Source organism: Callithrix jacchus, chromosome 9 (assembly GCF_049354715.1).
Source record: "Callithrix jacchus isolate 240 chromosome 9, calJac240_pri, whole genome shotgun sequence".
NCBI lineage: Eukaryota > Metazoa > Chordata > Mammalia > Primates > Cebidae > Callithrix > Callithrix jacchus.
Window position 1 is genome coordinate 18846627 of NC_133510.1, and position 1054973 is coordinate 19901599.

Below are 1054973 nucleotides of genomic sequence, written 5' to 3' on the forward strand. Positions count from 1 at the left end.
TGTCAGGTAAGGGCCTGCTGCCTAGTCCCTACAAGACTGTCTTATCACTGTTCGCACATGGCAGAAGGGGCAAAGGAGCTCCCTGGGGCCTCTTTGATGAGGGCACTAATCTCATCATGAGGATTCCCCTCATGGCCTAATCAACTCCTAATGCAATCGTAACGGGTCCATTGTCTGATGTGCATGCAAGTCAGCATACCAATACACTGGGCTGCAGCAGAGAAAGAGGTTTACAGGGAGGGATGAAGAGATGGGAAGAAACCTCAAATCCGTCTCCTGTGAAATTTGGAGCTAGGGATTTTAAAGATTTTGGAGTGGCCCAAAATATAGAAATGGTTGAATGGGTGTATTAGTCTGTTTTCACACTGCTGATAAAGACATATCAGAGACCGGGCAATTTGCAAAAGAAAGAGGTCTAATTGGAATTATAGTTCCACATGGCTGGGGAAGCCTCACAATCATGGTGGAAGTCAAGAAGGAGCAAGTCATGTTTTACATGGATGGCAGCAAGCAAAGAGAGCTTATGCAGAAACACTCTCCCTCAGATCTCACGAAACTTACTCACTATCATGAGAACAACATGAGAAAGACCTGCCCTCATGATTCTATTACTTCCCACAGGGTCCCTCCCACAACATGTGTGAATTCAAGATGAGATATCAATTGGGCAAAGTACAGAGGTTGAAATCATGGAAGAGAGAGATGAAGAAACTACTCTTATGCTCATTTCATTCTTCTGTGGAAGTCTTCAAACTGGATGGCATAATCTGTTCTGCTGGAATTTAGGATCTACTTCAGCAATGCTTAAAAGCGTTATGATTCTAATGTCAGAAATTCTATCTACAGAAACAATGGGAATGCAAATGATCATTATCTAGTGCTATGTGACTGACTTTCTCTCACACAGAAGTGGGTCAAAGGGCAGCCTGATTAATGCTTAATTATGTATCTATCCAGAATATATATATATTTTTTGAGACGGGATCTCCCTCTGTCACCCAGGCTGAAGTACAGTGGCACCATCACAGCTCACTGCAACCTCCACCTCCTGGTCTCAAGCAACCCTCTCGTCTCAGCTTCCAGAGTAGTTGGGAACTACGGGCATGCACCACCATGACTGCCTAATTTTTGTTTTTTTATAGAGATGCAAGTTTTGCCATGTCACCTAGGCTGGTCTTGAACTCCTGGACTCAAGCAGTTCGCCTGTCTTCACCTTCCAAAGTGCTGGGATTACAGGCATGAGCCACCAGGCCTGGCCCTGTCTAGAATTCTTGTTAACCCTGTTAGGACAGCTTCACTGAAGATCTTGCCTCCAAATACAATCACACTAAGCATTAGGATTTGACATATGAATGGGGCAGAACATAAACATTCTGTCTATAGCAATGCTTAATGCACTTTACCTATTTTCATCCTGAACCATGTGGGGAAGTTGGGACTTTAATGTCATTTTGCAAAGGAAGCATTTAGGAGATTTTCTCAGGCCAGCCAGCAAGTTAGCGGCAGAGCCAGGGGAGGACCAAAACCTCTCACTCTCACAGCCATGCTCTTCCCACTGTCATGCTCTTAAAGCGACCTCCTTGACCCCTGTTTCCCCAAAGGGAGTCACCAGCACTAGCGTGTTCTAGGTAGACTTGATCTCCCATCATGCCACAAAAGTTGTAGCTTACTACAAATGGGCTCATCACATGCATTCCCGTGGGCAATTTGGGAGGAGCAGAGAGAGAGAACATGGAGTCTCTATGAGGTCAGTAAGTAAGGTTTAATCTAGGGGTGGAAAGCACCCAGACAAGAGCAGTTGCGGATAGCACAGGCCAACTTTGGGGACCCTTCAGTCCAGGGTTTCTGTGCTTTACTTTCCTCCGAGGGCTGAAGGGAAACCTCTCTTTGTCATTTCAGGCTTTTTCTCCTATTTGGATGGTGTTTTCCAGTGCTCCACGGAACTGTCATGACTGTGGCTTTTCCAGGAGTCAGACACTTAGACAGAGGCAGCGCAGTGTAGTGATGAGCTCCCCAAACCAGTGGCTCTGCAAGGTTGATTCTCTCCGTAATCCCTGGCCCTCACCATGTTCCCAGAGTCCTACCTAACTGTCATGTGTAGACAATGCAGGCTGGGTGGTGGAACTGCTTCTACACTCAGCTCCTGGGGGTCATCTCAGTGGCTTTAGAGCAACATGCATAACGGCTCAGAGGCTAAGATCTCTTCACAGGCCCTGGTGGAGACAACATCCACTGGACCACACAGAGGGACTGATGAGGAGTCATCCCTATCTCCCCTTTCAAGATGTGGCTCAGCCCAAGAGAAGGGAGTAAGCTCACTAGGTCAGGGTTGGTGTCATGCCCTGGAGCAGACAGGAGTTGTTGTTTGTGCCCAGACATCAGAGGCAAGCGGCAGTGTGCCTTGGGAGAGAGTGGCCCTTCCCAGGCTGTGCAGATGCTTTGCTAACTCTTTATCATTTCTTAAAAAAGAATTCTTCCATTTAGAAAAGGGTCCTGTTCCTTCTCTTTGAGGGTTTGTTTAAGGCCTCTTTGTTCCTTTTTAATGATATGAGCCCCTGTCCAGGCAAGAATCAAATGAGATAAAGGGAGAGCTATATCAGCAAGGCAGGGTGTTGAGCTCCCAATGCTTGGGGACAGGGAGAAATAGGATGGAATGGTCCTCGCTGCTGTGGAGTGCATGGCCTAATGGGTCTTTGGAGAATGTAGGTATCCCCTTTCCATCTGAGTGCTGAGGACTGCCCTAGGTTGTGTGTGATTTCTACTAACATCTGCAATGAGGAGAGCCAGGGTCCAGAACCCAAGTTGTCTTCCTGACTCCACCTCTACTGACCTGGGTGGGCCTGGTAGGTTCTGTCTCTCAACCTGTCTCCCCTCTGTAATATAGATGCTGGCGGTCATGCCCAGCTGTCTCCTTGGCTGTTTGGAGGAGCCACTGGGAGCTGGAAACGTATACATAGGAGAAGGCTGAATACCCAGTCTTCCTAGCCAGATGCCCGAGAGTCTATCATGTTCCCTTGGTCTTCATGGTCTTCATGCCTTCCTTGCTTATAAGAGGAGGAAACTCCTACCTGCCTTGGCTCTCCTTTATAGAGATCGAGTTGTTTCCATTCCACCAACAATACCAGGATTTTGCTACTTATATACAGCTCACCTGGACTCTCCCACAGCTTTGCCCTTGTCCTCCAGCTTACCGTTCTGCCACCAGGGTCTGAGCCCTTCCTGTGAGCCCTGCCTGGTGCCATAGTGAGGCCTCATTGTCTATGGACAGGAGTGCAGACACCAGGCATGGGTGCACCGGAACCGCTGGCCTGTACATCCCATCTCTGTTTTTCCCACTGGGACCAGAAGGCACTGCCCTCCTCCCCTCTGCTCCATTTCAGGGTTCTATGGCACCTCTGCTTGCAGAGACCCCCTGCCCACCCTTCTAGACCCGCAGCTTCCCTCTCATCCTGCCATTCGTCACGTCCCAAATCAAATACAGTCTCCACTCTGGAACCTTCCCTTATAAGGATCCTCTTGGAGCGAGCGCTCCCTTCTCTGACCCCTCCTTGTTTCTGCTGCTCTTGTGGACTAATATGATGACTTCCTGCAATTTTTTCTTCCTGTTCTAGGGGCTCAGTGAGTATGATGTCTGGTCGTGGATACTTTGTCCCCAGTGCTTGGTGCAGTGCCAGGTCCTCAGGGGTGCCTGATTAGTGTTTGGGGAATGAATGAATAACAGGGATGAGGCGGAGGCCAATACAGGTGCCCTGGGACCTAAGGCCTACATAAATATTGGTACTATCTCCAAGGAAAATAATGAAAAATTATAAATATACAATTGGATACAGGGCCCTAAAAAGTGTCTGCACCATGAGGGGTGTAGAGCTTGGGCTTCCTCAGCTCCTGAGGAGCTTCTCTGTGGGGATGCTTCTCAAGTCCAGGCCTGCCTGCCCATGCCACCCCACAGCCCAGAAGGAGCATCCAGGCGCAATCTTTATGATTGATAACTGGGGTTGGAGGGCAAATGAGGAAAAAAGAGCAAGGTGAGAAAGAAATAGCACATGGAAGCAGAAATCCTAAGAGACACCCCTTGCCCATTCTCCTAAGAGTGTTATCGCTGCCCCTAGAGTGTTTCAACTAAGTGTCTTTATGAAAGCTTATGAATTCCACCCTCTGTGCAGCAACTCTTCCCACCACCGCCCCCTGCCCTGCAGCCCCTTCCCCTGCCATCCCTCCTCCTCCCCTCACTGCCTCCAAAATCAATTTTCAGCAAGAGCAGCAGGTTCGGAGCCATCTGGGGCTGCTGGCAGCCTCAGCAGGCTCTAAGCAGCTCAGTCTGTTTCCCTTAAACCAGCCCCCGAGTTTCTCTGCCATCCCCAGCCTGGTCTTCCCTCTCTCCCCTCCTGCAAGGAGGAGGAAGGATTGGTTCCGGACCTAAGCGGTCTTCTCCTGAGGGGTCTTCCATCCCTGCAGGGCATCCCTGGGTGGGGTGTCAGGGTCCGGCTGTGCTGGCCCCAGGCAGCCAGACAGCAGTACGGGACACTTCCCCACCTGTGGGGAAGGACGGATGCGCTAATTGGCAGGCAGAGCACCGAGTGGAGGGAGCTGGAGCCGAGCCACATTCACAGAGATGCACTTTTCCTCACCTCAGCCTCATGGAAGCTGTGCAGCTCCATCTTGGCAAAAGCGACATTGCATACGCAAGGCCATTGTCTCTCTGTTAGGGGGCAAGGAGCAAAAGATAGACTCCTTGTCTGTCCCAGGCTTGAGAGAAGACTTTTCCAGTCCCTCTCTTGCAGAGGAGGGAGTCACACTAGAATGTTTTGTGTGTGTGTGTGTTTGCTTTAGATATGGGGACCAGCCCAGGAGGCTTCCCTCAGCTGAGCCTCTTAGCCACACCTCACACTTAACCCTGACACACACACAGATGTGCTTTCAGCTTTCGCTTGCTTTCCCAAGCATTTCTTAGTCTTCTAGTTAGAAAAGACTGATTTTAGGTGACTTCAGTTGGGGTGAAGACTCCCCCACAATATGTCTTCACCTTCTCCTTCACACTGCCCCCATCTCCTTCCAACTTTGCTCTTCGGTCCCCATGTCCTTGGTCAGCCTGCCAGTCACTACCTCTTTCTCTCAGGCCATGCGTTGAAGCAGAAAACACCCACAGTTAAATATGGCCCCAGGAAAACAGAGTTAAATGAATATTAGGTACATAGTCTTTGCTTCTGGAACTTTCTCCAAGGGCTAGAAGAGGCAAGAGCTGAAACCATATCACTTGAATAATGGACAGATGGTCTTCCTATTTGGGACAATCAAGAACAATATTCTCAAGAGTATTCTTAAGGGTTGAAGCGCTGGGACAGAGCAGCAGTGTCTCGAATGAGCACTGCAACAGGAGACAGGAGACCAGCATGCATGGCCTGGCTCTGCCATGTTGTCTCTGACCTTGGGAAATTCCCATGTTGAACCATGACAGCCTTCCCTGTAAGATAAGGAGCTGGTCTTGACGTCACCTCAGCGTCAAGCAGAGTGCCAGCCGCAGTGCGGGTGCTTGAGCAATGCCTGTTGAAACAGATGATCTTAGTCTGAGATCCTCGAATGGCAGAATCCCACCACAGTGCCTACCACATAGTAGGTATTCAATAAAAGTTAATTTCTGTGAGTTGATTTTCATGTGGTTACACAAAACCAGTGCAGCATGCTTGAATTAGGAATGTATTGTGCAATTCATAATCTGGGATTTTGGGTGGAGCAGAGGGGTGATTCCAGGAACAGAGGTCCACAGACAGCACTCTGGTGAGAAGACCCTGGCACAGCTGGAGGGACAAACACACTCTCTTCATCCTACGCAGCCTCTGCCCTTGGCTTCCCACCCTCATGGAAGTCTCCATAACAGATACGCCCTGGGCAGAGGAGACAAGATTACAACTCAGTCCTGGACACCAGGGTTTTCATAACCAATGTGGGATGGGAGCTCCCTTTTATGGGAACAGTGGCCTCTCTCTGAGAAATGCTTCAGGGGAAAGCTGGGTGTGACCTCTGGATGCCCCCTCATCTTGCCAGGACAATTTTGACATTCCCATAGTGCAGGCGGGCTGCTTTGAGGAACCTAATACCAGCTATAGCCAAATTTCTGGGGAAACGGAATGAACATTCACAGAGTTCGGTCCAGGGAATCTCAAGGGTCTTTTGAGAAAGGCTTTGGAGGAGGCAGCACTTGCCTGAGGGAAGGACAGTGAAAGGAATGAATCCATTGGGCAGGATGGTCCAGGAGTAGGCTCAGCACGCACAGGCGGAGACTCCCCCAAATCCCCACCACCCACCCGCTGTGAGAGCCATAGTGCTCTGCCCTATAACTTCCAGGGGAGAGGGGAGTCCTTAATCAAATTTTGACTTGTCTTCCCTGCCCCCCAACATATGATTGCTACATTTGTGCCTTATTATTATTATTATTATTATTACTATTACTATTTTGAGATAGAGTCTTGCTCTGTCATCAAGGCTGGAGTGCAGTGGTGCAATCTTGGCTCACTGCAACCTCTGCCTCCCTGGTTCAAGCCATTCTCCTGCCTCACCTTAGCCTCGCAAGTAGCACTTGCAACAACGCCTGACTAATTTTTGTATTTTTAGTAGAGACAGGGTTTTGCCATGTCGACCAGGCTGGTCTCGAACTCCTAACCCCAGGTGATCCACCTGCCTGGACCTACCAAAGTGCTGGGATTACAGGCATGAACCTCTGCCCCCAGCCCATTTGGGCCTTTTAAAAAATGATTTTCTAGTGCTTGTTGCTGAGGACACCATGTATTCCTGAGCACTTGAGTAGTAGAGAGGGAGCAGCAGTTCAGAACGGTGTGCCGTGCAGAGTGGAGAGTGAGGAAACCGAAGACTCAAATGCGTTGTTGCTCTGGGCCCAAGGTGTGGGAGAGTTCAGTTTCCAGAGCCGTATTGAGGTTTAACTAATCATCATCTTTCCTAATTGCAAAGCACTTTATGTTTCAGAGTGGGTGGACGCACCAAAGGACATTTCTTCCTTCACAAATTTTTCTGCGCAATAGACAAGCGGGGGGGCGGGTCTTATTACAGTTATTTAAGAGATGAGAAACCTGAGAAAGACAGAGATCATGATTAGCCCAGAATTACTCTGTGAGGAAGCTAGGCAGCGAAGATGCAAGCCTAGGCTAAACCCATGTCTCTGTTTTCATGGGTTTTGCCATGTAGCTTTGCTCCCTACACTATTGCTTATTATAAATAATAAGTGCCCTCTATATATATTTAAAATATATAATTATTTATATAAACAATTACAGATTTAAAATTTATATGTTTAATTAATCAGCTAAATACATATTTAATATTATACATTTACATATTTAATTAGTTCACTTTAGGAAACTCTTCTGGTCCTAGGCCAGGAATTATCTTTGCAATTCTTTGCTCTATTTGAATCATGTTAATCTCTGTACATAGCATAGGATAAAAATGATGACAGCTAGCCAGCGTTTTTGAGTGCCTACGTATGTCATAACTAATACAGTCCTCCCAGGAGACAGGCCACATGGAAGCTTTCTGAAGTTAAACGACCAGTTCAAGGTCATACAGAGGGCATACAGAGAAACCAGAGTTCATGCCAGATCTTTCTGACTCCAAATGCCACACTGCCTGGCCTCTGGAACTTGACTGGCCCAGCACTCCCACGGCGCCTGCCATCATGGAGGGTTTGCAAACCTCAGTCCCATATGGCTGCTAAATCCCCACCTGCACCATTCCATGTCCCATTTCAAATTCAACTACGGGCCCAGAGCTTTCCCTCTCTGCAATCCCACTTGTCTATCCTAAGAACCAAGTGGTTTTGGTAAAGGTGTTCAGAGACTATAAAGTCATGGCAATTCAGTTCTCTATCTTAGCAGGCAGAGAACTAGAACAGGAAAGGGGCTCTGTAGGCCAGCATGTAGCCATTATATATCCAAAGACCACCTCTGCCAGCCCAAGGATCCCCTATGTAAAAAGTCTTATGAATGCCTCTGACAGTCAGAGTGGAGTGTGAGAAGTGCATCAATATCAGGGTACCATGACTGCCTTACCTTAGGCAGGTATATTCTCAGGACACCAGAACGCCCTGTGAAGTCCTCAAGGACTTGGGACATGATTGCTATTCCTTCTTCCCTGGGAGAGTCAGGAGAGAAAGCACAGGTTACTTCAGCAACTGTTAAGTAAAACACCCAATTCTCCTTTAGAAGAAGTGTTGTAAGATCTAAGTTAGATGTAGAGCTACTTGATTAAAAAAGAACAGAAAACTAATCTAACAAGTTATTTGCCATGAAGAAGGCTGCCAAGTCCCTGAAAAATGCCACTGAAGGCAACAATCTTTTCCTCACCACCAGTCTCCTGCTCCTACTATAAAAATGGGGAGGGAGGGGGAACTTCGCATAAGCTGAAGTGACATTGGTGACCACTACAGAAACTTAGAACATGATCAGTTAGGAAGGGCTTGAACCTAAATCTAACTATGGATTAAACTTCTGGATCTTGAAAAACGAAACCAGGCTTTAGACAAAGGTTAAGAAATGTCCATCTTGGAGGGAGAACCTCCCTATCTAAGGTTGCCTTTAGTTGCTTTAAGAATTATATACGTTAGCTTTAGCTTCCTGGTTTCTTAGTAAATTCCTTAAGGTCAGACACAATCTCTCAAATTTCTTTTGTGTCTCACATCTCACCAGCAAAATTTAAACCACAAACACAGGAGCAGCTCCATACAGAGGCTTCTGTGTGTTTGAAATGGAATAGTGGCAATGACCAGGACTCTCTAAAACCCTTCACTCTCTGGGTCTTTGTTTTCTCACAGTAAGATAAAAATCTCTCTTCAAGCTCCCTCTGGGTCTAGGAAGGTTAATTCTCTGGAGAAAAGACATGTGGCATCAGAAAAAGAGCACTAGACTTAGAGCCAGCCAAGTTGTTTGAATTCTTGCAGGGTCACCTACTACTAAGCCTTTCTGTGCCTCAGTTTCTTCGCCCGTAAAGGAAAGATGGTGACACATGTCTTTCTTATTTCGAAGGGTTCTTGTGAAACATAATTCAGACAGCAAATAGGAAAAGAAGAATGTTGTAAATCATAGAGCTAAACTCATAGGGAAGTAGCTTTCCACAGTAGAATGAAGTCGTCGAATGGAGTTTATATGCAGAGGATCCCACAAAGTTAAAAAAACTGCACTGAAAAAAAAAAAAGGAGTGATTTCAGATGGCATGGTGTGGGAATGGGCAAGAAACATCTTCCACGTAAACAATGCAAGCTTTAGACTTCTTGGCTGTTAATTACATGAAGAGACCAAGAGACTTGTAAACCCATCTGCTGCATTATAGATGATTCCATACGGTTGAAATCTGATTCTAGCTCTTGGAGAGTGGGTTAAGTAGATGCAATCAGGCAGGAGCACTGTGAATAAAACAATAGAAGGGCACATTCTTATTGTTCTTTACCGTTTTCAAAGTACTTATGCATATATTATCCCATTTCATCCTTATGCTCATGTGAAGGAGGTATTAGGTTCTTATTTTTCAAATTGAAGAAATTGAGACCCAGGAGAAGTAATTTGCTAAGAGTCACACAATTAATAAACAACTCCGCCCAAACTCAGGTGTTCTGATCCAAAATTCTTTACTTCTTCTAAGTTTGAGAAAAATATTATGTTATTTATCTCAGTAGATTTACTGGGTGGGGGGGATATCAAGCCCTCTTAGCTTATTGGCAAAAGTGCACCTTGGTCTTCCTATTGCACCATCAAGCTTTGTTGCCTGCACTCCAAATCTTGAAAGTGTTTTCAGTATTAACATTCATCATACAAAAATAGATAGCACCACAGATTGTAAAGATGCAAAAATTGGCCCATGAATATAATGTCGTAGAAGCACTATCGCCTTTGATCCCAAGCTTGTATCCGTGGGGCCAGCCAAGCAAGGGGAGATGTGTACAGTTTGACCTGAATCTTGGATTTCCAGAGGAATTTTGGAGCCTATGTATAAATGCAAGATTTGTTCCTGGGTGTGGACACAGACCTGCGGCAGATCCCTATCCATTGGCTAGGATGCCTGAAAAGGACATTGCTTACTGGTACGCTATCCTATCTCTGCGTGTTTGAAGATAGTCACCGACCATACTATAGAAGGGCCCTCTATGTTCCGGGAAACGTATGGAGGAATAAATTGGTCCCTGGCTGAACATCAAAAGCAGGTCATGAGAACAAGCCCAGCCTCATGCTTTCACTCTCCCTTGCCTCAGCACATACATGTACCCCTCAGGAGCTAATTCTGTGGAAAGTTAGTGGCGGTTTGTCCCTTTGAACAAGAGGAAGGACTCAAGATACACCAATGTTATCCCATTCTGTGAAATCTGTTTCTCCTCAGATGCTGGAAACCCATTTGCCATCAAGATGGATTTAGGCAACGAGGTCTCTCTCTTCTAAAGACTGCAACTTAACTTCAGTGCATTTACCTACTATGGGGCCAATCTCTATTCTTATACATTTTCTTCCCCAACTTAGGGCTTTCTAACCTGGTTTACTGAGTGATATTTGGAAAATTACTCATACTCTCTGGTCTTGATCTCAAACTCCTTTGATTTCAAAATATCTGGAGAATGACAGACATGCCGACTTTTCCACTGAGCTTTCTACGATAACTAATCAAGTATTGAGAAACTACTTGGAACTAGCTGTTTTAATTAGTAGAAGAGACCAGTGAGGGGTATAATCCAAGAAAACGTCGAATCCAGGAACAGCTAAAGAAGCAACAAATCAACCAGGCATAGGATCCTATCATGTTTTCAATTTAGGACTGGATTTAACATGAGGCACAAAAATCATCTAAGACATAATTTTTGTACCAAGGAATTTATAATCAAGCTGTGAAGACCATTCCTCACGTGAGGTCTACAAAGAATAGGACTAATTGAGTTCCACATTGCAGTTGTCTTGCAGAGTTATTTACTTATTCCATTGGTGCTTCCATTGCTCCAGACATTTCTGGCATCCCTTTTAGTTTGCTAAAGAAAGAGTTTGAAAGGGAGTGTTGGCACCCACTTCTCAGTGGAAGAATCTCCTCCCTAACTCCTCCATTGCAAAGAAGTTGGGCTGGGGTTAGATCAGAAAGCCCAGGTTATCAGCTTCTGGCTTCTGAAAAGAACACCTGCTTGCTTGGAGGTATCAGGTGATCTGGGAGGAAAAAAACAAAATGGAAAGGATTGGTTTCAGGAGACAATGGGAGCAGAGGATCAAAGGGTCTGGGAGGCACCAGCAGGCCTGAGAGCGGGTGAACCCCAGTGACACACACCTGGTGTCATTTTCTAACGGAGATTCCCGATTAGCGGAAGGAGCCAGAAAACAGTTGGTAAATGGAGAGTACTATCTCTTCCTGCGCAGCCTCTGAACCATCATAAACTCTGCAATTTGTTGTTCTTTCGGGTGTGTTTTGCAGATGGACAAACCCATGGCTAAGCTCTAAAATCTAGGAGCTACCATATATTTTGCTGATGACTTGAATCCCTTCCCCCTCCCCTTTATTTTTCCAAGAAAGGCTTCTCTTTAAAGATTGACCCGATCAAGTTTCAGGAAGGTTTGGTCAACTCTTGATTCCCACTTTGGATAATAGCCTCGTTAAATTTTAATGTTAGGCTGCCCTGTATTCAATTCAGTAGCCCATATATTTATTAAGTAACTACCCCGCAGAGGGACAGACATGCGCCGAGAAAGAGGGAATCATGAAAGATGCATCATGCTCACTCTCAGAGACCTGATTCTCTAACTGTGGAGCCAAAACAATGACTGCAATAGAAGGCCGAACGTGTTGGCTGTAGATGAAGAGTTCAACATTCTGGGGCATTTTTAACTGGAAGAGACCACATATGCACAGCGTTGGGTTAAGTAGGGAAGCCATGGCGTTATGAGGTGGGAGTGACAGCTGAGACGAGTCTCAAGTGTTCATAGAATTTCTCCAGTCACAGATGAGTATGGTGGCCTTGCAGAAGGTGGTGGTGAGGCATGGGATATAACTGATATAGGGAGTTTGACTAAAAGTATGGATAAAGGAATAGAGAAAGGTGGGGTTGAAAGAGTAGAGTGGGTACAGATTTTGGAGGCTGTGAATTCCAGGTTAAGTTTCTGGCACAATGTAGTGGGGAGTTGGGGAAGGCTTCTGAGCACAGGAATGGTCAGTGCTGTACCTTGGGAAAGAAGTCTGGTGGCAGCAAATAGGATAAACTGGAGGAAAAGGAATAGATGACCATTGCAATGTCCCGGAGAGAGGAGGTGTGAGTACCTGCCTCAGCGAGGTGGCACTTAGGAAGGAGATTGTGCCAATGGAGACGTGGCAGAGAAACCTCCTCCACACATCCTCTCCAGTGCAATCCCTGGATTAAATGACTCCCGCCACAATGCTTTGGAAACCCAAATAGAATGGGCTCTGGAGCTGTTTTGTTTCTAATTTTCTGCCTCAATGACCAGTTGATAAAGATCATCTAATGCCCGACTTAAGGAAGTTCTCACGTGCTGGGACCCACTGCTATCACAGTCACCTGACTACTTACGCAGGATATTTCTCTTGTCTACGTTTATGGGAGTCTTGTGTTCTAGACGATGCAACGTGTCCTTTTCTGAAAGAGTATAGGAAAAGAAACCAAATATTTGAGATCTGAAGGTTAGAGCTTCAAGCAGAGATAGAAGGAAAGGAGGGAAATTGTAGAAAAACAAAATAATTTCTAAAAGAAAAGAAATTCTCCTTGGTTCCAAAAGACAGCTAGGTCCTTCAAATCTGGGTCCTGGACCATCCAGAGACGCAATGTGAGACCCATAACATCCAAGATAATGGGTATGCCAATTGACTTTCTCTATTAGAGAATTTCCCAATGATGGCCATACATTGCAAGATGATTCCACAGGGAAAAAGTGTGTGTGTGTGTGTGTGTGTGTGTGTGTGTGTGTGTGTGTCTGTGTGCACTCCCTTGTGTGCACGTATGTGCATGTGAGCATTTGTGAAAACAATTGCCAAAGTTTGTTGCTACTTAGCTCACCATTTCTGATTACGTAACATCCCAGAAGAGGTTTCCCTCCTCCACTACCCTTGAGAGTTAAACGGTTCTAGCTCCAGTAACATAGGCATCTGCCCATCTATCTCCAGTGACTTATTCACTATGACCTCTCCTTCAACCTGCAGGTCAAGGGTTCTCAGAAACATAAATAATTAGGTCAAGAAAAAGAGGAATTTCTTTAACATAGTGGACTTTTAAAATTGTGCTCAATGAGTATCTCCATGCCCAGTGCGTGTGCTCAGAGGTTTATATGATTTAGAACAAGCAATGTTCACCGTCACCTCAGACAAACCACGACACATCAATGGCTCAATGTTATTGCAAACATTTCTTTCTTGCTGACATTGAAGTCTGATAACTGGTGGGTCAAGAGGGCTTTCTGTCTCAGAGCTCTACCATCTGGTACATGTGCCATCTAAGACCACTGTGGTGGAGGAAGAAAGAGCTGAAGGATGTTGCAGGCTGTCTGTAAGGGGCATGCTTCACACAGCTTATCTCACTGTGCTTATTTCATTAGTCAGAAGCTGGCAAGTCGAGGCTCCAACCTCATACAAGGGAGGCTGGGAATCCAGAAGAGCACATGGATCTTTGCTGTTGCAGAGCTTTGGCTCAGGGCTTCCTAGTGGTCCGGTGACAGCCAGAGGATCTGCAGGCCACATTCACTGGTTCCATCCCAATGCTGTCCTTGGGTTTCCAGCATTCATTGCACCCCCACCCCCGACCATGCTCAGTTAGGAGAAAGAATGTGAATGTTCTGTTAAAAACCCTTGATAGAAGATATTGCCAAGTCCTGGATGTGGGATGAAGATATGGGTCTGCACTCTTGTCTTTGGTTATAGCGGGAGGGGAAGCAGAGGAGAGGGAGAGAGACGGAGACAATGGGAGGTGAAGAATGCACAAGCAGCTGAAACATTGCCTCATTGTGTTCCCAGATTCTGATACTTCATCACTGGCTTCCAGAGCGCCTGTGTGACCTCACTGGATTCCAGTCTCTATATTTGTTCACCATCAGCGCCTCTTACTGTAAATAATTGAAAGGAATATAATAGGGTGAGAATGATTGTTGCCTCCCCCCTTTGCCTTTCATAAAATCTTTTTATATCAGAGGGGTCTGGCCCCAGCCACTCCTAGCTCTATAATTAGTAATGGGAGCTGCAAAGACTGAGATTTAGCTAATGACATTTCACGGTTCGATCTTGAAGTAACTCAGGCTTTGTAATCTTTGTTGAAGCCAAGACCTAGGGCTACAGGTGCACCTGGGTAATTTGCACTAATAGTATGTGTGTCTGTCAGCAGATTCCTAAGTTTTACAAATGAGTGGGTGAACCCCGCAGGCCTATGTGCCAGTCAGAGGGTCCTTCGCAGCCTTCATGCTCCCCAAGCAGATGAGAATGGGTTTGGTTTCATTAGACACAGCTGGTGAATTTTCATTTCTCTTCATTCTCTCATGCCTGCCTTGGCCATCATTGAGTCACACTCATCTTAAAGCCAAGTATTATCTGCCTTGAGACACACTAGTTTTTGAAGTCCTTGAACCTGAGGGCCCTCACAGAGCCTTTGGAGCATGTGGCTATGAGGCCTGGACACAGAGCAAGACATGTAGCTGTCATTATCACCCAGTGCAAAAACACTCAGGGGCTCATGAGAATCTTATCTTTGGAAACTGAGGCCCCAAAACATTCAGTGACTTGCGAGTCTGTTCTTTCCTTAAATCTTCTCTCTTCTCTAGCACACTGTCCCTGCTCTCTCTGGAAATTCCCTAGATCCCCTCTCTTGGCCTCCAGACTGGTCAATATTTCCCTGCATTTGCACCCACCCTTACCTCTGATGCTGTGCCCTCGCCACCTTGTCCTGCTGAACTTCTCTTACTCTCTAAGGCCCAGTGCAATCATTTCTCATCTTCAGAGTCTCCTTGACTTCGTCCCTTCGAGATTGAGTTGTCACTCTTTCTTTTTAGCTATCATAAGCTCTTAAATCGCACTGTGATATAACAGCATATTGATTGTCTTTCTCCACCATGCTACGAGCTTGAGGGAATGCACGCTATGCTCCTCATCTCAGCATCATCAGAGCCTAGGTGGTTTAGACACATAGTATATAATCAATACAAGTTTTGTGAGTGTATAACTATAAGTGTTGGCCCTTTCCCTACGCGCAAAGATAACTTTAAGACTGAGAATACAACAAATGTAGAATGCTTGAGATGCTTTAGAAAAAGCTGGAGAGGGGGTGTCACTAATCAAATATTATTTTGAGACTTCAAGTCTCCATTTGTGCTTATCTCCCAGGAAACACGGTGAGGACAGGCAATTGCAGTTTCAGGCAAGGCCCGCCACCTTTCTTCTGCTCTTTACACTGGATCAGAAGGTGGGGCAAGAGTCTCATTGCTGGGGTATTTGCAGGGCTGCTGTAATATAAAACAGTCTCCATGGCTGAGAAGCCCTGTGGCCAGGGTGAGCCACACTTCACCTCGTCCTGAGCTATTGTGCGTGGATATTAATAGCCCCAGGCAGTGTTGTCTGTGTGGGCAAGTGCTGCTTTTTCCGAGCTGTGTAAGCCCCCTATCTCCCAGAGACAGAGTACTCCACAAATAACTGCAGCATGTTCTGAATTCCTCTGGGCAGGGAGCTTTGGGGATAATTAGCAAGGCAAGGAGGAGCAGGGCTTTAGACTGCGCACCCGGCCTCTACAGCTCCTGGCAGCCCACAGCTTGGGGTGGGAGGTGGTTTGGGGCTAGAGTGCAAGGAACCTGGGTAGGTAGAGAGGGTCAGCTCTTTTGGATTTCAAGGCAGCCTCTAAAAGAAGCCAGGATCTCAGATAAATAAATGCAATTCATTCAGTTCCTTCTTCTTCTGGATTGGGGTTCTGTTTATTTCATAGCTTGTTTTGATGAGCAAATTGAAGAAAATCCTGTGAGAGGCATTTACAGACTGCAAAGTAAGATATCAATGCCAGGGAAAGTGATGGTGCTGGTGATGATGATGGTCGTGGCTTGTTAGGAGACCATGTCCTAGAACAAACAGTGGGCCCTCTTCATGGTGACCGCCTCTGGAAATCAGTGAGGAATAGGAATGAGGAACAGGGAACAGGGTTTTCACTCTTCACATGCCCCCTCTCCAGGCCTCTCTACAGTCTAATGTCTTAGACTTCCCTGAACATAGTAACCCAACCCACACTTGGCAGAAGCTTTATACCTTCTTTAGAGGGAGACTTTCTTTCACTCCTACACACAGTTTTTTGATTTTTGTTTTTGAGACAGGGTCTCACTCTGTCACCCATGCTGGAGAGCAGTGGTGTGATCATAGCTCACTGCAGCCTCGACCTCCCTGGCTCACGTGATCCTCCCATCCTCCCACCTCAGCCTCCCCAGGAGCTGGAACCACCGGTGTGTGCCACCATGCTAGGTGAAACTTTATTTTATTTTTCGTAGAGACAGGGTTTCCCTATGTTGCCCAGTCTGATCTCAAACTTCTGGGCTCAAGCTATCCTCCTGCCTCTGCCTCCCAAAGGGCTGGGATTACAGGTGTGGGCCACTGAGTCCAGCCCACAACCTTTTTTTGACTAGTAGAAACATTTTTCACTAATAACTGGTTCAAAAGAAATCTTTTAGGAAAATTGTGATTAAATGGATCTCCCTGTGCTTCAAACCATTCTTTCTCTGTGTCTACTGGACCAGACCGACATTTGCCCACTTTCTAGGTGTGTAACCTGGGGAAATCACTTTATGTCTTTGTCCCTCAGTTTTCTCATCTGTGTAATGTCCCGATAACACTAGTATATATACACGGCAGTGAGAGGAGTGCCTGGTCTTTGGTAAAAGCTCAATTGATGTTAACTGACAGTGTTCACCTTCCGCTATCACCTAAGTTGATACCCTCCTATTCCCTTTTAGGAGGTCTGGTGTTGATTTTTGCAGCGGAGTAACTCAGAGTAACAAAGATACCCTGACTACTCCACTTGGAGGAACTAAAAGGAACAGGAGGGAACCGGGCCCTCTGCCGAGCCCTTCTTAGCGGAGTCTTCGCTCTGACAAACACGAAGCAGAAGCTCAACGGCACACGGCTTCTCCTCCAGCAGCAGTCTCTGTTGACCCTGCCTGACTTCAGAGTGAGAGGCTACGTCTCAGTGAGGAGGAGGACTCAGGTTCGCGTGCCTGGGGAACAAAGAACGTCAGGCATGCGCTAGTTTCCTGAGTGTTTCTTCACAAAGGGCCTCTGACAGGGCAGCCTAAACCGTGGAAATTTATTATTTCACAGTTCTGGAGGCTGAAACCTGAGATCAAGGTGTAGGCAGAATCCTGTTCCCTCTGATGGGGCTGGGAGGAATCTGTTCCAAACCTCTCTCTCCTAGATTCTGGGATTCCATGGCTGTTAGCTGCATAACGCCAGTCTTCACATGCGTTCTCCCTGACTGCATACTTCCCCATGTCTAAATTTCCCCATTTTGTAAGGACCCCTGTTGTATTGAATTAGGATCCATCCTAATGAACTCATTTTAGCCTGACTGCCTCTGTAAATACCCTATCTCCAAATAATGTTACATTCTGAGGTAGCAGAAATTAGTACTCCAACATATTGGCTTTGGGAGATAGGATTTAACCCTTAACAGGTATGTCATACCCTGGACCCTCATTTTGGCAAAAAAAAAAAAAAAAAGAACCACAGGAAGGGTGGACAGAGAAACTGAAACGTGAGAGGTTTACGAAGGAGAAACAAGTATGAAGTCTCAAGCCTCCAGACTAAAATTCCCAGAAAGAAAGAGACCCTACTGCGGCTGCAGACTCAGCATGCACTCCACACCTGAGTGCATTTGATCACCTGAGGACTTAGAATTCAGATTTCTCCTCTTGCACCCCACCCCTAGTGAGTCAGGAACTCTGGGGATAGGACTTCCATACATATTAAACAGGCTCACCAGGTAACTTCCGGCTCACTCTGGTTGCAGAAACTTCCCCTGGAATATAGGTAGTGGATCAGGGTGTATCGGTGCCATAGATTAGAAATTAGAGTGAAACAGGGGAGATTAGAGGCAGCTGTGGCTCCCAGGGCTGTCTGATGGATTCCAGCATCTGGTTACATGAGAAGCTGAGTTCAGGCCTGCAGCAAAGCTTTGGATATTTTCCACTGCCACATTTTCCTGGTGGCTTAAGAATGACAACTATGTGCAGTGACTGTGACCACAGATTTGAATTGAGGTTGAAAGAGTGTGGGATTTTTAGAACTAGACACCCCTGCTTATAAACCCTTTTGGCCACAGCTTTGGGGAGGTCCTCTCCTCAGAGCTAAGCTGAGATTGTAGGGGAACTGGGGTGTATCATAGGAGTCTGCTGTTTCAGTTCTAGGTTTTTACTCTGAAAATTCCCCTTTGTATTCATATGAGTACCTGTACAATGAGTATAAAATGATTTGTTACATCTAAAGAAGAACCCATCCAAGGATCATTCTGGGAAAGACTGATAAGGATGCTTAGACATGCTCAGATACCTGCATTGGGAAAAGGGCAAAAAAAGATGAGGGCGACTTTGACCTGATTCTCCAAGATCTCTAACTCCAAAGCAACAAAGCCACCTTGGGGAACTCCCCTGTCTAGTGCCTTTCATGACTAGGCTTTCATATTTCAGAATCAAAGCAGGCATATAGAAGAGAGTCAGCTGATGTATCACACAATGGTATAGCTCTTTTCTGTCATTTGTAGAAGCTTACAATTCCATACAGAAAGATTAGCTCCATTCTACTGAGAAACACTATGTTAGGTATACAAGGCAAATAGTAGGCTGTTTCCTCCACTGATAGAATCAGGTGGAACTCTACTGATGTAGTCAGAACTTTGGTGTGGAGAGTCCAAGACAAAGGAGAAACCAAATTGCACTGGCCTTGGGCAGCCTTTGCTTTTTTGTCTGTCTTCCTTTCACTTTGTGGGGAAGTGGTAAAAACATGTAACTTTTATGATGATGTGTGACTTTTCAAGGCAGAACTAGTAGGAGAAAATGAGTATGGGACTCCAAGCTTCTTCGGAGGAACAATGGAGTGGATAACCCATGCATGAGCGGCAAGGAGGGGCTGCCCGCATCTGTGCCAGGCTGGCTGCGGAGGGTAAGGAGCAATGCCAGCATCTCCTAAGAAACTGCCTCCCCATGTCATCTCTGGATTGGACCGTTTCATGATATCAGACATGTTTTCAGTTGTCAAGGGAATGCATTAATAACAATGGCTAACCAGGATTTTTTTTTTGTTTAGGTGTGAATGGTCTGTTCATTTTCTGACATGCACAGTCATAGGGATGTTTTTAAAAGTACTAGAAGAAAGCCCAGAATAATCTGTGATTTACATATACAGAGATGTTTGCTTAAAGACACTCTATGAATTTCCCATGCAATTTCAACTGCAACAGAACAGTGGGGAAAGAGACGACAATTGATGTCATTTTTATCTTACAGGCAGAAAAAGCAAGGTTCCGTTTCGTGCTGTGTAGGTCCATAGAAATGGAACTAAAACTGCACTCTCTAGCATCTGTGTCCACCCTTCTAGGTCCTAGGCTCCAATCAAGAGTAAACTGTAACAAAAATGAGGTACGTCGGTCACCAGGAAGCAGTTTCCAAAAGCAATCACTCTGGGACTCTGATTAAAGGAAGGTTGTTGCTGTTGTTGCTTCTGAAAATGTGATCAGAAGAGAGGATGCTCATGTATCTAGGTTAGGTGAGGCAGAGACCAGAGGTGGGTTGTGGGGAGGATGGGGTTAGATAACTTCCTGCCGTCATTGGATCCTGTTACTCCACCATTCAGAGTACAGAAGCAACCAAACCTTAGTGACCGCAGCCCCCTGAACGCTGATCATTAACGTGATTAATCTGCAGGAATGCCTGTAGTCTTGTTTAGAACAGGGCCAAGCAAAATGATTGATTGTTATCATTATCAGTAGCACTATTTGCAATTAGTAGTAATTGCATGCTCATCTTTGGAGATCTTTTGGAGGTAATTGAATCACACTACTTAAGAATTCAGTCCCTTCTGTTCTCCTCCCTCTTTCTTTTTTTTTCCTCCATCCACACCCCATGCCTGGAAAGGAAAGACAAGGCAGTTAATATTAATCAGGTCATTATGCTTCATTGAGATTTATGAAATAAAGTGTTTGAGTACATGGTCACATGTTATCCCTTTAGCATCTTTGCTATTCAGTAGCAGGCGTAGGCTTAACTCTTAGGGTTCCAGAGCAACTATTGGTTATGAACTTCCTGCTTCTAGAAATATACCAGGTCTTTAATCGGGAACCATAAGCTGAAAAGGCTTAACCCACAAGGGTAATGTAGAATTCACCTACATGTGTGGATGTGTGAATGAACCAGACTTGAAATGCTGAACTCTGGACTCTCAGGCCCATGTCCTTCCTGGAGCATCTTGCTACTTTTGCAAAATAATGCTCCAAGTCATCCACAGCCCATCAGCACAATCCTTCAACCTGTCCCTCTGTCCCCAGCACCCTGGTTGGCACATAGGATGTCTTAACAGCATCTGTATTAACAACTCGAGCACCTTCCCTGTCAGTCGTTGTCTGCTCTGAGGATCAAGTTCTTTCGTACTAGCCCACTGATTAATAAGTACTTACTGAACACCTCCTGTTTGCTTCATCCTGAAAACATGTTTGGCACACCTGAGGGGCATTAGGCCTCATGCTGTGTCCTAGGGCTATGAAGTTAATAAGACACAGTCTCTTCCCACGCCAAGAATCCAAGGAGACGAGGACAAGCACATAGATAAGAACAAAGGCAAGTGCAGTGTGCATGGATACGGCTGAAGATGAGCTATTTTAACACTATTACATTAGAAACAGTGAAATCTGCAAAAGTAGATAGTTTAATTCATCCTTGCCACAGATATATTTATTAGTGTCAGCTGTGTCCCAGCCCTGAGCTAATTACTGGTAGTATAATACAACAAATGTAGTCTCTGCTCTTTCCCACATGTATGTTATATTCTAGTGAAGAGGCAGACCTCTTTACGAGTCCTTGAGAGAGGGCTACAGAAGCCAACCTCTGTAACTGATGACAAGTGAACACCTGATGACCCAATTCCTTAAGAATTTACTACAAAATGGGACTTACATAAGAAATAAAACTGTTTAATTATAACTAAGCATTTAAATTTATTTTGAAGAAAGGTAAAACTATACAACAACATTTAAATAAATAGATTGTGTTTATCCCATTTAATTTATTTTTATTTTTATTTTTTGAGACAGAGTCTTGCTCTGTCGTCCAGGCTGGAGGATAGTGGTGGTATGATCACGGCTCACTGCAACCTCTGCCTCTCAAGTTCAAGCAATTCTCATGCCTCAGGCTCCCAAGTAGCTGGGATTACAGGTGTGTGCCACCACACCCAGCTAATTTTTCTATTTTTAGTAGAGACAAGGTTTTACCATGTTGGCCAGTCTGGTCTTTAACTCCTGACCTCAAAGATCTGCTCACCTAGGCCTCCCAAAGTGCTGGGATTACAGGCATGAGCCGCTGCACCCAGCCAACATTATCTATTGATAACTCTTACTATTAACATTTGCTGAATATATGAGAGAGTGATATAAGATTTATTCTTACATCTAAGTACTGTTTATCTGAGTGTCTGTCATGTTACCTGTTCCCAGGAAGTTTGTAGTCTCGTAGAAGAGGTGCATACACAAACAGTAACAAAGCTATAATATAATCGTAGCCTGTATTGAACATGCTAGGGAGACAAATGGAACACTGTGATATGAGAGAGAACAGAGTGCCGTTATTAAAAAGTGCTGGCATCGGAGCTAGGCTGCCTAGGTTTGAATCCCGCCTCTACTACAAGCAAGCTGTGTGACCTTGAGCAAGTTAATCTAACTCGTCTGTGCCTCCATTACTTCGGTAAATAGAAATTATAGTTTCTCTGAAAACTAAATGAGTTAATATTTATGCTGTGCTTAAAGTAGTGTCTGGTCCAAAATAAGTATGATATACTAGCAGAGTTGATAACGCAAGGACCAATCGAGTGAATTTCTTCCTTATCAAATTAATTCCTAATCTGACAATTTTGTGATGAGGGATGTATACCTGGAGGGACAATCATGTGCTGAAGCCGGCTTGTACTAGTTCGCAAAAACCAAATTTTCTTCCCTCTTTGCCAAACACTGCATTCAGTGACTTAAAACTCTTCCCCCAGACTTTGCATTCAGTGATAGCCTGAGACTGGCCACAGCAGGAGCATTACCACAAAATTGATCAATGCTATCTGCCAATCAGGGCTTCTCTTTTTCCTCAAAGAATCGATTGTTAAATATTTGTCGGTACACCACTGGTACATACATTTAGTGGAGGGTAACAGGGGCCTGGAGTTCTTCCCAGCAGTTCCAAGCTGATTACATTTAACATGATATATTTGTGAAATACATATTTGTTAAGAAATTCTAAAACACCTCATGTAAATGTGTCTATTATACCAGGCCCGAAGCCACTGGGGCTCATTTGCCCAGAAACTGGCAATGCCATGGAAAGACAAGGCTGTGATGGCTGCCATTAATCATAGGCCACAAAAATAAGCTCATCATCAGCTGGATACTCTCTCGACAAAGCACGTGCAATCTGGGTAACTCCTGCACAGGGCAGGGATGCCTTGGGACAGAGCTGCAGGAGCCAACCTCTGCAACTGATGGAAAATGAAATACACATGGACCCAATTACTTAAGCAATCACTACAAAAATACAACTTAACATAGGAATAAACATGTTTAATCATCACCAAGTATTCAAATTTATTTTAAAGAAAGGTAAAACTACGATAAATATTAAAACATTATTTACATAAACATAAATCTCTAATGAAGTATTAAAATAATATTTAAATAAATGTAAACATCAAGGCGCAGTTTGTGCTTTGTCCCACTTAACATGAAACTATTACTATTTAATAGTTTACTATTTAATAGTAATAAAACTATTGCTATTTAACCTTTATTGAATATTTATTAAATGTCAATCTTCTGAATGTTTCATTGTGTATTAACTCATTTAACCCTGAAAATAAACCCTAAAATGGAATTATTGTTGTTCCCCATCTTACCAACAAAAAAAATCAAAGCCCGGAGAGATGAAGAAATTGGCTCAGGATTTTCAGCAGGTAAACGTCTGAACTGGGACACGAGCCCAGGGTATCTGACTTCAGCACATTTGCAGTGTGCCAGAGGTGAGCAAAATGCTGAAAGACACAGTCTTGAAGGCCATAATCCCAAATGTTGAAATCCCAAAATGATCTCGATCCCAAAAGTCTAAATTCCTAAAGTCTATGATCCCTATTTAAACCCCCAAACCATGACAGTTTAGGAACTAGGTGCCACCAATATTTCTAAAAGTAAACGTCAAGGTGTTACTAATAAAGTTTGTTTTCTCCATTTGCCTTTCATGGAAGGTTCAGATGAGTGGATTGGCTACATGATCAGGCAATGACGAAAGCTTCCGTTAAAAATGCGTTATTTGCCTGGATTGGTATTCCTTCTAGCTGATGGAATTCCAGGAACTTTTAATAAATTAAAGCTGCATTTGCCTAAAGAAGCCAGCAAAGTTACTGACAAGTTTGAAGTAATTACATGTGCAGTGGGATAAGAAGCCACTTACACAAGATTGTTGCTCTCCCATCACCAGTATTGTTTTTGCTGCATTTGTGGTCTATATAGGAGTGCACGCAGAATGAGTTTCCACATACTGAAAACAACACAGAAGCATGCCACAAAAGATGGGGAAATTTAATAGAAAATGTTTGTCAGTATAAATTGAATCACAGAAGAATTACAAAAAGAGTAGCACCCCGTAGAAAACAAACATGAACCTATTTTCCAAGGAGACCCACACTATTAAAGATAAAAAGCAACTATTAAAGCAATGCAAGGCTTCAAAATGTTGTGAATAGTTGTGAAAATCAGCCAACTCTCATAGACTACCTCTGTGCAGTTGCCATAATCTATCCCTGTAGGCCGGATGTGGTGGCTCAAGCCTGTAATCCCAGCACTTTGGGAGGCCGAGGTGGGTGGATCATGAGGTCAACAGATCAAGACCATCCTAGTCAACATGTTGAAACCCGTCTCTACTAAAAATACAAAAAATTAGCTGGGCATGGTGGTGTGTGCCTGTAATACCAGCTACTCAGGAGGCTGAGGCAGGAGAATTGCTTGAACCTGGGAGGTGGAGTTTGCAGTGAGCCGAGATAGCGCCATTGTACTCCAGCCTGGGTAACAAGAGCAAAACTCCATTTCAAAAAAAAAAAAAAAAAAAAATCTATCCCTGTAATAGACTTTTTCATGTGTTGAATTTTAAGGGTTTTTTTTGTGGGGGGGAGGGATTTTTTTTTTCTTTTTGTAGGTTTTTCCCCCCACTATTTGAAATTGTTAGCATTACTTTTTACACTCACTATGCCGTGTATTTCACTCTCACATTGTTTCCAATACTGGAGATATAAACAATGTGAAGACATTTGGAGAGCTCTAATGCACTTTATGCATTTTTGGCAAATTTGACTCCATGAAAATACATTATCATAATGTTAACTTTGTGTGCAAACATTATGCATACACATAAGAATGCTGAAGTTTCCTCTATAAAGGAAGAGATGTTCTTTTTGTACATCTGCATTTTGGAGAGAGAACATTTTGTGATCTCCACTCTTCGGGCAACTGCATATGCTGTTTGTGGCCCACTGCGGTTTTGATGAGTCTTGTCAAAAGACTTGGACTGTCTATTACAGTATTTCAGACAATCACATTTATACAGGCAATTTCTTTACGAATACAGTTCATCTGCTCATAGCTGTTATATCCATGCAACTATCATTAGCGTACCTGAGTGTTTATGTTTGCAAAAAATATGTATGCCATTATCACATATTTTCTTGTATAAAACGGCCTATGAAATGTTCTGTCATGCTTTTATGTTGCTCAAATAAATTTCCCGGTAAAAATGTAAATATATATCTTTTAAATAATTTTTATGGTTACATTTTAGAGTTGTATTTCTGAGATTTTGACCTTTCCAGATTTCCACATTCAGGATTATGGCATTTGGGATGGTATTTTTCTGCACGATGGTCCAGACTCGCACTATGCAATACCACCTCTCAAATGCTCTTCTCCAACACAGACAAGAGAGAAAATATTATTTCTATTATTGTGATACAGCTGGTATTGGAGAAATTATACCTGCAGGCAAGAGTGCTTCCTAACACTGAATCACGGAACAGGGCACACTTACCGAGACACAGGCAGTGCCGAGCAGGGCCTGGACTACCTAGGGAGTAAGAGTCAGGGTGGACCCGGCCCTCAGGGTTGTGCTAGTGCAGAGTTGGCCCCAAAAGTGGGTGCCTTCTTACATTTTGCTCCCAAGTCCTGGACCTAGTGCTGGGTCAACACGGGCCTATCACCTTCCTTGGTTTCATAAGCATACATGCCAACAAAGGAGACTACAAAAGCCAGAGAATGAAAGAGGTAGAAGCCAATGGGCTGGAAAATCCACAAGCAACATTCCTGAGAGCAGCCGCACTCCCAGATGCCAGGGGCAGACAGAGGAGCTGGAGGGGTGGTGGGGGCCCTGCCCTGCTTCCCAGCTATTAAGCAACTCACTTTATTCTTTTGCTTTGTTTTATTTTTTTCCAGCTTTATTGAGGTATAATTGACAAATAAGAACTGTACATGTTTAAGGTGGATGCCTTGATGTTTTGATATGCATATACATCATGAAATCATCACTACAATCAAGCTAATTCACATATCCATCACCTTACATAGTTACTATTTTATTTTCATGGTAAAACATTTAAGATCTAATTTTTTTACCCAGTTTCAAGTATGCAATATAGTATGATTAACTACAGTCCACACGCACCATACATTAGGTCTCCAGAATTTATTCATATTATAACAAACTGCAAGTTTGTACCTTTTGACCAACATGTCTATATTTCCTCCCCTGCTAGCCTCTGGCTGCCATCATCCTACTCCTGTGTTTATGAGTCTGACTTTTTTAGATTCCACATATGAGTGAGATCACATAGTATTTGTTTTTCTGTGCCTGGCTTATTTCACTTAGCGTAATATCCTCCTGGTTCATCTGTGTTGTTGTGAATGGCAAAATTTCCTTTAAGGAAACAGTATTCCATTGTATATATAATCTACACCTTCATCATCCATTCATCCATTGATGGATGTTTAGGTTGATTACACATCTTGGTTATTGTAAATAATGCTGTAATGCACATGGGAATGCAGATGATTCATTGACATACTAATCTCATATCCTTTGGATATATACTGAGATGTGGCAATCCTGGGTCATACAATAGTTCTAGTTTCAATTTCTTGAGGAACCCCCATACTGCTTTTCATAATGGGTGTGCCAACTTACATTTCCACCAACAGGGTGCAAGGGTTCCCTTTTCTCCATATCTTCACCATCACAGGTTATCTCTTGTCTTTTTATAATAGGGATTCTAACAGGTGTGATGACATCTTATGGTGGTTTTAATTTGCATTTCCCTGATGATGAGCAATGTTGAGCACCTCTTTATAATCTGTTCTTAATGAGCCCAGGGAAGGAACGCTGCCCTCTGCTCCCATGTACACCTGCCCTCCTGTCATTTTCAGTCACCACTCCCACTGTCTCCTACTGGCAGCCTTCATCTCAGCACCAGCACTTTCTCTTCAAGCCTTGTTCTCATAGCTCCAAAGAAGGAGCTCTCTCTCTCATCCTTCTCCCCCTTAGGCCTTTGCAATACTCACTCTGTTTCTATAAATTGTTCATTACTCACAATGGTCCCTGAGCTCATTCTAAGGTCAGAAAAAGATGAAAGGCTGCTGAAGAGGGTGCATGAAGTCTGGAAGAGACCATGGTGCCATCTGTGAAAAATTCTTGCTCTTGGATGTAGTTTATTCAGCTTTTGGATAAAACATCAATGCTATGCAGGTATCAAAATAACAGGACAGCTGGTCACAGAAACCAAAGGCAATAAGCTGTATGGTCTTTAGTAAGCCACCTTCTTTTTCTGAGCTTTAGTTTCTTACACATTAACATAGGCAAGACACAGACACAGCAGAAACTAAGTGACCTCCAACCTTCCTCATAATTCTAAAATTCTGAATCTTTGAGTCTAGATATTATCTAAGGGATCTTTTAACTCCAAAATTTTGTAATTCTATGATTATTCTTTTCAAGAGAACTTTTAAATGAGCCTACAGGTCTGCAGAGACAGCTGCACTGGAGATTCATAGGCTTCTGGGGAGAACGCTAAATGCTCAGCCTATCTGTCCACCATCAGATCTGTTTTAAGGACGTATAGAGGATGGATGGTGAAGCTCCAGGTAAACCTGTATCCTCCGTCTTTGGCATCCATGGCAAGATATTTTCCTGCTACTACAACTTCCCCTCTTCCTTTCTTCTTTTCCACAGCAATTCTATACTGAATGCCCACCATGTGTCAGACACAGGGGAACAAGTGGACAATGAAGGAAGAAGGTAGTCATCTAGACCATAGGCACAGCAGTGCATGCACGGAAGAGCTGCCTTCTTCTGTCCTCTCTGGTTCCTTACCTCCTAAATGCAGCTGTTCCTCAAAGAGCTGGCCCTACTCTCACTCACTTCACAAACATTCATTGAGCATTTACTACATTCTGGCATTATGCTAGGCTCAGGGGACTCAGAGATAAATAAGGCTCCATTTTTATCCTCTCAATTAACCAATCAACCTCCTGTAAAGATATGGAACCAATCTAAGTGTACATCAACCAAAGAGTGGAAGAACAAAATGTAGTGTATATATACATCATAGACTACTACTCAGCCATAAACAATGAAATAATGTCTAATATTGCAGCGACTTGAATGGAGCTGGAGGGCATTATTCTAAGTGGAGTAACTCAGAAATGGGAAACTAAATACCATATGTTCTCATTTACAAGTGGAAGCTAAGCTATGGGTTTGAAAAGGCATACAGAGTGGTATAATGGACACTGGAGACTCAGAAGGGGGAGGATGGGAAGGAGGGTCAGGGATTAAAAACTATATATTGACTACAATGTGCGTGACTCAGGTGATGGGTGCACTAAAATTTCAGATCTCACCTTATGTAACCAAAAACCACTTGTACCCCTAAATCCATTGCCATTAAAATATATATAAAGAAGTATTTGCTGAGAGCCTATGGGGAAGCAGGCAATTGAAGAAGACAGGTATATAATTATAGTTACTATTCAGTGCAATGAGAGCTGTAATGGAAGAGTGTTTAAGCAGGCAAAAGGTAAAGAGGTAGCACAGAGATGGAACAATAGACTCTGCTCTGGGTGGATTGAGGAAGGCTTTCAGGACGCCATGGCTGGTTTTCCATAAGGACAAAGAAGGCAAGAGAAGTTGGGTAGAGCATATGCAAAGGGGTAAGATAGTTTGGCACCTTTAGGAAAATGATAGAACATACTGTGAGTATGTCATGGGCTGTGCAGAAGTAGGTGACACAGGAGATTGAGCTGGAGGAGTGTGCAGGGCACAGCCCATAGCGCTGCCTGGCAGGGCTGCCAGGGAGTTTGGATCTAAGCCGGTAGGCAACAGGGAGCCTTATTCCCAGTGGTAGGAAGGTGAGATGTGTGTCTTGCCTTAGCACCTACAACAGTGTCCCGGGGCTGCCAAGACAAAATACCCCAAGCCAGGTGGCTTAAAACCATAGAACGTTATTCTCTCCCAGCTCCGGAGGTCAGACATCTGAAATCAAGGTGCAAGTTTGGTTTCTATTTGGAGGCTCTGAGGGAAAATCTGTTTCTTACCACCCTACTAGCTTCTAGTTCCTGACAGCAATCTTCAACATTCCTGAGCCCAGGGGAGAATACCTCATGGAAAGGGAAGCATACAGACAGTATGATCTGGACAAGCCAAAGATATGAAGACATCTAAGGGGTAAACAAGCCAAGAAAGCCTGTCTATTGGTCTCTGTGATGGTTCCTTTTATGGGTAAGCCTCTCTGAGCCACAGGGAGCCAGATATCTAGTAAAACATCATTCTGGGCATGACTATGAGGGTGTTTCTGGATGAGATGAGCATTTGAATCAGTGGGTTGAGTAGAGCAGTTTGCCCTCCCCAATGTGGGTGGCCTCATCCAATCAGCTGAAGGCCTGAAGAGAACAGAAAGGCCAACCCACATGTGAGTAAGAGGAAACTCCTCCTTCCTGACTGCTTGAACTGGGATGTCAGCCTCTTCCTGCCTTTGGACTTAAACTGAAGCATTGGCTCTTCCTGGGTGCTGAGCCTGGAACTTACACTATTGGCTCTTCTGAGACTCCAGCTTGCCACCTACAGATATTGGGACTTCTCAATCTCCATAATCACATGAGTAAATCTCTTCTCTCTCTCTCTCTCTCTCTCTCTCTCTCTCTCTCTCTCTCTCTCTCTCTCTCTCTCTCACACACACACACACACACACACACACACTATTAGTTCCTTGTCTCTAGAGAGTCCTGACTACTACAATTTTATATGGAGAGAATAATGAGGAAACACAGGACTTTTACGACACAGTCGAACTCCACGAACCTCCTTGAGATTTATTACTTTTGGGGGTGGGGAAGATCAGGATAAGAACGCCTTTGAATTCTCACTCCATATTCTCTCTCCAACCATCAGGCTGAATTGACTTACCCATTTCCACATCAACCCCCTCCTTCCCCACTGCCATCTTCATCTGAGCATCATAAGGACGCTGTGACAAGATGCAGGCTCCAGCAGAATCCTCAGTGGACAGAGACCAAAGAGTGTGTCCGCCCAAATCTCAAGTCACGTCCTTCACCATTCTCCAAATGTTGGCTAAGGGGCCATGCCATAAAGCAGTTACCGGGCCTCAGTGTGAATCAGAAGGAAAGCTGCTCCCTCCCTTGTGCCTGGGTCTTTGTCCCACCCCAAGTGGAGCTGGCAGAATGACCAAACCCAGCAGATTTCCTAAGACAGCAATGCTTTAAGGTGACTTTCGTGTGCCCTTTCCTTTACATTTTAATGGCACTCTAATGTTGAATTAAAATGGAATTCTATGGAAATGTACAATGTCTAAATCAATACTTGCTGATTAGTGTCACGAGGATGAATATCAAAAGATGTAAAGCAATGACGAGGCCCAAACCAGGGTGAATAAAGCCGCCTGTGTCCATTAACTCAAGCCTGACTAATGCTGAATTACAATAAAATATCTGAGAAATTCTGGCCAGAGTCACTTGAAAGCCCACAAAATGTAGCTTAATTAGCACTATGATGACAAATGCAGGAGGAATTCATTATGCCCAAAGACGCCTTATAAAGTCCAATTTTACAAACTCTTCCTTTTTTTTTCACCAACACAATGCCTAGAAGGCTACGGGTGGCTTAAATACCACTGTGCAACTGCTTATCCAGGTGCTGAGCTAAGTCAGGCTCCACGTGGGCATCAGGGAGTCAGTAACAGAGTGAGGAGGGGGGTTGTAACTCCCCTTCTCTCTTAGTTATAGCAATCAATCTGTCTGTGCATCTCTGCATCTATGTGTCTGTGTATTATAATGTAATGTTATGAGTGCAGACTCTCATGCCAGACATTCAGGCCAGCACTCTGTGTTTTTCTACTCATGCAACTTTAGTAAGGTTACCCTGTACCTCAGTTTCTTCAAATGAAAAGGAGGATATCAATAATACCCACTCATAGAGTAGGTATGAATATAAAGTAAGTTATTACATTCAAAGGGTCCTCCATAGTGCCTACACCAAGTGGCACATGGCAAATGTCAGCTATTTTTTATTCTATTTTTAAATCTGCTTTTAAAAAAATTCACTACAGAGGCAGTAGGCTAATAAAGAAGGCATTTGGACAATTCTGTCTTGCCAACACTTCCCTATTCAGAATCACACAAAACCACAGGATGCGATAGAGGAAAGAAACCTTTTAATGGAGAACATGTAATTCAACTCTTCTCATTTACAGATGAACAATTGGAGGCTGGGGTAGGGGAGGAGACTGTCTAAGGTCATTCAGATAGTTCTGTTCCATTTAAACATTTAATGAGTACCTCCTGTGCCTAGACCCCATATGCTCTTTACCGGACTGCAATGATGAATTAGTCCCTGTTCTTAAGCAGTCATATTGTGAGGGAGACAAACACATCCTCAAAACACGTAGATAGAAAGTGGCAGGGAAGGTATGAGAGAGTGAGAGAGAGGGGTACATATTAAGACTGAGAGACTGTGAGGGCAGAGGAGAGACACTGAGTCTAACCTGCAGATTTGGAGGAAGGTTCTTTGAGAAGATGAAGCTTGAATTTGCTTCTGGGGAGAATGAGTTAGCCAGGCAGCGGAAGGGAGAAAGATCTCATCCCGAGCAAAAGCACAGGTGTGCAAGACAAAGGTGAGTATGGGGGAACCACCAGAAGTTTGACAACATGGGAACATATAACACAAGAATGGGAAGTGCCAGGAGATGAGATTAGATAAGGCTTTTATGCCTTGGCAAAAAGATTGGAGTTATTTTTACAGATAATAGAGAGCCATTGAAGGTTAAGCATGAGAATAACATGTCTACATTTAATGGGAACATCCTGCCTTCATTTGGGGAGTGGATTTTGAAGGAGTAACTTGGAAAGAAGGGTTTCAAAAGGTATCTGATGTCAATGAGCTTTGTAAGACCTCATGAGGATCTGAATGAGGGCAGCAGAAACAGAAGTGGAGAGAAGAGAAACCAATTTGAAAGCTGTTTAAGAGGCAAAGTGGGCTGGATTTGATGACTGATCTGGTGTGGAGGATAGGAGAGAAAAAGGAGTATAGGATGATTTCAAGTTTCTCATGAAGGCGACAAGATAGATGGTATAATTATGGGCTGAGAAAGTGGGATGACAGAGGAACAAGAAGCAGGATGAGAACGTCAGGGAGATAGGAATAGTTCTGCTATGACCAGAGGCAGCTGGAGGGCAAGCATGCTCCCAGAAAAGAGATTAGGGCTGGAGATAATGATCTCAATATGTACTGAGTCCTTAATACAGCGAGTTACCAAGACATTAAAAAACATTTACAAAAAGAATAATAATGGATCAAGGCCTTATTTCTGAGGAGAGCACATTTAATGGGGAGGTCGAGGTGTCTTCTATGAAGAAATCAAAGAGAGAGCACTGGAGAAGAAGAAGTCAAACCAAGAGACAAATCCCCCATCACCAAGGGACTAGGGATCCTTGATCACGATGTTAAATGCAGAACAAAGGTGTGACAAATGTAACAGGTGTGGCAGAATGAGCCTGGACCCATATTGATCTTGACGAGGGCCATCTAAACAGGCCAGTGAGGAAGACCAGACTGAAGTTGGTTGAGGAGTCACTAGGTTGTGAAGTGGTGGAGACAAGGAGTGTAGACATCTATTCCAGAAACACAGATTTTTTTCAGGAGGATGTGAGACTGGTTGTTAGTTGAAAGAGGATATAGAGTCAAGAGAGGAATTTTATGAAGAGGAGAGAGACTTAGCCATGTTTATTAGCAGAGGGTAAAGAGCCAGGAGAGAATAAGAGGTGGAAGACACAGCAAAGAAAGAGGCAGTTGTTGAAATAATCTCCTGTGGGAGCAGCAAAAGATGACATCAAGAGCCACAAGCATTAGGGAACTGTGAATTGAAAAGGGATACCTTGCCTACTGACCCAAAAGGTAAGAAGCTAACCATAAGAAAGAGCTGATAAATTTGAAGGAGTGCAGTAGTGGAGGGGCCATAACGTTGAAGATTTTATTATCGAGAGCTTCGTTTTTCAAGAAAGTAGAATCAAGTTTGTGGTGGCAAGTGTGGAGTGGGGTCTAGTAATGGGCTTAAGGAGAGAAATCACTGGGTATAGAGGGATCATCAAGAAATGCAGAAAGTCCAGCTGAGGTTAGTGGCCAAGCTGGGATTCAAGCCCAGGTCTATAGATTCTCGGAGGATGACAGCTCTGTTGCAGAATTAATCTTCAGTCTTGGTGGTATTTTCATACCATTGGTTTCTAGTTCCTCTATTTCTCATCAGATTCCAAAAGAAGTCATTCTGTACTCTCCACAGCTTAGGACAAATTCCCAGAATTGCTGCTGCCTGGCTCCTTGTTTGAACTTTAGTTCATGTCAAGTAAGGCTATTTTCAACAGTGTGTAAAATGTAGATAGTAAGTCTGAGAGACAGAAGCCTTCCACTGCCTCTGTGCCCCTGGACAAAATAAGCAGGCCACTCAATGTATCTGCTGCTCTCAAACCTACAACCCAGACTTCCTCACATCACCCCTTTTCCCCACTCTCGTCATGGAATAGACCTCACATGGAAAATCAGGGCCTGTTTTAGGTCTCAGCAATCTGGAAGGCCAGTGCACCTCAGGGCACAATGCTTGACAGTTGATTTATTAGAGGCAACCACAGAGGTTAAAGCCAACCCAAAATTCATCTGTAAGCAGAGAGCCACAATTAGTGACCTTTGTCAAAGCCAAGAGACAGCTGGTGGTCTGCTTTCTTCCCTGTGGGTTGAGATCCTGGGGACTCCAACAGTTTCCACAGCAAACCACAAGCAGAAGCAGGAAGGACACAGATGGTGGTGGTCAAGTCAGGGAGTAATTTCTGGGATTGAGAGGGATATGGGGGAAGTATAAGAATGAGTCCCCCAGAATTATTGTGACTTAGCATTTTCCTGATGAAGAGTAAGGTGGGGAGAGAAGGGTTCTAAGCCCTGGACATCTACAGTGGTAGCTCCCATGCCTGTCTGAGTCTACTCTAGGCTATAGGTCTTCAGTTGTGTTGGTCTATTCAGTTTTGGTTGTTGTGTTAGTGGGATCGGGGTGTCCCTTTGTGTCATTGTTTCTGATATTTATGCCATTGTTTTAGTAATAGAATAGCCTATGCCTTGCTTGGAAGTTGCAAGTTTCAAGCACTTCTTTAAAATATTCAGGAGAAAGGGAAATTTGTAAACATTTTTAAAAAGGCATATTGGGGCCAGATGCAGTGGCTCACAGCGTTAAGCTCAGCAACTTGGGAGGCTGAGGTGGAAGGATTACTTGAGGTCAATCTGGGCAGCATAGCAAGAAATCTCTACAAAAACATTAGCTGAATGCCTGTGGTCCCAACTACTTGGAAGGCTGACATAAGATTGCTTGAGCCCAGGAGTTCAAGGTTACGGTGAGCTAGAGTGAGCGATGATGGTGCCACTGCATTCCAACCCGGATGACAGTGAGACCCTGTCTCTAAACAAATTTTACTTTAATAAATAAAGAAAAGTCATATTTGTAAGAATGAGAAGTATTTCACTTTTTTTAAATGTAACAAACTATCCCAAAATATAGTGGCTTAAAATAGTAGTTTTAAGCCATGTTTTAGTTTGCTTATGATTTTGCAGATCCACAGTTGGGACAAGGCTCAGATGAAATGGCTTAACTCTGTCCTGCTTGGTGTGGACTGGGTATCACTGGGATTAGAGGATCCAAGATGTCCTTAGTCACATATGTGGGCACATGATGCTGGCAGTCTCCCAGGACATCTTTATGCTCTTCTACTCAGTCTCTCTTCCCAGTAGGTTAGGTTGGACTTCCTCACTTGGTGGTCGAGGATTCAAAAGTACAAAAGTGAAAGCCATAAGACCTCATAAGCTCTTGGTACAGAAGTCACATGGCACAATTTCCACCATATTCTATTGGTCAAAGCAACAATTAGACCTGCCCAGATTCAAGGGGGAAGGGAAAGAGACTTCACCTACTGATGGGACTTTCAGCAGATACAAATGTGGATGAGAATCCTGTAGAGATCTGTGAACTGAAAGGACAAACTGCCTGCCCACCACACACAACATACAAGAGTATAACAGGGACACTCCCTTCAAGAAGGGGGATGTTGAGAGGCGCAAAGCATTCGCTGATTCAGAGCAATCCTGAAATCCAGACATATACTGTAAACTTCCCTGACTCCAGGATTAATCACCATTCCTTAATTAGAGTCAATTTCTGCTCTCTGGAAATGGTTCCCTAATTTATTGTTTTCCTCAGGTCTTAGCTCTGCTCTGTGGACTTTGCTCTTTGAAATAGCTTTCATTTTTTTTTTTTTTTTTTATAAGAAATGGGCTGTGTCTTCAGCTGGGCAGCTTTTTTAGCCTGCTTTCTTCCCAAAGAAAGTTGGAGGCCCAGAGACCTCTTCATTTTTGTTGGCCTTTGTCCTAAAATACAAACTGGTGGAGCTTTCTTGAATATACTTCTCTTAAAGACTTCATAGATTTTCTATAAATCTTATGGAGATTATTTTGTGCCAATATGGTACATTGTCTCCAATAGCCACAATATTCCCTCCAATCCCACATGCACTTTTGAAAGGTGACTTTGCCAGTATTTCCATCATGATTTGAGGCATATTCCTCCTGTCATTGAATTCAAGCTGGACCAGTGGCTTGCCTTGATTAACAGTATGTAACTGAAGTGATTGTGTATCACTTCCAGACCAAGGAAGACCTTAAGAAACTTAGAAGCTTCTACTTTTGTACTCTTAGAGCCGTGCAATGCCGCAGAAGTCAGACTATCCTGTTAGAGAAAAAGCACCAAGCACTCAGGCTCCAGGCAGCAATATGGTTTTAGACATGAGTGAATCCAGTGACATCATGTGTTCCCTTGAGCCCTGCTAGAATTTCTCATCTAGAGAATTATGAATAGCAAAATGATTGTTGACTTAAGCCACTAAATTCTGGAATGGTGTCACATATGACAGATAGCCAGCAGAAGATGTCTGGTTGGCTTCTAAGAGGTTTCACAGGTATGTTGTCATCTTGTTAAACTCATTAAATTTTAAAGGCTCAAAACTTTAGTATTCGTTGAGATCCCAGTATAGGACAGAGTAGCAGATAATGACTTATGCTAACCAAACTCACAGAAAATGATAGATAAATTACAATGTCAGTTCACTCTTATGCAAACAAAAATGTTGCTGTTAGGTGGACAAGAGGTTTATTTCCATCTTCTGGCCAGTGAAGCGTCTTACAGTGGAAAAGCTTTTCGGGGTAATAATGGATGATTAGAGGGTTCTTTGGTGAAAAAAGTCAAGAACAAGGAGGGTCAGGAACATAGAATGCCCAAATGCATACAGCTATTGCCGTGTCTTCCAGAGGGGTTTTACCTTTTTACGGCTTGAAGGGGCAAAAAGGCGCCTGGAAGTACTTGGATGGCACTTCCCAAGTTTTCTTCTCTGCTATCCCTCTTTATTTTTAGACAGTTTTAGATATTTAGTTAAAGTCAAGATTTATAAGTTCTAAAGTCTTTCTTTTTAATTTGATGTTTCTCTATTCTAGGAGTTCTCAACAGAGGACAATTCCTCCCCCCTCCCGCCCCCAGAGGAATGTTGGCAGGGTCTAGAGACATTTTTTGTTGTCACAGTTTGGAAGGATTGTTGATGGGAATGCTGCTCTCTGCTAGTGAGTACAGACCAGGGATGCTACTGTTCATTCTGTGATGCACAGGACAGGCCCACAAAAGAATTATCCAGCCCAAAATGTTAAGAGTGCTGAGAATGAGAAATCTGCTTAATTCTGATCCATTTTCTGCTGGTTAGTGATTGAACTCTTAGAGTACAATCTTATTTTTAACTTCTTCAAGTGGTAAAAGCTATCATTGCCTCCCTTTTATTGCTACTTAACAAGAAATGTTTTGCTCATTACTGGTCATTTATGTTTCTTAAATTTTGCTGATTTCTTTGTAACTTTTATTTTTTGACTTAGTATCCTTGTATAGGATACATTATACTCTAGTGTACAGTAATGAATTACTTGCCCTAAATTTGCATTTAAGTGTTTCTCTTTAGCAAAATTAAAGAATTATGTGTCATGCCTTTGTAAATTCTAAACACATAACACCATGTTTTTGCCTAATTGTGAGATGATATTTTTAACATTGACTTTAAACATGTTTTTTTGGAGCCAAGATGGGGGTTCTTTAAAACAAAATCTAACCTTGCATTTCTATACAGAGTAGCAGAGCAACTAAAAGGTTTGGCAGACTTTTACAAAGGCATGCCTTACATTGCTGCATGGTGATGATCAGTTTCCCAGTAAGATGCTGATGTGAGCATTATGTGTCTTTGGGAGGGGGCCTCAAAAGACCAGGTGGCCAGGTGCTAGGATGGTGGAGGCCTTCAGGAGGTTCTAAATACAGTTTCAAGGTGCTGCATGGTGATCCCAGTTAATTATAATGTATTGTACATTTCAAAATTGCTAATAGAATAGATTTTGACATTCTCACCATTAAAATAAGTTGGTGAGGTGATGAATATATTAATTAGCATGATTGACTTTTTCTATGATATATTCATAGATCAAAGCATCATATTGTGCTCCATAAATAGACACAATAAAAAATTCTAAGAAGAGACTCACAGTTTTTCTAGATTAGATGGGAACTTGCAACCCCGTCTTATCTCTCCCTTTGTATCTGGACAAGGCACTGGCCTACTCATCCAAGAGACATTAATTGCTGACATTACCCAAAACTTTCCCATTCCTTGGCAACTTTTTAACACATTGAAGATTTCATTTGCTTTTCCTCTTCAACTCTTTCAAAATAATGAGCAGACATTTCTATCAGTTGCTGTTTATCTGTGCCATTGAAGAGGAGAACTGGCACATATTAGGTTAGAGTAAAAGTCATTGCAGTTTTTGCCATTACATTTAATTTATTTATTTATTATCATTTTTTGAGATGGTGTCTCCCTCTGTGGTCTCAGGCTGGAGTGCAGTGTCATGTTCTCTGCTCACCACAACCTCCACCTCCCTGGTTCAAGCAATTCTCTGCATCAGCCTCCCAAATAGCTGAGATTACAGGAACCTGCCACCATGCCCAGCTAATTTTTGTATTTTTAATAGAGATGGGGTTTCACCATCTTGGCCAGGCTGGTCTTGAACTCCAGACCTTGTGATCCACCCACATTAGCCTCCCAAAGTGCTGGGATTACAGGCATGAGCCACCGTGCCTAGTCTTAATTTAATTTTTAAAAGTAATGGCACCAGGGCCAAGATGGCCAACCAGAAGCAGCACCATTTGGAGGCTCCATGAGAAAAAAACCATCATAAGCATGTGTGGATCCTTCATCAGCAACCAAGGTATCCAGGTTATCTCATCAAAATTGACTAGAGGCCAGGCGCAGTGGCTCACATCTTAATTCCAGCATTTTGGAAGGCAGAGGCAGGTGGATCACCTGAGGTCAGGAGTTCGAAACCAGCCTGGCAGATATGGTGAAACCCTATCTCTAGTACAAAACATGTAGTTTTGTACTAAAACTACAAAAATTAGCCAGGTATGCTGGCTCATGCCTATAATCCCAGCTACTTGGGAGGCTGAGGCAGGAGAATCGCTGGAACCTGGGAGGTGGAGGTTGCAGTGAGCTGAGATAGCTCCACTACACTCCAGCCTGGCGACAGAGTGACAGTGTCTCAAAAAAGAAATAAAAAAGACTAGAAGCCTGGCGTGACCCACTGATAGAGGGAAGAGCAGTGTGGTGCAGCAGCCCACCTGAGAGCCACATTCTCTCTGCAGTCAAGGGAGGCAGTGAGTGAGTGCACTACCTAGTCACTGGGGAAACTGATTTTTTTTTTTTTTTTTTACAGAACTGAGCAACCCACAGATCAGAAGATCCCACTTGCAAAGCACGCCACCGGGGCCTAGTACCTGAACCCTGGAGCATGCAGATTCCTATGGGCTCTCAGCTGGAATCTTCCTAGGGCTACTGAACTCCTGGGGAAAGGGGCGACCAGCACCAACTGTGGCTGCTTGCTAAGCCATTTGAGTTCCTTGGCAGCAACCAGCACTGAGACTCACAACTGCCTAACATGCTAAGCTCCTCGGGCAGGGGAAGGGCAGCACCCATTTCTACAGTTCCAGGCTGTGTTTTTCCCCTGCTGGAGCCAGGGAGGCTGGACAAGTTAGTTCCAAGACTTGTCCCCACAGCCCAATACACAGGATATGGCAGTCTGCAGCCAGGCGCCTTGTCAGATCTAACCCCGACCCATCCTCCCTCAGTGGGTAGGGCTTCCCTGAAGGAGGGAACTCCAGCCAGAGGCTCAGGGACAGAATTCAGATCTCCCTGGGCCTGAACCCCTAGAGGGAGGGATGGCCGCACTCTCTTTGGACCAGTAGACTTAGCCTCTCCTCCCAGTAGTTCAGAGGAATCTGAGCAGCCCAGATGAGTGGGTTTCCCCCCAGCAAAACACACTTCCCACCAAGGGACAAAGTGCTTCATCAAATGGGTCCTGCTCCCCGTGCCACCCAACTGAGTGAGACCCTCCAACAGGGGTGTTCAGATACCCTATAGAAGAGCACTCCCGCTGGCATCAGGTTGGTGCTCCTCGAGGTCAGAGGTCTCAGAAAAAGCAGCAGGCACCCATCTTCGCTGTATTCCAGCCCCTTGAGTGACATCTCCAGACACAGGAGCAAATCAGATGAATAGGGCCTGAAGTGAATCCCCAGCAGCCCTGCAGAAGAGGGGCCTGACTATTGGGGGGAAAAAAGTAGAAAGTGACAACAGCAAAATAGTCCCTCACAAAAACTGCATCCAAGGATCAGCAATCTCAAAGACCAAAGCTAGACAAAGTCACAAAGATGAGAAAAAAATGGACAAGAAAATGCTGAAAACCCAAAGGGCCTGAGTGCTTCTTCTCCAAATGACTGCAATGACTCTCCATCAAAGGTGCAGAACTGGATCAGATGGAAAAATTGACAGAAGTAGGCTTCCTAAGATGGGTAATAAAATCTATGATGAGCTAAAGGAACATGTTCTAACCCAGTGTAAAGAAGCTAAGAATCTTGATAAAAGGTTAGAGAAATTGCTAACTAGAATAACTGGTTTAGAGAGGAACATAAACAACCCCACAGTGCTGAAAAACACAGTACAAGAACTTTATGAAGCATACACAAGTATTTACAGCCAAATCGACCAAGCAGAAGAAAGGATATCAGAATTTGAAGACCGTCTTACTGAAATAAGACATGCAGACAAGAATAGAGAAAAAAGAATGAAAAGGAATGAACAAAGCCTCCAAGAATTATTGGACTTCATAAAAAGACTGAACCTATGATTTACTGGCATAGCAGAAGGAGATGGGGAGATTAGAAACAAGCTGGAAAACACACTCCAGGATATTATCCAGGAGAACTTCCCATCCTAGCAAGCAAGACAGGCCAACATTCAAATTCAGAAAATACGGAGAACTCCATTGAGAAAATCCACAAGAAGATAAATCCCACAACACACAATTATCAGATTCTCAAAGGTCAAAATGAAAAAAAAAAAAAAAACAACACTTAAAGGCAGCCAAAGAGAAAGAACAGGTCACCTACAAAGGGAAGCCTATCAGACTAACAGACCTCTCAGCAGAACCACTATGAGCTGGAAGAGAGTGGGGGGCCAATATTCAACATTCTTAAAGAAAATAATTTTCAACCCAGAATTTCATATCCAGCCAAACCAAACTTCATCAGCAAAGGAGAAATGAAATCCTTTACAGACATGCAAATGCTGAATAATTTTGTCACCACCAGGACTGCCCTGCAAGAGCTCCTGAAAGAAGCACTAAATATGGAAAGGAAAAACTCGTACCAGCCACTGCAAAAACACATCACATTATAAAGACCAATGACACTATGAAGAAACTGCATCAACTAGTGTGCAAAATAACCAAATAGCATCATGATGACAGGAACAAATTAACACACAACAATACTAACCTTAAATATAAATAGACTAAATGTCCCAATAAAAAGACAGACTGGCAAATTGGATAAGATGTCAAGACCAGTGTGCTGCATTCAGGAGACTCATGTGCAGAGATACACACAGGCTCAAAATAAAGGGATGGAGGAATACTAAGCAAATGAAAAGCAAAATAAAAGCAGGGGTTGAATCCTAGTCTCTGAAAACAGAATTTAAACCAACAAAGATCAAAAAAGACAAAGTAGGGCATTACATAATGGTGAAAGGCATTACATAACTATTCAACAATAAGAGTTAACTCTTCTGAATACATGCACCCAGTACAGGAGCACCTGGATTCATAAAACAAGTTCTTAGAGGCCTACAAAGAGACTTAGACTCCCACACAGTAATAGTGGGAGACTTTAACACCCCAATGTCAGTATTAGACAGATCAATGAGACAGAAAATTAACAAGGATATTCAGGACTTAAATTCAGCTCTGGATCAAGTGGACCTAGTAGACATCTACAGGACTCTCTACCACAAATCAGCAGAATATATATTCATCTCAGTGCCTCATGGCACTTATTCTGTAGTCAACCACATACTTAGAAGTAAAGCACTCCTCAGCAAATGCAAAAGAATTGAAATCATAACAAACAGTCTCTCAGACCACAGTGCAATCAAATTAGAACTCAGGATTAAGAAACTCTTTCAAAACCACCCAATTTCATTGAAATTGAACAACCTGCTCCTTAGTGACTTCTGGGAAAACAATGAAATTAAGGCAGAAATCAAGAAGTTATTTGAAACCAATGAGAGCAAAGAGACAATGTATCAGAGTCTCTGGGAGCAGCTAAAGCAGTGTTAAGAGGGAAACTTAAAGCACCAAACGCCCACATCAGAAAGCTAGAAAAATCTCAAACTGACACCCTAACATCACAATTAAAAGAGGGAGAGAGACAAGAGCAAACTAATACAAAAGCTAGCAGAAGACAAGAAATAACTAAGATCAGAGAACAATTGAAGGAAACAGACACAAAAAAACCCTCCAAAAAATCAACAAATCCAGGAGCTTTTTTTTGAAAACATTAACAAAACAGACTGCTAGGTAGACTAATAAAGAAGAAGAGAGGGAAGAATCAAATACAAGCAATAAAAAATAATAAAGAAGATATCACCACTGACCCCACAGAAATACAAACTAACATCACAGAATAGTAAAAACACATCTACACAAATAAACTAGAAAATGTAGAAGAAATTAAGAAATTCCTGGATGTATACATCCTACCACTAAACCAGAAAGAAGCTGAATCCCTGAATAGACTAATAAGAAGCTCTGAAATTAAGGCAGTAATTAAAAGCCTACCAACCAAAAAAAAAGCCCAGGAATAGACAGATTCACAACTGAATTCTACCAGAAATGCAAAGAGGAGATGGTACCATTCCTTCTGAAATGATTCTAAACAATTGAAAAGGAAAGCTCCTCCGTAAGGCATTTTATGAAGTCAGCATCATCCTGATACCAGAACCAGGAAGAGACACAACAAAAAAAGAAAACTTCAGGCCAATATTCCTGATGAATATCAATGTGAAAATCCTCAATAAAATACCAGCAAACCAAATCTAGCAGCACATCAAAAAACCTATCCACCATGGGGTGGCTGGCAATATGGCTGAGTAGACATAGCTCTGGTCATAGCAGCTCCCAGTGAGATCAATGAAGAAGGCAGGTGATTTCTGCATTTCCAACTGAGGTACCAGGCTTATCTCATTTGTGTTGATTAGGCAGTGGGTGCAGCCTATGGAGGGTGAGCCAAAGCAGGGTAGGGCATCGATTGTCTCACCCAGGATGCACAAAGAGTTGGGGAACTTCCTCCTCTAGCCAAGGGAAGCCATGAGGGACTGTGCTGTGAGTAACAGTTCACTCAGGCCCATGTACTATGCTTTTCCCATGGTCTTTGCAACCTGCAGACTAGAAGATTTCCCTGGGTGCCTATACCACCAGGTTCCTGGGCATTTGGGCAGACACCAGCCTAGCTGCAGGAATTTTTTTTTCATACCCCAATGGTGCCTGGAATGCCAGCAAGACAGAACCCTTCACTCCCTTGGAAAGGGGGCTGAAGCCAGGGAGCCATGTGATCCAGCTCAGAGGATCCCATCCTCACAGAGCCCAGAAAGCGAAGAACCAATGGCTTGAAATTCTCACTGCCAGCACAGCAGTCTGAAGTTGATGTGTGACACTTGAGGTTGGAGGGGGAAGGGACATCTGCCATTACTGAGACTTGAGTAGGCGGTTTCCTCTCACAGTGTAAGCAAAGCCCCCAGGAAGTTTGATCTGGGTGGAGCCCTCCACAGCTCAACAAAGCTACTGTAGCCAGACGTCTCTCTAGATTCCTCCTCTCTGGGGAGGGCATCTCTGAAAGAAAGGCAGCAGCCCCATTCAAGGGCTTATAGATAAAACTCCCGTCTCCCTGGGGCAGAGCACCTGGGGGAAGGGGTGGCTGTGGATACAGCTTTAGCAAACTTAAACATTCCTGCCTGCCAGCTCTGAAAAGAGCAGCAGATCTCCCAGCACAGCATTTGAGCTCTGCTAAGGGACAGACTGGCTCCTCAAGTGGGTCCCGGACCCCTGTGCTTCCTGATGGGGAGACACCTTCCAGCAGGGGTTGACAGACACCAGATACAAGAGAGCTCTTGCTGGCATCTGGTGGGAGTCCCTCTGGGATGAAGCTTCCAGAGGAAGGAACAGGCTGCAATCTTTAATGTTCTGCAGCCTCCACTGGTGAGGCAAACAGGGTCTAGAGTGGACCTCCAGCAACTTCAGCACACCTACAGCAAAGGTGCCTGATTCTTAGAGGGAAAACTAACAAACAGAAAGGAAAAGCATCAACATCAACAAAAAGGACATCCACACAAAAATCCCATCTGAAGGTCACCAACATCAAAGACCAAAGGTAGATAAATCCATGAAGATGAGAAAAAGCTAGCTCAGAAAGTCTGAAAATTCCAAAGCCAGAACACCTCTTCTCCTTCAAAAAATCACATCTCATCAGCAAGAGAACAAAATTGGATGGAGAATGAGTTTGACAAATTGAGAGAAGTAGGCTTCAGAAGGTGAGCAATAAGAAATGCCTCCGAGCTAAAGGAGCATGTTCTAACTCAATGCAAGGAACCTAAGAACCTTCAGAAAAGATTAGACTAATTGCTAACTAGAATAACCAGCCTAGAGAAGAAAATAAATGACCTGATGGAGCTGAAAAACACAGCACAAGAAATTTGTGAAGCATATCGATAGCTGAATTGATCAAGCAGAAGAAAGGATGTCAGAGATTGAAGATCAACTCAATGAAATAAAGCAAGAAGACAAGATTAGAGAAAAAAGAGTGAAAAGAAACAAACAAAGCCTCCAAGAGATATGGGATTATGTGAAAAGACCAAGCCCATGTTTGACTGGTGCACCTGAAAGTGACGGGGAAGATGAAACCCAGTTTGAAAACAGTCTTAAGGTGTTATCCGGAGAACTTCCCCAACCTAGCAAGACAGGCCAACATTCAAATTCAGGAAACACAGAGAACACCACAAAGATAATCCTTGAGAAGAGCAACCCCAAGACACATAATCATCAGGTTCATCAAAGTTGAAATGAAGGAAAAAATGTTAAGGGCAGCCAGAGAGAAAGGTCAGATTATCCACAAAGGGAAGCCTATTGAACTAACAGCAGATGTCTCTGCAGATACCATACAAGCCAGAAGAGAGTGGCAGCCAATATTCAACATTCAACATTCTTAAAGAAAAGAATTTTCAGCCCATAATTTCATATCCAGCCAAACGAAGCTTCATAAGCAAAGGAGAAATAAATCCTTTACAGACAAGCAAATGCTGAGAGATTTTGTCACCACCATGCTTGCCTTTCAAGAGCTCCTGAAGGAAGCACTATGTATGGAAAGGAAAAACTAGCACCAGCCACTGCAAAAACATGCCAAACTGTAAAGACCATCGACACTGTGAAGAAACTACATCAACTAATGGGAAAAATAAATAGCTAGCATCATAATGACAGAATCAAATTCACAGATAACAATATTAACCTTAAAAATGTAAATTAGCTAAATGCCCCAATTAAAAGACACAGATGGGCAAATGAGATAAAGAGTCAAGACCTGTCAGTGTGCTGTATTCAGGAGACCCACCTTACATGCAAAGACACACATAGGCTCTAAATAAAGGGATGGAGGAATATTTACCAAGAAAATGTAAAGAAAAAAGAAAAGCAGGGATTGCAATCTTAGTCTCTGATAAAACAGACTTTAAACAAACAAAGAACAAATGAGACAAAGAAGGGCATTATGTAATGGTAAAGGGATCAATGCAATAAGAAGAGCTAACTATCCTAAATATATATGCAACCAATACAGGAGCAGCCAGATTCATAAAACAAGTTCTTAGAGACCTACATAGAGACTTAGATTCCCACATAGTAATAGTGGGAGACTCTAACACCCCACTGTATTACACAGATCAATGAGACAGAAAATTCACAAGGATATTCAGAACATGAATTCAGCTCAGGACCAAGTGGACTTAAACATCTACAGAACTCTCTACCCCAAATCCACAGAATATACATTCTTTCCAGCACCACATTTCATTTATTCTAAAATTGACCACATAATTGGAAGTAAAACACTCCTCAACAAATGGAAAAGAACAGAAATCATACCAAACAGTCTCTCAGTTCATAGTGCAATCAAATTAGAACTCAGAATTAAGAAACTCAAAACTGCACAACTACATGGAAGCTGAACAACCTGCACCTGAATGACTACCGGGTAAATAAAAAACTTAAGGCAGAAATCCAGAAGTACTTTAAAACTAATAAGAACAAAGACACAATATACCAGAATATCTGGGACACAGCTAAAGCGGTGCTTAGAGGGAAATTTATTTTTAGTTATTTATTTTTTGGGGGGCAACCTCCCACTCATGCATTTATTCATTCATTTGCTCATCAAATGTTTATTGAACTGATTGAATTATTCAGAAAGGAATGGTGCTATGCTCTCTACCCTCTTCAAGCTCACAGCCTAGTGGAACTGAGGGTGGTGCATGGGTGGTTGGGGGACAAGTGAAGGAGGCATACACAGACATCCTTGGTGGATAAAACATGTTCTTGAGAGAGGCACAAGGAAAAGGCCAAGAGGGAATAGCAGCAACTAATTCTCCAAAAAGTTCAAGAGAGGCTTCATGGATATAGTGACATTTGAACAAGACCTTGAAGAAACATTTCAGGAGGAAGAAAATGAGGTAAGAACTTGTTCTCCTGAGAGAAAAGAATGAGCAAGATACAGACTGGGGAGGAAAGAGTTTGCTTTGTCCCAAGGACAGCGGCCAGTCTCTACCAAATGTTCAGGAGAATGTGTTTGTTCCAAGCACAGGACCAAGTGCTTTACATTAATTAAAATATGCAATCCCTGTAATAATGAGATAGACACCCTCATTGTTGCCACTTTAGAGAGTAGAAAACTGAAGTCCCCAAAGATCTAGCAACTTTCCCAAGCTTGGATGTTCACTAACGTGAGGATCAGAGACCCCCACAAGCAGTCTACCTTCCTGACCACACCCTGCATTGCCTGTGAGGACCATGTAGAGAAAATCAAGCAAGGCTGGAGTCTTGAGAGACACTTCCTCAAATACAGATGAGTGGGGGTTGGGCTTCATTGTCAAATTTTCTTTTTTTTTATTAGTATTCATGCCATATATATATATATTAAAATTCTTAAAGTTCTGGGGTACCTGTGCAGATCTTACAGGATTGTTACATAGGTATACATGTGCCATGGTGGTTTGTTGCCTCCATCCCCCGTCACCTACATTAGGTATTTCTTCCAATGTTATCCCTTCCCAGTCTCCCTACCCCCAGCTATCCCTCCCCTAGCCCTCCACCCCTCAACAGATCCCAGTGTATGATGCTCCCCCTTAGAGGGAAATTTATGGCACTAAATTTTGCAGGAGAAAGGAGGAAAGATCTAAAATTGACACTCTAACATCACAATTAAAAGAACTAGAGAAGGCTGAGGCAAGTGGATCACAAGGTCAAGAGTTCAAGATCATCCTGGCCAACATGGTGAAGCTCCATTTCTACTAAAAATACAAAAATTAGCCAGTCCTGGTGGTGTGCACCTGCAGTCCCAGCTACTTGGGAGGCTGAGGTAGGAGAATTGCTTGAACCCAGGAGGGGGAGGTTGCAGTGAGCCAAGAGTGCACCACTGCACTCCAGCCTGGTGACAGAGTGAGATTCTGTCTCACAAAAAGAAAGAAAGAAAGAAAGAGAAAGAAAGAAAGAAAGAAAGAAAGAAAGAAAGAAAGAAAGAGAGAGAGAGAGAGAGAGAGAGAGAGAGAGAGAGAGAGAGAGAGAGAGAGAGAGAGAGAAAGAAAGAAAGAAAGAAAGAAAGAAAGAAAGAAAGAAAGAAAAAGAAAATAGAACTAGGGAAGCAAGAGCAAACAAACTCAAAAACTAGAGAAGGTAAGAAATAACTAAGATAGGGGCAGAACTGACAGAGATAGAGACACAAAAACAGTTTCAAAAAATCAATGAATCCAGATAAAATTGCTCTTTACCTTGTCTCTGAATGTTAATGCCTGACTAATTAAGTCATTGTCCAAATCAGTTTTCCCCTTGCCCCATCAATATGTTCTCTTGCATATATTGGCATGCCGCCATATAAAGTTTTTTGAAAAGATTAATGAAATAGATGGACTGCTAGCCAGACTAATAAAGAAGAAAAGAAAGAAGAATCAAATAGACACAATAAAAATGATAAAGGAGATAGCATCACTGATCCCATAGAAATACAAACTACCATTGGAGAATACTATACACACCTCTCTGCAAATGAACTAGAAAATCTAGAAGAAATGGTTAAATTCCTGGACACATACACCCCGCCCAAGACTAAACCAGAAAGCAGTCGAATCCCTGAATCCCTGAATAAACCAATATCAAGTTCTGAAATTGAGGCAGTAATAAACAGACTATGAGCCAAAAAAAGCCCAGAACTAGATGGATTCACAGCTAAATTCTACCAGAGGTACAAAGAGGAGCTGGTACCATTCCTTTGGAAACTATTCCAAACAACAGAAAAAGAGGGACTTCTCCCTAACTCATTTTATGAAGCCAGCATCATCCTAATACCAGAATTTGGCAGAGACAATAAAAAAAGAAAATTTCAGGCCAATATCCCTGATGAACATTGATGCAAAACTCCTCAATAAAATACTGGCAAACCAATTCCAGCAGCACATCAAAAAGCTTATCCACCAAGATCAAGTCGGCTTCACCCCTGGGATGCAAGGCTGGTTTAGCATGCATAATTCAATAAATGTACTCCGTCACATAAACAGAACCAATGACAAAAACCACATGATTATCTCAGTGGATGCAGAAAAGGCCCTCAATAAAATTCAACACCTTCATGCTAAAAACTCTCAATAAACTAGTTACTGATGGAACATATCTCAAAATAATAAGAGCTATTTATGAGAAACATACAGCCAATATCATGTTGAATGGGCAAAAGCTGGAAGCATTCCCTTTGAAAACTGGCACGAGACAAGGGTACTGTCTCTCATCACTCCTACTCAACATAGTATTGGAAGTTCTGGCCAGGCCAATCAAGCAAGAGAAAGAAATAAAGGGTATTCAAATAGGAAGAGAGGAAGTCAAATTGACTCTGTTTGAAGATGACATGATTGTATATTTAGAAAACTCCATCATCTCAGCCCCAAATCTCCTTAAGCTGATAAGCAACTTCAAGATACAAAAGTCTCAGGATACTTCAGCAAAGTCTCAGGATACAAAATCGAGGTGCAAAAATCACAAGCATTCCTATACACTGATAGTAGACAAACAGAGAGCCAAATCATGAGTGAACTCCCATTCACAATTGCTACAAATGGAACAAAATACCTAGCAGTACAGCTAACAAGGGATGTGAAGGACCTCTTCAAGGAGAACTACAAACCGCTGCTCAAGGAAATAAAATAGTACACAAACAGATGGAGAAACATTCCATCCTCATGGATAGGAACAATCAATATCGTGAAAATGACCATACTCCCCAAAGTAATTTAAAGATTCAATGCTATCCCCATCAAACTCTCATTGACATGCTTCACAGAATTAGAAACATCTATTTTAAATTTTATATAGAGTTAAAGAAGACCCTGTATAGCAAATACAATCCTAAGCAAAAAAGCAAAGCTAGAGGCATCATGCTACCTGATTTCAAGGCTACAGTAACCTTTGGTACAGTGTGGTACTGGTACCAAAACAGATATATAGACCAATGGAGCAGAACAGAGTTATCAGAAATAACACCACACACTAAGTTAAATTAAATTAAGTTAAATTTTTTAAACAACAACAAAAAAAGGCAGCAGGAGAGGGGAAATTGGGAAAGAATTTCCCTTTTTTACTTTCTGAGCCCTGGAACTGATTTTATTTTTCATAAATGAGAGATTGCTTCTGTAAGTGCCCAATGACGTGATGTTAAAACAGAAGCTATGAGACTTGAGGAGAACTGGTTGACTTAAAACATAAAGCAGTTTCTTCTTCCATTGTTAAAAGTAGGCTAACAACAGATCATTGGCTAGAGAGGAAATCAGATGATTATTGACCATCTTGAGATGAAAGGGTACACAAGAAACTAATTACTCAACAGTCTGACAAATGGACTGAGTAGATACTTACTTCCGTACACAGGACGTTGTATAATATTTTGTAAAGCCTGTTGTTTTTGTAAGTATTTATGGTAAGCTTTCTTAAAAATTATTAGGGTAAATACTTAAATCTGGCACACCTTTTTTAAAGCCTTGTCATTTCTATTATGTTTTTTTCCTGGTGAAATTTTGGTACTGCATTGGGCATTCTCTGTACATTTATAGTACCAATCCAAAGGCAAAGAACCATGATTGACGACAGTCAAGCTGTGGATAAAATGACCAGGAATGGAGAATGAAGTATGTAAATCTGAGCTTCACAAGAACTCTTGTCATATTGCTTTTCTGACTAAGATTGCTCTTTACCTGGTCTCTGAATGTTAATGCCTGACTAAGTAATTGCCCAAATCAGTTTTCCCCTTGCCCCATCAATATGTTCTCTTGCATATATTGGCATGTTGCCATATAAAGTAAAAATATTAGAGATATTCTATATTTTATACATAGATTTAAGTATTGTAGGGGATGTTTTCGTTGTGCTCTTTTGGATATAATAAAGAATACTCTGTTGAGGCAGAAAAAAAAAAGACAATCTGATCCTCGATAAACCTGATGAAAACAAACGATGGGGAAAGGATCTCCTATTCAGTAAATGGTTCCGGGAAAACTGGCTAGCCATATGCAGAAAACTGAAACTGGACTCCTTCCTTACATCTTATACAAAAATTAGCTCAAGATGGATGAAATACTTAAATGTAAAACCCAAAACCATAAAACCCTTGAAGAAAACCTAGGCAATACTATTCAGGACATAGGCATAGGCAAAGACTTCATGACAAAAACACCAAAAGCAATGGCCACAAAAGCCAAAATTGACAAATGGGATCAAATTAAACTAAGGAGCTTCTGCACAGCAAAAGGCACATCAGAGTGAATAGGCAATCTACAGAATGGGAGACAAGTTTTGCAATCTACCTATCTGCCAAAAGTCTCATATACAGAATTTACAAGGAACTTAAATATACTTTCAAGAAAAAGACAAACAACCCCATCAAAAAGTAGGCAAAGGATATGAACAGACACTTCTCAAAAGAAGACATTTACATGGCCAACAAACATATGAAAGAAAGCTCGACATCATTGATCATCAGAGGAATGCAAATCAAAACTGTAATGAGACACCATCTCATGCCAATCAGAATGGTGGTTAATAAACAGTTGGAAAACAATAGATGTTGGTGAGGCCATGGAGAAATAGGAATGCTTTTACACCGTTGGAGGGAATGTAAGTTAGTTCAACCACTGCAGAAGATAGTATGGTGATTCCTCTAGGATCTAAAACCAAAAATATCATTTGATCCAGCAATCCCATTACTGGGTATATACCCAAAGGATTATAAATCATTCTACTATAAAAACATGCACATGTATGTTTATTGCAGCACCATTTACAATAGCAAAGACATGTAATCAACCCAAATGCCTATCAAGGATAGACTGGATAAAGAAAATGTGGTCTGTATACACTATGAAATACTATGCATCCATAAAAAGGAATGAAATCATGTTAATCATGTTCTTTGCAGGGTCATGGATGAAGCCAGAAGACATCATCCTCAGCAAACTAACACAAGAACAGAAAACCACACACTGCATGTTCTTACTCATATGTGGGAGTTGAACATTGAGAACACATGGACATAGAGAGGGGAACAACACACTCCAGAGTCTGTTGGGAGGTTGCGGGGTGAGGGGAAGGAACTTAGAGGATAAGTCAATAGGTGAAGCAAACCACCATTGCATACATACACCTATGTAACAAACCTGCATGTTCTGCACATATGTCTCATTTTGGTTTTTGTTTTAGGAGAAGTAATAAAGAAAAAATTCTAAAATAAAGTGAATGGATTAAAAAAAGAAGAAAAGAAGACACAAATTACCAAAATGAAAAACTAAAATGATTTTAAGGGAATATTATTAATAACTTTATGCTCATAACTTAGACAACTTACATGAAATGAACACATTTTCAAAAAGTCACAATTAACACATTTGACCCAGGAAAAAACAGAAAATTTCAGTAGGCATATAACAAATACATAAAGTAAATTAGTAATTTAAAATCTTCCCACAAAAATAAAGCCAGGACCAAAGAGCTTCATTGGTGAATTCTATCTGATATTTAAAGAAGTATTGCCAGTCCTTTACAAAGCTGTTTAGGAAGTAAAGGAAGGGAACACTTCCCAACTCATTCTGTGAGACCAGTGTTACCTTAATATCAAAGCCAAACAACAAAAGGAAGTTATAGACCCATAGGCTTCACAAACACAGAGTAATTGCTACCACAGTATTATCAAATGAATTATACACCAAGACAAAGTACCCCAGAGTTCTGAAAGATTTATCCCAGATTTATCAAATATTTATCCCAGGAGTGCAAAATCAGTTTCAGTTCTGAAAATCAACCTAAGACAGGACAGACAAATATCACACGATTATCTCAGTAGATATGGAAAAAGCATTTGAAAAAATCTAATATCCACTTGAGATTAAAAATTCTCAGCAAATGAAGAATAAGAAAGAAACCAAACAACCCCATTAAAAACAAAAAACCCATTAAAAAGTGGGCAAAGGACATGAACAGACACTTCTCAAAAGAGGACATTCATACGGCCAGCAAACACATGAAAAAAGGTCAACATCACTGATCATTAGGACCACAATGAGATACCATCTTACACCAGTCAGAATAGTAAATAAAAAGTCAAGAAACAACAGATGCTGGTGAGGTTGCAGAGAAGTGGGAACGCTTTCACACGTTGGTGGGAATGTAAATTAGTTCAACCATTGTGGAAGATGGTATGGTGATTCCTCAAAGATCTAGAATCAGAAATACCATTTGACCCAGCAATTCCTTTTGGTATACACCCAAAGGAATATAAATTATTCTATTACAAAGATACATGGATGCATTTGTTCACTACAACAGTATTCACAATAGCAAAGTCATGGAATCAACTCAAATGCCCATCAATGATAGCCTGGATAAAGAAAATGTGGTACATATACACCAGGGAATATTATGCAGCCATAAAAAAGAATGTAATCATGTTCTTTGCAGGGACATAGATGGAGCTGGAAGCCATCATCCTCCGCACACTAATACAGAAAGAGAAAAAAAAGACATTGCATGATCTCACTTATAAATGGGAGGTGAACAGTAAGAACACATGGATATGGGGAGGGTGAACTACACCCACTGGGGCCGGTTGGGAAGTGAGTTGGGGGCAGGGAGAGCATTAGGTAAAATAGCTAATGCATGCTGGGCTTAATCCCTAGGTGACAGGATGACCGCTGCATCAAACCACCATGGCACACATTGAAGTACGTAACAAACCTGCACATTCTCTACATGTGCCCTACACCTTAAAATAAAAAATAAATGAAAAAACAAGTAATGGCAAAAACTGCAATTATTTTGGCACCAACCTAACAGAATGCCCAAAAGCTAACAATGGAAAAATGGTTTCCGTTTGGGTCAGGTGTGCATCCAGTGTGGGCGGAAGAGTCTTCATGAGTTTCATAACTTCCGGCTAAGTCATGGCTAATCACTAAGTGATACACAACCATTGGAAACTTATTGGAACTTTTCTGGATTTCGTTTCTTTATCTGTAAAATGAGAATAATGTTTAATTTATGGGATTTCCATGGCTCAAATGAGATAATACATAAAAAACCCTTATAAGTTATAAAATACTATTAAAATAGATGGGGCTATTTTACTATTGCGAGGGTCCTATTCGTGCACTGGACCATCGGCATGTGTAGGATTTGTTTTGAATCATTACACTTGACACTGAGCCTACAGAGCCCAGGAAAGCATTTGAGTTCTTTCATCACTCCCTACTGGTGGACTCCTGGGCCCGCCCCACTGGAAAAGCAGAACCGTCCCCGTCCTCATTAACTCACTGACTGGCGAGTTCATTCCTCAAAACTCCACTTAGAGGAGGCTAGGGTGTTCTAACTAAGTGTTCTGGTGGAAAAGGGAGGCCTTATGCAGTCTCTTGCTACTCTCTCTGGGCCACAAGCTGCAGCTTGGAAGGAGAGTAAGCAAGTAAACCACTGCCTCTCCCCAAGATCTCCAGGAGATAAATTGAAACGTGAGTAATGAAAGGCCCGCTGTTTTTCCCTTTGTAACCAAGAGATCACTTTGGTTTGGGTACTAGGTTGAGGGAAACCCAATCTTAGCCCTCTAGAGTCACATAATATAAAAGTATTACTTTGTTATTGTAAGGCCCTAGATGACAGGACATTCCCTAGCACCCATTCAACTTTCACAATTTGACTTTTAATAAATTGCATTCTGCTGGCACTCTTAGGAAACCACTTGTGCTCCAGGAGACCCCACATAGAGCACGGTGCACCTTTCTGTGTACCCCACCCCCATCTCCAGCCAGGCTTACAACACGGAGCCCTCCACAGCCACACCTAATTGGCTGCAGATAGAAGGGAAGGGAAAGTTCTTCACTGTTCCAGCCACAGGCAGACCTGTTATTAGAGAGCTTCCTCTGGCTCTTAGTAGCACACTTACCACAAAGCACAAGGAGGCCATATAAACAGCTGGCTCTGAGAGGCAAAATGTGTATGACACTGGGTCCCAAACTTAGTACTTGAAGCAGAGGGAGAGTGAGAAGTGAATGAGGTCACGAGCCAGGAACAATGACAACAGGACTCATCACGCCTGGGCCACCAGAACCAGACCCATGGACAAATCTGCCATCAAAGTGAACCAGAGAGAATTCACCACCCAAGGCAAGGCCCTGCAGTGGGGTGTGCTCAGTGCAGGTGGGTTCTCTGAACAACTATGGTGCTGGCTGAGAACAGAGCTCCCGTGGACACCTGCAGCTGGCCTGAGGATGGTCCTCTGAGCAGAATTGGGCAGGAACCTCTCTCGTTTATCTTCATATACTCAGAGTCCAGTTGTCGCATGAAACAGTGTTTGCGCCTAGTGAATGTGGAATGGATAAATGAGAGGGAATTGGGAAACTTACGCTCTATTTCCTGGATATCCATTTCTTCTTCAAAATGGGTTCTTTCTATCAATTCTCAGCTCATAACACAGCACAGTGGTAAGCACATAGAAGGCACTCAAAGGATATTTTACCTCAGTGTAGTGGACCCTATACCAGTGTTGGCGAAAAAATCCTCCAAGGAAGAATTACTTTCTCCCTCCTGTCTTCCCACAGTACTTTTACATAGCTATATTCCAGGAGGACATTGATTGTACTGGATTATACTTTTTTTTTTTTGAGACGGAGTTTCTCTCTTGTTGCCCAGGCTAGAGTCCAGTGGTGTGATCTCCTTCTCTGCAACCTCAACCTCCCAGATTCAAGTGATTCTTCTGTCTCAGTCTTCTGAGCAGCTGGGATTATAGGCACGTGCCACCATACTCGGCTGATTTTTGTATTTTCAGTAGAGATGGAGTCTCACATTGTTTGGATTACACAAATGTGCTTGTTGTCCCTGTTACACATGAACTGTGCAGTAGTGAAAGCCATTTACTATCTTGGTGCCCCAGAACCTAACACGCTTCTCACATGGTTAACAGGGAGTAAATGCATGCGAGGACATAGTCCAGATGGCAGTCAAGGAAGACCCCACCCTCTTGCTTGTGGCACTGTTTTGTCCTAGTGTGGTGCTGGAGCACAGAGACAGATCTGTGGGCTCTGGAGCTCCTGAACCCCAAAGCTCTCACCCTCTGCAAGCTCTATCTTTGAGGACCTACATTGCTTGTCTCATTTCCACCCATAGGATAATCATCAAGAATCAAATGGCTTGGATCTGGTCTCTTTTCTTTGGGGAAGCAAACATTTATGTACATTTAGAGAACTAGAAGTTTTCAGTAATTCCTCAATCAACACAAAAACCACAAACTATAACTCACAGACCTATAAAGCGCACCAAATGGTCCTTGGGTCCAGAGTCCTGCCTTTGGGAAGATGAGCAATTCTTACAGCCATTGCCATGCTATAAAATCCACAGACTCACACTGTCTTCCACAGGCCCCGTGTGCACACACATACATCCTATATATGTGTGTGCACATGTGTGTATATGTGTATATGAACAGAGGCACTTAAGAAGGTAGGTATTCAGGCTGTAGCTTCCCAACAAATATAAAAAGAGTACAGTGCACATTTTTGGAGACTCTAATCAGACAACGAAACCAGACTATTGAAATGACCCTGAGAAGGCTTTAAGAATTAAATAAGTGTAGACACAGGCCAATCGCCATCCATTTCATGACGGAAAAAGGCTAACCAGAGAAATGGATTTGCTAATGACAACAAAATGCAGTGTAACACTGTACTGAATGTTTCTCAGATCTTGCTGCTTCTTTCAAAATGGAAAGAGGCCACCTTCTCTTGGGAAACAGCTAAAGGGAGAGATGAAGTAGAAATAGGCAGCCTGAGTTCCAGGTAAACATACTCCATCACCAAATTACCTTGGGCACATCATTTCCTCTCTCTGGGCCACAGTAAAATAAAGGCACAGAACTGAATGAAAGCAAAGGTCGTCCTCTCCTCTTATATTTCATCCTGTGGATTCTTTTCACCTCCTTGAAGACCCTGGAACTTTTGGAGTGCCCTCCAAGATACAACGTGTGTTTCAGCATAGCTTCTCCTTCAAATGGTTAGTCCTTGGGTTTACTAACTTCCCCGGCTTTCCCATTCCCTGTCATTACATAAACTCTTCCTGTTTCTTGTTTCCTGAAGGAGGGTGGTGGTGACCCACAGGCTGTTGGGAGTTTTCCTGTGGTCAGGTTGCTCTTCTTTGAAGAGGCTTCCAGAAATGCTCAAGGTAGTTAGATCCAGGAGACCAAGGCACATCCACTGATTTTATTATTTTAGATAATAACAAACATATCTTAATGTTTTGAGTAAATTGACTAAATAGTGTATGTTTGTCAAATGATAGAAATATACAATTCAATAATGGGATACTTTACCTGGTAGGAATCTTAGAGATTTCTGAATACAACCTCTTGTTTTACAGAAAAGGAAAATTCAACTCAAAGGAAGAGAAGTGATTTGCCCAAGGCTAAGTGAATTAATGGTATGGATTGAGTCAGGACGCAGTGCCCAGTGCCATATCTGATAAATCACAAAAGAAGCCCATAAGTGTGACTGAGAAGTTGAGTGGTATGTAAGTGTTCGCTCTTCTTTTTTTTTTTGAGATGGAGTTTCGCTCTTGTTACCCAGGCTGGAGTGCAATGGCGCGATCTTGGCTCAACGCAACCTCTGCCTCCTGGGTTCAGGCAATTCTCCTGCCTCAGCCTCCTGAGTAGCTGGGATTACAGGCACGTACCACCATGCCCAGCTAATTTTTGTATTTTTAGTAGAGACGGGGGTTTCACCTTGTTGACCAGGATGGTCTCGATCTCTTGACCTCGTGATCCACCCGCCTCAGCCTCCCAAAGTGCTGGGATTACAGGCGTGAGCCACCGCGCCCGGCCCGCTCTTCTTTCTAAGTATCTCTGGTGATCCATGTCACCCAAATGCCCAAAGAGCTAAATAGGGAGTTTGAAAAAAGGAGCAAATAGTATCCTTGGCCTCTTGATGCTCATTAATCTTCTTTATGCTCTAGATGACAGAGAACTATTGACTATTCTGCCGCAGGCCAGGGAAGTAGATGCAGAAAGACAGAAAGGCCAATGCAAGATCAGGGCAGCAATACCTTCCCATGACTGTCACTTATTCACAATACTTGAGGAATGAGTGGGATGACTCTGAGTCTGTGTAGGGGGAAACTGATGTTTGAAGGGTTTAGGCAATGTTAGCAATTGGCCCTGGCAGGATATGGAAGCAGCGTCCAGTTCTACGTGAGTGAAAAGAACTGTACCTGCAGGAACAGACCACGGGGTGAGCCCACCTGTGAGCTAGGTCAACCACAGAGCCTGGTATAAACTAGGAACCCAGTAGTTGAGGAACAAATTGAACAAGCAGAGGGGCTGCTGTGTTTGGCAGCCTTCTATGTGGGGCATGCCATGTACATCTGTCTGGAGCATGGATTAATCAGGCCTTAAGACACATAGTTGGCAACCAGCGAGTACCGTTTTACATGCTGACTGCTGCTTCAATGTGTTCTCAGCACGGCAAATCTCAGAGCTTCTCAAATATTTCTTTTGTCTTTTTAAAAATTCATTTTGACACATGCCCACATGTTTTTTATGCTCAGTCTGAACCCATGCCATTTATAAACCATTGGCTCACACACACTCTCTGAGTTCCTGGGAGATGTGGTGCCTAACTCCATGGAAATCACAGCCCACAGAGATAGGCCAGAAACGGTAGGCTTTGCATTAGGAAAACTCACTAAAGCAAAAACCCAACGTACAAACTCAGAAAATTCAGAGGGATTTTTCACTCTGCCAAAAAATTAACTGCCATTTTTTCCCTGACATTATTTAATACATGTCAAGCAACTTTCCACTTCCAAAAAACACTTAATATTTTGGGTGTATGCAGATGCTCCTGTATACTACATAGAAAGCATGTGACTCTCTGATATGAGAATTAGGGGACAAGCTTGGGAAGATCATATGTTCAAGGCATTCATTTAAAACCATGTCATATATTTAAAGTGCTATAGCATTTTGAAGCATTTTTATGTATTCCTCATCTAGAAATAACAGCTGCTATCTTCGAGAACCTACTGTGTGCCATTCTGTATTACACGTTCGTATTTACATCTCTGGATTCTCACAACCACCGTATGAGGTATATACTATTATAATCCCCATGTCAAAATGTGGAAAGTGAGACACAGAGATTTTAAGTAATTTATACAAAATCACACAGGTAGAAAATGAAAAGTCAGAATTGAAACCCAAGATCCCGGGGCATGAAGCGCAGCTGCAAAGACTGCAAGAATGTGTTGGATTAGTTCTACTCAACAGAGGACGGCAGACCCAGGAAAGTATGGAACTTTGCCAAGGCTACCTGACTAACTAGTGCTAGGCCTGGAACCCAAGTCTGTGACCTCGAAGCCAGCCTTCTTTCCATGAGGCGGGCCCTCCAGGAGCACCCTGGGAGGGTGGCAGGGGTGGCTCCCTTCTCTTTGTGCAGAGGGGTTTTACGTCTGCCCGCAGCAAGGGAGTCTCCACTGTCCCGGCAGCGTCAGGCACTTGGCCTCAGGCCCTCCGTTTGAGGTAGATGAGGAAGGAACAAAAAGCGACAATGGAGAAAATTGTGCTGCCTTTTGTCTCCAGCAGGCAGCTGGAAAAGCGCTGACCTTTAAGACTTCAAAAGAGGCATTTGCCCAGTCACACATAGACCCCGCCTTTTGGAGCCTGGAAAAGGTTGACTGCTGCTCGATGGCGCTGCCTGGGTCCTGAGATGACTAAGAGCCACGGCACCATTTACTTAATCCCGTTACGTGCCAGATGCTTCGCTAATCTCGTTAGGACTTTGCACCCTCGTGATACTCTTTTGAAGTAGGTAGCACTGATATCACCTCCCTCTTGCAGAAGAAGTGATGGAGGGTCTGAGGGGAAAGTGACTTGCCCAGGGTCGTCGAGCTGCACAGTGTGGGGGTCTCTCAAAACTCAAGTGCAAACTGGAACTCCGGTTCTGCTCCCCAGTGCATTCATTCGCAGTCTTCCCTATCTCAGAAGTGGCTGTTCTATCCTTGCAGCTGCTCAGCACAAAAACCTTGGGATGACCTTGACCTCACTCTTTCTCTCTCATTCCACATCCACTCTTACAGGAAATTTCACTGACTCCACCTTCAAAATGCACCCATTCTGATCTACCTCTCTGCTCACACTGCCACCTCCCTGATCATAGTCCCCATTACCCTGGGCCTGGAGTACTAAAGAAATTGTGGCCAGGTGCGGTGGCACATGCCTGTAATCCCAGCTACTCTGGAGGCTGAGGGACAAGAATTGCTTGAACCCAGAAGGTGGAGGTTGAAGTGAGCTGAGATCATGCCATTGCACTCCAGCCTGGGCAATGAGAGCAAAACTCCATCTCAAAAAAAAAAAAAAAAAAAGAAGTTCTAAGTGGTCTCCCTTGCTTCCCAGTGGTATTCGTATGCAGCCTCCAAAGCAATCTGTTGAGACAGGAGTTAGATCAGGAGGCTTCTCCAGTGACTCCTCATCTTCCTGGTAGGAAAGCCAAAATCCTGACAATGGTCCACCAGACCCAAGGACTCAGCCTCCCCCAAGACCTCTGACCTCCTCTCATCTCCCTTGTTCCCTCCTGTCCACCTCACTCCACCACACCAAACTTCTTACCAAGATGTTGGCACCAGCTGTCCCCTCTGCATGCAACATTCTCACTCCAGACACCTGCTGGGTTCACTCCTCCACTTCCTTCAAGTGTTTACTCAAATGTCACCTTCTTTGCCAGGCCTAACCTGGCTGCTTCCACCTAAAATTACAATTCTCTTCTCTGAAAGGCCCCAAGGTCTCCCACACCATTTAACTCTCAGCATCATGCAACTTACTGTTGCCTTACTTAGTATTCAGACACTAAATACTCCACCAAAGACTTAACTTAATATGACATGAGTCCCACAGGGAGGGGTGTTTATCTCTTTGATTCATTGTGGTACTCCTGGCATCTACAATTCCTGGTACCTCAAAGTTACTCACAGAATAAGTAGAGTGAATGAATGAATGAAGTCAAATGAGTGAATGAATGCAGAAGGCCCCTTTCCCACCCCGGGGAGAAGAGAAGCTGAAGGGGAAGCAGTGCCAGTATGTAGATAGGTGGCCTTAGACAGAGACCCCAGCGTGAATGCCCAGGCTCTTTCCATCCCCTGGCTTCTCAGCCAACCTCCAGGTCTGGGAAGCCTAAGGCCAAGGAGAACACGAGATTCTATGGGTGACAGAGGTTCTTGAGCATGTGAAGGCAGCAAGATGAGCTCACACAGGTGCCAGTCAAGGCCAGGTCCTGCGCTAGCTGTGGATCCTAAAGTCCTCCCATTGGCAGCAAGTCAGAGGGACCAACATACAAGACCTTGCAGCACTTGCTCTAGGGAATGGATGCTGTCTGGGGAACAGAGCTTTCCTTAAGGCTCCTGTGTAATCCCCTAGAGAGTAGTAGCCAGGCCAGGCTTCCTGCTTCACACATGCTAAGCACTGCCCAAGTGCCAAAAATCTCAAAAAATAATCTGGAAAATTACTCCACGATTGATTTTAGTACTTGCATTAATACATGCAAAGCAGGGATATTTACATTCCACCAAGAGTTTGCTGAGGGTTTCAAATTTGACTCTGTAACACAACCTCTGTAAAGCTGTGGGGGGCCCCTCTTTTAAAAGTGGCTCCCAGAACTTCAGGAATGGCCTGGACGGTAACCGTTCCTTTGCTCCAAGCCATTCATTCAGACGTTACTGAGACTGTTGGCAATTTCACCAGAGGCATCAAAATCCTTGCCAAGAGCTCCTTTCCCAAACTCCTTCTGCATAGCTGTAAATTGACATTAAGAGTAATGTTTATTTCGGAGACTATCCAGTTTCAACCACCGTTCACCTGAGAAGCTAGGAAACAAACATTGCTCCCATGGTGGACTGTGGTAAGAAGTATGCACCTAACTGATATGTTCTGGAGCTCCTGCTAAGGGAGACAGTTATGAAAAAGCAGGAAGAGCCCTGGACCTGGAGCCAGGAGACAGGCATTTGGGTCCAGGTTGGGCCACTTACTTGCTGCGGGTCCCCTTCGGCAAGTTACTTCTCTCTGAGCCTTGGTTTACCGGTCTAGCAAAGGAGATTTGTAATATATACCCTTCTCGGCTGCCTCATTAGATTGCTCAGAAGTTCCCTGTAAATTACAAAGTTCTGCTACGACATGAGGATTTTTAAAATGTTTTTAATAAAAATAGACCCAGCTCCATAAGTTGTTGGGAGGATGACAGGTGGTGCTACGGAGGGGAAAGGAGGAGAATTGAGCAGTGCCAGCATTCACCAAGGCCTGGCACCAGACACTAATTGAAGGTACTTGTGTTTGGGGCACCTTCCTCCCTCTGGCCCTGGCACTGCACTGGGGTATTACATGGACAGTGGGGATTAGTCATGGTCTCTAGTTCTTCTATCATAAAGGCAGCTAAAAGATTCACACCTCTTAACAATTCAGCTGGAATCGCCCAGGCACAGCCTAAGGCAGGGCTTGGCTTTGTTTCAGTGGCATCTCTCATTTATTCATCAGCTTCCCCAGGGAAGGAGGCTGATGTTGTTTGGCACTGACAGGGAGAACAATGCAGCACATATTTATAGCTCTGCTGTCGAACCCGCAGGGGATGTTTGTTTGGACTGTAGGAGCTTAGCTGAGCACTGAGCACCAGCAGGAATCAGAGAATGGTGGTTTCCATCCTCTGTGCACAGCAGCGTGGAAGGTACATTCACCTTCCCTTAATTCCAAGGGTGTGTTGTAATCTGTGGGCTAAGCCTGGATCCAACGTTGAGGAAGTGCTGGCCGCAGCAAGGTGAAAGAAGCACTGCTCTGCCCTCAAAAAGCCTGTAGCTAAGTGCAAATGGGCTCTCCTCTTCTCCATCCAAATTCTGGCTTTGTCCTCTATCAGTTACATGAACTTCCACCAGACTCTGAAACTCAGTTGCCCATCTGAAAAACTATAGTAACACTAGTCAAGCCCACCATGCAGGGCTTTGTGAGTTTTAAATATAACTATGTGGAAGCACCTGGCACACAGTGAGTAGAGACACTGTTAATGTTTGTTGTTGTTGAAGCTTGTTAGAGTGAAAAGACAGTCACACGTGAAACAATGAAAGGACAATACCAGGCAGTCTGCCTGCGATAAGGTGTTGAATTAAATATCACCAGGTGCCAACCTGTGTGGCACTGACAGCCGCCCTCAGCCCCCAGCTGAACTAGAGGGTGCTGACAATAGGGTGTCTGTGTGATTTCAGGGGAGGGGGAGGGTCCGCCACCCACTATGGAGCCATTCTGTCTGCAGTGGAAAACTCCATCTTTCCATGTGCCTGCCCTTGTCTATGCCCTCTCAGCTGACTCTGGGAATGGAGGACCATTTTTTTTTTTTTTTTTTTGCAATTCAATTCAAGTTTATTAAGTGCTTAGGACATAGACCTGTAGTAGGCTTACAAGGATACAAAATAGGTAAGGCAAAAGACCACCCTCAAATAGCTCATAGAGCAATAGGAAGGCCGTGTGTGTGTACGTGTGTGCAGCGGGTGTTTGTGGATATAAACAATATATATGTATGTGTATTTTATATGTAAAGAGAAAGAGACAGAGAATATAATAAGTCCTGTTTACTTCTTATAAACCAAACCTTATAAAGTGCTTTAAAGCAACAAGAAGTTGGAAATCCAGGAGGTCTGCATGGTGGAGGGGGCATTTACACACAGCCTTGGGGAGCGCTGGCTTGCATGTAGGACAAATACAGGCTCACCTTCTGCCTAAAAGATGAAGCCTTTCCTGTAGCATGCCCCTACACAAAATGGAAACACCTATTCTGAAAAAGAGATACAGCATTATGTCTTGAAGTTCAGTTTTAGGCACAGGAAGAAAAAAAAGGAAACATAAAAATTAACAAAAGCAAACAAGAAGAGGGTGACTTTGGAGGGTGGTTCAAGCAGAAATCGAGGCAGGGAGCTGCTGAATGGCTCCCCCAGGGGAAGGGCAGGTAGAGAGGGAAGGGGTGGGCATTGAGGGGCATGGCCAGGCAGGGCACAGCCCAGTGGAGTTGAAGCCTAAGATGGGGACCCATGCACAGAGAATCTAGTGTAGTTGGGCGAGTCTTTGGGCTTGATTTTGTGTCTGACCACAGGAGAGAGGATCAGAAAAGTGCTTGGAGAAGACTTTTTTTCTCAGAATGAAGGAAACAACAGAGTGAAAAGAAATGGAAGCGCAAAAGCCTGCGATTGCTCTGGAGTCAAGGCAAGAGGTGATGGTCACTGTAATAGAAAACGGACAATGAGATGTCGTCTGCAGCTAGACTTGCCCTGGCTTGGCAAGGGTTCCAATGTGCAGTGAGAGGAGCGCCAGCCTCCTCCTGTGCACTGGGATCAGAGCCCCACCAGCCCCCTCCCTCCTCACCCTGCCAAATTCCCTGGAGAACTGGCGGGCGGCACCTGCCACCTCCGCTTCCTCCCGCCCACCCTCTCCCTCACATCCGGCAGTGCCCCGCCCCCCTCCTCTGCCCAGAAAGGGCTCTTTTGAAGGTCACCAAGGCCCTCCGTGGCCAAGTCCAGCAGCCTCTTTCCAGCCCCATTTTCTACACAGAATTTGATACCAGTGACCTTTTACTCTTTGAAATTCATCCCTCTTGGCTTCTACAGCAAGACACTCTCCTGGGTCATGCCTACTTTCTCGCCATTTCTCCCCTGCATCTCTGTGTCCATATTTTCTTCCTTTTGCTTTCCCAGCAGAGAGGTTTTCCAGACAATCTGTTTTTCCCTTTCTCTGTACTCTCTTCTGTAGTAACACCTCCTTTTTCTCACCACAATGTCAATTATTGCAACCCGCATTTCCCTAGTTGGTGTGAAATCCACATTCCCAGTACAGGAACCTCATGTTTACAGTCCTGTGGGACTTTGCCATTGTATATCCTGGATGACTTCAAACCCAATATGGCTTTCCTTCCAGGTCACTGCCTCTCCTTTCCCTGCTTTTGTTGCTAGACAGTCGGCACCTAGGCTCAACATTCTGGAGACATTTTAAACGCTTCTCTTCTCTCACTGTTCCCATCCACCATTTTCCTTAGTCCTTCTATCCGTAGATCTCACATCCATGGTTCCTATCCTCGCCCCAGCTCCAGCCCTCTCTAGATCATGGTCAGGGCATAGCAATCGCCTCTAAGGACTCTCTACCCAGTCTTTCATCATGAACCATCCTGCATATCACCACCAAATCAATCTTCCTAAATATTGCTCATATTATACAAACTCTTTTCGGCATGTATTAAGTCCCTGTCACTGAAATGATTTCTTGGAAAAGAAAAATCAAGACATACATATACTAGTTGAACAGAGACTTGAAAACCAATAATAATCAAAAAGTAATGTGAGACAATCATACAAATGTAAACACCCAGCTGTTAAGGGCATAAAGGAAGGAATCAGTAACTACCCAGGTCAAGTGGGGAACGTTTCAGATGACTTTTAAACTGGTTCTTTAAGGATAAATAGGGGCTTAAAAAATAAAGAAAGTGGAAGAAAATTACATTCAACAGAAAGGGAATAGCAAGGACAGACCAAGGGACAGGAGAGTGCAAGAGGAATGACAGCTGATGAGGTGTCTGTGGGATACTGTCCATGGCTGGGGGGATGCTGGTGAGGTAGACTGTGATCTTGTATGTTGCACTGAGGAATAATGGCTTTTTCTTATACGCAACTGAAATTCCAAGAGGTTTACCAGCAGAGAATGCCATGGTTGTTTAGCCATGCATGAAAAGAAGACCAGAAGCAGATCATGGTCTGGTCTGGAAAAGCAGCATGAGGCAGATGAAGGTGAACACCAAAATTCTGTTATGGAGCAAGTGGACCGAGTGTCAGAGTGAGGCTGGTGGACAGGTCAAACCTGACAATGCCAGAGACCCTACAGCAGATGCCTGAGGTCAAGTCCAGAGAAAAGGCAAAGTCAGGATCCAAAGGCAGCAAGAATGGTTATGGTGATGAGGAGGTGCTCAGGACATGCAGGAGGGGGACTAATTAACTCCAGCAGACACTGTTTTCTCAGCAGCAGGTCTGCATCTAAGGGACTGGTGCTTCCACTGTACAGACGTAATATTCCAGAGTGAGTCACGGCGCGGGCCAGGATGCATCAGATTGCTCGTCAGCCTGTTACTCTGGTGACAGGGTGGAGGACCCACTAAAAGAGAAAACAGGGAGCTGGAGAAGTCAGGAGGCTTGTCCCACAGTCTTGGTTGGGCATAATGGGGCCACATGGACAGAGATCATGGGATGAAATTGAATAGGCTTCAGAAATCCACAAGACTTAGTGACCTCCAGTACTTAGAGCCATTGAGAGGGCATTTTCTTTATCATTGATTACTTTATCATTATGTCACTTATTTGCTTGAAATGCTCTTAAAAGTACCCATTTTCTAGAAATATTCCCAAAATGTAAGGCACAGAAGATTTTAAATAACACAGACACAGCACTGAATTAACATTGACTCTTATTGTCAGTAAACTGCCTGTTCGATGCTCTTTTGCTCCTTCTGATATAAACACCAGGAGAAACTACAGAATCCTGGTATGTTTGCAGTTCCTGCTTAACTGTTGTCAGCATGCCTTCCAGCAGCAGGAGAACAGGCCCATAGCTTCCTACAAGCCGTGCTATCTACCCACAACCTCAACCCGTTGTTCATCACCTAACCTTTTTTCTTTCTAAGATGACATTTCTAAAACTCCGTATAAGTGTTTTGGACTTGTTCTTTTTACTTTTTAGAGACGTTTTAGAGGCATTCCTTTTACAGACAAGATGATGATAAAGACGTATTTATGACTGCAACTGTTCATTCAGCAGAGTACTAGCAGTCCTGATCAACAGATAAGTGACAAGAAAGAGAAATGAGGCATAAGAATTGGAAGGAAAGAGAAAAATCATCGTAGATGAAACGATAACTTACATCGCCCAAGAAAATCTACAAACTGCTATAATAGCAATAACCAACCAGAAAATGTCTTTGAAAGTCACATTTTCAAGATAATAAACTCACACAGAATCTAAAAATGCAAATATCATTGACAATGGGAATTAATAATTTTAAAGCAACTAGAAATTAATTTAAAAAATACACAAGACCTATGTGGAGAGAAATGACAATGTAATTGATCCAATATAAGAGAACTACTAAATAGAAGCTGCACTGCATTCAAGATGAGAAAACATAGTAATTCTGATTCTTCCCACAACAATATATAAAGTTTCAACCATTTTAATGTAAATCCTAGTTGAATAAGATAAAGTAACACTAAAATTACGTAGAATAATAAAGGTCTTTGAAAGACTCATGGGTTTTGAAAAAGAGGAACAAACATAGGATGCTCTTTTTAGCTATCAGATAGTACATCATTTTACAAAGACAAAGCCAGCACAATGTTAGTACAAGAACACAGCCATATCAGTTAAACAGAACAGAGGATTCAGAAGCAGAACTCATATATATATATAAAGGAACCTGCTTTATCATGAAAGAGAGCTCACATTTTCATTAGAAGAAAATTTGGAAACTATCTCTGTGTTCTTGCATTGGATAAAGCCTTGTTCAGCAAAATACAAAAGAATATAGCATAAAGGAGAAAAGCTCTTTTGGATCTGACCACACAAAAATGAAATATTTTGTTCTGCAAAGCCTCTACACTAATTTAACACTTACCAGCCAAGGAAGTATATTGCAAAACACATGACTGATTGTAATCTAGAATGTAAGGAAGGGTATGTAAGAAACAGATGGAAAACTCAAGTGAAAAATAAGTCAAGAAAATATACAGGCAATTTATAGAAGGTAAAAGCTGACAAAATAACATAACTTCGTTACTAATCAGGAAAATATGAAATCAAACAATAATTTGAGATATCGATTTACATCTTCAAAATTGGCAAAAATAAGAAAATAAATCAAGAACTGAGATAATAACAAGTACTAAAAAAATGGAAGCTCTCACACCTCTGCATGTAGGAGGGTAAGCCAGTGCAGCTGTTTTTGATACAAAATGTACAGTATGTGCTCAAGTTTCTGGGTACTCAATGCCCAGCAATTTTACTCTGGGTATAAACCTCACAGATGCTCTCAAACAGACATACAAAAAGACACATACACGAAACTTTAATAGTAAAGAGTTGGAAACAACCTATATATTCCCGCCAAGAAGGCACAGAGTCTTAGCGCAGATGCCTTTCTCAGTGTCTCCCGTCCTGATCACTTTCACAGCAGTTGCAGTCTGACCTTCATCCCAGTACTCCCGATTTCCCATCCCTGCTCTGTTTTTCTCCATAGCATTTTCCACCATCTAACTCAATATATACGATGTCTTATGTATTTTTTTTTGTCTATGATCTGTCACTCCTCTTTAGATTTGTAGCCCTGTAAAGGCGGGGTTTTAAGTTCTTTCTTCACACACAGCTGTATGCCCAGGATCTCCAAAATTAACCCACAGCACTGATGTGGAATTCTAAAGGCGTTTTTTTAGAATTTCTACAAAAAGAGTTCATGAAGCCAACCAGTTGGAGCTGTGGCTTTATTGGAGAAAATTTCACCTATTAATGTCCACTTAACTGCCTTCTATATGGCAAGAGAAGAGATGAGAATTTGACCTGGCCATGAGATCAACACTTACCTCCTGTCAAAAATCCGCAAGTGCCACTCCAGGGGCTTCTCAGGTGGTTCTTCCAGGTCTGCCCCTTCCCAGGTGTCAAAGGGAGGGCTGGAGAGAAAGTCAGGTTCTGGTTCTCCTGGCCATATTACCTTTCTACCCTGACTGCCCCTGCTTTCCTATTCTAGTCTGTACCTTACCCTCCAGCTATGCTAGAAAACTTAGTTTGTGAAGTATACCCTCCTTCTCTTTGCCTGTTGAATTTCTATGTATTTTTCAAATCCCACCTTTTCTGTATATTTCATTAAACTAATTAAATACAATCAGATATCATCAGCGTAACTTATCTATAGGACCAGAGAGAGACTGGAGACCAACCTTCTGCAGCACTCTCAGAACTACATGGACTTCAGATACAATGACTCTTAACCATCCATTAGTATATTATTTGAGGAAGATGTTGATCTCAGCCTGGCCTCCTACTCCTGAAATTGCTTCTGTGTCACCTATCCTATTATCAATTTGTTTATGCTTTAGAAATAAATACATAGGACCTTTGGCAAGGCGTAATAAATCAACAAATCTTCATTGAATGACATGCTAGAATCACAAGAGATCATAGAGATCTTACTAACACTGAGTCTTGCTAGGAAACATGTAAGTTTAGTGAAGGATACAAGATCTCTAACACAAATAGCAATAAATGGTATGAAAGCATCCAGCTGATCACTACGTTTTTCAATGAGAGTTCAGAGAAAGGGCTTGAAATGGCCAAGAGGTTTTTGTTGCTTTTGTTGTTGTTAAGGTCATTAGGCTCAATCAGTTAGCAACATAACAGGAAAACACTTACTCCAGGTCCTCGCACAAGCAATAACTTATAGGCAGGCATGAACATGAGTAATGGGGAGTTTGCAAAGCATATTAATACATGGCCTCTCACATATTCACATGCCAGTGCTTCCTTCCTCATCCCCATCCTCTCTGGACTTCCCTGCTAAGAAGCATTTCACACTTCTCGATGACTTCCGGAATTTATGTGCACTGGGTGAAGAAAATTTGAAGGGATTGCTAATGTGGGAAGAGTCTGGAAGGCAGAAAAATAAAAGATGACTTGAATTAGAGAGGAGAGAATGAGAGGCTGGAGAAAAAGAAGTGGGAGAGAGATTGGGGAGAACCTCAATAGGCTGATGCAGGGACAGAATTTTCGGGTTGGAAGTAGAGTTTATGTGTCTTTGGAGGCAGCTATAAAGTGTTAAGAGAGTGATGTGAAAAATATATTGTTTAGATTTTTGTTTTGGATAAAATTTGCTTTAGATTATTTGAAAAGAAGTCAATAAAGATTAGTATACTTTACAATAAATGTTTTGGTTGTTAAACAGTGTTTTTGGTGAGTAGAGTATTATTTTGGTTCAGGCTTTGTTTGAATCAAGATAAGAAAAATGTGCTGTGTTTTATGATCAGGCATGGTTTGCGTTATATGGAAGAAAGTAAATCAGCCAGGTTAAAAGAGGGTGGATATTTGGGGGAGTGGGAGACAAGACTATGCAGACAAGAGTGAAGATTAAGATGGGCTTGGGAAAGCAGACCAGAAAGTTAATTTTCAAATTCAACCTAATGCAAAATGAAAAAAAAAATAAAACTATTTTCTAAGGCTGAACACAAGCAGCTTCTTGGTTGATGGATAAATTGATTCCTTTCAGCGTTCTGTTTCTAGAATAAGTAATGGTGAATTGACTCCAACTTGGTTTTAAAACTAGGTCTCTTATTTCCATGGTTTTCATTATAAAACTGGGCTTGATGAGTATCATAGACTAAATAATGTCCCCAAAATTCAAAGGTTGAAGTCCTAGTTCCCAATGTGCACAGATTTGAAGATAGAGCCTTTAAGGAAGTTATTAAGGTTAAATGAGGTCATAGGGTTCCCTAATCTAATAGGACAGGTATCTTTTTAAGAAGAGGAGGAAAAACCAGGAGTGCACACTCACTGAGAAAAGGCCGTGTGAGGACACAGAGAAGGTAGCCTCTGCAAGCTGAGAGAGCCCTGCCACCACTAAATGTTGAGCTTCTAGCCTGTAGAATTGTGAAAAAATATATTTCTGTTGTTGCCACCCAATGTGTGGCATATTGTTATGACGACCTGAGCCAACTAGCACAAAGAACATCTGTAATTGACAGAAAAATACTAAAAATGGTTCTAACTAATTATTTAATCTAATTTTCAATTCCTCTTAGTCACGACCACAATGTCAAATATATGCTGGTCCCATGAAAATTAGTATTTGGATCTGAAAAACCTGTACTTTGCTGTATTCTCCCACATACCCTTATAATAAATGGAACTAAATCAATCTTCTCAATTTTCAGATATATTGTTGTTTATAATTGCACTCCTGTGTCTTTACAAGCCACTTACTGTTTCTCTTCCTCAGGTAAGACACTTTATTGCTTCCAATGCAAAGATTTTTGACAAAACTGCAATATTGATTTGGAGTCAGGGTACAAGGTGGGATTCCAAAGTAATAAACAATAGTCACTTTGGACAAGAACTTTACAAATTAGGGTGGCAGAAAGTAGCACACACTTATGCAATCTAGAATCCCAACAAAGATATTTACAAATATGTGCAGACTTACCTGTTCCTCCCCACCTCACTCCCACCTCCTAGTAAAATCCAAGGAAGACGAGGGCTGAGTTGGATTCGCTAATATTCATACCAAAAGCTTTAGCAGAAAGCTGTGATCAAAAGCTCATTTACCGTTATGAATAGCATTTTTCTTCAGCGTCTGAAAAGATTAGTATTTTGCACTAAGGCCAAGTTTCTCTTGTGTAAGAGAGCACCTCACCTTTGGGTTCAGGTTCAGAAAAAAGACAAGGGCACCACTAGGCTGGGTGGGGGTGGTGCCAATGTTTCTAATTAATTCATCTGGGAACCTAGAAAATCATAAAGAGACATGAGAAGGAGTATTTGAGGTGGCATTTGACGGCACCAACTCTTTAGGGATGAGAAAACTGAAGTCCATGAAAGAGAAGTGCCTAAGGTCCTCATGATCATATGTGAGGGAGCTGGCATTGCAGACAGGTAGCCACATTCCTTCCACCACTCGCGGTGCATGCCATCATGTACAGAGCAGAACCACTTAATGGGGGACATGGAATGCTTTGTGGCACTGACAAGTGAGAGACATTTCTTGGGAAAAGCTCTAATTTTTGCCTCCTATTCATGCATTCAGTAGTTAAAGTGTCTTTAATGAGCACTTGACAGGTGCAAATCAGAAGCAGTGGGATGGGGTGGAGCAGAGATTAGATACAACGATGATCAGTGTGGTTCCTGCCCTCCGATGAGCACCCAGACTAGTTGGGAAGACAGACAGCTTTCCAGATAGCACAGGGGCATATGATAGGAAGAGTGAGGGTAAGAACTGAGGAAGGCTTTCCAACGAATGGAGTAGCCAGAGCTCCAATGAGTGTGAATGCACAGCTTTAAAAAAGCCCATTCTGTTTGTTTAGAGTCCTTCTAGGTCATACACACAATGGCCAATTGCCCACAATTAATTATTATACTACATGCTCAGGTTGGGAGAGGGATTTAAGGAGAGGAGAGGATAGAGTGATGGTACCTACTGAGACAAGAACTGTGTCGATAGCTTGCACAATGGGTAGAGCTGAAGGAAGATTTCCTAGAGAAAGGTGGCCATTTACTACAATTCCAGGAAGGGGGATGAAGGTATTTGGTTGGCACTACATAAAGAGACCACCTTTGGTTTTGTGACTTCCAGGAATTTGGCCCAGCCATCATAAGCCCAATGTATGTCTGTTTTTCTTCTTGCCCCAGGAAGACTTTGTGGTACAGGTGCCTGGGGAGCAGGCTGCTATAAAAGGTTTGGTAGGAGTGCCCTAGGTTAAGGTGAAGAATAGCATCCTCTTCCTTTTGTTCTTGCTTTTAAGCTCTATGGGTTCGGCTAGTTTATGAAATATGAAGACAGCTAGAAGGAAACAACCCAGCCCAGGAAGGCAGGTTGGATTTGAAGGCATTGTGCACTGTGGGAAGCAGTATTGTATAAACCTGCTCTGACCCACTCTTGCCAAGAGGGATTTTACAAATAGAAAACATTTTTTGACGAAGGTTCCACAGGGAGACTGAAAAGTAAGCCTTGGCTAACTAGGGTTGGAAAATCCCCAGCAATTGTCAGGATGTGGAGGTGACTCCTCAAACGGGCTGAGTAGTGGGAGAAGTAATGGGGAAGAGGAGGAAAGGGAGGTAAAAACCTTGCTAGAAGCAGAGGTTTTTATTTTTTCAATGAGAACCCTTTTATTGTTTTTTTTTTTTTTCAATCAGACCCAGAGTGCTTATGGATCAGAGACTCCATCTGCCTGTCAGTCACTTTTTCCAAAAGAGAGAGCCTGCTTAGATTCTCTCTGGCCAAGTTCTCCATGGAACAGGCTCTCAGATAAACATTTGTGTTCAATAAGTTTAATGGGGAGTGAGGGGAGCAGAATTGAAAAGAGAGAAATTGAACAGTGAAATAGTAGCATCAGAGGCTCCAGCCAGCCCTGAAAGGCACTCTGCAGTTGAGATGAGCCTTCAGGGATGTGTGAACATGGGCAAGGGGCAAGCCTTTGTGCCCTTCCATTAACCAAGCATTGGATGCAGGCTGTCCCCAAGGCCTCAGGCAGCCCTGGGCAGGGCAGCTCCAGGGCTTGCTCCCTTCAGTCAAGAGCAATGTCCAGAGAGGGACAGGGCTGTGAGCCACCAGCAGCCAATACTCCACCCCTCACCTCAGTCCTGAAGGGGGCATCTGGGCTTCAGGAAACCAGGGTTGGAGTCCTTGACTGCCATTTTAGCTATGTGGCACTGTAGAAGTCACTTTCCCTCCCAGGACCATCCCTTTCCCATCTGTAAATGAAAGTTGGACTGAATAATGCTCAATGTGTCTTCCGACTCTGAGGCTCTTGGATCCTATGGTTGCAGGATATGTACTGGCAACAACAATCATCCTTCCCTAAAGTCTATATTAGTCTTTCATCATCCAAATTTCCATGTGATTTTGTCTGAAACCTTTCATGGCCTCTCCACCTGTCCTTCATCTCCAAATAATCGTAAGTGAAAAGTAGAGTGCTAAGTACTGTGGAGTGGCAGAGAAAAGAATACATAATCCAAGGGTTGTGCTGTCTTGAGACAGATGATCTTCAACCAGAAGACTAACAGAATGCCCAAAACAATCAGTAGTGCAGGATGGGAGACTGGGTGATAGCAATGTGCAAATCATTATACGAGAGTGAGAGCTGGAGACAAAAGCAAGAAAAAGTCATTGAAGAGGGAGTTTTTAGTTGCTGAAGAAATTCTAAAGAACAAGCATGTTCAGGAAGGCATACCTTGACATTTACAGGGCCAGAGGCAGGAGTGCCTATGGAAGCCCACAGGCTGCCTAACTGTTAAGAAGTTAAAATCAAGTAACATGAAGTTACATTAAAAAGATTCAATTCTCCCTTCCTAAGGCCAAAAAGAAAAAATACAAGCACCTACTGTTTTTGTATGACTAAAACACCAAAGATGAGTGAATTTAATTATTATTGTCCATTCCAGAATGCTCTGGCAATCAGTTACATTTAGATGAGTAATAAAATAAAAACAGTAAGTCACATAGCATGTGCATTATTATTAATACTTAACAAAACATACATAATTCATAAACAACTATACTTTTATTCCATATACTTATTTTTAAATTTTTTATTGCCTTTCTTTCAGCAAAAGTGCTAATTATGTTCTTACAATCAAGATTTGTACTTAATATTTGTGCCCTACCCTCATAGGGCAGATCACACAACATTTCTTGAGTCATTTTAGTTTCAAAATATTAATTTAAATTTAAAGGAACGATGTTTTATAGAGGTACTATCAATTACAATGTTAGTAAAATATTCTTCAGATAATACCTATATTTGTAACTTTATACATCCTCTTCAAATATTATAATGAAACAACATGTGATAAACTATTATTATAAGCTATGATACAAAGTATTTTAATTTTATCATTGTGGCTTATATTATAATGCCATCATCACTATATAGATCTTTACAGTAATGTCATATTCACATGTGCTGTGTCTAGGCCTGCAGATACACAGATTTAAGGGTAATATAAAGTGTTTGTAATTGCGAAAAATAAATCTTCAATTGCCAAGTACAATTGTTGAGAATGTCATGCTCTTTTACGAGCACTGGTGGAAATAAGAATTGGAACGTGAAGATAAACAATGGTACAAAATTTTGATGTTATTGAGAAACAACAACTTGTTATGCAAACATCTATTACATTTAGGCCAGTACAGCCCACTTGGGAGGCTGAGGCAGAAGAATCACTTGAGCCCAGGAGTTAGAGTCCAGCCTGAGCAATATAGAGAGACATCGTTTCTACAAAGAAAGAAGAAGCTATGACATTAATACTGAGAAGAAGGACTCTTCTACCCCAGTGTTTACTTCTCCCCACCTCTAAAGTAGTGTTGCTGTCTAACACTGGCATGACACACAGAATTTTACCCCAATTGGACATACTTGCCTTTTAGCCAGAGATGGAGAGGAAAAGTGTTTTCCTGAAGCCTGAATAATGTTGATCCCCACAGACAATAAAAGGGTCACCATTTATGTTCAGCCAGTGCTAAAAACAAGTGACAGAGATACCCAAATATTCTGTAATACATTTATTTGTCTTGTGTTTATGATACTTGGAGCTCTCTAAAGCACAGGGCCCTAGCACAAGGGCTTTTCTGTCCCAGGTCTAATGGCAGTGCTACATGGGCATATAAGAAAGATGCAAATGAAAAAAAAATAACAACATAAACTTTCTCAGGGAATCTTCTAATTTAAGAGACACATGGCTCTGTAAAGAATCAAAACTATAGCCTTCAAAGTGATCTCTCTGTGTTCACTTTTTCTTGGCTTTAAATTCCTCTCTCCATTATAATCAGAGTTGTCCCTGTAAAGAATAGGTCTAAAGTCACAGCTCGATTTAAAATTCATTGATACAAAGAAAGAACGAAGGAAGGGAGGAAGGAAGGAAGGAAGGAAGGAAGGAAGGAAGGAAGGAAGGAAGGAAGGAAAGAAGGAAGGAAGGAAGGAGAAAAGAAAAAGAAAAGAAGGAAAGAAAGAGAAAGAAGGAAGGAAAGAAAGAGAAAGAAAGAAAGAAAGGGAGAGAAAGAAAGAAAGAAAGAAAGAAAGAAAGAAAGAAAGAAAGAAAGAAAGAAAGAAAGAAAGAAAGAAGGAAGGAAAGAAAGAAAGAAAGAGAAAAACACCCACTGGTAGCTTCCTGCTGTTTTCCAGGCAATATCCCAAACTCTTAATATGACGTATAAGGCCGTCTGTGTCCTGGCCCCTATATAACTTTCCAGCTTCATCTCTGAAACTCCTCTGCCCAGCACTTTATGGTCCAGGCATCACAGCAGATGTTTTTTGATTCCTCCTTGAATACGCTGTGTGCTCTCAGTCCTGGGTCTTCATATGCAAGCTATTTCTCTGGCACAGCACATATCTCTGCACACTCTTCGGTTGAGTCTCAGCCTGGGGACCCTTTCTGAGTTCATCTCCTTGCGAGAGGTGCCCCAACACACCTCTGTGGAGGTTTTCACTTGCTTAGTTATTACTTAGCTGTCTGTCCTCCCAACTGCACTGTACTTTCTGTGAGCATGTTCCCAATGCCACATAGAGACAGATACTTAACAAGGAACCACTGAATGAATAAGGTTCAAAGACATTGATACATGAGAACATTGTGTCAGAGTTCTGAGGCCAGGAGCCCCGAGACTCTGGGATGAAGTTTATGATTATTAGGCAAAGCCCAGGGGTTAGGCATTTGTGTTCAAGCTCATATTAGAAAGTACCTGGCCTTATGCCAGTATGTAAAGGTTGCAGACATAGACCTCCAAGACCTGTATTGAAGTCCCAATTCTGCTAATTAATAGGTGATAACTTTGGTCTAGTAAACTCCTTGAGTGTCTATTTTTCATTGGCAAAATAAACAATATATGTTCTACCTAACTTTCAAGGTTATGGTACCAAGTAAAGAAAAAAGATTTATGCAAAAACCTATTGTAATGTGTAAAAGGCAATATAAAATTTACAGACTGGGCATGGTGGCTCATGCCTGTAATCCCAGAACTTTGGGAGGCCAAGATACGTGGAGCATTTGAGGCCAGGAGTTCAAGAGCAGCCTGGCCAACATGGCGAAACCTTGTCTTTACTAAAAATACAGACAAAAATTAGGCAGGCATGATGGTGCACCCCTGTAATTCCCACTACTCAGGAGGCTGAGGCACAAGAATCACTCGAACCTGGGAGGTGGCGATTGCGGTGAGCCAAGATAGCACCACTGCGTTCCAGCCTGGGTGACAGAGCGAGTCTCTGTCTCAAAATAAATAAATAAACAACAAATAAATAAAAATACAATACATATTATTATACTTTGCCTATTTAGGAGTGACATGGACATCATGGATAGCACAGGAAGTTAAAGATTATTGATGACTTTAAATCAATTGATCTCCATGTTCTCGAAGTTTCAGTAAGTGACTAAAAGACAGGAGGTGGCTTTGTGTTGAGCTCAATCAATTACTAAAATACATTTAAATAATTACTTTATGGCAATACTCATAAAACCCTATACAATGACACTGGATAATACAGACATAGCACCTTCTCCAGTAGGAATTCTAAACACGAAGCATCTGTGGCCAAGCCAGTTCCTAGTGAGGCATCACCATGAAGCTTTCCTGCACACGGGATTGTCCTTTGGTTCTTACTGTCAGGTTTCAAAGGCTTTGATGATGCATCTTCACCTTCCCAACCCTGTCCTTGCAGGGACAGAGGTTGTCTGCCTACTGGGTAGTGTTGTGGGCTGGGTCTTGCTGGTACTATCTTTTTGATCTGCAAGACAATAGACTGAGATGAACCTAATCTCTAGGTTCTTCTCCAGTGTTGATATTCCATGACTATGCGAATATAGCCTAAGAATAAAAAATATAATGAGAAATTGAGTATTACAAGTCTTGATGTTATTACTTGCGTTTAGCTGCTCCTAAAAGACGTGTTGCAGTCAGCGCTCCACAGAACAAAATTGTACAGCCATGGGAAGAAACAGAGGGACGCGCTGAAAACTCTCTGAGGGGTTGTGCTATGTAGACCGGTGCACTGCTCAAAAGCAGCATTGAGAACTGTGCCTGATAGCACTTTATGGGAGCACCCAGCACCTGGTGACCACAGCTTAGGGCCCCAGACTCGATAGAAAGAGCATAGCTTTAGATTAAGATTGCCCTAAATGTATGGTCTAGTTCTACCCTCTTCCTGACTGTATAAATTTGAACAAGTCATTCAGTCTTTCTGACCATCAATTTTCTTATCGATCATAGAAGGCTACTAACAGTTGTCTTGTAGGGATATGGTAAGGATGCTTAGGTTAGTACTTGCTTAGTTATTAAATGAGGTAAAATATGTGCAAGCAAAGCACATTCATATAATGAGAGACAAGCTGGTAATCAGAAAAAAAATAAATAAACTGACACAGTAAGGCAGTAGTGGACACAATTTTAACTGCACACATTGCTATAGGGCTGGGGTTGGGTTGGAGCATGACATAGAATGTAAAATAGAAGGCATCCCGTGAAGTTGCAGGAAATAATGATTTTGAGCAGAGATCGATATGTTCAGGAATTTCTCAGACTTCTCATTAATAAGGAAGTTTATAGAACTTCCTTCCAGATCAAGCAGGGGAAAAAAGCACTTTCAGGTAAGACAGCAGGTATACTTCTCTACTTGGAAGGTATTCTCAAGGTTTTGCATGGATTTATTTGTTAGCAGTAGGAGCAAAAATAGCCAAAAGTATACCCCTATGGTTGTTGAGGGCTGGTACTCAAAAAGCTACCATAAGACCTGCAGAATGAGAGAGGGGTGTTGAGACTGCCTTGCATTTTGAAAGTAGCTTTACACAAGGAAATAACCATGTACAACAGCCCCAGTATGAGCTAACCTGAGACACAGAAGCAGATTAAAGGCAGCACTGAACTACGTACTCAAAAAAGAAGACAAGACTGGAGCCAGAAGACCCACAATTGCCTTAGCCATACCAAAAGGGCAGGTTTGCTATGTATTCCACAGACTTGCTAGATTTCAAACTGTGTATTGCTGCATATAAGCGTGCGCCCCATTTGAAAAGTACCTCGTAAAGGAGCAGATGCGGAGTCACAATTAGGTAAGTGTTTCTCCCCTCTTCCCTAGTTCCTTTTTGGGAATGAAATTGTTAAAGGTAGTCAAAAGAGAAATAAAACAAGACAAAAACAACCTTTGAAGACCCAGCGGTGAAGTGGGAACCAATTCAGAGGCTGGCTCGAAGTTGTTGATGCATAGTGAGTGTGTTAGCCATTTTCTCTATCCAAATGTAGCTGGTAACATGTGTTTCAAGGACTCTGCATATCTTCTGAAGCCAGGGTCTGGCAGATGAGCACGCTTGAAGAATGTCTTTATGCAGAATGGCATTGCTTTGTTCTCCTTCCATGTTTTCTGTCTAATTCATCAACCAGAACAAGCTGTGCAAATGCAGACTAATGTGAACCGTCACTTGCTGGCTGTTATGCAGGCTTTCCATTTCAGTGCTTTCAGTGGTTCTGAGAGAAAGCTGCCTGAGCTGCTACCTCCTCAGGAAGAGACCCCAGATCATCAGCACTATTAGGGAGCTTGAGAAACTCCGTCTTAGACATCTGTGTGAACTGGGAAACTTGCTCCTACAACAGGCTTGCAAACATAAGCTTCTATTGCAAATGTAAATTACTCTCAAGCCACTTCTTTGATCCTACCTTGTTTCCCAAGTCCCACAAATTAAATTGTGGGAAAAGCTATTTGTCAACAATACCAGAAACTCTGTGGTGATTAATTAATTGTCTTTTCCATCCAAGTCTTACAATTTCTGTGATAAAATTCACAATATCACAGTGAGTGATAGTAACACCGTCTGCAGAAACCCGCAATCAGCTTGGACTGATCAAAGCCAAGCAAACACCAAGTGCCATCATTTCAGATGAAGAGGAGAAAATATTGAAAGGGTGTTTATAACGGACCAGGAAATGTCCTATTCGTTGTTCTCATCACTATCCCCAAAGCCCAGTGAGGTAGCTATTATTGATCTCATTTTATAGTGGAGAAAACTGAAAATGAGAACGGTTAGCTGAATTGCTAAAGATACTACAGCCAATCATTGGCACATCCAGGGATTCAGACCTAATCCATCACTATTGGGACTTTTAACCTGTGTGCCAGTTTCTTTCTTGTTCATCTGCCTCGCACCTTAGCTGCCCCGTAGACTTGAACCATAGCTTGCATTTGGCCATTCCTTCCCAGAAGGCAGAGTGATGAAGGAGTCACTAATTGGGGGCTGGAATTTTATTGGCTATAGTCAGTCTCCCCCTAACAGCAGCTGCCTGCAACAGGCTAACCTGGACATTTGGGTATCACTCACCTGAGCACCTCTGTTGGAGATGTGGATTATAACATTCTACTATTTGCTAATTACCTCCTGGGCTAGATTGCAGTTGATACTGTATTGTTGAGACTTTGGGCTGGGTCTGTCAATAACTTGGTCTTCAATGCCTGCTTTATCCAAAACAGTAGACCTAATTCTGTTCTCTGTAATATTGTAGGCAAGACTGATATCAGCTGGTAGGCAGTGGTATGTACATCAACATATAGATGGTATATATATATATAAAGCCATAAGACTTTATATATGATTCTGTTCATCAGGAGACTGAATACTATGAATTTATGTTTTATTTTTGCCTATAATCAAATATGCACAAATAATGTGCAGAAATACTAAGGGGAAAATATGAGAAGAATAAAAATGTTAGATTGAGGCATTTATGCAGAGCTTCCTGGAAGACACTTTGGAGATAGGAGAATCAATGACCTGGATGAACTCTGAGAGAGGCCAATGTATGCATTAGGCAGAGTGAGTTCATGGAACCAAACCTGTTAGCCAATCACCAGGCTCAGTTCCTAGGCGTTTCTCATCAGAGTCTAGGTGAGTGAATTCCAAATCTCACTCACTGAAGCACACGTTCACCTAAGATTTCCCAGGGGAGGGAGCGTATCCCATCTTTTAGAAGACAGTGTGGGTTGCAGGTACTTAACTGGAGTGAGATTATGGAAGAAAGGGAATCTTGGGGAAGATAAAGAATGTGTGAGACCCCACATGATCCCCACATAAGCATTTGCCTGATAAAGTAAATTGTTCCACCCTGCAAAGACCTTAGAATGTTTACTGAATGCAGAAATCTGTGTTTTGGCTTCACTATGGCTCTTGCCTTAGCCATAGTGGAACATGGTCATTTTTTAGTCTGAACTGTAGAGGATGGACAAGAAGATTGTATGTGGGACTGTGTCCCGTCAGACACAGAAAGAGACTGAGATCCCATCCTAACAATGAGAACAAGCCTAATAAGGTGAAAAACACTATTTGAGGGCACCATCAGAGAGCTGAAATCCAAAAATATCTAGATGAACTAACTTCCAGAAGGATGAAGACTTCCTAGGAAAGAAAGGATTCATGGCTGATTTTACCCCTGGCAGAGCAATGGGAGAAAGAGGAGGGTACCATAGATGGGGTAGAGAGAAGTCAGCCGAGCTTGTAATGAACTTTCAGTGGCCATGGACTGGATTGAGGAATGAGACTGTAAAGGAGCCCCAGCCACAATAAAAGTTTACCAACTCTTTTGTATAGACCTTTACCAAGTGCATTAGGGTCGTTCTCTGCAGGCTGTAGATAAGAAGAAAGAGCTGAGAGAGATTCCTCCAAGCTATTTCAGACACCCACCAAGTATAATGCAGAGACTCTTCAAAGGTTGAGGGTAGAGCATGAGCATTGAGAGAAATCTCCGGAAGGTTCTCAGGGCCATTACCAAGTGCAAGTTGCAGTTGCCAAAGGCTGGAAGTAAGCTGAGCAATTGAGAGAAATCCTAAGGCACCAGACCTTCGCCAAATGTGCTGCACTAGTCCTCTGAAAGCTAGAAACATGTCACTAGAATGGCGTCAGATCTCCTGAGGTGCAGAAGGCTGGTAAAGAGACTAGAAAACTAAGAAAACATCTCACCAGCCTGAAAAAGCTGGCAGCAGAACTGTAAAGCAGAAGAGGCTCGTAGGACCTCAGATCCCAGCACCGGATGAAGGAAAAGTCTTGATCCCATTCCCAGACAATTCCAGAAAGACGTGATTTTTAAAAAACAAAATGATAATATTTCAAAGTGAACTAAGAGACATGAATGTAGTACAAGATATGAGAAAGCAACATAAATTAGACTTTGAAAAACTCAGGAAAAAGGTGACAAAAAATTAGAAGTAAATTTTAAAAAATCATTTTAGAAATGAAGACTAAACTAGAAGATTCACAAGAGTAAATCAATACAACAAATGATGTTTAAAAGAAATATAAAGTTAAAAAGAAAAAAGTTAAATCAGAAAGAAATGAAGAGATTAAAAGTATTTGAGAGAAAGTGATAAATATTAAAGATAGGTAAAGAAGACCCAACACACCAATGTTAGGTGCTTCTGAAGAAGAAAACCAAAGCAATAGCAAAGAACAAATATTTTCTTGAAAAATTTTAAAATAAAAAAGCATTTGGATAACACGGGGAGAAATGCCAGATACAGGTGATGGGGAGGAAGGCAGCAAACCACATTGCCATGTATGTACCTATACCAGAACCCTGCATGTTCTTCACATGTACCCCAAAACCTAACACACAATATATATATACACACATATGTGTGTGTGTGTCTAAATTGTAGGCATATATATATATATATATATATATATATATATATATATATATATATATTTGTGTTTTAGGTTTTGGGGTACGTGTGAAGAACACTTTTTTGGTGTGCATGTGAAGAATGCTATGTATATAAAAAAGCATTTGAAGCCATATATTGAAAAAGTACAAAATGTACCTGAGAATATCAACACAGAATGATGGACTAGAGCAGACCAAAACCAGGCACAGATTTAGTTGTCCGAATACTCTAATAATATTACTAACGTTTTAAAAGAAATTATATGAGCATCTAGGCAAAAAGAGTGTATTACTGAGAGGGATTAAAAAAGTATTTTGGCACCAAAGTTTTTATCAGACTTATACACCAGAAGAAAATAGGATCATTTTATTCAATGAAGGAAAATTGTTGTCTATTTTGATAAACTAACCTTTGAGTATAAATGTGCAAATTCACTATTATCAACATCAAGAATCAGAGAAATCTGTTCCCATGGTCCCTTCTTAAGGAAGTTACTAAAGAATGAGTTTCAGGCCACCAAAACGACTAGAGAGAAATAGACAGGAGAATTAGTAGTGATCATTAAATATACATGTACTTATAGAAAAAAGATTAAATAAGCATACAGCAGGAGAGATCATGGTATGGAATAGATATATGCTTTGACAATGTAAATATAGTACAATAAAAAATAAGTGGGACACCGAGGGCAACATATATAAAAATGTTTATCTGCCTTGAGTAATAACTGTGGAGGTAGTATAACACTATTATTCTGAGACTATAAGCAAATATTATTATTCTGAGACTATAAGCAAATAAATAAGTAGAGGACATTCTAATTCCACCATTCTTGGTATCCTTGAGAATCAGGATTGTAAATATGAATGGAAAGAGATACATATGTAATTTAGAAGAAGTTGAGAGAATACCATGTAGTTATGAATTTAAATGAAAATATTATGAATATATAAATTTATTATACATGTTTATAGGCTATTATAGCTATCTATTGTCTGTCTATTTACCTATAACACATGTATATGCACATATTCTGCATATACAACCCAGGAACAATCAGTATCTGTTGCCCTTGTGGTTTTGAAATACTGTTTCTCATCTTAAGATAAACAAACGAAAGCAGGGATTCTCAAGAAAATGTGCAAGAGTCTGAAATATCTTGCTGTACCAGACATTATGAGAGAGACTATTAGAGATATGTGAAAAGGACTCAGGAACCAACTTGAAAAGGTTCTCAGTTGCCAAAGAGGGGACAATTTGAGATTTAATAAGGAAAAGGATTACAATGAATTAAAACTCATCAAATATTTCTAAATCCACAGATGTATAATGATATTTGCAATTGATCACCTTCAGAGAATGATAGGGAACCAATTCATTATCTTGATTCAAGCATTTATCCTGTCTTTCCTGTATGATCTGTACTACTGAGTAACAAAATATTGGATGAGGAAAAGTGTTTCCTTACACAATTACTCCAGCTATTAGATGAAAAATGAGATAATAGATTTAGACATCACCAACTCTCTATGAATTGATGAATCTAAGAATTGAGCATCAATGGCTACTGACACCCAAAAAAAAAAAAAAAAAAGAGTGATAACCAGACATAATGCTTTGGTGAAAGAACACACCACCACAGTCTTGCCCGAGGGATCACATCTGTGTCCGGTCAAGATCCACATTCTAGCTGCCAGTTTGCAGGAAATACAGAGGACAAAGGAGCGATCGGCAAAAGCTAGATGACGGGTCAAGGGCCCACGTTCATCAACAGATAAACTGCAAGCAAAAGAGTGAGAAAAAGGGAACTTCAGATCGAAGAGAATTTAAAAGACAAATTATATTTTTTTTAATGTGCAAGATTAAACTACAACATATAGGAATACACACTTGGGTGATAAAGCTATAAAGAAACGCAAGGGCTAGAGGGGGAAAGATGCTGAGACCGCAATGAGGTGTGTAGAGGGCCCCTCAGGCGGGTGCCAAGGCTCTCTTCCTTGGTCTAGGTAGATTCGGGAGTGTTTCCTCTGTAATAATTCACTAAGCTATACATTTGTCTTGTACTGTCCTGTTTCTCTGCTTATTTTACAATAAAATGTATATATCGGTAGGTGTATATATAGTAAACTGTTTGTCCATTTCTCTGTATTTACATAAGTGTGTGTATCTGTATGTATCACATATCTATTATCTGTCTGTCTATTATGCTTTAAGTGAGAAATCTTGCAAGAAAATTATATCCACCTTTGGGAAATGGTCCATAAATGATCAAAATAAACTTTAACCTGCTGGGGTAAAATGGCTCATCCTCTACGTCGATGAAATGAGAACAACAACAAAGGCAGCCTAGAAGCTTAGACCAAGACCCTTGATATCAGTCTGTGACAATAGAGGCCATCCCTTGCTTTTGGTACTCCACCCTAATGTACTCCACTGGGGACTGGTTCTCCCTTTGTCCCCAGCAATTAGCACAGTTTACACTCGAGTGATCATTGTTTTGACCCGCCCTAAGTCTCGGCATCCGGACTCCATCACCCACCATCTGTGCCCTGGCCAGGAGGACTTCTCAGCAGCTCTCTAGCAAGCACCGGAAGTGGGGCTTGGCCACAGGCCTATGGTGTGACAGGCGGCCAAGGACAGAGTCTTCTGTCACTCATGGTCTCGAGGACCAGAGCAGACCAAAACCAGACACAGATTTAGTTGTCTGAATACTCTCTTATAATAAGAGAAGGGGAGACAGATTAGAAGAAAAAGAAGAAGCGGAGAGAGACAAGAGGGTGTAGACCAGATGCCAAGAGGACAAATAAGAGAGAGAAATGTAAAGAGATAAAGAACAAAGGAAAAATAAGAGAAAGTAAGTGGGAAAGAGAAGAGAGGCAGAGGAGAAGTTAGGAATGGAGGGAGGATGGCAAAGGAACATACATGGTCAGAGAGAAAGAACATTCCTTCTGGAGAGGCGTGGCCATTGCTGGCTAACTTGTACTCTGTACTATATAACTAAAGACTTTCGACACTAAATAAAATACACACAATCTTTGAGGAGGTTTGTTCCTCATCCTTATCTAAATATTTATTTGTGGAAGTGGTTTCCATAATAACTGAGAAACAACAGAAATTTCCACCAGCTCCACAAAAAAAAACAGAACAGCATCACGCTATCATTTTGAGATTCTGGGGAGCCAGTGGTCAGACTGAGGCAGCAGTGACATCACCGTGCTGAGAAGGCAGCTCCAAACTTGGGCAGAAAAGTGCTCAGTCAGCACCTGGGAAGACGGGCTGACTTTGGGCCTCTCAGCACAGGCATCAGCCATGGGGAAAAGCTGCTTTGGAATAAGTCTGCTGTTAGTACCCAGGTTGGGGAGATGAGGTACCTCAAACCTCCACGACTCTGTAAGGCCCTTAACTTCTCCAAAGCTAAATGCATGGTCTCTTTCAGTAAAGAGTCAGAGATATCTTTACTGGCTCTCTGATCTTTCAAAATCTACCAAGAGCAGTGAGAAGCTATGTCAAAAGACCTGTGATTTGCCTCCAAACTCACCCCCTAGTGGAAGGAGATTGGAGATCGGTGAAGATAAAATGGTTACTAAGGCGAAACTCACCTTTGCAAGTGAGTTGTTTATTTTAGATATAAATTTGAGAAGATCCAGGATTACCTCTAAAGTAATGTCCCATTCCAATATTTGTTGAGTCTTGAGGGAGACAGAATACACTGACTGGGTGACTGGGACGAAGGTGTGTGGCACACGTAAATTACACATTAACCCACTGCCTTTCTTCTTTAGAATTCAACCTTATTCAAATTTACCATTGGAAATTTATTGGACGTGTGAAAATATCTTATTTTAAAAACTTAGAATATAAACTCCATGAGAGCGAGGAGTTTTGCCTTCTTGACCCCTGCTAATGTCTTGTCCCTAGAACAGTGCCTAGCTCATAGCAAGCGCTAAGCACATATTTATGAGAAAAAAAATGAATGCATAAGCTCCATCTCTTCTACATGGTTATAGTGCTGCTTTTTGGGACCTTGCCCTGGAAAATCTCCAAAAATAGAACTTGCCGCAAAATGCTTTCTTCCTTGGCTGGCTATGCCTCAGTCTCCAGGTTTTCAGATGTCCTGCCTATTGTGTCTGCTTTTGTCTTCTTGCATGTTTACCTGAAACCTCTCGTGGCTTCTGGGTGTCGTCTGGTTCTGCAGCCTGACTCTGCCTTGCCCCCTGGCTTCTGTGTATTGCATGGGTCTGGGACTGTACCCTTCATACTCTCTCCATCTTTCCCGACCTTTGCCGTGGCTCATGGATAGGTCTCCTCGGCACACAGAGATTAACAGCAGGGGCCTGCAAAGAAGAGAAGCACGCTTTGGAGGAAGACTCTCTGGTGTTTCAGAAAGTGAGAGAAAATGAGAATTAGCTAACATGTGCTTGGATAAGAGAGAGACTACTCTGTGTCAAGCATGCCCCAAAGTTTTACATGTGCTAATTAATCTGATCCTTATGTAATAGTGTGAAGTAGATTTTCCTATCCTACCTATCTTTAATTAAGGAAACTGAGGCACAGATAAGTTCAATGAATTGCCTAAGGCCTCATAGTTAACTCTGGTGGTTTGCTGTACAGCTGAGACTCGTACCTACTATGCTATGCCAATGTGGATTCCAATAGTGAGTTTTGACTAGTTAGGGTGTGTAGATGAGCAAAAGCACACTAGGATGGGATATAGGCAGAGCAGTGAGAAAGAACAGAAAACTTGACCCTTCTTCCATCATTAAAAACTACCACCAGTATAACACCCATCATTGAGTGTTTACTATATGCCAGTTATAGACTAGGATTTCGATTTATCTTTAGAATAAGCCCATGAGATATAAGATCGGGCTTTTCAATTGTTCCACAGCTTTTCCAAGGTCACAGGTCGAGAACTGGCAAAAGTGAGTTTGATTCTGGTCTTGCTCCAGGCCTGTGTGATAAAGCACCATGTTTTACTGCAACCCTGACTTCCAAGCCCCCACACCCATTGTGAGGGGTGTTGGTATATCCCTCAGCCTCACACACATTCCCCATGGCTGACTGTTACACAGAAACAGGGCACCACGCTCTGAGATCTGTATGTTTCAGCGTTTGAGTAATAGTGGCCAAGGAAGAGGATGACTTCATTTCATGTTGCAAATATGGTTGATCTTGATCTGAGAAACATTTTCTCAAATTGACCTAAAATACCATATAAATGTGGTCTGAGCTCAAAATAAGCCACATATAAAATTACTGAAAGTAGAAATACAATGCAATGCTACAAACTCGCGTCATTCAGTCATATTACAGCTTCCACAATGTGGCCTCTTAAACTCATCCCTTGAGACCTAGCAGAGTTTAGCTAGATTTTCCCTGACATTTCTGATTTTCCCTGTAAGGAAGTGTTTCAAACTGTGCCCATGTAGCACCACTTGGCTTTTCTGATTTCTTTCCATATATTGTGACCGATGTCATTCAAGTAAATAAAATGTTATTAAGTGCCTGCTGTGTGCAAGACCTGGGCTCCAAGCCCAGCAAAGGTAGGCAGCCACATAGACAACACACGGGCAGACTGAGAAGTTTTGTAGAAGCAGTGCCGAAGTGGAGTTTGTGGAGGAATCTACAAAGTTCATATTGCTCTCTTCTGTGCACCATGAGAAGCTGTTAGGCAAGAGAAAAAGTACAGTTTGTTGCAAAAAAGCAGAGAGAATCATTATGAGGTCTTTCCTCAGATATTGGGGAGACTCCCATGCTGAGAGTCTCGGCCCTGGCACCAGCAAACATGCGATTCTGGGTATGCCATTCCCAGGGCCTTTATTTTCTCATCTATAAACAAGGAGGTTATTGAATTGCCTTTCATGTCCCACACAACTTAACGTCCTCTGAATGTGGTCAGAAGCAGCACTTTCTACTTCAGTCAGCCCATCCAGCCCATTATTCTGCCTCCACATGGACATCGTGGAATACTTCATGGTGATTACCAATTCATGACGTGGACCACAGAAGGAAATAACATTGGGATGGAAGCTTACCCTGTTGTCTCCCCAGAGAGGCGTGACCAGGGACCAAAGTCTGGCAGCCATCAGCAGGCAGATTAGGCCCATCACTCCTGTGCTGCCTGTTTAGTTCCTGGATTAATGGATGGTTTCTTTAGTTCATGACTGGCTCCTGTTTCAGGTTGTCCCAGCACATCCGGTTGTGAATCCTGGTCTAATCACAGACAATTGCTTGTGGCCAAAGTAAAGACAGGACAGAGTAGCTATACCACAGGGTAGTGGTATCTTTAAATGTTCTGACTATTCAGCAGCATCTCCAGTTTGAGATTTGCTTATGAATTTCTGCTGAGTGACAGGCACGTGGAATAGGCAGAGCCCAACAGGAACTTGCTGACAACCCAGGTACACCAAAAAAGTCCACTGTAAACCAGAGAGGCTGAGTCAGTAAATGTGCTCCCTTAGCTCCCAGGCTTGGCTGGGGTCTGACCCATCCCCTCACCCTTTGACTCTTTCCTGCCCCCTTTAGTCTCTAAATTTCACTAATAGGAGCCATCCCCATGCAAGGTGCAAAGGGAGTGAGTCTTTCAAAGTCAGGGATCTGAATCAGCCAAGTGTTGTCCCCTTGTGCGGGCCTTGTGGGCCATTGCCATGGACATGTCTCTGCACTGCAGACAAATACCAGGCAGCAGAGCGAGACGGCACCGCAGAGGCTGCCAACGCTCAGGGCGGTGCATCCTTGGCCGTGCATCTGCAGGAGTATAATGGATGAATTATTAATTATGATTTATCACCAGGATAAAGGAAACTTGTAGGCGATTCTCTCCATAGACAAGAGCACAAAAGACTGTGCCTGGGGCTCAGACTTTTATTAGTGGCAGATGAACATTGGACTACAGTGACAGAGCTGACGTTTGATATTTTTCACACTGCCTTTCAGCCAAGCACTTAATAAGCACTAATTCATTAATTTTCAAAACAAGCTTGTGAGGAAGGAAATGTTATTTTTACTTCTTTTTCTCCCCACTATTTTAAAAGGTTGAGAAGTGTCGGCATTAAAGGTCTATCTATCCCATTGCTTTTAAAAAACATTTCTGAATAAAACGTCTGCTCTCTCAAGCACTATTTAATTTAAGCACGACGTCACAATTCAAACTATTTCTTCTTCTAAATAAAGGGGAATATTCATCATATCAGGAAATGTTTAAGACATGGAAGCATTTGTTTTTCTTCTGATTGCCAGAGCAAGAATGTTTGGTGACTCAGGAGCTCGAGTACTCCAGCGGCTTTCCATTTATCACTTTCCTAAAAACCCAACTTGTTAGAAATAATTTCACCGTTTTCACAGCACAATTGTGGTTTGTAAATGTTATCAGTATGCTTTTTCCAGGAACTACCTACTGCATTTCCTAGAATTGAACATTAAAGAGCCTTTGAACCCTGTAGAGATACTCAAGTTTTAGCTACTTCATTTTAATGGCATTCGCCACCTACCTGACGTGACGTTGGCTGGTGTAGAGTTGTGGAGGAGAGGAGAGGAATTAAGGAATTGGTGGCAAGGACCAAGGTGAGAAGTCCGTATTTCAGTTTATAGTTGTCATCATCATCATCAGTATTACTGTTTACATCAATTTACTGCATCGTAATTTAGAACTACCTTCATAAACATTGATTAATTAAATTATTTGAGAACCCTATAAGGTATGTTTTTGTGACCCTATCATAGACCTTGCCTCCACAGAGGCAATGTAAATAACAATTACTTACTTAGGGGATTGAGGGGGTCAATATATAACACTCTTCTTTTTTTAGCCTGAATCCTGAACAAACTAAGACTTTTAAAAATTATATTTATGGTGTAAAACATTTTCATTGTTATTGATAAGTTGTTAAGGAACATGGCTTAGAAGTGTGGCAACAGTGGGCTTCCTAACACCAAACTCTCAGCTGGGCAATCACCTCCACCTATGCACACACAGGATAGGACAGTCACAGTCCACCACATCGGGGTGGGGAACCACTGCATGGTTCAGAATAGCTGAAGACATAGGCTGCAAGCATATCCCAAAGAAGGAAGAGATGAGCCATCCAGGTTCAATTCTGCATCTTAAGCTCACCAACCAGAAGAGCCACTTCCCATGTCTCAGAGAGGAATGAATGAGGAGTTGGAGGGAAACCAGATGTGTTCTGCTAATGGACATCTCTCCATATGGAGAACATTTCAAGAGGAGGGAACAATTATTCCCTCCAATCATATGACCCCTCCATCTGAATTTTCCACCCTTTTGTTTTAGTGATGATGCCTAGAGACAGTTTTTTTTTTTTTTTTCTACCCTCTGTGTTACGTTAACTCTTGTGTTGGCTGGTAGGAGACAGTTGGTCAGCCCCAGTCACACAGAAGACTCTGCCAGTGCAAGGGGTTCTGGAAGGTTGTCCTGGAGTTTCTCCCACAAAGCAAACCACTCTCCTCCTTCAGCTACCAAGAAAGCCACCTTCCCATGCTTCATTTTTAGAAATAACTAGTTAGATCTCAAAACCCTTATCACTTGTCCTATCTCAGAGCAGTTCTCCATTCAAGTCAGTTGTTGATAGGATAAAAGATAAAAACTGATTCGTTATGTCTCCTTTCCTCCAAATCACCCTCTCTGATACCAGGAGGAGTCCCATGCTGAATAAATCCTCTGCTGACAAATCTTCTTTTTCTGTGTCTCAGCCTTGATATTTAGATGTTCTTTCATCCCCATGCCGTCCTTTCTTAGGATCAACCATTCACACTCTTTTTCTCCTAGGAGCATGAAGCTGAACCTCTTATATTCTAAAGAGGTAGGGAAAACTGGAGTTCCTTTCTAACATCAGGGATCTGGGTATCCTGAAAATCTGGAAGCCCACTACACGAGGAGTTCTAAGTCAGGTAAGCAGTGGACCAACTGCACAGAGGTAAACAGGCAGGAATGAGCAGGTGATATCAAAGGCAACTGAGAAGGTGTCAGAAAGGTAGGGTTGACACCTGGGCAGAGACAGAAGCTAGGGGAGCCCACAGGATGTCAAGATGGACACGGAGGATGCTAAAGCTGCTTGCTTCCCTTCTTCAGTTGAGGTCTCAGTTACCTCTGGATATAGCATCAACTAAAAGGAATGTTAAAAGGCCAATAGGGCAGAGAAGATTCTTTCTCTTATATCGAAATAAATAAATTATAAAAGCCAACCTTGGGTTTTTCTTGTTTTGCTTCTTTAAGTAAACCCTAATCATGTATGTCATATTTTTCTACAAATATTGTCCTTTGGGTCATGAAAAACAGCAAGACATGCATTACATGGCAAGGGCAGGTGAGGCATGAGACAGTCTACATTAGGAAGGATACAGGAGGATAGTAATGCTGCTTGGTGGTAGCACTGATGATGTGCGGTCCATCCATCAACTCTGTGCTCCCTATCTCAAGTGAACTGTTGGAAACATTCTGAGAGTAAATGGTTGAAATCCTTTTCAGAATTTTGACAGATTGATTTTATAACTGTTGACTCTAAAACTAAAATATTTGGCCCATGTTTTGTGAGCCTTTTTTCACTTTTCTAGTAATTTATTTTTATGGTATTATTGTTAATAAATAAAAGAATCAGTCCATGAAATGTTGTACATTTTTAAAAGGCTTTCTTTTACTACAGATAAATAGGGACTCTTCTATGGCACACTTTTCTAAATGGTTTTCTGTTGACCAGCAGCATTTAATGACTTGGTGAAAAACGTTTGGTCAAATAACTATATACACTAGTTTTTACTTTTTCTTTACTGCAGGGTGTCCTGAACCTTGAACATATTATAAGCATTATTAATCTCTAAGAGCACACTATACTAAATTTTCTCAATTTTATTTGATGGGCTCTTGGGTTTTGAAAGACTGGATAGGTCATCTAGACAAAAATAGTATTTTGCTGAATATCTTAATTCCCTTACTCAAAAACCACTGACTAGAGAGTGTAAAAGGATGTCTTTAACAAGTTCTTGAAATAAGGCCTTCTTGCAACATGAGTGGAAGACTTTGCTTTTAGCTCAGGATTTGTTTCTATTTTGGATTCTGGATAATCATCATTATTGTACCCAGCTGATGGCCATCCTTTTGTGCAGTCTGTATTCGCCCTTTGCCAACTTTAATGTAGGTCCTAGAAGGTCTTTACTCTTCTACCACCAGATATCCAATCATATAATGGAAGAGACTGTCAGTTGCCTAACCAAATATCCATTATTGCCTTCCTCCTATTGTCCTTACCTGTAAGCTGAGCATAAGTCCTCTTATAATAAAACCTATAGTTTTCATCCCCCTTCTTGCAGCTAGATGTAGTCATGTGAGTTAACTCTGTTCAGTGACAAGTAAGTGCCACTGCTGAAAAACCTTAGAAGATAGCTGAGGCTGAGGTGGGAGGATCACAAGGTCAAGAGATTGAGACTATCCTGGCCAACATGGTGAAACCCCGTCTCTACTAAAAATACAAAAATTAGCTGGGTGTAGTGGTGCATACCTGTAATCCCAGCTACTCAGGAGGCTGAGTCAGGAGAATGACTTGAACCTGGGAGGCAAAGGTTATAGTGAGCTGAGATCGCACCAGTGTACTCCAACTTGGTGACACAGTGAGACTCCATCTCAAAAAGAAACAAATAACGATGAGTGTCATTTGTTCCTTTCTTATTTGCTCCCAAGTCCATCCTGCCTTTGGAATGCCAATATAATAGCTGAAGTCTAGCAGCCATCTTAAGCTCAGAGGACATGGGCTACACTAGATATGGAAAGCTGGAAGAATCCTGGATCTGATGTCCTTAGCTGTAATCCCAGTTCTGAAGTGTTTACCTCTGGCCTTCATTACATAGGAGAGAAATAAACTATCTTTTTTTTTTTTTTTTTTGAGATGGAGTTTTGCTCTTGTTACCCAGGCTGGAGTGCAATGGCACAATCTCGGCTCACTGCAACCTCCGCCTCCTGGGTTCAGGCAATTCTCCTGACTCAGCCTCCTCAGTAGCTGGGATTACAGGCATGTGCCACCATGCCCAGCTAATTTTTTGCATTTTTAGTAGAGACGGGGTTTCACCATGGTAACCAGGATGGTCTCGATCTCTTGACCTCGTGATCCACCCGCCTCGTCCTCCCAAAGTGCTGGGATTACAGGCTTGAGCCACCGCGCCCGGCCTGAGAAATAAACTATCTTGTTTAAGTCACTGTGTTGTTTGCTTTGTTCTGTTTTCTATTGTTTGCTTTATTTTATTTAGATTTTCTGTCCGTTGCAGCAAAACCTAATTCTTCTCGGTAAATACCAACAAATATCCCAGTCTTTGCCAGGGGTTTCTGTATGTATGTCTTAGGGCAATCTTCAACACCCAGCCAGGCATTTCACAGCTCTGCCTTAGCCTTCACTTCCTGCTTGTATAGAGCCTCAAGGTCAGTCAGAGGTTAAAGCTTAAGGCCTCCTCACATTTTCTCTATGCCTGTGGAGAAGTCTGTGCATGATACGACCTTCTAGATTTTCAGGAGTATGTTGGAGCTTTTGAAAGCCCTATTGACATTTCATTTCCCAGCTTTTCCCTGTAAGCTTCTGGTTAGTCTATTCTTTGTCCTAACTGTTAATCATCAACTCATTCAGGATTCAACCTGATTTTTGTGCGACTTCTAAGCCTGAGCAATTTCCTTCAGCCTTCTCAATGACCAGCCAAGGCTCTTGCTCTCAGAAATGGGAAACACAATGAAGCAGAAAAGGTGGACATTTTTTTTTCAACAAAATTTGTTTTTCTGTTAGTTACATTTTTATTGTTTAAAATAACAGAAATCAGTTCAAGTACACTTAAGCAAATATGAGCAGTTTTTGGAAGGATAATGGAGTTCATGAAATCTAGGAGAAGTTGAACAATTCAGCTCTACAAGGACATGAGGAAGCTGCAGCATGTGGACACACCCTCCAGAGTAGCACTGTTGAGGCTGACTCACTCCCAGCTCCCAAGCCCTGTCTCAGGCAAATGCTTGAGAAAGATAATAGCTCTGATTCAACTTCAATCAGATATTCTCTCCTGCTCTAACCAGTTGTGGCTGTGGAGTTAGAGTCACACAGCAGGGACACAGCTGCTGATAAGCCATTTTTGTGGACAGAGTAGTGATCTTTAAGAGTTACCTATGATCAATTCTTGGTCAAGTTATAAGGCAGTTGAAGTTTCTTTTATATCCTTTATATCCCCCTAACAACAGGGAAGTTTTAGCAGCAAATGCCTACACCAAAATTAGTAGGGGAAAAAAATAAAGATGAGAGAGAGAGAGAGAAAGATTTCAAATCAACAACATAATGAGGCTGGGCATGGTGGCTCAACGCTTTGGGAGGCCAAGGTGGGTGGATCACTTGAGGTCAGGAGTTTGAGACCAGCCTGGATGGCAAAACCCTGTCTCTAGCCAAAAATACAAAAATTAGCTGGGTGTGGTGGGGCATGCCTGTAGTCCCAACAACTTGGGAGGCTGAGGCATGAGACTTGCCTGAACCTAGGAGGCAAAAGTTCAGTGAGCCAAGATTGCACTACTGTCTTCCAGCCTGGGTGAGAGAACAAGACTCTCTCTCAAAAAAGAAAAAAATAAAACAAAAAAACTACAACCCTAATGATACACCTCTTTCAAAAACAATTTTAAAAAAGGAAGAACAAACTAAGCCAAAAATTAGTAGGGGAAACAATAAAGATCAGAGCACAAATTACCAAAACAGAGATAGAGACTAAAATATATACAAAAGATCAACAAAACCAAAAGTTGGAATGTTTTTTTAGAAAAGATAAGCAAAATTGACCAACCATTAGCTAGGCTAACCAAAAAAAGGAGAAAAGACTCAAAAGAGTTAGAAAGAAAAAAGGAGACATTATAACTTATACCACAGATACAAAGGGGGATTGGAGACCATTATGAACAAGTGTACACAAGCAAATGGGAACACCTAGAGGAAATAAGTAAATCCTGGACACACACAACCCACTGAGATTGAACTAGGAATAAATAGAGAACCTGAACAGACCAATGACAAGTAACATCATTGAAGCTATAATAAAAAGTATTCAAAACAAAGAAAAGTCTAGGACTGGATGGCTTTATGGCTGAATTCTATCAAACATTTGAAAAACTAACAACAATTCTCTTCAAACTATTCCAAAAAATTGAAAGAGGGAAAATTCTTCCAAACTCAGTGAGGCCTAATACAAAAATTAGGCCTCAGAATTATCCTAATACAAAAATGAGCCAAGAACACCACAAACAAAGAAAATTACAGGCCACTGTCCCTGATGAACACAGAGGCAAACGTCCTCAACAAAATACTAGCAAATCAAATCAAATTTAACAACACATCAAAAAGATTATACAACATCAGGGGAATTTATCCCAGGGAGGCAAGAATAGTTCACCATTCACAAATCAATAAAAGTGATAGATCACATCAACAGAATGAAGAGGAGCACAAACTGTGTGATCATCTTAACCATCTCAATAGATGTAGAAAAGTAATTTGATAAAATTCAACATTTCCTCATGATAAAAACTCTCAACAAATTTAGGTATAGAATAAACACCTCAAAATAACAATAGTTATATATGACAAACCCAGAGCTAATATCATACTGAATGGGGTACAGCTGAAAGCCTTTCCTCTAAGAACTGGAATGAGACACGGATTCCTACTTGCACCACTCATATTCAACATAGTGCTGGAAGTCCTAACAAAAGAAATTAGGCAAAAGAAATAAAGAGCATCCAAATTGGAAAGAATGAAGTAGAACTGCGCCTATTTGCAGATGACATCGTCTTATATATAGAAAAACCTAAAGATTCCAACAAAAACTCTTAGAACTGATAAATTTAGTAAAGTAGAAGGATACAAAAATCAACATACAAAAATCAGTAGCATTTCTATACATCAACAAAAAAGTCACTGCAAAAGAAATTAAGAAATCAATACTATTTAAAATAGCCACAGACACACAAACTATGAATAAACAACCAAGGAGATGAAAGGTACAATACAATTACAATAAAAATTATAAAACTGATGAAAGAAATTAAAGAGGACATACACACAGAACATGTAAAGACATTCTATGCTCATGGATTGGAGGAATAAATATTGTTAAAATGACCGTACTACTCAAAGTGACCATACTACTTAAAAAGACCATACTACAGAATCAATGCAATCCCTAACAAAATACCAATCTTTACAGATATAGAAAAAAAAATCCTAAAATTTGTATGGAATCATAAAAGATACCCAAAAGCCAAAATAACCCTGAGGAAAAACAAAACAAAACAAAACAAACAAACAAACAAACAAAAAACTAAAGGTATCATGCTATCTGACCTCAAGATATACTGCAAAGCTATAGTAACCAAAACAGCATGGTGCTGGCATAAAAACAGACATAGAGACCAATGGAACAGAGTAAAGAACCCAGAAATAAACCCATGCGTTTACAGCAAACTGATTTTCAACAAAGGCCTGAAGTACATACATTGGAGGAAAGGACAGTCTTTTTAGTAAGCAGTGCTGGAAAAACTGGATAACCACATGCAGAATAATGAAACTAGATACTTATCTCTCACCATATTAAAAAAATCAATTTTAAATGGATCATAGTCCTGAAACTATGAAAGTACTGGAAGAAAATATAGGGAAAATGCTTCAGGACATTGGACTGGGCAATAATTTTAAAGATAAAACCTCAAATGCACAGGCAACAAAAGGAAAAATAGATAAATAAGATTATATTTAATGAAAACACTTCTTTAAAATCAAAAGAAACAAACAACACAGTGAAGAAACAACCCACAGAATGGGAGAAAATATTTGCAAATGATTTATCCAACAAGGAATTAACATGCGGAATATATAAGAAATTCAAACAACTCAACAGCAAAAACAAAATGATTTAAAAATGAAAAAATGTATGTATAAACAGACACTTTTTAAAAGAAGGCATACAAATGGCCAACAAGTATATGAGAAAATGCCCAACATTACTAATCATTAGGGAAATAAAAATGAAAGCCACAGTAAGATGTCATCTCATCCCAATTAAAGTGGCTATTATCAAAAATACGAAAAAAAAAAAATAACAAATACTGGTAAGGATGTGGAGAAAAGAAAACAGACATACTGTTGATGGGAATGTAAATTAGTACAGCTATTTTGGAAAATAGTATGAAAGTTTATTAAAAAAAACTAAAAATGGAACTAGCATATATGATACAACAATCATATATGCTGTTGGAATAGGAAATCAGTTGTCAAAGAGATATGTGCACAGTTCCTACTACAGAATCCAGATACAGGATCCAGATACAGAATCAACCTGTGTCCCTCAACAGATGATTAGATTAAAATGTGGTATATGTATCCATAATGAAATATTATTTAGCCATAAAAAAAGAATGCAATATTTGCAGCCACATGAATGAGCTGGGAGGACATTATATTAAATGAAATAAGCCACGCACAGAAAGACAGATACAGCATGTTCTTACACATATTTGGAAGCTAAATAACCTGAACTCATAGAAGTAGAGATTAGGATAGTGGTAATATAAGCTGGGAAAAGAGGAGGAAAGCGAGGGATAAGGAGAGGCTAGATAATGAATACAAAATTACAGCTAGATAGGAGGAATAAATAAGTTCTCTTTTTTATTTCTTCAACATTTATTTTAAGTTCAGGGGTACATGTGCAGGATGCTCAGGTCTGTTGAACAGGTAAATGTGTGCCATGGTGGTTTGCTGCACAAATCATCCCATCACCCAGGTTTTAAGCCCAGCATCCATTAACGATTCTTCCGGATGCGCTCCCTCCCTACAAGTCCCCCTCCAACACGCTCCAGTGTCTGTTGTTCCTCCCCATAAGTCCATGTGTTCTCTTCATTCAGCTCCCACTTATGGGTAAGAACATGTGGTGTTTGGTTTTCTTTCCCTGCATTAGTTTGCCAAGGATAATGGCTTCCAACTCCATCCATGTCCCTGCAAAGGACATGATCTCATTCCTTTTTATGGCTATATAGTATTCCCTGGTGTATATGTACCACATTTTCTTTAACTGGTCTATCATTGATGGGCATTTAGGTTGATTCCATGTCTTTGCTATTGTGAAAGTTGCTGCTGAACATGCATGTGCATATATATTTATAATAGAATGATTTATATTCCTTTGAATATATGCCTAGTAACAGGATTGCTGGGTCAAATGGTATTTCTGCCTCTAGGTCTTTGAGCAATTGCCACACTGTCTTCCACAATGGTTGAACTAATTTATACTCCAATCAACAGTATAAAAGCATTGATAAGAGGAATAAGTTCTAATGGTCTATTGCACCTTGTGTGATTTCTTCAAAATATTATCTACTATCTCTATTCTTTCTTTCTCATCATAATTCTTTGGGGAGAGAATTTTTCATAGTTTCTGTAACACACATATGACTGATTAGGTTTCATGCTACACTCCTTCAAGACACTGTGTTCCAACAGAGCAAAATGCAATGTAATCCAACAAATATTGAACAATCCCACCTGCATATGAGAAGCCCTCAATCAAGAATTGTTCCACCCTTCTTTAATGGAGTTCAAAGATAGTTAACACTTCTCACCCTGAAGTAGAATATAATTCACAAGCCTCAGCCAAATAAATGAGGCTGTAACCATAAAAAGAGAGGTTTGGAGAAAGAAAATGGCCTTGAAGGAAGAGCTCCTGGGATCACACCACAAGGTGACTGTCTTACCTCACGGTGACTGATTGTATTACCTGTCGGGCTATCTCTAGGTTCCCCATGGGACAGGGAGTAAGGGGCTTGCATTGCCACCACAAATTCAATAGATAATCTATGGTTAAGAGTACGGCTGGTGTAGAGCAAGGACAACTAGTCATACCCTGAAAAACAAAGGCATAAATCTTCCAGCCAATACCCTTTAGGAAAATATTCCCTCTGGAGCCATTGGGTCCACGTCATGGAACATTTCACAGGAAAGACCTTGTCTCTCACAGGGTGCCTGCCAGGATATGTCTCAGTCATTCAGCTCCCCCAAAGAGGTAAAGAAAAGTAAGGAAGGAAATCTTTACTCTGATCAGATCTGCAACAACACCTATGGTGGAGGCAAGAACCAGTTTTCTGGCACTAGTGATCTTGCCTTTCTGTTACTCAGGTGGCTGTATGAAGATCATAAATTGCCCTGAGTTTGCAGCTTCTTTCCTGCACTGTATCTGGATTTCTGCCATCTTCCTCTTTCTTTAATGCTCACTCTTGTGATATTCTTCAGGGTATGTGCAGAAGCATCCCATCCAGGCCTGTTCTACTTCAATAGAACCATAATCTATATACTTTAATTTTTTTCTCATGATCTCCAGAAAAAAATGCATTAGTATATTAATGGCCTGACTTGTTTACCACTGACAAAGTGGTTTACTCAGATGTGTCTTTTACCGATGTTCACATCTCTTTTGGGGTTTAAGTACTTCATAATTACATTCCTCAACAAAATGCCCCCAACAAGTTTAACAGCAGTCACCATGACAGGCAATAAGGAAGACACTGGGAGGTGGAAGTTTTTCATTGGACATTTCAGAACACACTTCATGTGCAACTGACTACTTTGTTCCTGTGACAAGGGAATTCTGGATCCTGGATGATGAGAAGTCTTGAAAGGGTCTGTGGCCTTGAAGGAGTAAAAAAAGTGAGATAGTCAGTCATGCTTTGTTCTACCTTAAAAGTCAGGAAGACAGCTCGGCTCAACACTTAATGACTGCAAGCAAATTAATTTCTGGAGTCTCTCAACCCCTCCAATACATCTATAATTAGCCTTTTAAAAATTCTTAAATGCCATTTTAAAATTTAATTTCATTGTGATTGAAATCATGCTTTGTGTGATTTAAAATCTCATACATGTACTGAGACTCATTTTATGGCCCAAAACATAGTTTACTCTGGTGAATGCGCACTGAATATGTATTCTGTTGTTGGATACAGTGTGCTGTAAATGTTAATTAGACCAAGTTGACTGATAGTGTTGTTTAAGTCTTCAGTCGACTTACTTTTTGTCTACTTGTTCTGTCAATGACTGAGAGAAGAGTGTTGAGATATCTAGCTATAATTACTGACTTTTTATATCTCTCTTAAATTCTTTTTTTTTTTTTTGTAAATAATAGTGTTTTATTCTCATATTTTTTCTTTGTGACAGACAAATCAGCACTGGGCATTTTGAACAGAAAAATCAAAGTAAAACTACAGTTTCTAAAATTTCCAAAAATATTTTATCATGAAGTATGGGTTAAAAGTTCTAAATAGCTTTGTCTCTTAAATTCTATCAGTTTTTGGTTTGTGTATTTTGAAATGTTATTATTAGATGCATATACATTTAGGACTGTTATGACTTATTGAGGAAGTTACTCAAATTTATCATATTAAATATACTTCTTTTTCCCTTGGTTATGTTCTAACATCTACTTTTTGATATTAATATAGAATTCTAGCTATCTCACAGTGAGTGTTTGCATGGTATATATTTTTAATCATTTTATTTTACAGTGTCTTTTATTTTACCTTATCTGTGTCTTTATATTTAAATTGAATTTCTTATAGAATGTATTTAGCTGAGTCTTGCTTTCTTTTCTAATCTGACAATCTCTGCTTTTTAATTGCAGTGTTTACACCATTTATATTTAATGTGTTTAATGTTTGGGTTTAAAGTGATCATCTTGCTGTTTCTTTTCTCTTCCATCTATTTTTTGTTTCATTTTCCTCAGTTTTTGGTCTTTTCTTTTCTTGGTTGAGTACTTTCATGATTCCATTTCATCTATATTATTGGCTTATTTGCTTTACCTCTTTGTTGTAACTTTTAAGGGGTGCTCTAGAGTTCACAATAATCTCTAAATTATTAGAGGCTATCCTGAAATATATCACTAAAAGTATGGTCTAAGAACCTCTTGACAGTATAGTTCCATTCACCATATCCCCCATGCATTTGTGTTATTGTTGTCATGTATTTTGTTTCTACTTTTGTTTATATGCAGAGTAAATTACCAGTTTTGATTTAAAAGTTAATCTTCTTTTAAAGAGTAAATCGATACTTTAATGTAAAATTTTCCAATTTAAAATGTTAGCCACCAATTCAGAAAAATTAAAAGCAAAATCAAGGGCTCATATGTGTAGGTCAAATGACATTTATCTGTGGTTAGAAATATTGTCTTGAATGTATTATTCTACAACTTGTTTACTTCCCTCACTCCTATGACATATAGATTTTTACGATGCTACCCTCTCATTAACTGCTACTTAGTGTTTTTTGGATAGACCTATCATGGCTTATTCAACCACACTGATGGGCATTTAGGTGTTAGTTCTTTTTCACATTGCTATAAGCAATTAGTGGGCTGCCTGCCTTCTTAGCCCCATCAGGATCTGAGACAGGAGAATGAATAGTCTCTTCTTAAGGTAGACCTGGAAGTTCAAGAGCTACCTGAGACTAAGTAGTTTATAAAGAAAAAAGGTTTCATTGACTCAGTTCCACATGGCCGGTAGGCCTCAGGAAACTTGCAATCAAGTGGAAGCAAGGCACGTCTTACATGGTGGTGAGAGAGAGAGAGGAGGGAAACTGCCAAACACTTTTAAACCATTGCATCTCATGAGAACTCACTCACTACCATGAGAGCAGGATGGGGGAAACCACCTCCATGATCCAATCACCTCCTCCAGGTCCTTCCCTTGACACATGGGGATTACAATTTGAGATGACATTTGGATGGGGACACAGAGCCCAGTCATATCACCATGTTTGCTTGAGCCTTTCCACACGTGTGTATATTTCTGTAGGGTAGATACTGAGAAATGAAATAGTGCATCAGAGAGTAAGACCAACTTAAATTTGAACAGACATAGTCAAATGACCTTTCAATGTAGCTTGCTCTAGTTTGTTTCATTTTTTAAAAAAATCACTGTAGCCATTATTGCTGAAAAATGTCCATTTTCAGAAACAATTAGTAGGCTGCCTGCCTTCTTAGATAGCCCCGTCAGGGTCTGAGACAAGGGAATGAATAAATAACGTATTCAAGTAGGCCTAGAAATTCGTGCTTTGTAAGATAAGATCCCAAAGAGTCTAGTTTTACCTAATTAATGATAATTTCTCTAATTCAATTATTTTTTAATTTCAAAAAATATATAAGAAATGGAATATTCCTTTAGGAGTAGGCCTCACTCCTCTCACTTTCTGAATGGAAGAAAAAAAAAAACTGAAGCCAAGGAGGAGTGACTTGCACAGCTAGTTCTTACAAAATCAAATTTGAAATCCAGGTCTTTTGACTCCCAGAGCAGGGTATTGATCTAGAGAGAGAATTAGACCAAATATAAAACCTTTCAGTTGGAAGTAGTCTTAGAAAGGAACTAGAAGTCAAATTCATCTTAATTTAGACTATTGTATCACACAGAAATCCTCCTGCTGGAATAGCTGATGTTTCTGAAAGTTTGGGTTTAAGCATTTTCTTTGAAAGGCAGTTCATTAACTTGTGAATAGATATATGCCATTATTGGGCAGATTTAATTATTAGAAATTCTTACTTTTATTTTCCTTATAATTTTTACCTCTTAAAATTTCTGATTTTTGCAACATAGCTGAATCAGAACCCAGGCTTCTCACCATTTCAGCTTCTGCCACCTGAATACTCTCCTATTTGTCTCCCTTTTAGAATGTGGTTTGCAGAAAAGGACAAAGTGATAACCCAGCTAGAGTCCAGCCAGTGCGGGGTGCAGGGGGCCATCATCTAGAGCCTCAACACGTTTAACTTTCTTGGCAGCTGCATTCCTGAGCAATGGGAATGCCAAGACTCTCTCTCCCTCTTTTTTTTCTAACTGGCAACTATAAAGCCAGTTTTCTTTCCTCTTCTGTTCATGTAATTGATTGCAGGAATTTATGTGTTAAAAACTCTGCCTTTTAGCTTTTAGTTAAACATTCCTGTCTTTTGAGAATATTTGAATCCTCATTTTATTGTTTTTTTCTGTAATACACATCACACAAATTTGTTAAATAACCGTTGTATGCTTTTCTAGAAATCACTGAAGGCTGGGAGCAAGTGACTCACACACGTGATCCCAGCAGTTTGGGAGGTCAAGGTGGGAGAATCACTTGAGGCCAGGAGCTGGAGACCAGACTGAACAAAATAGTGAGACCCCCATCTCTATGAAAACAAACAGAAAAATTAACTGTGCATGGTGGCAGGTGCCTGTAGTTCCAGCTACTCAAGAGGCTAAGGTGGTTGGATGGCTTGAGGTCAGGAGTTCACAGCTGCAGTGAGCTACATGATTGTACCACTGCACTCCAGCCTCTGTGACAGAGTGAGACTCCATCTCTTAAAGAAAAAAAAACAGAAAAGAAAAGAAAGAAGGAAAATAAATCACTGAAGAGATAAGCAAGGCATCATAGAAGGACACAAATGACATTTTCCAAGTCGATTTTAACTGTGAAGCCACACGCAGTACCCAAGTTCAACCCTGTTTCTTCGGGTTTTTTTGTTTGTTTAAATATAGCTATCATGACAGACTATTAAATGCCTTTCTGAAATGAAGATACTTTATATAGCTATGGCATTCTTCCGATTTACTGCCTGGGAACCATTTTAAAATGGGGAAATGGGGTTAGTTCCACATGGCCAGTTCTCAGTGAACCCATAAAGATTTTTAATGATCATCTCTCTAAAAATATTAACTTACAGATCTCCTGAAGGCAAATAGCTAGGGCACCCAATGCCAAAAATACAATGCCAAAGCCAGAAAAAAGCATATATTTTTTGGAAGCAGAAGGAACCAGTGTTCTTCCAACAACTTGCTGTTTAAAATCTCTACTGATAGAGACTAATACACAGAACTGTGTTTAGGGGAGAGAAGATAGGCAGATTGGGTAAGTCACAGGCTTTTGAAGGTCTTGGGAAGAGACTCAGTGGAGTCTTCATGAATGATGCAGGCACCCTCCAGGAGGGCCTGAGACCTGCTGAGACTTGTACCAGCTCTGTCCTTCCCAAAGCACCAAACTCTTCCTCTGTCTCACTTGTCACCATTCTGCCTGCAGCAGTTGGAGTCAACTCTAGCCTTTTTAATAAGACAGTTTGGAAGAGAGACAAGACTTTTCAGTCTGAGAGATAAAAATAAAAATGTCAGTGATCAGAATTTCCACATATGGTCTCAAATGATAGATGAAATTTAAAGCTGGCAATTGTCCTGAGCTGGAAAGATGTAAGCAACAAAGGCTGGAAGGAGGTTTAGGGTTTTGGTTGCTTCCCCCCCCCCCCCCCCCCGCTAAGTGATAATGGACTGTCCCCAAACACAGCAAGTTCTTTCCTTTTTAAGGGCAGCGAAGGTTGCCAGGCCTTGTGCATTTGCAGCCGACCTGCTCAGAAACATTTTACAGCCCCTCCCCCACCTCTGTGAATAGGTTTTCCCAAAATTCCAGGAGGGAGTCCTCTACAGACTGCCCATCTGTTCTTAGGCATGCAGGGAATCTGGGTAACAATTGCATTTGGGAATCACCTGTTGGAGCTCCGGAAGAGAGACCATACTTCTGCACCAAGCCCTTGGTGATTTCTTTTTCTCCAAGACAGTTTTGCTTTCGCGTGCTGTTAGAGATTACAAAGAAAGATTAGAAGGGGGAAGGAGAGATACGTATCTCAGCTGAGAAGGGTCAAAGTCCAAGAAAGGTTGAATTTTGCTCTGACACAAGCAAGTGAACACATTTTGAAGGCCAAAGTTGATGGGAGCATTATGATCAATTCTCTAGAGCGCTGACTTTGAATCCATGAGCCCTGGCCTCCTCTGGGATTGTACCACAAATTTGGGCAAATTCTCCCAGCCTTGATCTATTCACCTGAAAAATGAAGAGGGACTGGCTGGGTGCGGTGGCTCACGCCTATAATCCCAGCACTTTGGGAGGCCGAAGTGGGTAGATCACGAGTTCAAGGGATCGAGATTATCCTGGTCAACATGGTGAAACCCTGTCTCTACTAAAAATACAAACATTGGCTGGGCATGGTGGCGCATGCCTGTAGTCCCAGCTACTCAGGAGGCTGAGGCAGAATAATTGCTTGAACCCAGGAGGTGGAGGTTGCGGTGAGCCAAGATCACGCCATTGAACTCCAGCCTGGGTAACAAGAGCGAAACTCCATCTCAAAAAAAAAAAAAAATGAGGAGGGACAATATAGCCTTTAAAAAGACTTCTTGTTGGACAATTCCCTTCTAACTCTCATAGGAAGAGTTCTGATACTAAACTATAGTCTTGGCCAGCGGTTCTCAAATTAGAACCTGAATCAGAAACATCTGGAAATCTTGTTATAAGCCAGATCTGGGATCCATCGCCAGTTTCTGATTTATTGGTCTGTGGTGGGGCCTGAGAATTTGCATTTCTAAGAGGTTCTTAGGTGCTGCTGGTGCTGCTGGTTGAGGTACCCATATTTTAAGAACCTCTGTTCTAGATCACATTCAGATGAGCTCACTGCAGGTTGATGATCACGCTTGGGAAACACAGGTTGAGTATCCCAAATATCTGAAATTGAAAATACTCCAAAATCTGAAACTTTCTGAGTGTCAGCATGATGCCAACTGTGGAAACTTCCACCCCTGACCTCACGTGACAAATGGCAGTCAAAATGCAGGCACATAGAACACAGTCAATTCAGTGTCCCTAAGGGAAACACGGCCTTCCCAGACCCCTTCAGCTGTGTCTATCTTTTTCACACACAACCAAATTCCCTGCACAAGCATCCCCACAAAGGGTAACAATATAAAAACTTCATTTCATGCTAAAAATTATTTTAAATGTCATATAAAATCACCTCAAGGCCACGTATATAAAGTGTAAATGGGACGCAAATGAATTTCATGTTTAGATGGGTTCCATTCCCAAGATATCTCACCATATATATGCAATCAGTCCAAAATCTGAAAAAAAAAATCCCAAATCTGAAACACTTGTGGTCTCCAACATTTCGAATGAGGGATACTCAACCTGTAATGATCTACAGGCCTGACTAAAGAGCCTATTTAGCAAGAGATGACTTCAGGGACTGAACCCAGACTCACATGTGCTCAATGCCGTGAGGGTGATGGGCTTGGGAAGAGAAGCACTCAGGGGTCACAATCTGCACCTTGAAAGAGGTCACTGGAATTTAAGAAAATCCAGCAGATAATAGGAGCAGTTGATAATGTCTATAACCTATCTCCGGCCTTCCAGGAGACCTGTTATAGGGCTTCCGCAGCCCTGATCCCCGCTCCTTAAAACAAGTTTGCAACACAGCTCACAGGGATAATTATCCTGCTTGGGAGTTGGGCGGGGAATCACTTGCCTTTGTTGACCCAGCAAAGACTCTACTGAGGAGCTGTTTTGCCAGCAAGGCAGATGAGTGTATGTACAACCATGTAGAGTCTCTTTCCAGAGGCCCTGTATAAGCAGTAAATTGATGAGATTCAAAATCTATTTCTCTTTTTAGCTTCATTCTGACCATGGCCTCATTAATATTGTAGTGTAAGTTGCTGAGCTAACAGGGTACAAAAAGTGCTAACAAGTTGAGAAGGGCCATAGGGCTGTTAGATCCTTGAGTCAGGGTTAGCAATGAAATTCACCAACAGAATTACTATACAGCCAGGAAGCACAAACCTTCAGAGACTTTGTGCTTCCTGGGCACTCTACCTCCTGGTTTCAATAGCATTAAGTCGACCAAGTTATTACTCTAGAAGCAAAAATAAATCCAAATTCAAAATAGGGGAAGAAGAGTAAATTCTGGCTTGTTGAGAAAGACCTTCAGGTCAATTAATGAGTATCTACTGAGCAACCACCATTTACTAGGCACTGGAGATACACTGACAGATAAGACAGGCCTGGGTGACCGCTGCCCGGATAGAGCTTACAGTTTAGGGAAGGAGACATAATCTAAGCAAGTCAGCCTCCAAATCTGTAATTACATTGTTGAGTGTCATGGTTGAGAAGAGGGAAAGCAGCAGTAAAAGACAGTGCTATCGTTTCCAAAGCCAATCCGCCTATGGGATACAGAAGTCGAAATCAAGGTTTTAACCTTTATCTTCCATAATATATCATATGGGGCCTTCCCTCATTGCAGAATCCTATGCATTGCAGAATCCTATGCAATGCATTTTGTACCTCAGTGTTGGAGGGCTCATGTCCCTTTTAAAATGGAATCCTGGTGATCCCACATTTGCCTACCTCAGACTCCGGGTTCCATGATCATACAAGTAGAATCCGCAGTGAGGTCAGGAAGGACCTTGGAGAAGTTGAAGGAATTGAGAAAAAGGGGAAGGAGACTTAAGACAGCTCAAGAAGTTGAGCCCACTACTTGCCCTTTCCAAGTACATGCCTCTTATTAGAAGACAGTGGCTTTTCTGCCCCAGCTGGACAAGCAAATATGACTGGAGTGCCTGGTCTGTGATGATAGGAGGTTTCAGGGGTTAAAACAACAATACACACACACTTCTAAAGTGTGGTTCTCTTTCTAGGGTACCTTAATTCAGTTTGGAGGGAAATACTGAATCTTGAAAAGGTAGCTTAAGATTCTAGAACAATCCTCATGCCTTGAGTATGGAGAGATCCACACATACTTAAAAACGTAACATAAGATTGAGCTGTTAGTTGGGAAGGGCACTGAGGAGGCTCGCCTGGTTAATTGATCACCTCCATGCCAGTCCACCCTGATGTTCCAGGTAGGGAGATGACACCGCCCACCACCCAGTACACTGGGAGAATTTCCAAGGGAGCAGAGGTTCTAGGAATTTCTCCACCCAAACTTAGGTACTCTGCATGCCATGAAGAGAACCACAGACTTACTCCCTTGGTTCAGGGTTTTATCTAAAATTAAAAATGCAAGGGTCACCGGGAGGGTGGTGGTGACGACTGTGTCTTAAAACAGCAGTAGGAAGTAATTTATTAGATCTTTTTCGATCGGAGCTACCGGAGGGCAAAAGAGAAAGTCCATAGACCTAGGAAAGTGTAATGTGGGAGAGAAAAGAAAGAAAAAGCCTTGGTAGGCTGCATGGAGGAGCAGAATTACTGGGCGGTGTGCTGTGTGTGCTGTTTTACAGAGGCAATGGTGTGCTGTTCTAAAGCATTTGCTGATTTTCATGGTGTAAATACTCTCACTGTGGAAATTTCAAGCTGCCAATTTGATGTCAACTGGCCCACAGAATTCCTAGAAATGAGCAATTGGCTCATGCATGCTACTGGGAAACGCAGGCTCCTGCACGCTGCAGAAGGCTCCATGAGTGGGCAGAGAGGCACTGAAAGGGGGCAGTAGGAAGTCCCCACATGCAGGCCTGGCCCTCAGTGCTGGTCTCAGGTTCTCATAGACTGTGTTAAAAATTCTCCAGTGTGGAGGGCAGGTGTACTGGGGTCTGGGTGGCCCAGGTAAACATGGGTGGGACTGAAACTACACACAAGGGAGAAGTTTGGTGGGCCCCTAATTAGCACAAATCTCCCATCTGCCTTTTGAAACTATCACGTAGAGACGCAATCCCTGCAACAATAGAATTAAAGAAATTAGTAAATGATGACTGCTCACATCCGCAAAGCATGCATCTTAGTATGGGGACACCCATTCGAAGACAATACCCTGGAATCACAGAGGAGACAGTGACAATGAGCAGAAGGGAGGGTGAGGCCAGCTGTTCCCCTTTGTGGGGGAAGCAGGGACAGGCAGAGTTATTAAAAGCTCCATGACATACTTCAGCTTTGGTGGTGAGGTTATGTCTCAGCCTGCGGGATCACTCCCGTCAGAGCACATCGGGAAGACATCAGTGCCGGCCTGGTTGAGTTATTCGCGTCCATGGGGCCTAATCCTGCTCCATGTGTTCTCTGATAAGGCCCTGCTTTCTGTCTCCAAGCTTGCCTTTTCAGTTCCAGTTCCAGACAGGCAAAAGGAATGATTCTCCAAATTCTAGGCAGAATCCTGAAGGGGGTCAAAGCTTTGTCCTTGCTCTCCCTTCTCCCTTTCAACAGACTTCTCCAGGCAACCTGAGGCCAGTATCCTCCAGCACGTCCCAGGCTCCCCTCTCCAGACCCCCCACTTCTCCAGACCCCAGCTGTGCTGCAGGACCTCTGCTCTTCCACCCAAGGCGTCTGTGTTGTTTCTCATAGCCCCGACGCAATTCTTTCTTTCCTAATTTCTCTGATGAATGAAATCCCTGTGGACTATGTCACATGAAGAAGTTTATGACTGCTTTTGACTTAAGCAGTCACCATTCCCCAGTCTTTGTAGTTTTGCAAAGCTTTGACATAGAAGAAGGACTCTGGTGTGGTATAACTTCTGCCTTCATAGTAGATAAATGGCAAGACGAGCCAGGCAAGGTTTTTGGTACTCTCTGAAGTCATTCCTATGAGTGAACATGTAATCCACTCATGTCAGTCTGACTCAGATGTGCCTGGACAGCCCCTGATGTGGAGCAGCATCTGTCACTTACTGGTAGGTACAGATAGGTACATGATGCATAGCCTACGCCAGCTTCTTTCATGGGATGAAGCGAGGCCCCTAAAATAGCCCCAGCACTTCTATTCAGTCCAAAGACCAAGAAGAAACAGACAGAGTGAAAGAGAGTGGAAATTTAAGTGTGTGACTGATGTTCCCAGTGTCTCTGGTGCCCATCTTCATGTCACTGTGTAACCAGTGCTTAGCTCCCACTTATAAGTGAGAACATGCAGTATTTGGCTTTCTGTTCCTGCATTAATAATTTGCTTAGGATTATGGCCTCCAGCTGCATCCACGGTGCTGCAAAAGACACGATTTCATTCTTTTGTATGGCTGCATAGTATTCCATGGTTTATAAGTACCACATTTTCTTTATCCACTGTTGATGGGCACCTGGATTGATTCCATGTCTTTGCTATTGTGAATAGCGCTTCATTACATACCAGTACATGGGTATTTTTTGGTAGAATGATTTACTTTCCTATGGGTATATTTCCAGTAATGAGACTGCTGGGTTGAATAATAGTCCTATTTTTAGTTCTTTGAGAAATCTCCAAACTGCTTTCCACAGGGCTGAACTAATTTGTATTCCCACCATCAGTGTATGGGTATTCTCTTTTTTCTGCAGCCTTGCCAAAATTGGTTACTTTTTGACTTTTTAATAAGAGCCGTTCTGACTGGTATGAGATGGTATCTTATCGTGGTTTTGATTTGCATTTCTCTGATGATTAGTGATGTTGAGCATTTTTTCATATAGTTTTTGGCTGCTTGTGTGTTTTGAGAAGAGAGAGGGAAGGGGGGCAAGGGTTTAAACATGACCTATTGGGTACAATGTTCAGTATTCGGGTGACAGGTTCAATAGAAGCCCAACTTCAGCATCACACAGTATAACAAGTAACAAACTTGCACATGTATCCCCTGAATCTAAATTTTTCTTTAAAATTTAAATTTAAAAGCTAAAGTGATTTTCACAATTTTTTAAAAAAGAGACAGAGTCTCGAGCCGTCATTCACATTGGAGTGCAGTGATTCTACAATTTTTTAAAGAAAATAATTCTTTTCTGCTTGCCTTATTTTTGCCTGTTGCAGTGATGATCATATTTGTTATGTGAAAAATTCTGTCATGTTATTTAAAACTAAATAATGCTACAGGCACAAAAGAAAACTACATGACTGGGGAATCCTGTCCTGTGAGAGCGGCACACTGCTGAGAGTGGAAATCCTGTCCTGTGAGAGCGGCACGCTGCTCAGAGTGGGAATCCTGTCCTGTGAGAGCGGCACGCTGCTCGGAGTGGGAATCCTGTCCTGTGAGAGCGGCACGCTGCTCAGAGTGGAAATCCTGTCCTGTGAGAGCGGCACACTGCTGAGAGTGGGAATCCTGTCCTGTGAGAGCGGCACGCTGCTCAGAGTGGGAATCCTGTTCTGTGAGAGCGGCACACTGCTCAGAGTGGAAATCCTGTCCTGTGAGAGCGGCACACTGCTCAGAGTGGAAAGCAGGGTTTGCCCAGGCCACGAACAACCCGTGCAGCTCTGAGTCATGACTTGTCTTTATTAGAGATTCTCCAGCATGCTTTGGGGCTAAGAAACACACATGAAACTGCAATTTTCTCAGGATGTATATACCCCCCTTCATCAGCACAGGAGACCAGCCACACACACGGACCTACTACTCCTCTCTCCTCTCCCCAAACCCTATTCAAGACAGAACTTCTTGGGCAGGGCTGAGTAGGGTATGATGCTGTAGATGCAGTGAGTGATAATAATTACGGTAGCTATCATTTATCACATGCTTACTCTGCCCAGCTGCTATGCACAGGCTTTATACAAATATACATGATCTCATTTAATCCTTGCAACCACCCATTCAGTTTCACATCATTGTTATTTTCAGTTCACATATGAGGAAACTGAGACTCAAGCTAAACAACTTGCCCAAAGGCACACAGCTCATAAGCGACACAGTGAGGACAGACTATACCATGAATTAGAAAAAGCATACCATGAATCCAAAAAAGGCTGATTTTCTCCAAAACTCCATGCCCTAGGAGCTACTTTCATCTCAGCTGATCTGGGACATCACCTGTGCTCCCAATGGCTGGGTCCACATGGCCATAGTGATCTGTAGCCAGATTCACAGTAGAATCAAATTGGTCCCAAATCCAGAAGACAATGAAGGCAGCAGATGATTTTGCCAGGCTTTATCACAATGCTCCAGATATTCTATATATGGAGGTAAATGCATCTGAAACATCTGGCTTCCTTCTTACCTAAAAAATTGATTTGCAAAAGGCATATGAAGACCATCAACCTACATGTGAGGGAGCAATCTAAATCCTGCCTGAAGGACCCAGAAGAGCTCTGAAGTCCTTTTGGGTGCAATTCTTTTGAGCATCAGCTGCAGTCTCTATTACATACTTGGCATCCTCATGCAGGTGTGTCAGGCAGATGATAGGAAAAACAGGGGTCTTTCTTTCCTATTTTAATGTAAACATTGACCTGCTTCCTGACTTCTTATGGACTGCGCCTAACTTCATCGTAAGGTGTGAGTGCTCACCCAGCAGGAACAGAGATGAGATGGTTGCTATAATCATAACAAAAGAAGCAGCCTCTGGAGGGAGCTGGGCTTTTCTTTCACATGCCCACCAGCTGACTTCAATCCTCATCAAAGTCTTGGAATGAACAACTGAAAATGTAAAAGGCAGTGGTTCCCAGAAAGGTTAGAACCAGGAATGGTATTCAGATTCCTCCTGGTCCATTTAATAAACGCCTCTGTAGAACTTAACATTCAACATATTGCACTGGCTCTGGGTGGATGCAGTGCCAGTCCACACTGGGCACAGTCCTTATCTTTGAGGAGCTTATCACCCTATCGGAAGGATTCTTTAAAAATTAATAATATGATGTAAACATTGGTGATACCAAATAACCATAATTCAACAGGACACATGCAAGAGTAAGGAAAGTGTGTTAAGGTTTCCAAGAGTTCTAAGGTAGGAGGGATTTTAGGAAAGAGCAGGGCCAAAGTAGGACCAAAGATAAAGGGAATTGCTGGGGCAGAGAAGAGGAACAAAAAGAGCACAGGTGAAAACAGTCTTCAGCCAAACTCATCTCCTTGTGCCAGCCAAGCTATTTCCTTTGTCCTTTGGCTTACTCTGAGCCTCTCCTAAATGTCCCCTCCCTTCTCCCAACCTCCCTCCCTTTCTCTTTCTCTTACTGTGCTTTTATCATCTGAGTTACTGAAATTTTTTCCATCCTGTCTTACTTCAGCTCAAGCCCAAACTTGTTCAAGCCTTTCCCAACAATTCCAGAGTAGGCTAAATTTTCCACTCGCTGCCTTCTTACAGTAAGCACCACACCTTGGGAAAATTAATTATATGCTGCCTTCTATTGTCTGTTAATGATTTTGGTCTATGTCCCTAATAATACTTTAAGCTTCTTATGGGCAGGGTTGTGTACAGAATTTCTTGTGTACCCAGCACATTGCCAGATGTGTAATAGAGGCTCAGATAATGTTGTTTGAATGCCTCACCATTCAGGGTCATTGGTTGACTGGCCTCATTTGAAGTTCTGCAGAGGCCTCTGGGGAGTGCCTCTGTGCTCTTCCAAAATTTCTCCTGTTTCAGTTAAAGCAACTGCCTTTTACTTTTCATTAAAACTTCCTGTCCTTGGAAATACTACTTTCCCTCTCATCTCTATACTTAATGTATTTGGATCCCCTTGCTCATTCTTTTTTTTTTTTTGAGATGGAGTTTCGCTCTTGTTACCCAGGCTGGAGTGCAATGGCGCGATCTCGGCTCACCGCAACCTCCACCTCCTGGGTTCAGGCAATTCTCCTGCTTCAGCCTCCTGAGTAGCTGGGATTACAGGCACACGCCACCATGCCCAGCTAATTTTTAAAATATTTTTAGTAGAGACGGGGTTTCACCATGTTGACCAGGATGGTCTCGATCTCTTGACCTCGTGATCCACCCGCCTCGGCCTCCCAAAGTGCTGGGATTACAGGCTTGAGCCACCGCGCCCAGCCCCTTGCTCATTCTTTAAGTCATTAGGACACCTTAAAACTTCTGCATTGCAGCTGGACGCAGTGGCTCACACCTGTAATCCTAGCACTTTGGGAGGCCAAGGCAGGAGGGATCACCGGAGGTCAAGAGTTGGAGACCAGCCTGGCCAACATGGTGAAACATCATCTCCACTAAAAATACAAAAATTAGCAGGGCGTGGTGGTGGGCGCCTGTAATCCCAGCTACTTGGGAGACTGGAGGCAGGAGAATCGCTTGAACCCAGGAGGCAAAGATTGCAGTGAGCCAAGATGGCACCATGGCACTCCCGCCTGGGTGACAGAGCAAAACAAAAACAAAAACTCTGTCTCAAAAGCAACCACAACAACAACAGCAAAAACAAACTTCTGGCCGGGCGCGTGGCTCAAGCCTGTAATCCCAGCACTTTGGGAGGCCGAGGCGGGTGGATCACGAGGTCAAGAGATCGAGACCATCCTGGTCAACATGGTGAAACCCTGTCTCCACTAAAAATACAAAAAATTAGCTGGGCATGGTGGCGCGTGCCTGTAATCCCAGCTACTCGGGAGGCCGAGGCAGGAGAATTGCCTGAACCCAGGAGGCGGAGGTTGTGGTGAGCCGAGATCGCGCCATTGCACTTCAGCCTGGGTAACAACAGCAAAACTCCGTCTCAAAAAAAAACAAAAAACAAACAAAAAAAAACTTCTGCATTGCTTCAGTGACTGTTGAATAGTTTCAGACAATTGAATGCATATGTGTTGGCCTCGTATTCCATATTGGTTAAGATTCTGAGCATAATTATGGCTCTGTTCTTAGATTCTATAGGATGGGAAGGCTACTTCAAGCAAGAGAAACCACATTGACTTAGAATAAGCAAAAAATAAATAAATAAAGCAAATAAATACACAAAGCAGAAGAAATTACAAGAATGTGAGGGGACGCTTAGTGAGGTGGCTCGAACCTGTAATTCCAATGCTTTGGTAGGCTAAGGTAGGAGGCTGGCTGGAGGCCAGGTGTTCAAGACCAGCCTGAGCCACATACTGAAACCAAATCTCTACCAAAAATATTAATAATAATTAGGAATGGTGGTGCACCTGTGGTCCTAACTACTGGGGAGGCTGAGGCGGGAAGGAATAGAGCCTAGGAAGTCAAGGCTGCAGTGACCTTTAATTGTGCTGGTTCACTCCAGCCTGGGTGACAGAGTGAGGCCCTATCTCTGAAAAAGAAATAAATAAAAATACAGGGGTATCCCATAGAACTTAGGAACAAGAATGTAACCAAAACCAAGTGGACATTTCAATAAATCATCTTCCATATCTCACTCTGTCTCCACCCCCTTTACTCCTCTTCTTCTTCCTTCCCTTCTGCCTGCTTCCCTCGCTGAACCCTTCTACCTTGGCCCAAGTGATCACTGTATGACTTCTGGCTCAAGATCTGAAGATGGGATGACCAGAAAACAACTGTCCTAGAGTGGGCTGAGCCTGGTCTTGGGTGGGTAGAGCGCTTTCTGTGTGCCCACTTCTAGTGGCTCTGCGGTTAGACTCGGATATGCCGACGTCCTCACAGAGGAAATCAGCAGAACTAACACCTTCAAAGCAGAACTAGCATCTCCATTCTGCCCCTTCCATTCCTCTTCATCACGGCATCATCAAACGTTCTTGCCAAAATTCCTCTGCAGTGCAGAAAACAGGCTGAAATAATTGGACCCAATGAGAAAAATGTAAAATCAAACATCTTAGTCCAAAAAAAAAAAAAAATGAAGGGCACGAGAGACAAGATTGAAGGAAATTTTGGTAAAGGATCTCATGGAGAAAAGAGCATGGGAGGGGAGGTCTGGTGAGGTGGCTCAAACCTGTTATTCCAATGCTTTGGAATGACAGGTTTCCTAGATTGTAATAAGAATGTGAATCTCCTGTGAACATGGTTGTCAAGAAAATTAAGGCAAACATATATGAATTGATAGGCATTTACTGTTGAGAGCAATGAAGGTAAAACTCCACTCTATTCTGTTGACTTTTAAGTACTGTTTTTAGTATGGAGAGAAGCAGACAGTCTGAAATGTATTCAGAGTGTAACCAGACTGGCAGAGAACTTGAAACCATGCTACATGAGGTTCTCTTAGCAGAGCAGGAAGGATCTAGCCTGGAGAAGAGAAGCTGTCGGTGGTGCTGGGTCTTGGTCTTGAGACTTCTATCATGTGGAAGCTATAGTCAAGGAACCGTAGGATGCCAGCGAAGACTTGGCACCCTACCAACTTCAAAGTTTGCTTAACGTAAGCAAACTTTTTAGGACTGGCCAACTCATGTAGAGAATGACCAATCATCTGCCAAAACTCTGAGTGCATGGAAGTCAGGGGTGGGAGTTAAGAGGGGGAAGGATTTGAAATAGACTGTGCTAGATGATTTCTAACTCTTGCGATTATGAAATTCAAGCAGGAAGGGAATCATTATTCCCATTTTATAGCTGAGGAAATCAAAGCCCCGAGTAATTAGGTGACTGTTCCACGGCATGCAGATGGTCAAGTTGGTGACCTGAAAAGCAGCTAATGATGCCAAGTGAGGTACTCTGTACACCCCACCTTCGGGCTGCTATTGTTAATCTTCCCTATGGCAAGTGCCTCTTCGCTCAATTCCGGAATAGTCTCTCATTCCCTAAAGCATTCAGCAGAAGAGAATCAGTGCTTTCACTGGGAGTCAGAGACCTGGATTCCCATTCCATAGCCAACCCTTCTCACACCCCATCCTTTCCTTGAAGGACACAATCAAAGAAAATCAGTCTCACCTACAACCTGCAGCTGAGAAAATCTCCAACATTAACTCATGTCACTGGCTCACTGCACCAGATTGTGCAGGAGGGATTCAGTGTGAACTTCCCGTCAAGTTGACAGAGAGGCAGAGGTGAAAAGAGAAAGATGTGACAAAGACCTTAAAAAATGCCATGCTCTTGGATAGGAAAAATCAATAGTATGAAAATGGCCACACTGTCCAAAGTAATTTATAGATTCAGTGCTATCCCCATCAAGCTACCATTGACTTTCTTCACAGAATTAGGAAAAAAAAAAAAAAAACTACTTTAAATTTCATATGGAACCGTAAAAGAGCCTGTATAGCCAAGACAATCCTAAGCAAAAAGAACAAATCTGGAGGCATCACACTACCTGACTTCAAACTATACTACAAGGCTACAGTAATGAAAACAGCATGGTACTGGTATCGAAACAGACATATCTGTCAATGGAACAGAACAGAGGCCGCAGAAATAATGCCACACATCTGCAACCTTCTACAGACCTGACTGGTCTTTGCAACCAGCAGACTGGGAGATTGTGGTGCCTGGCTCGGCAGGTCCCACCCCCACCTAGCTCAGCAAGCTAAAATCCACTGGCTTGAAATTCTCACTGCTAGCACAGCAGTCTGTGGCTGACCTGAAGATGCGAGCTTGGCGTGGGGAGGGGCATCCACCATTGCTGAGGCTTGAGTAGGCGATTCCACTCTCACAGTGTAAACAAAAGCACCAGGAAGTTCAAACTGGGTGAGTCCTACCATAGCTCAGAGCACCTGTGGGAAGGGGTGGCTGTGGGTGCAGCTTCAGCAGACTTAAATGTCCCTGATTGACATCTCTGAAGAGAGGAGTGGTTCTCTCAGTACAGTGTTTAAGCTCTGACAAAGGACAGACTGCTTCTTCAAGTGGGTCCCTGAACTCTGATATTCAGACTGGGAGACACCTCCCAGTAGGGGCTGACAGACATCTCATATAGGAGAGATCTGGCTGGCATCTGGCGGGTGTCCCTCTGGGACAAAGCTTCCAAAGGTAAGAACAGGCAGCAATCTTTGTTCGGTAGCCTGCGCTGTTGATACCCAGGCAAACAGGGTCTGGAGTGGACCTCCAGCAAACTCCAGAAGACCTGCAGCAGAAGGGCCTGACTATTCAAAGGAAAAGTAACAGAAAGAAAGGAATAGTATCAACATCACCAACATCAAAGACCAAAGGTAGATAAATCCACGAAGATGGGGAGAAATCAGAACAAAAAGGCTGAAAATTCCAAAAATCAGAACATCTTTTCTCCTCCAAGGGATCACAATGCGTCACCATCAAGGCAACAAAACTGGACAGAGATTGAGTTTGATGAATTGACAGAAATAGGCTTTAGAAGGTGGGTAATAACAAACTCTTACGAGCTAAAGGAGCATGTTCTAACCGAATGCAAGGAAGCTAAGAACCTTCAAAAAAGGTTAGGCTAATTGCTAACTAGAATAACCAGCCTAGAGAAGAACATAAATGACCTGATGGAGCTGAAAAACACAGCACAAGAACTTTGTGAAGCATATGTAAGTATCAATAGCTGAATTGATCAAGCAGAAGAAAGGATATCAGAGATTGAAGATCAACTCAATGAAATAAAGCAAGAAGAAAGATTAGAGAAAAAAGAGTGAAAAGAAACAAACAAAACCTCCAAGAGATATGAGATTATGTGAAAAGACCAAACCCATGTTTGACTGGTGCACCTGAAAGTGACAGGGAGAATGGAACCAAGTTTGTAAACACTCTTAAGGATATCATCCAGGAGAACTTCCCCAACCTAGCAAGACAGGCCAACATTCAAATTCAGGAAATACAGAGAACACCACAAAGATATTCTTTGAGAAGAGCAATCCCAAGACACATAATTGTCAGATTCATCAAAGTTGAAATGAAGGAAAAAATGTTAAGGGCAGCCAGAGAGAAAGGTCAGGTTACTCACAAAGGGAAATCCATTAGACTAATAGCAGATCTCTCAGAAGAAACCCTACAAGCCAAAAGAGAGTGAGGGTCAATATTCAACATTCTTAAAGAAAAGGATTTTCAACCCAGAACTTTATATCCAGCCAAACTAAACTTCTAAACTTCATAAGTGAAGGAGAAATAAAATCCTTTACAGACAAGCAAATGCTGAGAGATTTTGTCACCACCAAGCCTGCCTTACAAGAGCTCCTGAATGAAGCAATAGATGTGGAAAGGAACCACTGTACCAGCCACTGCAAAAACATACTAAATTGTAAAGACCATTGATGCTATGAAGAAACTGCATCAACTAATGAGCAAAACAACCAGCTAGCATCATAATGATGAGATCAGATTTACATATAACAATATTAACCTTAAATGTAAATGAGCTAAATGCCATTAAAAGACACAGACTGGAGGAGATCGATCCAAGATGGCCGACCACTAACAGCTCAGGATTGTAGCTCCCAGTGAAAGCCCAGAGAACGAGATGACGCCACACTTTTAGACGAATTTTCGTCACTCACCGATCAGCCGATTCCCAGTGGAGGAGCCCCACGGGTCGCCAGCGCGACTCTTGTGGCCGCCGCAGCGGTTTTGCCGGCGTCTCGGCGCAGCAGCTCTTCATGCAGAGCCAACGGGACTGCTTCCCCTACTGACCGGGGTTTGGAGCTCTGGGAAGTCAGAGCCGCTTGTTGCAGACTCAAGAAGGAAGCCAGACCAGAGATTCCCGGGCAGAAGAGCACCATCAGTCTTATCGCTGCTATTTAGGCTGCCACAGTGGGTTGCTCGGATCCCAACACTGGGAATCAGTAAGTCGGATGTCGACTCAGAAAACTAATTAGAAAGGCGGTTCATCTACAATGAAGGGAAAAAAACAGCCTAAGAAGGCCGAGTATACTCAAAATCAGAACCCATCAGCAACAGAACAAGCCCTGATGGAAAAGGACTCATCAGCAACCGAACAAGCCCTGATGGAAAAGGACTCATCAGTAACGGAACAAGCCCTGATGGAAAAGGGCTGTGTTCCATTATCTGAAGTAGGCTTTAAAAGGTGGATGATAAGAAACTTCTGGGAGTTAAAGGAACTTGTTCTAACCCAATGTAAAGAAACTAAGAACTTGGAAAAAAGGTTAGATGAAATGTTGAAAAGAATAGACAATATAGAGAGGAATACAAATGAACTTATGGAGTTGAAAAATACAACACGAGAACTTAGTGAAACATGTACAAGCTTAAACAGCCGAATGGATCAAGCAGAAGAAAGGGTATCAGAGATCGAAGATCAACTTAATGAAACAACACAACAAGACAAGAATAGAGAAAAAAGGATAAAAAGGAATGAGCAAAGTCTCCAAGCAATATGGGACTATGTGAAAAGACCTAATATACGCTTGATTGGTGTACCTGAATGTGATGGAGAGAATGAATTCAAGCTGGAAAATACTCTCCAGGACATTATCCAGGAAAATTTTCCTAATTTAGCAAAGCAGGACACTATTCAACCCCAGGCAATACAGAGAACACCACAAAGATATTCCTCAAGAAGACCAACCCCAAGGCACATAATCGTTAGATTCACCAAGATCGAAACGAAGGAGAAAATATTAAGGGCAGCCAGAGAGAAAGATCAAGTTACCCATAAAGGTAAGCCTATTAGGCTTACAGCAGATCTCTCAACGGAAACCCTACAAGCTAGAAGAGAGTGGGGGCCAATATTCAATATACTTAATCAACAGAACTTTCAGCCCAGAATTTCATATCCTGCCAATTTAAGCTTTACATTTGAAGGAAAAATAAAATTTTTTAGGGACAAGCAAGTACTCAGAGATTTTATTACCACCAGGCCTGCTTTACAAGAACTTCTAAAAGAAGCACTATACACAGAAAGGAACAACCAATATGACCCTTTCTAAAAATACACCAAAAAGTAAAGACCATTAACATAAAGAAGAATTTTTATCAATGAAAGGACAAAATAGCCAGTTAATATCAAACGGCAGCAACCCTAAATTTAAATCGACCAAATCTCCCAATCAAAAGATACAGACAAAATCTAACAGTATATCCAAAGATATACATAGACTCAAAATAAAGGGTTGGAAAAAAAAAAAAGCTCACCAACCAAATGGAGAGCAAAAATAAATAAATAAAAAGCAGGAGTTGCAATTCTCACACTTAATAAAATAGATTTCAAAGCTACAAGGATGCAAGGGTAAAAGGATTAATACAACAATAAGAGATCTTAACACCCAGATACATAAGACACATAATGAGATTTAGATTCAACGAGACAACAAATTGATAAGATATCCAGGACTTGAACTCAGAACCAGAACAAATAAACACAACAGAGGTCTCCATTTTAAACACATAAAATATGCATTAACCACTTTAAACACTCAAAATATTGATCGGCCATTATTGAAACCCATTTTAGGAATGAAGTAATATTCCTTTTTCCCTCTTTTTCTTTTTTTCCCCTTCTTTTTCTCTTTTTCCCTCAAAAAAAAAAAAATGGGACCAAGGTCAGGTAGTTCAGGCAGTGTACAAATACACACAAAAAATAAATAAATAAAAAAATAAAAAAATAAAAAATAAAAGACACAGACTGGCAAATTGGCTAGTCAAGACTCATCGGAGTGCTGTATTCAGGAAACCTATCTCACGTGCAAAGACATACATAGGCTCAAAATAAAGAGATGGAGGAATATTTACCAAGCAAATGGAAAGAAAAAAAAAAGCAGGGGTTACAATCCTAGTCTCTGATAAAACAGACTTTAAACCAATAAAGATCAAAAGAGACAAATAAGTAATCCATCATATGAAGAGAACCAATGACAAAGACCACATGATTATCTCAATAGATGCAGAAAAGACCTTTGACAAAATTCAACATCCCTTCATGCTAACAACTCTCAGTAAACTAGATATTGCTGGAACATATCTCAAGATAATAAGAGCTATTTATGACAAACCTACAGTCAATTGTCAAACTGAATGGACAAAAACTGGAAGCATTACTTTTGAAAACCAGCACAAGACAAGGATGCTCTCTCTCATGACTCCTATTCAACATAGTATTGGAAATTCTGGCCAGGGAAATCAGGCAAGAGAAAGAAATAAGGATATTCAAATAGGAAAAGAGGAAATCAAATTGTCTCTGTTGGCAGGTGACATGATTGTATATTTAGAAAACCCCATTGTCTCAGCCCAAAATCTTCTTAAGCTGATAAGCAACTGATAAGTACCTAGGAATACAACTTACAAGGGATGTGAAGGATCTCTTTAAGGAGAACTACAAACCACTGCTCGAGGAAACGAGATGACTCAAACAAATGAAAAAATATGCCATGCTCATGGATAGGAAGAATCAATATCGTGAAAATGGCCATACTGCCCAAATTAATATAGAGATTCAATGCTATCCCCATCAAGCTATCATTGACTTTCTTTAGAGAATTAGAAAAAACTACTTTAAATTTCATTTGGAACTAAAAAAGAGCCTGCATAGCCAAGACAATCCTAAGCAAAAATAACAAAGCTAGAGGCATCATACCTGACTTCAAACTATACTACAACTCTACAGTAACAAAACCAGCATGGTACCGGTACAAGAACAGATATATAGAAAAATGAAACAGAACAGAGGCCTCAGAAATAACACCACACATCTACAACCATGTGATCGTTGACAAACCTGACAAAAACAAGCAATGGGGAAAGGATTCCCTATTTAATAAATGGTGTTTGAAAAACTGGCTAGCCATATGCAGGAAGCTGAAACTGGATCCCTTCCTTACACCTTATATAAAAATTAACTCAAGATGGTTAAAAGACTTAGATGTAAGACCTAAAACCATAAAAACCTTAGAAGAAAACCTAGGCAACACCATTCAGGACAAAGGCATGGGCAAAGACTTCATGACTAAGACACCAAAAGCAATGGCAACAAAAGCCAAAATAGACAAATGGGATATAATTAAACTAAAGAGCTTCTGCACAGCAAAAGAAAATATCATCAGAGTGAACAGGCAACCTAAAAAATGGGAGAAAATTTTTCAATCTATCCATCTGACAAAGGGCTAATATCTAGAATCTACAAAGAACTTAAACAAATGTACAAGAAAAAAGACAACCCCATCAAAAGTTGGCAAAGGATATGAACAGACACTTTTCAAAAGAAGACATTTATGCAGCCAACAGACATATGAAAAAATGTTCATTAACACTGGTCATTAGAGAAATGTAAATCAAAACCACAATGAAATACCATCCCACTCCAGTAAGAATGGCATTCATTACAAAGGCAGGAAACAACAGATGCTAGAGAGGATGTGGAGAAATAGGAACTCTTTTACACTGTTGGTGGGAGTGTAAATTAGTTCATCCATTGTGGAAGACAGTGTGACAATTCCTCAAGGATCTAAAACTAGAAATTCCATTTGACCCAGCAATCCCATTACTGGGTATATACGCAAAGGGTTATAAATCACTCTACTAAAAAGACACATGCGGCTGGGCGCGGTGGCTCATGCCTGTAATCCCAGCACTTTGGGAGGCTGAGGCAGGTGGATCACAAGGTCAAGAGATTGAGACCATCCTGGTCAACATGGTGAAACCCCGTCTCTACTAAAAATACAAAAAATTAGCTGGGCATGGTGGTGCGTGCCTGTAATCCCAGCTACTCAGGAGGCTGAGGCAGGAGAATTGCCTGAGCCCAGGAAGTGGAGGTTGCGGTGAGCCGAGATCACGCCATTGCACTCCAGCCTGGGTAACAAGAGCAAAACTCCGTCTCAAAAAAAAAAAAAAAGACACATGCACAGGTATGTTTATTGCAGTACTATTCACAATAGCAAAGACTCAGAACCAACCCAAATGTCCAGCAATTATAGACTGGATAAAGAAAACATGGCACAAATACACCATGGAATACTATGCAGCCATAAAAGTGGATGAGTTCATGTCCTTTGCAGGGATATGGAAAAAGCTGGAAACCATCATTTTTAGCAAACACAAGAACAGAAAACCCAACACTGCATGTCCTCACTCATAAGTGGGAGTTGAACAATGAGAACTCATGGACACCGGGAGGGGAATATCACACACAGGGGCCTCTTGGGGGCTGAGGGGCAGGGGGAGGGATAGCAATAGGAGAAATACGGAATGTAGATGACGGGTTGGTGGGTGCAGCAAACTATCATGGCACATGCATACCTATGTAACAAACCTGCACATTCTGCACATGTACCCCAGAACTTAAAGTATAACAAAAAAATAAATAAAAAATAATAGCTTTATTGAGTTATAATTCATATACCATAAAATTCACTTTCTTAAAAGTGTACAATTCAGTGGACTTTAGTATATTCACAGAGTCATACAGGCATCACCACAATCTAATTTTGATCACCTCAAAAAGAAACCCTGCACCCATTAGCAGTCTCTCTCCACGGCCCGTTCCACTCTGCCCTGGGCAACCACCAGTCTACTCTCTATCTCTATAAACTTGCCTATTCTAGACATTTTTTATAAGTGAAACCATACAGTATATGTCCTTTTGTGAGAAACTTCTTTCACTTAGAGTGTTTTCAGATTCATTTATATTGTAATATGTGTTAGTGCTGCATTCTTTTTTAGGATTAAATTATATTCCATTTATGGAATATGTCCATCAGTTGATGGACATATGAGTTGTTTCCACTTTTTGGCTATAATAAATAACACTGCTCTGAACTTTTATGTACAAATGCTTGTAAGGACATATGTTTTCATTTATCTATATATACCTGGGAGTGTGACTGCCAGTTTTTTTTTTTTTTTTTTTTTTGAGACAGAGTCTCACTCTGTCTCCAGGTTCCAGGCTGGAGTGCAGTGGTGTGACCTCAGCTCATTGCAACCTCCGCCTCCCAGGTTCAAGCAATTCTCCTGCTTCAGCCTCCCAAGTAGCTGGGACTACAGGTGTGTGCCACCACGCCCAGCTAGTTTTTTTGTATTTTTAGTAGAGACGGCGTTTCACCATGTTGGCCAAGATGGTCTTGATCTCTTGACCTCGTGATCCCCCCACTTCAGCCTCCCAAAGCGCTGGGATTACAGACCTGAACCACCGTGCCAAGCCATGACTGTCAGGTTTTATGGTAACTCTATGTTTAATATTTTGAGAAACTGCCAAATTGTTTTCCTAACTGGCTACATTATTTCATGATACTTTTGGAAATGTATGGGGGTTCCAGTATCTCCACATCTTTGCCAATACTTGTTTTGTTCTACTTTTTGTTGTTGTTATAGCCATTTTGGGTATGAAGTGATATCTCTTTGGGCTTTTGATTTACATTTTTCTAATGGCTACTGTTGTTGAGTGTCTTTTCATGTGCTATTGGCCATTTGTAGAACTTCTTTAGAAAATGTCTAATCAAATCCTGTGCCAATATTTTAATTGGGTGGCTTGTCTCTTTATTCTCCCTGTGCTTCTGAAATCAAAGTCAGATTATATACCTCTTTCAAGGAATGGGTTCCCTGTAACACTATTCTCTAACACATTTGAATCATGAGGAGAATGATTGCTGGATAAACTGTGGCCTTGGCTAGAGATGGAGAAATGAATTGTAGGTGACTTTCTAAGTGACTTTTCAGCTACAGAGACCATGAGAGAAGATTTATTTGCCTAAGAGAAAAATGGGTATTTATGGAGAGGAAGTAGAGTAAGTCCAAAGGAAAGGAAACTAAGAAGAGTGGGCTCTTGAGTGATGTAGTTCAGGATCCCCACCAGGGCCTCTGATGTGAACTCAGTGTTGTAGGCTAGCTCCTTACCTTCCAAATTCCTGCCTGCAGGATGGAGCCTTGAAAATGAGTCAGTCCTTTGTCCTAGGTCCTCACCTTGCTGAGGGAGCCATATCACTTACTCTTCATGGGTCTCAGCTTCCTTATCAATAAGATAACTTCCAGTGCCGGGAAGTTCTCTCAGTAGGGGCAAGAATATCTTATCTCTCCAAGCTCTTAAGGTAGAACAGCAGAGCTCCCTGAAAGCTCCATCTTTAGAACTTTTGAAGAAAGCTGGGGAGAGAATGATCCAAGATGGCTGATCACTAACATCTCGGGATTGCAGCTCCCAGTGAAAGTGCAGAGAACGAGAGGACACCACGCCACACTTTCAGACAAATTTTTGTTGCTCACAGACCAGAAGACTCCCAGTGGAGGAGCCCCACAGGTCACCAGTGTGACTTTTGTGGCCGGCGCAGCGGTTTTGCCGGCACCTCAGCGCGGCAGCTCTTGGTGCAGAGTAAATGGGACTGACCCCTTCTGACCGACATTTGGAGCTCCGGAAAGGAAGAGTCACCTATTACAGACTCAAGAAGGAAGCCAGACTGGAGATTCTCAGGCAGAAAAGCACCATCAGTCTTAATGCCCCTGTTTTGGGTGGCCAAGTGGGTTGCTCAAATTTTGGCCCTGGGAATTAACAACTTGGACGTCCAGTCAGAGACCTAATTTGAAAGCTGGTAATTACAAAGACAACAGGTGGATAAATTTACAATGATGGGAAGAAACCCCCGTAAAAAGGCTGAGAATACTCAAAATCAGAATGCCTCTCCCTCTAAAGAGGATCACAGTTCCTCATCAACAAGGGAACAAGGCTTGATGGAGAATGAGTGCATCCCATTAACAGAATCAGGCTTCAGAAGGTGGATAATAAGAAACTTCTGTGAGTTAAAAGAATATGTTCTAGCCCAATGTAAAGAAACTAAGAACTTTGAAAAAAGGTTTGCTGAATTCCTAATGAGAATAGACAATTTAGAGAGGAATATAAGTGAATTAATGGAACTGAAGAATACAATATGGGAACTCCTAGAAGTATGCACAGGTTTAAACACTCAAATTGATCAAGCAGAAGAAAGGATATCAGAGGTCGAAAACCAACTTAGTGAAATAAAATGAGAAGACAAGAATAGAGAAAAAGGGATAAAAACGAATGAGCAAAGTCTCCACGAAATATGGGACTATGTGAAAAGACCTAATTTACATTTGATAGGTGTACCTGAATGCAACGGAGAGAATGAATCCAAGCTGGAAAATATTCTTCAGGATATTATTCAGGAAAATTTTCCTAACCTAGCAAAGCAGGACAATATTCAACCCCAGGTAGTACAGAGAACACCACAAAGATATTCCTCAAGAAGAGTAACCCCAAGGCACATAATTGTTAGATTCACCAGGGTTGAAACGAAGGTGAAGATACTAAGGGCAGCCAGAGAGAAAGGTCAGGTTACCCACAAAGGGAAGCCTAACAGACTTACAGCAGATATCTCAGCAGAAACTCTACAAGCCAGAAGAGAGTGGGGGCCAATATTCAACATTCTTAAAGAACAGAACTTTCAGCCCAGAATTTCATATCCAGCCAAACTAAGCTTCACAACTGAAGGAAAAATAAAACCTTCTATGAACAAGCAAGTACTCAGAGATTTTATTACCACCAGGCCTGCTTTACAAGAGCTTCTGAAAGAAGCATTACACACAGAAAGAAACAACCATCATCAGCCTTTCTAAAAATATACCGAAAAGTAAAGAGCATCAACATAAAGAAGAATTTACATCAACGAATGGATAAAACAGCCAGTTAACATCAAATGACAGTAACCCTAGATTTAAATGGACTAAATCCCCCAATCAAAAGATACGGCCAAAACCCAATAGTATGCTACATCCAGACCCATTTCACATGCAAGGATACACAAAGACTCGAAACAAAGGGATGGAGAAAGATTTACATACCAAATGGTGAGCAAAAATAAATAAATAAATAAATAAATAAATAAATAAATAAAAGCAGGAGCTGCAATTCTCGCATCTGATAAAACAGATTTTAAAGCAACAAAGATATAGTGGTAAAAGGAACAATGCAACAACAAGAGCTAACAATCCTAACATCCAGATACATAAGACCTATAAAGAGACTTAGACTCAACGAGACAGAAAATTAATAAGGATATCCAGGACTTGAACTCAGATCCGGAACAAGTAAACTTAATAAATATTTATAGAGCTCTCCACTTTAAATATACAAAATATACATTCTTGTCAATACCACATCACACCTACTCATAGGTTTAAATGAAATATTGATCGGCCATTATTAATACCCATTTTTAGAATAAAGCAACATTTCCGTTCTCCCTCCCTCTTTTTCTTCCTCTTTCTTCCTCTCTTTCACTCATTTTTTTCTTTCCTTAAAAAAAAAAAAAAGAAAAGAAAGCTGGGGAAAGCTATCTTCCTGGCACAGCTTATCCTCAGCTAACCTAGAAGACTCACAGACCCTGCAGGTCAAGTTCTGGACTAGGGAGCTTTGAATGTGCATGTGCTGTACCAGGAACCTGGGAAAGCCTGGTCTCTGCTCCAAGGCAAATTTCCACACTAAATGATTGACATGTTTTAATGTTTCCAATGTGCAAACACATTCTGCTTCCTATTACATACTGATCAACACGGAGCAATGAGTGCCAAAATGGAAAGAAGGAAAAAAGTTGGGTGAACCAAAAAATAACTTGACCTCAGTAAACTGTCTTGAGATAAAAAGAGTCATCGCCCCAGCCAGTGTCCTGGGTAAAAGTAGAGAAAACAAAATCCATGGCATGTGAGTTCTGATCAGGTCTGTATATTCCTCCCAACCCCAATCCTGGTGGGCATTAGCTAGGTATGTGTGTTTGAAGTGGGCTTACTGTGGGAAATACTTCCTTGTGGTTTTGCCTGCAGTTAACATATCAGAGAAGGCCATAGAATTCAAGGCTCAGGCACATGCATTCCAGGTAACCAGGTTAAAGGAGCTGAGAGGTGGAAGAAAGATTGCCTAGAGCCACTAGTAAACATGTGCATCCATCAAGGCCATGAAAGGCTGTGCTTGCAGCTGCTCGGATAGGGAGCTGGGAAGGCATCTACTCAGCTCATGGGTCATGTCAAAGGCCACAAGGAATAGGAGGTCAGATTCTCAGCTGCATGTGCCCTTTTGCACTGAGAATAATAGATTTGGAAACAAATAGAAGGTTGTAATCCTCAATGGTATATCAGGAATGGTAAATCTAACAAATTCCTCCCTTTAAAGATAAAGGTTTTTTTGCCCCAGGAGAAGCCACTTAGGGAATTTTGTATTTGGACCACTCCCAGAGAGGACTGGTAAAGCTTTTCTCTTTGGAGGTCATGGGAGTGCGGGTGGCAGCAGGTTGGGGCAGGTTCTTTCTGACCAAGGGAGTGACGCAGTGGGTGGTGTAGGAGCTCCCAGTTTCAGACTAGCTGTTTGACCTTCTTCCCTATTTCCTAATCTTTAAAACATGGAGGTGAAATTTAATGATTTCAAAGTTCACTTCCAGTAGTACCATTCTGATTATGAAATCTACGTTCCTCTCACAGCTGAGTACAGAGAAAGGAAACATGTAAATGACCGTGAGAAGAATTAAAGTTAAATCAAAGGAAGAACTTTCCAACTTTTGAGATCATGAATGAAAAAGGCTACAACTAAATTGAAACCTAGTTTAGCCCTCAACAAAGACCTGATGGATTTGAATTCGCCTGGGACTTTACTCTTCTGTGATAGTCATCAGGACTTACTGGGTCTAAGATAGGTTGTCAGATCAGTTACCTGGCTGACTGGTGGATCCTTTGCATGTACCGACCTATATAATGCCTGGAGTGTTCATAATATTTTGGATACCTCCACCAAAAGAAAGGATCATTTGTCGGTCTTCTGATTGCTTGATAAGAGGATCCTGATACTGTGGAGTTTTCTTGTATGTGGATCAATGTTTATTACTAGTAGGTCTATGTTAGGAAAACAGCCTGAGTATGTCTTCGGTCCAGATTAAAAGCCATTCTGGACCATAAAAATTAATTGCAACTGTATGACTAAAAAAAAAAAGCTCTAATTGAAAGTATGGGTCTTTTTTGTACCTTAGAGGGAATAAATCTTCCATCACTCAGGTAGGCAGTGTCAATAATGTAGGTTGGAAGAGCACTGGGCTGAACATCAGGCCATCTGGATTCTGGTTAGCTTTCCCACTAGTCTATGAACTTGTGAGGTGATCTAGGAAAAACCACAGGACCCCTCGTGGCCTCAGTTTCCACCCATGTAAATAAGTTTGCAAAGATGGTTACTAATGTCCTACAGTTGTTAGAACACTGCTGTCTATTCTTTAACAATACGTGTAAAGAAAAGAGCAATGCCATGCTATAGGCATGAGGAGGAGGAGCTGGAAAAATAGTCTCAGGTCCTGTCCATCTACTTATCCGTCCATTTAAGAAATATTATTGAATATCTACTACATGCGAAGCTTTGTTCTAAGCACTAGGAATACAGTGAAAAGCAACAATAACACCACCACTAGGATCTTTATAACAAAGCCTAGATTCTAGTGGTGAGAGACAGACAATGGACACATCAAGCAATAGATACCCGATACGTCAACTAAAGATGGATTACCACACGTGGCTACACAGGCTACGCACTGCACATGCCCAGGTGGTGCCTTCACATAGACTATGGTGGCCCGGGGTGGTGGTGAGTGCCATCAAGACAAGTAAGCACGTTGGGACATACAAAGGAGTATCACACATACTCAGGAAGTCCATTTGTCACTTGGCCTCAGCTCTCAGCGTGGAGGGCGTTTTTAGATGAGGGGCTACATTAGCTTCTACCTTTGGTTTTACCACATAGAATTTTGCTTTTCATGCTGTAAAATGCTACTTTCACTAATGCAATACATAATTCATGGGTGAGGATGGTGAGGCAGCTTAAAATGAGGGAAGGCTCAGTAACAATAAATTAATCAATATATGAATATTAGACCCTGAAGGAGAGATGAGTAGAATAGGGCCCTTTCCCTAGTTAGGAAGAGAAGGCCTGTACATCGTTATGTTCAGTAAAAGTGAAAAAAATAAATGCTAAATGACGAGGCCTGCAAGAACATGCTGCGGAATTGAGGGGAAGAAAAGCACTGTGGTCTGAGATGACTAGCAGAGTATTCAGAAAACCTGGGGCTTAAGGATCTGCAGGATTTTGCCAAATAGAGTCAAGAAGATTGAAAAGATGGGAATAAGACACGCAGATGAGAATGCTCATGGCAAGTTCAACGGGCTGCAAGAGGAATAGAAAGTCACACAGCATGAGAGGACTAGGGAGATAGATTGGGGATCAAATTCCAATTTTAAAAGCTTAGGTGTTTCTATTAAGCCTCGGAAAATTCCAGCCACGATATTTAGAGGTTCATCTTGGGCAAAGGTGGGACCCCACTCTCTGCTCCCTCCTCGTCAGCCCCATGAGGCTCTTCCTTTCAAGGGTTTTGCTCTCAGGATCTCTCACAACAGCAGTAGCAACAACGATGCTTCATCGTAGTATCACCAAGTGCTATATTTGAATCTTCATAAGGGAAGGGGTCATATGCTACTCCATTCAACTCTTTGAACTTGGCACAGTGTTTGTCACATAAGAGACACTCCATAATTTCTTAATTAATTAAAAAAAAAGAGATTCACGCATCTTCTCATTTGAACATCATAATAATCCTCTTGGCAGTAAAGCCAAATGTTCATATCCTAATTTTACAAATAAAAGAAGGAAAGACCAGAATAGGTGTATGATTTGCCCAAGTTTTCTTAAGTACTGTGCTACAAACTTTATATTAAGAATTGCCCGGAGCTAGGAACCAGAAGACTAGGAACGAGTGAAGTAAGAACCTGGCTTTGGCACTTATCTGGACCTTGAGGGGTTTCTTGCCCATTAAGTAGGCACGGAACTAAATTCCATTGGTTCCAAGATACACACACACACACACACACACACACACACACACACACACACACACAAATATTTATATCATCACATTTTCATGTCACTGAAGTCAGGATGTGTCTTACAATCGATGTTGTGCTTATCTTACTTTGCAGCATTTCTCTTAGAGTCTGAGATGTGGTAACCTCTGCCCTTCCTGCCTGCCTGGCTGCTGGAATAAAAGTGTGATAGTGCTTTGTAAACTGGGAAGTGCTGTATAAAGAAGCAAGAACTAGTAAAATAGAAGTTGCCACTGGCCTTCCTCAAAACCTGGTCACAAAATTCTGACTGCCCTAGAGCAGCCAGTCCCCAAGTAAGTTCTGCTTAGAGCCCCTGAGCAGTCTTGCTAAAGAGAGGATTAATGGCATTAACCTGACAAGCAAATGCTGGCATTTCTGAGACACCTGGTACAAATCTTTGCTATTGATGAAAGGAATTAGTGGTCTGAGAATCTATGAACAGACAAAAAGAAAGGAAACACAATCCTTTTCCACAAGCCCAGGCACAGATCAGACATTCACTGATTTCTTTTTTCCTTGTTTGTACATACCTGTGGTTCCACGGGGCTGAATTCCCTGTAGGTGCTCCTTTGACGCAGGGACCCTGCCCTAGCAATCGAATCCCTCCCCAGCAGAACATCTCCCCCCAGCACTCCACGTCCTCCTTCTACCACAGCAGCCAGGACCAGAGAGATAATGCAGGAGGTCCTGATAAGATGGCTGGTCGTCTCTGCCCTGAGTCTGCTGGGGCATATGGCAATCTAGAGCCACCAAACTGCCTAAATTGTCTGCATCTGGCCTTCACTACCCACACTTCTAAAAAACCGACAAACCAAAATGTCAGTATTTGAGGAAGAGATGGGGGAGGATAAAATGAATAACAGCACTAAGACTGGGGTGAGGTGAAATTCAAGGAGGAACATACTTTCACTACAGAGCACGAAAGCTGCTTTCTAATACTCCTGCTTGTCACCCTTTCCTACTGGGTGCTGGACAAAGCATTGAGTAATCCTGAGCTCTGACACCTCCAAGCACGTAAAATAAAGTCGTTAATCAGTTTCACACTGAATTATAAAAGGTTTTGCAGCACTTAATTATAAATGTTTTATACATTCCTTGTTACTTGCTCCTCAATACAAGTGAGAGCTTATTATTACAATTATTTTGATATGCTGTAAACAATCTAAAGCTAATAGTGTAACTTGATCAAGAGGCTAGAGACTGGTAAGCAACAGGATGCCACCACCTAGAATTAAGTTGCTATAGAAATTTAGTTTTTGTTTTTATTCCTATTACCCATATTAATGCACAAAGTTTTCAAACAAAGATGACACCCTTGTCCTATTACCTGGGTCTTACAATGATAGCAATGACTGTGCAGAATGCTAGCCAGGAATTGTGTGTCTCCATTCTGTGGACTATTGGTTTAAGAAGGCATAATTTGGTTAAGTCAAGATGGACCTTCACTTTTCAGAAACATTTAAGTGAAAAATAGAGTGTCCCCACATGGGAAAGAGAAGAAAACAAAGAAGAAGGTTTGCCGTTATATCAGAATCAGATGGAAAAGGGGTATGAGTTGATTTTAAAGGGTTACATTTGATGGTAGAGTCCACTAAGCTTCTGTACATAAGTAAAATGGAAAATAACAACACCCATCGTGATCCTCTGAATGATGAGTAGATGAGTTCAGAAAACACTTCTGAAATGGTGGGATAAGGACCTCTGAAAATATGCTCCTCCATGAAAGGAATGAGAACACTTCCAAAATGATGAAAGTCAATTTTTTTAAACTCCAGAAATTAACCAAAGGCTTGCAACAACCCTAGGAGTGTTTGTTCAGGAAAATGGCTGAATCTTGGTACCAACAGTGAAACTGATGGTGTTTAAATCTGCCCTGTTTTCATCCCTTCTCACTAGCATTGTGGTACTCTTGAAAACAAACAGCTTCCCAGTCATGGTGGCTGTGAAGACCAGCGGCCTGGCAGCCGCTGCTGAAAAAAAAGGAGTATAACGGGCTTGGAGCTGCCTCCAAAGCCGATACGTAGACAACTGTGCCTATTTGACCTGTCTGGTGGTTTTCTTGAAAAGCCCCATTCACAGGTCTTATTTTTACTTTACCTGGCTCAGGACTAACAGCTCTATCCCCAGAGTGTTTTCTGAAAAAAGAATCAATGACGATTTTTTAATATTAGCACTCTTATTAGATGAGGCAAAGAGGTTTACAAAAAAACTTCAAAGGAAACTCTGAGAAATTAGATCTTTATAGGGGGGATTAAAAAGTTCTGATGAGTTCTGGAATTAAATGCCACACTCATGTACAGAGTTATGCAGATGCCAATTTGAGAAGGCCCTAATTTCTCATTTCTGGCTGACACTGTGGCTCTGTACAAGCAACTGGTGAAGGCTAAGGCAGAGTAGTGAGCTACCAAAGCACAGAACCCACCCCCCAACACACAATGAAAACTGAAAGATTCATTGATTAAAGGCATCTAGGGATTACTTTGTCTAAATACTAGCTGACCACACAGCTAACCAATAGAGACTTCAATAGCCACATACAACAAAAATACAGAATTTACAGAAATAGTGCGAGAGAAACACTAAGCAAAGAAAATAACAAAAAACTTAAAGAATAACATAATTCAGAGAGGATGAGAACCTGATTTTCAAAGTTACCACATTCTATTATTTAAAATTTTTAGTTTTCAACAAAAATGATGAGACATGCAAAGAAATAGGAAAGTATCACCCACATACAGGGAAAAGGCGTTCAACAGAAATAGTTTCTGAGGGAGCCATGATTGGTGACTACTGGACAAAGACTTTAAATCAGCTACTGGAAGTATGTTTAAAGAACTAAAGGAAACAACTCGAAAGAACTAAAGTATGAGAGCAGCGTCTTACCTAATAAAGAATACCAATAAAGAGACAGAAAACATTTTTAAATACACACACATGCATACACATGCATACAAAGATAACTAAATAGAGATTTTGAAGTTGAAAGTCCAGTGAAATTTAAAAATTAATAAAGAAGCTAAACAGCAAGTTTGATCTGGCAGAATAAAGAATTGGTGAACTTGAAGTTAACAGAGCCTCAGAGACCTGAGGGACACCATCAACATACACATAATAAGAGTAGTGAAAGGAGATGAGAGGAAGGAAGGAGTGTAATGGTCAAAATTTTCTCAAATTCAATGAAAAATTAATCTATATACCTGAAATTGAAATTCTTAACAAACTTCAAGTAAGATAAAATCAAAGAGCTCTAAAACTAGACCTATCGTAGTCAAACTGTTGGAAGACAAAACAAAGAATCTTGAAAAAGCAAGAGAAAAGTGACTTACCACGTACAATGGACCCTCAGTAAGATAAACAACAGACTTTGTCAGAAGCCACAAGGGTCAGATTGAAAGTAAGGGACTGTGAATCAAGATTTCAATATTCAGAAAAACAGTCCTTCAGAAACAGAGGAATAAGTAAGACAATTCCAGATATACAAAAACAGTGAATTCATTACTAGCAGAAATACTAGAGTCTTTCAGACTGAAAAAGCAAAATAAAGACATTAGATAGTGACCAAAGCCAAGAAGAAATAAAGAGCACTTGTAAAGGTAACGTCATAAGGTAAATATAAAACAGTGGATAATGTATTTTTTATTTGTAACTCCTTTTTCTACTATCTGATAAAAACACTACATAAAATGATACTTACAAATCTGCTTTTGAACACACAATACACAAAGATGTCAGTATGACAGCAACAGCATAAGCGGGAGGTTGTAACTATAAAGGAGATGCATTTTGTGTACTATTAAAATTAAGATGGTGTTCTACATTTTTATAACTGAAGATATTCATTATAATCCACAGAGCATCCAAGAAAATAACTCAAAAATAAATTCTAAAAGAAACAAGGAAATTAAAATCACACATTAGAAAATATCTATTTAACACAAAAAAGGGAGTGACGGAGAAACAAAGGAACAAAAGGACGCAGGACATTCAGAATACAAAGCGCAAAATGACAGGTACAAATCTTAATAGTAGATTTAATGCAATCAAACTAAATACTTAATAACAAGAAAGCGACAAAATGCATGTTTTAAAGAAATTATATAACTATATGGTGCCTACAGGTAAACACTTCAAATTCAAAGACACAAATAGTTTGAGAGTAAAAAGATAGAAATGATGTATCAGGCAATCAGTAACCAAAAGAAAACTGAACTGGGCCGGGCACAGTGGCTCAAGCCTGTAATCCCAGCACTTTGGGAGGCCAAGGTGGGGGTGGATCACGAGGTCAAGAGATCGAGACCATCCTGGTCAACATAGTGAAACCCATCTCTACTAAAAATACAAAAAATTAGCTGGGCATGTTGGCGCGTGCCTGTAATCCCAGCTACTCAGGAGGCTGAGGTGGGAGAATTGCTTGAACCCAGGAGGCGGAGGTTGCAGTGAGCCGAGATCGTGCCATTGCACTCCAGCCTGGGTACCAAGAGTGAAACTCCATCTCAAAAAAAAAAAAAAAAAGAAAGAAAAGAAAACTGGACTGGCTATGTTCATATGACAAAATAGAATTTAAGATAAAAGTTGCTACTAGAGACAATGAAAGATATTTTATAACAATAATAAAAATTAATTAAGCAGGAAGAAATGACAATTATAAACATATGTACACTGAACAATGGAGCCCAAAATGAAGCAAAATCTGTCAGCAATGAAGGGAGAAATTGACAATGCAATGATAATGGGTAGAGTTCAATACTCCACTTTCAATAATATATTGAACAGCTAGGCAGAAGACAATTAAGAAAATATAACACTTCAACAATAGTGTAAACCAATTCATCTATAAAACATCTCACCTAACAACAGCATAATACACAATCTTCCCAAGTGCATGTAGAACATTCTCCAGGATAAAACATTTATTAGTCCATAAAATAAGCTTCCGTAAATTTAAAAGTGTTCAGAAAAATAAGGAAATTTCAGAAAGTCACAAATAAATGGAAATTAAATAGCACATTTTAAATAACCAGTAAGTCTTTTTATGGACTCAATTCTGTTCCCAAAATTTTATGTGTTGTAGCTCCAACACCCAAAGTAACTGTATTTGGAAAAAATAATTTTCCAGGAGATAATTAAAGCTAATTGCAGTCATAAAGTTGAGACCTTAATCTGATATGACTGGAATATTTATAAAAGAGGAAGAGACAACAGAACTCTCTCTCTCTCTCTCCCCCCATGAACACAAAGAGGAGGCCATGTCTGCAAGTCAGGAAGACATTCCCTCACCAGAAATCATTGAGAGCAACTTGACCTTGGGCTTCTAGCCTCCAGAACTGTGAAAAATTAAAATTCTGCTGTTCAAGCCACCCGGTATGTGGTATTTTGTTGTGGTATCCCTGGCAAACTAATATAGGGTCAAAGAAAAAGTGTAAAGGAAATAAGTTGACTGAAAACAGCTTTAAAACATGACAAAACTAACAGAATGTAGCTAAAGCAATAAAGAGCAAATATCTGAAATCAACATGCTAAACTTTTACCTTGAAAACCTAGAAAAAGAACAGTGAATGAAATATAAAATGAGCAGAAGGAAGGAATAATAGAAATTTGAGAACAAATGCATGAAATAGAAAATGGAAATAACAGAGAAAGTAAATGAAACTTAGAGTCATTTATTTGAAAAGATTTTAAAACTTGACGTAGCTTTAGCTAGCCAGAAAGAAAGCAGGAGGGAGGGAGGGAGAGAGAGAAGGAAGGAGGGAGAAAGGGAGGGAGAAAGAGAAAAGAAAGAATGAACGAAGGAAAGAAGAAAAGAAAGGGAGATGGGGCAAGGTAAAGAGATCACTCAAATACAAAAATCAGTAATGAAAGACAAAGAGTGAACATCACTTCCAAACTACCAGAAATAAATAATACTATATTACTATCAGTAGTATGCCAAAAAAATAAGATGACCATAATAAAATGGACACATTTCTAGAAAAATATAAACTACCAAAACTGACTCAAAAGAAAATAGAAAATCTGAATAGACCTATAACAAGAAAACAGATAGAATTAATAATTTTAAAACTTCCCATTAAAAAATCCAGACGTAAGTGGCTTTACTGGTAAATTCTATCAAACATGTAAAGATGAATTAACATCAACCCTTCACACACTCAGAAGAAAAGTAGAGAGAATGGAGAAATGCTTCGTAACTCACGATACACAGCTAATATTGTCCTGATAGCAAATCCAGACAAAGATATCACACAAGAAAGTAAAAGATCCATTCTCTTTATAAATATAAATAAAAGAAATCCTCACTAAAATGCTAGGAAAATAAACATATAATATATAAAAAGGATTATGCAACATAACTAAATAGGATTTATCCCAAGAATGCAAGGTTGATTTAATATATGAAAATCAAACAGTATAATAAATCCTATTAATAGGTTAAAGGACAAAAAACACACGATTACTTGTTACAAAATTCAACACCCTTTCATAATAAAACACACAACAAGTTAAGACTAAAAGGGAACTTCCTTAATCAAATAAAAATCATATACAAAATTCCAGAGCTACCATTATATAATGGTAAAACACGAAATATTTTCCTTGAGATTAGATACCAAAAAACGATGCCTATTATTACCAGTTACATTCAACATTGTACCAGAGGCTCTGGTCAGAGAAGTTAGGCAAGAAAAATAAATAAAACACATTTATATTGGAAAAAGTAAAATTATCTCTATTTTCAGATCAGATGATCTTGAATATTGAAAAAGCCTAAGGAATCCGCAAGAAAATATAACCACTGGGTTCATCAAGGTTTCAGAATGCAAAATCAATATACCAAAATCAATTGGATTTCTACACATTAGCAATGAACAATCAAAAATAAAATTAAGGAAACAATTCTATTTACAATAGCATCAAAAAGGATAAAAGAATTAGAAATGCATTCAACAAAACATAAACAAGACTTGTTCACTGAAAAATACAAAACATCGTTGAAAGAAATTTCAAAAACCTAAATAAATGGAAAGATATGACCCATGTTCATGGATCAGAAAATTTAATGTTGTTAAAATGGCAATATTCCCCAAGTTGACCTATAGATTCAATACAATCTAAATCAAAATGCCATCTGCCTTCTATTTTATTTTATTTTTTTTTTGCAGAAGTTGACAAGCTGATTCTAAAATTCCTATAAAAATTCAAGGAAACTTGAATAGCTGAAACAATTTTCGAAAGAGCAAAGTTGGTGGACTTGCATGGCCTAGTTTTAATACTTACCAAAAAGCAACAATGATCAAGGCGGTGTAATATTAGCATCAATGGAATAGAATTGAAAGCCCAGAAATAAACCCGTATATCTATAGTCAATTACTCTTCAATGAAAGTGCCAAGACATTTCAATGGGGAAATAATAGTCTTTTCAAAATATGGTGCCGGAGTAACTAGATACAAACATGCAAAATAATGAACTTGAACTCCTTCCTTGCACCATACTCAAAGTAGACTGTAATTATAAATGTAAGAGCTAAGACATTAAAACTCTTGGAAGAAAGAAAATGAATACATTTTTATGACCTGGAATTGGGCTTTGAATGGTTTCTTAGATATGACACCAAAAGCACAAGCAACAAAGGGAAAAAATATAGATATATTGATCTTCATCAAAATTAGAAACTTTCATACTTCAAGGGACACCACCAAAAAAGTGAAAGGGCAACCCACAGATTGAGAAAAAATATTTGCCTATTATATGTCTGCTAACAGACGCGTATCCAGAATGTATGAAGAACTCTTGCAAATCAAAAACAAAATGATAAATGTTTTTTCTTTTTTTTTGAGCACTGCCCCCCGATAAATGTTTTTTAATGGGCAAAAGATTTAAATAGTCACTTCTCCAAAAGACATATTAGTGGCCAAAATGAACATGTAAAGATATTCCACATCCTTAGTCATTAAGGAAATGCAAACACAACCACAATGAGACATCAGTTCACATACTCTAGGACCACTTTAATCCAAAAGAGATATATTAACCAATGTCTGGTAAGGATGTTGAAAAACTAGAGGCCTCGCATATTTCTGGCATGATTGTAAAATGGTACAGCCAGTTTTAAGATGTGTTTGGCAGTTCTTTCAAAGGTTAAACATAGAATTGCCATATGACTTAGAAATTCCACTTCTAGATATATACCTAAGAGAAATGAAAACATGTGTCCACACAAAAACGTGTCTACAAATATTCATAACACCATTATTTATAATAGCTGAAAAGTAGAAATAACTTCAGTGTCCATCAGCTGAGGAATGGGTAAACAAAATGTGCTGTATCCACACAATAAAATATTTTTCAGTAATAACAGGAATAAAGTACCGATATGTGATACATAGAGGAAACTTGAAGGTATTATGCCAAGTGAAGAAGCCAGACACAAAAGACCACACAGTGATTGATTCTATTTATATGAAGTGTCTAGGATAGGCAAGTCCATGGAGACAGAGAGTGGTCATCAGGATCTAGATGCAGAGCAGAGTGGGGAGGAAATGTTGATGAGTTTAGGGACTTATTTTGTGATGATGAAAATATGCTAGAATCAGCGTATGACTCTGTGAATATACCAAAAACCACTTAACTGTACAAAATTATTTTTTAAATACCTGGAGTGCTTAGTATACATTTGTCATATTTGGAAAGAATGGTGTATCAAGTAGGGCTCTTGATTGCAAGTAACAGAAATCCAATGTCAATTTGCTTAAGCAACAAAGGGAATCTGTGGGTTTATATAACAAAAGTGTATGTTTCAAAAATGACTCATCATATAGGCTTAAATGATGCTGCCAGGCTTTGTTCTGCTCCCTGTTGTGTTGATTTCAATCTCAGATTATCTCAGGTTCAAATCCGTAGGAGAAATTTCCCTGCCTCTCTCAGAAATCCTGGCAAAAATCTCGTTCACTGCCATTGGGTCACATGTTTATTCCTGAACCAATCACTTTGGCTAAGGAAAGCCTGCTTCGTATATGTAGCAGGATCACAAAAATTTAGTGACTAAGAGAAGAAACTCCCGATGCTGTTACCAAATGTGATAAAATAGAGGAAATTGATACCAAGGAGCCATAGAATAGCAAATATTCATAATCAACAGGAAAAGGATGCCAAAATAGGAAATCAATGCAGCACAGCTTAGAACTGGCATATTGAGTACTCCTAAATACACAGCTTCTTCCTTTTGTTTTAGCTCTTTATCCTTTGAATTCAAATAATGTTTGAATTACAACTTACATTTAATGGTTATACAGGCATACCTCAGAGGTATTTCCAGCTTGGTTCCTGACCACTACGATAAAAGGAAATCATGATAAACTGAGTCATATGAATTATTTATTTCCCAGTGCATATAAAAGTTATTTTACACTATATTATAGTCTACTAGTTGTGTAATAGCATGTGTCTACAAAAGGATGAATATAACTTAACTTAAAAATACTTCATTGCTAAAAAAATACTAATGATCATCTGAGCCTTCAGTGAGCCACAATCTTTTTGCTGGTGGAGGGTTTTACCTTGAGGCTGATGGCTGCTGATTGATCAGTATGGTGGTTGCTGAAGACTGAGGTAGTCATGGTAACTTCTTAAAATAAGACAACAATGAAGATTGCCTGATTGATGGACCCTTTCACAGAAGATTTCTCTCCAGCATGCAATGCTGTTTGATAGTATTTTACCCATGGTAGAACTTCCTTCAAAATTGAGTTAATCCTCTCAAATTCTGACACAGCCTTATCAACTAACTGTATGTAATATTCTAAATTGTTTTCTGTTGTTTCAACATTTCTGGCATCTTCACCAGGAGCAGAATCCATGTCAAGAAAGTACTTTCTTTGCTCAGCCATGAGATTGCAGCAATTCAGTCACATCTTCAAACCCCATCCCCCACCTTTTTTTTTTTTTTTTTTTAGAAACGGGATCTCCCTTCATCACCCAGGCTGGAGTAGTGTGGCTGGGATATGGCTCACTGTAATCACAAACTCCTGGGCTCAAATCTCAATCCTTCTGCCTCAGCCTCCCAAGTAGCTGGGACTACAGGTGCACAGCAACCTGCTTGGCTAATTTTTATTTATTTATTTTTTGTAAACACAGGGTTTTCCTGTGTTGCCTATGCTGGTTTCAAACTCCTTGCCTCAAGAATCCTCCCACCTCAGTCTCCCAAAGCACTGGGATTACAGGTATGAACCACTGTGTCCAGCCAGGCTCTCCTTCTAATTCTAGTTCTCTTGCTATTTCCACCACATCTGCAGTTACTTACTCCACAGAAGTTTTGAACTCCTCGAAGTCATCCAGCAGGGCTAGAACCAACTTCTTCCAAACTCCTGTTAATGTTGATATTTTCACCTCCTCTCATGAATCACAAGTTCTTAATGGTGTCTAGAATGGTGAATTATTTGTAGAAGGCTATTTACTTTACCCAAATCCATCAGAGAAATCACTATCTGTGGCAGCTATAGCCTCAGATACACCATAGCTATAGTCCCTTGAAATATATTTCTTAAATAATAAGATCTGTAAGTTGAAATTACTTCTTAATCTATGGGCTTCAATACGGATATTGTAATAGTAGGTATGAAAACAATGCTAATCTCTTTGTACATCTCCATCAGAGCTCTTAGGTGCACTGTCACTGAGCAGTAATATTTTGAATCTTTTTTTCTAAGCAATAGGTCTCAATGGGGAGCTTGAAATATTCAGTAAACCATGCTGTACACAGATGTGCTATCATCCAGGCCTTACTGCTCTATTTGGAGGGCACAGGCAGAGTAGATTTAACATAATTCTTAAGGGCTGACGTTTTCAGAATGGTAAATGATTGGCTTCGACTTAGAGTCACCAGCTGCCTTAGCTCCTAACAACAGAGTCAGCTTGTCCTTTGAAATTTGGAAACCAGGAACGATTTCTCTTTTTCTGTGAAAGCCCTACATGGCATTTTCTTTCAATATAAGGATGTTTTGTCTGCATTGAAAATCGGTGGTTTAGTGTAGCCGCCTTCATCAACGATCTTAGCGAGACTTTCAGGATAACTTGCTGTGGCTTCTATACCGGCACGTGTTGCTTCACTTTGCATTTGTATGTTGCGGAGACCGCTACTTTCCTTAAACCTCATGAGTCAACCTCTGCTAGCTTTAAACTTTTCTTCTACAACTTCCTCACCTCTCTCAGCCTTCATAGAACTGAAGGGTTAGGGCTTAATTCCGAATTAGGCTTTAGCTCTTAAGGGAATGTGGCAGCTGGTCTGATCTTCTACACAGACCACTTAAACTTTGTCGATATTGGCAGTAAGTCTTTCATGTATTCATTAGAGTAGCACTTTTTTATCATTCATGTATTCATTAGAGTAGCACTTTTTTATCATTCATGTATTCATTAGAGTAGCACTTTTAATTTCCAAAAGAGCTTTTCCTTTGCATTCACAACTTGGCTAATCATTTGATGAAAGAGGCCTAACTCTTGGCTTAACTTGGCTTTCAATATGGCTTTTTCACTAAACTTACTTGTTTCTAGCTTTTGATTTAAAGTGAGAGATGTGCAACTCTTTCTTTCACCCGAACACTTAGAGGCCATTGTAGGGTCATGAATTAGCCTAATTTCAATATTGTTGTGTCTCAGGGAAGAGGGAGCCCTGAGGAGAGGGAGAAAGAGTGGAGTAGTCAGGACACACACAACATTTATCAGTTGAATTTACCATCTTATGTGGGTGTGGTTTGTGGAGCCTCAAAATGATTATGATAGCAACACCAAAGATCACTGGTCACAGATCACCAGAACAGATGTAATAATAATGAAAAAAAACCTGAAATATTGTGAGATAAACCAAAATGTGACACAGAGATGCCAAGTGAGCACACGCTGTTGGAAACGTGCTCATCACAGGGTTGCCACAAACCTCCGATTTCTAAAAACTGGGGCAACTGGAAAGTGTAATAAAGTGAAGCACAATGAAACAAAGTGTGCCTGTATTCCCAGATCTGCATTTGTAAGTGCACCTGTATTTGCATGTTTAAGTGGAATTTTAATATTTGATCACCGCATTTTATTAGCCCATCCTTCATGTAGTGAGTTTAATGGTGGCCTCTAAAATGCTATTTCCAAGTCCTAAGACCTGGGCCCTGTGAATTATATGGAAAAATTTCCTGTAACTACAATTCAGTGAAAGATCTTGAGATGAGAGCATCCAGAATGGCCAGGTGGGCCCTAAGTCCAGTGACAAGTATTCTTATAAAAGACAGAATAGGGGCCCAACTCGGTGGCTCATGTCTGTAATCCCAGCTCTTTGTGAGGCCCAGGTGGGTGGATCATTTGAGTTTAGGAGTTTGAGACCAGCCTGGCCAACATGGTGAGACCCCATCTCTACTAAAAGTCCAAAAATTAGCTGGGTGTGGTGGTGGGTGACCATAGTCCCAGCTACTCAGGAGTCTGAGGCAGGAGAATGGCTTGAACCTAGGAGAGGGAGGCTGCAGTGAGCCAAGATCATGCCACTGCACTCCAGCCTAGGTGACGGAGCCAGGCTTCATTTAAAAAAAGAAAGAGAGAGAGACATAGAAAGAGAGAGAGAGAACAAGAGAAGACACGGAGAGAATGTTCTGTGAAGGTAGAGGCAAGAAATTGGAGTGATGCCACCACAGTGAATGCTGACAGCAGGCAGCAGTTGGAAAAGGCGAGGAATAGCTTTTCCCCTCGAGTATCCAGTGTGAATGCCATCCTGGAGACACCTTGATTTTGGCCTTCTGCGCAGCAGGACTTTGAAATAATACATTTCAGCTGTCTTAGACCACCAACTTTGTGCTGATTTGTCAGGACGGCCCTAGGAAACCAGTACACTCTGATACTGATAGAGACAGCAGAGTTCGAAAGCGCTGTGTCTATTTCACAGACTTTCATCTTCAAAACATTTGAGTAGACCTCAAGGATATTTAAAATCAGATATCTATGTTTCTTCTGCAGGGGCAGGTAGATTCAAAGTCAATTTTTCTTTACTCTTTCATATTCTTTCCCAATTCTAAAACAAAACAAAGAAAAAATTGCAAATAAAAATCTAGAGGGGGAAACCCCTGAAACTTGGATTAAAGTGAAATTAAAAGGGGAAAATATACACTGACATTTCAAGAAGCTTGTGAGAGTAGAGGAGAAAGAGGGAGATAAAGGATACTAAAGTTAAAAAGAAGTTATGCTTTATTTTTGTTTTTGCAATTGGGAAGAATTAAGCATGTTTCAGACTTGAATAAGGGGAATCTATAATTAGAGAAGGAAATAGTTAAAGCCTGGGTATGTCTCATTCTAAATGCCTGGGACCAGAAGTGTTTCAGGCTTCAGATTTTTCTCAGATTTTGGAATATTTGCAAATACATACAAGACATCTTGGAGATATACCAGTTAGAGCTTAGACCAAGTCTAAACACAAAATTTATTTATGTTACACATACACAAAACCTGAAGGTAATTTTATATAATAGTTTAAATAATTCTTTTCATGAAATAAGGTTTGTATTAAGCACCTATGCGTGGAATTTTCCACTTGTGGCACCTCTCAGCACTCAAAAAGTTTTCAATTCTGCAGTATTTTTTTATTTTAGATTTTCAGATTAGGGATGCTCAGCATGAATAGAACAGAAAGAGGGGGACTGATGCAGGCAGGTTTGTTAGGGAGGCTGGAGGGAAGCAGTTACTGGCACAGGGAGCCACTGGCATTGTGAATGAAAAGATGGAGACCTTGTCATTAAATACTAGAAGGGTGGTCAAGACGGCTGTGGTTGCGAAGAGATTTTAGATGAAGGTTAAAGGGATAAAGACAATCATCCCTAACTTGATGATCTTATGTTTTTCCCTATGACGATCTGTATCTTCTCAAGTGGAGGGGTGAGAAGTGAGTAGGGTGCTCAAGGGATCAGACAGCCTTTGAGCATTGCTAAGGAGAATGGCAGGAGAAGCTCATCTAGGACAGGCAGAAACTTTGAAGAGCACATCAGGCTGGGGAGCTGGCTGGGCCTGGAGATCCTATTTGGTGGTACCCATGTTCAGTTTGGAGATTGCTCCAGAATGGTGAAATAAGATCAGAGGAGGAGCCTAGAGCACTGACTTAGGGTTGGATTTCCAGTGTGTGCAGTCAGGAAAGAGAAGAAATGAAAGTACTGAGGTCCTCCTAGGATTACAAGGCAAGTGCAGTGAAGGAATGTTCTAGTTGGAAGGTGACCATTGAGATTAAGAGGCAGAGTTAAAAGTCTCTGAGACTGCTGGCCAGGTGCAGTGGCTCCCACCTATAATCCCAACACTTTGGGAGCCTGAGGCAGGCGGATCATGAGGTCAGGAGATGGAGACCATCCTGGCTAACACAGTGAAACCTGTCTTTACTAAAAGTACAAAACATTAGCCAGGCATGGTGGTATGTGCCTGTAGTCTCAGCTACTTGGCAGGCTGAGGCAGGAGAATTGCTTGAACTGGGAGGCAGAGGTTGTAGTGAGCAAAGATGGCGCCACTGCACTCCAGCCTGGGTGACAGAGCAAGACTCCATCTCAAAAAAAAAAACAAAAACAAAAACAAAACGTATAGGCACATGGACAATAAAGAATTTGCTTAAGGTGACACTGACAAGCTGTGTGGAGCCAGGCCTAGAACCCAGGGTTATCTGTCTCCTACTCTGGAGACTTTCGGCTGCACTATGATGCTGCTTACATGTGATTTTTATATCTGATGGTACAAAGAACTTAACTTTTAGCATCACTGCAGGAGTTACAGGCAAAAGTAAACAACTACCTCTCAACAGTTCAGAGTGCGGGGCTGAAGCAAGGAAGGAAGGAAGGAAGGAAGAAAGAAAGGAAGGAAGGAAGAAAGAAAGGAAGGGAGGGAGGGAGGGAGGGAGGGAGGGAGGGAGGGAGGGAGGGAGGGAAGGAAGGAAGGAAAAGTAAATGGACAAATGAATGAATCCAGATTCCAGGGACTCAGAATTGCTACTTATCCCCAGACCGACGGTAGGGTGTAATCAGGGCCTTTGCAGCATCGCAGATCAATTGCACGCTCTCTAGATAATATAAAAATTGATTCTCAAATCTCAAAGAATTGAGAAATTTAAGGAAGAACACAGTTAGCTCTTTCTTCCACAGCCTTCCGTCACCCTTTTATAAATTTAATGCAGCAAACTTTATATGCCCTGACTGGTTCCAACACAGACCAGAAATCAGGAGGCCTGGGTTCTGGTCCCAGCCCTGCCCTTGTCATATGGGGCAATGTGCCCCTTTATCACTGCGTCCCTGGGTTTCTTCAGCTGAAAGGAGGTAGATTTGGCTAGACGATTGCTTCCCAGATGCTCCGAGCCACCATACTCTACCTACGGGGAGCATCCCCTAGTGTGGGAGATCTCCCTGCCCAGGGAGCATTACAAGGAGAAATGTCAAGGCGGGGAAGGGAAGCCAGGAACTTGCCAGAAGTGAAGGTCAGGCAAGTGCTGCATGACTAGGGCCCCCATTTTCACTCTCTTTTACATCATTCCATTTGCTGGGAGGCCAGGACCAAAGCAGAGGATCCGCCTTTACCTGTTCCGTTCTTTGTTCACAGTCTGGAGCCTTTGGAGTCCAATATCAAGTCGGCTGCACACTGGGCCAGTGGGCCCAGGCCAAAATTGAGAAGTGGTTTAACTCAAAGCCAGCTGCAGAGCAATGCAGTTAAAGTAATTAAACACATATACGTGCAGGCTTGCTGACAAAAAAAATAAGACAGCATCGCTACTTCCAAGCAGCTGAAAAAACAAGGAAGTATACGGTGACTAAGGATCCTTCCTGGGGTAGTTTAAAGAGCTGGAAGGAGTTTTGTAAGAAGCAACCAACGAAGCCTGTGGGAGAGCCCAGAGTTTGAGGCTTGTTCTGACAGGCTGAGTGACCACAGCCAAGTCACTATCACATTCTGAGCACTTTTCCCAGGTAGCCTCAGTGGGAGGCGGGGCACATTTTCCAGGATTATCAAAAGGGACTTCTGTAAAAGAAATGGAAAAAGAACTGGCCAAATATGAGAAGATTTACTGATGAGCAGGAAGAGAACATGGATGGCTACTGCAACCTAAAAGCTACTACCTGCTCCTTCCCTCTGGCCCCTCCTTCCACAAAGGCACTTGCAAGAGCTTATGCAGAGGACCAGTCTTAGCCCCCATGGAGAACCAGCAGAAATGATGCAATTCCTTGCAAACCTGTTCTCTAAGCAGGCTAATTTTAATGAGCCAGAATAAATCCTTCCCGTGACAATGAGTAATTTTTATGGTCTTTCTGCACTCATCTAACTAATTGCACATCTCCCATTTTACAATTTCCCCTCCCCCAGCAGTACAAGAGTAGTGGTTAGCAATGACCTTGGCTTCTTCTCCCTCAGAACCTATTCAGAATGGATAGAGGGAGAAAACATACCTGGCTAGGGTCTACCCAGTACAATTACCCTCTTATCTCTTTCTCCTGTTGTTTTCCAGTCCATGTGGTTCAGTCAGCCAGTGGTGATTGAGAGGCCATCCATGCTGTGAAGTGATGAAGTCTTATCAATGGCACAGTTAGCTCTTTCTTCCACAACCTTCCGTCATCCGTTTATAAAATTAATACAACAAACTTTATCAGTGGCTACCTGGAATATTATGGAAATGCACAGGCACAGAGTACGAGGGGAAGATGGATGCATAAACAAATAAATCCGCCTGTCAGGGAGATGAAGGCATAACTTAGCTAGACCATGGGACTCAGTGGGGACCCAAAAAAGGAAGTCCTGTCTGTCAGCTGTCAAGAGAGGTGATGTTTGAGTTAAATCTTGAAACCTGAGTAGGAATTCACTAGACAAGAGTTCCAAGGAAGTAGAATAATATATGCAATGGTTTACAATAACCTTGCATTTGGGGGAACTGCAGATATTACAAACACTACAACTAGCATGCAGGGTGTTGGGATGGGGGACAGAAAAGCAGCTGATAAGCCCAAGGGTGGTTGGCAGAGCAAAGCTCATGGAGACTTTAGACATAGATACTGTAAGATGCCTGCTATATAACATTCTGGAAAGGCAAAACTATGGAGATGGTAAGAATGTCAGTGGTTTCTGGGGGTTTGGAAGGAAGGTGGAAGGAATAAGTAGGGGCACAGGGAGTTTTTAAAATCTTTATTTCAATAGCTTTGGGGATCCAAGTATTTTTTTGTTACATGGATGAATTATATAGAGGCGAAGTTTTGAGATTTTACTGCACCTGTCACTTGAGTAGTGCACATTATACCTAATGCGTAGCTCTTTTTCTGCCTAGCCCCACCTCCTGCCCTCCCCCTTCTGAATCTCCGAAGTCCATCATATCACTCTGTATGCCTTTTCATACGCATAGCTTAGCTCCTGCTCATAAGTGAGAACAGAAGTTTTCGGTTTTCCACTCCTGCATTACTTTACTTAGAATATGGCCTCCAGCTCCATCCAAGTTGCTGCAAAAGACATCATTTCGTTCTTTTTCATGGCTGAGTTATATTTCATGGTGTATATATACTACATTTTCTTTATCCACACATTAGTTGATGGGCACTTAGGCTGGTTCCACCTCTTTGCAATTGTGACTTGTGCTGCTATGAACATACATGTACAAGCATCTTTTTCATATAATGACATTTTTTTTCTTTGGGTAGATATCCAGTAATGTGATTGCTGAATTCAATGGTAGATCTACTTTTAGCTCTTTAAGAAATCTCCATACAGTTTTCTATACTGGTAGTACTAATTCACGTTTGCACCAGTAGTGTATAAGTGTTCCCTTTTCCCCATATCTGTGCCCACATCTATTGTTTTTTACTTTTTAATAATGTCATTTTTGCAGGAGTGAAGTGTCATCGTGGATTTATTTTGCATTTCCTCACAAGAGACTTTTAGAGCAGTGAAGCTATTCTGTATAATATCATTACGGATACATGTCATTAAACATTTATCAAAACTCGTAGAATGTACAATGCCATGTGAACTATGAACTTTAATAACCATATGTCAATGTTGCCTTATCAATTATAATAAATGTGCTGCACTAGTACAAGATGTTAAGAACAGGGAAAACTGGTGGTGGGCATATGGAGCTCTCTGTACTGCCTGTTCAATTTTTCTGTAAACCCAAAGCTACTCAAAAGAAAACAAAGTCTAAAGATTAAAAAAAAAAGCAAAAGAACATTTTTTATTTCTGACCACTTTTGCACACCTGCTTTTCTAAACTTATCTGAATAAATGAAGACAGAGGGCCTGCGTGGTTAGCCTTCTACTCAGCTGTCAGTATGGGAATGTAGGGAGACTCTTCAGACGTCTAAGACATGGTTTGCGACCTTATGAAGCTGAGAGACAGAAGAATTGCACAGAGAGAATCGTAGCACATGACTGTTGGAAGAGGCTTTATACCAATTGCTACATCTTCAATATGGACAAATAAGTCCTAGAGAGAACAGTGATATGCCTGGTATTACCTAAGTCATTTTTAAAAATTCATTCATCCAATTAATTGTGTTCGGCCTTGGAAATGATGGATGGGAAGCAGTGAGTAATATTAAGGTGCTTATTGTCTAGTGGAGCAAACCAGCGATAGTCAGGACATGAAAGCAACATAATAACAACTACAAGGGAGGTGGTGAGGTGCAAGGACAGCAAACCCAGGATTAGGCACCTCTCAGCCATTAAGGTCCCAGCTGTGAGTGGGGGCCACAGCAACGTCTCTTCTCAAGGCTGAGTCAGGGCGGGAGTCCGGACCACTCAGTTTCCCTCTCCGTCTTTCTCCTCTTGAGCATGAAGAGGCTGATGCTGGGAGGTTTGCTGAGAAACCAAACTGGATCACTTGAGAGTTGTGAAGATAATGGGAAGGGCTGCTTGACCTAGCTTTTCTACTGCTGAACTAATACTGCTAAGGTAGTATTTCCCCAGAGTGAATAAAAGCACTCCTCACCACTTGTTCACCACAGGTCATTCTGATCCAGGTAGCCACATAGCTTTAGGTGGGCTTCCTCAACTGTTCCCACAGCTTTCTTCCTTCTGGATTTTCTCCACAGTTTACCATGGAGACCAGAATCCTCTTCCCTGAGGACACCACAGCCTTTCCTCCTGGGAAAGTGACTTGGCGCAATGTCACTGATGGGGCTGTGTCCCATATAAGCTCCCACAAACATACGTCCATCCCATTGGGGAGAAAAAGCAGTTTTATCTACTTTTCTACTTGGCTTCAAAGAATGTAGAAAACCAGATATTTTGTATCAAGTGTCAAGCAACAAGTAGAAATCTGAAACCCAGTAAAAAGTCCTTCTTGTGATGAAAAATTTCTTCCATATGTTGGGAAACCAAGCTGCTTTCATATTAATTGAATATACTGAACACACACAAAATAAAACAATGTCTTAAGATCTTTCTTTTACAACATTGGGTTCAAAAGTTTTGGATTCCAAAATGTTTCTTACAAGGCTTTAACTGCATTCCAGGCATGTTGTGTGCTCCCAGCTCAAGCTGGCTCGGTGTTTTAGGCCAACCAACACAATTCATGTAACACCCTTGTACATTTCCAACATTTCCCTTATGATCTGCCTCAGAGGACTACAGGCTCCCCAAGATGGTGAGTGACATGTGGCTAAGATGCAGGAATTAAGGTGGAATCACAGGCAGATACCTGAACAGAAAGTCAGAATAACTAGATTTTTTTTTTAACCCAGCCCCCAGCACTGGTCAATGTATGACTCTAAAATACAAATTATTTGACCTGGTCTTTAGGATTCTTTCAAGCCTTCACCACTTTGGGGCCCAAATAATGGGAAGTGAAAGCCTTGTGTCCCATTGTCTGGAATAAAAGAAAACAAAGGAGTTGAAGTATTTGAGAAGAAAATAAAAATCCCACAAAGGTCCCGCATGCTTTCCTGGGTGCCAAGCCCAATGCTAGGAACGCAAAAAGTTGGCCAGGTGTGGTGGCTTATGTGTGGAATCCCAGCGCTTTGGGAGGCTAAGGCAGGAGGATCTCTTGGAGCCAGGAGCTCAAAACTGCCTAGGCAACATAGTGAGACCACATCTCCATGAAAATAAAAATAAAAATTAGCCAGGCATGGTGGTGCACACCTGCAGTCCCAGCTACTTGGAAGGCTAAGGCAGGACGATCATTTGAAGCCAGGAGCTTGAGACTGTAGTGAGCTATGATCACGCCACTGTACTCCCGGCTCAGCGACACAGCGAGACCCTGTTTCTAAAATAACTAACTGAACAAATAAAAGTAAAAATCCAAAAAGTTCTTGAAGGTGAAAATGCTCTTCTTTCTCTGGCTCTCTCTATGCCTGTACTGCAGATAAATGAGTCAGTGTTACATAGGTAAAAATTAAGATTTATCTTCAAGAAAAAGTAAATATTTTAAAAATATACACCCACGAAAAATCAGGGAGCAACTCAACAGTGGAATGCATGGTAACAATCATGAATGCTTTGCCATCTGCTGGAGTCTTCCCTCTTATTCCCATCTCTGACCATCCCTGCCACAGACCTAAAATGCAGCCACACCAAATAACCTGATGTCCCGAGAATATGTATCTGTGTACATGTGCTTCCAATTGCTTGGCATGTCCATTCTTACTCCCCCTGACCCATTCCTCGTCATCTTTCTGGATTTGACTTAAAACTGTCTCCTCTATACAGTTTTCCTGATTACCATCATGAGTAAATGATACCATATCAGGCCTCCTCTCCCTGGGCTTCTAGAATCCTCAGTGTTCTAATCCATGCCTCCATGAAAGTACAAATGCGTCATCACTATCTGTAACTAAAAATTACACTATCTGTAATTAAAAATTGCATCTGTCATCTCCACTGGGTCTTGAGATCCTTAAAGGCGAGGATGAGGTTATCCACTGTGATCTCCAGGGCCCCACGTGATGCCTGCCCTAAACAATTTGCTGAGTCAAGACAGGGGTGTGATGGCATCTGCTTGCACTGACACCTTGCATTGGCTTCTGAGAATTGATTTTTAAATTTCCAGGAATTTTGTGAGCTGATATTAAAAATTGCAGTATGCAAATTAACAATTAAATAAGTATATTTAAAACAAAATTTAGAGATAGTTAAAATTCATTGCTCACTAATGATGTTACAACATTTTCTATTATCTATACACTTGGAGGAGATATTTATGTCTGTCCTACCTGTGTGCTGGAAATGCCAAGTGCGCACATGCCCCTACCTGTGGGCTGGAAATGCCATGTGCATGCATGCCCCTACCTGTGTGCTGGAAATGCCATGTGCATGCATGCCCCTACCTGTGTGCTGGAAATGCCAAGTGCACACATGCCCCTACCTGTGTGCTGGAAATGCCATGTGCATGCATGCCCCTACCTGTGTGCTGGAAATGCCATGTGCATGCATGCCCCTACCTGTGTGCTGGAAATGCCATGTGCATGCATGCCCCTACCTGTGTGCTGGAAATGCCATGTGCATGCATGCCCCTACCTGTGTGCTGGAAATGCCAAGTGCACACATGCCCCTACCTGTGTGCTGGAAATGCCATGTGCATGCATGCCCCTACCTGTGTGCTGGAAATGCCATGTGCATGCATGCCCCTACCTGTGGGCTGGAAATGCCAAGTGCACGCATGCCCCTACCTGTGTGCTGGAAATGCCATGTGCATGCATGTCCCTGCACATCCCTTCCATCTCCACATTTAGTAACCTCATGTTGGTAGCTTGGAATTGGCCATGGTAGGACTATTTATACCACAGAAATTGGCAAATGCTACAAATCAGGGCTTGATTTATTGTTTTGTTGATTGTCTAGACTTAAAGTGACAAAGAAAATGTTAATACCGATTAAATTTAGAATGTTTCTAATCATTACATTGTGAATAACACACACACACACACACACACACACAAACCCATGTATTTAAAAACTATTATATTCAACAAGAAGCCTCTCATGTCATTGATAAACAAGTGAAATTGTTAATGTATATCTTTGTTGTTTGACTTTCATTTTATTCATTAAGACATCAACCAACATTCATCCCAGAATAATACTTGTCAATTGCAATCATAGATTGGCTACAGATACAAGAATTTGTCAAACATTCATGAAAGCATTCAGTGAAAATCAATTGGCAACATAGCGCTTACAGTAAAGAGTATTGCATATTTTTATTCTGCTTTGTAAGTCAGGAACTACACATCCTTTACTTCAGTAACATCTAGAATAAGCTAATGCATGCGTATGAGTGCACACATTTCTCTTCCTGAAGAGCCCATTGTTAAACATCTACCAGCACATCACCAGACTCAGAGAGGAAGGACACTAGAGACACTGCAGTAGTCAGGGAGGGTTACATTTAAAGAGGAAGTGAGACTCAGACTCGATGTAGGCGTGAAGGGTCAGAGAAGGAATCTCAGTGGAAGAAGTAGTACAGTATTTCTGTCAGATTGAATAGCACAAGCCCAGGCATAAAGGTAGAAAAGCCTTGGTCCAGATGCTGGAGAGGATGTGGAGAAATAGGAACACTTCTACACTGCTGGTGGGAGTGTAAATTAGTTCAACCATTGTGGAAGACAGTGTGGTGATTCCTCAAGGACCTAGAAATAGAAATTCCATTTGACCCAGCAATCCCATTACTGGGTATATACCCAAAGGACTATAAATCGTTCTACTATAAGGACACATGCACACGAATGTTCATTGTGGCACTGTTTACAATAGCAAAGACCTGGAACCAACCCAAATGCCCAATGATGATAGACTGGACAGGGAAAATGTGGCACATATAAACCATTGAATACTATGCAGCCATCAAAAATGATGAGTTCGTGTCCTTTGTAGAGACATGGATGAAACTGGAAACCATCATTCTCAGCAAACTGACACAAGAGCAGAAAATCAAACACCGCATGTTCTCACTCAGAGGTGAGTGTTGAACAATGAGAACACATGGACACAGGGAGCGGAGCATCACACACTGGGGTCTGTGGGGGGGAACTAGGGGAGGGACAGCGGGGGGTGGGGAGTTGGGGAGGAATAACATGGGGAGAAATGCTAGTTATAGGTGATGGGGAGGAAGGCAGCAAACCACAGTGCTATGTGTGTACCTATGCAACAATCTTGCATGTTCTTCACATGTACCCCCCAAACCTAAAATGCAATAAAATATATATTTAAAAAAAAAAAAAAAGGAAAGAAAAGGCTTGGTCCATGGAAACAGCAAGAGTTGGGGCTGCTGGAACAGAGGTGGCCGTTCAGAGTTGTGGGTGATCAAGCTGCACAAGCTGGGAGGAGCTGAGCTCCGGAAATCGGTGCAAGTGAGGCAGAGAAGTCGGATTTGATTTAGCAGGCAATAGGGAGCCACCTCTGATTCTTGAAAACGGGTGATGAGCAGTGAGCAGTGATTTCAGAGGACTAATGGGGCTGTGGTATTCAGGATAGGTTGGAAGAGGGAGAGACTAGCTCCAGTCCCTCTGGAAAGCAAGCGGATTATGAAGGAATTCAGGACTCCAAGGGTGAGGAAAGCAGCCCCTCTCCTCCATCCTCCAAGCACCTTCTCTCTTCCTTTCCCTCCGCCAAGCTCAGACACATCCCCTTCCCCCAAGCTTCCCCCGCAGCAGCCCTTTTCTTTGGGGCCTATGATTAATTCTCTCTTAAAAGTATCTGGTGATAGATCCAAAGGGCGTTTCATAAATCCTGCCTCATTATGTGACACCTAGTTTAAAAACTTCCTTTTGACTAGATCAATTATGAAATAATAAAATCTGACCTGAACCCAAGCCTGCATTTTTTTTTCATTGAGAAAGGGATTCAGAGATGATCAGAAAAATCTAAGAATAAGGGAATTTGATTCTGTAGTTTCAGTACCCAAGGAGTAAGTAGCTAAGTCAGCACTAACAAATGTTCTTCAAAATCACTTCTATCCATTTCTTCTCTAGCTCTTCTCAGTGCCTGTGTGCCCTCCCCTCACACACATGCACATGCTCACACAGACACATAGGCCCTCAGTACCTAGCAGTCTGTCAGTCAGCTACCACCAACACTGCCATTCCTATTATCCTGGGCTACTGAGAAGAAGGGATATTCAAAAGGGAGTGATACAATTAAAAAACCAAGATGCTTGTGCCATGTACACTCTTCCAAGGATTCTTGTTGCTTCTAGGGCTACGGTATGGCACCTAAATTATGGTGTGCTTTAGGATTCTATTTGCCTTTGCATATGTAAGTGGTCCAGCCCCATTTACCATACCATCTCAGTGGAAACAATGTCTGGCTCATAGTTTCATGGCCCCAGCATGGAGCCATGGTTGGCCAAGCATTTAATGGTCTATGGGTTATGAGGTTGGGGGTGGCGATGTGCTGGTGTTGGTGACACACATACAGTTGCTTTGGCCTGGATTGTTTCCTCTGACAGTGTGGACCTGCCCCTGTTTGTCCTGGGGACATGGTTTGACAGGTACAGAATAGATGCTTTCACTGCTGAGGAAGAAAAAAAATATCCAAAGTGATTAAAGTTTTCATGTGTTTTCTTTTAAAATATAATCTACTACAAAAAATGCTATACCTGGGCTACTATTTCTAATCCTTCTAGAAGCTCCCAGCATAGGCCCTTAAACACATTCTTACACACACACACACGCGCACACACACACACACACACGCAGAATTTCTATCCTGCCTTCAAAATGCCAACCCTGCATATCTACAAACATGTCTTCCCGAATTCCACAGACACTTCTAACTGCTGCTTTCCTCCTAGTTCCCTGCTGAGAATTACATGGATTTGGCTCCCTAATTCTTCTCCCTACCAAGGACAAAAATTAAAAAGTCATAAATGCCAGAAGTTTCTAGGAGCTAAATCAGTTCCTTCACAAGGGTGATTTTTTTTTTTTAAACGGAGTCTTGCTCTGTTGCCAGGCTACAGTGCAATGGCATGACCTCAGCTCACTGCAACATCCACCTCCCAGGTTCAAGCAATTCTCCTGCCTCAGCCTCCCCAGTAGCTGGGACTATAGGCACAGGCCACCACGCCCAGCTAATTTTTATATTTTTAGTAGAGACGGGGTTTCACCATTTTGGCCAGTCTGGTCTCGAACTCCTGGTCTCAAGTGATCTGCCTGCCTCAGCCTCCCAAAACGATGGAATTACAGGTGTGAGCTACCGACCCAGGCCCATGTGGGTGATTTTTATGCTGGGCTCTGTCAGGCATCTGATACTCAGTCCCATGGCAGGTCTGTCATGCTGGTGACCACACACCTAATCAGGGAGAATCTGTCAGTCCATGGCAACCAGGAAGCCCCCGTTTTTTTTTGCATTGAGCCAGGCACTTGAGAGATCTGAAGAGTATAAGATGTATTTCCTACTTTTGACAGGAAAGAAACGAACATGTGCAAAACTATCCAAGAATGATTCAGTGCTACAGTGGGTGGCACTGACCAGTGGAGACAATGTAGTATTGTCATCAAGTGCTAGATTCCTAGAGAGAAATATGGGCTCCTTCTAGCTTCTTCCTTTTCCCCCACGACACACAGACCCACAGACCCCTGGACACTGTCTGTTTCATAGAAAGTGAGCCACTGTAGTGTCTAATCCAGTTCACTCTGGGGCCCATGCTAAGATTTCCAGAATTTGGTATTCAGTAAGAGTCAACATTATTATGGGACAAAGATACTGGGGCTGTATTTTGCAGGTAAGAAAATACACACTGTTCTGGATTTTCTTTCTTTCTTTTTCCTTTCTTTTGAGATGGAGTCTTGTTCTTGTCGCTCAAGCTGGAGTGCAATGGCACCATCTCAGTTCACTGCAACCTCTGCCTTCTGGGCTCAAGCAATTCTAGTTCCTCAGCCTCCTGAGTAGCTGAGATTACAGGCACCCACCACCACACCTGGCTAATTTTTGTATTTTTAGTATAGACTGGATTTTATCATGTTGGCCAGGCTTGTCTTGAACTCCTGATCTCAGGTGATCTGCCCTCCTCGGCCTCCCAGAGTGCTGGAATTACAGGCTTGAGCCACTGTACCCACCTGTTCTGGCTTTTGATATTCATGTCTCTACCTGTGAGGGTTGTGCCTTCACTCCAACTAGCATGAACCAGTCAAGTTACACAGGACCCTGACCCCCAACAGAAGCCCAAAACTGGAGCATGAGATTTTGATTAAGTCACTATATTGTGGGTTAAGTTGTTGGTTGGTTCGGTTTAATCTACTCTCAAAGTATTTGCCTCTTCTAGTTTGTGATTGAAAGATTTTTAAAACACTCATCTTTCTGTAGTTCTTTTTTAACATCAAAGATTCTCGTCAATAAAGTTTTAGCATCTAAGGACTACATGAGATTGGAAAGTTAATTTGTTTGTTCCCCAAGACTTATTCTATTATTTTTCTTTAAAAAGAGCCCATAATTTCTCCCAATCATCTTTTACGGTCTGTCATTTCTCCTTGTTGAGAAGTTGTCCTTTATAGTTCATTTATATTTTGCTTACTACAGATTAAGCTCATTTTCTTTTAAGATATTTTAAAAAGATGATTCGTTCATTCATTTATGTTCATTCAGCAAATATTTAATGAATACCAACTCTGTGCCAACACTGTTCCACGCTTCTCTCTAGGCACCATAGTATAGCTACTTCAACAAAATATATCAGGTTTCTGCTGTTGCCCAGGCACTGAAGACAAAATGAAAAAGAGAACAGCTCCTAGCTTCCCCTTAGTAGAAGAAGAGGATAAACCAAGATTGCACCTGGAAGGGGATGACTGCACGGCTCCCTTGCTTGTGTGTTTATGTGTGTGTGCATATGTCGCATGAGCTCTGCTTATTAACAGGTAAATAGACATAACTCTAAGGAAATAACGTTCACAGATTCCATTTACCAAGTCCCTACTTCTTGCCAGGCAATATATTAGTCACTCTACACACATTTAGTCCTGACAGGAAAACTATGACGTGGGTACTATTACCATCCCCATCTTACAGATGAAGAATCCACGCTCAGGGAGACGTGGTATGTCTCCAGGCCACAGACAGGCATGTGTCCCTACAGAGGCACTGCGTTCTTGCATGCCGCTCTGTGGTCCCAATGCTTTTATCTTGTATTTTTCTGTAGTGACTATAGCAGGCCTGAAGCAAAGGCAGTCTCAGGATTTTGAAAGGTGTGATTGTTTGTATCTAATATTTAATGAGCTCACACATACTCCTCATGGATGCCTTCGATCTTCACACCATCTAGAGGCCACTTGCTGTGACAGAGGGGCCTCCTTTCTCCCGCCTTCCTACAAACATTCTGTATTCACTGGGAGGAGTGTCCAGGGAGAGATCACAGATGAATTAGGAAAACTCCGAGTCCTGGTCCTGCCCATGGCTTGGCATGACTTGGGCATCAGGGAGAGCTCATTGCTTGGCAAGGCTTGCTACCCACCAAATACAGTGGAGAGGAATTGGGTAGCAAAATCAGTGGGCTCTTATGTTCAGGAGGTAGGCTAGGTATGCCAATAACATTAAGACACCGTCCCTCTACCTTAGATCACAGTTCTGTCATGCCCATCTGTGATCCCCACAAAAGGATTTGTAGAAAAAACAAAGAAAATTGGTAAATCAAGAGAGTGTCCTAATAAAACAATCTAGTCCCAAGACAGCCCCTAAAAGAAAACATGCAAATCACAGGGCCAGGCTGTTGTGAGGGCGAGGATGGCATTCCACCCCCAAAACTCCACATCCAGCCAAAGAGCTTTACTAACAACACAGGAAGGTGCACCTGGGAACCCAGGGCCCAGAAATGATGACCCCCACCTTGTACAAGGCTTCCCTGAGGGCTGCCCACTCTGTATGGCCGAGTACCCACCCTACCCAATAGCGGTCCCCATTGTGCCCTCATTTCAGGCACAAACATTTGCATACAGCACTGCTAATCTGCAAAGTAATCGTGACTGTCGTCATGACTAGAGAATAAAGTGACTCTCAGAAGAACCCAGGGTCCCACAGCTGGCCTGGCCGATTGTAGGGCCTTTGCTCTTCTGAAGATGCCATGTGCCTCCAGGAGGGGTCTCCCTCACTTAGAGCTGGGGTAATAAGCAAAAACATTAAAATCCAACAAAAATGTACTATCACACTCAAACAAGGAAAGAGATACAATCTCAAGCTAAAACCTGCCAAAGGCAGAACACAAGGAGAGAAACAGAATTTTGCCATCCTCCTACCTCTGAAACAGAACTAGTGAGTTAATGAAACAGGAAAAAACTTTCTAGAACTCTTGAACTTAGGAGAGGTAGATGAAGTGAGTGTCTCTGTGTTTCTCCACTTCTGGCTGGGTGGGAGTAGATAGGGCTATTGTGCAGAGAAAGGTGAAAGTGGAAATAAACAACGTAAACTGACTTTCTCTGTTGGGAAGTTAAGCTCCTGGGATCTACTCTGAGTTTGGGAGGATTTCCCCAGGACAGAAGAATTGCAAACCTCACTAGTGGGTGAATTGTGATATAGGACATTAAAAGGAGTGGGCCACGCCCTATCTGACTCCTCCTCTAACCTATCCGACCCTCATATAGAGAAGAGGAAAAACTAAATTCTCATCCTTTGGTGAAGAGGGAAGACAAACAGTTCTCACCCAAGGAAGGGAGAGAAGCCAAGCCAAAACCACCTACTGGTGTCAGAACAACTAGAATGTCTAAACAAACCACTCACATCAGGTGTGAGAGGGACACACAGAAGTGGTGACTGTGTGCAAAAAGCAACGAAGACAACCACTGAAAGAATGAAAAATTCAGTGCAAACTTTAGCCTGGAAGGAACATAATCCCAGAACAGAATCAAAGCACTTGTTCTTCATGCTATTGAAACATTTAGTAAGAGCTGGAACAAAATTTTTAAAATAGTTTGAAGGCTAGGCCAGGTATATGGCTCAAGCCTGTAATCCCAGCACTTTGGGAGGCCCAAGTGGGTGGATCACCTGAGGTCAGGAGTTCGAGACCAGCCTAACCAGTATGGTGAAACACCATCTCTACTAAAAATGCAAATATTAGCAGGGCATGGTGGCAGGTGCCTATAACCCCAGCTACTAGGGAGGCTGAGGCCAGATAATTACTTGAACCCAGAAGACAGAGGTTGTAGTGAGCCGAGATCAAGCCTCTATACTCTAGCCTGGATGACAGAGCAAGACTCCCTCTTAAAAAAAAAAAAAAAAGTTTAAAGACCAGATGATAAAACAATAAAATTAGATGTTTGCAAATTAAGGGCAAATTTTGAGGCAGAAAAAATTAACGCTATCACAGAACAATAAATAAATAAGAAACAGCAAGGAAAAGAACTATTTTAGCCAAATATCAAAATACTAACACAGAAAAAGCTCAAGATAATTCTAGCAAATACGGAAGCAAAATATAATGTTTGAAAATCAGTTGGAATATAATTGATGTGTAGAGGAGGAAAGACAATTGAACATATGACTAATGTATGTAATTGTATTTCCTGAAATAAGGAATTCAACAAATAGGCTAGAAAAAGATTACATATGTAATGGGGGGATTTTCCCTGAAATAAAAGAATCAAACATCTGATTGATTTGAAACTTTCTTGAAACCTGAGACAACAGGTTTAAGTATGGATGACAATACTCAAAACCTGGTGACATCTCTGAGAAGAGGTTGTGGTGTCAGGAGACAAGTGTGGCCCAATGCCACCTGGCACCCCCAATACCCACAGAGCCGCCTGCATCTAAAGCCTTGTGCAAGGCTGTGCTGGAACATCCAGGCTGGAGAGGAGACAAAATGCAACTTGGACTTGGCAATAAGTAGGGGTGCAGATGAAAGAGGAAAACGCCAGTTCCGACTCTCAAACCCTTCACCAGTTTACGGAATTCTGTCCCTCTTCCACTTGCAAGTGACAGTAAATCCAACCCAAGATGGCTTAAGTAAATGTATGAATTTATTGGCTCATGAAACGAAACCCCAGGAGAGGTTTGGCTTCAGGCCCAGTGGCTGCAGGTGCTCAAACAATGTCTGTCTCTATCCCTCAGCCCTGTTGTCTTCTGCGTGGGCCCCATTCTCAGGCAAGGTTTCCCCACGTGATGGAGATAACAAGTTTCCCCGATGGTTGTACAGGCTTATGTCTTTGCCACTCTAAGTCCAGCAGAAAGATAAAGTCTTCATTCTCAGTAGTTGGATCAAAAGTTCTGGAATCAAGGCTAGGAAGGTTTAATTCTCGAATCAGCCAGAGCCAAGTCACAGCCCTGAAGGAGATGGGGTCAGCTGTGAGAGTGGGAGAGAGGTGTTAGAAGAAGAAGGGGAAAGGATGCTGAGAGACCAAAAACAATATAGGTCCACAACACTGAAGAACAGGACACATGCATACACACACACTCACAGTTACATACTTTCTCATAGACCGAAAACTATAACATATAAAGGACTGCGAATTAATATGATGCAAACCAATCACCCAAGGTTTAAGAGAAAGAGGCAAAAAAGAACCATCATTCAAGTGGAAAAGCTTCTGACGTCTAAAGTTTCCACATGTCCACCACCACTACTGTCATCCCTATTGACAGAACAGGTCAAACCTCTTTGTGTTGCAATGGGCACCTTGCTTACAGGAGGCACTAGAGACAGTTTCCTGCCTTTACAGACTCACTCTATAAAATAGGCAGAACATGGGAGATCAGGTATAATCAAGTGGAGAGCAGACAGAAGGTCATCGAGCTCATATGCTCCTGCACTCATAAAACATTGATCCATTCCCTCTACAGGTATTCACATTGTACCTGCGGAGTGTCAGGAAGCACTGCATGCCCTGGGGATGCCACCCCTGCCCCTAGGGAGAAGGGGTCAACTTTTCCAAAGCAGCATCTTCTAGAGGAGGAAGCTGAAGCCCAGCAAGGAAAAGTAACATAACAAAGATCGCAGCAGAATGACGGCCATCTGAGTGTCTATATTCTGGGATTGCAAAAAGGATATAAACTTAGGGGTCAGCAGACCTGGGTTCCAGGCCTGGCTCTGTCACCAGCTGGCTGTAAGAAGCCCACCCACCTCTACCTTCTCTAGATCACATGTTATATAGCGCCTCAAAGGCGTGAAGCAGGTGAGTCGTGCTGCCTCTGCCGACATCTGCTTTGTGAGCCAGGGAGTATTTCACGGAGATGTTTCCCTCGACAGGTTTATGGCTGGTCTTGGCTCAGTGCCTTGAAAACACTCATCATGTGATGAAACGAGAATGTCATGCTGCAGGCCATCAATAAACCACACTGGCATTCCCGCCCCCACTCTGACACCACTCCGCCCACGCCATTTCCCTCCCCTTCGGCCTCCTCCCTCCCCACCTCCCAAAGATATCCAGACCAGACCATCTTGTTGGGAAGTGGCATCCACCAGAATTCCTGGCCCCAGGCAAAAGAGTGGCCAGAGCTTGTCTGTTGCTTGCAGGCACTTTTCTGTCTTGTGTTAAATATTTGAGTTTGGAAATGAGCAAGAGCTATGTCTAAGGGAAACCACACAGCATGTTTGAAAAACACTAAGTGGCCATGGGAGGATCATGGCAAGCCTTAGAACAACAAGGTCTCACAGGAGGCTGAGGCAGGAGAATTGCCTGAACCCAGGAGGCGGAGGTTGCAGTGAGCCGAGATCACGCCATTGCACTCCAGCCTGGGTAACAAGAGTGAGACTCCGTCCCAAAGAAAAAAATAAATAAAAGAGCAACAAGGTCTCAGTCATTGCTTGGAAGAATAAAATAGACTAGAAAGAGATGTGTCCTCTGGATTCCATTCCAGGTGATGCGTCCTGGGCTTTCCCTACCTTGGGGAAGTGTAGGTTTTTCTGAGGAAATTGCAGGAGTTTCTGCAAGTGTGAGGTGAAATGGATGCCACTATCCTGAATTCTGACCAAAACTCTGGAGAGATGCTGGGCAGGAACTCAGCCTCCATGGAAAGACTCGGTGAAGGTTTCAAGGACAGTGTCCGCACACGTTTCTATCACTTCCATAAAAATGACATTGACTTTTTCCCATGAACTTGCCCATTATCCTTGTCCAGGACACAGGCCCTGGTATTTTATATCCAGGTCTTTCCCAAGGGATAGAGAGAAATATGGCTCCGAAAGGATAAGGAAAAGCGATGAAGAAGATAAGGCACACTCACACCTAGGAACAAAAAAAAAATGCAACAGTATCTTGAGGAGCCAATTAAAGTCAAGTTGGAGACGGATGTTAAAAGAGTGATAGAACCAGGCGACACTGAGATCATTTAACTACTAATGCTGTTCTGAGCTAAGACTTTCTTAAACCACACTCTCTCTCTACCAAGAAAATGGGTATCATGTCCCTCATGACCCATTCTGAAAAAATGAAACTGACATGATGGCAGAGTGGTATGAAAAACACTCTGAATTGGGAATCGAGAAGCAAGGGCTCAACTGCCAAGTCTCTTTACTCCCCTGGGACTCTGGGCAACTCACTCTACTTCTCCGTGAGTTGATCTGTCACTTGGGGCTAATAACACAACTTCTTGTGACTACTATTTAAAGCAAATAAAGCGACATATTTGAGAGAATGCTTTAATAATTGCAAAGTGCTGCCCAAGTTTTAGTCATTGTTATTTCCTGTCTGCCTATTTTCCATCTATTTGCATCGTGTTGAGTAACGATGTAGTTATCTTCCATATGGTCTACCTCCCATTTAGATTATAAGCCTTTTGAGGGAGGGACTGGTATTGGCTTTTGCATAATAAATGTTTTTGTGCTCAATAAAAGGCTTTGAATGAACTGGTGGAGAAGGAACGATGGGCAATCGTGGGTTCCTGCTCTTGACCTGCCATTCCCAGCACCTGGGAGCACTGTTCCATGTCTATGTTAGCTCAGGCCTGGCTGCCCTGGGTCAGCCCTAGGGCACCAACTGGACAGGGCTATGCTTGGCTAGAGTCCAGCAGAATGCCTTGGCTCTGACTGCCCACCTGTTCTGTGACTGAAGCCAGCACTAAACTTAGCCATAGTGACTCATGGATATAGGGCTGCCCCAGGCCTCACAAGTCATCCTTACAACCCACCTGGCTGCAGACAGCTACTCTCTCCCTCCCTCCCCCATCATCCCTAGGAAACGTGACCGGGTCAGCCCTCACCAAACTTGCTAGGCCAGGCCCTGGGGTGCAGGGCTGGAAGGCAGCAGCCCCATGTGGATACTCTCTTCTCTCAAGTCATGGTGCCAAAAGCAGAGGCGTTCACAAAAGTCATGGAGCAAATGCTCAGTGGGTCCTGTAGGGAGTCACTTCTTATGGGGATGGTGGTGCCGATTAGTCACAGCGAAAAGGGGAGAGGACGGCATATGGAGCATGACAGAAATATAGTAAGGGCTGTATGTTTGTTCATCCAGCGTTTCAGTTCTGCATTCAATGCATCTTCTCCATTCAAAATCTCAAATAAAGAGAGGCCACGACTCTCTAAGTCTGCAATGAGACATTTATTCAGGTTCAGTTCACTGCAAAGTGAAGTGGAACTTCACCAAGAAGAAGCAAGCAATAAGAGGGTGCCTCAGCAGCAGAGAATTTAAAAAAAACATAAATGGGTGAAAAGTTGGCCTGCTTTTTATTATCACTATGAGCAAAAAATCCTACAGATGTCAGTGACAAAACAATCCTTCCCTCTGGGGTGGACGGCTCCCTCAGCTCTCTATCTCACCTTTATATACCACTGAACCACACTTTGCACTGATTCATGCTTTCATTAATACATTCAGCCAGTTGGTTATTCAAACAGCAAACATTCCTGGAGCATATTCTACGAGAAAGACATTGTGCCTGAAGCTGCAGAAACAGACATGGGCTACTCTCCCTGGCCATCCACTGGCGGCTCGGTCTTACTTCTCCAGGCTGTTGCCCCTCCCATGCACTGTTCTGCCCTGAATTCTCCAAGCCAGAACTGACTCTGAGCTGTTACACACTTATCTGGAGAGTGGAGGAGAGCATAAGAGATCACAACACAGAAGAGGAAAACCAAACCTTGGTATGGATGACTGCAACTGTTTGGGCATGCCAGCCATAGTCCTTCTGGGGAGACTCTGACCAGATGCTGACTTCCTGCAGATGGGGTACCCCTCTTCCCTGTCCTCCTTCCTTGTCCCTGGACTCCAAACCCCTTCCTTTATGGTATGGCCAGTGAAAGTATAGTAATTTTTGCCTCTCTGGACAACCCATGCTGTGCAGTTCAGTTCCTCACTGTCATCACCTTTCCATTCCAGAATACTCTTCGAGCTTTATCTTTATTTTTAATAACCAAAGGCATATTAAAGAGTTTCCTGCAATAGAAGCACAACCTTTGTGGGGCTTCCCCAGACCTCTGCTGTCATGTCTCAAGAGTAGGAATTCTTAGAATTTCTTTGTGCATGGACCCCTTCGCAGTCTGGTAAAGTCTATGCTCAAAAAAGGTCTTCTTAAATGCATAAAATAAAATGAGGGAGATTAAAAGGAATACCAGTTTTTAAAAGGTACAATTGTCAACATAATAAAGAATTTTGTGATCAATAATAATTGTGCTATTTTATAACACATGAAATATAAAAACAAGCTGTATGAGTCAGGGTTCTCTTAGAGGAACAGAACTAATAGGATATATAGAAAGGGGAGTCTATTAAGTATTAACTTACATGATCTCAAGGTCTCACAGTAGGCTGCATGTAAGCTAAGGCACAGGGAGAGCCAGTCCAAGTCCCCAAACTGAAGACCTAAAAGTCCAATATTTGAGGCGAGGAAGCATCCAGCATGGGAGAAAGATGTAGGCTGGGAGGCTAGGTCCATCTTCCTTTTCACATTTTTCTGCCTGGTTTATATTTGCTGGAAGCTGATTAGCTTGTGCCCACCAGATTTAGGGTGGATTTGCCTTCCCCAGCCCATGGACTCAAATGTTGATCTCTTTTGGCAACACCCATACAGACATACCCAGGATTAATACTTCGTATCCTTCAATCCAATCACGTTGACACTCAGTGTCAACCATCACACATGCTCTACAGGCAGATCTAATAATCACTACAATTTTGAAGTAGGGAAGAATATGTAGTTTCAACTATCTGCAAGATCTGTGATATACATAACAAAAATATGTTATTAATTACAATGTCACAGGGAATTGCTCATTCTACCTTGGCTTTCTGCTTATTTCACAAACGTTAAATTGCAGTTAGAGTTTAGTGAAAACAAAAACGCCATTTTTACCAACCTAAGTTCACTGATCCCTGCATTAGTCGGAAGAGGTTATGAACTTCTACCCTAGAGCAGTGGGCATTAAATATGGGCAGCTTTCAGGATGCCATGTTCAGTGGAAACAGTGATGGGGGTAAGTGAGGGGCCAGGTGTCCTGGACAGCCTCGATCCCATAGATCCGCTCTCTCTTTGCCCTTCTCTTTCCTTCCCTACGGCACCCAGACTTGTTTGCCACCAGCTTCCTAATGAGTTTAGGCAATGGAGATCCTTGGAGGAGAAGAACGGAGGGTGCTTTCTGCACTAGTGGAGTCTCTCCAGGTGGAGTGGACTCACTGGGCTACCATAGCACCCTCTTCCAGAATCAACCCACAGATTTAGAGTCAGAAAACTCAGGTGGAGTTCCAGCCATGAGCTACATAGGTGTCCCCAACACCAATCTCAAGTTCCTCATCTAGAAAACAGGCACAGCAATCTCTGTCCCACCTATCTGCAGGTGCATTGTGAGGATTAGTTTAGTGCACAAACACAAACATTATTGTAAAGAAGTCAGGTGAATACAAGTGGCAAAGGCAGGAGATAGTGCTAGCCCTCGTGCAGTGGAAAGGCCTCTCTCTCTCCAGAGAGAGGGGAAAGCTACCACATAAATGGACTGGCCTTCTCATATCTCCTCTTTGTTTCTAGTGGAGCTGCAGGTTCAATGGACAAATTGTGCACAAGAACAAACTACGGTCTGTGCTGACATTGGCAGCCTGTGTCTGCAGAACATGCTTGACTGGCTGTCTGAGGACCAGAGGGGAAGACCGCTGACCCTACCACTTCTGGGACCCCATCTTGTAGCCTTAGGAAAGGAGGAGGTATGACAAATTCTTTGGTAAACCAAGGAAAGGCTACGCCAGTGAGTTAGCCTTACCATTGACTTGGGACTCTGAGCTGTGGAGATGGGGACAACAGTAATGGGGACGGGTGAACAATGTCTCTTGCTTCAGGTTGAGCAGACAGGGACACAGGCACCAAGGAAGAAGGAACTCAGCCTACTGAAATAACTTCTTAGGTCAATTCCTGGATCCAATACTTCCTCAGTGCCATCCATTCTACAGTCCAGATTAATCCTCCCAAAAAACCTTGGAAAGGTTTTGGGGGTACATGCCACAGAAGTACTCTAAGTGCCTCCTCCTGATATCCTATCAAAATGAGCTTCTAATTTGACCTTACTTAGTTTACAGAAGAAGCTGAGGTCTTGAGAAGGGATACGATGTGTCCAAGGTCATTGTGGCTGGTTAGTACAAATGAAGTCTAGACCCTTTAGTCTTAGATTCAAATTTCAGCTATTTCTGTCTTCCCATCCAACTTAAATAGTGAACTCCAGTCAGGCTATTCTCTTTGCCACTTCATTTGCAATGCAATGTAGCTATCCTGTAGCTTCTATTTTTCTTCCCCTTATAGGGTGGTGATTTGAATTAAAGTGCATCTCCCTGAGCAGGCATTTTTACAATAGGAATAGAAGGAGCAGTAGTAATGGTCATCCTTGGAAATAGTCTATCTAGTCCCCTTGGTATCTCACCATGCTTTGCAGATGAACAGTGTGTGGGAGCAATTCAGAACGAACTTAGGGAAGAAAATGTCAAAAGAAGAAAAAAAATGCAGCTAACAAAAGACCACAGGAAGTCATTTGCTAACAGGCAACAACAGGTGTAGTAACAAATATTTTCTTACTGAGTCAAAGAAAACCTTTTATGGGGCATCTGGGTTTAATAACAATGGCGTGTTTCTGCATGATGGGGTTGGGATTTTGTTTTCTTAATGTTCTCCAGATGTTACACACACAGCACACACACATACGTACACACTCTTAGATAATCAAAGCAGTTGTATGGTTCAGGGGTGACCCTTGGGTGCTAAAGTGGGTCACAAATCCATAGTAATCACGCAACAGCAGGAAGTTCTGAATAGTCACGGCATTGCTGTCTGCAAGTTCACTGGCTAAAGCAGCAGCAGAACTATTATCACTCAAGATTTACAGGGCCCACTGCCTGCAATGCGAGAGATGAATGTCCCTAAGCTAAAGAAGAATTTACCTTTGAAAAACTTCAACTCTGGAGTACAAATCAATTAGAAGAGTGAAATAGGGATCCTATCTCCCTTAGAAAGAACTGATTTGGGTGCACCGAGGACTACTGCTCTGAATCTGCGTCACACGTGTTTCTCCCATCCATCTCCTCCCTTTGGAGTGCATGTACAGTCCTCGCAGGGACACTGGGCCTGCTTGTCTCTAGCCCATGCTCAGTACAATGCTCCGTGTAGTAGTAGATACTCTAAAAGTGCGGCTTGAATGAATGAGCAGAAACTTCAGTTAACTCCCTGGCTGATTATCTGGTAAAAAGACTGGAACTACTTTCTTTCTAATAATCTTTGGGATCAGTTTTCTAATAGTCTTTGGCATCTTATTTTAATTGATTTGTCTCCTTGTAGGGGAAATATGAACAAAGAAAACCTAAATTCAGTCTATTGATTTACAAATTCCATCAAAGGTTATAAGGGGCTGCCCATGGTTATGTGACCCTACAGTTATGAGATTGTTGGTAAGTTTTAGGTTTGCAGTTTGCCTCCTCACTGTTGGAGGCAGTGTCCCAATATAAAACACTAAATTATCTGCATGTTTGAACAGATATTCAAATAGACTGATAATTCATTTAGGTCAAAAATCTCTTCAACTAAAAATTCTGATCAACAGAATAGTCGCAGAATCAAGTTTTGTTTATTCCTATGATATAAGAAGTACTATTCAGAAGAATTCCACTTGCTCATAAAAAGACCTTTATAAATCATCAAAGAAGTCTTTAGCCATTTCATGTAATTTTACTATTACACATTCTTTTTTTTATTGCATTTTAGGTTTTAGGGTACATGTGAAGAACACGTGAGATAGTTGCATAGGTACACACATAGCACTGTGATTTGCTGCCTTCCTCCCCTTCACCCACATCTGGCATTTCTCCCCATGCTATCTCTCCCCAACTCCCCGCCCCCTGCTGTCCCTCCCCTATTCCCCCCAACAGACCCCAGTGTGTAGTGCTCCCATCCCTGTGTCCATGTGTTCTCATTGTTCAACACCCATCTATAAGTGAGAATATGCTATATTTCATTTTCTGTTCTTGTGTCAGTTTGTTGAGAATGATGGTCTCCAGGTTCATCCATGTCCCTACAAAGGACACGAACTCATCATTTTTGTTGGCTGCATAATATTCCATGGTGTATATGTGCCACATTTTCCCTGTCCAGTCTATCATCCATGGGCATTTGGGTTGGTTCCAGGTCTTTGCTATTGTAAACAGTGCTGCAATGAACATTTGTGTGCATATGTCCTTATAGTAGAATGGTTTATAGTCCTTTGGATATATACCCAGTAATGGGATTGCTGGGTCAAATGAAATTTCTATTTCTAGGTCCTTGAGGAATCGCCACACTGTCTTCCACAATGGTTGCACTAATTTACACTCCCACCAGCAATGTAAAAGTGTTCCTATTTGTCCACATCCTCTCCAGCATCTGTTGTCTCCAGATTTTTTAATGATCGCCATTCTAACCAGCGTGAGATGGTATCTCAATGTAGTTTTGATTTGCATTTCCCTAATGACCAGTGATGATGAGCATTTTTTCATATGTTTGTTGGCCTCATATATGTCTTCTTTTGTAAAGTGTCTGTTCATATTCTTTGCCCACTTTTGAGTGGGCTTGTTTGTTTTGTTCTTGTAAATCTGTTTTAGTTCTTTATAAATCCTGGATATCAGCCCTTTGTCAGATGGGTAAACTGCAAAAATATTTCCCATTCTGTTCATTGCCAATTCACTCTAATGACTGTTTCTTTTGCTGTGTAGAAGCTGTGGAGTTTAATTAGGTCCCATTTGTCTATTTTGGCTTTTGTTGCCAATGCTTTCAGTGTTTTGGTCATGAAGTCCTTGCCTACTCCTATGTCCTGAATGGTTTTGCCTAGATTTTCTTCTAGGGTTTTTATGGTGTTAGGTCTTACATTTAAGTCTTTAATCCATCTGGAGTTAATTTTAGCGTAAGGTGTCAGGAAGGGGTCCAGTTTCTGCTTTCTGCACGTAGCTAGCCAGTTTTCCCAACACCATTTATTAAACGTGGAATGTTTTCCCCATTGCTTGTTTTTGTCAGGTTTGTCAAAGATCGGATGGTTGTAAATATATTGTGTTGCCTCCGAGGCCTCTGTTCTGTTCTGTTGGTCTATATCTCTGTTTTGGTACCAGTACCATGCTGTTTTGATTACTGTAGCCTTGTAGTATAGTTTGAAGTCCAGTGGTGTGATGCCTCCTGCTGTGTTCTTTTTGCTTAGAATTGACTTGGCTATGTGGGCTCTCTTTTGGTTCCATATGAAGTTTAAGGTAGTTTTTTTCCAGTTCTGTGAAGAAGGTCATTGGTAGCTTGATAAGGATAGCATTGAATCTATAAATTACTTTGGGCAGTATGGCCATTTTCACGATATTGATTCTTCCTAACTATGAACGTCAAAACCCTGAATAGACCAATAACAAGGTCTGAAGTTGAGGCAGCAATTAAGAGCCTACCACACAAAAAAAAGCAAAGGTCCGGATGGGTTCACAGCGAATTCTACCAGACACACAAAGAGGAGCTAGTACCATTCCTTCTGAAACTATTCCAAATAATCCAAAAAGAGGGAATCCTTTCGAAATCATTTTATGAGACCAACATCATCCTGATACCAAAACCCGGCAGAGACTCAACAAGAAAAGAAAACTTCAGGCCAATATCCATGATGAACATAGATGCAAAAATCTTCAATAAAATACTAGCAAGCCGATTGCAACAGCACATCAAAAAACTTATCCATCATGATCAAGTAGGATTCATCCCGGGGATGCAAGGCTGGTTCAACATACGCAAGTCTATAAACATAATTCACCACATAAACAGAACCAAAAACAAAAATCACATGATTATCTCAATTGACGCAGAGAAGGCATTTGACAAAATTCAACAGCCCTTTATGCTAAAAACCCTCAATAAACTAGGTATTGATGGAACGTATCTCAAAATAATAAAGCTGTTTACGACAAACCAACAGCCAATACCATACTGAATGGGTAAAAACTGGAAGCATTCCCTTTGAAATCTGGCACTAGACAAGGATGCCCTCTCTCACCACTCCTATTAAATATAGTACTGGAAGTTCTAGCCAGAGCAATCAGGCAAGAAAAAGAAATAAAGGGTATTCAGATAGGAAAGGAGAAAGCCAAACTGTCTCTATTTGCAGATGACATTATTGTTTATCTAGAAGATCCCATCATCTCAGCCCAAAATCTCCTGAAACTGATAAGCAACTTCAGCAAAGTCTCAGGATACAAAATCAATGTGCAAAAATCACAAGCATTCCTATACACCAATAACAGACTTAAAGAGAGCCAAATCAAGAATGAACTGCCATTCACAATTGCTACAAAGAGAATAAAATACCTAGGAATACAACTAACAAGGAATGTAAAGGACCTCTTCAAGGAGAACTACAAACCACTGCTCAACAAAATAAGAGAGGACACAAACAAATGGAGATACTATTACACATTCTTATTGGCTCTTACAATTCTTTAACTAAACTGTTAGGCTGAGCATGGTGGTTCACCCCAGCATGGTGGTTCAGTCCTATCACTTTGGGAGGCCAAGGTGGTCAGAACTTTAAGCCCAAAAGTTCAATACCAGGCTGGGCAACATGGCAAAATTCCATCTCTACAAAGAAATACAAAAATTAGCCAGGCATGGTGGCACACACCTGTAATCCCAGCTACTGAGGAGGCTGAGGTGGGAGGATTGTTTGAGCCCAGGAGGTCCAGGTTTCAGTGAGCTATGCTGTGCCACTGCACTCCAGCCTGAGTGAGAGGGAGGCCCTGGCTCAAGAAATAAAAAATAAAAATAAGAAATGAATGTACTATCTGTGGAATGGTATAATATGGATGGAGACATCCAATACTATGCCTGACACATGATAATTGTTCAACAAGTGATCACTGAGACAAACTCTTTGGGATAAATGGCAGCATTTATACTGATTGATTAATAGTTCTCATTTTTGCAATCATCCGAATCTCCTAGAGGGGTGTTTTTAAAGCATATCCTGCTAGCTCCCACCCCAGAGTTCCCGATTCAGTAGGCCAAGGTTGGAGCACAAGATTTTACATTTCGAATAAGTTCCCAGGTGATGCTGAAGTGTGCCCACACCTCAAAACCACTGCTATTGACTCTTCTTTCCTGTCTAAAACCCTCTCCACCTTTGGCCCCTTGGTAGAGACTGCTGCCAATTGCCTATCCATTATCAACTGTCCCTTTTCCTTATTAAGGGACTCTGATTTTATTCTAGGTAGCAATGTAAATACTGTATTTCCCAGCCTCGCTGCTGTGAAATGCAATCAATAATTCAGATGCAGGAGTTGTTTGATAAGACTTATAGGAGAATCCCTTAAGGCACCACAAAAAAGTGACACAAGTTCTTTTGCCCTTTCTCTCTCTTCCATTTATTGTAACGTGGGCATGATGGTTGGACCAGGAGGCAAACTTCACAAAGAAAGCCCTACACAAAAGATAATGGAACAGATAGACAGGACAAGCCAGGATCCTTAATGACAACATGGGGCAGACTTGCCAGCCCATGGATCCTTTACTTCAGGGTTCTCCTATGTTAAAAAAAAAAAAAAAAAAAAAACCTCTAAAATGTTAAACCACTGTTATTTTGTTTTTCCATTTTCTACAGAAAACCTAATCATATGTGATTTAGCTTCTAATGCATTGTAGTGTCCTTTTTGTCCCGTAGCTTCTCAAATTATTCCTCTCTATTCATCTTCTTCCTCTTCATCCTCCTTCTTCTCTTCCTCCTCCTTCTTCTCCTACTGTTCCTCTTTTTTTTATTTTAACATTTTTTATCTTTTTTTCTGCCTTTGAAACCACATCTTCTCCAGGGATTTGACCTCATCTTTCTTCTCTTCTCTAATCCATGTTCCCTCCTATTTCTCCAAATTTGCTCTTGACAATCTCAGCCACCTTCATAGCTCCAGCTATAACCTTTATTCTGAGGACTCCCAAACTTGAATCTGTAATCTTTCATTTGCAGAGAAAATGCTGATGCTGTGCATCTTCACCTAGATATCCTAATGGATCAGCGCTGTCAATGTTTCCAAACTGAGTTTCTGGTCTTCCCTACAATGTCAATTACTTTTCTTTTGTTTCTCAATAGATCACCTTACTTTTTACTTCACAACCTGGAAACCTCCAAGTCATCTTAAACTTTGCCTTCTCTCTTGGCTTGATAAATGACTGATTATAAATTTATCTGTAATTAATCATCCTATTTAATATCCATAATTGAAAACTGTCCTCTCTAACCCAACTTTGATTTTTGCAGCTCAGGTATTTGTGATCTTTCTTCTGGGCCCATGAAATAACCTCCTACCTGTTCTTTCTCTCTCACTTCCATGATTTTATGAGTGTCTGTCTATGAGTGTGGATGAAGTACCACTATAATCACATTCAACCCCTGTGCAGCCGCAGTAATTCATAAATACAGTCTGCGATCCGATACCAACATAGCTTTCCAAATATAATTTCCACTGCTTCCTGTCATATGCTTTTTGAAAACTTCATCTAATCTCTACTGATATATTTTGGATCTGTGCCCTCACCAAATTCTCATGTTCAATTGCAATCCCCAGTGTTGGAGGTGGGTTCTGGTGGGAGGTGATTGGATCATGGAGGTGGCTTCTAATGGTTTAACACCGTCCCCGTTGGTGCTGTTATCATGACAGTGAGCTCTCGTGAGATCTGTTTTTTTAAATGTGTGTGGCACCTGCCCCCACACCAGCTTTGGCCATGTAAGACTTGTCTGCTTTCCCTTCACCTTCCACCATAATTGAAAACTTCCTGAGATCTCCCCAGAAACAGAAGCCACTATGCTTACTGTACAGCCTGTGGAACCATGAGCCAATTAAACCTTCTTGTCTTTATTCAGATATTTCTTTATAGCATTGCAAGAACAGACTAGCACATACATGATTTACTTCTTTTAGTATTTAAACTACAATTCCCAGTTGCTAAGTCGTTCATGCAGTTTCATTCGCCAATAATCCCTACTTCCCACCTCCTCATGCTTGAATCCTAGCTATTCTTTAGGCCCAACAAAAATGCTATCTCAAGACTCTACAAAGCCTTTCATGAGCTCTTGAGCTGAAAGTTCTCTCTCCACACTTTCAAATCTTCTGTCATTGTATATGTCTATCTTAAGGCATTAACCCTTCCTTCCTGTTGTAGATCAGGATACATACTTTATCTTGTGAATTAAACCTGTCTGGTTCACCTCGTGTGTCCTTCAGATGATAGGTTCTCAGTAAACATATTTGGAGCCAGTAAACACTATGTTATTTTTAGTTGTCGAGTGCATGAACAAATACATATGTGTTCGATGTTTGAGTGTTCCTGATAATCTATCATCTCAACCACCATGGTGAGTGCACACTCCACACATCCACCTTCCAGCCTCCACTACTTTGGACAAAATTGGCAATGAAAAGTGAAGCAAAGAAGAAGGCAAGAAAACTCAGGCTTATGTCAATATATTCCATTCTTGAAATATAAGTAAAACAGAAAAGAAAAAGTTAAGTTTAAGTGGATCTTTGATGGGTAGGAAGAGGATCGTGAACATTTTTTGCTGCAGGAAAGATATTTTTGCTCCTTTAAAAATATTAAGAATCTCATTGAAAGGGGTCAAGTGTACCTTGTTTGACTGAGTGTCCAACAGTAGGGGCTTTCTATTCACAGCACATTTCACACTTGCTCCATTGCAACCCAATTGTCTTTCAGTGTAGCAATCACTGCCTTTTGAAGACTCTCCCGAGGCTTTTTTGAGAGCAAAGCCCCTCTCAGTTTCACTGCAACACCCAGGAGAAAAGGTAAGTGATACGAATTCTATGTTGGGGTCATTAATATCACCTGCTGCACTGAGTGGGACTTTATATCCTTCCATTGGCTGCATGGACAGAGGGCTGCACCCCCTGCCTGACAATCTCCAGCCCGAGACCATACAGGCAGGTCCCAAATCTTCTCCTAGGGGCACAGACCATCAGATACAGAGGAAGAGCACAGTGTCAGGGTTCTTGGACATTTACTGAGCCTACAATATCCTATTTATTTCACCAAGGTGTGGTTAATACACTCCTCTAGTTCTCTCATCTCAGTTTTCTCATCTGGAATATCATCTCCGTGGAGAATCTTTGTTTCCCGTTCCACAGAGTATGATGCCAATTCTGAGAATTTAACTTGCCTTTTTTTTCCAATTAGGTCACTGTCTGAGACACTTCTGTAACCCCAAAACCCACAAAGAGGGTGTGGTTCATACCCATTAGATCACACATTAGAGATGAGGGTCATGTGGGGATATTCCTGTTTGTTTGTTTGTTTCTGTAAACATTTTCTTGCCTTCCTCCAACTGAATATGTTCTGGGTCTCAATGAAGCAGCTCCCTAGTGGAGTCTGGTCCCTCCCTCTCAATGGCCTTAGGGGAAGGGATGGGAAGCAGAAATCATTTTCCAACCATCACCATTTCAGACCAATGATTGTACACCCAGGATAATTTACAGAAAGCCATTAAACTGATCATCATTCAGTCATTTTCTAAGCATCTATTAGCCCCTGGCCTTGCTACCTGCTCCTCTAGGCACCTCTTAAAGAGGTGAGGCGTCCCATGCACAGTTCCTCTTTTTCTTCTCTCCATCTTGCTGTGGCTCTCTCCCTTTAAAGCCTTCCCCTTTGGTGTCTCCTCTCCCTCTTCTTGCCTAGGATGTGCCATCTTCCTGGTGATGAAGCTCCATCCCCTCAGGCTTCTTGTGCCTGAAACATCCACTTAAAATCCCAGTGACTTTTTCTAATTCCTCCACTTCTGTTGCTTCAGTGAAAAGGAGGAACATGTTCTAATCTCAGTGTTGGCCAACTCCAAAGGGTGAGAAGGGGATAGAGTTCTGGACTTTGTACTGGGGACAGAGGAAGATAAATTGGGGCAGAGCAGGATTTACTCTGGGCTGTGTCCATTTTTCTCCTGAAACAATCTGAAACCAGCACGTTATACTATCATGAGAATTAATGTCATTCTGAAGACCTTTGTCTGGTCTTCATGAGAAATTTGTATTCCTTTTATTTAGTTTCAATTCTTATAAGATGATAATCCACACCTTATTATGTTAAAGGAGTATTTGCCCCATCCCTGCCCCATGCATTATTCCACAGTTTGATCACATTTGCTGGCAGGCAATGGTGTCGTGCCCAAATCAATTTTATTGAACACATCATGGTCCTTCCCCAATTGTGGTGGGGGAGAAGGAGCATCCCCTCAACTACCTACATGTAAAACTCAGCTCTGAGCTCCAGGAAGGTGGTGGATTTTAAACCTATAATGCATCCATCAGCATTGTTAAGGAGCGCCCAGATGATGGTCAAGGTTGCCCACAGGTGCACTGCATTGTGAGTACTGATGGGATGGGCTTCCCCATCATCCTCACTGAGGGAAGCAGCCCCTGAATCTCAGAGGGGATGGAGGAGAGTGCAGAGGTCTGCTGCCATGCCCCATTTCACAAAAAATGTATTTTCCGACTGTCACCATTTCAGGCCAACAATTGTACACCCCAGATGGCTTGTGGAAAGCTATTAAACTGATCATCATTCAGTCATTTTTTAAGCATCTATCAAGGCCTACCATGTGCCAGAACATATGAAAGCACCTTCATGGGCAGTGCAGGCAGGGAGAGGCATTGGAAAGTCTTCCTGTCACAGAGGGAAATGGGGTTCTGTTCAGAGTATTAGCAAACTTTATTTCCTCGGTGTTATCAAGAGCCTCAGCACTGAAGATTCTTTCTTGGCTCTAGGTCCTGAGACATCTTACTGGATGCTTTCTGGGCTTTAGACTGTGAAGCAGAGGCAGCCAGGCTGGGATGACAAGTGCACTGGATTGCAGGTTTGGATCAGGGCTGTGGCCCTGGCTCTGCCACTAGCCAGTCTTGTAACTTTTAGGCCACACCTGTTTACCTTTCTGGACCTCTATTGTAACCAAGGCACTTACATTCCTTCAATACCTATCAAGAGCCAAACCCAAGGACCAAATAATTCCACTCCCAAGATTTCATCCTAAGGCATGTTTTCTCAACCTCATCATGACTGATCGACAATTTGAACTGGACAGCTCTCTGTTGTGGAGAGAGGTCTTCTGCATTGTAAATGCTTGGAAGCATCCCTGGCCTTCACCTGTTAGATGCCAATGGCAACACCTCCTCCAAACTTATGACAGTCAAAGTCCCCAGGCATTGCTAGATATCCCCTGCAGGACCACGTCATCCAGAGTGGAGAAACACTGTCTTAGGACAGCAAAAGAAAGATGATTGTATCTACAATTAGGTCTGTGGCAGCATTGCATGAAAACAATTTGCATCCACAGTAGGAAAAGAGTTAATAGAACTATAATACCTTTATTTGATGGCATATTCTATAGTCATTGAAGATAAAAATAAGACACGGTGGCTCATGCCTATAATCCCAGCACTTTGGGAGGCTGAGGTGGGTGGATCACGAGGTCAAGAGGTCGAGACCATCCTGGTCAACATGGTGAAACCCTGTCTCTACTAAAAATAGAAAAATTAGCTGGGCCTGGTGGTGCGTGCCTGTAGTCCCAGCTACTCAAGAGGCTGAGGCAGGAGAATTGCTTGAACCTAGGAGGCGGAGGTTGTGGTGAGCTGAGATCATGCCATTGCACTCCAGCCTGGGTAACAAGAGGGAAACTCTGTCTAAAAAAAAAAAAAAGAAATTATATATGAATAAAATTCATACATTAAATTGTCTTATACATACAAGCAGAACATTACAACAATGCAGCTGTGTAAAAATAGTCTCGGTTATAAAATCTGAGGATTGGAAAGAACCTTAAAGATTAACTTGCCAAACAACCCACTTTTCTGATCCCCAGATCCCTTAGGAGATGTCTTCACTAAGAGGGCATGTATCTCCTGCCCAAACCCCTCTGTATTCGCTGCCTGTGGCTGCCACAAGAAATCACCACCAACTTGATAGTTTAAAACAACAGAATTGCTTTTCTTCCCATAGTTCTGGAGACTAGAAGGCTTCAGAAGCCATGCTCCCTCTGAAGGCTCTAAGGGAGAATTCTCCCTCGACTCTTACACCTTCTGGCTCCTGGAATTCCTTGGCTTATGGCAGCACTCCAGTCTCTTCCTCTGTTTCCACGTGACTTTCTTCTCTGCTTCTGTGTCTCAAGTCTTCCTCTCCTTGTTCTTATAAGGTCACTAGTCATTGGATTTAGGGTCCTCCCTAAGTCCAGGATTACGTCATCTCCATATCCTTTACTTAATTACATCCACAGACAACCTATTTCCAAATATACACTGTTGATTAACTTCCTTCCCGAGGCTGCGTCTTCTACTCTTGGGCAGCTTCAAAGCACAATGTTCTTCACATCGCGTCGACATCCTTCCATATGCGTAGTTATTAGAGGTGGCCTAAGCGTCCCGTGACTGAAGAAACGTCAGTAATTGGAAGTCAGTGGTTGGGTAGTGAGACGGGAAGAACTTGTATTTGTTTAGATATACATTTTTCCAGCTAAAAGTAAAAACCCGCTTTGTCACATCCAAACTTCACAGAAAATATGGAAGACCCTTCACGTTTTGCCCACCACTCACCCATTTTCCTTTTGAATCAAATTTCCATCAATTTTTCTCTAAAAACCTGTACTTCAGGTACTTCCTTATCCTAGGACCAGCCTTCCACATACCTGATCCTAAATCTTTAGCCCTGCTCCCCACCCAACCTTATTCGACCCTACCCTCCACCTCTCTTAATCACCCTTCCTGCATCACATCTGTTTCTGTTAGGACACTGAGCCATCCACGGAGCACCAGGATTAGGACGATAAAATGATCTGTTTCCAGGGTCCTTGATTCCACTCATCCTCCTGTGTCGCCCGCTTTATATCCCCTGACTTGCTTTTCCCCAGTATTAACTAGCTCCCGTCACTCTCCATCTCTACTCCCCACAGCTCACTCATACTGTGGTGCAAAACAATGGCAACAGCCTAAAATATTGCCTTCCACAGGGGATTCAAAATCCTAAACCTAAATAATGAATTTAATGCATCATCCAATGTGGAAACACAGGGTCTTTCCAATGGCACCCAGCCACCCTGCCATCCAGGTGTGCCTGCTGTTAGGCAGGTGAGGCAGCCCTCCCCTGCCAACCAACCAGCCCCACTATTGCTGCCTGGCTTATCTGCCTGACTCTGAGATTTGAACACCACTGGGTCTTGTCTCCCAGACTCCTGGTCTCCTTCCTCACCCAGCCTTCTTCCTCCTCTTTCTTCTTGCTACTTCATGCTCTAATTGCTCTCAGGGGTGGGGAGCTGGGGGTCATCCATCTTGCTCACTGGGTATTCAATTAGAGCCGACTCAGCACCCATCTTCTTCCCGCCTCCCTCCCTCCCCCAGATGTCGCCCTTCAGGAAGCAATATATAACACCCTCCTTCCACGGCAGTCTACTGGCCACCCGCCATTTCCAACCTGAGTCCCATTAACTACGCCAAGGCAAATGAATAAATAAATCTCTGAGGAGGGGAAGAAAGAGGAAGAAGTGCTGGTTCAGAGCTAATGAAGGTCACCTCCCAGCCAGGCTTCCCATTCCCCCTTCAATGGATTGGAGCCCAGGACTGGGGAGGAAGCTTCCTCCTCAGACAAGAATCCTGCATGTGTCTGTTTGCCTGTGCATGTGTGTCCTGGGTCCATTCCAGGAACACAGCATATTATCACAGCTTTGCTGTTAACTGCTTAGCTCAATTTGGTCTGCACACATGATGACAGCTTAGGAGCAGAAAGGCATCACCCGTTGAGACAGGTGATGCCTACTCAGCTGACCAGTAAAATAATGCACTATGTTGGTGGTGCACTGAAGTCAGTGGTCATTGCGGGCTTGATAGGTGGGGCAGTTTTACCCTCATGTCAGGGATGGGAAAACCACCTCACCCAAGATCAGAGATGATGGTGGAGCTCTAGCTACTCATTCCTATTTCAGTTTTCATTTATTGAACAATATTTCCCAGAAAAGGGTACACACACCTCTGTGAGTGTTTGGCTTTGTGCCAGGAGGTGCATGAAGCCATAGTATAGATGAGATACTTCCTGGATTGTCCATTGTACTTGATTATAAGTAATTTGAGACCATTTCATATTAACAATGGTAATATTATTGCATTAGATTTACATATTATATAATATATTCATATGCATACATATGAAACAGAAAAAAATGCTCATGTTAGCTTTTATGATTAAGCAGAAGACATCAAAGTAATTTCCAGCTTGTTTTCTCTTTAACACTGGTTCCCCAGGGGGACACTATCACTCTCCCCTGATTTAACGACGGCTCTTGATAGGTGCCATTTGAGATGCTCTGTCCACAGCATCCCTGGGTGGATCTGGTTAACTGACTCTAACCCCCAAGGATTTGCCATCTCATGTAGGATTTGCCACTGAGCCCTTGTAACATGTGTGTAGAATGTTCACCCGGAGCAGACCCAGCCTAAATCTGTTTTCCCTTAGCCACTGTTCTTGTTAAAATCTTCACTAAGCCCCTTGCTTATCACCTTGATTCATTATTTTTTATTAATTATGACTATTATTGTTATTTTTTTTTTGAGACAGAGTCTCGCTCTGTCACCCAGGTTGAAGTGCAGTAACGTAATCTCGGCTCACTGCAACCTCGGCCTCCTGGGTTCAAGCCATTCTCCTGCCTCAGACTCCTGAGTAGCTGGAATTATAGGTGTGCTCTACCAAGCCCAGCTAAACTAGCTATTCTTAGTAGAGATGGGGTTTCACTATGTTGGCCAGGCTGGTCTTGAACTCCCGACCTCAAGTGATCGGCCCAACCTTGGCCTCCCAAAGTGCTGGGATTGCAGGCAGGAGCCTCCACATGCAGCCCAATTCAGCACTTCAAACTAGCGCAAGCCAGCGTCATTTCTTCCTGAACTACTGTCAACAGATTCCTAACTTACTTCTTTTTCACCCTCACATTTCCCTGTCTCCTTTCCATACATTAGCAAGAGTGGTCCTACTAAATTAGAAATGGATGGTTTCACTCCTGAAAATGTCCCATTGCTATGAGGTAAAAATGAATCTCCTTCATACAGCCTCCAGAGCCCCAGGTAGCCTACCTGTGCCTTTCAAACCAGCCTCAGCTCCTCCTGGCTTCCTCAACCCACTAAACTCCAGCTAGTCTGCTCTCCTTATGATGCCTTGAACTTGCCAACCCCTCCTGCCCCAAGACCTTTGCAGAGGCTGTGCCCTCTGTCTGGAGACCCCCTCCCACACTGTTTTCATGCCTCCTTTTCATATTTCATATTTCATATAGCACAGCTAAGATGCTAATTCTTTTTAAAAAATGTATTTTTGACATCATTTTAATAGCACTACTTTCAACTTGCTGAGAAGAAATACAACCTGTACTAGTTACGACATCTAAATTATACACAAATTTTAATAAGGCAGATTTTAAAATATTTAGCGTACAAAAATAACTCTAAAAACAGTGGTTGTGAAACTGTTCCCTGGAGCCCTGCTTCTTCTGAAAAGTCTGCCCAGATCACTCAATTTTAAAAGGTGCCTTTTTCAATTGTTTCCTGAGATGACCTTTTTCGCACTTACCATAACGTGTTGTTGTGGGATTCTTTTTTTTTTTTTTTTTTTTTTTTCTTTTTATTGCATTTTAGGTTTTGGGGTACATGTGCAGAGCATGCAATACAGTTGCATAGGTACACACAGGGCAGTGTGTTTTGTTTGCTTTCTCCCCTTCACCCACATTTGGTATTTCTCCCCTGGCTATCCCTCCCCACCTCCCCCTCCCACTGGCCCTCGCCTTTTCCCCCTATAGACCCCAGTGTTTAGTACTCCCCTCTCTGTGTCCATGTGTTCTCATTTTTCATCACCCGATTCTTGTTATTATCAGCAGTAGCCGTTGCTGTTGTTAGGTATTTAATGCCCAACTTCCTCTCTAGTTTATAAGCTCTTTGAACAAAGACCATGTCTATTCTGCTCAGCACTGAATATGCAATGACTAGCCTAGGACCTGCCACCTAGAAGGTGCCAAATATTGTTTGGCTTTATGAATGAATGAGTAGATGAATGACCTGTCTATAAATGCCACCTTGAATTTCATGGGTTTAGTTGGTGGGACAGCAGTTCTGATACCTTTTCTATGTTAAGTATATGTAACCGTGGAAGAACAGCAGTCTATGAATATTTTCTTTGTTTGATCGAGTTAGGTTATCCGAGCCATCCTGTTAAGCAGGAATTATTAGTGTTGAATTCAGATTTTAAATAAGAAGTAAATATAGCAGAAAATTAAGATTGTGGGCTTTGGAGTCAGCTAGATTGGAATAGCAGTCTCGATTCTGTCACTTACTAGCTGTGTGAGCCAAGCCTCAGTTTTCCTAGGCGTAAAGCAGGACTAATAATAGTACCTCAGTTACAGGGTTATTTTGAGCATCAAATTAAACAATATTCATAAACTACTTAGCACAGTACTTGGCCTTCAGTCTGTGGTCCATGAAGGCGTACTAGTCTTACTTTTCTTATTAGGCTCAGAGCAGTATCTGTCTTTTCAACCACTGTGCCAGAGACTGCTAACTGCTCGCTGGTATTTATGTTTCTTTCTTTCTTTTAGTTGTATTATCAACACCACTATCCCACCACCCTCTCTCAACATACACACAAAAATTAGCTGGACACATTCCTACATGGTTACAGACCATATTTCTCAGGATTTTGCAGACAGACATGGCCTATGACTCAAAGTTCTTGCCAATAGAATGTAAGAACGAGAGAGGTGCAATTTCCATGCCACTTGGCTAAAGGCAATTGCTTGTCTCCACTTCTTATTTAGAAGAAAGACTTGCAGAAGTGGACAACGCTGGAGGGACTGAGGGAGACACAATGTGAAAGAAACCTAGGCCCCTGTACAACCTCAAGAGACAAAGCTGCCCTGCTCTTCCGACTCCTCACCTCTGAACTGCTATGAAGTAGAGAAAACACTGTATCTTCTACAAAAGACCATATTTTCAGGTTGCTTTGTCCTCACAAATGCTGCAGTTTATATGGCCTCTTCTTGAGAGTCTAAGGAAAAAGACTGATAGCATCAGTATTAAAATCGTAATCCTCTAGCTCCAATTCTCTCTCGCACACACTGTGGTGCTAAGGAATGTGATGTGAAAAGTAATGGTTGTTCTCTGTGATGTCAGCTTTGGAAACTGAAAATATGCATCTGCTTTAATACCTCATCCATCAGTCAGACACCAGTCCCTGCTCTATCGCCGTAACTACAAGTTACTCTAATTTTTGCGTCTCAGTTTCCATGTCTTTAAGAATGGGTAATGTTACAGACCTATGAGTATTGTATAAAGGAATAGTAAACTGGAATGTGCCATGCACTGAGGAATGCTGCTGATGCTTTTCACCTCATTCCTTGGCCCCAGTCCTCAGCAACTCAGGGAGTCCACTCACCATGTGTCCCAGCAGGGCTGGGGTGGCCCTCCGGTTAGAGGAATAGGCAGATGTTTGTCCCTCATTATGGGAGATCATCTGTGCTTTGCACACTTGCCTTTCTTTTTCAAAATGTGTTTATTATGCTTTAAGTTCTGGGGTACATGTGCAGGATGTGTAGGTTTGTTACATAGGTATACATGTGCCATGGTGGTTTGCTGCATCCATCACCCCATCACCTACATTAGGTATTTCTCCTAATGCTATCCCAAGTTTTTTCTGATTGTGAGCCTGTGAAGTGGCTCCTAGAACATATTTTCCAGCTAAGGTACAAGATGTTTCCTTGGGAGGACACCAAAACAGAAGAAATAAAGTCATAGAAAAAGCAGTCCCTGGACCAGGAACCCAGCCCTAGCTCTGACACTGAGTCTTTCTGCTACCATGGACCCAGCACTTGCCCTCTCCAAACCTGTAATCCAGAAAGTTTCCTTTCTAGCTCTAAAAATCTGATTCTAGGAATGAAATGTGAAAAAACCAACATAACGAAGTAAGGGTAAATGAAATGCAGTGGAACTCTAATAGAAGGGAATTCATTCATTCATTCATTCATTCATTCTTGCTTTGTATCTTTTAGCAAGATGTCATCGTGCTCCTACTAAATGAGAGGTACTGTGGGGATGAGAAAGAAGGGCCTGTTCGCTCTCCAGACCCTGGAGTGAGGAAAAGGGATCACTATTTGCTAGCACCAAGTAAAGCCCAGCACTGTCCACTGTGCAGGCAACTCAGGCCAGTGCAGGTAGCCAGACAGCAGACTGAGTGCTGGATCCACCGGTTCCATTCACTCATCCCTATCTTCCAATGTGACCCTCCAGCAACAGTGGCTGAAATAAGAGTAATACGACAAATCACCCATGTTTAAAAATAAATGATGAATACAAACTTCACCATATTGGATTCCAAAGACCACAGAATTGCCATGCCAGAACCAAAAAGGTAAGGCAGCAACATGGACAGGATAGAGCGTGAACGAGAAGTCTGTCATCATCTAGAACCCTGATCCAGGCACCTTCCATCTACGAGTCTTAGTTTCCTGTTCTCTAAAGTCTGGGTTAAACTGGCTTGTCTCCAAGGCCTCTTGCAGGTCTGATGTTACATGATCTGCCCCTAACGTTATCCCATTAAGTAGTATTCCTTTCTAAAAACAGCAAAACAAAAATTCCCCAAAGGCAAATGCAACACCTTTGTTTCCTTTGCATGGCTGATTAAATTAGTGAAAACCAAGCAGACTTTCAGGGGAAAGTCCGGGAAATTGCCGGATATTTGGGGGGGACTACTGAGGTTAGTGCACAGTTGTCCTTGGCTAGGATGTGCAGTCCCTTAGAGTTTTCTTTGCATTGATATTAAGCCTGAAATAGAGACGTTCAGCTATGTAGACAACAGGCCTGAGTCTCTCCTTAACTGAAAATGCTTCTCAAGAAAGGCTCTTTTATCATTTGGTGTGAGGGAGGTATATTTATTCTTTGACTCATTTTGTATATCTCCATTTCATTCTTTGTGGTTGCATAAAGCACACACATCTATTTACAATACTTCAAGGTGAGTGCAATTATCTCCATTTTATGTATGAGGAAAACGGGACTAACAGACATGAGCTAATTGGCCGAAAGCAGAAAGTTGAAATCCAGGTCTTACTATTCAAAAGACTGAGCTTTTCCACAAAATCAATGGATCCCAAGTAATCTATTCTACAACTAATGCTTGGGACACATATGAATGTGGAGGAATCTTAGGAATCCTTGTACTGCAAAAGAATAGCAGGGCTTCCTGGGCCCATGGACGAAGGTGACAAAAAATAAAGGTGGAATGTCATAATGCCTGTGCCATGTCACATATGACATGCTCCGACCTAGGACACTTACCATTAGGAGGCTAATTTTTAGTCTTGCTTCTCTAGCCCATCATTTCTGAAAATAACAAATTTTTACTTTTCTATATTTCACAGGATATGGCAGAGTCTCCCTGAGAAAAACAAAGCAACGAGGCTTTGCAGGTAAATAGATGCGGAATGAATGAATTACCACAAGTTATTCATTCTATGTTCATTAATTAATGTTGCTTCATTCATCAGCTGCATTGTCCAATTTACTTTAGCAGACCAGCTGTCATCAACTCCAGAGAGCTTATGAAGGGTTGAGATAATTAGTCTCCATACCCTTAAGGAGAAATGGAGGTAGAGTCTTGCTCTCTTGAAGAATTGCACGCTAAGAAACCACAAACCAGAGTCTAAATGAGTTATTGACTGAATATGAAATGATCAGATTGATGCACGCTTAAATGTTGCAACTGCATAGATCTAGAAGAGAACGTGTTTTTCAAAGTAGTTGAGATGTTTCTTTTACCATGCTAAAGATGCAGGTCTAATCCATCTTCTCTCTGAACTCTTAGCAAGATGGAAATTCTGCAGCAGGCCGCCTACCACCCAATGTGCCCAGCAGAGTCAGCTTAAAATACAGGAAACACCTGTGGTGTATTCTAAGAAGGCCCCTTCCCCTTAAAATAATCTCTTCCCCATTAGCCTCTGGCAATAATTGGCATGCTGCCATTCATTTCTTGTTCTGATAATTTTTTTCTGGAATAGGAGCAATTGACATGACAAGAACTGAGATGGGGCAGTTCTGGTACAACTGACAAAGAATTAGCAGTACAGAGCAGTACAGACCCTGCATAAAGACAAATGTAAGTGAAGACACCTTGTCAGACAACTGCAAGTTTGGCAGCCCATTGAGCCTGCTGTGCTGTCAAGAGTAAAGAATGAATTACTTGTGTGCACACATGCATGTATGTGCACAGGCAAGGAGTCTATTTGAGAGAAGTTCCCCGGTCAGGCTGCTCAACAGATCTTGTAGGAGGGCCGTTGTTGCCATCTTCCCTCTGGTCTACTCTACCGCTGTATTTCCTCTTCCCCTACGTGTTTGTAGAATTTCTTGAAAGCGTGTTAAATAGATCTCAGAATCACTGAGCAAACTAGCAAACCAGCCCTCGCAGCAGGCAGCTTCAAATGACGGCTGGGCTGCCAGTGCCCAGAACAGAAGTCAAGAATCTTTGTTTCGATTCTGGCTCTGCCAGTAGTAAGGAATGGCCTTAGTTCCTCTCCAATTCTGTCATTCAGTGTTTGACCCTCTAAATTCCCTGGGAGCATCACAATTCATCATTTCCCCCGTGTCTTCAAGTTGTAGACTGAACCAGGTCAGCAGGCTCTTCAGCCGCAGTCAACCAAGGATGTGTACAGAGAGCTAGTAAAGGGGTGTGTGCGTGTGTGTGTGTGTGCATGTGTGTGTGTGTGTGTGAACAGGGTGGGGGTAGGGAAAAGAAGCTTAATCTTCATCTTTCATTAATACAGAACACAAACACTTGTGGAGTACCTACTGGGCATCAGATACTGAGTTAGACAGTGATATGTTAAAAGCTTTGTGAATTTATTTTTAAATTCTCAGGAGTAAACAGTAGAGGAGCTCACAAGATTATGCAAGTGAAAATGGGATAAGGATGTAGGTGAAGGAACGTTACAACAGGTGGTGTGAAATGGGAACGTTAACCCCAGAAGACAATCTGAAAATGTTGTGGTTTAAGGAGGAAGAGACGGAAAAGGTCACTCTGGGCATAATTTAGCTCCAAGATAAATTTTCCCTCTAGTAGAGTTGGCCAAGAAAAAAGCAGAGTCCTCACTCTTCCCCTAAAAATGGGCTGGGATCTTTCCCCACAGCACTATTGTGCATTCGGACATTCTCTTACTATATTTATATGGGAAAAAGAGAAAACAATTCACAGCCACCCCCCGCCACCCCCAACCCCAGTTCTTTTTCTTGCTGCTCTCCATTTGTCTTTGTTGCTGGCATGTTATTTCACTAGAGAAGAATGTCCTATTTTTAAGGGGTAGAAGACAGTATGTGGGTGGAGGTTATACTAATACATTTGACATGAAAAAAGGAGAGCACCTCTAACTTCTTCATAATAAAGGAAAACAAAACCAAGACTCTTGAAACTCACTGTCATCTCAAAGTGACAGGGAGAACTTCAGGAGGGAAGAGAGGTCTTCAGAGGGTCGCTGAGCATGTGCCAGGTCAGAGGGAACGCAAAGCAATGCCTTGAACCCCTGATGATTTTATTAGTGCCCTACACTCTCGGGAATTTCCTACACCTCCTCTATGGCTAGATGCCTCCTTTTACTCGGAATGTGGTACCTACATCCAGTTCCCCTTGGATGATGCCAATCCCAGCTACCCTGTCATTTAATACCCATTTATTGATTATCTTCTGTTCCAAGAAACTCCAAGTGGGAAGCACTTAAAGATGCATAAGATTATCCCTCTTGCCTGACTGAGTACTCATTTGCTAGGATAGCCATAACAAAATACCACAGACTGTGTGACTTAGACAACAGAAATTTATTTCTCACAATTCTGCAGGGGAGAAGTCGAAGCACAGGGCGTCAGCAGGCTTGGTCTCTTCTGAGGCCTCTCTCCTTGGCTTACACATGGCCTCTTTCTCGCTGTGTCCTCATGTGGCCTTTCTTCTCCATGCATGTGCCTCCCTCGTGTCTCTCGGTGAGTTCAAATTTCCTCTTCTAATAAAGACACTAGTTAGATTGGATTAGGGACCATTCTAAGGGCTCATTTTAACTTAGTCACCTCTTTAAAGGCACTTTCTCCAAATGCAGTCACTTGCTGAACTACTATGGGTTAGGACTTCGACATATAAATTTTGGGGAAACACAATTCAGCCTAGAACCAGCAAGGCACCTCCCTTTACTGATGATAAAACAGGTATCTTAATGAAAACAGGCAACTCAAATGAAAAAAAAAGCCTCAATCTGTGTAAAGGTCAACAAATTGAATCACAGTTGAAGCACTTTTGGTCACACAAGGTGCTTCCTACAAGTCTGATGACCTGAACTTCCCTCAGATGCATGGGGAAACCTCTACAATTCCAGGTTTGGTAGAGGTTAAACATGCAAAGAGAATTCTAGGCAAGGGGAACAGATGAAGCAAAAGCACAGGCATGGGAAGATCCCAGCGAAAACGCTGTGTGTGTAAAGTGTGGATTATGAGGGAGGGTTTCAAGATGAAACAGAAAAGGTGGGTTGGATCCAGAGGCTAAATGGCTGGACACGTGTGCTAAGGACCTGGATTTCATCCTACAGGCCTCCAGCAAGTGGCAAGTGGACCTTTTTATAAAGGCATAGGTGGCTGTGTGAAGAATGGACCAGAGAAGGCAGAGACTCAGACAGAAATTCCACTTTGGAAATGACTACAAAAGTTCGGGCCATTGTGGAACAGTGAGGAAGCCACAGGATCGGGGGTAGAGGTTGCCCTCTCTGCAAAGGCATGGGGCATCCCAAAAAGACTCTGGGCAATGCCCTTTTAATTTGTCAATTGTCAAGACAAATGACAATCAAGTCAGGCTCAAGGGAAGGTCACTGGCCAGACATTTCTGCAAATGCCAGCACAATGCCATTGGTTTCCCTTGTACTTGAACTGAAACTACACTGAGGGAAGAAAGGAATGAAATTAGAAGCTCCCAGAAGATATTTGGGGAATCTCTGCTGGACAATTAAATTAATTCTTAGAAAAGTGAGCTATAGCCCCTCTTTCTCATTACAATATTCTTGGAAGAAAAACATGTGCCTTCTGCTAACCGTCTGATGTGTCCAATTCTGAAGGTCAAGGCCAAGTCCTGAAAATGGATGCCGGGGACTGCTCGAGAGGCGAGTCAAGGTGGGTCTCACCCACTGGGATCAGACGGGGCTTCTCCACAAGGGAGCAAACATCTGTCTTCTACGGATGCCAGAGCAGAGAATGTTCCTATTTCACAAGGACTATTTAACTTGACTTTTTTCTTACAAGTTTTTGTTCCCTCACTCAGCACTTGTGAAGTACCTTGTATGTGTTAAGCTGATGATAGGCATTGACGGTATGAAGATGGATATGACCCTGTCCAGCAAAATCTCTTGCTGTCTGGTAGGGACCAGGCAAATATAAATGGATGGGTTAAAGTACTACATCATAGATACCTCATTGGAACTACGAACCAAGGACTCCAGAGAAAGAGCCATACCTGACTGCCTGTTGTCCTCTGACAGAGGACGCAGTGTTGTATGTGGTGTGATCATCTATCTCAGATACTAGGACCAATTTTATAGCTCACTGACCTGCATGGGTATCTGAATCTTCTGCTCAAACATTTACAATAAGCAAGCATCCGAAAGATATGAAAACACAGAACTGACAGATAATCCATTAAATCACTCAAACATCTGTTAACTACCTGTTGTGTCAAACTTGCTGGATTTGAGCACTATAAGGGTATAGAAGGGCACATGAAGTTCAACAACAGGAGAGGAAAGAGAAGAGTCAGAGAGTGAGCGTCCATTGACTGCCAGATGTCATGTTAAATAGTTCACATATATTTAATTCTAAAAGGAAGGGATTACTATCTCTATTGTGTAAGTTAAGAGGCTGAGGTGACATGAGTTGCTCAAGTTCACCAACAGCAAGGGGTGAGCCATTGCAACGCAAAGCCCATGTCCAAATCCTCACTCCTTGCTGCTCTGGAAAGGGTTTAGGGGGGTAAGTTTTGCAAGGAGAGAAAGAGAAGAGGGAAAAGCGCTGACAGCAAGTGAAGCAAACGCCTAGTGGGAGGAGACACCCACTGCAGATCCCACTCGTCCTGATTTTCCCAAAGGCGTGGGAGCAGAGCACGCCCCCACTTTGTCTAAGCACACGGAAAGATGTCCACAGGCTCTGCATTTGTATTTTTACTGCGCCAGCATTGAGGAATTCCATTAGACACATGTTTTGTACATACATGGGCTGACACTTTTTAGGTGGGTATACATGTTAGGATTATCAAAATAAGCATCTGTTTAAAAGAATGATTTGAAGTTGTACCTTTTCATCATCAGGAATATTCTCGGTAAATGGATGTTAGAAGGTCAGTCGCTATTCTGTGTAAGGAATGATGACATTTTTGGATCTTGGCATCAAACCAGGAAGCTTATTTTGGAATAGGCTATATAGGACAAAAGACTACAGAAATCTTACGGTTTCCTCTGGCTAATGTCTATCAAGTTCATATAAAGTGCCAAGACACTATGGGAAGAACTTTGTACATGGTTTTACTTCAGCTTCACAGCAAACTCTAAAAGTAGGCAACATAGTTTATCCCCATTTTACAGACAAGAAAATCAAAGATCAGAAAGATCAAGTGACTAGATCAAGGCCACCTGTTTCTAAGCACTTTAACGTGCTGGCTCACTTAATACTCATAAGCCCTCTATGAGATAGGTACTATTACTGTCAGCAGGCTCTCCATTTTACAGATAAAGAAACAGAAGCACCGAGAAGCCCAAGATCACCTGGCTGGTAAGGCCTTGAGCTGCTCTTTGTACCTGTGCTGGATTTGCCTGCAGAGCCCAGCTCGTAACTGCCAACCTCTCTCATCTCTTTGATAAGCCACAACTCTGCCTTCCTTGATGGTACTTCAGAGAGAGATATGACTTCCCTCCAGAATCCAGCTTCATCCTGTGGGTGTAAAAAGACCCTTGAACATGTCCCTTGGGTAATAAAGCAGCTTACTTCCGCAGCTTTTTTCAGCTGCTGCTAAAATGCTTTGAAAAGGAACTACTCACTAAATTGGGCTAATTTCAGCGGTGTTTATCATTCTAATGGGTTGGTGCTCTGGGTATAATTACGTACAAGACAAACTATCCAGTGGAGAGAAAAGGAAACTCCTTGCACTCAGAGCTGAGACAGGAAGATGAAACTCTGCCGCGAGACTCATGGGGACCCTTTCATTCATCGGTTGTGAGAGACTTCAGGCTTTAAGGACCTCTGCCAATTCCATCTCTCCCTACCTCCAACACATCTGACCAGTGCAGTTCCCCAGGATTCACTTTCTCCAAATGGAATCTAGAGTTCTTTCAGTGCAGTCTCAGGTTGCATTTGCTTCGGCCCAGAAGCCTTTCCATCTTGCCTCTGTCTACATTCCACTGACACTGAACCTCTGCTCACTCCTGCAGAACTGCTCACTGTCAAGCCCGATCACTGCATTCTTAGTCTGGCAGCACGGTCTGTTGAATCTAAACACAAGACTTGAAGTTTTTGTCTTTTTCTTTCATTTCTTGTTCTCAAGAAAGTCAACTTGGCCCTTCCCATCACATGATGATGTCATCCACCTGGCGTATGGTGAGTAATTGCACAGTGCCTGAGACACACAATATACCTTGAGATCACCTCTTCCCTCCTAATCCTTCTACTGAAGCAAATTAAATATTAAGACAATGCAGAGCCCGTAACTCTGTGGTGCCTATATTGCAGGCACACTACCAAGGGCCTCACAAATTTTATCCTATTTAATCATCACAGCAATTCATTTCACAGATGAGGAAATGTCGGCTCAGAGAAGCAATTACATGCTATTAAAATCTTGCCCAAGTTCTCCAGCTAGAAACCGGCTTAAAAAATGTCGAGATTCAAAACAAGTTTGTTTGGTTCTACAGCTTTTGTTTTCCTTTTCTTTCCTTTAAAAAAAAGAAAAAAGAAATGGTCCTCTGTTCTTTCACATCTATTAGCCCATTTTAGGATCAAGGTCATCCAAGAGGGAGCGTGGAAGGTATTTTGAGAGAGTTGGATGGGGGTATGTGCTACATTCACCAAGCTTTATTGGAAGTTGACTGGAATGAAGCCTAGACTTAGAGATGGGAGACATGTAGCATCATTTGAAACGTCCCTTGCTACCTAGGACTTTTGCTTGTGAAGTTAGAGGGTTTGGACAAGATGCTATCTGGAGTGTGATATGGCCCTAAGGACAAAAAACATGGGAGGAGTAGGAGGTAACTAGAGTCAGGACAGGCTGTCTTTGTCTCCAGCCTAATTGGACACCAAAACAACGCAGGAAAAAAAAAATGGGCTATGGAGAACATAAGTTGCTAGAAGTTCACTATTTCTCAAACTTATATCTTTGGGAAACCACATAGTGATTTTCCCAGATATGCATAGCTCTCGTTTTACTTAATTAAAGGAACATTTTCTTTTTATTAACAAATTATTAAAGTATAATAGTCATGCAGACAAGTGTCCCAATCATAAATATATAACTTGGTAAATCTTCAAAAGTAAAATTCCTATGTAACTATCACCCAGATCAAGAAATGAATACCAATACCCCAGAAGTCCTTATTCTCTCTCCCTCTGAACACCTGTTTTTTCCTCTTCAAAGGTAATCACTGTCATAACTTTAAAAATCACACACTGGTTTGGCTTCTTATAGAAATTTATTAAAAATGAAACTGTATATATGTATATCTTTGTGTGCATGTATATATGTATACTTATTTCTGTTTTTAGTACATGTGTATATGTATGTGTATATGTGTGTGTGTATTTATATAGATGCACACACACATATATATATATGTATTAGAGATAGGGTCTCACCGTGTTGTGCAGCCTGGAGTGCCGTGGTACACCAGAGCCTCAGAGTCTTGGCCTCGAAAGATCGTCCTATCTCAGCTTCCTGAGTAGCTAGGACTACTGGTATGTGCCACCAAACCTGGCTTTTTGAAGCTAGATATTATGTAACCTTTTGTGCCTGGCCTTTTTGTTTCAACATATTGGTACTCAGATTTATCTAAGTTGGTTGCATGCAGCAGTAATTCATTAACTTTCATTTAGGGTAGAGTATTCCATTGTATGAATACAGTACAATTTATTTATTCATTCTACAGGTGAGAGCATTTAGATTGTTTTTGAAATGTTGCTCCTACAGTTTTTGCATATTTTTATGTGGAAGTGTAACATTTCTGTTGAGTATATATTTGTGAAGACATTGCTTGTCAAAGATAAATGTATGTTCACCTTTAATAAATACCAATAAAATCATTTTCTAAAATGCCAATTTATATTCACACCAGTAGTGCATGACAGATCCAGTTGCTCTACATCTTTCCAACACTATTGTCGGCCTTTTTATTTTTAGCCATTCTGATTTGGGTGCAAGAGTATTGCATTGTAGTTTTAATCCACATTCCCGTTTTGACTATTGAGGTAGAGCACCTTCATATTTTGGTAAATCTATTTAGTGAAGTGCTGGTTCAAGCCTTTTGCCTGCCCCCACCCCCTTTCTTGTGCCAGGTCATCTTACTTTTTTCTAATGTATTTGTAATAGTTATTTATACACTCTGGACACAAGCCCTTAGTTGATAACATCTATTGCAAATAGCTTCCCTCACTCTGGGAATTACTCTTTCACTTTCTTAAGGGTGGGTACTTTTATATAAATATTTTTAAGTGGATACAGTCCAGTTTGTCAATCTTTTTATGACTAGCGCTTAAGAAGTATTTTCCTATCTCAGGGTCATAAATACATTTTCACAATATGTTCTATGTGCTTTATTATTTTACCTTTTACATGTAGGTTTACCATTCACCTACAGTTATTTCCTGTATATAGGGTTAGGTAGGGGCAAGATTCATATTTTTCCATGTGGGATATATGCTTTACTCAACCCAATTTAGTTTTAAAAATATATCCTTTCCCCTTTCTCTGCAGAGCCATAAGTGCCTACCTATTATGCGTTTGCTCTGGGTTCCTACTGGTTCATTAGCTTATTAGCCTATTCTTGAGTGAATGCCACAGTTTCCGTCAATGTAGCTTCATATTGATTCAGAATATCAGGTAGTGTAAGTCACATAACTTTGATGTTTTACAAGATCGACTTGGCTTAACTTGGTGGTTTTCAGAATAAATTTAAGAATATAATTTTAGAATCGGCTCATCAATTTCATACCTCAATGCACACACACATACAAAAAGCTTCCTATGATTTTGTTTGGCATTATACTGAATGAATAAATCAGTTTGGGAAGAACTGACATATTTATGATATTGAGGTCTTCCAATTTATGAACATGTTTTATGTTTTATTTGTCTTCTTTGATTTCTTTAAATAATGCTTTGTCCTTTTCCAGGTAGAAGTGCTGTACTTCTTTTATTACATCTATTCTTAGATACAAAATGTTTTTATTCTGTTGAAATTGCATATTTTTAGCTTTAATTTTCTAGTCATTTGCTGCTAATAAATAAAACTGATTTTTGTGTGATTACTTTGTATGGCAGCAATCTTACTAAATTTACTCTCTAAAACTACATTATCAGGAGATCCTTTTGACAACTTTATATACACAATAATGTTATCCATAATGGCAACTTTATTTCTTCCTTTTCAACCAACTTATCTTATATGTTGGTGCAAAAGTAATTGCTGTTTCTCATTATTATTTAATTACTTTTGCAGCCACCTAGTATTTTATTTGTTTTGCCTTTTCATCCTGACCAAGATCTCGAGGTTAGCAGATGTCCTTGTCTTGTTACTGTTCTCAAGACAAAAGCGCCCAATACTTCATCATTAAATATTTGCTGTAAGTTTGTAGGTGGTGTGTGTGTGTGTGTGTGTGTGTGTGTGTGTAGATACACTTTATCAGATTTGGGAGATTTCTTTGTTTTTAATTTGCTGAGTTTGCTAGTTTTACTATAAATGAGAATTAAATTTTATCAAATAATTTTCCTGCATCTATTAAGATGATCGTATGCTTGCTTTCCTTTGTGATCTTCATGTACTGAATTAAACTGGTTTTTTCAATGTTCAACCAATCTGCGTTTCTGGAATAAACACAAATTGAACATTATTTTATTCTTTTTGTATCTCAGATTTTTGCCTACTAATAATTTAAAATTTTCCAACTACAGTTATAAGAGAGAATGGTGTGTAATTTTTCTCTTGGTGTAGTATCTTTCACAGGTTCCAGCCTCATAAATAATTTGGAATGTATTCCCTCATCTTATTCCTTCATTCTGTGTGTAAGACTGATGTTATTTCTTCATTCAATACTTATAAGAATTCATTGGGGAAGTTATCTAGGCTAGGGAATTTATTTCAAGAGGGTTTTAATTACAGATTCAATTTCTTTAAAAGTAATTTGTGTCATTTTTAAGAATTAGTGGTTGTTTTCTAGGAATTTGTACAGTTTAGATAAAATTTTAAATATAATGACATAATTTTGCACACAATATCCTCATATATATCTTTATTTAAAGTCTTTAGAACCTATGATTCCCTGTTTTATTCCTATTGTTAATTTGTGCCTTCCATATTTTTGCTGATTAGCTTTGCCAAGATCAATTATATTTAATATCAATTATATTAGTCATTTATAAAGACATTTGAAAAATGTTAAAATTTGTGAATTCCTCTATGGTATGTTTGTTGTCTCTTTCATTAATTTCTGCTCTTCTGTGCAGTGTTTTCTTACTTTGTTTTCTTTGCATTCAGTAAGTTCTTTATTTGCTAACTTTTTTGTGTGGTGAGAGGAGCAGAGTCTCGCTCTATTGCCCAAACTGGAATGCGGTGATGTGATCACTGCTCACTGCAACCTTGACCTCCTGAGTCCAAGCTATGCTCTCACTTCAGCCTCCCAAAGTGCTTATATGACACTGTGCCTGGCCAATTTGCTGACTTCCTGAGATGGTATTTAGTTCAATAACTTTTAGCGTTTCTTTTTTTCTAATATATACATTTAAGGATATACAGTTTTCTTTGATCATGGCTTTATCTGTATCTCACAAGTTTTTTTTATACCATCTTCATTACCACCCAGTTTCAAATATTATTTACCTTGTAACTCTGTAACTTACGCATTATGTTAAAGTGTATTGCTTAATATCCAAACATTTAGGAGTTTGATTTCTTAGTTTAACTGTAGTCAAATTAAATATTTCGTATGGTTTTAAACTGTAGAAAAGTTTTGATACTTGTTTTATGAATCAGTGGTCAATTCTATTAATTGTCACTCATGCACTTGAAAATAATTGTTAGGTTCTATATTAGTCGGCTTGGGCCGCTGTAACAAAGTACCATAGACTGGGCAGCTTAAGCAACAGAAATTCATTTTCTCACAGTTCTGGAGACTCGGAGTCTCAGATCAGGACGCCAGCGTGGTCAGGTTTTGATGAGAGGAGTGTTCTTGTTTCCTCACATAGCCCAGGGAGGCAGCAAGAGCAAGAGTGTGAGAGAGAGAGAGAGAGAGAGAGAGAGAGAGGAGTTCAGTATCTCTGCTGTCTCTTCATACAGGGGCACTAATCCCATCTCGAGGGCCCTACCCTCATAAGGTCATCTAACCATTGTCTTAGTTCACTTTTTGTTGCTAGAAGAAAATATCACAGACTTGGTAATTTATGTAGACAAGAAGTTAATTTGGTTTAAGATTCTGGAATATGGGAAATCCAAGAGCAGGCACCAGTATCTAGTGAGGATCATCCAATGGCAGAAGGACAACACATAGCAAACAAGCCCAACTTATAAATCCATTCCTGTGATACCTATTCCACTCCCAGTATAACAGCAGTAATCCATTCCTGAGGGAGGAGCTCTCATGGCCTAATCATCTTGTAAAGGACCCACCTCCCAATACTATTACAATTGCAATTGAATTTCAACATGAGTTTTGGTGGGAAAATTCAAAGCACAGCACCTAATTAACTTCCGAAGTCTCATCTCCAAATACTATCACATTGGGTGTTAGGGCTTCAGCATAAGAGTTTGAGGGCACCTTAGTTTAGTCCATAGCAGTGGCAGTATTATTTTAAATACTTTATCATGTTGTATGAATATTTTCTAATGTTACTAATTGTTTTCTACTTGATCTATCAGTTACAGAAATATGTATTAAAATCCTCCACTATGATTTGGGGTTTGTCTATTCTTGAGTATGTGTCTGTTATATCACATACGTAAAATATATACATGTTACTAGGCACATGTGTATTTAGATTGTAAGTGTATTGAAACTTATTGTTATTAAATAGTCTTCATTTCTAATAATGAGACTTGTCTGACTATTGATTTTAGATATTATTAGTATAGTTGTAGCACCTTTTTAAATTTATGTTTTAATGGTATATGTTCTACAAACCTCTTGCCTTCAACCTTTCTTTATGTAATTACCATGTAGCGGTTTCATTAAAAATCCAGTTTGTGTGCTTTAATTGAGTTATTTAATTACTTTATTTCTTTATAGTTTTTCATTAATATATAAGCAACCAATACACTTGGGCTTAATTCTCTACTACTCTGCTATTGGTCTTGCATGTGCTTCATCTGCACCATGTTCCCTTCTCACGCTTTTCTGGCCTTCTGCTGAATTAATTAATATTTTCTCTTCTCAGAAATATCACAAAAGGCAGTAATTTGTAAATAGGTAAGAGTCTAAGGACCTTTCATTCTTTGGGAAGTAATAAAAATACTAATGTAGAGTAGACTAAAAAATTCAAGGTAGCATGTTGTAGTCTCTATGATAACCACAACATGAATGATAAAGGATGTTTATTTAATTTACAAATTACTGACTTTTGTGATATTTCTGTCATTAACTAGTTCTGCAATATATTTTGTGATTTTTATAAAGTTAATATTCATGCACCTTTACCTGATATTTAAACTTTATGTTCCTTTCTGCTGCATTCTTTCTCATTTCCTTATTTTTATACCAAATCATTTTTCTTATGCAGGAATAACTGTACTATTTCCTTTAGTGCACATCTTCCAATAAAAGTTACTTTAAATTGTAATAATCTGAAAACAACTTTATTTCAGAAATTTTTAAAGAACATTTTACTGAGGATAAAGAATTTGAAACCGACAGTTATTTTCTTTTGCTCTTTAATATTCTCTCATCTTTTGACATCCACAATTTCTGTTAAAAAGTCATTAGTCCTGTTGCAATTGAAAGTAATGTGTCTTTTGTCCTCTGGTACTTTTTTTTGGTCTTTATTTCAGCAGATTGATTGTCATTCATCAGATTTAGTGTGGTTTTCTATTTATCCTGCTTCAGGCACACTGAGCTTCTTGAATATGTGGGTTAGTATCTTTCACCAATTTTCAAAAATTATTCACATTATCTCTTCACCAATTGCTACTCATTATTCTCTCCCTTATTTCCTGGAATGCTAATTATATATGTTATTATAACTTTTTTATGCATCATGTGTCTCACGTTCTTTTATGCATTTTCCTTTATTTCTTTACTCCACATTTCTGTCTGGATATTTTCTATGAATCTGTCTTCTGACCCACTAATCTCTTCAGTTGTATTTAATCTGAATTCTTAAGTTTGTTGTAGGTTTTTAGTTCTAACATTTACATTTAAGTCTTAAATACATTCTTATTCTTTCATAAAATTAATCCTTTTGCTATGTATATATTGAAAATAATAATTAGTTATTTAAACCTCTGGGTCTAATAACTTCAATATACAGATATCCTTGGGTTTTCTTTCTATTGTCTTATTTTTTTTTTTGTTTCTCAACTATTTGGACATATTTCCTCATAATTTATTATTGAACAATGGAGGTACTGTATGGAGCATTGTACAAATAACTCGAAGAATGGTGCACTCTTTCTTCATCCTTTCCTTTGCTTCTGTCACTTAGGCCAAGAAAAAATCATCTTAATCCTATTGATTGAGCTGATTGAAAAATGGTTTTTTAAATTGCAAAAGCAGCCAAACAACCAAAACCAAAAGCCCTCCTTCTTCAGTGAATCTTGAACTCCAATTTTTGTCTCTGAAGCCTGTAAAGATTACTAAAAGTTCATCTCTGTTTTTTATCTTCTCAGCTACCACTTACAAATCAGCATATGCCTCAAGAGGAACATGGAGCCGAAGAGCAGTTTCACTCCTCTGTACTTCCCTTTTCTCTGGGATCTTATCCTTGCTTACTCATGTTGCCATGAATGAATTACTTCAAAAGTATATTTTCCTTTTTACTCACCATTTTCAGATATAAACAATAGGCTAAAATGTGTTACAGTGAACAGCCAGTAACAGATCAGATTCTATAATTTAAATTTCACCATGATTGACTTATTATATATCTCTCCCTCTATCTATCCCTCTGTCCATCTATCAATTAATCTTACTTTTTGATGTATTTCAAAATAAATTAAGGACGTCAGGGCATTTCCCTTTAAATCTTTCAGCCTGCATTTTATTAACTAGTGTTCTATATTGTTTTACAAATATTTTTCATTAGACACAAAATTTACATAAAACATTTGCATAAATCTTAAATGAACATAGACTGACAAGGGTATACACTGAATAATCCAAGCCTCTATCATTCCAGGAAGTCCTCTAGTGCCTCTTTCTCATCATTCCTCACTCCTGCCCCTTCCTCACAGAGGCAACAGGTATTATAATTTTTGTACAATAGGTTAGCTTTCCCTGTTGTAAAACTTCATAAAAATGGACTCATATAAACTGTATAATTTTTTGTAAGGCTTCTTTAACTCAACACAACATTTTTGAAGTTCACTTATAGTACTCTGTGTATCCACACTTTGTTCCTATTTCATGCTAAGGAATATTCTATTATACAAATACACCACAGCTTGTTTACTGATTCTCCTCTGAGGGATACCTGAGATATTTGTATGCTTTGCCCTGTTTCTGATCTGAGGGACAATTAATTCAACATTTCACTGGTAAATAGTAAGTTAGTTTTATGGATGCTTTTGATCGGATTGCATCTTTTATCAGATTGTGGACGTTCCTTTGATTCCTGCTTTGCTGTGTGTGTGTGTGTGTGTGTGTGTGTGTTTATCATAAATAGGTACTGAATATTATCAAATGCTTTTCCTGAATCTATTGAACAGATGCTATGATTTTTCACCTTTATCCTATCAACACAGTGAACTACATTGATTGAGTTTCAATGTTAACTGACTGCATTGCTGGGATAAACTCAACTTGGTAAATATATATTTATATATATATGTATGTATATGTATATATTTCTTTAAATTTTATTCATGACATTCATAAATATTTTGTGATATGGTTTGGTTGTATCTCCTCCCAAATCTTATCTTGAATTTTAGCTCCCAGAATCCCCATGTGTGGTGGGAACAACCCAGGAGGAGGTAATTGAATCATGGGGGCAGGATTTTCTCATGCTGTTCTCATGATAGTGAGATCTGATGATTCTATAAAGGGGAGTTCCCCTGCACGTGCTCTCATGCCAGCTGCCATGTAAGACACGACTATGCTCCTCATGTGACTTTCACCATGATTGTGAGATCTCCCCAGCCATTTGAAACTGTGAGTTAATTAAACCCCTTTCCTTTATAATGTATCCAGTCTCAGGTATGTCTTTATTAGCAGTGTGAGAACAGACAAATACATAATTTCATCATTTATTTTTAAAAGATATTGATCTGCAACTTTCTTTTTATATTTACTTTTTTTAGGAAGAGTAATGTCTTTGTCTCTTTGTCAGGTCTTGATATTAGGATTATACTGGCCACATATAATAACATGGGAGCTATTTCCAATAACATGAAGCTATTTCTTCCTTAAATTTTTGACAGAATTCAACAGTGAAAACATCTTTTTCTACTGTTTAATTGATAGGAAAGTTTTTGATAATGAATGAATTTTTTCTAATAGATAAAGGCTATTAACATTTTCTACTTGGTCATGCAAAAGTGTAAGTTGTATTATTCAAATTATGTTTCAGTTTCACCTGTTGTCAACTTTTTTGCATGAAATTTTTCACGAAAGTCCTATTTTCCTTTTAACCTCTGTAGAATCTGAGGTTTTAGACCCTTTATTGCTAAATTTTTTATCTTTCATATTGTAGACCACTAGTAGACCACTCTAGCCAGAAGACAATCAATTTTGTGGCTGTACCCAAAGAACAAATTTTTGGCTTTTATCTCCTATTTCATCAATTTCTTATCTTTGCTATTTCTTTGTTCTACTTGCTTTTCGTTTGGTCTATTCTTTTCTATTTATAAGCCCTGAAAGCTGAAACTTCTCCTATAGGGACTGCTTTGCCTGAATCAGCTAGATTTTTCTTTTCTTTTTTTGTGGAGACAGGGTCTCACTACGTGGCTCAGGCTGGTCTTGAACTCCAACCCCAAGCAGTCATCCCACCGCAACCTCTCAAAGCTCTGGGATTACAGGCATGAGCTACCCTATGGATCCCATAGATTATGATATATTATATTTTCATTATCCCGAAGGTCAAGATATTTTCTAATTTCTGTGTTAATTCTTCTTTCACCTGTGTAAAGCCTAAATGTGTTGTTTAATTCCCAATTACTTTGGGGTTTCCCAATCTCCTGTCGTCACTGATATTTAATTTAACTCCACTGTAGTCAGAGAATATGCTCTGTGTGATTTCCTTCTTTCAATGTACTGGGGCTTGTTTTATGGCCCAGCATATGGTCTATCTTGGTGAATATACCCAGGGTCCTTGATAATAATGTGTATGCCACATTTAATTACTACAAATAGTAATTAAGTCAAGGTGGTCAGTAGTGTTGTCTTTATCTTAACTGATATTTTGATTATTTTCTCTACTAACTTCCTAAAGAGAGCTATTAAAATGTCAAGCTTTGTTAGAAATTGTGTATTTCTCCTTCTGTATCTCTAAGTTTTTGTTCTCTCATATGGTACCAACTGTGGCTGCCCTCAAGATAAAACATATTTTTAAAACAACAAAATCATCTTCATACTCCTCCCTGTTTTGAAAAGTCAACTCCCCTCCAGAATCTGCCTGTATTTTTTTTCACTTTTGGTCCCCAGTGTATAGTTTTTGTTTGTAGAAGAGTTGGTCAAGAAGAGCTCACTCAGCCATACTACAAGTGGAAACTTGAGATGGCTTTTAAAAATACTGTTTCCAGGCGGGGCATGATGGCTCACTTTTGTAATCTGAGCACCTTGGGAGGCTGAGGTGGGCAGATTACTTGAACACAGGAGTTCAAGATCAGGCTGGGAAACATGGAAATACAAAAAAGTTAGCTAGATGTGGTGGCACACACCTGGGGTCCCAGCTACTCAGGAGGCTGAGGTGGCAGGATCACTTGAGCCCAGGAGGGTGAGGCTGCAGAGAGCCATGATTGCACCACTGCACTCCAGCCTGGGTGACACAGGCTTTAAAAAAATATTTTTTCCAGCTTTTTAAGGTGTTTTTGATGGAAGAATTGATATATTACAAATTGGCCTGTATAACCTTAAGTGAAAATCCCTAACAAATGTATTTTTAAAGGAATTTTTGTATCTCCATAGATTTGACAAAATAAATTAAATACAACTATTAAAATGTAAAATGTTTATCTATGTACCACCAAAAATAATTTTCAATAATATCTGTGACAGAAGCATTATGCTTTGGGAAAGTATATATACGTGCTAAAGTGACCAGATCACTGATATGTGCTGTCTCATGTTTGGAAGGAATGTTGACCACCACCTATCCAAATCTGAAACCCCTACACAACAATGTTTCAAAGTGGTCTCATGCCTAAGCTTATCCAGTGACAGAGAACAACTTTTCAGCTGTGGTGGCAAAGGATTCTATTTTTGGACATTCTGTATGTTAGAACCATCAACATTTTCTTGACTTGAAATCTGCACCCCTATAAATTCCACCCATCAATTCTAACTTTACTTCTTGGAGTCTTCCAGATTAGTTACATTTTCCATTTACTTCATGGCCCCGTAGATACCTGGATCTTTTCTACTCCCATTTATTGGATATTCCTAGGTTCCTGGGATCTATAATGCTAATGCTAGATATTGGTGTCACTTTGTTTATGAAAAAGTAATTAGCAGGAAGATACAAGAGCTAGAAATTTATCCAAGGATTTATTCATAGCTTTATCACAGGAAAAATAAAATTAAAATTCTAGGGGCCAGTCACATTGACTCAGGCCTATAATCCCAGTACTTTGGGAGGCCGAGGCAGGCAGATCACTTGAGGCCAGGGATTTGAAACTAGCTTGGCCAACATAGCCAAACTTCATCTCTACTTAGAAACATAAGTAAATGCAAATTCGGGCATGGTGGTAATCCCAGCTACTCAGGAGGCTAAGGCGTGAGAATCACTTGAACCCAGGAGGTGGAGGTTGCAGTGAGCCAAGATTGTGCCACTGCACTCCAGTATGGGTGACAGAGTGAGACAAAATGCCAGATACAGGTGATTGGGAGGAAGGCAGCAAACCCATGTACTATGCACCAATCCTGCATGCTCTTCACATGTACCCCAAAACCTAAAATGCAATAAAAAATATATATATTTAAAAAATAGTTATAACAAAGAAACATTTCCTTAGAAAAATAGACCCTTTCATTATCTTTAATACAAAGCAAAGAAGATTTTTTTAAAAAACAAGAAAGATAGGGAGAAATAAGATTTCCTCAGTTGGGAACCTTATAAGGTCATCTATAATAACATTATTGAAAAAGAGATAGAGTTCATCTATTTAATCATGTTTCTTCAGAAAACACCAACCTTATGTCATCAGAAATAAGAAAGTAGCAATTACACTTTTAAAGCTGTCTTCTAACCTCAGCTGTGATTAAAATTCTTTTCTAGCTCCTGTTAAAACCTTGCCTTCTGCATGTTAATTTCCCCTTGTGCGGCCAGTAGTTCACAACGGGAACAACATGAAGGAAATATTAAATACACTGAAATAAGAAAGAGAGGAAAGAAGAAACGGAAGGGAGGGATTGGAAGGAAATAAAATGCTTCCAGAAAGAAAGCAGATGTGCCTATTTCTTGGGGGCCGTATGAACAGAATAGACAAACAGCAGCATCCTGGGAGTCAGGTGCGTGGGCTCCACACTCTCACTGATGAGTCTGATTATCTGTGTGGTCTCTGGCAGGTGTGTTCATTTTCCTGGGTTGTAATGACTTCCTCTGTAAAGTGAGGGGCTAGACTAGGGGGATCTCAGTTACCTCCCAATGTCATCTGTTCATTGAGTGTAGCTGGCAGCTAGTCTCTGTTTTCCAACTTGAGCCGCGGGATGTGGACCACTGTTCACAGTGGGCACCTCCTTCCAGTTGTGACTTCATTGTCGACTTAACCACAGACTCCCTGCTAACCGTGAGCAAAATACATTCTTTTTAGTTCATTACTTTCTTATGTCTAGAAGGCTATCTCTAACTTTCTTGTGTACCTCTTTTATTTGTTTTATTTTTAAGGTGTCCGTACAGTCAGTTAGGGGAGATAAATACGAGTGGAAAAATAATAGCTGTCTCATTTGTAAAGTTATTCTTTCTACTCACTCCAAAGGAACTAATTTCTAGCTTTTGGGCTCATTGCTGAAAACTTCCAATGAACATTATTTTACGTAGTGGGAAAAGGAACAGTCGAATTTTCTCATCTTTCTTTGGAGGCAAAGAGGCGGATAAGCTGGAGAAGGCAAATGCAAATCCGATGCCCGTGGATAGTATCTTGACAGCAGCTCCAGATTTTAAAATTAACTCAAAGGCAGGTTTTAAACGCTGGCTTGCCTTTGGAGTCTGAGCTTTAGGTGACATTTAAGTCTATGTCTGTGTTAGAGGAAGAGACATTTGCATGAGTAGACATTTGTGCCTGGAAGGGATTCAAATGAAACGTAGGTAACAGAATATCAACTGCTCATAATGTTCTAATCCAACATCCTGTAGTTTCTAAGCAGGCATTTACAGAGTTAATACTTACTAGAGAATCAAGGCTCAACTTTTTTCTTGTACATCTCGATATTGCAAACCCTGGTAGTTTTAATTAGTGGCCTTTTAATCTCTGGAACAAAGCCAATGGCCTGTTCCCTTGGACAAATTTCTTAACAACCTGGCACTGCATGGCTTTGTCTAGCCTGCTTGTGGGAGCTCTTGCACCCCAGGCTGTCATAAAGAGTTACACAGGTTATATCTGCATGAAGGAACCAGCTGAAGAGACCGGTGGGCACTGAGATCAGTTCTTCTTCCATATGCCAAATCAGTGTCCTGACGTGAGCTACATTCACCTAGAAAGGGCTTTTTCCCTAGCGCACACAAAGGCCCATTGTTTCGCCGGATCCTATCCTACCTTCAGTCTCCATTTCCTTCCTTGTCTCATGCCCTAGGACAACCTGGGGCTCAGGAGGGCTGGCTCTGTGGATATTGCAACCTTCCTACTGCAGGTCTTGACACTGGACTAAGGGACAAGAGACCTGGCTCATGTCTGAGCTCCTCTGTGTGATCTCAGGCAAGCTGCTATCTCCTCCCATGACTCAGTTTCTTCATAGGTATAAAGAGGAAAATGTCACCTCATCAAAGTTAGATGGTACAGAGGTGACAAACAGTTGGGGTTCAAGCCTCTGTTTGCCACACATTCATTACCTATGTATCCTTGCCCAAGTTATATAAACACTTTATGCCTCAATTTTCTTAATCTATAAACTAAAGCTAATAATGGTACCTACCTATATCTCTAGTTCTTACCAAAAAGCCTACAAAGTAAGTGCCATTATTTCTTCCACTTGACATATTTAATAAATTGAAGCCTAGAATAAGACAAGTAACTTACCTAAGATGACACAGAGGAGCTCAGACAAGAACCAGGTTTCTGCCTCTTAGTCTAGTGCCAAAACCAGTGCATGCTTAAATAAATAGATATAGATATGCTGGTATGGATAATACAGATATAGATATAGATATCCATATGTACACGTGTGTGCTGGTTTATGTATATATGTGTATATGTATCTGTATGCACACATATAGGTGTTTGCATGTGTGTGTATATGTACCTTTATATATGCATATACACATATGTGCACACAGTGCTTAAAACAGTGCCTAGCCTATAATACTAAGATTATTAAGTACCTGATGCTCGGTAGGTACTCAATAAATGCTACCTATTGTTATTATCTGTAGAGAAAGTTTCTGCCTGCTAACAATCCCTCCTGTGCTGGGAGTTCGTGGTTTGAACAGACTAGAGCCCAGTGTGGTCACCCTTGGCTTCTTGAGCATTATCTGCATTCTGAACTGGGGCCTGAGGACAGCTTGCTCACAGGGCACAGAAAGGAGCAGAACCGTCAGTGAACTGATTGGTAAATATAGCAATCATCCAATGGGTTGGCTGCACGGGGCGTGTCAGTCTGTATATGTTTGTGTGTGTTGGAGTTAGTGGTATGCAAGCTTATTTTCACTGGAACTCATATTTTCTAGCCCTTCCAAGAACTCTTTCTAATGCTTCATGGGAACGCTGGACAGAGGATCTTTAAAGTAAAAACACAGTGGCTAATTCCCTTTCTTCAGTTTTTCTGAACCACTGAGTAGAGAGAGGAATATTTTGAAGGAAACGTGGAGATTAGGATGAACCTTTTTTACCCCCATCCTGCTTTGTACCTATCGGTGGAAGGTGAGGGCTGGTGTTGGGGGCAGGAAGATGAATGAAGTGACATTTGCAGGGTCTCCCAGCCTTAGATTCTGAAGGCAGGTGTGTAGGAGGTGAGTTCTGGAGGGGGATTTCATCACATGTTGCTCTTAGGCATGGCTAGCCTGGATGAGTCCGAGTTAGGCGTAAGGAGACCTGGGTTCCCAAGACCAAATCCTTGGGAAGGCTGCACCTTGAGTCCATAGGCATTTACTTCCCAGACATTCCCTGCCCCTTACTACTAGTAAAAGTGGTAAATGGAGGGTGTGGCCAGATGGCTCTTCTAATGCCTAATGCCACTCCAAGTCCCCTAAGAGAGTTAAAGCCTAAAATGACTTCTATACTCAATGGAAGAAATTGTGTGATGGAGACAGTTCTAGCTTTCCAGCTGGCTTTCTAGCCATGAACCTGTGTCCTGTGTCCTTTCTCCAGCAGGTCAGGGAAAGCGCAAAAAGCAGGCTTTACATTGACGGCCCAGTGCTAATGGGTAGGAGCACGTCAGCCATGGGACTCCCTGGGAAACTCACCACACTTTGGATTATAGGGGTCACCTGGCCGTGTCTTGTACCCAGTTGGAGACTTCACTCACAGATGTCACTCTAGGGCTACTGAAAGTAGAAGAAATCAGAAAATACAAAATTTCTAACTATTCACATTAGTGTGTTTTTTGTTTTCTTATTTATATTCACAGTCATAAAAGAAAATGAGGTTAAGAACCTTTCCACATGGAAAAGCCAAGGAACCAAAAAGTTCAGTTACTTCCCTGAGCTCACAAGTCAGTGACAAGACTTGCCCATCTTTCCCATCTCCCTGTCTTTAAAGTAAAAACATAGTGGCTCTAACTATGTTATGTTAGTTTCCCATCTTTCCCATCTCCCTGTCTCTAACCCAGGGATAATTCTCTGGATTGCATTGCCTGTCAGAATTTCTCAGTTCTTACAGTGTAAATTTCAGCCTTAAGCTCTACCTACAACTTGCCATTTTCTTCCAAAGCATTCAAGATGTTCTTCAGCATCCAGACCCTCCCCCAAATGAAGGAAGCCACAGTGAAAACACCACTCGGTTGAGGGGTTGCCAAACAAACCTCAATTCCCATAATTCAGTTCTCAGGTCCCAGTTTTCTACTACGCCTAACAGATCCACTCCAAAGTTCTCAGAGTCCACAGTGACCAAAAGCATCTGTATATTCTGAAACATGCAAATCAACCCTGTTTTTCACCCTCATCTCAGCATTTGGTGGAGGGCTCAAGAGTCAGCTGGCTGGTGAGTGGACATGGCTTAGCAGATGAATGGAAGAGTTGAATTCCTCTCAAGATTTGTAGAATTTGATCTGAAATATGAAATACCAGCATGTGTGATGAAAGGGATAGCCTATAAGGTATTCTACTGACCAAAGATGGAATTAATGGCAATGCTGTATCTATGTCAGACCCAGGTAATAAAACTTTATGGGTTCCTCCCCGTGAAATATTTTGTTTATGTCACATGGATCTCATCGAATGTTTTTTTCTCTTTTCTTCACTTCCCCTCCCCGCCGGTTTCCCTGCCCTCTTTGTCTCCTGTGGCCTATTCCCTTTGGAAACGCATTAGTTACCTAGGAAACCTTAATGTCATTTTTTTATGAGTGGAGTTTGGTGCAGCATAAAGTTAATTTATAGGGTGGTTAGGAATTCATATCATGATTGGTGAAATAGGAGACTTTATTATGATTTCTATATCTACCTGTGTGGTAGGAATACATACTTTCCCTCTATCATTATGGGTAATTTCATGAAACATAATTATGAATATGTATGCCACGTCACAAAATGAGTTGATTCACTGTTGTTCAATGTAATTCATTATATTGTTCAATGTAAGCCCTAGAACATAATTAGCAATAACAACAAACCAATAGTATATCCAGGCAATCTGTTAAGAGTTGAAGGATATGGTGGAATTTCCTTTTAAATGATGAGGTGGTTCTGGGTGAGAGGCAAAGAATGAATAAGACGAGACTTTGAAATTCTTCAATTCTGTCTTTCATGCACGTTGAGGTCCACGTTAGGAAGCTATATAAATTCTAAACACGTCCACTACTTCATTCTGCTAATTTCTTGCTGTATTTGTCCAAAGGGGAAAATATGCATCCATAAAATTATATTACTGCAATGTGTATGGATGGCACACAAGTAATAATACACAGGCCATTCCAGAACCAAGCTTCTTTCTACAGACAGTCATTCCCCCCGTGGTGTGACGGTGTTTTCAGTGTAAGGACTATCAGATTGGGATTGGCATTCACACGGTACCAGGCACTGTGTCGACTGTTTTAAATTCATTCATTCCTTTGGTCTTCATATTACTTCTATGAGATTGTGTTGTTTTCACCAACTCGAGATGGTTCTGAGAAGTTAAGAAACCTGTCCAAAACCACATAGCTCCTGGGTGAAGAAGGCAGAGGGGAACCTGCTTTTCTCAGACACCAAAATCTACTCTGGCAGTGAATTCTAGGTCCGTTATTATGTTTTTGTTTCTCATTATTCCGAGTTTCCTCAGTTATTAAACGTGGAATGAGGACGCAAGATGATAGAAGTTGATCTCTGATGTCTGTGTTCTGTTTAGAGCACAGCAAAGCTGTGCTTTCTTAAGATGATAGAAATTTGGGGGAAGACCTGGGCTTGCTGAATAAATGTAAACAAGCCACTCCATTTCTGTGGACAACTGGATCCAATTTGAAAGAAAAGAATAACATCTCACAGATGACTCCAGGTCATCTGAGAGGAATTGCTACGGGGCTTGACAGCCTGTGTTATTAGCTGTTAGTTAATAATGCTGTTGCCAGTATATGTATAGTAATGGGTGGGCAGGCAGGAATCTTTCAAGTGCGGAGGCGCCAAGGTAGCATGCAGACGCCTTTCCTGACCCTTAAGCTCCAGTCCCTGTGCAAACACCTTTTGCATTCACTTTAATTGTTTGAAAAATGGAGACTTCCAGACTCCAATCAGCTCTAGCAGCTGTCTGGGAGGATGGGGGTGGGATGGATGGGGTAGGGCAGGACCTCCCCACAGCGCCCTCCAGCAGCAGAAGATGCAACTTGCAAATGCTTTAGGATCAGTGAAAAATGTGGCATTTATTTCAGTGATCTCAAAAGAGAGAGAAAGAAAAGCAATGGAAGAGGACAAACATTCAAGGCTAGCTACCTGATCATGGGGCGGGGGTAACCAAGCTTGTCTTTGACACAGACAGGGTCCTAGGAGGCCATTCGGTCCAATTCTCTCATTACCTAGGTCAACATGTCACAATGAATTAACCACATACTGTCACTGCACAGGGCCCCCTCCCTCACCACATGCCGAGACCCCACCACGGCACACAGTCCACTGAGCTCAAACAGAGGAGAGAAGTGCTCTTTTTCACGAGGTAAAGGCAAAATTCAATCCCACGTTCCCGTTTCTGTTCGGTGTTCCAACCACAGAGTGGTGCTATTGCAAAAGATAAGGGTAACCAGAAGGCGTGCTGTGGAAATTTGCTTTAGGAATGAGTTTTAAAGGGGGTTTTCAAAAACAAGATCTGGTTCCTGCTCTCAGAAATCACTTTCAGGAGTCAGGGACTTAGGCTCAGAGGCAGCAGGGAGAAAAAGAAAGTTCAGCAACCTAAAAATATAGTCGACAGATGGACAGCCAAAGTCAACTTGGAGAGGGGCAATTGCCTAGTGAATCCTAAAAGATCTCATCCTGGATGCTTCCTTAACCAGGGCTGTCTTTGGGGCACGAGCTCGCAACCTAGCCAGCTAACTTTCCAGTCCTGATCTTTGTTTTTGCTACCCATACCACTACGGTCTTTCTATAGAAAAGAAAAATCTCTATTTAGAAACACGGGTTTACTTAGAAGTCACAATATTCTGCAGCTTAAAAATGGCTCTACATTGCATATAATAATCTTTTTATTCTATCTTTTCAAAAATACACCTTTCTAATTCTTTTTTTCTGCCCACCCTGTTCATTTAGCACCTTGCCACTTTCTTGAAAGCCGCTACAGAGATCTGGGGGTTGGTGTCACTCCCCAGTCTTTAGAGGCAAGATATCTTCAGGTCTGAAGTCTAAAGAAAAACAGTAAAGGAAAAGGCACTTGGCGGTGCTCAAAGGAGGCTGCTTGAAAGACGCCCAGAAAAGGGCTGAGGCTCTCCCTTTGGGAAACCAGTGTCTGAGGAAAAGTGCATTTTTCACCCTCTGCTCCTGTCTGGGTCTCTCCCTCTTCCTCTCTCCTTCCCTCCTTCCCTCCTCCCCTCTCCCCACAAAGACACAGCACATATTTGGCAAGATTAAGGTGTCACCTCTCATATTACAAGGCCTGTTGATTGCAAGCAAAGACGGACCCACCAGCTCAGGACAAAACCCCCCTGGAGCTGGAAACAATACAACTCTTCCTGGGATCCCCGAAAGTCTTGGCAAAGTGAGGCTGCCAGCCAGTGCAAGGCATCTGCAGAACAAATCCAAGTCCTAAAGGCACTGCTTGCTGCCTTTTCTTTTTCTTCGTTTCTTCTGATTTTTCAAGTTTGTTTGCCCCCCTTCCCCTTCTCCCTCCAGACTGCCAGGGACCTGGGAGCTGCCTGCAGATCAGTCCGCACATGTATTTAACCCCTTCCGTGCTGCAGCAGGAGCCAACCACCTCTTTCCTTGCAATCTTCAGGTTCCCGGAGGACCTGGAGCTTGAGAAAAGAACTCCACCAGTGGATCTGAAACTGGGGCCTGAATCCCTCCTTTGACAAGGGCGAGAAGCTGGAGGAGGGGGGCAAGTGCGGGAAGTGGGGGAGGGCAGGGAGGCGGGCCAGATGAGAGGGAGAAAAGCAGAACCCGACAGAGCACGCCCAATCCAAACCTTCATGGTGCTGTGTGTCGGGGTGGAGGGAACGAGTCGGCAGCCTCGTCTGGCCCAGAGGAAGACGTCGACATTTTGGCACGAGGGGAGACACTGAAGGAGGACCCTGCCCTTGCGAGGAACCGCAGGAGGTGACGCCCCTGGGCCTCAGCGGGCGCTTCCGGCCGTTTTCGATGTGGCAACCCCCATCAGCCAGGATAATGATGAGGCAGGTACAATCTATCTAGTACGCAGCCCCCAGACTCCCCTTCCCTTCCCATCTCCCCATCAAAGCCCCAGCTTCTCCTTGCGTCCGGTTGGTCCTGAACCGGTGGGTGCAGTTCTGCTGTTTGACCAAAATCTCAAACAATTCCAAGGTATTTTGAACCTGGGCCCTAACCGAAACATGGAGTGGCTTGCTTATTAGACACCTCGAACGACAGGGCAGGGAGGAAACGGGATACTCGCTCCCCTCCCCAGTCGCGCGTGAGTCAAAAGGTCCTGGCAGGAGATGATGTGAGGAGTGGCTGAAGTGGCCAGGAGGAAGGGATGAGGAGCTTCGAGAGAAGGTCCACCACGCAAGGACTCGGGCAGGGGGCAAGAGGGCAAAACTCCGCTCCAGGGTTCTCGATTTCTCGTTGATCCCTAAGTGATATTTCCCCCCCACTTCTCTCGATGGCAAATGGGCGAAAGCAAGATGACTTAACTTGGTAAATTTAGAGAGAACGGCTCGGAGCAAGTGGGGTCTAACGGGCAGCTAAAATTATCTCCAAATAAGAGATTTTGCCCCCTCCCCCTATCCTTTCTTCGAATGAATCCACCGGTGGGGAAGTGAGCGTCATTACTTTCTGGGCGCCACGAAGAGGTCTGTTTGTTGCTCGCCTTTCCTGCCTCTCGCCCTGTCCCCGGGTGCAGACTGGTGGGTGCTGGGCGAGTGATTAACTGCAGGGCCCCATCCTAGTTTGGAAGAAAGGGGTTTAGAAGCTGGAAGCTGGGTGACATGGGAGGCTGTGATCCATCCCCTTCTCCCTTCCACACTCCAGCTCCCGCAAACAAGCGCGCCCGCACACACACACACACAGCCCCTCCCTAGTCCCTCGGACCACCCGCTCCCACACCCTCTACCTTGACCTCCCTTGACCGCCGGTACAGCGTCCTGGGCGCGGGTCCCCTGGAGCGGCGAGTTCGCCGGGGAGCGATTGTCCTAGGGCGTGTTCGTGTTGTGGGGTGGGGGGGAGGAGTGGCGGGTGGGCTTGGTAGGGGGTGGGGAGAGACCGAGAGCTGGAAGGGTCTAAGGTTTGGAGGAGGAGTTTACGCCTCAGACCTGATCCGCCAGAGGAAAGGCACAGGAGAAGGTCCTAATGCCTTGTAAAAGAAAAAAAGATCAGAAAGAAAAATTTCAAGAAAAGAACAACTAAGAAAGGCTGAAGACACTAACATGTAACCTGTTACGGTAAATTTAATGTTTCGGTTTTTTCCTGGATCTCTAAAAAAGAACATAAGGGTGGGGGTTACTGAAGAATACTACTGATTTGGAAGTTTTTGTGGCTGTTGCTGTTTTGTTTTGTTTTGCTTTGTTTTTCAAAAGGGACTAGGAGAAATGACCCCTTCCCCGCCACGGGTCCCGAAGCGAGGTCCGAGGGGCGCTTGGGCACCGGCGTACTCGGCGCTGCGCGGGCCGGGCGGGGGCGGGCGGCGCGGCGCGGAAGGGGTTAAGGCGCTGAGCGCGGAGCCATCTGGCCGGGTTGGCTGGTTATAACCGCGCAGATTATGTTCACGGGACTCAGAGTTGAAGCTCCTCTCCCTACCGAACAGCTCTGCGCACCGCCCCGCGACACAGCCCGGCGCAACTACTTTCTTCTTTCTCCTTTCTTTCTGCCTCTCCATTTTCCCCTGCTGGGTAGTGGCTGCGGCGGGGTGGGGGAGACTTTGAATGACCGAGCTCGCGTCCACCTTTCTCTTCATGTCGACGTCCCTGGAAACGGTCACACGGATGCCATGGTTACTTTTGCCACGGTAAGGGGAGGCGGAGGGCACGTTGGGTGGGCAGGTCTGGGGGCGAGGGGCCGTGTGGGGAGCGATTTTCCAGTGAACCGGCGCGCGGGCCCCAACTCCGCACCCCGCCCCACCCCCATCGCGCCGCGCTCACTTACTCACTTTCCCGGGCTTGTGCCTTCCCCAAAGTTTGCGCTGGGATCTGCCCAGGCCGAGGCACAACCACAGCCATCCCCTACACACACAGACACACACGCGCTCGCGCGCGCACATACACACACACACACACACAGACACGGACACTTACGGACACTTCTCCACCTCCTCTCCTCCCCTCTTGTCCCTCGGCTGCCCTAGAAGCCTCCCTCAGTCTGGGAAAGCGATCAGGTTTAAGGGACCTGGATTGGAAAGGGTGGGGAGAGGCGAGGGGAAACGGGGACGACGGAAGGGCAGGAAAGAAACGCAACAGAATCAACCATCCACCACCCGCAGCCAATCCGTCAGCTTCTCGGAGAAAGCTCCCCGCGCATCCTATAACAAAAGGGGGTGGCAGACAGGAACCCCGAGCGGGGAGGTGCGACTGCAGCTCCCCTGCACACGCCCTGCACCCTGCCTGCCACTGCGCCTGATTCTCAGCTCGCCCCGGCACCTCCCGGGCCGGGGCGTAGGCTGGGGGAGGGGACGCGCAGCTCAGGACTCGGAACGTCGCATTCCAGTTTGGGGAGTTGGGACTCACCGCCCCACGCCGCGTACCTGCGTCGGAGTCCCCCGAAAGGTTTTTTTCAGAAAAGACCTCGCGCGGCGGGCTCCTCTTGGCCAGCGCCCACCCGGTGGCCACCCCACCTTGGGCCTTTGCGCAGATGTTGGAGCTCCGTGCGCAGCCCGCACCTTTGGGACCCCGTCAGGGAGCCGCGGCCACCCGGGCCCGGCCATCTCTGGGGATCTCCTCACGGTTTCGTCGAGCCTGTTCTCGGACTTTCAGCTGTGGCGTGGGAAGCTGGGAGACCCGGGCACCCGCGCAGCCAGCCAGGTCGGAGTTTAAAGGTCCCACGACGGACCGAACTGCCCCATTTTCCCAGAGCTTTACTCGGTGGTGGACGCTCCTGATGAAATTTGGGACGCTTGGGAGTTGAAGGTTAGGGAGAGGAGGCGCGAGGGCCGAGGGGATGGGCTAGGGGAGTAGGATTCTGCTTGTTGCTCTCGGCTGGAGTCAGTCCGCGTCCAGGAGGCGCTGCTTCTTTGCGGGACTTTGGCTGCTGCGTGCGTTTGTTTGTTGCCTGCGCTTCCGATGCACTGCACTGAGACCTCTGCGTCGAACCGTGTGGGGGCCGTGGATCCTTTTTTCTGGAATTGAGGCTCCGGTGGGATTCCCGGTGGGGGAAACACCGAAGAGATCGTCTGGCGTTGGCCTCTGGCGGCGGGCGGCAGGTTCTGAGTCCGAATGGAGGCCGCTCCCGGGAGCGCCGGGCTCAGAGCTAGAGAGCTCGGGAGACTGTGCGCCTGTGGACTTGTTTATGTGTGTGAAGAGGTGGGGGCGGGGGCCTGCTGAGAGGGGAGGGGAGCCTGGAAGGAGTGGGTGTTTGTCCTGGAGCCTGATGTTTGTAACTTATCTGATTATGTAGTGTACTGAGGGACCTGCTTTTTAATAAAGAGATGCCGGCTCCTACCCCGCAAATCAGCGAGAGCGAGGAAAACATGGAAGCGCTCTGTCCTAAACGTCAGGATGGGAGAAAGTTGTAACATAGAAGGGACTTTTTCAGCGGTCTTGTTTCCACAACACTCAGAAGTTCTCCAGCATACTCAGCCTGCCTCCCCCCTGCCCTCAATTCCTTCCTGACACGTCTCACAGAGAACGCTGAGAGGTAGAATGTAGAGGATAAAACACAACCGCCTCTGCCTTGGGGGCAAACACAGACTTGGGTATGGCGTTGGGAGTTAACGGGGTTGGAAAATAAAGCAGGCTCCCTCCGTCCGTCCGGTGAACAGTGTTGAAGGAAGGTAGGAAGTCTGGGGTGTTTCCCCTAGGGAGTGTGTGGGATTTTGTGTTGGTGAGACTGGAGTGTAGCCGGATTTAGAGGATTTGGTTGTGTATGAATGGGATCTGCTTATCTATGGAGTGAGATTGTGACCACTGAGTGGTCAGGGAGGGATGGGGATGTTTTTCCAAGGTGCGCGTGTGCGTGTGTGTGCGAGCGCGCATGTGTGTAGCGGGAGGTGGCAAAAGGGCTGGAGTCCCATCCTTCTCTGGTGCCTGGGAGGTGTGTGTTTCTGGGGAGTCTGTCGGATGGGCATCTGTGCGCTCAGCGGGAGACAAGAGCTTGCAGGAACATAGGTGTAGCTAATGCAAAGTCTGCGCCTATGAAGGGTGTCAGAGCAGGAGGATAGGTGCAGCCTGTTGAAGACAGATGGTTTGTGCATGCCTGCACAAACACATGGAGTGGGTGTGGTGTAGGAGGGCGGCTGTGTGTGTGAGCGAAAGGTGGATGCATGTGGAAGGCTGGGTGCCTGAGGATTACCAAAGGGATGTGTGTGGGGGGCGGGGAAAGATTATCTGAGGAGCACAGGGTGTGAACTTTATGAGGGTGCAGTGGGAAATTTGGCTGGAATGGCACTGGGGCATGTGGGGGTAGAAAAGTGTGAGCTCAAATCCTCTTTATGGAAAGACAAAGCATTTGTATGGAAAGACACAGGGTAGGGATTGATGTTTGCCTCCCCTCTCCTTCCTCCCCAGAGAGGAGAGAATGGGAAGAGCCTTAGAATGAGGGATGTACATTTAAGGGGAAAAGTCCTTGTGCATTGGCACTGGGTGAGAATGAGAAGGGATGTGTGCATAAGACTGAAGTAAGTGGAGGAATACACTATTCGTGTCTAGTGTCAGGAATGCATGTCGTGTAATGTTTTGTAATGGGTTTCTTATGTAATGGGGGAAATTCACTATCACCAGTTCATACTGATAATCAATTGAAGCTAATGGAGTGCCTACTGGATGCTCAGCCCATTGCTGGGTACTGGGGCATGGCACGCTGCCCTGGAAAAATTCCTTCTCCAGGCTCAGCTAAATGCTGCAATTTTACCAGAAATAGACCTCAATGCTTGTTGAGGTTTCTTCAAGGTCTATAATTCAGTGTCTAGAGATGTTTATGGATCTTGGGGGCCAAAGGGAAGCTGTCTTGAAATGTATCTCTGGTTTTGGAAAAACGGGGACATAAAGATAGGGAAGATGTAGACTTTTGTGTGTTGGGAAGGGAGCTGGATGGTGTTGCTGGTTGTTGTAGGGGGTGTGGGCTGGGAATTTGAAGGTGCTGTACTTCAGGTCAGAGTGTAGGTCCCTTTGAGGATTGAGTTTTTGAGAGTGTGCAGGGCCTCTTTCATAGCTGGAATGAGACTTGATACATGGAGCTGGAGAATGGTAAAGTCGTGATCAGGGAAGAGATGGACTGGGAGTGTTTGTTCATCTTCGAGGTTTTCTTGGCTGAGTGTAAAGCTACCCTGAGCGTGTGTGCATGTGTGGGCATGCGCACTTTAGCCTGGACTCATGTCACTGGGAGAAAACTAGCCAGGAGGATAGGGCAGGTGGACACTCCAGCTCTTGTGAAGGGGGTACCACTATGTGTTTTTGCAGGAATTCTGTGTCTCTGAAGAAGGATAAAAATTGTCTTGGATACTCGGATGTGCATCTTCACTGAAAAAAGGTGTACGCAAAAGAAGGGCCCTAAATTTTGGGGAATGAGAGAACAGTGTAGCTGGTCCAGTTCATACCCTGAGATGACTAATGAGGCAACTGGATAGGGAGAGAGTGAAGGGTGTGCTTTCGTGATGCATAAATGTCTGCCTGTCTGGAGCATGATGGGGAACCCCATTTGATTAGGTTCTGAGCAGCAGAGGGCATATGTGTGAGAGGACTTTATTTGTCTCATGACAGTTTTGAATTCATGAAGTTACAGCTGTGCCATTTTAAGGGTCTACCTTATTTTTGAGGGGAGAACTCATCTGTGTAAGAGATAGTTCATATAGTGCTTGACTATTGGTGAGAAGATCGGGGGCAGACATTTCTGAGGGCAGGGTGGTGAAGTGGAAGACTTTGGATAGGAAATGCCTTAATTCTAGTCCAGTTCTACCACTTGGGCAAAGTGGGACTTTGGTGATGTTTTTAATCTCTTTAACTCTCTGTTTCTCTTTTTGTAAAGTGGCAATATAATGACTCAGGGAGGAGGAAAGTTCGCTTCTCTTTTCCCCATCAAAACTTGGTGTGTTTAGTTGTATAGAGTTGTACAAAGATGAAATGTAATTAAATACAGGTGCAAGCATGTATGTAGGGCATCGTGAAAATGGGATCTGGAGCTCTTTCTCTCTACAGTGCAGCTTAATCAGAAGTTAAGCCATTATGCCCATAGCATCTCTACTGCTCACTCACTGTGTAAATCAAACTTTTTAAACTGCCTCAATTTACTCATCCAGAAGCTGGAGGTACCCAAGCCTAGATTATAGATGTTGGAAATCTTTACGATCTTTGAGCTATTCAGAGGAAAGGTGGTCTAAGAATCAATGTCATTAATGATCAGAGATAGACCTTTATTTTTTAACATCAGCTATGCAGACCGGAGCACCAAAGCAAATGTAACTTGGAGAACAGCAAAAATAATAATTGCCCTTAACATATAGGCACCGTTTGAATGAAAGAGGAGCAAGCCCAGCCTGCCTGGTAAGAGGAAAGCCTGGGCTTTGGGTCTTTGAAATTATTTGTGCCCAGTGCAGTAAGTTGGATACAGCCACTTCCCCAGAGATGAAGATGGAGGCGCAGAGGGGCACGGAAACCCACTGAAACCTTCAGTTCTTCCCAGAAGTTAACACATGCCGTCAACTCCTGGCTCAGAGTCAGGCTCCCATCCTTGAGTTCAGTGGCCATAAATAGTCAGGAGCTAAGCTATTTCCAAGAGGCACTAAACCAATTCTGTTGCTTTTCTTGGCGAGATTGGGCCAATTAAGTTGATTGGAAGAGGTCACTGCTGATGGGTCTCACATTCCCCAGGCGGGACAGGCCAGCAGAGTTTAATTGCATAACATTTCCCATCTCTGCACTTCCACTCCCAGATGTATCAGATGTTCAGGCCTCTCCTCTTCACCTACATTCAGGATGCCTGATGGAGCAGGCGGCTTCTGCAGCAAACTTCTCCAGACCCTTTCCTGAGCGTTTATAGCACTCCCACCCCAACCGGAGGGAATGTAAATCTGTGCATCACCTGGAAGTGAGAGAGGGGATGGTGGGTTGACACAGAAGATCTTTAAAGCCCCTCACCCTGCCTCAAGCCTCACCAGCTGCTGTTTTACTCTTTAATGAGGCAGGCAGTTTCTGAGGTTGGGGATGTTGAACTAATGACCGTTGCTAGGGTTTAGATTTAGTTTTATTTAAAATTGAGTTTGTTGGAAAAGGACCAACTCTCCTACTGGAGAGAAGCCTAAGCCTTGCGTGGTGCTGCTGATAAGGTCTGCCGATGTACTTTGTGCATGGACAGGAGTGAGACGAGACTATGGGATGTGAGTACGTGTGTGCTGGGAGACACGTGAGCACAGGAGCTGCCCTGGGTAGGCAGGGGCATTTGTAGGGCTTATGTTATGGATGCCAGGTATCTGGATGCTTGGCTCAGATTGGATTGTCATTGGGTTGCTTCTTACAGGTGGCCCAGCTTGAGAAAAAGTTGGGGACACCTTCTTTCAGGTCATTTTTATATGGGGATGTTAAACTTTGAAGTATGAGGCCAGTGTAGATATTACTTCATTCTTGCCTGGATGGATTTCTAACAAGATTGAGGCTGGACCAAAAAAGCCTTTCAGAAGATTCATTCTATAACCTGTGAGCACACTTGTAGATGGCCCCAGAGCCTTAAAGTATGTTTTGTTGTTGCTAATAGTTTTCCATAACTCAGTCTTTTATTTTACCTAAAAATACTGAGAGGCTAGAGGTTGCACACACCTCCACATGGTCAGAATGCATTTGCTCTTCATGTCCTCATCTGTGCCATGGTCCTTCTTGAACAGGATTAATTGGGAACAACCAAGGGCTTCCTGCGGCTCTGGGCATCCTCACAGGACAAACCTCTGACTGACCATGGTTCATTGAAGCAGAACAGATTTTGGCGTGAAATTTGGTGTGGTCTGTTGTGATTGCTCACTTTTTAGTAATGTCTCCAGAGAAGACATTCGCTGAGCCTATTTTTCTTTGGGTTTGTTCAGTTAGGGATTTTTGGAAGATTTAAGTTTCTGGAACATTCAAGGCCAGAGCTGTTGGAGAAAACAGTAGACAATAATCTCAAGAGCCCAGACCAGGGTGACTTTCAGTAGCATGAGGCAGCAGGTAGCTGGCTGACTTGGAGGTATGGGACCAGGTTCAGTGACTGGGCTCTGTCACTAATTAGCTGCTATTGTGTGACCCTGGATATTCTCTCTAGGACATGACTTTGCCATCCGTAAATGAAGGGCTTGAATTAGAAGATCTCACAGTCCCATTCCAGCTCTGCCATCGTAGAATTCCACAGTAGCCACATCCTCCTACCTGATCAGTGCTAATTGCCTCACTTGTAGTGCACCCTGGCACACCCTTAATGAGCTCCTGTTTTTATCTTTGGGGAATGGCTGAGTCAAAGGCAGAAAGGCATGCGAATAATTTGCCAGAGTGTTTCACTTTGGCCAAGAATGCTCTAGACATTGGCTTAGCCTATACAGGGTGTACAGAGCTGAAAGGGGTGGGGTTTGGCTTTCTGATAGGCCTGGTGCTAATCATTCAGCTTCCACGTGAGTGTGTTTCAGTGGCAATGTCTCTGACTAAGACAAGCATCCATCTTTAAGATGATGGATGATGATAATGACAGTTAATATTTGAGTACTTACTGGGTGCCAGGCATTATTACAGATATTACGTGGCATTATCTCAATACTCAAAATAATCTCATTTGTAGATGGGGTTACTGAGGTTATGTGAGGTTAAGGGGTATGCTGATGTTCTTGGCTTTCCAGCCTGAAGCCCATGGCATCCCAAGCTCATCACCTGCCAGTCAGATTCTGTTTTCTATGTTCTGTGATGTCATCCAGATGGGAGCTGGGTCTATCACCTTCTGCAAAGTTGGTCACCCCATAGGGTAACCTGCTCCCCACCCCCAAAGCCTCCTTTTCATGTGCAAGACAAATGTTTGGGTTTTTTAGCCACCTGCTGGCAAGCATGTGTCAGATCTGTCTTAGCTTCCATTGGCCCTCCCCCTTTACTTCTTGTTCTGTCGACAAGGGAATCTGCCCTTGTAGAACATGGGTATTGATTTAAGCCACAATTGCCTCCTTGTAAACTCTATAAAATTGGAGCTGGACATCTGGTTTTGATCCACACGCCCATGAGAGGTGGTAGGTCCCAGCATTCTTGACTCCTGGAATTGCACAGAATCAAAGTGAAAAAGATACGAATGAAGAGCACGAGGTCTCTTTAGAATTTGGAAGATGGCTTTCTTCGATAGGCTAGGGAACTCACACTATTCAGACTGGGGCCAAAGTTAAGATAGACTTCATGCTGGGAAGTTGGGGGTCAGGGGTCGCTGCTAAAGACTGAGGTCCCCAGGCTGTGTTTGATACAGAGCAGAGCAACTGTAGAGACCTCCAGCCAAGGATTTGCCACTGCACGCCACTCTCTGGGCAGTACCAGAAGTAGAGAAGCCAAACAGGTTCTTGGGGTGGATGTTGTCCTCTTTGAAGGTTGAGACCAAAGGTTCATTTCTTCTTCCTCCTCTCCCAGTGATGGTGGGAGAGATTTCCCCACCGTCGCTACCACATATGCATCGTCAAGACAGTTAATGAGAGGTGACTTTGCTCTGTTCCTTACAGGTATTTGCATGGACAAATAAATGTTAAACACTGACCAAATGCCTATTAGACCATAAGTACTCACAAATTGTGTGTTTACTTTGCTTGAAATAACTTTTTGTGTGTAGGGTGACAACTTTTTTCTTTACATGGAGTATATAGCGTTTTGAAAACTGATAGCCGGCAAGGCGCGGTGGCTCACGCCTATAATCCCAGCACTTTGGGAAGCTGAGGCGGGCAGATCACCTGAGGTTGGGAGTTCGAGAACAGCCTGAGCAACATGGAGAAACCCCATCTCTACTAAAAATACAAAATTAGCTGGGCGTGGTGGCACATGCCTGTAATCCCAGATACTTGGGAGGCTGAGGCAGGAGAATCACTTGAACCTGGGAGGTGGTGGTTGTGGTGAGCCAAGATCGCACCATTGCACTCCAGCCTGGGCAACAAGAGTGAAACTCCATCTCAAAAACAAACAAACAAAACTGATAGCCAGGTTCTTGCGATTTACTTCCCTTTCCTTCTGTTTCTGGATCTAAGACCCCAGCATTTAAATATATCCTCCTTTGGCTCCAAATGATCCCTTAGGGAGTTTGTCTCAAGTTCTCAGCCTGAGATTAGCGCCATCCCATGTCTAGAGGACCTGTTCCTAATAGTTCATAAGGTACTTCCACTGGGTTCAAGAGGAAGACACAGCTCTAGAAATCACCTGCTTTCCCAACAGGTGTGTCCCATGGTGGGGAAGAAGCCCAGTCCTTCTAACACCCACCTGGCTACCTTAAATAGCTTGCCACATTCCCCTTGCAGAGAGCCCAGACTAGCTGTGTGACTTTAAGCAAATCACTTTCCCTCCATGGGCCTCCTTTCTCTTCCTGGAAAAGAGAGGAGTTGAACTCACTAGAGGGTTACAAGGACCCGACCAGTGTGATAGATCACATCTTCCATGATTCTGCTGCTACCTCGGTCTCACACTGTGGTCCATGCCTGGAATTTTCAGGTATCCCTGCTGGGCTGGAGGACTTATGTGGAGAGATGTGGAGGGGCGGAGGAGGAAATTAAGTTATGTGATGCCAGATAAGTCATTGAACATATGGATGAGTGCATGTTTATGAAGCACTGAAGAAGCAAGCTTGCCAGATTCGTGGCGGATCTTGGATTGGAAGTTGGGAGTACGGGAGAGGTTTGTGTGGGATTAAAATTGCCTGTGGGCAGCTGAATTCTATAAGCTGAATCAGAGAGATCCCAAACCATGAGCAGAGAGATCAGACTCCGCCTCTAAGTCTACCAGAGACTGACTACATTTTGGGAAGGCCCTGAACCATGTTAGGTCTCACTTTCTCATCTGTTAAGAGCTACTGGTTTTGATTATCTCTAAGGTCTTTCTTGACTCATCATTAATTAAATAGTGGGAATTGGGGGCTAGTAGAAAAATCTGGACAAACACATGGATAGAGGAGGGGATACCTCAAAAAGCCTCAATATAGAGGGCAATGTTCTGTACAAGTGATACGTCTATTTTTTGAATTGGAGATAGCATTGGAGGATATATTCTGTGCATATTGTGTTTCAAATGCTCAGCCCTCCACCATCACCAATGATATTAAAATCATCCTTCACGTATTTGCTTAACCTGGGAAGCCTCCCTGCATTTCCCCAGAGAGCCTGGGGCTCCCTTCCCAGCCTCCCGACGTTATAGCACTTAGCAGCCTGTGTTTAACTTGCATTCCTAGAATATGAACTTCGCAGAGAAAGGGATCTGTTGTTCTCATTTTTGAATAGTGACAGCCACAGGAATGTGTTGAGTGAATGAATCTTCTCTGTGACCACTTCTGACACAGCATGGCTGGTCATCGTGAGCTCAGAATGTGCAGTAACGATGCGGCGGTGCCAGAAACTGGGCTCACAGAGGTGGTGTACCTTGCCAGGGCTTCAAAACTGTGTTATCTTTATCTCCCTTTTGGCCTGTCCCAAGGCTAAGGTCATGAATGCTCAGTGCTTGCTGACCAAAAAAGGCAGTTACTACTCCCTTTTAGAGACCCTTCTTCCCCATGTCTTATCCTGCACAGTTCCTCTGCAAATTGGGGCTCTTGGTCATGGGGAATTGGATGTCATTCCATATGCAGTAGAGTAATCCCCCCTTAGACACTTGGGAAACAGCTCAGAACACACGTGTAGATTACTCATTAAGCATCCTGTTTGTGGCCATGTGCTAGATGTTGGAGAAGATGCAGAGATGAACGTGGTGATGGCGGCCTTGGGGTCTGGAAACTGGTGAAGGAGACAGACAGGTACAGTCATAGTGCTCCAGGAAGAACAAGGGAAGCAAGGATGATGGAATGCAGGGTTCCCACTTCAGGTGTTGTTTTTTAGTACGAGCCATGATAGAGACTCCTGTTGGTTCAGGAGTAAGCTGGAGGGTCCAGGAATAGTCACCACTTCCACATGACAGTGGTTTTCTTGTCCCTGAATTCCAATGGCTAGGTGATGGATGCTCAGAGACCATTGCGATGTGAGCCTTTGGTTCTTGTGGGGAAAGTCGGGGGAACATGCATGTTGTACGGGTGTTGGAGCTGGGAGGAGGTGAAGGTGTGTGTGCTTATGGGTGTACTTCTCAGAAGTATCCCTGCTCGTGGCATGGTGGGAGTGAGTCCACCTCAGTCCCCTAAGCTGTCCTTCTACCTCCTCCACAGCGTGTATTGTCTCTGTGACCACTTCTGACACAGCGACAGACTGCCATCTACTGTCCACTTCTGTCCTCGGAGTCCCTCCTGCTCAAGGAGGCATTCATTCTTTTCTCATCTGGACACCAGGAGAAACAGACGTGGAGTCCTATTTAGTAATTTATTTTAGAATTTAGAAAGAAGCCTTTAAAAAACAACACATCTGTCTGATGGTTTTCTTCTCTGTTTGCAAAGTATTGTCATAAAGGGCCACTCTGCTGCCACTGAGTCTTGCTAGCCACTGTGCTAGGTGCCGCGTGGAATACCAAGAGCTACAAAGCAAAGTCTTACCTTCAGCAACCTTGCACTCTACTTGGGAATACGGGGTACATTTGCAGAGAAGCAGACCGCGGGATGTGACAGTAGATGTTTGGTAAGAGGCATCGGGGTGGTAGGGACTACAGAGTTTTTGGGAGTTTGGAGGAAGGAGGAGCCCTTGTGGGCTGGGGGATTTGGGAAAGACAAATGTGGGTCTCCTTTTAGCAACCCCAGTGTTTGGGAAGAGGCTTTTAAGAGCTGCATGATGCTCGGAGACAGGCTGTGAACTGGAAACTCAGGAACCTGGAGGGCCTGAGGTCTACTCCAGCTTCTGTCAGTCCCGCCCTGTGACCCAGGGCCTTGGGTTCTCTATTCTCAAAGTGAGGCTGTTGGTCTTCTTGTCACATAAGGGCCCTCCCATCTCTGACTCTGGGAGTGTACCACTCTTGCATGCAGTGGGAAGTGGTTTCCTGGTTTCCCACTTGTCAAGAGCAATAGAGTCACTTGGATCCTGCGAGGGAAGGATACCTGGATTCAGGACCCTGTAATGACCCCACACACAGAAGGAGAGGGAGAATTTCCCCAGAGGAATTTTGGGTGCTGTTAAAATACAAAGTGAGGAAATGTTCCATGCAGCCTCTGCATGCTACTCCTCTCCAGAGCTTTCCTGGACTTACCTTCCAAAAATATATGTGCATGGTGCTTTGAGTCCAAGATAGCTCCCCCAAAAGAAATTGCATTAGTATTCCAGCATTGTTCATAGCTCAAATCTAAGATTCCTTCACACTGGAATTCATTTTGTGATTGTTTTTATGGAGACTTTCTTCGAGATTTGAGACTTTTTGATGACTGTGGATTAAAATGGGGGAAAATATTGTTTTCTATAACTCATTCACTCCTTGTCTCTTTTTCTCTGTCTTTCTTAGCATTTAAACCACCACCAAGGAAATCTCCAGTGTGTTTATTGCATATTCTTGTCTTTTGATGTGTGTGTGCGCATGACAGAGAGAGAGAGAAAAAGAAAGAGGGAGAGGGGAGAGAGAGAAAGCACAAGAGATAAAGATATTTTAGACTGTGGTCTATAGCAAGTCCAGGAAATCAAGTTGAATTTGGATTGGGTTACAGGTTAGAGACCTCGGCTCGTCACTGTAATCCTGACATTTCCCTTTTTCTTTTGGCTCTTGTCTGAATCAAGAATACATCTTCCCATTCCCCCGTTCTGTGTTTACATCTCCTTTTCGGGCGGCTGTATAAAGTTACTGTCTGCCTACAGCAAGTCTCCTTAGTTCTTTGGGGGACTGTTCCCCAGAGGCACAGTCAAGGATAGAGCCATTAAAGAAGGTCAGCTTTTGGACAAAGAGAAAAAAAATATGTTGGGGAATTGGAGAAAGATGCCAATTGTAGATCATGTGTTTTCCTGTGGTATGCTGATGTCTGTGACTATTAACCACAGAGAGAGAACATGAGCAGGGGCTGGGACAGAGATAAAAGGGAGATTCTCCCCAAACCAACCCATGTGGAAAGAAAGCAGGAGTCCCCAGCAATAGACATGGAGCCAAACAACCCCAGGAAATAACTAGGAAACTTCCTGGGTAATCACTGGTGAAAGTGGGAGGAGATGGGGTAAAGGTACAGGTAGAGGACGTTCCATGGGAAGAGACTGCAAGGTGAGGGAAAGCAGGGGCTTCAGGAACTGAAAGCAGGCCAGGGAGGGGATGAACAGAGAGCAGCATAGGCCAATGTGGAATGTAGGGTGGAGAGGTAGGTGGGCGGGACACAACCGGGAACTTTTTTGTCCCAGGGCCATGGGAGCTATGGAAGACACTGAGGGCGCAATTGAGCTTTTTTGTTTTTAAAAAGATCCCTCTGGGTGCAATGTGGCTCTTAATAAAGAGTTGTTTAGGCCGGGCGCGGTGGCTCAAGCCTGTAATCCCAGCACTTTGGGAGGCCAAGGCGGGTGGATCATGAGGTCGGCAGATCGAGACCATCCTGGTCAACATGGTGAAACCCTGTCTCTACTAAAAATTAAAAAAAATTAGCTGGGCACGGTGGCACGTGCCTGTAATCCCAGCTACTCAGTAGGCTGAGGCAGGAGAATTGCCTGAACCCAGGAGGCGGAGGTTGCGGTGAGCCGAGATCGCGCCATTGCACTCCAGCCTGGGTAACAAGAGTGAAACTCCGTCTCAAAAAAAAAAAAAAGAGTTGTTTAGAGTTGTGAAGAAAGAAATGGTTGATGGTTGGATTGATGGAAGAATTAATGAATGAGCAAACAAATGGTTGAGACGCAAAGGGAACCCAGCAAGCCTGATTTGATCTCTGGTTACGTTGACCAGTACTAGCTCCAGGGGCGATTATCTCAGCCTGGCAGGCCAGGGAGCAATGCATTCATTAGAGTGCCTCTGGGTGGGGACACATGGATTACAATATCTGATACCTTAGGGTAGTTGGCAGCGGGGAGGACCTCTGAAACTTTTTCCTTCTTCTGTGCATGTCCATCCTAATTTGATTTCATTCAGGATCAAAAAAGATGCCTTTTGAAATCACATCCCAGAACATTTGAAACTATGGCAGTGACTTCTGCCAGAGAGGGCTATTTGCATGGAAAACCTTTTCATAGGCTCATCATGGAATAGGACAGATGATAAAGTTTCTTGAACCTATGAAGTGGTCCCAGATTTCTAAACATCTGATCCACCCATAGATGATTCCTGTGGATTAAAGAGTGTATGTGTGAGTGTGTGTGTGTGTGTGTGTGTGTGTGTGTGTGATGTGTTTAAAGTTTCAAAGTCTCCTGAAAATTACCAAGTGCTGTCAAACTTTTTTGGTTTTTTTTTTGGTCAGTAGTAGATATCTAGAGAATTTCCTGCAATGTCACATTGTTGAGCATGTATAAGGAAAATGTGTGTGGCAGAGACTCAGACTGACACCCGGCGTGCCATCCAATTGCTTGGGAGGTGGGAATGCTCTTTGGTAAAGCCAAAGGGAGCCAAAGAGGACCTCTAGTGTCTTTGCTCTCCCATATCCTAACTATTCCAATCTCATCTTGCATTTTGAGATCCTGTAACTTTGGCTAACAGTGGTAGTTGCTCAGGATGTCATTCAGGCCAGTTACATTTGAATGTCTAGATTGAGATAGAAGCTCACGAGGCGATTGCAGTGTACAGCCGTGTTGAAAGCACTAGCTGACACTACTAACCTACTCTGCCCTCCTCCCTGCCTTTGGGCAGCTTTGCCGTGATATCTGTCCCATCACCACCTCAGTGTGCTGATGAGAACTCTTCACTTAGTTAAGGAAGTTCTACTAAGGATGTTCAACTAATTTGGGCTGAGCCCTCCTGTCCCCTGCAAATCCAGCATTTGCCTCAGAAATTGGAGGCTAGGAGGACAGGACAGGTTCTTAGCAGATTCTGAAATGCTCACCGTCTCTCATTTGCTGAAGGCGGCATTGTGGATGAATGGCAGGGAACAGTGAGGAGAAAGACCAGCAACCATAGGGCAGTAACAATGTGAAGACACCTCTTTATACGTGTCATTCTAGTTCCCCCGACAACTCTCAGAAGCAGATATTATACCAGGCAGTTATTATACCAGGCTTCCATGTGTCATCTCCTTAGTTCCCCCAACAAGTCACAGAGGCAGACATTATACCAGGCTTGAGTACACAGTTTACATAATGCATTCATAATGCAAAGTGGTTTGTAATCTCTGAATGATCAGATTTCCTACACTCGTTCTCCCCAATAATTTGCATATCAGCCAGATACCTTCCTCTAGGGTTAGCTCAGGGCTGCTGATTTCTGGTACTGATGGCTCAATGGGAAGGAAAGGACCTCTCTCCTCTCTCTGTTCTGTGGGCTTCAGCAATCTTGGGCTGGTCCTTCCAGGATGCCCAACCTGAGGACATGTTTTAACCAACAGGCCTTTATATTGAGAAAATTGTAGTTCTCTTCCTTGCCATTTCCCTGTTAGAAAGCCATGCCTCCCAGGATAGACAGGTAGTAGAGGTTCAGAGAAGGAGGCTAAAAACACAAGACCTGAAAAAGTTAAGTTTCCAACCATATATTCCCAAATCGTAAAGTGGACCATATGGAATCATTGTAATCCCTGGGTTTCTCATTTACAACTTTTGCAAAAGATATTACCGTGTATTCTGTCAGGCATGCTGGAGCCGGATGTCTAGTGCCCATTGCTGAGTGCGTGCTTCAGTCAGAGTTTTGGACCTGGGATTCTCCAGACTGTTGAGTGACCTGTGTGTGGTTTAGGAACATAATGCTTGGAATGAGCCCCGCCGGCCTGATGTGCAGACCGGATGGTAGCCTGAGAGAGCAGGCTGGGTAGTGGTACAACCATGATCTGCGGTGGTGGGCAGGGGGTGGGAACAGGCTTCTTCCGCACCAGGTACTACTAAGTGAACTGTACATCACAGAGACAAGCCCTGCTGAGAGCAGTGGAAGCAGAAAAACACAGGCCTATCTCTGTGTCTACCACATAAGTAAGTCTCTCTTGGTTATGTCTACCTGCCAGCATGGCCCCATCCCACCCCAAATATACAGCATCACCTTCAGCTGTGGCTTTTGTTTTTTGATCAAGGGACTGTAATGTTTCTAGGAGGGAGAAGAACAATGAACAGAAGCATTTATGTATGGATACTGGGCAATTTATTGTTTTTCAAAGTCTAATCTAGAACATGCTCATAAGAGAACGTGAATTGAGTAAAAAGTTGACTATAATATTAAGGACTATGAGGTACAATGACTGAAAGAGGAGTTAAGAGTGATCCTTCAATAATTCCCCTATGGGATTACGCACATTTAAGAAAAAAATGTTATTCCGGCTATTTCTGCCTTAGAGCTAAGCATCATTAGAGCAAAACAGAGAGAGAACTAACCCTTAAGCAGGAGGACCCAAGTTCACATTCCGTTTCTGTCAGTGGCCATAGGCACAACCTCTCAAAGCTTTAGTTTCTTCTTTTGTAAAGTGGGATAATAAACCCTACCTGTTTAACACAATTAGTGTGGGGTTTCAGATGAGATGATGCATAGGGTCACGCTTGGCAAGCTGTAAATTACAAATATATGTTATGGTTTCAACTGATACATTCCTATGTGAATAGCACATTGCTCTGTTTGGAAGATGGCTCTTCTCCAAGTCAGGCTGGGATAAAGTTCCCTGAGGAGAGATACTGTGGGTACCTAGTTGTTGCCAAAACATTGATTGCTTCTAGGAAGCTTGAGGAAGCACTATAAGAAATGGGAAGAAATATTACAGCCTGGCTTGAAAGAATGCCAATGTATCAGTCTACCTATTTCTAATAATGTCATCTTGGAATAAGAGACTCAGGGTAGCTTCGTGAGGGTCATGGGCATGCACTGCACCTTAAAAAGGGCGTCCGGGAATCCTGGGTTTATTTCAGTGTGAGTTGCCCACCCCTTCTGCCAACCCAGTCACCTACTTTGCCCCCAGCTGCTCTTGATGAAGTCTCTGCACACACTTCCATCTGTTTCTGTGAAACAGAGCTTCTCCTCTTGTATGGGAATAAATCTGGTTGCAAATCTAATAGATTCCCCTACCAAGATGACCCCTGCCTTTTTTGTTTACTTCATTTATGAAAATACCCTTGAAACGTCCATAGTCCCATTTTGTAGATATGGTGCTTCACGTGTTTGAGGTTATTAAATCCTCATGCTCCTTTCTGGTTGCTCTTTTCACCTCTTCTTTGGGCTTTGGCTTTTCTGTTGGTGGAATCTGCTGTTTCTCTTCATGGTGCAGGCTCCTGAGTCCTATAGTTGCTAATTCTTCTCGCCACTTTATCTTCTGTGGCAAAGTCTCTGACATGCCTCGGATGTGGCTTCGGTGTTTGGCTTTAGCTTTTTATATGGGCTCTCGCGTCTTGAATGTTTACCTTCTTTGAAGGATTTCTCTTAGCTTCTAGCCAGTGAAGGTCCCCTTCTTATTGTCAAGCCTCAACAGTTATAATTTCATTACACTGTTTTGGGAGTAGGGCTGGAAGGATTTGCTGATGGATGAGCGGTGGAGAGCGAGGGCAGGAAAGATATAACGGAAGAAGGAGCTTCCTTCCCCAGAAGGAAGCTATCCCATTGTTCTTGGATTCCTAAGGCCTACAAAAAAGAGCTGACTTACTTTACAGTTTCAGAGAGAACCGTGTGTGCTGTTACTAGGAGCACAAGAGAAAGAAAAATAGTCAGAATGTTCAGTATGCTTCATTTATCTAATGTGAACGACGAACTCTGCCCAGTGACTTAACAGGCATAAACTCTGTTTCTAAAAAAGCCACTTTTGAGTTCTTGATATGGTAAGGTATTGTGTTCTGTGCTGGAGAGGAATACAAAAATGCATGGTTCCTCACCTCCAAGAACTTATAGTACATGTAGGGAAATACGACAACCCCGCCTGGATAACACTCAAGATGGAAATGACTAGGACCATGGAATGCAGCACACAGAGGGCACTTGGACTTCTAAGACTTCTTTTTTTTTTTGAGACGGAGTTTCGCTCTTGTTACCCAGGCTCCAGTGCAATGGTGCCATCTCGGCTCACCACAACCTCCACCTCCTGGGTTCAGGCAATTCTCCTGCCTCAGCCTCCTGAGTAGCTGGGATTACAGGCAGGTGCCACCATGCCCAGCTAATTTTTTGTATTTTTAGTAGAGATGGGGTTTCACCAGGTTGACCAAGATGGTCTCGATCTTTTGACCTCGTGATCCACCCGCCTTGGCCTCCCAAAGTGCTGGGATTACTTCTGATGGGTGATTGAGGAGAGCCCTGGATCAGTGAAGCATATTTTAAGGGATGGGGACAGCACAGACAGCACAGGGGTGGAAACAAGTGTGGAGTGTCCAGGGCTTGACCAGTATCCCTGAAAGGGAGGGAGTGTACACAGAGCTTTTAAAGGAGCTCTGTCTCAGGGCAGCTTCCCTCAGCCCCTCCCAGGGCATTGAGGTTTTGGGACAAAGAGTCTGCTGCACACCCTCAAGGCTTTTCTCCTTTTTTTCTGCTTGCAGTGTGTTCTTTGAACTTTGTAGAAAATTCCCCAGGGGTCTTCTCGTCTGGTCTTCATTTAACACCGTGCTGCATCTCATGGGGTTCTACGTTCTGCAGGTTGTGGTGCTTGAGATCCAGCCTTCCCAATCGATTTCTCTGAATTTAGCATTTGGTGTGCGTTTCGCTATCTTGCTGCCATCCTAGCCCCAGCAGAGAAAGGACTTGCCTGGAGCATGGGCAGGGCTTCAGAGAACACCCTAAGCTTCCTGACTCCCGAGTTTCCAGAGCTCTGCCAAACCTGGTCTTGAGAGAGTGAGAAATGCGCTCACAAGCCATCCTCTTCGGTGTCAAGTGCAGACAAATCACTTAGCCCCTCTGAGGTCCGCCAACAGTAAGCTACTGGTTTTTGAAACCCCAGGATAATTCATCTGATTTCAACCCTGCATTTAGTCACTTAAAACATTCTCGCACATGCATTTGCTGGCTCACGTATATACAAATATACACACATCTCTCTATGTGCCCTTTCCTAGACTCTGATGATTTCTTCTCCTCCAGGAGGCAGGAATCCAAGACTTATAAAACATGACTTCTGGAAAGTTTTTTCTTCTGCTCAGCCAGGGTATCATTTTTTTTTGCCTTTCCCTGGAGAATCATTGGCCACTGGCCTAGTGGTTGGGACAAGGATCAGAGGTACCTTGCATTCTGGGGTCTATCCTTAAAGGCTGGGTGAGACTCTGCATCGGGTCTGTAGTCTGGCTCCACTCCGGTACATTAACTAATCTTTTGACTCCCAGATGGTCCAAAATGTGTGGATTTAGAGGAGCAACAGACAGTCCTTCCTCTGGGCCTCTCCAAGAACACAGTTTGATGTCTAGACACCCTTAGAGAAACACAACAGAGGAAATAATGATGGAGCAGCATGGGAACAGGTGAAACCCAGACCTCGTGGCTTGTTAAATTCCATCCTGGAGTGGAGATACCAGAAGAGCAAATATTACCTTTATTAAGTGATAGAAATGATTGGGGATTTCTCTGACTTCTTATAGGGTTGGATAAAACCCAAAGTGAAGAGAGATTTGCTTTTTGTTTTAGCCATTAGGAAACTCAAGACCCTGCTACAGTGCCGTTGGTTTAATGTTTCCCCATCACGTTGCCTCTGCAACTTCTGAATGGTCGCAGTCATTTCTTAAAATTTCCCTGCATTGTCACTCAGACAACAAGAATCGATTTCACCAGTTTCGTCTCAAAATAATGGTTGTGACTAATAATTACTGAACTGGGAACCATCTGTATGTGATGCTCAACCCTCTGTGTGTGATCTCAGGAATCGTCACAGAACTCGGTTACATAGCGATTTCATTACCTCATTTTTGCAGGCAAAGCAACTGAAACTGCCACACATTTTTTACGTCTCACTTAAGATCATCTGAGGAACTATGTTTTACTTGTTTCTCTAGCGTATGACCTGTTCTTTCTATGATAATGTAAATTCTGTGAGGACAGGGCTTTTTGTATCCTTGCTTCAGTGCTGTATCTCCAGCACCTGGACCACTACTACATGGCACCTGGTAGTTATTTAGTAAAGGTTTGTCAGATGATCAAGGAACTCACCCAAGGTTAAATGTCTAGGAAGTGGTGGCCCCAAGCTTAGGATAACTCTTCCGATTCCAAAGTTCAGGCAGTCCTAACCACTATATTGCACTACCTTCTTGTTTATTTTTAAACCGTGTTCCATCTTTTCAACCCCTCTCCAGTGCCTTACACCTTCCTGCTGTTATTTTAAGCACAGCTGCAGTGAGCTACTGTACCCTTCTTCAGGGTAGCCTCGTCCTTCTCCGCCTCCTTACCCTGGCCCTTAAATCAGCAGCTATGGTTAATATATTTAGTTCTTTTCATCTAAGCTGAAACGCAAAGCATTTGCTTCCTTAATTCAAGATTTTTGGCTTTCCCTGGATTAAGCTTAAAGCCAAAGAAATACCACAGAACTGATTCGGGCTGCCAGAAGTACCTCTTTCTGAACCTAGTCAGTAGAAAGTAGAAAGATAACAGCTAGGGCTTCGGGGGTCCTTCCAGAAGACCTTGTGACATAAGCATTGTTTCAGATTATGAAGGAAATATCTGTTCTCATACATGTTCAACATAGAGAGTTAAGAAAGTGGGAAAAGAATAAAGAGCAAAACCATGACCAGAAAAACCATCAATACCCTTTGACTTTCTTTCTGTGTGTGTGTGTGTCTGTGTGTCTTTGTTTCTGTGTCTATACACAGGTATTTCCTTTATTTTTATTTTTTAAATTTTATGTTATTTTTAGAGACAGGGTCTTACTTTGTCGTCTAAACTTGTGTGTGGTGGTGTGGCAATCATGGCTCACTGCAGCCTCCAACTCCGGTATGATTAGGACTACAGGCATGTACCACCATGCCTAGCTAGAGACGGGCTCTCACAATGTTACTCAGGGTGGTCTCAAACTCCTGGCCTGAAGCGATCCTTTCACCTCGGCCTCCCAAAGTGCTGAGATTACAGGTGTGAGCTACCATGCCCAGCTCCTTTCTATAAACAACGGGCTCACCATTTTATATAAACACTTTTTACCTGGCATTTTCCGGTCACTATTGCATTGTATGTATCTCCCCATGCCTTTAATTATTCTTGCATAAGGTGATTTTTCACTGCATTTTTATTTATTTTATTTTATTTTTTTATTTTAATTTTAATTAATTAATTAATTTTTTTTGAGATGGAGTTTCACTCTCGTTACCCAGGTTGGAGTGCAATGGCGTGATCTCGGCTCACCGCAACCTCTGCCTCCTGGGTTCAGGCAATTCTCCTGCCTCAGCCTCCCGAGTAGCTGGGATTACAGGCACGCGCCACCATGCCCAGCTAATTTTTGTATTTTTAGCAGAGACAGGGTTTCACCATGTTGACCAGGATGGTCTCGATCTCTTGACCTTGTGATCCACCCGCCTCGGCCTCCCAAAGTGCTGGGATTACAGGCGTGAGCCACCGCGCCCGGCTAATATTCCATCATGTACCACACTCTTTCACCATTTTGCTTCTGTGACACATTTTCATTCTGGTCGCACTTTTTATACTACAGTTACCATCTTTTTACATACATTTGAAGACACATATCTCTGGTTATTCTCTCAGAGTGGATTTCCAAAAGTTACCTTTCGAAGCTTGAAGATGATAACATTTTAAAGAAAAGTGGTTATTCTTGAAAGCGCTGACAGCTGTGAGTGGGGAGCCGGGGCTGCTGGTCACCACACGATAGCAGAAAAGCTCGCTGGCCAGCGTCATGTACCCACACATCCCCCCACCTGGGGCAGCCCTGGGAAGAGCACCAAGGATTAGGAGAAAGACTGTCACCTCCCTTAGCTACATTAGCCGATCCTCTAAGCATACGTGTTTTCTTGTTCTAATTTTCAGATTGTCTTCTCCTATCTTCTCTCCTCACTCCCCACCCTGGCCTTATAGCTAAGTGCACATCTCACATGGAGCAGAGGAAAAGAACCTTGGGGTAGGAGCGAGGCTGACTTGGCTTCGAATCCCAGCTCTATCACTTACTGGCCAGGCGGCCAAATAAGATCCTGTATATATCTGTCATCCTCAAGTGTCTCATCTGTAAAATGGGGATAATAGTGTAACTACCTTTAGGGATTGTATGAGGATTATATAACTGAACACATGTAGAATGCTTAAAGCAAAGCCTGGCATATATGAAGCATTTAATATATGGTGTATTAAATTAACTTTGAACAGAATAAATTAATAGCAATGATGAACATTTTCGATATCTATTTTCCTATTGTTTTGACTCCCAAAGCCTGTTACAAGCATATTTAGCACTGTGGTGTATGTGTGACCTCCTGCAAAGACGTTTTTTTCCAGTCCCCGCTACCAGCTCTCTCTTCCCCTTCAGTGTTTCCTATCCTCCTGCCTCCCCTTCCCTGAGAACACTGCTGTTTTACAGACTGTAGGCTTTCCTCTGGTTTCCAGATCTGCCCACATGTGCACGCTTCTCTTTCCCATCCCTCTTGGACTCTCTCTCCTTATCAGTTTATTTGTTCCACTTGGGAAGAACTGGAACCTGGTCAGCTTTTCCAGTTGGCTTTATCTATGCACTGCATTGTAAAACTCTTCTCTCTGTTGCATAGAAATCTCTTTGATCCATGTTTACCCGTATTCTCTCTCCCAATAGATGTTTTGGGTAGCGAGAGGATTTTCTTCCCCCACTTGCCTAGTCTCATGCCCCTTCACACTTCCCCTTGTTCAGGATCTTTTCCCCAGCTGACCACAGACAGGGGCCATCTGTCGTGAAGGTCTCCCTGGCCCGGAAGACTAGGAGTGGCCCAGCAACCAAGACCTTCTGAATGGCTTGTTGAGGGGGAGGAGGGAGGAAGATGTTGGGAAACTGCGTAGGGTACAGTTTGAGTTTCCTAGACAGATTCCAGGAGCTCTTTTGATCCAGGGCCTACATGATTTGGCTTGTGCTCTGTGGCACGTTAACCAAAAAAACGCAACCATTCATTGACTCTCGTAGACAACAGAGTGAGGCCCTTGGGCATGGCAGGTAGCCTAAGACTACCCTTGAGAGTTGGGAAGTGTGTGAGTCTCCTGGAGCTGCCATGACAAAGCACCACAAACTGGGTGACTTAGCACAACAGAATGCATTGTCTCACAGTTCTGGAGGCCAGAAGTCCAAGATCAAGGTTGTGGTCAGGGCCATGTTTCATCTGAAGGCCCTGGGAAGCAGCTGCCCCATGCCTTCTCCTAGCCTCTGGTAATCTCTGGCATTTCTTGGCTGACAGATGCAGCTGTCAGATTCCGTGTCTTCATATGGCTTTCTCCTTCGTCTCACACCATCTTCCCTCGGTGCGTGTCTGTATTCAGATGTCCCTTTTTAGGAGGACGTCAGCCCTATTGCATTAAGGTTCACCCTAATGATCTCACTTTAATTTGATCACCTCTGTAAATACCTTATTTCCAAATAAGGTCCTGTTCTGAAGTACTAGCGCATTAGGACTCCAGCATATCTTGGTGGTAGACACAATTCAACCCATAATGGGAGGGAAAGATGTTGCGGACCTGTAACTCCTCCACACACCCACAGAGTACAGGGTGAGCTGTGTGCTAACACACAGTCAGTTCTCTTTGAGCTGAGGAGGCCTGGGACAGGGCCCCAGTGTGGGGTCTCTGTCCATGCCAGCAACAATAAAGGAGGAAAGCATCTCATTTTCCTTGGCTCACTTCAGCTTTTGATGTTTTTAGCACAATGCCTGCCTTGCTCTTCCAACAATTTGGGAGTCTCTGGGAGCAGTGCAGGAAAAGCAAGGATGACAGCCAGTAGGGAAAAGGGGGAGTAGACAGAGGATGTTGGAAAGCAGAGGGCCTGGGAGGGCAGAGAGGCCCGGAAGGTACAGCGAGCAGAGCGGCGCATTGGTGGGGAGGTGCAGAAGGCTGCTTGGAAGCCCGGGGTGCTTGTCCTGGCCCTGCCATAAGGCTGCATCCCTGCGGCCTAGGCACTTCACATCTCCAGCCTCAGTTTCTCTGTAGGTGAGACTGGGCGGTGGATGGGTGCTCTCTAGGATCCCTTCCTGCCAGAACAGCATTCTCAGTTGGAGCCTAATGTGTGGAGCAAATGGGAGCACTGGACTCCAACCTCCTGCAGCAAGCACAGTCCCTCTTCGTGGAAACATCTTCCAGTGCGGCTGCCCTGCCCACAGCGTCATACGGCCTGCATCTGGTGCCTGCCTGCGCTCCTGAAACAGCCTCCACTACTCCCCTCCCAGCTCCTGTCTCTGCACATGCAAGCGTGCTACTCCTTTTCATGATCCCGTTATTATTCTTTGATGGCATACATCTGTCTTCTATCATTGTCAGCTCTGGGAGGCTTATGCCAAGCTTCTTGAGCACAGCCCACGACTGCCTGGGTTAGGTGCTGTGAGCTGGCCAGGAGGCGGTGGGACGATGCATGCAAGTCAGGGCTGGGGGCAGAAGTGCCTGGGCCTGGTCTCCTCTTGGAATCCTGGAGTCCTGTCCTAACAGAGCCCACAACCCCCATCCATTTGGCCTCAATAGCCCCCCAACACACATACAGCAGCTGTGACAAAAGGGGCCACAAGTCCTGTTCATGGCCTCCAGGAGAGCCCACATGCACCCTCAGCAGTGAGAGGTCAATGTCTATTCCCTGTTCAGATGGGTGCTAGGGACAAGGAGGTGTGGCTCAGAGAAGTTCATGTCTTGCTCAGGGCACACAGCAGCTGGCCGGGAACACGCTGCTTACTCCAGGATGCTGCCTTGCAAGGAGCAGGCTTTGTCCTTCTTTTGGCTCAAGTGTCTTTCATGGATGGTGAGGGAGACGCAGGGAGAAGTGTCAGGAGTGAGGGGCAATGGTTAGACTTAGGCAGTCCACAGAGTCTGAGAAAGCAGAACATTCTCTGGCGGGCTGGGGGTCATGATTGCCCACCCCAGCCCAGATAAACCTCACAGCTGTGTGGGACACTGAAGAAAAAAGAGAGCATGTTTGGGGCAGGAGAGGCCAGGGTTCACTTATCCTGCAAGCGTACCAGGACCTCCAGTCAATGGGGGGCTGTCAGTCCTCAGCTGGGGTTGAGCTTTCCTTAGCAGGGAAACAGGATGGAATGGTTCTTAGTGGTACAGGATGCACTGCTAACTTTAAATGCCAGTGATATCATCCCCTTCCGGTCACCATGGCAACCAGAAACACCTTGACACGTTTCCAAATGCCCTTTGGTAGGGCAGTGACAGCCGTTTTGAGAATCACATTGATTAATATGTGGCAAAAAGAGTGGATGGTAACCCGCTTTTGTGATTTTTGCAGTGGCCTTTAGCTGCCTTTACTCATCCCAGAAATCAGTGAGACACTGGGAGCTGTCGACCCCTCAGCCCCAGGTGAAACCTAGCCAAGAGTATTTAATCCATCCCTACTTGTGGGACTAAAAAGCACCTAACCACCTCAGGCAGGGTGGACCTGGCTCCTCAGAGAACTCTTGGGGCAGAGGGGAGAAATGGTCTGCATTCTGTTTGCAGCCCTGATTGTGAGCTCTGCGGGCCCAGTTCCAACCCCCCCGCCCCCAGCCCCTGGAGCAGGCACTAGGGGTCAGAGCTCTGCTGAGTGTCTGGCTCTGGGAGGGGAGGTTTGTGTAAGATTCCCTCCCACAGCTCAGCACAGATGGGATGACGAGGACCAGATTCTGTTTCTGGGCTCTGGTATTTGCCAAGACTTTTACCAGGCTTCCTGAAACAGACAGGGGAGCAGAGCAAGCTCCTGTAGGTCAAGTGATTTGGGCCCAAGTTGACCCAGAGTCCCTAAGTGACTGCTGCATAGCTACTGTGAGTGTGTCAAGTGGCCCACAGGGGCAGGTACGGGAGAGGTGCTGAGGGAGGCAGGGGGCCTGCAGAGTGGCCTCCCACCTCCACTGCCCATCCACAGGTCTACAGGCTCACAGAGCAGACGCGTTCTGTGCCTGGGTTTGCTCACCTGCAAGAGGAAGAACATAACATCTCGCTCCTTTTGCTGCGCAGGTATAAAATGAGAACAAAGAGGAAACAGGAAGTGTTTTGCATTCCAGAAAGAGCAGGAACTGTATAAAGTCATGGCCTGCTAGGATCTGAGGCATTAGAAGTTAGAAAGTAACCGAATCTTGTCATTGCCAGGAAGTTTCAGGGTTCAGTGACTGGTGGCCACTGGTGCTCCTCTGTTCCTCCGTTCCAGCTCCTACCTTGACACTCTCCTCCTCTTCACACCTGACTTCTTCAGTGGAGGCTCCGTGTCCTCATTTCCTGTTCAGTGCTTACCGCCCTTGCAGTCTGGCTTCCACCATCACCTTACCACAGACCCGTCTCTGGCTTTGTCTTGCCCGGCCCTTCCATGACCTCCTTCGTGAGACTCTCTTTCCTTGGTAGGGTACCACGAGGCACACTGGTTTTTGTCCTACCTCTGAGGCTGTTTCTGCACACTTTCCTTAGCTGCCTTTTGCTCGTTTATCTGATGTGGGCTCTCCTCTCTCCATACACCCTCCATAGCCAATTCCACGCATCCCAGGTCTCTTATATCTCAAATACACAACTACTTTGTGTTAGCTACAGACCCATATATCCAGCTGGATATAGATACCTCAAAGGTCTTTATAGGCTCGTAAAACTCAGTGTGCACCAAGCTGAGCAGGGGCTCCTTTTGTGCCCCAGAATCTCCCAACGCCAGTGATTCTTCTCCATTGTTTTTCACCTTAATAAATGGAACCACCTGTGACTCTAGACGTGGAAGTCACCTCAGCTTGTCCCGCCCTACCATCTGCAGATCAGGCAGCCTCCCAGTCGTCGTCATTCTAACCTCCATAATGCCTCTGGGGTTTATCCAGGTCTCCTCATCACGCTGCCACTGCGCTAATCAAAACCACCATCATCTCTTGCCATTCTCCACACTTTGGAAAGCTAATTGGGTCATTTTTCTACTTGAAATCTTATAATGGCTCTCCAGTGCCTCTGAGTCCTTGTTTTCCAACACTGTTCACACTCTCTTCACCTCTCTCTCACTCATACCTCATGCACCAGCCATCCTGGGTTTTGCACCTTCTGGCCTCCGAGCCACAGCACCTGGGTATGTGCTCCCAGTACCACAGCTCTCCTCTTTTCTGCCACCACCCCTTTCTTGCCTGACTGTTAGTACCCTGCAGTGGCCACCTGAGCATGACTGCCTCTGGGAGGTTGTCCCCAGTCCTCTGTCGTATGCTGGGGCTCCCCGCCACACACTCCCATTGCATCCTGCAGCGTCCCCAGCACCCATAATTTTTGTTGTTGTAGCTCCCGGTTCAACACTTTTCTCAAGAGACTCTGGACTTCTTGAGGCCAGGAACAATTCCCATTTGTTCGTAGCAGCATTCCAAACCACACCTGACGGTGTCTGGCTTATAATAAGCAGCCAATAAAGAGTTGATGAATGAATGAATGAGTGAAAACAAAAGGTGTTTGCCTAGCAGAAATTTGGAATAAGATCAAAGATCAGAGCTGGGATTAAGGAAGAAAACTTCCTTGGGGTGGCACTATGAATTCCCAAAACAAGTGACTAACCCTCATTCACTTTGGCAAATGTTTACTCCATGCCACACAATCAGGCAAAAAGTTGAATGAGGTTTAATCCCTTCCCACAAGGAGCTTATTCCTTCTTTGAAAGTCTTTTAAACAAGCTCTGAAATAATTTTGGCAGGTGGACAAACTGGTCCTTGTTTCTCTATGACCAGTCAGTAGGGGAAGCGAGCACACACACACACACACACACACACACACACACGCACACACGCACATGCACACACACACGTGCACACACACATTGACAGACAACCTTGCTCATCCACATGGGCATGCCCAAACCCTTCATCTATTTTATAGGATGGTAACTCACTCTTTAGTTTATACTGTTGACATGCCATGGAAAATCCCACTTGCCTTAGATCTACGATGGGGCAGGTTTGAGTATAACAACAGAGCCTGGAGCTCACTCTTGGCTGACTGGCTTTCCTTTCTATCTCCATTTTTCCCTTGGTGAGCGCTGCGGTTGTGTTCTCCTTCCTCCCAAAGGTAATGCCTGGTTTGGCTCGCTAAAACCTGCTGTTTCTGTACTTAGAGCTGGATTCTCAGATGGGATGAGGTCAGAGGATGGAGGCCAACCACACCCTTCCTCTTTGACCCTGATAAAGTTTCTTGGAAACCCCTGTCCCTAGAGGCAGCCAATTCTTGCCAGCTGAAGAGTGTCTGAGAAGAGGCCTTGGGAAGCTCAAGGCTCAGTGTCTGTCCCTAGGTCCCCCAGTTAAAGACACATCTGTCCTTCACTTTCAAAGATGTTGCTGTTGCTCCCCTCCTTTTCTGATACACTGCACTGCCTCCTTCCCCTCACACTCGAGCAAGAGGCTGTTTCCCTGGGGTCTTAAAAGCAGATTTCATCTTCTCTTGTGCTGTTTTCTTATTTCAGTTATCTTCAGGGAGGAACATGCATATTGGATCATTGCCTGGCTGTGAAATTTCATTTCCATTTTTTTACACCTGCAGTTGCAATATGAGAAAGAAAAGGCCAGAGCTCCGCGGATGTCCTAGACGCAGGTTATCAAGGTGCTGTGGCTATTGTTTCCCAGGAAGGGCCTCGGTCCCAGAGCAGGTTTTATCAGCAGGACCTTAGAGGAGCTGCGTTCTTTCAGCTGTTTTCTCTTTGGGGTCTCTGGCCTCCAGTTCTTTCTTCTCCAGCATGTGAGATCTGTGCTCTTGGTCCATGCCTTTAAGTCTAACATTGAAAAAGTATCTGATTTGCCATTCCAAATGCTCGTCCTGATTTGCAATTTGCCCTAAAGGGCCAGCTTGTCCTCTTGCCTTTTCCCTTTTCCTGGTCCCACCTCACCGCCTTCCCACTGGGGCTTCACAGAGGCAGCACTAATCTTTCATTTTTTTTAAATTAACGGTCTTTAATTTTTAGAACAGTTTTAGGTCCACCGAAAAATTAATGAGCTATTACAGAATTACCATAAACTCCTCTTCCTCACGCCCCAGTTTCTTTCATTATTAGCATGTTGCATTAGTGTGATACATTTGTTGCAATTAATGAGCAAATATCGACCCATCATTATTAGCTCAAGACTATAGCTTACATTAAACTTCATTCTTTGTGTTAACATAGTTTTATGGGTTATGACAAATGCGTAATGTTATGTATCCACCATTATAGCATACAGAATAGTTTCACTGCCCTAAAACTCTCCTGTGCTCCACCTACTTACCCCTCCTCCCTCCTCTGTCACCAATCCCCGGCAGCCACCAATCTTTTGACTGTCTAGAGTTTCGCCTTTTCCAGAATGTCATAGTAGTTGGAATCATACAGCGTGAAGTTGTTTCAGACTGGCTCCTTCCATTTAGCAATATGCATTTAAGTTTCTTCCATGGAAACTTTGCTTTCATTCTTTTATCAGCCCAAGGCCAGTCATCCCAGGACTTTCTCCATCTCTGTTCGTTCCTTTCTAATTTGATATGTGCCACTGCTTGGCATAGAATAGGTACCCATTTAATGATCATTCCCTTTCCCCACCTGGGTCACCTTCCCAGGGATAACAAAAATAAAATCAGCTAGGTCAATAGCAGAGCCCCCACCCCAGATTTAACCTCATTCTCCCCTCTTTCCACAGTAAACTGGATCAGAACCAGCAGCTCTGTAAGATTGCATTTCTTTGCCTTAATACCAGGCCCCAGAGAGCATTTGATTCCTTGGCAGAGACGTGTAGGCTTAATTAATTTTTCTTCTTTTTTCTTTGAACATCTTGGAACATACACAAACACACACATTCACATTTATGCACCATTGGGTGTATGAGAATTTTAATGGCAGGTGGTGTTAGCAGTTCTTTTCTTCCTGATGCAGACCAGGGTTTTTCCATCTGGGCCTTTTAGCAGGACCTGTGAATATTGATTTTCTAACCACTTGGATTTGGGTGGAGTGTGCAGAGTGGGAATGGGGAGGAAGATTCAAGGGAGAACTATACTTATGTATAAATCACATGTGAAGGGAGTTTTGAAGTCATTATTGCTTCAGGATGTGCGAACCGTAATTATTTTTTAAGGTTTTGATTTGCCCAACGAGCATTTCCCAGGGTTGCTGCTCCAGGCATGACGTCTGTGCTGTCAGGAGGTCCAGCATAGTCTGATACAAGTTGAATCACTTTAAAGGGGGCCCTGGGTAGGATCTGGTCTCTAGGTTCTCAGCTGTGGTCAGTCCTGCATGCAGCAAAACATCCAGATGACTCAGATGATTAAGACAGCAGACTTAAAGTGAAGAAGGGATACTTTCCCCTTAGTCTTTCCTTTTATTGTTGTTTTTAAATGGTTAACTACGTGGGGTATTGTTCATTCCCATGTTCTTTGTGCTCTCCTCAGCTCCCTGCTCAAATAGGCAGCACTATCCTACCTAAGTAAGCCCTGAAAGCAACTTCTCAGCTGCCTACTTTGTGACCCTCCAAGCCAAGTCCCATCTCCTCACCCCCTCCCGCCATGTCCTCTTACACCTGCCTCTCCTTGACTTCATTCTTTATGCTCCATCAGCAACAGCCCTCAGTCAATAATGATCGTCCCAGGAAAGCATATTCAAGGGTCATATAAAACACGCCACTTCTGTGTGTTGAGAAGGTTTTCTATCCTCAGAGGAGTTCTCTGGATAATGAGGAAGGTTGAGCTGGGACAGCCTACAGGAAGAAGCCCTTAGGAGGGAAACCTGTGGCCATGAACCATGCTGATCTAAACCCTTATTTTGGAATAACTATTTAAAAAGAAATGTAAAGAACTCATAAGACATGGAAAAGAAAACTAGAGAATGTTGACAATGTCCAAGGGTTATGTGTATGATGTGCATGGGGAAATTTTTAAAGGATGTGATAGTAAACTGGATTTGTGGTAAAATGTTGTCACAGGACAACCTGTTCTTTCATTCAAGTATATCTTAGTGCAGGGATGACCAATAAATACAGCACCTGTGCTGCCATTCTCATGTCTTTGCCCACAGCAGACATCACTAATCAATTACAACATTATTTTCCACCGTCATGCCTTTGCCCACAGCAGACATCACTCATCAGTCACAGCACTCTTTCTCGTTGAGTTTCAAAGGTTTTGTAATCCTCAGCATAGGTCTCTAAGTAACTATATACCAATTAATTTGATTTAGAACTTGGATTGTACCCAATTTGCTGTCTCTGGTTTAATGGAAAGAACATTAGGATTAGAGTCAGAATACCTGAATTTAAGCCACTGACCTACTATTTATTAATAACTAATTTTAATAATGATTCTCTAACCTCAGCTTCCTCCTCTATAATAATAAATAATGCCTATCACGGAGGCTTGAGGTAAGGATTAAGTAAAATAATTTATAACATGTAAAATAATGTATGTGATGGTTCCTAGAATAGTACCTGCTGCATTGTAAGCACCCAACAAGTGATGGCCAAGTGTGAATCTGCAGTGGCACAGGCACATCATGTCACACCCCAGGTATGGAACAATAGAGAGGACTTCATTCTTCTTTTAACATCCTCAGCGAAGACAGTTAGAGAACAGCTGGACCCTCTAATTCTAACTGACGTTAACTTCACATTCTTAAGATGCTTATTAAATCTCTCTTTCCTGAAATAGTATAATGCTCCCTCGTTACCCTGGAAGGATGGAGTTAATACCCAGGTGTTATGATGTGATGGGCTTTCCTTAAGCACACACTGCATGCTGAGCCATGTGCCAAGGCCAGGCCTGCCTTAGCTCTTTGGCTTTCCAGAGCAGTTTCACTGTGACTGAAGAGAGCCAGGGAAGGGGTCTTGGTAGAACTCTTTATGTAATTCTTTTCAGATGTTTCTCACTAACGGAGATGACAAAACGGGGGTGATTTGCAGGCAGGAGGACAGGCTTCTTTGGGAGAGGTTTCACCGTAGATTACCTCAATCCAGGGTTGGAAGACTGGAGAGTGGCCTGCAGGGCATTCCAGGGGATGCCTTTTTCAAGACAATATTAGACTAGCATTGGACCCTGCCTCCAGACTGGTAAGGGGTTATTTTCAGAGCAGCAACACCAGGGAACATGTTTTGGGCAAATGAAATTCTTAAAATCATGAATTCATACATCCTGAGATATAGTGACTTCAAAATGCCTTTCTCAAGTTATACATATAGTGCCTTCTGAATCAACTATCTTTTTTCTGTCAACTGATCTGCACTGAAAGGGACAAACTGAATAAATCTCTCACCTGCCTTTAAATTCCCTTTGAGTTCTCTGTTTATCCTTCCACTCAAATGTGAACACTTCATAGCAAAGGTTAGCCAGGAGTATTAATTATCTCCTTTCCTCGGGAATGAAAGGGACAGGACCCAGGTGGTTCCATCATATCAAGACTCAGTTTAATTAGATCAGTGCCTGGTGATCATCTAAGTGTGTGCTACACAATGAGGGGATATTGATAGGTGTAAACAAAATCTCTGCCCTCCCACAACGTAGAAACTGTCACGAGAGGTAAACAAATACACAACGGACAAGGTAAAATAGAAGAGCTACAAAAGAGATCATCAAAAAATCCCGGGAGTTTGAAGGTGCCCGATAACAAAAGGCTTCATGGAGGAGGTAGCCTTTGTGGCATTTGAGATCAGTCTAGCAGCAGGGTTAAAGGTGTATAGGCAGAGACGGTTGGGGGTGGGCATAGGAGGGACAGACAGAAGGATCCATAAGATTGAGGATGTGGAGACAAAGAACACTGAAAATTATTAAGGATGGATTTATGTAAAGGATGTGGCCTAATAAGAAGGATTCTCTTTACAATGAAATTATGTTTTAGAGGCAGAAGTCTGGTGCTTAGCAGTACTAAAATGACTTCGGTATGGAGTCATCAGTATGGAGTCATTTCAGATATGTTTCAGATAACTGCATAAATGGTTCAGCCATCTTTCCATTGTACCACACTACAGGAATACTGACTTGCTGTGTGACCTTAGACAAGCAGCTGCCTCTCTCTGGGCCTCAGTTTTCATATCTAGGAAATTAGGAGGTGGAATTATGACTTTGCATCATAAAGAAAAGGTGATAAAAGTAAATCATTTATTTATTTTTATTTTTTAATAATGCCTCTTTGAAATGGGAGTGGGAATAAAATGGTATTTGTTTCCACATGAAAATAAAAGCCAGGGGGCCAATTCTGGACGTGGCTTGAGCTGTGCTTTGTCTGTTTTTCTGCACTGGCCCAGTATGCTTTACACTGGTGTAACCAGCTCCCTGAAAAGAAATGCAGGTAGACAGCATGACTGTCCCTTCCTGTCTGAGAGGCCCCAGCAGATTCTACATTGTAGGACCACCAATTTGGAATTTCAGCTCAGTTCAGCAAACTCTTTTGACTGCTTCCTGTGCTAGGCTTGTGCTGGGCTTATGTGGGGTAGAGATGCCTGCCAATCAGATAGACATGGAAGGAGCCGTGGTTTCCAGACCTGATGTTTATCAGAGTCACTGTGGAAGAATTTTTTAGGATACACACAGCCCCCAACTTAACAATGATTGGACTTTCAATTTTTCAACTTTATAATGGTGCAAAAGTGATGTGCATTCAGTATGCTTCTCAACTTACAATGGGGTTATGTGAAATAAACCCATGACTAGTTGAAGATACCGTCAATCAAAAATGCTCTTTTGACTTACAGTATTTTCAACTTAGGAGGGGTCATAGGTTGAGGAGCATCTGCACAGATTCCTAAGCCCCATCCGTTGATGATGATGTTCCAGTGAGCCTGGGTGGGGCCCGAGAATCTGCATACTAACTGATGCAGGTGAGTGTGGTACAGGCCCACGCTTTGGAACCTCTGACCTAGAGAAGATTTTCTGTCATCACTGCTCAGAGTGACTGTGCTCTCTCTGACTTGCACTTACATGAATTCATATGAATTCAGTATTACATGAGTAAATTATGATTATATGAATGTACTGAGTATCCTGTGTGCTTGCTATAGCTGTTTACCTCCCAGGATTGGAGGGCAGAGGTGGAGAACATAAGCCAGACTATGTTAAGATCTTCACTTCTGGGCACCTGAACAACTGGCAGCCTCCTTAGGAAGGCAAGTCATTCACATGTGAAATGACATCATCATCATCTTCTTCATTCTTCTCTTTAGCATTCATGTAACACTCATATTTTATCACTAGAGACTGAAAATAGCCCCCTAAGGCAGACAGGTCAGCTGTTGTTATCTCTTTTTTCCAGATGTGGAGGCCGAGGCTCAGAGAGATGAATCCATATGTCCAGGCTCACATCTCCCAGCCTCAGTTCAGGCTTCTCCCCACTTTATGAGAGAAGCATCCCCTCCTCCCCAGAGCAGTGGGTTTTGGAGCTAGGAGTGGCCATTGTGGGCTGGGGTGTTGGGGACAGCTTCAGGGAGAGCCAGATTCGAGGTGATCGAGAACCCTGGCCGCAGCCCATTGCCAAGAACAGGGCAGCTGACACAGCTTTGATCCGGAGTGACTCCTGCTGCTGGGAATGAGGTTTCTATATCTACATTCTCAGGTAGTAACGCCATGACAACGTGTGTTTGTGTTGTTTCATCTGCACAGCGTGCACATGCAGCAGAGAGAAGGCAGTTTATTCCCCAGAAGTTTACCGGTGGGAAATTGAGGTCAAAGGCAGGACTCTCCTAAATGATGGGCACTACTATGTATTGGATGCCTCCCATCTGCCAAGCAGTGTGCACAGCAGGCATATATCATGAAATGCCTCATTTATTCTTCATAACTGTAACCTCATTTTACATTTGGCAAACCCGAGGCTTACAGAAATCGTGGCTCTCACTCAGACCGCTGATGGCCACGCAAGCCTTTGAGCTTGTCTGATTTCCAGGCCCCCATCCCCACCACACCTTGCTGTCCGGCTCACCTGGTAGAACTGGATCCTCTGAGTCCCAGGCCAGGGATCCTATTGAGTTGCTCCATCAAGGAAACCATAGCAGTAGCAGCTCCACCAAGGACTTGGCATCTATCTTACCCCAGCATCCATGCCTGTCTAATGGAACCATGAACCAGGAGTACTACTCAAGAAACATTTCCACCAGAAATTTCTCCTTTTAGCTCCGCATCGAGCCTCAGAGATCTGATAGGAATTGCTCAAGGCCACTCAACTTGTAAGTGGTAGAGCTGAGACTAAAGGGCAGTCCCCCAACTTTCAGCCTCCCTGCTGCCCAATGTGTCTCAGCCTCCCTGAAGACTATCCAGACCAAGATGGCCAGAAAAGGAACCTGCACGCGATCTGTGGGGATCACGCAGCCCATGGCCTAGTCTTCAGGCTGAGCTGCCTCCAGCCTGTCATCTCACCAGAGCTTTAAATCCATCCTTGGGAGAGGCAAGCTCCATGATGGCTCAGTGTCATTTAGGAACTTCTTCCTAAATGGCTAACCCAGGTCTGTCCACTGCATCCTATAGTGAGAAACACATTCTGCTTCCCTGCTGTTCTCAGAGGTAAACTGAGTATAAATGGAAGTACAGCCTGTCCCATTTTGTACAATTGAGTTCTAAAACCAGCCTGCAAGGATAATGCCATAAGAATGTCCTGCCAGCCCCAAGGGTGTCTTTTACAACAAGTTCTTGTTCCCTCATAATTCTTCTGACAAATTCTCCTTTTGATCCAGACTTTCCTAGCCATCATTTCATTCCAGAAGTGGCATGTGTATGCAAACACTCATGCTTGAGGGGGAGACAAGCAAAGGGGATAAGAGGGGAAACGGGAACTCGAAATCTGCTCAAATGTGGTAAAGAAATATATCCAGAGAGGACTGCCTACTCACCAAAATACTATTTGCTTTTTTAATTCTTTCCTGGGTAGTCTCCTGTTCAAACTTGAAAATGAAAATTCCTCCACTTCAAAATGAACAAGCAAGAAATGCTGTAGGCTGGGTTTTCCCGGGGGGACTGACAGCCATCTGCCCTGAGACTGACTATCGAATCTGAACTCTCTGTACTTGTTCATTTTGTTTATGGGAAGTGTGAGGGAGGGGAGGAAGCAGCAGGGACCTGCTAACCCTACAGATTCTCCTTCATACCCTTAAAAAGTCAGGGGCTTGCCAAGCTCCCTTTTGGGGCAATGGGAGGGAAATCTTAAGAGCTGGTTTCTGTGATCTTTATCAGACCTCTTCCTCTGTCCTGCCCACAGGTCAGTAATGGGAATGATAGCGTTGCGTTAAAAGACAAGTGATTCCCCAGATGTGGACATCAGTGCCTGGGAGGAAGACGTCTTTGGTGTTTTGGGTGCTCCTCTCCGTATCTGATTTGCCTATTCTTAGGACATATTCCCTCAGGTGTGTTCTATTATTTAGTTGACTGATTGAGGGTTACAAAGTTGTTGTTACAAAGGCAGCAGAAATTTTGAAAGATAAAACAGGTAGAAACTTTTATTTAATTGGGGGCACAAAAGCCAGATCCAGCTTGAGCATTTACTGGCCGTGTGACCTGGGCAGTTCCCCTGCACTCTTGGAACCACAGTTTCTTCAGCTATAAGGTGAAAGTTGAGGGTTCCTCTGAGTGCTAAACTCCTGCTTGTCTATGATTATTGCTTTTTAAATGCCACTGTCATTTCAAAACATGTACATGAGGATCCCCGATGTGAGTGTGACCTTGTGCTATATCTGAGACGTTTAGTAATTCCACTCGATCAGGCTCTGCTTCCTACAGCTGCCACTGGCTTTGACTAGCTCGGGAGGGTGGGATTCTGAATGTGCCAGTTTCTCCTGTTTCTTCTCCAAGGGATTGGCCAAATGCCAGATGCTTCCATCTCCCTCCTCTCACCCCTCCTAACTTGGCTGTGTCTAAAGAGATACTCTTGATGCATCCTGTTAGACCTGTCCATTAATCTTACCTCTTTCAAACTTACACATGATCAATGTCCAACCTTGAATTCTGACACAGATGAGGTATGTTTCGCTGTTCAATTTCCAAATCGGAATGAGTGTATTTCCCGGTGCTTCAGCAAAGCCACAAACACACCAGCCCTCCTCTGCTGCCTGTCCTGTTCTCCTCCATCCTTCCCTTTGTCCCATCAGTGTCTCCCCTGGATTGATCATGCTGTACCCCTTGGACACTCTTGAAAGCGGAGAGAGAATAATTCTCATTCCTTTTCCCCAAACTCTGTCCTAAAGCATTGTGCCGCTCTGCTCCCCACCTCCCTACCACGCCTGCCCCTCTGCCCCCCACGTTTTCCCTCTGATGAGATTTCCTCTCTGAGGAAATATTTCGGTCCTGTTCTCTGTTCCCAAACAAATTCCCCAGGTCCTTTAAATCTGGTTTCAATCAACATAATCACAGTCTGTTCAGTGATATCAACTCTGCCTTGATTTGGTTGTGTGATTCATGCTTCGTCCTCCACCTCTCAGGCTGTCTTATATATACACACTTCAGTGCACATATATATGTGTATATATTACATAGGATGTATGTATATGATATATTGAAAGAGAGAGAGGTTTTCCACCGTGCCTGTAATTACTTTTCGTCTTCCTCCAAATCATTATCTTAATGCATATCACCTAAACTGGATTGATTTTGAGAACACTAGGGCCTCTTTTTACTTTTCAAGAACAGCTATCTAATTCTGGGTCAAAAACTAGTTATCAGTTGAGGGCAGGTAATGGAGTTGTGTCCAGTGAGGGGGCGTTTGCTTCTCCATCTGATACGCTTCTCATCGGTACCATGCCATTTTCGCTTCGGTCTTCATGCCTATGCTGTTATGAGTCCTTTCTTGTATTTGAGAGAAAAAATATGAGGCAGCCCAAGGCAGGCTCTGATACAGGCTATAAAGACAATATGGATGTGAACTGAAAAACAGTAGTTTAGGGCTTAGTGGTAGCATCTCAGTCTATTCACCACACATGAATTCTACCAGCTTGACGCCGACGTTGCCTTGGTTATGCTGGGATGCAGTGACACAGGACACTCTTCTGGGGGATAAAGAATATCTCCTCCCACCAGGTGGGTCATCAACACTCATCACTCAGAGGGGAGGGTGGACACCACCTAGAACAGAGAAGGCGACTGGGCGTGGTGGCTCACACCTGTAGTCCCAGCACCTTGGGAGACCGAGTTGGGCGGATTGCTTTAGCCCAGGAGTAAGAGACCAGCCTGGGCAACATGGCAAAACCTGCCTGGCCTGGTGTTGCATGTCTATAGTCCCAGCTACTCGGTAGGCTGAGGCCAGAGAATTGCCTGACGGAGGTTGCGGTGAGCCGAGATCATGCCATTGCACTCCAGCCTGGGTAACAAGAGCGAAACTCCATCTCAAAAAAAAAAAAAAAAAAAAAAAAGGCAGAAGGAGAATTTGCTAAATCCTTGGAAATCTGTAACAGAAAATTCTGGCAAGTTGTGGCTTTTAATTGCCAGAACTGGGCACTTAAGGGAGAAAAGTGTTTTTGTGAATTCCAAAAATGTAATTGTATTCATTGAACACTGAAGTCAGAAGGAGTCAGACCATAATGACATGAGGGCCATTTTCCCAAAGAGCAGACTAGAAGGGCAGGGTGTGGAGGGGTGGTGGCAGAGCTTAGACACACACTGTGAAGGGAGAGAAGCGGGGACAGAAAAGTGGCCTGCGTAGAGTCCCATGAGAAAGACAGAACTGCACTGGCAGGCATCTTTGGAGACCCAGGTCACCATGGCGTTGCTGGTGGACAGTCTCCAGGGCGCAGTGACTGTCACAGTGCACAGCTTAATGGGGAGAGTTGCACAGCTTCACTTACATACAGGCGACTATGGATGTAAGAATTCATGATGAGTCTAGAGCTAACCCTGACCAGTAAGGCTAAATGTAGAAAAAACGTAGAAACACTGACCAAGCCTTCCTTGAAGGTCACACAGGTCTTATGGAATATGTCCCTCTTTCACATTTCAAAAGAACAAAAATTTTTGAACTATGCATTTTTTAACAATAATTTTTTTTTTTTTTAAGAAGGAGTCTTGCTCTGTCTCCCAGGCTGGAATGCAATTGTACGGTCACTGCAACCTCCGCCTCCCAGTTTCAAGTAATTCTTCTGCCTCAGCTTTCCAAGTAGCTAGGACTATAGGCATGCACCACCATGCCTGGCTAATTTTTATATTTTTAGTACAGATGGGATTTCACCATATTGGCCAGACTGGTCTCGAACTCCTGACCTCGTGATCCGCCTGCGGCTTTGGGATAATTTTAGACTCATGGCATGCATTTTTTTTTAATTACCCACATTTATGATTCAGTAAGATTCCGTGTACTAAAACAAAAAGAGAGGGAGAGGGATCCCGTTTCCCATTTGCACTGTTACTTGTTCCTGAGCTCCTTTTAAGAGAGACTTCTGACGTGGAGGTTTGAATGAGAAGAAGTTATACAGTTGGGATTCTTCCCTTTCTCTGATATGAAGACAGGAGTTTTCTCTCATCTCTGCCAAGAGCAGGAAGCTGGATTCACTGCCATAAGCTCCAGGAGGGAGTGTCTAGTACATCCAAGTTTTACAGCAGGAAAACACCCCCTCACCCTGAAGTTTGATTCCTGAATCCCATGTCATGGTCTGAATGCTGAGGCAGAAGTGGGGACATGTGTGTTCCTGGGGCATTCCGCTTGCAGTCCTGACTGTAACTTGAGTGAACCATCCATGCAGTTCCTGTTGCTAAGTCTCCCCTGCCACTCTTCTTCCCATGGCTGCAGGGCAGGGGGCCATGCCCTTCTCTTCATTTCCTGTCCCTGGGTGAACGTGCCCCCTGCCTTCTCCCAGGTCTCTGTTGTGGTGGCTGGAGACGGAGACTGCCCGTGGCTTCATATGGGATTCAGCACTGTCTCTCCTTCCCCTCTGCTCGGCCTGCAGAGCTGTAAGACCAGAAGACAGAGCATTCCCCTTACCTATGAAGTCAAATGCACGTGTGGAACATGCCACCCAGCCTGCAGGCTCTCTACAATAAAATGCTGCTCATCAGATGAATGTGTAGCCCAGATGATTTCTGATAAAGTGTATTATTTTGAAATACATACGTATGTCTCTCAGCCTCTGATACTCGCAGAAGCTGCGCATGTTGTCAACACCTGCTTTGAGAGCCTTTCCTTCCCACCCTTCCTTTTGGCAATGCAAGTTTCCATTCATTTTCTTCGTTGCTGGTCTCCTGTCTCCTCTCCTACTACTAGATCTTACAATAAACATTTGAAATAGTTTATTTGTCCACAGCGTGATTTCTGTTGAGAAGCATGGGCTCAGCGGCTTTTGGGTCTCTTCTAGCACTAGAAATTCCTCCGGCTTTTATAGACTGTTTCATGGGCTATTAATGTGGAACAGATGGCCTTTAGAAACGGCAATCCACAGGGGCCCGGAGACCTGGATTCATATTTCTCCTAGCGTCAACTAGTGAGTGACCTTAGAAATGTCACTTTCCTTGTTGGGCTTCAGTTCCCTTATCTGTCACACAGAAGCACTGTGTGAGTTTGGGAAACCAATACTCTGTCGAAATGTATAAAATAATGCTAGAGCACAGAAGCATGATCCTGTCAATATCCTGTTCCCTCCAACAATACATCAGAAAAAGGAGCTGATGTTGCAAGATTTGGAGGAGGTAGCTGGATGCACTGGGGCAGGGATTGTGAGGGGAGAGGCACCTTCATTGCTGGGTGTTTATTATACGAATCCCTTTCTGTGCCTGTGCTTTTAGGGGCTCTTCTTTGGAGATAAGAAAAGAGTTCTGGATGGAGGGCAGTGAAGAACAGTGAGAACTTCACATGAAGAAGTTTGTATGGGGGGAAGACTTCTGGACAGTGCCTTGGCTTTTCTCACTGGGTCTCCATAGAATTCAGAGACAGCAGAAAGTAGAAAGTGGGCTTCAGGCGTCCTGGCAGTTTTCTTTCTTGGTGGGTGATAAAAGGGCTCAGAGAGAGAGGAGAATCGAATCTCCCACGTGTGTCGTGCCTGTGAGTCTCAGGCAGAGATGTCTTATGTTCAACACTGAAAGCAGGCCAGGCAGCCCCAAGACCTTCCCCTGTGCACCCTCCATTTTTACCTGGTTTCATTTTAATAAATGTGCGGTCTGAGGTCCTGGTCCAGAAAGCATCGCCTGGCAAGAAGCGTATTTGGCCAATGGGAAGGTTACCATCTTTATGTAATTAGCCTCCATAAAGCTTCATTTTTAAATGTATTAGTGGGAATAATTTGACATTTCTACACAGTGACATTATCCTCGTGGAACAGATAAGAATCTCAGGGCTTGTTGGGTGAAAGGAGGGCAGTGGCAGGTGTAAGCAGGCAGGTAGTGCGCCTGAGCATGTGGGAAACGGGACAGAAATCATAGAATGGCAGGTCTAGCTCTAGCTCTGTCACCTGCTGTTTGTCATTGGACAAATTACTTACCCTTCCTGAGGCTCAGTTTTCTTCAATTTAAAAAATAAAGAAAATATTTATCCTCGTATTAAAATGAATTGGGCTACTATCACGATCAACTTGAAAATACACCAAACAGTGTACATGTCAGGAACCGGAGGACGTTCGGAACCTCCACTGCCACCCTCACTTTCTCCCTCCAGTGCTCACTTCTCTCTGTCCCTCTTTCTGGGTCAGAACTTCTGTTACTCCAGCCTGGGCCTGCCTCAAGGTGGGGACATGTGCCGATCTCTCACAATGCCAGATGACAAGGAGGGTTTTCAAGGCTGGCTTGACTGCCACTGCTGTCTTCTCTTCTCATGCGCAGCTGCCGTCTCCCCACGGGGCTCAGCATTCCTAGGGGGGTGACACTGAGAGAGAAAGCCATGGGCAGAGGGAAGTGGCAGGGTCAGAGACCACTGGCTTCCAGGAGTTGGTCTCAGAGCTGGCCTTTCTGCATTGTTCTAGGGAACCAGACATCTCTGTTGATGCCTGTGTTAATTTATCCCCAGAGACATTGCTCGGTGAATTTCTTAAGAGGAAAAAAAATCTCCAGCATTACTTTTCTTTGTGCCAGGAGAGCACTTTCTCTGAGTTTTACTTGCAAGCTAGATATATCCTTGAAAGGTTCCAGCAGCAGAGTTTATGTCTTGTTTAGTTCAAAAACAGCTCCTGGCCTGTCTCTAAATGGTCTTGCTAGAAAGATCTCACCCCACCCTCAGACCTGAACTTAAGTCTCAGACTGCTATCTTCTCTCTGTCACTGTGAAAGACCTAAGTCTCTTTCCTCTTTGACTTTTGCCTGCCCAGCCCTTCCCAGATCCTTCTGCATCTCCTAGGGAGTGCATTCTCTCCACTCCACACACATGATTGTGTGACTTGTGCTAGGACTGCATTTGGCAGTGGGGCTGCAGAGAGCAACGAACGTCCCTGCCCTCAGGAACGTGAAATCCAGTAGCACTACACTGAGTTCCCTGACCTGGTAGGAAGCCCTCCCAGGAACTTGTCCATGCCTAGATGTTGCCTTCACAGAGGTGGCTGAGGGGCATTTTGGCCTCGCCCTAGTTTTTACAAGTCCCCTGGGTGTGAACTCCTACTTTGTTTTATTTGCAGATTCTCCAGTCTTACCCATTCTCTCTTATTCTTAACAATGTCCAATCTAGTGATGATTCTGTGTTAGAGCTATAGGGCCAGGAAGCCTTGCTGTGGGGAAATCATGGTCTAGTAGGCGGAGCATGAGAGAGAGGAGACTCAGGTCCAGATGTGCTACTGAATTCTGGGCAAGTCCCTTCCCAGAATTCCTAGTGCAGCTGTCCTTTTCCATGTTCCACTGAGCTGCCTTCCTTCTTGTCTCTCCTTCCCAAAGAGAGGCAACCTTTCCACTCTGGGCAGTGGGCAAGGGCTGCTGGAATTGAGGTTTGTATTTTTCTCTTCGGCATCTGAATTCTTCCTTTGCAGTTGCTGACATGCAGTTTTGGGTGAGATCACCCACGTCATCCATCATCTACAGGACACTCAGAAACTCCTTCTGCTACCTCCTCATCCTCACATACACATCTTCAGCCCCCTTCTGATTTCCCCTAGTCGGTCTGTTGCTCTTGGCTCTGAATAAATATCTTTAAAGAGTACAGGAATCCATATGGAAGGCCTTCGGAGAAGAGTGAGCATGAAATTTATTATCCAAAGTGGGACACTTGAGAGTGAAAGGGTGAGCTGACTACAATGATTCCAGCCCAAAAGCATAAATGATTAGGCTTCTTAAGAGCTTCATCGCTTTGATCCAGTGACTTTGTTTCTAGAAATCTTTTATGGAGTATCTACCATGAGCCAGGCACCATTGCAGGTGCTAAGGATATCAAAACACATCAAAAGAGAGCATACAGTTACGTGGAGCAGACAGACAAGTAAAAGGCTGGTTGTAAAAGAATGCAGTAAGCGCTGAGAAGTCTTTCTCGGAGACATGATGGATGAGCAGGGTCAGACAGTCAAATGGTAGTTAGCCAGGAAGGGAAAGGGAGAAACAACCTTCCTGGCATAGGCAGTATTCATGGGAGTCCTAGCAGCGGTGACAGTGCACATGGCATGTTTGGAGAACCCAGGTCCCTCGAGGAGGCTGGTGTGCACAGGGAGAGGAGGGCTGGCAAGAGATGAGGCTGGCGAGAGAGGTGCCCAGGAACCAGACAATGAGGGGCAGACGATGCTGAGGAATTTTAGCTTGATCTTGGAGGTTATAGAGAAGAACAGGTATTTCTCCAGCTGAGGAATGACCCAATTCCATTCCAGTGCGGGGAAGAAATGATAGGGAAGGCTGGGAGAGGGCAAAGTAAGGTCTCAGAAACCATTTAAGAGTCTATTGAAGTCATCCAGGCAAGAGAGGTAGCACGGGCTATAGAGAAAAGGAGGGTAGATTTTGTGAAATAGGAGGAGGCAGAGTCAACTGGAATTATTAAAGATCAATTCGATGTTGGGGGCAGGGAAGAAAGGAAGAAAGCGGACTCAAACATGATCTCTGCTGCTGCCTTTTCCCAAGAGAGAAAATCCGAGGCTGGAGGAGGAGCAGGGTTTGGGGGAGGATGGTGACTTCAGCTTTGGATATATCGCCCTTGAGATTCCTCTGCAGTTCAAGTGGAGATGTCTAGTAGGCCATGGATGTTTATGGGTTTGGAGTGTAGGACAGAGGTCTGTGACTACAGGTGTGAGTGCGGACATATCCACACATCAGCAGGGGGGATGAGATTGCAGTCACATCCTCAGATGAGAAGGGAAAGCAGAATGTCGGAGGGAGTATGGAAAGAGTGTGAGGGAAGTGCTGGTGGGGGTAGGAGGGAGACCAGGAGAGCTGCCGGCTGGAGGAGGGATCGGTGTTTCCAGCGATTCAGAGAGCATGAGGGAGGAGATGCTGTGGCACTTCTGCCTGACTTTGAAAGGAGGAATGGTATTCTAGTTGGGGCTGTTTATGTAGGGTCCTGGCGCAGGTGTTGATGATGGATGTAGGGAACACGTGGGACAGGGCACGTGGCTGGGATCAGATAGTCATAATTAGAGGACAACTATTTTGTTTTATTTCTCTAATGCTGGCAACATCGGAATATTATCTACAGAGGCGGGAAAACCTTTAAGGAGGGGCAGGTTGAAAATATGTCTAGACCAGGCGCAGTGGCTCACACCTGTAATCCCAGCACTTTGAGAGGCCAAGGCGGGAGGATTGCTCAAGCCCAGGAGTTCGAGACCAGCCTGTGCAACATAGCAAAACCCCACCTCTGCAAAAAATATAAAAAATTAGCTGGGCATGGTGGCTACTTCAAAGTCCCAGCTACTTCGAAGGCTGAGGTGGGAGGATTACCTGAGCCTGGAAGATCAGGGCTGCAGTGACCTATGATTATGTCCCTGCATTCTAGCCTGAGTGACAGAATGAGACTCTGCCAAAAACAAAAAGGAGAAAGAAAGAAAGAAGAAAAGGAAAGAAAGAGGGAAGGAGGGAGGAAGGAAGGAAGGAAGGAAGGGAGGGAGGGAGGGAGGGAGGGAGGGAGGGAAGGAGGGACAAGGGAGGGAGGGAGGGAAGGAAGGAAAGAGGGAGGGAGGAAAGGAGGGAGGGAAAAAGGAAGGAAGGAAGGAAGGAAGGAAGGAAGGAAGGAAGGAAGGAAGGAAGGAAGGAAGGAGGGAAGAAGGAAGAAGGAAGAAGGGAAGGAAAGAAGGAAGGAAGAGAGGAAAAGACAAAATGTCTGGGATGGAGGCCATGACAGAAGAAGACTTCTGAGGAAATGGATGTGAGGCCCAGAGTGTCAGTATAGGGCGTGTTAGAGAGTGGGTATGATAAGGTGGGCCCTGCCACTCAGAGGAAATTCTGGTTTTACTCACAGTAATCACACTTCCTGGTTGACTCAGACCAGTCCTACCATTCAGCCATTACTTCAACAAAATTATTGCTAACACCCCTTTTCACTTTGGAAAGTTTAGATGATAAAGTATCTGGTCACCTTAACAGTATACATCTAAGAGCCTTCCCAGCATAGGGAGTGGTCAGGGAGTCCTGGCAGAGGCGAGAGCGCACAATGGTGTGTTTGGAGATCAGTAGGTGGAGTTCGAGGGCTGAGGCAGGTCCCACCTGCAGGGCTCTGTGCAGTAGCATGCAGGGTTTTCTGCAGGAGGCTCCAAGAGGCTTGAGGAGATAGGAGCTGCTGGGAGGGGAGGGAAGACCTGACGTGGGAACAAGAGCAAATTGTGGATCTACAGTAAGGGCTGAGCAGACCCTGAGAGCGTCAGTCAACATCAGTCAATGCCAGCATAAAAAGAATGTCCAGACCCTTCCATCTGACTACAGTCGGCAGGGATCCCTGCACCAGCAGCCACATGACTCACTTCGCGTTGTGGTGAGGGTCACTCGCAGCTCTTACAGTGTTCCTAGGCTGTGTTCCCCCCTCTTTAGCAGCCTGCCTGTCTGCTGGGAGGACAGATGTATAAACTGATCTGAGGTTGGGGCTGCACAGGGCAGATGTGTCAAGAGGGTGAGGAAGTGGCTGGAGTCCTGGACCTTGAGAATAGCACGCCCATAGTAAGCCTTGTTCATGGAGATACTGCAGCATGGATCATGGGAGTAGAGGATTCCAAATAGTAAATGTTTAGCAGGGGGTGTCATCCAGTAAATTATGGCAAATTAACGTGGTGGAGTATTATGTAGCCATAAAGATTTGCTTGGGAAGAATTGTAACATAATAGGAGAATGCCTGGATTATAATAGGAAGTGAAATAAGAAAGTTACAGAATGATGTTTATTAAACGATCTCAACTATAATGCATAGAAAAATTTTAATGTATTTTCAAAAGGCTGGACACAAATATTCCATGATGATACCTGTGGGAGCTGATAGATTATATGTTTTTGTATTTAAAAACTTTTGGCCAGGTCCAGTGGCTCATGCCTGTAATCCCAGCACTTTGGGAGGCCGAGGCGGGTGGATCACGAGGTCAAGAGATCGAGACCATCCTGGTCAACACAGTGAAACCCCGTCTCTACTAAAAATACAAAAAATTAGCTGGGCATGGTGGTGCGTGCCTGTAATCCCAGCTGCAGGAGGCTGAGGCAGGAGAATTGCCTGAACCCAGGAGGCAGAGGTTGCGGTGAGCCGAGATCGCGCCATTGCATTCCAGCCTGGGTAACAAGAGCGAAACTCCGTCTCAAAAAAATAAAATAAAAATAAAAATAAAAACTTTTAAAATATGTTCATCGTATCATTTTTATAATAAGGAAAATCATCTCTCTAGGAAACATTATTTAATGAAAAAAACCTTTTAAACATAAAAGAGGGTGTATGTAATCACAGTTTAATTTGGCCTTCTCAGAAAACCATTGTAGGGAGGTTTTATTTTCTAGTTTCCCTGGGGGTGTGGTGGGAGCAACATAAGCAGCATAGCCTAGTGTTTGAGAACGTGGGTTTTGGTATCAGACACGCCTGGGTTTGAACCCCAGCTCTGCTACTAAGTTGGGTATTGCCATGGTGTGACCTCAAGCAGGCTACCCCTATTTATGAAATAGAATAACGCACATCCCCAGTGTCTTCTTTGTAATTCCAAAGCCCAAAAAGCTCTGAAAACCCAGAGTCATTTCTTAAAGTGAGAGCAAATTCATTTGGCCGTACAACCTAACCCGAATGAGCTAGTCTTCATTTCACTTAAGTGAATATAATTGTGCAGTGGAAATGTTAACATGTTTAGCGGTTGGATGCTGCCCCAGGTCTCACAGAGGGTGTGAGGTAGTATGCAGGGCTCGGGTAAGTTGTGAACTGTAGGATCTGCCTCAGAGGGCTATTGTAGAATGAAGTCAAGTTGTGATTGCGGGGTTCTTAACACTGTTCTTGGCAGAGTAAGTCCTCACAAAAGGAGTCATCGCTACTGATGCAATCATTATTGGTGAGTCTTCACTGAGTACGGAGTGCATGATTTCTGCTTGCCTCTCTTCCTTCCATTCCTTTCTTTATTGGGATGTTTGAGAAGACTGAAGTATCATATATTATGAGAATTTAGGATGGCATTGTTTAGGACACAGCAGTGCAAAAATGGGAACTTCCAGCAGAGATAGTCTCCTGCTTCTTTCCTTATTCCAGATTTCTCGCCTTCTGGGGAATTCGCTGTAGGAGATAATGCACATTAACAGGGCACCCAAATATTTGAAGGGTTCACGGAAAAGTAAGCCTTCCTCCCTTGGTGACTGCTGTGGTCTCAAAGTATATGTGTTCATTATAAAATGGTAATGTGTCTACACCACAGTTGCACTACATTTAAAGGTTCACTGTGTTTTAAGCTAAAACTAGCCCAATATCAAATGTGTTTTTAATTGAAAAGTGGTTATTTACTGCTTTCCATAGGAATCCACAATAAGATTTTTTTCATTGCAAACACTCCTAGTGTCTTTAAAACATAATTCAATTCGCAAAATGGATTTGCATTCCACCTTTCTCAGAAGCCTAAACAGAGTGCAAACTGAGGTTCACGTGTGAGACTACAGTTATTACTTCCCCCTATTTCTTGGAAGCATCCATGCATTATAAATTCTGTTAGCGTGGCATCAGCCAACTACATTATTAACGTCACCAGGAGGAATTAAAATGTACCATGTTATAGGATCAAAAGTTTCACATTCTGAATCAATGCCAGTATTAAAAGAATGGCCAGACCCTTCCATCTGACTACGGTTGGCAGGGGTCCCGCCCCAGCAGCCACGTGACTCACTTTGCATTGTGGTGAAAGTCACTCTTAGCTCTTACAGGCCTGTGGCCCGATAGGCCTCCCCATGGGGCAGCATTTGACCTTTTCATCCTCAGCTTAGAATCACAGATCCTCAGGTCTTGAAGGAACTTTTTGGAGTTCCCACTCTTAAACCCAGCTGTAATCTGGTCATTGAGACTGCATGTCTAGAAACACCACAGCATTGTTAGGAGCAAACAAACGAATCCTCAAATAAGTGACTCTAACATTTTACGCACTGGTCCGGTGGCAGAAGAGCTCGTCTGTTGCCTCCTAAGTGGGCTCTAATCTTTTTCTATTTCAGTTCATCAGGTCCTCATTGGCCCCTACTGTATATGCCCAGCACAATGTCAGGGCACATGTCTGCACAATGTTGAATTTCAACTGATCCTCGGTGTTAATCTGTTCATGAATGCCAAATTGCAGGGTTCCTTGCCAAGCCCGTCAGCATAATCGGAACTTCTGAAGTCAGATACCTCAATTACATTCATGCAGTTGTCTCATTAGCGCCCGTGCATCATCCAAACTCATCGTCAAACATGCTTTCCCTCGTTACTGTTGTCATTTTCCAGTATTGTTGAAAAGAATTGTTTTCAATACAATTTCACCTAACTTGTTTGATCTCCAGAATACAATCCAACTACAAACTAAATAGAGCCAAGATTTGGGGGCCGGAGGGAGGGGATAGTGGGTGAGGCTGGTGAGGCTTCCCTCTGGTTAGAATTAGAGCGAAATGGATGCAGAACTTGGGCCAATAATGGGCCCCTCCATCTCCCTAGTGAAGAGGACATTTTGCAGCCAGAGATGGTTCTGCTTTGGAAATGATCTACTTTGTGTAAACTGGTGCATCACAGATGCTGTTAGAGTATCCAACAGATACTGGAAAAGTGTGGTCTGCATTCTGCAGACATGAGGGCTCTCCCTTAGGTTTACAGCTGGATGAAGGCGCTCCTCTTACTTGGCGATCACAGGCATGCGGTCCACCCTGCTGGGCTAGGACTGATAATAGAGAAGGCTGTCTTTTAGAAACGCTGTAGGATCAGGAGTCAGGAAGCAGGGATTCTTCTGCTTGTAGTTTTATATCTACCAGTAACAACTTTCAGCCCATCCCTCACCTACTCTGTGCCCTGGATTTCTTGGCTTTACAATAGCCATAGCCTCTCTTTATAATTTTTCTAACTCTATCTCTCCCCAAAAAGCTGGAGATAGTGGGATGTAAGTTTTAAATTTCAGTCCCTGGCACACAGTAGGTGCTCAATCTCTCATCCTTCCATCCTTCAAGATAGCTGATGGCCCAGCCAAGTATGTCCCAGACAGGTCTCTCCATGTCTTTTTGGAAAACCTTGATGTTCTCAGTCTGGCCCCTAGGGCCTCATGCTTCCCCACTTGCTCCTGCCTCCAGTGTTACGTCGTGGGCTTGCCTCACTACCTGTTTCAAGGCAGCTTCTATTCGATGCCTGGAGTATCCCTGGGAGTCTGAGACCTTCAAGGACGCGCCTATGTTCTCAGGGAAGAGGAACTATAAGCAGTTCTCAGGCTTCCTTGATCAGTTCAAAGTCATCTTCAGCTCTTCCAGTGCAGCACCTCCAGAGCTATTGAATGCCACCTTCTTCCATCTTTTGGGTAACCCGTAAAACCTTGCGTGGGGTGGTGCTCTGCGTGCTGTTTTCCAGCATCAAATTCAATCATCAAAGGATGCGTCAGGAGGGCGGGGAGGGAGTGGCGCCCGGAGTGGGGGTCAAGCAAGGAAGGCTAGAATGTGTTTGCATCTGCAAAGGGAGCTTTGGAAGTTAGGGTGGAAAAAAAATCCCACCCCATCGGCCTTTATTTACTGCAGTGGGTAGCCTCGAGAGGAGGGGGAGCTGGGTGGGAAAGGAAGACAATAGAATGCTGTGCTGCCTTGCTGTAAAAGCTTGCTCTAAGCAAATAATGTGGCAAGCTCAGTCAGAGCCCTGCTCAATTAGCCCCAGTTCTTAGGAGGGTCTCCCTGCAGCTGTTGGCGGCGGGCGGGCTGGAGCAAAGGCAGGCGCACTCTGAGGCACTCGGGAGGCGAACCTGCAGGAATCTTGCATGGGATTGACCAGCGAGGGAGAGCAAAGGTCCCTACAACCTGATCCCAGTCTCTGCTTCTTGAACAGATGGCTACAGAGGGGGTTGGTGGGGCTACTCTGGGGAGAGGCTGTGTGGGGAGACCACGGAGTAGGTGACCAGAAAAGCTAGTGCAAATGTTTCATGTCGAGAGTGACCAACATATGGAACGTGTTATGCAGAAGGGTTACAGGCTGGAGGAGCTCCTAGAGTTTTTCAGGGGGTGGGGTGGGGGAGGGGGAAAGCTTCAGAAACTCAAGGAGGTTTCTAAACAAAAGGAATTTGAGAAGGGTTGGAGAAATAATGAGAAATGCAAACTTGACCCAGAGTTTCTCTTTCCATCTCACGGCATCTCCCCTGCCTATCCTCACATGTTTCCAGTCCACGGGGACCCAGGAAGGCCACTGGAGCCCTGTGCTTGACTCCACGTGCACCACACTGGGAGTGTAGGTGGCAGGGTAGGGGCACCCACAGAGCTGGTGTGCTCCTCTGGTCTGAAGGGGACCCAGAGAGCAAGAGCCCTGCCTGGCTTTAGACCTCTGTGGACGACAGCAGGCTGCTAGCGCCGGGATGGTCTCCAGATGATTTACTCCGGTTCCTGCCCTTGCTAGAGGAGCAATCTGATGCCGGGCTGGGAGTGAAAAGCAGACTTGCCCAGGGACTAACAGTGACCAAAGGGGAGGCGGGGAGCAGACGCAGGCTCTTGATCCCTTCTGACGTTTGGCTTCTCCCCTTCTCAGCATCCCTCACCCAGCACCCCATGCACACATGCACATACACACACACAGACACACACACCACACATGCACACACACACACAGACACACCATACAGAATAATACCACACACGCACATACACATGCAGACACACACACCACACAGAATAACACCACACATATGCACATATACACTCAGACACACACCTCACACGCATACACATGCAGACACACACACACCACACACGCACACAGAATAACACCACACACGTGCACACACACACACAGACATACACATACCACATGTGGAATAAAACCACACACATGCACACACACACAGACATACACATACCACACATGGAACAACACCACACACATGCACACACACAGACACACACACACCAGACACAGACTAATACCACACACATGCACACACACAGACATACATGCACCACACGCAGAGTAATACCAGACACACATGCACACACACAGACATACACCACACACAACACACAGACACACACAGAATAATGCCATACACATATGTACACCATGCAGAGACACACTCGCACCTAGACATATACGCCACACGCATACAGACACACACACACGCGCACATGCACATGCACACACAAACACATACATACACAGACTTGACACACATGCATACATATACACAACACACACAGACACAACCACAGGCTTGCACAGACATCACACACATGTAGATATGTATACAGCACACACACACAGAGACACACAGACACACTCACAGGCATACATACACACATACACATACCACACACAGACACATCTACAGTCATACACAGACACTACACACATAGAGACACACACTCATGCACACACACAGACATGCACGCACACACACACTGCCTGACTTGTTGCCCATCAGATGGGTGCTGGCTTGTCATTTGTAGCCCTACTGCTTCAGCCTCTGTTGACCGGGCTGCTGGGCACTGCCACCCCTCTTGGGACAAGGTACAGGTGGCCTGTGTGATTGTGGCCTGTTCTGAGATCCTCTTCCTGAGCCAGGAAGCGCTGTGTGACACTGAGTGCCAGTGCCTTGGTCTTTCCCATGTTGCTGGGACGGGGCCACCTGCTGCATCTACAACACCTACATGTTCACTTCCCTGACAGTAGAAAGAAATGTAGGTTAGTGCAGGGAGCTCACTGGCTTTGGGGACGGTGGCAGGGTGGAGTGGTCTCTAATGTGAATGGAAGTGCACATGCCCTCTGGATCTGCAGCAATGCTGGCTTCAGAGGGGCCTTCTCTGCCATCTTTCCAGTTTTCCCGAACCAGGTAGAAGAGCCCAGGGTCTTGGGCTCAGCTGAAACCCCCTATACAAAAAAAGAGACCCCCTCTTCCACTGTGTGTCTCCTCCCTTGCTCTCTCACTGTTTCTCTCTGTCTCCCTCACTCTCTGTGCCTCTCTCCTCTTTTCTGTCTCTCTGCCCCCCTCACTGCTTGTCTGTTTCTCACTGTGTCACTCTTTTTTCCCAAACTCTGACTCTGTCTCTCCTCCTTTCTCTCTATCTCTCTGTCTCTTACTCTGTCTTTCTCTGTGTGTGTTTTTCTATTTCCATCTCCCTCCATCTCTGTCTCTATCTCTTTGTTCTGTGTCTCTGTCTCCCTCTCTTACAATCTCTGTCTCAGTTTTTCTGTCTTTATGTTTCTATATGTTTCTCTCTGAGTCTCTGTATCTCTCTTTCTCTCCTTCCTCTGTCTCTTTGTTCTCTGTCTCTCCATCTCTGTCTCCTCCCTCATCTCTCTCTGTCTCTTCCTTTCTCTGTCTCAGCCTCTCTCTGCCTCTGTCTCTGTATCTGTGTCTCTGTTTCCCTCTTTCTCAGTCGCTGTCTCTGACTGTCTCTCTCTCTCTGTCTCTCACTCAGCCACTTACCTGAAGTCTCCATGAGCATTGGGTGGCTTTGCCTCTCTGCTTGGCCACTTTGCAGTCAGACCCGTGGGGTCTTCAGACCCTCCACTGGCACACACCTTCGGGAGACCAATGGTGTCAGGGCACTCCCATGTTCTTCGGGGTTCCAGCCCTGAGTAGTTGGTGAACAGCAGTAACTGTCCTCCAGGTCCACAGTAGGTTTCTCATCCAGGTACTGAGCCGGGCCCTTCTGAGCAAATTTAATGGAATGTCCTTGGTGACATTACAAGATGCCACCCCATCCCCTGTAGTCTATTACTGACGGACATTTAGGTTGATTCCTTGTCTTCGCTATTGTGAGTAGTGCTGCAGCGAACATATGTGTGCCTATGTGTCTTTATGAGGGAATGATGCATAGTCCTTTGGGTATGTGCCCAGTAATGGGATTGCTAGGTTGAATGGTATTTCTGTTTTTACAGTTGATCTTAGCCAAAAGGCCGAGAAGCGATGGTATTTCTGTTTTTACGTCTTCAAGGAATCGCTTAGGTCTTTGAGGAATCGAATTTGCATTTTCAAACGTCGTGGAGAACACAGGTCTTGAGGATGTGGAGTAACAGGGAGACCAAGGAATGAAAAAGCCATCAGGTTGGAGGTGACGTCACCCAGAGTGATGGAGGTTTATGGACAGAAAGGAAAATGCTCTGATTCCTGGTGTCCATGAGGAAGGTGGATGCCAATAGGTGGTGCATCACAGACGCTTGTGAAAGGGAAACGGGAAAGACTCTTCCTCCATGGGTTGCCTCTTGGGCTGAGCAGGGCTGCTGAGGCCCCAGGCCTCTCACACACAGCGTCAGATGTGCTGTGTTGATCAGGCTCACCTGGGACCCCCGTGCCTCCCCCAGGAAGCCCTACTAGTAGGTGTGGTCAGGTTTCCCTCCATGTGTCTTAAATACACTCACTGCTGTGTGTGTGGCTGTGGTTGAGCAGCGCAGGGCTGTTCATCTGGAGGGCTAGGATTGGTTCCTGCTCTTGTAGTGATTGATTGGTTGGTTTTGGGGCAAGTCACTCTCCCCCCATAACCTTTCCATTGTGCCACGCTCCTAACAGAGTTGGATTCCAGTTCCCAGCACCCTGGCTTCACAGGGACACAGAGAAACAGAGAGGACCAGAAAATTAGGCTGATAATTATAATTTCTTCTCCATTTGGCCTGGAGAAAAAATTGGCACAGGATCAGGGTATCTCAGCTAGAAAGAACCTTTGAAATTCTTCAGTTCAAGAATTCTAAACCTAAAATCTGTGGGACACTAGGTTGATTTTTATAGACTCTTTGAATCACCTTGAAATTTTTTGTGATATTTTTCTTTATAGGCACATGTGTGGTTTTTTAGCAGAAGGGTTTCTTAGCTTTGGTCACATTGTAAAAGGGCCAACGATCCAAAAACAGTTAACTCCCCAGCATCATGTCATGTGATTCATAACCGAGGGGTCTCCATAGATGGCACTTGGAAAGGTGTGGGTTCTTTTATTCAGTTGTCGCCATGACTGGGGTCACGATTGATATTTACTAGGTGGGGGCCTGAGTTGCATGGGTGGGGGATAAAACTGAAAAATCAAAAACTGTCCTGTTCGAAATCCCAGTGGCACCCCTATGGAGAAACGCTGTTCCAGAACTGAGCCCCCAGGATGCACAGTGTTTCTCCCGTAGCCACAAAGCTCATTAGTGGAAGAGTTGATTTTTATTAACAAATCAAAACAGGGGATGTGCCAAGATCCTACATTATTCTGTTTCTCATCAATAGCTACAAATATGCTGCAATCTGTGAAAACAAAAAAATCAGAAATCTGTCCCCTCTTCAATGCTCCGGCCGTTTTTTAAAATGAAACTTTGGGTTCTTGGTTGTTTTTTTACCACGAAATAAGAAAAAAAGAAAGGAATATTTTATATTTGGAGAAACTAAAGCATAAATACAAGACCCCACTAGCCCCCTATCACACAGATATGCTCTTCAGCCACTGTGAATTGGTGAGACAAGCCTTAGACTGGAAATGTCTCTTTTATGTTTCAGAAGATCTGTCTTGAATGTCTCTTCCTCCACAGAGAAAGAAACAGTAATATACTAGTGCGCTGCGTGCTACCCAGTTCACTGCAATGAAGTGACAGGTGCCTTAGACTTTGGAGTGAATTGGGAGGTATTCTGCAATATTAGCTAAGAGTTAGGGCTGTGGGATCACGGAGATGGGGGTTCGTTCCCTGGCTCTGCCTCTCAACTGATGTGTAATCTTGAGAAAAATTACTTAATTCTTCTGAGCCTCAGTTTCCTCTGCTGAAAAGTGGGGTTTAATAATCGTGTCCACAGGGATTACTTGAGATCATCCATGTGAAGTGTTCTGCACAGTCTAGCATATGGTGAGTCTCAATAAATGTGAGCTGTTATTACAAGTGATTATTATGACTTGTGTCTGTGATTAAAGACTGCCTGGGGTTCAGAGTGTTTGTGCCAAAATTGCTTTCAGAGGACAAGCTCTGGGTTGGTTTTTCCGTCTTTCCCAGCTGCCCAGAAAGAGTTGCTAGAGTGTTGGGGTTGGAGTCACAGTGTTTATTAAGTGCCTACCAAACACTCCAGTTTTGATGGGAGATTGGTTTCCTTCCTGTGCTCACACCCCCACATCACTAGATGAGTGGGTGAGAAGAGACTCAGAAAAGCACCAGACACATTTCTTCTGCCTCAGTTTCCTAGTCCATAAAAGTATTCAAGTGCATGACAGCAGCCACAGGGAACAGAGGGGAGATAACACCTGGAAAAGACAGTCCCAGCTGTCAGTCTTCAGACACCATGGTTTTCTGAGAAGGGATCCAGACCAGACCACCGATCAATACTGCCACAGACCACCCCAGTCAATATACCTCATCCTTGTGAAAGGTGGTTGACTGTGTGGCAGCAGGGAGGCGTGAGGGGTCATATTTGACCCAGCCCTGATGGCCAAGTCTAGAGGAGTCAGCCTACCATCTGACCACACTTTCTGCAGCCAAGTCCTCCAGGGGCCAAACCAGTATGGTTTGGGTTTGTCCCGGACTTGCTGCTATGGTTGATGCACATAAAAAAGGTCTGGCCATTGCCAAGCCAGCTGTGATGTTGGTTTGGAAGAGGCAATCAGAGTAAGGATTGAATGGAACGCATGCTTTGGGATTTCCCTTAGCCTCCAACCCTCGAGAGGAAGCCAGCTTCTTTATTCTGCCATTTTGAGAGTCATGCTTATCTGGGTAGATAAAATAAATATTTCCATCATCATCATGGTCATCATCGTCATTAATTATAATTATTGAAAATCAATACTGAGCAGCCTCTACCTTGTAATGATATTACTACAGTTGTGTAGCATTTTGCAGACAATGTATACCCTTGACCATAAACCCAACTCAAACATGTGGCATAAATTTCAAACAAGATCATTGACTTGGGGCAGCTATTCTCCGAGGCTGAAGTTATTCTTTAATATGAGCTGTACCTGCAGCTGTCTATGTGGCTGAAGCAGCTTCCCCTGGTGTGCTTTTATACTTAGAGAACGGAGTAACCCAGACACAGAAAATGATACCAAAATTGGAATGTTTCTGAACATTAAATGACTCAATCATTTGAAAATAGTTTATAATTTTTCAAAATTCAAAAATTTGAAAACAGTTTGACTAGAGCCCATCTTCACTTCAAGTAGTTACATGGGGTGTGTGTGTGTGTGCGCACATGTGTGCGAGCACAGGCGCACAAACCCATACATGCACACCTGTATGCATAGTGGTGGATAAGTGTGAATTACCAAGACAAATACTACTAAATGCAAGATAACACCATGATGGCCAGTAGCTGGATTGACTCAGATTTTCTCTGCGGATTCTTCCTAGTCCACCCTTCTGCCGTGAAATGGGAGTTTGTGTCACGCAAAGGATAAAGTAAACCTGAGTTTCCTGGGCTTGTGTCGGCATACCAAGCCCCTTTAAGATCTCTCTTTGCCAAGATGGGGCTAAGCCAGAGGGCTTCTCGGCCCGGGGAATAACTGTCCTACCTTTCTCCTGGAGCGCTGGCACACACTGTTGTGACATGTGCCATGCCTTCCATCTTTCCCTCCTCTTCTCGAGGCCAGAAGAGGGTATGCTTTGAACAATGTGAAATTCTTCTCCTAATAGCTGTGCAAAGGAAACTCACAGCTTTCTACCTCCATGTCGGTGCACTGAGCTTTCTTTTGTGGATCTAGCCACCTTGTCTATATCTTCCTTGTTCAAGGGTCCCTGTTCCTTACTTTCCGGCCTTCAGAAGGACCAGTTTCAGTACTTCCTTTCTGAGGGAGGCGAGTCAACCTTCTGAGGTTCTCTGTTTTATTTTATTTCATCCTAGAGTCTGCCTTTGCTGTTGACTGTGTGCCTTGTCTCATTTCTGCTGAGAAGCCAACATCTCCGGAAAACTGAGGGCCTTGTCTTATTTCACATCTTGGGCTGAGGACTGACTGTGTGTGTCACTCAGTTTCAGAACCCTGAGCCTTAAGTGCTAAGTTTTAAGGAGAGGAACAACAGTAGAGTCAGGGATCTTAAAGAACAGGGTAAGAATCCATTTCCCTGCCCCCTCTCTCGCCTGGTTTGACACGACGTAGATACAGACCTACCCCGAGTTCAGGGATTGTCCAATGAGGCCTCACCAAATACCAACAGAGAGAGTAGCTGTTTTTCCTCTAGATCGCTGATTGCTTCTGGTTTTCCGTGACTTTAGAGCGTGCACGTCAGCATGTTTTGGGGACCATCTCTGGTCTGCTTTCTGATCTTGGCTCTGTTCCTCAATTTACATCTTTTTTGTGCTCCATAAGACAGAGTTTCATGGTTGCCACCACTGGAGATGTGTGCTAGAGTGAATGAGGTGGAGGACGCAGCGAGCAGGGAAGAAGGTGCTGTGGAAACGCACACAGCTTTACTCATGTGAGCTCACTTCTCATTTACTCCTTGCAGCAATTCCAAGTCGCCCCCTCCCTTCATCCCTTTCCAAGCATTTCCCTGCCTTGTTGGTTTTGGATCCATCATGCCCCCGGTGAGTTAACCTACATGTTTTAGTTTGAATCTAATCATGCTATTTCCAGGTTGCCAACCCCCACGGGTGCTTCAGCCTAATTGGTCTGTCCTCACTGGTGTCTGCAGCACCTTCCCTTTGAGCGTCATCTGTGCATTTTAATTAATCTGCCACTTTTTCCTCCCTCCTGCTTCCGGATCATTAATAAAGAGATTAAGCAAAACCAGACCAATCCCCAGCGGAGGCTCCACCAGGATCTCTCTCTCCCAGTTCCCAGCCTTGTCATGGGTCAGAACATCTTCATGCGGCCCCACTGACTAATTTGGAGGCCTCAAGACCTATGTTCAGAACAAAAGCAGTGTGAATTAATTATGCAATTAAGATTTGGGGGACAAGCATAGCCAGACTTTAATATATGGCCTTGGTTTAATATTTTCACCACATTCCTTTCCCCTTTGTCATTCTACTTTAAATCTGTCACTTTCCCACCTCTCTCCGTTTCCACTCCCTGAACAAGACATTAAGGTTATCTGGCAGGATGTGTTCTTCTGAGTCTATAGCATTAGTCAGAGACCGTGTCATAGCAGAAGAAATTCTCCAAAGAATCAGGCCCTTCTGGACACAGCTGGCCAGTGTCCTCTTTGACCCCGGCCAGAGAATGCATTTGCCTCCAGAGGATACGGCTGTACCAGAAATAATGAAATCTCTTGAATTTGCATATTAAAAATTTGGCAAATTAAAAACCACTTTCACTTCGGCTCTCATGACTCCTCTCTGCGGAAAGCTAAAACAGAGCCTTTCTGCTTTCTTTGTAAGTCCCCCAGATTCCAGTGCCGGTCTGGTGCACTGAGTATTCTGTCCACTACAGCAGGGCCTCTGCAGGCACAGGTGATCAACACTGGAGAGCATCAGGCCCAGGAGGGACTAGGGTGGGGGAACTGGATTGTGTTTACTTTCATGAGGGATGCTTTCATAGGGAATATGGGGAGGAGAACATGGGAGTGATGGCCTCAAATCTCTGCAAACTCTGCGTAGAGCTGAGGCTTCTTGGGGAAGGGCACAGCCTGCTGACAGCAGCCATCCTGGCTCCAGGCTTGGAGCTTGGGCTTCCCCTGGAAGTAAACTCTCTAGAATGTTTGAGAGCAGGGATAGACAGAGACGCAGCAGAGTGTCATCATTAATAACACGAGCTCTAGAGCCAGAAAGTGCAAATCCTAGCTCTGTTGCTTGTTAGCTAGTCGTGGAATCCCTTTGTGCCTCAGTTTCTGCATCTAAATAGGAAATACAATAGTACCTACTTCAGGATGGTTGTTGCCAGGACTTAAGATTTATGTAAGCCGGTACCTGGCACTTTGCATTTTTATTCTTGGTGAGCTCACCCCTAAGCAGTCTAAAAATTCGCTCCATACATGTGCAACAAGAGGGGTCTTTAGGTACATGGTCAGGAGGTGCTCTTGTGTAGGGAAGCTGGTCCTGGAGAGGTGAATTGGAACCTAAAGGCTGCAGCCCCATCGCTGCATGTGGCAGGGCAGATGCAGGTTGCTGGGGGCTCAGCTCCTGTGCCACTCTCTACCCCAGCTTCCTCTTCCATGTCAGCTGCTTCTCGAATACCCCCAAACCCTCTGTGTATGCTGTAAACTGAGCCAAAAAGGAGGAATCAGAAATTGCTCTCTTTTGAGTATTTTGAGGGATGGTGAAACCTTGTAGGAATGTTGCTCCAGGGACTGAGAAAACACCATATGTGGGAAAGCATTTCTAAGTGAGGAAAATCGCACATGCACGTCGGTCAGGATCTTGGAAAACTCTGAGCGGGGGAAATGGGCACTGGGGAGAGTGTAGAAAGGGAGTTTACTGAGGTCTTTAACAGGTCTTTTTCTAATTATAGCCAAGAAGAGCCTGGGGACCATGGCCGACTTCAGAGCCAGGGCCTGTATTTTCTTTGGGAAAAGAAGGCAGAGTTGATTGGCTTCCAAAGCCAGGCTTGGCACAAGCCCATACAGGCCCTCCAGCCAGTAAGCAGTGCCTTGGGTAGGTCTCGATCGTAGCAGGCGCTCATTCAGTAAATAGACATCAAAACTCTGCAGCGTGTCTAGCCCTGTGATGGGCATCAAGGATGTGTGGATGGAAAGGACATGGTCCCTGTCGTCAAAGAGGAGACACACTAACAATAATAACAATAATAGCACAATATAACAGTTGCTTAAATGGGGCTCTCTGCAGATGGCAGTGACCACTAGAGAAAGAGCGGAGACATCCCCCTAAGTAGAAGAACTCACTGCTGTGCCTTGCCTGGGTCGAGCTGGCACTGCCTCCCTGTTTCCATTCCCCACTCCTGGGAACTGTCTCACTGGGGACTCCCACACTGGATATGGAGTGAGAAATGAAGGTACTGGTGACCAAAAAGTGACCAGAGATCAGAATCCATCTATTCTTGCCCCCAGCATATTCAGAAACACCGCCTCTCCCCTGCCCGTGGTTGCTCTCGTCATTTGTCTGTTCCCTGGGCTTCCAGTTCATGATACTCTTTTCTTCTCCCACAACCAGTATAAGTGGGCTGAGATCCAAGCACTCGGGCACCATGGCGTTGGGGGAAAGCATTGCAAAGATCGTGTTGGTACAGATTGCTGTGAGTCAGATGCAGAGGAGGGAGCTCTCCAGACACTTGGCCTCTCGCACGTGTGCATCAAGGGCAGATGTGCACAATCTCCTGCGGCCACAGGCCATTCAGGTTCATGTTCTATAACATGTCTAGTGTGCTCACTCCAGGCCTGACACTATGCTAGGTGCTTCCATGTGAATTTCATTATTTACACCTCACAATAACGTTGATGGTGCACAAGCCATGTGGTTTTTGTTGAGCCTGCAAACCAAACATCCCCCGTCACTCTCTGCCATTGTTTAGCAGTCTGACCTTAGACACCTCACTTCACCACCACTGCAGGCCTCAGTTCCCTTATCTGTATAAACGAGGAGGTTGTCTAAGGTCCTTTCCAGCTGCAAACCTCTGTGTTTTGGGGCGTTCTGTTAGCAACGTTCTTGGACTTGCTCTCTACGAAAAAAGCTAAAAGTGGATTATTAAAATGGAGTCCACAGGAAGCCTGCAGGGTTTTAAGACGGTCTTCTGAAGCATTTAGAAACACTCACCAGCCTGCAGATGACTTACTCCCACCACTTATTACAAAGTATCACGGCAAATAAGAAAGAAATGGCCAGGCGCTGGGAGAGCAGGCTGGGTTGCAAGGAGACAGCAGGTGCTGCTGTTGGGATCTTGGCGGAGCATTGCAGAAAAGTCAGCTTTGGTACCAGGCACTGAAAACTGGGTGAAATTTCAACAGCAGAGCAGAGGCAGTGCACGTGGATCGTGATTCAAGTAGCAGTGAGTAGCGAATGGGGTTGGAGCAAGGGGCCTGTGAGCCCAATCATCACAGGACAGAAATGGGAGGTGAGGGCTGGAGTACAGGGAATGCCTCTCACTTCCCTGAGATTCTCTCCTTTTCTTTAAACTGCATTTAGGTTTTCCTCATCTGTAAGATGAAGGAATAAAATTAGATGGTCTCTTTATATGGCGTGTCTACTTCTAATACACTTTGGTTCCATATTCCACCTGTCACCCATAAAGACTCTTACCTTTTTCCTCCTCAATCCATCAGCATCAGCCAGTGCTCTCCCTCACAGCTCGCCCTGGTCGTTACCTCACTCATCTGTACCTTAACTCTCATTTTACCTGGGACTTCGCCTCGCTAACCATACTTGATTTATTTCCTTAAGAGTGGAGACCCTGTGCATTCTTAGCTTACAGTGGCTGAGCTTTTGGGAGATTTAATACATTGTTTTTCAATAGGCTGTCAGTCCTAAATGATTTTATTGCAGCTGTATTCTTTTTTGGGGGGAGGGGAGTGTAATCCTAGTTGCACGTATGCCGTATTTTTTGTATAGTTCAAGTTGCACTTTGCTGGGCCTGTAATATTGAAGGAAATGTCACTTGTATGCAGAATAGGAGGGAGATTCCTTATCCTGTGGGAACCGTTTTCCTAGGATAGTACAGTTCCTTAGAGTCGTCTCTAAGGGTGAGCGGCAAAGCTGAAATCCCTCTCTTGGCTTTGACCTTGGAGGAATCGGCTGTCCCAAAGACTAGTTCCCATGGAAAAAAGACAGCCTCCTTATCACAGTGGCGGGAGGAGGCAGTGTGAGCAGAGCGCCTCACCGTTGTCGGCCTCTAGGGACAAGTCAGCCGGTGGTATCTCAGACAAGCTGGGAAAGAGGCTCTCTGTGAGTCCTGGGAGTGCCTTAGCACTGGCAGGCTCAGACATGGATGCTGGTTAGCAGAACTGCTTTTCTGTTTCTTGTGTCGGCTTTGTTTATCTCCTCTCTATCTTCTCCTGGACTTAGTAAAGCCTTTCCAAAAATACCAAAGGTGAACCAGGGGAAGAGTTTTTATTTTCCATGTTTAGAGAGAACTTTAAAGAGGAAATGATGTACCCCCCTGGGAGCCAGTGAGGTGGTAGCAATGGTAATTAAGGAGTGACTATCGCAGGGCGGTGGACGAATCAGGTACAAGTTAGGATCGCTAGCTCAGCGGCCCCTCTTCACCAGGAGCATCTCCTTCCAGTGCTAAGCCTTGGAAGATCTGGGCTTTGCTGTAGTGCGGGAGAGACTAGCAATGAAGGTGTCTCGAGATCAGCACTGTAATTCCACCGGGACTCGGCAGGAGCCCAATGTTGAGCTTCTACTATGGCAACAGAATGAGAGCGCTGATGGGTTGAAATGCCATTTACACAAGGTAATAGCAGAATTGGAAGAAGCATAACCACTCAAAGGAACATGTTGTAGCAGAATGTTAGAAATCTAAAGGGGGAAAGTGAATCAACAATGACTTCTATTACGGGCAAGTCCAGTCCATTTATTTGAGGTGGTGATTCTGCATCTCTGTCTTCTGCAAGTAGTGCTATGGCTGGGCTGTGTTTTGTGGAGAGGGTCCCCGGGGATGCAGCAGATCAGTTGGTGACGCGTGTCCATCAGAGAGCTCAGCAGAGCACCCTGGAATGCAGGCCCTCTCGCAGAGTGGGCAGTGGCCCCCTGTGCTCATTTCCAAGGGCAGAACAGACCGTTCCAACTTTGGCCTGGCCGGGGATGAACCCACCTCTGACACCATAATACGGGGGCAACTGAACCAGTCCTCAGTCTCAGTGCTTTCCTGGGGCTGCAGCTAGGGAGCAGTCGAACTCTTTCTTGAGACAATTACAAGGCCACCGCTGCTGCTGCTGCTGAAGGGAAGTTACTCCATGGTTACAACTCTCAGGTTTGAAGTTCTCATGCTTTGCCAAGGTGGAATGAATGATATGTCTTTACAGGCTCAGGGGATAGTTAAAGAAGCGGTAGGACATCATCTGCCCACAAGCAGAGCCTGTAGGATAAAGCAGACCTCGGGTGTAAATGCAATCCATGCAAAGAGCAGAGTCAGCAGAACTGGAGCGCATTCTGCAGTATTTCCCGGGGGTGGGGGAAAGAAATAGCCTCTTCAGAATGTCCAGAGGGGTGCTGCGTTGCTCACCTGGATGGCGGTACCCTCTCTCGTGCCCTCACAGGGATACTCAGCCTCAGGTAGCTGGTGTCAAAATAACACAGACTCAGCTGCCACAGGCCTGCTCTTAACACCTGTGTTTCCTTTTCAGATCTTACAGGTGAACAAGGTGATGTCCATCTTGTTTTATGTGATATTCCTCGCTTATCTCCGTGGCATCCAAGGTAACAACATGGATCAAAGGAGTTTGCCGGAAGACTCGCTCAATTCCCTGATTATTAAGCTGATCCAGGCAGATATTTTGAAAAACAAGCTCTCCAAGCAGGTGGTGGACGTTAAGGAAAATTACCAGGGCACCCTGCAGAAAGCAGAGGCCCCCCGAGAGCCGGAGCGGGGAGAGCCCACCAAGTCAGAATTCCAGCCAGTGATTGCAATGGACACAGAGCTGCTGAGGCAGCAGAGACGCTACAACTCACCGCGGGTCCTGCTGAGCGAGAGCACCCCCTTGGAGCCCCCGCCCTTGTATCTCATGGAGGATTACGTGGGCAACCCCGTGGTGGCGAACAGAACATCACGGCGGAAACGGTACGCAGAGCATAAGAGTCACCGAGGGGAGTACTCGGTATGTGACAGTGAGAGTCTGTGGGTGACCGACAAGTCGTCGGCCATCGACATTCGGGGACACCAGGTCACGGTGCTGGGGGAGATCAAAACCGGCAACTCTCCCGTCAAACAATATTTTTACGAAACGCGATGTAAGGAAGCCAGGCCAGTCAAAAACGGTTGCAGGGGCATTGATGATAAACACTGGAACTCTCAGTGCAAAACGTCCCAAACCTATGTCCGAGCACTGACTTCAGAAAACAACAAACTCGTGGGCTGGCGGTGGATACGGATAGACACGTCCTGTGTGTGCGCCTTGTCGAGAAAAATCGGAAGAACATGAATTGGCATCTCTCCCCATATATAAATTATTACTTTAAATTATATGATATGCATGTAGCATATAAATGTTTATATTGTTTTTATATATTATAAGTTGACCTTTATTTATTAAACTTCAGCAACCCTACAGTATATAAGCTTTTTTTCTCAATAAAATCAGTGTGCTTGCCTTCCCTCAGGCCTCTCCCATCTGTTAAAACTTGTTTTGTGATGACTCTCAGGAGTCACTCTGTAAAATCCGTGTACACCAGTATTTTGCATTCAGTATTGTCAAGGCCGTGGCTGTCGTTTTAGTAAACTTGTTAAAATCGGATGATGTCAGACTTGTGTATAAACACGGTTATATCCCTCTTCTGGTACATTTAATGTTGGGTTAATTAATTAAATGAACTCTTCTGGCCTCCACTGAAAATGATACCTTGTAGCTCTGGCCAGCAAGTTCTATATCAAATTCTCTGCTGCTAGCTTAGAAAAGGAGAATGACGACTTGCTCCAATGTTATGGTCCTGGAAGAATAACAACCACCCTGGCCATTTTCGTCTGGAAGTTTCTTGTCAGCACATTTGTTGTTTCGGGGTTTGGGGTTGTTTAAGAGTTGATTTTTTTTTTTTTTTTTTTTTGGCTTTGCTTTTGTTTTGTATTTTGCAAGTGGTTTTCATCTTAGGCACACAGGAATTTTTTTAAAAACTATTTGTAACAGAATGATTGCATGATTACCCAGAAGCAAACTGAAATGGATCGTGAATAATCTATACATACAGGATAAATTTACCCGTGACCGACTCTCAGCCTGTGGCCACCCCTCCTCATCTGGCAGCTCCTTCTAGAAGTGTGAGCAGAGATGGAAAGTGTTCGGGCTTTGGAGTCAGACACGGGTTCAAGTTCCAGCTCCTCCCCTGTAAGCTTGTCTGGGTTTCAGAGACTCTCTGAGCCTGTGCTTCCTAGGGTCAGAGCCAAACGGGGGTCCTTGCCTATGTCCCAGGAATCCTGAAGAGTCAGTTTACAACCCCTGAAACTTTCTAGCATGGAGCAGGCGCTTAAGAATGCTAGTCCTTCACCATTCCCTCCCATCCCCGCAAGATGTAAACTGCCCAAATGGAAGGGATCTTCTTGATGCCTTCTGAGTCCCAGCAGGAGTTCACGACAAGCAAGGGGTCGCTGTGGTGATGGCCTCACCTGTCATGCCCAGGCAGGACTGAGGGGACACCAGGGATGTCCGTCCAGGAGTTTGTTGATGCCCATTTCCCACTGGGAAGCAGCTCATCCTCTTGGGGCTGGAACATAAAGGCGCTCCTCTCCCCTCTTGGTGGAGATACAGGGTGTCTGCTAATCCAGCACTGCCCTGTTGCCCTGTCTCCTGCCCAACCTGGATTGCCCAGCCTTCATCAGGGCCACGTGTGCTCTTACCTCAAGCAGCCTATGCACCGGCATCTCCTTAGCACACACCTGTACGGAATGTGTCCTTTATGGGACGTGAACTTTTGAAATAGAATCAGCAAATAGCAGTGGGCTTAGTCAGTAGCATCATCACACTGCACTTGATCCTGGATGCCAAAAATATGGGGGCAGGAAATAAGGAATTGACCACGTGCCCATCATGGGCCAGGCATGTTCAAACCCTGCCACCATTAACTGTCACAAATCCTTTAAGGGAGCCAGCATCATCTCCAGTTTACAGGTGAGGAAACTGAGGCTGGTGGGTTCAACTTGCCTATGGTCATTTAGTAAGTAAGTGGCAGCACGGAGATTGAAATCTGTGTGGCAACGATGGCACAGTCTTGACCCCTCGACACTAGTCTCTGCCTCTCCCACGTAGCAGCATCACATTTCAGAGTGGGTGTTATAGACAGGAAAAGCACAGACTTCTGCATGAGAACCTGTTGTCCTGTGGTTTCACTGAGGCTTCATCAAGAACACAATAACCCAGCTGATAGGACAAGGAGAGGCTTATGACTGGCCCAAGCCTAGTTATCAGGCACTCATCATTTCCAAGTGACCATTTTTCTGGGTTTCTAGTAAGCCCTCCACCCCTAAAACAGCAGGCTGAGGGACACTGCAGCTGGGGGGCGTCTACAGAGCTTGAGTCCCAGTTGTTTAGCCTTCACTGCAGGAGCGGGACGGGAACGTAAAGGAGTTTTATGGCCCTGGTTAACAGTGGATTCCGGAAAGTTGGAGAAACCTGTTGAGGAGTTGCCGCAAAGGCTACCGCACCTGCCTCTCATAGGCTGTTTCATTCTATCCTCAGGCCTACAGTTGAGGAGCCCTGAAGGTCCTCTTCTGGAACTGCTGAACGGTAGAGGGTGGTCTGGTTGATGAGGGAGAGGGCCTTCAGTGACAGGGGCCCCAGACCCCAGCCTTGCCAGGCACTGACCCGGAAGACTTGTAGGGCTGAGTCTTAAGCTCCGCCTGGAATGCAAGGAGTTTGCTAGCTTGTCTAGAGCAAGTCAGGAGGATCATGCTTCTGGGCAGGTGCAGCTCTGCGGAGAAGAGACCTGGAGATGAGACAAATATTCCCAAAAGGAACTCTGGGCTGCAGGCCATCTGACAGCTCAGCCTCTCCAATTCAGAGGGGCGGGGTAATGCAGCATTACCCAGTTCCATCTCAGTAACTATTCAGATGCTGCCAGAGTCAACGTGTTAGCTTTGGACCCAGGGCAGAGCCTTTTCGAGGTGGATAGAAGGCCTATTTCTATACAATGTACACATTTGTCATTGGGCTTGGTTGAAGGTTAGACCCATCTCTGAGACAGGAGAGGCTTGGAGGGCGAGTAGCTGGCTCCTGGAAAACTCCACTCTCTCTTTATCTTCCCTTATTGCTTAGTTTCTTGCAGGGCCTTCGTTAAGCAGAAGTGTATTGCAATGTGACGAACTTGAGTGCACAGGAGAAAATGGTCTGTGGGCCAACTTTATTGAGAATAGCTACATGACCTTGAATAACTCCCTTGTCCCAACCCGGGCTTTCAGCATCATGAGATTCTATTGCAGAGAGGGGCAGAGTCCAGATGGATAATCTTCACTTCCTTAATGAACTCTATGGTGAGAAGCTCTGTTCCCCGCTGATGGGACTCCTTTCTGCCACATGTGAGTCTCTAAAATTCTCCCCACTTATAGACTGTGACCTTGAGCTTGTTGCTTGATCTCTCTGAGCCTTTGTCTACTTGTCTGTAAAATGGGGATAGTGCCTACTTCATAAGATTGTTTGGCAATCTAATAAAATCATCCATTTCCTGGCACGTTAGAAGCCTCCTTCAGTGATGATGATGATGACGGTGAGGATGATGATGATGCTGATGAGCTTTCGCAGGGTTTGCAGGACCCCTCAATCTGGAATTTTGGTAGGACTGTCCAAGCTCTGTGGTGGAGGATTAGTCATAACTAACATGTATTAATCATGGACCTTAAAGGAGGCGGACCTTAGGATAGCATTTGTCCATTTCCTTTCTGCTGGTCTCTTCAACCAAACCACTGGCCCGGTCTTGGTGACAAGGCGTTTAATCCACAGTTGACATACCAGGGAAGGTATTTCTAACCCTTCCACGCAGTGAAACTTAATTTTTTGCTGGAAGTTCTGCCTGCGTACTTCTCTGAAGCGTGCGTGTGTGAGTGTGAGTGTGCATGCATGCACACTTGGTTTCCTCCTTGCGAATTACAGCATGGCCTTGCTCTTGTATTTCCTCTCTCAGCCTCCGTCTCTGTCTCATGCTCAACAATGCTTCCTCTAGGCTGGTGCTGGTGTTTCAGGGTTTGGTATTTCTGAGGACTTTTCTGTTGCTGTTCCCTTTCCTGTGTGGTGTGTGAGCACGTGTGTGTTTATCTGCACTTTACAGTTCATTTAGTCAAGGTAAAAATCCTCCACTGAGGCTTGGAGAAGCCATCTGCATTTATTTTATCACTTTTGAACATGTGTTCAGGAATGAAGGCTGTGTAGTCAGTTTATGGCTACCTGGAGATTTGTCTGGCTTCACCAGGAAGATGCACCCCCTGCCCAGGCTTCAAACGCTGAAGGTCCTGGGTGCACAAAGCCAATACCAGGTCCCCGGTGAAGCCTGGCTTTGCCTCACTGAGCTCCCGCTCTGCTCAGCTGCAGCATAGGCTCTGCCTCAGTGAGGGTGCTCTGAAGCCTGGGGGAGCGGCCAACTGTCCACCACAAACACCCCACCCTCCACAACCCTGGCCCGAGGGCCTCGCGCAGGCTCTATTCCACAACCAGCACCAGCCACAATCCCTGAAGATGGATTCAGCCTGAACCGTCTCAAGCCTAAGCTTTCTCAAAGTCCCCACACCCAAATCTAAGGAGACTCAAACTCCTTACATGAATTCCCTGCTCACATTATAGTGGGCAAGTGGGCTTCTCAAAAAGCACACTTGTTTCACAGCAAGCTGAGATGCAGACGCCTCTGTGCTGACACGGCCCCCTGGCTTTCTGTTAGGTTCAGATGGAGATTGGCCCAGCTTGAATGAGCAGTGCCGCAGAACAGGTTAGAAGCACTCTGAGGGACTATGGGTTTGTTTCCTACAATCCTTGGCCTCTGTTTGGTTGCAGGGTATATGGCAGGCCAATGAAACAAGCATAGATGTGCCTGTGGTAGGGGCCAGGGATGGGAGGAGCAAGGAACTGTGCAGATGGTGAAAAGTCCAAGGATGTCAAAAGCCTTTTCTGCTAGGAAGCAGCTACCACCAATAAGTTGGGCTGGGTTGAATTGTTGCAGAGTTTAGTAATGACATTGCCAGGTAAATTATAGAAATCTCTGTGGCAAGAAAACGTAAGCCTTTATTGGGAAATTGTGAAACTGGCCTAATGAGTTTGATACTTTTCATGTGAGACATATGAATGGGTGGGCATGCATGCGTGTGCATGTGCATGGCCGCTTTGATATCCTAACCACGGAGGCATTGCATTTTTTTAAGGAAAGGTAATGCCTGCACAAGAATGCTCCTGAACACAAGGTTAACCTCTAGGAGATTGCACTGGTGGCCAGCTGGGGAGCATATGGAAAATGAACATTCTTGGGGCTTGAAAACAGGCTGATGGGTGGAGGATTTATAGACAGAAAAGGCATCCAGCAGACTCCACGCAGCCAAAACAGAAGGAGCTGGGTTTGGGGGCTCTCTGATTTGGTGGAAAAGCATTCAAAGCTGGTGCTTGGATTAGGGGTGGAGATGAGATCAGACCAAGGAATAAATAGTAATAAGCATTCTTATTGGTGGCTGCTTCCTCCAAGTTAGACACTGTGTACACATCTCCATGGCTACATAGTGACAACCCTGGTAGTTTTAACCCTTGTGTGCAGTGGAAGGCTTTGGGCTGAGGACTTCGGCCTGACGTTGTACAGCTGGTAAGAGGAAATGCACAGATAGGAACCAAGAGGTCTATATGGCTTGGCAGCACATGCTTTTACCTGTGTGAGTAAGACGGCAGTGGAGAGAATGCTAAGTGCTTCAGGGGGCCCTGATGGCTGAATTGCAATGGGGTAAAGGGATTGAGGAGAGCGGCATGCACTTGGCACACAGGGAGAAATAATAGGATCAGTGCAGCAGGGATGCCAACAATTGTTCCACCTAAGGGAGACGTCAGACTCATCGGTCACTGGCTTACTACAGCAGACATTTTCAGTAGGCTGGGGAGGAGGAGTGGGTCTGTTACCCCAAACCCTTCACTCCCCACCCAACAACTGAGGAATCACTGTGCTATGGGGAAGGTGGTTGTGCTTCTGCCTAAAGCATAAGGATCAGCGCATCTGGAACATCACTAAGGGCTTTTGAGATGTAAGAGATAGAAGACAGAAATTTCAAATTTGGACAAGTTCTTTGAGATCCAGTAATCTATCCTTTCTTACAAGGCAGATTTCTACTTTTATTCATTGATACTTTTTAAAAAATTGTCAAATCAGCACTAGGCACCATGCTTTCTTCTCAACTCTAGGGGCTTGGCACATGAGCAGCCATCCCTCCTGGAGGAGCAATGAGTAGAAAAGACAGGGCCTTGAGGTATGGACACGTAGACAACGCCCACGGCCTGTTGATAAGCACATCCTCACCAGGCGGCTTGCTCTAATCTGAAACCGCTCTTACTATACGATAGAAAGCCCATTCCATTGTTAAAGCCAAATCTACAGACAAAATAGCTATGACTAGGCCGTCAACCTAAGCTCAGCTAACTAAATGCTCACCTGGGACAGTCAAGGAAAGCCTCCTTGAGGAGGTGACCTCCCAGATGCCTATTAATGGATGAGCAGAAATTTGATAGGGAAAGATAGAATATTCTAGACAGGAATAGCCTGGGGGAAAAGTGAAGAGTGGGAAAAGGGCCTCACATATACAGAGAAAAGAAAAAAAAAGGTTTGGGGTAATGAGGACTTTAGGACAGTGGAAAGGGGGAAGTTGAGACCGTGTAATTCAAGGATGAAGGGAACAGCTATGAAGTTGGATTTGATTACCTGGGAGCTCCTAAATTGGGCTTGCCTGAGAATCACCTGGAGGACTTGTTCAAACCGATTGCTGGGCCCCATCACCTGAGTTTCTGATTCATTAGGTCTGGGGTGGGGCCAGAGAATTTGCATTTCTAATAAGTCCCCAGGGATACTGCAGATACTACACACTTGGAGAATCACTGATTTATTAAGCAGTGAGGATTCCACAAGGGTTTTTCTGCATTTTTTAAGAAGACAGTTTTGGTGGCAGTATAACTGATGGATGGACTGGGGACAGATCGATCACACTGATCACAAGTGAAGGCCTAGACTAAAGAGGAGGCAATAGGAGTGGGGAAATATATCGGATTAGAAAAGCATCTTTGGGATGCAGTCAACAAGACTGGTAACCAATCGGAGATGGAAAGCGAAAGAGGAAGGCATTAGGAAGATGACTACAGCACCTCCTGAGGCATGACGGTTTTAAATCACACGCAAGAAGACCGCGAGACAGTGGATTGGAAGACGGGAACTATGGGTACTGGGTTTGAAGTTCTCAGAGGACATCAAAGTAATGGTATCCAATAGACAGTTGGTTATTAGGATAGAAGTATGCTTGAAATTACGAAAAAAAATTCCTCTTCCTCATTTGGAAAGAATCCAGCATAGATGAGCCTCTCCGTGTACAGATGGTTCCAGTCTAACCTCCGTGGAAGCCCAAATCATAAGCTCATCAGTGAATCAGGGTGTGGGAATCTGGACTCCCAATGGAGATCTATGGTTCTGGCCTGCATTCTGAAGGGTTATGTGCTCACCTACTTGATCCCTTTGGAAGCTGGGGAAAAAAAAAAGGCATGACAATTGCTGAGGAGAAAAATAAAGTGACCATTCTCAGGCTCGTGCCATCTGCATCTTCATATAAGTGTCACAGCATGGCCGTAGGCCTTAGCAGCCAGCTCCAGACAGCACCAGCAGAGACATTTCAGGTTATATTTTAAAGGAAAAAGCCAGGTACTGGGAAGCTGAGATCTAAAGATTCTTGTCAAAAGAACTTATTGTGGTTCTGTTTTCTGGGCTAGGACTTTTCTCAGTTGTTATCTGGACTCCTTGAAAGTCTCTTGGTCTGTTAGGAAAAAAGATTTCTCTTTTTTAAGAAAACCTTGAAAGTGGGCAAACACCTTTCTGCTACAGAGCTTCTGGGCATGAGTTCCCCCTGCCTTGAATGCTCTTCTTTTCTGCTAGGCTCTGTTTATCTGATTCCCACCTGCTCAGCCTTCCGTTTTCTTGGGGGACCTTTCCTGAGGCCTCCTCCTGAGTTACTCACGGCCGACCCTTCCTCACGATGTCTATGGTCCTATCACGTAACACAACGGAAATTACAGCTGTGGGATTCTTTGTGTCATTCTTGTTTGCTCTCTTGCCCCATTTGGCTGTCATCTACATGAGTCACTAAGTCATGCTGATCTTAGTCCGAACTTTATCCCAAATGCTGAGCACAATGCCTGCGCCATCAGTAGGCACTCAATAATATTTGTTGGACAAATGAGTGAATGAATCCCTTCATAAATGGGGATTACAACAGGAAGAAGAACTTGGGTCCAGCCCCAGGGAGAATGGATTAGCGAGGAGGGAGGCTGGCTGTTTACTTATTTAGACATCCATGGGGATTCGGGGCGGGCGAGAGGCTCAGTAGTGTAGAATCATAATGTCGGTTCTAGTCCAAAGATTGGCGGCCCCATTATTCCAGTGGTGAAAAGCTGGGGAAAGCACTCAACTGAAAGAACACTTTCAAGTGTGGTTAAGGTCATGAACCAGGACTATGCTTACAGTTCTTAGATTAAGAACATGGTGTCTTGATTGAGCAGTCATTCATCCAGTCAGCCACGCATTCACTCAACTAATTTGTATCGAAACCTACTAGGCACCAGCCCTCTCCACAGGTATTGATTAGTACAATGACAAACATGGACAGAGGAGCTCATGCCTTAATGGAGTTTACCTTGAAGAGGGTATGACTGGAAAAGAAATGAAACAAGCAAATGCGTAGATTAAATGATTCAGGTGGTAACTGCCTAGAAGAAATACCACACAGTAAAGGGGTAGAGAATGAGTAAGGGGCTAGGGGCGGGCGGTGCTTGTGTTGCATGTTGTATACTTTCACGGTTAAAATGCTTGCTCCTGTGAAATCTGAGGCATGAAATGTCAGTATGCCTAAGGGAAGTCAAACGCATTTCCATAAACTCTGAGCAATTAATGGCTGTAATTAAAGCAGAGGATCTTTAGCCAAAAATCAAAAGCCAAGCTTTGGGAAGAGTGCACACAGGGCCCAATCCACACACTGTTTCTCCTGTTCATCAGCACTAAGTCACACTTTTTCTCGGAGATCTTAGGCATGACACCACATTCTCCCCATAACAGAGGCGGGCATTACGCAGAGTTTTGCTTCTGTCTCTCTGGAGACTTTTCACCCTGTCAAACCTGTTTCACTCCAGGGGAACAAGATGCAGTTACTCTGTCCTAAAGTCAGGGGTGGGCCCTCTGGTTCCCCTCCAGATACAGAAAGGCCTGGGGGTTTGGGGGGGCAGGGTGGGGAGCAGGCAATGGGCAGGGCCACTCCCTCTGAATTCCAGTGCCTCTGGCCCTTGCTGGCAACTCCCCAACAAGGAAAGGTTGGGGAGGTTTGCCCAACCCAGGGCTGGGTTTCTGCCTCTGGCACCCCGAGGGAACTTTCCTTTAATCTTAGGCGTGCATCAAGAAAATTACCCTTGGGACTTCTCTTGGGACTATAATTGAGTCATTTGTACTCTACAACTCTCCATCAGTTTTTCTTCTTTAAAAGAGGGTATAAAAGCATTTCTAATTCAACAAAGTGTATCCTGGGAGCTCACGCAGGCTACCTTAACAGTGAGCGGCACGGATGAGAGCTTTGCGATTGTACAGAAGGGGAGTCAAGTTTTGGATGTTCTCTGAGAATTCCACCAAAACGCCACGAGAGCCACCTCCAAACCCAACCTACTAAACCAGCTTGACTTCAGAAAGGTTAGGGAACCCAGCCAAGGTCACACAGCTTCCATGGGGGCAGAGCTAGAATGAGAACCAGATCTTCCGTCCTCCAGTCCAGAACTCCCTCTTCTCCTAGACTAAGAATATCATGTCTTGATTGAGCAGTCATTCATCCACTCAGCCACGCCTTCATTCAACTAATTTGTATCGAAACCTACTGTGCACCAGCCCTCTCCACAGGTATGGATTAGAACAATGACACACTGCCATATGACACACCTTCTACACAAAATACAGGAGTGCATGATGTGAGGTGTTTAGACACCTCCCCTCGGCCAGCAGAAGAGTCCTGCAGACCTCCCCTGGCATCTGCTCTGCCAGCACATGCCTCTACATTCCCAGGGACTTCTCAGAAACCTGGATTTGTGCACATGGAAGGTTTAATTAATGGCTATCAGACTCTCAAACTCTGGAGGAGGTTGCATTGTTGATCCATGGAGGAAACATATTGTGATGTTTGTGATGCAGTGGGCAGACCTAGGTTTGAACCCTACTCCCACCATGATAATCATGTGACCTGGGGCAAGTTCCTGGGTTTCATTCCTTCTCAAGTTCACTATGAAATGGGGCTAATGATAATACCTACCTCCAGGGGTGATAGCGACATTGTCTGTAACTAGAACAAGTGGCCCAGACACCAGCAGACCGTGGTAGGCTATAGTAGGTCCTGCGGCATCTCCTCTGGCCCTTCAGAGAGAGTTGGATCATAAGGAATTCCTGAGGTCTCCAGGGGAAAGATCCCTCATGCCTCCAGGGATCCTTTTCTGACCACAAGGAGATCACTTAAGGGTTGGGGATAGCAGTGATCGCTAACTGGCCCGCCTTCCGGCCGGTCTACCTACCACACTCGAGGGTTGTCAGGATGGAGGACAAACACATAAGGCCATCGGTACAATGCTTGGCATCTAGGAAGTGCTCATTAAGATTGGCTTCCTCCCCCTGAGAGACAGGGCCTGTGCCTGAGGCCCCCCAGAAGAGGAAATCCTGTGGCCCGCTGGCCCTACTGTACAGACATATGCAATACATTACTGCTCATGACACCTCCACTTCTAGGGAAATTTCTTGGCTTCTTGCCTAAATTCGTTATACTGTAGCCCAAGTCAATTCTAGTGCTTTTGACTTTTAAGTCCAGGCTAAAGCTGGAACTTTTCTTAAATCCCTGCAAAAATACCCTCTGCTCCAAAAGTGTGGTACCCACTGGATGGGAAGGAGGTTGTGAAGCAGAGGACTATTGATTCCTTTGGGTTTCTTTTGCAACATCTCCCTTGAGTCCTCCTGGTGATCTGGAAGATAGTGGCCTCAGCAGGGTGCAGGCCTGCCCTTACCACTGGACAGCTTCACATGCTTTCCATTGTGTCCTTTCAGTTCAGCTTCACGTGGGCCCAGTCTGTGCCAGCCCCTAGTGAAGACTAGGTGAGCTGATTGCCACTGGACTCTTGTAATTTGCTGACAGCCCACAGACCCCATCAGCCACTGCAGGATAGCAAGAGCTGGGAGAAATGTCATGTAGACAAGCAGGAGCCTGGTGCCCAGCCAGTGCCAAGGATGTGCATCCTAGAACCTCAGTCCCACTGCATGACCTCACATCAGTCAAGCATCTCTGGGCTACATCCATTTCCTTCTTCCTGGGCACCAGTTCTGTGTCAGACCTTCTCACCCTTCCCCTTGGGCATACAGATTGCAGCCCGGTCTCCCAGAGAGAGAGACACAAATAGTTGTAATACAATGTGATTGGTGTTTTCATTGCTTTTCATGAATGTTTGCTATTAGGGCACAGATAAGGGATTCCTCGCTTCACCTAAGGAGGGCAGGGGAGGGGAAGTCTTCCTGGAGCTGATGATGTCTGCAAGGAAACCAGAAGAGGAAATTCCAGATACTGCAAAGTACAAGGGAGCTGACAAATATGTTTATATTGTTGGAACTTAAAGAGCGAAGACAGCAAGAGTCAGCACAGAGGCCCATGTGCCACGCTAGAGAGCTTGGACTTAGTCCTGCAAAAGAGGGGAAGCCTGGGCCATGCAGGAGTGACACGGGAGAGTCGCCTTTCATAGACAGGTCACCATAGGCCCCAGTGACTTGTCTGTCAAGAAGGCTCTGAGCCTCCTCTCTCCACCCTCTGGTGTGCTGTGTCATCTGCACTTGCTGCTTGCCTGTGGCCACACCAGTCCAGGTCTGCTGAAGACAAGGGAGAAGATATGGCAGCCCCAGTGCAAACCTCAGGGTCCTCTGTGACATCTCCTCTGGAGAATGGACATGTTCAAAATCAGATGGCAGGGAAAGAGCTGGACAGGCTCACTGCTGCATTGAAAAGCAGGTCTGGAGAAGGTGGGGAAGCCTCATCACTCCTCTCCCTCTTCTGCGTGAGACGCATCACTCAGAACCACCCTGAGTATTCACTCTTCCCCTTGCCCTGATGGAAGGACCACATCTGGTCCCTGCCCTTTCTGGTCTCTTGCAGCTGGAAATCCAGATGCGGGATCTTGGTCCCAGGATAACTGAGCTGTTCATATTGCTTCCTCTCCCTCTGATCCTGTCATGCTTCCTCCTGAACTTTTGACACAAACCCTGCTTCGTGTCAGTGTGACTGTCAGCCCCCATAAAGTAAGTATCCTTGGGGTGGTTCTTGTGGCCTCACTCAGCCTCCAAGCCCCACAGGCCCTGTTCCAGGACAGCAACCATAATTGGCAGCCACACGGCAATTCCTAGGGAGGCTGGTAAGACAGAACAGGGCTGCTGGCCTTGGGAGCACAAGGTTCCTTGCTGCCCTCTGTGTGCCTTTGTGTTGCACACCTGGTGCTGCTGGAGGCAGGATCTCATCCATCCTGCTGGAGGCTCCGGCATAGCTGGCTTTTCTCTCTCCAGATCCGGCTTTTTAAAGGAGCCGAATGAGAGCATTCCCACACAGGGATTTTCATCAAAGACCACTTTCATCAGGCCCCACCCCAAAGCTTTCAGGAGTTTCCCACTGTCTACATACAGTCCCAGCTTCCTGGCTGAGCATTTGGAGTCCTTGACAAAGTAGCCCTAACCTCTTTTCTGGCTGTTTCTCCCTCACTGACGCCGAAAGCACCCCTACCCCTGCCTTCCTTCCTATTTCCCACACCTGACTCACAATTCCTCACTTCCAAGCCTCTGTGTGGGCTGTTCCCCATCCTCGTGCCTCCAGGGATCCTTTTCTGACCACAGTCTTCATCCCACACAACCGCTTCTCCCTACTGTGACTCGAAAGTGATGCACCCCTATCAAATCCTGAGTTTTCAATGAATGACTTTCCTCCCTTGACAGACAAGGATGCTGGACTTCAGGGAGAGGTGGTAACTTGCCCGAAGCCACAGTTGGGAAACAAGAGCTGACATTCAAATCCATGCACTCCAGCTTCAGAGCTCAACCCTCAGAGTGCTGTCGCTCTTCATGAAGAGCACATTTCCTTCTCCTGAGTAGAGGGAGAGAGCTTTGGATGACACGTGGGCAGTGCTCCCTGACTCCTGCCTTCATGTCTCCCCAACACTCTTCCTCTTCCTGCTCCTCCTCCCTTTCTCTGAAGGGAAAGCAGCCTTCTAGGGCTAACTTGTGCTGTAACTGGAAGTCGGATCAATTCCTCCCCCAGGACCAGCTATATAATTTGCAGGGCCCAAAATGCAAATGCAGGCAGAGGTCCCTCATTCATAAATGATGGGGAATTTCAAAATGGTGGCAGCAAACATGAAACCCCAGGCTCAGCGTTCTTCTAAACACAGCATCCAGTGGGGCTGCCCAGGTCCCACACCTATAAAGCGGACCCACCCCTTCCCGGGGCTTCCCCACCTGCACTCACCACCCCTGGCTTTCCTTGTGAAGTCCCAGGGTCAGCAGTGCCTGGCACACAGTAGGCCCCAAATAACATGTGTAGAATTGGAAAGATTTCTTGTAGGCAAGAGATTGTGAACTTCAGAATAGGTGATTTTAAGAACAAAAGAGATACCCATGTATCTAGCTCTCCATTTTCTGGTGCTTGAAACAGGCAGACAAAAACTGTGGACTCCTCTTTTTTAAAAAATACTAGATTGGATACTGTGATGGGCTGAAATCGCGTCCCTCCAAAATCAATATGTTGGAGCCCTCCCCAGACTACTCAGAATGTGACTGTACTTGGAGGCAGAGTCTTTAAAGAAGTCATTAAAATGAGATTGTAAGAGTGGGCCCTAATCCAGTATGATTCACATCTATATAATAAAAACGAGGCTAGGACAGAGACAAACACAGAGAAACAACGACGTGGTGACACACAGGGAAGACGCCATCTGCAAGCCAAGGAGCCTAGAACAGAGCCTTCCCTGAGGACCCTAGAAACCAGCCCCACCAACACCTTCATCTCAGACTGCAGCCTCCAGAATTGCAAGACAATAAATTCCTGCTGTTTAAGCTCCCAGTCCACAGCGCTTTGTTAAGGCAGCCCCAGCAAACCGGTACAAATACCTAGAGATGAACTAAATCACACCCAGTTACAAACCTCAAAAGCTGATACGTATCTGGAAATAAGGAAGAAGAACATGATATTCGTAGTTGCACTAACTTCCTGGCATACCTCTATCGTATTTTACTTCCCATATTTTTGGCTGAATAATCTTCATATGTGACAATACTTTTATAATATTCTTTCCCACAGAGAGAATAGAAAGATAATTCAAATTCTCTTATAACATGGTTGATCAGATTTTTTTTCGACATGGAAAAGACTGAAGTTCACAACTTATCAGCGGTAACATCATGTACATTTTGAGATTGTTACCAAATTTGGAAAAACCTCTCTCAAGTTTCTTTCATAGATTGGCTGACAAATGTCAGGACGTTGCCATTATCGGTGAATGCAGTGATTAATCTTAAATGCTCTTTGAATTGCCAACACTCATTAACCAGTCAGTCACCAATGTCTGCACTGTAGCGTTATGCTATCTTGGTCAATGTTCAAATTTTATGTTGAGTCAGCAAAAGAAGGAAATCTTTTTTTCCAATGTAAGCATACGATTCATTCCTTTCCTTTAATTGAATTATATTGTAATTCAAGAGCCTGCTTATGACTTCCATTGGAAATGTATCATTAACAATTGGAAACGTTATGTCTTCCTCTTAATGAATTAACACTTTTAGTGTGACCTGAGATTTTTTTGTTACAATTTGTTGCTTCATATGAGAATAATTTTAACCTTACTTCCTCAGAACTGTTTAAACCACATAATAACCACGTGAAACATTGCTAGGATGCCTTGCAGCCTTTGGAAGGGCAGGGGTAAATGAAGAATCCTGAGGCTGAAGCTCCATTAGCTTTGTGGCAAGTCTACCCTAGTCAAGATTGGAGATGGGGCTCAGAAGAACTGAACCAACAGATACTTCCAGCCATACACACACTTGTCCCAGCCAGCAACACCCACTCTTCAGACCCATGGTCTCAGGCTGCAGCAAAGTTCTGCGAATAAGGTGAAATTATCCACATTTTCTATGTTTGTGTGTAGAGAAAGAGAGAAACAACTTCCTCAACCCAAGATGAAGTTGTCTCTGGGCAACTAGCCTCTGGTTCACCAAAACAAGATTTCCTGTGATTTTGTGTGTAAGGTGTTTTTGTTTTCTTTTCTGTTTTTTTTTTTTAAACACACACACACACACACACACACGCACACAAAGCCAAGGGAAAGCATGAACGCAGTCCCCCACTACCACAAATTATGCAGTCGAGTTTCCCACATTTGGGAAATCACAGGGGTCAGCACATCCGGAGTGCAATGGATAAGCCTCGCCCTGGGAAAACCACCTTCGTGATCATGGTATCTCCCCTGCCAGCTAAGTACGGGTGTTTTTCTTTGTCTTTTCAGCACTTTGGTTCTAAAGGGTTTATTTTCTGTTATACGTTCCCCACAGAACCTCTGCATTCTGGGATGGAATGCCAGCTGACGGAATCCTTAGAAGTGGGTGAGAGGAATCCCACTGGGCCCCCAGCACGGCCTGGGGCCTCCATGGCCTTGACAGTGGTTAAGAGTGTGGGCACCAGAACCAAAGAGCTGGGCTCTGACACTGACGCCCTCCTACCCTGGTCCCAGGACACGCTCACCCTTCCGTTCTTCCCATTCGTCATCGGCAAGATAGAGGAAAAGCGATGAGCAGCGCATGGGAGTGGCGAATGGAGTCGTTGCAGTTCCAGTGCTTGTACAGGGCCCAGCGCTTCCTGACTGCTCACTACACGGAAGTGAACATGTTTCTTAAGGGTTTGATGCAGCGAACTGGAGGAAACTGGGAGGGGGAAAGGGCCCTGTCCTTATGCCAGGAACTCCTCCCCTCCCTTCTCCTCCAGGCCTCACTGGGAGCTGCGCCCTCTGCTCCTCTGGCCTGGGCAACAGCCATGTGTCTTGTCTCCTGTTTCCCATCAGAGAGAGTTTCCTATGGCTCCAATTCCTTCCTGGCTAAGTGTACGAGGAGGCTTTATCTGCCTTAAAGGTCGGGTGGCAAATACCTAGCGAGTATCTAGACAGACCCTGGCTGTAATTCCTAGGCCTTCCCTGCTAAATCTGGCAAAATCTGCCCTGGGGTATGCCAAATGTCAACCCCAAGAAGGACAGGTCACACTGCTTCTTCTGAGAAGCCTCTCTAGATTTCACTGCCCTGCCTTGAACTCTGCCCACACCCTGTGTCTCCTCTAACCTTAGGCTCAGCTTGTCCAAAAGCTGTTCCCTACTACCATGGCTAGTGTGTTTCTCGAATTGTGAGCCAAAAGCAAATGCTCAAAAGCACAACCAGAGATTTATATGGCATAGTGGGGTATTTTCCCAGAAATCTAAAAAAAGATTATAAAATCATAATTATACCCACATTTTATGCATAATTTTTGCAACATACTAACCATATTTTGAACATATTCATTCATTTCCACTACAATTCAACATGCATTCACTCAACAGTTACTTGTTGAGCACCTTCTAGGCAGCAGACAGAATTCCAGGTATTCAGAATGTATCCCTCGTGGAGTGCGCAATCTAATAACAGAACGAGATGGATAATGAAAAGTTCCCATCATCAATGTTAGATGGTGATAAGTGCCACGGGGAGGAAAAGAAGGGAGAAAAAGGCAGAGCTGAAGAGAGGAGATCCAGAATGCCAGTGGAGGGTGGAGCACAGACTGCGATTTAAAACAAGAGGATCAGGGAAAGCCTCACAGATACACGAAGATTTGAGCAGTGGCTTGGAAAGGAGGTGAGGAGTGAGCCGTGTGGAAATCAAGGAAAGGGCGTTCTGGGTACAGGCCCCTAAGGCGGGAATGTGCCTGGCATGCATTTGAACACAATCAGCTTAATTCTGGTGAGCATCTGATTGTGGCTTCTTTGGTCTTCCTGGGGCTTGCCTAAGGACTCCTATCTTTGTCTCATTTATATTAAGTTCATAAGATCTGTGCTTTCTACTCCAGCTTACCACTCATCTTTATAAAACAGTAGGGACAAAATTAAACGAAATGTGCAAAATAACCACACAAACTCTGTGCTGGAGACGCCGGGTGCCTGGTGACGCGGAACAGTCGGCTGGCACGCTGCGCCCCCACGTGGAAGCTTGCAAGGTTTGGCCCCCTAGGCATGGAAGTTCCAATCTGGCCCCTGGAAAGCAGCCCAGGGGTATCAGGCTTAGTGCCCAAATGTACATGCTGTGTAAAAGGGGGACTTATGAAGTCAAGGACTTTGTGCTGCGTTAGAGAAGAGCCCGAGGGCAGGGGTGGTGGTGCAGTCCTGATGGGGATGTGGACCACACCCTTTCACTTTCCTGCCTGAGCCAGCGAGGAACAAGAGAGCAGACAGTTCACCCAGGAGGCTGTGTGCCTGGGGCTGGGTGGTGGGGGTTCTGGGAGGGTGCTGTGCTGCATGGCCCTTGACACAGATGTGCACTTGCATGCCCTCGGCAAAGGTGTTCTGCTCACTGGAGGTGTAAGTCTTTCCCCTCTATGACTATTCTGGGCAAGGACCTCCTGAGGCACCCATGCTGCAGTTCCCAGAGGGTTAAGGAAGGCTGCAGGACATGTGGGCGTCTGGGCTGGTGAGCCTGGGAATTGAGGAGGGGGTGTCTGTGAAGGGAAGCCAGCCCACCCCAGTCATAAATGCCATACTCTTAGGGACATGCAGGGGTATTTTATTGTTTCATTGAAAACTGAGCCCCCAGTGCAGCTGTTCTGCCCATGAATTCCAGGGGGCAGGGACGGTGCGGGCAGGAGAATGAGGGGAGGCCAGAGGGAAGTGGGGACAGGGCCCGCTTGTCAAGTCTATGAGATCTTGTTACTGGGGTTGGGGGAAATTGGATGCGGTTCCAGGGTTCAAATCTTTCTCCCCACACACCAGGGCGCTGGCTCCACTTAAGGCCATCGAGACAAAAGGGCCTGCGTGTTTATTCCCCTGTCAGCCCAGCAAATGGTTTCTGAGCCAACTCTGACAGTCTGTTTTCAAATAGGAAGAACCGTTTTTTTTTTTAAAAAAAAAAACTCTTTGTTTGGAGAGTAAAACCCGCTATGTGTTAGAGGTGACAAGTGAGGCTATGCTGCAGACAAGACTCCCTCCCGGGCTGGCTCAGGGGGGCTCTGGCACTAGCTGCTCCATCTGCCTAGAATGCACCTCCTCAGGTTACACCTGGCCATCGCCTCCCTGTCTTTCCACTTGCAACTTTAAGGGTCACCTCTCCAAGGATGCCTTCTCTGACCACCCACTGTAGTCACCTGGGCACTCTGTCACTGTCCTGCTGTAACCCCTTCCAGGCGGTTCTCTTCGCCTGATATTTTTGTGCTTGCTGATGGATTAGCTCTGCTGATGAAAATGCAAAGTTCCTTGAGAGCAGGGTCTGTGTCTGTTCTTTTGGCTGCACTGTTACCTGCACAGAGAAGAGTGCCCAACCCAGAGGGGGCATTCAATACATATATTTTATTAATTTGAATAAATGAATGATGTTTAAGCCCTGGCTTGTGCATTTTCTTTAATGAAGAGATGGAGGAAGCCTAGCATGATGGAGCAGAAGGGAGACTGGGGAGAAGGATCTGGACCAGAAAAAAAAAAAAGAAAGAATTCTAGTTTTCCTTCCCTCAAGGACAATCTGCCCATAGACAAAGCGCCTTGAGACCAAAGCCCATGATGGTTGCTGCCAGGCAGCTTGGAGACACGGGAATGGCCTCCCAACATCCCTGACCTTGGTTCTTGACACCTTCGTAAATCATATCCCTAATCCGTCTGTTCCTGAGATCCCTTTCTTATTTGTAAAGTGCTTTCCTCCCACCTAATGAGTTTGACTTGCTCCTTTGCCTTTGGAAAGGGTTGTCGTTTTCCGTTTTAAAAGTCAAAAAGAGGCCGGGCGCGGTGGCTCAAGCCTGTAATCCCAGCACTTTGGGAGGCCGAGGCGGGTGGATCACGAGGTCAACAGATCGAGACCATCCTGGTCAACATGGTGAAACCCCGTCTCTACTAAAAATTACAAAAAATTAGCTGGGCACGGTTGCGCGTGCCTGTAATCCCAGCTACTCAGGAGGCTGAGGCAGGAGAATTGCCTGAACCCAGGGGGCGGAGGTTGCGGTGAGCCGAGACTGCGCCATTGCACTCCAGCCTGGGTAACAAGAGCGAAACTCCATCTCAAAAAAAAAAAAAAAAAAAAGTCAAAAAGAAACACTTCCTATCCTTCTGGATTCTCCTGAAGCCAATGGTAGCTATGTGGCCTTGAGCAGGTCATTTCCCTTCTCTGGGGCTCAGTGTTCTGTAAAGGGGGGAGGAGATGGTGCTGGCTGTTGTCCAGGTCCATGCCACCTCTAAAAGGCTGTGAGCTTCTGATGCCCACCCCCCCCCCGTGATACCCACAAAGGAACTGCCTGCCCCTCCAATGGGACAGCTTGTGGCCAAGCATTCCTGAGAAGGACAGGAAAAAGGGGGCCTCCTTCCTAGTGCCCAGGGCCCTGTCTGCTTGTTCCCTGGGACCATCCTTCCCTTGGAATATGCCACTACAACGCATTAAGAGGACTTTAGATATCAAGAGGGGAAATGCAGGGTTGTTCCCCAGAGTAAAGAGACTACAGAGACGGCACCATTACCCACTCCTCTGTCCTAGTCCTTTGCACTTAGAGTTCATACTCCTCTCAGCAAGAGCTGGAGCCCATCCCCCAGCTCCTGAAATTCACATTGGCTTTGTGACTGCTTTAGCCAAGAGAATGCACTAAAAGCATCAAGCTGTAGGTGTTGAGCCCAGATCTCAAGAGACCTTGCACACCCTTCTCTCTTTCCTGAACCCCCGTAGCTGCCATGAAGGAATACTGGGGCTAACCTGCACGAAGATGAGACACATGGGCAGTGCCAGGTTCCCCAGCCAACGCCATTCTAGATTAGCAGCACCCAACTGAGCCCCAGACATGTAAATGAGTCTCAGCCAAGCCCAGCCAGGATCAGCAGGCCTGGCTCAGACCAGCGGAAGAGTGCAGCTAACCCACAGACTCTCGAGTCATGATCACCAGTTGTTTCAAGATGGCTTGTTACACAGCAGCAGCTAATTGACAACACAGCCCGGATCTACCCCCAAGACATCCCACATCTCCCTTACTTTGCCCTCATGAGCGTCCTTGCACATGGTCTGCCCTTTCTGCCTCTGTACTGCCTAGTTTATTTCTTAAAAATACAACTCTCCTCCTATAAGTTTAGCCCTATGTGTAGAAACATATAGGCAATCACTTACATGAGAGAATTTTATTTTTCAGAATTCCTTAAAAACTCAGTGCCATAAAGTGCCAGTTACTTGGGCCAGCCACGGTATTTGAAACCATTCCCCAAAGACTTGGTCTTTTGAATTACATCACACGTGGTACACATCCTGTAGAGGAGCACACACACCACTTCTTGTCTCGGTGGCATGATAGGTTAAGTGGAAATCATGGGCAGGAATGACCTTTATAGGGCTGGGAAGGAGCCTCTGTGGGAGTGCAGACCTGACAGAGTGCTCCAGCAGAGGCTTCCATGAGGCCACCGGAACTAAGCAGGTACAGGAAGCAGAGCCCCATGCCTGGGGGCTCTGAGTGTGAACTCATAGTTTTGCTCTAAAAATCAACCCTGTTTTCTTGTGCAAGTACTTTAATTTTCTCTAATACATTAACATTTATTACAAGTCTATTGTAAATCAAGGAGGCACCAGCTAAGCCCAGGACATGAAAAAGATAAATAATGAGTCCCTGCCCTGAGGAACTTACTAGTTCATAATCCTAAAGGTGCAAAATACCACTACAAGCATATGCCAATAAATCATTAGATTCCAATTTAGTTCTTTCTTCTAAAAGCCAGGAGGTAAAACCAGATTAATCGATGATCAACAGTTAGAAAAATCAATAAGGGTGATGTTTATATTACTTATGTGTTTTTAGTTCTTCAAGTTTTACTCAAATTGCATTTCTCTTTGCAAATACCATTAATATTCAAGCCAAAACTAGATTTCCAACCCTGTCCCCAAGCCCATCCTCCCTGTCTTACCCACCTCTGAACACAATACACCTTCATTCACCTAGTTCTATGCATATCTTATTCATGGCAAATCCTGTAGCTTTGCCCCAACAACATATACAGAATCCCGCCAATTCATACCACCTCCACCTCCACCCATCCCAGTGCAAGCTCTCAGCACCTCTCACCTATACTTTTGCAAAAATATTGATAAGTGGTCTTTTTGCTTCCGTCCTTCTCCCCCACCTTCTATTCTAACCAGCAGGCAGAAAGATCCTGCTAAAACATAAGTCAGATTAGGTTCATCCCTAGCTCACAAACCCTCCACGATCTTTCCATCACGCTTACAATAAAAGACCCCAGATGACTTGGCCCCGACCACCTCTCTAACCCAGCCCTACTCGCATGGGTTGTATTGCTTTTCTTTATGTTCACCAGACATTCCTATCTTAGTGCCTTTGCACTGGTGCCTGTTACCCTCCTGACCCAGATCTTTCCACAGACCATTTATTATGGCATTCCAAGCTTTGCTCACATTTCATCTCTTTAGAAAGCACTTCCTTGACCACCAGAGATAAAATAGCCACCATCACCACTACCCCACAATATCCTCCACTTTCTGTCCCTTTGTCCTGCTCTATTTTTCTGCCCTGTCACTTAGCACTTACCGCTGCCCTATATTATACCATGGATTCGCTTATTTACTTATTTGTTGCCATGATGAGGTCCCCCAAGGCAGGGGTCTTGGCTGTCTTGTGTGCTCCCATAGGTTAAGTATTTAAACAGTGCCTTTCTCTTGTCATCTATGTGATAAATGTTTGTGGAATAAATGCCTAAGTGTCCGCATTTGTTCTGCTAATATTTGTAAATATCTTATTTTGTACAATAACTAAGTGAATGAGCAAATCTATCCTATAGCTCAAAGAACATCACTCTTGAAATTGAGGAAGCGAACACTGAATCACATTGCTTCTCTAAGAAAAATAAAATGATTTGGACCACTCACTTCCCTTCTCAGAGCATTTGTTTTTCCCTCTTCAGAATAAGTAAAACCATCCCTCTCCCCTCCCAACCTTAAAGTCAGGTACTATAGTTACTTCCATTTTACCAATGAGAGAACTGAGGCCCAGAAAAGGTCAAGTCAGTCTTTGCTGTCTCAGAAAGAGGGTTTAGGAGGTCAATTCTGCCCAGGAATTGAGGTCAGAGAAAATCACTTTGTGGATACGTTTTGAAGAAAAATCTCAGCAGGTTGTGTTCTCACTTCTTGTAAGAGAGAGGAAAGTGCCCCTACGCTCAGCTGGGCCCCTATCCCCTGGTAGGGCAGAGTGGGACTTCCATCTGTTCCGTGCACAGGCTCTGTTCACATGGGTCTCTGGTTTACTAGAAGAACTTTCAGCCTCCTGGAGCTTCAAGGCCTGCACTTCCCAGAGCCTTCTCATCACGCACGAATAAACAGTTGTTAATGTTTTCCTGGGCTTATGTGCTTGAGGTCATCACAGCTACGATCTCTGAAATTGGCACAGGCCAGGGTGGAGACACCCAAGGCCTCCAGGCTGACAGCTGCATGGAGTCATTTTCAATTAGAGAATAACTTAGAAAAGAAAAAAAATCCAGCATCAAAGCCTATCCTGAAGCCTGCCTGCCCAAGGCCTGAGGACTCCTAGGTGGAGCCAGGGCCCTGTCACTCTTCTGCTTGCAAGGCAAACAGCCCATATTATGCCCAGCCGGGATGGGGGCAGGAGCAGCTTGTAGAATCCTGCCCCTGGTGCAGGCTCTGCTTCCAGACAGAAGAAGAAAGCACAGGTGCCTCAGTAGGCCAGCTCACTTGGGGAGAGAGGCTCACTTCCGGCAAGCCCTGGTTCTCCCGAGGGAGGTCACAGCCAAGAGGAGTGAGCTAGAAATGCAGAATTCCGCAGAATTGAATGTGAGCACTGGCCTTGCTACATGCTGGCAGTGTGACCTTAAGGCACAGGCGTAGGAAGGGTGTCATAGCTTAGAGCCAGAAACAACAGGCACCGTTACCCAGCGCTGGGACTAGGGCGAGACAAGTGAGGCGCTTGCCTTGGGTATAAAATTTAAGGAAACTTCAAAACACTCAGGAATCAGATAAATTATATTTTAAGGCAATATTTTTTTAAGTTAAAATTTATGTTAAAAAAATCCATGATGAAGAAAATATCAAAATTTTAAATAAAAACAGGCTCCAGCAATGTCGTGCCAAGCCATATTGGAGGCTGAGGCAAAAGGAGGAATTGTGCTTCCTTAGATATGTGTATTTGTGCATTTTTAATGGTTACTATTTTCCCAGAACATTAAATGAGTTTTAAAAATATTGAGAGGAAAATGTATAAAACTCGCAACATTATTTTAAATTTAAATATTGTATTTATATCAAAACCAGAATGCATTACAATTTTACTTTCCTGGCTTAAAACAGAAGCAAACTCATCAATACTATTTTCAAAACCTACTTACTTATGCCATTTTCAGTTGAAAAAACTGCTGTGTTTAAAAATTCCTACTGACCAACTGACTACCTTAAATACTTGTTAATTAACTTTAGCTCACTCAAACTTCTTTCCCCAATAACACTGTAACTAGTATTGTTTAGAAAAAGGATTCTCGAGACCATGTCCAAGTTTAGATAAGATTACACTAAGCAAAATTCCGGAATTTGTTTTAGAGATTCAAATCTAATACTGATTTTGTATTGTCAATTATTGGTATTATACGTTAGTTAAAATTATTTCCTATGAAATTTCAACAGGACTTAAATTACCAGAATATTTAGGAGCCCAATCAGTGACTGATTTTAGTAAGCAAGATCTATTCATGAAAATTTTTCTGCAGTTTTCTAACTTTTCTACACTTAAAAATTCAAAATCTGAAGATATTTAATGTCTGCATGTCTATTTCCAATGTGAAATTAAGACATTTAAAATTTTAATTTCTATTTGATCTGAGCTGGTTTATTGCAATTGATACTCTTAGCCATGAAACATATATTTCCAGGTTGTTTTTTTTTTTTACTTTTCTAAAAGTTATCTCCAAATTCAGGAAGCATGTTTATATCTCATGCTAAAGTTTAACTTTCATCCAACATGTCTTTAAAGTTATTTATTCTGGTTTGTTATAACTCACAACTCTCATTTGAAAAAAGTTGAGCAAAGTAGACTTTGAAAGTGTTGTTGATGAATTTGCTACTGTTAAAGTGAGGAAAATAAAATTGTAACACGTTCACTTTGGTATAAAATTAAATATCTAAGCTTAAAATAATGCTGGGAGTTTTGAGACATCTACTTCCCAGATTTTCGATATTTTTTCAACTAGTTCTGGGAGCAAAAAAAAAAAAACCCAACCATTTCACAAACATGTATGTGGGGGGCACTCAGTTTTCTTGTAGCCTCAGGCTCCAATGTGACCCTGCAGCACACTGCCTTTCCCACCAGGAGAAGAAGGGTGTTTACCGGAATTACAGACACTGCAGGGAGTGTGGAAGGGGGTCCTTGGCAGGAGCTGAGACCTCTGCAGGGAGGGAAAGAGCTGGGGGACAACCTGACCTCACTCTCCTCCCTCCCTTGCATCTCCTGCTGGTGTTCTGCATGGGCTGGACCAACTGCATGCCAGCGGGCAGCGGGGCCTGTTGGTGTGGTCCAAATGGTTGAGCCGGCAGCATCGAGGAGGTGGAGAAGGGTGGAGAGTAGATCTGGAGCAGCAAATATAAACTCCACAGCACGCTCTTGATCTCTGTGGATTGACTCAAAAACAGAAGATGATAACTACCTTGCAAAGTTTTCCTAGGAGGGAAATAGGGGAATATATGTAAATTGCCTCAAATGGTTTGGCATCTCCTGAATCAGGGCTTCTATTACAGCTGAACAGGAGTAAGCAAGAGCTGCCTGTGGTAAGGGAGAGTGAGTGGGGAGGCTGGATGGGACACCTGATGTGGTGTCACTTGCTCCTCACTCAGCCCAAGGCCACACGGGGCCACCTGGGAAGGACCGAGCCCAGCAGGACCAGCTATGTTTTCAGAAAAACAGAGTGGTGGGATGGAAGAAACTTTGATTTCCTGAGCCAGCTTCAGTTTCCTGAGTCTAATAGTGATAGAATGATGCCTACCTTGCAGGATTCCAGGGGCTAAGAGAGATAATGTGTTTACTATTTTGTAAACTATGAAACATGTCAACGTTGTACTTGGGGTGGGAGGGCTGGTGCCCATTTCATCCACAAAAGACCTGTGCGGACATATTGTCTTCTTTACTGTGAAATCAGATGCAGAAAAAAAGTCCTTACTTTAGGAGGCCATGTGTATTGTCCTTGTTTGACAAACTATTAAATTTACACAAGTAAGGAATTAAGAGATTCTGACACCAACTCTATCCCTGTTTCACTCGAGATACTTTAAATCTGGGTGCTCCTTTTGTCTCTCAACTTTTCTGGATTAAAAACATGGACTGTGATATTCAATAGAGTGCTTTGTGCCTTGCAGAAGATAAAGAGAATCGTCTTGACAACTTAAGACTTTGCCGGCCCGAGTGACCTGGCCCCAGAGGAACATGCACTCCAGGGTAGATTTCAGAACTACACAGGGATGCAGACACATTTAAAAAGTTTCAAAAATTGGAATGGCACATGGAATTATTTTCCATGGCCTGTTCTCTTGGAGACAAAATTAGCTGGAAAGATCCCATGCTTGGGTCCCATTGGCAGAGCCCAGCACCAAGCCCCCTGTGCAGAATCAGAGGAAAGATGAAACTGCATGGCCACCCACCATTTACAGATGGAAGATGGGACCTACAGATGCTACACGATCTCAGAGCACAGCCCTGGTGGCCATAAGCACACCTGTGCACAGGAATAATCTGACAAGCTGAGGGCAGATGCTTTGCAGGGCAATGGAAGTGGGATCACGGGGCAGGAAGGGGAGCCAGAGGACCTCTCTCTGGGTTCACCCGGTTCTGCTGTGACTGACCCCGGCCATGTCAGCTGCCGCTCCCCATGACCTCCATGCCTCACCTGGATGGTGAGCGGTTCAGATGAGCAAAGTGGTTCCACAGTCTGGGTGCTCTGGAGAATGACCTAGGAGTCTTTTAACAATTCAGTTTCCTAGCCTTCTTATCCTGAAAATTCCGTCCATAGACAAGGAGCCAATTCCTGGAATCTGCATTTTTCACAATCAGCTGTAGGGATTTTGATGAGCCCAAGTGTTCTCCAGGGTCCTGCCAGCCTGGCACCATGGCACCCTCTTGCTCTGTGGGTGAAAGGTCTAGAGGTAATAGATAATAGGCTGGCACAGCATTTCAGTGGAAGGGTGGGGAGGGAGGCAGGGCCTCTCAGGCACAGGGATGTGAAGCTAGCAGAGGGGCAATGACGGGACCTTTTTTACCTATTCCCTGACTCCTTGTTGGATTTTATTACTAACATCATCTGAGATTGTTATACTGTCTTGGCTGTACCTGTATGTCAGATACCATAATTTCAATTTCTCACCTAACCCCAGTAAAATCCAACCTTCATTGACCAAAACGGGTTGTAATCATATGGACGCTCAAAATGTTCTTCTGCACCCTCTCAGTCTGCCAAGAATTCCACTGAAAACACCTTACAAGTTCTTTGTGTTTGGCTCTAGGTCCTTCCTCAAAGGATCTGCTTCATAGACAAGCAGGTGCTCCCAGGAGCTGTGTCTTCACATGAGTAGTGGTCTGTTTCCACGGGGAGACTGCAAGAGCTAGAGGGACGGGGTGACAACGCAGAAGATGGAACAAAGTAACAGCACAGTTGGAGAATGCAGAGGCCCAGGGGTGAGGTCTGGGTGTGGGGAGGACAGCTTGGCCCACCTGGGCAAGTCAGGAGGCTGCAGTCCTATAGGGGATGGGACATATGCTGCAGAGACTGGCCCTAGAGAGGTATTAAGAGACCAGAGGCACACATCAGTTGGGCTCCGTCCTGAAGACAGGTCAGTGGACAGGGCTTCCAGGCAGCAGGTAGTGATAAGTGTTACTGCCCCAGCCCATGACTGGACACTGGGGACCTAAGGGCTGCTGTACCCTGGGCTCTAGGTCTGGGCTTTCTGGGGAGGGAGGTCAGTGAGAGGAGTTCCCTTCAGCCAGTCCTACCTCAAGCCATGACCGTGCTGAACTGCTTTGTCTTTTCCAGCACTCTGAAGGGCTGTGTTTCCCATTGCATGGGGGAAGAACTGAGGGTGGAAAGCTCCAGGATAGAGCAGAGTGGTGCTGGTGTTGAACCTGAGACGATGTGACTACAAAGCTTGTGCCCTTGGGAGGCTAATCAGAATCCAGGAGCAAGAGGCTGGGCAGAAACCAGGCCAGGGTGTGTCCCCTGAGGCAGGCTGGACTTGCTGATGGGAGGTGAGGACTCCACGGCAGGTGTGAGTCTCCTCAGCCTTCCGGGCCTTGGGTGGTGTTGGTTACACAAAGACAGGGAAATTGGGGTGAGGAACCAGAGCCAGTGCGAGTTCTTGATCTCTCTCCAGTGGGATGTGCGCTGCATCCCAGGCTTGGTGGGGAGATCTGAGTGCAGGAAATCGAGACAGTGGTGAGGTCAGCAGGGCAACACATGCGTCCAACCTCTCCCAACTACAGATGAGAAAATACCACCCAGGATCTGGCTGAGATCCCATCTGGCATCAGTCCACATTAACCCAGTGTCTGCAGAGAAATTTTGCAGTAAAGACCTGCACAGTCTGGTATGAACCAAGGAATAAGGAGACTTCTGGAAAAGCCATCACTTTGTTGAGCTGTTGATGTTGGTGAGAGTTGATCACAGTTTGAAAGGTGGAGAAGGCCAGGCCTGGCAAAGAGACAGATGGGGGACCTCTCTGGTTGGGGCGAGAATGGTGTGTGGAATGGCTTGGGGTGGATGTTAGCAAGCCCGTGCTGGAGCCCGGCCAACCGAGGGTCAAATCCCAGGCTGCTGTGTGTCAAGTGCAGTGCCCATGGGTCCATCAATGAGCTTCTCTGAGTCCCCAGTTCCTTACCTGTAAAAATGGAAGCAATAACACGGACTTCTTAAGTTGTTTTTTTTTGAGGAATAAGATAGATCACACGTGTAAGGCATTCAGCACAGTGCTTGGCTTGTGTAGGGCTCCCAAAGCGAAGCTATAATTGGGTAGTTTCTGATGGTGGTCAGATTCCAAGGTGAAAGGAGAAGAGGCACAGGGATGCTGAGGGGGAGTTGAGGAGAGGTCGCGGCACAGTCCAGGAGGACCATAAACAACATCACAGAGGAGGCACGTGGGGGCTGCCTCACACTGAGCAGAGAGGGCAGAGCCAGAGCGTGCAGCTGGCTCACAAAGGTGGGCTTTCAAATCCCAGAGGACTGGGCTGACGGCACAGCCCAGGCTGTGGTTGCTCCACACTGAGGACTTGGGATACCCACCTGCCTCAGTTTCTTGGATGATCTCCAGAATGCCAGGCAGCCAGACATGAGGTCATGTATTTAATGTAGTGAGCCATGCAGCTGGGTGAGGGGAGGGGGCTCTGCCTGCCCCAAATTGCTCCAGAGGTGCTGGGTGGGCCCCAGAGTGTTCAGAGGCCCCCAAGCAAAGCATGCCTTAGGTGTCAGGTCATAGGAAAGGGCCCAGCCTCTCTGCCCTCCCATCTCTAGCCTTGTTTCCTTCTCATGGGCCTGGGCCACATGGCCCCTCCTAAATGAGGCTCCTGAGTTGGGTGCATGTTGGTGCAGACACAATGGACGGGTCTGACATGCACGTGGCAGAACATAGGCTGCTCCAGCGGCCTTGCAGTTACCCACCCAGCACCTCAGGCAACAGAAACCCCCCAGGAAATAGCTTTGTGTGGGAAGGAGGGCTTGACCCCAACCCCAAACACAACTCCCAGGTTTGAGAAGAGAGGCAGGAGCAGGGAAAGGCTGCCCTAGCAGATTGGGTTTTGAGACGAGGCAAACAGAGTCACCGTGACAAAAGGGCTTCTAACCCAGCCCTCTCTATTCACAAGTGCGGCATTGCCTCTGAGAGGGCAAGTAAACAAACAGCATGAGGAGTCTGTGGTTGTGAAAGGTTGAGAAATAACCCCTCAAAAGATACCCACGTCCTAATACCTGGAACTTGCCAGCAATACCTCATATGGGGGAAAACAGCAGACTTTGTCAACATGAGCAAACAAAGGATCTTGTGATGGGAAGATTATCCTGGGGCATCCAGGTGGGCTGTCAATGCAGTCACAGGCATCCTTATAATCAGAAGGCAAAGAGAGATCTGAAAATGCACAGAGGAGGCCCCAACGTGAGGACAAGTAGAAAGAGCCTTGAGAATGCGAACCTCAAACATCAGGGTTGATGTGGCCATATGCCACTGGACCCTGGAAGGGCCACTCCCCTCCAGCCTCTGAGTGAGGGCAGGTCTGCCAACTCTTGATGTTGGCCCAGTGAAACAGATTTCAGACTTCTGGCCCCCAGAACTGCGAGAGACTAAATTACTGTTGTTTTAAGCTACTAAGGTTGTAGTAATTTACTACAGCAGCCACAGGAAACATACAGTGTTTTTTCCGGGCCCGGCCCAGTCTTGGAACTGTGCCGTCCTATCATTACCCTGGGCCCAGAAGAGGGACGATGGCAGGGGCGGAGAAGGCAGGGACTCCGTTTTCCATCACAAGCCCTATCCACCAGTCCCACTAAGGGATGGTGATGGAGAAGTACCACTCGGAGGAAGCTGGTGGAGAAGCCACAGGAAACTAACGGCAAACGTGTGTTGATTCCATCCTGCGTGTGCAGTGAGATAGCTGGCAAGCCCGGGCTGCAGGCAGGGCCCTAAACCCCAGCTTCCTGCTGCTAACTGGGCCTTTTATGTTGTCTAAACACAGTTTGGGGTATTTACAGTTGATGTGGCCACTGTGCAGCGGTAGCATTTGGAGTGTCGCGGTCAGCATCTCTCTGTGGCCCAAGGGGGAGCTCCTGGGATTGATTAGGAAAGAGCCATTTGGGGAAGGCATTGTTGAAACTGTTGGTTTTTTTATGACTGCTGGCTAAGATGGCCCTGGAGGGGTCCTGCTTTTGGGCCAGAGAACTGGCTTAGAACTCAGCAGGCAGTGTACATTTCCACTCCCAAGAAAAAGGCAGGGTCAGTGAGCTTTAGAATATCTGAAAGAATGGTGATGTCAGTTCAGAAGACAGGAAATCAAACCACCCTCAGTGGCCTGCCAGCTGCATGGCCTTGGGCAGGGTGCTCAGCCTCCTGGAGGTGGGCACAGTGAGATGGAAAAGTGGATGTGAAATGGTTTTTGTCAGCTGTGCAAGTCCAGACCGCCATGTGAGCGTGTGGGTTCTCCTCCACAGCTTCTACTCACCCTGCTCAGGTCTGCTGCCATGGAGAGTGAGAGAGCTGGGACAGGAAGGTACTCAGGGCTGTCTCTCTCACGACTGACAAATCGCAGAGCAAATGTCATCCTAGGGCACACACACACATTTTCAAGGAATTGAGGGTGGGATGGCCTTTTCCCTTGAGAGCTATCAGTCTAGCAGGGGACACTAAACACATATGCAGGAAATGATTTTATTAGAAAGCAACACACTGAAGAGTGCCAAGTGACACAGCTCAAACTGAACGTGGAAATGCTCGAAGCCCACATAGCCGGAACGCAGGAGCAGGCTAGACCGAGGCAGAGGACACTCAACACTCTCCTGAAGTCTGACCCTGTGAACGTCAAGGCCCAGGGCCAGGACTTTGTGTGAGCCGGAGAATGGGAGTCCGGTGTGGTGTCTGGGAGAAGACTCTCTTATCCAGCTTAGGGTAAAAAGCAGGAAGGACGACTCTCTTCTAGTTACTAGGATGGAAAGGAAAAGGGAAGTTCTGGGTTGGTGACACTGTGGTCCTCTGAGCAGGGGAGAGCCCAGCAGTAAAATACGGACAGTCATTCCACTGGGAGGAACCAGCTGAACTTAGCACCGGGTAGGTGAGGTAGAGTAGGGTAGGGCCTTGGTGAGGAGGAGCTGGGCTCCTCTGGGGCATATCTCTGGTGGGGCAGAGTCCAGCATCAGCTTTGGTCACTGTGGACAGAGGCCTAGCTCCAGGTGTGAGTCTTTGATCAAGCCCAGGGTTCCGCCTTTTAGGGCTCACATAGCTAAGGGGAGCCCCAGCCTCACAGGAGCCACAGTGGCCAGACAGAAATCACGGGACTGGCTCATAAGGGCAGACAGCTTCAGAGCCCTAGCCTGCGGTTCTTGGGGACAGGGTCATGGAGCATTAAGGATAGAAGTTACAGTTAATCACACTCCTCAGATTGTGGTAAACGATGTTTGTGCAACGGCTGTTATTGTTTCATTCTATTCATCTTTGTCCTCTCCATTCTTGGTCACTAGTTCTCATACCCAGTCCTGATGTGTTTGGTATAAATCTTTGAATGGAAACATACTTTAAAAATTACTTTTTTTTTTTTTTTTTTGAGACGGAGTTTCGCTCTTGTTACGCAGGCTGGAGTGCAATGGTGCGATCTCGGCTCACCACAACCTCCACCTCCTGGGTTCAGGCAATTCTCCTGCCTCAGCCTCCTGAGTAGCTGGGATTACAGGCACGCGCCACCATGCCCAGCTAATTTTTTGTATTTTTAGTACAGACGGGGTTTCACCATGTTGACCAGGATGGTCTCGATTTCTTGACCTCGTGATCCACCCACCTCGGCCTCCCAAAGTGCTGGGATTACAGGCTTGAGCCACCGCGCCCAGCCCTGGTGATATTAATATAATTACCATATGGGGCAGTTGTGGGGATCTAATAAATTAATGAAAGTGTGGTGTCCATAAGTGTTCGGTAATCACCACCACTAGTAGTAGCACATGCAGTACTTAGTATTGCTACTACCAACGTTATCACTTTTAACGAGCTTTGCCATCCCTTCACATACTTGTTACCCATTTGGGTTTTCTCTATTGCAAGTTGTCTAGTTATACCCTTTTCCCATTATTCCATTGGGTTGCCATGTTTTTGTTGCTTAATTGCAAGTGTTTGTTGAACGTTCTAGACACTAATACCTTGCTTATTTTCGGTTCTTGCAAACATCTCTCAGTTACTGGTCTGCTAACTTCGACAGTGCTGTCTTTTGTTGAACAAAAATTCTGATAAAGTTAAATCTGTCGTTTTTTTATTTCCTTGTGCTTTGCATTTCTGGAGCGTTGCTTTGTAAGTCCCTTTCCGAGACAGATGCAAATACGTTGTCCATTTCTGTTGTTAATATTATGATTTTACTTTTCATGTATAGATCACTATTAAAAGTTAACATTTATTTTTGGTCAGGGAGGTATACAATTTTATTTTTCTCAATATAATTCCTTTTATCTTCATGATTGTGTAGTGATTAATATATGTGAATCAAAGTAAGGAATATGTAATATGCATATAATTAGTTTTTTTGTCACTCAGTTCTAGTGCGCTGGTCTCATCATCTGTAACACCCATTTTGTTACTACATTACTGTGGATCTGTAGAACTTTCTTATTTTCCCATTGAGTAAGATGACCTGTCCCAATTGGTTTTTCTTTTACAAAATTTAATTAGCTATTTTTGGATCTATATTATTTGATACACATTTTGGAATAAATGTGCCGTGTTCCTTAAAAAATCCATACGAGATTTAAATTGAAATTACAATGAATTTATAGACTATGTTGGAGAGAGTTGGCATCTTTACAATGTCAGGTTGTACATTCATCAACAAAATACATTTCTTCATTTATTTTGAGTCTTTCTTACTTAATTGAATTTTAACATATCTACATGAGGATCTTACACATCTTTTTTAAAAGGCTAATCCTAGTTCTTATTGCTATTTTAGTTGTGTCTCACTTATTTCTATACATTTCTAATTAGATTTTTACAGAAATTATATCATACTACTGCTTTTTATGAATTGACCTTCTATCTGTAAGACTTGGTGAAGTCCCTTGTTAGTGCCGACAGGTTGACTGATGGTTCTACTGGTTTCTCTGTGGTTGATTCTGCCACCAGCCAATAGTGTAGTTTTGGTCTCCTCTCTTTCTATTGTCGTTTCTCGTATTTTTTATTGTTGTTTTATTGCATAGGCCAGTAATTTCAGTACATGTTAAAGAGTAGCAATGACAAGCATTCCTTATGCTGAGCCTCAGCTTAAACACAACCTGTCTAAATTTTCTCTCTTGGGAATGTTTATTGTAGAATTTTGGTATATATTCTTAATCAAGTAAAGAGATTTCTGTTACTAGTTTTAGGGAGAACTATGACTATTTTTATGATTATTCTAAAATGTTGTTGAAGTTTATTTAATGCTTTTTTCTGCATTTACCAAAGATAATCATATCATTTTATTTCCTTTAGACCATTAATTTTGTGAATTTTAGTATATATTCTTAATCAAATAAAGAGATTTTTATTACTGGTATTTGAGAGAACTATTTTTATGATTATTCTAAATAGTTGTTGAAATTTAATGCTTTTTGGGCATCTATCAAAGATAATATTATTTTATCTCCTTTAGTCCATTAATTTTGTGAATTACTTTGAAATAACTTTTATATTGTTACTCTTTCCTGGAAATAATCACTTTAATTGTGATATTTAAAAATACAGAGCTGGATTCAGCTAACAAATACTTTTTGTGATAGAGTAATCATATACATGTTTAAAAATGAAATGAGTCATTTGAACTATCATTTGCTGACTTTGGAATCAGGGTTACAGCAGCCCCATAAAAAGTTGGGCAGCTGTCTCTCTTCTTTTTCTTGGAACAACTTGCATAAGATAGATTATTTATATATTGTTTGAGGTTTAATAGCACTCTCTTCTATAAAACTTTCCAAGTTTGGTCTTTGTTGAAATGTGTGAATTTGGGGGACCATTTAGTATTTCCATTTTTTAAATAAAAGCCTGGGCATGGTGGCTCATGCCTGTAATCTCAGCACTTTGGGAGCCAAAGTGGGTGGATTGCTTCAGTCTAGGAGTTCCAGACCAGCCCGGCAACATTGCAAAACCCCATCTCTACAAAAAATACAAAAAGTCAGCCAGGCGTGGTGGCATGCAACTGTAGTCCCAACTACTCCAGAGACTGGGGTTGGAGGATCACCTTAGCCCAGGAGGTTGAGGCTGCAGTGAACTGTGATTGCGCCACTACACTGCAGCCTGGGCAACAAAGTGAGACCCTGTCTCGATAAGTTTTTTAAAATTATAACATTTATTTAACTGTACTCCTGCCAGTTTTGCTTTATTGATCAGGATTTTGTTAATCATATCTAAAATAATCTATGACAGTCTTTTTATTGTTTTTAAAAACTGCGGTGTTCTCTTTTTAATTCATTTTGTACTTTTTCATTTGTATATTTTTTTTTCTTAAAATTTCAATGGCTCACCAGAGATTTATCAGAAATGTAAACTTCATAAAACCAACTTTGCCTTTTGTTTTTCCACTGTTGCCCTCATTTTTGTTTTCTCCTTCTTTGTCATTTGGGTTCACTCAACCTTTCTTTTTCTAACTTCTCAAGCTGAAATCTTAGAAATAAAAATCATTTGTTTTTATTCTTTCTTGCTTAGTGATAAATACACTTAAAGCTATAAATTTCTCTCAAAGACATTGTTTTATTGCATTCCGTAAGTTTTGACGTAACAGTGCTTTTATTTTGTTCAATTCCAAGTATTTCATATTTTTCCCTATGATTTCCTCTTTAACCAAGCATTATTTATTAGTATGGTTTTTAGTTTCCAGGCATATGGGATTTTATTAAAGTTATCCTTTTGTTATCAACTTCTAATTTTATAGCATTATGGTCAGAGAGTATAGTCTATGAGGTGATGTTGGCTCTTTGGAATTTATTGAGGCTCCTTTGTCACCCAAGTTCAATGTTGACTTTTGTGAATGTTCCATGCTTCCTTTAAAAGAATATGTGTTCTATATTTATTAGGTGTGAAATACATGTGTATTAGTTCAGGCTTAATAATTGTGTAATTCAAACCTACCATTTCTTTCCTTTTCTTTTCTTTGTTGGTTTAATTGATTAGTTTCACAGAGGAAAATGTTAAAATTACCAACTATAATAAATTATTTACCTGCTTATTCCTATAGTTATGGTATTAGTCCATTTTCATACTGCTGTGAAGAAATGCTTGAGACTGGGTAATTTATAAAGAAAAAGAGGTTTAATGGACTCATAGTTCTTCATGGCTGGGGAGGCCTCACAATCATAGCAGAAGGAGAAGGAGGAGCAAAGGCACATCCTACATGGTGGCAGGCAAGAGAGTGTGTGCAGGGGGATCTCCCCTTATAAAGCCATCAGGTCTCTTGAGACTTATTCACTATCATGAGGATCGCATGGACAAAACTCACTCCCATGATTCAATTACCTCCCACAGGGTCCCTCCCACAACACATTGGGATTATGGGAGCTATAATTCAAGATGAGATTTGAGTGGGGACACAATGAAATCATGTAAGTTATGTCTCAGTTTTTAAATGTATATACTTCAAGGCTTTATTATTAGGTACCTATACGTTAGGGACCTTGTGTTGTCTGTAGTACCAGATACTATTTCACTGCTATACACTAGCTTTCTTTATTCTTTTTGATAATATTTACCTCAAAATCCATTTTGTCTGATAACACTGACACCCTTGCTATGTTTTCGGTACATATTTTCTTGATACATATTTTCCATACATTTTCATATATTGAGTATATACAAAGGTATTTCTAACATAATGAGGATACAAAAATAAAAAGGAAATACTTGCAGGCCAGGCACGGTGGCTCATGCCTATAATCCCAGCACTTTGGGAGGCCAAGGCGAGTAGATCACGAGGTCAAGAGATCGAGACCATCCTGGTCAACAAGGTGAAACCCCATCTCTACTAAAAATACAAAAAAATTAGCTGGGCATGGTGGTGCACACCTATAGTCCCAGCTACTCAGGAGGCTGAGGCAGGAGAATTGCTTGAACCCAGGAGGCGGAGGTTGTGGTGAGCCAAGATCATGCCATTGCACTCCAGTCTGGGTAACAACAGTGAAACTCTGTCTCAAAAAAAAAAAAAAAAAAGAAAAGAAAAGAAATACTTGCAAAGCCACTACTAAGCTAAAGTAGTAGCACATTAGCTTCCTGTGTGCTTCTCCCTGATCCCATCACTCTCCCTCAGCTTTTAAAGGTAACCTGAATTTTATTTATCATTTCTTCACTTTTCTTTATGCCTTTCACATATTCATATATTCCTACACAGTATATCATTCTATTTTTTATGATTTTGAACTTTGTATGGATGAAAAAATATCATATATATCTTTCTGTGACTTCCTTTTTGGTTAATATTATTTCATATTTGCTTATGTGTATGTGTACAATAGTAGTTCATTAATATTTACTTCTAGATAGTATTGCATAATCACAATGTGATATATATAATATATATATACATATAAAATAACTATCACAGTTTATTTATCTGCTTTTCTATAGTTTTTTAGTTTTGGTGTTTTGGTGGTGTTGTCTTTGCTGTTTCAGCATTGATGCCATGAATATTTTTGTCTGTCTCTACTAATGTACATGTGCAAGAGTTCTTCTACCATGGTTGGGATTTATTGGATTAACTACAGCTTAGACTGTAATTGCTGGGTATGCAATTCCTCAAGGTAAGAACATCCTCAAAATACCATTTGAGCATCCCTTATCCTAAATTCCTGGGACCAAAAGCATTTTGGATTTTGGAATTTTTTTGTTTTGTTTTTGGAACATTTATATTATTTCAATTTTAGACTTGAGCATCCCAATTCTAAAACCTGAAATCCAAAGTGCTCCAATAGACATTTCCTTTGAGTCATCAGCACTCGGAAAATTTCAGATTTTGGAGCATTTTGAATTTTAGATTCTCGAATTAGGGATGCTCAACCTATAGTATAAGTATTACAATTTCTTATTCCATGTATTTTGACCTATCTTTCCTAAATTGTTTGTCATTCTATGCTTCATTTTGGAAAAAGTTTCTGAATCTATCTTCTGAGTCATTAATTATCTCCTCAGCTGTCTAATTTACTGTTTTACCCATCCAGTGAGTTTCAATTCTAATTGTTATATTTTTCAGTTTCTTTTTTTTTTTTTTTTTTGAGATGGATTTTCGCTCTTGTTACCCAGGCTGGAGTACAATGGCACGATCTCCGCTCACTGCAACCTCCGCCTCCTGGGTTCAGGCAATTCTCCTGCCTCAGCCTCCTGAGTAGCTGGGATTACAGGCACGCGCCACCATGCCCAGCTAATTTTTTGTATTTTTAGTAAAGACGAGGTTTCACCACATTGACCAGGATGGTATTGATCTCTTGATCTCGTGATCCACCAGCCTCGGCCTCCCAAAGTGCTGGGATTACAGGCTTGAGCCACCACGCCCAGCCTATTTTTCAGTTTCTAAAAGTTTTATTTGACTCACTTTTTAAATCTAGTTGGAACCTTTATAATCTTCAATATTGCTAATTTTTAAAGTCTAGCTTTCCTTTCTTTAAGCATAGCAAACTTTTCTTTCTATGCTTCATATGATGATTCCAATATCTAAAGCATTTTCAGGTGTGATTTTGATTTTTTTTTCCCTGAGGCTATAGATTAACAAAGAGAGAAGCAGTAGTTTGCTGTGTGAGATTATTCCAAAGAAAAGAGCCTCTTTCTGGGATAGAATTCCAGCCTGGAGTGGAGAGTCTAATCCTAGGAACTAGGTTTGAGAAGATGGTCAAAGGACCCCAGCTGGGCCTTTCTGTCCTTTTCTCCTTCTTTATCATATCTACATTGAAAAGCATAAAATGGGCAAGCCATTTATCTCTTAGACCACTGGGCCAGGCTCTCTGATCCTCTAAGAAATAGTCACCCTTTGGAGCCTGAGAATGCTCCCTGATTGACTCTTTACTGAAAAACTCAAAAATAAATGAAACTCACAGAGCCTAGGATTCATCTTATTTTCTATTTGCAGATTCACATGTGGAAGAAGCATGTCATTTTCATGCTGGCGGTATCTTGCCAGCACTGTTAGAGTTCTGCTACAGAAATATCACATTCCCCACCTCTGCTAGCCAGGTAGCAGAAAGAACCACGGGTGGGAGATGTCTTAGGAAGAGCTAATTCTTTTTTCCTTTTTATTAATTTATTTATTATTTTACTTTAGGTGCATACTACATCTGGCATTTCTCTCCATGTTATCCCTCCCCACCCTCCCCACCCACTGATGTCTCTCCCCTACCCCACCCCAACTGCCCCCAGCATGTGATGCTCCTTCCCTGAGTCCACATGTTCTCATTGTTCAATACCTACCTATGAGTCAGAACATGCAGTGTTTGGCTTTCTGTTCTTGTGTCAGTTTGCTGAGAATGATGGTTTCCAGATTCATCCAAGTCCCTACAAACGACATGAACTCATCATTTTTTATGGCTGCATAGTATTCCATGGTATATATGTACCATATTTTCTTTGTCCAGTCTATCATTGATGGGCATTTAGGTTGGTTCTAGGTCTTTGCTATTGTACACAGGGCTGCAATGAACTTATGTGTGCATGTGTCTTTATAGTAGAATGATTTATAGTTCTTTGGGTACATACCCAGTAATGGGATTGCTGGGTAAAATGGAATTTCTATTTCTAGATCCTTGATAAATTGCCACACTGTCTTCCACAATGGTTGAACTAATTTACACTTCTAAATGGGAACTGTAAGCAAAGCTTGTTTAACCCCTATCCAACAGTCATTTCTCTTTTGACCCTCCTAAAAGAACCTGGCATTTTTCAGCTATACACCTTCAGAAGGCTTATTCTTCAGGAGAGACCATGATATTTTCTTCATTCTTGACAAGAGATACCAGATTCTTCCTTTGGACGTTGTTGTGTCTGGCGAGGATGCCTGGAAGGACTGCAGCCAACTTCTGACCACAAGAGGAATCAGCCTAAAGAAGCAGCCAGTGGAAGAGATCAGAGCCAGGAGAATTACAAGAAGGACCAGGGTCCCTACAAACTAAGCCGACTCTGCCTGCAGCTTCCCAGGTCAGAAAATAAATCCCCTTATTGTTTAAAACTCCTGAGTCAGGATTTTGCGTGACTTGTAACTAAAACATCCTAACTGACTTAGAGGTAGGCAAGAACAGCCTAAAATCAGAGCCATAGAATGGAAGATAACTAAGAGACTGGTTAATGCCCCACAGACTTTACACATCAGGAAACTGAAACTGGATCCATTGTTAATTCCTCTCACCACAGTTACTACTTGATTTGACCATATGACTGGTTTGACCCATGGAAACCATTGTAAACATTTGGCCATTGTCAGCTGAAGTGATATATGCTGCCGCTGAGCAGGAACTGGAAGAATGAGTGTGTACTTTCAGAACTGCCTTTTATCCTCTTCTACAAGAAAGAGATGATCCCATTAACCCGGTCCAGAAGTGAAGACCGACATAGAGGAGAATGGCAACCTTCCTACCCTGCGAATGATGGGTATCATGGGAAAGAAATAAACCTTCATAAATGTAAGATACTGAGATTTTGGGGAGAGAGTGTTGTTACTGAAGCAAAATCCAGTGAAAGCTGATCTATATATTAAAGTTAATTAATAGGTCAATGGATTGTTTTCTTGAACTAGCCTGAATTGGATTCTGTTAATTCAGCTACAAAGTTGTCTTTAACATACTCTCTTATGCTGTTGTCTTTTCATTTGTTTATGTTTCACATTCCCCTTCAGAGTCTGAGCAGAGACATCATCTTGCTCATCATTGTATCTCCAGGGCCAAGGACGGTGTGAGCTCCTTACATGTCTGTGTTTTTGTCACTTGTTCCCTGCCTGTACAGTGAAGCCATTAGAGATGCAGGCAGGTGAGGGATCTTTCTGCTGTTCTGTAACTCCATATCACAGGTATTCATGATCAGCTTTGGACATCATTCCACTCTGCTGTTTTTGTCTCTTATCTCCACTGACCCATCCCATCTGATTGAAATGACAAAACAAACAAACAAAAAACAGCCAAGGTGGCTTCTCAAGTGGCTTCAGATTGAGCAGTTCTGTCAGTGTGGTCAGGGAAGCAGGGATGGAGAGGGACAACCTGGAGGCAGACATCAGTAAAGCTTTCTGGGCTCTTCAGAAACACCCACCTCTTTATATACAGGGACCTAACAATTGACCAGTTTTCTACTGAGGGTGCCATATTTTGTTTTTCTAAGCGAAGTGAAGTTCTTGGATCGAAAAAGAAGTTCGGCCCTTCTGTGTAACAGATGGGGAAAGCTGAGCATGCTCAGGGGGATCATCAGTGCCAGTGTGGTCCTGGTGAGTGGATGGTGACAGCACCGGAGAGACAGGCCCGGGGAGAAGGAGTCCACTGGCCCAGCCAGGCAGCTGGGGAAGGAGCCAGCAACATCACCGCAGTCTGGGGACACTGGGGACACTGGGGACACTGGGGCCCAATGGGCAGCAGAGTTATCCTCCAGGTCCACTGACACCAGGCAACCTAGTTTGCGGCAGGAAGAGAGGATCAAAGTTTGACATGGAGGAGAGTGTTCCTGAAATTAGATTCATGGTTTGCTTCTGGGTCTGAAAACAAGCACAGCTACGCATGTGTACAGTATACACATGTACACACAGCACAGAAAACATCTGGCTGTCTCTTTGAGATGGTTTGGAGAACGGTTTTGAGCCGTGGATCACTCTGGCAGTATGTTGAAGTCCACAGACCCTTCTTAAAATGATGTTTTTAAAATATATGGAACAGATTCACACACACAGGATTAAAAATGAAACCAATGACATTAAAATACAGTTGTCAATATAACAGCAAAGTATGATGAAAAACCGACTTAGTAATGTATTAGATAACAAAATATTGCAATGATTCTCTAAAATTTCATTATTTCAAAGTAATGATGAGTATGAATGATATTTTGAAATATCAGCAACAACCAGAATATGATACGGAACTATCTCCAAATTCTACTGCTAACAAAGACACTAGTGCCCCAAATCATAATGTGACTTGTTGCCTATATTCAAAATAGAAGTACATACTATACTTAAGTTAGAGATTAGCAAAAATAAAGGGTTTTTTTTTAACCATTTTAATTTTGGGGCCCTCTGAATTCTATTCTAAGATGCCTGGGGAGTCACCAACTTTTGGATATGGATTCTGGATTTAGAGATAGTCCATCTAAATTTTTTTTAAAAGGAAGATGTCATATATTCTTGGGGTCACATCCTGCCCTATTAGTTCAGACCTGAAAGGCCCAGTTTCTCAGAACACTATTCAAGGACGCAAGCTGTTACCTGCTTTCTTGCTCTGGCCTGTTGTGCCAGGGAACCAGACCGGGCTTTGAATATGCATGATTTGGGTTAGCACTTGTCACTACTCCCAGAGCATCACAGAAGGGCTGGTGGCACAGATGGGGTCTGCTCTGTGCCCTCCAACTCGGCAGGCCTGGGAGCCATCCCAGCAGGAGCAATGGCACCAATCCCTACCTCTACCCCCTTCTCCAACACTTGCCTAACTCTATGTCCCACACCTACTCTTGAGTCCTTGAAGCCCTATGTCCATCTGAGGGCCACCAAATGCCTGTGGGGGTGAGAGAAGGGGTGGGGGAGGAAATCAGAACTTATTATGCACCTAATATGTACTGGGCATTGTGACAAGCACTTTGTGTACAGGGTTGCCACAACCCTGTGGCATAGGCGCTAGTACCCCATCTTGCAGAAGAGAACACATAGGCCATGGTGAAGTATGTTGCATATGGTGAGTCCCAGGTTAAAGGAGCCCAGATTTCCCAACATAATGCACAGATTCCCAGAAGTCAGAGCACACTGGCTCTGTGTAACAGCGCATTCCATCTTTGGGTAGCTCTGGCTCTCCAAAAGCTCTTCTTTATTCTGAGCAGAGTTTTTGGAGAGGGATGGATGGCACTAATGACTAGCTTTACTTAATGACAAAGTTCTCATTTATCTATAATTCATTCAATAATGTATATGAGCGTTTATTAGGTGCAGGCACTGGAGATGCAGAAGAGAAAAGCAAATCCCTTTCTCCTTGAAATTCACATTCTAATAGGAAAGACAGGGAACAAAAAATAAGCAGGTAAATACACAGTATGCCAGGGTGTTGGTAGACCTCTGAAGAACAGTGCCCACAGGGAAGACATCAGTGCTGGGAATGCTTTAGTGGCCACTATGGGCTCTTCTGAGGGAGGGGAAACTTGAGCAGAGATCCTCAGGGGTGAGGGAAAAGCCTAATGGGAGAGGAGCCTTCCACACAGAGGAACACCTGCCAGATGACAGTAAGGAAGCCAGCGGGGCAGGAGTGAGCAGACAAGGCGGAAGCTGGTAGCAGCAAGGCTGGTGTCCAGCCAGGGTGCACCTATGCAAGAGCATTGACGGTTGCACCACTGACGAATTCCCACACTGGCTGGAAGACAGCCACTCTTCGGAGCCCATGGCACTCCAGCCCTTTCCCCTACCTTAGACTCTTCATATCCTGCAGCTATACGACACGATATTGTGAAATATGTATTTGGTCTTCATCCCATTTCCTGGCATACCACTCCCAACATCCTCGGAATATCCAACGTGTCATCTTTTTGAATACTAATGAGTTGACTGAGGGCTGGCAGCCCCAGGGCAGCTTCAGGTTGAGGGCTGATCACAGGAAAGACAAAGGCAGGACTAGAGATTGGAGACTTTCAGCCCCACTCTTTAACCTCTTGGAAGGGGAGAGGGGCTGAAGTTTTGGTTGACTACCAATGGCCAGTGGTTTAGTCAACCATGTCTACATATAGAAACCTCCCTAAAAAATAACCCAAAAAAGGACTGGTTTCTGGGAATGTCCAGATGGTTGAATACACAGAGGTTCCCTGGAAGGTGGCGTCCAGAAAGGGCATGGAAGCTCTGTGCCTCTTCCCCATCCCTCACCCTATGCATCTTTTCATCTGCATCCTTTGTAATATCCTTTTTTTGGGGGTGGGACTGGACAGTTTTGCTCTTGGCATCCAGGCTGGAGTGCAATGGTGCGATCTAGGCTCACTGCAAACTCCACCTCCCAGATTCAAGCGATTCTCCTGCCTCAACATCTCGAATAGCTGGAATTACAGGTGCCTGTCACCACACCTGGCAAATGTTTGTACTTTTAGTACAGATGGGGTTTCACCACGTTGGCCAGGCTGATCTTGAACTCCGGACTTCAGGTAATCTGCCTGCCTCAGCTTCCCAAAGTGCTGGGATTACAAGCGTGAGCCACAGCACCCGGACTGTAATATTCTTTATAATAAACTGGTAAATATAAGTGTTTCCCTGAGTTCTGTGAGCCACTCTACAAAATTAATCTAACCAAAAGAGGGGGTAGGGAATCCCAACTTGATACTGCTAGGTCAGAAGTTGGGGACAGAGGCCAGCACTTCTGATGTGTATGAAAAGGAGACAGTCATGGGGACTGAGCCTTCAACCTTGAGAAACCCCCACACATTTGGTCACAGAAGTCTTTTGTGTTGATTGCTGTGGTGTGAGAGCAGAGGAAAAACGGTAATGGCTGGCAGAGCTGAAACGCTTCAGAACCCTCCTTAGGATCTGTAGTGGGCACCAGTTTTGAGCTGCTTGGTGTCCCGGCCATCCCATTTTGTGCTGTTTGGGATTTTGAATATCACCCAAAGTCAGAGAGGAAGTTGGAGTCCAGATTGGGTGGTAGGACTGTTGTTCTTCCCTCTGAACAATCAGGGAACCCCTCCATGGTTATGAGCAGGGGTGCAGCATGGGCGCTTCCACGTTCAGATGGCCATGCTGGCTGCCAGGAGGAGAACACAGAGAATGGTCTGTAAGGGGCAAGGACAAGCAAGGAGGCCAGCAGGTGGCTGTTACAAGGGCTTAGGCAGGGTACTGTGGATAAAAAATAATAATAAAAAGTCAAACTCTGGATATTTTTTGAAAATAGAGCTTACGGAATTTGCTAAAGAGAAAAATGCAGAGTATAAAGAAAGATGGGAGGTAAGGATGATGCAAAAGGTTTTGATCTGAGCAACTGAAAGGATGGAGTTTCCATCAAAAAACATGGGGAAAACTGTGGGTGGCCTTTTTAGCTTTGTCTGGCCCTGGGACAAAAGACTGACCCCTGGACTGAGAAAGGCATTACAGAGTTGAGACAATTAAAGGTTTTTGAACTAAGCAAATGGAAATCAGAGTGGCCATTTACTGTGCTAGGAATCCTGTGGGAGGAATTTGGTTTGGGACACATTAAATTTGAGATCAAAGTAGATATTCATAGAATGTCCAGGTTTCAAATCTGGAGTTTGTGTTTAAAACCCTGAAACTGGATGCGAAATAATGGAGTAAAGGTAGGGAGAGAAAAGGCCCAAGGAATAAGCCCCGGGGCAAATTAGAAAAAACTAGGAAAGGAGATGGTGCAGGAACAATCAGTGAGGGAGAAGAACCGAGAGAGAGGGATGCCTTGGTGGTCAAATGAAGAAGGTGCATCAGGAAGGCAGAAAGGGTGACCAGCTGTCCCTCCTGCCCTGCCGCTGGTTATTCACTCAGACAGTGCTTCTAACCTTGACAAGAGCTGTTTAGAGGAAGTAGTGGGTATAAATGCCTCACGGGTGAGAGTTCAAGAGAACATAGGAGAAAATTGTTCCCAGTGAAATTACAATTTAAAACTCTGTGGGTGAATTTTACTGTAAAGAGGAGTAGATAAATGGGGTAATAATTAGAGTAAGAAGGTTTCTTGCATTTTTATTGAAATGTGGGAGATATTAGGTCTTCTTGTATGCCGATGGGAATGATCCAAGAGGCAGAGGAACCTAGTGATGCAGGAGAAGAGAGGCGGCTGCCTCCCGGAGAAGAAGGATATGGAATCTGATGTAAGGGAGGGGCACAGACGTGACCATGGAGAGGACAGGAGGGCAGGCTGTGCAGGCTCAGGGCAGACAGGCTGGAGGATCCGCGCCCAGAGAGGGGAGAGGTTATGCACCATGGCTCCCACTCCCTCAGTGAAAGAGAATCATGGTGAGGGAGGAGGTGCTGAGGACTTGAGGGAAGAAGAAAGACAATGAAACTTTTACTCTGGAGAATGAAGAGACTAGGGAAACACACTGGGCCTGGGAAAGAGACACTTCCAACCCAAATTTCCAGGATCCGTGGAACATGGGTCAGGGAAAGGAACAGGATGGAATGGGATGGAGTGGTGGAAAAGGGAAAAAGAAAGAGAACCGGAAAGAGAACTGAAGATTCTAGGGACTGCAGATCCCAAATTTCCAGGATCCATGGAACATGGGCCAGGAAAGAGTCTGCCAGGGAAAGGAACAGGATGGAATGGGATGGAGTGGTGGAAAAGGGAAAAAGAAAGAGAACCGGAAAGACAACTGAAGATTCTAGGGACTGCAGATCCCATCCATTGCACAGTTGGACGGAGGCTGTTGCATGGGCAGCGTGAGAATCTGGGCTTTGGAATCAGAGGCAGACAGGAAAAAGGACGGGCTGCACTACTTATTGCCTTCAGCAAGACACTGGACGGCCTCTATTTCTTTATCCGTAAGATGAAAACCCTAAAACTTACCTCATGGCATTGTTATTAGAATTAAATGAAATCGTGGCCCTTGAACAATATCGAATTGCACAGATCCACTTATTTTCTTCTGCCTCAGTCACCCCTGAGACAGCAAGACTCACCCCTCCTCTTTCTTAGCCTACCCAACTTAAAGATGACAAGGATGATAAGGTTTATGCTGACCCACTTCCACTTGATGAATAGTAAATGTATTTTCCTTATGATTTTCTTAATAGCATTTTCTTTTTCTCTAGCTTACTTCATGGTAAAATACAGTATATGATACATATACAAAATATGTGTTAACTTTTTTGGCACTATTGACTTTTAAATTTTTTAATTATTTTTATTTCTTTTTTCTTTTCTTTTCTTTTCTTTTTTTTTTTTTTGAGACGGAGTTTCGCTCTTGTTACCCAGGCTGGAGTGCAATGGCGCAATCTCGGCTCACGGCAACCTCCACCTCCTGGGTTCAGGCAATTCTCCTGCCTCAGCCTCCTGAGCAGCTGGGATTACAGGCACGCACCACCACGCCCAGCTAATTTTTTGTATTTTTAGTAGAGAAGGGGTTTCACCATGTTGACCAGGATGGTCTCGATTTCTTGACCTCGTGATCCACCCGCCTCAGCCTCAAGCTTGAGAAACCCCCACACATTTGGTCACAGAAGTCTTTTGTGTTGATTGCTGTGGTGTGAGAGCAGAGGAAAAATGCTAATGCCTGGCAGAGCTGAAACACTTTAGAACCGTCCTTAAGACCTGTAGTGGGCACCAGTTTTGAGTTGCTTGGTGTCCCGGCCATACCATTTTGTGCTGTTTAGGATTTTGAATATCACCCAAATTCAGAGAGGAAGTTGGAGTCCAGATTGGGTGGTAGGGCCTGGGATTACAGGTATGAGCCACCACCCCCGGCACTAATTATTTTTATTTCAATAGTTTTGGGAGAACAAGTGGTGTCTGGTTGCATGGAAAAGTTCTTTAGAATTCTTTAGATGTGATTTCTGAGATTTTGGTATACCTGTCACCTGTGAGCAAAGTACACTATACCTAATGTGTAGTTTATCCCTCAGCCAACTCCCCAAGTCCCCAAAATCCATTCTATCATTCTTAGGAATTTGCATCCTCATAGCTGAGCTCCCACTCATAATGAGACCATATGATGTTTGGTTTTTCTATTCCTGAGTTACTTCACTTAGAATCATGGTCTCCAACTCCATCCAGTTTGCTGCAAATGCCTTATTTCATTTCTTTTTATGGCTGAGTAGTACTCCGAGGTATACATTAGTACACAAATACATGCCACATTTTCTTTATCCACTTATTGGTTGATGGGCATTTAGGCTGGTCCCATAGTTTTTCAGTTGTGAATTGAGATGCTATAAATGTGTGTGTTCAAGTGTCTTTTTCATATTATACTTCTTTTCCTTTGAGTAGATGCCCAAGAGTTGGATTGCTGGATTGAATTGTCATTCCACTTTTAGTTCTTTAAGGAATTTCCATCCTGTTTTCCACACTCATTGTACTAGTTTATATTTTCTGTTCCCTATTCACCACATCTGTTATTTTTATATTTTTATATCTGTTATTTTTCTGTTCCCTTTTCACCACCAATATCTGTTATTTTTATATTTTTAAATTATAGCCATTATTGCATTGCAGAAGTAAGGTGATATCTCATTGTGGTTTTAATTTGCATTTTCCTGATGATTAGGGATGTTGAACATTTTTTCATGTGCTTGTTGGCGATTTGTATATCTTCTTTTCAGAAATGTCTATTCATGTCCTTTGCCCACTTTTTGATGGTATTATTTGTTTTTTTCTCACTGATTTGTTTGAGTTTCTTGTAGATTCTAGAAATCTACAAGATTTCTAGAATCCTAGTTGGATTCAGTTACCTTTTGTCAGATGCATAGTTTGTGAATATTTTCTCTCACTGTGTGGGGTGTCTGTTTACTCTGCTAATTATTTCTTTTTCTGTGCAGAAGCTTTTTAATTTAATTAGGTTCCATCTGTTTGTCTTTGTTTTTATTGCATTTGCTTTTGAGTTCTTGGCCATAAACTCTGCCTAAGTCAAGGTCTAGAAGAGTTTTTTTCCAATGTTATCTTCTAGAATTTTTATGACTTCAGGTCATAGATTTAAGTCTTGGATGTATCTTCAGTTGATTTTTGTGTAAGATAAGAGATTAGGATCTAGCTTCATTCTTCTACTTGTGGCTTGCCAACTATCCCAGTGCCATTTGTTGAATAGGGTATCCTTTCCCCATTTTATGTTTTTATTTACTTTGTTGAAGATCAGTTGGCCGTACATATTTGGCTTTATTTCTCGGTTCTTTATTCTGTTTCCTTGGTCTAAATGCCTATTTTTATACTAGTACCATGCTGTTTTGGTAACTATGGCCTTGTAGTATAGTCTGAAGTTGATAATGTGATGCCTCTCGATTTGTTATTTTTGCTTAGTCTCTCTTTGGTTATGTTGGCTCTTCTTTGGTTCCATACAAATTTTAGGATTGTTTTTTCTAGTTCTGTGAAGAATGATGATAATATTTTGATGGGAATGACATTGGTTTTATAGATTGCTGTTGACAGTATGATCATTTTCACATTACTCATTTTACCAATCCATGAACATGAGATGTGTTTCCATTTGTTTGTGTCAGCAATAATTTCTTTCAGCAGTGTTTTGTGGTTTTCCTTGTAGAGATCTTTCACCTCCTTTATTAAGCATAGTCCTAAGTATTAAGTATTTTATTGTTTGGAAAATGGGTTGAGTTCTTAATTTGATTCTCAGCTTAGTTGCTCTTGGTGTATAGCAGTGCTACTGATTTGGGTACATTGATTTTTTTATCCTGAAATTTTACTAAATTTATTTATCAGATCTAGAAGCTTTTTGGATGTCTTTAGGGTTTTCTAGGTATATGATTATATCATCAGCAAATAATAACAGTGTGACTTCCTTTTTACCTATTTGTATGCCCTTTATTTCTCTCTCTTGTCTCATTGCTCTGTCTAGGACTTCCAGCACAATGTTGAATAGCAGTGGTGAAAGTGGGCATCCTTGTCTTATTCCAGTTCTCAGGGGTAATTCTTTCAACTTTTCCACTTTCAGTATATTGGCTGTGGATTTGTCATAAACAGCTTTTATTACCTTGAGGTATGTCCCTTCTATGCTAATTGTGCTGAGGATTTTAATCATAAAGTGATGCTGGATTTTATCAAGTGCTTTTTCTGCATCTATTGAAATAATCATATGATTTTTAATTCTGTTTATGTAATGTATCATATTTATTGATTTGAATATGTTAAACCATCCCTGCATCCCTTGCATGAAACCCACTTGATCATGGTGTATTACCTTTTTGATATGCTGTTGGATTCAGTTACCTAGTATTTTGTTGAGGATTTCTACATCAGGAATATTGGTCTGTAGTTTTTTGTTGTTGTTATGTCCTTTCCTGGTTTTTGTATTAGGGTGACACTGGCTTCATATTTCACTAATTTAGGGAGGATTCCCTCTTTCTATCTTTTGAAATTGTTTCAAAACATTGGTAAGATTGGCAACTGTTCTTTGAATGCCCTGTAGAATTTAGCTGTGAATCCATCTTGTCCTTATTTTTTCTTGGTTATTTTAAAATTACTGTTTCAATCTCTCTATGTGTTATTGGTCTGTTCAGAGTTTCTATTTCTTCCTGATTTAATCTAGGAAGGTAGTATAAGCCCAGGAATTAATCCATCTCCTCTTGATTTTCTAGTTTGTGTGCATAAAGGTGTTCATATTAGCCTTGAGTGATCCTTGTATTCTGTGGTATTGATTGTAATAGCTCCTGTTTCATTTTTAATTGAGCTTATTTTGATGTTCTCTCTTCTTTTCTTAGTTAATCTTGCTAATGGTCTACCAATTTTGTTTACCTTTTCAAAGAACCAGCTTTTTGCTTCATTTATCTTTTGTATTATTTTTTGTTTGTTTCAATTTCATTTAGTTCTTTCTGATCTTTGTTATTTCTTTTCTTCTGCTGGGTTTGGGTTTGGTTTGTTCTTGTTTCTATAGTTCCTTGAGGTGTGACCTTGATCGTCTGTTTTCTCCCTTTCAGATTTTTATGTAGGCATTTAATGCTATGAACTTTCTTTTTTTTTCATTTTTCCTTATTGTGGAGAATGGGATCTTGCTATATTGCCCGGGCAGGTCTCAAACTCCTGGGCTCAAGCTATCCTCCTGCCTCTGCCTCCCTAAGAGCTGGGATTACAGGCATGAGCCACAGCGCCCGGCAATGCTATGAACTTTCATCTAAGCAGCACTTTTGTTGCTTCCTAGAGGTTTTGGTAAGTCATGTCACTATTATTATTCAGTTCAAAGAATATGTTAAATTTCCATCTTGATTTTATCTTTGACTCAAAGATCATTGAAGGGCAGATTATTTAATTTCCATATATTTGTATAGTTTTGAGGGTTCCTACTGGAGTTAATTTTTAGTCTTATTCCATTGTCGTTTGAGAGGATACTTGACATAATTTTGAAGGAATCAGGAAGGTAATTCTGGTAATATGACAAAAACAAGGTTCTATAACACCACCAAAAGACCACACCAGCTCCCCATCAATGGAACCAAATCAAGAAAAAAATCTCTGAATTGTCAGATAAAGAATTCAGAAGGTTAATTACTAAGCTATGAAAGGAGATACCAGAGAAAGGTGAAAAACAACTTAAAGAAATTTAAAACAATACAGAATATTGATTTTAAAATTCTCCAGAGAAATAGATAACATAAAGAAAAACAATCACAACTTCTGTAAATAAAAGGCATACTTAGAGAAATGCAAAATGCACTGGAAAGTATCAACAATAGACTAGAACGAGTAAGAAAGAAATGCAGAGCTCAAAGACAGGGCTTTCAAATTAACCCAATCAGACTAAGACAAAGAAAAAAGATGTAAAAAATGAGCCAAGCTTCCAAGAAATTTGGGATTATGTTAAACACCCAAACCTAAGAATTATTGGTGTTACTGAGGAAGAAGAGAAATCTGAAAGTCTGGGAAACTTATTTGAGGGAATAATTGAGAAAAACATCCCTGGCATCACTAAAGATCTAGACATCCAAATACAAGAAGCTCAAAGAACACCTGGGAAATTTATTACAAAAATAATCATCTCCTAAGCCCAGTCATCAGATTATCAAAAGTCAAGATGAAGGAAAGAATATCAAGAGCTGTGAGGCAAGAGCATCAGGTAACCTATAAAGGAAAACCTATTGAATTAATAGCAGCTTTCTCAGCAGAAATTCCACAAGCCAGAAGGAATTGGTGTCCTATTTTTAGCCTCCTAAAACAAAATAACTGCCAGCCAATAATTGTGTATTCAGCAAAACTAAGCTTCATAAATGAAGGAGAGATAAAGTCTTTTTCAGACAAACAAATGCTGAGAGAATTCACCACAACCAAGTCAGCACTATCACAAATGATAAGAGTTTGAAATCTTGACGCAAAACTTTGAAATACACCAAAATACAACCTTATTAAAGCATCTCACAGGGCTTATAAAGCAATAACCCAATGAAAAAAAACACCAAAATATTCAGGCAACAAGTAGCAAGATGAATGAAACAGTAAGTACCTCACATCTCAATACCAACACTGAACGTAAATGGCCTAAATGCTCCACTTAAAAGATACAGAATGGTAAAATGGAAGAATATCCACCAACCAAGTATTTGCTGTCTTCAGGAGAGTCACCTAACACATAAAGACTCACATAACCTTAAGGTAAAAGGGTGGAAAAAGATACTCCATGCAAATGGAAAACAAAAATGAGCGGAAGTAGCTATTTTGATCACAGACAAAACAGACTTTAAAGCAACAATAGTTACAGAAGACAAAGAGTGGCATTATATAATGATAAAAGAATTAGTTCAGCAGGAAAATAACACAATCATAAATATATGTATACCTAACACTCGAGGTCCCAAATTTATAAAACAATTATTGCTAGACCTAAGAAATGAGATCGATAGCAACACAATAATATTGGGGTACTTCAGTACTGCACTGATAGCACTAGACCAGTCATCAAGGCAGAAAGTCAACGAAGAAACAATGGACTTAATCTATACCCTAGAACAAATGGACCTAACAGATATTTACAGAACATTCTACCCAATAACTCGGGAATATACATTCTTTTCATCAGCATATGGAACATTCTCCAAGATAGACTATATAACTGGCCACAAAACAAGTCTCAATAAATTTAAGAAAACTGAAATTATAGTACCCTGTTAATCAACATTTCATGTTATCAGTAAGGCTTCTGGTCAACAGTAGGCTGTTAGTTAAGTTTTGGGGAAATCCAAAGTGATACACAGATTTTCAACTATGCCAGGGGTTGACACCCCTAACTTCCATGTTGTTCAGGAGTCTGCTGTATGTAAAAGCCCTTGACACAGTGAGCTCACAGCACAAGAGCTGTGCATTTACCTGAAGCTTCATGAGCCAAGCCTGGAGTGCCTCTGACTCTGAGCATGGCGTCAGCATTTGATGTGACCTCCTTTTTCCCAGATTGGCAGGCTCACCTCCCACTAGCATTTCTGTCTCATTTACCCTCAAGTTCAAGCTCAGCCTTTTCCTCCCACATTGAAAGGCCCAGAAGAAGGAGAAGGAAGGGGGCAGAGACTACCGCTTGCTTCTGCAAAATCTATCTCCCTCTTTCCCTCTTCAATAGACCTCTCCTGTGGAGGGAAATGGGGGAATGTGTCCAGCAAATAAAATTACTGTTCCCAGACTCCCATTAAAAGAGGGTTGACTGTGTTACTAAGTCCTGGACAGTAATACATAGATAGAAGTTCTCAGGTGGGGCTTCCAGAAAACTCTAGAAATGAGTCTAACTCAGCAGGCAGTCTCCTATTTTACTCCCCACTTCCTCCTTTCTTTTCTCTGGAATGAGGGATGACTGGAGCAGAGGCCACCTGGCAACCCTGATGTGGCCTTGAGGAGAGGAGTCAGCACCACGACTACTTCTTGATCCCGGCCAGAGGAGCTGTGTGTTTGTTCCAGCTGCCTTCCAGCCATGCCCCTACTCACACAGTGAGAAGTGCCCCCTTCTAAACCACTTCACATATACTCAGGACCCGAAATTTCCTGACTGTGTGGCTCCAAGCCTGTTTGCAAGGCTGTGTGGTCTTCCCTTGGTCTGTCTTCCCACTATGGACCATGTCTTCAGTGTGTGCACTCCTAAGTCCCAAGAGGTACCCTGGGAAGATAGCCAGGGAAGGCCTCCCTAAGAAAATAATATTTGAGCAGAGAACCAAATAAGGCACAGGAACAAGCAATGTGAAGATCTCAGCAAAAGACCCTAGAGCACAGAGGCCCTACGTGCAGGAGACTGGCAAGCCTGAGGAGGCAATGGGGCATGCCCCTCTCGGGTGCTGGCACTGAAGGATTCACCTCAGAACCCTCCTGCTTCCCACCCAAGCCAGCCCATACCCCTAGACCTTCTTCATAGTGGCCATGGAATTCCACTTCCTAAAAACGATTGTGAATCAAATAAATTCTGAATTTAAGTTCAAAATATTAGTTTTTCGCCCTCTTCAAATATTTCGAGTATTGTGAACACTGCTCCCACCCACCCTTGCCAAGGTTATAATGATACTGGCTGGAGGCGGGGCAAGTTGTTGGAAGGCTGGTCTGTTTTATCTGTTCCAGTTGCCATTCTCTCTTACTCAGAACATGGTTTTTATTCCAGGTCCTGAGCTCATTTGTCCATTTAGTCCCCGTCATGCCAGTCTGGGATGAGTTTGATATGGTTCCTGGCCTGGAGGCAGGAGGATGAATGAGGTGACCTTCCAGAGAAATCCACAAGCCACTGGAATCATCAGTGTCTCTGAGTCATGCCACCACCAACTGGGCCAGAGTTTGGCATATTTCAGCATCTTGGGGTCCTTTCTTAGCAGGAGGGAGAGAAGGGGTGGAAATGAATCAATTGTAGGCAGGGGAAATGCTGTGAGTGCTGTCCTCCCACTCCTGGAAACAATTTATTGCATGGAGGTAGCAGGTATTCATTAAAGTGGGCTTCTCGGCATGGAAATCCATGATGTAGTGTTGAGACAACATAAGTTGCCATCGGTGCAGATGTATCTTAGCCACTTTGTCGCCAAGGCCGAGGATCTCTAGGGCTCTGAGGCTGTAATTAATACATTTCTACAAGATCACATTAGAAATGATAATTACTTGCATTTGGGGAGGTGGGATGGGGAAAAGGGGGACATGAGGGACTGGAAACACTCAATCCTTTGTCTTTACCACTAGCCTTAACAGGAAATCGGGAAGTCCAAAATTTTTTCATAAGATTTCCACAGAGAAGCCAAGTTTACAGACACCAAAGGTTTTCCCATCTTGGATCTAATTTATGTTCTGGAATCAAAGCACAGGTAGGCAGCTACCCCGCTTGTTTCCTTTGGAACGAGCTCAGGTGCAGTCCTCATGATTTTGTTTATGTTGACTGCCTGCAGTGACTTAAGAGCCTTAAACCAAGAGGCAGCAACTCTCCAGTGTGTGGTGGGGCAGGGCAGAGGGAGAGCTGGGGACTGACGGGACTTCCAGGATTAGGTATTCAATACTTGGTAGCTTTGAGTGTGGAGATATTTTAACATTTCACACTTGGTGCAGTTAAACACCTAGCAATTAAAGCATCCAGAGCCTACCTGCTGTGACAAGTATCACTCCTTCATTTCCTTCCAGTATCACAGAGAGGACCAGGGGGCGTCCAGGGAGGAGCTGGGATGGGCTAGGGGCACGCTTGGAGAGCTTGTGGGGTGACAACCATTTACAACCTAACACAAAAATATTTCCCTAATCTTAGTCCCTGGTATGGTTCTGCTGTTAGGTGTCAGCCAAATTTCAATCTCCCTGATATGGCAAGGAAGAGAGGCATTGAGCCTGGGAAGAGGAGAGCACTGTTACTTTCTGATGAAAACCTCATCACAGAGCCATCTCCTAAATACCCCGCAGCAACTCCAGCCCCACGTTTCCTCTTCCTCCCCTCCCTCCCTCCTTTCCTGCCTTCCTTGCTTGCAGCAACCAACCTTTACTGAGCATCAGCCGTGTGACGGTGTTCCAGGCAGGGTATCGGGCTTTGGATCCTATTGATAATGAATGTACACCCACTTCCCTTAAGGGAAGTCACACAGATGAGTGGGTTGTGTGTGCCTTTCCAGTGAGTGGGAGCTCTGCTGGGAAGCCTGCCAGTGATCAGGCACAGCTGCAGGGGTTTGGTGGAAGAAGGTTGAAGGGTGGGAATATGTGAGAAGGCTGTGGCTGAGTCTGTGAAATCTGGTAGAAAGGAAAGAGCCAGCTATTCACTGTGTAGCCGAGAAGTGAGCGACCTTGAGTGGGGAACCACAGGTTGGTGTAAAATCATAGGCTGTGACTTGGCAGCAAACCAGAGACAAGCACTCCAGATTGCAGTGAGGGCACAGGGAGAGAACGGGAGGCAACAGCAGAGGCTTTATGTAATTAAACAGTGGAAAAGAGGGCAGGAAGAAAATTGGTAGGCTGGCATTGAGGAAATGGCATGGGCTGTGAGGCAGACCGAGGTTTCGCTTCTGGCTCTTGAATGTATTAGCTACCTGCCTGTGGGTGACTTACAGAATGTCTTAGAGCACTAGCTTTTCCATCCTTAACATACAGTTAATATTTAACTTATGGGTGTTGCAGGGATTATAAATAATGACTATGACGTGCCTGCTACAAACCTGGTCCCAATGCATTGGTCCCTATCCACCTACCTCACTCTCACTCCACAGCCTTTCCAACCCCAGACCCACACTTGCTGTGGAGTTTCCCTCACAGAATGAAGGAGGTGATGGGGAAGGAGTTTAGTGAGGGAGCTGGTAGAGCCCCAAGCCTGTGCCACATGGGCACAACCACAGCAGATCTGAAGTCTCCCTCTAGTCCTAAGGAACACGCGGGAAGGGCATATCCAGGGACGGGGGATGAGGCTGGCATAAGATTGTGGAAGGAGCCCTGGGCATGGAGCTGAGGGAAGGCACAGAGCTTAGCCAAGTGAAGACTATACAGATGCAGAGGGAGGCCAGGCCGGGGGTGGGAGCAAATGAAAGCTGGGTACTGGGGAAAACTCAGAAGCAGGACCCACAGCCGAGCCTTTGGAGTGGCACCGCTCCTACTGGAGCAGCAGGGAGCCCAGCTAGATATTCAGCAAAGCAGTGTAACCTCTATTGTTTTAGTGAACTTAGAGAATTGATAACCCTGTTGTCAATTACCTGACATGCTTGATATATAGTCGCTGATCTCTCTCTCTAGTTCAACTCTCTTCTTTTTGTTTGCTTTTAGTTTAGAGATGGGATCTTGCTACATTGCCCAGGCTGGAGTACATGGCAATTCACAGGTGCCATCACTGTGCTCCACAGCCTTGAACTCCTGGGCTCAAGGGATCCCCCACCTCAGCCTCCCATGTAGCTGGATTTTGCTTATTTTAACAGCAACTTCCAATCTCTATTGAAAGTGGATCATCTATTTTAAAAAGTATCTTCTGTTCTTAAAAATCTCTTTTTTAAGAGATTTTTAAAATACAATGAGATGTGCTTTTGTCTGATCCTTTGCTTTCAGAACCACATGCCAGCCCCTTCATATCCCACTAAAAAGGGGCAGAGAGATGCCTATATAATATCTATCCAAATGCAAATTCTTATCTGAGTTGGTGCTTTTTAATGCGCGTCTGATCCTTCATTTCCACCTTTACTAGGAATGGATTTTACACCACAGACCCTCACTGACCAATGGAAGACACTTTGTCAGGAAGTCAAAACACTCTTCCTCAGTCACCAACTCTCTAAAGCTGCTTGAACATTTTCTGACTAAGTGATCCTGGAATGTAACTGCACCTGTGTGGCATCTGCTATGGGCTGGATGTGTGTCCCATCCAAATCTTCTGTTGAAATCTGACCTCCAATGTTGGAGGTGGGGCCAGGTGGGAGGTGTTTGGATTATGAATGCAGATCCCTCACAAATAGCTGGTGCCATCCTCACAATAATGAGTGAGTTGTTGCTCTGACTTTACACAAAATCTGGTTGTTTAAAAGAGTGTGGCACGTCCTCCCTCTCTCTCTTGCGCTATCCCTTGCCATGTGGTACCTGCTCCCCCTTCACCTTCCTCTATGAATAGAAGCTTCCTGAGGACCTCACCAGAAGCACATGCCAGTACCGCACTTCCTGTACAGCCTACAGAACCATGAGCCAAAATTCACCTCTTTTCTTTATAAAGTACCCAGTCCCGGGTGTTTATGGCAATGCAAACGCACTAACGCAGCATCTCTACCAAGTGGTAGTGTATCTAGTAGAAAAGCTGATTTTCCTCTGAGGGAGTTCAGTCTTCAAGCATTTCAATACAGAAGTTACCCTCTCCCACAGTAAGCTCTCTTTTCTTTGGTCGATATTTATAAGGAGCCACTCAGGGAAACCACGAAACCATGAAAAATTAGTTTAAATTAATGTATTTTCTGAAAATCACGGTCTAGTGACTGAAATCTATACTTGGGCACCACTCGATATGTTTTTAATGAAGTCACTGCAATGTTTTTAAGAAACCACTACATATTTATTCGACGTCAAAGCAAGACATTTGTTTTAAAAGTCAAGGCATGTTAACAGAAGTTGTGGGAAAAAGACAATAATTATTTAGTGAATCCTGGGCCATGGCATTGTATGTGAGGTCTTCCTCAATATTGACTCATCTGGAAACCCAGTCCTGAAATAGAGTTTAGCAAGCATAGTGATCGCAAGAATACTAACCAGGCGGGGTCATGTCCTCTGCAGAGATGGTTCCCGCACGCAAACGTTCCATTTCCTGGTACTTACACCCACCGCTTGAACTGGCATCCCCTGGACTTGAAGTTCATCACTGGCCACAGTAGTCTCTTCCAATGGATCTTATACTCACATGAACTTATTTTGGTCATTGACGATAATGTTTGTCTTCTTTGATTTGCATGTGTTCATTACAGTACCCCTTCCTCAAATTGATCTAGTGCTCTATGGCTTACCAAAGGCGACCGTGAGAAGGAGGTAGGGAAGGGATTTCCATGCTCCAGATGGGGAAAGCAGCTCAGAGAAATTATGGCATTTACCTCAATGGAGAGCAGTGACTAGGACCCAAGTCTGACTCCAAAACGGAGTGCATTTTCCACTAGAGTGTGCTTCCTCATCACCATATATGAAAACCTGCTGCCATACTTCACCCAAACAGGGACAGCTTTAGAAATATGCCTTTCTCTTTTCTCCAGTGAGCGTCAGGAGCAGACTCCAGGGTGTGGTAGTGTAGTCTGACTTCTGGCTCTGCTGCTCACTGGTTTTGGGTTCTTGAGCAGAGGCAGAGTTTCTCTGAGCCTCTATTCCCTCACCTGCCTGTGTGTGACAGAGTATTAGAATTCTCTCCTCCCACCCCATACACCATCCCTGCCCAATCAGATGAGACACTCTAGGTTCAGTGAGGGCTGCCATTTACATAACTGCCGGATAATACACCACGCAGAGTGGAGAGAGAGTGGGATCTTCTGTAGCTTGAGATGGACAATCTCTAAGATTCATCTTGGTTTGGAGAGCTGCTTGCTGGGAATGAACTAGACTGTTTCTCCTGGACACTGTGAGATCCCCAACTCCTAATCCAAAAGCAGCCTTTATCAGAGTGAATCCACCTCAGAGGGGATGTGTCTGCATAGAAGAGGAGTTTAGGCTGGTGAACATGGCTTAATACAAAGATCTGGGAGTTGCTGGGGAAGAGCTGAATTTTGGATGGTATGTGGTGAGGCCAGCACCCTCCGGGATCTCGTCCTTGTAGTACGACCTTGGACCCCAAGTGTGGCTCATGACTCCTTGTGATTATAAATCTATTCCTCAAGATGGGACCTAATTAAACTAAAAAACTTCTGTACAGCAAAATAAATAATCGGCAGAGCAAACAGACAACCCACAAAGTGGGAGAAAGTATTCACAATCTATGCATCTGACAAAAGACGAATATCCAGAATCTACAAGGAACTCAAACAAAGCAGCAAGAAAACAAAAAATAATAGTAATTCCATTAAAAAGTCAGCAAAGTACATGAATAGACAATTCTCAAACAAAGATAACAAATGGCCAACCGGCATATGAAAAATGCACAACATCACTAATGATAAGGAAAATACAAATTAAAACCACAATGAGATACCACTTTATTCCTGCAAGAATGTCCATAACTGAAAAATAGAAAAATAATAGATGTTGGCATGGATGTAGTGAAAAGGGAGCGCTTTTACACTGCTGGTGGGAATGTAAACTAGTACAACCACTATGGAAAACAGTGTGAAGATTCCTTAAAAACCTAAAAGTAGATCTACCATTTGATCCAGCAATTCCACTCCTGGGTATCCACCCAGAGGAAAAGAAGTCATTATATGAAAAAGATACTTGCACACACTTGTTTACGGCAGCACAATTCACAATTGCAAGAATTCAGAACCAGCCCAAATGCCCATCAAACAACAAGTGGATGCAATGCTACTCAGCCATAAAAAGGAATGAAAATAATGGCATTCATAGCAACTTGGATGGAACTGGAGACCGTTATTTCAAGTGAAGTAACTCAGGAATGGAAAAACAAACATGGTGGGTTCTCACTCATAAGTAAGAGCTAAGCTATGAGCACACAAAGCCATAAGAATGACACAGTTGACTTTGGGGACTCAGGGGGAAAGGGTGGTGGGGTAAGGGATAAAACACATTGGTGGGGTACACATTGGTTGCAGTGTAGACTGCTTGGTGACAGATGCATCAAAATTTCAGACATTACCACTAAAGAATTTATCCATGTAACCAAAAAAAAAAAGAAGAAGAAGAAGAAAAAGAAAAAAAATCTGTTCATCAAGAGCATCAATTTGGAGAGGGCAAATGTCTCCAATAGTGCCACACAGAGAAGTTGCGAAAGAAGACTGAAGACTCTTCTGCTATTTCTTTAGGGCAGTCTCTGAAAACCTCCTCTGAATGAAGTATGCCTTGGGGAATTTGGATGAATCCAGGACATGAGACCTCAAGAGGGAAATGTGCATGGCGTCTTGATCTAGCTTTATTGAAAACCATGTGGGCATGCATGTGATGAATAGGGAAAAAAGGGACTTGTGATCCAAGTTGGTGGTATGGATCATACTAGGGAAGTGTAAAGTGATCAATAAAAACTGTTCCTAGGAGCTCATGAAGGCTGAACGGGGAGATGAGTGGGGAGTTCTCAGTGCAGAAAATGGCTCCTCGTAGATGGCACGGTGGTGGTACTACTGTCACACACCCTGTCCATTGGCATTTCTCCGCAGGCCTACAGCAGAGAACCCAAGGGTGGGCATGTTCAGTCCAAGGTGGGCAACGTCATATTCTTAACCCCAGGCCAGCGTCTAAACCCTAGAGTGGAAGTCCCTGTAGCTGTGTGACTTGGGTAAGTTGCTTACCCTCTCCAGGCTTCAATTCAGTGACTATTAAAACAGAATTAATGATGACAGGTAAAGTTAAGTGAAGCTAGTATAGTTTTGGCTTCAAGGTGCCTTTCAAGGGTGCCCAGTGCTCTAAGAATATATGGATAATCGAGGAGAAACAACTTTCTTAGAGCTTACATAGGAAAAAAAACTTGATAGACATTTTCCTAAATTTGACAATAAAATTCACATGGAATTACCAATAAGGAGTTGTGGAGCTGAAAGAACATTTTCTAAGTTGATATTTTCTCTCAGAAATCCAAAGCAAATATTGATCAACCTTGCTAGAAGACTGAATTACTTTTTCTCCTCCTTATTGAGAATATTGTTATGAAAAAGCAATCAGAAAGCAAGCTGCCAAAGACGTGGAGGGGAAAGCATTGAAATATTATAAACATGTGTGTCAGTTAATAAAACATGATGTTATTTGTGTTCTGATGACATGTGTGATATTAGCCTGAAATTTATATTTTGTTGTGATTTTTATTTTCATGCTAAATAAATATTCACAATTGTACCTAATCCTATTTTATAATTATATAGTTTTTTTAAAAGTCTCTAAGATTGTAGGAACTTCCATCCCCACAAAATCAGGACCTGCCAAGGTTTACGATACTTACCTGCTTCTGACATAATGTACATGGAAAACTCTGCCGTCCACATACGTGCTGTAAAGAAGAACTCTACAGGGGTATCTAGAAGGAGACTGGGGACACTGAGAAGACAGATAAAATCAAGAAAGGAAAAAAGAATCAAGAGACGAGTAGATCTGGAGAAGCCTGGTGTTGGGAGATGAGAAAGTCAAGTGTGAAGTTGACAGGGCAGGGAATGAGAAGAGTTTCCCAGAGTCGCAGGAATAAGGCTCATCGGAAAGGGACAGGAGGCCTATGCTAGTGCCTCATCTGTTTCTCAACTAGCAGCCTCACCCAGACCAAACAGATGTGGTTCTTGATAGAAGTTGACACATACTCGCTGAAGAATTCGATGCAGGCCAACCAGAGTCCATCATGCTGGGAGAAAACTAGGAGCAGGTTATGATGTGGGATCCATGTCAAAGGAATGCCTCTTTCGTTTAGGGCCTGTGGCTTCATTCCCCCCGATTAGAGAAAACATCTTGGCTCAGAAGCCTCAGTCCTCTCCTCCTCTCTCTGCTGGGCCGACAGGAAGTGAGGGAAAGGAGGGGCAATAAAACACGAAGGTTCCTGAACTCATGTGCAGAGCCGTCTTTTTGAATTACCCTCTGGCTGTTGCCTTGTACTTCCTTTCTGGAGATAAAGCTGCACAGGCCTTGGAAATGTCAAAGAGTTAAGTGGTTTCTACTGGGTCAGGATGCAGATTCCCGAGAATGACTTCCAGCCTTGTTCAGAAGGGATCTGTCCCCGTTTGCTGCTGTGGAGAACAGAAAAGAAGAGGATGGGAGCAGGAGGCTCACCAGATATGCAAATAGGGCTGCCTTCTTTTTATGATGGTGATGTTATTGCAGTTTCTGGGGAACAGGTGCTGTTTGGTTTCATGGATACGTTTTTAGGTGTGATTTCTGAGATTCTGGTGCATCCAGCACCTGAGCAGTATTCGCTGCACCCAATGGGTAGTCTTTTAACCCTCCCTCACCCTTCCTCCCAAGTCCCAAGAGTCCATTATTTCATTCTTATGCCTTTGCTTCCTCTTAGCTTAGCTCCCACTTGTAAAGGAAAACATGTCAAGTTTGGTTTTCCATTCCTGAGTTACTTCACTTAGAATCATAATCTCCAACTCCACCCAGGTTGCTGCAAAATGCCATTATTTCATTCCTTTGTATGGCTGAGTAGTATTCCATGGCATATATGTACCACATTTTCTTTATCCACTTGTTGGTTGATGGGCATTTAGGTTCCAGATTTTTGCAAGTGCTAATTATGCTGCTATAAACGTGTGTGTGCAAGTGTCTTTTTAAGATAATGACTTCTTCCCTCTGGGTCAATACCCAGCAGTGGGACTGCCAGATTGAATGGCAGTTCTACTTTTAGTTCCTTAAGGAATCTCAGTAACTGTTTTCCATAGTGGTTGTATGAGTTTACATTTCCACCGCCAGTTTAAAAGTGTTCCCTTTTCATCACATCCACAGCAACATCTATTACTTTTTAATTTTTTGATTATGGCTGCCCTCTGAAGAAATGTCTGCTGTGCTTTCCAGACCTCCTGGCTGAGCCTGAAGGGGCGGGTTCTGTTTTCTGGCGCCCTCTGCAAAGTGGATCAAATACTGCCATAGGCAGGGTAAGGCTGAAAATCGTGGTCAATTATTACCTCCGCTTATTTGGGTAGGGATAGCTGAGACACAAATGCCCAGGACCTGAGTTGCAGAAGACAATGGCAGTGTGGAAGGTAAGACTGAGTCATTGACAGTGATCCACACTCTTCATTTTGGCCATACTGTAGAGAACCTGTAAGATTGTACCTGATAGAACAGGAATGAATGTTAGCGCCTACCCAGCCCAAACCTCCTGATTCACTAAGCAAGGAATGTGTCTTGGAAAATACACACTGCAGATAAATGTAAGGGCATCATCAGCAAAGGAAGTGCAGGCGAGTGGGCTTTGGGTGGTTAGCCCTACTCTCTTCCAGAGGAACTGTGAGAGTTGCATATGAGTAAGAGTTCAGATGCTGCTTGGAAAACATAGTCGAGAGAATAGATGGATTGATTCGGGGGAAGGGAACAGAGAAAAGAGTAACATTGAGAGGAGTGTGATCCTGAAGTTTAGGGGAATGGGACAAGGCTATCACGTGTTGAGAAAGAAGGTGGTGGGCTGAAGATGAAAAACTGGAGAACCAGGCTAAAACTGCAGTGTTTTCCCAAAGTATCCACAACAGTCAGAATAGATATGCTGAAATCCATTCCTGTACTGGAAGAATACTTTTCAGAGATGAAAATAAGTGACTGCAGACCAAATATGATCATTACATTTTAGGCACATTAAATGAAAGAAACTCACATGGAGACACATCCCAGTGAAATTTTTGAGTTACAAGAATAAATTTCAAAACCCTGCTAGCACCGAAGCAGTAGGGAGAAAAGGCTTACAAAGGCATATCCATCAGGCTTCTTCCAGAGGCTCTTCCTCTGAAATCCTAGAAGAGCATGGATTAATCACCATAGCCACAGTATTTTGAAAGGAAGGATGGTGACCTGAGAATGGTAAATCAGTCAAGTCATTGTTCCAACATAAAAGCAATTTCAGAGATGTATATGCTCAGAGAATATACCACCCAAACGCCCTGTGTCTTAGGTCAGTTTCTCTGGAAAGCAGACTCTAAGACCCACAGATCTTACAAGCAAGAGACGACTGGGGCATGAGCTTAGTGAGGGAAGCAGAATTAAGAAGAGGGAGAAGTTGAACTGCAGTAAGTTGCAACCTAGGCCTCAGCCAATCCCACAGAAAGCTCTACGGTGGGAGTAGCCTTTCGAGTTAGAATCAAGGCAAAGTGGGCCTGATCCCCCTGCAGTGCTGAGTCACTGGATGTGGGCTGCCCCAGAGTGGGACAGTGACATTCCCTTACCCTTGAGGCAATTCCAGAGCGACACTCACCTGTGGCCATCACCAGCTGGGGGAATGTGCACCTAAATTTGGTGGCATCTTTAACACTGCATTATTAATTTTTTTCATCCTGAAAGCATGCTCAGGTGAACTAAGGGATAGATATGACAATATAAAAAGACCAAAGAGTTTTCCAAATTCTTTTTTTTTTTTTTTTTTTTGAGATGGAGTTTCGCTCTTGTTACCCAGGCTGGAGTGCAATGGCGCGATCTCGGCTCACCGCAACCTCTGCCTCCTGGGTTCAGGCAATTCTCCTGCCTCAGCCTCCTGAGTAGCTGGGATTACAGGCACGTGCCACCATGGCCAGATAACTTTTTGTATTTTTAGTAGAGACGGGGTTTCACCATGGTGACCAGGATGGTCTTAATCTCTTGACCTCGTGATCCACCTGCCTTGGCCTCCCAAAGTGCTAGGATTACAGGCTTGAGCCACCGTGCCTGGCCTCCAAATTCATTTTTAACCACAAACCCTGCATGGCTATATATTTCAAAGAAGCCGTGGAGCAAAGATTGGCTCCTTGGTTTCCCATCTCTTTCTTTTCTTTGCTCCTAGAAATACCTTCCACAACCTGCTGGAATTGTAGGGAAAAAAAACCAGTTCTTGTAACATGATAGGGATAATTTAGGCATGTGGACACATTGTAGGGTGAGTAGGGCAGGGTTTATTGGGTGAAAAGGAAAGAATCTCTCAGCAAAGCGAGAGGGGTTCCTGTTAACAGATCCCCATCTCACAGATTGAATCCCAGGTCACCACCCAGGAACTGGAGAGGCCAGGCTCCTTCCCTCTGCAAACTGCGCGAATTCCCAGGCCCCCACCCCATCCTCCCAGTGCACAGGCCGGTGGAAGATTCTCCAGGGACCTTCCCCCTTATCTTCCTCCTGCATCTATCAGAATGTCCTACTACAATTTATGACCACTCAGAAAGGTGACTGGCACATTCCCTTTCTATTTTTCTTAACGAAGACTTTTTACAGAGTTAGAACGTTGTGCTGGGAGGATTAGCAAACCAGAAGACTTCCATTTCTCTCACAGAGAAGCAAAATCAGGCCATTTTATTGAGCAGAGATTTAATGATAATTTTCTGCATCTTTAAAAGCTTTCTTGAGGATAGAATAATTCCATCATCACAAGTGGGATATAGTAGGCCAGGCAGATCTGGAAGGGCTGTGACTGAGAGCATGTGAAGGAAAGCCTCATCCCTTACTTTGTGCTATCCTTTTTCACAAAGAGCACATAAAGAAAATACCCCCAAGATTATTTATTTGAATCAACCATCAAGTTGATTCTATTGATTTTTGTTTTTCATAAGAAAAGATTGGTGACACTGTTTGTCAATAAACCCTTCATAATAGCCTTTACCTGGGGCCGGTAGATGTTAACTAAGTCTAAAAGTTAGTGTGTGTGGAGTGACTGCAATTGTACATGAAAATATGTGAACAACACAAAAAGACTGATTGCAAATTAGTTCTCGGAGGTAAAAATTCAGGTAATTTAAACTTTTTAATTGACATTTTACTTCTTGCATTTTCTAAGTGTTCTTTAATGAGCACGAATCACTTTAATTAAACAAAATAAATGCTGTTCCAAATCAATGTATGTTATTGTACATGCACCATAGGAACACAATTAGGCTTGAACCTAAATATTAGCTACTATTATTTCTAGAAAGCAGGAATTGGATCATGAGCAATTTCTTTTTCTTTCTTCAGCGTTTCAGATTTTTGCTCACAATGTGTTTTTGCACGTCACAATGGAATAAAACGTTTTCATTCTTTCCTTGATTCTTAGCTTTATTTTTAAACTGAAAGTGCACCAAGGTTAGCAAGTCCTTCGGAAGGTTCTCCTTATGTAGCCCAAACCCCTGCTACTGCTGGGGTAAAGCAATCACATCTGGTTGTCTGGTTAGTAGCATGAATGCTGCTGAGACTTCGGGCCTAGGATGGGGGCAAGTTACAAAATTCCTGTATTACTTCTAGTGGAAGAGGGGAAGAAAGTTGAATCCCTCCGGAGTGTAAACCTACGGTCTGTAATATGGTGGCGTACATATTTCATCTTCATCCTTGTTTCTGGACATACAACTCCTAAAATCAGTGGAACTCCAAAGAAAAGTGTCATTTTGTGTATGCCAGTGAGTTGACTGATGGCTGGCAGACCCTGGGTAGCTTCAGAATGGGGCTGGTCACCAGAAAGACTGAGGCAGCATTAGAGGGTTGAGACTTTCAGCTCCACCCTCAACATCTGGAGAGGGGAGAGGGGCTGTAGGTGAAATCACTCATCCATGGGCCGGGATTTAACTAATCCTGCCTACTAATGAAGCTTCCATAAAAACCAAAAACAACTGGGTTCTAGAGCTGCCAGAGAGCTGAACACTTGGGGGTTCCTGAAGGTGGTACCCCGAGAGCCCGTACCCTCACTGCCAATACCCCTACCTTGCTCGTCTTTTTCTTCTCGCACAGCTAATAGTTTGCTCTGTCTCTCTGACTCACACCCAGAGCATAAGCTCCTGAGGGCAGGAATCTGTGTTTTGTCGGGTGATATATCCAAAGCACCTTACAGAGGCTGATGCATAGTAGGGGCTCAGTCATACTTTTGAATGAATCTGTGTTTACTGAAATAAAAGGACTGATGAGATACATGAAGCAAAAAAAGATAACAAGATGGCATATATAGCATGAAAGGAAAAGAAAAACTCAGGACCCCAATGCACTCTGCCAAAAGGAAAAAACTATGCTGAAAGCTGAGTCATGCAAGAAGCTGCCTTTCCTTTTGTTCCTAAGAAGAGAGTTACAGAGATAAGGCTATAGATCTCCACAGGGACTCGATGTTCACCTTATCTTACGGAAAATGTTGATTTACTGAGTACCAAAAACACACATGACCGACGGTTCTCCTACCTGCTCCTTTTCCCTTGTCATGTGGATTCGGTAATGAGCTCACACACCCTCCCTCTTACCCCTCCAGCCCACTTTTCTTCTTTAAATACTGAAGCCGTCAACATCATCTTCAGAAAAAGGCAAAGACCACAGGCATTCTGTGATCCCATATTCTTTCCTTCTGGGACTAAATGTCCTTCAGCTTGGCAAAATGTCCTTCCAAGTTGATTGAGACTTGTCTCAGATACTTTTCTGCTTTAAAATAGCATAACTGTGATTACAATAAATTAGATGTGTGTGAGGGGGAACGAGAGTCTCAAAGACACAGCAAGTGCCAATGTCGATTATAGATTTGGGGATTGTGGGTGATTTTATTTGCTTCATAGTTTGTTGGACTATCTGAGTATTTCTTGCAAGGTATGCAAGCTTAACGTTTACGATGATGCAAAAATTCTTTTAACTTAAAGAAGAGGAAGAAAAACAGGTATGCCCTGAACCAGCCATGAGCAGCCAATGGACCTGGAGATGGCACAGTTGGAGCCAAGTGGGTGTCTTGGTGGTGGAGGCAGCCCTCGACCTTGACCATGGACCATCACTGCTTCCTGCAAATGTCAACGCCACCCACGCTGGCAGTCATCCCTGGGGACTGCTTCCTTTGAGAGGCCTGGAATCTCCGTGTCATCAGTGCTCCTTGAAATAACATCTTCCTCCCACTGATCACTGTACTCGCCCCATATCAGGTGAAGCCTGTTGTCAGATGGTGCAATGTTCTAGACTGCTGTAGTCTAACCTCAGCAAGTGGTAAGTTTGCATATTAAGATGAGAGGAAATTAAAACTGGTTGTAAGATTTCCTGTACAGGATTGGCCTGGAGCATGTTAGCCTGCTGCTCTAAGAGCTGTATCTGTGTCCTATTATCCCCACAAAAGAAGAAGCCTCTTTCCTGAGCAAGGGTTGGCAGTCAGTGCAATTCTGCATGTTCCTACAAGGAAACCAAAAACGTGGTGGGCAGCTCTGGTGACCAGCCAGCACCTACAGGCCCACACATTGCCAGGTGTGCTGAAAGGGCAGAACCATAGCTCTCGGTTTTCCTCTGGAGTACCATTCCCCCTGCAGCTTCCACTCAGGCATTCAGGTGGACTCTAGTCAGGTTGACCTGCAAGGAACTAGGATGGAGCGATCGTACAACAGATTTCTGGGCAGCGGGTGGGCCTGAGGTGTATGAATGGCAATGATGAGTGATGTTTGGCCAGCTTTACATGACGATCTCAGCATAGAGCTCTGGGAAGCTGCTACCAATTGATTATGTTAGTATGGCCAGATATAACCTCTTCACCATCCAGGGTTTTTCATTAGATTGTATTTAGAATGGTAAACTCCTTACCTCCTGGGCTTTCACAGCTCCTGTCTATTTGTCTAACCTAATATTTCTCCACAGCATCTATTACTATCCAAAACACTGGATATTTATCAGCCTATTGCCTGTCTTTCCCCAGATTGTAAGCTTCATGAGGCAGGGGTTTTGTCTCCTTCATCCTCTGCTGTATCTCTAGTCTGATAACAGTGTCTGGCACATAGTAGACACTCAATAAATATCCAAAAGAAAGAAAAGGAAAGGAAAGGAAGGAAAGGGAGAGAGACAGAGCGAGAGGCCAGGCACCAAGACAACAGATGCATCTTTATAAAGAATGTGTCCATTTATTTTATTATTTGGAATCTGAACTTTCGTAAAATGATGTTTACTTGCATTTGGCTCCAAGCATCCTTGTGACATGCACTGGAGACCAGCCCAGGTTTGGACCTTTGTGCTTCACAGTCAGGTCCAGTGGCTGCACCATTCAGCTCTGCAACTTAATTTGCATCTGCTGGGACTGTGGCAGCCCCATTGCAAGCGACTCCACTTTCTTGTAATGGTAGCAGGCGGGGGATGCAGTGCTGCTAAATGCATTTCTCTTGAAGTCACAACTGATGGTGAAGTACAAGAGGGCACCCCAGGGCACATGGGAATGCTCACGATGCCTGAGAACTCTGAGGTGAAGAGACCTCAAAGGGGTTCCAATTCCTCAAAAGGATACAGCTTCAAAGAGGACCTAAAAGAAACCTAAGCTTGAAGTTTCTGAGATGTAGCATCATTTCTCTTCCTTCCTGCACGCTTTCTCTCAGGCTCTCTCTTTTTATACACACTCCCTCTTCAAAACCCATCAAGCCAGGTCCCTGGAGACAGACAGCACACTGTGTGGGTATAGGAACCTGCTTGTATGCACGTGTGTCTCTGCTGCTGCACCCTCCTCTGCAGGAGGCCAGACTGCTCACACGTTGGTGTGCTGAGAGCCTGATGACATCACGCTGCCTGGCTGGCTTTGGCCCGAGGGTGCTGAGCTGGCTGCCCGGCTCCTGCTTCGATCCCCACCTCCCGGGCTCCTCAGCCCCGGCTCATCCATCAGCTTAAGCTTCTCGTGCTCCTCTTTCAGGAAGAAGTCCACTAATAAGCTCTTCTCTTTCTTGATCTGGTCGCTGATGTCTGTGGGGATATCTGGAATCATCCAGTCCACAAGGACGCTCAGGAACATCACAAGATTCTGCAAAAAGCCAAGGAGAGAGGTGCTGAGTGGAGAGGCCTGGGCTGGTGGGGTGGCAACCCTGGGGCAGAATGCTTCCGTGTCAATCCTGACTCTGTAACTTACCAGCCCACTGATCACAACCAATGAGCATAACTCTACCTCGGTGTCCTCACCCATAGTAAGACGGGGCGGCGGCAGTTCCTACACTGGAGTGGTTGTCAGGATGAAATGGGTTAATACACGTGGAGCATCTGCAGCAGTGCCTGGCTCAGAGCAGGGCACCGTCATCAGTAGCTGCCGCTTCCTCCCTTCACCAGGACTCGTGCCCCCACGCCACCCTCAGAGTGCCCCCATGCCACCCTCAGAGTGCCCCCACGCCACCCTCAGAGTGCCCCCACACCACCCTTAGAGTGCCCCCACGCTACCCTCAGAGTGCCCCCATGTGTCCGGTCCTTGCTTCTTGGCCTCTAAGCCTCCAGGCCCTCCCTGCTTTAGAAAATGGAAAGTGGCTTTCTAGAGAGTGGCCACAAAGCCCAGTGGCTTCTCCTGGGCTGTCACTGTGCCACTTGCTCCTCCTCTCCCTCCCTCTGGCTCTCTCTATCCTCTACACTAGAGACAGACTTTTTTCCATTAACTCTGGGCCTTTGCTGACCCCACCCACTGCTGACATTCACCTTATACCACTCTCATCTACTACAGCCACCCCAGCTAACCCTGCCTGTCGGGAATCCCTGCATCCAGCTTGCCTCGAGCAAGTCTTGGCTTTGGTGCACACTTGCGGTGGTCCTTCTGGCTGCTAAGCCGCATCCCTTTGCTGGTACACACAGTAGGCTAGGACTACTTTTCCCCGGAGCACTTACTGTCTCAGTGAATGAATACATGACAACAGTGCCTGGCATGGCTCAATGAATGCATCTGATTCCCATCCATTTCTCCAAGCCACACTTCACCCAGCTTTACCCAATACACCCCCACCCATTGTGATACTCTTCTCTGGCTGCCAGTTACATGCTCACATGCTTTCCCCTCTGGGACTGGGACTGAGCCCTTGAACCCTATTTGTTCCTAGGGGCTCAGGGGAAGACGCTGGGCACCAACTGCTGCTTCCAGAGGCTCCTGGGCATCTCGGGTACTTGTGAGCTGCTTCGCCAAGTCACATACTCTTCCTCTGAATCCCACACACTCTTCCTCTGAATCCACTCCTTCCGGTGGGAGTGAAATGTGACATGTGACATATGTGAAAGTGAGGAGACTCCTGGGGGTGGGGCAGCAGGGGATGTCTGAGAGATCATTCAAACCTATCAGCCCCATCTCTCCAGAGGAAGAATGGCTGTCTTCTTTAGGTGAAAGACTAGCCGATGGGCTTCTCCACTTTCTGGGCTGGGGTCTGGGGGCAGGATACTTTAGAGCCCCCCAGAGATCTGCCTTCAGGGAATACAAAAGCCTGAGGGAGCTGAAGAGAAAAGGATCTGGGCTTGTTCTCCAGCCCTGCTTGAAGACCGGGGGTACCCAGAGTGGGAATTGGGGGCCCTCGAGCTTGGAGAATCTCAGTGATGCAATTGGAGCTGTGGCTATTATCTCAGATAGGAATCACTGGGCTCGAGTTTGCTATTCATTCAGGGATGGCTCGATGGCTCTGGGGGCCCTTCTCACCAGATGTCTCAGTGGCGAAAACAACACTAACAAAGGAGGGAGCCCAGAGTGCAAGAAGAAAGGTTCCAAACCTGAGCTCTTTTGTGGCTGCAGAGATGAGATGGGGCTGTTTGTCTGCCCCAGGCTGGGACTCTGGTTTCAGTGGCTCTTCCCCCTTTCCATTCTTTGCCTGAGGTTTAAACAGGAATCCATCTCCACACTGCAACTTACTCCACATCTGTCTTGTAACCTTACTCTGTGTTTTATTCTCTGTCTGCAAAGTCCACCCATTAAAGAAAACCCGCTTGAGAGTCCTGCTTCACCCAGGAGAGGAGCCCTCACTTCCGCCTGCCACACATGAAGCTTTCTTATGTCACAGGGTACCATGGGAACCTGGAGAGAGGTGCAAGCAATGAGTGCAGTGTCCTCACCCCTGCAGCCTGGATTCGAATGGGCTGGTCCCTATGCCAGCAACTCACCTGGAAGATTATGACAAAAGCCAGACGGGCAGACAGAACAAACCAGTACTGTTTGGAAAACTCATAAGGGTTCGGGGCCCATGGCGGCTCTCGGTAATCCTTAAACCTGCCCGAAGAGAAATGTGGTGTTAAGATGGGGAGGAGATAGACAACAGGATGGTAATTCTCTGCGTGAAACCCCAAGGGCAGGCTGGAGCATCAGGCATGCCCTTGGCGCTGACTTGAGAGCTAAAGGGAAGTCGGGGGAATCTTTGGCCTAACCAACAAATGTCCAAAAAAGACTAAAGTTCGAAAAAGCCACAGTCAGCCTAGAAATGTCCTAAAAAGATGTTTCTACTCTCTCCAATAGCTCCCAAAGCTTACTTTGGTGTCAAGCTTCAACTCCCCAGGGAACCCAGGGCATCTGAGGGTAGACCAGGCCAGTGGGTCCACCTGGGCCTCCCACTAGCCTGTGGCCTCTGCGAGGGTAGGGGAGACGCAGACACCCTGCATGGTGCTCCGCAGCCTGGGGATCTGGGGAAGAGGCAGGCACCAGCAGGCAGCCTTGGGCTTCTTTCCTTTCCAGCTGCTTCAGGACTACGGCCACCAGAGGGGCTAGCCTTTCTTCATGGATGCCTTTGTGAACCAAAAAGAAGGTTTATCCAGGCCAAGCTGGAGGCTGAGTGAATTTGGGATGGGAGCCTCATTAAATATCACAGTCCCTCAGTATTCTGTTTTGCTAATCATTGTCCTGATCTGTCTGCATGGTTGACACAAAATGTCAATGCCTGACTTAAGCTCATGCCTCTTTCTCAGACCCATAGAGAAGCCTTGGGTTTTCCCTCACCCTTTTCACCTCCATTCCAGGATGATTCATGTTAAAACTAGTTCATTTTCTCAGACTCATTTTTCTAAGACTGGAAAAATGACAAGGGGCTGGTACCAGATCTATGACCCTTCCTGGAACCATTTTCTCCATGGAATTTCAACAAATCTTTGCTGCTCAATAAAAGCAAAGCAAGTCCTGGGATGGAGGAAGACGTGGGTGGTGTTAGGCCACCAAGCAGTGGTAGTCACTGCCAAGGAAGGCAGGTAGGGACTATGCCCAGGTCAGTCCCTGAGCAAAGGGCTTTTCTGGAAGGTTTCACATTTCATCTTCACTACAACATTCTCAGGCAGGCACTGTTACCCCAGCATAACGTAGGAGGAATCTGAGCTTTGGAGAAGCCGAAGTATGTGGCCAGGGTCTCATGATCAGTAAAGGTGGAGTCAGGATAGGAACACAAGTCTGACTGAATCTGGGGTTTCTTCCCATTACTCCAAAATGCCTTACCAAGGCGGGGCATTCAGAAGTGGGTGCTCTTTGGTCCTCTCCCCTGCTGTCAATAAATTAGGTGCTGTAAAAGGCCCATATAAAAGTCTGCTTGTCCAACGAGAGATGAGAGAAGAGAGGAGAAAAAGAGAAGGAGGAAAAGAGATGCGTATAGGAAGATAGAGAAGGGCCCAGTGATAGTCAGCAGCAGAAAGACGCAGCTGAGAGGCGGCCACTGAGCACTCAACTAGGGTTTGGCAGAAGGCCAGGAGCTACCCCCTCCCTGCCCGACTCCCCCTCTCCCAACAGCTGATCACAGCTGCCGCAAGCTTGGTTTGACATCCGGATGAAAAGCACAGCTAACTGCAGCCCAGTGGAGCACCACGGGATTCATTATAACCATCCTCAGCTGAGGAGAGAAACACGGCCAGTTCCATATTATCCTTGCTGATGGGAGAGAGGGAGAGCATGGCTAAATGAATAAGGACATCTTGGGGTGGAAAAAACCTCAGACTCACCTACCTCCTGTTGCCCCCAGACAGGACGCCACAGCAGAAGGCAATTTATCTCACTCTTCTAGAGACCCCCAGAGGAGGGTGCTACACACACACACACACTCCTTACCACGGGGAAATCCTTCCCCAGGTTCTGCCCAATCCTACTGCTGCAATGAAAGTCTATTTCTCTTGTTCTCTAGCTCCATCTCTGCAGGAACAGCTGCTCACTGACCTCAGTATGCGAGCCACTGCTCACCCCTCTTTTTTCCAGTCTGAAAAGAATCCATAAATAATCTAATTCTGGTTCCACCTCTGCTATTAACTCACCCTAGCTTTTGGAAATGTCACTTTGTTCTCCCTCAGTGTCTCAAACATGTTTTGAGTCTCACAAGCATATCCACCTAATCGAGGATCAGAAAGATTATCACAGAGATCTGTTCAGAAAATTCTACTTGAAAATTCCTCAGTGGAGATGGGCTAAGTGTTGCTGCGTTAGGAGCTGAAGGGTAAGCCATGCTACAGAAAAGATCAGTGAGCAATTTAATATTCATCTGTTCACATTTCTTTCCAAAGCTAACTTTATTAAAACTATGACTTACAGTGAGAAATATATTTTATATTCATCCACATCCACATTACACAATAAAAATTACACAAAACATACTTTGCTATGTCCAATGCACTAGTAGCACTATGCTACTCTATCCTAGCCTAACCCACCCTATTCTTTAAAATGCCAATCATGACCCACTAAAGGGATTTCATGATTCACTAATGAACCATGACTCACAGTTTGTAAAACCTTGATTCTCATAAGCCTCTACCACCAGGTAAATGACTGGTTGTTTACATTCCCACATAAATTCAGATTTCACAATTGTTTTTAAATTTTACCCTAAGAAGTTGGGCTTATCAAATGTTTCACTGAGTAACTTAGAAGACACTAATTAAAACAGAGATAATTAGCTTTAAGAATAGAAGTGTTCACCAAAGAGAGGGGCTAATCAACCTAATTATTTCCATCACTGTGACGCTGAGTGCTTTGTTTCTAAACCCAGTGCTTAGCACTGACAACACTTTGTGCTTTGGAGGCCGCAGGTGAGGGGTTGAAAGCCTCGTCCAGCACTGTAGTCCTCTGTCCTCTTGCAAGTTACCTGTGTTCTGATGCCCAGCTTTCTCATCTATAAAATGGGCCTGAACTTTCTATCAGAGTTGTTCCGAAAACGGAGGGTCAACACCAAGAGCTCCGCACAGTATCTGGCCCATCAGAGGAACCCAATAAATAGCAGCTATTCTTTCTCTTTTTACTGGAGGTTACTTATGGAATACACCTTTTCTGTTAAAAGAGAACAGAGCATATAGACCGCGGGTCCCAGTTCCTCCTAGCTTTCCAGGAGAATTTTCAGCACACAAGCACTAAATACTGCAAGTTTTAATGCAAATCAGGAGTCAGCCAAGGGCACAGCTACATGGAGCTTCTCTCAGGACCTCTGTCCAGGTAAATAGAATGAAATGGGCAAGCACTGGCTGCTGGGTGGAGGCCACGACAGCTCCAGACCAGACCAGAACCTATGGCTTTGGGAGCTCGAGGCTCCCGAAGTCCCACTGAGTGGCCTCAGCACTGGTTGAACCCTGACGCCTGGTCAGCCTCCTGCGTCTGCGGACTGTGGCCCCAAAGAGAAGCAGTGTTTTATTCCTGAGCATGTCATTTTAGAGACAGTCCTGGGTCTCACCCTCACCTCTCCAGTCCTCCTTCATTTTCCTTGAGGCTTAACATAAATTTTGAGAGTTCCCCTGAATTTTCTAATAAGGAGAAACTTCCGATAATGAGACAACTAGCCTGTCTAAGAAGCTAGCCTGCACCTGGAGTGGCTATGCCACTTACTACTTGTAAGACCCGGAGGAAGTCATTCCACAGTTCTGAACCTAGGTCCCGGATCTACAGAGTGGAACTCCCAACATGTGTATCCCACTGCTGAGCATATAGGATCTGTCTCAACCCCAGCCAGGAGTGAATGAAGAGATGTGCGTGCGTGTGTGTCTGCGTATGTATATGCCTCACATGTTAAAGGAAGACACCGTGAGAACTAAGTAAGACAATATATGTGAATATGATTTCTGTAGCTTTTGCAGAAAATGAACACAACAGTTTCTTCTGGGATAGAACAGCTGTGGTGAGGGCTGAGAAGAGACCCCTTTCTTCTTATATACAGACACAATATGTGTCTATGGAATTACTTTTATAGTTAAAAAGTTCAAAATTGTAAAAGATGAATGTAATTAATAGCAATATACAGTGGATTCAAGTACATTTTTATAGTAAGCTTTGCTGAGCAAAATTATAGTGTTAATTTGGACAGACTCATATACATGAAACTGACATGGAAATCAACATATTTTAACGTTAAAATTATGTTAATATTTTATCTAGATTATTCTAACTTTGTAAAAAATCACATTGATTGAATTGAATTTGCATAAGACTTAAATACAATTTCTATTAACTCAAAATATATTTCATTATAAAACAAACTCATGAAACCATACCTGAAAAGATCTACAAATTAATATGATGTTAACGCATAGACAAATGCTTGGAAAACATTCACCTATTTCTGTTGGAAGGTGCCTGGGATTGGGTAGGGGTCAGGGTGGAGGCATGGCAGAGGTGGAGTGGCTACCTGTAATGTTTAGAATTTTTGTAGGACTAGATTAGTAAATGACATGTTAGTAAAACCAATGTTTAAAAAAAAAAACAGAAAAGAATCTTTGAAGAAGTTTTACTCCAAAGCCCCATTTTTACAGATGAAAAAACTGAGTTACAGAGAGGAGAGAGAGACTCAGGGCTCAGATGTCCTCATCCTGTTCTCACTTGCAGAGTGACAAGTGACAGTGATATCTGCCACAATTCATCACAACACAAAATCACTGAAGTCAACAATCAGTCACGGCTTTTTAATGAGCTTTTGTTATGTAATGAATCGGCTAGTAAATGCATTTCCCAACTCTAAATAGTGGCACATAAAAAAACTTTAATAGCCCCAATGGAAATTAATGTCATGTTAATGCTGAACACAATTACATACCATATTTTCATACCATCCAAGCTACTTAAAACCACCTTCTGGAATTGGCCCTTAACAAAGGAAAACAGTACAGGCAATTAGGAACTAATGAGTAGCATGTCAATCCAGCCGTGGATAAGAATCAGGAAAGGTGACACCCAGAAAAGCTGACAGCCTCTGGTTTTGGTGAGGAGCAGATGGGAGGCAGCCGGGGCGCTTAAAGGGAGCACGCCTCTTCAAAGACTTTTCTCAGGATGTGGGGTATGCGAGCCCTTGGGACCTGCAGGAAAACCTGACAGGAGCCACCCGAGTAAGCTGCTGCTGGATGCTCAACAAACATATTCAAGCAGACCCACTGGGCCGACAATGCTCAGGTAGGCTCTGAGCTCTGGGACAAGATCTCTCTGCTCCCTTCCAGTTGAGCTGGGAAGTCAAGCCCACAGTTGTCCTCCAGGACGTGGTGGCCCCTTGACCCTGTCAAATGGCTGCTAATCATGCCTGCAGATTGATGTCACGGGACTGTTTATGGAGCAGCTCCGCCAGAGCAGTCAGATGACTGAGGCAAGCATCGCTCCAAAATGCTGGGAATGCATCTCAAACGGGCAGCCAGAGACTTGTCCTAACTTTTATTGCTATTTTTAAGATACCTCCATCCCTGGTGAGGCTGGAGACCTCAGTTTTATTTGACCACATTTATCTCCAGAGGTCACTGAAAGCTAAGAATAAGAAGGGTCAACAAGTTCCCAACGCTATTTGCCAGAAAATCATGGCAAACCTTGTTTCCCACCACAGAAGCAGTTTTAACTGGCTCTAGGATTAGCTGAAGAGTTATCTCTGTTTCTCAAAATATTTCTCTATCATAGTCCCTTTTCGTCGTTGTCGTCGTCCTCCTCCTCCTGCTTCTTCTTCTTCGTTCTCTCTCTCTCTCTCCCCCATGTACATATATATGCATATGAAATTATCTCAAGTATCTCAATTCCTGGCCCAGAAAGACATCCATAGAGGTTATGGCTCTGCTTTCTAAATCCCCAGAGAATCGAGTGACCCAGACAAGTTCACACAGCATGCAGTGGGTAGGACTCACATGAGGCAGAGATTTCCATCAACAACCCTTATCAGTCTAGGAAATGTAGCCCCCAAAGCACACTTACTTGACATGTTGTGTCTAGATCACATGCTGACCCTATTTTCTGGACATCTACCTACATTTCACAGTAGGGCATCTCTTTATGTTAAATGTAACCCTCTGTTTAACCCAATAGTCTTCACACTGTAGGCAAACACATAACACCAGTAAAAAGCTTCATCTCATCAAGGTCCTCTGAGACCCCTGCCTTGGTACTCCATGGCCCTAACAGAGATTCCATGCACCTCAACAGGACCAGCATCCTCTCGTTAATACGGAGTTTGTTTCTTCTTTCGGCCCCTCTCTCACAGCTTACCGTCACACCTGAGCCTATGTTTCTGGAATATAGTGTTCCCTCTGAACCTCCGTCACCCTCTGACATACCCCTTGCTGCCTCATGACCCACCACCCTCCCCACCCTGCTTACCAGCCAGACTGACATGGCCATATGAATGAGGAGTTTCACTGGGCTAATCTCCATGGCCATGCTTGTACTGTTCATTCTTCAGGCTTCATCCCCCTTGAAACATCCCTTGAACACTTAAGTCTGGGTTAGGTACTGGGCTTCCCTCCTCGGGGATCCCACAGCTCTCTGCAGTTACCCTATTGCCAATCATTTTAAAGCTATATTTTAATTTTAATTCCTTATTTACTTACTTGTCTGCTCCATCTAGACTTCTTGAGGGAGGCACTGTGTCTTGCTCCCTATTATATCACCAGTGCCAAGCCTTTAGTAGTCTCAAAAATATTTGCCTAATGAATCTGTAATCCTCACTGGTACTGAAAGGGAGGAAGGAAAAATGATGGATGCTTCAAAGTCACTTCAGCTTGATCTTGGAATGATTTATATTCTGCAGATGAATTTTCTTGGCAGAAATATATAATGCAAGTCCACTTTCTATGCATGTGCCCACTGATAATTCTGCCATTCAGTGTCAGATTTTCTTCTGACAGGCCACAAATAAGCCATGGCTCTTGTCCACTTACATGGGAATAATGAGGAGACCACTATCAGAGCTTTACAGCTGGCTGGAAAAGCCAGTGGCTCTGAAGGCAGATACAAGAAAGCTCAATCTCACCTACACATACTCACAATACCTGGTGTCCTGGGCACTGGTTGCTTGGCCGAGTAGCACCCATTTGCCTTCTTTCTCTCCACAGTTCCTGGCAATCATATGAAGCTTTAAAATGCAACCACCATTGATTGAGTGGAGCTGGGAGGTAGGGAGAGACTGGATTTGGGCAGACTGGATTGAATGAAAACTTGCCTAAGATTAGCCTTCCCCTCAACTTCCCATAGGGGCCATTACAATCCCTACTAATGTAAGGCAGTTTAAGCCAGTGATATATCTGAAGAGCATATTCGTAAGTGTTAGTGGAAAATCTGATGGTCAAGGGCAAGATCAGAGACCCTTGTGGTCTATGAGGACAACTGCTACTGGAGCAACTGAAGAAACAGATGATGTGAGCCTGACTTTCTCACATGACAAGCCACACTGGTGCTGCTTCCCACTGCACACGGACGTGGAGACCTGCGCTCTAAGACGGATGCCGGTTTTAGACCCTGCTAGAGAACTAGATGCTACTGGAAAGGCCTCGAGCTGGTCCAGACCTGCCGTGCTGTGGAACTATGTCACTGGGGTCTGCAGACCCAAGTCTAACACCATGGACAGTCTAGAATGCCAGACATACAGAGGGGCCCCTGGGCAGTGCAAATCTCCCTGCAATGTGATTTTAGTGTAAGAGTCAGACTCTTTCTAGGCCCAGATGCAAAAAATCCTGAAATATCTTAGGCTAATAAAAACTGATACTTAGGAGTAAATTTATTCACCCATTCTTGGGTCTGGTTCCTCACTTTTTATCTTTCCTTGGTTGGCTAGAGTAGAAACCTGAAGTTATCATTCCTGGAACCAGAATATCCTTCTGTTTAAAACATAGATTGGTACAATTGTTAAACTCAGCCACCCAGGCTGGGAAAACCAATGGGTGTTCTCTCATTCATGGTCTCAGACTATTAATCTGAACCTAAGTGGCTGTCTTACAAAACGCTGGCCTTGGACACCAGGGTCCCAGGTGGGAAAGCACAGCAGACATGTCCAGAGTCACCACTGCTGCAGACACAACTAAAAACACCACTTTTACATCAAATATTACTGGGGAGATGCTAAGAAAGCCCTATATGGGTCCTGCAATACCTTCTAGATTTTGGTTATCATTGTAATTAATTATTCTGTTTTATATATATGAGGTAGGATCTTTCATCAAGTGCTTCATTGGGACTATCTTTTAACCAGGATACAAACGGGTTGAATAAATTATTCCCCTCTCCTCTTGTTCTCCTCATTTGCCCTTCTTGGGTAAGTAGTGGAGAGTTTTCCATTATTTGGCTTCAGTGATCCTTGTGGTGATGGCCTTCAATCAGGACTCTAAGCTGGATGTCTCCAGAAGTCCAGCTTAGTGGGTCAAAGAGTTGGGTGAAAATGGCCACTTGGAATTTTTAACATCGTTTTAAATGTAACATGATTGAAATCAAATTCATCATATGTAGCGGAAAGTTAGACTCTCTCTGCATCTTCCCTCTCCCTATAAATGGAACCACTTTCCAGTCCTCTGACTTCAGTCCAAAGGTTGGAGATTATCCTAGCTCAGCCACACTCACATGTCTCTCGTCACCAGCTCTGCAATATTTCATGTGAAATGGCTCATCTTCTCTCTTTCTCTTAATTCTTCCCACCACCCTGGTCTGTGCCCAGCGCAGTTTGTGTCTAAGTGATGCAGCAGACCAGCTGCCCTCTCTGGGTCCTACCAACTCTATCCCATCGTCCTCACTGTGACCAGATCAATTTCTCTAAACCTACCCTTTATCCTATCATTCCCTGACACGAAAAAGTCCAGTATCTTTCTATTGCGTCATATTCCTGTCAGATTTCAGGACTTCCCATTATGTACTTCATCCCATCCATTCAAATTCAACAACCTTATGGCTTATGCTGTCATAGGAGTTTCTACATTTACTGTAATTCCTTTTTAATCCCTCCTTGCTAACCATATCACCTAACCCCAAATGTTTATCCAACAGCCCACATTTATCCCCACCCCATGACTTTGTCCATGACAACTCCCCACCTAAAATGCTTTCCTTTTCTGTCTTACAGCTCCTAGCAGCCCCCCCCCAGGAAGTCCACCCTTTCCATTCTAGTCCCTCAAGTAATCTCCCTCTCCTCTGGGCATCCACAGTGCTCATGACTCACACATAAGCTCACTGAATAACCCACTATTTCCTATCTGTTCTGCTTGTTTTCTTCTCAACCAGACCGTAACCCCCTTGATGGCGAGGACAAGGCTCTTTGTCTGCTCCATAGTGTCTAGAAAAAAGCAGTCAATAAATACTTTTTGAGTCATCAAAACTGATTTATAACAATTGATTATAAATAGAATCAATTGTTATAAATTGATTTATAACAGAGCAGGAGACAGAGGGAAAGGAGAACGATATACAGTCATGTGTTGCTTCATGATGGGGATATATTTTGAGACATGCATCATTAGGTGACTTTGCAAACGTCGCAGAGTGTACTATATAATAGTTGCCATATAGCCTACAACACACCTAGGCTGTAAGGTATAGCCTATTGCTCCCAGGCTACAGACGCGTACGGCATGTTACTGTACTCATTACTGTAGGCAGCTGTAATACCGTGGTAAATATTTGTGTACCTCGAGATATCTCAACACAGAGGAGGTATGGTAAAAACATGGCATTATAATCTTATGGGACAGTTGCCATATATGCAGTCTGTTGTCCAAAATATCGTCACGCTGTGCACAGTTGTAATTCTAGGTCATCCTCGTAATTATTTGGATGTATTGCATCTGGTCCTCCACTGCCCTCCTCCTAAAGATTACTTTACCTGCAGAACTGAACCTCCTGGTCAAACTGTGAGTTTTCTGGCTGTGTCCCCTCCTTCAGCTGGCTGACGTTGAAAAACGAGAGGGTGTGGTTGACAAAGCCGTGCAGAGTCCCATTGTGACTGTAGGAGTACTGGTACACCAGGCGGGGGATGAAGTCGGAGGTGATCGCAATGACAAAAGCCTGAGGGACAGAACCATAAGTACTGAGTAGTCAGGATAGATGCTGAAAAGGACTGGTTCCACTCTTAGGTTCTCCATCAGAAGGAGCTGCTCTGATAGACACAGCAGCTCATGCAACATGCTCAGGTCCCTGAGCTCATGCAGCTGAGTCACCTGGCTCTTCTGTCTTTGATGTGTCTAAGTATAATAAGTCCACCAGACAGTGGCTATCAAAAGAACACGAGTCAACCACTGCAGCAAAGGATGCTAAGTCAGTCTGGACCATCTGGTGCTGGAAGGATTAAACCACTTCTGAGATATCGAACATTGCTGTTGAGCAAGCCAAAACAGACTGCATGCTTTCCTGAGAAGATTACCTGTAGTGATGAGGGTACTACGTAAGTGTAATGGGCAAGGAAACGGAATGCCCGTGTACATCTGCCTCTGAGTGGTACCAAAAAGCAGGAACACCAAGCATATGATTCCACAGTTTGCTTAATGTGACCATTATCTCTGAATGCGTTTTAGCCTGTCATGTAACAGACGCTATTCTTGTATCCATTTTGCTTAAGAAAACTGAGACACAGCAGAGAAAGAAACAGGTCCTGCTAGATGGAGCCACATACACCCAACATAGCATCTGGCACATCTAAGTGCTCTATAAATGTCTGTGGAGCAAACCAAATGACAAATGAATGATCGCGTGTTTGAACACAGAGGCACTTTCTGCAAAGAAAGTCTTAAATCTTTTTGGCAGGTGTTTATACTGCATCCTGCTCCAACAATGAAAGCCCTTTACCAAAATGCAGTTCAGATATTGCTCTCTAAATGTGTATGTGAATGTGAATGGCCATAACCATATTTGAGAACAAATAACATCATAATCATAGCTACAACTTACTGGGCACTTGCTATATGTCCTTTCATCATCACATTTAATTTCCCAAATGATCTTATTTGGTGGGTATTATTATTATCTCCCGTTTGACAAATAAGTAAACAGGTCTTAAAGAGGCCAGGGAGGTGAGACTGCATCTCACTTCATTCTGTTTTCCAAACTACACCTTATTTCTAAGCCTCAAGATGTGCACTGCCTACATCACAACATTCAAAATGCAGTGGGCTGACTGTCTCTGCCTCACCTCACACCTCTCCAGCCATTTTATGTGATCTCAGTAGGAAATCAGGTCAGAGCCAAATCTCTGTTTGCCTCCCAAGGGAAAAAGGCTGTGGCTTTCTTGGTGTGTACTGAGCTGGCTGATATATTCCTGGGAGGTGGGACAGGAGGTCCTGCCTGGCCACTGTCCATATAGAACACAGTAGAAAAGAAGCTGGCTGGGGCCCAGCAGGATTTCCCCTGCAGTGTAGACATGTCTGGCAAGGGAGTTAAGGAGGTCACTACAGGTGGGACCCTTCTTCTGTGTCCTGCCTTAACCTACACAGTGCCAGAGTCCATGGGATAATTAAGACTTTGCACTGACAACCTGGAGGAACCGTAATTAGGGATTGCAGCCTGGGCAATGCTCCAGGTATTGTTTAACTCGGAAGTAGAATAAGAAAGAAAAGAGATGAGTAGATATGTAGAATTCTTTCCTCATTACTCTTGGCTCCGAGGAAAGATCTGATTTTGACTGCCAGGGCCAAGGTGCGCATTCTGATGGATAATTACCTTTCATTCTCTTTACGGAATTAAAAATAAACCTGCACAGCCTCAGCGACAGCATGATGGGTTACAAGGCATTTGTGCGCTGTTAACCTGAGCACTGTCACCAATAACGCTTCAGATGGAAAAGACTGGGAGGTGCGAGGTCGGCTTCCCACTTTGAAGACCTCGGCTTCTCCGGAAGCCCTTCCCACAGAGTGAGTGTGTCACGGATGTACGTACTTACATTGCTGATGACAGAGAACTTGCCGATTCCAGAGAGAATGTCAAACCAGATTCCTGCAAGACAGAAGGGAGGGCGTCTCGCTCACTCCTGCCTCGGCCCAGTGATGACACCGCTGAAGCTCCAGGTGATATTTTGCAGGTGAACTACCAGGCAGCTTTGCTGGGCCCCCCAGATGGGCTCGTCTGGAAAGGCTTAGGTGCTCCCCTGTCTGGAAGCTTGGGGCACAACTCAGGGTGGATACTGTGGCCTCAGAAGGCCTCTCTGCACTTCAGAATCTGAGGATGAGGGACCCAAAGGGAAGGGGGGCTTTCCCAGCCCTCTTGATTCCTGGTGTGGTGTGACGGTGGCCCGAGAGGACAGAATGGTGGGCCTGGTGGGACCTCTAAGTGGGGCACATACCGATGTCTTTCGTTCTTACAGCATCCGGTCGTCTCAGCTCTGTAACAAACTTCTTTGCATCGAGTCGCACTTCAATGACATTGTTGAGGAGGGCGAACACAGGTGCCAGGGGAAAGGAGGCCACGAAGAGGGTGACGAAACCAAACTGGATGACTGTGAGACAGAACCGCATGAGGGCTTTGGCAGGGACAAGCAGGACTCAGGTCCCTTCTGGCTTGTAGCTACAGCCCTTTGTCCTTTCTCCCTTGGGTCTCTTTCCCATGTGGGGTGCTTCTTAGTCTCCCTTTCCCTCCTGTGCCACATACACGGTATTTCATCTTTCCAAGTACCTGCTGGCCTGTTGGTCAATGCCATCACTTGGTAGCAACGCTCTGGATTAGGCACGGTGGGAAGATATGAGAAAAAAAACTCTTAACCCCTCCCTTCACCCTTTACTGCCCGTCACTAATCCTACTGATCTAACTCAGGGGTTGGTAAACTTTTTTAGTAAAAGGCCAGATAGTAATAAACATTTCTGGATTTGCAGGCCATATGGTTTTGTCACAACGACTCAACTCTGCCATTATAGAGTAAAAGCAGCCAGAGACAGCACGTCGACAAGTAGGCTTGGCTGCATTCCAATAAAACTTTATTTACAAAAGCAATAAATAAAGCAGGCTGGATCTGGCCCATAGGCCACAGTTTGCCTACCCTTGATGTGGCTTTAAAAACCACCTCCCAAATTTGGACTCCTCTTTCCACATCTACAGTCACTGACTTTGTTTAGAACGTTTGTTCATCCATCATGCATTTACGGAGAGCTAGCTGAACGCCAGACCCTGTACCAAGTATCTAAGGAGGCAAGGGTCTGGTCCTGGCTGTAAGAAGCTGGGTCTGAAAGGGGAGAGGTAAATGTAGGCAAACATGTGCATCAAGGTTTTATGTGGGCCAAGCAAGAAGAAAGAATATTCTGGTGATAGAGAGGACCCGAAGGGAGGAGAACACACATCTGTTCAGGGCATGGACTGAGTGCAATCTCCACATGGAGCCCCTGAGCACAGTCTTGAGCAACGGGCATGCAGTTTTCATGAGGATTAAGTCAAAGAGGGCTTGCAAGCTGCAGAAGCAGTGTGAGCAAAAGCGCGGCGGGATTGGCGGGGGGGGGGCGGCCCGTGCCCATCAGACAGCCAGAAAGAGTCCTGCCCTACCTGGACCATTGAGACAGCCTTCTGATGGGGTTTCTTGTCACCAGGCTCCCAGGATGCTAGAGAGTCTATCCAGCACACAGCTCCTGTCATGATTCTACTATATACCTGCTTATAAAAACTCCTGTTGGCTCTGCTCTGTTCACTGAATGTAATCCAAATTCCCTAGCTCGCCATACAGGTGCTTTCTAATCTGCCTCCAGCCTGCCTGCCTAGCCTCATCTCCCAGCATCTCCCCAGCAATCACCATGGTCCTGCCTTCTCACCCTCTGAACCCCTCAATCTCCTGATTGTTCCCTGCCACATTAGTCACTTCCACTCATTTGTGCACAAGCATCCACTCTCCAGCTGGCAAGCTTCTAGGCATCCCCAAGATCACTCAAATGCCACCTCCTTGGTGAAGCCCAATTTCTCCCACTCTGGACCCTACCACCCTGTGTTCAGGCCTCTGTTGCAGCCACCACTGTGTGCTTCTGTAACTGATTTGCTCACACATCTTTATTTCCCACTGAGAAGGCAAGGCCTCCCATCCCCTCTAGGAGTTCAGCACATATTTACTGATGGAAACACAGCCCAGAGTCCTGGAAACTTACAGTCCACTAGGACTTCCCTACATACTAAGGGCAAATTATTAAACTTCTCTGTACCTCAGATACTTCAACTGTAAATTGAAGATAATAGTAATACCCACCTATTAGGGGTCCCAGAAGGGTAAATGATATTATACACAAAATATACTTAGAACAATATCAGATACATAATAAATGTTCAGTAAATAGTATTTACTAGAGGTATGACTATTTACTAGAGGTATAACTTTGGCCAACCCTGTCTGTTTCAAAGGGCATCAGCATCCTCATTGATAAATTGAAGGGACTGGTTTAAATACCCCCCAAGTCTGACTTGCTGTGAGGCTATGATTCTCATTCTCTTAGACAAGCTTCATGAGTCTGGGATGTTCAAATAAAGAATGAAAAAACATTTCCCCCAAATGGGGAAAAAAATTCCATTTCTACAGAGGGATAAGAGCAACCACAGTAGAAGTTTCAGGAAAGGGAACAGGCATGGAACTTTCTGCAGGCCAACTGCTTTTGATCTGGCAGTTTGCTCAGCCCACAGGTGTGGGTCACTGCTCTTGCTGATACCTCATCCACTGCCATTGTCCTTGGTGCCCAGTAGGTTCCAGCAGGCCCTAGGAGACTAGCAGGTGCCAGTTGGTAGCCAGACACTTGCACTGAAAGAGACAGATTTGCCAACGGGGATTGGAGGATGTTGGAGAAATCCCCGATAACCAGCTCTGGGAGCCCAGTTCAAAATGCAGGCTCTCTCTCATCTTTTAAATAAGGCTTTGCCGAGGAATTCACTTTGGAGTCAGGGATGGGGTGTGGGGATGAATGGAATTAACAAGGAAAGCAAAACAGATGTTAGACTAGCATTCTAAAACCTGTAAAATGCATGTCTATGTTTAAGTGTATGGATGGATGTGTATTTATGGAGTTCTAAGTTGGTCTTCTTGATTCTAATGAGCTCAGTTCAGCAGGGCAAATGCTCTTATCATGAGTGACTTCCTCCAGCAGAATTGCGCAAACTCCCCAGAGCCTCTGCAAGGGTTTGGCAAGGAGACTGATAGGGAGGGAGAGGGGTAGTTTACTTCTGAGAGGTTGCAAATATACACAGCATGCCCTTACCACATTCGTACATGTGGTGCTTGGAAATCAAACTTCCTTCCAGGGTTATAGGGAAAATGGGACTATCCACTTCCTCTTCTCTCTTTATATGAACTCCTGAGGCAGACATGAATGCTGTCTTCTAGGGCTTCCCTGATGGTTTTGTTCTTTACCTTCACAAACTCTCCAGACATGGGCTTTCTGTTGCCCCTCTTCTGTCAACACAAACATCTTCCAGTGCTGGCTGGATGCTCTCTAATAGCTCCTGTTAATTACCCCACTCCCGAGACAAAATGTCCCTCCTCTTTTCCCTTGCCATATAAGTCTCTATGTTCAGCACTGAATGGCCTCACGAGACTGGGCTCAGCAAAGGCTGGTGATGATGGACCCGAAGCGACAGGATCCTCCTGTCCCCTCCTCTGGTGTTATTCCATGGTATCATGGGCCAAGAATAGTTCCACTCTGCAGGTGTCCCACGGCTTCTGGTGCTGCCTGCTCAGACTGGGTAACCTGAGCATTGCCAAGATGCAGCCCAAAGAGGCAGAAACAAATAGGAAGTTTTGCTTTATTTTGGGGAGATAAAAACATAAAACCGTAACTCTCTAGCATGCAAATTCCAAATCCAAGCCTTGATCTTTTCAGTCAAAGGTTTAAAATGCTGTATCAGATGGAAGTCCTTCTGGGCTCACTTCAGAGGACACAGTGATACTGGCCTTGGCCAACACAAAGAATTGTTTCTAAAAGCAGCAAGCCTCCATTAGGATAAGAGCAACACCGGAAATCCTCAGTGCACTGCCTAATAGAAGCCAGCTTGGCCTGACCAATAACATATCAAAGCTGGCCAAGCCAATTAGGGAGGAATCTTTGAGTTGATTCTCAACCAAATCTTTATAAAGACTAGAAACTCCTCCATGTAAACCCCATTGCTTTTCTCTTCTCACCCTCCAGCAGCCAAGGATCTCCTGGAATAACCAGCAGCCCTACACTGCCTGATGCTGGAGACGGTTCCTGCATCCGTGATTTCCTGAGCCTAGGTTAGAATAACAAGGAGGAGTGGGTTAAACTAACAGAGACCACATTCAGTAAGGACATTTCAGGACAATCTGCTTGGAGAAGACAAACAGTATAGAAGCTAAAATAGAATGGACTTGCCAGGATTGGTGGAGAAGATCTTAACGGAACACAATTCTGACTTTTTATCCATTTACTTAAACATTTTCAATAAGCATATCTACCCTCTCACAGTGTGATGATAAAGCCCAGACCCTTGGCCCAGTATTCAAGGCCCCTTGTTATCTGACTCTTACTTATTTTTGCAGACCCATTTCCTCCCCACCCAGTTCTGTGCTGGGGCAAACATTTAGCGAGTGTGTTGGAGATCAACTCTGCCTGCCTCCCAACCATTCCAAAACCATGTGTACTTCCTCAAACTCACCACCCACCATGATTTCTACACTTCTGAGCCTTGGTGCATGCCACTACTGACTGTAATTTTCCTTCTTTTCTGGTTTGCTGAGTAGCATGCTATTCATCTCTCAGGCTCAACTCAAACTTCACCTTCTGTATGAAGACTGTCCTCCACCTCCATTTCCCACCAGCACACCCAGGTGGAACTGGGTACATTGGGCCTCTCTCCTCCTCACTCCCATAATGCCTTGCATGTGCCTCTCTGTTTATTTGACCTGCTCCCTAGATTGAAAGCCCCTTGAGACCAGGGACCTCATTTGATTCTTTCCTGAGTCCTTGCTCACCCTCTTTGGTGATGCCTATCGCATAGCAGATGCTCAAAGATTATCTGTTTCATAAATCTGAACTGATTTTCACCAGCTGAGAAACACACACACAGACACACACACAAAAGGCCAAAAACGAAAATTTGGGAACTGAAAGCATTGCCCTTGATGATGGTGAAAGAGATGCAGACATGAAGTATTAACACCTCTACATCACAGTTCTTATTGCTGCATTCTGCACAGAAGACTTTGAAGGAAGTTACTGTCAAACAGTTGGTTAGGAGAGTCCAATTCTAAAAAAATGATTATAGTTTTTTTTAACCTTTCTATTATTTAATAAAAGCAACACAGTCTGCTTAAATAAATTGAATACTGGGGGATTAAGAATCCTCCTTTTTGAGTGCTGGCAATGCAGGACTACCGGATCGGCCAAAAACATCAGAGGTGGAGGAGACAATGAAGCAACTTCAGCACCAGAGGGGAGTGCAGAGAATCATCGTGGTGAACACAGGAGGCATTCCCATCAAGAGCACCATGGACAACCCCACCAACCACACAGTATGCCAGCCACATGCACAGCTTCATCCTGAAGGCACAAAGCATGTGCTCAAAATTGACCCCCAGAATGATCTCACCTTCTGTTGAATTTGCTCCAAGAAAAATGAAATTATGGTTGCACCAGACAAAGACTATTTCCTGATTGTGATTCAGAATCCAACCGAATAAGTAGCTCTCCTGGCTCCCTGTGTCATTCCTTAATTTAATGTCTCCCAAGATTATTAATGTCAATCATGTCAACAGACTGGCACGTGGCAGTCCCCTTAGACCCCACTCAAACCAACCCAGTGACCATGTGTGGGCTGGCGGCTTTGTCTACCCAACCAAAGGAACCTCTGTGCTGCGCCAACCTTCCCCAGAGCTCCAGGAGGGCCCTATCTCCTCACTACCAGGTTTTGGAGCAAGAGCTTATGAGAAACCCACACTCAGCTTCCTTCTGACTTTCGGTTTACTTTGTCGCCCTTGGAGAAGGCTGTTTCTCTTTAATTAAAAATAACTGAAATGCTTTTTAAAAAAAGGATCCTCCTTTTTGTGAGCCATTAATGAGCAATGCTAGGGAATCACGGAAGAACACACTGCTATGAGCTTGTCTCTTCACTCAGGAGGCAGTGAGTGAAAGATGCAGCTAGAAACAGCCCATTAATAAATACTTATGTAAGATCACAGCAGAGGAAGGTCATCACTGTTTATTTCATCAGACTGTATTTTAAGGCTGTGCCCAGGGATCCCCTTTTCCCAAGAGCAAGGGAACCCAACTATGCGCTGGGCTGACAGTGTCTGGCATAAAAAGAATTGCAAGTGTCAGTTGAACACATACATGGGAAGAGACAGTGAGAAGAAAAGGCATGCGCTATTATAGATCCTCAACATGGACCTCCACCTCTTAGGAAAATGGCAAAACCTTGGCGGAAACGTAAGAGAGTTCTTAGTGTCCATCACTCCCCAACCACTCACTCATGCATTCATTCAACAAGCATTTATTGAGCATATCCTATGTACTGGAGACCATGTGCATTCCTAGGAAAACAAAGATGAGCAGATTACTGTGGCATCCTTCCAAGGGCTGAGTATGCTGTGGGAAAGATGGGCATGGAAACAATCCTTGACAGCCTCACGTGGTGAGAACAAAATGCCAGCATTAACAGTGCTGTAAAGTGCTGGGCAGGGGTAACTGACTCTCACCAGCAGACCCACGGAGGTTTCACGACATTCATCACTGGGCTCCACGTGAAGGACAAGTAGAAGAGGTATATGAAGGTTTGCCATATGGTTGGTAGTTAAGGTGGTTCCTGCAAATTCACTGATCCAAAGTCATAAACAAACTACTTAGGAAATAAAGACAATATGTGGAATTCCCTTTCAATCTGCATGGAGTCACCTGGGGGTTTACACAATGGATCGGGTCTAATTCAGAGAGCCTGGGAAGTCACAACAGGAAGGGACAAGCTTGAAGTCACAGCTTAGGTATTAAGAGATTACTGCATGCAAAGCAATGCAACACTGGGACAGATCAGCAAGGCACATTTGGCTCTGAGTTTTCATTTCTTTGTGTTTATAGCAGACTCAGTCCCTGCTTTTTCTCTAGCCCCCACAGCAAAACTAAAAAGACTTGAATTGGCTAGATCTACTGATTCACTTCCTAGAGCACACACTGGTGAATTTCCAGTAAATATTTACAGAAAGAACAAATGAATGGCCCTGGCTTTCTCACTCTTGTTTACATTATCCACCTGCGAGACAGGAGTGCGAAGGACAGTTATTCGTTCATCCTAACCCTCCATCCTCTCATGTGGGCTGTGGTAAGGCAGTGTGGGTTAGAAGGACAATAAAACCACTCATGATTGGAAGGAAGTTCCTGAGCAACAAATCATTCCTGAGGAGCTTTCTTTGCTTTATTCTTTTTCCTCTACCTCTTCCCAAAAGGTTTGTGGAAAAGTGAACAAAATGAAAATAAAATTAGGCTTATAGGATTTTAGAAAAAGGAAATAAAGAGCACAGAAAAGAGGACAAAACAAACGAGCACACTTGGGGAACCACAATGTAGCTATGTTTGAGCAACTAAGTTTACCCTGAGCTTCCTGGTTGTTAGAGCAAGAACAGAAATGGGGCAACAGTATCGGTCTCCATCAGTTTTAAACTAAAACACTGCCTTCTCTCTGTTCCTTCCTTCCCTCCTCAAGCACTGACTAGGCATCTGCTGCATCCCAGAAGCTGTCTGTGGTACACTGAGAGCTGTGGTGTCCAGACACACTTCAGCTCTTTTTCTTAAGAATGCATGGGGAGGGAGTCTGGCGCAGGTAACACCAAGCAATGTGTGCCTCGGCAGCAAAGGAGAGAGATGACGGGACTCAACCTACTTCCCAGAAATGCTGGAACCAGCCCCTGGGTGCTGCCTCAATTGTGTTTAAGTGCCATTTGGAGAAAACAGTAGGAGCCTTATTATCCAGTGGAATGACTCAGTGTATGTAAACAGGATGCCCCAGGGAAAGGAATTTCCTGGTTCTTTGAGACATTGGCTTGTAGCACACACACGTTGGAGTTCTCTGTGACAGAATATGTGGGCCTCAGTGCTCATGGTTTCTTAGATATTCCAGAAAATCTGCGTCACTTGCATACAACCTCTGTGGAAATTTGGAAATTAACCATTGAAGTCTTCACCATCCACGACCAAAGAATATCAGAGTTGAAAACAATGTGGTGTCACCTAAGTTTCTCCTCCACCTGAAGCTCAGGCCATTCTACTCCTTTCATAAGTGGCCACTTTCACCTGATCATTGTCAGGCAGGGAACTCGGTACCAGAGCCTGTCATTTTCATTGTTCTTGATTCTCTGTCTCAGTTTTAAGTCACTGGGACTTTGGAGTATTCACTCTAAAGCATTATTTTAGCGGTAGTTGTCTAATATATGGGGTAGTTTGCCTGAACTACCCAGAAAATTTCATAAGTTCATCAATTTATGCTGCTGTAGGAGACCTGCTCTAAGGATGACAGCATTCTCTAATTACCAGCACTTCAAAATAAGGAGACTTTGCACTGCAAGGGGTGGAATAGGTTGTCCCAACTAAATCAATACCACAAGGCTATCTGGAGAGTTTCAATGAAAGGTAATGTCTGTAGGGTCCAACTGACACCCACCCGCCCAGAAGGTCCTCACTACAGGAGAACTTTCTTTTTTTTGAGACGGAGTTTCGCTCTTGTACCCAGGCTGGAGTGCAATAGCGCGATCTCGGCTCACCGCAACCTCTGCCTCCTGGGTTCAGGCAATTCTCCTGCCTCAGCCTCCCGAGTAGCTAGGACTACAGGGCGTGCGCCACCATGCCCAGCTAATTTTTTGTATCTTTGGTAGAGACGGGGTTTCACCATGTTGACCAGGATGGTCTCGATCTCTTGACCTCGTGATCCACCCACCTCGACCTCCCAAAGTGCTGGGATTACAGGCTTCAGCCACCATGCCCAGCTGCACTTTTTACATTCTTCCTTCTTAAGCAAACATTTATGGAGCACTTACTGTACGCCAGGCCTCGTGGTTGACTGCTGTGAATCAATAGGACACAAATCCCACCCTCAAGAAGCTTCCATCACAATTTAGTGGGTATCGTGACCCTGGGCCACTGGTCTTCAGGTGAGAAGAACTAACAATCACATCATTTATTTATCTGAATAAAAATGGTGATAAAACTTTACCAAGAGATTCTTTTGGAACTTGTCACTAAACTCTTATGGGATTAAACTTGGACCCACATCTTTCTGCTCTCGAGGAAAAGTCAAATGGCTGCAAGTGTCCAGAGAATGGAAGCTTGCAGCTCTTAAAGCAAATGAAGAATTTCCTTTCATCAGGCCCTGAGGAAAAGCCCATGACAGGGCTGTGGCAATGCAGCTTTGAAGCCCCACTTTGGGATCAGGGACAGTGATGATTAATGTCATGGTAAACTCCTGGGCCAGCTTTCTTTCCTCCCCTCCGAGATGGGGGAGTGGGAGACGATTCCTGAAGTCCTTCTTAGTAAGCTCTTCAGGAAAAGGTTTGATATTGGAGATTCCCTCGAAAGCCCGCTGCTCCCCTCCCAGGTTTCTCCAGCCTAATCCCTCACTCTCAGGTTTCCCTTTGTCTGGAGCCAGCCCATCCCCACACCCACCGGCCCAGAGGGGGCTCGAGGGGCTCTGGGCCCCCAAACCCCTCCTCAGGCTGATTCCAGCCTCCCTTCACCTCTCAGCCCCTCCCCCAAGCCTGCTGGGTCCCAGCCCAGGTTCCAGCTCAATTTAGAAAAATGTAAATATAATACATCTCCCCCTGCTGCCTCCCTCAGCTGACGACCTGCCCCACCATTCCTACTGACAGGCCGGAGTGGGCTCAGTGTACTTCCTGTCTGCTTGGGTGGTCCTGGAGATCTCAGGGAAGTAGGCTGACAGCTGAGAGCAGGGCTGGGGATCACCATGTCAGGCACACCAGAGGCAGTGGGCAGCTTTGGTTTCATTGCTCTCATTTTTGTTCAAAGTCCAAGACACAGGCCCTTCTGGAACTGGAGAGTTCTGGCCAGTTGGGAAGGAAGGAGGAAACCTCACTCCATTCCATTCTTCCATGGAAGCCCAAGTTCCTATGGGTCTTGAAGAAGGTCTCCCATAGGAGGGTCTGGAAGGGGGCTCTAGGCTCAATTCCGATAGTGAGTCATCTGGGTGACCTTAGTCAACTCATGTCACCCCTGGACCTCTTGGCTTCAAGGTGCATTGTTCAACCAAGACGTATGAACTAGGATGTCATCACTGAAAGGGTCCCTGCATGTCACCCGGTTCCCTGGTTTGAAACTTATTATTCCTGTCAAGACACTCAACGAAAAATGAAGACATGCACTTCCATTTGTGCATGCTGAAACTTCTCTTGCTCAAAATCATCTAGAAATCTAAGAAAGAGAGGGTGACCCTGACTCTGTTTTGCCTTATCTTTCTAAAACATTGGCAGTAGTGCATTACTTGTGGCACACTGCACAATTGGGTTTGACCATAGACCAGTGGGTTGCATCACTGCAGGGGAAACCTCCTTCTCTGGTCTATTGCTTTATAGTTTCCAGGAAGAAAGGGAAGCCCAGGGAGATGATAGGACATCACACTCAAGGCCGCACTGCTAAACAGAAGCAGAGCCGGATGTGCACCCGACTCTCACCTGACACTCTGGGAACATGGGAAGGAAAGGCGCTCGCCCTGCCTACACTGATCATTTAAAGATAAAAGAGGCAACAGATGTGAAAGGGCTTTTACTTCAAAGACAAGGGTGCAGAGAAATCAGAAGTCGTGATACGGTGACCAAGTTTTAGTTATCCACGGAGATGGCAGAAACTATTGCCCCCAATGAGGTTTTGACATCTGCTGTGGACTTCAGTCTTCTCTCCCACGAAGCTATTTCCCAGAGCTGCTATCTATGAACTGCACGGGTGGGTTCACATTACACCTTCTCTTATTTCCCTGGCTTATTTGCTAGAAAGGAGTGCTTAATAGGCCTAGCGTGGGGGAGGGGAGGAAGCAGAGGAAGGAAAGGGGTGGCAGGAGAGGGGGACAGGGAAGGAGGAAGAGAAAGAAACAAGGATAACCACCTCTGTTGATAATCCACTCACTGGATTATCAGCACATAAATAAATGAGAATTGACCGCAGCTCAGCGTCACTGCAAAGTGAGATTCTGTTAGCCTAGCTAAGAGAAAGCTGGAGACATCAATGATTCGCTCATTTATTCAGTTTCCCCTTCACAGGCTTACACAACAAGGTTTAAGTGCCCACGCCCTAGGAGGGCACTGGGCAAGGCCCTGCAATTTGAAGAATCTCTCCTTCGGAAAATTAATTACCAAAGGCATCTCTCTTTTAGGAGACAGCTTGTCTGAAATCCTGTGGGGCAGAGGGAGGGGAGAGGGGGGAGGAGCAGGTGACAGGAGAGAGCCCTTTGCATACCTGCAGGAGAAGGCGCAGGCAGGTCCAGGGCCAGGAGGGCACTCAGGACAGGACGGGAGGGAGCTGCAGGGTGCGGAGGATTCAGTTTCCTGGACCACAGGACATGCAGAAGGACCCAGGATTAAATAAAGGGGAAACATGCTCTGGGAGAGCCTCACTAGGGGCCCAGGAGCCCTGATGGTTTTGGACAGTGGAGGGATATGACCAACACTACACCTCAGAAAGAATACATGAGGCAGAGGAGAGATGGTGGTGGCTACAAGTGGCTGTATTAAGGATGTAGTTTGTTTGTTTGTTTTTTTTCTTGAAAAAAAAAAAGCACCAGAGAGGAGGCAGAGCAGATAGAGCAGATTCCGAAGATACTCTAGAGCAAGCTTGTCCAACCCCTGGCCCACAGGCCGCACAGCATGCAGCCCAGAACAGCTTTGAATGTGGCTCAACACAAATTCGTAAACTTTCTTAAAACGTTGTGAGATCTTCCTTTGCAATTTGTTTTGCTCATCAGCTATCATTAGCGTTACTGTATTTATGCGTGGCCCAAGGCAATTCTTCTTACAGTGTAGCCCAGGGAAGCCAGATGATTGGACGCCTCAGCTCTAGAGGAAAGATCCTCGACACAGCAAACCCACTGGATGGGAGGTATGTGGAGACAGATGGAGAATGAGCAGTGATGCTAGATTTCTTAGCCTAGAGGAAAGATCCTCGACACAGCAAACCCACTGGATGGGAGGTATGTGGAGACAGATGGAGAATGAGCAGTGATGCTAGATTTCTTAGCCTAGAGGAAAGATCCTCGACACAGCAAACCCACTGGATGGGAGGCCTGTGGAGACAGAACGGAGAATGAGCAGTGATGCTAGATTTCTCAGCCAGTGGCCTGGAGGATGGTGGGGCCAGTTATGCGGCAGAGAACTCAGAAAGGATTTAAGGGGATGAAGCCCACAGGCAGAAAGCCTTCGGAATGTCTCCCCTGAAATGGATTCTCCTCTGGGCCCTTTCCTGCCTTGTCTGAAGTCTTGAGGCAAGCCTGGGGCAGTGAGAGGGAGAAGAGCCTCCTGTTCAGAGTTTGCTTGGCCTCAGTAGGTGGTTTCTAAAACCCAAAGACGAGGCCAAAAGAATGAGGAGAACAGGCGACTGTTGAGAACACCTCTCTGCTGGTCAGCTGGAAGTTGCCAAGGCCTAGCCTCTGCAGCAAGCATCGCCAGGCAAACCGTTTTCCAGAGTAGTAAGGTCCTTCCTTGTAACTGTCTGTTTGGCCATATGTGGGCCAATGGAATTTCTCCTTTGTCCTTGCAAGGTTTGCTGAAAATCAACTCACAATAAGGCAGATTAATAAGAGAAAAAACTACCGGCCAGGCACTGTGGCTCACACCTATAAACCCAGCACTTTGGGAGGCCAAGCAGGGCAGATCACCTGAGATCAGGAGTTCAAGACTTAGCCATGGTGAAACCCCATCTCTACTAAAAATACAAAAATTAGCAGGGTGTGGTTGCAGGTGCCTGTAGTCCCAGCTACTCAGGAGGCTAAGGCAGGAGAATTGTTTGAACCCAAGAGGCAGAGGTTGCAGTGAGCCGAGATTGTGCCATTACACTCCAGCCTGGGCAACAAGAGTGAAACTGTGTCTCAAAACAAAACGAAAACTACCCATTTATTACTGCTCTACACATGGGGAAAATCAGAGTGACTGCCCAGTATCCCAATGCAGTACAGGTGCTTACATACCCTGCTTCTTAGGGGAAAGGGAGTGAAGAAGTGCGATGATTTCAGCAGGGGGATTTCATGGGCTTAAAGAACATGCAGTGGTTTGGGCCAAGTCTGTTGGGTCTGCAGATCAGACAATGATTTGTGACAAAAGTCTGTCCCGGTTTGTTGGCCGACTTTAGTCTTCTTTCCTGCAATATGGGTTCAGTTCATGAAAACTCAGGGAAGGGATTAGAGGTAAAGTCTTTCCTTCGGTAGGTCCAGACTTTTAGGTAGCTAAGGGAAATTCAGCCTGTGTTTCGGGAGAGGTAGAGGATGGAGAGAAGAGTGGGAGAGATTGTTCTCCTTGGTGAGTCTGTCTGGTCTTTACGTAGGTAGGAGAACAATCTCTTCTAGCATCTGTGCATCTCTAGGATCTTTAAATCAAAATACTTACTATGCCAGAGTGTCACACTTTGAGGTGAAGTTCCCTGAGCTCCTCCATATATCTCTCTCTGACACCAGACCCTGAAACTCTGGAAGCCACAGGCCATGTCTGTTGTCTCTGTGTCCCCAGTGCCTGGCAGCAGGCAGACACCACAGCACTGTCCCAGGGAAGGGCAGGACTGGGTGTCACCGCAGAGGGAGGGATGTGGCCTTGGAGTTGAGGTCAGGCCAAGTCTGAAAGAGAGCATCCCACCCTGTCCACTCACACTAATGACTTGATCCCTTAAGTGAGAGGAATAAATTAAAATCAGAGGTGACTTTTCTTTGAGGAAAACCCTGATAATAACATGGTTCACTTTGGTCTTGGGAAACTAAATTTAAAAAATACACAAATATTTCCACCATGAAGAAGGTGGCCCACATGTCATGGAATCAAAAGAAGCAAGGCTTCTATTTCTCTACCAATGAAGAAAAAGGACTTAAGGGGCCATTCACTGAATAATTATTTCATTGAGTTATTAGGTTCTAGTACCCATGCTGAGTGTTGTGACTAGAGAGGAATAAGATACCGCCCCTGTCTCCAAAGCACTCACATTTTGAAAGTGTGCAGGTACGGGAAAAGAGGGGAAGAGACAAACTGGGGATGGGAGGATGAGAAAATGGTGCCAAGAGCAAAGGTATCTGAGCCTGAAACACTCAGCAGGAATTCATAGGTAGGCGGCATGGCATAGGCAGATTGAGATTGGACACGGGAGTGTGAGATACCCAGGCACACACGAGGGCCTGCAAGAAGACGCAAAATGAGAGCCAGCTTGGGGATGCCCTCATCTGCTGCACCGGGCGATGTGAACTTTATCTGAAAAGAAGTCAGAAGCATTGAAGGATATTAAGTAGAAAAATGGATGCAGTCTGGTTTGCATTTTTTATTTTTTTTTGAGATGAAATCTCACTCTTCCACCCAGGCTGAACTGCAGCGGCATGATATCAGCTCACTGCAGCCTCCACCTCCTGGGTTCAGGTGATTCTCCTGCCTCAGCCTCCTGAGTAGCTGGGATTACAGGCACATACCACATGCTCGGCTAATTTTTGTATTTTTTTTTTTTTTTTTTTTTTTTGAGATGGAGTTTCGCTCTTGTTACCCAGGCCGGAGTACAATGGCGCGATCTCGGCTCACCGCAACCTCCGCCTCCTGGGTTCAGGCAATTCTCCCGCCTCAGCCTCCTGAGTAGCTGGGATTACAGGCATGCACCACCGTGCCCAGCTAATTTTTGTATTTTTAGTAGAGATGGGGTTTTACCATGTTGGTCAGGCTGGTCTCAAACTCCTGACCTCATGATCTGCCCGCCTCAGCTTCCCAATGTGCTATTACAGGCATAAGCCATGGTTTGCATTTTTTAAAAACCATTCTAAAAAGCAAGAAGGTAAGGTAGGAGGAGTAAAATTAAAAAAGCAGGGAGACAACTTAGGGTGCATTCGCAGTAATTCCAAAGAGAAATGGTGAGGGTTCAAGGAAGAATCCAAAATTCTCAGTAGAGACAAAGTCAGTGAGGTAAGTGTCCACAAATAGAAGCTCTCCCCAGTTAGAGCTGATGCAGAGTCAGAAAGTAGTCACGGAGATTAAGACAGGATCCACACCAGTCCACAGACATTTCTCCTGAACCCAGAGGCTCAGACTTGCCATTTCGGGAGCCAACTCGAATGCGACCACAAGGGCTTTAATGCCTGGTCTCTGAGAGGAAACTGCCTCATGTATTTCCCTGCCACGGTGATTTCTACCTGGTTCACATTTCCAGAGAGCAGGAGAGACTGGGGGCCCTTCACCCTTCAAAACAATTATCTGGCTTTTACTCCAAATAAATGAATCAGTAAACATACAATCACTGATGCACTTCCCTTTCTGTTAGGGTTTAACAGCACATGACCAAGAAAAATAAGATCTGCTCTCATGACTGTGAATGACAAGAAATTCATCTCATCACCTACAGAAATAGCCCAAGGGCTTCAAAATTCTGGTTACATTTAAGAAGCTGGGGGAGGGGGCATTCCAAGATGGCCGAATAAGAGGCAGCTCCGGAAAGCAGCTCCCAGCAAGAGAGATGCAGAAACCGAGTGTCTCCACAATTCCCAACGAGGTACCAGGTTTATTTTGTGGGTCTGGTTGGACAGTGGGTATAAACCAAACAGGGCAGGTTGAGGCAAGGAAGGGCACTGCCCCACCCGGGAGGTGTGTGCAATAGACTGGAGGATGGGGGGATCTCCCCCTCTGGGACTTCGGTTTGGATACAGTGCTCCTCCCAAGCCTTCTACAACCCACAGAACCGGAGATCTTTGCTGGGCTGAAAAGACTTAGCGAGCTGCCTGAACAGGGCAGAACAGCAACTTTGGCCAGTGCCAGGGCTGTCAGCATAGATCTAGGAGGAAGCACTGGCTGACTCGAAAGCCAGAAAGCTGGCTGGATGGAGCCATCCGCCCCGCAAGAAAAAAGGGGAACTGAAAACAGGGAAACAGCCCATACAGCAGGACAGGCCCCCTGAGCAAAGCCCAGAGGCTAAAAAACTCTCACTCCAGAGTTCCGCACCCAGAACATCAGTTAGAGAGTGACCAGGAATGATCGAGCTCTGTAGGGGGAAGGGCAGCAGCCATTGCAGAAACCGGCCTAATTTTGCTGAGTAAATGAAAGACGTAGCAGCTCCACTGAATCTGTGGCAGGCCAGCAGCACCTCTGCAGGCAGACAAAGGAAAGGCTGCCTCCCCAAGAAGCTACCTGAGATCAAAGCTATATAAATCCAACAAGATGGTAACAAACCAGCGCAAGAAGAATGAAACCATCAAAAACCAGAACGCCTCTCCCGCACCACGAAATCACAACTCCTTACCAGCAAGGAAACAAAGCTGGATGGAGAATGAATTTGATGAACTGACAGAAGCAGGCTTCAGAAGGTGGGTAATTGCAAACTTCTCTGAGTTAAAGGAACATGTTCTATCTCAATGCAAAGAAACTAAAAACCTTGAGAAAAGGTTAGACGAAATGCTAACCAGAATAATCAGCTTAGAGAAGAACATAAACGACTTGATGGAGCTGAAAAACAGAACAGAAGAACTTCGAGAAACATACACAAGTTTCAATAGCTGAATAGATCAAGCAGAGGAAAGGATACCAGATATTGAAGATCAATTCAATGAAATAAAATGCAAAGGCAAGAAAAGAGAACGGGGGAAAAGAAATGAACAAAGCCTCAAGAAATATGGGATTATGTGAAAAGACCTAATCTACGCTTGATCGGTAGAATAGGGAAGAATAAATTTGATGGGAAGAATAAATTCAAGCTGGAAAACACTCTTCAGTATATTTTCCAGAACTTCCCCATCCCAGCAAGGCAGGCCAACATTCGAATACAGGAAATACAGAGAACACCACAACAATACTCCTCTAGAAGAGCAACCCCAAGGCACATAATCATCAGATTCACCAGGTTTGAAATGAAGGAAAAAATGCTAAGGAGAGCCAGAGAGAAAGGTCAGGTCACCCACAAAGGGGAGCACATCAGACTCACAGTGGATCTCTCAGCAGAAACCCTACAAGCCAGAAGAGAGTGGGGGCCTATATTCAACATCCTTAAAGAAAAAACTTTCAACCCAGAGTTTCATATCCAGCCAAACTAAGCTTCATAAGTGATGGAGAAATAAAATCCTTTACAGACAAGCAATTGCAGGTCACTACCAGACCTGCCCTACAAGAGCTCCTGAAGGAAGCACTAAACACAGAAAGGAAAAACCAGTACCAGCCACTGCAAAAAAGAACCAAATAATAAAGATCAATGATACAATGAAGAAATTACACCAACCAAAGGGCAAAACAACCAACCAGTAATAAAATGGCAGGATCACATTCACACATAACAACATTAACATTAAATGTAAGTGGACTAAATGCCCCAATTGAAAGACACAGACTGGCAAATTGGATAAAAAGCCAAGAACCATTGGTGTTCTGTATTCAGAAGACCCATCTCATGTGCAAAGACACAAAGAGGCTCAAAATAAAGGGATGGAAGGAGATTTACAAAGCAAATGGAGAGCAAAAAAACAGCAGGGGTGGCAATCCTAGTCTCTGATAAAATGGACTTTGAACCAAAAAAAATCAAAAGAGACAATGAAGGGCATTGCATAATGGTAAAAAGACCAATACAAGAAGAAGAGCTAACTATTTCTAAATATATATGCACCCAATACTGGAGCACCCAAAGAGACTTAGACTCCCACACAATAATAGTGGGAGACTTTAACACTCCACTGTCAATATTAGACAGATCAACAAGACAGAAAACAACAAGGAAATCCAGGACTTGAACGCAGATCTGGACCAAGCAAACTTAATAGACATTTACAGGACTCACAACCCCAAATCCACAGAATATACATTCTTCTCAGCACCACATCTCACTTACTCTAAAATCGACCGCATAATTGGAAGTAAATTGCTTCTCAGCAAATGCAAAAGAATGCAAATCATAACAAACAATCTCTCAGACCACAATGCAATCAAATTAGAACTCAGGATTAAGAAAAGAACTCAAAATCGCACAACTTCATGGAAAATGAACAACTGGCTCCTGAATTGACTGGATAAGCAATGAAATGAAGACAGAAATAAAGATGTTCTTCAAAACCAGTGAGAATGAAGACACAACATACCAGAATCTCTGGGACACATTTAAAACAGTGTTTAGAGGGAAATTCATAGCAATAAATGCCCACAGGAGGAGCAAGAAAAGGTCTAAAATCAACAGACTAGCATCAAAATTGAAAGAGTTAGAAGAGCAAGATAAAAAAAAAACTCAAAAGCTAGCAGAAGACGAGAAAAAAGTAAGATCAGAGCAGAACTGAAGGAGACAGAAACACAGAAACCCCTTCAAAAAATCAACAAATCCAGAAGCTGGTTTTTTGAAAAGATCAACAAAACAGATAAACCACTAGCCAGACTAATAAAAAAGAAAAGAGAGAAGAATCAAATAGATGCAATAAAAAATGACAAAGGGGACATCACCACTGATTCCACAGAAATACAAACTAACATCAGAAATTACTACAAATAACTCTATGCACACAAACCAGTAAATCTGGAAGAAATGGATAAATTCCTGGGCACTTGCACCCTCCCAAGACTAAACAGGGAAGAAGTTGAAACCCTGAATAGACCAATAACAAGGGCTAAAGTTGAGGCAGCAATTAATAGCCTACCAACTAAAAAAAGCCCAGGTCCAGATGGGTTTACAGCCAAATTCTACCAGACATGCAAAAAGGAGCTGGTACCGTTCCTTCTGAAACTATTCCAAACAATGCAAAAAGAGGGAATCCTCCCCAACTCATTTTATGAGACCAACATCATCCTAGTACCAAAACTGCACAGAGATGCAACTAAAAAAGAAAACTTCAGGCCAATATCCATGATGAACATTGACGCAAAAGTCTTCAATAAAATACTGGCAAAGAGAGTGCAACATCAAATCAAAAAGCTTATTCATCATGATCAAGCAGGCTTCATCCGAGGGATGCAAGGCTGTTTCAACATACGCAAGTCTATAAATATAACCCATCAAACAAACAGAACCAAAGACAAAAACCACATGATTATTTCGATAGATGCAGAGAAGGCCTTTGACAAAGTTCAACAGCCCTTTATGCTAAAAACCCTCAATAAATTAGGTATTGATAGAACATATCACAAAATAATAAAAGCTATTTATGGCAAACCCACAGCCAATATCATACTGAATGGGCAAAAACTGGAAGCATTCCCTTTGAAATCTGGCACTAGACAAGGATGCCCTCTCTCACCACTCCTATTCAATATAGGATTGGAAGTTTTAGCCAGAGCAATCAGGCAAGAAAAAGAAATAAGGGGTATTCAATTAGGAAAAGAGGAAGCCAAATTGTCTCTATTTGCAGATGACATGATTGTATATTTAGAAGACCCCATCACCTCAGCCCAAAATCTCCTAAAACTGATAAGCAACTTCAGCAAAGTCTCAGGATACAAAATCAATGTGCAGAAATCACAAGCATTTCTATATACCAATAACAGACAAACCAAGAGCCAAATCAAAAGTGAACTCCCATTCACAATTGCTACTAAGAAAATAAAATACCTAGGAATACAACTAACAAAGGATGTAAAGGATCTCTTCAAGGAGAACTACAAACCACTGTTCAATGAAATAAGAGAGGACACAAACAGAAAAACATTCCATGCTTATGATTGGGAAGAATCAACATTGTGAAAATGGCCATACTGCCCAAAGTAATTTATAGATTCAATGCTATCCTCATCAAGCTATCAATAACCTTCTTCACAGAATGGGAAAAAAACCACTTCAAACTTTATAAGGAACCAAAAGAGAGCCTGCATAGCCAAAAGAATCCTAAGCAAGAAGACCAAAGCTGGAGGCATCATGCTGCCTGACTTCAAACTATACTATAAGGCCACAGTAATCAAAACAGCATGGTAGTGGTACCAAAACAGAGACATAGACCAAAGGAACAGAACAGAGTCCCCAGAAGCAACACCACACATCTACAATCATCTGATCTTTGACAAATCTGAGAAAAACAAGCAATGGGGAAACGATTTCCTGTTTAATAAATGGTGTTGGGAAAAGCGGCTAGCAATGTGCAGAAAGCAGAAACTGGACCCCTTCCTGATACCTTACACTAAAATTAATGCCAGCTGGATTACAGATCTAAATATAAGACCTAACACCATAAAAAGCCTAGAAGAAAACCTAGGCAAAACCATTCAGGACATAAGCATAAGCATAGGCAAGGACTTCATGGAAAAAAAAAAACCAAAAGCAATGGCAACAAAAGCCATAGACAAATGGGACCTAATCAAACTCCAGAGCTTCTGTACAGCAAAGGAAACAATCATTAGAGCAAACCAGCAACCAACAGAATGGGAAAAAAATTTTTGCAATCTACCCATCTGACAAAGGGCTGATATCCAGAATCTACAAAGAACTAAAAAAGATTTACAAGAAAAAAGAAAACAAACAAATCCATTCAAAAGTGGGCAAAGGATATGAACAGACACTTTACAAAAGAAGATATCTATGAGGCCAAAAAACATGAAAAAATGCTCATCATCACTGGTCATTAGAGAAATGCAAATCAAAACCACATTGAGATACCATCTCACGCCAGTTAGAATGACGATCATTAAAAAATCAGGAGACAACAGATGCTGGAGAGGATGTGGAGAAATAGGAACACTTTTACACTGTTGGAGAGAGTGCAAGTTAGTGCAACCATTGTGGAAGACAGTGTGGTGATTCCCCAAGGACCTAGACATAGAAATTCCATTTGACTCAGCAATCCCGTTAATGGGTATATACCCAAATAATTATAAATTGTTCTATTTTAAAGACACATGCACACATATGTTTATTTCAGCACTGTTTACAATAGCAAAGACCTGAAACCAACCCAAATGTCCATCAACAATAGACTGGATAAAGAAAATGTGGCACATATACACCATAGAATACTACACAGCCACAAAAAATGATGAGTTCATGTCTTTCATAGGGACATGGGTGAATCTGGAAACCATCATTCTCAGCAAACTGACACAAGAACAGCAAACCAAACACCACATGTTCTCACTCATAGGCGGGTGTTGAACAATTAGAACACGTGGACACAGGGAGGGTAGCATCATACACTGTGGTCAGTTTGGGAGGGCTAAGGGAGGGACAGTGGGGGGTGTGGAGGGTGGGGAGGGATAACGTGGGGAGAAATAAGTGATGGGGGGATGAAAGCAGCAAACCACCTTGCCTTGTATGTACCTATGCAACAATCCTGTGTGATCTGCACATGACCCCAGGACCTAAAGTACAATTAAAAAAAAAAAAAAGAATCTGGAGGAAGGGTCCAAGGGAGATCATTGAATTTCTGAGACAGGATTATAATAGGGATTACTTTCTGGATGACTAGAGGAACAAAAGCTTATGTGTTTTAAATAAGCAGATAACAAAAAGAGTCCATTTGAGATTCCAGACTTGTCAACAGAGCCCTAAGGGCTTAGCATTTTCTGAATGTACAAACATTGTGGAGTGCTTAGAGCTCAGGCTTCTCATTCTTAGATATGCCTTGGGGTCTGGTACGCTCATTCTTTAACCATTAGGGGGACAGACTACACTAATGGGATGGGAAGAACCTTCAGAGGTCACTATATTCAGGAACTTCAAATTGTTTTGAGTCAAAAACTTTCTAGATTTGAGAGAAACTGACCTCTGACAATAACAAGGGTGGCCAATGTTCATTGAGAGTCTACATGTGCAAGCACTGTTTATCACTCTACATGCATCGCCTGATTCCCAGAATAGTCCTGTGAGGTAGGTGCTATTATCATAAAACCTGTTTTTCAGATGGGAAAAATTGGGCCTCACTGACCTTAAGCCTCAAAACCAGAGTCATGTGGCCAGCATGCAGCAGGGTTAGGATTGAAAGCCCAGTAGTTCAACTGCAGTGCCCACCCCAATCACGCTTAGCTGCTCAATGAACTTTGAAGAGGGTTATTCTGTAGCCCAGTCCTTGGTTGTACATGAGGAAAAGTAAGTTCTTAAAGGGTTAAGAGGATGGCCCAGAGATAAAAGAGATGAAAGAAACCTAATTCAGAAAGCATTGTCCTCACCCTTAAATAAAATATGAAACAAAGTAGCCATGTCTCTAGAACAGGTCTCTAAGATTGAAAGTCATAGCAAAATGGACTAAAGAATTATGAGTGAATCCAACTTGAAAAACCCCTGTGTGATTCCTCTTCCAGATTAGATCGCATCAGTATCAACTGACATTTACTCAGTCAATATCAGGAACATCCCAAATTGCTGAAGAGACTGTGCCGGTCTCCAGATTTGTTCCTCCCTTTAGGCTCTTAATAAATGTTTGATGAATAAATAGATAAATGAATTCATGACCTGTGTTTTCTGTTTTCCTCCCAAGCCTTACTATGCCTCTTCTGCGCTTGCTGCCCAATTCCCAAGCAAAGAGTATGCAGTCACAGCATTGGCCAGGATTTTACAACTGCTCCATATGGCCTGATGTGAAATGCAAGCCTGTCTGGTCTTCAGGGTTCTCCACTAATCCCAGGTCTGTATCTGAAATCTCCATACCTCAAAACTACCATTTGCTTTTCTTTGTCAACAGTTACTTGTGGCAGGGTATAGTGGCTCATGCCTGTAATTCCAGCAATTTCAGAGGCCAAGGTGGGAGGCTTGTTTGAGTTGTGGAGTTAGAGACCAATCTGGGTAACATAGTGAAACCTCACTGCTACAAAAGATCATACAAATTAGCCGGGCTTGGTGGTGCATGCCTGCAATGCCAGTTACTAGGGGGGCTGAGGTGAGAGGGTCGCTTGAGCCTGGGAGGTCAAGCCTACAGTGAGCCGTGATGGCACCACTGCACTCCATCCTGGGTAACACAGAAAGACCCTGTCTCAAAACAAACAAAAACAAACAGTTACTCATGGCCAGGAGACTCACTGCACTTGCCAGTCCTCTTCCTCGGAATGCTCTTCTCTGTTCTTATCATCTATAAGCAGATCTCCAGAATCAGAAGAGATCTTGGGGATCACTAAATTAACCTCCCACCTACAGCTGGAAACCTCTTTGGAGTATCTGTGGTTCACCATCAACCAAGCCCTATTTTGAAAGCATAAACTTTCAAAATTTGTCTTGTAAAGTTATTATTATAGTTACATCTGTCAAGAAACCTTCTCTCATTAATTAATACATGCAGTCATTCGTTCATTCTCTCAGCCTTGTGTATCAGACATAGCGAGTGTTTGAGGTTTTTTGTTGTTGTTGTTTGAGACAGGGTGTCACTCTGCCACCTAAGCTGGAGTGCAGTGGTACAATCATAGCTTACTGCAGCCTCAAACTCCTGGGCTCAAGCAGTCCTTCCACCTCAACCTCCCAAGTAGCTAGGACTGTAGGTGTACTACACTACATTCTACTATTTTTTTCTTTTTTCCTTTTTTGTAGAGACAGGGTCTCACTATGCTGCTCAGGCTGATCCTGAGCTCCTGGCCTCAAGCAATCCTCCTGCCTCCCAAAGTGCTGGGTTTACAAGCGTGAGCCACTGCACCTGGCCTGCAGTGTCTGTTAGATGCCAGGAAATGTGCTAGACTTTGGAGGCTGTGAAGATTAAGAAGCCATGGTCCCTACCCACTGCGCTTTAGAATCTAGCAGACTGGGTCTGTTGAAGAACATATATGTAAGCAATATTACCATAATTCAGTAAGACCCATCAGCATGTGTACAAACACAACATTAGGACAGAAACAAATAACGATTTCTCTCAAGAGAAACTGGGGCTTACCTGGGAAGACTTCCTAGAGGAAGCGCCATGTCAAACTAAGCAAGGATGAGTCTAGAATACTCAGGTCAACAACCTGGAATGGAGTGGCATAGGGGGCTGGTAATCTCAAGCTTCCTATACGCTGATAAATCTTTCATATCGCATCACTTCAGGATATTAAGTGATTTACACTCACTGAAAGAGTATTCTCATATTGTCCATGCCTGGGCGAATTGGTCTTATTCTTTCAGAAAGCAATTTGGTAAAAGGAATCAAGAACCATCTAATGACCAGACCTAATCATACCTGTGTGAATCCATCTGGATGAAATAATGCTATAAATAAAGATACTATGCACAAAGGTAATGCTTGTGAAAGGACTGAAATAGGGGAGAAGTGTGGGAAAAAAGCCTCCACTGGAAGATAGGCAAGGGAACTATGGCATGTAAGGGAATTATTACACAGCTGTTCATTTTAAATGTTACATGACAACGTGGAAATATTTATTTGTATAATGGTAAATAAAAAATAAGTGTGTGAGTGTGATCACAATTTTATTTTTAAATTCATGTACATAACAAAAAGGGTCTGAGAAATGGCACCAAAATCCTAAAAAAAATGAAAAAGTTGGATTTGGGAGACATGTTCTCTTCTTTTCTCCCTTCAAGATTCCAGGCATAAGATTATTTTACTCATTTTAAGTTGTGGGTTTGTTTCTGTTTTTGTTTTTTCAGTCTATGGTCTGAGTCTCACTCTCTGCAATCTTGATGTAAATTACTTCCCAATGTCACCAAGTAAATCTTCTAGTTCTTTACTTTGATTTCACTCTTCTCATTTCTTTGTAAGCACTTAAGTTTAAACACGTAATAACATGGTAGATGTGTATTCAGTGGCATAGCCCTGACACAACAGAGCATATTTCCCTAACTCTGCCTTCCTCAGGCTTCAAAACCATTAAGATAAATAACACTGGACACTTAATCCACAGTGTTTATATGTGCTAGGCCTTCTAAGCACTACATTAGCACTAAGCACTAAGACCCTCTTCTATTCATTAATTACTCGCAACAGCCCTATGAGATGGATATTATTATCTTTTTTTAATAACCAAGAAAATTGAGAGACGTAGAGGTCTTGATAAGAGTAAGTGGATAACTTACTCAGGGTTATCCAGCTAATTGGTCAAAAGCTGGGATCTGAGCCCAGAAACTATGGTACAAGAGTCTCCCTTCCTTTTTGTTGTATTTTAATGTTTTATTTCTCTTTTTTCAACTCTTAAGTTCAGGGGTGCAACTCCAGGCTTGTCACATAGGTAAACTTGTGCCATGGGGTTTGTTGTACAGATTATTTTATCACCCAGGTACTAAGCCTAGTACTCATTAGTTATTTTTCCTGATCCTCCCTCCTCTCATCCTCCACCCTCCAACAGGCCCCAGTGTGTGTTGTTCTCCTCTGTGGGTCCATGTGTTCTCATGGTTTAGCTCCCACTTATAAGTGAAAACATCCGGTATTTGGTTTTCTGATCCTGCATTGGTATGCTAAAGATAATGGCCTCCAGCTCCAACCATGTTCCTTCAGGGATATAAGCTCATTCTTTTTCGCGGTTACATGGTAGTCCACAGGGTATCTGTACTGTTTTCTTTATCCAGTCTATCATTGATGGGCATTTAGGTTGAATGCATTCTTTGCTATTATGAACACTTCTGTGTACATAAACTAGAAAACTTCAGGGTCTCTGCTGTAATCACTCAAAAGAGGAAGGTGTGAAATAGCTGAACAGACAGGCTGACAGGCATATAAATCCCACACAGCTAGTTGGTGATGGCGACAGTGGGACCACTGGGGTCAGAGGGTGGAGGCAGACAGACAGAGCTCAGGGATTCTTAATGTAAGCCCCTTCCGAAACGGAAGTCTCAATCTCTAGCAGCACTTTCTTTCTGGGTGAGAGGATGGCAGATGAAGAATGGCATCTGAAATATGAGCAATCACCTTTGTGTAAATACAGCATCAGAGAGGGATTAGAGGTAGCTCTTAGCCAAACATGAAAAGCGTAAAGGAGCTACACGTTTCCTTAAACCAGGTCTTGATATTTTCTTAATCTATTATTTCTGAAGCAGATACAATGATGGTTTCTTTTATGGTGAGTTGTTCCAGATTACAACACTGAGGATTTGCCTAGAATTTTAGAAATCCTAGGGCTAGGACAAAATTTCCATGGCCATCTGATCTAGCCTTGCCCATTACTCCACCGTTAATATACGCATGCAATTTCTTATAACAGAATAGGAGAAATGTCCATTAGAAATGATGAATGAGGTATCCTGTGCACACAAAGGTACTGAGGCCCTCTGCTACACGTGACTAGGGGAAGGGAGCAGGAGCCATATGCAAACACAATGATAGGTGCAACAACACAAAGTATTGAATTAAATATTGAGTGATTCTTTTGTGGGATCTTATTGATGTTGCCCCATAAACCGTAGATTGAGCAAATGTTTAGATGCTATACCTAAAATCTTTTTTTTTCACTCTGTTGGCCAGGCTGGAGTACAGTGATGCAATCTCGGCTTACTGCAACCTCCATCTCTCAGGCTCAAGCAATTCTTGTGCCTCAGCCTCCTGAGTAGCTGGGATTACAGGCGACCGTCACCAAACCTGGCTAATTTTTGTATTTTTAGTAGAGATGAGGTTTCACCATGTTGGCCAGGCTGGTCTCAAACTCCTGACCTCAGGTGATACACCCATCTTGGCCTCCCAAAGTGCTGGGATTACAGGCGTGAGCCACTGCACCCAGCCTATACCTAAGCTCCTAATCTTTGGTATCCTACGCTTTTCATTCATTAACTCCAAGTCTTGGAAAGAGGCTTCTCAAACATCCATTCCAATAGATGATCAGGATTATAGTCAAGTAGTCAAGAGTGAAGTCAGAGAATTCATGGCTTCCAAGCCACATTTAAAATGATTGTGCTCCATCAGCCTATACTGACGGGTGGTCCCACCTTCAAGCCTTATCCAAAACAATCAGAGGCTCTGCAAATAAAAACACACCTCTCACTCCCAAAGCTTTAATCTTACCCAACCTTATCTGATCAAAGTAGGGGACTCTCCTATATTCTCCAAGTCAAGATGTAGATATCCTTGACCCAACTGTCATCAGATACTTTACTCTTCTTTCATGGAAACTGTATTTTTAAATTTCAGATTGTACTATTTCCCTTTCAGCTTTTTCAGTAATAGAAAACATGGGAAGGGGCCTGAGAGATCGAACTTCATTTTACAGATAAGGAGAGGAGTGCCAAGGAAATGAGAACATCATCTTAGAATCATCCACCAAACTGTTGACTGAGCTGCTCCAGGTTCTCCTTCCAGGGCTGTTTTTGCCCCATCCTTCTCAAATTTCATGTGGCACAGAAGGGAGCACTGAATAGCCATGAAGCTCATGAAGAAGCAAAGGCTGTCCCAGTCATTTCCCCCAGTCCTCTACTTTCCCCGCTCAACCCCACAGATCACATGTCTGAACCTGCCCCTCGTGGAAGGCAGGACCATGGGTTCTCACTCATTTCCATGTACTCCGGAGTCAGCCCTGTGTATGGTTCCAAGCTGTAGTCTAGGTCCCACTGCTCTGGATGTTTTGAATGGGCAGAGTCAGTTTCTCCAGCTTCTGTCTCATCTTTCAGCTTTCGAAATAGTTTCTTCAGCTTCCTGGAAAAGAAATGGATTAAATTACAAAGAGCTTCTGGAGAACAGGGTTGGTTTTGCAGGTAGAAAGAAGGAAAACACGAAGTTTTGACACTAAAGCCATCTCTGATCCAAGAACAAGTAGAGATAGAGAGACACTAAAGAGATTACTTTTCTCCTAAAGACAACTTGAGGAAGTCCTTTATGAAGATCATGCAGACTCCCTCCACAAAGGATCAGGTTTTTTCAAATCCCAAAAACCTTTGAATTCCTCCTGCTGTTTGACAAGCAACAAGAGAGTTGGCCCTTCCTGCTATTGCCAAGACTGCTCCGCTCCTACTGTCCAACAGGTGATCTATTCGCTTCCTTCATGGGGAACACAGGAGTATCCAGTAAATAGTAGAAAGATGGTCTCCTCCCACGTGAAACATTTAAGTCTCAGTAACATTAATAGCATCACATTTCCATTAAAGCCAAGCTACACATTGCCCACCGCTGCTATGGACTGAATGATGTCCCCCTGAAATCCATTTATTGAAGCTCTAACCCCTCATATGACTGTATTTGACTTTTAGGAGATATGACTTTTAGGAGGTAATTTAGATTAAATGAGGTCAAAAAGGTGGGGTCCCAATCCAATAGGATTGGTGGCTTTATGAATAGAGGAAGAGAGAAAAAGATACCTCACCACCAGGTGAGGACAAGAGAAAAGACAGCTACCTGTAAGCCAGGAAGAGCTTTCGTCACAAATTCAACCCTTTTTGACCTTGATCTTGGACGTTTTAGCCTCTAGAACTATGAGAAAATAAATCTCTGTTAGTTAAGCCTACGGCATTTTGTTACAGCAGTCTGAGCAGACTAAGACAACCACATTCAGGATTTTTTTTGGGGGGGGGTCTAGAATGATAATAATGGCCCTTCGCAGGACTGATGTAAGAACTAAGTGAAACGATGTTTAGACAGTCCTTAGCACAATAGCCGGACACTGTGAGCATTGAATAGATGATACCTATTATTGTTTTTAATATTGAATGCTAAAATATGCCTTAGGATAGAGTTATTTCATACTTCCCATTGATGCACGATGTATACAGGAGGAATACAGACAAGAGTAAGGTCCCAGTTCTCCTAACTGATCTAACAGAAAGGTTCCAGGAGATATTGCATCGGTGCAAAAGTCATTGCAGTTTTTGAAATTACTTTTTAATGGCAAAAAATATATATTCAGTTACTTTAGCAGCAACCTAATAGTTGGGGGACCTAACAGTAAAATAGAATCACAGCCTTGAAGGGTTTAAACAGAATTTTGAAGTCCATGTTTCATCTGGATGTAGAAACCTCCCCAGGTCCCCCAACATTCTTCACCAAAACCACCCAACCCCTGTGTAGACATTTCCAGAGGAGCATTCCTGGTATGATTAGGCATCCCACCTATGTTTGAAAGTGCCTTTAACGGTTAATGAAAATCGAATAGTTCAAAATAATGTTTTAATCTCTGGTCTAATATTTCCCATCAAGAGCACATAGTATAGTATAGTGGATAAAAGTCTAATCTTTGGCAGAAATTGTATAAAATGAGATTTCATAACTCACCGATTATATGTCCATGGGCAAGTTATTAGGACTCTGTTAGCTTTAGTTTTCTTATCTTTAAAATGGAGAAATAAATACTAACTTGCTCATAGGGTTAGTTAAAAGACATAATCTATATAGCATATTTAATTTAGAGCTTGATACATGTTAAGAGCATGTTAATCAGATGACCTGGTCAAATCTTTAGTAAAGAATTAGTGATTTTGATTATACATAGAAAATTGAATATAAACATATATTAATCCACTGCTAAAATGCCACAAAAATTACAACGAATGAATAAAAGATGTATAAAACCCCAGGTTAATGAAAATAGTCATGAATATAGTAGTGTGTGAGGAATGTTGATGAGTATCTTGGAAGATGGACAGTGTATGAGGGAGTTAACAAAGCTGTGTGGCTGATATCAACTGTTCACAGTGGGAGATGGCATAGAGAAGCCAACTCTGCTGTAAAATTTCAGAAAGGCTCTGGAGTTGGAGGCACTAGGTATCCCCCAGGCAGGGGGTGGTGACTTGTCAAAGCTCTGCTCAAGGAACAGTAGGCCCCACTGTCTCTGTACGCATGCTACCAACAGGAGCAAGAAGTTTATTTTGAAGAGAAAATGAACCAGGAAAAATCTATAAATTCAATAAAATGACAGGAAGATCAAAATCAATTTGTTCTCTCAGAAAAAAAAGTGGAACAGACATAGAAGTTAGTAACAGGAAAAAAAAGATTAAAAAATAATTGATCTAGGAACTCCTTATTTTTTTTTGAGACGGAGTCTTGCTCCATTGCCCAGGATGGGGTGCAGACGTGTGGTCTCCGCTCACTGCAACCTCTATCTGCGAGGCTCAAGTGATCCTCCCACCTTAGCCTCCCAATTGGCTGAGACTACAGGCATGCACCACCATGCCCAGCTAATATTTTTTGTATTTTTAGTAGAGACAGGATTTTACCATGTTGCTCTGGTTGGTCTTGAATTCCTGGGCTCAGCTGTTCCACCCACTCGGGCCTCCCAAAGTACCAGGATTACAAGCATGAGCCACCACACCCTCCCTCCACAAGGAGGGAACTCCAAAACTTAATGAGAAAAAGGAAGATGAAGAAAATGATGGGGAAGAAAGTACAAAAGACATATAAGAAAGTGTCCCAGAGGTGAAGGACATGCATTTTCTGATAGGAAGGATCCACTCAGCATAAAGGTGAAAAAGAAGCCTCCAGCAAAACACATCATTATGAGATTTCAGAACTCTAGGAATGATGAAAAGGATTCTAAAAGCTTCCAGGTATAGATAAATAAACATAGATCCTCTACAAGCCACTGGGAATCAAAAAGAGGCTAGAATTCTCCAGATCAGCCCCTTGACACTAGAAGACTCTGCAGAAACGTATTCTCATTCAGAAGGCAAATAATTTTCAGCATAGAATCCTTTACCCAGCGAAAGTATACAAGAAAGCCAAAGACAGACCCAAGACACTTTTAAATATGCAAGGTTTCAAAAAAATTAACTTTCTATGCATCCATTCTCATGAAGTTCCTGGAGGATGAATTTCACCAAGGATACAAAGCAAGGAAGAAAACATACAGAATCCAGGGAACAGAAACCAAATCAAAGAAAGAAGGTATTGAAGCTCATTCAGATTGATGGCTCTGTAGAAGGTATAGCGAATGAGCCATTTGGGTTTGAACAGAAGAACAGAGGATTTCTAGAAATCATCTCCAGTAAAAAAAAAAAGGTGGGGGGACTTATAAGACATCCGGTGTGTTTGGTGAAGTAATCTCACTGGGAATGGGGACATTTAAACAAAAGGGACCAATAATGTGTAACGGGTGTCATAAAGGGAGAAGTTTAAGTGATTATGAGAACATAAAATAGAGAGTCCTAACCTGACCTAAGGCAGTGAAGTTCTCTTTGAGGAAGAGATGTGTGAGCTAATTTAATTTGTTAAATTAATTTATTAAATAAATGATTTAGTTTTATTATTTAATAATGAAAGATGGTAGAAGAAGACAGAGAAATGTGGAGAGAGTGTGAGGGGGGAAGGGGTTATTCTAGGCAGGGGGAATTACTTACGCAACAGCCAAAGGCAAATGTGAAAATGGCTCCTAGAAAGAACTGAAGGGGGCTGGGCCCCATGGCTCACGCCTATAATCCCAGCACTTTGGGAGGCTGAGGCAGGTGGATCACAAGGTCAACAGATCAAGACCATCCTGGTCAACATGGTGAAACCCCGTCTCTACTAAAAATACAAAAATTAGCTGGGCATGGTGGTGCATGCCTGTAGTCCCAGCTGCTAGGGAGGCTGAGGCAGGAGAATTGCCTGAACCCAGGAGGTGGAGGTTGCGGTGAGCCGAGATGACGCCATTGCACTCCAACCTGGATAACAAGAGCGAAACTCCATCTCGAAAAAAAATAAAGAAAAAGAAACAAAGAAAGAACTGAAGGGAATGCAAAATGCCTGGAGTATAGAGTAAAGTCGAGAAAGTGAAGAAAGGTAAGTCCTGAAAGGTAGTGTAGGCTCATGGCATCAAAGGCCTTGTACACCATCATATGCAGTGGTTCAGGCGAGGGATTATGATAGCACAGTGTGGGGTGATAGCAATGGACATGAAGGGAGGTAGACATATTTGAGACATGCATAAGAGGTAGAATTAAAAAGTAGATGGTGAATTGGACACAGAAGGGGAAGGACAATGAGGAGTCAGTGATGACTCTTATGGTCCTAGAGCATGGGTGTGGATGGTGGTGCCAATTGCTATGATAGAGAACACAACGGAAAGAGGCAGTTCTGATGAGGATAAGGAGGAGGAGGAGGAGTTGTTCTTGTCATGTCTAAGTGGAGGAACCCACGAGACGACTAAGCAGAGATGTCCAGTAGGCAACTGCATATCTGTGCCTAGAGCCCCGGAACGGTCTGGGACTGATGGAAATCTGAGAATCACCATGGAGAGAGCGGCAGAAGCCCTAGCAATGAACAACGCCCACCATGGATAGAGCATGCGTCAGAGAAGTTATGGGATGCGGTAGAGGGAAAGGAGCCTTCAAAGGACAAGGAAGAAGAGTCATGGGAACAGAAGGCCAACTAACTGCAAGACTGGCAAAGGCAAGGGCGGACACAGGGGCTACGGGAGGGGCTTTGTGGTCAGAGTCCCATCAAGTGTGGGTAGGTCAAAAGGAATGCGGGGGCAAATATCCACAAATAGTCCTGTGAATTTATCATTCCCCGATTTCCTCCTGGATATCTCAGTGACCACTAAGAAATGAATAGAGTCCCCCCAGAGCGGAATTTAACAGGAATCCCACAGTTGCATAACATACAGATGGGCTATTGGAAAACTTCAGATTATGATTCTGACCGTAGGATGCGCTCACTCATAAAATAACTCCTTTGATGTTACGCCCTTGTTTGTTTTTTTTTATTTGCTATTTTTCCATCCCTTTTCAATGACAAATCTCAGAAACTCTGGAAGGCTCGGAGTTTTCTCTCTGCCTGTGCCCCACAGGGTCACCCCAGGACCATGGTGAGTGTCCATCACACCTTGAGCGTCCCTGCAGCAGGAATCTGGGCCCCAGACAGGTTCCTACCAACCTGGCTCCACAGATCTTTAACCTTATTAAATAAAGGAGGCAGAAGCTAGCCCTACACGACCAACGATGAGGAACACATCAGCCTCTAAGCCTATGTATCCCTATTCCTTTTCCTGATACCTGACAAGGTTCCAATTTGTTCCTTAAACTTCTGATTTATGGCCAGATTCCAGTGTATTTGAGGAGAACACAGACCTCCCTCCTGTGACAGCTTTAAAGAGAGACTGTTTTATGTCTGGAAATATAACATTTATCACATTTACAAAAAGAAAGCAGAAAGTTTATGAAATCTTACTAGCTGTGTCCAGGGGTATATTTAACAGCTATTTTTGGATATGATCTGGAGCTTTTAGTCAGAATAGGGATGGCAAGACATTTTGACCGTGGAAGTATTGATCTGTCTGTTTGCTCTGTCTGTCTCAAAGCATGCCCAGGAAAGAACCTAGCACATGAAAAAGGTAGCATTTATCCTTTCACCGAAAACCCATCTCTCTGAATGAGAAGAGGCCGATTTCCAATTTTGCTTCAATGTGTACTGGAGCTAAATTTGAGTCAAAATTGCAGCAAGGAGTTTGGCTGTGGTGTGGTGTGTGTTTCAGGGGCACTGTGCAGTGTGTATCCAAAGTCTATTTTGCATGAACATATATGGAAAAGGCAAGGTGCAGGGAGGGGAGGAGGGAAATCCCCATCCATGAATTCAGATAATATATAGCACAAGGTCAGTCTCAGCCATGCTGCTCGCCATGTGTGAAGTAATCTCAGAAGAAGATGCCTATGAACATCATACTGGGGGACCCACAATGTTTAAAACCATCCGATCCTCTCTGGGAAGCATCTGTCACAACTCCATCAGGTCCAGGAGCCTGGAGATGCATGAGTGGGAACTGTCCAAAGCCAGATCACTCAACCAAGTTTCATCTATTATCACGGCATTAGTCACAGAGCTGCCTTTCAACTCAGTGACCCCATTTCACTGTCTTCATTTGAAGCATTTTGTTTTCCATCTCCAGGGTCTCTGAGCCAGGCCTAGCAATGGTGGGCACGACTGCTGCCTGATGGAAGATTCCTAGACAGAGAGTGGGGCTTCCACAGTGGTCCTGTCTGGGGCACCTGCCAGAAGTAGAGGTGGCCATGTGACCCTTTGGACGATCCTGCACTTGGCCTGGCATCTCATTAGAGCCCCTTGGGAGGGAGTTATTTAGTTATTTCCTTTGCTGCTCTTGTTAAGTCTCTCTCATTACCGTCAAGAAAAACACTCTTTGGACTGCTACTGGTATGCCTTTGACAACTCCCCAGACTTGAATATTTTTCACAAAGAGAAGACAGATCTTAGTCTAAAATCCTTGGCAAGGAAATATCATTAATTGTTTAATAATAATGGTTTGTTTTTGTTGCATTTCTTTTCACATTATTTCCTATTTATGAAAATTGATGGTGTTACTTTTCCAATTTCAGAAATGTTAAGATTTTAATTAAAAAGTGAGTTGGTTTAGAGGATACTAATATGCAAATAGCAAACGAGGGGAAATTTAAAAGTTGGTTCAAAAATGACCGAAGAGTGAGAAGCAATGTTCTAACTCAAGAAGCCTGATAGATTGTAAGGTTCTCAAGGCCCTGAAAATTATGTTATTTTTTTAATATGCATACATGCACACACACTTACATGTTTGTGCACAAGCACATACAGAATCTAATGGAATGTTGCACCCTGAGGGAGAGAGATAAATTATAGCTGACCACCTAGCCTATTAATAAGGGTCAATTAGACACTCTTCAACATTTAAAAATTTTCTCGAAGAATCTTAGAAAATTGCTTTCAGAAGTAAAGGATCAACCAGAGATGATAAATCTTATAATTGTGTATTCTTAATACATTTTTATTCCCAAATACTCTTATCCAGCACAATCACCCATCTAACTCCCCAGACTTGCCTCTGTTTAAAAAAAAAAAAGTCAAATCTGGCCTCTAAAAGGAATATGTATCTCCCTTGGGGAAAGAATTCCATGTAGGCTCTGAAGGTACATAAGAGCTATATTGTGCACTAACAGTCACTGAGCCAGGAACAGAAGAGAAAACAATTGTCCCTGAGTTGCTCTTTCTGGTTTCACTTCCTGGAGTTGTGGCACTTCCAAAGCATCACCTTTAAACATAAAAGCCTAGAGCACGTGTGTGGATGGTGGTGCCAATTGCTATGATACAGAACACAATGGAAAGAGGCGGTTCTGATGAGGATAAGGAGGAGGAGGAGGAGTTGTTCTTGTCATGTCTAAGTGGAGGAACCCACGAGACGACTAAGCAGAGATGTCCAGTAGGCAACTGCATATCTGTGCCTAGAGCCCCGGAACGGTCTGGGACTGATGGAAATCTGAGAATCACCATGGAGAGAGCGGCAGACGCCCTAGCAATGAACAATGCCCACCATGCTGGTTTTCAGTTTTGTTTTGTTTTAATGTAAAAACCTTTTTTCTTTTAAGTTGGATGGAAATCTTTCTAGAATAACTTTGCCAAGGTCACAGAGAGAGTATATTGTAAGGCCTGGGTTAAAACCCAGATCTGGTAGGCCAGGGATCCCCAATCCCTGGGACACAGACCAGTACCAGTCCTTGGCCACACAGCAGCCAGGACACACATTAGCCGGTGAGCAGCAGGTGAGTGAGTGAAGCTTCATCTGTATTTAAAGCTACTTTCCATCACTTGCATTGCCACCTGAGCTCCACCTCTTGTCAGATCAGTGGTGGCATTAGATTCTCATAGGAGCGGGAACCCTATTGTGAATTTTGCATGTGAGGGATCTAGGCTGCATGTTCCTTATGAGAATCTAATGCCTGATGATCTGCCACTGTCTCCTGTCACCCCCAGATGGGACAGTCTAGCTGCTGAAAAACAAGCTCAGGTCTTCCACTGAGTCTACATTATGGTGAGCTGTAAAATTATTTCATTATATATAACAATGTAATAATAACAGAAATGAAGTGTACAATAAATGAAATGTACTTGAATCATCCAGAAATCACACCCAACCCCTCTGGTCCATGGAGAAACTGTCTTCCACAAACCTGTCCCTGGTGCCAAAAAGGTCGGGGACCACTTTGTTAAACCACCAAATCTTTGCCCTACAGATGTGTTAAAAACCACTGGGTCCAATTTGTGTAATTTACATGACTCCTTCCTCACTGGCAGGCTCAACCATCATTTCTCTTCTGACGATGGGAGACTTTTTTTCTTGTTTATATTTCATCTGTGTTATCCATGCCAGGTACGTGGACTCTGAATGGAAGGAGTCTGATCTATTGAGAGTGGAGGATTCAGTAATGATAATCATAGTGATCTCACATGACCAAACTCAAAATATCACCTTCATAATTGTACAAAGTATAAAGAACTTTGGAAATAAAAGACTCTACTATTTGGTAGAAGAATTTTTGTTCTACATCCTTGAATTTAACTACATAATTAGCAGCTCTAGCAGAGCAGAAATGGAAAGAAAACATCTTTTGAAAGAGGAGTGGCTTATATCTGCAATCAGCAGTGACCAGCTTCACTCATTAGGGAGAAGTTCATAGGGTGTTAGAGCTTGAAGACACCTTATGTATGATTTTAATGCCATCATATTCATTAAGAGATGAGGACATTTAGACTTGGAGAAGCAGCTTGCCCATGGCTTTATGAGTTACTATGCAATTGCCATTGTTTAAAATGGGGCACATTTTAAAACATCTGAAGTATTAGGCACACATCAATCATAAACAAGAAAATTTAGCCTTCAAGGCATTCAGCCATGTGTTATTTTCATCTGTTATGGAGTGGATGGAATTGGCGGACGGGACATGCCAACGTGTTCTCCAAACACATGCCTGAGTTCCTGCCTCCCATGTATTCTATATCTGGGTCCAGAGAGAATGGGATAAGTGGTAGACCAGATGACCAGGGATGAAAAAAGGGGCATTCCATGCCCACAAGCTGTAAATAATTCTACCCAGAGCAACATAATAATGTACTGAAAAGGCAGGTGTTTTTCCCAGATATTTGAATGGGGACGAAGACTTTCCCTTGTAGCAGTTGTGGAGAGGCTGGCCTCATGGTTTCAAAGGGGCCAGATGTGGCTTTGGATGTATTCTCTGTGTATTGTCTGGGTGTTTTTCCATAGCAAATGGTGTCTCTCTAAGATGGTAAGCTCCTAGAGCACAAGTGTCATCTGTGTGTAACAAGAACAAGCATCATCTAGCTTTGCTCGACTTGATCACTGAGTGACTTGCTGTCAGAAGGCAGGGAACAGGGCAGAGCTTCAGAGTTGAATTTCTTGAGATTGCTGACTTCCTAACTGATGACTAGAGGCTGGTTTAGGCAGGGAGGTGGAACGAGACACCCAGACGCCAATGATTCCGCCAATGCTCCCCAAAGAAAAGCACGTGCCAAGTGCCCTCTGAAGCTGTCCCAGTACGTGGTCAGAAAAACACCCTGCATGCTTAGATGACACAGTGTTATAAGGGAATGTTGTGGATTCTCATTACTTCAAGTAGGGCTCTTATTAAAAATAATATTCTTTCCAGGTAAATTGAATTTTCTCCATTATAACTTTAGCTCTAAAAATATCTTTCTGAGGAAGACCAAAAGGTAGCTTTCTTTGGGGACCTTTCAAATAGTCATAGCCCCCAAGGGAGCAGGTGGCTCTAGTATAATTTTACGTGGAAAAGGTGATATATATCCTCTAGTGATTCCATTCGGCCCAAGAAACCTAGGACTCCACAATCTTTAAATAGATTTAGAGGGATTCTGGGCTCCTGCTCTTGCCAGGTCCCAAGACCCTGGTCAGAGAACTGCCAGCTCATTGGGCCTTACTTTCTCAACCTGTAGCACCAACTGAGTCATAGATGTTTGTGATAAGACCAAAATCAGTCTGTTGTTCATTTTATACATATAAAAATTTGTGGCCAGGTATGGTAGCTCACACCTGTAATCTCAGCACTTTGGGAGGCTGAGGCAGGCGGATGATCACAAGGTCAGGAGATCAAGACCATCTCAATCTAAAAAATTAGCCAAGTGTGGTGGTTCATGCCTGTAGTCCCAGCTACTCAGAAGGCTGAGGCAGGAGAATCACTTGAACCTGGGAGGCAGAGGTTGCAGTGAGCCAAGATCGTGCCACTGCACTCCAGCCTGGGCAACAAGAAAAAAACTCATTCTCAAAAAATATAAAGTGTATATATTTATGTATAAATAAATATATGTATATATTTAGATATATAAATGTATATATATACATTTTATCTATATACTCATATATTTATATATATAAATATCTACAAATGCATATATTTATGCATAAATCTCTGACCAGGGTTTTGGGACATGTCAGGGACATGTAAGCAAATACATGTATGTGTACGTGTGTGTGTGTGTGTACGTGTATATATATAATGGTAAATAAATAATATGGAAAAGACCCAGCCTATCAGAGTTGCCCCCCGCCCCCCCACACACACACATCTAAGGGAATTATTTTTTTGAAGAAAATGATGGTAGCCCATCTTATAACATGTGATGGTGGCAGTCTTCTTTCAAAACACAGACACACCCCGGAAGAAACCTCTCTGCTTTTGAAGGCTTCTTTGGCTACTCCCAAACTCCTGACCTTTACTTACTCTGAATTCTGAATTCACACACAGAATATGCAATTAAATGTAGTCTATTTTGTCTCCCAAACTAAAACGGTAAGCTCTGAGAACGCAAGGGCCATTTCATCTACATTTTTCTTTTGCTGTCTTAGCCATATGAGCCATGAGGTAGAGGCAGTGGTATCCCCTGCAAGTCGCCCTGCAGTGAAGACAGTGTTATTTCTGGTTATGTAGCTCAGGGCCTACTCTCTGGCCTTTAAAGAACACAGTATTCTCTATCAGTCACTTTATTCTGAAATAAACGCCTTTGCTCCTTAAAGTAGCCACACCGACTTCCAATAGCTGTAGCTAAGAACCCTGGGCAAACATGAAGAAGTATCTTTGGAAAGAAAGGGATTTTGCAAGGTTCATGATTAGAGGGATAAATAAAGGGGTTTTTAAAATCCCTTTATCCCATTATTCTCAAAACAATTAATGTATATCTAAGAAGACGAAAAGTGTGTCAGAGAATCTTATGGGTACTGTCTGACAATTATATCCATCCCAGAATGGTCATCTTTAAAGTGATTTATGAAGAACCCCAGGCCTGGAACAAGCTGTCCATCCTATCGTCCTAAGCAGAACACGCCCAGCCTCTCAGTTACCCCTAGCATCTCTGCCATTCCCTAGCTCTCTGATGCTGGGCTGCCTAAAAGCATCCCCTGAAGCAGATTCTTCTTCAAAACCGCAAGGCAATAGGAAGGAAAGGCAGAGGTGGTTACAATTTTCTTTGACCTGTAAGCATATTCTAACTTGCTCCATCCTTCTTTCTTTTAGGTCCAGTACAAAGTGAGTTTGTGCTTATTTTTGTGACTATCTCAATGCAAAACCTAATTGAAAGAAGTTCTATGACATTTTCATAAAACCCTGGGGAGCATGGGGGGAATCCACATGATAACTCATTCTGTATTTCATCAACGATTCCATCCTCCTCTCCTAAGATTATGTATTCCACATTTTTTTCTTAGAGATTGTCCTAAATGATTCCATTACATTTCAATCATTCACATTCATCTATCCATCATTCTGAAAATCTCTTACTCCCTTACTGGAAGGACAAATAACATTAAAATCTTATGCAGTCTGGGGACCAAGAGATCCGACTTCTGGCTCTGCTATTTACTAGCTGTGTGTACTTAAGCAAAGGGCCAATCTTTCTGAGCCTCCAACCATCCCAAATCAGATTGGCAAGCAAGGTTTGCCCCATGGAGAAAGCTATTGGCAAACTGGTAAAGAAGTAGATCACCAAGCTATCTAAGAAGAGGAAAGGCCATAGATATTCTGCTGAAAGCCTCGCACTTCCGGGCTAACCCCTGACAGCAAGGAGAGAGGTTAGAGGAGTTCATTACGTACGGGACTCCAATCTCAAAGATGTTGTTCTGGATCAGCTGCTTCCCCAACATGATGATGCTGAGCTGAATGCAGAGCTCCATGAGACAGCCCCCTGGAGCACACTGCAGGGAGAAGATAAGGAAAGGACCCATTAGAACAAGGGGGGGCTCTGAGAAGTAGGGGCATGAATGAATGAAGCCACGCTGTGCTGGATATAAGAATGGGGCTGGGTTGGGGTGCCAGGCATGAAATACCAGTGGCTGTACTTGCCTCTTCCATGCGGTAACCATCGAATACATAGACGTAACTTCCAGGCCTGCCCACAAACCTGAAAGCAGACAGTGTGGGAAGAGTTAGGGGAAGAGAAAGCATGCAGGGGTACTTGAGGACAAGTCTTCTGGGGGCAATATCACCACCAACATCCTCTTTGAAAGCACTGGTCAGGGGGAGTGCTAGATCACACAGGGATAGGATTGCACACCATTACCAGCCAGTAATCCCCTATAACACTTTGGGTTCACTTCTCAACCCAGTCAAATGTCAGAGGATAGGGGTAAGCTGGGCAGAGGATAAAGCTGGGCCTGGAGTGTGTGTGTGTGTGTGTGTGTGTGTGTGTATGTGTGTGACTTCTGAGCCTAAACACCATGCAGTTTGGATTATCTCTAAATGTGCTGTCATCACACCTTCTTCCCTACCCAGTATCAAGAACATAGCTCTGGTTTCAAATCCTCAGTAAGAGTTTTTGATTCCCAGCAAAGGGAGGGTGAGATGGACTAAAGTTGCAAATAGAGATTCCTGGAGTCAGAAAAGAAAAAATCTCGACGTCTTGCTGAAAATATTCAAAGGCATAAAAGAAGCTTGTCTCATTCCTCTTCTAAGTAGAGTCTGTTTTATTGGGGGGTGATAAGACAGTGCAGCTGAGGGAAGCAGAATGGTGAAAGCCCTGCATGGAGCCAGACAGACAGTCAACATAGTCCTACTTACTTGCAACGACATCCCCTTGCTCACCTGTTGAACTCCTACTCATCCATTTAAGGCCCAGTGTAAGCCTTTCCTTCGCTGAAGTCTTGTGTCTCCATTCACAATTGTTCTCCCAACAATTTCTTTATACCTCCTATTATATCACTTACTGGATATAACCACTTACTGGAGATTACAGAGTGCTGTTGCTAAGACTGTCTCTTCCAATATACTACAGTTCATCTAAGGGTCAGGATCATTTTTTCTTGCCTTGAATGTCATATGCATGTAATTTGCTCTTGCCATTAAATATACATTGAAAGCACCAGTGAAGTGTGTCCTTATTAATATGGACAGTCTCTCTGCTTCTGTAATTTCAGGACAGCCAAGGGCAGAGGTTCTGAGAAGGGGGATATGGTTTGGATGAGAAACACCTCTGTAAGAAATTGCCAAGTGTGGATGACGACAGTTTGAGCTATTAGTACCTGCTTAACAAGCTTGTGGTTCCAGGGAAGCTTTCCTGATGTTGTTGGTTGACACCTACTAGGATATTTCCTCGTAGGCAGCCAACTGGCTTGACCATAAAAAATATTTATCAAAGTGATTTTACATCCAGACCGATTGTATAATAAAGAATATCACTGGCCTTTGTCCCTGGTTTCTGCATGAACATCTAAATCCTTAAAATTTCCCTTGATGGGAGTATCTTTGTCATTCCTGGTAGGTTCCTAGGAGCATACCTAAATTTATGCTAATGAGATTACTCAGGATGGGGGCAGGCCATGCCAGAAAGATCAACCATGTGATTGAGGCTTTGAGTCATGTGATGGCAGCCCAACCTCAGGGCAAGGGAAGGGCACTGGAGATTCAGTTCACTCAGATGGCAAATGATTCTATCAATCATGCCTGAGGAATGATACTCCAATGTGCCCGGAGGGTGACACATCTTGAGGACACAGAAGCTTCATGATTAAGAACCTCCTAAAACTAGCTCTATTTGCCTCTCCCATTTGCTGGATTGGATTTACATCCCTCTACAACTGTGAAACTTCAGTGGTAAGTACAGCACATTTCTGAGTTCTGTAAGTCATTCGAGTGAATTATTGAATCTGATGGACTAATGAGAACTCTGTAACTCTACAGCCAGTGGGTCACAACTGCCAGTGGCCTGAGAACCCCAGAGCTTGTCATTGGTGTTTAAAGTGAGGGAAGTCTTGTGAGGGGCTGTGCCCTTAACCTATGAAATCTGTATTAACTCCAGGTAGTTGGCATCAGAATTGCACTACAAGAATCAGGAGCCACTGGCTCGGTGTAAAATTCCTTCCTGCCTCATCCTCAAAGTTCGGAGACACAAATTTTATCAAAACTTGAAAAGGCCACATAGAAGATGCGGGAGTAGGCCCCTTCAGGGCCCAGAGTCAGATTCCTGTAAAGTGCTAGGGTCATCAGAATCTGAAGATCTAATTCAAATGGACTGTGTGCTAACATTCCTGCTTCATGGAAAGTCCGATGGAAGTGGGGTGGAGAAGGGGCTTAAGATGAGTGGAAATTGGGGAGAGGCTGAGCCTACTGTCCTGACAGTAGAGAACCCAGCCTCAGTGACAAGCTGCCTTTCTACTCATGACAACATTATACTCACCTCCCCTTGAAAAAGGCCACATAGAAGATGGGGGAGTAGGCATTGACAAACTTGAGTAAGAAAGCTTTGAGGATCAGGCGCTCTTCGAAAGTCTGTTCTGTTTTTGGAACCTCTGCAAGAGAAGGGTGGGGCTGATGAGACTGGGGTAAGATTTCTCACCTCTCCAGAGTTTTGACCTAGACACGAGCTACTGTCTCTTAGCTGACTCCTTCACAGCAAAAACCATGGGACTCACCTCTCTGGCACATTAGAACTGAAGTCATCTGTGAGGCCCCAAGTGGTCTCCCAGGTAATACAAGGTTACAGAAGGGTAAGAAATATAGAATCGCCACCTTTCTCCATCCACCTCCCTCCTCTTGCCCACTCAAGCAGTGGTTTCACACCACGCTCCTCAAAGAGGGGCATGAGCACACAGAGCTTGCAGTCACCACCTTTACTTCATCAAGGGGAATTCAGTTTTCACCTGTGTCATTCCCAATTCCATGAGATTTTCCCTGAGCCAAGGCCCCTGGTCAAAAGCTTACTAGCCACTGAACTAGAGTTACAAGGGCACCATGACATGATTCCTCTTTCTCTCCTTCATTTTTAGCAGGAAAAATGCTAAATGAATTTTAGCATGAATTTGGATGAATGCAGAAAAGCATTCATCTGTGTGTCCTCTAGGTAACCTAAGATACTTCCTGGTCATTCACTCAAATGATGAAGGCTTGTTAGACAAGATGAGTGAAAGAAAGAGCTTGAGCCTAAGGTCTCAGACTCACAGGTCATAGGCCCAGGGAGTTCTGTCAGGTCCAAGCATAGGAGTCAGCTGGCGTTCCCGGAAGGACTCAGAAACAGAGCAGAAACTTCATAGGTGCCTCCAGAAGTCTAGAGACCCGGGAAGCTCCAGTGGACAACTGTGCAGGCTGCTTAGGAGGGACTCCACTACCATGACAAAGGGCATGGCAAGGATAAGAGGTGACAGGGTGTTCTTAGTCCATCTTGGCTGCTATAACAAACACCATAAACAGTGTTTGTGAAAACCTGACATTTACCTCTCAAATTCTGTAGGTTTGGAAGTCCAGGATCAAGGTAGATTTGGTGTCTGCCGAGGGCCTGTCTTCTGGTTCATAGACATCTCCTCCTCACTGTGTCCTCTCACAGTCAAGGGGAAAGGCATCTCTCCCAGGCCGCTTTCATAAGGACTCTTTCCCATGTCTGTATTCTCTACCCTCAGAACCTCATCACCTCCCAAAGACCACACTTCCTAATATCATCACTTTGGGGGTTAGAATTTCAGCATCGACATTTTGGGGAACACAAATATCAGGCTTATAGCACAGGGCCACTGTCTTCAGAGGTAGAAGAAAAGCACTAATGCAACATCATATGGACCAAGAAGCACAGCTTGAAAGTGTGCTGAGCACAGGCCTGACGACAGGGCCAGGCCAGCTGAGGGGTTCTGCATCCAGATGAGAATGGTGTATGGGTCCCCACAACTTGCCTGCTGCACAAATTCACATTTAGCATTTGTAGGAATCACTGAAGAAACAGACACAAAACCTTGTCTCTTCCGTGGAATACCCTTCCGTGATCCATCTGCTTATGTACAAATCCTGTATATGCTTTATTATCCAGGTGAATTACTACCACACTCTCCAGATCAAACCATACAACACTCTCCAGACCACACAGTACCACACCCTCCAGAACACACAGTACCACACTCTCTAACTCACACCATCCCAAACTCTCCAGTTCATACAGTGCCACACTCTCCAGATCATACCATAACACGCTCTCCAGTCACAGTGTCCCACCCTCTCCAGATTACAAAGTACCACACTCTCCAGATCACACAGTACCACACCTTGCAGACCACACAGTACCACACTCTCCAAATCACACCATCCTAAACTCTCCTGTTCACACAGTGCCGTACTCTCCAGATCACACCATAACACGCTCTCCAGTCCCAGTGTCCCACCCTCTCCAGATGACACAGTACCACACCCTCCAGACCACAGAGTACCACAACCTCCAATTCACACCATACCAAACTCTCCAGCTCACATAATGCCACAATCTCCAGATCGCATTGGACCACCCTCTCCAGATTACACCATACCACACTCTCTAGATCACACTGTACTTCACCCTCAAGGTCACACCATACCACACTCTCTGGATCACAGTGTACTACACTCTCCAGATCACACAGGGCCACACTTTCTTTCCAAAAGCATTACTAGATGTCTCCAGCGGGTAGTTATTTTTTTTGTTTCCTTCTGTTATGCTTTATATGTCCCTGTGTTAACTACCCACACCCATGCCCTTTGAAAATTAATAATAGTCGTTATCATTGATTTTTCCAGTCCATGAGTTTGGATTCTCCCTAAGGCAAGGATTTAGGAGTAAGCAGTTTATTTGAGACAGTCTCCCAAGAAGCTTTGTGAGGGAGTGAGATGGTGAGAACGAGGGGAGTGGAAACCGAAGAAAATGTGCTCATAAACAGGTTAATGCTGCATCAACTGGGGTTCAGTCCCATTGGGGACCTCCTAAGAAACTGCGTGAAGCACACCTCCAAATGCGCACGCTGAGGGGAGATCGAACAGGAGGCCCTCCCTGGCTGAAGGTCACCTTTGGGGCTAACTCCCTGGCTCTTCCAGCCTGTCCTATGCATGGGTGAAGCTGCTCCCACAATCAGAGAACTCCCATTGACAGAGAGTGGCAGGAAGTCATTGGTGCAAAGAGGAACCATGTGAAGGTCACCTTCAGGGCAGGCCAGTGGCAGGTGGGTGCTGCACAAAAGCGTCTGCTCCCATGCTCTGTGTATGACAAAAGACATCACACATAGGCGTGCACTCTCATTATCTCACTTAATCCTCACCTCCCTGTGTGAGGTAGGTATTACATTTCACTTCTACAGATGAAGCGAATTGAGACCCAGACAGGTTACAGTCTTGCTCAAGATCACATAGCAGGTAAGTGACAGATGTAAGATGTGAACACAGATCTGCCTGCTTCAAAAAAATAGTTTTAACAACACCGCCCTTTGCAATCGGAATGTGTGACCCATTATTGTTTCATCACACCCTCTCTTTCACCTCCCCACCTTCCATTCCCAGTCTAACGCGATGCGCCTAAGAAATATTTGTCCCTTGCAGGCCACATTCATCAAGCACAAGCTGTGTGTCAGATGCCAAGCCAAGAGGAATAAAGGCTTCCCCCTTCCTTCAAGGAGCTTCACTGAGCAAGGTCTCTGTGGAGAGGCTTTTGCTCACCGCCAAGCCTCTCCCAGATTGACCTGTCAGTAGCAGAGCGTCATCTCCCATCTCAGGGCAGAAAGAGTCTTAGAAGGAGGCTGCATTGCCCTGTTCCAGTTTCCCACACAGGACAGTGAACCCTTCATTCACTGCCAGTCCTACAACGCTGTGTTCAGTATTAGGAGACGATGTCGCTGACAGCGATTTCTGCTATTACTGGTTCATTACCAACCACCTGCTCACACTGCACAACTGCACGTGTAAAGATTGTCCTTTAGAGGAAGACCAAAGCACCTAGGCCTCCTCTGAGTCTTGGAGAGCCTCCATTGTGGCCAAGGCTTGAAGACCGCCAACGTAGGGGTCTCTGGGTGGGCACTAAGCTGCCAGAGAAAACTCAATAGGACGGAGAACCATAGTGAACAGGACTACGTTGCTGAGCATCTTAAACGGCACAATGCATTATTTAGGAAATACTGTAGTTGGTAAAAATGTTGTAAAAGATTTAATAAAAATATATGTAGATACAGACAGATTTTAATATTAAAATTTCATCTATGGCAAGAGTTATTGCAAGAAGAAGAACGCTGAAGTACAAGATAAGACCCCCAAGAATGACACTTGTATGAGGTCTCCCTGGCCTCCTGGGTGAACTAGGGAGGCAGAGATAGACCAAGGGCTCATCACACACATTCCCTCCCCCTAGATACACAGCTATATGAAGCAATATGAAGAAGCTGTGGCCAGCTAGACATGAGTGGAGGTGACGTATGCCGCTTCCAAGCCTGGCCCTCAGTGTTTCCTGTGTGGTCCTCTGCTCTCTCTAGCTCTCTTCCCTCATCTCCTGGGGAAAATGTCGATGGTACCACTGGAAAGAGAAAGCCTAGATTCCTGAATCGCTATGTGGAAGGCTGTCCTCCAAATGTCTGGCTTAACTACAATAGGAGCAAAAACTAAATTTTGGAGGCTTACAACATTTCTCCTGAATGTGCTCCAACATCTAGATGTGCTGAAATTGACGACTGCAGGTGGCGAGGGAAACAGGGACAGGCAGGTCCTGAGACAATGCTTGTAACTTTCCTAAATGAGAGAAAGACTTGCTCCAACTCAAGCCCTTGGGAAGTATGGACGGTGTTTCTGAACCCAGAGGTCACTGAGCGTCATACAGCCGACGTCCAAGGCCTGTATGCCTGTTGAGCCGGTGATCAGCTGTCGGCGAGGAGACGCGTGTTAGAGAGAAACAGTGTTTGAGTGCAACACTCTGATACCCTCCAGTATAAATCGCCAGGAATTGATTGCAATATCCACCAAATAGCACATCCTCCAAATTGAGCGAGGTAAACAACATTTGGAGTTCTAAGAAAGACCTGCAGTAATTCAAAGAGGAAATGTCTAAGCTTTAGAAGCAGCAGTTAAAACGGTATTAGTGAGAATGGCAGCAGAGCTGGGGCAGCGACAGCATCTGTCATAGAACAAGCCTGATCAGAGACCTATTAAAGAGACAGGCAGGGGTGAGACCCCAGGACTCACTGCCCTGGGAAGGGAAAGCTAAGTGATCCTTTGGTGCTACTTTGCAAAGAGCATTGCCCACACGAATCTGGAGACAGCAGCATAATTCTATAGAAGTTGAATTGGAATTCTATAGGGGTTGACCTGGAATTCCATAGGAGTTGAATTGGAATTCTATAGCAGGAATTAAATTGGAATTCTAAAGGAGCTGAACTAGAATTTTACAGGACTTGAACTAAAATTCTACAGGAGTTGAAGAACTAGAATTCTATGGGAGTTGAACTAGAATTGTATAGGAGCTGAACTAGAATTCCACAGGAGTTGAACTAGAATTCTACAGGAGCTGGACTAGAATTCCACAGGAGTTGGAAAAGCCTTCCGTGATATTCCTCTGCTGGTGGAAAGCTTTGTGGTTTTCTCCTTCCTGGCCCACCTGGGTAGGCATGGCCCCCTGAGATAAAAGACCTGGGCAATCCTGCACTGCTTCACCGAATAATCATCTGGGTGATGATTTGTGCTCACCATTTACAGCCAGCACTGCCGCTTCCGTCATTTCTTCTTTAGTTATGCATGTTAGCAAATGCTCCATGAGATCTTTCGCTTCTTAGGCCTTTCCCCTCCCAGCCACCAAGAGGCCAGGTCCTCCCTACCGGATTTATGCGTATCAGGTCCTTACCTGCCTGAAGGCACCACATCCCCATCTTCAGCCTGATTCTCATTCCCCTTAACTACAGAAGACAATTCTGAGGCCCAGTGGAAGTGTCTGCCATTGAAAGGTCACTTTTGGTTTCGAGATCTCATAACTCTGCACCCTCATACGGCCCTGAACCCTCTTGCCCACCACATTCCCAGTCTTGCCCACCCCCATGTACATGAGCAAGGTCCCAAAGAGACAGCTTCCGGGCAGATCCCACCTATTGCCAGCTGTGTTCTGCTATAAACATGCATTGAATGAATAAACGTGTGAGTGGATGACAGGAAAAATTTGCTTGCAAGAATAAAAAATTTTTTCGGCCCATATTAAAAATTCCCTGTCACATTTCAAGAAAGACAAATTTTAAGGAGGGACTTTTTTTCTGAGCAGATGACAGGTGTAACCATACAGGACAGGAGCAGCCGGAAGACTCAAACTCCCCGACCTAACATAAGAGACGGGGATGCTGTAGTTGAAACCAGGACCCAGAAGGGTGAGGGCCAGTGCGATGGGAGGGGAAGGGCAGGGAGGAAATGGACTGAGAGGTGTGGGGAGGGCCCAGTGGGCGTTTTCATTAAGTGCTGCTGTGAGGTTTGCAGTGTGAACACTTCCTGTGCCTCTCCACAGACTCTTCCATAAGGACTCCTTGAAAGTGTTCTGAATTTGCTCTTGGGAAACTGTTGAAGAACTGGGTTCTACTTCAAGGTGAGCACAAGGGAAGGAGCAGGGACTGCCTTTCAGGTCCTGCTGGATCTGGGTAACAAATGAGAGAGATCAGGGAAAGATAGACACCACGGGAGAGAAGGAGGGAGGGAGGGGAGAAAGTGTTCCCAGAGACCAGGTGGGGTGGGGTGACGTCTGAAGGTCAGGAAGGGCTGTCTGCATCTCAGGCCACTAGGCAGGATTCCTCACAAGACAGACTTCTGGATGGGTCTGAATCAGAGCCCCATGAAAAAAGTGGTCAGTCTTGTGCTTTGAACAACTCCAAATAAAATGCCTTTAGATTTCATGACTACGGGGATATGAAGGACAGGAGCCTAATGGAGAGAGGGTGAGGAGCTAGACAGGCAACCTTCTCTATTATTCATGTACCCCTAACATCGCACCTCCTCCAGGAAGCACCCCGGGTTGATTAGAGGCCATCTGGAAGTTTCATTTGCTTCCAACCTGCAGAGCAGGATCACGACAAAGAGGGCAGACTCCCCTTCCAGCCACAAGGACAATCAGAGGGAATTTCTGTGCAGCCATTCCAGCCATCAGCCCTTTTCTCTTAAGTGTTAATCCTCTGCTGCATCATGTCATGAAAAAATATGAGTGCAAATGACCCAGCTGTAAACTGCCTTGGAAAACAATTAGTATGAAAGCCCAGCTTCATCCCAGGGGTCCAGCTCAGGACGGAAAGTCCCAGAGCTCCATCCTAACAGCACGGCCAGAGGAGGACTCCTGCTGCAGGCTCTGAATCTTGGAAAAGCAGCTCCTCCTGACCAGTGTCTTCAACAGCCCAGCTGGCAAATGCATAGCAATGGCAGCACAACAGAACAAGAAGATGGTCAAGCAAGAGAGCTTGCTCTTCCCTCACCTCTCCCTGAGGCAGGCCAAGCCTTTGCCAACGGCAGTGCTGGCTGACATCACAACCATCTGTGCTGCCCTTCAATTGGGAATGGGGGAGCGGATGGAGGGACTGTCTGGGTACCTGGTGTGCCACTGTTGCCTTATTAGTGCCATGGGCAGGGTGAGAACCACCCTAGGAGAAGCCAGCCATCTGGGCCATGAGGTAGCCGGTGCGTGGCCCGAGAGAGCTGAGAGCCCCTGAACTGGGGATCCTGAGGGCATGCCTGAGATACTCCTGCAGCCCCAGAGAGCTTCCTAGCACAGGGGGCCTATCCCTCAGAGTCAGGAAGGTAACTCTTGCCCCTAAGCAAAGGAGCATGAGACCTAGTATGCTGGCTAGCAGCCTAGGCCGGGATGGCAGCACCCCAGCACATCTCCTTTTAAGAAAAAGGACCTAAACAGGGAAGGGAGCACTAGAGAGAGACACAGACAGACACAGAGAGCGTGAGACAGAGAGACATTCTATTATGGGCCCATCATGAGAATCCTACTATATCCAGCACCTACTATTTGCCAAGCACCATACCAGCACTTGACAACTTCCCTAAGATTTTCTCCCAGTAGCAAGGACAGGAGTGAGGAGAGGGCAGGAAGGTGTGCCCTGTCCCTGGTCACAGACACCACCAACACCCCTGTACACACTGGTCTAGAACCAGAGGGAAGAGCCATACAGTCACTCCATCCTCAGCCCACCCCTCATGTCTTCTCAGAGGAAAACAACCCCGGGGGAATTCTCCTTCCTTTCCCGCCATTATCTTTTCTCATTCAACAAATACCTATTGAGGATGATAACAGACCAGGTGCCGGGCCCCAGGTGTGTAGTGGTGGACAATCCAATAAGCCTCCGCCATGTGGAGCTCCCAGTCTAGAAGGGTGAGGGAGACAACTGTAACCATTTTAGAGAGCAGGGAGAGTTGAAGGGAAGTGTAGTGAAATGAGAATCAGGAGAGGGCGATGGGAAGGCTGTTTGAGTCAGAGGGGTCAGAAAAGGCCTCTGAGAAGGTGGCCTCTAAGCTGAGACCTTCAGGGTAAGGAGGAACCAAACCCCAGGGGCTGAAGAGAGCACCACGGAGAGGCATCAGCCTGGGCAAAGTCCTAATGGAGAGCCCCAAGGCTGTGCAAGGAACAGGCCGGTCCACACAGCCAGAGCCTCCTGAGCCAGGTGGAAGTAAGTACTGGGATGGGGGATTGGAGAGGAAGGCGGGAGAGTCAATGTGGGGTTCTATGAGCCACGAGAAGTACAATGGGAAGCAGAGATGGGATGTGATAAAATTAAATTTTTAAAAATCATAGAAAGTGAACTGTGGCCGGTGGGGGAGGGTGGGGAAGTGCGGCTGGGAGGCAGAAGTGGAAGCAGAGACAAATTGTGAGTGTGTCTTCCAGGCAGAAGCCAGCCAATATGAGGAAAGAACTTGAAAAATGGTCAGATCTGGGATATATTTGAACAATACTTACAAGTAGACTGGATCCTAAGGGTGAGATAGCTTGCTCCAGGGAGTGAGCGTGCCAAGGAGAGAGAAAAAGAGACAGCCAGGATGGTGCTTGGGCTTTGAAGTGAGCATCTGGGTGGCTGGTGGTGCCATCTTCTGAGATGGGAAGAAATGGATGAAAGGCACCAGGTTTGGGGGGAAAATTAAGTGCTCAAAGTTGGACACATTACATTTTTAGCCCCTGTGTTCTCCTTGGCCCCTGTGATTCTGCCTCCCATAAACCCAAAACCCCCAAACCCTGACTTATGACCCATGGCCATTAGAACATTATATGAACCGAGAACCATTCTTCAAAGTACTAGCCAGCTTGGCGGAGTCAGCACCTCAAGCAAGTCCAAGTCTCAGTGTCAAGGTTGGATTGGGTGATTTCCTGGGTCCTTCCCACTTCTGGTCTTCTGTGCTCCACAATATGATTCACGGGGCTTTGATGGAAGAATAGAGGGGGACCCTGGGCTGGAAGTCAGAGACCTTTCTGTCCAAGAGTCCCCAGATAAGGGAATTTATCTTTCTGAGCTTCAGTGTCCTCATTCATAAAATGGGGCCTTCCTTCAACATTTGTTGGGAAATACAGTGTGGAAAGCACCAAGCATGGCATAAGGGCTCAAAGATTTGCTCTTCTTATGATGGCACAGCAAGACGCTCCATCAGAGATTTGACATTTGTTTCCACTTCTTTACTGAAAGAGATGGTAGCAAGTTAGCTTAAAATCTCCTACAGAGCTTAGAAGGTTGGGGGGGGGTGCATTTTGGCATCTGGGGTGATGAGGTCCCTAGGAATCACTGAGGGCCAGGGAAGTGAAATAAGCAATCGTAGGATCTGTTGCATTTTGAAGATTTAAGGCGGCAAGCCAAGGGCTTCCAGCATGGGCTCCCAGGGAGAGCAGGGGCCCTTGCTCTGGGTCTATGTGTCAGGTGGCATCCTGGAGATGAGGGTGGAGGTAACACATGTGTCCTAGAAACAGGAAATCCTGAAACTGCAGCCCCTAGACTGAGCCCACCCTAAAGAGAAGAGTAGCCTCCCTTGACAATCCCATGCTGTCCAGGCCTGGCATAAGGAGGGGCCAGCTCAGCAGCAGCCCAGCCTGTCCCATCAGAGGGACATTGGTGGGGCCAATGTCCAGCAGCAATTGTGGCAATGAGACCCGAGGAGTGAAGGGAAGGTTCTACGCAGCATCTTCCTGTTTAACTTCAGGCTTTGGCCTGACCTCTCTACCACTCAGGATTGCAGCGGGAAAGAATTCCCCTTGGATGGTTCAAATAAAGTAACTCTCAGGAAGCCCGTGCTCACAGCAGTGAAGAGACAAGGAGAGGAAATGGCACGGCTGATGCCCGAGAAGAACCAAGAGGGAGAACTCATCCTGCAAGAGCCGCAGTTAGGAAGAGATGCAGTTTCTCCAGAGGTGTGGGAGGACCAGGGAGAGGCACAGGAAAGCATCCCAATTCCCTAGTGAGGTGGAGAGGGGATCTGAGGATAACAAGTGCAGACAGAGGAGGAGCACCACAGCTCTTCCTTCTCTTCTGAGTGTTTCAGTCCCTGGTCTCCTAGAAAACCCAAAGAGGAGGAGAGGAAGATATTGGACTTCTTGCTAACAGGAAAGATGAGTACTCCAAGGGCTTAGTAGGGAAATGAGAGATGTGTTCATGGTCACAGCTCATGTGTGGGAAGCAACTCTTACCAGTTATGCTAAGTCTTCTAAACAGCAGGACTACTGACGATAGTCTCATGTAACTGGTAGGGGTGCTCCACGAACTTGGGCTATATCTGTACTCCCATTGTTTTATTAGTAGTCACAGCCTTCTGCCATCCTCTCTCTTTCCCATGCAACGTTTAGAATAATTTAAGCCAACATCGTGGAGGGCCCCCCCCCCACCAACAATCATACAATACCCCCTGGCCACACCCTGGGAGGCTCTTTCTCCCCCACTGCCTGAGACCACCCAGAGAGCCAGGATCCCTGTGCAAAGCAGGAAGAGAATACAAACCAGCAGACCTAACTCTCAGGCCAGACTGCAAATGACCAGCATTGTGGTGTCCCTCCAGGAAGGCATAAGGCCCTACTCTCCTCTCCAGCCCACGCCAGCCAGGTCCACCTGTGTCCTGTGCTGGACCCTGGCCATGATCAGCCTCCACTGCCGAGAGCGAACCCCCATCTCAGAGCACCACATCCAATAAAGCCAACACCTTCACCTCATGCTCCAAAAAGCACACTCTATGCACATTTAGAAAATTAGATTCATCCGTTCATGCCCAAATATTCTTTTTTAAAGAATGTTTTGTGCCCCGGCAGCCATTTTATCTGTGATACTGATTTTTTCCGCATTCTTTTCCTTTCTTCCTGCGCTTCTCTGCTCAGTAATAATATGTCGCCTTTTGTTAGAGTAGCTTAAAATTGGAGGAAAAGTTTAGTCTCAAGTCTTCCTGGTCAGGGTCAGTAAAGCTGGTTCTCACCAGGAGTCCCAGCATTTTGGGAGGCTGAGGCAGGAAAATCACTTGAGCCCAGGAGTTCAAGATCAGCCAGGGAAATAAAATGAGATCCCCTTCTCTACAAAAAGTTAAAAAAAAAAAAAATTAGCCAGATGCTGTGGCCCACACAAGTAGTCTCAGCTACTCAGGAGGCTGAGGTGGGAGGATCGCTTGAGCCCAGGAGTTCAAAGCTGTTGTGAGCTAGGATTATGCCACTGCATCCCAGTCTGGGCAACAGCGTGAGACCCTGTCTATTTTTTTAAAGAGATTCCTGGTGGTCTTTCAAATTTTTAAAAAAGGTCTTTCTTTTTTTAAAACTTATAAAGCATGCAGGACCCCAAAGCCTGTGGAGCTCCGCTCTCTCTGTGCATGTGGGACAGGGGGCTCACTCAGAGCTTGCCTCCCTGCTGTTCTCCCTGCCTGGGGCATCTGACCCACACGGCTGTCCCCATCCCCAGAAACACCGGACCTCTTGTCATTCACATATGTGAGTGCACTCCATTTTAAACCTTCTGGAGCCTTTGTGGTATTTCCTTTTGCTTTCCCAATACATTTAAATGTTTCTGGGGAGCAAGGACAGCTACGTATTAAAAGACAGTGGAGTGTCATGGCTTCAGCAAGGACAATGAGGCCAGGCTCACCACTTATCCATGACCTTGGGCCTCACATTTTCTGCTCTGTGTCCTCAGTCTTCCTGTCTCTAAATGGGAGTGTTAAGATTGCCTGCCCCACTGGGGCTGTTTTAAGGATTAAAGATGCTGATATATGTAAAGTGCTTAGAACAGTGTTTGGTACAGGGTAAGCCGTGTGTGTGTGTGCATGTGTGTGAGATACAGGGTAGGCAGGGTGTACACAAACACACACTCATGCACACCACTAACTACATGTTTCAGTCAAGTTTCTAAACGTCTCCAGCCTTCTCATAAGCAAAATGAAAGAAATGACCCATCCCCAGTGTTACTGTCATAATGTGGGACAAAGTATGCCAACCAGTGTTGGTATGAAGTGGGCACTCAGTAGAACTCAGGGCCTTTGCCCATCACTCCGTTCACTCCCATCCTAGGTCCTGCTTCAGGAGCATCTGGGGCAGTGACACTCAGGAGTGGGCTATGAGCAATGTCTAAGCACCTCCCAAGCACAGACATTCTCATAAGAACCTTGACTTAGTACTCCTTTTTCAAGCACCTACCATGAGCCCAACCCTGTGACTTGGAGAGGCTGGATGATGAGAAAGGGACGAAGTGCACCACCCCACACACCAGTCAGCACTCTGCACAGGGTTTTGAAAGAAAAGACAGGAAGAAAAGGAGGCAGCAAGCCAGCGGCATTTTGAGTATTCAGCCTAGAAGCCTCCCATCAACTGCGTCTCCTCCATCCTGCTTCCTATTTGAAGAATTCTCCAAAGCTAGAGTACAGACAGGCCCCCTTTCCAGGCCAAGCCTGACCATTGCCTATAGTTTTCCTGCTCCCAGATGTCTGGCTCAAAGGCACAATACAACCCTGGGTCCTGACCCAAGACGGAAGCACGCCTTGCAGCAGTCAGCTCCATTACTGTTTCTTCTTGCCTCATGCCCTATCCTCCCACCATGCTGCAGCCCTGTCCCGTGTGCTGTATGTCTAGAGGCCCAGCAACTGGCCCAGATTTTGCCTGTTTCCTCCCCCAGAACCTGGACCCTTTCTCTACAGCCACAACCTGCACCCTCTCCTGGAGTGAAAAGACCACTGGGGACTTAGAAACCTTGTCCCACCCATCCACTGGACTCCTACCCCCGCTGTACTCAAACTCCAATACTGATGCTTGCTAAAGCTGGCAACATACTCTGTACACTGTGCCTTGGCCAGCCAGACTCCCTCTCAGACAGCTCCAAAGCTTCGTGCATTTACCTAGAAAGCCCCCTTCCCACCGCCCCAGGGTTCAGCTTAGTCCTGCTTCACCAGTGCTGTGCTGCCTCCAGATTCCAGCATGCCTTGGATCCCAGCTCCTGACTATTGTTATGGCAGCCAGGGGGACAATCACCTCTTTTATCTGTCACTGCTGCTAGCATTAGATATCATTCTCAAGGAAATTAACAAAATCTGCCTTTTGTGATATATATTTGTAGCAAGAATGGACCTCAGATAGGCCTGACACCTCAGCCTCGTGAGGGATGCTCCCAGGAAACTGGTCTTCCATTACTCAGCCCTGTGGGAAACACTTGGGGACTTATTAGGGTTGTTGACACCAGCTGTTTGCACCTGGTGAGCAAAGCACATATTCACAGCCTCCTCAACTATCAAGAGATCTGGGGCAGGAAGCCAAGTGAGTGTTAAACCCAGCGTGAGAATGGCAAAGGAAGTCTTAAGCCTGGGTGACTTCTCATTCCATTAGGTGGCATTATCCGTAGCTTTATGTCCCCATGGAGCCTGGGGGACCCCTGAAACTGTATCTCTGCCTGCAGAGATACTGCCAATCTCCTATTTTGTGGGAGCATCTCTGTTTTGTGGGTATTGAAAACTTCAAGTATTCTGATACCCTGGGTGCATCTTTCAGACACTATCCCATTGTGTCAACTTTGAACTGGCCTTATTTATCTCAATAAGATCATATTCTTCTGCAGGCAGACAGAGTTGAAATAAGGAATACATAAATGCTCACTGTAGCCTTTACTGTAACTTAAAAGATACCTAGCCTATGGGCATTCCTTGAAAATTTTCTTTGTCCTACCTGAATGAAGAGAGAGACATATTTCACTAGTAACTGCATGGACACAATTGTGCTAAGATCTGCTGTGGGCCAGGCACTGTGCAAGAAATAAAAATAAATGCAAGACAGGGTCACTGTTCTCAAGAGCCTTACAGCCTGGTTGGAGCAAGTGGCAGAGACCGTTCCTGCTTACAGAATGACCATGTACTTCCACACATTTCCCAAGTTCTTCGTAATTAGGCTGATTCTAGCCAGTGAGCTGTGAGTAGACGGGGTGAATGAGGACTCTTGGAGTCTGAAGCCTTTAACAGCCCCGGTCAACTCTCCAGCTGTCTCTTCCTGCCATAGTGTCCACGGCGGCCCCCATCAGTCTGGGTCCCTGAGCAACTGTGTGCAGCAGAGACCTCTGCCTGATTGCACTAGATATGTGGGCTGAGCAAGAACACAGATGATTTTTTGTGATGCAACCAAGATGTCAAGACAAAGTTATTACGCCAGCAGAGCCTAGCGGGAACACACATGTACGTGCAATGCAGTAAGACCGGACAGTACCCGCTCAGCATCCAATAAATGGTGTGAATAAGACACTCCAAGCTTAGCCCTGACCTAAGGGCTTTGCCTTTGCTGTTCCATCTTCCTAGAGTTCTTCCAGATCTTTTTGAGTCTGGCTCACTCCTGCCATCCAGGTCTTAGCTATAAAGTTATCACCTTGATCCGCCTTTTCTGATCACCTGCTCCAGAGCGCACAACCCCAAACCACTGTCTATCTCATCACACCTTCCTCATATTCTATGGAATGAGCCTGCTCGCCGTCCATCTTTCGCTTGCCACAGTGGAAGCACAATGAGAACAGGGACCTTGTTGCTTGTCATTGCTGTGTTCCCTAGAACCGTGCCTGGCACAGAGCAAGCACTCCAGCAGCAGATGATGGATGAACCCACGAACAGAGAGTGTTTGCCAGGGGACTCTGGAAGATGAGGGTTTATGAAGGAGGAGGCCTCGAGAAGCCCTTTAAAGGAAGGTCACTGAGGTTGTTTTGGCAACAACAACATGAGCAAGGCCGGGTAGGGACACCGGGGAGGCTGGGATGACCATGAGCTGAGTGGGTCAGCTGGGGTGAAGGAGCATGGTGGGAAGAAAACAGCCGAGAGCCTCAAATGCTAACTATAGCTGACCCAGGGCCAAGAGAAGCTATCTGAGGGTGCTGACTGGGAGCAATGTCCCCACACCCACTGTTTGGGAAAGGTTGACTGGATGGGGATTTCTAAGCTAGAGATCCATTGAAAAGGGCTGAGGACAACAGCATAGGTATTAAGCTGTGAAAAACTATCCACAGAGGAGTGATGGCCAGAGGACAAAAGGAGGAAAATGATAAAGGAAGGATCGGGAAACCTTTGTCTAAAAACGTTCCCTGATGCCAGTGCCACACAGTTGCGGGGCAGGAGGAGAAGGAGCCAGGTCTAGAGCTCAAAGGTTCTTTCCACTAGATTCTCAAATTCAGCAGTCCTTCCACAGACTACAGTCCCTCTCAGAGCCCTCTGAGGTAACCAGGCTAAAGTAAACAAACGCAGTGCCCCAGAACAATGAGAGAGACCCAACAAACACACCACTTCAGTACAGATGCTGAGAAACTGACATCAAACTGACACAAAAGAGATTCACATTTTCGAGGCAGAATCTGAGTCTGGACCTTAGTAAAGCGAGGGTATAAGGCTTCCCTTGCTGGCCATGCAGTTTTCGTGAAGATGAAATGGGGTTACAAATTTTAACTTTAAAAATACTTTGAGTATCACTCTCATAAAAAACAAAATGTACTTGTTAGGATTTTTTCTCCTTTCCAGGGCACAGACTTTCTTATGGAGTTCTGGACATTGATTTGACACTCCAGGATAGCTTCTTTGTTCCGGGCAAGGGGGCTGTGCCAGTAGAAACTGAATATAGTTTCATGATGTGAAAGCTGCGTTACAGCCCATTTTGTTAATGACTTCAAACAGAAGAGTTAAGGCCCCACCTTGCACATGGGAAGTGCTCACTAAATACTTATTAATGAGTTTTCTATTGTTGCCCACTCTATTTGTCTTCCTTCTTTATCACTATCTAGTGCAGTGCAAGAAATCATGTAACACAAATGAACAGCAAGAAGAAAGGTCTCCATCACCGTTGAATTCCTGTCGCTCTTCTCCCTACGTCCTGCCCATACACTCAGCAATGCCTTCTACATTGGATCTCCTGCCTCTCCCTATTCTGTCGCATCCTATTTCCCCGCTAAGTAATTTTGTAAACAGCTCCCATCATGCCACTCTCTTAAAACAATCCTCAGTGGTGCTATATCAGGACCTCATGCAGAGGGTAGGGGAATTTATTTCTACCCCTGATGTTCCCTCCATGTGATGGGAGTGTGATTGGTTGTAATGCCTCAGCTTGTCTCCCTCCGGCTTAGCATGGGGGGAGTAGCTTATCTTATTGTTGAGCCTGGTAGAGGATGCTGGCCATTCCTTGCTTAGCCTCTTTTTCTGCCCTTCCTTGGTGGAGCAAAGGGCCCCCAGGAAACAGGTGTTCTTCTATGCCCCTCCAAGTTCTAAGTTCACAGGGCCGGCCCATCCACCACTGCCTGCCATGGAGAGAGAATGTCTATTTGGCTCTCCTCCTAAGCTACCACCTCCCATGGAGCCTTTCTCAGTTTTCCAGCTGATAATTTGACTTTGTCTACTCTTGCCTTGATCTAATTTCTCGGCTGGCTCATCAGGCCAGGAAGATGACACTGTTTATTGTTGAATCCCCCCGGGAATTCCAGCAAACATCCATGGTCTGTGAAAAACACTGGAGTCCTCAGCCTGGCATTTTAGATTTTCCATCAAAAAGCAAAACGAGACAAAACAAAACAAAAAAACAAGCATTGGTCGACTCTGCGGGCCCAGATTCCCACTCCATCATGCCCTAGATGTGTCCTGGACATAGAGCCCGCCACTGGGCTCCCCTGGCGTCCTGAGCATGCTTCATGCTTTCTTTCTCCCACACACTGAGCTCAGCTCCCGTCCACCGGTGTTTAGCTCCACCAACTCTCTCCCAACCACCCAAGTGGCTCATGTGCCACTTTCCTGTGTGCCTTTCCTGACCTGGGGATCTGATCGCTCCCTTCAGCGCCATATTTCTCACTTGGTTTCCTTTGTCAGGAATCTTCCTGTCCTCCTACCCAGCCCCTCCTCCCTATACGCAGGCCTGTCTGACTCTCACTTATCTCTGAGCTCTCCAGTTAAATGCCTCTCCCTCCAAAGCCTCCTGAGTCCCCAGGAGTGTTGGATGTTCTTCCAAAGTGCTTCCATAAATCCTGTCTATCATCAAACATGCTGATTTAAAATGCTCCGCTTATTTTTCTCAAGAAACTTATGAAGAAATGCAGATGACACTCATAAATATGCACATGCTGGAAAGAGCAGAGCTGCCCCTGAGGATGGTGAGCTGCCGACAGCAACACAGAAGTCAAAGGAAAGCGCTCACGGTGGGTACTGTTACACTAGAGGCCAAGCGGGGGAAAGGCACAGACGGATCAACTTTCCAGAATTCTCCAGTCATCAGGAGAAGGCTCTTGAGGACGTGGTTATCCTATCAAGGGTCTGTGAATGAAGGTATCATACATACCATGAATGCGACTCCTATGAGGTTAACAAGAAGCTGGGACTCTTCGTCCCTAGAGTCAGGGAGGGAAATCCCTACATTCAGAGAGGGGAAGGATGAATCCAGGCCACCCAGAATAAATACAACGGGACAGGGTCTCCACGGTCAGCCTCCCCCATCCAGTAAGAGCGAATGCCAAATGCCAAAACTTGGTGATCAGGCAACAGCGGCTTGCAGCTCAAATGACATGTCTGAATATTGAGGCGATTGCATTTTTCTCACCGGCTTGAAGCTTGGGAAGTCTGATATGCCTCTTTGAAGTCTATTCAGTGCCTGGGGAATGTGTGGATTTTCTGGGGCCTTTGACAATATGGGGATAGATAAGACCGATAAGACCCTCTTGGGCTCAAGTATCAAGAGGCTTTCCTCAACTTTATAGATGCTGGGAAAGTGTGAGCTAAAGCTCTGTAATTTGTAACAGGAAGTCTTGAGTCTGCCTTGCTTCTAGGTTAGGCTAAAAAGAACAGACGCCATGGTTTATCCTCAGGGGCTACTGAGTGTCCTGTCACATGAGGCAATAAGCACAGGCTAGAGGGCTTGCTGGAGAATGTTACAGGAAGGATTCCTGCCTCTAGAGAAAGCCTTTTGGGAGCCCTACAAATACACATACATTGTATTTCCCCATTCATCCAGTTAAAATGCGCGGTACAAAGCAACTCGTCCCTGTCCCTTTTTAAAAAAATGTTGGGTCATTATCACCAAAAGCCTTGACCACGTTGACTTAAAGAGAGCCTAGGACAGCCAGAAGGTTTGGTGACACAGTACCAATTTTGGTGAGCCACTTGGCCACAGCGCCATAGATCTCATCCAGGATGAGGATGACCACGAGGTTGATGATGACTGCTGTTGCTGTCACTGTCACCCGGACATTAGAGCGTGTAGCCTTATTGAGAGACAGAGCGGCTGCAGTTGTGATTCGATACACGATGACCCCAAAGACGATTGAGAACGTCAGGGCAATCTGTTGAGGGAAAACAGAGAGAAGTACACATCAGCAGACAATTAGTGAGCACCTACGATTTGCTCTGCCAACAGTACCGTTCGCTGTTATTAGATGTTATTAGTCTGGAATCTTTTGGTGGGTAACAAATTTTTAGGCAGAGTTCTGAGTGGAGGTGCATTTACCAGGGGAGGATGTATTTAGCTTTTATCAGATTCTAAATGGTTTATCACACACACACACACACACACACACACACACACACACACACACAATAAAGATGAACACGCTGGACCCTGTGGAGTGTTCAACACACATAATGCAATTCCTTTCACTAGGGAGCTTTCGATCTTCTATGGAAATAACATGAACTCCTTTTAAATAAACGATAGTAAATAATGCCCAAGAATGTATTAAGTGCTAAATGAACAGTGTAATTGCTCCAAGTACATGGGAGCAAGTAGATCTGTGTGGTCAGGGAAGAGAAAGTGGAATTTAGAATGGAGTTTCCACGAGAAGAAACAGAAAGCCGTTGAAGGTGTCCGAGCTGAGAAGGGATGAGTCACAGCTTGACGAGCAGAGGCAAGAAGGTTGCTTAAAGGAGAAAAGAGGAAATACATCGGGAGTGAGATTTTAGGAATCTCAGTTCTCAGGATGGACAAAATATCACTGTAAGATTTCTCTAGCAGGTGACTTGAAGTGGAGGACTCACATTTCTCATTTGGTATAGAAATCTCTAGCTGCTGTGCTCCAAAAGAAGGCTTGCAGCCACATGGCCTCTAAGGGTACCCTCATTTCCTCTCTAGAACCCAGGAATAATAAGGGCCTCTCCTAGACCTAGATCTGTCCAACAGTCCCTCTCCCTTTTTCTGTCCCCATATCCCTTCCTGTCCCCATCACAACCAAGGAAGGATCATATCCAGGAAGCACAAGGATACTATGAGAAGAAAGTGCCTTAAGTCAGCCTCTTAGAGCAGACAGAGGCAGAGAGACAAATGCTACGTGCATGCCCAGCTCAGAGCAAATTCTAACTTGCTTCAGTCAAGCCAAGGCTTCTTCACGAAAGTCTTCCATCTTAGTTTCTGTAAAGGAAGCTCTTTTTCCTTTGTGGGACATGGAATGGGCACTGGCTATAAAGGACTAATAGAAAACGTGACCAGAGAAAACAGCAGGTGGAAGGTTCCCTGAAAAAAAAATGAGCTGTGCTGGACTAAACACATACACACACACACACACACACACACACACACACACACACGCCTGCCGGGAGAGGGGCGGGACGAAGGGGCCTCTGGCTTGGGCCGTTCTTTGCAAGCAGTGTGAATGACACTCTGGTGGCTTGCCAATGGGTTGCAGATGTGTCCAGGTATAAATGTTTTCATACCTCTGGTGGTGCCTGGGGTGTGCTGGTGGCACACTCAGCTCTTTATCCTGGCGAGCTTCAGAAATACCAGTAGTTGCCCTAGGGCCATGATGTGAATAAGAAGCCCTTGATAAGGAAAGCAGAAGGGTGGCGTTCTCTGGGTAGAGGAAGGCTGTGTGTGTTTGGGTGTGTGTGGGTGTGGGGAGAGGAGAGGTTAGATGGGAAAAACACTCTGTGTGAGGCCCCTCTTCTGCTGCAGGGTGGGGGTAGGGAGCGGCAGAAACACCAGCCTCCAGGACTAAGTAGGGGCTACTACTGTGTAACTGGGAAAACCTGGACATGACATCACCCACTCCAACAATGTAGACATTTTCACTTCCCATTTCTCTGGGTTTGTCACTGCCAGACAGTAAGGGCCTAGAAAATGTGGTGTGAGATTCTTTTCCCCAAAAATCACTTTTGCAGTGAAGACCAGTGATGAAAGTATTGATGAGGCTGCAGAGGGTATTGAGGAGTGAGTAAATGTGTGTGTGTGTGTGTGTGTTTGTGTGTGTGTGTGTGTTTGGGGTTGGGATTGGGAGAAGGACTAGTGGGAAAAAAACAATGGTAAAAACATCCATCCTTTTGCTTTAGGGTATTGGGGAGGGAAATGGAGGAAGACGTGGAGAGATCAGCTTCTGTTCTTCTCTATGAGGCCCAGCTGCTGAGCTAGAGAAGGAACACTCTTTGCTACTCAAAGTGTGGTCCACAAACCAGCAGCATCAGCTGGAAGCTTGATTGAAATGCAGAATCTCAAGTCCAACCCCAGACCTACTGACCTGAAACCTGCATTTTAACAGCATTGCTATTCAAATTCAAGGAGCACCGTTTTACTTACCTAGGAAAGCCTTTCCCACCCCCTCTTCCTCCTTAGCTCCAGCCCCAGCATGCCTCACTTCAGATGTCTGGTTCTTTGCAGGTTTGCCTTCTCTGGTCTTGATTTCCTATCCCACTACAGAAATCAAGCTCTGAACCTCTCCTTTGGTGTTTTCCAGAGCATCTCAAGATTCACAGAGCTTTCAAGCGGCAGGAACTTGCAAAGCACCGACCCAGCCACGTGACCATTTTGCGGATGAAGAAACAGGCATGGAAAAGTGAAGTGATTTGCTCAAGGCCACAAGGTGTGGACTACAACTCTAGTAGTAATTTTAAAATCTTAGCATTTAGGAGTCATCTACATACAGTCTTATGTACAGTCTGTACATCGATGTACAGTCTCATATATAAGGAAACTGAAGCCCAGGAGGCAACAATGTGATTGATCCAACGTCTGGAGGGTATATGGCAGAGCTGAGATGTTAATGGTGATAACCTCACCAATGCCAGCTGATCCATTTGTGTCTTCTAGATGTCTTTATTCGATGCATATCTTCACTAGCACTGATTCTTTTAACAATCGTGCAAGATACGCCTTTAATAGATGAGATTTAATGATGATCTAGGATTTGAATCCTGTTCTATGCTTCCAAAGTCTACATTACCATCCTGACATTAGAACCCAAGTTTCCCGGCACTAAATCCAGTACTGTTTCACCACTTCTGACTACATTATTGACTTTCTTTATTAAGTTCAATGCGTATTTTCTGGTCGCTTATTGTGCAAACCACTGCACTGGGTATATTCCATGTTTGTGATCAGCTTCTTCCAACAAGGTCAAAAGGATGTTTGTCTTGTACCACACATTCTGTGCGTTAAGCCACTTCATAGCAGCGTCTCCTGTAGAACCGGTTTGGTAAAGATTTGCTGGTCAGCAGCTCTAGGGGATCTGGCTACCCTATACATGGTCATTTTATTATGGTTTCTGTTGCTTTTGGTGTTTTCATATCATAAGTTTACTTCTGGGGCATAAACAAAGTGCAACATAAGCCAGGCTACGGAGTCCAGAGTCCTATTTGACACCGAGAGAGACAGGAAAGAGAGAGGCCTCTTCACCACCCTCCGGAACTTGCATTCTGAAGCAAAGTTGAGAAAACCATTGCACACACACAGCAAAGATGAGCCTAGTAGCAGCTGGATGAAGTCACAAGCCTCCGTTCACAAACTTTTGGTATGCTCTCAGCAGAGAGCAGGGGGATGAGTCAGAGAAAACGCCACAGAAAAAGTTTTGGGACAGTTTCCTATGGGAAAGACTCAGAGGAAAGAATATGAAGAACCTTCCAGAAAAGGGAAGAGGAGCAAGTAGCAATGCACGAGGCACAAGTAACCCCTGTGATCCAGTGGCGCAGTGCCCAGGGCATGGCACACCACAGTAGCTCAAGTACCAAAAATACAAGCACGTGCACACATTAGCAACTTCATCACCAACATAATCCGCTCCCTATGACATCCACCTAGTGTATTTACTCACTCAGTCATTCATAACATGTGTCTTAAGCTCCTCCTTGTGCCAGTCTCAGTTCTAGGTTCCAGTGGAAAAAAGCAACAGCACTACCCTCACCCAGTGGATCTTCTAGTGAGAAAACATACGCAATAAACTAATGATAGTAAAAGTACGTAGTACCTTCAGTATGAGAAATACCGTGTAGACAAAGCAAACAGGGTATAGGGCTCAGTTGTAATTTAAAATAGGGTGGGTGGGAAAAAACTAGGTGAGAAAGTGACCTTTTACCAGGATCTAAAGGAGGGATTTGAGGGAAGGGTGTTTCAGGCAGGCAGTGGCTCACACTGAGTGAGCAAGGGGACAGGTGGAGTGGGAGATGGGCGGGCAACCAGGAGGGGAGCCCTGCAGTGTGAGGATGTTGGCTTCCACACCTCAGGAGATGGGAAGCCATCAGAGAGTTGAGCAGAGGAGTGACGTGAGTTGGTTTCGTTTTTTGTTTGTTGTTCGTTTTTTGATATGGAGTTTTGCTTTGTTGCCAGGCTGGAGTGCAATGGCGCAATCTTCGCTCACTGCAACCTCTGCCTCACGGGCTCAAGCAATTCCCCTGCCTCAGCTTCCCAAGGAGCTGGGACTACAGGTGTGTGCCACCATGCCCAGATAATTGTTTTTTAAATATATTTTAGTAGAGATGGGATTTCACCATGTTGGCCAGGATAGTCTCGATCTCCTCACCTCGTGATCCACCTGCCTCAGCCTCACAAAGTGCTGGGGTTATAGGCATGAGCCACCATGTCCCTCCCCGCCAGTTTCATTTTTCACAAATGAGCATGCTGATGATCTGTCAGGGGCACTGTGCAAATAGAGAGATCGGTGAGGGGGGCTATGGTGAGAATCCAGGCTGTGGAGGAGGATTTCTGATGGTGGACTCCCGATATCCAAGTGTAAGGAAATGACTATTTGGGGCACAGGAGGAAAGCTCAGGCACCCAGCTCTGGAGGAGGGACATTGCCTCTGACAATGCCCTCCCTTGCAAGAAGAAAACAGGAGGGCTCATTCAAAAAGGAAACTTTAGCTGAACACACTGGATTGGAGAAGAGAGAAAACTCATCTTTGTCCATGCTGGCCTTTAACACGAGGAGGCAGATGAAATAGCACTGGGCCATCTCTTTGCTCTCGTCACCCCATTAAAAGCATTCCCAACTGTCTTGGTAGACTGGCATGCCTGAAACCTTCCTAATGCCCATGGTCCTGGCATCTTCTGCATAGGTATAGGCACAGGGCTGAAGAAAGGAATGAGATGAGAGATAGAGTAGGTGTCTTTGGCTTACCCTAACTTCATGACGGAAAAGTACTTGTTCCTAAGCACCATCCTGACCCCTTCATCTCAGGCCCCACACCTTGTTCTAGGGTAATGCAAAGCCCCTTTTCTTTAGAAAACCGGGCTTTTATTAAGTGGGAAAAAGAAAGGAGGACAAGTTAGTGTCAAGTAAGGATTTTCAAAAATCACGTAGGCGGGAAACAATATAATGTATTGTTCAATCTGGAACACTTTTTTTGAGAGCAAAAAAGAAGTGCTATTAACAATTCTTCCTGGTCCGGAAGCTTAAGCCTGGCCAAGCTTGAGCACCTGACTGTGAAGGATGATGTGGAAAGGGGGCTCCCCCCATTCCCACCACTCTGCTCCCAGCTCCTGCCCACATGGTCCAGTCCCCAGAACTTGCTGGTGGCAGTTGTGGGACCCCAGACACAGTGAGGTTCTCAATTAGTTATCAGTTCTGATACAGAATCTTGCATTTCTATCAGGATTTGGAGTTGGGTGGGGTTGGGAAAGGGAAGATTTTACAAAGGAAAGATAATTAATTATATATTATTTCTGAACAATAAAATATTTCCACTTTCCAGTCTAGGAGGTGTCAATGGAATTTTAAAAAAAGAGAAAACTTAGAACTTTGGCAATATGACCCGCCATTGACTCCGTTTCTAGTATTTGTTGAATGGTGGTTTGGTGATCCATCTGTTGTTTGATGATGATAATGATGATGATGACAATAATACAGCTTTTTTTCCCAGGCAGCAGACAAGCTCCTAGTTTCAGGCCTCTCCTTGCCTGACTTATCAGCAGCATCTGATACAATTGATTGCCCTGCCCCTTTGAAACGCTTTCTTGACTTCTGAGACTCCCTGTTCCCTCCTGTCCCTTTTCAATTCTCCTTTCTGGCTCCTCGTCATGCTCCCAAACTTCAGCACTGCAGTGTCCTGGGACTTGGTCCTGGTACATTTTCTCTGTCTACTCTCATTCCCTTGGTGATCTCTTTCAATCTTATAGCTTTAAATGCCTTTTGTAGTGATTAGGTCTCCAGCCTGGATGTCTTCTCTGAACTCCAGATTCATATCCATCATGAGGGCAACAAGCAAGGAATAACTGCGGATTTGGGGCTGCTCAGAACAAAAGCCTTAGAATCATCCTTGACTTCCTTCCAGTTTCATACTACATGATCTAATTCTTCCCGTACACTTTCAAAATAGAACTAGCATCTAAACCCTCTTCACTCTCCCCCTGCCCAGGCCATTACACTTCCTGCATCATCACAACAGATTCCTACCTGATCTCCCTCTTCCCACCCTTGCCTTTCTACCAGCATTTTCTCACTCCAGCCTCCAGAATGATCCTTTGGAAATGCATATCAGGTCATGTCACTTGTAGAACTTTCTACTAGGAGTTCTCATCTCACACAGAATTAGCCCACGTCCTAACTGTGGCCTCCAGGGCCCTACCTACTCGGCTCCTCATTACTTCTCTAACTGTGTCCCGCTCTGCACTCCCCTTGGCAGGGTGCTGGCTCCAGCCACACTGTGGCTCTTTCTTGCTGTCCCTCCTGATCCCAGGCATTGCTCCCCTTGGGCTTTTCCTCTTGCTGTTTCCCCTGCCCAGAATGTTCTTCCTAGAATATCCACGTGGCTGGCTCCTGCTCCTCCTCCAGATCTTTGATAAAAACGTCATCTTAATGAGAACTTACCTGACCAACCTATTTAATACATGCATTTTGGGCTTTTTACATTTTATTGTGAACATGCCGAAAAATCCATTTCACACACACACACACACACACGCGCGCGCGCGCACAGAGTTTAATGAATAAAATAAACACCAGTATAGCCCAGACCAGCGCTGCCAGCAGCTCTGAATGCCCTTCTCCCCGGCACACACACCATCCCTCCTTTGGTCCGATCACTGTGCAGAATTTTGTGGTAATCATTCCCTTGCTCATTTGATAGTTTTAACAATGAGGTTTGCGTCCTTAAACGATAGAGTTGAGTATTGTCTCTGAACTCTCAATGAGTAGAATCAAGCTGTATATATTCTTTCATCTTGTTTATTTTTCATCCTTGATGCTGTATACATACAACATTAGTTTGCTCATTTTCATGACTATGTAGTATTTAATTGTACAAATATGCCTCAATTTATATATCCATTCGGGTGGTGACAGGCTTTGTGAACTATAGTTGTTGCAAATACATTATCCCATTCTGATAATTTGTCTTGTCACAGAGTATTAGGTCTTCTATGAACCTAAATTTTAATTTTAATCTAGTCAAATTCACCAGCATTTTATTATTTAGATTGTTTCCAGGTTGAGTTATTATAAGCAGGGCTTCCATAGACATTCTTCTACATGTATTTTGCCACTCACATACTCGAGTTTTTCTAAGGCAGATATCCAGGAGTAGAATTTCTGGGCCCCAGGATATATGTATTTTCAGTCTCACTAGATAATGCCAAACGGTATCCAAGGTGCTTTTGCTTTTTCAACTTATACTCCTACAAGTAGAGTATAAGATTTTTTTTAATCTATATCTTTTCCAACACTTGTTATTAACAGACTTGTGGGCATAGATGGTATCTCACTGTGGTTTAAATGAGAATTTCCAGGATTACTAATGAGATTGGATACTCTTTTATAGGCTTACTGGCCATTTGGACTTCCTCTTTCATTAAGTACATATTCATCCTTTTCCTATTTTGTACTGAATTACCTTTTTCCATGTTTTTAAATTCTTTATATATGTTGAGAATAATTCTTTGTGAGTTATAGTTGTCGAAAATATATTATCCCATTCTGAAAATGTGTCTTCTCACAGAGTTTATTAGGCCTTTTATGAACTTAAATTCTTAATTTTAATAAAGTCAAATTTACCAGCATCATATCACAATTGTGCTTTTTGCATCTTGCTCAAGAAATTCTTCCCTGCCTCAGGGTCATGAAAATATGTTTTCTTATATATTTAAAAACTCTATTGTTTTGCCTCTCACAGTTCATCTTTAAGGCCCAGTTTTATTTTCTTCTCTGTGGACACCCAACTGTCCCAGAAGCACTGACTGAGAAGTTCATTCTTCTACCCACTTACATGCAGTGCCAGTTGCATTAATCTGGTTCTTTATTTTCCATTTCGTTCCGTGGGCTAATTAACTCTTCCCACAAGAATATGACATTATCTTACTTATCGTAGTTTTATAATTACAATAACATACCCATCCTTTGTTGACTATTCTTAGCCTTTGTGCTTCCACGTAAATCTTAAAATCAGTTTATAGAGTGGAGAGTATAAAGACCTAGAAAAGTATTTATTCTATTTATTGCCCACTAAACTTACATATTATTGTTGTGTAAACTTTAGTTCTATATTTTTTAGTCTCATGAGAATTGGCATTATTATTTTCACAGTAAAGGTCTTCAATCTTTTTTTTTTTTTTTTGAGACGGAGTTTCGCTGTTGTTAGCCAGACTGGAGTGCAATGGCACGATCTCGGCTCACCACAACCTCCACCTTCTGGGTTCAGGCAGTTCTCCTGCCTCAGCCTCCCAAGTAGCTGGGACTACAGGTGTGCATCACCATGCCCAGCTAATTTTTGTATGTTTAGTAGAGACGGGGTTTCACCTGTTGACCAGGATGGTCTCGATCTCTTGACCTCGTGATCCACCAGCCTCGGCCTCCCAAAGTGCTGGGATTATAGGCGTGAGCCACCGTGCCCAGCCAGGTCTTCAATCTTATATTGAAGACCGTGGTTCAGTATAAGATCCCTGGTCTTCTATATAAGATCCCTGGCCACTTCTTAAGGACAGAATTTTGTTTCCCCTTTTCACCCTTCTCTGCTGAGATCCATAATAAGTTTTTGTAGTCTCATAAGTGCTCTGAAGATGGCCCTTTGGAGTTCTGATTTAATTTGGTGAGGATGCCTGTTAAAATTCCCATTTAGAGCCATCTATCATCCCTGATTTCTATCCTCCTCGCTCCCATAAAGCCACCAAAACCAAAGTCTGAGTTTGCCTAGATGGGAAAACGTTCTCAAGGTCAAAGAGGCTCTAGTGCTCAGGTATACGTTTCCTTGGTTCCCATTTCTCTTTAGATTTTAGCCCAGTATTACTTCCTATCCTGTCAGCCCTTGGAGGCCTTGAGAAGATTGAAAAATGCATTTATCCAATATTTTTTGTGAATTTTAGCAAAATGGGATGTTAAAAACACCCTAACCTACCACAACTAGGGATAGAAGTCTATTTTACCTATTTTTTAAATTTACTTATTTATTGTCTGTAAATTTTTTAAGAGAGGAACTATTTTGTTTTGTTTTCTGCTGTAGACCAAGTGTCTAAGAATGGTGTCAAGCCCATCATTTGACTCATTAAATATTTCTTGAATGAATGAATAAACTCTTTGAGAATTATATGCATATTGTGGGAGGCTCTGGAGTGCTAAATTAAACTTTATATCATTACAGCTTAACACACTGCAACTAACCACATATTCTTCAATAAATTCCACATGCCTTGCACTTGATAAGCAATGAGAGGAAAACAAATTTAGACTTCCAAGCTTTTGCAAGTCACCTATCAACTCTGTACTTCATCTGCAAAATGAGAAGTTGAATTGGTGGGATCTAAGTTTCCTTCACCTTTTAAATTTCTGAGACAAAAACACAGCTCCTGTATTTAATGGTCATGATGGCAAAAATAATGGCAGTGGTCATCTCAGGCCAAAGTCAGAGTTACAACAATTTCCAGGTCAATTTTTGGAATAAGTAATCCCTCTTCCACCCTGCAACTAACGGCAGGCCTACTAAGAAATGCTCTGAGCTGTGAGTACACACACTTCTTTGTAAAGCAGAGCCTGCAATCTTAAATACTGTAAGGGATATTTCCATAAAGAGATATGAGGTATTAGTAACCCTAACTCAGTCCTCTGACGTTTGCCTTCTTCTAGGTCCTCTAGCTTCATATGCTGCTGTCTTGCCCATGCTGGCAACCAAGAATGAGCTGCTACCACTTTATTGATCTAACACAAATGCGAATCACACGGTTTTCCCTCAGCTTTCCCGGATACAGCTGAGACCATCTTGGTCTTGCAAAAGGGCGCTATCAAACTCCAAGGTAGAGCACAAGGAAATAAATCCAGCAACTATGGAGAAGCTGAAGAATCAGACTTACTGAGTCCAAGGTGACTATCTCCTGTGGCTTCCGGATTCTGGTTTATCCACGAACATCAGGGAGAACCACCCCAAAGCCCACACAGGCTGCTGCAATTGCAGCCATCCTACCTGATTCCTTCTCCAAGTTCTTGGTCCGTCTCGATGTGGAAGCACCATCTCCCTACCCACGCCCCGGAAGTTCCAACTTCTCGCATGCTTCACTGTCACACAAGATCCTACCCCTCTACACAGGACTATGGCTTCCCCTTTACCAGCCTCTCCTTATTTTCACAGCAGAATATAATATCCACAAGTAGTCACATGACAGCATGCAGTCACAGGCAAGAGTCCCTCAAGGAAATTACCATGAATGAGATGGAGGCGAAGTTCATCAGGTAACCGGGGAAGCGATCCTTCCATGTCAGTTTGTCCTCATCATCCTGGGGAGACATGGAAGAGCAGAGACAATCAGAAGGCACAAACAGCAGATATTAATTTGCTCTCAATTTGCATATATTTGCATATGATTGATCATTATCTCTTTATATAGATACATTTCTCGTCACTGATGCCTTACTCTCCATATCAACAATAGCTCTCCTAATTTTGTAATTTCTAGATAAGATGGCATAGCCTGGAAAAACTACAATTAAAAAAGAACAAGATTTGATTTCATCCTCACACTGGGCTAAAGTTCTAGTTCAACCACTTATCAGCTGTGTGGTCCTGGATACGTCTCTCACTCACATTTCTGACCTTTTATTTCTTCATCTGTAAACTGGGCATGATGGTGATACCTGCCCTGCCTATTGCACAGGACGGTTTTGTTTGTTTTGTTTTAGTGAGAAACAAGTGACTACGGTAAAGAAATGGACAAATGACAGATACACCCCAGCCCTAGGGCAGCATCTTATAAATAGGTCATTTGTTAAATAAAACATCAACCACTGAGCTTAGAGCCTAACAATTGTGTAAATCACCCACAATATTGTTCTTCAAAGAAGCTACATGTAGTGTTACGTGCTCCCCCTTGTCACAAATGCATACATTTTGAGGCACAGACTAAGCTGATCCATTCAATCAACTTAGCTGAGAATCCTGCCTTTTTCCCCTCGGATGGGGTCCAGTTCACCCAGGCCATTATCCTGGGACGATCATATCACTAAACAGAGTCCTCCTTCAGCACGCTCTGAGGACCCTCATTTGGTAGGGGGGTGGGGTGTCAAGCCAGCAGCTATGAATGGTAAATAGCTCTGCTAATTAAACAGCTCTTCTGTATAAATTTAGTTCAGGCACTTGATTTTTCTGAGCTGCAGTTTTATAAAATTAGAATTGATACAGCTGTCCTGCCTATTACACAAGGTAGCTCGGAAGACCATCTGAAGCCGTGTTTGTGAAGGCGCAGAGAATATGTCAGAGCACTCCCTGCCAGGAAGGCAAGAATCCACCAGTACTTCTGCAAGGGGTCTGAACGCGGCTCAGCGGTGAGACTCCAGGGCCCCTGCTCTCTCTCCTTTCCCCTCCTCACCGCTGATCCTCAGAACACACCTGATTTGGTGCTAGCAACAGTGCCATCTAGCCTTTGAAAGCTTGTACTGTAAGCGAAGGACCTCCTTATTCTAATTGATTTCTTTCTAAAGATCATTCTTGGGCCCACGGTGCGTGGATCTTGGTGCCAGGCACAGGGGAGACAAAAGAAAATTGACACGATCACTACTTCTGTGGGGCTCACAGGCTAAGGAAACAGAGATGACACCCACACACCAAAAGGTTTAAGAATCCCTGGCCAGTTTGGGAGTGAGCGTTATCTTGGCAGTGAGCCTGAGGGGATCTGAAAAGAGGAACAATTCTCAGTGCATGCCTGGAACTGAGTAAAGGGTAAGTGGCTTAATAAATTGTAATCGAAATGAGTGTTATAGTTGAATTCATGTAGTAATTAGCACTTGCATTTACAGATTATATAAATAAATAGATTCAGATTTGCACACTTAGTGATAGATTCCGGTTTCTAGATTCTTACAGTCCAATGAGCTTTCTGTCACACAGTGAGAACAAGGTAACTACATCTGTGGCCATTCTAAAGAAACGGGTGCATATAAACCTACTTCTAATGGGATTGGAACAAGACTCATTCACACTTTTTTTTTTTTTTTTTTGAGACAGTCTTGCTCTGTCACCAGGCTGGAGTGCAGTGGCGCACTCTCGGCTCACCGCAACCTCCGCCTCCTGGGTTCAAGCAATTCTTCCACCTCAGCCTCCCAAGTAGCTGGGACCACACGCGTGCGCCACCACACCCAGCTAATTTTTGTATTTTTAGTAGAGACGGGGTTTCATCATGTTGGCCAGGATGGTCTCGACCTCTTGACCTCGTGATCCGCCTGCCTCGGCCTTCCAAAGCGCTGGGATTACAGACCACACCCAGTCTCATATTCTTCTAAATTGGGCCAAACATCAAGAGGGGGTAGAATTTCTTTCATTTTCCTTCAGTATTAATTCTTAGTTTAACTCACTCACTAGCGTTTTCCTTAAGGGTAGTTTTGAAGATTTTTCATTAAGATGCTGACACGGAAAACTGAAGATGGGCTAGCGGATGATAACGCTCAACAGGGATTCTGAAGAGAAATGTGAGGGGCCATGGAGGGACTTTTCCTGAGGCCCCCTAATGGTTAAAGTTTTGATGAATGAGTCTTGGTTCAGTTCTATTCAACAAACAGTCTGAACAGTGCCAATGGGCCGGGCTCTGTGCTAGATACTGAGGGCACACTGAGGAGAAGGTTCAGCTCTGCCCGGGAGGAGCTCAGAGACCACCAAGGACACAAGGAAAAGCATTTATAAGCTGAACCTGATTAGGAAGGTGGCATTACTATTTTGCATAAAAATGAGACATAACTAAAAAGCAAGCGAATTAAACGTCCTCTCAAACCAACTGAAAGAAAGCAATGCTCGTTTTGGTACAACGTTCTTGTGTGTGTTGAAAAATCACCCCTTTGCACGTTTACATTGATGATCTCTTTTTTCTGGAAGTCATAGCTTCCGATGCACACTCAGTACTCCTGCATTCAGACACTTTCCCAACATAAGAAGCCAAGAGAAACACAAACATTGCACCACTGTTTTCCAAGCTCCCAGAGTCACTAGTAAAAATGACAGTTTGAGTAAAGTAGTTTATACTTGTAACAATCTGGATCTAATAATGGAAGCCAATTAAAATTCTCCACTCACTGATACATTAACAATATGAAGATTTGTAGCAAAATATCCTTAACTTAAATATACTCTGCATAAAAATCCCATAACCCAGCATGTAAGACAGTACAAAGAGAAGCAGACTTGGAACCAGAACATCCGAGTTCTGAACTCTTGGCTCTGCTACTTCTTAGGTGAGTAAGAAGTACTCACTTGGGAAATTCCCCAATCCTCAGCTTCCTTTTCTGTAAAATAATTTATATTCCCTACCTGTAAAGTATATAAAATAGTTATATCCATCACACCAAATTACCACACATTTAAAATGACCCAACCTATGAAGCAGGTCACAAGAGTACAGGCACAGAGAGAGATAAGAACTCTTAGCACCTCCCTCTTCTTTTAAAATGGAAATAACAAGGCTTCTCCCATCTAAGTGGCCAGGGTATTGTGTGGATCACTTGAGAGCATGCATATGAGAGAGCTTTGTAAACTGGAAGGCTCATAAAAGTAAGGCCTGATCACCTTCACGACTACATCAAAAGCAGGTGTCTATAAAGCACTTAGCTAATGCAGTCATTGTTAAGCCAGGAGCCTAGCTGTCCTCTGTGCTAGCTTCTTTGTCTCAGCTCTTTGTGTCTGTGTCCCTTGATGTTGGCTCCCATTTTTGAGCCTCCAGACAGCAAGTAGCACAGTAATAAAACCACATAAGTGTCCTTTCGGCAAGCTAAACATTTGGAAAGGAAATCACCAATCACCGAAAAGGCAATAGGTGAGAGTGCTATTTAAACAAATCCCCTGGAGAATAATTCAGTAAAGTGGCAATCATCCTTGAGTTGTTTTCTTTTTTCTATTTATTTTTTTATTTTTCTTGTTTTAGAGACAGAGTCTCACTCTGCCACCCAGGCTGAAGTGCAATCGCACAATCACAGCTCACTGCAACCTCAAACTCCTAGGCTCAAGTGATCCTCCCACCTCAGCCTCCAGATTAGCTGAAATCACAAGCACAGGACCCCACACCTGGCTTCCTTTTTAACTAAGACATAATTTACAGATAGTAAAATTCATTACTTGTGCAACCCTTATCAGTGTGCAGTTCTGTAAGTTTTGATAAATGTATAGTCATATAAAACCACAACCACAATGAAGACAGAGAACAATACCATCACTTCCCATCATTTTCCCATGTCCCTCTGTAGTCTATCACCTCCCACAATCCCCAGAACGTGGAAGATCTGTTTTACGCCCCTCTAGTTTTATCTTTTCCAAAATGTCATGGAAGTGGATTCACAGAGTATGCAGGCTGTTGAGTCTGGCTTCTTCGACTTAGTGCACTTGAGATTCATGTCGTCCATGTCACTGCATGTCTCAGTAGTTTGTTCCTTTCTATTGTCGAACAATATTCCACTGTAGGGATGTACCATAGTTCATTTATGCTTTCACCATCTGAGGGGTGTTTGAATTGTTTCTAGTTTTTGGCAATTGCAAAAAAGCCGTCGTAAAAGTCTTTGTGCACTGGTTTTGGTGTGAACATAGGTCTTCATTTCCCTGGAGTGATTACCAAAGACTGGAATGACCAACTCACAGGGTAAGCATACGTTTGACTTTATAAAAGACCGCCAGGCAACTTCCCAAAGTGGCTGTACCATTTTGCATTTCTGTTAATAAGATATGGTATTTCCTTCCTCTGTTTTCTTTCTTTCTTAAAATCAATTTTTATTTTAGAATAGTTTCAGATTTATAGAAGGACTTCAAAGACAATGCAGAGAGTTCCCATATACGCTTCACCCAGTTTCCCCATTAATTAAGTCCATTTTTTTACAACCAATGAACCAATATTTTACATTATTATTAAAGTTTATACTTCCTTCAAAATTTCTTATAAACATAAAATATAATATTATTTAAGTTTAATAGTATACAATTTTATTAGTTTTTACCTAATATCCACCTGCTCTTCCAGGGTCCCCTCCAAGATAACACACTACATTTAGTCGCCATGTCCCCTTACACTCCTTTAGACTGTGATAGTTTCTCAGACTTTTCTTGTTGGTAACTTTGTCAGTTTTAAGGTGTACTGGTCAAGTATTTTGTAGAGTGTCCCTTAATACAGGCTTGTCTGAAGTTTTCCCCATGATTAGACTAACGCTATGTTTGGGGGAGGAAGGCCACGGAGGGAAGGGGCCATTTTCACCCCATCATATCAAGGGTACAGGCTAGAATATGACTGACTGCTGATGATGCCAACCTTGATCTCCTGCTGGAGATGATATCTGATAGATTTTTCTATTGTAAAGGTCCTTTTTTTCTCCTTTCCATACTTTACTCTTCAGAAGAAAGTCATAAAATGTGCACATTGAAGGTGTGGGAATTATACTTCACCTCTCTGAAGGGGCAGTATCTACAGATGCCCCTAGGATTTTAATTCAGATTTTTATATTTTGAATTTTCTTAAAGCAGGACTATAAAGAATAGATACTCAGTCATACCAACGTCAAACCAGTGCAGGTTACTGCTGACCCCAAAAGAAGAATGAAGATGAGAAATGCTAAGTGATGAGGCCTGGAGTGGAACTGGGTTTGGGCTTCAAAAGAAGCAGGCTGTGGTCTTTGTTCTTCGGGAAAGCCCGTGAAGGGCAGGAAGCCAAGCTCCATCATCCTCACTGACAGCTTCATTATCATCATCATCCTCAGCCCTCCAGATAATAACAAGAGGGTCAGGAATAGGTCAGACTGGCTTCCATAAAAATGTTCGTGTACTGACCCTATGTTCTGGCAAATATTTGGGGGACAGTGTCAAAGAGGAGAGAGATGCAGTGGACTTGGAAATACAGGACATGGGCTTCACTCCCTGTCTCCACTTCTTGATTAGCTAAGCAGCCTAGGGCATATTGTTCAAATAATATGTGTCCTCAAATCATCATTTCTAATGGGATAACTGATAACCTCCCTTACCGAGCACTCCATGGGTATACCACACATGTGACAGTACTTGGAAAACTGTAAGTTCTGTGTACTTGTGAGTTGTGGTACTCTTGTTTCTGTACAGGAAGCATACTCTGAACATTAAATAGGTACCAAGCATCATGCCAGCACCAGGCACTGGGCATACATAGAAGAACAGCTTACATTCTTGGCCCTAACTAGTAGCAGAAACCAAGAAAGATGAACACAAATTATGACATGATGTGATATACAAAGTGTCATGGAAATATAGAGGAAGGAGTGACTTCCAGCCTAGAGGAATAAGGAGAGACTTCAATGGCTAGGAGACATTTCAACTGTGATTAAAGAATAATTAGAGCTTCCCAGGATAAAAAGGGGGATGAGGGTATTCCAGAGAAAGCACCGCGCACAGAAGCATGGAGATAACATGCAGTACGATTGAATGGTTCAGTGTAGCAAGAGGGTGGGATGTACACACAGCAGCAGGGTTTTAGGTAGATAAGGTCAACTCAAATTCTTGACAACCTGCTAATCTACAGTGCATCTTTCATTATGACATGAAGGATCAAAACTCAGAACAGAATGACATTTCTAGCTAGCAGACAACAAATCATCTGACAGAAGGCTGGCAGGGGTCATAGAGGACAAAAGATCCAGGCCCTTACTGCTGAGATCACCCCTGAGGTAGAGGAGGAGCGGTGATGCCCATGGCTAGCCAGCAACTTAGTTCCAGGCAACAGCAGCAGGGCCTCTGACGTTTCTGCTCAGTTGTTGAGAAGGCTGTTGCTAACTGATTCCTTCATAAGGAATGGTTGCTTCTAGATTTTTAATTCTAAATAATATTCAGGTGCCTTTAAAACATGATTTAGGTTTTAATGCCATAGTGGATTTATTCTGATGGTGGAAAATATTGAAAGCAATAGCTTATTGGCATTCAGTTCCGTGTACCGTGTGAGGAGCGGAGCTGAGGTGCTGTCTATCACTTCTAAGCCTTTACTCTTCTGTCTATGATAGCCTCTCCTTGGAGGGGGCACACCTCAGCCATAAGGACTTGTAGTTTGTGATGGTCATCGGCATTGCCATTGTCTCCAATCCTACCACCATCACAAGCAACTCAGATCCAGAAACTCACTTGCTCCTCAATGTCCTAATGTCAATCCTACTTCACTTTGGCCAGCACCTCCTCACCGCAGTCCAAGTAATGTTGATATTTGGAACTCTCCACTTCCCATTTTTCCAACACTCTTTCTTATTTCCAGTCTGGCCCATAACTCCAGTCATACTCAACATCACACGCATGCTTCCGTGCCTGAGTTCACCCAGTGAAGCCACGCAACGGAGCCTCACATTGAATCAGAGCAGCACCCCCTCCTCTATAAGAAGATAAGGGATTTTGAGTGCCACTGAAAAAAATTACACAACTGCATGGATTTACATCACTATGAAGTCACAACTGCCAGTGTCAGTTGTGCCTCCGTTGCCACCTGGCCATACTTCTCCTCATTCTCCTATACTCCCAACAGTTGGGTCCAAATTGTCCCTCTCTCTGTACAAGCCCACTGCTCTTCTAACCCTTTTCTCCTGCTCATTATATAACCTACACTTCTTTATTGGAAAAAAAAATCAAGATTGTCATGTGAGAATCTCAACGTCTCCTTCTGCCATCTAAAATCTGATCTTCATTTTTCCACATCTGACCTTTCTGTCTCATTTGAAGAGATGACTTTCCCTCTCATTGACTGACAGTCTTTCCGCCTTTCCTTTAAATCTCATCCTCTCCACAAGGACTTTGTTCTCCTTTATCTTAGAACTGTGTACCTCAGAACTTAAAGTATAATAATAAAAGAAGAAGAAAAGGAAAATAAATAAAGTGAAACAACATTTATTGAGCGCGCGCACACACACACACACACAACACTGTGCTTTCAGACTTCTGCAGGTACCTTCAAAATCATCTGCAAGACGTTAAAACACATTTCTGGGCTCCAGTCCCAAAGACTCCGATTCAGTGGCTCTGGAATGGGACCTGAGAATTTGCATTTTTAACAAGTTTTCAAGTACAGTGAGTGCTGCTGCTGGCAGTGGTGGTTGTCAGAGAACTAACTGTATTAACTCTTTTAAACCATTTCTTTCTGCTGGGTATGGCCACCCAGCCTGCAGCCACAGCAAACAATAAGAGCCACCACTTTTAAACTGCTTGCAATGTGACTGACTGTTGGCTATGTGCCTTATACGTACCCCATTTAATTACTGCAATAACCCTTGAGGTGTGATTATGATTCCCATTCTATAGCTGTGGGACCTGAAGTTTCCAGAAGGTTATGGAACTCGTTCAGAAGTAAATAAGCTGCAGCCCTGGAATCCAATGCATGTGAATCCAGTCCTCTGCACACCACAGCCTCTCATGTGGTACAATGCTCTGTCATCTAAAAAGTACATGAACCGTGAAGTAGCCACGATATTGGAAGGAATCAGAAGGGAGTAGTGTGACCAAAACTCAGGGAGGAACATTTCAAGAAGGCAGCACAGCTCTTCTTGACAGAGAAATCAAGTAAGTTAAGAGCAGAGCAGCAAGGCATCCATCAGAACTTGCCATTAAGATCATCTGCAACCTTTGCGAGGACATTTCAAGAGAATAGTGGGAGCAAAACCAAGACCGCAGATGACGAGGAAATGGATGGAAGGTGAGGGGAGAGCAGCTATAGTGTGCTTTCTTAAGAAGTTGGAGGGAACACAGAGTTGCAGCTGAGTTTAATACCAGCCCTTACCCATACTCTTCACCTAGCTAAAAGTGACCACCCACCTGTTGAGGACCCTCAAATTCTTATCACCAGCCCAGATCTCACTGTTAAGCTCCAAACTCATTTGTCCAACTGCCTAGTGAGCATCTTCAGTGGAATGTCCTAAGCTCAAATGTCCCGAAAAGAATGGAGCATCTTGTTCCTTAAACCTTTATATCCTAACTCCACCACATGAACTGAACCATGACCCTTTGAGCAAGCAACACCTGAAACAGAGGCATTCCCTTTGGTGAGTTCCTCCCACACACTCAGTTTTGATCAGCCCCAAGTGCAGTGGGGTCTACTTCTTCAACCTTCTCCTGATCTTCCCCTCCTGTCCACTAGTACTTCTGATGGCTTAGTTCAGGCCCTGCACAGCTGACTCATTCCCCATCCACTGTACCTGTTGATTTTCTTGTCTTTCCTTTTCATGAACTGTCAGCAACAGGAGAGCAGAGGCCATATAGCTGGTGTCTAAGCATGGTGTCAGGTACATAGTGTAAGCTCTTTATTTGTTCAACCAGTGGGTCTCCTATCAGGTCCTATCAGGACCTCAACTCTAAAAGCCATCTTGGTAAAATTTAACCAGCCTCGCTTATATGTAAGGAGGCATGCAGGGCATGGCCTAGGCACCGTTAGAATTCACTGAAGCCAGTGGCAGGTAGGAATAAAATGGACAGTTCTTCATCCCTGTCTGCAGGGACACTCTGTCTGCCTGCATTTCCCAGGACAGGGGATCCAGCCATTGCAGCAGGCAAAGATCTATGGATTGGGAGGTGACTGAAGCCAAACGCCTCTGGTGAGAGGCAATACCACGAAGAACTGTGGATGGAGAGGGCTGGCAGGGACAGGGTGGGGTTTCTGAGGGCAGTCACTTGGGGGAGCCTGTTTCCAAAAATGACTTTGTTAAACCTGGGTTGGTTAAATTGCATTACAGATAGGAGCTGGTCCCAGGCGAAAGGACTCATGGCAAAGTGAGATTTAGAGATCAACTTGGTTGGGGGTGGGGGTGGGGGTGGGGATGGAAGACCAAAGCCTAGGTTCCACTGTGTCTGAGAAAGAGTCAAATAGCAGTGGTTTCTTCCAAAGTCTTCATCAAGAACACAAGCTCCTAAAGTCGATCAAGCACCACTTGTGAGATTCCTGTGCTGGGTGCCTCCATGACACATTGCGATTTGATATGGCTGGCTTGAGGAGACATGAACATGTGGGGGGCTTAGAGGAGGAAAGGCTGAGAAACAGCAAAACTCCAGAAAAAGAGGAACAATGTAGAGAAGTGCAATGTATTTTTCCATTTTAGTTTTGGTTTCTTACGCTTTTTTGAGACAGGGTCTTCCTCTGTCACCCAGGTTGGAATACAGCGTACTTTTCCATTTGAGGGCCCTTGGTACATTGTCAAAGATGAGAATCAAGGAAAACCTACGGGCTCCTGGGCTCAGGGAGGAGGTGCGAGTGGCCACCTGGTCTCACATGGCTAAAGGTCTCTGGTTAATGAGTTTTATGTATTTTTATGAGCCAGTCCACTGTGTGCATCAGTTGCTCTGGGCGTGGGGGATTCCTCAGTGCAATTTCAAGTGGAGATTGATAATTCTCCATTGGCCAGCCAATGCCACAAACTCAGCCACTCAAGAATGGCACAAGCTCGAGGGCAGAAATGGGACTCTGGCTGCTTTCACGAAATAAATACAAGCCATAAACTCAGAGGAGTTATGCTGTTATCTCCTGTCTTGTGACTTCATGCCACATTAGCCATCCACACATATGTTAAGTGAAACAAAGGAGAAAGAGATAGTGAGGCTCAGGGCCAGCAATCTGTGAAAAGGGATCATCAAGTTACATTTGAGAAAACAATATTCTCTGCTCATTTGTTTCTCTCTCTCTCTCCTCATCCCCCTTTTCTTCTTCCTTGCTGGAACTGGGCATATCACCATGTCCTGGGAATACTGTAGAGTGGTCTAGCCTGGGGCAGCTGCCGGGGTTCAATTCCCAGCTTGCACACTTATTGACTGTGTGACTTCAGGCATCCTACTCACTTCTCTACACCTCCGTTTCCCATAACAAAGAGATTGAAAACAGTGCCAACAGTACGAGACTGCTGCTGTGGGGATGAAATGAAGTAATCCAAGGAATAGGCATAGAACTGTGTCTGGTTCATGCTTAGAACCCGATACTTATTACCTAACATCATCATCATAATCTACATCATCATTACCATCGTCAATAATCATATCATCACCATCACCAACATCATCATCAATATCACCATATCATCAACATCATCATCAATATCATATCATCGACGTCACCATCATTGATATCATCATATCATCAAAATCAACATCATCACCATCACCATCATCATATCATCATCACCATCACCAACATCATCATCATCAATATCATATCAACAAAATCAACATCATCACCATCATCATATCATCAACATTACCATCACCATCATCATCATCAATATCATCATATCATCAATATCATATCATCAAAATCAACATCATCATCATCACCATCATCATCATATCAACATCATCATCACCAACATCATCATCATCAATATCATCATATCATCAAAATCGACATTTTCATCATCATCATCATCATATCAACATCATCATCATCAATATCATCATATCATCAAAATCAACATCATCATCGTGATCAAAATCATCAACATCACCATCATCATCATATCATCAACATCATCATTATCATCGTTATCAACATCATCATCGTTAAAATCATCATCATCATTGCTTTATCCACTAGGAACCCTGTGACCCTAACTGACAGGGAAACCCAGTTAATTATGGGCAATGTTTTCTACAGCACAAACCCATGGGCTGCTCTTCTTGGCCTAAAGTCACACAACTGCCTTCTGTGACCTCATTCCACCACCTGGTTCCACATTCCCCTCAGACCCAAGCTGCTCATGCTCTCTCTGCTGGGTGAGCTTTCAAGGCCTCTCACAAATAGCACCTACTATAGCAGCAGAGGTTCCCCCCACCAACTTCATCATCTTTTTTTCTCTCTTTAGTTCTTCCTCTTAAAATACTTCCTCCTCCAGGAAGCCTTCATGGCCTGACTAGAGGAATGAGGCCAGTATTTGAGTGCATATTCCCCGCTTCATTGAGCTTTTGTTACCTCCCACAGCTTCTGTTACCTCCCACAGCTTCTGTTACCACAATGTCAGCCTGTAGAATGGCCCAAGCACACACAGGCTTTCTGGAGTTGAGCCTCCAGGTCCCACCCCTCAGCCCTGTAGACTCACCCATGACTGACCCTCGACACCTTCCAGCAGTAGAGAAAGACTTTAGGTTCAGGGCCTCAGTCTAGAAGGGGAATCTTGGCAAAGAGGCACGAGGCTGTCATGTGGCACAGCACCTAAGTCTACAGGCATGCCTGAAGCCCAGGACAGAACGCAGTGTAATTTGTGGCTAAAATGGAAAACATTCTCTGTTTCTCCCACTGCTTGGTTTTCCTAGCAGACACAGAAAATCACTCTGGCTCCCTCTCTCCCCTCCTGGGGTCCAGCTCACTTACTCTGCTCTTTCTGGCTCCCCAGAGAGCTTAGGGCTCCACTTTTCTGTTTCTCAGCTGGCTGCCTTGTCCTCCCTGGGTTCCAGTAGTGGGATGAGCTTCTCTGCGGCCATTCCCTAAATCCCAGCTGTTCTGCTGTGTGCCCTGCCTGGACTGGGATTGGAGACACCTCTTCCCAGTCACTCTCAAGGGAGGCCCTTCTATTTTGTGATAGTGGTACAGTGAGTCTTTGCTGGATTGCTCCTAATGAGGTGAGAATGCCTGAGGCAAGCAAGTCCACATCCCTCTCGGAGCCTTCTTGTCTGCAAAAGGGAGAGGCTGGCCTAAAGCTAGCAGCAGCTTCCATTAGTACTGCAGAAGGTCCCTGACTTACTGATGGTTCAACTTACAATTTTGCAACTTTACAGCAGGTTTATCAGGCCATTAAATGCATTTTCTACTTATAATATTTCTGGCTTATGACGGGTTTATCCATCATTATCCCCCGTAAGTCAAGGAACATCTCGACATATGAATCCTTGATATACCATCACATGACCATCTTAAGCCAAATGACTATGAACTTTGAATACATCTAAATGCTGTGCTGTGGCTTCCAATGCTTACCATGATCTGGGCTCTGATTCCTCTCCAACTTCATCTCCCGTCATGCAATCTTTTGTGTACCCCATCTCAGCCACACTGGCTTCCTTCCTGTTCTTACAACAGGCCAAGCTGGCTTCCATAGCAAGCCCTTAGCATGACTCCTCTCCTCTCTCTCCACCCAGCTGCACCCGCAGCTCAGCCTTCGGTTCTTGATTCCAGCCTCACTCCCACGGTGAGAACTTCCCCATGCCCCTTGTCCATCCCTGGTCCTTGTCATTCTTTAACCACAGCACTTATCACTACCCAGAGTGACCTTGTTTATTTATTCATCTCCTAGCTGGCTTATTAAAGAAAATATCAATGCCATACAGGCAGGGACTCCAAGTCTCATTCAACATGGATCCAACACCTGGGTCACACTGGTCACAGAATTCTTCTGCATGGATTCCTCAGAGAGTGGATATCAGTTTAAAAACAATAGCCATGGTCATTTTGGTGGTGCTCCATGCTCTTAATATTGGGAATGAGTATTTAGTTGTTGGGTTGGTCAAATCTAGTTTTGCCTAGGAAGAACCCCACCAAGCAGTTTTGTGCCACTGCTTCAGGTTACACACCAGTGCCGATCTCTCATGGATCTGAGGAAGACCAAAGGGAAAAACGCAAGAGGTTCATAGCAACCTCTCAACACTTTAAGAAAAATAGTCCACCCAGCACTTTGGGAGGCCAAGGCAGGTGGATCACGAGGTCAAGAGATCGAGATCATCCTGGTCAACAAGGTGAAGCCCTGTCTGTACTAAAAATAGAAAAATTAGCTGGGCATGATGGTGCGCGCCTGTAGTCCCAGCTACTCAGGAGGCTGAGGCAGGAGAATTGCTTGAACCCAGGAGGCGGAGGTTGCGGTGAGCCAAGATCGTGCCATTGCACTCCAGTCTGGGTAACAACAGCGAAACTCCGTCTCAAAAAAAAAAAAAAGAAGAAAAATAGTCCATGCATGCCACACACACTTTAAGAGCAGTTTTTCTCATACGCATTGCAGCAAGAAGTATAAGTGACACTCAGCTATGACCTGATCCTTCCTCCCGCCTCTAGCGAGCAGGCCATGAGCCTCCTGTGCTGATCATAAGGACCTCTACAACAGTGACCCTGCAGCCACACTTAGCCCCTCTGCCTAGTGCTTCCTGTCCCTTTAGGTCACATAGAAGTTCTCAGTCTGATCTACAGGTCTGCAGCTTAACTTGGGTCCTTTTCTTCATGTTCCAGCCCACAGACTGGAGAACGAATCCCTTGAGCATTTGTTTAGACTTAAAGTTCTTTGTCAAATCTCCTCTTATTCTTATTTTCTTCAGGCTCAATACTCCTAGTTCCTACCATTAGTTTTCCTACTAAATAAACATGGAAGGGAATCAGCATCCTTTGCGTCTGTCTGTATCGACTCCCTTCTGTGCCTTGATGGAGCTCTAAGGGGTTCCCACAGCCTGCTATGCTAGGGGTGGGTGGGGACTTGAAACTCAGACCTGCAGCCCAGGAGAATGGGAAGAGGAGAGCTGGGACTTGGCACCCAGTGAGGCTCAGGCCATGAGGAAGACAGGCCACCACGGTGACAGGCAGAGGCTGGGGTGGGACCTAAGGGTGATACCGCTGGGTCCCACATCAGCTAATCCTTGGAATCACATGGCGGGGCTTTTAAAAATACACGGATTCCCAGCCCTTCCCTGGATCTTCCAACTCGGAACCTGGAGGAGGGCCAGGAATCTGTTTTTGAAAATCCTCCATGGGCAATGCTGGGAAATGCTGTTCTTTAACTCCCGCTTCCTCGCTGTGTTTGCTCCAGGGCCTGCACTCCCGTGGCTTGTTCCTCTGTGAACAGATTCTCTGAGAGGAGCTCACAGGGTGGAAACCAGCTTGAAGACAATTCCCTCATGCATGGTGTCAACACAGAATCCGCCATGTCAGCTGTCGGGCAACCCCGCCAACCTGCCAACTGGCTCCCATGGCGCCCCTCCCTTCTCCCCCACCCGCAAGCTGATAACAGGGCGAGGGCAGATGCTGATTACACTCAGTCTGGGGATGAACTTCAGACCCACTGCACGCTCTCAGTAGCTCACAGAGTAAGAAGGGCAAGAACTGAAGGTGGGCGTGCCACCTGGCCGGCAGCCAAAGCTTGTTTTGATTTTCAAAGCATCCACTTGACACAACAGAGAAAACCTAGACCTCTACAGTTACCTTGCATTTTGTGAATTTATCGGGTTTTAGAATTCCTCACTACACACACAGCACTTATAATAAGTACCTTCGATCCTACACCTTAAGAGATGGTTGGTGTCCTCCACTCAAAGCAGAGGTACCAGCCTTCTCAGTATGAAAAAAAAAAATGACATTTTTATGTAAAGATTGTGCCCTCTTAAATCAATTTCACATGCATAATAATGAGTCTTGCCAACACCCATGTGTTCGGGTCAGAGAAGTGAAGGAACATTGTTCATTGTTTCGTTAACAACATCAATCAGTTCTAACCTCAACCCATGGATAGTAATCTCTCTTGTGCCAGGGTGCAGACAACATACATCTAAAATAGTGTTTGTTTTTAACTAGAATGGCAGAAAAAAGAAAACATTTTCAGAAACTCGCAACAATAGTAAACTGGCTAAAAAAAACAGACACAGCAATTAGCCCTCATCACGGGATTTGATAACACGGAACCCCCTAGCATGCAATGTTTGTTGGCTTCAGATTTTAACTAATAGAGAATGATGGTTAGTTCTTCTTCTTTATTAACAATGAGGGGCCAGACAAATGGGCTGGGACCCCAAAAAAGGCAAATTAAGTAAGACATGGGGAAGCACGTCCTAGATCTCCTCCAAACCTGGCAACACCCCGAGGGATGAGCTCTCCAGTATGTTTCAGAGGAACAGAATCGTTTCCAAAGGCGGGCGCTGGCACTTCCCGCAGACACACTCAGAGCCGCTATAACAAACACTGCTCAGTAACCAGTTCTGAAATGAGTGAGTGAAATGACGCATAAGAAAGATCCCTCCTTTCTGCGTGGCCTGCTGGCGAGGAAAGACCACACCCCACACACACCTGCCTCTTCCTTGGGCCCAGTGCTCTCCATGTCCAGGAGTCTGTCCTATCCTGCTAGACTGAGGGCAACCTGGACAGAACCACAGCTCAGGGCAGAAGGAAGTCTGTGTCCTTGGCATGAATGGCTTCAAATGGGCATGGGCCTCAACTCAACCAGCCCCAGTGCAGAGGAAAACTGGAGCTAAAGAGAGCAAGAAAAAGCCATTAAAGGAAGGAAATGAAGCAGGAGAGAGAGAATGATTGCACTGTGGGTGAACGAGCAGGTAGACTCTCTACCCAGCTTTCTCCTTTCTCACTATCATTCACGAAGTCCAAGACCAGGCCCCGTGCACAGGGGATTACTGAATGTAGGTCTTAGCATGGGAGAGCAGACTGTACAAACTCCAAAAATCCAAGTAAGACTCAGCTCCTGCACACCATCACCCACCCACCATCCCATGTGGCAAAGCAAGGAAGCACCTGGGACCTGAGTCTAGGTCCATGAAATGCTGAAATGCTCAGTCCATACCCTGAAATTCTGACTGCAGGAACCACTGCGCTGCTAGGGCTCCCAGAACTCATCTCATCCTATTCCAGATACCAGCCCTGTCATCAGCCCCCTCCAGTTCCTCAGTGAGTGCTGAGTACAGAGGAATTTGTTTTGACCCTCAAGAGGTGTTATAATACACTGATAGGCTGGTCAGGTCAGGCCTCTCAGATGCCCCTGGTGTAGTGGCCCTACCTGCCTAGACAATTGAGAAGAATCATTTTACAATGATTTTATAAGCATGAAAGCTGTATTCCAGGAACTGGGCTGTGATCTTTGTGGTCCAGGATGCTTGGTGTCCTAAGAGAGACAGGTGGGTAATGAAACAGTTACAGGGCAGTGCAGTAGTTGTGATATAGCCAGGATATTATGGAAGAATGGTGGAAGAGTTTCTACCTTTTCTGTCTTTGGAAAAGATTCAGGAAAATTCGTGCATGAGTGCTTACATGTACTTGTGCACATGTGTGAACATACATGCATGTGCATACACACAAACTCATGCTTGGTGGTCTGGGTGTGCCCTAGAACAAAGACCCTATCTAGCTAAGGCAGTGGGCCAAGATTAATCATTCCATCCATCTATCTACCTATCCATCCTTCCATCTACCCACCCACCCATCTACCCATCCATCAGGCATTCATCCATCCACCCATTCATATACCCATCAATCCATCCATCCATCCATCCATCCATCCATCCATCCATGCACCCATTTCTTATGTGCTTACTATTTTACAGGCTCTTTTTAGGATTGTTTACATATCTGATTACATTTATTTCTCTCAATAACTTTATGAGATAGGAATTATTAGTCTCATGCATAAGAAAATTAAGACACAAGAAGGTCGGTTGCTTGACCCGGCTTACACTAGTACACTAGTAAACAGCTGAACCAGATCCTCATCCAGATCTGAATAATTCCAATCATATGTTCTCTTAATCTCTTCTGAATTCCCGATACCGTGTTCAGAGGAATTTGTTTCGACCCTCAAAAGGGTCTGTTCTTCCCCATACTGAAAAACAGAAAACTGGATTTTCCAGGTACTAACAGATATTCAATACACATAAACTCCCTCTCTTTTAGGAAATTTAAAGGGCCAGTTCATATTAAAGCCTCCAAGAAGTCCCATACTATTTACAGTTTAATCCAGTGTTCACTGATCATGATCATCATTATTTGATCATGAAACATTTTGGTGGCAAAATACCCAGTTCCATGACAGCTGGAAAAGAGTTGCTTTACCCCCTCACCTGACCTAAGACCAGAACAAGGACTTCTGTCCCTCAGCAAGGTCTTTATTTTTTCTTCAGGCAGCAATTAATGATTTGACCTGAAACCATTAACCCAACCTTGCATCTCCATGACATTCTTCTTCCACATGCCCTTCAGCTCCATTCCTTCCCTGAACTGCAGGATGTCTCTGCAAAGCACAGCGGGTGCAGAGGCTGCTGGACCTCCAAGAAGTGATGGATTTGGTCTCCAAGGTGACCCCTAGAGAGATGGCTGCTGCCCACTATGGGTCTCATCACTGCAACCTTCTCATCCTGTCTCCTGGCTCTGAGTCTTAAATGTTTGCTGGCTCAGGGAAAGGACCCATCCTCATGGTACTCTAGATTCATGCCATCTACTTCCAACTCTGCTGCTGGGTGGCAAGACAAGGCCTTGCTTCTATGCTTCATCTCACAGCTCCCAGCTTCTGCCTCAGTGAGGAATCCATCTGTACTTATTTATCTAGGTTCTTTTCCTCCCTCTCGTAGTTCTTTCTAAAAATAGAGACGGACTGGCATAACCGACCAGCAATGAGCACTCCTGTGCCCAGATGGATTTTATTTGTTGTCCCAGAAAGAGAAACTGCCTCTTCCTATCTGGAGTCAGGAACCAGGAGCCAGTGGTGACCCAGCAGTGCCTTCACCTGAAGGAGCCTCTCCACCCTGCAGCCTGCCCCACATTCTGGTCCTGCCATCCCCTATCCTGGTCCCGCCACCCCCCCCACCCCCACTCCCACCCCCACCCAAGGAGTCATCACATCATCTGTTTGCACTCCAGGCCCTGACTCACTGCATGGTTGAGGAGTGACAGCCAGGGAATCTGCAGCCTCAGCTGATCCAGCCAGGCTTCCTACTCTGCACCACAGGCTACAGAGCCTCCCCCGGCCATGTCACTGGCTGGGGGATTCTTTCCAATGAGCTCAAGTCGTAACAAATGCTTAACACACAGAAGTGGCTGGAGTCAGCCTCCAGAACACACATAGGGCAACCCTTTACTTAGTGAACAAAATGCACAGCTTAATGTAAGAGTTCGCCCTCTCCTGGTCTCACCATCATCACCCAACTGCAGGCCCTGGGCAAAGGGTAATCAGGGCTCTCTGGAATCCTGCACATGCCAGGTCAGAATTTATGGATGTTGCGTTAGTTTTTGATGGTCTTCTGATACAGAAACAGAATAGCGAAGGTTGAGGCTGGGAAAGAAAAGGGAAATCTACCTCACTGAAAAGCGTAGGCAACCTGGAAAAAGCTACCAGGACAACAAATGCATAATAGAAATGAAGAGACTCTTTCTCTCTGTTCCACCATCTTTATTCATCATGTGGTAGAGAAATATTTATGGTAGGGAAGGAGTGAAGACAGGAGAGATGGAACAAAAGCCTCAACTTCTGCTCTTCCCAAAGGGGGCCAATCTCGTGTCTTCTTCTTTCACCCGTTGTTTGGTCTGGGGAGGAAAACACTGAGCAGGTACCCCAGGACTGCCTGAGTCAGGGCTCACCATCACACTGGTTAACAAGCACTCGTGAAATTCACAGCAGACCTGAGCTCTGCCATTATTTACTTGCTGTGTAACTTTTCATGACCCGGAAGGAAAAATAATTGTTTAAGCTCCTCCTTAACTAAATTTTACCTTGAAAAGGTAAAATGGTTTTCAGAACTATGCTCATTACTCATTCCGCCCCTTTCTTCCCCATGGTCTTTAAAAACTGGCCACTTAGATCTTCTGAGATGAAGACTCTTTGGTGGCTGTGGGACAAAGAATTAACCTGAACCAAAAGAGCAGCTTTGCAGCAACTGGCCCCTGCCCTCAGCTTCTGGGAAGTGATCTCCAGGAGGATGGAATGCTCTGCCTGAGGGGAATGTCCCTGTTTGCCTTGGGGCTTTGGCCACTGGACAATCTAACAAGATCTAGGAAGGGGGTTTTGAGCCATGTTGTATCAGGTCTACCCCCAGAAAGGCCGGTGACTGAAGGTCAACCATGCACGTGGAATGTGATCAAGCCACAGTAAAAACTCTGGACACAAGGCTTGGATGAGTGTCCCTGGCTGACAATATTCTGCACATACTGTCATATGGCAATGCTGAGAAAGTAACACTGTCCTGGCTCGATGGGAGGAAGACATCTGGAAGCTCTGTGTTTGCTGCTTTCTGGGACCCTACCCTATGCATTTCTTCCCTTGGCTGAAAAAGGGACCTGCATCCCTTCCCTGTAATAAACCATAACCTTAAGTACAACAGTCTTCAGTGAGTTCTTCTAGCAAATTATCAGGACCCCTGAATTTGCAACTGGTGTCAGAAGTGTAGCTCAAGTTCCCAAACTTCACAGTTCATTAGCTCTTTACAGTTGGCCTAAATTTTCAGAGTGTTAATACTGACGAATATGTAAATAGATGGCATCTCTCCTGGTGTGGCCATTCTTAATCTAGTCATCTGGTACATTGACCTAAGAAATTCATGACAAATTTGAACCTAATAGTCAGCTTCCAGGATTGTATAAGTCTGAGTAGAAATTGCCGTGGTTCCAGGGTCACAATCTTTGGAAGTAATAGTAGTTTTTTTTTTTAATATTGATTTTGATGTCAAGTTCCAGGGTACATGTGAAGCATGTGCAGGTTTGTTACACGGGTAAATGTGTGCCATAGTGTTTTGCTACACCTATCAACCCATCACCTAGGTATTAAGGCCAGCATCCATTAGATATTTTTCCTAATGCTCTCCCTGTGCCCCTCTGCCCCCCAACAGGCCCCAGTATGTGTGGTTCCCCTCCCTGTGTCCGTGCATTCTTATTGTTCAGCTCCCACTTATAAGGGAGAACATGCAGTGTTTGGTTTTCCGTTCCTGTGTTAGTTTGCTGAGGATAATGGCTTCTAGCTCTATACATGTCCCTGCAAAGAACATAATCTTATTCCTTTCTATGGCTGCATAGTATTCCATAGCATATATGTACCACATTTTCTTTATCCAGTCTATCATTGATGGGCATTTGGGTTGATTCTATGTCTTTGCTGTTGTAAATAGTGCTGCAATGAATGTACGTGTGTATGTATCTTTGTAATAGAATGATTTATATTCCTTTGGGTATATACCCAGTAATGGGATTTCTGGGTCAAATGGTATTTCTGGTTCTAGATCTCTGAGGAATCGCCATACCATCTTTCACGATGGTTGAACTAATTTACATTCCCACCAATGGTGTAAAGCATTCCTGTTTCTCTGGAACCTCGCCAGCATCTGTTGTTTTTTGACTTTTTAATAGTAGCATTCTGACTGGCATGAGATAGTATCTCATTGGGTTTTTGATTTGCATTTCTCTAATCGTCAGTGATGTTGAGCTTTTATTCATATGTTTGTTGACTGCATGAATGTCTTCTTTTGTGAAGTGTCTGTTCCTGTCCTTTGTCCACTTTTTAATGGGTGCTTTTTTCTTGTAAATTTGTTTAAGCTTTCTGTAGATTCTGGATATCAACTTTTATCAGATGGATAAGTTGCAAAAGTTTTCTCCCACTCTGTAGGTTGCCTGTTCACTCTGATGATTGTTTCTTAAGCTGTGCAGAAGATCTTTAGATTAATTAGATCTTGTCAATTTTTGCTTTTGTTGAAATTGCTTTTGGCAATTTTGTCATGAAATATTTGTTAATGCTTATGTCCTGAACGGTACTGCCTAGATTTTCTTCTATGGTTTATAGTTTTGGGGTTTACATTTAAGTATTTAATCCATCTTGAGTTAATTTTGTATAAGGTATAAAAAAGGGGTTCAGTTTCAATTTTCTGAATATGGCTGGTGAGATCTCCCAACACCATTTATTAACTAGGGAATCCTTTCCCCGTTGCTTGTTTTTGTCAGGTTTGTTGAAGATCAGATGGTTGTAGATGTGCAGTCTTATTTCTGAGTACTCTATCCTGTTCCATTGGTCTGTGTGCTTTTTTTTGTACCAGTACCATGCTGTTTTGGTTACTGTAGCCTCACAGTATAGTTTGAAATTGGGTAGTGTGATGCTTCCAGCTTTGTTCTTTTGCTTAGGATTGTCTTGGTCATATAAGCTCTTTTTTAGTACCATACGAATTTTAAAACAGTTTCTTCTAATTCTTTGAAGAGCCTCAATGGCAGCTTCATTAGAATAGCATTGAGTCTACAAATTACTTTGGGCCATTTTCACAATACTGATTGTTCCTATCCGTGAGAATGGAATGTTTTTCGGTTTGTTTGTGTCCTCTCTGATTTCCTTAAGCTGTGGTTTGTGGTTCTCCTTGAAGAAGTCCTTCACTTCCCTTTGTTAACTGTATTCCTAGGTATTTTATTATCTTTGTAGAAACTGTGAATGGGAATTCTTTCATGATTTGGCTCTCTGCTTGTCTGTTGTTAGTGTATAGGAATGCTTGTGACTTTTGCACCTTAATTTTGTATCCTGAGACTTCTGAAGTTGCTTATCAGCTTAAGAAGCTTTTGGGCTGAGATGATGGAGTTTTCTAGATACAGGATCATGTCATCAGCAAACAAAGACTATTTGACTTCCTCTCTTCCTATTTGAATACCTCTATTTCTTTCTCTTGCCTGATTGTCCTAGTCAGAACTTCCAATACTATGTTGAATAGGAGTGGTGAGAGAGGGCATCCTTGTCTTGTGTTGGTTTTCGAGGGGAATGCTTACAGCTTTTGCCCATTCAGGATGACATTGCCTGTGAGTTTGTCATAAATGGCTGGAAGTATTGATAATTCTTAATGAAGTCAGAAGCCAGGAATTAAACAACCTTCCTCCATGCACCCTCAGTACTTTGGTTCATGCTGTTGCCATTATGCTCATCATTCTCCATTCTATTTCATGTGACTCAGTGCATATGACTATGAGCTCCCTGAGAGCGGAGATCTTACTCAGCTTACACTCTGACAAACAGAGCAGAAAGTAACCCATTAAGTGGCTGATGAATTGCTGATCCTTTGCATACATAAGCAGTTGTGTCCATGAATACATGGTTATTACAACCCTATAAACAGGTTGTCTTTAAACTGCGAGTCCACATAAAACTTTACAAGTCTCCTGTTCCTCTCTAAGAAGATGTCCAAGAGGAAAAATCAACACAGAGGCAGCAGAGCATAAAGCCAAGCGTGTAAGTGTGGGAACTGGGAGCCATCATTCTAGGATGGTACCATATTCCTATATGGCTGCATGACCTTAGGCAAGTCCCTTGACCCATGACTAGGTCTTCTCTTCTATAAGACAGTGAGAAATATTGTACCCTCTGGCCATGCTACAGGAGGTAATAATTATAAAGCATATACTATTATAAAGTTCAAACTCCACAAACATTTTCTAAGCATCTGTTATGTGTTAGATACTCTGGAGGGCATTTCCATGGCACTGTTTCCTCCTGTGAAGTCCTCGTATTCCGAGATTGAGGGATAATAAGGGGAATGGGCTAGGGAGAAAGTAGAGACGACATAAAACTGTGTGGGAGCTGATAATGACTGAAGTTGGATGAGAGAACATGAAAGTTCACTATACTGTTTTACCTATTATTTCACATTTTTGAAATGTTCCACATGTATTTGTTTTCAGTTTATTTATTTTAGAGACGGGATCTCACTCTATTGCCCAGGCTAGAGTACAGTGGCACAATCATAGCTCACTGCAGCCTTGAAATTCTGGACTCAATTGTTCTTCCCACCACAGCCTCCCAGGTAGTTGGAACTAGAGGCTGTTACCACCATTCCTGGGCATTTTTTTTTAATTTTTATAGAAAGGAGATCTCTTTATGTTGCCCACGCTGGTCTCAAACTCCTGAACTCAAGTGACTCTCCTGCCTCAGCCTCCCAAATCACTGGGATTACAGGTGTGAGCCACCATGCCTGGCCTAAACATGTAATTTAAACAATTCTCTCAACAACTACATGAGGTGGACCTCCATGGTCTCACTTTACCCATGGAAAACCAAGGCTCAAAGTGACAGAAGCTTGAGGTTTCCACAGAATGTTAAAGGCAGAGTCACGTTTACAGTCCAAGTTCCCTACCTCCATGCAACTTCACACTTGCAAGCTTCCCAGATGGTGATGCACGGCTGGTATCTGCCCTATCTGAAGCACACTTGCCCTCAGAAAGGGGTCACCAAGGTGGAGGTTTGTGTCTACAAGAGGTAGACCACTGTAAGCAATGAGGGGAAACAGCTCTCCACCTTCCTTTCCAGTGCTGGGACCTCCTTCTACTCGTCATTATGAAAAATTCAAGAAATATGAGGGTTCCTCAAAGTCACTATCATCATCTGTGAACATCTGCTGAGTCCCCAGGGCACTGGACAGGCATTGCTGAAGGATGCACAGGTATACGTAGCACACAGGGCTTCCGCCAGCAACTTCCTCCAACCCATTCATGATAACTATTTTTAAATGCATAAGCAAACTTTGCAGAGACAAAAAGATCATTGCAACAGTCTTGGTCTTCCAAACGAATTGCTCTAGAGTGGAGAGAAAGAGATTTTTTTCATCATTTCTACAAAGGAAGGATCTGTGTGCATGTATGTGTGTGTGACTGTGGGGTGTGCATGTGTGTGTGTGTGTGTGTGTGTGTGTGTGTGTGTGTGTGTTGTGCATCTCAGGGCAGGGGGGAAGATGGAGCGATGGAGCTGAGCACAGAGAGAACTATGCTTTTCTAAGGCCACCCTAGGAACATGCCTATTGGCAGCTCTGGGGCTGGCTGCAGCTTGCATTTGCTTAGAAGTTCAACCCTGGGATGTATACAATTTTCCCCAAATAACCCCTTGGAGGGAAAAATAACAAAGTGCAAATGACAGTACTTGAAAACCTAGGGACATACTAAGCCATTTTCTTCATGTTGACTATATTTTGCCAAAGTCTGTGTCCTGGAAGTATCTTCCCATCTCAGGCAGTCACCCAATGGATTGCTTTCTCTTCCCATGTGTTAACTTTTCCCTGAGCTCTTGCAGCAACACATTGCTCAGCCAAACCAGAATACACCAGGGAGCTTGGAAAACATGGCCCAGTCACCTCTGCAACCTCAGAAACTCCCTCTGGTGCCTGTGGTGTGACATGCCACCACCACATAGCATTGCACATGGCGATCCCCAAGTTCTCATCCTGCTGGGGGCTGAGAAGGACAGCCTAAAGATTTCATCCAGGTTTCCACCTTAAGCTCTACCTGGGTAAGTCAATTAACCCTTCAAGCCTCGATTCACCACTGCACCAATTCCCCACAGCACTGCCAAGGTTTATCAAAGAGAAAAGAGATAATCAGCAGAGCAAAAGCTAAGCCCAAAGCTATGCCCCTTACCCTCCAATCCAGGGAAATGTAAAAATATATCAACTTTAAGGTCCTGGAAAAAGAAGTCAAAACCAAGCTCTATAATTGTGGTCTGTTTACAAGGCATGCGGAGTTGCTGGTGCATTCTCTTGGAGCCGGGGGACTATGTTAATGGTAACAGACGCCTTCATGTTCTGCAGTCTGTGCCCTTCTGAACACTCTTGGTTTAAAAAGCAGAGTCCTCAGGTTGGAGAATCAAGTTCACAAATGCTTCCTTCAGTTCACTTTCCTTCAGGTTGAGTTTGGACACAGTGTGGACCCATGGAGGTCAGCTACCTGGTTTAAGGGAGTCTGCTCAACCCCGGGTGCAGTGGCTCATGCCTGTAATCCCAGCACTTTGGGAGGCTAAGGCAGGAGGATCACCTGAGGTCAGGAGTTCAAGACCGGCCTGGTCAACATGGTGAAACCCCATCTCTACTACAAATACAAAAATTAGCCAGGCGTGGTGGTGCGCGCTTGTAGTACCACCTATTTGGGAGGCTGAGGCAGGAGAATCGCTTGAACCCAGGAGGCAGAGGTTGCAGTGAGCCGAGACTGTGCCATTGCTCTCCAGCCTGGATGAAAGAGCGAGACCCTGTCTCAAAAAAAAAAGGGAGCCCGCACTTCTGTGTGTTTGTGTGTGTGTGTATGTGTGTGTGTGTTTGCGTGCACGCATGTGTGTATGTGTGTATGTCTCTGTATATGCACACATATTTTCAAGAATAAGAAAGCAGAGAAAGCAGAAAAGACCTAATGCATTGAAAATCTCTGCCCAGTGACCCAGCACCGAGGAATATCATCCATCCCAGGCAAGAGTCTAGAAATGAACAATTTAAAGATTGTTTGGGAGCACTTAGAAAAAAAAACTAATGATCAGGAAGAGCCAACATTGGTATAACAGAACAGGTAATGCCAACATAACTTCCTTTTTGTTTGGAAGTTTTACATATATTATGTCTGGATTTCAGGAAGCCCTTCCCATGAATTAAATTTTCAACAAAACCCAATATATCCATGGGGAGGCGTCTTCCTCCCATCTCTGTCTCCATCTGCCCAGGTCTCCTACCTGTCCACTCCCTATAGGTAATCATGATTATTAATTTATCCAATAAGTTTACCGGATGTCTTTAGAACATGAAAGCAAATACAAACGTGTGTGCATGTTTATTCTTACCTTCTCCCTTTTTATGCAAAAGGGGCACACTGAAAACCTGGCTTAGCAAGGTTTTTGTGGTGGGCTCATGCTAGTTTTGTGGACAAAACTAGGGAGACTAGATGACACCATGCAATAACAGACATGTGGCTAATTCACTGAAGAACCGGAAGTGGAACCTAGCCTGCCGACTTTTTGTCCTGGGTCGTCCCACTTCAGGGCCTTGTCTCCGGGATCTGTGTTTACCCACACAAGGGAGTACTTAAGAAGCATTGGCAGGCTTCTGGGAAGCAGTTTGTCCCTGTAAGTGGTTTCAAACCTCCCCTTGGCAATCATGCATACAGCACTCATTGTTTGATAAACCTTTTTTCTCTTAGATCATGGGAAGGTAAACTTTGAGCTCTTTGATCTTTAAGTGACTAAATGGCCTCACTGCACTAAAGCTTTATCTCAGTGCTTGCTTCACGGTAGCCACTTCACAAAATAAACATTAGTTGAATCTCAATGATCACTATATTCCCATTTAATGGTACTTGTATTAAAGAGATTCATCATAAGAGACAGGGAATTGGACCATTTCAGAACCAGCCCTGTGGTGGTTTACTTTGTGATGGTAGCACAGCCCTTCTCAAGCCAGTGGTCACTTCCTATTCTCCTGCCAGAGAAGCAGAAATAACAGCTTTCTTTGTATTCAGTATTAATTTTGGGGATCGCATGGGTCCTCGTGGCTACTACCTGCTGGCAATATTCAGTGCAGCCCATGGACAAAGCTCAGCTGAAAGAGCAGGGAGTCAGGGGAGGTCAAGAGACAGGGCAAGGCTTGAAGAAGGAGTGAGAAGTCCTCTTCCAGGGCTGACTTTCCTGCTCCTCTTCTGGTTCCCTGAGACTGCCCTCCTCCCCTTTTCAACCCTGAGGCATCATTACCAACCAGCAGTTCCTTTGCTCTGAGATCAGCTTGATCCCATGGAAGTCATATGCAAAAGACGGTGATCCCATAGAGAAAAAAATATTTGTTTAAGATTCCAAAAGTGAAGGAGAATGTCCGGGCATTTGCTGTTTTTGATGTAGACTATTACCACTCTGCACTGTAGCTAATTTTAAGTTGACAGTAGCTAATAGGCAAAGAAAGGAGTATAAAATAAATTGCCATAGGATGGTAACTTCCTACCTTAATCTGAAAGGTGTCCATCTTCTCCAGGCCACTAGAGGCTCTCAGTTCAAGTCCCCAAACAGGGAACTGGGCTCTCATCCTAATTCTTCCTTAGGGAGCCAACACAGTCATTACCTCCACATAAACATGTCAACCTTCCCCATGCACAACCCTGAGAAATCTCTCCCAGCCAGCCAGAATGGAAGGAAATAACAGCTTCTGGCAAGCAGCACGGTCTCACATGCAGAAAGTGGCTGGCACGAGGCTCACACTCAGATCACAGCCTTCTATTGGCTGTGGTGGCCACCTCTTGCTAGAAGAAGCTCTCCCCAGAAAAAGCACGGAATTCTGCTGGGTCACAGAGCCCCTCAATTGTCAGTTCCAGTCACCCCCAATACACTTCAGGTGGGCCACCTTGGGTGCAGTGGTTACGACTGCTGAGTTTGAATCCCATCTCTGTCACTTGATTCTGGGTCATTATTTCAATTCTCTAAGCCTCAGTTTCCACATTGGTAAAACCCTGTCCCCTGGGGAAGTTATGAAGAGTGGAGGAAATTACCCTTGCAAATGCCTAGCAGAGTATTGGTAGGTTGTTAATGCTGAATAAATAGTACTTATTTTATCGTCATCATTATGGCTCTCAGGAAGCCATAGCCTGTGAGGTTGGAGGCAGTCAGTACTCCAGCTTGAAAGCTAAGGGATGGGCAGTTGAGTTGCCCAATGTCACTCTGCAGCCTTACCAGAAGGAAAGCTCTGTAGAACAGGGGGTTGTCTGCTGTGTTTCCCAAAACTACAACAGTTCCTGACCCTCCATCAATATAAGCTGAATGAATGAATAGATGCATGGATGAATGAATGTAACTGAGAAGCCGGAATTTGAGCCTAGGTCAGTGTGACTCATGGTCAGATGCTACATTCTTCCTGCTATGTTTACACACACACACACACACATACACACACACACACACACACACACACCCTTTGTCCTTGTAAAACCAGCGTCTTCCAAGAGTTTTCTGCCAGCTGCAGCTCATTATACCCATCTTTTTCCATTGTGCTTCCATAACACACACAGTCTCTGCCACACAACATAACGATTTATTAGATCTCAAAACCTGTGTGAGCAGGGACCACTTCTCAGCCATTGGGTTTTTCAGTCTCAGTCTCAGCTTAAAGCAGGCTAGTAAGAAACACTTTCCAAAAAAAGGCTAGCTTGTTTGGGGGGAAAGAAAACCAGTCACCACCTCCTCCAGACCCCCATATTTCCAAACCCTAGACTTTCTTATAGAAGGAGGAAGGAAACTCAACTTTACACTTGACATTTTCCCCAGAGGAGCTACACTTGCCCTTGGCCTCCTAACCCAATCCCTCTCCTTCCTGTCATCAGTTCTCAGATCTGCCCTAAAGTTGGGATAAAGGAAAACTCTGTCTTGAGAGACAGGAGATGTGACTCCAAGACTCAGCTCTGTTGTTATTTGCTATAGGAATATTCTCCTTCTGAGGTTTGTTTTTCTCATCTGTAAATAAAGGTCTCAATGATCTCTGCATCCTCAGCTGCTCTGGCCATTTGTGCAACTCACGTGCTTGCCAAAGTCTCGGGGCCACGGAGAGTGGGACACATGTACTTCCAGCAATATGGCCCTTCTGAGGCTGGGAGGTCTGTCTATGTCCCACCCCAGCCTCTTCCTTCCATCAGTTTCCACACTTATTTCTCTCCAGTCCTCTCCCGGACACAAGGGTCCTGGACTCGGAGCCACATCACATCTTCCAGGTTGACAACCTCTGAGCACCACGTTGTTCCCCTTCCTCCTCTGGGTTTCTGCTCCTCACCAGGGATGAGATATACTGACCTTCCCAGTCATGGGATTGAGAGCACACAAGTTGCAGCAAGTCGCTGACGGCCTCTCCTGGAGGGGAAGGTGTTCTCTGGGCACCCAGTTACCAAAGGAAGGAATACACATGTAGAAAGGCGTCAAGCCACAGAAGCAAGATCTCATGGACATAGGGAGAGAAATAAAAAGAACGCTCAGCCATGGCTTAGATAAGAGGCAAACATGCTGGGCAGCCACTTGAATAGGCAGAGGATGAACACCAAAAGGTGGCCTCTCTGTCTGGATTTAGAAGCATTGTGCCAAAACACCAGGCTAAGTGTGGCTCCCTGTTCACAATAATTATTCAGTAGAAAACTCAGGTCACAAAATGTACAGTACACCTCATCTTTTTTTTTTTTTTTTTTTTTTTGGCCAATCTATCTCGTTTATTCCCACAAGGCAGCCAGGGGTAGGGGCGCCAAGCCGGACCCAGCAGACCACGGGACCTTCTCCGGCGGGGTGCACGCTGGGTTTTCAGGCCTGCCCCACCATCAGCTGGTTTGCAGGCAGGCTGTCATGGGTGCCTGTGTAAGGCTCCAAGGGCGAGGGTAGGGGCTTGGACAGGACCACACACTGTGGAGCTAGAAATAGCAGAGCAGGTCCTTCTCTATCACAGTACAGCTCATCTTATTTACACCCACAGACACACACATGCATGCAAGGATTAGAAAAAACTATACCGAAATATTAATGGCAGTCAAATTTAAAACAATTGTTCTTTGCTTTTTTTCTAAAGCACTTATCTGAGTTTGCATTTTTCTCCTGCAGTAAACAAAGATGATTTTGTAAAGACAAAAAATATAGTAAGTTATTTTTAAATGCCCCTCATCCCAAGTTTTTGAAAGTAGAATGCTAAAAATAAAAGGTTTGTTCCTTTACACGTGTACTGCAAAGACGACATGCAATCAAAAGAAGGACACAGGCCAGGCGTGGTGGCTCATGCCTGTAATCCCAGCACTTTGGGAGGCTGAGGTGGGAGGATCACTTGAGGTCAGTAGTTCGAGATCAGCCAGGCCAACATGGTGAAACCTTATCTCTACTGAAAGTACAAAGATTAACCAGGTGTGGGTGGTGCACACCTGTAATCCCAGCTCCTTGGGAGGCTGAGAAAGGAGAATTGCTTAAACCTGGCAGGTGGAGGTTGCAGTAAGCCAAAAATCACATCACTGCACTCTGGCAGTGACGGAGTAAGACTCTGTCTCAAAAAAATAAAAGAATAAAACAGAAGGAAACATGGGAGCTTCAGGCATAAGAGAAGAGATGGGGGTCTCAGGATTGAGGGGAAAGAATGATGCAGGAAAAGGAAGAGGCTCCAAGATTCGCAATGGGAACAGTGGGTGCTGGGGCGGTGGCCTGTAGCACTCATGGGGAAGGAGAAGGTAGTCTGGAGGACAAATTGCTGGCACAAATGGGAAATGCAAACCATTATGTCCCCAAAGGCAACAGTGTCAAGCCACTCACTATTTCAGGATATAAGCAAAGAAATTTATTCTGTCCCTAAAATCTGGAGACTCAAAAAGGTAAAGCGGTGTTACCATCCGTGCGAAGCTGATGTCCTCCTTTGAGGAAGAAGAGAGTTCACAGCATCCACATCCCCTCTCTATGCTTACTTTTCTCCCTGCTTAGCAAGAGACAAATTTGCAGAAAGGGCCGCAACAGATGTTGTGATTCTGCTGAGACCCTGGGTAAGTGCCTCTGATGAGCTGGGAAACTTCTTTATGCTGTTCCCCACTCTGAGGAGCAGAGGTCATGAGAATCCCACCCACCTCCATCCCTGACCTCACCACTGCACCACCCATGCCTACTGGAGGTCAAGCGCTGGGAGAAAGAAAGGTTCAGCTACGATACCAAAAGGAAATAACTACAATGAGGATTTACACCTTTCAAAGGATGTTTCATCCCTGGGAAAGAGAAAAGAAGCATTTGTCCCAGCTTTTCTTCAATGTAAAATAGGGCCCTCTTCCCTGCCATTCCCACTTCCAGCATGGGGGCAATCTCCCTAGATGGCTCCCCTTCTCCCATAGGCCACGCCCTCTTGGCACCTTTTTGGGGGTGAGCAGCAGAGAAAGTAGAGTGACATTTCAATGAATGAAAGGTTGTGAAAACAAACTTGCAGTTTGGACAAGATAAGCAAGAGGGAAGATCAAAGAGGTAGGGAAGAAATGAACCCCAGGGAAATAGCGAGAATGAGGGTACCCAGCTTCACACCCCTAAGCCATCAAACCCCTCAGGTCTGATGTGGACCAAGCTCCTTTGTGAGGAGCGCTACTTTTCAGTCCTGATTCAGAGGTAGTTGTCCCTAGATAATTGATGCTGTCAGATTTTTACATGTAGGTTCCTGGGGTGGCCTTAAAGACGTCCTGACACTGATTGAGAAAGACTTAGTTTGGAACATGGGCTGCATAGTTTGATCGCTATATCTCTACCCTCCACCAGATGTGACAGCATCATTTACATGAGGAATTCTGCAGGGTTGTCCAACTAGAAATCTGGACAATTGCCTGGACGCTGGCTCCAAGCCTGCCCACACTCGAGCCGAAATCCTCGGGGTGCCAAGTGGATGGCAGGGGTATCTCCAGGCTCTGGGTTATGAAGCCAGATCCTCAGCCTTCTCTCTGCCAGAGGAAAGATGGACACATTTGGGGCCACAGCTTTTATGTAAAAGATACATAAAGGCAAAGACTGGGGACTGGGTTCAAAGTTTTCCAAGGGATTTACTGGAATGCATTTCTGAGGGGGGCTGAATGCCATTTTCTATGCTACGTGGAACTAGAAGAACTGCAACTGATGAAGGAAGCATCCCTAAGGAGTATTGATTAATGAAACAATCAAAGAAAATCCTTGACAGTATGCTACTCTCCTTCACATTCTCCTGGTCACTATTTTTATCAGTGATTTGGATAAAGAAAAATCAAGTGTAATATCTGCAGGTATCACTAGGTTGGAAAGCAGGTAAAACACTGCTTGGCAGTAGGTGTATCTAGGAAGATCTCAGGCGCCTGGCAAGGCTGGCTGAAATTAACAAGGGGCATTTGAACTGGCCAACTGTAAGGATCTACATTTAGGTTCAGAAAAGCATGTGAGTGAGTATAGCCCATGTCAATGGCAGCTCAGATGAACAAGCCTTCAGGGAGCCAGTTGAATCTGAGCTCAGCATAAGCCAAAAGTGTGACATGACCTCTAAAACTCAGATAGCACTGACGTATGTGTAACATTTGGAGGAAATTAAGTAAGAGTCCTTCCTCACACTTTATACCAAAATTAACTCAAGATGGATTAAACACTTAAACGTAAAACCCAAAACTATAAAAACCCTAAAAGAAAATCTAGGCAATACCATTCAAAACACAGACACGAGCAACGATTTTATGGTGAAAATGCCAAAAGCAATTGCAACAAAAGCAAAAATTGACAAATAAGGTATAATTAGACCAAAGAGCTTCTGCACAGCAAAAGAAACACGTTAGAGTGAACAGACAACCTGCAGAATAGGAGAAATTTTTTGCAGCCTATCCATCTGACAAAGGTCTAATATCCAGAATCTACAAGGAACTTAAGCAAATTTACAAGAAAACAGCAAACAACCCCATCAAAAAGTAGGCAAAAGACATGAATAGACACTTCTCAAAAGAAGACATACATGTGGCAAAAAAAATCTATGGAAAAAGGTCAACATCACTGATCATTAGAGAAATGCAAATCAAGCCCACAGTGGGGGCTTGTCAGTCAGAATGGCTATCATTAAAAAGTCAAAAAACAACGGATGCTGGTGAGGTTACAGAGAAATAGGAACACTGTTTGACTTACACTGTTCATGGAAGTGTAATTAGTTCAACCGCTGTGAAAGACTGTGTAGCGATTCCTCAAAGACCTAGAGCCAGAAATACCATGTGATCCCACAGACCCATTACAGGATGTATAACCCGAGGAATATAAATCATTCTGTTAAAAAGATACATGCCCACGTATGTTCATTGTAGCACTATTCACAATAGCAAAGACATGGAGTCAACCTAGGCTGGATAAGGAAAATGTGGCACATATACACCATAGAACACTATGCAGCCATAAAAAGAAATAGGATCATGTCCTCTGCAGGGATATGGATAAAGTTGGAAGCCATCATCCTCAGCAAACTAATGCAGGGACAGAAAACCAAACTCTGGATGTTCTCACTTATAAGTGGAAGCTGAATGATGAGAGCATATGAACACATGGGGAAACAATACACACTGGGGCCTGTTGGGGGTGGTTATGGTGGGAGGGAGGGCATCAGGAAGAATGGCTAATGGATGCTAAGCTTAATTCCTAGGTGATAGGATGATCTGTGAAGCAAACCCCCATGGAACACTTTTACCTGTACATTCTGCACATGTGCCCCAGAACTTAAAGTAAAAGTCAAAAGGAAAAGAGTCCAGCTGCACCCATTTTGGGAGTTTTTATCTGGGACCTACAATTAAGAGGGATATTGACAAAAGGGAAAGAGGAACCAGACAAGGAGAGGGTCTGGAAACATTGTCAATTTAAGGAATAGCTAAAATAAGTGCGAGTGCTCTGGTAGGAAAGGAAGATACTCAAGCAACGCAGAACAGCTACCTTCAAACATTGGAAGACTGGCCCTGTGGAGCTGGCTCTGCCTTCTCTGTGTGGGCTCAGAGAGCAGCCTTAGGAATTGTGGAAATTGTGGGCTCCTGATCAAAAGAGGGAAAAAGCTTCATTGTAAAGTAGTAAATTTGTCATCCCTAGACGTATTCAAACACACTAAATGAGCACCTGCCAGAAATATGTAGAAACTTCATTGGAAGCCTCTAAATTGTCCCTTCCTTCCAACTGGGACTCTATAAATTCAGGGTCATGCAATGATGAAAGAAAAGTTCCCAGAGAACAATATGAAGCAGATAGGGGATAAGTGGCAGGTAGGCACCTGCTGGAATCTGGTCAGAGGAGGTAACGGAAGGTGACGCATAGGTGGTCTTAGGGTATAGGAGGGAGACAAGGTTAATCTTTTTAAGAATCAACCTCTGAATGACATACCTGCTCTACAGGGAAGAGCAGAAGAGTTTTTCTGCCACAGACTCAAGGTGAGACAAAAGCAGAATGAAGGGGGACATGGGTACTTAACCCAGGCCCTGGTAATAGCAGTGTCCTCTCTCCTCCCAACATTGGTTCTTGCCACACAATCTGCACATAGGGCTTTGCACAGGGCACTGCCTTCTACAGTGGGAAGGTGACTGCTAAGCAGGAAAGAGATTCCAGGTAAACCCAGAGGTACAGCAAAAGATCTGGGCTGGAAACAGCTTGCCAGCCATCTGATTTCAAGGAAGTCACCTGCCCTATGTGGCCTCAGTGTTATTTCCAATAAAGTGAAGGCAGGATTGGTGAAATGTAAGGCTGGCCCCTCTACTGCTCACATTTTTTATGAGTTGTGAATTTCACAACTTCTGTTTCAAGGGCACTGGATGGAAGACTTGGGGAGGGGCAGAGTGCCCAAGGTGTAGTCAATTTCCCACCAGGATGAAGCCAAAGCAGAGTGTCCCGGGAGACAAGGTTCTTGAGGAGTTTTTGGAGTTGGGGCCAGGCATGGAGGAGACTTGGTGGCTGAGAAATCCTGACCCCATTCATTTTCCCACTCACATCCCTGGGAATAATGATAAAAGTGCAAGTCCCTTTAAAAGTTAATCAACAAATGACCTACTGTTCTCTGGGTCACTTCCACCCTGGAGGAAATTTACTCTCTTTCTCTAACCTTTTCCTTCCTTATTCAGTTTCATATCCTCTTCTTACTCCCTGGAGTCCATTACTACTTATAGACCTCTGTGGTTATTTTTTGAGTCAACAGGCTATTAAGCTCTTACATCTTTTCCTTGATGGCCCTAATTTTCTCTCATTACCCTGTTTGACCCACTTCCCTTTCACTAAGCTCCCAAGAAAGCAGAAGGGTCTATCATGGAAGTTCTCTTCATGGGTCCAGAGGATAAGAATAGATTCTTCCGGAAAACAGAATAGTGGAAGGGATAATTGGAGACAATTGTGGGGGAAAAAAAAAGATGGCCATTCCTTTCCCTTTCAGCTTATTTTAAAAATGGTACCAATTTCTTTTATTTAATCAAATTTCCCTGGAGCCAAGGAAGAAGGGAAGAAATGAATGCATAGCAATTCATTGGCTCTTGAATTCTTTATCCTAAGACCTGTGTCTCTCGTTCTATGCTTCCTATCCCATGGTTTTGCATTCTTAAATTTTCCCCACTCCTATATCCATCAAAAAGTGGGCCAAGAATTCTGGTCTTTTGAGGTTTTAAGAGATAAATGAGTATTTCTACTGGATTGAATTATGGACTCTCGATGAATTATAAACTATATGATCTCTCTCTCTCGAGCTGGGGGTCTATGCAAAGGGTGAGGAATATGGAAGGTCAGTGGTGACACTGGGGCTGGAGGCCTGGGCAGTAATGAGTCTGAGATAAAAAGAACTGTGCTCATGGCAGTCAAGGGTTTCAGCTGGAGGCAAGGTTAAGAGCTCCTGCAGTTCATACTGTTTAGTTCCAATGTCCTGGGAACTTTCTGTCCCCAGCTCAGGTCATGCCCTGCAAACAAGAAACGCCATGTTAGGCACTGGAAGAGCCCTGTGTGTGAAAGCAGTTAAGCTCAGAAACAGGTGATGGAGAAGAACTCAGCCATCTCTTCCCCTGTGTGTTAAGGATTTTTTGAGCTGCTGCTGTATGTCTACTGCCATGCCAACCGAAGTGAGAAATGAAAAGATAAACTGTGGATCTGAAACTTTAAGGCGCTAACCATCCAGCAGATATCTTTGAGCATGCAAGACAGATGCTCATCTGGGTGGAGTAGGTAAAATGTGATCTTATTTGGAAGCAGACAGAAGGACAAGATGACATTGGGTTGTTCTTTTCCACACTCAGGAGAAAGCAGAGAGGAGTGGTGACCATCAGTTCTGGGGTCCATGGACCCCATGAGTACTGGGGGCTGTGATGATGTCACCAAAACCCCCGAACCTGCCTCTTCTCTGCCACACTCTTGGACCCAGTGGAGACTGGGCACCATGCACTCTGTATGCCCTGTGCACTCTGAAGTAGATGCCAATCTTGGACTGTAAGACATCCTACCTCCAGCTCTACCCCCTTTTATCATCATAAACCTTCTCATGTCCTTCTCTTTATTTAAATCCACAATTAAAGATGGAAAACAGAGCTCGGGTAAGAGCCTGAATTATCTTATTTTGGGGAAAAAGAAAAATTGAGAAAAAGGAAAAGGACTTGTGTGTCTCTCTCCCACCATCAAAAGCAGGGATGAACTGGCAGAGGTCTTAAAGAGATTAAAAAATATCAAGGAGGGCCAGGCATGGTGGCTCACACCTGTAATGCCAGCACTTTGGGAGACAGAACGGGGCAGATCTTGAGGTCAAGAGATCAAGACCATCCTGGCCAACATGGTGAAACCCTGTCTCTACTAAAAATACAAAAATTAGCTGGGAGCTACTCGGGAGGCTGAAGCAGGAGAACCACTCGAACTTAGGAGGCAGAGGTTACAATGAGCCAAGATGACACCACTGCACTACAGCCTGGTGACAGAGTGAGACTCCATCTCCATCTCAAAAAAAAAAAAAAACAAGGAAATGCAATGTACACCCTTTGGTGCACAAAAAACCCCCAAGGGACTTTGATCCAAATGAAGACACAAGGCTTAGACAAGTGAGTTAAAAACAGACGAACAAATAACAACAGATTTAAATAGGCAACTCAGAGCCTGGAGGAGGGCCATGGAGCCATCTCTGTGTTGGCCACATACACTGTATTTTTCTGAAAAACAGTCCAGTCTCGTGTCACATCACATGTCCATGTCCCAATTTTTAGTTCAGAAAACAGAGTCACTATACCGTTTACTTATTGTCATTTTCCCTACGAAATCTTAGAGGCAACCTGGTGCCAAAACTGTGGTAGACTACAGAGTCACCACGAAGCCAAACAGATGATGGGTCAGGAGAACTTTAGGGGAGGAAGGAGCAAAACTCAGTGAGGACAGGGGAGGTCAGAGAGGGCTTCCTGGAAGAGGCAGAGCAGGGCTTGGAGGATGCGGCAGTGAGCTCACTGGTCTGACCAGGTAGCCTGGCTCTTCCAAGGCTTGGCCTCCCAGCTTCTTGCTTCCTCTCCTCCTTTCATCTTCCTTGAGTCTGTCCATTTGGGTCTTTCCTGGGTAGCGCAGTGTCCCAACATCTATAATTCACCATGGCAGATGTGTGCAAGGACAGGAGGGAGTGCAGGGGGCACTGTAATCCACTTCCCTCCCTACCACCACTGCAGTCACAGGCAAGGCATAGGCAAGCCAAGTATATGCCCTGTCCTTCATGCCAGGTTTCCATCCCACACCTCCACCAAGCCCTGGGGCTTCTCTGCTCACCATGTGACACCAAGATCTGGCAGCAAGCAGCCACACCAGAAATGCCAGCTGCCATCCGGTTTTCACAGCCTGGGTCACAGCTAACACCAGGAGTGCTGCTCTTCAGAAAGACAGGGATCAGGGCACCAATTCAAAAATATTCATTGAGTCCCTGCCACAGACTCTACACAGGCAATCTAATAATGAGCAGGAGAAGGTGTCTGCCATGGAGAAGTTGATCATGCAGTGGGGGAAACAGATGAGTACAAGAAGTCAGTGCACAGACCTCAGGCACTGCATGGGGAGCTGCCCTTCTGTGGTGGCAGGGGGAGGACAAGTTGTCTTGTCTGAACGTGAGCGGCTGTCCATCTAGAAATGTCTGTCCTTCACAGAGTGTAGCTTCTTCTCAGCAACACTACCTGTCTTTGAGCCAGCCTTCAAAGTCTTGCCGAAAAACACCACTTCATCCAGGAAACCTACCCCATCAAGCTATATTCCCCTCTAAACCTCTGAGCATGTGCGGCGCTGCATGCCACCTCCTCTGCAGACACTGTTGGTGCCTCTTTCCTGTGCGCCATATTGACTCCCATTCTGGTCATGACTCCCTTGAGAATGCAGCCCATATTGTTTACATCTTCCCTGTAGAGATCCCAGAGAGAAGCTGGTGCTGAAACAGTGGTCCACAGTACAGGCTTTGGAGTCAAGGGCCCTGGGTACAAATTCCGGCTCTACTGCTTATTAGCCTGGGAGATTCAGGCACATGACTTGCTTTGGTGAGCTGCCATTTTTCCTCTATGCGATGTATGTCATTAACCTACTGTCATGACGTAATTTATGTAAAAGGTCTAGTTTTTAGGCATATAGTAGGTTCTCAAGAAGTCAGGCTTATTTTCGTGCCAGACACAGCAGACTCATGTGACCCAGAAACATTCTATGCCCACCTTGGCTTGGGTATGAGACATGAGCACTGTCTACTCCTGGGCTAGTCAGTGGAAGGAAAGGCCAAAAAAGGTCCAAGTATTTGCTCGGCCACTTGGAGAGGGGCCCGGTCCTCATAGTCAGGCTCAGGGGGCTGTCTCTGGACGTGGCCATTCTCAGAGGATTGGGGAAGAATGCTAGGGAAGCGGGGGCTTACAAGGTAGCAATAAGACTCTTGGCATGTCCCCAGAGGTCTCCATGAGTCTCCACGGTAGGGAAGGATGGGAGGGGCAAGGTCCCAGGACAGCCTGGCCCTCCCACCCAGATCAAGTCCTTTCCTTCACTTCCAGTGCTGCCCTCACTGTTCCACCTCCTCCTAACTGGAACAGAGAAGAGAAGCCACAGGAAGAGCCTGTGACTGGGCACAGTGGCTCAGGCCTGTAATCTCAAAACTTTGGGAGGCAGAGGCAGGTAGATCACTTGAGCCCAGGAGTTCAAGAGCTGCCTGGGCAACATGGCAAATGCTGTTTCTATAAAAAATATAAAAAGTAGCTGGGCATGGTGGTGCATGCCATCCATAGTCCAGCTACTTGCAGAGCTGAGTCACTTGAGTCCAGGAAGTTAAGGCTGCAATGCGCTGTGATCGTGCCACTGCACTCAGCCGGGGCAACAAAGTGAGACCCTGTCTCAAACAAAACAAAATAAAAAAACAAGATGACTGCCGACTGCCTGGTTTGGCCAACAGAGTGGCAACATAGGCATCTCTCATCCACCTGACTTCTGGAAATAGCTGCTCTGCCCACAGAGGGCTGGCCACTTCCTCAGCCCTGCAGCTGGAGCAGCACTCCCCTCAAGGGGCAGAAGAGAACATTCTCTTAAAACCAGCTGGCTGCCTCCCATCCTGAAAAGGATCAGCTTTGGTATCAGGCAACAGACACAAGCCAGCCGCCAGGCAAGGGGACAACCTCCTCCTAGCAAGCGGGCGGGCAACCTCCCCCAGGAGTAGGTCCCAGGTAGCTCTCAAGAACAGTAAGGTCCCCTTCTCCTCCCAATTCTCTCCACTTCCCTCTGCACCCCCACAACATGGAAAGCATATTTGTGCTCTTACAGGCTGTCAGCCAAACCTGTCGACCCTGCAAGACCACTGCCCACACCATCAGCATCTTTCCTAAGTCCCTGTTTTCTGTGGTGCTAACTAGATATCATGGACTGGAATTTCCAGAGCTCCCTTAGATAAACTTCAGTGTATAAAATTTTTATATTCCTCTTTCCTTCCCAAATATTTATTAAGCATATACTAAGTACTGAATTACCAGGGAGGCAAAGATAAAGCAGACACAATTCCTTCCCTCAATGAGGGGAAACAGACTCCTACAGTTAAGGAGTAGTTGGACATACTCCATAGTTGGCTGTCACTCATAAAATAGAGGTGCATTTAAGGATCGTGAAAGCACACAGGGGAGCAATAATCCCTGTGAGGGTGCAGGGACATGTTACGAGGAGGCTGGGGGGCCTTTACTCTAGAGGCCACCCTTCCCTCCCTGGGCCCCTCTGGGAAGTAGGCATGTGGCACCAAAGCAGGCAGCTAGCGGCCACCCAAGGACACCAGCTGCGCTGATGTTCACAGGCTGCCTCATGGCAGTGGTGGGAGCCCTGCTGTCCTAAGGGCTCGCAATACCCATTCCATCAATGCCCTTAGTTTCTTCCTCACACAGATAATGGACACATTACGAGCCCACCTTGTCACTTTGGCCTCATGTGCGTATACCAAGTTCCACTTAGTGCTTCTAGAAACCTGGGTAAATTTTGCAAAACAGACTGGACAGCACAGGTGAAAGATCCCAGCCCTAACAGAGGACATGTGGATGTGCATGCATGTCCCCTAACATAGATGGGGGGAAAGGGTGACGCACACCCACTGGATGAAGGAGAAAGTGAAAGAAAAAGAGGGATGCCATCTAAAAAATACAGAAAATCGTTTGAACCGACTGAGTTAAGCACTTGGCACATCTTGGACTGAGAATAGTTGAGGAACAGTGTTTTAACCGAGTTAAGCTTGGTTACCAAAGGGTCAGACAAGGCGCTGTTTCCACTCATTAGAATTACACACATTTCCTGTTCTACACCCTTGAGTTATTTCCACCAGTCCCACAACTCCGTAGGGCTTACACTGTTCACCACCTCATCCTGTGCCTAGTGAGAAAAGTCGCTAAGTAAATATGAATGAACGCCCTGCAGTTCTTTCACCCCCATTGAATACAGGACAAAATAAAGTGGGAGTTAGCGCAGTTCCACACTAGGAAGACCTCCCTAAAGGGAGGATTCTTGAAACCCTGGATATACTTCCAATGAAGCATGTGCAATTTCCTTGCTTAAGAAACTCTATGGATAGAGTTGGCATCCATCAGTCTGGACTGGTCAGGTGGGGTCCTGATGGAGGCTTGGGGACACCCAGTCCCTCTTGCATGTTATGGATGCTTTCGCTCCTGGCCAGATGCTAGCAGCGTGCAAGGTGTCCTCTGCATGAGGCCCTGTTTCCAAGAACTTGGAGTGCTGCACAAATACCCAACATCTGTGCACTTCCACAGCACCTTTCTCCAAGGAATTCAACATGCCTGCAGACATGATCTCATTCATCCTCTCATTCCCTCTGAGGCAGGGAGGGGACCAGCACGATTACCTCTGCTCAGTATGTGGGGGAACAAGGCCCAGAGATGGAGAGAAAGTTTCTCAAGGTGACACAGCAAATACCGCACTGCCAAAACAACAACAAGTACAACACCGGGAGGTCTGGTCCAATGTCCCACGCTGGTTGCCTCTCCTGACTTTGCCTTGACCTTGTGTTGAGATGTAAAAGAATTAAAGAAAGGTACATATTATAAGGACTGCTGAATTAGCTTCATGAACACCCTGTAAAATCGGACAAGACCACTGAGAAATTGTATTTTTCTCTTCTTCTTTCAGGTTCCTAGTTCAGTCTTTAGGACATTGTGGGGGAACAGAAACGAAGAATAAAATGAAACCTAGAAACAATAACTGTGGAAGAAAATACGCCAAAACGATACTCTGAATCGGGGCCTGAGCAGTGGAGCTGAGCTCAACCATTCTCTTGGGGAACGGGGATGGCTTTAAAATGTTCAGTGCTTTGGGAAATTAACAAAGGGAAGGAAGCCTGGCCTGAACTGGAGCCAGGAGGCAAAGGCTGGCTGAGTGCTACAAGAGGCCGAAGCAAGGACAACCCGTCACCAGCAGGACTGGTCGCCCCTCTCTGCTCTAATCAGAGGGCTTTCTTAATTAATCCAAAGCCTCAGCTATAACCCTCACAAGGATTTTCTTCCAGTCAATCCTTAAAGCCCCAGCTGTCTTCAAACAAAGGTCTGACTCTTGTACTCCCTTTTGAAGGAGGCTTAAAATATTGACTAATCCTATCTGCATCTACTCAAATCCCTGTGAACCTAGATATAATGAGCTGAGACCCAAAAGGTGAAAATCTCAATTAGGCACGCTGCTTTATCCAAACCTAAGAAACAATGGGACAGGGTTTAATCCAAACTTGCCTATTACTCTGAAACCAAGTCAAAGTGTAGAAGGGCCTGGGCAGCGTCCCATTCATCTAAGTCTAGGGTGCCTCTAACTCAGGCCTTCATGTTCCTTCACTTAGTTAGAGACAAAACCCTGTCCCATGGGAGTGTCCTTTGTCAGAGCTTCTCACCTGCCAAGGAAGACTACATCTCCTACCTAACACAGGACAATCAGCACATCTGCCCCCTATGTCATTTCCCTGCTGTTGTGCACAAGAAGTGCAAATCTTATGATCTCACTAGGCGTGAAAGGAGAGGGTGTGGAGGAGTGAGGAAAGAGAATGTGAAAGCCACAGGGTGTACTGATTAGAAAGGTAACTAATTATTGATTAGGAGGGTAACTAGTGATCTCTAGAGAGATCAGTTTCAGGAGACTTTGGGGGAAAAATTACCAGATGATTAAAGAAGCCAATGGAAGGTGAGGAGACCAAAGTGGGAATTTCAAGAACGGTCTTGAGAAAAGGGAGAGGTTGGTACCAAGGCAAGGGAACTTGAGGCAGGTACATATTTGAGGGAGAGTTTAATTATGAAAGAAGAATCTTTGACATAATTTTGGTTAGAGAACAGAAGATAAGAGGAGTTAGAGATCATAAATGCAAAAGAAAAGAGATCATTTTAGAGTAAAAGCCCAGGAGCAGACAAGGAGAGATGAAGTTGTTAGCACAGGAGGCAAAAATTGGCTTCACTTCAGAGTGGTCTTGGTGAAACCTAGGATCTGCCGTTCTAAATGTGGGCCTGGTCTCTCAGCTCCTAGATGTGACATCCAGGCCAGGTTTCCTGGTTCATTTATGGTGACCTGGTGAACGAGATCCTGCTTCCAAGCTCTCACTGATGCTGGCTCACTGCTGCGACTGGCTCTATCTTTCCTTCCAAACTCGCCTAGGATCTCTGAATTTGGTCTGCTTTCCTTCCATCCCAGTAACACACAAGCAGGTGGATGCAGACTCCTGTAGGGAAACCAACAGCACCGGATAGGCTTAACGAGTGACACCTGTCCTTCCACGGTCTTTCATCTTCCTTGGGGCTCAGCTTAAGTTGTGTTGTGACCTTACTGAGTCCCCAGACCTGTGTCTGGCACGTAGTAAGCACTCAAGAAATAGTTGCATTTGACTTCCCTTCTTTGAGTCTTCCAATGGGAAATGACGTCTCCCAAAGCAAGGCAGATCAAATGTTTCTTATGCAAGATGCTGATGTAAGACAAACTCCTACCGTGACTGACCCACGTGGGCAGTGTGAGTGCAGCAGTGACACATGTAAGTCTCAGACTACTTGCAGAAGCTGGCTCTCCACAGACCCTGCACAAGCGGGCACAGCAGAGCAGTCAATTCTGCAGAGACTCAAGCAGATTTTGGTTCTGAGAATCAGCTGACTGCCTGGAGTTAATGATGAAGTCACTCCCTAACACAGGCATTCTCAAGCGAGCGTATGGGATTGAAGAGAACATCAACACACTACGGAAGGTGGCAAAGGTGCCTTGGATTCCCCTGAAGGAACATACTCTTATAAAAGACAAAGCCACATAAGATTGGGTGCCCTGACATTGGAGGATCCACAGCTGCTATGACGTTGGATCTTCAGGAGGAAACGAGGCAACCAAAACTCTTGGCCAGCTTCACGTTAACACAACTCGGCTGGCTCTGCGGATTCCTGAAAGTCTGCAACCTCAGCACAGTGAATGCCTCCTTGGCTCTGGGCCTGGGCTCTTCTGATGCCAGCTGGGGCATCAGCCAAGTCACCCAGGGGCAAGAGTTCCAAAGAGTGATTGTCCAAGGCTTCCTCCTGTCCCAGGGAGACCTTAAGCATCCCAAGTATCACCTCGTATTGTGGCATGGGTTGCCAAGAACAGGTAGGCTGGGAGTGGAGGGTGGGCACAGCCTGTGACCCCTCCCTTGAGAAAGAGGGTCTCTGGCTCTCTTTCTAGTAGGTCTAGTAGGTCTCAATTAACTCACAGGCTCAGGAAGAATCACCTCCTCTCATTACATTTGGATTGTTACCCCATCCTCAGCATCAAAACCGAGACCAATAAAAATCAGAAACCTAATAAAAATCAGAAATTAGGCCTAAAATAATTTTTTAACTTCAGATTGTCAGTCAGCAGCCATTTCTTGAACACCTACTAAGTGCTGTGGGCTGACCCATACAGACGGCATATGACAATGACAAGTCTAACAGAGTCCCCATCTCACAGGAGCTTACATACTAAAGCAGAGAGACAGCCGGCAAAGAAATAAGCAAATAAAAAAGGCCATTCCTGGTAGATGGAATGAGACAAATTCCACAGATGAGGTTAGGAAGATGGATCCCTGCAACCAGGGATGAGAGGGTGATGGGGTGAGGGCAGAGTGAGGAGCAGGCAGCCAAAGGCATCGCTGAGAAAGAGCCTTCCAGAAGAAACAAGAGCCAGCTGAAGACCTTGGGGTGGATGTGCACTGGTGTGTGTGAGGAACAGAAAGAAGAGTGAATGCAGGCCAGGCACGGTGGCTCGTGCCTGTAATTCTGGCACTTCGGGAGGCCGAGAAAGGCAGATCACTTGAGCCCAGGAGTTCAAGACCAGCCTGGGAAACATGGAGAAACCCTGTCTCTACTAAAAATACAAAAATTACCCAGGCGTGATGGTGCACACCTGTAATCCCAGCTACTTGGGAGACTGAGGCGGGAGAATCATTTGAACCCAAGAACAGAGGTTGCAGTGGGCCGAGATCATGTGCCACTGCAGTCCAGCCTGGGGGACAGAGCGAGAATAAGGGGAAAAAAAGTGAATGTAGTTCAGGAATGGTGAAAGAGGTAAAACATGGAAGGAAAGAGAGATGGGAGCCACATCTTGTGAGGCCTGGTGGGCTATGATGGGGGTTTCATGTGGATGAGTGATGTGGTCTGATTTACAGTTCAGAACGCTCACTCCAGCTAATGTATGGAGACTAGACTCTAAGAGAATGAGCCTCCAGACAGAGCAGGCAGGAGGATGATGCAATACCCCTGGCGAGAACTGCTGGGGCTCTGGACTGTTTGCAGGATGAACAGCATGAAAGATGTTCAGATCATGGATAGATCTTAGTAGCAGAGTCAAAGGCACTTATCAGTGGATTAACTACGGGATATGAGGGAACACAGAGAATCTAGGATGACTCCTAGGTGTTTGTCCTCCTCATTTTCTTTATGTAAGATATTCAAGTTTCGGTGGCTCACACCTATAATCCCTGTAATCCCAGGGATTTTGGGAGGCCAAGGTGGGTGGATCACGAGGTCAAGAGATCGAGACCATCCTGGTCAACATGGTGAAACCCCATCTCTACTAAAAATACAAAAATTTAGCTGGGCATGGTAGTGTGTGCCTGTAATCCCAGCTACTCAGGAGGTTGAGGCAGGAGAATTGCCTGAACCCAGGAGGCGGAGGTTGCAGTGAGCCGAGACTGTGCCATTGCACTCCAGCCTGGGTAACAAGAGCCAGAGAAACACTCTCAGAGCAGCCCCACCAGCCTCTTCAATTTCTACTGCTTCACTCTGCTTCGCTTTTCCTCATAGTACATATTGCTAGTGAACACAGTATCCAGTATTGATCTTCAGGTATGGTCTGCCACTTCTCACTAGACTGAAAACCCCTTGAGGGCAGGGATTTGTTTTCACTGCTGCAGCTCCAGAGTCTGTGCCTGGCACAGAGTGAGGCCTCCATCAACAGGTGGTGGGAGTGCTGTCACCATGAGCTAAGCAGTTTACAAGTATGCCTTCATTTAGGCATAAATATATGATACTACAAGGGAGGTATTTATGATTATGCCACTTTTATAAATAAGAAATATGAGAGAGAGTAAGCCACAGCCTGATATGGCAAAACTAGAAAGTGGCTGATCTGAGACCTGAACCAACTCTGTTTGATTCCAAAACTCTACACTACAAAAAAAAAAAAAAAAAAAAACATGTGTCACCAGCCTACACCAATTCCCAAAGCTTCCAGGATCTCTGCTTCAGTTCCTAAGCACACGGCTTTACGAGACGAGAGAGAGAGAGAGAGAGAGAGAGAAACAGACACACATAGGGACAGAAGGAGAAGGCCAGAGGAGAGAGGAGGAGTGTCAGACACAGGCAGCAGATGTGCGTCCGCTTTGGGGATGGATGAGTGGTGCAGACCCATGAGCGAGTGGTGAGCCAGGCCTCCTAAGGTCCCTGCTAGGCTCATCAGCTCCCCAGTGTCCCCATAAAGAGTTTACAGAGAAGCAAGTTTCAAGGAACCAGATTTTTCCTTCATATGACACTAACTATTGAACAAATTCCTTCCCCCTATCGGCCTCAGTTTCCCCATCTATAAAATGAAGAGAGTAGCCTGACAGTAGTTCTAAAATCTGCCTATTCATCAGAATATCAATTTCAAAATTTAATTCTGTAAGAATTTAATTCTGGAAGTATGCAGCAGAGCAAAGGAGTAGGTTTTTGCTTTTATTTGTTTTCTGGGTTTTCCTTAATTACCATTAATTTCCATGTGGGAGGTAGCATTGGCGGCAGGGCTGAGAGGATGGCCCTGGGTCAGAGACGGCCTGAATTCAGTCCTGACACTGCCACTTACCATTTGTGAGCCCTTAGTCCCTAATCTCTCTGTGGTCCAGTTTCCTCATCAAAGAAACAGGGATAATAACTGACTCTGTCAAGTCCTGGTATGAAGATGAAGTGAGTTGGCACTTGTAAAGCCACCCAGAACATTGCCTGGTGCATATTTAAGTGCTATATAAGTGTCTGCTGAATAGTTCCTCAAGCAGCTAGGTTGCTGCTGGCTGTGGATGACTTTTAACAGATTTTTCTGATATTCCGTGATTCTCTGCCCTACAGTCCCTAGAAGAAAAAGGAAATGGTCCTCATTAAATTCTTGTGTTAGAGTAGAGAGCACTCCAAGCACCAAGCCTGACTCAATACTGAATTGGCCTCAACAGGAATTAGGCCCTTTTAACTACGACTTTGAACAACATGACAGCTCAGGCAGGGTTATTTGACATTGACATGAAACCACTGACTTGCCAAGTTGAAAAGAATCTTAAGATCATTGGTTAGCATTCTTTTCAATTACAAACGGAACCTTTGCAAAAAAAAAAAAAAAAAAAAAAAGCACATTCCAGATCACAAAGCAAATCTCAAAAGCACCAAAAAAATCGACATCATACATTCCACATTCTCCAAACAAAATGCAAGTACATTAGAAATAGCCAAGACACAAACCCAACCACCCCCACATCAATGGAAATGTAAAACATGCTTCGAAATAACTCATAGAGGACTGAGCATGCTGGCTCACACCTATAATCCCAGAACTTTAGGAGGCTGAAGTGGGCGGATCACCTAAGGTCAGGAGTTGGAAATCAGCCTGGCCAACATGGCAAAACCCCATCTCTACTAAAAATACAAAAATTAGTTAGGCCTGATGGCACACGCCTGTAATCTCAGCTACTCAGGAAGCTCAGGCATGAGAATCGCTTGAACTTGGGAGGCAGAGGTTTTGGTGAACCAAGATCATGCCACTGCACTCCATCCTGGGCAACAAGCGAGACTCTGTCGCAAGTTAACTAATTGATTAATTACATGACTCCTAAAATAAAGAATTCATAATTGAATTTTAAGATATTAGGACAGGGCTTTTTGACTACTTTGCTCAGTGATAAATCCATGGAACCTAAAACAGTGCCTGGCACATAAATATGTGTTGAATTATGGGGGGAAAATTAGTAAATGAAAAAGCTAAATGATAAAAAGTTTACATGCTTTTATTTTTCTTAATGTCCGCAAATTAATGAGTTAAACATCCAACAACACAGAACAGTAGAGTTCAGTCCAAAGAAAGAAGAAGCGGGGCCACGCACGGTGGCTCACGTCTGTAATCCCAGCATTTTGGGAGGCCAAGGTGGGCAGATCTCCTGATGTCAGGAGTTTGAGACCAGCCTGGCCAACATGGCGAAACCCTGTCTGTCTTTACCAAAAATATAAAAATTAGTGGGCCATGGTGGTGAGTGCCTGTAATCCCAGTTACTCAGGAGGCTGAGACAGGAGAATCACTTGAACCCAAGAGGCAGAAGTTGTAGTGAGCTGAGATTGTGCCATTGCACTCCAGCCTGGGAAACAAGAGTAAGAAAGAAGGAAAGAAGGAAAGGAAGGAAGGAAGGAAGGAAGGAAGGAAGGAAGGAAGGAAGGAAGGGAGGGAGGGAGGGAGGGAGGGAGGGAGGGAGGAGGGGAGGGAGGGAGGGAGATAGGAAGGAAGGAGGGGAGGAAGGGGGAAGGAGGGAAGGAGGGGAGGGAGAGAGGGAGGAGGAAGGAAGGAAGGAGAGAAAGAGAGGAAGGAGGGGAGGGAGAGAAGGAGGGAGGGAGGAAGGAAGAAAGGAAGGAAGGAAGGAAGGGAGGGAGGGAGGGAGGGAGGGAGGGAGGGGGGGAAGGACATAATAAATAGAAGAGCCTGAATGAGTGAAATAGAAGACAAACAATAGGAAGAGTGAACAAAACCAAAAACTGGCTTGTTGAAAAGATTAATAAAGGAGATAAAATATAAAAATCTAACACATTGATCAGACCTTTAAAAAGAAAGAAGACACAAGCAATATTTAAAATCACAAAGGCAACATAATTGCAGATGTAGCAAAGATGTAGAAATTCTTCAAAAGGCAATTCTATGAAGAATTTCATACCAAAAACTTGAAAATACATAAATAGGAAAATATAAGTTAACAATATGGAATCAAGAAGAAAATGAAAACATGAATATAACAAAACCACTCAAAAAGCCTGAAATGAAAAATATGCCCTCAAAACCCAGAACTGGCACACAGTTCTTAGAATTAGTTTTATCAAACTCTCAAGAAACGTATAATCCTGCCTTTCTATAATGTATTCCAGAGAACAGAAAAAGAAGGAATACTCCAGACCCACACCGTGTGGCTTGTACAATCTTGGCACCAAAACCAGATGCAAAGTACAAGAAAGAAAAACTCTAGCTCAACCTCACTAATAAAGAGAGATGCAAAAATCCTAAATGGAATATAAGCATAGCAAACATAGCAATATGTTAAAATAAGTACACGATGACCAAGTTGGCTTGTATCAGGAGTACATGAAGAGTTTCAGATTTTTGTTAACGAGGTTTGGTAAAACTTCACAGGTTAAAGGAGAAAAGCTACATAATTCTTTAAATTGATGCAGAAAAAGCATTTCATAGTTTAGCTTAATTTAAATTATGCCAGCAAAATAGAAACAGATAGAAACTTTCCTTAATCTGATAAATGGTATCAACAGAAAAACTATAGCAAATATTCTGTTTATCAGTAAAATACTAAAAGCAGTCCATTTAAAATCAGGAATGAAATAAAGACACCTGCCACCTACATTTTTATTCAACACTGTACTAAAGCCACTGGCCGTACAGTAGAACTAGGAAAGGAAACAAAATGTAACAACTGATAAAGAAAAGAACAACATTGCCATTGTTTACAGAAAAGTTGATTGTCTACCCAGAAAGCATAAGAGAAACTTCTATTTCTGGCAGTATGGAGAAGTAAATGTGGAGAAGACCCTATCCCAGTTCAGCAAGCACACAAATGCTTGATAGACATGTATTCGAAAACCTTTTCTTTGAAGATGACTAATCTGGTGGTAATAGTAACATAGGAAAGAGCCAATTCTAAATAAATGCACCAATCTACCAGTTCTATTAATAAATGAATATGCAACTAATAACAATTAAAATTATTAGAACTGCAGGATGAATTAACAATCTAATACCTGATTGTTATTAATGAATTCCAATTATTTTCCCATTTTTTTGAAAGAAATTGTTTTAATTCCAAACTTAAGACGTTTTTGAAAGAAATCATTTTAATTTCAAACTTAACAAGGTAATTTTGGCAACCTTTTTAAATGTATATCTAAATTAATTGAATTGAGGGTCAAAGAATGTGATTTTTATAATGGAAATTCCATGAAACATGTTCAGACCTACTTCTGGCTTGGTGTATGGTCAATTTTCAGAAATATTCCATCATAGGGGAGATTTCAGCACAACACATTCAGCAATTGATAATGTAAGAAGACAAAAAATCAGCAGGTATACAGAAGATTTGAAAACCACAATTAGCAAACTTGATCTAAAAAAACAATAAATAACACTACACTGACTACTGCAGAATGCAAATCAAGCCCATATTTTACAAGAAAATTCCATTTTAAAAAACCAAAAGAATATCAATTGGATTCAACATATGATACCACAGTCATAGTAAAAACAAGCCACAGACTGGGAGAAAATATTTATAATTCATATGATTAACAATGGATAGTATCCATAATATATAAAGAACTCCTAGAAACCAATAAGCAAACAATGCAACAACAAAATGAGCAAAAGAGAACAACAAACAACTCGCATGGCCAACAAACATGGGAGAAAATGCTTATTCTTACTGGTAACCTAGAAAATGCAAAACAAAACCATCATACAGAAGACAATGAAATTGATCCCTACTGAACACTATACACAAAAATTAATTCCAGGTAGTTACAAGATTCATGTGGAAAAGCAATCTTCCAAACATTTTAGGAAAAAAAAAAAAAAAACAGAATAGCTTTATGATCTTGCTGTATAAAGAGACATTTCTTAAACAAGACACAAAAATGTACAAATCAGAGAAAAGATCAACACATTTGGCAGCATTTAAGTTAAAATGAAATATCATTTCATAATCATCAATTGCAAAAACATAAAATCTACTATCAGCAAGAGCTGGTAGGGATACAGAATAGGAAGAATTTTCATACAGTGCTGATGGGGCTATAATTTTGTTCAATTATTTTAGAGAATAATTTGATTATATCCTGTAAATATGTGCATATTCCAAGAGCAATTCCCTTCATCGAGAAATTCTAACATAAACGCCTCCAAAACACATGTGTAAGAGGATTCACAACTGCATCCCTGGTAGTAAAAACTAAGAAATCAACCTCAAGGTCCTTAAACAGGAAACTGGATAAATAAATGATGGAATATTAATCTATGGAATATGGTAATTCAGTTGAGATGAATGCACTAGGCCTACATAGATCGAAATGGATACATCTAAGAAACAAGCCCAAGAAAAAGAGCAAGCTATTAAATGATATGTATAGTATGATACAATTTAAAGTTTACAAACACACAAAAATATCATACAGTATTTAGTGTATGTATGCTCAGTAAAAGTACAAAAATGTCATAAAAATGGTAAACACCAAGTTAAGAGCAGTGGTAATGTCTCGAAAGGGAAGGAACGGTGAGAAAGTAAGGACTACACACACGCTTCATTTATCTCTGTAATGGCATTTTTCTTTAAAAATGATCTGAAGCTAATAGGACAAAATGTTTTTTTTATGGGCAAAGCTGTGTCATGGTTCCATGCACATTTATTAGGTTTGTTTGTTTGTTTGTTTGTTTGTTGAGATAGAGTCTCACTCTGCTGTCACCCAGGCTGGAGTGCAGTGGCACACCCATGGCTCACTGCAGCTTCTACCTCCTAGGCTCAAGTAATCCTCCCAACTCAGCCTCCCAAGTAGCTGGGACTACAGGTGTGCTGTAGTCCCAGCTACGACACCTGGATGGTTTTTCTATTTTTACTTTTTGTAGAGACAGGATTTTCCTAAGTTGCCCAGGTTGGTCTTGAAATCCTGGGCTTAGGCCATCAGCCCGCCTCACCCACAGAAAATGCTGTGATTACTGGCGTGAGCCAATGTGCCTAGAAGCTTATTCTTCAGACTTTTCTGTGTATATAAAATATGTCCCAGCTTTTAAAAAATAGTACCAGTTTCCTCTAACCGCCTAATGTGGAAATTCCTCACTTCATATTTTCAACAATATCCCTTCACCTGTGTGACAAATAGTGGTCTATTTGATCACTTCCAGAATTGGGGAGCTCACTACCATGGAAGATTACTTATGGTATTTTTGAGGTTTTTCACTCTTAGATCAAAAGAACAAAAAGACTGGGTGTGGGGTGGGGAAGAGGGACTCCAGCATATAATACATTTGTAGAATTGCGATGAAATATTTTAAAGCCTTAGCTACTCAACAAAATGGAGAAACGTCTGGGACCCCTCACGACTCCTGCATTATAAAGGTTGCCATAATATCGATTACAATCTGCCTCCACCCCCGCCCATGTGCCTTCTGCAGCATCACCAACCAGTCATTCACAGCTCAGCAGGGCACACATGTGCCCTGGAGAGAGCAACTCGTTCTTTACTTTTTATAATAGCATAGTTTTTAAATGGGTGGGCATAAAAGAATGCTGTTTTTATAACAATTCTGTCATTGAAAGCTTCTGGTATTCTCAAAATCCTGGGGAGGTGGGGGGGGGTGGGGAGAACAGCCTTTTACTGAACTTTGTAATGCAGCCAATTCTGTCGGTGGGCAGATTTGACAGTTAAAAAAGTTCTTCCCCAAAGAATCTGAAATCTGTCTTCCCTGAAGGCATTTGGACCTGATTCTGCCCTTGGAAGTTCCCACAGTAAGCTTCTTTAGCAAGAGTAAGTGCATGGTGTGTGTGTGTGTGTGTGTGTGTGTGTATCCAAAACACAGACATCTTACACATATTTCCAATTGTGCCCCATATTTTCTAAGCGTTCTGATGAAACATTCTAATTTCTGAGTCTGCCAAGATTCATATGAAGGAACTGCACGCAAAGAAATCATAGATTATAACAAGAATTATTTGAAAAATATGTAGACCTTAAGGTGGTTACACTTTAAAAAAAATAACCTACTTAAACTAATTAAAGTTGATATATCAATTGTCTGTCACTTCTGGGAAACTTGTACCTTAGGGTCAGAAATATAATTTCACTAACAGATTGTACATTATTATGGTTTACTTAAGCAGTTGGAACCCAAAAAGGTTTCATCGAAAAAAATTATGACACTCTGTATTCTTAAGAGCTGGTAATTGGTGAAGACCGCTTAGTTGGCATATAGGATATGTTTTATGGGGAATGGAGATTCCATGATAATATTGTCTTTTAGGGGGTTTATGTTGTGGGTAGTTAACTTATAAACAATTATAAATCTAATAGAGAGCAAATCAAACATTGCTCATCTGCTCATGGCAAGAAAGGAGAAAAAAGAAAAAAGTGAGAGAGAAAGAAGAAAAAAGGAGAACAGAAAGAAAAGAGGGGAAGAGCATGCATGCTACACATTTTAAACAAACAGCAAAGATACAGGAGCATCAGACTTCTGTCCACGGGCTCCCAGGCCAAGAATCACAGTTGCACATCCTCTCCTCAACCACCAGGATCACGTGAATCTATCCACACACAGGGAAGGCCAGGCCGTACCCTCAGCCAGATACACTCATCTGTAGGAGCCGGTCCTCCAAAGGGAATGAATGCAACACAAGGTCACTTCTGGGTACCCCAATGCAGGCACTATTATATCTCCTTAATCCACGTCTAATACTATACAAACAACTATGAATTCTTACAAACTCCAACACTATTGCTTTTGGCCACTCTCTGGCTTCCTAACTAGATATTAATGGCATTCTCCAAAACCTATCATAACTGTTGGTTTTTCCTCTTAAATCCTGATGTTTTGCTTCTCTAGTCCAGGCTTCAGCAGACAAGGTCTGTATTTAATTTATGACAGATTCTACTGCCCAGGCTCAAACTGCTTCAGACTGTTCCAACTCCCCTCCTTCTATCCATTTAAGATCACAAGGTCCTGTGGTTCTTTCCAAAAGCCAAATACTGCCAGGTCAACAAGGTTCACAAAGCCCGTGGCTTGGGAGGAAGGAGGAGTCTTTGACCTTGCTCAAGGGTCTGAGCTCTTTCTAGGTTGACGCCCTGCCCTTCTGGGGGAGATTCAGGATGCCATGGAAAGATGCGCGGCCGAGGGTCAGAGACACTGCATTCTACGCTGGCCTTGCAACTGCTTGGCCTGTTACATGACCCTGGAAATATTCTCTAACTTAACTTACCAGTTCACAAAGCAATTTCAGGCACATTACCTTATTTGCTCCTCACAAAACCTCTACCAAGAGAACAAATATAATCACTTATGTCTCTGTCTAAAACCCTGAAGTAGCTGTCCATCTCACTCAGACAAAAATCCAAAGTCCTGACTGAGGCTGATGAGGCCCTACATGACCCCGTCTCCAGCTGCCTCTCAGACCTCATCCCCTCCCCACTCCCTTTTGCTCTTTCCCTTCCTGTCACACTGGCCTCCTGACTGCTCCTCTAATACATCAGGAAGATACCTGCCTGGTGCCTTTGCATTACCATCTCTGTGCACTCTTTCCCCAAATATGCATACTTTGTGATGCTGTCTGCTCAAACATGCCCTTATCAGAGAGATCTTCCCTGTCCACCCTATTAAAAAGTACTGCCTTTCCCCCCAGCCACTGCCCCACTTCTCTTTGTCCCCTCACTTTGCTTCATCTTTCCTCATAGTACTTATCACATCCTGATACATTACTTATTCATTTCCTTATCTCTGTCACTGTCTGTCCTCCTGCCACTGGAACATAAGCTCCCTGAGAACAGGTACGTGGCTTTGCTCACTGCTGTAACCCCATGGGCTAGAGCAGCACCTGGTACATGGTAGATACTCAAGAGATTGTTGACATTTGAGTTAACTGTGTTACCTCCTTAGTTGTATGTGAGGAAATTGAGAGTCAAGGAGGTTAAATAACTTTCCCCAGGACATGGAGCTACTAATTCACAGCCAATGCTTATGCTTCTCACTGAAAGTTATTAAGACCGGGATTCTACTCCCAACTTCTGCACTTGCTAGCCAGGTGACCTTGGGACAATGACATCACTCTGAATTTTGAATTGTATTTAACAGCATATGATACGGTTTGTCTCTGTGTCCCCACCCAAATCTCATCTTGAATTGCAATCCCCACATGTAGAAGGAGTTACCTGGTGAGAGGTGATTGAATCATGGGGACAGTCTCCCCCACATTGTTCTCGTGATAGTGAGGGAGTTCTCACTAGATTTGATCATTGAAAACTGGCAGTTTCCCCTGCACTCTCTCTCTCTTTCCTGCCACCATGTAAGATGCGTTTTTCCTCCCTTTCACCTTCGGCCATGATTGTAAGTTTCCTGAGGCCTCCCCAGCCATGTGAAACTGAGTCAATTAAACCTCCTTCCTTCATAAATTCTCAGTCTCTGGTAGTTCTTTATAGCAGTGTGAAAGCAGATTAATACAATATACAATACAACTGCCTAAATGACTTCTCCACATGGATATTTTATAAACACCTGGATTTACCACATCCAGAATTGAACTCATGATCTTTCCCCTAAGCTGCTTCTTTTCAAATTTGCACAGCTTTACAATTTGCATAATTCCTTTAGATCTAGATCATGTCTGTTCTTTATAGTCATCACCGCTCTGTGGGTTAGGTAGGATGGGCCCATAGCATCCTTTATAAAGGCGAGAAGTTCACAGGAGTCAAGGTGGTGCATTTAGAAAGCATCAGAAGCAAGTCTTCTGACCCAATTCAGGACTCTGAAGTCCTCTCTAGAGCTAATGTGTTCCCAGCTTTCCCCACCCCTAGAGGATACCCAATTAACTTTCTAGAACATCAATCCAATTATCCAAATTAAACATACCTTCTGAGTTTATCTTTGAAACATTTCCAACTTTTGCAGCCAGCCCAGCTTTCCCCTGGTCTCTCCTTCCTCTGAACAGATGGCATATGTGGAATTTGCACCACTCTATCTGATGCTGGTAAACTGTCTTGTGTTCATTTTTTCTAAATGATATGTTCTAAACAATATTTGTTGACAGACAAGACATCCCAATATTGTCCACTCCCACGTGTCCAGTGCCATCTGAATGCCAAATTTCTATTTCTGGCCCAGACTTCTCTTCTGAGCTCTGGACCCAACTGCCTAAATGACTTCTCCACATGGATATTTTATAAACACCTGGATTCAGCACATCCAGAATTGAACTCGTGATCTTTCCCCTAAGCTGCTTCTTTTCCAGTCTTCCCACTATTAGTAAATAAAATCACTCCCTACCAGTTGTTCAAACTAGACACCTACATTTCTTTGCTCTTCACCAAACCCAGTGAATGATCTCCTGAGTAATATTCAGTCATATCTGCAGTTCCTTCTTATCTCAGAGGACATGGTCATCATCTGCTGGACTCCCCACTAATGTCTCTGAACATGGTGTTATATCCTCCAACACTTCACAGAGCATTTTACAACGCAAATCTAATTAGGTAGTGCCCCTGTTTCTAAAATATTCCAGGAACTTTCCACTGGCCTTAAGAAAAAGGCCAAATTCCTAGCCAGGGCTACAAAGCTCTGCACCTCTGCATGATCTAGCTCCTCTTTGACCTTCAGCCTCATCTGGAGGAACTCTCCCAACCCTTCTCCCCCCATGAAGACATTGTCTCACCTCCTCCACCTGCTGAATGCGCTTCCAGTTAAGTGTGACATAGCAAAGTGGTTCAGGGAATGTGCCTCAAAGTGGAACTGCCTTGGTGCCAAGCCACGTTCTACCACCTAACGCACTGTGACCTTAGAGCCATTGTTTAATCAATGTCCTTATCTGCAAGGTAGGGATGATAAAGGTGCCTACCTCATAAACCCCATGTTACAAAGATTAAAACTGCTTCAGAGAGAGCCTAGCACTTGGTAAGACAAGCGGCACATGCTAGGTCCTCTCAGCTCCTCTCTTCCCTCTGCCTTGCCAACTCCTACTAAGTCTTAGTTAAATGTCAGTTAGTCTGCACAGCCTTCCCCAACCTTTTAGACTGGGCTAGCTTCTCCTGTTACACAATCCCACACCATTTGTACCACTGAATAAAATGATGCTATAAATCATTACTTCCTTGTTTAATGCCAGTCTTTCCCATGGACTGTAAGCTTCATGAAGATGGGAATACACCTGTCTTATTCACTTTTGCATCCACAGCTGCCAATACAGTGGTTGGCACCTAGCAGGTGCTCAATAAGCACTTATTAAATACAAGATTTAATAAAATATCACTTGAGACCGTTTGCAAATCCCCTTCAGTTTCACTCTTCCAAAAGCCACCCCTTATGTACTACACCGAATATATGATCCACCAAATGTATCGTCCCACACAGCTTGCTTGTTGTTCCCCACCACCCAGTTTCCTCCCTCATGGCGTTCGAGTTCCTGGTTTTAACAGAGTCCGTAGCTGCCCAGAAGAAAAACTATACTCTCCAACCTCCTTTCCTGCTAGGAGTGGCCATTGCCCGAGTTCTGGGCCATGAAACACAGATGTGCAAATTCCAGATCATGCCTTTGAGAGGAAGGAGTGTGCCTTCCCCTTCAGTAATCTCCTTTCTCCTCAGTGTATTTTTTCCCAAAATATTTTTAGCTTCAAATCTTTCTAAGTACTTAAACCTCCTCCCTACTCCAATCAGAAAGAAATCACATCCTGGACCAGACTCAGGATCCACTTTCCCCTGGGCTTTGTGCCAACCAGAGGCCTTCCAGGTAAGCCATGGGGAGCAGGAAGCTCCTCCTTGGCATCCTCGCCCCTTAGGCTTCCCCAACTCTTTATGCCACTATACCCGACTCCATGTTCATTCACAATCTGGTCAACCCTTTTGAGAGTCTATGTATATTTTCTACAAGCCACACTTTTAAGACAAATGAGTGAATCCATTCGCCTCACTCCTGCTCTCCTCTCCTTATCCTCTCTACATCAGCTCTTCTGTAAGGACAGAGCATCTCAAGCCAGAAAGTCTTGGGGTCATGGATGAAACTGCAAAAGGAAATGGATAGGGGTGGAGAGATGGTCCAGGGGTCCAGGACACTGGTGGGAAATAGAAAAACTGCAAATGAAAATGAGAATGGAGTTAGAGAACAGGGCTCTGAACATGCTTTGGGTGAGTGACCTAAGTTGGGTAGTTCGGGTTGAGGATTCAATAGGGGAGGAGAAATACTAGCCAGGAGGCTGGTGAGTCAATGAAAGTGTTAAGAAGAGACAAGAATTTAAAAGTGAGATTAGTGTAATTACAAGTGTTTCCTGCAGATTGGAAGACTTCTATGAAAGCTGAAGAATATAGAGACTTTGTTTCCAAAAAAGCAGGGCCAACTGGTAACAGGTGATTGCTGTGGAGAGAAGGGACAGGTCCTGGCTGCTGCAAGAGCAGTTCAGAGACGCTAACGGTGTAGTCAGCTCCACAAAAGAAAGAGGCCTGACGCCTGACACTCAGGTCTCCTCCTTGTCAGTGATGCAGGGCAGAGATGACCAAGAACATTTAAGCCTTTTGTAAATAGTTTACCCAGCACCAAGAATTAGTTTGCATCCCCCACCCACGCATTTCCAAAAGACCACTTGATTTAATAGGTGGTTTCCCATAAGCAGACTTGTTAATGTCAGTTGGGATGAGAAGACCTCAAAGAGTGGAGGCAGTGGATAAACAGGCGCTGGAAGTCTCTTGCCAAATGCCTTTCATATTTGCCTTCTGTAAACAAAGATGAAAACCCTCTGAGTAACGTAAACTTCATGTTCCAAAGTACAATGAGATCTTCAAAGGATGGCTTTACTTATCAGGCTTATGGAAAAATGAATAGCGCACAGTAGGGCCGCATGAATCATCTGGAGACTGACTGGTACATTGGAGTTCTGACTCCTAGGGAAAAGCTACCCACAAGTAGAGAGAGAAAATCAAGAAGTTGGGAGTTCATGTTCTTATCAATTCTGTTTAAAGAGAAAATAAACTGAGGCGGATGTAGTTTGAATGTTTGTCTCCTCCAAATCTTATTCTGAAATTGATCCTTAATGCTGGAGGTGGAGCCTAGTGGGAGGTATTTGATTATGGGGGTGGATCCCTCATGAATGGCTTGGTGCCATCTTCATGGTGATCAGTGAGTTCACTCTATTAGTTCATGTGAGAGCTGGTTAAAGAGACTGAGACCTCCCTCTACCTTCTCTTGCTTTTTCTCTGGCCATGTGACACGCCTGCTCCCCCTTCACTTTCTTCCATGAAAGCTTCCTGAGGCCTCCCCAGAAGCCAAGCAGACTCTGGCACCGGGCTTGTACAGCCTGCAGAACCATGAGCCAAATAAATCTCTTTTCTTTATAAATTACCCAGTCTCAGATATTCCTTTACAGCACTGCAAAACAAATTCACACAGAGGCTCAGAGAATAAAAGTTGCACGTCTCCTATATGTAAGACACTTTAATTTACCAACCAGTTCCCCAAGACCTGTGCCTCTTTTAAAATCTAAGCTCTCATTTGAAATATGAGGAATCCAGACAGTGCCTGTACATGCTCAAAAATATTAAACTGCTCCCTTTCAGCCACTTGGGAACTGTAAAAATGATGTGCACGCAATCATCATACACTAGAAAACACAGACTAGAATGCAGATTAACGAGTTTGGGCTCTTCCCCATGATTTGTGATATTCCAAGGCCTTCCTTTGGATATTCCTTGAAATCAATTAGCCTAAAAATGTATTTCTGAAGCAAACAGAACTGCAGCAGCAGACTTCGTGGCTGAACAGACTTTTCAGAGGTCATGGCGTCCAAATCCTACCTCCAAGCACACCTATATCAGCCCAAGCTAATGATAAGGACCTACTAATGGCCCTCAGGTAGTTATTTCTTACATTTAACTGAAATGTTGTGCCGGATGCAGTGAGGCCGTGTGCTAAAAGCCAAAAGAACAAGGACAAACAGGAGCTCTCAAAGATAGTTCATCTTGACAGAAAGAGAAGAGTATCAATTAATGCTTTAAAACATCTATAGTAAAATTTACCCTAAAGGAATATACAGGGCTGCTACAGGGCGGTAAGCAGTTGAAGTGTGCTCCACCCCACAAATGACAGGCCCAGGTCCCAACCCCAAGAACCTGTGAATACAATCTGATATGGAAGATTTAAAAAAAGGTCTTTGCAAATGTAACCAAGTTAAGGATCTCAACATAAGATCATCATGGATTTTGTGTAGGCCCTGAATCTACTTCCCAAAGATACATGCACACGTATGTTCACTGCGGCACTGTTTACAACAGCAAACACCTGGAACCAAATTCCTGTCAACGATAGACTGGGCAAAGAAAATGTGGCACATATACACCATGGAATACTATGCAGTCATAAAAAAGATGAGTTTGTGTCCTTTGTAGGGACATGGATGAATCTGGAAACCATGATTCTCAGCAACCTGACACAAGAACAGAAGGCCAAATACCGCATGTTCTCACTCATAGGCGGGTGTGAACAATGAGAACACGTGGGCACAGGGAGGGAAACATCACACACTGGGGTCTGTTGAGATGTGGGAGGTTAGGGGAGGGACAGCAGGGAGCGGGGAGGTTGGGGAGGGAAAACACTGGGAGAAATGCCTGATATAGGTGACGGGGATAAAAACAGCAAACCACCATGGCATGTGTGTACCTATGCAACAATCCTGCAAGATCTGCACATGTACCTCAGAACTTCAAGTACAATAAAAATAAATAAATAAATAAAAGACAGAGGGGATAAGAGACAGACACTGGAGAGAGCCATGTAAAGAAGGAAGCAACAATATTTAGCCACAAGCTAAGGAATGCCTGCAGCCATCAAGGGCTGGAAGAGGAAAGGATCGACTCTCCCCTAGAGACTTCAGAAGGAGCGCGGCCCTGCTGACACCTCGACCTCGGACTTCTGGCCTCCAGAACTATGAGAGTTTGTGGTCATTTGTTGCAGCAGCCGCTGCCCAGAGAGTGAGACGAGCTCCCATAGCAGATGACATTAGCCCTACGTTTTCTAAGACAAGAAGGAGTGTACTGGATAGAAAGAGGGAGAGCAGATTCCAAGCAAAGAGGCTTGCATGCACACAGCCACCGGGGCATGACACAGCAAGATACACTCAAAGAGCTGCCAGGAGCTGGGAAACGTTTGGCAGAAGGGGCTCACATCAGGGAGTGGGAGGTGAAGTGGGAGAGGTGGGCCCCATAGGGCCTTGTGGGTAAAGCCAAGAAATTTGAAAATAATCTCCCAAACTTGGGAGAGCATGAGAGGATTTTAATCAAGGGAGTGCCATAATCAGATCTGCATTCTGGATGGACCCCTGTGAAGGGGGCCTGACAAGGGTGGAGAGACCAGTTAGGGGTCACTGAGGTAGGCAAGGCAAGCGGTGATGAGGACCTGAACTCAGGGGATGAGGAGGAAGGAGTAAATGCCAGAGATGATGAGTGGCTAGACCCTGTAGAACCTGCCACGAGGTTCGTCAGGTGTGGCAGGTAAGAGGAAAGGAGCATTTCAAAACAGCTCCAAAGTTTCCGGTGTAGGCAACTGGGTCGTTAAAAGTGGTATCATTTAACAAGAGCGAACCACACACATTTAATTCTTTTTACTTCTTTAACATTATTTTTACTCCACATATATAGACATGAGATAAACTTTAGTGTTTTAAGATCTCTCTGGGTCTCGGAGTTCTTTAAACATCCCCTTCCAGAAAGCAGAGGGCTAAGGGATGGTGCATGTTTGGAGAAACCTTGGCAGGTGGCTAAGGGCAATGCTAAATCTGCCCTACCCTGGGTGCCAATATTGTCATCAGCATTGTGACAACACAGGAATTAAGTAGCCAAGAGGGGTCAGTGTAAAGACAGAAAGTTTATAAACCTTCCTGGAAAAAAGCTGGAAGAGGACACATGGTGGGCTCTGGGGAACGGGGATCTCCTGGCTTGTTTATAGAACTGTTGTTACCAAGGCACAAACTGGCAGTCCAACCACCCTCCAGATCTCAAGTTGCCAGACTCTTCTGCTGAATCCAAAACAAGGGAAACTCAGCTAGTCTTGAATCCTTGGTCTACCCAACAGGCTGAAAGGACTGAGGAGAACGAGTGTTCCCATCTCCACCCTTCCCCTCAGGACCCAGCTGGCCCAAAGATGCTAACCTCATTTTTCTGGTGACCCAGCTCAGGCCCTCCCTCTATCTGCCAGCTCCCCAGTTCTGCCAGAGAAAGGAGACAGAGGAGAGATGTTAAAACTGGAAGAAACAAAATCCAATATCAGGATCTGGCCCAGAGCCGGTAACTCTGGGCCCCCCTGCATCTCCTAGTCCTGCCTGTACTCTCTTACACTGCCAATTGTTTAAAGTTCTGGCCCATTCTTTTCACTTTCCCACAAGTAGATTATCTGCCACTCTACCAGATCACTCCAGAGTGAGCTTCGTCTGGCAAAGGCTTGAAGGACACAGAATCATTTTAGCCTAATTCACCCCAGGCCCCAATCTCTGCTTATGTGTCCAAGTCTCCAAGTCTAGAGGAAGGTCAAGGAGGAGCCTCATATACAACACACTCCCCTTCCTATCCTCCAAATGTGGATTAAATTAGAACAGAGAAAGCAGGGAGATTGGCCCCAGCGTCTCTAGCTGGAGCTATGAAGTTGGCAGGTTATACACCAAGCACAAGAAACATCAGCCAAGTACCACAACTGACAAGCTGGGTGCCACTGCCATCTTTGTTTCCTGCCTGTATCTCCAGAGAGCTAGAATTGGCATGGAATACTCCAGTTATGAGATAAAGGCTAAAAAAATATGCACAATTGGGTTTTGATGTGGTGCTCACTGTGGTCCATGAGGAGTAGTAGTTACTGTTGTTCCTTCTGCTCCCCTTTCTCCTCCTATTCTTTCTCTTTATTCTCCTCCTCCTCCTTCTTCTTCCTCCTCTTCTTCTACCCTTTTAATAATGTCTATTTATTTTACATGTGATTAGGAATTTACATTTTCAGAATTTCAAAGGTGCCCAGTTTAGATCCACAACATAAAATAGTTAAGAATGTGAAAAGCTACTAGCCTAAACTGAATGAGACTGGGAAAGCAGATAGGAAAAAGCATAAAACACATTTCAGATTCAACGAGCCCTATCAGATTTGTTTTGGGGTTTCTGCTGCATTTTCATGATTCAACAAAAGGGTGTGAAGGCACACCCCAGGTTCTATGGGGAGATAAAGTGACTATCTATGGGAGTCCCCTGTCAAATGAGGAATGACACTAAAGCAAAGAACATCATATTAAAGCATTTGTCAAGTGCTCTTCTGTGGATTAATAATATTTTCCATAGGTCAACACTGTTTGTGTGTACATGTTGTAAAGCTGAAAAAAAAAAACCAGCATCCAAACAATAAGAAAAATGTTCCCTTTCTCGGAAGTCAGACTGACCCTACTTGTCCTCTAAATTGTTTCCAGAAGTTACAGTTATTGAAGGGAGTTTCATACATTTTTTTGGTTGATCATTTCCCTACTAGGACACATTTCCTCTTGGAGCTAAAGCCACAGCTCACCATTTGTCTCATTGATTCCCCTGCTGAAACCTGGCCTTAGTCCAGATGATAAATGTCTTCATCGAAGAGTTCTTGATCCATCCATTGTCCAGAATCCTCTTTATACACTAGTGATGGGATCAGAAGATGTGGACAGTTCCAGGATTTGATACAAGTGAGCCATCCATTCCCAGGATGAGATAAATTTCTCCCTGGCCAGAACTGGACCCCAACATCTAAGGTGATCACCCATCTATACTCCAGAACATCTGTTCTCCCCATGACACATGCAAGAAGAGCAATGGCCTCCTGCTCTCCAGGGAAGGCACCTGTCAATGGGAGAGCTCTTGGACGTGAACTAGGTGACCTGATTCAACTCACTCAAAAAAGCAATTATATTAAAGCTGCTGCTCCATGCTGGTGATATGTTGAAGGTCAAATCCGTGTAGTTCCTGCACCAAGCGCAAAAACATAGGCAAAGAGGAACCCAGAAACCAAATCAAGATCTTGAGCTTCTGGTAATCTATCCCCCTATAATAGCGCTCCTGAAATAGCCCAAAATTCAGGAAAAAACATAAGCACAAGTGTGTTAATGACACGTCTAACTATTGGGCAAGGGCTAATAAATCCATATGATAAACTATTAGGCAATTATTAAAATCATACTAATAAATCATGTTAGTAAGATTGATAACCTCTTATGTTTTGAGACTAATTTTAAAAATTATGATACAAAAAAGAGTCTTCAACAATGTTTCAATTTACATTAAAAAGGGGTTACCATGGTCTGTGTAGGAGAAGAAATAACAGCTGATTTATTTTTCTTCTTTATACTTTACTTCCCTTCTTAGATTTTCCACACTTAGCACATATTACTTTTATACTCTAAGAAATAAAAGCTATTTAATTGGACTAAGCCATGGTCTAGGGGGCAGGTGATAAACTCCTTGAAGGAGGATGTGCTGAGCCAAAAGGTGGCCAGATCCCAGAGTTATTGTGCTAATCACTGAACCCTTCCCCACACTCAAGCACGGGAGGTGGGAGGCGCCAGGGTAGCCCCTGGCTCCTTCCATCCTGCAGTCCAGTCTCTCCGGTTGTCAGCAAGCTGTTTCATGACTCACTACAGGCTGCTGGGTCGGTCACTTCCCTTGAAATAACCCAGCTGGCAAAGAGCACACAGTGGTGCTGAGAGGATTAATTCATTCATGTTTATAGACAAGCTTGCTGAGATTGTTGGATGGGAGTCTTTCCATGCTAAGGAGTGCAAGTATTCAGCTGAGTACATTTCCGGGGCAAATTTCCTGCCACAAATTCTCTAAACTCAATGCAGATGCCCAAATTCAGGACAAAATTTATGTAAGCTGGCTGACAGATCATGCACCATTATAATAAAAATGAATTGGATGTCAAATGTCTACAGGCAACTGAGCACTACCACATCTAGCCTTCCTGGATAATCACAGAGCTGCATCCAACAGGCCCAGAGATGGATGAACTCTGGGCCATTGATGGGCAGAAGAATTTCTTGGCCCTGGCTGGGCAGTAGCTCTTCCAAGCTTATGTAAAAATATCTCCCACCACAGTCACATAAAGGATCCAAAGGTGCCGTGGAAATCAATACAGGCCCATGGCCCTAGACCAAGCATAGATGAAACGACAATGCAGAGAAGCATAAACATGGCATCAGAATACTGGGGAACAGGTGACACATTTTTTAAGAAAAGTACCAGCACCAGCTCCCCAGATGCAGAATTGACTTTGGTCAATCTGTGGATGAAGTATGACTGGTGAAACGAATCGTCCCATTGCAAAGGCCAGCATTCAGCTCAGGCTGTGCCGCAGCCGGCTTCTGACAGGGATAAAGAGTATGTGGGAACTGTGCAGAGGCCAGCACAGAGCAAGGCCTGCGATGGCTCTTCCTTCCCCTACCTCCTACCAGTTGGAGGACAAGCTGGTGCACGTTTGTCAGAGAAAATGGAATGCCCACATTGACCCAGAGGGTATGGAATTGCATAGCAGAGGTTCTCTTCTAACTGTACCTCAGGGATTTCAGCTGAAAGCCAAGGTAACAGAAATAAGGAAGACCCCAAGGGAGTTGGTTTTGGACATCCTGTCTCAGAGGTTTGATGTAGAGAGGTTAGAGATGCAGAGGCCTGGGTAAATTACAGATCGCCTCCCTCCCTGCAACAACACCCGGATCCTGTTCCCCAAACTTGAAGGCGGCATAAGACACATAAGTATCTTCACATCCATGAAAGCGGCTACTCCTCCTGCCTCCAGAAGTCGCCTCTAGCACCTCCACTGGCCCCCTTTTCAGGGCATGTTTCACTTTGGACTCCAGATCTGCCTGGATGGAATGACGGCACATCATTCTCATTGCAGGCAGGAGCCTAGAAATATTAAACACATTCATTGATCTGATCTTGGATGTTCAAAAAAAAAATGGAAATACAGATCCTGTGTTCTTGGGGAATATCATGGATTAAGTTAGCTCCTAAATGAAACTAACTGTAAAGAAGTAACCCAGGGAACTGTCGACTTACATCAGCTTTCCTCTGGACTTGGTGCCCAATTATTCACGACAATCTCACTTGGGCTGCCCCATCTGAAAGAAGAGCAGACCACATGGGCAGGCTTGTTTCTTTCCAGTAAGGTTGGGAGAATCAGTAAGGAAACCACTAAACACATGGGGAGTCCGGGGTTGGGGAGCTGAATGTTAGCACAGATTCAGATTGCTATTTCTTGTCATCTTGGCATTTGGGTTTATGGAATAAATAAAAAGCCAACATGTCTAAATGGCAATAGCTTGAGAGAGAAAGAACACAAATGTGCTCCAGGTTCTGAAGCGTATTCTTCAGAATATAAGGACATGTCCCTCACTGAAACAGAGCAAAAACGTCAAACGTTGGCAAGCCTAACTAAGGGGAAACAGCCAAAGGGCATCTTTAAGATGTGGTGCCTCCTCTAAGACCCCATAGGATCAAGGCAGGCAATTTATGGTCCTTCTGCTGCTGAACAGAAGGACGCAAGGCACAGGAACAGCCCCTGGGATACCTCAGAGCAGGGGCGAACACAGGTGTGGAGTATGTTCCCCATTCTATCAACTATCCCTTCCCAAAAACATAGTTCCCCTTATGGCCATAGAAATTCCTGGAGTCTGCTTTGGAGATGACCAAGCCAACAATCATGTAGCAGGAAGAGCAAAGGAGTTGGAGGAGGAAAGCACGTTTATCTCAGGTAAAGGATTACAATTAGTGCCGATCATTTTTCTGTTTACCCCCACACCTGCCATTTCCTGGTCTAATACATAATGCAAGGGGAGTGGATCTCTGAAGGTACATTTATCAGAATCCCTTGCCAACTGGCTTCTGGTTAGATTCGGTCAACAGAAGGTACTAGTGCCAGATTGGCAGGTAGATAGATGGAAGAGGAACCGAGAGCATCCCTCTCCTCTCTCTATCTGCTTCATGCAGTGGCTGCAACTCTTCAGACTCCATCACCTGCTAGACTGCCCTTCCCTTGGTGGCCCCAACTTCCACCATGCAGTTTCCTGCATGGTTCCAGTTCCCACCAGGCCGCCTCCTGCCGATGGGAGCTGCCCCAGCTTCCTGCTGATGGTGTCTCTGGGTTGCTTCCCCATCCTTGTTTAGCTTGTCGGCCCCTCTGACACCTTCCTAGCTAGCTCTTTATATTAAATTCCCTCTACTGAACAGGATTTCTGATTTCAGATTCCAGATCCAGACTCATGCGGTTTAGGTCTTAGGAGAGCCTGATATACTAGGTGTCTGCCCTAAATCCCCTCAAGGCTTACCAGGATAATTTTGAATCCAACTTCCAACTGCCAGCACCTTCATTTCTTTGCCTAGAGGTTTCTTTTTGGTGGCCTGAGCCTTCTCTTCCCGTGTGTATGCTCAAGGAAGACTAGAAGTGCAGGAGAATTAAGATATACACACTCATACTCAGAGCTGCCCACAACAGTGACTGACAGGACCTCAGATCAACTCAGCTCTCTTGCTGCCCCGGTTTGAATATATGTGTCCCTGCAGAATTCATATGTTGGAACTTAAACCCCAAGGTGACGGTGTTAAGAGATAGGGTCTTTGAGGAGTGTTTAGGTCTTGAGAACCTCTGCCCTCATGAACGGATTCATGATCTGAGAAAAGAAGGAAGCACTCTAGTGTCCTTTTACTCTTCAGACTTCTGCCATGTGAGAACGCAGCGACAAGGCACCATCTTGGAAGCAGACAGCAGCCCTTATCAGATATTGAATCTGCCAGTGTCTTGATCTTAGACTTCCCTGCCTCCAGAACTATGAGAAGTAAGTTTCTGTTGTCTAGAAATTACTCAGTCTAAAGTATTTCACTACAGCAAAAGAGACCAATTAAGACACCCCTCACCCAATACCACTGTAAGGTGCACATTCTAAATCAGCTCCAGAATTCCCAGAAGAACTAAGCTCCAGTTGTCCACAGTGGTAACCTGACTGACCAGGCACCCCTTCTGGGCTGCCTTCCCTTGTTTCTCTCACTTGCTCCCTCCACTGCTGGGGTGTCTACCTTCCCCAGAATTTTGCACATGAATCACTGGCTCAGGGTCTGCGTCTGGGAAAATCTAAAGGAAGGACACTTTTTTTTCCTTTTTGTGCTAGTTCTTTATTCTTCATGAAAGTTAAAGTAATGCTTGGAAAGAATGTGGGGTCCACTTAGTGACAGGACTGCAGAAGATGTGGGCAGTAAGCCCCTTCTCACCAGAGAGAGCATGGCTGAGCAGGCTGTGGTGGTGGATGGAGAGGGAGGTTTCTACAACCTCTAGCTGGGCAATGCTTGTCAGGAGGGCATAGTCTCAAGGCCTCTGTTTCCCCATCCACAAAAGGGAAATCCCATCGGTGTTCTTTGAAAGCTCCTTTTGACCATCATGTCAAAAGAACTGCAGGGAGCCAGAACACATTTTGACCCTGGAGGAATTTTTTAAACCAGCACTTTTGAGTTTCTGGCACATTAAGGGAGAAAGAGCAAGGGAACCTGAAGGGCATGTGTGTGCTTCCAGTGAATTCTAAGGAAGTGAAATAATGACCTTGGCCCAGGCAGCAAAAGACGGATTTAATTTACGTGCTTCTGGCCATATTTGGAAAAATCATTTAAACCAAAAAAAAGAAAAGTCCAAACTGCAAGTCAATTGTGCCCAACATCACACATCCCAATGGTATGCGCTGGCCTCTCCTAGCAACTATGCTCTTCCGACATTCCCAGTCATTGCACATATTTGGGCCTTGTGTTTTCCCAGAAGCCATGTAGGTCTGGTCCGAAACACCATCCTGAATCTGCCCAGCCTTAGCTCTGAGGCTGGCTCCACTGCTTCTCCTCCCCCACCACATTCTCATTTCGAAGGCTGCCTGTCTCTCTCTAGCTTTGCTTCCATAACTCAGGCCTCAGGGCTCTCCTTATTTGTAACTTCTTAATTTAGACCCCGGCCAGTAGAAATGTATACAATGAGCAGAGGAGAGGGTCTTATTTTATCCAGAACTCTCGATGCTGAGAATCGACTCTCAGTTGAAGCGGGCCAGAGCCCCCAGTCTGATGGCTTAGGCCACCAGAGGAGTCCACTTGGGAAGCATAATTCACAGGCTCCGTGCAGGGAGATGTTTATGGACATATTCTACGCATCTCTGGTATCCTGCTCCACGGAGCCCGAACTACGCTGAAGACTCTAAGTAAAGCAACATCCCCAGGATTATAAGCTGTCGGGTTTATTTTAAATCCCAAGGATTTGTAAGGATGCCCATGATGAGAAACCTCAGTGCCCTCCTTCCGTGCACCCTCACACACACACACACACACATGCACAAACATGAAGAGGCGACAGAGAGAGAGAGAGAGAGAATATATGCATGGGGGCAGATGCACTGTAAGGCCCAAGAGAGAAGTCCGTGGGAGGCCCAAAGAGCGAGCGTGCGGGAAGCCGGCCTAGCTGGCACTTTCCTAGCCCACAGTTTCCACTGGCTGTTGCCATCCCCAAATAAATTCCTGCAACTTTCAAACTCACCATTTACCTCTTCAAGCTTTCTGCTCCTGGCTGTCTGCTTTACTCTTAAATCTCTGTCGAACATAAAAAGATGTTTTGGTTTTTTGTTTCGTTTGTGGTTGTTGTTGTTGTTTAAGAGACAGTCTCGCTTTGTCACCCAGGTTTCAGTGCCGAGGCACGATCACAGCTTACTGCAGCCTCTAACTCCTGGGTTCAAGCCATCCTCCTGCTTCAGGCTCCCAAGTAGCTGGAACTACAGGCCAATGCCATCATGCATGGCTAATTTCTTTATTATTATTTATAGAGACCGGGTCTTTACTACGTTGCCCAGGCTGGTCTCAAACTCCTGAGCTCAAGCAATCTGCCCACCTCAGCCTCCCAAAGTACTGGGATTACCAGCATGAGCCACTGTGCCCAACCTAGGAAGTTCGTCATGCAGCTGTTCCCAAATTTCTTGGTTCACATTACCCTTAAGGTCCCAGCAATTTTTATGCAATGCTCCTAGGCTAAAAGACATACTTATTAGTCCAACGTATTAAGTAGTTAAGTCCAAATAACTTAATAAGTAATTATGTCCTAACAAATCAATAGCTTTTGGGGAAAATACACATAAATGGAAATACATAATAAATACTTTATTTCATTCTTGACCCTAACTACTAGCTAACCGGATGTGTGCACTATCAGATTGAACAGCAACACTCACAATTCCTGTTCCACAGTGATTTCGTGCAGTTCTCACTGGCTGCAACCACTGAAAATTCAGCTTCCCCAAAACATGATGACGTTAAAAAACAGTACTACATAACACTGGCAATATTGTGTGGTGGTGGCGTACAGAGGGCAGGTATTTCTGGGCTTCCCAAAGAAGTGTTTAGTCATTCCACATCACTTCTGTGAGTTTGCTGTGGCACCCTGGGGTGTCTTGGGTTATTGAGAACCATAGTCTGATGAAATCATTTGTCCATGGTGTGTGTGTGTGTGTGTGTGTGTAAATGAACCCGAGACCGGAGCCCAGAAGAGATACGAATTTATACATGAATAAAGACGCACAGGACGAGACCTGGAAGGGTGCATACCAAACTGCTAGCTCTGGCTACTTCTATGGAGACAACATTGGGGGTAAAGAAGTCCAGGGAGACTTCTGTCAGAATTTTTCTGAATATGCTTTCGTGTAAAATTTGTGTAATTATAAACAAAACAAAACAAAAAAATCCTTGCCATGTAAGAGTGCTAAATTCTGTTCAGAAAGGGTCAATGCCAAACTCCAGCACACTGTGGGTACGCTGTGGATGAGTGCTTCTCACTCAGTCGCTGAAATTCTTTATGGCATTTTTTTCAAGAGTCTTTCTTCCTTTCTCATTTCCCAAGGCAGCAATTGTCAAGAGGTGGTGGTCAATCAGAATCACTGGTAGCTGTTCCCAAACTACCCCCAAACCACCTCCCCAGAGTCCAGCTGCTCACAGTTCACTCACAGCTCTGTGTGACGTTGGTGGCTGTTAAGGCTGGCTGTCCCTTTGGTAGTTTGGAGCCGCTGCTTGGAGGCTGCCAGGCGAAAACTGTATTTACCTGCCTTCTGCTCATCTAGGTGGAGCCTGGTGGCTGATTTCTGCCGATGAGGGGAAGGGAGGCAGGATCCAGTTCTAAATTGAAGTCCTAAAGTACCCCTAAGAAGATCCACACCATAGACCGCCCACACTCTACCCCCACATTTCCTTGCTACATCCATTTCTCTGCTCATTTGCTCACCCATTTCTCTTGGCTGGGATGCCCCAGGGGCAGGGCAGGGGGTGTGACTGGGACTAGAGGTAAAAAAGGAAGTCATTCCATGAGAGATTATAGCGATGGGGAGGAGCAGGGGTGGGTAGAGCAAGAAAGAGACAGAGGAGCCAGAGCCAGAAACGATGCATTGTCAAAAATCAAAAAACAAAGTAAAAATGTAAAAAATAGCACATAAAATTGTCAGGGGGCAGCCTTCAGTAACAATTCTACTTTTGTGACATAGGTTCCAGGGAGCTACATTTCCCCTCAAATGAACTGACCTGTTTCATTGTCCTTATTACCAAACGTGAGAAGGGCAAGGGCAGTGTGCACAGATCCTCTGAAGCGCAGGACTGCAGAGCTGAACCAACCCGCAGTCTCTCAGCCCTTACCAAACGGGCTCAGTGACTGGTCTGAGAACACAGGGGCCTGACTCCCCGAACACCCTTCGGTTTGGGACAGAACCCAGGCCATTTTCTGCCAGTTATTCTTCAGTTCATGCAGGAGTCCAGGAGAGAACAAAGGTCCCAGGTGTCCTAACTCAGCCCTTAATAGTCAGAGTCCCACAGGGCATGGTGGCTCATGCCTGTAATCCCAGCACTTGGGAGGCCAAGGCGGGTGGTCATGAGGTCAGGAGTTCGAGACCAGCCTAACCAACATGGAGAAACCCTGTCTCTACTAAAAATACAAAAATTAGCCAGGCGTGGTGGCGCACGCCTGTAGTCCCAGCTATTCAGCAGGCTGAGGCAGGAGAATCGCTAGAACCTGAAAAGCGGAGGATGCAGTGAGCCAAGATCACGCCACTGTGCTCTAGACTAGGCAACAGAACGAGACTCCATCTCAGAAAAAGAAAATAGCCAGAGTCCATGAAATGCCCATATAATAAGAATGCTTAGAGCCCTTAAGCACCAGGGAGTAAACAGATTTCAGAAATGCAACCAGGTTCATACCTCATCTCAGCTTCTCTTAATACAAGAATCTCTGGCAAACTGAGTCCCTTTCTGTGCCCCAGCATTTCCCTTTGCCAGTGAGAAACCCTAAGGTGAGGCTGGGATAATTATTTTGATTCTTTATGCTTTTGACCCTCAAATGGTTATTCAGTCATTTAGCGCCTCAAAAGAGGGCAGGAGGGAACTTCACTCTGCTCGAAGTATGTTCTGATACACCACCCAAGGCCTGCGTGGAAAGCCTGGATCCTGTTCCCGTTGGCACAGAGTGAGAGGCGAGAGGGACCCTCGTTCCCTGCTGGCTGAGCCTTCCTTCTCCACGCACCGGCACGCTCCATCAGACAATGTCTCAGCTTCTCGCTGCTGTTGTCCCAGCCTCTGCAGAGGCCCTACAATTATGCATAATTTATTCCACCTGTTTGTTGCACCTGCCAGAGGCGTCTGTTGTAAATGTTTCAGTGCTTTAACAATTTCTTTTGAAATGATTGTCCCCAGGGTGATGAACTGGGCAGTAAATTAGCACCCCTTGATCCAAGGCCTCCTCTGGGCTCCAGTTCCCTTCTAGCTGCAGTGATCCCCATAAAACATTCATTAAATACAGCGCCGCAGGTGGCACAGGCAGGGATGGGAGTGCCCAGGCCTGCAAACTGGCTAACTCAATAGGTGGGTGACAAGTTCCATGAAGAAACTCCCAGGACTAGTTGCATAGGAGTTTGTTTTAAAGTCCTTTCAGTGATATGTTTCACAGGAGAAGACTCCTTTAACCCACATTTGCCATCAGCCCCCAACTCTGCTTGGTCATGTTCCTTGGATCTTGACACAAAAATATGTTTTTGCTCCTCTTGGAAGCCTCCTGTTACCTGAGCCCATCTGTGTCACTGCAACGACACCATCACTCAGGCGTGCTCCCTCGTCTCCCTCACACACACACACTCTAACATGATCTCACACCACTGGCACACTCTCACACACCCACATACATACACACTAACACAATCTCACACATGCTTACGCCACTGACACACCCGCTCCCTCACACAAACACTCTCAACAGTTCAGGAATGGTCTAACAAGCTGACTATTGGTGTATTTATTCATTATGTCAGTGGCGAGTATTTCTTTGTTTCTTGTGAAATTTTCATTTCTCTTCCCCGATAGCAAGGACTCTACTTGTAAATGATAGCGGCTAGTGGGTTCTAAAGTTACATCGGCTTATTGCCTGGACTTTTGTGCCAGCGCTTTGCCGGTTGCTCTCAGATCGATTCTGCTGTTCCTTTCCTCTGCTCCACGCTGCAGGGAACTGACTTCAAAAACTATTTCCTGGAATAACTCATCAACTGACTTTAGGTTAGGTCTGGCCAATGGGAGGTACTGATGAGAGCCTGGGGAGCAGAAGAGGGAAATTCAGAGTATTTCTCCCTCACGTTTTCTATCCGCTTCAGATGGCATCTCCTCCAGGATTCCAGCTCCCACTGAGTGGTCCTGGCTCCTGAGCTCTGGTAAGACCATTTCCACTGCTGTCCTTGCAGCCCCAAGGTGGTGCCCACTTCCTGCCATGCTAATCTCCGCTGCCTCACTGTCTTTCTTGCCTCAGCATCCCTTCTTCTAACACCTTCAGAATTAGCTCTACGTAATGTCCCGCTGCTGACCTGCGTAGCATGAGCTTTGCCTTCTTACTGTACTCTAACTAATACAAAGTTTATTGGAAGCAAAAGAAACCTGGGCTGAGACAGCACTGAGTGAAAGGTTAGAGGGATGAGGGGCAAACACCAGCACTGCTCCTCAACCCGCCAGCTCTAGCACCTTGCCATCTGCACTCAACTTCGAGTTTTGTCATCTTGTAGGAACAGAGAGAAATGGTGACCTGCTGGGAAACTTAAGAAAACCTCCAAATCTGTCCAGGATAGAGCAGTTGAAAAGATTCAGACTGATTTAGGGGAAAAAAATCCAGGCTATTCTTTTATTAAAAATTCCAGATTCAATATTCTTTCTTTAAAATACGATGTATATCTGTGTTTATATTCCTGAATTTCCCTACTGTCTGTTGAACCTCTAGCTGTAAACTGAACTGATTCTCCCCACTGTTGTCCTCAGTGGAAATAGAGCTTCACCCCACTAAAATTAATACAAAACCACTAATGTAGGGTGGCTAGTTTGTCTCTCACCCATCTTTCCAGTGAGTACCACAGTCCTTTTGCCTTTACTTTAGGAAAGAAGAATCAAACGTGACTTTGTAGGATTGTCTGAGGATCCAGTGAAGGAAAACGTTCGAAAGACACAGGAGCAAGAGGTTAAGAGCATTGCTTCAGAGTCAGACTGCCTGGCATGGACTCTGGCTCTGCCATGCACTGTCACCGAGCAACTTACTTTCCCCTGTAGACCTCAGTCTTCTCATCCGTGAGTTGGGGATCATAACAGTTTTGAGACTTAAAGGAAATAATACCTGTAAAGCTTTGCATATTATGTATAATAAGCACTCCATAAGTGTTACTTACAATTTTATCATTGTCAACATCCTCCTATGCCCATATCCTTGAAAATCAATGAGAAGGTATAAGAGCCAAGTTACTACCATGTAAGATAAATAAGGGATAGTCCAATACCCCAAACTGAGGAGTTGATGACCAACATCATCTCTGCACACCAGCAAAGACAATCGCTGACTCTCAGAACTGGAGAGGCTGTATAATCTAATCTCCCTGCATGACAGCTGAGGTGGAAGAGATGCAGAAGGCTCAGCTGTATGGTGATGGTACCATAACTCCTACCCCAGTGCCCTAATAGATGGTTATTACCTCATTACAGTTTCATTTCAGATCAGCATCAGGTTGATGTGACGTGAATTGCTCTCAAGGAAGCTGATACAGTTTGGATACGTGTTTCCCCCCAGATGTCATGTTGAATAGGAATCCTCAATGCTGGAGGTGGAGACTGGTGTTTGGATCATGGTGGGGGGCGGTCTATCATGGGTTGGTGCTGTCTTGGCAAAGGTGAGTGAGATCCTGTGAGATCTGGTCATTTAAAAGTGTGTGGCACCTCCTCCTCTTTCCCACTCCTGCTTTCACCAAGTGACATGCCTGCTCCCCCTTCGCCTTCTACAATGATTCTAAGCTTCCCGGGGCCTCCTTAGAAGCTGAGAAAATGCCAGCACCATGCCTTCTGTAAACCCTACAGAACCATCACCCAATTAAACCTCTCTTTTTAAGAAATTGCTCAGTCTCAGGTATTTATTTATAGCAATACAAGAATGGCCTTAGAGATAAACCTTATAGAGAGAGCTTAAAACAAACAAACAAAAAAAGAAGGAACAAAATGCCTACAGCTAACATGAGACTTGATGGTGACTTCATGGTGAAAGACTAAATTTTTTTCTCCTATGATCAAAAACAAAGCAAGGAAGTCCATTATCACCACCGCTACTCAGCATTGTACAGGAGATTCTAACCAGGGCGATGAGGAAATGGGCAGGGGGTGGGGAGAAAATGTATCCAGACTGGCAAAAAGAAGTAAAACTATCTCTACTTATGAGATGATGCAATCTCATAAATACAAAATCCGAAGGAATCCGTTAAAATTTGTCAGAAAAGTTGTGGGATACAAGATCAACTATAGAAAAATCAATTGTATTTCTATATTCTGGCAATGAACAATCCAAAAATAAATTTTTTTTAAAACTACATTTTTTAATTTATTTATTTTACTTTAGGTGCATACTATACTGGCATTTCTCCCCATGTTACCCCTTCCCACCCTCCCTTCCCTCCCCACCCCCCACTGTCTCTCCCCTACCCCCCAACTGTCCCCAGTGTGTGATGCTCCTCTCCCTGAATCCTTCTTTCTAAATTAGTCTATAGATTCAACTCAATCCCTACCAAAATCCCAGCTTGTTTTCTTATAGACATTGACAAGCTAGTCATGAAGTTCATATGGAAATGCAAAGCATCCAAAATTGTCAAAACCATTTTGAAAGAAAAGTACAAAGTCAGAGGACTTATGCCCTCAATTTCAAAACTTACTAAACAGGCACAGTGACCAAGACAGGGTGGTAGTACATAAGAACAGACATATAGATCGATGGAATAGAATTGATGTCCAGAAAGAAACTCTTACATTTATGGTCAACTGACTTTTGATAAGGGTGTCACGATAATTCAGTGAGGAAAAGAGAAATGGTGCTGGGACAACTGAATAGCTACATGCGTAAAAATACCTTTGAATTCCCTCCTTAAATCACACAAAAATTAACTCAAAATGGACCATAGTCCTAACTGTAAGTGTTAAAACTATAAAAGTCTTAGAAGGAAAACTAGAAATATCTTAATGACATTGGATTAGGCAATGGTTCCTTAGATATAACACGAAAGCGTAAGTGACAAAACTAGATAAATTGACCTATTTCAAAATTAAAACTTATGCTTCAAATAATCTCATCAATAAAATGAAAAGACAATCTACAGAATTAAAGGAACTATTTCTCCATCATATTATTTGATAAGACTGGTATTCTAAACAGATAAAGAACTTCATATATTCCAAATATGTAAAGAACTTCATATATTCCAAATACACAAATAACTCTTACAACCTGACAATCAAAAGCCAATTAACCCAATATTTTTAAGAGGCAAAGGATTTGAATAGATATTTTTCCAAAGAAGAGAGCAAATGACCAATAAGCACATGAAAAAATGATCACATCATTAGCCATTAGGGAAATGCAAGTTAAAACTACAATGAAATACCACGTCACACCACTAGGATAGTTACGTTAAAAAAGCAGAAAATAAGTGTTGGTGAGGATGTGGAGATGCTGGAAACCTCATAAACTGCTGGTTGGAATGTAAAATAATACAGCCGCTTTGGAAAATCCTATGGCGGTCTTTAAAAGGTTCAACACAGAGTTACCATATGACCCAGCAATTCTACTCCTAAGTATATACCCAAGAGAAATGAAAGCACATAGCCAAAAAAAAAAACTTGTACACAAACATCTATTGCAGCATTATTAATAACAGCCCGAAAGTGGAGACCACTCAAAGGTCCATCAACTGCATGGATAAGTAAAATGAGGCAAATCCAAAATATGGAATATTATTTGGCAATAAAAAGGAACGAAGTGCTGATATATGCCACAGCATGGATGAATCCTAAGTGAAAGAAGCAAAGGACCGAATATTCTATGATTCCATTTACGTGAAAGTCCAGAATAGGCAAATCTATAGAGACAGAAAGTAAGTTAGTTGTTACCCACGGCTTGGCAAATTATTGGGTACAGGATTTCTTTTTGGGATAATAAAAATGTTTTAAACATAAATTGTGTAGATAACTGCACAAATCCGTGAATATGTTAAAAACAACTGAATTGTATACTTTAAATGGGTGAATTTAGGGTATAAAATTAAATCTCAATAAAGATGTTTAAAAAGTCAATGAACTTGGTATCTTTAAAATTAAAGAGGAGAAAAAAAGCTGTTAGGACTTGGGGATCAGGCAGAGCTGGGTTTGATTACCAGCTTACACACAACTAGCTATGGGGTCTTAAGCAAATTCCTGAATCACTCTGGGCCTCAGTAAATGGTAGCTCTTTTGACTGTTCAGCAGGAAGGAAAGTAAGGAAAGGTAGGGATATGCAGCATCAGGGTTAGAGTGAGGGCAGAACCAAGATCCTCTGGAATGAAACAAGCACATCCGAGATCACCTGCTAGAATTTGATTCTTTAGTCCCTGTCTATTCCCCGGAAGAAAAGATGCCTTTTCTAAATATCCCATATGCAGTGGTGCCCCGGCAGCAATGTTATGCAGTGGGTGGTGACTGCAACACTTCCTGCAGACAAGAGCAGCATCCATCCTTACCTCTCACCTATGGCTGGATTTGGCAAGAAAGAAGCATTCACAGTGTTAACGAAACTAAGGGAACATAAGAAGGATCCTGACAGTCAAATTCTAGGCCATTTGTATCTTACACTGCTCATCTGAGAAGGTAATTTCCCCCCAGTGCCCAGAAGGCATTAGATGCTTTGAGCTTTGCATTCTCAACACTGTAATGAAAATAGATGTTGAATGCTGCAACATAAGCATATGTATCATTCATAATGCATTCAGATGTTTTTTAATTATTCATGGTTCCTGAAAGTTATTTGACCAATCATGCATATATACCCAAGCAATGTTTATATTAGAACCACAGCCTCAGTGTAGCAGTTCCAGCTCCTTGGCATTCCCGTCTATGGAATTAAAATTAAATGAGTCAGTGGTCAATAAAAGTTACATGTGATTTCCATAAAATTATGCATCATATATTGCTATGGGGTGGAGAAAGAAGTTTGCATGGCATTGCCGAAGCTGACAGAACACAGAATGCTTGCTTTCTGATGAGGGTGGCAGTGATGATTAGTCTTTCCTAAGAAGGAATTCATTATTTCCCTGAATAATTGGTGGTCTTGGACTTGCTCTTCAACTAGGGGAAAAATAACTCAGAGGGCCACCTCTCTGTTCTGTTTAAGTTGTTTTTGTAAAAAAAAAAAAAAAAAAAAAAATGCCAGTGTTCTGGGCTCGAAAACACCACATTCTTCTGTTTTGATGCTTGCATAAATTTGCATGTTAACATGAATGTTTCCAACTTAAAGAATGTAAAATGAAATGAAATTTGAATTCAAATCCAAGATGGAGACAAGATACATCTAAAAGCAACAGATTTTCAATCTAGTGGATTTTTTTTCAAGAACCAGATTAAGAAAGACATAAACCCTATCTCTCCTCTCTCTCTCTTTCTCTCTCTCTCAAAGAAGGGTGGCACACAGAGACAGGTATCCCAAAGAGCACCCCTATATGCCCCCTCAAGATACATACTCTGAGTATTTTATGGACCACAGCACAAATTCTAAAGCTCTGTTTTAATGACTACATGCCTCCATAAAACTCAGACATGACCATTGGTCACCATTATGTTTCCACTTTTGGAGGCCCACCGAGATAAAATGAAATGTAAAGAATATAGCGTGAGTATCTTGACCAAATACAGGGCATGAATTTGCCTCTGCAGCCCTAGGAGCCATTTCTTGCTTTATCCTTTGATTTTCCCATTGCAGTTGAAGGCTGTATGGTATAGTGGTTAGGTACACAGACTAATAGACCTGCACTGGAATCCCAGATCCACCTACAATTTACTGGCTGTGTGACCTCTGGCAAATACTTCATCTTTTCATGAGTCTTCCTTTACATAGCAATAGTATCTGCTTCACAGACGTCTTGTGAGATAATGTAATGCCACTTAGAACAGTGTCTAACATAGAGCAATCGTTCAAGAAGGGTTACCCTCAGTGAGTGGCTGGGATGCTGGGGGATTGAATATTATTCAGTATTTAGATGATGGTAGGAACCAGGCCTGAAACTGTTTCTCCTCCAACCTGCCTTCGCATTTTGTCTGGATAGCACTGTCCTGGAAAGAAAGGTCAGGTCATATGAAAGCCCATTGCCCATGATCTCTGGCTGTAGGGCAGTGAGGGACGTCATGCTCTTATCTATCCTGCCCCACATCAACCCCTTCTCAAGCCCAGTCTTTCTCACTAAGGTGTGCCAAACAGAATGACAACAGGATGCCAATAAGTAAGGAGGACCATGATCTGCAAGCGCTGTCTCATACCTCATCATCACACTCCGTCGTGTTTGTGTCCAATTTGTGGACAGCCGACTTGTTGCTCTCCTTTAGCATTTTCTCTCGAACTTTGGTTTCATACTCAGGCCTGGAATGTTCCTAAACCAAAGAGCAGAGAGTGGTTAGTAAACAGAAGGACGAGTGGCCTTGGCCTGCAGGTAATAACCAGACACAGGTACGTTAACGTCGGCGTTTAGGATTGGACACTATTGGATATGAATACAATCACAAGGCATCTAGATGTCACATCCTAACAAGAACACAACGTGAGGAAAAGACAAGGGACACACAATATTCGCTATCACACTGAAAACCAAACCTGGGCACGTTCCTGGGGACAGCATCAGTGTTGAGAAAAGAGAGAGGAAATGTTAACTGGATGATTGATACGAAGAGAGGCCCAGTGCTTTGCAGAGCAGTCTGACCAGAGGCACAGGGATACCCCTGGTCATCCCACCAACTGTCGTCAGACCTCAAACTTTAACTGTCAACAAGCCAAGTCCCAGCTGGAGAAACAGATGTGCCCCACAGCTGGGAGTGAGGGCAACAACAGAACTCCTTCCCTGTACCATTATTCTGTGAGCTAAAATGGCGACCAATAAACATCAAAGTCAAGGGTGGCCATAGGGAATCTTAAAACTCACTTGCCTGGACCTGTTTCCTGTACAGCCTCAGTGAGTAACTCATTGGCAGGTACACCAATGCTCAAGAGACCCAGCTGGGCCATGCAGCCACACAAACCTGAATTGTGAGTCATTAGGCATGGGAAAGAGCATCTAACTAATCCAGAGGACCATGGTCAAATCAGTGCAGATGCTGGGGGAGGAAGATGCACGACTCGCTTCAAAGAAGATTTAACTGTGCACACCTGGCCTCACTGGCAGGTCTTCCTTACGGTTTCCAGCTCAAGAACAAACATCTACAGGTGTGAGGACTTCATGTTCCTGCATCGTTTATCGATAACTCCTGGGCAAGGATTCAGGCACTTGCTCACAACGGGCTCCGCTATTCAGGGCACACATATGTCCTTATTGCTGTCCACATGTCAGAGATTCCAAAGGTCAACAGGCCAGGCTCTTGACCTGTCTCTGGCTATCCCAAGACATGCCATGATGTAGGAAAGGGCAGACCATGTAAGTGACTAACAAGCATAACTAAAACAACAGCAGGTGGTGTCATTCAGGTGTTTTTAAGGCTTTAAATCGTCACCCATTCTCCAAGGGGACGTCACTCCCACCCCTTCCAGGAGGCCTTCTCCAACTGCTGCAGCATACCTCCCAGGTGGGGTCTCCTCCCTCTCTGAATTCCTAGATTTTTATAGCTTATACCACACATTGTAGCTCTTCCTAGCTGTTTTGCATGTGAGAGTCTTCTTATCCTAACATAAGGATCAGCTACCTGCTCTGTATTATTCTGTGTTTCGCACGGTACTTGGCACCCCGCAGAACACAGAGAAATCTCTAAATGCTTGTGAAGTGCACTTGATTTTGTCTCTCACCTTCATCCACTCTCCAACACAGCATTTCTTAAGGCGCGTGCCAAGAGAGTTTCGGCTAAAAAAGGATTCGGAGATCTAAAAGACTGGAAAACACTGTAACGTATCTACTTCCTGAGAGTCACAATGAGCATATTAAAAACTCTGGAAAGTACTACTGTCAACATGCTTGCTTAATTTTCCAAAGCCCATCATTTCCCACAGAGCAACTTTTGCCTGTAACAATGAATATCCTGCAGGAATACTTCGGGAACTACGGTTTGAGGTTTTCCCTTGTGGCCTCTGAAATTTGGTTGCTTTTCTTCTACATTATTCCAATGGGAGATTTTAATTAAAAACTGTAGCAGTACCTTTCAGTGAGTTCCAGAACATGGACTCTAAATCTCTTCGGGCCAGAGGAGCCTCTCCCACTTCATACCCTACACAGGGGCTGAGGGAGGCACTCCAGCTGACTGGCAGGATTTTTCCAATGATCTCTGGCTTTCCAGGACACACCATGGCAGCACACAGAAGAGTTTCCTTGAACACCTCTAGTTGTGCCTGTGGCTCACCTCTCCCCATGCTGGGCCCCAGTGCAGAGCCCCCACATCTTTTTTTTTTTTTTTTTTTTGAGTCAGAGTCTCACTCTGTCACTCAGGCTGAAATGCTGTGGTACAATCTCAGCTCACTACAAACTCTACCACCCAAGCTCAAGGGATTCTCCTGCCTCAGCCTCCAGAGTAGCTGGGACTACAGGCACATGTCACCATGCCCAGCTGATTTTTCTGTATTTTTAGTAAAGACGGGGTTTCAGCATGTTGGCCAGGCTGGTCTCGAACTCTGAACCTCAGGTGATCTGCCTGCCTCAGCCTCCCAAAGTGCTGGGATTATAGGCGTGTGTCACTGCACCCAGTCATAACCCTCACCTTTTTAAAACAAGCCTAGCTTTCTCGGCACTCGGGCAGGAGTCCGAAACTCAAAGCAGAGACAAGCTGCACTACACTCAACTGAAGCAGGCCTCACAAGGACCTCCCTGTTGGCAGCCAAGCAAGTGGTCTGAGATTATAGAAGCCCTCAAACGTGAACAACTGAGCCCCTGGCCAGAGCAGAAACCAGCCCCTGTGAGGGCTGCTTTGATACACCCAGCCATGGGCAGACCAGCCTTATTCCTGATGTCCCCCAAACACAACAGCACTGGAAGGGTAATCTGATCCAAGTCATCACAGACCACCACCCCTCCCACCGAGACTCCAGGAACTGTTTCCATTTGGTCAGTCTACCCAGGAGCCAGCTGGGAGGAAGAACCCAAGCTTGCTCAGGACCACACTTGTCTGATCTAAAGAGGAAAGTCCAGAGATACATCCAACAAATGGCTTCAACCAAGAGTCACCAAGCACCTGTTATGCTCTGAGTTCTTTGCAGGCGCTAGACTATAGTGCCGGTCCTAGACACAAGATCCCTCATTCCCTGGAACTTATCTCCAAGTAATGCAAGGTTATAGTGAGTAAACCAGCACACAAATGAGAAACTAGAGGATGAGGGTAAGAACAGCAGAAGAAATAAAGCAGGATGGCTGCTTCAGACTGGGAAGCTGGGGAAGGCCAATCTGAAGACGGCAATGTTTTCATTGAGACACAAAAGCTGAGAAAAGATAGGCATCACAGAGTCTGGGGGAAAAGTATTCTGTGCAGCAGGAGCAGCCAGGGCAAAGACTGGAATGAGCTCGAGACAGAATGAAGGCCTAGGTAGCTGGAAGGTCTAAACAAGGAGGAGAATGACACAAGCTGAGGTTAGAGAGGTAGGCAGAGGATTTAGTTTCCTATGAAACCAGAAAGATGTCACTGAGGATATCTAAGCTTTGATGTGATACATGAGAGACGGGTGGGCAGGATATCTGTGTTCAGATAAGGCCACACTGTCTAAAAGGCCCAGGATATTCCTGATGCGACAGAAGGTAAAGGGCATGAGAGGCCCAGTGAGTTGAAGATTATCCCATTTTAGAGGATAAAACTCTGGAGGTCCAGCAGATCTCCCTGCAACAAAGACAAACAGGATCAGAGGAGTCCTTCAATGAGTCCCATGGTGGTGTCCACAGGTACACCCGTAGGCAGGCCTGCACCTGCCCAGGGGGTGGGCTCTTGGGCTTGGTTGCTGCCTTCCTTCCCTACCCTCATAAGAAAGCAGTCTCCAGTCTTCTTCTGGCTTCTCTCTGGTTTCCTAGCTGGACTCAGGCCCCCCTGCTTGTTCTACCCATCTTGGGGTGTCCCACCTGCTGGAGGCACCCAAGTGGGAGTACTAGAGGGTGCACAAGCTTTGATGTATGTCAGTTAGAACCCTCCTTTCCCCTGAGAAGCAAGTGTTTCCTAGTGAATACCGGGGGGAAGAACTGTCTTAAGGTTACAGACAGCTAGACTTGCAAGTATTCCTGATACTGGGAGGTGTCTGGTTCAAATAGAAAAACTTCTAATCGGGGGTCCAAAGTGGCTCCCACCGGAGGTCATGGCGCTCGTGAAGGTGAAGTCATCAGTTCAAGGCTAACCTGAGCAACCTCATAAGCTCAAACTGATTGGCAAAAAAAAAAAAAAAAAGAAAAAGAAAAACTTCTAATCATGACTTTAAAGGATCCCTGCCTCCCTCCCTCCAATGCCCAAGTAACATCTGCCTTCTACTCACCCCTCATTTGAATGTAAGTTAAACACTTCATGTAAGTCCTAGGACCCTTGTTCAAGTCATTCATACCTTCCTATCCTGACCTTCATGCTTTCCCATGGCCTGGGAGACACAGATTAGCAATCAGGACCCTCCCTGACCTGGTCACCAAACTATACTTTTTCCTTGTCACCACTGCATGCTGAGTCCTGTCGCCTGCAGCCTCAGGATATCTTGTTGTTGCCTATCTACACCCCTCACTTTGCAAGGTCAAGGCTTCTGCTGCTGTTTCTTTCTTGTGGGCACCCCTTCTTCCCTTTGCTGCCCATTAAAAGCCAACCAGTCTTCAAAACCCTGATTTTTTTAAGTATTTCCTCTCTGCATTAGCCAGAGCTATTTCTCTCGTACACTCCCCATTCTGTTCTAAATATTTATAGACCAAAGAGCACCCTGCTGAATGCAGCTCCTTGGAGATCAGACACTATGCCTGAGATAGTTCCATATTCCATACAAAAACCTAGTATGTAGTAGATGCTTAATGGCCATATGAAGAATTGAACTGAAATGTATGTGTGCTAATCCAAACTAGAAATGCATTAAAGGAAAAGTTGAGGCTGGCCTGTGCACACACGGGGCACGCCAATCATGCTACAGAACCAACCAGCCCTGCAGCAACCTCACACAGCGCTCTCATCCGGAACGTCTCCTTAGGCCCTGGGTAAACCCAGTCTTGGCCAGGCGCCTCTCAGCCAGCACATGAGCTCCTCAAATCGTGTACCTCCCAGGAAGTTACCATGGCTCATTGGGTTAAACAGATAAACAGGAAACCTGGCTACAGAAAGAAAAATGGATTATAATCTCACTCCTGCCAGGGGCTTGTTACAGAGATTTCAAGGGTATTGAGTTATAACTGATGCTTTTCTGATGGAAAGTGTGTGTTTACACTTGCTCTCTAACAGAGAGACGTGAGGTCTTCCTGGAGTCTACTCAGCAGACACACTTAGCTTGTCTCTGGCCCCACACAGACTTGGATGCCAGGATGCATCATCTTCTCTTTTTGGAAACATTCTAGCCCCTAGCATTAGGGGAGAAGGCACTGTAACCTACCCACCTCCCCCAACCTCTCTCTCTCTGTCTCTCTCATATATATGAGACATGTTTCAGCTAAATCAAATGGGACCAATAATACAAAGATGTCCCTGCTAGATCCCCCACATTCAAACTTCTACAGTGCTTCCTATTGGAAGGATGCGTTTGGCCATTTTCCTGCAAGAAATGCAACTGTCTTTATTATTCTCTGTTGGTTATCTTCCTGAATAATTTGAATCCTCTCCGAAGGCAGAATACATACGTATATTCTCTCTCTCACCACAGAGTTCATGATAGTATTAGTCTCAGGGCATACGCTCAATACCTAGGACTGGAGTAGAGTGGGTATGTGTACCCAAAATATGGTAATGCAGCGGGGTGGAGTAGGATGGGGGTGCAATTGAGTGAGGGCCCATGGGAGGCGGAGAAAGGCTACATCATTGCATCTCTCCTTCCAGCACGCTCAGGCAGCACAACCTGCACTGGTAGATTCCATTCCACGCAGCTGCCCTGTGGCTCCTGCCATTCCTTGGCCTACCCGCTCAAAGGCAAGTAGACTACTTAGGGAGTTAAGGAGAAGAAATGGTAGCATTCCACAGACATGGGGACATACAGGCTGGGGAAGAGACTAAATTAGGAATTTCATTTTTTCTCATAAAGTATCAGAGTCACAAAGTCCAAGGTCCTGAGTCCAAGGTGATCACTGCAGGAGAGTAAGGAGCAGGCTCGTGTCCCACAGAGCCACCTCACTGCGGGAGAGTAAGGAGCAGGCTTGTGTCCCACAGAGCCACCTCACTGCGGGAGAGTAAGGAGCAGGCTTGTGTCCCACAGAGCCACCTCACTGCGGGAGAGTAAGGAGCAGGCTCGTGTCCCACAGAGCCACCTCACTGCTGCGGGAGAGTAAGGAGCAGGCTCGTGTCCCACAGAGCCACCTCACTGCTGCGGGAGAGTAAGGAGCAGGCTCGTGTCCCACAGAGCCACCTCACTGCTGCGGGAGAGTAAGGAGCAGGCTCGTGTCCCACAGAGCCACCTCACTGCTGCGGGAGAGTAAGGAGCAGGCTTGTGTCCCACAGAGCCACCTCACTGAGGGAGAGTAAGGAGCAGGCTTGTGTCCCACAGAGCCACCTCACTGCTGCGGGAGAGTAAGGAGCAGGCTTGTGCCCCACAGAGCCACCTCGCTGCTGTGGCCAGACCTTGCAAGTGGGTACGCAGGCAACTGAAAGTGCCTTCTCATGCTTCTAGACACAGCTCTCAGCCCCTCACCCACGATATCCTCACTATTGAGAGTCTCTGCGTGATATTCCATCCATGGTGGCACATGGTGTCAGGAGGCCTTGAAGGTTTTAGTGGTCAGAACAGAGGGGTTTGCTGAGCTTGGAAGTGAAGGAGAGGGAAGGCGGGCTGAGTGGCAGTAGGGTTGCTCTCTGGAGGAGCAGGAGTTATGGTGGAAATAGATCATGGGAGCCAACACGACATACCACCCATCATGAGCTCACCAGCATCGAGAATGGGGGGCTAGTCCTCAGAAGAGCCATGAGAGACTGATGTATTTACATTATTTAAAGATCATCTGTCCAGAACACTGCTCTAGAAAACCCACCCTTTTCCCTTAGCTCAAGCCTCCCCCAACACCAGTTTCACACACAGTGCACAGGCTCACACCACAGAGGTTTCGTGGTTCTTCCTTCTTTCACAGACATCAAAGGCAACCAGCACCTGACGCCCCTGCCTCTCCTTTGGCCCTCAGGAGGCTCTCCAGGCATTCTCACATATACCTGATTCTCCAGCTTTATGATCTCAAGATTACCTCTTGCCTCTTGTTCTTGCATCTTCTGCCCCCTTTCCCCAGAGGAGGGCACTGGGACATCCGCCCAAACATCAGTCTCAATGCCCTCCAGCTCAAGGGAAGAGGAGGTGCTTGAACTCTTGGCCTCAGTGCATGTTAACCATGGCCCAGCCCACGGAGCCAAGCTACACAGGCAGTGTGAGACCCGGCTAGTGACAGCAGACAAACATGGGTATCTCACTCAACAGAGTCCACTTCCAAGGTCAAAGCAGAGCAAAAGCCCACAGAAACACATGAGAGAACTCACTTCTTCTTCCTCTATGCCAGTCAGGTCCCAAAAGTAGCCCAGTCGCATCTGCAGCCTCTTCCAGTTTTCCAGGAACATGGTAGCTTCAAAAGAACCACAACAACAAAAAGTCAATTACTTTCGAAGAGTGGATCCTATGCCCTTTGGGCTCACCAGTGGAGATCGAAGATAAACTAACATATTTTAAATTTAGCAGCTCTCTTTAATGGATTTAGCCTCTTTTTCTTGCTTCTAGTTGAAACTGCTGAAAATACTGCACATCCCTGAGAGCCAATCGAGACATTAAACACACACACACACCGACACACACACACATGCTCCTTTCTCCACTTCTAAGTTATGAGAAGAGGGTTCTTTCTTCTTTCACCTTCATCAGCACCCTCACTTCTTCCCTACATTTCTTTCTTTCTGTCCCCAGCACCATTTGCCTCCCCTGGGCCCTAATCACCTCATTCTGAGGTTACATAACAGTACCCTAACAGTTCTACTGACTCCAGACTGTCAGCCTTCCAACCCATCCTGCATACAGCTGATAGAATAATCCCTGTAAAGTAGTATGCACTCCTTCTTCCTTTGCTTAGCAAAGAATTGTAGAATCCCTGCCACGCCTACACATCCATCAGTTTGCCTGACCCACCCATGGCCCTTTGAAGGACCAGCATGCCTTTCTCAGTGTGTTCTAGGAAGAACCTGATACCCCCACCAGCACAAACCTACAGCCACAGTTTCTTATACCAGGGCTGAATGTCTGATCCAGGGCCTGCTAATGGAACAGTCAGACTTCCTCTTCTGAAAATTGCAATTAAAAGACACAGAGGATCAGGGAAGGGAGAGACCATGCAGCACCTGAAAGGAGGGAAGACCGTGGTTTCTGACAGCATCTCCAGCTCCAGTTCCCAAGAGGCCTGCCTGTATTTCATTTCCTATACCCAGGAGCTTGCCTCTTGTTTTCTTAAAACAAATCACTTGCTATTTGAGTATGTTTGAGTGAATTTTTAATCCTGCAAAAGCACCAGCCCCAACGAAGGTATCTGCAATGTACAAAACACCATTCTAGGCATTGTTGGGGAGATTGGGTGACCTTCATGTGGATTTTGCCTCTCAAGTGGTTTACAGTCTGTGAGAGGAGATTGTAAACAACCACAATACATGGCATCAAGTGATCAGGGCCTTAAGAATGATACAGCTGAAAAAGCTGTGGGCCTGTGGTGAGAAATGCTACCTGCCAGAGGAGGCATCCGAGCTGATTTTTGAAGGACAAAGGCATTTGAGCACTAAAGAAGAAGTGGGCAGAGGAAGCGTGCCAACACCCCCTGCCTACATGTTCAATGGTCCCTTACAGTCTACGTTCTTCTCTCTGGATTCCAGGACTATGTATGTTGAGCCTGAACCATCTATCTGAATCTCATCCTGCCATTTGTCAATATACAGCTCATGCCTGCTTTGCAGCTGGGTCATCCCTTCACCGTCCTCTCCATACTCAACTTGCACACATTATCCCTCTCTCCTTGCCATCCTCCAGCTTCTACCTTCAACCTGTTCTGACCCAGCTCAAGTCCCCCATTCCATAAGCTCAGTCCCCCTCATTCCTACTGCCCTGCCTTCATGACACTCTGAAAAGGGAGGGGACATGACATTCCCTGAGGCCACACCTACAGATCCACCATAGCAGGAGCCTGGGCACACTTCACTGCATGTTGTGCCTGATTATTGGATGGCACTTCATGTCCGTGATGTCATAACAGGACTGTAAACTTGTCCCAGCTCTTAGCTGTCTATGTCTACCTCGGGCACAGCACAGAACTGAGAATAACAAACACCTATACACTGGTTGAATACAGAGTTACTTAAAGCTGTGTTCGTTTTCCTTGTAGCTACATTATGGTGCACTGATTTGCAGGCTTTCATCGGACATGACATTTTGCATGCACTGATTTGCATGTTTTTCTTTCTTGGATTTGAGGCTTTTCAGAAGTGAGTGTATTCTGACCTCCCAACACTGGCATTGGCCTGGGGATGCTAAGAATGGTAGAAAGTCCCTCCTCTTCCTACTGGTCCTTCCTTGGTATCTGAGGAGGGCTGTGCATACAGCAGTGCCCAGAGTCCTGACCGACAGGTGTCTCCTTAAAGGGAGGAAGTCAGACTGCAGGAAAGATGAGAGAGGCAAAAGAGTCATGAAAAAGTAAGTTATGAGAGCAAGGGAGGGCCACCATACTGCTGGAGAGTGGCTCCCAGTTCCGGGTGCACATCTATGCCAGGGACCATGTCACATGCTCTGCACGCATACCTCATTCACTTGTCACAAGAACACTGTTGGGTAGGTATTATTTCTCTCAATTTACAGATGAGGACAACAGTGCTCAAAGACTAAGTCATCTGCCCAAGGTAACTGGGCACCTTGGTCAAAAGCATTGACTTTAGTGACACAGAGCTAGGTTCACGTTTACCCTCTATGGGATCCCCTGCTGGGAAGGAAGAGAACTGCGGCACACATGAGGTCTGCCTAGGTCAGGTAACCTCTATTCAGAAAACAGTTCAGAAGACCTGCTTCTTTCCTTCCCTTTCCAGTAGGACTTCACTCTCTTTCTCAATGTTCCCTGCGGTTTGAAGTCAGAGCTGGGTCTGAAGACTCCAACAGACTCAGGTCCTGCCGACTGGTATCTACCAAGACCTCCTGACTCTACACCTCCTCTTCCCTGCCACCAACAGCCCAAGCCACTCTCTGTGTAGAGCCATTTCTTCCCAGCCTTATCCCTGGCAGGCCTGGGCCCAGCACCACTAATCATAATAATCATGGTAATGAGAGGCATTACTATTATTTTTAATTGTAATTTGTAGACAGTCTTGCCTAAGGGCTCTGGGCTTCTGGAACTGAATACACCATCACATGAAGCACAGCAAGGGTGTCAACAAACAAAACCAAGCCCTACCCAGTGCCAGGAAGCTCTGGTGCGATCCCACCCCCAGGTACTTTCCCTGCACTGTGACGTGAGAGGAAGGCGGTGGGTCCAGGGGTGGGGTAGGAAATGACTGAGCAGCTCAGAAGGGGTGGGAGGTGGCTGTTCATTACAGCGGTTGAGGGAAGAGCAGAGGCAGTTGTTGGAACTTGAAACTAGGAAGTACAACTGAAAACCAAGTTGCTCTACAACAGGGGATTATGTGTCCCAAGAAAGTTCTTGAAGGATCCTAGACCTGGAGTTATTAGGCTTCAGCTACTCAATGGTGGAAATTACCCGCAAGACAAATCATGGGAATTAGGGTTGTAAGATATCAAAAAATAAATAGGTATTCCGGGTTCCAAATCAGTTCGGGTGGCCCTTGGGGTAATGCCACGACGTTCCTGGTTGATAGGGAGACACGGAGCTGCCAGTGACTTCCCAGGCAACAGGCCCCACCTTCAGTGTGCTCTAAAGGCCCCTGCTGGGAACAGTTCCAGGACTCTACAGTCAGAATTTGATTTTCTCTGCTCCCTGCTCCAACTCTCCATGGGCAGAACACTGCCCATGAGCTCCCAGGCTGCGCTCTCCCTGATGATAGAGAATAGAGTGTACCCTGGACACTTTTCTTGGTGGCTAGCAATACAGGAATCTTTCCAGTCCAGTTCTGTCTCCACCCAAGTGAAGGTCCCCACAGGGAATGGAGGAAGGTTGTGTTCCAGTTCTCCTAAGAACCGCTGAGAACAGACCTCTCCCTCTCCTCCTTCTCTTCATACTCTCAGGGACCTATGACTCAGGACTCATCCTGGCATATCCTCCGGGTCCCATGGAGTCAGTGGTAAATCAAGCAGCCACTGCAGCAAGACCATGGTCCAGCCAGTCTGCGATCCCATGTGCAAACCACGGACCTGCACATTCAGTGATGAGTAAAGGAGCAGATGGCTACTCAGATGGGCTGAAGCATGTTGACTTGGTCCCTTTTCTGATACTCTTGGGTGTGTCTTCTTAGAAATGCTCAGTTACCATAGGGTAGTTACTCCACGTTAGTCCAGCTTGTGAGAATAGGGGAGAGAGAGAGAGAGAGAGAGAGAGAGAGAGAGAGAGAGAGAGAGAGAGAGAGAGAGACTCATGGGTGTGTCTTCTTAGAAATGCTCAGTTACCATAGGGTAGTTATTCCACGTTAGTTCAGCTTGTGAGAATAGGGGAGAGAGACAGAGAGAGAGAGAGAGACAGACAGACAGACAGACTCATGGGTGTGTCTTCTTAGAAATGCTCAGTTACCATAGGGTAGTTATTCCACGTTAGTCCAGCTTGTGAGAATAGGGGGGAGAGAGAGAGAGAAACAGAGAGAGAGAGAGAGAGAGAGTGTGTCTGTGCGTGTCTGTATGTGTTTACAGTCAGACAGTTATGGCTCACAGCAAGTTTATTATCCCCATACTACGGGAGGAAAGGAAGAGGAGAAAAATGAAGAAATTATTTATTTTTTCCTTCACAAATCCCTTTGGTGGGAATACTGAAAGCATGACTCTGGCATTAAATAAAATCTCTACAGTCTATACTTATGATGCCCTGACAACAACACTGAACTGGAGCCAGGAAAGCAAATCTCAGCCGACCTTTACCATGAGCTAACACTGTGACCACAGCAGGCCCTCCACCGTTCTAAGTATTATGCTGCATGCTATCTATAAGCTCATCTAACTCAGTGCACCTAGAGGAGTCTTACAGGCAGGCGAGGGGTTTTCCAGTTGTGAATAAATCATACATGGGGCTAGCACATGGTTAGCATGACTACATCTGAGAGAAAACAGATAAAGACGTGAAGGATATTCCTAATTCTATTCACACACATGAGTCAAGAAGAGAAAGGTATTATCCTTAAAATACCTCTTGGGATAGGAAGGAAAAATGCAAAAGTAAATAACCGGAAGGGGATGAGCTTCAGAGCTTCGTCGTTGTACCCATTTAAAGGAACCACCCATATTAGCAAGCCTGGTAATAGCCACATACCCCACAGAGCCATGAAGATGGAGAAGAAGACGGTGGCAGGGTTGTCAAACAGGTGGCTGGCCCGCGCAGTCCCACAGGCTGAGCTGAGGTTCCAGTAATCACAGGACTTGTCGCATAGGGGACACATGGTGAAGGCATTCTGCTGGTCACACATCTCTCTGCTGCAATAGATGGAGGTTGTTTGGTAGGTGGAGCTCAAGCATGGTCCACTCCAAGAAAAAACCATCCCCAAATAGCTCCTATTTCCAAATCTGTGGTTGAGTTTTTCAACTCCATAAGTAAGGAATGTTAAGGAAGTTAGCATTGGATTCTTCACCTGGAGAGTGTTACTCATATTTTGTTCAAAAGCAACAAGAAAAAGACTGAGTATGGTGCTCCCTGTCACTACACGTGTCCTGGAAAGTGAGTGACATCTGTCAGAGATATCAGGCATTAAATTATGCCCCATAAAGCCCTTCAGAACATGTTGGGTCCATGAGGTTGGTGGAATGAATGGGAAGCGTTAGCAGTTGTGAATAAATCACAGCCCGAGGCTCAGTCCACGCTGTTTTTGTAAAGCCTATTGGCTGTCTCACAAACAGGTGATACTGGTCCCAAGTAGAAACAAACACAAGTGTGTGGCTAGACCTACACATGCTCTCATCTCTGGAAGGAGAAGCTACGTGGGGAAGAATGGAGTAAATCTGTGTGGAAAGCCCTTTTCTAAGAGCATGAGCTGTATAGCCACTTGTAGAATAGAGAATAATAACCTCAACCTAATAAGAATTATTATAACCATGAAATAAGATTAGAGAGAATGAAAGAGCAAGGAAAGTCTTCCAGGGTCTAGATTCTTTCATACTTGGAGCATGAACCAAATCATCTCCAGTGGCCTGTATTCCAACCTGTTCTTAGTGTTATTTCCCTTTAATGGGCTGAAGAATATATTGGAAATTCCATTCATTAGCTGAATAGCTGAATCAACAGATTTAGGCTCATATAAATGCTTGGAAATAAGAACCAAAGAATTACCAGCCCTGACTGGCTTTCCCAATAACCCTCTATACATACACTGATAGGATAATGAATGAACTCATCCCTCTGTTGTGTAATATTCTCCTGGGGAGATGGGAGGATGGTTAAGCTCATGGTTCAGGGGGAAAGGGTGGAGAACTCAGTATTTCATGGAAGCAAAGCATCGGCTGTTCTTACAGGGCAGCTGGAGACAGTGATGGGTTGATGGGTAGGCAGGGGATCCGGCAATGAGGGCCACAGCTGTGTTTCCCACAGAAAGCAGCAGCAGAGGGTGCTACAGAGCATGGCTCACAAGTGGGAGCCACTGCCAGGGTGAGCAAGCTGGTACCCTGCGTGCTGAAGCTGGTGCTCAGATGAAACCTGCGAAGTTCAAGGACGCCCGGGTCTATTTCTCCCTCATGAAGAAGTTGAAGGGGGGGATTCACTGAGGGCTGTCACTTTCTGTCAAGTCTCAGTTTCTAGGCTTCTGTTTTTAATGAGCTACTAAGGGAAAGGCCTTCTTTGTGAGAGAATGGAAAGTCTTGGTCTCTGAGGATAAATCCCAGTTCCTCCGCTGACTCGCTGCTAAGCTCTTCACCGGCAAAGGTCAATAAAAATGACTCATCCACATCGAACGTGTTAAATAGTAATATCTTAATAATACATTCAGCTCTGCTAGTTTCACCTGGGCATGTTCTTCTTGGCTCCTAGAGAGGCCAGTTGAAGTCGTCTGGGTCAGACCTGTGTTCGCTATGTAGTCGAGAAGAAGTTGCTACTTTTAGAGAGGAAAGTACCCCCTTAAAAACAGATTTACACAGAAAGTCACTTGTCTGTACAAATGCTAGGAAACGACATTGGCTTCTAAGTCATGTCCAAGAACATATGAGCTCCTCAATGCTGCTCTTAGAGTTTGTGTGTTAGGGACTTCATTTAACTCAGGGTTGTTGTTTTTTTAGGCATGGACTAAAGAGAGACAGAAACCTAGTCAACTGAATCCTAGTTGGAACTAGCCAATGCTAAAAGGTCAGGCATGAAAAACGTATTAGCAGCCAGGCAGGTGCAAAGCACTTTGAAACCTAAGTGCTGTGCAAATTATTGGTTTTTAAATTAGAGTGCAGGCAACTATCCATCATTTGTATAAGATGGCAGCCACCATGGCATGGATTCTCCTCAAATCATTTAGGTGTGAAGTCAGAATGCTTTATAAATGTATTGGAGGGTTTTTGATGTAATCAATTTTAACAGAATTCTAGAGAAATTCTGGCTCAGAATGACATCAAAATGACTTTGTATTTTCTGAGAGAGGCTGCCTCTAGACAGGCTGAATGATGAGGGAAGCCCACCGAGAATGGAAATCAGGTCCAGGGTACTCACTAAGCTGCACAATCCACAGGTTTCCAGTAAGAAGTAACTGTGGCTATCAATTCCATGGTGTATTCTTCTAATTTATTATTTTCTCAAGAAAGCATAAGAAGCCTGATAAATGGCTTGACAGTCCATTGAACCAAGACCCTAAAGTGAGCAACGTTCTTCAGGGTGAATCATTGCTCACGGATTAGGTGATTCAGAGCCCTGTTAGCACAATGGGAGAAGGTACAAAGAGGCAATCATTCAGGAAATTCAGACTAAACAGCTGCTATTAAGGTCTCAGACCCAACGTAGCCAATCTTTCTTCAATATGGTTTCGATTAATCAGCTTTAAAAAGAATGTCATAATCTTCTCTGTTCACGTAAGTGCTTAACAAATGAAACAAATCCCCTGGTGAGTAGAAAGAGGGAAGTTCTATAGATGTATCATGCACACATGGAAGTACTACTTACAAGCTTATGCTTATATCTCACATATCAAAGTGAAATTACTGGAAATCAAAGGTACCATTTAAAGTTCCACCTAATCAATGTCAGTTTTCTGGTTCTGATATTGTGCCGTAGTTACATAAGACATAACCATCAAGGGAAACTACATGAAGGGTACGCTGGGCCCCTCTTTGCAAGTTCCTGTGCTGTTAATCTAAAATTTTTCAAATTAAAAAGGTTTTATTTAAAAAGTGAGAGACAGTAAATTTCAGGCTTGATGACAAAATCACAGTTATGAATGGCTGATAGACACACACCCTTAGAGTATGTGTTTATTTAGATTCAATATTGGTTTTAGAGAATACCCCTCTGTTTATGAGGAGTGGCATTTTGAGAGTTTCCATAGACCCACAGAAGTTGGACTTCTGATGAATTTTAAATTATGTTTAAAAAATGGTTCTTTTGACCAGGCTCGGTGGCTTATGCCTGTTTAATCCCAGCACTTTGGGAGGCCGAGGCAGATAGATCATGAGGTCAGGAGATCAAAACCAGCCTGGCCAATATGGTGAAATTCCATCTCTACTAAAATACAAAAATTAGCCAGGTGTGGTGACAGGCACCTATAGTCCCAGCTGCTTGGGAGGCTGAGGCAGGAGAATCACTTGAACCTGGGAGGCAGAGATTGTGGTGAGCCAAGATCACACCACTGCACTCCAGCCTGGGCGACACAGCAAGACTCCATCTCAAAACACAACAAAACAAACAAAAAAAGAAGGCTACTTGGTTTTTGAATAAATCTATTACAATGTTTATTTTTTTCTGGTATTTACACCTTCCTGATTTGCCAAACCTCATCCTGAGTCTGAAAAACCAACATGCAAAACTTCAATTCTGTAGCAATTTCAAACTTTTTTGACCATGACCTACAGTTAAAACAACTTGTGACATCAGATTTCAGTATGCAAATACATGCCCTCACTCTCACAGCACACTTATAAAACTAAAACAAAATCTCACGAAGCAACGCTTACGCATCCTTCTTATAAGGAATACTAATATTTATTTCACTCTATCCTATCTTATCTTATCCTATCTTATCCCATCTTATTCTAATCCACTTAAAAGCCCATTAAATTGACTCTACAACCCACCAGTGGTTGTTGTTATATCCACAGCTGTAGAACACTATCCACACTGACCGGCAGTGTGACACATCTGCAGTAACAACAGCACTTTACACTTGAATATCCTGCACTTGCACGAGTGTGTGTGAATGTGGGGTGTGTGCGTCTGTGCATAGACATCTATCTGCATATGCATAAATATGTGTGAATGTGGGGTGTGTGCATCTGTGTGCACACATCCACCTGTGTGTGCATGAGTGTGCAGGGTGTGTCCGTCTGTGTGCAGACATCTACCTGCGTGTGCATGAGTGTATGTAAATGTGGGGTGTGTGCATCTGTGTACACACATCCACCTGTGTGTGCATGAGAGTGTGGGGTGTGTCTGTCCGTGTGCAGACATCTACCTGCATGTGCATGAGTGTATGTAAATGTGTGTGCATCTGTGTGCAGACATCCACCTGTGTGTGCATGAGTGTGTGGGGTGTGTCTGTCTGTGTGCAGACATCTACCTGCGTGTGCATGAGTGTATGTAAATGTGTGTGCATCTGTGTGCAGACATCCACCTGTGTGTGCATGAGTGTGTGGGGTGTGTCCGTCTGTGTGCAGACATCTACCTGCGTGTGCATGAGTGTATGTAAATGTAGGATGTGTGCATCTGTGTGTGGACATCCACGTGTATGTGCATGAGTGTGTGTGAATGTGGGGTGTGTGCGTCTGTGTGTAGACATCTACCTGCACATGCATGAGTGTGTGTGAATGTGGGGTGTGTCTGTGTGTAGACATTTACCTGCACGTATATGAGTGTGTGGAGTGTGTGCGTCCATGTGCAGACATCTACCTGTGCATGCATGAGTGTGTGTGAATGTGGGGTGTGCCTGTGTGTAGACATTTACCTGCACGTATATGAGTGTGTGGAGTGTGTGTGTCTGTGTGCAGACATCTACCTGTGCATGCATGAGTGTGTGTGAATGTGGGGTGTGTGCGTCTGTGTGTGGACATCCACGTGTATTTGCATGAATGTACATGAATGTGGGGTGTGTGCATCTGTGTGTAGACCTCCACCTGCACATGCATGAGTGTGTGTGAATGTGGGGTGTGTCTGTGTGTAGACATTTACCTGCAGGTACATGAGTGTGTGGAGTGTGTGTGTCTGTGTGCAGACATCTACCTGTGCATGCATGAGTGTGTGTGAACATGGGGTGTGTGCATCTGTGTGCAGACATCCATCTGCACATGCATGAGTGTGTGTGAATGTGGGGTGTGTGCACATCTATCTTTGCAGCATGTGCAGACCATGTCCTTTCCAGCTGTAGCAGTTGCTGCCACACATATTACCATGTGGGGACCCAGGGCACAAGTTCTAAGTCTGAATGCAAACCAGCCCACTGGTGTCCCACCCACTGCACTGGCACTGGTCCCCTATGCACAATATGAGGTTTTCCACCCTTGATCAACCTGTGGCCAGATGTCTAGGGATCTCCAAGGGAAACCCAAAAGGCATGTTTTCTTAGAACACACCTATGAAAGCTCAGGTGAAGCTACTGAGTTGTGGAGGAGGATATGAGGCCTCTGGAAAACTTCTCTGCTTATTAGAAAAGGCAAAGACTTTGGAGCAGGAGGCGACAGAGTTCAATTCCCAGCCCTGACAACTATTAGTTGTTGAAATTGGACAACTAATATGTGACCTCATGTAGCATCAGTTTCTCAATCTCTGTTCAGTGGAAACAATAATGCCTATTTACGGAGTGTATAATATTAATCTCTTACAGAATCAAAGAAACTAGTTTATAACACTCACCTAGCATTATGAGCATTATGCCCAGCACAAGGCAGGTTATTTCACAAGTATTAGTTCTTACCTCATGCTAGATGCTCTGGAGAAAGCAGAGCCCTAAAACCCATCTCCTGTGATAAAGGTCCCAGAACTCCCAATCAAGCACACTTGCCCTATGTCTCTCTCCCTCTTCCCCCTTCCTTTTCCCCTTCTCCCTGAAAAAAAAAAAAAAAAAACAACTTGACAATGATACTAGAGTTTCATGCAAAAAAAAATATAAACTCTTGTCTCTTACATCAAGTGATTTAGCTTTACTCTAGATACTGACAATATAATCTTCAGTTGATTCGATTTGCATAGATTGACATAGATTTAGTTTTATTCTACTTATTGACAATATCAGCTCCAGGTGATCTGATTTGTAAGACCATTTCTATAGGGAGCAGGTAAGCCAGAAAACAGGTTTCTGCCCACTGATGTACACATACCCTTTCGTAAAATGTGCAGTTTTTGGCTTTTTCTTCGGAATGGCTATTACTTCCCCCATTACTACCCCCAACTCTAGTGATCCACCCAGTGTCCTCATCCACTGGCTATAGAAGGACCATCATGTTGGTACAAAGCTATCCTGCCCCCCAGCCACGATGAATTGGTTCAGGGCCTCCACCTACGTCAAATGCAGTCATTGGACTTTTTCACTTTAGAAGAATCGAGTATAAAGCTCTCAGGGGTAACACCCATGAGCTACTAACAGCAACATTTGATTCAAGTGGATAAAATACATAGTGAAACCAACAAATGCTGGAAAGAGTCAGAGGCAGGAGATAAATGGAGTCCCTATTCCAGTGTTCCTTGAATGCTTATAATAAATTCCCTTTTTTGCTTAATCTAGCTCAAGTTGCATCTAATCACTTGCATCCAAAAGTATATTAAAACATACTAACCATGCTTCCGTTTGCAAAGACAATTCTGAAGATGGCGAGAGGTTTAAATTCTAAATATTAACTAAGTATCTGTTTTGTCCCTTATACTCTATTTCCACATAGTTTGATTTATTCAACAATTATTTATTAATTTTCTGGTCCAGACACAGTCCCTTTAATCCTCACAGCATCCTGAGGTAGACGTTGTGATTACCATTTTACAGTCAAGAACCTAAGCTTCAGGGAGCAAACTGTCCAGTCACACGGCTAATATATAACATTGTCAATCTGAAGAACGCTGTTCGTAGCGCTTCTTTTCTTTTTTTTTTTTTTTGGTCTTGCTTGTTCGCCCAGTCTAGAGTGCAGTAGCACAATCAATCACAGCTCACTGCAAGCTCAAGCTCCTGGGCTCAAGCAATTCTCCTGCCTCAGTCTTCCAAGTAGCTGGGACTACAGCTGCATGCCACCATGCCCAGCTATTTTTATTATTATTATTATTATTATTTTAGAGAGACAGGGTCTCACCGTGTTGCCCAGACTGGTCTCAAATTCCTGGACTCCAAAGATACTCCCTTCTTGGCCTCCCAAAGCACTGAGATTACAGGTGTGAGCCACCATACCCAACCCATACTCCTTTTGTGGGTTCTCTCTTCCCTGTAAAAACTAGCGTTGATTCTATGTCTTGGTGTTCCAAGAATCTTGCCTTGGGGCTGCCCCTCCCTGCAGTTTCTGACTTCTTGAAACAGGCTGTGCCTTCCTCAGCATTAGAGCTGCCTGCTTTCTCGGCATGCTTCATTCTAGCATCTGACCACACAGATGTGATTTCTACCCAGGGTCACTGCCTACACCTTGCCTTGGGTCTTATAGGAAACCAGACAGAAAAAAAGTGATGAAGCAGAGAGACAGGAAAAAAGTATTTCTCTGGCATGATTTTTCTTACCAGGACTTATCCCCCTGCCCATACATCCCCCTGCCCTGGAGAAGAGCTTGACTAGAAGAGGAAGTGGGCCTCACCTAGCACAGCCCTGAAGCCATTCCCAGAATCTGTAGCTCCCAGATCTGTCTCTGGAGGAAAGTTACACATGTCATAGCAAAGGAGAATAATAGAGGGTGAGGGCTTTGGAAGGAGGCATGTGAAAAGTACTTGTACTAAGTTGAAACTCCAAATTATTAACATATGGAAAGTGAGCCTTTTTCTTTAAAACTGATTTACCTGGGAATATCTTCTTCAATTGTTGCACATCCATAAAGAAACACAATCACCCCAATTACAGAAGATGGGATGAGGAATGACGTATATAATCCCAGCCAGGCAAAATACAGTCCAATTTTTTCTCCAAAATACTTTCTGGAAAAGAAAGAAAGAAAAGAAAACAAAAAACATATTAAGAACATCATATACTTTCCTTATTTCTGTTTGTTCCCTGCCTGAGGATGGGTGAACATAGATATTCATTCCTCTTGTAATGAAAACAAAGGGATGGAGGTTATGCAGGGAAGGGGAGGCCTCAGCACAAGGAATCAACAACTGAGCTTTTCTAAAATGAAGTGCATTCCATTGGAATCACATACACACACCTGTCTTGGCTGTTCATGTGAAATGATAGCCGCGAGAAAGAATCCAGCCCCAACAGCAAACTAAAAATATGCCATACATTTTGGCACCTTTACCAAATATGAATAACACATCATCATTTCATAAGTGCCACAGCACTCAACCCATAAGAAGACACACCTTTTTGGAAATAGCTTATTTAAACAAAATACACAGATCGTCTGTTTTGGCATGTATACTGGTGTATGCAAACCAACATACACACACTTATTGAAAAACGATGAGAAGAAATCCAATAAAATCTTAGTAATGGTGTTTTTGGATGATGGGCTTATGGGTGGTTTTTATTTCTTTATTTGTAAGCCACTTTACTTGGTGCTTAGTTTTTTTCTTCTTTTGTAGTTACTTGAGATGTAAAATTAATTATTTGAGATCTTCTTCTTCTTAAATGTAGGCATTTACCACTATAAACTTCCTTTTAGTATTGCTTTTGCTGCATCTCGTAAGTTTTGATATGTTGTGCTTTCATTTTCATTTGTCTCGAGATATTTTCTAATTTCCTTTTTGATTTATTCTTTGACCTAGGCATAGTACTCTTAGTTGGCAGGTTTTTAAAATTTCAGTACTTTGACTATATCATCACACTCTTCCCTTGCCTTCAAGGTTTCTGCTGAAGACTCTACTTGTAGCCTTATCATGATTCCCTTGTTTGTGATAAGTCTTTTTTTTCTTGTTGCTTCTAAAATTCTCTACTTGATTTTTGAGAATTCAGTTTTAAGGTGGCTCACTGTTAACCTCTTTGGGTTCAATTTATTTGGGTACACTGAAACTTCATGAATTTGGATGTTTGGCAAGTTTTTAGCAATTATTCCCTTGAAAAAGCTTCCTTCCTCTCTCTCTTTCTTTCTTCTCTTCTGAGTCTCCCAGAATGCATATATTGGTTCACTTCATGGTATCCCATAAGTCCTTAGGCTTTCTTCACTTTTCAACTTTTCTGTTTTTTCTGTTCCTCCAATTGGATAACTTCAAGTGACCTGTCACTAAGTACAATGATTCTTTCTTCTGCTTGGCCAAGTATGCTATTGAAGTTCTGTATTACATTTTTAGTTCTGTCATTGTATTTTCAGTTCTAGGATTTCACTTTGGCTCTTTTTCTGTTATTTCTATTTGTTTGTTGAACTTCTGATTTTGTTCACGTGTTATACTCTTAATTTTGTTTAGGTGTGTGTTCTCTTGCAGCTCATTTAAGACAATTATTTCAAATTCTTTATCAAGCAGATTATGGATATCAATTTATTTAGAGTAAGTTACTGGAGCTTTTTTCAGTTCCTAATAAGGTAGTGTCATGTATTCCTGATTCTTTGTGATCCCTGTAGCCTTAAGCTGGTGTCTGTGCATTTGAAAAACAGTCACCTCTTCCAGTTCTTACTGACTGGTTTCATCAGGCAAAGACCTTCACCTGTCATGCTGGTCAGTGATTATGGGTGAATCAGATGCCAGGGTCAGCAGGCAGAGTCTGTGGGCAGACGTAAGCTGGGTGGGGTCCAAGGGTGGATCTGCTTTCATGGTCCATGGGGGGCCCCGTTATGAGAGTCTGTGGGTGGGTTGGCCTGCTGCTGGGTATGTGAGCAGCTGAGCCTGCTTCCAAGGTCTACTAGAGGACTGGGCTGCTGCACCACAGATAGAGATTCCAGTGGGATCTGCATGAGGGTAGGGCTGCATTTTGTCTCCATGAGCAGGCAAGGTTGCTGCTGGGTCCATGGGCAGATGAGCAGGGCTGCACTGGGTCTGTGGTAGGGTGGGTGGATCTGTCACCGGGTCCCCTGCTCTGTGGAAGTGGTCATGCCATTGGGGGCATGGGAAGCCAGGTTCCTGTAGGGTCTGTACATGGGCAGAGTTCCTCATGAGGAGTGAACAGGCAGAGCTGTCACTAGGTCTTCAAGTGAGCACAACTGTTTCCAGGCCCATGGTTGGTGGGTCTGCTACTAGAAAGCATGAGCCTGCATTCTCAATGAAGTTTTTCTAGGTTTTGAGCTCCACAGGGGTTCTGCAACCTGTTACCTGAAAACCAGAGCTCTCATGTCGGTATATTTTCTATATAGATGGTTGTTAAATAGGTGTTTCAGTAAAAGGGTGAGGCCTGGGGACATTCTATTTTGCCATCTTGCTGATGTCACTTTATTTCTTTATTTCTACCTTTGTGCATTTATTATTTTAAATTTTTAAAAGTTTTCTACCTTGTTAATAAATTACTTTTATAATGAAAAGTGATTTCTTCTAAAAAGAAAATTTACCAACTTATATATTTTTTATTCCCAGATTATAAAGTTTGTAAATTACTAGTTAAGCCTCTAACTGGGATCATCTCTTATTCAAATCAGAAGCCTTAAACAATTGGAAAAAGTGACCTGACTCTAGGATCTAGGCAAAGACCCAGTACTTCTGACGCCAGAGGTGGGTTGCACTCACAGCCCTTGGTGGAAAGGCTGGAAACACTCCTGGGCCCGAGATTCTGTAAAATTACAAATTAGGAGTCTGTTACTGCTGAGGAAGGGCAGGAAACTGTCTTCCACCCAAGAATCCCTACTAGTAAAGGCAGAGTTTAATTGTGAGGATCAGAGGGAGTACATGAATTCTAAGAAAGCCTCATTTCTTGCTCATCATCATGGTCGTTAGAGAAATACAAATCAAAACCACACTGAGATACCATCTCACACCAGTTAGAATGGTTATCATTAAAAAATCTGGAGACAGATGCTGGAGAGGATGCGGAGAAAAAGGAACACTTTTGCACAGCTGGTGGGAGTGTAAATTAGTTCAACCATTGTGGAAGACAGTGTGGTGATTCCTCAAGGATCTAGGAATAGAAATTCCATTTACCCACCAATCCCATTACTGGGTACATGCCCCAAGGATCAAAAATCTTTCTATCATAAAGACACAGGCACACGTATGTTTATTGTGGCACTGTTTACAATAGCAAAGACCTGGAACCAACCCAAATGCCCATCAATGATAGATTGGACAAAGAAAATGTGGCACACATATACCATGGAATACTATGCAGCCATAAAAAACGAGTTTGTGTCCTTTGTAGAGAAATGGATGAACCTAGAAACCATCATTCTCAGCAAACTGACACAATAATAGAAAACCAAACACCGCATGTTTTCACTCAGAGGCGGGTGATGAACAATGAGAACACTTGGGCACAGGGAAGGGAACAACACTCACAGGGCTAAGTTGGGGAGTGGAGGGGAGTGGAGGGGAGGGACAGCAGGTGATGTGAGGAGGATGGGAGGGATAACACCAGGACAAATGCCTGATGTAAGCAACAGCAGGGGGTGGATGGAGACAGCAAACCACCATGGCATGTATGTACCTATGCAACAATCCTGCAGGATACAGGACGTGCACATGTACCCCAGAGCCCAAATACAATTAAAAAAAAAAAAAGAAAGCCTCATTTCTGAGGCTCAAGTGCACAGAGCCTGCCTAAGACTGAGATAGGTCTGAGACCAAAATCTCCCTGTTTCCCTCCACAGCCCCACTTATAAGTAAGTGAGCTCCACTGATCACTGAGCAACAAATATCAACAGTCTGATGCTAGGGTAGTGGGAGGGGCATGGAGAAAGACCCCTTTGTGGCACAGACATGGAAGGACTGCTGAAATCTGAGAGTGAAAAAGAAACAATGAGGACAAATTTTCAGCATTCCAGGGCTCAAGCAAAGCAGAAGGCAATATCATACTATCACTTAAGGAATCTGAAGTTTGTGATGCACTGAAGGTGATTCTTGCAAACGACAAAACCCCACTCAACTAGATTGACTCAACCTCCTCAGCACTGATCTGATGGAGTGGAAGAGGCATAAATACTATTTACCTCAGTTTCCACTGTCATTTTATACACAATGTTTGGCATTCAATAACCAACTATAAGGTACAAATAAAATAAAATAAAATCCCATTGTCAGGAAATAAGGCAATCAATGAAGCTAAGCTTGATTTAGATGTCAGCATGAGGCAACAGGGATTTTTAAAAATAACTCTAATTAATATATTAAAGCAGAATCTATTACAAAAGATATATCAAAAGAAAATACAAAGGGAAAAAGGAGTGAGGAAAAACAAATCTAGCATTCGAGAGCTGCAGGACAATATCAGAGGATCTATCACACATATAATTAGAGTCCCAAAAGGATAAAAGAAAGAAGAGAGAAGAATATTTAAATATGTTATGACTAAGAATTTTCTGAAAGTTACAAAAAAACAACAAAACACGCATCAACAATGTTCAAAGAACCCCATGAAGAATAAATACAAAAACAAAATGAATCCCCACATGCTTAGATACATCATAGTCAAATTTCTGAAAACCAAAGATAAAAAGATAAAATCTTTAATTAAGTTTGTAGGGTAAGGAAGTAAGATACCACAGAAGATCAAAGTTATTATATAGAATTTATAGCCGATTTTTTGGCAGAAACTATGCAAGCCAAAAGATAATAAAGTGACGCCTTAGAGCAGGGGTCCTCAACCCCCAGACCATAGACCAATACCTGTCCTTGGCCAGTTAGGAACTGGGCCACAGAGCAGGAGGTGAGCAGCAGGGTGAGCCCCCATTACTGTCTAAACTCTGCCTCCTGTCAGATCATCAGTGGCGTTAGGTTCTCAGAGACGCATGAACCCTATTGTGAACTGCACATGGGAGGGATCTAGGGGGTGCACTCCTCATGATACTCTAATGCCTGATGATCTGAGGTAGAATAACCTCATCCCAAACCATCCTCCCCCTGCCCCCAGTCTGTAGAAAATTATCTTCCACAAAACTGATCCCTGGTGCCAAAAAGGTTGGGGAATGCTGCCTTAAAGTACAGAAAGAATGTCCATGAAACACCTTTCAAAAATGAAGGCAAAACAATGTCTATTTTAGGGAGTAAAAGCCAAGAAAGTTTATTACCAGCAAATATAAACTGTAAAAAATGTTAAAGAAAGCTCTTTGGGCAAAAGGAATGTAATCTCAGTAGAAATTTGGATCTACACAAAAAAACAGAGAGTACCAGAAATGGTGAAAAGGGTGACAAGAAAGAGACATTTTCCTATTAATTCATTTAAAAGACAATTCACTATTTAAAGTGTGCTTTCTCAATCACCATTTCTCAAACACCATCACCATTATTTCTTCATTTCTTTCCGCATTTAAACTTTTTCTACTTTGTTAATAAATCACTTTTATAATAAAAATTATTTCTTTTGAAAACAAAATTTACCAACTCATTATATTTTTTATTCCAGGTTTATAAAGTTTGTGAATTAGCAGTTAAGCCTCTAAAAATCAATTTTCCCTTAGATAATATTGATTTGCATGCCTGAGGAGAAAAATGTAATCTACCAAGATACAATGCATTTCATTTCTCAAAAGCCTGTGACGTAAAACACAAGAGGGAAATGAGAGCTCTGTCTACACTTTGATGGAAGGATTAAAGGTAAGAACAGTGAATGGAATCTTGTTTCAACTTCTATATTTTAGAAGGAAATTGTTTTGGAGCTCTCTCATCCTAATCAACTGTTTTAATGGTACCTATGGTAAAATTGAATTGAGGACAAATAAGAGTGTAAATGCTAGCTTTTAGGGGCTCTGGTAAAAAGATTAAAGGATAGAAATGAAAGCAAAAGTCAAATTGCACACCCGGTACAATCCTCCTTCTCCACCTAATTTTACCTCCCTTTATCTCCAACTCCCTGTCCCCGGCCCCCCAGAAGGTTTTTGGGATATCTGGGCCCCTAGCTTAAACCCCTCTCCTCAAAATTGGGTCCCATCCCCTCGACAGATTTCTTTACCACCTAAAACTCCTCCAACTTATCCAGAAAATCCTTTAAACGTTCAACTGCTTGCTTTAACTTCCATGCAAGATTTACAAAAAGCATTCTTGCCTGATCTCCAGACCAAGGGTATACAGGTTACCTGTGTAAAAGTTGACAGCCAGGAAATAAATTGGACACAGATTGAGGCGACTTGCAGCCTGGCAGGCTCTGTTCTACCTTACCACTCCTCTTACTTCTGTGGGGCTCTAATAAAACTTCATCAGCTTCGGAACTTCCCAAATTTTGGACCCCCCACTGAAAAAAAAATCCTTACACCGTCCTACATTTAAGGAGAAAACAACTATAAAAGTTAACCTCGATCTCTGATAGTAAGCAGATATGCACCCAAAACTCCTCCTTAGAGAAAACCCACATTTTTTTTCCAGCCCTTTGGAATTGTAAACCTTACCAGGTCTCTGAAATGTAAACATCTAAGGAGTTAACTAAAACAATGTCTACACCCGTTTGAGACTAAAAAAAAAGAAGAAAGGAGAAAGAAGAGGCTTTTCATTTTAAAAATCACACAGCTATAAAAACTCCTATAACCCAAATTTAGTCCACAGCCCCCATAAGATTACCTAGCCAGGGCAAATGACAATTTTTAATGCATTCTTCACAAATACTGGTTTTAAAAAATTTGGCCATCTAAGCAGGTAACCTTAACTTGCCCCACAAGCAAAAACACAATTTGCATCCTACTACCCTTTTATAAGCTAGTGAGCTTTATATTATTGTACCTGGTATATCATTAAAATTTTAAAATGAAAACTGTAAGATATCTTTGTGTTTGTCTATGTGTTCACATGCTTATGCATGTGTTCACCTCTGTTTGTATGTAATGTTTACATGGTATAAAATCCCTTTTAAAAAGTTGTATTAAAATTGGATATGGAGATAAATCAGTATTCATACAAATTAAATGCTCCTAAAATTGCTAGAACTATAGAAACTAATCCAAATTTTTTTTTTAAGTTTACATGACTTGTGTGCTGTTTGGTAAATAAGGTTAGTTTAATATTGTTAGATTAATGAGAACAGCTCTGTCTTCTGAGTTAACAGCAAGCAAAACAAAACAAAACAAAACAAAAACATGCATTTAACTTCAGAGACCTTGCTTTGCCAATAATTGTCTGAAAGTTGGTGCTGTAAAAACAGTTAACAGGAAAATAACTTGAGATAATGGTTAGCTTTGTCTGACACTTTATGAAATTTTCATGCATAATCCAAGCATAATTGTTAAGAATGAGTAAATTAAATAGATGTAAGTGGAATACAATTTGATAAATGTATTTTTAAATAAGAAGTTTGTTTTATGATATGTTTACTTTAAATGTTTTTCGAATCACTTTGGTAACTGCGTTCTTAGGGTGTTGCTAAGCTAAATTAAATGATGGATAGTCATTGCATATCTAGATCATTTCCAAGTGAAGGAAAATACTGAAACATTAATCGCTGAACATAAGGTTTAAGTTTACCTACTTTTGGCTTCTTATTACAAAGGAACTAAAATATTTGGGTCTGTTAGTATAATATATCCTGTTTGACATTGAAAAATCATTCTAAGAGGAAGCACATGTTTCTAGAAATTATGAAGTGTGTGTTTATGTTATATAACAATTTGAAACTGTTTACTCTTAGGTTTTCACTAGAAAATAAGGTTACTAAGAGTTAAAATTTCTAATTAATATATAAAATAATAAGAAACAACACTATATGCAAATATAAAATGAATGATGTTAAATGGTAGGAGGATGTTGAGTTTATGTTAAACAGAGTAATTCTGTCTAGTTTAGAGGTTACTTAAAGGTAGTTTCAGAATGAATGAAGGAAGAAAGGACATAGCTAAAACTTAGTGACGATAGAACGCTGGGAAGAGATAGAAAGTGAAAGAAAATCTTTTATGCTCAAGCTGACTAAAATTGAATGAATTTATTATACACATATTAAAATGAGCCTTAACATCAAAAGTATCGTGATACAAAACTGGAATTTGATCTTTTCCTTTAAAATGTCAAGATTTTCTTGGACTATTGATAAGAGAGAGTGAAAATGTTTTCTTCACCTTTTAAGTTAAACAAAACTTTGTGTCTTACCAAAATGATTTATTGTGTCTCATGTTGTCTTTTATTAGGTCTTTAATTAAGAAAACTGAGCCCTCAATAGTAAAAGAGCTAAGGATTTTCATACAGCTGTGTCGCTTTCTGCATTTACCTTGAAGTCTTTTCATTGTCACTCTGGTTAAATGAATGACATAGTAACTTCTGATACTATTCACTCAAGTGTTTTAAACTTTTGGTATTTTTGACAAATATTTTTCTAAAATCAAATTCAAAATTAAGTCTTTTGGAACCTGAACCTACTTTTGGACATCCCACAGAGACCCAAAACTCTCAAAAGATCTATAAAATATAACAATTAAAATAGGCTTATTTGATATGTTAAATTACATGGAAAGTATTGTCAAATAAGAAACGGTGTTTAACCTTCTTTGAATTATATGGGCATATTATTAATATGTGTTCTAGCAGTTGTATAAAATTCCTAAAAATATGGTATGTCTTTTGGCATAATGCCATTAGTCATAACTTTGGTGATTATGTTAAAATGGTGTATACCATAGCAATAACCACATTTCCTTGTCAATTTGCCTTGCTTTTCTCTTCTTGATTCGTGTCTTGTTACCTGATCTGTCTCAGCCACAAATGTATGAGGGTTGAGGAGGAATTGTATTTCCCCCCGACACTAATAATCAGTACCAGAAAGAATTTGGAAAAAAAAAAATCCCTAAATATTTGGAAATCAAACAACATCCTTCTAAACAACCTATAGATCAAAGACAAAGTCACAAAGAAAATTAGAAAATATTTTCAATGCAGTGAAAATTAAAAAACCAAAATATCAAGATTTGTAGGATCCTATCACAGCTATGCATAGAAAAAAACAGGAAAAGTTTGAAACAGTAATCAAAGTTTGTACTCTAGGTAAAGTATTAAAAAACAAGAGAGTTTTGAAACAGTAATCAAAGTTTGTACTTTAGGGAAAAGGATAAAATTCAACCCAAAGCAAGCAGAAGGAAAGAAATAGTAAAGACTAGAGCATAAATCAATGAAATTAATAGAAAAAAGTCAATGAAACTAAAAGCTGGTTGTTTGAAAGGATCAATAAAACTAATCAAGCAAATAATAGATAAGACGGAAATTACCAATATTAGGAACATCAGCAGAGTTCTTGTTTATTCACTATGATGTGCTCATGTTAGTTATCTTTCCAGGGGCTCATCTTATGTTCTTCACCATTCCACATTACCTTTGAAAGACGAAAAATGACGGGAAAAGGTAGGAGAGAGAGAAGAGGTAACGAACACAACTTCCCTAATGCTTTCATCTTGATCATCTTGCTTGACTGCACTTCTAATTCTCACAACATCTTTTCGAGGTGAGAAAACTGGGGATTCCTGGTCAAATCGTCTTGTCCAAAGTCCCACAGCTAGTACATGGCAGAGCAAGAATTTTATCTTTTCATCTAACCCTTCCATGTCAATATAGTAACAGCAGCAAAAGCAACTGAGGTGTATTGAGGATTAATCGCCAAGCTGTGTTCTAAGGAAATTACAAATGTTATCTTACTTTTAAGTTCTCACAGGCCTACATGGTAGTATGTTATTATCCTTAAATTGTAGATAAGAAAACTGATGTACAAAAGCATTCACTAACCCGTGCACAGCTGGTAAGATGCAGAGACAAGATTCAAATCGAGCAAGTCTAATAAGATTCCAGCTTTTAACTTCCACATTATACTGACTTCTAGGAAGGATTCAGAGAAGAAAAGCAAGTGGTTGGGCATGAGACATGTCCATGACAAATTTGTTAATTAGACAGGACTACGCATGGCTATCCGTCCATTAGCAACACCACCACTGCCGCCATCATTCACTCCCCCAGCCCTGCCCTCCCCTGTTTTCTTGCTTTCTTCCAGCTCTGGAGTTGTACCACCACAGCTTCTCAACTGAGGCTTCAATGGTTCAGAGACACATTTCCCTAACCGCTCTCTCCTCACACAACTTGCGAATTTCTCCCATCACCTCTTAGGCCTGTGCTTAAGGAGCCCATCTGAGTGGAGTACGTTGTCATTTCTCTCAGGAAAACCTTCACATTTGCACAGATACGATGCCTTCATCCCTCAAAGGAAGAAGCAGGATACTGTGAAAGACTCTTCTAACTAGCCATCTAGACAGTCGAATATTCTGTCTACCCATAAAAATGTTATCAGCCAGAGAGGTGGACCAGGAGCCTGAGCGCTGTGTCTAGATACTTGGAAAAGGAAGGAAGAAAGGGCAGAATGAATTAAAGTAAGCATGAAAAAAACAACAAAAGAAAAAGAATCATGCCGTTTAAGGGAAACAGTAGCAGGGTTAAAAATTCCATGCCCACAGGAGCCAGGCAGGTAACAAAATGATTGAAGCTGACTAGGCATAACCAACTGTACACAGCATCTCTCAAGTGGAAAACTAGAACCCAGGTACCCGGGAACAGTAACTACTCAGCTCCAGCAGTCCAGGGTGACTTGTGGGAAAATGAGACCATCATTGCCAGATCCTACAATTTGCTAAGAAAAGTTGGAAATCTTTACTTTTAATTTTTAAACATTAGCATCTAATTCAATAGAAAAAAAAATTGTGGCCAAGTGCAATGGCTCACATCTGTAATCCCAGCACTTTGGGAGGCCAAAGTGGGTGGATCACAAGGTCAGGAGTTTGAGACCAGCCTGACCAACATGATAAAACCCCATCTCTACTGAAAATGCAAACAAATCAGGTGGGTGTGGTGGCACACACCTATAATCCCAAATACTCAGGAGGCTGAGGCAGGGGAATTGCTTGAACCAGGGAGGTGGAGGTTGCAGTTAGCTGAGATCATACCACTACACTCCAGCCTGGGTGACAGAGTGAGACTCTGTCTCAAAAAGAAAAAAAAGGAAAAGAAAAAATTGAGTAAGTCAAACAAAAGACATCTGATCTGAGAACTGGATATTGTTTACGGGATATTAATTGGTATCTTTTGTGGTATAACACAGATCACAGAGCACAAGCTCTGGTGTGGGAAGAGCTGGGCATGAATCTTGTCTCTGCTGTTTCCTAACTTTGGAAAGTCTCTCAAGTTCTCTCAGCCTTATTTTTCCAATTTAAAACTAGGCTGATGTGAAAATTGAATGAGCAAGGTACACAAGGACACAATAAGCAAGCAGTAAATGTTTACTGTTGATTATCTTATTCCGAAAACCCATGAAAATGGAAATTTTGTTCATTAAACATTAGCAACTAATTGAATTGAAAAAAAATGTATAAGTCAAACAAAAGATATCTGAGAACTGGATATTGTCAAACACCATTGCTATGAGTGACAAAAACAGGCCACATAATGGGAACAGATATTTGCATACATATATCCAAGAAGGGATTTGTACCCACAATACATAAAGAACTTCTACATGTCAATAAGAAATAGACAGATAATCCAGTAGAAAAATGGATGGAAGACTAGAACACTTCAAAATAATGACATCCAAGTAATCAATAAATAGACAAGGTGTTCAATTCCCTTAATCATCAGGGAAGTACAAATTAAACCATAATGCAGTATCTCTACACACCCATCAAAGTGGCAAAATAAAGATGGAAAATGCCAGACACTGGCCAAAATGTGGAGAAACCAGAACTCCCACATAGTGCTGGTAAGCTATAAACATATGGGCATTTTGGAAGAACTGCTTGCCACATCTGCCAGAGCTGAGCATAAGTATCCTCTGACCCAGCAAGTCTACTCCCAAGCCTATGCCCAACAGAAACACACATATGTGCACCAAAAGACACACATAGGAAGGTTCAGAACAACACTGCTTATGATAGCCCCAACTGGAAGCTGCCCAAGTGTTCATAAGCAATAGAATGGATAAGTGCATTTTGGTATAGTCACCCAGTGGAATATTATACAGCCATGAGAACGAACAAACTACAATTACACATGACAACACAAGTGAGTTCCACAAATATACTGTTGGAAATTGAACCCAGAGTATATGTCTCATATTATTCTATTTATATTGAGTTCAAAAGTAAAATAATTTCAACACATACAATGTTGAAAATGGAACATATATATGTACATATATAATATTCTTCTATTTATATTAAGTTCAAAAACAAAATAATCTTGTGTTAGAAGCTGGACCATGGCCAACCCTAAGGAGGTACTAATGGAGAGCAATGGCATCTGGAGTTTCCTCGGGTGCTGATAAAGTTGTTCCTTCATCTGGGTATTGGTTGCATGGAAGATGCAGAAGTGTATATTTACGGCACGCACCTTTCCATCTGTATGGTATACTCTGATTTTAAAAGGTTTTAAAAGAGACAGCACATGCCACATAATACGTACACCAGCAGATTTCCTAGAGGTCATCTTGTTTGTCCCTCTGCTCTCAGGCCAGACTACATTCAATTTAGGTCAAGCATATGTAACATTCCAGCTCAGTAGGAGACTGACCTGCAAGGGGAGTTCTCACTGAAGGAAGCACAGGAGGCCAAGCTAACAAAAGACAAGGCTTTCAAGAACAAGGCAGTAGGCCCTAAAAGGCAAGGCTGCCATTCAGCAGCATAACCCAAAGCAGGATGGAAGCCTACAATAGCTGCAGCATTCTCAGGAGATCAGAAGAGCAGAGTTGAGCAGGGGCTGATTGCAGAGTTGAGACGGAGCAGCCTGCAACAAAACGTGTACCTGGAGAGCCAGCTCTGTCATCTGGAGGGGTGACAACTCTGCCAAGCTGACCACAGGCCCAGACCCTTCCTCCCTGGACTTAGAGAAAGTATCGGGCTTTCCTGGTCCCTCAGGAGACAGATGAAAGGCAAACAAATGTGGGCGTTCTTAGCATTGCCCTGCAGGTGCAGGGATGCCAGAGAGAAGGTTCTGAGCCTTTAATTAAAGTTCGCAATGCTTGCTTCTCTGGAAAACAGCCTGGAAAAATCTCAGTGACAGAAGAAGCCAGGCAAGATTGCAAAAGTATCTCCTTGGTGAACTGAAGAGATGGCGCCAACATGGTTTTTGCATGCAAAATCACAATGTTCTTTTCCTCCACTCTTAACCTCCAAGATACTGCAAATGGACTATGGTGAATAAGGAGTGAGGATTGGAGAGAAACAGAGAAATGAAATGGGCCCTTTCCCCCTGCCCCCATCTGCTTTACAAGGTAGCAGCTAGGTGCAGGTAGAAGTGAAATTTTATCCTTCTGATGGAAAAGTGGAGGGCCCCTCAGGCCCACGGACTGAGCCTGGGAATTCTCTTGTCTAGACCCTGAAGGCTAAGTCTATCTCTGCTTCAAGACTGAGCTGGGGTGTCTCTTCCTTGTTCCACCCAGTCCCTTCCAGTCCACTGGTTCATGAGAACCTCAAGATCCTCCAGACCCCATATGTGGACTGTAGGGGTTGCAGGTATTATGTCATATCTATGTACCTAGATGTCTCCTTCCGCCTTCCTACTCTACCATCTGGGCAGTGCCAAGGCACCCTAACATCGTACTAGACCCTGGGCTTCTCTAAAGGACCTGTAATTTTCTAAGGCTGCTCTCTTGCAAACACTGTGCCCGATGATTCACCCCAAAATATCCTACTCCCCTTGCTTCCTACTCCCCTTGCTTCCACAATCCAGTCTCAGACCAGCATGCTTTGACCCCAAGGGCAAGAATAATCAGCCCTCAACCCTCCCCTTCTCTTCCTCTCCTTCTAAGGATCTTCCCTCATCTGAAAGGCTTGTTCTCCCTTCCTGGTCAGGGGAGTTTCCCCAGGTCATAGCCCCACAACCCCACTCCTAGGTAATGTTTGTCTTCTCTTCCTTTCCCTGGGGGCAAAAGAAAAAAAGTAGAAGCGTTGTTGGAAAAGAAGAGAGTCTATAGCAAAACAGATTTTAAAACTTTTGTGAGCAGAGATATTTTATATTCATTAAACAATGCCGCTAATCAGTTGCCTTTCTCAAGACCCACACCTCAGGATGCAAGGCCCTCCTCTCCGGTGAGCATGGACATGCATGGAGGACTCACAGCCACAGCCCCTCAGACCTGGGCCCCTCCCCTCAGTCCTCTCCCACCAGCTCTTGCCTTCTCATCACCAGCCTGGCCATCAAGGGTCTGACCCACACTTGTAGTGTAGGTCTTCTGGCTGGCTGCGGAACAGCAGCAGCTGGATTGTCACCACTCTGCCAAAACCGACAGCAGGACCCTGGCTGCCTGCCCCTGAGCTGGGTAGGGGCCAGTGGATGCAGTAGCTACTCCTCAGATCAACAGTGGGATGAGGAGTTCTTAAGAACTGGGAAATTCTTGAGAACTCACAAGGGCTCTGAGTTCTTGGTCCTCCCAGGAAGGTCAAGAGAAGGCCTCTTGCTAAAAAGAACATTTTGCTACTATGGAGCTAGTTCAGAAAGTACCGTAAAGAGAGGGCTGGACTTGGGATGGCAGCACTATGGAAGCCAGGCTTAGCTTATGTCCTGATGGCTGGAAACAACACAGCAAATGGGGTGAGAACGGCTCAGAAATTCCAGATAGGTAAAAAAAAAAAAAAAAAACACCATTTGCAATGAAAGGACCCTAGATCTATGACACTCCCCTGTGCTGTGCCACTTTTAACAAGATGTTTGGTTTCCAAATAAAGAGCCACTGTGCGGAGCAAGGCAGGCTGCAGGGCCAGGCTGATGAGATGCAGGTAGGACCAGGAACCAGGACTGGCTGGCCTGGGATGTCCTCTCACTGGGCCTGCAAGCAGCAAATGCATTCAGAGGAGCAAACAGGCCCAAAGACCAAGAAAGAGGGCCAGGGACCAGAGAGGCAAACGCTGAGTCCAGGATCAACCAGAGAAGGAGGTGACAGGTAAGTAAGGCATACAAGAGATGGACCCAGGAAAGGAAATTGCAGCCATAAAAGCGAAACAGGAAGAAACCAAGTCACAGCATTGGCAGAATCCTCATCTGAATCCAAGAGAATCCATACAGGCAAGTCCTGATCTCAGGTCTCTCTACTTGCCTGTGCCTTCTTATCAGTGGGTGGTGGATGGACCCCCATTAACAGTAATGCCTCTCCATCCAGAAACAGAGGAAGATCTCAGAGTAAAATAAACCCACTCTATTTCTGCATCCGCCCTTCGTTCCAGGTATTCTGTTGAATGTTTTGCATGCAACATCCCTTAGGATCCTCACAAGAATCCTCTAAGTGGATACAGGTCTGGGCAAACAAATGGCTTGTGAAGGGTCCTTCCCTGAGTATTATACACAGTCCCACCTAAGGGCAGAAAGCTTGGAGAGCGGTGTGGCCTATGTTTCAGCCTCCACTTACCTCCTCAGTTGGACACCTATGGGCAATGCATAAAATTCACAAGCCTCTGTGGCAGCCCAAGAAGGAGCGTTGCTGTCTACATCTAATAGATGAGGGAATAGAAGCTTAAAGGCGAAACGCCTTGCCCAAGTTGACAAAGCCCTTAGGTCACAGATCCAATATTCAAACTCTAACCTATTGAGGGCGAAAAGCCCCTGCTCTTAATTATGGGGCCACCCGACAGAAGCAGAGAGAAATGCCTTACAGGAGTTCACAGCCGTGGAAATAGATTCCCAATGACCCCAAAATAGCCAAGAAACCCCACTTGCTAGCTACATGATTTGCCCCCAGTCTATGGGATGGAACCACAGAAAAGCAAAATGAATCGTATTCTTCCAGTTCATTGGTTTCCAATCTCATGAATCCACCAGTCTACTTGGCATCTCCCTGTGAGTGGCCAACAAGAGTCTCAAGGTTAACAAGATCAAAGCGGAGCTCCTGGTTTCCTTGCTGCATTGGAACGACTCCTCCCCAGTCTTCCACGTCTCAGCATGCAGAACCACATCCAGTTGCTTAGGACAAAAACGTGGAAGTAATCATCTTGGGCTTTTTAAAAAAATCAAATTCCACTTCCAATTCTAAATCGTGTAGATGCTACTTTCAAAAATACACCAAATCCAACTATGCTTCACCATCTCTACCACCAACACCCTGGCCCAACATCGTCCTTGCAAAGATCTCCCTGCCTCTACCCTTGCCCCTGCAATCTTTTCACTACACGTCTGTCAGATTCTTTCTTCCTCTGCTCAGGATGATTTTCTGACTTTATATCACATGTAGAAGGAAACCCAAAATAAGTTTTCAGGATCTACAAGATGCTGTTGAATCTGGCCCCCTCTTTGGCTCTGCTCCAGTTACAGGAGGTGCCTCACCATTCCTCAGGCACACCACACCTGCTCCCACTTCCAGACCTTTGCCATGGCTGTGCCTTCTTCTCATGCTCACTCCCCTGCTTCCTCCAACTGCTCCAATGTCACCTCCTCAGAAGGGCCTTCTGTCATCACCCCATCCCACATGGCCACAACCTTTCATCCTGCTTCATCTTTCCTCATGACAATTATCATTACCTAGCACTGCTTTCTAAACTTGTGTTTTTGTCCCTCTCTGTTGCTAAAACGTAAGCTCCATGAGAGCAGAGACTTGTTCACTATCGTATTCTTAGTGCCTAGTGCATGCCTGGTGCATAGCAGAGTAGCATAATAATCATTTGTTCAATGGATGACTAAATCCTCACCAAAACCCCATCAGGTGGTTCTAAAGCCTATCCTTGTTGTGTGCATGAGGTGAGTGCAGCTCAGAGAGATTGAGTAGCTATGTAAGATCACACAGCTAAGGAGAAGAATTCAGACTCAAAGCTGCCTAATTCCAACCTATGCTTACTTATAACATGTGTCTTTAAGTAACAGCGTAGATGATCATGTAGATTTAAGCCTCCCAGCTTAAAAAGTACTATCATTTATTTTCTATTTTATAAAAAGATGGAAGGTACCCTAAGGATCATCTAAAACAGAATTCTCAACTGGGTGTGATGGCTCATGCCTATAATCCCAGCACTTTGGGAGGCCAAGGTAGGGGGATCACCTGAGGTCAGGAGCTCAAGACCAGCCTGGCCATCAAGATGAAACCTCATCTCTACTAAAAATACAAAAATTAGCTGCGCATGGTGGTGGGTGCCTGTAATGCCAGCTACTCAGGAGGCTGAGGCAGGAGAATGGCTTGAATCCAGGAGGCAGAATTTGCAGTGAGCTGAGATCGCACCACTGCACTCCAGCCTGGATGACAGAGCAAGATTGTCTCAAAAATAAAATTGAATTCTTCATTGAATAGTTTATAAAACCTTGTGACCTCCAAAAGGGGACTCACATCAGAAAAAGACAGCGATGGTATCTGTTCCAGTTTCCATTTGTAAAAAAGCAATAAATGAAATTATTTAAACATTATCTGCTTATTAATGAACAGCATGAGAGCTTCCAAGTACACATCAAATGGTGATTAGAGACACATGCTCATGCCCTAGCTCGCCCTGTAATCATTTGCAGCCTGGTGGTTTGGGATTCATTGTTTCTATTCTCATTATTAAATATTGCTTTACTTTTTACCCACAACAGATTTTTTTAATAAAGAGGAAAACATAAAGAACACTGATGGTGAAAAATAGCATATTAATGAAGAGCATAAAGTGATAAGAAAGAAATCAATAAATTTTGCCTCTAGATGACGTTCACACAGATCCATAAATTGCATACAACTGATCAAAAGTATCATATGACAGAGAATGAATTCCATTGTGAAAACCCAATGTTAAAAGGGAAGGGAGTTATTACATCAATTACATCCAATTGGCTTTTCATTATTGGTAAAGATTGTCTCCACCCACCAAGTGTAATCTATACAGAAGTCCTTGCAGTAGTAGCCTAAACCTTCTCTTTCAGCTTATCATTTCAGAATAAAAGATAATTATTAGATTAAAAACCAGTTAAATGTTTAAATCAAAGGGCAAATATATCAAATTTTATGTTAAAATGGTAGGTTTTTTCTAATTTGAGGCTGTAATATGATGATAAATTTTAATCTAAGTTTTTATATACATCATTACCCAAACCAAAGATGATATACTCTGCTATTTAAAAATGTATTTGTTGGAACATCTTGTTTTTTTCTTACATAATTTAATGTGATAGCATAAACAGCATGTGCCACACTTGTTAAAAAAGAAAAGGATAGACTCGTCTTTATGTATAGTGAATATTATAAAAGATTGTATGCAAGTGAACTTTATAGTACAATATCTCCTAATATACAGACCGAAATTAAAATATTTTTGCTGAAAATTATTTCTTCATCATACACCACATAATATGGACGTTAATAGCCACTCCCAAGGAAGTCCAGGGGATTAAACACGTACTGCCACGAAGGTGGTTTGTGTGGAGCTGCTGACCTCCAAAAGGGGATTCTTCTGATGTGATCCTGTTTTTGATGTCTCTACCTTGCTCCGCCTGGCCTGTGCCCCAAGAGGCTGATGTCTGTGGATTGCAACAACCACCCCTGGCTGTCTGGGTTGGCCAACAGCAGCCATGAGCAGGAGTCAGCAGGTGGGAGAGTAAAGAGAGCGGGGCGTTGATTTCTCGCAGTTCTCTGGCTATGAAGCCTTGCCTTGGCAGTGAGTGCCACAGCTTCTATCAGAGCTTTTCTTTGTGCACCCACTCTGGCCACAGCTCTCTCTGGGTTCCGTAGTCACTCCTTCTCTTGTCCCTTCCTGCCAAAGGTGTTAACAGTCCTCCCACTGTTGCTGATCTCTGGGGTGCTTCCCCATTTTTTGGTGATTGCCTTTAGTGTTCAATTACCCGTTTGAGTGTGTAACCTCTTCCCTGCCAAGTCTCGAAATAATCCAAGATTCAAGTCTAAAAAGGGAGCAGGGGAGGTAGAAGCTACTGGTCTGTTATAATTGCCTCATTTTACAGACTAGGGAACTGAGCCGAAGGGAGATTACAAGACGTGCCTCAAATTGCCACCAACAGCAAGGCAGAGCTACAGTTAGAAACCAGATCTTAGATTAGAAGATTTATATGAGTTAATATAGATTAAGTGCTTGAAACAGCACTTGACAAATGGAAATACTCAGAAATGTTACCTACCATTATAATTATCATTATCATCATGTGCTATTCAGTTATGGATTAGAAAAGGGGGAATTCGATCAAAAATTCATAAGCTTTCTAGCTTAAAGATTTGAAAATTAATCCTAATTTGGTAGATGGAGAGAAATCAAAGCCCATAAAGGTTCTCTCCGAGGCTGAGCCACCACCCCCTACAGCAGGAATGAGAAAGAGGCACCAAGGCTCACAACTTGGTGAGTGAGCATGGGATGCATTCCAGCCTCTCACACTCCCTTGGCCAGGTGCCTTGTTCAGTGAACAACCTGCACAACTGTCATACAGTGGCCCTAGTTCAGGTCCCCCAGAAAGTTAGTGTCACTGTTAAATGAAAATGACCATATCTCACTGAGTTGCTGTGAATAGCCACTAAGCAGCACATGAAAAGTGCTTTAAAAACTCGAAAGCAGAGGATTTCAAGATGAATTACCGTGGCCTTCCTACTCCACATTCTTCCAAAATGAAAAGTGGCCAGAGATTAGAATGAGAGGAGCTTGAATAATTCTTTGACTTTGCTATTCCATAATGTGTGGGGATGGCAGAAAAAAAAATAGTAAACCTTTTCCTCCTTATGACAAAAAGTTGTTCTTGGGCAGTGCACAGTGGCTCACACCTATAATCCCAGCACTTTGGGAGGGCAAGGTGGGTGGCTTGCATGAGCCCAGGAATTTGAGACCAGCATAGGGAAAATTGCAAAACCCCATCTCTGCAAGAAACATAAAAATTATCCAGGTGTGGTGGCATGCACCTGTAGTCCCAGCTACTCAGGGGCTGACGTGGGAGGATGCCTTGAACCTGAGATGGAGAGGGTGCAGTGAGTCGAGATCACATCACCACACTCCAGCCTGGGAAACAGTGTGAGACCATCTCAAAAATAAAAAATGAAAAAAATGAAACATAAGTTTGTTCTTCAATGTTTTCAAGAAGAAAGAAAGAAGAGCACTATGACATGTAACAACTGTGCCAAGGAAAGAGCTGTATGTTATGTAAAAAGTTTGATGAAGAAATGCCTTGGTACAAAGCACATCCTTTGCTTTTAAGCTCATGGGCAATGTTGTTGTTAATGTTTCCAAGGACACCTGATGCCTTGTTGGAACTTCATGGCAAGCTGTGTCCCCAGCCCTCCCAGGGACAGGGCAGCTCTTCACCAAGACAGGCTGTGCCCGTCCTGAGCTTCCAAAGCCCAGGTCTTACCCCCAGGTTCGTCTATGTGAAATTTCAGCTGAGCCCTCATTTGTACTTCTTCCAAATTCAAGGTGCATTTCTTATCTTAGAAAAAACCTGTCAGTTCTGCACTTGGCATTGCATCTCTTTTTGATGACTTTCTTTTTCCCAAATTTGCTCCTCTTTCCTCCACCAAGCAAGGAAAGGAAAACAGCACGTATCGAGAAGCTGTGATGCTTTTTACATACATAGATGGTTTAATCCCTACTCTATGCGTTAGAAACTATTCCCCCAATTTGCAGATCAGGAAAACAATTTTCAAAGAAGTGCTAAATCCCTTGCCTAAGGTCACACATGCAGTTAGCTACACATCTGGGTTTCCAACTCGAGTCTATTTTGAGAGACTTTGATCTCTTCCACTGCCCTACTTTTTGCCAATTCCAAACTTTTTCTTTCCACTATTAATTTCACCTGCCTTTTCTACCACTAGAATATTAGTAATAGATAAGAGAATATAAATGATTGTGTGCACACACACAGAGAGAGAAATAAATTCTACAAAACAGGAACAATCTCCATTGTCTCATCTTAACCTAAAAGGTCACATATGCCCCTATGAGTCATGTTAAAAAGTATAAAAGAATAAAAATGAAACACTTCCCAGTGGTTTTTCCAAATATCAAGATGCCTCATCCTGAGCTCCACAAATCTTTTCTTTATAAGTTTGTCAGAACAATTTTCTCCTTCTAATCCTCTCCATGGTAGACCTCATTTGCTTCTGACACTGTGTGCTAGTGCAGAAGCTCTTCCTACCCAAAGCCTTGCCCAGCATCGACTACGGTTTTAACCGTGCTGACAGTAAAGGACAGTAGTAAACAGAGGAGCATGGATTGAACACTGACACAAAAGCAGCTCTAAGAGCTGTCAATACAGACACCAGCTAGAAGCCATTCTCACATATCATGATTGAGGGGGAAGATTTAGATTTGCCAAGGCTATTTAGACGAGAGTCAGTTTAAAAAGTCCACCCTCTATCTCCAACCCAATCAGTTCTTCCTCAGACCACACATCAGCAATGAGCACTGCTGGCAACATGTCCCCAAACCTCACCTGTCACATTCTAGGACTTACTTGCGATGCATGGTACCACTGTTTTATCACTAGTATCCACAGTACTGACACTGTGCACAGCACTTAATGGTACCTTCTCACAGCTTATCACATGCAATTTTCCCAACCACTCTTTGTAAAAGAAAGTGAAGGTCGGCCGGGCGCGGTGGCTCATGCCTGTAATCTCAGCACTTTGGGAGGCCGACGCGGGTGGATCACGAGGTCAAGAGATCGAGACCACCCTGGTCAACATGATGAAACCCGGTCTCTACTAAAAATACAAAAAATTAGCTGGGCATGGTGGTGCGTGCCTGTAATCCCAGCTACTCAGGAGGCTGAGGCAGGAGAATTGCCTAAACACAGGAGGCGGAGGATGGGGTGAGCCAATATCACGCCATTGCACTCCAGCCTGGGTTACAAGAGCAAAACTCCGTCTCAAAAAAAAAAAAAAGAAGAAAGAAAGTGAAGGTCACAGGTGTCCAATGATGGACTCAGAGCCGAGCAGCTGTGATCCGTGCAAGGGACTCATGCTATGCCTTTGGCTACTATTGCCTGCTCTCTTGTTCTTTAACTGGTTGTGTCCTGTCTGCTTGGCCTCATTGAAAGGACCTCAAGGACTTATACTCTTTTTATTCCCACACAGGCATAGTACAAAGGTCGGTCCTTTCCAAGCATTTGGCAAGTCCCTGTTGAATGCTGTTGAATGCATGAACGAATGAATGTATGACATGAGCATCTTCCATGTGTCAAGTAATGGCAAGTGGAAGAACGCATGAGCTGATGTGCATGTGAGACATTTAAGAAGAAAGCCATTCAGGGACAGCACCAGTTTCTGTCACCAGGAACCTGGTTACCCAGAAGAATCTAAATGTGAGTAACCTTTGCCTGGACTTGGCCGTGAGCTTTCTCCCCGCATTTTTCATGTAAGGACTAGAGAATGAGAATCTCCTTTGATCTTAGATACAGTCTTGGGCTCACCGACTTCTTCTCATTGGTATCCATGTGTAGAATTCCAGCAGAACTTGAGGGTTAAGTCCGAGGTCGCATACTTTCCCAACCTTGGACTGGCTCTGGAGGTGTCTGGAGGCAGAACAATACCATTACCTGGAGGACAGCTCCAAAGTCGGAGGAGGGGAGCCCCTACATCTGACAGGCCTCAAAGAACTCAGCCTCTAGATCTTAGGAAAGGGTGAACCCTCCATGTAAACCTAGCTGAAGTTCTTTCACGTGTTTGTATGCAAATACACAAAGAATAAATATTAAGAGGCAAGAAAATCAATGAGCTTAAAAATAATTAAACGTGGAAACTGATATGAACCCAGGAGGCTGAGGTCAGAGGAAATTAAAAAGCCACTTTTTAACAGTCAAGAAGTTTACAAGATCCAGTTAGCTGTAGCTGAGGCACCAGCTTTAACCAAGAGTCCTCAGCTTTACCCAAGAGTCCTCAGCTTTACTTACAGATGACAAGAAGATATGATATTTTGCTAAGATAGTGAGGTTTTAGGGTGGCAGAAACCAGTACGCCTCATTGAGCGTTTGTCCTTCACCTCATGTTGATGATACAGAGAAGACAAGGTCATTGGGAGCAAAGGCTGCAAAAACTCAGGAGAAGAGAGGAGAGTAGCGTCCCCGTGTGAACTTGGCCCTCTCAAAGCCTGGCAAGTGGCAGTATGAACTGAGGGGACCAAAAGGCCAATGTAGGGCTTGTAAAAGTGGTTCCAAAGACATCCAAAGGCTCCTTCCCAGCAATGCTTTCTTATTATTTCAGGGCAAATGCATCACAAACATATGGATTTGATTCCGCCTCCCCACCCCCATCTTCCTCTCCTTGTGCCAGAAAAACACATACAGATTTCAAAATGAAAAGGAAAAAAAACAAAAGAACGGCCAGGGACCAAAATGCGTAGTATGGTTTTCAGAGAGCTTGGAACATGCTAGGAAAGTCATTGTAGCTGGTCAACAAATCCAAATGGCAGTGGTACCCAGCCCTGTCCTGAACATTCACAGCCAGGAAAGTGACTGCAAAGACGTAGGAGCACACATTTGGTCTACCCAAGGGGACAAAAAAGAAATAGCCCCCAAATGTCAAACACTGGGATGGGTAAGGTGACTCATGTAAGGGTGACTCCACCTCTGTCCTCAGACTTTATCAGAGGGATGGTGTCCAGCTGTTCCCCATCTCCTCTGGAAATGGAACAGAACGGCTTCCATTAGACAGAAGGGAATGCAATTTAGACATCAAAAGGAATGCCCAGTTGTAATGTACTCTAACAAAGCAGATTAATTTCATGCCTACAAGCCAATCTATTTATTAATATTTATTGAGTGTCTACTCTGATAGGACTAGCATTATGTGTCAGACACTAATGTAAGTAGTTTTCAAATACTATTTCCAATCTTCAGAACAGCACCACAAGATGGGTATTATTAACTCTATTTTATAGATGAGGACTGAGAAACAGAGACTTTACATGAGCATCATAAAGCTAGGAAATAATGGAAAACTAGGATCCAAATTCAAGTATTTCTAACTCCGCTTTTTTTCTTCATTCATTTTAATTTGGCTCAGTGCTAAAGGGGATTCCTTGTACCACCCTGCAGAAAATGTCACATTATTTTACATCTGAATGAATAAGCAAATGAAAGAATAAAGGAACAAGTACAAATGATGGGTCTTTGCTGCCGACGTTTATACTATGTTTCATCAATGTAAATATGCACTTTCCCTACAGCTTAACATATCTGAAATCAAAATGCAATTCCAATAGATGGCATGGCATCGTGTAATTAGCAATGCTCTTTTTGGTTAGTATTACAGAAAATAAATGTATATCTTACAATCAGCAGACTCTTAGACTCTTAGAATCAATTAAATATGGTCATCTCGAACCAAGACCAGTTCCACATGAAAGTGTAAAGAACAGTATGGAGCAGTGGATGTTCAGTGCCAGACAAGGTGTGTTTCATAGGAGATCAAGTGAGAGAAAAAAGAATTTGAGTCCAGAGTAATCCAAAAACAGTAGGATCAATTGTAAATGTAAAGGCTTATAGAATTTTGACAGAGGTGTGCAATGATTAAGTGGGGCATCTCTCTCAGAAGAGTATACATTTCTTAAAGACATGGATCTGGTCTGATTTATTTTTTGGTTCCCAAGTCCCCAGTTCTGCACTATTCAAGAAAGAATGGGAGTATCTCCTTCCTGGAAGTATTGAAGAGGAAGGAAAACCCAGCCCAGCCAACATTTCTGATGATTACTGCCCAAGGGTAATAATCAAATGACCTCTGGAGAATTCTTCTAGATCCAGAATTCTATATCCAAAATGTGAAACCTGATTGGTTGCTAATCTGATTAATCGTGAAAATTTAGTGTGCATTGACAGTGTCCAGTCAAGAGCATACTCAATAAGACTTTGTTTACTCCCTTTTCTTTGGTCAAACTCAAGTGTCTTTCTCCCATTTCTTCACTTCTAATCACTTCTCTCCCCAAACCCCACAACACATACAAACACTGTAATTTAAAGATAAATCAATCTCCCTTCTACATTCTCAATTTAAATAATCTAAAAATATTCCATGGTTTTAGAAAACAGGGACAAAAAGTCTTTAATAAGGAGTTCCTCCAAATCCTCTTCTTTCTTCCTTTTTTTTTTTTAATTGTACTTTAGGTTCTGGGGTACATGTGCAGATCATGCAGGATTGTTGCACAGGTACACAAATGGCAATGTGGTTTGCTGCCTCCATCCTCTTGTCACCTACATCTGGCATTTCTCTCCATGTTGTCCCTCCCCAACCGTCCCACCCCCCTCCCCACTGTCCCTCCTTTGGCACCCACCAACAGACCCCAGTGTGTGATGCTCCCCTTCCTGTGTCCATGTGTTCTCATTGTTCAACACCCGCCTATGAGTGAGAATTTGCAGTGTTTGATGTTTCATTCTTGTGTCAGTTTGCTGAGAAGGATGGTCTCCAGATTCATCCATGTCCGTACAAAGGACACGAACTTATCATTTCTTATGGCTGCATAGTATTTCATGGTGTGTATGTGCCACATTTTCCTTGTCCAGTCTCTCGTCGATGGGCATTTGGGTTGGTTCCAGGTCTTTGCTATTGTAAACAGTGCTACTATGAACATATGTGTGCATGTGTCCTTATAATAGGATGATTTATAATCCTTTTAGTATATACCCGGTAATGGGATTGCTACAAACCCTCTTCTTTCTAAATGCTATTGCAATATGTGTAAAACTGCATGCAAAAAGTCATGGGTGAAAATCTGTGGAGGAACAGGAAATGCACATAGTCTCAAGGACCCTCCTCATAAATTACTTAATAAGCACAAATGAAGACCAGTAGCCTCACAGTGGAGGAATCTGGCAGAGACCCTTATAATCCAGACCAGAGCTAACATCACCAAAAAAGAGACACAGCAACAGCACACACCTCCTCTCAGGATGTTTTGGAAGGAACAAAAGTGACTTATGTAGGGTTTCTGCCAAAAATGCATCATCTAAATGCAGTCATGAGGAAACATCAGACAAAGCCAGATTGATAGACCTTTTATAAAATGATCCTTTAGTTCTCAAAAATTTCAAGGTTATGAAAGACAAAGGATTCTAGATTAAAGGTGGCTGTAGAGATATAACAACTAAATGTGATGTGAAATTTGGTTGACTCTTGGACTAAAAAAGCTTAAATGCTAATACAGGACATAACTGGGTCAATTGATTTCAAAATGGGTTGCAGAATAGGTAATGGTATTGTGTCAATGTTAAATTTCCTGATTTTGAAAATCAGACGTAAGAAAAAGTCTTTGTTTTTGGAAAATACATACATATATTAGATTATTTCAAGAGTAAAGGGGTACAATGTCTGCCACATACTCTTAAATGGTTCACTAATAACATGTCCACATTATTATTTATATCCCTCTATGCATATATTTCTGTATATTCATATATAGTCATATGCATCAGAGTAGTAAATGTGGCAAATGTGAACAACTGATGAATCTGAGTGCTGCAAATAGGAAGTTCTTTGTATTATTTTTGAAATATCGTTAATTTTTAATGGCAAAAACCACAATTACTTTTGCACCAACTTAATACATCTTATAAATCTGAAATTGTTTCAAAATAAAAAGTAAAAAACCAATAAAAACAGTGTCTCTTTATTTTTTACAGTGGTTATTTGTTCCATGCCCTGGCTTCTAAGCAGCAATGTCTGATTCCTTAGGTTCCAAAAGCCATCACAGAAGAAAACAGAGAAACTTCCGTTAGAACATCCTAGCTCTTAACACGTTCGGTGGTTCCTTTGATTTCAGTAGAGACTCCAAGTAAACAAAGTGCTAGTTGGAAATAATTATCTGAGCATGAAACGATTAGTGCTGCAACCACAGAGAGAGAGTCACTGGCCATGTACGTGGCTGCAGGAGGAACCTCCGCTTGTAAACACACCGACCGGGAAACTCAGCCAAACCCACTCTGCCCTCAGGAACTACGAGCCTTAAATCAAAGTTACAGGGAAGGGCAGGCAGTGGGGCTGTGCATATTTTGAAGGAGGCCCTGCATACAAGAATAAGTTTGTTCCTGGAAACAGCTTTTGGAAAGGAAAAAAGGAAACCTTGATGACTTTGTGAGATATTGGGATGGCTTACAAGGAGAAGCCAACGGGCGTTCTTCCCTGGACATCTTTAAAAGATGGGAAAGCCATCTGGGAAAATGTTACAATGAGTAAAATTTTCTTTCAAGTACTTCATCATATAAAGTGTAAGAGTTTTGTCTTACTGGACTGAAGATATGGCTCAGGTAGCAATCAAAAAGGCTCAGGGCCAGGTGTTCAGAAAGCCCAGGCTCAGAGGCCACTGTTATGAGCATTGCTGCCCTGTATCACTATCAATGACCAGAACTTGGTTAATTACCATGAAAAGTGTCAAAAATTGATTTTTATGGGTGAAAATAATGGCCTGAAGTTAGAAAAGAGCTCCCATTTGGTGAAATTAGAGGTATTCAAATAATATGAACTGTCCAGACACATTCCATACCTACTCCTCACTCTTGCAAATTAATGTCTATGAGGCCTGTACTCTTTGAACTCAGGGGTGGTGCCCCAGACTAAGCCACTAAATGGCCCTGTGCCTGGCTGAGTCTCTGTATTCTGTTTCTCTGACACTGGTTGTAAGACTGACAAAGTTCTATCCCTAGGATTGAGATGTTTACCTGGAGTAAATCTTTTAGGGAAAGGGATGATCAGAGAACATAAAAGAACAGTAAATGCGGGCACCCTAAAAAGGTCATACGAACTACTTCTTTTTCATACTTGCTAATAAATGTTTAGTCAATAAATGTAACTTATTTTAACACTTCTTCAAGGACCACCACTGTCTGTCAAAAAGGATTGTGCATAACTGCAATGGTTTGGGTCCTCCTGCAACAGATAAAAGAGGTATGGTCTGGGTAAAAGCAGGTAAGATGACCTGTTTTTGGCCTTTTTGTTCATGATCTCTAATGTAACTCCACGGTGGTCTGTGGATATATGCCGTATGATCTCAATTCTTTCAAATCACTGGAACTTGTTTCATAGGCTACAATATGTTCTATCTTGGTAAACGGTCCATGTGCGTGTGAAGACAATGCTCTGCTGCAGTCTGGGTGTGGTACTCTGTAAATATCAGTGAGGACAAGCTCATTCATAACGTTGGTCAAGTCTACCCTATCCTTACTGATCATCCACTTGGTCTATCAACTAATGAAAAAGATGGTAGCACCAAATGTAACTGATTTGTCTATTTCTCCTTTTTGTTTTGTCAATTATTGCTCCGTCTATTTTGAAATGTTATGAGGTACACACCCATTTAGGATTTTTATGCCTTCTTAATGGATTAGCCCCATTTGTCAATATAAATATTATCCATACGTCTGATAACAATTCTTTTCCCAGACCCTACTATCTGATATTAATCTAGCCACTTCAGTTTTCTTTTCAGTAGTGTTTATATGGTATAACTTTTTTCAGCCTTTTTATTTTAACATATCTTTGCCGGTATGTTTAAAGTGAGTTTCTAGTAAAGACCATATAATTGAGTATTGCATTTTTATTAAATATGGCCATTTCTATCCCTTAATTTTGATGTTTAGATCATTTATACTTAATGTAATTATAATTCTGGATTTAAGTCTCCTCCCTATCTTGCTATTTATCTTGCACTTGTTCAGAGCCACTGCAGGACTAACCTTGATCTGGCGGATTACCTGCTTATTGTCTAATGTCTGAAAACAGTTATTATATATCTTTTAACCAGGTTTCCAATTATTTATGGCAGAAAAGCTAGTCCTGAACCAGTTGCCGCAGCATGGCCAGATGCAGATGTAGGAAATCCATATTTTACAGGTTTCTAAGGTGATTCTGGTGTTCTGCTAGAGCTGGGACCCATTGCTTTAACCCAAAGGTCACAAGTTTAAATGGAGTCATAGAAATGCGAGCCACTGGATTGGATATAAGACAACAGGGGATGTTGGGATGGAAGAGCCCTAGAGAGCATGGGCTCCAATGGAAAACAGTCACATCTAATGTTTTTAAAACACCTTTTGAGCCAAATCTTAAAAATGTCTACCAGCTGAAATCTTCCCTAGGATCACAGACTGCCACATCTGTGCATCTTCCTAGTGCCAATCTACCACTTCAAATGGGGTGCCCGGAATGGAGCAGAATCCTTCATGGTGGACTGAGAGCTCAAAGGTGATGACCCACAGTTACCTGTAATCTACATCCAACAAGTTCTTTACTTCAGTGTTAGACAAGTTCATGTTTTGGCAGCACACTGAGAGCTCATGCTCAGGGGTGCTTAACTCACCTACACTCCCCACCTCTCACACAAATGCCTGCCAAATCAGACCTTTCTGTCCTGCATGCTGCCAACTGACTTTACATTTACCGTGATTACATTTCACCTTGTTGCTTTTCGCTCAGTTTCATCTTGTCAAACACATTTCAAATCTTGATTCTGCTATCTCTCAAGGTAACTTTTACCCAGATGGACATCAGTTGAAAATCTGGTAGGTATGCCTCTTATTCTCAAGGACCCAGAGCTAATGATTAGAGCCCATGACACAGCCCTCTTGACTGATGCTGGAGAATCAGTCCCACCTTTGTCTCTACTCCTAGGGGAACAGAGAACAGAAAGAGATGAAACACAAACAAGCCAACCCAGCTCTTAGGAAGCATCATGGCAAACTGCCAGGGTGATGGTGAGTGTACAGTCTGCATGAGCACTTTGTATAACCATTCCTGCCACTCATTTCCCCAGGTAACAGGTCATGTTAAAAATGGAGAAGACGGGGCCACCCTTGAGCAAGGCTGTGAAGTCATCATTTCTGTTTGGCTGTCACTCAGAAGGCCCAGCTCTGGTACTAATTAGCTATGTGGTCCTGAGCTACAGTTTCCTTTCCTAAGCCTTGGCTTCCTCATCTCAGGTTTCCTTCTCAAGAAGCTATCATTCTTCTCCCATGCTGGAACCCCTTCTCCCACTAGGGGTCCAGCCTGTGCCCCACTTCCACAAAGCCTTCCACTGCCTATGACCTACTTCTGGGAAAAGTAACTAGAAGCAACTTTTCCTATTGTTCAAATAACATCCTTAAAGTTTTATCTTACAAGTTTCCTACTTAAAATCCTTCCACATCACTTTAGCTGAGTAGCCGCAATCTGACCTTGCCTGCCTTTCCTGCCTCACATCCCACCCTAAACTCATGAACACTCTTCATTCCAGCCACAGTCAGCTACTTTCAACCCCTCAACAACTGTGCTTTTTCAACCCTTCATGCCTTAATTCATGCTATTTCCCCTATCTGGAATGTCCATCCCCTTCTCTATACCCAACTCATAGCTATTCATTATTCAAAACTCAACTCAGCCATTGACCCTTCCAGGAGGTCTCCCCTGATGGATTCAGAAGCCCCTCTTACATCTGTTCAAGAGCCACTCTACATATTACTTCTCAGCATTCATTGTGCTGTTGGCTAACTTATTGATCATTTTCTCCAACTTGACTATAAGCTCCTTGAGGCCATGATTTTTTGTTACCACTGTCTGAGCTGGTTCCTGCCACAGTGTAGGCATTTGTTGAATCATTGAGTAAAAGGAATGATGAATGAGTTAATGAGTGAGCCAGTTACACCACAAGGGTGGCTGCTTACCTCCAGCAATGGAGGGGCCAGGCCAGGCAAACTTAAGCCCCCATCAAAGCATCCTGAGCTCAGGCTCAGCCTCTTGGACTCTGCTTCAAAGCAGAAATCTAAATGTCAGAGACTTCAATGATGTGACTCCCTGGGCCTTTTACTGAGTTCTCCACCCTCTTTCTAAAACTCCCTGAGCAGGACAAAGTAAATGAAAGACGGGTGGGAAGTCTTCCCTCCCTGCCTTACAACCAAGGAGGAGCCACACTCCCCAGATGTGCCGTTCAAGAGAAGTTCTCTAGTCCCTGGAATCCAAGAAGTCAGAGAAGCCTCCTGGAAAAACATCGGTTGGAAAAATCCATCGCCAACCAGCCCTTCACCAGGCCTCTCCCCCGCCAAGTTTGCTCATTGCTTGAAGTCTGCAACTCACCAGTTGTTTATGTTCCTAACCCCAAGTTCAGGGGCATCTGCAATTTAATTTGAGCCATGGATAGACAGGGCTGCTCTTTGTTGGAGTTACAAGAGCATAAACAACCTTCCAGGCTGAACTCTGCATGGCATTCCCCAGCTCCATCCCTACCCTGGGCCTATAAATACCTTCTATCACTTTCTAAGATCACCTCCAGCAGGCCCAGATGGTGGTAACTTGTCTCCAAAGCTGGAAGATGTCACTTGAAGTGAATGGAGAGTAGCTGGGATGATAAAGATAGCGGATGAGAGGAAAAGGGTGTCAAGGCTTAGGGTTATTGAAAGAGGGAGGAGAAAAAAAGTTCAAGAGGACCAGCAAGAGGCTTCGAGGTAGGAAAAGACAGCTACAAAGCCTGAGGATAAATCCCCAGGGGGATACCGGGGGACAGCAAAGGGGGTTCTGATCAGAAGACACAGGGGTGGGCATGTTCCCAGCACATTCACCAAGAAAAGTCTGCTTTGTCTCACCCTTCTTCACTGCTCACTGGTCCTGCCAGCCCATGCTGGAGGTTAGTGTCACTTCTCACAGACAGAGCACCCCATATTACATTTATCACTTACTGTCCACCTGTAGGTGACACATCATTGGTTTATGCCACTGGTTGTGCAGATAAAAGCCCCAGCTGCCATGAAGAGCAAATCTTGAAGGCAGCATCAAATGACAAGACAAGGGAGCCCTTCCAGTCCTCTTGCACACATACACACACAAGCACACATACACAGTTCCCATGCACCACCCCCACATGACAACTCAAAGCCATTTGGAGCAGCAGTCCCCAGGCTGGGCCCCTGGGCCTTCCCAGAGAGTATTGTGACCCTTATAACCAGGTCCCCTTGCCATGCAGCTGTCATATACCCTCCAGGCCAGCAGCCCCTGAGATGCCATGCAGAGTTTTCCATTCGTCCTCCAGAGCTCCTTAAGTGCCTCTGATATACACCATGTGTCCCAACAGGAAAACACATACTCATCAACTCTACAAAATACTCCAGATGTGATCAAAGCCAGAGAGGCAAAAGAACACAGAGATGGGGGTGTTCAGGAAGGGGGAGAGGCTGGGGAAGAGAGAAATCCAGGGACTTGGTGATGGGGGGTAGGGGTCGGTGCCCCTGGGGTGGTGCTTCCCATGGTTAAAGCCCAGAACCAGGTCCAGACTCTTTGGTTCCAATCCCCAGTTCAACTTGGCCTCCCTGTGAGATCCTAGGCCCTGCCCCCAGACCGGCTTCAGGATTGAGATTCCATCTCTGAAGAACCATAGATAGTTAGTCCTGGAAGGAATGCACCAGAGCACCTGGCCTGCTCTTCCTTTTTAGATAAGGAAGGAAATGTGTAAGTAGACCTGCCTGGAGCGTCATGCACCACGTCTGACCCCACACATCCTTCTACCTCCCGGGTCAGCACTGTCTGTATTAAACCTCAGTGGTACACATTAAAGACCCTTCATTTGGAAGTGACCTCAGACATGATATCCTTGTCCCCTTGCCTCCTTAGAGCTATTAGAGGATTTCATTCTCTAATAGAGTGAGGGGAGGAGTCTGGATGGCTTTTTCAGACCCCTCCCAGACCTAAAATTCCTAAGCCTTCAAGATCTATGGCAAGCTCCCCTCACTTAAGGAACCAGGTCTGTTTTTCTCTAAAACTTCCTAGTGTCCCTTCGCCATCACAGCAGCACGTCCAATCATATTTTCCACCTCCCCACCACCTCCCCTGGAGTTGTCTGCATGTCTCATCAACACAGTGCTCTTCCCTGATAGTGGAGCAAAGCAGTTAAGATAATAGAATCTGGTGTCAAATTGCCTGGATTTTGGACAAGTGACTTGTCTACTCTGTGTCTTATCTTGAAAATGATGGAGATGAGGGTTGTGCCCAGTCTGTAGGGTTACCATGGCAATTCAATTAGGTCATGCACACAAAAGGCATGGTAAACTGGTCCTTGGTGAGTGCAGGCTGAGTAACATGTTCACAGCTGTGATTAACATTCCCACTAACACAGCCACCATGGATGAGCAGGGAGAGATGCCTCTTGTCCGCTGGAGCACAACCTGGTGAGACCATGGGTTAGTTAAGATGTAGGGGGGATGAGGAGAAGAAGAGAGAAGGGACTCTGAGCTCAGATTCATTGTGGCCAAGCTGCCTACAAGTTCTTCTGAAGGACAAAGGGCACATTGGAGGAAACCATCCTGTTATACACGAAAAGCACAATCCCAGTTCCTTTCCAGTGCCCCAACCAGAAGAGTCCCCGATCCTTCAACTGATGACAACGGACCATGCCAGCACCACCCACACACAGGCACCCACATAAGCCAAAACTTTCAAACCCTAACCAGCCCAAGAGCTCCTCCATGACCTGGCTCCCCACCAGCACTCCCACTGCAGAGGTGAAGCTCCAGAACCCCAGTGCCCTCCCACAGCAGTGGGGCTTCCCAAGCAGCCAGACTAGGGAGTTCAGATTCTGCTGCTCTTACTAGCCATGTGACCTTGTGCTTCAATTTCCTCTTCTGTAGGATGAGGATAACAGTGTCTATCTCGACAGGGCGTTGTGAATTAGCAAATGCAAAGGGGTAGAACAGTGCCTGCCACACAGCAAGCATTGTGTGACTGTTAGCTGTGGTCATTATTGTCATCTTTGCCTGGCTCCTTTTTGTTTTGACCCATCCAGCCAATCTTACTAGTTTAAATGTCGCTTCCTCAGGGAGATCTCCAATTAGGTTGGATAGTCTTATATCTCTATTTCCATTACACTTGTGTCCTCTCTGGTAACCTATGTCACACTTGCGATTAACTATGCACTGTCATAACTCTGCGAGGCCACATCCAGGTGGACCATAGGTCCAGATGTGCCTGAGACACATCTTACCTGTTGGTTGTCCCAGTGTGGTAGACGTGACTGGTGTCGGTAAGTACTAACTCCTGTGCCAGCCTTCCCAGCTCCACGGATTTGGGCTTGGCCGCATCTCTTGCTTTGGCCAATGGAATGCTAGCAAATGTGATGTCAGCAGGTGCTGCAAGAAGTACTGCACGTTCCCACTCTTTCCCGGGCTCCAGTGATTCTCCATGAGCAGAATGTGTCCCAGAAGTTGCTGATCTAAGCAAAATGTGCAGACCTGGGGCAAACTAAACACAATCCACATCCCGGAGACAGGCCCAACTCTCAGCCTGAAGTGGAGCTTTTCCACTCAACCCAAAGACACATGAACACAATATAGAAGTGACCTTTGTTATAAGCTGCTGACCTTGGGATGGTTTGTTACGAAACATTAATGTAACAGTAGCTGACTAGTACACGCGGCATCTTTATTAATAGTTCTCACTTTCACTCAGAAAAGTGTCCCCAGTTAGATGATAAATTATCTAAATGCCCACTGTCAGTCTGTATCTATCTTATTCATCACTTTAATTCCAGCACCTAAAACAGTGCCTGGCACAGAGAAGGTGTTTGATGAATAGACTGGACTAAGTCGAACTGAAAAATATACATATTTGGAGACGGAGTCTCACTCTGTCACCCGGGCTGGAGTGCAGTAGAGTAACCTCGGCTTACTGCAACCTCTGCCTCCAGGGTTCAAGTGATTCTCCTGCCTTAGCTTCCCAAGTCGCTGGGATTACAGATGCCCACCACCACACCAAGTTAATTTTTGTATTTTTAGTAGAGAAATGGTTTCACCCTGTTGGCCAGGATGGTCTCAAACTCCTGACCTCAGGTGATCTCCCCATCTTGGCCTCTCAAAATGCTGGGATCACAGGCATGAGCCACTGTGCCTGGCCTGAATTATGTTTCTTAAATTTCTTTCCTAAAACATCAAGTTCTTTGTCCCACTGAGAAGCTGAGAGGTCTGAATCTGGGGGCTCTGCCTTCTTTTTCTTTCACGTCATCTCCATAGAGATTCTCCTGATGCTGCTTGCTGGCTGCCAGAGCATCGGAGACCTAACCTTTTTAATCCACAGAAGTCAAAAGAGCTAGAATTTCCAAATGGGATATAATCTCACAGGACTGGATAAAGAAGGGATCACTGAAGGATGAACAAAAGGAGAGGGACTGAAGCACAGCAAGAGAGATCTACGCAGGGCACCAGCTGGGCATTTCAGGAGATGCAGTTCCCCTGAGTTGGGTAGGGATATTATTAGCACATGGCCGATTCGCTTCTCTCTGCCATGCAGCTTGCCTTCCTACCCCAGGGCTGAGGACTGGGCAGAATGTCAGCCTAAGGAATTGCTGCCATTTTGATAGAGTTGATAACAGCTGGAAATCACACCATTGCCCTCCTCCAGACCAAAATGCTCAAATGAAAAGTTCAAAATCCCAGTCCTCCCATCGCCTCTCTGTCTCTCTTGACTGGATTCAGTTGAAAATGGACTCTGAAAGAAACCAGTAAGGCTGAGCCGACAGCTCTGAGGGTTTCCCGAGTCCCTGCTGCAGGCTGAGTGACTAAGTCTGAGTTCCCCAATCTCTTCGTGGCTGAGCCAATCAATTTGCCAGAGGCAGGCGGTAATTCTCGGCAGCTATCTAACTGTCAACATCTTTGAATACCTTGAGATAATCCCAAGAATGTACTAGAAGACAGCACAGTCTCCCAGGCAGGAATCTTGAAGGTTTGTGTATTTTTTTTCCTTGCTTGTGTTTGTGACTCTCAGACCCACAAAATGCTGTGGTTTTCCGTTTCCAAAACAGAGGCATGAGCCTGTACTAAAAGCCTGGGCATGCTGGGCTAATTAAATTTAGCTATCTTGCGGTGGTTGCTGCAACGTGTGTTCCGCCGATGTTATTCAATGTGTTAAGACGTTTTCTGTTTATGTTGGTTACAGAGCCATGTGGTGTGGGTGGAGAACACCACTCCAGGGAACATTATTAGCAGGACTGAGGCGCTCAGGGGTTCCAGAGACACGTGGTCAAACAGGGGCTTACGGGATCAAACAGTTGGGCCGTGTCCCTGCTAACTCACCCAGTGCCAGTCCCCTCACTCCTTCTAAGGCAAGATCAGTCCCTCAGATCTACCTGAAAGCTTGATTCCCACAGACAGAACTGCACCTGCCATCATGCAGCCTAGAGATTTCGTAGAAGAGATGAAACTATAGGGAGAGAAACTTCAACACGTCTGCAGGGGCTGAATGACTTGCCCAGAGACTCCCAGGAGAGATGAGGGAAGAAATGAAACTCCTTGTGCCCACTCTTACCTGTCCAGCTGGGAATACAATGAGACAAAAGCCCATCCTTAAGCCCTCTGTTCTGCCACCTGCCTAAATTCCAGAGAAACTACCTGAGATCCTCTCCTGAGATTTCCCCCTATCATGTCCCTTATCTAGCTCAGCCCTGGTGCTTTCTTCTCAGCCATTCTTTTCCCTTCTCAAGTCTCTTCTCTCAACATCCCCTGACCCAGAATGCTTAAATCCCAATCTTGTAAATCCCCCAACCACATTTCTTCTCTCTCAAATCTCCACTTTCTGCTTAAAACTCACCTATCCCATAAGTCTCATTTTCGTGTAATCTGCCACCCCAGAGCCAGTTACTAAGCCCTTTAAAACCTCTCCCTGTACCTTGCCCAGCACTGCTACCCACAGCTTTGTGCATTAGTTACCTGTTGGGGGCTATTTGACAGCTCTGTGACCTACCCAAGAAGTTTTCGTTTGTGAGTACCTTGTGTCCCATCAGTACCCTTCAAGCTCCCACTTTCCCCCTTCTCTGAGGCTTCAACACTACACCCAGTACAAAGCTCTGCCTTCAGTGGATCCTGACGCAGGACTGACTCTTGTACTGTTAACAGACTCAGCGCTCTATTTTTAAGAAAAATCTCTGATAGGCTGGATTTCTCATGACCTCCCTAAAAAGCAAAGGGGAGCAAAATACAGCTCTTCACAGTGAGGGTCCCCTGCTGCAGCATCCTCACTCTGGTCCCTTGCTGAGACCCCTTGAGCTTCAGAAACATCATTTCACTCTCACTGGGAAGCAAAAGAAGGCATCTCCACTACACGTTGCCCCACCCAGCAGAAGCCAGACTCCACGACAAACCGTGGAAGCGTCTTTGTGCACAGCGCTAACTTGCTTGGGTGTCTGGTTGCTGAAGCTGCAACCGGGACAAAGCAGCAAATTAGAACTGGGAACAGAAGCTACTCAGTTGACAAAAGCAAGAAGTGACAGCTGACAATCTGACAACATGGAAGGAGTCAGGAAAAAAAAGATCATAAAAAATAGAAATGAAAAATCAAAATCATGGCATTCTGGGGTTGCTGAACAGAGGCCCTGAGAGTCATGCATTACTCCTGCTAGGCACAAAGAGGGGTGTTCATAAAGACGGCCCCATCGTAAGCCAAGGTCAACTACGGTCAGCATGCGGCCCATACCGGAAGACCCCGGTTTTCCCTGGGAGATGGGTAATTGAAGGGATTAGCACTAGAGGGCTGGAAACCCAGCTAGCCTGACGTCCACTGAATGCAACTCTGTGGCACCTTCAGCTACAGAGTACTGTGAAAAATAAGTTTCTGGAGTTGGACAGGCTTGGATTTGAATCCCGGAGGAGGTTTCTCTGTGGCTCTGGGAAGCCTTTGCTTCACTGACCTCAGCAACCTTGTCAATGAAATGGAGATAACAGTACCCATTTCACAGGGTCGCTGTGAGGGACAGAGGCCACACACGGAAAGTGCATACAGTATTTGATTTACAGTCATAGAATGTGATTACACAATATTGGTCAAAGCTCTTGAGCTAAGGAACCATATGAAACTCCACCACTTTAATGAATATTATAATTTCCGCCACAGGGAGTAGATAAGTTTTTATTTATTTAACTAGACCTACATCCATCATCACAGGTTTTGTACAGCTCTTCATCTGAACCCTCACAGTGATACTGTAGCACACTTGCTATCATCCCTGTTTCACAGCTGAGAAAACTGAGGCTGGAGAGTGGCTTGCCCAAATATTACATCAACTGGGAACAGAACTGGAGGTAAAACTGAGTTCTTTTCACTCTTAAATCATGGTTCCTGGTCCAAAGGAATGTCCCTGGGCAAGCGCATCAGGGTTTGATGAACACATACACAGGCACATTATCCATCTTTTCACTGTCAGCCTCACTCCTTCTCCATTTTCATTCATTCTCCGAGAATAGGGAACTCCTACTTATGTAAGTCTGACTTTATAAAGACGCCTCTCCAAGTCTTTGCTCACGTTACTTTTTCTTCTGTGAAACAGTTCCAGCCTGGTCGTGTTTTCTTTAGGTGTGATGACCTAAGTCAGACACATGTGTGGTTTTACCGTGATTTGGTAAATCACTGAGTGATGTGATCCTAGTTTGGCTTTTAAATGTATTCTGAGAATTCGAGGGGTCTGTGGTGCTGCATCACATCACACTGATGTTTCTAGAAAGAGTTACAGTCATCCCCAAAGACCTCTGCCTGATACATAGTTGATACCTCCAAGCCCATCATCACAAATGACTAGTCGGGGGCCAATTTTCCCTCGTGATCTTTTCCATATGATATTTTCCTACAGCCTCAGAGCTACTTTCTATAAATTTTCTCTATTAGCTTGTCCCTTCATTTGCAGAAAACCCAGTGGTCATATGCAAGCATGGAGATTTCACTTTGAACTCCAGCTCCTTGAGAGTGGGGTCATGCTTACATCATCTCCATATCCCCAGGACCAGTGTCTGACAATGCAAAATACGTATGTGTTGGCTTAACTACTTCAGTGAGGTGTATGTAAGTTTCCTCCTCTTCCAAGTTTCCCCACCACTGAGTCCCAAGAAAGATGATCATGATGATAAGACTGTGTGGGGAGCTCATGTTGTTGTGAAAATGCAGAAAGGCCTAGGAATGTTTGGGGTGGAGGAAAGAATGCTTAGGTATATGAGCACTGCTGTGGACACAATCGTGATTTTCAAATATTTAAATGGTTGACCTATACAACAGGGAACTCTTGTTCTGCGCAGCTCCGGGAAGCAGAACTAAGACCAAAAGGAGGGAAATCGGCAGAGTTTTCCTTCTAGTTTCACGACTTCCTAGGGGCTAGAAATGCCCAACAGAGAAACAAACTGTCCCAGCAGTAAGGTCCTCCCTATTCCAAGAAAAATCAAGGAGAGGTTGGGCATTTGCTAGATGATATGCTGCAAGAAAAGTCCTTCATTCCCTCCTTCCAGGGCCAGGTATGCAACTGTCTGACCTCTAAGCTTCCTTTGCCTCTGTGATGCTGTGGTTCTTCCTAAAGGTTCTGGATAACTGCTAGCTTACTGTACAACAGGGTCAAGAGGGCACAAATACATAGTTTGTCATATTTTTCAGACTAATATCAGCTTTTCCTCTTTGGGGCATGACATAAGCCGATCAAGAAGGCCATGAGCTGGTGCCTGACAGCTCCCTCCTCCCCCAGCTCTGCCCTGGAAGTCCAGATGGCCATGGGAAACTCGTGGAGTTTCTTGGTGCCTTGGGGTCCACCATCTGTACCATGTGGCTGATGTGACAGGAGGGAGGATGGAAAGTTTAAAACAGGACCCACTACCTCTGGAAGGTTGTTGTGAGGCTAGGAGGCCACCCTCAAGAGCAACATAGTCATTGGCTGTACCTTGAACTGGAACTGGGAGCATCGTACTGTTTCCACTGGTCAACCACGAGACCAACTCCTGTTTCCACTGGTCAACCACGAGACCAACTCCTGTTTCCATTGGTCAACCACGAGACCAACTCCTGTTTCCATTGGTCAACCACAAGACCAACAGCCTTCCCTCTGAAAGCGTACAATGGGAGGAGAGTAGCACTCCGTGGAGGAAATGAGAGAAAGGGGACTAGGGCAGAGCCTTTCCCTAGCTTGATGGGATGAACAGCATGACTTATATCCTGATCTATAAAATGGACCAGAATGTAACAGCACGGAGCATAATCATCCTTGTTTCTGCCTCACCTCAACCAGCTGCTGATGCTTTTCTCTGTCTACCCTTCTCTCACACCCTCAGAGGTAAAAGAGTAGTCTTCAGACCCATGAGGTATTATTTCCTTCCAGTCTGCAAAATGTTTTTCAGCTAAACCCAACCCTCAACTGGTAAGACCCGTGCAAATGCCATGATGCTGATCCCACGTTTCATCCCTCCTTAGTTTCCCCTCATGCATCCAGCCTCATTTCCTTCCAACCCTGGATTCCCTGCTAACTCATGGGGCAGAGCAAGGGACTTGGGCCAGGTTGGCAGAGAATCCTTACAGACAGGATCTGCAAGCCAAGTTGTTGATCTCACCACTCCCAATCAACAATGAGGAAGGATCTGGCTCTGAGTCAACGTGCTTTTCAGTCATTAATGTCAGGCTAAACTATAAATCCTTATACAAGGCAGTCCAGGCTGGTGATAAAGACATGCTCTTTCACCTCAGGCATCCTTCAGAAAGCAACAGTTCTGATTCAAGGGCCACCTCTTCCAGGAAGTCTTGTCTTACTCCTCTAGCAGCAATTGCTCTCCAACTGTTATCCCATACTGATAGGTTTGAACATTATTGTAGGACCTTGAACTGGAACTCTTTCCACTGGTCAACCACGAGACCAACTCCTGTTTCCCTTGGTCAACTGAGAGCCCTCACTACCTCCTGTCTTGCACACACCTGTCTTCCTACATTACTGCTAGATGCCAAAGGCCATAAGCTCTCCCTTCATCATTGTTGCCCCTTCCCATACTGCCAAGCAAAGAGACTTGCTCATTGTAAGCATCGGTGAATGTGTATTGAGCTAAATTCCCTCTCTCAATCCCAAAGAAAGATCAAGGAGAAAGCATTGGGGCTGTGGAAATAAGTAATCACAGGTTGATCAATATTTTTCTCTCTCCATTCCCTCCTCTAACCCAGGTGTGGCCTAGCCAGTCCTTCCACAGCCTGGCCTGCTGAGAAGCATCCTAAGAACGTGGCCTCCTCAGTCTCCCGCTAGTGGGGCGGGGGCGGCTCAGATGAGTCACAGTTCAGGAGTGGAAGCAGAGCCCAGAGACAAGGAGGGATGGCTCAAACCACACAGCCACACAGAGGCAATGCTGGGAAACCCAGGCAAGGACAGTGACCTGTGCCTGGCAATAGGAGGGAGATCCCATTCCTGGCATGTCAGGGCTTTGGGTGGCCTCGCCACAGCCAGGGCCAGAGAGAGCTGGGATTCTAAGATGGTAGAGATGTATAGCAAGGCTGGAGCACAGTGCCACCCAAGGGCTCCTGAAATGGTAACCCCATGGAGATCACTCTCAGATCCTTGTGGAATACTGAAATGGTAACCCCATGGAGATCACTCTCAGATCCTTGTGGAAGCTGCTCCATATCTCAAGGCTCCAAGCTGGAACATTTCGAAGAGAACTCCAGATCTGCCACATGGGCGGGCTTCATGTCTGGGGCCTGACTTTCAGTGCAGGAAGCCTCACTCATGAAGTGAGCATCCCTGAGGCAGGTGGGAGTGCGTAAGGACCATTTCCCCTCTTCAGACCTCAGGCCTGCTTTGGTACAGTGATATCCCCTAAGTCAACAGGCTGCAATGACCCTGAGCTGAATACAGTTCTAGAACCCTCTCTTTCTCATGCTGTCACAGGCAGGCAGTGGCAGCTGCTTTAGAATAAACTTTTTGTACATAAGTTTCAGCAGAGTATAGTCAGAAGATAATTCAAACTCAGAAGGCATTTAAGGCCTATTGTTTTGTCTCATCCATAGCAAAACATCCAAGCTAAGAAAATCAGCCCGGGAGCAGATATTAATTTTAGTGAAAAGATAGATCGTGGCCCTGACTGTGCAGATCAGAACTGTACAAATCCAAAAGGCCTCCAGTCCCCAGGTTTTCCCAGAAAATAAGGGCTGTTTTCCTCCTGGGTTTTAGGGCATTGGACCAAAGAAGTGCAGGCAGAAATGTCCTCCTCCAGCTGTGAGGACCCTCTTCCAGCTCCCTAAAGGACCAGAAGAGCCATTTCACTCTAGCTCAGGAGTTCTTCCTCATATTATCAGCCACAAGCCGTGTTTCCGCCAGGGCACAAGTGCTGCTGGCTGGAAGTGCCCAGGGGATCTTCTGGATTGGGTTGCACTCATTCATCTAGATTCCTGCTAGATACCTCCCTAAGGAACCTTCCAGAGAGCTCTCTCTCTCTCACACACACACACACACACACTCACAGACATACACTCACACACATGCTCACACTTATATGCAATTGCTCATTCATACACCTACTCATACACACACTCATATACATTCAGTCTGACACTGACACACTCATGAACACACTCATACCTACTCCCACATACACTCAGACACTGATATATTCACACACACTCATTCACACACTCATATACACTTACCCACTCACACACACACTCAGGCCCACTTACACACATGCCCTCACATACACACACTATCCCAGACACATGTATTCCCTGGCACACACACTCTCATATTCTCTCACACCCACACACATGCACTCACACGCATACACTCTCACATACAAACTCACGACCCACACATAGACACACTCACACACTCTCACACTGACAGTCTCAAACTCACACACTAACACACACTCTCACACAGGCTCACATGCACACTCGGGCCTGCAGGCCCCAGGTCTCCAGAGCAGAGGCAGGATCAGGAGGAGAGCCCCGTGGGCTGGAGGCCATTAGCAGTCTCACAGTGCAGCCTGCTGGGCACGAAGGACGCTGCAGCCAGGTGGAGGCAGGGCCAGGGGTGCGGGGAAGGGCATCTTGTCGACTTTCAACATCCAGGACTGGTATCTCAAACCCCAAGACTCAACATGTGGCCAGAAGGCCTGCGAAAGGGGAAGGAGAGCTAGTCCCAGGGCCTTCCACATACAAACAGGTCTCCCGCCCCATGAGCTCGCAATGGCTCACACAGCTGTTTTAGAATCTTCCAAACAATTGGCACAGAGGAGTAGCACCAGGGCTCCAGAGGAGGAACGGAACTTGGCGCTAAAAATGAGGAGTTGAATACCCAACGAAATGGATGGGAAAGACCTTGGCCAGGCCTGTGCATGAATTATCATATTTTGCCTGTGCCAGATTCCCCTGATCCGTCACTCTTCTGACACAGACCACATGAGGGCAACTTCTCCGCGAGGCACACGGAGGTGCCGTGCACGGTAGTAAGTAGTCATGGAGCAAAACTGTCACAGTGTGGGGCCTGTGATGGCTCAGGAAGGGGGCCACAGGCTGGACTCTGTAGGCAGATGGGCCCCGACAGGAGGTGGCGGGAAAGATGAACAGGAAGTGGTGAAAGAGAGAAATGTGATGAAGAAGAATCCCCAAGACTCAGAGTTAGATTGGGAAGTGAGAGTGAGGCCAGTCAGGGATGACTGAGGTCTCGGGCTGTGTCACAATGAAGAGGAGGAAGGGGAGGACTTGGACAGAATCAGAGGAAGCAACCTGGGGCCACTTGGTAAAAGAGTGTAAAATGAGGACTTTGGTGGGGAGTTTGCTGAGTGTAAGTAGCTGCTCCCTGCACACTCGAGCCCAGATTTCTCTCTACAAGTTCTCCAGGTACCTGCCCACCTCTGCCCCTCATGCCCCCCACCACCATCCCTTCCATTACTTCTCTTTCCAGCAATATCTTGAGGTCAGAGAGTTCCTTACGCCACTGGGATGACAACCACCACCGCCATCTGCCTTGATTCCCCATATACATGCTGCCCAGCGACCCATTCTCCTGAGCCTCCTCCCTCTCCTCCCTCCTGACCAAGCCTTGGCCTTGCCCAGGGGCTGTAGGAGTGCTCCGGACCATCTGATTGGTGAGGAGCTGTGGACAGCCTCCGGCCCAGCACCAGTACACCGTGCCCTGTCAAGACAAATTTGAGCTCTCCATTCTCAGGAGCCGCCAGGTCCCAGAGCAGGGCTCTGCTCCAAAGGCAATACTTCCCCTGCAGGTGAGGCTGCTTTGGTGGCCAAAACCAAGTGCATATTGGAGCCATTTCCCACTTAGCTGGCGGTGAGTCACCTGAAGTCTCTGGGGGGAAAGACAGGGCTCTCTGGTAGGGAGAATTTTTATTTTTTAATCACACTTTAAAAGAAAAAAAGAATGAGTAGTTGGAGAAAACAGGCGACAGAGTGGGTGGCCACTTGAGAACCAGAGAGAAAGATCAAAGCCCACCAAGAATGCAACGATCAGCCTTAGTGTGGCCCAGAGAACAGTCTAGGCGGCCCATGCCACATGAAAGGCAGCCAGGGGACGGGAGACACGGTGAGGGCGCCTTGGTCACAGGCCCCACATGTCCCTGCTGCCCCACCCAAGACCTTAGTTCACGGTCCTCAGCTGGAACAAACACCTGCTTCCAAGAGACATCCAACCAAGCTCTGTCTGCTGGCAAGGCCACTGCATCTCTGTATAGGAGGTGCGCTGCCCAAGCTCTGGCCTCCAGGTGGCTTTCTCTTTCCAAGAAGAAGCTGTAATTCTTCCCTCTAGACTTGATTCTCCTGGCCGCTGCCCCTCTCACAATCCCAGCCCAGGGCAGCCAGCCAGGAACATGCTCTATTCTCAGGCTGTCTGATTAGCTCATTAGGCGTCTGCTGGGCAGTGAGTCCACCATGTCCACCATGGAACAGCCTTCTCCTGTGGGGTCCAGAGCCCCATCTTTTCCAAATGAGCATGTTCTACCAGGGGAACTCACAGACCCCTCCACTCAGCCTCCCGAGTGAGGACAACCAGGAACCTGAAGATCAGAGGAACTGGGGCTTGCCCAAAGAAATGGGAGCATTTAGTGGCCAGGCCTGGACCAGAACTCACACCTCCAGACTCTCCGCCCAGGGCTCTCCCATTTCACAGTGCTGCCGCCCAACATTCCCGCCAGAAGACTGAGTTTCTAGAACCCCGAACCCATTTTCAACTAGTCAGACCTGCGGCATTCCGGTAAGTTCTTTCAAAGGACTTTTCACTCGTGTTCAACAGAAGCTGGAGAAATGTCCAAGGTGCCAGACAACAGGACATCATTCCGTGACAGCATGGAAGGGAAGAACCCCAGGACCCAGTCTCCCCTCCCTTCTAATTTGGAAAAGCTATACAAAGTCCACATCCTAATAGGCCAGCCAGCATATTCCTCATGTGATTTGCCAAATCCACCCTTTCCTTGATCAACACTGGCACTTGGGCATAACGCAAAAATCACCTTCATCCAGTTTCTTCTCTAGGACAAGACTAAGGAAAAGAAATGAGGCAGCTCCAGGCACCCCTCCCAAAGAACAGGCAGGGAAAGAGACCACGGTGTAGGAGACCTCTGGGTGGAAGTCATGGTCTATCAGTCTACAGTATCTTTTGCCCCACACAGCTTCCATTTCCCTCCCATGTTCCCAGTTGCTTCCCACCTGTGAGACACAGAGGAAGAGATCATCAAAGCTAAAAAACAAGATTCCTTCACTTGAACAAAAGACTGCCAGAGTCAAAATGGTTGGTGAGACATCTTTCAGGACTGGCATCTCCAGGATCCTTCCAAAAGTCCCCTCCCACATCTTACCTGATTAGGTCAATAGGTTGGAACTTATAGAACACTCCGTAGCGCGCCCATTCTTGATACAGCAGCTAAACGAAACACAGAAACAGGTTAGAGGTAGATGTGGGAAACTTCGCCTGATTCTGTTCATCCTAACAAGTCAGAATTTTACCTCCAAGCCCAGATTCTAAGAAATTCTCATAAGACATCCACAGGGAGATGGGCAGAATCAGGAAGCTCAAGTTTGTTACACTCTGAGGCAGTCCTGCCCCTGATTAGCAGAACTCCACCTTCTTTATTCCCTCGTCTTGCCTAGTCCAGCAAAATGAGCCCTGATGTTCATGATTCACTCATTGAACAAGTATTTACTGACATCTCCTCCATGCCAAGCACTGTCCCCACATAGGATACAGCAGTAATCCACAGTCTGCTTACACCCTGATGTGGAGAGACCGATATAAACATATAAACAGATAATATTTGGAAATCTTAATGAAGAAAACTTAATCAAGGTTGGGGGTAGAATGTGAAAGAAGGGAGAGGAGTGGGTACTATGTTAGACAGGATGGCCAGGGAAGGCCTCTCCAAGGGGGTGACATTGAGCTGAGACACAAAGGAAAGGGGGAGGGTGTCCCAGGCAGGACACTCTTCCTGGGCAAATGCCCCAAGGCAAGTGCATATGGCACATCCTAGGAAGAACAGGAAACCAGTGTGTCCGGAGCAGAGTGAGCACGGGGAGAACATGGCAGACAATGAACGCCAGAAAGAACCAGGAGGGCCAGATCATCCGGGGATTTGCAGGTCATGCTAAAATCTTTGTATCAGTACTGGGTGAAATTTGGATTTTGAAGGAAGCCACCAGGAGACTTGTAGCAGAGGGGCGAAACAATCTAACTGAGATTGCAGGAGGCTCACTCTGGCTGCTGTGTGGAAAACAGACTGAAGAGCACAGGGAAGCTAGTGGAATGGTCAGGGAGGAGATGATGATGGCTTGTACCATGGGGGCAGCAGCAGATATAATAAGAACGAGGTGATTCTGCTTAGATTTTAAAGGTAACGCCTATAAGATTTGCTGTTGGATTGGATGTGGGATGAGAGGAAATAAGAACTTGGCCTGAGCCAGTGAGTCATGGTGATGCCTTTTACTAAAATGAGAAAGACTGTGGGAAGGACAGGTTAGTGGGGGTGCAGTCAAGAGCTCACTTGGGGGTGCATATTTTTGATATGTTCTTTGGGTGTTCAGGGGCACGGTGAGCAGCTGGATATAAAAATTTGAAGTTCAAAGAAGAGTTCTACGCATTTGGGAGTTATTGAAGAGGAGACAATTTATAGAGTCATTAAATGAGGGATGTTACCGCCAAGGAAGAGATAGTGAGTATAGAAGAAGCCTGAGGTCTGGGCCCTGGGCATGCCACCATTCAGAGATCAAGAGGGTGACAGAGAACAGTAAGGGAGACAGAAGGAGCGGCCAGTGGCGTGGAGGAGAACCAGAAGTGTGTGGTGTCCAGGAAGCCAAGGGGAGAAAGGGTTTCAAAGAAAAGAAGACGACAATCTATGTCAAAAGTTGCTAATGGGTCGGGTCAGACGAGCAGTGGCCGCTGGACTCAGTGGCTTTGAGGTCACTGATCACCTTGACAAGAGTGGCTCCAGGGGAAGGGTGGGGGCAAAACCTGAGTGAAAAACACACACAAGAGATTAAGAAGGGAAACCCTGCAACGAACACACCAGGCCGTCTTGGAATATCTCTGCAGCAACTTTAGCAGAACCAGCATGTGTCTCGCTAAAGCCGTGTGTTAATCCCAGTCAATAAAATCGTTCAGGAAGGGGCCATCATTAGACCTCATCTACGTACCCATGCGGAATCAATACTGGTACTCTATCAAATTATATGTCAAGAATTGACAGATTTATAATACAGCTGCTATTTTGTAACATTCTTTATGCTCCTATCACATCACACACAATTCACAAGGAAATCTATCAAGGAGAACCTACTTAATCAGGTACTTCAGACGCCCATCTGGACATCAGCCCCACAGGGAGCCATCCTGCTTACCTGAGAATCTTTAAAGACATGTTATTAAGATGGAAATGAGAAACAGTGTTCTTACTTAAGGGTGATGAACTTTCATTGTCACAATGTCTCCCAACAACTACACAACAGGACCAGATACTAGACGGGCCCTGAAGGGGCCCACTGCACCAGAAGTCACCGCCACTTGCAATGGAGGAAATCCAGATACGAAAAGGGGTTATTCAGTGCATGAAGGCAGAGGGACATCTGAACTCACGAGCACTGCTGCTGCTCACTCCAGGGTGGTGGCTAACCTCATCTTGTTGTCATTAGTACATCGTCTCCTCCCACAACTTGGGTGCTTCTACTGCCTGCGTTTTGACTCCCTCCCTTGAGGGCAAACCCTGGGCTCTCCAGCACCTGGCTGTCACAGTAACATCATTTCTTGCCCAAAGGGAGACAAGCTTGCGTCAGGAGAGGCAGGCAGGGCACCCCTCGAGAGCAGTGGGACGTCACTGTCTGCCTCATAGGCTCTAACCTCCAGAGTAAATTCCTCCCCAAGTCCTACATCCAGCCAAAACCTGAGCCTGAGAACACCTACCTGCCACTGCCCTGGAGGAAAAAATTTAAAATGTTCCAAGAATCCAGTGTGGCCCCAACTGAGAGCTGACCTCACAAGCCTTTTCCCTGGTTGAATCCCAGACCTGCTGAAAAAGACTTCCAGAAAGTCCCTCTCTCACCATGGTCTCTTCTAAGCACAAAGCTGTATCCATTGCTTGTGGATATAGATGAGGAGGAGCCAAGAGAACTATCTGGGCTTGATACAGAAGAGCTAGAAGCATACGGAGGAGGCGGTGATCAGGCAGACCCTGACACAGAGAGTTGCAGAGAGTGACAGAGCGCCAAAGCTGGGAGGTGGTGCAGCAATTATGCCTGGATGCCCAGCCCAGCTCACTGGCCTTCTGCCACCTGCAGGAGGTAGGGAGGGAGGGGGAGAGTGCTGTAGACCCTTCCCAATCTTTAAGAAGGTTTAGTCACATGTAGCATAGTTAGGGGCACGGATTATGCTTGCAGGGTTCCAGAAGGGACCAGCAGTCAGGGTGAAGGGAGACACACTCTGGAGTCCTGCCTCGTAAGGACCAGCATGGTGTGAGTAGAGCATGGAGGGATACCATGGAAATACATAATAGTCCCTCTAAACTTGTAGAGTCTGGAGCCTTCTAATACAGCTCATAGCAAATCCACTTTCTCCCTTAGAGGTTCAGCATGTCCTCTCTTCATCAGCTGGCCAAGCCAGCAAATAAACCAGGGAGAGACTACAGCTCCTTCTTAACGGACAGCCTGATTCCATAGCCCTGGATGTAGTTCCAGACGTGTCTGTCCACCTCAGGCCTTTACAGCAGGATCCATCCCACATGATGGATCAGAGCACAGAAGCAGCAACTTTGGCTCCCCATGGACCAAATTTGACAGGCGTCATCAATTTAAGGATTTCGTGAGACTGTAAAGGAACTCAAGTGTTAAAAAACCTTTTGCAATAACCTTTGCAATGACGGAGAACATCAAGGTGTTTGGGACTCGTGGGCTGCTCTGAGGCCACAAGCTCCTCAGAGAGCAGCTAGACCTGAGACAGGCAGAAAGACACTGTAGCCCCCATGGAGGCATTTAAGGGACAGGGGCAGCCTGAATGGAATAGACTTGGACACTACTCCCAGACCCTACCCTAACCTGTTTGAACAAGTAACACCACCTCTCTAGGTCTCAGCTTCTCCTTACAGTAACATGAAAGTCGTGCAGCTCGGCAAAATGAATCCTCAGGTGAAACCAAGAAGAAAAGTACCTTTCTTGAAAGTTTTCAAATGCAGGACTGAATCTCTCCACAGTTTTCAGCGGGTCTTTTCCCAACTATCCACTAGGGAAGACAGCCACCTGCAAAGGCTGGGAAATCCAGGACTAAGTGTTTCTAGAATGCTAAAGGAAGTCACAATCCAAAGTACTACTTTTGGTTCTCCCCTGTAAGTGACTGAAGAAGCCCCAGAGAGCCAGCGGGAGTTGGGCAGCCTCGAGCAGATGGTAACAGCCACTGCTCTCACTTCTCTGGGAACCTCCAAAACACTAGGCAGCTTTGGCAAGTGGAAAACTAGACAGCTGCTGGAAGCCAGGAGGGACCCATCTACCCCCAGGCTGCTCCCTCTTCCGGTTGCCCTTGCTTCTAGGAAGGCAGGAAACCCTTGTTCTCAAGAGGGAGGAAGTCTCTTCTTAAAGACCCTCCAGGAGGGGAGAGAAAGAGACTTCCAGCTCCTATCGGGGGCTGAGTCATGGAGACTGTATAATGACACCAGTTGAGTTTCAGGAGTGGGAGACTGGTGTCCTCCAGGGCCTAGAGACTTGCCTAGAATTTGTCTGCAATGAGCCTGGGCCTTGGGGAGATCATGGGAACAGCCACAAATCACAAGGAAGAGTGAAGAACATCCAGGTGCTGGCAGGATGGGCAGGCTGGGACACCATGGCAGATCATCCCTAGAGGCCCCAGAGAGGCCACCCTACACTGCGGCTCCCAAGACTTCTCCACATCCTTCAGCTCCACATGCAGAGAGAGTCCTCCTTTACACCTAAGCAGATTGATTCCTGCAACCACCTCAAAGAACACTTGACAGTTATATTACAATGAAAACAAATAAATATGTAGCACACATTTGGGTGTTTTTGCTCTTTCTCCTCAGGGTACATTGTAGGCACCACCCACATACCACTGAAACTACAGAAACAAATCCAGCCTTGGCATGAGAATCCCTTGCTGAACAGAAGAAGCTGTGTTAACATGACCACGCGGCACTAGCTGGGATTCGGACACTAAGATTGTAGCCCTGACGTCACAAACATTCACGGACATTAAAACCAGTCTCCTCTGCTGGCTAGGTGTCAGCTTCCCAACTCAGATGGACAGCAAAAGGCACTCTTCCTCCTGGCTTCTCTCAGGCCCCATCAAGGCAAAGCTGACTTTCCTAACCATGGCCCTGCCTTCTGCAGGTAAGGACACCAAGACTGGCCAGCAAGCCCAAGGAAAGGCCGTGAGAAAGGGTCATCATGTCCTTCAAAGAGTTGTTCACCTTCACGAAGCATCTTTCTGACATGAACTTTGGGAGTTATCCACAGAGATGCAATTCCATCCTGGCTGGGCTCTCCCTGCTTCCTAGTTCCCACCTATTCCCCCAGATGGAGTGGCCCTGACTTCATTATATCAGCCAAAGAGAAACATTTTTTGATGAGAAAATTTTTTGTTAAAAGGCATTCTGTGGTTAGCAGCAATTTAATATATTTCCAAAGACAAATGCATATTTTTTATATCTACAACATACATATTATAAATAGTCCACAATTTACTTCTTCTGTTAGTGCAGGTAACAGACTGATGACTCCTATGAGTTGGGGTATGTTCCTGGTCTCCGTAATGTTCCTAGACAGGCTGGGGTCACCACCACCCAGCAGGAGTTTTCTTAGGCGGGCAGTGGATGGTGATCACCATTTAAAGGGAAGGAAGGAAAAATTAGAAAGTGGGAGGACAGAAAATGGTTGGGTGAGAGAGGTGAGATGTGGGGAGACATGCTTCCTCCTTTTCCTTTAAATCTGATGCGGGACTTTTCAGGAAATTAAACACCGAGACTATTAGCATCGGATAGAAAACAGATGAGGTTAAGACATGGCAATACTACAGCAGATTCCCTGGGCCCGCAGAGAGGGGACATGTGTAAGCAATCACCACAGTATTTCTGGAAAGGACCTTTTATGTTTTTAATACTTAACACTTCATAACAGGGACTAATAGGCAGGATAAAAAGAAGCCTGCTCAAAAGGCAACGTGGGGCATGAATGATTTTCCAGACAACATAGTGGGGGAGGGAAGTTCCTTGAGTTTCAGCTCTTTATCCCTCCCACCATTGCCCACCCTCCTCTGCTCAATACACTTGCTGAAAGTGGGGAGAAGCCAGCGGGAGGATTGCATGAGGAGATCGTGGATGCATCCCCACCAAAGAGGTCGGGGCCATTTTCCTTCCCCTAACGGTAACCTCCAATTCCTAGCTGCTTGAACTACAAAACACAACTGAGGCTCCCTCACACTCAGATTGTGCATCTATAATTTGGGAGTGGCTATATTCCACTTGCCTGCCTAAAAGAAAAGAAGAATCATCTAAAATTGACTCTCCAAAAGCTATAATGGCATGGATCAACACGTGTTTTAAGCAAGGACCCCGGATTTGAGGGATAAAGGTGTTCCGAGCCCCCCCTCTGTTCCCTGTGGCAGTGTGATCTCAGGCAAGTGCTCAACCTTTCTGGGTCTCCGTTTCTGCATTCATCAATTAAGGAATTTGGACAGCCAGTGTTTCTCAGCTGATGCTCTCTTGCCATGGGAGGGTGGGATGAGAACTGGGGGAGGGGCCACTGGATATGTTTCAGGATGGTTGGCATTGTGGCTCTCCAGGCACTAAATGCGGTAGCAACCACCCTCACATTTCCAAATACCTGGGTGGGGGAAAGAAGGGAGCTGGAAAAACTGTTGGAAAGTAGACAAGCAGATACATAGAACACTTCTAAGACCCTTCTAGCCACTTCCCTACCCCCCCTAGTCTCGAACACCCAGAGCTCTGGATGCCGTGTGAGGCAGGCTTACCTTCCTGTCATTCATCTCATGCTCTGGACTATCATATTCACCCTGTGTGGGAAAAAGGATGCTGGATTAAGCCAATGAAACTACCAAAAATAGGTGCCAAAGGAGAAGGATTTTCTTTTTTGTTTTCTAATACCATTGCTTTTATTTCATTCCCATTTAAGGAAGGTCGAAAGCATGGCATGGTAAGGAGCTGATACTCCAGTTTCTTAGCCATCAACACTTGCCATGTTTCCTGGGATAACTTCTCACACGAAGATGTGCCCCCTCATGCACTTCAGAGATCAGCCTATGCTCCCTCGTAGGAATGCAATGGCAGCACTCCAGACTTTAAGTGGGTTAGCCCATCACGTGAAAATCACCCGGCCATGACATGCTCAGTCTGTCCGTAACTGCAGAACTTAGCAGTGCATATGAAGATTCCAACCGAAAAATTCAGGGAGCCCCACCTCAGCAGGCTCAAATGACACTGCTGCATGGCAGGTGCCTAAGACCTGACGAGCCTGATGAAGTGAAGCCATGGAGCATTTAGTTCAAGGACCAGTGACATTCTCATGAATCGCCTTGAAGAATATCATCGCATTGTATCACGGGATGTTCATAACAACATCTCCAGTCAAGGAGAGCTTTCATTACAGTCATTCTGTTTTCTTTACTTTAACCAAAACATTGGACAAGGAATTTTGAGAGATTTTCTTCAAAAGTTTTTTTTTTTAATTGTGTTTTGGGTTTTGGGGCACATGTGAAGAATATGCAGGATTGTTGCATAGGTACATACATGGCAATATGGATTGCTGCCTTCCTCCCTATCACCTATATCTGGCATTTCTCCCCATGTTATCCCTCCCCAACTCCCAACCCCCTGCTGTCCCTCCTCTAGTTCCCCTCCCCACAGACCAGAGTGTGTGATGCTCCCCTCCCTGTGTCCATGTTTTCTTCCACATCTGCACAAAACCCTCCCATACAAAATTTCCCTTAAAGGCAGCTATGGGTCTGACAGTCCAGGTTAGGGATTACCCAGGCCTTTTAGTTTCCTTCACCGCCATCCACCACCCTCGCCAATATCTTCTCCCTTTTTGCCACATCTGTAGAGTCACACTTTTGCTAAAAAGAAAGCCAGGGAGTACTGGGAAAGCTCAAACAAAGCCTAGTTTATTTTGTCGTCTGGGGAAATCATTGGTGAGACAGTTTGAGATGATTGGCAAAGCTCAAACTGGGGATAATTGTCAGCAATGAGCGGTCCAGGGGCAGCCTACATATTTTAATGTCATGATTTGCTCCTGCCTCACCCTGCAGGTATTCACCCATTTCATTGCCACTGAAAAGTTGTGGTTTTCAACTTTTGAAGGCTACAGAGAGCATGCTGATGAAAATAGTACTTACATCATGAAGAGGGTAGGCAGCCTCATAGATATTGTTTGCGATCAGAGAGTTAATACCTATGGAAGAAAAGAAAGGAAGATAAAAATAGTAACTCCAGGGCAGGAGTTTCTCAACTTAACCCTTGCTTTTTGATCAAGATGAAGTTCCCACTCACCCCCCAGCTGAGAATCACTGCGCCGTCCTCTATATCCTCCAGGCTAGAACTCTTTGTCAAGCTCTGGTTCTTAGTATAAGAGCAATATTTTTTCATCCCCTAAATACAAAATGATGTTCTAATATCAAATATGCTGTCTCAAAGTTCACATTCCTCCTATCTTCAAAGATTCCAATCATTCCAGCCCCATAACCTTCTACCACCACGCCCATCAGGTGAGAAGCTCGGTGCTCCATGACAGCACAGGAATGGTTATAGGGCTCATTTTAATCATGATCTATAAAAGTTTGTGTGAGAGCATCCAGCTGCACTTGGAGCTCCTTCCTGCTGTTTCACAAGGCAGTGCTGGCTGGGACTGATCTGTCGCCTGGACCATAACATCCCTGAGGTGGGCAGGAAGCAGTAGGGCAGCAGTTCTCAAAATGTGGCCTGGGGAACCCTGGAAGTCCTCATGAGACTTTCAGGGGGTTCCTGGAGGCAAAACCAGTTTTCTAATGGCACTAAGAAGACCTTGTTTGCTTTCTCTCTCTTCTCTCACAAGTGCATAGTGGGGTGCTGTGGCGTGTGCTGACATCATCCCCTGTGGCTAATGGCACGTGTGTTTGTGTATTCTTGCACTTTCACAATTTCTCAGCCTTAACTTCTCATACAGTAAACATTGGTCGATACAGCCACACAAACACCCTTTGGGTGTTCCCAATAATTTTTAAAAGTGTGAAGTTACCCTGAGACCAAAAAGTTTGAAAACTGTACCACAGATTTATGTTTCAATTCCAACAGTGTCTCACACCACTTGCACATAGCAGACCCTACTAAACAAATGTGAAATGAACAAATGGCTCCCTCCAACTCCATTGCACTCACAACAGAGACGCTTCTGCGCAGCATGAAGTAGGCGTTATTTACTTGTTTCATTCTTGGTTTTATTCAGAGACTATAAAGTGGTCTGTGTGTTCTGTCTGAGTCAGGATGGTCTGTCCTGGGTCGCTGGCTTCCAGATGGGAGGGATTATGTCTCACCGACTCATAGTACCAAGGATCCCGCCATACGAGGATCCACATTTAATCATGGAGGGGGAGGAGAGGGGGAGTTTCTGGTACACAATGATTTCCCTTGTCTCGCACTTACTTTCTGCCCTGAACCATTCTTTCCAAAGAGACTGTAGACTGTAGTGAGATGAGGAGATAATTGGTTTTGGAGGGAAAGATGTATGATGTCCAAATGCTAAGAAATCTGCATTTGCATGGCTCTGAATAAACGCCGAGGTTGGATAACAAATCTAGACAACATTTACTCATTAAAATTCATGGCTTTCCACCTCCCGCTCCTACCCAATGCCCCACCCACATGCTCAGAGACCGCAGAGGATCTCAGACAATCCTCTCCCTGCCATCGGCCTCCTCTTCCTCAAACTTCGCCCCTATTTGCCACAGTTCCAGGGCGTCGGATGGCACAAAGACTATTCTCTGGGCCCCTTGTGGGAGCGGAGGCCCGAGGGAGGCTGCCGGGGGTGCCCAGTAGAAGCAGCTGCTCTTCCAATGGGTTGAAAGCTGAGCGTTTTGGTACTGCTGCATCACCAAAGGGCCAGTCCCTTCCTGATTTTAAGTTTCCTCCTTGGCATGCACATAAAACATGAGAAATAACTTTGTGGGGTGAGAGGAGCAGAGGGTGGGGAGAGGGAGTGCAGACGTGGGGGAAGGGTGCCCTGGAGGTTCACTGAGCTGCAGATCTGTCTGACTCACAAGACTACAATTTCACTCTGAGCATCATTAATCAGTTCAAGAGCCATAACCACAGCAATGTGAAGCCACCCTACCATAATCAAAGGGAGGAGTCTCAAGCCGGGAGGGGAGTTTGTGGGAGTTTATAGTTAAAAGCTACAAAGGCTGTTGGCATGGTAGAGGCTGAAGCATCACAGGCGGGTAGGGCCCCAGCTACAATGCACCTCAGAACACACCCCACCCAATGCCTATAGTCACACCCCATGCTTGCCATGACAGCTGTGTGTACCCTGAAGATAGTCCCCAAACTCCATGAAAAAGTCCAGCAGGTGTTTCACCTTAGCTCTTCTGCTAATTCTCAGCTTCACTTTGCACAGTAGTCAAGTGTCTGGAAGCATTAGACCATTAGACAGACAACCTGAACTCCTGGAGTTGCCAGATCCTCAGAAATGTCTCGAGTTATTGGGACACTGAAGCTATGTGCCCTAACCCTCAACTCAAATAAAGCTTCCTGTGCACCGTATAGCTGGAAGTGGGCAGCTGCTTGCTCCACTTCCGGGATGAGGTTTGCTCATCATTTTGTGTTCCCTAGAGGCCTGACCTAGGTCAGAGAACACTCCTTTCACCTGTGTGTCTCACAGCACTTAGCTCAAGGTTGGACACACAGAAGGGATGGCAGCCCTAACAGTCACCAGCCTATGGCTGCAGTTGTCTTAGCACTCTTCTTATTCAATGCCTTCCTCACTGATTGGTTAAGCATCTTATGCTCATGAAGAAACTTTTAAACTCCAGCTGATTTTTCTGCCTCCTAAGACAGAAAGTCAAGGTAAAAGGTCCCTTGCTCTAGGGCAAAGATTCAAGTTATAAAACCAGAGTTATCCTACCTCAGATAACCAGAGCCCCCGAAATGCTGCAACTGGTGTTTCTCTGTCCCCTCTAGCTGCGTACCCCCTACTTTTCAGGTGGGATTCTATGGGTGATCCCAATCGCTGGGAAAGGGAGGAGAAAGTACATTAAAGGAGGGCTGGGGCAGGAGAGGCACGTTGAAAAGTAAGCATCCATCCACAACTTTACCCAACAACAGGGACTGCTTTGGCCTCCCGGTTCACCCACAAACTTCAGAAACCAAGATTCTACCCCCAAACAAGCATGGAAATCAGTTTGAATGAAGAAGAAAATAATCAAACGTTTTTTAAAAAGAATCCCTGCTTTGAAAATTGAAATTCTGATTTTTTTTTCTTTCTTTTCAGCAAAAATGGGCTAATTGGTTCCATCATGTGCCATCCATCTGGCCATAATGGCAAAGATTTCTTCTTCAGGATTGCATCTATATTCTTTCCCCTCAGCTCTAGACCCAGGGAGAGATAGAGAGGCCCAACCTTTTGTCCTATTACTCCCAGGATGGGGGACAGTGAGAAGGAGAAAGCGCTGAGGTTATTTCCCTTTCCCTGCCCCCCTTAAGAGAAACTAAGTCTCAGCTCAAACAAAGTATAGCCCCTGAGGAGCCCCTCGCTGATCCCCAAAGTCGACAAATCACCAGGTCCTTCAAATCACCAGGTACTTCATGCCTGGTGCTTAGAACTGGAAGCCTCCAAAGGAAAAGGCTCATGCTTCCTCCCTGCCCAGCATGGACCACACGTCTGTGCAGCCTGACATAACCCGGCCTAGCAACACTGTCCCATATCCACAGGGGCAGGGCTGAGAAACATGACCAGGTCGGGCTCAGAACCCGGGACTGGTACCTGAAAACACACACTCGTCATACAAAGCCTGAGACCGCTCATTGAGCTTCATCGACATCTCTGCTTTCCTGGACACAGAGGAACAACCGAACCACAGAAGTTTATGGTCTGCCTCCCACAGAGATATCATTAAATCTACAAGTGCTGCTGGGTGACAGGGACTGCAGCGCTATTCCCTCCAGGCCAAACTCAAAGGAAACTTTTATCCCCTGGGACAGGTACTTAGAGGAATGGTGCCGTACTCCTGAAAACCCATTTGGTTTTTATTCTCCCCAGAACAGGGCCCAGTCCACCCGGCACTGTGCTTTCATCCCTGCACTCCAGCCGGACCTAAATCTAAACCAGAGCTCCCAGACGGTGCGTTTAACAGAGACTATATTTACCCATCACCAAATTGTCTTGACGTGTGCTTAATTACTTAAATGCCTTTAAGCCCAAGTCTTTTCTTCTAAGAAAATGTAAACCAGTTCAGCCGGATGAATGATAAACCAGATGTTTACAACATGCAACACGGTCTGGCTTCGGTCAAAATAATTAAGACATCATCTCCTGAGTAGGGAGGAGAGGTGCTCAAAGCATACATTTGTTTAAACGCTCTGACACCAAGAAGTCCATGAAAATATAGTTCCATCAACCTGTAATTTTTGTGAAAAAGCAACAATAACTTTCATGTGAAGGAACAAGAAGGGCATTTACCCTCCTCTGATATGGTCAACGGGGCTTGGGTTTCTTTTCATGGTGAAGTGCACCTAAAAGTCATTGGGTGGTAGAGTCAACTCCCAGGGCCCTGACAACTGACCTTAGAAAACATGACATTGATTAAGGAGGCGTCATGGGCTGGACCAAGTTTATGATCACTCACACACTTCCACCACCATGCAGAACCCACACTCAGATATTTTCAGTCTCTGCATGTGGTGGGCATCAATCCATAATCTCCCATTTCCAGGGGTAAATAAGAGAGAAAACAGAGGGAGAGGTTGAGTTGTTCCTCTTGAGGTTATGGAAGAATTCTAAAAGTTAAGCGTTTGATCATTAGTCCACCCATACTTTTCCAAGGTCAACTCCTCCTGCTTTGTCTTTGTATACTAATTTTAAACACCACCCCCCAAAAAAGGGAAAGGGAAAGGAAGGGGAGAATAAGGGAGGGGAAAGGAGGGAGGGGAAGGGCAAAGAAAATAGCACAGGGCAGGGCAGGGGAGGGGAGGGAAGGGCAGGGGAAAGAAAAAAGGAGAGGAAGGAAGGGAGGGAGCGAGGGAGGGAGAGAAGGAGAGAAGGAAGGAAGGAAGGAAGGAAGGAAGGAAGGAAGGAAGGAAGGAAGGAAGGAAGGAAGGAAGGAAGGAAAAAGAAATTGAAAGGAAGGAAGGAGGGAAGGAAGTAGGGAGGGAGGGAAGGAAGAAAAAGAGAAAAAAGGAAAGAAGTTCCAGAGACCTAACTGGTGGCTAGGACATTAAAAGGGACTGAATGCCAAATGTTCATATAATATTAGGAAAATAAAAATCAGGCCCTTCACAGATAGACTTGGTTATCTTTGGGTGGTCAGAACCCCAGTGATAAATCCCCAAAAGGCAGGAAGCAGAGAACTTTGCAATAAGCCTACACCAGTGCATCCTGTCTTTATTTTTATCTTTTTCTTTTGTTCACTCTAGCGTTCCTAAAAATTACTTGGGTAGATTATTAAAAATTCAGATATTTGGACCTTGCCTCTGCAGATTCTGATTCAGCAAATGTGGTATAGGACCTGGACTGCCAGGGTTTTAGCAAGCATGCCAGGGGATTCTGATGCCAATTGCCTGCAACCACACCTGAGCAACGTCGCCCATAATCACGTGCAAAGAATTGCTATAGGACTACAGACTTTTTCCAAGCAGCCTCACCAATTGCTCTGGATACTCCTTGTCCTCATCTTCTCTTTCACCATACCTGTCTGCTCTCAACCTCTCTGAGGTCCACGGACATCACGTAACCCCAAGTCCTGGCCACAGCCCTGGTACCCGTTCTCCGTGAACTTTCAGGAAAGCTAGTCCCCTCCCTGGGCCTCATTGGCTCATATGTACAGGAGATCATGTGGCTCCTTTGAATCACAGAGTCTGGGAAATGTTAGAGCCAGAAAGAAGCTTAGAGAGCACTGAGAGGCTCCATTTGTTTTATGAGAGGAGGAACAGGCTCAGACAGGGAACATGGCTCGACCAAAGTTTTACAACTTGTTCATCCCAGAGCTGGAACTGGCACCCACTTCTCCAGCCTTGCCAGGCGTGTCCCTATCCTCCATCTTCCCCTTCCAGACACACTCTCTACTCTCCACTATCTTCCATGAACAGGCTGCTGTGCTCTCTGGCTTCCTACTGCCATCAGCAGTATTGAGATCCCTGGCCTTCTGGCTAAATAGTCAAGTGCTCAAGGCCACCTCCTCTACCCAATTCCGTGTTGCAGTGACTTTCTCTCCGAGGGTCTAGAGATGGTAAGTGTTCTACTATTGTTAACTCCAGGTTACAATGCCATCCCTGGCACTCCCCATCTCCCTGTCTACTTCTTTGTAAACAGTTTCTCTGTACACATGCCCACCTTGGATTACCCTAATTGGGGTATGCTATTTGTTCCTATGAGGACCCTAACTGATTCTCTGAAATTGCTCCCACCATGTCTTCTGTGTTATTTGCTTTCCTTGCCTGTATCTGTCTTCTCGCAGCCAAGTGGCTTGCTCCCTGTTTTCCTCAAATATTACATCAGGAAGGCCTTCTCTGACTACTCTATTTAAAACAGCTTCTCACTCTCACTTCATTTTCATCTCCTTAGTTTGCTTCATTCTTTCTCTTGACCCTTATCCCTACATGACATCTTATCCATTGTAGTCACTTCTTGGTTTATTTTCTGCCTTCTATAACTAGACTGTAAGCCCCTTAAGGGCAGGAATTTGTGTCTGTTGGCTTCACTACTCCATTCCCCAGGTCCAGAACATGAATGTCGCGTAGCAGGTGCTCAGTAAACATGTGTCAAATGAGTGAATGGATGTTACATTGGGAAGGGCTCAACTTCCACATCTTCTGGGAAACTTTTTCCGATAACTTTATCCATTTACTTATTAAATGAGTTTAAAAACAATGATGAAGAGCCAAGAAAGCTAAATTCTAAATCCAACTCCAAAGTTCTACCTGGGAGTGTGCCAGTTAATCTCTCTGTTGTGAAGTTAATTCACATCTGCTGAAGCTACTTTGCATGACAGTTTAAAGGATCAAATGAGATAACGAGTGTTGAAAGTGTTTTGAAAAACGTAAGATGGCACGCATGCGAGGAATCCTATTACTTCCATAACAGTAAGACCTCGTGTGTAAGAGGCCTCTTATCTGGTTATTTCAGCTCTCACAACAGAAAACTCAGAAACAATAGAATAAGTGAGCAGCTCAAGTAGCTCTCATTAAACCTACTTTCTAATGTGACGTCCTGTTCTGCAGCAGAAGCCTTCAGACCCTCCTGCCACGCATTTTACACTCTCTTTACCCAAAACACTAACGAGCTTATTTTTCTGTCTCTCAAACTGCAAAGCAAAACTGAGACAGCAAAACTCAGGGAAGGAGGTTACCAGAGTCAAGAATTCACAAAACCAGAGCACTGTGGGGCAAACAATCCTAATAATGCTTCGATAATTCTTGAGAGACCATGAAAATCGTTGTGTCCTTAATGATGATCTTGAACCGTCCAGAAGACGTTCCATATGCTTTCATGTGGAGAATATATGCAGACATGTTCTACATAAGCAGACAGGAAATTGCGCGATAGATTTTAGAAAGACGTCTGTACAGAAAGATATTGCTACAGAAAGCAAGAGCTACACCCGTGACCATATTTCCTTCCCCTTCACTTTGGTTCGAGGTTAAGCCTGCAGCTCATCTGCAGAAACTAGAGGACATTTTAGTTTGAATAAGTGTTCTATTTTCTTCCTCCTAGTTTTGACATTCTATTTTAATTTATTTTCTCTGGTTCTTATTTTTCAATTTATTTTTATATTATGTTGTCTTATTGTTTTTCCTGTAAGCCAACCCAGAAATTTTGTGGAACAAGGCAAGGATACAAATATATCAATAAATATTACTCGTATATAGGCTAAAGCTTTGCAAAAGTAGGCATTCAATAAAGATGGATCGTCTACAAAGAAAACTGTGACATTACCAATCAACAGGACTGTTTCCCAGTTGTTACTATCTTTAGCGTCTTTTCCATTTTCTAATATTTAAATTGGGTACAATGACAAAGGAAATAAAGCTTTGTAAGTTGGTCGCAAAAGAAATGACCATATAAAAGATAATCTCGATGGTGAAGGATCAATGAGAACACCTGCAATTCCAAATCCAGTCCTACTCTCCCTTTTCCTCTCTCTCTTTTCTTAATGGGGAAACAAGCTTCTGGAGGAATAGAAGCTGATTCTAGTCACTCCTGCTTCTCCTCTATCCCTTATAATCTAGAAAGAAAGGCAATAAAATCTAAATTTACCCTGTGGCTCAGGGCTCCATATTATCTTGAGGCCTCATGGAGCTATCACGTTCCTCATTTTTTATTATATTCTAAATAAAATTGGTAAATTGGCCAAAAACTTAGAGGACACTTGGGCTTCACAAGAAGTCAACCCACTAGAAAACTGACCTTTGGGCTTCTCCTCTGCTGAGAAGCAGAGAAGAAGTTCAGTCGCATGTCCCTTATTACAAAGCTAGTAAGTCCTCAGTGGCTCCTGTGAAATTAACAGACTCTAAAGACTCAGCCTAACTCCACTCCTAGTCAGTAGCATCCCAAAGGTAGTAGAAATAAGATTAAAGCAAGGGTACCCAAGTTCCAGACTCAGTTCTGACTCAAGATGTAACCCTGGACAAGTCACGTATCCTCTTCGTGCCCAACTGTAATTGGAGAGGATCACTCCTGACACACCTAACTTTCCTGAGAGCAATGATTTATATTGACACTTAGACATACAGAGACATACACGTGGACATTAATTGTCTCCTCCCCCGTGTTCCAACTGCACTCTGTATGTGACTCTATTATAGCACCTACAACATTGCCTCATCACAATCTGTTTCCACGTCTGCCTGCATGGCTAAACTAAGAGCCCCTCAAAGGTAGAAATTATGCTAAACTCAGCTTGGCATTCCTCCGTTTCTATAACATCATTTGACACATAGCAGGTGTTCATTAAATGTTTTTTGAATGTCAAAAAGGAAAGAAAAATTTATAAACGAAACTCAACAATAACAAAATCCTGACATTTGACTTTGAGACATCACCAAAAATGCTCCGACTCTCACAAACACAGTAAAAAACTTCAGTGTTAAAACAGAGGGCCTCTAGTCTCTAGTGGTCTTTCAACAACCTGAGGATTGTCCTCCAAAATAAACTTTTGTTTTTGAGACTTTCCAGTTTTATAAAACAAGCTAAGAGCCACTCATTTAATCTTTACAAAAACTCCGAAAGATAGATATTATTATCCCCATTTCATATAAAACTAAACTGAGATACAGAGAGGTTAAGTCATTTATCCATGAACACACATAGTCGGAAACTGACCAGCAACTGCTGTGGGGCCAGCAGACTAGGCATTTTTAAATTTATTCACTCAATCGAATCAACTGAGTAGAATGTGCGAGACAGGAGGAGAGGGGCACTGGGGCATAAACGATGACTCAGAAACATCTCAAGGACCCACTGCCTTAGGAGTCTAAGCCATAGGTATGGAAAACAAGCAAGCAAGAGATTCAGTTTGATAACAGTTCCAAGGAAAGGGCTCCAAGGGAGAATCTGGAGGACAGTGATGCTTGATCTGAGGATGGGCATCACTGAGATTGGGGAAAAACATAGACAGGACATTCAGGCAAAAGAAACAGCATGAGCAAAGACAGAGAAGATAATGGTCACATTAACAGGAAGCGGAGCAAGAGAGAGAGAGAGAGAAAGAGAGAGAGAGGGACAAGTGGACATGCTGATTTTGAGGTTCTGGTGAACATGTAAGTGGAGGTATCCATCCAGCAGCTGGAAAGGCAGGGCTACAGTTGGTAAATCAGGAGCAAAAATAGATGGTTGCAAGTCATCTATATAGAGGAAACGGAGAGTCCAAAAGCCAAAGGAACTTGGAAGTTGACATCTAGGATGAATAAAGAGAAATCAAATAAAATGTGTCACATGAGGGACAAACAGAAGCACAGCAGCTGAGTAGGTCAACAGCAGCTTCCAAAAACTATCAGAAGATGCAGGTACAGTAAGGAAGGCTTGGAAGAATGTAGGAAGTTATGGAAGATGAAGCCTGAGAAGAAAAAAACATTAACTGTGGAAGGTGTGATAGTTAATACTGAGTGTCAACTTGACGGGATCAAAGGATGCGAAGTATTGATCCTGAGTAAAGGAGATGAACATTTGAGTTAGTGGCTGGGAGGGGCAGACCCACCTCAATCTGGGTGGGCACAATCTAATCAGTTGCCAGTGTGGCTACAATATAAAGCAGGCAGAAAAATGTGAAAAGACTAGACTGGCCTACATTATTCTCCCGTGCTGGACACTTCCTGTCCTCAAACATCGGACTCCAGGTTCTTCAGTTTTGGGACTCAGACTGGCTTTCCTTTCTCCTCAGCTTGTGAGATCATGTGATCATGTGAGTTAATACTTAATAAACTCATATATAAATACACACACACACACACACACACACACACCCTATTAGTTCTGTCCCTCTAGAGAACACTGACTAATACAGATTTTGATATCAGAGTAGTTTTAAAGGAAAAGAATATTAAGAATGGAGTTCTTTCATTGGTGTTTCCGGAATTGGATGCTTAATATACTTAGACCCCAAAATGCTAAGGACTCTACTTCTAATAATATAGAGAACACTGACAGTCCTTGGCATGACCTGTTTAGAGAGTTATACAAAATAAATGCATTTGCCACTCCTGATTCACCACTTGTGAGAGGCAAGGAGTTTAGCGACTCTGTACATAATACCTTTGACTATATGTGGAGAACCAAGGAACATAATGAAGCTGGTCGGTTGCTCCTAAGTTCAATGGACAACATGATAAAAGGAAATGATGAAACCCAGGAACTCTCACTCCCAGCTTCAGAAGCAGATACTGAGCCCCAAATATGCTAAGATTGCCCTGAGTGAGAGTCTTGCATCCTGTAGAGGAAGAGAGCTGAAATTGTGGAAAAAGAAACACAAGCTCTTATCATGCAAGTGGCTGACCTGCAATGAAAGGTGCATTCACAGCCTCACCAGGTGTCTACTGTAAAAGTGAGGGCATTGATTGGGAAAGAATGAGTCAACAGTGATGGCCTCCCCTGAGGCAGTTGCCAGGCAAGATAATGTTGATTCCCCTCAGGAGCCACCCCAACCCCACTGTTTGCTGCTAGACCTATAACTAAAGTCCCAGTGGGTCCCTGAAGGTGAGGTTAAGAGAGTGACCCATAAGGAGGTGCACTACACTCAAAAAGAACTACTTGAGTTTTTAAATTTATATAAACAGGCATCTGGATAATAGGCATGGGAAATGGATATTAAGGATGTGGGACAATGGTGGAAGGAACATTTGAGTTGGATCAGGCTCAATTTATTTATTTGGGCCCACTAAGTAGAGACTCTGCATTTAATGTTGCAGCTCAGGGAGTTATTAGTTTATTTGCTTGGTTAGCTGAAATATGGATTAAAACGTGGCCCACTGTGGTGAGCTGAAAATGCCTGATCTCCCTTGGTTTAATGTAGAGGAAGGGATCCAAAGGCTTAGGGAGATTGGGATGGTAGAGTGGATTAGTCACTTTAGAAATACTTATCCCAGCTGGGAAGTACAGAAATATACTCTTGACCAATGCCTGTGAAATAGATTTGTGAGGGCAGCACCTGAATCTTTGAAGGGCCCCGTAATTGCTCTTCTCTGTATGTCAGATCTAACAGTGGGAACCACAGTCACTCAACTACAAATTTTAAATACAATGGGAATAAGTGGATCCTGAGGTGGCACGGGCCAAGTGGCAGTACTCAACCATCAAAGGCAAGGTGGGCGTAGCTACTATAATGGACAGCAGAGGCAAAGCAGCAATCAGAATAGTCTGACTCATGTAGAGCTCTGGCATTGGCTAATTAATCATGGTGTTCCTAGAAGTAAAATTGATAGGAAGTCTACTACATTCCTATTTAATTTACATAAGCAGAAAACGTCTAGGTTGAACGGACAAAAGACTAATTTGAACTTTATAATTTGAATTATAAAAACAGAGAATCATGACCCCTCAATCAATTTCCGGACTTAAGCCAGTTTATAGACCCAGAACCCCTTGACTAAAGGGGAGGCCGAGTCCCCTTGAGGAAGGACCCCACTATACTACTCACAATTTTTGCTGTTAATCTTTCTCCCATCCTTACCCAAGGAGACCTCCAGCATTTGACCAGGGTAACTGTGCACTGGGGAAAGGGAAATGATCAGACATTTCGGGGACTACTGGACACTGGCTCTGAGCTGACATTGATTCCAGGGGACCCAAAACATCATTGTGATCCTCCAGTTAAAGTAGGGGCTCAGGGAGGTCAGGTAATTGATGGAGTTTTAGGTCAGGTCTGACTTACAGTGGGTCCAGTGGGTCCCTGGACTCATCTTGTGGTCATTTCCCCAGTGCCAGAATGCAAAATTGGCATAGACATACTTAGAAGCTGGCAGAACCCCCCACATTGGCTCCCTGTCTGGTAGGGTGGGGACATTATGATCAGAAAAGCCAAATGAAAGCCATTAGCACTGCCTCTACTCTAGAAAAGGAGTAATTCAAAAACAATATCGCATCCCTGGAGGGATTGCTGAGATTATTGCCACCATCAAGGACTTGAAAGACACAGGGATGGTGATTCCCACTACATCCCCATTCGACTTTCCCATCTGGCCTGTGCAGGAGACAGATGGATCTTGGAGAATGACAGTGGATTACTGTAAGCTTAACCAAGTTGTGACTTCAATTGCAGCTGCTGTACCAGATGTGGTTTTATTGCTTGAGCAAATTAACACATCTCCTGGTACCTGGTGTGCAGCAATTGACTTGGCAAATGCCTTTTCCTCCATTCCTGTTCATAAGGCCCACCAGAAGCAATTTGCCTTCAGCCGGCAAGGCCATTAATATATTCTTACTGTCCTCAGGGGTATATCAACTCTCCAGCTTGGTGTCATAATCTTATTTGGAGAGATCTTCATTGCTTTTGGCTCCCACAAGATATCACACTGGTCCATTATATTGATCACATTATGCTGATTGGATCCAGTGAGCAAGAAGTAGCAAACACACTGGACTTATTAGTGAGACAATTGCACGCCAGAGGATGGGAAACAAATCTGACTAAAATTCAGGGACCTTCTACCTCAGTAAAATTTCTAGGGGTCCAATGGTGTGGAGCCTGTCAAGATATTCCTTCTAAGGTGAAGGATAAGCTGCTGCATTTGGCTCCTCCTACAACCAAGAAAGAAGCACAATGCCTAGTGGGCCTATGTGGATTTTGGAAGCAACACATTCCTCATTTGGGTGTGTTACTTCAGTCCATTTATCAAGTGACCCAAAAGGCTGCCAGTTTTGAGTGGGGTCCAGAACAGGAGGAGGTTCTGTAACAGGTCCAGGCTGCTGTGCAAGCTGCTCTGCCACTAGGGCCACATGATCCACCAGATCCAATAGTGCTTGAGGTGCCAGTGGCTGATAGGAATACTGTTTGGAGACTTCGGCAGTTGAGACACAGCACAGGCCTCTAGGATTTTGGAGCAAGGTGCTGCCATCTTCTGCAGATAACTACTCTCTTTCTGAGAGACAGCTCTTGGCCTGTTACTGGGCTTTGGTAGAAACAAAACATTTGACTAGGTGTTATCAAGCCACCATGTGACCTGAACTGCCTACCATAAACTGGGTGCTTTCTGACCCATCTAGCCATAAAGTGGGTCATACACAGCAGCATTCCATCATCAGTTTGAAGTGGTACATATGTGATCGAACTCAAGCAGGTCCTGAAGGCACAAGTAAGTTACACAAGGAAGTGGTCTCTACTCCTGCCACCCTGCCTTCTCTTCCCAGCCTGCACCAGTGGCCTCATGGGGAGTTCCCTATGGTCAGTTGACAGAGGAAGAGACTAGGGCCTGGTTCACAGATAGTTCTGCATGATATGGAGGCACCACCCAAAAGTGACAGCTGCAGCACTACAGTTCCTTTCTAGGACATCCCTGAAGGACAGTGGTGAAGGGAAATCTTCCCAGTGGACAGAACTTTGAACAATGCATCTGGTTGTGTACTTTGCATGGAAAGAGAAATGGCCAGATGTGCAATTATATACTGATTCATGAGCTGTAGCCAATGGTTTGGCTGGATGGTCAGGGACTTGGAAGAAGCATGATTGGAAAACTGGTGCCAAAAAAATCTGGGGAAGAGGATGTGGGTGGACCTCTCTGAATGGTCAAAGCCTGTGAAGGTATTTGTATCCCACGTCAGTGTTCACCAACAGGTGGCCTCAGCAGTGGAGGATTTTAATAATCAAGTGGATAGGATGACTTGTTCTGTGGACACCACTCAGCCTCGTTCCCCAGCCACCCCTGTCATCGCCTAATGGGCCCATGAACAAAGTGGCCATGATGGCAGAAATGGAAGTTGTGCATGGGCTCAGCAACATGGACTTCCACTCACCAAGGCTGGCCTGGCTGCAGCCACTGCTGAGTTCCCAATTTGCCAGCAGCAGAGACCAACACTGAGCCCTCAATATGGCACCATTCCTGGGGATGATCAACCAACTACCTGATGGCAGGTTGATTATATTGGACCTCTCCCATCATGGAAAGGGCAGAGGTGTGTCCTCACTGGAATAGACACTTACTCAGGATATGGGTTTTCCTACCGTGCAGTACACAGTCCTTCTGCCAAGACTACTATTTAGTCCATTTTCACACTGCTGATAAAAACATAACTGAGACTGGGAAAAATAATAGGTTTAATTGAACTTACAGTTCCACATGGTTGAGGAGGCACTTCTTACATGGCAGCAGCAAGAGAGAATGAGGAAGAAGCAAAACAGGAAACCCCTGATAAACCCATCAGATCTCATGAGATGTATTCACTACCAGGAGAATAGCATGGGAAAGACCAGCCCCCATGATACAATTAACTCCCCCTGGGTCCCTCCCATGACACATGGGAATCCTGGCTGATACAACTCAAGTTCAGATTTGGGTGGGGACACAGCTAAACCATATCATTCCACCCCGGCCCCTCCAAATCTCACATTCTCACATTTCAAAACCAATCATGCCTTCCCAACAGTCCTTCAAAGTATTAACTCATTTCAGCATTAACCCAAGAGTCCACAGTTCAAAGTCTCACAGGCAGAGGAACAAGGCAAGTCCCATATACCTATGAGCCTGTAAAATCAAAAGCAAGCTAGTTATTTCCTAGATACAATGAGGGTACAGGTATTGGGTAAATACAGCCATTCCAAATGGGAGAAATTGCCCAAAACAAAGGGGTTACAGTGCCCATACAAATCCTAAATCCATCAGGGCAATAAAATTTTAAAGCTCCAAAATGATCTCCTTTGACCCCAGGTCATGCTGATGTGTGGGTTCTCATAGTCTTGGGCAGTTCCACCCCTGTGGCTTTGCAGGGTACGGCCTCCTTCCCTGCTGCTTTCATGGGCTGGCATTGAGAGTCTGCAGCTTTTCCAGGCACATGATGCAAGCTGTCAATGGATCTACTATTCTGGGTTCTGGATGACAGTGGCCCTCTTCTCACAGCTCCACTAGGCAGTGCCCCATTAGGGACTCAGTGTGAGAGCTTCAACCCCACATTTCCCCTCCACACTGCCCTAGCAGGGTGGTCCCCCACCCGCAGCAAACTTTGCCTATACATCTAGGCAGCTCCATGTATCTTCTGAAACCCAGGCAGAGATTCTCAAACCTCAATTCTTGACTTCTGTGCACCCACAGGCTCAACACCACGTGGAAGCTGCCAAGGCTGAGGGTTTCCACCCTCTGAAGCCACAGCTCGAGCTGTATGTTGGACCCTTTAAGCCACATCTGGAGTGGCCGGGACACAGGGCATCAAGTCCCTAGGCTGCACACAGCACAGGGACCCTAGGTCTTTGTGAAAAAATGAAACCATTTTTTCCTCCTGGAACTCTGGGTCTGTGATGAGAGAGGCTCCTGTCTCTGACATGACCTGGAGACATTTTCCCCATGGTCTTAGGGATTAACAATAGGCTCCTTGCTACTTATGCAAATTTCTGCAGCCAGCTGGCATTTTCCCCAGAAAATGGGTTTTTCTTTTCTAGTGTATAATCAGGCTGCAAATTTTCCAAACTTTTGTCTTCTGCTTCCCTTATAAAACTGAATGCCTTTAACAGAACCCAAGTCACCTCTTGAATGTTTTGCTGCTTAGAAATTTCTTCTGCCAGATACCCTAAATTATCTTTCTCAAGTTCATAGTTCCACAGATCTCGAGGACAGGGGAAAACGCCACCAGTCTCTTTGCTAAAACGTAACAAGAGACACCTTTGCACCAGTTCCCAATAAGTTCCTCACCTCCATCTGAAACCACCTCAGCCTGGACTTTATTGTCCATATTGCTATCAGCATTTTGGGCAAAGCCATTCAACAAGTCTCCAGGGAGTTCCAAACTTTCCCACATTTTCCTGTCTTCTTCTGAGCCCTCCAAACTATTCCAACCTCTGTCTGTTACTCAGTTCCAATGTTGCTTCTACATTTTTGGGTATCTTTTCAGCAACACCCCACTCAACTGGTACCAACTTACTGTATTAGTCCATTTTCACACTGCTGATAAAGGCAAACCCAAGACTGGGAAGAAAGAGATTTAATTGGGCTTACAGTTCCACATGGCTGGGAAGGCCTCAGAATCATGGCGCGAGGCCAAAGGCACTTCTTACATGGTGGTGGAAGGGGACAACAGGGAAGAAAAAAAAGCAGACACCCCTGATAAGCCCATCAGATCTTGTGAGACTTACTCACTATCACAAGAATAGCACGGGAAAGATCGGCCCCCATGATTCAATTAACTTGCCCTGGGTCCCTCCCACAACGTGGGAATTCTGGGAGATAAAATTCAAGATACACCTCATTTGGGTGGGGACACAGCAAAACCATATCAACTACCATCCATGGAATCGTGGAATGCCTTATCCACCATCATGGTATTCCACACGGCATCGCCTCTGACCCAGGCACTCACTTTACAGCTATAGAAATGTGGCAGTGGACTGATGCTCATGAAATTCACTGGTCATACCATGTTTCCCATCATCCTGAAGCAGCTGGACTGATGGAAATGTGGAACGGCCTTTTGAAGTCACAATTATACCAGACTGGCCTAGCCTCACAGCCTACATCAGTCTCCCGTGCTAGACCCCTCCTGCCCTCAAACATCGGACTCTAAGTTCTTCAGTTTGGGGACTTGAACTGGCTTTTCTTGCGTCTGAGCTTGCAAATGGCCTATTTGGGACCCTGTGATCATGTGAGTAATACTTAATAAACTCCCCTTTGACATATATATGTGTGTGTGTGTGTGTGTGTGTGTGTGTGTGTGTGTATGTATATATATGTATATGTATATTATTTATCTGGTTCTTTGGGTGATATATATATATATATATATATATATATATATATATATATATCACCTATTAGTCTGTTCCTCTAGAGAACTCTAATACTGGAGGTGAGAAGTCTGAGGGAGCAACTTTGGTCAACTTGGGGACAGTGTGAAAGGGCAGAAGTCAAGTTAACGAAATTGAGAAATAAGTTGGTCAAGAAGTGAGGATAAATTCAGGAAATTTGATAAAGGCTCTGAGGAAATTTAAAAATACATTTTAAAAATCTCTTGATTTTTAAATCTCTGGTTGTTCTTGGGACAAACCAGCGGCTCGGAGAGCGAGGGCTTCAGTCCATTCCATGAGTCTGTGCTGGGCTATTTCCCTCACCCGCTTACTCAGGCTCGCCTCATCAGCACCGAGTTCCGGAGAGCCAACATGACATGGAAGAGCTGATTTTTAAACAGTGCATTGTTGTTCAGAATCTTGTAGCAAGATGAATATATGAAAGCAAATTTAAGCAAACATAACTGCCCTGTTGAGAGGTTAAGCACTATTCTAAAAAGACTGTCATGGTATAAAACCCACTGTGATTCCTTCTCCAGCACTGTGCCCTGGGTACCCAGGCAGCTTACGAGCCCCGCAGTGCACTCCCAAATATTAGCCAGCTATCATCATCATTACCGTTTTATTCCTGAGCTGAATCACCGCCTCTATTCAGTAGACGGGACTCCAAACCACTCTGAACTCTTTTCAACCTAAACCTGCCACAAAAGCCGAACATTTGCCATCCCAGAGTGCATTCTGAAGCCAGCTCTCCCAAAGCTGTCAGAAGCCGCTTGGAGATGGTAGCACCTTGGGAACGAGGGTTCAACATGCCAGGCTGACTCCTGTGCAAAAGATGTTTGTGTGTGACGTTCTGGCACATTTTTTTCAAAATGTAGTCTCACCAGGGTTATGGGCACAGCTCACATTGTACCTGGGGCATCGCAGAGGTCTTCCACACAATCTCTCAGGATCTGGACTGCCTGCCTTATACCACCTGCCTTATACTTGATCCCAAATGCTTCCAAGACAATTACTCTAATATTTAAGAAACAAATCACAAGGCAAACAGATTCAGCCAGATATGGTGAGAAGAATGCTAAGCTTAGAAGAGGCTCACTCAGACATCACGTGCTGCGTGGGCTTAGGCCAGTCATGCACCCTCTCTGGAGGGTCATCTCTTCTTACATCGGATGAGGAGGTTGGACTAAAGGATCTCTAAAAATGCTTTTCTTCTTACAAACAAACAAACAAACAAACAAACTAAGAACTCACCGTGTTTGGGGTAATTATTAAAAACTCTTGCAAATGGTGAAAAACAGAGGAGCCACAAAATTATCCAGATAAAGTGGCAGGTGTGGGAGGTACAGGAAAAAGGGAAGGAGGAAGCCGGAGACCCGGGATGAAGGCCTGGGAGAAGTTACAACAGCCTGGGAGCAGCCCCACTATGAAATGGGACCGCCTGGGGCCAAGGCAGGCTTCTCAGCCTAAGCTAAAGCAGCCTCTCCGTGGGGGACAATTGTTTGTTTTGTTCTTTGCTGCCCACCAAGTGAGCTGTTGAAAGCAAGGGGCGGGAGCCGTCAGCACCCGGCCCCAGGGCTGGAGAAGGGGTTCTTACCCATCGTGTTGTTGGCTCTAGAGCAGGCTGTGCGCTTCAGGATCTCGTGCACCTAAAAGGGGAAGACAGCAGAGCGGTGAGCGCCTTGTCCCCAACCCCCCCCACCCCCAACCCCGGCACCGTGCGTCACCCTCACCACTGCCGGGCAGGGGTGGGAGGCTCCTGCTCCCATTTGGAGTGCGGGGAAGCCAAGCATGTGCCTGGCTCTTGGCCCGCACATCATCTCCGCTCAGACTTGAAGACTTGGAGGAAACAAGGGATGTAAGCCCCGCGCACACATCCCCCCCACACACATCCCCCCCCACACACATCCCCTGTCCCTTCGCCCACCCTGAAAAAAACAAATGAATAAAAGGCTAGAAAGGGACTGCAGTTACAGGAGGTGAGGAAAACAGAGGAGCCCAGCCCAGGAGGGCCCGGAGGAAGCCCTGGGTCTGTGTGGTAAGGGCAGTGTCTGCCGCCCTTCCTGGGGGAACCTCAGGGAAGGCGGGGTTCTGCCTGGAGGGTCCCTGGGAGGGGCAGGCCCCCTCTCCCAGCCTGGAGCCAGGCTGACAGGGAAAGCTAGTGTGGCAGCAGAAAGCTCTGGATGTGGAGGTAGATGCAGAGGGTCCTGAGCAAACGTCAGGAGGGTCAGCTTGGGTCTGTAATGGGGTCATCTCGCGGAGCTGCAGTGAGGCCAGCCAGACTGTGAACAGGAAAGTGCTCTGAAACAGCAAAGGGGCTACCTATATGTTGTCACTGATGTCTTTACTTCTCCGTTTTTTCCCTGGGTCCTCATCTTGCCTCCCTGATCAGAGCAGATCATACACTTCCTTGAAGATTCACAATACTAGGCACACAGCAGCTGCTGACTCAGTGGCTTCACCTGCATGAAGCTCCACATGCCCAAAACAACCTACAGAATCCCCTGGCCTATGGGGCCTTCAGGGGACTCTGTTTCTCACCTAGGAGGAAAGGGGTACTTCCCACAGAAGAATCAGGGAGGGACAAAGGTGGGTCCTTGTAAACCTGTTGGCCAAGTAGTGACTTCCTGAGTCCCAAGCCTATGCCAGGCTATAAAGAGATGCCCAGCAATGAAGTCTGCTTTGCAACAAAGAGCTGAGGCGCTCAGACACCCACAAAGAAGCAGGCATGAGGAAGACATCCGTAGATGTAGGTGAGGTCCTCCAACCAAAGTACAGGGCAGAGTAGACCTCAGGAAAAACTCAAGGCTCTTTTCCCCTGTTCTCAGTGTGGGGTGGATTGAGGAAAGGAAGGAAGATGCTTCCAGAAACAGAGATGAATGCTAGAAGATGTGTTATTCCATCATTATTTATACTCCCACAGCCACAGCCTAAAGGGAGTGGTAAATAAATAACTACAGAGCCCAAGAGTTTAATTCTGCTCCTAATATAGGGCAGTAATTCAACAGCAATAATAATGAAGAGCAGCATTTATATGGCATTGTATTATTTTACTAGCACTTTACAATATCAAGTAATCTCCACAACACCCTATAACTCCCCCACAGTCATGGGACCCAAGCCACAGTGACATTTAATTGGCTTGTAATAGCATCAACCAAGAAAATGGGACATTAATGTCTCTTTCCATTGGAAGAAAAAAGAAATCTTATGCCTATTTTAATTCTGCCTGAAACACTAGGCTAAGGTATCTGAGATTTCCTTGCCCATCCTGTAAGTAAGAGTTAATAGTCACCTGGCCCTTCGTATTCACATATTTTCTTACCACCCTGTTAGCTGGGAGGTTCTTATCTAACCCTTATTCCTCCTGTGGAAACTTCAGTTCTTTTGTAAGGATCAATGGAAATGCACTTCCACGCTTCCCATGTGGGCATGTGTGTGTTTCTGGCATTCCTTGGGCCCCTCTTTCTCTCTTCTGCCCATAGGCTAAGTGAGACCTCTAGAGCGATAGAGAACTGATCGGTGAATGGAGATGTTCTACAGATCATGCAGGGCCACAGAAACGCAGGTCATATGCAGATTTTCGTTAGAATTGATCATGCTACAAAATTCAAACACTTGACATAAAGGCAAAATGACCGTAAAAGAAGGGCTATGGGCATGAGTGTTTGCTTTCTTTTTTGTTTTTAGACGGAATCCTGCTCTATCATCAGGCTGGAGTGCAGAGGCACAGTCTCAGCTCACTGCAACCTCCACCTCCTGGGTTCAAGCAACTCTCTTGCCTCAGCCGCCCAACTAGCTGGGATTACAGGCACCCGCCACCACACCAAGTTAATTTTTTTGTATTTTTAGTAGAAATGGGAGTTGACCATGTTGGCCAGGATGGTCTCAATTCCAGATCTCATCACAATCCACCCACCTCGACCTCCCAAAGTACCAGGATGATAGGTGTGAGCCAATGCACCCGCCCAAGTGTTGGCTTTCTAGTGGATGGGCTGGTAATATTATCCTTGGGCAAACTGCCTAACTGGCACTCCTTGTTATATAAATTCACGTGACTCTCTCATGGAAGTTGAAAGAAGGGAAAATACAAAAAGAAACACAGTAGCCCAACAATCAGAAGATCTATTATTTCTAGTTCTGACACTAACGATCTATATGATTTATTTCTGATGCATTGCTTCTCAGAGCCTCAGTTTTCCTCAATTGTAAATCAACGGGTTCACCTAAATAACCCCCCTTCACCAGCTATGACACTCCCTGCTTTTTTTAATTCTAAGAAGAACTTTATAGAGAACTCATAAAGAGAAGATACTCCTCTCAAACCACGAGTGAGGGCAGTTATTTGGTATTTCTTTTGGGGAACCAGGAAGCTCTTGGGTACTCTTCTCAGTTGCCAGGCAACTCCAAGCAAATAACAATGTGAAGTGGCATGGAGGGTGAGAGAATGCATCGCCAACTAGGGACTCAGCCCTTCCCCCACCCTCTTTCCTAACACAGTACATCCATTTACTTACAATGCGGCTGCGGGTGGCATTATCAAAGAAGGTGTCCTTTTCCTGGATGTTGTACCTGGAGATGCCAAGAGAGCAGGTGGCAAATTCATTTCATTACCCGTGCCCTGAGACCACTGCCACCCAAGGCCCACAGCAAACCTTTAGAAAGCAGCATAGCAAGACATATGAGATACACACACACACACACACACACACACACAATGTGTATGCTCTTCTAGATCCAGGAATTCTAAAAACTCATCCTAGAAATTTATTCTATGGAACAAATTCAACACAAGGAAAGAAAAAATAACATAAACAATGCAAAGGTATTTATAATAAAGATTATAGCAATAAGATAAAATGCCAAAATCAATAGAATAGAGTATCATAGCAGCCATTGAAATTTATAATTATGAAAACTTTGTGTATAGAAAAAGATTACACCATGTTAGAAAAATATTATACGATGATAAGTTTTCAAATGGAAAGTATGTAAAAAAGATACCAGTGCATGAACAAAGACAGTAAAAAATACAAAACAAAAAGTATCATTTCAGGGTGTTGGATTATCACTCTGATTCTTTGAATTTCCCTTAATGTCACTGTCATCTCATTCGTTAGATACCTAAATCTTACTTGTGCAGGGGCCGTGTCTGTTTTTAACTGCACACACTGAGCTTTCACTCAGAAAATACCCCATGGGGCATGTTTGTCACGCTAGAGGATGCGCTGATGGAAGGAAATATGCTCCCAGAGCCCCAGAAGTCCTGGTCACCGGGATGTACATTTCTCCAAGTAACTGACGCAGAGTAGAAGATGGTAATATGCAGACCATTGCTATGAAAGCTCAGAGGGTGAAGCATGTGCTGCTGGTTGGGAAGAGCAGAATATCCTTCAAAAGGAAGTTGTTGATGAACTGGTCTTGAAGGACAGCGGAAGTGAAACAAACAGAGATGCATGGGAGGTGACCATTCAGATGCCAGGACTAGCATAAATGAAGGCCCAGGAATGGGGGCGCAGGGAAGCAGCACAGGAGCAGCAAGCCATCATGCAAGACCCAGCTCAGCCACTTAGGGCGGTGTGACCCTGGACAGACCTGGACTTTGGTTTTTTCTCCATAATAGAAGATAGATCTAGATAGAGCTAGATAGATTAGATCTGGGTGGCCACCTCACAAGGGGACATGAGGACTCAACAAGAGGGTAAATACGTGCAGAAGAAATAACATATGCACGTGTGTAGGACAATATCGAACACAGCAAAGATGGATAGGAGATGGTCTGTCACGGACAGCAGAAACACTGCTCCACAACTTCCACCTCCTAAAAAGAGAAGGTCCTTCTTTCTGTCACTGTGAGAGCATGTTTCCTTGCATTCTGTCGCGCCCTGGCCTTTCCCTCTCAGCTCCATTTTTCACCACGCTTGATGGTTGTTTATTTTCTCATTAGCTCCTAAAGCAAAGCTGATTCTTGGCAGCTGCATCTCCCACTTCCCAGCTGTGCCTCCCCCTTCCAAATGTTTCCCAAGTAGCTATCTCTGTGAAGAGCTTTTATTCACTTTTCCCAGGGAGGTTTCAGGGCCAGGAGAAGACTGCTGAGAGTCAATGAGTGTATAAGTGGGTAGCTGGGATCCAGACACCCAGAAGCTTCATCCACCTTCTCTCTGGTTTATCATATCCTGTTGAAACCTATTAGGCTGGCAATCAAGCAGAAGGTTTTGCTACAGAAGACACACAGGTGTCTGACAACTTTCTCACAGACTTCCAAAGTTTATTGTTGGCTGCTGCCTGGTTTGTCCTCCATCCTGCAAAATGGCCAAATGGCAGATTTCCCACTGGACAAACACCCACGGCTGTTTGGGATAATCTCACATGGGGAGGAGTTCACAAACCAGGCACAGGGACAATGTCACCATGAGAGCATGCTTCCTACTCTCTACCAGACACTGGGGCACCCATTTTGTGAGCCCCATGGCTGAGGCATAGAACAGTGTTCAATTTTCCTTCCCATCCCCTCCCACATCCTTGCTCCACCAGCTTCAATACTCACAGGTACATCTTCTCCCTGGAGAATGGGTAGGAGAGATTTTTCATCTTGTTGTTGCTGTGTTCTGGAACTCGGGGCTGCAGGGGCGAGCTCAGCTTCTGCAGAACCGCACTGAACTTCTTTGCAATGCTGCCTCCTGCTTTGATCTCGTACATCTATGAAAGGAAAAGCCACAGGTCTGAAAAGGGGGGCGCTTCCAGCAGAGAGGAATGCTTCACAAAAGCTGCATGGATACAGGTTCCTAGAGGTGAACACTGGAGAGAGGAAGAGACTGGGAGAAACAAGAAGGAGGGCCTTTCCCTTTTCCCCAATGCTTTCCCGAGTACCTGGACTCTGGACTCCTCTCAATCCTTTGTGCTCATGGAGGTGAGCAGTGCAGATAAGTGAGGAGTCCAAACTTTCTGTATGACTTGATATCATCTTAAGAAAAACTGCAGACCTATTATGTGACCCTACTAGGTGCTTGACACAAATTAACTCCAATGCTTACATCAACCCTGCTGGGTAGGTAATATTATTTCTATATCATAATGAGGCAATTAAGGCTCAGAGACGTGAAGTGAATTAACAAAGTCCAAATAGATAGGAACAGGGTGACGGAGCCTGGATTTTACTCATGTCAACCTAATCCACAGTCTATAGTCTGAAACTGCCCCCTGCTTCTATGTGATCATCCAGCAACACGTTATTTGTGTTTTTCTTAGGAAATACGTGTTTAAATGAGTTTGCTTTCAAAGTATTAAACATTTCATGAGTAATTATTAATATTTATAGTGCCTACAGTTCTTTCTTATAATGCATAGCATGTTTTGCATACATTATAGTTTTTGGTCTTTATAATTTGCAAATGGAGTCATTGAGACACAGAAGTTGTATTTCTCTCATAGCAAAGCTGTGATAAATTGATGATGGCCACACATTTTTTACACAAATTCTTTTAAGAAGTGGCATCTCTGTTCCCAACCCTTTTGAATCTGTATGGGCTCTGTGGATGCTTAACCAGTGGAGTATAGCAGGAATGACACTATGTCAGTTCTATCTTTGAGAACAGAGGTCCCAAATCCCCAGGGCCACAGACTGACTGGTACTGGCCCATGTCCTGTTAGGAACTGGACCACACAACAGGAGGTGAGTGGTGGGTGAGCAAGCATTACCGCCTGAGCTCTGCCTCTTGTCAGACCAGTGGTGGCATCAGACTCATAGCATGAACCCTACTGTGAACTAGGGATCTAGGTTGCATGCTCCTTATGAGAATCAAATGCTTGATGATCCAAAGTGGAACAGTTTAATCCTGAAACCGTCCCTGCTGCCAACCCACACCCTTGGTCCATGGCAATATTGTCTTCCATGAAACCAATCCCTGATGCCAGAAAGATTGGGGACCACTGCTTTAGAAAATGGGCAGCCTCAGTCTTGGTCTGCCTTATCGCTTGAAGCCCTGAGTCACACCAGAAAAAGTCTACAGAGGTGCCCTGAGAGTATCCAGTATCCAGTGAGGGAAAGACACTCACCTGAGCCCAGTCTTCCAGCTGCCCTGCCAAGCAGTGGGCATGCAACTAAAGCCTTCCTGAACCCTTCCATCCAGCCTCCCCCCAAGTTGGCTACCACCAAGTGGCCCCAGTAGACACCACGTAAAGCAAAATAATCAACCAGCCCATCTCTACCCAAGTTCCTGACCCAAAAAATCGTGAAGTAAAATAAAAGGTTTGTTGCTTTAAGCAACTAGGTGTGGGCTAATCTGTCAGGCTGTGATCGATATTCAGAACAAGAGGCAACATCCAGACCTTCTGACTTGAAATCCCATTTCCTTCTCTACCATGGTAGCTTCATGTTACTTCAATGTAGAGGGACAGTAAGACCGGTATGAAATACTTGTCTTCATACTTGGGTACCTGAAATACTCACTAAGATAGAGTGAGAAAATGCCACAAAAGATATGTAAAGTGCTTTGAGGGTCCAAAGAGAGGAGGCGGCACATCCAGCTGAGGAATTAGGAAAACGTTTCATTGAAGGAGTAGCATTTCAGTTGGATTTAGCAGAAGGATCATCTTCTTCCATTACCATTTTGTTCTTTAGTAAAATAATGGTAAGTAAGGATAGGGCAAGAGCCTCCCCAGTCTAACAACTAAAACAAAACCACCATTTATTTAGTTCTTCTAAAGTTTTTTCTATGATTTTGATTTAATTCCAATTACAAAATTAACACAGTTCAGGTAAACAAACAAGCTGAAACCATTAAAGTATATTAACTAAATGTTGGGAGTTTCCTTTGGCTTCCAACCCAATTCCCCACCTTCTTTCCAAAGGAAACCTCTCTTAACTGTTTGGAATATTTTTAATCCTTACTCTTTCTCTGTAGATAGAACTAGGTTCCTTCCTAGGCAACTATGACCATACTTCACATATTGCTCTATAATTTCCTTTTTTTGATTTAACATTATATCATAGATATCTTTCCAGGTCAGTTTGCACACAGCTACTGTAATGGATGCATAGTATTACACAGTAGACACGAATACTAATTTGTTTAGCCATTTCCCCAGTGACAAGCATTTCTTTCATTCTCTATGCATGCTTCATATATTGTTTTGATCATATTTCTGTTATATCAACTTATAAATACTTTTGATGAATAAGGTTTGAACAGATACAGGCAAAGACATTCTAGGCACACAAAAAATGGGGAAAAGGTCAAGCTGAGCTTAAAGAGGGTTACCTGGGCTGGTTTGCTTGGAGAAAGGGGTTCTGATGGGCGATAGTGACAATCACCTGTGCTTCCACTGCCTTGTGCAGCAGATCCTCATGCACTGGTCTCAGTTGGCAAACTCAGCTGGGGCAAACTGAGTCAACTGCATGAAGATCTCTTGCACGAGGTAACAGAAGACAGTGAAGGGTGTGAACAGTGACAAAAGCAGAGCTGTGAATTGAGAAGATAATCAAGTGATTTGTGTGAGAAGAAGGGTAAGCCTGCATTCTGAAATAAGGGGATTGTTGTTTCTGGTAGCATATAGCATTTATTAAGCATCTCCTGTGGGCCTGGCTTTCCATGTACTTTAGTGCTAATCTTAAAATATGTTGCAAAGCCAAGAGAGTTAAGTATCTCAGTCAAGATCACACACATTGTGTCGATAAGCTAATAACTGATGGGATTGAAACCCTTGGCAAAGCCCGTGTTCTTGACTGCTTTACTCTTCTGTTTCATTTGCTAAAATGTGAGTTGTCATGGGGAAAAGCAGTATACAACTTACAATACTGCCTCTATTGTCATAAAGGTCTTGACCTTTCTACCAAACCTCATCGATCACTACGATGCACACAACTCACCTCTCAGGTGTCTTTGGCTTAGAGGTATGGAGACAGAAAGAAGACCACCTCACACTGTCACAGCACACCTCTTCATTCAGTGCAGGTCATTCAGTGCAGGTTCTGACCAGCCACCTGACCTGTACTGAGACTATGGAGTTCACCATACCCATACCGTCATATCTTTAAATAGCATGTGTGCAGAAATTAAAGTTTCATAATGGGAGGGAAGCTGATGGCCTCTGTCCTCCAGATGCCTTTGAATGGCAGATTTGGGCCAGCCATGGCTCTTCCTTCTCTGTCCACTCCTTTCCATCTCCACCTCTGCTATCCTAACGTAAGCAACTTTTAATAGTTTACAGCAATAACTGGTCTATAACCAGTCTCTCCACATTTTCTCTTCTAAGGGTTGCCAGATGTAACAAATAAAAATACATGATATCAAGTTAAATGTGAATTTCACATAAACAATGAATAAGCTTTAGCATAATTAGGTCCCGTGCAATATTTGCAACCTACTTAAAACTTTTATTAAAAAAAGTAAAAACAATAATTTTTAAAATGTAATTATGTCCCACTGGTATTTGAGACACACATATACTAAAAGGTATGCATTCTCTATCTGAAATTAAAATTTAACGAGTCATCTTGTGTTCTATCTGACAATTCTACTCTTGCCCACCTCCATTTCAGTCTCTACACTGAAGCCCAAGTGAGGTTTCTGAAGCAAAAACCTAATCCTCTTGCCTCCTCCTTAAAAAGCCTTCAACAGTCACCATTTCTCTTAGGAAAAAGACCAAAACTCTTAACACGTCCCATGGAACCTGTAGACGTCTTCAGATTTACCTTTCCATGTAGTTCCTGCTAACTGCACCCAGATACTGGCTGAGCTGAGCACATCTCCTCCCAATTCCCTATGGCCCACACCTCCCGACACCCAACCTGCTAGGTCACCAACCTCCGTTCATGGCGAGGTCTCATGTTATTGTCACTTCCTGGGAAAAGCTTTTCTTGGCTTCCAAACAATGGCAAGTCCACCTTCACAGTATTTCATGAGACCTAATTCCCCTTTTTCATTAACACTTATCACAGTTGTAATTTTACACTTATTTGAGCGATTGTTGGATGAATGTCCAGCCACCCCTACCAAACCATGATCCCATGAGGACAGGATACTGTCCAAAATGTTCACTATTGTTTTATGAATGAATGAATTAATGAGAAATCACTGGGAACCACCATTGATGACAGCAGTTGCTGTCACTGGAGGAGCCCAGACTAGGATACAAAGAGTCATAAGACAACTGGTTTGGTCTTGGCAGAAATAAACCAGGCTAGAGGTGAGCCAAAAGCCAAGGGCCTCAAATAGGCCAAAAGGCTCCCCCCTCCTCCTACCAGTACAAAGGCACTCAGGAGTGCAGCACCCACCAAGGCCAGAAAAGCATGCATTTAGTTGATGCAGATTACTAACCCAGCAGTTGTCTCAGGGCCTGGTTCTGGCAGACATTCAGCTGAGAACCTCCAGGCAGTTCCGGGAGGTTCCACCTACTGTCCACCTTGGCAATAGATCTGGTAGGGCTCACCTAGAGACTTGGGCTAAAGGGTGTGGGCTCCCGTGCCGTTTTACTGGAACCAGGAGTGGGACTGGGGTAAGCTTCGACTGTTTCTTGATGGAGGACGCTCCGTATCACGGAAAGGAATATTGTTGGAAGACCAGAGCACCACCAGAAACCTCATGGTAACATCAACTGCATAGCGCTCAGCAAGACCCTACACAAACTTCCCCAGGCTGAAACACCACAGCAGACTTGTATGGGAAGAAATTTCCAGACTTCAGGGACTCAGTGTGGGGATGAAGCAGGAGCATACCCACAAAAAACACACATAGGTGTCCCCCACGGTACCACACCATGCACACTGGACTTGAGGCAAAGGACCTACTTCCTGCTTCCAAGCTGTTTTGTGTTTCACCTGTTCCTGAGACTTCCTTCCTCCCTCCTCTCCCACCTGGATGACTCCTGCTTCTCCTTCACCACAAGGCTCATGTACCAACCCTCCCAGGAGCCCTTCCTTGCCCTCTCACTTCCTGCCATGCCTTCTTGGTACCCTGTGGATGAATACCCGCCTCAAAGAATATATTGTGGTTTGCTTTTCTTGACTTACGCATCTGTCTCGAATTCTCAGTTGATTTGTCCATCTCCCCAACAAACCATGGACTTACGGAGAGCAGGGACCCCGCCTGTGTGCTGGCATGCAGTGAGGACAGGAGGATGCCTCCTTGCTGACACCAGTGAGATGTGCAGCTCTGGGAAAGTCATTCCCCTCTCCCAGCTTCATCTCCGAAGAGAAAACAAGGGAACCTCTACTTCCCACCATGATGGAGTAACAGGGACCCATTTACTCTCCTGCCCGAAACAACCAAAACACCCAAACAAAATATATAAAATAGTGATTTTCAAGATACTGGACATCAGGCAATGAAAGGCAGTGATCGCTGAGAGACGGGAGACAGAAAAGAAGAACCCTGTGAGTCCAGCCCGCTGCCTTGAGAGATGAGGGGAGACAGGTGGAGTCCAGGAAACTCCCTGAGTTGAGAAGACCAAGCTCTAAGCCTGGGGAGACAAGGCAACTAGAGTTCATAGGACAGAGCACCCCAGAGAGCTGCAGAAGGTCCCCTTCCAGTACTCAGCAGCGTGAACGTGAGGAAAGTACCCAGGACAGGAGAAGGAACCATCTGGAATAGCACTTATGCCTACCAGCTGGATGGGAAAGTCCCCCGATTCACAGGGCATTGGGTAGCATCCTCAGACTGACTCAGCACTGGAGGATAATTCGCCTTAGACTGAGCGCTGCTCCAGACCCACCTAACAAATCATAAAGGAGGAAACTGAACCAAATACTTTAAAAAGCATTGTCCAATGGCTTCAAACATTTAATGAATAAGAAACATTCGTTCATGGCACAAGCATCTCTGAGTACCTCCTAGATGTCCAGTCCTGAGCTTGGTGGTTGATTGTGGCAAGCGCTGGAGAAACACAAGGATGATAACAACCCCTTCTGTGTATGGAATGCTTTGCCGTGTACTTTGAAATGATACTCTGAGCATCATTTCATCCACAGTCGATACAAACTCTGTAAGATCTGCCTGCCAGGTAGGATTAGCATCTTTACTTCATATATGAGAACACTGAGACTCAGAGGGGCTGGGAATGGCCACATTCAGGGGTAAAATCATGTCAGGAACCCAGGCTTCCTGCCTTCCCCTTCTAGAGCCCTTTCCTTCAATCTAATGCCCTTTGATCCTTGGCTGGCTCCATGGACTGCATGTGAGAAGGAAACAGGCTGTAGTGCCCCTTTCTGCCCCGGCCAAACCCAGCAGCCCAGACTCTCCTTTTTGCCTTCAGCAGGATTCAGGAAAGACATCCCAATCCTCTTTATTATTATTAATACAATCAGCAGTGGCATCATTATTACAGTTATTCTTGGACATCAGAGAATTATGAACAGCCTCAGAAATGGGGAGACACATGTTAGCCAGCTGTGCCCCATTATGCCCTCCCTCGGTACATGATACGTCTTTCATGTGCTTAAAATCATAAATAATTTTTAAAGTATGTTGCTCTTATTTTTTATTCCAGGGCTAAATGTGGTTCTCATGAAAGCTCACTTTGGCCTCACTGCCACAGTCTGAGGGGTTTACTGTCTTACTTTTTTTTTCTCCTTGTCTCCCTCAGCCTCTCCCCTCCAGAGGGGTACAGCAGTGTGGTCTGAGGGATGATTTGTTTCCTTTTTATATTAAAATAATGTGCTTTCCTCGGGTTCAGGGAATGAAACCCCATATATTGGACAGTATACAAGGCACTGTTCCCATTTTACAGACAAAAAAACTGAGGCACAGCAAGTTTCACTAACATGCCCAAGGTGACAAACATTGGGAGAGCCAATGATCCTGAAGATCAAGGAAAAGGTCTGACAGTATAAAATAGAAACAGCATCATCTTAATGACCCATGAGTCACTAATGTCTGCAGTGGCCTAAGAGTGTCTCTCCCAGCAGCAGGCAGGAAGGGTCACCCAGGAAGAATGCAGACCGGGCATAAAAATGGAACGTGTGCTGCAGCTGGGAGCACATGTGTCGCAGAAATTAATGCCCATCATCTGCCTCTTTTTATTCATTGGTGCTTTCCTCTGCTCCTCCTCCAGTCACTAGATCATCGAATTTCAATGGTTATTACTTATGGCATCTCACTCATCTTGAGAGGTAGCGCTGGGCTGAAGACGATCATCACACCTTTTTACTCATCCTGAAGACTCAGACACACAGAGAAGACGAACAGTGTGAAAGGGGTACAAGTCACTAGCTGGACAAGGATGGAAGATTCTGGAGCTGAAGAAGAGAGGACCAAGAGAAGCCAAATTTCTGAGGAATTCACCCACTGCTCTCGCCCCGCTCCCCAGGTGGTGCCTGTGAGAGGCACACACGCACGCACTGAGGAGGACCTAAGGGTTCCTGCTGCTAAACACCTGTCCCCACTCACTTGCTGCACATTCACCCATACAAGTGAGAGTTAAGCCCTTCACCAATCAAAAGGAAAACAGTGCCAGGAGCAGCCAAGGTCAGCTACAACCTGGAGCCAAAGGGAGACTTTCTCTGTGCACACCAAGAACAGCCAGAACAGGGGCTGCCCATTCCCCTCGGCCCCACCCGTGTCCACAGGTAAATTTCCCAATGGCAGTGACACTGAGTGTAGACAGTGATATATTTACACAATGTACATTCTCTAGTGTCTAATTCTGTATTTGTTTATGGTTTTTGATTCTGTTTTCAGGAGGGCCTCTACACATGAATGAATGTTTGCTGACTTATAAAATTTGGGATTAAAACCAAACTTTTAAAATTACATGACTGACAAGGCCACTTAGGCACGATGCCTCCTGCCTCCCTTGGCAGCCTCAGCTCCTGCCCTGCTCTCTAAGCTGCTCCTACCCTAGTTCCCCTCGGTTCCACACACAGTCCAGGGTTTTCTTACCTTGGGGCCTGTGGGCATGTCCTTCCCTCTTCTAGAAGGTTCTCACCTGCTCTTCCCACCCACAGACTCCTACCCAGTGCTCACATCTCAGCTTCAATGGCACCTTCCCTTCCTCCCCCACCACCAGCTAAATGAATCTCCTCTGGTTGGCTCTCTCATCTTGCCTCAGTCTTTTTCTTCTGTTGGTGCCTCCTAATTTATTCCACTTTTAATTTTTTATTTTATTTTTTGAGACAATATGTCACTCTGTCACCCAGGCTGGAGTGCAGTGGTACAATTACAGCTCAGTGCAGCCTCAACCTTCTGGGCTCAAGCGATTTTCCCACCTCAGCCTCCTGAGTTGCTGGGAACACAGGTACATGCCACTGTACCCAGCTACTTTTTAAAATTTTTGCTTAGTTTTAGTAGAGATGACGTCTTGCTGTGTTGGCCAGGCTGGTCTTGAACTCCTGGCCTCAAGTGACCTTCCTGCCTTGGCGTCCCAAAGTGCTGAGATTACAGGTGTGAGCCACCATTCCCAGCCTTGCCTCCCAATTTATAACTATCCACATAACATCTGAATCCTCCGCACACCAATGGGTCCGGGGAACAGTCCTAAGTTTAGTGTAACCACTAAATCACCAGCCCTCAGCAAAGTATCTGGTACATGGTAATAATAAATATTCACTGGATGGCCGGATGGCTGGACGGAAAATGTAACTTTCCAAAGAACCTCTTATATATAATCTAGCCCCATTAACTGAAGGGGCCGCTAAGGACCCAGATCAGGGCAGCTATAACAATACACGTGCCACCATTGTGCCCTGCCCTTTTCTGGCAGGAAGCCCTCAGGGAACACAGGATTCCTGCCTATTGCCCTCGGAGGGAGCCTCAGAATCATCGCAGCATCACTCTCCAGCGCGCCACCGCCACCGGGTGAGATCTGGTATGCAGGACGCTTCTTCGCCCTTTCGTTCACTAGCGGCATTTATTTAGTGCCTGCTATACACCAGGCACTGTTGTGGGTGCTGTTGATAAAACGGTCTAGAATAACTTGCTATGACACATGTTTATATTTTTAACTTCACTGCTTCTGGGCCCTGAGTCACACTTGACCACTCACAGGCCTCCAGTGAGTCATTAGGGCCGGGGGTCTTCCCAGGCCTGTGTGCCATCCGGAACATGGCCATGACCATCTCAGGTTCCTCATGGGAACTGCAGCACTTAGGAACCACCAATTATTTTTTCTTATTTTTGACAGTGAGAAGCATTACAGAAAACAAAATGAATAAGAGCATTCTGCACCCTTTCCAGTCTATTTAAATAGCAATCAAAGAGCAAGCACCGAAAAGCCCATAAAGGTATCAAATATAAACCCGATCCTCCGAGCTGTGCCTCTGTTGAAAACAAATGTTAGAGAACAGGCAATGACAGAAAGAGGAAGACCCCACCTATAGCCAACCAACCCCATGTAAACAGCATCAGTTCCAGCTCATTTAAAAAGTTTCTGACAATAGTCATAACAAGAGCCTGTCCAGCAAGTCATATTGAAGGCTAAGTAGGCAGCAAGCCTCCTTCCCACCACCAAGAATCTACGAGTTCTCCGTTCTTAATAAAACTCAGGCAGGGGGCAAAGGCTCATGCCTGTAATCCTAGAACTTTGGGACCACAAGGCAGGTGGATCACTTGTGGTCAGGAGCTTGAGACCAGCCTGGCCAATGTGGTGAAACCCCATCTCTACTAAAAATACAGAAATTAGCTGAGTGTGGTGGTGCACGCCTGTGATCCCAGTTACTTGGGAGGCTGAGGTATGAGAATCGCTTGAATCTGGGAGGCAGAGGTTGCATCAAGACTGCACCACTGCAATCCAGTCTGGGCAACAGAGTGAGACTCCATCTCAAAAAAATAACAACTCAGAGAGTTTCTCCTAATTTTTCTTTCTGGATTTACTGAACTATCAAAACAGTCCTGATAAAGGAAGGAGTTGGTCAGGGTGAGGAGGGAATGTGGGGCAACTCCTATTGCCGAATTCCACATGAGCTATGTACAGCTATGTACATCATGTACACATCTCCCATGATGCTGAGCGACTCTGCTGGGGATCACAATCCAGACAAGCAGCTGGGCGGGGGAAGCATCCATGGGTTAATCAACCTGGTGTTTATGGAGTAAATATTGTTTGAGGAACACCATGCTCGAATTTGCAGGGAACACGTAAGACATATAAACTGTAGAACTGCTTTTAGGGGGTTTATGATATATTTGGAAACACAAGAGTAAGGCACCCGAAGCAGTTAAGAAAAACTAACAGATCAGATAAACACTGGTTGCTAACTAAGAGTCCAGAAAAGGTCAGATCAGCTCGGGCTGAGGGAAGAAAGAAAGGTCTATGAGGGAAGTGAGATTTAGGCTGGGGAGCAAAGGCTGAGTAGTATGTGTTTATTCAGGCAGGAATGGGAAGAACATTCTAGGACCAGGGACAACTACGTAAAGCATTTGAAAAGGCTCCAGCCCATGGAGGAAAGAGTGAAGTACACTGCTTTGACTAGAGTCTGAATCAGGGAGCTCTGTCTAGGCGACACAGAGAGGTGTGGTTCGCAGAAGGGCGGTCCAGCATGGGGGAACGCAGAGAAAGCCCGGTGATGTTACCAGGCTCAGGGACACAGGGCAGCTTCGGAACAGGCTCCACAGGCTAAGGGTACTACCACATTTACAGCTACGCTTGAAGGGGTGACAGACATAGGACTCTTTTACCCTTAGGTATCTGTGAACAATCAGAATGTTGCTGACCCTACTGGGTAACTGTCTTCAGGCCCCTCAGCCAACATCAATAACAAGGGAAAAAATAAATTCACACACTGTCATTTGCTTTACATGTAGATCACAGCATTTAAAAGCTGTGGCTGTAATCCCAGCACTTTGGGAGGCCGAGGCGGGTGGATCATGAGGTCAAGAGATTGAGACTATCCTGGTCGACATGGTGAAACCCCGTCTCTACTAAAAATACAAAAAATTAGCTGGGCTCAGTGGCACGTGCCTGTAATCCCAGCTACACAGGAGGCTGAGGCAGGAGAATTGCCTGAACCCAGGAGGCGGAGGTTGCGGTGAGCCAAGATCGCGCCATTGCACTCCAGCCTGGGTAACAAGAGCGAAACTCCATCTCAAAAAAAACAAACAAAAAAAAGCTGTGGCATATAATTTAGGAACTGACTTTCTTATTTTACAGGTGAGAAAGCTGTGATCCGGGAATGTGGAATAACTCACTAAGCTAGATGACATCATTTTAAAAAATGAACATTGAAATATGTTGCCTCTCCTAGTCCAGGATTATTTAATCTAGGATAGAATTCCCTACGTTCTGTGGAAAGTTGGTTCCCCAAGATGTTAAAAGGCGTTCAAGTGTTCAGCAAAAAAAAAAAAAAAAAAAGGCATTAAAAAATTGAACCAGTTTTTGTTAGTGTGTTTGTTAGTGTGTTTGTTTGTTTGTTTGTTTGTTTGTTTACTATGAGGCTTCTCAACACTTTTGACCATTCTGGTAAATTGTAATCATTAGTGTTTTTTGAACTTGTTCAACCATGAAAAACAAAATTGTAAAACCAAAGACTAGGCTGGGCATGGCACCTCACACCTGTAATCCCAGCACTTTGGGAGGCAGAGGTGGGTGGACAACTTGCATCCAGGAGTTCGAGACCAGCCTGGGCAACATGGGGGAATCCCATCTCTACCAACAATTAGCCAGGCATGGTGGCATGTGCCTGAAGTCCCAGCTACTCAGGAGGCTGAGGTGGGAGAAACACCTGAGCCCAGGAAATCAAGGTTGCGATAAGCCATGACTCCACCACTCGCTGCACTCCAGACTGGATAACAGAGCAAGACCTTGTCTCAAAAAAAAAAAAAAATCCAAAAGGAAAACAAAGACTATCGTTCTACAGAATACACTTTAAGAAGTGCCATTCTAGACCACACTATCCACTACCTGAAGTCCAGTTACAGATTTTTCAGTGAAGTGCGAGAGTAGGAGCATGGCTTTGGAGTCAGACAGACATGATTTTGAGTCCCTGACTCTATCTCCTTCAAGCTGTGTGACCTTGGGTAAGTTTATTAACCTATCTGAGTTTCAGTTTTCTCAACTATAAAAGGAAGCTAATGCTCATACCTACCTCATATTGTTGTGAAGGTAAAAGCAAATCATGTACATAAGACTCTTACGAGATGGCCTAGCATGTGGGATACATTATTAGCTCTATTTAAAACCCAATTAATTTATCTGTTTATCAACTTATACCTATGGCTATACGACTTTTGATCTCCAGATGATTTGTTTTGATTGGCATAATTCAAAGTCATTTTATGAACCTTTTTCCTCAAAGTCAAGTGTAAGAATCATGAAATGTGGACACGCTGTAAAACATGCTAATATCTTTCTCTGCAGACACCTCTTACCAAGGCAGAAGTTGTTACTTAAGCCAATTACTGCCTTTGAAAATAGAAGCTGAAATAGGAAAATAATTCTTAAGTGGAGTAAGCTCTTCTTGATATTAGCCACACCGGCTTTCCTTCTACCATTCATAACAAGGTGAGCCTCTACTACACACTTCAATTTCATCAAAACAGGAAGGGAACATGAAAATGTAGTCATCGACATCCCAAGGTCATGTAGGAAGATCCATGCACAAACACTCTTCCATACAACTCCCAAACTCAAAGGCAGTACATAAACAAGACTATTCCAAGTCATCTTAGAATCTACAAAGTGGATTCTTGGAATACATAGAAAGCCAACAAGCCTACCAGAGACCTAGGTTTTGAATTGTCTGCTTACTGCTTCCTGCCCAGAAGATGAGTGTATTAGTTTCATACTGCTGCCATAACAAATGATCACCACATAAATTTATTCTGTAACAGTTGTGAAGGTCACGGGTCTGAAATCAGGGTATCAGTGGGGCTGCACTCCCTCCGAAGCCTATAAGGGAAAATTATTTCTTGTCTCTTCCAGTTGTTGATGGCCTCAGGCATTCTTTACTTTGAACCTGCATAACTCCAATCTCTGCCTTCTTCACATAGTCTTCTCCCCTCTTAGATTTCTTTCTGCCTTTCTCTTATAAGGATACCTGTTGTTGGATTTAAGGTCTATTCTAAATCCAGGATGATCTCATCCTGAGATCCTTAACTAATTACATCTGCAAAGATCTATTTTCCAAATAAGATTCTTTTCACAGGTTCCAGGGATAGTACTGGGACATACTTTTTGAATGCCACTATTCATTCCATTACAAATTGACTTTGAAAGTACAAGCCTTGTGATGGTTCATTTTATGTGTCAGTTTGACTGGGCCATTGGGTGCCCAGATATTTGGTCAAACATTCTGGGTGTATCTATGAGAGTGTTTTGGGATGAGATGAGCATTTGAGTCAGTAGACTGAGTAGAGCAGATTACCCTCCCTAATGTGTGGGCCTCATCCAATCACCTGAAGGCCTGAATAGAGCCAAAAGGCTGACCCTCCCACAAGTAAGGGGAAACTCTTCCTGCCTGACTGCATGAGCTGGGATATCAGGCTTTTCCTGCCTTCAAACTTGAAATGTCTTGAGGCTGCTGGAACTTACTCATTGGCTCTCCTAGTTCTCCAGTCTTTGGACAGACTAGAACTATACCATCAGCTCTCCTGGGTCTCCATCTCACAGACTGCAGATCTTGGGACTTCCCAGCCCCCATAATTGTATTAACTAATTCCTCATAACATCTCTCTCTCTCTCTCTCTCTCTCTCTCTCTCTCTCTCTCTCTCTCTCTCTCTCTCTCTCTCTGTGTGTGTGTGTGTGTGTGTGTGTGTGTGTGTGTCCTGTTGGTTCTGTTTCTATGGAGAACCCTAACTAATACAATAATACAAGCCTTAACTCTGAATAACTGAGAAATAAGGGGTGCTACAGTCCTGGCTAAGTAGAGTCCCTGAGGCCGGGCAGGCACCATGAGCCAGGAAGAGCTTCTCCTCTGGAGCTTTTGCAAAAGCCAGGGCTACCAAATCAGAATCTCTAGAGACACAATAACAAGGACATGAGACCAATTTCCAATCACTTCCAAAGCTAAATGGAATTACCTTTTCCTCCTAAGGGGTGACTCAAGCTAACTAAAATGCCAAGTTTCTTTGTTTTTTAACTGGAATTCTATCAGCTCAGTGTGGAAACACCAATTTTTTTCACCCTGAGAAATAAGGGTTAATCGCAATCGTATGTTATCTGTTCAAGAAAAGAAGATAAATTTATCTTTAATAAACGCAGTTTAGTAGACATAAACATTTCAAAACATGGTTCAATGGAAAAGAAAAGCGTCAGTGGCATTTCTGCTTGAACCTTTATCTTTGAACCCAGTTAGATCCTCAGAAATTTGCAGACATTACTCTGTATTCAGCCCTCCCTCAACCACAGTTTAACATTATTACACCCTCATTTGTATCCAGACTCAGTGTAAGCAGTGGCCGCAGGAAGAACATTCCAGAAGTTTGTGTGAACTTATAACTGAAATCATAGTCCCTTCTATCGTTCGTGTCCTTTACAACAGGAAAAATTTGCCTCCTTTGGCAAAATAGATGCCGATTCCTATCGACCATGTGAGCCACAGTCCTTTCTGCCTTGGCTACCAGGAAGTCCAGCATGCAACTCTGTCTCATTTGCACCCATCACCCTTATTTTTAGTTTCCACTATCATTATTTCCCTTGCACTTTCCTACTTCCCAGCCACCCCGCCACTCAGTTACATGATTCTTTTTATCTGTCCTTTGAAAAAAATGATCCATTGTATTCCTTCTTTTGGTTGTAATCCATCTCAAGTCCATTTTAGGAAAGAGACTACGACATGAATGAAGTAACCCCTGGTTAATGGGGGCAAACCCAACAGTAGAACTCCAGGGGGACCACTTGTCATGTCTGCTGTCTCTCCCTTAAAATGGGGACCTTCAAGCTCTGCCTCCTGCCCCACAGGACCTCAGCAGTCTCCTCACTGATTTTCCCAGCAACTGCACTGCAGACCTTGCACATGGAGCCATCGTGTTTACAGACACCCCAAGGACCTGTACTCTAGGAAACGGAAATCCCCAGCACAGAGTCCAAAGGCCATCTGTTCCTGCATCTCCACAGATTTCTGGCTGCTCTGGCGAGTTGAGGGACTGGGCCTGCTTCCCCTAACTCTGCGGAGAAGGGAGGAGAAAGTTAAAGAGCGGAAACAGCCCCACTGTTTACCAACTATGCTACCTGCACACCTTGCTATGAAGAACAGTATCAACAGCAGTAATAATGGCAGTTCTCATGTGCTGTGTGTGCATCTCTGCCAGGCATTCAGCGGACATCATCACCACTTCCCTCCACAGCGTATATTACTCCTGTCTTGGAGATGTACAGAGCTCTAAGTTTGCACTCCTGAAAAGGCATGACCTGCTGGAATTTAACAGCATCTACTTGCATGAAAAGGACACAAAAGCTAAAGTTCTGGCATGCTCTGAGGGACAGTAACTGAGAACCCTGCAATATTGGTCTCTCTATTAATAATTGCTACAAAAGTTCTGACAGATCGAACAAAAGTGATTTTTGCCCACCCCAGTCATGTCACTTATGGCGACTTTAGTGGACTCTGGCTGGATTAATATGATTTCCTTGACAAGAAAGTCATCCCTAATAGCCTTGTCTCTCTAGAGGCTTGAAGAATAAGAGAATATAAGGGATGAGAAACAGAATGTTCATTCATATATACAAAAAAGCAAAGGAGAAATCAACGGAGATGTTGACCACACTCTCTGGAAGAGCAGTCTTGGTATTGAGCAGACGTGAGAAAGCACCTGCTCCCGTACCCCCATTTCAAACCTTCTCAGGCTGCTCAGGACCAAAGGCCAGGCCTTCCCACACCCTCCTGTGCATGGATCCTGAGTGTCCCTCACAAAATGCTGGCTCTTCTGTTGTTGTTTTTGGAAAACAAATGCTTCCTTCCAAGTTTTCCCCTCCCAGTTAATATCTGTGCTCAGGACTTGGAGTCCCTGGACACATTACAATGGATTTGTCCAGGTTTGAGATCTTGATTTTGTGATTTCCTCCCCATCTTCCCAGTCTCCCTGGACCCCACTGAGTTATGCTCCAAGCCTCCACTGCCTGGAGGATGCTTAACTGATCCCACGTCATGCCTCATTCTTCCTCCACACTCCCCCAACCGCCAGGATGTGGCTCTCAGCAAATGTGGGTTTTTTTTTTTTTTTTTCTCATTTTGGTCACTTCCCAAACCCATTTTAAAAAGAGAGCATGCCACCAGCCCCAACACTAGTCCTCCACAGTCCATGAGTCTTGTCCTCCACTTTCCACACTCCTCCATCAACTCAGGAACCAGGTTTAACCCAGACTCCCAACCCTGGGATCAGAGCCTCAGATTAATTTTTACAAACATAGCATCCTGCCCAGCATACCAAGTTTTATCCCCCCTCACCTGTGTATGGTACTCTCTGTGAGCTCCACTGCAAGCCATTGTATTCTATGATACAAAGAAGATCTGGGGCCAGGTGCAGTGGCTCATGCCTGTAATCACAGCCCTTTGGGAGACCAAGGTGGGAGGATCACTTAAGGTCAGGAGTTCAAGACCATCCTGGCCAACATGATGAAAACCTGTCTCCACGAAAAATACAAAAAATATCCAGGCATGGTGGTGTGCACCAGTAGTCCCAGCTACTTGGGAGGCTGAAGCAGGAGAATCGCTTCAGCCCAGGAGGCAGAGGTCGCAGTGAGCTGAGATTACACCACTGTACTGCAGCCTGGATGACAGACGGAGACTCTATCTCCAAAAAAAGAAAGGAAGGAAGGAAGGAAGGAAAAGAAAAAGAAGATCTGCGGCCATGTGGCAAAAGGAAGCCAAAACAGTCCACCTGTGTTGAGTCTGAGACCAAGAAACTTTGGAAAAAAAGTTCTTTCTGTTTTATCTGTGGCCTTGGAGGGGCAACCACATGGCTTTGCCTCTGCCCACTTCCTAACCCACCACACTGACCAACAGAATTAGTGCTGAACTAATGAGCTCCTACTTGACACAGTATCCCATCAATGTATTGATGCCTGGGCACCTGCACTCCTCCTGTCAGCATCCTGAGGGCATGGCTTGTTTCTGTTTCCTCGGTGCCTCCAGGGACTTTCTTACAGAGGGAGCACTATCAGTGCTGCCTGCCTCTTTGGTCAGAAAGGAAGTTGACTGGGGAATAAGAATTGAAAATACACATTAAAATATTTCAGAAAGCAGACACAACCAACTCCTGCATTTACACAGCACTAGTTAAGAATCAGATCCTCATCATAACCCTCTAAGAAAAATAGGGCAGGTATGAATATGCCCATATCATAGATGAAGCAACTGAACCTTTGAGAAATGAGGTGATATTCCCAAATCACACATCAAATAATTGTGGAACACAGGCTAGAAAGTCTCTTCTTCTAAGGACTCAACTAGCACCATGTCTACCAAAATGGAAAGGGGGAGAGAAAACTAGAGATGACAGTTTAACAGTATGTTCTCGCCCTGGCCAACTCATCTACAAATTCAAGGGCAGTCACTACCTAAACTACAGATGTAAGTTCCAAACAGCTAATATATAGGGGCACTGAAACACTGAGGGCCAATGTTATTTATGCAAAACTATGCTCTAAAAAGCACAAGCCTATGAAAGGACAAAGAAGAGACCAGAGGGACCAAAGGCAAGCACTACTGGAGGAGCCACGTATGGAACTGAGGAGGAGAAGGTGGCAGAAAGACAAGAGATGTGGAGGTGTCTGGCCAGGCGCAGTGGTGGATCACAAGGTCAGAAATTTGAGACCAGCCTGGCCAACATGGAGAAACCCTGTCTCTACTAAAAATACAAAAATTAGCCAGGCCTGGTGATGCATACCTATAATCCAAGCTACTGAGGAGGCTGAGGCAGGAGAATTGTTTGAACCTGGGAGGAAGAGATTGCAGTGAGCCAAGATGTCAGCAGTGCACTCCAGCCTGGGTGACAGAGCAAGACTCCATCTCAAAAAAAAATAAAAAAAGCAAGATGTGGAGGTGTCATAGGGTGTACAAAGAACAGAGAGGGAGGCTGGGAGGAGGCATCAGAAGAGGAAGGTGGAAGGAAGAGAGAAGAAAAGAAAAAGCAAGAGAGTGGAAAGATGGGAAGGAATGTAAAGAAGGAAAATAAGCAAGGGGTGTTTGGAAAAGGACACACTTTTGCTATGTCTCTAGGTTTTCTCCTGAAAGGATCACCCTGGGGAATAGAAATAACAACATGGGCATTAGAGTTTTGCTCACCTCCTTTCCAAGGATCAGCAGCAGAGATTAAAACATAGGAAACAAGACACAAATAGAATGAGAGTAAGAGAACATTACACATTCAGATAAACCAGAGAAAGGAGAATAATATATTGGAGTTAGATGGAAGACAGAAAAAAGATGAATGATACGGTTGGCCAGAACAGGACCCCACCAGCAGGAAGCAGAAGCTTCCACCCAAAGCTGAAACTAGTATCATGTTGCCAGGAAATCCGGAGAACTTTAGTTAAGGAGGAGCAGAGATCCAAAATAAAGATGGCACCCACCTTTAGGGCAGCAGCATTAGGAGTGAGAGGACTGAAACTAGGAGACAAAAAACACAGCAGTGCAATTGAAGGGAAAGACACAGTGTGGTCCTAGTGAAACTAAGACACTTCAGGTATGTGCCGGCCCCCACCAAAAATATTCACCTTTTCTTGGGAAAATGTTTGTAGCTAATATTCATGTTTGTGTTTTTTCAATTTGTCCACCTGCCGTGGAGTTATTATCCATTGTATTAAATCTATAAGAACAGAACCCACAGACTTTATTCTTCTGAAGTAGGGGGCTCATGATGGTGTCAGACACATGCATACCAGCACTGATGAGTGGTTTTTGATGGAGGTGGCAGATCTGTTGGTAGTGAAGATGGTGTTAGCCAACAGCATAAATCAGATGGCACAGAGAGCGGGTGTGGTGACGAGGGGGCAGGTGATCATAGCCGTGGTACAGAAGGCAACAAATATGGAATTCTGTTCATGGTGGGGAGCATGAAGATTATGATGATGATAGTTACAATGAGCGAGATGACCTTTGTCGTGGTAAGTCACCACTTATACAACTACACTATGGAGAAATGTGGGGGGCGGGGGGTGGTGTGTGTATGAGAAAGAGAGAGAGAGAAGAGGAGGTGGAGGGAGAGAAAGAGAGAGAGAGACCACCCACAGTTCACCCATGGTTAAACTAGAGCGCCATCTGCCACAGGACCCTCCCTAAGAGACATCACAGATAGTCAAAATCAATAGCCACTCCTTTCCCCTAAAATACCTAAAGAATGGAGTATCTGTGAGCGCACGCCTCTTTTGCTAGATTTTGTTACACAAGAAGACATGTCACCTGGAAATTCCCTGGGTAGATTTTTTTTTTTTTTTTTGGTAGAAGCGTGCCTCTATTTGCTATGTTGCCCAGGCTGGTCTCAAACTTGTGACCTCAAATCCTCCACTTCTCCCATATCTAACCAGAGGCCAGGCACAGTGGCTCACACTTGCAATTCTAAAGTGCAGGAAGTTTTGATGGAGGTAGCAGATCCGTCAACAATAGTGTTGCTGACTAGAGCAAAGGCACTGAGAGTGGACATGGTGACGGGGCAGGTGCTGGAATTCCAGGTGTGAGCCACTGTGTCTGGCCTCTGGATAGATTTTGTTTAGTTATAGACTATCCTTGATTAATTTAAAAAAAAATGACCTCAAACATCATCACTACCTCAAACTGTGTGGCTGTCAACCCAGATGTGCATCAAATCCTCCTGGGGAATTTTTTGCCTAATGCTGATGAGAACCTCATTCTGTACCAACCAAGTAGATCAAATTCCCAGAGATGGGACATTGGCATGAAAAGTCTGAAAACACCTACCAGGTGATCTTAATCAATTCACCTGATTAAGAACCTTCTGATTTACGGAAGAGATAGGTGAAACCCACTGCCACACAATAGTTAGTGGCAGGATCCTAACCAGAATGGGTAACCCCACAGCAAATTTCGTGCTGCTTCCCCTGCACGCTATGATGCAGTCAGCGTGGCTTGCAGCCTGCCCACTCATTACTCTGCTCACTAAAGTGCCTGGCCATACTAGGACCCTGAGAAGAGAGAGAAAGGAGGTGAAACAGAAAAATGAAGAACACGGACAGGGACAATATATTGCTTCTCATGGAGCAAACCCAGGCAGTGATCTGAGGTGGGAGGATCTCTCCACCCCGACTCTTCCCTGTTCCTGCCGCATCACAGGCCCCTGGGGAGGCAAGTGTGATTTCAATTCCACAAAACCCACATCCCACCTGGCCCTATTCCCAAACTATTTGCATCCAACCAGCCCTCAGGAGGCCCAGAACCCAGGAGAAACATGCTCATACTTTCTTGGTAGGAACTTTGATCTTCAAGAATTCTGCCTCTCTGGCCAGCACCTGCCACGGGGCGTGTATCCGGACAAAGATCGATCCCTGGCTTTTATTCTGCAAGGCACAAAGAAAGAACAAATGGAAACACTTGTAAGGACATAGCTTAAATTCCTGGTTCTCCAACTCTTCCACCCATTGTTTCTTCAGTTTCTGGTTTTTGTTCTCTTTAAATTTCACCAGGGACCAGTCCCTTCCTACCCATACCCAGTTCACCAGTCTATTTCAAAGATTGTCGTCAAAAACAGTAGGATGGTGTTCCCAAAGCATGGCCCCTGGAAGTTTGGTAGCTTCAGAGAAATAAAACACAGGTTAAAACAATTTTGGTCACAGATTTGAAATGTAAGCAATTATGATTTTCACAGAAATCTCATTACACTCTTAATAACAAATGGTTGGCTTTCCTCTGCCCGCATTCAGTGAATAGCCTGCAACTTGTCTCCATTCACACGTTTTTATTCTTTATTGTTCGAGTTTGTATTTTTATTTTACTATCCTGCTGTTGTTGTAGCCCCAAACCACAAAAAGTGATCCACAGAAGCCTAGAAATAATACTATAAACCATAATGGCAATGGTACAATGCAAAACAATATCATAAACATAAATCATAAACAGGGCTCCTGTATAAATACAGAACATGAACCTATGTCCCAGGATAAGTGATTGTGTTCTGTGTTGATTTCTCTCAAAAGTGAAAACTAAGGAAAGAAAATGCAGTAATGAGTATTTGAGAGTCAGGTTTGATTGACCCAGCAATTCATCTGGCCCTTGTCACCAAGTCTGTTACAAACAGGTGTTAGCTTAGGAGAGAAAGACAGCCTTAGCTTCAAATAAACACTCACTTTTTTTTTTTTTTTTTTTTTTTTTTTTCAGAAAATCATGCACAAACAGGGGGAAAATACTTTCTGATATGAATTTAATTCATTTTGTCACTAAAGAACTAAAGAGGACCAAAACCAAGTAGGAAAAACTGTGATAGCACAATCCTTCATTAAGTACCTCCTCTGACCTTGGTTTGGTGTTGAAGATTACATAGAAAGTCTTCGACTCACAGGCTCGGACTCTCTGTGTTTTCACTGTGCCTGGCAGAGAGATGGATGGCAAATAGAAGGCTACTTCCCCTCGCTGAAGGGCATTGTCTACGGAGGTGCTCACATGTGTTTTTGAAATGACGGACAAAATAAGAAGATACTTTACGGCACTCATTACTGCAAGTGAAAACTGTTTCTATTTTTCAGTGGCAGCTCTAAAATATGTGCAGTAATTCAAACGTTCAGAACCAAACCTCACTTTGAGGAAGAAAGCTCGTGACTTACAAGGTAGAAAAATGAAGAATAAACCAAGATTTCACAAGGAGATTAGACGATGGTGTGAAAGGCTTGGATAGTCTAGAGTTTAAAAATACCTGAAAATAGCAATCACCACAATGCATACTTACAGAGTGTGTTTTATGCGCCAGCTCTGAGTTGTTACGTGGCCACGTGCATCAGCTCACACAATATTCGCAACTATGCTGTAAGGCCAGTACTCCCACTACCTCTATTCCACAGCTGAGGAAACCAAGGCAGGGAAAATGGCAAGGACTTGCCCAAACGTATACAGGTAGTGCAATAAAAATAGTTTTCAGACGTGACACAGTCCCCCAGCATAATTAGGAAACACACCCAGGGACTGTAACGCAGCACAAAGACATGTTTTTAGGCTGAAATCAACTCCAAGGGTTGATAAGGAACCTACGTGGCAGCCCTAAGATGGAACCTTCCCAATCCCAAGTGTGGCAACGTTCTGACAGAATACTGGAAGTGGCCTTCAGCAAGAAATCACCCCAATTTTCATGTCCATCTTTGGTTATGCAGAACTATTAGACAGAATCATCAATCATTTGCTGCTACTTCTAACTGTAATTTAAGCTTTTCCCATTTAGTGAAAATAAAGGGGAAGAAAAGAAAGTATCTGTCAAGCTGACCCGGAAGCCCTCCATCACAGCCCCGGAAATTATGTTTTCGGTGAAAGATGGCAAACAGTATCATCCCTCTCACTAAGACGAGATCGTGACTATTATGAATGTTAACATATTACCCTTTGTCTTTATTTTCAAATTGCGATGAATGCTATTTTAACTTTCTTTAGAGTTGCTGGCTCAAGTGTGTAACAAATGTCCACTAACTGGGTACAGATGTTCAAAGTTTGAGGAAGGGTTGGGAGGGCCAAGGGTCAAATTCTAAGACCTTGGTGGCAGAGTGCTAGCTGTCCCCTGACAGCCGTGCTCATGTCCTTGGTTTTTGTTTTTTGTTTTTTGCTTTTTTGAGATGGAGCCTCACTCTGTCACCCAGGGTAGGGTGCCCTGGCGCAATCTTGGCTCACTGCAAACTTCACCTCCCAAGTTCTAGCAATTCTCCTGTCCAGCCTCCCGAGTGGCTGTGATTACAAGCGTGCACAACCACACCTGGCTAATTCTGTATCCCTAGCAAAGATGGGGTTTCATCCTGTTGATCAGGCTGGTCCTGAACTTCTGACCTCGTGATCAGCCCACCTCAGCCTCCCAAAGTGCTGGGATTACAAGCGTAAGCCACTGCACCCAGCATGCCCTTCATTTTTAACAAAGCACATGGCCATCCAGCATTAAGACCACATCTCTCGGGCCAGGCGCGGTGGCTCACGCCTGTAATCCCAGCACTTTGGGAGGCCGAGGCAGGTGGATCACGAGGTCAAGAGATCGAGACCATCCTGGTCAACATGGTGATACCCCGTCTCTACTAAAAATACAAAAAAAAAAAAAATTAGCTGGGCATGGTGGCACGTGCCTGTAATCCCGGCTACTCAGGGGGCTGAGGCAGGAGAATTGCCTGAACCCAGGAGGCGGAGGTTGCGGTGAGCCGACATCGCGCCATTGCACTCCAGCCTGGGTAACAAGAGCGAAACTCCAACTCAAAAAAAAAAAGACCACATCTCCCTTGCAATGCGGTGTTTCCATAACAATATTTCTGGCCAACGTCTCGGAGGTGGAAGTATCTGATAACCTCCTTCAAAAACAGCAAATAAGTGCTTTTTTCCCCTTCATTGTCTTCAGTCCCCTTAACCTGCTGCCTGGAAGATGGACTCACACATTTTAGACCTTGAGGTTAAAGTCCAGGCCAGACAACAAACATAAAAAAGCTCATCATCACTGGTCATTAGAGAAATACAAATCAAAACCACATTGAGATACCATCTCCCGCCCATTAGAATGGCGATCATTAAAAAGTCTAGAGACAACAGATGCTGGAGAGAATGTGGAGAAAAAGGAACACTTTTACACTATTGGTGGGAGTGTAAATTAGTTCAACCATTGTGGAAGACAGTGTGGCGATTCCTCAAGGCCTTAGAAATAGAAATTCCATTTGACCCAGCAATCCCATTACTGGGTATATATCCAAAGGATTATGAATAGTTCTATCATAAAGACACATGCTCACGTATGTTCTTTGCAGTGCTGTTTACAATAGCAAAGACCTGGAACCAACCCAAAAGCCCATTGATGATAGACTGGACAAAAAAAAAGTGGCACATATACACCAGGAATAGTACACAGCCATAAAAATACAATGAGTTCCTGTCCTTTGTAGAGATATGGATGAACCTAGAAACCATCATTCTCAGCAAACTGACACAAGAACAGAAAACGAAATGCTGAATGTTTTCACTCATAGGCAGGTGATAAAAAATGAGAACACCTGGGCACAGGGAAGGGAACAGCACTTACAGGGCTCGGTGGGGGAGGTGGAGGGCAGGGGGAGAGTGGTGGGGGCGGGGAGGATGGGGAGGGATAACACAGGGAGAAATGCCTGATGTAGGTGAGCGAGGGAGAAGGGGGATGGAGACAGCAAACCACCATGGCGTGTATGTACCTATGCAACAATCCTGTAGGATGCAGGACGTGCACATGTACCCCAGAGCCCAAATACAATTAAAAATAAAATGAAAGACCTGAAGCTAACAGCAAAAAACAAAAAAACAAAACAAACAAACAAAGAAGTCTGGGCCAGAAACAACAAATTGCCAAGAGAGAAGCTGGGTCTGGTTCTAGGGAACTCCAAGCAGCCCTGGGCTGCCTTGTGGATTTTTTTTTTTTTTTTTTTTTGAGACAGAGTCTTGCTCTGTCATCAAGCTGGAGTGCAGTGATGCGATCTTGGCTCACTGCAACCTCCATCTCCCAGGTTCAAGGGATTCTCCTGCCTCAGCCTCCTGAGTAGCTGGGACTACATGTGTGTGCCACCATGCCCAGTTAATTTTTTGTGTTGTTAGTAGAGACGGGATTTCACCATGTTAGCCAGAATTGTCTCAATCTCCTGACCTTGTGATCCATCCACCTTGGCCTTCCAAAGTGCTGGGATCACAGGCATGAGCCACCACCCCTTGCCTTGTGGATTTTTATGTGAAAGATAAAATTTTACCTCTTTTAGCCATTGTGATTTCAGAGGCTCTATCAATTGCAGCCTAATCTTACACTAACCAATGCAAAATTGTTTCCCAGTATGGGGTGGTTAACTTCCTCCAGCAGAGCATACTTCTCCACTCTCCTCAAAAGGAACTTGTTTCAAATAAAAACAAAAGCAGGGGGCCGGGCGCGGTGGCTCAAGCCTGTAATCCCAGCACTTTGGGAGGCCGAGGCGGGTGGATCACAGGGTCAAGAGATTGAGACCATCCAGGTCAACAAGGTGAAACGCCGTCTCTACTAAAAATACAAAATTAGCTCGCATGGTGGAGCGTGCCTGTAATCCCAGCTACTCTGGAGGCTGAGGCAGGAGAATTGCCTGAACTCAGGAGGTGGCAGTTGGGGTGAGCCGAGATCGCGCCATTGCACTCCAGCCTGGGTAATAAGAGCGAAACTCCATCTCAAAAAAACAAAAGCAGGAATGCAGTTGTGTGGATCTAGTCATGTTCCTTTCATGCTATGCAATATTGTTACCTTCTCATAAAAAGGAAAACATACCCTCCAGTGTGAAATATTAGCTGGTGTGGCTGGCTATGTCTCCAAAGAAAAAAACAAATCCACGAAAGCTCCAGAGCACAACCATCAGCAAATGCACCACCCAGGAATCTGAACTGGAAGGTTAACATGTGTTGACTTTAAAACCTTTTTCCTTGTCCCCTAAGCCAGTCTGACATCCCTTCTGCCATGTGTGTGGATGTGGGTTCTTTCAAGCATAGTAGAGGAGTACAAGAGCTTGGATGGAGCTTCCAAGTCAGACAGAATAAGATCTGGATCCCTAGTTATTGTGAATAGTGCTGCAATAAAAGGGGTGCAGGTATCCCCTTGACATACTGATTTCTTTTCCTTTGGAATGCATACCCAGAAATGGGATTGCTAAGTCATATGCTAGTTCTATTTTTCGTTTTTGAGGCACCTCCATTCTGCTTTCCATAATGGCTATACTAATTTACATTCCCACCAGCAATATATGAGAGTTTCCTTTTCGCTGCATCCTTGCCAGCATTAATTTTTTTCTCTATTTTATAAGAGCCATTCTAACTAGGGTGAGATGATATCTCGTTGTGATTTTGATTTGCGTTCCTCCATGATCAGTGATGTTAAGCATTTTTTCATATACCTGTTGTCCATTTCTATGTCTTCTTTTGTGACGTGTTTATTTAGATCCTTTGCCTAGTTTTTAATTAGATTACTTGTTTTTTGCTTTTGATGAATCAACCTAAATGTCCATCAAGAGAGGAATGGATAAAGGAAATGTGAGATATAGATAGATAGGTAGATGATAGATAGATAGATGATAGATAGATAGATAGATAGATAGATAGATAGATAGATAGATACCACCCACTGGAATAGTATTCAACCATAAAAAGTGATATCCTGTCATTCACAGCAATATGGATGAGCCTGAAGGACATCATGTTAAGTGAAATAGGCCAGACACAGAAAGACAAATGCCACATGTTCTCACTCATATGTGGAAACTAAAAAATACTTTAGCTTGTGGAAGTAGAGCATAGAATTGTGAGTATTACAGGCTGGGGGAAATGTGGGGAGGGGAGGATGGGAAGAGGTTGGTTAATGGATCCAAAGTTAAGCTAGATAAGAGGAATACCTTTCAGTGTTCTGCAGCACTGAAGGATAAATAGGATTAATATAATTTACTGTATGTTTCCAAAAATTTAGAAGAGAGGATGGTGAATGTTTACAATACAAAGAAATTATATGTTAGCGGTGACAGATATGCTAACTGCTCTGATTTAATCACTACATGTTGCATACATGTGCCAAAATATCACACTGTATCCCATAAGTATGTACTTATAGCAACTAAAAATAAAAGGGAAAAACATATTTGTGAAAGCATTATTTCTAATAGCAAACTACTGGAAACCACCAAAATAAACTATGGAACAAGACCAGAAAGGGGAAAAAATGATCTAGGTGTATAGCTTGCCTCATAGTTTAGAGAATCAAACACAATCAGTATTTCCCACTAATTCCAGAATCTTCACAACCTGAAAATAAATGGAGACCTAGGCCTCAATGCTTTTTTAAAAAATGGTTTGCCTCTGTAATTTTGCAGCTGTGGGAGCTTCGGCAAGTCACTTAACCAAATAAGTCTCACCTTCTTTGCCTGAATAAGGAGGGTGAAAAATGTTACAGGGCTGTTTTGAGAATTGCAGATGAAGTAGGTGAAGTCCCTGCTAGTGTGCCTGGAATGGGGAATGTTCAATAAATGCCAGGCATTACTATAATGATTGGCTCTACCCAGGTGACATGACTGCTTCTTGACTGCAGGACGGTATCTGAAAGTTGTTTTGTATTCTTCAAGCACCTAGCCCGAGGCTGCACACACAGCAGATCCTCACTGTGGAAAACCAGTTCCTGTTAGATTAAAATTATGAATGAGTAATCCTGGTTCCTTTATTGCCTTGAACTTTTTAAATCAGGTACAAGATGTTCAAAATGTCCCACATATCCTAAAGGAAATCACAGATTCAAAACACAGTGCATCTCCAGAATTTGAGGGCAAGGTCAGAAAACATAACCTTCTGAAATGGACAGGAAATTTAATACAATATTAATATATTAGCCATCAGAGGCTGTAACCCAGCCCTAAAGAAAATATTAGAAATAAGTAATCAATATGACTGGAGGGGCTCCCAAATCTCAACAGGCAACTAAAACTCCAGTTCATGTAAAATGAGCCGTAATATATAATTTGGTCCTTGTCATCACAGAAGGGAGAAACAGGGCATAGATATTTCTGTAGGAAGGCCCAGGCCCATCAGTCTAGGGTAGGTAATTTTTCCAGGGGCAAGAAATGTGAAATATATAATAGAGCAGGAAATGTCTCTAGCTCAGTTGAAATGTCTCAAAAAAACGATATAATCCTTTCACTGTGACTCCATTTTCATAAAGCCCTACAAACCCTACTTCTCTACTTCTTGGTATCAGGGAGTGTTACCCAAGAAATGGGTGTGAGGACTATGGCCAAGGGAAATGAATATTCCTCAATCAGAGCCTGATGTCTGACTTTGCCAGTCTCTCTCTCTCTCTCTCTTTTTTTTTTTTTTTGCAGTGGGGTCTCGCTTTGTCTCCCAGGCTGGAGTACAATGGCATGATCTTGGCTCACTGCAGCTGCCTCCCAGACTCAAGCAATCCTCTCACCTCAGCTTCCCAAGTAGTTCAAACTACAGGTGTGTGCCACCATATCCAGCTAATTTTTTAATATTTTTTTAGAGATGGGGTTTTGCCATTTTCCCCAGGCTGGTCTCAAACTCTTGTACTCAAGCAATTCCTGCCTCAGGCTCCCAAAGTGCTAGAATTACAGGCATGAGTCGCAACATCTGACCTGTCCATTTCTTTTAACTCATGATGTCCACTGGTTTCCCAGACCTCTCCTCCACTAAGTAAACTGGTAGATAACTGAGTTCACGAAAAGCCTAAGACAGGCCCCACCTTGAACCTGTGCCCTGTCCGGTCTGCTGACATCTCGCTCCCTCTCTACCTCCCTTCCTCTCTAAAGTTGGCTCCACAGCAAGCCTGATGATTTGCACATGGTTGAAGGCACCAGCCCCTCCTTCCCTCCTCCAGGCTCCAGCACCCATCCCTTCTCACTGTCATCTGACTATCCCACCAGCTTCCCACCCTGGAGCCTCTTCACACTCTATTCCTGCAAAGCTCTCCTCATCTCCTATGCCATCCAACTCCTATTTGAGTCTCAGCTTAAACAGCATTCCTTCCTCAGGGAGGCTCTTCCTGAGCCATGGATTATGCTTGATCCCTTCCTCTTGCTTGTACAATTCTTTGTCTTTCTCCTTCATAGCACGGACCCACTGTCACAGTCATTGTGTCATTAGGCATCTCCTACCCTTCTTCTCTGCTAGACCTGTAGCTCCATGAGGACAGAGAACGAGTCTGTCTTGTTGATTGCTTTGTCCTCAGCAGCCACCACAGTATGTGACGTACAGTAAGTGCTCAGGAAATATTTCTGGCCACTTCAGTACACATATACTGTATTCTTAGTGGGTTCCATTTGGATCCTGTGACTGATTTCTAAAAATCGGCTACCGTGGCCCACAAAGTAATTGGTGACCTTTAGCCAACAGAATTTAAATATAATTCAATTTTGAGAAAACAATTCAGTTAACCCTAAGTGTCACTTCTGAATGTTTCTCTCATGCTGACAGCTAAAGTTATCAAGTTTCCACCTGGCCAGGAGCCATTTAAAGATGTGGATGGCCTCTCCATCCTCCTGGTAGCCCCAGTTGCTCACTGCATTTGCAGACCACCGTTCCCTTTCCTAGACGCCAAAGGAATTGACATAGCCTTACTCGTGCTCACAAAACACAACCTGAACTGGGTGTATCTTAAAACGTTTCTGCCTCATAGGCTTCTGGGGGTGTTGTAGCATTAAGGAGAAGAATCGGGAATACCCTGGAAAATGAACAAGACTTTAAATGTCAATCTTTGGTGTCTTCACTCAGCAAGCCCTAGACTGCCATGGTACCAGTCAGCATCCCATGCTGAAAATTCAAGGCAGGGCCAGCTTAGGGACACAGAGGAATTTCAGAATGGTGAACTGATTTGGCCACAGGACTCTGGAGTTAGAAATACCTCCAAGCACACCTTACACTTCATTCTCCAGTAACAAAGGAAGACCTGCAGCCCAAGAATCTGAACAGCATGAGCATAGACATACAGCTAATTACTAGCAGATCCAGGCCTCCTGGCACCAACATTCATCCCACACTGCCATCCCTGAGGGCTGCTAAGCATCCATGGCAATCCTGCAGCCCCTCCCTCCACAAGAAATTAGGGAGGGAGGGGAAAGAGGGGCTCACACCCCAAACCACCTTTCTCCAGCACTCCAGACCCCTAGCAGAGACTGGAGGCCGCTCTCCTGGTAAAGTTATCCTCATTGTTTATGTCTTACTGTTGTTATCCAAAGCTTGCATGTGGCTTCACGAGACCACGTCCTCTCTCTAGAGAGACAAGAGTGAGCGGGAGGCAGCCCCAGCCAAACACTGGAAACTGATACTCCTCAGGCCTCCTTCCCCACAGCCCTGCCAAGCCACCTCCATGCTGACCCCAGGGGCCTCAGTGTACTCTGGTCCCGGGCCCTGCTGTGAGCTGAAAACATCAGCTGCAGCACATCAGGGCCCGGGAATGGCACTGCGAGGAAGGGTAGGGTGTTGAACCTGTAGGCAATGGAGGGACAGAGAGGAGACAGACTCCCTTGGACTCCCCTAAGGCGTCATCAGCACCCCCACCACGCCTGCAGGGAGCACCACACTCTCAGATCATCATGACTGAAGTTCACACGGGTGGAGGATGGGGGTGCTGAAATGTGGCCAGGGCAGCCATTATCACAGGCAAAGGAGGAGGGTGAAGCGTAGCCTTGAGGCAGAGGGCTTTTGAAATGAGAGCAGGAATTCGTCTGAGACAGGCCTCCTATCTGTCGTCTGAGACAGGCCTCCTATCTCCTCCCTTTGAGGAACACCACAGTCTACCCGTGTCATCGTGAAGACCGAAGCCTTAACTTCCCCTTGGCTCTGGGCAGGCTCTGCCTGGTCCTCCTGAGACATAGTGATGTGGGATTAAGCACAAGGAAGAGCTTCTTGCCTAGGGAAGGAAAGATGGAAATTCGCTTTCCTAGAATCTCCTGGATGAGAGCAGTGGAATCTCCTCTCCAACCCTGTCCTCCGTAAGTGAAGGTGAAGGAGGCCAATAATCAGCAGAGGCAGAAGACAGGGCCAAATGCCCACCAAGTTCCATCCTAGAGACCCACCAAGACCAGCAGCAGGACCCTTCCTTCTTGTGGAAGAGACTTCACCTGCTTCCCAACCAAAGACCAGGGACAACCCAGCCAGGTCCTGTGGACACGAACACTCGGCCACTCTTGTCATATTTCTAGGTGCCAATCTAAGCAGACACCCAGAAGGGGTGTTCTCTGGACCTATTGCCACAGTCTCCATGCTGTGTAACACACATCATTGCACTCCAACCAGAGGCCGCCCAGGAACAACTCCTCAAAGCCCAGGTAAAGAGGAAGCAGTGAGGGGAGTCCAGGGAGACTAGGGAGTCAAACCCTCTGATATGACCTGACTTTGTCCCTGCCCAAATCTCATCTTGAATTGTAGCTCCCATAATTCCCATGTGTTGTGGGAAGGATGGAGTGGGAGGAAATTGAATCATGGAGGCGGTTTCTCCCATACTGTTCTCATGGTAGTGCATAAGCTCACAAGATCTGATGGTTTTAGGGGATCAAAACCTAAGGGGAAATAAGGGGAACTCCTCCTTTTTTCTTGAGGCAGAATTATGCTCTTGTTGTCCAGGCTGGAGTGCAATGGCACCATCTTGGCTCACTGTAACCTCTGCATCCCAAGTTCAAGCAATTCTCCTATCTCAGCCTTCCACCACAATTTTTGTATTTTTTTTTTAGTAGAGTCAGGGAAGGGAAACCCCTCATAGGCTTCTAGGGGTGTTGTAGCATTCATTTTGTTCTCAGTTCTCTCTTGTCTGCCACCATGTAAACACGTGCCTTTCACCTTCCCCCATGATTGTTAGGCCTTCCTAGTCATGTAGAACTGTGAGCCCATTAACCTCCTTTTCTTGATAAATAACCTCAGGTATGTCTTTTTTAGCAGCCTGAGAACAAACTAATACACCCTGCAACATATCAAGGGTGAGAAAACGTCCTCCTCACTCAACCCTGAGCTCCAGAGGCTCCCAAAGGCAGCTTGGCACCTTGAAAGACCTAACCTATGTGGAGTCAGCAACAGAGTGTGACTAAGGGTTCTCCGGGCAGCATTCTACTGCAGAAATCCTAAAGCTGGAAGAAATGGGAAATAATCCTCACCACGTAAGATAGGTCCCGGGAAGGCCATGGGTTCTGGAGCCTAAGGACCAGGCCATGGGCCCCAGCTCTGTCACTTACTGGCCGCACCTTTTTCAACAAGCCACCAAAGCTCTCTGGGACTGACAGGCAATGTTAAAAATAATCGTAAAAATTAATAATAATACCACTTGGAGGAAAGAAGGATAGACTTTACAAACGGACCTGTGGAAATGTCTGGGGGAGGTAGATATGTTCATTATCTTGATTACAGACGGTGATAGTTTCACAGGGATGGTTTTGTATACATGTCAAAACTCAACAGATTGGATACTTCAAATACGTGCAGTTTATTGTACATATACCTCAATCAGGCTACAGGGAAAAGATAAACAAAAATGTAAAACTATGCAACATTTCTTGTAACCTTTTTCTTTTAAAAAAATCATTAAAATTTTTTAATTAGAATATTAGATGTTAAACATTACTTAACATATGTGTTATGTATGTGTTAGCTTTCAATTAATAATAAATATTCAAAAGTGAATAATGATTTCATGCTATCTCAGAATCAAATGAGGTTGTACATATTTTGTAAACTATAAAGTGTCTGCAAAAGGATTTTTAAAGAGCAAGTGCAGGGGTAGGCACTGTGAAAGCTCTGCCTTGGTACTCAAAGCACAGGGCATGCCCATGACTCTTGGGCCACAAAACGCATGTCATTGACCCCCACGGGAGTCCCACTGTGCTTCTTGGATCCCACATGAGGAAATCATAGCTGAGTCCACCAAGCCAATGGCCTCTGGCATGTAACTGAACAACACCAAGTGAGGCTGAAAATGAAAGTGAACATTTTTCTTGGGAGTTTGTGATGCTAAAAGTTAACGGGCTGAAAGCAGCCAGACACAACATTTCTACCAAAAATGAGACGATGACAATCCATAAGCCCCAAAGATGTTGGCAGAAAGAACTGGGCCTCTCCCAAAACTCAGGGAGGCCAGGAGGCTGGCGCCTGGGCTTCCGGCACACAGAATCGGCCCAAACGCAGGATCCTGGATGAACTGTGAGGAAAGACCCAGGGAAAATGCTGCCCTTTCCTATTCATCACAGTGAAACTGTTCTGGACAGTCGCCATCCTGCAAGTGGAATCAGATGCTGTGGATCCTCACTCTCAGCAATGGGTGTGCCTCTCCCTCGCCCCCACCAGGACACGGAGAGCATTTCAGGGCCTGAGGAATGGAAGGCAAGAGAGTGATGGGCAAAGGGGTGCCCTAGCTGGCCATTAGTAGATACTCAGATCACAGATGATCAGTAGGTCCTGGCTGGCCTGGAGCAATCCCTGTTTATTTCTCCTGCCTCATCATCCCATCATGTTTAAGATTTTAGCATTCTCAAAAATGTCCCAGGCTGGACAAATAAATCATAGGGTTACCCTATGATCAGCAATGCTCACCACTATATTTAATAGCCATTAAACCTTTGAGCAGGAATGCCCAGTATCCCCTTCCTGTCTTTCATTTATTTGGCCCATATGAAATATGTCCCACTCAGAGAGAAGCATTCGCAGGCATTTAAAAGCTCGTCATATAACCTCTAAAAGTATCCCTATCTCTAATGTCTCTCCTGACTTACGGTTTCCATGATTCCTTGATTTTGCTACTTTTCTTCCAACCTCAAGACACTCTCTGAATCCTTCATGTTATCAGTAATTAACTCCCCTCCCCCACAAAGAAGCACCTCTGCCTTCTCTTAGCAATGACTCATCTCTTTCTTACAGAATCTCTACTCTATTTTCCTATGATTCAATCATCCCAACAAAGTTAAATTCAGCAAGTATTCCTTGGGCAACAACAGTGCTTAGCAATGTGCTAAACATTAAGGGCATACAGAAGAAATATAAGCCATCATGCCACCACCCCATCATGACATCACACCATAATGCATTTACACCATCATGCCACCACACCATCATGCCATCATACCATTATACATTCACACCGTCATGCATTCACACCATCATGCATTCACAGCATCATGCATTCACACCACCATGCATTCACACCATCATGCTACCACATCATCACGCCATCATACCATCATACATTCACACCATCATGCATTGATAGCATCATGCATTCACACCATCATGCATTCACATCACCATGCATTCACATCGCCATGCATTCACAGCATCATGCATTCACATTGCCATGCATTCACATTGCCATGCATTCACACCATCATGCATTCACAGCATCATGCATTCACATTGCCATGCATTCACACCATCATGCATTCACACCATCATGCATTCACACCATCATGCATTCATACCATCATACATTCACACCATTATGCCACCACACCATCATTCCATCACACCATCATGCATTCACACCATCATGCATTCACACCATCTTGCCACTACACCATCGTGCCATCACACCATCATGCATTCACACCATCATGCCATCACACCATTTTCATTCTCTTTGGAAACCAGATAAATGATATCTAACACCTGAGACAGATGAATAATATCATGACAGGGGCAATTAATGTCCAAAGGTACAGGACGACTATGAATGGTCATTTATTATCTCCCCTTTCACTCATCAATAGTTACCAAATTTCACTCTGAGAGAAACACCCCTTCTAGATCTCAACCATATGTTTTTAGCAGAATTGATTCCACCTCAAATCCAAGGCTATGCCCAATTAGTTTGAGCCAGTCAGCATATCCAACACCCTGCCACAATGACTGCTTCTGGAATATGCCTGTAATGTGGTCAAAACCAGTAGGATGTGAGGAAATGATAGCCAGGGTTTCTAGGGAAAGCACCTTTCTCTTTCTGTCAGACTCTGGGGGATAAGAATGACCATCAGTTTGCTCCGTAAAGGGAAGTCCTGGATCAGCGAGGGGGATCAGTGAGAAAATATAAAGGATGAAGTGGACCCTGCAGATGGTTGAGCAGAAAGATAGTGAAATTAGTTGTCTTTAGGGACATCATGGGAGCTGAGGGATCAAGCCTCACCAAATCTGCTTATGGGCTTCCCGATCACATGAGCTTATAAATTCCCTTTGTTGTTTGAGCTGGTTTGAGTTGGATGTTCTGTCAGTGTGACCAAGCATTCTTCCTGATATAAGAAGCCAGTGGAAATAGCTGACTCTGGGCTAGAGGAGCCAGAGGGCATGTTATGGAGGAGAGGGAGCTTGAGCTGTACTTTGGCCACTGCATGATGGGATTTGCACATGTCATTTGAGTGGCATGGAAGAGAACAAGGGGTTGCACGTGGGTGCAGAGAGGAATCTGCAGCATGTGCAGTCCAGCCGGCCTGAATCCGAGTGGTGCCTGGGGAGCCAGAGGGCTGAGACTGGCCTGTGCTGGCCATACTGCCCACTATGCCGCTGCTGCCAGTGCACCTCCCAACAGTGACCTTGACAGATCAACCCCATACTTTCACCCAGACTCATTATATTTTCAACAAGATAAAAAATGAAAAGAGAGTCCACCTCGTCACGGAACCCTTGAGAAAATGCTTTCCTCCTTTCCCAGTGGAGCTCAAGTTAGAAACTTCTTCCCATTCTCCAGTGAGACCAACAGATATAAGTGATAGCAGGGAGTGTCCTTCTGCTCTGGGGTTGGCGTAGGCTGTGATCAAACAGAATAAAGGAACAAGCCTCCCACGTGCCACAGATCCAGGCTGTGACCTTCAGAGGAGGCGGTTTTCTAAAGACAGGGCTCTGGCCTTCCTTCAAGGGGCCATTAATCCTTCATACCAAAGATCTTACATAGGGAGGCAGTGTAGACTTTGAACATGTACAAAGAAGTTATAAAACCTTCTACAACACTGGTCACAAGCTTTCTTCAGTTAAATAACTCTTTCTTCAAATATTTCAAGGGGCTACTTGGTTGTGTTCCAGAGAACTACAGCCCCAGCTGCTCTGCCCCGACTCGGGCTCTCAGTGATTTCGGGGCACTTGCATGCAAACCCCAAGAACTGTACTTCTTAGAAATGGGCGAGGTTTTTACTGTCACAATACAGGAAAGCACCACTCATATGTAATTGATGGAGTGAGGGGCATCAAACATGTTTCAATGTACTAGAATGTCCCAGAAAAAAAATACCCTTCCTGAAATATACATAGAAGGTGGGATTGGCAATCATCACACAAGTCCCATGGCCCTGTGTGATTAGCAGTCATCACACAAGTCCCATGGCCCTGACCCCACCAGAGTCAGCCTTGAGAGGTAGTAAGGTAGAGCTTAAAGAGCCCAGATTGTGAATAAAGGCTATTGAATTAGATAAAATCTAGATCTTGTATCTGGTGTTGATGAACTAATCAGGGACACAGAAAAAGACTTATCACTATAATGAAAGAAAAAAAAAACAGTGGTTTCGATTACGTTGGGAGCTTCCAAAAATATCCAGATCAGCCCAGCTGCCAAGAGCACGATGAAAATAATCCATGAAGAGTAAAAGGATGGTTATCAGAGGCTGGGGAGGATAGCAGGGGAGTGGGCAGGAAGTGGGAATGGTTAATGGGTGTGAAATAAAAATAGAAAAAATAAGGCATATTCAACAGCACAATGGGTAACTATAATCAATAATAATTTAATTGTACATTTTAGAATAACTAAATGAGTATCATTGGATTGCTTGTTACACAAAGGATACATGTTTGAAGGGACAGATACCCCACAGGATCTCATAATATGACTATTATGAATTATATACCTATATCAGGGTATCTAATGTACCCCATTAATACATACATGTACTGTGTACCCACAAAAAATTTAAAATGTTTTTAAAATAAGGAAAAATAATAATCCATTAGCTTAAAATGTTCTGGAGGCCAGGGGCTGAAGGTCATGTGGTCTCTGAGCAGCCGGGCACGTTGAAGGAATTGCTGAGAGAGACCCTGCTGAAAATCCCAGCTCTGCCATTTATTCTCTGTGTGGCATGGATCTGTCAAATGATCTCTCTGAGGCTCAGTCTCCTTTCTGATCAAGCAGAAAACTAAGAATCTGGAAGCAATAGTGACCTCATAGAGTGCTTGGAAGATCAGCAATAATGGAAGGAAGACACCTAGCACAATGGTTGGCACACAGTAGGTGCTCAATGCTAATATTAATTGGATTCTGCAGATGGCGTCTTCCGGCCAGAAGAATTTGAATTAAGGGGGTTTATGCAATCGAGTTTCCAGCATCCTCCCTTTTTTCTCAGAAAAAGCTGGCTCCTGGGGCACTTTCCCCCTCTATGAGGCGAAAGTCCAGTCTGGATTGTGTCCTCTCTATGCAGCCCAAACACGCTTTTCCGCGGCCATGACCCTGCATGCACACCGCGAGGAACTGGTCCTGCCTGAGACTGCAGGTCTGGAAGAGAAGGGGTCATCAGCCCTGCTAATTAAATCTGCAGATGATAACAAACTGGGCGTCTCTGCAAACAGCACCAGAGAGGACGGGGATATAAATGAGAAGGGACCTGGGGAGTTTACGAAATATGGGACAGGAAATCACAAAATGAGATTCAATGCAGAAGAATGCAAGGAACTCCAACTGGAGGGAATAATCAGAAACATAGACCCTGGAGGGGAAGGGGAAGCTGGAAAACGGCAGAGGTGATGAGGGCTTGGAGCGGATGGAAGACAGGTGGCAAATGAGAGAATGGGCGCAGGAGGCGAGCAGGAAGTAGGGGTCGAGAAGCCTGGAGGGAAGTCCAGATGGAAACTGTGGGCCTCATCCAGCAGGGTCATTTGCACTCTCCCAGGCTCCCTTCCAAAGGTCATCGTCCACTCCAGCACCAGCCCAAGTCACACCTCCTCCAAGAAGCCATTCTGGATGCCTACAGCAAGCCCCCAGTCTCCCCGCTAATCACTCTTCTGTGTTAGGCAGGGCCATGTTTGACTGTGGGCGTCATTCCACTCCTGACTCTTTTATCTCCAACCAAACTCTCAGCTCCAGGGGGACAAGGACTCAGCCCTGTGGCTCACTGTGCCCCTCCCCACATCCAACTCAGAGCAAAGCCCGGGGTAGATCTTCAAGAAAAATGAGGATGGGCATCACCTCCAATAACATGACGAAGAGAAGAATTTCCATCTCCAAACCCTGCTGGGTCAAAATTCTATCTGAGTTCTCTCTGTCCTTATTTCTAGGCCCTCAGCCCTAGCCCAATGCTTCATGTGTGGCACTCCTGAGTCAATTGCTTGTTTAACCCTTACTTATGCCCGAACACAAACCAAAGATGGCTCAGGAGCCAGAGGAAAAGAAGACAAATCACAAGTCAAGGGGAAACGATGAGGCAGATGTGCTCCTCATGTGACGGGGACTCTCCTGACATAGCCATGATGCTGAGTCTTCTGCAAGACGACAGTGGCTTCCCTGAGACACCTGCCCCCTTTCAGCTGACAACTTCATAGTCAATAAGCATGATACAAATAATCAGGAGAACGAAGTATAACTCCTTCTCAGGAAACTTGAGTAAGGCTCACCAGGCCCTAGGAAGAAATGTAAATGCTGCCTTGAGCCACTGTCAAATCCAGCTCCTCTGACGAAAGGCAGGAGCCCTCCCTCTGCACCATCAGCCCAAGAACACCGTTACTCTTACTAAACATGTATGTCTTAGGAAATGAAGAGAGCAAGTACCAAAAACGTGTTATGATGCTCAGCCCACCATGGCGCCAGCGACAACAGAGGGGAAAGTAAAAAGCCAAAAGTGCAGGGCAACCCATCTGCAGAGAAGCCGGGGGAGGAAGGTGTCTTTAGGGTACCTGATATTCATGGCACGTTCATTACAGCCCAAGCCGACAGGATGCTGACTATTCTGAGAGGCCTCTGGAGAAAGGAAACGCACAGTGTTTCCTGCTCCTCTGGACCCATGCTCTTCCAGGGGTGCTTTCCCCCAGCCCAGGGCAGTGGGGGAGAAATAGACACTGGGTCCTGGTGTCAGCACGGCCACTTCTCATCTTCAGCACCTTAACAACGTCACACCTGAGCTACCCCGGGGCGCTACCTTCTGCTTACTTATATGATGACGGCATTGAACTCTGAAGGTCCCCTCCCTCTGAAAGATCCTGTGACTTCATGAAAGGCAGGAATTCTCTCAGCACCTCAGCCTTAGCCTGAAGAACTAGTCTTATCAACAAAGTACAAATGTACTTTGATGGGCTGCAAAGCTCCAGCCTCCTGGGAGAACCCAGAATTGAGCTGGAGCATAGAGTCACAGGGATTTCCACCATCTAAACAGAACTGTATCTCTTCTTGTCTTCTTTCCCTAAAGGTCCGTTTCCTCTTCTCATATTCTAAAACTTGAAGGGATCAAAGATCCTACCCAAGACGAGGTACCTCCCTGCTGAAAGAGAAATCCAGCACATCCCAGCTGCTGAATGCCAGCATTTACTGAGGTTTGGCACTTGCTCTCCTAACCAAGGTGGCCACATGCTGTGGTGCAGGTCATGCACTGCACAGAGGGGGCGCTACCATGGAGAAGATGCTTTATATTCAATAACATGATTACTATGACAGTTTCCTGGAAGATGACAAAGTGTTTTGATCTAACAGAATCGAAATTAAGGTAATTTCAAAAAAATGATTTTTTATTAAAAAAAACAACTTGAAGAAGGGAGACCTTTTTCTAATCGGCGCAAAGGCACATGGACTTGCCATGGTCCCAACCTTTAGCCTGGATGCCAACTCATGGGAAGACAGCCAGAGAGAGAAGCTTAATGCCCTCTCTGCTACTCCAAAGCAGAACCTAGAGTCAAGAATGGAATCTGCCAAAGTCATCCACAAGGGTTGTAAATGACACATAGGCCCAAACAGAATCCCTCCTGGGGATATTTATATTTTTAAAGGTCAAATAAAAGAATAATTTCTTAAAACTGGGTCCTTATTTTGTTCATCACTAGGTCCTGAGCATTTGGATACCTATCACGGTGTCCAAGTGTCCACCGGACACTCTACTACTAAAATAGAATATGGACTCTAAACCAGGGGTTCCCAAGCTGGTACCAGTCTATGGCCTGTTAGGAACCAGGCTGCACAGCCGGAGGTGAAGGGCAGGGGAGCAAGCATCCCCTCCTGTCAGATCAGCAGCGGTATTATAACTCACAGGAGCACAGACGCTATTGTGAACTGTGCATGTGAGGGACCTAGACTGCACGCTCCTTATGAGAATTTAATGCCTGATGATCTGAGGTGGAAGTTTCATCCCAAAACCATCCCCCCAACCATCAGTCCATGGAAAAAATTGTCTTCCATGAAACCAGTCCCTGGTGCCAAAGAGGTTGGGGACCACTGCTCTAAACGGCTTGATGGGATCAGGATACCATCTCTGTTGTTTTTGCTTAGGTCAGAAACCTACTGGCGGCGAGTGCAACCATCTGTGTCTCCTACACTCATAGCCCAGAAAGAGACCCACAGTGGCTGGGCTGGAAAGTGTAGCCTGCCCTACTCAGAGTCCTTCACAGGCCTTCCCACAGGACATGCTCAGGAAAGCTGCATGAACGTTTCCGGGACAGAGAAAACTGGAAACGTACAATCTTCTAAGTTCTTTTTATTCATCCTGCAACCAACAGAATCAGAGAAGCAGTCCAGAAACTAGCTCTAGGACGTCAGCCAGCTCTTAATGGGGCCAGGTAAACAAGACAGGAGCAAAATACATTTTCCATTGTCCTTCTTCCCCAGCGTGACCCCCAGCTTTTTCCCAGAGCCCCTCTTAGGAGTGCCCACCTGCCTCTGGCCTCGCTCTGATAGGTCTGTTCCTGGACATCCCTTCATCCTGGCTTACTTCTCATTCAACCCACATCCTTTCCAGATAAAGAAGACCTTGGGATGGCCTCAAGGAGCTCATAGCCTAACCCAGGGTCCCTTATTCAGGGACTACCACATAGCTGTTTTTCCACCTATGATAAGCAACCCTTTTAAGGTACTGGAGCAATCCTCATAAGAAATTGATGAATATCTGACTCCACCCAGCTCTACTGTGATGGGGCTTCAAAGGCTTTATCTCAAACCAGTGACTAATTGGCAGAGATCAGGCCCACTAGGAGGTCCAGGGGACTTTCTGAAGAGTCTCAAATCATGCCACCTACATGCTCTTTGCACGAGTTTGTGAATATACTAAAAACCACTCAATTCTACATTTTAGAATCATGCATTTAACAGTATTAAAAATTACATCTTAAATAAAAAAAAAAATCCTACCTGGATGTCCATTTCAGCCCACAAAGAGGGCCATCCATACTAGGGGTCAAAAAAGCCTTCTAAATAGTCCTTTTTCTAGAGAAAAGATGTGTCCACAGTTCTGGGAGGAGGCATTGTGTAATGAAAGGAATGGGCTCTGGAACCTGTCAGGCCTCCAAGTTCCTATGTGTGTCACCTGGGTAGTTACTTAACAGGCTGAGCCCTGGCTTACAGACAGAAAAATAACGCCTTTCATGGGACCACTGTGAAGATCCAGCCTGCAGAGATGTGGGAAACAACACTCCCTAGTGCATGTGGCAGGTGCACATGCATGTTGGTTTCCTTCGGCGACAGGGGACCGTTTGCACTGGGGGCTCCCTTTGTTTCAACACTTGATCATCTGGACTGGACAACACTCCATCCTTATTTGCAAGGCTACTGTAAATTACTAGTTTCCATATTGCTATAAATAAAACAGATAAAGACGGGGTAGATAGGCCCTACCAGGAATTTGTTACTTTTGCCTGAAAATGCCTAAGACAGTCCTCTCTCTCTCTGTCTGTCTCTGTCTCTGTCTCTCTGTGTCTCTCTGTGTGTGTGTGTCTCTCTCTCTCTCTCTCTCTCTCTCTCTCTCTGTCTCTCTCTCTCTGCACCTGGTATCCCCAGGCTCTTGAACTCTGGCCTCATGTTGCTCTCTGGATCTGTCGCTAGGCCAGCTAAGCCACACTGACTCAGGACAACCCTGGGTTGCTGTGCAGATGACAAATGAATCTGGGACTCTGTGGGCAAACAGCATCCAACTCACTTCATACCTTATGCCCCGCTACACTCCAGGACTCATCCACATCCCCGACCTGTCCCTGCCTCGCTGGAGGTATTTGGGCTGGGGCCCATCCAGCAGGCTAGAGGAAGCCAAGCCTGAAAGAGGCCGGGAGGAGCATGTCCTGGCAATTAACGATGGGCTGAGCTGGAGAGTCTTCTCTGGCTGTTCTTGCAGCCTTTCCGTCAACACGTCAGGACAAATGAGGTGTTTCTGTCAATCACTGAAGATGCATGGCATCCCGACTGAATCCTCCCTGAGCTAATGGGGTTGCTTGGGAGACATTCAGCATTGAAAGAAGCTCTTTGTTCAGGGGTGGTGAAGTGTTTTGCAGGAAAGCCTCAGCAGGTGGCCATAAAGTATGTGACAACTGCACGTGGGAGCTGCAAAGCCCCTCCAGGGCTAGTGGCAGCCTCACGGCCCTTTACAGGAACCTCGACACCAGCCACAGCTGGTGTACCCCACCCCAACCAAGAGAGGCCCAGAGAAGCCCAGACCTCCCATCTGCATGCTTGGGAAGACCAGGATGGAGGCCTCAATGCTCAGTGCTTTTACATGCATCTGTGGAGTCCCCAGTATGAACAAGGAGGAACTCAAAGAGCTAGACCAGATACAGACTTTGCCCTCAAACAGCTTTTAGACTGGGGAATCATCAAAGAGGCTAGGAAAAAAAGACCAGGAGGCTGACAGCTACAGAAAATGTATGAGAGAGGCGTTGTGGGGTATGGAGCTTAAGCCTCCCAGCTCTTTCTCCTAACGAGCTAGGCCACAAGGTCAGTGTCTGAGGACTCAGTTCACAACCAGGGAACAGTGTCCTGGGTTAGGTCAGGACAGGACTGAGCCCTGATCTGCCCAATTCACTAACTGAGTGAGCGTAGGGAAATCACCTCCCTTCCTCTCCCTTCTCGTCCCCTGTGCAGGCAAGACCTTAGGTTAGAGGGCCTCTAACCATCCCAACTCCAGAGCTGTGCGCTTCTTTGATGCTTCATATTCAGTCACTTTTGTCACCTCAACAGGGTCTCAAATCCACACAAGCCTCTCTATTGTCACAGCCTGCTGCCCCTTGCTTGACTCTGTCTCCACTCTCTGCCCTTCCATGCAGCTGTGGGCATGCACCTCTGGGCTCTCAGCTCTCTCCAAGTCCCCGCGCCTCATGCAACTTGCTGTGCCTTCTGGTATCTGCTTCCTAATCAGAAACCTCACATGTCTCCTAAGCTGCCCCCAGCCAGGTCCTCCAGCTCATCTTCCTCTGAATTGTGTGTGTTAGTTGTACAGACAGAAATCCAGAGACCCTCCAAGGATTAGGGCCCATGTCTCTTTTTATTTAGAACTGTCACCTGCTGACCCTGAGGAGAGGGCTCAGCACATTTTTTCTGTAAAGGGCAGGCCACGTGGTTTCTGTCACAGATACTCAACTCTGACATTGAGTCACAAAAGGAGTCATAAACAATACATAAGTGAATGAGTATAGCTGAATTCCAGTAAAATTGTATTTACTAAAGTAGGTGGTTGGCTGGATTTGGCCTGTGGGTCACAGTTTGCTAACTCCTGCTCTAGGACAGGCTTCAGTGACAGACACATCTGCATCTGGCCCCTCTCTTCTCTGCAATTGTTTGCATGTCTGTCTGCTATGCTGGACTACCTGGAGGCCAGCTCTGTGTCTTTTACCTCTTGAACCCCAGTGTCTGATACTGTGCCTTATATATAATAGGTGTCCAATAAATGCTTGTCCTCTAAACGCCCTGATCTGGTGGTACCTGTTGCACGTCTCACAACCTAAGATAATCACGAGGACAGACCATGAGATAACAAGAGGCACAGCAAGAAGACCCAGCCACACAAGTTTGGACCATACCTGCCAGAGACTGCAGGGGAAGGCAAGCCGGTCTGCTGGCCTCAGCACTGCTCTTGGAGGGAACTCCTTTCTGCTACATCAAAGGGCACATCAACTGATCAAAAGTTTGGACCAGACACTCCACCTCCTGGATCCATTCCTCCATCTCCTCCCACACTAACCATCCCCAACTGACGGCCCTCCAGGGACTGGGATAAACCATAGAAGGCAGACATCTGTGGGAGCTTCCAGTCTCTTTAATCTGAACCTGTAGCAGATGCCTAATATCCACCGCTAACACATTCATCACGCTGCACAGGTGACAGACGCCGGCAAACGCCTCAGGCCGCTTGGCTCTCTCAGTATTCTTGTGATTAAGCACAGTGATCTCTAGCCTACACAAGAGCAGACTGAGCTCAGAGAGGCTGTAACTGCTCAACATCACCGCAGTGAGCAGCACAATGAGGCCACTATAAAAAGACGATAAGACATAGGCTACATCTAGAACGATGCAGAGGAAGAGCCCCTCCCTGGATGGTTCACTTCAAGAGGGCAGGAAAATCAGAGATCATTCAGAGAAGAGAGGTGAGAAAGTTAAAGAACTCAAGGCCATAGCCGGTGAAAACTAAATGAAGCAACTTGAATGATTTTACTGGGTAGAGAGAAGGCCAGGGCAAAGATGTGGGGAAAGAAGGATGATATCTGCCTTCAAACTGCCTCTGCAGACTTAGTCTGTGTGGTGCCAACAGGCAGGGCCAGCCTAGCGGAGGAGGAAGGAAGCATCCCCCTCAGTCCACTATTCTGGCCGTGGCCCAAATACCCATTGGAATTATGTCCTAGAATATGATGGGGTTCTAAGAGCATTATTTTAATTACTTAACCTGCCTTTTTGGAATAAGACAATATTTATCCACATCAGTCTTATTCCAAAAGGCAAGTGAAGTAGCTTCACCTCCAGTACCAGCCCATGGCCCGGGGGTTGGGGACCCCTGGTTTAAAGCGTCAATACCCATGTAGCACTAAGAATCATGTCTGTCATCAGGGAGCATACCACTGTAAATTTTAGATAAGCCAAGGCGTGCAAAGTTTTGGTTTTCCATTTTACTACAATCACTACTGTGAATGTGAGCAATAATTATGACTCTGTCTATTAAATGTGAGGCACTGTACCAACCAGATTGCGTGTGATGTGTTTTCTCTCTAATTCTTACAATAATACTGTAAGGGAAGTAGAAAAATCTTCATTTTACAGATGGAGAAATTGAGGCTCAGAAAGGTTGACTAATCTGGTGAGGATCACACATTAAAACATGGTGGAATCGAGATTCATGCTCAGGTTTACAGGACTTAAAAGCCTTTCCATAATACCATGCTGCCCCCTTTGGCAGGCACCAGCTCTGTCCCCCACTGTGTTACCAGCCCTGGCGCAATGCCTGGGCCATAGCAAGTATGTCCAAAACACTTGATAAATTAATTGATTCACTAATTATAAGATGGATGCATTCCCCTGATATTGTCATTATTGATTTTCTCTTAAGCTGTATTCAAATAACATAGAAATGGGTAGCCAACACCAACAAGGCTAGAGATCATCTATCCCTAAATGAGTCAGCAGATTACTGGGAACATCACATTCCCACACATAAACACAGCGTTTCACGTGGCCATGCAAACTTGCTGGGAACAGACTCTGTTGTGACTTAGAGAAGCCAGGAAAGGCAGCACTGAGACATGAGGCTCGCTGAAGAAACACACTGCCCAGTACCTTCCGTGAGGGTGCGGATTTCCATGGGAAATGGAGCAGGGAACATTTTACCCTCAAGCAGATTGCTAATCATGTCCTGCCAGGCTTCACATGTGACTTGAGGAAAGAAAAAGTAATGGACCATCAGGAACACTAAAAGTGAGAGAGTTGGTGTGTCTACAAGTGCAGAAGGCCTGCAAGAACATGACAGCGTGCTGCAACCTTCTCCACTTAAATCGTGGCTTGATACTGAAGCTGTTTGCATTTCCTCCTCCACAGGCACGAGGATGGGGACAAGAGAAGGGAAGTAGAAGCAGGGTCAGGGCTAAGGAGCCAAGTGAAGCTGATTCCAAATAAACAATTTTTTCTTCAAATAATCAGTAATCAGCAGATGAAACTGCAGGCAGGTAAATAAGAAGGGACTGTTCCCAAGCCCAAGAAACAAAGCCAACTTCAGAAGCCCTTCAGTTTCCTGGTGAATTTCCGACATCATAAGATAAAAGAAAAAGTCTAAATAAACAAGTTATTATAGCTCAGATCCCTATCAGAAGCGGAAAAATAATCTTAGGGAATGATATAGTCGTAAACACATGCTAAGTAAGCTCTCTCCCTCTCTCAATACAAGACCTGTGAAGCACTAGGGTTACCAGGATAAAAGACACTATTCTCATTGTCAAGGAGCTCACTATCTAAGAGGGTAACAGACACGAAAAAAAATTATTGCAATATTTGCAGGGTGCAATAGAAGTGGGGAGGAAGAAACTTAAGGGTCAAGGAAGACTTCATAGAAGAGACAAATGCTTGAGCTAAGACTAACACATTAAGAGAGGAAAGAGTATTCCAGATGGCGGGAGGAGCAGGGGCAGGGGCTGGAGAGAAGCAGCAGCATGGCAGGTGGTTTGGCTCAACTGCAGCCTAGGGTGTGCATTTGGGGTCAAGTCAGAGAATGTAGAGACTTGCTGGAGATAAAGCAAAGAGGTAGGCAAGAGACCAAATTGTGAAAGCCTGGTACAACATGCTTAAGAAGTGTGAACTTGCTCTTAGGTGCTTAGAAGCCACTGAAAGATTTCGAATGAGGAAATGGCTTAATCAGATTTGCATTTGGAAAGATCGCTCAGATACAGCATGCAGATAGTTTGGAGGGGGCAAATCTAGAAACCAGTTCAATCACACAAGGAGAGATCATGAGTGCTGGAATTAAATGGTGGCAGTAGGGAAGGGAAGGTGGAAACAGATATGGAAGTGGAACTGACATGACCTGGTGACCACCCAAAGTTGAGAGGAGGGACAATCTAAGGAGGCTTCCAAATTCTGTTGTATGTGACAGGGAGAGTGGTTAAGACAACGAGCAAGACAAGGAATAAAGAAGGTGCAGCTTTTACAGAGAAGATGCTGAGGTTTTTTATGAAGACCTTAAACTTGAGATGTTTCCAAAACATAAATCCAGGCTTTTATGCTCAGGATAGAGACATAAGAGCCTGGGGGACACAGGATAAGTGCAGGTTAAAGCAGAGCATTTGACAGTCATCATAGGTAGTTAGATAGTAACTTAGGCCATATAAATGTGTGAAATTGCCTAGAAAATGTGTGTAAGAAGAGCAAATAAAGGGTAAAAGGAGAGAAAAAAATCTAAAGACAGAACTCTGAGGACACTGATATTTCAATGGTAGATGAGGAAGACAGAACACATTTGAAAGAATAAGAGGAAGACCATAGAGGCAGCAGAGATTCAGGGAAGAATCATGGTCTCCTGGACACCTGAGGGAGGAAAAATGTCAAGTAGGAAGAAGGGGTCAACTGTTTCAAATGCAATAGGAAAATCAAGTCAAGTAAGGATTGACCAGGTCTCTCAATTATTAGAAATACCAAAATAAATTAATAAGGAGCAGAATAGCAGCATTCCTAGAATTTAGTAGATATTTGATAAATGATAGGTGAGTGGATGAATGGATAGATGGATAAAGAGATGGATAGGTAGATGGATGAATACATGGGTGGGTGGATGGATGGATGGATTGATGGGTGGGTGGATGGATGGATAGATGGATGAGTGGATGGATGGATGAGTGAGTTGGTGATGGATGGATCGATGGATCGATGGATCAATGGATTGGGAAGTGGATGAGTGGGTCGATGGATGGATGCACATCCATATTGGCTACCCCAACATGAACCTACTTCCCTCATTATGGATTGGGTTTGTAATGATTCTATCCAGAATCATAGAGATGGACAAAGATGATCTCAGCGCATCAATTCTAGACTAAGCTGTCTAGTATTCTACATATGTCTACAGAAAAAAAGGAATGTGCAGTCCACAGAAAAGCAAGAAAGCACTTTATAACTATTCTATTGAGAGGTGCCTTCCAAAGGTCACTCCATCTATCCCCCTGCCTGTGGCAGAATGTCAAGAGCAATTTTTAATACACACCATCTAATCTAAAGAAACCCACATATGCGTGCATCCAAATCAGACTTTCCAGAAGAAAGGGAGGAGTGCATGTGCATCTGCCCTACCACCTCCTGCCTTCTGGCTGGGGGAACGGAAAAACTCGTCATCAGCATAGCTGCTGCCCCTGGAGCCAACGGCACAGTCGCAGAGCCAAGTCTCTGTGAAATGCATCAGATGAAACTCAATGATCAATAATAAAATCAACAGCCTTCTCAAAGCCAAAGGGGTTGAAATTCAGAAGGGGCAATACTGTAATTTCTCCTGGGGCTATAGAGCATGCTCATTTCTGTGAGATTTACAGCTTTTACCCAATACTATGGATGCAGGCACCACGTTAGAGAAATCCAAGTTTTTGACTAGGGGAAAGACCAGGTTCTGGTGAGTCACGATACAATAACTGAAGGGGTGTATGGACTCCAGGCCCGCACCACGCTCTCCAGCTCTAACAGGAGGAATATAAACCCCTTATGCGGGCTAACCAGTCAAACCCTAAAATCCAATAGCCATACAGCTCAGCTGGAAGAACGTCCCTTTGTTAAACAAACAATGCGTCTGGAACACTTTGTGGTCTCTTTGCTCCATTCCAGGACGGAGATTGAAGCTATAGAAATAAATTAATGATTTCAATGATGCTCATCCCCTGGACTGATCCTACTGGCACATGGAAACTTCCTGGCTGGGGCTGGAGAACAAAATTAACCCTTTTAGGCAAAGGTTGAAGGTGAGTGGGTGGGTGGCTAAGAGAGAATTCAAATAACTGTGGCAAGGGAAAGGCAGGGCTGAATGGCATTGAAAACAGACAAGAAGGTTTTTTTTTCTTCAAGAGTCATTAAGAACAACTAGGAAAGGAACAATCAGAGCATCTCTAGGTTCATATTGAGATTTTATCTGACCTGCATCAACTCAGTCACTGAAATCTATCACCTCTCCAACGGTCTAAAGAAATAACGCCTTCCTCTAACTCAAGCTCCCATCGGGGCCCCAGGTGCCATAAAAGGAGGTGGATATAAGACATTGGGTTTGTGGTCTTCATGCTACAAATGAGAAATTCAGTTTGGAGCGATGATCTGGAATGAGATTCCATTCCTTGAGAAGCTTCTATGCTATTCTATCTTCTCTACGTAAGAAAGAGAATTTGGAGAAGCATGAACCTTAATGGTACTTTCAAACAGAAAGGCCGGGACCTGCTCTTCCCCTCCCACAGGCATAGAGTAGGGACAGAGTCAGCTTCAGGTCTTGGCCTGCTGGCTAGACAGAGGACATTCACAGCTTGGTCAGACATCAGAGGGACTACTGGCCAAAGGACTGGGGTCATGTGACGGGTCTTCTTTTCCAAGCTTTGGAGGAAACGTCAAAGATGGGAGAGGCATCAGCTGGGTGGTCTGAAAGAGCAATTCAGAGGCAGCAAAGGAATGGGGAAAAGGACACAGCCAAGTCGCCCACATCCCCAAACAGAGCTGCCTTTGTTTTCCTGATGCAAAGGACATAGCAGCAGACTAAAGCCCCAGGAGAAAAGGCGAAGACCTTGGTCAAACTGGGGCCACGGGATATTGTGTAGACCACTCAGGGGTCCTCAGAGCCAGAAAGGGGACAGATGCTGGACAGGAGGGTAGAGGAAGAGACAGAGGGGAAATTATAAGAAGGATGAGGCTAAGAACTGGATGGAGAGACGTGAGAGCAAAGACGCCTGCTGTGTGAGCAGAGACTCTTCCTGTGGCTTCCCTGCCAGGGTTCCAAGTGAGCCTGAACTCCCTATCACTAGATCATTCACCACCCACCACGTGCCCTGTGTGACCCATGTGCCCCAGCCCCACTAACACCCACAGCTTGTGTCAGCCTAAAATCTCATGAGTGGCTCCATTTTCCCATTCTGGGGTCCCTGTCATTCCCTGCTTAACATGCTGAAAACTGAGCAATTAAATATCTGAGGTGCAAGTGCAGAGCACACACCCCCTCCATTAGATCTGAGGTTCATCTGAGGTAGAGGACACATGTCCCCCAGGATTTGGACCACCTACTCTATTGCTGAGCCAGACCTGGAGATGCCTTCTCATAAATACACAACCACTCTGTAAAAACACTCATGGAAATGTCATTTAGCTGTTAAATATGCATCCTGAGTAAGTTTCTCTTGCTCAGTCATTTAGCCACTGATTGGAAATAGCATAAGTCCTAGGGTGGTCTGTGCATGTGTGTGTGTTTGACACTAGGGTGGTGTGTGTGCGTGTGTGTGCATGTGTGTGTATGACGTCTGCCCGGCTGCCAGGTCTCTGGATGTTCTGCATGACTTTCTTCAAGGTTTGAGAGGTGAGCCCCATGGAGAAGCAGTGTGTGGAAGGGCCCTAGGCTGGGAGCCAGGTCTTCAAGTCCCTGTCCTCTACCACTAGGATCTGGGGCTTGGCAAGACACTTCGCCTTCCTGGACCTCAGTTTCCCCATCTATGAAATGAGGACTTTGATGAGGTGACTGATCTCATAGGTCAGTTCTAGCTCTGACATTCTCTGGATTTCTTAAATGCATTTCAAATAACACCAGGTACTTAGAATTAATTGTTATAATTGTTAACATTGATTGATCCAGCCATGTATGGCAGGAATTTCTCTAAGCCTTTTCTGTGCATTATCTAACTTAAACCTAACACCAACCTAGTCAAGTATATTTTAAAATTTCTGTTTCACAGATCTAAAAAACTAAGTCCCAGAAAAGTTAAAAGTGTGGCCCAGCTGGGCACAGTGGCTCACACCTGTAATCCCAGCACTTCGGGAAACTGAGGTGGGCAGATCACGAGGTCAAGAAATGGAAACCATCCCGGCCAACATGGTGAAACCCCATCTCTACTAAAAACACAAAAAGATTAGCTGGACATGGTGGTGACCAGCTGGGCACAGTGGCTCACACCTGTAATCCCAGCACTTCGGGAAACTGAGGTGGGCAGATCACGAGGTCAAGAAATGGAAACCATCCCGGCCAACATGGTGAAACCCCATCTCTACTAAAAACACAAAAAGATTAGCTGGACATGGTGGTGAGTGCCTGTGATCCCAGCTACTTGGGAGGCTGAGGCAGGAAAATCTCCTGAACCCAGGATATGGAGGTTGCAGTGAGCCAAGATCTTTCACTGTACTCCAGCCTGGTGAAAGAGAGAGACTCCGTCTAAAAAAAATTTTTAAATGGCCCAAGGTCACACAGGTAATAAATAATGGAGATAGGAAACCTATAGGGAAGCAGTCTTCCTCCAGACCCTTACCTATGACATTATGTGGCCCCTCTAGCAGTCAATAAAGGGAAGGACATTTGGAATCTGGCCCTCTCACCAGTGAAGGTGCAAGGCGATCCCAGATAACAGCCACTGTGGGCAGTGATTCTAGCTGCCATCACCAGGACATTGCAAAATTCATGAGAGAAGAAGATGAAATTATTAGCATCCGTTCAAAGCACAAGGGCAGCTTCAGTTTCAGCAGTGCCATCCTTCTTCCCCTGTCCACCTGACCAGCCTCAGATGTGAGCTGATGTGATGCCAAGCACATACTTGAAAGTATGTCCTTTCATCCCCTTCCCCCATGACCCAACCTCTGCTATACCTGAAAATCACTCCTGAGGAATTGCAATCACTGCATGATCGCAAGGTGGCCTGAAGGCAGGGTCTGATGGCCCTGTGGCCGTCTTTGTACTGACCCAGGGCAGCCTGCAATTCTGCACCATTCCAGAGGTGGCGAGCAGGCACCAGCAACTGAAGCACCAGGAAACAAACCCTTCCTAGTGCGCAGGCAAAGGTGCCACCCTGCCTTTGGAAGACGGCTCCACCTCGCCTGTGAGTATGTATTGGAAGGAAACAACAACCATTGAGATCCTTGAGCTCCTTTTTTTTTTTTTTTTTTTTTTTTGAGACAGAGTCTCACTCTGACACCAGGCTAGAGTGCAATGATGCAATCTTGGCTTACTGCAACCTTCACCTCCCAGGTTCAAGCAATTCTCCTGCCTCAGCCTCCCAAGTAGCTTGGATTACAGACACATGCCATCATGCCCGGCTAATTTTTTGTATTTTTAGTAGAGACAGGGTTTTGCCATGTTGGGCAGGCTGGTCTCGAACTCCTGACCTCGTGACCCACCCACCTCAACCTCCAAAGTGCTGGGAATACAGGCATGAGCCACTATGCTGGGCCACCATTGAGATCCTTTTGTTCAACCCCACGACCTAGGACAACATGCTGGACCTGCAGATTGCTCTAGACCATCTGGACAGAAAATGGACCAAACATAAGTAAAAGGAAGCCAGCAGGCAAATCCGTGCCCAACCCCCCCCCCACACACACACACACACGGCATGACAAAGAAGAGAAAACACAGACCCCAGCCAGGACTGCTGATGGAGAGCAGAGGGGACCCTAAGGCAAGAACCCCCTCCTGCCCATCCACCACCATCAGAACCATGCACAGAAATCTGGTTCCGATTCGCTGCAGACATCCACTGCCTGATGCTATCAGAAAGCACTACAACATTCTTACTCCACTACTTCATCTCCCTGTGGTCCAGCCTGCCCTGGCCTCATGTCAGATTAATATTCCTATTCCGTGGAAGCTGAACAAAATTTCCTTTGGTGGGGTTGACCCCTCCAATTGGCTCTGGCTGCCTGGAAGCTATGAAGTCAGTGACAGCCACCACCCCTTCCCCACCCCTGGGGTCCGGAAGTATAAACGCTCAGGGTGGCCCCTGACTCATACAGAAAGTTATTAGGAAGGAGTGAGGCTTTACAAGGTGTCAAAGCTTTCACGAAGCTTTCAGGTTGAGTGAGCTGATCTCAAGGTTTTGCAGAAAAAGAGCAACTGAATGAAAATCGCACTAAAGATTCAGCCCAGGGTATGTCTGAGGTTCATTCTTACTGTCCAGTGACCAAAGCTGGCCAAAGAGAGGGAGCTGCAGGAATAAAAGCAGATGAAAACAATAATAACTCACTTTCAATGGGCAGCTCACTGCACTATGGGCTTCTAATGCACTATCTCACTAATTATCTCAATGAACTCAACAAGGAGACACTATTCTTTTTTCCACTTTAAAAGATGAAAAAAGAGTGAACCTAAGAAAGGTTTGCCCAGAGTGGCAGAGCCAAGATTTGAATGCAGGCAGTCTAATTCAGAGTTCAAGCCCTTGACCACTGTGCAACATTACCAGCAAGCCCTGAGTTCTTTGAAATGCCCCTTAGCACCGTGCAATCCTTAACGAGCCATGATAGGAATATTGAGGCCCGTCCAGGGCTAATTAGGATTCCTGAGCTGCTATATTTCTGCCTCCATCTGGAAAGCAGACCCTGATCATAAATCAACAGCTACTCAAGAAAGGCGTGCTCAGTCCATCAAGGCTAACTCCACTCAAAGCCAAAGCCAAAGCCCACTGTATCTCATCTGTCTTCCTGGAGATCTGCACCACTGCTCTTCTCTGTGAGCATGGGAAACCAGAGCTAGCTGCACACCTTACTGCCAATGATGCCCAGGAGGTGGCTGGAGCAGGCCAAAAGGAATCCCCCAATAGAGTCCTGACCTGGGACTCAGGAGCTATGTTTTAGAAGGAGAGGCCCTGAACAGAGGCCCTTCCCAGCCCATAAATCAAAGCTTCCCAGACCATCCAAAGCAAGTTTAAAAGCAGAGAGGAAAAGGAGAGATTTGAACAGATATGTGTACACCCATGTTTAAAGCAGCATGACTCGCAATAGCCAAAGCAAGTGGAAGCAAGTGTCTGTCGATGAATGAATGGATAAACAAAATGCAGTATATGCACACAATGGAATACTATTCAGCCTTGAAGAGGAAGGAAATCCTGCCATTTGTGACATCAATGAGCCTGGAGGACATTATGCTATGTGAAATAAGCCAGCCATAGAAGGGCAAATACTGCAGGATTTAATTCTATGAGGAAATTATAATAGACTCACCGAAGCAGAAAATATAATAGCGGTTGCCTGGGACTGAGGGATACAGAAAATAGAGAGTCGTTCAATGGTATAAAGTTTTGGTTATGTTAGATGGATAAGTTCTAGAGTTTTGCCGTACAACATAGTGACTATAGTTAAAAAAAAAAAAAAACAGTATCATGCACTTCAAAATGTCAGAGGCTAGACTGCATGTGAAATGTTCTTACCACAAATACAAAATGAAATTTAAACAATTAAAACACAGAGGGACACAAACTTTGGTAGACATTGGCTGTGTCTATTACCTTGATTTTGACGATGGTATCAAGGGTGTTTGCATGTGTTCAAACTCAACAAACTGTACATATTAATGTATTTTTTACATATTAATTATACCTTAATAAAGCCTTTTTTTTTGAGACAGAGTCTCGCTCCATTGCCACACACCAGGCTGGAGTGCAGTGGTGCAATCTCAGCTCACTGCAACCTCCACCTCCCAGGTTCAATCAATTCTCCTGCCTCAGCCTCCTGAGTAGCTGGGACTACAGGCACGCGCCACCACGCCCAGCCAATTTTCATATTTTTAGTAGAGACAGGGTTTCATCATGTTAGCCAGGATGGTCTCGATCTCTTGACTTTGTGATCCACCCACCTCGGACTCCCAAAGTGCTGGGATTACCGGCATGAGCCACTGTGCCCAGCCAATAAAGCTGTTTTATAAGGAGATTCTGATACATGCTATACAACACGGATACACTTTGAAGACATTACGTTAAGCAAAATAAAAGGACACGAAAGGGCAAACATTGCATGATTCCACTTATGTGAGGTCCTTAGTCAAATTCATAGAGACAGAAAGTACGATGGTGGCTTCCAGGGCTGGGTTGAGGATGGCTGGGGCATTAGTGTGTGATGGGTACACAGTTTCAGTTGAAGAAGATGAAAAGGCTGTGGAGGTGGATGGTGGTGATGGCCTCACTACAATGCAAATGTACTTAACGCCCCAGAACCATACATTTTAAAACAGCTAAAACGGTACATTTATGTAATGAATATTTAACCACAATAAAAAAAAATCATAGTAAATAATATGTCTCTTGAATTTACATTCATAATTAAAACTTAGGCTAGGAATTTTTTTTTAAGCAGAGAGGTATAAGAAATTCATAAAATTGACACATAAAGAGGAGTTACATTTCCTAGCCCCAAACCTCAATGAAATGAGGATTCAGTGAAATATAGGAAAGTGAAAGTTAAATCTTTTGATATTAAATTATTTAAGTAAGTAGCCTCACCCACAGTAAAAATGTATGATTAGAGATCATTCACACAGGGCTCCTGCGCCCAGCCCTGGGGATAAACCACTTCCACTGTGGGGATGTTGCTCCCCGGGGCTGCCCACGTTCCCATGCTCCACAGCACAGCCTGCCAACAGCATCCAAGAAATGAGGACCGGCTAACCCCGGAGGCTCAACGAGGCATATCACGAGGTCACAGCTTACTTCTCTCTTCCATCATTTTCTCAGCCATTCAACTAATTTTTTTAGACATCAGTTGTTTTTGAGCACTATGGACTGCTTTAGAAATAAAGAAGGAGGGAGAGAGAGAAGGATGGAAACCCTTGGGAAGGAAGCGGAGGAGCTAACTCTTTTTTTGAGCACTTGCACTATGCCAAGCACAGCTCTGAGCTTTTTACCAGCATTATCCTCTGTGCCCCTCACGTAAGCTCTGTGGGGTAGATACTAAGATGCCCCCACTTTTTTTTTTAGTGGAAACTTCAAGTCTTATGAGAGAGACGAAGAAAGCTTCGGTGGTGCACAGGGATTGAATTCAGGTTTGTCTGCCCACAAAGCATGAGTGCTTAACCACTATGCTACACTGTTCCAGGACAGAGGTGCAGAGATTGATTCCACACGGTTCCTGCCCTCACAGACTTTACATGCTGCTGAGGGACAGTTAGACAATAAGCAATTACATTACATTACAAAAAGTCACCTGCTAAAACGTGGGTCAGCATAACAGGTGCCCAGGAGCACAGGTGAGGGAATCAGGACAGCTCCACAAGGATGCCACTCTTAAACAACACCTGTCTCAGAAGTGTCCCGTCTCCTCTAGACTGCGAGTCTCCTGGGAGCCAGGACTGGATCTCCTCTTTATATAGCCCCAGTGCCGGTGACAACTGTGATATGCTGGCCACCGGACAGACCATTAACCCAGGAATGACAAAGTGGGGCTCTCAGGTAGAGGGGAAATGAAACCTTTAAGGTCAGTGCCTGACTGAGAAGTCAACTCTTTCTTAAAGGAGGTATAACTTCCTACAGATCACAGAGTTTCACTCAGGGAAGCACCCGCTCCAAGGCTCTTTACCACTTCCTAGTGGCCTGGAGGACTCATGGGAGTTGCAGAAATAATGCAGGCCCTTAAGGCTAACAGTCCAGAAAGGAAACACAGTCAGAGGCAATGTGTCTGCAGACAAGCAAAACAGGTTCGCAGATGCAAAATAAGACTCACCAGGTCCCCACCGGTCTGTGGCCCCTGGGGCTTAAAATTTCATTCATTCTTTCTTTTTTTTGTTTTCTGTCCAGACCTGCATCTTGGGAAAACCAGCACTGCCCAGAAGTGATAATTCTCACCAGCACTGAGCCTTTGGTGGCACAGAAAATTCCCCTCAGGGGCCTGAGGAAGGTGACAAGACCTCCCATGGCCAGAGTTCATTCCCCTACTATGACAGCTGCTCAGAGGTGATGGCAGCCTCAGTGCCAACCCACTGTCACATTCAGGCCAACACATAATGTGCCCCTAAGCTGACACACTGGAGCAGCATAAGATGATGGAACAGACCCTGTCTTAAGCCCTTTGGGATCCTGTCAGAAGAGGTCCTTCTACTCAGCTCAGGGCAGAGGTTCACACATCAGAGTATGTCAAGAGACTGCCTTGTCTTTATAAATATCTTAATCTGAAGTTGAATTTCCTTAAGTAATTCTATCTTCTAGGATTTTCCTAAAGGCATACATTAAATGGTGAGATACAAAGAATTCAGCCCAACAGTTTCTTGCCAATTTCTGTATTAGGAACTTATAGATTGAAAAAGATGCAGTCCTCATCATCAAGGTAGAGGTACCGAACATGCAGTTTAAGCACAATTCCCATGCATATCTTTACGATGGACATCATAAAGATATGCATGGGAAACGCAAGCATCCCTGAGGAGGCAGGAGGGGTGGAATTCACAAAGGTACAACACCTGAGTTGGCACACAATCAATTCATGGTTACTGCTGGATAAATATCTTGTACGGCCTTCTACACAAACCTGGGCTGATGTCTTTTCCTCCAGTGACTGCCTTCCTCCCCAGCACAGTGGAATATCTGCTATTCACTTACAGACTTGGTCACCTGCTGTCTTCTTCCCCTTGCGGTGACACAGAAAACTTTGTTTGCCTTTCCCATGTTTTACAAGCCACAGTTCATACAGAACTTGAATCTCCCAAACTTACTTTACTGAGTTTGACTTTTCACTTCCATTCAGACCTCGTCATATTCCACACTTTCCACCTTTTGAGTATGTCCATTTACAACCCAGATAGACTGTGGATTGGATTCAGATTCCTGCTCCTTCGATGCCTCCTCAAAACTACTTTATTTTCCTCCAGGATTCCCCAGCTTAGACTCAGGCAGTGCAAAACCCAGAAGGGGTCATTAGCACGAACAGAGAGAGCCGAGGAGAAGCCCTTTATTTCTGGCTTTAGAAAAAGAAAGGCATCTCTTAACACTCAGAGAAAGTGGAAGGAAGCCTCCATTTTTTTCTTTTCTCCATTCTTTCACATCCTAGATGACAGACCCTTAGGAGGAGAGGGAAAGGAATCTTCCTCTTTGTTCCCAAGAGGGTGGCGCAAACTCCTGTTGCTTTTTTTCTGTGTGTGTCTTCTCACCACCTGGCCCCAGACACAGATACAGTTTGGAAAGTATGTGGCAGACAAGGGTAACTAGATTTCTAACTGAAGGATGGCAAAGGGAGTCTCAGGGAACTGGAAGGTTCTTCAAAGATCATGGAAAGGCAAGAACTCAGCAAAATGCCCCCGTAAGCTGTTCATGAACTCTTTGGCTTACCCTAAAGCTGCACATGCATGGATCTGACCCAAAATAGCATACTATATACCTTAGGGACTGAACTAGATGATGTATTACTAACCAAATCTCAAGTTGGCCACTTGGTAGCATCCGCAAGACAGACCCAAATAGCATAAGGCTGTGAAAGTGAAACTGATTTTGAATCTACCTACAGAATTCTGGTCAGAACTTGCAGCTTGAACCCAACCAGATCAACTGCCTGCTAAAACACAAATAAGATCTAAACAAAACCCAGATTCTCATAACATAATATTGAAAATGTCCAGAATACAATTTAAAATTACTGAACATACAAAGAACAAGGAAATGTTTTGTGAGAAATAACAATAAACAAATGCCAATGCCAAAATGATGAAAATACTGGACTTATCTGACAAATGTTTTAAAGTAGTTACTATAAAAATGACCCAAGAAAGGGCAAACACTCTTTAAATGAATAGAAAGAAACATTTCAGAAAAAAAAAGAAGACATAAAAATGAACCAAATGGAAATTTTAGAATTACAGAATAAAATAACCAAATAAAAAATCTCACTGGATGAACTCAATAACAGAATAGAGGTGACAAAAGAAAGACTCGATATACTTGAAGAAATCAGTAGAAATTACACAATCTGAAAAACAGAGAGAAAAAACATGTTGGAAACAATGAACAAAATGTCAGAGACCTGTGAAACAATACCAAAAACATCTAACATGAATGCCACTGAAGATCCAGAAGGTCAGAAGAATGAGTACAGCATAGAAAAAAATTGAAAATATAATAGCTAAAGACTTTCCAAATTTGGTGAGAGGTATAAACCATAAACTGATTCACAAAGTTCAGCAAATGCCAAGTGGGATAAACCCAAAGAAATCCACACCTAGATACATCCTAACCAAAGGATTGAAAAAGACAAAGGAAAAAGTATGGAAAGTAGCCAGAGATGAACAATGCATTACTTACAGAGAAATAATGATTTGAATGACCACAGATTTCTCATGTGGGGCCATGAAGGCCAGAAGGTAGTGGAGCAACATTTCAAAAATGCTTAAAGAAAAGAATTGTCAACCAAGGATTCTATACCCTGTGAAAATACTATTCGAGAATGAAAGAAAAGACTTATTAGTGAGGAAAACTAAGATAATTTATTGCCAACAGACATAGTTCAAAGAGTTACTAAAGGACATTCTTCAGAAAGAAAGAAAATGTACCAAAAGGAAACTTAGAACATCATGAATAAAGAACCAGAAAAATGTGAACTATCTGAGCAAATAGACTACTCTTACTTCTTAATTTCTTTAAAATGTTTAACAGCTGAAAACAAAAATTATAACATTTCTGATAGAGTTTTTAATTGTGTAACTATAATACATAAGACAAACACAATGCAAAGGAGGAGAGGCAAAGGAACTTCTAAAATGGTAAGGTTTCTAATATTTATTCTAAGTAGACTGTGGGAAAAAAGTATATCCAAAAATCAACTCAAGATGGATCAAATATTTAAGACTAAGACCTGAAACCACAACATTTCTGGCAAATAATATCAGAAAAACTCTTCTGGACATTGGCTTAGGCAAAGAATTCATGACTAAGAACCCAAAAGCAACTGCAACAATAACAAAAATAAATAAACAAATCCAATTAAACTGAAGAGCTTCTGCAGAACAATACACATAATCAGCAGAGTAAATAGACAACCTACAGACTGGGAGAAAATATTCACAAACTATGCATCCAATGAAAGACAAACATCCAGAATCTATAAGGAACTCAAACAAATCAGCAAGAAAAAAACGGTCCTATCAAAAAGTGGGCAAAGAATCTGAAGAGACATTTCTTAAGAGAAGATACACAAACAGCCAACAAACATAGGAAAAATATTCAACATCACTAATCATCAGGGAAATGCAAATTAAAACCACAATGAGACACCACCTCGCTCCCGCAAGAATAGCCATAATTAAAAAGTCAAAAAACAAAAGAAGTCAGTGTGGATGTGGTGAAAAGGAACACTTTTACGCTGCTGGTGGGAACGTAAATTAGTATAATCACCATGGAAAACAATATGGAGATTCCTCAAAGAATTAAAAGTAGAACTACTATTGATTCAGCAATCCCATTTCTGGGTATCTACCCAAAGGAAAAAAAAAGTCATTATATGGAAAAGACACATGCACGTGTATGTTTATAGCAGCACAATTCACAATCGCAAAGACGGAAGCAACCAAGTGCCCGTGAACCAACATGGTATATATACCATGAAATAATACTCGGTCATAAAAAGGAATGAAATAATAATGTCTTCTGCAGCAAATTGGATGGAGCTAGAGGCCATTATTCTAAGTGAAGTAACTCAGGAATGGAAAACCAAATATTCTGTGCTCTCACTTATAAGTGGGAGCTAAGTTATGAGGACACAAAGACATAAGGATCCTATAATGGACTTTGGGGACTAGGAGAGGGGTGAGGTATAAAAGACTACCTATTAGGTACCATGTACACTGCTCAGGTGACAGGTCTACTAAAATCTCAGAAGTAACCACTAAAGAACTTATCCATGTAACCAAAAACCAGCTGTACCCCCAAGACTATTGAAATAAAAAATACATATTAATCAAAACAAAAACAAAAACGTGTATCTGTTGTAAGGCCTGGAGCAACAACTAATAAAACCACACAGAGATGTGTTCATAAACAAGTTCTCCAGATGATTCTGATAATCTCAAATTTGAGAACCAGTAGACTACAAAAAAGAACTTTAAATCTTATTAAAATCCTGATTCCTATCACTTATAACATTGAAACTCCAGCTTTAATAGATACAGTGCCTTCAAATTTCCCCTGCCTTTAGACCCCACCTTCTAAATGGTCAGAATGAAGATGAAAACAGTAATATTGAAGATGATGGGTGCTTCATAGGAACCTAAATCAGATAGTAACTAACATTGTGTAGAGATATTATCTGTCTCTAAGATAGAAAATAAATTTACAGAAATAATTTTGGTGATTCTCCAAATTTCCTTATGAAAGAGAGAAATAATTCCCCCTATTAATGATTTTTGGCAACTGGATCGCAAAGAAATTAAATCCTTGATTTGAAGCCCCAACTGGTTGGGATCTGAGTGCACAGAGAAGAGGTAGGAAAGTTTTTTTAAGTATTTAAAACCGAATTAAAAAGGTAATTCAGAAAGAGTTTTAGAAGAAAACATTCCAATTGAGATAATTCAGTTTAAACTTTTGAAGAAAATTCTAATTGGAAATATAATTTTGGAGCTCTCTTAAAAGATGGCAATAGAAATATTGAAAATAAATCATTGTAAGAGTGACTGTCAACTCACTCCTTAAGATTTTTAGGATCTTAAATCTCTCTTTTTATGAAGAGAACCAAGAAATGAGCTTTGAAAAGGTCTAACATGTAATAATCAGGTAGATGCAAAGACATGAGAGGTGTATAAAAAAGAAATAAATAAGAATTCAAGACAGCAGGAAGACTCAGCCAAGAAGACTTAGAGGAAGCAGTCAGAGAAGCAGGAGGGAACTCAGAAAAGTGTGGATGGCGTCAGGGGAGATGGTGTTCCAAACAGGAAGGAATGCTCTACCGTGCTGAATGTTGCTCAAAGATTAAGAAAGCTGAGAACTTAAAAAAACAAAACAAAACAAAACTGCCCAGGTTAGCACCTACTGGAGACCCTGGTCACCTGTACAAGAGTATCTGGGGCACAGTGGTGGCAGCAGAGAAAGATTGGAGTAGGGCTGAGTGAGAGGTAAAGAAATAGGCACAGTAAGTTGAAATAACTTCCAAAAAAGTGAGATATTAAAACCTATTATAAAATGTAGTAACTAAGATAATGAGGTACTGGCACAAGGATAGTCAAACAGACCAGCAGAGTAAAATAAAGTCCAGAAGCAGATCCCATACAAAGACAAACTCTTGATTTCTGGCTTCAATAATCCAGAAGAGCAATGAGGAAAAATGGTCCTTTCAATAAATGATGCTGGGTCACTAGGATATCCAAGTGGGGAAAAATTAATTTTGACTCACACCTCATGCCACACACAGACCAAAAAAAATCAATTCTATGTGGATTGTAGAGTTAAATGGGAAAAGTTAACCAATAAATGGTATGGAAGATAACATTAAATAATGCATTCTTAGTCTGGATAGGTGATAATTTTTTAAACAAGACATAAAAGCACTGACATAAAGGAAACTACCAATAAAATGAACCTTTATCTACCAAAAGAGTGAAAAGAAAAACCACAGAGTGGGAAGAAGATATTTGCAAAATATAAACTCAACAAAAGATGTACCAATATAGATGAAGAATCCCTTCGTATCAATATGAAAAAGGGAGACAACCCATTTTTTTAATGGTTGAAAGACTCAAACAGGCACTTTGCAAAAGAGGATATCCAAATGGCTGGGAAAAAGTATGAAAACGTTTTATCTCACTAGTAGCCATCAGATAATGCAAATTAAAACCACCCTGACATACCACTACACATGTACCAGAATGGCTAAAATTAAGGTGACTGACAATACTAAGTGATGGCAGGGTGTAGGGAAACTGGAACTCTTGTACACTACTAATGGAGAATATAAATTGATGCAAACACTTTGGAAACTTTCCAGTAGTGTCTACTAAAGCTGGTCATCACCTACCACATGACCCAGCAATTCCACTCCTAGGTGTGTACCCTTTAGAAATGCATTTACCAAAATACCTGTAAAAGAATAGTCCTAGCAACACTATTCGTAATAGCCTAAAACAGAAAACCACCTTAACATCCATCAACAGTACAATGGATAAGGAAAATGTGGTACATTCAAACAATGAAACACTATCTGGTAATGTATAAACCACTACTACACACGACCCAATAGCCCCAGACCCAAAATACATATTATGTGATTCCATTTATATAAAGTCAAAAACAGGCCAAATTCATCTGTAGTGCTAGAAGCAAGAAGATCACTCACTGTCCATGATCTTTGGACAGTGGAGGTGGGGTCATGACTGGAAGGAGGCCCAGGAGAGACTCCTGGAAAGCTGGGAATGTTCTATTTCTTCATCTGGGTGGCAGTTACTCAAGTCTGTCCACTTAGTTTTAATTCACCAACTGGTACACTTTAAATTTGTGTGCTTTTCAGATATATACCATACTTTAATAGGAAGCTTTTTAAAAAGCCTAGCTGTAAAGGAGAGGAGAATGAGAAGGCGCTGGAGGGGGTAATTGGGTTTAGAAAGAGGACTTTCCCAAGGAAAAAAGTTGAGCCTGTAAAACCACACTGCAGACCAAAAAGCAGCTCATCTCTCACCAAGATGGAAGAGACTCCCTCTGCTGTCCACCGAAGCCGGGACTCCGGAGTCCTCCAATACCCTGGCCATGCATAGTAAATGCATAACAAGCTCATTGATTGAGACAGTCACCTCTGGGCGATGCTTCCAGCTTAGAGGGCTGGCAAATATCTCTTTAATTGTCATTCCTAATCACACCTCAGAGAACTAGAGACTTCATCTTATTAAGAATTCTAGCAACTTGGCCAAATAGCCAAAGTGCATGATTCCCATCTTCATAGAGGAAACAGACACACTTAGTGGGTTAGCAGCTGTCCCCTAAAATCACATGGTCCCTCAGAGACCTTAGATTCTGAGATGCTCAGTCAGGCAAGTCCGCAGTGCCAGGGGAGTAAGAAAGCAGCCCTGTGTCATGCAAAGTCACAGATCTCTACTGGAGCCCCAGCTTAACCTCCACAAGCCTCTGTTTCTGTAAAATGGGAATAATAATCTAACAATAATCACTACTTCACAACAATTTTGTTAAAAAATACATGTTTGGCATGGACTCAGGTGACCAACACATGTTTGTTCCCTTTCTCCTCTCCTTTCCCTAGGGAAATAGAAGGTTCTTAGAAGAGAGAAACATCTCCATTTTGCAAAGAGTTCTGCAAATCAGGCATGCAGAGGTCCCTCGGATTCCAGATGACTGTTCTCAGAACCATGGTGTCTGCTGGTGCAGCACAGAACTTGCCAGTCTATAGGATCGCTCATCCCTTTTCCTTTGCACAGTGCTTGCTCAGCTTATTCACATGGGTTTCTGTGTTTCTACATAGTTTGGGTGTGTGTGCTTTTCCCAGATCAGGGAGGAGGGACGGTGGGAAGGGGAACACACAGCAGCACAAGTGCCTGTGTTTGTTTCAAGCTGCAGCTGTTTATTTCCCCAGATGAATTTAAAAACCATTCCAAATTCATCAGCGTCTTCTGAGGAACCCTCCTAACTAGCAACATGTTCAATACTCCAAAGCTGTGGTGGGTAGGAAGCAAGAGAATTGGGAAGGGGGACAGGAGGCTTGAGTTCAGTTTTTCAGCAGTTCCCCTGACACCCAGGTTCGGATGGTCTGTCATAAGCAGTATCCAACTCAGCCCACATCACAGCCCCAGATTTCAACGTAATCGCAGACAACCAAGAGCCCTGAGAGGATGGAGAGGCACCACTACACCCAGCTTCATCTTCCAGCTCTGGCTCAAAGGAAAGAGTGAGGAAAAACGCAGGCAAGCTGAGAGTTACTCCCCGGAAGGCAGGGTTGTTTGGACCAGGCATCCATTTCTGAGCCCTTCCTAGTCACGAGAGATTTAACATTCCATGCCCGCTGTTTTGCACCCATCTAGAGGGCAGAGGACAATATGAAACGCATTTGTGAATTGGAGTATGTTACTGAGCTTCCACAGGCCTCCATCTGTAAAACGAGACACCGATTAAAGACTCTCAAAGGTCCCTTCCAACTCTGACTTTCTGAGTCATCAAGGGCTTACCACAAAATAAAATGGAAAAAAAAAAAAAAACTAAAGTGAACTCTGCCTTTCAAATAATGGGGGAGCACTCCCTCTGCCTCTGCATTTAACTTGTGGCCTCTGCCATCCTGGCACAGCCTGACCACAGCCCCCTCCCCCATGGGTGGGGCCAGGACAGGAAATGGTCAAGCACACAGCATCTTCCCAACCTCCCCTCTGGACCTCGGTCACTTCATCTGCTGAGTATTTAATTAGACCTGGTGATGGCTGTTTGGAAAGAGTCAAGGCCAAGAGGGCAGGAAGGCGTCTCCTTGTTCTCGGCTCAGGAGACTCAGAGAAAGCGCAACAGCTGGGACAGGTCTCAGTCTAGGTCAGCCGCCCGCCGGCAGCACTTTCATAGCTTTCTGTATTCATCAATTCAGACGTTCTCCTGGGGAAGGCCTTGACTTCAGATGAGGTGGGGCGGCTCTCAGCAGGGTCATTGGCTCTCCTCGTCCCGTTCCCGACGTGGTTTGCTTTCTGAAGCCTGGAAATACACGTTTCCACGCCCAGCAAGGCTGCAGCAGTGGCCGCGAAAGGGACCTGGAGATGTTAGCAAACCCAGGCAGGAAGTAACAATGAGCAGATTCAACCTGGAAAAATGCAGCCTTTGCATCTGGGGATAAAGAATCAGAAACACAAATACTCAGGTGGGAGGGAGATGCTTGGAACAGGAAGCAGCCAGACAGCATTTGGACGGGAGCTTGCAATGTGATCTGGTGACAAAGAAATTGCTGGGGGATTCGTGAGCTGGATGCATGGAGGTGATACCCCAACAAGAACAAGGAGGAACAAGCAGGAGGCCAAGCAGCTGTTCTCTGCCTCCCTGGAGGCCAGCACTACGTGGACCAAGGGTTTGAGATGGCAGCAAGAAAGGCTCGTGTCCGACTCTAGAAACATAAGGAGATACCTTGTGAGGGGATGGGCAAGCCCCTGGGAAGAAGTGTGAGATACTGACATGCACAGCCTGTCCAGAGCTGGGGCTGTGGGCAAGGTGACCTTCAAGCATCTGACGCATTAGACTGCATGATCCTGCAGAATACAGCGACTTGACCTGCTCGGTAGGTGTTGCCGGAGACAGGAGATGGAGCAACTCAAACCAGCCAAAAACTGAATGGAAATTCAAGAGCTGGGAAAAACCACATGACCTGTCCTGAGTTGGAGACAAAGCTGGGAAAGGAACTCCTCTTTGCGGAGACAGAATCCCTTCACCTCAGGCCCACAAGAAATGTATTTTCCAATCCTCCTGTCGCTCCATTGCCTAGGACATCAGAGCCTCAAAATTAGGCTCCAGAGACAATTTCCCATGTACATTAGACTCCAAGGGGCCAATCAAACAGATGCCATTTGACCTTTGCCAACATAGTGGCTCTGGAGGGATTTTGGTTAGATCTTAGGAAGAACTTCCCTCCTGAGTTTTGAGATAACTGCACGAGTCAGCAAAAGAGGCAGTTTATATTCTCTCTTCCTACAGTCAGTTCATAGGCTAGATTACACTCAGAGATGCAAAGAAAGAAAAGGTCCCCTTCAGCTACAGCGTAGTGAGAAAGTTTCAAACAAACTTGATATCTGAAAGTCCAGGCTTAAAAAGCAGATCAATTTGGTTGCTTGTTTGCTTTTTTGAAAAGCTCACTTTAACAAGCTATAGTAATACACTTAAATTTGGATGTGAATTTGAAGAATGGCATTCAAAACAGCTAGGCCAGACGAGATGGTTCGTGCCTTTAATCCCCACGCTTTGGGTGGCGGAGGCAGGAGGATGGCTTCAAGCCAGAAGTTTAAAACAAGCCTTGGTAATATAGTGAGACCCCATCTCTACAAAAGAAAAATCTAAAAATTAGCTAGGCATAGTGGCACGTGCCTGTAGATACCCAGGAGGCCAAGGCAAAGGATGACTTGAGCCCAGGAGTTAGGGACTTCAGTGAGCCAAGATCACACCACTGCACTCCAGCCTGGCCAATAGAACCAGACTTAATCAGAGAAGAAGAGGGGAGGGGAGGGGAGGGGAGGGGAACCCAGGAATGCAAAGGTCTCTATGATTACCACTGAGTCTTCCTGGGGACCATCCAGCTTCCTGATGCAGTATGTGACATGGGAGTCTTAGCTCTTGGAATAGCTTTAGAGACTCTAGAAAGAAGGAAGGACAAAGGCAGCTGTCTTTCTGAATGGAAACTCTCCACAGCACCAGACAATCAGGCAGTGTTGAAGTCTCGGGGTGGCCTCTAAAGCCACAGCAGAGGAGGGAATAATGGGGAATAATTAGGATGGGAGATTACATCCACCTTACAGGTAGGTCACCCCAGAGGCCAGAAAAACATAAGAGTTTGAAGGATCTTTGGGTCTGATATTAAGAAACTAAGAACAACTAATCCTGAGCTTCTGACACATGCCAGGCACTGCACTGGACCCTTTAACATATATTATATCATTTAATTATTTGTTTCCCTGATAAATATGAAGCACCCACCATGTCCCAGCCTTCTTCAAAACAATTCAACCATATTACTTTACAGAGAAGAAAAGAGAAGTGATGTGAAGTATTATGTAATTTGTCCATGGTTATATGTCCTTTAGTGGCTCAGCTGAAATTCAGATTCCGGCTAGAATTCACACGGCTTTATACCAGAACGTTCTTCATCAAGCAACCTTCCCAGCTCTGCCACTCTTGATTCCACAGCTAGGATGTGCATAGGGGTGTGTGTGTGTGTGTGTGTGTGTGTGTGTGTGTGTAGACAGCAAAGTCTCTGCAGACAATTTGCAATTACCCAAACTGGCAGAGATGAGTAGTAGCCCAGATAAACCATAGCCCTTGGGTCCTCCGGTCCTTTGGCCTGGAGGGATTTGTACTCTGCATTTGAGGAAGATCCTAGCACATCTGTGTAATTCAGCTTGGCTTAGGCTAAGAGTAATGACTGAATTAGCTCCCACTTCTGAGCATCCTAGCAGCGGGAGGGAGAGACCCAGAATGAGAGCGGCAGTGAACAGATTGAGCACCCACCCTCCACTAGTAGCCCCACATGGACGAAACCCACACATGTACATGGGTCTTCCCGCATGACCCTGGGCAATTTCCTGCCTTCTGCTTTCTTCATTAAACGCTGACCTCCCCAAATGTGCCTACCACATGATCATCCTCCTTCTTCATCCAAGAGCAATGCAGGCCTCTGCACTTGAGGGGTGTTCCATCCTGAATGTTTCCTGGTTGCTGCAGCTTAGTATCCAGTGTAAGCAGCTTATGGAAGCTGGAGTAAAGAAGGGGGGACCCTCATCTGGGACCACGGTCCTTGAAAAAGGAAAGAGCCAATGTGATGTGATTTCCAGAGCCTGCTCCACCTGCTGGTGCCCAGTACACCACCATTCACCTAAGGCTTTGATCCCTGAGAAAAATGCAGCTGCCACAAAGCAGGGTTACACTGAAGGGTCTGAATGAGCAGGAACTGGAAGGAGGAAGAGTAATGGGAGAACCACAAGGAAGAGAAGACACAGAAGAGGAAGGGTGAGTCTGCCCAGGGCAGATGCCTCCTGGGCCCACCATCACCTCTCCTGATGCCCACAGCAGGGATGAACAGCACACACACCAGTGGGTTTGTCCCAGCACTGACCCCGGGGGTAGCTGACATTCCACACCGTCCCATCCTCCTTGCCAGATCCCCGGGTGGCTCAGGTGGCTCCTGGCACCACACGGCCTTGACACACCACAGCACCCAGTGCTCCTTCCCAGTCTTTAAATTTTGCAGCGTCATCCTCTAGCCTTGCCCCCCGGGAAGCCTTGCTACCTCTCACCCCTGCCTGCTGGCTCCAGACCCATCCACCTGTCTCAGGGGTGGATGAGCAGATTGATTCTCACCACAAACACAGCCCATGGGTAATTAAAAGGTATCTGCAGGGATCCTGCTCTTCCCTAACCCACAACCTCCCACCTAGGCTGATAGGAGGGAAGACGGGGTCAGCAGAACAGAGGGAACAGGGAAGAAAATGGTAAGTGGAGGAGACCCTCAAGTTTGGAGGTGTTCTTCTCTTCCCCTGAGCCTTCTTAAATGGCTGACAATCCAAATGGTGGAAGCTAGGACTCCCCTTTCCCTATCCCAAGCTCAGATGGCAGGAACCTCATCCCTGGAGAGGCAGGACATGGCAGTGACTGAGAGCTCAGGCTCAGGGTCCGAATCCCTCCCTGGCAGCAAGGGTTCCCAGGGGAGTGAGGCTGGGGGATGACACCTAAAGAATTAAAGGGAACACCAGCTGCTGCCGCATGTCAGGGCTGTTGGCACCTGGAGCTACCTGGGGCTCTGGCAGTGTAGAATGTCAGCTCCTCCAACCCCAGGGGGCAGTGCTGGGATGATCCTGATCAAGTCATGTAATTTTGGTTTTCTTATCTGCAAAATAGGGGCAGTGCTAGTATATGCTTCGTGGAGTTAGTTTTAAGAATTAAATGAGCTACTTTATGTGCCTAGCACGGTAGAAGCTTCTCTTATTACTAATAACTTCAAAAGCAGCAGTACAGTGATCAGAGAGGGAAGGGCCCAAGATTCCTGAGACCCCAGTGGCAGGAAGGAGAGAGCAGGTACTCCTGGCAACACTGAAAAGAACATTTCTGGTGACTGGAAAAGTAAGATCGCACCACCAGAGAAGCCTTCAGGACAAGGAGACAGTTCCTGACATGCCGTCCCTGGGCAATCATGTCTGAGGCTTTTTTCTGTAGAGTCCATGACAAGTGTAAGTCCATGACAACGGTATTCATTATGACCTTGGAATTTGCCCAACAGCACAGAGCCAGAGGGGGTTGAAAGAAAGAAAGAAAAGAAGGCAAAACTAGAGAAGAAGGAAGGGTGGAAAGATAGAAAAAATCTGCTAACACCCCAGGGCTCAACCTTTACCCCAACAGGTTACCAAATCCCTAAAACATTGTTCAGGGACTCGGGTTCACTCCACAGATATCCCCTCTTGCCCCTTCTCTCCCCAATCCCTTCCTCCCACACCTGCTTCCAGCTTTTGCTCTCCTCGGGCTTCTTTTCAGGGTGGGTGGCTCTGAGCAGGTTGCAAATCGCTGTGGTGTTTTCTTCCCAGACTGAAGAAGGAGATGAGAACCAAAGGCAACAGAAGAAGCGGTAATTGGAGAAGGTTTCTACTCCGGAAAAGGGTAGGAGCTGATGCACAGAGATCCCAGGCTGCTGTAAGTAGGGGCGGGGCTAGGAGAAGGCACCAAGGGCTTCCTCTCCAGTTGGCCTTCCCTGTCAACTGGAGCTCCTGGGCATCTCTGCCTCCCCAGAGCAACTCTACAGTGTATCATCTTTGCTAGGCATTATGCTTTGAATCAATTCAACAAACAGCACTAAAAGCAATTATATTATCAATGTGTCACACACTGTTAAAAAAAAAAAAGAGGCCGTCCGTGGTGGCTCACACTTGTAATCCCAGTACTTTGGGCAGTCAAGATGGGAGGGTCACTTGAGGCCAGGAGTTCAACAGCAGCCTAGTCAACGGCAGAGCAAGACCTCATTTCTATTTTTAAAAAATAAAACAAAGAGAAATAAAAATAAATGAGCAAGACACAGTCCCTGTTCTAAGTCTTCAATCCATCCAGGGGCAAGTATCGCTCTAGAGGGTGTACCAGGTGCTCTGGTAATGCTGCCCAAGTAGAGAACGAGGGGCATTAGATGATGGGTGGATGCGACATAGCATCAGATGACATTTCATTCTTTTAGGTTAAGAAAAGTCTTTATTTAGTTTTGGTATTAGGTAACGCTAGCCTTATAGAATAAATTGGAAAATGACCCCTACTCTTCTATTTTCTGGGAGAGACTATAGAATTGGTATTATTTCTTCCTTAAAGTTTTGGTGGATTCACCAGTGAAACCATCTGAGTCTGGTGTTTTCCTTTTTGGGGAAGTTTCTTTTCTAATTTCACAACAAATTTGATTGCTTTTTTCTTTTTTTAAAAATTATACTTTAAGTTCTGGGGTACATATGCAGATGGTGCAGGATTGTTGCATAGATATATACATGCCGTGGTGGTTTGCTACATCCATCCCCCCTGCCCCCCATCACCTGTCACCTACCTTAGGTATTTCTCCTAATGTCAGCCCTCCCCAGTCCTCCACTCCCTACTATCCCTCCCCTAGCCCCCAACCCCCCAACAGGCCCCAGCATTTTTAAATAACAAGAAAGTCCCGTTTCAATTATCCTGCAAAAAGAAAGTCTCTGTTTGATACCAATACGTCTTTAACCTCTCTGACACTAGCTAAGCTTCCTTCTCAACAGAGAGTAAGCAGGCCCCAGTCTCAGACCTCCTGCGGCCAACAGTATCCCGTTAAAAATGAATGATGTCGTTCTGTTGTGCTTATTTTTATAATTATTGGCTGTGTGTTGGCCAGTGATACTGGTTCTCCATTTCTGATAATGACATAATATTTCCCTTTAAAATAAATTTAAGTTTCAAAAGTGAGCCAATTTAACAAAAATGTTCGGCAAAGAGCAGTCCGGATTGTAAATGGCTGTCCCTAAAATTGTGAATCTAGTAAGCAGGGTAATAAAACTCACAGTCACGGTGTTCAAGTAACTGGAACTTGTGACACCTTTTACTTGTGGAGCCCGGAAAAGAGGCAATCGGCATCTATGCCTTGAATTGTTAACTCTCTGTTCATGAGTTTTCTAATTTCCTAACTAGGCAGTAAACTCCCTGCACCTTCTTCCTTTGGGGATTCCGAATCCATTCATCAGGCAGTTTCATTCATTCAGAAAATAGGAAGAAAATTAACTCAGCTCATAAAGTGGGCACAAAAAAAAAGGAAAATTGAAGCACAAAGGTAATGAGGGTGGGAGAGCCCACTTTGGCTTATTTTATGACACAATTCACGAAGTATTTTGCCCACGAAAGGTGTGGGCTACAGATCCCAGATAAGAAAATAGAGAACCTGCACAGAGACACACATCAGCGACCCTGGTCCTTCACTCTCCATCCCTAAGGTCTTCTTGCTACATCAGGCTGCTGGGGAGTCCGGTGGGGAAGGCAAGAGGCAGCACCCACACACACCACTGATGCCCTCAGCCTTCAGCAGGCAGAGGTGGGATGCCAGACCCTGCTCACAGGCGTGGCCAGACTTGGTCTGAATGCAACCTTCCCAACTCCACAAGGCATCATGAGAACAGTACATAGCAACAGACACAAACTGGTAACCATGCACAGGCAGCATGTGCAGGGAGCCAGCGCAAACCCACGCTAGCTCCACGGGCCCTGAGGCTTCCACTCTGAAGCCTTTGAGGGTTCTTGTGTCTGCACAGAACAACAGAACAGCACACCCATCAAATTCCACTCCGCTTCCTGTTCCTGAAAAGGTGCTAAGACTCACAGGTCCTCTCTGAGGCCTGAGAAGCCTTCGCCCTCCAACAGCCCGTAGTGAGCTAAGTGTAAGTTCCCTGGGCTGGAAGAGCCCAGAAAGAAGGGTTAAACAACATTGGCTAAAATGTCCACAGTCGAATATACCCCAGCCCTTAACACCTGACAATAATCAATTCCTGAGTGGAAACTCAACCAGGCAGCAATAAGAATCCCAGCAGTCACCCTATCCAAGTCGAGTGTCCGACTGCCCAGAGTTCTGGCCTGGACAGAAAGTCTAGCGGCTGTCCACAGTGAAGTGATATGCAGTAGCAGAGCCTCTCAACCCAGAAATGCTCAAGGAATGGCGAACACATTCTGGGAGACATCAGAATGGACCCAGGGTTCCCTAAGAGTCCTAACACCATAAATGGCAATTTCCGTGAATTATCATGGAACTCTCTGACTTCAGCTAAACTCAGCAAGCCAAGAGAGATGAGAGAAGGTGGGGCCTCCTAAGTGTGTCTGTCCTGCTCGGAAGACAGTGACACAGCTAACAGCCCCAACAGCCATCCTTCATGTTGCTTCCATTGTAATTGTCGCTTTGTTTTTCCTTACAATTGCGTGCACAGAACAGGGAAGGCTGGGAGCAAGTGGGGTGCACCATTGCTTTTATTGGTGCCTGGATGTAAACAGGAGCATGATCTCTGCCGGAGAATGGCCTTCACTCCACACAGGTTCATGAGTCCAGTCACCCTTTGTTCACTCAAAGCAAGTATCATCGGCCTTTTGAGCAGAATGCATCATTACATGCTGTAGGTCTCCACAGAATAGCAGAGCAGGAAGGGACCTTGGAGACTGGTGGGAGCTGGGAGAACACCCACAGTTATGTGCTGCTTGCAAGATCCTTTTCAAACGTCCTTATGTACAGCATGCTTAATTTCACCACTGAAACTAGGAACAATTCTAGGAAAACCCATAGGGACCAGCTGCAACAGAAAACCACAGCCCAAACTAAGCCTAGAAATTAGACATGATTGGCCAATTCCACATGTTCCCATTAATATTCTTTCACTTCTCATTCACTCCTTTTGCCCTCAACAAATATTTATTTGCAAGCAAGGAGTAACAGCTTCCTAAGGTTTAACAAAAAGATACATAAGAACAACTGTAAATTGAGGAAACCATCTTCATTCATGTTACTTTTTAGTAAATTGCAATAACACAATCGATTTTTTATTTTGATATAGACTACCTTGGTCCAAATCATGGGAAGACGGTACTGTCAGATACACAGCTGGAGAATCCAATTTCACACCCAACCTTCTCCTTTTCCGGAATAGAAGTCAAGATCCAGAAAAAAGCCAGTTGGCAGCAGACATGGTCCCAGAACCCAAGTCTTCCGATGCTCAGCTCCCTTCTTGGGTTCAGGCACACCATGGACTGAACCACATGCTTCCAAAGTGCAGTCAGCTGTGCACATGGGGCAGCAGCCACAGGGCAGCATGCAGGAGCCCAGCGTCATCCCGGGCCCGACAAGTGTGCTTACAGCAGGACTCTTCAGGTGGGTCCTATTTGATCTCCCTTCATACAGCAGCCAGGCAGGACTGCCACGCTCTGCCTAAGGCTTCTCCTAGGCTTTGGGGAGTATATTTAAGGGCCATGGAACCTCAGGACAGTCAGATGAAATCTATGGATCCCCCTCTCAGAATGTTTTTAAATTCATACAATAATTATCTAGTGCAACAAGGAGACTAAATGTACAGAAATAGAGCTATCCAAATATTTAAATATAAATTTGTGATATAGTAATAGACTTCCTTCTCTATCAACACATGAAATATTGAGACCTAGAAATTGCATCTAAAAATTAGCATAATTTCTAAGTAGAAATTAGTGTGATTTGTTTTGAGATCTGTGCAACAAATTCCATGTGATACAAACCTATGTTCTTCGTGTTGTTTTGTTTGGTTTTTTCAGACAGTCTCACTCTGTCACCCAGGCTGGAGTGCAGTGGCGCAATCTCAGCTCACTGCAATCTCTGCCTCCTGGATTCAAGAAATTCTTGTGACTCAGCCTCAGAAGTAGCCGGGATTACAGGCACGCACCACCACGCCTGCCTAGCTTTTGTATTTTTAGTGGAGACAGGGTTTCACCATGTTGGCCAGGCCTGTCTCAAACTCCTGACCTCAGCTGATCTACCCACTTTGGCCTCCCAAAGTGCTGGGATTAGAGGCATGAGCCACTGTGCCTGGCCTCTATGTGTTATTTCTATTAGTGACAGTCACAGGAATTCATCATTATGTAATCAATTTTGCCTATATCATCAATTGAAGTAAATGTTAAATGTCAGTTAAATGTTGGTGAAAACAAAGACGTAATTTTCTATCATTCCAGTTTATGTATTCTACCCCTGAATTCAAACCACAAAACCCTCAAGATTCAAGAACCCCTCATGCTGCCACGTGACCCCAGGAGTTATCAGATATAAGCACCCTAAGAAGCTCTCCAGGGGTAGCAGAGAGACTCTGTCTTCAGTAAAGGGACACTTAAGGCTGAAGTGGCCCCGAGAACCACCCTCGTCATCTGTCAAGCCCGGATATAACACTCTGTGCATCCTCAGACCTCAAAGGCCCAAAGACTCTGTCTACCACGTACACCACCCACTTCAGCTAACCCTTCCAAACTTGCACAGTCCACACCAGCATCTCAGCATCCTGAGGGTGAATTCTTCCTGGAAATCTGACCAGGGTAGGAAACACAGCTCACCCACTCCTGCCAACCCCAGCATCTGGGGGCAGGGAGAGGGAAGGTGATTTCACCCAGAGCTTCAGGACAGACTCAGGCCTTCCCAGTCCGTCAGACCATCAGTCACTCCCAGGACTCTCTTCTCACCTCGGTTACTGCACTTTTAGACCCTACTGTGTGATTCTCCCAGATCAGGTCTGCTTCCCTTGAAAGCAGGGGCCACGTCTTATCCGCCTCTTCATCCTCAGCTCCCAGCCCACCCAGGACCCAGCACCTAGTAGGTGCCCAGTAAATATCTGCTAAATGAAAAGCTGGAGACAGCGACCAGAGACAGCCTGGCAGGTCACTCCTGGCAGCTGTTTTATAGCTGCTGTGACTGACCAACCAGTCTCAGACCAACAAAAGCCCTGAACTTTTCAAATGACACATGGAGAAGGGCTTTCCTTCTCAATGTGTGTCTCAGAGCCCAAAACATCTAGCAGTGCCATGACGAGGGATGATTAGCAACACAGAGACCAACTGTCCCCCGAGTCTCTCTTCACCAAATGCAGACACTGATGTGCATGACAGTAGGAAGCATGGGTGATACTCAAGATATTTAACAACCAGCATAGGATATTGTAAATCAGGGCAGGCACCAGCCATAAACACCAGGTCCAGTCAGACCAGGAATACCACTCAGAGAGGGAGATAATAACTTTGCTACAAAAAGACAGACTAATGCGAGGAAGCCGGACTCCCTTGGTTTCTTTGTCTGCATAGACTCTGTGTCAGTATTGAATCTGCATTAACCAGCAGTGTGACCTTGTGCCAGTCACATCCTCTCTGGGCTTCAGTGCCCGCCCTCTGATGAAATTGAAAGAAATGACCTCAAGTCGTTACAACTGTAATGCCCTATGATCTCATCTTCTCACACATCACAGGTGGCACCTGGTAACGAAGAGAATTAGCAAAGCACACAGCTGGCTACGGTGATGAACAGACTGAAAACCCTTGACAGGGACAATCTCGATATCCATTGAGCTATGCTGTCTGGTATTGCAGGACGGGATATGGCAGATCAAAGCCCAGAAACCTTCTTCCAGGCCTTTTGAGGAATCCTACAGCTCTCCAGAGGCACCTTGTCAGTCGGTAAAAGATGCCAGACATCAAGGACTTGGAAAAGAGCCACACCCAGCTCCCTTCCTCCTCCACGTAAACCCTCAGCCCGCTTTTCACTATACCCACTGCCCAATTTTGTGCAAAACCTGGACAGTGCTCATCTCCATGGCTGGGTGAGTACTACCCCCAGGGAAGCACAAGGGAATAAAGAACAAAAGGAGTAGAAGCAAGGAGTCCTTGTTTCAAAGTCCAGCCCTGATAATCACCTGATTGACAAGGTGGTTTATGCTCCCTAGTCCTTGAGAAAGAACATTAGCTGCTCTAACTTCCTCGGGGTTGGGGAGGTGGAGGAGGAAGGGTGCTAAAACGAGCATCAGATTAAAATGATGAAGGTTAATGTTTTCATTATAGAATATTTGGACATGGAAACAGACATGTACCTGGGTCTGGGGGTTTCCCTTTCCCCTCCCTGCTTTCCTGTGCATCCCCACCCCAGGCTGCCCGGAGTCTCTCCTCTGAAATCAAATCCAGCCAACCCTACTGTGCCTCCCTCCCCTCATCTGTGCAGTCCCAGGGGCAGGGCCTGCAGGCTCTTTGTTGTGTTCCCCAAAGATCCCCGGGGTAGGAAAAGGCAAGGGAGAAGCCCAAGGCCCCAGCCTGCTGCCTCAGGGTGGGACAGTTGGGACAGGAACACAACCAAGGCCAGGGGGAAATCATCACATCTTCCCCAGTCATTAGTGCAAGCAGCAGCAGCATGACTCTTCCCTACACTCGGGAGAGCACAGCAACATCACCAACAAACAGTGGAGACGGGCATCATTAAAACCCAAATTTGCATTTTCCCTGCATTTGCTATATCCCTTTCTAGGAACACAGGCCCCCATCCCACTCCAGAGGAGTAAACAGACTCATTTTAAAACGGAGTCAATGGGGGCCTGGGGATCCACATCCCATGGAAATACACCACTCCCTGCTCCAGCACCAGCAGGCTGCCCTCTGTGGATGCCCAAGGCAGAGCAATGGGCAGGAAGGCCTCCAGGGGATGCTGCTGTCACCCTGGAAAACCAAACAGCAAGGTTTCCTAAGGATTCCAAGCCCTAGTTTTCCCAGCAAAGCAAAACCAAAGCCAGATTTGAGAATTTTAAGAGGAGAGCTGCTTCAAGACAAGTTTTATAAGTAAGAGCGAGAAAGACAGAGGCAAGTCTGAGTGTTCACTCTGTGAGGTGATGGACTGATGTGGGTCCAAGTAAATGATCACCCAGGGCCAGCCTGTGCTTCAGAGGCCACAGAGAAGCCTCCAGGGAGAGCAAAAGGCCCAGAGTCCAGTGGGCTCGTGGCCCTGACGCCACACACTCCTCCTGGAAAGGGAGAATAGGTACTCCATAAATCAGTCCCCCTTTGAATAAGTAATTCCTGGCCTCTGTAGAGAATCTCCATGAATCTGGGAAGCAGGGAAAAGTAAAGTACTATAAAGTGCTTGGTTGGGGGCCGGGTGCAGTGGCTCACGCCTGTAATGCCAGCACTTTGGGAGGCCGAGGCCGGTGAATCACAAGGTCAAGAGATCGAGACCATCCTGGTCAACATGGCAAAACCCCGTCTCTACTAAAAATACAAAAAATTAGCTGGGCATGGTGGTGCGTGCCTGTAATCCCAGCTACTCAGGAGGCTGAGGCAGGAGAATTGCCTGAACCCAGGAGGCGGAGGTTGCGGTGAGCCGAGATCACGCCATTGCACTCCAGCCTGGGTAACAAGAGCGAAACTCCATCTCAAAAAAAAAAAAAAAAGTGCTTGGTTAGTTCTCCCTGGGATGACAAGGATCCCAGAAGCTCCGAAACTCAGACAGGGTTCAAATCCCAGCAGGACCCCTTAGCAGCAGTGTGACCTTGACCAAGCCACTTGTCTTCGGACCTCATCTCCTCCGAGATGGGTATTCATGAAGACTGAATGCGCACAAGTGAAAGCAAAACCACACGTGATGAGGCTCACAAAAGGCACTCAGAAAAGTCAGTTTTCTTCCTTAAAACCTAGATCAAATCTCACTCTAAAAACAGAATTTCTGAAAGCCGCCCTGCCTCTTCCTGAAAAGGAGGTGGGAAAGCGGGATGGTAACAGAGGCCGAGAAACAGGGGCGGCTGGTTTAAGAAAGTGAAGCAACGTTCTGATTTTCCTCAGTCCTCTCTGCTAAATGGGCCTCACTGGGAAGGCACGATGTCACACACCCGAGATGTCCCCCTGCCACCTTTGACTCAGTGCCAAAATTCAGGTTGAGATGCCAGATATCCAGGCTCTGTCGGACCTACAGGGTGAGGAGTCAGGGGTCAGAGATAGCTCCTGGCCTAGGAGGAGGGAGTCTCCTCTCTGCAGAGAAAGAATTTGGGCCATTCCTGGATTCACACCTGATACCAAGATAGAGAGGAGAGCTCCACCACCAAAATGCAGCTGTGGAGATGTCAGGCCGTGCTGAATTTTAAAGCCAACTTCTGCTATCAGTTCCCTGGTCCCCCAATCCCAGGAAAGCCAGCCTCAAACAAGGGGGCACCTGGCCTCGCTCTCATGCCGTCTTCTCCATTGCCAATTTCAGATGTCTAGCTGCCCACAAGGATAGAGTCTGGGTCCGTGACAGCTAGGATTTCAGGGCCTGCAAGGTGAGAGAAGACCTCTAACTCAAAGTCTACAAACATGCCCTCCTGGCTTCCACAGGACTGCACTGTGCCTGGTTCTCAGACTCCTCCCCCTGTACCCCTGGTAACACCCAAGCATGTGTGTCTCTGCCTCTGCCCTGCTAGCTCTCTGGGTCAAAGTGGGAGGTTTGTTTAAGAGAGAGTGGGAGGAGGTGGGCCGACCAGCCCTCCCCAAAGCTGTGTTAGAGCCTGTTCAGCTCACCCACTCCCAGCCCTGCCAGGACTCCAGGAGAGTTACAGGAAGCTCCAGGCTGGGGCAGTCTCCTGAACTGCTTAAGTGAGCCTCGCACTCTGACACGGTGCACAGTACCAACAGGTGGCCCTCATTTATGTGAATTGGTAGTGAGGGTGCAGATGTCTCTGTCACGTATAAGCACTTCCAAGGATGTCTTTAGATGAAATTCTAACCAAATGGTCAAACTAAAAAAGTAAATGTTCATACCTATAAAGGCATTTGATAAAATACTGAATTCTCTTTAAAATATGAACATGGACAATATCAATACATGGAAATATGGACAAAAAAATGAAAAAGTGAAATACCAAATGCAGGGCATTCACCAATATCGTCCTGTCAAAGGCATGCCCAGATATCAAGGAGGGTGGGAAATGAATTCACTGATGTTCAAACAGAGTTCAGGGGATGCAAAGTCACAAGCTCCAGCTGATGAATCTCCAACTGGGCTTAAAACAAACATGGCATGGAAGGAGGGGGAGATATTAAAGAATGCTGGCCCCAAGGGAGGCGACGATTCATTCTCAATCTTTTTTGCAGTGGCACACAACTGGAGGCAACCTAAGTGTTTGTTATTACCAGGGGACTGACTAGGTACACTGTTCATCCATTAAAATAATGGAGTCTGCCAGGCACTGTGGCTCACCCCTCTAATCCTAGCACTTTGGGAGGCTGAGGTGGGTGGATCTCTTGAGGTCAGGAATTCAAGAACAGCCTGGGCAACATGGTAAAGCCCCGTCTCTACAAAAAAATACAAAAATTAGCTGGGCCTGGTGGCACACACCAGTGGTCCCAGCTACTTAGGAGGCTGAGGCAGGAGGATCACGAGCACCTGGGAAGTTGAGGCTGCAGTGAGCTGAAATCACACTGCTGCACTCCAGCCTGGCTGACAGTGAGACCTGGTCTCAAAAATACAAAATAAAATAAAATAATGGAGTCAATGTACATGCAGAATGTGAATGGATATGAAAAATAAAGTGTTAGAGAAAAAAGTAAGAAACGGAATGGACTACAAAACAGTGCCTTCCCAGTTAGCTGGGCACGGTGGCGCATGCCTGTAATCCCAGCTACTCAGGAGGCTGAGGCAGGAGAATTGCCTGAACCCAGGAGGCGGAGGTTGCGGTGAGCCAAGATCGCGCCATTGCACTCCAGCCTGGGTAACAAGAGCGAAACTCCGTCTCAAAAAAAAAAAAAAAAAGAACGTATACAGTTCTGAGAAACTGCCACCACCAAGAGAAGTCTAAGGAGACATGACAACTCAGAACAGAAAAATCACAGCATGTTAAAAAAAGAAAAAAAGCAGTAAGGAAAAGCAGTAAGGAAATCTGAATAAAGTGTGAATTTTAGTTAATCATGATGTGTCAATATTAGTTCATTAATTGTAGCAAATGTATCCTATTAATGTAAGGTGTTAATAATACAAGAAACTGGGAATGGGGTACTTGGAAACTCTCAGCACAATCTTCCAATTTTTCTGTAAGTCTAAAACTGTTCTAAACAATAAAGTCTATTTTTTAATTAAAAAAAAAAAACCCACACAGTATACCTTTTCCAGAACGATGATGCCTTGGAAAGACTGTCTGCGAGGTAGCAGGCAGTGCACAGTCGGGGATATTTAAATAAAAAATCCAAGAGTTCTTGTGCAGACTAGTGATAGTAACGTGCCATGGCTGAAAAGTACGGTAAACTCAACCCTTCGCATGAGAGGTCCCAACATTAATCAGAATAACTACCTTTTGGAAGCTAGAGGCAACACTGCAAGGCAGTAGCCCACAATAAGAGGTGGAGGCTCTGGTGACAGGGACGCTGGGGGAGGCTGCGCCATCTGGAATAGCCTCATGAAGTGCTGAGTGGCCTTGATGCCCCAGGTGGGGGCTGGGAGGGAAGAGTTCGGGTGGCTATACAACAGGAACAACAACCCAGGACCCCAGTCTAACACTGGTCAGTCCCAAGAGCCATCTCTGTGCCCTCCAAATTCCCAGCCAAAGCAGGAAACATCCGACAGAAACCAGAATGCAGCGTGGTGGGGGATGGGGGGCATAGGGCAGCCAAGATGGGCGTTGGTGCTGAAAGCAGCAGTGAGAGTGGCCGGGAACATTACATTTTAATTTCAGATCCACAATGAATAATTTTTAGTGTTGTTCCCAGTATTTCATTGCACATGCAGAAAAGTCTTCCCTGTTGAACTGAAATTCAAATTTCACTAGGCATGCTGCATTTTTGTTTGCTAAACCTACAACTGTAAATAATAATAGTAGTAACCTTCATCGTTAATGTTCTGCGTACTTTATTTAGTTGTCTCATTTCATCTTCATAATAACCTAGTGAAGAAGGTACTGTTAGTATTCTCTTTATTATTATTATTATTATTTTTTTTTTTGAGACAGAATCTTGCTCTGTCACCCAGCTTAGAGTGCAGTGGTGCGATCTCGGCTCACTGCAACTCCCACCTCCAGGGTTCAAGCGATTCTCTTGCCTCAGCCTCCAGACTATCTGGAACTACAGACATGCACTGCCATGCCCAGCTAATTTTTTGTATTTTTGGTAGAGATGGGTTTTCACTGTGTTGGCCAGGCTGGTCTCAAACTCCTGATCTCAAGCAATCCACCCGCCTCAGTCTACCAAAGTGCTGAGATTACAGATGTAAGCCACCACACCCAGTCCTGTTATTTCCTTTTAATAGACCAGGAAGTTTTACTGAAAGCATGAGGTAACCTGCCCAAGGTCATGAGCTAGTAAGTCAGACCTGGAATGTGAACATATGTAATTGGCCTTAAGAGCTCACCCTCTGGAGCACAGATATACTGCCTCCCAACTGAGCAGCTGAAAGAAGCCCAGGCCCCTGCTCCCTAAGACCCAACAACAGAAACATGCACTGAAGTTCCCACAGTGGTAAGTTCCTGGAACTCAGATGCAACTGTACCTTGGAGAGAGCATCCTAGCAGACCCCATTTGAAGCCACCAAGTGAGCTTTGGGTTTCAAAAAGTGAAAATCAGTACTCATATGACAAGGAAGCCTAAAGGATCCCTAAGAGAGCACCCTCTTCCTACAGGAGTGGAAAGACTAACCCAAGAGGAGTGTGAAGACACTCTGGCAAAGCAGCATAGGCCAGCACCACGAGGCATGAGCCAAGACACATGCCATTCTGCCTGGGGACAGGAGCAAGGATGAATGACCTCTGGAGATCTCTTCCAGTTTGAGGAGAGCATTAACCTGAATCTTATAAGGCAGACTTCTGATGAAAATGGCACCTCAGGGCTTAGCGTGACACCTTTTAAAATCATGAGGAGCATTTATTGAGCATCTGCTATGTAGCAGACATTGTGCGGGAATTTTCGTTGCCCTATCTAATGATGAGGCATGTTTAAGTACAACCCACCAAGACATCTATTATTTTGCAGATAAGGGACCTGAGGCTCAGGGAGGTCACTCATATCCTCAACTGATACTTACTAAGCACTTATATGTGCCAGCGTCTGTCCTGGGAGCTGGGATGTACAGTGAAACAAACAAGATCTCCGCCTTCATGGAGCTAGTGGGAGCACAAAAAGAAAACAACAAAAATATGTCTATCATTGTTATTCCAGGTAGCAATGCTGATTGTGATGAAGAAAAGTAAGGCAGGATCCTGGCCAACGTGCTGAAACCCCGTCTCTACTAAAAATGCAAAAATTAGCCAAGTGTGGTGACGTGTGCCTGTAGTCTCAGCTACTTGGGAGGCTGAGGCAGGAGAATCACTTGAACCCAAAAGGCAGGGTTGCAGTGAGCTGAGATCTGCACTCCAGCCTGGCAACACACCAAGATTCCATCTCAAAAAAAAAAAAAAAAGAAAAAAGAAAAGTAAGGCAGTATCAAGGAACAGAGAGGAACAGGATAGGAGTATTTTGGCTAGGATGTTCAGGGAAGATGTCTAGAAGGAGGTGACATTTGAGCAGAGACCTGAAGAGAGGGAATGTGATATACAGGTCTGAGGAAGAGTGCCCAAAGCAGAGAGGGCAATAGCACAAAGACCTGAGCTCAAGCTGACCAGTCCACACCCAGCATAAGGCCAGTAGCCTGGAGGAGGGTAGGGAGGGTGGGAAGGGTAGGATTGAGTTTGGGGGAAATGGCAAGGGAAGGTGATTTCTAAAGGATCACTGTGGTGTGGAGAAATGGATGGATATATGAATGGACAGATGGATGGACGGATGGATGGATGGATGGATGGATGGATGGATGGATGGATGCATGGATGGACAGATAGGTGAATGGATGGATGGATGGGTGGATATGTGGATGAATGAATTTCCGTGGATTCCCTTGCACTGACTGGAGGTGAGAGTGTCTATAGGTTATAAGTTGATAAAATATGTCCTATGTATGTTCCAACTCAGTTTCCAAACACATCTCAAATCAGCTCCCTCAGGAGGCCCAAGACAAGCACGTTCCTTAGTAAAAGAGATTGATATAGAGGAATTTTATTCCAAAATTCAATAAGGAAACTAGGTCTTTGTCCCAAGGAAACCATATGGAGAAGGCCACCGCATGTGGCCTGAGAATGTCAAGAAGAAATTTCTTGCCTTTAATCTCTAACTAGGCCAACTCCCAACTCCCAAAGAACAGACTGGCACACCGCCACCACCACCACCGCTTCTACCTGGAATGCCCCAGGCAGGACCACTAGCAATGTAAGACTCTTTCTCAAGTGCTTGGGAAAGAAAACCTGGTTTCTCCAGCAGGGAAAAAAAAAAAGTCCAGAACAAAGCCTAGGGGCTGTCAAGTGGCACTGCTCACCGGGAGCCCAGTTCTGTGGTGCCATTCTATCTCCAAGACCCTGACCACCCACCTGACTCACCTCCAAGTCCTTCTCAAGCTCCAGCCCAGCCTCCATCAGATTGTGCTCAAATTCCTCCCGCTGCTCCTTCCTCTCCTCCTCCAGGGCATCGAGTGGCCCCAGTTCAATGTCACCTGGGTCCCCAGCATGGGGCTCCTTGCCCATCTCCCCATTGGAGATGATAGCCAGTGAGTGGCCCAGGGAGCCTTGGGCCAGGTGCGCCCCGCGTTTCCGGTAGTGGTAGGCGAGCACATAGTCGACCTTCCTCTGGTTGTCATGGAAGTGCATGCGGCTAAGACGGGCCTCCGAGGACACAGGCTCATTAGCATCCAGATAGTTGTTGATGACCTGGCCAGAAAGAGAGGAGAGGCGGGGAAAGGTCTGGTGAGCAAGGGGTGAGAGACAGAGGAGGCTGACCTATGCTCCAGGCATGGGGAAATGGACTCAGAAGCAAGCCCCGAAGGCCCAGAGGCCCCCACAGCCCCCAGTAAAAGGACCTAGTAACCTAAGTTAATCTGTCACACTAGTTCACAAAGCCCTCCACCCACCTGTTGACAGTCTGGGCATCGGTGCCTTCACACATGCTCCAGCATCCATGCATACACACACACACACACACACACACACACACACACACACAGTTACCTGCAGCAGCAAACCCCTCACAACTGTACCTACTGCCTCCTCACACATAACCACACGCCCACGCCTGCACACATACACACTCAAATACAGTCACACAGTCACATCCACCCTTGCCTCTGTGCGCCAGCACTCCTGCACCATACAGGTGGAGGAACCTGTGTACACATGTATCCACCCGAGTGCGCTCTGACACACCACACCCTTCACAGGCACCATGTCCCACACACACTCACCTCTTTGCCGATCTGCCTCTGCCTGCAAATACACTACATATTTAAACATACACAATACTCACGGGCAGGTTCTCTGGATCCATTGGAACAAAGGTCAATTTCTAGTTGCCTGGCCCGCCCCTACCCGCCCATGGGAATTCACCAAGCACTATTCACAGCCCCACATCCTCCTCTCCGGCCACTGGTGAGGACCCTGTCAAAGACAGCAGCAGGGAACTGACTTCTGCTCTCTTCCACTCCAGAGGTGGGGAGGTAGAAAGAAGAGGAGGAGAGAGAACACGGTGAAGCCCGGGAGGGACCCGCCTCTCCCCGTGGGTGTTTCCCTGTTTATTACTGGTTTGAAATCCAGCTGCCTCTGCAGCCACCTGAGAGGTCACCTGGGCAACCAGATGAAGCTCCAGGCACAGGGGAGAGACTCGGAGCCACCACAGCAGAGAAGACTGTCGCTCAGGCCGGCAGGAGGGGAGCCGGGGGTCTGCAGACTAACAGGCAGCTTTGGCTGGCCTCCCATGCCTTCTGCTTTCCCGACCCTGCTCTGACCAGAACAGTGCGCTGGGAAAGTATGCCTGACTTGGAGAGAGAAGAGAAAAGGCCCTACTCAAACCCTAGGTCTCTCTCTCTCTTATGCACACACGTGCTCCCAGTTGGAGGGTCCCCAGTCCAGAGGCTCCATGGGGGCCTCCAACAGCACTGGCCTATCCCACCACCCCACCCCTGCCCAGTACTCACAGAGCTGCTTCGGGCGCTCTCTCCACCACAGGGCTGGCCAGGATCTCTGCTGGAACTGCCCTGCAGACCTGGGGCCCGGGGACTCGGCATCTTGAGATACTGCTGTCCATGTTTGGGGCCCTGGCCCCCTCTGGCCCCTGCCTGAGGGCTTAGCCGGCGTGGGGAGCCAGGGAGCAGGGGGATATCTGTGAGAGGGAAGGACAGGGAGACCAAACAACCTCAGATGAAGGAAACCCGAGACACTAAGGTACTGAGTATCTCAGTAGCCCACTTTGCTTCACAGCTGCCTCCCTGGTTAGTCCCTATAGCCCAGGTGCACACTGGCCACAGGGGAGGGAGTATGGAAAAGGAAGTGAGGCCCCTGATTGCACACACACACACACACACACACACACACACACACACACGGCCGCCTGGAGCCACCAGCAGGAGCTCCTTCGGATCAAGGCTGTCATAATCTCTCATAATTCCCAGACAGGAAAGGGGTGGCATGGAGCAAGCCAGGGTGGTGGGGGGCACTGCCTGGAGAGACACCTTGAATTAATGCCAAAGGCTTAGGCCTTGGGTCTCTCCCGCAGCAGCAGCAGCAGCAGCAGCCAGCACCCCAGCCAGCCCCCACGTCCCTCGGGGAGACAGCAAGGACAAACAACGGGGCCCTCTGAACGAAGGACTGTCCTTCAGTGTCCTTTCAGCGTTCTCACACGCCTGCTGCCTCTACCCAGTATGATCTTCTCAGCAGGAGTGCAGGACTATTTCAGAAAAATTCCAGCGTTGTCCCTGAAGGGAAAGGTCCTCAGGAGGTGGAATGACTGAACGTTAGAATTGTAGGGGACTGCGAGATTAGATACTCCAGCTGCACTTTGCACAGACCCCACTGGAACCGTGAGTTGCCAAGGTCTCAGGGCAGGTCAGACTCAATCTATTCTCCCTTCCGAGAAACACTTTCTAGCAAAGCAGCACAGCCAGTACCCCAGGCTGAAACCTCAGCTCTGCCACTTGCCAGCTCTGTGACCTCTTTGTGCCTGTTCCCCAGCTGTAAAATGAGAATCTCAAACTTGCAGGATTGCAGTGAGAATGAGAACCAGAGATCATGCCTGCAAAGCATCCTGGGCACTGATTAGCCTGAAGGCATGTGATCAAAGGCTGTGATTAGAATCGTGAGTGTTTGCATTCCAACCTCCAAGTGAGCAGAAGTAGCACCCCGTGCCTCCAATCAGCCCCGAGCTCGCGCTCAGTGAATGAACGAACAAAAGGCATCTCTTCAGGTCTGCTGAAACAGAACTCCTGGCCCTTTGCCAACTGGTGGAGCAGCCCCTAGGTGATCAGCCCTCCAACGCAGTTTCAGGGGGCCTAGAACATTGGGTCCCTGCACTTGAGAAACATAATCTCTTTATGAAGAGAGAGCTGACATGCACGAAACACAATTGTGACCAGCAGAGGAAAGCTTTCATCATTTCTTCCTATACTGGGAGCTCTAGTCCACACTGTGGGAGGCCAGAAAGACTAAGAAGTCCACGTAGGCTTTCAGGGTAATTGAGCCAGAGCTGGGTCCTGGAGGGTGGGCAGCTTCTGAAAAGCCAGGAAGCAGGGGAGGCGCTCCCTAGGGAGACAGCACAGAAGGGCAGGTGTGGGCACGCCTTGTGGGAGGAAAATGAAAACTCAGGACCCCATATCACTCTGCTGAAAGGAAAATACTAAGCCGAAAGCTGAGTCAGGCAAGACACCACCTTTCCTTTTGTTCGTAAGCAGACAGCTACAGAAAAAAGGCTAGATAGCTCCACAGGCAGCAACTCTATATTCACCTTGTCCAAAGTGCAAGACGAATACATCATTGACAATCCCCCTACCTGTTCCTTTTCTCTTGCAGCAGGCAGATTCCCACAGCCTCCCTCCTTCCCCTCCAGCCTGCTTTTCGCCTTTAAATCTTGAAGCCCTCTTTGGAAGAAGACACAGACCTCTCTCCCAATCACATCCTTAATGTTGGCAAAATAAACTAAATTGATTGAGGATTGGTTTACATGCGATAAGGGCTCAGACTCAGGGCACTAAAGAAGGGGCTTCCTCCTTACGCCCAATCTTGCCTCCTCCCACTTCTGTTGCATCGAACTGAGGACAGAAAGTCAACACCAGAACAAAAGTATGCCAAATTGCAGGGTTTATTGCCGGCGACCACGGAGGACTCACGTCTCTCCAACCCATGGCCGAGAAAGAAGAGTGACAAGACCTTTTTATACCCACAAAACCACCTTGGGAGTGGGGGTGAGGAGCGGAGATGGGAATGAAAGCTGTCAATCACCTCCTAGGCTGAGACGAGGGTGAGGGGGCTCCAGATATTCCAAGGGCCAGGGGACTTTTGTCATTCCGATTGCCACTTAAGTGGTTTACAGAAGGTCAAGATAAACATTAGTTTATACATTATTTGGACAGGTGTGGGGTCCACATAATTTTAGGTTACTTGGCACAAGGATGGAATTATCTAGGGGTGCTTACTTTGGTAAACAAAGGCCAGCAATTCTGGCAGTTACAGAAAAGAGAAAGTATGCAGCTTGTCCTCTCTTTGCATTTTGCAAGGTAATCTCAGTAGTTTACAGAAGCCATGGCTAGCAGTCATTGTGAGGAGAATGGAAACAGTTTTCCCATTTTAAAATGGCATTGTACTGGTTCTAATTCTAGGCCAGCTATATCACATTTCCCTTGAGTCTTTCTGCATACCCGCCCCCAAAGTGCCTGAGAACAGAACTTGGAACAGAAGGACTCTACCCCAGAGAGGACCTCGAAACCTCTAGAGACATGTCTGAAAAGCCCAAGGCCACTGGATACATCGATGGGGCACATGATAAAGATGAAGCTCACTCAAGGGCCACCTTGCCCTGGCAGCAGCAGATTTGGACCAGTGGCTCAGGGCAGCTCAGATTCAGGGGCAATGCAAAGCTTTGGTCCAGGAAGCACCATCCCCTAAAGGTGACACCTGGAGTCTGAGGCTGGCATTCAGGGCCTTCACTAGCCATCACAGCTGCTCCCCCCACTCGCTCTCTTGACACACGGATCTGGCCGCCTAGGGACTCTGCTTCCCTTCCCTCCATCTCCCCACAAGTGATTAGAGCACACGACATGGTTCAGCCGTCCCAGCGCTGGAGAAGCACTCCAGGCAATAAACACACAGATGTGGAGAGACACAGAGAGCTGGCTTCCCACGTGAGAGGCTGAGGGGAACGTGAGTGACGCCTGCCCTCAGGAAGGGTGGGGCAGGTGAGCACGCGCCTTGAGAACTCCCTAAGAAGCTTAGAAGAGGTGAATGAGGTCAATGAGAAGTAAAGGCCGTTGTACACAGCCTGTGGAACATGTCACCCACTGGGAAAGAAACTTTCCGTCGCTCACCGTCGCCTCGGCTCTCCTTCCATGCTGCCTTGAACAGCAGGTCCTTGGGTGTTCGTGACAGCAATGCTGTGAAGATGGGGGCATGCCTTACCCATCTCTAGACGGAGGAGCTGGATGTTCCCAGGGCTGGCCTGGGCCTTTCTCCAGGCTCCGACTCTCTCCCTGGCACTCTCATCCACGCCAGAGACCCTCATTGTCACCTCTCGCTGATGACACCTTGCTCTCCTGCAGGCACCAGGTCCACACATTCCCCTGCCTGCTGCCTGCTTGGCTTCTATACTTGATGTTGCCCAGCCCCTCCAAGTCAACATGCCCAAATTCAAACGTGTGGTCTTCTCCAAAACGGGATTCTTTTTCAGCAGTTCCTGCTCCTGTAAATGCTTCACCCCACACTCAGTCGATGAGCCAGAAATCTAGAAGCAGCTTTGATAGCCGTTCTTCCTCATGCCCCGTATCCAACTTGGCACCAGTCCTACCAACTGTACCCCTGAAATATCTGCCAAAGCCCTCTGTTCTTCACCCCTCCATGAGTCGCACCCTAGTGCCGGCTCTTGGCCTCCCTCACCTGGCAGACATGATGCCATCCTAACAGGTCTCCCTGCTCCCTGTCCCTCTTCCCCACAAGGCAGCCAGGGGCCCTTACAAAACGTCCATCTGGCCATGGCATCCTCAAGAGCAGAAACTTCGGGGGCTCCCATGGCTCTGGGGCTGTGACCCTGCATACTGCCCGCCAGTCTCCACCCACTTTCTCCTGGGGGGTTCCACCATACAGCTCTGCTCTAGCACAGCACGCTCCCCAGCCCAGCATCCTACACGAATTCTTCCCTCTGCCTGGACCACGCTTTCCCACCCACTCGTCATCTAGTTGCGGGCTCTGTACTATTTTGGTCCTTAGGGACCCAGAAAATCCAAAGCAATCCATTCTTGTTTGAAAAAGCTGCTAATCAAGGTGTAAGGTGGGAATATTTAAATACTACTAACAAAGCTAATTTCCTTCCAACCTAGATGTAAGTAAGGTTCCACAAGCTGCGTGGTGCAGGACTGGGAGGAGGGGCAGGCCAGAGGACCCATGTGGTGTTGTCGGAGGAAGCCTTCCCCACCAGCACCCTGCCCCAAGGCAAGCCCACACGGAGCCAGGGACTCCTGCCTCCTGGTCATTACACTGCCACAATTTTGGGAAAAAGAATGCATTTTCTCTGAGCTTAGTTTTTACTTCCATGAATGGGAGAGGGTGTCATTGTTATATCTTTTCCTCATAAAGTGAGTGTGATGATACAGTAAGAGGAAAAAATAACATTCCTTGGAAGTATGTGAGCTACGGAAAATGCACAGGACAATCATCCAAGCCTACTTCGGGGCTTCCGTGCTGCCTCCGTCATCCGTCTCTTCTCCACTGCACTCCAGCTGCTCCGCTTCAAGTCCCTGGAATTCCCTTTCTCTCCCACCCCACTGCCTGCTCACCACCCGCTTCCTCCTGGAAGCTTCCCCCAGACTAAGCAGGAGAAGCACTGGCTGGCTGTCCCCACCATTAAAACAAGTGGATTTACTCATCAGGGATGACCACACCCTTTTCAATCCTTTGGGTAGTCTTGGCTGTTTTGTATCAGTGGCCTCAGGCAAGACCTCTGTCTCCTCTAACTGGAGCCAACCTCACCACCGAGCAGGACTGCAGGTACTGAAGAGGGAGACCCAGGCTCCTCAGATCGACTTGCCCTCTGACTATCATGCTGCATTTCAGTAGAAGACAAGGTTGACCCACTGGCGCCTCCGGTTTTACCTTCCTATGGGTGACAGGCTAGGCCTTGGGGAAACTCTCCAGAAGGCACTATTTTTACTTAAAACAAGATCACATCAAAACCTTTTCACATGTGAGTCCTAAAACTGTAAACCAGAATCCTTTCGTATGTGATCCTGAAACTGTAAACAGAAACCTTTTCACATGTGGGTCCTAAAACTATGAACCTAAGATTCTTCCGCCTGTAATATCTAAAGTATAAACCTACATAAAGGCTGAACCTCCCTTGTTACAGGAGCTGGGCTTTGGACAAATTATGCCTGGGCTCCCGGCCGAATAGTAAACTCCTTCCTCCTGTGTTCGGGGTTCGGGAAATCTGTTTCCCGCGGCCGCTCCTGCTACAGTACCTACCTTAGGTCACTCTACAGAGGGAGATGAAGAAGGGGCAGGATCAGAAATGTTGAGAGAAAAGAGCAGAGACTGAAAGATGGAGAGGCCCAAATCCCAATGAAAAAATAGGTGGAGCTTGTTTTCAGAGTCTCCCTGCACCAACCCTTCCGAAATCTCCTTCCAGAGCCTGCCCGAAGACCCTCCTCAGCTTCTGTCCCGTCCACTGTCCGTCTACCCTCAGGGTCATCCAACACCCATTTCCTCATTTAACCACTGGCTTTCTTGCTAATCAGCTAATTTACACCAAAGTACAAACAGCCCATGCTGATGTCCTGAGATGATACTGATAAAAAGCATATTGAAAATGTTAAAAGGCTCTGCAGATAGCAGGAGCCCACATGCTGATGGGGCAGAGGTCGTAGCCTGAAGGCATCGTCTCTAAGGGAGTGAGAGGCAGGAGTTCTGGCTGGGACCTCTAAATCATGCTACACCCCCAGACAGTCTGGCAGGAAACTTCTAAGGTCACTGCCGAGGTAGAGAGCTAGAAAGGCCCTTCTGATCAGGGGACGGGGCAGGCACAGAATGTGGAGAGCTAGTGAGAGTGAGAGAAGATTGGCATGTAGCCGACTGGAAACACCAGAGTCAAGGAGACCAGGAGACACAGTCAGGAGCAAGACGGGCCCAGATTGTGCAGAGAAAGGGCAGGAGGTGCGTTCACTACGCATGGCGTTGGGGGCGAGGTGAGTCAGCAGGGACCTAGGCAGCTTCCAGAGCCTCCAAGAGAGACCAGCAGCAGCAGGAGGAGGTGTCCTGAGGAAGCCGGACTTCCAGGGGATTGGGCTTTTCCTCCGAGTTTCCCTCTTGGCATCGTTACTGTCTCATTCCTGACTCCTGGCTGCTGAAGTATGAAAGGCCCTGAAATGAGGGGCCAGCTCCAACTCCAACCTCCCAAAGCCACAGCTTCCAGCAAAACCAGACAGGCCCTGGGCTGCCCTGTGGGGAGACAGAGCATCCGCACTCTCCCAGGCTAGCACCAGGGTCTAGGCAGCCATGGTCATGCTGAAGGGACGCCCTGGTAGGAGCCTCAGAGAGCCCTGAGTGCTTTCAGATTTGAAGGCCCCCCCCCCACCCCTCCTCGAGTGCCCTCGGCACTTCATTCCAGATAGGATCAACATTTACACCCAGGTCTCGTCCTGCTTCCTGCATGAATTGAACCCAGGACAATAGCCAAAATTTGAGACTCAGGCACAGCACCTCCCTTAGCCTCTGCATACAGCCACGGTAACAGGACTGCTTTCCAGGTTCCTCCCTAAACACACACACACACACACACACACACACACACACCCATTTGCAAATGCGCCTCTTGGGTTCTGCTTGTCTTATAACCTTGGCTCAGAATTAACGCTCTCTCTACAGTGCTCATGCTCCCCTTTCCTCACGAAGCCACCACCATAGTTTGCATCCTCAACTTGTTCCCCTCTGATACAAGCAAGCTGGCTCCCTATTGCTAATTTTGCTTCTCTCCCATCCTGGGCTCACAGTGCAACTACCATTACCATTTTGAAATAATCTGACCAAGTTATTCCCATTCTGGGACTTCCCACTCTTCTTAGGATGAAGACCAAATTGTCTAACATAACATACAGGGTCTTTCACGATCGAGTTCATACCTACCTGTCTGGACCACTGCATCTCCCAGCACTCATCCACTGCTGGCCTTCCCCTATACCCTCATTGCACACACCATCATGCCAGGCTCCAAGCACAGCAACTGAGTATTCTTTGGGAGGTTGGGGTGGAGAGGATATATAAGCAATATTTCACATGTCTGTTCATTCATTGCAGACCCATTGAACTTGCCAGGCATTGTATAAAACACTGGGAATTAAAGCTAAACAGAATGTGGTTACTTCCATCAAGCCCTAGGAATCACAAAGAAGCAAGACCTATAAGGAGAGAAGGTAGACTAGTAAGGAAAGATAGACTAGTAAGGAAGGAAGACTGGTGGGAAAGCAACTAATAAGAAAAGAAGGTAGACTAGTGAGGAAGAAAGACTGACAAGGAGATAACTGAGTAGGAGGAGAGTCAACGTGGAAGCTTGAAGAAGGGCCCACGGAAGCAGAAGCCCTCAGCTCTGCCTAGGGCTGTCAGGGAGGTTCCCAGAGGACATGGCTTTTGCACGCATCTAGAGGAGTTAACTAGGCATCTACCAATGGGCAAGGGAGGAAAGGAGACTCCAGGGAGAAAGGCAGTGATTTGTATGATCCCTGACAATGGATCTCAGGCTTGGCTGGTTGAGATCATGGCCCTCCTGAGAGCAAGGACCACAAGCCTCCTTCCTCTCCTTTTCTGTCCAGAGTCCTCAAAGCGGGCCAGCTACCTGGTGGGATTTGAGGGGCACAGAAAAGGCCCTGCCTGGTGTGTAGTGCACTTTCTAACATGGCCTACAAGGCCCTTTAGCATCTTTCTTGTCAAGCTTCCCCATGCCATCTCCTGCTAGTGATTCTTCACTTGTGCACATATAGCCACACACATACAGAAACCTCCAGAGAGACTGAACTGCCTGCAGCTCCCAGAAGGTAACTGGCTTTTTTGTTTCTTTGGTCTTTGGAATTATTTGCCCTTTTGCCTCTAAATCTCTCTTCCCGACCCTGCAATGACCCCAAATCCCCCTCTGTTAACAAGGTTCACAATTTATAATAACGTTAAAGGATTTTAAGCAAAAGAACAAGATAATTAGATCGCATGAGAAAGATGGCCCTGGCTGTAGTGAGGACAAACTGAGTGCCAGGAGAAGGATGGATAAATGGGTGGGGGGGTGGGGGGGGTGGATGGGTAAGTAGGTGGGTGGGAGGTGGGTGGGGGGTGGGGGGGTGGGGGGTGAATAAATGGATGGACAGATTCATTTTTTTTTATTATTTTTTAACTTTGTGGCCCTGTGTCTAGAAAGAATGGGCAGATTCCTAACTGCTTTTTTGATACAGGTACCCTTTATAAAATTCACAACATTTTATTTCATTGGTCACACTGCTACTCGAACCTTCCATTGTCTTGAGGCTTACAAACAGCTTGGCATTCAAAGACTTGCACACACAGCTGGCTGTTACATGTCTCTGCTGCCAAATCCCTTTAAGAACATTCCTCTTTAGTTAAACGTGTCCCCAGACTGATGCTCGCTTTGTGCCTATGCAGTTCCTTCTTTTTGGAATGTCCTCTCCACTAATCTAAGTCCTACCCAGCTAAAGTCCTACTCCGATACCAAGTCTTCCCTAACCACTGAAGAAAGTCCTCTAGAAGTTCAGAAGATTTGCCTTTTCTATCTTTGTATTCCTAGCACTAGGAATGCAATAAGAGCTCTAAAAGCTTTCTGAGGTGACGATGTAGGGAATTGAGGAATCCTTTCTTATGAGTGAATTTTGAAACAGGATAAATTCCCTCTGCTGAACTGAACATAGAACTGCCCTACTCACAACTACAGCGCTAATCGCTCACGCCTTACATGGGTCAGGCACTGTCTTAAACGCTTTATATGTACCAATGTATGCAATCTTCATAACTCTGTGAGATAGGTACCATTGTGGTCACCATTTTACCGATGAGGAAACTGAAGCACAGAGAGGCCAGGTGAGTTGTCCAAGATCACCAGCACACTCACAGTCCACACTTTTCACCACCAAGCAATGCTATGCAAAAGGAAGACAAATGGCCAACATTACTTGGTAAATCCATTCCTGAATGGACATTCTTAACATCCCTGGCCCTTTAAAAAGAACTTTCTTACAAATAGCATTCGTAGTCACTGTTCAGACCCAAGATCCTAACAGTTAAGACCAAGAAAATAAGAATAGGAGAGAATTACCTTATTGAGAATGCAACTGAATAAGAAATTCATTTCAGAAAGTACTTCTCTCAATGACAAAATCTACAAACTGTATGAGTTGCCTAAATGAAAACTACTCATTGGCAGCCCATCCTACAATGTAGTTTGGAGTGTGGCTGATGAGATTAAGGTACAAATGCCCCTCGTTGTCGGCCATGAGGAAGCAGCCAGTCTACAACACAAAATTGGTCAAAACTGATCTGTTTGCTCATTAATCATCACCTGTTTAGCAACTGATTTGCTCTGTCTCTCTTCCATTGATATCCTGGGTGTACTCAGTGGGTTTCCTCCATGTCCCTCGTCCCTCTCCACCACCATAAACATCTCCCATCTCTTCCTCCTAGGTGTAGCCAAGATTGATGATGTCTTTCTTATTCTCATCTCTCCAAAGAAGGAAAAGGTTTCTCCTACCCAAAACGGACTGGGACTGAGGCTAAAGCCTGAAACAGCTCTTCCAATCATAGCTCCCACTCTCAGCCTGCTGAGGCCTTTGGAACTGGGTGAGATGCTGGGGGTTATAGAAGGATGCAGCAGACATGAGGGATAGGAACGATCCTGAGAATTTTATAAAATAAAGACCGGAGAGAGATCCAAGATGGACGTCTAGCAGCAGCTCAGGGTTGCAGCTCCCAGTGAAGGCGCAGGGAGTAGTGGACGCCCGACTTCCAGACAAATTTGTGTTGCTTACGGACCAGGAGATTCCCAGCAGAGGAGCCCCAAGGGTCGTCAGTGCGACTCTTTTGGCCGGCGCGGCAGTTCTCAGTGCAGAGTATGCGGGGCTGGGTGCCCTTTTAGTTGGCGTTTGGAGCTCCGAGAAGGCAGAGTCACCCATTCAGCTGATTGGGACGGGGACTGAAGCCGGGAGCCAGACCAGGAGATTCCCGGGCAGAAAAGGGCCACGAATCTCAGCGCAGCTGTTTCAACCAGCACGGTCGCTGCACGGGAAATTGCACAGATGCCGGCGCCTTTTCGGTGGGATCTGGGGCACCTGGGAGAGAATCGACCGTTCTATTAGGAAAAGAAAAAAAGGGAGCTCGGAGGCAGGGAGCCAGGTGATCAGGCTCGGCTGGTCCCACCCCCACAGAAAGACGGTAATTGGCAACGCTGACGGTTGAGAGTTTCACAGCAAGCACAGCTGAACCCGGGAAGGTCCAGCTCTGTGGGGGAGGGGCGCCCACCGAAAGAAAACAAAGAAACAGAGATAACATCACCACCAACAAACTGGACGTCCACTCAGAGACCCAATCTGAAAGTCAGCAATTACAAAGACGGCAGGTAGATAAGTCCACAAAGATGGGAAGAAACCAGTGCAAAAAAAGGCTGAAAACATCCAAAATCAGAATGCCTCTCCTCCTTCAGTGGATTGTAGCTCCTCATCAGCAAGGGAACAAAGCCTGATGGAGAATGAGTGTGATGAATTGTCAGAATAAGGCTTCAGAAGGTGGATGATAAGAAGCTTCTGTGAGCTAAAAGAACATGTTCTAACCCAATGCAAAGAAACTAAGAACCTTGAAAAAAGGTTTGACGAAATGCTAACAAGAATAAACAATTTAGAGAGGAATATAAGTGAATTAATGGAGCTGAAAAACCTAACACAAGAATTTCATCTCAAAGTATGCACAAGTTTTAACAGTCAAATTGACCAAGCAGAAGAAAGGTGAAGACCAACTCAATGAAATAAAATGAGAAGACAAGATTAGAGAAAAAAGGATAAAAAGGAATGAGCAAAGTCTCCAAGAAATATGGGACTATGTGAAAAGACCTAATCTATGTTTGATAGGTGTACCTGAATGTAACGAAGAGAATGAATCCAAGCTGGAAAATACTGTTCAGGATATTATTCAGGAAAACTTTCCCAACTTAGCAAGGCAGGACAATATTTAACTCCAGGTAATACAGAGAACACCAAAAAGATATTCCTCAAGAAGAGCAACCCCAAGGCACATAATCGTCAGATACACCAGGGTTGAAATGAAGGAGAAAATGCTAAGGGCAGCCAGAGAGAAAGGTCAGGTTACCCACAAAGGGAAGCTCATCAGACTCACAGCAGATCTCTCAGCCGAAACCCTACAAACCAGAAGAGAGTGGGGGCCAATATTCAACATCCTTAAAGAAAAGAACTTTCAACCCAGAATTTCACATCCAGCCAAACTAAGCTTCACAAGCAAAGGAAAAATAAAATCTTTTGTGAACAAGTAAGTACTTAGAGATTTCATGACCACCAGGCCTGCTTTACAAGAGCTTCTGAAAGAAGCACTATACATAAAAGGGAACAACCAGTATCAGCCTTTCCAAAAATATACCCAAAAGTAAAGAGCATCAATATAATGAAGAATTTACATCAACTAATGGGCAAAACAGCCAGCTAGCATCAAATGGCAGTGTTAAACTCACATATATTATTATTAATCCTAAATTTAAATTGACTAAATCCACCAATCAAAAGACACAGACAGGCAAATTGGATAAAAAGCCAAAACCCATTGGTATGCTGCATCCAGACTCATCTCACATGCAAGGATACACAAAGACTCAAAACAAAGGGATGGAGGAAGACTTACCAACCAAATGGAGAGCCAAAATAAATAAATAAATAAATAAATAAATAAATAAATAGCAGGAGTTGCAATTCTCACCTCCTAAAATAGACTTTAAAGCAACAAAGATTAAAAGAGGCAAAGAAGGACATTACATAATGGAAAAAGGATCAATGCAACAAGAAGAGCTAATGATCCTAAAGACATATGCACCCAATACAGGAGCACCCAGATACATAAGATAAGTTCTTAACGACTTACAAAGAGACTTAGACTCACACACAATAATAGTGGGAGACTTTAACGTCACATTGTCAATATTAGCCAGATCAACGAGACAGAAAATTAACAAGGATATCCAGGACTTGAACTCAGACCCGAAACAAGTAAACTTAATAAACATTGATAGAACTCTCCACCCCAAATACACAAAACATACATTCTTATCAGCACCACATCACACCTACTCTAAAAGTGACTACATAATTGGAAGTAAATCACTCCTCAGTAATTGCATAGCATTTCACAGGTTTAAATGAAATATTGGTTGGCTGCTTGTTATTTTCCTCCCTTATTCCTTCCTGTGTCCATTGTTAAGCACAATTATTGGCATAAAAGAGGCTTTTAATTAATAAAAAAAGAAACATACAAGACCTATTCTGTGGGGAGAAAGAGCCTGCCATGGGAAGCCAGACTTAAAATATTATGATTCTGCAACTGGAAAAAGACACATGGGGACACAGACTAGTTCTCAACATTGGATATTCACTGGAATCCTCCAGAAAGGTTAAATATTGATGTCTGGGCTTCACCTCCAGGGATTTGGACTTACTTTGTCTGGGTGATTCTATGATATAACCAGGATTGAGACCACTGGACTAGAGAATCACTAACGGAATCAAAACAGTGAGCAGATCTAGTCACAGATCTTGAAATATTAGAAGAAAGAAGCACCACCATTTGGGTGGATTTATAGTTCGCTAATGACTAATGATGTTGAACATTGTTTTATGTGCTTATTTTAGCCATTTGAATATCTTCTTTGGAGAAATGTCTGTTCAGAGCCTTTGCATATTTTAAAATTAGGTTCATCCCTTTATTGTTGAATTATAAGAGTTATTTCTATATTCCAGATAGAAGTCCATTATCCGATATATGACTTACAAATATTTTCTCCCATTCTGTAGGTTGTCTGTTCAATTTTCTTGATGGGGTCGAGAAAAGCACCTGCAACCCAAAATGCTCTTTTGGAGCATTTTTAATTTTTATGAAGTCCATCTTGTCTATTCTTTCTTCGGTGTGTTATGGTTTGACAATTTGTGTCTTTTCCAAAACTCATGTTGAAACTTAACTGATGTAGTAGAATTAAGAAGTGGGTCTCTCTGGGAAGTGGTTAAGTCATGGGGGTCTGCCTTCACGAATGGATTAGTACCGTCATAAAAGGGCTCGAAGCAACTAGCTAGACCCTCTTTTTGCCCTTCTCCTCTCGTGTAAGGACACAAAAACCAAGTGCCATCTTGGAAGCTGGGAGCAGCTGTCACCAGACACTGAATGCTGACACCTTGATCCTGGACTTCCCAACCTAGAGAACTGTAAGAAATAAATTTCTGTGCTTTGTAAGTAAGCCAGTCTCTGGCATTTTGTTAGGGGCGAGCAAACTGAGACAGGCGGCTTGTTTTTTGGTGTAACATTAAGAAAACATCACCTAAACCAAGGTTGTGAGGATTTATTCCTATGTTGTCTTCTAGTTTTATAGATTTAGCTATTATATTTACAGCTTACGATTCGCTTTGAGTTAATTTTTATGTATGAGTAAGGAAAGGGTCCAACTTCATTCTTTGTACGTGACTCTCTAGTTGAATTCAACATAATCTAAGCTCCAGAATTTTTATAGAATTATTTATTTTTTGTTTGTTTTTTGTTTTTTATGAGATGGAGTCTCACTCTATTGCTCAGGCTGGAGTGCAGTGGCACAATCTCAACTCACTGCAACCTCTGCTGCCCAGGTTCAAGCAATTCTCCTGCCTCAGCCTCCTGAGTAGCTGGGATTACAGCCGCCCGCCACCACGTGTGGCTAATTTTTTGTATTTTTAATAGAGATGGGGTTTCATCAGCTTGGCCAGGCTGGTCTTGAACTCCTGACCTCATCATGATCCACCCTCCTTGGCCTCCCAAAGTGCTGGGATTACAGGTGTGAACCACGACGCCCGGCCTAGAATTTCATTTTCATAGAATATTTACTTGTATGCAACATAATCAAAGCTCCGGAATTCTATACCACAAAGTGATGAACACTTAGGTTGTTTCCGTATCTTGACTACTGTGAACAATGTTTCATTGAAGATGGCAGAGCAGATATCTTTACCAGGTACTGATTTTACTTCCTTCAGTATACACCCAGAAGAGAAACTGCTGGGTCATATGCTCATTCCATTTTTTTTATTTCTTTAGCAACTTCAAACTGCTTTCCACAATGACTGCATTTGCACCAACAGTGTATGAAGGCTCCTTTTTCTCTACATTTTTTTCAAAGAGTTATCTCTTTTTTATAATAGTCATCCTAACAGGTATGAGATGATATCTCATTGTAGTTTTAATTTGCATTTCCCTAATGGCTGGTGATGTCAAGTACCTTTTCATATACCTGTTGGCCATTTTTATGTCTTCTTCGGATCGTCTGCCTATTTTTTAATTGGGTTATCTGTATTTTGGCTGTTGGGTTGTGTGAGTTCCTTATATATTGTGAATATTAACTTCTTATCTGATATATGGTTCACAGATATTTTCTTCCACCTCATTGGGTGCCTTTTCATTTCAGTTTGGTGGTGGTGGTGGTGGTGGTCTCTTTTTCATGGGTCACTTATTTCTATTTCTTTGTATGTCTAGCAAGTTGTATGGTATACTGTACATTGCAAATGATACAACATTATCTTCCCTATCAAGAAGGTTAGAATTTTTTTTTTTTACTGTCTAGCAGGGAGCTCAATTACCGGCTGGGTTGGTGTTTGTTGTTATTCTTAGGGTATGTTGTGGAAAATCCAAGGTGTTTCTCAAGATGCTGTGATCTGTTAGGGTTCAGTCTCTAAACTCTGTCTTCCCTACTGATCTTTTCAAGGTTGATCTTAGTGTTCTTCAGGGATCATCCAGAGTAAATTTTTCTCTACCGTGTGGTTCTTACTCCTAAAACGAAACCCCTGGGGGCCTCAGCTACATGCCTGGAGTGTTGGAACACATGTGTTAGGACACGGTCATGAGGTCTTGCCACTCTGGCTGGCATGGACTCTCAACATCTCCCAGAACTGCTCAACCTCTAGCATTTCTGTTCTGAGCTCAGTGCGGCTTCTCTCTGGCAAACTTCATGTGCCTCACCCTGAGCATGTGAAGCCTCACTCTTAGCCAGGGACGCATGAAGGGTCCCCAAAGAGAACTCTGGGCACCCCCTTTCACGTACATTCCTTCTCTCGTGTTCTTCCCCATAATTTCCAGCCATTTAAGCTGCTCCAAATTTTTATCTCTGTCTCCTCAGTTCAGTGGGATCCTTTCCTCCACATGGACTCCAGATCCTGGGCCCCCGTAAACAGCCTGCACTGAGAGGGCTAAATTTCTGTTCTCTCAGGGATTATACTTCCGTGCTGGTTGTTGTTCAGTGCCTGAAAATAATTGACTTACATATTTTCTCCAGTTTTATAATATATGACAGAATGTCTATCATACCATGACCAGTTATTCCATTATTTCTGGAAGCAGAGGTTCATGACGTCAGGTTTTTAATCAAAAGTCATTTTGTTAGCAAATAGTTTCAAATTTAGATTATTGGCAAGGGCCAAAAATAAATGACATTCTGCTGTCAATTCAAAAGTGATCCTCATACTTTTTTCAAAAGCAATTATTTTATTTTATTTTATTTTATTTTATTTTATTTTATTTATTCATTTATTTTTGAAACAGACTCTCACTCTGCTGCCCAGGCTAGAGTGCAGTGGTGCGATATCAGCTCACTGCAACCTCCATCTCATGGGTTCAAGTGATTCTCCTGCCTCCCAAGTAGCTGGGATTACAGCTACATGCCTGGCTAATTTTTGTATTTTTAGTAGTGATGGGGTTTCACCATGTTGGCCATGGTTGGCCAGGCTGGTCTCAAACTCTTGACCTCAAATAATCTGCCATACTCCTTGGCCTCCCAAAGTGCTATGATTATAGGCGTGAGCCACCACACCTGGCCTATTTTTTATTTATTTATTAAGATAAGCTAAGATCCCAACCTTATTTCTTGTCCTGAGGTAGGACACAGGAGCACTTGTAACCAAGGCCAAGACTTCTCTTTAAAAATAACTTTGTTTCCTCAAGAATACTTGATTCAATGTAATCAATAGCTCCAGAATTCTAAACCACAAAACACAGAAGAGATGACTTTGCCTAGAGATGTCTCTCTGCTCTGCTTTTCGACGTTTCAGGTTGAGCACCTACTCAATGAAACACCCATTCATTGAGCACCCACCATGTGTCAGACTGCAGTATATCCATCCCTGCCTTTGAGTTTCTCTCCCCACCTGTGGTATGCAGAAGTGTGAGGGGGGTTAAATCTGTCAGGTTGGTGGAAAATTGGGAGAGGCTCTGTTAAGCAAGGCTTTGAAGTATGGGGATTTCACATGAACAGTCTCTCAGTGGACTGGGTTAATCTCTTATAAATAGTTTATTATTATCCACACTGATGGTGAAGGATATCATACATGTTGGAGTTATGCCCAGCTAGCTGATGTAACACATAGACTAAAAACTAAATGAGAATAAGACGTAACAAAAGTTCATTTATTGCTGAAGTGATAGTTCTAAGTGGGTAAACAATTTGGGGGGATGGCTCTTTTGCACATTGATTTTTAGAAACTCAGTGTGATGGAGGCTCTGTCAACTTTAACTATGACTTCCAACGTGGCCCTAAAAGCTGCCATGCCTGTTTTCTGAAAGGTAGAAAGAGCACAGAGGAACAGGCCTGGAAGGCTTCCAGGGACCGGGCCAGAGTAGCACATGTCACTGTTCAGATTCCTCTGGATAAAATTCAGTGTCAAAACCAACTGCAAGGGGGGCTAGGAAATAAGATCGAGATGTGTGCTCAGGAAGAAGAGGAGAACATGGATTTTGGTAGGCAGCTAGTAGTCTACCACAGGGCCCCACCAAAAATGAAAAGCTTGGTGTGTCATATTCACATCTTATATTGTGTTAAAGTTATAGATTTCCACAGCTGTTTCCCCAGGTAGGCTCTGAGATCTCACTTCAGGACAAGGCAGGGATGTGGTAAATGCTTATTAAAAGGTTTTTAAATGGATGGATGGATGGATGGATGAAGGGATGGATGGATGGATGGATGGATGGATGGATGGATGGATGGATGGATGAAGGGATAGATGGATGGATAGATGGATGGAGGGATGGATGGATGGATGAAGGGATGGATGGATGGAGGGATGGATGGATGGATGAAGGGATGGATGGATGGATAGATGGATGGAGGGATGGATGAAGGGATGGATGGATGGATAGATGGATGGAGGGATGGATGGAGGGATGGATGGAGGGATGGATGAAGGGATGAAGGGATGGATGGATGGATGAAGGGATGGATGGATGGATGAAGGGATGGATGGATGGATGGATGGAGGGAGGGAGGGATGGATGGATGGATGGATGGTGAGCTGTGTGACATTAGTTGGCCAACAGATTCTGTTGCTCCTTGAGGTTCCTCCTGGAATGCCACATATTGATGTTGTCAATTTAGAGAAAGATGCTTGCCTTCCCATTTGATATGGAAGGTGGGCATGCCTCCAGTACACCTATAAATTGGATCAAATCATTTAGGCACAAGTTAACTAAATTTAGCAGCATTTAGCATTTGAATTTAGTTAGATTCTGTAGAGCCCGTTCCTGCCCCCCCAATTCTTTTTTTTTTTTTTTTTTTGAGATGGAGTCTCGCTGTGTCACCCAGGGTAGAGTGCAGTGGCATGATCTCAGCCTACCGCAACCTCTGTCTCCCGGGTTCGAGCAATTCTCCTGCCTCAGCCTCCTGAGAAGCTGTGATTATAGGCGTATGCCACCATGCCTAGCTAATTTTTGTACGTTTTTAGTAGAGACAGGGTTTCACCATGTTGGTCAAGCTGGTCTCAAACTCCTAACCTCGTGATCCGCCCGCCTTGGCCTCCTCAAGTTCTGGGATTAAAGGCGTAAGCCACCATGGACAGCTGCCCCTCTGATTCTTAAACTGACATTGTGATCAATTCTCTAACATATGTTTTGGAAGTTGAAGAGCCACACAGAAGTGGTGCAAGTGGAGAGTCCTCCCCATCATTGAGGCACACACTTCTATAGCCAGGGAGCCTAAGCGTGCTTGCAGGTTTGCAGGCAAAGGAAATTTTCCTTCTCTGGTAACAGGCTTGTCTCGCTCCTGGGTTCATGCAAAACCACAATAACATACTACCTCACATCCATGAGGATGGCAATAATCAAAAAGATGAATAATAACAACTGCTGGTGAGTTTGTGGAGAAATCAGAACCCTCCTAAATTGCTGGTGGGAATGTAAAATGGTACAGCCACTTTGGAAAAATCATCTGATAGTCAAAGTTAAACTTATGACCCAGCAATTCCTCTCCTAGGTATACGCCCAAGAAAAATTAAAAGCATGTACACACAAAAACTTGAAAGTTCATAGCAGTATCATTTATAGTAATGAAAAATAGGACACACAAAGACCCATGAACTGGCAAGTGGAGAAACAAAATGCGGTCTGTCCACCCAAGGAAATATCCTTCAGCTGTAGAAAGGCATGAAGTCCTTGTACGTGTGACAATGCACCTTAACCTTGAAAGCACTATAAATGAAGAAACACAGACACAAAATGCCACATATTGTATGGTTCCACTTACATAAAATGTGTAGAACAGGCAAATCCATAGAGAGAGAAAGTGGATTTGCAGTTGCCAAGGGCTAGGGGGAGGGAGGAAAAGTGAGTGACTGCCATTGAGTGTGAGGTGTCTCTTTAGGATAATGCAAATGCTTTCAACTAGACTGTGGCAATGGTTGCACAATTCTGTGAATACACCAAAAGACACTGAACTGTGCACCTTTAAAGGTGGTACAGTTGGTATTTGAATTGTGTCTCAATAAAGCTGTTTTTCAACGGAACTCCTAGAATTAAAAATTATAATTAGAGAAAGAAAAATCTATTGGGTGGAATTAACAGCAAATTGGAGAAGGCAGAGAAAGGACCAGTGAAGTTAAAGATGAATCCAATAAAAGTAATCAAATCTAGAGAGCAGGAGACTGAAGACTGGAAAAGTTTAACAGCACCTCAGGAACTAGTGCGGCAATACCAAACAATCTAACACACATGTGACTGGAGCTCCACAAAAAAGAGAAGAAAAACACATCAAAAAATAGTTGAAGAAGGAAAAAATATAAAATATAAAAATAAAAAATAGTTGAATAAATAGTGGCTGAAGTCATCTCAAAATTTGTTAAAATACAACAACTTGTAACAACAGATTTGAGAAGTCCAGCAATCCCAAATTAAAAAAAAAAAAAACACCACACCTAGATACATCACACTACTAACAATCAAAACCGGGTATCGAATCTTGAACACCACCATATTAAAAAGAGATCAGACATTAATAAGATAATGAAGAATATTTAAATATGAATTTAGACTAGCTTCTCATCAAAACAATGAAGGCTCAAAAGAGTGATACCCAGAAGGCTGGGGGGAGTGTGGAAAAAAAGCTGTAAAACCATTCATCTATATCCAATGAAGTATCTTTCAAAAATAAGGATGAAATAAAGACATTTTTCATAAAAACACAAGCTGAGAGAATGTCACCAGCAGAACTGCACCTCAAACAATGCCACAGGATGTTCTCCAGCTGAGGGAAAAGGATAACAAGTAGAAATGTGATGAAGAATTCTTCATGAGAACTCTTCCTGATGGAAGTACCGTGTATTCCTTTCTTACACAGGAAGGAAAAAGAGACTCAGAGTCACTGCTCCAAATGGACTATTAGCCATCGAGTGTTCCCTATGCCTAAGACACTACTTTTAGAATTACAGGTTTAACCTATTCATTCGTTATGATATAAATTTTATGGTTTTCCAATAGCATTGTTTAAAGCCTAATAGGGTAGAGTGGACCAGAAAAGAATAAAACAAAAATATCCCTCTTTTAAAATGAAAAATAATATAATAAATGCTCATGTAATACTTAATACTCATTTTAAAAGCCTACTAAGGAAAATACAGTTCATTATGTTGGGCAATGTTTTACATCAATATCAACATGAACTTGTGATATTCAGTGTAGATGAACCAGTCTCCTTTCATTAGACAATGAGAGCCATGTTACTTATTGTCTTCCCTTTCCCTTTGAATGCCAAGAACATATGGCCTGAGCCACAAGACCCACACGACCTGGCTGGCTCTTTTCTCTCTCCCTGTTGATCCCTCTGCTGCAGCCACTTGGCTTCCCCATACTATTCCTCCACAGCCCAAGCAACCCCTTGTCATGGGTTCTTTTGCCTTTCCTTCCTTTGCTAGATAATTCTCCAGATATCTGCCTGGCTTGTTCCTTCATTTAATGCAATTTCTGTTCAAATTCAGCTCCTCAAAGAGGCCTTTTCCCTAACCACTTGGCTACAAATAGTGATGGAGAATAGACATTTCTTAACAGAAGATACATAAACAACCAACCAACATGAAAAAACACTCAGCATCACTAATCATCAGGGAAATGCAAATGAAAATCACAGTGAGATACCACCTTACTCCTGCAACAATGGCTATAACTAAAAAGTCAACACTTACCATAGATGCCGGCATAGATGTGGTGAAAAGGGAACACTTTTACACTGCTGGTGAGAATGTAAACCAGTACAACCACTGTGGAAAACATTACAGAGATTCTCTAAAGAACTACAAGTAGAACTACCATTAGATCCAGCAATCCACTACTGCGATATCTACCCGAAGACAACGAAGTCATTATGTAAAAAAGACACATGCATATGCATGTTTACAGCGGCTCAATACACAGCTACAAAGATAAGGAGCCAAACTGCCCATTAACCAATGCGTGGATAAAGAAAATGTGTGTGTGTGTGTGTGTGTGTGTGTGTGTGTGTGTGTGTAGAACAAGTCAGCCATGAAAAGGAAAAAAGTAAGTCTTTTGCATTATTGCAGTGCAGTAACTCAGGAATGGGAAACTAAATATCACATGTTCTCACTTATAAGTGGGAGCCGAGCTATGAGGATGCAAAGGCATAAGAATGATACCATGGACTTGAGGACTCTGGGGGTAAGGGTTGGAGGAGGGGTAAAGGATAAAAGACTGCATATTGGGTACAACGTACACTGTTCAGGTGACGGGTACACTAAAATCTCAGAATTTACCACCAAAGAACTTATCCATGTAACCGAAAAAATCCTGTACCCTAAAAACTACTGAAATTTTTTACACAATTTTTAAACAAATACAGATGGATTCTATTGTGTATTAGAGGCAAGATCCCCGTCCCTAGCAGTCAAATACCTGCTATCCATACGCTCTAGCAATGTCATGCATAGGGTGGGATGGGCTTCTCTCAGCCCGCAGAAAGGGTCCACAGGATGGGTACCTTTCCAGGAAATTAGACCCTTGTTACAAAAAATCATAGACACACTCCACAGTAGGCCCAAATGCCTCTCACCCTGCAGCCTTGCCCCACAATGGAAGATGAAGAGATGGCACACCTAGAAACTGGACTAGAACCTGAGGCGTCTGTTTGGATCCCACCCTTACCCCTCACAAGGCCTCCACAGTAAACCAGCAAAGTGGCTCTGGTCACCACATAGAAGCAACTCAGAGCAGAAGCAGTTGCTTGAAACTAACGAATCAGGTGCTTGGCTCCAGAAATACTGGGTGTGTGGCAAGACACACTGAGAGAAGAACATGAGCCCTGGATGCCCAGCAGCTGAGCCCGGGTGACAGAGCTGGGCAGGGGCTCTGATGCCAGGTCCCAAGGACAAAGGCCAGGCAGGCGGAGAGCCAAGAGGACCACAGTTCTCTGGAAGCACCTTCGCCTTGTGTGAGATCCTCCCTCCACCTGCTACCTGCCTTTGGGCTGAGATCTGACCTTGCTCAATGGGACCTTCTGCCCCAAGCAAGGTTCCTCATGGTCCGGGGGCTGGGGCGGGGTGGATGTTGTTTCTCCACATCTGCTCACAAAGTATCAGGCCTGTGACTGACACCACCTCCCAGTCCACTCAGCTCATTGTTCGTGCCAAAGGAGCGAGCACCTCCTTCTTCATGCCTCTCTCAAGAATTACCGGAAACACAACACCAACACCGGACAAAGTCCCTGTCCCAGGCAAAGTCAGTCCTGCCAAAAAGCAGTAGAATAACGCTTCCTTTTCCATACTCCACCTCAGTTCGCTTTTCTTCTAAGAAAAGTTCCTGGGGAAGGTATAGCTAGGTTTCCCCACAGCCTGGGGCGTAAAGGACTGATCTGGGGACCCTTCCTGAATGAGGTTTGGGGTAAGATGCTGGAAGACATTTCTGAAACTGACAGGCCACTCCAGGGGTGCCCAAGTCAAATTTGCTCTGTCTTCAGGGGACTGTTGCAGAGTTCAGCCCACTCTGCCTGGCTGTTTACTTACCCTCAGATGCTCCAGGCTAACAGTCCCCAGGACTTGTAACAAGAAACGGCAGCATTGGAAATCAATAACCAATGACCGAGAAGCGGCCGCCCCAAACCTCCATTGTCCTACCTTCCCTCTCCTTCATTTAAAAAAAAAAAAAAAGAAAAGAAAAAAGTCTCGGAAATTACATAGACGTCCCTCAGAGACCCTACCCTGGGAAAATAGGGTCAACTTCCCGCACCACCCCGCCCAGCCTCCCTTGGGGGTCACCAGTCCCCAAGGGTGGAAATTCCGATGCCACCTCCTTCACTCCCTCCCTCCTCCCACCTGTCGGATGCCAGGACCAGGGTCCAGCTAGGAAACTCACCGCGGGGCCCGGGAGTGGCCATGGTGTGGACGCAGACCCCGCCGGCCGGCGGCCGCGCGCTTCTGGGCAGGCTTATGCCGCCGCGGGGCTAATTCCACCGCGGCTCAGCTCCGTCCCGGCGCCCGCCCCTCGCCGGCTGCCGCCTCTCCTCCCCCATCCCTCCCGGCCGCCGGCGCCGCGCAGCCTAAGCCCGGCTCTCCCCACTGCGCTCTGGGCGCCCAGGCCCTGGGAGCCGGGCATCGAGAAAGGAGCGCAGTCCCGCAGCCGGGTTGAGTCCAGGACTAGCTCGGGTCTGCGGGGGCTTAGGGGCGAGACAGTAAACGCTGCCTGCTCCCCCCAGGCCCGGGCGACGCCCCACAACCTGCTTCCAGTGTAAAAATTCAGCCGGATTATCTCATGAACTGTCTGACTGATTAGTTTCCAATCCCACCAGCAAAGCCTCCTTCCCGCCGCCCCAAAGGGTCATTCACTGTCCAGGGGTTATCCCAGGGGCAAGAGTGGGGACAAGCCCCTTGACGGCGGATACCCCACACCTGCCTTCACACTAGCTGGAGACCAGCCGTCCTCACCTTCCCCTAGGTTAAGCAGGACAAAAGGGAGAAGAGGCAGGGAGTAGGTGCACAAGGGACTCCAGAACAGAAGGAGGGGCTGCCAGAGGCAGGAGCAGGGGTCTGTTTTATAAGAGCTCCCCCATGAGACGCTGGGAGGGTTAAGGAGGGTTGAGGGCATAGACTGTGAAAGCTACATCCACCCCCAGAGAGCAAGAGAAGTGTTACCTCCCCGGGACGGTGCCTCTAGATGATGTCTAAGTCCCTTTTGACTCCATCATCCAGTACTTTCAATGAGCTGAGTCTCTCCTGTGTCAAAAGTATTTGGAATGAAAATCAATTCTTCATCAAATTCCTATAATCCAGGACATCCCCTTCCTTCTCATGGACATTCTCCCCAGTAAGAGTCCCCACCATCTTGCCAGCATGAACATGAAAACTCTTCCATAAATTTTAAGGAAGGACCATCTCTAACTGCAGGTGATAGTACCAGTTAGTGATCTGGGGACAGAGTGATGTTTGGTGTTATCTACACCACTTCTTCTTCCGCTTAAGGATGTCTGGAGTACGTAGGGCCTTGGCATCAAGCGTAAAGCCTGAAAGAAACCCAACTGGTCCAGCCTTCATGACCAAGGAGATCCCTAATGCTCTGCTGTTAACATTAGTCTCTTACTTCCCACTGTAAGCCTTGATTTCCCCACTGTTATTCTCACCACTTCTTACATGATTATAGAGCAATTCACAGTTACCTAAGGACTTACAGGCCTTATTTTAGGCTGAGGTTGATTATCTTCACCCCCTTATGAGTGAGACTAACATTCCTGTTTTCCAAAGGAGGAAACTGAGTCTAAGAACTACTAAGGGGCTTGTTTGAGGCCCCACAGCTGAGCGAGGGCCATGTGTGGAGCCCAGGTCTGCCTCCAAGTCTGGGGCTCATACCCTCAGGCTTAATTGGGGGACCACACTGCTGCACCTGCCAGCACCCTGTTTCCAGGTCCCCCTCAGTCTTCAGCGCCTCTCCCTCCCAAAGGGGTCACTATGGGTACCAGAAACTCTATCAGCCACGGACTCAGAGAAATCCTTGCACACCTGGCCAGACACCTTCTCCACACTGCCAGCCACACGGCAACAATAGTATCTATCTCAGCAGGAGCCTGGCTTCAGGGACCAACCCTCTGCTATGCTCAGAAGCCCCTCCATTCAGAGATTAGAGAACCAGTGTTCCTGGGAAAATCGCTTTTACTTTGGGCTGAGTTTTGGAAGAGGCCTACCAAACACTATGTCTTTCCCACCCCTGGAGGCAAAGGCATCACCTTTTCCCAGAGGTTGGCAGTATCTCGCACTGACACTGAGGCTTGCGATGGGGCCTGAGGGGCTTCCTCCCTCAGAACCCGTCTCAGAACTCAGCCCCTGCCCACAGTTGCCATCTCAGCCCTAAGACACAGTGCACCAGCAGCCTATTGCAAGATGAGAGTTGAGCCTTTATTGTGGGCCCAGAAGGGCACAAGAGCAGAACAGGCAGAGGACTGGCAGCACTCTGGCCTGTCAGGCCAAGGCAGGCAGCAGCAGGGACCCATGCAGCTGCAGCAGCCTCACTTGCTGCACTTCCTGGGAGAACATTTGCACTGCATGGCGTTGAGAATCTCATGGTACACAACAGAGCCATTGGTGCAGTGCAGGGGCACCCGCATGGGCTCCGTCCGTGTCGGAGAGCAGCAGGAGCACTGGTCCTGCACATCCTCGATGTCAATGGAGTATATGGCTTTGCTGGCACATTTGCCCTGCAAGAAAGCAAAGGAAGATGAGGGGTTCACAATGGTGGGAAGTCCCAGCCTAGGCAGGGCTCTGGGGCCACCTGCTTTCTCCCCAACCCCTCCAAGCAAGGCAGGTCTGATCTCACCCAGAAGCACTCAGGACAGCTGGGCAATTTGTAAAGGGAGGTCAGAGGGACATCTGACACGTCCCCCACTCTACAGCAATAATATCACACCCACATCCCTCCAGCTGCAATTTTTATGCATGTTAATGCATAAAATGTTTTATGCCTGATTATGCAGTTTTATGCAGGGAACTTTTATATGTTTGATTGATCTTCAGGAAATGTAGCCTCCATCTTGCATAAATAACTCTCCATTCTCTTTAAAAGATTTGTCGAGTCTTTCCTCCATTTTTGTTTTTTCTGGAGCCAAAAGTTCCCAGTTACTTCAATAAGACATTTACTTTAAAAAAGAAATACTTCCAGTTTATTTCTCTTCTCCTCCCTGTGAATTTTCCAGATCCTTCTAGAATGTAACTAAGGAGATGTATCCAAGCATGGGGAAGGCTCAGCCCTCCCCACCCAGGCCTTATTGAAGCAGAGCCCTTACCTGGCAGTAGTGGATGTCCACCTCTACTTCGGACTTACAGCTTCCCACCTTGACATACTGCAGGCGGGCAGTGATGTCTTTGCACTCGGGCACCTCACCTAGAGGACAGGTGAAAGGTGAAACTTGAGGACTGGCTGGGGTTCTACAGGACACTCTTCAGCCCCAGTGCCCTCACTGGACTGGAACTAGGTCCCTTTCACAGTAACCAAATAACCAAAGCTGGCCACAGAGAGGGAATTCAGTTATCCTGGTTCACATCAGCCGTTCTTGGCCCCATATATGCAGAGATATAGTTATTGCTGGACTTACTTAATGGTACAGTTTTAATTGCAGGAAGAGCCTAAATTCACTGTGTTATGGTGATGTAAAATGAGCAAGACTTGCCTTTATATCACTGTAGACTCTAAAAACCAAAACGGCTAAAGCCACCCTCTTGTGCTTGTAACTACATTCAGAAACTAATGGGCAATGAAGTAGCCAATAAATATAATTACTATGTATTCACCCCTCCCTTGGGGTAGGAGGAAGGCAAAGTCACGGTGATGTAAGGGCACGCCCTGCCTCTGTGGGGACCGAGGAGATCCCCAGGCACCTCTGTGAAGGCCTCTCTTTGGTACTGCTGACTCCAGGATGCTGACATGGGTTTCCTTTCGCGCAGGAGTTAGTGGCATTCCGATTGGAATCTCTACTTGGCCCACTGGGAATTCAAAAATTTAATGCTAGCTTACCATTCCAATCTTGAACACTGGGAGTTTTCTGTCCTTAAAGGACTCCAAATCTAAATCAACCCTAACTACATATTAATCTGCCCCCCAATTTCCAGGTAATTTCATTGTGAAGGGAAAGCCTGCCAATTCCCTTAAAAGGATGAGTAAGAAAAACATATTTAGGTCAACTATATTATATTGCTGTGGATTTAAATCCCTGAGGCTGGCTTATTGTCCTCATTAAGGATCTCAAAGTCTCTTGAATACATTGACCAACAAAGGCCCTTTGTGGTGCTTTTGAAGATAACAGTCCCTTAACCAAATTCCACATGCAGTGTGCCTAGAGAGAGTTCTTCTCCTGTGATGGTTTTCTAACTTCACATTCTTAAACCCTTCAAATGGGAATCATAGAAAGACATGCTTTCAGAGTGTTTTCTCGATCTGAGATTTGGTTACAGCAATGGCAGGGGCCGTCACAGTAAGCCATCAAGAAAAGAAGGAACGACTGAAGACTGAGGGTTTTCATGTTTTCACTCTTCCTTTCTCTACCTGAAAATAAGCATGGACCTGTGAACCCAGGACAAAAAAATAATAATAAAATCTAGCCTAAAAAAATATTAGTCCAGGAAAGTAATTCTATATTCAGAAAATTCAGCACTAGCACTGGGATCCTGAAAGTTATTTGTGCTCATGAACACAAGCATGTATGGGAAGAACACTGTCTAATGTGCAGACTTGTGTCTCGTCTCCGAAGCTGCTGCTGTGAGCCATGAGAACCGATCAGTATGGCACAACTGCAAGGTCAAGAGGAGCTCAGCGTGAAGAAGTGGGGGAAGAAGCTTCGGCCAGCCCCCACAGCACACGTGGGCCGTTGTTAGCCAGCTGGTGGCTTCCCTTTCTCTTTGAGATAGCTTTAGTGCACTCATGAACAGATACGTGTTGAGAGTCAACTCCGCCAAGATCATAGATCCAAGGTGCCTGTCTTCAAGAAGCTTTGGTTTGAGAGGGAACTTGCTGTCCCAGGACAGGACTACGTGCAATCAAAGACCCTATGAGGGGAAAGGTGGGTAAGAAGCTAGAGACAGGAGGGAGTTTGCAGGAGGAAAGAGAGTGCTCCACGGGCATCTGAAAGGGTCTCAAGAGGACAGTCTGATGACATCCAGGAAGGGGAGGCTGCTCCCTGCAAGACTGAACATAATGACTGACCAGTGGTCACAAATATGTTTTTGGAGTACAGCTGACTCCAAAGAACAGTCACTGGGCTTGCTCTAATGGGCTTCAAGGAGCAAGCTGCGAAGAGCAGGTAGACTTGCTCCGATGGGCTTCAACGGACAAGATAATAATAATGTACTCACATCTGTTACAGCAGGTGCCTGGAGTTTTCATAATTTTACCCTAAGAAAACAGTAAAATCACAGGTTAGGCACAAACAGTACAGAGCGGACAGCTTTTAGGTCACTCTGGGCCAATTTTTAGCTGTGAACTCACAGCCCTGGGCTTAGGTGTCCAGATGTAAACTATGCTTTCCTATGACAAACGTGAGCAGCTTGACCTCCCTACCTGACCGGGCTGAAACAATTTTGATTACTCTGAATTCTCTTCCCATTGACTCATCAGGATGATCATTCCCAGGGAGACTGGAAATCAGTTTGATCTCACGTCTTCCTATTTAAGAATCAAAAGTCAGCCTCCCTCAAGGAAAATATTTTTTTAACATCCTATATTGTGGAGAATTTTATCTCTCCATAGGCTTTGGCTTTATAAGCCCACTGATTCTTCAAGTAAGCCAGAGATCTGCCTTGGACACTGGGAAATTATGCCGGAGCTAGGATCCAGGCTGTTCAGAAGGATCTTGTTCTTAGAGATTGAGACAGTAAAGAGGAAAGCAGGATGAGTACTCACTCCCTCAGCCAGACACTCGTGTTCATCGAAGGGCGGGCAGCTTGCGACCCTCTTCTCCCAGATGTACTCTCCTATCTCATTGACCTTACAGGAGTGACTATCACAGCCATCCTGGAGCATCTCATCACGCTGGAAGGAAAGAGGAGTCGAGTCAAGTCAGGGACAGTGTTTGGTTCGCAAAGCCACTTAAACCATGAGCTTGACCCCACGGTGCTGATGAAGCAACCTGGAGAACCATGATACAAGAATGAGACGGGTATTGCAAAGGCCCCACACCCAGAACACAGACCGGAAGTGGAGTCTCAGTTTTACAGCTTATATCCTATGAACAGGGCTGCTTAAAGTAGACAATATGTAGACTCTTCTGACCAGTTAAAGGCTTAAAGGATTGAGATATAGCAACAGCAAACTGGCCAGTCGGGAAGTGAACTAGAGATGAACCAAGGGCACTACCTCCCAGCGCCTCCGGCTAGTCCCCACTTCATAGCTCAGAATTTGTTTCACCCTGATGGCCTGTCCAGTCTTACAGACTCCCAAGGCTAGAGAAAATCTTAAAGACCAACCAACTCCAAATCATGTGGCCCTACACCAATTACGCTCTTGTCAAGAAGAACAACAAAGTAACTAAATAATTGAGAAAATTCCTTGCCTGCAATAAGTCATCTGTCTTTTCTTTATAAAATCAGAAAGAAGTGGAAAAAGAAGCTGATACGGAACCAAACTTAGTCCTTCTTTCTTGAAGAAAAATGTCCGAAAAAGGAAGCAAGATGGTGACATGAGAGGGAGCCCCGGCGTTCAGCTTGCCCCTACCTTCAGTGTCATGATCTGCCCTCCTCTCAGCCGAATGGTGCAAGCTGTAGGCAAACATCTCCCGCAGCATTCACCTGGGTTATTTTCTTCCTTGTAACCCTGTATCCAGAGGGGGGAAAAGCAGCCGCAGTTAACCTCCCTTAAACATCCCAATTATAAGTAGCTTCCTTTGCTGGCCTCTTACCTCTCCTATACAGTAGTTCACCTAGAATTCAGAAAGTCAACATCAACTCCAACCAGCTTTTGTCAGTTCTCAATCCCCTATGTAGTATTCCTTCCCTCTGCATATGCACATCTCACTCAAGTTGTGGCAGCCAGAACTATTAAATTAGACCTTTTCCCTGAGCTTCAGACTTACAAATTCAATTGTTTCCTGGACAATTATTTTACTGTCATCTTGAGACTTGCATCCAAAAGGAAATTTGATTTTGTGCTAAATCTCATCCTTCTCTGGTATTCCCCATTTTGGTAAATGGTGTTATCACCCAGTCTTTGAAACAAGAAATCTGAGAGTTATCCTTGACTTCGCCCTTTTTCTCATTCCCTGCTTATCACCAAATCTTGCCAAAAATGGATCTCAATCTCATCCATTGCTTGTCATGACCTGTCTCCTCGTTTATCATCAAGTCTACACAACCATTATCTACCAGAGATTCTGGTAATAGTCTTCTTTTGTCTTCCTATCTTCCTTCTTGCTCCCCTGCTACAGGTCATCACACATCTGCCAGAATGACCTTCTTAAAGCCTAGGTCTACTCCTGTCACTTGTCAGCTTAGAAACTTCTGATGAAGGTCTGGCTCTAGTTATGACACAGTGGCTTGTATTGGACTAACTCTCCTGCAGATGATGATTATAAACAATTAACTAAATATTTAAAGCAACTATTCAAAAGCACCGGAAGAAGACCAAAAGGAAAAATGAAGCATAGATTATTTGATCCCTGAAACGCGGAATCGTAATAGACAAGATTCAAGTTTAAATGGCTTTTCCCACAAGGACTGTCTGTATGCCACTGGACAGCAGAACTCAAGCAGAAAACTGTAGTTGTATTTGCCTGAGAACTCAGCAGGCAGAGCTTGGAACTGCTAGAACAGCTGGAAACTGAAGGGAAAAACATCAGAAAAGAGGAAGTCAGAAAGAAGAAGCCCCCAAATCTGCATATAAACTCCTCTGAACTCTTTGGTTGATCCCTTAATTAGACCCTATATTAGAGCTACAAGGAGCCCAGAGACAGAACAGCAGCTAGAAAGCTCAAAGACCTGAGCTGATGTTTCATTTGCCACACACCACACAGGAGAGTTTGCAGTTTGAATTCTAACAAGTTGGAGGGGCTAGGTAAACACCTAGGTTTCCACTGGAATTTCATAGGGCCACGCCTTCAGAGTAAAGACTAAGTCTCAGGACTAAAAGAAAAATGCTGAAATAAACCCTCTTAAATGTAGTTTAAAATCAAGACTTCTATAGTTCAAAATGAACCACCAATAATCTAACCATTTTCTAGAACCAAACTTAACTTTTATTATAAAGAAACAGCAGAATTAAGAGTCTCTTCAACATATCTTCCACCAATGTCTAATACATAGTAAAGAAAAAAAAACTTCATGCAAAGAAATAGAAAAATTTTATCTACACCAAGAGAATCATCACTCAATATAAACAGACACACAACTGATATTGCAGTAAGCAGGCAGGAAACTTAAAATAACTGTAATAAACATGTTAAAGAGTTTAGAGGAAATGATGGATATAATGGAAAAAGAGACAGGGAATTGTAGGAACAACCTGGAAACTTTAGAAAAAAATCAAATGGAAATGCTAGAACTAGAAAACACAACACTCTAAATCAAAAATTTACTGGATTGGATTAACTGCAGACTGGACACAAGAAAAGAAAGGATCCTTGAATTTTGAATTTTAAGATAGATCAATAGAAATTGCCCAAACAGAAGCAAGAGAGGAACAAAGATGCAAATATATATATACAGAGCCCCAGGGGCCAATGGAATAGTGTCAACTGGTTAATAACGTATAGTCATGAGTTACAAAACAATGTTTCAGTCAACAGCAGACTGCAGGTCTGACAATGGTCCCACAAAGTAATAATGGAGCAGAAAAATTCCTATGGCCTAGTGACTTGATAGCACAACCCATCATTCACCTGTTTGTGGTGACGCAGGTAAACAGACCTACTGTGCTGCCAGTCACACAAAAGTACAGAACATTCAAGTATGTACCTGATAATAACAAGACTACGTTACTGGTTTGTCAATATTTTAGAGATATTCCTATTAATTAAAAATATAAAAAAGTTAAGTGTAATACAGCCTCAGGTAGGTGCTGCAAGCGTATTCCAGAGGAAGGCACTGTTATCACAGAAGACAACCTCCATGAGTGTTACTTCCCCTGAAGACTTCCCAGTGGAACAAGATGTGGAGGGAGAAGACTGATATTGATGGGACAACCATGGGCAGGCCTAGACTATTGTGCATGCTGAGTTTTCATTTTTAACAAAATAGTTTAAAGATTTAAAAAAAAGTGCCTATAGTTCCACCTGTTCGGGAGGCTGAGGCAGAAGAATCAGTGGATCTCAGGAATTTAAGCTGCAATGAGCTATGATAATGCCTCTGCACTCCAGCCACGGTAACAGAATGAGACCCCGTCTCAAAAAAAAATACAGTTAAAAAATTAAAAATTTTAAAAATAGGAAAAAGTTTTTAAAATAAGGATATAAAGAAAAAATATTTCGTACAGCTGTACAATGTGTATCTGTTTGAAGCTAAGTGATATTACGAGAATCAAAATGCTCTTAAAATTTTTAAACTTCATAATGTAAAAAAAACCTACAGTGAGCTAAAGTTAATTTAGTATTGAAAAAAATCATTGCGAAGAAAAATTAAAGAAGACTGCTAAGATGTGAATGTGTGTGTCCCTCCGAAATTCCTACGTTGGGATTTAAACTCCAAGTGATAATATTAAGAGATGGGGCCTAAGTGATTAAGTCATGAGGGTTCCACTCTGATGAGGGAATTTGTGCTGTTATTAAAAAAAAAATGTCAAAGGGAATGCCCTATGCCTTCTGCCTTTCCACCTTCTGCCACGTGTGGATGCCACGAGAAAGCATTGCCTGTGAGGAACAGGCCATCATCAGACGTCAAATCTGCTGGTACCTTCATCTTGGACCTCCCGGAACTGTGAAAAAATGAATTTCTGTTCTTAGTTACACAATCTCAAGTGTCGTGTTACAGCAGCACAGACTGAGAGCAGGACCTAAATAATTTAAGAGACATACAATGTTCACAGATTGAAAAACTCAACATTGTCTCGACATCCTTTATCTCCAAATAAACCTATGTTTTCAATACAATACAGCACACTTTAAACACTTTCTTTAAATAAAAATTAATAAGATGACCTAAATTTATAGAGAAATTGAAAGGACATAAAGTAGCCAAAACAATATTGAAAAAGAACAAAGTTGAAGAACTTAAATTGTGTAATTTCAAGGCTAACCATAAAATTACAGTAAACATGACAGTGGTATGACTATAAAAATAGACAGATTGAAGGACCGGAAAAAAGGAGGCTAGCAATAGATCCACACACACAGGCAATTCATTTTTTACTAAAGCACCAGCATAATTCAATGAGGGAGGGGATCATCTTTCAACAAATGGTGCTGGAACCACTGGATTGCCATATGGAAGACCCCTACTTTATACCATATTTAAAATTTAATTCTTCATGGATCATAGAACTAAACACAAAAAGAAAACATAGGAGCTATCTTCATGACCTTAAAATGGACAAAAATTTCTTAAATAGGGCATAAAAAGCACTAACCATAAAAGAAAAACAACTATAGCTGGGCGCAGTGGCTCACGCCTGTAATCCCAGCACTTTGGGAGGCCAAGGCAGGTGGATCACGAGGTCAAGAGATCGAGACCATCCTGGTCAACATGGTGAAACCCCGTCTCTACTAAAAATACAAACAAATTAGCTGGGCATGGTGGCGTGTGCCTGTAATCCCAGCTACTCTGGAGGCTGAGGCAGGAGAATTGCCTGAACTCAGGAGGTGGCAGTTGGGGTGAGCCGAGATCGCGCCATTGCACTCCAGCCTGGGTAACAAGAGCGAAACTCCATCTCAAAAAAAAAAAGAAAGAAAGAAAAAAAAAAACCTATAAACTGAATTTTATCAAAATTTAAACTTCTGATCTTCAAAAGACACAAGTGAGAAAAATAAAATCTGAGCCATTAGCTGAAAGAAAATACTACAATAGATACCTTATAAAGGACTAGTACCAAAATACAGAAAAAAAACCTCATAAACAATAATTAAAGCACAAACAACCCAATTTAAAAACGGCCAAAAGCTTGAACAAACACGTCACAAAAGATGATATGGGCAGTAAGTATGTAAGATGCTCTACGTCATTAGCCAACAGAGAAACACAGATTTAAAATGCCAGAAGATTCTGACATTACAGAAGCAGTAAGGAGAAAACGCTAGCAGGTATCACTTCCACAATGGCTAAACTTAAAAAGCCTGACAATACCAACCATGGGTGAGGAAGTCACGGGAACTCCCATACAATGCTGGAAAACACTTCTCCCTGAGAAGCATGTAAGTCGCAAACTGTCTCTGCTTTTCCTTGTATCCCCAGCATCTGGCCCCTGGTTGGCTCTCCTCCACTCACAGAGGAGAGAAGCTCAGCTAAGAACTTGTTTTCTTGTTTGTTTTGTGTTGTGTTGTTTTTGAGACAAGGTCTCACTCTGTCACGCCGGCTGGAGTGCAAGTGGTGTGATCACAGCTCAGTGAAGCCTCGAACTTCTGGGATCAGCTAGGGACTTGTCGACAGTGGCAGAAGGTAAGAGCCATTTACTTATATCTATATCAGACAAAGAAGCAGCTTCAAGATAGCAGGACTGGGAGACAAACGGGGTTGGCAACTTTTTATTTTGCAAAGTAAGAGTGTTTTAAACAATTTTAATAAAATAAAAACCAAAAAGCTACCATCCACTGTCTCATCATTCCCAAAAATTATTATCAGTGTTGCTTTCCTTAGAATAAAAAAAAGTAAAGTTCTTTTGACCGATTCCACCTTTGTACCCCTCACAAAGAGAAAAAAACTTAATCACGTAATCACTGAATTTTTTAAAGAATAAATTTAGTTCTGTGAGAAACCAACTCTGTTGTCATTCTTTTTCTCATTTTGCCACATTTAGTGATTACCATTCAGCGATCCATTCATTTTAGTCCTGAGGCTTTTCTATTATGAATCATCAAGTCAATCTGGAGCACCCAGACAGACAACCTGTCCCAAGATCAAGGTTAGGAGTCAGTAAGCTTGCTCAGAGATTAAACCATTTGCCCTCATAAATCAAGCCATGAATTTGACATGTCTTCAGGGAGCAGGCAGGAAGGAAAGCCAGTGAGGACAGAGCAGTCAGGGAGGCAAAATTCACACAGCAGGAGGCAGAGGGCAAAGTTAAGCCAAGAAAAGGAAAGGTGGAGAGCTGTTTACAGGAGAATAAAGATTTAGAAGAAAAGGGAATGGAGGCAGAAAAAAAAAACAGAAGGTGGCAATGGTGTTAAGGGTGTGGCAGGGGCTTGGAAGAGGCAAGGTTGGCGAGGAGAGAGCATGGAAGTGAATGGAGGAAACGGCCCGCCCTGCCGCACTTCTGCTGCCCGGCAGGGCCAGACCACGGCTGCACACGATGAACAAGACTTGCTTGGGCACTGCTGGATTTCCTGGGTGCTGCTGGCTGGGGGTATGTGTTCCACAGGCCTCTGCGCATGGAGAGGGCAGAGCTGCCGTCTGGGTTTTCCCCAGAACATTCGATCACTGCAAGAAACATCCTTCTCAGGAGCAGCCCCTTCCTCCTCCTGTTGAGCCAAGTTCCCAGTCAGTCCCGGAGTCCACTTGTTTAGGGCTGAGCAGCCAATTAGTCCTGCCTTCCTCACCCGGTGGTCCTCCTAAAACTGCCTTGCACACCCCACATGGCCCCTTTCCATGCATTGCATCGGCTGTTCACAGCCCCCCCCCCCCCCCCCCCCCCCCCGCCTTCCCTTTTCGTCCTGGCTTCTGGCTGTCCCTCATTCATTCACCATGCCCTTCCCTGGAAGGTCTATTCGACATTAACCCATTCATTGCTGTAGGTCCGCTCAGGGTCACCCTCCTCCGGGACGCCTTTCCAGGGTTCCACCGCAGGGTGGCCTCTCCGCCTCATGCTCTCCTGGAGGGGTCAGCTGTCAAGCCTTATCTCATCAGCACAAACCACTTGTGCGGAAGCACTTTAGTAGGAGCATTGTCTCCCCTGGGAGGCAACAGAAGACTCATATCTCCGGCACTGCTGGCACTTCAGCCAGATGTGGGCAGTTCAAGCTGACCTACCTGGACTTAATTCATTACACCTACCCCTGCCCCCAGGAGGTGTCCCAGAGACCCTTTATGGCAGAGGAGGTACTAAGACCAGCAGAGGATGCTGAGCTAGAACGGAATCAGCAGAGGCTGACTTCAGCAAGTCCTGAGAGATGCATAGAGGCGGGGTGAATCTAAGGGATCTCAAGAGAGAGGAGGCAGCTGCACTCCCCTGGGGAGATACCAGAATTTTGAAGGAAAAGAAGAAGACACAAGCCAAATTGGGCCATGGATTTTTGAATATTTGGAAACCTACACCTGGGACTGAATTCTAAAACTGGATTTCTCCAGACACGGAGGAAGCGGCTGTGGCTCCCTCTGAACACCAGAGGGCGCCGCAGGAAGTGAGGGGGCTGGTCCTCCCCAGGCCGGTATTGGGGTGGGCCTCCCACTGTCTCCTGGCTGCCTTGACCGGACTTGGAGGGACATGCCATGAAAAAGGGAAGCCACACAACTCCAGGCAGCATTGTTTCATTCCACATGGAAGTGCAGATCTGTTCTAGGAGGGCTGTTACACAATACTCACAAGCACACACCCGTGCACACAACTGAGCCCAAACCCTAAAACATCAACTGGGATTTAAAAAAAATAAGCAAAAGCAAAAACACGTACTTAGCTTCTTCCTAATTAAGAAACGCTCTCTCTGAACCATTCTCTCAGGAACAGCTGTGTCTCCTGCAGACCCATCCACTCCATACATCAGTTACTAAGCCTGTACTTTGAGCATACCTCTAAGTGCCATGAAGAACACAGACACAGAACACCTGTCCCTTGTCCTCAACAGTGTAAAACGTACCTGCACGACCTCCTGGCCCCCACCCCTCCCCTCTGGCCACCGTGCTGCCTGATTATAAGGGGCTCCTCCCCCACCTTGCTGGAGCCCCCCACGGCCTCACAGAGCTGAGAGAGACAAGCACTTCCCTGTAACCTCTGAAAGCCGTCATCATAGTTCATGCATCTAGCTCACAAGAAACTCCCTGATCAACGGCATTTTCTAAAACAGCAGAAGCCCCACATACAGAAGGGGGCTTGAGGAAGAGGCCAAGACCCCCTCCTGAGCTGCAGGCCCTGCCCTCCCTCCATGGGGCTCAAAACTTCCCAGTGAGGTGGGACTAAAAGTCACAACTGAAACCATGGAATGCCAGTTTCATCTCCCAAACTAGACACGTTGAGTCCACCTCTCAGAACCACCTGGAGGAAGTATTCAGAACAAGCATCATCAGCACGGCCTGGCAAAAACAGGGTGAAATATTTGAAACCACCTAAATGTCCCATCATAATAGTTCAGTTGTATACATGAGGCACATCCATCCAAAGGAATACTGTGCAAGCCTTACACATAGGAGTTGTCTGATAAATATTTGTTGACTAATTTTTAATATTTTCAAAGATTGGTAGTGATGTTTCTTAAGATATATACAAAGGGATACAGAACTGTAAACAGTATCATAGGCCTGGCAAATCATGTGTTCATGTTGAAAACTCAGGAAGAAAATTGTGTTTATGTTGAAAACTCAGGAAGAAAAACTCTTTACAACTTATAAAACGAAAATTGTAATTATTTCTGAGGCATGCGATTTGGGTGGGTGACTTTTAGTCTCCTCTTTATTATTGTCAAATATTATTTATAATCTGGAAATTATGAAATATTTATTTATTTAAAGACCCCAGTGAGGTCCCACCACCCGGGTCCCAGTCCATGCCCTCGGTCCCCATCAAGCCTGTCTTACCAGGGGGCAGGGCTTGCAAGTGGTCTTCCTGCACTCCAGCTGGAATCCAGAGGCGGCCCCCGCCTCCACGATGCAGTGGCAGGCCGTGCACACATCCACCATCACACTCTTCCCGGGCTGGAACCAGAGGCATGAGGGTCAGGCTGCCCCAGCATCCCCTGACCCACATCCCCATCTCATTCCCATAAGTCATCTCCTGCCCACCCACCCACAGCTCCCATGAGCCATCACTGCGGCTCCTCCTGTCTCTGTGGCCCACTGCCTTCCTGTCCTCCCATCTCCAGTACTGAGATGGTAAGAGTGAGAACTTCCACGCCAAAGACGCAGACCAGGCAGTGGTGGAGGGGACAGACTGAAATGTGCACAATGACCTCAGAGCACTTCTCTGTGCACAGAAGAAACGCCCAGGAGCCTGAGGTGGGGACCAGGAAGTGAGTATGAGACAGGCCTGGAGAACTGGAAAGATGGTCCTAGCCTGGGCTCCAGGGTGCCAGGGATGTCCTGCAGGCAGTGGGAAACAGGTTAGGTCTCCCCGGTTTCTTTCATTTCTGCTTTAAAATGACTGGCCTGCTACCCTTCCCGCAGCACCCCCTTCCCTGTCCCCACCATTTGCTCTGGAGAAGAGGGCAGCAGCTCACCCCGATGATTGTGCCATTGAGCATGCAGGCCTCCATGGGCTCTGGGGGAGAGAGAAGTGCAGAGTAAGCGTGGGCAGAACACGCCCTGGTGAGAATGGCAAGTGGCTGCTCTCTCTGGGGCTCCTCTCCCTGTCTGGGCCTCCCTCCTGTATCTGCTGGCCCTTTCTCCCACCCCACACCCCAGTGCCGGGGGTCCTACTGCTGGAGCCCACGGCAGCCTCCCTTCCCCACGCAGCCCACAGTGAGAAGAGCTCCATACGTTCTCCAAGCAACAGTTCTTGCTTATGTGAATTTACATTTAAGGGATGGGATGAATGGGAGGATGTTTGGGTTTATGAAAGAATGAAATGCTACTCGTAAAATTTTCAGTTTCAAGAATTCAGTGACTGGGCACAGTGGCTCAAGCCTGTAAACCCAGCACTTTGGGAGGTCAACGTGGACAGATCACTTGAGGTCAGGGGTTTGAGACCAGCCTGGCCAACACAGCGAAACCCCATCTCTACTAGAAATACAAAAGTTAGCCAGGCATAGTGGCACATGCCTGTAATCCCAGCTACTGCGGAGGCTGAGGCAGGAAAATCGCTTGAACCCAGGAGGCAGAGATTGTAGTGAGCCAAAATCGCACTACTGCACTCGAGCTTATTCAGAGATAGTGCCACCCACTCCAGAATGAGAATCCGCTTTGAATAGATAAATAAATAAATAAAATTCAGAGCAGGATGGCAGGGAGAACTGGTTTTTTTTGTTGTTGCCGTTCGTTTGCTGACAGGGTCGGGGTGGCAAGTTGAACGCCTTCCCATAGGTGAGCCGTCACAGCATACAAAGGTGGTCTCCAAATCAGAGGAGCCTAGGGTCAAATCCCAGTCCTGCCATGCAGTGACCTTCAGGAAATTCCCACGGTTTTCTCATTTTGTTTGCTTTCTCATAAAAGCATTAGGAGGAGATGGGAAGATTTCGGTCCTATCCATTTCCCTAAGTCGCTAAAAAGGCAAGGAATTCAGGAGCCAAAGGTAGAAGGAGAGGCATAAAGGTGGAGCCCAGTCCCACCCGGCCTGCCTGCCTTACCACAGCGACAGCGGGGGCAGCATTCCGAGGTCTTACAGCTCAGCTGGAAGCCCGGGGGGCAGAAAGGGACCTCCAGCTGGGGGCAGGAGACGTTCCTTTGCTGCACGAAGACCTCCTCCTTCACTCGGACACACTCATTGATGAGGCAGGGGTTCTCCAGGGAGGCCCAGCGGGAGCCGACCTGCAGAGCACCAGAGTTAGTCCAGAAGGCTGGGGCAGGGCTGGGGCCCAGGGGCCCCATGGGAACGTGCTCTTCTCTTAGAGAGTTGGTTTGGACCCTGGATGTGGGGCATGGCTTAACATGTAAGCCCTACCACAGAGTAGGGCCCACCGAGGGGATGAACGGGGCTCATCCGGCTGGGCGCCAATCAAAGAGTCTGGGTCAAAATCACCTGACTGAGTTTGCACCCAGGCAGGCACCCTGGGCAGCCAGGGGACTCGCCCTCCCTTTCTCAGCATTAATTTGAGCTGAGCTCAGACACTCTGACCGAGAAGCAGTAGCATGGGCCATCACAGGAAGGTACAGAGGGAAAGCTCAACCCCCTTCCCAGCCTGGTGCCACTTCCCATGATAGGGGGAGACGGAGCTGGCAGAAGCCTGGCAAGGCTGGCCCAAGACCCCTACAGCCCTGCAATCTTCCATGAAGAGTCTGGGGCTGCATGTGGGTAGCCTGACCTCAGGGTTGTCACCATGGGCAAAAAGCACTGAAAGGACCCAAGACCATGCTTCAGAAAAGTCGCCAGGGGATCTCCCCTGGAAAATGTCTCTCCAAGTGCCCTCTGTGTTGGCCAACACCAGATATGTAACTAGGAGCACTCTGCCGCCACCTCAGGCCCGAACCCACTTCTCTTGGCACCTGCTTATTTCTTCTCCTTCCAGATGAGGTACAGAAAATGCCCAACGCTTGCAGACATTCTCTTCACCTCCCACTTCTGACTCCCTGCTGCCAAACCTTCTCGCTGCAGGCCCGATCCCACCCTCCACACCTCTCCCTCCTCTGATTACTCACTCACTGAGCCTTGGCCATGGGCCCATTAAGAGGACCCATTGCCACCACCCCCGCTGACCCCTGACATAGTTCAGCAGCAAGACCATTGCCAACACCCAAGTCTTTTGGGTAAGACAGAGTCTCGAGGCAGAGGAGAGAAGCCCAGATCACCTTATGCTTTGCCAACACTGATGAGGGGCAGGGCAGGGTGAGTCTTGAAGGGAGATGAGAGATGGGGAAAGGGGCAGGGATACTGAGTGCAAAGGGACTGCCTCTCAGCCCCACCAGGATGGGGCAGCCTCTGATCTGAGCTGGACCTTGGCCCTGGCACATGGGGGCAGAAGCACTAAAAGGTGGGGTGGGAGAAACACAAGGAAGGGAACCCACAGGCAACTCTGACTAGAGGGGCAGGTGGAAACCCACCTGGAAAAGCCCAGTGAGTCATTCATTCTGTTATCACTGGGGAAGAGGAAGGCAATAGGCCTGGGTAGGAGATGGGAAAGGCTCAGGACAAGACAGCAGACCCTTGGCTGTCTAAAGGAAGCGCATTGGCCTTGCTGGGGGAGACAGAGGGAAGGCCCATATGGGTAGCTCACCTCTTCCCAACTCCCAAGGCTGCCAGGACTTGGCACTACCCACCTTATCCTTCTGACCAGACTGAAAGGACTGTGGTTCTCCTAGCATTGGACTAAAATCCCAAAAGATGGAATCCTCTGTGTTTAAGAAAATGGCCTGGTGAGTGTCAGAGTCTAAGAGCAGCTGGCGGCACACAGGGGACAGTTCAACTGCTCTGTTAGAAGAAGGGATTGGCAGGGGTGGTGGGCCAAGCAGGAGAGGACGAGAGTGGGGTGATGGGGGGCTGGCAACATGCCCCAACCAGACCTTCAGAAATAGCTGAGGGACTGTGAGAACAGAAATATTGTTTCCTTTTCTGGGTCTAAAGTTTTCCACCTCCCTAAAACCACCAGGGAGGTTTCAATGGAAATCAGTGAAAATGTCTGGGGACTCTGCCTGGTCCACTCTCAGTGTGGTCCAGAGCAGTACTTGCAGCCTCTGGCACTTTGGAGGGATGGTGAGGCCATCCCAAAACCAACCACTCAGGTGACACAGCACCTCAGATCCACGGGTGAATGAGAGAGCATGAATCCCCCTGGGAGGGCCCTGGGCTTCTCCCAAAATCTACAAAATGGGAAGCCTGAGGTAGTCTTAACTAGTTCCTAAGGGGAAGGGTCATCCCAGCTGGCATCTGGATAACACCAACAGCTGGGTAAAACGCCCTATGGGGAGAGCAAAGGGCAGGGAATGAGATGAAACCAAGATGAATGCTGGTCCCTGGAGTGGCCCCAGTCTGCCCTCCTCCCCCTCCCCAGGGCCTGGACCTACACTCTTCCAGGAAGACTGGGAGTCCCCCCGACGTGAGCCCGTCACCACCTCACAGGCAGATGGCAGACACCTTCCACAGCACTCGCCTTCGTGCAGAACATAAGTGAAGCCCTGGAGAAGCAGAGAAAAACAGAGTAAGGACAGGCCAGCAGCAAAGATGCAGGGGCTCTTCCCTACGCCTCCTGCATACTGAGACCTGGGGTTCTGCTGAGAGACGGCTGCTCTGGACATTTTCATCTCTGTTGCCAACCAGCCTCAGCACCATGTCAAGAAGCAGCAAACGCTGGGTCACTAAACAAAGTCTTATGTCAGCTGCAGAGATATAATTCTGCCCCCGAAAGATCGCACTTTGAGAGAGAATGTGATCCAGTCCCTGGGAGTGTTGAAGACAGCCCAGAGTTCACCTAGCAGCAGCTTACTAACCTGGCCCTTATCGTGGCCAACTCTAGGGCCCTTCACTGACCGGAGAGAACATTCAGGATGACTGGGATCCAGTCTCTGCTCTCACAGGGCTAGCCTCCCATACGACATGAACACTTGATTCCAATACTGCTCATCAATGTGCAGAGTTGCTTCCCCAAGAGGTTACTTGACATTTACCTAGTAACTTATAGGGTATGGTGTTCTTTACAAAAGAAAAGTGAGATGACAGAGCAACAGACAAAGCCTCCCCAGAAAGCATGCCAGGGAGAGCAGCATCCTGGGAGTTTGTCAGCCCATCTTGTCTCTAAAAGGTCCTCCAATCTGGCCAAAGCATCAGGAACATGGACTGAAACCCTCCTCTGAAAAGTCTACACAAAGAACAGTCAAAGCAGTGACAGTGTGTTTGTCCCAGGAGCCAAGAGAAAAGAACCCAGGACTAAGCTCCATCGTGGAGCTGCATTCTTGAGGAGTAACCACAGCTGTTCGGGACGAGTGTGGACAACAGCCGGCTCTGCTCCCCGTGTACACTCCCAAGCAGAGTTAAATCTGAAGATGCACACAATACATGTGCCTCTCTCTGGAAGGGCTCAACACTCCCGAGACTTGGCTCAACCCCTCCCAGTCTCCACGAGACCTCCTGACATCCCTGCCCACCTCCCAGTGTGCACTGAGCTCTCTCCAGCCTTTCACCAGCCAAGATTCTAGATACCATGGAGGAGACAACAAATTAGGATGAGTCAAGCTACACACCCTCCACGATACAGCGGAACATACACAAGCTACACACCCTCCACGATACAGCAGAACATACACAAGCTACACACCCTCCACGATACAGTGGAACATACACAAGCTACACACCCTCCACGATACAGCAGAACATACACAAGCTACACACCCTCCACGATACAGAACATACACAAGCTACACACCCTCCACGATACGGCAGAACATACACAAGCTACACACCCTCCACGATACAGAACATACACAAGCTACACACCCTCCACGATACGGCAGAACATACACAAGCTACACACCCTCCACGATACAGAACATACACAAGCTACACACCCTCCACGATACGGCAGAACATACACAAGCTACACACCCTCCACGATACGGCAGAACATACACAAGCTACACACCCTCCACGATACGGCAGAACATACTCAAGCTACACACCCTCCACGATACGGCAGAACATACTCAAGCTACACACCCTCCACGATACGGCAGAACATACACAAGCTACACACCCTCCACGATACAGCAGAACATACACAAGCTACACACCCTCCACGATACAGCAGAACATACACAAGCTACACACCCTTCACAATACAGCAGAACAAACTCAAGCTACACACCCTCCACGATACAGCAGAACATACAAATGCCATTAAAGAGAGAAACGAGGAAACAAGGTCTCAGGGGCATCAGAAACAAAGGCTCAAAGAACACAGAAGAGAGTAATTAATACCTTTAGGGATCTGTCAGTCACTGTCGCACACCTCTCTAGAAGGCTGAGTGATGGAGATTTGCATAGTATTTTTGTTTCCTCTTGCCTCTGACCATGTACAAACAGTGTCAATATTACGGATGGCTCCCAGGCCAGATGCCTGTTCCAGCCCCACTAGCTTCTCACACTCAGACACCCTTAGCCATGCCTCCAAATTTCCGTCTAAGTTTCCCTAGAGCAATCACATGGTCAAGAGTTCTAGGCACGTTTCCTCCTCCACTCCCGCCATGACCTCCGTACTCATCGTCTTTTTGAAACTGCCCTGAGCTTCACTGCCTCTACACAACTAGCATTACACCCCAAGACCTGAAGTTCCCCCAGTAGGTGACTGGACCAAAGCGTGAACTGGACAGTGGACCTGATCCAAGGGCTGAGCTGGGCCTGTCAACTTTCCTCTTGAAGCGGATCCATGCAACACAAAGACTAAGATAGATTGGACAGGGATGAACTGTGGATCTGAAAAGCCACAGTTGAAGTGAAACCTGACAAAGCTGTGTGCAAACGAAATGTATGAGAAAGCAAACTTGTGCATAGAGGAAGGCTGGCCCGCAGCGAGGAGCTGGAGCGGATGGACGGAAATACCGGCTCTTAGGACAAATGGAGAGAAACGCTGTAGGACTGCGGTGCCCATCTACAAATCCTGCATTTCATGTCTGAGAGATACTCCTGTGTCTTTTCTTCAAATCCCCTTTTATTGTAGCTAGCCCGAATGGGTTCTATTCTTTGTGAGCAAAACTCCCCATTGAAACATGAAATATATTGGGTGTCAATTTTCTAAAAATGAACTCTAAACAGCACTCTCCCTATTTGACAGCAAGTTATTTCCCTGGCCTCAGGTGGCCTGTGAGAGGAGATGAAAACCAAAGCTTTTCCAAAACTTAGCGTTTTCCAAAGGAGCACCCGGATACCACAGCAGCATCCTCTCCCAAAGGTACTGAGCAACTCTTCTCACTCTCAGTACCCAAATGCAGGTAGAACAGCAGGTGAAGGGCCTGGACTCTCTCCTTTCTGGATTTGCCCCCAGGCCCTCCTCTGTCATCAAACCATTCACCTCCAAAACACCATCAGGAGCTCTGTCTTCACCCCCGTTGATATTTGCAAAAGCAACCACAAGATATAAGTGCTTGCCTGCCCTGGCACCTCTTCTCCTAACGTCATTCTCTGCTGATAATAATGTAGTTATCACAATCGCCTTAAACCAGCAAACAGAATTTGACCCACAATCCTCCCTGCAGACTGTTGCTACCTTTTTCTCGGGTCTGATCGGTCTTAAACGTGCAAGAATAGGGCGCTCCAGCACACACAGGAGCCTCAGGGGCAGCCACCACAAACCGGATTTGGGGAACACGGATGATGTTTCCCACATCTCAGATTATAAACACAGCCTGAAAATCAACACTCTATATGGAAACACCAGAGCGCGCTGAAACCAGGACAATCCCAGGAAATTCAGAGCATACATTCGTTGGAGGAACAGGCGAAGGTGAAACACGAGAGTGGAAGAAAAAGGAAAAAAATCAAGTCCTCTTTTCTAGGCATTTAGTCTTCTCCATGTCTCTGCTCAAACGTACTCTGCCAGTCCTTTAGAATAAGGCCGTACAACAGACATGACCGTTAGCCAAGGCCTGAACCACAGAAGGATGACAAAGAAACCCTTTGCTCATGCATTTTCTTCTTGTCCAGACCTAGCCCCCTCCTTCTTCCTCATCCCTGGCCTTGAACCAGAGGTCACTAAAGAACCTTTCTTACCCTTCCTGAGATGCCCTCCTCTACTTTCCTGCCCTGATGGCTCTGCCCAGCCCCTCTGCCCCACTCACCGACCGACAACTGTCCTCACAGGGCTTCTGGGAGCACTGGGCCACGCGGAGGCCCATCACGGCATCCTCCATGTCGGTGCAGGTGCACACATCGCAGCCCTCCTCCCAGAACTGGCCCACAGGGTAGATGGTGCCTCGGTGAACACACACCTGTAGACATAAGTTTTCATGAGTGAACTCACTCGGTTCATCGAAACAAGCGGTCAGTTAGCACCTGCTACATGGAAGCCGCCCTAGGTGCTGAGAAGGTGGCATTAATAAAACCAAATGTGGTCTCTGCCCACATGCAGGGCTGCTTATGGAGCAGATTTCATCCTCTTCCCTTCCCTCCCCACCAGCCTTAGAAAAGCCATCCCCAGTCTACTCTGGAGTGGCCCCTTGTGAGGTCTTCTTGGTCCGCAGACTGGAACACAACACACTGGCTGCGTTGGTCTTGCTTCATCCCTGCCTTAACTGCACTTTACTCCTTCCTACGTCACAAAGAAGCTGCACCCAGATTCCCAGACCCAGTTATGTCCTTGAACTTGGAGCCCCTCTTCATCTAGCCCTCTGCTCACTTAGGAGCAAATTGGGCAGGGGCTATGAATGTGTGCCCCCCTGCCCACAAATGACTAGGAACATAACGAGCAAAGACTCTGGGACACAGAGCATGGGCTACGTCTGGGAGACGAGGGGTCCTATTTGGAAGAACCATAGGCTCTAGGAGAGATGTGGGAGAAGAGATTACAAACATTGGTTGAAAAGGAAATGTGGACGGCTGGGCGCGGTGGCTCATGCCTATAATCCCAGCACTTTGGGAGGCCGAGGCGGGTGGATCACGAGGTCAAGAGATCGAGACCATCCTGGTCAACAAGGTGAAACCCCATCTCTACTAAAAATACAAAAATTAGCTGGGCATGGTGGTGCGCGCCTATAGTCCCAGCTACTCGGGAGGCTGAGGCAGGAGAATTGCTTGAACCCAGAAGGCAGAGGTTGTGGTGAGCCGAGATCGTGCCATTGCACTCCAGCCTGGGTAACAACAGCGAAACTCCATCTCAAAAAAAAAAAAAAAGAAAGAAAGAAAGGGAAATGTGGAAAGTCTGGGATGTACACCACAGACAGTGCTCGGACATCGTTTGGTTAGAACGAGGAGCTAAGGAAGCTGCTTGATCAGGGGACTTAATGTCAGTTTTGAAATTAATCCCAAGTATTCTCTCCAAAGCTATGCAAAATAGGTCTCCACCCTGCGAATGTCATAGTAGCAATTCAAACATTTTGAAACCATTATCATGTATCTTCTCAGTCTTCTAGTTTCTGTATAATGAACTTATTGAATGAGACCCCTCATTCTATTAAAGGGCCTGCAGGAAAGTGTTACCATCCCCATAGAGAAGAATTGTTCAGCAATACTTGGCAAAAGTAAATGTGTATTTACCATTTGACCCAGAATCTCACTTCTAGGAATCTATCCCAAAGACACACTGGCAAGACCACAAAATGACAGTTGCATATGACTGTTTGTAATTAGTAACAGCAAAAGGCTGACGCTACTCAAATGTCCACCAATAGGGGACTTGTCGAAAGAAACTACGGTGCTGCCATGCACTGGAGTACTACGCAGCTGTAAGAAAGACTGAGGCCGATCTCTACACACCAATATAGAATAATCTCCATCAAATATTGTTAAATGAGGAAAGAACGGTTTAAAATATAATTCATAATATACTTCCTTTCTATGAGAAATGGGAAAAAAACGTACATTTATAAAATTCAGTTATATTTCAAAAAGAAAAAACACTAATAAAAATGATAATGGCTGGGCACGGTGGCTCAGGCCTACAATCCCAGCACTCTGGGAGGCTGAAGCAGGCAGATTGCTTGAGCTCAGGCATTCCAGACCAGCCTGGGCAACAGGATGAAACCTTGTCTCTACAAAAAAATGCAAAAATTAGCCCAATGTGGTGGCACACGCCTGTAGTCCCAGCTACTCAGGATCTGAGGTGAGAGCATCATCTGAGCTTAGGGGTGAAACCTGCAGAGATATAATTCTGCCCCCGAGAATTTAAAAGAAGTAAGAAGAAATACCTAAAAATGGAAAACAAATTGAAATATCTCATTAACTAGGTATCAAGTTAGTGGCACAATCATACAGGGAAAATAATTATTTCAAATGACTTCAAAACCTAGTATTTACACTATATATTCCCCACTGAGGTTTTATGACAAGACAAACTGAAAGGAAATTGTAAACAACTCTCAGTATTCATAAAGTACTGGTAGTAATATTAACACTATTATTTTTGAAACTATTACAGGTATATTGTAAGAGAAAGCAAGTAATTAGTTAATCATGTAGGAAACCAGAACTTTCAGCTTAGAAGAGAAGTGATACAAGCAAAAAAATCAAAGAAGGGAAGCCCTGTAATTAAATTTGAATTGGAAATACGAACTTCCAAGTCTTTATCCTCCCTTAATGTATGCATTTCTAAGCTCTGTTCACCAAGAAGGTCTGAAGGCAATGGCAATCCAAGAGCCATAAATGTTCCCGGCCCCCAGATAATACTGCCTAAACACCACTTCTACTGAAAAGTAGAGGGACTTTTGTCACAATGGCAGACCCAAGGACTAGGGCAGGAAATGCCGAGGGTGAGCCTGGCAAGCCCTTACTGTTTAAGAAAGCTAGAAAGCTGTGAAAGACTAATGCGGCCATGCCAACAGGCTGCAGAGCTGACTTCAAGGAGCCCTCATTTGCTCCAGGGAGGACAACTCGAATATCAAAAAAATAAATAAATAAAGTTTACAATGAATCAACACACATCAAATACGTAAGCATCCATGAGTTCATAATGATGCTAAAAAAAAAAACAAAAAAATCTCTTTGGCTGTCCTTGATAGTTGCTGGGGCATCAGCTCACAGCTCTGAAAACTGGGAAAGAAAAAAGTCAAGCACTTATTCAGCTTTATCTACATTAATTTTATTTCAGGATAACTGGAAGCAGTTAGGAGACAGTTCCTTCTTGTGGAAGAATTCCAGTTAATAAATGCAATAAGTATGACAGAAGGAGAGAAAAGTCACAATTTTGAAACTCCTAACAACATACTAAATCTTATACAACACCTATAAATATTAACACTATAAACTAAATTGTTGAAGGGGTAAACTTCATGATGCAGAAATAGATTGACTTCATCTGAACCCATAATCAGTCTTGTCTTTGGAAGTGGGAAAGCCAAGTCATTGCGTGCCTCTGGGTGTGATGTGCACGGCACCCTTGATCAGGTATTCTTGCCTCCCCACTGCAATTATATTGACCTTGAATATAATTGAGTCCCCTGTGTCTAACTTCTGGTTTACTGGAAATACGGGGGATAGAGGAACACGTTATGCAATACCATGAGGTAGCTGCTAGTCAAATCCAGGAGCTTCCCCAACAAATCAAAGGCATAAAAATGGGTAGTGGCATTACTATGGATGAAAAAGGGAAACATTAATAGAAGAATGGCAAGGTGGGAGGGGTGGGCAGGAAGATGAGGAGAACAGAGACATAAGAAAGAAACAGCAGCAGCAGTAGACTCGGTCCCACTTCTCCAGAAACTGCATGCTTAGAACCCCTGAGCTGGAAGTGCATCCAGAGGAGAACAGAGGTCTTCAGCATTCCAGACAAATAAAGATCTGTTCCGGCCCCAACAGGCTCCAAGGAAAGAGGACTGCAGCTTCTCTGGCACTCTCGTCGGGGCTTCCCTCAGTGCAGCAGCTCTGACTATGTTCAGGTCTTCCTGCTGCAGTTCTGGTTCATTTCAGCACTCACGCTGCCACTTTCACACCCTTCACCTCCCACCCCACCAATTAGATCTTTAGTGATAGCTCTTCTTAGTGGTTCTTTCCCCTATTAGACTGCTATTTGCATTGAAAATCTGTACTGTTTGTTGACACTTAATTTTATTCAGTTTATAGACTATTGTCATATACACTAATAAGAGCACACATCGGCACCTCATCTTAACATTTCTCCCATAGCACCTAACACAGCACCCATTCTGTTAGAACGTAGTAATTGCTTAGTAAATATCAGATGGGTAGATGGATAGATGAATGGATGGGTGGATAGATAGATAAACTGACAGCAATAAATAAATGAGTAAACTATTAACTGATCTTAGCCACGTGTGGTACAGTACACTTGCAATCTCAGCTACTCAGGAGGCAGAGGTGGGAGATCACTTGAGCCCAGGAGTCCAAAACCAAAACCAGCCTGGGCAACATAGCAAGACCTCATCTCGACAAATAAATAAGTGTATATATGTACAACAATTAACTGATCTCTACATAATTCATCCAATCACATTATTTCCTTAGCTAACCTGAAAATAAGCTCTATAAAGGTAAAGACCACGTCTTACACATTATTTGAAACCTCAGCATCTAGCCATGCTTAGTACACAGAAATGCCTCCTGAGTTAACTAAATTTCCATTCAGGCTGAGCTGGAATGCTGATTGCGCACCCACCAAGCCCTGCAGCACTTGGTTTGGGCAGGAAGGGAAGGCTGGATAGAATACAAACCTTCCATGAGGAGCGCGTGTTTGGCCATCGTCCCAGCCAGAGCTGAGCAGCCCTTACCTTGTCGGGAAGGCAAGTGGTTGTGGTGCAGCCACAGTCATTGGTGGCAGTTGAGGCCAGGTACCCGAGGGGACAGCTCACTGTGGAGTTGACACAGTTGCAGGCGCACTCATACTCATCACAGCACTGGGTCTTCCGAAGGGTGAGGAAACGGTGAGGGGGGCAGGAGGGTGGAGAAACCCTTTCGCACTCCTCCTTCCTGCAGGCTGAGGGTAGGACAAGGCCACACTGAGCACTGAACCCAGCCAGGGCTTGTAAGTATTCAGCTATGCTATAGGGTGCTGGGGAGCTAGACTCAAAAGACTAAGTCCGAAATGTGTGAGAGCCAAGCTCAGGGGCTGGGAGATATTCAGTGTTGCCAAAAAAGCAGTCCATCTGCAGAAAAATATGAACATTAGTCCAAAAGGGAAATGTGAAGCTAGGATCGAAGGAGAAGTGAAGGCTGCTCCATCCCTGCTCTATCACTTTCCCATGTAAGTCTGGAAGGGGTGGGTTCCTTGATTCTCAGAGGCATCAGATGTAGAATCCCTAAGGCCAAGTGGGCCTGGGTGCACCATGCCCTGCTAAGCACTGTTCTATGCCTGGACCTCAGTACCTTGAACAATACCCTCAGTTTTAGGCCAGCCAGCAATCAGTGTGGAATGTAAGATTGCCAGCAATCTTGTCAAACCCACAATGTCACTTTAAAAAAAACAGATCCTGTCCCCGTGTCCTTTGCCTGTTTCCAGCTCCCTTCGAACACAATGTGTTCTCCTCACACCCTTGAAGTCTCACATCTAGGAAATCAGGTGAGAGTCCACATCAGCAGAACAAGAACCCCAATGGAGTAAGAGTGGGTATTCTCAGGAGCTATAGAGAATTTGGTTTCTGGTCGTGTCTTACATTAGTCCAACTCTATGTTTAAATTATCGTACATAGTGATTAAATATATACATCTTCAGAGAGGAAAAAACTATCAATTTGTTTGGAAATAAGATCCAATGATGAGGGGAAGTCCAGGAAACATTCCCTCTCCTCAATGGCATCAGGAGGATGGGCGTAAATAAAAGATTAGATTTGGAGGCCTCCTCATCTCAGCCCCAGCTGCTTCTTCATAAACCCAAGAAAGAGGTGCCCATGGCCGTGCCCACACCTGGTGTCTTTCAGTAGCATGCAGCCAGAAGAATTCTTATAGGATTCAGTGCAGGTGTGGCCCTAACCAATCTGTTCTGGATGTACTCCAAACCCAGATTCAGCTAGGTGGAAAACAGGAAATGACATGATCTTGAAACAAGTTCCTGAAAAAGAGGATCGCCTCCCCACACCAGGAGAGAGAGGCCACAACTCCCCTCCTCATCCGTAGAGGCCTTACCACAGGTGAAGTTGGGTCTGCACTCGCCAGGGTTGGTCAGCATGGGCTGGAGGCCATCTTCACAGTGAGGCACCGCGGGCAGGTCACAGCTCACTGGGTCACACACTGAGGGCCAGAAAGAGAGATGTCCACGCAGAGCTCAGCAAGGTCACTCTTTGATTACCTGTGAGTGGGACACTACACTCCTATTCATGCAGACTTCTACCATTTTAGGTAAGTGGTGATGATGGAGACAGAGATTAGGGTCAGAGACAGAGAAAACAGGGAGAGATATAGATAGATAGGTAGATAGATGATAGATAGATAGATAGATGATAAATAGATACATGAGATAGATAGATGATAGATACATGAGATAGATAGATAGAATAGATGATAAATAGATACATGAGATAGATAGATAGATGATAGATACATGAGATAGATACACAGATAGATAGATGATAGATACATAGGTTAGATAGAGATAGGATGATAAATAAATACATAGGTTAGATGGATCAGACAGATAGATGATAGATAGATATATAGGTAGGTAGACAGACAGATAGAGATCAATCAACTCAACTCATATATTGATTATTCTTATCATCTATTAGGGCTTCCACATCTCAGCCAAGTCTACTTGGATCCTTTAGATCTCAGCTTCCTCTTCTGGAAGGTGAGAACTCTACCTTATAGGGTCAGTCTGAGGATTTCACAAAATAATGAGGGCAAAGTGCCCGGCACATTGTAGGAGCCTACTAATGTCTATAAAATGAGGGCCTTGAAGTAAACGGTCCCTCCAGTTCTCTCTACTGCAAACATTCTAAGTCCTTCTTCACATGAAGTGTTCTCAAGCCACATCTCCCTCCCCATAGGACTTCTGTTAATTTCTGATCAATTTCATGAGTATAAATAAGTTTCTCCTACTATATGATTTTCTTTTAGTGGCTTGGACTGTCCCCTGATGCTCTCCCTTGAAGATTTGCATCAGTGCAAATGCTACAAGCCTGTGCTTTATGTTTTCAACTGTACAAGCAAAAGCACACGGGACAAGACAGGGGCAAGGCACTAGTGATTTCCCACCATGTTAACCACAGTTCCATCAGCTCTGAATTCATGGTCTTAGACCATTATTCAACCCACTATTCCCTGAGTAGCCTGTCAGGCTAGCACAGAAACCTCTAGCAAATAACCTGCTGAACTCAAGGTGCCAGTGTGTGGCCTTCTCTGTATCTGGTGGCCTCAAAGTCTTATTGAAAAGGAAAACGAGCTGCTTTGGCATGAGCGTTTCCTCAGCATAGCTTTGTGGCCCCCAGCTATCACCCCATTCTTCTATTAATGCCATCAAACCTATGTTTAATAATTTATACCAGATTCTTCTAGGAAGCAAATCCTATTCTCCAGAGGTAACCCTTCCTATATTTTTGGAATATCTAGTCAGTCCTTACCCACCTCCTGTCACACACCCTGTGCCTAGGAACACAGCCATCTTTCAGCACCCTCAACCTGGTGCCCCTGGAACTGGGGTTGTACCATGAAGACACCCCCGCCTGCCCCGGTGGGACACATACCACACTCATACTCTGGGCAACACTGGTCTGCATTCTGGCGGAGGTGGGCCACTTCACACAGGCCACATGTGGGAGCTGGAGGAGAGGAACAGCCACAAAAGTCAGAGAAGTGCATAGTGAAACATCCTCAGAGGGGTTTGAAATGCTCATTCACTGAAAACCAGTAGAAGCTCTGTGTGGTCGTCCCACAGGGATCCAGGCTACGGGACCTCTGGCAGATGAGTGTTGTCCCCTTGTCCTTGTTGACTCTCTCGCATTTACCCTCCAGGCGACTCTAAGTCTGAGCACTGCTGGGGACCGCATGGTAGAGTTAATCTGAGAGTGTCTGCTCAGGTGTGGAATGGGGCTCCCAAGTCCAGCGAGGGGAAATGCAGGCTGGGCAAAGAAGTCCACCCACTCTAGGACTCCAGATGCCAGCGTTTGGGTCTGATCTGCCAGGGGTGAAGATGGGTGGCTGGGGGGCCTTGCAGGGGCCGTTGTTCCTCCATTAAGGCAGGGAGGGGTGGACTCTCTCACCTTTGGCCGTGGGGCAGGGCTGTGTTGTGCAGTTGACCTTTCGCCCGCTGAGGCACGTGCAGATCTGACAAGGCTGGTGGTCCGGGACCCAGGCTTCCAGGAACTGAGGAGAAACCAAGGTTCAGAGAGGACACGAGACATTCTAGGTAGAAAGCCCAGAGTTGATAGAGGTCATCTCTCCCTGTCTCCAGCAAGGGCCAGTTTCTGAGCCAGCCCTCTGACGGAGCCTCACAGACCAGCAAAAGCACGTTGAAAGGAGGTTGTGAGGTTCTAATGGCTTTCAGAAAAGTGGGTCACCATATTGCTTTGTAAACTCAGGAAAATGACAAACTACAGATATTGGAAAATGCAGGAACTTTCATGACGGCCTTCTCTGTCGGCAGTGCTAAAACCAAGCAAAGCAAGAAAATGAGGGTTCTTGGGTCACACTGCTGGTCATTTCTCAAGTCAAAGGAGAAATCGGGATGTTGCCTGGGGAAAAAAATCCCATTTGTCTCTGAAATTGACTTTAGACAATAGGATAGGAAGAGTTGTGGGGAGGACAGCAAGGCTCTTGAGAGCATCACCTTCTTGATGCCAGCCATGACTATGGAGGCCTGAGTGCAGTTCTCTGATTTTTCAGATGAGAGATGGCCCAGGGCATGGAGCAACCTTCTCAAAGTTACACACAGCCTTACAGCACAAAGCTTTGAAGTCAGGAACTCCCAAACTCTAATGCGGGCTACATTCTGCTGTGCCTCAGTTTCCTTATCTGTAAAATGAGGGTACTCAAGCCAGCCTTGCAGGTCTGTTGTAAGGAGTGAGAAACTGTGATTAGCACAGGGTACGCAGCAACGAGCTCCACTAAGAAGAAGCAGAGCCAGGACTCAGTCTCCCTCTTGGTACACAGCAATGAGCTCCACTGAGAAGAAGCAGAGCCAGGACTCAGTCTCCCTCTGGGTACACGGCAAAGAGCTCCACTAAGAAGAAGCAGAATCAGGAGTCAGTCTCCCTCTGGATTCAGCCATGAAGTTAATTTAAACTTAAAATTAAATTCAAGTGAAATTGCCCTGAAGAAACATATTCTTATCCAGTAGCTCAAAGGCCTCTAAGAAGTTCCCAGGTCAAGAAGGTCTTACTTATTACTTCCACCGTCAGCAATCAGTCAGCTAAGAAGGAAGATCAAAGACCCCCACGTAAGGCCCTCTTCCCCCAAAGTGCCCTGCCCTCCTTCAGGATTAACGCCCCTGGTCCTGCCCTTGTCACCTTTCACTCACTCAATAAGTGAGAGCAGCTAACATTCAAATACCACCTGCTATGCGCCACTGTGTGGAGGGCTTCATTTAAATCGCTCATGTAATCCTCACTGCAGTCCTATGGTGAGGGTATTTTCTTACCATTACCCTCACTTTTCCAATGAGAAAGCTAAGGCACTTGCTAGGTTTGCACAGTCACAGTGACAGAGTGAGGATGTGAACCCAAATCCATGGTTTGTTTCTGTGTTGTGTTATGTTGCTATGTTATGTTATGTTATGTTATGTTATGTTATGTTATGTTATGTTATGTTATGTTTTATGTTATGTTATGTTTTGTTTTGAAATGGAGTCTCGCTCTGTCACCCAGGCTGGAGTGCAGCGGCATGATCTTGGCTCACTGCTGCAACCTCTGCCTCCCAGGTTTAAGCAATTCTCCTGCCTCAACCTCCCAAGTAGCTGGGACTATAGGCATGAGCCACCATACCCAGCTAATTTTTGTATTTCAGTAGAGATGGGATTTCACCATATTGACCAGGCTAAGTCTTGAATTCCTGACCTCAAGTGATCCACCTGCCTCAGCCCCCCAAAGTGCTGGGATTACAGGCATGAGCCACAACATCCAGCCCAAATTCACGGTTTTAAACCATCATGCTCTGCTGCCTCCCACAAATAACTAATAAAAAATATGTTCAAGATACGTTTCTAAGAGCTTTACATTTATTTACTTTAGTTTCTTAATAATAACCCTACCAGTTAAGTAGTAGTATTATCTACATTTACAAATAACCAAGAAGTTAAGAAATTTGACCAAGTGGCACATCCGGGCTTTGAACCCAGCATTCCAGGCCCAGGCACCACAGGCCTGCCCTCTGCACTACAACCGCTTCTCATCAACAAACACAGTGCCCGTCATGGACAGATCTGAACACACCGTCCTAGTCCTTGAATGGCTGACAGTCAAGTCAAGGAAATAAGACTCACTGGTGAAAATCTGAATGAGAAAAATAAATTGTGATACACAGACACCGTGGAATACTACTGAGCCAAAAGAAAGAGAAAACTATCACAACACACAGCATCATGGATGAACCCCAAAAAGCGTTATGCTGGGTGAAGGAAGCCAGGCAGAAAAGAAGTGTATACACATGGTTCCATTTATGCGAAATTCCAGAAAATGTAAACGCATCTATAGTGACAGAAAGCAGACCAGTGGTTGTCTAGGGTTGAGGGATACATTTAAAAGGGGCATAAGCGGCCAGGCGCAGTGGCTCATGCCTGTAATCCCAGCACTTTGGGAGGCTGAAGTGGGTGGATCTTGAAGTCAGGCGTTCAAGACCAGCCAGGCCAAGATGGTGAAACCCTGTCTCCACTAAAAATACAAAAATCAGCTGGGCATGGTGGCATGCACCTGTAATCCCAGCTACTCGGGGGGCTGAGGCAGAGAATTGCTTGAACCCAGGAGGCAGAGGCAGAGGTGAGCTGATTTGGCGCCACTGCACTCCAGCCAGGGCAACAGTGAGAGACTCCATCTCAAAAAAAAGGAGGGGGGAGGTGGGGCATAAGCTAACTTTTGGGGGAATGGAAGTTCATTATCTTGGTTATGAGGATGGTTTCCCAGGTGTGTACGTATGTCAAAACTTATCAAATTGTACACTTTAAATATGTGCCATTTGTGGCATGTAAATTATACCCCAATAAAGCTGTTTATAACAATAAAAAATTAAAGAGCAATAAGACTGTATTATTGGTTGGATGCTCCAGACAGGTCTCACAAGGGCATACCTATGAAGCATGGGGAGGACTTGAGTGAAGGGGAAAGGAGGAGGAATTCCAGGTGGGAAACAGCTAACAAAGGCACAGACGAGGACGGGAGCAGTGGTTCACACCTGTAATCCCAGCACTTTGAGAGGTAGAGGCGGACGGATCACAAGGTCAGGTGATTGAGACCATCCTGGCCAACAAGGTGAAACCCCGTCTCTATTAAAATACAAAAAAATTAGCCAGGTGTGGTGGCACATGCCTGTACTCCCAGCTCCTCAGGAGGCTGAGTCAGGGGAATTGCTTGAACTCGGGAGGCGGAGATTACAGTGAGCTGAGATCATGCCACTACACTCCAGCCTGGCGACAGAGCAAGACTCGTCTGGAAAAATAAGCACAGACGAAGGAATGCTGGTGTGGTGTCCAGCATCACAGCGGGGTCAGGTGGCTGAAGACAATGGAAGAGGCCCCGTACGCTCACTGCAGAAACTTGCCTTACCTCAGCAGGCAGGTGTGGGCCCGGAGTCACAAGCAGGACCCTGCCTCACAGAGAAGAGCTAAGTAAAGATAACCCTGGCGACAGCGTGCGGGATGCAAAAGGGAAGGACTAAGACTAGAAAACCAGAAAAGATTAGTTCAACCATGTGGAAGACAGTGTGGCGATTCCTCAAGGATCTAGAAACAGAAATTCCATTTGACCCGACAATCCCATTACTGGATACATACCCAAAGCATTATAAATCATTCTATCATAAAGACACATGCACACGTATGTTCACTGTAGCACTGTTTATGATAGCAAAGACCTGGAACCAACTCAAAGACCCGTCGATGATAGACTGGACAAAGATAATGTGGCACATATACACCATGGAATACTATGCAGCCATAAAAAACGATGAGTTTTTGTCGTTTGTAGGGACATGGATGAACCTGGAAACCATCACTCTCAGCAAACTGACACAAAAACAGAAAACCAAACACTGCATGTTCTCACTCATAGGCGGGTGTGAACAATAAGAACACATGGGCACAGGGAAGAGAACAACACTTACAGGGCTAGGTGGCGGGGGGTTAGAGGGGAGGGGAGGAACAACGTGGGGTGGGGAGGATGGGGAGGGATAACACTGAGAGAAATGCCTGATGTAGGCGACGGAGGTTGGGAGGATGGAGACAGCAAAGCACCATGGCATGTATGTACCTATGCAACAATCCTGCAGGATGCAGGACGTGCACATGTACCCCAGAGCCCAAACACACTTTTAAAAAAAAGTTAACATAAGCCGATAAAAAAAGAAAAAGAAAACCGGAAAAGATGCAGCGGCTGCCATTCCATCTGGGAAGGTGAAGGGAGGGGCCCGGAGCGCTGGTCTCAGACGGTTGGGACAGAGGGTCAAAATGGCAGACGTGAGGGGATGAGGAAGGAGAGGGTCCTGTTTTATATATGCTTCAGTTTTTCCCTCTCTTTAAATGTAGACCTCAGATGTTTAAACTGAAGAATAAATCACACAATTTTCCAGCTATCTCAAGAATGGATAACACACAACAAATGACCAAAAGCAGGTGTCCGACCTCCTTCACTGGGGATCTTCATTTCCCAGGAAGTTTAAGGCCCGCCCAAGGCAGGGGAAATGATTGAAGTAAAAAAAAATAAAAATTAAAATTAAAAAACAAGGTAATGCCAAGCTTCTAAAAGCATCTGTGGCAGCTCTCTGGGCCTGGCCAGGCTCTGCAGCGAGGCGGCCGGCAGATGGCACTGTTGCACAAGCCCCCGGCCAACTGCAGGCAGGCCAGTCGCAATCGCCGAGTTCCAGGGCCCAGGCGAAACTATCACCAGGCCAGAATGGGTATGAGAGCCAGCAGGAGGAGTTAAAGCTTGAACAAAGGTGACAAAAGAGTGGCCTGCAGAGAATACGGTGGGGAAAACTGAAATCTTCAAGGCCCAAGGTCAAAGAAGGACACAGGCAGTTCACCTGCACCACTCATCACCAGCCAGTGTGATGGGAGATGCAAATGAAATGCAAGCACTGTCCCCAGCTAGGGACCGCAGAAACTCTGGGAGAGTAAAGGAGGCCACGAGCCAGAGCTTCTGGGCAATGAACGTGGTTCCTGCTAAGCTTGTGCCTGTCAGTACAACACCCACCACTCCCAGCAGCTCCACTGAGCCGGGGACAGCCTGTGCAGGCTCTTGGTCCCTTCTGAACCTGCTGCAAGGCCTCACCTCTTTAGACTCTGTTTTGTAAAATAAACAAGAGCTATGGGAAACCAGTGAATATTTTGCTCTTCTGAAATTACTACAATAGTTTTATACCCTGGTTTATTTCCTTGAATAAAAGGTTTTTTGGGCTTTTTCAGGTAAAAAAGTTTATTTAATGGAAATGTTCTTCATATTAGGTTTTTATTCTTTCTCTGCTTTGAAAGTAAAAGCTGAAAATGCACGTGCTGGATATGATCTTTGTTTTCAACCATTTAAACTCTATTTTCTGAAATCACTACAAGTGGCTGTGTTCTTTTCAAAGTTTTCAATTAAATAATTTTATTTTACTTGATTTTTAAGATATATTTACAAGACGGTTTCTACATCCAAAATATTTGGATGAACCCTTTATACAACTTGAATGTAGATTCTAATGTGTTGGACCGAAGATGAGGAGGGCAGTGAAAGGGGAAAATAGGTCCAGAGAGGGGAAGCAAAGGGCAGGGATTTGGACACAGTAAGATAAAGTTGACAAGCTTCCTGCTCTCAGGACCCCGCAGACATCTGACATCCATGGAGTCAGAAACGCTGCAAACTTGACCTCACTTCTTATCACAGAACACCAAGGAAGAGACCCTTCCTGTCGCCTTCTGAGAGCAAACATTTTGCCACTACTGGTAAAACCAGTCTGAAATTAGCACAGGATGCTAGCCCCATTATGTAAATAGTTCACATCCTTCATGGCCTGTAGGAGCTCAGGAGCTATACAAATCAGGGAGAGGAATCTAAGGTTTTGTCAACTCATTTAGGGAATGAGTTGGGAATATCACAGAACAGGCAATGACTTAACCTGCAAGTTGAAATATGGTAGCAGAGTAGGACTGTAACTCACCTATTCCACAGTGAGGGCAAACTGGATCCGCTAGGATAAAGCCCAACGACTAAACCAGAGCAGACGAGATACTATAAGTAACAGCCCTAATGGATATCCATGCTCCAGTGAACGTGAGTTAGCCCATAGTTCAGCTCACAGTTCCAGTGAGGTCAAAGGCAGGGCTGGGACCCTATCGGACAACCGGTGCTAGGACTATAAATCCCAGCTTTATCACCTCACGCCACTGAGCTTCAGTCTCATCCACTCAGTAGGATGTGGGTTTTTATGACCCTACAGAGCTTTGGGGAGAATCAAATAAAATGGCCCATTTCCTGGCTTACAACATCAGGTACAGAAGAGTGTGGTTACTGAAATGTTGTTTTCATTATTCTCCAGGTTGGTTAGCTACATTTACTGTGATTCCTCCCATTTGTGGTTAAATACAGTGGTAAGTCCCTCTAGTTAGTCCACTTAGTGAGAATGGCCCTCCTTGGTGATGAAGACATTAGGTCTTGGGTGCAGCCCATGATCATGGAACCCATTCTCCTTTCCTAGAAGACAAACATGCTTTCTGCCTCTACCACGCTCTGTGGTATCACTCTCAAGGACGAAGGACAGGACCACTGCACACATTCACATGTGCACAGACGCACACTGCCCCAGATCCTACAAATATACGTGGGGTCAACTTTGAAGAGAGATGCTAGCCATTTGAGGCCAAGACAGGGGAATTTGGTAAATATCCTTTCAAAATACACTCAGTAATTCCCAAAGTGCTAAAAAAAAAAATTTGTTGACTCCCAAGCAAATCAGCCCAAAAGAGATGCAGCAAAAGAGCCATTTCATATAGTGGAAAGAGCCAGATCTCTGGAGTCACATAGAGCTTCAAATTCTGAGACCAAATCCACTACTTGCAAATTGTGTCCATGGGCAACTTACTAAGCTCCTCAGGTCTTAGTTTCTTCACAGGATTTTTGTATTTATGAGTGATACAGGATACGTTAGTATATTCTGTGGAACCCCAGTCCCAATGAATTCACACACACACACACACACACACACACACACAGGCTCCATGGTCAAATAAGTTTGAGAAACAGATCCCTCTTAAATATCTGCACTATACAGTATTATATTATCTGAAGAGTTCTGCAATAAAGAAACCTGTTTAACTACGGTTAGCTAGTGCTCTTTAAACTCACTTGACCACAGGTAACTGTTAATACCCTGCAAAACACACCTCTGAAAAACACTGAAATAATGAATATATTGCATTTAGTGCAATCAAGGGTCACTATTTCTCTTACTAATGACAGACATTACCATACAAATATTATTTTCCTTTTCCCTCCTGGGTTCCTATATCATTCTACTTAACTGACTACAATAATAAAGACAGTAGTAATAAAACAGTAATAATGTGGTAACACCACTTTGGTGTTTAATCCCAGAGGCAACACATGACAGATGCAGGATTTGAACCAAGAGCTATCTGAATGCAAAGCCGTTATGCAATACTGCCTCCCTATCCCTAATGATCCCCTTAAGAATCAGCCCTGCTGCCACAGTTGGAAGAGGCCAATCATTGGTGAGCACTCTTCTCCCTTTTGACCCAAGAAGAAAGCAGCCCCATGGGAGGTGAAAGGTAAAGGCTCCTACCTGGTGCCGGACTCCATCCTCACCAATGCACTGAGTGCAGGCCTCTTTAGGGACACAGCTGCCTTCCAACATGACTTGGTTTGGAGGACAGAAGCAGCCTTCCGAGGGATGGTCCCCACAGGAGCTCACGTTGCCATCACAGTGCCGGGGACAGCCGCGCTCACAGTGGTTGTAGACCAGGGATGACGGACATGACATAGCTATATACAGAGAAGGAGTTCACTCACAAAGGTCCACACCAGCCAGAGTGAAGTAGGCACAGCTGATTCAACATGGTTAATCATCAGACAAATCTGCTAGGGCAGAGATGGCTATTTTCCACCAATCTTCATCCTCCCCATCTTCCACAGAAACAGAACTTTAGGCTGGGCATATGACCCCCAGAATGAGGACTACATTTCCCAACCTTTCTTGCAGCTAAATGCAGTTATGTGACTAGTTCTGACCAATGAACTGTAAAAGGAGTTTACATGGCAGCCTCCAGGAGTCCATTTAAAAAGACAGCTGTGCATGCTCCTTGTCCCTCTTCCCTTCTTCCCTCAGCTTGCTGCTTGGAGAATGAATGTAATGGCTAAACCTCCATTTTAAACCTTGGAGAAAAAATATAACACCCAAGTGAAGGCAGAGCAAAGAGTTAGAATCCAGTTTCAGGCCCAGAATCAGCTAGAACCACTGCCTCCAATCAGCTATATGACAGAAAAATTTAATTATCTGCTACTTGGAGCCAAATCTAGTTCTAACAAATGATGTGAACCTGTGTGTCCATAGGTTTTGTGGTCCTTTTTTGAATACAGTTGTCTTTTATGCTTTAAAGGCATCTTATAATTAAATTTAGGAATCGACAGCTATGAAGAACAGCCTTGGGAGAGAAGCTACGAGGTGATTCATTTCCCTCATTCTGATTCATTCAACGACTTCCTCACATTCTCAAGGTACCAAGGCAGGCAGGTGGTAGAGGAAGTTTCCAAGGATTTGGAGCACCAAGGATTTCCCTCGGTGTGCACAGTAAACCAGGAGGTACATAAAGAAATTAGTACACAGAGAAAGTGCTTCCAGTAACTTGGAAACTAACATTTGCCACTCGATTTGCAGGCTGATTGGGAGGAGCAGTATTATCCACATGGACTCAAAAAATCAGAGTCCAAAGGAACCTAGGGGTTATCTAGGCCAACTATCTCATTCTAGAATGCAGAAACTGAGGTCCAGAAAGATTAAGACAACAGCCCATTCACCAGCTGAGCTGGTACTAAGATGCCCACGTCCTCCAGCCCCAGCTCAGAGCTGCTGACAGTTCTATGACGATAAACTCTAAGACTCCAACGTGCTTGCACATATTGATTTCCCTCAAAAAACCGTAGAGGATATTTGATGACTGAGGATTTCAAGTTCAGTGTTCTTTTCTCTCTAGCACCCTTGCGGTACAGGAGCCATATCTGATTCATTTCAGTTACCCCCACACTTTAAATAAATGCCAAGTCCAGATAGGGAAGCTGACCTTGGGGAGCTTCAAGCAATAGCAGTCCTGCGGTGTTTGTAATTAAGAAGGTTCTTGGCAACCAAACGGCAAGATTCTACTTGCACTTCAAAATCCTGCTCAGGCACAGCCTACCCTGTGAGCATGTGCTAAAGCTTGGTGGAATTTCAAATTCAATCTGACTGCTTACACAGTGCTTTGCAGATGCTTATATGTGTCTAATGTGTTTAACACGTTAAAATTGCATTTGTCCGAACTATAGAAATACTAATGGAAAGAATCAGCATTAATTTACATAAAATTCTACATGCAGAGTGTGCATATATATATCAAATAAGGTGATATATATCAAATAACATGATATATATAGATCAAATAAGATGGAAGACATATACATATGAGACATATAAGATAACTCATTAGATATATATCTATATCTTCCATCTTATTTGATCCTAACTGGAATCCCAGGTCATATAAGACAGTGATTTTCATACTAATTAGCCAGATAAAGAACGTGCGGCACAGAGAGGCTAAGCAAGCCCAGTCAGTTGGTCTCCAGGATTTTCAGAGGTAACCTGGAAACTCACCACAGAAATCAGGTGTCCTCCAGTCAACGCAGACCCCACTGCTCCGACAGAGGTGGGCATAAGAGGAGATCACCTCACACACTTGCTCCCGGTGGCAACTGTCCTGCTGGCAGATGGCATAGAATGTGGCTGGAGCCAGGACCTTGTGGCACTCAGCAAACAGTGTTGAGAGGAGGACCTGGCACTGGGAGCTGTCAGACACAAGGCACTGCTCCTCCAGAATGGGCTGGCATGTCTGCCCTGACTGCTGCACAGTCCATTCCTGAACAAGTGTTTTCCAGTCTGTGGTGACCGTGCCATCCCTCAGCATGAAGTCATTGGCTCCGTTCTCATCACAGATCCCTAGAGAAACAAAAAAAAAAAGACAAACTGAGCATCCTGGGTACAAAAACACTGATGCCAGAGACAGGCTATTTTTCATCCTCACCAGAATCCGACCCTTGCTACTGGACCCAGAAATATAAGCATCCAAGAGCCCTCAGAGTACAGCAAGCAAGGTTCATAAATGTACAGCAAAGGGAGAAGAGGAGACGAAGAAATGTTCTTACCGCAGAGACCATAGGTCTTTGAAGCAAAAGTCTTGGGGCTGAGCTGCAGTTGGAATTCATTGTTTTGTGGAGTGAATGTGAAGATGTGACCAAGATGGTTGAATCTGACCTCGTGCATGATGGCACCATAGATGCTGACTTCCACGTTCCCAGCCACGTAAGGAACAGACACCAGTCTCCCATTCACTGTCACCTGAGCAAAGAAGAAAGAGCTCATCGGGGGTCCCAGCAATGAGGAATCCTAGAACTTCACCCTTCGGTTTTTAGTGAAGTTACTGAGAGTCCCACTCAACCGCAACATCAGCCGCAAACCATGGTATCTGTCGGCAGCTCTTCTAAGATAAAGAAGAGCTTGACTAGAAAACAGAGCTTGACTTCACAGAGCTTGGCCAGAAAACAGACTGTTATAATACTGACCAGGTGGCCATGCACCACGAACCTGAAAGCCCAGAGATGAAAGGGAACCTTGAGTCTATCTGACTCAACAGGGAGGGGCCACGCCTTTAAGACAGACTGGGAAAGTCACCTTGGTGCCAACTCATCAGGGCAGAGTCTCCAGGAGCATCTAGCAGCTGTGTCCAATGCTTTGAATGCAAGGACATTTTTGCTTCTCTGTGGTGGTAAATATCACAAAAATTATGCACAGACTTTTTTTTTTAGCTCATCAGCTACTGTTAGTGTTAGTGCATTTTATGCGTGGCCCAAGACAATTCTTCTTCCAGTGTGGCCCAGGGAAACAGTGTTTCAGTGGGACCACTTTAAGTCATTTTTGTGTGTATGTGTGCCATTGGAAGCTCTTTTTGGGTGGCCCACCATCTATCATATCAAACACACTAAAATGTACTCATATTCCATGATGCATATAATTTTGCTGTAAAAATTTTGGAAGGATTTTTTATCATTTTGATTTTTTTAATTTTTGGCTATGAGTTACTCACTTGATATACAACTAACTATAATTTTTATGCAATTATTGTTCAAATTCAGGAATCTTTGCAAAGTGAGAAAATCTAGCCTACAAGTTGTTTTCACACAATAAAATATTATGATGTCTACATGAACAAGTAAAGAAGTTGGCATAATGTAACCTTTTGTAAAGCATTTAACCAATCATATATATATATATATATGTATATATCAGTTTTGCAGTTTTCTTTTTAAATTCTGGAGCCCGACATTTTATGTAGACCTTAAATATTTACGAAGAACCTAATTTAGGCCGTAAGTGTTTCCCTTTGGAAAGCTTGCAGGGCTTAGGCATTGGGCTCATAATACCTCCTGGGTAAACAATCCTGGTGCCAATCCCAATTCTCTACCAGTGCCAGAAACTGGCACTAAATTCACAATTTCATGCTACCTCAAAGTGATTCCATCTTGCAAATCTGAGCTCAGAACAACATGAAATCATGCCAAGACAAGGAGATGGCAATAAGCCCTTCTAAGAACACGCCACTCTTCTCCTCTACTTAAGCAGAAGGCTGAGTTCCTGACAAGAGCACCAGGTCCATGTGGTTTCCCTGACATTCTATTGCCTTGCCATGGGACCCACAGCAATCACTTCTCACCTCCATGTCACTGTGGAGCTCGACTGAGAGGGCGCTGTGCTTCACCTCGATGGATTTCATGCAGCCCTGCCTTGCTCCAGGGCTGCAGGCACCGTTATGGAGAATCACCTCCAGGTCCTGCTCCTTGTTTTGAAACAGGACATAAGAACAGCTGCCAGTCAGCTTGAAATTCTGCCCATCAAAGGTCACGATGTGCCGAGTGGAGCTGCCTGTGCACACACCTGGACAGGGAGGAGCAGAGGGTGGATGTAACATTATCAAAACCCCCATGGCTGCCACATGCAGACAGGCACGTGTGACCAAGATGCACACAGATAAATAGAGTGAAGACCCGAACAGGCCCTTTGAGGTCATACAGATCAATTTCCTCTGTTTTTACAGATTAGGAAACTGGGGTTCTGAGAGGTAGAGAGGTTTAGGTTAGTAACACTTGCCCATTAAATCTTTTCCTGGAGAATGTTTAAAATATTACATAAAATGTGGCAAATTATAGAACCACACTTCTAAAAAATGTAAATGTGCAGTGTGAATGATCTGCTCTACAGGGATGCCTTGGCCCAGAAAACAAAGTTAGGTTCCAGAGGTATTATGACTCGCTGAAATTAAGAAAGGCTAAGCAAGCTGTGAGCTCATGATCTCATTGTAAAGAAAATTCACCTAAAGACACATGTGTCCTTTCAGCTGCCAAGTGACTAAGGTAATGGTACAAGTGGCCATGTTGACTTAATCCCTTAAGAGATTGTGGGAGAAATATTTCCAGAGCCAAAAAAAAAAAAAAAAAAAAGTTGGTCTCAATGCTCCCTCATTTGACCCTGATTCATTCACGTAATTGGCAAATTCTCAAGGTTCTTATTAAAATGTTATTGATGGATACTAATCACTTTGCACCTACATAAGATGATTTGGTAAAAACCCTCACACTGAAGGCACCACTGCCATAAATGATTTGAAAGCTAACCTTGGACCTAAGTAAAGTTGGAGATGAGCTTTCCAGACAAACCATGACCACTTCTACAATGGCAGGTGAATACATGCCCAAGAACTGAGATGCAGATTCAGCGGAGCAATGAGGCGTCCCTAATGTCCCTCATTCATAGCCAAGCCTGGGCAACCTCTCCCTATGGGGGTGACTGTCAAGCAGCTCCTCCACTGACAAAGGATGGGTCTGGGTGCACCATCGGAGCTAAGCAACCTCCCCAGAAGTTCTACTCAAAATCCCCTGTCCTTGAGCAGTCAGTCATTTCCAAGTGACAGTACTGAATGCTACCTGGCTTACAACGTCCATGCCGCAAGTGATCCCCGAAACGCAGCTGTTGATATCGTCAAGCCAAGGAGTCAGCCCAACTGCCATAAGGATGAAATAAATCACAAGGCCAAGAAATGATTTTAACTCACACATGGCAAGTTAGTGAGAACGGCTCTGTCCACCCTGAGATGAACTGTGACTGTGGAATAGATATTTTACAGCCAGAGAAGCCAGAGGTTGGCTTCTGTTTCACTTCCTTGCGCCGTGACCCTGGATCAGTTACTTAACTTCAGTGATTCTCTCCTATCTCCTCTGCATAACAGGCCGATAATAGATACCTTTTAGTATTATTGTGAGAATTAGTTGCACTATAGATGAAATGCCTAATAGTGCATGACTCACATGTGCATGTCTAACAAACAGATCTCCAAATCTTTACAAATAAGTCATAAAAGAAATTCAATAGTTTGTAAACTGCTGTGTTATAGGTATATGAAAACTTGAGGCCCCTCCATCTCCAGAATACCAAATTACCTCCCAACAAACCATCACATTATACTCCAGTTTAGTGATTAGCTTTAATAAGCCACATATATTAACACATTCCAGTGTTCAGGACATAGAGAAAGTTAGGTTGAACCAATTAAAAATTAATACATTAGAGTTATGTAATAAAATGTTACTGCACAGTTATAAAATATTATCACAGGGTAAAGTATATCACTCATAAGTATCTCCTGGAATCATTTTATCTCATCTCTCTCCTTTTCTTCAGCATCTTCTTACTCGTTATCTTTCTAAGTGACAATACACATATTTGTGATTGAATATTATATTAAAACTTTTGACTGATTGTCACAATGTAACAATGTCAGATACTAAAGTGAATTGTTAGCAAAATGCAAATGTTCAAAAAGACATCCAGGTGGCCAAAGTGGGCCCCAGTACTCCAGTTGTTAATACTGTCAAATCAAGGAGCCAGCCCCAATGGCCATGAGAATAAAATAAACCATAAGGCAAAGAAATATGTAGAGAGATACATATCCTCCGAACACAATGCAAAACAATAAGAACAAATTAAACTGCTATGAAACAAAAGCATGCCTTCAGCATAACTAGAAAACAAGAAAATACCCAAACTTTAAAATAGCTGTAAATAAAGTAAAAGATAAAAAACACCAAATCCCACCCAGCAAAAATCTCTCACGCTCTAGCTGTTAGACTTTGTTATGAGCAAGGAAAATCCAAGGAAAACTATAAAGAAGAGAGAAGAAGGGAGTGGGCAGCAAGCCTAAAATTTCTCTGTAACCACCACCACCACCAGAAAGAAAAGCCCACCCTAAGTGCAAAAATATTTTAAAGTATCCCAGCAGGTGCTAAAAATACACGCAATATTCAGTGACAACCTGAAAAGCACAGTTTCAAGGGGGCTGGGAGAAAATAAAAGGAAAGGTGCTTGGAAAGTGACTGGAGACGTAAAAAGAAGCAAAAGAGGAAGTCAGACTCCAGAAAAACCTGAAAAATCAGAGGCCACACAACCTTTCAGTGTGCACACGTATGCACACACACACACACACATACACACCACTAAGGAAATGACTTTTCTATACTGATACAAGGGAGGGTTACTGAACTAGAAATCTTGTAAAACCCCAAATTCACAAAATGAACAGAAGATTAAGCAAGTCTATAAAACCTTCTTTAAAAATCAGAAAATGAGAATCGACACTCCTCATCTATTGAAAATTCCACAAAAAGGAAAAAACAAAAAAACAAAATGCTAAGACACAGAAGAAAACCATAAGACAACACTCAAACTAAATTAAATGTACTCGAACGTCTGCAAAAATGAAAACCACCTTGAATCAGAATTTCAAAAACCAAGAAGAGAAATGAATGAAGACAAGAATAAATAAAAATAGAATTTAGTGAACTTGGTGGGGGTGGGCAATAAAAGTACAAAGTCAACTCAGAAATGAAGACTAAATTATAAGGACCCAAGGGAGATGACATCAAAATAAAAATGTAATAAAGAGCATCAGAGAAAAGCAAGAAACCAATCAAGAGAACGAAAATGAGTTAATGAAGGAAGTATAAAGGTCAAAGAGAAAGTAATGAACATGTAAGACAGGAAGAAAAATGGAGTCTTAAAAGGGAAAACAAAACAATGGAACAGAACTAACACTTAAAGACTGTAACTCGTGAAAATATTCTGGAAATCAAAAAAGAGTCAAATCTATGTGTGGGAATCATGTGCCAGATGTCCAGAAATATTAACCCAGAACAGTCAACTCTGAGATCTATTACAGTACACTACTAGACTTCAAACATAAAGGAAAAATTTTCCAGGCCTTCGGGCAAAAAGATCAAAGAATTTACAAGGGCAAAAAAAAGTTATTGGTATCAGAATTTTCGAAAGCAATATACAAAGCAAGGCAACGATGGAGCAGCGTTTTTCAGAAATTCAGTGAAAGAAAGTGTGAATCAAGAATTTTATATTCAGCCAAGGTGTCCTTCTAGCATCAATATTACAGGAAAACAGTTTTAAATACATAGGAATTCATGTAATTCTGTCCCCATAAGCTCTTCTTGATTAGATTTAAAAATAAGAGGCTGAAGGCATTTTAGAAAGGTACAACTTCAAAGGTAATGACAGGAACAAAAGTATAAAGCTTCCTAGAAACCAAATACATGACATATCACCACATTTACAAATTAAAAAATATAACAAACGTAATTATAAAATATAATGGCAAAGGAAGATCAAAGACAAGATGGAAATAAATAAGAATGGGCTTAACTTGTCTATTAAAACAAAAAGGTTTTCAATTTGGCTCAAAAGCAAGACCCAACTATATGCTATATAACTAAAATTCATAAAGGCTAAAGTAAAGGAACAAAAAAAGAATATGAGACAATAAGAAAACAGGGATGGAGATTCTAGCCAAAACAAGTTTAAATGTGACTAATGAGAGCATTCTGAGCACTATAATTCATAATGAAGCCATAACAGTTGTGAATATCTATGCACCAGACAATACAGCTGCTGTCTTTATAAAGCCAAAATTACAGGAGAAGCAAAGGGATATTGGTAGACAAACTAAGAAGAGGATACTTCTATACATCCCTTCCAGTACCAGATAGATAAAATGAGCAAAAGGTAAGTAAAACTATAGAAGACATGAGCAATAAAATCAAAATAGGTAGTTCTCACGGAGGGGTGGCAGGAAGAGAGTGTGGGATCTCAAACTCTACACCCTGAGAGTAGAGAATACACCTTTATAAAAATTGATCATGTATTAAGTAATGAAGAAAATAACAGTAACTTCCATAAAATAGAGCTATTAAAAAGGTCTTGTCAGAGAATAATAAGATTAAAAACTTTTTAATTATTGTTTAAAAAGATCTTTATACTTGGAAATTTTTTAATGTATTATATAAATCCTGAGTGAAAGGGGCAATAAAAACCGATAGTACAGAATTTCTTTTAAAAATAAAATAATAGGAGAGAGGACTCAAGATGGCGCTGTGAGAACAACCCAGGATTGGAGTTCTCCTTGTGTCGGCGGAGAGGTGAGTCTGAGCTGCATTTCCAGACTGATCTTTGTTGCCCACGGAATGGGGAAATTCCCAAGTGAAGAGGAGACGCGGGACGCCAGGCAGATATTCCGCCTGGCGAAGCCGGCAGCCGGGGTGGCGGCGGCCGGCCCTACCCAGTGCTCCCCACAGGGCACACTTGTCCGGGTGCCCCGTTAAACCGGCAACTGGAGACGTGAGAGGGCTGGACTTGAGACTGAGCTAGACTTGGACAGTGGGCCAGCCCAGGGGATTGCAGGAACAGAGCGTTAGGATTGGCCCAGTGGGACGAACAAAACCGCGATTTCAAACAAGCCCCGTGCAGACGGCCCGAGACGCTCTGAGGGGGAGGGGCGGCCACCATTACCGAGGCAACCCGCCCCAACTGAGATACACGCCCATTGCTGACGCAGCCAGCCGTTGCCGAGGCAACCCGTCCCTACTGAGATACACGCCCACTGCTGACTCAGCCAGCCGTTGCCGAGGCAACCCGTCCCTACTGAGATACACGCCCACTGCTGACGCAGCCTGCCGTTGCCGAAGCAACCCGCTACAACAGAGAGACTCCACCGCAGGGCGTGGCGGAGAACAGCAGAACAGCTGAGCCAGGGTGAGCCTCACAACAGCAGGGCGGAGCCTCGGCAGGCAAACAGTGGCTAGTCTGCATCCTAGCTGGGCAGGACCTCAACGGACATCCAAAAATAAAGCCCAAACCCCTCAACACAGAGCATTTGAAAAAAAAAGGGTTTTTCTAATGAGCTCTGTTGCAGCAGAATCAAACATAGCAGCCTAACAGCCCTGAATGAACAACACAGCTCACAGCTCAGCAATTAAACCCCTATAAAGTACAAACTGTCTCCTCAAGCAGCTCCCTGACCCCTCTATATCCAAAAGACTGACATTAGGCAGGCACCATCCTGGGACAAAGATAGCAGAAAAAGAAACTGGTAGCATCCCTCGCTGTGCCACAGCTGCTAGAGGTGCACCCCAGACAAGCAGGGTCTGGAGCGGACCTCAGCAGTCGTACAGCGAAGGGGCTAGACCGGTAGAAGGAAAACCAAGCAACAGAAATACTTCATCATCAACATTCAGGGTGTCCACTCAGAGACCCAATCGAAAAGTCAGCAACTACGCAGACGACCAGCGGACAAATCCACAAAGATGGGAAGAAACCAGCGCAAAAATGAGGAAAACACCCGAAACCAGAACACCTCGCCTCCTAGAAAGGACCAAAACTCCTCACCAGCAAGGGAACAAAGCTGGACGGAGAATGACTGTGACGAAATGACGGAATTAGACTTCAGAAGATGGATAATGAGAAACTTTGGTGAGCTAAAAGATCATGTATTAAATCAATGCAAAGAAACTAAGAACCTTGAGAAAAGATTTGAAAAAAGATTTGAGGAAATGATAACAAGAATGGATAACTTAGAGAGGAATATGAATGAATTAAAGGAGCTGAGAAACACGAGAACTTCGCGAAGCATGCACAAGTTTCAATAGCCGAATTGACCAAGCAGAAGAAAGAATATCTGAAGTCGAAGACCAACTCAATGAAATAAAACGAAAAACCAAGACTAGAGAAAAAAACGCAAAAAGGAATGAACAAAGTCTCCAAGAAATGTGGGACTATGTGAAAAGACCTAACCTACGTTTGATAGGTGTACCAGAAGGGGACGAAGAGAATGAATCCAAGCTGGAAAATACCCTTCAGGACATCATCCAGGAAAATTTCCCCCACCTAGCAAGACAGGCCAACACTCAATTGCAGGAAATACAGAGAACACCACAAAGATATTCCACAAGAAGAGCAACCCCAAGGCACATAATCGTCAGATTCAACAGGGTTGAAATAAAGGAGAGAATACTAAGGGCAGCCAGAGAGAAAGGTCGGGTCACCCACAAAGGGAAGCCCATCAGACTCACAGCAGATCTCTCGGCAGAAACACTACAAGCCAGAAGAGAGTGGGGGCCAATATTCAACATTCTTAAAGAAAAGAACTTTCAACCCAGAATTTCATATCCAGCCAAACTGAGCTTCAGAAGTGAAGGAAAAATAAAATCCTTTGCGAACAAGCAAGTACTCAGAGATTTTGTCACCACCAGGCCTGCTTTACAAGAGCTCCTAAAAGAGGCACTACACATAGAAAGGATCAACCAGTACCAGCCATTCCAAAATCACACTGAATGCTAAAGAGCATCAACATAATGAAGAATCTACAACAACTAACAGGCAAAACAGCCACTTAGCATCAAAATGGCAGTATCAAATTCACACATAACAATATTAACCCTAAATGTAAATGGACTAAATGCACCAATCAAAAGACACAGACTGGCAAATTGGATAAAAATCCAAAACCCATCAGTGTGCTGTATCCAGGAAACCCATCTCACATGCAAGGATACACAAAAGTTCAAAATAAAGGGATGGAGGAAGATTTACCAAGCTAAGGGAAAGCAAAAAAAAGCAGGAGTTGCAATTCTCATCTCTGATAAAATAGACTTTAAAGCAACAAAGATCAAAAGAGACAAAGAAGGCCATTACATAATGGTAAAAGGATCGATACAACAAGAAGAGCTAACGATCCTAAACATATATGGACCCAATGCAGGAGCACCCAGATACATAAGGCAAGTTCTTAAGGACTTACAAAAGGACTTAGACTCCCACACAATAATAGTGGGAGACTTTAACACTCCACTGTCAATACTAGACAGATCTACCAGACAAAAAATCAACAAGGATATCCAGGGCTTGAACTCAGACCTGGAGCAAGCAAACCTGATAGACATTTACAGAACTCTCCACCCCAAATCCACAGAATAAATATTCTTCTCAGCACCACATCACACCTACTCTAAAATTGACCACATAATTGGAAGTAAAGCACTGCTCAACAAATGCAAAACAACTGAAATCATAATAAACAGCCTCTCAGACCATAGTGCAATCAAGTTAGAACTCAGAATTCAGAAACAGACCCAGAACCGCACAGCTTCATGGAAACTGAACAACTGGCTCTTGAATGTTGACTGGGTAAACAATGAAATGAAGGCAGAAATAAAGAAGTTCTTCGAAACCAATGAGAACGAAGACACAACGTGCCAGAACCTCTGGGACACATTTAAAGCAGTCTCTAGAGGAAAGTATATAGCAATAAGTGCCCATATGAGGAGAATGGAGAGATCCAAAATTGACACCCTATCATCAAAATTGAAAGAGCTAGAGGAGCAAGAGCAAAAAAACTCAAAACCCAGCAGAAGACAAGAAATAACTAAGATCAGAGCTGAGCTGAAGGAGATTGAGACACGAAAAACCCTTCAAAAAATCAATAAATCCAAGAGCTGGTTTTTTGAAAAGATCAACAAAATAGACAGACCACTAGCCAGATTGATTAAAAATAAAAGAGAGAACAACCAAACAGATGCAATAAAAAATGATAAAGGGGAAATCACCACAGATTCCACAGAAATTCAAACCATCATCAGAGAATATTACAAACAACTCTATGCGCATAAACTAGTAAACCTGGAAGAAATGGACAAATTCCTGGATTCCTGTGTCCTCCCAAGCCTAAACCAGGAGGAAGCTGAAACTATGAATAGACCAATAACAAGGTCTGAAGTTGAGGCAGCAATTAAGAGCCTACCACACAAAAAAAGCCCAGGTCCAGACGGGTTCACAGCCGAATTCTACCAGACACACAAGGAAGAGCTGGCACCATTTCTTCTAAAACTATTTCAAACAATCCAAAAAGAGGGAATCCTTCCCAAATCATTTTATGAGACCAACATCATCCTGATACCAAAACCCGGCAGAGACCCAACGAGAAAAGAAAACTTCAGGCCAATATCCATGATGAACATAGATGCAAAAATCTTCAATAAAATATTGGCAAGCCGATTGCAACAGCAAATCAAAAAACTTATTCATCATGATCAAGTAGGATTCATCCCGGGGATGCAAGGCTGGTTCAACATACGCAAGTCTATCAATGTAATTCACCACATAAACAGAACCAAAAACAAAAACCACATGATTATCTCAATTGATGCAGAGAAGGCATTTGACAAAATTCAACAGCCCTTTATGCTAAAAACCCTCAATAAACTCGGTATCGATGGAACGTATCTCAAAGTAATAAAAGCTATTTATGACAAACCAACAGCCAATATCATACTGAATGGGCAAAAACTGGAAGCATTCCCTTTGAAATCTGGCACTAGACAAGGATGCCCTCTTTCACCACTCCTATTCAATATAGTACTGGAAGTTCTAGCCAGAGCAATCAGGCAAGAAAAAGAAATAAAGGGTATTCAAATAGGAAAGGTGGAAGCCAAATTGTCTCTATTTGCAGACGACATGATAGTATACCTAGAAGACCCCATTGCCTCAGCCAAAAAACTCCTGAAACTGATAAGCAACTTCAGCAAAGTCTCAGGATATAAAATCAATGTGCAAAAATCACAAGCATTCGTCTACACCAATAACAGACTTAAAGAAAGCCAAATCAAGAGCAAACTGCCATTCGCAATTGCTACAAAAAGAATAAAATACCTTGGAATACAACTCACAAGGAACGTAAGAGACCTCTTCAAGGAGAACTACAAACCACTGCTCAACGAAATCAGAGAGGACACAAACAGATGGAGAAACATTCCATGTTCATGGTTAGGAAGAATTAATATCGTGAAAATGGCTATACTGCCCAAAGTAATTTACAGAATCAACGCTATCCCCATCAAGCTACCATCGACTTTCTTCACAGAACTGGAAAAAACCACCATGAACTTCATATGGAACCAAAAGAGAGCCCGCATAGCCAAGTCAATTCTAAGCAAGAAGAACACAGCGGGGGGCATCACACTACCGGATTTCAAACTATACTACAAGGCTACAGTAATCAAAACAGCATGGTACTGGTACCAAAACAGAGATATAGACCAATGGAACAAAACAGAGGCACCGGAGGCAACACAACATACATACAACTATACAATCTTTGATAAACCTGACAAAAACAAGCAATGGGGAAAGGATTCCATGTTTAACAAATGGTGTTGGGAAAACTGGCTAGCCATGTGCAGAAAGCAGAAACTGGACCCCTTCCTGACACCTTACACTAAAATTAACTCCAGATGGATTAAAGACTTAAACATAAGACCTGGCACCATAAAAACCCTAGAAGAAAATCTAGGCAAAACTATCCAGGACATAGGAGTAGGCAAGGACTTCATGAACAAAACACCAAAAGCATTGGCAACAAAAGCCAAAATAGACAAATGGGACCTAATGAAACTCCACAGTTTCTGCACGGCAAAAGAAACAGTCACTAGAGTGGATCGGCAACCAACAGAATGGGAAAAAATTTTTGCAGTTTACCCATCTGACAAAGGGCTGATATCCAGAATTTACAAAGAACTCAAACAGATTTACAGGAAAAAAACAAACAAGCCCATTCAAAAGTGGGCAAAGGATATGAACAGATACTTTACGAAAGAAGACATATATGAGGCCAACAATCATATGAAAAAATGCTCATCGTCACTGATCATCAGAGAGATGCAAATCAAAACCACATTGAGATACCATCTCACGCCAGTTAGAATGGCGATCATTAAAAAATCTGGAGACAACAGATGCTGGAGAGGATGTGGAGAAAAAGGAACACTTTTACACTGTTGGTGGGAGTGTAAATTAGTTCAACCATTGTGGAAGACGGTGTGGCGATTCCTCAAGGCCTTAGAAATAGAAATTCCATTTGACCCAGCAATCCCATTACTGGGTATATATCCAAAAGACTATAAATCGTTCTACTATAAGGACACATGTACACGAATGTTCATTGCAGCACTGTTTACAATAGCAAAGACCTGGAATCAACCCAAATGCCCATTGATAATAGACTGGATTGGAAAAATGTGGCACATATACACCATGGAATATTATGCAGCAATCAGAAATGATGAGTTTGTGTCGTTTGTAGGGACATGGATGAATCTGGAGAACGTCATCCTCAGCAAACTGACACAAGAACAGAAAATGAAACACCGCATATTCTCACTCATAGGTGGGTGATGAAAAATGAGAACACATGGACACAGAAAGGGGAGTACTAAACACTGGGGTCTATTGGGGGGAAAAGGGGAGGGCCAGTGGGAGGGGGAGGTGGGGAGGGATAGCCTGGGGAGAAATGCCAAATGTGGGTGAAGGGGAGAAGAAAAGAAAGCACACTGCCATGTGTGTACCTACGCAACTGTCTTGCATGCTCTGCTCATGTACCCCAAAACCTATAATCCAATAAAAAATTAAAAAAAAAAAAAAAAAAAAAAAAATTTTAAAAAATAAATAAATAAATAAATAAAAATAAAAATAAAATAATAAATAAATAATAAAAATACTACATATCGGAATCACTGGGATACATGTAAAGTGATCCGAGGAAAATTCATAAAAGTAAACACGTCTATCAATAAAAATAAAGCAATGGAAATGAATGAAATTCCCAATTCCAATGAAATAGAAAAGCACAAAATGTAAACTAAAAGAAAATTCAAGGAAATAAATCATAAAATAGCAAGGATAAAAGCAGAAATCAATAAAGTAGAGAACAGTAAACATAATAAATTGAAATCCTGATTTTTAAAAAAATCCAGAAAGACAAATCATGAGTTAATTTGATCAAGAAAAAAAGATAATAGACATGTATATAAATTAAGAAATGACAAAGGAAATCACTGTTTAAAAAGAATTTGTAATACTACAAAAGATTACTGTGAAAATTTTACTTGTGCCCTAGAATATATACAAACAAAAAAATAAATAAAATTTCAATTTTAAAAAAAGGACTACTTCGAAGACCTCTATACAACAAATTTGAAAATCTAGATGAAATGGATAATTTCTAGGAAAATGAAGATTACCAAAATTAACTCCTGTAGATAGAAGACAAATCTTAAGCATACCAATTTACAGGGAAGAATTAGAATAAGTTAGTAAGAATTAAAGAAAGTTACTCCACCAAAAAAAAATACAAAAACAAAAAGCAAAATATAACCCAAATGATTTCACGAGGAAATTTTCCTAAACTTCCAAAGACCCGATAGTCCCGATGCTCCGTAAATTGTTCCGGAGTGCTGATAATGAGAGAAAACTTCTTAGAGCGTTAATGAAACACGTTTTAACACTGACATCTAAACTAGATTAAGAGAGTATTCCGGCCCCCAACAACAACAACAAAAAAGACCTACAGGGTGGGAGACAGAGGGAAGATGGTGGAGCAAGAAGCACCAAAACTCTGTCTCCCCCCGACCCAGACAACAATAGCACTGGCAGAATCTGTCTTGTGTGGTAAATCAGCAGAAACTATCCCTGAGAAGGACCAGATGGGAGACTTACTAAAGAAAGATTTTAAAACAACTGTCTTAAAAATTATCAAAGAGCTAAAAGAAGATGTAGACAAAATCAAGAAAATGATGTACGAACAGAATGGAAACTTCAATAAAGAAATTGAAACCGTAAAAAGGAACCCAAAAAATTCTGGATATTACTGTAATCTTAGTTTATAACTTTACCTTTTATTTTCTACATGATTTAAGAGACTAATGCATCAAGTATATATATTCATCTATGTTTTTGAACAAAAAATATATAAATATGTGACTTTATGACATCAATAACTGAAATGCTGTGTGGACAGAGCTGTATAAGAGCTGCGTTTTGTATGTTGTGTAAACTCAAAGTACAGCGCTGTAACTTTAGGATGTCAAATATAATCCCCACGGCAACCATAAAGAAAATAGCTATAGAACATACACAAAAGAAAGGAAAAGGGAGTTAAAATGTTTCACCACAAAAAAAAAAATCAACTAAACACAAAGGACAACAACATGGATGAACCTTGAAGAATGATGCTAAGTGGAATACGGCCAGTCCTAGTAGGAAAAACGCTGTATGATGCCACTCGAAGGAGGTGTTTAGAGTAGTCTCCTTCACAGAGACAGAAATCAAAACGTGGCTGCCAAGGGCTGGAGGCCTAATGAATAAAGCATTTCAGTTTTACAAGATGAAAAAAGTTCTGAGAATGGATGGTGGTCATGGTTGCACCACAACGTGGATGTACTTAATGTTACTTCAAAGTGGCGGGGCGCGGTGGCTCACGCCTGTAATCCCAGCACTTTGGAAGGCCAAGGTGGGTGAATCACAAGGTCAAGAGATTGAGACCATCCTGGCCAACATGGCAAAACCCCGTCTCTACAAAAATACAAAAATTAGCCGGTCTTGGTGGCACGCGCCTGTGGTGCCAGCTACTTGGGAGCCTGAGGCGGAAGAATCGCTTAAACCAGGGAGGCAGAAGTTGCAGTGAGCCGAGATTGTGCCACTGCACTGCAGCCTGGCGACAGAACAAGACTCCATCTCAAAAAAAAAATAGTTAAAAAGTCAAAAGGGTAGATTTTATGTTATATGTATATATTACTGAAAATCTAAAGAAATAATTTTAAAATTACAGACCAGAAATACGAATATCAAAACCAATATACTGAATAAAATATTACCAAACAGAATCCAACATCACATTATGAAAATAACAAACCAAAACCAAGTGGGATCAACATTAGGAAATTCCTTCAAATGACATACCATATTAATATACTTAAAGAAGAAAATCAAGTGATTCTCTCCACGGATGCTGAGAAAGCCTTCACCAACACCAAAATTCCACAATTAATTAATCAATTTCTTGACAAAAAAGAAAACATGCAAAAATGAGAACTGAAGGATACTTACTTAATATAATACAATATGTGTGTGTGTGTGTGTGTGTGTGTGTGTGTGTACACAGCCCTGGAGCCAGAGTCTTAATGACAAAATATTAGAGGTATTTCCACTAAAATCAGGAATAAGATACTCCACTACTCTTCAACATTGTACTAAAAAGTTTATTAATGCAATTATGCAAGAGAAATTAATTGGAGGCACAAAAGTGGACAAAGAAGAAGAAAAACAATTCTACTTTCAAATGATACACCATCATACCCAGAAATCCCTAGAGAATCCATGATTAAACTAACTCAGTAATAAAGGAATTCAGTAAAGCTATAGGATATGGAATTAACATACATATATCAATGCCCCTTATATACACAAACAATAAGTAAAGAACATAATGGAGAAGAAAAAAATCTCATTTACAGTAGCAACAAAGAAGATTCCATACTTGGAATGAACTTAGCAAGAAATGTGCAAAACCCAAGTGAATAACCCTAAAACACTTGTAGAAGACAAGAAGTCAGCTTGAATAAGTGGACATAGTTGTTCTTGGATAGGATGATTTAACATCATAAAAATGCCAGTTCTCCCAAAGTTAAATTTGATGTATCAAGTTAAATTAATGTATAAAGTTAATGTATAAATTTAATGCAATTCCAATAAAAAAAATCAACAAACTTTTTATGGAGGTAAACAAGTTGACACTAAAGTTTATATGGGAAAAACAAACATAAAAGAATAGCCAGGAAAACACTTTAGAATAAAACTATATGGAGGTACTAGTCCTACCAGACATTAAAACATACTATAAAGCCTTTAATGACAAAGTATTAGAGGTACTTCCTCTAATTAAGACAGTGTGGTAATTAAGACAGTGGAGCTCTGGTATATGGATAGCTTTCAATAAGTGGAATCAGAAAAAAAGTTCAGAAATAAGCCCATGCACATATGGAAATTTAATATATGATTAAAGTGTTATCTCACATCACTAGGGGCAAATATTGACATGTCAATAAATAGTACTGCAACCTATATCACAGATGATGGACTAATAGTTCCAATATTTAAAATAAAGGATAAGATTAAAAACCAATGTAAGGTAGAAATAATGAACAAATTTAGGGAAGAAAATAGATATCCAGCATCAAGCAGTCCAAAAGACTCCAACTAGAATGAATTTAAAGAAGTCTGATACAAGACATATTATAATCAATTTGTCAAAAGTCAAAGATAAAATGAGAATTTTGAAAGCAGCAAGAGAAAAACAACTTTTCACATAAAAGGGGGCCATTGTGAGACTATTAACAAATTTATCAGCAGTAATCTTGCAAGCCAGAAGGGAGTTGGATGATATATTCAAAAGAAACCAATGGCCAGCCAAGAGTACTCTCTAGAAAAACTGTCTTTCAAAAATGGAAGAAAGGCCAGGCGTGGTGGCTCATGCCTGTCATTCCAGCACTTTCGGAGGCCAAGACAGGTGGATCACTTGAGGTCAGGAGTTTGAGACCAGCCTGGCCAACATGGCGAAACCCTGTCTCTACTAAAAATACAAAAACTAGCCAGGTGTGATGGTGGGCACCTGTAATCCCAGCTACTCAGGAGGCTGAGGCAGAGAATTGCTTGAACCCCAGAGCTGGAGGTTGCAGTGAACCAAGATTGCACCACTGCACTCCAGCCTCGGTGATAGAGACTCAGTCTCAAAAAAATTAATAAATAAAATAAAATTAAAATAGAGGGGAAATAAAGACTTTCCCATGTGAACAAAAGCTGAGAGTTCATTACCACTATATCTGCCTTATAAGAAATGCTAAAGGGAGTCCATCATGTTGAAATAAAAGAATGCTAGGCAGCAACATGAAAACATATGAAAGTATAAAGTTCTTGGTGAAGGTAAATATATAAACAAATATAGAATATTTTCATACTGTAATGACAGTGTGTAAATCTTCTAATTCTGGAATCGAAGTTAAAAGAGAGTTACAAAAATAGCTATCACTATAAAAATCAGTTAATGAATATAGAATATTAAAAAATGTAATTTGTGACATAAATAACATACAGTAAGGGAGAGGCAGAAAAAGAGTAGAGTTTTTGTGTGCAATTGAGATTAAGTTGTTATAAGCTTAGAATAGACTGTTATAAGAATACTTTGTTTTATGTAAGCTTCATGGTAACCACACACACAAAAAAAAACCTATAGAAGACGCACGAAAGGAAATGAGAAAGGAATCAAATCTCATCATTACTCCCCCCCAAAAAATCCATGAAACACAAAGGGTGGCAAGAAAAAAAAAGAGGGATTAAAAAGCTACAAGACAGACCAAAAATAGTTACCAAAATGGCAACAGTAAGTCCTTCCCTATCAGTAGTTACTTTAAGTATAAATGGAATAAACTCTTCAATCAAGAGCTACGAAGTGGCTGAAATGAATTTTAAAAAATAAAAGGGCCAGACAAGGTGGCTCACGCTTGTAATCCCAGCATTTTGGAAGGCCAAGGTGGACAGATCACAAGGTCAGGAGACCGAGACCATCCTGGCTAACAGTGAAACTCCATTCTACTAAAAATACAAGAAATTAGCCAGGCATGGTGGCATGCACCTGTAGTCCCAGCTACTTGGAAAGCTGAGGCAGGAGAATCACTTGAACCCAGGAGGTGGAAGTTGCAGTGAACCAAGATTAAGCCACTACATTCCAGCCTGGACGAGAGTGAGACTCCATCTAAATACATCATACATACATACATAAATACATAAACAAACAAGATCCAACCATATGCTGTATACAAGAGACTCACTTTAGATTTAAGGGTTGAAAGTGAGAAGATGGAAAAAGATATTTCATGCCAATGTGAGCTAAAAGAGAGCTCAGGTAGCCATACTTAGACAGAATGGACTTTAAGCCAAAGACGGTCACAGGAGACAAAAAGCAGACATTATATAGTGATCAATGCATCAATTCACAAGGAAGATATAATAATTATAAACATATATGTACCCAGCATTAAAGCACACAATGTGAAGCAAATACTAACAGAACTGATGATAACAATATAACAACATTATAGTGACAGATTTTAATATCTACTGACAGATTTTAGTATCTATTGACAGAAGATCAATAAGGAAACAGAGAACTAAAATAAACATTATGGCCCAGGTGGGCCTATCAGACAAACACAGAACATTGTACCCAACAACAGCAAAATATACAGTCTTCTCAAACACGCATAGAACAGTCTCCAGAAGAAGCCACATGCTAGTCCATAAAACGAATCTTAACAAATGTAAAGAGATTAAAATCAAGTCAATTATCTTTTCTGACCACAATAGAATGAAATGAGATACTGCTAATAGAAATAATGTCAGAAAGTTATCTAATATGTGGAAATTAAGCAACACTCTTGAAAAGCCAATGAGTTTTTCAAGAAATCAAAAGAAAAATCAGAAAATATTTTGAGAAAAACAAAAACTAAAGCACAACATAGCAAAGCTTATGGGAAACAGCAAAAGCAGTAATAAGAGGAAAGTTGACAGCAGTAAATGTCTACAGTAAAAAAGATCTCAAATAATCGAATAACATAAGGAACTAGAAAATGAATAAACTAAGCTTTAAGTTAGCAGAAGGAAGAAAATAATAAAGATTTGAGGAAAAATAAATGAAATATAGAATACAAAATAGCAGCAAAACTTAGAATTGGTGTTTTTAAAGGTCAAGAAAATTAACAAAGCTAGATTAACCAAGACAAAAAGAGAAGACTCAAATAAATAAAATCAGAAATAAAAGAGAGGATATTGCAATTGATGGCACAGAACTAAAAAGGTTGTAGGAGACGACTACTAACCACTATACACTAACAAATTGGATAACCTAAAGAAAACCCTGAAACATACAACCTACCAAGACTGAATGATGAAGAAACAGAAAATCTGAACAGCCCCACGATTAGTAAGGAGATCAAATTAGTAATCATAATCTCCCAACAAAGAAGAGCTCAGATGCTTTCACTGGACAATTCTACCAGAGATTTAAGGAATAATTAATGCCAATCTTTCTCAAACTCTTTACTTTATGAAGCCAGAATTACCCTGATAGCAAAGCCAAACAAAGACTTTACATTAAAAAAAAAAAACTACAAGTCAATATTCCTAATGAATATAGGTGCAAAAATCCTCAGCAAAATGATGGCAAACTGAATTCAACAGCACAAAGAATCATACAGTCTGACTGTGAGCGATTTATCCCCCAGAATCATACAGTCTGACTGTGCGCGATTTATCCCCCAGAATCATACAGTCTGACTGCGCGCGATTTATCCCCCAGAATCATACAGTCTGACTGCGCGCGATTTATCCCCCAGAATCATACAGTCTGACTGCGCGCGATTTATCCCCCAGAATCATACAGTCTGACTGCGCGCGATTTATCCCCCAGAATCATACAGTCTGACTGCGCGCGATTTATCCCCCAGAATCATACAGTCTGACTGCGCGCGATTTATCCCCCAGAATCATACAGTCTGACTGCGCGCGATTTATCCCCCAGAATCATAGTCTGACTGCACGCGATTTATCCCCCAGACATGAGAATGACTCAACGTCTAAAAGTCAGTAAATGTGATACATAGCATTAACAGAACAAGCGATAAAAATCATACTATCATCTCAACAGATGCAGAAAAGGCATTTGTCAAAATTCAAACACCATTTCATGATTAAAACATTCAATAAACTAAGAATAGAAGGAAAGTACCTCAACAAAATAAAAGCCATTTATGAAAATACCACAGAGAACATCACACTGAATAGTGCAAAACTAAAAGCTTTTTCTCTAATCAGGAAGAAGGCAAGGATGCCCACTCTCATCCCTTCTATTCAACGTAGTACGAGAAGTCTTAGCTAGAGCAATGAGTCAAGAAGATATAAAAGTCAATCACATCAGAAAAGAAGTAAAATTATTTCTATTTGCAGATAACATGGTCTTAGGTGTAAAAAATTCTAAAGATGTCTCCAAAAAATTGTTAGCAAATTCAGCAAAGTTGAAACAAATCTGCTGAAACAAATTCAGTTGCAGAATACAAAGTCAATTTACAAGACCCGTGGTTTCTCTACCCCAGCAATGGCCTGCCACATGAACAAGAATGAAATGGTACCCTTATCTTATATCACACACAAAGTTAACCCGAAATCAAATTTAAACACCGAAACGTAAAACCTGAAATTATAAAACTCCTAAAAGAAAACACGAGAATTTACAACACTGGTCTTGGCGACGATTTCTTGGATAACATTGCCAAAAACAAGGCAACAAGAGCAAAAATAGACAAGTGGAACTACATCAAACTAAAAAGCTTCTGTGCAGCAAAAGAAACAATCAACGGAATAGCAAGGCAGCCTACAGAATGGAGGGAAGTATTTGCAAACCGTACTTTTCACGAAGGGTTAATATCCAAAATAGATTAGGAATGCAGACAATGCAATACCAACAAAATATAAAATTAACCCAATTTAAAAATGAGCCAAGGACTTGAAAAGACATTTCTCCAAAGAGACATACAAAAAGTCAATTATATGAAAAAATATGTATCCAACGTTACTGATCATCAGGGAAGTGCAAATCAAAACCATAATGAGATATCACCTCAGACATGTCAGAATGGCCATTATCAAACACACACAGACATATACCAGGAAATACCAGGTGTTAGCAAGAATGCGGAGAAAGTGAAACCCTTGTGCATTATCGGTGGGAATGTAAAGTGGTATAGCCACTATGGAGAACAGTAAGAAGATTCCTCGAAAAATTAAAACCAGTATTAGCATATGATCCAGCAATCCCACCTCTGGGTATTCATCTGAAAGCATTGAAATCAGGATCTCAAAAAGATATCTACTCTTCCACTCATTAGAAAAAATACAAAAAAAAATTAGCTGGGCACGGTGATGCATGCCTGTAATCCCAGCTACTCAGGAGGCTGAGGCAGGAGAATTGCCTGAATCCAGGAGGCGGAGGTTGCGGTGAGCCAAGGTCGCGCCATTGCACTCCTGGGAAACAAGAGCGAAACTCCGTCTCAAAAAAAAAAAAAAAGAAAGAAAGAAAGAAACTCTTGTGTTTTCCTGTAGGAGCTGTATAATTTCCATGCATTGCAATTTCATTGCAACATTGTTCACAATAGCCAAGAGGTGGAAACAATCCCAATGTGCATCAGTGGACAAACAGATAAAGAAAATGTGGTATGTACGTGCATGCAATGGAATATTATTCAGCCTTTAGAAAGAAGGAAATCCTTTCATATGCCACAGTATAGATGAACTTTGAGGGCATTAAGCTAAGTGAAATAAGCCAATCACAGAAGGACAACTACTGCATGAATCCACTTATAGGAGGCATCTAAAATAGTCAAATTCATAGAAGCAAAAAGCAGAATGGTGGTTGCAGGGGCTTAGGGGAAGGGGACAATGGGAAGCTGCCATTCAATGGGCTTGGTTTCAGTTACACAAAGCAAAAAAGCTCTAGAGATCTGCTGTACAACTTGCAAATAGCTAACAATATTGTATTTCACACTTGAACATTTATTAATGGGGTAGATCTCATGTTATGTGTTGTTTACCACAATTTTCTAGTGGGAAAACAGGGAAAGGCATGAGCAGAAAATCCACAAAAAACAGACATAAAATGGCAATCAAACATATGAAGAAAATGTTTAACCTCACTCATCACTAGAGAAATAAATTTCAAGTACACTGAGATACCATTTCTTACCTGAAAAGTAAGAAATTTGCAAAAAATAAAAACTGTAGCAATACACTCTCTTACCAAGGCTGTGGGGCAGCATGCACTCTCTTACCTTGTGGATGAAAAAGCAAACTGGTGGAAATTCCAGTTTTGCACAACCACACCTCTCCTGTTGGAGGAGCATCTGGGAATATCTAAGGGGAACTTCATATATGCTTATCTTTGACCCAAGAATCTCACTTCTAGGAATCTACGCTGAAGACACACCTCCAACCGTATGAAAATTCATATATTCAGGTTTACTCTGTTATTACAAAATACTGGAAATAGCCTAAACGCACATACATAGAAGAACAGCTGGGTAACCTACGGTACACAGTAAAGTACTAGGAAGCTCTCTTTGAAATGACAGTGAGTAATTTCCAGGATATGCTTTTAATCAAAAAAGGCAAAGCTCTTTGTACAGAAGAAAGCTGACCATATCCCCTTTCCCAGAGGTAGGCAGCCCAAATTGGGACTGGGAGGTGTTTTAACTCTAATCAAATTCAAAGTTATGATTATTATACAAGAGTGGCATTCAATTATCAATTGAGACTTTGTTGTATTTTTTTGTTTTTGTTTTTGTTTTTTTGAGACGGAGTTTCGCTCTTGTTACCCAGGCTGGAGTGCAATGGCGTGATCTCGGCTCATCGCAACCTCTGCCTCCTGGGTTCAGGCAATTCTCCTGCCTCAGCCTCCTGAGTAGCTGGGATTACAGGCACGCGCCACCATGCCCAGCTAATTATTTTTTTGTATCTTTAGTAGAGACGGGGTTTCACCATGTTGACCAGGATGGTCTCAATCTCTTGACCTCGTGATCCACTCGCCTCGGCCTCCCAAAGTGCTGGGATTACAGGCTTGAGCCACCACGCCTGGCCCAAGACTTTGTTTTATGACTTAAAGTAGTTATAGAATTCTTTATGAATAAACATAAATAAGCAGAAACAATGTAAGGTCTCGTGGAGTTTTCACCTACACCAAGAGGGAAATTTATCTCACTAAATAAATTCTAAAGGGAGAGTGGGCTATAACATAGTTTTGATTGCATCCCACCAGTTACGTCTGTTTACAATGCACTACTGAGTTATGGTCACCATAAAGTTATTTCTCCCAAACATGAGACAGAAGGTTAACCCAGCCCATGAATGAAACGCTCTCCACAAGTGTACCTGAGATGGACTTAAATATTTCCTCCTCTCAATCCAGGCCACCTTGGTGATGTATTGCTGCTACTGGTGTGGTTGGAGAGTTTTCTGGAAGTGTCTCTCTCACTGCTATACTTCCACGGCTATACCATGAATACATAGATTCCTAAAGGTTGACTTGCCAACACCCAAGCTGAACACTGACCTCAGAAAAGTGATTCTTCCTTCTGGTTATCCATCATCTGGGGAAGTGCCTTCCAAAGACAGAGAAAAGGGGCAGTGATCCCTGAGACTGGCTGAAAGCATGTCCAGAGAGCACAGGAGGGAGGAAGATGAGTGAAGGCAGCACTGTGCATGTGGTGAGGAAGGAAAGGGCACTTCTGAGCTGGTTGGTGTCTGCTCTACTTTTCTGCACAGCCAAGCTAAGAGCACTGCCTCTTTGACATTGTCCAGGCTGGAGAAGCAAAGGACTCACAGGGGCAGGTCCAGCGGCAGCCACATGTTTCTTCCACTTTAAGAGGGGACTGGCTGTTGGGGCATGAAGGCCTCGGCCCCCGGTCACAGTTGACCCGATGACTCTTCAGCAAGGTCTGGCCATCTGGCTGGCAAGTTACGGTGTGGCACTGGTCTGGCAAGGTCCAGACGTCCCCAGGCTGCAGAAGAAGACAGCAGATTCAGGCAGGGAATACGATGAGGTACTCCAACTCTGAGCCCATCTGCCGGTCAACTGACCCCTGGTATTGAACACAGGCCTACACAGCAAGGAGCCCTCCTGTACATGAGACAGGAAGCAAAACATAAGATGTACACATGGATCCCTGAAAAAACCAGGATAATAGTAAGAGGAGGAACTGGCCTAAGACCAAAGGAGGAAACATTAACCAGTGGGAAAAAGAGCCACGTCTCTGATCTTTCTTTCCAAGTCTACAAAAAGGAACTTACCCTCTTCTCATTCCCATCCTCATCCATGCAGATCCTAACAAACCCTGCAACAGACACAAATAAGACCTTAGTTCCCATCTATCATCCAGAAATTCCAAACCATTCACAATGTCTGCTTACGCAAGCGAGTCTAGTTTTTGAAGTCAACTTAACTCTGAAAGGAATCTGAATGAGTTTAACAGTGGAGACAGAGGGACACAAGGCTAAGAGGCGGTCATCCTGTGGTTCTTCAGATATGCTCTGCGGTTAATAATTTTGATACCAGCAACAGTGATAATACGGTAATAACCACAGCTTATGCTGTCATTATCTGGGTTCACATGTAGATCACTGCCAGGGATGGGGAAAGTGGGGATGAAGCCAGATACTGGAAACCTGAAAGAGATCTACTTGAAGATTCCTATCAGGAGAGCTGCCACCTCTCCATATAGTTAATGTTATTAGCTATAAGTCAAAACTCTCATAGGGTTATTGCCCTTAAGGGAAAACCTGCATTGACTTATTCTCCTGAAGGACAGCAACCATGCAAGTTTTGACTTATAGCTAGCAATGGGAAAATAGACAAACCCAGGTTCAAAAAACAAAGCATATTTTTTTGTTTCTAACCAAAAATCAACCTAAACTATGGTACTTTGATATTAGTGTCCATGTTACCGTATTTCTAAAACGCTTTATACCCATGTTGAGAGTGAATCTAGGGCCATGGGAAAGAAGCCCATGATCTACAGGATGCTGAGGTTCCCTGCTTATATCTTCTGATTCTTTTGTCCAAGATCCCTCTGCACAAATAAGCCTGGGCTTTCTCTGCCAAGTTCACATGGACAATTGGAGATTTGTGGTATACACCTCCCATAAGCAGAAACTTAAAGGTCCTGATCTATATCATAATCTCCATTTGAGGCCAAATCTCATGCATGGGCACCCCAGGGTCTCTTGAACTGTGTTTTTGTTCCTATGGTGGGTTTGTTTGGGAGGGTTTTTTGAGAGGAGTAAGAAAGGTATTACAAGACTCACCAGAGCACAGTTTGTGGAGGAAGGAATTGCCCAAGGTGACCATGGTAGGGAGGTCTTCGATTCGCTGGAGACTCACCACGTTGGAGTCGGCTGCTGGGCCTGCCAAGGTCCTTAGCTGGGCTGCATCGTACCGATCTCCAATTCCAATAGGGAACACTGTCACTCCTAGAGTCAGCAAAGGGACACGAAAGGATCTGTGGGCAAGTGGGCTCCAAATGAACTGGCCTGACACGATATCCAGCATCTGAATAGAGCCTCATGTTTTCCAGACTAGTCACATACACCAGCCCTATGAGGAAGATATTCAGCCAACAGATATTAACGAGCTTCTACTCTGTGTCAGATACTATTGCAAATAATAAGGATACAGCAGTGAACCAAGCATATGAAGTCCCTCCCTGTCTCCTGTCCTCATGGAGAGATAGGCAACAAACACACAAACCAAGTAAATATATAGAATTTCAGATGTGAATTAATGCTTAGGAAAAAAACAAAATGTGGCCGTGTGCAGTGGCTCACGCTTGTAATCCCAGCACTTTGGGAGGTCAAGGCGGGCAGATCACGAGGTCAGGAGATCAAGACCAACCTAGCTAACATGGTGAAATCCCATCTCTACTAAAAATACAAAAAATTATCCAGGCATGGTGGCATGAGCCTGTAGTCCCAGCTACTCGGGAGGCTGAGGCAGGAGAATCGCTTGAACCCTGGAGGCAGAGGTTGCAGTGAGCTGAGATCGCACCACTGCACTCCAGCCTGGGTGACAAAGCAAGTCTTTGTCTCAAAAAGAAAAGAAAAGGGGAAAAAACCAAATGAGATAAGGAGGATGGGAATGCCCAGGGCTGAGTTGTGGGTTACTGTTGCATCTATGGTGGTTAGACGGTGTTTGGTGAAAAGATGGCATCTGAGCAGAGGCCTGACATAAGAATGGAAGGAACCAAGAAGATGTCTGAGGGAGGGACATCCCAAGCAGAGAGAACGGTGAGTGCAAAGGCCGCAGAGCAGAAGTGTGACTGCATGCTCCCAGGGGCTGGAGAGAGAGGAAAAGCAAGAGAGGGAATGGGCATGGATCAGTCAATGCTCCACTGGCCACAGTAAGGACTCACAATGTTCTGTGAATGAAACAAAGCCAGCCAAGACCACAGAGCAGAGGGACAGGAGCTGACTGATTTTAAAGGGCCACTGCAACTGCTGTGCTGAGAATGAACGGCAGGGGACAAAGGTGGAAGCTGGGGTTTCAGTTAGACAGCTATTTCAATAGCCCAGGTGAGAGACCATGGGGACTTGGACTGAGGTGACCCTGCTGGACACGGACTGGTGTGACTCTCAATGTATTTTGAAGATAGAGCTTGCATGGAGGTATCAGGAACAAAAAAAGGAAGAATCAAGGATGCTGAGCTTTTTGAACTGAACAACTGGAAGGTTGGAATTGCCATTTTCTAAGATGAGAAAGATGGGTGTAAAAATCAGTTTAGCTAAATTGGCTGTTAAAACATGCAAGCTGAGTGTAGGTGAAAGGTTAAGGCTGGAGACACAAATTTCAAAGTCAGAGATGTATCAATATATTTAGACCCATGGCACTGAACTAGACCATCAAGGGAGTGTATATAAGAAGAGAAGAGGGCCGGGAGTGGTGGCTCAGGCCTGTAATCCCAGCACTTTGGAAGGCCGAGGCGGGTGGGTTGCCTTAGTTCAGGAGTTCAAGACCAGCCTGGGCAACACGGTGAACCCCAGTCTCTACTAAAATACAAACAATTAGCTGGATGTTGCAGTGTGCGCCTGTAGTCCCAGCTACTCAGGAAGATAACTGCTTGAATCCAGGAGGCAGAGGTTGCGATGAGCCGAGATCACACCACTGCACTCCAGCCTGGGGGACAGAGTGAGACTCAGTCTCAAAAAAAAAAAAAAAGAAGAGAAGAGAAAATATCACAGGGCTGAGCCTGGAGAATGTGCATGCTCATTACACCGGAGAAACAGGCTGTGGACAGTTACATGAGTTGCTCTGGATCATGTCAGCTTCCTCCAGACCACAACTGCCTCCTTTCCAGATGAAAATCTTTCTTTCAATTCTTGATACTAAAGGAGAAAAATCTCCAACCTGAAATTCCTCAATTCAGTTCTCTAGAAAGTTCTAAGTAATTGCAATGCAGTTCTCATCGGAGAGTATTTTCCACTGGCAACTTTTCAGCTCTTGTAAGTTCGTCATATTATTCAAATATATATCCTTTCCCTTCTAGAGTCCTTTACCCTCAAGGCCGGGTGCGGCAGCTCACACCTGTAATCCCAGCACTTTGGGAGTCCCAGACAGGCAGATCACCTGAGGTTGAGAGTTCGAGACCAGCCTGATCAACTTGGAGAAACTCTGTCTCTACTAAAAATACAAAAAATTAGCCAGGCATGGTAGCGCATGCCTGTAACCCTGGCTACTCATGAGGCTGAGGCAGGAGAATTGCTTGAACCCAGGAGGGAGAGGTTGCGGCGAGCCGAGATCGCACCATTGGCTGGGCAACAAGAGCAAAACTCTATCTCAAAAAAAAAAAAATAGATTTCATAAACATGTCACATTCATTCATTCAACAAAGGTTAAATGGTCCCCTATTTTGTGCATCATACACAGATGATACAAAAATAAGCAAGATCTTCCCTTGCCTTCAAAGAACTCTTAGTTTTTGCAAGGAACAGATACGTTACAAATACAACACAATATGCTTTGCACATTTTGAGTAGCTCATATGTGGCACAGAGAACGGAGCAAATAACTTTCTCAGGAAGAACATCAGGAAGACGGCAGAGAAAATACAGGGTTCTGACAGAACTCCCAGGCAGGGTTCTGAAAGCTAACGTTTTCCAGGAGCCCACGAGAGGACTCAGTGTCACTCTACTCACCCAGACCTCCCTCAGCTGGAAGGTGGTCCCTTAGACTCTACCACCTGTCCCAGCTCACATCCTGCTGATATTGAGTATGATAAGCACATGTTCTTATGGAGCACAAGGCTGGACATCTGGATCCTTCCCTTTCCTACAGCATGATTCTTTTTTTTTTTTTTTTTGAGACGGAGTTTTGCTCTTGTTACCCAGGCTGGAGTGCAATGGCGCGATCTCAGCTCACCGCAACCTCCGCCTCCTGGGTCCAGGCAATTCTCCTGCCTCAGCCTTCCGAGCAGCTGGGATTATAGGCACGCGCCACCATGCCCAGCTAATTTTTTGTATTTTTAGTAAAGACGGGGTTTCACCATGCTGACCAAGATGATCTCGATCTCTTGACCTCGTGATCCACCTGCCTCGGCCTCCCAAAGTGCTGGGATTACAGGCTTGAGCCACCGCGCCCGGCCCCAGCATGATTCTTTGTCTCTCATCCATTCAACCCTGCCAAGCCCATGAGCCTAGTACCGGGAAAGAACTCTGAACACACGAAGGTCCCCACTGGTTCTCAAGGCCCCACAGTGAATCACTCTGGCCTAAGACATGACATTTTAATAAGAGATCATGAATCCTACTTTAAAAAGAAACGGCATAGAGGTATGATATCCCTGGACACAAAGGGAAAATGTGGAGAAATTAAATGTTATAATTAAAGGTTATAAAGATGTAGGATCAACACACACTCTTGCTTGGTTTCCAAATCACATAATGACTGAATAATTTCTGGCTGTTTGAAGGAACCCAGGCCAGAGGTGGGTACTGAGCATATTTAATATAAGCCACAACATCCAAAAGTAACCCCGGCCCACTTTTAACCCTTTATCATTTCTGAACTCTTGCTGTCCTGAATTGAAGACTGTACACCAGAATCTTACTGTTGGCTCTGGCGGCATCAGCTGCTGCACCCACTGAATCCACGGAGACATCCGTGACCAGGATGACCACCGCCTTCGAGGCGCCCGGCCTGGCACCATGCACTTCTGAAGTCAAGTATCGCACAGCAAAGTCCAGAGCATTCCCTGAGGATGGAGAAGAGATCACGCCAAGTCAGCACTCACTGTTGCTGGTCACCCTATCTCATAGTGGATCCTTAAGTCACTCAAAAGCTGAATGACTCAGAGACTCTGAGGAACACCCAGTTGAGCTCTGGAAGAGACCTGGAAGAGCATCTAGCCCCTCACTTTCCAGGAGAAGAAACTAAGGCCAAGGGGCAAAGTGACTGGCCGAGATCACACAGTCACTGATGCCAAAAATTAGGACCAGAATGCAGGTCCTGCCTCCAGCCCGTGGCACCAACGTTACCGATTTGGCTGGGGCCTCCCTCCCGCTGCATGACGTCCACGAGGCTCAGCAAATGGGCTTTCTCCATGGCCGCATTCCACGGCACATCAATAGTGGTGATGCTTCCGTACTGGAGCACTGACACCTGAGTGAGATGAGGCCCTAAACGGAAAGAGAAAATGAGGATTACTTTGAATCAAGTGGAGCCCCCAAAAGATCCTCTTGGTCACCTGCAGCTTCAGGTGCCTCCCTCACTCACCTAACTTGGCTTTTGAAATGAAAGCCTTGGCAAAACTCTTCATTTCATCAAAATAAGAAGCTGGAGAACTGGAGGAGCCATCCAGGAGAAGGACCACGTCCAGGGGCTGGCTGCAATCTACAAAGACAACCAGGAGGGTGAGCACGCAGGTGTCAGTGGGGACGGTGGCAGCCAGGCCTCCAGCCTTACATCCAATAGGATCTGCAGGGCATGCTGACCACGTGGCACACCAAGGGGAGGGCGCCTTCATGAGTGCAAGGACAACATGGGCTAGCAAGGAGGGGATCAGGGAGATGGAGTTCCAGGGGCCTATCTCAGGTTTGGAGACATTGGGAAGACTCCAATTCTACCCAAAGGAAGTTTAAATGCCTACAAATAAAAGCAGGCATGGACTTCTTGGTAACAGGGGGCTGCCACTCTTCCAGAATTGAGTAAAATACTGGCCTGGCAATATAGGAAATGGAACGGCAGCCTCTCCCTGGACCATGAGCTGCTGCACCCTTGGGTCTTGCAGGGCGGGTGAACGTACTGACTATTCCAGCTGTAAATGCCTAGTGCTCCTGTTAGTGTCTGAGCACATCTGAGATTTGATAAAATGATGCAATTGTTGTTTTCCTCAGCAGAAATATTACAAGAATTTAAATAAATCTATGGTTCTGATTAAAAACAAAGAAATAAAGCACTGACAAGTATGAGAGTCAAGAGATACTAAAAGAAGGTTAGTTATAGGCCAGGTGCGGTGGCTCACACCTGTAATCCCAGCACTTTGGGAGTCCCAGACAGGCAGATCACCTGAGGTTAGGAGTTCGAGACCAGCCTGACCAACATGGAGAAACCCTGTCTCTACTAAAAATACAAAATTAGCCAGGCGTGGTGGCGCATGCTTGTAATCTCAGCTACTCAGGAGGCTGAGGCAGGAGAATTGCTTGATCCCGAGAAGCGGAGGTTACGGTGAGCTGAGATCATGCCATTGCACTTCAGCCTGGGCAGCAAGAGTGAAATTTCGTCTCACAAAACAAAAACCAAAAAAAACAGCTAGTGATTTGATTCTGGGATGGTCTCAAACACACCAAATAAAGATGTTCAGGAACTAGGAAGGGACTAGATGCCAGTGTCAGTAAAAGGTAGTAATAACAGCGGTAGGAGCACGCATTTTTTTTTTTGAGCACTTGTCAAGTGCCAGATACTGTTTTAAGCATGTAGGTACTATTATTATCCCCATTTTACAGTTGAGGAGACAGATATACAAAGAGGTTAAGTACTTGCCCAAAATTACCCAGCTAGCAAGTGGCAGAGACAAGATTCAAACTAGGGCAGTCTGACTCCAGAATCGGAAGACTGCGCCTGTTGTTGGCACCTGACCTCCCGGTCTCACTCTGAAGAATGTCAGCTACTCAGAATAATTCCACCTACCCAATGTGGTCAAAAGGGAGCTTATCGTCACCAGCTTTAACAGAGGTTACCTTGGAGGCAGAGGGTGGAATTGGGTGGGAGAGAGGCTGTGTGATAAAGTAAAACTTGCCTTTGTTTTTTTACTCCTTACCAGTATTACTTAAATGTTAACAATAGGCTTGCATTACCTCTGAATGTATATAAGCACACACAATAAGAAAAGATCTTCCCCAAAGAGAGGATCACGTTGTGCCTCCCTGCCAGGGAGATGAAGAAACACAGGCCCTTTGAAGGCTAGGTTCAATCAAGGGCACAGAGCAAGGAAGCCGGGATTAGAGCCCTAGTCATATCTCGGCAGCTGCATGCAGCCCCAAGGCCATGCCAGCCCTCGCCCAGCCCTCCCACCTATACACAAGGCACCAGCATACCAGGGTCAGGGGCAAGTTTGGGCATCTGAAGCCCCTCTCCGGAGCAGCACCTCTGCAGCACCAGGTCAGGAGCCTCTCGGGGGAGTGTCTCAAAGTCCTGGATGAGGATGGGGGCATTGGGCCAGCCTATCGTCTCCAGTTCCTGCACATTGGCATGAGGACCCACTCCAATGGGCACCACCTGGATGTCTCCAGGCAACCTCTTGATCTCATCAGAGGCTGGATTTCCAGTGACCATGTAGACCAGGTTGGGCGCCTGCTCCCGGTCACCCTGGCTGACCAGGAAGCTGTGCTCAGAGAGGTGCTGCAGGGCCAGCCCGGTGTTGGTCCTGTTGCCACCCTGGTAGCGGATATCTCGCACCCGCTGCAAGATGTCCCCTTTGGTCTGTGCCTCGCTGAAGGGGTACTCCACGGTCACCATGTAGGAGTACTGCAGCACCGTGACATGGATGCCATCCTGGCCCACATCCATCCGCTGAATCACCTCCGCCATGAACTCCTTGGTCCTGTTGAAGTCAGCTTCACCAATTTTGTCCGATCCTTCCAGGACAAACGCCACATCCAGAACCATGGATTTCCTCTTGGGTCCCAAGGGTGAAACCCCCAAAAGCCCTGGGCCCACGGTGACTTGTGCCATGTGGGGGGGCATGGTAGGGGGAGGGGCTTCAGGGGCAAGGTCGCAAAGGTAGCTAACAATCTCGTCCCTTTGCTGCTCCAGCTCATCCACACCACTCAGCACGAAGGCCTTGTTCTCAGGGGCCTGTTTCTCAATGAGGCGGATCTGCTTGAGGTTGGCATGGGGCCCAATGCCCACTGGGATCACGATGACCTTCTTCTTCTTCAGGCCCTGGACATAGCGGACAAAGTTCCGTGACATCCGCTGGGGCTCCTGGCTGGCCATGAGGAGCAGGATGATGCGGGAGGCTTCAGGGCGGTCGATCTTGCCAAAGATTTGGAACAGTGTGTATTTCAGGACCTCACTGGTGGAGGCCACCTGGCTGCCCGCATACTTCACCTGACTGGCAATGCGCCGGAGCTCTGATGGTCGCTTCCGGTCCTTAAGCCCGATGTAGGCATGGGAGCCGTCGTGGTACTCCACCACGGCCACGCGGACCCACTTCTGGGAGATGCGCAGTCGCTCCATCATGTCCACCACAAAGGCCTTCAGCACTTCAAACTCAGCCTCGGACAGCCTGGAGGAGCCATCCAGCAGGAAGACCAGGTCCAGTAGCTTGCTGCAGTAGAAGTCGTGCAAGGGCGCTTCGGAGACGTCCTCCACGTACGGAGTGGTGGGGCTCACCGGGGCATCTGTGGGAGGCATCACCAGGCCTTCCGGCTCCTGGCAGGCTTCACAGGTGAGGTTGACACCATCACAGTGGCTGCAACAAAAAGCAAAGAAATTGAAATGGTTCAGGAAGAACCCATGGACACTGCTGAGCCTGCAGTGTAGGACCACTTCCACATTCCCACAGAATCTCCTTCCTTTTCCATCTGAACTTGAGAGCCCATGGTCCATTCCACACCCAAGTGAGATGTCACTATTTAACATCAGTCCCCAAATAGCATGCCACCCTCCAAAACACACACAGAGCAGACTTCCTTCAATTCTAGAAACCAAAGCTTTAGCCCATCCGAAGACATGAAGAAAACAAATGTTATTTTAGGCCATGTACACAGCCACTTAAAGCTGATTTCTTTTCAACCTTCATCTTTAGCAACATGAATACTTAATTATAATCCAAGCCTTCTTACAAGTGTCTCCAAGAACAACTGTTACTGAAATGTGGACGCTAACCTGTGCTTGTTGATGTTCTGCTGAAGATAAATGCTTTGCAGTACATATTCTAACAGAACGTAACTTGTATGAGATTTAAAACATGTTTAATATGCTGGGCCCTAAGAAAGAGAGAAAAACTGGAGCAAAAACATTGTGGAAAGATGAATAGATTCAAAACCCCAGCTTTATCTGGCAGAATAAATTATTTGGGAGTAGAAGACAGGGGTCCCCAAGGTGTTGGGCCTAGGAAAAGACATTCACTCATTCCTCCAGCAGACACGGGGTGAGCACCTCTCATGTGCAGGTACTGGCCAGGCTCTGTGCCCAGCCTCAAGCACACACCACAGGTCTGTAGCAGAGCAGTGGCCCCACACACACAAATTCCTATGTTACCAGGCCAAAGGTCCAGGCTCTGCTGGTAACACCTTTTTGCCAGTGTACTGGAAAGTGGCAAGGTCTGCCAGACCACAGGCAAAGTCAAGTGGCCCTGTGGTGGAGACCAATGTGCACTAGGAGCGTCTCCTCTGTGTACCCTCAGCCTTGGAGGAACCTGGCCTTCGGTACCCCCAGTAAAGCCGAAAAGTCGGCAGTGCCCAGAGCCTGGGAAGTGTTCCCCTGTGGCTTGACGCCAGGCAATGCCCCCAGCCTGCTGTGTGGAACTACTATCCACACGCTGCTTGCAGCTTCAGTAGGCACCGTGGCAGCTGCTTCTGCCCACGTGCCAGCGAAGGAGGTGGGCAGAGGGCTCGAAGCTCTCATGCCCTTTTGGCACAGAACCCCAAGCCGGCAACAGAATCACCCCATCCTTTGCTCCCCACGGTCCCTACTTCAGCATAGAGACTGAGCGCTGGCAGAATCTTACTAGGAAGTTAATTCCTCCTTCCTGTGATCCATGAGATTTATTGCTTCAATCCCAGGTTAACGGTGCGTGAGTGACATACGTTCTAGTTTCCTGTGTTTGCTGGAAAATTCACCCCAGGCAGCGTTCACTCTTGTTTGTACAGATGGAGGAGGCAGGATCTGACTCTGGCAGCTGTGGCCAGAGCCCCTCCCCAGAGAATTTACGTTCTCAAGTTTAAGTTCCCAGAAGGCTTCAACAGTGTCAGGGAGTGGTGTTGAATAGATCAGGATTTTAATAAAAGTCCCCTACTTGTGAGCAGGACGTCAGAAGGCTCAGAGCTCACCCTGAGGCCTCTTCACCTCCCAAAAGGCCAGTTTCCCAGAGGCAAGTCCAGTGAGAACTCAGGGTGACATCAACAAGCACCTTCCTTCCCCATTATGAAAGCTACACCCTTCAACCTGACTGTGGCCCCAACAATGTTCCTGCTACCCTGAGGGCCCTAGGTTCCATCTCATGCTCCCCTCCTGAGTCTCCACCTTGAGTAAAAGAGAAATCTAATTTTTTGGCCAGGGGTGGTGGCTGATGCCTGTAATCCCAGCACTTTGGGAGGCTGAGACGGGCAGATCACAAGGACAGGAGATCGAGACCATCTTGACTAACACGGTGAAACTCTGTCTCCACTGAAAATACAAAAAATTAGCCAGGTATGGGGGCACCGGGAGGCTGAGGCAGGAGACTCACTTGAACCCAGGAGGCAGAGATTGCAGTGAGCCAAGATCGCGCCACTGCACTCCAGCCTGGGAGACAGAGCGAGATTCCATCTCAAAAAAGAAATCTGATTTTTATAGACACCTGTACTCAGACTTGCCATAACCTACAAGGACAATAAGTGACCATACTTCACCTTCAGTGAGAAAAGCAAACACCTCTTAGGACTTAAAAACCTAGTAAGAAATACATGTGGAGAAAGCAGTCTAGTCCATCCCTAAAGAAAAAGTAGCAAACTCCAGGAACAAACAAAGCAATAAACTATACTAAATAATGAATTAAATAAATGAACAAATACAGTAAACTCAATCTCTCAACTCACTTAGAGAGGACTTTTTACCCAAAACCTAGTCTCTGAGCTGGCCCCCAGAGGAGGCAGTAAGACCCACCACTTCAAACAACCCAGGAATCTGTTTTACCAAATCTGGCAGTGCTCAGGGTCACTGGGATTCAAGGTGACTTTCTTTCCTGAGGCCAAACGCCGGCCAGCCACCTCACACACGGGGCAGTCTTCAGGGTTGACGCAGGTCTGCAAAAGCTCATCCAGGATTTTCCCTGCACAAGAAGGCTGCCATTAGGAACCAAAACGCTCCCCTTTCCCACAAGGAAGCCTCACTTTTAACTAAAAGTGCCTGCCCTGGAAGCCAGCTCCTCCTGCCCGGCCACTCAGGAAGCATCTTTCCTCCTTGTGCCTTGATAGATCCCTCTGCCAAACTGGGAAGGATTCCTTCACTCTACCTCACCTCCCCAGGCCTCAGGACAAATGAAATCTTATCTACAGGGCTCTTTCCACTCTTCCGTAACTCTAGAACTGTGCCATACCGTATGACAGTCACAAACTACATATGGCTATTTCCCACATGTAGTTTAAACTAACTAAAATTCAATAAAATTCAAAACTTCAGTTGCTCAGACACACTCGCCACAGTGACCTTCAATAGAACACTCCCCCTCTGAAGAAAGTTCTATCAGCAGGGGCTGCTCTAGATGATAACCCCATAAATAGGCACAGAAAAGCATTTTGGAGGAGCTCAACTTGACAAAAGTCATGGCTGGCCGGGCTCTGATGAAATAACCCATGAAGACAGAACCTGGCGCAGGGCTAGAGGTCAGAGACAGGACGCAGTGGATGGAGGCTGAGATAAAGCAAAACTGAGATGCACTTTCCATCCATCCCTATCTGATCCCACCAGCCCAACCCCCAGGGATAGAGGCCTCACCTGGAGGGCAGTGGGCGTGGCAGCCCTCCACGCACTGCACAGGGCAGGCCAGTGGCTCGGGGTGCTGGCACGTGATGCGACAGGCAGGCGCACAGCTGTTATAGCGCCACTCACACTCATACCCGCTCTCCCGGAGATTCCTCTCCTCGCAGCTCTGAGCTGTGTAGACAGGACACAAGGCTGTGACCACAAATGCCCCAGGACTGCAGACCCATGTGGTGATGGCCTGGGGGAATCTGGAGATAATGTTGGGGACATAAGGGACTACAGGAATCACCAATATTAGAGATTTCTGGATTGTTGAAGCACCTAAACCAGGATCTATTGGATCAGAATTCATTTCTTATTTTATTTTTATAGAAAGGGGTCTTGCTATGTTGCCCAGGCTGGTCTTGAACTCCTGGGCTCAAGGGATCCTCCAGCCTCAGCCTCCCAAAACACTGGAATGACAGGTGTGAGCCGCTGTGCCTGGCCCAGTTTTCTGCATAAAAACATTAAGTTGCTTATGTCCATAGACATGAATGAAGACTCCATAGACATGAATGTGTGAGTTGATCACTCATATTGGCAAATCTAATACTGCCTAATTAAAGACAGAAATTGACTTCCTTCTTTTCATCAGTATTCATCAGACTCTGCCAGAATCTCTCCAGAAGAAACGTCTCCACATACTCATGCCTTGAATCCGTGTCCCTCCTCACCCATGATATGAACTTCTTACTCAGCCAATGCCTTAACCCTCAGTCTTCCAGTCCCATGCTAGCGCTCTGTCTTCTCTCTCCCATGACGGTATCCCCCTGCACTTGCAAAGTCTTAAAGCGTAGACACATGGGAAGAAGGGAGAGCATCTGAGAACATGAGGCATCAGGACTCACGGCACAATGTGGTCGTCCTCCAGGTCACCACCTTGCCGTGCTGGGCACACATGTGGGCATAGGCAGCAACAGTGTCACAGAAACAGGTGCAGTCCCCGATGGACTCACAGGAGCAGGTGTCGTAAATGCAGGCATCCAGGTATGGCTCAGGGTCCACCTGCAAAGGCAGCCTCAGGTGGCCCAAGCCTATGGCCAGGTGTTAGGAACTCTGGCTTTTGGTCTGGGTGCAAATGTTCTGATGGTCAATTTAAGGATAAGGGGGGTCCAGGTTGAAGGAGAAATGTAGCTCAATGGTCTCAAAGAGGGAATGAGTGGGAAGGCAAGATTCTTAGTTTCTAATCTGGATTCCAGCAAGAAAAGTCGAATAAAGCAGTTCTGCTAGCCTTTTGCAGAACATGATGAGCCAGAGGATTTTCCAGAACATTCCCTCTGTCCCTCTGCCTACCTCCCTGCTCGGCCACCTGTCTGTCCTCACAGTCCACTCCTAGCCTCATGGGCATTTGGGTGTTTTTACAAAAACACAAACACACACGCGTGCTGGTCACTGTTTTTCTTTGCCTCAATTCAGCAAAGAGAATGGGGAAATACACCAGGCCATGCAGCTGCCTCACTGCAGCGCTACAGGGCAGGTATGCCGAACACAGGGCCAGTTCCCACCTTTTCTCATCCCCAAAATACGCCCCTACACACACTGGACGTTTTCAGGACAGTTACAATAGAAAATGAATTTAGACACTGAGTGGATCATTGTTTCCAAGACGTTGCAACAGTCTCAATGTCCCCAACTCCTCCCCTGTCCTCACTCTTCCAACTCAGATGCCCATGATTTCCACCAAACCAGGGAACGTAAGTTTCCTTTGGAGTCCTCAGAGACTGAAACTCATTGGATAGATAGAAAGAGAATTGAGATCCATGTTTTCAACCAGTCTCTCCCACGTTGGTGATGCTACATAGCAGCATGTATGTGTGCATGGCTGTGTGTGTACGTAGATTCACATACTCACATATACCCATGTACACGCCCATGTCCACGTGTGTGTACACACATACATGTAGCGGATAAGAGACAACTGCACTATGGCCAAGCATGTTGGCTCACACCTGTAATCCCAGTACTTTGGGAGGCAGAGGCAGGTAGATCATAGAGGCCAGGAGTTCGAGACCAGCCTGAACAACATTGAGAAACCCTGTCTCTACTAAAAATACAAAAATTAGCTGGGCGTGGTGGCAAACGCCTATAACCCCAGCTACTCAGGAGGCTGAGGCAGGAGAATTGCTTGAACCCAGGAGGTGGGGGTTGCACTGAGCTGAGATCATGCCATTGCATTCCAACCTGGGCAACAGAGCAAGACTCCATCTCAAAAGAGAGAGAGGCAGACAGAGAGAGAGAGAGAGAGATAGACAGAGCGAGAGACAACTGCACTTAGCTTTGGGAAATTCCTCCTTAGCATTAGAGATCAAGACACAAAAATAAGTCATAAAACAAGGACTCAAAATTACCAAAATTAAGGCCAGAAAAGATTTCTGTGAGACAAGAAATGGGCACCAAAGGGTTGTTGAGGGGTGGGAGAGCAAGGCCTTTTGGTCTGGACAAATGCAGCAGCAACAGGAAAAGGAAGTCTCTGGCTCTGGGTTGAAAACAAGATACTGAAATAAGGGAACAACTCTTGAGACTGGGGCTGAAAGAGAGGCACTGGCACATGCCAAGGGGAGTGACTTCCCATGCAGAAGGAAATGTTTTCCAGGCTTTCCCGAGAAACTGTGGATTTTACTTTTCATTTCCCAGACTGAAAGCCAAGAGAAGACTGAAGTAGTGTCTTGGTGCAGAGCATGCCAAGACACCAGGGTGGTGTGCACGTTAGAAGGTCACACTCCATGTCTGTACCCCTGGGCCAAGTCTTGGGACCATCTGCTTCCCTCTACCCTCAAGGTCCTCACCAGCTTGTTGCAGTCCTGGAAGACATCACTGGTGAGGATTCTACAGGAGGAGTCCACCATCGTCTGCTTCATGATGTTGTTGCGACAGGTGGCTGGGGATGAGTCCAGAGGCACCTGGGAACCAGGCAAGAGACAGGCCAGCCATCTGCTGATCAAACTGGGGTTACTCGGCCCAGAAAGAGCCAAGGACCCTCCTCTCCGCCCTGCAGCCACCTGAAGGTCATACCACCCACATCCCCGCTTCCAGCCCCCATGAGAATGGGAACGGGGGACATTCCAGGAAGCAGGCTCTTGGGCTCCATCCACACAGATCCCAGACGTACTCTTCTGGTGTCAGCACACTGCGAGCTCACTTTCCACGAGTTCCCAAAGTTCACGGCGTCTTCCTCCACTTGGAGGTTACTGCTGGTGAGGTCATTGTTCTGGATGCCATCGAAATTCCCACACAGGCCACACACTTGCTCCTTGAGAGACAGGTTGAGGGGATGAGCACGGTCAACCCCAGGGGCATGCTCTCTGGCTCAGGGGACAAAGGAAAGTTCCTGGCAACAATGGAGGCAGAGGGCATTTGAGGAAGAAGAGGAGGAGCCAAAGAGCAGGACAGAGTCTCAGAGGAGGCCCAAGGTGAGCAGCAAGGCCCTGCCCTTGCCAAGACCTATTCCTCAGCTTCCTTGCTGACCCCATTGTATTTAAAGCCACAGAAACAGAGAGGCAACTGGCCCATGTCACATAGTCGGTCAAGGGCAGAGGTAGGAATCAGGCAGCCTTGGCCCTGGGATCACTGGTGGGAACTATCACCCTCCCCAACAAGGGAAGAATCAGAGAGAGGGGCCAGTTCCACTGCCCCACCAGTGGAGGTGGAGGGGTCTGAGGAGAGAATGTTATAGAATGCCTTACTCTGGGTAGGTGAGTACCCTCGCCTGGAGAACTGCCGCCTGTTCAGAGCAGGTTGGGCAGAATTCTGCTACAGCATAAATGTAACCAGGAAGGTACATCTCACTTGTCTCCATGTTTACCCATCATGATGTGCAACATACAACGAGTTCTGAAAAAGCAGTTACTAATGAGGGAAAACTACAGAAAAAGGAGGGATAAGTTCTGGTGTTCTGTAGCACGGGGTAACTATAATTATCAACAGTTTTCTGTCTATTTTCATATAGCTGGAAGAGCAGATTTTGAAGGTTTCCAATGCAAAGAAATGGTAAATGTTTGAGGAGATAGATATACGAGTTGCCCCTATTTGATCATTACACTTAGCTATACTAATTACCCTAATTTGATCTTTAAACATGTATTGAAATATCACAGTCACCAGTAAATACATACAGTTATGTGTCAACTATAAATAATAGTAAAACAAAAAAACCACAGAAGGAACCGGAAATATTTGTCTAGAAAAGAAAAGGTGCTATACATTTACAAAATATTTACAGCCCTGGCCTTGAGACAAAGAGAAAAAAACGTAGGCTATTTTGCTTCAATAAGCAGAATTTGGCTTGGTACAAGGGATGTAAGTTACCGAGAAACATAAAAGAAGAATGTTCTCACTGTTGGGCAAAAGGCCAACAATCTTCACCTGGCCTAGAAGCCCCCATGGTGTGGCTACTGCCCCTCCTTGCCCTCATTCATTACCATTCCCCCCAAGTCCCTCCTCATACAATCGCTCCAGACCCCCACCACCTTACGGCCTTGGCACACGCTGCTCCATCTGCCTAAACTCTCTTCCCCAGATACTGGCACGACTCATTCCCTCCTTTCCCCAGAGATTCTGCTCTTACGTCCCCTCTTCACAGGAATCATCGGCCCAAACTATCTAAAGTAACATTCCCGCTAGAATATGATCTGCACTAGGGTTATGGAAGGCAAAACAGCGGCTCCTCTGAGATGAGGAGATTATCCTGGATTATCCATGTGGGATGAATGGCATCACCGGGTCCGATCAGAGGAAGGCAGGTCAGAGTGCGAAAGGTGTTGTGACAGACAGAAGCAGAGAAAGAGACTGGCAGATGCTACCCTGCTAACTTTGAATATGGAGGATGGGGCCACAAGCCAAGAATGCAGGCAGCCTCCAGAATGTAGAAAAGGCAAGGAAAGGGATCTCCCTCAGAGCCTCCAGAAGGAATGCAGCCCTTCCCACCAAGTTTAGCTTTCCGACCTACAGAACCATGCGATAACAAATTTGTGTTGTTGTGTTAAGCTGCCAAGTTGTCAGTGATTTGTTGTAGCAGCAGTTAAAAAACAAATACAAGGAAGACACATACACACACATACACTCTCACACACACACACCTGATTTTTCCCCTGCTGTATCCACAGTGCCTAGGACAGTGTTTGACACACACAGGAACTTAATATTTGTGGAATAAATGAATGAATGATTTGTTAACGCTTTCTGGGAATGAGATGGGCTGCCTCAGAGAAGTCAGGGCAGTGTAGCCTCACTGGCTTGTACAAGCTGAAAATGGATGATCTTAACAGGGAGGTTGTGGAGGCCATTCCTGCCTGACTAAATCAGCCACCAGAATAGACAGAGCCACTTGTCATACACATGCCACTTAGAGAAATCATTCAAGTTCCAACAACTGTGGGACCCTAAATGGTGGAACCATTCTCAAAAGTTGGTTATTAGCAATTTTACAAATAGCTCTCAAAAATGTGCTGGCCCACGGCTCAATGGTAAGGCAACCCTAGAATGGTCTGCAGTGTTATAATAACATTGTGCATCATTGGTTTGCCTCTTTAGGGTAAGAAACCTTAAGAAAAGTTGATATTGTCTAATCTTCTTCTTTTGCAGACATAAACTGCAGGCCTAGCAAGGCCAGTCAAGACGTTGTTTGGGGTGGGGAGCCAGACTCAATCCTTCCCACATGCAGCTAGACTCAGTAAAAGACTAACTCTAAGGCTTTGTATCCACAGCCCTACTTGTGTGGGGAAGGCAGGTGGCCTAGAGGGCCGCCTTCCCCCAAGACAGCAGAGAGGGACAATGGGTTGCTACCCGGGGAGCAGAAAAAGCTCAAAGGCCTAGTTCCCAACGAGATAAAGCAAGGAAGCCACTGACCTGGTATGTCTGCTTCAGGACTACAGAGATGCTGAGGTGGCGGTCCCAAACCACAGAGAGGGCTTTGCCCAGCAGCAGGATGATGTATCGGCCAGACTCCACCACCTCGAAGTGAGTCTCATCCTTCATGGGCCTCTGCACATTGACCTGGAGGAAGATAAAACAAGAAATCTGGGAGGATGAAGGGCAGGCTCGACAGCCAGATCCTCCCTCCACTCCACACCTGCCCACCTGTCTCCTGTGCCCATGAGCCCAGGCACCGCCACCCCTCCAGGACCACTCGTTCCACTGTACCCCCACAGGACATGTCCGTGGCCATCTCATCACCACTCTCCAGGCGTCCGTGACCAAGAGATGATAACAGAGGTAGCAGCAAAACCAGAACTATGAAATTAAAGTACTATAAAACCAATGAGCAAAAGAAACCATCCATCACTCCACGAAAGGTGTTTTATCGACGACTGGTCATTAAACAAGCAGTGGTTCCCTAGATAGGTTTTCAACGTGGCAATGACTTTAAGTATCTCTAGTCAAGTTTTTAAAAGTCTATTCCTCTATAAAAATAGGCATGCTGGGCACAGTGGCTCAAGCCTGTAATCCCAGCACTTTGGGAGGCTGAAGCAGGCGGATCACGAGGTCAAGAGGTTGAGACCATCCTGGCCAACATGGTGAAACCCTGTCTCTACTAAAAATACAAAAATTAGCTGGGCATAATGGTGTGTGCCTGTAGTCCCAGCTACTTGGGAGGCTGAGGCAGGAGAATCGCTTGAACCCAGCAGGCAGAGGTTGCGGTGAGCCGAGATTGTGCCACTGTACTCCAGCCTGGCACCTGGTAACAGACTGATACTCTGTCTTAAAATAAATATATATATAAATAAATAAAAATAAGCAGTAGACTCTCACCTTTCCTGTATCCTGCTACCTCCCCCTCCCCAGAGCCACTGTCATCAGGAGGCAGATCTGAAGGAAAAGGAAACTCAGGAGCTCAGTGCTAGTGCCAGGAATCACATATTGCAGGTTCAAGAAGGGCTCTGACCTGAGCCCCTGACTCGGCCCAGACCCCGCCAGTGCTGCACCCTCAAGGCCCATTTCAGCATGCGTAGTGGACTCCCCAATTCATCAGACTGAGGCCGAGGCTGAGAACTGCCATCACCCCCTTGCAGAGGTCCTCTCATTAGTAACATATCACATGCAGAGCTAATCACATGTGCAAACCCATCCCTCGCGTGCCTGCACACCCTGTTCAACGTCATCACTGTCACTCTGCCCTAAATAGAGCTGTTCTTTGAAATGGAGTTGACACTGCTGCCCCTCAGTTAAGACGTCACGCTTGCTAAGCAGCTTTCTTCGATAATGGTGAAGAACTGGCCTCCCATCCCCTGATGTCAGTGGTGGGTATTTGGAAGAAGGCAGAGATGCAGGCTGAGGCCATGGGAAAAAATGAAGACACCAGGACAGGTTTGAGCCCAGAGCCTGGGTCTTTCTAGCACCACATGTAGCCAGAGGAGCTGAACCAAAACTGTGGCCTAGGGAAGACCTGCAACTTTAAATGCAGGTTCCTGGGCCTCACCCAGACCTACTGAGTCAGAATCTCAGGATGGGACTCCAGGATCCACATTTTAAATGAGATCTCCTAAGGGAGTGTTGTTTATGCCCCTGAGAACTACTTCTTAAGCTCTTAGTACACAGGGGACTGAATCCTTTACTCCTCCTTTGAGCTCCTTTAAAAATGTTTATCCGGGGCCGGGTGTGGTGGCTCAAGCCTGTAATCCCAGCACTTTGGGAGGCCGAGGCGGGTGGATCACGAGGTCAAGAGATGGAGACCATCCTGGTCAACATGGTGAAACCCCATCTCTACTAAAAATACAAAAAATTAGCTGGGCATGGTGGCGCGTACCTGTAATCCCAGCTACTTGGGAGGCTGAGGCAGGAGAATTGCCTGAACCCAGGAGGCAGAGGTTGCGGTGAGCCGAGATCGCACCATTGCACTCCAGCCTGGGTAACAAGTGTGAAACTCCGTCTCAAAAAAAAAAAATTGTTTATCCGGTTGGGCGTGGTGGTTCATACCTGTAATCCCAGCACTTTGGGAGGCTGAGGTGGGCAGATCACCTGGGGTCAGGAGTTCAAGACCAGCCTGGCCAATATGGCAAAAACCCATCTCTACTAAAAATACAAAAAATTAGCTGGGTGTGGTGGTGTGCACCTGTAGGTAGACCCAGCTCCTCGGGAGGCTGAGGTAGGAGAATAGCTTGAACCCTGGAGGTGGAGGTTGCAGTGAGCCGAGATCGCACCATTGCACTCCAGCTTGGGCAACAGAGTGAGACTCCATCTCAAAAAAAAAAAAAAATGTTTCTCTGAAAAGAACATAAAAACATAAATGAAACATATCCCATAACATCATCATTTCATACACACACACACACACACACACACACACAGCCCCACTACCCTCCAGTTCCCACCCCACGCCAGAGGCGAGCATTGGTTCTTCCCGTGTTTGTGTAGACACATGCACACATCCTTCACACACACTCTTCACTGTCGCTAAAATGGGATTGTGTCATCCCTATTGTTCTGCCACTTGTTTTTCTCATAACATACATCACAGTCAGATGCAATAGCTCTACCTCATCCTCTTTCGTGGCTGTGCGTTATTCCATTCACACAAGTTCTAAAGGAAGGCCTGGAAAATGTTCCTAGAAACTGACAGACGCACAAAGCGGGATGTGAGGGTGGAGTAGGGGAGGCTGCACTTACCTCCCCGTCGAACAGCTCGATCTCTCCTCCCTCCACCAGGATGGTGACCCGCTTCTTGCATTTCACTGAGGGGTAGCTGCAACCCTCATTCCCCACCAGGATCCGAAAGGTCCCAGGGTTGCTGTCACAGTAATCCTAGAGAAAGAGATGTGCCAGGAGAGGACCATTATCCGCACTGGCTCTCACCATACCAGAAAATTGGCATCTCTTCATGGCAGGCCTCTGAATATGTGTTGCAGGATGTTGCCATGTCCGTGGCTTGTGTATGTGACTCTGTCTGTGCTTGGGGGGGGCGGGGGATATGGCCAGGTGAATGCCCAGGTGTGTCAACCTCACTCACGACAGATGAGCCAGGTGCCTGCAGTGAGTGGGGTGGGGGTGACGAAGGAGGGGGAGGGAGGGAAGGTGACATGTGACCTGCTTTGATGGATGCCATCAGGCTCGAAGGCCTTGCTAGAGCCCATTTGCATCCCACTGGAGCCCATGCCTAGAGTCTCACCCAGGTAACTGGGACAGTTTGACCACAAGGCATTTTGTGGCTTTAAATTCTGGTTGAATCCCTCTGAACTGCTGGCCCAGAAATGGAACCAAAGATGGTTTGACACAGCTCCACAGGTCCTGAGCTTCCGGCTTGAGATGAGTAGAGAGGATAAGGGAGCTCTGGTCCTTGTTGGTCAATTGCATAGAAAATTAAGCAAAAGGGGACATGTTCCTGGCAAATACCTCCGTGGTAGTTATTATTGTGGTATGATGGGAAAAAAGATAAAACGTTCAACTTGGAAAAACAAGGTATGAATCTTGATTCTGCCACTTATTGGTAACGCTAAACAAACCACTTACCTTTCTGACATGCACACTCATACACACATACACACACACACCTATGTATGCACATACACTCACATGCACATACACGCACCCATACACAGATACACCCATACTGATGACACATACACTCACACATGCACACACACGTACACACACCCCCATACTCACGACACATACACACACATGCACACACACGTACACACACACCCATACTCACGACACATACACACACACACATGCACACACACGTACACACACCCCCATACTCACGACACATACACTCACACATGCACACACACGTACACACACACCCATACTCACGACACATACACTCACACATGCACACACACGTACACACACACCCATACTCACGACACATACACTCACACATGCACACACACGTACACACACACCCATACTCACGACACATACACTCACACATGCACACACACGTACACACACCCCCATACTCGCGACACATACACTCACACATGCACACACACGTACACACACCCCCATACTCGCGACACATACACTCACACATGCACACACACGTACACACACACCCATACTCACGACACATACACTCACACATGCACACACACGTACACACACACCCATACTCACGACACATACACTCACACATGCACACACACGTACACACACACCCATACTCACGACACATACACTCACACATGCACACACACGTACACACACACACCCATACTCACGACACATACACTCACACATGCACACACACGTACACACACCCCCATACTCACGACACATACACTCACACATGCACACACACGTACACACACACCCATACTCACCGCACATACACACATGCACATACACCCATATACACATACACGCACACTCATGCTCTTGCATACACACATGCTCATGCATACACACATGCACACACACGTACATACATATGTCCCTACAACACACAATCTGCACGTCTGTAAGATTCCATTCAACTTAATGAGACTGTTAGGTTAAACGGCTTTGTGTTAGGTTGATGGATGGTGAAGCTTAAGAGGGAACAAGGGTGTGAGTGCTTTATTTGTTCTTATCATCAACTGAGATTTCTGAAAGAGAGGGAGTTAGGTCCTGATACTCCCCAAAGGAGAATGACAGAAACGGGAGGGGCCCCAGAACACACATCAGAAGACAACAGAAGCAGCTGTGGGAAAGGAAGGAAGGAAGCCGCACACACAGGGCACCATTTGGAGGGGATTCTTTCAAACTGGTCCACTTGGGAAAGCTAGCCTGGGCCAGGGAGGGCTGGGAGTGATAGATGCTGACTGGCTGGTCCTCATTGCACTGAATTAATTGTTTTTTCCTGGATATTAAGATTTGAAATTGGCTGGGTAGTTGCTCTGCAAAGCTGATGCTGCCTCATCATTTGCAGCTGAGGCTGGGAGACTTCCATATAGAATCTGTGGGAAAGCTCTGGCAGGTGCATCCCGCCGGCTCACAGGTTCCTTTCCTGGTCTGCATGCCCTGTGTCCTCAGCGCACTGCCTGCCTCTCTGGGCCAACCCAGGTGTGAGGTGGGGACTGCAGAGGCTGCTGCTGGCTCCACCCTATCCCCAGAATGCTCTATGAAGGTGGTTGGTCCACAGTCACCCATGCTACCTGACTCACCAGCTCCTGGAACTGGGGCTGGGGCTCCTATGGGTTTGTGGTCTTCCATTCAGACCACACCAAGCCCCCACCCACCTCCTCCTCCTGGGAATGGAGACAGAGGGACCATATTTGTTTAAAGCTTCACAAAATCAGCACCTCGGCTCTGGTGAGAAAAGCACTCTTACTTCCTTGCTTACATACTTGATGTCAATCAGCAAGAGAAACTTACAAGAATCCAGGCAGTGGGGAGTGGGAGGCGGAGGGCTGCATTCACTGGTGGGTGAGGATTCCTGGGATGGGTCTCATCCGCTGGGCAGGATGACTTTCCTGTGTCCCATCCTCCCACTTCTCCCATTCCGAATTGTACCAGGTTAGAAATTAAAATGGCAAAGAATCCCACAGAGTCACACTGTGGGATGCAAACTCCATGGGTCATTTCAACCAACCCCCTGTCCAGGGCCACTGCACAACACCTGTCCCCTGCAGACTGCACTGCAGAGTGTGCTGGCAGGGAGGGGAGTGAGACTAAGATCCCAGCCCAACACACTCCCTGAGCCATGCACCCGGACTGAGGCTGTGTCTGCAGAAGGAACAGACACCTTTTTCTAATTCCACATCTACACCAATATCACCTGCCGGTAGCCCTTCCCCCACACCAAGCCTAATCAACAAGTAAGCTTCTGTCTTGTTTTATAAGTCTTCAGGTGAGCAGAAGGAAAATGGACAACAATTTTGAGTTTCAAGCCCCGTACCGCTTCAGGACTTCTGTGAAGGACTGGAAAACAGTCCAGTAGAGGCCAGACCCCAGAGTTCTTTCTGCAGACAGACCCACAAGGAGGAGGTGGGAGGCCACACCTCCCGCCCCTCCTAGAGAGAGACAGCACCCTCTCCCCATGCCCCCACCTCTCACCTGCACCAGAACGTACTGGCACTCCCCAGGGAACATGTATTTGAGCCCGTCGAAGGTGAGGTAGTGGGCCATGCCGATCGTGGAGCACGTAGCGTCACACATGTGGTCTGTGCAGTTCCACTTCCGGTCCCGACAGACACTAGAAGCAGTCATGGCAGATATGACAAGTTGGGCACCTTGGGTTTGAGAGGCCCATCTGGGCAATGGAGACAATGAAGGAACGCAGAAGGCTCCGGGTGCCTCCCAACCCTCCAGTAAGCCCCAGGATCTTGAGGATCTGCAGCCTGGAGTGGCCAGCACAGGGCACAGCAAGGAGAGAGGGTAGCCCAGCTGTTCTCCCTACAAGGTGGAAACTGAGGCAAAGAAGGGACGGGGTTGTCCAAAATCAGCCAGGCAGCCAGGGAGAAGGCTCAGATGCTCTTTAGGCCTTCTATATGAATTGGCTCAGCCTCACCCTGGAAGCCACATCTACCTGAGATTGGCCACAGGTCTCCGTAAAACAGACACACTGAGGTTGAAATCCAGAGGCTAATGGGAAAAAAAAAAAACAGACAAAACAGCAGGAACGCCCAGAGTCTAGAAAAGAGTGATGAAGCATGGACTTCTGCCAGGAGCAGTTCTGTGCGCAAAACTACAATGGAAACATGTTCGTAGCTACATGCTAAAATCTAGGGTGATCTGCCCGTTGCCACATGTCCCACCCTGCTACCACCTGTAACCAGAGCTGACATCAAGAAGCCCCCTTGTGCATCAGAGGTGGTAAGCTCAGACCTCAAGCACAAGGGACAGCCCTCTCTGCCTCTGTCCAGTCGGCCTCTTCCCAAGGCTGTGCACAGCCATGAAGTCAAAGGCAGGGTGAGTGAACAGGGCGAGGGGTTACATGTAGGATGGCCAAGGAGAAGGAAGAAGGCAACCAGCCACCCTCGCCTCAAACCACACCATTGCAGGCACACTCACAATGTGCTCATGGGCAGTGTAAGGCCTGCAAGGAAAGGACCCTCCAGACCCCGTGCCCACTGGCAGCTTGGCCACGAATGCAATGACTAGTATGGCGAGGTCCCTGAGTTCCCTGAACAGAAGCAGAGTTCAGCATTCCTAATCCAAAAATCTGAAGTCCAACATGTTCTGAAACCCTAAACTTGGAGCACCAACATGACACCACATGGGTGGCGGAGAGGGTGACACCTTTACTTACTGATGGTTGTACACAAACTTGGTTTCATGCACAAACATTAAAAATATTGTGTAGGTCAGGCACGGTGGCTCACACCTGTAATCCCAGCACTTTGGGAGGCCGAGACAGGTGGATTACCTGAGGTCATGAGTTCGAGACCAGTCTGGCCAACATGGTGAAACCTCATCTATACTAAAAAAATACAAAAAAATTAGCCGGACATGGTGGCACATGCCTGTAATTCCAGCTACTCAGGAGGCTGAGGCAGGGGAATTGCTTGAACCAGGGAGGTCGAGGTGGCAGTGAGCTGAGATCATACCACTGTACGATCTGTCATGGGTGACAGAGCCAGAGTCCGTCTCAAAAAAAAATTATATAAAATTACCCTCAGGCTATGTGCATAAATAAATGTCATGTTCAGACTCAGGTCCCATCCCTAAGACACCTCATCGTGTATATGCAAATATTTCAAAATCCAAAATAATCCAAAATCCAAAACAATGCTGGTCCCAAGCATTTCTGCTAAGGGAAACTGTACTAGCCCATTGAACAGTGTCTGTGCAGGAGGGGCGCAGGTGATGAGAAAGATTCTCCCCATTTTACAGATGGAGAAACACAGGCACAGAGGAAAGGCGGCCGAGAGTAACCAAGTTCCCACAGGGGGCTGGAGGCAAGTGTGGAAGGTCCCGTGGCCGCATGCACCCTCGATGCCCCCACAGGGCTGGGTCCCCGGGCAGCCCTCGCAGAGCCTCACCAGGTATTGCAGTCAATCTTCACCATTTCTCCGGGGGCGTACTCCTGTCCCTGATGGAAGCAGGGACACCTTTCCAGGGCCACACATCTGTTTTCATGCCGAACCTAAGGGAAATTAATCCAAAAGTCCTTAGACCACAGTGACCGATCTAAAGCCCTCCTCCAGCCCGCTCCGGGAAGGGTTGTCTGAGACTTGAGCCTACAGGTAACGCCAGCAATGGGACCGGCACTGGGACCAGGGCTGAGCTGCGGGACAGCTTCCATCGCAGGCCATGCTAGGGAGCCCATGCCCAGACTGGGGCTTGGCAAACATGAGTTCCCATCTACACGGCTCCTGCTCATCAACTAAAGACGGCCCTCTGCCCTCTCGGGCCCTGCTGGGGCACTGTAACCTGGACACTTCCGCGAAGGTACTTCAAAACATCACGTCCAGAGGCCCTGAAATGCACATATTCTTCCACCCAGATAGCCCAAGTAAAGGATTTCTCCAGGGGAAACAGAATTATGGACAAAGATTACTGGAGAATTGTTTATCATTGTAAAAACATTGGAAACAATTAATAGGAAAATGACTAAATCCATTAAGAAATTACCAGGCGCTGGGATCCTGTGGTGCTATAACAGTGACCCTTTGGAAGAATCTTAAATGGTTTAAGAATCTTAAATGAGAAATACTTATGCTGTTAATTTTTAAAATAGGAAGAAAAACTGTATGTACATATGGTTCCAAATTTATATATATTTCACAAAAGACTAGAAGGAAATATAGAGTTTGCCTCCAGGTGGTGAGCTGGGATAGGAGAATGAGAGGATTTTATTTTCTTTTTCGGTTTAAAAATTTTTTTCCAAATGTTCTTCAATGAGCATGTATTATGTTTATAATTAAAGAAAACGTACAGTGTATTGAATAAAATTCATATGTTCTTAATACTCTGGAGGGGAGGGCTGAATGCTGGGCACAGGTAGGACTAGATCAAATCTAGAGTCTGGGGGCTGGTCCAAACCGCAGGCCCCCTCCAGCCCAGGCTCCAGGATTCTGATTCACTCTCCATGGGGTAAGCTCTACTGTCCTGTCCTCACCCCTTGGGAAACTACTTACTGAGCCTGCTGTACCCCTCAGGTCTATTGCGGCTGGGGGAAAAAAAGAACTAAGAACCGCCAACCCCTGTGGGCTCAGGAAGAGCGAGCCAAACCCCCTCTGAGCTCCACATGCAGACATGCTTCTGTCCCGAAGCCAGGGGGCAGCCCTGGATGCCTGCCCTGGTGTGGCCTAGGCCTGGGTCACCCCCAAGTGAAGGACTGTGGCACCTTGGCCCCAGAGCCACCTGCGGGGCGAGAAGCTCCCGGTCCGGACAGCTCCAGCTCCACGAGACCCAGTCACTCCCCAGACAAGCCTGAGCTCCCAGCCTGGAACTAGACAAGCCCCTAGAAACTGAGCGATCCTGGACTGAACAAAGGGCTTTCAACGATCCAGGCTAGAATCACATGTGAGTGTGTGAGCGCTGTGTGTGGGAGGCGGGGCGGTAGGGGGAACAGGAAGAATACTCCACTACTTAATGCCACCTCCACCCGACCTCAGGAGGTGTTCCTGTGTCCCAGGAAGCCCAGCTGATGGGGCAGGATGACAGTGCAGAGAAGCAGCAGGTAGATCCCACTCTTGGTAGCTCGTCCCTCCCAGAACCACTGTTCTTGGGAGAGAATGGCTTTAGGCGCCCAGGAGGAAAGATGGCACCTTGGGAGGAGCTGGGAGGGGCTGAAAAACCTCTCTCTAGCGGAGCCTTCAAAGCCTCTGTCACAATTAGGGTTCATTTCCCCATCGCCCCCACCTGTGTCCGCTCTGACTTAAGCCTGAGGCCTGCCACCTAGTGGCTGCTATAAGAATGACTGAGGCGTGGGACCTTACAGTCAATGGAAACCAGATAATGGGCCTCCTTGTAGCAAATATCACGTGGGGCAGATGTGATGCAGGGATGGACTCCAGCAAACAGAGCAAGGCTTGCCTCACCTCAGCAGCACATGTGTTGCCCCTCACCCTCGGGCAGGCGGGCTGGGGGCTCCCAGGCCCCTCGGTCTGCATGCTGCATGGTTTTGCCTCTCTCCATGCTATTCAACCCATGGGCCAACCCACCATGCATCCATGGCCCAGGGAGTCCCTGCTTTCACCCAGGTGTGGGTCTATAGAAGCCCAGCCCAACTCCCGTGGAAAGAACACTCAAGTCCCAGCTTGGCCGTGAGATAACAACGCCATGAGTCATGACTGCAGCCGCCACCTCCTCCTCCTCCTCCTTTTTTTTTTTTGAGACCAGAGTCTCACTCTGTCACCAGGCTGGAGTGAAATCTCGGCTTACTGCAACCTCCGCCTCCAAATTCAAGTGATTCTCCTGCCTCAGCCTCCCGAGTAGGGACTACAGGCACACGACACTGCACCCAGCTAATTTTTGTATTTTTAGTAGAGATGGAGTTTCATCATGTTGCCCAGGATGTTCTCGATCTCTTGACCTCATGATCCGCCCAACTCGGTCTCCCAAAGTGCTGGGATTACAGGCGTGAGTCACCGCACTCGGCCACCTCCTCCCCCTTTTCAGCACTCACTGCAAACCACCTGGATGCTCTTTGTCCTGAGTCATGTTGGCAAGAGGAGATTATTAATTCATGGATAGCAATATTAAAATAGGACCTTGCTATTCAATGAGGCCTGCTATGAAGGCCACAGTGTTGTGAGTTAGGTCCATAAGAGAGCTGAAGAGGAGATAAACATAACCTTAAAGGACAGGAAAGGGTATTCCAGGCCACAGCATGAGGCTCCTGACTTGGGACAGAAGAGCAGGTGACAACAGCCCAGCTAAAAACACCCAGAGAATCCCAAAGCGTTACAGACCTTCGGGAGGTAGAAATTCATGGAGGTAGAAAGGCGTGGAAATAAAGGGGTGATTCAGGGGATGGCAGGAACAGAGGGGAGCTGTGCAGAGAAGAGGGGCAGGCCAGTGCAGCAGTCCCTGGCCGAATTTTGTGGCAAGTCACTTAAACCTCACAGTTAACATAAAGAGGACTCTGCCTAGTGTTAATCCCTTTGGGACAGCAGAAAGCTTGGTGTCCCAAAGGACAGCCTAAGATGAAGGCTATGAATGTCCCTTGAAGACTTCAGAAGAAAACATGGCAGAAATTGTCACATCATTCATCACCTCACGACATCTGCAGTCAGAAGGGGCTCGAGCTGAGAACGTGGTCCTACACGCTGGTCAGTCCAAGAAAAATTATAAGGTAGGAAAAAACCGGTTTTTCTCCCTTCTCTGAAAAGGTCCCATTGTCCCCAAACTCTCCATACTTGAACACCATCGTGACCCACTCCCCAAAATATTTTTACCTTCTAACCGCCCCTCCCTCGTTCTCCTACCCCATCAGTACTTTCAGGCCAAAACAGCTGAATTCAGACAGAAGTTTGCTAGGAGGAGAGCAATCTGAGGAAAGAACTCCTGCTGAGTGTGGGGACTCTTCCAATGAGGACTTACAAAGTTCCGCTTTTTTTAAACCTCTCGCTTGTTAACCAAAATGAATTTTTTGCTTATTATATTCAGTAAGCCTGACTGAGTGACAAATTGTGGAGCACGTGGGAGATATTTCTGAAACAAGCCCTTCCTTGGACCTTTTAAAATGTGCAATGCCCCCATGTGAGGCCGCCTCCGGGTGTACCGCTGAACCCAAGTTCTGAACTTTAAGAAGTGGTGCCTGGTAGGGTATGGTGGCTCATGCCTGTAATCCCAGGACTTTGGAGGCTGAGGCTGGTGGATCAGGTCAGGAGTTCGAGACCAGCCTGGTTCACCAACATGGTGAAGCCCCGTCTCTACTAAAAATACAAAAATTAGCTGGGCTTAGTGGCGCATGCCTATAGTCCCAGCTGCTCAGAAGGCTGAGGCAGGAGAATTGCTTGAACCCAGAAGGTGGAGGTTGCAACTGAGCCTCAGGGTTTCTTCTCCTTGTCCCTCTGTGACACTCCTGGAGTTATCGTGGCACTGCACTCCAGCCTGGGTGACAGAGCAAGACTCCATCTCAAAAAAAAAAAAAAAAAGCGGTGCCCAACTGTTTGAGTCTCCATATGGGGCCAGTGAGGAAACTGGACATCCTGGGATCAGGGACATAAACACACTTCTCACTGTCAAGAGGACCCTAATACTGGCAGATCCGGGTGCCAGTCTGGGAGACATAACTGCTAAGTTTCAATGAGTGAATTAGCATCTCCCCAACAGTCGTACATTTCCACCAGAGCCTTAAGTGTTTCAGACTGGAGAAGCCCTGATCAGGAGACCAGAATTTCCACTATACAACTATGAAGCCTTGACCCAGCTCAGGGTTTCTCCTCCTCCGCCCTCTATGATGGTCCTGGAGTTACCGCTGTGGCCGGACTCTGGAAGGGTGAGCAGGGCAGTGGGTTGTGCTTTGCTGCCACCTAGTGGTGGGAGAAGGTAATATTCTAACTTAAGGGAACAGGCGCTTCAGGCAAGCATCACTCCAGGAATTTCTAAACTGCTTGGGAGTTCTTCTAGCACAAACTCCTCATTGTATCGACCCAGTGGATCTCAGAAAGTGAACACTGGGATCTAAAATGTGTGTGCTGACTAATTCCCAGCAGCATCTCTGTTCATAGCAGGATTCAGAGTTTTCCACCATGAACTTATTGTAATAGTGATCTTTTTTTTTTTTTTAATAGTGATCATTAAACTACCACTCACGGTCAAGCGCCGTGGCTCATGCCTGTAATCCCAGCACTTTGGGAGGCCGAGGCAGGTGGATCACCTGAGGTTAGGTGTTCAAGACCAGCCTGGCCAACATGGTGAAACCCAGTTTCTACTAAAAATACAAAAATTAGCCGGGCATGGTGGTGGGCACCTGTAATCCCAGCTACTTGGGAGGCTGAGGCAGGAGAACTGCTTGAACCCCAGAGGCGGAGGTTGCAGTGAGCCAAGATTATTCCACTGTACTGTAGCCTGGGCAACAGAGCAAGACTTCGTCTCAAACTAAAACCACCACTCACTAAGCACCTCCCATATGCTTGCAGCTCTCACCTCCAGTCTTCCCAACAGCCTATAAGCCAATTTTACAGATCAGAAAATTAAGACACCAAGATGTTAAGTGACTTGTCACTCAAGTAGATGCCAGGAGCCAGGATTCAAACCTAGAAGTATGAGGCTCTTTCCACGATGGCAGGAGCAGACAGAACCTGCAGCTTGTGGGGTCAACCAGAAAACCTCTGCTCTAAGCAGGTGCAGGACCTGGGGCAAATCATAAAGAGAGGGGCTCTTTCTCTGCCCCCCAATATTTTCAAACAGATGGTTCTGGGCGTACAGTGGACACTGAGAGACGCCGTACAGGAGGAGAGACCATCTTCAGCTGAGAACAGAGCTACTCGAAATGCAGTCCCTGGGCCAAGGCCAGCCTGTGAGGATGTAAGCACAGAAACTGAAAGTGTTTAGAAAATCTTACGGAGATTTGGCAGCATCATGTCATGTCTGTTATATGTCATAAAAACTGGAGGGTAAGAGTCTAGATTTGTGGATCCTGGAAAAAAGGAAAGAAAATATTTTTTAAGGTCGGGCATGGTGGCTCACACTGGTAATCCCAGCACTTTGGGAGGCTGCGGCGGGTGGATCACCTGAGGTCAAGAGTTCGAGACCAGCCTGGCCAACATGGTGAAACCCCATCTCTACTAAAAATACAAAAATGTTCTGGGCATGGTGGCGCGTACCTGTAGTTCTTACGCAGGAGGCTGACGCAGGAGAATGGCTTGAACCAGGGAGCAGAGGTTGCAGTGAGCCAAGACGGAGCTGCTGCACTCCAGTCTGTGTGACAGAGCTAAACTCTGTTTCAAAAAAAATATTTTAAAAGAAAATATTTTTAATTGAGTTGGATCATATTATTTTTTGTCATTGCTTTTTGTTTTATTTTTATGAGAATTCATTTTTATTGTATTTACAAAAGCATGGGTCCACAACCGATTGGAAATCTAAGAAAAACCATCCTTCACGGGTCTCTTGGACGGACAGCAGGAGGAACTGATGGATGTAGCCTCTGAGACAGCCTTGGACAGGTACAAAAACAATTCAAGCTATTCCTATAATTCTGTAGCACTCTCCGGCTTTCAAGTGCTTTCACACACATCTTGGGGCTCGCGGCCATGTGTCATGGAGGCAGAACAGGAATTAAGTGTCTACATAACACAGAGGTAACGGGGCTTCCTAAAGACCGAATGACTGTGCAAGAGCACAGAGTGGGAAGCAGGGAAGCCTGGCCCGACAGGTCTCCCTCTGCACCCCATTCCTGTTCGCCACAGATCTGCCCCAGGAAAAAAAGACACTTCCTTCTTCCCTTTCCAGTCCTCAGAAGAACGTATAACCCATGACCCCTTCCCCAAACCCTCAGTGACATTCCACAACCCTGCCACTTCACATGGGACAGGCTGGACAGAGAAACGCCCTGGAGGTAACATCGGCACCATCAGATGGGCCCAAACAGGGTGTTTCCAGGCCCAGCCCCATTTTCTTTGTGTTGCAGCCAAGAACACATGTCCCGTGCTGCAGCCAGCACGCTGCGCACACTTAATAAATTACACGGACTTCTCTGCTCTCTCAAATCTGGCCTCAATAATTTGCACATTCGCCGGTATCCTAATGAAGCAGTTGTGAAAATAAGCCAATCTCTTATAATATGAACTTGCAAGCTGATAATCCCCTGCGGTTGGAGTGCGAGGCACCTCGCCATGTGACAGGTATCCCAGCGCTGTCCTCAGAACGCATGCCCAGTGCTTCAGCAATGCCAACACAGCACCTAACGGGACAGCCACACCCTGTATTTGAGGTCTCACTCTCCTCTTGGGATTTGGAATCGTAATGCAATTATTGTGGTTATTAATATATAAGGCTATCTGTATTTTTTCCTTCATGACAAAAAAGTTCAATTCAAAGCACATCCAATACTGACACAGTCCTCTGAGTGATGTTCCTTTTCTTGCTGAGTATGATAAACAAGAATCTATGCCTCCACCACACCAAAGCTCTGAGACACTGCGTAAGAGGCCCCAGGGATAAGAAGAGCAATGAGGAAGATTCCCCTGTCCTCTCCTATTTTTTGTTCCTACCCGGGTCTGAGTTTCCCTTCCTTAGAGACCCTTTGTGATACCCACCTTTGGCTAAGGCACCAAACAACCCTTCAGGTTCAAAGGTGCTCACTGGCCAATCACTAGTTCTCCTCATCAGAAAAGACAGTTCCAAAACCCTCAGAGGCCAAGGCAGAGGAAGGGAGAATTACTAAGAGTTGGTCTCTCTGTTTGGGAGAAGAAAGAGTTGAAAGGGAAACAGAAAAGAAAGCATCTGTCCTTCACATGCTGCAATCCCAGCCTTCCTGAGAGACACCGGTAATTGGTCCATGTTCCCTCTACAGAATATTGACAGGTCCCACAGCCCAGGACCCTGCCCCTCAAGCGGAGTCCTGAGTATCAGTAAGTCCCCCCCACAAGAGCCACCCCCTCCCATTCTGGCCTCCCCCAACTCCTCACCATTCACTTTGGGTATAAGGAAAAACAAGAAGACAGGATGCATTTGAAAGAGAAACATCCAGAAGTTGCATCCTTCAGGGTGACAAGAATAACGTATGCATGATCTATTTAATACAACCCTGGCCTAAGATTAGACTGGGGAGGGAGAGTAGGAGGAGTAGGCAAACTCAGATCATCGCCACCAGCAGCAGAAGATCCACGCAGGACCCGGAGAGTCGGAAACCAGCACAGCCTTAGATGCGTGGCCTCCATGCCTGTTTTCAGTCACAGCACCGGAGTCACAGAATGCTAAGAGCTGGCAAAGGCCTCACGACTCACATTAGAGGTGAAGAAAACAAGGCTCTCGATGGGGAAGAGACCTGTTGGGCCCACAACTTGTTAGTGACATGGCAGGTACCTCAATGTCTTTTCTTGAAATAGAAAATTATATGCATATATGTGAATCACATGCAAATATGTGTGCGTCCCTCCATTTTCATAGCATGGAAGGCAGCCCCCGGGAAAATCAGAGTGGAAATGCTTGTTTTTACCGGCAGGTATTTTCTGGGTATTCTTGGCTTCCCATGGCACTCCTGTAAGCTGAGTTCTCTTTTTGTCAGATCCCATGAGGCTCAACCCCAGGCATTTTCCGAACAACCCCCTCCTTGACTTTGGCAGCTGACTCTGCCACAGCAGAGCCTCCCTCCTCCATGCCCCATTGCCAGCACCACCCCCGTTACCATCCTTGCTTAGCGCCTCTTTCTCCTCTCTCTGGCTCCATAGCCCCCTCACTCATCCCCGCCTACAGGAAAACTGAAGGGTGGGCGCCAGCTCTGTGCCTGGAGACTCACCATGCCAGGGGGGCAGAGGCAGCCAGAGACACAGCCCATGCTCATACACTCCAGGTCGTAGTTCTGGCACGTCTTGGCACACTCGAGCCCTTCAGCCCGCGGGTTGTCAGCGGGACACACCAACTTGACCATGGGGGGCCGACAGGATAGGCTCCTTTTGCCTTGAAGGTAGAAAAGCAAAGAGGTGATTAGTGAAGGAGAGAATGGACCTGCCTTCCACACTGTCCTTTGGTCCCCTGGATGCTGTCACTTAATTCAGGAGACTCAGAATCGCCCACTCACTGGGACCAGCTGCTGCCTGAACCGGAGTCCCTATGTGGGACTGGGAGGGCAGCCTCATCTGCTTACCTGGGCTTCTGACCTCTGGCTTACACTGGTGGCAGCTATTCTGACCCCAGCTCTCATCTGATGTCCCATACTTGTCGTCACCCCTGACCTCATTGTAGCGGGTTACATTAAATCAGGATGCATTGCAGAAATTTCCAGACTGAGGCTTGAAAAGACCCGAGCTTGGGGCTAAAAAGGAGTTTTAATGTGACCCAACAGAATCATTCTCAAATGGTTACAACTAACATGGGGAGAAAAGGCCATTTGACCACAATCTTTAAAAGAGGTCTTTACTTCAAAGGAAATGTGACACATACACACCATGGAATACTAGGCAGCCATAAAAAAACAGGCTCTTGTCCTTTGTAGGGACACGGATGAACCTAGAAGCCATCATTCTCAATAAACTGACACAAGAACAGAAAACCAAACACCGCATGTTTTCACTCATAGGTGGGTGATGAACAATGAGAACACCTGGGCACAGGGAAGGGAACAACACTCACTGGAGTAGGTGGAGTGGGGAAGGGAGGGGAAGGGAGGAACAGTGGGGGAGGCAGGGAGGATGGGGAGGGATAACACCAGGAGAAATGCCTGATGTAGGCGACAGGGTGGGGGATGCAGACAGCAAACCACTGTGGCATGTATGTACCTATGCAACCATCCTGTAGGGTGCAAGACGTGCACATGTACCCCAGAGCCCAAATACAGTGAAACGTCAGCCCCTGCCCTGCCACTCATTTGAATTTGCGACACTTGCAACACTCCACCCCCCGACACTCCCCTCTCCCCTCGCTGCTGTTTTCCCCCTCATCCCCTGAATATGCTCTTCTCACCATCTACACTGCACGTTTCACTTGTTCACGGTCCTCCCCAAGCCACTGGACCTACTAGAACACACGTTTCATGAAGCCAGGGATCTCTGCCTACTTCGCTCATTGATATCCAATTTCCTGGAAATTAGTAGGTATCAATGGCTAATTGGGTAGTGCTGACAGCAGGTGACTGCCACAGCACCTTCCTTTCAAAAGCCCAGGTGCACTTAATAGCATTTGTATCCCATACTGGCTCCTGTGGGCAAAAAGTCCAAATTTCTAGACTTATTTGTATATAGAAACTTTCGTTAGGAAACTGAAACTCCAAGAGGCTGAATGGCCTCTCTAAATCTGCACAGAATCCCAGGAGTTTCCTGACTTTGAAAAATATTACATTTTCCAGTGACCAGAGTAGAAGATTCTGAGCAGCACTGAAGGGAGGTCTGAGAGGCAGAATGCAACAGAGATAGTGGGTGGGGGGAAATGCTCTGAGAAGCAGAGAAAGGGAGACGCGGAAGGATGGAGTGACCTTGAGGTCGCAAGTTCTGGTCTCAACTTTTGAGCCAGCCGCACCCTCAGGATCTTGCCCAACTCTAGGCTCCCCAGTCAGTCATGCCGGGAGCCTGACCTCTCACACGGGGCAAGCAAACAGCATGGCACAGAACTGGGTCCCTTGAACAGAAGGAGCCTTATGGAACATGAGAGGCAGAGAGAGAAGCAGTCAAGCTGGAGGTTGAAGACAGACATTTATCTCTCTCCCACTGGAAGAGTCCTTTCTAAGCAAGGATGGGCCTTCTGGAAGCAAATAAAGCCCCTGTGATCCACAAATGTGAATGTGAAATCCCCAGTACCAGGTCAGCACCTTCTCCCTTCTGTGCCTGGTCCTTAAACAGTACAGCAGGCCAGACGTGGTGGTTCATGCCTGTAATCCTAGCACCTTGGGAGGCTGAGGCAGGCAGATCACTTGAGGTCAGGAGTTGGAGACCAGCCTGGCCAACATGACCAAACCCCATCTCTAGTAAAAATACAAAAAAAATTATCCAGCTGTGGTGACATGTGCCTGTGATTCCAGCTACTTGGGAGGCCAAAGCACAAGAATTGCTTGAACTCAGGAGGTGGAGGTTGTTGCAGTGAACCAAGACCACACCACTCCACTCCAGCCTGGGTGACAGAGCGAGACTCAGAAAAAAAAAAAGTACAGCAGCCATCAGGACCTTCGAATGGAAAGCAGCAGACCCAACCCTTCTCTTTCTCTCTTTCAAATCCATCCAAGAGCTTTCTAAGGAAAGAGCTGTCTTCATCAGCAAGTGCACAGGAAACAAGAGTCCATAAAAGAAGGGTGACCGTCATGACAGTCAAGGCGACCAAGTCCTCAGAGCTTTCACTGGGTTAAGGTCACCACGGGCAAACTAGAGGTCTCACAGGATCCATCTGCTGGTAGAGAAGTTTTTCCCCCTTACCCAAAACAAAATACTTCCTGCCTTGATGATTTGGATTTACATATGCAAAGACATGTCTTGGCGGGAAAGTCCCTCGCACAAACCCAGAAATTGCAGTGATCCTGGTCAAAGGCAGACGCGTCCTGAATGCACACGCACGTCAGATGGTGCCACCCAGCTCTCCCCATTCCACATGTGAGGAATCTGGGCAGGATGGAGTCCAAGGGCCCTGCAGGGGGACAGTACTCACTGCGGTGAGACAGGGGACTGCTGAGGACAGCGTCGGGCAGCAGGCTTCCAGGGACTTCACTCATGGTACAGTGCATGAAGCCACCCTCACAGTAGCTGCAGAGAGGAAAATCACGGCCCAGCTTGACGAGACTGGTCTACACTCGCCGCCTCCACATCCTCGCCTCCCGCTCTCTGCCCCTTCCAACCAGGCCCCTGTCCCAGAACCCCTCCTGAAGCACAGCTCGCTGACATCACCAGTGAGTGATCCCCATGTCACTAAATCCCATGGGATTTTGTTCAGTTATTTTTTTCATGATCTGCATGAAGCAGATCAGGGTAGCAAACCCCACAGAGGCAGTGGTGCTGTGGTCCATGTTCTTTCTGCTCAAAGACTTCAGCCTGAGAATACTGCAAGGAGGCCGGTAAGGAGGGTGACAGGGCGATCTCCCTTTTCCTGCTCCAGAAGAGGAAAACTGAGACCTAGAGCCCAGAAATGGGGCCCAACCCATGATAGTTGGCAATGAAACTCAAGAATTCCTATTGCCAGCCAGGAATCCTAGTTCCCTGTGTAGTAAGGAAGCCAGAACACCTGGACCAAATCCCAGCTCTGCTTCTGACTTGCTGTACAATTCTGGACAAGTCACTTCCTTCCTTGGGCCTCAGTTTACCCATCCATGAAGTGAAGGTCTTGGGGGCCCGTTTACCTCTCCTGCTCTGCTGTTTCAGAGTTCCCTGACCCTGCTGCCTGCACTTACCACACGGTGTGATGGTCTGAGAAGATGTCTTCAGGCTGGAAGATCTCACCATCGTAGTAACAGGGGCACTGAGCCTTAGGCACACAGTTCCCCATCTCATCCATGTAGAGCCCTGGGGGACAGAAGCAGCCCTCAAGGCAGTCCTCACTGCATTCCTCATCCGGGTAAGAGAGAGAGCGGCAGGTCAGGTTGCAGGGGGTCCCACACTGCAGGTACACCTGGCCTTTCGGGCAGTTCAGCTCTAGAGGACAGAGGAGGAGCAAGGCCTCAGCGGGAATGTTGCAAAGCAAGGACTGTGTTCTAGGACTTACCACCCTTGCAGCTGTGACCCGCACCCCCCCCCCCACAATTATATCTGTAGGGTCAGCAACTTCCTTTGCCACTAAAAGCAAAACTGTATTTTTCAGCCTGCAAATGTGTATTATGATGATGGGGGGCACACATGTTCTCCTCTCCTCAACCAGAGGGAGTGTGCATCAGTCATTTCTGAATTCTCAAAGTCTAGGATGTAGTGGAAATCTGGGCAGGTTTTGAAGCTGCGAATATTAAAAAGAACTGGGAGTGACTGGCTAGGGCATCTCTGTGATGATAATGACAAGACTGGGTATCATTTATGGAGCACCTACTGAATACCTTGCTCTTACATGGGCTCACGTTGAGTTAGCTCTCATCACCTCCTTTCAAGAAGCTTAGGCTGAGTGACTTGTCAAGAGTATACCTCACAGAGGAAGCACAGGCAGGATTTGAACCTAGCTCTCTACAGCCCATGCTCATAATCATCATTCTCTTGAAAGAAAACAGTCCCTTTGAGGACATGCTGGTCCCAAAGAGCAAGGACACTCATACCTACCCCAGTGAAGCAGGTAGCACACATCTGCCCACAGCCCTCACCCTCCCTAGCCTCCCACAGAGAAATACAGCAAGAAACACAAGCTACGAGGAAGTGTAGCAAAGCAGTAACACAGCTAAGGGAACAGGCTCTATATTCCAAATACACCCACCACTAGTTGGCTATGTGACCTTGGGCAGTATCCTCAGGGGATGGAATAACACTATCATTATGGGCAGGGCAGGGCGGACAGGGAAGGTGTGTAGGGAGCATTTTGCCCTTTCAAAATGCCTTCCCTTTTGCGGACCAGCTGCTGCCCAAGAAATGAGAACCTCACCCTGGGCATGCTTCTTCTGAGACCATTAGAAGCCTTCCCCGTGCTGTTAAAATTCATTGCTCCAGCAGAAACTCACTGGCAGAGCATTTCACAGAAGCTGTAAAAGTAAGCCCTGAGCCGTGGAGCGGGGGCCTTTGGATAGACCCTGCGGCTTCCCTCTCCTGCCACCACCCTGCACTTGGTGTTTGAAGGTTGCTGGGAAGGGTGGGGCTCTTTAATCCTATTAGACATTGATTTTTCTCAGCAAGAAAGGAAAGGTTTGGTCATCAGATGATTACTGAGAGAGCGTAGGTGAAGATGGGATGTGTTAGACAACGAAGATGAAGATGTCTTTCAATCCCGAGCCTACGACGACAAGGGTACATTTTACCCATTAAAGAGCAGCTAACTCAAGAGCTTGCTCTATCTCTATCACTAGGCTATCTCTAGCGCCGGCCTAGAGCCTTATTACATTTCTCCTTTAGCCTTCTTCCCCAAAGAAACTGAGTGCGCCTCTCAGTTTAGCAGACACGTCTTGCGTATCCACTGCCTGCCAGGAGCCATGCTAGGCCCAGGGAAGCAGAGATGGTCCAACCTGGTCCTTGCCTCCAGAGAGCCTGTGGTCCTGTCTTCCCAAAGGAAATGCAACCGATTTGCAAGAGGACAAAAAAAAGCGTGTGCTTCTCCTGAACCTCCTCACAGTGCCCCACAAAGTAGCTACACGGTAAGTCTGTGCTCCCTGAATGCCCCCAGTTGGTATGACCTCTTCTTAGGAATAGATTCACTGGTTTAGGGAGCTCCGTTCATTTCCCTGGAAGAGAAAGTGAAGTATGGGTGGAGGGGACAGCTGAGCCTCAGCACTTCTCCAAGTCAGGAAAGGATGGGGGCAAGAACCCAGGAGTCTTGCCCAACTGTCTAGGGTGCAAAGGGACAGCCTAAGACCATCTGGCCAGCCTAGTCTCTTGTCCCAAAAGCCCCCAGAGACAGATCCCTCTTGTGCTTAAAAGTCTCCAGGGAAAGCTCCTTCCCATCACCCTTTCTGCCCTATCATAAAGCCTCAGGAGTCAGGACATTCTTTAACTGAACCTTAGCCCCACTACAGAAGCCTCAGCCCATTTCCCCGGTTCCATTCAGTGGAGGTTAAGAATGGCTGTTCGTGAGAGATTAAAGAATATTTCAGTGGACCCTGAGCGTTCTGAAAGAATGTCCTAAATTAGGAAATCCTGCCGATGCTGCAGCATACTGATAATGCGTCATTTCTAACATTGGTGGACAAGCAAACAATAATCATAAGCGGCATCTCATTCACTCCTCATGACTTTCCCCAATTTCTAAATAGCAAACTCTAAGGAAGAAACTGAAGTGCAGAGGGGTTGTTAAAACCATAGCCAAGTACACGTCCTCCAAGAAGCCTTTCTTGGTTTTCCCTGTCCTGAATCTACTCATCCTTCTACTTAGCGTGACAGATATCTAGCAGGGCTGCAGCTTCCATTTCTGACTCTAGTACATTTGGACTTCTACAACACCACTCTGGCCCGACCCCACTGGGCATGCAGCAAATGTCCCCTTAGCAATAACAAAAACAAAAACGTTAGCACAATCCAGCCTCCCAGGGACCAGAGTGGGAGCAGGTATCAACTGTGGTCTCCGGTTTCCAGCAGCGCAGAGTGGGAATCTAAAGCCAACAGGGGAAAGTGATGTAATTCACCTTCATATAATTCTGTACAGTGCCAGAGATTTTGCCTATCGGTGGTTTGCCTGGAGTTATAAGCAAAGGGTTTGAACGCGAATTTCCCCTTGCTTTCATCGGACTCTGAAGGGATGCGAGGACCCAGCAGGATCTGAGACCCACTCGCTCCACAGCCTGGCCTTACGTGCGCCGAACGAACAGCAGGTGGCAGCAGCCACTGGAAACCCCTGCTCTACAAGGATCCCCAAGTTCTAGGCCTCCAGGTTCAGGGAGCGAACTTGTCCTGGGACAGGCCCCAGGAGGTCCCCACCGCGTGTCCTGCTGGGAGGTGGAAGGGAGAGGTGGATGCCAATGAACCGTCCCCCCCAACCCATGCTTGTCACAATTCCCCAGGCCCTCTTTCCACAGAAAATAATGCAGAGAAAGGGCTTCGAAAAGGACGCGTGGACGGAATCGGGGGGCGGTGGACAGGGAGGGCACGCACCGCAGCGTCCCGGCTCGCGCCAGGCGATGCGCACGCCTCTCCCCGCGCAGGCCGCGGCGTAGCTGGCCAGGGCGCCGCACAGGCACTCGCGGCCGTCGGAGCAGGAGCACACGTCGTAGCGGCAGTTCCGCAGGTAGGGCAGCGGGCTGACGGCGCGATGGCAGGCCTCGAACGTGGGGGACGTCAGGACCGCGCACGCCTCCTCGGCGAACCTGGCTGTGGGGGCGAGAGGAGCGAGCCCGGGATGGGGCGGGGAGCGGGAGGGGTGCCACGCCCCCAGGCCGACCCCCGGGGAAATAGCCCAGTGCTGCCTATAGGGGGCCGCAAGGTCGCGCAGAGAAATCTGCAAATTCCACCCCCACCGCCAGTCTATTTATCTTACTATCGTCTAAGGCTGAGTTTGTGAGCTGCTGCTGCTGCAGTAGACTGGGAACGTCGAAGGACAGGGACTATGGGCTATGGTCTTTTATTTTATTTTATTTTTTTAGAGAAACACGGTCTTGCTCTGTCGCCCAGGCTGGAGTGCAGAGATGCGATCTCGGCTCACTGCAGCCTCGACCTCATGGGTTCCTGCGACTGTCCCACCTCAGCCTCCTGAGTAGCTGAGATTACAAGCGCACCCCACCACGCCCGGCTAATTTTTAAAATATCAAATGGGGGCTCCCTAGGCTGCCGAGACTAGTCTCGAACTCCTGGCCTCAAGCCATCTTCCTGCTTCCGTGGACTTGTTTTTTTTCTTTTTTTCCCCCGGGGCTTGGCGTGTGGAGGGCGCCCAATAAAGGGACTTTGAAGAGCAAATGACCCAGTTCAGATGATCGAATGCTGACGGTAAAAACAACGCCCCACCCCTTTCTTCGCTCCCCGCCCCCGTCCCCGCCCCCGTCCCCCCTCCCCGCGGTGGGCGCACTGCCCAGCGAACCCATTGCACTGGAATGTGAGGACCTCGAGGTTCTGCGGGGTCCCTGCCTTGCCCCCAGGCTCACGTACTCATGCGCGGGTTGAGGGCGCAGGGATCGCTGTGCTGCTTCTGCAGGTCCTGGCAGTCCCCGTGCAGCTTCCAGGCGTTCCCGAAGTCCTCCACCCGGGGCTCCGCCAGCCCGGAGGGGGTAAGGAAGTCGTCGCCCTGGTTGCCGTTGTAATTCCCACACAGGCCGCAGGTCTTCCCGGAGTAGACGGGGGACAGCTGCGGGAGAGACCAGGCCACCCTGGCGCCACTGCCGTCAAAGCAGCGCAGAGTTGTTTCGCTACTGAGATGGTTTTAATCAAAAAAGTTCCCCAGGTGAAAAATAAATATGAATTTAATAAAAAGTAGCTAAGCCCTGGGCTGCAAAAGGCGTCGGGGGAGTGAACTGCAGTGTAAACTTACCGGCTCCATCCCTGCTCCCAAATCATCAGAGCCCTGTCCTGCCACAAAGGATTTTAGAAATTATCCGATCAGCCGATCAGCCGGGCGCGGTGGCTCACACCTGTAATTCCAGCACTTTGGGAGGCCGAGGTGTGTGGATCACGAGGTCAGGAGTTCGAGACCACCCTGACCAACATGGTGAAACCCCGTCTCTACTAAAAAATACAAAAATTCGCCGGGCGTGGTGGCACACACCTGTAATCCCAGCTACTTAGGAGGCTGAAGCAGGAGAATCGCTTGAACCTGGGAGGCAGAGGTTGCAATGAGTCAGATAGTGCCACTGCCCTCCAACCTGAGGGACAGAGCAAGACTCCGCCTCAAAAAAAAAAAAAAAAAACAAATCATCAGATCATTTAAGGATAGAGAAGCAGAGGCCGGGAGAGGGAACATGACTTGCCTTCGGTCAGGGAGGTAGTGACAGAGCCCGGGTGAGTGAGTAGGCAGCTTGAGCCCAGCCCAAAGTGCTCTGCCCTCCATGCCATCCACACCAGTGGGCCTGATACCTCTGAAGTCACATGCAAACTCAAGACCCCTCTTTTTAGGGAGACCTCGAATTGGTCACTCGGTGTGATCAGGAGGGGTCCGGGGTTCAAACTCCAGGCCATGTGCATATGGTTTATTGTCCATTCTCAGAACTGAACAAAGTTCTGAGCCCAAAGTGCACATTCGGGGACAAGCAGGAGAGTGGAACCTGCCTTTCCCCCACACAGCTGGGCGTATCTGCTGGTTTCTATGGAGAGGACACTGATTCCAAGATGCAGTGGGGCCTGGGACCCAGGAGTCCTGACTCCCTTTCCTCATGTCATTACCAAGGCAGGATGACCTCCCTGCATTCTGAATCCTCAGGGGCCAGGGTCAGCTCTCAGAGCCCCTTTTCAGCTTCCAGCTCCAGCCTAAAAAGATGCAGGATTAACAATCCAGTAGAAGGTCCTAGGCCCATAGAAATCGAACCCAGGTAAACATCATTGTTAAGAAAGGGGACAGAGTAATGTTTCCTTGTTCGCTTGACAAATATCAAATGTCACATTAGGCCTTCTCCCACCTCCCTATTTAAAACTTAAATCGCCGGGCGCGGTGGCTCAAGCCTGTAATCCCAGCACTTTGGGAGGCTGAGGTGGGTGGATCACGAGGTCAAGAGATCGAGACCATCTTGGTCAACATGGTGAAACCCTGTCTCTACTAAAAATACAAAAAATTAGCTGGGCATGGTGGCGCGTGCCTGTAATCCCAGCTACTCAGGAGGCTGAGGCGGGAGAATTGCCTGAACCCAGGAGGCGGAGGTTGCAGTGAGCCGAGATCACGCCATTGCACTCCAGCCTGGGTAACAAGAGCGAAACTCCATCTCAAAAAAAATAAAAAGAATAAAAAATAAATAAAACTTAAATCCCCAAAACCTGGCACATCCTGCCCCTTTCTCTGCTGTATTGCCGCAGGATCTATCACTTTCCGATCTATAATATAATTTACTTGTTTGTTTTGTCTCCATTAGAACTGAAGCTAAATGAGGCAAGGATTTTTGTCTGTTTTGTCTCACTGCTGTAATCACAGCATCTAGAATGGTGCCTGTCAGCCCTTTCAGGCTGCTATAACAAAGTATCACAGACTGAGTGGCTTATAGACAAGTGATACCAACTGCCCACAATTCTGGAATCTGGGAAGTCCAAGATCCAGGTGCCGGCAGATTTGATGTCTGGTGAGGGCCCTGCTTTCTGGTTCACAGGTGGCGCCTTCTAGCTGCTACCTCATATGGTGGAAGGGGCTAGCTAGCTCTCTGAGGTCTTTTATAAGGGCACACACCTCATGCTTCATCACCTCCCAAAGGCCCCACCTCCAAATACCATCACCTTGGGGATTAGGATTCCAACACAGAAATTTGGGGAGGACGTGGACATTCAGTCCACAGCATGTCAGCAGACAATCAGTAAGTGTTTGTTAATGAATGAATCATTGAACAAATGAATGAATAAGTAAGTGCATAACTAGGTTCTCCTGATGGGCTGAAATGCAGTGCCCGCAGTCACGGCTCCCTGGATAAGGCGGCATAACTGGTGGCGCACCTCCACTCCCTCCCCATCTCTCCGCATCTTTTATCTCTCCTTTCTCAAATTTTGATGCTCCCCAAAGGTGCTTTCATTCACCCCCACCAGGCCATCTGTCACTCCCGTGCATCACTCTAAAGCCAGGTCTTCTCCCATCTCCTTGTCTCAGAGGTTGGCTTGGCCAGGGTTAGGGGAGCGGGTGCACCCAGGGGCGGGACACTTAAGAGAAGACACTGGCTATTTGAAATAAACCTCTGCTTAGTGACAGTTCTGACTAAATGAAGCCTGTTTAAGGGTCTTTCCACACCACTGTGCCTAAGGCACACCCAGGCCCTGCAAGGCAGCCAGCAGGGCAGGGAAACAGCACACAGAGGGCGTGATTTCCGCTGGCCTGAGGCTTGGTACCTGGACCGCCAGCCCCACGGGGACAGCATGCACACCACGCCCAGGGGGAGGAGACCAGAGGAACCTCCTCTGCCCCACCCAGCCTCCCTCCAGCTCTTGCCTCCACACTGCAGTCCCCAAAACCCTGGGGACTCCCCATCTCCTGCCCCATCTCAAACACCCCCTTTCTTGCTTCATAATAAAACCCACAAGACAGACCCTTTCCATGAGCACCAGGAACCTGTATAAGGAAAAAGAAAAAATATACAAAAAGACAGTTCTATAGGCCATGGGGTCATCTGACCCTGTCCTGAATCTTGGCCAAGGAAATCACTGCATGTTAGCTAACTGACACAAACTCACTCCCAAAGAAAGAAGTTGGCTTCTCTTCTCCTAGGAGAGACAAAGACCAGAGAAACCTGAGGGGAAGAAGGGCAGCTGCCCAGGATCAGAAGTTACAGCCCTGCTGATTGAAGGGAGAAAGCGCGTGGGTGGAGAGCACCCTCTCTGTGAGACGGGAGGATGCTCAGAAAGTGGACTGGCTGGCCAGGCACGATGGCTCACACCTGTAATCCCAGCACTCTGGGAGGCCAAGGCAGGTGGATCATTTGAGGTCAGGAGTGTGAGAACCACCCTGGCCAACATGGTGAAACCCCGTCTCTACAAAAAATACAAAAATTAGCCAGGCATGGTGGCAGGCACCTGTAATCCCAGCTACTCCGGAGGCTGAGGCAGGAGAATCACTTGAGCTTGGGAGGCAGAGATTTTGGTGAGCCAAGATTGTACCACTGCACTCCAATCTGGGGGACAGAGTGAGACAGAAGGAGAGGGGAGGGGAGTGGGGGGAGGGGAAGGAAGGAAGGAAGGAAGGAAGGAAGGAAGGAAGGAAGGAAGGAAGGAAGGAAGGAAGGAAGGGGAAGGAAGGGAGGAAAGAAGGAAGGAAGGGGAAGGAAGGAAGGAAGGAAAGAAGGAAGGAAGGAAGGAAGGAAGGAAGGAAGGAAGGAAGGAAGGAAGGAAGGAAGGAAGGAAGGAAGGAAGGAAGGGGAAGGGAGGAAGGGAAGTGGACTGGTTAAAGTGAAGCAACTCCTTGAAGACCAGGTTGCAGGAGGCAAGATTAGACAAGAGCCAGGAGCCCAAGTTCTGGTCCTCACCCAGTAACCAAAGGACCGTGAGACCCAGGGCAAGTTACTGCTCTGGAAATAGTGGCTCTTTATTTCCTACCAGAAATGGGAGGTTGACAAGAGGATCCCCCAGACCTTCCTTCTCATGGTCTATGGTTGCAGGTTTATTTTTAATGAAAAGAAAAAAAGAAAAAGGAGTTAGTTTGAAATTCCCTCAGGATCTCTAAGACAAGAAAAAGAACATGGAGGAGGGAGGATGCCAGGGTCTCCTGGGCGATGCCCGACGGCCCCCCACCAGGACTACAGCAAGGACCCTGTGGAGCACCAGACCCCAGGAGGCAGGAGGAGGCTCTCCAGGAATCCGAGGCATAATCTAGCACAGTGGCTCTCAAAGTGTAGTCTTGAGACGCAGGGGGGTCCCTGAGACCTCTTCCAGGGGTCTTCGAAACCAAAACTACTTTCATAATGCTCTGAACACATTATTTGCCCTTTCCCTCCTCATTCCCTTACAAGTATACAGTGGAATTTTCCAGTGGCCACATGACATGCAATATTGCAAAAGACTGAACGCAGAAGTAGACGCGAGAAGCCAGCTGTCTCCCATTAAGCCAGCCATTAAAGAGATTTGCAGAAATGTACTACAGTGGTATTATTCCTGTTGCTTATTTTGGTTCTGGCAAACACTTATTTTTTCCCAAAACATTGATGTTTATGTTAACTTGTAGTGGGTTTATTATTACAATTTTTGAATGAGTTAATAAGTACATATTTTAAATGTCTCTAATTTAATTTCTAATCTGGTAAATATCAATAGATATAATCCTCCTACAAGATCTTGGGGTTCTCAATAATTTTGAACAGTGTAAAGGCCAAAAGCTGAGAGCCACTTTTTGTTCTGATGGGAAAGGCACGAGGCAAAGAGCTAATCCTCGCTCATCCTGGGTCATTCAGGAGGGCGGGGGGTCAGAGTGGGAAATCCGATGAGCCTGGAGTGCTGGACCATCCCTCGACTTCCCTGGGCCCTGGCTGCCTCATTTATAAAGTGCCAGTAATAATATCTGCACTGCCCACCTGCCTGAGACATTTCCAGACAAACAGCGTAGATAGAGGCCCCAGGAAAAGTATGGATTGCTATCCAGTGTGATTCTAGGACCACCGAGAACAAGAAGTGGCCCACACATGCAGAGTCCAGGGCCCAGGGGAGGAATCTGGTGGTTTCCTGTGCAACCTCTCCCGGGCAGATGGGAAACTCGGCTTTCTCTCAGCTCGGAGTGCCAATCTGGCTCTTCGCTTACTACCCACAGTGGGCACCCCGGAAGACAGCCTGCTCCCGGACCTTGTTTCAGCAGGGAGATTGGACAGCAAACCTGCCCCCTCCCCAACTCCACAAGAGCCCACCCAAGTCTAGAGGCCCTTGGGATAGCAGAGCCCAGCAGGGAGGATCCCCTGGGGCCAAGAAGGGGCATCCAGAAAACAAACACCAGCCTCATAAACGAGAGGCCTGTTCCTCGATATGGGGGTGTAGGCCATGAGGAGAAAGGAATTCTTTTCCCACCACACAAAGCCATTCTGCCCAGGGCACAAGGGGTACTTTGTAAGGGTTGGGCTGCAGGGAGCCAATGCCCCATGAGGGGGACCTACCTTCACCAGCAGCCTCCCGCGGCCATCCCAGTCCATCTGCAGGTCCTCCCCGTAGCTGACGTGCACGGAGGTAGTCACTGTGTGCTGGATGCGGAGGTCACCTGGGATCCAGCAGGACAGGATTCAGGCAGAGGTGGGGAGAGGACAGGGTAGTGGGGGGCAGATGTATTTGGGGGGAAATGGGGTGTCTCAAAAGGATGGTAGCAATGAACAGCAATGACTTAGGGGCAGGTGGAGTGGCCATGAGGTTTAAGGGGGTGTCAGGTAGAAGGGTGATCAAGGTGGACAGAGGGCAATTAGGGTCCCCCAGGAAGCCTCTGCACCTGCGCTGTGACCTGCCATTCCCCCTGCTGCCACAGGAGGGAGGCAGAGGCTCCTGCATCCTCTGCTTTAGGTGGGTGCCCTGGAGCAAAGGGGATCTGTCTCGCATTGACACCACAACGCCTGAACATGCCTGGGACACTCTGCCACTGCACACCACCTCCTGTCTGCACAATGCTGTGTACAACACTGAACAGAGCAATTGCTGCTTCTGTGGGAAGGTGGAGACAGATGGGAGCATCCCCCCTGCTCTGGGGGAACAAACATATCTCATTAGGATACACACACAGCATTGACACCCATGGACGTGCTGGGTACCCACTGGCCCAAGTTCACCCACTGTGTGCGATGCTAGGATAGTGGGCGACAAAGTGGCAGCAGTCGCAGAGAAGGACGAGTGTGGGAGCCATTTTGAGCGTGAAGTTTCGGAGCTTTCCTATGCAAAAGCAGGTTTGCTTTGGCAGGCACAGGGCAACCTGGGTGAAGATGCTGGACAGGTAGGTTTTTTGCTACCACTAGACAGGCCAGAGGGTCACCTGGCCTTGCCCCAAGTGGCATCCTCTGATGTGACTTCACCAGTCACCCCCGATCTCAGCATCAGCCTCTGACCCTTTCCCACCCCAGAGCAAACCAGAACCGCCTGCCCAAGACTCAACTCGCCCCTTTGGTTCAAGCCAAATAAAAACCCTCTTGGTTCCCTTTTCCCAGCCACACTCTGTCCCAGGCCTAGAGCAACATCTTCATCTACAGGCTTTCTTCTCTAGTCTTTCTCCTCCAGGAAGCCTTCCTTTCTTGCAGGGATGCATGCCAAGCACCCCACCCTGCTTTCCAAAGGCAATTCCCCATCACATTCCCACAGAAGAGGCGTGCAGGTCCCTAGGGACAGTGGCCAGGGCTGAGGAGAAGGGTGCTAAGGGATGCGCCTGGCCAGCCCCAGGCATGGTGGAGCAGGACGAAGCACACCTTTCAGGAGGGGGAGCTGGACGTCCTGGCCATCCATGGCAACTCCGCCCCCATGCTTCAGCTTCACAAGGCTGTTGTGCAGGCCAGGCAGCCGGATGGTGACAGAGCGGGTACACACAGCATCGGGGTCATCAGCACACTGCCAAGAGGGAACACAGGGTGACTTTGCTACAGCCCCTGCCTGTCCAGCACCTCAGCCCAGGACCCTTTTAATCAGAGAAGGTCCCTGACCCCAGAGAGCCTCTGGCCTTCTCATAGCCTACAACCCCATTCTCCCAGAATATTCCATGTGAATGGGGCCCCCTAGAGTTGTGCAGCAGGAGGGCACTGAGCACATCTGTGCCTGCATCTTTTCCCAGCCCGGCCTGGTCTTTTTTAAAGAACCATGGGCCTCTGCTTCATCGTGTTCCTCGGCCCTATCGTTCAAAGGGAATCAGGGCCTTTGATCTTCAGGGGAAGCCCTGTGCACTCTATTTGTCCTCATCTTTGCTTCCACCCCTAGAGAAAGGAGCCCACACATGCACCATGGAGTTCAGAGCAGAAGTCAGGCCCTCTGCTCTCACCCCAGCCACCCCCAGCTCCAAACATCAGAGGGTTAGTTATGGAGGCAACAGGCTAGACCCGAAGAGGATACTTCCCCTGGGTGGGGAGCTGAGCCGGCCCTGAGTAGGCATTATTGGCAGGGCAGGATGCCTTCCCAAAGCATCTAGGGAGAGAGGGGATGGGCTGGGTTTCCGGATGAATGAGGGGATAACTGAAGTCTGGAAGAAGAGGCCTCCCACCTGCAGAGAGAGCAACATTCCATGTCTTCCAGGGGCTGCCCTGTCAGCCTAGCAGCTATGCAGCACCCTGGGCTGCCCCCCGACCAGCGCCAGCCTGGCAAAGCTCACCTGCACTGTCTCAATGACAATGGAGAAGGAGTGGTCCTGGCAATCCCGGGCCAGCAGGTACTGGCAGATCCCACTGAAGGTGAAGTATTTGTTGTCGAAGCTCTTGAAGTGGGATTGACCTGTGACCAGGCACTCCCCTGGAGAGACACAGAGGAAGGGAGAAGAATGGAAGGTGAGGGGACGTCCCCTAGGGTGGCCAAGGTGGAATGCATATGCAAGCAGGGCACCCTCTCCCCAAAACTGCATGGATGTCCTTTTACCACACCAGTCTAAATACGAATTCTACACGAGGACTCAGCTCCTGCTCCTAAAACTGCAAGATGTCAGAGCTGGGGCATTCAGGTCAAGGCTTCCTTTTACAGATGGGGCAACTAAGGAAGGTGACAGAGCCACACTCAGTCAGTGGTGGAGCCACGCGGGAACCCACGCTTCTGCTTCTGGGCTCCCTGCAGCCTCCCCTCCTCCCTCGCAGCCCACTGGCCTGGGTTTCATGCTTCCCACAGGCATCATTGCCGCGCCAGCCTCAGACTGGTGCCAGCGGAGTGCCCTGCCAGGGGGATGCTGCCCAATAGCACGGGGTTCTCTGAACCTGAGTGTGGAGGGACTCTGGGACACAATGCCACCCCTTGAGAGTCCCTGCAGGCCAGGGTCAGAGTAGGCAGCCCAGAGACAGGATGAGGTGGGAGAGCAGTGAAAATGGGGACTCCATTCTCCTCCCCAGCAGAGGGGCGACTCTGAGGCCATTGCTTTCTGTGTCCTCAGAGGGCCAGGCCCACACTGTGACTCCAGTCAGGACCAATGGGGAACCAGGAGGCCATCTGCCCATGATCTCACCACCACCCAGGCAGTGCTGACCTCGACGGGGCCAGCTTCCCAGCCCAGGCTGACACATCTGTGGGTGGGGACTAGGACTCCCCTTCATCACCCTGCAACTCAAAACCCTCAACTGTCCCCACGCTAATTCCTACTCCGCCTCTCCCAGGCCCTAGCCTAGGCCCCATACTTCTGGCCTGATGTACCTCCAACCTGAGATCACACAGCCTGGACGGTGTCCTGGCAGGGGGAGGCCTCTGCCAATGGCTCCAGTGATTCTCCATCAACCTGCCCTGGCTTGAGGCAATCCCATCTTTAGGGCCAAACAGGGACCCATGAAAGCTGAAAAGGGCATCGGATCCCTTCCCCACCTCCCCTATCTATTTCCTACACCTGCTCTCATCTTTGCTACCTACTCCACAGAAAAAGAAATATGGATATATATAAACCATTGCCATTTGGTAAAGGAGGAAGACTCTGCCCACCCAGCCACACTAGGGGGCGTGTGTGAGTTCCTTTCTCTAAGGACTGAAGCAAAGATGAGGATAAATAGAGTGTACAGGGCTTCCCCGGGGGCCCTCACAATGGCGGAGGCGTGGCTCTCCATGGCACTACCCCAGCCTCCACCTGAGTTTCCCCCTTCAGGGAACAGATGCTAGACCAATGCTAGAGAGAGAAACCTAAGAGGGTCCTACAGGCAGTCGCATGTGGGCCCAGCTCCCGGGCTGATGCTAGGCCCTGTCACACAGCCAAGGGGTCCCCAAAAGGCACGGAGAGATTCTAGCTGTCCGTCTGTCAAGGACAAGCTCCACAGGCCCCCACTGCCTGGCACTTCATACCCGCATGTGCGCTGACAGGCCCGGCCAGGGGCCAGGCTAGACTGTGTAGGCTTGGACCGAGGCGTGGGCCTGTCTTTGGGATGTGTGTGAAGGCAGGACTAAGGATGAGTGCCCCAGGATGCACATGTCCCTCTGCCTGGTCCCCGGTGCAGCACACCCCCTCCAGGAGGGCACATCTAGCCCAGCAGAAATTAGGAGAATGTGGAGAGGCCCCAGATCACTCCCTTCAGCATGAGCCACCTTCCCCATTGCCCTCTCGAGAAGGGTGACAGTGAGGGGTGACTGTTCATGGAGGTCAGAGCAGAACAGGCCACAAGAGAGGGGCTGGGATCATCCCATCCCATTTTGGTTGTGCTGGAATTTCAGGTCCAGTGAGGTCTCGGGAAAGCCTTCTTGAACGGACCATTTTTCAGAAAGTATCGTCATTCTACAAACAGCGTAAGATGGTCATTTGTGTCAAATGTCTTGGACACAGTGCAGTAAAAATGGGTGTGAATTCTTCCCCCAACCTTTCCCTGTTTTCTCAAGAGCACTCTTATCTAAGCAAGCAAACTGACTTCTGCTATATCTAACAATACCCAGGAAAAGAAGGGTCAATGAGAAACATGCAAATATTCGAAAGGAAAACTTTCAGGACCAGCATCTAATCCTCTCATCTCGTTTCCTTCGCTGACCCTCACTGACTTGTGTTCCCAGCTTTCTCGGGAATCAGAAGTCTAAATATTGTATTTAGCTTATCTCCTCGGTACAATTGAGGAACAGAGCCACAAACACAGGAAAACGGATGGGTGAGCTGCCAGGTAGGAGTTAGCCACGGGAGCCAGAATGTCAGCCAGAACTATGGGCCACGCAGCCAGGCTCACCCATCCTCTGCCCAGGATGGGACACTTGGAAATTCCCTATCAGTCAGCAACAGGCGGCCCCCGATGAACAGCGGGCCCACCACTACACAGAGATGGGCACTAAAAGTTTGGTGAACGAATGAAAGGCAGGTGATTCCTAAAATAGCATTAAAAAACATCTGGAAGTTAACGCAGATCCACTTCTATGTAAATAAAGATCCTCCATCATGAAAACACAAAAGGGAATCTCTCATCTGGTGGAAGTGCATTACCGCTTCTGAACAAACCCTTTAGTCTGCAGTAGTGAGCCCCAGATGCCACTGCTCTGCTCAGGGCCATTTGTTTCCCCAGCCTCACAACCCTTCACCTCCCAAAGCCTTCCCTGCAGAAATGCCAACCCTCCGGCCTTTAGCAAAGCGACTCAGACTTCCACCAGACGCAAATTGTCACCAAAGCCTGCAACATAATCTCTACCAAATGTGCAAGATGTATTTCCTTTTTCTTCTTCTTTTTTTTTTTTCCTGAGACAGAGTCTCACTCTGTCGCTGAGGCTGGAGTGCAGTGGTGCCATCTCGGCTCACTGAAGCCTCTGCCTTCGGCCTCTCGTGATTCTCCTGCCTCAGCTTCCCGAGTAACTGAGATTGCAGGCGTGCACCACCGTGCCCAGCTAACTTTTGTGGGGGTGGTAAGTATGGGCAGGGTTTCAGCTTGTTGGCCAGGTTAGTCTCAAACTTCTGACTTCAAATCATTCACCTGCCTTGGCCTTCCAAAGCTCTGGGATTACCGGTGCAGGCTGCCGTACCTGCCAAAGTTGCATTTTGGTTTTTTCTTCCTCCTCCTCCTCTTCTTCTTCTTCTTGTTCTGTTTGTTTTGCAACAAGGTCTCACTGTCTCCCAGGCTGCAGTGTAATGGTGCCATCACAGTTCATTGCAGCCTCAATCTCCCAGGCTCAAGTGATCCTCCCATCTCAACCTCCCAAGTGCCTGGGACTACAGACACACACCGCTACACCTGGCTAATGTTTCCAAGTTTTGCAGACATGGGGTTTCACCATGTTGCCCAGGCTGGTATCCAACTCCCGGGCTCAAGCAATCTGTCCACTCAGCCTCCCAAAGGGCTGGGATTACAGGTGTGAGCCACAGTGCCTGGTATTAGATGCATTTCCAAGTGCTCTGTGGAAGCCATCTCATTGATTGCTCCTATGAGGGGCTCATTATTATTCCCAGTTTACAGATGAGGAAACTCAAGCATAGAGAAGTTCGTCCAAGTTCCCAAAGAAGCCAAACAGGGATGTGAATACAGGCAGTCCGTCAGGCTGCAGAGCCCAAAGCCCTTGATGCCATCTGAAATGGCCTCGTGGCTTGGCTCCTGCAGTCTCATAAACTCGATTTCTTTATGGCCAAGCCTAATGTCATTCTAATCCCGGGGACATCCCAAGGGGCATAGGGACAACTGGGTCTCCGAACATGGAGACCGGGGGAAGAAAGCCTCATCTATGAAACATGATGCCCTGGCCTGGCCTGAAAGGGGTCTGACGGGACTCTAGAAACCCCAGCAGAAGCGAACAGGCCACTGGAGACTTTCTGTGAACTCGAGGAGTCAGAAACCCCAGGCAAGCACGGGCCCCTCAGAACGCATCTTCCTGTGCCAGACGCATCTGCTCTGATAACTCATTGATGTCTCTGTTAGCCTGGGATGTGGGGTGTATCTTTCTTCCTGGAGGCTTCAGAACAAACTGACCTTGATTCCCAAGGTCAAATTATTAGGCTGTGTTAGAATTCATCAGAAATTATCTTTTTTTTTTTTTTTGAGATGGAGTCTCACTCTGTTGCCCAGGCTGGAGTGCAGTGGCACGATCTCAGCTCACTGCAACCTCCACCTCCTGGGTTCAAGCAATTCTTCTGCCTCAGCCTCCTGAGTAGCTGAGATTATAGGCATGCACCCCCACACCCAGCTAATTTTTGTATTTTTAGTAGAGATGGGGTTTCGCTGTGTTGGCCAGGTTGGTCTTGAACTCCTGGCCTCAAATGATCCGCCTGCCTTGGCCTCCCAAAATGCTGAGATTACAGGCAGAAGCCACCACAGGTGACCCATTTCTCCAGGGCCTGCAGAGAAGCTCTGGCTTGCTCCTCGCTTTACAAGCAAAGCCAAGCATATCCTCTTCCAGAAACTTCCTACCTACTCTTTCCATCAGCAGCTCGATCTGCAGTCATCACACTGGGAACATCAGACAGCCCCATTGCCTGCTGAGTCATGGCAGGGTGTGGAAATACGCTCATGTGCAGGGGTGCAAATGGGTAAGAAGGCAATGATTAACAAAACTCCCAAACTCAAAGAAGACGGTCAGAGCCAAGGCTTTGAGAATGTAGGAAGAGCTTCGTAGTTTTGTTGGTAAAATATCAAACCATTCAGTGGACAGAATTGAAACCGTTTATCTTTTCATCAAGTCATCAAGAGAACGACTTACATCCTCAGCAAAGTTAGATTCTAATCAAAGTTAGAAATCTAGATTTCGATTTGAAGATCAGGGGATTGTGCTGTCTGCCCCAGAAAACAGTCCATGAGTGTTCAAATAGTACTTGGATGAATGGACAGTTGGAAGGATGATGGATGGAAGACCCATCCTACATCCTACAGTAAGTAGCTGTTAAGACTCCATAACTGGGGAAGACGTCCTCAATCTGGCGGTTACAGATGTCTAAAAACACACACACACAATAAACTGAATTCCTAATTCCATCCGCTGGGGCTCACAGATCTCAAACAATGAATGCTTCTTATTTAGATGTTCAAAGTGTTTTCAGGTTAATTGCAGCAACTCATATGTCTTCCAAAGAGCCCCTTTAGTCTTTCACATGGTGTAGTCATGTTAAATGGAACACAAATATCACTTTCAAAAGCAATGTTTTCTCCTTCACGCTTTCTTCAAGGGTTGCACAAAAAGTAACCTGGCTGGGTAGGCATCTCTTTGCTAGACTAATTGATCTAGCCCACATCTAGTTCTAGAATTTTCCCAGTGTAGAGGGCACTGGCTAAGGCCCTGAGTGATCCTAAAGCCTTTTATTCACAAACCCTGAATTCAATCCCAGGTATCCAAGCTCAGCCCACTTCAGGCCACCAAAGGTCAGGACAAGGAAGGGGAAGAAAGGGAAGGGAAAAAGCAAGAAGTCAGGCCGTTGTGAGTTCAAGTCATGGCTCTGCCCAGGTCACCTACCTGGACCTCATAGCAGCCGTGTGACTTTGGGCAAGTGATTTAACCTCTCCAGGTCTGTTTCGGCTTTCATAAAAAGAGAACAAATCGCACCTGCCTCACAGGTTGTAACCGGAACGTGTCTAGCGCGGTGGCCAGCACATAGAAAACAGCATGTGAGTGACACAGAGGGCAAGGTCCTCGGTCCTCGGAAGGTGGGGCAGAAGGGAGCTTTGAATGAGCAAGGTTTCCAGTAAACAGAACAGAGTTGGGGCCAAACAGAGGAGAAAGCAAATGGCAGAGATTGCTCAACAATTTTTCCTAAGCAGATTTTCCGGGGCAGGGACAGGATGGGAGGAATCATTTGGTGACCTGGTTTCCCTAGCTCTTGGACCATGCCATGGTCTTCATATCGGGCATTCTGGAAAATTCCATTAGAACTCTACCTTCAAGACTAAAGAATTACCAGGCCTTCTACCTCTTAATTTTCCAAAGAATTTGTATCCTCTTTGTTTAATCAGTCACGACCATAGAGGCCTTACAGCTCATCAACCTTAATCCTTTCAGCAAACAGGTGATGAGGACAGACAGTAACACCTGGTCCCAGGTGCTCCCCTTTCAGCTGTTGCCAGGCTCCCCGCCTCTGGCCTGTGAATGGGTTAGCACAGCTGGTACCTGAAACCAGAGCTGGGGTCAGGTGGTTGCATCCAACAGTGCAGAGAGGACAACTTCTCGCTGCCTTGATGTATGACCCTCCCTGTCCGGTAAGAGAGGAGGAGACGCCTCCCCATTCAGAGGAGGAGGAAGAGAATGGGCATCAGGTCACCTACCCGGACAGTCTTCGTTGCTGCAGACCCACTGGCTGTTTCGGCAGATGCTGTTGGGAAAAAAGCACAGGTCATGGAGGCTCTGTGAACACAAGGTATGCAAATGAAGTTAGGGCTCACGGTAGTTATCACAGTCCCCAGACGACGGGATGAGCGAGAAGAAAGGAGCCGGTGCTAGCAGAATCCTCATAGGGCTAACACGGTACAGGAAAGGAATTTGGCCACAGAAGGATCTTACCTTTGTGGATTTTCCCCAGGGGAAGAAACCCCAACAGAGAAAAAGAAGAAGAAAAAGGAAACTACCTGATGACCCTGAAAATCTACTCAGATACCGAGAAGTCAAATTCCTACCCCACACACAGTGAGTGGCAAAGACCAAGGGGGGCAAGGAAAGGGGCAGTTCCCAGACAGAGGTGCGGTGGGCAGCGGCCGACTGAGAGCCTGGGGGCTCACGGGACCTGCTGCTATCCGGGGAAAGAAGCAAAGGGAGGAGGCCTGGGCGCGAAATGAGTTGTCCCTGCTGTGCAGGGGACTGGCAAAGCCAGCGAGAGGCGACATCTGGAAGAGCTTCTTCAGACGACAGAAGGCAGGCTGGGCCTGGCTACTGCAGGGACTCAGTGCCGCCTAGCAGATGAGAGATTTCAAGGAGAGAAGGACCTACGTGCTGCTGAGTGACACAGTCGTCCTCCAGGGGGAGAGGGTCATTTATGAAGGCACAGTTTGGGTGGACAGCTAGAGATGTTGTCCACTGTGAAGAATCCTGCCCTTCCTGACCTCCCCCTCTTCAAGGCTTATTTTCTGTAATATCTCTTTGCTCCCCAGCATTGCCTGTCACACCTGTCCCTAGTCCCCGCCAGTAGCCTCCAACTCAGTCTCTTCTTTCTTGGCACGAGCCAGGTTCTTTTCCACCTGCCACCACCCCTGAAGACCCCGCTTCCCTCCCCAGTCCCCTGGGCAGCTGCCCCAGAGCACGCTGTGCCACCCCCATTACCAGGTGTTGCAGTCTTGAGAGAGGTTGGTGCCGGGAGGGTAGCGCTTTCCGGAATGCATGCAGGGACACTCGGTGCTCTCCACGCAGAGGCCTTCATCGAGGAGCTGTCCCTCTGGGGTCAAGGGCATCAAGGCAAAAATCTCAACACTGTCATTGCATCACTCATCCCACAACTACAGAATCCCCAGGGGCCGTGGTTGGGCTTCTTCCAGGAAGCTCGAAGGACTTGCTCTGTGGTGTTTACATTTCACATAATGCAATATGAGGAAGGGAGATTCTCATCTCCACTCTACAGATGAGGAAATGAGCAAAAGAATGTGTTCCAGGCCATCCAGTGGGGGAGGCACAAGTCTGGGATTGGGGCTTTTTCTAGGAAGCTCAAGAATGTGTGAGCTGCTTCCCTTACACAATAACGCAACGTGAGAGAGAAGATTACTCACCACCATTCCACAGATAAAGGAAGGGAGTCGAGAGTTTTGTTTAAGTTCTTCCAGTAGAGAAGGCATGAGTTGAAACACACAGGACTCACTCTCGTAATTTTTTTTTTGAGACCCAGTCTCACTCTGTCATGCAGGCTGGAGTGCAGTGGTGCAATCTCAGTTCACTACAACTTCTGCCCCCGGGTTCAAGTGAGTCTCCTGCCTCAGTTTCCCAAGTAGCTGGGATTACAGGCCCGTACCACCACACTCAGCTAATTTTTGTATTTTTAGTGAAGACCAGGTTTGACTGTGTTGGCCAGACTGGTCTTGAATTCCTGAACTCAAGAGATCCACTCACCTAGGCCTCCCAAAGTGCTGGGATTACAAGCACGAGTCACCACACCCAGCCTGCTCTCAATGATTAAACAGGGATTTTCCCCAAAGTCCACCAAGCCTCCCCTGAGAAAGACTTTCAGTGCAGAGCCCTTTTTCAGCTGAGCTCACATGGCAAGCCCAGATCTTTCTCCCAGATCCGTTCCCTGACACACCTAATTGAGAAAACAACTGTGGCTCAGATGGGCCACGAGTTCCCCAAACAAAGTGACTGTGTTGGGGCCCAAACCACCTTCCAATTTCCCTAGACACAAGTGCGTTCATGGATATAGTACAACAGAAAAGAGAATATTAAAAATAAAGACCAGCTCAATCCTGATCACGCTGGACAAAGACATTTAAAAACTCAATAAAAGGCTTCTAATTTCGGCAACAGGGAGCAAACACAAGTGCCCTTCATCTTGCTTCCCAAAGCCAAGGGTGCTGGCAAGGTCTCTGATTTGTAAATAAAGTGGGAAGTTCATTACCAGGGCAGCTGCAGCCATCCACGCATTGCTGCTGACACACTTCATTGATGTGCAGGCTCTGGCAGGTCCTGGTGCAAGGGGGCACACACTGCTTATACTCCATACCAGCAGGGCACACTGGGCCTGAAAGGAAAATAAAGAGGTCTGCCCAGAGCAGGTTCCACCAGCCCATCATCTCACCTGCCTCATGCACCCTGAGCCTCTTGCGCCTACTCTGATCGCTCCCCTCTGTCTCGGGCTTCCTGGGCCATCTCAGCCCAAGTGAGCCACGTGCCTATCTGAGGCCACCCCTCCCTTAGAGGAACATCTTCCATCCTGTGAGGCCCTTACTAAGACCCACCGGGGCACCAGGATCACCACCCCTCCCCTTGGTCATCTGCTCATCACGAACAACTTGGCATTCTTTTGCCCTCCTTCACCTAAAACCCTTTCAGAGTGACAGTAAATTCCTCTAGGCTCAAAAGGAGTGGCTTTCTAGGACCAAGCAAGGAGTCATGATGCCTTCTATCCCATCCCTCCTCGAGGCTCCTTTTCCCCATGAAATTGGCCCCAGTCAAATGCCCTGCCCAGCACAGGGCACATCTGCCTGCATGTGACACTCGTTCCGTGTTTATTTCCACTCTGCCACAAGGCTGCCTTCACAGGTATCACCTAAGCATTCTCTATTCTTCCCACTGGAACCAGCTCCTCACGGAAGGGACAGGCTCTCCTCCTTCCTCTCTCTACCCTGCAGCTGACTGATGCTCAGGCTGACTGAAAGACTGGAACACACGACCACTCTTTTACATGTTTTCTGACACCAAACTATCGCCCCACAACCCTTCTCCAAGATACATCAGGTTGTATGTATCTATCTCCCCTACCCTAGGTTCAAAGACCTGAAAAAAACCAGCCACTCAGCGTTACAGAGGAGAAACCAGCTGCCAGCACACTCCCTCCTCACACCTCCACCACAGGCGGAAAGCTCTTATGTCTTTGCCACACACTAAGACACACATGTGCAGATGTGGCCGGCTCCTCTGTCTCTTTATGGAACCACCACAGACTGCTTGTGCATCTGCATGGCCTTTAATCACTGGAAGGGCTGGGGAAAGAGGAGACTTCTTGCAAGGTGACCAGTGACCACAGAAGTTGCTACTTAATCATAACTTAGGGACAGTGAGCATAAGTAGGGACCCAATGAGACTGCAAGAGGAAACACAGCACCATGAGTAAGGCAGGAGGGATGGCGGCCATCAGCCTGGAGGGGAGACAGCTGATTTAATCAAAGAGAACTTAATCAAAGCTTTCTGCTCTCTCAAAGATCACCACGCAGACAGGCAGGCCAGCTCCCTGCTCCTCATCAATTTGGGTGGGCAGATGGTGAAGACAAAAAACAAAACCCCAACTGCCGAGATCTTGGTGGGAAGCAGAGAACACTGCATGGGTACCGGGGTTGGATGTCTTGAGGGGAGTCATGGGGCGCTGAAGAAAGTGTGGGGCGGGGCAGGACAGGCTTTGGGGACCCCCTTTGACAGAGGGCAAGAGCCATTCAGGAAATGCGTGTGGGACACGTGGCTTTGCAGTGACTGGCTGGCTGGGTGTGGTAAAGCTGCAGGTAGGTGACACAGTATCGAAGCACCCTGAGGGACACCACCCAAGACAGATCGTTCATCCCCGGAAGGGCAGGGCAGGGCAGGGCAGGGTAGGACGGGGCAGGCGGCCAACTTACTGCACGCGCCATGGTTGGTCCAGCCGTACAGAACCATTCCCTCCTGGGCACAGGTCCGGGCGTACTCCAGGAAGGTAGGGCACACGCACTCCAGCCCCTCAGTACACTCGCACAAAGTCTTCTCACACAGGGCCACGAAAGGCTCGGGGTCCACCAGAGGGTGGCAGCGGGCAAACACCGAGGTGCTCTTCAGAAGCTGGCACTGCTCCCACAGACCCTGCAGGAAGACGGGCCGCCTCAACAGTATGTTCCCTTCATATCTCCCTGAGTGTGGTGCTGAGACTTAGCCCTGCTGGGGAAACCAAGGCAGCTCCCTCAGCACCTGGGATGGGCTGGCACCAAGCAGATGCACAGCAACTTGTGTTCAATGCACCAGCCCATCCACCAAGGAAAAGACGCTAGACTCGTGCAGTGTGAAGTAGACTGAGGCTAAGGTTACATCCGAGATTGAGTCCTGGAAATGTAGAGTCCAAGGCTCTGGACTGCCATGGCAGGCAGTGTCCTAGGAACGGAAAGAGGATAGAGAGAAGCACAAAGAGCGCCGGCCTTGGGGTTGGGCTGGGTGGCTGCAGAGTCCAAAAATGCTGTCAGAATCGGTTCTGCACCAACCTGGTCAGCTCCCCTCCCTGACCTTGATCTTCCTCACTATGAATGAGGGGGTGGGACAAGGGACTTTATAGAGATTCCTGGCCCTTACCCTAAGAGATCTGGATTCAGTAGGCTGGGGATGGGGATCAGCAGGATGTTTTTTTTGAAACACTGCCCAGGTGATTGCTGAGGCCAGATGGGACCAGTTCCCATCAGCAACAGCATGCAGGGATTCTGCGAATGCCCCAGACACACCGCAGCCGGCAAGGGTACTCCTGGTTCTACCACGCTGTTGATGCCCTCGACCTGATAACACGGGAAGCTTTGGAACGGTCATCATTTCCTACTTCGGCTCACTCAGGAGTGTAAACAACCCTACATGTTTTACCAAGAAACATCTCTCCATTCTATGTATTAATAACCCTAGATACACCTTTTTCCCACAGTGTCACATCTCCGAAGTCAGAGTTCGTCCGATGACGGCTATCATATTTAAATTGGTAGTCTTTTGTTTCTGAGCAATGTATAGAACAATGGTGTGTCTTAGAATCCAAGATGTCAGCCAGATGCAGTGGCTCACACCTGTAATCCCAGCACTCTGGGAGGCTAAGGCGGATGGATCACCTGAGGTCAGGAGTTCAAGACCAGCCTGGCCAAGAAGATGAAACCCCATCTCTACTAAAAGTACAAAAATTAGCCGGGAGTGGTGGTGGACACCTATAATCCCAGCTACTCAGGAGGCTGAGGCAGAGAACTGCTTGAACCCAGGAGGCGGAGACTGCAGTGAGCCGAGATTGCACCACTGCACTCCAGCCCATGTGACAGAGCTAGACTCCGTCTCAAAAAAAAAAGCCAAGCACAGTGGCTCATGCCTGTAAATCCCAGCACTTTGGAAGGCCAAGAAGGTGAGACCATCCTGGCGAGCACAGCGAAACCCTGTGTCTACTAAAAAAATACAAAAAATTAGCTGGCTGTGGTGGCAGGCCCCTGTAGTCCCAGCTACTTGAGAGGCTGAGGCGGGAGAATCACTTGAACCCGGGAAGCAGAGGTTGCAGTGAGCTGAGATTGCACCACTGCACTTCAGCCTGGGTCACACAGAAGATTCCATCTCAAAAAAAATTAAAAAAAAAAAAAAAGAATCCAGGTTGTCTTAGCTTTGGCAAAACACAGAGTTATGGATATATATAACCCCATGTTTCCTTCTTGCATAACTTCTTGGATGCGTAGTGCATGCTCTCCTACTGACAAAGCTGACAGTTCATGAAAGGACTTACGATCTTCAGCCAAAAAGAAAAAAAAGCGCAGGAGTATCTCAATGGAAGGACTGAGTCCTGAAGGGTAAAACTGGAGCCAATCGGTGTTTGGAAAGGGGACAGTAAAAAAGAGACGACCGGTTCTGAGCAGAGGGAAATTCAATGAGCTCAAATTGTACAAAGGGTCTCCACAACAAGCCTGTGTGAAGCTGCAGCCGGAGCCAGGAGCCAGGAGCCAGGCCCATGGGTCTCCTGATTTGCAGCGCCACAGAAAGCCCAGAGGAATAGAAACCTGACCCCACCTGCTCACCCTCCTCAAAATCTAATCGGCAGCACAGGGACGTTGGTCCTAGGGAAATCAGTGTCCTACCCCCAGTGCCTGGTGCTAGGGCCCTGCCCCTCGCTAGGCTTGCACACATTCCACCATCAAAGCCAGGTGAGCAGGCGGGGTGCAGTGGCTCACACCTATAATCCCAGCACTTTGGGAGGCCGAGGCGGGCAGATCACTTGAGGTCAGGAGTTTGAGACCAGCATAGGCAACATGACAAGACTTACTAAAAATACAAAACTTAGCCAGGTGTGGTGGCACATGCTTGGAATCTCACCTACTCGGGAGGCTGAAGAAAGAGAATTGCTTGAACCAGGGGTTGGGGGGGCGTGGGGGAGCAGAGGTGGAGGTTGCAGTGAGCTGAGATGGTGCCACTGCACTCCAGCCTGGGCGACAGAGCAAGACCCTGTCTCAAAAAAAAAAAAAAAAAAAAAAGCCAGGCAAGAAGAACAAAATGTCCCAGCCACACCCAGGTCACAGCAGGCCCTGGGGTGCCCAGCAGGGAGGTCCAGGCCCCAGCTGGCCCAGAGCTGGGAGTGGCTGGTTCCCTCTGCACCTTAGGAAAGCAGCCACTGGCATGGGTTGCTGAGCTGCAGAACTGCAGTGGGCAGGCTCACGGGGACAGCCATCAGCTGCTCTGCGTCTAGGGGCCAGGAGCCCACAGCAGCCTCTCCATGGCCTTGCCCAATTCCCTCCTGTTGGGTGGTACCCACTGTGTGGCTGTGAAAAGCTTACACCTAAGGCCCAGCTCTGCCACTTACTGGCCGTGGGGACCTAGGCAAATCGGCTCACCTGGTCGGAGAAGTGTGTCCCAGAGTGAGAATAACTTGCAGAAGTGACCCCGGTCTCAGAAGACCTGGTGGGGCCGTGTGAAGACGCCACAGTGCCAGCACCACATAGGTCAGCCATGAATGCAGGCCACTGCTGTGGATCCCAGGACCACTTAGGTCTCAGGTGGTTACATGTAGCCTTCCGCTGGTCACCCTGAGTATTTTACACAAGGGGAATCTGAGGCTTCTGAAAGCAATGGCCAGGAAGACTGACAGAGGTGGGAAGGCCTGCCTCAGCCTCAGCATGACTTCCACAGCCCCAGATTCAGCCCAGTGTCTTCTACATGCTAGCTTGAAAGCTCAGGCTGTTTACTCAACCCCTCCTCCTCTGCAAAACCAGGGAGAATAACAGCTCCTATGTGACAAGACCAGTGTAGACTGAACAGGATATGCACACAGAAGACTTACCTTAGTAAATGTTGACCCCTATCATCATCATCTTCTTCTTCTTCTTCATCATCACCTGGCTACCAGAGAGATCCCTTTCACTGTCCCTCCAGCCGCTAGGCTTACCCACTAGAATAGTGAGCAGGTCCCCAGCAGAACAGAAGGACACCTTTGTCCTTTTCCCCTCATCACCATCTCCCTGGGCTATACTCAGATGAATGGTTGCCAGGGCAACATTATCACTTCCTAGTATCTTGGGTGTTCCTTAGGGAACAGAGGGGCTGCTTCTGTTTATCCTTTATTTGGGAAGTTCACACTCCTCCAGAACAAAGTGAGTTTCTCTCTAGTAGCAGGGAGGGAACCTCTCTTCTTTGCAACAAGCAGAACTTCCATCCTGATTGCCAAGTTGGGGCTCAGGGAAGGAGGCTGAGGCCTCCAGTAAGTGCCAGAGCTGGGCCTTAGGCCTAGGCTTTTCACAGCCACACAGTGGGTACGGCCCGACAGGAGGGGATTGGGCAAGGCGGGGCCGTGGAGAGGCTGCTGTGGGCTCCTGGCCTCTTCATGCAGAGCAGCTGATGGCTGTCCCTGTGAGCCTGCCCACTGCAGCTCAGCAGCCCATGCCAGTGGCTGCTTTCATAAGGTGCAGAGGCTGAGACCTCCTTCCCCGAGCCCCAACTCTCTTTCCATTGTGTCTTTCTTTCCATTTCCTGTGTCTTTCTTTCCATTCTGTCATGCTGCCCGCCCCCCATCAAAAATGCCACTCGGGAACTAGGTCCCTGAACTCAGAATGCAGATGAGGGTGTCCCAGAGAGGGCCATGTGCTCAGGCTTTTGTCCAGCTCTTTCCCCACCCACAATTCGAAACTAGAGAAAACCTTAAAAAGCCACTCCCTGGGGTTTTTCTGGTAATTGCTATGACTGCTGCCATCACCCGAGCTGTAGAACAGGTGCTCAGAGCACCATAGGACTGATTTCTGCAGGCACAGGGACCAGGAACCAGGGATTCTCACCGGCAGGGTGCAGTACCAACCAAGGGAAAGAGGAGACCCAGGATGTAGGCACCCTCCCCTCTCAGAGCCCAGCATGGCCCGTCTCCAGCATTTCCAAATCAGTCTTTCCCACTCAGAGGGATAATGGGAACAGCACCCTAGCACATTTCCCGGGAGGTCCCTGGAGGTAGTAAATGGCTTATAGAAAGCCTCAGCAAAAGGCTGTTTCTGATGATTTGCCTGCAGGATGGGAGTGGATTTCTGCAGAAACAGCCACTTCCCTTATTAAAACAATTCCTTTGGCCTCCACCGTAAAAACTTCTGAAATCTGCCTAGGGTTTCTTTCTCAACAGAAACAAAAGATGAAGTCTGTCCTCCCATTTGTCCTTCAGCCTTCCTCTGGTCAGGGGTGGCCTGAACCTGGCCCACCTGAGTGGTCACAGTCTGAAAGCCAAGCAGGACTTGCAGAGGCCTGCCCAGCCCCCGCAGCGGAATCCGCACTCACCTGCAGCCACACCACATGGCATGTTTAGGTGGCTACCTCCACTGCTCCCAGCTTCCCTGTTCTGCCACAGGTAGCCCCCCCAGGCCAGACCAGGTCCTGAGACAGGGCACAGAAATAGGTCCAAGGAGGAGACACTGGCAGGCAGGTGGTGACCAAATCATTCACTGAGCAAGCGTTAGCTGTGTGGTCTCTGGGTCTCCAGCAGGGAGTCCAAGCCCATATAAAATGCAAGTCTAACTATGTATGTCCCATCCTGGCAGACAGGGCAAAGCTCTAGCTTCGTTAGGAGGCAGCAAAGTCAGGTTGCTCACCCTTCATGATCTGACCCCAGCCTGGCGCTCCAGCCTCACCCTCCCTGCTCCCTGCTTTATACACTGTGCCAGGCTCAAGGAATGCAACAGAAAGCAAACGGTCAGGTCCCGGCCCTCATTCTCATAAACCTCAGCAGGGAAATCTGCCCCTCTGCCCATCCCCTCTGCCCTCCCACATTTCCCCCTTCTTTGGTTCCCACTAACTCCCACCCCACACCTCAGTTCCAGAGCCTCCTTTTCCAGGAAGCCTTCTCAGACAGGTCCTTCTCGCCACTCCACTGAGTGAGTTCTCACAGCCCCCTGGGGGCCTCTATGCTTGTACTGAAATTGTCCATTTCTGGGGCCAGCTCCTCCATTTCTCGGCAAGCTTTTCAAAGACAGAAGCTGTATTCCCAGGGCACACATAGAAGGCAATAAGCTGGATAAAACCTAACAGTGATGAACCCAGACAGGAGTAAGTCATGCCCTCCAGCTCTCAAATGGCATTTAGTCTACCTGAACCTGGTGTTTCTATGGGGATTTTTGCATAGCACCCTGGAGAGTTGGTCCTCACATAGAGGTGTCTTCCCAATGGTGCAGCCAATGGCAGCAGCAAGAAACCTGCATCTGAGATGCCAGGGAAGGCTGCCTAATAGGAGGCAGTCTGCACCAGGCCCTGAATGCAATGTAGGACTTAGCTTGCAGGGCAGGAGGGAGGCCATACCAGGTGAAGCCAATGGCATCAGCTCAGGCAGGAGGAGAAACAGAGTCACTACAGCTGAGCCGAGCACTGAGACTCCAGCCCAGTCTTGCCAACAGATTCCCCAGGAAAGGCACTGCTGCCCTCTGAGAGGCTGCTCCCAGCCAGTGGCCTTAGCCTCTCTTAGCAAGTAGTTACGGCCCCCATCATAATCCAAACCCAACCAAGCTCTCCTGGAGTAGGTGTCTATTTTCTGCCTGCTCCTGTGCCCTCAGACCTTTCCATGAGTGTTCCTGCCTGCAGAAAGTTCTCATAGGCCCCCTTCTCTCACTCCTCCCAGATGATGCCCTCCATGGCTTAGAAACGGCTCTGCGTGCCCTCTTTTCCTGTGGGAATTGGGCACAGTCAAGCACACCAGTGGGTGGGGAGGCCAGCAAGAGCAGGCGGGAAGCCTAGACCAGGCATCTCTGGCTCTCACCATCCACTCAGTCATGGGGGACTGTTGGCTTATAGAGCTCCCCAGCCAGAGGGCCCTCCACAGATTCTACCCCAATCCTCCTGCATTCCGGAAAGGCTGAGGCAAACCTCGCTTCCTTCTCCACCACTGACCTCTCTTCTAGCCCACCTAGTTTGAGAGACCACCCTGCCACAAACTGGCCCGAAGACACCTTCAAAAAACACAGCTCTCCTCAGACAAAGGCTGATACAGCCTTTAAGATTTGGAAACTGAGGCGTGGAGTGGGTAAAGAACTTACTAGGTCAGCCGGGCATGGTGGCTCACGCCTGTAATCACAACACTTTGGGAGGCCAGGGCAGGTGGATCACGAGGTCAGGAATTCGAGACCAGCCTGGCAAACATGGTGAAACTCCATCTCTACTAAAAATACAAAAATTAGCCAGGTGATCCCAGCTACTCGGGAGGCTGAGGCAGGAAAATCGCTTGAACCTGGGAGGCAGAGGTTGTAGTGAGCCAAGACCTGACATTGCACCTCAGCCTGGGCGACAGAGCGAGAGTCCATCTCAAAAACAAACGAACAAACAAAAAGAATTTACTAGGTCAGCGGTTCTCACGGTGGGGTCCAGGGGTCCCCTAGGGACTCCCGAGATCCTTTCCGGGGTACACAAGGTCAAACCTGTTTTCACAATTATACCATGATGCTACTTGCACTTTCTTCTCTCACTCTTTCACCAAAGTGCAGTGCAGTTTTCCAAAACTGTGTGACATGAGATAATCACAACAGATTTAAATGCAGACGCAGATATGAGAATCCAGACGATGTACCCGAAGCCAGACAGCAAAGAGACTTGCAAAACTGTAAAACAGTGTCATTTTTTCCCCCTAAATTATTTTTTAGTTTGGAATGTATAGTTCTTTTTATTTAAAATTACGTTCTTTACATTAAATATGATAAGCTTGTTATTTTGAAATGAATCAACAAATATGTTTTAAATTTCCGTCTTAATATCTAATATGGTATCAAGAGATAACCCACATAAACAAAATCTCTTTAAAGTCCTTCATAATGTTTTTTTTGTTTTTTTTTGAGACGGAGTTTCGCTCTTGTTACCCAGGCTGGAGTGCAATGGCGCGATCTCGGCTCACCGCAACCTCCGCCCCCTGGGTTCAGGCAATTCTCCTGCCTCAGCCTCCTGAGTAGCTGGGATTACAGGCACGCGCCACCGTGCCCAGCTCATTTTTTGTATTTTTAGTAGAGGCGGGGTTTCACCATGTTAACCAGGATGGTCTTGATCTGTTGACCTCGTGATCCACCCGCCTCGGCCTCCCAAAGTGCTGGGATTACAGGCGTGAGCCACTGGTCTGGCCTCAATTGTTAAATTAAGTTTTGCCAAAAGCTGCCTCCTTAGACATTTTAAGTTAGGCTTAAAGGTTTCTCCCTACATGAGGAACTTTAATCTAACTGGAGATGGAAACACACAGCAACCTACTCTTGGGCCAACCACAGTTTTGGTCCATCACAGGCAGCCCACTGTTCAAACCACGTTCTAATAAGGCAAACTCTGAGCTGTAGCCAGCCCAGCTGTTTCTCTACCTCATTTCCAATCTCTGTAAGTCACTTTTCTTTTTCTGTCCATAGATCTCCTTTGACCATGAGGCATGCCAGAGTCTCTCTGAGTCTGTTCTGATTCCAGGGCTGCCCGATTCATGCATCATTCTTTGCTCAATTAAACCCTGTTACATTTGTCTGAGGTTTTTCTTTTAACACTAGTGATGAGGTGACTAAGCAGGGGTGCAAACCCTGAGTCCATTCCAAACCATGAATTACCCGGCTTTCCACCCTACCTTTCCCCCACCCCGTTTCCTAACAGTCGGATTACAAGACGGGGTCATACACTGGATATAGTTCAGGTTTTAGAAGCATGGTTGGGCGAGAATCCCAACCCATCACTTTTTCAATGTGTGACTTTAAGAAAAGTATCTCAGCCAAGCACAGTGGCTCACCTGTAATCTCGGCACTTTTGGAGGCCAAAGTAGGCAGATCACTTGAGCCCAGGAGTTCCCAGCCTGGGCAACATGGCAAAACCTTATCTCTACAAAAATATCCAAAATTAGCCAGGCGTAGTGGCACATGCCTGTAATCCTAGCTACTCAGGAGGCTGAGGCAGGAGGATCACTTGAGCCTGGGAGGCAGAGGTTGCAGTGAGCCGAGATTGTACCACTGTACTCCAGCCTGGGCAAGAGAGAGAAACTCTGTCTCAAAAAAAAGAAAGAAAATTATCACACCTCTCTGCACCCCCATTTCCCCACCTGTGAAAGGGGGAGAGTGGAAGAGGTTGAAAGTTGTCCAGGATCTATTCTTACCTTCTTTCTTAGTCAGAGAATCCTCAGTTTTCAATTTTCCCCCTGGGTACAGAGCTGCTGGGAATAACATTCCACTTCTCAGCATCCCTTGCAGCTGGGGACAGCCATATATGACTACAGATTGCCCAGTAGGCTATAAACAGAGGGGTCTTGCACAATCGCCATTATGTGTCCTCAAAATAAGGGGCTTCTTAGTCTCTTCCTTTCTTTTTTTTTTTTTTTTTTTTTTGAGACCGAGTCTCACTCTGTCGCCCAAGCTTTAGTGATCTCAGCTCACTGCTATGCTACAACCTCTGCCTCCCAGGTTCAAGCCATTCTCCTGCCTCAGCCTCCTGAATAGCTGGGATTACAGGCACGTGCCACCATGTCTGGCTAATTTTTGTGTTTTTAGTAGACACGGGGTTTCACCATGTTGTTCAGGCTGGTCTCAAACTCCTGACCTCATGATCCGCCCGCTTCGGCCTCCCAAAGTGCTGGGACTACAGGTGTGAGCCATCACACCCAGCCAGTCCCTTCTCTTTCTGCTGCAGGAATGTGGCTGTGATGGCTGAAGCTTGAACCGGCATCTTGGAGCATGAGGTAGACAGCGGGACCCCGGATCCCAACACCATGAGATCCTGCACCAGCCCTGGACATCCTACCCCAAACTTCTTTACATGAGAGATAAATAAATTTAGACTGTGTAAGTCCTGTCCCTCACAGCTGAGCCTACTCCTAACAGACACAGATATCAATACTCAGACCTACCCTAGAGGGTTGCTGCAAAATGAAATCGAAGGAGATGACACCAGGAAATCAAATGCTCATAACTATTCTCATCTGCCTGCTGCCCATACTGGCTCCTCAGTTCTCTGCTAAACCTTTCTGGCAGGGATGCAAAACAAGGGCCCCCTAATTTGTGCACTTCCAGCATCTCCCTGGCTCCAAAGCCCTGCATCGGCTACTCCTGTCTTCTTTCAACTCCTGCTGCGGTGCCAGAAGCTGCGGGAGAGCAGCTGCCCTAGCCCATTCAGCCATGACGTCACCATGCCTGGGTTGGTGTGCAGACCCAATTGTGGCCCATCTTAATCACATCTCCAGTTCATTAAAGAAGACCAGGCATGTTCCCTGGAGACATCAGGCGAGCGCAGGAGGACATCAGCGGGGAGGAGGGAAAGCAAGCTCATCTCCCCAGTGGCAGGCAGCAGGAGGAGAGAAAGCAGAGCCAGAGAGCTGAAGCTTAGCTATTGTGTTTGCTCCCAAGCAGCTGACAAAGGAGTAGGGAGGGGGACATTCCTAGGACTGAGTGAACAAAGAAAGGAAAGTCTAATACATAAAGTGCAAGATTGTTCCGCAGGCCCTGGTCTTTCTATTTGTGGGATGCGTTGCCCTGCAGCAGCAGCCCCTGGTAGGTGTGGAGGCGCCTGGAGCTTGAGCTGCTCCACAGTAGTGGGTTCGAGAATTCACCCTGCAGCAGGGAATACCTTCTCATTGGTTAGCCTGTAACAACGGATGAGGGAGGGTTGCTGATTCCATTTATAACGTCTGGCTGGCCTAAGATTCCCACCCGCATTCCAAGGTTCTGACTCACAAGGACCTGGTAAAACTGGTTGATAGATTTCCACCAAAAGGATGGTTTCTGCAGAACTGAACATCCCTCTCCCTAAGACAGTTGGGGCACAGTGCTCATGAGAAGCAGGAGAGTTGGCCATGGCACTCCCTAAGGGACCCTCCTCACCTTCTGCTTGGGGCTCCTAAGAGTCATCTAAGCAGCTCCAGGGGATTAGGTCACACTGGCTGGAAGGACAAGGACCTGATACTATTCCCTGATTCCCAATCTGGGGCCTACCAAGCTCTGGGGATGGAAAGCAGCACCATCTGAATCACTCACTCGTCCTGCTCCCAGCAAGGAAAGAGCATCAGCTCTGTGATAGGAGCTAATTTTCCTAAGCTGCGCTGTCACTTACCATTCACTTGGCAATTTGTCATTTACTGACCCCAAACAGTCTTTCATGGTTTCATTTCTCTTATGTGTCTTGCTCTTTAGTCTACCTTGTATCACCCAAGCGTTATGAAACATCTCAATGAATATACACTCATTGGCACCATCAGATTCTTGTCCATTCACCAGGGAGAAGGAGAAGGAAAAGGGAAAGGAAGCCTCCTAAGAAAAAAAAAATTTTTTTTTTTAGATGGAGTCCCACTCAGTCGACCAGGCTATAGTGCAGTGGAGTGATCTCAGCTCACTACAGCTTCTGCCTCCCAGGTTCAAGCAATTCTCCTGCCTCAGCCTCCTGACTAGCTGAGACTACAGGCGCATGCCACCACACCCAGCTAATTTTTTGTATTTTTAGTAGAGACAGGGTTTCACCATGTTAGCAGGATGGTCTCGATCTCCTGACCTCGTGATCCACCCCCCTCAGCCTCCCAGAGTGCTGGGATTACAGGCATGAGCCACCACACTCAGCCAGAAATATTTTGGTAAAGGATTTTAAGTTACGTTAAGAAGGCCTTTGAGTTGAATGCATGGGTACTAGGAATTTATCCAACTCTCCTCAAGGCCTTGTCAAATTAGTAATATAAAAGGCCAAGTTCTAATGAGAACACATGGTCACAGGGATGGGAACATCACACACCAGGGCCTGTCAGGGGCTGGGGTCAAGGAGAGGGAGAGCATTAGTACAAATACCTGAAGCATTCGGGGCTTAAAACCTAGATGATGGGTCGACAGGCATAGCCGCCATGGCACATGTATGCCTATGTAACAAACCTGCACATTCAGCACATGTATGCCAGAACGTAAAGCAAAATTAAAAAAAAAAAAAATTCTTAATTTTTAAAGGCCAAGTTCTGTGTAACTCAAGGGAAATCTGCAAGACCCCATGGTAGCCACTGACCTCTGCCATTAGGCTAGATCCCCAAGGGAACACTGACCAACGTCACCACTGTTTCACCACAGCCATTGGCCCCCTGCCCTTCTCCTACCCTGCACTCAGGTAAGCAAATTTGCTGTAAAGGAAAGGGTACCTATCCATTGGGGGGTTCCGTGGAGCTCTCTTTACCTTAGAGAGGGAGGGCTGAGATGCAGAGCAGAAGTGTAACTTACATGAGGACAGGCAGAGAACTGGGCCAAACCAGGATCTGCCCCCTGGATTCCTGGACCTCAGTAGAGCACTTGAAATAAGTCCTCACTCCTTAGCCTATCAATGACTCAAGAAAGAGAGACTTGAGAGAGCAGTTCTCATCAAAACAGAAAAAGATGCACGTGTACTTATTGCAAACTCCAGCTCTGAGCTCAGTGTCAGGGGGCACAGTGGGTGGGCACCTCTTCTCTAAAACCATGGCGTGGTGCCCCCAACTGATGACTAACTTCTCTGGGATCCTACATTCCAAGGGTCCTTCCTTGAGGTCTGCTGACCTTATCTGGGCCAGACTCTCCCCTGACAGCTGGACTCTGTGAATCTCAACTGTGCTACCAAGCAAAGGAATGTAATAAAACTCTTCCCAGTCTCCAAGCAAAGCCCATTCCAGACCAAGACTGCCAATTATATGAATAGAAGAAGCAAGGAGAAGGAGAGATGGCAGAAGTGGGCCTAGACGGTGAGACCCAAGTCCGCTGGGCTTACATTGCCTCCCTCCACGCCTGTGAATTTCCCGTTCAGTGTCACCATGAGCAGAAATAGCAGAAAGGGTTGGTAAGTCCTTTGCAAATAAAAGGCGTGGGCAATATTTAATGAGAACATGAAGAGTGAGTTGCTTTGTCTCTGACAGAATGGGTATTTTCTGTGCCTCTTCGGGCTATTGAGGAGGCATGTTGTGATTATTCAAAGTCAACATGACTGTTTGCAAATGTTAGCTCAAGCAGGACAGGTGATTTCCTGGGAGGAAGAGGAATTACTGGTGAACCACATGCTGTTTCAGAGGAGGGGGAAAGAGTTCTACGAGATAATGGACAAAGCAAGAGAATGTGAAGACAAGAATGGCCAAAGAAAATAAGGCTTGCGTTCACCTAATAAACACCAAATTCAGAGACCAGGAAAACAGGAAGTCTGAGGCTATTCAGTGACTGACGGGACTGCAATTGATGTGACCTCACGAGCAAGGCCTGGAGAAACCAGACCAAAAGCACCTGCTTCTCCAGTATTCAGGGACATGGAAGGACAGAGTTTTAGCCTCAAATGGACAGAATGAAGAAGGAATTTACCGGGGAGTCAAGGAGGACTGCCTAGGGCTGAGCTCTTCAAGATGGCTGGGAAGCAAGGGTGTCTCAAAGACTTAACTCTTAAAGTCAAGGTCCCAGCATAACCTGCCTACCTAGACATAGTCTGTGCAGATCATTCATGCAGCAGGCAGGGGGTTGAACCCGATATCTGCTAGACTCTCAACCAACTCTGAGTTTGTATGAGTCTAAGATTCCTAACATTAATGAAAAGAAATTTCTTCCGCTTTAAACACCTGTTGGAGGTTGATGCTGCCAATGAATGATTCACCACAGATAGGCAGAGTGATATATGGTGCACTCAGTTTCTAAATAGAGACTGATCGTCTTGAGGAAGTGATCCTGAGCGAGGAGATGATGGTCCCAGTGACTGTGCCTCCCTGAGAAAGCCAGGCCAACACTATCACATGCCATGATGCAAGCCAGGCAGTGCACACAGTGTCAACATACCAAGTGACAACTGTTCATATGGTAGACACTGCACATGTACATACACGTACATCATATGTTTAGTTGTTATGTTAATCTTGGCCTTTTCCCAGTGGGTGGTGGTGAAGTTTCTTGAGAAAAGGGTGCCTTTTTCTAATTAGCAAAAGCCTGGTATGAGCTGGCTGCAGCCCAAGCCCAGTCCCCTGGAACCTTGGACTTCCTGTCACAGACAGGACAGCAGGACAAAGCCGAGCTGCCTTTGCAAGGTTCAGCCCTTGCTGCCATTCCCCAGACTGACTGCATTTTTTTTTTAAGTGATCTAAGGATCTTTCTTTCTAAAATGTACACTACGTGACAGTTACCTGCAAGTGAACATCAATTATTTGAATGGTCATAGCTTGGGAGTCCAGACTCCAACCGTCCTGTGTTCAGTTTGAAAAACTGAAAAAACTGCAGATTTGCACACAGTCAAACAAGGCCATTATCAGTCCCAGTGGACACAGGCATTGGGTTTTGCTGACATAACAAGGAAACATACATTCCCTGGGTATAACTAATAAGTAATATGACCTGGCTCTAGGAATGAGCTGACTCCTTGCTATGCCCTGGAAAGATAGAAAGACCCAGAGGGTGGGGGCATCGATTCTGGAGGCTGTCAAGGAAAGTTCCAAGGCCAGTGTGGACTCCCACACAAAACACTCTGCCACCCAGAATGGCCCTTGGGGCCACAATGGCAGACACTTGTAAATGATGCATCATTTACCAGACCTGACTTCTGAACCTGGGGGCCCTGTGGGACTACACAGGCTGTGAACAATTCTGAAGACCACATTAATCACCTCCTGGGAGACGAGTCATTGTGCTTCCTAGCCAATGAAGGAGCCCCGGTTGTGGGCAAACACTATCTGATTGGCTGAGGACAAAGCAGTCCTCTCTTCTCAGGTAAACAGCCTGAAACAGGGAGTTCTGAGCTGGGAGGAGCTTGTGCCTCTGGGAGATCTCACGTGTTTGCAGCCTCAGACCCACACTAAGAACCTGGCACCCAGTTTTTCAGCTGTTCCCAGGACACTGGTTAGTAAGGACTTTAATGCACCCAGGAGACAAAGTGAGTAGCGAGGGTACAGCTGGAGCCTCAAAAAGGTGCCCCAGGAGACAAACAAGGCTTCTCTTGCATTCTCCCTCCCCTTCGTCTCCAGGAGACAAACCTCCCAGTCTCCCTCCTCAACCTGGCCTCAGGATCAGGTTTTCCACTTGAGAATCCTGTCTTTACCTCCCACTCGGTATGGATAAATGAGACTATTCCTTTATATTCTGAGGACAGGGGAATATTTGTCAAGCAGTTACTCTGCTCTGGGCTATATTTGCAAAATAAAATGAGACCAAGAATACGAAAGCCTTGAAGGCATGTTTCAGTATTAGAGGTACCTCCATAGCCACCCCAACCCACGTCACCAACTGAGGAGCCCACCACCTCCCCTTCATCTCACCCCTGCCTGGAGAACATTGAAGGGCAGCCGAGGGTGACCCAACAGCCAACAGCACAACTGCAGGTTTGGGGAAAACAAGAAAGAAATTGTGAAAATCTGTCCTCTCTTACACAATACCTCAAGTGCACTAAATTTGAAATCCATCTGGGTTCACAAGCAGCTCTAGAAGGAAGGCTGGTTCCTATCACTTACCCACCTGGATATGTGGAGGTGGCTGGCACCCTGCTTTCCTTCTAACCTCAAGCTGTGCTCAGCTACCCAAAAGGAATGGGTTATAGTTGAGAGGGGGAAGGAGAAAAATAATCAGTGTTGAAGCTTGTGTATAGGAAGTAGAGTTCAAAGTTTCCTTTCTTGTTAAAGAATAAATCATAAGTGTTAGAAATAATAGTTTGTTTTAAAGACTTTCTTCAAAGCCTTCTTGCATTTTGCTAATAACTCTTTGTTAAGCCCTATCCTGTGTAGCTGGTAAACATGCTTACAGGCACATAGTATATCCTATGTCCTTGTCCTTTAACCAAGATATTTGTGCTATTATTTTTCTAAGTTCTTTTCTAAGGAAGGGACAAGCAACTTCCTGTCCCTTCCTTATTTGGACTTCCTCTTTTCCTTTTGTTCTCCATTTTCTTTACCTATTCAAGAAGGTTCTAAGTTATTAGCCAATCAAGTTCACTTTTAGATTGTGAGGTCTGGCTCTGTGTCTAACAGAGATCAGACACAGCAGTAAGGATGACCCCAAATGCGTAAAGGATAAATATGTCTGCTTTTCCTTTGTTCATTGCACTCTCATGGCAAGATAGCTAACGGGAACACCCTTTCTGCAGAAAGTAAAATTGCCTTGCTGAGAGATCCTTTGTCTCAGTGCTGATTTTTCTTTGCGGTACTGAGCATCTGTTTCCAACATTATACTTAAAGCCCGCTGTGTGGTTGGCCTGCTTCTCAGCTCCCACTCTCAAGGCAGGGCACTCCAGTGGGAAACACAGGACAGTGGGAGAACATGGGAAGCCAACTGACTCCTCCTCCTTCTCCTCCTCCTCTTCCTCCTCATCATGATCATGTCTCCTGACAGTCAAGTCTCACTGGGCTAAACACTGTAAATATTATCCCTCTCTTGGCTGAGTGTGGTGGTTCATGCCTGTAATCCCAGCACTTTGGGAGCCTGAGGAGGGCAGATCACAAGGTCAGGAGTTCAAGACCAGCCTGGCCAACATGGTGAAACTCTGCCTCTACTGAAAATACAAAAAAATTAGCCAGGTGTGGTGGTGCAGGCCTGTAATCCCAGCTACTCAGAAGACTGAGGCAAGAGAATCACTTGAATGTGGGAGGCAGAGGTTGCAGTGAGCTGAGATCACGCCATTGCACTCCAGCTCAGGAAACAGTGTGAAACTCTGTCTCAAAAAAAAAGAGTCACAAAGCCAGTAAATGAGCTGACTCAAGCCCACACCTTGATCACTACGCCCATGCCAAGGTCCAGGGGTGAGAGAAACTCAAGGGGCTATCAAGGGCATGGTTCAGGCACTTAGGACTTTTAGTGGAAAGAAGAGGAAACTCCTCCCTTTCACATGACAGCACCCTCCCCTCACATGCTAGAACTCAGTCTGCCTTTGTTAGTGCTGGTACTGGGCTAGGATCCCGGTGATGCAGACTTTGATGGACTAACCAGAAAACCTAGCACCACCAAAGCCCAAGGGAAAAAGTCTTTTGGAATGTACTTGTTTATAAGGTGGAGATTGTCTGATCACAATTTAGGCAGCTGGATTTAGCATCAACTCAGAATATTTTTCTTGGCCTTACATAGGCCTTGGTCAGAGGTCAAATTGTTCCATGAAAATGAAGACTCATTGAATGAGTAGCCAGCTAAAAATGAAGCTTTCTCATGTTAAGGTGATGGGGGTGGGTGGGAGGAGGGTGAGGTTGGTGTGCTTTATTTTGTTTCTGGATAGGAGAGGGCTGGGTTTCTCTACTTATGTACTTACTTAGATAAATCAGATTTCTACAAGTAAAGGAGTCTGGATTATTGTGGTCACAATCCCTAGATATATAACACCACCAATTTCCATTCATCTACCCATCCAATATTTATTAAGAACTATTATATACTGTCTCTCCAGCCCAATTCACAGAAACACATAATGAAAGGGTTTCGCTTTTCGGTTTTGGTTTTGGTTTACAGACAGGGTCTCACTCTGTTGCCCAGGCTGGAGTGCAACGGTGTAATCGTAGCTCACTGCAGCCTCCACGTCCTGGGCTCAAGTGATCCTCCTGCCTCAGCCTCCTGAGTAGCTGTGTCTACAGGTATGAGCCACTGTACCAGGCTAATAAAGGGTTTTAGAACTTAAAGGAACCTTAAGAACCTTCAGAGCCCAACTCCTCAAGAGAAACACAATGACTTGAGTGGCCTGAACCAATGTGACCAGAATGAGGAAAGGGAGGGAGCCCGGCAGGGCGTGAGTCCTGGCTCTGCGCCTTGCCAGCTGGCGACTTGGGGCAGCTACTTAACCTTCTATGGCTTTGTTTTTTCATCAGATGAACAAAATCACAGAGCACCTGCACTGCTGCCCTGCTGAGGGGCTGCGCACTTGGGTGACGGCTGTGTGTGCTCACACCCTGCAGAGCTGCCCGTGCCCAGACAAAGGTGACTATGGCCTATCAAGTGCATCATGACAGTGGTCCTGGGTATAGTCAGGCACCATCCTCTTCATGCATGGTTTTGAGAAATAAAAATAAAATCCTAAGCTCCCCCAACTGACTATACAGATGCTCCCTTGGCCAAAGGGACCCCAGAGAAATGTTAAAACTGAGTTCCTGGACATGACAGGATGGGAGGTTGAACACACCTCATTATACCCTCCCCTTGCCAACCACCATTAGATTTTCTTTCCTAAGAGTTCAACAGAACCAGCCCAGCAGGAGAGACTCCCCCTGCCTTTTTGTGTTTTTTTTTTTTCTTTTTGAGACAGGATCTCATGTTTTCACCCAGACTGGTGTGTAATGGCACAATCTCAACTCACTACAGCTTCAGCCTCCCAGGTTCAAGCCATCTTCCTGCCTCAGCCCTCCAAGTAGCTGGGACTACTGACTGGTACACCACCATACCCAGCTAATTCCTATATATATGTAGGAATGGAGATGGGGTATCACCATGTTGCCCCAGCTGGTCTTGAACTCCTGAACTCAAGCTATTCTCCTGCCTTGGCCTCCCAAAGTACTAGGATTACTGTGCAAGCCACCAGACCTGCCCTTTTTGAAGTTTTCACACAACTGACCAGCATTCCTTCCTGGCAAGAAACCATCAACCACGGAATGGTTCTGGCTGATTTACAGAGGCTGGGCACAAGATGCCTCTGTGTCCTCCTTTTCACCTTTGACCAACAGAGGCTAATTTTAATGCATTTAAATGTTAAGTCGCCATCCCAAAGTGGACATGGACTGTATGTAACATGCGTGTTTGCTTACTGTATATGCAAATACCTCCTCCCATTATGAATATTCATAGCTTCCCCTATAGCCTGTTAAATACGTATACTGAGCCAACCCTTTTGGATTAAGTTTCTATTCCACTCTTTTCTCCCTTCAGGTGCCTGCTTTCAGTTTCTACCAGAGGCTACACTTCCCAACCTGCAGGGGACTCTCAATTAGAAAAGCCCTCTTCTCTAAGTTCATGAACCTTGTGATTCTTCAGCTGACATTTTTGACAGTGTGGTTGCTCTCTGGATGCAGGCAGAGAGGTGGTGCTGTCAAGTAGAGCAACTTTATAGAGGGTGTCGGGCCACAGTGTAAGTGCCCATTCAGAGCCTGAGGACTCATTCACCAGCTGCCCAATGGTGGCTGCCACGGGCTTACCACTGAGTCATTCCTCAGGAATGGCCCTCAGCCCAAGGGAGTTCCACCTCCTCACCCAGGGCGGCCCACATTCAGTGACCAATAGGGGTCACTCCAGCTTCGAGTTCCTTGAAGGATCAGCTGAGTCCCCATTGCAGCCCTATCAATGCTATCACACGCAGTTCAACTTGTCCCACTGCCCAATTCTGCTTCTCTCACTTCCTTACCAAGGCTGCTCTTGAGAGGCTTCCCAGTAAACCACCTGCATATAAACATCCCTCCCAGGGAGGCTGACTCACGGCACCACCAAGGAACCTTGCTCCTCAGATCATGAGCCTCTAGCACAGTCCCAACAGGGCAACTCCTGTTGCCAGTGGGTCCAACTTCACAGCTGCACCCACCTCCCCAGCCCAGGTCAGCCCAACGCACAGTGGAGAGGGAATTATCCACTGAGATCTTGCTCCACATAAAGCATTCTTGTGCCAAACACCCACACATTGAGAGGCACAAAGACCATCTTTACCTGCGGCAAGTGAAGGCAGAGTGCAGTCCTGGCCACCCTTTCCCACACCTACCCCTTCTTTCCAGTGTGAGGTCCTGGTGAGTGAGATCATGAAGGGCAACCCTGACAGAAAGAGCTGCTACAGGGCTGCCTTGTAAGTGGCAATAGGGCTCTGTGGAAGGAGTGGCGTAGTCCTGCCAGCCTTGCCAGAGTTGGCAGCCATTAGCACACACAGAAGAGGAGAAGGCCACGTGACCACAGAGACTGAAGCCATGAACCCAAAGACAAGGAATGCTGCTGCCACCCCAAACTGGGGGAAGCAAGGAACAGATTCCCCCCTGGAACCTCTGAAAGGAGCAGAGCCAGCCAACACCTTGATCTCAGCTCAGGGAAGCTAAATTTGGACCTCTAGCCTCCAGAACCGTGAGAAAATAAATACCTATTGTTATTTCATTGAGTTTGAGATAATTTGTTTTTTGGGGTTTTGTTTCTTTCTTTCTTTTTCTTTTGAGACAGAGTTTCGTTCTGTCGCCCAGGCTGGAGTGCAGTGGTGGAATTTCAGCTTACTGCAATCTCCGCCTCCCAGGTTGAAGTGATTCTCCTGCCTCAGCCTCCTGAGTAGCTGGGATTACAGACTCGCACCACCACACCCAGCTAATTTTTGTATTTTTAGTAGAAACAGGATCTCACCATGTTGGTCAGGCTGGTCTCGAACTCCTGACCTCAGGTGATCCACCCACCTCAGCCTCCCAAAGTACTGTGATTACAAGCATGAGCCACTACACCGGACCAAGTTTGAGATAATTTGTTACAGCAGCCTCAGGAAGCCATCCTGACATCTAAACTGTGTCACTTCAGGCACAGTCTCACGCTCAGACTCCCTTCAGTGTCTGCAACTGTAAAGTAGTTTTCCTTCCAGCTGATCTCATATGAGAGGAAGTTTTCCCACCTATTTCTAGCTTACAACAGCCATTTAAGTAAAAAGTGGCTTTAGGCTGGGCCCGGTGACCCACGCCTGTAATCTCGGCACTTTGGGAGGCCAAAGCGAGCAGATCATGAGGTCAAGAGATCGAGACCATCCTGGCCAACATGGTGAAACCCTGTCTTTACTAAAAATACAAAAATTAGCTGGGCATGGTGGTGCATGCCTATAGTCCCAGCTACTCAAGAAGCTGAGGCAGGAGAATTGCTTGAACTCAGGAGGCAGAAGTTGCAGTGAGCTGAAATTGCCCCAGTGCATTCCAGCCTGGTGACAGAGTGAGACTCTGCCTCAAAAAAGAAAAAGAAAAAAGTGCCTTTTTTCTGCTGGTAAAATTTCAGACACATGGCAGGTGATGATGGACATATGTGGGGACAAGAGAGGGCACTGGAGTCTAAAACAGAAAAGCATAGTGACTTATTACTACGGTTCAAGTGAACACGTCCCTCCAAAACGTGTGTGTCAGAACCTAAATCCTGAGGTGATGGCATTGAAAGGCTGAGCCTTTTGGGAAGTGATTAAGTGCTGAGGGCTCTGCCCTGGTGAATGGATTAGTGCTCTGATAAAAGAGGTTGATAAGAGTACTTCAGTGTACTTTTTTTTTCTTTTTTTTTTTATTGAGATGGAGTCTCACTCTGTCACCCAGGCTAGAGTGCAGTGGCACAATCTCAGCTCACTGCAACCTCCACCTCCCAGGTTCAAGCGATTCTCCTGCCTCAGCCTCCTGAGTAGCTGGGATTACAGGCACATGCCACCACGCCCAGCTAATTTTTTTGTATTTGTATTAGAGACAGGGTTTCGCTATGTTGACCAGGCTAGTCTCGAACTCCTGACCTCCAAACACCTCAGCCTCCCAAAGTGCTGGGATTCAGTGTGCTTTTTTGCTCTTCCACCTTGTGAAGACACAGTAAGAAGGTCCTTGCCAGACACCAAATGCTGGTACCTTGATCTTGGGCCACCCAGCCTCCAGAAGTATAACAAGTAATTTCTATTCCTTAAAATTACCCAGTCTCAGGCATCTGTTACAGCAGCACAAATGGACTGAGACACTACACCAAGTCATTAGCCCAGACCCATTTTTAGAGCTCCAGACACAGAGACATTCTAGAATCAGAGTTGACCAAACTCCAGCCACAGTTAGTTTTGGAGGAAAGGGGCCTGTAGGACCTGCAGAGTAAGTCCATTCCTCCCCTAGAAGGAAGGATATAAGACTGAGTCCTTCTGTCTTTTAGATCCAGAAATCACACCATCCAGGTACACCCAGGCCAGGCCACACCCACCTTCTGCATTTCCCCAGAGGAGATGTTGCACGAGCCGCTGGGAGGAGATGCCCGTTCACACCACTGTTCTCCACTGCTCAGAGCCCATGAGTTGGCAAAGTCATAGGGGTCTGAGGTCAAGGTGCCTGTGAAGGAAAGTTTCAGGAAAATAACACTTCAGTTATGCCTGTCCCAGAACTTCTGAGTGAAAACTCTAGGTCTGTTGGTGGTTCTGTGTTTTTTGTTTTAATTTGTTTATAAAGAGACAGGGTCTGGCTGTGTTTCCCAGGCTGGAGTGCAGTGGCTACTCACAAATGCAATCCCACTGCTGGGCAGCACAAGAGTTTTAACCTGACCTTTCTCCAGCCTGGCTAGTTCACCCCTCTTTAGGCAACCCAGTTGTCCCCACTCCCCAGAAGACCCCCATATTGATGCCAAGCTTCGTGTGGGCACAGTTCTCTGCAGCCCAGAACTCCTGGGCTCAAGCAATCCCGCATCAGCCTCCCGAGTAACTGAGACTACAGGTATGGGCCACCATAGCAGGCTCTAGGTCTATTTTTACCTGAATCTAACTTGTATTAAATTAAACGACAAGCATGCAGACAATGCTCAGCCTAACATTATAGGGCATGGGTGTCAGAGCTCAGCAGATGGTTGGAGACTGAAGAAGGAAGGAAGGAAGGAAGGAAGGAAGGAAGGAAGGAAGGAAGGAAGGAAGGAAGGAAGGAAGGGAGGAAGGAAGGATACAATTACAATGAGGGAGATGAGGTGAAAGATGATAAGGAGAAGCCCTTCCCTCTTGCATCTCCATGCTTTCACGTGCCTTCCCCCCTCCATGTGGAATGTTCTGCTCCCCGTATTGCCTTATCTATCTCCATTCCTTCTTCAAGATACAGCTCAAGAAGCACTGCCTCCAAGGAGCCTTTCTGAACAGCTCGACTCCCATTCCTCACCCCAGCCTGCTTGGGTGTCCCTTCTCTGTGCCCCATGCTACCCTGGGCAGCCCTCTACCAAAACACTCATCACTCTTTGATTTATATTCTTTTTGCTCATAATCATCCCCATTCAACTGTGAGCTCCTTACTTAAGGGCATGGGCTGTGTCTTGTGTCTCTAAATTCTTATCTGCTGGATTGTGAATGTTCAACATATTTTTGCAGAATGAAGGTAAGGACATGACACAGAACCTAAGCCCAGCCCCCAGGTCACTGCATGCTCCAGGGTCTCGTGGCATCTGTGCTTTCATATTCCAGTGCTCATGCTACTGTTAGCTACTCACAATAGACTGTGAGAGCCTCATGGACCTACATGGCCTGGTGCAAACTGATTATCTGATAGTACTTCTGAATCTGTATTAAAAGCTAGTATGAGACGACTAGCTTTGCAGTATTGGGATGAACAGCTTTTTGCATAGGCAGGCCTGGAAGAGTGAAGTATGTCTCAAGGTCAAGTAATACATTTGCAAGTAGTAAATAAACTGTCCCAGGGGAAGAAAACTATAAATGAGACCTTAGAGTACAGTCAGTTGTTATCTGGGGTTTGACAGGTAGAAACCACCCCCGCCCCCCCGACCACCACCACCAAAGATATATTCACTTCCTAATCCCTGGAACACGTAAATATTATCTCACATGGCAAAAGATGTGCTTAAGTTAGGGATCTTGAGAGCAAGAGTTTCTCTTGGATTACTTGGTTGGGCCTAATTGCAATAATCTTTATCCTTGTAAGAGATGGGTAGAGGGAAACCGGACAAAGACACATGCAGAGGACAAGGCAATGTGAAGACAGAGGCAGAGGCTGGAGTGATGTAGCCGTGAGTCAGGTGTGGCTGGAGTGATGTAGCCGTGAGTCAGGTGTGACTGCAGATGGTGGAAGAGGCTAGGAACAGATGCTTCCCGAGAACTTCTGGAAGGAGCTTTGGGCCTCCCAACACCTTAATTGCAAAATTCTGACCTCCAGAACCATGAGAGGTCAGAGAGAATAAATATTTCAGTTGTTTTAAGCCACCCAGTTTGAGATAATGTGTTGGTAGCCACAGGAAACTGATATATGACATACCAATATGATATATTGGTAGCAAGAGAACTTAAATTTGTGACATGTTAACTGTGTACCAGACATTGTGATAGGTATTCTCTGGATTCTCAGTCACTCCATACCACACAGGTTTTGACACTTTCTAATAAACCACATTAAGATAGGGACATAGAGGAGGCTTTGTGTTGTTGCCTGGGCAAAGCCCTTCTATGACCCTGTGTGATCTAAGCTGATCCCAGTTCCTCACATGCAAATAAGGAGTTAGACTAGATGACATCTAGGGTCATTTTTAGCCCTGCCCTTCTACGAAGTGAAACTTTACGGGACTAGATTTGAAATGAGACATACGCTGTCCAAGAGATGGAATTACAAATATTCCTGCTTAGAGAAAACTCTCTGAGAGCCAAAGTAGAAGTCAAGCTGAGCAGATTCCTAGAAGTCAGGAAGCCAGATTAACTGTTTGGGAACAAATATTGCTGAGTCTTTAACAACCAAAGACAACTAAACCCCCAATCCTTTAAAGATGGTTTCTGAAATATCGCCAGAGTCATGAATTTTTACCAACAACCACCACCTTATTCTTCATACCATAGACCCTATTTTTAGTTTTTAAACCTTAGAGCCTGGGAATATGAAAGACATTTTAGGGCTGGGACTTCAATTTCTAGCAGTATGACAGGTTAGAAAACACTGAAACATGTGCCTCTACAATGGACAAATGCCCTATTGAATTCTATGGCTAATCTCACAAAAAAGTAGAAGAAATTTCAAAAGACAAAAAGGAGGAGGAGGGAAAAGATAAGGAGAGGAAATGGAAAAACAGAACTGGCGAGTGTTGAAGTCAGGGCAATCTTGCCAACAAAGGGGCTTGGGTTTACCATCTTTGGATCTGTATCATGTAGGAAGGAGATCCTGAGACCCCCATTGTGAAGCTGGGACCCTTAAAGGATGACAACACCCTCCATAAGAAAGTTCACAGAAAAAAAAAAAACCTACTCTAAGAAACAATGGGCCAAGCGCAGTGGCTCACGTCTATGATTCTAGCACTTTGGGAGACAGAGGCCAGTGGATCACTTGAGGTCAGGAGTTCAAGATCAGTCTGTCCAACACAGTGAAACCCTGTCTCTACTAAAAATACAAAAATTAGCTGGGCTTGGTGGTGGGTGCCTGTAATGCCAGCTACTCAGGAGGCTGAGGCAGAAGAATTGCTTGAACTGGGAGGAGGAAGTTGCAGCAAGTCCAGATCACACCACAGCACTCTAGCCTGGGCAACAGAGCAAGACTCTGTCTCCAAAAAAAAAAAAAAAAAAAAAAAGAAAACAAGTCTGTTATCTTAGTCTGGCCTCCGGATAAATGAGGGAAAAAAAGGTCTCCCTCAAAATTTGTAGTTGTGGGAAAGCCCTCATGTGGATTTGAGATTCCAATTTATACTTCTTACAAGATTTAGTAACTCCATATTGAAATATTAACATAAAAACCTTCAAAGATGAGCTCACAATCCAGAATTCTGAAACACAGGAAACAGTCCACTCTAAGCAAGAGTCACTAGACAAAGAAATAACAAGATTAGAGCTTCAAAACTTCAGATATTAAAATTTCTATATAGAGGTTATAAAACAAATATATTTAAAATTATTGTTGGGCCAGGCACAGTGGCTTACACCAGTAATCCCAGAACTTTGGGAGGTCGAGGGGGGTGAATCACGAGGTCAAGAGATCAAGACCATCCTGGCCAACATGGTGAAACCTCGTCTCTACTAAAAAATACAAAAATTAGCTGGGCATGTTCGCATGTGCCTGTAGTCCTAGCTACTTGGGAGGCTGAAGCAGGAGAATTGCTTGAACCCAGGAGGCAGAGGTTGCAGTGAGCCGAGATCGCACCACTGCACTCCAGCCTGATGACAGAGTGAGACTCTGTCACCAAAAAAAAAAAAAAATTATTGTTGTAACGAAGAAATACAAATTTTATAAAATAAGACAATAAGAAAAACAATAGAGTAGAAAAGAGCCAGGTTTACCTTCTAAAATACAAATATAGTTAATGAAATAAAGAGGAACCTCTATTGATCAGTTAGACATCACCTGCGGATTAGAAACAGTTGAGAGAGAATTAGTGAATTACAAGATAGATATAAGTAGAGATGAGCTGATAATCCTCCTCTCCAGGAAAAAAAAACAAAGCTCTCATTTACAGTATTTGCTGATTTCCAGTGAGTAAATACGTCTACCCTGGCCAGTTTCAAGTTACCAATGTAACAGTAGTGAATGTGGAGCCGGAAAAAGATACACACAATTAATTCTCACCAACCAGCATGAGCACAACACTTGAGCCAAGCAAATGACCTAAAAAGCAACACAGAGGGATAAAGAGCTAGAAAAAAATGGAAATAAGGTAAAATAAAAAGGGGGATGAAATAAAAATATTCAATGTATTTCTCATAGTTACCAAAGGAAAAAAAATGACTGAAAATGTTCTAAATCTGATGAAAGAAAGCATCAGATGCAAGAATCACAATAAGTCCCAAGCAAGATAATAATAATAAAACCTACACCTAGATGCAAATAATAATTAGACTGACAACATACTTCTCAGCAGCAGCAATGGAATTCTTCAAAGTTCTATGAGAAATAACTGTCATACTAGAATTCTGTATACCCAGCTAAAGTGTCACATAAGAAAGAAGGAGGATTTGCTTCAGTTATAACTACCAGGCCCTGAATGAAGGAACTACTAAAGAGTGTTTTTTTAAGAAAACAGAAATTAAACCCAAATGAAAGGAGAAATTATGAGTAAAGAATCTGTTCAACATGAATGCAAATCCTGCCAGGCATGATGGCTCACACCTGTAATCCCAGCACTTTGGGTGACCAACGTGGGAGGACTGCTTGAGCCAGCAGCCTCCTCCTTGAAGGAGTTCAAGACCAGCCTGGGCAACATGGTGAGTCCCCCCAACTCTACCAAAAAAAAAAAAAATTAAGACATATCTGAACAAGCACTGATGGTGTAAAGCCACAATAATAATGCCAAACTTAATACTTATTTGAATAAAGTAAGGGAGACAGTGAGAGTCACAGGAAAAGAAATAACATAGAAAAAACAGCAATAGTAGAAAACACAAAATAAGGATGGTAAATATAAATCCAAATATATCAGCAAAACATTTAATTTAAAATGAATGGAAAGATGCAGAACTTTATAGTAAAAAGGCAGAAAGAATCATGTTACATTAAAATAATAATAATGAGATATCACTATATATACTAAAATAATTTAAATATATATATTTACATTAGCCATTTAATATATATATTTATATATTAAATGGTTAAATATATATAATGTAAAATTTACATATGTAAATATATGTAAAATATATATGCAATATATTTATATATATTAAAAATATACATATTTATATTAAATGGCTAATATAAATATATTTAAATTGCTAATATATATAGTGGTATCATTATTATTATTAAATATATATAAATATAATATATTATATATTATTTATAAGTTAATATATAAATATATAAATAACATATATTATATATTATTTAAATTGTATAATACATATTATATATATTATTTAAATTATATATTATATATTACATTAAATATATATTTATAAATAATATGTATAAATATATATGATATTTAATATATATTAATATATGTATTTATATATAAATATATAATTTAAATATATATTTTATTCATATATAAATAAGTATAATGTATATATTATATATTATCTATTTAATATATTATATATTATATATATTTAATATATGTAAATAAAATAGAGACACTTAAAATATAGACATATGTTTAAGAGACATTTAAACATATGTCTACACAAAAATTTGTACATAAATACCACCTCACGCCTATTAGGCTGGCAACTATCAAAAAAAGCAACTATAATGTTGAGAAATTGGAGCTCTTTGGCACTGTTGGTGGAAATGTCAAATGGTACTGTTACTGTGAAAAACAGTATGGTAGTTTCTCCAAAAATTAAAAATGGAATTTCATGCTAATGGATCAGAATTAATATTGTTAAAATGACCATAATGCCTAAAGCAATTTACAGATTCAATGTAATCCTTATCAAAGTACCAATGTCATTTTTCACAGAATTAGAAAAAACAATCTTAAAATTCATATGGAACCGAAAAACAGCCCAAATAGCCAAAGCAAACCTGAACAAAAAGAACAAAGCTGAAAGCATCACAATATGTGACTTCAAAATATATTATAAAAATATAGTAACCAAACAGTCTTGTATAAATATATACACGTAGATCAATGGAACAGAATAGAGACCCAGAATAGAGCCAACTGATCTTGGACAAAGCTGACAAAATGTATGCTAGGGAAAAAACACCTTCTTCAACAAATGGTACTGGGAAAACTGGATTGCCATATGCAGAAGAATGAAACTGGACCCCTATCTCTGACCATATATGAAAAAAATCAACTCAAGATGTATTAAAGTCTTAAATGTAAGACCTGAAACTATAAAAATTCTAGAAACAATCCTTGGGCAAACTCTACTTGATATTGGTCTAAGCAAGGAATTTCTGACTAAGACTTCAAAAACAAGCAACAAAATCAAAAATAGACAAATGAGACTTCGTTAAACTAAAAATCTTCTGCACAGTAAAAGAAATAATCAACAGAGTGAAGAGACAACCTGCAGACTGGAAGAAAATATTTGCAAACTTATTCATCCAGTAAGGGACTAGTATCCAGAATACACAAGGAACTCAAAAAACTCAGCAACAATGAAAAATAAACACTCTCAGGAAGAAGTGGGCAAAGGACATGAATAGGCATTTTTCAAAAGAAGACATACAAATATCTGACAGGAATATGAAAAAAAATGCTCAACATGACTTGTCATGAGAGAAATGCAAATTAAAACCACAATGAGATACCATCTTACCCTAGTCACAATGGTTACTATTAAAAAGACAGAAAATAACAGATGTTGGTAAGGATAAGGAAAAAGGGGAACTCTTATACATTGTTGGTGGGAATGTAAATGATTACAACCTCTATGGAAAACAGTATGAAAATTTTTCAAAGAATTATTAATAAAAATAGGAATACCATTCAATCCAGCAATCCCACTACTGGGTATCTACCCAAAGGAAAAGAAATCAGTGTATCAAAAACATACCTGCACTGGTATATCTACTGTGCATTATTCACAATAGCAAAGACGTGGTATCGACCTAAATGTCCATCAACAAATGATTAGGTAAAGAAAATGTAGGCTGGGTGCAGTGGCTCACACCTGTAATCCCAGCAATTTGGGAGGCCAAGGCGGACAGATCAGCTGAGGTCAGGAGTTTGAGACCAGCCTGGCCAACATGGCAAAACCCCATCTCTACTAAAAATGCAAAAATTAGCCGGCCTTGGTGGCACATAGCTGTCATCCCAACTACTCGGGAGGCTGAGGCAAAGAATTGTTTGAACCTGGGAGGTGGAGGTTGCAGTGAGCCGAGATCATGCCACTACCCTCCAGTCTGGGAGACAGAGCAAGACCCTGTCAAAAAAAAAAAGAAAAAGAAAAAGAAAAAAAGAAAGAGAGAGAGAGAAAGAAAGTAAGTAAGTGTGGTCCATATACGCAATGGAATACTATTTGGCCATAAGAATGAAATCACATCTTTTGCAGCAACATAGGTAAAATTGGAGTCATTATGTTAAGTGAAACAAACCAGACACAGAAAGTCAAATATTACCTGTTCTTACCGATAAGTGGGTACTAAAAACTGTGTACACACAGGAAGAGTAGAATGACAGACACTGGATACTCAGAAAGGTGAGAGAGAGGAGGGGGTGGATGATGAGAAATTACTTAATGAGTACAAAGTATATTGTACCCTAAAAGTCCTGACTTGACCGCTACACAACCTATGCATTTAACAACACTGCACTTGTACCCTATACATTTATACAAAAAAAATTTTTGAGACAGAGTCTCACTCATTGCAACCTCCATCCCCTGGGTTCAAGCAGTTCTCCTGCCTCGCCTTCCTAATAGCTGGGATTACAGGTGTGTGCTACGATGCCCAGCTAATTTCTGTGTTTTTAGTAAAGACAGGGTTTCACCATGTAGGCCAGGCTGGTCTTGAACTCCTGACCTCGAGTGATCCATCTGTCTCGACCTCCCAAGGTGCTGGGATTACAGGCATGGACCATCAAGCCAGGCCTTATACAAATTTTTAAAAAGAAAAAAATTTTAAAAATGCTTTAAAAGAAATTGCATATCAAATTTTTCTCCTTTTAAGAGAAATAGACATTATAAAAGGTAGTATTTTAAATTTTCACATATTTGAAAAATAATTAAATATATGAAGAAAATAAAATTGCCACACAATCCAAGAATTCTGTCTCTGGGTATATACTGAAAATAATTGAAAACAGGGTTTTGAAGAGCTATTTGTACACCTATGCTCATTATTCAGCAGCATTATTCACTATAGGTAAAACCTGGAAGCAATCCAAGTGTGCACTGATGGATAAATGGATAGGCAAAGTATGGTCTGCATGCACAAAGAAATTTTTTTTCCTTAAATTCCTCTGATACAATGGAATATTATTCATTCTTAAAAAGGAAGAAAATTCTGACATATGCCACAACATGAATGAACCTTGAGGACATTATGCAAAGAGAAATAAGCCAGTCACAAAAAGACAAATGCTGTATGATTCCACTATATGAGATACTTAGAGTAGTCAAAATCATAGACAGAAAGCAGGACGACAGCTCCCAGGAGCCCAGAGAGAAGAACAGGCAGTTATCGTGTGGTGAGTATAGAGTTCTGGAAATGGATGGTGGCGATGGTTGCATAACAGCATGAATGTACCTAATACCACTGAACTAGATACAACGAATGGGTCTGATAGTAAATTCTGGCTGGGTGAGCTGGCTCACACCTATAATCCCAGCACTTCGGGAGGCCAAGGTGGGGGGATCACCTGAGGTCAGGAGTTCAAGAGCAGCCTGGCCAAGATGGTGAAACCCCATCTCTACTAAAAGTATAAAAATTAGCCGGATGTGGTGGTGGGAGCCTGTACTCGGGAGGCTGAGGCTGGAGAATCGCTTGAACCCAGGAGGCAGAGATTGCAGTGAGCCAAGATCATGCCATTGCACTCCAGCCTGAGCAACAAGAGCGAAATTCTGACTCAAAAAAAAAAAAAAGGATAGTAAATTTTATGTTATACCTATCAAAGCACAGTAAAAACTGGGAGGTTAGAAATCTATACAGAAATGCTTAGAGTGGCTTTATTCATGATTTCCCAAAATTGGAAAGAACGAAATGTCCTTCAACTAACTGGTGGATGGATAAACAAATTGTGGTGACTACTCCTTAGCAATAAATAGAACAGACTACTGCTACACGCACCAACATGGATTAATCTCTAACAGACTATGTTAAGCGAAAGAAGCCAGACTCACAAGACTAAATACTCCAAATAGTGTATGATTACAGTCATATGAATTTTGGAAATATCAGAACTACAGAAACAGATGAAAGATCAGTGGCCACCAGGGGCTAGGAGTTGGGGGAGGATTTGACTACAAAGGAGCATGGTGATTTTGAGGGTGATGAACCCGTTCTATAGTTTGATTGTGGTGGTTACATGACTCTACACTTTTGTGAAAACTCAGAGAACTGTACGTGAAAGGGTGAATTAAATTTACTGTCTGTAAATTAACTTCAATAAATCTGACTTTTGAAACAACGATAATAAAATTGAGCCATGTGGTGCTTCCATGACACACATCTGAAACAAAATCACACAGAAAGGTTGAAAGAATGGAAAACGATACATCAAACAAGCACTAACCAAAAGAAAGGTGGAATATCTATATTGACATCAGACAGACTAAAGGCAAAAAGCATTGGTAAAAATGAGAGTCATTACATTAAAGGAACAATTCCCTAGAAAGTTTCCCTATTTCTAAACACTAATAACAAAGGCTCAAATATACAAAGCAGGCTGGGCATGGTAACTCATGCCTGTAATCCCAGCACTTTGGGAAGCTGAGGCAGGCAGATGACTTGAGGTCAGGAGTTCAAGACTAGCCTGGCCAACATGGTGAAACCTCATCTCTACTAAAAACAAAAATTATCCAGGCATGGTGGCACACGTATGTAGTCCCAGCTACTCAGGAGGCTGAGGCGGGAGAATCACTTGAACCCAGGAGGTGGAGGTTGCAGTGAGCTGAGACCTCACTGCATTCCAGCCTGGGTGACAAAGCAAGACTCTGTCTCAAAAAAAAAAAAAAAAAAAAAAAAAAAAACTTGACAGAATTGCATGAAGAAATTGATAAATTCACACCATTACAGAAAAATTTAGCTCTCTTAGTAATGGGTCATTACTAAGCAGACAAGAAGTAGTGAACACACAGAAGATCTGGAAAATACAATTAAAAAGCTTAACAAGTATAGATAGAGTCCTATACCAATTAGACAATACATTATTTTTGAGCATACATAGAACAATTGCAAAACAAAGATTATGTACTAGTCTACAATTTTTTAACTAAATTTAGAAATTAATTACAAATAGGTAACTTTAAAAATTTCAAACATTTGAATTTTTAAATGGATATAGGTTCAGAAAGAGCTCAAAATGGAAATTAGAAAATTTATAAAACTAAATATACATATCAAAATTGGTACAGCTGGGCACAGTAACACATACCTATAATTCCACTTGGAAGGCTGAGGCAGGAGGATTGCTCGAGCCCATGGGTTCAAGACCAGTTTGGGCAACTTAGCAAGACCTAATCTCTAAATATATATACACACACACACACACACACACACACACATATGTATATATATATATATATATATATACACACACAACATATATAATTACATATATACACACATACACACTATATATATATACACATACACTACACACACACACACAGTGCAGCCAAAGTGATATTTAGAGGGAAATTTATAGCCCTAAATCTACATCTCAGACAACAAAATCAGTGCTGGATAAAACAAAAATAAACTATCATACCATTATAGTACATTCCAATGAAAAGAACAGTCAATTGTTTCTCTACATGCTTACCCTCTAATCAGAAAGTAGTTGGGTCACAAGGAAGAGAGATAACATATATAAGTGTCCAGCTTTGGCAAGGGAATATCACTGACTGAATGTTTATGTAACTGAAATTATCTAAAGAAGATTGAAATATTCATCTTTAATGTTTTCACATAATCACATTATCCATATTACCTCCTATTGCTCATGAACACACACATGCACACACACATAAACTGGCCTTTTTGGGTGGTGTGGAGGACCGCGCCATAGATTTTATCCACTCCACTATAGTGGGCTGAGGAGGATCAACTCAAACCATCCAGCATTGACCAACCATCTACCACGTGTAAGTTGCTATCCAGAATTCAAAGTTGAACAAAGCCAGCTTTGAGGAGCTTGAAGACCTAGTTTGACTAGAGGTCTAGGCATTGGAATGGAATGCGAAGAGTTAAGATTGGCAACATGAGTTGAGGTGAGGTCACAGTGAGGACTGAATGTCAGGGGAGACATGATAGTGAAGGTTTATGAGCAAGGAAATAAAAACCACGGCCACACTTAGGGAAACGGCATCCCAGAAAATCTTACCTTCTTGGGTCATAAAGTCATCTTCAGCAAAGATGTTCAAGTTGCCACACAGCCCGCAGGTTTTGTTGAAGTATCTGTCTGACAGCAGGACTTGAAAGTTGCCGCTGCCATCAATCCTGGCCACAAAGCCATAGGCCTCACCAGACAGCTTGTAGTACCCAGCCTCAGTTTCTAGATACAGCCCTTTGGAGGCATAAGGCATAGAGACTCTGGAAGGCAAAGGCTGAGTTCAGAAGTGGACCGCTCGTGCATTTTCTGGATGTCTCTCCCACCTTCTAACCCCAACCCCATGTTGTAGGGTTCAGACCATGGTGTGAAGTGGCTGAGGGCCTAGACCAGCAACTGGGAGACCTGGCTGTGTTCCAGCCCTGCTACTCACTTCCTTGGCACATTTGCTTCCGTTCTCTGGGCCCCAGCTTCTTCCCCTGAGAAATGAGGGCTTGTGCCAGGGGATCCCCCGGGCCCTTTCTAACTCTGACACTCTGGGCTTACCTTTGGTCCCCCTGTGTCACAGTACCATTGACAAACAAATGGATGTCAAAAAATTCCCCGAGATACACGGAGAGGCTCACTCTCTTGCCATTTTGGAAGTCCCCTGCAAGAGAAAAAGTCAATAGTCGCGATTATTACTCCCCTCAAACAATTAGTACATTGATTAAGAATCATCATCTACATAATCTTTTCTCAGCAGAAAAACGCCCCCAAAAGTCTTAACAAGTGAGCAACAAAAATCTCCCTAAAAATCTCATTTTCTCACCCATTTTTCCATTCATCTAAAAATAACTATTGAGTGACTTCTGGATACATAGCCCTCACATGGGCTCTTATATATCACAAAAGAAAAATGTAATAAAAGTATGATCTCTTGCTTATGGGAGTTTACAACCTGGGTATAAATAGAAACAAACACACAACATTGTAAGGCAGCAAACAACACTATGAGTTACTGGTAACAGGTGCTCTAGGAAAGTGTCATTCATTCATTCATTCATTCATCGAGACAGGGTTGTGTTCTGTTGCCCAGGCTGGGGATGCAGTGATGTGAACATGGCTCACTGTAGCCTCCGCCTCCTGGACCCAAGCAATCCTCCTGCCTCAGCCTCCCAGGTAGCTGGGACCACAGGTGCACACCACCACACCCAGCTAATTTTTTTTAAGAGTTCTCTGTGTTGCCCAGGTTGGTCTTGAGCTCCTGGATGCAAGCAATCCTTCTGCCTCCACTTCCCAAAGTGCGGGGATTCGGCATGAGTCATTCTCCCGCCCCCACCCAAGCCTAGCAGTGCTATTTAAAATGGTATCTTAGGACAGCTCAAGTCAGATTCCCTGGGCTGTTTATTTAAAATGGAGATTCATGAACCCCACCTAAGTTTACTGAATTTGATTATCCAGGAGTTCAGAGATCGTGTGGGTCAAAGGCCTTACACAGCACATGGAATTAATAAGGACACACTAAATTGTTGACAGGGGAAATGTCTGAAGATCCAGACACATGATAAAATAGGCTCTGGGAATGGTGTGGATGTGAGTGCTGAACAGGGCCACAAGGGTGACGGTGGCTGGCAGGAAAGAGGAAACACAGGCAAGAGACTTTTTTCACCGCATGACCAAAGCTTAGCAAGCCTCACACCGTTTTGAGAACGGCTGGGTCTTTGATATTCAAAGATAACTAATTGGTCATAAGAATGAAAAGAACCAGAAGGGGAAATATAGAGTCTGGTCTCAAGCCTTGGAGACAGAAATTGGTAAAGTTGGTCTTAAAAATGAGCAAATACCAGCCTGACCAACATAGTGAAACCCCATCTCTACTAAAAATACAAAAATTAGCTGGGCATGGTGGCACGCACCTGTAATCTCAGCTACTCAGGAGGCTGAGGCAGGAGAATCGCTTGAACCTGGGAGGTGGAGGCTGCAGTGAGCTGAGATCAGCTACTGCACTCCAGCTTGGGCAACAGAGCAAGACTCTGTCTCATAAAAAAGAAAAAGAGCAAATCTCTCTTCTCCTAGAAGGGATAGGGAAGTGTGGGCTTCTTCTCAGCAGGAAGAGGTTAAGATGTCTGTGGAACCAAGCCCAAAAGATCCACGAAAACAGCGAGCTGGGGCAGGGGCCTCCTCGCTCCTAGCCATGAGAGGAAGAGTCCCCAGTAGGGCTCTGGGCTGAACTGAGGCTGCAGGAAGACAACCACACACACAGACACACACACACACACACCATGCACACCGCAACACATAAACACTCCAAACCAACCAGAATGAGCTGCAGAATAGACTTGTTTCTGGCGGGAATTCAACAAGGGCTGTCCCATGTTGACAAATAACTAGTCTATTCTAGGAACAGTTTTGAATGATACGCCAGCAGCAGCAGCGACCAGGAAAGACACGCAGACCACCCACAGTCCCTAAACCGTGTTCTGCGTGCTCCAGATAAACGCAGCTGGGAGAAAAAGGAGGTGCGCACCAAGTGAAAGGGGACTTGTCCTGTTTGAGCCGAGGAGTCTCCCTTACTCTGCGTTCCCATCTAGAACAGTTTTTACAGCAAGCAAACCTTTAAAAGCTGAACAAACTTACTGACAGCAAGACATTGGCGAAAGAAAAACAAACAACGGGAGAAGTGATTGCGTAAATAGAATAACTAATTTTCAATTGTATTTCGTTTATCAGTAACGTTAGAATCTGAGAGAGGAGTGTATGGATCTTGAAGTCTTTCAACTTTTCTGTATGTTTGAAAATTTCCATAATAAAATGTTGAAGAAAAGTAGGACAACCAGGTAATAACCTCCAGTTTGCACTCCCTCCCAGGAGCTCTCCAGGGCATTGGGCCCAAGACCAAATCCCTCCCTCGGCCTTTCCTGGAGCTGGCTCTCTGAACACTACACACAGCCCAGAGTGAGCCCATTCGACAGGGCGGGGATGTACTCACACTCCTCACTGGAGACCTGCCAGAACAGAAGCCCCCACCTGCTGGACAGCAGACAAATGAGCCCAGGAGGTCTGAGGCCCCGGGTCCCTTATTACCACTGAGTCTGCCACCCTATCAGCGAATCCTCCTTCCATCCCATCTCACAGGGCAGATGGATGGGGAGTTCTGCCCAGCTTCGCTGGGTAACTCGGCCAATATCTCACCTCTGATCCAAAGGCATCTCCCTCCCGGAAATGGGAAAGGGACCCCGTGAGCCTCTCCTTGCAGTCTCTCCTTCTCCTGGGGATGCAGAAAGCATGGGTGGGACCAAGTCTGCCAGGGACTGTGGCTGGAGGATGGGTAGGGAAAGCTTCAGAGGCAGCCAGGCAGCTTGGGGCTGGCATGGCCCTACTCTGGGGATCTGCAGCACTTAGAGGCTTTCAAAGATGCAAAATCACTTGAGCAAGGTACTTGCTCCACAGGGGACAGAGCTGAGCATGTGCCACAGGAATGCCCGAGGTCACTATGGCTGGAAGTTTGAAAAGTAAGGCCTGCAAGGCTGAACCAACCAAGAATTCAGCAGAAGCAGAAAACGCAAACAGGAAAGAACCAGGAGAAGTGTGTGGGAGGGAAGGGGAGTCCCGCCCTCCTAGAGTAAATACTGGAGGAGCCTGCCAGTGCAGGCTGTGGGGCTCGCGGCCAGCCAGGTGGCAGACCCTGGGGTAACTTGCCCATCATCACCGAGCCAGTCAGTAATGACAGAGCTGGGACTGCAGCCCGAGTGCTGTTTTAAGTACGTGAAGGGCTTGCTCTGGGCGGCCCCAGGAGAGACCAGCATTAGGAAGTCCAAGCGACAAGCCGGGGCTGAGCCCCCGTGAGGCAGCGCCAGGCAGTCAGGGGAGGTGGTGCTGGCTGCCTGCCCCCCCCGCCCGCCCCGAGCTTCACCTGCTGCAGGAACTGGGGCTCCTGAAGGGGCTAATTTAGGTTGTGGTAACCAGCCCCCACCCGCCCAGAGACAAACCAAAAACAGCAGTCTAGGAGCAGGAGCGGGGCTGCCTCGTGCCCTTCAGTGACGACTGAACTGCATGAGGTGGAGAATTCCTGGCCCGTGATGGTGGAGGGGGGCTTGAGGAGCAGTCAGGCCACACCTGGAGCACGGGAGTGGCAAGGGAATTGGGGGTTTTGTTTTCTCTTGTTTTGAGGTCTTGCTCTGTCGCTCAGGATGACATGTAGTGATGTGATCACAGCTCACTGCACCCTGGAACTCCTGGGCTCAAGCAATCCTGTCGCCTCAGCTTCCCAAATAGCTGGAACTACAGGTGTGTGCCACCAAGCCCAGCTAATTTTTGTATATTTTTGTACAGACAGGGGTCTCGGTATGTCGCCCAGGCTGGCCCCTAACTCCTGGGCTCAAGCAATCCTCCTGCTTCAGCCTCCCAAAGTACTGGGATTACAAGCATGAGCAACTGTGCCTAGCCTGGCAGTGGGATTTTTCAAAGTGTAACCTAGAGAGGCCTACAACTCAGAAAAACATATGACAGCAGCAGGAAGGATCTAAACAAGCGGTTCTTAAACTCTTTTGCTCAAAAAGCATAGTAAAAACACAATTTACTTTATGACTTGGGACGCACACACACATTTCACATATTTACCCTTGCCAGCCAGGCACAGTGGTTCAAGCCTGTAGTCCTAGCACTTTGGGAGGCCGAGGTGGGCGGATTACGAGGTCAGGAGATTGAGACCATCCTGCCCAACATGGTGAAACCCCATCTCTACTAAAATACAAAGATTAGCTGGGTGTGGTGGCACATGCCTGTAGTACCAGGTACTCGGGAGTGTGAGACAGGAGAATCTCTTGAACCCAGGAGGTGGAGGTTGCAGTGAGCAGAGGTTGCACCACTGCACTCCAGCCTGGTGACAGAGGAAGACACTATCTCAACAACAACAACCAAAAAATCTACTCTTGGGCCGGGCGCAGTGATCCCAGCACTTTGGGAGGCCGAGGCAAGTGGATCATGAGGTCAAGAGATCGAGACCATCCTGGTCAACATGGTGAAACCCCCGTCTCTACTAAAAATACAAAAAATTAGCTAGGCATGGTGGCACGTGCCTGTAATCCCAGCTACTCAGGAGGCTGAGGCAGGAAAATTGCCTGAACCCAGGAGGCGGAGGTTGCAGTGAGCCGAGATCGCGCCATTGCACTTCAGCCTGGGTAAGAAGAGCGAAACTCCGTCTCAGTTAAAAAAAAAAAAAAAAAAAAACTACTTTTGCCGTGTACTATGCACTCCAGTATTTTCTGATGGTTTCTATCCTATTCTATTTTGCCTTTTTAAATGCTAGTTATAAGCATTAAACTAATTTTAGGACCCGTGGCTCATGACTCAGTTTGAAAAACACTGATCTAGACTGACTTCATTTTATAGACGGAGAAACTAAGGCCTAGGTTTACAGCAGGATTTCTCCACTGCACCACTCTTGAATTCAGGGCCAGCCACTTCCCTGTGCATGGCAGGAGAACCAGCAGCCTCCTGGCCTCTACCCACTAGAGGCCAGCAGCACCCTCCCTACAGCTGTGACAACCCAAAATGTCTCCCGACACTGCAAAATGTCCTCAGGGGGAAAATCCCCCTGACTGAGAACCCCTGGTTTCCACCGTGGGCATGGAGCAGAGCCTACACTCAGGCTTTTTTGACTCTGTCCAAATCCCCTTTTTGCAACACAAAGCTGCGTAACAGGGCATCGGAGTGTTCTAGATTGCGCTAACCACGAATGCAGCGAGAACTCCAGATCGGCCTTGCGCTTTATTTGCCTGGTTCCCTCAATGCAGAACTCAGGGGGATCAGATAATGTGAAGCCATTAGAAATCGCCAGTGAGCCCAGGAGAGACCCCTGCACTTCACAGACCTCCAGGTTAGCACTTCCTATAACACTTAGGAAAAGAGGCTGGCTATCACCCCAAAGAAGCAAGACAGGGCAGTGAAGCTTCTCCAGAGGCTCCCACCAGGCCTGATTAAGGGGCTGAGTGAGGAGTAAGCTCCCAGCCCATGCCTTAGAGCGAAAGGTATCTGGGACGGACCTTCAGAAGCAGGCCAAGAGCTGGAACCTCAGTCAGACGTGGGCGCTTTCTCAGGCTTTAGTGTGAAACTCATCCGCATTTCCAGTAAACACTCTACCTTCTAAGCCTGTGATTCTGATGCAGGTGATCCTTCCTCCAAACTGAGAACAAGGGTCCGGTCTAACCATGCCATGGAAACTAAGGGAGAAGTGACTCAGCAGCCTGTTGGCTGTTGTTGATGTCTCTCTCGGCTGGTTTGGGAGCCAGATCCTGCAGCCGTAGCTGAGGAAGAGCAGTCTCTAAGGAAGAGCACGAACCAGGACTCTCACGATCTCTCTCTGGCCCCTGTGTTGCCTGGCAAAGAGCCGAGTCGCCTTGGCCTTGAACCCCGGAGCCTGCCTCACCAGAAGCCAAGATCAAGGATGGGGGCCTAGCCGTGGCACCAGGTGGCCCTTCACGTGCGGACATAAACACTTTACCCAGGATATGAACAAGGGCCACAGGCACTCGGGAGGAATGTGGATATGCGTCTCACGGTCAAGGAGGCAGGATATCACCGCAGAACAATGGAACAGAAGGTGGGCATGTCCACGGAAACCGAAACTGCAGGGCCCAAGTCCTGGGCTCCCCTCCCCTGACCCGGTGCCCCTGGCTGCCCTGACGCACCCGTGCCAGCTCACCCCTCCCATTCTTCCTCTTCTCCCACATACCCCAACTCATCAACGACAACAGGCAAAGCAGCCACCCATTCTCTGTTATGTCAGCAGCGCGGTTTCGGTGGAAATGAAATCAATTTACACTAAAGTGTGTTTGATCCATAACCTGGTTTAGGCAAACAATCTCCCAGAAGATGGATACTTTGTGAGGGCAAGTTGCTGATAAGAAAAGAATAATGACCTGGTGGGGAATCCCACAAAGAGGTTTTGAAGTAGACAAACCTTCCATCGCCCTTCGAATTCCTCTGTGGCCACTGAAACATGGAAAAGGGTGGCCCGAGAGGCCAGACCTCTAGCGCAAACCCGTGTGGATCATGTGGGCCAGATGGAACTGAAGTGACCCTGACCTCGTGGAAATGCCCGAGGGCACAGCAGCCCCTGTCCCCACACGGCACTTCCAAGTGAACAAACACCCCGTGTTAAGCTGGCTGTTTTCAATAACTCAGCTTGGCTAAGCGGTCACACTTTCAGATAACCTGTCACCCTTGATGCTCACAGTATCTCCATTCTAAAGATGAGGAAACTGCGCAGCTACCCTCAGAGCACTCAGTAAAGAGGGAGAACGGAGAAGAACAGGGGTTTTCCAACTTCAACTCTGGCTTTGTCTGCGCTTCCATTTCCTGCCAGGGGCAGAGCCATCCAGTCCTATGGGATGGAAACCAGTGAGCAAGAGTTGATGCGCCCAGTGCTGGCTGGGCGGAATGGGCACGAGGGCTTCCTGAAGGAGGTGACAGAGACAGCGCAGAGGCACCAAAACAGCCTACATTTCCCCACCTGGGAGGGCTACCCTGACATGGGAGGGGTCTGGAATTCGGCTCAAGTAGGGGAAGGGAGCTTTTCCAACATGCTAACTTGGCTCTTTGAGCCCAGAACATGAGCTCTGTGCCTGGGACCAAGGTTATTAGCACGTGTTGTTTACAAACCCGTCTCCAGGCGGGGAGTCCAGAGCAGAGCTGAACTAACACAGATTGTGGAGTCAGACAGCAAGCCCCACCCGGACACCACAGCATCTCCATCAAAATCTTCCTCCAGTCACTTCTTTTCTTTTTTTTTCCTGAGACAGAGTCTTAATCTGTGCCCAGGCTGGAGTGCAGTGGCCCTATTTCAGCTCACTGCAACCTCCGCCTCCTGGGTTTAAGTGATTCTCATGCCTCAGCCTCCCAAGCAGCTGGGATTACAGGCCTGCGCCACCATCCCCAGCTAAATTTTGTATGTTTAGTAGAGATGGGGTTTCACCATGTCAGCCAGGCTGGTCACAAACTCCTGACCTCAGGTGATCTGCATGCCTCAGCCTCCCAAAGTACTGGGATTACAAGTGTGAGCCACCATGCCCAGCCTCCTCTGGTCACTTCTAACCCTCCATTTCCACTGACCCCAGAGCCATTACAGGTAGGGGTCTGTATCAGCTCTGCTGTGGTTTATAAAATGGGAAAATCTACTTAAAACAAAACTTGGGGTCACCCAAGGTAGGGAGGGCCTGAGTCATCAGCTTCCCAGGGGCAGGGGTGGGGAGTTCTCTCCAGCTGCTTTTCCAGTTCCTCCCCAGCTGCCACCTCTGAAGCAAGTTGGGACCCTCACGGTTGGTGTTCAGGATGGCCTCCTTGATTTGTCACGCCCTGGGGTGTCTCTGGCCTTTTCACTGCCAGTCTGGTTACCATGGCCAAGTCCGTTCTGCCTCCTACCTCTCTCCTTTCAGGACCATCTTGGCAAAGCACCAGTTTCCTCTCACCACTTCCCTGCTGCACAAGACCCTACACTAATTCCTCACAGCCTGCGGAATCGACTCAGATTCCCTATCAGACTTCAAGACCCTACACTGCGGCCTCGCCCGATGGCCCAGCCTCTCATCCCGCTCTTCTCCAGTCCTGCCCCTCAAAGTTTGGTTATCCAGTCTAAGACCAGCAGCAGCAGCTGGGAAACTGTTAGAAATGAAATTTTCAGGGCCCCTTCCACATCTACTGAGTCAGAACTCCAGGGGCAGGGCCCAGAGCTCTGTTTGTCACAGCCCTCCGGGTGGTCCTGAGGCAGCCTGGAGTTTGGCAACCGCTGCTCCATCCACACTGACCTCCCCAGGGCTCTACGTCAGGAGTATGTGCCCCTTCCGCCTCCCCACTTCTCATGAGGTCCCCCTGGCATGCAGCACCCTCCCCTGTCCTCTCTGGCCAACCAAAGCTCCTTCCCCAGAGCTCCTCACACACCACCACTCTGTAAACATCTTCAGGCCAGGCAGGGTGGCTCACCCCTGTAATCCCAGCACTTTGGGAAGCCAAGGCAGGTGGATCACAAGGTCAGGAGTCCAAGACCAGCCTGGCCAATCCTGTCTCTACTAAAAATACAAAAAAAATCAGCCAGGCGTGGCGGCACATGTCTATAATCCCAGCTACTGGGGAGGCTGAAGCAGGAGAATTGCTTCAACCCAGGAGGCAGAGATTGCAGTGAGCCAAGATTGTGCCACTGCACTCCAGCCTGGGCAACAGAGTAAGACTCCATCAAAAAAAATCTTCAGCACAACAGAGACTCCAGTGAGCTAAACACAAAGAAACACAGATGAGTGAGACACGCTCCTTGCCCCTGAGGAGCTCACGGAGGAGTGGGGAGGATGGCAGTGCCAGGAAGTCATATGTGATAGGTTTCCCAGCAGAGTCAGGGCAGGTGGCAAAGATGGTTTTGACCAGGAACAGAGGGAGCTCATAGCTACGCCAGGCAGAGCCTAGTCCAGTGCTGGGCACGCGGAGGACCCTGTGTCAATCCCCACTGACTGATGGCGCAGCAACCCCAGCAGCCCAGAGCCCAGATCTCAGGTGAGTGTCTGGGTGCTGTCAAAGACTCCCCCCCTTGACCAAACTTGAGTGGGGGCTTCTGAGCCCTCTTCTAGACTAGGCCTTGGCCTTGTGCTCTGTCCTTGGCCTGCTCAGTCCAGTTTTAACAAGAATCCTGCTGGGTCTACTTAGCAAAGACACCCCCCCCCTCAATATGTAATCACCCTGGCCTGCCTTAAGTGAGACACCCGTCAAGCTGGGTCAAACAGAATCTCTCTTACCCCTGACATTTCCTCTTTGAAATTTTCCATCACTGGCCCCTTCCCTCCTCCTTGGCCCTAAATCTTCGCTTTTCCTTGTTGTATTCAAAGTTGAGTCCTCTCTCTCTCCCCCGCTACAAAACCTCCATGGCAGCAGTTCCTCTTGAAAGTCTTCCCTACTTGCTTTAACAAGTGTCATGAGGCTGAGCATGGTGGCTCACGCCTATATTCCCAGAACTTTGGGAGGCCGAGGCAGGCAGATCATGAGGTCAGGAGATCGAGACCATCCTGGCTAACACAGTGAAATCCTGTCTCTACTAAAAATACAAAAAATTAGCTGGGCACGGTGGTGTGCACCTGTAGTCCCAGCTACTCAGGAGGCTGAGGCAGGAGAATTGCTTGAACCCAGGAGGCAGAATTTGCAGTGAGCTGAGATTGCACCATTGTACTCCAGCCTCGGCAACAAGAGCAAAACTCCACCTCAGAAAAAAAAAAAAAAGACAAGTGTCATGAACACCTTTTCTGTAACAGCATGAGCCTGTCCATTGTGATCTCTGTTACCCCAAGGCTGGGGTCCCTATGTTTGCTAGGTTTTTTGGTGTCCCTCCCTCACATGCCACACACCTTGGTTAGTTTTTAGCATGTGGAGGTCACCAAACCATAATCCTCCATCCCTGCCCCTCCCAACCTCGTCAAGTGTCCTCTCTCCTTAATCCAGAGGAACATTCTGTCAGTCTGAGAGGCCTGGGATCAAAATCCAGTTCCACCTTTTTTTTTGAGACAGTCTCGCTCTGTCGCCCAGTCTAGAGTGCATCTTGGCTCACTGCAACCAGGTTCAAGCAATTCTCCTGCGTCAGCCTCTCGAGTAACTGGGATTACAGGCGCCCACCAGCATGCCAGGCTGATTTTTGTATTTTTAGTAGAGATGGGGTTTCACCATGTTGGCCAGACTGATCTCAAACGTTTGACCTCAGGTGATCCACTCACCTCGGCCTCCCAAAGTGCTAGGATTGCAGGTGTGAGCTACTGCACCGGCCTCAGCTCCACATTTTATTGTGTCAGGCCTTGGCCTTGGCCTTGTGCTCTGTCCTTGGCCTGCTCAGCCCTGCTCCATGGGCCTTGCTTCTCCATTGGTAAAACTAGGGTGACTGCAGCTACATCCCAGGGCTGTTGTGGGGATGCAGGGACAGTCCCAGTCCTTCTCCAGGAATACAGGAGGCGCTCAGCATAAGCTGATGTTCTGATCCACAGGCCACCAAGAAAACAACAATGAGTCTTCCCTTTGGCAACGAGTTTCCAAAGCACCTTTTCCAGTTCATCATTCTCCTTGATGCTGTGTTGCTTCCAGGGCATCACCTGGACCCAGAACAATGGACACAGCAAACTACTAGAGAAGATAAAGACTCTCTTCATCCATCTCACCAGGCTCCCGTGGGCAGAGACCCGGGGAAAGCCAGGAGGTCTACATGTCATGGAAAGGCTGTTCCTCAACTTGTTCTCAGCACTGACCTTTCAGCTCAGGCCCTGTCCTGAGAGCAGGACTCCTCCCGCGACACCAGGGCTGAGCTCAGCCAGCCCTCCGTCTGAATTCCTCCCTGCAGTGCCAGAACTCACCGATAATTGAGAAGGAATGTTTCTGGCAGTCCCCTGCCAGGAGGTAACTGCAGTATCCCGCAAAGCTGTACATGCTCCCATCAAAGGTGTTGATGACGTCACTCCCGAAGAGGCTGCATCGGGCCATGGATGACCTGCCACGAGTCCCTTCTGCACAAAGGATCCCTGGAGGGAGAGGCCACAGGTTGGGCTGGTGATCACAGGCCACAACTGGGACCATCAGCTCAAACCTCTCTGCCCCCGTAGAAATTAGATTGTTTTTGATAGAAATTGGGCTGTGGGGAGATATTTTCCATCCTAAATGAGACTAAACGTGTTACTTTCAGCTCCCAAATATGACCCCACATTCATAGTAATGACTAAGGAAGTTTTTCAGGAAATCTATTAGTGTTAATAACATTTACTTACTGATTTAAAATGTCATCATTATTAAAAATTTGGAGCATACAGAAGAAAACGTAAAGAAGTTGGCTGGGCATGGTGGCTCACACCTGCAATTCCAGCACTTTGGGAGGCCAAGGTGGGTGAATCATCTGAGTTCAGGAGTTCAAGACCAGCCTGGCCAACATGGCAAAACCCTGTCTCTACTAAAAATACAAAAATTAGCCATGTGTGGTGGTGCACACCTGTAATCCCAGCTACTCGGGAGGCTAAGGCAGGAGAATTGCTTGAGCCCAGGGGGTAGAGGTTACAGTGAGCCGAGATCGCAGCACTGCACTTCAGCCTGGGCGACAGAGCCAGACTGTCTCAAAAAAGAAAAGAAAAGAAAACACGAAGAAGCTAAAACCATCTGTAACTTAACATTCAGCGATCATTAGAGTTAACATTTCAATGTTCATCTTTCCATTTTATTTTACAGCATATGCACAATTGCAGGTTTTTTACACATTGGTGACCACCTTGTGCAAACTGCTTATAACTTCTATTTCTCAATAGATTATAAATAATTTGTCATGCTATTGTATATACTTCCAGTATGTGGTTTTTAGTGGCTGCATCATATTTCGCATTTAAATGTCTATAGTACAGCCCTCTATTGTTAGGTTCCTAGCATTTTTCCACGTTTTAATATAAACAGAATGCAATGAGCCCCTTTGTACATAAATTTATGATTATATATTGAGCAGGTTAAATTTGAAACAGATCAGACTGTGTGTCTGACACATAGAATCTATGAAGTGTTAACTCCTCCAGGGTCACATGCTAACTCCTTCACTGACTGCAGGGGTGTGTGTGTGTGTGTGTGTGTGTGTGTTGGCAGGTGGGGAAACAGTGATAAGTCTCTAAGTTTCTGGGTTCCCTGGCAAAAGACTCACCTGGTAGGAAGATGCAGAGAGTGTGACAAATGTATATTTCTTTCCCCAGACTCACCTGTGGGCAGCAGCTGGATGCTGCTGACCTGAGAGATCTAAGTGGAAAGAGCTCAAGGTCAAAAGTCCCCTCCTGCCATTCACAGGCTCAGAATCTTAGCCAGGGAAGGGTGGCAGTACGATGCAGTGCAGTGGAAAGGGACCCAGTAGGGTACGGTGCACCGGCCTGGGACCCAGGAAGACTGACCTCTGATTTGGCTCTAGGAGACTCTGGAGCATCATTTCTCCCCTCTGACCCTCAGCCTCTTCATTTGTACCATGGGAGGGTCAACTAGGTGACCTCCACAATCTCATCTAAAACTAATAATCCATCCAAGTCTTGGATTCCTTCTTCCTCGTCCTGTGCCTCCATAATATAGGATAGTTCTGTGCCACCCTTGTGCTTCTTAATTCCCCAACAGGAGATGACATTTGCAGGTACCTCATCTCTGGAACACTGGTCCAGGGTGGGAGCTCTGCCGAACCTTCACAGGAGACCACCAGCATGTGCCTACCTGGGGCTTGGCAGACAGGTGAGCTCCAGACACACCTGCTTATTCCCAGAAAGGGGTCACTTCAGATGGCCCTGGGGGTGGGGAGTGAGAAAATGAGGCCCTTTGGTACCTACCTGGCAAGGTGAGGGCCAGAGCAAGCAGCACCCTGGCAAATCTGGCAGGAATCATCTGCAGAGAAGCAAGAAACGTGAGCTGGTCAGTGTTGCCCAGGTAGGAGGCTGCTGGAGAGGCCACTGTCAGGGCATGCAGTAGCAAAAACATTTCTTCAAAGCAGAAGAAAAGATTGATCTCTGTGACCCCCTCTTCCCCTTTGAACATGGCCTTCTGGCCCCCCAAAAGCTCGTGGCCAGTGCCAGGCCCAAGGATAACAATCGCTGTGTGCTGGGACCTGTGGGAACCCTTAAACAGACAGCAGTCCCAGCACCAAGACAGGTGGAAAACCCTGCCCTCCATCCAGGCCAGCCAGGCCACTCTCACGTCCCTGCCTCCTGAAGCAGCTGGGACCTGACACACTTCATTCTTTCCTGCCTCTGCATCCAGACTGGCACGTAGGAACCGTCTTACACTTATGTGCCCACCACAGCACCCCAGACATAGAGAATGCTGAGGAACTGCCAACTTGACAGTTGGCCCCCAACTCTGTACCACAAGCGCCTTCAGAGCAAGGGCTGTCTCCCTTGTCTCCAAGCCCCGAACCTGGCAAGATGCTTAGCACCCAGATGTCCAGCAAATGTTTGCTGAGCTCATCTGAAAAAATGGACAGGAGTCCAGCAGCCCTGGATGCAGGCAGGCATCTCCACTGTATGACCCCCACAAGAGAGGGACAATTGGTCATGGTTGGCAGAGCATACCCCCAAGTCCCTTAGAGCCCTTGCTGTAGCCCCTCTCCTCTGGAAAATGTTGTTAAATGAAGTGCCGAATCTGTTGCCTGAGATTCACTGGGGGGGTGACTCCTCTCCTACCCAAGGTCCCATCCGGACACAGGTGAGATAAAGCCAGTCTGTGATGTATCTGTGAAAGGGACACTGAGATGTCAAACAAGACCAGGTCTTGATCTCCGAGCAGGTGTCCCCTACCAGTCCTAAGTTAACACAGGGACATTCAGCTGCTCCCAGAAGGTTCCCACAAGCGAGGGCAAAGCTCATTCCATCTCTTTTGAGTGAAGTACTATCAAGCGGTAAAACCCACTGCGTGAAGAAAAGCAGCCCCAGGACCCTCAGAGGCAGGTAGAGGAGGGAGCATTAGGATCATCCCTCGCTGAATTGAATCACCCCTCCAAACAAAGCCCTTCTAGTCCAGGGACAGAGAACCCCAGCTCCCCAGGAGCAGGGATCAGTCAGGCCTGCATCTTCCTCCCACAACTGAGCCAGCTCTTCTTCCAATGGCCATACCTTCCCCTGCAAATGAGGGCTGCAGGTATCTCCAAGGTCCCTGGGAAACTCACCGCTGGATAATGGGGCCGCCCACCCTAGGCCATGCTCCCAGCCGCTACAAAGGCTGAATCAGGTCTGCTACAGCTCCGGACTGTCTGGCTGTTATGTAGCCCAGGAGCTGTGGAGTCCCCACTGCTGGGGGAGATAAAGCCCAAGCTGTGACATCCACCAACCACCCTCCCTTTCCCACCACAATAGGCTGTGAGCTGCCACAGCAGGGGATTGGCCTCCTCCTAATTACCAAAAGGAAACAATGAAAGGAAATGGTATTAGAAGTACCTCCAAGCTGATAAAGCTTTGTAGCGTTTGGAGGGAGACCTCCTGGCAGCTGCCTTAATGAACCGCCTTGCCCTCCCCAAACACCCCCAACCCCTGCACCCCAACACTTGATTCCTGGTCTTCCCAGAGTGCCCCACATGTGCGGGATAACCAGGAATGCTGGTTTTCTCGGGGCAGGCTGATCTAGGCAGTGGAGAATTACACTAGAACAACACAGCTTCCTGATCCAGCTTCCAGGCCTGGACTGCAGGGAGGTTGGGAAAAACACCCCAACCTGAGCCAATTTCACTGCTGTGTTCAGAGGAAGGAGAGCACTCACACTTCCTATGCACCCAGGTACGAAGGAGCCGGTCCTGGCCCTGACAAAAACAGTCCCTTTGGGTCATGGCCAAGGCTGAATGGACCGGCCAAAGACGAAGGTCTTGAGCACAAGCCTAGGCCTTTGTAAAATGGTGAAGGTGAGGAGCGATGGTTTGGGTCTAATACTTCTATTATTGCTAGATTTGAATAATTCTAATTCTCAAGGATGCTTCCACCCACTTCTGGTACCCTGACTTTACACACACACACACACACACACACACACACACACACGCACACACACACACACAATTCTTCTTCCCAGCCTCCCAGTCCCAAAAGCCTAATTCTCAACATCATCTGCTGAACGAATTCCCACTAAAAGAAGTAACTGAAGAAATGGGCAGGAGTAGGGGAAGGTGACTCTCGTGCTGGGATTCCACTCAGTGAGATGCGCAGCCCGAGCCACGTCTGGGTATGGAGGACCTCCTCACTGCTTCTCCACGATAAGCCTGCCCTACCACTATGAGAAACCACTAGGTTCAACCTCCTCCCTTCCCGTATACATCGCACTCCACCACTGCCTTTACCATCCCAGGAGAGGAAGAGGCACACTCCCAAGGAAGAAAAATGGCACAGAGGCAGAAAGCATGAGGCAGTAGAAAAGGCCATCGGAATTTCCACTTCCAGCTTTTAAAAAAAAAAAACAACCTGAAAACCCTCTCATTACAAAATAACTTTAAATGCTGTGCTAAATATAATAAATGTTCTTTAAATGCACAGCTGATCTAGGAGGAAAGTAAGAAATATCTTCAAGGGTCAATGAGGAAAAGGAGCCTAAATGAGCATGAGGCAGGGTAGGCCCATGGTGGGCCAGTATTGGCCAGTCTGGGAACCCTCCAGATTTGAGGTTGCAAATTGCAAGAATGGGAAATGTGACTACCAGCCTGACCCACAGGGAGAACTAGAACGGAGACCTCTGCATAAAGCCGAAACGTTGAAAAGAAACGTCTTCCAAACGATGGACCAGGAAAAAAATCCATCCCCCAACATATAAGATAAGAAAGCTTGCCTGTCTCCACCTGTTTTAGGGGTGGAAAAATTCAGTCTTTCTTTAGAATTTTCATCCTTTGCACTCATGCAAATAAAACTTTATTGCGGCTGAATTCAAAATAAAAAATTTCACAACCCTGTAGAAAATCTACCATGAGCAAGAATTAGATCCCTAAGAATTTCAGAAAAAAAGTCAGGAAAGGTGGCTCACACCTGTAATCCCAGCACTTTGGAAGGCCAAGGCGGGCAGATCACAATATCAGGAGTTCAAGACCAGCCTGGACAACATGGTGAAACCCAGTCTCTACTAAAAATACCAAAAAAAAAATTAGCTGGGCATGGTGGTGCATGCCTGTAACCCCAGCTACTCGGGAGGCTGAGGCAGGAGAATTGCTTGAACTGGGATCTGGGAGGCAAAGGTTGCAGTAAGCCGAGATAGCACCACTGCATTCCAGCCTAGGCTACAGAGTGAGACTGTCTCAAAAAAAAAAGTAAATAAAAATTTTTCAGAAAATAAAATGATCAGTGAAATATTTTTTTAAATAAGTGTTTCAAATTATGATAGAGGCTAGGCATGGTGGTTCACGTCTGTAATCCCAGCACTTTGGGAGGCTGAGATGGGAGAATCGCTTGAGACCAGGAGTTCAAGACCAGCCTAAGCAACACACCAAGACTCCATCTTTACAAATAATAAACATTTTTTTTAATTAGCTGGGTGCAGTGGCATAAGCCTGTGGTCCCAACTACTTGAGATGCTGGGGCAGAGGGATCACTTGAGCCCAGGAGTTCAAGGTTACAGTGAGCTATGATCACACCACTGCACTCAAGCCTGAGTAACAGAGTGAGGCCCAGTTTCTAAAAAATAATAATTAATAAATAAATACATAGTAAATTAAAACATAATAGACTAAAAACAGGAGCCAAAAACAATAAATAAAGAACAGGAAACCTTGAAAAAGAACTTTAAGGCCAGAGGTGGAGGCTCACACCTGTAATTCCAACGCTTTGGGAGACAGAGGTAAGAGGGTCATCTGAGCTCGGGAATTTGAGACTAGCCTAGGCAACACAGCAAGAACTCATCTCTACAAAAAGAGAAACAAAAAATTCGCTGGGTGTGGTGGTGCGTACCTGTGGTCCCAGCTACTCAGGGGGCTGAGATAGGAGGATCCCTTGAACCCAGGAGGTTGAGACTGCAGTGAGCCATAATTGTGCCACTGCACTCCAGTCTAGCCAATGGAGTGAGACCCTGTCTCAAAAAAGAAAAAAAAAGAACTTTAAGAAATGAATATATGTAGTAAATTAATTGAAAAACAAATTAAAAACACCAGATATTGCTGAAAAATAGTTCTAAAGAAATTACCCAAATATGAAGACAAAAAAACAGAGGAGCGGCCAGGCAAGGTGGCTCACGCCTGTAATCCCAGCACTTTGGGAGTCTAAGGGAGGGTGGATCACTTGAGGTCAGGAGTTCCAGACCAGCCTGGTCAACACGTTGAAATACCATCTCTATTAAAAAAGCAACAAATAGCCGGGTGTGGTGGTGCACGGCTGTAATCCCAGCCATTCGGGAGGCTGAGGCAGTAGAATTGCTTGAACCCAGGAGGCAGAGGTTGCAGTGAGCCGAGATCCCACCACTGCGTGCGTTCCAACCTGGGTGACAGAGTGAGGCTCTGTCTCAAAAAAAAAAGTGGGGGGAAGAAGAGGAACTAAGAAAGAAACATGATAGAATTAGAAGATCCAAAGAAAAGAGCGAAGTGTTGAGAGAAAAAGTCCATCCCTGGAGAATTCCATATGCAGTGTCTTAGTTTGAAGTCCCAGAAGCAGACTCTGAGTATTTTAGTGGAGATAATTGATTTGAAAGGGCAAGAAGCATAGGCCATAGGCAGGGAAGCTGATCCTAAAAAAAATCCATATGGGAAGCAAAAGATCAAGAATAGTTAAAAATAATTTCAAACGTGGCTAGGTGAGAGGACTTACGCCGCCTGTAATCCCAGCACTTAGGGAGGCCAAGAAGGGCTGACATGGGGCCGGGGAAGCAACCAATAAAAGATGTTTATTATGCCAGCCACCAAGTGGACAAGGAAGCTTCATTCTGGAGTAAAGTCTGGGAAAATGTACGCTCCATGCCTCCAAATCCTCCCACTCTTGGGTCAGGGAGCAGACGTGTTTCTACACTTACTCCTTCCTGTCAGTTACTGTCAGGGCTGTCTCTGGAGGCATTCAGCCCTCAACACTTCTGGCCCTTGGGCACAGAGCAGACGCTGGTAGTCTAGAAGAAATAGGAAGAGTTGGAGTCAGAGGGACATGGGAGGTGACTGTAACGTCTGGTCTACCTAGTAAATTATCGTTCAGAGCTGAGGAAACATAGACACTTTTTTCTTTCCAGAAAAACAGAGAGTGGGTTTAACATTAATAGTCCTTTCTGAGAGAACTGCTAAAGAGGTTACTTCAGGGAGGAAAAAACATTTTTTGTTATTGCTTTTGAAACAGGGTCTCACGCTGTCACTCAGGGTGGAATGCAGTGACACAGTCACAACTCACTGCAGCCTCAAACTCCTGGGCTCAAAGGATCCTTTCACCTCAGCTTCCCTGGTAGCTGGGACTACAGGCATGCACCACCATACCCAGTAATTTTTGTATTTTGTTGTAGAGACCGGGTTTTGCCATGTTACCTAGGCTGGTCTCGAACTCCTGGAGCTCCTGGGCTCGAGCAATCTTCCCGCCTCGGCCACCCAAAGTGATGGGATCACAGGTGTGTGCCTCCTTGCCCTGTCAGGAAGAAGAAAATTCAGCCCAAAAAGAAGATGCCAAAAGCAAAGTTAAAGAAAATAGTAAATATGGGGGTAAATCTGAGCAGGCAGTGATTATATAAAACAATAACAATAGTAATGATAAATTGGAGAGTTTTTAAAAATTAGACGGAACCAAAATATCAGACAGCAATAACACGTAAGACAGGAGTAAAAGTATATTAAGGTCCTTGTATTGCTTAAAAGAAAGAAAGCGGTTGTGATCAATTTTTTTTTTTTTTTTGGGAGACGGAGTCTTGTTCAGTCATCCAGGCTGGAGAACAAGTGCAGTGGCACAATCTCGGCTCACTGCAGCCTCCGCCTCCTGGGTTCAAGGGACTCTCCTGCCTCAGCCTCCCAGTAGCTGAGGTTACAGGTGCCCACCTACCTTATGTAGGTTCTTTTGAATTTTTCTATGTAGACATTAATATCTTCAAATCATAGAAGATAATAGAAGTTTGCTACAGGATTCCTTTTTTAAAATCTATGTTCCTATTTAATTATAAAATACAATCTTTGAAGTGGCCCTATCAGTAAAGCAGCAATTACTGCAGACACTTAAGAATAAATAGAATGGGCTGGGCACAGTGGTTCATGATTCTAATCCCAGCACTTTGGGAGGCTGAGGTAGGCAGATCACTTGAGGTCAGGAGTTTGAGACCAGCCTGGTCAACATGGCGAAACCCCATCTTTACTAAAAGTACAAAAAATTAGCCAGGGATGGTGGCGCGTGCCTGGAATCCCAGCTACTTGGGAGGCTGAGGCAGGAGAATCACTTCAACCAGAGAGGCGGAGGTTGTAGTGAGCCAAGATCACACCTGGGTGACAGAGCAAGACTCCATCTAAAAAGAAAGAATAATAGAATAAAATCTCTCCAATAATATTATGAAGAAAATCATGAATCTTGTTGTAAGATATAAAAGAAAATCCAATGAAGAGATATGCTGTGTTCATATTTACTAAGTTACAATATTGTAAAGATGTCAAATATTCTCAAATTAATCTGTAAATTAAATATGATTTCAATCAAAATCCAACAGGGTTTTTCATATAATTAGACAAGCTTATCCTAAAATCCATATGGGAAGCAAAAAATCAAGAATAGTTAAAAATAATTTCAAAGGTGGCCAGGTGCAGTGACTCACGCCTGTAATCCCAGCACTTTGGGAGGACAAGGCAGGCTGATCACCTGAGGTTGCGAGTTTGAGACCAGCCTGAACAACATGGAGAAACCCCGTCTCTACTAAAAGTATAAAATTAGCTGGGCATGGTGGCATGTGCCTGTAATCCCAGCTACTCGGGAGGCTGAAGCAGGAGAATCAGTTGAACCTGGGAGATGGAGGTTGCAGTGAGCTGAGATCAAGCCATTGCACTCTAATCTGGACAACAAGAGGGAAACTCCATCTCAAAAAAAAAAAACCCCGTTCAACAACTCCACTGGTCGGTCATCAGGGAAATCTAAAATAAAACCACAACTGGTTATCTGCTTTTTAGAATGACAAGGATGACAGCCTCCTGAAATGCCTATATGCTGCTGAGGACAAGAGATAAAGCACTTTGGAGAAAGTGTGGAAACATCTGTAAAATTTCAAGATGCTCTTCCCCGTGGCCCTGCAACTGCACTCCTGGGCCTGTCCCCTAGAGAAACCTTCATGCGTGTGCACGACCGGCATGCACGGAACGTTTACTGCAGCGGGATCTGCAGTCACAAAGATGTGAAACAACCAGGCTAAAGATATTCAGCAGAAGAATGAATGAATACATTGTGATACATTCATCTGGTGAAATAACAAATAACAATTAAGAATAATCTAGGGTACATGTCCCAACATAAAATAACTCCCAAAATAATGGCAAGCGAAAAACAAAAGCATGCATCCGAGGATATGTCCCATTTAAGTAAAGGTAAAGACCATGTAAAATAAAACTACATATTATTGCTTATAAATATGTTCAATTGGCCAAGCATGGTGTCTCACACCTGTAATCCCAGCACTTTGGGAGGCCAAGGCAGGGGGACTGCTTGAGGCCAGGAGGTCAAGACCAGCCTGGGTAACATAGGCTGGTCATATTTTTTTCTCTATGAAAACATGTTTTTTCTCTATTAAAAAAAAAAAAAAAACCTAGCCGGGTGTGGTGGTGTACAGTTCTAGTCCCAGCTACTGGAGAGACTTAAGAAGATCACTTGAGCCCGGGAGTTAAGGCTGCAGTGACCTGTAATCAAGCCATTGCACTACAGCCTGGGTGACAGAAAGAGACTGTCTCAAAAAAAAATAAACGAATAAATAAATACGCTTATTCACAATAAAAGAAACATGCATGTAGCGTGATAACCTCTAAATTCAGGATACTAGTTACCTCTGGGGAAGAAGAGAGAAGATGGAATCCAGAGAGTGGGACCCAGGGGGTCATACCTCTCTGTAAATATTTTGTTAACTTAATTATTTCAAAAATATAAAGCAAATATGACAAAATAATAAGATGCAGCAAGCTGGCTGGACCATGGGTGTTTTTGTATTATCTGCTCTAGTTTTCTCTCCGGTTGGAAATTTCACTTAAAAGATAAAGCTCTGAGGCCAAGTGATGTGAAAATGTTGGTCTTGCCTTGCAAATAGCTGGGTGACCAATATCCTGTACATAAACCTTCATACACACGGCCCATTTCCTTAAAACAAATTCCTAGAAGTAAAGGAAATGGCTGGGTGAAAGGGCCTTTTATATACCCGCCCAAGAAAAACTGTACCAATTTACCCTTCTATAGCATTATTATGTTTTATTACAGATTTAGTAATGTAAGTGGCAAAAACTATAAGATTATTATTTTAATACTCATTCCTTTCATTATTGGGAGGACATTTTCTGACATTGCCCACGTATATTTCTTTTGTGAATTTCTTGTTCGTATCTTTAGCTCATTTTTAACTGAGGTGCTTATCTCTCTTATATTGATTTATAAAAGCTCTTTAAAGATTAAAAATGTTAGTTTTGTGTCACATTAATATGGGGATTGTTTTTCAGTTCTCCACTTTCATATTTATTGAGAAGGGCTTTTTTCTTTTGTTTGTTTTTTGATGTACAGGAGCTTGGGGAATCATTTCATGTTCTTTTTCTAGGGGACAACGTAATGCAGGTGCAAGGTAAAAGTGCAAAGCACAGAGTATACAAAAGATATAGCAAAAAGTCAGCTCTCCCTTCCTCCTGATGAATGACCAGTCCTCCCAATTTGCCCTGGACTGGGGGACTCACACTAAAACTGGGACAGCTCTTGGCACACAGGGACAGTTAGTCACCCTACTAGCCTCTGGTTCCCTTCTCAGCAGCAACCGTTACCAGTTTCTTAGCCTTCAAAGATAAAAGAGTTTTAAACATTTATCTTCAAATCTATTGTGGAGAATTTGAATGTCAGTCCACAAACTTGCATTTTAGAGAAATGTCTATCATTTTACTTTCTTTAAGCTGATTAAATCCCACCTTTTTTTTTTTTTTTGAGATGAAGTCTCACTCTGTCACCCAAGCTGGAGTACAGTGGCGATGATCTCTGCTCACTATAACCTCCGCCTCCTGGGTTCAAGTGATTTTCCTGCCTCAGCCTCCTGAGTAGCTGGCATCACAGGTATGTGTCACCACACCCAGCTAACCTTCGTACTTTCAGTAAAGACAGGGTTTCACCATGTTGGCCAAGCTGGTCTCGAACTCCTGACCTCAGCCTCCTAAAGTGCTGGGATTACAGGCATGAGCCACTGCACCCTGCCTAAGGATGTAGTAATTGAGGATGATCTGTCTTGCCATCTTTAATTACATCTTCATAGTCAAGTTGACTGAAAGGTCCAAGGGGTACTGGGTGCTCAGTAAACCAAGTCAAGGACTTGAAATTCTCACTCCATCCCGCTTGCTGCTTCCTTCTTCCCAAGCTCATGTGACTCCTTTAATGACCAGCAGCACAGCGACTTTCCTCTGGCATGGCCTCTGGGTCCCCAAGCACTGCTTCAGCTCCATCATGAGTACCAAGGCGCTGGAGGCCAGGCAAGAGCAGCCCAGGTGCGGGGACACCACAGGAGGAAGGCCCCAGGGCAAGGAGGAGCCCCTCCAGCCTGCCTCCTTCCCTTGCAGTGGGCCTTTTTCCTTCTCTGGCCTCCCATCCAACAGTCAGCACACTTACGTTCCTCCTGCACCCCGCTGAGCACACGCCCACGCCCACCCTCGCCCCACACCATGCACCCTAGAATGCCTGCTGGGTGCCGGGCAGCGTTACTCCCTAGACACCTGTACTCGGCCCACACAGTTCCACCATCCAAACATCCTGCCTCTTCCCCACTCCTCTCTCCTGTTCATCCTTCCATGTCCCCCTCCTGTAGAGGGAGAATGTGTTATTTGGTGAACACCTTGCAAGTACCAGACACTCTGCTAGCTGCTTGTGAACACTGTGTTACTTCATCCTCCTGTGTGAGTGTCCCAGCACTGCTGTAACAAATCACCACTAACCAAGTGGCTTAGAACAGCACAATGTATCCTCCCACAGTGTTGAAGGGAACAAGTCTGAAATCAAGGGGTCCACAAAGGCTGTAAGGGAGAGAGCTTCCCCGCCTCTTCTAGCTTCTGGTGGCTCCAGACATTCCTTGGCTTGTGGCAGCATCACTCTAATCTCAGCCTCCATCTTCACATGGCTCTCTCCTCTTCTCCCCTGTGTCTCCCCCTGTGTATCTCTTATAAGAACACCTGTCATTGAATCTAAGTAATCTAGAAGGATCTAGTAATTTTTTTTTTTTTGAGATGGAGTTTCTCTCTTGTTACCCAGGCTGGAGTGCAATGGTGCGATCTCAGCTCACTGCAACCTCCACCTCCCAGGTTCAGGCAATTCTCCTGCCTCAGCCTCCTGAGTAGCTGGGATTACAGGCATGTGCCACTGCACCCAGCTAGTTTTTGTATTTTTAATAGAGATGGGGTTTCGCCATGTTACCCAGGCTGGTCTCGAACTTCCGACCTCAGGTGATCCACTAGCCTTGGCCTCCCAAAGTGCTAGGATTACAGGCGTGAGCCACCACACCCGGCCTTTTTTGTTTTTTGTGTTTTTGAAATGGAGTCTGGCTCTGTCACCCAGGCTGGAGTGCAGTAATGCAATCTTGACTCACTACAGCCTCCACGTCCCAGGTTTCTCCTGCCTGAGCCTCCCCAGTAGTGGAGATTACAGGTGTCACCATCACAACCGCTATTTTCTTTTTCTTTTCTTTTCTTTTTTTTTTTTTTTTTTGTAGAGACAGAGTTTTACCGTGTTAGCCACTCTGGTCTCAAACTCCTGGCCTCAAGTGATCTGCCCACCTTGGCCTCCCAAAGCGCTGGGATTACAGGCGTGAACCACCACACCGGCCAAAGGATCTAGTAATCCAGGATGATCTATCTCAACATCCTTAATTACAGCTGCAAAGACCCTTTTTCCAAATAAGGTTATATTCACAGGCTCCAGGAATTAGAATGTGGACATGTCTTTTGGGGTCGCCATTCCATCCACTGTACCTTCTAACTACCATCTGAGAAAAAGAGAGCATCGCTCTCATTTTACATTGAGGATGCTGAGGCTCAGACAGGATAAGGGTCTTGCCGAGGATCACACTGCTACCAAAGGCAGCCGGCATCTCAATCGACCTGATTGCAAAGCCCGTGCTTTCCCACTATACCTATAACTCTTCCATAGCCTTTTCTCATTTCCTCCCTCCCTTCACCCCACCTTTCCTGTCTTTGAACCACCTCTGGGTGTCTCTGTGGCGTTCTCATCTTTTCATGCATTTTTCTGTTTGTCTTATCTCCTCCAGTCTGAGCTCTCCCTAAACAAAACCTTGCCTTGCTCATCTCTGCATCTTCCAAAGTGCTCCGTCTGGAGCACAGCACATGGTAAGTACTCCATAACTGTTTATTCAACTCCCTGCTAATAGAACAATGGTGTAGGTTAATTAGCATATAATATTAACATGTAGCTACAGAAGTGAAACTGCAGAGAAAAATATTGCTGAATACCCAAGGAAGTTGTTGCCTGCTCTCCAAATCGTCAGCACAGAAGACAGCATTCGTTACTGTGGTCAGGGAAATTGCACAGTGAAAGTCACAGGATGGCTCTGCAAGGGGGCAGGAACATCAGACTGGGGTCACGTTCTCATGTGATCATAACTGGTCTGACACTCTGGCACCATTTCTAAATAACACTCAAATGTCTGTTTTATCAGGGTGCAACACACTTGGCTGGGATATTAAGATTATTTTCTCTGAACACAGGGGAACAGAGATGAATGCAGTTGGAATCCTGACCCCAAGGACTCCTGATCTGGGAAGAGAGCCGCATAAACCCACCTTGGCAGCAGAGTGTGCAGCTGATGCTGGGAGGCACAGAGGCGGTGGACTCAGGCTGCAGAGTGACCTACTCTCCAACCCCTTCCACTGTTCAGCACTCCCAGAACCGTGGTCATCACAAGCGCTATTTTCTTCAGAAAACTGGAAGCCAGAGGCCAACCTACCAAGTTTTACATTTGACAGTTTAATCCTTAGTGATTTTAATAGATATTTTATATATTATGCAATTGATTAATTAATAAATATGAAAATCAAGGCCAGGCATCATGGCTCAAGCCTGTAATCCCAGCACTTTGGGAGGCCAAGTTGGGCAGATCACAAGACCAGAAGTTCAAGACCAGCCTGGCCAGCATGGTAAAACCCCATCTCTACTAAAAATACAAAAAATGAGCCAGGCATGGTGTCACGAGCATGTATTCTCAGCTACTCGGGAGGCTGAGGCAGGAGAATCGCTTGAACCAGGCAACTTTTTGCAGTGAGCCGAGATCCTACCACTGCACTCCAGCCTGGGCGACAGAGCAAGATTCCGTCTCACACACACACACAAAAATAAACAAATAAATAAAATAAATATGAAATCATCCCAGGAAGCTTTTCTGAGGATATTTTCATGGAGGGTATTAGTCTTCCCGAAATTATATAATAAAATTTTTTAATGAATAAAAGGTCGCTATTTGAAATTAAAGCTGTAGCCATTAGCAAACAGCCCTAAACTCCATGAGAGTATCTGAGCTACATTTCCATACAGTCTGGGGACTGAGAGCACTGGCCTGATGCTCCAAGTGCCCAGAGCACTTCAACTCTTCTGTGACCCATGGTGACTTCTTCCCTCATTTTACTTCACACTATTCATTTGGCAGGGACTCACAAGAAATTTTTGTGTTTTTAACAAACATGGCATGTGTTATTGCCTTATCTCCCCATCAGATTACCAGTTCAATGAAAACAGGAATGGAATTTTGAAAGCACACTGCCTTCTCAGACCATACCAACCTCCAGGCACACGGTAGGACCCTTTGCAAAAGGGACGCTCTAAATCAGTGCACCCGGCTCCAAGATGGAAGCCCTTACACAGGTCCTCACTGAGCCCTGCCTCCCCACCCTGCACTTAAGCTTCCTATTGCAGGGGGTGGGGTACCAGAGGGGGCGCTCCCACTCCGGGGAGCATCCCAAGGGCAAAGAGAAGTCCTGGGCTCTTATACCACAGAGATAGAGTTCTATACCTAGTCATCTCCCTATATCGGTCTACAAAAGAAAAATAAAGAGGGTGCATTAAGACAGCTGTACACACAGCTAGGGGGTCAGAGGAGAGAGAACTCAGTTTATCCAGGATGATCAACACTGAGGCTTCAGGAAGGCGTTTTGCTTGAGTAGGGTGGGTAGAATTTTTTTTAATAATCTTAATTACTTTTTATTATTATAAAAATGACGTAATCATTGCAAAAAAAATGGACAAATGAAAATCACCCAAAATCCCACTTCACAAAAAAAAAAAAAAAAACCCACCATCAATAGTTAAGGCCAGATGTGGTGGCTCATGCCTGTAATTCCGGCACTTGGGAGGCTGAGGTGGGTGGATCACCTGAGGTCAGGAGTTCGGGACCAGCCTGGCCAACATCATAAAACCCCATCTCTACTAAAAATACAAAAATTAGCCAGGTGTGGTGGCGCACACCTGGAGTCCCAACTACGCAGGAGGCTGAGGCAAGAGGATCACTTGAACCTGGGAGGCAGAGGTTGCAGTGAGCTGAGATCGTGCCATTGCACTCTAGCCTGGGTAACAAGAGCAAAACTCCTTCTCAAAAAAAAAAAAAAGTTGAGCATATTACTTTTTGTTTGTAAAAAACGTATATGCCACCAGACACAGTGGCTCATGTCTATAATCCCAGCACATTGGGAGGCCAAGGTGGGAAGATCTCTTGAGTCCAGGAGTTCAAGACCAGCCTGGGCTATGTAGCAAGACCCCCATCTCTACAAAAAATTAAAAATATACCAGGCATGGTGATGCACCCCTTTAGTCCCAGCTACTCAAGAGGGTGAACTGGGAGGATCATTTGGGACTCAGTTTGAGGCTGCAGTGAGCTGTGATCAGGCCACTGCAGTCTACCCCCAGCCTGGGTGACAGAGTGAGACCTGTTTCAAAATCAATCAATAAAAAGGTAAAAATTAAAAATATATGATTAAAACATGTATGTGTAATATAATTTTTAAATAAAATTTTCCTATACAGAGGGTTTTGTAATCTTTTCTGTTTTGAATATATCATAAATCTTTCAATTCTTTGATACTTTTGTGTTTTGTTGCTTTTGTTCACTGTGTAATAGTTCACTTATTGACATTCCAGAATTTGTGTAACCAGTTCCACATTGTGGAATATTAACTTAGGTGAGTGCTAGTGCTACTTTTTTTTCTTTTATTGAGATGGAGTCTCCCTCTGTCACCAGGCTGGAGTGCAGTGGCACGATCTCAGCTCACTGCAACCTCTGCCCCCCGGGTTCAAGTGATTCTCCTGCCTCAGCTTCCCCGGTAGCTGGAATTACAGGCGCCCACCACCACACCCAGCTAATTTGTGTATTTTTATTAGAGACGGGGTTTCACCATGTTGGCCAGGCTGGTCTCCAACTCCTTACCTTGTGATCCGCCCACTTCGACCTCCCAAAGTGCTGGGATTACAGGCGTGAGCACTGCGCCCCGCCCATCATCCACATTTTAAGGCGTTTGACAATAAGGCCAAATGACCCCTCTGAAATTTTACAATGGTTTACAGTGGTTGCAATGGTTTAATTACCCATTTGCTGAGTAGAATTTTGCCAGCTGGAAATGAGGGGAAAGGGCACATCAGCTGCAAGGAAGTAAGTAAAAGCTTAGAAGCAGGCAAGCTCTGAGCATGTTAAATCAAGAAGGTGAATAAACCAGTAGTTACAGCCCATAAAAGAGACTCACAGGAGATGAGAGCAGAGAGGGCGTAAGAGGCAAGTCCTCAGGGACATTGTGTTCATCCTGTGACACCAGATGAGGCCCTCTGGCAGCAGTGGCATGTATTGTGGAGAGGTCAGATGGAGAAAGGGAGGCCTGTCAGTGGCTGATGGGGCCTTCACAGAGAGGGAAGACGAGGGCCTGGAGCAGACCATGGGCTTGACAAGAGAAGAGCAGATACAGACCACCACGTAACACATGATGGATGGTAGCAGAAGAGCCAAGATGTCTACATCTTTGTAGACTTTGCAGATGTCATCAAGTGAAGGCTCTTGAGATGGGGACATTATCCTGGCTTGTCCCAGTGTACCCTGGTGGGCCCAACATGATCACGAGTCTTTTTTTTCTTTTGAGATGGAGTCTCACACTGTCACCCAGGTTGTAGTGCAGTGGCACAATCTCACCTCACCGCAGCCTCCGCCTCCGGGGTTCAAGCAATTCTCCTGCCTCAGCCTCCCCAGTAGCTGGGACTACAGGCATGTGCCACCATGCCCAGCTAATTTTATTGTATTTTTAGTAGGGACAGGGTTTCACCATGTTGGCCAGGATGATCTCGATCTCCTGACCTCGTGATCCGGGCGCCTCGGCCTCCCAAAGTGCTGGGATTACAGGCGTGGGTCACTGCGCCCGGCTCACAGGAGTCTTTATAAGAGGAGCAGGAGGGTCGGCGTCAGGGAAGGAGATGTGATGACAGGAGCAGACGTCATGCAGCACAGGCCACGAGGCAAGGAATGGGTAGAGGCGATTAACAGGTTCTCCCATAAAATCTACAGAAAGAATTCGGTTTTTCCAACACCAGAATTTTGACCCAATTCGTGCTTCTTACAATTACGAAGTGTAAGATAAATTTGTGTTGTTTTAGGTCACTGAGTTTGTGGTCATTTGTCACTGCAGCAATAGAAAATACAGGCGGAGGCATCATGCCACACAGCCTTGCTCCCTTGCTCTCCTGGACGGTGTCCCAAGGCAGCTTTGCCAAATAATTGAGAAGACAATGCTGTGAGGCTCAAGGAAGAGGGATCCCTGAGGGCCACAGTGTGAGGCCACTAGAACACTGTCTGAAAGATGGGCTGATGTAAACAATGCTAAGCACACATGGGAAGGGTTCATGGCCTCTGGGTGTGCATGGGGCAGGGCTGCTTACAGGCCGGGGGGATGGGCAAGTTGACCTCTGTCTGAGAAGAAAGTTCTCCAGGTAACCAGTACAAAAGCAAAAGAAACTCGGGGGAAGAAAGGTTTTCTAGGAGGACCCATCTTTGCTTTTGCCTTGTATACTTGTAGCATCTCTCTTACGTAAATTCTGCAGAAAAGAGAATTTTCTTGACAGTACACACCAAGTAAACACAGCAGTATTTCTCAGGCCAGATGACCAGCTTCCATCATAAAGTTCTAGCCCCCAGCAGAGAGGAAGCTGTCCTCTGCTTCCTCTCTTCTTGAGACAGACATCTTTCACAAGAATAGCTGCCCATTTCCTTCACAATCATCAGAATAGAGAGGATGTGCCCACGCTACGATGTCAGAAGAACACCACAACTTCAGACAAATCTTCCCAGGTTCTCAGTAACAGTGACACCACATTATTGCTGCTATCGAGTTAGAGAGGACTCAGACCATAACATCTGGGGGCGTCCCTGGCCCCAGTAGCACAGCAGAATTCCTGACCCTAGAACCACCATCTCAAGACCTGGGGTTCTAATTTGAGAGACAGAAAGTTATAGTAACTCAAATTTGCATGCATCTTACAAAATAGCCTCAAAATGCATAGATCAACAATTGACTTCAAAAAGGCTTTCGGCCAGGCTCGGTGGCTCACACCTGTAATCCTAGCACTTTGGGAGGCTGAGGCAGGCAGATCAAGAGGTCAGGAGGTTGAGACCATCCTGGGAAACCTGGTGAAACCCTATCTCTACTAAAAATACAAAAATTAGCCTGGTGTGGTGGCATGCTCCTGTAGTCCCAGCTACTCCGGAGGCTGAGGCAAGAGAATTGCTGGAACCCTGGAGGCAGAGGTTGCAGCAAGCCAAGATTGCGCCACTGCACTCCAGCCTGGGCAACAGAGCAAGACTCCATCTCAAAAAAATAAAAAATAAATAAAATAACAAAAAGGCTTTCTCAATTATCCATGTGTCAAACAGATAAAAAAGCAGTAAAGATAGAAGTTTTAAAAACAATCATCAGCCTAGGCAACAAAGTCAGACCTCATGTCTACAAAAATTAGCCAGATGTGGTGGCACACATCTGTAGCCTCAGCTACTCAGGAGGCTGAGGCAGGAGGATCACTTGAGCCTCAAAGTTCAAGGCTGCAGTGAGTTATGACTGCACGGATGCAGGGCAGGTGAGCTCCCAAACTGGGGCTTAGCCCTGGATGATTCTTGGCTTTGCTCAGGAAAGAATTCAAGAGCCAGCGGGAGGTAGAAGGAAACAGCTTCATGGAGCAGCTGTGGGACAGCTTTGTGACTGCTCCCGCAGAGCAGGGCTAACCCCTAGGCAATGTGTTGAGAGTAGCAGCTGAGGGGCAGGTCTGCAATCATACGTATACTCACTGAATTACATGCAAATTAAGATACGGGTTATTCAGAAATTTCTAGAAAAACAGTGGTAGCTTCGGGTCGTTGCCATGGAAAGGCGTGGTAACTTCTGGGTGTTGCCATGGCAATGGTAAACTGACATGGCACTGGTGGGCATGTCTTTTTTTTTTTTTTTTTCCTGAGACAGTCTCACTCTGTCACCCAGGCTGGAGTGCAATGGCATGATCTTGGCTCACTCCACCTCCTGGGTTCAAGTGATTCTCCTGCCTCAGCTTTCCCAGTAGCTGGGATTACAGGTGCCCACCACCATACCCAGCTAATTTTTGTATTTTTAGTAGAGGCAGGGTTTCACCATGTTGGCTAGGCTGGTCTCAAACTCCTGACCTCAAGTGATTTGCCCGACTTGGCCTCCCAAAGTCCTGGGATTACAGGTGTGAGCCACCACGCTGGGCCAACTGGTGGACTCGTCTTATGGATAGGTGTTTTCCCTGCATCTTCCCTGTTTCAGCCAGTCTTCAATCTGGTACAGAGTAAGGTCCCACCTCCTACCTCGGCACTACTGCATTCCAGCCTGGGCAATGAAGTGAGACCCTGTCAAAAAAAACAAACAGACCAGCGTGGTAGCTCACACCTGCCGTCCCAGCACTTTGGGAGGCCAAGGGAGACAGATCACTTGAGGTCAGGAGTTCCAGACCAGCCTGGTCAACACGGTAAAACCCTGTCTATACTAAAAATACAAAAACTGGCCAGGCACTGTGGCTCATGCCTGTAATCCCAGCACTTTGGGAGGCTGAGGAGGGCAGATCACAAGGTCGGGAGATCGAGACCATCCTGGCTAACACAGTGAAACCCCATCTCTACTAAAAATACAAAATATTAGCTGGGTGTGATGGCAAGTACCTGTAGTCTCAGCTACTCAGGAGGCTGAGGCAGGAGAATCACTTAAACCCAGGAGGCAGAGGTTGCAGTGAGCCAAGATCGAGCCACTGAGATGGGCGAGACTCCATCTCAAAAAAAAAAAAAAAAATTAGCCAGGCATGGTGTCATGTGCCTATAATTCCAGCTACTCAGGAGGCTGAGGCAGGAGAATTGCTTGAACACGGGAGGCAGAGGTTGCAGTGAGCACTTCTGCACTCCAGCCTGGGTGACAGAGTGAGACTCCGTCTCAAAATCACAAACAGAAACAAAAAACAATGGTTAAACCCTGCTCTTGCATTCTTGGGCAATACCAGAGAAATGAAAACAGTTTCATGCTAAATCTTGTACATGAATGTTCACAGAAGCTTTATTTATTTAGAGACAGAGTCTCACTCTGTTGCCAGGCCAAAGTGCAATGGCGTGATCTCAGCTCACCACAACCTCTGCCTCTCAGGTTCAAGCAATTCTCCTGCCTCAGCCCCGCAAGCAGGCGGGACTACAGGTGCCCACCACTACACCTGGTTAATTTTTGCATTTTTAGTAGAGACGAAATTTCACCATGTTGGCCAGAATGGTTCGATCTCTTAACCTTGTGACCGCCTCAGCCTCCCAAAGTGCTGGGATTATAGGCATGAGCCACCATGCCTGGCAGAAGCTTTATTTTTAATAGTCAAAAACTGGAAGTAACCCAAATGTCCTTTATTGGGTGAACTGTGGTACATCCACACCATGAAATATTACTCAGCAAACACACACACACACACATTATTGATACACACAACCTGGATGACTCTCCAGGGAATTATGCTGAGAGAAAAAACAAAGCCAATTCCAAAGGTTATATCCTGTATGATTTCATTTCTATAAAATTACAGAAATGGAGAACAGATTAGTAGTTGCCAAGTGCTAAGGGCAGGGGAGAGGCTGAGGGGCTATGAGAGGAGTGTGGTTGTGGTTATCATGAATCAAACCCAATAGGCTGGATTTTTTGTTGTTTTGTTTCGATAAACGTAGAAATTGACTTTTCTAGTCTTTGTTTTTCTTCTTTTCTAGTCTTAAAGCTTGAAAGATTTATATGTGTTTTATGTGAGTTCCTTCCTCAGGAAAGGATCTTCAGACCTTTCAAGAAAAAGTAGGGAAGAACTGAAATTCACCAGATCACCACATCCAGACAAGGAAATGCCTGGACCCCTCATTCATCATAATTGTTTCCTTGCCCTGCCCTAGTTCCTGTTTTCCTACACATTGTTATCTTTCTTCCCTGCTACATAAATCCCTGCTTTTCAAAGGTCAGGGAGATGGGTTTGAGACTGAGTCTGGACTCCACGCTTCAGCTACAGCACCTGATGAAAGCATTCCTCCTTGGCAACAATCATTGTCTCAGTGATTGGCTTTCTGTGCTTCAAGCAGCAAGACCTAGACCAAACCCCTGGTGTTTTGGTAACAATAAGAGGGCAACAAGAGGGGTCTTTATTTGTTGTGATGGTGGTATCTCGACTGCAGTTGTGGATACACAAGAACCTACACACATGATAAAGTTGCACAAAACTAAATAAACAAGTACAAGGAAAACTGACGAAATCTGAATTTCCCTGTTGTGATATTCTACAACAGTTTTACTATTGGGGGAAACTGTGTAAAGGATATAATGGATTTCTCCATATTTCTTACAAACTGCATATAGATTTCCAAATAAAAATTTTAATTTAACATTGGTTTTTAAAAAACAATGATGAGCTTGATACAATGCATACATTGAGAACTCTGCACCAAAAAATTTGAGAATAAATATTATTCTTGGATATGGATAAGGTACCAACCCATCCCAGTTTGCCCAGAACTTTCCCCATTTTAGTACTAGAAGTTCTTTGTCAAATCCTGCTGGCCCAAACAAACTGGAATTGCTGGTCACCCTAACATTTGCAAAAATTGATTACTCACAATTCTCAACATAAAACAATTCTCCACACATTTCAAAGACTAGGTAACGTAGACACCATAGTCTGACCACAATACAATTAAATTTAAAAATCCATATAAAAGATTTTAAAATCCTCATACACTTGGAAATGTTAAATCTCACATCTGAATAATGCATGATTACTTACCAAAAATCAATTATAAGAGAAATTTTAAAATACTTAAAACCAAGACACCTCATATTAAACAATATTCCTGCTGGGTACAGTGGCTCACACCTGTAATCCCAGCACTTCGGGAGGCTGAGGGGGGCAGATCACCTGAGGTCAGGAATTCAAGACCAGCCTGATCAACGTGTTGAAACCCCATCTCTACTAAAAAATACAAAAATTAGCCAGCCATGGTGGCACAAACCTGTAATCCCAGCTACTCAGGAGGCTGAAGCCGGAGAATTGTTTGAATCTGGGAGGCAGAGGTTGCAGTGAGCTGAGATTGCACCACTGCACTTCAGCTTGGGCAACAGAGAGAGACTCCAACTCAAAAAAAAAAAAAAAATACAGACATCAATATACATTACATAGTATAGTACAGCTTGGCCTAAAGGGAGGGAAAAGAAGGTGCAAACCCTGGGCTAATTCAGAGAGGAGACTTCTTTTACTGGGTGTCTCATTCTCAGTACCCTAATTCAGAAACCTAAATTCAGAATCCCTGCAACCTAGATTCCTGGACCTACTCTGCAATCGGTAATATGTATTTGATATCTCGGCTAGGCTCTTGGGATACAAAGGTGAGTGAAACCCGTCATTCTCTGCCGTCATGGAGTTTATGATCTGTTGACAGGACTGACATTAATCCAAACAAACTGTAACTACAAACAGTGATGAAAGTAAGATACAGGATGCCAGGGAGGCACGCATGTAATAGAGAATCCCCACCCAAACTGAGGGGGCCAGGGGCTGTGGGCAGAGAAGTCCTCCCTCAGCTGTACCATGAAGAGGTACAAATGAACCGAGCTCTATATGATGAGTAGGAGTAAAACCAGGCAAAGGATGGTGGGCGCACTTGTGGCCATGGGAATAGCACGTGCAAAGGCCCAGCTGCAGGAGGAAGCTACCTACCAAGACACTAATAGACAGTCTGTGTGTCTGCAACACAGAACACAGAGAGGGGACTAAGGGTGGACGATGGGGCTGGAGAGGTAGGAAGGGGTCAGATAAAACGTTACTTCTTTCTGCGGTGCTTTTCAGTTTTGGCAAGAACAGGCAGTATTGTTCCCAATTTGCAGATGAAGAAGCGAATGCTCAATAAAGTTGTCAGAGGCATTCGAACCAGAGCAACTCCATTTTGAGTGAGGGCTAGGAAAATGAAGCTGAGACTTGCTGGGCTGCATTCTCAGAAAATCAGGCATTTCTAGCCTCCACATGTTTATGGTTAAGGGAAAAAAATAATCATGTTTACTAAACAGACACAGGCTTGGGCATGTCTAGATATCCCGGTAGCTGGAGAACAAAGGTATTCCTAATTTTGCTTTAAAGATAATAATATCAATTCTTGCAAAATATAGTAATTAAGAAAATCAGTTCTGGCCAGGCGTGATGGCTCACACCTATAATCCCAGCACTGTGGGAGGCTGAGGCAGGTGGATGACAAGGTCAGGAGTTCAAGACCAGCCTGACCAACATAGTGAAACCCCTGTCTCTACTAAAAATACAAAAATTAGCCAGGTGTGGTGGCATGTGCCTGCAATCCCAGCTATTCAGGAGGCTGAGGCAGAGAACTGCTTAAACCCAGAAGGTGGAGTCTGCAGTGAGCCAAGATCTTGCCACTGCACTCCAGCCTGGGCAATGGAGAGAGACTCCATCAAAAAAGCGAGGTGGGGCGGGGCAGGGTGGGGCGAGCCCAGGCCACGCCAGCCGAGCCAAGGCCAGACCAGCCGAGCCCAGGCCGGGTCAGCTGAGCCCAGGCCAGGCCGGCTGAGGCCAGACCAGGTGAGCCCAGGCCCGCGGAGGCCAGGCCAGGCAAGCCCAGGCCAGGCCAGCTGAGGACAGGCCAGCCGAGCCCAGACCAGGCCAGCCAAGACCAGGCCAGGTGAGGTAAGCACAGGCCAGGTGAGGTGAGCACAGGCCAGGCCAGGTGGTGCTGAAAGAGAAGAAAGAGAGAAAGAAAAAAGGAAGAGAAAGAAAGAGAAAGAAAGAAAAGAGGAAGGAAGGGGTGAAGGAAGGAAGGAAGGAAGGAGGGAGGGAGGGAGGGAGGGAGGGAAGGAAGGAAGGAAGGAAGGAAGGAAGGAAGGAAGGAAGGAAGGAAGGAAGGAAGGAAGGAAGGAAGGAAAAGAAAAAGAAAGGAAGAAAGGAAGTTAGTTAATGCCTTATCACAAACCTTGTACCAGAGCACCTCTCCCCATATATACAAGCATGGACCTAGGGTGGATGCGATCCTCCTCTTACTTTATGTCCTGCTCTGTCTATGGAGTGGCTTTGTTCTCACTACTTTACTTTCTTAATAAACTTGCTTTTACTTTGCACTGCATACTTACCCTGAATTCTTTCATGCTTGAGATCCAAGAACCCTCTCTTCGGGTCTGGATCGAGACCCCGTTCCTGCAACATATTTCTGGAGACCACAGGAGGGACTATAGTGCCGAAACCCTGACCCAGCAGCTACCTTTGGGTAAATGGAGGGGTCCTGTAACAAAGTGACTTGCCAGAGGCCACACAGCAAGGTAGTGGAACAGCCCACGCTCACTCCTTGCCCTCTGACTCCTGGCCCAGTGCTGTCTGCTCCCACTGCCTTTTCCCAATTCAGTCCAATCTTCCTTATGGCTCAGCTCCCAAATCCCAAAGCGGAGGCATCAGGTCTCACAGCTAAAAAGGTCCGGCCAGGCACAGTAGCTCACTCACGCCTGTAATCCCAGCACTTTGGGAGGTCAAGGTGGGTGGATCACAAGGTCAGGAGATCGAGACCATCCAAGCCAACATGGTGAAACCCTGTCTCTACTAAAAATACAAAAATTAGCAGGGCATGGTGGCACATCCCTGTGATCCCTGCTACTCAAGAGGCTAAGGCAGGAGAATTGCTTGAACCCAGGAGGAAGAGGTTACAGTGAGTGGAGATTATGCCATTGCACTACAGCCTGGGCGACAGAGCAAGACTCCATCTTGAAAACAAAAAGTCACGGTCAGAGCCCTGGACATCTGAGGCTCTACCTGCTTCCTCCTCCATCTTGAGAAAGTGACTAACTCTCTCTGGCACTCTTTTACCCACAGTCAGGGTGTGTGTGTGTGTGTATGTAATTTTTTTTTTTTTTTTTGAGACAAAGTCTCACTCTGTCACCAGGCACCAGGCTGGAGTGCAGTGGCGCGATGGCAGCTCACTGTAACCTCTGCCTCCCGGGTTCAAGCAATTCTCCTGCCTCAGCCTCCCGAGTAGCTGGGACTACAGGCACGCACCACCATGCCCAGCTAATTTTTGTATTTTTAGTAGAGATGGGGTTTCACCATGTTCGCCAGGATGGTCTGGATCTCGTGACCTCGTGATCCTCCTGCCTTGGCCTCCCAAAGTGCTGGAATTACAGGCGTGAGCCACCGTACCCGGCCTGTGTAATTCTTATCTGTGTTTTTAAATGCAGATTTCCAGCTTCACTTGGGAGACTGCAGGTCTTCTCTCTCGGGATGGGCATGTTCTCTTCGGTTTCCAGTCCCTTCTACGCCCTAACACATCTCCAGCATGAGGGCCAAACTAGTCGTCATTTATCTTTTTCCTTACTTTGTCTTTTTATTAAAGCACAGAAACATTTCTTTGTAGCACTTCTCTATCAAGAGGGGAAAAAATAAGACACACCAAGATAGCTGTGAGTTTCAAGAAAAATGAAAGGCCGGATTCTTTGTAGCAGCTGAAGAATATTCCTCTGCGCTTGGTTGGCTTCCTCAGTGGTTCTACTTCAGGACCCCTCAGAGGTTGGCTAAGGCCCCATCAGCCGAAGCTGTCAGCATGACTGGGACTGGAAGATCCTCTTCCAAGGCAGGGCATGCTCAGTGCTGGTTGGCTGGTGCTGTAGCTGGCAGGAGGCCTTGGTTCCATGCTGCATTGACCTCTCCGTGGGGCTACTTGAATATCCCCATAACATGGTGACCAGATTCTCCCAGAGCAAGAGTCCAACGGGGAGCAAAATGAAAGACACAAGGTTTTTTATGATGTGGCATCAGGAGACGGTTATTTCCACAAATCTTGTTGGTTATACAGGTCAGCCCTACTCAATGTCAGACTATACAGGTAGGACTGGTGAAGTAAGATTCACTGGAGGGCTGTCTTCAGCACTGGATACCACATGATTCCATGATGTCTATAAAAGATATCCCTGAAATATAAAGACGTGAAAGTGTTTGAAGCAAATCTGGAGTAGCTGTTATGAATGTGAGACAATAGGGACTCTGGGGAAAGAAAGCATGATTAAGGCTAGAGGATGATGGTAAATGACAGCAAGTACAATCTACTGAGATCACTGTAAACCTAACAAAACAAGAAGGTATGATTATTATAAACCTAAAAACAGGTTAATAAAATCAGTTTAAACTATATAAACCAAAAATTGAAAGAACTCCGGGAGAAGTTGACAAATTTGCCATCATGGTGGGAGATGTCAACACACCTCTCTCTATTATTGTTAGATCAGGAGATACAAAATTAGAAAAGACAGAAAACTTGAACAATACATAGAATTCTCTACCCAACAATTAGGGATGACACATTTGGAACACAGATAAAAACTGAAAGGCTGGGCGCGGTGGCTCACACCTGTAACCCCAGCACTCTGAGAGGCCGAGGCGGGCAGATCACGAGGTCAGGAGATAGAGATCATCCTGGCCAACATGGTGAAACCCCATCTCTACTAAAAATACAAAAAAATTAGCTGGGCGTGGTGGTGCACGCCTGTAGTCTGAGCTACTCAGGAGGCTGAGGCAGGAGAATTGCTTGATCCCAGGAGGTGGAGATTGCAGTGAGCCGAGATGTATTTCCCTGCAGAATACATTTAATTAGAAGTAAATAACAAAATATAAGTATGTTTTATTATCATATGGCTAGAAACTTTTTTTTCTTTGAGATGGTGTCTCGATCTGTCACCCAGGCTGGAGTTCAGTGGCACAATCTCGGCTCACTGCAACCTCCACCTTCCATGTTCAAGTGATTCTCCTGCCTCAGCTTCCTGAGTGGCAAGAATTACAGGTGCCCAGCACCAAACCCAGCTAATTTTTTTTTTTTAGTAGGGACGGAGTTTCATCATGTTGTCCAGGCTGGTCTCGAACTCCTGACTTCAGGTGATCCACTCGTCTTGGCCTCCCAAAGTGCTGGGATTACAGGTGTGAACCACCATATCCAGCCATAGTTAGAGACTTTTAAATATATTTCCAATTCATGGGTCAAAGAAGAAATCATCATGAAAAATCCCAGCACTTTGGGAGGCGGAGGCAGGTAGATGACGAGGTCAGGATATCGAGACCATCCTGGCTAACATGGTGAAACTCCATCTCTACTAAAAATACAAAAATTAGCTAGGTGTAGTGGTGCGTGCCTGTAGTCCCAGCTACTTGGGAGACTGAGGCAGGAGAATCGCTTGAACCCGGGAGGCAAAGATTGCAGTGAGCCAAGATCACGCCACTGCACTCCAGCCTGAGCTGTCTAAAAAAATAAAAGAAATCATCATGAAAAATGTAAAATTCAGTCTGCTCTGCTATGATGCATATAAAATGCAGAATACTGTCAGTTTAATATGAAAGTCATATTGGTTCATACACATAGGTGCAAGCTTTCTTATAATAGAAGAAGCCTTTAAGTACATTTTTAAAAGCCAAAAATCTTTCACAGTTGACCTTATTTTATGCAAATAATGGCTGGTGTAGGCCTTGAGAACTGCTTCACTTTCTACTATGTGACGGTATCTAGAGAAGCTTCAAATATGGATCAAGAAACAATGAAGGTATTTCTCCTATTTTACTCTGATGTATTAAAATATCAAGAAATCTAGATACTAGATGTTTTTAGTTTTGTTTGTTTGTTGGTCTGAGACAAAGTCTCGCCCTGTCACCCAGGCTGGAGTGCAATGGTGCAAACTCAGCTCACTGCAGCCTCCGACTCCCAGGTTCAAGCAGTTCTCCTGCCTCAGCCTCCTGAGTAGCTAGGACTACAGGCTCACGCCACCATGCCCAGCTAATTTTTTTGTATCTTTAGTAGAGACAGGTTTCACCATGTTGTCCAGGCTGTTCTCGAACTCCTGACCTCGTGATCTGCCCACCTTGGCCTCCCAAAGTGTTGGGATTACAGGTGTGAGCCACCACTCCCAGCCTTTGTTTCTAGTTTTTTTTTTTTGGAGACGGAGTTTCACACTTGTTACCCAGGCTGGAGTGCAATGGCGCGATCTCGGCTCACCGCAACCTCCGCCTCCTGGGTTCAGGCAATTCTCCTGCCTCAGCCTCCAGAGTAGCTGGGATTACAGGCACGCACCACCATGCCCAGCTAATTTTTGTATTTTTAGTAGAGACGGGATTTCACCATGTTGACCAGGATGGTCTCGATCTCTTGACCTCGTGATCCACCCACCTCGGCCTCCCAAAGTGCTGGGATTACAGGCGTGAGCCACTGCGCCCGGCCCTGTTTCTAGTTTTAATGAAATTAATCACTATTAGAAACAAATGCCCTCAAAGACCTATTTCTCAAAGCTGGAATCATAAATCTCAGGACTCAAAATGACAAAGAATTGATTGACGATGGTGCTGATGAAGGGAAACTGGTCAAAACTTCATCGCATGGCCATATCTACCTATGAGGGGGGCTGGGAAATATATTCTTCAGCTTCATATCCAGCTAAAAACTGGGGTTTTGTTGTAAAGTTAGAAGGCCAGAATATCCATTAGAGAACCACCAATGGACTCTGCCACAAAGAAAATTAGCTCTAATTCAGACAATGAATCCAATATAATTTTGACTCCAAAACCAGACATAAGTAGTATAAGAGAAAGAAAATCCCTGCAAAACTTACTCATGAGCGAGGTGCAAATGTTCTAAACAAAATACTAGCAAGTGAGTCCAATCATTTTCTTAAAAAAAGAGAGGGCGTTATGATCAAGTTTTATTTATCCCATAAATTTAAGGGTGGTTTTCACATTTAAAATTGTATAATTATCATATACTACATTAACAAATTAAGGGGTAAAAATATAAGCATCTCCATAGCTGCAGAAAAACAAAAAAAGCATTTGCCAGATTTACGTATTCATCATAAAAAACTCTTAGTAAACTAAAAATAAAAAAATAATAATTTAACCTAATTAACAAAGCACGTGTAACTCATCATTCTAATAAGGACATGTAAGAAATGGGAGATTAGTTCCCTTAAAAATAAAAAACAAGAAAAAGATCCCAACTCTTGCCACTTCCATTCAAACTACATTGGAATTTCTGGACAAAGCAACAAGAGAAGAAAAATAAATGAAAATCATAAAGATCATAAATAAACAGAACTCTCATTAATGACATGCAATATTATTGTCCCAAAAGAATCTATACATAAAATATTGGAAATCAATGGACACTTTGCCAACATTAGATACAAGATGAATATTTGAAAATCCACTACTTTTGTATATACCAGCAACAGTGAGAAAATACAATTACAAAAAAACTCATGTAACATACCTCAAAACTATAAGGTACATAAAAACAGATTTTAAAAAAGGATGCTCAGAATACATAAGACAAATAAAATATTTATTCGGAGACATTAATTAAAACCTAAATACTTTGACAGTTACATTACGGATATTTAGACTCATAACACAACAATGTCATTACTGCATAAGTTGAGCTATAGACTCAATACAATGCCAATCAAAATTACAAGTTGATTCTGATATATACAACAGGCCAAAATGCAATGGGCCAGAAATAGCCAATTTACTCTTCAAAGAACACAATGAGATGGCAGGACTTACCCTACATCAGAACTTCTTATAAAGCTATAGCGTTTAAACTGAATAATATTATTGCAGGTATAGACAAATTTATCAGTGAATTGGGTTAAAAGCCAAAAAAGCAGACCCACAGATATATAGAAATTTGAATTTAATTTAATTTTATTTATTTTTGAGACAGAGTCTCGCTCTGTCGCCAGGCTGGAGTGCAGTAGCACAATCACGGCTCACTGCAAACTCCACCTCCCGGGTTCAAGTGATTCTCCTGCCTCAGCCTCCCAAGAAGCTGAGATTATTTTTGTATTTGTAGTAGAGACAGGGTTTCACCATCTTGGCAGAGGTGATACATAACAGAGGTGATATTGTAGATCAATTGGGAAAAGTTGGGCCATTCAGTAAACGATGCTGGAATAATCGGTTATTCATTGTCAGAGAACTCTTACATATACTGCTGGTGGGATTGGAAATTGGCAAAATTGTCTGTGAAGGTGAGCATTTATATTCCCTAGAACTCATCAATTCCACTTCTCCAGGAGAAATGCTGGTGCATGGGAACTTTTGCATGCAGAGATTTATACAAGAATACTCACAGCATTACCGTTTATCATAACCAAAAAAAAAAAAAACTATATACAATATGACACCATTTTTACAAAGCTCAAAAACAAGCAGAAGTAAACAAGTAAAGTTTGTGGATATAAACGTGATGAAGCTGCCTTTTTTTTTTTTTTTGAGACAGAGTTTTACTCTTTTTGCCCAGGCTGGAGTGCCATGGCACAGCTCACTGCAACCCCACCTCCCAGGTTCAGACAATTCTCCTGCCTCAGCCTCCAGAGTAGCTGGGATTACAGGCACATGCCACCATGCCCAGCTAATTTTTAGTACAGACGGGGTTCTGCCATGTTGGTCTGGCTGGTCTTGAACCCCTGACCTCAGGTGATCCACCTGCCTCAGCTTCCCAGAGTGCTGGGATTACAGGCATGAGCTACCATGCCCAGCTGACGAAACTACTTTTTTAAAGCAAGGAAGTAACAAACACAAAAACTCAGGATAATAGCTGTCTCTTCAGAGGAGGCAGGCATATAGAACAGGAAAGAACACGTAGGCACATGCAACCCTGTTGCTAATGTTCTGATTCTTAGATGGGGTAGTGTGTTCACAGAAGTTCGTTTTATTAGCATGTCTCATAATACATACTTTGCATTTATTATTATATATATATAATTTTAAAAGAAAAAAAAAACTCCCTGAAAGAAAACAGCCCCACTTAGTGACAGTTACAGAGGGTGAAAGACGAGCTCTTTCAGCCAGTTTCCAGCTGAATTTGACTTGAGCTGCTAGATTTGGCTTGAAGCCTGGTTGGGCAAGATGCGAAGGGGAATCAAGCCAAAAGGTGGAAGCTCACTCTGTATCCTGGGAAGTAGAGAAGGGGAGAGGCTTGCCCAGTGCCACACAGCTCACTGATGGAGAGTCAAGGTTCACGGACTGACCAGCGACGTAAAAGGAGCCAGAAGGGAAGACGTGAGGGGTGGCGGGTAGCACCAAGGCAGGCCAGGTCAGGCTCAGGGCTGCAGCCATCTCTGGCGTAAGGCCCAATGCTGATCACAATCAGATTCCCACCAGAGAGGAAGAACAGGGCCCCAACAGAACCTCCCAGATCCAGCCTGCCGGCTCAGACAGGAACCAAGCAGAACCGCTATCATCTTTGGAGATCAGGGTTCTTGGAGGTAAAGGAACCAGAGGTTAGGGCTGGAGAAAAACAAGGGCAGGGGAAAAAAATTCTCCCTTTAGGGTGGCTGTGAAGAAAAGGGCACCCGCTCCACCCTGTAGTAATATTGTCTGGCCCCTGGCTCTCTTGATCCTACCCCACCTCCACCAGCCCTTAGCCTAAGACTGCCTGTTGTGGTTTGAGGACAGGGCGGACACCTCCCCACTTAGCCATCTGCTAATGTCACCAGTAGCACCCACTATCTTAGTTAAGGTCTTTCTCCCCTCCCTTCTCTGATGTTCTTAAGGCACTGAAGCTGCTTAGAACAGTCCTGTATCTCTATGTCCTGCCTCATTTCATGAGTATTTGCCTCATTTCATGACTATTGCATTCCCTTTGGAGGGCGGTCAGCCTGGGAAGGTCAGGCCTGTCTCTATCTTCTTTGTATTCCCTAGCAGCTCCTTCAGAACATTATGCATAAGCTCAATGAATATTGATAAAATATAATTAAACTGTTTAAATCTGGGGAGGAAGGAAAACGCTGTAAAACTATATTGCCAGCCACTAACCCTTTGATGTAAATTAACTCTCAGAAGGTTTTTGGTTTTTTGTTTGTTTGTTTTTGAGAAAGAGTCTCACTCTGTCACTCAGGCTGGAGGGCAGTGGTAGGATCGGCTCACTGCAACCTCCACATCCTGGGTTCAAGCAATTCTTCTGCCTCAGCCTCCCGAGTAGCTGGGGTTACAGGCGTGCACCACCACGCCTGGCTAATTTTGAATTTTTAGTAGAGATGGGGTTTCCCCATGTTGGTCAGGCTGGTCTCAAACTCCCAACCTCAGGTTATCCACCTACCTCGGCCTCCCAAAGTGCTGGGATTACAGGTGTGAGCCACTGCGCCCAGCCCAGAAATTTTTTTAAGGCGTATTTTGATAAGGAAGTTGAAAGAAATTTGAAGGAAACCTTCTTTTTAATTATAAGGTTTCTTGAAGCAAAAGGGGAAAATAATAGTGTTCATTCAAAGAGGGTTTTTTGGGAGGAGGGGACAGGGCCTCACTCTGTTACCCAGTCTGGAGTGCAGTGGCAGGATCACAGCTCACAGCAGCCTCAACCTCCCGACTCAAGTGATCCTCCCACCTTAGCCTCCCAAGTAGCTGAGACTATAGGCACGAGCCACTACACCCAGCTAATTTTTTGTATTTTTTGTAGAGACGGGTTTTTTGTTTTTGTTTTTGAGAAGTAGTCTTTCTCTTTTTGCCCCAGCTGGAGTGCAGTGGCACAATATCAGCTAACTACTATCTCCGACTCCTGGATTCAAACGATTCTCCTGCCTCAACTTCCTGAGTAGCTGGGACAACAGGCATGTGCCACCATGCCCAGTTAATTTTTGTATTTTTAGTAGAGAAGGGGTTTCACTATGTTGGCCAGGATGGTCTTGATCTCTTGACCTCATGATCCGCCCGCCCCGGCCTCCCAAAGTGCTGGGATTACAGGCGTGAGCCACCGTGCCCGGCCAAGATGGGATTTTGACATGTCACACAGGCAGGTCTCGAACTCCTTGCCTCAAGTGCTCTACCCACCTCAGCCTCCCAAGTGCTGGGATTATAGGCATGAGGCACTGCGCCCAGCAAGAGTTGATTTTTTTTTTATCATGATTTACTCATGTCCTAAAATACTATGGAGACATTAAAAATAACAAGATCTCCATAGGCTGACATGGAAGAATATCAGACACGTTACTAAGTTAAAAACAAAACAAAACCCTGCAAAACATTTACAGTGTGACCTTATTTTTTGTTAAAAACAAATTTTTTAAAAAATACACACATCTGGGCCAGGCCCAGCGGCTCATGCCTGTAATCCCAGCACTTTGGGAGGCCAAGGTGGGAGGATCACGAGGTCGAGAGATCAAGACCATCCTGGCCAACACTGTGAAACCCCGTCCCTACTAAAAATACAAAAATTAGATGGACATGGTGGTGTGCACCTACAGTCCCAGCTACTCACGAGGCTAAGGCAGGTGAACCGCTTGAACCCGGGAGCCTGAGGTTGCAGTGAGCCAAGATCGAGCCACTGCACTCCAGCCTGGTGACAGAGTAAGGCCCCATCTTAAAAAAAAAAAATCCGTGTTGTTGAAAAGATCTAAAAAGATATCAGTGGCATAATAAACAATTATTTCCCCTAGGGCATGCTTTTTAAACTCTAATGTATAAAGTATGTGGATTACCTGAGGGTATTGTTACAAATGTTAAAAATCAGATTCTGATTCTGTAGAGCTGGTGGGGCCTAAGAATCTGCATTTCCAGCAAGCTTATAGGCAGTGATGTGCTAGAGCCGTCTCATTCTGGCATACAGAGCTAAATGTTACATGTTCAGGAAACTTGTGAGTCTGTTGTTAAATACATTGATTATCAAATATTAAAGAATTTATAATCAGCCAGGCGCGGTGGCTCAAGCCTGTAATCCCAGCACTTTGGGAGGCCGAGGTGGGTAGATCCCGAGGTCAAGAGATCAAGACCATCCTGGTCAACATGGTGAAACCCTGTCTCTGCTAAATATACAAAAAATTAGCTGGACATGGTGGCGCATGCTTGTAATCCCAGCTACTCGGGAGGCTGAGGCAGGAGAATTGCCTGAACCCAGGAGGCAGAGGTTGCGGTGAGCCGAGATCGCACCATTGCACTCCAGCCTGGGTAACAAAAGGGAAACTCCGTCTCAAAAAAAAAAAAAAAAAGAATTTATAAGCAAATAAAATAAGTTACCCTTAAGACAGAGATAACAATGACTCGAAACTCATACTTTCTAATTATTTTACATTTTACTATTATCTATACCCCGGAGGTTATCCATACCAATGTCTGTATCTGTGTGATGGAAATCACACACAATGGTGTGCTACTGTGCAAGTCTTCCCAGGTTTCCATTGAGTAACAGCACGTGGGTAGCATGAAATCTGACATGCTGGAAGTAGTTACACCATGGAAATTGGCAAACACTACAGATCATGGCTTTTCTTCCAAAGGGCCACTTGTTAAACATTTATCAGCTCACAGCACCAGCCTAGGACACGAAGTTGATGTGGGGAAAGACATTTGGTGTTTTTTTCTCTTTCACATTTGGTTAACCATCATTGTCCATTTTTACTGGATTCAAAGTGGTATTTAGATACGTGCGTATGATGCGTAATGATCAGATCAGGGTGATTAGCATATCTATCATCTTGAACACCCAGCACTTCTTTGTGCTGGGAACACACTGTTTTGTTGGTTTTTTTTTTTTTTTTTGAGACGGAGTTTCGCTCTTGTTACCCAGGCTGGAGTGCAATGGCGCGATCTCGGCTCACCGCAACCTCCGCCTCCTGGGTTCAGGCAATTCTCCTGCCTCAGCCTCCCGAGTAGCTGGGACTACAGGCACGCGCCACCATGCCCAGCTAATTTTTTTGTATCTTTAGTAGAGACGGGGTTTCACTATGTTGACCTGGATGGTCTCGATCTCTTAACCTCCTGATCCACCCGCCTCGGCCCCCGAAAGGGGAACGCACTGTTAATCACTGTTAAGTACGTTCACCCTACAGTGGTGCAGGACAGTAGGGCTTATTCGGCTCATCTAGCTGTAACTTTGTATCCATTAACCAGCCTCTCCCTGTGAGGAAAGGTTCTACGATCGAGAGGAGGAAAGGGAGGCTATGACCATTAGCGATGAATTTTTCTACACCAAGGTTGTATTCCTAGCTCGTTGGCGGCATGGAGTACTTAACAAGTATTTGCCAACTAAGTGAATGAATGAATGCTGGCTGCAAAGAACCAAATAAAGTTTCCATTGGAAAGCACAGGAAGCCCACTTCATTCCCACAGGAGCTGGAGATGAGAAAGAGCCGGGTGGGTATCTGCTCCAAGGCCCCCTGGCAGGGGAAGCCCAGGACTGGCCCTCCTGCTGACTGGCACCTCAACATTTCCTGTACAGTTTTAGTTCCTGCACCTGAGAGCCAGTGTTTACTTAATTCCTCCTCTGGAGGTCAGCAAGAGAAGCCCACAGCTGCCCAAACTACTGGCCAGATAAACAAACAGCCAGGCCAGGAAGCAGACAGCAGGCCCGGCAGACTCTGCGACTGCAGCAGCCACAAAGTCTGGAAAAGGCTGAGCCAGAACTCACACGCCCATCCCTTTCCTCGCCCCCAGTCCCTCCCCTGCTACCAGAACCTTCCATCTAATGCTGTCTTTCTCTCTAACCCCTGCCTTACTCCTCTGACCTCTCTGGGCAAAGTTCCGTGATTAAAAGAACCATCCATCCCTCAGCTCCTGCCCATTCCCTTGCCTCCAGTCCAAACTCTCCAGAACTGAGTCAGAGCAACGGCCTGGCTGGCCTGGTGGCCATCTTACAGACCCAGGCCAACCATTCCTTCCTTGTCCCCCTCGGAGTCTCAGGTCCAGCCATCCCTCCTCTGAACCTCAGGCAGGGGCGGCTCTGCTTCTGGGCTCCGCACAGCAGCCCATCCAGCACCTGCCACTCAGCGTCCTGCAAGTGTCTACTGAGCCCCAGCTGCGTGCTTGCTGCGTTGCTGTCAACAGTGGAAATACAGATGGCCAGACAAGACACTCAAAGAGCTTACACTCAGCGGGGGGAGGAAGTCAAAAAACAAGAAAGCAAATATAAATCACATAGTGATAAGGGCTAGGAAGAGAATAAAGTAAGGTAAGGGGGATAGCAAGTGACAAGAGGGGGTGGTATTTATGCAGAGTAGCCCCGGAGGGCCTCTGCGACAGGTGCCACTTGAGGAGAGACCTGATACGATGGACAAGCCCTGGAGCAGCGTATGTAGGCAAAGCGGGCTGCACACCAGTGCCCTGGGGCAGGAGCATGCCTGCTGTGCTCTAGGCACCCCTAAGTGAAATGGGGAGGAGCAAGGAGGGAGCATCAGTAGGGCCCTGGGGCCATGAAAGGAATTTGGAGTGTCATCTGACAGATGGGGACCACTGGAAAGTCAAGCGGAGAAGTGACATGGTCTGATTGACATTTTAAGGAAATCATTCTGGGTGCTCTGTTGAGAACAGACTGGATTGGTGGGGGTGGAGATGAGGATGGAAGCATGCTGAGCCGTTAGGGACTAACGAAAAGTTTAGGCAACAGACGATGGCGGCTTAGAGCAGGAGAGGAGGTGTGGAAAGCGGTGATCTGGTCATATTTTGAACTAGCTCTGGCAGGATGTGCTGACAAAGTCTTCATGGGACAGATGAGAGAGAAGGATGGAGGATGGCCCTGGGTTTGGGACCTGAGAGACCTGAGTCTGGATCATAGCCAGCCTGCAAGGTGGAAATGGGTCTCATTCTTCCTCACTATTTTCTCAGGGACGTGGAGCGGGTACAGGGCCAGGACGATGACCAGGGAGAGAGGAGGGGAGCAAGGACAAGAAGGAGACATGGGGGAGCCGGCAGGGGAAGAAGAAATTTTACACCATGGACATTCCTAAAGTCCTGCCTCCCCCTCAAACTCTGTGTGCCTAATCCAGCAAGCCTGATGACTTCCTTCCCCTTCTCAAGCGTATTCTTGCACCCACCTCCCCTCCCCACTTCCCTGCTTCAACTCCCATCCTTGAGCAAAAGCAGCACATTAGTAAGTCACTGGATGAGAAGTAGCATAAGTCACTGTGGGGTTCGCTATTACATGGTCAGGCTGTAAACCTGACTGTTGCAACAGGCCCCAAACACCCATGAGGAAACGAGCTAGGACACGTTTCTCCCTCATGGAATTCGCTGAACGGGAGTAGCCCAGGGCTGCACAGCAGCTCCACAAGGCAGAGAGCCAGCCTCAGCTGTTCCACCCTGGGAGGCTGGCAGCATCTCATGGGCTCAGACAGCCCATCACCACATCTGCACTCTTGTTGGCCAGAACGAGGAAGGTGGGGAGGGGGTGCAGGGATGGAGCTTTGGGGCAGGAAGAATGGAAGAAGGAGGCCCCGGCCCTTTAAGGAAATATCCAGAAGTTGCCCTCACCTCTTCTGCTCACATCCTATTGGCCAGAACTTGGCCCTGAGGCCACCCTGGGCGTGAAGGAGCCTGGGAAATAGAGATTTTATTCTGGGGACTCAGGTCCTTAACTAGATCAGTGACTAGATAGAAAAAAAGGCGAATTTGGGGCCAGGCATGGTGGCTCACACCTGTAATCCCAGCACTTTTGGAAGCTAAGGTGAGGGGATCACTTGAGCCCAGGATCTTAAAACCAGCCTGGGCATAATAGCTGGGTGTGGTAGCGTGTGCCCATAGTCCCAGCTACTAGAGAGGCTGAGGTGAGAGGACCACTTGGAGCCTGGAAGGTCAAGGCTGCAGTGAGCCAAGATCACACCACTGCGCTCCAGCCTGAGTGACAGAGTGAGACCCTGTCCTGGGGGGAAAAAAAAGAGGATTACGGAAACGGCTAGCAGCTCTGTCACAGGAGTGTTCCGGCACAGTTCCATCTAACGTTAGTGTCAGATTCCTACTCCCTGTGTGAGCCTCTCAGGACAGAGCTCAACTTAATTTTGTGCCTAATGTTCCATTATTGGAACCCTAAGCATGTCGGAGTTATTTATAGCCACTGCTCAAGGTCATTGCCAAGTCTGATTTTTCACATATGCCTGCAATTCAAAAAAATTGCAACCTCTGGTATAAATCCCCTTCATTTTATGCACACACTTCTCCAGCATATGAAGAATGGTCACCCACATAATTGTACTTGGTCTTCACAATATTCCATGAAGTAGGTAGTTTAATTTAATTTTACCCATAGAAAAACCAGGGTTTGGCAAAGCGAGGTGATTAGCACAGGGCCACAGGCTGATGAACTCTGGGATCTGAACTCAGACCTTCTCGCCAGAAATATTTGCTGTCACCCCTCATTAGCAGGGAGTAATGGAGTTACTGTGATGTGATACCACCACCACCAGAAGCTTTCAGGAAAGACAGCAGTCAGCTGGGCGCGGTGGCTCACGCCTGTAATCCCAGCACTTTGGGAGGCCGAGGTGAGGCAGGCAGATCACGAGGTCAGGAGTTCGAGACCAGCCTGACCAACATGGAGAAACCCCGTCTCTACTAAAAATACAAAAAATTAGCCGGGCGTGGTGGCACATGCCTGTAATCCCAGATTCTTGGGAGACTGAGGCAGGAGAATCTCTTGAACCTGGAGGTGGAGGTTGCAGTGAGCCGAGATCATGCCATTGCACTCCAGCCTGGCCAACAAGAGCAAAACTCAATCTCAAAAAAAAAAAAAAAGATGGCAGCTAAAGATGGGTGTGACTTGATAGAGCATAAACAATCTCATCACTCTCGTAGACCGAAAAATCTGCTCCAGTCCTGCACATCAGCGTGATATGGAGGAAACGGGACAGGGCAGAGCAGCCAGGACAGGGCCTGGGACCAGGCCTGACTCAGCCAACATCCCCCCATGCAGACAGCCTCCATGTCCACAACAGCATCTGTGATGATCAGCTTGTACCTGTGCCACACCACTGCTTAATATTTTTAATATCATCCCTGGTCAATCTGTTCCTGGTCAATCCCACAGTGTCCTGTCATGTTGGGAAAGCTCTCTGAGCTTCAGTTTCACATCTACAAAAAAAAAAAAAAAAGCCATCCTTCCCCTCCCAGCCACCCCCAGCTCAAAGCACACCAGCACAACCAAGAGACGTGACATTCAAGGTCCGCCTAAGCCCTCGGCATCATCCACCCCAACAGCCTCCCTGCCATGCCCGCAGCTCATCCATCCCAATGTCCAGTCCTGAAGCTGCAGCTCCCTGCTACAGGCCTGCAGACCCAGCCTGTTCCTATGTGCAGAGCAGCTTGCGAGAGCAGGCAAAAATTGCAGGGCCTTAGAATATCCAAGTGGAAGGGACTTGAGGGACTGTCTACTCCCACGGCCATGGGGCCCGCCAAGTGGCAGAGCCTTGATGAGTGTGCATGATGCATAGGGGCTGCCCTAAGACTTTCTGCTTGTTGCCCTGTCTAATTCAGGAATAGCTAGGGGACCCTCAAGGGCCCACTGCCTGGCGTTGATTCCAGCTCTGCCATCCATATGGCCCCAGACAAATTAGATGGCTTCTCTGTGCCTCGGTGCCTCAGTAAAATCTAGACAATAATGACAGCAGAACACCCACCCACTATGGCGGTTGTGGTGAATAGATGAGTGAATACGGCTGGGTGTGGTGGCTCATGCCTGTAATCTCAGCACTTTGGGAGGCTGAGGTGGGAGGACTGCTTGAGCCCAGTTCGAGATCAGCCTGGACAACATATCAAGACCCTGTTTCCACAGAAAAATATATAAAAATAAAACAAAATTTTCCAAAAGATGAGTTAATACAGTCAATTCTTTTTTTCTTTTTTGTTTTTATTTTTTTGAGACGGAGTTTCACTCTTATTGCCCAGGCTGGAGTGCAGTGGTGCCATCTTGGCTCACTGCAACCTCCTCCTCCTGGGTTCAAGTGATTCTCCTGCCTGTGCCTCCCAAGTAGCTGGGATTACAGGCGCCTACCACTACATCCAGCTAGTTTTTTTTTTTTTTTTTTTTGGTATTTTTAGTAGAGGCGGGATTTTACCATGTTGGCCAGGCTGGTCTCAAACTCCTGACCTCAGGTGATCCACCCACCTCACCTCCCAAAGTGCTGGGATTACAGGCGTGAGCCACTGTGCCCAGCCAAGATTCTCATTATTCACAGTGGCTGTGTTTTATGGAGTCACTGCAAACACTGAATTAGTGAATGCCAAACCAATGCTCCTAAGGGAAATACAAGGCAAGGTTCCTGTGAGCCTCTGGTCACAGCATTTTCGTCAACAGATCAATGCACAGCCTTTTCTTACGTGGGTTTCTGTTTAACGACACCTTATTTAATACACATTGTTGATTAATTCACATAGAACTCATGGCCGACAGCACTATAACTCATGTCTGCACAAAGCTTAACTACCAGACATAGCTTTCTCTCACTTAGGAACTCTGGACAGCATTTGAGCATGATGCTGGGACCATTTTAAACAGCAAAATCACCAACATGCAGCAGAAACATGCAAAACACATGATACCAAACAGACCTTGAAAAGGACACTTGTTTGCAGTATGAGCTGAAACAAGAAGGCAGACTGTCGCCTTGTTCAGCCTCTGCTGGGAACGTGCCACGCAAATTTTTCTCTGCTCTGTGTTCATGGATGGCCATGCAAGTACTGTGAGTGTTGATTTTGGCAATACAAGTAAATTGTGTGGAGTAGACAAATTTTTAAATACAGAATGTGTGAGTGATGAGGATCAACTGGGTATAGAAAGCCCCTAGCATAGTGCCCGGCCTGTAAGAAGCATTCGATAAATCCTGTTATTTTGTAAGCTTTACAACAAACAACCTGCTGAGACACTGCTATTTCCATTCTACAGATGAGGAGAGTGAGTGTCCGAGGCTGAAGACCTGGACCTGGTTCCCATGGTGGGTCAGTGGTGGTGTTGGGACTCAATCCCAAGTTCAGACCTGGTTTAATGTAACATTGCCTAGAACCCGGGCCGCTGTGCCTTCCACACTGCCTTTCTGCAGAAGCACAGGCACGGTTGTATGTGATACACACGCACACGCAGGCCACACACACATGCAGAATCCCTGTGTTTACTCCTCTCCCAGACTTCCTTAACTCTGAGGAGCCTTAGAAACAAAGAGGTTTCCCAGCTTCCCGCCCAGCCCACGGAACTCCTCCCTCCGGCCGGCTGCAGAGCTCCCACCTCTTCTCCTCTGTTTCTGCCTCAGTATCTCCCATCCCACGCTGGCCACCAAGGCAGCCTGGCCAAAAGATGCTAATAGTGAGTCCTCTCAGCTTCCTCTGCAGCTCAGCCAGGGGCCACAGCTGGGCCCGTCCAGCCTCACTTAACCAAGAACAGAAGTCCCAGGAGAAAGGAAGACGAGGCCAGGATGGTGACAGGGTGGAGAAGCTGGGCCCCGGTGACCCCCCACAGAGTAGGACACAGAGGGACGATTGTGAGGGGCAGTAACTGCCCATAGGAACAGTGGCCATGGGAGAGACAACATGGTACCCATACCCTAGTAGGTTCTCAGTAAAACGAACACCAACTTGGGCCACACAGGTAGCCCTCCACCCTCCAGGGCCCAGGATTACTTGAGTGAGTTTTAGAACGCCTCTGAAATCTGGGGAGGCGTACCAGCCCGTAGCAATTTGCATTTTTTTGCTTTCCTGTTATCAGGGGTGAGTAAACTCTGGCTTTCAGACCAAATCCAGCCAGCAGGCTGCTACAGACAGCTCACTAGCTAAGAATGGCTTTTACTTTGTGTGTGTGTGTGTGTGTGTGTGTGTGTGTGTGTGTGTGTGTGTGACAGAGTCTTACTCTGCCAGCCAGGCTGAAGTGCAGTGGCGTGATCTCGGCTCACTGCAACTTCCATCTCCCTGGCTCAAGCAATTCTCCTGCCTCAGACTCCCAAGTAGCTGGGATTACAGGCATGTACCACCATGCCCAGCTGATTTTTGTATTTTTGGTAGGGACGGGGTTTCGCCAGGCTGGTCTCAAACTCCTGAACTCAAATGATCAGCCTGCCTCAGCCTCCCAAAGTGCTGAGATTACAAGCATGAGCCACCATGCCCAGGTGGTTTTTACTTTTTTTTTTTTATTGAGACGGAGTTTCGCTCTTGTTACCCAGGCTGGAGTGCAATGGCGCAATCTTGGCTCACCGCAACCTCCGCCTCCTGGGTTCAGGCAATTCTCCTGCTTCAGCCTCCTGAGTAGCTGGGATTACAGGCACGCGCCACCATGCCCTGCTAATTTTTTGTATTTTTAGTGGAGACAGGGTTTCACCATGTTGACCAGGATGGTCTAGATCTCTTGACCTCGTGATCCACCTGCCTCGGCCTCCCAAAGTGCTGGGATTAGGCGTGAGCCACCGCGCCCGGCCCCCTGGTTTTTACATTTTTAAAATGTGGAATAACAAGAGAAAGTCTTTGAGGAGAGAGGGAGGAGGAGAGACCATATGCCCCACAAAGCCTAAAATATTTACCTGTTGCAGAAAAAGTGAGTTGCTAACCCCTGACCCAGATGGATTTAGCAGTGGAACCCTGACCAACCAAGTGTGAGGCAGGGTGGCCAGGTCACCAGCCCGCATCCACCCACTCCTGGTGTATGACGTCGGGCGCATTATTTAGCCTCTGTAAGGCTCACTTTCCCCTTCTGCAAAGTGGAGGCAATAAGAACAGCTGTGTCCCGGGGCTGTGAAATTATATTAGGTGTCGTCTGTGTCAAGCCCTTAGCCCTGGGCATCCTGGGCTACCATGTGAGCAGAGCGAGGGGGCCAGTGGCGGCAGTGGCGGTGGTGGAGATGAGGGAAAGAGTCCCTTCCTGACCGACTGCCGTCTCCATAGTTCAGAGAAATGGGGAAACTGAATCATGGGGGTGACTCATCTGAGGTCACAGGCTATAAATAGTCCAAAGACTCATGACAGCCCACGAGCAGGTCCTGGAGCCCTTCCTTCCACAGCGCCTATCTGTGTCTACCCCGCCCGCCCACACACCCTTCCCCAGACTTCTGCCTTGGACCCCATTCTCACGGGACTTTGCTCACAGCAGCCAATTAATTGAACACTTTTGTTTTTTTTCTTTAGGTTTTGTTTTGTTGTTTGATTGTTTGTTTGTTTGTTTGAGATGGAGTTTCTCTCTTGTTGCCCAGGCTGGAGTACAATGGCACAATCTCGGCTCACTGCAACCTCCGCCTCCCAGGTTCAAGTGATTCTCCTGCCTCAGCCTCCCAAGTAGCTGGGAATACAGGCACCCACCACCATGCCCGGCTAATTTTTTGTGTTTAGTAGAGATGGGGTTTCATCATGTTGGTCAGGCTGGTTTTGAACTCCTAATCTCAGGTGATCCACCTGCCTTGGCCTCCCAAAGTGCTGGGAGGTGTGAGCCACCGCGCCCGGCCGCCTCTGTTGTCTTAGATGCCATCAGCTAAAGTTATTTCACATTCCAGGGCCATTTCATTTAAACAGGTACATTCTAAACCCCTAAATATTCACGGATATTCACCTCTAACTGTGTGTCAGACACAATGACAGGACCAAAGCACCCCTTGATTTTCCCAAGTTCCTCCCAACATTGGGACCAACGTCTGGGGTCAGCTCTCCAAATTCTCCCGGTCTTGGATGTGTGGCTCACACGCTGGCGGAGACAGACAGATGCAATCATACAGCTTGCCTGGGGAGTTCAGTTTAGCTGTGTTCCAGCTCCTCAGGCCTCCAGTCTCCCCCTGGCCAGCCTGCTTGTCCCTCGGAGGGGACATGGGGCCCCTTCAACCCTAAGAGATTCTCAGCACCTATACTTTATGAAATGAACAAACATCTAAGCAGGATTGCAGAACCTGTGGTCTATTTGATCCTCGTTAGTAAAGTGGTGAGCACCGAAAGAAAGAACTTGTGATCTATTTGAAATAGCTACATAGCAAAGTTAACACTTTTAACCCCAAAGCATAATGCGACCTAAGGATGCTGACCCACAAAAATAATTTCAGGATTTATTATAAACATTACTTTATCCTGAACTCTTAGGCAAAGTCATGCAGCAGCACGGTAGTCAGTGGTGGTGATGGAGAGGCAGAGCCGAGGGAAAGGGCCCCTTCCTGACGGACTGCCATCTCCATACCTCAGAGAAATGGCAAAACCGAATCATGTTTCCGATGGATGGGAGTCTCATGTTGAACAGCATGCGTCGTTTTTCGTTCTGTCAGGGAGTCTCTGTGTCTGATACAGCATTGCTTTACAGGGAAATGAAGTCCCTGAAAATGAGTCCCAAGTCCTAAGGTGAAGCTCCTTCTCTGGGGGGCTCCACAGGGACTCCTCGATGGCTGTCCCACTCCTGAGCCATGCTGAGCTGGCTGCTCTTGCCAGAATCCTGGCACTGGCTCTTCTCTCACGTAGGCACCTCAAAGGCCACCAGCTTCTCCTCACACTCAGGTGCAATATTTTTTTCTGTTCTGGGGCCCCTGTCACCACCCTGCCCTGTCCTTTCTCCCCTCTTCTTCCTTCTAGGAGAGTTTCCAGTTTCTTCCTCTTGTTTTTTTTTCTTTTTGAGATCAACTCTCACTGTCACCCAGGCTGGAGTGCAGTGAGTGGTGTGATCTTGGCTCACTGCAACCTCTGCCCCCCAGGTTCAAGCAACTCTCCCATATCAACCTCCCAAGTTTCAGGCACTCGCCACCATACCCGTCTGATTTTTGTATTTTTAGTAGAGATGGGGTTTCACCATGTTGTCCAGGCTGGTCTCAAATGCCTGACCTCAGGTGATCCGCTTACCTCGGCCTCCCAAAGTGCTGGGATTACAGGTGTGAGCCATCACACCCGGCCACCAGTTTCTTCTTTTAGTGCTCAAAAAATGATTCTTGAGAGCAGCGTGGAAAGGGAGCAAAAAAAAAAAAGAGTAACTTTACAGTAAAGAAACAGGTGACCAAGATGAACATCAACAGCCATAAGTCACATTGAGAGTGCCCTTGACATCATGTGATGAGAATGGCACTTACCTCTGTGGTCTCCCTTCCCAAAACCCATACTCTCAGTCTACTCAGGAGGAAAACATGAGACACATCCCAATTAAAGGACATTCTGCAAAATCCTAACCACACCCCTCAAAATAGTTCAGGTCACCAAAAACAAGGGAAGTCTGAAACTGTCACAGCCAAGAGGAGCCTACAGAGACAAGATGACTAAATGTAACATAGAATCCTGCTGGAATCCTGGAATAGAATGAGGACAATAGGTTTAAAAAAAAAAAAAAAACGAAAGAAAAAAGAAAGCTTAATTAAGTGCGCACTTTAATTAATAATATTAGTTCATTAACAGTGACATAAGTACCATACTAATGTAAGATGTTAATAACGGGACATTAGGAATGGTGAGAAGGGATGATTTTGAAATAGAACAACAGGGCTGGGCCGGGTGGCTCTGGGAGCCCAAGGCAGGCAGATCACCTGAGGTCAGGAGTTCAAGACCAGCCTGGCCAACATGGTGAAACCCCATCTCTACTAAAAATACAAAAATTAGCCAGACGTGATAGCAGGTGATTGTAATCCCAGCTACTTGGGAGGCTGAGGTGGGAGAATCGCTTGAATTCAGGAGGCAAAGATTGTAGTGAGCTGAGATCAAGCCATTGCACTCCAGCCTAGATGACAGAGTGAAACTCCACTTCAAAGAAAACAAAAGGCCAGGCACTTGGGCCTGTAATCCCAGCACTTTGGGAGAACAAGGCAGGCGGATCATGAGGTCAGGAGTTCAAGACCAGCCTGGCCAACATGGTGAAACCCCATCTCTACTAAAAATACAAAAATTAGCTGGGTATGGTGGCGTATACCTGTAGGCCCAGCTACTCGAGAGGTTGAGGCGAAAGAATTGCTTGAACCTGGGAGGCAGAGGTTGCAGTGAGCCAAGATGGCACCACTGCCCTCCAACCTCGGTGACAGACTGAGACTCCATCTCAAAAAAAAAAAAAAGGAAAACATTAAAAAGAATAAAAATTAATAACGATAGGGGACGCTGGGCATGGGGTATAGAGGAATTATCTGCACTATAATTCTATAAATCTAAAACTGTTCTAAAATAAGCAAGTTATTATTTTAGAAAAGACTCCTGAATGACTGGCTGTGTTCCATCCCTACCTGTCTGCAAAGCACAACGCACCAGCTTACATAAGAGGGCAGCGCAGCCGTGCAGTCAAGAGCAGGGACGCCAGCCTCGGCCCGTGAGGTCTGAGTCCTGGCTCTGCCACTGACTGCTGATATAGACCCCTCTAAGATTCTGTCTCCTTTATATTAATGGAGAGGGGGTGATAATGATAGCATTTATGTCATGGAACAATCTAGAACATAAATAAAGCTCTTAGTGCAGTGTCCAGATCAGAAAATAGGAGTTAAGAACACGTGGCCCAGAGATTAGAACCTGTGGGAGGAGGGCTGCCTCACGGAAGAGCTCTGTTGGCCGGACCCCTCCCGGTCCCACACTTCATGCCCTGAAGACAGCCTCCTCCTCCTGGCGGGGATGGAGTCAGGGAGGAGGAGGAGGAAGGCGGCGTCTGGGAGACCTCCTGTAAGTTCCATGCTCCAGCCCTCCTTGGAATGCTGGGGAAGTACAGGGTGTTGCTGTGATCCTTACAAAGGCATCCTGGTCTCTGTGTTCATGACCGGGGCATGCTGGTCAGCACAATGCCCGGAAGAGCCACGCACGGCCTAGGAAAACACACAGCATGCCTGCCTGCCTCCCCTCGCCACCCCTGAGAGCTGCTCACCCAGCCCTGCTGAGACATCCTACCTCCGCCAAGAATGCTGGACACACCACCCCACAGAGTGCACGGTAACCTGGGCCTCCAGCGCCCCCGCCAGCTAGGCCACAGCATGGTCATCCAGAGTGCCAGGCCAGTACCGCCCTGGAACAATAGCTTCCTCGGAGCCCGTCCCCTCTGCAAGTACGGAGCATTCTCTATGAGCAAGTCCCAGAGAGTGGCCTGCTTTCCCGCAGGTGGACGGAGGCCTGTGATAGGCCTGAACCAGAAGTCAGAAAATGTGGGTGTGAATTCTGCCTTGTCTCTAATGAGCCAGATGGCCTTGAGCAAGTCACTCACCTTCTCAAGGCCTTGGCTTCCTCCCCTGTCGACAGGAGAAATTGAAGTATCTCACGGCCTGGGACAATCAAAGAGAATCATGTGGATGCAGGTGCGCCCTGAAGCACCACCCCTGGTGACCCACCAGACCTTCCAAACATGCCTCTACCTGTGTGATGCAGCAAACACACTTGCAAGGAATTTTGTACTCTTCAAATGACTTACGTAGAACCCACAGGTATTCATAAGGTGAGGATTAAACCTGTGTGAATGACTAGGAAATTGACGCCTGAGGCCCACGGAGAGAAAGGGATTTGCTCAAAGTTGCCCAGCAGGTGAGTGGCAAAGCTGGCCCTCTGACCAGCCTCCTCCACCTATGTCTTTCAGCCTCAAAGAGGGGCGCAGTTTGACTGTGGGACTCAGCATGAGGCAGGGAACAGAACCCCTGAGTGTGCTCCTGGCCAGTGGCTTGATGTCTTGTCTCTCTGTGACTCTGTTTTCCTTACCTGCCTGTAGGAAGAATAAACACAGACAGGTAAGGAAATGTGAGAAGCATTCAATCTGATTCAAACTGAAGCACCTGCATGTTTCACTGAGCACCTGCCTTGTGTGAGGCACCTTAGCTACCTACCAGGTACACACACAAAAGCCCACCGTCCCTGCCCTCAAGAAGCTATTATATAATAACAATCACTAAAATGTGAAGATCTCTTTACAGTTCACCTTTGCTTCTGAAGTGGTTTGGCTCTGTATCCCCACCCAAATCTCAACTCAAATTGTAATCCCCATGTGTTGACGGGGGGTCCTGGTGGGAAGTGACTGGATCATGGGGGCAGTTTCCCCATGCTGTTCTTGTGACAGTGAAGGAGCTCATGAGCTCTGATGGTTTAAAAGTATTTGGCTTTGTGAGGCCGAGGTGGATGGATCACAAGGTTAGGAGATCGAGACCATCCTGACTAACACGGTGAAACCTCATCTCTACTAAAAATACAAAAAATTAGTCAGGTGTGGTGGTGGGCACCTGTAGTCCCAGCTACTCTAGAGGCTGAGGCAGGAAAATCACTTGAACCCGGGACAGGGAGGTTGCAGCGAGCCGAGATCCCACTACTGCACTCCAGCCTGAGCGACACAGCAATACTCCATCTAAAAAAAAAAAAAAAAAAAAAAAAACTGTTTGGCAATTAATTCCCCCTTCACACTCTGTCTTTCTCCTGCCTCCTTGTAAAGAAGGTGGTTCCTTTCCCTTTACCTTTCAGCATGACTGTAAGTTTCGTGAGGCTTCCCCAGCCATGCAGAACTGTTATCCAATTAAACCCATTTTCTTTGTAAATTACCCAGTCTCAGGTGTCTTTATAGCAGTGTGAGAACAGACTAAATACATCTTCTCTCACTTTTTCTTCAAAACTATTATTGATTAATAATAATTGATGCTCTTTCACAAACAAGTTATTGATGCTATTTCACAAACGAGGACCCTCATGGAAGGAGCTAGCCTACATGGGAGAAATGATATTCTGCTGCCATCCCATTATACTTTCTACCTGAGGCATCCCTAAAACGCCAGGACATCAGGAAAACCTAATGATGACTACTGTTTCATTTAGGGCCCTCTCAGATGCAAGTACAAAAAAATAGAAACCAAATATTAGGTTTTTAGCTGAGAAGCCCAGCTGAGAAGCTGGACCACCATCTGTGCATCCTGTCTGGAGTTCACAAACAACAAAGACCTGATTTCTCTCCAGTTCTCTGCTCACCTTCATGGTCTCCTGGAGCTGGTATCTTCTCAGCCCACAGGTGATGACAGAATGGAGATAGTGGTTCTGGCTCCAATGCTTCCAGGTTCAAGTCCATGGGGAAGAGCACTGCCTCCCTGTCAGAAGGCTCAGCTCCAGTCTCCTGGGCTACAATAGAGGCCCAAGCCCCTCTAGGAACCCCTTACTGTTATCTTGAAGGCGGAATACAGTTTTGGCCAAATGAGGCCACCTCATAGAGCTAGATCAGTCCCCCTAAACCACAAGGGCTGAGGGTGGGACCAGACATGTTATTAAGGGAAATGTAGGTACTCTTTTACCCAGAGGGTGAACGGATACTAAATGGCCCAACTATGCACATGTGTAGCCCTCTGCTGCAACAGTGCATAATAGTTGCTTAATAAACCTATTTTTATTTACCAATTGATTTACCAGCAAAATGAATAAAAACTAAGTAGGCTACATGCAAGAAAAGATAATAAAATACATAAAAATGAATTAAACACTGTAATCAGCCTCAAGTGGATTCAGTGGCTTTGTCTGTGATTCCATGAACCTGCTCTCACTGGATAATTTCACCCTATTAGTATATAAACCATAATCTCAGAAGGTAACTATAAGAGCCAGATGCCTGGATAGCCATATGGAAAACATGTAAAATTTGATCCATACCTCACACCATGTAACAGAATAAGCTCCATATGGATCATGAAACGAAATATCAAAAAATGAAATGATACAAGTATTGGAAGAAAGGATGGCCATTTAGCCTATCTTATTCAAGGTTTAAAAAACAATAACAAGGCTGGATGCTGTGGCTCACGCCTGTAATCCCAGCACTTTGGGAGGCCAAGTAGGCAGATCACAACATCAGAAGTTCAAGACCAGCCTGGCTAATATGATGAAACCCCATCTCTACTAAAAATACAAAAATTAGCCAGGCATGGTGGGTGTGTGCCTGTAATCCCAGCTACTCAGGAGGCTGAAGCAGAAGAATCGCTTGAACCCAGGAGGCGGAGGTTGCAGTAAGCCGAGATTGCACCACTGTACTCCAGCCTGGGTGACAGAGTGAGACTCTGTCTCAAAAAAAAAAAAAAAAAAAAACCAACAAGAAAAAGAAAGAATAGGTAAATTTCTGTGTGAGAAAACATAAATAAATTTAATTGCTTACATATACGTAATATAGCCAAACATACCATACACAAAGTAGAAAATGCAATAATGGAGAAAACAGTTGCAACCAATTTCATAGAGCATGAGTCATTGTCCCAAATATTAAAGGACTTATAAAAATAGAGAAAAGAGGCCAGACACAGTGGCTCACATCTGTCATAACAGCACTTTGGGAAGTCGAGGCAGGCAGATTACTTGAGGTCAGGAGTTTGAGACCAGCCTGACCAACACGGTGAAACGCTGTCTCCACTAAAAACATAAAAATTAGCCAGGCATGGTGACGCACATCTGTAATCCCAGCTACTTGGGAGGCTGAGGCAGAAGAATCACTTGAACATGGAGGTGGAGGTTGCAGTGAGCTGAAATCATGCCACTGCACTCCAGCCTGGGCGACACAGCAAGACTCCGTCTGAAAAAAAAGAGAGAGACAGAGAGAGACAGAGAGAGAAGAACCAACAACCCTATAGAAAAATGGGCTGGCAAAGTTAACAGTTGCTCTCAATTTCTGAAAAAAATGTTCAACCTTGCTCATAATAGAAGAAATGCAAAATTAAAACTACACTAAGATAACTTTTAGATTGTCAAAAATCCAAAAGTTTGACAATAAATGCTTTTGGCTGCAGGGAGATGGGCCCTTTCATACGTTGCTGGAGGAAAGACAAAATGGTATAACCCTGAAAGGCATTTGGCAATGTATATCAAAACGATATATGCATTTAACCATTGATCCAGAATCTATCCGGGCATTTATCCCACAGATACTATGTATTAAAAAACAGAAAAACAGCCAGGCACAGTGGCTCATACCTGTAATCCTAGCACTTTGGGAGGCTGAGGCAGGTATATCATGAGGTCAAGAGATTGATACCATACTGGCCAACACGGTGAAACACCATCTCTACTAAAAATACAAAATTAGCTGGGCATGGTGGGATGTGCCTGTAGTCCCAGCACTTTGAGGGGCTGAGGCAGGCAGATCATCTGAGGTCAGGAGTTCGAGACCAGTCTGGCCAACACAGTGAAACTCTGTTTCTAGTAAAAATACAAACATTAACAGGGCATGGTGGCATGCACCTGTAGTCCCAGCACATTGGGAGGCCCAGGTGGGCAGGTAATGAGGTCAGGAGGTCAAGACCCTCCTGGCTAATACAGTGAAACCCCATCTCTACTAAAAATACAAAAAAATTAGCCAGGCACGATGGCATGTGCCTGTAATCCCAGCTACTCGGGAGGCTGAGGCAAGAGGATCACTTGAACCTGGGAGGCGGAGGTTGCAGTGAGTAGAGATCATGCCACTACACGCCGGCCTGGGCGACAGAGTGAGACTCAATCTAAAAAAAAGAAAAAAGCTCTGAAATTAAAAATAAAATAAAACAAATAAACCTAACTATAATCCTGTTCCTCTTGGTGGCTAGAGAAGCACCACTCCAAATGACTTGGAAGTACAAATTTCAGCCAGGCGCAGTGGCTCACGCCTGTAATCCCAGCACTTTGGGAGGCTGAGGCAGGCAGATCACAAGGGCAGGAGTTTGAGACCAGCCTGACCAACATGGTGAAACCCCATTTCTACTAAAAATACAAAAATTAGCTGGATGTGGTGGTGGGCACCTGTAATCCCAGCTACTCATAGAATTGCTTGAACATGGGAGGCAGAGATTGCAGTGAGCCAAGACCACACCATTACACTCCAGCGTGGGTGACAGAGTGAGACTCTGTCTCAAATAAAAAGTACAAAATTCAACTGTACTGTACATCCCCAGTGCAGTCTACCTCAAGGAAAAGAAGACATGGGAAACATTTTAAGCATTTTCAATATCATATCATTGAAGAGAATGCTGGTGGTGTCATTCTGGAATGGCTGGGTATGTACTAGGGGATAAAGCAAATGCCTACTATATTCTATATTCTATCATCGTAAATGGACTTAAGATTGAAATTCTTGACATGAGACAAAGGAGACACAGGTGTGAGATAGAAGAGGTTAAGTAAGAACTTCATAGTCTTGAGTTTGAATTGGAAATGTCAGATTTTATAGTTAGTTATGTAGCCATTGCGGACCAATGCTGTCTGTCTTTTAAGATGAGGGGATTCATCTTCCCCCTACCGCTCACTCCCCCATCTACCCAATACATGACCAAAGCTCGACAGCTCTAATTCAGAACTTCTCCCAGCTCTGGCCCTGCTCTCCAGCCCAACCAGCACCGCCTCGATGCCGGCCCACCAGCCCTGACCCGCACTTTTAACCGTGTCTTTGCTAGCATCGCCGCCTCCATGTCTCCCCAACTCCAGTCTCCACCATCACCTGGATTATTTTCCCCACCAAATGCTGACTAAGCCATACTCCTACTACAGCAAGCAGGATTCCAGAGAGAAATGGAACTCCCAAAGGGGTTTTCTTAAGAGAACTTAAATCAGGGATGATTTACAGTGTTGGGGGCAGAGGTGGTGAAGCACCCAAGGACCAGCCCCCACTGAAGCCTTTACCACCTAGGCCTGCCTGGGATCCATCACCAGAGCCAATGGGAGCTGGAGCCATGGGAGGGGGAGCCCGGCAGGAGCTGTGTCCACAGAGGAAAGCAGCTGCCATCAGAAAAGGGACAAGGCAGTGGGAAATAGACATCCCAGACTATTTCTCATCCTGCCCTCCAACCAGTGGGCAAGGGAGCCTGGCTGCAGCAGTCTGTAGAGACATCAGAGGAGGACCGAGAATGGATGGGCTGGGGGAGACAGGGGTGAACTAAATAGCTAGCACACTCACTTAAGGTCCCTGTTCACTCCCGTGCTCTCAAGAGCATGCCCAAATTCTCAAGCATGGCACACCAGGCACCCATGAGCCGGCACACTCTCTCCCTACGACCTTGGTTCCCACTAGTGGCCTCCCACCACCCCCATGCCCAAGCATCACTTCCCCAAGACCTGCATAGCGATTCACAGCTTGACACCTTGCCAGACCCTATTCCCTCTGCTTGCTTCACACCTTCCCTTTTCCACCCCACCCGCTTCTTCACATGTCAAACTCCTATGCACCCTTCAAGGCCTTTCTCTGATGGCACCGCCTTCATGCAGCCTTCACCAAGTCCTGCACTTAGAGTATCTCCTCTGTTCCCACAGCTGTCTACACGGGCCTCATTGGAGCAGTCGTGGCCTTGTTCTAAGGCTGTTCATTTGTCTGTCTCCCTGTCTGGACTGCAAGCCGCAGGTCTGAGACTGGGTCTATTCATCTCTCCATCCTCAGCCCAATGGTACTGGACACATAGCCCATAAATATTTACTGAATCAATCAATAAATAAAAGAGAAGACTTTGTGTCTTTGTTTCCAATTCTGTTTTTTTCCCCACTCTCACAATGGGGAAGCGTCATGGGGCAGGAATAAAGAGAAAGAGAAAGAGGAATTCACTCCAAACTCTCCTCTCCCCATCCAAATACAGACTCTGCCTTATATAACAAGGGAGGCTTTCTCCTTGGCCTTTCTATTGCTGGACAGGTACCAGGTTTGACTCAGTGGACCTGAGGAAAAGCTTCATGCCCCAGAACGCCTGCCCTGACCCCATAGAACCAGGGTTGCCTGAGGCTGCCCCAGCCTGACTTTCGCAGTGGGAGCCGCCTCAACATGGAGAGGCCACAGGGCTCCTCCTGTTCAGAGGTTGGTCAGAGGCTGCAACTGCCCCTGGCTATTCTTTTTTGTTGCTGTTTTTGGGTTTGGTTTGTTAATATTTTGAGACAGAGTCTCGATCTGTCCCCCAGGCAGGAGTGCAGTGCCGCGATCTCGGCTCCCTGCAACCTCCACCTCCCAGGTTCAAGCGATTCTCCTGCCTCAACCTCCAGAGTAGCCAGGACCACAGGCACCTGCCACCACGCCTGGCTAATTTTTTGTATTTTTAGTAGAGATGGGGTTTCACCGTGTTAGCCAGTCTCAATCTCCTGATCTCGTGATTTGCCTGCCTCAGCCTCCCAAAGTGCTGGGATTACAGGCGTGAGCCACTGCGCCCGGCCTGTTTTTGTTTTTTTAAGACAGAGTCTCGCTCTGTCACCAGTCTGTAGTGCAGTGGCGAAATCTCGGCTCACTGCAACCTCTGCCTCCTGGGTTCAAGCAATTCTCCTGCCTCTGGAGTAGCTGGGACTACAGGCACCCACCACCACACCAGGCTAATTTTTATATTTTTAGACAGGGTTTTACCATGTTGGCCAGGATGGTCTTGATCTCCCGACCTTGTGATCTGCCCGCTTTGGCCTCCCAAAGTGCTGAGATTAGATGAGCGTGGTTGCGGGTGCCTGTAATCCCAGCTACCTCAGGAGGCTGAGGCAGGAGAATCACTTGAACCCGGGAGGCGGTGGTTGCAGTGAGCTGAGATGGTGCCATTGTACTCCAGCCTGGGCGACGTGAGATTATAGGTGTAAACCACTGTGCCCAGCCACCCCTGGCTATTCTAAGCACAGACACTGTCAAAACATCTCTGAGCAGGCCACTCCTGCCCTCCTCCTTCCTTCCCCATCCAATCATTTACAAGTAGGTACTGAGTGCTCTCAGGGGACCCCCGAACTGGCTTCCTGGACTTCCAATTCATCAGGGGAGACATATTAAGCAAGAAATAACAAGTGCGACGAGGCAGTAGGGAAGACAGAAGAGAAAAGAGGCCAAGGAGGGAAGGAGCCACCAAGAACAAACCAAGGAAAGAAGCCAAAAGCAGAAAGAGGCCAGCCCTTCCCCACTCTTCCCTGCATTCCAGAAACCAGATGGCGGGGGGCGGGGGGGGGGTGGATGGGGGGGGCATGAGCCACAGAGATGTATTGTATTCATTTTCTGGGGCTGCAGTAACAGAATACCACAGACTAGGGGGCTGACACAACAGAAATGTACTGTCCCACAGCTCTGGAGGTCAGAAGCTTCCAGGCTCCTTCTGAGTGCTGTGAGGGGCTCTGTCCCATACCTCTCTGTCAACATCTGGGGGTTTCCTGCAGTCTTTGGAGTTTCTGGCTTGTGGATGGTATTCTCCCTGCGTCTTCAATCAGCTTTCCTTCGTATGTTTCTCTCTTTACATGGCACTCACGTGTGTGTTAAAAGTTACCGTTTTTTCTTAAGACGAAGTCTTTCTCTCGTCGCCCAGGCTGGAGTACAATGGCACCATCTCAGCTCACTGCAACCTCCGCCTCCCGGGTTCAAGTGATTCTCCTGCGTCAGCCTCCTGTGGTAGCTGGGATTACAGGCACCCGCAACCACGCTCATCTAATTTTTCTATTTTTGGTAGAGACGGGGTTTCACCATGTTGGCCAGGCGGGTTTCAAACTCCTGACCTCAGGCAATTCACCTGCCTTGGCCTCCCAAAGTGCTGGGATTACAGGCATGAGCCACCGCGCCTGGCCAAAAGTTACCATTTTTAAGTATATATTTCAGTGGCATTAAGTGCACCCACAATATTGTGCCACCATCCATCTCCAGAACTTTCTCATCATCCCAAATGGAAACTCCTTATCCGTTCAACACTGACTCTCCATTCCCCATCCCCCAGCTCCTGGTCACCTCTATTCTACCTTCTGTTTGTGAATTTCACTATTCTAGGCAGCTCCCCCATGGAATCAGTTTGCCCTGATGTGACTGGTTTATTTCACTGAGCACAGTGCCTCCCGTTTTCAGCTGTGTCCGAATGGCACTATTTTTATGAAGCATCCCAATCAGAGAGGGCTAGGGGCCCACCCTCCTCTAGTCCAACCTCGTTTTCACTTAACTAATTCCCTCTGCAGCAACCCTATTATTAACTAAGTTCAGATTCTGAGGCGCTGGGGATGAGGACCTCAGCATAGGAATCTGGGGGGACACAACACAACAGGTATGCCATGAACGAGACAGAGAGGGGAGGAACAGAAAAAGCCACCCAGACAGGCAGCATGGGAGGGGTGATGAGCAAGTTCGTGTTTGGTTGACCCTCAACCCCTCTGGACTCCCGACAGGAGCCACTTCCCCGGCGCACTTCCCCAGCCTGGCTGACTCATTAGACAGGAAGGGGAAGGGCAGGAATTCTGGCCCACGAGCCAGGGACCCTCATCTCTGGCTAGGCCTGGTACCGCCTTCTGGGGAGCCCTCACCCACCAACCCTCTCGGCACCACTCGGTGTGTCCTGCCTGGCTGATGGGCAGCCACGCATGCCCCACCCTCCCCTGCCCGTGCCCACTTATCCAGGGGCCCAGTTGTGTTGGCTGGAGGCTTCCACTGCAAGTCACTCCTCCATCCACACAGACCGATCACTCATGTCCCTCGTTCCACAAGTGAGTGCCGACACCCACTACCGGGCAGGTGTGGTGGCAGGCCTGCAGATGCAGCAGCAAGCAAAAGGAGCAGCCCCTGCCCCAGAAGGCTCAGGTTCGAGGGAGACAGACAAAAGGGCACAACCATCGAGTGTACACTGTCAGACAGCGATAAGGGCCCAGGAGGCACAGCAGCAGGGGAGGGGACAGGAAGGCCCTGGGGGACTGGGCTGCGTAAGCCACCTGTGACAAGGACACCTGGGAGCAGAGGCCCAAAGGATTAGACGGAGCCAGCCATGTGGATCCTGGGGGAGAGGATCCAGGCTGAGGGAGCCCCAAGTGCCCAGGCCGGAGTGGGGCTGCACCTGTCTTTTCCAAGAGGCACCCACAAGCCCAGGGTGTGTGTGTATGTGTGTGTGTTTCTGTACATGTCTGTATGTGTGTCTGTATGTGCGTGTGTCTGTGTGTATGTCTTTATGTGTGCGTGTCTGTGTGTTTCTGTATGTGTATGTGTCTGTGTGTGTCCATGTGCGTCTGTATCTGTATGTGTGTGTGTGTATATTTGTGTCTGTGTATGTGTATCTGTATGTGTCCATGTGTGTGTGTCTGCATGTGTGCCTCTGTCTGTGTGTCTATCTGTGTGTGTCCGTGTGTGTGTGTGTGTGTGTGTGTGTGCGTGTGTTGTGGAAGGAGGAGTGGCAGGTGCACCATATGGTGGAAGTACCGGTTTTTAGGCTTTAAAGACTTTGGGTTTTACCCCAAGAAACTGGGGGTAAAAGAGGGAATAAAAACAAAACATCCTCTGCACACAAGGAAGGTCTAGTCCAGGATTAGAAGTGGGACACTCCCGGGAAGGAGCCATGTTGACAGTGAATTCACGCGGAAGACACATGAGCCCAACTGGCCTGGAGAGACAGAGGTGCTGTGCCGGGCACCGGAAGCCAGCACGCAGGTCTCAGCTGAGAAACCTGGTTTTCTGTCTGTGTCTGTTGAAGACTCTTTGTCCCAGAAGGAGTCGCTTGTTTGCTTGTTCATCTGAAGTTAAATTGAGAGGGGTTAGCGCTTTGGCCTGAGAAGGCAGGCTGGCCCCGCAGCTAGCCCCAGGCGGCGGAAGGACAGTGGCAGGGTGTGTGTTGTGGGGTGCAGAAACACACCCTCCCCAGCTGGCCTCAGAGGCCAAGAAGCAGATAATGTCTTCCTTCTGCCCCCTTCCATGCAGCCTGGTTTTCCTGAGACAGTTCCTCTGCTGGAAGAAGGGACAGGGGGTGGAGGAGGAGTTGAGGAGACTGTTCGAAGCGTGTTTGTGGCAGACACACATGTGTACAGACTGGCACATGAGTGACTGAGGCAACACGGTGGCAGCAGGGAGAAATGTGAGCAAGCTCATGCAATTGTTGTGAGTGAGTGCATTCTCGACTCTGAGGATTTGGGAAAACAACTTGCAGATCCGGACTTGTTTATGTAGGGAGGGGTGCAGTGCGCTGGACCAGGTCCAGAGCTGAAAATAGCGCAGCCTGTCTGTGCCCGGCAAGAGCACTAGCAACTGTGGGGCTCCTGTGGTGGGGAGAGTGTGGTTTCAGCTGAACCAGCTGTGGTGAGACCAGAACAGCAGGAGGGAAGGCCAGGCCTGGGCGGGAGGCCCTAGGGTGGGCGGGGCAGGACTGAGGGCGAAGGCCATCCCGTCCCCAGGCAATCATGGGCAGCCACCGAGTGAGGCCGGATCTGAGTCCTCCTGCACATCTGCAGCAGCACAGAGCGGCTGGCAGCCTCCAACCCTCCTCTCCAAGGTGTGGTTAAGGGATCCAGGGGGTGTGGCCTGGAGCAGAGAGAAGGGAAGCGACATCTCTGGGGCATTCATGCATGTGGGATGCCTTCCCCAGGGTCCATCATTACTGGGACAGGTAGGTGTTTTCATTCCCTGTTTACAGATTATGAAAACAGCGTTCAAAAAAGATTCATGTAACCCTGGGCCACCCAGCCACAAAGAGGCAGGGCTGGACGGGCCCCTGCAAGTCTCTTCTGGAAGGCCAAAGGGCTGCCACCAGGAAGGGGTGGCAGACTCACCCCATGTGGCCTCAGAGCACAGGACATGGACAAGGGCTGTGGGAAGGGAGGGACTGTTTCCAATAACCAGACTGCGCAACAGTAGAGCAGCCTGGCTCGGGAGGGGTGAGCTCCTGTGAAAGCTGGCTGCTGGGGACATTGGAGGGACTCTGAAGGTCCCTGCCACTCCAAGTCTACACTGCGTGGGAGGCTGCATGGGACTCACAGAGCCCATGACATACCCTTGGCATGGGAAGCAGGGAACCCCAACTTTGTAAAGAGTGAGGGCACAGTGATACCCAGCCACTCCCAGAAGCGTCTGTTAATGCAGCAACCCCTCAGGCGGTGTGCAATCCTAAGGCCAGCCCAGGACATCAGAAACAGGGTCCCTGCCCTCACACAGAGGGAACCACGCACACAAGACAAGAGAGGGGGTGCGCCACGGAATCCTGGGTCTGCAAGGAATCAGAAGAGAGGACAGTGAGGCTTGGAGAACTCAGGGAACACTCTTGCTGTAATCATCACAATCGTGTTAATCATATGAACAGCTGCTCTTTCGTGAGCATTCCCTGTGTGCCAGACTAAGTGTATCCATCCTAGAGTAACACCATGAAGCAGGAGCCCGTCTTATCCCCCTTTTACAGATGAGGAGACAAACTTGCCCAAAATTATACAACTACCATGTGGCAGAGCCCGGTCAGGTCAGGTGCAGTGGCTCACGCCTGTAATCCCAGCACTTTGGGAGGCTGAGGAGAGCAGATCACGAGGTCAAGAGATCGAGACCATCCTGGCCAACATGGTGAAACCTCGTCTCTACTAAACATACAAAAATTAACTGGGCATGGTGGTGTGCGCCTGTAGTCCCAGCTACTTGGGAGGCTGAGGTAGGAGAATTGCTTGAACCCAGGAGGCAGAGGTTGCAGTGAGCCGAGATTGCACCACTGCACTCCAGCCTGGCGCCTCGTGATAAAGTTAGACTCTGTCTTAAAAAAAAAAAAAAAAAAAAAAAGAGGGAAAAGAGCAAGTTGTAAACCAGTAGCAAGGTGCTTCTTCTGGTGTTAAAAAATTTTTAAGTGAGGAGAATAATAATACATACTAGTATTTGCTTGTATATGCATAAAGAAGGATACATTAAAGAACCAGTATCGGCTCTTGGGGAAGAGCCAGACTGACAGGGACAAGTCTGGACGGAGATTTTTGCTGTTATTGTGGAACTGTTAAAACACACACAAAAGTAGAGCAAACAGTATAATGAATCCCATATACTCATCACCCAGCATCAATGATTTTGCATTCTTACTGCATTTTATCTTTCCTCTTTTGGTGAAGGGGGCTGAAAAATTTAAAGCAAATCCCAGACATCATATCATTCTACCCATAAAAACTGCAGTGTGTATCTCTAAGAGATAGATAGGGTTTTTTCGACCAGCCGCAGTGGCTCACACCTGTAATCCTAGCACTTTGGGAGGTGGGATCACAAGGTCAGGAGTTCGTGACCACCCTGGCCAATATGGTGAAACCCCATCTCTACTAAAAATACAAAAAAATTAGCTGGGCACAGTGGTATGCATCTGCAGTCTCAGCTGCTCGGGAAGCTGAGTCACTTGAATCTGTGGGACAGAGTTTGCAGTGAGCCGAGATCGCGCCACTGCACTTCAGCCTGGGTGACAGAGCAAGACTTCGTCTCAAAAAAAAAAAAAGAGACAGAGTTCTGTCAAAAACATAACCACCATGCCATCATCACACATAAGTAAGAAAGTTAACAATATTTCCTTAACATCATCTAACATTTAGTCCATATTTAAATTTCCTGGATTGCCTACAAAACCTTTTTTTAATAACTGGTCTGTGTGGGTGAGGATTCAGATCAGGCCCACACATCGCCCTCCGTGGGTAGAACTCCTACATCTCTCTTACAGATTAACAGTTTCCAAGAGGAACACATTTCCCTCTCTTATATCTTGCTTCAGTTATGTAAACAAATGATCGACTTTTACATTAAATTTAAGAGAAAATAAAAACCTAATGCTTCATGGTGATGTAAGGCTCCCAAAGGGCCCCAAAAAGTGGTGGATGAGGGAGAGCCTCAGTGGGAGCTCTGGGCTGGAGCGGATGGGAGGCAGAAGGCCCCACCAAAGCTCCACGAGGTGAACAGACTCGGGGAGTCCAGGCTCTAGCATTCTGGCTTCCTGGCCTGCTTGGAGGTGGGTGGGGAAGTGGTGAAGATGCCAGCGTTATCATTTAGCCCTGAGGAAAGTCCCCAAAGTCAAGGGTGCTGCAGTCACTCTACGGGGGTAGGGTGAGGAGAGCCACAGGAAACCCAGCATCCCCTCATCAGAGCCATATCACACTCCTAGACCCAAGTGTTAAACCAAAGCGCACCCAGATTGGACAACCGGGGACGCTAGAGATGCGCAGAGCATGCAGGACAGAGGGGCTGGCTAAACTGGAAGTCAGGAAGCCTACTCTAGCTCTGCCACCAGGCACCTGCACAGTCCCGTGAGAGCCGCCTGTAAACACATTCCCTCTAGTAACCACAGCTGGGAGAGGTGGAACGGGGAGTAACATCAATTAGTGTTTGCTTGCATTTGCATGAAGAATGGCACAATAGGCTAGGTGCGGTGGCCCACGCCTTTAATCCCAGCACTTTGGGAGGCTGAGGCGGGCGGATCATGAGGTCAGGAGTTTGAGACCATCCTGGCCAACAGAGAGAAACCTTGTCTACTAAAAATACAAAAATTAGCTGGGCGTGATGGCGGGCGCCTGTAATCCCAGCTATTTGGGAGGCTGAGGCAGGAAAAACGCTTGAACCCAGGAGGTGGAGGTTGCAGTGAGCCAAGATTGTTTTGAGACAAGAACAAGACTCTGTCTCAAAACAAAACCAAAAAAAAAAAAGAAGGACACAATAAAAACCAAAGCAGCATCAAATGAGATCGTGGGTATGGAAAACAGAGTGTCAATTAATATTGCTAACAGACAGATCCCAAAACCCCAATCCTATCAAGTTCCCAGCATTATCCCTAATCTAAGAGAGGGGTGCTGCAGGATGAATAGGAGTTTGCTGGAAACAGGAAAGTTATTGTAGAGAAAGAGAATGACAAGGTCAAAAGCAGAGAGACAGGAAATGAGCCCAGTGAGTACAGAGAAATTTTGAAAATGCAAAACACAGGCCAGGTGCCGTGGCTCATGCCTGTAATCCCAGCACTTTGGGAGGCTGAGGCGGGCAGATCACCTGAGGTCAGGAGTTCAAGACCAGCCTGACCAATATGGTGAAACCCCATCTCTATTAAAAATACAACAATTAGGCCGGGCACGGTGGCTCATGCCTGTAATCCCAGCACTTTGGGAGGCCAAGGCAGGCAGATCGCAAGGTCAAGAGATCGAGACTATCCTGGCCAACATGGTGAAACCTCGTCTCTACTGAAAATATAAAAATTAGCTGGGTGTGGTGGCACACACCTGTAGTCTCAGCTACCCAGGAGGCTGAGGCAGGAAAATTACTTGAACCCAGGAGGCGGAGTTTGCAGTGAGCCAAGATCACACCACTGCACTCCAGCCTGGCGACAGAGCGAGACTCCATCTCAAAAAAAGCAAACAAAAAATTAGCCGGGCTTGGTGGTGCCCGCCTGTAATCCCAGCTACTCAGGAGACTGAGGCAGGAGAATCACTTGAACCTGGGAGGCGGAGGTTACAGTAAGCCAAGATCCTGCCACTGTGTACTCCAGCCTGGGGGACAGAGCGAGACTTCGTCTCAAAAAAAAAAAAAATGCAAAATACAAAATGCAATGTGGAAACTTGGATTGGATTCTGGAACAGAAAAAGGACATTAGTGGAAAAACTGATGAAATCGAATTAAGTCTGCAGTCTAGTTAATGATATTGTACCACCGTTGATTTCTCAGTTTTGACAAATATACCAAGATTACCTAAGACATTAATATTAGAAGGAAGCTGCGCTATCTTTGCAACTTTTTTTAAGCTAAAATTATTCCAAAAGCTTATTAAGAAAGAGGGTTGGCAGGAGGTGGAGGTTGCAGTGAGCTGAGATCATGCCACTGCACTCCAAGCCTGGGTAACAGAGGGAGACGAAAGGAAGAAAGAGAGGAAGAAAGAGAATGAAAGAAAGAACAAAGGAAGGAAGGAAGGAAAAGAAAAAAGAGAAAGAAAAGAAGGAAGGAATGAAGTAAAAGAAAAAAGAGGAAGGAAGGAAGAAAGGAAGGAAGGAGGGAGGGAGGAGGGGAGGGGAGGAGAAGGGAGAGGATGGGAAGGTTGGGGGGAGGGGAGGAAGGGCTCGGGTTATTTGGAGATGTAGAGCTGTTAACAGCTAAAGCAGGCCAGGCACAGTGGTTCACACCTATAATCTCCACACTTCGGGAGGCTGAAGCGGACAGATCCCTTGAGCCCAGGAGTTGGAGGCCAGCCTGGGCAACATGGTAAAACCCCATTTCTACAAAATACACAAAAATTGGCTGTGGGTGGTGGCATGCACCTGTAATCCCAGATACTTGGGAGGCTGAAATGGAAGTTTGCCTGAGTCGGTGATGTCAGGGCTGCAGTGAGCCATGATCTTGCCACTGCACTCCAGCCTGGGTGACAGAGTGAGACCCTGTCTCAAAAATCAACAAATACAATAAAACCAGCTAGAGCATATAAAGGGCCGGAGTGGGAAGTCAGGTGCTGGATGTCCGCAGAGGCTGGTTCATGAAGGCCCATGCCACTCATTGAGGTTCAGACTTCATTTGTCTTCAGGCAGTGACTCCATGGCAATATTCTCCCTCTCTCTGAACCCTTCCCACAGGCCACAGGGAGACATTAGTGGCAGCTTGTTCCCTTAACTGTATTTTACCTGCCCATATCTACCTGAACCTACACACAAAAGTCCCAGCTCTTGTACACACACACGCAGACACGTGTGCACACACACTGTCCCTCTCAGCGGACCTTTGTCCAGCCCACCCCAGATACAGCTGGAGAAAGAGAGACCCTGCCTCGACATACTTATGGTCTCAGGAGCCTCAGCCAAACATTACATGAAACACAAAAGAGCTGTCAGCAAGCTCGATTCAGCAACTTTGTTTGCCCCTTGATATAAATAGAACCTCCTCAGGCTAGCTCAAGCTAAGCTGTGTGGAAATGGGAAGCAGGCACAGAGCTGAGCCCAGCACTGCCCTGTCCCCATCTGTGGCTTGCTACAGCTCCCAGGTCAGTCCCGATCTCAGATATCTGGACCCCTGCAACTCCTCACTCCCCTTATTCTTCCTTGCCATGTTGCTAAGGATTGGTGTTCACCACATCCTATATCCCCAGTTAGGACGTGAATTTCTCATGAGCAAAACTAGGTGTGGCTTATCCTGGGCATCCCCCACTGCCTGGTGCTCAGGTGTTCAGTAAATGTTGGGTGAACAGGACCGAGCAGGCTGGGCAAAGACACTCAGAAGACAAAGCCAAAACTGCAGCCGGGTATGATGGCTGACGCTTATAATCCCAGCACTTTGGGAGGCTGAGGCGGGTGGATCACCTGAGGTCAGGAGTTCGAGACCAGCCTGACCAACATGGAGAAACCCCATCTCTGCTAAAAATCCAAAATGAACCGGGCATGGCAGCGCATACCTGTAATCCCAGCTACTCAGGAGGCTGAGGCAAGAGAATCACTTGAACCCAGGAGGCGGAGGCTGTGGCGAGCCAAGAGGGCGCCACTGAACTCCAGTCCAGGCAGCAGTGCAAGACTCCGTCTCAGAAAGAAAAAGGCTCATCTTGCCAACGTTCTCCGAGACTCCAAGCCTTGGGGGTATTTAGCATTTTATAAGAACCAAGTTCACTACCCTCGATTCTGAGATTAAAATTAAAAATCAAGTTTGGAAGCACCTTACAGTTTACCAAGCACTTACACATCCGGGATTTCACTTGACTCTCTTACAACAGCCACGTAGGAATTTGTATTAAGCCCATTTTACGGATAAGAAAATGGAGTCTCAGAAAAGCAAAGAGACTTGCTCAGGTCATCCCTGCTCCCGCTAAGTATGCAGTAGGGCTTGCACCCGTGACTGCTAATTTCAAGCCCCATCCTAATTGCCTACAGCTTCTCTACCCTCTTATGCAGGAAATATCACAAATACACAGCTCTCAGAGTCCCTGCTCCACCTGGCCCCAGAACCACCACCCAGAACAGAAGCCAGCAGCCACAGAGTGGAGAGAAGCTGCAGCTGCTACCCATGGGCTGGCATTGCCTCCTACTGAGCCAGGGGCAGGCCACCTGGACACACACCCTCCCATCCCCACCCCTCATGGTGGAGAAAGAGCAGTAATGATCCTTGCTTTGCAGCTGTGGAAAGGGAGGCTCAGAGGAACAGGCAGGCACCCGCAGAGGCAAGACCAAGCGCAGGCTCACCACCTGTCAGCAGCCCTAAGACTCAGAGAGTCGGCTTGCAGGGAGGCACCTTCAAGATGGCACAACCGCTGAGGGGTCATCTGCAGCCCCTTCGCCCACCTCTACAGTCAAAGGGCAAAACGCCAGCATAGTGCCAGTCCACATTTACCTACCACAGGAAGAGGCAGTTTAGCACCTGGGCTCCAGAGCCAGGCCACCTGGGTTTAAATACTGGCTCTGCTGCTTCCTAGAGCATGGGTTGCCTTGTGACTTGGTTTCCCCAGTTGTAAGCTAAGCCTATCAAGCTCACAGGATCGTTTGTGGATGGAGTTTATATAGAGCAGTTAGAACAGCATCAGTTGCATCTTATATGCCCATCCAAGTGTTAGTTCTTCAGACCTACTGCGTCATTAAGTGTTTGGAAGATACCTACTGTGGGTACAACAGGAGCTGGTAATCTAGCTGGAGAGTTTATTTATTTTTTTTTTTTTTGAAAGGGAGTCTTGCTCTGCTGCCCAGGCTGGAGTGCAAAAGCACAATCTCAGCTCACTACAACCTCTGCCTCCTGGGTTCAAGCGATTCTCCTGCCTCAACCTCCCGAGTAGCTGGGATTACAGGCATCTGCCATCACACCCAGCTAATTTGTTATAGTTTTACTAAGGGCGGGGTTTCCCCAGGCTGGCCAGACTGATCTTGAACTACTGACCTCAAGTGATCCACCCACCTCGGCCTCCCAAAGTGCTGGGATTACAGGTGTGAGCCACTGTGCCTGGTGGATTTTTTTTAAAACAGATGCGTGAAACCTGAAATTACCATCCAGGACAAATTGTCTAAAAGTCTAGTTGATGATTCAGAAAGTAATTGCTACAGGAGTGTCCTGAGAGGGAGGATCAGAGCAGACTAGGATGACTGGGGGTGCTGGGGAAGGCAGGGGCTGCGCTGGCCTCAGAGATGGCCAGGCAGCTTGCAGGGCAGCAAAGAAGGGGAAGTGCCAAGAGCTGGGGCTTCGGAAAGAGAAGGGGACCCAGGCATAGATCTGAGGATGCGTATGATATCCAAAAAGAGTGAACAGAACTGCAAACAGAGGTTAAGGCGAGAGAGCGGAGGGCCTGTATGATGATCTTAGAATCGGCTTTTCATACATTCAATGGGTACCTACTTTATGTCAGGCACTGTTCAAAGCCCTTGGGATACATAGAGAACAAAACAGCCGTGTGGATTTTACACTCTAGCTCAAGAGACAGATAAATAGCAGCGCACATAGGAATACACGATAGGAAAACACTCCACTCTGTGAGAAGGCAAGTGCTATGAGAACATTGCTTAGAACAGGGTAAGGGGAGCAGGGTATTTAGTATTTTCTCCTCAAAGATTTGAGCAGAAAAGAGTAAAGCTGAGCTTCAGGAGTCTGATGAAAGGATGATAATATACATTGCTTGTTTAGAATTGCTCCCTGCCTACCCCAACCCCCTCAGATGAGGGAGGACGGACCCTGAGAGCCGTGATTTGTTTTGCTGGGCAGGGTGAGGGGAGGTGGGCATACAAACTAGAAATGCCAAGCTTAGAGGTAAATTGGTCCACAGACATGTGCAAGGGACATCCACAGGGCAGGGGCCTGGCTGAGGCTGGGCTGGGGGGCAGATGACAGCCACAGACTGGATGTTTGAGAAGAGCTATCCTGAGGGATTCTTAGAATGGTGCTCTCTGGCATGTGAGAGGTAACCCCTCATCCACCTATCTGTGAAAGCTTCATAAAACCACACTTGATGCAGGCGGTTTCTAGGTAAGTGTGTGGGTGCTTAATGTGAAGAAAAGAAGTTACAGGGCCAGGTGTGGTGGCTCACATCTGTAATCCCAGTACTTTGGGAGGCCAAGGCGGGTGGATCACAAGGTCAAGAGATCGAAGCCATCCTGGTCAACATGGTGAAACCCCGTCTCTACTAAAAATACAAAAAATTAGCTGGGTGTGGTGGCGCGTGCCTGTAATCCCAGCTACTCAGGAGGCTGAGGCAGGAGAATTGCCTGAACCCAGGAGGCGGAGGTTGTGGTGAGCCAAGATCGCGCCATTGCACTCCAGCCTGGGTAACAAGAGCGAAACTCCGTCTCAAAAAAAAAAAAAGGTACAAAAATTAGCCAGATGTAGTGGTGGGCACCTGTAATCCCAGCTACTGGGAAGGCTGAGGCAGGGAATTGCTTGACCCAGGAGGCAGAGGTTGCAGTGAGCCGAGATCATGCCACTGCACTCCAGCCTCGGCAACAGAGCGAGACTCTGAGACTCCATCTCAAAAAAAAAAAAGAAAAGAAAAGAAGTTACAGAGAGAGGAGGGCAGCCCATCCCCAAGGACACACACGGCACGACTCTCTGGGTTCAGTGTTGTGTGCATCCTGGGCAGGTGGATAGCAGAGAGGCAGGGGCAAGGGTAGAGCAGTTGTTTGGGCTGCAGACAAGCTTCAAGGACGCAGCCCCCATTGCGGATGGCAGGGCATCAGGAGGAACGAAAGAGCAGGACCCAACCCTGGACTGAAACCAAAAGACCTGAGGTCTGGTCTGTGCTCTGCCACTGAATCACTATATCCCGCCTTAGCCCCCGTGCCTCATTCTTTATTTTTTCCTTTTTTAAAAAAAATTTTCTTTTACATTCATTTTGTTCATTTTTATTGCTATGACGGTGCCTCATTCTTTAAACTGTACAGCATGTGTGGTACTTCCCAGCAATGACCAAGAACAGCTAAGAAACAAGAATCACATTCTCTAAGCAGCCGTGAGGCTGGGGGAGGGAGGAGCCCCAGCTGATGGGAGGTGCTGGTGCTGACTAATCAGAGACAGGGAGGGCTGCAGAGATAGTAGCTGTGAGCCCAGGAAGCCCTCAGCGGAGGAAGCCCTTGGAGATGATGAACTCTGATCTTGCTGTTTACATTGAGATTACTATATTCATTTCCTATTGCTTCTGTAACGACCACAAATCTAGTGGCTTAAAGTAACAATATTTATTATTTCACAATTCTAGAGGTCAGAAGTCTAAAATGGGTGGGGCAGGGCTGTGTTGGATCTTTCTGGCGGCTGCCGGGGAGAATTCGTTTCTTCACCTTCTCCAGCTTCTAGAGGCTGTCCTTGTTCCATGACACACAGCTGTGCGTCACTGCAACCTCTGCTGCTGTCTACCATTTCCTTCTCTGCCTTTGACACTTCCACCTGTCTCTTCTAACAACCCTTTGGATTCCACTGGACCCACTGGGATGGTCCAGGCTAATCTCCCCATATCAAGATCCTGTAACTGATCACATCTTGCAAAATCTCTCATGCCATGGAAAGTGACACATTCACAGTTTTGGGGATTGGGATGTGGGCTTATTTGGAGGGCCACTACAAGTGGAAATGGGCCAGGCGTGGTGGCTCAAGCCTGTAATCCCAGCACTTTGGGAGGCTGAGGAGGGTGGATCACCTGAGGCCAGGAGTTCAAGACCTGGCCAACGTGACAAAACACCATCTCTACTAAAAATATAAAAATTAGCTGGTTGTGGCAGCGCATACCTATAATTCCAGCAGTTTGGGAGGCTGAGGCAGGAGAATCGCTTGAGCCCAGGGGGTGGAGGTTGCAGTGAGCCGAGATTGAGTAACTGTACTCCAGCCTAGGCAACAGAACGAGACTTGGTCTCAAAAAAAAAAAAACCTGTAGGCTCTTGGATATCAGGACTTGTATATACAGAGGGATGCGTTAAACAGAGAAAATGGGGGGAGGCACAAAAGGTGATGAGTGCTCCAGGAGAGAGCTGAGAGAGAAGTGCAGGGGCCTGAGAAGGCCCCACACCCAGCAGTCATTCTACAGATGATGGCAGAGGGCCTGCTGTGGGCCAGCAAAGGACTGGGAGCTAGGGAGAGAAATTAATCAAGTACAAATGCAGCCTGGAGGAGCTCACCACCAAGAAGTGGACACATAAAGGGAGATGATGATGACCAAAGAGCCATCCATGAGAGAAAATGGCTGGAGTGCTCCAGGAAGGCTTCAGGAGGTGGTGCATTTGAACTTAGCAAGAGGAACACAGGAGAGAAGCTTCCAGAAGTGAAGGAGGTGAATCAAGATGGCCACTGGTGTGGTAGCTGGAAGGGCCTTAGTGGCCTGTGAGAGCAGGGGTTCCTGCCTGTTGCCTTACAAAGTCACTGCCCACAGCTGAAGGGACCTGGGGCGTGGGTGTGATGGCTCATGAGATCACCTGGCCTCTGCGTGTTCAAATATTACCACCAGGGGGCGCACAAGAAGCAAAGTGGACCCTGAGCCTGAGCTGGGGTTTCTTTCCCAGAAACAGGATACCCTGAGGGAAGGGAGGAAAAGTTTTCCCACTCCAGCACCACAAAGCCTGGAAGGCTGGGCTGCTTCCATGTGATTTCTGACTCAGGGGCTTACCCAGATTTTCCTCTTCCAGTTAAGGCAAAACATCATTTTTCCATCGCTCCCTTTCCTGGTTGCCTGTAGAGCGAACTGCCTGTAACAAACACGTTGGCTCAGAGGTTTATTGCGCCATAAAATATCAGGAGGAATGAAAGACACCTCCTGACCCAAAATGCTGTGAACCAAAAAGTATCTGAGACACGTCTCAATCGATTTAGAAAGTTTATCTTGCCAGGGTTACAGACGTGCGCCCAGCAGACAGATCTGTGCCTTCTGCAAAGATGATTTTGAGGGCTCCAGTATTTAAAAGGCGGCCATTGGGGAAAGAGGAAGAAATTATTTCTTATCTAATTAAGAAATTAGATGAGAGACAAATGGTTGCATTCTTTTGAGTCTCTGATCATCCTCTGACTGAATGCACAATTTACACGGCAGAGGAGGGTAGAGAAATGGTCACGTATGCCTTGTCTAGCTCAGTGAACCTGCATTTTTACATTGGAGGAAGGAATCAGATATGCATTTGTCTCAGGTGAGCAGAGGGATGACTCAGAGTTCTGTCCTTTGTTCCTTTTAGTACCTGTGAAGATAAGCTGTCAGTTTACGTTGTCAGGGTGAAATTCAACAGAACTGTTTTAGGACAAATAGCATAGCGCCCACAAGGAACTTCCTAGTGGGCAAACTGTGAGGGAAGTGCAGAGCTTTTTATTATTATTATTATTTGAGACAGAGTCTCGCTCTGTTGCCCAGGCTGGAGTGCAGTAGTGTGATCTCGGCTCACTGCAACCTCTACCTCTCAGGTTCAAGCAATTCTCTCTCCTGCCTCAGTCTGCTAAGTTGTTGTGACTACAGGCGTGTGCCACCAGGTCCGGCTAATTTTAGTAGAGACGGGGTTTCACCGTGTTAGCCAGGATGGTCTCAATCTCCTAACCTCATGATCCACCCACCTCGGCCTCCCAAAGTGCTGGGATTACAGGCATGAGCCACCACGCCCAGCCCATTCATAGAGTTCCCCCCCTCCCAACTAGAATAACCAGTTAAAATGTTTTTTAAAAATCTTGGTAGCTATCTTGTTTAGGAATAAAATGGGAGGCAGATTTACCTGTGGCAGTTCCCAGCTTGATTTTTCCCTTTGGCTTAGTGATTTTGGAGTCCTGAGATTTATTTTCCTTTCACAGCACTCTTGTACAGGGGAGGAGACTGACGCCCAGAGAGGAGGCTGCCTGCCTAATATAGACCAAAGGGTCAAGGCCAAGAGTAGAACTCGACCCCCTCACTTCAGATCCAATGCTCTTATCGCATAATAAGGACGCCTTGATTATATGAATGTGGCACTAAACTATAGGCTACCCTCAATTCTGTCTTCATTGTAAGTAATAGGAATAGGAGCAACAGATAGCATTTCTGCAGCACTTCTGTTGTAGGCAGCTTCTAACGTCTCACTGTGGATTACCTTTTCAACACTCAGTTTACTCTAAGAAATCATTTCGGGGCCGGACGCGGTGGCTCATGCCTGTAATTCCAGCACTTTGGGAGGCCGAGGCAGGTAGATCACGAGGTCAGGAGTTCAAGACCAGCCAGGCCAAGATGGTGAAACCTTGTCTCTACTAAAAATACAAAAAAAATTAGCCCCACGTGGTGGCATGCATCTGTAATCCCAGCTACTTGGGAGTTTGAGTCGGAGAACCGCTTAAACCAGGGAGGCAGAGGTTGCAGTGAGCTGAGGTCACACCACTGTACTCCAGCCTGGGCAACAGAGCGAGACTCCATATCAAAAAAAAAAAAAGGTAAGTCGTTTCTATTATAAACTTAAATATTTACTGAACTCCTCCCACCAGTCTTTGTTAACTTGGGAAAAGGGAGAGATGTGCTAAAAAAGTATCTTTCCCTAAGACCTGTTCTCCCAACATAGATGGATGCAGGCACAAAGAAACATAGTCTGGTTTTTGGCCTCCTTCCCACCCCCTGCCCTCCAGGGTGCTTCACACGCCTGCCCTGTGCTGGAACCATCCTGGACACCGGTTAGGATGTGTAAAGTCAGGCATCACCAGAATTGCTCTGCTTGCCCTCCTTGGCAGTAGGCTCCACTGAGTCCCTGCTTCTCCTTCCTCATCCTCCTTCCACCCCATCTACCGCTATCGGTACCTTCCCCAGTGCAGCCAGCTGCCTGCCGCTTCCTGCTTGTATGTCTTTGCATACACAGTTCCCTCTGCTTGGAATGCCCTCCTCCGCCTTGCCTACTGACCCACCTTCCCAAGTCAAGTCAGCTGCTGCAATGTCCCCTGCTCTGGGGAGCCTTCCAGGCTTAGATTGACTTGAGATGTGCCCTGTGCCCTTACTTGTTCCTAGCGTCTGCTACTCTGCCTCTGATCTCTCCTTCCCCTCCCCACCCTGACCCCTCAGGGCGTTTTGCCCTGCCCTCTCCAGCCTTTATACCAATGCCCCACCTTCATTCACTTCTCTCACCTGTGCTACTCCACAGCCTGCTAGCAGATTTGCACCTGGTCCTCAGCTCAACCTTCATCTCCCACTGCTTCCTTCATATCAGCCAATTGCATCTCCCCAAACACAACATCTCCATGTTCCATGCAATCCCCTAAAGCACTGAGTCAAGGACTGGAGATGATGGTCCTGGTCCTCAAGGGGCTTCCTACCTGCCTCTCCAGCCTTCCCCCACCCAACTGCCTGAAACACAGGCAGAGAACCTCAGAAAAAAACAGCAGATCCAACCATTCCCCTGCTTGGACCCTTCCGTGGCCCCTAATGCTCAGAGTGCAAAGTACAGGAGGGTAAGGCTCTTCCTCACCCCAGACAAACCTCTCCATGACTCCAAGCTCCAGCCTGGAGCCCGGGCAGCCCCTACCTCAGCCTTTGCCCAGGATTCTCCCTTGGCAGCAACTTTCCCTGTGGTTCTACAGCATCACTTCTCAGTCTGGGTCTGAGACCCTTCCTTAGTCTCTTATCCCCCAAGCCTCTCTCTGTAACTCCACCTATCATCCACCACCCATTGTCTGGCTGCCTGTCTCCTCCGCAGAAACAAGGGTAATCCTTTTTTTTTTTTTTTTTTTTCAGCTCCTACCCCTAATGAAATACTCTAATAGATACTGAAACATGTTTTTGAATCAATGAGACAGCTCTATGATAATAAACAGGGTAATAACTGCAACAATGTGCTAACAGTGGCTGTTTCTGGTGAGTAGAATTTTCAGTGCTGTGCCTTTTAATTCTTGGTATTTCTGTTGCTTCTGTAAGGAATATATCTTGCTTTTGTAATAATCAAGGACACTAAAGGAAACTTCATTTTGAGGCCGGGCGTGGTGGCTCATGCCTGTAATCCAAGCACTTTGGAGGCCAATGCGGGCAGATCACCTGAGGTCGAGAGTTCAAGACCAGCCTGACCAACATGGTGAAACCCCGTCTAAAAAAAAAAGGCAACTTCATTTTGAAAAAAATACAAAGGGATTCTGAGACTTCAAAATAAGGGGATTCTCCTCGTCCAGTCCAGAGAATCTGGAAAGGAGTGTTTAAAGCCCCACAAAATTTCTACAAGTGCCGCGGGGAGAGCCAGCCAGCCAGGGCGCAGGCCAGCCTGCGCGCGCAGAGCTGGGCACTGTGACCGCCGGGTAGGGGCGGGACTCCGGGTCCGGCAGAAGGCAGATGAGTGCGCTGTATAGGGCCTTGAAGGCAGGACGAGGAATTTCGACTTAGGTCCTTGAATCTGGAGAGCTACAGAAAGTTTTTGAGCTGAAGAGAAACGCTCCGAACTCGGCATCTGGAGCAGTCCAAGGCAGCAAGTCCAAAGACGCAGGAGGGAAGGTGGGGCGAAGGGGTAGAGAGAGAACAGCAGCAGGCGACAAACCCTCTGGGGCCACTAATCCTCAAGTTAAGGAAGCGCTTGGGGACTGCCCAGCCCTCGGCCCTGTTGTTATTCGGTGACAGGTACTTGCTAATTACTTCCAAAAGCCTTCCATCGGTCTACCCACCAGACTGCGCGCTTCTAATTCCTCCTACCCCACGTGCTGTGCCCAACGACAAGTATGGCCAGCGGGCGAAGATTTGCAAGGAGACAGCCGGGGGCGAAATTAGGCCAGGCGGCTTCCCTTTAATCCTCGCAAAGCTTAAGGACCCCTCATTCTGGCAGCCGGCCTCGGGCAAGGGGGCCTTTAGCACATACGACCCGGGGAGAGTCTCTCAAAGTAAAGCGCCGGGCCCGGCGCCCAGACCGAACGCTGGGGAACCGGAAGGGCGAGGCCTCCACAAAAGTGGCCGGTGAAAGTGGCAGGGAGTGGCGGCTGAAAAGACCAAGGCGGCTGGAAGGAGGAGTGGGTGGCGGGTGGTGGGTAGGGCGACTCGGCGGGGCTGTGGGTGAGGGAGGCGGGGAGAGGATCTGGCTCCGCGGGGCGGGTGAGGCCGGGGCCCGCTGGACCTGGGCGGGGGCGGGGCGGGGTGCGGCAGGGGCGTGGCCTGGGGGCGGGAGGCGTGGCCGGCGGGGGGAGTGGGGGCGGCTTTTCCCGGCACATGCGCACCGCAGCGGGTCGAGCGTCCTAAGGAGTGGCACTTTTTAAAAAAGTGCAGCCGAGGCCAGCCCGCAGCCGCCTGCATCTCTGTCCAGCGCCGGGTCCCGCCCGTTCCAGCTGCGCGCGCCACCCAGTCCCGCACCCGTTCGGCCCAGGCCAGGCTAGCCCTCACCATGCCGGTCAAAGGAGGCACCAAGTGCATCAAATACCTGCTCTTCGGATTTAACTTCATCTTCTGGGTAAGTGAGCGCGACTGCCGCGCGCTCATCTCCGGGGCCACCTGTTGGCGGGCCCCGGACACTGGCCGCGGGTGCCGGCAGCTGGCACTGCCCGCACCGGGCAGGCTCCGGGCGGGAAGAGAGAGGCCCCTGCGGCTGCCAGTTGGCTCCAAGGCCGGGTCCGGAGCCGGGCGGGACGGGCGCATTCGGGTGCGGGCTCATCACCGCCCAGCGGGTGTGGGAGCTCGGCCCTCCTGAGTAGGGGCGTGCGGCCAGGTCCTGAGCCCTTTATCGCTCGCCTAGGGTTTGAGCCGGGCTGTGTGTCTCCTCCCAGCCCAAGCCTCTCCGAGTGCCAGAGGGGAAGGCTGGGAGAAGCGGGACACCCCTCCTTAGGCCAAGGAGGATGTAGCGGGCAGTGCGTCTCGTGGCCGGGTGGGGTCTCCCAGGTGGTAGGGGGCGCTAGAAAGGGAGGGTGCGGGCGAGGCGAGAGCTCAGCCAAGAACTGCTCTCACTTTCACACAGGAGCGTAAGGGGTGTCCCGGCGGCGGGTGCGGCCCCTGGACCCAGTCCCTGAGTCAGAGTCAGGAGCCCCTCCGCCCTTGAGGAGGAACCTCGCAGGCCCCCGCGCCCTCAGGAGGATTCTGAGCCGCCGTGAGAGCGCCAAGCTCCCTAGAAGCTACCTGAAAGACTAGCTTGTCTTGATTTCTTTCAAGGGCGATAAGTATCTTCACTGGAGAGAACTCTGAGAGTTGGGGAGAGGACGGGCAGATGCCTATCTGCGCCTCTAGTGGGATGAGTCCTGTGTGTGCATTTCCGGGAGAGATCAGGTGCCAGCCGGCTGCCCTCCCGGGAGGGCCTCAACCTCGTCCCCTCCCCTCCCAACCGGCCCACCCAAGGCCAGGCAGGGCGCAGAGCGGACGTTCATCTCGAGAGGCCAGCGGGGCTGGGAGTTCCAGGGACACCCGCTGCATGCCACTTAGCGTCTACAAATGGAAAGGCAGAGAGGCGACAGAAGCAAGGAATAGGAAACCTTTGTGTCCTTGTTTCTATAGCCACATTCCCTACACACATGTGACAATATTTGCCTCTCTGCAGGCAGGAAAGGGTATAGAGAGGTAGTCTGTGCCACTCTCAAGATGGATGTAGAAACAGGTGCATGCCACCAGAGCCTTGTAACAAAAAAGTGCATTTGGCCAGGCACAGTGGCTCATGCCTGTAATCCCAGCAAGTTGGGAGGCTGAGGCAGGAGGATCGCTTTCATCCAGGGTTCAAGACCAACCTGGGTAACATAGTGAGACCCCCCCCCATCTCTACAAAAAATCAAAAATTAGCTGGGCATGTTGGCACACACGTGTGATCCCAGCTACTCAGGAGGCTGAGATGAGAGGATCTTTGAGCCTGGGAGGCCAAGGCTGCAGTAAGTCATGACTGCACCACTATACTTAGCCTGAGTGACAGAGTGAGCCCTGTCTCAAAAAGAAAAATAAAAGAAAAAAAGTGCACTTATTCCCCCTGGAGCTGGTCACTGAGGTCCCCAGAGCCTCCATAACCAAATGTCCTAAGATTTACTCCTCCCCGGAGCTGAAGGGGTGGTTTAACTTGCAAAGAGTGGCCTGCCCTGGTTCATCAGTCACCATACCCAACACATACCCTAGTGAGGACAGCACACAGGTCTGCTCCAACCGTTGACTTGCTTTAAGGAGACCCTGCTTGCAGTGGGCACCCCCTCCTGTGCTGCCACCCACCCCAGCAGCCAGCCAGGTGCCAGGCTTAGCTTCTTCCTCTTGTCAATCCCTGGTAGCAGAGAACTATGTGGGAAGGCAGCTGGCCTCACCCACCCTGGACCTTTGGGAGTTTTCCTCTCCCCTCCCTGGTACAGTCTCTCCTGCCGGTGTGTTGATTAGTCCTCAGCTGTCTGCCTAGACTGCATCGAGGTTTGGGGCTGTAGGGAAACACAGACGGCCACAGTGTGCCTCCCTCCCCCCATCTGCCCCATGGCTTATGCAGGAAGCTGAGGCAAGGCTCCTAGGGCCACCTGGTATCTGCTCTGTCTGTGGCCTGCTGGCCTGCAATCTGTCCATACTGTCCCCAGCCTGCCACCCTATTTGTATTCAGAACCCCCCGCCCCCAGCCCTGGCGTAGGTACAGCTGGTGAGTTATGGAGTCTGAAACAGAAATCACTCACACTGGATATGTTTGGAATGACTCTGGAGATCGTGCAGTCCAGCCCTCTTATGCATAGTGAGGCAGCAGAGGAAGAGAGACTGGGTGATTTAACCCGGATCACAGAGCCAGTAGTACAACCCCTGGGCCGCCTACTTTACTTCTGTCCTCTTCCATCTTCATCAGAGGCAGGAAGGTGGGCAGTAGCTGTGCTTTCCTGAATTATTGTTCATTTGTCCTGTATCTGGGAGCCTATGGAGGTGAAGCCCTCATCCCCTAGGAAACAATGTAATGAAAAGCTGTTGTGAGTCTACTTCTGCAGTCTTAGTCTTCAGAGTTCTTTCCTGTTCTAGTCCTGTGATGTAGCCAAGAGCAGGAAGCGTTGTCCCTGTGCTGTCGATCAGGAAACCACTCTCCAGAGAGGTTAGGTGACTTTTCCAAAGTGATGGGGCAGGGTGGTCTCAGAAGTGGATTACCTTACCCAACTGGGTTTGGCTGCTGAGTGGGAATGGGAGAAGGGTGGGATGAAGCACCTGAAATTCTCTTAAGGGAAGCTGTAACCCAAGGGAACTGCTTGGTGATTATGTTGTCACCACTTCCGTTTCTCCTTGAGATCAGGCATTTATAAACTTGGCATTTGAAACGTGATGTGGGCCTTGAAAAGCAGGCATTGTGAGGCTAGGGTCCACCAGCACCTTACACAGAGGATGCCGAGAGGGGGTGTCCAGCCAGGATCCGGAGAGAGGCCAGCCTCAGTGGAGTAGGATGTTCTGGGGTTCTGTGCCACTTCCCTGGCCTGATGGCATCCCTGTGGGTCACTCCCTGACAGCCAAGTCTGTGCAGCCTGCCCACCCCAGGTCAGGCGTCTGACCACAGCCAAACCAGCTAATCAGTCTGTTCTCCCGCCGCCTCCAGAACCAGCCCTCTTGGCTCTATTTTGGTTGTTTCTACATTTGCTTCAGACCTCCCTGCCCACCCGCCCACCCCCCATAAAACATCTTACTGATGTCCACGTGGTAGACAACACAAGTATTTCTCTGGCGGAAAACGGGGAGCCAGGGTTAGGCCCAGTCCAGGCAGATGTCTTTCCCATTCTATTCCCCTGAATCTGATGCTTGGATGTCTGCCCTCTTTCTGGTCAGACAAGGGAAAGAACTCCTTAGGGCAAAAGAGAGAAAGGGTTGGCTATTCTGAGAGAGCCCAGTCCCCTCCCCACCTCCCTCAGCCCCTTTGCTCGCTGTCTCTCACCCCTTGCTCCCTGATGGAAATAGCAGTGCAGGTCGGGGAGGTCTCTCCCAAGAAACGGTATCTCCTGGACCTAGGCGAAGTGGCGTGAAACACCCAGAGACCTAAACTGGGAATTCAGAGACCTGGGTGTGAGCCCAGCTCTGTCTTCAACTCACTTTGAAACCTTGGGCTGGTCACTTCTGTGCTGTAAACCACAGTTTCCTCATCTGTAAAACAATGACTTGGAACAAATGTTCTCAAAAGGTCCTTTCAAGCTCAGTCTATGAAGCCAACACCCCTACACACACCACCCACAGCATAGGACTTTCCTACACAACCCAAAATCGGAGCCGATATTGGGTACAACGTACACTGCGTTGGTGATGGTTCCACCAAAAGCCCAGACTTCACCACTATGCAATATATCCATGTAACAAAACACATTTGTACTCCCTAAGTCTATAAATAATAATAATAAACAAAATACAAGTCAGGAGTTGGAAATGGGAGTTGGATACGAGGCTTTTCTTGACCTTTACCTCTGGAGCAAGAGCTTGGCTGGCGCGTCTCTGTCCTGTGACGTCTCGGTTCCCTCTCCTCACCCTGGGTGCTATCTCTCTGTTAGGAGGTTCTGTGTTCCTTGGCGGTATGCCTCAGTACTTAGCCTAGTGATCAAAGCAGCAGCTCTGGGTTCTGTGTCCCGTCACCAGAGGGTGCTGGGGCCTGCCCCGCAGCGTTGCCGTGAGAGTTAAATGGGGAGTGTGTGTGGTGCACTTAGCATAGTAGATTGCACTAGATGCATCTTCCAACAGTAGCTATTGCTGTTCACTAGTGGAGAGTAGATTGGGGCCCTGGGGAGGGTGGGAACAGTTCTGTAAGAAGTGTGGAAGTCTAAACCGCAGGTGTGGCCAGGAGGATACTCCCAATTCACACACCTGCCTCCCAGCCTCTTCCGGTATCAGTGCCAACTTTGTTCTGTGCGTCAAAACCCTGCCTCCATTTCATGGGTTGCTACCACTCAGTTGACTGCGGGGAGGTCCCGCTCTGAAAATAAAATTGCATGTTAGAGAAACCCTAAGAATCAGGATTCTGGCTCTGGGCAGGGTGTGGACAAGTGGGGTGGCAGCAGCAAAAGCCCCTCCCCATGGCTCCCCTTTTCAAACCTCAGAAGCAAGTTGCTGGGGCCATTGCATAAAATGGCTCCTACCTCCAGCGCCCAGACAGCCTGCACTGGGGTGAAGCTGGCAGGCCCAGGGAGAGGTGAGCTGAGGCCAGGTATCTGCATCCTTTGCCCAGAATCTTGATGGTTTCTTCCCAGCCCCCACAGTGGTACAAACAACAAAGACCCAAACTTTTTTTTTTTATTTTGGTGAGGATTCCTCTGCACACACACACACACACACACACACACACACACACTCACACTCACACTCACGTTCTCTACCCCTTTCTTTTCAATGTGCCCACAGCACCTTCCAGACCCTGCTCTGTTGTGCCGTGAGGAAGCAGTTACTGGCTCCGGCCCGAATTAGCGAGTGCTTTGATAAGCAGCCCTCTCTACGGCCTTGCCAGCACTGACTCTAGAGGAGCCTTCTGCGGCTGCTGGGCTCACAAATCGTCCTTCTCACCCCTTCCTCCGGGAGGAGTGCTGGTTGGGAATCTCCCCCTTAGACACACAGCTTCGGTCCCGTATTTGTTTTGTCTGTTTTTTTTTCCCCCTGTTCTGTTCATTTTATAAGGAGTTGTAGCTTTTGGACTTAGTTACAGGGTTGGGTTTGGAACTTAATAATACCTTGGATTTACAAAAGCGCCTTTTCTTCTAAAGAACACAGACCTTGGCGGTTCTTGCCCGGGTGTGGTTCTCACCTGGGTAAGCCTGGCTGTGAGGGTAGGAGGCCTGAGGTCACCCCAGCCACAGCTTCTGTGGTCCTACTGGAAGCATATGTGGAGCTAGGGAAAGGAGACAGGCGAAGTTGGAGGAAGCTCCATGTTTCTGTTCTGTGTTCCTCCTTCCCCCAGGTTGGGGTCAGCGGGACTTTATTTGGATCCATCACAGGTCTTTTCAACCAAAGCCTCGCAGAAACAGGCTTTACCCTGTACATACGGAAGAGCAGCGACTTCAATAAGAGTCTGAAAATCTGGGTGAGAGCCCGTCAAACCCATGCCCTCTGAGAGCAGGAAAAATCCTTAGCAACTAGGAAGGAAATTCAGAAGACAGAAAAAAGTGCAGGGGGTGGAGGCAGGGGGCTAGTCTTTGTACATTTCCTTTTCTTTTTGGCGGGGCGGGGGGGGGATGGTGCTCACTCTTTCACCTCTGTGCATTGGTACAATCATGGCTCACTGCAGCCTCAACCTCCCAGACTCAGGTGATCCTCCCACCTCAGCCTCCTGAGTAGCTGGGACTACAGGCATGTACTACACCCAGCTAATTTTTAAATTGTTTTATAGAGGCAGGAGCTCACTATGTTGCCCAGGCTGGTCTCAAGCTCCTAGGCTCAAGCGATCTGCCAGCCTTGGCCTCCCAAAATGCTGGGATTACAGGAGTGAGCTACCTCGCCTGGACTACTTTTCTTAGATTTATGTTTTAAGGCCTGACTGCAGATTACTTGCCTATTTTATTCCATGGAAAAAGTCATGCTTGTCCAGGGACATTCTTGTTTTCCGTCAAGTGTAGAAAGCAACATCCTGTCCCCAGATGAGATAATTTCACAATGATTACATCTATCCTGTAATTTCCTTCCCTCCAGCCCCCCCCCCCAAAATACTTCGTTGTGGATAGTTTTTACGTACTATATGCTGTCATCCTAGAATATTACATCTTAACCTTTCTAGGGAATTCCTGAGACTCAGTAGGACCTGCCTCCTACTGAGTTACATCTCTTGCTGGAGGCCCATGGGCATCTTTTCATTTTCTTTTATTTTTTTCCTCTGTTGCCCAGTCTGGAGTACAGTGGCACCATCATAGCTCATTGCAGCCTCAGACTCCTGGGCTTACACAGTCCTGGCTTCAGGCTCTCAAGTGACTGGGACTACAGCACACACCACTATACCCGGCTAACTTTTTTCTAGAGTGAGTCTGTGTTGCCCAAACTGGTCTTGAACTACTGGGCTCAAGCAGTCCTCCAGCCTCAGACTCCCAAAGCCCTGGGATCATAAATGTGAGCCACCACGCCCAGCCTGACCTCATGCTGTAAATGCCCCATATTGGTTTTCCTCTGTCGGTTTCCAGACAAACCCTGCTCTGTCCCGAGTCCCATATTTCTGCCATAAGACGCAGGTTGCCTCACCGTTCCCTGGGGGCTGCCTGGGGGCATGATAGGGGACTTTATGAAATGCATTGGAAACCCTCAATTCCCTAGTGATCAGCCCAGATGGGACAGCTGGCCTCCCACCCGTCCCTCTGACTCTCAGCTTAATCACCGCCCAAGGAGCGTTTTTGACTCGGTTGATTTAGTGAGTGCTCTGTATTTCTGGTCCACGGGAAAAACGCAACTTTGTGATCTTCCGGCCAGGCTGGGCCTCTTGGCTTAGCTTTCTCCATAGGTCGGGTGCTTCGTCTTTGTTCAGGAAGAGTGGAGGTCTGTCTCTCTTCTCCTTGCCTCCAAATGCAGGCAGGAAGGCTGGGCCCAGCCTGCTTGTCCTCTGAGGACTTTCAGAAAGGAGAAATTCTCAGGAGGGATTGTTTGGGGCTCTGGACTCCTGCGGAGTGGAGAAGCAGCCTGGCTGAGTAACTGGGAAAGGCAAAGCAGCCTGGCTTGGAGAGGCCCCGGATTCACGTGATTCCAGAGGAGGTCCCTGGTAGAGAAGGGACTTGGAGTCCCTTCTTGGGAGGGACTTGGGGAGTCCTGACTTGGAGAAGAATCAGAAACCTGGGTCTTAGGGCCCGTCCTGTTCAATCCTCGTGCCAGGCATTGTGCCCAAGGGAAGAAATGGTGGCTCTTGTTAAAAAAGTAACGCTTCAAAGCTTACCCAGTGCACAGCTCTGGACAGGGCTAAGCAGCTGGTGGCTCCTGCCAGGCCCCCGCCTTGGAACTGAGCTTCACAGCTTCAGGCGCCAGTCCCTGGCTGACACTCCCAGTCTGAGCTGCGTGTTATTATCCGAGTGCAGAAACAACGCGATGCATGGGTCATAGGAGAAAATCCTTGACTGAGGCTGAAAATACCATAAAGTTCATCAGGCAGTTTTATTAGTTATGAATTTATTGATTCAAAAACCTACTTCTAGGATTTTAATTTCCTTTACATCTACGTTAATTAAGTCTATAGTATGATAATACAGTGTACTGATTTATTAAAACTCTAAATGAAAAGATCATCAAAATCATACTATTTGTGAACTCATCGTTGCTTTTTTTTCCCCCCCCACGAGGAGTCTTACTCTGTCAGTCACCCAGGCCGGAGTGAAGTGGCCTAATCTCAGCTCATACAACCTCCACCTCCCAGGTTCAAGCAATTCTCCTGCCTCAGCCTCCCGAGTAGCTGGGGCTATAGGCATGCACCACCACACCTGGCTCATTTTTGTATTTTTAGTAGAGATGGGGTTTCATCATGTTGGCCAGGCTGGTGTCGAACTCCTGACCTCAGGTGATCTGCCCGCCTTGGCCTCCCAAAGTGCTGGGATTATAGGCGTGAGCCACCATGCCCGGCCTCATCATAGCTTTTCAAATCAATAAAAGTCTGGTGTTTGAATCCACATCACATCTTCCCTTCTAGGTGGGCAATTGCAGTGTACAGTGTACATGCACACCTCGGATTCGTGCCCAACTCCACTGGATGTTTTCTGGGTGGGGAGTCATCCATACCTCCTTCAGCAGCCCCATTCCTAGAGACAGGAGGCCCTTCCCACTGAGACATATTCCTCCTGCTCCCTGTGGGACAATGTAAACACCTTTCTCGCAACGTGTGGCTGTGGAATTAAATCTATTACTGTTAAGCTCAGATGCTTTAAAGCTTCCTGTCTACAAGCCTGGGAAAATCTCTTCTTACTCTCCTCTCCTCCATTCCAGTCAAATTGTAGCCCTGGCTTCCTAAGACACATGACCCTTTAGAGACACAGACTGCTCATTTCTTTTTTTATTTTTATTTTTTGAGACTGAGTCTTGCTCTGTCACCCAGGCTGGAGTGCAGTGACACAATCTTGGCTCACTGTAACCTCCACCTCCCAGGTTCAAGCAATTCTCATGCCTCAGCCTCCCAAGTAGCTGGGATTACAGGCATGCACCACCACACCCAGCTAATTGTTGTGTTTTTAGTAGAGATGGGTTTTTGTCATATTGACCAGGCTGGTCTCGAACTCCTGACCTCAGGCAATCTGCCCACCTCAGCCTTCCAAAGTGATGGGATTACAGGCATGAGCCACCATGCCCAGCCAGGACTGCTCATTTCTAATAGAAATTAGATTCTCTTCCGGGCTGAGGAGGGACACTTAGGCCTTCTTTGTCATGGGAAGCTGGCACTCTCAGACCCTGGGGTATGTCTTGAGAGCTCGTGCTCAGGAATATAACACAGAGGCCTGTACTTAGGCCATCTTGTTCCTTCTGCCCTTTGCTGGCAGGACGGTGCTGGGGAAGGGCAGAGTCTCTGGTTTCCACCCTGGGGCTGGAAGGACCATGGCCACTGGATGGGCTGAGGTCCCGTCTGTGGACACAGTGCCAATGGCAGCTGCAGCAGTGCAGCCAGGGGGAGAGGAGGGCATGCGAGTTGCCCTGGAGAGTCCTTTCCCAGAACACTGCCTCTGTGCATGCTGACTCTCCAGCCAGTGGAACCAAAGATGTGGCTGGAACTCTCAGGCCAAAGGCCAGGGAGAGGAAGCACCCCCTGTTTTCAGACTCTGTTCATGGAGCACCGCCCCCCTCTTCCCGAGCAAGACCAGGTGTAGGTGGCATCTTCAGCCCAGGTGGCCACTGCCAGGTGCCTTGCTGTCAAGGAGGAAGAGGCAGGCATCTGCAAGCTGCCTTACTTCCTGTGCAGATGGGCTCCCTTGGGGCCTTTAAAGATAGAAAATGCCACTTTTGAAATAGGATTAGATATGAATTGGAGGGAGAATGGGCAAAAGGGAAAGAATTCTGGCTTCAGAATAGAAGCAATGGATCAAAAACACAAACAGCTTAACAAAATAATTGAGAATTTGGGTTCGGCAGTCAGACCATTCTGGGTTCAAGTTCGAACTCTGCCCCTTACTTGCCATGTGATAGTTCAGCAACTGAACTTTTGTGCCCTAGTTTTCTCATCTAAAAAACAGAAGATAATATTACCTAGCCGGTGGGCCTACTGTGAAAATTACATAGTTCTGGGGAAGTGCTTAGGGTGTGGAACATAGATAGCAAATGTTTGAGTGCTCTCTGCCAGTAATTAGGTGGCCTAATATGGAGAAGGAGCTTCTGGCAGAGGGGTAGGGCAGGTGATAGATTAGACAGTAGTTTGGGGACCTTGGCCTCCCTTGCTGGTTTGGGGCTTGGAAGATCTTGTGTTGGAGGAGGAGGGCCATTCCCGGAAGTGCTTTTGGCCAACCCTGCCACTTCGGGCACCACGTGGCATTGTTTGAAACTGTCAAGGAAGGAGCATCTCCCACCACTCAGGGCCACACATGCACATGGTGGCCAGCTCCGCAGACGGAATTGAGAGCAAGCTGCTACAAGTGGCTAGTGTGTCAGCAAGAGTGTGTGCAGCCGCCGCCAGACAGCTCGGTGAGGCACACACAATGGAAAACAAATGTGTGGTATTCTGGAATTGAAAGCAAACATCCAAAACAATCCCCCACATCAGATGATTTTGGTTAAGATCAGAATGCCTGCTTTCAGCGGAAAAGGCATTTACGGGCTGGCTGGCGTATGCTATGTGTCTGGCAAGCAAGCAGTGGAAACTTGAAATGGGATTTCTTGTTTAGAAAGAGGTTACCTTGGGCCGGGGCCTCCTTCCCAATCAGCCCCAACATCCCAACGCCGGCACACTTCACTGAAGCTTTTCTCCTCTCCATGGCAGAGGAAGGACTCCAGGTTTTTAAGTGATGCTGGCTGTTGTTGAAAGGGAGCACTTCTCAACTCTTGAACTTGTTCAGACCAGGCAGTGCCTAATTTGCAGAAAGGTATGCTGACAAAAAGCTTATGGATTTCTCCATCCTCTGCCACACCCTGGAGAGGGGACCAAGCTCCCTTCTGTCAGGGAGGAGACAGGCCAGCAAGTAGCTGATCTCTGCATGGCATGTACTGTGTATAGGACAGAGGAAGAGTGCTGACAGCTGGGTCACTCGTGCCTGCGCTGTGACCATGGGCAAGTTACTTTACCTCTCGGAGCCTGTTGCTTCATCTCTCACAGGGATGATCTAACTAGCTCTCGGGCTCTAAGGCAGCCCACTAAGAATCAGAAGGGGCAGCAGAGCCTTAGAGTGTCATTCCAGTCTCCTCCCTGGGGAACCTCTCATGCATTGCGTTACTGTTGCTCCCATAGGGAATGTTCTCCTGTAAAGTAATCCTGCACCAGCCTGAGGCTAGGCTCAAATATTTACACACAACTGAGCCAGGCATAGCAAGGTGGTGGCACCTCCAGGCTGTAGCTGTCTAGGACCACCTTGACCCTTCCACCCAGCAGGCCCCCAGCTGCACTAGCACCCCTGGAAAGGGAGACCACACAGTCAGCAGGCAGGCTAAGCATGTGCTTAGGGCACCAATAATGGAGGTAGCTCAAGGAATCCAAGGAAATAGGCACTTTTTTGAGCTTTATAAGTTTGACTTTTTTTTTACGTTGAATTTTATGGGTTGTGCGGTAGGTACCGTAATCTTCCAAGTATCTAGAGCACTAAATGGCCACAAAAGGCAGAAGTTGGCCTCCCCAGGGACCTGGCTTGTCATGGAATGCTGGGTTTCAGTGTGCGTGTGGACTCCTCTCCCCAGCCTGCACCTGATGGTGTAAAAGAGCGACTTATAATAGCAGGGGCCATTTATGACCCAGGGACATTGCTGGAGTTGGGGGAAGTGGGCCAGCAGTGGACAGGAAGTTGTCTCGTTAGAAACGCTGATTCCTGTGGAGGGACAGCAAATTAGTGACTGCATAAGCCTTACTTTCCTTATCTGTGTAATGAAGGTAATAATACAACCAGTGTCTTACAGTTGTTACTGGGACTGATGGGATATTTAATGTAAAGCTATTACATGGGCCTGGCTCACGGGCAGAGCTCCTGTGTTAGCTTCTGCTGCTGTTGCTGTAGTTGCTCTAACTGGTACCCTCTTGATAAAATTCTCACAGAGTGAAGTTGTCTAAATGTTCACATTCATCCATGCCTTCTTGCTTCAGTTCATGAAACCACATCACACAAGATCACTCAAAGCTGAAATTTACCTCTAGTCTTTCTCCCTCTTAAACACGAATTGGAGGGCTTATCTTTCCATTTGTCTATAAAACACTTGTTCCTGAGACTTTCCCAGTTTGAGAAAGATGGATAAAGAGGGGGATCAGTTTTGCACTTTGCTGGAAACACCTGTAAGAACGCCCCATTGGCAGAGACTCGCCTTGTGGAGCTCAACTTGGAAATTAATTTACAATAGAGATTGAAGGAAAATCTATTTCACATCCACACCGAGAAGGGAGGCCTCAGCACTTCTCTTCAATTCACTCCTTGTGCCTCCCAAAAGGAAGCTGATTCTTCATACCTAGAATTTTCTGGACAGCTAGAACACCCACACCCAGAAACCAGGTCCCAAAGAGATGCAAAGCCACAGTCACCATTGCTTGTGTGGACACTGGGGGTAGGAAGTGGAAGGAAGGTAGTGCCTGAGGGTGCAGCTTCCTGGACCACCTCTCCCAGCCTCAACAGAGGGAGAGAGGAAAGAACCCGAAGGAGAAAGCTAGTGGTTGGCGCCCTCCCTTCCTCCCTCTTGGCCCCTGCCTAGGCTGGGGTCAACCCCCTGAATCGAAAGCATCTGTCGTCAGGCTGCAACAGGCAGGGAAACCATGTCACCAGGTTAAGGTTTAAGCATTTTCCCAAATTCAACATGTGCAAGCCTCCCAACTTGACCCCCAAAAAAAGTTCTCAGGGATTTTCATCCATCCTGGTCACGCCCGGGCCAGCGAGGAAGCAGCACCCATTGAGAAGAGCACAGCTTCGAGTTGTCTCTGAGGGCCTGGGCCTGGTTCTGTTTGAGCTCTGCCTCTTCCTGGCTGTGTCTTTTCGAGGGAGTTGCTTAAAACCTCTGAGCCTGATTCATCCCTAAAATGAGGGTGATAAGAGGATTCAGTGAGAGACTCTACATAAACCACCTCCTGTAATGTGTGGTAGGGCTGTGGGTCCTTGTACATAGTAACTCCTACTGTTAAATTGCTACTATGTGTTATTTTCCCTAAGCTAGAGAACCTGCAACTTCACTGTCAGCCTCCAGGGTCTCACTTTGTCACCCAGACTGGAGTGCAGTGGTGCAATCTCAGCTCACTGCAGCCTCGACCTCCTGGATTTCAGCCATCCTCCTGCCTTAGCTCCCCAAGTAGCTGGAACTACAGGCGTGTGCCACCATGCCCACCTAATTTTTTGTATTTTTTATTAGAGACGGGGCTTCACCATGTTGCCCAGGCTGATCTCCAACTCCTGAGCTCAAGCAGTCCGCCACCTCAGCCTCCCAAAGTAGTGCTAGGATTACAGGCCTGACCATCAGCCTCTGAGTGTTTTCTTTCCCCCTCACCCCACCGACATGGAGTCTCAATCTGTTGCCAGGCTGGAGTGCAGTGGTGCGACCTCGGCTCACTGCAACCTCCGCCTCCTGGGTTCAAGGAATTCTCCTGCCACAGCCTCCCGAGTAGCTGGAATTCCAGGCATGGAATTCCATTAAGTCCAAAACTGACTTAATGTTTTTTTGTATTTTCGTAGAGACAGGGTTTCACCACGTTGGCCAGGATGGTCTCAATCTCCTGACCTCATGACCGCCTGTCTCTGCCTCCCAAAGTGCTGGGATTACAGGCATGAGGCACCACACCTGGCCTGAGTGTATTCTTTTAAGAAATTGTTTTTCTAGAGTTTGGGGTGGTTTGAGGAAAAGTCCAGTCTCATGCATAAAGCGGGCTGGCCTGGGGAGCACAGCGGCTGCAGAATTCAGGGGGAGGTTCTTATCAGGAGTGCCCTGCTGCGGGCTGTGGGAACCTCTCACGGGCCCAGTGAGTCATTAGGGCCTGTTACCAGAGGAGGGTTCACGCAGGCAGGGCCTGGCTGGTGGATGTGCATCTGGGAGCCACATTTCAGGTTCCAACTTGACTCCTTTACCGTGACCTCCTGGCTCAGCGGGTTCAGCACGGCAGTTGTCCAGTCAGTATCTCTCCTTTCTTACCTCTTCCTTCCTTTCCACCTGTCTGCATCCTCACCCTTAGTGGTCATAATGCCGCAGTTCCAAGGTGACCCCAGGGGCGCTCCCCATGGCTTCACAGTGCTGGTTAGAGCATTTTAGCCCCCACTGGCGCGATCTTGGCTCACTGCAACCTCTGCCTCCAGGGTTCAAGCGATTCTCTGCCTCAACCTCCCGAGTAGCTGGAACTACAGGCGCATGCCACCACGCCCAGCGATAGAGCAGCGGCTCTTAAACTTGAGCGTGCATGAGAGTCACCTGGGGAGGTGTTTGAAAACGGAGTGCTGGCCCAGTCCCAGCTCTTTAGAATGTGCTAGACAAATTCTAAATAATCTGTAGCATTCCAAGAGCTGCTCTGAGCCCAGTTTCACTGAATATGTCTAGTAGGGAACTGTGAATTTGCATGTCCAGGTTTCTGGGTGATCCTGCTGTTTGTCTGGGGTCACTTTGAGAGCAGCTGGGCTGGCATAGAGAAGAGTTTCCTGAGTTGCCTTTGAAGATAAGAATTTCTGAAGATTTGAGCACTGCCTTAAGACTGTAGCTCGGTAGAAGCCACAAGAGCAGAAGTTGTCTAGAAAGAAGAGATGGGCCAGGGGCCGTGGCTCCCACCTGTAATCCAGCACTTTGAGAGGCCTAGACAGGCGGTCACGAGGTCAGCAGATCGAGACCATCCTGGCCAACATGGTGAACTCCTGTCTCTACTAAAATACAAAAAAAAAATTAGCCAGACATGGTGGTACACTCCTGTAGTCCCAGCTACCTAGGAGGCTGAGCCAGGGGAATTGCTTGAACCCGGGAGGTGGAGGTTGCAGTGAGATAGTGCCACTGCACTCCAGCCTGGTGACAGAGCAAGCCTCTGTCTCAAAAAGAAAAGAGAGAAAGAGATGGCCCCCCAGAATGCACCTGACCAACTTGCCAAAGTATTTCTCCAGATGATTCTGATGCCCACCCCATAGAACCAGGCCCTGGGTGGTGCAGCTGTGCAGGTGACAGCTCATTATTCTTTCTATTAAGCCACCTGTCCCCTGCTGAAAATTGTGCATTATTTTGACCATGGGCTCACAGAGTGACCAAGTAGCCACTGCTTTTCCAGGAGGACAATGGGAAGTTCTCACAAAAGGGAGCTTAGGTTCTCTAGGGCTGTGATCTCCAGGGCTTTTCTACTTGGCTCTAGTAAAACTAAAGTTAGTAATATGCCCTGTTGTCGTCTAGAAAGTCCACCATGAACTATTACAGTAGTTTACTTGATGCTTAAGGAGAACAAGGCGTGGTGGTTTTTTCTGCTGACTATAGCGGAGTTTGGTTTTCTTGTCCCTGGTGTTTACTGGATAAGAGCATCCTTAGGCTTCTAGTCCTGCCCAAGTGGCTTTGCCCTTCCAAAGACAACAGCCCCAGCCTTCATTTGGAGGTGGCGGGGGGAGGGACACAGAGAGGGTTAGAGGAGGCTGTGGGCATCAGGATCCTGTTTGTTCTTGCTGGCACTGCCCAGCCCAGCTTCTTGAGAAGTGAATCAGCCCATCCAAGGCTTGGCATGCAGTAGTGAGCCAAGGTTGCCATGGAGATGGGTGAGGCCCAGAGCCCACAGGTCTGGGTGGCCTGACTTGTTTTTAAATGTTGAAGTCTGCGAACACAGAGGGCCTATCTCCACTTCTGTGGCTTTCTTAAAGCGTGACTGATATTTGGGGGCCTGGAAAAATGCTGGTGGGGGAAGCTTGCATCCTCAATATTTGGTGTGTTACTTCTTGGGTGCCATGAACAACTATGACTAATGGTCTCTCAAGTTTAGTACATTACAAAAACAAAAACCAGGGCTGACAAGCATCTTACTGAAGAGGGGTGATAAAGAGGTCAAGGTTTCCTTTCCTGCCCAACCCAGGAAAATCCCTTCCCTCTCTGTTATCTGCTGCTGTAATAACTCCTTTCAGCAGGGTTAATTTGCCCACAGAAGCAGTCTGAGGAAGGACAGAAGCCTGGAGTCTGAGCCAGCAGCCTCCCTTTAACCTTCCTTCCCCACTTTTCTTTGGCCGTTCCCATCCAGTCTTAGTGGAGCTCTGGATGGCAGTTTGAGGGTATGAAGCAGATAAATTTATCCATTTTCCTCCACCACTCAGAGCTCACACAGACTCTCACAGAAACCAGAAAACAGAACCCCAGTGTCCTAAATTCCCCCGCTGCCACCCAGCCGCCTTCTCCGATCACAGGAGGACACAACAGCTGTCCACAGAAGGCCCCTGAATTGCCCCACTGTCACCTCACGTCCTTCTCAGGTTTATTATCATTGTCATTTTCCCCCTGTGGAATCCGGCTGGCCGTAACACTTGTGTACATCCATTATTTTAATTCTCACCTCCAATCCATGTTGAAGGCAGGACAGGAATCAAACTATATATATTTTTTTACAATGAAGACTGTGATGTTCAGAGAAGCTGAGGAAAGTGTGTAGTGTCAGAGAGCTCCCAGATAGCAGTGCCAGAATTAGAGCTCAAGTTTATACCCGTCACAGTGCAGTCATTCTCAACAGAGGCATGCAGTAGAATCCCTGGGAGCACAGAGTCCCCTGGGATAGCCGAGGCAGGTGCATATTCAGAAATCCCCTTGGTAGGCCAAGTGCAGTGGCTCATGCCTGCCATCCCAGTACTTTGGGAGGCTGAGGCAGGTGGATTGCTTGAGCTCGAGACCAGCCTAAGCAACATGGTAAAACCCTGTCTCTACAAAATAAAAATACAAAAAAAAGCCATGTGTGGTGGCTTCCACCTGTGGTTCCAGCTACTCGGGAGACTGAAGTAGGAGGATCGTTTGAGCCTGGGAGGCAAGCGAGATTGTGCAGTGAGCCGAGATTGTGCAGTGAGCTGAGATTGTGCCACTGCACTCCAGCGTGGGCGCCACAGTGAGACCTGTCTCAAATAAAAAGCATTCTCCCAGATGATTCTGATGCCCACCCCATATAGAAGCAGGCTCTGGATGGTACAGCTGTGCAGGTGACAGCTCACTATTCTTTCTATTAAGTCACCTGTGCCCTGCTGAAAATTGTGCCTTATTTTGACCATGGGCTCAGCAGAGTAACAAGTAGACATTGCTTTTCCAGGAGGACAATGGGAAGTTGGGAAGAAAGTTCTCCCTTCTTCCTGGACTCCATCCACTCCCACTGCCTGCCTCCAACCCCTTCCAAAGTGGTAGATGTGGCCACCTCAAGGCTAAGGCAGTCCTCAGTGAGAAACTGCTGTGAACAGTGATCTGGACCTTCCAAGACAGCTGAATAGAGGGCGTGTAACAAATGTTTTTAAAACGGGCTAGGTACAGTGGATCATGCCTGTAGTCCCAGCACTTTGGGTGGCCAAAGTGAGTGGATCTCCTGAGCCCAGTAGTTCAAGACCAGCCTGGGCAACATAAGGAAACTTTGTCTCTAAAAACATTTTTTTAAATTACCCGGGTATGGTGGTACACACCTGTTGTCCCAGTTACTCGGGAGGCTGAAGTGGGAGGATCCCCTGAGCCTAGAGAGGTCGAGTCTGTAGTGAGCCATGATCACACCACTGCACTCCAGCCTGGGTGACAGAGTAAGAGCCTGTCTCAAAAAAAAAAAATGTGTAAGGCCTGTCGGGTCATATTATAGAAGAGGGGACCTGGAGGAAAAGGGGGCCCGCACTAAGAGTATCCAGTTTGTCTGAACACAAAGGATTTTTCTTTGAAGTAGGATTTGTCCCATAGGCAAACTTGGCTTCTCCCGCCTGGGGAAGTGGCGTGCGGTATGCCCTCCCCCCACACTGAAACCACCTTTTTCAACCCATTGCTCCTTTCCTCCTCCTCTGGCTTACCTCCTCTTTCAGCACACCTACTTCAGGAGTTTCCATCAGGCCACTCTGTACATACACACCTCCCCAGGTTCTGACTGGAACTGGCTCTGCACACCTGGTATAGGGTCCCCAGAGCAGCCGGGTGCCCCTAAGCTCCGTTACACTGGTTTTTTTGTTTAGTCCTCCTTTGAAATCAGAAGTGTTTCCTTCAACGCCAGGTATGTGTTTCAGGCTTCTGAACCTGTGGCAAGATTTTGCAGTGTGAGTCACTGAAATTCTCATATTTTCGGGGGAGCCTTTGGTGAATTGTGCTTTCAGTGCTGAGTGGGTGTGGCGAGGGGTGACCAGGACACCATTCACTGTGGGCCTGAGTTTGGGCCACTGGTGGTTTTCATGTCTCCTAAGGCTCACATAAGCCCCGGGTGACCAGCTTACCTGTGTTCATTAAACATGAGAGTGTTTGACTGAACTTCTTTGAGGGATAGGGATGCTGGCAGCGTTGCCGATGAAGACTGAGGACAGCATTGGATGGGTTTTTTTTTTGAGTTGGAGTCTCGCTCTGTTGCCCAGGCTGAAGTGCAGTGGCTCGAATCTCTGCTCACTGCAACCTCCGGCTCCCAGGTTCAAGGGATTCTCCTGCCTCAGCCTCCAAGTAGCTGGAATTACAGGCACTCGCTGTCACACCTGGCTAATTTTTGTATTTTTAGTAGAGACAGGGTTTCACCTTGAACTCCTGACCTCAAGTGATCCACCCGCCTCGGCCTCCCAAAGTGCTGGGATTACAGGCATGAGCCACCGCACCTGGCCTGCATGGGATTTTTATAAACTTTGTTTTTCAAAAGTCTGTATAAGGATTTGCCCATAAGTCACACTGCGGCATCCTTCACCTACAAAAAGGGAAATGATTGTCATCCCCCAAATATTCCCTTCAGGGTCTTCCCCAGTATTTTCTCTGGGCAAATAATTGTTCTTTGTGGTTTCTGACTCTTGTGAGGCATTAGAAGATGGATCTGGGTAAAATTCCAGGTGGGAAGGTAAGCTGGTCCAAATGAAGAGGACCCAGGAGAAGAGATCGAGGTGGGCTTCAAAGACTCTTTCACTGAATTCATTAAATTCACTTATGGAGTCATTATTTACTAATGACCATCTGTCCAAAGCATGGATGGGCAGAGGAGATAAAAGAATGACTCAGAGGTTGCCTGGACCTCAAGGAGCTTGTGCTCTGCTGGGACAGGAGGCAAGCCCTGAACAGAGGAAGGGCAGAGAGTGTGGAGCGCAGATGCTGGAGAGGACAGGACAGAGGTGACAGTGTCCTGCTTACGGGCTCAGCTTGCTCAGGGATTGCATTTGCCATTTGCCTGGGGGGAATGGGGGAAAATGGGTGGGGAAGCAGGAGGCTTAGGTGGCCGTGGCAGCATTCCAGAAGGAGGGTTTTGCATGAGCGGAGGCGCAATGCAGGAGGCTTAACTCGGGAAACTTGGAGAGATTCCATCTAAGGAGCAGATGAGGGGCAGGGTTCGGTGGTGTCAGCTGCCGCAGGATCCCAAAACATGAGGATTCAACAGAAGTCTTATCTTAAGACTTGTGACCCTTTGGGGTTGGGAGAGATGTTGAGTGACGAGCCAGTGAGGACTTGGAGGTGGTCCAAGCTCAGGAGCTGCCAGCTCAGGAAAGGAAAGCAGAGAGCACCCCGAAGGACCTGCAAGGCTGAAGAAAGAGAGTTCTGTTTCTGGTTTTGTTCTATTTGGAGTTTTAGGTTAGGGAGACCTGCCTGTGTCTTTGCAAAGGTCAAAAATGTGGCATAGGCGACCACCTACAGAATCAGGAAAGAGGTGAATTAATGGAGCGGTTCTTGAGGGAGACAGGAAGCTTGGAAAGAGAGAGGCCCCCGCTCCTTTGTTGTTTTACACACTTTGCTTCAGAGGTTTTAGATCTGCAGAAGAGTTGCGAGATAGTGTAGAGAATTCGCCCATCCTCCTCCCCAGTTTCCCCGGTGGTACCGTCTCACGTTACCATGTTTCATTTGTCACAGCTCGGAAACCACCATTGGTACCTTCTGTTAACTGAGCTCGAGACTTGCTCGGATTTCACTTGTTTTTCATGGAACGTCCTGCCTCTGTTCCAGGGTGCTGTCCAGGACACCTCCTCAGTCTACTCTGGTCTGTGACACTTTTCTGTCTGTCCTTGTTTTCCATGACCTTGACGGTTTTCAGAGGCACTGGGCAAGTATTGTGTAGACTGTGCTGAAATGAGGTGTATCTCATGTGTCTCTCAGAGCCTATTGTTTGCTAAGAAAAAAACTAGCACCGGTGAAGAAATGAAGAAATTTCCAGTACGACAATGGGGAAAAATTACCCTTTTCCTCCCTGCCCTCTCAAAGGGATGGAGCCATTTTTGGCCAGATAGCAAAGGAGCTTTCACTTTTCCCAGCAAAATCAGAATGTTTCTGTTTCCATTTGGCTTTTCTTGGAAACAAAAGAGGAAACCATGGGCAGGGCCTCAGGCTGGGAGTAGAAGCTCTGGGCTCTCTCCTGCATCCCCGCCCACCAGCTGAGGAGACTGCAGGTTGTCATCCTGTCTCCAGAGCCCTAGGAACAGGGCACTGCCTCACTGAGCATCCACATCAAACCTGCTCTGCCCCTGCGATGGTGGGCTGGAGGGGGGCAGCCATCGAGGCAACTGTGATGAGCATGCCTGCCGTATGTCTGTTAATTAACCTGGAAGGAAGCCATCGACCCCTTGGTCTCCCAGACCTTTATATTCTCATTTTCTGGAGTCCCTGAATAATTGACTTGATGCCGTCTTTTAAGGGTTAAAGCTCTCTCTGTTTCTTGCCACTGGCCCCTCCCCTTTAGTTTCTCCTCTGATTAAAGTAGCTGACGCTGGGCACAGTGGCTCACACCTGTAATCCCAGTGCTTTGGGACACCGAGGCAGGAGGATTGCTTGAGGCCAGGGATTTAAGACCAGCCTGAGCAACATAGTGAGACCCCTGGCTCTACAATTTAAAAAAAAAAAATTTTAAATATTAGCCAGGACTGGGGGCATGCACCTGTAATCCCAGCTACTCAGGAAGCTGAAGTGGGAGGATGGCTTGAGCCCAGGACTCCAAGGTTGCAGTGAGCTATGATTGCACCACTGCACTCCAGCCTGGGTAACAGAGCAAGACCCTGTCTCAAAAAATAAAGCAGCTGGGGTGAAAGCTGGATGGGGGCAGGAGACCCCCTCTATGCCACGCCAGAAAGTGAGTTATTCTAGAAAATACTTTAGCGTTCCTTAGATAGCGCTGCCTGACGACCGTAAAAGCCATTATTGGGTGGCACTGGTTATACATGTTTTGTGACCATGTGACCCCAAGCCATTGTGACTCAGCCAACTGGAGCAATTTCTCCAACAGTATTACAGAAAATGGGGCCGCCCCTCGTTCACAGCGCATCCCCTCTGGCCAGTTAACTCAGTCATTCTATCAAGAAAGGCAGCAGGGTTCACTCCTGATTTTTGTGAGCCAAGTACTCCCAGCCCTGCCCCTGCCCCTCCCTTTTCTCTTGAACCTTTCCCCTCTCTTACTGTGAGTTGTTAAGCATATGGGACAGAGATCTATGAAAGCTTTTCCCACTTTTCCAGAGCCAGCTGCTTTTCCCTCCTGGTTGTAGTGAAGTGTTGCAGGTTTAACCACCAAGCAATGTGATATAAGGTTTAAAGTGGCATCCAAATTCAGGGGACTCCCGACTCTGGGCATGGCCTGGCCCTTGGCCAAGGTAAGACCTGAGGTGCTTCCTTGTGTCTCCTGGTTCCAGTTCTCCAGACCAGAATCCTTTTACCACCTGTGCACAGAGACCAGATCAATGACTGGACTGAACATATTGGCTCAGGGTCCTTGACATTGGGGCTCTCTATAAGATGGAAGGGGCCTTACCCCTGGAGGTTCCACTGGGGTACCCTGTCATCACCCGATGGAACATTCCCAAAGAGACCCGGCTCCTGCCCTGAGAGGCTGCTGTACAGTGTAGCTTTACCTCATCTTACAGCTCAGTTCCTTGGCAGGCCTGGGATTGTCTTCATTCTTTTCTGTGACTCACTTAGGAGTTTTCCAGCAGATAAGGGGTAGGGTTGTAACTTCACTCATCAGGGAAGATAAGATGACTTGGAGATAATTGCTCGAGAAGCACAAGCCTACAGCAAATAGGACAGTAATGAGCACTGTCTCTCTATGCCCCCATGCTAGCAAGAGCAGACAAGACAGGGAAAGAGGGAGGACCAGGGTGAGAAACAGGCTGTGGCTAAACCTGGACCAAAATTGAGCTCCGGCCTACAGTTTTCAGGTTAACACTTTCATGTCCAGAAGGAGGCCAGCAGCCTCAGTCTTCCATTCGCAGGGGTCCGACTAGGCCTCCATGGGTTAGGGTGGAAGGAAGAAAAGTATCACCTTTGTACTTTTAATGCTCAGGGACCCCAGGGAACCTAGGCCAGGGCTTGCCACTTACAGTGTCCAGACCCACCCAGTGTGTACTTGTCTAGTCGCTTGTGTACGTGGATCTGAGCCACATAACTCTTCTACTCAGAATGCTCCCAGCAGGGCCTGCCTCCCCTCCTAAGCTAACTGCTGTGCTCCTGGTGGTCTGGGAACCCATAGTCTGAATGCAAGTACCCTGCTGGGTCCAGGACAGTGGAGACTCATGCTTCTCCCCAGCCAAGCAGTGATCTGCTACCTGTGGATTAGGCCAGGAGACCCTCCCTCACATGCCTATCTTTTATTAACAAGGAAAACCAGACCAGAGCCGCGTTTGAGCTGCCTGCCCTAAGGTGGGGCCGAGAGGTTGAGAAGAGGCTGGGAGTGCAGGGCTGGTGGGGCTTCGTGCTGGTAAATTGAGGTGGTTCTCCTAGAGCCCGTTTCGTACCTCCCTCTTCAGAGGCAGAGACACTCCCGATGTTAACTCCTTTGTTTGTTTGTTTGTTTGTTTGTTTGAGACAGGGTCTGACTCTGTCACCCAGGCTGGAGTACAGTGGCGTGATCTCAGCTCACTGCAACCTCTGCCTCCCAGGTTCAAGTGATTCTCCTGCTGGGATTACAGGCATGTGCCACCACACCCAGCTAATTTTTGTATTTGTAGTAGAGACAGGGTTTCACCATGTTGGTCAGGCTGGTCTCGAACTCCTGACCTTGTGATCTGCCCACTTCGGCCTCCCAAAGTGCTGGAATTACAGGCATGAGCCCCTGCGCCTGGCCGGCATCTTCTTTATTCTCTAGCCATATATACCTAACAGGCAGGGAAGAGCCACATCTTACAATCCCTGCTTTACAGATGGGAACACTGAAGCAAATAGAATGTCTCTGCATCCCCTCGTGGTGGAAACACACCTCCCGGGCAGGAGCAAATCCACCCATGCTCCTGGAGGGTAGGCGAGGTTGTGAGTGCTGCAGGCTGAGGTCTGGGGTAGCCCTTCTCAGTGTTGTCACGCTCACTGCCATATTGTGAGGGAAAGGAGAGGAGAAAAGAAAGAAGGCAAGAGAGTCCTGTCCACACCATGGACTATCACCAGCTCCTGGAGCTGAGAACCAAGGTCCCTAATAAGCGGGCTGTGACATAAGAGTGCCTCTGTTGAGGAGGGTGGACCAGCAAAACCTGGGCCCCCCCCACTCCTGTGTCTAGCCGGCTACTACAGTGGAGGCCTGTGAGTCACTCCCCCGGCAAGCCCTGGTACCGACAACGAGGGAGCTCAGCTGGCACTGGGGCGACTTGGCAGGAGGCCTACTGCACAGCGTCTAGTTCAGCGGTACCAGCAAGCAGAGGCCTGACATGTCGTTTACTGCGCAGCAGGTCTCCAGGGACATTGCAGCTGCCCGTTCTGGTGCATGTGGGTAAATATCACCCAAGTCAACAGTTAGAATACGACACCCCAGCCATGTGCCACCTCCCTGAGCATAATCTCCTCCTCCACCTGAACATCACCGCTCACCTGATGATGACTGTGCTTTTCCTTTGTCATTTATAGGTACACGCAAGCCTGACTGGGCCTCCATGGGTTAGGGTGGAAGGAAGAAAAGTATCACCTTTGTACTTTTAATGCTCAGGGACCCCAGGGAACCTAGGCCAGGGCTTGCCACTTACAGTGTCCAGACCCACCCAGTGTGTACTTGTCTAGTCGCTTGTGTACGTGGATCTGAGCCACATAACTCTTCTACTCAGAATGCTCCCAGCAGGGCCTGCCTCCCCTCCTAAGCTAACTGCGGTGCTCCTGGTGGTCTGGGAACCCATAGTCTGAATGCAAGTACCCTGCTGGGTCCAGGACAGTGGAGACTCATGCTTCTCCCCAGCCAAGCAGTGATCTGCTACCTGTGGATTAGGCCAGGAGACCCTCCCTCACATGCCTGTCTTTTATTAAGAAGGAAAACCAGACCAGAGCCGCGTTTGAGCTGCCTGCCCTAAGGTGGGGCCGAGAGGTTGAGAAGAGGCTGGGAGTGCAGGGCTGGTGGGGCTTCGTGCTGGTAAATTGAGGTGGTTCTCCCAGAGCCCGTTTCGTACCTCCCTCTTCAGAGGCAGAGACACTCCCGATGTTAACTCCTTTATTTATTTATTTGTTTGTTTGTTTGAGGCAGGGTCTGACTCTGTCACCCAGGCTGGAGTACAGTGGCGTGATCTCAGCTCACTGCAACCTCTGCCTCCCAGGCTCAAGTGATTCTCCTGCTTCAGCCTCCCAAATAGCTGGGATTACAGGCATGTGCCACCACACCCGGCCAGAATTAATGCTGACCTCTGTGTGCATCCCTAAACAGTGTAGGGACTTTTAACTACATGGAATCGTATATTGTGTGTGTTCCTGTGGCTCCGGTTTCTCCGGTTTAGCATTGCTAGATGCACTCATGGTACGGCATGTAGCTAGTTACTCGTTCTCACTGTGGTACAGTGTTCTGCTGCCGATAAAGTACCGCTTCGGCCAATGGGCAGCAGGGGGGTCACTGTTGATTCCTCGCTTGCTGGTATTTTTAGTACCTGAATTAATCAGGCACACCCCACAATGGCATTTGCAACTACCAGTGCCATTGGTACATGAGGGACAGAGACCACAGGTGGTCACATAGTCCTTTGCCAGTGTCACCCTTCAGTGTGCGGGGACTGCGTTGTCGCTGGCAGCCAGAATTAATGCTGACGTCCCATGTGTCTTGCAGCTTGCCGGGATTGCCGTCCTTGCCATTGGACTATGGCTCCGATTCGACTCTCAGACCAAGAGCATCTTCGAGCAAGAAACCAATAATAATAATTCCAGCTTCTACACAGGTGAGGGGCGGGGAAGGCTTGGTGAATTCAGACTCTGGCTCCAACAAACTTCTTCCAACTTTTGGAGACCCTGTGTTGACCCAGGGACTTGAGCTCAGGAAAGACTTCTGCTTTGGCCACGCTGGCTGGTCATGTCCTTTTCAAGTTGTGCAGTTTTTGTGTGTGTCATTGTGCCTATGAATTTGCATTTAACTGATCTGGTTTCTTTTCCTGATGGCCAAGTCAGGCGTGTTGACAGTTCTCTGATGTAATGTTGGCTCTGCCAAAGTTGCACCCATTCTTGAGGGTTTATGAACCTCTGTTCTCATCTCTGATACTCTTTTATTTATTTGTTTGTTTGTTTATTTATTTATTTATTTTGAGGCGGAGTTTCGCTGTTGTTACCCAGACTGGAGTGCAATGGCACGATCTCGGCTCACCGCAACCTCCGCCTCTTGGGTTCAAGCAATTCTCCTGCCTCAGCCTCCCGAGTGGCTGGGACTACAGGCTCGCACCACCATGCCCAGCTAATTTTTGTATTTTTAGTAGAGACAGGGTTTCACCGTGTTGACCAGGATGGTCTCGATCTCTTGACCTTGTGATCCACCCACCTCGGCCTCCCAAAGTGCTGGGATTATAGGCATGAGCCATCCTGCCCGGCCTGATACTCTCTTTTAATATGTCTTCTTAACCTCATCATTTCCTTAATTCAAAAAGCTTTGTCCTGGGGATCTGCAGTGCTGGAAGAAGATACAGATGGCTCTCCTCTTCCCTGTTCAGATAGGGACTCTGAGACTCAGGAAAACATCAGCCTCCTGGAAAACACAGCAACAGTGGGAGAGACTAGAAGGGACTCTGCCCAGCCCTTTGGACCCTTGGTACTGGGGTAAATGCCGTGACATTTAGTTTTATGTGTTTGTTTTTGAAGCGTCTTTTGCTTTGGGAAAAAGGCTTCCAATTTAAGCCTGCCTGGGATCCTCTGAACATGAACAGACTTGGCAGGTTTCTTTCTACACTCAGGCTTATTGGCAGCCTGGCTAGCACCATTCTGTCCGTCCCATTGCCGTATCACCACGTCAAAGCTCCCTTCAGAGGAGGGGGATCCCGGTGCCTGCCAAGTGCAGTTGCCCGCGTCTGTGTGAATTCAGACTCTGTGGCTGTACCCTGCCTGGCTTGGAGGTAGGAAACTTTTCATTTGTGAGGAACAAAGGAAACCTCCTATTTTTAGGACGATGCTGACATGTCGTCAGGCTCAAAGTGTAAGTGTGGCCACTTCCTTCCCACCCACCAAAAAAGTTATTTTTACAAAGGAGGGAGAAAACAGTTATCTCTTAGTCCCTCAGGGAGAAAGAAGGCTGGCCAGCCGTGTAGACCTTCCCTTTCTTTCCCCACCACTTGAACCAGGTAGGGAGAGTCTTGAGAAACAGCTCATTTGGCTGTGTAACATTTGAGCCCTATGGATAGTTTTGCTGGTTTATCACCTTTTGTTAGCTGGAGTGTTTTGGGGTGTATCTGTCTATTGTCAGAAAGAAAGTGAGAGAAAGCACAATGTATGTTTTTAAAAAAACTACACATACACACAGAGTTTTTAGGGAACAGGTTTCTATAGCGCCCTGACTTGTTTTAGCAACAGAGCATTTTTTTTGAGTCTGTGACAGACTTGGAATGCTGTCCTGCAGAGCAGGAGGGAGGAGGTGGTGCAGGTGCAGGTGCTGGGGAAGACCCTCCATGCTCCAAGCCACGTTCCAGAAGGGAGCCCGGCGTGGGGGCAGCAGGCCTGCCCACAGGACCAGGCACAGGCAGGCCTGCTTTCCCAAGCAAAAGCGACCTGTGGCTGCCACATGTGCCCCTGAAGACAGACTCAGTCCTCCCTTATCCCGGCTGCTTCTAACAACCCTCTTTTTCTTTCCTGTTACCCAAAGCCTCTATGGTTGATTCTACATATTTTTAGATGTGGGAGGGAAGAATCTCATGGGTAAGAGGATGGAACTGGAAGGAAGACACTAACATTTTTCAGCCCCTTCTCTGTGTGTCATTCATTGCCTTGTGTGTACTGTTATGTAATTTAATCCCCTTAACTCTGCAAGGAGTATGAACTGATTCCCATCTCCTAGGTGCAGGAGCCGAGGCCTAGAGAGCTTAAATAACTTGTAGAAGCTCATATTCCCTCAAGAGGCAGGGTCAGGATTTGAACCCAGGCCTAGAAGAGCTGCTTTTTGGACCGTCTGTGCCAGGTTGTGGGGCCTCCCTCTGTAGGAATGGAAAGGTGTATACTGGCTGAATGTGCCCTATTAGCAGGGATGGGGTGAGGCTCTCTTGGCCCTTTAACTTCACCCGAGTTGTTGTCAGGGAAAGAAACCCCTGCATCAGTGGCCCAGCCAGCAGCTGACAGGCGGGAAAGCTGCAGGGTGGCAGGAGAGTAATGAGCACCGTTGGAGGAGCTGGGGCTCACCCCTGGGAACTTCACAGGATTCAGATCCTGCGGGTCACTGCAAGGCCCCCCCTGGTGGCCCGTGGTCCTACGTGAAGTGACCAGGAGGGTGATTTGAAGGCACAACCCCAAAGAGACACAGATCCGCTAGTTGGAGCCTAAGAGCTGCTGTTCATTTATTTCTGCCAGAGAAATACAGATCCTTTGCAGCTACACCCGGTCCTGGGAAAAGAGCGGAGTTTTGAAGACTTCATTCTGCTTGAGGAAGCTCAGGCAAGGGGGATGATCAAGTGACGTTAGAACAGCGGCACTGTGGCTGGGCACAGTGGCTCACTCTTTATATCAGATGTTCCGCCTGCCTCAGCCTCTAGCACTTTGGGAGGCTGAGGCAGGCAGATCCTCTGAGGTCAGGAGTTTGAGACCATCCTGGCCAACATGGCAAAACCCCGTCTCTACTAAAAATACAAAAATTAGCTGCGCTTGGTGGCATATGACTCTAATCCCAGCTACTCAGGAGGCTGAGGCACAAGAATCTCTTGAACCCAGGAGGCAGAGGTTGCAGTGAACTGAGATCATGCCACTGCACTCTAGCCTGGGCAACAGAGCGAGACCCCATCTCAAAAAAAAAAAGAACAGCAGCACAGCACTGTGGGCACTGCTTGGGTGTGGGCTGTGCCCTGATCTTCACTGAATGCTTTAGGAAATCATAATTGTGGTTCGTGGGCAACGGGCCAGGGAGGCGTGGCTCTGTGTCCCCTTTCCCACAAGGGTGTAAGACCTGCCTTCTATATTGGCCCAGAACCCTTCTCCCAGCAGATGAGCTTGGAGTGCCAGCCACATCCTGGCTGCTTTTCCTGTTGCCATGGGGTGACTGTGCTTGCACTGGGCCACCAAACTCTCTGCAGGGCAACGCACAGGTCAGTCTGACCATGCAGCTGACTTTTCAGAAAACTTGAACAGCCCAGGGGTGTCTTTTCTCCAGGGGCGCCACAGCTCACAAAGTAGAGAGTGTATAACCAGGCAGAAAAGCAAGTGAAAACCTTTCCAACATTCGGAGCAGTCTGTGGTGAGTCCAGAACAGCTGACAGCCTTATATGGGCCTTCTCTGCAGTCCAGGCCTAGAGATTCAGCCTGTCAGCAGGATCCCTAATCCCAGGCTGCAGTCATGCTGGGGAACTTCATTTTCTGGGTCCCAGGCCAGCAGCCCTTCCCATCTCCCTGGTGTCCCTCCAGAACTGTGGCTGCTGAATGAGGGCATCTGGGGGTCTTCAGCCAGAGGCCATAAATGCCCCCCATCCCTCAGCCAGCCTCCCTATCCATGATGAGGTGCCTGGTGATTTTCAGGACATGCAATGCTTGCTCTCAGTAAGCTTGCATCCCAGCCTGGCTTGTTACCTGCGGCGGTTCTGTTTGTTGCTGTGGGCTTCATTCTCTCCCTCCTGAAACCACACAGCTTACACACCTACTCCCCCTGGGGCAGAGAAGTACATCGTGTGGCAAGTGGAATTCCACTGTGGCACTTACTCCTGTGAACACGGAAGGGCGGGGAACCAAGACAGAACCAGTGAGGGCAGAGGCAGGGCTCCTTTGAACACCTGATGGAGTTATTTGAATATAATAAACTTTTATTGGAGCCCAGAGGCCCTACCGGATTTTGTTCTTCACACAAACAGGTGTGGGGAGTGCTGTTTGCAAGATGGAGCTGGGGTAGGGACGGGAGCCTGCTGGGTCCTCTCCCCGGCCTAAGCCAAGAGCCCTGATGAACGGTGAAAAACACTGAAGAGCCCTTTCTTGTGTAAAGGACACCCTGGCATATGCTACTGCTGCTACACCACCCTTTTTTTCTTTTTTTTTCTTTTTTTTTTTTTTTGCTAGGCCTATAATGCCAGCCTGAAAAAAGAATAAACAACCCTTAAGCAAATTACTACAGTAATCCTAGAGAAGGCTCTGTGATGGATAGCTTTTTCCATGAGTCAGACAGCAAGCTAACATTCACTTGTTTTATAAGGGGGAACACTTTGTCATTTATCATCACCAGCCCTGGCTGACAAGCTTTGGGGGTAAGCGATGAGTAGCCTTTCCAAAGGCCCTGAGCAGCCCTTTTAAAAGGCAGCCCAAGCCCTCAGTGGTTCTGTGACTTCCGTGGGGCCTGCTTTCAGATCAGCCATGCTAAAGGTTGTCAGCTGCCGCTGAGTTCCCCAAGGACAGTCACCAGGGAATGGCTTCTCTTTCCCCCGACTAGAGAGGGCTAAAGCAAGGCACTGCAGATGTGTGGCCATCCACGCAAGATTTAAAGCCCACAAAACCCTTGACCTTAAAATCTTCCTCTGCTGAGCCCTATCATGAATATTCAATATTAACCAGGAGGCCTGTTAGGAACGTTCCCTCTCACTGCATGGGAAACGCTTTGCCCTTTAGTAGCTCACTTGCAGCTCATCCAACTCCCTTAGCCTCTGCAGGGTCACCAGGCTATGATCTGGGATCTGGACTTAGAGAAAACATGTCTGCCTGTTCATTCCCACTCCACTCTATTTCATGGGCCTGTAAATCCTTTCAATCTCTTAATACCTCCTGTTTATTCAGCCCCTGCTATGGAGCTCAAAGGAGTGACCTCATCCTTCCTTGTCTTGCCCCCATGAGATGGGAAAAAAAATGGGGGCTTTCCACTGTCCCCATGGGAGAGAACTGAAGGAGGCTGCCCTCTTACCCAGTGCCCCATGCGTGGGGCTGCACAGCCTCCCCAAGCCGAGCCTGTGGCTCCGCAGTGTTCGACTGCCTAGGAAGATGCGACCTGACTTGAGGACAAGCTACATTTGTCCCCTTGCCCAGTCTGGGCCAGGCATGCACAAGAACAATACCCATATTCATGCAACATGGGGTTTGCCAGTAACCCCACGTGACTTGACCTCACGACGGATGTGGGGGAGAAGGGAGAGGCACAAACACTCTCTGTGTGCATTCTGCTCTGTGCTGCCCGTGAGCCTCAGCTGTGGGCAGACTGCATGGTTTGTTGCCTGCAAAGCCTCAGCCCTGCTCGGTGCAGATGTGGGACAGTGAAGTCAGTGTGTCACCTGCCGAGGTTCTCATCGAGTGTCCTGCTGTGTATTGTGGGGAAACATCACAGACACTCTCTCTCTCTCTCTCTCTCTCTCTCTCTCTCTCTCGCTCACTCTCTCTCTCTCTCTCTCTCACACACACACACACACACACACACACACACACACACATTTTCAGCCTACTTCAAGGAAATCTCTCTGGTCCCAATTAAAGGAGAATTGAAGTAAGGAGACAGCAGCAGGTTAAAATTCACTATGGTGGTTATTAATGATGGTTACTCATCATTGAGACGTCATTGAGATGAACAGCAGCTGGCATTTGTTGTGCATATGTGGATGATATCACTTAATCCCCACAGCAGTCCTGGGAGTAGGCATTATTGCTACTCCTGCTTTACAGAAAGAAAACTGTTTCACAGAGAGGAGGCACAGAGCTAGCCTCCAAACTGAGGCATCTGGGCTTCCGAGCTGGTACTCCCCACAAGGGACAGTAGCCTCTCCCAAGGCTAGACAGAATATGCCTGCAGGACAGGGAGGCACGGAGACTTCTCTGCGGGGTTTCCCAGGGAACCGGTATAGACGTGCTGACTGAAGGAGAAGTCCCTGCAGGGCAGCTGTGGCTTCTCAGGAACATAACCATGGGGTGGCCCCTCTGGGCCTTGGTGGGCTGTGGAGTGAATGGGCTGGTGCTGCTCCACTGTGCTCCTGTCCCAGGAATTTGCATTGTTCTGGGTTTGGGCAAAAGTTCTAGAAGTCACTGCCCTTCTCCCACCTGCTTCCCATCAGCCACTCAAATCAAGGGCTTAGTAATGGTGTCAGTCATCCTCTTCTTAGCAAGGAGGAGCCTCTTCACCCTTAACGTGGAGTAAGTGAGTTGCAGCTGTAAGATCTCGTTAGCATGCTACAGAGATCTTTCGAAATTTCCAGCAACATACCGCTTTAATTTTACTGGTAAGGAAATTGAGGGCCAGAGAGGGAAAATGCCTTTCCCAAGATCACACAGCAGTTAGCAGCAAGTTAGGACCAAAAGAAGGGTCTTCTGACACCAAGATCTGTGTCCTTTGCACTAAAGTCAGGTATTGAACCTTTGCCAAGAGGTGGCTTTGAGTATTCCTAACTGTGTGTGTCTAACCGCCACCCAGCAGCAGGGCAGGGAGGGTTCTCTTCTGGGAACAGGCAGAGTTGGTCCCCCCCAGGGTAGGGGGAGTGCCTAGGTGTGCACAGCCCCTTCCTACTGGAAATCTGCTCTGACAGTGTCCTCTATAAGGCAGGGTCCCAGAAGTTAGCCGAGTGTGCCTGCTCTATGCTGACTAGCTTGAGTGGGTCCATCTTGCTGGAAAGAGCTGACGGACTGGACCAGTTTGCATTTCGAATGTGGGAGTCCCCATGGATATTCTCTGTCCTGGGTTGAAGATTGATGGGCACCTTCCAGAAGGGCTGAGGGTTAGGTAGGAGGATAGCTTGGTGAAGCCAAGTCATGGAAGAGAGTCTGGTGGGAAGGAGACCTAGGGGCAGAGGTGGAAGGGGAGGCTGTGTTTTAAGGAAAGGGAACTTCTTCCCTGGGATGAGGGGAGTAAGGAGGGGGAGGCAGGAGTTAGGCAGAGGAAAACAGAAATTGCCGGAGATGCCCGGGCCTCTGAACTGATGTCTCCACATGTGTGTGCTTCCTCTGTCCTCCCGCAGGAGTCTATATTCTGATTGGAGCCGGCGCCCTCATGATGCTGGTGGGCTTCCTGGGCTGCTGTGGGGCAGTGCAGGAGTCCCAGTGCATGCTGGGACTGGTGAGTATCCCCGCCAGCCACCCTGACCCCTACCGCCAAAACCTCAGTAGACCCAGACCCAGACCCAGACCCAGACCCACAGAACTGATGGAGGGGGTTGGAGCCAAGAAGGTACCCAGAGGCCATGAGCTGTCCTCAGCCTCCTCAGTTTTTCTTGCTCCAGGCCCCCTGAGCCACCTGGCCAGGCAGCCATGCTGTTCTCAGCCCGGGCCCCTCCCCAATGTGAAGCATCACCCTTCTTTTCTGGAACCTACCTTATCGCTTCCCCTGGGCAACTAAAAGGACTTTGTTTCCCCTTTTCTCGAGGACCACATTTGCTTTTTTTCCCTGAATCCACAGGTACCTTTGCCTTCTTGTTTCAAAATCTGTTTCGGTCTTTTCTAGACTCCATGGAGCGGATTCGTTCCCTTTATTTCCCCAAATCTCTGTGGCTTCTGTGAGCACTGCTACTTTCCTGCTCACTGACTCTTAACTAACGCCTCGTAAATGCTAGTTCTGGACGCGGCTGTGCTCAGCTTTTTCCTCCTGCCCAAGGACCTCGCCTCACTGTGGCCTCTGCCCTCTCCTTGGTTAACTGCCTGTTCTGCGAACTTCCTTCCTGCCCCTTCAAGGCTGTTCATTTGTGCCACCAGATGCCTGTTCCCCAGGGAGTTGTCCTTCTTCCTTGTCCCAAAATACCCTTCGATTTTCCTGGCTGGCGGGCTGGGACTGTTCCTCACCCCATCCCCTCATTGCCTTCCAGTTCTTCGGCTTCCTCTTGGTGATATTCGCCATTGAAATCGCCGCAGCCATCTGGGGATATTCCCACAAGGATGAGGTAGGTTTTTTTCCATGAGATCTCGTGGGTTTGGGAGGTGGGGGATGGGAGACAGTGCGGCAGGGGACAGGTCCTGGCTGGGCACTTTGTTCAGCTTTCAGCTGTTGACCAGGCCCCTTATCTCATCATGTGCCAGTGAATGTGCCCTCCTCGGGGCAGGGACTGTCAGCATGCTTACTGCCCTGTGCAGGATTGTGCCAGCTGTGGTGCTGGCTCATAGTAGATGTTCAGGAATGACTCGTTGTGCCTGCGTGTGTGTGTGTGTCTGTCCATCTCACACCTCAGCAGCCCTTCCCCACAACTCTTAGAAAGATTACTCAGGAAATACAGGCTTTCTGTGGGCTGGAAACTCTCGCCTCCTCCTCTCATCTATAAATACGTGTTCAAGTGCTGCCCCATGAGCCAAGTGCTGTCCCCAAGCCTGTACAGGGTCCACAGATGTTTGAACTATGGGCCCCACTTCCAGAGACTTGGCCATCTGCTATAGGAAAAAGACATGCAACTGACAAGGGTCATAGAGGTGATTTATAGCCAAAGTATTATGGGATTTGAAAAGGTGAGGGAATCTCTTTTGGCTTCTTAGAGAAGGGAGTAGTGAACTAAAACTTGAATGAGAGAGGCGTTCAGGAGGAAAGTTTGTGGAGGCAGCAGACTTGGAGCCAGAGGGGCTGAGCATGGTGGAGCCCGGGTTTCCAGGCGGAGCCCTGGAGAGTTTTGGACCAGCATGGTCTGTATCAGAGTAGTGTTTTCAGAAGGGCTACCTTGTCATGTTCAGCAAGAAGGGGGAAGGAAGAGAGATGCTGGAGGCAGGAACACTATTATTTTGTTTGGTTTTTAAGACTAGTCTAGTGCAGTGGTGAGAAGCAGGGGAATAGGGGAACAAGGACTTCCATCTGTAACTGACTGAACAATCCATTGAGATAATCCACTACCTTCAGACCAGCCAAGGAGACTGTTAAAAAAAACATGTATTCAAGTGATAAAAGCAACAGCCATCGAAATAGGAAGGGATCATTGTGAAAATGTCAGAAAGCTGCTGAAGGAAAAATACTGGCTGTTGGTCTGTTAATTGGATGTGGGTGAGCATCAAAGGGGCAGACATGCATGAAATTGGGATGCACCAGGTGCAGGCGCATAATAATATATCCCCTATATTATATTACAGTAGCTGACACACCCTCCAGATTTACTCTTTACTGGATCTAATGGTAAAGGCTTAATATGCAATACCTCATTTAAATTCTCATAATAATCTACGAGCTGTAGGGACAAATGTGGAAACTGCCGTACAGAAAGAGGTTTAATAATTTCCAAAATAATGCAAGTGGTGAGAAAAAGAAGGAAGCCTGAGAAAATGGTCAAGTCAGGAGTAGTTTTTAAATTATTATTATCCTATAGATTGTAGAAATTCTCAAACTCGCGACCTCAGGTGATCCGCCTGCCTCAGACTCCCAAAGTGCTGGAATTATAGATGTGAGCCTCTGTGCCTGGCTGGGATCACAGACATTCAATTTAGGCGCCAATAGAGCTGAAGGACTGACCCAAGTGTGAGAGACAGGGAGAAGCGTCCAGAGCGAGTTTCTGGAGGACGTGGGAAGAGATGGGAAGTGCCCGAAGGCCTTGTGGCTGCCATCTGCCCAGTGACGTTGTCCAACCACAGGCATCTGGTGGCTGAGAGCTTAAAGAGAGAGAACAAGGTGGAATGGGTAACATTTGTTCATGGAGAAAGATGTTAAAATGCCATCTCTGCCCCTCTCTTGTCTGCCCATTGCAGGTGATTAAGGAAATCCAGGAGTTTTACAAGGACACCTACAACAAGCTGAAAACCAAGGATGAGCCCCAGCGGGAAACTCTGAAAGCCATCCACTATGCGGTACGTCGCCTTGGCAAACACACCCTCCTGCGCTTTCTCCGGAATATGTCTGCACACGGGGTGCTGACTGCGCCAGATCAGGGCAAACATTCTAATCTTTTAAAAATGTGTTCCTCTCATCCCCATCCCTGCCTTCTTGCTGCAGTTGAACTGCTGTGGTGTGGCTGGAGGCGTGGAACAGTTTATCTCGGACATCTGCCCCAAGAAAGAAGTACTCGAAACCATCACCATGAAGGTAAACTCAGAGCAATATCCTAGTGCCCCTGCCCCATTGCTCTGGGCAGATCCTGCAAGCATCAGAGTGACAGCAGCCAGGTGCTGCTTCGGAAACACCCAGTCTGCCTGTGAAAGGGTCCCAGAGCACCCATCTCTTTCTCCCCTACTTTGGGCTCTCTGTTTACTGAAGGGCAATAAAACAAACGCCGGACCAGGGGGACGACCAGTGCTCTGGCACCACCCACTGCTGCCAGCTCGAAGCTGTCACGGGCAGGCGTGCTTCTGAGTCTCGGACTCCCGCTCTGACTTTGTCAGTGGCTCCTGCCTGTAAGCTGGAGTTAATGTCCAACTCCAGAGTGATAAAAAGTGACCTTACAACCATATCAGAAATAGACCCCCAAGCAGGGCCTGCCCTCCTCCTTCCCTGATGTCCTGCCCAGATTTTAGGGATCCACCAGCAGAGCCATCCCTTTGTTCCTCTTTCCATCCACCAGCCAGAATGTCTCTTATCCCTGAACACTCCTGTCCCCAGCCCACCCTCTGTCCACCAGTTCTCCTGGGTGAGACGGGTGCCGTGGGAGGAAGGAGGTGCCCGGGGAGCAGGGCTTGTGTGTGACCCAGGCCTTGGTTTGTCTCCCCAAGTCCTGTCCTGATGCCATCAAAGAGGTCTTCGACAGTAAATTCCACATCATCGGCGCAGTGGGCATCGGCATTGCCGTGGTCATGGTGAGTGGCGACACGTCGTCCCAGGAGGGGGACTGAGGAGCGAACGTTGATTCAGCCCATGCTCTGCCCAGACACCGTCACAGTCTGCGCATTTGTCAACTCACTTTGTCCTCGTGCTCTTAGTATTTCCATGTTCCCACCAGGGAATGGAGAGACAGGCCGATGTTCTGACGGAAGCCCCTCACCTCCTGAGTGGAGGATCCACGTTCCTCCTGGGTTTCTCCAGGGTCGACTCTCTTAGCGTTGAGGTTCAGGGCACATGGGCGGCAGTGCTGGCACCGCTAGTCCTCAGAGCATGTCTCCTCACGCACCTGCTGTTCTTCTCCCTGAGAAAGTACTTCATAGAGGCTGGCGGCCTGGGAGTTGTTCCATTTCTTAAAGAGTATCTGAAAATGGGCAGCCAGAAGGAGGTCTCTTGCTAATCAGCCCCTAGAAACCATCAAGGGCCAACCAGGTTCCTTGGGGTCATGCCCTCTCTCCCCATGAGGGAGAGCCCCAGGTGGAACACGGCCCTCGCTGTGATGACCTGGCTCACTGAGTCTTACCCCACCCCTGCCCGCCTCCGCCCCCTTGCCAGACTGCCCCCAAAGAGAATCGCCTCCTTTCTTGGTGGTTATTTGCACCCTTAACCAGCATCTAAGAAAGGCATGAAGCACCTTTCAGTAAAAGATAAAATAATACCTTCTTGTTTCTCTTTGAAACGGAGTTTTACTCTTGTTGCCCAGGCTGGAGTGCAATGGAGCAATCTTGACTCACTGCAACCTCTGCCTCCTGGATTCAAGCGATTCTCCAGCCTCAGCCTTCCAAGTAGCTGGGACTAGAAGGGCACACCACTACGCCCAGCTAATATTTGCATTTGTAGTAGAGATGGAGTTTCACCATGTTGGCTAGGCTGGAGAATCATTTGAACACAGGAGGCAGAGGTTGCAGTGAGCCAAGATCGCACCATTGCACTCCAGCCTGGGTGACAGAGCAAGAGTCCGTCTAAAAATAAATAAATAAAAATAGAATAGAATATTAAATACACACACACAAAATCTAACCTGTGTGGACTATAAGAAAGCCTGGAATTTGAGCATTAAATTTGGCTCTGAGCTTACTTGTCCCCCTGAAAGTTCTCCAAGGAAGATGCTTGTGCAGCTGACTGCCGACCCCCTCAGATCCTTCACGTCCATGTCCTTCTCGTTACCTGGCCTGCATCTTTCCCACTTCAGTACCCTCTAATTCATTTGGCCTCCTGGATGCCATTCTCCTTGTCATTTGTCTTGGACTGGGTGACCCATGTCCCTCCCTTTCCCTCAGCCGTCCTTCAGATAAAACCACCCTGATCCTCATGTTTCTTCCTCTCTCCTAGATATTTGGCATGATCTTCAGTATGATCCTGTGCTGTGCTATCCGCAGGAACCGCGAGATGGTCTAGAGTCAGCTTAATCCCTGAGCGGGAAGTTTACCCATGAAGATTGTTGGGATTTTTGTTTTTCGTTTTTTGTTTTTGCCACTAACTTTACTATTCATTCTGCATTTCTAGACAAAAGCTAAAGTTATTTTATGTTTGTCTTTTAATGCTTCATTCAATATTGACATTTGTAGTTGAAGGGGGGTTGGTTTGCTTTGGTTTCTATTTTTTCAGTTGTTTATTTTTGCTTGTTATGTTAAGCAGAAATCCTGCAATGAAAGGTACTATATTTGCTAGACTCTAGACAAGATATTGTACATAAAAGATTTTTTTTGTCTTTAAATAGATAAAAATGTCTATCAACTTTAATCAAGTTGTAACTTATATTGAAGACAATTTGATACATAATAAAAAATTATGACAATGTCCTGGACTGGTTTTTGTTTCCTTTAGTTATTTTGAGAGCTATTTGGTTTGCAAATATCTTTCAACTGCTATTAATTCCACCTGCATTTATATGAGAGGTAGATTGGGAGGTTGCTCACCCCAGTTTACTAATGAAGAAATCTAGATGTAGAGAGATTAAGGGATTCTGAGCCAAAGTCACACAGGTGTTAACAGAAGAGTCAGCACCAGCACCTGGTCCCTAGATGCTCCTTCAGCAGTGTGGCGTGTCTTGGGGATGTGACAGCACAGGTCACACCACGGTGGCAGGAACTTTGTTTTATTCAGTGCCTAGCACCTAGTGTCTGGTGCATAGTAGTCCTTGGTATTTTTATCAGTTAATATTTGTTGATTGAATGAATAAATGAGTGTGTATGCACCAGGGTTTCATCAGAGAAGCAGAGCCACTAAGAGATATTTGTTTGATGGGATTTGTTGTAGGGATTTGACCTTACACAGTCTCTGCAGACAATTGGGAAGGATGCACGGATGGAAAGTAAGGGAGGACAAGTGCGAGTGGGAGCCCTTGAAGGCAGACACATCTGTCCATGTCAGGGTTTTTTTGCTTTTTTGTTTTTTTTGAAACAGGGTCTCACTGCTGCCTGGGCTGGAGTGCAGTGGCCCAATCTGAGCTCCCTGCAGCCTTGGCCTTCCTGGTCTCAAGCAAATCTTCCCACTTCAGCCTCCCAAGTAGCTGGGACTACAGGCATGTGCCACCACACCTGGCTAATGTTTATATTTTTTATAGAGAAGGGTTTTGCCATGTTGGCCAGGCTGGTCTTGAACTCATGGTCTCAAGCAATCCACCCACCTTGGCCTCCCAAAGTGCTGGGATTACGGGCGGGAGCCACCACGCCTGGCCCCATGTCAGTTCCTGCCTCTGCTGAGGTGAGCTAGCAGAGAAGCCACAATTCGTGTGAGCTGTGAAAATGACTGCTGCTTCACTTCCCACCTCCAAAAACCTTCCACCAGTTTCTCCTCTGTGCTCCACTCTAACCAGAAACACATGGGAAGAGAATTCTGGGAAGTGTGGTTCAGCTTACCCAGGTAGACAGATCACAAAACCACTGCTGCATGGGAGGTGTGGCCCATGCTCAGACTGTGTGCACTGTTGTGGGCAATTGGGAGGCAAACAGGCAATTATGGCAGAGAAGGATGAACAGGAGAGAGGAGAAGTGCAGAGGCATAGGAAACCGATTTTGGTTTTCCACTCCTTGATTCCATTTGGGTTTCTCCTTAACACTACAAAAAGAAAAACAGGAAAGAAGGGTCAAAATGTCCATTACGTTCAAACCTCAGAACACCAAAGCTGATCACAGCATTATTCATAATACCCAAAAGGTGGAAACTCAAATGTCCATAAGCAGATAAATGAACAATGTGTGGCGTATTCATATGCTGGAGCAGAATTCCACCTTAAATGCTGCAATGTGGGAGATCCTTGAGCATGCTATATTCAGTGAAATAAGCTAGACACAAAAGAAAAATATTTTACAATTCCCATGATAGGAGGTACCTAGAATGGGTTAATTTATAAAGAAAGTAGATTAAAAGTAACCAGAGGCTGGGAGAGGGGAAAATGGGGAGTTACGGTATCATGAGTAGAGTTTCTGTTTGGGATAATGAAGAAGCTCTGGAAATAGATGGTGGTGATTGCTGCAATGCTTTGTGACTATATTTGGTGCCACTACATTGTACACTTAAAAATTGTTAAAATGGGCTGAGCATGACGGCTCACACTTGTAATCCCAGTACTTTGGGAGGCTGAGGTGGGAGGATTACTTGAGCCCAGTTCAAGGCCAACCTGGGCAACATGGTGAGACCTCATCTCTACAAAAAAAAAAAAAAACTGGCTGGGCATGGTGGGTGGTGCACACCCGTGGTCCCAGCTACTTGGGATGCTGAGTTGGGAGGATCACCTGAGCCTGGGAGGTAAAGGCTGCAGTGAGCCATGATCTCACCGCTGCACTCCAGCCCAGGCAACAGCGAGGTGCTGTCCCAAAAGAACAAAAAGTAGGATCAAAGTGGCAAATTGTATGTTATATTTTACCACACAAAAAAAAATAGCTGGGTTGGCATTGTTGAGTGTCCTGTGGCTCTGTGGTCTTAGGTCCCTTGTTAATCTGAGGGCTGACTACTGTTCCGATTGCGGAAATAACAGGTCATCCATTTTATTAATGTTTTTGGGAGACATAGTCTCGCTCTGTCACCCAGGCTGGAGTGCAGTGGCGCGGTCTCGGCTCACTGCAACCTCCGCCTCCCTGGTTCGAGCCATTCTCGTGCCTCAGCCTCCCAAGTAGCTGGGATTACAGGCACCCACTACCACGCCCAGCTAATTTTTGTGGTTTTAGTAGAGACAGGTTTTCAGCATGTTGGCCAGGCTGGTCTCAAACTTCTGACCTCAGGTGATCCAGTCGCCTGGACCCAAAGTGCTGGGATTACGGCTAACCATTCATCTTACGTAGGAGTGGAGGAGATCCCTGAGGAGTTCTGACATCAGCCCTGCATGTGACTGCCAGCTCCCCCTGGAGAAAGCAGGTCTCAGAGGCTAAGCCCACTTTTCCTGCTGCAGCTTTGCTGAAGGGTAGATTAGTGAGAAGCAAACTGCAGCCACTTAAATCCCGGACACCTCAGGGCCATCTGTATCCTGCTTTCCTGTTTGTTGTTAATAATGTAAGGACGGATGGGCTAGCTTAAGCAAAAGTGAGCAATTAACCCAAGAATGAAAATGTTTGCACCTTAGGAAGATTCCGGAAGCACGGACTGGGAACTCCCACAGCTCTTCATTTCTGTGCTACTATATTTTGCTCTCTAAGGAGAACAACTTTGCTACTCAGTCCTCATGGGGCCGGGAAAGGATTGCCCCTGAGCTCCCAAGCTTACACAGAGACAACCTCCGTTGGCCCCACTTGGAATTTTAGTAGAGAAACATTTGACCTAGTTTGAGTCAAATGTCTGACCCTGTCCCTTCAGCTGGCAGCGGGCAGGTTGGGATGAGTGGAGTTAAAGACTTGGCCACCCTCTGTGACCTGTTGACTGGACCCAGCGCCAGAAGACAAGGGATCATTGAAAGCTGGCAGGCATCCCAAAGGAGCTGGCTGTCCACACTCCCTCAATCAGGCCGAAACGAGGCTCCCCTGACTCTTGGTGGACAGGACCAGGTGTAGCTCTGCAGTTAAGGGAAAACCAGGATGGCCTCGGAACAAAGGCCTTCAGGAATCTTTAGGTCATAAAAAGGCAACAGACGCGGCCAAAAGCAACAACTGCTTTGGGTCCAGAAGAATCTCCTTGAGCTTAAGAAGGGAAGCAGTTGCATAGATGTGTTGGCCTCTTGGCTCAACTGTGAAAAGCAGCCTGGGGCAACAACTTTGAATCAAAGCAGCTGGATGGAGTAAAAAGCTATTGCTTTACCCAGTGCCCTTCAAGGACTGAACGTGCTTTAATATCCATAAACTCCCTGGACCCTCCTCCCAAGGCCCTACTCTCAAACCCATGTCCTCCGGATAGAGTTGAGTGGCCAAGGATGGGACCAAGACTCCGCATGGATCCAGGGGCTCATTCCATGATGCTGTCATTTCCTAGAGCCCTCCAGGGGTACAGGGAATCGTTTCACTGACAGGTAGGCCAGGATATCTCATAAGCTTCTTGGGCACAAGATGGAGTGGTATGGGCGGAATTCCAGCACAATTAGGCACATCGTGGTTGGCTGAGCACAACCATTCAAGGGGGAAAGGTCTCCACCAGTGGCCTGTGCAGCCCTGCCTTGTTTCTTGCTGGTCAATGTGTTAAATGACAACTTGGAATACTACTGAATACAGCTGGGTGTGGTGGCTCATGCCTGTAATCCCAGCACTTTGGGAGGCTCGGGTGGGTGGATCACTTGAGGTCAAGAGTTCAAGACCAACCTGGTCAACATAGCAAAACCCGCCCCCCCGCCCCCGTCTCTACTAACAATACAAAAAATTAGCCAGGCATGGTGGCACACACTTATAATCCCAGCTACTTGGGAGGCTGAGGCAGGAGAATTGCTTGAACCTGGGAGGTGGAGGTTGCAGTGAGCCAAGATCATACCACTGTACTCCAGCCTGGGCAACAGAGTGAGACTACGTCTCAAAAAAAAAAATGAAATAAAAAAGGCTGGTGTGGTGGCTCACGTCTGCAATCCCAGCACCTTGGGAGGCCAAGGCAGGCAGATGATCTGAGGTCAGAAGTTCAAGGCCACCCTGGCCAACATGGTAAAGCCCTGTCTTTTCTAAAAATACAAAAATTAGCTGGATATGGTGGTGGGCACTTGCAATCCCAGCTACTCAAGAGGCTGAGGCAAGAGAATCGCTTGAACTCAGGAAGCCAAAGTTGCAGTGAGCTGAGATCATACCACTGTACTCCAGCCTGGGTGACAGGGCTAGACTCAATCTCAAAAAAAAAAAAAGAGAGAGAGAGAGATAAAACTAAATACTGTATTATTATATCATTATATGTATATTTCACAAGGCTCTGAGAAATACCCAGTAATTTGAGTAACAGGAGTATAGTTCAAAGAGATCTTAGAGACTATAATAATGGAATATGACCTCCAAAGGGTATATCTCAACAGGAATAAATAGGTAAATGAAATCGAGAATTCATACAAAATGTTTAGCGGCCCTTGGTCCTTACCACAGCTCTTTAAGTTAGCTGGGCTAGCATATATTTGCTGGTTAGATAATAGGGTTTTTCTCATATGTTAAGTCTGGAGGCAATTAGAAGTGTCGATTTAGCAGCCCTGCCCTATGGAAGACAGCAGCTCTGTGAGTCTCCTGGCTTGTACCCCGTGGTCATAAGGTAGCTGCTGCCACTCCAGCCATTTCTACATTCACAGCTAGAGAAGGTAGGAAGAACAACTGCTAGCCACAATGATCTCTTCTAGCTAAAATGCAAAAGCTTTCCCTGGCAAACCGGAAGTCAACTCATATTTGTACATCATTGACTAGAAATCTGTCATGTGGCTACTCATAGCTATGAGGGAGACTGAAAATATGAGCATTTAGATTTCTTTTCAGTCTATAGAGAAGTTTGGAAAAGGGCAAGCAAGTTAAAGATATTGTATTCCACTTTACATTTGGAGAAAACATAGGGTTAAGTGAAATATCGCCCCAGTTGAGAGAAGTTAAATATTTTCCCCAATATCATAGAGTTCATAGACTGGATACAGGTTTCAATCTAGGAGTTTCTCTGAATTTTATTGCATATTTCACACAGTGCTGCCTTTCAGGATTAATATCACAGGAGGACACTTGACAGGAACATCCTGGAACATCTTTTGAGTGGAGGAACCCATTACATAAACGCAGGATGAGGAAAACATTTCTTCTGGAAAAAGATGTGTAAGTTTAGCTTACCACAAACTTGATAGAAACCAAAACTGTGAAGACAGGATGCCTCAGGGGCTGCATCCAGAGAGGTGTCCAGATGGAGACAATCGAGCCACCGACGTGATTGGCCCTAGGGGGATATGATGCTGTGTTCTGGGGTCATTCCTTAAGAAGAAAAGTGACCATCTACAGAGATCTGGAGGGGACAGAACTTTTTTGGGGGGTGGGGGCCTGTCTAAAACCTTGTCGCCCAAGAGGAGAGTGAAGCACCAGGGGATTGCAGCCTGGGGGAGGGGCATCCTACAACGAAACCGTCTTTGTTTTCAAATGTCTTAAGGGCTATAAGATGAACCAGAATGTATGTTGTCCCAGAGACCAGAATGAGAACTGATGGGCAGAACTCTCAGGGAAGATTTTAGCCGAACATAAAAGAAACCTCTTAAATCAGGGCTGTCCATGAGTGGAGGGGCCCAGGACACAGAGGGGGCTCCAGGAGCAGCTGGAGAGAAGATGTTGCTGATTCCTGCACCCATGGAAACAGGATGCCCTCCATCTTTAAGAGCTATAAAAAGGCAGGTCTGCAAGCAAAGACCCGGGAAAGCAGCTTTCTCCCCATCTATGTTCAGTTATGGGGTGGGCGTGAGGAAAGGACCTCTAGTAAAAGTTAAGTGATAGGAACAGTGAACATTTTTATGGGCAACCTCAAAATTTTTCAAAATCATGTTTTATCTCTGAAATTGTTGTTGGCGCCATGGTTGGGCTCTTTAAGATACAAGGAGGAGAGCATTCGAACCCTTAAATAATGGGGTTGGTGGAAGGAGATTCATCATCTCAACAGTCTTATCACCACTTAGGAGTTCCTGCACTTTCTAAGCTGAGTTCTGCAGAGACCTGAGACCGCAGCTCATGGCAGTCCTGCCTATGGCATCTGCCCCAGCATCTCCACTGCTCTCTGCATCTCACAGGCAAGCTCCTTTAGCAGGAAGGATACAAGCAGGTGGTTTGGTTCCATCTAATAAGACACAGCCCTATTGGCACCCCTTTGACAGAACACTGCTAATGCCTGGTCCAATTGCCTGTGGCCAGGGAATAGCACTGACGTTCAGGATGCTCCATGGCCTTCCAAGCACAAGAATGTAGGCAAAAGAAAGGGACACCTTTCTGGTTTAAGTCGACAGGTTCAAGGACTGCCTGGGATAGCCATCCTCACTGAACTCACAGGGTAGTTTTTATACCCCAAGGGGTTCTGGTGTGTCCCAGTAAATAGGCCTGACATTCTTGTCAAACAGCACCTGTAGGGGAGACCCCCATAAGTGCAGAGGAGGAGTCAGAAGCCTCAGCCTATTTCCATATAAATAATAAGAAAATAACTAGCGATATAACCACAGTAGTTATTCATAGGCGATCTTAGTTCCTTTACTAATGCCTTTCAGGTTGAGAAGTGTGAACCTGGGGTGACATTGTGAAAGGAATGACACTAAGGCAAGACGCTTTAAGCCCTCTGTCACGCCCCTGTAAGGGCTGCTGGAGAGCACCTCGGCTGTGCGGCAGCACCAGCACTGGGAAAGCACCTGCTGTTTAGCCAGGTAGGGAGGGAGATGTCCAAGATGGCCCAGACGTCTCCATCCTCAGGGGAGTTAGGAGAACACTCCGCTCCTCCAAGCTCTGGCGGTGGGCCTGGCGGCTGTCAGGTAGGCCAGCAGACATTCGGGGGCTTAACTGTCTCGACGTGATGCTGTGCTTCAGCGGTCACACTCGATGTCCAGTCTCATGATCCGCTTCTGCACCTGGTTCCTTTTTTCTTAGAAGAGATCATCAGTAAAAGTTATATAAATCTTAATGTCTTTGTTCTTTCTTGACAAGTACGGAAAAGGCTGATGCATTATGCTCCTTATCTCATCTCGGCTACTAGAAAGTCTTGGGCCCCCACCTATGGGCCTCCTATCACTGACCACCAATGTCACACCCTATCTGCCCCGCCCCCAGCTTGTACCACACCCTACCTACCCCGCCCCCAGCTTTGTACTCAATACAAGTCAGAGCGTCCAGGCACTCTGGGCCACTGCTGGACTCCGCGCTTTGGTTGGCAGTGGACCCCTGGGCCCAAACTCTCTTTTCTCTAAGTCTGTGTCTTGTGTTTATTATTTCTACAGTTTCTTGTCTCCACACCAAATAGAGAGGGGCTCAAAGGACCCTGTAGGGATGGACCCTGCAGCACCTGATGAGGAGTGCTTTTTGGTTTTTTTTTTAGGAGTGTTTTTTTTTTAAGCATTCTCCTTAAATTGTTCACACTCCAAAAAAGCTAAGACTGTGTATGGGGCTCTTTGAGAAAGAGAGGTTACGAAGAGGGTCTGTGAGCCATGGAAAGTCAAGTGGCAGAGTCAGCTGCAGGTTCATGGGTCCCAAGCCAGGGATCATCAGAGTCTAAGGACTTTATTCCACTAAGCTGAGCTCGATTCTGTCCCCCTCAGTCATGATTTGAACCCACCTAGAGATAAGGGGTAGATTCCACTCTACACACCCTCAGTCTTCAGGCCGCCTTGGTGAGGCCTGAGAATCTAATGTAATTGTCTTCACTCAAGCCTTGGCTGTCAGACCCCTAAAGAGTTAACTTGGTTTCTTTCCTTTTAAATTGGATTTCCCCAAACCATCTGCTTCCCCTGTGGAAATACAGGCAGGATCAGCTCTTATCCCAGTGTAGAATCTCAACTACTCTGCAAGGCGCCGAGGAGCCAGAGCTGACCTGGCCAAGAAGGCAGAGCATGACCCAGCCGGGCTCATGTGCCCTGCAAAGACAGGCAGTGGTGCTTGCAGACCTCAGCATAGTCTGGGCTGAGCTCCTGACCCTCTGTACCACACTGGGACCTGGGAAGGCACGGGGATCATTATTCCTAACACATGGAGAAACAGGGCCAAAGGAAAGAATCACGGAGACCAGGGACCACAAAACTCAAGCAAGCCTGGAGAAGAATGTGGTTACAGTAGAAAGCTCAGAGAGACTGTAAAGAGAACTATGGGCAATTTGTTTCAGACATTCAACTAGCATGTCTCGGGCCTCATACCTCATATAAATTGAAGCTAATAAAACATACCAAGCCAGGCACAATGGCTCACGTCGTTAATCCCAACACTTTGGGAAGCTGAGATGGGAGGATTGCTGGACCCCATCTCTATGAAAAATTTAAAAACCAGCCAGCGTGGTGGTACACACCAGTGTCGCAGCTACTAGGTAGTGAGGCGGAAGGATTTGATTGAGCCCCTGAGGTGGAGGCTGTAGTAAGCCGTGATCACACCACTGCACACCTGAGTGACAAAGTGAGACCCTGTCTCTGAAAAAACAAACAAACATGGCCAGGCATGGTGGCTCACACCTGTAATCCTAGCACTTTGGAAGGCTGAGGCGAGCAGATCACATGAGGCCAGGAATTTGAGACCTGCCCAGACAACATGGCAAAACCCCGTCTCTACTAAAAATGCTAATACAAAAATTAGCCAGGTGTGGTGGAGCATGCCTGCAATCCCAGCTACTTGGGAGGCTGAGGCATGAGTCACTTGAACCCAAAACATTGAGGTTGCACTGAGCTGAGATTGTACCACTGCGCTCCAGCCTGGACAACAGAGTGAGACTCCATTTCAACAAACAAAAACCTTCACTGAGTAGTTTGTTTTATTTTTATTTATTTATTTGTTATTTTTGAGACGGAGTTTAGCTCTTATTACCCAGGCTGGAGTGCAATAGCATGATCTTGGCTTACTGCAATCTCCACCTCCCAGGTTCAAGCAATTCTCCTGCTTCAGCCTCCCAAGTAGCTGGGGTTACAGGCATGCACCACCACACCCAGCTAATTTTGTATGTTTAGTAGAGACGGGGTTTCACCATGTTGGTCAGGCTGGTCTTAAACCCCTGACCTCAGGTGATCTGCCCACCTCGGCCTCCCGAAGTGCTGGGATTACAAGCATGAACCACCATGCCCGGACTTTTATTTAAGGCTCGTCAAGTGAAACTGTGGGAAAGGAGAGAATGAACAAAGAAATCTAACCATTTGTGATCAATTATTTATAAACGCCATTGCCCTCAGACCAGCAGACACACAGTAGTTTTTTAATATTATAAGCTTTTATTGAAAATCACATGTATATGATATGCAAATGTATGAAAATTATGTGTATATAAAAGAATGGCAACACGGAAGTTTCCATTCAGAAGAGACAGTAGAGATACCATTCCTGAGTGGGGTGCTGGGATTCATCTGCAGGTCATTTATGCAACTGTTGAGCTTCCTGCTGGGGCAGTGCTGGGTGGCAGTGGCTTCCATGAACTCCCATGAGGAGTCAGGGTTGCTCAGAGGGATGCAGGCCAGAGTCATGATGCCGACGTGAGATGATACAACTTTGTTTAAGGTTTATGGTAAAGTCACAGCTTTGTTTAAGACTGAACTAAAACTGATGAGATTTCTGAGCTTCTGCCAAACGTGGAGCACATAAAAGAAAGTCAGTTAAGAATCATTTGAGCCAGGCGCAGTGGCTCACACCTGTACTCCCAACATTTTTTTTTTTTTTTTTTGAGATGGAGTCTCGCTCTGTCACCCAGGCTGGAGTGCAGTGGCACAATCTTGGCTCACTACAGCCTCCGCCTCCCAGATTCAAGCAATTCTCCTGCCTGAACCTCTCAAATAACTGGGACTACAGGTGTGTGTCACCACGCCCAGCTAATTTTTGCATTTTTAGTGGAGACGGGGTTTCACCATGTTGGCCAGGATGGTCGTGATCTCTTGACTTTGTGATCCACCTGCCTCAGCCTCCAAAAGTGTTGGTATAACAGGCATGAGCCACCGCGCCCGGCCTTTTTTTTTTTTTTGAGACAGAGTCTCACTCGGTTACCTAGGCTGGAGTGCAGTGGTACAATCTCGGCTCACTGCCACCTCTGCCTCCTATGTTCAAGCAATTCTCCTGTCTCAGCCGCCCACGTAGCTGGGACTACAGGTATGGTTCACCACCCCAGTTAATTTTTCTGTATTTTTAGTAGAGAAGGGGTTTCACCATGTTAGCCAGGATGGTCTTGACCTCCTGACTTCCTGATCCACCTTCCTTGGCCTCCCAAAGTGCTGGGATTACACGCGTGAGCCACCATGCCTGGCTCCCCCACCTTTTTTTTTTTGAGATGGAGTCTCTCTGGAATCCAGTGGTACAATCTTTGCTCACTACAACCTCCACCTCCTGGGCTCAAGCCATTCTCCTGCCTCTGTCTCCTGAGTAGCTGGGATTACAGGTATGCGCCACCACGTCTGACTAAGTTTTGTATTTTTATGGGAGACAGGGTTTTGCTATGTTGGCCAGGGTGGTCTCAAACTCCTGACCTCAAGTGATCCACCCACCTCGGCCTCCCAAAGTGCTGGGAAAACAGGCATGAGCCACTGCACCTGACCCAGATCCACTTTCTTAATCTTTGAAGGATGAAGAAAATGAGCAGGAGAATGAAGATGAAATGCAAAGATAATGCTCAGCAAATTAAGGTTAGGAATCCCCTGAATCTCCTGGACACGAGAGAGCTAGTCTCCTGAGAATGTGCTCGGAGGCCCACATTCCTCTAAGCTCTGGAGATGGAAAGGACGTAGGAGTTCCTCAAGTCCCCATCAGTACCGGAAGCAGCAACACCTTATCTCTAGCTTCTCGGGGAGCCGTCACTGGCATGGATACCTCTCCATCACAATCCCCTGATGCTGAAAGAGACTCAGGGGAACTTCTAACTCTTTTGCTATGCACCCTGCCCCAGCTAGACCTAGAAAAAAACGTAGACCCAAATTCAGTGGCCACCACCTTTTCCTTTTTCTTTTTTTTGAGATGGAGTTTCGCTGTTGTTACCCAGACTGGAGTGCAATGGCACAATCTTGGCTCACCGCAACCTCCGCCTCCTGGGTTCAAACAATTCTCCTGCCTCGGCCTCCTGAGTGGCTGGGACTACAGGTGCGCACTACTGTGCCCAGCTAATTTTTGTATTTTTAGTAGAGACGGGGTTTCACCTTGTTAACCAGGATGGTCTTGATCTCTTGACCTCGTGATCCACCCACCTCGGCCTCCCAAAGTGCTGGTATTATAGGCGTGAGCCACCGCGCCCGGCCTACCACCACCTTTTTCTATCAGGCTGCCCCTTCATTTCTTTCTGGGCCAGCACTGAGTCCTCCATCGTCTCCCATGCTCCCAGATCCTCCCGCACATACCGAAGTGTTGGAAGGTGTAACAGTCATTTGGTCATGAATGACATCTTGACCACTCTCCGAGTTTAAAGCAAATGCAGAGAAGGAGGGAGAGTAATTCAGTGATTACAAATCTATCTCTCCCGAGGAGAGGAGTATGTTGTCAGGCTCTGGCTGACACAAGCAAATGTTTCATCATTTTCTCGATAATAAGAGTTAGCTCTTATAACTAGTATAATTTATATCTCCTTTCAATTGTAGTAGGTTGGAAATTGTTAAATAACCAAGAAAACAGAATCCAAAACAGGTAATTCATCAGAGAGAATTTAATGTAGGAAACTGATTAAGCAAGTATTGAAAAATCACTAAGAGAACAAAGAAGTAATGCGGAAATCACAGCCAGAGAAAGCAGCTGCTGGCCCTAGAGCTGTGGGATAGAGGGAAGTGAGGGGATTGTCAGATCCTAGAAACCCGGAGGAGGAGGGGCCATGCAGAGTTGGGGCTCAGACCTTGAGGAGGGGGCATGACCCAGCTGTTGCTGGTGACTCTGGAGGCTGTGGAGAGGTGACTCTTCAAACTTTCCTGAGGTGAGCAAGCAAGAAAGGAAAAGCTGGCCACCCCCTCTTCCCCACAGCCTGGCTCCTCGCAGCAAAGGGAAAGCTGTCATAACTTGAACCTAATCGGAATCTTTGACAATTACCTACAATCGAACATCGTCATTCTGGAATTAAGACTATGTTTTGCAGCTTGAAGTCACTGGGGGACTTCACCCTAAAAGTGACCAGGAAAGTCTGGGACTGGTCACACGTCTGTCCTGGGCCAGGGAACAACTACCCCCACTGACCACAACTCAGGATTCATGTGAGACAGAAGAAAGGTGCTTCAAGATCGCAACCCACCAACACAAAGTCCTGGGGCTTTGTCATCTTTTGTGCCAGGAGCAGGGTTGTCTGAAAGTGACTCTGGGAGCTCACTCTGGGCTTTGGACATGAAGAGCTCACTGGGATCCGGGATTCCCCTTCTCTGAGTGGGAGGAGTCTCCCCAAGCTCAGTTTCCCACACCTAGGAGCTTAACAGGGAACTGCAGTGTCCCTGGTCACGGAGTCTCCAGGGCCTAGGCTCCTTCCGGCGCTGTCACCAGTTAGCACGCAAATCCAGACTGCCGGTCCCCAAGCAGTCTGTGGGGCCTTCCCTTCATCAGGCTACTTTCATATTTGCCCCGCACATAAAGGCCAGGGTTCCTTCTCCGGAACATGCCAACTCTGTCTTGCCAACCCTCGCTGGAACTGTACATTTTCCCTCCTCTTACGCTACCTCCTCAGAAATAAATAAAATGTCTTCTTAGGCTGCGAGCAGTGGCTCACGCCTGTAACCGTCATTTTGAGAGGCCGAGGCAGGTGGATCACCTGAGGTTAGCAGTTGGAAACCAGCCTGGCCAACACAGTAAAACCCTGTCTCTACTAAAAATAAAAATAAAAAATTAGCTGGGCGTGGTGGTGGGGGCCTGTAATTCCAGCTACTCAGGAGGCTGAGGCAGGAGAATCGCTTGAACCCAGGAGGCAGAAGTTGCAGTGAGTTGAGATTGCGCCGTTGCACTCCAGCATGGGCAACAAGAGTAAAACTATGACTCAAAAAAAGTAAAATCTTATTTTACCCATGCCATTGGGCTTCATGGAATTCATCCTCAACCCTGATGCTTTACAGGTGGTGACCCAGATAGAGCCCATCTTGCACAAGAGTTCCAAGTTAACTCTGGGGAACATATGACAAGGGTAGGTTGACACAGACACACAAGGCCCTATATTTGAGTCTCTTTCTACCCAAATTTATAGACCTCTTCACACCGAATGCAGACCCTACCCCAAATGGATCTCCTTTGAATCAGCTCTTTACCTTAACACACACTGTGCCCACCACCACCCACCAAAAGTCCCTCCCTGTCTTCCTCATGAAGTCCTTCCTTCCCACCAAGGCCCAGCTCAGCGCCTCATCAGCCCATCATCAGACCTTGTGGCAGAGACCTCCTGCTGATGGGATTATCAGATCCTAGAGGCCCTGCCCCCTTTCTGGAGGGTGCAGTCGGTACTGGAAGGGGCTGCTCAGCCAGTCTCCCTGCATCTGCAAGGGATGATGGGACCACTTCTTCCAGTGGAATAAAAGTGGAAGTGGGAGCGTAACTTCCAGCACAGAGGCAGGTGTGTCTTCTAATAGCTCCATGGAGGAATCTAGAGGAAGGAAAAAAGGGTCTTGGATCCCTGAATGACCTTATGAAATGACATGAAAGGTGCCTCAGCAGGACGGTTTGTGCACTAGCAGGATGCAGTGAGGGATGTCGTGTGTGAAACACTAGGACTCCTGGGCTTGTCCGCTGCAGCAGCCGGCATTGCAGCCCTCATTGCAGCCCACTACTACTTTGCTCGGCCTCCTATAGACATCTGATGCTGCACGTTACTTGAGGATGCTTTGAGTGACAAGCATCAGAAGCCCAAAGTCAAACCTACATTTTTTTTTTTTTTTTTGAGACAGGGTCTCGCTCTGTCACTCAGGTTGGAGTACAGTGGGACGATCATGGTTCACTGCAGCCTCCTCTTCCCAGGCTCAAGTGATCGTCCCACTTCACCCTCCCATGTAGCTGGGACTACAGGCATGTGCCACCATGCCTGGCTAATTTTCTTGTGTGTGGGCATTTTTTTGCAGAGACAGGGTTTCACTGTGTTGCCCAGGCTGGTCTTGAACTCTTGGGCTCTAGCGATCCACCCACCTCAGCCTTCCAAAGTGTGGGATTACTGGCATGAGCCACTGCGCCCAACCCAAACATTTTTAAGCAATAAGGAACTTCTGTCACATACAGGAAAGTCAGAGGAGGGGGAGTTCATGGTTGACGTTCTCAGCACATTGGTTTTTGCTCTTGTGTTTATCCCTTCAAAGACACAAGGTGGCTACCATCACTCAAGGCTTCATGTCATCACGATGTCTATGTCTAAAGGCTGGAAGAGAAAAGGTTCCTTCAGTGTGTCTCTTTTTTAAGAACATGAGCTGGGCGCGGTGCTCACGCCTGTAATCCCAGCATTTTGGGAGGCTGAGGCAGGCAGATCACCTGAGATCAGGCGTTCCAGAACAGCCTGACCAATGTGGTGAAACCCTGTCTTTACTAAAAATAAAAAAATTAGCCGGGTATGGTGGTGCAAGCCTGTAATCCCAGCTACTTGGGAGGTGGAGGCAGGAGAATTGCTTAAACCTGGGAGGCAGAGGTCATGGGGAGCTGAGATCACGCCACTGCACTCCAGCCTGGGAAACAGACTCCATCTCGCAAAAAACAAAAAAGTAAAGAATATGAAAAACATCCCCAGAATTCCCACAGAAGACATCTCCTTACATCCATTGGCCAGAAATGATCACATGCTCATTCCTAAACCAAGGCAAGTAGAGTGGAAGGAATTACCATGGCAGGTCAGGCAAAGCAGTACTCATTCTCCCTCCCCCGGGGCTGGGAGGGTCCTGCCTCACCTGGAGCACGTGGCCTCCAGACACCCGGAGTCAAGCAGGTGGGCAACTTAGTGGGCACTGTGAGCCAGATTCATCTATCTCCACACTGTGCTTTACCATCTCAACCTGTGAAAGGTATAAACTGCTGGCAGCAGATCTGTATTTTGAAGATTTTATAGGGGGAGGGTTGGAGAGAGAGAGATATTGTGCCGGGCACCAAAACCTTCAAGAAATGATGGGGAGTGACCTATGAGTCAGTGAATAATTGCATCAAGGTGATCCTTCCTTCGTGCTCCAAGACGTCTCACAGGCCTTCGTGTTGGCATTTGTGAAATGCAAATACCCTGGGGGCAGGGTTGACAGGCAGTGTAGACAGTAGCCATTCAAGAATTTTCACACTTTCAGGCTGGGCACAGTGGCTCATGCCTGTAATCCCAGCACTTTGGGAGCCAAAGGCAGGTAGATCACAAGGTCAAGAGTTTGAGACCAACCTGGCCAATATGGTGAAACCCCATCTCTAGTGAAAAAAAGCACAAAAATTAACCAGGCATGATCCCAGCTAATTCGGGGGGCTGAGGCAGGAGAACTACTTGAACCCGGGAGGTGGAGGTTGCAGTGGGCTGAGATCACGCCACTGCACTTCAGCCTGGGCAACAGAGCAAGACTATCTTGGGGGGCTGGGGAATAATTTTAACGTTTTCAGCTCTGTGACAGACCACACTATTCACGAAATGGAGTGATTTGTAGCTGTTATTGAAGCACGAAATCTGAATTTCATGCTCTGAGAATGGTCTGCAAGAGTAACCCAGATAGCTGGTGAGGGAGGCTGTGGGGTGCATTGCCAAGGCCTTGTAGGGAAGGAGACAGACTTGAGCTCAAATCCTGGCTCTGCCACTTACTGAGTGACCTTGGACAAGTGACTTAACCTCTCAACTCCTGGCTCTCCTCTATAAAATGAAGGGCAGGCATGGCACAGTGGCTCATACCAGTAATCCCAGAACTCTTGGAGCCAGAGGCAGGTGGATCACTCGAAGTCAGGAGTTCAAGACCAGCCTGACGAACATGGTCAAACCGTATCTCTACTAAAAATACAAAATTAGCCAGGCAGCCACCTATAATCCCAGCTTGGGAGGCTGAGGCAGGAGAATCACTTGAACCCGGGAGGCGGAGGTCTCAGTGAGCAGAGATTGCGCCACTGCACTTCAGCCTGGGCAACAAGAGCGAAACTCCATCTCAAGTAAAATAAAATAAAATGAGGGGCAGCTCCTACTAATCAGAGCATAGGGAACGACCCGGTAAATGATGGGCGACCTTGTCATTATGCTGCTGTGATCACGAGGCGCCCTTGGAGAGCAGGAGGTATGAATGAGAAAACTCAGCACTGGGGCTGCACCTAGGGTGTTGGCGGCTGGTTGCTCAGGCTGAAGTCCAGGAACGGGCAGGAAAGGGTTAGAATTAGAGATCTTGGATAAAGGAGTAAGAGATGCCTGTCGCGACCATCTACAGACTCCTGGGGCATCTCTTGAAGATTTTCAACACCGGTAAAACTTCTGTCTTTGAGCACTACCCCCAGAAATTCTTGGTAATTTCAGGATTTACCCTAAAATCTTTCCAATGACCTGGCCTCTCTGTTTTTCGACCTCCTCGCTCACTCTCGTGGCCAGGGGCTTTCAAGTTTGTTTGTCCATGACCCAACCATATGTGCGACTCAGTACACCCAGGCACCATAGAAATACCCACATCTACAAGTTGAAATGAAAGTTTTATGATATAATACGTATCCTTGCTGCATGCATGTGCCCTGCTATTTCTATTCTACTCGATTTCATTTTTATAGATGCTGGTTGCAACCCACTAACTTAATTTTATGATCCACTAACGGGCTGTGCCTCTCAATTTGAAAAACACTGCCTCAGACTTTTTCTTTTTAATTACTTCACTCCAGTTTTAGAGATTGAGATGTTGAGGGGAGCCAGGTGCCATGGTGTACACTACAGGGGTGCACCTGTAGTCCCAGCTCCTCAGGAGGCTGAGGCAGGAGGGCCACTTGAGGCCAGGAGTTTGAGACCCCATCTCTAAATTTCAATTTCTTCAAACTCCGATTAATGTTACTATTTTGACATCCCCCCATGAATCACAAATGTTCTTAATGGCATCTAGGATGGTGAATCCTTTCCAGAAGATTTTCAGTTTACTTTGCGCAAATCCATCACAAAAATCACTATCTATGGCAGCTATAGCTTTGCAAGATTTCTTTCTTTCTTTCTTTTTTTTTTTTTGAGACAGAGTCTTGCTCTGTAGTCAGGCTAGACTGCAGTGGTACAATCTTGGTTCACTGCAACCTCTGCCTCCCAGGTTCAAGCGATTCTCCTGCCTCAGCCTCCCAAGAAGCTGGGACTGCAGGCACACATCACCACACCCAGCTAATTTTTGTATCTTTAGTACAGACGGGGTTTCACCATGTTGGCCAGGATGGTCTTGATCTCTTGACCTCATGATCTGCCTGCCTCTGCCTCCCAAAGTGCTGGGACTACAGGTGTGCACCACCACACCCAGGCTGCAAGATGTATTTCTTAAATAATAAGATTTGAAAGTCGAAATTACTCCTTAATCCATGGGCTGCAGAATTAATGTGTTAGCAGGCATGAAAACAGCATTAATCTCCTTGTATGTCTTCATCAAATCTCTTGGGTGACCAGGTGTCTTGTCTATGAGCAGTAATATTTTGAGAAAAAAAATTTTTTTTCTGAGCAATAGGTCTCAACAGAGGGCTTAAAATGTTCAGTAAACCATACTATAATGGTTAACAGACATGCTGTTATCCAGGATTTGTTGTTCCATTTATAGAGCACAGCAGAGTAGCTTTAGCACAATTCTTAAGGGCCCTGAAATTTTAGGATTTGTCAATGAGCATTGGCTTCAACTTAAAGTCACCAGCTGCCTTAGCCCTTAACAAGAGAGTCATCCTTTTCTTTGAAGTTTTGACATCTCCTCTGTAGCCATAGTCCTAGATGGCATCTTCCCTCAGTAGACACCTGTGTTTTCCACATTGAAAACCTGTTGTTTAGTGTTGCCACCTCATCAGTTATTTATTTATTTTTTTGAGATGAAGTCTCACTCTTGTTGCTCAGGCTGGAGTGTAATGGTGCCATCTTGGCTCACTGCAACTCTGCCTCTTGGGATCAAGCCATTCTCCTGCTTCAGCCTCCCAAAGAGCTGGGATTACAGGTGCCCGCTGGCTAATTTTTGCATTTTTAGTAGAAACGGGGTTTCACCATGTTGGCCAGGCTGGTCTCGAACTCCAGACCTCAGGTGATCCATCTGCCTCCCAAAGTGCTGGGATTACAGGCTTGAGCTACCACACCCTGCCTTTTTTTTTTTTTTTTTGAGGCAAAGTCTTGCTCTGTCACCCAGGCTGGAGTGCATGGCATGATATGGGCTCACTGCAACCTCTGCCTCATGGGTTCAAGCAATTCTCCTGCTTCAGCCTCACAAGTAGCAATTCTCCTAAGACCAACAGAAAGTAGCCATTGGGGTAAGCAGAGAATTAGGAGTGAAAGCTCCAGAGATGCAAGAAAGGGTTTCCCAAATGCAGAAGTAATGACCCAGGTCAAATGCTGTGGGTGAGGATGGAGAATTTTTTTTTTTTTTTTTTTAGTTTCACTCTTTTTGCCCAGGCTGGAGTACAATAGTGTGATCTTGGCTCACCGGAACCTCTGCCTCTTGTGTTCAAGTGATTCTCTTGCCTCAGCCTACTAAATAGCTGGGATTACAGGCATGCGCCACCACGCCCAGCTAATTTTGTATTTTTAGTAGGACGGGGTTTCTCCATGTTGGTCAGGCTGGTCTTGAACTCCCAACCTCAGGTGATCCACCCACCTTGGCCTCCCAGAGTGCTGGGATTACAGGTGGTGGTGCCTGGATGGAGATTAATCTTAATCTTTTGAGACAGAGTCTTGCTCTGTTGCCCAGGCTGGAATAGTCTCAGGTAGCTGGGACTACAGGCGCATGCCACCATGCCTGGCTAATTTTTATATTTTTCGGAGAGATGGGGTTTCACGATGTTAGCCAGGCAGGTCTTGAACTCCTGACCTCATGATCTGCTGCCTTGCCCTCCCAAGTACTAGGATTACAGGAGTGAGCCACCGCACCTGACCTGACTTCTATTTTTAAAAGCACAACTCTGAGATTCATTTATGTTCAAAGCTGTGTAATATTTTATTGTGTGAGAAAATGTATCTGCCCTCCTGTCAATGAGCTCTCAAGCGGTCCAGCTCTTTGCAATAAAAAACCACACTGTTAAGAACATCGTCACACATCTCTCCTGGTGGCTCGGGCAAGCATTTCTGTCAGGTAGATACCTAGGAGAGGGATCACTGGGTTGTATGATGTCATCTTGTACTGTCATCTAAAAAATGCCAATTCTTTTCCAAAATGGTTGTACCTGTTTACACATCTACTAGCCACATACAGAAGAGCCTATTGCTGCGTCTAAATGAGCCTCCTCCACCAAATGGCTTGATAATTGCGATGAATCAAATGTTTGTATTTATTCCCCCAAAGTTCATATTTTGGAGTCCTCACCCCCATTGTGATTGTATTAGGAGGTGGGGCCTTTGGGAATTAATTAAGTCACAGGGTGAAGCTTTCGTGAATGGGATTGGTACCCTTACAAAAGGGACCACAGAGAGCTCTCTCACCCTCTTTCCAAGACGTGAGGATGCATGAGCGTCGGTCATCTGCAGCCTGGAAGAGAGCCCTCCCTGGAGTCAGCCATGCTGGTGCCTGATCTCAGACTTCCCATCTCCAGGGCTATGAGAAATCTATGTCTGTTGTTTTTCTGGGCCTCGTCTATATAAACAATTTGAGTCACACAAAGCCAGCACACCAACACCATCCGGCTACTCTATCTTGTGTGGTTCCACACCAGCCAGCTGGAGTGAACTGTCCCCTGGAACAGAGACTTGGGTGTGAATGTCAGAGCTCCACACACAGAGTGGATGGTTGGAGAGCTTGCTGGCGTGGGGAAGTGGGGACAGGGACCCAAGCCTAAAACTGACACTGCCTAGCACATAAAAGACGATCATTAGAGATTGTGGAATGAATGCACTGAGCTGGGTTGTTTCCCTTCCTCCCTCTTTTATCTAAACTCTCTGGCTAAGACCTCAAGCATTCACCCAAACAAAAGTCCCCACCACTGGGTGCAACTTGCCAGCTCACAGGGAGGGTGGAGGCAGGCAGAGAGCAACAGAGGGGGCAGCTGCCCATACTCAATTGGAGTCTTTTGAGGATATCATTCAGGGAACTGGAGCAGCCCCACTTCCATGGACCTGCGAGACTCAGGTGGTGAACCTGCAACTACTTCCAGATGATAGGGTCCCCACTGCCTCCATAGTGACCTTGGCCAAAGCCACAGGTCACATCTCCCAGTGGCATCCAGAAGTGCTTTCAAACCCTTGTGGTAGCCAGGCTGGGAGGCCCCAGTTCCCCCGGCGGCCAGAGGGGATGGAGGGCGGGGCCCGCCCCTCTGCTCCCTGCACTTTGACCTGAATAAGCAGAGTCATACAAAGTCCTTAAGTCTTTTTCCCCTCAGCAGCCCTCAGGAGGAAGGTGTTATGATCTCCATTTTTACAAATTAAGAAATTAAGGCTCAAAAAGGTTAAGTAACTTACCCAAATCCCACAGCAATGGGTGGAGTCAGGATTTCAATCATGTCTGTTTGCCTTCAAAGCCCACGGGACCAGCCTCTCACACAATGGAACTCTCAGGAGCCCAAAGGTTTCTGGAACCTGGAAATCTAAACTCTAGGGCACCTGATTTCCAGTCTTCGATGGCCCTAAGAGGGAAGAGAGAACAGATGCCTAAGAGACACAGGAGGGGCTTAGAATCTGAACCCAAAGCATCCCTGGTGGAGGGCCGCACTACAGATGCCGGGGTGGCTGTCAGAGTTCACCTGAGCTTAGAGGCTGAGACACTCCAGCATCAAGTGCAATTTCCAGACCAGACCCTCCTGCCCCTGGTCAGGGCACCCATTCCCTGTGGACAAGTCACAGAGCAGGATGAATCGCAGGGCTATGTGGGATCGCAGCCTGGAGTCTGCAGCTGAGGTGACTGGAGATCTGTCCCCACGACACAGGCACTTGCCTCAGGCCAGACAGGTGGAGGTGGCCTCCCCTGGCCAGTGCTGGGAAGGGCAATGCTGCAGTTGGCCTCAGACACTGCCCCATTCCTGTTGCTGTGGGAGAAAGAACCAGACACCACCCTCGAAAGGGCACCTGGGGAGGAGAAGAGCTGCCTCTTGGTATAAAGAACTCTCATAAAACATCTGTCCATGCCAGGCGAGGTAGCTTACGCCTGTAATCCCAGCCCTTTGGGAGGCCAACGTGGGCAGACCATGAGGTCAGGAATTCGAGACCAGCCTGATCAACATGGTGAAACCCCATGTATACTAAAAAAAAAAAAAAGAAAAAAAACACACACACACACACACACAAAAATTAGCCAGGCATGGTGGCACATGCCTATAATCCCCCTAGTCAGGAGGCTGAGGCAGGAGAATCGATTGAACCCAGGAGGTGGAGGTTGCAGTGAGCAGAGATCATGCCATTGCACTCCAGCCTGGGCAACATAGCAAAACTTTGTCTCAAAAAAAAAAAAAAAAAAAGAAAGAAAGAAAAGGAAAAAAAGAAAATCTGCCCACCAGCAGGAGCCTGGAGCCAAGATAAGGACTCTGGACAAGAGAAGGTAGAACTTCACTGCAAAAGAAAATGGGAGGAATTTGATTGCATTTCTGAGAGGAAGAGGATAGTGATAAAAGGGAGCAGAGAAAGGAAGAAAGTGGTGGAACACCTAGTAACAGGGCACCAGAGCTGTAGAAATGGCCAGGAGAGGCTGGTTTTGTAAGAGCACATTGCTTACTATTCCATTTGCGGCTGTTATTGATGCTCTGTAATTTCCCTCCACCTCTCCAAATCATCAGCAAAGCTTGCCACAAACACAGGTGCAACGTGATGGGGCGGGAAGTGGGCGGATTTTGAAATAAAGGTAGAAGGTTGCTGGGTGGACACATGGGCTAAGATTGTTAACCGGGCAGAGGCAGGAACTCAGTGGCCAGATGACCAAGAAAATGCATTCCGGCGCATCCCAGACAACTTAGGCACCTTGGGGAGACATTAAACATGCCAGTTGAGGGATGAAGATTTGAGCCACTCTTGTTCAGATCTTGAGGGGCGAGAAGACCCCAGCTGCCCATCATCCCCTCCATACATAGTCATACTTCCACCTGGTTCTGGTCAGTAATGTCACACGCCTCTGCTCTGGTCGCCCAGGTGACACGCAGACAGCACTCATGCTCTGCCTTCTGACCGCATGCCACCCCACCTCCATGGCAAAAGATACCTCTTCAACTCCTGGGAGCCTCAGTTTCCTCATCGGAAACAGGAATCTGGCACCTACTCCCAGGTTGTAGGGATTAAACAGAAAGCCCCGTGACGGTTACTTTTATGTGTAACTTGGCTGGGCCATGGTGACCAGATGTTTGGTCCAACATCCTGGATATTTCCCTGAAGGTGTTTTTGTATGATTAGATTTAAGGCTGGGCACAGTGGCTCATGCCTATAATCGCAGCACTCTGCCAAGGCGGGCGGGTCACTTGAGGTTAGGAGTTTGAGACTAGCCTGGCTAACATGACGAAATCCCATCTCTACTAAAAAAAAAAAATTAAATAAAATACAAAAATTAGCTGGGCGTGGTGGCAGACACCTGCAATTACAGCTACTCGGGAGGCTGAGGCTGGAGACTTGCTTTAACCCAGGCGGCAGAGGTTGCAGTGAGCTGAGATCTCGCCATTGCACTCCAGCCTGGGCGACAGAGTGAGACTCCATCTCAAAAAAAAAAAAAAAAAGATTTGGGTCTGAGTGCAGTGGCTCATGCCTGTAATCCCAGCACTTGGGGAGATTGAGGTGGGCAGATCACAAGATCAGGAGTTCAAGACCAACCTGGCCAATATGTTGAAACCCCGTCCCTAATAAAAATACAAAAATTAGCTGGGCATGGTGGCATGAGCCTGTAATCCCAGCTACTCGGGAAGCTGAGGCAGGAGAATGACTTGAACCTGGGAGGCAGAGGTGGCAGCCTAGGCAACAGAGCGAGACTCTATCTTAAAAAAAAAAAAAGATGTAAATGATGAACTTCGAGTAAAGTGGATTGTCCTCCATGATGTGGATGGGCCTCATCCATCTCGTCAAAAGCCTAAAGAGAATGAGAGACTGACCTGCCCCCGCAGGAGAGAATTCTGTGGTGAACTGCAAGAGGGGTTCTTTGCTGGGCCTCCCACCTAACACCCCGCCCTACAGACCTGGAACTCACCAAGACTCCATAACCCATGAGCCAATTCCTTAAAGAAAATCTCTGCATATATACACATATATGTCTACACACATGTGCACACGTATCCTGTTGGCTGTTTCTCTGCAGAACCCTGACTAACACAGCCCCTCGCTGTGTCCAGCATTGGCAGGTGGTTAGTCAAGGGCTCTTTGAAGCTGAACGGAGATCAACTTTGCACAGAAATATGTGAGGTCTTACCAGCACTTCCGGCCTCCTTGATTGCAGGAGGGAACCACTGTAATCCGATTCCCAAGCAGCTTTAGAAAGGAACCTCTGTGGTAGGGGCTACTCCAGCTTCATACACAGCTTCTCGGATTGCTCTCCTGCTGACCAGGGCAGGCTTTCTCGTGGGTGCAGGATTGCTGGGTGAAACATTTACCCTCTGCTTCCTCCAGGAGAGATGTTCCCAGCTACATCCAAATGTTCCCAAGTATAAAACCTGAGACACGTCCATCAAGCTAAAGGGGCTTAAACAGGGAGGTGGCCTCAGAACTGCCCTGGCCAAGGCTCTGATTTTGCAGATGGGAACCGGGGTGCAGAAAGTAGAGGCCATTTGCATGAGGACATTGGCAGCAGCAGAAGGAGCAGGGCCCACTGGCATCGTGCCAGCCCTTTCAGGTAACTGAGGTCGACGAGAAACAGGTTCCAGAACTTTCTCTAGATCACACTGCAGCAGGTGGTAGAGTGGGGATTTGAACCAGGTTCACCACCGTTTGAAACCCATGCTCTCTTCACCACCCCTCCATGGGGAGGCAGAGACACCCAAACACACACACGCATCAGCACGGCTACATCCCCTGGTCTGTTTCCACGTTCCTCCCTCTTGGGCCAAACCACCACTGGGGACTCTTTTTCCTACGGCTCCCGGCAGTACTGCATCATGGAAAGGTCACTCAGCTCACATTTATGGCATGCTTTCTGTGTGCAAGGCAGATCAGATTTAAGGGCAAACAAAGCTACCCAAACCTGCGAAACCCAGGGGACTGAGCACAGACAAATAAGCAATTACAATACAAAACAAGAAGTGATGAAGAGATACACAGGAGGAACCGAGGGCCGCTTACACTGCAGGAGGGGCCTTAGAAAATACTTCCCGGAGAAAGTGACATTTAAGCTGAGGCCAAGTTACAAAGGAGTTACCTAAGGAAGGAAGGGCAGGCGGTGAGGAAGGGCCAGGCACACAGGCTCTAGAGGCAGGTCCAGCACCAGCACCGCCTGCCTGTGCCTGATGCACACAGTGCAGCTGCACTTAACTTCTCCAGCCTCAGTTTCCTCATCTGTAAAATGGCTAGGAAGCCCACTCACTCCTGTAATCCCAGCACTTTGGGAGACTGAGGCAGGAGGATGACTTGAGTCCAGGAGTTCAAGACCAGCCTAGACAACATAGAGAGACCCAGTCTCCAAAAAAGAAATAGACGAAACACAACACAACAAAATGGCCAGTAATAGTACCTGCCTCTTTGGGTTGTAGTTGGGAAAATAAGTGAGTTAACACATCCAAGTGCTCAGAACAACTTCTGACCCAAAGGGTTTTTTAAGTGTTCAATTAAAACATATGAAGAGGCGAAAAGAAAAGAAAAAAAAATTGGGCTGTGTCCCCATACGAGTAAGAAAAAAAAATCTGAAGAGGCGGGGCACAGTGGCTCATACCTGTAATCTCAGCACTTTGGGAGGCCAAGGCGGGTAGATCATCACCTGAGGTCAGGAGTTCGAGACCAGCCTGGCCAACATGGTGAAACCCCATCTCTACTAAAAACACAAAATTAGCCGGGCGTGGTGGCACATGCCTATAATCCCAGCTACTCAGGAGGCTGAGGCAGTAGAATCACTTGAACCTGTGAGGCAGAGGTTGCAGTGAAGCAAGACTGTGCCATTGCAATCTAGCCTGGGCAACAAAAGCAAAACTCCATCTCAAAAAAAAAAAAAAAAGCACATATGAAGGGACCAGGCATAGTGGCTCATGCCTGTAATCCCAATACTTTGGGAAGCTGAGGTGGGTGGGTGGATTGCTTGAGCCCAGGAGTTCAAGACCAGCCTGGACAACACAGGGAAATCCTGTCTCTACGAAAAAAAGCTGGGCTTGGTGGCTTGTGCCTTTAATCCCAGCTACGTGGGAGGCTGAGGCACGAGAATCACTTGAACCTGGGAGACAGAAGTTGCAGTGAGTGGAGATCACGCCACTGCACTCCAGCCTGGGCAACAGAGCTTAACTCTGTCTCAATTAAAGAAAAGAAAATAGCCAGCAGTAGCTGCGTTTGTGCCGCTGCACTCCAACAGAGGTGGTTTCAGGTGCCCGAGAAGGGGTGGAGGGAGGGAAGTGGGGTGGAGCAGATGCCCATAAACAGGCAGGTCCACGTGGGAGGGAAGCTCCAGGAGGAGGAGATGATGGCTTCAGCTGGGAATGGGGAGGTGGCTGGGAGTAAGCAGAGAAGGCCAGATACATGTCTAAGGGAAAATGGAGGAGAAGCTTTCGAATCTGTCCATCTGACAAAAACCTCTCACCGCCTAGGACTAGACAATTCACAGGACAGTATCTCAGCAGGTCCTCCTCAACATGTCCTGGTTCCACCCTCAACAACCCCAGAGAATAAGCTGGTCATTCCTCTTTGTGGGAATGAAACTGAACCAGAGGGGGCATTAAGGCCCTGGTCTTGTTTGTGGGGCTTTAGACCTAAAACCAGGTCTTCCAAGTGAGGCTGTCCTGCTGGTCTCACATGCACATGCACACACACGAATACACACATACACACATGTACACACACGAATACACACACACTCTCCCAAAGGGTCCCGGGCCCTGCTGACTACCCCTGCTCCCGCTGGGAAAGGTGCCCTTGGAGGACAAGTGAGCAGAAGTGACTTTGTTGTGGGGACGATCTCAAATCTGCCCTCAGTTGGGGGAAAGTGAGTTAATTATTCACAGATGAAAAAAACAAGGTGCAGGTAATGGGAACAGTATGCTAATGTTTGGGTAGAAATAAGGGAAAGCAGGAATGTGTACAAGAGTGTTTGCTTATAGGTGCACAAAATGTTTCAGGTAGGATGCCGAAACTCCGGTAAGAATGGGTGCCTCGGGAGGGAAAGCTCAGTGGGAAGGAAGGGAACTTTTCAGTGTGTACCCTTCTGGGCCCTGGGAAATCTGACGTGGTTACAGAGGCAAACATGTGCTTTAAAATCCACAAGTGCTTTGGCTACTATGAGTAACAGATTACTTACAACACGCCCACGACTGAGGTATGTTGTGATGTCATGACTGAAAACCACATTCCCCTGTGACCCCTCCTTTCCTGCCCTTGGTTCCAGCCCACACGCTTACCCTTCCCTCAGGCTCTGGCCCTAAGGTATCCATATGAACCACAGGACCCAGTGGCCCCAAGCCCCCGTGTGGGAGGCCACAGGCCCCAGCGTCAGGATCCCTGTGAATGAGGCAGGGCAGACCACATCAGTCTCCGCAGCCTGGGTTACGTGTCTGCCTCTTTGGGTCACCACAATCGCTTCCACTCAAGCTAGACTGAAAAGAGGGGAGACCAGATGCCATGGCTCATGCCTATAATCCCAGCACTTTGAGAGGCTGAGGTGGAAAGATTTCTTGAGCCTAGGAGATCGAGACCCTCCTGGGCAGCATAGCATGATCCTGTCTCTACAAAAAATAAAAATAGCACCGTGGCTCACACCTGTTATCCCAGCATTTTGGGAGGCCGAGGCGGGTGGATCACCTGAGGTCAGGAGTTCAAGACCAGCCTGGCCAACATGGTGAAACCTCATCTCTACTAAAAATACAAAAATTAGCCAGTTGTAGCGGGCACCTGGAATCCCAGCTACTGAGGAGGCTGAGGCAAGGAGAATTGCTTGAACCCAGGAAGCAGAAGTTGCAGTGAGCTGAGATTGCACCATTGTACTCCAGCCTAGGTGACAAGAGTGAAACTCCATCTTAAAAAAATAAATAAAGATAAAAATAAAAATCAATAGGGCAGTGGAGCACAGGTGTAGTCCCAGCTACTGGGGAGACCAAGGCAGAAGGATTGCTTGAGCCCAGGAGTTCAGTGAGCTGTGATGGTGCCTGAGTGACAGAGCAAGATCCTAGCTCAAAAAATAAAAAAAGAGTTTTAACTTAAAAATATACATCAGTGTAGTATGAAAAGTTCTTCTTATTTTTTTTTTTGCAATGGGGTCTCCTTCTTGTTACCCAGGCTGGAGTGCAATGGCACGATCTTGGCTCACCAAAACCTCCACCTCCTGGGTTCAAGCGATTCTCCTGCCTCAGCCTCCTGAGTAGATGGGATTACAGGCATGCACCACCATGCCCTGCTAATTTTTTTAAAAAATATTTTTAGTAGAGATGGAGTTTCTCCATGTTGGTCAGGTTGGTCTTGAACTCCAGACCTCAGGTGATCCACCTGCCTCAGCCTCCCAAAGTTCTGGGATTACAGGTGTGAGCCAGCAAGCCGGGAAGTTAATATTTTAAAAAAATAAAGTAATAATAATAAATTAAAAATAATAACAAATTTAAAAAAACAAGAGATTCTTGTCCAGAATTGACAGCACAAAGGGACTGAAGAGTTCAGGGCCCCAGGAGCAGCCACACAGCAGGCCTCCTAATTCAGAGAGCAGACAGCGCTCAGGCACCCGGGCCAGGCCCGAAATAGTCATCTCTGTGGTGGGCTGCCTCCATTTCTGCTTTCTCTGTGTGTCTTCCTGCTTCTGCTCCCTCTACCAGGAGACCCAGCTCATCACATTGCTCAGACACCAAAGCCCCCCAGGAACCCCCTGGTTAGCAGGGTGCCCCAATGCTGGGCCAATCAGCTGAGGTCAGAGGGGACAGGGCCACGTGGGTTAGGACAGGAAATGCATGCCCTAGAAACGGGCTGCAGGGAGCTGTGAGAAGCTCCGCAGCTCTCAGAGGGTCTGGAGGCGAGGCATTCATGTGGTGTACAAAAATTTCCAGGACACCTTCAGTCCAGCAGCCTTAGTTCACCTCTCCAGGCCGGCCCGGCCTCACCCAACCTCCAGGTTCTGCCTTCCCTGGATGTGTACCTGGGAACAGAGGTGAGGATACCTTCCCCGATCTAAGAGTCAGGAGAAGTATCACTGATACTTGTTACAAGGGAGAAGGCCTAGCTTTATAAATACGTGCCTACAAAGGGCCCACACAGGTAGCCCTCCTCCCTTCCCTCCTCAGCCCCCGCCTCTGGCAGCCCCACTCGCTGCCCTTGCCAGGGTTCCAGCAATAGTGAAAATATTTGGAGATTTTGGCCAATTCATGGTTGAAAAAAAAAAAAAAGAAAGAAAAGAAACCAAGAAAGCATGGGATTTTAAAATCAGAAAGACATGGATTTTCTTTCTTTCTCTCTCTTTCTTCTTTCTTTCTTTCTTTCTTTCTTTCTTTCTTTCTTTCTTTCTTTCTTTCTTTCTTTCTTTCTTTCCTTTCTTTTTTTGAGACAGAGTTTTCACTCTGGTTATCCCAGGCTGGAGTGCAGTGGCACAATCTTGGTTCACTGCAATCTCCACCTCCCAGGTTCAAGCGAATCTCCTGCCTCAGCCTCCCAAGTAGCTGGGATTACAGGTGCCCGCCACCAAGCCCGGCTAAATTTTTGTATTTAGTAGAGACGGGGTTTTACCATGTTGGTCAGGCTGGTCTCAAACTCCCGACCTCAGGTTATCCACCTGCCTTGGCCTCTCAGAGTGCTGGAATTACAGGCGTGAGCCACCGCCCCCAGCCAAGACCTGGATGTTCTTCCACCTTTGCCACTTACTAGCTCTATGATCTTAGGCCAGGCTTCTAACCTCACTGAGTTTCTTCACCTGTGAAGTGGGAAGGACGATACCTAATTCACAAGGTTGTCAGGAGAATGACAAAGCAAGCCCACTACTGGGGGCACAGTAGAGGCTCACAATGGCTGTCCCTGCCATTCCCCTTTTCTCTCCCTACATTTTCCTTTCCTGTCCTGCCTCAGCCTCGCAGTCACACTATACTCCTCATTAACCCCACATATTACTCAGGACTCTTGGTTGTACGTGATGGTGATCCTGATTCAGACCGGCTGACGCATGAAAGAAAACTCTGGTTTTATGGACTGGAACCATCGGGGCACAGTGGGCTCCAGGGTACACATGGCACCACCAAGGGTTGGTCTGGCCTTGGGCATTTACCACCTCTGCTTCCCTCATTTTCCGGTGTATTCCGTTCATTCATCAAATACTTTGCTTTTCTCTTTCTGAGACAGGGTGTCATGCAGTCACCCAGGCTGCAGTACAGTGGCTGCAATCATGGCTCATCGCAGCCTCGACTTCCCAGGTTCAAGCGATTCACCCACCTCAGCCACCCCAAGTCGCTGGAACAAGTACCCACCACTGTGCCCAGCTAATTTTTAAAATTTTTTGTAGAGATGGGGATTTCATTATGTTGCCCAGGCTGGTCTCAAACTCCTGGGCTCAAAAAATCAACCCACCTCAGCCTCCCAAAGTGCTGTGATTACAGGTATGCGTCCCTGTGCCTGGCCTCATCAAATATATATATACATACACACACACATATATAGGTATGTATGATATATGTGTGTATGTGTGTGTACACATATATACATACTATATTCCTCATTAATCCCACGTATTAGGGGATTCATCTCAAATACACACACACACACACACACACACACACACATATATTTGAGATGGAGTCTTGCTCTGTCATCCAGGCTGGAATGCAGTGGCACGGTCTTGGCTCACTGAAACCTCTACCTCCTGGGTTCAAGTAATTCTCCTGCCTCAGCCTCCTGAGTAGCAGGGATTACAGGCACCCACCACCACACCCAGCTAATTCATCAAATATTTCTTGAGTATTACTGTGTCAAGTGCCATGTTAGGCCCTTGGGAGGCACTAGTGAACAAAACCGGCAAGCTCCTTGTGGTTACGTACTACGTTAGAAGGCAATAGGGCTATGAAAAAATGAAGTGGGCCAGGTGCAGTGATTCAGTCCGATAATCCCAGCACTTTGGGAGGCCAAAGCAGGAGGAGTGCTTGAGCCCAGGAGTTCAGGACCGGCCTGAGCAACATGACGAAACCCTGCCTCTAAAAAATATAAAAAATAAGCCAAGTGTGGTGGCACACACCTGTGATCCCAGCTACTTGGAGGCTGAGGTGGAAGGATCACTCGTTTCAGCCCATCCTGAGTGAGCCGTGATCGCACCACTGCATTCCAGCCTGGGTGACAGCAAGACCCTGTCTCAAAAAAAAAAAAAAAAAGAAAAAGAAAAAATAAAGTACAGCCACGTAAAGGGGATCAAATTGCTTTGGTGTAATAAGCGCACTTTCAAAGAAAATGGTCAAAGTGGGTCTCACTGAGAAGGTGATAATGGAGGAGAGGCACTGGCCATGCAGGTGACCGGGGTGTGTGTTCCAGGCAGAGACAGCAGCAGTCACCGAGGTTTGAACATGGGTGGCTGTCAGTGCACTCCAGCAACGAGAGGGCCAGCCTGGCTGGAACAGTGGAACAGAGTAGGTGAGCGGGAGATAAGGAGGAGGTGAGATCAGAAAGCTATCTAGAGGCGGGGAATAAGGCTACAGATTGAATAGCAGATCCCTGGAGGTGGTTTTAGTTACCTATTGCTACATTACAAATTATACCAAAACAGAACAGCGCAAAACAACAGCATTTATTATCTCATAGTTTCTGTGGGTCAGGAAACTGGGGGCTGCTTCGTCAAGTCCTCTGTTTTAAGATCACTCATGGGCCGGGCACGGTGGCTTGTCCCTGTAACCCCAGCATTTTGGGAGGCTGAGGCGGGCGGATCACCTGAGGTCAGGAGTTCGATATCAGCCTGGGCAACATGCCGAAACCCCGTCTGTGAGGGGGAGACCCCAAAAGTGCTGAGGCAGGAGTCAGAAACCTCAGCCTATTCCCACATAAATAATGAAGAAGAAAATAACTAGAGATGTAACCAGAGTAGTTAAGTTATTCATAGGTGATCTTAGTTATTCATAGGTGATCTTAGTTCCTTTACTAATGCCTCTCAGGTTGAGAAGTGTGAACCTGGGGTGACATTGTGAAAGGAATGACCCTAAGGCAAGACACTTTAAGCCCTCTGTCACGCCCCTGTAAGGGCTGCTGGAGGGCACCTCAGCTGTGCGGCAGCACCAGCACTGGGAAAGCACCTGCTGTTTAGCCAGCTAGGGAAGGAGATGTCCAAGATGCCAAGATGTCTCCATCCTCAGGGGAGTTAGGAGAAAACTCCGCTCCTCCAAGCTCTGGTGGTGGGCCTGGCGGCTGTCAGGTAGGCCAGCAGACATCCGGGGGCTTAACTGTCTCAACATGATGCTGTGCTTCAGAGGTCACATTCCATGTCAACCTCATGATCCGCTTCTGCACCTGGTTCCTTTTTTCTTAGAAGAGATAATCAGTAAAAGTTATATAAATCTTAATGTCTTTGTTCTTTCTTGACAAGTATGGAAAAGGCTGATGCATTATGCTCCTTATCTCATCTTGGCTACCTGAAAGTCTTGGGCCCCCACCTATATGATGCGTGATGTAATTGACCCTATCACTGACCACCAATGTCATGCCCTATCTGCCCTGCCCCCAGCTTGTACCCCGCCCTACCTACCCCACCCCCAGCTTTGTACTCAATAAAAGTCAGAGCGTCCAGGCACTTGGGGCCACTGCCGACTCCTCACTTTGGTTGGCAGTGGACCCCTGGGCCCAAACTCTCTTTTCTCTAAGTCTGTGTCTTGTGTTTTTTATTTCCCTTTTTTTTTTTTTTTTTTTGAGACGGAGTTTCGCTCTTGTTACCCAGGCTGGAGTGCAATGGCGCGATCTCCGCTCACTGCAACCTCTACCTCCTGGGTTCAGGCAATTCTCCTGCCTCAGCCTCCCAAGTAGCTGGGATTACAGGCACATACCACCATGCCCAGCTAATTTTTTTTTGTATTTCTAGTAGAGACGGGGTTTCACCATGTTGACCAGGATGGTCTCGATCTCTTGACCTCGTGATCCACCTGCCTCGGCCTCCCAAAGTGCTGGGATTACAGGCTTGAGCTACCGTGCCCGGCCTGTGTTTTTTATTTCTACAGTTTCTCGTCTCCACACCAATAGAGAGGGGCTCAAAGGACCCTGTAGGGCTGAACTCTACACCCATCTCTACTAAAACTACAAAAATTAGCTGGGTGTGGTGGCGGGCACCTGTAGTCTCAGCTACTTGGGAGGCTGAGGCAGGAGAACAGCTTGAACCCGGGAGGCAGAGGTTGCAGTGAGCAGACACGGCGCCATTGCACTCCAGACTGGGCAACAAGAGCAAAACTCCGTCTCAAGAAAAAAAGATTCCTAATGGGCTGCAGGGTGCTGGCCAAAGCTGCTGTCATCTCAAGGCTCAACTGGAGAAAGAACGAGCCACTCCCAAGCTCACTCACAGGGCTCTGATGGGTTCAGTTCTTCACCAGATGCTAGACGGAGCGTCCGAGTTCCTTGTTGACTCTTGGCTGGCAGCCTCGCACAGATCTTGCCACAGAACAGCCTGATGCATCAAAGTAAGCAAGCCAAGAAGGGGAGAGCACAAGAGCCGGCAAGGCAGCAGAAACAGCCTTTCTTTTTCTTTTCTTTTCGAGATAGATTCTCACTCTGTCCCCCAGGCTGGAGTGCAGTGGCATGACCTTGGCTCACTGCAACCTCCACCTCCCAAGTTCAAGTGATTCTCCTGCCTCAGCCTCCTGAGTAGCTGGGATTACAAGTGCATGCCACCACCCCCGGCTAATTTTTGTATTTTTCGTAGAGACAGCGTTTCACCACGTTGGTCAGGCTGGTCTCGAACTCTTGACTTCATGATCAGCTTGCCTCAACCTCCCGAAGTGCTGGGATTACAGGCGTGAGCCATTGCACCTGGCCAGTTTTTCATAACCTAATCTCAGGAGTGACATCCATTGCTTTTGCCATATACTCTTTTTTTTGAGGCGGGGGACAGGATCTCATTCTGTCGCCCAGGCTGGAGTGCAGTGGTGCGATCACCACTCACTACAGCTTTGCCCTCCTAGGCTCAAACAGTCCTCCCACCTCAGCCTCCCGAGTAGCTGGGACTAAAGACATGTATCACCACATCTGGCTGATTTTTGTATTTTTTTGTAGAAACCACGTCTCACTATGTTGCCCGGGCTGGTCCAAGCTCCCGGACTCAAGCAATCCCCCCAACTCAGCCTCCCAAAATGTTAAGATTTACAAGTGTGAGCCACCTGCCCCCCGATTTTGCAGTACTCTATAGGTTAGAAGTAAGTCATCAGGTCCAGTGCACGCTCAGGGGAGGGGACTACACCAAGAGGCAAGGATCCCGGGAGCCAGAAGCTGCCTACCTCAGAGACTGGCGCAAGAACTTCAGTTGCACTCTAAGTGTCCTGGGAAACTATTACTGGGGCTTGAGTAAAAGTATAGCATAACCCAACTCATGTCTGTAAAGGACTCGTGTTGTGCAAAGACTGTGGGAGGTGGGAAGGTGGGAGTCAGGAAGCCAGCGAGGAGCCTGAGCAGCATTCCAGGCAGGAGAGCCAGCTGGCAGCCGTGCAGGGGGTGAGGAGGGGCTGGGTTCGGCTCTGCCTTGCAGGATTTCGTAATGGATTGAGTGTTGGCGTGAGACAGAGTCAAAGGTAACCGCGGGTAGTTGGCTCTGAGCACCTGGAAAGGCGCAGTGCTGAGACACGCAGCAGCAGCTCCACACCTCACTCCATATTCCCGAGCAACCCCAGGGAGGGAAATCCTGCTTCCCAGGGACTCCAACCGGGACATAATGGAACGTAGTAGGCACTCACCACTCACTGTTGAGTGGTGAATACGTTTATTCAACGAATTTTATTTATTTATTTATTTTTGAGACAGAGTCTCACTCTTTTGCCCAGGCTGGAGTGCAACGGCACCATCTCAGCTCACTGCAACCTCCGCCTCCTGGTTCAAGCGATTCTCCTGCCTCAGCCTCCCAAGTAGCTGGGACTACAGGTGCCCGCCACCACACCCGGCTAATTTTTTGTATTTTTAGTAAAGACGGGGTTTCACCGTGTTAGCCAGGATGGCCTCGATCTCCTGACTTCATGATCCATCCTCCGTTTCTCACAGTGCTGGGATTACAGGCGTGAGCCACCGTGCCCCACCTCAACAGATGTCTATTTAAACCTGCTCGGCACCAGGCCCTGTGTCTACACAGCGAAGACAGACGCAGTCATTGCATTTCTGAAGTCTGCAGTCAAGCTTCTTGCCCGATGAAACTAAAGCAGGTAGAGAAATGAATGCCTGGCTGTGATGCTCACCTTCCTGGGGAATGCGGTATCTTTACAGAAAGTTTCTAGACCACAGGAATGGCCCTCAAACTTCAGGTTTCAGCCTGGCTATTTCCAGGCAGGGCAGCCTTCTGAGTGCATCTCAGATTACACCTGGGAGGCTACCCCACCCACACACCCAGCCTGCCAGAGCCCTGACCACAAAGGCTGTCCTGGGACAGCCGCCGTCCTTCCTTTTTTGTTTTTTTAAGACAGGCCGCATTGCCCAAGCTGGTGTGACGCGATCTCGGCTCACTGTTCAGCTCTGCACTGCTTGGTTGGCTCGGCTTGGCTTCTGGGGGTCAGGAAATTTTCTACCTCGGCCTTCTGAGTAGCTGGGACTACAGGCATATGCCATCATACCCAGCTAAAGTGTGTGTGTGTGTGTGTGTGTGTGTGTGTGTGTGTGGTGTGTGGTATGTGGGGATGTGTGTGTGGTGTGTGTGTAGGGTGTGTGTGGTGTGTGTGTGTGTTTGAGTGGTATGTGGGGATGTGTGTGTGGTGTGTGTGTAGGGTGTGTGTGGTGTGTGTGTGTGTTTGAGTGTGTGTGTGTTTGAGGGTGTTTGAGACCTTGTGGTCTCAAACTCCTGGGCTCAGGCAATCTGCCTACCTTGGCCAGTGCTGGAATTCCAGGCATGAGCCACCGTGCCTGGCCTTCTCTCTCATTGTTGAGACATTCTCTGCAGCAGTCGGGGTCTCCACAGCAGAGAGAATGTATCCAAAAGGAGTGACCAAGGAGAATTCAACAGAGGAGCTTATCATGGAGGGGTGGGCAGGGTTGAGGGAAATCCACAAGGGACAAGGGACAGTGAGGCCCCCTGTGGCCAGCAAGAGCTGAGCCCCCTCCTCTCAGGGCTGGGGAGCAGGGGAAGGAACAGGGAGCCCCAGCCAGGAGATCTGGAGCTTCGGCTGGAGCTGCTGACAAGAGCTGTGGCCTCCATGAGAGAGGTAGCCACTGGCCAGCAGCAGCACAGCAGGGAGTGAGTGCCCCGGGACCCCCTCTCACCCTCCAATTCCTGCTGGTGCCTCCCACTGGCTGACCAGAATCCAGAGGGCCAGGGGGCCCAGCAGAAGCAGTGTACAAGTCAGCCTGATGAACCCTGGGGCACGGGTTGGGGAGTGCATGTCTGCAGAGCACACATCCAGCACCCAGTGCGTGCTCTTTACCCCAGAGGCCCCACCTGCTTCTTTTGGTCAGGCTGGGAAACTGAGGCAAGGGCAGCTCAGACTGAGGAATCTGAACTCCACACAAGGCAGGAGCCTGAAGGGTTTGTGCTGGGAAAAGGCACAACTACCATTATGCAGTTTGGGGCTGGGGGTGGGGGTGGGGTGGGCATTTGTCTGGCTATCACCCTGGCAACCACTCTAAGCTGCCATCCAGGTCAGGCCAGGGAATGGCTGGAAGTCACTTTTTCCGTCACCTGCCCCTTTCAGTCCCATCCCTCTTTCCTTCCTCCTTGGCTCCAAACAGAGTGATTTCCCCTGTTGCTCCATTCCCAAGCCTGAGAACAATGGCTGCTGCTGGCTCAGGGTAGGGTGATAAGCTCAGCTGGCACAGCATGCTGTGGGGAGTGGGGAGAGGGGAAGAAGTTACAGAGGGAGATGGCTCAGGGGGTACCAGAGAACCCAGAGTGAAAGAGAGAAAATTACAGGGGAGGGCAGCTGTCCAGAGGGGTGACCCACGACCTAGCACGTTCAGCCTGTGGTTAGCAAGCAGCGTTCACTGCTGTGGCGACACCGGGGCATACGTGACTGTCTGTTCTGCCCCTGGCCCTGCCCCTACCCTTGCCAGTGGGGCAAAGAGCAAGGCCTAGGATGGGAGGGGGTTTTATTCATCTCTCCTTGTAAATGCACCAAAAATGGCTACCAGGGAGCCGCAAATTCTAAAGAGACAGGGCACCAGGTCTCCCTCCAGGAGGGGCTCCTAGAAGAAGGATGTACCTGGGCCGGGCACAGTGGCTCACGCCTGTAATCCTAGCACTTTGGGAGGCTGAGGTGGGCAGATCACGAAGTCAGGAGATCAAGACCATCCTGGTCAACATGGTGAAACCCCATCTCTACTAAAATACAAAAATTAGCCGGGCGTGGTGGGACACGCCTGTAGTCCCAGCTATTCGGGAGGCTGAGGCAAGGGAATTGCTTGAACCCAAGAGGCAGAGGTTGCGGTGAGCCGAGATGGTGCCACTGCACTCCAGCCTGGTGACAGAGCAAGACTACGGCTCAAAAAGAAAAAAAAGGATGTTTCTTTTTGCTTAGAAAGACAAAGGTGGGAAGGGAGGTGGCCACAGCCTCACTCAGGGGACTTCGTTGTGACACAGGCTTTTGACGCTGGTCAGTCCTGCTGGGCCGGTTACTATGAGAAACAGGGCGAGGGCAAGCAGCCAAGCCACTCTCCTCTCCCCCAGGCCTCCCCTCAGCCCCGCTCTGCAGCCCCCTTCAGGGCCACTTTGCCCTCACCCTCCCCCCTCTTTCCCAATTCCAGCCTGTCCCCCTGAGCTTGTTTGGTTCAGATTCCTCCTCTGCATAGTCTTTGATCGCTGGCCATGTAGGCTGCACCCTGCTGAAATCCCAATGCAGTCACTGCTTAGAGCACCTGGTTTTCCCCCAGCGTGATACGCTTATTCTCCTATGTGGATTGCCTTACTGCCCTGCAGCCAGAATCGCCTCACATCCAGCTCCATGCTGGGCGCATACAGCAGGCACTCAGTGCGTACACTCGGATTCAATGGGAAGCAGAGGCAGGATTCTAGAATCTCTCATTGTTAGGGACTTTAATATCAGCCGCTGACATCTTCAGGCTTTCCTGAAAAGGGCAATTACCCCTCACTCTGCCAACTAGGCAAGAGAAAGGTCTTTCAGGATCACAGTGGTGTCACTCACAGTCACCAAAGCACATCTTTGCAGGCTGTGTTATTTGGACCACACAGCAATCTCATGAGGTACCCATTTAACAGGTGAGGGAATTGAGGGTCAAAGAGGGTCAATGGCATGCCCCGGGGCACACAGTTAGTCCAGAACACAGGTCCCCAGACTCCTAGCTTAACACCTGGAACCCAGGAGAAACACCTAGTGTCCAAAGAAGAACCAAAAAAGCCTATCAGGCCAGGTGTGGTGGTTTCCACCTATAATCCCAGCACTTTGGGACGCCAAGGCAGGTGGGATAACTTGAGGCCAGGAGTTTGAGACCAGCCTGGCCAAAACGATGAAACCCAGTCTCTACCAACAATGCAAGAATTAGCTGGGTGTGGTGACACATGCCTGTAATCCCAGCTACTCGGGAAGCTGAGGCACGAGAATCACTTGAACCTGGGAGGCGGAGGTTGCAGTGAGCTGAGGTCTCATCGCCACACTCCAGCCTGTGCAACAGGGCGACACTCTGTTTCAAAAAAATAGTAATCAATGCTATGAAGCTGGGAGATACCAGACCAAATGTTTACTCCAGGGTGGAATGCAATACTGAAAGACAAGGAGAAACACCTTGCCCCAGAAGAGGGGAAATGCAATCCCTCCCTCCAGCTCACACAGGGAGGCAGACAGACGTGAGAGCTCACGAGAGCCCCCAGGCTGCCAGTATGGCTGCTCGGAGCCCTCAGAGCTTGAGTCCAACTCCAGGAGAAAAGCTCAGAGGAGGGGCCACTCTGCCCAGAACCTGTGAGTAATGAACCCCACTGGGAGGGGGGGAATACTGGTACCTGGTAAGGAGACAAATCCAGTAAACTGAGGCAGGGGCCAGCAGAGGCTGAGAAGGGACAAGACTCCGAAAGCAGCACTCACCTCTAACTTCTAACTCCAAAAGCGCCTTGGTGGGAAAATCCTGGGCACTCTTTACCAGTGAGAAGAAAGGAAGTCCACCCTGAAGGCTGCAAACACAGCTGCTCAGGAAAACGCAGGAGTCGTTTCTTCCAAGTACAGGTTCCTAGGCCACCTCCACCTAGCTCGCTGAAATCCTGATGCCCAGGCAGAAGCGCCGATCTACCCAATCGGAATCTCTCGGGAGGGCTCAGGCAAGACCATTCCCTTTAAGTCCACTGTATCCACGTGCAGTCAAGGTGCAGAACCAGTGCTCTCAAAGGGGCTGGGGAATCTGCGTGTTGAATGTGTCTTAAGACATTCTAATGAACCCCAAGTCAGCCCCACTCTGCTCACAGGTATTTGGGAAACCTTGCTAAAGGTAATTCACCCAAAGCAGCAAGTGTCACCTACAAAACCAGAAAGGGGAACAGTGGGAGCCAGAAGCCAGGTTCTGGGGCCCTAGGGAGAGCTAACAAGGAGAAAAGCGTGGCCAGAGATTCTCTTCTGGCCCTTTGGCACCTGGGGACAACTAGAAAGCTTGGTCCTCTGGGGACAGGAGCAGAGCTAGCAAGGGCAGCAGATTTCCATAAGGAAAGTGGCTCCTCCTCCCAGGGCTGAGTTTAACACTTTGATCTCCAGACACTGTGAAGGGCCAAACCTAGGATAGTAAGTATGTTTTTTTTTTTTTTCTTGAGATGGAGCTTCGCTCTTGTTACCCAGGCTGGAGTGCAATGGCGCGATCTCGGCTCACCGCAACCTCCGCCTCCTGGGTTCAAGGAATTCTCCTACTTCAGCCTCCCGAGTAGCTGGGACTACAGGCGCGTGCCACCACGCCCAGCTAATTTTTGTATTTTTAGTAGAGACGGTGTTTCACTTTGTTGACCAGGATCGTCTCGATCTCTTGACCTCGTGATCCACCCGCCTCGGCCTCCCAAAGTGCTGGGATTAGCCGTGAGCCGAGCCCAGCCGAGAGTAAGTATGTTAACAGACTCCACCAATATCTGAACACGGCCCCTAAAGTTAGGGAGTCAGGGGTTAACTCCTGCCCGTATTTCCTAGCTGTGTGCTCTTGCAAAAGTTACCTCGCTTCTCTGAGCTTCTGTTTCCTCAGCTACCATATGGAGATGAATAACAGGACTTATGGCCTTGTGTGGTTGTGAAAATCAAATGAGATCATTAATACCCGAGGAGCCCTTGGAACAATACCGGGCACACATAGAGATTAGCTGGCAGGCCGGGCACGGTGGCTCACACCTGTAATCCCAGCACTTTGGGAGGCCAAGGCGGGTGGATCACGAGGTCAAGAGATCGAGACCATCCTGGTCAATCTCCAGGATGAAACCCTCTGGTGAAACCCTGTCTCTATTAAAGATACAAAAAATTAGCTGGGCATGGTGGCACGTGCCTGTAATCCCAGCTACTCGGGAGGCTGAGGCAGGAGAATTGCCTGAACCCAGGAGGCGGAGGTTGCGGTGAGCCGAGATCGCACCATTGCACTCCAGCCTGGGTAACAAGAGTGAAACTCCATCTCAAAAAAAAAAAAAAAATTAAAAAAAAAAAAGATTAGCTGGTAGGCATAGATATATAAATATGCATGTATGTTTATATAAATTTGCATATACAGATATAATTATATACCTTAAATTATACACATAAAATAATACAGTTGATTGAACAATACATGCGTCTGTTGAGGCACCAATCCTCAAGTAGTCAAAAATAATTTTTTTCTCTCTTTTTTTTTTTGACTTTTGAGACAAGAGTCTTGCTCTGTCACCCAGGCTGGAGTGCAGTGGCGCAATCTCGGCTCACTGCAACATCTGCCTCCTGGGTTCAAGTGATTCTCCTGCTTCAGCCTCCCGAGTAGCTGGGATTACAGGCATGCACCACCATGTTCAGCTAATTTTTGTATTTTTAGTAAAGATGGGGTTTCACCATGTTGGCCAGGCTGGTCCCGAACTCCTGACCTCGTGATCCGCCCGCCTTGGTCTCCCAATGTGCTGGCATTACAAGCGTGATCCACCACTCCCGGCCTCATAATTTTTTTTTTTTTCAATAACAGTGTTCTCGCTGCTGCCCAGTCGGGTCTTAGACTCTGGTACTCAAGCAATCCTCCAACCTCAGCCCTCTGCGTAGCTGGGACTACAGGTTCCCACACCTCAGTATAAGTTTTGACTCCCCCGAAACTTAACTACCAAGAAAGCGCCTACTGTTGACTGGAAGGCTTACAGATAACATAAACACTGGGTAAACGCGCATTTTCTGTTATGTGTATTATATACTGTATTCTTACAATAAGGGAAAGTAGAGAAAAGAACATGTTACTAGGAAATCACGAGAAACAGAAAGTATCTTTACTATTCATAAATGGCAGTAGATCGGCCACGAAGGCTGAGGAGGGAGAGGAGGGTTGGTCTTGCTGTCCCAGAGACGGCAGAAAATTCTGGAATAATCGTACTCTCGCAGTTGAAAGCCCTGATTGTTGCTCAGGGTGACCCGTATCTATAAAATGCAGTGTTAGCGCAGGGCTGACTACACGCCAGGCACTATTCTAGGCACTTTGCATGCACTTTGTGAGTGGGAGGCCCACCCACGCCCAGGAGTTCTGGGACTTGTGGAGAGTCCCTGCCCCCCTGGGCGGGATCTCCCAGGTGAGGCCGGTGGCCCAGGTTTGGCGAGGTTTCTGCAACTTTAACACACTAGGATTCTGAGCCAGGTCCTGTCAGGACACCTTCTTCAACCTGCCAAACGGTGACCCACCCAGGAGTCCCTATTTTTTCCTGATTTGCTCTGAGAAGAGGCAAAAATACCGGGGCGCACCCAAGGAACAGAGCGGGCTTTCTCCCCCTGCTTTTTGGCAGGGGGCACGATTCCCCCGCGGCGGCCGCCCACGGCCCGGCCTTGGCAGAGCTGTCCCTCGGATCCCGGCAGCGCCGGGGCGGGCCCCGAAACCCGCTCTGGAGGGAAGCCACGCCCGGCCCCGGGAAAGGCGCGATGGGAGGGCCCGCGGGACGCACCCGGCCCAGACCCGCGCGCCCTGCCTGTGATCTCCGGAGGCGCGGGACTCCTGGCGTCAGGGGAACCCTTGTGAGGGCGCAGGGAGGTGCACAGCCTGGGATTCCCGAGGGTCAGGGCGAGCCGGCGGCCAGGGCGCGGCCGGGCAGGGAAGCGAGCACGGAGGGGGCGCGGTAAACCCGGGGAGGCTGAATCATCCTCGAGCCGCCCTGACGCATCCGCATCCCGGCTGGCGGCCCCGGCCTGTCGCGCCCCCTCGCGGCCACTCGCGGACGTGCAGCCAGGGTGCCCCGCCCCGCCCCGCCCCGCCCCGCACGCGCCCTCCTCGGCTTTGAGCTCCGGCGAGAAGGCAGCAATCGGCGGCAACCCGGGAATCCAGGAAGGATAAGTGGGGCGCATTGGAGTATTTTTCCATCTTCTGGTAGTTAATGAGGTCTCGCTCTGTCGCCCAGGCTGGAGTGCAGTGGCGCGATCTGGGCTCACTGCAACCTCCACGTCCCAGGCTCAAGCAATCCTCCCACCTCAGCCTCCTGGGCAGCCGGAACCACAGGCGCGCACCACCCACCACATCCGGCTAATTGTTTCTTTTTTTTGTAGAGACCAGGTCTTCTGGTGTTGCCCAGGCTGGTCTCGAACTTCTGGCCTTAGCCCATCCCTCTCTCTCAGCTCCCAAACCACTGGGATTATAGGCATGAGCCACTGCCCCCACACCCACTTCTCCTTTTAAAAAATGAGTTTCTGGGCCCCCTCCTGGTATCCCAAGCCAAGGCCAAGTGGAGACTGGAAGCCGGGATAGCCCATCTACCCACCCAGCCCACAAGAGGAGAGACCGGAGATGCCCCTCTGTCTTGCTTTCCACCGCATCCCGACTTGTAAGCCCCTTTTGCCCACAGTAGCCCCTCAATAGAAATGTACGAGATGAATGGAGGGGTGAGAGCTCTGGAGGGCAAGGGAGAAGGAAGCAGCCAGAAATCCTTCCTCAATGGGGGGACTTCCTGCTCCACTGTCATCCTCATCGGACTAAGGTCCTGAATGTGAGTGCCTGGCAGATCCATGGCTGGCCCCAGCACCCTGACTGCAGCCCTCTGCCTGGGGCATTTCTCCTTCCCGGCGGGAGCGGGGTCCTGCAGTGGCAGCAAATTCACTGGCGTTGAACGGAGACTGGACTAACGAGGGTGCCCAGCACTTACCCGGTGCCACCTACCCCTGTGCTGGGCCTTTGACATGTAGTCCTGTATTTAATACACCTACCGTGGGGTGGGGAGGGGGGTGCTGCTACCTAAGGAATGGCATAAGGATCATTTGCGTATTCGTTATTTGGGCAACACATTCAATGAATTCCACCACGATGTGGGGAATGAGGGATTCTTCCCTGATTTCCAAGTCAGGGACAGGAAAAACACATGATTTGCTCAAGACCACACAGCCCCCGTCCTCAAACATCAAGTCCCAGCCTTTTCCCATTTCCCGCCACTGCCACTCCACCTTTCCCCACCCCTAAGCAGCAAGAGTGACTCACTCTCTGAACTCACTCCGCATCCCAATTCCAGCACCCCTGAGTAACTCTGCACCTTCTGACAGCTTTGCACCAACAGCAGACCTAAACAACCCCTCCTGCTGGGACGTGAACTCCTTATGTTTTTGCTCACCCCGTGTCTCCAGCTCCTAGCCTGGCCAGCTCCTGGGGCTCAATAGGTTTGCAGAGTGAATGAAACCCGTATCAAAGGACGCCAGGCAGTGCCTAACAGACCTCAAAAAGCCTGGGGGAGAGGGAAGTGAAGGAGGGTGGGTAGGGGTCAGTTCTACTCCTAAACCTCCCCAGAAAGAAAAGAGGTACTTCCTAGGGTTCCCTTCATGGCCTGTCTTCATGCCTCATATCCTATGCGGTCAGAAAGTGCTTCCTCAAATCTAGCCTTGATCTTATTATTCTCACATTCCCCACATACCTTAGGAGCAGGAAATGAGGTTGGTGTCCTTCTGGCTCCCCATGGCAGCTTCCAGAAGTTATGCCCCGCCCCCACCCCCCATCCTTCTGAACACCTTTTGAGAAGCAGGGCATGGAACGGTCTAGCGCCCTCTCCTCCTCACTGTCTTCTCTGGCCTCCTGCTCACCACTTCTTTTCCTGAAGGCTCAGCCCCGGCTCCTGTCTTGCTCTGCATCCCTTCCTCTCATTATTCCAGGCAGCCTCCACGTCTGCGTTGAGGACCCGTCCACCAGCAGCTATGCTTGTTCCTCCTCCTCTTCCTCTCTGATGGCCACTTCCTCCACCCCAGCCTCCCACTACTGGACCATACACTGACCTTGTCATCCACCTGAAACTGACCTACTCCGAGGACCTGCTCCATCCCCCTCTCTGTCCACCTGTCCCCCAAGGCCATCCCTCCTCTGGCTTCTCTTCTCACTTCAACCAGCAGAGAGTCAAGGGTTCCTCAGGAGAGCCACTCCTTTGCAAAAGTCCCCCATTCCCCTCCCTCTCTCTCCCTCCCATCAGTCTCCTGACAAAGCCTTGCTTTGAACCGCTCCAGGCCACACCAACAGCACCCAGCGTTGGTGGAGGAAACACAGCGAGCGACCTGAGCAGATGACAGCACTTTAACTTCTTGCTCACCAACCTCCAGTGGGCTCCCAATGGCACCAACAGACCCAAGATGTTTGTGAAGTCAGTTCTCGCCCACTCTCCACCGTGGCCACCACGCAGTCTCCATCAGCCTAGAACTCTCCCCGCAACCTCACCCCTGATTTCACCTGACACACCTCTCCCTTTGCAGGGAATGGAGCATCATCAGACAAAACCTTTCTTAACTTCCCAAGGCCAAATTCACCACTTACATGAGCCCCTGCCTCCTATTTCTCTCCTGATACCACAGAAGAGGGGCCCCCAAACCAGCCATCCACAGGCTCCCTGGGCTCTGTCCTCTCATGTGTCCCCACCCTGCCGACTGCATCTTCACCCTCTCCCTGCCAGATCTTCCTTTCAGCATCAAAGCATGCATTTGAGCGCCAGATGCAATGGCTCACACCTGTAATTCCAGCACTTTGGGGGGCCAAGGCGGGCAGATCACCTGAGGTTAGAGATTCAAGACCAGGCTGGTCAACACGGGGAATCCCCATCTCCACTAAAAACACAAAAATTAGCCAGGGGTTGTGGGGCGCGCCTGTAATCCCAACCACTTGGGAGGCTGAGGCAAGAGAATTGCTTGAACCCGGGAGGCGGAGGTTGCAATGAACTTGATCAAGCTATTGCACTGCAGCCTGGGCGAAGGAGTGAGACGTTCTCAAAACAAAACAGAACAAACAAACAAAAATACACATTCGGTACCACAGGCTTCTTAAAAAGCCAAACATCACTCAAAGCTCCCTCCTTCCCACCTTGCTCAGGACTGCCCCGTTTCTCAGCTGTCCATCAAAGCCCAGCTTCTCTGTAGCTGTCTGCTCCCGAGGCCGCGCTCCATCACCTCCATTCTCTCTTGTGTAGCCTCTGCCACTCCCTCCTGGCTGGAACAGCTCTTGTCCAAGTCACCAACAGCCTCCGCGCTGCCCAGCACACTGGGTGCCTGGTCCTGTCTCCATCAGCCTTCCCAGGGGACGCCTCCACTGTGGGCCACTACCTGCTCCGTCGGCTCCCGATGCTGAGCCTCCTGCTTTTCCACCTGCTCTGTACCTCCTCCACCGGACTCTAATAATCAGGGGCTGGACCTTCCTCTCCATTCGCACTCCACCCAGGCCTAGGCCACCGCTTACCTTAGAGACTGTCGCCAGCACATCGACTCCAGAAGTCTGTCTCTGGCACAGACACCCAGTCAGCTCAAGATGCATAGTTGACATCACCATCTGAAAGCCTCCAGTACCTTCAAACAAAGCCTCGCTGTCCACCGGTCCCCATCAGCCGGCCCATACCGCACGACAGGCCGCCCCAACTCTGACCCGGATCACAAAACACCCTTGCACTTTTCACTGCCCTCCAATCTCTGCTTTATCCCAGCCAGAGTGATTTTGAAATTTGAGCCATGTTCACGTATTTTACAATTTCCTAAACATAAATTAAAAAGAAGAAAACCTTGAAAGCAGAGTATCAAAGAGACACCTGCACACCCTTGTCTACAGCGGCATCGACAACACCCAAAAGATGAAACCGGTCCGGGCACAGGGGCTCACACCCATAATCCCAGCACTTTGGGAGGCCAGGGCAGGAGGACCACTTGAGCCCAGGAGTTCAAGACCAGCCTGGGCAACATGGCAAGGTGCTGTCTGTATAAAAAATTTAAAATTTTTTAAAAATTAGCTTGGCATGGTGGCGCTTGCCTGTAGTCCCAGCAACTCGGGAGCCTGACGCAGGAGGATGAGGATGCAGTGAGTTATGTTTGTGTCATGGCATTCCAGCCTGGGCAGCAGAGAGAGACTCTGTCGCAAAAAAAAAAAAAAAAAAAAAGGGGGAACGCTCCCACCATCCATCAGCAGATGAGCAGATAAACAAAATGCTATATTCAGAGGAATACTGTTCAGCCTTAAAAAGGAAGAAAATTATTAAGGAGAAGAATCTAAAAAAGAACAAAAATTAAAAAAGGAAGGAAATTTTGACACATGCTGTAAACATGAATGAACAGTGAGGACGTGCTAAGTGAAGTAAGCCAGTCACTAAAGGGCAAGTACTGTATGATTCCGCTTAGCATCTCAAGATCTGAAGTGGAATGGCAGTTCCCCGGGGGAGAGGAGAATAGGGGAGTTATTGTTTAAGGGGTTCAGAGTTTCAGCTTGGCAAGGTGCAAAGAGTTCTGGAAATAGTCTACACTGCAGTGCGAATGCATTTAACACAACTGAAATCTACCCTTAACAATAGTTAAGGTGGTACATTTTATGTGGTTTTTTGCTATGATTACAAAAAAAAAAGCCATAAATTTTAGTTTTAGTTTTTGTTTTTCTGAGATGAAGTCTTCCTCTGTTGCCCAGGCTGGAATGTAATGGCGCCATCTTGGCTTACCGAAAGCTTCGCCTCCTGGGTTTAAGTGATTCCACTGCCTCAGCTTTCAACATGTCAATCAGGCTGGTCTTGAACTCCTGACCTCAGGTGATCCACCTGCCTCGATCTCCCAAAGTGCTGGGATTATGGGCGTGAGCCACCATGCCCAGCCTCTCCGTTGCTTTAAACCCCGTCCTGTTTCATTTAGAATAAAATCTGAATTACTGACCCAGCCTAGAAAGCCCTGCTGACTGCACTCCCCTGCCCATCCAGGCCGGCTCTCTCTCCCTAAAGGCCCTGTCCCATGCTTCACCCTGAGCTAATATGCTGATTCCTCTGACAGGCCTACCCTGGCCAGTGTACCTGCAGGTTTCCCCACGGTCTCTTTTGCACCCTGTTCATTTCCTTCAGAGCACAGTTCCCAGTGTGTAGCTACAGGCCAGTGTGTTTAGTGTGTATCTCCCACCTCCACGACCGCCGTCACCACCTCCTCCAGCCGTGAAGCTCCATGAAGGCAGGAACCGAGGCTGTTTCGTCTCCTCTCTATCCCCAGCACCCAGCACAGCTCTGGGCATGTTCTTGGGCCTTCCACATCTTTGCTAATGAATGGGCGAGGCTTTCACAGAGTTGGACACTCCAGGAACCGAACCCCAGCCTCACTTCCTAGCTGTGTGACAAATTCTTTAGCCTCTTTGCACTTCAGGCTCTTCACTGGTAAAATGCGGACATGTTGAAGGTGGTTTGAGGATGTTAAATAACCTATATAAAGTGTTTGCCCCTTGTCAGCCAATTGGTCCCTAGTATCACTGTATTCTACCCTTTCAAGGGATAATACTGCTTTAGGCAATAGTTCTTGACTTCTGTTGGGAGGAGAGGGTCACATATACCCTTGAGAACTTGATTAAAACTATAAAAACTGGCTGGGCGTGGTGACTCACACCTGTAATCCCAGCAGTTTGGGAGGCCAAGGGGGCAGATCACCTGAAGTGGAGGGTTCAAGACTAGCCTGACCAACAGAAACCCCGTCTCTGCTAAAAAAAAAAAAAAAATACAAAATTAGCTGGGTATGGTGGCACATGCCTGTAATCCCAGTTACTCGAGAGGCCGAGGCAGGAGAATCGCTTGAACCTGGGAGGTGAAGATGGCGCCATGCACTCCAACCTGGGCAACAAGAGTGAAACTCTGTCTCAAAAAAAAAAATAAAACTATAGAAACTACCTAGATAGAGGTATATGCAGTTAATCACACATATCTATAAATTCTGAGGTTCCCTGACCATAAAAAGTCCTAACATGGTAAGAACCCTGAATATAAGGAGAGGAATGAAATTGATGTGGTTAGAGGGTTGAAAGGTGGGTAGGTATCAAAAACACGTGGAGAATAGGAATGCCAGATACAGAGGGTTCAAGGCTGGTGTCCCTAGTGCCACAGTGCCCTCTGGTGGTCGATCATAATTATTGCAGAGTACTCCGAGGCCAGAGGAAAAAATGGAGGAGTGTGGGAAAATGCCCAAGTCCACTCTGTCTCCCGTCAGGCCTCCAGATGGCCTCTGTCCACCCATCTGTCCTTCAATCACCTTCCCCACAGCCCATCGCTTAGGAATTTGGTATCTCTTGAAGCGGTGAGATGTTTCTCAGAGTGAGGCTCAAGGACAGTTGACTCAGCAGGTCCTCAGGTGGACAGTTTCAGAGGACAAAGTCATCAACAATTTTGTTCGCCTACTTTTCACATCTGAAAACTGACAGTGGTTATGACGGTCACAAAAATATCATTACGTTCTAATAATGATTATGTTTTTAATAATTATCACAACCTGAAAACGTACACAAGGGTTTTCCAGGACTGCTTGAATTATTTTGGCTAATGTTTTTGTTGGCTTGTTTGTTTTTTGAAACAGAGTCTCCCTCTGTTGCCCAGGCTGGAGTGCAGTGGCACAATCTCAGTTCACTGCAGCCTCGACCTCCAGGGCTCAAGAGATCCTCCCACCTCAGCCTCCCAAGTAGCTGGAACCACGGGCATGTACCACCATGCACCGCTAATTTCTTTGTCGTCAGGACAAGGTCTCACCATGTTTCCCAGGCTGGTCTCCAACTCCTGGGCTCTTACCTCAGCCTCCCAAAGTCCTGGGATTACAGGCATGAGCCACTGTGCCCAGATACCTGGGCTAATCTTATTTTCCATCCTATGCAGGTTTTGTTTGTATTTTAAAATATGCTTTTTGTATTCATATGGTCGTGCTATATCTCCAAATTATAAAAATCATTAAATGGCTCAAAAGTGCTTCATTGACTCATCAGAGTAGCAACGAAGATGAAAATATACATCTGACAGCTCAGAATAACATCGTGCAGATAGTGAACAGGATTTCAGTGGGAATATAAAATAGCTGTATGTGCTGGGAAGAAGGAAAATGTAAATGATTCTTTAGCCCAAGTAGCAAAGAGAAACTGTACAGAAGAGCTACCTCAGAGATTATCTAGAAACTGGGTTTTACTGGCTATTTGCTCCTTGTCCCCAATGAATGATGCTATGAAACGTCAGATCTTGGCTCGAAGTCATCAGATCTTTTGTGTCAGTTGCAATCAGAGTCTTCTGATATTTTTTTTCCAGAATAAGCACAAAGCAACATTTCCCAGAATAAAAATTTCATTTTGTGCAAGAATATAGCATATCATTCAAAACTGCCTTCACTCCTACAGCTGCAAGTCACTGGATGGCAAAGAAGCCAGACAAACCAGCAGGGAGGTTAATGACAGTAATACTTAGAGAGAAGATTGTTACCGAATGCTGCTGTTGGGTGTCACATAACAGTGGCAAACAGCACACAAGGGCAATCGCCATGATGTGCATGTGCTGGCATAGTCCTCATTATGGCTGGTTGAACTCCTGATGTACAGACTGAAATGGCTTTCACGTGACTCAAACTGAAGTCACTAAGGACACATTCCTTTCAATGTGGTCATATAGAAACAGGCAGCATGTACAAGGAAATGCTTCCCTGTCACCCCGACACCCCACCCCACACAAACACCATGAAGTACTCTGACCCTAGAGGGCAAAGGTGAACTGCATTTTCTTTTGATTTGGCATTTTTATTGAGATACAATTCACATAATATAAAAGTGATCATTTTAAAGACCAGGCACAGTGGTTCATACCTGTAATCCCCACACTGGGAGAACGAGGCAGGCAGATCGCTTGAGCTCGGGGATTTGAGACCAGCCTGGACAAGATGTCAAAACCCCATCTCTACAAAAAATAAAACAATTAGCCCAGTGTGGTGGTGTGCACCTGCAGTCCCAGCTACTCAGGAGGCTGAGGTGGGAGGATCACTTGAGCCTGGGAGGTTGAGGCTGCAGTGAGCTGTGATTGTACCTTTGTAGTCCAGCCTGAGCAACATAGTGAGACCCTATTTTTTTAAAAAAAATCACCATTTTGAAGTGGAGTGGTTTTTAGCATCTTCACTAGGTTGAGCAACCATCACCACTATCTAATTACAGAATTTTTTTTTTTTTGGAGATGAAGTCTTGCTCTGTCACCCAGACCGGAGTGCAGTGGATCAATCTTGGCTCACTGCAACCTCCGCCTCCCAGATTCAAGCGATTCTCCTGCCTCAGCCTCCCAGATAGCTGGGATTACAGGCAGGTGCCACCACACCCAGCTAATTTTTGTGTTCTTAGTAGAGACAGGGTTTCACCATGTTGGTCAGGCTGGTCTTGAACTCTTGACCTCGTGATCTGTCTGCCTTGGCCTCCCAAAGTGCTGAGATTACAGGCGTGAGCCACTGAGCCCAGTCCATTCCAGAACATTTTTATCACTCCAAAAAGAAATCCCATACATATTAACAGTTAGTCCCAATTCCCTCCTTATATCATCCCCTGGCAACTGCTAATCTATTTTCTGTCGCTATGGTTTTGCCTATTCTGGACTTTTTATACAAATGAAATCATACAATGTGTGACTGGCTTCTTCACTTAGCAAAATGTTTTCAATCTTCATGCATGCCATAGCATGCAACAGAACTTCATTCCTCTTTACGGCTGAATAACATTCCATTGTATGGTTACGCCGCATTTCGTTCATCCATTAATCATATCGCTGGATGGACAACTGAATTACCTTGGCTGATCTTTTTTTTTTTTTTTTTTTCTGGCCGGGGGAGACAGGTTCTTACTCTGTTGCTCAGGCTGGAGTGCAGTGGTGTGATCTCGGCTCACTGCAGCTTCAACCTACTGGGCTCAAGAGATCCTCCCACCTCAGCCTCTCAAATAGCTGGGACTATTCATGCCACATTTTGTTCATTCATTCATCATCATCACATTGCTTGATGGACATTGCGGTTGTTTCTCCTTTTTGGTATTATGAATAATGCTGCTATGAACATGCATATACAAGTCTTTGTGGCTGGGCGCGGTGGCTCACTCTTGTAATTCCAACACTTTAGGAAGCCAAGGCAGGCGGATCACCTGAGGTAGGGAGTTCAAGAACAGCCTGACCAACATGGATAAACCCCGTTTCTACTAAAAATACAAAATTAGCCAGGTGTGGTGGCGCATGCCTGTAATCTCAGCTACTCGGGAGGCTGAGGCAGGAGAATCGCTAGAACCCAGGAGGCGGAGGTTGTGATGAGCCAAGATCATGCCATTGCACTCCAGCCTGGGCAACAAGAGCAAAACTCTATATCCAAAAAAAAAAAAACCAACAAGTATTTGTGTAAACATGTTTTCTTTCCTCTCAGATACATACCAACAATTGCTGGGTTAGAAGGTGATTCTCTATTTAACTTTTTGAGGGGCTGCCAAACTGTATTCCACAGCAGCTGAATCATTTTACATTCCCACCACCAATGGATGAGGGTTCTGATCTCTGCATTCATACCAACAGGATGGAGTCACACTGTGTTGCCCAGGCTGGAGTGCTGTGGTGCAGTCTTGGCTCACTGCAATCTCCGTCTCCCGGGTTCAAGTGATTCCCCTGCCTCAGCCTCCCGAGTAGCTGGGATTATAGATGCATGCCACACGTGGCTAATTTTTGTATTTTTAGTAGAGACAGGTTTCACCATATTGGTCAGGCTGGTCTTAAACTTCTGACCTCATGATCGGCCCGCCTTGGGCTCCCAAAGTGCTGGGATTACAGGCGAGAGCCACCACGCCCAGCCGTTTTCCTTTTTTCAATTGTACAGCTATCCTAGTGGATGTGAAGGGATATCTCATTGTGGTTTTGATTGACATTTACCTAATAACTAACGATGTTGACCATCCCCTCGTGTTCATTAGCCATTTCTATGTCTTCTTTGAAGATACGCCTATTCAGATGCTTTGCTCATTTTTTAAATTGGGTTGTCTTGATTGTTGAGTTGTAAGTGTGCTTTATATATTCTGGATGCCAGATCCTTATCAGATACATATTTTACAAATACAGTCTTCTATTCTGTGGACTGTCTTTTCACTTTCTTGTTGGTATCTTTCAACCCACAATGTTTTTAATTTTGGTAAAGTTTGATTTCTCTTAATTTTTCTTTGATTCTTGTGCTTTTGGTATCATTTCTTTTTTTGAGACGGAGTTTCATTCTTGCTACCCAGGCTGAGGTGCCATGGCGCGACCTCGGCTCACTGCAACCTCCGCCTCCTGGGTTCAGGCAATTCTCCTGCCTCAGCCTCCTGAGTAGCTGGGATTACAGGCACGCACCACCGTGCCCAGCTAATTTTTTGTATTTTTTAGTAGAGACGGGGTTTCACCATGTTGACCAGGATGGTCTCGATCTCTTGACCTCATGATCCACCTGCCTTGGGCCAAAGTGCTGGGATTACAGGCATGAGCCACCGCGCCCGGCCCTGGTATCATTTCTAAGAAACCATTTCCTAATCCAAGGTCACAGAGATTTTCACCCATTTCTTTCTTTCTTTTTTTGAGAAAGGTCTCTTTCTGCTGCCCAGGCTGGAATGCAGTGGTGAGATGTTGGCTCACTGCAGCCTCAACTTCCCAGGCTCAAGTTCTCCCACTTCAGCTTCCCAAGTAGCACACCATCATGCCTGGCTGATATTTTCTTATTTTGTGTAGAGGCAGGGTCTCACCGTGTTGCCCAGGCTCCACCTGTGTTTTCTTCTCAGAGTTTTATAGTTTTAGCTCTTACATTTAGATCTTTAATATATTTTGAGTTGTTTTATATATGGTATGATATATAAATGGTTTTGTATATGGTATAATATGAGTCCAAATTCATTCTTTTTTTTTTTTTAGATGGAGTCTCACTCTGTTGCCAGGCTAGAGTGCAGTGGCTGTGATCTCGGCTCATGGCAACCTCCACCTCCTGGGTTCAAGCGATTCTCCTGCCTCAGCCTCCTGAGTAGCTGGGACTGCAGGCAGTTGTGCCACCACCCCTGGCTAATTTTTGTATTTGTCGTAGAGACAGGGTTTCGCCATGTTGGCCAGGATGGTCTTGATCTCCTGACTTTGTGATCTGCCTGCCTCAGACTCCCAGAGTGCTGGGATTACAGGCATGAGCCACGGCACCCAGCCCCAAATTCATTCTTTTGCATGTGGACATCTATTTGTTTCAGCATCATTTGTTGAAAAAGCTGTTCTTTCCCCCAATGAATGGTTTTGGCAACATTGGCAAAAGTCAATTGACCAGAAATGTGTGGACTGGATTCTATTCCATCCGTCTATTTATCTATCCTTATGCCAACATTCTTAATTATAGTACCTTTGTAGTTAGTTTTGAAAAGTTGGAAGAATGAATCCTTCAACTTTGTTCATTTTCAATATAGTTTTGTTTATTTTAGGTCCTGTGCAATTCCATGTGAATTTTAAGATCAGTCTGTCCATTTCTGGGGTTGGGGGGACAGTTTCAATAGGGATTGCATTGAATCTGTGGATAAATTGGGTATCACCATCTTAACAATATTAAGTTTTTAGACAATAAACACAGGCTGTCCTTTGATTTTATTTAGACATTGTTTAATTTCTTTCAACAGTCTTTTTCAGTTTACAGTTCTTGCATTTCTTTGGTCAAATTTATCCCTAAATATTTTATTCATTTTGATATTATTCTAAGCAGACAGTCTTGATTTCATTTTCAGGTTGTTCACTGCTAGTGCATAGAAATCCAACTGAATTTTGTATATGGAAAATCATGGAACTAGTGATGAGCCGATCTTGTATCCCGCAACTCTGCTGAACTGGTTTATAGCGCAAATTATTTTTTGTAGATTCTAATGATATTCCTGAGGGTTTTCCATATATAATATCACATCATTTACAAACAGATAGTTTTACTTCTTCCTTTCCTCATGAGTTTTTTTTTAATGGAGGATGACACTTTGTGACATTGATATGCTAATGAAGAGCATTTGTCTAATTGCAAAGGGTTTGTTCAAGTAATGTATCTTACTGACATACCAGAACCTATTACTCAGGACCAGAATTTTACAACCTTAATGTTAGAAATAAAATATAAGGATTTCTTTCTTTTTTTTTTTTTTTTGAGACGGAGTTTCGCTCTTGTTACCTAGGCTGGAATGCAATGGCGTGATCTCGGCTCACCGCAACCTCCGCCTCCTGGGATCAGGCAATTCTCCTGCCTCAGCCTCCCGAGTAGCTGGGATTACAGGCACGCACCCCCGTGCCCAGCTAAGTTTTTGTATTTTTAGTAGAGACGGGGTTTCACCATGTTGACCAGGATGGTCTCGATCTGTTGACCTCGTGATCCACCCGCCTCGGCCTCCCAAAGTGCTGGGATTACAGGCGTGAGCAGGATTTCTTCAACTTAGAACTCTGGCACAGTTGCATCACCAAAGCTTTGCTATTTCCCAACATTTGAGGTTTTTTTAGAAAGAAATAAAAAACATATCATTGAGTATATTTTATGTAAATTTGTTTTTTGGCTGTAAGTGTATTCAATGTAAAATTATCCTCTCCAGTTTTACTGAGGTGGCAGTGGCTGACCATGTCCACAACCAAATCTGCCTCTAATGTGGCCCAGCCCAAGCCTCAGCTTTTTTGTCTGCACGGGGGGCACAGCCCTCTGTCTGCAGGTATCTCTGCCGGCTTTCCCTCTTGTGAGTCTTGTGGGTCGCTCACCTTCCAGACCTTTAGTCTGAGGCCTCTCTGGACAGCTGTGGCGTAGGGTGGCAGGCACAATCTCCGGAGGCAGACGAAGGTCATCACGGAGATACTGGATGACCTCGTTGGTAAGGCACCAGTAGACATGTCTCCAGGCAAACTGTTCCTTCACATAGCGTGGGGACTTGAGAGACTGCATGGGCTTCACGACATGAAGGTGGGCACAGAGAAGGAACGATCCAAGATGGCTGATCACTAACATCTCGGGATTGCAGCTCCCAGTGAAAGCGGAGAGAACGAGAGGACACCACACTTTCAGACAAATTTGTGTGGCTCACGGAGCAGAAGATTCCCAGTGGAGGAGCCCCACGGGTCGCCAGCACCTCTTGTGGCTGGTGCAGCGGTTTTGCCGGCACCTCGGCGCGGCAGCTCTTGGTGCAGAGTAAATGGGACTGGTTCCCCTCCTGACCGACGTTTGGAGCTCCGGGAAGGCAGAGTCGCCTATTACAGACTTAAGAAGGAAGCCAGACTGGAGATTCCCGGGCAGAAAAGCACCATCAGTCTTAACGCTGCTGTTTTGGCCGGCGAAGTGGGTTGCTCATATTTCGGCCCTGGGAATTAACAACTTGGACGTCCACTCAGAGACCTAATTTGAAAGTTGGTAATTACAAAGATGGCAGGTGGATAAATTTACAATGATGGGAAGAAACCAGCGTAAAAAGGCTGAGAATACTCAAAATCAGAACGCCTCTCCCTCTAAAGAGGATCACAGTTCCTCATCAACAAGGGAACAAGGTTTGATGGAGAACAACTGCATCCCTTTAACAGAATCCGGCTTCAGAAGATGGATAATAAGAAACTTCGGTGAATTAAAAGAACATGTTGTAGCCCAATGTAAAGAAACTAAGAACTTTGAAAAAAGGTTTGACGAAATCCTAATGAGAATAGACAATTTAGAGAGGAATATAAGTGAATTAATGGAACTGAAGAATACAATACAGGAACTCTGACAAGTATGCACAGGTTTAAACACTCGAATTGATCAAGCAGAAGAAAGGATATCAGAGGTCGAAGTCCAACTTAATGAAATGAAATGAAAAGACAAGATTAGAAAAAAAAGGATAAAAAGGAATGAGCAGTCTCCAAGAAATGTGGGACTATGTGAAAAGGCCAAATTTACGTTTGATAGGTGTACCTGAATGCGATGGAGAGAATGAATCCAAGCTGGAAAATATTCTTCAGGATATTATTCAGGAAAATTTTCCTAACCTAGCAAAGCAGGACAATATTCAACCCCAGGTAATACAGAGAACACCACAAAGATATTCCTCAAGAAGAGCAACCCCAAGGCATATAATCGTTAGATTCACCAGGGTTGAAACGAAGGAGAAAATACTAAGGGCAGCCAAAAAGAAAGGTCAGGTTACCCACAAAGGGAAGCCTGTCAGATTTACAGCAGATCTCTCAGCAGAAACTCTACAAGCCAGAAGAGAGTGAGGGCCAATATTCAACATCCTTAAAGAACAGAACTTTCAGCCCAGAATTTCATATCCAGCCAAACTAAGCTTCACAACTGAAGGAAAAATAAAATCTTTTATGAACAAGCAAGAACTCAGAGATTTTATTACCACCAGGCCTGCTTTACAAGAGCTTCTGAAAGAAGCATTACACATAGAAAGAAACAACCAGTATTAGCCTTTCTAAAAATATACCAAAAAGTAAAGAGCATCAACATAAAGAAGAATTTACATCAACGAATGGATAAAACAGCCAGTTAACATCAAATGGCAGTAATCCTAAATTTAGATCGACTAAATCCCCCAATCAAAAGATACAGCCAAAACCCGCCGGTATGCTACATCCAGACCCATTTCACATGCAAGCGTACACAAAGACTCAAAACAAAGGGATGGAGAAAGATTTACCAACCAAATAGAGAGCAAAAATAAATAAATAAATAAAAAGCAGGAGTTGCAATTCTCGTATCTGATAAAATAGATTTTAAAGCAACAAAGATATAGTGGTAAAAGGATCAATGCAACAACAAGAGCTAACGATCCTAACACCCAGATACATAGAGACTTAGACTCAATCAGACAGAAAATTAATAAGGATATCCAGGACTCGAACTCAGATCTGGAACAA

The 1054973-nt window shown here is 45.5% G+C and overlaps 4 protein-coding genes, 1 non-coding gene and 1 pseudogene across 10 annotated transcripts; 3 read left to right on the top strand and 3 right to left on the bottom strand.

Moving 5' to 3' along the window:
- The first annotated feature begins 209848 nt into the window (after positions 1-209848).
- On the top strand, positions 209849-277588 carry NTF3 (neurotrophin 3). 3 transcript variants are annotated; one of them, XM_002752241.6, is made up of 2 exons: positions 209849-213611; positions 276487-277588. In XM_002752241.6, the coding sequence occupies exons 1-2, from the start codon at positions 213366-213368 to the stop codon at positions 277279-277281; spliced, it is 1041 nt and encodes a 346-aa protein (XP_002752287.2). In that variant the 5' UTR covers positions 209849-213365; the 3' UTR covers positions 277282-277588. The 3 variants fall into 3 exon arrangements, with proteins under 3 accessions (XP_002752287.2, XP_009001703.1, XP_035111374.1); XM_009003455.5 differs by having other exon boundaries at positions 212902-213048; XM_035255483.2 differs by lacking the exon at positions 209849-213611 and adding an exon at positions 214499-214620.
- A 14824-nt stretch (positions 277589-292412) lies between these two features.
- Positions 292413-292575, bottom strand: LOC118144732 (U1 spliceosomal RNA). Its single transcript, XR_004729471.1, has one exon. It is a non-coding gene; the product is annotated as a U1 spliceosomal RNA (small nuclear RNA).
- Positions 292576-345339: 52764 nt separating this feature from the next.
- Positions 345340-717097, bottom strand: ANO2 (anoctamin 2). 3 transcript variants are annotated; one of them, XM_017975875.4, is made up of 25 exons: positions 717034-717097; positions 694086-694270; positions 692500-692826; positions 629341-629439; positions 608605-608756; positions 606575-606629; positions 603655-603706; positions 584793-584848; positions 583413-583454; positions 576754-576818; positions 531130-531264; positions 523306-523466; positions 518360-518442; positions 511043-511153; positions 431519-431593; positions 420791-420986; positions 402659-402770; positions 400330-400387; positions 400081-400181; positions 387786-387931; positions 360672-360824; positions 360273-360325; positions 358224-358405; positions 348334-348439; positions 345340-346240 (listed from the first exon to the last, which is right to left on the bottom strand). In XM_017975875.4, the coding sequence occupies exons 1-25, from the start codon at positions 717053-717055 to the stop codon at positions 345971-345973; spliced, it is 2997 nt and encodes a 998-aa protein (XP_017831364.4). In that variant the 5' UTR covers positions 717056-717097; the 3' UTR covers positions 345340-345970. The 3 variants fall into 3 exon arrangements, with proteins under 3 accessions (XP_017831364.4, XP_054094017.2, XP_054094018.2); XM_054238042.2 differs by lacking the exons at positions 694086-694270; positions 717034-717097 and adding an exon at positions 693419-693615; XM_054238043.2 differs by lacking the exons at positions 694086-694270; positions 717034-717097 and adding an exon at positions 691119-691197 and having other exon boundaries at positions 692500-692636.
- On the top strand, positions 363955-366065 carry LOC118144418 (dynein light chain roadblock-type 1 pseudogene; annotated as a pseudogene).
- A 1944-nt stretch (positions 717098-719041) lies between the features above and the next one.
- Positions 719042-889884, bottom strand: VWF (von Willebrand factor). 2 transcript variants are annotated; one of them, XM_002752243.7, is made up of 52 exons: positions 889762-889884; positions 888431-888485; positions 886454-886618; positions 875646-875748; positions 875154-875362; positions 863460-863584; positions 842076-842292; positions 840365-840487; positions 839086-839197; positions 838098-838144; positions 831584-831720; positions 830694-830832; positions 829410-829510; positions 823807-824002; positions 822820-823035; positions 819501-819741; positions 818765-818859; positions 815934-816094; positions 807559-807662; positions 805631-805769; positions 802256-802390; positions 799499-799645; positions 796764-796904; positions 796441-796554; positions 794503-794659; positions 793628-793786; positions 792827-792962; positions 789022-790400; positions 787202-787318; positions 786964-787104; positions 786537-786680; positions 782743-782907; positions 781729-781772; positions 781262-781439; positions 759275-759495; positions 757710-757902; positions 757162-757503; positions 755098-755297; positions 747375-747477; positions 746859-746933; positions 745303-745407; positions 743952-744157; positions 739353-739502; positions 735591-735701; positions 733220-733400; positions 732155-732195; positions 731517-731633; positions 723367-723465; positions 722557-722685; positions 722010-722049; positions 719948-720045; positions 719042-719362 (listed from the first exon to the last, which is right to left on the bottom strand). In XM_002752243.7, exons 2-52 carry the CDS (start codon positions 888483-888485, stop codon positions 719174-719176), a joined length of 8442 nt encoding a protein of 2813 aa, XP_002752289.4. In that variant the 5' UTR covers positions 889762-889884; the 3' UTR covers positions 719042-719173. The 2 variants fall into 2 exon arrangements, with proteins under 2 accessions (XP_002752289.4, XP_009001704.4); XM_009003456.5 differs by having other exon boundaries at positions 889709-889884.
- Positions 889885-960646: 70762 nt separating this feature from the next.
- CD9 (CD9 molecule) lies at positions 960647-998273 on the top strand. The gene is made up of 8 exons (XM_002752244.7): positions 960647-960814; positions 985466-985574; positions 992724-992821; positions 993564-993638; positions 995413-995511; positions 995657-995746; positions 996370-996453; positions 997808-998273. The coding sequence occupies exons 1-8, from the start codon at positions 960749-960751 to the stop codon at positions 997871-997873; spliced, it is 687 nt and encodes a 228-aa protein (XP_002752290.2). The 5' UTR covers positions 960647-960748; the 3' UTR covers positions 997874-998273.
- Positions 998274-1054973: the final 56700 nt, after the last annotated feature.

Bases quoted from the DNA above. Each gene is read 5' to 3' on its own strand.
- NTF3 (XM_002752241.6), top strand. From the start codon at position 213,366: ATGTTCACGGGACTCAGAGTTGAAGCTCCTCTCCCTACCGAACAGCTC. The intron at 213,612-276,486 runs GTAAGGGGAGGC...TTTCCTTTTCAG, and splicing joins CCATGGTTACTTTTGCCACG to ATCTTACAGGTGAACAAGGT.
- ANO2 (XM_017975875.4), bottom strand. From the start codon at position 717,055: ATGGCCACTCCCGGGCCCCGCG. The intron at 431,594-511,042 runs GTATGAGACAGC...ATGTCTCCCCAG, and splicing joins CGACGGAGTGTGATGATGAG to GATGATGAGGACAAACTGAC. The intron at 402,771-420,790 runs GTACTGTGTCAC...CTTCTCTTGCAG, and splicing joins CAAGTGGCTCACCAAAATTG to AGGTTCCAAAAACAGAACAG.
- VWF (XM_002752243.7), bottom strand. From the start codon at position 888,485: ATGATTCCTGCCAGATTTGCCAGGGTGCTGCTTGCTCTGGCCCTCACC. The intron at 796,905-799,498 runs GTCAGTGGCTTC...CTGTCTCTCAAG, and splicing joins TCCTGAAGCAGACATACCAG to GAGCAAGTGTGTGGCCTGTG. The intron at 735,702-739,352 runs GTGAGTGGGGCA...CTGCTTCTCCAG, and splicing joins GTGAGGACAGTTGTCGGTCG to GGCTTCACTTATGTTCTGCA.
- CD9 (XM_002752244.7), top strand. From the start codon at position 960,749: ATGCCGGTCAAAGGAGGCACCAAGTGCATCAAATACCTGCTCTTCGGA. The intron at 960,815-985,465 runs GTAAGTGAGCGC...TGTGTCTTGCAG, and splicing joins GATTTAACTTCATCTTCTGG to CTTGCCGGGATTGCCGTCCT. The intron at 985,575-992,723 runs GTGAGGGGCGGG...GTCCTCCCGCAG, and splicing joins TAATTCCAGCTTCTACACAG to GAGTCTATATTCTGATTGGA.